Source organism: Anolis carolinensis, chromosome 3 (genome assembly GCF_035594765.1).
Source record: "Anolis carolinensis isolate JA03-04 chromosome 3, rAnoCar3.1.pri, whole genome shotgun sequence".
Lineage (NCBI taxonomy): Eukaryota > Metazoa > Chordata > Lepidosauria > Squamata > Dactyloidae > Anolis > Anolis carolinensis.
Window position 1 is genome coordinate 211,485,405 of NC_085843.1, and position 1,108,449 is coordinate 212,593,853.

A 1,108,449-nucleotide genomic window follows, 5' to 3' on the forward strand; every position below is an offset into this window, starting at 1 on the left:
ATTTTTCCGTCCATCCTTCCTCTGTCTTCCTCATCGCTTACAAATTGAGCTGTAAGTTTATTGAGGCAGGGCCTCTTTCTCCTTTGTTGAGAGCAATGGGTTCCATATAAAGACGAATAAGAATAAACTTCTTCCATTCCGTCACATCACTTAAAATTGTTGCTAGCTCTGAAAATATATCTTAAAACAGCAGGCAGCCTCATAAAAAGTAAGCACAACCCGGTCAGGGAACCAATTTAGATCACTGTATGTCAAATACCTTTCATCGCATATCATTTTAGCTTTGTATTCTCGGGTCATGGTCATATTTCTTTCCAGTTCCCGCAGTGCCACAAGCTGCTCTCTCACACTAGAGGGCACTGCCTTCCTTGCATTTGTTGTTGAGTCCTGTTTGCGTTCATGTTTAAAGAACGCCTTCAATTGCTTAGCTCACCCTTGATAATTAACATGCAATATAATATTTATATGCCTTTACAGTTACATTTCCTCAATAAAAACAGAAATGTTCCCACTTTTCTTTTTCGTAAATGGGAGAATATGACATACAGAGCGCTTAAGCCTCCAGTTGAAATTAACTAGTCTCAGATAGGTTGATCTTTGTCTGGATTGTGTCTATTGATATGAGTTTTCGTAACTGAGCTTATTCAAGCCTGATAAGTATGAATCTTGCAGCCTCTGAAGAGACTATTTTTTACGTAGGTAAGCGGGTTTAAATAGTCAGAAATGCCTTCAGCTCATCATTTTAGAACGGAATTTCTTTCCCATGAGAAGAATTTTTTCTTAATAAGCATTCCTTAAATAGCAACTTGAACTTTCTTTAAATAAGTCTTCTGCCTCCTCTCCACATTGTTTTTGGCAATTGCCTGAGAGCAGTCCTTCTGAAATTACTTAACCCTCCCTCCTCTCGACTGCATAAAGAGCAGAACTTACACACCACTTCGGCCTATGAAGGTCACCAGACGTACATTAGCTGTGATAACATCAAACTGAGAGGCAGGAAAACCCCTTGCTGAATAAAATCTTGAGGGGGGTTAAATATTGCTCAATCCCATCAATGCAGAATAAAGCCCGGCTGAGGGAGAAATGTTTAAATGAGCCAGAGGAATTTGCAGATAGAAAGGGAAAGAGTTAGGCTTTTTTTTATGAATTGTGCTATGTCACAGTTACAAGCAAAACATTCAATAACATATCATTCTTTCTGAAGAGTAACTTGCTGGTACATGACAGAGTTTCATTGCAGACTATTGACCATGGATGGAAATAATATTTTTTTATATTTTTGTTGCTCGGTTGAAAAAATGAGTTTTTTAATAGTTGGGAAACCCTATAGGTCAAAATAAAAGACCAGTGAGAACCCTGAATACAATCTGCCTAGTGTTTTGAGTGTCAGTATTTCAGATGAATCATGCTGTGTAGAAAAACACGAGAAGAGTGCATTGGCAAAAATGTTTTCTGTGCAAAACCATATATTTTCTGCATGAAAAATATATGCAGAATCTTTTTTTTTCTGCATATAGAACTGGGATCCCAGCTGCTCCCTGGAGGGAAGGATATTAGAGGCAAAGATGAAGTACTTTGGCCACATATTAAGAAGACAGGAAAGCTTGGAGAAGAGAATGATGCAGGGGGAAAATGGAAGGATAAAGGAAGAGGGGCTGACCAAGGACAAGATGGATAGATGGTATCCTTAAAGCGACAGGCTTGACCTTGAGGGAGCTGGGGGTGGCGATGGCCGACAGGAGGCTCTGGCATGGGCTGGTCCACGAGGAAGCAACTGAACGAATAAACAACAACAACAACAACAAAGAACTGGGATGGGAAAGAGCTTGCACAAAAATGTTTTTCTGTACAGAATAATTTCTTCACAACACTTTGAGTTATTTGAATAGAGGGAGAATATTCTAGAAGAATGTTTGTTTGCGGTAGGGAGAAAACTACCATTACACTATGTAACAAAATTTGGGGAAAAAAATCTGGTCCTGGTTTGAAAGCATAGTTTTGCCATTTAATTGTGTGGTACTTACTTTGACAGTAACTATAGCAAAATGTGCTTCAGGATGTCCTGCGAAAATAAGTTTTTGCAGCTTAATAAACTTTTCCCATGTTTTTATGATAGAACCAATTAGGAAATGACTTTTATAACCCAGGAACAAAAATTGTATTACATGGTATTATTTATTTCTGTGTTCAAGGACAAAGTAATTGAGAATGTACATCCCTACACTGATATTTTTTTAACGTATTAATTAACCAAATATTCTAAGTAAAGTGAGTATTCAGCACTGAGTTTATTCAAGCCTGATAACTATGAGTGTTTCAGCCAATGAAGAAACCAGAGAGTTTATTGTTAATATTATCATTGCTGCTGTGATTAGGGTTTTCCCCAACACTAGGTGTCAAGGCTGAGATATTTGTCTCCTGTCTCTCACCTCATTTAAAAAGACCATAATGTCTATGGCAATGGTTCCCAACCTTTTTTTTTTTACTAGGGACAACTTGACCAGGGACCACTTTGACCAGGAATCACTCTCTAATATTAGTACCAAAAGGATTACGAATCAGTTTTGAGTCAACTTTAGATTCAGTTTGGTTATCTAGGGTTCAAAAAATTGCATTGGAAAGACCACATCAGCTCTAGTTTCTGATACAGAACATATGCCATCCATTAGTCATCATCTGCTCACCCATAGAAAACCACATTTAATAATTAGAGCTGATGTAGTCTATCCCATGCAATTTTCTGAATCGGCACCCTAAATAACCCCTTGAACAGGCCTAAAAACAAAAACAAGGCGCCCCATTTACAGGCACCACATGGAATGGCTCCACTCAGGGGGAGGGAGGAGGAGGAGAAGTAGCAATCAGGAAGCTTGTTGTCAAGCCTTTTATGGGCAGTCAGCCTTTCCCCTCCTGACATCCCTGTTGCCTATAAGAGGGTCTCACAAAACCAGTCAATCTCATTGCAACAGTGTAGTAATTGTGAGGCTGCTGACCATATTTTACTTCTTGGGGACCACTGGTGATCTCCATCTGGCCTGTTAGATTGTATTGTTATCTCCAATCAGATTAGTACATTTCAGGAAGCTAGTGAATGGAATTGAGCTCTAACTCCCAAACAGCAAATAGTTACTTGTGCATGGAGCTGAGCTCTGTGTAGCACACTTGATGGGAAATGTCCAGATTGGTAACCATTTGGCCTGACCCTCTTTGCTTGGTCTTATTCCTTTCCCATAACTACTGCTGAAATGTAGAACCCTGACCTCTCTCAAAATGAGAATTTAGTACAGTGCCACCCCATATACACAGTAATATTGTCCTGGACTTTGGGTGGATAAGCAGAAGCTATTGAAATGAAGGACCCCTGACCCAAGAATGCCATCGGGTTGCACTGAGGAAATAAAAAATGCCTAGAGTTGATATATTTTATCCAACGTGATACTAGTCTCACAGATACGAAGGTCATTCTACATCCTGCACTTTTTAAAAGAGATTTCCCGCCCACCCCTGTCCAAATGCATATATCTAATGTCTCACTCTCCTGTTGAAAGCTTTTTGAGCATGGAATCTAGTCTCAGTAGACAAGCCAATGCATTTCAACATTCAGGATTGCTTACCCTGGAACTAGACTATAAGTTCAAGTACAATGTCAAGGCTCTCTAATATAAATTGGAGATTGGCTTAGTTGTGTTCCCAAATTCTTTTAGGAATCTGGCAAGCAGATGTTTTTTCTAGGGGATGCTAAATATGGTAAAATACTGATGAGAAAATAAATGTTGAATATGAGTGATTGGAAGTATCCTTGTAATGTCTTTTGTGATAAAAGATATACATGAGATTGCTATTGTTGTGTGCCTTCAAGTGAAGTCTAACTTATGGCAGCTCTAAGATGAACCTGTCATGGCATTTTCTTGGCAAGATTTGTTCAGCGGTGGTTTGCCATTGGCTTCCTCTGAGGCCAAGAGAGCATGACTTTCTTAAGGGCACTCGATGGGTTTTCATGGCCTTGAGAAGATTTGAACATGCTGGCTCTATTGAGTTATTCTATTGAGAAGATATATTTGCAATTTACTGATAAACTCCAGTTGCTTTTATTTCAGTTTTCCAGTAAATCACAATATAATCTGATATTTTCAAAAACTAATATCGTCAAGTTACCGAAAAATATTGAAGAACAAGTAAGTTTCTAAAATTATATCTCCAGCATGCTATTTTTATGCTATTTAGTGGCATTACCTGTTTTTGTAAAAATGGACCAGCCAAATCAGCTGCATTATTTTAAAGCACTCAGGCATTAACAACACTGAAAATAGTAGTGTAACGTGGCTTCTTTTGATTAGCTGGCAGGGAATATGAGCAGGGATTTTAAAGTCATCATAGGAAAACTACAAATATAACTCACAAATAATCTGAATGCCTCGTGGGCATTGTTTATTTGATGCCATGGAAGTGCTGATACACAGAAAGCAAGATAATGGGAAAATCCACACACAGCTCAGAATCATTATATCCTGGGTGTATTTTTTAATCATAGTAGTCAACACAAAGTCACAGCTGTACTTGAACATGCATTGGCAAACAGCATTTTTAAAGGAGGATTTAAAATGGTGCATAAACTGTCTACACACTTCAATCCTAAATATATTTAACGCAGAATTGTCTGGATTTCAACCAGTAAAGACAGACCAGGGATGTGAATCATGTGGCCCTCCAAATGTTCATGACTGGAACTCCCAACAACCTTAGTCAGCATAAGGTATGTTGGAAGTTCCACTCCAATAATATCTGGAGGACCACACAATAATCATCCTTGTTGTTCATAAACCTTCAAGCATTTAGTATTAATATGATAAGTTTTGGTGATCTGTCCATTCAAGAGTGACACATGTGAATGTGTGAAACAGTGATAAATCTTCCACTTCATATACATGCTCAACTTACAACCCTATAGATGTTGTTATGTCGCCACTCCCATTAGTCCTAGTGAACATTACCAATGATGAGGTATCTGGCAGTGCTGTCTTGATGCATGGGCAATGGGCTTGCTGGGCAGCTGCCTGAGGGGCCCATGCTTATCTGTGCACAAATAAATTTAACATTTATTTTTTAATCACATACTCAACATTTGAATCTCTTGCTGACTCTGTAGGAGAAAAATTACAATTTACAGTAGAAAGTTGGTATGTCTGTATTAAAAAAAACCTATTTGTTATTGATCACAATGTAATGGAAGTAGGATATTGTAACGGATTCACTGGACGCTATTAACAGCTGGGGACAACAACTGCTGACAGTGTGCATTTCCATCACCAGAAGCAGAGCCTATGCTGCTTATATTCCAAGAATTCTATTTGTGTTGTAAGGGGTTAGACAGGAGGTGTAAGAAAGTAAGGTGAGGAAAAAGAAACTGTAGGCTGATTATGTGTTACTGAAATTTGCAAATAAACCTTTAAGCAGAAATGAAGATGTTTATTTTATCGATAATTTAAAATTTTAATCATGTACACACAACCTGTGAGTGGTTGTGTATGCACAACGCAGTACACTGCTTTGCCCAGGGGGCTGTAATGCTGTCAAGATGGACCTCGTATCTGGGCCACTGCAGTTCTACAAAACCCAGTGGAAAACAAGCTGGTTGTGCCATGTCACTTTCAATCTTGTAATGGGGTTTTGTTTGCAAGACTTATTCAGAGTAGGTTAGCCATTAGCTTCCTCTAAGAATGGAAGTGTGTGACATGCCCAGTGCCACACAGTGAGTTTCCATGTCTGAGAGGAATTTGAACCCTGGTATCTCACAGTCCTAGTCGAACAATTACATTACTGCATCACATTGGCTCCCTAATATATAAATAGACTGAAGGCATTTCTACTTTATTTTATTTTCCAATAAGTGCAGAAACATACATACAGTGATTGTCACGGGGATGAGGCCAATCTTCTTCTGAAAATGATTGCTTTCTTTAGAAATCTCAGAAATGTCTGTATCTCTTTCAAAATATCAAGTGTGTCTTCATTAATGGATTTTATCAAGTAAATTACAAACTAGTGTAGTGATCTGACTAGATCTTCAGAGACCACTGCCTGAATCCCTGCACACCATAAAAGCCATGGGTGACCTTGAGCAAGTCACACTCTTAGCCATCTAGGTATTGCATCAATAGCACTTTTTCTGATGTAAAATGAGAGAGTTTTGAGAAGCGTGAGGAAGATTTTGTTTCACAAAATAGCCAGTATGTTTCTGCAAAAATATTCATGTGGCCAAGGAAATAATTTTAAAATCAGCCTGAAAGGGTTTATAAAAAACCTCCAAAAATTTGTGCTGGTAACTGATACATTTTAAGCTATAAATGTTTCTATTCCAAAATACAAAGAGCTCAAGGTTGCATAAATTGCTGACCTCCTCTCATTCTTCACATCAACCCTGTGTCAGACCATGAGAAGATGCCTGACTCAAAGTCACTGACTAAGTTTCATAGATCTCCCAGCCCCGTACTCTTAACCATGATACCCGAGTGGCTCTCTCGCACTGAAGATTTCAATGGAGGAAAATGAATCTTTCTTATGATGGTCAGTACAGGAAGCCATAGAATCAACAGCAGGCCAAATTAGACTGACATATCGTAAAAGCAATCACTCATGGACAAATATCTTCCAAGGGTAGAGCCTTGGCAGTGGGTCTGTAAGTGACTGTAAAGACATTTTCTAAATCTGCATGGTATGTCATCTTTAAATCCCTTTTGTTGTCCATCGACATTCCATTTTCTATTCTTGAGTTGAGAATAAAGTAACTGCTTGGGAATATGGTGAGTGGGTATTCGGATAACATGGCCAGTCAAGTGAAGTTGATGGCAGAGAATCGTCACTTCATTTCTGGTCTTTCTTCTTCCAGAATGCTGAAGTTTGTCCACCTTGTCTTCCTAAGATATTTGCAGGATTTTTTGAAGGTAACGCTAATGGGATCTTTCCACAAGTCAGGAGTGACATCTGTAGAGGGTTCATGTTTCACAATAGAGTTAGAAAGACAGTAGCTTTACAGTCAAGCATCTTGGTATCCCTACAAATGTCTGGGAATTAGAGAAGATGTCTTCTGAAATAGGTAGAAGGTGGATTGCGAGGATTCTTGTAAGGGTTTTTCTAGCGGAGGTTAACAGTTACCTTGATAGTTTCCGCAATCTGTTCTTTCTCCCTTTTTGAAGGGAATGATGATAATCTTTGAAGTCTGCTGAGATCTTCTTGGTCACCCACACTTTTTCAATGAACTTTTGGAGTTGATGTGTCAGTTCATGACACCTTCTTTAAAGATTTCAACAGGGATCCCTGTTGGTTGATGGCTTTACTGACTTCCTCCAAACTAGGCAATGCTGCAAGCTCATCCCTGGTTTGTTGCTGCAGGATTTGTGAGAAAAACTCTTTAGTAAAATCTGAACTGCAGTTAAGGTTATGCTCTTTTCAACATAATGCAATAGATTTTTTGTCCTTTAGAAGTTGTGTTCCATCTGATGGACATAGAGGATATATGCCATGATTTATTGGGCCATAAATGACCTTTGTGACTTTGAAAAATCCCCATGCATTTTGATCATCTGCAGTGTTGGATTTCTTGAGCCTTTTTTTGACCACCAGATGTTCTTAAGTTCTCTGGTCCTTCTTTGGACTTCACTTTTGCACTAGCATAGATCCTTTTCTTAGCACCACAATTGATGTCTCTTTGCCATACATGGACGGCTTTCTTTTTCTTATCAATTATAGGTTGGATCTATCATTCTCGTCAAACCAGTCTTGATGTTTCTTAGTTTGATATCTAATGGCTGTAATGATAGAGATGTTCAGCTTATTCCAATGTTTCTAAGTATTTTGCGGTGTTCTGTGGTTAGATTATTCTTGTGTTGTTTGGAAAAGGCTTGTTTAGAGGGCTCCTAAGGAGCTTGGGTGTTCATCTCACGCCTTATCATTCTTTCTAGGAGTCTACGTTTAGGAGTGATCTTGATGTCCATAGTAGAGTGAATAAGTTGGTCTGTCCAGCAGTCATCAGTACTTGTCATGGCTCTTGTGAGAAGTACACCACAATAGTCTTTAGCACGTAATATTACGTATATGGTCTAGCCTCCTCAGATGCACTTAAGTCTATGAAATCTCATGCTACCAACTTCTTTCAGTCTCAAAAGTGCTAAAATATTCCTTTACACACCTATGTCAAGGTTCGGATTTAGGCACATAGCCAGAACTTTCTTATGAGGGAGGGTGGTTTAAATGTGGTGGTGGAGGGAGACTTCTGCAGAACGTAAACACGGGGCACCTACCAGGTTTATACAGTTTTTAATTTATCTTTTTTTTCTTAGATAGCAACCTGATATAATATTTACATACTATTCCTTATTTATCCACTAGTAAAAGGCCATGGCTTTCTTTCTTTTGAAATGAAAGGTGTGAATTTAGAATATCATAAAGAAGGCCAGGGCTCCCTGGAGCTGTGGCCCAATTAAGATTGCCACCTAAGGATGCAGTCCTTTCCACATTGCTTGAGAATAAGCTCTACTGAACACAGATGAATTTATTTCTGAGTAATCTGGAATAGTACTCTACTGCAACTAAAAGTCCATTTACACTGGAAAATGAATGCAGTTTGACTCCACTCTAACTGCCATGGTTTCTTGCTATGGAATTTATGGTTTTGTGAGGCACCAGAAAAGGATAAGATACTATCTTTCAGTTCGATCTTACTCAACTCTTCACAGAGCATCTATTTTTGAAGTTATTGTTTATTTATTTGTGTATAATTTTGTATTTTCCATGCTCTCTAATGAATTCAAAGCATGATATGAGTCTCCTCCCATCCATTTTCTCCTCAAATTATCCCCAAATTACCACAATTCACCATGTAACAGTTGCTACCACATAATAGTCACACCTCTCTTTTGGTCTCCTAAAATTGGTTACATGATTTTCCTTGCTTAATTGTCACATCAAAATGGCTAAGTCTGGGGCTCTCCCTTCACCCTCCTGCCTCCTCGGAAGAGAGGGAAAGCCCCAGACCCAGCCAGCTCTGCACAATTTTTTTCTTCACATAATGGTTTGAAGAAAAAAAAGGAATAAAAGGTGCAACTATTACACAGTGAATTACGGTGATGCCATATAAGGTAGACACTTGAGGTGGCATACATTTGGAAAGAGGCATGGAACACAGGTAAGAAGATATTTGGGTACAGAGCCTAATGCATAATGCACTACATTGCCTCCAATAAAAGTAGACCTCTGCTTTCATCAGTTGTCAGGCTGAAGTAAGATCTGAATGTTAGTCTGGTCAGCTTCTGTACACGGAATGGACTGTAAAGGAAATTGTTCTTTATCTCAGCTAATTGTTTTATGTCAGCTTTAGCCCTACCCTAAACCAGCTGAAGTTCACCATAGTGGAACTACACCTTGAAATAGTAGAATTATGAGAACATTCAGTAATAATGAATAAAGACTTTATTAAAATATTGACTGGCTATGCTCTGGCAAGTCCTTGATTCAAATTTTGGTCCAACCATGAATACCATGCTGTGCTTATGTGCTTAAAGAGGAGGAAACAAATAGACAGTTTCCCCAACAGAATAAAGAGAGTTGCATTATTCATAAATGATCTGTAGTGAATAGTGAAGTTGCCAAGTTTGTGAATGGCACTAAATGAGTGATGATGAACTCCAAAGCAGATTGTAAAGAACCACAAAGGGATCTTTCCCAAGCTATATGACAGTGCAACAGAATAGTAAATGAGATTTACCATCAGTACCACCAACAGAAAAAAAGCATTTACTTTTATATACTAAAGCATCCTCGTTTCTAAGATGCACTGGGTTTTCATAGATGCTTATATGGGAGGGAGCGTATCTTAGAAACCAAGAAGTATAGTAATATACAGTATTGCACTTTGAGGAGTGTGTGTATATATATGTATGTATGTGTATGAAGTGAGAACTGGCTGTGAATAGCCAAAAACAAATCATGGTGGATAGGTCACTGAAAATGTCAACTCTGTGTGCAGCAGCTGAGAAAAAGGATAACTCTGTGTCTGGAATTATTAGAAAAGAGGCTGTAAAGAGAACTGCCAGGATCTGACTGTGTAGTCTTAACCCCCTGCTGCTCCTTGCCAAAGGGGGTTAGGATATGGTGGAAATATTCCTCCGCTGGCTAAGAGGAAGACTACGAGTGGGGGCAATCTGTCACTAGGGAGCTCCTACTGCATCTGTTGAGAGCTCAGCAGGCAATAATGGTCCTGCTGTCAAAAACTGGCACAAGGTCTTCCAACTGCAGGTTCTATCCATGGAAAGGAGCTGTATCCTGGTCCATTAACTAGACTAGCTAGGCCTTGTGGAGCTCTACCCTCCTTGCTTTCAACAGAGGAATTTAGAAAGCAAATAAAATGCTGGAAAAATGCTCCCTGCCTAATTTCTACCCTGGACAACTGAAGCCAAAACAGCTTGGGATGTGATGGTAGATGTGTTGCTCCGTGGCCTTTGTCCATTTCATTTTTTGCTGTGTGCCCTCTAGTCATTTCTGACTTATGCCAATCTGAAGACAACTCTATAACAGAATTTTCTTGACAAGACTTGTTCAAAGTAGTTTGCTTTTGCCTTCCTCTGGGACATAAGAGAATATAACTGGTCCGAGGTCACCTAGTGGGTTTCCAGTCAATCAGGTTGCCGTCCAATGGATAGATTATGCTTTCTGTCTATGTCCTCATATAACTGTATGGTGCAGATACATGCCTAACTCTGCCACAGATTTGTGATCCCTCCATCTTTAAAAAGTGTATTGCATCATTGAAAAAGATGCAGAAAAAAAGCAAGTGAATCATTTGGAGTTGGCACACCATCCATACAGGAGAAGGCCACGTGTTTTAAAACTTTTTTGAGCTGAGGTTGAAGGGAAGGGTAACATTACAGAACTTCATAAAGTTTATAAAAAGTTCATACAAGTTATTTATTCAATATATTTTCAATATTTTGTATGGGAGCCGAGACCAATTCTGAACAAGATACTATAAATAGTATGAGACAAACAGACTGAGAAATTTCAGTTTCTCCCATAAGATTATGCTCATCCAGATAAATTATTTTGTACTGGGTTTTAAAAAACACCCATAAAGCAGCACTACTTTATCCAATGCATAAATTAAGATGTAACTGCAACAGAATGTGGTGCTGACCAGCTGTTAAAATGATTGGAGGGTAAATAGGGGAGGACAGATTTATAGATTATACTTTTCTCCATGGCTAATACTGATTCAGTTTGGCTTGTCAAAGAGTCAGGGTACTGCTGTAATTGTTGTTGAATTGTGACCTGGAAAGTCCAGGTTTTGGTTTTCATGGAGCCATGAAACTTACTGGTTAATCTTGACCCCAGGTAGTATTTCTCTCTAAGCCTTCTCTATCACATAGAATTGCTGGGAGAATACAATTGGGGATGGGAGGAGAACTGCATATGCTTCCTTGATTTCATGACAGGAAAGGTATGATATGGTACATTTAACTCCTCAATGAAATAAATAAACGTATACAAATAAGCAGACCTTCATGTTCACAGATATTTTAGCAGATGCTGGGGACATATATGCTGGATGGCTTTTGTATATGATTACAGGCTTCTTGGAGGCATCTGGCTGGCATCTACTGGAAGGAGACAGTCACTATGATTCGCTCATCTTAATTGGCTTCCTGTTGCTGTTTTGATGAGTTCAGGCACTGGCGCCCAAGTTTCTCACAAGATGTCATTGAAAGCTGGGAATGGCATGGATTTACAAGTGTTGTTGCATTGCTATATCCACTCTTGGTTATGCTGGCTAGGGCTGATGGGAGGTCAGCATGAAATCCACACACATACACTTGTTGCTAGGGCTGAAATCCCAGCCTGCTTTACAGACTGTTGAAAGGGTTATTAAGAGGCTGCACGTGCCAAGTGTTTGGAGCCCTTGAAATACTCCCATCAAGGATAAGTATCCTTCTGAAGGAGGCGGATTGATTTTGTGTGTAGGTTGTGTATTACACAAAAGCCAAAACAATCAATAATTTTTTTTGGAAGGACATCTATTTTTCTTTGCTTTTCTTTTAAAAAATAGACAAAATCTGAGACTCTACTTACAAGGTAGCTGCGTGTCACCTTTTAAAGACCATGTGGCAATTAGGGTTGCTATTTTCAGCATCGTGAAGAGTCATGGGAGAAGAAGTATGCATATGTGTTGAGTTTCTGTCTCTTCCCCTTCCACACTTCTGTTGTGGTCATCACATGCCTTCAAGTCCTTTTGAACTTATGGCAACCCTAACATTAGGTTTTTTTCTTGGCAAGATTTGTTCAAAGCGGCTTTGCTATTGCCTTCCTCTGAGGCTGAGAGAATATAACTTTGTTCAATATGACTGCTGTTGCAGTTCAAGTTGTATAGAACACCATTCATTCTACAGCGTAGATGCTACAGTTCTTTGTATTGAGTGATCACAGCTGGTTTGAGTGTTGGACTGACTCTGGAGAGCAGGGTTGAAATTCCTGCTTGGCCATGGAAGCTTGCTGGGTCTCCCTGATCAACTCACACTTAGAGGAAGGCAATGGCAAATCTTACCAAGAAAAACCCAACCTTAGTAACTCCAAAAATGACTTGAAAGCACACAACAACAGCAGAAGTGTAAACGGGGGAGGGGGGGGGAACGGGACAGGGTGGACCAAAAGTCACAGAGAGGTTTCAATATCTAACCCATTTATTTTTTGTTTTTAATTTACAATACCATAGCATCATAGCAGTATACTGGCACTCCCCAAGATACCAATATGTGATTTATAAATGACTTATAGTTAAAGGGGTGATAACACAGGAAGTGAGAGGAATCTACCCTTCAGAAGGGAAATTGACTCCTGAAAGAGTTATCAAGCCAAAATTTTCAAAGTCCAACCATCACAGGGACAGGAAGTGAGGAGAAATCTTCTGAACAGACAGCAAAACAAACACCACAGGGATGTTAACCCTTCTCTATGCTATCCAAAGATTTGGGGGGGGGGGGCTGGAGTTACACTTAAAAATGCACCTGTTCCAACTTACAGGTTTACAGAACCTGTTTTGTTTGTAAATTGGGGACCAAATGTATATGGGAAATAAATTAACATTCTATGTGAAAAATCAAATTTTCTAAATGGCATCCAATACCATGCATAGTGTGTATATGATACCCCTTTGTGACTTTTGGCCCACCTGTTGACAGAAATTCTACACACCCACACCACCCTGTTCTCCCATGACTTGAGATGTTTCAGATAGCAATCCTAATTGCCATGTGGTCTTTAACTGATGACACGGGGTTCCCTTGTAAGTCCGAAAAGACTTCAATCCCCTAACACTGAGCCATGGCAGTTCAAGTGGTGCCAACTTGCATTTGTTCTGTGGCGCAGATACACCCAAAGAGAGTGGGAGATACAGTACTCCACTTCTCTGTATTTAAGAATCCCAGCTAGTTTGAGAATTGGACTTATTCTGAAGACCAGGATTCAAATGCTCATTTGGCCATGGGATCCATTGGGGTTTTTTGAACAAGTCATAGTCTCGCCGTCTCGAAGAATTTATTCACTTTGAACAAATTTTGTCAAGAAAAACCCGACCATCAGGTTTCCGTAAGTCCAAAAATGACTTGAAGGCACACAACAATGACAACAACAAAAGGGGGAAGATTGAAAGAAACTCAACATACACATACACTTCTTCTCCCATGACTCTACAAGATGTTCCAAGGTAACAAGAGGGATTCCTTGTAAGTCTGAAAATAACTTAAATACCTGAGCACTGAGCCGGGTCAGTTTAAGTTGTGCCAAACTGCATTGATTCTACAGTGTGGATGCACCCAGACATGCTCCACTTTCTCTGCATTTAGTGATCCCTGTTTTGACTCTGATGATTCCTGCTCAGCCATGGAAACCCTCTGGGTCAGCTTGGGCAGGTCACACTCTCTCGGCCTCAAGAAGAAGGCAAGGGCAAAGCCCATGTGGTCCTTGAACATTAACAACAAAATGAAAATATTCCCATGGCTCTCGCTCATTTTTCCTATCAAACTGACTAAAGGTTAGGCACAGCCTGGAAATATTACTTTCAACTAAATCCCAGAATATCTCATCCTCCCCTTTAGTCAAAAGTAATATTTCTGCAAGTTGTAAGTTAAAAGTAATATGTTAAACTCTGACTTTCAGTGAAAAGCATATTTAGCTATCTGAAGAACTCATTCAAGTTCACTTCCTTCTCTCTCTCTCTCTATATATATATTCAGAAACCATCTGAACCTTGTTGGTATACAACAGACATGGGCAAACTAAGGCCCAGGGGCTGGATGTGGCCCCCTGGTTGCTTACCTCAGGCCCTCCTCATTTTCCCTGTCCTCTTACTGCAAGGACACGGTGGCCCACCATGTCCTTATGCTAAAAAGATGGGGGAGGAAGGAATGCAGCATCTGAGAGCCCTCTCAGCACACCGTGTGTCTCGCCCTCCTCTCAGTATAAGGACGAGAGGAGGGCAGCCCCATCCTTATGCCGGAAGGACAGCTGAAGGAAGGCACATAGCAGCTGAGAGCCCTCCAGAGCACTCTCAGCCACTGCCTCTTTTGTCCTCCTCCTGACATAATGCCACGATGCTGCAAGCAGCCCCATCCTTATGCTGGGAGGACAACCTAAGGATGATCCAGGCCCTGATCTACCCTCTCTTGGCACTGCCCAATCCTGGGGCCTTTCCCTCATGGGCCCGCCCCACCAGTGTGAAAAGTCCCCCTCCCCCCAGGCCTGGCTGGCCGGGCCCACAATGCAGCCCCAAGGCAAAAAAGTTTGTTCATGCCTGATATACAAGATGAATACTTCAGGCTAATCTACTTTAAGTATCATTCTATTTCCTCTGATCCCTTCCACACAGCTGAATAAAACCCCACATTATCTGCTTTGAACTGAAAAGATGAAATGCAAAGAATGGGGGGCGCCTGCTTGACAGCAGTACATATAAAAAGGATCTTGCAGTCCTCGTGGACAACAAGTTAAACATGAGCCAAGAATGTGATGCGGCAGCTATAAAAGCCAATGGGATTTTGGCCTGCATAAACAGTATAGTGTTTAGATCCAGGGAAGGCATGCCACCCCTCTATTCCGCCTTGGTCAGACCACACCTGGAATATTGTGTCAAATTCTGGGCACAACTGAAAGGAGATGACAAGCTGGAAGGTGCCCAGAAGAGGGCGATTAAAATGATCAAGGGTCTGGAGAACAAGCCCTACAAGGAGTGGCTGAAAGAGCTGGGCATGTATAGCCTGCAGAAGAGAAGGCTGAGAGGGGACATGATAGCCATGTATAAGTATGTGAAAGGAAGTCATAGGGAGGAGGAAGCAAGCTTGTTTTCTGCTGCCCTGGAGACAACAGCTTCAAACTACAAGAAAGGAGATTCCACCTGAACATAAGGAAGAACTTCCTCACTGTGAAAGCTCTTCAGCAGTGGAACTCTTTGCCTTGGAGTGTGGTAGTGGCTCCTTCTTTGGAGGCTTTTAAGCAGAGCCTGGATGGCCATCTGTCGGGGGTACTTTGGATACAATTTCTTGCTTCTCAGCAGGGGCTGGAACTGGATGGCCATGAAGTCTCCTCCAACTCTGATTCTATTATTCTAACTGGAATATATGACAGTGTGGAGTCAGATAACCCAGGACCCTTGCACACAGCCCTATATCCCAGAATATCAAGGCAGAAAATCCCACATTATCTGAGTGTGGACTCAGATAATCCCGTTAAAAGCAGTTATTGTGGAATGTTCTGCCTTGATATTCTGGGATATAGGGCTGTGTGCAAGGGCCCCCAGTTCAAAGCAGTTATTGTGGGTTTTTCTGCCTTGATATTCTGGGTTGTATGGATGTGTGGAAGGGCTCTTAAAGTCCCACAGCAGTGAGATTTTTGGTAATTTCAAGTGGTGCCAATGCAATGGGATGGAGAGAAGGAACCAGCTCCTTGAGGCCTCATCATACTAGAGAATGGATCCACTTTAAATAGAAAACAGCTGAAATGTGAGTAGAGAAATTAGGCACCACTTAAGCGGGGAGGTATTTTACAGCACTATAAAAATGCTGGCGATCAAAGAACAAGGAGGAAAATCTTTGCAATCAAAGGGCTCGTCGTCATAGCGGATGAAGCAACAGCACCCCCTGTGGCTGGAATATAACATAACATCCAGGCGCTGAAATTGGAAAAAATGCCAATATACAATGTTCCCTCGCTACTTCACGGTTCGTTTTTCGTGGATTCGCTGTTTTGCAGGTGTTCCCCCCCCCCCCCCAAAGGGAGATACAAATACCGCTTCCCCCGCCATTCTCGCTCTCCTTCATACAGAAATGGCAGAGGCTCTGCGAGACTGCCCAAGCCCCTCCTCCTCCCTCAAAGCAGATGGCAAGGGGGAGCTGCAAAGAAGCATGTTGGGAGATAGCCAGGCAGCAAATAATAGTATATACGGTATAAATTATAAAATAAATATAGTGTCCCTACTTCGCGGATTTTCACTTTTTGTGGGTGGTCCTGGAATGCAACCCCTGCGATAAGTGAGGGAACACTGTACTTCTATCTGTTTGTCTGTCATGTATGTCCAACGGCATTGAATGTTTGCTATGAATGTGTGTGTTGTGATCCTCCCAAGTCCCCTTCAGGGTGAGAAGGGTGGAATATAAATGCTGTAAATGATTAAATAAATCCGGTTTCTGCCTCCTGCAGACTTCTGGGGCTTGTAGTTTAGAGAGGGCAGGTCCTGGGCCTCACTAAACTACAAACTCCAGACTTCTGCAGGAGGCAGAAAGTGGATTTAAAGTGGATTCATGCTCTAGTGTGATGAGACAGCAAGAGTTGGATATATTGGTGGGGGGGAGTGTGAAGTCTTCTTCTTTTAAAAAAAAACCTCTCCCGGAAGAAAAGTGAATCCGGTGGTAGATCTCAAGGGCGGCAGAAGAAGGAGGAGGAGGAGGAATAGGAGGAGGAGGGCAGGAGCTCTAATTGCTTTCTCAATGAAAGATAATCACTGAGTCCCAAGAGAGGCTGCTTCCAGATTAGCACTCAGCCTCGCTTTGCCTCCAAGTGAGCTCAGCTCTCTCTCTCTCTCTCTCTCTCTCTCTCTCTCTCTCTCCATTTACAGCCCATTCAGCAGTAAGTGGATCGAAGAGAACCTCACCAGCCTTCATTAGTTGACAGCAGATCTCTCCCCAACGCCGCTTCGGACTTACTTTTTTTCCCTTCCCTTCCTTCCCCTCCCTCTCAATCTCCTCCTTTCCTTTGCTTCGCTTTGCTGTGCCTTTCTCTCCTTCCGAGAGGCTCCGAGGCGCTCGCCTGGGTCGCAGCCGCTTCTCGGAGTGTTCTTTCCCGGGGGGAGGAAAGGGCTCTCGTTGCCTTCCTTCCTTCCTTCCCCCTTCTCTCCATCGAAAGGGAGCACCATGAGCGAGGAGCTGGAAGGGGACTTGGCCAAGCTCTTGCTGCTGAAGGATGAGCGGATCCAGGAGCTGGAGCGGCGCTTGGGGGAGAAGGACGCCGAGCTGCAGGAGCTGAGGCGGAGGCTTCACAAGTGCCAGTCCGTCCTGCCGGCGCCCACCGCCCACATCGGGCCCCGCACCACCCGGGCGCAGGGCATCTCCGCCGAGCCCCAGACCTACCGCTCCTTCACCGACCTCCGGCAGGCCTTCCGAAAGTTCACCAAGTCCGAGAGGTAAGCAGGAGTCTGCCTCCCTCCTTCTTTCCCTTTCTTCCTCTCTGAAATCTCCCCCCTTTTCTCTCCATAGTCACGTCCAAAGCTATACCATTTGGGCAGCTCCCACTCTTTTCTCAAGGGGGGTCTCCTTCTCCTTTCTCAAAACCCTAGAACGTTGACATCTCTCTCCTTCCCTCCCCCTTTTCTTAATGGCTCCGTCCCAGCGCAAAACGGACTTGACAGGGAGTTAGGTCGCTCCCACTCTCTCCGCGGGGGTCTCCCTCCTCAGAGGACCCTCCCAAGTTTACTGTTAAAGGAGGGGGGGAAGAGAGAAGAGGAACTCGTCACGTGTGGAAACAAACATCTCTGCCTTTCCCGCCTCTCTTTTTCTGCTTCTCGCTTCAGAGTTTGGACTTGTCGCAAAGTTGTTTCGGGAAAGCAGCTCGCCCCGTCCTCTCTCCTCATACCCCCCCTCCTCCAACGGAATGGAACCTTCCAATTCAAACTCAAACCGTCGTCGAGGTGGGAGGGGGGCCATGGGAGTGATAGAACCCCCCGAAATTCAGCGTCTCATCCTTTTGGGCACTTCGGGTTCTAATTCTGTGGAGCACGCCTTGGACGCTGTGAGCATGCGCCGTGCGAGCGTCGAAGCCGCGTGCCCTGACTCCCCCTTGCCCTTAAGGTGTGCTGCTGCTGCTGCTGCTACCACAGCAAAGAGAAATCATTCTAGACCAATCATAGGCAAACTTGGGCCCTCCAGGTGTTTTGGACTTCAACTCCCACAATTCCTAACAGCCGGTAGGCTGTTAGGAATTGTGGGAGTTGAAGTCCAAAACACCTGGAGGGCCCAAGTTTGCTCATGGCTGGCCTAGACTCAAATCAAAGCAGTTTGCCATGGAATAATGGAGTTTGTAGTTGGGTGAGGCCCCCATACTCTTTGGCAGAGAAGGCTGGAAGACCTTGTCAAACTGCAACTCTTGAGCCACGACAGTCCCAAGTGGTGTTAAAACTAAATGAATTCTACAGTGTAGATGTAATATAGAATAGCACGCAAATATATATTTTTAAAAGTCAGGATTAAAACAATGAACAGCACCAACCTCAAAGTTACTTTGGGGCTCCTTCCACACAGCTGAATAAAATCCCACATTATCCGCTTTGAACTGGAATATTTAGCAGTGCGGACTCAGATAACCCAGTTCAACGTAGATACGGGATTTTCTGCCTTGATATTCTGGGTTATATGGCTGTGTAGAAGGGCCCTAAGAGATTGCAACTCCCAGCATCCACTAAGCCATCCTGATGGTAGTTGTAGTTCAACCATAACCTTTGCCTGACTCTCAGGCCCCTTCCACACCACTGTATAAAATCCACATTGGTAGTGTGGACTCAGATAGCCCAGTTCAATTGAAATATTGTGGATTTTCTGACTGGGTTATATAGCTGTGTGGAAAGGCCCCATGTATACTGTAGAACTGATGCAGTTTGGTAGTACTGCCTTGGCTCAGGGCCCTTCAACACAGCCCTATATCTCAGAACATCAAGGCAGAAAATCCCACAATATCTGCTTTGAACTGGGTTATCTAAGGTCACATTCTGATAATGTGGGATTTTCTGCCTTGATATTCTGGGATATAGGGCTGTGTGGAAGGGCCCTGTTATGGAGTCCTGGGAGTTGTAGTTTGGTGAGGTCCCAACCCTCTTTGGCAAAGAGTCTTGTAAAGCGACATCCCCAATGATTCTCCTTGACAGTCCAAGGATGGATCTACACCGCCCTATATCCCAGAATCGGATCCCAGATTATATATGGCAGTGGAGACTCATATAATCCAGTCCAAAGCAGATCATCTGGGATTAGACCCTGGGATATAGGCCAGTATAAATACAGTAGAGTCTCACTTATCCAACACTCGCTTATCCAACATTCTGGATTATCCAACGCATTTTTGTAGTCAGTGTTTTCAATACATCGTGATATTTTGGTGCTGAATTTGTAAATACAGTAATTACTACATAGCATTACTGCATATTGAATTACTTTTTCTGTCAAATTTGTTGTATAACATGATGTTTTGGTGCTTAATTTGTAAAACTATAACCTAATTTGATGTTTAATAGGCTTTTCCTTAATCCCTCCTTATTATCCAACATATTAGTTTATCCAATGTTCTGCCGGCCCATTTATGTTGGATAAGTGAGACTCTACTGCAGGGGTCCCCAAACTTTTTAAAAAGGGGGCCTGTTCACGATCCTTTGGACCGTTGAAGGACCGGACTATAGTTGGCCACCAAGCAATAATAATGATAATAATGATAATAATGATAATAATAATAATAATAATAATAATAATAAAGAGGGTTGGAAGCGACTCTTTGGGCCATTGAGTCCAATTCTCTTCTGCCTTTGAGCACCAAAAGCACAAGCAAAGCACCCCTGACAGATGGCCTCCCAGCCTCAATGATGATGATAATAATAAGGCTTTCAAATAACAATTAGCAGCACTAATTATTATTATGTATGCTGGAACTCAATTGACAGACCCAGTCTTTTAGACTCGGAACATGCCCATCTGTATTTTATAAGTGTTTTTAATGAATGTCTGATGTAATTTAATAACATTTTAATTGATTCACAATGTATTGTACAATTTTATATATGTTTTTTATTGTAAGCTGCCCTGAGTCCCCTATTGGGTGAGAAGGGCAGGATATAAATATTGTAATAATAATAATAATAATAATAATAATTGGAAGAGGAGACCCCTTGGGTCATTTAGTCCAACCCCCTTCTGCCTTTGTGCCATGGGGGTCAGATAAATGGCTTTAATGGGCCGCATGTGGCCGCCGGGCCTTAGTTTGGGGACCCCGCTCTACTGTATAGCCTATCTGCATTCATTCCACTGTGTAGATATGCTTTTTGCCAAATTCAGCCCCATTGAACTGGATTATATGACAGTGTGGACTCAGGGCCCTTCCAGACAGCTATATAGCCCAGAATATTAAGGCAGAAAATCCCACAGTATCTGCTTTGAACTGGGATATAAGGCAGTGTGGACTCAAGTTCAAAGAAGAGATTGTGGGATTTTCTGCCTTGATATTCTGGGTTCTGTGGTTGTGTGGAAGGGCCCTCAGATAATCCAGTTCAAAGCAGATATTGTGGATCATCTGCCTTGATATCCTGGGTTCCATGGCTGTGTGGAAGGGCCCTCAATCTGGCGACTGCTTTGGGCCAAAACAAAAACAATAATGGTTTATTAAAAAAAAGGAAAAGCCAAGTCCCGGACACCCGAGAAGCGCCATCGATCGGCCCCAGCCTGCAAACCCCGGCGGGCCTTGGAGGGAGGAAGCGCCGAGCGCATTAAGGAGCTTTTAAAGCCGCCGCTGGAAGCGCAGCGCTCCAAATGCATGTTGCAGGATATTGAATATCCCATTAAAGCGCGCCTCGCTTCCTCCCCCTCGCCATCCTCCCCCCCCCCCCCCGCCTTTCTCCTCTGAAGGATGGGCATTCAAACAAACGCGAGGCTGAGGGTACAAAATGGTATTGGATTGGCTTGAGCCCGCGTTGAGGAAAGTTTTTGGAAAGTCCCTCCACATTCGAGGTTAGTTTTTTTTCTTCTTTTTTCTACTTTGCCAAAGCGTTCCTTAACTAAGTCCCTCTGTGTGGCGCGTCCTAATGTTGATTTCCCAGGTTGCCATGGCAACCAAGCCAAGCCGCTCAGGAGCCTAAAGGCCCTTCCACACGGCCATATAACCCAGAATATCAAGGCAGATAATCCACAATACAGTAGAGTCTCAGTTATCCAACATAAACGGGCCAGCAGAACGTTGGATAAGCGAATATGTTGGATAATAAGGAGGGATTAAAGAAAAGCCAATTCAACATCAAATTAGGTTATGATTTTACAAATTAAGCACCAAAACATCATGTTATACAACAAATTTGACAGAAAAAGTAGTTCAATACGCAGTAATGCTATGTAGTAATTACTGTATTTACGAATTTAGCACCAAAATATCACGAAGTATTGAAAACATTGACTACAAAAATGTGTTGGATAATCCAGAACGTTGGATAAGCGAGTATTGGATAAGTGAGACTCTACTGTATATGTTTTCAATTGGAATATATGGCAGTGTGGATTCAGATATCCCAATTCAAAGCAGGTATTGTGTGATTATCTGCCTTGATATTCTGGGTTATGTGGCCATGTAGAAGGGCCCTGAGTTATCTATTGACCCTTCCACACAGCCATATAACCCAGAATATCAAGGCAGATAATCCACAATATCAGCTCTGAACTGGGTTATCTTGAGTCCTTGCTGCCATATAATCCAATTCAATATGGATTTTATACAGCTGTGTGGAAGGGGCCTTCGACATGACTATATAACCCAGATTATTCATTTATTCATTTATTTATTTGCCCTATTTGTACCCCACCTTTCTCACCCCGAAGGGGATTCAAGGCGGCTTACACATGGCACAATTCGATGCCCCAAAACACATATAAAATTAAAGCTTGAAATATTAAATATTTTTTAAAATTAAAACAAAAATTTAAAACATTACAAACATTTAAAAATCACGCCATCCAAAAAATTGTGGTAAAAATCAATCATACATGTTACCTGCTTTGAACTGAATTATATGAGTCTACACTGCCATATATTATCCATCTGAAAGCAGATAATCTGGATGTTATATGCCAATGTAGAAGAGGCCAGAGACTGGATCTACACTGCTATATAATCCAGATTGTCAAAGTTGATAATCCACATTCTGCTTTGTACTGGATTTTATGAGTCTACACTCCTATATAACACAGTTCGAAAGAGATAATCTGGATTTTATATGGCACTATAGAAGGGGCCAGAGGCTGGATCTACACTATTTTTTTTTTTTTATTTACATCATTTATATTCCGCCCTTCTCACCCCGAAGGGGACTCAGGGCGGATCACATTACACATATTAGGCAAACATTCAATGCCTTTTTAACACAGGACAAAGACGAACAACATAGCTCTGAGCGGGCCTCGAATTTATGACCTCCTGGTCAGTGACTCGTTGCTCTCCCGTCTGCGCCACAGCCCCGGGCTACCATATAATCCAGATTATCAAAGTTGATAATCCACATTATCTGCTTTGAATTATATGAGTCCACACTGCCATATAACACAATTCAAAGCAGATAATCTGGATTTTATATGGCAGTGTAGAAGGGGCCAAAGTCACCACTTTTTTTTTCCCGACTAAGGTTGCTCCTGACACACAAAAACAAACAAAAAAACAAAAACAACCACTATGTTGGTCTGAAATATTAGCATGCAAAGGGATCTTGGCTTGAACAACACTGCCATATTATCCAGATTTTCAAAACAGATTATCTTCTTTGAAATGGACTATATGGTTCCTTCCACACAGCTATATAAAATACACATTGATGTGGATTATATGGCAATTTGGACTCAGATAATCAAAGCAGATAATCTGGGTTATATGGCTGTGTGGAAGAACCCTATGAGGCCCCTTCCACACTGCCATATAAAATCCAGATTATCTGATTTAACTGGATTATATGGCAATACTGACTCATATAATCCAGTTTAAAGATGATCATGTGGATTACGTGATTTGAAAATCTGGATTACATGTCCGTATAGAAGGGACCTCAGTACTATGGGATCATGGGATTTGTATTTTGATGAGGTACCAACCCTCTTTGGCAGAGGAGACTAAAGGCCTTGTAAAAAACAATTTTCACGATTTCATTGCATTGAGCCAGTGTGGTTCTAGTTATGTCAAACTGCATCAACTTTACACTTTATGTAAGTGGTGACTTTCTAAATTTCCATCAGTTCACGGGATGAGCGAGGAGTTTCGTGGTACAGTTTAAAACATGACAAAATTATTGTAACCAGTACAATGGACTACGATATATCCTCATCTTCTGTGCTTGGTATAATCTTTGATGGACAAGGATTATACGTTAGAGTTGCTGCAGAAGACTTCTCTATTTGGGAGAGGCATTGCTACCAAAGAACAACAGTGATCACTTCCGGCAGCATTTGCTGGGAGGCAGAAGAAGGGGGTATGAACACACATACAGACCAAGTTAGGTGTCAATTAAGACCAATGCCTTGTTGCCAGCATCTTCTAGTATGACCCCAAGACAGGTCAATTTGGCTTTCAGATAAATGAGTGGTTCATTATGTTATTTGCTTCCTCTGGCGGCAAAATGGCTTAGGCCTCTCCTGCTTGCTAGTTTACTTTCTGATTGTGCTGATGATATAATAATCTTGGTTTGTTTGCTATCTTTTGTGTTTAATCTGTAAACTGCTTGAAGGCAAGGGCCTGCCTTCATGTACCCTCTAACCTTGACACATTGGTAATATGCTTGAGAGTTACTATTAAAAATAGGCTTAACTAATACTATACCATGCCAAAAAACTCTATATTGGCTTGATATTAATATTGAAACAGTAATTAAAAGCAAATTAAGATAAGTAAAGACAAACTTAACTTAATTCAAAGTGCTGGCTTTAACCTATAAAGCCCTAAATGGTTCCTGACCAGCTTACCTGTCCGAATGTATTTCCCTCTATGATCCACCTCGGAAGTTAAGATCATCAGGGGAGGCCCTGCTCTCAGTCCCATCTCCTTCACAAGCGCAATTGGTGGGGACGAGAGATAGTGGTGGCCCCTTGTCTATGGAACAACCCGGCAAAATTAGATCACACCCCCCCCCCCCCGACCTGCAGGAAAAAAACTTAAAACATGGCTTTGGGACCAAGCCTTTGATCAGTAATTTGAGCAGGGATACGAATTAATATGAATGACAAACAAAATGGCCCTGGATTATGATTTCAATCGTGTGATTCTAATTAATGTTTTAATAATTGATGTTTTTAACTTCTTGATTTTAATGTACTTGTTTATTTTATAATATGTAAATATATAGCATTGAATTGTTGCCTGTTGTAAGGTGGCTCTGAGCCCCCTTTGGGGTGAGAAGGGCAAGGTACAAATGCAGTAAATAAATAAATAACACAGTTTTACTGTTTTCTAAAAGTGATATTATTATTATTATTATTATTATTATTATTATTACGACTACTAACTTTATTAACTTTATTTATATCTGCCTTTTCCCCATGAGGACTCAAACCAGTGAACAATCCCACACGTTGGTCAAGTTTAAAAAGTGCAATACAAAAGTTAACAGTTAACATATTTAATAATATTTACCATATTATTTCTTTGATTTTTTTGCTGGTTGTTGGAATATTCTGGTTGCTTAAATTCAGGTTAACTGAGAGTCAGTTGAAGCAACATTCACTGATATATTTTTAAAGCTTGATGAATTGTGAGTTTTCATTGCTTTGCGCATTAATGTAATAATAGATCTGAGAAATGAGAAAAATGTCTGTACTTTGCTCGTGTTTAATGATTCGCCACACATTGCAGGAGACACTGCTTTAGAAAAGACATTCCACCTTGCGCGGGAGAGTAATGTTCCTTCGATGAGATGCCCTGGCATTTTGTAAGGACTTGAAATAAACATAATTTAAAATGCTTTGAAAAGGCACCTTTCAGCACCTTTTCCGTCTTTCAGAATCGCTTGAGTCTGTGAGCTGAACACAACAACGAACTTCTTCTGGGACTTTCATGCTTACTTTCACTGCCTAGAAGAGAGAGGAATCAATACACTTGAAAAGATTATTGTGTTTCAGTTCCTGAAGTTGCAAGGGAGCCATTTGGGGTTGTGGGGGAAGAAGTGGCCTGAAATGAAGAACAGAGAAGGGTTGTTGCTGCTAGAAAGAAGGTCCATGAGTGACCAAATTAACCCAGTGGTCTCTCCATAAAACTGTGTCTGACACATCCCATACAAAGAAAAAAAAAAAAGGCCGAAGGGTGTGATTAAAAATTGGCCTCATCGCAATGTCAACTGTGGCCTGGATGTGTGTGCGAGTGTGGGGTTTTGCTGCAGTTCCTTGGGTTATTTCTGGTTTTGGTGTCTTCCTCTTCTCCCCAAATGACTGGAGTTTGGAAGGTGAGGTTGGTGAGGACGGGGGCAAGTTGTCAGCCTCTTGAATATATCGAGATCACTAGAGTCTTTTAATGCAGCCTCTTTGCTGCATTTGACTATTTTTTAAAAATTGCTTTAATGACTGGGGTCAGTTTATGAATTTTGAAACTCCGGCTTTTGAGGCCAGAGATTTGCCTGAAAGAGAGTACTGTAGATCTTGGGTTAAAATTAAACTGGTCTTATAAATATAGGATTTTAAGTCCAGGGCTCCATGTGCTTGGAAAAATGACTTTGAAAAGGGTTTTGCAAAGTAAGGGATGCCTGCTTTTGTGCCTCTCCTGGGTCTTTTTCCAAACTGGGAAACTTTGGAGGATGGCAAGCCAGTCTTGCTTCACAGAGGCAGATTTATTTGTTATATCAGATGTTTAGAACAGTTTTTTTTCTTCCAGCATTCATCACAACTTTTAAATCCCAACTTCCTCCTGTTTGTGGTTTACACTAGGACAGAGGGGAAACCTTTTTTTCTGTTCAGTGTTTTGGACTCCTGCTTTCGAATAGGAGCCATGAAGTTTATTTTCAGCACACTGACTCACTGTAACAGAGAGTTATGACAAGTATAATATATGGAGATAGTAATGGTTGGAATTGAGGGTGGGAGAGATGCACTCGAACATTTAAAGGAACAGAATGTCTTTTAATAACAATCCCGTTCAGGGATTTCTTTCTCCCTTGTTTCTACAGCCCCCACCCTCATTGTGTGGAAACCAGTGTTTGGCTCTAAAATTTGATTTTCATTTTAAAAACAAAGTTTTTTTTATCAGTGATTTAACTTCCTGGCATTGTTCATTCTAGTTTTTGCAATCTCTGCTTTTTGAAATCAAAACTAAGCTTACAAGGCTAAAGGCATGCTGGAGATTTACACTGCAGCTGAATGATTTTCTGGTATGCAGTAAGACTTACTTCAGAGTAGACACATGAAGGATTACACTCCTTATAAAATTGAAACCCTAATTGTATTTACCTGGGAGCAAACCCCACTGGAAACAGAGGACCTTCTCTGTAGGCATATTTGGGTTATTTCCGACAAGTAAGCACAAATATAATGTGTGAGCCTGTCCCTGCATAACAAACATCATGGTTTTGCATATTCACGGTTTCACTTATTCAGTTATTCACTTAGGCTGGGCCTCCTGTATAAGCTACACCCTCTTCTCAGTACCTTCAATGTACATCCCATTGCAAATAATAGAGTTTTCTAGTATCTGCTGTTTCACGTATCCTCACAACATGTAAGATAAGATTGAAAGGGTTGCCTGGAGGTTTCTTTACTAAAAGATGTTGATAGTAATTGTAATGAGTAAATAGTTAGGAATTTAGGATTAGTGGGAGAAAGGGCATTAACCGGGATGGATTTAGAGCTAGAGATGGAAAAATCCATTGTGCCTGTTAGAGCACAACAGCCTACATTGCGGAAATGACAGCTGTTAAAATGAAAGTGTTCTTTCTAAAACGTATCCTACTGAAGATGTGCCACCTGGAACTCTCTCATCTGTGTGAAATATATAACCTATACTGTAATATTTTAATTCTTCCTGAAAAATTGTTGTAATTATCAGGTACAACGTTTGTTGAGCTGAGTTTTTTTTTCAGTACCTGAGATGACATCTTAGAAGCATTTTGAGCAAATGAAATGTGGCATATAAACATTATATATAATTATGGTTTTATCTACAATAAAACAAATATTTCAAATAATTAAAACATTTATGTTGAATTGTTTGAGTTTATATATCAAGAGAGAATATGGGAAGGCTTCTTTGAATGACTATTGCTACCTCAGTCCCCAAAATCTGGGGACATGAAATTGATACAGAATGTTGATAGTATTTCTTAAGTATGTGGCTAATTTACTGAAATAGTATCCTTTCCCTTCCATCCCCCCAAGATCCCAAACGCACTTCTGGGTCATGTGGAGGCCCTCTGGCACTGCATAGCACAGACTGGACAGATTGCTTGAAAACGCTGCTGAAGAGCTTGAATCCAATAATAGGAGCTGATCTGACATTTGGGGCATGTGACAGCTGGCTGTTTAAGGTGTGGGGAGAGTTGCTAAAATCTACTCAGATAATGGGCTCTTCAAAGTCATTTTGCATCATACAAATTGCATTAGAAACAAACACCAAAATGCTTTCCATGGTGCAAGTTCACAGGACAGTGGTTCCCAAACCTGAGATGGTGATGATGAACTTTAGCTGCTACAATCCAGGATTCTGAGATCTATAGTCCAATGACATCTAGGACTCTGAGATTGGGAATCTATATCAAAGAACAGGGTTGTTAAACCATATCAACCTTATGGTTGCTCCAAAGGGCCGCTGAATCCCTGGAAAGAGAACTCATGAAGGCCAACTGTGATTTTTGTACATAGTGGTTGATGCTCTTTAGTTTTTACCCAGATAGGAGCCCCCGATGGCGTTGTGGACTAAAGCCTCGTGAGGTTGAGTTGCTGACCTGAAAGCTGCCAGGTTCGAATCCCACCCGGGGAGAGTGCAGATGAGCTCCCTCTATCAGCTCTAGCTCCATGCGGGGACATGAGAGAAGCCTCCCACAAGGATGGTAAAAAACATCAAAACATCCGGACATCTCCTGGGCAATGTCCTTGCCGACGGCCAATTCTCTCACTCCAGAAACGACTCAAGTTGCTTCTGACACGAAAAAAAAACCCAGATGGTATTGAACAACAACTCCCATCACTTTAGATTTTACACCATGCAGACTGGGAAATTTCAACCCAACATCACTTGTGACTATGAGGTTAGGGAAAGACTGAAAGACATTAAGTCAGTCACCCTATCCAAAAACCTTGCATTTAAATTCAAACCCCACTATCCTGACAAAGGGCCCTTCCACATAGCCATATAACTCAGAAAATAATGAGAATAGGCATCCAACAATATTTAAACATTTGCAGAGTCACAGCTACCTTAACACTAATACCATTGTATAGCTGATACTACACAATTTGAATTATTTCCACAAGCTGTTTTATTTCACAAATTCTTTGCTATTTTAGTTTTATTATTGTGTATACAGGGTGTTTCAAAATGATGAACCCAATTTCACAATGGCATCATGCTACAATTACACAAAAAGTGAGAAACAGTTCAGTGAGTTATAAAATTATACTATCCATTTTGAGCCAGAAACAAATCTGTATACTACATAAATTTATAATACACTTTGAGGCCACCTACGCTGGCCATTTAATGAGATTTCAAACTGGTACTGAAGCATGTGGTTTCACTGTGCAGATGATTGCAAAGGAAATCCTAGAACCAGCCTGAGGCTGGTATAGTGATTACACAAACTACAGAACACTGCTCTGCATTAAGGGCTTTCTTTTGCTTGCTTTAGTTGTTGTTTGTTGTCTGGATGCCTCAGTTTGAAGCTACCATATTTCATTGCATAATAGTCACCATTGCGAGATAGCTGATTTTGGCAGTCCTAACAATTGGTATTTTTGCTTTCATCGCATAATAGTCGCAGCCCTGATTCATTGCCCAATGTACTTCTTCAGTTGTCCACCCATCCCCTTTCAGGCACAGTGTTTCTTTCACTCACTCATGCACTCGCTCACCCACCTATTTGTCTGCTTGCCTACCTTTCAGGCAAGGTGCTTCCCTGGAAGGCAGGTGAGCAGGAAGTCAGGTGGGTAAGTGATTACATGAATGAGTGAAGAGGCGCTGTGCTTGAAAGTAGGTAAGTGGATGGATGAGTGGACCACACTGTTGCTTACTGTAGCCCTTTTTAAATTGCATATTAGGGATAAAAGTGCAACTATTATGCGAGAAAATATATTAACTTCAAACTGTATTTAACAATCAGTGTAGATGGGGTCTGTGTTAATTTAATTGTTTCAGGTGCAAACCATAATGAATATGCCTCTGAACTTGCTCTTAATTAATGACAGTCATTGGTATACATTAGGATCACGTACAAACTAAAGAAACACAAGCTAATTATTAATACTAGTTGAAAAGAATGTTTTTAACCTTTCTTAAAGGTCATCTGAGAGAGGTGAGGATAGGAAGTGACCTTCCCTTGTGGAATATCCTAAAGGTCCACTCTAAAGGTCATTGCTAAATCTGCTGAAAGTTTTGTCTCAGTATGGTTATCTCCAGCAGTGTTTCCTTAATTCTCTGAAATTAAGTATTTGAGGATGGCTTAGAATGGCCTTGGTTCCACTACAGTGGTTCCGAAACTGTGGTCCTACAGATGTTTTGGACTTCACCTCCTAAGATTCCTGACCGTTGGCCAAGATGGCTAGGGCTTTTGGGAGATGATGCCCCAAAGACTTGGAGGACTAAATGTTTGGAAATCACTACATTCCAACCTCATTCCACTAAGAAGGTACTGATTTAAGGCCATCACCCAAACCTTGTTTCATCTGAATTAAAACGGCAGAATGGCTTTGAAAGTGGTGGATCATCTGCCACAAAATTTTGGCTAGTTATAATTCCTCTATAATTAAATTATTTGCTTTTAGAAGAGGTATGTACATATTGTCTTAGAAGAGGCATGACCCTTCTGTTTATAAATAAAAGAAAATGCCTCTGCCAAAATGATAACTATCTGTGGTTCTTTTTATACAAAAGCAGACCCTCCAGCTGTTGATTTTTGCAAGATAGTCTCATTAATCTCTGCTATCTCACTTTTTAATGCCTTGTTTTTCTCTCTTCTTTTTCTGTTTTTGCTCTTTAACTTCAGATTAATCAAATTACTATAAACTGAGTTCAAAGTATAAAAGTAGTTTGCACACAATTAAATGAGGAAGAGGAGAGGAGGGGGTGGAGATTTGCCCTTCTCAGTAGGATCAGACAAAAGCAAACAGCTGTAGCCTCCCTTAGTTTGTGTGCTTTTCATTAATAACTTTTGCCAATTTCACCACACTCTGATCTCATAGAATCATAGAATCATAGAATCATAGAATAGTAGAGTTGGAAGAGACCACATGGGCCATCTAGTCCAACCCCCTGCTAAGAAGCAGGAAATCGCATTCAAAGCACCCCCGACAGATGGCCATCCAGCCTCTGCTTAAAAGCCTCCAAGGAAGGAGCCTCCACCATGGCCCCGGGGAGAGAGTTCCACTGTCGAACAGCTCTCACAGTGAGGAAGTTCTTCCTGATGTTCAGGTGGAATCTCCTTTCCTGTAGTTTGAAGCCATTGTTCCGTGTCCTAGTCTGCAGGGCAGCAGAAAACAAGCTTGCTCCCTCTTCCCTATGACTTCCCTTCACATATTTGTACATGGCTATCATGTCTCCTCTCAGCCTTCTCTTCTGCAGGCTAAACATGCCCAGCTCTTTAAGCCGCTCCTCATAGGGCTTGTTCTCCAGACCCTTAATCATTTTAGTCGCCCTCCTTTGGACGCTTTCCAGCTTGTCAACATCTCCCTTCAACTGTGGTGCCCAAAATTGGACACAGTATTCCAGGTGTGGTCTGACCAAGGCAGAATAGAGGGGGAGCATAACTTCCCTGGATCTAGACGCTATTCCCCTATTGATGCAGGCCAGAATCCCATTGGCTTTTTTAGCAGCCGCATCACATTGTTGGCTCATGTTTAACTTGTTGTCCACGAGGACTCCAAGGTCTTTTTCGCACACACTGCTGTCAAGCCAGGCGTCCCCCATTCTGTATCTTTGATTTCCATTTTTTCTGCCGAAGTGAAGTATCTTGCATTTGTCCCTGTTGAACTTCATTTTGTTAGTTTTGGCCCATCTCTCTAGTCTGTCAAGATCGTTTTGAATTCTGCTCCTGTCTTCTGGAGTGTTAGCTATCCCTCCCAGTTTTGTGTCGTCTGCAAACTTGATGATCGTGCCTTCTAACCCTTCGTCTAAGTCGTTAATAAAGATGTTGAACAGAACCGGGCCCAGGACGGAGCCCTGCGGCACTCCACTTGTCACTTCTTTCCATGATGAAGACGACGCATTGGTGAGCACCCTTTGGGTTTGTTCGCTTAGCCAATTACAGATCCACCTAACCGTAGTTTTGTCTAGCCCACATTTTACTAGTTTGTTTGCCAGAAGGTCGTGGGGGACTTTGTCGAAGGCCTTACTGAAATCCAGGTACGTTACATCCACAGCATTCCCTGTATCGACCCAACTCGTAACTCTATCGAAAAAAGAGATCAGATTAGTCTGGCATGACTTGTTTTTGGTAAATCCGTGTTGACTATTAGCAATGACCGCATTTGTTTCTAAGTGTTCGCAGACCACTTCCTTAATGATCTTTTCCAGAATTTTGCCTGGTATTGATGTGAGGCTGACCGGACGGTAATTGTTTGGGTCGTTCTTTTTTCCCTTCTTGAAGATAGGGACCACATTCGCCCTCCTCCAATCTGCTGGGACTTCTCCCGTTCTCCAAGAACTCTCGAAGATAATTGCCAGTGGTTCTGAAATAACTTCCGCTAGTTCCTTCAGTACTCTTGGGTGTAGCTGATCTGGCCCTGGGGACTTGAATTCGTTTAGAGAGGCCAAGTGTTCCTGGACAACTTGTTTCCCTATTTGGGGTTGGATTTCCCCCAATCCTTCGTCCATTCCGTGTTGCTGAGGTTGAAGATGGCTTTCTTTTTCTGAGAAGACCGAGGCAAAGAAGGCATTAAGTAGTTCTGCCTTTTCCCTGTCCCCTGTCGCCATCACCCCATCTTCTCCTTGCAATGGCCCTATCGCCTCCTTTTTCTTCCTTTTTCTACCAACGTAAGCAAAAAAGCCTTTTTTGTTGTTTTTTATGTCCCTAGCAAGCCTGAGCTCATTTTGCGCTTTAGCCTTGCGAACCTTTTCCCTACAGGTGTTGGCTATACGTTTGAATTCTTCTTTGGTGATTTCTCCCCTTTTCCACTTCTTGTGCATGTCACTTTTGAGCTTTAGCTCAGTTAGAAGTTCTTTGGACATCCATTCTGGCTTCTTTGCACTTGTCTTATTTTTCTTCTTTGTTGGCACTGTTTGCATTTGCGCCTTGAGTATTTCACTTTTGAAAAACTCCCATCCATCCTTAACTCCCTTGTTTTTTAATATCGGCGTCCATGGAATGCCGCTCAGTAATTCCTTCATTTTTTGGAAGTCAGCTCTCTTAAAGTCCAGAATGCGTGTTTGACTTGTCTTAGTTTCAGCATTCCTTTGTATTGCAAACTGCAGGAGCACATGGTCACTTGCCCCTAAGGATCCAACCACTTCAACTGTATTGATCAGGTCTTCCACATTTGTTAAGATTAGATCAAGAGTTGCTGATCCCCTTGTTGCCTCTTCTACCTTCTGGACCATAAAATTATCTGCAAGGCAAGTGAGGAATTTGTTGGACTTTGTACTCTTGGCTGAGTTTGTTTTCCAGCAGATATCGGGATAATTGAAATCGCCCATGACTACTATATCTCTTCTTTGTGCCTGTTTGGTCAGCTGTTGACAGAAGGCTTCATCAAGTCCTTCATCCTGACTCGGAGGTCTGTAGTAGACACCCACGACAAGATCTTTTTGAGTCCCGGTTCCCTTGATTCTTATCCAGATGCTTTCAAGCTGGTTTCCCGGATTACAGTCTTGCATTTCTTCTGCAACGTAACTGTTTTTGACATATAAAGCTACTCCCCTTGTCCACAGGTATCCTGCTGTAGTTTTCATTTGGGAGATATTGGAGAGTATGAGAAAGTCTGTATGATGAGGTGCTTTGACATGTTGGACTACGACTTGGATGACTTAAGTTGAAATTCATGCTTAACCAATATGTTCACTGGATAAACAGTAATAGCATAATACAGGGAGCACACAACCCCCCTGTTATGTCAGCTCCACTGGCTGCCAGTCTGCTACTGATCACAATTCAAAGTGCTGGCTTTAGCCTATAAAGTCCTAAATGGTTCTGGCCCAGCTTACCTGTCCAAACATATCTCCCTCTATGAACCACCTCAGAGGCTAAGATCGTCAAGGGAGACCCTGCTCTCGATCCCACCTCCTTCTCAGGTGTGGTTGGTGGGAACGAGAGACAGGGCCTTCTCAGTGGTGGAGGAGGGGAGAAGGGTCTCATCTATAGCCCTCCCCAGTGAGATTAAATCAGCCCCCTCCCTCCTGACCTTCAGGAAAAAACTAAAAACGTGGCTTTTGACCAAGCCTTTGGTCAATAAATTTGAACAGTCCATTCAGAAATTACAAAATAATACCATGACGAATGGTACGGCACTGGAGTATGATTTGGATTGTGTGATTTTAACTGATTTTTTTTAATGGTGACATCTTTTTAACTGATTAGTTTTTAATGTGTTGTTTATTTACTGATATGTATATGTATGGCATTGAATCATTGCATTTGTAAGGCCACTCAGAATCCCCTTTCGGAGTGAGAAGGGTGAGGAATAATTGTGGTAAATAAATAAATAAATAAAATCTGCCACACTGAACTGTTATGATGACAAAGAAAGTAGAAAAAAATCTAAGTCTTTTGAAAAAAGATATAAAATGGAATCATACATTAGTGTGTTGAAATTATAAATATGTTTTTAATTTTTTTAAAACATGTTTATAATTCTTGTTCCTAGATTATAAATGTCATTTCCTAATTGGTTCTATCATAAAAACATGGGAAAGGTTTATTAAACTGCAAAAACTTTGTTTTTGTGGCCTACACAAAAGGTTAAAAATGGCATATTGAGAAGTGACACAAAATGACAGCCACAAAAATGAAGTTTCAGGAGTATAACAACTACTTATAAAGTAAGTAAGGCGGAATTAAACAGGAAATAACACTTTCCATCCAGGGACAGATTTTTTTTTAAATGGTTACATAGTGTACTTTATTAAACAATATACCCAGATATTTTTTATTGAAATGCGTTGTCTATTACTGCTATGGATACTTTGCAATCTTCTAAAATATTTGTAACTCTTCTAGAATTACAAAGTGTGGAAATGGAATGGCAAAAAAAAAAAAGCAAAAACTCTGCAAACTAAGGCACAAATTGTGAAGAGTTCTATGCTGCTAGTTCTTCAAGTGTTAACTGCATTGCAGGGTTCTTTTAATTAGCCTAGTGAAAAGGCATTTCTCTTAAAGGCTATGAGTTTCAGAATAGTGGTATTATATAAGAAAGCCTATGTAGCTTTGTGTTCTCTGTGAGGTTGAAAATAACATACAAAATGATGTTAGACATCCAAATAAAATATGAAAAATATTTATGGCAGTCACGATAGTGTATTTCTGGTGCATACTTTAATATTTCGCACAGTGACATGGCATGAAATTCCAAAGATGAAATAGGTGACATTTTTATCCATGTCATTTTACTGGAAGCCTCCCTTTCTTTCTTTCTTTTTTTTGTTTGTATTTATGAAGAACTATAAAAATCCCTTTTAATAACTTTGATCAAGACATTATTTACTTTGTCATTTCATGTTTCCTAATAGCTATTTCTCTTTTGAATTAGAAAAGAGTAATCCTAATTTTTCCTCTTTCTGAAAAAGATGCTATTTATTATTTCCCAATTTATTTTTTTCTTTGTGTTGTCCAAACTACTGATAACTGAAACACGCTTCTTTTTTCCTCCTTAATTGAAATTGGAGGCACATTCTGCTCTTCCACCCAGGAAGATTTGCCATTAGCTTGTGCAAGAATAATTAGGGCTGAAAAAAACAAAAAACCCAAAAAAGGTTCCATGCAAGGCTTTTTAAAGACACTGAAAGGCCCACTGAACAATATTTATTGGAAGGCCTTTTCTTGCGCTCAGTGTGGTTGAAGCATTGGTATGAAACCTTGAATTAAAGGTCCTAGATTCCACCATGAAGTTTGAAAGGTGACATGGGGAAGCTGATGATTCTTAAGTTAATCCTCTATAAAAAGTTGTTGCCAGAAAAAATAGAGGCCCATACCCCCAACATTTCACAGGTAAAAAGACAAATGTGATCCAGATGATAAAATTTATTAATAAGGAAGAACAGACAATCTGGGAGATGCTGCAGCAGTTTACTTTTGGGAAAGAGCAAGACTGTTGCACCCCAGGCCTGGAAACCCATATGACCACAGCACCACACAAGAGTCCAGAGTATAAGGAAACAGTTTATTGCAAAAACACATAAAATATAGGACAAATCAGGAATAAGGAGATAAGATGTATAACCCAGGAAAGTGTCAGCAATAGGTGATAACCAGGCAGTAATCCAAATGTCTCATGCGAATTTCAAGGTAATATAGTCCAGGAATAGCCAGAAAGTCACAAGAATAGCGTAAGTCCATAAGCAAAGGGATATGTAGTTAAACTTGCGCAAGAATACAAAACAGGAACATGAAAAGTTTCCAGGATACTTGAATGCAAAACCAAGGCTTGACTTGAAACAAGATCCAAAGAAATCAGGCCTAGCGTCTCCCTTGTTGCCTGAATTAACTGTTAGGTAAATAACTTGCCAGTTAATAAACCCCCATGAAGTCATTTTGTTTCCTATGAATTCTTTCCTCAACTTTTCCACGCAGGCGCTCAGACTATTATTTGCCTATTTTCTGTTGTAATATGTAAACAAATACTTTTGTTGACCTTCATAGCTCCAAGTGTTTTTCCTTGGGATCCATCTGCATCACTTGTCTCTTCACCTGACTCCCTATCTCATGGTGCAGTTTCTGGCTTCTCTAATTGACCTGGCTGGCTTATATTTGGGTTGGTTTATGTTTGAGTATATAGTTAAACAGAGTTGGACAGTTTTTTCTTATTAAAGTCTTATTATTATCTTAAATTACAGTTTTATGTAAATATTCAAAAATATTTAACCTTCTGATACCTCAATTAGTGTAATTTTATTGGTATCTATTTTTTATTTTTGAAATTTACCAGTAGCTGCTGCATTTCCCACCCTCATCTTATACTTGAGTCAATAAGTTTTCCCATTTTTTTGTGGTAAAATTAGGTGCCTTGGTTTATATTTGGGTTGGCTTATACTCGAGTATATACGGTATCTGGTTATCCCAGATTATCTGGCAGTGTAAAGTCATATAGTCCAGTTCAAAGCAGATCTGGAATCAGATCCTGGGATATAGGGTATTGTAGATCCAGTGTGTATCTCCCAGGATTCTATACCATTGAGCCATAGAAAGAAATTAGTGTCAAGCTGTATTAATTTTGCAGCGTAGATGCGGCCATAGTGATGTAAAAATCTTTGTCTCCATTTTCTTCTTTAAACTCCAGCTAGAACTATTTTCTGATTCTTGTTGGATATCCAGTGGCAACATGCTGTTTTTTTTATGCATTGGAGAGTGATACAGATATTTGTGCATATTTTGTAATGCACATACATACTTTTTAATGCAATCCTCTTCATATGTACACTTGGTACACATTATCCTCACTGACTGAACTGAGTTTATACAGGATTGTTTGCACATATTTAAAAAGAGCAGGACAAAAAAAGAATCTTCTACTTGTAGTTTCTTCACAATGAGAGAAAACTAAAAATATTTCTGTTAAATTTGTCCTCTATGATTTGGATACATTTCTTATAAAATCGAGGTATCCCTTATCTATTTTTAAATGTAAAATGTGTGTGGCTGGGTGAGCCAATACAACAAGTGCTTTCCCTTGATTATTAAAGGAGCAGAAGAAGAAGAAGTATAAACTTTCATTGCTGCCATGCCATGAGACTAACAGGCCAGCAGTATTTATTCAGACACAAATTCCACTGTTTCAAGTGAGACTTTATAGAGTGGGTTGAGAACTGTGTAGACTTCTGGATGTTGTTAACATTCCAGCCTTCTGCTCTCAATTGCTATGATAGTTCAGGATGCTAGGAGCTTCAATTAATCAATTCTGAAAGGCCACTCTGCTGTAGCACAGAATTGGGAATAGCGGTCTTAATGCAGAATAGTCTGAAATGGATGCCTATTAAACCTGTTTTTCCCAACTCTTTTATTATGAATGTGGGCTCTTTTTCGAGTTTCCCAAAGTTGTATTTTTGAAAGGTGGTATGGTTTACAATGGCCATGCAAGGTATACAAGTTCAAATGACAGCTTCTAACCGACAGAGCAACATTTCCTGGACATTTTATTTGTTTTAGTCTGGCTACATGTTTATTTAATCCCATCTGTTTTACAACTTGTTAATTGTCCTAGGAAGGGCAATCATTTGGGAATAGAGCCACATGCTGTTTTACTCAGTGGTTTAAGGGTATTTCAGTAATTTGGCACCAAAATGCTATGGCACTCTAAAGAAGGGTCGCCAACAGCCAATTGTGACCCCATCTACACTGCCAGATAAAATCCAGATTGTCTGCTTTGAATTGGATTATATGGCAGAGATCCAGCCTAGATCCAGCCTTTGTAAGGTATCAGGGGCAATGCAAACTATTTTACTGCCTAAGACAAAAACTAAGGGTGCATCTCCACTGTAGAATGCAATTTGACATCTGTCAAGGCTCAATGCTATGGATTCATGAGAAGTATAGTTTTACAAGGTTTTAGGCTTCTCTACCAAAGAGTGCTGATGCCTCATCAGACTTTAAGTTCCAGGATTCCTTAACATTGAGTTGAAGTCAAATTTAGGCTATGAACAGCAGTTAAGGAGGGTCCTGCCTGGTGAACCTAGCTGCTAATATTCCTGAATAGAGTAAGACTCACCAGCATGAAGGCACTTTATTACGATCTGCAGAAAGGATGCAATGTATAGCATGGATGCTATAAATAAATAAGCATATCCATATTGTGGTGTGTAAGCCTTTTTATGCAGTAAAATTCCCTTTGCCAACATTGTCTCTGTTGAGCCTCCAGTGGCACAGTGTGTTAAAGTGCTGAGCTGCTGAATTTGTGGACCGAAAGGTCACAGATTCGAATCCGGGGAGCAGAGGGAGCGCCCACTGTTAGCTCCAGCTTCTGCCAACCTAGCAGTTCGAAAACATGCAAATGTTGGGAAGGTAATGGCGGCTCTGCGGCTTAGAAATGGAGATAAGCACCGGCCCTCAGAAATGGAGATAAGCACCGGCCCTCAGAGTCGGACACGACTGGACTTAATGTCAGGGGACACCTTTACTTTTACTTAATGTTTCTGCCTCTGCCCATGTTTGGCCAAGAATGGGTGCAAGCCGGTCGTGTCTCCGCTCCTAATTGGTCAAGAGGAAAGGCCAGGCTGTCTTGCTTCCTGATTGGTGGGAGCCCCAATGATGTAGCAGGGAATGTCCTTCTTGTTGGGCGGGGGAGCCCAGGGCTGCCCAATCAGCTGTTCTCCAGGGTGGAGGGAGTTCTCCAGAAAGATCAGTCCATATTGGGGAGTTTAAGTTCTTATCCCAGGACAATGGTCCACCAGGTGTGACAATGATGGGATTATGGAGATGAGGAATCCACAATGCAAGGAACAAAAGGTGATGTTGATCACTAGGTACAGTCCCAGACAAGGCAGAATAAAGGAGGAGTCCCAAATGTGTATTGGTGTATCCAAGTGATCAGTGTCTCTTTTTCTTAAGTTTTATCCAGCTGATAGTTGGCTCACACCTGGGACAGCCCTAGATGGGGATCAGCAAACTCATTAATTAGTACTGTTTGTATACAATGGTTCCTGCTTAGGTACAGTTGGACACTCCTGGAGACATCTGGCTCGGGTCGAGCAGGGGTGGAAAGGTCGGTGTAGGTTGTCCTTTTATAATGTCTTATACTATATAAAATATTTTATGAAAGAAATAGGGAAGGAGGGTAAGATATATAAGACAGTCTAAGTAAAACAACTTAGTCATTTCATGAAAGGAGTTGAAATAGAGTCCTTTTTTCTGGCTGGTGTCCAGCTCATACACATGTGCACATGTATGGATCAGCGGATTATGGTTGATGAGTCCCTGATGGTCATCTTTGTCTAAGGATTAGCCCACCCTGAAAGATCTTGGAAATTCCTTTCTGGGGTCAGCGAAAGGTGGTGACCCTAGCACTGTCTCTGGCGAGAATAATAACTTGTTAATACATTTTGACATACAAGCATAGACATATAGGAAAGGATGAGGTAGGGAATCAAAAAATAACATGTGCAGGAGATTGCAGGGAGGACTACAAATGAGACATACTGAAAGGGAGATAACTAGATGCATGTTATGAAAGGAAAGTTAGGGTTTATTGCCTTGTAAGAGGTCTGCTGCTGCAGACTTGGTTTGTACATGTGCTGGGATGAATCAGCACATATCTAGAGGCTATTAATAAAAAGAATAAAAAATATATAATGGAGGGGATAGGCTCCTGGGGGAACTGCTCTGCTGGTCCACCATGGTGGTTGCAGAGACCTTATTCAAAAGAGGGAAAGAAAATGGTTTCATCATCGGGGTGGTGGTGCGGGGGGGGGGGGTGTTCGACAACATAGTCATGGCAGTTAAAGTGGTGTCGAAATGCATTAGTTCTACAGTGGTGATACACTCCCCAGGTCCTTTTACACAGCCAACCAAGGATATCAAGGCAGATAATCCACAATATCTGTTTGAACTGGAATATCTGAGTCCACACTACCATATAATCCAGTTCAATGTGGATTTCATACAGATGTGTGGAAGGGTCCTAAGATGACTTCATACCTTACTGCACATATAGAAATGGATGTGACTGGGAAGTGAATTGTTTGCCTCTAGTACTGCTAGGGAGGCAGCAAGGGGTGTTTGATCCATAGGTATCTGTCCTTCAACCATTGATAAAACCTGGGAGAGCGTTGCTTCCCAGTAGTTGCCACCTGAACCAGTAGCTTCAGGCTACCTAATAGCATGGATGTCTTGGGGTAGGAAATAGGAAAACCTAGTGCATAATGATGTTGTATCCATCATCATTTTAATGCTGCTTGTTAAGAGAAAGAAATGAAAAGGCAATACAGACTGGGAAACGCTCCAGTTTTCTCTTTATTTATTTTAGGCTGTAAGTAATATTTTTAGCATTGAAAAACACTCTGCATATTGAAAGTGCTATGTAACAGCTTTAATATGGAGTTTACTCAATACCCCAAAGGCATCAGATCCCATCTGATCTTGGAAACTAAGCAAGGTCAGCATTTATTTGTATTGGTTTGGAGACCACCAACAAATAGAAGGTGCTTTAGGCGATATTTCAGAAGGAGGAAATGGTAAAACCATGTCTGAGTTTTCCTTGCCTAAAAAGCCTATGAAATTCATGGAGTGTCCATAAGTCGAAGGCAACTAGATGGCACACAGATACACACAAACACACACACACACAGAAAAGCAGTATACAGTAGACTTTCAGTGAACTGGCACCCAATGGAACTGGTAGATACTGAATATGTAGCTTCTGTTTGCTTGAGAATTACTATTCAAAATAGGCCTAATAGTATACCCCATATTATATCACACCATAAATTCTATATTGATTTGATATTAATATTGAAATGCAGCAATTAAAATTAAACGAGGACAAACTTACATACTGTCAATGGTTACTGTATTATAAAAACAGTTTTCTGAATGCAGTATGCAATTTTAGAGTGTTATTAGCTGGTTGAGAGTTCAGGTTAACTGGGTTAGGTTCAGGTTAACTGAACTGAGGCCTCTTCTATGCTGCCATATAAAATCCAGATTATCTGCTTTGAACTGGATTATATGGCAGTGTAGACTCATATAACCCAGTTCAAAGCGGATGTGGATAACCTGCTTTGATAATCTGGATTATATGGCAGTGCAGAAAGAGTTTGAGAGATAAATTAATCTAAGAATACACTTATAATTTTGAAATGTGTATATCTCAAACTAATTTTGCAATGAAATACCTTTTTTGTTATGAAATGGCCATTGCACGTCTGGAAACTTCACTTTGTTGAGATGTGCAATCTTTTTTTAAACATGGCCATTCTGATTTTGCTTGGCATAATTTCTTGTCCACTCTTTTCAATATTAAACTCCAAGGGAAGCATGAAATCAATAACAGAATTATCATTGTGTACTCAATTGATCGATGAAATATAGAATTTGTTTTGTTGTTCAGGGTAACAAGCAGTCTCTTTAAATAGTTTTTTTTTAAAAAAGAGACATTCATTTGATTAAGAATATTCTTGTTGGAGGCTTTTTTATTTTTTTTAGCAGCTTGGCATAAAAAAGAAGGACACAACTCATTGAAATTCTTCCCAAGCGGCCTTTTTTCAAGAAGAGTTGACATGGGGGGGGGGGGGGGGTATGTGTTTCTTTCTCTGGTTTGCCAACAAGTTCTGGTCTGGAAGCTCTCTCTTGTGGCAAATTCATCCTCCTTAGAGATAATGTAAAGTATTACTTAACCTCCTCCAAGTGCAAGTGTGTAAAGACAGCAACTTGCAAAATAGTTTTGTTTTTGCTCGGGAGAGATAGCAATAAGATATTTTATCTCCAGTGCAAAACAGCAAAATAGTATTGGGAGGTGCTTTGCCTTAGGCATCAAAATGTCTTATTTATTTATTTATTTATTTAGGACATTTCTACACTGCCTTTTTCCAAAGACCCAAGGCAGTTTACAGCAGCAATTACACACAAATATAAAAATAATCATCAAATACAAGTCCATCAAATAAATCCCCCCCCCCCCACTGTCCTAACAGACATAAAATTATAAATCAGTAAAATTATCAAGGAACTAAAATAATGGAAACAGTTAAAATGATTAAAATGCAGCTCCATGCTCCTGTCAACATTAGTTAAAAGCTGTTTCACACAGGAAGGTTTTGAGGTTCTTCCTAAAAGACAGAACGGTGAGGGCTGTCCTGCTCAATACTGACAAAGCATTCCAGAGTTTAGGTGCCACACCCGTAAAGGAACCATATCTAGCCATTTTTAGGTGCATTCTGTCCCTGAGCTGAGTGGAGAGGAGCGTTTTGCTGCTCAACCTTATGGGGTCTAGCTGATATGTATGTTAGCTGACTCCCTGGAGTCAGCTCTGGCAAGGAGTCTGGCTGCCACACACTCCTTTAAGGGGAGTCCCAAATTGAGCATGTTGCAGTAGTCCAACTGGGATGTACTCAGTATATGTACTACCGTGGCCAGGTCAGATTTCCCAGAAATGGGTGCAGCTGGTGTTCAAGTGGCCAGGACCACCACCAGACTGTGAACCTGAGATTTCAGGGGGAGTGTAAACCTGTCCAGCTCAAGTTGTAACCCTATCTTCTGATCGATCTTGCGTGACACCTGCAGTACTTCCGTCTTATCTGGATTAAGCTTAAAACGAGGATGTTTTGAATGCAATTTTCTTGCTTCTTGGCAGGGGGTTGGACTGGATGGCCAGGAATACAGTTTAATGGTGTAACATTAGAAAAAGTTGACAATTTCCGCTACTTTGGCAGCCACCTGTTCATAAAAGTCAACATTGACACTGAAATATAACACCTCCTGAGTCTGCGAATGCAGCATTTCTCTGAATCAAGTAGAGAGCGTTTGAGGATCGGGACATCCATAAGGATACCAGGGTGCTTGTTTATAAAGCTATTGTCCTCCCAACCCTGCTATATGCCTACGAAACATGGACTGCCTACAGACGTCACACTCAACTCCTAGAAAGATTTCATCAGCGTTGCCTCCGAAGAATCCTGCAAATCTCTTGGGAAGACAGGCGGACAAATGTCAAAGACCACCAGCATTGAAACTATGCTCCTACGCCATCACCTCTGCTGGACTGGCCACATTGTCTGAATACCTGATCACTGTCTCACAAAGCAGTTAATATATACCCAACTCAAGAATGGGAAACATAATGTTGGTGGACAGGAAAAGGGATTTAAAGATGGGCTCAAAGCCAACCTTAAAAACTGGCATAGTCACTGAGAACTGGGAAGCCCTGGCCCTTGAGCACTCTAACTGGACGTCAGTTGTGACCAGCAGTGCTGTAGAATTGGAAGAGACATGAATGGAGGGCTTAAGGGAGAAACGTGCCAAGAGGAAGGCATGTGAAGCCAACCCTGACCGGGACCGCCTTCTGTTTGGAAACTGATGTCTTCACTGCGGAAGAACATGCAGGTCGAGAATAGGTCTCCACGGCCACCTACGCATCCACCGCCAAGACACTACACTTGGAGGTCCATCATCCTCGAGCTACGAGGGATTGCCTAAGTAAGTAAGTAAATAAGTAAATACTGGATGGCCCACAAGGTCTTTTCCAACTCTATGATTCTATTATTCAATTTGTTTGCCCTCATCCAGTCCATTACTGCCTTCAGGCAATGGTTCAGGTGGAAAACTGCTTCTTTGGTTTCAGGTAGAAAGGAGTAGTAGAGTTGGGCATTGTCTGCATACTGATGGTACTGAATTCCACAACTCCGGATGATCTCTCCCAGGGGTTTCAGGTAGATGTTAAACAACATCGGGGATAATGATGAGCCCTGCGGAACCCCACAGCCCACAGGCCATGGGGTAGAGCAGGGCTTCCACAACACTACCTTCTGGGGACGACCTCAGAGAAAGGACCAGAACCACTGCAGAACAGTGCCTCCAAGGCGCATCTCCGCCAGGCACTCTTGTGTCAGCCATGGCAATGACTGCTTCATTTTTGCGGCACTCTTTCTTCTTTAACAGGTGCCATTCAAATAAAGTCCATAAAATAAAAAGGAAATAAAGCAAACTGAAGTGAAGATGACTGAATTCCTAAGATCAATGTAATAGGAAACAGAGGAACAAAAACAGCATTTACACTGTAGAATAATTGCAATTTGACATTACTTTAATGGCTATGGGATCAGAGATGTAGTAGTTTTACTAAGTCTGTTGCTTTCTCTGCCAAAGAGCGAGGGTGCCTCATCAAACTGCAAAACGCAGGATTCCATGGCATTGAACTATGGCAGTTAAAGTGGTATCAATCTGCATTTATTGTCCAGTGTAGATGCACCTAAAGATGACTGTCTGGAGTGTGAGAAATCCACACCATAGGTTCTGATTCACCAGGGCCTAATAGGTAAATGAGATATTCAAAGAACAGGACAGCTTAAGATGGATCTATACAGGGCACAATGAGTAAGACTCTTGTGCTGCTGAACTGCTGACCTGAAGGTTGGCAGTTTATATCCGCGAGATGGGGCGAGCTCCCGTCTGCCAGCCCTAGCTCCTGCCAACCTAGCTAGCAGTTTGTAAACATGTAAATGTGAGTAGATAAATAGGTACTGCTTCAGTGGGAAAAGGCAAAGAGATGTTTTAAGCAATTTTGCCAGCCACTCGACCAGGAGGTGACAACGCAGGCTCCTTGGCTTGAAAATGGAGAAAAAGCACCTCACCAGAGCCAGAGATGTGCAGCACTTCCAGAAGCCGGAAATGAAAGGAGAAGCCTTTGCCTTTGTTTGTGTGTCTCATTGTATGTGATTGGAAAGACATTGAATGTTTTCCTATGTCTGCTGTAAATGCTGTAATCTGCTCTGAGTCCCCTAGGGTAGAAGGGTGGAATATAAATAAAGTGTATTATTATTACACTGCCCTATATCCCAGGATCTGATTCCCGATTATCTGCTTTAAATATGAGTCTACACTGCCATAAAATCTGGATTTTACATGGCAGTGTAGATCCAGTCCTAATGTCCAACAGTCTCTTATTCTTTTAATATCTTATTATCATATCTGAGTTACCTATGCTACAGGCAGATGATAGAAAAATAAAACTAGGAACACTCAGCGTTATCATACAATATTGTCATTCTTATATTACATTTTGTTGGATGTTCAAGAGAGCTCCTTCTGAGGCTCCTTCTACACTGCCATATAATCCAGTCTCAGGCCCGCCTTGTGGGAACAAGGGAGAGGGCCTTTTCTGCTGTGGCCCCCCGTTTGTGGAACTCACTGCCCATTGAGATCAGGCAAGCCCCCACTCTTTTAGCCTTTAGAAAAGATTTAAAAACATGGCTCTTCCGGTGTGCTTTCGGAGAGTAACTGTTATATACCTCCTTTGTTACTCCCCCCAACATCTATCCTCTAGACTGTTTCACTATCTCATGTCCCTGTTCCCCATGGTTTTATTCTTATCTCTTCTTACCCCGAGTTTTAATTTTGTGTCCATGCGGCCTGCCCTTGTTATGTTATGTTGCTTTTGCTTTGATTTTGTTCTGTACTGTGCATTGTTATTCTTGTATTGTTTAATTGTATTTTGATATGTTGTTTTTATATTTTGTTATATTGTACTGTCTTGGGCATGGCCCCATGTAAGCCGCCCCGAGTCCCCGTTGGGGAGATGGTGGCGGGGTATAAATAAAGTTTTATTATTATTATTATTATTATTATTATTATTATTATTATTATTATTATTATAATCCAGATTATCAAATCAGGTAATCCACATGATCTGCTTTGAACTGGATTATATGAGTCTACACTGCCATATAATCCAGTTCAAAGCAGACAACCTGTAGTTTACATGGCAGTGTTAATAGGGTCTCAGTTCAACCTTTCACCAAATGTCAGAAATGCCTTTCCCCCTTCATACTGAATTTGGGCTTAATATGCTGTAAGGTTACATTTGATTTTCTTTATGGTTTATGGTGTTGCAATTTGTCTGATGGATTTTATCGAAGTGTTTTGAATTCAAATAAAGTTGTTCCAATGCATGCAGTAATAAATAAAAAACAAAAAAACTGCATTCCCTCCTAATTTGAATAAAAGACAATCTAAGCAGTAAATGTTTAAAACAACGAAGAACATTCCAAAAGTATTCAAAAACCACTATTTATAGTTTAAAACTCCCAATTAAAGAGATGTGTCTGAAGTCCTTTCCAAAAACTGAGAGAGGGCAACAAACTTGCCCTGAAGGAAGAGCATTCCACAGAGAAGGAACAATGCTGGAGAAAGCCCGTTTTTGCATGATCAACAAAGAGAATGCTGGAAACAGGGATGTTCTCAAAAGAACCTCTTCTGCAAATCTTTATAATTGGACAAGTGTTTGGTTCAGTTTGTTATCCTGTTTCTATCTCTAATGGCTGTTTTAAACTTTATTTGTCAAAAAAGTGGGATTAGTAAATAAAGAAATAATAACACCATGTAACACAATTTTTGTTCCTGGGTTATAAATGCCATTTCCAAATTGGTTTTATCATAAAAACAAGGAAAAAGGTTTATTAAACTGCAAAAACTATGTTTTTGCAAGACATCCTGCAGCACATTTTGCTGTAGTTTTCAATGAATATCTCATAGAGTCTCAATTAAATTTAACTTTTATGTGAACCACTAAACAAAGTTTCTGGAGGATAACAACTACTTTTAAAGTAAATACTAGGTTTGTGCATTCCCAGTAAATTGTGGTCCATTTCAGTGTCCCGAATTTCGGTGGGGCCCCCTATCCATTTTTCAGGAGCCTCTTGAATTCAGGAGGACAGATGTCTGTTTTCGCTCTGGAGTGCCAAAAGATTCATTTTCTATCTAGCCCATTATGGGGAAGGGCTTCCCAGGCTCCCCTTCTCATCATTTTAGGCATTTAAACTGTTTCTACCCTAGAGGAGAGGCGCTGCCGGCAGGCGCCCACACTTTTTTCTTGGGCCTGCACACCACACACACTCTTCCCAATACATTTAAAGGAGGCAAGTTCTTAAAGCTGGTTCTTACTCTAGAGGAGAGGTTCTGCAGGCACGTGTGGCGCTTTAAGGCAACTTCTTGTTCTTAAAGCTGTTTTTCTGCTCTAGAGAGGTGTGCAGTTGCGACTGGCGCACAAAGTTTAAAGAGGCTTCTTACCTTTTACTCTAGAAGAGAGGTGCTGCAGACAGGTGCCTGAGCTTTCTTTCCCGGGCCTGCACACCACACACACACACTTTCCAAGGCATTTTAAGGAAGCTTCCAACTTCCAGTTAAGAACGTGTGATGACCTCTTGGAGCTATCCTCCCTGGGCTTCCTTTTAAAAATCCTCTTTTTCCTGGCAAGCTTCAATCTCCTTTTTGTTTGGGTTTAATGCTTCCTTACAGCTGTTTCTACTTTCTACTCTAGAGGAAAAGTAACTGGTAGTAGTTTTCAAGGAATGACTGTTTTCTTTTTGTTTTCTGGTGGATTAATAAAAATGATTAAACTGTGATGCCAAAAAGCAGAGAAGGAGCTGAGATTGGCTTCCACTTGCTTTCGTTGCAGGCGAATTTTCTACCAGGAGGGGCCTTCCCATTTTGGGCTCCCGAAGTAACGAAGGAAATGGAGGAAATGAAAGAAACAAATTCCATGCACAAGCCTAGTAAATACCACACAATTAAACAGGAAATAACGCTTTCAAACAGGAACAGAACTTTTCTCAAATTTTGTTACATAGAGTTGCACAGGAATGCAGTTGTGCTACTGTTTTCTAAGATGACTTTTTCCTGCATTGCTATATTAAGAGTCAACCTGTGTAAAGTTTATTTTACACAAATCCTGCAGTTGTAAGAAGCAACCTTAAACTGTGTCTGAGTCAGCAGCGGCCCTAGGTTGTTTCACTATGTACACAAACCTAAGGCTGCGCCCCCCCCCCCGAAATTACGCCCCCCAACTTACCACTGGCGGCACCGACAGCAGCGCGCTCTCCAGCCACAGAACTCCAGGAAGTCCTTGCTATTCTCATGAGATTTCATGAGATTTCTGCGAAATCTCGCAATATTTCACCAGATCTTGCAGAAATCTCGTGAGAATAGCAAGGACTTCCTTGTTCTGCAGCAAGCGACCCAATGGTTGCTGCTGCCGCAGCCGCGAGAGCGCCCAGCAAGAGCTGCGCCCGAAGCGGCGGCTTCAAGGGCTTCCATTGCGAACTGGCCCTGGTCTAAGTCTTTAGTTTTTGGGAAAAGTTGCCCATGACACATACTTTTTCTTTCTTTCTTTCTTTTTTTACTTGACCAAACATTGCAGCCTGGCAGTGTCTAGATCAAACTGCTTGTAAAAGTGTGGCTGTTAGCCTTGTTAAATATGTTACAGGGAGATAATTAATAGGCTAGTCCAGAATTCTGTATCATCTTTACTTAACATAATTTTACATAGCTAAATAGCAAAGGCACTATTAGTGAGTTGTGTATTGGGACGGGGCAAGAGTACCCAATGGCCATTGGTGCTTTATGCACTTCATAGGAGGCACAGTTCAATGCACATCATGAGAAGGATAGGATAAGCTTCGTTGTGCATTTGTCCCATTATGCACCTATCCTACTGTGCAGTTTTCATTTTGCTGGTTCTGCTATGTAGTAATCTAACAGCAGCCTTCTATTTGATACAAATGTTACTAAACCTTCCAAGTCTTAATTCCTGCATATGCAAATCACTTCTGAAGGTGTAACTTCCATACAGGATTCTGGGTGTACTTTCTCTCAATATTACTGCAACCAAGCTCTAGAAGAATTTGCTAAGGAGATGGCTTTTTTGGTAAGGGAGGGAGGGATACAGCTCCAACACTCCCTTGGCCCAGTATGCTGCCTGGGAATGCTAGGACTTGTAATGGGGGAAAAGCAATTTCCCTAATCTCTGGTTTTCCCTACCAAAGTGTTCTTTAGGCAGAACAGGTAGCACATAGTATGAATCTTAGCAGTGAGTCAAGTGCAGGACCCAGGTATTTGTTGCCAGTATTTTCTCCTGGCAGAAGAATAGACAATGAAGACTCTTCTACACCAAGCAGGGTAATTGAGTGTAAATCGGGTCTAGATTAGCCCTGGATCCAGCATGTATTTGCTGAATCTCGGGTCATTATCCAGATGATCAGGAACTGCATTGGTCCAATATGCCTGCTATTCCTAGTTAGCGATGGAGCTCCATCTGAGCACCTGGCCATCATGGTTGTATCTGTGATGTCAGAATAGGGTGCCTGCTTGACCAACAAGAAGGAGGGGTTCATGGTCAGCTAGGAACAGCATTGGCAGCAACACAAGCACAAACTGATCAGTGCAGGGAAAAGATGGTGGCAGTGATGTCCATCTGGACAGCAGATCAAGCCAAACCAGACTTTGTCCAGCTGTCCAGATTGGAGTATCCCAGAGATTTGGGGCAGAGTTTCTAGTAACAACAACAACACTTTATTTATAATCTGCCCTATCTTCCCTGGGGGACTCAGGGCAGTTTCCAGCAAAATAACATAGGGGCAAACATTCGATGCCAAAACAACAATAACAAATAACAAATCAAACCAATGGGTACAAATCTCAAAAAAATGATAAAATAACAACTTAATAAACATGCATAATACATCATAAACATTTACAATGTGACAAGTTCTCTTTAAAGGTAAGACTAAAAATATTAGAACTGAGATGATATCAGAGGTATTGAGACTGTTGTTGTATCATGTGCTGCCTCTTTCTGAGCAATGGCTCAGAAATTGGCACATTGCTAAATTAAACAGGAACACAGCTTGGGTATTATTAAGACTTTTGATCAGGAGCATTTATGGGAAGTAAAAATAGAGTGCATGAATTCAAGACTTAATCCACAAAAGTATTTTTGGTTGGGGTAATTTTATACATTTCTGAAGATGGCCCTAGAAGGAAGAGTAGCAATAGAAGTGAGAAAGAGCTGAAGCTAGAGGGAAAGAGATACTTAAGTGTGGCAGAAGACGTGGGTAGTGAATAGAGAAGTGAGACTAGATAATTAAAAGATAATGGGAAGAAAGAGAAAAATTACATAACCTTTATCTGCTGACATGTCTGAAACCAGTTTACCAGCTGTTAGGATTTCTGGGAGTTAAAGGCCAAAAAACATCTGAGGACCCCAGGTTGAGAACCACTGGGAGAGAGGATCCCTTAGTGATAGGTCAGACTACTGATCTACCTAGCCTAGTGTTGTCCATTCTCACTGACAGCACCTCTCCAAAGTTGCAGGTAGAGGCTTTTTCCATCTACTAGTACTTTGGCTTTTTCAACAGTGATACTAAGGAGTGAATGCGGGTATGTTAAACATGAACTATATTGTCTGTCTTTATAAATTGATATATGTATGACGATTTGGATGGCTAAGTATCTTAAGACTTACTGTGGTGCAATGGACAGTATCAGTCCTTTAATACACAAACTGCATTTGATCCCATGCTAAGCTGCAATGCTGTCAGCAGATGACAGATAACAGCACTGTCTGTTTCACAATGTGGCGGGCAGGATTAAATGGAGTAAAGAGATGAGCAATGAGCCATACACACTGCATCGAGTTCTTTAAAGGAGGGTCAGATAAAAACTATAATAAAAGAATCATAAGACTTCTTGAAACTAAAACCACATCAAAGCTGCTGTGGATGCCATTGGGAATACTGCAAAGCAACTAGTTGACCAATGCTTCTTGTAACCATTATTTATTATTTATGCCACCAATTCCCAGGCATTAGGGAATATTAAACTCCATTTTTATCAGAAATTGTAAAATCCTATTTAACATGCCATAATCAGAAGCAGAATAGAGTTAAAAATGAATTTGATAACTCATGCTTGCAATCAGTTTTATTTCATGAACAGTTTAACAGAAAATCATTAAAACACTTTAAAATGGAACTAAAATGGTGCAGTAATGATATTATATAAAGGTTTGTTATTTTTGTCTCCCTTAATGGGAATCCAAGACAGTATTTCAGAGCTGGAAGGTGTCCTAAAAGTCATTTAATACAACTCAAACTATTGCAAGAATCCAGAGCTAAAATACCCACCACAGATGTCTATCTGTGTTTAAAAGTGAAGGAGCCCAACGCATCCCAAGGTAGTCTGTATTTCTGTTGAAGAAGTCTTACTGTCAGACAGTTCTTCCTGGGGTTCAACTTTCTTGCAATTTGAATTTATTGATTCTGGTGCAGCTGGAAACAAGTTTGCTTCATCCTGGATATGACAGTTCTTCAGATGTTTGAAGACAGCTATCATATCACTTCTGTCTTCTCTTCCCTGTGCTACACTTACCCAAGTCTCTCCACCACTCCCAACAGGGCTTGGTTTACCATCTTGATCATCCTTCTCTTGACATATTGTGAATTGGTGATAACCTTCTTAAACTTGAGCCAGAGCTGGATATAATACTGTATATACTTATGTATAAGTCTATAAATTTTAGTAAGAAAACCTGGTTTGAATTATCTAAAGATCACTGTAAGTACTGTTCCTTAATTCTTTCTGGGTTGCTATTTTTTCATACTAACTCTTATAAAAAGGGAACCATCTCTTTCTGTGAATTAGATTAGGAGTTTAGTCCATCCCAGGAGAACCTAAAAGACACATTGATCTGCTTCAACTCTCTCTGCTGTGGAGCCATTCTGTTTTTTTAACTGCCTGGGTAGGGAAACTGCAGTCAGCATTGATGCTTTATCCTCCCTGTGGAATGACCCTTGACTTATCCATGGGTCATATTAAAATCCATCATTTTGGCCTCAAAACCTGCCCTTGAGTTATACATGAAGTCAACTTATCCATGAGAATATAATGTACTCCAAGTGAGGTCTAACTAAAGGTGAATAAAGTGGTATTATGACTTCTGTTGTTCTGAGCACTATGTTTCTGTTGATGAAGTACCTTTTGATAGTTGTGTGTTTTCCGGGCTGTATGGCCATGTTCCAGAAATATTCTCTCCTGATGTTTCGCCCACATCTATGGCAGGCATCCTCAGAGGTTGTGAGGTCTGTTGGAAACTAGGCAAGTGGGGTTTATGTATCTGTGGAATGCCCACAAAAACAAGCCTGCTCCCTCTTCCTTGTGACATCCTTTCAAATATTTATACATGGCAATCATGTCTCCTCTCAACCTTCTCTTCTGCAGGCTAAACATACCCAGCTCTTTAAGTCACTCCTCATAGGGCATGGTCTCCAGATCCTTGATCATTTTAGTCACCCTCCTCTGGACACATTCCAGTTTGTCAATCTCTCTCTTAGATTGTAGTGCCCATGTAGCTTCTATAAGACAGAGATGGGGAACGTGTGATCTTCCATATGTTATCAGATGCATCTCTCATCAACCCTCAAAACTGACTCTGCTGGCTAGGGTTTGTGGAAGACCTAGTCCAGGAACCTTTACAGAGTCATATCTTCTTTACCTGTCTTCTGTTGCAGTGCTTCTCAAGGATGTGGTCTCTGGACTAGTACCAGTTCCACAAGCTTTATCTGCCCAGTCCTGAGTGACTTTCCAGGAAAGAAGATAAGCAATCATAATCAATAGGCACAGATATGATGCTCATTTCTGGCACATTAAGAAACGAAATAGCTGGTCCCTTGCAATAGATCAGTGGTTCTCATCCTGTGGTCCCCAGATGTTTTTGGCCTACAACTCTCAGAAATCACAGCCAGTTTACTTCCTTCCTTCCTTCCTTCCTTCCTTCCTTCCTTCCTTCCTTCCTTCCTTCCTTCCTTCCTTCCTTCCTTCCTTCCTTCCTCCCTCCCTCCCTCCCTCCCTCCCTCCCTCCCTCCCTCCCTCCCTCCCTCCCTCCCTCCCTTTCTCTCTCCCCCCCCCCCCCCCCCAGCATGCATCTTCTAAAATGATGATCAGACTTAAATCTTAAATGCAAAGCAGACCTGTTGATTGTAGAAAGTGTCTCTTTCCATGTGTCTCTGGTTCAGGACAATGTTTTACATCCAGAAACGTTCAGTCATGCTATTTGGCTGACCTCCAAAGTGTTCTATGTGCGTATGTGTGGTCTAAGAAGAATTGCAATATCCTAGTGACTTCATTTTGTAGTATGAAAGTTGAGCAATTGCAATTCCTTCCAAATATTGCTGGGAAAACATTTTCTGGATCATGTGCAAGAATTTAGTGACATATACATCTGCCCATTCCCTGCATTAAAATAGAAGCACACAAACACACAATCTAAAAATGTTTTAAGTGAAGGCTAAACTAGTTATGGCATTAAGTCAAAGTTTGACTGCTGTTTTTTCCCCCTTCAATAGAAACTTGGAAGAAAAGGCAGCAAACCCCTCTGGATGCACTACATAACCCCTGATAACCCCTTTCCATTAAGTGCAGAGGAATGACACACAAACAGAACTCAAAACAATATGTTTATCATCTGGTCTAATTCATTTCTAATGGGACATGAGCACAGTCATAGCTACATGGCTTTGCTTTTCACTGTGAGGTAAAGAAATGTCTTTGAGACAATGACCTTCTGTGATGTCAGTTGACAACTATAGCTGAAAAGTGGAAACCGTATTGACAGAGCAAGTCATAAAACATGACATGATTGGTCAGATGTATAAAGAAACCATATGCAAGGGGTGACAGGGATGTTTATTGGCAGTATGATTTAGTTTGTAATGCATGATTATTTATTTACATTATACCAGTTGATACAGCCCATTGATGGGATAATATGTCCAATTGACTTGTCTGAAAATTTTCTTCTATTATTATAACAAACATAAGCTCTTATTTTAGACATATTCTCAGAAGATGTGGCCTGTATCCTTATGTGTCCTTGGAACACTATAAAGTTTTTCCCAGAAACCAGATATAATCCCATCTGTTTTTGGATTATAATTACCTGGGATAATATTAGGTTGTTTATGGAAATAGAATCCCGGATTAGAAAGAACTCCTGAGATCAACTATTTCATCCACTTGACAGTACATAAAGTCTCTTGCTTCAGCATCCCATCAGGATGTTTAAAAGCTTCAAAACTGAGTCCACCGTTTACTTAGGCAGTGTACCTACCACCAGCAATTTGTATGGCTAAGAAGTTCATTGTAATAAAATAATCATGTAATTACAAATGTAATATTGGCAGCTTTAGAAAAGTTGGAGTGGATGCACGTGTCACAGCTATAATAATGTTTTAGACTCCAAATAGTGTGGGTCATAATTATCTACACTAAAAGAGAAATATCAAGAATACATTTGACAATGTTATAATCCAAGTGGAGACTACAGTCAAGAAATCAAAAGACTAGAATTGGGAAGAACAGCTATGAAGGACCTAGATGTAATCGTGAAGTATATCACTGAATATTAAATTTATAGTGATCTGTGCCATTGCATTCCTTATCTCTGTGTATGGTTGTGGAAGCTAGACAGTAAAAGCTGAAAGGAAGAATTCAACTCATTTGAGATGTGCTGCTGGGTGGGGAATAGTTTTGTGGATACAGTGGACTCCTAAAAAGATACATCAATTGGTCCAAGAGCAAACCAGGCCTGACCACTTCCTAAAAGCCAAGATGACTAAACTAAGGCTGTTGTATTTTGGCCATATCGTGATAATGTGCTGTAAAGATTGCATTCCAGATGGACAGTCAGGGAAGCCCTGAGTCTGCAACATCTAAATGGAGCTCTTGAGGATGGGGTTAGATGCAGCTTTCTCATTTATAGGGTCATTATAGAGCCCCCGGTGGCATAGTGGGTTGAACCTCTGAGCTGCTGAACTTGCTGACCAAAAGGGCAGCAATTCGAATCTGGGAAGTCGGGTGAGCTCCCATTGTTAGCCCCAGCTTCTGCCAACCTAGCAGTTCGAAAACATGCAAAATGTGAGTAGATCAATAGGTACCACTCTGGTGGGGAGATAATGGTGCTTCATGCAGTTATGCCGGCTACATGACCTTGGAGGTGTCTATGGACAACGCTGGCTCTTAGGCTTAGAAATGGAGATGAGCACCAACCCCCACAGTCGGACATGTAATGTCAGGGGAAAACCTTTACCTTTAACTATAGGTTTAACTTGGCTTGAAGGCAGTTAATAACAACGTTATAACATTGGCTAGAATATAGCAATTATGGTTGACATGTATTAGTTTCCTGATCCCCATTTTCATCACTTATGTGTCACTCTTTGGATACATAGGTCACTTTTCAGAATGTAGAGCTACTGTATTTTGCTTTAAAGCTTTAAGGTTAGTTTTCCCACAGAGCCGTCACACACTTAGCCACAAGATGGCAGCGGGAGTTAAGGTTTAACATACATTGTTGTGTTATGTTCAGGTTTCCAGTTCAGGAGGCTTTATTATTTTCTCAGGATGGCTGGGCTTTCCAGAGAACTCGATTTGCAGAGCAGCCTCAAATGAGTCTCATTTTGCAGTATACCTCAATGGTACAGGCATGTTTATGCTCGGTATTTCGACATAAATGTAGTTCTGGATTTTTACTGCTGATGGCGTTTAATTATGAACATGTTTTGTGGTTTTCCTAGGTTAGGTACTCATGAAACAGAAAGAACAGCCAGTAAAGTGTCTATATTGAAACAGTTGTACCTTGGTTTACTCAGGCTGGTTCTACACTGCCTATATCCCAGGATCTGTTTATCCCAGATTATCTGGCAGTGTAGACTCATATAATCCAGTTCAAAGCAGGTAATCTGGGATCAGATTCTGGGATATAGGGCAGTATAGATCAAGCCTCAGTGGATGTGAAATCGCAGTCCAAATTGCTTTCTGGTATCCTTTTTGAAAGGATTAATTATATTTTAATTGGAGGGGGAACTGAAATTGCCTTAAATTCTTTGACAAATCCTTTAACTGGTTTAACTTAACTGCTGGCATTTATTTTAAGAGGAACAAAATAGAAAAGAATAAGGGAGCATATTATTGTTGGATTCCCAGTCTCTATATACCATGCCAGGTGTTTTCCCATTCCCTATTCCTGATTCTACTACTTATATATTGGAAAATATGCTGCACTGATTCAATGGGTTTACATGTTGTGAGTTTGCAACTCCCGGCATTCTTCATCACTTGGTTTACTAGCTACTGGGCTTTACAGTTTAACAACCTCAACAGGTTCTCGTGTTTCTACCTTGGCTTACATCCTAGTAAACTTGTTTAGCGTAACAGATTATGTGACTCCTATTAAAACTGAATGGGCCTAGGGGCAAGTTACATATCCTAGAAGCTAAATTCCTGCAATAAATAGGCCTTAAATACCTTGGCTTAGATACACAGGCAGTTGGAGGGTTGCAGTGGGACTAGAGAAACATGTCCTAATCCAAGGAGGGCTTATCCTAATCAGATCCTCATCTATGAAATTTATTCAGAAACTTTGGACCAGTCACTATCTTTCATGTTAGCCCAATTAGTAAGGCACAAAGTAGACAACTGGGGCCCCTTGCTGTATAAATCCACATTGAACTGGATTATATGGCTGTGTGGATTCAGATAATCAAGTTCAAAGCAGATATTGTGGATTATCTGCCTTGATATTCTGGGTTATATGGCTGTGTGGAAGGGCCATGAATACAGCATCACATTTGAAGAGAACTGGAAGGACTGGGCGAAAAATGGGAGGAAACCAAACCCATATAAAAGGTGAAATCTTGTTTGTGGTATGTATATATGCCTTTTTATGGTTTATGTTTGTTGCAATCAGTGGTATTCAATGATGACTGGCCCCTTGGCTGGTTGCAAGTGTCATTAGACCAGTGGTTCTCAACCTGGGGTCCCCAGATGTTTTTGGCCTTCAACTCCCAGAAATCCTAACAGCTGGTAAAGTGGCTCGGATTTCTGGGAGTTGTAGGCTAAAAACATCTGGGGACCCCAGGTTGAGAATCGCTGTATTAGACAAATTCATGGAAGATGGTGTTTCTAGTCAGTGCCCAGTCTGCTAGTCATGATACCTATATATTTCTTCCAATATGAAGGACAGGTTGCTGGGAACATAAACAGGATGTTACTATTGCATTGACGTTTGGGTTACAGGCTTCCCATAAGCTACTGTTTGCCTGTTATGAGAGCAGAAGACTGGATGACATCAGCATGTTTGTATTCTGCTGTAAGTTGCTGTGAATAAGAACTGGCTCATCCATAGAAATTGCTTTTTTCATCCTTTCCATGCCTCCCAACTATCTATATTAAGAAATTTCAGCAAGAAATTGGATACTCATTCATACTGATCTCATTAGAAAGCAAGCATTTTCTCACTGATTGCAGCACAATGATAACAATGCAGTTAAAACCAATTTTTGGTTGTATAGATGTGCATATCATGTACTATAGCTGGATGTATACGTGGGAACAACCTGCTCCATGTGATCTTTTACCAACTGATTGTGTCAAAAGTCAGACACCAATTAGAGAGCAAAATAGAGTTTATTAAAGCAACAGTCCAAAAATAGCTCAACAAACTAAAAAGACTTAAAACACTTAACTTTCAGTGTTATTAAGTAGAACAAGTGGGTAAAACCCCAAAAAACAAGAACTGGCAAATAACCCGGATTAGATTGTAAAGCCACGTGGTGTGGTGGTAAAATTATGGACCAGGAGTTGGGAAACTTAGATTCAAGCCCTCTGTGACTCATGAAACTCACTGGATGACTTTGACTCTATCAACTTATGTTCCTTCACAACATTCATAGTAAGGATAAAGTAGGGAGAAGAAAAGCTATGTGTGCCACTCTAGCAAGATTGCATAAAATATAATACTAGATTTTAAAAATGGATATGGCTGTGAAGGTCTGTGTATATCAGCCTGCCCACTTTTGTTAAATGCATTCCTAAGTAATGTGTTTTTGTTTCCTCTTTATACTTCCACTAAAAATACTGCCTCCTAAAAGTAACACCAGTGAATTGTGTAGATGATGCTATGGTGCATATTAAATGCATTATCATAGGCCTTTGATGAGGAATTAATAATGATGACTGATGATTGCATACGAGCACCCGGAGGCCTAGAGGTTCTTATCACTGTAGCCCTGCCATGTTTGAAGGGTGCATGTGGATCCGTCCATTTTGCATCTCTAAGCAGAATTTTAAATATCAGGACATGTGGCAAAAGACATACTTCCTGCAATTTTGGCACTTAATCCGAGGGGAGGAAGAGGGATTGAAACACCCAGGAACAGATCTGTGGGTGAAGTGGCACTGAGTAACATTAGCTGCCCAAATAATGTTGCTAAATTTTCTATGTGTGCTATATTTTATGTGCATGCGTCAAAGAAGGATAAATGCTTTATAACGTCTCCTTCAGATTTGCAAGTGTCAGCCAGCAAGCTCAATTTGCCATTTTTGTCCTGAGAAGAAAGACCCATTTTCCAGTGATGAGGCACCACAGTAGGGAATGAAATCTAATGAGGTCATGTCTAATTGACTACAATTTCCTGAATCAATATTCCCTCAGAGCTTTCCATTCAGCATTTTGCAAGAAGGAGATTTCATTCATCTGTACCTGCCTGTAATCACATTAATTCTCTAGAGGCTGGAAGTGAGGTAATCTTTTCTGATGTCATGGCTTGTGTTTTATCGCACACTTGGTATACATATCCCTCAATACATTAAAGCACAAGTCTACCATGGGAATTGGTATTAACGATGGTTTTAAAAAGAGTAAGGCTTGGAAATCTGACAGTAGCTGAGAGCAAATTTTAAGTATTACCTTTAACTATTTCCTTCCATCTATTTTTCAGCTTGTATGAGATGTCTACTTGTATGGAGAAGTGTAAAATCTCAATAAGTTAAAAAGAAAATGGCAGAATATGGGGTCAATGAAAAAGCTTTTAGAAATCATTTCTACATTTTTGTTGCTGTTTGGATTCTAATTTGCTCTTTGTTGTTGCTTTCATAGCTGACTTATAGTGATCCTAGGGCAGTGGTCTCAACCTTCCTAATGCTGCGACCCCTTAATACAGTTCCTCATGTTATGGTTTTTTTTCATGTCACGAGCGACTTGAGAAACTGCAAGTCGCTTCTGGTGTGAGAAAATTGGCCGTCTGCAAAGACGCTGCCAAAGGGATGCCCGGATGTTTTGATGTTTTTTACCATCCTTGTGGGAGGCTTCTCTCATGTCCCCTCATGGAGCGGGAGCGGATAGAGAGAGCTCATCCGCATTCTCCCTGGTTTGGATTCGAACTTGGCAGCCTTCAGGTCAGCAACCCAACCTTCAAGTCACAAGGCTTTAACCCACTATGCCACCAGGAGCTCCTCATGTTATGGTGACCCTCAACCATAACATTATTTTCGTTGCTACTTCATAACTGTAATTTTGCTGCTGTTATGAATCGTAATGTAAATATCTGATTTGCAGGGTCACTGGACCAAATTTGGCATAAATACCCAATACGCCCACATTTAAATACTGGTGGGGTTGGGGGGGATTGATTTTGTCATTTGGGAGTTGTAGTTGCTGGGATTTACAGTTCACTTAAAATCAAAGAGCATTCTGAACTCCACCAATGATGAAGTTGAACCAAGCTTGGCACACAGAACTACCATGACGATCCCTCTGACACGCCTCTTGCGACCCCCCAAGGGGTTCCAACCCCCAGGTTGAGAAACACTGTTTTTCTAAGGCTAAGAGTGTGTACCTTGCCCAAGGTCACCCAGTGGGTTTCCATGGCCAAACAGGGATTTGAATCTTGTTCTTCAGAGTCATGTGACTTTATCACATTGAGGTCTATAAGCCAGGTGATAGCAGTGGGATTTGCCATGGATCGTGGTGAATCCAGCGGAGGATGTGAGGAACCCCATGCCGCTTATCATCCATATCACCTCATCCCACAAGGGGAAGCTTTGCCTTTCAGCCTCCCCCAGTTCTTCTCAATGAGAACACCCATGTTCTCGCTGCTCCCTCTTATGACAGCTTCACCTCACTTCAGGGATGGAGCCCTGACAGAAGTAGATTGATGTTGTCTGATGGGATTCAGTGGGTTTCATCCCTGAACTGAGGTGAAACTGTCATAGGATGGGCAATTTTTCCCATATGATGAGGCCAATAGTCCAGTGCTCAAACCACTTTGCCATGGTGGCATCTATCCAATGTTCTCAACTAATTTGCATGAAAAAGAGAAGATAACCAGCCTATTATGCTACATCAATTTAGCAGAAGGTGGGCAGCTCTGGAGCCACATACATTGTCCAGTTGTTTGTTTTGTTGTTGTCCAGTGGTTCTCAACCCGGAGCCCTCAGATGTTTTTGGCCTTCAACTTCCAGAAATCCTAACAGCTGACAAACTGGCTGGGATTTCTGGGAGTTGTAGGCCAAAATCACCTGGGGACCCCAGGTTGAGAACCATTGTTGTAGTCACTGATGTCTGCTTCTCCCAAATCCTTCAGCCTGCCCATGATTATTTTTTTCTGGAAGCCTCCAGGGATGATGAGGCACATTTTAAACAGGTTACAGAACTCCTCTCCATTGCTTAACGTTAAAAAGAAACTGACCAGAATCCTCTAGGGCATTGTGTGCTCATATTTGGACTTGCATCTTCAAAAAAAGAGTTGCAACAATGGGAAGTATCCATGTCCAATAAAGCACTGCTCTTATGTCACAGCATCAAAGGGTCAGGAAAGGGCCCCATCCTTCAGTGCAATAGGACTGAAGGAAACCAAGATCAATGCGCTGCAGTCCCTGATATGCATCAGACCCATGGTACACATTTGCAAATTGGGAATTTTTGCTGATATCCTACTAGGCATCATTGCAATTGAGCATTTCTAAGAAATAAATAAACAATTGTAGCAATGTGGCAGAAATATGATATTGGCTTTTGGCACATGGAGAATTTGCCACTCCCTCCGATATACACACCACATGCTGAAGGAGCATCATTTTAGATTTTGTACAAGGAAGGTATCAGGTCTGATTGCACAGCATTCAGATTGTGTCTTTGTATTTTTAACAAATGATTGAACATGCACTAAAATGTTCTTGCAATCAGGAAGAGTGTGAGCTGTGCAAATACCAAATACATACTATATTTCCTAGTAAGACATTGTGGTTGGGTAGTGCACACACATTCCTGCTTGCACAACTGGGAAATCCAACCCAAAAACTGCTTTCACACAATTGCCCCCCTCCTACAAACAATTCATCGGATTTAAGACTAAGCATTAAAGACTAAAATAATGAAAAATATAGCTTTGTGTTGCTCAGTTTCTGAAAATAAACACTGAATGACCAAATCAAGCGATTATATACATCTGAGTAAATATTAGGCAGATATTCTAGTTGGACTAGACATGTGCCAGTTACTTGTGGACTTGTAGGATGACTATTTCATCAAGTCCCGTCTCCAGACAAAACAGGATTGTTCCCAAGAGTGTGCAGTGAAATGCTTTCTTCTATCTACTTCTAAATGCCTGGAATGATAGGTTCTTCCCTTGGGGGAGTCATCTGCAGCTGACTAGATTTCACAGAATTTGAGATATTACATTTTAATGCATTGTCCCCCTGCAGAGATTCATGGCTTTTTTTAGGAATTTCTGCAAATACAGTTAACCACAAACTTTAAAAATAATGTGGAGATGCTTCAAGACTGTGTTGCAATAAACTGCTTCAGTCTATCAAATTTTTCTTATGAGCTCATTTTTCTAAAAAGAAAAAACCCAGGAAAATGGGTTATCTATTCTCTGTTTTATTGGCAAAGATAATATTTGGATAGTTTAGAATTCCACAGTGGAAGACACTCCAATATGTAGCTGGAGGATTGGAAAGGGCAAATCTTCAAGTATATTTTAAAGGAGAGTGAGAATTGTTACATCTGACTGTATATAAGCAAGGAGGCAAGAAATGCTATGCTAGGAACTAGGTTGGCTCAATGTATTTTGCTGCCAGAACAGAGCAGAAAATGGCACCCTTTCCTGTGTACCTGTTTAAATTTTAGATGAGTTGTGGGGTAATTTTTTGGGGAAAAGTTGGTATTCTCTGCATATATACATGGAGTTGGTTTCTGCCACCATCATCCCTGAGTAGTTTTACCACAGAGCAAATGCTTTGTGTATAAAAGCCCCCACATTCCATCTCTGGCAACACCTGGCAGGACCGCAAAAGACTTATAACTGCATCCTAGAGAACTAAGGTAAAGATAAAGGTTTTCCCCTGATTGTAAGTCTAGTCATGTCCAACTCTGGGGTTTGGTGCTCATCTCCATTTCTAAGCCGAAGAGCCAGCGTTGTCCATAGACACCTCCAAGGTCATGTGGCCAGCATGACTGCATGGAGCGCCATTATCTTCCTGCCAAAGCGGTACCTATTGATCTACTCCCATTTGCATGTGTTCAGACTGCTAATCTGGCAGAAGCTGGGGCTAACAGCAGAAGCTCACCCCCCCTGCCCCCCCCCCCCCATTGGTACTTGATGGTTTGCTGTCTGGAGTTCCCCTGTTTCTGAGTGGTGTCAGACTACACAGAGAAGCCATTGAAATCCACAAGCACATGAACATTTTTTAAAGAGAAAGGAGGAAACCAATAAAATGAACAAAATCTGGTTACCAGTATTAAAAACACCAGAATCAAGACATTAAATAAAGAACACCACTCAGAAACAGGGGAATTCCAGAAAGCAGACAATCAAGTGCCGGTTAACACTTCCCAAACAGAATGCGTACAGGCAACAGAGGCAAGTTTACCTTTATGCAGATACCCTCACTGCAGCTTCATGGCTACTCAGTGCTAATTGCAACATTCACACTTGCTTTAAACAGACAAGGGTTCTTTCTCCCACCCTGGACATTTCACAGATATATATACACTTGCCTCACTGCCAACAGAACCTCTGAAGATGCAGGCAAAATGTTAGGAGAGAATGCTACTTTAAAATGGCCATACAGCACAAAAAACTCACAGCAACCCAGTGATTCTGGCCATGAACGCCTTCGACAACACAAGATAGGTTCTGTAGGTTTGTTCTTAAGTTGAATTTATATGTAAGTTGGAACAGGCACATTTTAAAGTATAACTCCTGCCAAATATACACACACATACTACTGCTTGCACAACTGGGAAATGCTTTCTTCTATCACTATATATTAGCTTTAGATAGCATGTTGTTGTTTATTCGTTCAGTCACTTCCGACTCTTCATAACCTAATGGACCAGCCCATGCCAGAGCTTCCTGTTGTTCGTCGCCGCCCCAAGTTCCTTCAAGATCAAGCCAATCACTTCAAGGATACCATCCATCCATCTAGCCCTTGGTCGGCCCCTCTTCCTTTTACCTTCCATTTTCCCCAGCATCACAATCTTTTCCAAGCTTTCCTGTCTTCTCATTATGTGGCCAAAGTACTTCATCTTTGCCTCTAATATTCTTCCCTCCAGTGAGCAGCTGGGCATTATTTCCTGGAGGATGGACTGGTTGGATCTTCTTGCGGTCCAAGGCACTCTTAGAATTTTCCTCCAGCACCACAGTTCAAAAGCGTCAATCTTCATTCTCTCAGCCTTCCTTATGGTCCAGCTCTCACATCCATAGGTTACTATGGGGAATACCATTGCTTTAACTATGCGGACATTCATTGCCAATGTGATGTCTCTACTCTTCACTATTTTATCAAGGTTGGCCATTGCTCTCTATTTTATCAAGGTTGGCCATTGCCAAGAAGTGAACGTCTTCTGATTTCTTGGCTGCAGTCTGTGTCTGCAGTAATCATTGTGCTCAGAAATACAAAGTCTGTCACTGCCTCTACATTTTCTCCCTCTATTTGCCAGTTATAAATCAGTCTGGTTGCAATCATTTATTTATTTATTTATTTCCAACATTTATATCCCGCCCTTCTCACCCGAAGGGACTCAGGGCGGCGTACAAAATTGGCAACAATTCGATGCCTATACATAATTAAAACAGCAATAAAAATCCAATAAAACAATTAAAACAATATAAAAAATATAAAAACATATGATTAAAATCATCTTGGTTTTTCTGATGTTTAACTGCAACCCAGCTTTTGCACTTTCTTCTTTCACCTTGGTTATAAGGCTCCTCAGCTCCTCCTTGCTTTTAGCCATCCAAGTGGTATCATTTGCATATCTAAGGTTGTTAATTTTTCTTCCAGCAATTTTAACGCTAGCATACAGAAGGATAAACATCCTTATGGTGTTTGTTTTGCAGTCTATGGCCCAGTTCCAAAATTTTCACCTTACTTTTTGTCCCTGTGATAACTGGATTTTGAAAAAATTGGTTTGTCGTGGAAACATGGATTGGTGATAAAGCCTCAGTTGAGACACCTTTTCCTCATAATAACTCTTTCAAGAGTGAATTTCCCTTCCTGGAAATTTCTCCCACTTCCTGTTGTCTCTCCCTCTCCCCCCAATTCATAAGTCATTTGTAAGTCAGATATTTGTAACTCAGGGAATGCCTGTATTTCAGGTAGATCTGATGTAAGATAAAAACATCTTTGTAGGGTTTTTTTAAAGAAAGAAGAAGAAGAAAGGTAAATGTTGTAGTTGGTTAACATGTTATGCTCATTTATTTATTTACGTCATTTCTATCCTTCCTTTCTCACCCAAAGGGACTCAAGGCGGCTTACAGATCTGGCAAAAATTCAATGCCGATAGAAACAACAATACAGTAAAAACACAACAGTTTTAAAAAAACTATTTACATAAGCATGAATATACATGGAATAGTATACAAAACTTAAAGCATATAAAGTGCATAGTTCCATTCATCCAAAAATCTTGTGCATAATCCTGAATCCAGACCATGTTGAAGCCGTAGAAACTTATTCTTTAAATGCTTGTGCACATAGCCAGGTCTTCAGCTTCAAAATTCATTGCAGAACAGTCTATGAATACAGAAGGCAAAAAAGTCCCTGCAGCCTGCAGACTTCAATAACAGAGACATGTGTGAGTTGAGCAGCAGTTCTTGGAGCAAAAATAGAAGCATTATAAGCACACAAAAATAATCCTTCTTCACCTGTATTAATTTCTTGTGAAATATATGAAAAACACTTTATACTGAGAGAAGACTGTTAAAGATGCTACAATGCCCTAAAGCATACAGCTCATGGTGCAGTTTGCAAACCATTTCCTCCCTCATTGCTTTCAGTGTAGAGTTATGTCCCAGAATAAGTGTCCTCATTTGATACCAATGTCCCAAAATTCAAGTTTGACAGCTATGGTATATGCCTCCGAGGGTGTCAAAATTGCAACTTTGTAGATAGAAAAGTAACCCCCTCCTATAATTTTGTCCCACAAGAAGTGACATTAGTTTCTCCCTACAGACAGTATTTAATTCTGATAATTTTTAATTGCTTTCTGGGGATTGAAGAAACCCTACAATGAAAATTGTGCCAGGTTAGATAAGAGAAAGAAAGAAATGCCCTGTCAAACACAGCACTATTTAAAGTTAAAACAAGCCAAGTCTTAACCTGTTAGACCTCAGCATTATAGTGAACATTTATACTTAAGATGTCAAAATGGATTGAGGGTTTTTTTTCTGGAATAAAAGATTGCATCTTTAACGTGTGGTATTTGTCCAAAATCAAATTCTGAAATAAACTAATTGCTCTTTACAGTTATTGCCTTGGTGAAATAATGGCACACAGAGAAAAATGGGGAATGCTTTTAGGTGCCTAAAAATAGAGAAATGTAACAGAACTATACAAATGGTTTTCAAAGGTAGTTTTAAAAAACTTAATGACTCTGATGTAACCATACCTCAGTATGGCTGAATATGAACACACAGCTTCACTACCCATGAGCCCATATGTTTCAAAAGAATTCACTTCGCCTATGGCTTGTCTCAGATCTTTGCTGCCCACACTCTACATAATTGCTCAGTTTGTGTCCCCATTGCAGATGAAGGGAATATACATGTGGGCAGGAACAAGGCTGCATGGGTTTAAGTTGCTCATGTGGAATGTGCCCAGTAACTACACCTGTTTACCCTCCTGATCCCATTCACATGCATGTATACACATGCTACAGAATAGAAAGATAAAGGCAGTAGTGACTGCTTTGGTTTTAGTCTAATATCACTATGTAACAAAAATTGGGGGGGGGGGGGGGAAATCTGTTATTGGTTTGAAAGTGTTATTTCCTGTTTAATTGTGCAGTAGTTGTTATACTCCAGAAATTTAGATTTTGTGGCTGCCACAAATGATGTTAAATTGATTGAGACTCTATGAGATATTTATTGAAAAACTACAGCAAAATGTGCTGCATAATATCCCTCAAAAAACAAAGTTTTGGCAGTTTAATAAACTTTCCCCATGTTTTTATGATAAACTAATTCAGAAATGACATTTATAACCCAGTAACAAAAATTGTGTTACATAGTGTATTTATTTTATTTATTGTGTCAGAAGTGAACTGGGGGTACAAGTAGTAATGTATTTGAAAACACAAACAAAGTTTTAACAAACTTGGCATTATACTAAATGCCCTTTGACCAGTAGCTGGCCACTTGGAGTGCCTCTAGTGTTGCTATAAGAAGGTCCTCCATTTTGCGTGTGACAGGGTTCATACTGCATTGTAGTAGGTGGTCTGTTGTTTGCTCTTCTCCACATTTGCATGTCATGGACTCCACTTTGTGGCTCCATTTTTTAAGGTTGGCTCATAGGGAGCTCTGACATGGACTGGTCCATGAAGTCACGAAGAGTCGGAGATGACTAAATGACTGAGCAGCAGCTGCACCTCGTGGTGCCAGAGTGCAGTCTGTTCAGTGCCTTCCAAGTAGCCCTGTCTTCTGTGCACCCAGGAGGGAGTCTCTCATCCAGTGTCAGCCACTGATTGAGGTTCCAGGTTTTAGCCTGCCACTTTTGGACTCTCACTTGCTGAGGTGTTCCTGAGAGTATCTCTGTAGATCTTAGAAAACTATTTCTTGATTTAAGTCATTGGCATGCTGGCTGATATCTGATCAGGGAATGGGCTGTAGATGTCAGTGCCATGGTTCTTTCATTGCTGGCTGCTACTTCCCAGCAGATGTCAGGTGGTGCAATGCTGGCTAAACAGTACAATTTCTCCAGAGGTGTTGGGCATAGACATCCTGTGATGTGGCATGTCTCATTAAGAGCCACATCCACTGTTTTAATATGGTGAGATGCGTTCTACACTGGGCATGTGTATTCAGCAGCAGAGTAGCAAAGGGCAGATGTCTTCACTGTGTCTGGTTGTGATCCCCAGGTTGTGCCAGTCAGCTTTCATACAATTTTATTTCTAGCACTCACTTTTTGCTTGATAGTCAAGCAGTGCTTCTTGTAGGTCAATACATACAAAGCAGATATTCAAGGTGTTGAAATTGTTTAAGGAATAGAATCTAGCACTTTGGACAATTCATTTAAATTCAGAATAAAATTCAGAGTGTACTCATGGAAGCTACTACAATGTATAGCTTTTCTATGGCTCCCAATTTCAGATGTTCTAGACCTAGCATATGTCACCCCACGAATGCACTCTTTAGTTCATAGCATGTTGCTCAAGCCCTCAAAGCATCTGTATTGATCACTACTAATATCAACCAGTCCAGAGCCCATAGCTGTAAATCAGAACAGAATCAAAACCTCAAAGTAGCAGGGTTAAGAAACAATCCAAGAGTCATAAATCTAGTATTAGCAGTAGTCAGAATTTCAAGCGAGGAACTGCAAATTTGCTTCCAGTTTCTTCTCTGAAGGAAACCCCCTTGCTTTTCAAGACACCAGCTCAGCCCACACCTACATTCTAGGTAGCATTTAAAGTGCATGTCTATGGGCACACAGTTGCATTGGTGGGGAAAAAATCTGTGCTGGAGCCTTTACCTCTCATGGGAAATCATCATTCCAACGCCTCTTCTTGCGGAACTGGAAGAGAACATGACTTTATATCAGTCTGGCTATCAGCCATCTGCTCCATTTGTGGCACATCTGCTCTCAAGGGGGACATAAGAAGGACCCCATATTCCCCCCCCTTCTTAGGAATTAGCACAATGGTTACACTATGTAACACAATGTTTCTGAGTTATAGATGTCATTTCCTAATTGGTTCTATCATAAAAACATGGAAAACGTTTATTAAACTGCAAAAACTTTGTTTTTGTGGTCTCCACAAAAGGTTAAAAATGGCAACTGCAAAAATGAAGTTTCTGGAAGATAACAGCTACTTTCAAAATAAGTACTGCACAATTAAAGAGGAACATTTTCAAACCAGGAGCAGAACATTTTTCAAATTTTGTTAAAGCTTGTTATCAATGATTTCCTTAAACTGCAATCTTTGATTGGTGGTGTTCATCTACCATCTTCTCCGCGCGGTGATTCTCAACTCACTGAGTACCGTAGGATTGTCTAAGATTTAGGGCATATTCAAGTGGCTTAATCATAGTCCCTTATTAGGCAATATTTGGGTTCCATAGTTAAATTCAACACAGAGGGTTCTAATCATCAATTGTGTGTGTGTGTATATGTGTTAATAATACTAATCACAAGGAGATGTTCTGCCCTGGGTGAGACAGGCTCTACTGTCAAGGACTAATAAGCCAGACCAAGATCAAGAGCCACTGTTTCTAAAAAAGCAAGGCAGTCCAAAAAGGGGGCCCCATCTATACTGCCATGTAGTAGTTTCATAATTCAGTTCAAAATGCATCACTAGAGGCATGGGTTTGAAGATGAGGAGAACCATATCTCAGGAACTATGCTTGACCAGGTCTTTTATAGATGAGTTACCTAAACCAGACCTTGCCTTCAAGTGTAGCTCCCTTGGAAGAGGGATCAATTTTTTGAGGAGATCTCGTGTTCCTAAGGAAATCTTACTCTCCTAAGGAGGCTCCTTCTGAAACAGAGGATACCTTCTGTTAGCCTTGAGCTGAGTCTATGCCTTCACTATGTGTCATAGTGGGAGGGGGTGGGTCTAGCCTCTTCCTCTGATTCTGAAGCTGAGCTGCCTCCATCCGAGGAATCTCCTGTGTCCTTGATCAACCTGAGTCTAAAGGGGACATTATTGATTTGTGTGCCTTCAACTCATTCTCAACTTAACCGTGATTCTGAAGCAATTCTTTCATAGTGTTTTCTTGGCACAATTTGCTCAGAGAGAATTTGCCTTTGCCATCCTCTGACGCTGAGCGTGTGTGACTTGCCCAAGCTCACCCAGTGGTTTTTCATGATCAAGTGGCGATTCAAGCCCTTTTCAGCAGAACTATAATCCAAAGCTCAACCTACCACACCACATAGGGTCAAAACTTCAAACTTCTTGTTGGTGGAATGCTCCAGAAGAGGCATGATACAGGCCTATAGAAACTTTACAGATAAAATTTATCTGTGGCTACAGTGATGAGATAAGGAAGGGATTTGATGTAATACTGAAAACACACACAGCACAAAGTTTGTATACCCAGGCAGCATTGTTGTTCTTTCTGTAATCTAGCTTCAGTGGGAAACAGGCATGGGGGAATTTCTCACAGGTGGAAGGTCATCAGGGGACAGACTTCAGGCTATTAACTTTCTTCCTCTGGTGTATTCCCAAAGGTATTTCCCTGGCCTAGTTTATAAAGCAGTTTAAAAGATTCTAATGCAAACAGACACTAAAAACTGTGTAAATAACTTGCGCATGTGAATACAGACACGGGCACATAAAAGGACACAGTTTTAAGTTGTTTTCTTATTTCATTGTGAAAATTGTCATCATTTAATTCTTGTTTGGCCTTTGTTCTTTTTAGTGATAGGCTTATTTGCACAGAACTGGTTTGCATACTTTTCAGCTCTGAAACCAGGACTTTCATTGCAGAGTATTCTAAAGCATTAGTTATAGTTATAGAATATGAACAATATCTGTAATAGGTAATAGATGGTAGACAGTAATCGTAATAGACAGTAATAGACAGAAGGGAGATCTTAGTACTTAGTACTCCTGCAATGAGTTCAGTTTTCAAACTTATGTCTTAAAGGAAGAATAGTGCCTTCATTCTTTTCTTCTTAGACCAGTGGTTCTCAACCTGGGGTCCCCAGATATTTTTGGCCTTCAACTCCCAGAAATCCAGCTGGTAAATTGGCTGGGATTTCTGGGAATTGTAGGCTAAAAACATATGGGGACCCCAGGTTGAGAACCACTTAGACCATCCAAATTGCAGAATTATAACAGTTTGGGACCACTATAACTGCCATATCTGCATTCTGCATATCATTGAGCAGTAGCAGTTAATGGGATGTCAAAATGCTATATTTCTGCAAGAACTGGGAAGACCTGGCCCTTGCGGGTTCTAACTGGAGGTCAGCTCTTTGCAACAGTGCTGTGGAGGCACGAATAGAAAGCGAAAGAGAGAAATGTGCCAAGATGACGGCACATCAAGCAAACCCTTGTTGGGACTACCTTCCATCTGGAAAGGTATGTCCTCAATGTGAAAAATATGCGGTTCCAGAATCGGTCTCTAGAGTCACTTACAAACCCACTGACAATGTGTAAGTGGGTATTATTCCAGAAGGTAGGCCATCTTTTAAAGGGTGTTGGAGTAGTACTGGAGAGGCTAAAATTCAGATTCCCATGCAGCCATGAAATTCACTAGGCAAGTTTCTCTTCATCTAATCATACTCACAAGAGACCTTAGCACATGAAGCCACCTTCCCATGGTATTTGCATGACCACTAATCCTGGGAATTTACCAGGACATAAGAGGAGGGAAGGAGGACAATCCCATCTCTTGACATCACTTCTGTGCTGGCATGCCAGCAATGAAGTGAATTAGAGATCATTGCAGAGGTATGTCCCAGAACTGTGGCACAATCAGGGTTTGTTGATAGTTTTGTCCCTCAATAGTAGAGAGTGGGCTTATCACAAGAAAGTGGCAAACCAGGAATGGGGATCATTTGCCACCTACATGCAATAAAGTCCAAGGTTGCTGTGATTAAAATATAAAAATGGGATAGGGGGAGGTTCATGTCCCCTACACTGAGTTCCTTGATATTTAATAGATATAATAATTTTTATCATACCAGAAGCAATTGAGAATATACTATAAGTTGTTTCCAGTGTGAGAGAATCAGCCATCTACAGAGACGTTGCCCAGGGGACGCCCGATGTGTCACCATCCTGTGGAAGGCTTCTCTCATGTCTCTGGATGGGAAGCTGGGCTGACAGATGGGAGCTCACCCTGTCTTGCAGATTCGAACTGTTGACCTTCAGATCGTCAGGTCAGCAGTTCAGCTGGCACAAGGGTTTAACCCACTGCACCGCCATGGCTCCTGACATAATACAGTAGAGTCTCACTTATCCAACATAAACGGGCCAGCAGAATGTTGGATAAGCGAATATGTTGGATAATAAGGAGAGATTAAGTAGAAGCCTATTAAACATCAAATTAGGTTATGATTTTACAACTTAAGCATCAAAACATCATGTTATACAACAAATTTGACAGAAAAAGTAGTTCAATATGCAGTAATGCTATGTAGTAATTACTGTATTTACGAATTTTGCACCAAATATCACAATGTATTGAAAACATTGACTACAAAACTGTGTTGGATAATCCAGAATGTTGGATAAGTGAGACTCTACTGTAAATAAATGCATGCAATCTGGGGTGGGAAAGTAGGGGGTGGTATTTACAGGATTGTTAGACAGGTTTTCACCCTTAAAATATACATGTGTGAACTGACTGATGCTTCCAAATATATTAGCAAGGATTCTAATGGTGATCATTATTCTAAATTAATTTCTATGTAATAAAAGAATGTGATCATGTGATATTTTAATTATGTATCTAGAATTCTACCAGTACATCACATCCTTTGTTCCAGTTCTTCTAGTGTCTCTCTGCCCTCATTCCCAATACGTATCCTTTTTTTGTATATAGATGCTGACAGATGTGACTTCATTCTAGCCTAGAGATGAGGTGGATGATCATAATACAAACAGAAAAGGAAGTATGAAATTGAAGGAAAACACTGTATTTTTGCACAATAGAAAGGAAGAATTTCACTTTGTCTGCTACATTGCAAAGCATCAATGACATAGTACTCTCCCCGGGGGAGTTTTGAGTCATTTTTGGTACTGGTCTTTAAGCATTTCTCACTGGAGGGCAGTAATGTCTGAAGAGAAGATAAAGAAAAGCAAAACTTTGGTGAATAATACATAAAATGGTATGGATTTCCATTTTTCTCTTATGACTGCAGTCCTGTTTATACTCTGCAAGTTGTACACAGCATTGATCATTAGGAGACTCTTTTTCAAAGCTAGCCTGGAGCCTATCAGAGTGTTATTTATTTAACAGTTTCATCATCAGCTGGAGTTCAGGGGGCTGTTCTATGACAGCATGAAAACCACATATGATGTCTGGGAAATAGAACTGTCATCTATCTCGAGGCTTTTCTGTGATTTGGAGCCAGTAGATTCTATTAGAGTTTCTTTTTCCTTTTCGTTCTTTCTGAAATGGGAAATTCTCTTACAAATTCTGAATGTTTGCCACTGCCACTTGAGTCCAAAAATCAAAGTACCCTTGATTCAAAGTGGTAGTAGAAACATTCATGGGTAGCTTCTTCTCCAGTTGAGTAATCCATAATGCAACACTAGTCTGTGAAGTCTGCATGGCTGGGACAGATACATTTGCAGGAAGGGTGTCAAGAAAACGGTATGTTTAACCCCAAACATAGGAAGTTCTAGTACATGGCTACTGACTGAAATTCTCCAGATGAGACTTTTACTCTGGTTAATCCCAAAGCTGGGTGAGAATTGTTGTGGAAAAACAGATATGGCTAAACTGCAAAACCCAGTGATTATGTTGACTAGATCTACTGAAAGTCGCAGTTCAGTGTCCAACAATTCCTACAATTCCTTCATCGTTTTGAATCTAATGGCTCTTTTACTCATCATAAAGGTCTTTAAGCAATTGTAGATAGTGGCAAGGATGTATATAATCTTTCATTGGAAGACCCCAAAGCAACCACCTCAACAAGCTGTAGAAGTTCATCTATACCTACTAAATATTATGGGGTCAGTCCAGAGTAGCAATACTTTGGACTGGCCCCGGAAGTGGACACACATTGAATGTCCATTCCATGAGTTGGGTGAGGTTTTCATGGACCAGCAGGGTCAAAACCAGTTTGGCTCTATTGAAATGTCAATTGTCCTATTACTCTCGCTGCTGTATTATAGCTGCTAAGCTCCAAGAGAGCTCTTGACCATTGCTGAGCTCCTTTGCTAACATAAGCAAAGGCATCTGCATGACCAAGGAGAATGAACAGGATTATATTATTTACTTTTTAAGGAAGAAAGTGGATCATATGAATCAAGCATTACATACCAACTGCCACCTTTCAGCTCCATCTGTTGTCGAAAGATATTCTTTCACTGGTCTGAACAGAGGATGTTTGAAAACATGGGTGAAAGGTCCCAGGCTAGGCACTGTCAAAGCTCTTGTTTGATCCTGGCTAGTGAGAGGTAAGTGATCTGGCGGAACACAAGGATGTCTTTTGTACCTTCAACAAATACAGAAAACTAGCAAATTGTTTGTATTTAGATGCCCCTTGGAGTCAGTGGAGCGTTGTAACTCTTCAAATGTTCTTGGACAGTAATTCTAAGCATCCTTCAATTCGGCTTATACTGGGAATTGTAGTCCAGAAACATTTGGAGGATCACATGTTGCCCTGCCCCAGTTGTAATTTACCCAGCTTGTTCAAATATTGAGCACTGTCTCCACTTCTTCAGAAACACAGAGCAATATGTTGATTTAAGCTAAATCACTAAGATGCATGAAGTTGGTTACTGAATTACATTGTGACTCAGGAAACCTAAATTGAGAAAGGCACTAGATCCTGTCTGATTTCAGAAGCTAAGCAGAATAAGGCCTAATTTGTACTTAGAGACAGCCAATGAATACTAGGTTCTTTGGGCCATATTCAGTGGGAGTTCAATGATAGAGCACCTCATAGTACTCTTTGCTCATAAAGACTACATGAAATTCATAGGGTTGTCATAGGTCTACAGGTGACTGGCACATACTTTATATTGCATTATTTGTTTTGTCAGCATCTGTCTTCTGTTTTGTCATCGTGTGGGACAATATACAGTTCCATTATACTCCGTCATAATTTGTTAGTAATTACTAGGCTATGAGCTACTTTACACTCGGCCTCAATCCCAGTTTGGAGTCACTCTTGAATGCCTAAAAATGCTCAGGGACTTCTGATCCATAACACAGTGTAGGGTTAATCTGCTTTTACACCACATTAAGCAAAGTTGGCCGCAGCAGCATCCATCCTGGGGTCTAGGCTTCAAGGTGCTGTTGGACAGGTGGTAAAACTGTTGCACCTCTAGGCTGCACAGCCACCTCAAAACCACACTGGAGCCCCAGAATATAAGCAAGCTAGCTGTTTATTGAAGATTATATGCAAGCAATAGCAAATCAAAGTTCAAAGTCAATAAAAAAGGGTTTTAAGTCCACAAGAACAAAGTACTTGAGAATCTTGAAGCAATAGTCTATAAAAGTCACTCAGAGAACAGAGTCCAAACAGGATATCAAAGTTAGTCTCAATAAAGGTAACAAGATTAGTCCAAGCAAGATATCAAGGATTGTCCAAGGCACAGAATCAAACTGGAACACAGGAGGCAACACTCCAAGATTAGTTCAAGGTACAGGATCAGTGCTGGAACACAAGGCAGTATCTTGGCTTGAGCAGAAATCCAAACTGCAAATTACTGGAATATCAACTGAATACACGAAAATCCTCAGAAGCAAGGACAAGACTGGAACAAGAATCAAGGTACAAGGCTGCAGGAATTAACACAAAATTAACAGAAACATGGAGCATGAAGCAGAGATCTCTCTCCCTTGATGAGGAAAGTTACCACCTTTGAATTTCTCAGAGAACACAGTTCCTCTTAAAGATAAATTCAAGGTCTCTTGCCATGGGAAGACTGCTCGTTATTTTTTCCGAATAAAAACCTCTGGCTGTGGCAAAAACCTTCCCATTTTCTCCTCTGCTGATAAATCACTTTCCTATGGTCAAACTCATTAGTCTTATCACAACGAAAATCCTCACTAGAATGCCCATCTGGCAAAGGCAAACCCGACCTTGACTCCTTCAAGGGATGCGGTTCAAGCTGCCGGCTAGAACTCACTGTGTGCCTGTTCCCAGAATCCTCCAGCTGAAACTCTGGCTGGTCTGGCACTTCTGGCTGCATAGGAATCTCAGGCTCAAACTCAGAGTCTCTTGGCAAGGCAGGTGCAGGAGGAATCACAGTCAGGAGTAGGAACAATCACAGGTTGAACAGGACCAATCTATGCCTGGGCTACAACACCTGCCCATCTTTGATTAATTTGAAAATAAGCTGTCATGCCTTTCTCTTCTGTCTCATCTCATGCTTTTTGTTGTTATTCCTTGACTGAAAGACATTTGCCATCACAAAGTCTAACAACCTTGGGCTTCAGAAAACTCTAGAGAGTTACTATATCACAAAAGTCTATAAAATGATTGGAACTTGAGAAGAAGAAAAAAGCTGAAAAGGGCACAGAAGGTGAATGGGATTTAATGTTTGCTTCTTCCTTCATCAACCTTTATTGTCAGTATTGATACGAGAGGGCATTCAGAGGGATAGCATCTCAAGGCATCCTGGTTTTAAAAATTGCTTCATGTTCAGGAAATTCTTTAATAAGCCAAGATCAGCCTCCTCATTCTTCAAAGACCAACTTGCTGTGCCAATGCAACAATCTGTTCCTGCCCATATTTTCCTTCAGGTACCAGCCAAAGCTGGTTACCTACCAGTTACATGGCAGGATAAACCCTGTGTATGGTTTTGTCAATAATTCTACAAAGAGCACGCTACTACAATATCATTGCGCTTTTCATCAACATTTTCCCCTCAAGTGTAAAACAACAAGTATGTTTTAGAGTAAGTATGTTAGAGATTTCTGGCATCCTAGATATCTGATACAGTAACATCTGGAAGGCTGCAGATTGTTTAGTCAGAATAGTGGGGGCTTGAAATTAGATTGAAGGCTAGTGGATATGATGTCTGACTTTAAAATATTCTTTAACTTTTCTAAACCTAAGAGCCACAAGTACTGTTGATTGCAATTCCCATTATCCCCAGTCTGCATGGTGGATAATCAAAAGTGATGGGAGTTATCTTTCAATAATATCTAGGGACCCAAAATGGGTAAAAACTAAAGAGCATTGACCACTATGTTTTTATATATATATTGGATCTCTCGGCGGCTTTCAATACCATCAACCATTGTATCCTTCTGGGTCATCTCTTATTTATAATGTGCACCTTGCTTATCCACTATTGCAACCTCATTGTTTTTAATTCGATGTTTTAATACCGTGTTGTGGGGTTTTTTTTCCCGGTTGCTGTGTATATATTATTACTGGTTTTGTTCTCTGATGTTTCATATTTTATTTTGTATTGTTTTGTATCCGATTTTGCTGTAAGCCGCCCCGAGTCCCCTTCGGGGGAGATGGAGGCGGGATATAAATAAACATTATTATTATTATTATTATTATTATTATTATTATTATTATTATTATTATCTCTTCGAGATTGGGCTTGGGGATAGTGTTTTACAGTGGCTCTGGTCTTTCCTGGAGAACCATACCCAAATAATGGTGCTAGGGACACCTGTTTGACTCCCTGGCCGGTGGCCTGTTGGGTCCTTCAGGGTTCAATTTTGTCCTCCATGCTGTTTAACATTTGCATGAAACGGCTGAGAGAGATCATCCAGAGTTTTGGAATGGATTTGTATTCCAAAGTTTCTAGCACTGAATCAAAAGCTACAGTATAGAGCAGAGTCTTCCAAGCTGTGCGTCACAACACATTAATGTGTAGGTGTGTCACGTGAATGTAATGAGTGCATGTGAAATAAGCAATATCAACTTTCATGCATCTTGAAAATGTATATTGTTATCTCACAAATCATATATTTATAAATTTATAAATGAAAGGTTTTCATGACATAAGTTGTGTCACCACTCATTTTGTTATTACAATTTATGTATCTGTATCTCTTATAAGAAGTTGGTTTAACCTCTGCTTTGGTAGCAAAACTAAATTACTGAATTTTTGCATAAAATAATGCAAAAAAGTCTAAAATGTGTGTCACCAACATGACATGTTTAGAAAAGTCTGGTATAGAGAACAATTTTGTTATCGAGCAGATGTCTTACATATTTGATCAATGGAAGGGCTTCACTTTAGGAATAATATAGAAAGTCCTCCATCTGGGGATAAAACATTAGGGTTTGCAATATTGAGAGGAACGAAAGTTTATCAGCTGGGGATGACTGAAGAGAAAGATATAGATATAAAATTCAATGTTAAGATACTTCCTTGGTGATTTGGATACCTAGTAAAGAAATTAAACCTCTTTTCCTGGGTAGCAAAGCACTTTATCTCAGTATGAATCAAACATATCCAGTGCATGAAAGTTTTTTTTTATGATCAGTAATTTCTGTGGATTACAAATAATACTTTCTTGCATTGCATCTGTTACATTCTGCAATATTTACTCCAAAGCAGGTACTGGTCATTACAAATTAGATCACAACATTAGTGCTGGATTTAATTTTTTAGTGCTGGATTTAACATTAGTGCTATTTAATTTTCCTTCTGGCCTCATTTTCCTCAATTTAACTCAGCCGCTGCTCCCACCCAAGTGGATATTATCTCTATTATGCCACCACCAGGCTTGTTGACTACTGGCAGCTCCAGAGAATACAATAACATCACTGTAGCAGACACTGCTAAAAGTGTGCCTGGCATACTGTGCCCACCCAGGCTTCAGAGGGGTGAATTCAAGCAAGAAGTGTGCATGAGCAGCTAAAATGTGCTTCTGATTCAAGTGTATCGTATTGTAAATGAGACCCTCAAAATCATGGTGCATAATATGTATCTCCCAAAATGTTCCTGCAGTCAAGTGCAAAATGTTGGCTGTCATGTCCTTGTACAAACACAAAGTATAAACAAGCACTCAATAAAAATGATCGTGAACAGTTATGCAAATAATTTAGAACTATCAGGTTTTCAAAGAACATGAGATAGTTAACTGAAGTATGCAAGCTTTGAACTGTGGGTATAGAGCTGATCCAAATTCAGTTTATGAATTTATTGTTTCATTCTTATTGTAGCAAAAAGTCCATATTCTGCACCAGTACACATTCATAATTACTTAATATAGTTACAAGACAAGTAAGAGTAAAGTTACTTTACTGGAACAGTCGGTAACGCTTGTCTTTTACAAGTTATTTGTGAGAGCATTTTAGAAGACACTTTGACATTTTTAACCATTTTCTTTTGAGGGAAAAACTGTTATAGGAGAATGGTTAAAAATGTCAAAACGTCTTCTAAAATGTTCTCACAAAGTTATGGAAAAAGAAGACAGTGCAACACAGCAAGAAATCTGAATAATAATAATAATAATAATAATAATAATAATAATTTATTAGACTGCCTTCTCTCCTCATGGGGACTCAAGGCGGTTTGCAGACATTCAATGCCATGATTAAAATAATACATAAAAATGCAGAGTAAATAATAAAAACGTATTACAAATAATTACAATTGAGATAAATAGAAATACATTTAATTAAATAAAGCATAGTTACACTAAAAACACATTTTTAAAAAACATATATGATAGGCTGTTTAATGGCTAAAATGTAGACAGTAACTGAACATTAATTGTGAATTGAGCTAGTCCGTAGCGGCTATAAAGTGCTGATTGAATTATGCTAGTCCTCCTCCTCTCCATACGCTAAAGTTCATAGATATGTTTTCAGAAATTTCCAGAAGGAGAGGAGGGTACAGGCCATTTTTACATCTTTGGGAAAGGAGTTCCAGAGGCGGGGAGCGATCACAGACAAGGCCCCCTCTCTCATTCCCAGCAGCCGACTTTGTGATAGATATGGGACCGAGAGCAGGGCCTCCTCTGCTGACTGCAATGTGCAACATGGTCTATATTGGGAGATGCGGTTAGACAAATAGTTATTTTGTTATCCCTGAAATATCAGCAGCTGATTTTGTTCCTGGACTATTACAACTTTTTTCAAAATAAATACCGCACAATTAAACAGGAAATAACACTTTCAAACTGGGAACAGAAAAAAAGTAAATTTTGTTACATAGTGTTATTTTCATACACCAATCAGAATGGAGACATCTGAGTTTTTCAAAGTAACTTTCCAAGCTATGATCTATTTTTCCTCCAAAGAGCTTCATGTTGGTTCCTGTGTTTATCTTTGATTAGTGATTTTTCTTTGTGCTGACATTCATTTGTAATCTAGACTTGGTTTATAATTACCGTAGAATGCTTCCCTTGAGTGTGATGATTAGAAGAATAGATAGCTGTCAGATTCTGTTGGTATAAAGCACAATTACGGAATTAAATTTCTTGAGTGCATATGAGAATTCCCAAAATAGAATCAGAGAGCAAGAGTGCAGTCTAATTGTGGATTTCCATATATATGAGGGTTTCCCATGAAATAGGCCCCATGTACATGTTTGAAGGGGGTAAGGAGTGGAATCCATATATATTGTGTCTATTGCATATACTTATTGTATATGATATCTCCTCTTAAAATACCCCTCTTCTACCAATTGCATAATCCCATTCTGAAGCAATTATCTTCTTTGCCCAGGATACTTTTCTTGAGACTTTGGGTTATCCCTGCAGCTTCAGGACAATGTGGACAATTTATGTTCAATTTAGACAAATCCACTGTCCACATGCACCACTGCCATCGCCTCATCAGCACAGGTAAAAGGAGATGGATTGTGTCAGTGTCACCACTGTGTCTTCCATTCACATGATGATTTCCCATCATCGTCCCTCCACATTGGCTGTGGCGGCTAGTGGGCCAATGGGAGTTGCATCTGAGCAGTATGTGGAGACCTACACTTTCCCCACCATTGCTTTACTAGAAGGTTATGCCTTTGTGAATGCTCAGGTTTAACAATTCTCCTGGTGAAGTTTCCCAACTGAAATGTAATCATCAGATTTTTCTATGTCATCACTTTTTAGAAGTTTAGTTTAACTTGAAAACTGGTGATATGGTGAGAGTTAATACCTTATTTATAATTAGTAAACTAAATTGACCAATGAACTGGATGCCAAGAGACCACAAGTGGTCCTTGGGCAGACCTTGTATTCAGTGGGACGAACCAATGGTTAAGCTATTCAGCCAGAAATGGAAAAGAAAAATGCAGGATTGTATATTTTGGCAAATAGTAGATTTGCATGACGCCCAAAGGAGTGGATTGACAACAAGTCAGATAGGTAAGGATACTAAATTGGGCTTTAGAACAGTTACCTATGTATAAGTCATGTGATGCATAATTCTGCCCTTTCTCTATACGTCATCTATGTGTATGTTGTACAGTATAATGTATCCAACAATTACATGAAACTGTGGGGCCATGTTGGTTTATTAGACCTCCACAACACCTAGTGATATATACCACAAAATAACAAAAATCCAGCATATTGTTAAAGATTTTTGAGTATAGGTATTTATTCTCCAGCACTGTTTCTTTTTGAATACAGGTAAATATAGTGATTATGTCCTAATATAAACTACTATATTTAATTAAATACCAATTTTGCCCCAAAATCTCAAAATTCTGTGAAGCACCAAAGGATGAAGTTCAGTCAACAAATTCATATGAAGCTGTCACTCTTCTCAGTTGCATTACAACTAGAGATGGAATATTTGCCACTGCCATTTTTCTTCATTTAAACTTCAAGTACTTTCCATTCCAAATTGTCCATTTATGAATTTTATTGAATTTCAAGACAAACTAAAGAATACCTCTTCTGGATCAATTTTTTTTTTAAGTGGACATATTCGGGAACTCTTTACAATTAAGGCATAACAAATCTGTTATGTGATCTAGAATGTGCACATATGTTTGAGAAAATGTCTCAAGAAATTCCATGTTGGATAATATTCTTTTATTCCAATGTTTATCTACTATTTCTTTTTAAAAGCAGTAAATTTCTTAACAATGCAGCTTATCAGAAAGTGGCAGGTAGTCCCTAGTTGGCTTCTATTCAGTTCTTTCACTGCTAGTCTAGCCTAATCTGGGCCCATTCTTTTTTTAAATGATTTTTTATTACTAACACACAGAATTTTTATACAATGCATTAAAAGGGATATAAAGGGAAGAGAGAGAAGGGGGAGAGAAAAGAGAGAAAAGGGGGGGGGGGGAAGGAGAGAGAAAAGCATAATTAGAGTATATTGACTTCCATCTACTTCGTGGTCTTCTGTTCCCATTCTTGTTTGAATCTTTTATAAAAAACCAGTGTGCAATTTGCCAAAGACAAACATCAAATAGTACTACACAGTGCAGAGTTTCCATATAATCAATAGTTGGCTTTAAGAACTTGAGATTTGGTTTCTAGTTATAGCCTATGATCTTTGTGACAAATTCACTTAAAATTCTCGCTGCACTTCTGTAATGCACGGTATTGGTCAGCAATCTCTTATTTACTGTACATTTGCAGAGAGGACCAATTATCATGTTTCCATCTTCCCTGCCTGAAAGTGTTGGGAGGAACTGCTGAGCTCTTATTATGGCTGAAGTGACAAGAGAAATGAAACAGCTGTTAAAAATATATGGTAAGAAAAGAGCAACAGACCGTCAGCCAGGAAAAGACTTGTCTTCTTCAATTTCCAGTGTAATACAAGACAGACATACTCTTTTTTTCTATACGCCATAAAAAGGGGAGAGAACAGACTGGGTTCCCCAGCTGCCTTCCTGTTAATTTTCTCCATTTATATAAATGTTGTGAAATGATTTCTGTAGTACCTGTTGTTGTTTTGTGCTTTCAAGTCATTTCTGACTTCATTTGAGAAAAATGCATTTAGGGAGAAAGTGAATGTGCAGATGATCTTGGGGACAACATTAGTCACTAGACACATCAAGTGTGCTCTGCTGTGTGTGTATGTGTGTGCCTTCAAGTTGCTTGTTGACTTATAGCAACCCCATGCACTTCATAGGATTTTATTAGCAGAAGTGTTTTTGCAGCACCTTCCTCTGAAATATAGTCTGCAACACCTGCTATTTGTTGGCAGTCTCCCTTCCAAGAATTAACAAGGGCTAACGCTGCTTAGGTGCCAAGATCAGATAGGACCTGTTATTTTTAGGGTATTTAGTTCTTGCCCTGCTATAGTGACTTCAGAGTTTGAAATTGTGGGAACTCTATAGATTTTCCCATAGAACATGACATAGTGCTTCAAAACAAACACTTCGGGATTGCAAGACAAGGCACAGGCAAGAGCAATTATAAACAGTTTGGAACAATTTAACATGATAAAGGGAAATGTGAAACCTAGTGGGTTTCTGCTGTTGTTTTACTCCATATGGAACATAGTTTTTTCTCTGTAGATAAGGAGAGAGACCTACTTGATTGTTTGAAACGATCAGGGCACTAAAGGGCAACTCCTCTCTCCAAGCTCTGAGCAACAAGAGTAAAAAAAGACAGTTCTCCTGAGCACAGGAGCTCTTAAACTGTGTTTAGTCAATTGTGGGAACCAATCTTTCTTCTGACCTTTGTGCTCAATGTACAAAGGACTAGTTGAGTTCTGGGTGCTCTTGGGATTTTGGGGTCAGGCTTTCATATATGGTCATATCCCTCCTCCCATTTTTAGCCTTCCCCACATTTTGGCAAATCTCTGAACAGGATAACAATTCAGTGCTGTCTACCTACCAGCAGGGAACAAAAATCTTGACACTCCCCAAGTCTGTGAAAATCTCAAGTCCAGGCCAGGATTCAGGCATTCCCCCAACCTAGATTAACCTGGGGAAAGGCCAAGTTAAGGTGGCCTTGCTCCAGGTTAACATGGAATAGAATAGAATAGCTTTATTGTCACTGTACTATTTCACAACAAAGTTAAATGCTTTCTCCAGCACACATCACAAAACAACAGACCCATCTCTCCACACGGGTCATCCCCACACAGAATTTAGTCACTGTGGGCTGATCTGTATTAGCACCAAACTAACTATCTCATCAAATGGGCTCCTTTCCCTCTCGTGCACCCATTCCATGATGCACACGTACTTCCAGCTGGGAAAGGGAAGAGTAAGCAGCATATAGGGCTGCTGCGGCCAAATGGGAAGCTTCCCATGTTGCCTTCGGGACAATGGGGGGAAGCTGGGTGGCGACATACAGTATCCTCCCATGTAATCATGTCTCCGGTAAGTCACTTGATGCGGGGCACAGAGCGATAGGTTCTCCACGCACCCTGCCAGGACCCCATGGATTCGCCATGATGTGTGATGAATCTGTGAACCTTTGTGATGAGGTCCTAAGTTATCATTTTAGATGTTCCCATGAAGCTCCCCAAATTCCACAGCCCCTCTCCTTCTGACCTCAGATATCCATATGAAGCACAAGTTATATTATTCCCTATACTTTAGAAGCCTGCTTCTTATGCTAGGCACATTGGTGTTAAGTCACTTGAGTATCAATAGCAGAAAGTATAAGCATTAACCTTCGTTACTGCAGATGTGAGAGAATTATTTAGATTTAAGATAACTGCAGGCAGAAGAACTGTTCACTATTAATGACTGTAGACCGAAAATCAGAAGGCAATTTCTAACCCCTATACTGGTTATTAAGAGTGCATCCAACCAGGAAAAAAGAACTCTTTTAGGACATTATTCCATGAAGGAGAGAAACTGGCACTGAAGCAGGAGCATCACCTTTGATGATGTTCTTTATTGCACAATGCCATCTGCATCCCGATGTCAGTCTGTTTCCTGTCTGGGATTAACCTGTCACCTACTATTAATGAGCAAAACCCACATACAATATTCCCATCACTTACCTTTGTGATAGAGCCATTTTGCTTTTGCCTCAGCAGGTCGGTATGGAAATTATGCCAGGAGGCAGAATTCTCTTCCACTCACCCCTTTTCCTTACTATCCCCGAGCAGATAATTTTTAAATCTTCAGTGGTATTTGTCATTTTTAAATGAGCCATTGCTGAAACTGCAAACTTGCTGTTCAACTTTAAAAAATAATAATTACAGAGCAGCCAAAGTGCAGGAAGGTAGCATGTGTAAAACCATGAGCTGGTGAATTGGTGCAGTTGCACAAGCGGAGAGAAGTACAATAATGAAAGTGCTCATGTTTGTGCATAGCCACTATCAGTGATCCTATGACAGCTGTTGTATAGTATAAATACTGGGTTAAATGAGTGTGATTCAGGATGGGATGGAGTTTTGTGTATTTTTATCTTTTATCTGACTTGTGCCTCACTGTGGTCAGGTAGCCTTTCTCTGATCACCTTCTGTGATCAGAATGCAGCATATTCATGTAACGCTGACTAAAATAAAATAATCCATCTACTTTGCATTGCCTTGAAATAATATAGCCGGTTTGCTGTTCTCAGTCTCCTCTGTGACTTGGGCTACATAGGTTAATTGTGCTTCATCTTTAGGACAGTGAGATGCTCATGATGATCTCTTCTCCCTTTTGGCTCCATGATTAGTAATTGCTGTCCAATTATCACTTGATGTATCACTTTTCCAGCATGAACAATTGATCTTATATACAATGGGCTATGGCCTTTGCTAGTCAGGGATAATGACTCAGAATAGCCCATGCACTGGGAACTTACTTTCAGTCAATTCTATCAGGAATTGCCCTTGAAGACATGTTGGAAGCTGCAGCCAGTGCAAAATGCAACAGTTCGACAGCTGAATAGAACACCATATAGAAAGCATAAACTGTAGGCTATCAGTTAATCAGAACTCAAGCAACCAAAACTCTCAAAAATTGGCAAAACAGTGAAGAAATAATACTTTAAACCAAAATTAAAATAGAATATTTTATAATAATAATAATCATCATCATCATATTCTTTATTTATACCCCGCCACTATCTCCCCAACGGGGACTCGGGGCGGCTTACATGGGGCCATGCCCAGAACGATATAACAGAATATAAGTAGAACAACAAATCATAACACATTAAACAATACAATAAATGATAATATACAGTAATATACAGTAATATACAGTACATTAAACAAAATCAAAAGAACAATAAAACAAGGGCGGGCCACATGAACACTAAGATTAAAACTCAGGTGAGAAAGGAAATAAGAGTAACAACCACGGAGAACAGGATCATAAAGTAGTGGAGCAGTCTATACAGTAAATACAGTAAAACAGTAAAACAGTGTTACATTACGTTTGCCTTTATTTATTTTAATTGGCTTTTATTTACTGCATTTCAATATTAATATCAATACAGAGTTTATGCCATGGCATGGTATAGTATGTGGTATAGTATTAATTAGACCTATCTTTAATAGTAATTCTCAAGCAAGCATAATATAAATTTATCTGGGATTTACCAATCCCCATGGGTACCAGTTAATTGATAGTCTTTTGTTAATACAATTTTAAAGCAATTGCACTTGTTGCACTTAAGTTCTGAATTCAAGGTGCTACAAATGATATTTAAAGCCCTAAATGGCTTGAGGGCTTAATACCTGATGGTATCTGCCTATGATTTGAAGTCTGCTCGAGGAACTCTCAGTTGTGTTCCATCACTTTGGGGAACATGCTGTGGGAAGACATGGGACAAGACCCCAGATATAATAGGAGAGAGAGGGGAGAGGGAAGAGAGAAACTTGGACTTTTAAAAAGCAGTTTAAAAATAGGTTTATAAAGACTGTCCCTGCCAAACAGTATGGTGGGAAGTTATGTACTACAGGGTAGCACAATCTATTTAAAGGTGAATTGCTAGAAGTATGGAGCACCTAAGATATATAGCAGTGGTTCTCAACCTGGGCTCCCTAGATGTTTTTTGTCTACAACTCCCAGAAATCCCAGCCAGTTTACCAGCTATTAAGGATTTCTAGGAGTTAAAGGCACAAAAACATCTGGGGACCTCAGGTTGAGAACCACTGATGTATAGAAACAGCCCTGAGAGCCATTGCTCTAGGGCACCATTCCTTAAATGGTGGGTCCCAGGCTGCAATGTGGTCCCCTTCGCTCAATGTTGGGGTCAAGAAAAATTGGCAACAGCAAAAGGTTTTTGAACACCACCAAAATACACAAATCTGTTAGCAACAACATGCAGTGTTTACAGTGGATTCTGCTAAAAATGTTTCAGTTGTATTCCACAAAAAGGAAAATCAGCTTGTTTAGCAAGCCTTGCAAATGCTGTTTTATTATCAATAAGTGTTTGATTTTACAACTGTTTTATATATCAATATACCCGGGGTCACATAAAACTTTCTTGGATGGAAAGGGGTCATGAGTAGAAAAAGCTTAAGAAGCCCTTCTCTAGGAGATACTCCCCCTTCCCCCCAGCTTTCTTGGCATAGTTCTGTTATGGTTGTGTTTTAAATTCCAGAGGAAGGGACTAGAGAGAAAGCAGTGGTAAGGATATATTGGAACAGCTGCAAAGGAAATAAAACAGACAACTCTTAAAATGAAAGTGGACGGTTTTAAGAGAAAATGAGGGAAAGGGGAAACACTGTATGTGTTTGTGAGAGAAAGAGACATAAAATGATAGGAAATGCAATGCTAGCAATTCAGATAGTTTAGGCTTCTCTAGTCACTCCACACATAAATGTTTCAAGAAACAGTCCTCCTACCTTGTGCCTAAGTTTCTCACCCAAATTACCTTTCGATTTCACACGCACACTCTATATACAGTATGTATGTGCATGCCTGTGAACAAAATGGTCATATGTTAAAACTGACTGAACAAAAAGAGACTATTATGTAATAATTATGTAATTGGCAAGTATGATCTGCTAAGGACATGATCGCACTACGTTGCTATTCCACCACATTTGTAGAATACCTTCAGTATTACACCTCTCTTCATTGGTGCAATTGTGCCAATTCAACAGTCAGCAGCCCCGTAATCATTGCCTTTTACCCTTCCCACACTTATGATGTTCTGTAACAACAACAACAACAACAACAACAACAAATATTTATATACCTCTCCATCTCCTCGAGAGGACTCAGGGCGGTTTCCAGCATGTACAAAACAGTCAGTTGTCAAAACAACATACAACGGCATGACAAACATAATAAAAACAATATCATAAAACAGCAGTAAAAAACTTCAATCTAAAATGAACACAGTTACAGTACCAATCAACATGAAGGAGCCCAATACAATAATCAGGGCTGCAAGGTAGACATAATCAAGTAAAAGATAGGTAAAGACTTGTATTTAATAATAATAATAATAATAATAATAATAATAATAATAATAATAATAATAATACATTTATTTTTCTATCCCGCCTCCATCTCCCCAAAGGGACTCGGGCCGGCTAACATGGGGCCAAGCCCAAAACAGAAACAAAATGTGACAAGTTAAAACCAGTATAAATAACTAAAAAAAAGTATCAATATAACAATAAAATAAAATGAACAAATTAAAACATAAAATACAATACAACACCATAGTGACCAGATAAGAGATAAGGTAATAAAAACAAACAGTGAGTATCGTAGGACCCTATCGTGTAGATCAAGGTCAGCATGTTGAACAGCCAACTAATCTTGCTCAATGTAATGTTTTTATTTTTATTTTTAGAGCAATTCCATAATTTCAGCTATGATTTTTAAGAAGCAAATATAACTGTAAAATATAAAATAAACAGTAAACAGTCAACACAGAAGAACAGATCCATCACACAAGGCAGAGAACAGCAATTGATGGGTTGAGCCTTTCAATATTGGTGGATAGATTAATCAAAGGGATGCGGCAAATCGGCAACATCATGCAATAGTGATATTCACCAAAGTGATGGTCCAGATTTATTGCCTGTTTGCCTGCTTCATGCAATAAAGTACTAAATTTAGTGGGACTTTTCCTCTAGTCACTCTTCATAGGATATTACAGTTCATGTCAAAAAAGGATGACCAGCAAGGGTTCAGTATGTCGGATGACTTTATTCCACGGTGAGCACATGGATGAAAACTGATATATCTAAAGAATTTACATAATGTTGTCCTTGAATGGATACAGAAACTTATGTGTGAAAATGCTGAATTACGCATATAGTATTTCATGTGCACTTGGAAAACTGTGATGTCATGATTTTCAAAAACATACACAAATTATTGTGATTTTCATGTGAGATGTCTATTTTGCACAGATGTGTCTATATTCTATCCCAGTTGTGTAGAGCCATACTAAGTGGCCAAATAATACTCCATTATTGTCAAATTATAATACCTAAGTACCAACAAAACTCTATAAAGGCTAAATAAGTCATGGGGAGTTGGATGAAATTGACAAATAAAAGTCAGTTGATGGTAATGCATAGAGAAACACAATTTACGTTTCAGAAATCAGCTTTTATTATACTTGCAAATCTTAGATGAGTCCAAAGAATGTCACATTCAGTTTGAAAATGCTGCTGTTTAGTTGACAATAAATCAACAGAGACCAGGATTTATTTCAGTTCAACAGAGAAAGAAATATCAAAGGGCTTTTGTTCATGTGGTCAGTTGCATGTATGACCTTTTCTACCAATATCTATAGAAAGACCGGACTTGTGATAACAAGATCTTACTAGTTTAAACTAGTCAGAAGCGATACGTGCCATTTTGTTATTTAGATGCTTTGTGCCTTCTGTTTTCTGTCAGGAACCTGCTGTCAAATTTATATTGGTGTTAATAGCAGGATTTAGGTGTCTTTTTAGCATAAACTGAGATAAATATATTTTCCTCTCCTACAGTTTTTTCAGTGTGAACATCCTAGTTTTTAAAAATAAATGAAAACACACTTCAGTACTCAGATAGAAAAGCAAAATATATTGAAAGGAGGCATGCTAGGGTTGATTGATATCATGTCTTTACTCCCCCTGTCTCTCTCACACACATATAATGATATGGAGCTCTTGCTAGTATGTTATCATGAATTGTCTGAATTGGGAAAGCATTTATGTGTAGATTTCAAAAGTTAAAGGCATTCCTAGGTTCTAGAACCTTAAGCAGTACAGGGACAGCAGAGTCGAAGTTTAGTTGGCTAAAGATATGACTCTACTCTCTCTTTCAACATGCTTTGCTGCATCTAGGCTAAATCAACAGGTGTCCAGATCAAGATAAAAAGCTGGGCCACTCGAATAGAGAATATGCTTTGGCCAGACTTCACCCAGACTATATAATCTCCATTTCTGTATACAGCAGTTGAAGAAGGATATTGGTAAACTGCAGCATTTCCAAAGAAGTTACCAAGATTATGAAAATTCTGGAAACTAAACCATATGAGGAATTATTTACAGAGCTAGATATGTTTAGTTTGGAAAAGAGAATACTGAGATGTGCCATGATAGCTATCTTTAAATATCTGAAGGGATGTCATGTAGAAGAGGGAGTCAGCTTGCTTCTAACTCTAAAATACCATGACACTCTGATTCTTTCATGTGACTTTTATTTTGAGATTCTAATATAGTACACTATTTCTCAAATAATTTAACAATTCAATAACATATCAGAAATCCCTAAAGAGGATTTGGATCCCATTCTGAGAGAGAGGTGGAATATAAATTAAATAATAATAGTCATAATCAAAGTCAACAAAAACAAAGTTATCTCAGTCATAATTTCAATACATTCATGTTTTGATATTAATTCAATAACAATTCATTTAAAACACACAAATAGTCTAATGACCTCATCAGATTGGCCGTTGGAATCTCAATGTATCGTGGTGAATCCAGCAGTGCCCTTTGGGGTGCATGGGGAACCCATCACCCCAAGCCCCACTTCACCAAACTCACCTGAATCCCCATCCCACAGAGGGAAGCAGCGGCTGGCCGGCTTTCCCCCGCTGACTTCTATTCAACACAGGGAGCCTCCCACGTTGCCACCATGGCAGCATACAGAGGTTCACCTATACCTTTACGACAGAGCCCACTGGAAGTTACTCTACATCATGAGATAGACCACATCAACTCTAATTTCTGATACAGTACATATGCCATCCAGTAGTCACCATTTGCCCACTCACAGAAAACTGTATTTAATAATCTAGAGCTGATGTGGTCTATCCAATTTAATTTTCTGAATCAGCATCCCAAATAACCCCAGGCCTAAAAACAAAACCACAAAGGCGTCCCTGCTTCCAGGCACCACATGGAATGGCTCCGCTCAGGGGGAGGGAGGAGGAGGAGAAGCAGCAGTCAGGAGGCTTGTTGTCAGCCTCTCCCTTCCCGACATCCCCATTGCCCCAGCACCATAAGAGGGTTTCATGAGACCAGTGACTCTCATTGCAACAGTGTAAGTAATAGTGAAGCTGCAGGCCATATTTCAGTTATTGGGGATCACTGGTGTCCACCGACCACAGGTTGGGAACCACTGCTCTAGGCAATTGGTTTCATTGCCAAACACACTTAATGTCAAGAACACACCATACCAGTGAACACTACCTGATATTAATAATATCAACATTATAAGGCTTATCCAGACAGGGGTAAAGTCTCTGAAAGGATGGAAAGTTTCTAGTTCTTTTTGTTTTTATTTTATCTGCATATTCATGCTTTTGCTTCCCTGCTCTTTCTTGAAATATCTTGGATTTCCGTGCCTACTCTCTCCCTTGAGTTCTTCATCCTTGCCCTCCTACTGATCTCACATTACTTATGGACTCAGGCAATGTTTCAGAAATTGACTTTCCTCAATTTCCACTGAGAGCTTTTGGCTTATTATTCTGAAATTATAGTTAACGTGCTTTAACAATAAATTGGAATCATTTTCTTTCACTGCTAGCATTCCTCTTTTCTTCTCTTGATCTCTATTGAATCTTCTGCTCTGGGAAAAGTTGCTTTGTTTCTTAGTGGCTGCCACCTTAGCTAGCTCCAGGATAACAGAAACACCCTCTATATTTTATTTGAGGAAATGCTGGTTTAATTTAAACTTGCCTCAAAAGTAGAACTAAAAGTCCTTGTAAATGTTAGGAATCCTATATATCCCCAAAAGAATAAAAAATAACCCCCTAGAAAGGAAAGGGACAAAACCAATGACTTTCTTGTTTTTCCAATCCACCCGTATGGGCTCAAAGTTGCATCAAGCAATTCATTAAACAGTTAATATTAACAGATCTATGAATGAGGTGCCTTGCATCCATGAAAACTACATCAAAAAAGGAAAGATAGACATAGACACAAAGCAATTCAGACATCTTCAAACAACAAAAAGAGACCCTCTTTTCTCAAGGAAGGGTCCCCTAATGGTAACTCTCTGTTCTGGTTGTCTCTGGAGAGCAGAACATCAAAAGAAGCAAGATGGGAAAAGTCTCCTACTGAGCAGTTGCCCTCCTAAAAGTACACCGTGTTGAAAACAGCGCAAAACACCTACAAACACACCCCAAACATATCGGTAAGACCTATATGAAGGTTTCACTCAGGCAGGTGTGGAAAGAAAGGTGGGAATAGCAATGTCCTGATCACAGGCATTGGATCTTTCCTTTTCTCGCTGTTCATTCCAGGACTGATAGTAGAGCAAGGGAGGAGAAACAGGCAAACCCTGGAGGAATGCACTGTAGCTATTATAGAGCTTTATTCCTAATAAAAAAAGCAAGATATCTTTGACAATACAAAAGATCTTTGCTTCTTGTCTGTAGCTGGTAAGATTTCAGAATGATGCAAATAATAGACACCATCAGACCAGAGGAAGAGAGTGGGTTGCGGAAATTAAACACAGGACTATCTGAGGGTGTCATACAGTATATTTACCATACACAATTATATATAGTTAAATACCATTTTGACTGCCATAGTTCAATTCTGTAGAATCCTGTAACTTGTAGTTGGTAAGGTCCTTTATGGATTCTCTGCTAGAGATGTCTAATGAGGTTCAGGAGAGTCGACTTGAGGTCTCTAGCAAAAAAAAAAAAGAAAAGTATTTGTGTCCCATTCTAGAAGAAAGGTGACATATAAATTAAATTAGATTGACAAATAAATAATTCAGCAAAATACCATCCCCAGGACTCTGCAGCCACAGCTATTAAAGTGTAGTAAGAACATTATTAATGCTTACTGTGGATATAACCATGGTTTTCACTGATCCTACACTGACTATGGTAGGCGGGTTAAAATGTATGCATTAGTTTCAACATTGGATAATATCAGATTGAGAGGGGGCAATATGAGGAAGAGGCAAAAGAGGTTTCCCATGTAGTTCTTCATTTCTGCATTATTAGAATGGTGTGGAATGGAAGTAGGATGAGGAGTATAATGATCACCTTTCTTGCTCCCAATAAGAATTATGATAGGAGACCTAGGCTGAAGTCTTTCTAAACTATAGTTTTTCTACTGAATATTAATAAGACAAGAATAACAGCCTCAAAAGACAGTGCAAACTGAAATGAGTTCCTGACTATATGTTATTTGAACGTTTCACAAACACGTTAAGTCAAAGTTATAGTCCTGTTTAGTAGCTTCTTCAATATTAATTTTTTTAATGCCCGGATGCTAGAACAGAAATATATTGTGTTGTAGTCTTACATGTGAATGAAACAGCTAAAATAGGTAATTTGTGTATATCTTTCAACATCCTGATAAACACAAAGTGCTCTGCAATATGTCAGTATTGCCATCAATAAATTATACTTCCTGTGGTGTTACTAATGCAATAGCAACATCGGAGAGCCGGAAGGAAAAGGTCATCTCTTTGTATTTTCAACCCTCAGCACTCTACAACTTTCTTCTCCCTTAGATTATCCAATTAGCAGTAAACACCTAAAGACGTCTGTCATTTTATTAACTCAGGTTACTGTTTTTCTCGTAAGCCAAGTGGAAATGTATGAACTTCAATAACCTTTGTATAGCCATCTGTTTCAAACATTGTTAGTACTGAATTATCATATGGTCTTTTCTATTACAGCGCATGGTTGCAATCAGCTGTGTTTATTCCACTGTACTTTTTTTGCACACTATTTATGTACAAATTACCATTTCCAAGCCATTAAGTAAGTTAGGTAGAACTTAAGAGCTCTGAACAATGAATGTCTGTTTTTGTGCATGCATGTATGTTTGTGAAAGAGATTACACGAGATTTGTGTTTGATAAATTCTTTCTGGAAGTCGAAGCTTTATTATCATTATTATTATGACTATGCTGTGTAGGAGCTAGCACTTCAAAGAATCGTGAGATAATACACGAAAGAGTGCCTTAAATTAAATACAGTATAAGATTGTGGGTGAGGCACGTGTCATTCACCTTCAAAGGCACTTTATGTTTGAATTCAGCCATCTCTTTATCATTCAAGAAAAGGTTAATGAATATTTTACCCGTGAATAGCAAAGTCACATAAAAAGGTTTTTCCATTGATTTTATTTTCTCCCTGCAACATTACGAAGAGATATATTCATACAGCACAATCCGAAAGATAAGCAACCCATATAGATTTCCATTTATTGTGAATCCTCTCAACTAATGTTTTGCTGATGCATTTAACTTCAGCTATTAGGAACAAAAGTCTGTCCAAGAAAGCTGCAATGGAGCCGTGCCTTAATTTATCTGACCCACAATAAAAAATAAAGAAGATACTTTTTAAACCAGAAAGTAGGGAAGCTCAGCTTCTCTCTCTATAAATCATTTATTACTTGTATCTATACATATTTATGCACAATTTTAGTTTCAGAATGGAACATAGCCTAGTAAACGTGTGGATTGTATGCGTGCAACTAGGTCTCTGAAGTTTGCTTATATATTTGTAACTAGCTTGGTTACCTGGAGTTGCCCGGGTTATTTGAAAAAGTCAATTTTTAATTATACAAAATACTTAAGGTTGTGGATTATTGCTGGAGGTCACAGTTTCCCTGGTTATGGGTGAACTACAACTCCTAGAAAGAAAGGTCACCCGCCCCCCAAACCACTCCAGTAATCAAATTTCGGCATATCAGGTACGTATGTGTGCCAAGTTTGGTCCAGATCCATCAGTGCTCTCTGGATGTAAGTGAACTACAACTCCCTCAAATGAAGGTGAATTTTCCCCAGAGACTCCCAGTATTTTTGTTAGTTATGGGGGTTCTGTGTGTCAGGTTAGTTCCAGGTCCATCGTTGGTGGAGTTCAGAATGCTCTTTGATTGCAGGTGATCTATACATCCCAGTACCTATAACTCCTATAAGCCATGGTGAATTCTCCCCAAATCTCTCTAATATGTTCATGCTGATCAATTCCTCTGTTTGCTGTGTGCCATAGAAAATAATAGGAAAGGGTTATGGGAGAGGCATTGGGTGGGGTCATGCAAATACCACAGCAATGGAGAGAGTAAGGAACACTGGGATGTCTGTCATGGAGAAAAAAACAGAAAATCTATGACGAAATTGTCCCTGTATGAAAGCCTTCACTTGGGTGGTGGGCAGTACAGTGTTTGTGGAGGAGATTGGCAGGGCTCTTGGACATGTTCACAGCACACTGCAATGTCATTGGAAGGAGGGCCATTAGTGTCTCCCGAGTAGTGGGAGCTATAGCTATTTGTGGAAGTGGGAGCTTGTCTGTATAAGTGGACACCCCATCCACACAAATTATTATGTGTATAGATATTTGTATACTACCTCCCAGCCTGACCTTTTTGATGTGCGAATTCCACAGTTGAGATATTGCTCAGAAAAAAACTCTGTTATTTGTGTAGGAAACTGGAAGCCTCTGGATCTGCTAAGAATGGTTTGAGTAGTATGTATGTTGACTCTGTTTATTCAAGAGCATAGGTGGTGTTTCATATTCCAGATCACAACTTCGACTTATGGATTGGTCTACTGATCTGGAGAAGGTAGTTAACAAACCTACACTGAAACCTCAGAACCCACAGTCCCAAGATAACACTGACTTCAGAAGCAATTCCTAGAATGGTTGCAGGAAAATATATGCTGCCATGGTTGCAGCTATTCTGGAAATAACTTTCCATGAGCATTATCCATGAACTCACTAGGGGATTGCATTGGATCAGAAGTCAAGTCTGGATATCCAGATATTGTCCAAGGACGTCTGGTCTGAAACACTGGATAAAAAAAGTTAATCTGATTTTACCTTGCGGTATACAAACTCAGGGAATGCTCAGTGTGAGTGTGGACAGCTGGATCAGCTCTAATCACTCCCTGCTTCTCCCAGTTCTAGATGAAAATGTGCCTTTTTCAACCATTGAATTAAAAATATGTCAAACGGCTAAACAAGTGTACAGTATTAACTCAGTTTAAATAGATATGATTAGCCAATATTTCACCCCAAGGGAAAAGTATTTTAGAAAAGTAACCAATTAGTTAAAACATTAAATGAAATCACTGGCATATGTCAACAAAAATATAATCATGTTTGGATTACAGATCTGGAAAATAAATCACTATTATGGCTATGTAGTTGGATTGCATTCAAACCAAAATTATGTTGTTGGGCCAGAAGGAGGGAAGACACTCTAGAGAGGAGAATATAAAACATGCCAAAGATCAGTCAAGCAAGATTTCATAGAAACTTTGCTTTAATATCAAACATTTCTTATTAGGCACAGTAGTTGGAAATAATTGTGTAACATTTCATTTCTAGCCGTGGCATCTCTCTGTGAGTGAGCCATGCATGTGGCATTTTCAGTACAGCTATAAATATCAAGAGGATATAAAATAGTAGTACCAGATAAAAAGTATCATTATCAATTTTATCTGGCTATTTGTTGCCCTTATTACATAAGGACAGGATGTTCAGAACAGAGGATGTATGTGATAACTATAAACACAAAATTAAAACCCAAATAATGTGATCCATAAAGATATATGAGGTGTAAAGATATGTCATTAGATACCAAAGTCAGAATCATCCAGACCAGGGGTCCTCAAACTTTTTAAGCCGAGGGCCGGTCCACAATCCTTCAGACTGTTGAGGGGCCGGATTATCATTTGAAAAAAAAAAAACAAACAAATTCCGATGCACACTGCACATGTCTTATTTGTAGTGCAAAAACAACAACAACAAGAACAACGAAAGAACAATGAAATATTTAAAAATAAAAATAATTTTAACCAACATACATTTATCAGGATTTCAATGGGAAGTGTGGCCCTGCTTCTGGCCAATGAGATAGTCAAGTTAATTAGGATTGTTGTTGTTGTTGTTGTTGTTGTTGTTGTTGTTGTTGTTGTGTGCCTTCAAGTCATTTCAGACTTTGGGCGAGCCTAAGTCTAAAATGTATTTATTTATTATTTATTTATGTACTGCATTTATTTACTACATTTGTATCACACCCTTCTCACCCCAAAGGGGACTCAGAGTGGCTTACAAATTATATGTACATACAATATATTATATTATTAGAATAGCACAATATTAGCATTATATATTACTATATTGAACTATACCACTATACTGTAATATTATTAGTAATATTATATGTAATATAGAATATATAATTAATATTATTATATGGTAATACTATTAGTGTTATATTGTATTACATTATAATATTATTATCAATATTATATGTATATACAATATATTATATTATAAAACCGAGGGCGGGGGCCAGGTAAATGACCTCAGAGGGCCGCATCCGGCCCCCGGGCCTTAGTTTGGGGACCCCTGATCCAGACCATATTATTTCCAGTGTCTATATATGGGATATGTCATTAAATAACAAAGGCAGAATCATCCAGACCATACTATTTTCAATGTCTATGTGTGGTTGTGAAAGCTAAACAGTAAAGAAAACTGACAGGAAGAGAATTAACTCCTTTGAAATGTGCTGGAGGAGGCTGCTATGGATACTGTAACCTGCCAAAAAGACAAATGAATGGGTCCTTGAACAAATCAAGCCTGAATCTTCACTAGAAACAAAGATGACTCAATTAAAGCTACTGTAATTATACATTGCATGTAAGCCACTGCACTGAGTTTGCAGGACCTAAACAGTATTGTAATGACTGGTGCTTTTGGAGGACTCTTAGGACCCTTCTAGACTTCCATATGAAACCCATATTATTTGGTTTGAGCTGGATTGTATAGCAGTGTTGACTAATATAATCCAGTTCAAAGCAGATAATGTAGATTATCTGCTTTTATAATCTGGATTATATGGCAGAATAGAAGGGCCTCAATCACTGGGTCATCATCAGTCAAATTTGATGGCAAATAATAACAGCACATGTGTCATTGTGGTTAAAAATATTGCACTGTCACTTGGGAGCCTATATCCAACTGCTAGTCTCAATTATAGCAGCACGTTAAACCAATTATTGAGTCAAATCCATACAGGATTCTGCAAATTATGGACCAAAAAAGTAACTTTTCCAAAGTTTGGTTTGTCGTAAGAATAAAATGTGTGTGTGGCACATAATCCAAATTTAATTTCAATAAATACGAGCTGGGATAAAAATATATTAAAATACATATATTTTCATGTATTATCTCCCACAAGTGGGAGATAAACGTAGAATCAGCAAGGTTAAGATTTCTAAGGAAATAACATTTTATATGTATACTAGCTGTGCCTTGCCACATGATGCTGTGGCTTATGGGAATCACTTGTTGACAAGGTGGAATAGCAGTGAATATCCTTGCAGCTTCAAAGCCTGGCCATTTTTTTCTTATGGGAATCCTTGTTTGGTGAGCTGGAATACAATAGAAGAGTCTTGCTGCTTGGAAGGCTGGGTACTTGTGTTCTGGGGGAATGGTTTTTTGGCCAATTTGAATTGCACTGAATAGCCTCGCTGCTTCAAAGCCTAGCGACTTTCTATATAGGGGCATCCTTCCTCAGGCAGGTTGAATGGGACGGAGTAGCCTCGTGGCTTCAAAACCTGAGGGTTTTCTATCTAGGGGAAATCTTGGTTGGTCAGGTTGAACAGCACTGAATAGCCTTTCTGCTTGCAAGCCTGACCGCTTTCTACCTTGTGGAATTCTTGGTTGACCAGGTTGAATAGCAATGAATAGTATCAGTGCAGTAAGTATGAATGCTGCAATTAGTCACCTTAATTAGCATTTAATGGCCTTGTAGCTTCAAAGCCTGGCTGCTTCCTGTCTGGGGAATCCTTTGTTGGGAGGTGTTAGCTGGCCCTGGTTGTTTCCTTTCCAGAATTCCCCAGTTTTCAGAGTGTTGCTGTTTATTTACTGTCCTGATTTTAGAGATTATATTGTTCTGTATTATTATACCACAGTAATTATTATATATTATATTTATAATCTTATATTATCTGTTTAGAACTGGATTATATGAAGCCCCTTGTACACAACTATATAAAATCCACACTGATCTGGATTATATGGCAGTGTGGACTCAAGATAATCTAGTTCAAAGCAGATACTGTGGATTATCCTGCCTTGGCCTTCTGGGTTATATAGGTGTGTGAAAGGGCCTTGAGTCTACACTGCCATATATCCAGTTCAAATCATATAATCTGTATTTTATAGGCAGTGTGGAAGAGGCCTGAGGTAAGAAGCCCTGAGTTCCATTGTGGCTGAGTGGGTTGCTAGGAGACGAAGTGGTTGGGGCCTAACCTTCTAACTGGCAGTAAGGGGAAAAAATGGCTTTTCCTGGTCCTCTAATTTGAACTTGATTTTTCTATGTTTTTTTTGTTTGAAAGACATATTTTGGATGACTATGTCTTTTGTGGCCAAATTTGGTGTGATTTGGTTCAGTGATTTTGTTGTTTACTCCATAGTAAAACACACATTACATTTGTATAGATTGAAATGGTGATAGATTTTGATATTTTGATAAATATGTGTGTGTGTGCGTGCAATTTTCTTGTACAACAATCTGTGTACTATTGAATCTGTGAATATATAACCAGAAACAGCAAACACATGACAACGTGCTTTCTTTTGAAGTTCTGAGATCTTTGGATGAAGTAATATAGCAATCGTAGACTTTACAAGTAATGTTGTTTTATTTGTTCAGACTTTGTGATTTATTTGAATTGGTTATATATTCAATATATATTGGGTTATATTAGCCGTTTGTGTGTATGTGTGTGTGTTTGTGTGTGTGTGGAAAATGCTACCACACATTTTTTTGGCCCCTCATCTCTGCCGCCAAAAAGTTGGTTGTATGGGTAGAATGAGACAAGACACCAAGGGAATCATGGCAAAAGCTGGATGCTGTCTTGTAGAAGCTCTTTCTATGAAAACAAAGCCACCAATTGAAACAGTCTGGTGTGTTTAGCACTTTCCTACCCCTGTTGGGGTCCCTACAAAAAGCATCCTGCAGCACATATGGGAAATGTCCGTAGAAGCTTTTCTTTCAGAGCTAATAACCCAAAAGGGAATGTAGCATTTCTTGTCAGCACCTCTCCCTGTTGCACTAGGATCCTGATGAAAGTTTGGAATCACCAAGTGGTACTATATTTTAAAAACAAAATAACCACAGTGCAGTACTTGAAATGATGACCTTAAGTGTCACATCTGGTTTAATGCTTACTGCCTAACTCTGGGGTCTGAACCACTTTGGACCCACAGAAACAACTGAAATTGTGATACAGTGCCAAATATACATGGCTCCCCATGAATCTTCAAGATGTTCCCATGTGATGACAACTAAACTTCCATCAAATCATAAAACCCCTCTGTAGACATAGAGCTGGCCTGTGAGGTGTTAGTGGTTTGAGGTGTCCATTGCAAATATCATACAGAACCATGCCTTGGTTATGTATTATTTTTGTGCCATGGTGGCATTGCAAACCACCAGAAAACATTATTTTTGTGGTTCTGTCTATGAAGACAGACATGATCTGTGATTTAATAGAATATTTTTAAGGCAAATTCATAATGATCTTTTTTAAGGGAAGTGATCTACACCATGTCTTTGTGTGTTTGAGTACACAAATACATAAATATGACCCCTCTCTCTATATATACACCCAGCTTCCATCCTTCTCTCTCTCTCTCTCTCTCTCTCTCTCTCTCTCTCTCTCTGTGTGTATGTGTGTGTGTGTTCTCTCTCTCTCTTGTTAACCTTGTTTTTATTAATATTGTGTAACTTGTCATTGTTTTTATGTGATTTGTTTTTTTGTCAAATGTTCTGTACTGTCTTGAATTGTTTCGTTTATTGTTGTATTTTAAGGCACTGAATGTCTGCCTTTTATGTTGTGAGCTGCCCTGAGCCCCAACGGGGAGATATGGTGGGATAGAAATAAAGTTTTACTTATTTACTTACTTACTCTCGTGTCTCCCTCTATCTCAGGGCCCATCTACATAGCCCAAATGAGGTGGGAGTGAATGGACTGCACTGCATTCACATAATGCACATAATACAAATTTGCAAGAATGTGGCTTGTCCCATGTTAAACAAAGCTGAGGGATGGTCGAGAGCTAACCCCCACATTGTGGCAGTGTGAACAGTTAGGCTGATTCTGGTTTGGAACTGGCCATGGTTGTTTACACAGTAATCCCACTTTTCCTGGCTTGAGTGGTTGGGGGACAAGAGATGTCACTTACCTTCCCTCTTGTATGCCTGTGTAGCAGCAATGGGCTCTAGTTCTCTCTTCCCCTCCCTCCATATATCGCCATTTTCTATTTCTGTCTAACCCTTTTCTGTGTCCTGTTTTCCAATGCCCACACTTTTCTCCCTTACCACAAAGGTTACAAACACCAGTTTGAATAAAGGAGTGAAATTCTGAGTGAGACACAGGGGAGTTTTATTCTTTGGCAGAGGTCTAGGGACTGTCGTATTCCTGAGATCTGAAAAATTTAGATGCCCCACCTATCCTTAATTAAGTGAATGCAAATATTATAGCATTCCAACAAGCATCCTATGACCTCCTTCTAAAGGAAACCAGACTTCTGGTATTTCTCACTAATAACACTATGTAACATGATTTTTGTCCCTGGGTTATATTGGTCCCTAATTGGTTCTCTCATAAAAACATGGAAAAGGTTTATTTAACTGCAAACACTTTGTTTTTGTGAGACATCCTGCAGTACATTTTGCTATTATTTTTTAATGAATATCTCATAGGACCTCTGCATGTGGGGTAAAAATGCCCCATTTTGCCACCTTCATGTTCGACTTTGATGGGGCCTGCTATGTACCATCACACGATGCACAGCAGGCCCTGCCCACTTTCCTCCCAAAGTGAAGGCTATTGCATAACCTATTGGAAAATGACTGCGCCCAGTCTCTGGGCACATATCCTTTTGGCAAATGTTAATCTCCATGAATACGTGGAGATCACTTTTTGAAAACCACTAGTCAAGAAAAGCATGGCCTTGTTAGAAGTCAACTCTTTGAACAAGTGATATTCACAAGCATTCTTGTAATGGCACACAGGTAACTCAGCTGTTAAACTGAAGAACCATGCCTTTAAACTGCCAAGGATAAAGCTATACCATTACAAAAATATATTTGGTTAGCAGATGGTTGTTTCTTTGCAGTTGAAATTGCCCAAAAGATATACACTCCCTTTAAACCTCTTAGTTAAAATATGCACTCAAAGATAAAAAAACACCAAAGTCTTCTTTGAAAGATTACATACTTTGTTTACTCATCAACTCATTAGTTCACCATACAGGCACATTTCTTACTGAAGTTTAGTTATAGATAGGATGTAGGTTGCTCTGTGTTATGAACACAAGATATCATCCTCAATTAATAGTCCATGGTCTTTAAGTATAGTTGTACTCATTGAAGTTCATAAACATACATGCATCCATTGAAGTCTCTAAACAGCAACATGCATCTACTTCCAATGAGGTCTGGACACATGCACTTGCTTTCATTAAAGACCAAACACATACTGAATACAAAATGAATTCCCGAGTCTGAACATGCTCAGTACAATCATATGTCTATAACCGCTCCCACACTGGAGAGGTAAGTCAAACTGGCAAATCATCATACACATAGAATACAGGTTTGCAAATATATACATCAATAAATAAATGGTGAGAGGCTTGGAAGGTTGCTATTTCCAACAGAGACAAAGCATCAAAAGGCGCTTCGCACTCCACTACAGGGAGGGGGAGAGAAGCGTTGTGTGGGTAGCTCCAACAGAGCTACCCGCACTTTTGGCCCCAAAAGCCCATGTGCTGGCAGAAAGCAAGGCAGGGCAATGCGCATTGCCGAGCGTTGCCATCCTTTCTGCCATGTGATGAGGTGGGAAAGGGTGCCAACACACCCTTTCCCACCCTCCATGTTTGATGAGATGAGAAGGGAGGGCACTGGGCACCACCATTCACCCTGTACATCTTCCCTTTCACCAGCAAAAGCTGGCAAGATGGAACGGCCCAGCTGGGCCATGTGACAACGTCCATAGAGTCTCAACCAATTCAACTTCATTTGTGGCAGCCACAACAACAAAGTTTCTGGAGTATATCCACTACTTCCAAAGTACTTACCACACAATTAAACAGGCAATAACACTTTCAAAACAGGAACAGATGTTTTTTCAAATGTTGTTACATAGTGTAATAGTAGTTGGCAGATGCATAACAATAAAATGGCAACCACCAGGTCAATTGTAAGATTAAGCAGCCGTATGTTTTAATAAACAGATCTTAATCACCAGAGGCCCTGCACCTGTGATATATAACTTAGAAAAAAATTAATTTATTAGGGAATGTTAATGGCGAAACAAGCTGCCAATTCAGAACTGAGTGTTGCAGAGTAACTGAATGCGGTATACATAAGGGAAAAAGAACTTCTACAATGTAAAATGGCATACATAAGAGTACTTTGGCAAGGATCCATAGTGTGAGAATAAAGATGTCATTTGCATGGATTCTAGAGTATGGCTATTTTCCTCAATGAAAATGTAAAGAATAAACAATACAATACACACTAAATATAATTCACATCAGAAAAAAATCTTTCAAGTGATATTACTTATTTTACAAGTTTAAAGCAGCTTGCTGTAGTTTTTTGTTTGAATGGAAGGAAGCAGTTTCAAGAGGAAAAGCATAACATTTAGTCAAGGGTCACTGAGAGTTATGAATGAAAAGTGCTTTTAAATTTGTGACTACATGTTGTGTTTTTACAGAAAAGACCCTCTGTGAATCCTGAAAGATTAGGTTTTTTAAACAAAATATGTATGTGTGTGTCAGTGCACATGAGGGTGAGGTGTGTTTAGCTACAGTACAGAGAAGGCCAAATTCTCAGTGGGGTTGCCCAGATATAAACTGAGGCTGCTGTCAACCCTGGCAAAACCTTAGACGAATGAAAAGCTTCAGTGTTTAGCCACTGATATTTTTATCAGTGCAAACCTTAGAGAAGAATTTGTGTTAAATCCAGCCAACTGGAAAACACACACACACCTCAGGTAGGAGAAGCCTCTGAGGTTGGATTCCAGACAGAACTGGAATGCAGCAAATACTTTTAATTCTGTTGGGAAGCTATATATGGAATATCCTTTTTAGATAGCTCAAATATGTCTGCAGAGACAGACATGTTTGATAACTTAACATTGCGGGCTATGGGATGGTTTCCTCACTTGGAGAAAAAAGCAGTTGTCAAGAAGGAAGGATACTCCAACCTATCCTATTTCTAAATATTTTTGTTAAGAAATACTGTGGAAGTGACTGCAACTCAGCAGCACGGCACATGCTTTGCATGAAAAATATTCCCAAATTCGATTCTCATGCTCTCTTCTGTCATCTGTGTGAAACAAGGCTGAGCTTAACCTGCTGAGAGTCCTTTCTGACTTCCCTTTCTCCATTGTGGAATACAGCTTAGCTATTTCTCACACCTCTCTGATTCAAAGAGCTTAATTGAGGTGGGAGGAGACCTTATATTGTTGTGCTTTTTCAGTGCATTTTTGCTTTAACACCAGGGGAGAGAGCAATAATGGCATGGGAAAAATATACAGCATGAGCTTTGCCAGGATTTCAGATGTTACTTAAACTCCCACACCATTATAAATGGCCTGGTTCTTATTGTTTTAATTTTGGCTATTGTATTTTACCTTAAAAATGCACTGTAAACATAATTTCCCAACACTGACATACAATATGAAGAGACCATTGATGGCCCCTGTCAGGGGAGTTCGGCTAGCAAAGTAGTAGTTCTAGTGGGACAGGTGAGTCAATGGCCATAGAAGGTAGTAGTATTATTCTATCATCTAGACAAGGGTGACTGTAGGGAGGAATCAAATGGAACCAGAGCCAACAACTATGAAGGGCCCAAGCAACAGCTGTTGCTGTCAGTGCTGCATTTATTGCAAGCTTTATCACCTTAGAGTTGGGAAGGTATTCATGGGCCGTTGAGTGCAGGATCTCCAAACAGACCAGTGGTTCTCAACCTGTGGGTCCCCAGGTGCTTTGGCCTACAACTCCCAGAAATCCCAGCCAGTTTACCAACAGTTAGGATTTCTGGGAGTTGAAAGTCAAAACATCTGGGGACCCACAGGTTGAGAACCACTGAACTAGACTATCCTCAGCAAGTAGCTGTCCATTGTCCTTTGAAGATGTGTAAAGAAGGACATCTCACCATTTGTCTAGCCAATAAATTTATCCTGAAAATTATAGCTGTCCCTACCCTCTGGGGCAGCAGAGAATAGTCCTGTGTCCCTCTCTTTGTAACAGTCCTTGAAGGATTTAAAGAGTGCGTCTGTGGCTCTGTGGCAGTCATATGTGTCTACACCACTGACTATTCATGCACCAATTAGTAATTCATGCAAACAATTAGTAAGGAAGATAAATCAATTTCAAGTATGTCAAAGTCATGTTTTGGGGCCGAAATTATGGATTTTCTTCTGGATCTGTAGATAAATTAAGGGTCATTCCACAGAGAAAGGAAAGCACCAGTGCCACTCCATTTCTCTGCCAAAACCTTCAAAAAGGCCAGAAGTGGCACCATGGCGGAGAGAATAGAGGAAGTGAATGCTTCTTTTGTGGATTAACCTGAGGCATCCAAACCACATTTCAAGTTAATCTAGGTTAATGTGGCGTAAACTGAGATTTCCCAGTTTAGTCCAAATTAAATTGGTAGGTCCGGATTTTTCCAGGTGATGGGCCTGTGGGAATTGACTCTTGGGGCAGCCTTCCACAATCTCAGGGATCAGTTCCTATTACCATCTCAGTACTTTGGGCTCTAAGGGCCTGAAGAAGCAGGATGGCACCCCCACCCTCCCCTCCAAACCCCTCATTTTCCCTATAAACTTACCAGAGGAGCCTGTCTGCATTCTCAGGCCCCTCAGGGAAAACCAATACAGTGTTCCCTCACTACTTCGCGGTTCGCTTTTCACGGACTCGCCGTTTTTATTGTTTTTTAATAAACACTAAAATAATATTATAAATCATTAAAAATTATGATTTACAGTGGCGGTGGTCTCAGTTGGGTGCGGGCGGTGGGGCGAAGAAGGAGCCCAAATGGCAGTAGGAGCAGTAGGAAGTGGCACCATGTTCCCCTGCCTCTTTCTTCCCTCCCTCCCTCCCTCCCTCCCTCCCTCCCTCCCTCCCTCCCTCTTTCTACTTCCTTCCTATGGAGTAGCCTAGCGTTCCTACTTTGCAGATTTTCACTTATCGCCCTAGAACGTAACCCCTCCGATAAGTGAGGGAACACTGTACATTAAAATGACATATCAGGAGCTTTCCATGAGGGGGCCTGAGGATGTAGCCAGGCCCCTTGGTAAATGTACAGGGAAAATGGGGGCTGGCAAGATGCCCTCCTGAATAGGTCGACCCGAGAGGGCATTTAGCCACCTCCCCCCCCCCCAGCAAAATTCTGGAGTTTGAGGCTGCTGTGGGGCCCAAATCATGAAAGGAATTGGGACTTGAAATCCCAGTTCGTTTCGAAATTTAGGTCTGTCTGGAAGGGCCCTCCCAAACTTTTACCTGTTGATCATCAGATTCCTTTTTAATATATATAAGAGTTAAGTACTTACCTTGACCTTTGGATAAAGGTGCATTTACACAGTAGAACTAATGCAGTTTGACCCCACTTTACTTGCCATGGCTGAATGCTATGGAATCCTGGGGGGGGGGGGGGTATAGTTTTACAAACTACAAGGTCATTAACTTCCTCAGCCAAAGAGTGTTCATGGATCCCCAAACTACAGATACCAGGATTCCATTGCACCTAGCTATGATATTTAAAGTGGTGTCAAACTGCATTAATTGTACAGTGTAGATGTACCCTCAGTCAACCCAGGTTTGGGGAGTTGATTTTTTAAATTAAAATTTCTAGACTTACAGATAAGAATATAGGATAAATTAAACAGTCAATGGGATTACAGTAGTTGGACTCCAATGAGCTGTTTCCTTGGAAATTCTCTTACTTTTTGAGCTATTTTTGACCTCATTTTGACATCAAATATATTTTCTGATCAAACATGGAGTTAATTTTTTTTCTGCAGAAAGCCCATCTCTTTTCCAAGCTGAATATCTTTCTAGGTGTTTATTTTCTTTTCCTTTTTCATGAGTTTAGGACTAAAAGAAGGTTCTTGAACCCATGGATAATAATGTAATAGTGTAATAATAATGTAACTGCAATGTTAATCCACCATATACAAGCCATTTAAAAATGGCAACCATAGGTACTTATTTGCTGGGAATAATTAGTGTCCGTTACATTTAATTGAATGCAATGAGGATTGAATGTTGTGGCAAGAAATTGCTTTCTAACACCAATAACATAAATGTATGTATAATTACTTTGAAGTAAGTTTTGCTGTTTCACACTTTCACTTATTTGCATAATGGTATGAAATCATGTAAGATCATACAAATCAAACAGTATGGCTTGCATATAATAATGACAAATGATGGTGGAGTTCCAAAGAATTCAAAAGGTCTTCTTCTAAAACAGTGTTTCTCAATCTGTGGATCCCCAGATGTTTTGGCATTCAACTCCCAGAAATCCTAACAACTGGTGAACTGGCTGGGATTTCTGGGATTTGTAGGCTAAAACACCTGGAGACCCACAGGTTGAGAACCACTGATCTAAAGTGTGTCAATAGGGGAAGTGAGTTTTGACTCACAGTTTGCCATCTCCCCCTTCCTTTTTTGGACTTTTTAAAGGCAATGCATTCATTCTTTTTCTGTTAGGATAGGGTTAGTTGTAATTCCTAGTGATTGCTGCTATTTCCTATTTATATCCTTTTTAGATGAAATGTCTTCTGCAGTAAATCTTTTGATTGGAAGAAGAAACCAACATTAATTAAAAATCAAAACAATCATTGCTAGGAGAAAACAACATCTGGTATGATGTGGTCTGAAGAATTTTCCTAGTATGTATTTGTTTGCCAACTGGATTCTCTATATGTAAGCATTCAAAAACTGTGCTTGGTGTGGGCTCCTCTTTTCTACTTTTCAAGAGTTGGCTGAATGTGTAGACTGAAGGCTCCACCATACATCAAGATTATAGCACTATGATCCCATCGTAACTGTCATGGCAACATTCTGTGCAATCCTAGGCTGGATCTACATTGCCCTGTATCCCAGGATCTGGTCCCAGATTATCTGGAAGTGTAGACTCATATAATACAGTTCAAAGCAGATACTCTGGGATCAGATCCTAGGATATAGGACAGCGCAGATCCAGTTCCAGGGGTTGTAATTTGGAGAGTCACCAATCCTATTATTAAAATTATAAATGCCCTGTCCTGTCTTAAAGTGCAAATTCCTGTTGCCACAACAATTAAAGTGGAATCACAATGCTGTAACTACATATGTAGTGTAAAAGAGGTAAAGGTCTACCACTAAGGAGAATATTTTACCCCCATCTATAAGGCTCTATTTTCCTGCTCTTGTCACTGCAGAATACTTAGAACATTTGACACCGGAAAGGAAGAGCTGCCTGCCAGCCACACATCAATTTTTAAATGAGCGGTTTACAGGAATATCTGTTCTAGGAAATAAACTGAAGATCATATTTGTTGGGAAATGTTTGCAGTGATTTTTTCTGTTTTCTTTCCTGTTGATATCTCACCCTTCCTGAATGGTGCTTCTGGGTAATTATACCCAAGTCATGAATTTCTACATCTCCTACATCAGCTCTTTGCACATTACCTTTTAGTGGTCAGATTGGATGATCTGCCTACATTACAGGCACATTGTGATGATAAAGGGATGCCATCATACTGGAACTTACGCTCATTTGGAGAACTGGGAATACAATAAATAAATAGCTAAATAATAAATATGCCACAATTTATTTGCATTAGATACCACATATATGCCCGGACTGTGGAAACATGAAACCAAAATATCCTAGTAAAACTCATTTAAATGAGCAAACAAGAAGCCCCACCTTTTCTTTCTCACTTTTCCATTCCTAACTGGATGAGAAGGACTAAACCCGGCCTGCCTCCCTTGCAACTATACCATCCACCCTTCAAAAACCACCTCTCCAATCTGCACTCATGTGTTTGAGGAAGCTCTTGCCCTTGGTCAGAAAGAAAGCTGTATAATTTCTGGCAGAGTCTGGTAAAGCATTTTTGCCTACTAAAATTCATATACATGTATTCTTCTATTATTAAGCCACCCAAAACTGTCTAAAATGTGGCATACATGATATTTCCAGATGTCTTCATCGGGCAAGAAACAAGTTAGTTTGAGAGAGAAAACTGTATAATTTTTTGGCACGATCTGATAAAGGTGTAATACATTTTGGCAGCCCAAAGTTGACTCCTAGCTATCTCATTTTTCAAAATTCTTGCACCATTACCTTCTGGGTAAGTAAGAAATATTCATATCAGTCATGCTGCCAAGAGGGGGAAATAAACAGAGGCTGAGGCAGATGGCTAAATTTCTAAAACTCACAATTTTCTTGTTAACCAAAGTAGTAAGGGTTTACTATGCGAACCAGAGCACTGAAACCAGCATCACTAATAACGATTGATACTGGTGTATAGCAAACTAAATTGAGAAGAGAGGTCTCAAAATATATTTTTCAACAGTTTGGAAACAAGAGAAAATTCAGATGTTAAGCATCCTGGAATAGTTGATATTAATTCTCTGACATATATAAGGCAAAGGGAAAATATGCTTCTTACTACATAAAGCATGAAGCGATGCTTAGGGTTGACTCACACTGTACAATTATACTGCTTCCATTCCACTTTAATTGCCTTGTTTCTGTCCTATGGAATCCTTGGAGCTGCAGTTTAAAAAGTTTTCTCAGCCAGAGCTCTAGTGCATCACCAAACTACAAACCCAAGGATTCCAGAGCAAATTGCCATGGAATTTAAAGTCTCTTTAGAATGCTACAATTTTGCAGTGTGAAAGACTCCAAATTAAAAAAAAACTGCCCTTTAAAAAAAGTAATGGCAAGTGGCGATACTAGGACCACACTCTTTGACGTTTAACTTATTTCTCTCCTGTCATTGGGACCAAAAACACTAAACATATTTCTAGAATCATAGAATCATAGAGTTGAAAGAGACTTCATGGGCCATTCAGCCCAACTCCCTGCCAAGAAGCAGAAAATCGCATTCAAAGCACCCCTGACAGATGATCATCCAGCTGCTGCTTAAAAGCCTCCAAAGCAAGAGCCTCCACCACACTCCGGGGCAGAGAGTTGCTGAACAGCTCTCACAGTTAGGAAGTTTTTCCTAATGTTCAGGTGGAATTTCCTTTCCTGTAGTTTGAAGCCACTGTTCTGCATCCTAGTCTCCAAGGCAGCAGAAACAAGCATGCTCCCTCCTCCCTATGACTTCCCCTCACATATTTGTACATGGCTATCATGTCTCCTCGCAGCCTTCTCTTCTGCAGACTAAACATGCCCGTCTCTTTAAGCCACTCCTCATAAGGCTTGTTCTCCAGACCCTTGATCATTTTACTCACCTTCCTCTAGAGACATTCCAGCTTGTCAACGTCTCCCTTCAATTGCAGTGCCCAGAATTGGACACAGTATTCCAGGTGTGGTCTGACCAAGGCAGAATAGAGGGGTAGCATGACTTCCTAGATCTAGACATTATACTCCTATTTATGCAGGCCAAAATCCCATTGGCTTTTTTAGCCGCCTCATCACATTGTTGGCTCAAGTTTTTAATTTTTTTTATTACATTCCAACAATTAACAAAATTTTAGCGATGCATGTCTTATTTCAATATACATAATACCAAAGTAACTAATGCTTAAATGACATTTTAAACGATCCTTTGGAATGTTTAAATAGTTAGCATAATGTACACTTTGTCTCATTTTTAGCCTAGATTCAAATAATTACTTTTCCCATTTGGGGAGGTTTACTAGGTACAACATTTATAAATCACTAGTTTAAAATACAAGCTTGGGAGGGGGGGGACAAGAAAAGGAGTGGCAGATTGAAATAGAGAACAGAGGATATCACATTTCTAAAGCGAGCAATTAGCAGAGCTCTTCAGTTCAGAAAAGTGTAATGCCTGGGATGAGTTGTGCATATGGAAATACAAAACCAGGAAGCTGTTCCATTTCTTCCATCCATCCAGATTATGATTGCAAGAGATCCCATGTTTTTTGATACACTGTGTACTTCAGAATGGCCACTGCTTCAAATTGCCAAGCCACCAGCCAAATTAGGACATCCATCACACTTTTGTCTGTGGCTGTAAATCTATAAAAGGGCAAATATTGTTGGATGCTTACCTTACATTTCTCCCTGTCTTTAAAAAAGAATTGGATTTATGCAGATTGAAGAGGGCATATGTGCCCTGGGAGGGGGGATGTCCTTTGAGTTTCCTGCTGCCCTCCCAACCCTTCAAACCATTTCTTCAGCTGAAAAAATGTAATTGCAGCTCACAAATTACTCAAGGGAGCATGATACATCATTTTTGCACTGTTAAAAGGTTTCACCCCCAAACGGCAGAAAAACACTCCCCAAATCACCCGAAAGTGACTTCCATTTCTCAGAATGTCACGACTGGTTTCTAAAAAATGATGGTGCTGCAGGCTATCAAGTGTCGGGAGAAAAAGCAAAAATGATTCTGCAACATTTTGAGTGTGCTCATTGCTGCTTTAAAACAAGAAAACACACTAGCAAACCTATACAAATATAACTGTCAAAGTTCTGGCATGTATTTAGGAACAAGGCCACAACTAATGGAATATAATTCCAATATTACCATACCATCCTGACATCCCCGTTTGGCAAGCGCCGTCCTAATTAATCCTCTGTGTTCTCGCTTTCACGGCTTCAAAATGTTTGTTTCTCTCTTTTCCTCCTACTTTCCCCCCTTTGTCCACGGCTTATTTCAGTTGCTGAAAGTTGTGTTCTAAGTGCAAAAGGCATTACCCATGTTTTAGGGTATTTATTCTAGGCAGAAAAAGCAGAAAAAGGAAAAACAATCAACTTTGGAGCACTGAAGCATAAACTCAAGTCTCCTGATTTGGCAGGGACAGTCCTGATTAATTCTCTGATGTATCACTTGTTTCTGCAGCTTCCAAAATGTCCCAGTTTCATTCACTTCCTTGTTTCACTTCATATGCAGCAAACTGAGTTCAAAATTCAAAAGTATTTTTCACCCGATTAACACACAAAGTGGGAAAGGAAAGGATGTAAAGTATCCTTTCCAATCGGTAAAGGCAAAAGCAACTGACTTCAACCTCTTCTTGCCTGTTCTTCCTCATTGATGACTTTTGCCATCTTGATCACACTCTGATGCTGTTTGGCCACCACACCTCCCAGCTTTCATCTGTGAAATATTGGAGGATATGCTGTGGCTCTGCAGGAATTAACACCATAGGTAAAGTTTAATTAGATTAACCGTGACCGATTCTGGGGGTTGGTGCTCATCTCCATTTCTAAGCTGAAGAGCCAACGTTGTTTATAGACACTTCCAAGGTCATGTGGCCAGCATGACTGCATGGAGTGCCGTTAACTTCCCGCCAGATTGGTACCTATTGATCTACTCACATTTGCACTTTTCGAACTGTTAGGTTGGCGGAAGCTGGAGCTAACAGTGGGAGCTCACTTCCCTCCCCAGATTCAAACCACTATAGGCAAGTATTTATCAGAGCTTGGCCTAAGAGATACTGAGAGGTGCCATCCAAAAAAACCTTTTCCAAATTCTGATCAAGATAGCAACTAGGTGACACACTGAAATAATATGCAGTCTTCTATATATGCATAATTTCTTCATTTGATGGTAGAAATAATCCCTTCCTACAACTCTTTAAGGCCCAGATGTCATTGTGGAAAGGTCCCCTTGCCCTTGCCCCAGGGTGTAGTCTAACCTCCTGAGATAGCACTTTGCTCCACCTGCCAAGCCTAATAACACAGCTGGCTCCTGATAACTTCCGTGAATAAAGCAAAAAGGTTTAAATAATTAATGAGACTTAAATAATTAACGTTAGAAATACAGTACATGGATTTAGGAAAGTGACCCGGGTGATGAATAATCATCTTTAAATAACCCATAAAACTAATAAGACATTGCCTGTGTTCCCAGCACTTTCCCACTCTTGGGAAAGTGATATAGCCCAAATGGTTGTGTAAACTGAAGCATGGATTTTACAACATAAATTTCAATGAAATTGTATACTATTTTGAAAGGAATGGGTTTTATTCAGACCTGAACACAAAGAAAAGCCTTTAATGGGAAGCAAGCCTTCTGTCGCAGTATAAAAAAAAAGGGAGGGAGGGAAAGCAGGAGAAACTATCTGGTTTTTTATTTTTGCACGAGCTTCCAAGGATATGAACCTACTTCTTTGGAGGTTGTTCATAGTGGTGATAAATGCTCAGTGTCTCAGTATTAAACTATGATATTCATAGCAGCTTTAAACTATGGTAATCATAGAATCATAGCAGCTTAGAGTTGGAGCTCTGATGGTAAATAAGCTTTTCCTAATTTTTGGTAGAACCTCTTTTTATAATCAGAAAACAACAGTTCATGTACTTACAACTGGAGATTTGCCTCACATAACCTCAGGCCAATTCTAAATCAGGTTCTTGGGTCTATACTGTGACTCAGATTAAGGTGGGGCAGGGAGCTGACTTTAAAGGGAAAGAGAGATTCTCCAACCTTAAATCGTGAGTTGAGAAGTGCACTAATAATAATTGAGATTTTTAAATTACGCATAGTTTGTGCACTCCAATAACCTAGCTGCCTCATGCACATCTGTAGATGATTAATGGCTCCTTGAAAAATGATTATTTTTGTTCAAGTAGTATAAATTGGTATTTTACATCATTGGATGCATTATGGTTTTCTTGAGGGTTTTTGTGTATGGAAATAAGCCGAGTTTTACTCATCCTAAATATATAACATGCATTCCTTTTCTCCCTACTCCACTCCTTTCTGCTTTTGGAATAACAAAGTCAATCCTTTCCCTGATGTTCGCTCATCAGATAAAAAGTTCAAATACTTACTAACCAGGAATCTCTTCCATTTGTGAGGGGAAAGGCTCACTCAGACTTTCGCATACACGATAATGTGTGAGAGAGATATTTATTAGGAGCATTCATGCATTAGTTAGGCAGATTTGTGCCTCCAAAATAAAAAAAAACCCTGTAACCCTGCTGTTCCAACAAGATTACTGCAGAAGTTTTTGCTGGTTAAAGGCAGTCTATTAATGACTGCATCTCATATTTTTATCACCAACTCCGTTATTAATTTCTATGCTTCAGCTATTAAACTACAATGAAAAAACCTGAAATCATATCGCAAAATAGGTTATCTGCCAGGAGAGCATTTTTTTTGCAGAATGAAGTGGTTTCCAAGAATACTGGTTCACGAAAGCTATTTGGAAAAGGCAATCACTTCTGACAGTTGAAGAATTGTTTGGCTTCAGTATTTTCACTGTGATATTAAAAGGTGATAGTTCAGTGACTTTGGTTTAGGCCTCGTTGCACAGATAATGCAGCCTTCATTCTTTTTTAAAAGTTTAGTTGTCTTGATTCCTTGCAGCATGAAGTATAACTTTTGATTCTATGTGTGTTGGTGCATGTATATGTGTAAAAGGATAAAAAGCTACAAAGGCAGAAGTACTATGGTAAGGTTGAATACTGAGACTGCCTGCTCAAACATTTTTCACTAGGATTTAGTATCTACCTTCAATGCATCACGTTTTCTAGACTAGTTCTAGTTGCCAGGGTGTAAAAGATTCCCATGTTTCAAAAGGTGGCCTCCCTAGCATTTTTCCATTTTGTGTTAGTTGTTACTCTTGTTGGTACTAATACTGGAGAACAACCTATTCATGTCCTGACTTTCAGGGCTCCCATTCATATGTGGTGCATGTTGGGAAATCGGCATTACAGTAGCTGAAGTGTCAGTGAATCCTGGTATTCACTAGTGCGACTGTTGTCTCCTTTTGAGTACATTAAGTAGTAGATAGTGGGGGTAACATAAAACTTGAGAGCTCAGCCATGTTCTCAATAACCTCCTAATGTGTCAGGATCTCTGACGTGATTCAAATCCATTCCAGAGTGCAGGTTGATTTTCTCTAAATTTTCATGTTGTAAAAATTGTGGAAATTTTGCATGAAGATCCACTGCTCATCACTGTTGCTGCCACCATCACAACCATCTACATATTACCCTGTTCTTTAGCCGGGAGCGGAATGAGCGCCCGCTGTTAGCCCCAGCTCCTGCCAACCTAGCAGTTTGAAAACATGCAGATGTGAGTAGCTTCCTCTGGCGGGAAGGTAACGGTGCTCCATGCAGTCATGCCGGCCACATGACCTTGGAGGTGTCTATGGACAACGCTGGCTCTTCGGCTTAGAAATGGAGATGAGCACCAACCCCCAGAGTCCGTCACGACTGGACTTAACGTCAAGGAAAAACCTTTACCTTTACCTTAGCCAAAATGGTTTACATGAACTCGTTTACATAGAAGAGAATCCAAGCATGTAAACTTTAATGTAAAGTACACATAAAGTTTGAGGAGAGGGGAATGAGAAAGGAAGAGGAGAAGAAAAAACAAATATATGCACCAATGCTCAGTTATTTATAGTAGTTTTGTGATGATTAGCTCAGGGAGTGGAGGAGGCTAATAATCTAATTTTCCCAGTGGATTTAGCCTTTTTCAGCAGAGATTACTGAAATATGTGTGTTTCCATCAGCTGCAGCATTATGGGATGTCTGCTATCAGCTGTCAGTTGAGACAGGAAAGCCTAATGGAGCTAGTCTTCCAGAGAAGCTGATGGAATGCTGTCGATCCTTTCTCTCCTTCTGCTGAAACTTGATGGAAGTTCTTCCGCAAAAGACTGCTGAGAGAGACAGAAGGCAAACAGAGCTGATTTTTCAAATAATTAATAGAATGATCTAGTTTTTTATCTGTCCTTTATTTATAGCCTGATAGAATGGCTGCTGCCACACAACAAGTAAACAAGGAGTGTGATGCAACAGATCTTTCAGTAGAGCTGATGGAATGGTCATGGGGTTGTTGTATGTCTTTCGGGCTGTGTGGCCATGTTCCAGAAGTATTCTCTCCTGACATTTTGCCCACATCTATGGCAGGCATCCTCAGAGGTTATGAGGTATGGATAAACTAGGCAAGGAAAGGAAAAAAAATATATATCTGTGGAGAGTCCAGGGTGTGGCAAGAGTCCTTTGTCACTGGGAAACCAGCATTAATGTTTCAGTTAATCACCCTAATTAGCATTGGAAAGTTTTGTCTCTTGCTTGGGGGGCATCCTTTGTTCAGTCTTTTGCCGTCCTTGGGGCTCTTCTGCCCTCAGAGTGTTGGTTCCCATCTACTGTTTTGATTTTAGAGTTTTTAAATACTGGTAGCCAGATTTTGTTCATTTTCATGGTTTCCTCCTTTCTGTTGAAGTTGTCCACATGTTTGTGGATTTCAATTGCTTCTCTGTGTAGTCTGACAGGATAGTTGTTGGAGTGGTCCAGCTTTTCTGTGTTGGAATGGTCATGCTTTGTAACTCTCTCACTGCTGCAGTATGAATGGTGCTGTATAAATGCCGAGAAAGGAAGCAGTTGGTCTTTCTCTGGAACTGTCAGAATAACTTCTTTCCTATTACCCCTCTGCAACAGCCTGATGGAAAAAAGCAATAGGAAACAACTTCTGTAGAGAAGCTGGCCAAGCTTTGGCAACAAAAGAGGTGGTGGAGGCTCAAATGACTGATTCTGTATTATCAGACAATGTTTTAATTTAATCTGAAATCAACCTATTCTATCAGTACATTAATTTGCTGATGTCTTCTGGTGTTTCTAGACCATTCTGGTGTTTCTACATCATTAAATAAATAATAGATAATTAGTATTTGTAGTATTATGCTTATTGCTTTCCAGCTATTCAGCCAGTGTGGCAAATTTAGAGATTTATAAGAGCTCTTTTGTGAAGACAAGGTAACCACAGATGTTGTCACCAGCCCTTCTTTTCTGAATGTGCTCAACCCCTAGTCCTCAGACTCTGCATGTTAAGTGACAAAGTGTGAAGGGACAGTTTTACCACATCCACTTGAACATAAGTAATAGACACTTCATGATTAAGTACTCACCACTAATACCATCCTGCATAGACCTCTCAGCCTACAGTGAGAAGTGATCCATTCAGGTTCGATGGAAAAAACAATATAGTCCCTAAGAGAAAGCAAGAATTCACTGATAGTCCCATATATTCCTTTGGAATGCCCCAATACTATATGGCTTGACACCATACTATCTGAAATACCTTATCTCTTCATACATATCTGCCAGAGTTCTAAAGTCTATAGCAGAATGCTTTGTCTCAGTCCTACCACCATCACAAGCTTGCTTGGTGAAGACGTGAAAGAGAGCCTTCTCAGGGCATGTCTGCACTGACCACTCAGCAGTTTCAAGCTAGAATTGAAAGAAGTGGTTTCACTGTGCATGTGATTACATGGGAAATCCTGGAAACAGTTTGAGGCCCAGATGTTGATGATACAAACTGCGGAGCACTGATGTGCATTAAGGGTTTTATTTCATGTACTTTCATGAGAGTTTGTTGACTAGCCATTGCCTTCACCTGAGCCTGAGAGAGTGTGGGTTTCCATGGCTGAGTAAGGATTTGAATCCTGGTCGCCTGAAGTTCTAATCCCACTCAACTATTATACCATTCTAGATCTCATTTTGGAGATCCCTGTTAGAAAATATCAATTCATGCAGTAGGCTCTCCTAGTTCCTTCACTATAGCCATCTGTTTCCTGATTGCAAGTATTATTCAGTGAACTTGAATTGCAATTACTCTATGATCAATTGGATGAATAATATTTTTAGTGGTATGTGTGAGTTGAAGGGAGCTGTAATGGTCAATTTACTAATATAACCCCCTTCACTTACTCAGATGGAATAAGCTATTGCAGTCTAAATGAGTGCAGGCAATGTATGATGCTGAACTTGATATTTTATATTGTATCATTTTAAATATATTTATTGTACTTTGTTAAAATATCTAATTGTTTTAATTGCTTATGTTTTATCTTATTGTATTGTATATTGGCATTGAATTTTGCCAGACTGTGAGCCGCCCTGAGTCCCTTCGGGTAGGAAGGGATAGAAATGATGGAAATAAATAAATAAATAATACTCAAAAGAAGAGGCTTTGAGCATGGAGAGTACTACGCATAAGTCCCTGTTTATAATTGTGGAATGTAGGCGTTCCTGCTGCCAAAAATACCAGGAAACATCAGAGCACCACAATGACATAAAAGTGTGTGTCTTAATACCAAAAAATGCTCAAATATGTGGAGAGGTAAAAACAGCACCTCCAGTGTAAAATCCAAAATAGGCATGCAGTGGTATTTTGACCTAATGGGGTCTCATAGACTGTGTTATGGTGAAGCATTATTGCCCTAGTTTACCTTTTAGCATATGATGAAATTATGTGGATTTTTTATTTGTAGTATTTTGCAGTAGTTCACAATTAATATAGTATGTCCAGTATCATTTCAGGATGCAGACCGGCAACAATATTAATATGTGTAGCTAATTAAGTAATCTCATGTTCACTTATGATCGTAAGTCCGTAACTATATTAGTGGTATTATTACACCCTCACTACTATCATTTTTATTTAGGGTCAGTGATATGCTAGTCACAACAGCAGTGATATGGCCCCTACTCATAAGTCTTAAAGTCTGTAGAACACAGAAAAATAAGGATGATGCCCTCCACAACATTCTCACAAAGAAGTTAGTAGAACGTGGGCTAGAAAATGCTACTGTTAGATGAATTGGGAATTGGTTGACTGGACGAACCTAAAGGGTGCTTACCCATTGCTCCTATTCATCCTGGAAATAAGTGACCAATGAGGTGCCATAGGCTTCTGTCCTTGGCCTAGTCCTATTCAACATTTTTATCAATGATTTGAACAAAAGAATACAAAGCATGCTTAACAAATTTCCAAATGACACCAAATTGGGAGGAATAGCGAATACCCTAGACTAGAGGACAAGATCAGAATTCAAAATGACATTAAAAGATTAGAGAGCTGAGCCAAAACAAACAAAATGAATTTCAACAGGGAGAACTATATGGTACATTTAGGCAATAAAAATAAAACCTGACACCAGAATCCATAAGCAGTTATATTTTTTGGCAACTCTACAGCATAAAATACATAATGCAAGCTTTTAAAACTTTACTGGCATCTTCATCAAGCCCAGATGTTATCATACAGGAGAAAGAAATGAGACTTGCAGGCTATCCCGAATATTATGTTTATTATTCTATGGTCATGGGCAATTAGACACTAGAGGGCACAATTGCACCTTAAAATATTGCATTTTTTTCTTCCTCTGAATGAACCAAGAAAGAATTTGATGGATGTGATACATGTTAAAGCTACTGACCATTTAAGGAAATAGATAAAATGCTAAATAAAGAAAGAGCTAGGGGAAAAAAGGAAAAGAGGCAAATTAACTTTCAGTTTGCTTTATGCTAAAATAAGGGGGAAAGGCCACTTAAGAGCTAAAATACAAGCTATATTTGAAGAAGTAGTTAATGTATTCATAATAAAACACTGACATTAAAAACACAGAACAAAACTTGCATTTTTATATATTAATAGCAGAAGCAGATTGCAAATGTGTTTGTTATATGGTAAACCTAGCATTATGAAAAGGCACAGGGTACACAATTGCAACTACTCTCCTTTCAGAGTGTTTTCTCAGCAATGCATCCACTGATAGGATATTTAGTGGTGAATGTGAGATCACACTTGGACTTTGCATAGCTGCATCTTTTATCAGGGCATTTTGGAGCAAGGAAATAAGAAAGTGTAAGGTAAGTACTATGTTTTCCATTGCATATATCACAATAAAAGGTGACATTATATTAAGTAAACAAGGAAAGCCATCTAGGAATGTCATTTAGGAAGACATTGCCATTTTGTACTCAGCTCAACTCTTTCCAGATGCCTTTCATACCTCATCACAAATTTTGCAAACTAGAATATGTGAAGAAAATTGCATTTGTATAGGATGCATTCTGTTGGTCTATAGCAGTGGTTCCCAAACTTATTTGGCCTACCACCCCCTTTCCAGAAAAAATATTACTCAGTGTCCCCTGGAAAGGGGTGTGTGGCTTAGAGGGGTGGGCGTGGCTCCTGTTCAAGAGGGCAGGGCTGAGCCTGTCCCCTAGTCCAAGATGTAGGGCTGGGAGTGGGAGGGGGAGGTGGGTGGGGCCACAAATGGGCAGCCAGGACTGGGATGGGCGGAGTTACGAGTTCTGAGGCAGGGCTGAGCTTCTGTCTTGTCCTGCTGTGCCTTCCAGGACACAAGAAGCGGGGCTAGAGAAGGGGCTGGGCTTCTTCCCAGGTGCCTGATGGGACTGAACCTCTATACCCTGCTCAAGGGAGGTATACAGAGGCTCAGCCCTGTCTTGCGCTCTTGGGAAGAGGCCCAGCCCCCGCCTCTAGCCCGCCCTTTAGTCCTAATAGGCCTCTCAGGAAAGGTACATAGGCTCAACCCTGTCTCGGACTCTTGGGAAGAGGCCCCGCTCCCTTCCCTAGCTCCACCCTCTGTGTCCCAACAAGTGCCTCAGGAGTTATAGATTCTCAGCCCTGTCTCAGACTCTTGGGAAGAATCCACGCTCATCCTTCTAGCTCTGTCCCCTGTGTCCTAACAGGCGTCTCAGGTGCTCAGCCTTGTCTCCGGCACTTGGGAAGAGGCTTTGCCCCTCCCCTGGCCCCGCCTTGGTGTCCTAATAGATGCCATCACCGCCCCCTGGATCGCTACAGTGCCCACTAGGGGGCAGTAGTGCCCACTTTGGGGATCACTGGTCTTGTGATGTCTCATGGGCCTTGTAGTCCCGTTCCTAGTGCTATTGTGGCAGATGAGGAGGAAAATTTGGGATTTCCACCGGTTCAGCTTGAATCGGAGCCTCGCCACCTGGAGGATGTTTGTCCTCAGGAAGCTAACCAAACAAGCCTTGGGTGTGATGACCCATGGGCCTTGTAGTCCTGCTCAGGACATTGTAATCCCTGATGAAGAAGAAAACTTGGGTTTTTTACCTTCCCAGTCAGAACTGGAATCTTCTCAGCCAGATCTTTCCCAGGCAGATCTGGGAACCTTGCACCTGCAAGAAAGTTGTGTCCCAGAAGTATGTCAAACAAACCCAGAGCCCACATCTCCCGTGTTCTTGCGCCGTGAGTTTTGTAAACAACAGAGGGGTTTGGAAGCAGCTTCGCGCAGGAGTGCTAGAATTGCAGCTAAGAATGTAGCCAATTAAGACTGCTTTCCGTGAGAATCTTTAGGGAGTCAAACATCTGGTCCCAGAGTTTAGCTTTCGTTTCTGGTTCCCAGAGAACTGCTTCGGCGAGAAAGTTAGACTCTATATAGGTGTTTTACCCGCGTAGTAACTTCGCGGAGTCAATTCGTCAGCCTCCGGAGCGAGTTGTGTCTGGACAGCGCGCTCCGTTTCAAGCCTCGTTCCTGCTCAAGCCTTGCCCTGCTTTCCAGCCTTCGCTCCAGTTTCCAGCCTTTGTTTACCTACGGACCTTGCTTGTTTTCCAGGACTATACCTTGCCTTGTATCACGGATTTTACCAAGTTATTCCACGGACCTTGTTCTTGTTCCTTGTTACCTTGTTCCACGTTTTAAGCCTTGCTTCAAGTATCAAGTTATTTCCTAGCCTTGCTCAAGTTTATGGACTAAAGGACCTTGTCATCTCCCCTCACTTTGCCTGGCAAAGTGAGTGTTTCGGTTATTGGATTACAACTTTGGAACATAATATTTCATATTGGACATTGCTTTTTTGGACTAATTTTGACCTTTCCTGAAAGGTCTGCTTCTGAACTAACTTTTACATTTATTTTTATTAATCTTATATATTTCCTTAATAAAGATATTAGATAGAATCTGGCCTCTGCGTATGGTTATTGGTGCTCTGTAGCCTGGGTCGTGACAGTTTGACTCCGCCACCCTAAGCACCAATTAACCTCGGCCAGAATGTCTACCGGAACCGTACCTGGGCCGAGCGGCCAGCCGATTACCTACACCATCGACAAGGATGAGGTGGATCGAATCCGTGATAAGCTCAATGCCCAGGATGGAGAAATAAAAGGTTTGAAGGAACGCGGAATCCGTCTACCGGCCATGGCGTTGCCAACCAAGTTTACTGGAGAAGCTTCTAAGGTTCATGTTTTCCGTCGCCAATGCCAAGCTTATCTAGAGGCCCGTGCTGCCGAATTTCCCCAAGAAGACATCAAGGTGGCATGGGTTTACAGTCTTCTAGACGGGCCAGCGGCCAACTGGGCGACGGCACTGTTCGACCAAGCCTCTCCACACCTAAGATCCGCGCAACGCTTCTTGGACCACCTTAAAGAGACTTGGGGAATCGAGGACAATTTGGAGGCAGCCGGTCACAAACTCCGTCGCCTCTTCCAAGGAGACAGACCTATGTCTCAGTACATAGCCGAGTTCCGAGTGCTGGCCCACAACACCGGCTGGAATGATGTAGCCCTCAGAGGACAATTCCGGGAGGGTCTCAACATCGAAATGCTGGAGGAAATCTCCAAGGTGGATCCTCCCCAGACCCTCGAAGCACTCATTGATCAATGTTTACGGGCTGAAGTCATGATTGCCAACAGGAAACAGTGGGTTCGAGGCCAGAGCGGTAGAGCTGGGGCAAAACCCCCCGCTCCCGCCAGCGTTCAGCCACGTCCAGTGTGGAGACCCCCACCACCAACCCCATACCCCAGAGGAAGCGAGGAGGTGCCGATGCAGTTGGGCAACGTGCGTCCCAGATTAGATGCCGCCGAGAAGGCCCGTCGTCAACGCTTAAACCTCTGTTGGTACTGCGGGAACGGGGGCCACTTCGCCAGAGAGTGCCCAGCCAAAGGGAAGCCCGCCGCCCGTCTTGCGGCGGCGTCCTCCACGGAGACGAAGGCGTCTGAGCCGGCTGGCACACAGCCGGCGGGGGAAGCCAACGACCGGGCGTAGAGAGGCTCGCCAACCCGGTCAAAAAACCCGTTCAAGAGCCGCCAACCGGGGTCCTGTTCCTTCTCGTGGTCACCTTATGGTCAGCAAAAAGGGGACCCGTCATGATCCACGCCATGATAGACTCCGGAGCCACCAACAATTTCATTGATAGAGAGTATGCCGACTCTCTGGGATTACAATATCATGATTTCAAGAATGCCCGTGTGGTGCAAGCCATAGACGGCCGCCCCCTCAAGACGGGCCCCGTAAGTCAGTGGTCGGAACCCACCAGAATGTGGATAAGGGAACATATGGAAGAGATTTCCTTCTTTGTTACCGAGGTTCCCCATTTCCCTGTGATTTTGGGAATTCCATGGCTGACTCTCCACGACCCAAGCATCTCCTGGTCCAACAGAGAACTGCAGTTTGCTTCACAGTACTGCCAAAACCATTGCCTTGTAGCCAAGGTCTGCCATGCCACAGACACCGAGCCCATCATCACCCTGCCCAAGAAGTACTCCGAGTATTGGGATGTATTCAATGAAAAAGAAGCCGAGAAATTACCCCCACATAGACCTTATGACTGTGCCATTGACCTGGTGGAGGGGGCCCCGATCCCGCGAGGGCACCTATACTCCCTGACTGAACCAGAGCAAGAAGCTCTCAGGGAATTCATAGAGACAAACCTTCGTAAGGGATTCATTAGACCCTCTCAATCCCCAGCCGCCTCCCCAGTGATGTTTGTGAAGAAGAAGTCAGGGGAACTACGCTTGGTGGTGGACTACAGAGCATTGAACAATATCACCAAGCGGAACAGCTATCCCCTGCCCTTAATCTCGGATCTACTGGATCGGCTTCGAGGAGCCAAGGTTTACACCAAGCTGGATCTTCGGGGGGCTTACAACTTAGTTCGCATCAGAGAAGGGGACGAGTGGAAGACCGCCTTCCAGACCAAATTCAGATTATTCGAGTCCCGAGTTATGAATTATGGATTATGCGGAGCTCCCGCAACGTTCCAGCATTTTGTCAATGACATTTTTCAGGACTATCTAGATAGGTTCTTGATAATCTACCTGGACGATTTTTTGGTGTTTTCTAGATCACAATCAGAACATGAGAACCACGTCAAAATGGTGTTACAACGATTGCGGGATCATGGACTTTATGCCAAGTTGGAAAAATGCGCTTTTGATCTACAAGAGGTAGATTTCCTTGGTTACCGTATCTCGCCTCTAGGGCTCTCCATGGATCCAGCCAAGGTTTCAGCAGTATTGGAATGGCGGGCGCCAACTAACAAGAAAGAGGTGCAGCGTTTCTTGGGGTTCGCGAACTATTACCGCAAGTTCATTCCAGATTTTGCCCGCTGGTCTGACCCAATCACTAGCTGCATCCGTGGAAAACAACCCTTCCGCTGGACTGATCAAGCAGAGAAAGGGTTCCAGCAACTAAAGAAATTATTCACGTCCCAGCCAATTCTACAGCACCCAGATCCTGGAACCCCTTTTGTTGTGCAAGCGGACGCCTCTGATGTGGCAATTGGGGCTGTACTCTTACAACCGGTGGGAGACCACCTTCATCCCTGTGCCTTTTACTCCCGTCAACTAACCACACCAGAGAGAAATTACACCATTTGGGAAAAGGAACTACTGGCCATAAAGGCAGCCTTTGAAACTTGGAGACATTGGCTAGAAGGGGCCAAATTTCCCATTGAAGTCCACACTGATCATCGAAATCTAGAACATCTAAGAACTGCCCGCAAACTAAATCAGAGGCAGCAACGTTGGGCTTTGTTCTTTGAACGTTTTAACTTCCAGATTCATTATGTGACCCCAGCCCAAACCAAGCAAGCAGACGCCCTGTCACGTAAACCGGAATACGCTGCAGGACGCAAGGAGACCTTTGAATCCCAATTACTACAACCCGAGAACTTTGCCACGCTCACAGTGGGGAACACCAAATCCACTCCCATTGGTTCAACTTCCTCTACTCCAGGACCCATCTGTGCTCAAGAAATCAGGGCTAGTCAGCAAGCAGATGCCTGGGCGCAGGACCAACTTCGTCAAGGTCTGCATTTTCCCTTTTCGCTTAAAGATGGACTGCTATGCTATAGAAATCATGTTTATATCCCACCCGGACCGGGCAGGGAGAAAGCGCTTCGTCTGTGTCATGACTGCAAACCAGCAGGGCATTTCGGACTATTTAAAACCATGCATCTGATCCTAAGGGATTTTTGGTGGCCCAAGATCCGCAAAGATGTGGAAAAATATGTCAACACCTGCCCAGTATGCCAGCGCTCCAAGATAAGAAGGGAGAAGCCCTCAGGGCTTCTGCATCCCCTTCCTACCCCATCTCGGCCATGGGAAATAATTTCTGCGGATTTCATCACTGACCTACCACCTTCCTGTGGATTCACCACGATCCTAGTGGTGGTGGACCTTTTCACCAAGTTAGCCCATTTCATTCCCTGTGAAGGTCTTCCCACGGCCAAAGAGACTGCAGATCTATTCCTTCAACATGTTTTCAGACTACATGGATTGCCCAAGAGTTTAGTCACAGACCGTGGATCTCAATTCACCTCTCGTTTTTGGAAGGCACTACAAAAACTATTGGGCATAGACTCTCGCTTATCTTCAGCTCATCATCCCCAAACAGATGGGCAAACGGAGCGCACCAATGCCACTTTGGAGCAGTATCTTCGCTGTTATGTAAACTACCAACAGGACAATTGGGCTTCTCTGTTACCACTGTCAGAGTTTGCCTATAACAATGGAGTTCAAGCTTCTACAAAAGAAACGCCGTTCTTTGCAAACTACGGCTTCCATCCACGTTTCTTTCCCCCTGTCATTGAAACTTCAGAAGTTCCCGCAGCAGAGGATTGGCTGCAGGAACTCACAGCGGTACAACAACTTTTGCTCCAGCAACTAGACCAAGCCAAGGAGGACTATAAACGCCACGCTGACAAACATCGCCAGCCGGGCCCCGAAATCAAGGTAGGAGATCGGGTTTTTCTGTCCACTCGCTTTCTGCCCTCCCACCGCCCTTGCCGGAAGTTAGATGCCCGTTTCATTGGCCCCTATCCAGTGGTGGCGCAATTAAACCCCGTGACTTTCAAACTCCAACTTCCGCGTTCAATGCGCATCCACCCAGTGTTTCACCGTTCCCTGCTCCTTCCGGCGGATGGTGTGCGTCCTGATACAGACCAACCGGCCCCCCCTCCTGTTTTGATGAATGGGGAGGAGGAGTTCGAGGTTGAGGACATTTTGGATTCTCGCTTTCACCGCCGCCACCTACAATATCTCATTGACTGGGTGGGTTTTGGCCCTGAGGAACGCTCTTGGGAAGACGCCTCCACAGTCCATGCTCCTGATCTAACCCGTCGCTTTCATCAGACCTATCCCGCCAAGCCGCGACCTCGCGCCTCGGGGAGAGGGCCCCAGTTTGGGAGGGGCCTTGAGGAGGGGGATAGTGTGATGACCCATGGGCCTTGTAGTCCTGCTCAGGACATTGTAATCCCTGATGAAGAAGAAAACCTTCCCAGTCAGAACTGGAATCTTCTCAGCCAGATCTTTCCCAGGCAGATCTGGGAACCTTGCACCTGCAAGAAAGTTGTGTCCCAGAAGTATGTCAAACAAACCCAGAGCCCACATCTCCCGTGTTCTTGCGCCGTGAGTTTTGTAAACAACAGAGGGGTTTGGAAGCAGCTTCGCGCAGGAGTGCTAGAATTGCAGCTAAGAATGTAGCCAATTAAGACTGCTTTCCGTGAGAATCTTTAGGGAGTCAAACATCTGGTCCCAGAGTTTAGCTTTCGTTTCTGGTTCCCAGAGAACTGCTTCGGCGAGAAAGTTAGACTCTATATAGGTGTTTTACCCGCGTAGTAACTTCGCGGAGTCAATTCGTCAGCCTCCGGAGCGAGTTGTGTCTGGACAGCGCGCTCCGTTTCAAGCCTCGTTCCTGCTCAAGCCTTGCCCTGCTTTCCAGCCTTCGCTCCAGTTTCCAGCCTTTGTTTACCTACGGACCTTGCTTGTTTTCCAGGACTATACCTTGCCTTGTATCACGGATTTTACCAAGTTATTCCACGGACCTTGTTCTTGTTCCTTGTTACCTTGTTCCACGTTTTAAGCCTTGCTTCAAGTATCAAGTTATTTCCTAGCCTTGCTCAAGTTTATGGACTAAAGGACCTTGTCATCTCCCCTCACTTTGCCTGGCAAAGTGAGTGTTTCGGTTATTGGATTACAACTTTGGAACATAATATTTCATATTGGACATTGCTTTTTTGGACTAATTTTGACCTTTCCTGAAAGGTCTGCTTCTGAACTAACTTTTACATTTATTTTTATTAATCTTATATATTTCCTTAATAAAGATATTAGATAGAATCTGGCCTCTGCGTATGGTTATTGGTGCTCTGTAGCCTGGGTCGTGACATTGGGCAGAATTCTCCCCCGTTTTCCCGAAAGGACAATTATAATAGAGATAGAGGAGCGAGGGAGGCTAATCGCCGGAGCCTCAGAATCGCTGCCAGACAATTAGCTGATTAAGTCTGCTTCCCTTGGGAAATTCTAAGGAGTCATGCATCTGGACACAGTTTGGGTTTCACTTCTTGTTCTCCAGGGAAAGTGTTCTATTGGCGGGAAAACAAGATCCTATATAGGGGTTTTGCCGCAAGGGGAACCTTGCGGAGTCAATTTGTTCAGCTTGAGGAGAGAGATCGTGTGTGGACTACGTATCCCAGTTCCCTGTTTCCTGGATCGAGTTTTCAGCCTTGTCTTGTTTCATGGATCAAGTTTCCAGCCAAGCCTTGTTTCACAGACTTCTCTGGACTCAGTTCATGTTTCATGTTTGCCTTGTTTCAAATTTTGATTTAGCCAAGAATCAAGTCTATTTTCCAGCCTTGTTGTCAAGCTACTTTGGATTTTAAGGACCCTGTCGTTTCCCCACACTTTGCTTGGCAAAGTGTGTGTTTCGGTCAAGTGGATTAAAACTTTGAACTCTAATATCTTATATTGGACAATACATTTCTGGACTATATTTGGCCTTTCCTGAAAGGTCTGCTTCTGAACTATATTCTTCACTTGTTTTTATTGACTTTATATATTTCTATAATAAAGATATTAGATAGATTCTGGTCTCTGCGCATGGTTATTGGTGCTCTGCAGCCTGGGTCCTGACAGGTCTATAGCTACAACATGATCTGAGGGCATGGGATGCATAATATAACTAATACAAATTAAGTCTTGCACACCATAGGATAACTATATATGCTTGGCTATGTCACTAACAAGGACTTAGCAGCAACATCAAATCATCTGTGGTCGCTCCCTATTGGTCTCCAAGAAGCACTTCATGCAGGAGGAAGGCAGTCTCTGCTCAACAGGGGGAGACACTCTCTGCAGGTCAAAGGCTGAAGTCGGGAAAGTGGCCAAGAATGCAGAGTGCTGGTTGGCAGTGATGGTGATTGTGTACTCTCCATCACCACCAAGACTCAAGGGTTCTTGGGAAAGAAAGCTAATGTCTGAGGAGATAGGGATTCACCAGGAATTTTTGACATCTTGGCTTCCACGCACCCTTGCTAGCAAATATTTCCAACCAAATCAAATCTCAGGAAAACACAACAGAAAACTACCGTATGCTGAAGCGCATCCATTCCTTCCTCAGTGATGTTGCTAACCATGCTGCTGTTGAGTGTAGTTGACTGCCTGAGAAAGACAGCAAGTGTCCCAAGAAGTGACAATTGGGAGTTTGAACTCAATGGTCCTTACAATCTCTTCTGAGACTTTGATTCTATGAATTACCAGCACTCTTTTCTCATCTCCAATTTGTACCCATCACAAAAGTACTTCTTCACAAACTTGATTCAGACATTTGAAAACTCCCTTCCCTTACTTAGTCTGTTTTATGTGTGAATCTTTCTGAATAATTTATCTACTTTTACAAATTTTGGGATTCTTTCAAGCATGCTGGATCTGTCTTGTCTCAGTAGTCATTTTTGGACTTTATGACTGTCACATCTTAGCATTTGGTTTTGCTATTTTGCTGCTTGACCAGTCATTCCTTTGTTAGTGAAATTGTTGTCTAATGGCCCAGAGTAGGTGGCTGATGGTTTCTCAGTGGGATTCAATGGTTGAGAGATATATCAAAACTACTATTTAGGGTTAGACATCACTGTTTTCAAATTAATGCCTCCACTATGCCACAAGTCAATGAGACTGGTGATATTAATAACAGTAGTGATTTATTTGTGCTTTGCCTTAACAAGGGCAGCAGTTGGACAACAGTTTAGGCCAGGGAACTGCAAGATCTACGGCTTATTGATTGTAAAACAGTGTGCTAGCTGTATAGAGATTACAGCAGGAGCTGTGAAACTAATCAGAACTTCACTCCATGATTTATTTTGCTTATGTTTTGTTTCCTTTTCAAAGAAAAAACAGAAAAGAAATGTGGGATTTGTTTTAAGACTTCTTTGCTGGTTTGATGGGCCAGAAACAAAATGGAGATGATTCTCCACCCACATTTAGATGATATGATCAATAAACCATGAAGCTTTTGTTTGGCTGCTTCCATGAAATAGGGTAACTAATAGGTCAAGGTTCCTGGTCATTGCATAGTTTGTCATGGTTTTCAAACCCATCCAGCAAAATGACATTGAAAGCAGGAAAGAAAAGATGGCAAACAGTTCAAACTGAACATATATTCCATGGAAAATGGTTATGTAAATTCCTTGCAGTCACAAAGCTACCATGTAAAAAAACAAAATTCACCAGTACAAATAAATTTCACTGTAACATTCCAAAATGTTTGATCGCACATTGAGGTTTCATTGTCTGTTTGAATTTCTGCCTTCTTTCCACATACAAAGAAGAAAAATTATAGTATCTGAGGTCCTGAACCTGGACTTCAACTATAAATATACACTTGTTTCAACAGTGGTACATCAGATTGCTCTTGTTGAGTTCCTTCAAGTTATTTATGATTTACAGCACCCCATAATCTAGGTTTCTCCCTCTGAGGCTAAGTCACTCAGTGGATTTCCATGGCTGAGTAAGAATGTGAGCTCCATAGTCCTAGTTCAACATTCAGAGCTCTACATCACACTGGCTCTTGGTACACCCAGATACCTTCCCACAAATAGATACAGAACTGCATCTAAAAGTCAGGTGAATCTGAATACAAATATAAAAAAAGAATGTGTCCTACGATAACTCCTTTTGATCTGAGCAACCAAAGATGAGAAACAAGAATAGTTTACAGCTCTATTGTCTACACTTGTATACAAGTGAAAGTCCCAGATCCTTAGTACAGAATGGCAACCAGAAGACAGAAAGGTCTCCAAGGACAATTTATATTTCATTGCTGAGATGAAATACATGTGCAGTCGAAATTTCAGTTGTTCGAGCCAGCATTGCTTGGCAAGAAGAGTACCTTCTAGTCCATCCAACCCCAATCCGTGTCTCAAATATAGCTAATGGTTCCTGGCAGCAATAGATAGCAACCCTAATTTTTCCGAAGAAATATATACCCAAGGCCAAGTGAAATATACATGCTACTAAGAAAAATGTCACTCTAGGATTATTCACACATTTAGAATGCATTGTTATTATAAATTAACTGGACTTTAATAATGGCAATTGGTTTTTAAAACATCTAATATTTTTCTTTTGTGATCAAACAAATTAAAATGAAGTATGAGAAATCAGAAGGTACAGGCATACCTTAGTTAACAAAGACTCTGACATATAAGTTTCATTTTTCAAAGTATTTTTACATAGCCTTTCCAGCTGGAAGGCCTTTGTGTGTAGCATTAGGAAGGTGGTTAAGGATATCTGCAGGAGCATAGTACTGGATTTCAGCAATGTTTCTGCAGTAAGTATTGCAGTAAACAACACCTGGACTCGGAAAGAATGAGATTCCACTGTAGCTGAAACTTCTGTAACTGTGTGTGCTTGCTACTGAAAAAGCAGCTGTTTCTAGGATCTCTTACAGAGAATGTGTGGACATACAAGAAGGAAAAGAGTAGAGCAGATAAGCCTGTCACACTAGATCACAGAGTATGTAAAAATAGATCTATAAATTTGGCTTCTAAAATGGCAATCCCAAGAACAGTGGAGCTTGAACTGAAAAGAAACATTGACTTTGGTACACTGTGGAAGAAGTCTTCCAGTGGTCTCTGCGATGGCTGAAATTTTGTCTGCCTTATATAAGGAGCCCCCGGTATCACTGCGGGTTAAACTGCTGAGCTGCTGAATTTGCTGACCGAAAGATCAGTGGTTCAAATCCAGGGAATGGGGTGAGCTCCCGCTGGTAGCTCCAGCTTCTGCCAACCTAGCAGTTCGAAAACATGCAAATGTGAGTAGATCAATAGGTACCGCTCCAGCGGGAATGTAACAGCGCTCCATGTATTCATGCCAGCCACATGACCTTGGAGATGTCTACGGACAACGCTGGCTCTTCAGCTTAGAAATGGAGATGAGCACCACCAACCCTGAGAGTCGGGCACAACTAGACTTGATGTCAGGGGAAAACCTTTACATTTACCTTTATGCAAGATAAGATATACCTGAGCTGGTTTTTTCATTCCACATGTCCATATTGTTAGCTTTGGATAAAAAGTTTGCTGAAACATTTTGTATTGTTCTTCTTTCTTGTAATGTTGGAAAATATTTTTTTAAATAAATTTTTATTGAAAGGTTTCATTATAGGATAAAAGAGATGGGTATATCAATAGGTAATATGGGGGGGATAGAAAGGGTGGGGGAGGTGCTTCAAAAAAAGGGGTGTGTGGAGGATGGGATGGGGTGTTTAGGCGGTGGGAGGAGAAGTAGGGGAATAGGCAAATGTAGGAGGGAAGGAAGGTCAAAAAAAGGAGGAAAAGAGAAAAAAAGAGAAAAAAACAGATGATATGCTTCCATTCTTCTTTGTGATGGTGTGTACGAGTATATCAGAAAAGTTCAGGGCAAAAAAAGAGAGAGAAAGTTCTGTAAAATCCTTCCTTCTGACTTCATACTTGGTGGTGTTTCAGTCTTTTCTTCTGGTTCATCGATATTAACATCTTTATTTTGTTCTCCTTCAACCAGTCCTTGAATGGGGTCCAGTCTGTCATTTTAATCTTAGTACTTTGCAATTTGGAGATCAAAGAGGTCAGTTTGTCCATTTTCGTGATATTTACCATTTTCTCTAAACAATCTTCTTTTGACGATATAGCTTTTTGTCTCCATACTCTTGCAAACACCATTCTTGCCGCTGTTGTTACATAGGTGAATATTTTGTCTTTGTTCTCTTCCCATTCCACATGTAGGAAATTATTGTTATTCCTTCCATGTTATTTCTGTGTCTGCTACCAAATTTTCTGGTAAAGAAGTAATGCCTAGGAGCACACCAACTTTGTTCATTGAGGTACATCTCTTGAAAATGTATAACTAACTAAGTCAAGGAGGTCAAACATACACAGTGGAACTTGGGAAAAGAATCTCCTAGTAGCAGTCTTTCTCTTAACGACAATTCGTCTTACTCTTGCTTTTGTGTACTGTAGTTCTTTCTTCTTTAGCTTAGTAAGTGTCTACTTCTCTGACAAGCAGTCACATCATCCCTGTGCATGTGGGTGTTGTGGCCCTGAATTATCTTTACCCATTTTTTTTCTGATATAGCAGAGACAGTTGCTTAGCAACCACAATTTGTCTGCTATTCTTAGTCCAGCAACACAGCAAAACTAAGAATAAAACATTGGTTTAGCTACTGTGATGTCACAGAGGCACGGGACACCTTGGAGTCAGGTGGAGGACTGCTTAGATCAGGTTGAGCAACAGGTACATCAGGTTCCCTTTAAGATTTGTAACAGGTCACCTGTGTCTATAGCTCACAATCATCTGATGACAATAACAAGGACAATAACTTTTCCTATCGCCCTTCTCAGTTGAGATTGCTCAAATGAGGAGAATAGGGGAAAGGAACAGATTTTGGAGTAAATCAACTATGAATCCATATCTATAGCTATAGTAGATATATATGTACTTTTTATATGGCACTAGGATCTTTGAGATCATCAGAGGTTCCTTCTGGATTGCAAAAGGGTGATTTGGACCGTATAGGTACAGATTCTGAAATAAATGGGCCACAAGGGATTAAAATGGACCGTTTGGGTCATGTATGTATGTATGTATGTATGTATGTGTGTGTGTGTTTACACATATTTCTCATAAGTATACTTTTGGGGGGTTATAAATATTTCAGAGGAAGAACAGACAAAACCACCCAAACATATTTCTTGTTTATCTATCTATCTGTCCAGCTAGCTAGCTAGCTATCTTCACACACACACACACACACTGTTTAACCATATACTGTGCTCTCTCTCTCTCTCTCTCTCTCTCTCTATATATATATATATATATAGAGAGAGAGAGAGAGAGAGAGAGAGAAAGAGAGAGAGAGAGAGCGGGGGGGGGGGAGTCAGTTGTTGTCCTTTATGGTCCATTTATTCCAAAATAAATTGCCAAACTATATGTATACAGGCAATCCTCAAGTTACAAATAAGTTTAATTTGTTTTACGTCAGAACAGAACAGAACAATTTAAGTGTAACTCCAACCTTGTTTATCTGTCTGTCTGTCTATCTTATGAATAGCATAGTGAAGGGTTAACACCCCTGTGCTTGTTTTGCAGTCTGTGCCCCTGTTCAGAAGATGTAACCTCACTTTCTGTCCATGTAGGAATTGGATTTTTGAAAAATGTGGCTTGTTGTGGAAACAAGGATTGGTGATAAAGCTTCATTGGAGACACCTTGTCCCCATGATGACTCTTTCAGGAGTGAATTTCCCTTCCTAGGTGTAGATTTCTCTCACTTCCTGTTGCCTCACTCTCATTTTTAACTATGAGTTGTTTGTAAGTCAGATGTTTGTAACTTGGGGCTGCCTATATAGAGAGAGGGTGTGTATACACACACACACACACACACACACACACACATATACGCATGCACACACACACACACACACACAACCAGAACTGGGCTTATGGTCAATTTTCTCCCAAATTCCCATATATGATCCAGCCTTTTGCCATCCAGAAAGAACCTCTGAAGACTCTTTACTTTGTCCAACTCCCCCAGTGTTAAATATTAGAAGCAAATGGTCCCAAATGCCCCCAAATTGTCAATGAATGCAGCTGTTTCCCTTAGCTCTTCTGGAATACCCACCCAACCCCTATGTCAAAAATGGGCCAAAAATACCAACAGGAAATGATATGTCAACCAGACTGACAGGTGCAACTGTGAGGACCAAAGAGGCAAAAATTGGCCCAAATACCCTAATTGTCCACCTCATTTTAGAGATATTGTGTTCCTTAATTCTACAAATGTAAGAAACATTTAAGACATTCCATAGTAACTACAAACAGAATACAGGTAGGCCTTTGTATATAAAGGATTATGTTTTTCTTGTTGATATTGCCACCCTGTAACATTTTAAAACAAAAGTATTCCAATTTTGATCTCAGTAACATGATGTGAATTTATAACCATTCCCTTTTACAGTTTAAATCAGCTCTTTTGAAAGACGTCCTAGCTAACTCGGGGGCATAGTTGATTATAAATTATTGCAAAGCCACAGGAAGAGATAAGACGTACTGCTGGGCTTAGAAAGCGATCAGAAGAGTTGCCAGAAATCCAGACCTTAGATGCTGGTAGCATTGCTAAGAGTGTTGGTTCAGGAAACCAACAGAGGCAAAAAAAAAAAAAAACCAATAAAATATGAAATAAGTTGTAAATAAGAAAAATGATGACAATATCTATCTTCTCATTTTCTGCTATGCTGTGTTTGGCAGTTTTTTAAATTGCTATTCTGAACAGTTTTATTGTATTGCTTCTGAGTTTGTGTGTGTGTGTGTGTGTGTGTGTGTGTGTGTAAATATATATTTCTCTTATCTCACCCATCCCACATTTTGTGAGAATTCCAAAAATGGAAGATGCCATTTCTGGGGGTTTGAGATGATTTACACTGAGTGCAGATGTTTGATCTTTACTACCATAGGAAATAATGCCTTGAAAGTAAACAATGCTGCAATGGTAACTTGAAAGCTAGTGTGCAAATAAATTTGATGTATTTTACGCAGCTGTGCTATACCCATATTTATGCATGAGATCAGCTAACACATCAAAGGCCGTTGTTAGAAAGCCACTATTTAAATAGCTTTATGAACAAAACGTTTGGCAGGGAGGGAGGTGGCACATTGCAAACAAATATGTAAATATTAATGTATTAATGTTTATATTTCAAAGTTTATTTCCATTTAAACAATGTTAAAGCTTGCTTATAATAAAACCAACATCATATTGAAACAGAGTTGATCTATAAAAGAAAAAACACACACACATACACAATAATGTTCAGACAACATCCAAACAAAATATAACAGATTGTAAAATAGTCAGTTAGAAAAGTTTGATCTGCCTCTCAGGGCCTTTCCAGACAGGCGCTATATCCCAGGATCTGATCCCAGGGTTTCAGCTTTAAACTGGATTATATGAGTCAGCACTGTCAGATAATCTGGGATAAACAGAAAACCTGGGATATAGGGCCTGTCTGGAAGGAGAAATTATGGTTTGTAGAGAAATCCTATAACTAAATTGGCAGCAACAAGAAAGTCTGGCCTGTGATGAGTCTCAAAAGTATGACATTGACTGGATCTACACTGCCATATGATCCAATTTTTGAATCCAGATTATCTGCTTTGAACTGGATTATATGGGTTTACACTGCCATATAATCCAGTTCAAAGCAGATAATCTGGATTTATATGGCAGAATAGTTGGGGCCATTGACTCTCAGATCACCACTTCTCTAAGTATCTGCAAGTCAGGCCTGACTTGCTTCTCACATACACCCACAAATATCATTTTTTACAGTTATAACCCTTGCAAATTTTGTCTCTGAGCTTCAGTGCCAAATCATAAGAATCCCTTAAAATTGTTGTTTCAAGTTTGTTTGTTTATGTATTTGCTTTAAAGGATTTTTCCTGGTTGCTTTATGTGGTTACAAAAATTCTACAGTATCTGACCTAGGAAGGGAGGGTCTATGAAAGTGGTTTTCAACCTTTGATCTTCCAGATGTTTGGGATTTTAACTCTCAGAAATCCCGGCCATTGTCTATGCTGATTGTGTTGATTTGGGGTTGAAGTCCTAAACATTTGGAAGCAACCACAGATTCATCCATATTCAGACACTCTAGACCTCATTTTTTGTGTTCAGTTGAATGTTGGTTATCTGGGAACGGAAGAGTTGCCTATAGTTCAGTTGTCATGGACAGATCATTACCTGGTAAGAATTAGGCTCACTGCAGCTCAAACCCTCTGCGGGTGTGGGGGACTTCTTAGAGATGGTTTCCTGGTGGTTCTTAGAGAGTTTTTGGCAACTTGATAGATTTCCAGATGCCTTGAATAGCAATTCTGGTTCACTTCTGGAATGGAGAAATGGGCAGATTAGTCAACATGATAGATCTTGAGCATCTCATCTCATGAAATTGAAACATATAGAGCCAAAAACTTTTTTTGCATTTTTGTTTTATTTGAGAATGTCCCAAAATGAATACTAGAAACATGAAGAGAGCATTTCCACCATATTTGGATGAACATTTGGGGAAACTAGTGCTTCGAAATATGCACTAGAGAGTCTAAAGACATACCTGTTCCAGCAGGCTTTTGATTTCTGTTATTGATGTTTTTAAAAGATTTTTAAGATGCTTTTAAGATGTTTTTAAATTGTTAGATTTTAGCCTGTTCTTGTAAGCTGCCCCGAGCCCTAGGGGAGTGGCAGCATATAAGTTTGAATAATAAATAAATAAATAAAGCACATTTTCCCTATATTTTGTGGACCCCATGAACTAATTAAGGCAAAGGAGAGGCATTTTTTGAAATCTCAAATATATTGAAAATATCCCCCTCCTTCTAGAGTGTTTGGCTGAAAAAAAAGGTTTTGTTGTTATTCTTATTTTTTGCTGGCACAGGTGTGACCTTCCAATGTCTGCAGAGGCCCAATGAAGCCCCCTTCTTTTCACATATGCCCAGTATTTGTTTAATCTTTTTCTAACTATGCATTGGTCTACTCTGATACCCTAGTCATGGGAATATTATGGCCTTCCAGATGTTGCTGAACACCTGTGAAGAAGTGAAGAATCATGAAAGCCATGTTGAAACATGAGAAGGTCTTCAGGCTGTCAACTTATGTTCAAGGGTTATGGCGACCTTATCAGACAGTATGTCTTTCTCTACAGTTTTACAATTGAGCCCGCTGGCTCCCATCCCAGAACACTGAACTACATCCAGTAGGGCTCCATCATAAAACTGTAGAGAAGCAGTGCATGCCACCATGGTGATAACATGAGAGGAGTCCCGTATTCAATGGCGATCAACTGGGGGGGAGCCAGGTGGTTGACGCTTCCTGTCATGGAATGGGACAACAAATGAGTTGGGTGATGTGGGGTGATGGGTTCCACCTACTGGGCACTGGGCAATTCTGGTGGCACTTGTAAACAGATCCTTAGTGTCTAGAACGCATCCATAGATGTTCATTGTGCAACAGAATGAAACAGCCCCATGTCTTGATAATATGAAAAAAGTTTGGGCCTTATGAAATAATCTAAAACTGACATTTAAAAAAATGGAACAACCTAAAGAAAGAATTTCAAAACATGTTAACCTCAATAAGTTTAAAGGCTGCTGGCTCCATAAACATCATTGTTCTGTTTAATTATCTCCCGTGTGAAAGCCAGTACATCTGTCTCCCTAGACTACTTTCATTTTGGCAAAAGAAATCCTGCAATCTTCATGAAGCTTTTAGGTATGTTTTCTCATGGCTCACTGCAAGAGGTTCATTTCTATCCTTTTTCACAATGATTTAGAGATGACAATTACATCTCTACTAATCCTCTGGATTTGCATATTTGTACATTATTCAGTGTTCCATATGCAAGGCGTCCCATGCATTGATGGAGATGCAATGCCTTGGTACTAGCATACAGGCTGACAATAATTTTAATCTAGTTTGTTAGCATCACTTTTTTTTAAAAAAAGGAGGGCAATGAGGTTTAAATTATGTAGAGCTATTTCCCAGCATGAAGTGTTATCCTTGATAGAAACAAGGATAAAGGTCTTAAATGCATCAGTTTTGGAGTATGGTGTTAAAAGAAGGATTTTAACAGCATGATGTGGTAGTATGTGACTAGAAATGTATCCTTGGCACGATTGAAACCTCCTGCATTTCCAGGGCAGACTTAACAGCAAAGAACCGACAATTTTTTGGCCAGGATAAGATCTTATTAGGAATAAAGCCAAACCTAGAGAGAAAAATTAATTCCTATTCTGGCGAAGATTTATACAAGCACTAATAGGGTTTTGCAAGTCTCCTTGAATCTGGTTCTCGCATAATCATGCTAAAGAAATATGGGAACAATGCAGACAGGGTCATCCACTGATTTAAATGGAAGAGTTTTAAGCACATCATTAACTTTCCCACCATAATGGCTTAACTTTAGTGGGATCATGATATGCATTTATATACATTTCCACTCATGAAAATCTAGAAACATGTTTCTAGAACAGGGGTCCCCAAACTTTTTAAACAGGGGGCCAGTTCACGGTCCCTCAGACTGTTGAAGAACCCAACCTATATATATATATATTTTTTAAAAAAAATTTGAACAAATTTCTATGCATACTGCACATATCTTATTTTGAAGTAAAAAACAAACAAACAAAAAGGGAACAAATACAACCTCAATGTTAATATTAATCATCATCATCATCATCATCACCATAAAAATAATAAAGAGGGTTGGAAGAGAGCCCTTGGGCCATCTACTCCAACCCCCTTTTGCTTTTGTGCACCAAAACATAATCAAAGCACCCTTGACAGATAGCCACCCAATAATAATAATAATAATAATAATAATAATAATAATAATAATAATAATAATTGTGCGGTTTTCTGGCATTGTATATTTTTGCCGCTTCTGTGACTGTTCATTTGGGTTTTGATGATTCCGTAGCCCACTTGTCGATGGATGTCCAGAATCAGCAGCATCCACCGCGGTCCTTTTTATCCTGGGCGACGACCGAGCCAGTAAAGACTTCGTTTGGGTTTGATTCTCCATAATGCTAATGGGTTAGGTGCTCTTGGTTGTGCTCCTCAGCTGAGGCCTCTCTGGCTTGGTTGGACCTGCCGGTAGTTACACTACCGCCAGCACAGCCCTCAGTCATCATTGGAGCAGCTAAGCTCCAATATTATGATATTGATATGATCATGATATTGATCATATCCTCAGCTGCTGTAAGAAAATCGCACAGACAGACTACAAACAGAGGCACAACTATGTGGCCCAAATGATTCATTGGAACTTATGCCTCAAGTACCACCTCCCAGCAGCAAAGAACTGGTGGGATCACAAACCTGCAAAAGTATTGGAAAATGAGCACGCAAAGATACTGTGGGACTTCCGAATCCAGACTGACAAAGTTCTGGAACACAACACACCAGACATCACAGTTGTGGAAAAGAAAAAGGTTTGAATCATTGATGTTGCCATCCCAGGTGACAGTCGAATAGATGAAAAACAACAGGAAAAACTCAGCCGCTATCAGGACCTCAAGATTGAACTTCAAAGACTCTGGCAGAAACCAGTGCAGGTGGTCCCGGTGGTGATGGGCACACTGGGTGCCGTGCCAAAAGATCTCAGCCAGCATTTGGAAACAATAGACATTGACAAAATCACCATCTGCCAACTGCAAAAGGCCACCCTACTGGGATCTGCACACATCATCAGAAAATACATCACACAGTCCTAGACACTTGGGAAGTGTTCGACTTGTGGTTTTGCGAAACGAAATCCAGCATATCTATCTTGTTTGCTGTGCCATACAACGTCGTTGTGTTAATAATAATAATAATAATAATAATAATAATAATAATACCACAATAAACATGGTTGGAAGAGACTCCTTGGGCCATCTAGTCCAACCCCCTTCTGCCTTTGTGCACCAAAACATAATCAAAGCACCCCTGACCAACAACAACAACAATACTGTAATAATCAGGGTTGGAAGAGACCACTAGCCTTCAAGAAAAATGAATCCACAACAGGGCTGCAGTTTTCTTTGGAATGACTGAGGAGGAGGGAGAGAGGCACACGCGCCTCGCTCTAACTCTTGCTGTGCAAACTCCCTGTGGATGTGCGTGTTCACAGCAAAACAACAACGGAGGCGTGCCTGTGTTACAATCATAGAATCATAGAATCATAGAATAGTAGAGTTGGAAGAGACCTCATGGGCCATCCAGTCCAACCCCCTGCCAAGAAGCAGGAAATCGCATTCAGAGCACCCCCGACAGATGGCCATCCAGCCTCTGCTTAAAAGCCTCCAAGGAAGGATCCTCCACCACAGCCCGGGGGAGAGAGTTCCACTGTCGAACAGCCATCACAGTGAGGAAGTTCTTCCTGATGTTCAGGTGGAATCTCCTTTCCTGTAGTTTGAAGCCATTGTTCCGTGTCCTAGTCTGCAGGGCAGCAGAAAACAAGCTTGCTCCCTCCTCCCTATGACTTCCCTTCACGTATTTGTACATGGCTATCATGTCTCCTCTCAGCCTTGTCTTCTGCAGGCTAAACATGCCAAGCTCTTTAAGCCGCTCCTCATAGGGCTTGTTCTCCAGACCCTTAATCATTTTAGTCGCCCTCCTCTAGACACTTTCCAGCTTGTCAACATCTCCCTTCAACTGTGGTGCCCAGAATTGGACGCAGTATTCCAGGTGTGGTCTGACCAAGGCAGAATAGAGGGGGAGCATGACTTCCCTGGATCTAGTTGAAAGGAAGAGGCCTCCCTCTTTATCTTGCCATGTGGACTCCCTCCTTGTTTCACCACGCATGCATCCACAAGGAGGGAGTCTGCGTGGCAAGATAAGACGGGAAGCCTCTTCCTTTCGCCACAGGCACACCTCAATTGTTGTTTCTCCTCCTCCATTACTGAGGAAGGCGCACACTGGGTGAGGGAGGAGGCAGGAAAGGTGAGCGCCTTTCCTTCCTCCCTTGCTCCATGCATGCCTTCCTCAGCGGTGGGAAAGTAGCGTGTGGGGCGAGCGAGGAGGTGGGAAAGGTGAGCGCCTTTCTCTCCTCCCTCACCCCGTTCATGCCTTCCTCGGCGGCAGTGTCAGGAAAGGAGCCCGCAGGGTGAGCGAGGAGGTGGGAAAGGTGAGTGCATTTCCCTATTCCCTTGCCCTATGCGCACCTTCCTTGGCAGCGGCAGCGAGAAAGGAGCATGTGAGGCGAGTGAGGAGGCGGGAAAGATGAGCGTCTTTCCCTCCTCCCTCGCCCTGTGCGTGCCTTCCTCGGCGGCAGTGTCAGGAAAGGAGCACGCGAGGTGAGCGAGGAGGTGGGAAAGGTGAGTGCCTTTCCCTATTCCCTCGCCCCGTGTGTGCCTTCCTTGGCAGCAGTGGCAGGAAAAGTGCATGCGGGGCGAGTGAGAAGAGAAAGGAGCGCACCTTTTCCTCCTTCTACTTCGTGCCACACATACCTTTCATTGGCAGAGGAGAAGGGAGCTACCGCTGCGGGGGCCGGATAAATAGCTCCGATGGGCCGCATGTGGCCCGCGGGCCATAGTTTGGGGATCCCTGCTCTAGAACATTCACTGCACATCCTTTTGCAGACTTTTAGGGTTTATTTTTTTGTAATTACCAGCTCATAAACATTTTACTGATTTCTTTGCAACATTTTGTTTTACAGAGCAGCTTATTGAAGTGTCTATTAGGCTATTCTCCCAGAAAAAGTATTATTCCTTTATAAGTACATCCCTGCTATCCTACAAATCCATTCCTGCTGCTTTTCTAATAAAAAAGGGATAAGTTGTTCACCTTTTTAGTGTTTGTTTGTATACATTTTAATTGAGATTGAATGAGAAAGAAAAAATAACAATTGTTATTATTCTGTTCTAAGCATTGAGTTCTAGCTTTGTTCTACAATTTTTTCCCCATTAAATCAAACAACAATAATGATTTCATTTTTAACAGGCCAAAGACCTGTAGAAGAAAACCAGAACTGAATATATAAAATTCAGTGTCTAATTTTATTTGCTAATTCACTCATGGCTCAGTTTCAAATTGCATGATTACCCATCATTTTTACTATTATAGATCTAATGAGATATAAAAAGATAATTACATTATCAATTATAGTGCAGTAGTACATCACTATCTTTAGTCATTGCAGCAGGTGTCTGTTTTCGTCACATTGGCATAGCTTTGGTCTGTTTCCCTCTTCCAATCGTTCTTTATAAGCCATCTGTTTTTAATTATGCAAACTCTTCTGGTAGAAAAATACCTTTCTTGAACTGGTAGCAGAACATTCTTGCACAGGAGCTATATATGACCCTGTGGTGCTATGGTTAAGTACTTTTTCTCCTTGTTTTTTTAAAGCAAAATTATCTACACATTAAAGTGATATTTGCTTACCTTTACAGTATTATAAACCCAGATATTTTTAAGGAATTGCTGAATGTGACAAGGAGAATATTTGAAATGAAAGTGTAAAATTTCTGTGTTATTTTTGCCCTATTGTGTTATTGTTCTCTCTCTCTGTCTCTCTGTCTCTCTGTCTCTCTGTCTCTCTCTCTCTCTTTCTTGTTAATTTACAAAGTAAATGTGGGAGCACTTTTCTCATATTCTTGCTTTATAAATTAATGTGTAGATAGTGAACAGATAAAAGGTGAAAATAGCATAGTATTGCTGAACATTTTTTCAGAGACCCAGAAAAGGTGAGATTCACTCGATGAAACTGCAAATGTCGCATTTGTCTTGGTAATTCTGTGAAGCAGTAGCATAAAAGGTCTGCATTTGACTTCTAGAACCCAATTCACCCCTCATTCATCTATCTGTCTAACACTTTAAAACTGCCTCACTACTATGCCTTTTGGCTGGAAGAAGTATTCTGAACTTTAATGGGAGTTGCTCAAAGTACTTTGCCACCACTAATGCATGAACATCGGGAGACGTTACAGAATAAATTCAGAAGAGGCAAGTGCAAAACTGTAGAGGAAAAGGCTAACTGTTATTTATACAGCCATGCCCTTTAGATAAGCACAAGGAGGTTTTCACAATTGTGATATTATGGCTAACATAATCAATTGATCCCACTTTCATGGAGGGCACAGTCTGGGGATCCAAGGGAGTGTAAATGCTGTGAGCTACTTCAAATATAATTGCATTGATTGGCTCAGTCACCAATTGTTCAATAATGTTCCAGATATCTCCTATAGGAAGGCAGCAATCAAGACTGACCTTGGAAGGATGTTATCAATTTTATGTGAAACATTGGGCTGCATCCAGATTCAAAACAGAACTAACCATTCTTAGAGACCACCCAGTCTACTCTAAACATAATAAATCTGGATATAGACAACTGTGCCATTGAATCAATAGAGTTAACAGCAAGCCAATAATATTGCACCAGCAGTTTCCTGATTATTTAGAAGATTTTTAGGGGTCACAGCCTTACACATTAGTGATGTGGATTTGCATTTAGTAGCACTCAGTGAAGAGCCATTAAAATCAGCAAGACATGAATTAGTAATGACCACCTTAAATCCTGTTGATTTCACAGGCCGAACAGTAAGTATAATTATATCTGGAGCCAACCCAATGTATGAACATTCTTTAGACACTAGAAATGCGGGTTATATCAGTATTATAAATGAACATACATGTCCACATCACACAGCTGTAAAAGTGTAACTTGAGCATCTAGAAAAGTGATTTTCCTAGGTGTATTATCTATCAGTAACATTCTGCCCACATTTACTTTTGTCAGCGATAAAGACCCATATGCATATGAAGAACTGGTCCAGGCAGAAGACTTCAAAATCACTGTCCATGTGCCAATATCCAGAGCATAAGATGTAGATTAAAATAAGTATGCAGGGTCAAGAAAAAAGAGACATACATGCACACATTCAGAAGGCCGAATCTACCCTGAGTCCCCTCAGGGAGATAGGGCAGAATACAAATACAGATTATTATTATTATTATTATTATTATTATTATTATTATTATTATTATTATTAGGGATCTCTTGAATGAATTGTACAGGAATGGGTATGTGGCAGAGAAAAGAGTTGTTATGTATCTCAAACCAAAGCAATATAGATTATCTTATATCATGGAGGTAGGTTTATGAATATGAACTGCATCAATAAAGCAAAAGGTTTGGGTTACAGATCACAGCTAGACTCAATAGTATTTACTTCTAGCTTTCCTATGCCATTATCCTGAATGACTTTCTTCTATTTCTTTTCTTTAAATCATGATAACAATGATAATGTGTTGCCAGGGAATAAGCAACATTCCTGCAAGTAGCATTCATGTGATGCATAATGAGATTCTTGCCTAAGGCCTCCATATTTCATAATTTTAGATGGGGCTTTCTTTTCTGGACTCAAGTTTTTAAAATGTGTCATAGCAAGTAAAATAGTGGGGAACACAGCTAGAGCAAAAACACTACTAAGGTGTGCCTCACCAAGCACGATATAGTTCCAGTGTGTGACCTATCAACTAGAGCACTGTTTGCCAGGAATATATGAGATATGATAACCCTTTTGTTTTTGCTGACAGTACATCTGTCAAAGAAAGGGAGAGAGTGGTGGTGGCTGCCAGGCACTTAGTAGGCCAAACTACCTGGCCAATCAGCTTGATGCATCACAAAGCCTGACCTTTAACAGTAAAGAAAATAAATGCATATCGATTTTACAGGTAAATAGTTTGTAAAACATTTACCAAAATGGAGCACACACTATCCACAAAATGTGGCTCCAAGGAGGGTCTGTATCCCCTTATCCATTCACAGTGAGATGCAAATCAAGACAAATGCCAGTTGCATTGTAGACTTTCAGAACATTTATTAAATTGAAGAAGGTTGACTTTGAACCCATTATTAACTTCTTTATATATAAAACTGCTGTGCTCGGATGATATTTTGTAAAACTTAGGTGATGTTATAGAACAGTTTTCTGCTCAGGTAGGTTATACATCCAGTAAAGAAAGAGTTTGTCTTGCTGCATTGTTGCATGCAGTAAATATTTTACATCACAACCTCTTGTGTGTTGATTTAATAAAGGGTAGTCGCAACAGCTATACCTTGTATGTCTAAATCCAATTTAGTCCCAACTAGGATAGAGCATTATATCAATACAATTTTTTTTTGACACTTATGTAAATTCCATTGCTTCAGCAGGTCTCCTTCAGGTGGAATTGATAACACTATGTTACAAAAATTGAACAATGTTTTGTTCCTGGTCTGAAAGTGTTATTTCCTGTTTAATTGTTTGGCACTTACTTTGAAAGTAGTTGTTATATATTTCAGAAACTTTGTTTTTGCGGCTGCCACAAACTATGCTGAATTGGTTAAGACTCTATGAGATATTCATTGAAAAACTATAGCAAAATGTGCTGCACGATGTCCCGCAGAAACAATTTTTTTGCAGTTTAATAAAGTTTTTCCATGTTTTTATGATAGAACCAATTAGGAAATGACAGTTATAACCCAGGAAAATTTTTTGTATTACATAGTGTAATTGGATTTTGCCCATCATCACGACCGTTTCCAAATACCTTATCAATGTTGGAAACATGTCAGAGGAAGTTATTAGCCTATAAGGCTTCATGCTGTTTTATATCAAAGGCACTCCTCACAGACCATGTGCTATAGGAAAGCCTATATGCTGTTAACTGCAATTGGTGACTTCTTAATGAAGTGGTTAAAAGGGGAGTTTTGCGATAGAACAGAATAATCTCAGAATGGGTGACCTGCTCTATTTGGGGGTGAATCTTATCCATTATCTCTGTTTTCCATATTCCACAAAGGTCAGAAAGAAGCTTGAGTCTCTCGAGAAACATTTTAGCAGGAAAACTTTTTATCTATGAATTTTTCTAAAGTAAAATTTTTTTATGATTGAAGACAGTTCACTTTTCTTTTTATTATATACTAGCTGTGTCCGGCCACGCATTGCTGTGGCGAAGTATGGTGGTATGGGAAACAAAGTATTGAGGAATTGGTGGTAGTTAAGGTAAAGGGTAAAGGTTTTGCCCTGACATTAAGTCCAGCCGTGTTTGACTCTTGGGGTTGGTGCTCATCTCCATTTCTAAGCCGAAGAGCTGGCATTGCCTGTAGACTCCTCCAAGGTCATGTGGCATGACTGCATAGAGCGCCGCTACCTTCCTGTCAGAGCAGTACCTATTCATCTACTCTCATTTGCATGTTTTTGAACTTTAGGGTTGGCAGAAGCTGGGGCTAACAATGAGGGCTCTCTCTGCTCCCCCAATTCAAACCTGCAACCTTTCGGTCCAGAAGTTCAGCAGCTCAGCGCCATCATTCCTAAAGGTTGTGAATATATAATATTTCTGATTGGGGTTTTTTTGTCTGTTGGAGGCAAGTATGAATGCTGGAATTAGGCAAAATGATTAGCATGTAATGGCCTTGCAGCTTTAAAGCCCAGCTGCTTCCTCCCTGAGTGAATTTTTTGTTGGGAAGTGTTAGCTGGCCCTGATTGCTTCCTGTCTGGAATTCCCCAGTTTTCAGAGTGGTGTTCTTGGCGATATTTTATGTGCTTCTGCTGTCTGTGGCCCTCAGAAAATAGAGGATTTGCCAGACTTTGGTGATGGGAATACTTTGTTGGGAGGTGTTAGCTGGCCCTGATTGTTTCCTGTGTGGAATTCCCCTGTTTTCAGAGTGTTGTTCTCTATTTAGTGTTCTGATTTTAGAGATTGTATTGCTCTGTTTTATTATACCAGAGTAATTTTTATATACTCTGATTTTAGTGTTTTTGAATACTTGGAGCCAGATTGTAGTCATTTTCACGGTTCACAGCAACATAATAATAATAATAATAATAATAATAATAATAATAATGATGATGATGATGATGACTTTGGTAATACACACTGCTTCACTCCCTTGTCAGCTTCTTTTCTGGAAGAATCCTTTCTTGGGAGGTGTTAGCTGGCCTTGATTGTTTCCTTTTTGGAATTCCCAATTTCCCTGCTTTCAGAGTGTTGCTCTTTATTTACTGTCCTGGTTTTAGAGATTATATTGTTTTGTATTATTCTACCACAGTAATTATTTCATATTACAGTAGAATCTCACTTATCCAACATTCGCTTATCCAATGTTCTGGATTATCCAACGCAGTCTGCCTATTAGTAGTCAATGTTTTTGTAGTCAGTGTTTTAAATTCATTGTGATATTTTGGTGATAAATTTGTAAATACAGTAATTATTACATAGCATTACTGCGCATGGAACTACTTTTTCTGTCAAATTTGTTGTATAACATGATGTTTTGGTGCTTAATTTGTATAATAATTACCTAATTTGATGTTTAATCGGCTTTTCCTGAATCCCTTCTTATTATCCAACATATTCACTTATCCAGTGTTCTGTCAGCCTGTTTATGTTGGATAAGTAAGACTCTACTGTATATTTATAATCTTATATTATCTGCTTAGAACTGGATTATATGAGGCCCCATCTACACAGCTGTATAAAATGCACACTGAAGTGGATTATATGGCAGTGTGGAGTCAAGATAATCCAGTTCAAAACAGATAATATAAGATTATAAATGGGTTATATAGCTGTGTGGAAGGGCCTTGAGTCTACACTGCCATATAATCCAGTTCAAATTAGATAATCTGTGGAAGAGGCCTAAGTGAGGCCTAATTCTGCCTGTCCCCTAGGCTGAGTGGGTTGCTAGGAGACCAAGTGGGCGGAGCTTAGCCGTCTAACTGGCAGCAATTGGATAAAAACAATTATTCCTCTCCCTCTAATTAGGACTTTATTTTTCTTTTCTTTTTTGTTGGATGAGGGGTTGTGCTGCCAAGTTTAGTGTTTCTGGGATGTGTAGTTTTGTTGTTTTGTCCTAGGCCGAAATTTCATTACCCTTATATATATATAGACTAGCTTGGGGACCCGGCGACGCCTGGGTTATTAGAAGAAGGCATCGTTTGTTTTTGGATGTTAAGTAATATCACTTAAGTTTGGTCCAGATCCATCATTGGCTGGGTTCAGTGCTGTCTGGATAAGGGTGAACTACAACTCCCAGATTCCCAGGGCAATCATCCCAAAACCCTGCCAGTATTCGCAGTTGAATCTTTGTGCCAAGTTTAGTCCAGATCAGTCATCGGCTGGCTTCAGGGCTCTCTGGATAAGGGTGAACTACAATCCCCAGATCCAAGGTCAGTAATTCCCCCCCCCACCCACCCAAAACAAACAAAAAAAAAAAACCAGGGCTGTATGCACAGTTGGCCATGTTGGGTCTGTGTGCCAGGTTTGGTCCAGATCTGGTGTCAGCTGGGTTCAGTGCTTTTGGGGTTCAGGTAAACTATAACTCCCAAAATCAAAGTCCATTCCCACTAATCCCTGCAGTATGTTCAGTTGGTTATGGGGCTTCTCTGTGCCAAGTTTGGTCCCAGTCCATTGTTGGTGGGGGTCACAGTATCAGTGAAGGTACTGTAAGTCCCATTATCCATAGCAAGTTTGGTCCAGATCCATCATTGGTTGGGTTAACAGTGCTCTTTGGATGTAGGTCAAGTACAACTCTTGTAAATAATGGTAAATTTTCCCCAAACCTCTTGTTGAGTTGTTGATCAATTCCTCTGTTTGCTGTGTGCCATAGGAAGCGGTAGGAAAGGGTTAAGATAGAGGCAGTGGGCAGGATCATTCAAATTAAGGAACCCTGGGATGTCCATTCTGGAGGAAAAACAAAACATCTAGGATGAAATGGTCCCTTTTTGAAAGCCTTCGCTTGGGTGCAGGGCAGAAATGTGTTTGTGGAGGATACGGGCAGGATTTGGGCTACATTTTCATGGCGCTCACTCTATAACCTGCATGTCAGTGGAGGAAGGGCCATGGGTGTCTCATGCTCAGTGGAAGCTATAGCTGTTTGTGGAGGCAGGAAGCGGTCTGTGTAAGTGGACACCTCCTCCACATACACACATACACATTTTTCACTTTTATTATGTGTCTAGATGTTAACTTTCACGGTCTTTGGAAGTTAAAGAGGCACTGTCTTTATGGATCATTATCTGCATGAGAAATATAGATCGGGTTAAGCTGTATGTGTGCAAATTTCTATACCCAGAGCTGTCAATTAGTTGTTGCACAGCATCGTAAGAGTATATGTTTCATAAATTACATCAATCCTGACCTTCCATGTCTCTTATGGGATTATTGATTGGAAATAATGTTCTTGGCTTTTTCCTTAATTAATATTCTGAAACCTTCACAATAGAAAATGCCATTTCTCTGAGGATTGGATGAATCAGTTTATGATTATTCCAGGGGGGAAATGTACCACAACATGTCCTTTACAGCAATTGTCTTCAATTGTGTGACTTTTCCTGATAACTGTCACAACAGCAATCACATTATAGTGTGTGAGCATTAGGTGTTGAGAGAGAAGGTTGATATCTTCCATGATGAGCAGAAAAAATTATATGGTCATTTTTATAACACTGCACTCTTTTTGAGTATATCTAAATTGTCACATCTCTGAAAACTGGGAATCAATTTTAAATAGCTATATGCATAAAGATTTATATATGACTGCATCTCCCTAGTATTTTGAGTCTTTAGTTTTGGCAGCTTAAATTAGTTTGATTTCATTGTGTTCTTATAGTTGTTTTTTTTAAAGAACTGAATCCTTCTGAAGCCAGACAGGTCTTTGTCCATATGCCATGGTATTAATTGCAAACATTTTGATCTTTACATGACACTAAAGCATGTGTCTGCTTTGTTCTGAAGGGTGGGAACAATGCCAACAAATTGTCAAGACCTAAGGGTACACACTTTCAGAGAGCTAAGATTCAGGGACTCCTGATTTTTTCCAAACTGTAAAAGTCGTAATGGGGGTCAGAAGGGGGGGGGGATGTATGACTTGAGAAGAACATTGTTGGATAATGAAAGTTATGTTGTAAACTTTAAAGAGAGCTTGCATCTGTACTAATTCTCTGTGTGTGCATGTTTATATGTGTACACACTTTCCTATTCTAAATTAAATATTATGTCTTTTTGATGTCATACTTATTGTGTCTTAAAATGTTTTTGTGCATATTGTGCTATTGTACAGGTGTGGTCTAGATCATATTGCCACCTGACTTCAAATATACTGCTGTCACTGGGTCTATTTGTGTGATGAAAAGGTTAAGAATGCAAGAGTGTAGCATGGGATAGAGACTCTTACTATCAGAAACTGATGGACCTTCGTATTTCATACAGTATTCAAACAGTATTTTACTGTGGGTTCCAGTTATAACCACAAGTTGTTATCTATTTGATCCTGCTAACCAATATTCCAATAACCAATATAAGTCATATTGAGTATGCCCTTCCCAGACTTCTCAGATGAGTACTTTCCAACACTGATGTGAAAAAGAAGGTTTGGGGTATAACCGTGCGCTTGTGTTTAATAATCCCTCTCACTAGGTGTTGTATATTTAGTGCTCCTTAAATGGCTGCCTGTCTACTTTCTCCTTTCTCCAGTTCTGAGAAAGCCTACCTTATAATATCTCCTAGCAATATTCTGATAACAATGGACAGGCTCCCTTTATGGCTCTTTCTTTCCTTCCTCCATTTCTCTCATACATCTCCTTCCTCTTTCTTTTCCAATTGACTTTGATCATTTTCTTTCCCAAAAGGGCTTTTTAGTTCAAACCCCTCAATTTTTTAATAATAATAATAATAATAATAATAATAATAATAATAATAATAATTTTATTTTTGTACCCCGCCACCATCTCCCCAGAGGGCGGCTCACAGATATAAAGCAAGCATACAGTGATATCAAATACAAATACAAATACAAAAACACACAAATAAATTTAAAAGGCATAAAAAATCACAGTCATTGTAAAACACATAAAAAACACAGCAATAAAAACATAAAATGAGCTGGGCAAAGTGCACTGAGTGAAACTTGTAAACAAGAAGAAAGTTAAGGTGCTACAAGGTCATGGGAAGAACCTTAAACTGGGGTGAACTCTAAGGCTATGTTAAGGAGTTAACCAACAGGTACAACTGGTCAGAAGTAACCGCTAGTATAAGGGGTTTAGCGTACGGTGGGTGGTACTTATTCAAAAGCCTGTTTGAAGAGCCAGGTTTTCAGGCTCTTCCTGAACACTTCCAAGGTGGCAACTTGCCTAATTTCCCTGGGGAGCGTGTTCCAGAGCCGGGGGGCCGCCGGGAAAAGCCCTCTCTCTCGTCCCCACCAACCGCACTTGTGACGGCGGCAGGAGCGAGAGGAGGGCCTCCCCCGATGAACAAAGGGATCATGTGGGTTCATAGAGGGAGATGCGGTCAGAAAGGTAAGTGGGTCCCAAACCGTTCAGGGCTTTGTAGGTCAACACCTGCACCTTGAATTGGGTCCGGAAAATTAACGGCAGCCAGTGGAGCTCCTTAAACAGGGGAGTAGACCGCTCCCTGTAATTTGCTCCTGTTAGGAACCTGGCTGCCGCCCGCTGAGTTTCCGGGCCGTTTTCAAAGGCAGCCCCATGTAGAGTGCGTTGCAATAATCCAACCTAGAGGAAAATAAGGCATGGACCACCATGGCCAGATCAGACTTCACGAGGTATGGTCACAGCTGGCTCACAAGTTTTAATTGTGCAAAGGCCCTCCCGGCCACCGCTGACATGTGAGCATCAAGTGTCAGTGATGAGTCCAGGAGGACCCCCAAGCTGCGGACCTGCTCCTTCCGGGGGAGTGCGACCCCGTCAAGCACAGGTTGCCACCCAATACCCTGATCAGACATGCGACTGACCTGGAGAACCTCTGTCAGATCCATCAAGCCATGTAGCATCCTTTGACATACATACATACATACATACATGCTTTGACTTAGGGCCCTTCTACACTGCCATATAATCCAGATTTTCAAAGCAGATACTCCACATTATCTGCTTTGAACTGGATTATATGAGTCTACACTGCCATATAATCCAGCTCAAATCAGATAATCTGGATTTTATTTGGCTGTATGGGCTTAAGAGATATATAGATTTTACTCCATGGAGGATATATTTGCTTAGGACTCTCTTATTGGATCAAGGGTGTGTTTGTGTTAAATTTGAGCATATGCCTACCAGATTTCCCTTTATTTACTTGCTTTACTGATGCTGCTAAATGAGATCTAAAAGATAGTGGATCAAAATGCTTGCAAGTTGTTATGGATGCTCACAGCTGATTTTTATAAAGTATTTTGCTCCTCATGCATATCCATGAAACAATAAATTTGTGTGGAAAATTATGAAGATGAGCACTTGGAGTACTTCCAGAAGTTGAAAGCAAGTTCATCCTGAGCTTGAGACAAAACTCTCATGTTTTTTACCTTCTCTGCATTCATATTAGAACAACCCCACCCTGCCCTAGCTGCATTTATGAGCATTCTGATATCACAGTGTAGCTTCAGAACAACAACTGAGGCAATAAATATCATTAGACTGGGGCCCCTTCCACACAGATATATAAAATCCCACATTATCTGCTTTGAACTGGATTATATGGCGGTGTGGACTCAGAGAACCCAGCTCAAAGCAGATATTGTGGATTATCTACCTTGATATTCTGGTTTTGAGGCTGTGTGGAAGGGCCCAGGATCACGTTGGACTCCAAATCCCATAACCTCTACTCAGCCTAGCCAATAGCAAGGCTGAATCAACATCTGTTTTACTTACTTACTTACTTATTTAATCACTTTTGTCTTTCCCTTTACAATAGGATCTCTTGGCAGTGTACATTTAAAATGCTTCCAGATTAAAAGCATAAACAGTTGAAATAAGATAAAATTACAACAACAATTAAAAACAATGTTGATGCATACTTTCACAAACTAATTGGCCCCTGAAGGAATAACAGCAGCAGCAGTAGCAGCAGCAGCAGCAACAACAACAACAACATTTTTGTTTGCAGCTGAAAATGCCCCAATGACATTGGCATTAGACCTTCAAGCAGAGAGCATTCAATAGTTGGTGTGCCAGAGCTGAGAAAGTCATCTGCTATGTTGTCCCATTTCATATGGCCTCCAGTGATGGGACACAGAGGAGAGTCCCTCCTGCAGATCTTCAGGCAGGTATAAGTAGAAATATGCACATCTTCAATATATGGGGAGAATTCCTTCAATATATGGGGAAAGGTCTCATCCAAAAGCCTTCAAGGGACACACATCGCTCTTGAAACCATTTCTACCAGAATTCACTCCACATCAGGCCCGTAGCCAGTATTTTGATTTTGATTTGGTGGGGGGGGGGGGGGGGCTGAGTCTAAGTGAGAGAGGATCTACCCTAGCAAACTTTTTGTATCGTTATCCCAATACCCCTATGCATATGGTGATCAGATCATGGAATGAATAAACACAACAGTTTAAATAATAAATTGAAGGCCTTCTCGTGGACCACCCTGAGAATTTCGGAGGGGGGGGGGCTGAAGCCACTCAAGCCCCCTGCCCCCCCCTCCCCGATCTTTGTTTTTACAAATGCTGCCCCCTAAAATGTATCTGCTTTGATGTACAATCAATGGGGAGTAGGAATCTCCTTTCAAACCCCAGATGGAATCCATAAAGTTGTCTTTTGATCTTCCCATTCCGCTTCTGAGTCTGTTCAAGCACTTCCAAGTTGCCCATTCTTGGTTTGTCCCTGGAGGAAGACCCGTGTGTGTGTGTGTGTGTGTGGGGGGGGCATCCAGATGGAATTACCTTCACTTCATTTCACTTCACTTTATTTCTTAATTAGTCACTCTCCACCAGAGTGCTCCAAGCGACTTACAGTTTAAAATATCATTCCACAATATAAAACATTCAACATAAAAACATTCAACAGTGACTATTTGGCAAATTAGATCTGATTTACTTAAATGCACAACCAAACAGCCAAGTCTTTAGCGCTTTTACAAAAGGTCGCAACTCCGACATTGCTCTAACATGTGGAGGCAATGAGTTCCACAGAATTGGAGCATAGGTCAAAAAGGCTCTATGCCTTGTAGCTTCCAGGTGTACCTCCCTAGGGCCCAGTACATATAGGAGATTTTCCTGGGAGGATCGAGGTGACCACTGATGGAAAAAAGGAATGAGGCGGTCCCTAAGATATAATGGTCCTTGGCCATTTCGAGCTCTAAATGCCAGGATCAGTATCTTGTAAGAGATCCGATATTGGTAGCCAATGCAGTTGTTTCAGAATCGGTGTAATATGGGATCTTATAGATGATCCCGCTAGCAGCCTGGTCACCGCATTTTGGACCATTCGGATCTTCTGGGTTTTTGTCTTCGGAAGCCCGGCGTATAAGGCGTTACAATAATCCAACCTAGTGGCGACTGTTGCATGGATTACCGTTGCCAATGCTTCTGTTGAAAGGTAGGATACCAATTTCCTTGCCTGGCGAAGATGAAAAAAGGCCTGCTTACTTATGGCAGTGATCTGGGCCTCCATCGTCACTGATGAGTCCAACACAACCCCAAGGCTTTTAACAGTAGCAGATGGAACCAGAACTTCCCCATCGAGATCAGGCAGTGACTGGATTAACTCTGGTGGCTGGCCGGGCCACCAGAGTTACCTGATTACCTGATTTTGCTACCCACAGGTTGCTGTTGCTGAAGGAACATTTAAAGGAGTGGTGGCTCTCATAAAACTTTTCCGTGATTTAAGTCTACTGGGAGGAGGCTGATAGCCACACAGTGGGTGGCTTTCACAGTGTTCAACCTTATTTCTCTCTCAGTTGGCAGCAACTTCCCATCACACATCATGCCAGCTAGCTTATAGAGTCTGTGATCAGGTGTAGTTTAAGACATCATGTGATTATTCTATATGTCTCATTCAGTGATATATTCACCCGCTTCGTGTGGGCAGACGGGGCAGGTATATTGAGCAGTTGAGTAAGACAAGGCCAGGGCTGATGTTTTTATTAATTTTGGGTCTGCACCCCATGCACTATTAGTAAGTTTCTTCAGGATGTTATTGCATTCCACTACTTTGTGCTTAGTGTTCACACAGTGTTTCCTAAATGTTAGCGTTTGGTCTAAGATGACACCAAGATATTTAGGGTTGGAACAGTGTTTAAGCTCTTGGCCTTCCCAGGTAATCTTCAGTTTCCTGTTGGCTTCATGATTATGTCAATGGAAAGCACACACTTGTGTCTCAGCAGGGTTAGGCTTCAGATGGTTATCTTTGTAGTAGCTGGAGAGATCTTTCAGGGCATTAGTAAGTTAGTGCAACATTTATCAAACCATAATCTTTCTTTATTCACTTAATTTTATGGGGCTTCAGATGACATCATTCTCCACTCACAACCCTCCTTTTATCTTGCAAGGCATTTCCCCAGCTTTTCTTTTTCTTACTATAGACAGTATTTTAGGGAAAGACAGATGGGTGTTGTGCAGAACCTATCATGAGGAATTTTCTATTTGTATACATCCCCTGTTTTTTATTGCCATCCAGGTAACTTCTAATGGCAGGGGCTAACTAGACCAAAGCAAAGTTAGGATTGCCTATGCCATTATATTTCCAATTTCTATGTATAGTCGTGAGAACTGGGCAATGATGAAAACTGATACCCATTTGAATGTGCTAGAGTAGAGTTCTACAAATACCATGGACTGAAAAAAAGAGAAGCAAATGTTCAGGGCCAATCAAGCTTGAATTTCCCCTAGAACTCAAATGACTAACCTGGGACTGTCATACTTTGGTCATTTCAGGAGAGGTCATTGCTCATTAGAAAAGATAATAATGCCTAGCAAGGTAAAAGGCAATAGGAAAGGAGGAAAACTGCACTACAGGAGGACAGACTGAAGAAAGGAAATTCAACCCTGTGTTTGCAAGACCTTGATAGCAAGGCAACTTGAAGGTCTCTCATTTATAAAAATGCCATAAGTCAAAGTCGACTTGACAACAACAACAAAGTAACTAGAGCAAGGCCTTGTCTGGCAGGCTGTGCGCTAGCCATTGTCATAAGTTGTTCATATGGTTTTCCTAATCACTGGCCATCTGGGTTTTATAGTTTAATTCCAGCACCAGAAATTACAATTAAAAACTGTTTGGAAGCCAGTAGAGGTCTTTGAAAACATTGAATTATATGTTCAGAGAATCCAGTTTCAGTAGTGGCAGCTTGTGAAAAGTTTATAAGAAGAGCATCAAGTAGAACTGCATAGATATTCTTATGCCATGAATGATAATAGCTAGTACCTGCATGTTAACTCTACTGAAAAACAGCTCAGGCCATGGTGACTATTTGATTTCCAGGTACAAAATCAGGTACAAAATCTGACATATTCATTTTTTCCTCTGCTGAAAATCAAACATAACTACCTCAAAAATAAAACCTGCTTTCAGCCAAGCATGCAAATGTTTCGTATATTGTCTCTGAGAGGAGGACATTTTCCAATTTCCATGAAAAGGGCTGTCATACTGTCAGTACATGACTTTAGGAGGAATGATTTGGAGCTGCAGTAAGCAAGATGAGCAGCAGAGACCTCTAAACCTAGAGCAGGGTCATCATACCAGATTGTGGAATATGTGAATTATTACATAATATCACCTAATTGAGGCAAAGTGTGCCCATTAAGATAGGAATTTTCTGGCTTTATCCCTGAGAGAGACAAGAAAAAGAGAGTTTGAGGGGAAAAGGCATTTTTTGTGAATGTTCTAAATTGTGTCCTGAAATTAAATGTGAATATTTAAATTCCACCTAAACATTAGGAAGAACTTCCAGATGGTAACTGCTGTTCAGCAGTGGAATGTGCTGCTTGCTAGGAGTGTGATGGAGTCGCCTTCTCTGGAGGTTTTAAAGCAGAGACTGGATGGTCATCTGTCTGGAGTGTTCATGCGGTCTCTTCCAACTCTGATTTTGGACCATACATTTTGTAAGCCAAAAGATGCCATATTAGGGTGCAGTCTTGGGTGAAGGGTATGGCCATAAATACACACAATAAGAATAAGTATCTATACTCCATCTTCTGTATAAACCAACATAATTTTGAGAACAAAAACTCCTGGAGGGGTAGATGACTAAATAACTCCTCATAATGCTAGCCCCACACTCAATTCTTTTTATTTTATTATTTAGATTTTAAAACATTTGCAGAAACACACACCACTGTTTCAGTGGTCAGCCCTTTCTATGAGTTTCCACCTTAATTCAAAATCCACATGGATCTTTCTTTCTATGGAAGAAAGGACTGCAAGAGGAGATTGGGCTGCTGTCCACTCTGGCTCATAGGTGTGCATTGCGCATTCTGTGACAATGTTATAAAGCAATGGAAACATTTTTATGAGTATTTCTCATTGGAAAACCACATGCCTCATTGTGCTCCAATTTTTACAAAGCTGAAATGAAGCTGTCAATTGAACTATTCTGAGTTTTGTTTCTCCATCAGTGGGGCTTTATTTTCATTTACAGGAAAAGCCCTCCCTTCAAATTCATCAGGAAAGGAAGCATTTGTTCAGTCAACATGTTCTGACACAACAGCCTAGATGAGGGTGTCGTGGAGACACAGATAGCAATTACTATTCCAGGGCATCAGTCAGTCTTGAGATGTATGCAATCACGTCTGAAGAGAGACAGGCAGGGAAAGTGGACACTCCTAAGAACATTAAAATTGGCTTGCTCTATCAGACCAAAGGTCTGTCTAATTTGGCACTGTCTCCAAGAGCAGCCAGCCAGATGCAACTAGCAACTCACAAGCAACAAAATGAGGAAGATATCATCTCTTGTTGTCAATAGTGTTTTCTCATTTTGTATATAGTGCTTTGGTGGTACAAGGAGGTTTCATGTTTAGCTGTGATGGCTAACTGACAGACAACTCACTTTCAAGCTGCTTCTTTCTTTTTGGTACTCTGTACCAAATTCAGATTTCCAGGTTCACGTACATTTATATTTCATCATATTTGTCCTTAATTACTGCACAGTACAACACTACATCCATAGGAGCAGAACCCATAGTTTAGCTGAGCCATGGCTGAAAAAATATGTTATCTCTTGGCATTTTGTCCTCAAGTGCAATTCTATAATATGTTTCTGCCCAAAGGTGACCAGAGTAATTCTGGATTACCTAGACAGTTTTTCACTCTAGGCAGTTTTCTAGGTCATCCAACAAGATTCTATGGTATGCTTCTCCTGGAAATCAATAACGTTCACTATTATTTGTGGTTTCACATTTCCATGGTATGTCCAGGAATATTTCATCCACAGATATTGAAGTCAAGCTGTACTGAACTCTTTGGTAACGGCACAAGTATCGAGGTTTAAGCTTTCCGCTACCTGTTTCATCGCTCTCAAAATCATCCAGGAGGGGCTTAAAAATGAATCTCTCCACTTGTTCCCCTACATCAATGTTATACATATATATCCAAGGGACTTAAAAAAATAAAAACCCCACTGTTGCCAATGTGTTTTTCCTGTTTCTTTTTAAAACCAGTGTACATACACACATACTTGTGTTTCTGTGTATGCATGTGAATTACATGTGGGGAACTAACTGAGCAGGACCTTTTAAGCCTCCTCCTCTCTGTATGCATTCATGATCAAAGTCCTCTGTAGTTATTTGGAAGAAAGAGACAATCAGCTATGAACTAGAAACATGTGAACTATTGTTTCTAGTTTAAGTGTTACTGGTACTGGGTAATGATCAAGTATACATTGTATCCAAGAGAATAATTGTTGCAGCAGAATCATTGTCAGTTTGAGTTGAATATGGCTGTTTCCATGTAATGCAAAAGAAGTTTTAGCCATGCAATGAAATTCACCTGTTGAATTTGCATTATTAAGATGGCAGATTTGTAATTCCAAATTTGCTGATAACATGCATCAAGCAGAATGGTACCTGCTGGGTTTGAAAGACCCGCGTCTTGGCATGATATGTGGCTTAGATATATATGGCAGTAAGTTGCACTGTGCACAAACTCTCTCCATGCTTTGTTTTTCTTCACTGAAGGCTCTCATCTCAGGGTTGTGTTCCATCCTCTGGAATGACATTTGGAATCAAAGGTGGAAAAAAATTGGCTAGGTAGGAGACAGGTGCTGAATTTGAAGTCATGCCTCAATTGCTACTGGAAAGGAATAATCTTGGGCCTCAGCTATGGATGGAGATACAGCATTATGGCTGCACCTGTTTTGTTCCTCCTGTTATACAGTTTAAGGGACAAAGGCCAAACACCCAGCAAGATCCAGGTAAATGAAACACTTTCCTTCCAACTAATCACTTGAAGTGCAAAAATGGTTCCTCTCTCTCTGGATGCCGATCAAGGGCTTTCCTCTCTAGTAACTGCTTTCCTTATTTCCTGTGGGCAGCTGTAATGATACAGTAGGTGAGCAAGTTTACTACTACCCAGCTGTAATAGAGACGAAGCTCAAAATTGTCCTAAGAGAAATAGCTGACCTAAAAAAGCTAATTATCTTGTATTTCCTAAAGCTCTCAAAAGTGAGAGCTTGGGAAGCAGAGAGAGACCCTGGAGCAGGGGTCCCCAAACTTTTTAAGCAGAGGGCCGGTCCACAATCCTTCAGACTGTTGAGGGGCCAAATTATCATTTGAAAAAAAAAATACAAACAAATTCCTATGCATACTGCACATGTCTTATTTGTAGTTCAACAACAACAACAACGAAAGAACAATACAATATTTAAAAATGAAAACAATTTTAACCAACATAAACCTATTAGGATTTCAATGGAAAGTGTGGGCCTGCTACTGGCCAAGGAGATAGTCAAGTTAATTAGGATTGTTGTTGTTGTTGTTTTGTGCCTTCAAGTCATGTCAGACTTTGGCCGAGCCTAAGTCTAAAATTAATTATTTATTTACTGCATTTATTTACTACATTTATATCCCACCCTTCTCACCCCGAAGGGGACTCAGAGCAGCTGTATGTACATACAATATATTATATTATTAGCATAACACAATATTAGCATTATATATTACTATATTGAACTATACCACTATACTATTATATAATATGTAATGTATAACATACAATTAATATTATTATATGGTATTACTATTAGTATTATATTGTATAACATAAGAGAATTATTAATATTATATGTATATACAATATATTATATTATTAAAACTGATTTAAAAATATTATATTATAAAACTGAGGGCGGGGGCCAGGTAAATGACCTTGGAGGGCCGCATCCGGCCCCCGGGCCTTAGTTTGGGGACCCTTGCCCTGGAGATTGCTTTAGGCAAGTTGAAATAGTCTGGCAATGTGGGGGATATTTTAAATGTGTCTCAACGATAATGCCACTATTAATATATGTTGTCTGGATGAAGTTTCACCTGAATCTGGTGGAGGCTTGAAGCAGGGCTGAGGAAGCTTGTCCAATCTCTTGCTCAAGGAAAACTTGGAGAAGGAATCTACTCTGCTCCTTGTGATGTAAACCATGTGCAACATCAGGTTAGCTGGGTGTGGTCTGCTAGAGGCATGGTTGGATGAACCATTAAGCAAAATAAGCATCTGCTTCAGTCATCAAGGGAAGAGGAACACCACAAATATCGTATTCTCCATTGCCGCATTTACCATGGACCACGTGGTGCAAAACTGCAAAAGCTGTAGCTGAAGCAAGTTCTTAAAAAAATCCTTTATAATTAGAAAAAGTAGGTGAAAATTTTCAAAATACAGAGGAACTTCTATTTAAGAGCATCCCAACTTAAGAGCATTTTGAGTTAAGAGCTGTCATTCAATCTGGTTTCGCTCTGACGTAAGAGCAGCATTTTGAGTTAAGAGCTAGTATTAGAGGGAGCACTAGCATTGAGAGTACAGTGCTTTAGGGCTTCAAGAGAGCAACCTCCATGCCTCATACTCTCGTCTCCTTTGGGAGATTGCTGTCTGCTTTGCTCTTGTCTGCTTTGAGGAACTTTAGGTTAGTTGATTTTGTGAGATGTTTATAACTGGTATGTTTGGCTTCATGAAGAGAGAGAGGGAAAGAGTGTAAGAGAGTGAGGGAGACTGGAGTACAATATGAAGAAAATGATGCTTCTGTCTCTTCCCTTTGTGTTTCTTTGCCAGAACTTTGTGCTTCTACTATTTTAAAGTTAATCTTTCTTTTTTATTGGTCCATGTGAATGTGCATTTATACATTATTTGTTATTTATAAAGTACATTTTCTTATTTAAAAACACATAGCAAAAACTGGGGTTTTTTGGGGGGTGCATGATGGATTAATAGCATTTAAATGGGGATGTTTGCTTTGAGATAAGAGCATTTTGAGTTAAGAACTAACTCACAAAAATAATTATACTCTTTAGTCAAGGTATCACTGCATAAAAAAGTGGAAGCATATAAAAATAAACATGATTTTCCATCTTCCTTTAAGTGTTCTTTCATTTTGAAAAGTCAAATTATTTATAGTTTTAATTAGATATAGATGGGTCACCAAAATAAACATGCTTTTCCACTGTACACACACAGCCTTCATTGGCGTACAACAATAAAATCACAACACAGGCATATACAACAAGAGGAAGTAACAGATAAAAAAAGAAAGCATAATTCAGAGTTACTGATCTCAAAAATAACATTTGCAGCAGTCTCTCAAAATAATGCATCAGAGTTGTTCAAAAGATACAGAATTTTATAACCACTGAGGACACTGAAAAAATGGGATCTCGCCATATTTCATTTTAAAAATGAACATTATTTATATTTTGAATTTAACACATATGGGACGCCAAAACCATTTAAGTGCTTAGGGCCTCTGAAGGTCTGAATCCTGCCCTAGCCAAGGGTTGAGGGTGCATCTACAGAATAGAATTAAAGCAGTTGGACAGCCCTTCAACTGCCATGGCTCAATGCTATAGAATCAGGGGGGTTGTAGTGGTGCAAGGTTGGTAGCTTTCTCTGCCAAAGAGCGTTCTGATGCCACACCAAATTACTACTACTAGGATTGCATAGCATTAAGAGATGGAAGTTAAAATGGTGTCAAATTGCAATAATTCTACAGCATTGATGCACACCCCAAGTATTAATCCAGAGAGTGCCATTTGGTGTGAGATGCTTGAGAGATTGGGGCAGTTTCAGGACATCCAGCACTCGGGTGACATTAATAATAATTATATATATATATATATATATATATATATATATATATATATATATATATATATACATACACACACACACACACACACACACACACACACACACACACACACACACACATATATATATCCTCCCCTCTCTTCCCAAAGAGCCTCAGGGCAGTTTACAACAAATATTGGCAAACATTAAATGCCGTAGACATTGGGTGCATCTATACTAGAGCTCTCCAAATATTTCATGCGGGTGACACCCTTTTCAGACACGCATCCTTTCATGACACAGTCGTTCAGTTTTACTAACAAACTGGAAGTTAATCCAACCCCTTAAAAGTGATACATAAACTGTAACAATTAAATGTATGGGGACACAACGTATCTCATGAAAACCTTCCATTTATATTTTGAATAATATAGGACTCTTTGTTTATTTCACATAGATTCAGAGGTTTCTTGTTACATTCGTGTGACAGACTTACGCACTGTAGCCAACACAGTGATGTGTTGCAACACACAGATCACTATTCATTGTTTTATATCGGTTAACTTTCATGGTCTTTGGAAGTTACAGAGGCACTGTCTTTTGGGATCATTGCCTGTGTGAGAAATATAGATTGGGTTAAGCTGTGTGCGCGCAAATTTCTATACACATAGCTGTCAATTAGTTGTTACAGAGCGTCATAAGGGTATATGATGTTTAATAAATCACCTCAGCCCCGACTTTCTATACCTCTTATAGTTCTGTAGGTTTGTTCCTAAGTTGAATTTGTTTGTAAGTCAGAACAGGAACATTTTAAGTAAACTCCAGCCATATATACATCATAAAAATCATCAATACAGTGTGCACAATGGATATAAAACTGTTGTCAGAAATGTGTCATATCAGAATAAACAAAAGAATCAAGGAGATACAATATCGCCAAAACTGTTTGCGGCGACTTTGGAAAGCCTCTTCTGAAAAATCAAATTTAATCGCGGGGTTTCAAAAGACGGCGAACAACTTTCCCATCTCCTCTTCACAGACAATTACATCCTTTTGGCCAAAAATCCGGAAGATTTACAACATGATCTCCAACAACTAGCTCAACTCTCTAAATCAGTAGGACTGGAAATGAACTTATAAAAGCGAAATTGATGAAAAATGAGTAGAGTGTCCAGGGCCAGATCTTTATAAATGTTTGTGGTGCTCACTATAACCTGCATGTCAGTGGAGGGAGGGCCATGGGTGTCTTCTGCTCAGTGGGAACTATAGCTGCTTGTGAAGGCAGGAGGCTTCTGTGTAAATGGACACCTCCTCCACATACATACATACACATTTTTCACTTTTATTATGTGTATAGATATAGATATAGACACATACCAAACTATAAGCTGCTTTGAGTCCCCTTCTGAGAAGAGCGGGTGTAGAAATATTGTAAATAAATAAATCAACAAAATTATCCGCCTTTATATTCGGGGTGATATGGCTGTGTGGAAAGGCATTGAACCAGGGCATTCATCCTACAGAGGACCCCATCACACTAGAGCTTGGGTGCACTTTAAGTCCACTTTAGGGAGGGGACTTTAAACAGCTCAACCAGACAGGTCCTGGGCCTCAGCAAACTACAAACCCCAGAATTCTACAGGAGGCAGAAACCGGATTTGAAGTGGATTCATGATTTAGTGCGTCAGCTGCACTGGCTGCCAATCTGCTACCGAGCACAATTCAAAGTGCTGGCTTTAGCCTATAAAGGCCAAAATGGTTCTGGCCCAGCTTACTTGTCCAAACATAGTTCCCTCTATGAACCATCTCAGAGCTTAAGATCATTTGGAGGCCGTGCGCTCTGCTCTGCCTTCTTTGCAGGCGGAGACCAGAGACAGAGCCTTCTCGGTGGTGGCCCCTTGGCTATGGAACTCCCTCCCCAGAGAGATTAGATCAGCTCCCTCCTTCCTGATCTTCTGCAAAAAAAACAAACAAAAAAAAGTGAAGATGTGGCTCTTTGACCAAGCTGTTGAAAATCTAGTGCAACAATTAGACACGAAAGATGTGTAATTGAATTATGGAATGGCTCCAGACTACGCCTATGGATCACGTGATTTTAACTTGTGTGGATTCAAATGCTTTCGCTGTTTTTTTAATGGTGCAGTTTATTTTTATTGTACTGTATTGTACTGTACTATGTTTTGAAAGGCATTGCCTATGTTGTGAAGCTGCCTTGAGTCCCCTCCGGGGTTGAGAAAGGCGGGATAAAAGAGCCGTAAATAAATAAATAACAGTGCAGGCATGGGCAAACTTTGGCTTTCCAGGTGTTTTGGACTTCAAATCCCACAATTCCTGGCCTCAAGCGCCTTCCTTTTCCTCCTCAGCCTGAAGGGCTAAAGTTTGCCCATGTGTGCTGTAGTGTGATAAGGCAGAAAGAAGGGACTCCCATTGGCAGGGCCTGAGTGCTTTAAGCAGTAACAGGTAAAGGTTTCCCCTGACGTTCAGTCCAGTCATGTCTGACTCTGGGGGTTGGTGCTCATCTCCATTTCTAAGCCGAAGAGCCGGCATTGTCCGTAGACACCTCCAAAGTCATGTGGCCGGCATGATTCATGGAGCGCCGTTACCTTCCCGCCGGAGCGGGAAGGTACCTATTGATCTACTCACATTGGCATGTTTTCGAACTGCTAGGTTGGCAGGAGCTGGAGCTAACAGCGGGTGCTCACTCCGCTCCCCGGGTTCGAACCTGGGATCTTTTGGTCTGCAAGTTCAGCAGCTCAGTGCTTTAACACATTTCGCCACCGGGGCTTCTTGAGTGCTTTAAAGACACCTGTAATTGACAGCTAGCGAATGCGCGTTGTGTTGTGTGTATGTTTGTTTGTTTGTTTTTTGGACTGGTTGTTGCCTGCCTGTGTGGCGCTCAAGCCGACTTAAATTTTTAAAAAGTCTGTCAGAGAAGATTGGGAGAGGGCAAGAAGACACATTCACTCTCCCCCATCCCCACCACCGCGAGCGAGGGAGCGCGCGCAAGGCTTGCCCTCCCCCTCGAGACGGGAGAGAGCGCGTGCTTCGGCGGGAAAACACGCACCCAAGCGGCGCGCGCCTTTTTGAGAGGGGGAGGGGTGGGCTCCCTCAGTGAGGCGCTCGGAATGCAGCGGCAGGAGCAGCAGCAGCGGCGGGCGGGGAAGCCCCCTCTCTCCTTCTCTTCCTTACGCTCTTTACCTCGAGGCTCAGTTGCGCGGAGGGGGGAGTAACAGCCGAGGAGGAGGAGAAAGAAGAAGAGAGGCGGGGGCGCGGGCGGGATAGCGGAACCGCGGCGGCGGCGGCGGCGGGTGAGGGAGAAAGAGGCGGCATGCTGCAGACGCCCCTCGCGCTCCCTCACTCTCCGTCTCTCTCCAGTCTGGCCTGACGCAGGCAGGCGGGGGGAGAGCGAGAGAGAGAGCGCGAGGGTGGGCTTCCGAGGATGGGGGCTCCCTTCCCGTAGGAAGGAGTGAGTAGCAACAGCGGCAGCAACAGTCCCTCGGCAAAGTTGGCGCGAAGTGGGACGCGGCGGGAAGGGGGGAGAGGTGGCTGCGCCGGCGGCGTTGGCGGCGGCTCCCTTCGAGGATGGGGACGCTGCGGGATTTGCAGTACGCCTTGCAAGAGAAGATCGAGGAGCTCCGGCAGCGGGACGCGCTCATCGACGAGCTGGAGCTCGAGCTGGACCAGAAGGACGAGCTCATCCAGCGGCTCCAGAACGAGCTGGACAAGTACCGCTCCGTGATCCGCCCGGCCACCCAGCAGGCGCACCAGGGGCCCGGAGCAGCCCTGCCGGGAGGAGGCGGAGGCGGCGGTGGGGGCGGAGGAGGAGGAAGCGCAGGCGGAGGAGGGGGCGAGCAGCGGACCAAGCGGCAGGCCATCTCCGCCGAGCCCACCGCCTTCGACCTCCAGGACCTCAGCCACGTCACCCTGCCCTTCTACCCCAAGAGCCCGCAGTAAGCACCACGGCCTCGAGGGTCCCTGTCTCTGTGTGTGTCCCTCCTCTGTGTGTGTCTTGTCTGGCTCCCCCTCCATCTCTCCTTCCCTCGCTTCGCCCCAAACTCCACTCTGCCCCCACATTCCCCAGAGCCACGTTCAGGCGCACACAGCTGGATCTACACTGCCCTATATCCCATATCATATAATCCAGTCCAAAGTGTATATACTTTGGACTGGATGATATGAGCAGGATCTGATCCTAATGTAAATACTTTGGACTGGATTGTATGAGTGGGATCTGATCCCAACGTAAATACTTTGGACTGGATTATCTGATCCCAACATATATGCCTTGGACTGGATTATATGGGTCTACACAGCCAGATAATCTGAATTCAGATCCCGGGATATCGTGCAGGGTCCCCTCTCTCTGCCCTTTTGCAGTCCCACGCATAGGGTGACTTGGAGTATCTTGACTTACAAAGGATTCCTTACAACATTTTACAAAGAAATATTCCTTAGAAGGGACTCTTGGCCATGTGGGCAAAACGTCAGGAAAAAATGCTTCTCGAACATGGCCATACGGCTCAGAAAATTCTCATCACTTCAACTCTTGGACACCTCTTTCTATGCACAAACACACACTGAGTGAGGCTGGATCTCCACTGCCCTATATACCAGGATCTGATCCCAACGTATATGCTTTGGACTGAATTCTATGAGTCTACACAGCCAGATAATCTGAAGTCAGATCTTGGGATATAGTGCAGTGCTCCTTTCTCTGCCCTTTTGCAGGTCCACACATAGGAAGACTTTGGGTACCTTGATTTACAAAAGTCCTTACGATATATTACAAAAACATTCATTTGAAGGAATTTTTCTACACACACACACACAGTGAGGCTGGATCTAAACCGTTCTATATCCCAGGATATGAACCCAAAGTATATACTTTGGACTGGATTATATGAGTCTACATTGCAAGATAATCTTGGATAAAGAGATAATCTGAGATCCTGGGAGATAGAGCAGTGTGGAAGGGCCCCCCCCCTCTCTCAGCCCTTTTTCAGTCCCACACATAAGGAGACTTGAGGTACCTTGACTTACAAAAGATTACTTAAAACATTTTTTAAAATATTCCTTAGAAGGAACTCTTGGCCGCCACTTTCTATACACACATACACAGTGAGGCTGGATCTACACTGCCTTATATCCCACGACCTGATTCCAGATTATCTGCTTTAAATTTGGGTTATATGAGTCTACACTGCCAGATAATCTGGGATAAGCAGATAATCAGGGATAAGAAAGAGGGCAGTGTCCTCTCTCTTTCTGCCCTTTTGCAGCCACACACAGGGAGACTTGGGATACCTTGATTTACAAAGGATTCCTTACATTTTTAAAAAAATATTCCTTAGAAGGAACTCTTGGCTGCCCCTTTCTACACACACACACACAACCACACAAGGTGAGGCTGACTCTTCACTGACCTATGTCCCAAGATCCAGTCTCAAAGTATATGCTTTGGGCTGGATTATATGAATCTACACAGCCAGATAATCTGAAGTCAGATCCTGGATATAGTGCAGTGTTCTCTCCCTCTGCCCTTTTGCAGTCCCACACATAGGGAGACTTACAAAAGATTCCTTACAATGTTTTACAAAATATATATTCCTTAGAAAGAACTCTTGGCCGCAGGAATATATTCCAAAAGGAATATATTACAAAAACATTCATTCAAAGGAACGTTTTCTACACCCACACACACAGTGATGCTGGATCTACACTGCCCTGTATCCCAGGATCTGATCCCAGAGTATACGCTTTGGACTGGATTATATGAGTCTACACTGCCAGATAATCTGGGATCGATAGCATATAGGTCAGTGTGAATCCAGCCTAAGTCTTTTCCCACATTCATATTTTATAATGTAAGAATATTTTCCCTAGCTCCACTGAGTTTTGGGACACCTTGAGAAAAGAGTGTTCCTCAAAAAGTGTTTGTGTGGAGCTTCTCTCGAAACTCCTTCCTTTCCTCCAGCATGTTGTGCCATACTGTCTGGGCTTTTTTTGGTGACTGTTATATTGAATGAGGGAAGGTTTTTATGTGTGTGGTGTTTTTAACTCATGTGAGGCATATTCACATACTAATAGGGCAAATGCACTCTTTCGATTCACTTGATACCAGGAGGGGAAAATAGTCTCATTCCATCCACTAGGTCTTTGTTTACTGAAAGGTTTTCTTGTTTAGGGAAGGTATTTTTGTGGGGTTTTTGACCCCCCTTTTAACGTATTTTCCCGACAAGCTCGTTTCCCCTTCACATCCAGGAAGGGTTTCTTTTAGCACCCCATATGGTACAAAACAACCTAAAAGGTATCATTGAAAGCTAAAAGGTATTCCAGAGCTTCTGCAGCTGCTGTCTTAGCATCCTTCTACAAAACTGTTTTGCACTTTCTTTTAATTGTTATTACTAGCAGACTGCTGCTGGTATCACAAGGCAGGTGCAAGTGTGTGCATGAGTTTTCCACTTGGCCGCTTTCCTCTTCCATTTCCCTGTGTGAATAGAAGGATCAACATCTGAAGAAGTGGAATTGCCATTCCCAGTCTGAAAAGTTGCCTTCCTCCTCTTCCTCCCCCCTTCTTCTTCTTTCTCCTCCTCTTCTTCATCATCTTCCATTTTTGGGAAGAGTTTGGCTGTTCTTTGATCCCTTTCACCCTCAAGTGGTGCTCTCTCTCTCTCTCCTGAGTAGTGAAAGGCTTTGGAGCTCTTTACTCTTTCATCCCAAGCTTTGTCTGCTGCTATTTAAACCTAAGGAGGATGGGGAATATTCTGTAATGCAGCAACGTGGAGCAAAAACACAGCATCCCAAAGCATTAATCTCTCAGAAGAAAAGTGAGTAAGCTCAAGCCTGCCTCCAGTGTCAACAGCCTTGCCCTTTAGTCCCAGATGTAAAAGAGCTTGTTGCATTTCTTTGGGTGTTGGAGGAAAGATGTTCTGCACCTTCTTTGCATTTTCTTCCTTTCACTTATCACTCCGTCACATCTACAAGGGCTAAACTCTAGCCCGGCAAAATATGTGTCCTGCGACAGCCCTATTCGATGCACCAATTTGCCAAGAGTCCCTGACCAGAGAACGGGTGACTTGGAGAGAGAATCTCCATTTCTTTGGTTCCTGCCGAGGGCACCATGGAGGAAAACAGAGCGGTGCCCTGGATGAACGCTGTCCGTGCTTCTCCACATGAGTTTACAATAGGCTAGGCTGTCTCTGCACGTCACCTAGGTGTCCATAGGGCATCATTCCCATTTCCCCATTTCCTTTGCCAGCATCACTTTTTCCTCCTCACATCTTGTGTCTTGTCAGAGAAGTCTGGTCCACTTCACAGCTCATCAAGCCCACTGAGGCAATCAAACTGACAAGGGTTTTTAGAGCTGGTGTATGTGTGTATGTGTGTGGGAGAGACAGTGTCTCTTTGCTCTTTTTGACAACAACCAGTGCTAGAATTTAAGCACTGACACCAACTGATGCAGCAGAGTGCGCAGCTTAGCCAATTTGAAGCACAGTGCTCTTTCTTTAAAGAAGAGAAGCTATATGGGTTGCGATAGTAATCAGGTGCTGTGGATTCAGTTGCCCTAATAAGTCATTCAGACAATATGGTCCTATGTGTTTATATTCAGAGGTCTGATTAAATAGGGCTTGCTGTCAAGGAGGTGTATGTAAACCAAATGGTGGAGCAAAACTGATCAAGACATGCACACTAAACATGCTTACGATGCTTTTTATGTCTTGTGTTGAAGAGACTAGGAAACTATGACTAATACATATAAAAGTACCAGAAGCTTTTTAATATGCCTCGTGTAGTTATCCATTATCTGTTGGATCTGAGGAGCTTTTTTGAACTTCAAAGTATCCAGTCTCTTAATTTAAGAAAAAGGTTTAAAGCAGCAGTGGCTGTTGTCCTCAAGGTACATATCTGAGTATAAATCCTCTAATGCAGAGGATTTTTTAATTGGATGTATTTAAGAGTACCTACACAAAACCATACTTTTCAAAATACCTTTGCATAAATCAATCAGTCAAGGACTACAAGAACCCAGTCACTCTTTTCTATACTCAAAATCCTTAACACAGGTTAGAGGTATTCCAGATAAAAATCTGAATTGAAAAAGTTAGGGGACTCAGTTTTGTGTGCGTAATGCAAACAACAAGTGGTTAGAAGTAGGAAGGTTTACTGTATGATTGTTTGAGTTCAACTCTGAGATAGTGTTGTATTTATGTTGTGCTTGCAAAGTACTGAGAATATTTGGCTTGCTACCTTTCATAATGGCGTAGTAGATTAGACAGATTCTAGAATCCTTTCCAGAAGCTCATTTCCTGTTCTTTCTGTCATACAGACATCTAATTATGGGAAACTCACATGCATTCTCTTTCACACACACATTTTTGTGGTTCATACTCCATATGTTACAGTGCTTTGATACAAGGTTAGGAATGATTCCCAGTTTCAAGAACTGGCCTTCTATGGCAGGAATTGGGTATTTTGAAAGTCAATTATTGGATTGCTCCACCTTTGCCACATTGCTGTTCAACAATGTGAGTAATCTGTTTCATTAGCTTTGAGGGCACTGAGTTTACACTGGAACAATTAAGCAACTGGTTTACCACATGGTGAGCTGGAAAGCACACTGACTTGGCTTACACACTGAATGTTCATTGTTTCAATCCTGAAGATATTCCCATGCTGCAGTTCTCAAAGAGGCCAAGATAAAAACTGCATTTAATTTATCAATATATTGAATTGTAAAGGTTCACACAACAAGGTTTTTTTTTAAGCAAAACAAAGATTTTTGCATACTTTGGTATTATGCTCCACCACAAGTACAAAATAAATCAAGTTTGGTTATAACAAATGCTCCAGTTTAAATTCCATCTCCTGAGACATGACGCAGAGATTAACTATAGCTTATCTTGAGAATGATCAGGGTTGGAATAAAAAAATATTGACAGCATGAAATGTCTGAGGAATTTCTTTGGGGGAGGGGAGTCCTTATATAACTAATGTTATTCCCCTTCTATATGGGTTGCAAAGGGTTGTAAATGAGTTGCCTTCCTCATAAACTTCCCCCATACCACATGTCAGTCAATTGAATTTACTAGCAGTTATATCCAGGACCACAGACAAAGGAATGTAGTAGATTAACACTGTACTGGAGAGTACAGAAGTAATTTCACCAAAACCTTCCTCCTTTCACAGGGATCAACATGCTATACTACAATAGTTCTCAACTTGTAGTCCCTCCGATGTTTTGGACTTCAGCTCCAAAAAGCCATCATCATTGGCCATGCTGATGGAGGCTTTTGAGAACTGAAGTACAAAACATCTGGAGGACCAAAAGTTGATAACATGGGTACATGGGCAGCTGCCTCGTGCAGCTGTTTGTCCATCTAGTTCAATAGTATCATCTCTTGTAGACGTTGTTTTCCATAGCCCCAGTTGGAGGTTTTCCCCATCATCTGCTATCTGAATTGTCCTAGTTTTGTCTGCTGATATTCAAACTGGGATCATCTTTAGTTACAACATGGGTGCTACCACTCAGCTTTGGGCCATGCAGAAGGTACTCTTTTATATAATGATGTTTCTATACTTTTACATGTTTGACCAAGGCAGAAGCTGTTAACTCTACTTCCCTGTAAGGCTGAGAGTTTTGTAGCACCTTACTGTGTTAATGGGTTGCTTCAGGGTAATAAGTGATCAAGCAATAAAATTTAAGAAATTACAGAATGGAAAAGAGGCCATAACAAAGTGTTCCGAGAAAGGGAGCCATAAAGCCTGCCATAAAACAAAATCCATCTCATACGTGGAGATCAGTAAACTGGAGTGACAGCCCATAAGAGAGTGAATAGATACTCTGGGTAGGGAGCTTCTTATTATCTGACATTCTTTGGAACTAGAAGAGAGAGCAGAGAAGATCCATTATGACAGACACCAAGCCTGAACACAGCACATGAGTCCCATTCGCCACTTGCACATTGCCTTGTCTTTACTGCTCTTGTTCCTCTTTGTGGTTGTGAACAATGTTTTCAAAGGGTGGAGGGAGGGGGAACTTGCTTCAAAATCTTTTCCCACTGTGCTGCCTTGCCTTTTCCAGAAAGGACATATTGAAAGGACATTTGTAATAAATCTTGCTTTGAAGCTCTTAAATAAATTTGAGGAAAATCATCTGTTCTTGTTTCACGCTTGCTGTCACATTTTTTTTTTTAAATGGAGGAAGCTAAATCTCAGAAGAAGAAATATAACATCCTTCACATGACACTTAATTTCCTTTCATAACTGTCTTATAAATCTTAATGTAGTTGGTTTGGTAATCATGAAAAAGCACACCTGCTTTTAAAAACCCCAAACAATTCATGGCTCATGTCAAGACACACTACATGATTTTATTTATTAGTAACATCACAGTTGATCTTCATATTTTGTTTTGTCAGATGGTTGATTTTAACAGTTTTAAATACAAAATTTGAAGCTCCCATAGTGCAGATAGAATACATGCAAGTGTAAGAAGCGTTAGAGGTTACAATATATTGCTTAACAATGGATTTCTGTGAGCACAATGTGACTTTCTGTCCTTTTCCTGTTTAAGTCAGCTCAGTGGAGAAGTAGTGGACATGATCACCTGCATTAGGTACATCTCTCAGTTATTCAGATTCAACATAATCTGAGTTTATAATGTTCGCCATAATGGATTCTTCTCCCTGTTTATGGTTATACAGGTCAAAAGGAGAAGGAGACCTCATTACATAAAGCTTTCTATTATTTATGAGTAACATGTCTGCCTTATAGTATGGCCAATTAAATGATGAAAGCAGTTAATTATGGCTTTTCATTAGCTTGATTCCTAAGGATGTGCACAGATCAGCTCTCACTTTTATTTGGACACTTTTAGCTTTTTCCTAGGTTGGGAGGCAAATTGGAGATGTGTATGCTATTTCCCATAGACAGTCCATCAAGGACTGAAAACTGTTTTCTTGTCACGTTGATATTATTTTTAAAAGATGATGGGTTTTAGTATGTTATGATCAACCTTCAGTAAAATTTGAAGTTTTGTTAGCTGGGATTGATATTTAGAAAAGGGGTGCGACCATTCATTTGTTTGGTTTTGATATAAGTAATAAATGAGGAAAGCTTTTAAAAGAATTCACTTTTGATAAAAGTCTGATTTATGGATTTGTTTTTTCCCCCTGAGATTCCCTTTTTCCTGATTTAATAATGAGGTTTGTGGCCCCATATATGCTTACACAGAAGTAAGTTTCATCGATTTCAAGAGAGCTATTTCCAAATGAAGCATGTAATGAATTAATATTGGGGTTTTTCTTTTGCACACGTACCACCATTGCTCATTTGGATGCCTTGATAATAATGAGGCTAGATTCTGCCCTCTGACTAAACTTGAACTTACAAACAAATAAAAGACAAAATGCTTTTGAAAATACTTATTATCTACCTTGAGTCTTCATTCAAAATTTTGGCACATCATGTATAGTCTGATTTGTATTAATGGGAGGTAAAAGAGGGGACTCAAAAGCATTTGCATAAATTATATTTGCATTTACCCAAGGAGAATGTAATTATCTGACAGAAGTGGCAGAGATCAAGGCTGACTTGAGATCTATGTGCATGCAAAGAGTAGGAACAAGGCAAAAGAATCACTGGCTAAAGTAAAAAGTATTCCATAGCACTTTGGAATATCCCTATGGGTTCTGGGATTTGAACACAATTGAAAAAAATCAGAAGAGAAAGATAAGATGCAAGTGTTTCATACTTCTTATTTCTATGTTTGTGTTTCTCCACATGTTAATTCTATCCCACATCCTTCCCTGGAGTAGGTTCTGTTTGAAATGTGGTGGAGACATTTTCATGAGAAGCTGTCTCAGTGAAAAGTACAGTAATAAGTGATCCTGAGTTTGATGCTTCCAAGACTTTGGAACAGTATTTGAAACTTGCCGCTTGCTGCCTGAATTTGTTAGGCTTTCAAGACTGGTTGGCACCATTAGGGAGAGGGAGGCACTTGCCTCAGATGGAAACTATATAACTAGGTGGTGGCATCTATGCATTGTTGGAGAAAACTGCATTGTTAGGCGTTCTCTGCTTCTAAGCTGGCCCATTGTCATTAGATGTGATGAAGGTAACTGTCCCATCACCACTGTGAGATTTGGCTGTCCAGTTGGCTTCTGTATAGGGACTGAGAGGAAGCAGCACTTTTTATCAGTCTAAGAAGTAAAATATAACCTTGTGCATGCTAGGTGGGTGGGAGCTAGCATGGTGTAGTGATTTGAACATTGTACCATGACTCGGCTATGAAACTTGGGTGACATCTCTCACTCTCAAAAAAAGGCAAAGGCAGAACCCCCTCTGACCAAATCTTGCCAAGAAAGGTTTGATAGGTTTGCCTTAGGATCACTGTAAATTGGAAATGACTTGAAGGCACACAGCAACAACCGATCGAAGGCCCCATCTACAATGAATTACAATACAGATTGATCAGTGTATACGCCTATAATGCAGTTTAATCTACACTGATTATATAATGCAGTTCAATCTACATTAAGATTACAATGTAAATGGGACCGAAGTGAGTAAATGAATTTGGCATATTAAGAGCTTTACACAATGTATGACTCTTTCTTCAGAATCATATAGAAATACATTCAGCTCTGCTTATGATATTTTTCTTTTATACAGTAGCACACAAATAAGCCACACTCAGTTTTAAGAGATTTAATAGTTATAATTGTGTTGCATTGAAAATGACAGCATTCACGTAGTTACTTTAAAACATATTACTTTAGCAACATTATCCATTTAAGGGATTCACTTTATTAATGGGAAACTTTAAAATAATTTCAGGAACTTTATGCACAATGTAAGAGATTGAGTTAGAACAGTGGTTCTGAACCTGTGGGTCCTCAGATGCTTTGGCCTTGCAATTCCCAGAAATCCTAACAGCTGGTAAACTGGTTGGGGTTTCTGGGCATATGTAGGCCAAAACACCTGGGGACCCACAGGTTGAGAACCACTGAGTTAGAGAATTGTTATATAACCAGGTTGGTTACAAATGTTTGGAAAATTTTGGAGTGTGAAAATGACAGAGTTGTTATTGCTGGCATGATAGTTTTTATACTTTAAGTACCAAGGAGGAAATGCAGTATCGTCAAAAGAAAGAACAGATGTAGAATATTTTTCCATTAACAGAAATAACTTTGGAATTTGAAATGAAATTTCAAATATTCTCATGATACAAACTACATGTAGGCTTTCATTAACTCACATATCTTTGGTAAGAAACCTCAGTTTTTTTTTCTAAAGTTCTCTGAAATTTTATGCAGGATAGAAAATTTGAAGTTAAACTCTTTTGCACAAATAGCAAAATTTTAAAAAGCTATATGAACTTTATCTGCAATTTAGTGCTTCTGCACATTGCTCACGCAATTATCAGGGCATTAGTAAGATCTCTCTAAATGCTCTGGGGTTGTTCAAAAGGCTGGAGGTGATTTGTGTCCTAGAAAATTGGCTTCCAAATTTTGAACTGGCAGGCCCTTCACCGGAAGCCTTGGTGTCTAATCTTCCAGAATATAAATAATCTGTCCTCCCCGCAGTCTCTGTGGAGCAGCTGTTTCCAGGTTTTTGGTGCGTGGCATTTCAGTGGAGGCTGGCAGCCATGCCTAGTGGAGACAGGGAGGAAAAAGCAGCATATTCCTATCATTACTGCTGTTTTCTCATAAGGCCTAAGCATGAGGGTGCTTTCTCTTTCCCTTTTTTAATTTCTCCCATGTCTGTTTAGCAGTGGAGGGTCTTCACAGTATCCTAGCAACCACAGGCTAAAAATGCTTGGCTGCTGGTCTTTTTGCCATCTCTCTCTCTTTCAATCTCTCTTCTTTACTGTGTCAATGAGGTGGCGCGGCTGGTACTTTAGTTAAACTTGCCTCAGCATGAGGGGAGATCTCTAGGATATGCTGACAGGTTCCCTAGGTTTAGTACTACCAAAAGCTGTCATGGGATCTGAATGATGCTGTTGCTATTTCATATCTTCCTTCTGCTCCTTCACTTGTCATCCTTCTTGGCAAGGGCTCCCCTGCATCCTGGATGTTGGTACAGAGGAAACAGAGGACAGCCTTTTGTGACTTACTTCTGTCATTCATTGTAGCCTCCATCTCTCAGGACCATTCTTCCAGCTACAGGTGGTTACAGACCTGCATCTCAAAGCATAGCTTAGCCCTAGTGACATTTGAGTATGAGCTGAAAGGTGAGCTTTAAAGGGACAAATCAGTGTGTGAGTGGCCTTGTATCCACATCCTGTTCCTCTGAGTACATGTCTTCTCAATTGATTTATTTATAGGACTGAATTTGAGGAATGATTCACCAGAGGGAAGGGCTCCATATGTCTCTGTGTGTTGGAGCTATAGATAGGGAGGTCATGCTAATCTTTCTTTTCTTTCAGCTGTGCTATCTCATCCTCTGCTGTATGCATGAACGGAGCAGACCTGTATTTAAAGACTGACACTGATAGCTGAACTGTGCCTTTGTGGTATGACAGCATGTATGAGAAACAGCCCTGTGAATACCCTGAAGACTAGCAATTTTTGCACCATAAATTGTCATGGATTATAGTTCTGTGAAGTGATTCATGAAAGGTCCTGCTTATCATAATTATGTTATATTTTGTGATAGTTGCAGAACCCTTTGTTGTTTTTACAGTAAGAGATTAATCCCGTTCTCTGTATGAACATGTGTGATTGTGCTGTGATATTTGGGAAGAACAGACAAAGGCAGAGCTTGCTTAACACCCTTGTGATAAATGAGAAATGTAAAGAAACTATCTTCCATGAGATGATATACTTTTTCCCCATTAGATTCAAGAAATGAAAATCCAAAGCTACTTCTGCAAACTGTGTGCGGAGTGAGGGAGTAATTTTGCTCACAGCCTTGTTTATCCCCTTTGAGATTTTGGATGCAAAAAAGGATGAGATACGCCATATCAACACCTCAGAAACTTTTGGAAGTCCATTACAACCCTGATATCCAAGGGTGATATGTTTCAAGACACACACACACACTCACACACAGAGATATTAGAAACCATGGATAATAATGAGTTTGTATTTTTACTATACTTGGACTGGAAACATATGATACAACCACACGGACAACCTAGAAAGGTCCATAAACAGTTCCTGAAAAGGGGAAATGTTTTTGGAGTGTGGATAAGTAAGACCATGAATATAAAGTCTGTGGATAAAGAGAATGTACTTTACACCTAGGCACTGTAACGGGAAGCATTTCACTGAATTATGCCATTTCACACATTTGGTGAGGGGCAGGCAGTTGGTGTTCATCTTTTAAAATCAAAATGAAGCATTACTTCCATGGAGAAAACTATAATTTTAGGCAAAGATATCTAACCTTAAAATGTCTCTGTCATTTTCTATGTGGAAGTTTTTTATTTCTTTATTTTTTTAAATATGAACTGAGAGCCACCTTTATTAATGTGAACCGTCATCTCTATCATAGCTTAACCCAAATACATATTTACCAGTTCAGCATGAGGTTTTCCTACACTATAATGATGGTGCGGTTTTGTTAATTATCTTGAAATATCTGGCTGTACCATCATACAATGTAATATTTTAATCAGACAATCATTCAGTAGGATGAGATCTAAGATGCCCCACCTCAACTTGTAATCTGTGTGTGTGTGACAATTTTGCTTAGGTTCTTTATATTCTGTAGATATTTTGCTAGGAGATTATACACACACACACAATGAGTGGAGACATTTTAAGGAGACCCTCTCTTGTATACAGAGAAGGAAGAGGTATTGGCTTAATTTAGAAAGTTAGGATAGTGTTGTGTATGTGCATACTAGCCAAAGACCAGACATTTATGGTAATATGTACAGTACTCACTTTCATAAACTGAAATTCATGTCTGTTGTGTTCTGTTGCTCTTACTTCTGCATATATATATATTTCAAAGAAGCACTGATGATTATGTTGAATGTATTGAAATTCAGGGAGTATCAGAGATAATTTAATCTATCCACACGTTGAGCAACCACTATATATTGCAGCCACCAAGTATTAGGCAGCTCAGCAAATGGGCAAGTTCAGCTGCATATTTTCAGCACATCAAACTTATAAGATCTTTATTCTACTAATAATGTTAATCCTTTCCTCTGTGTCTCAATTCCCCCCTTCATTCTTGCAGAATATAAAGGTCCATCCTTCTGGTAATATAGTGTTTCTATTACAAAACAGTACAATTACACAACTGTATCAAAGTTGCTCCAGAACTCACAGTCCATCCATGCTCTGTGTGTGTCTACTTTCTTCCTGACTTTCCAACTTGCTGAAGTTTATTTCCACAGATATTTTGCCCTTTTAAGGCAAGTAGCTTGATCAGCGCTGGTCTCATTTTTAAACAGATGACATTAACAGTCACTGAGTACCCCACAGTGTTTGGAAAAAGGAGCAAAACCTCTCTCTCTTCATTTCCTCTTTTCCTTGCAAATGTCTGGCATTCTGTGTAAAGTCACTGAGCTAGGAGGTACTGTATGGCATCTAATCAACAAGCCAGGATTAGGGGAAACAGGCTAAAAGGAGATTGGGCAGACAGTTGAATAGGCTTTTTGTGAGTCTTCAATGATTTCAGGTTATTACTTCCAAATTCCCCAAGATAGCATCCTTTTTACGTTATTCTTCTGCAAAGCAGCATAAACCATGTTTTGAGATTGGGATTTAGAAGACAGATAGCTACAAACATTTTTTAAAAATATTATAAAGTCAGTTATTTGTGATTTTGAGCATTTTGGGGCATAAAATCAGGATTTATTCCAATCTACTGATCACTAGATAGGCATATTTTGTCCAAGTGCTTCTCCCTTGCAACTGACACCTATCTCTCGTCAGGGTTGTGCTCTAATCCTGTCATTTTGATTTAATCTATTTTTTAAAATGTGGAGGCCACCTTTCTTTTAATTTACATGTATACACTATACTGGTGTGCTAGTACCTAGCAGAATCAAGTATTATTACTAATTTTTGTAGCCTATATTTATCTGCCAGTTAATTCATCCAAATAAAGGAGTTTTCTGGCCGTGGGAAGCTTTGTGCACAGTGGAAAATGAAAGATATTTTAACAAGAATGTTTAATTTGTGCTCTGTTCATTCTGTTTATCTTTGTAACTGAAATGATCTCCCTTAATCCATTCACCATTCCAGTATCGGTCTGTTCATATTGTATTTTTTTCCTCCCAGTATGCCAAATTATCTTTCTGCCTGACTCTTCTACTATAAGAGTTAGTTTAGTTCTAATAAAGGCCTTTCTAAACTATTGCAGAAAAAGGCAAGATCGCTTGCAAAATGTCAACCTGATATATGATCAGTGTGAAGTTCTTAGAAAAGCCTTTTCAGCTCATATAAACTGGGAGATGAGGGAGGGTTAAGGAAGATGGTGGACAATTTGTTAAATAACTATTCAGATTTCTTAATAAATAGTTGGCTAATCGCAGACCTCTTCTGTGTCTTTGCCCACTATTGGTTCTGGGGAAAACTCTTTTAAAAAGTGCAATGTTTTTAATCTTCTAGTTTAAAGGCCCTGTGCTCTCCTTGTCTTCCAGGGCAATACTCATTAATTGAAATGATACAGCTACACATAAAAAGGGGTTATTTATTTATTTATTTTGCTGCAAAGTATCCTGTAATAAACAGAAAGCACAGAACATATGTGATAGTTGTTTGCTCACATATAATGCTAAGTCACAGCCTGTTGATTTATGTAAACTGAAGAGTCAGAATTCCATTTTCACTTTTTAAAGAATACAGCTAGTATTTTAAATGTCACACTTTTAAGCACCAACATATTTTTTCCTTGGTGAATATATTTTTATTCAGTTGGGGCCCTGATTTTATAACATAAGAACTCCCCCTGCCCACTACTTTCTTGCTCCTTTGGGCAAGATGTGGATGAATTGAGGGCAATTGTTACTGTTATCTCTGATCAGGGTTTCTTTCTGAGAATTTCCTAGAAGTATTCAGGTGGTGGAGCTAAGGTCTATGCAAGTCAGATGAGAAACATCTGTTCAGCAGTTCCCTATTCCTGGCATAGCTAGCTTTTAAAGAAGGTTGCTCTCCACAAAAAAGCCCATCTCAACTGTACTCCTAAATATAGTTGTCTAGTTTTTCTTTCTTTTTTATACTTATAAACCTTTTGACAATTTTTAAATGGTATTGTTTGTGCTGTGTCATTCAATCCTTATTTCTTGGGCTAATATTGGAAAACACAAATGTTTTATAATAAAGGCAGGAGGAATGTTTAATAGAATAGCAATTTTTTAAAAATGAAAATCACTGCCAATGACAAGATATTATTTTCATTCCTGGTTTTAAAATATGAAAATGCATTCAACTGTCATACAGCAGGCAAACCTATTAGCCCTAATAAGAATTATTAGAGAAACTGGGGCATTCATGAATCTGGAGAAACTAATTATAAAAAATAAACACTTCTGTTATGGATATATTGTTTCATAAATCTAAATTATGCTTAAATAGTGTGAATGACACTTCAACAGACACTTCAGCTGAACATTTGCTATCATTTCAACACAACTTCTACAGCAGGGATGGACAAAATGTAGCGCAAAAACTAACAATTTGCTAGAGGTGGGGTTAATCAAAACTATCTTTGCTGCACTTTTGCTTTTAAACAGAGTGGCAAACACATACCTTGCTTTGAAGTAGACTTCTGCTGCAAGTAGGCTTTACATGCAGTTACTGCTGTACTGCTGAATTTTGTCACTATCATGATGTGCCCCTTGTAGGTTGTGAGAATGGGATAATGGTTCCTGCATCCAGAAATCATGCTATCTCTGCAATTGATCAGAAATGATAGTGGCTACAACCCCACATGTGCTTATGGATTGCAGTCTATAAATTACTATGAGAAGATGAAAAACGATAATAATATTGGTTCTTTTTACCTTTTTCATTTCTCCCAGAAATTTATGTGCAGGAGAATTGTGTATCTAAGAAAATATATTTGAAGAATTCTCTTTTTTTGCAGGATAGAAAAGGTGCAATTACTTTTTTGTAAATATTACTACACTGGTTTGATTTTATTAAAGGTCAGCTTAAGCTAGATGAACTGTCAATTGTTTAACTCTGAAAACACCAGTATTTTGTTTCTGTGAATGAGGCTAGATACCTCTAATAGTCAGCTGTTTGATTATTACGACCAACAAACAAGATATAGAACCAAACAAAATCATGTCTTAATTATTAAGCAAAATAGAATAGCATAGGTACTATCAGCTGGTAGTATGCATGTGTATAGTACAGCAGTTGACTAAAGGTCACATGACCTTAAAAAACCCTTCCAGTGTCAAGTAATAAGTTTTCTTGTTCTCACTATCAGTGATAGGAATTTGGCCAATATAATGACACCTGTAGAACTGTCTCTTGTCAGTAAGTATTGAACATAAAATTGAACTGTCCTTCCTGATAGTGAAGGACTTCAAACAGCCTATTCTTGTTTACTTCATCAAAATACAGCACTAGAGATTATTTGGAAGAAGTGGGGAAGATGCTATTTAGGAACTGGAACAAACTCCCCCCCCCCACTCCCAAAATTACATTTTGTCTTCTCATATTGACTTACTGTAAGTTGATCTCCCAATGCTTATGTTCAAGATAGATTTCTCTATCTGCAAAATGTCTTGGCTGAATTTGATTTAATGTTGTAAACCCCATTCCCCTCCTGTGTCTTCCTGTTAGAAGCATTTGGGGATTGGGCATGTTTTCAATTAAACATTGTTAATTTTCTGCAGATATTTAATAATAATAATAATAATAATAATAATAATAATAATATAAATCTTTATTTATATCCCGCTTTTCTCACTGATGGGACACAAAACACTGGTTAATGCTCAGTATGGCTAAGTTCAGAAATAGAGGACCCACTTACTCATCAAGTGGCCAAAGTTCTGTCTTGTTACTTAGTACCAAGTGGCCTTCATTCCCATTTTTGTGGCCTCTGAAACACCTTGCCCTTGCCCATAATTTTTCCAGCATCTTTCCAGATTATTTTCAGATAGTCATAAATAAATTAACATTGTCTGAAAACATATTAATTTGCCTTCTCCACACCTTAACCGTACAAAAATAGCTTTAAACTAGCCAACCTGAAATGGGTAGTCCAATGTAGTAACATCCAAGGGGCCAGCAATGTTCGGGGAACTGAAAAACAAAAATTGGACTCCATTGCCAGTTCAGTTCCCACTTCTTTTCTGAAGCATGCTTAACACTCATCATGGATCTCAGCTAAGATGAATTGACTATGTCTATTGGGAAACAAGCCAGAATTAATAGTCTCCTTATAGTTGTATCAAAAGAGAAACAGTACAAAAGCCTAAGCATCATTTAGATTTGTTTCCACATTGCCAAGCTGTCTACATGCAGCCAGACATTTCATCTTCAAGGCTGTATCTGGCATGTTTCATTGTGAGACATCACAATGTTATATATCCCATTTTAGGAGTCATTTACTGAAGTTGTTAATGCCTGAATTGTAAGGATAACAGGCATCTTGCACATAACCCCAAATTGTTTGTTTTTATTAGATTTTCACTGCCAGGAAGTGATACATTTTTATAATTTATTATTATTATTATAAAGAGCACTGCAAGTTATGGGAACATAAAGCCTAAGAACAGTGCTTAGACATTCTGGCACCCAAAGTAAAAGACAAAAAACCGAGAAGACCCTCTGTTGGGAGGGAATAAGTTCAGGTCACAGAGACAAGTGAGAGCAACATGATAGTTAGCCATTACAGGACAGTCTTTAGCACTGCTGGACCATTGGGGGTTAGGAGAAGGCTTTCTGAATCTATGTGTCTGGACTTCTTCCTAAGCACCAGGGGAAAGTATAAGATGCCAGGCTCACAAACTGCTGCCAGGAATCATTATGCTATATGTATTAATAAGGTTGCTTACTGTTGATAAAGTTATTTGCTATTAAGGCTGGTTTCCTGGGTAGGAGGAGATGGTTACCTCTTTCGCCTGCCTTAAAAGCAAATGGCTTTCAATAGTGATGGTCTAGGCAGGAAGGTTTCTTTATTTTCTTGTTTTGGCATCTAATCATCTAAAAACTTCCAAAGACACCTGGCTGGATATTTATAAAAGCTTGAGTAAAATATGCTGGAAGTCTTACTAATAATCCCCATGTAAGCCACCCCGAGTCTCTTTAGGGAGATGGAGGCGGGGTATAAAAATAAAGTAGTAGTAGTAGTAGTAGTAGTAGTAGTAGTTGTTATTGTTATTATCTCTGGATGTAGAGTTGGTGAGAGCAGCTCCTGTTAATTCAGAGCATGCTCATCCCCTCTGCTGGTAGAATTTCAAAAATCTGTGATTGGACATAAAACATGTTGGTGCATTTCAAAAGTATCGGTTCTAGGTTTTAAAAGAATTACAGGTTGAGCATCCATCCAGAAGCCGGAAATGAAAGGAGAAGCCTTTGCCTTTGTCTGTGTTTGTGTGTCTCATTTTATGTGATTGTAAGGCATTGAATGTTTGCCTATGTCTGCTGTAAAATGCTGTTACCTGCTCTGAGTCCTTAGGGAAGAAGGGCTGAAATAACTGAAGTGTATTATTATTAGTGTTATTATTATTTTGAATTCCAAAAATCCATAATACTCCAAAATTGTCCTTATAGATGATTGGGAATGGATGAAACGGTTCCATTCACATTATTTAAAACATTGTATATGATTACCTTCTGCTATGTGAAAAATTGTGTAGATTGGTGTACCATTTCCAAAATAACTAATTATGTACATGTATGTAAATCAAGGTATTCTGTACACACACCCCAAATCTGACATCCAAAACACTTACGGTTCCTAGCATATTGGAAAAGGGATGTTCCACTTGTAACATGGTGACATACTAACTAAGTAGGAAATTATCTGACTTTGCCACTCCTTTGCCTACCAGTGGGAGTTAAACTGAACTTTGCCAAGGAGCAAAGAACTGAAGTTTAAGGGCGCAGTACCCCCACATAAGTGAAAAACACTTACTTAGGAATGTCTAGGTTCTTCAGCACAACTATGTGGCCAACTTCCAGTGGTGGGTGACTATAAAATTGCACTGGGAGACCTAGAGATTCCTGGAGAAGTATTCCTGTTAAGAACCTCTAAGTCCTTCAGTATGATTCTGTGGCCAACATTCAGCAAAATGTGATCATAGAATTGCACTAGATGACCTAGGGATTCCTAGGAAGAACATTTTACCTTCAAAAAAGGTATTATAGTTACATTGTAACATTTCCTAAAATGACACCTTTCAAAAATTTCTACACATTCAACCACCCTGGTCAAGTTGGGGGAGATTGGCACACACACTTAGAACACTTAGGTCACTAACAACACAGAGCTATATATGTGCACTCTGAAGTTTAGTGGAGCTTCCTTCCATATAAGCAGCCTAAAGCATTACTCTGTGTGTGTGTGTGTGTGTATTTGAAAAGTTAACTGAGACTAGTTTAGTTCTTTTAGTATAGCCAGGGATCAGCTCCATTGCTGTCATTTGTATTAGAGAAAACTATTTTTAGACAGTGTGCTTCAAGACTGTTTCTCTAACAAAGGCTAAGGGTTTGTGGGTTTTTTTTCTGTGGGAAAAGATCTGTGATTTTTTAGAAAGAATGTTTTCCTTTCTCATGGACAACAGCTGTATGCATTTTGAAAACTGCACAGTATGTCCCTGTGGAAATCACAAACTGTGCTGGGAATACATATTTTATGTCAAACAGAATAAAGAGCTAATGAGTATGCTTTCTGTATGGCATTCCTATCCAGCTTACTCCCACAGGTCAATGCTGTTAGTCACAGGAACTACGGGTTTGACCTACTTATTTAAGCACGCATATCCATGTGTGTGTAATTGTGAATGCAGGATATTGGAGTGTCATCTATAGAAAATAATATAACAAAAAAGAAATAGTCCTATTTTATATTGTACAAAGTTTTTGTTGTATTGGGCACATCGGATTAAGATGTCACATACAATTAGCCTATATACAAACGCATCTGGCAGCACCATTCATGCTGAGAGAAAGAAATTTATAGCATGACCTTTTGTGGACTCGGTTTGTTTCATCAGATGCATTTTATCCTACGTTGAAGTGCTTTGACCCATTCAAGGCACAGTACAGGCGAAGAGACTAAAAGTAGTAATCCTTTACCTGGGCATGTAATAAAGTAAGTGCACCCTAATTCTTGAGACCAGCAGGTTGCTGTGGTTTCAGGATTGGGTAATGACTCTTGAGAACAGGAATCTCCATTCATACATGGTACCCCACTGGGTGACCTTGGCCAAATCACACTCAAAAGAAGGCAAAGGCAAACTCAGAATAAATTTTGGTAAGAAAACACTTCAGGTCACCATATGCCAGAAATAACTTGATGGTATACAGCAACTGCAACCTGGCACTTGTAGCTGGCAAAGTATAGTCACCAGTACTGTTGCCCATGCAAACCTCCAGTCTCATTTGAAAAAGCCTTTTTAGCCCTACTAGATCAGAAACAGCCAAAGGGTTGTATGGAGAGATATGTAGAGTGAGCTTTCTATTGTGAAGCTACTGGAGAGGCTACAGCATTGTGACTGAGATTTTTGATTTGCAACCCATGACTGTCACTCAACACATGGGATAGAAGAGTGCAGGTACAAAAGTTAGAATGCATATCCTTAATGACTCCTGATGTCTGGAGATGTAAATTTTATTTTAGGTCATTGAACCTATCCATGCATTGACTTACCACAGCAATCAATTAAATAGATCTGTTATTGGAACTCACCAACAGGATGTAAGCTGGAGACTTTCTTTGTATGGAAGGAAACATATAAAATATTATATCTTCAAAGGGTTATGCTAAAAGAAAATCATAAATAAAAACAGATTGAAAACATTCTTCTGTCAGTTAATTCTTCTGTCAGTTAAGACAGTATTACTCAAAGTGATGGTCTCTGGATTGATGCCGGTCCCTGGAATTTTGCCATTTTCCATTGTCTCAAAAAGTTTTTTAAGTAGAAGTGAATCCAGGTGAATTAAATGAAACTTAATTTGAAGTAATTAAGACAGTTACTCCCTCGAAGCTTGAAAGTTAATTTATAGTGTGACATTTATGATAGTAAAGAAAGTACTTGGTGTTTATCTATGGAATACAGTATGAGAGGGGAAGGAGCTCTTCTTTGTTTTGTTAGTTTCTGTTCAGGTGTGCAGACTTACCCTACAGGGAACTGATATAAATTTAAATGAAGTGGTTGTTGGTTTTGTTAGCAAATACAATTTATATTCTTGCATGAGGAAAATCTTTTAATCCTCAGCTGAATAGTGACACTGAATAACATGAATAAGCTGCAACTACCTTGAAAGCAAGAGGTCTGAATTTCATAAAAATACTAATTCTATTGCACAGCATTTATGAGATACTGCATGTACGCTTTCTGCCCTAAAGCTGTTGTATGCACTACATATTGTTTTCGTTTGTGACAGCAACAAACTTGCGAGAGAGACCTCCGTTGTTTCCCTGATTTTTAAAAATATTTTTATTTTTATTGGTGGCCAGATTTAAGTGCCCTAAATCTCTGTATCACAGCCAGGCATTAAATTTAACACCTCACCAAATATGGTGTACTACCAAATAATACTGTTTCTGTTGACAGCTTTGTATTGTGAGAAGAGCAAGATGCCCCTTTGTCAAAGATACTCAAGTTGCATTCTGTTTTATCCAAGGACTTTGACCAGGTGGCAGGCACCCTTGAACCCTGTGATTCTGGAGAATTACCAAGCATGTATCACAATGATACTGCATTAAGGGCATAATTTGTATTTCCAGAGGTGTGATTCTCATTAAAAGTGGAAGAGTGGAGATTGCTTCTGTTCTCTGTAATGAAACAGGAAGAGTGAGTTACACTTTCCTGGTGTAACACTTTAGACTTTCAATCATTCTGCTAGCCTCTTCAATAAGAGTTTATCACATAATAAACATTTTCTCAACTCACAATGCATGTAGAAGTAAATTAAGCCACTTTTGTTTTGGACCACAGAGGAGTGCATTGCCAGTTATTGTAAGCTTTTCTAAAAGATTTTCTGCCCAAATTGCCTATAATTGGAAGGAAAGTGTCCCATTTGTTGTATTCAGCATTATTAGAGAAATATTGGATTGCCATTTACCTCCAAAATTGTCTTTCATTTGGGCAACTGTGGTAGACCTTCTGTAGTAAAACATCTGTTACTGCAGAATGTCAGACCAGATAATCGCACGTAGTCCATGGGAACATGAAGCAAAAGGTTAAAGAGTACAAAACATTTCCTAAAACTCTTAATAGATATTTACTTACAGGTCTTCTTTCTCTCAGTTTTGAAGTTTTTTTACCATGTGGTTAGGATTTTTTGTTACTTTTGTAATTCGGTGAACTTAACAGATGTAAAACCAATGGTTTATTTCTAAAATGAATACAGTATTGCTGCATTTGAATTATGGATTGAACTCACAGCCAGTACATAATTGTCCTCACACAAGGTGTGCTTAGGTAAGGATAGAGTGATGGTAGATTTGTTAAGTTAGGTAATCCTTACAGCATTTTTATGGCATGTATTTTCTTATGAAATACGGTTCTCTTCCTCACTGTCTTGAACTCTTATCCCATTGGGTTTAAAATACTGAAAAAATAGAATGACTTCTGAGGTATTAGCAATTCCAGTGCATTTCAGGGGTTAAAAATGTCCCATGTTAGCAGGTATGTTGTTGGTGTACAGTGGGGAATTCAACAATATTGAAATATTCAGAGCTGAAAATATATGTTGACATGAAACAGAACATGTAACTGATATACTATCTTTTCTGCCAAACATGTAACCAATATAATTTCTATGTTTCAACAATGCTGACAATGTTATTTCCAACAGAACAAATACTCCACCCCAAAGGAAATGGTCATAAACCATAAAGCAAAACAGCTGTTGTGCGGGAAGACTGATCTTTAATGGTATAGTGGGATAATGTTATACCCTAATAACAAAATAAACTGTGCTGACTGAATTGTCCACTCATTCTTTGTGTCAGTTACTCTACAGGCAACCAGATGCTGCAGTGGTTTTGTATACATTTCCTACATGTGGTGTACCATCTGAATGTTTTCTGTTTTGCTACTGTAGAAAGGAAGTTGGTGGAGTATTGGCTTATCCTGATATATTATGCCAATGTAGGTTAACAGATTTTCTGCCATTACTATGCTGGTTAAAAAAATCAGGGGTGAGCTCTCTTTTCATGGTTTATCTGGCATACACTGCCATAATGACTACCACAGTTGCCACAAAGGCCTCTTCCACACATTGTCTGCTTTGAACTGGAATATATGGCAGTGTGGATTTACACTGCATATACTGCTGGCATGGGTGTTCAATCTTAACTAATAGTTAGATCTGTTGTTGGTATGTACCATATTCAAAGCTGCTCAGCACATTTTACATGTCTTACAAGGCAGTCAGTTTAGCTTTGACTCTATTATCAAAGTGTCTTGTGATTACACAAAATCTCTTACAATGTATAGTTGCAGCACCCTTTTGCTCAAAGCTGAGTTTTGGGTAATAGAAACATTAAATAATAATGGGAGATTTCTATTTTAAAAAAGAAGCAGACTGTATTTTGAAAATCAAATTTTTGGTTCCCGGAAGACTAGAAGAACTTTAATCTCCTTCCATTTTTGTAAATTTACCCATAAGTTTTTCTAGTCAAGTGTGATGTCTCAGGCACCTTTGGCCCATGACCCCACAGCCATCATAGATCAAACTGAAGAGGATTTGGGCTTTCTTCCATCTCAGCAAGATTCCGTCTCTTTCCAGATGTCTCCTGTTGACATTTCCGTGCCAGAGCCAATTAGGGACGCCCTTGAAATGGAGCCTAGTTCTCCGGAAAGTTTGGTGTTTGATAGAAGGGCTTTTCTCAAAACAGATCGCTCCCAAAGACAGATTTTAAGGAGAAGCACGAGATTAGCGGAGAGAGGCGATTGTGGCTAAATCGGTTCTCTTGGGAAGTTTCAGGGAGGCAGGCAGCTCCGTTCTCTGGGAAGATTTGGGGAGTCAAACACCTGCTTGGGGGAGCTCTTGAACTTCAATAAAAGTTCTGCACTGAGTTTTCCCTATCGCGGTGTCAACATGACTATTGACTAAAGAACATCGTCTCTTGTTTCTGAGCTTCCAAGTGGCCCACCGGCGCGTTTACTCACGAGTAGTCTGGGAGTTGCGTCCCACTCCTTGTCAAATTTGGACTGCTTTTTCAGATCCATCATGAAATACCTTGCCTAGCCTTGAATCTTTGTTCTGGACTTTACTTCAAGAATCTTCCTGCGAAACCTTGTTCTTTCCCCACTCAAACTTCCAAAGAGTTTGAGTGTGTTTCGGTTATTTGGATTATAGACTTTAGACTCTAATACTGGACACATAACTTAGTTTTATTGGACTAATTTTGATCTTTTCTAAAAGGTCAACTGCTTGACTATATACTCTGCTTATTTTTGTTTAGAACTTTTATTGCTTTAATAAAGATATTAGATTGTTTATTGGCCTCCGTGTTGTTTCCCAATGTTCACGCTGCTTAGGGGTGTTACACCAAGTTGCACAATATGTCCTTGAAAACCATCTCACTCCCCCTTCTACCACCTCTACCTTTGTCAAATATTACCCCCCCCCCACACACACACACACAAATAAGCTTAGTTCATGCGCTTCTTTTTTGTCCAGTAAATAGAATGAATTTTTAAGGAATGTTTTATTTTAATCCCAGTATAAATAATTCTCAATGTGGCTGGAATCATAAAATGTAAAATAAACATAAAATTATAAGTAAAATATGAAAGTAATTAAAACCACCAGTGAAGGAAAAACAGTATCAACTAGCTAAAATTTATTACAGAAAACATATTAAAAAATGAAAGTCCTCTGAATGAAAACATCCTAGGGGAAATTCAAAGATGAGGATAACTTGGGATCCCTTGACAAAACATTTGAGAGTCAACCAGTCTGGATGTGCCTTGAGAGTAGCTATTGAAAAGTTCATTTTTGGCATACCTTTCAAGTGCCTTTGTGGTAGAAACACACAGAGAAAGGCTTCTCCCAAGGATCTTAATTCCCAAGCAAGCTCTTTGAGAGATGCTTCTTCAGACTATCCAGTCCCTTTTTGTTTTGTTTTTTTTCTTTTAGCAGATATTCTTGGGAATCCCCAGTTTACAAGTTCACAGACAGAGACTTGGTTTGTGCATAGATTTACTTCATGGTTTACTTTGGCAAATAAAGTGCTGCAAGAGGTCATGGAAGATACTGGACCTTTCCAGAACATCTCCTTGTATTTTTTGTGACTTAGACCAGACACAAAGGTATCCTACAGACCTGCCTTTGGATATTTTCCTCCAGCTTTCAATATCAGACCACATAGATACGTAATTTCAGCACTGCAGACTTTTCAAAACAGAGGTATCCGCAAACATGAAGTGCGTCAGCAAAAACAAGATTTCCTTCTAATGTTAATGTTAGTTTCCTAGGACCCTAGTGCATGAGGATATACTGTATTCCAAAACTTTAAATGCTCTAAATTGATTTTAAGTAGTGTCAACAGGTGATAAGTGACAACAGCCTTGAAAACATTGTATCAAGATACTGGTATCCTCATAAGTATGTACTATGCTCCTGCATGGTTTGAGCAAAAGAACTTTCCAGTGGATTGTGCCATTAGACCTTTCTTACTATCATACCTGACTTCAAATCTAAAATAAACTTCTATTCTGTGAATGTAGACTTGACTGTAGACTAGATAGTGGCCAGGAGATTTTTAAACAGGAATGTGTTTCTTTTTGTTTACAACAATGATTTTTAATAGAGTTGTACAGATAAATTTTCTATAGATTATAAAACAGTTATGACATTTATCCTTTTTCCAGACTATGTAAGAATTTATTTATGTGTTTTTTGTTTTTGTTTTTATAGTACCAAATATTATGAACAGTACACTTAACTAAGCCAACCAGTTGATGCTCTACAAATTAGTACAGTTTGATGTAAATGTATGAGTGAAAAAGAAAAAGCATCCATATTAGCTTGGCAACATCTTGGCAACTACCCCATATAATGCAGGTAAAAAGCTTAGAAAAAATAATTGCCAATGAAGAATACAGGCTTCAAATCTTCTTTTCATTCCCTTTATCTCAGAAAAGCCTTTGCCTGTGCTTATTCCACTTTCACTATCAGATGGGGATTGGGTACAAAATCCACCAGGGAGAGAAATTGATCTGAGTTTTTGTGACCCAAGCATAAATGAAGAAAATTGGTTTGATAGCAGTGGACAATGTATTTTAACAGATGAAAGGAAATGGATCCAGTGTTTCAGAAAGCATCATGCCTTTTCCCTTATGATATGCTTTACATCAAGCTTTGATAATACTGTATGCTTCAACATACAGCTTCAAATAGTTTTACTACATCAATGCAATTAGATATACATTTTTTTCAGTCAACTTCATGCATAGGTTGAGGGGAGGTTTTGGGGCCAAAATTATGGATTTTGATATGACTCATGGATAACTCAAACATCATTTTAGAGAGAGGTAAAAGCACCATCACTGCCTCAAGAGGCCAGCAGCCCCTGGCTGCCACCATTGCCATTTTCTCACACAGGCATTTAAAAAGGTCAGAAGTAGTGCCGTGGCAGAGTGAGTAGGAGATTTCAGTGCTTCTGTTAAATTCTCCTGAGATGGACCAAGTTCTTGCTACTCAGAGAAATAGATGATAATTTTTTAATATACAAGTGAATGTCCAGTACTTCTATTGACCTTCTTGTAGTCCTGTGCATCATTTGAAAACCAGCTCTGAAGATTTTCTAGGAAATCCAGAGTAGGTTTTGATTGAGCACCAGTGGCTGCAGTAGGAAAGTGTTACCTCCATTGTCTGCTGATGGAAATAGTTCTATCCGAAAATTCTCTTCTTGGGATAAGTTTGATATACCCCCAGCTGTCTCATCCTGACAGGGTCAATCCAAATTGATCCTCTTTTGTCCTACTGTTCAGGGGGTTTGAAAATATCCCATTTTTTCTCTCCCATATCCTCTCTTTTTTCACAATTGTTGTAAACCTATTTCAAAGTGCAAAAAATAGTTTGCACTCAGTTAACTCAGCAAGAGAAGAAGACTAGAGATGGTAGAATCTTGCCCTTCCCATTAAGCTCAGGCAAAAGCAAACTGCGGCAAACTTTCCTAGCTTTATAGGTTCTTAATTAATAACCTTTGCCATCATTGCCACAGTCTGATGTTGCTTGCTCACATGTATTGTGGTTTTCATATGAAAAAGGTTGAAAGGTTTGGGCTGAAGTCCATTGATCCACTGCTACATACCTTCCACCAAACTCTAATTTGTTGCCATGAAGTCACTGGTGCTCATAAAGGTAAAAAAAAATGCGATTTTTAGCATCTTTCAGTATTTCAAACCAAAGAAATAAAGGTCTCCAACTAATATTTTTCAGAGAACAAGCATATGAAACAAACTGGAGCCCCAATAGCATACACAAAGGAGAGTTGTCCACAGAGTTAGGAGTAAGTAATAAGAAAACATATAACATGACCACTGAATATGCTCCTTGTTTAATATCTGAAAGCAGGATCTCGTAGTTGATCAATGGGTTATAATTCTTGTGTTGTAAGTGTGAGTACAGCTCATGGATTTCATCACAAGATAGATTCATGAGTTTCTTCTTTGCAATTTACAGTGAAACGCACACATAAAAATCAGACTGTGAGTCATCCATACATCTGCTATTGCGGCTTCTACATAGTAGTCAAAATGCTGTTCCTTTGTCACAGTGTTCCAGTTCTCAGTGACTTAGTTATATTGACAAAATATCCTGATACAAACATGGCATTGATTGAAAGTTATGCTGTGACTTTTTAAGACAAAAGTCATTCTGCAAATCCTGCTCATAATAAAGGGGCACTTTAAAGTTAAAAATTGCTGTTACAAATATTTAATCATTAAGGACCTCAATCAGTAGTGTCTAAGCATGTACAATGCATTTTACGGTTAACAGTGATAGGCGAGTAACTGGGTTTTATCTTTAGTAATTCCATTGTTAGTGTAAGTAGAAGCAGAAGAGTGCCACTGATTTATCCACAAATTTGCTGTTTGCTGTTCTTTCCGAGTAAACAAGCTGGAGGGGGGAAATTAGGAACATTTGACACAATGGTCTGGATTATAAGGGAGTGAGTGACATTTCTAATGACCTTTCCCTTGTAGCCACCAGTGATCCTGTAAAAGTTTCTCCAGAGAGCAGGGAGCCTCCTAAACAATAGAGAGTGCTGGTGGCTATTTGGAGTATGACACAAGTCTATTCCGAGAACTTCTTTTAACATATGTTGGAATCCAAGCTCTAAATTGGACAATTCCATCCTCAGAAAGCAGCTATCGCACCTCCACAGCCCATCTCATATTGTTCAGGAAGTCCTGGTAGCCCCCAAGACATGTTTTTTTTCCAGCGGCTGTTGGATGGAATACATTGGGATTGGAGATTCTCTATTCATAGAGTTCTAAGGGCCCGAGCCAGTACAAGTTAAAATTCAGAGTGGTTGCTGCTTATGACCCATGTTGAGATACATCCCTCAAAAGATGTTCCTTTGCATTCAGGGCCCATTCACACAGGGTCCAAAACATGGACTCTCTTAGGCATTTACTTCCAAATGTCACCTCAGGTAAAAGCGAATTAATTATGCTTTGTCCAGTATTATTTAGGTACTGGATTAGACCCAGGTCTGCCTGAAAGCCCCGGTCTAATCCAATATGGACCCTATGTGGACTGCCCCCTCGGTAGTCCTGGGACTATCGAGGGGGGAGTCTGCATAGCCCTCTCGGGTTTTCCAGGCTGAACCAGTCTGGAAAACCCAGAGGGCTGTAACCCCCTCACCCAAACTCCTTAAAATCCCCTTAAAATTAAAAATTACTTACTGGGCCGCCATTACCCTGGGGCTGGAGCTTTCCTGGCATGTAGAAATGATACACCAGGAAAAGGGAGGATGGGAATAAAATCACTCCTGGCCCTCCTTCTCCAGGTGCATAATTTTTATGTGCAGAGAGGACTCTGGCACCAGGGTAATGGAGACTCAGCATGTTATGCTTAATTTTAAGGCTTTTTTAGGAAGGTTTCTTTGGTGTCTTTGGATTCTTAGACACACACCCTCCAGGGAAGCGCAGGTTTTGAGGAGAGGTGTGGGGTCTTTAACCCGCGCCCAGTTGGGTTTCTTAAACTTGACTGGGCATAGATTAAAGGTCTGTCTGGAACCGGCTTCAAGAAATATGGCCCAGACAGTAATCTCATCTAACCCAAATTCTGAGAAATTCTGTATAGCTTTGGTTATTATATTTGTCGTTCAGTGTGGATGGGTTGCTACGGAGTAGCAAGCATCAGTATAGCATGGCTGGCACAATAAGGCTTTCCAGACCACATTTTATTTTCAGTTATTGCTTAGGAAGAATGTTGGATCTTTTTATAACTGATTTAACCAGTTCTTTGAATTTTTAAAAGCAAAATTTCAATTAGTATTTCTTTTACTTCGTAATTTTGTTTCAGAATATAACCATGTGCTGCTTTAAAAAAAATTAAATAATATTTTTTCATAGTGTTAATAACTATCATTTTAAGCCTTCCATAATAATAAAATGGCATGCTGGTTCAAGTTTGATTTTTTTCTTTTGTCAATTTTTGGTTCTGTCATGGCATTTGATGCCCAGAGATAATGCTGGCAGAATAAGGTCGTCCGTCACTCTAAGGAGGTAAATTGTCAACAATCTGACACTCCATTATATTGATTCTCTTCTTGTAGCCTTGACTGTTTTTCAATGGAAAATCTCCAGGGGCAGTAATTTTTGCATTACCTTTCTCAAATAATTTGATAGATTTATTAATCTGGTTGCAGGATGGAGCAGGGCGACAGGGCAGACATTTAACTGGGAAAATATGGAAAGGCTGCATGCCACAATCTTTCAAGCAGGCAGCACAAAGCCAGTCCTTTTTTCATGTGCCACTATTGTTTGTTCTAATATTAGGCACAAGGGGAAACTCGCTTTGATTTTCATACTGCCAGATTCCTGCTCCTGCTAAGCACAACATCTGCTATACCTTCTGTTTTTCCAAGTATCATTATCTTGCACATCAGTTATCCTGGTAAACATCTGATATTCAATACCAGGAGTAATCTAGCTGTCCCTTATAAAAACTGAATGCCACTTCTATGGTGGTCTTTTGAAGTTTTTTGTTTAGAAGAAAGAGGGGAAGGCATGCTTGCATTGGTGTAGGAAAGAGCAACATTAGGTCTAGGAAACAGTTGCAATAATTTGTATTCCAGCAGTGGTTCCCAACCTTTGTCTCTCCAGATGGTTTTGACTTCAACTCTTAGAAGGCCCAGGCAGCTTGATTGTCAATCAGGAATCAATGGTGTTGTTGTGGTATGCTGTTTCATAAACCTTAAGCAATATACTGTGATTATTTGCTACACACTGGATAAAATTGCTGAGATCCTCTGTGATTTAGATGCTACATTAGCAAGACCAGCCAAAGACTGTGCATTGAAAATGCATAACCCCATAGGAAAATACTATACTTTCAATTGATCTGGTAAATTAAATACAAATAGAAATTGTTAGGATTATGTTATCAGTATATAATCCTTAGTTATGTGGATATGGAATAATGTGCTTAAAACTGGAGTGAGGGAATGGGAAAATGTTTACCAGCAATCCTTAATTGGTATATTTCATAGTACAGCATATTGTTCCAGAATTGACTTGTGGTTCAGCAATACATAAATGTTACTTGCTGACATTGTACATGCTGTTCTAGAACTGAGCTTTTTTAAATTCTGAAGTTCTGTTTCTCGGTTGTATTTATCTATCAATATCTCAAACATGAGACCCAGCTTAGTGTAGTGGTTTGAATGTTGGGCTAGGACAACTGGGAAACCAGGATTCGAATCCCCACTCAACTGTGGAACCCTACTGGGTAACACTGAGAAAATTCCACTCTCTCAGCCTTAGAGGAAGGCAAAGATAACCCCCACTCTGAACAAATTTTCTCAAGAAACCCTTAGGATTGCTATTAAGTCAGAAACAGCTTGAAGGCGCACAAGAATCTTAAAGATGTATTGTCAAAGGCTTTCATGGCTGGAACTCACAACAACCCAATCTTAAAGATAGTTGTTGATGAATAATGCCATCTTACCAATAATCTATTTTATTTGATGGTTGTTTTTTCCAAACAAGGCTATGATATTAAGTGTCTGTCTTAACAATGGGATTCCTGCTAAGTTGTTTACTGCAGTGAATCTCATGGACTCTGATATAGAGAACAGCCATTTTTCCTTAATGTACTGTATTTGAGGCAATTCTGGCACTTCCCTCCCTTCTTGGTATGATCCTTGATTTATCTTTGGATCATACCAAAATCCATAATTTTTGGCCTCAAAAATTGTTTTTATACATGAGGTCAAGTTATACATGAGCATATATGGTAATACTGACTGTCTGAGAATAGGGAATGGAATGCCAGGTGGAAGGCACTTTTAAATGGCATCAGATGCCACCTGAACTTAGAAGGTAAACAAGGTTAACCATAGTTAGGACTTGAATGGGAAGGTCACCAATCAGTATCAGGTACAGTAGGCTATATTTCAGAGGAAGGAACTGACAAAACATCTCTGAATATTCTTTGCTTTAAAACATCATATGTAATTCAAGGATTATCCATAGGTCAATAGGCACACACATATTATGAAAGTAGTAATGGTAGCTAACCACCTGGAACCATGAAAAGGCAAACCCTACATTGCAGGTCGCAATATCTTTTCACAGCAATTGGGGGGGGGATGTCCTTCTGCAATTTGTCGAGAAAACAAGCAAGGTGGACAAACAATTTCTGTTAAATCCTAAAAGTGTGCAACACTCCAATTCATTGGAAAAGGATCTTCAAAAAATAAATTGTCCTCACCACTTAAAACACATATATATCATTGTGTATTTTTCCATGTGTGATACAAATTTAATTTCTGCTTGCAGTCAGATTGCTTTAGCTAACAATTACCAGAAATGGCCAAGAGATTATCTGTAGTGTAATTAAGCAAGAGTTTAAGTTTTCAGAGCATTGTCAGTAAGGTAATAATGTGTTTTCCTCTTCAGTAATTATAGCTAGTAAGGACAAAAGATTGTTATAAAGATCTTGCCATACTCATTCAGGAAGAAACAGCTGATAGCCTTAGACAAGGAAAATGTTTACTTTAGCCATTTATTTTAAACCATTCTGAGAAAAGTCTTTAAGAAGTCCATCGACTTTTGCTTTCCCCCTGACATTCTTACATTTTAATTCATATTGCATGATTCTGTGCTTCTGTCAAATGAAGTGCACTAGGTGTTCATGAGAGAGAGAGCAAATCATTTAAGAGAAGATGCCTTGACATTAAATCACTCTTCTCAAAGGGTGCCAGAAGTTCTTACTCATATGTTTCTTGTTCCCCAAGTGCCCTGATGCTGGGCCTCCTAAATTATTAAGCAAATTATCATAAGAACTTGACTGTGGCCAAATATCACTGCCTATTCTCCAAGGCAAGGTGCAATGTGTTTCCATTTGAAGTGCTTTGAGGCAGATTTGCAGGAGTCCCATACAATGTAAGACTTTGCTCATGTAATAACCGGGATTTTGAATGTATATATCACATCCTATTGCCCTGTAGTTTTTAAAAAGCAGGCTCGGCTACATATTATTAACTCACTACTAAGCAACCTACTCAGTAGATCTGCCCAATTCCAAGTAAAGTTTTTATTAAGTGACAATTTCCCCCATGTGACCTTGGCTGTTGCCAAGTTTCTCTCTGAGGTAGCCAGGATTAGACAACTTTCTGCATTAGAATCAGGTTTAATATTGCCTTGTATATATTTGCCGTGTTTTTACCCTTGTTCATATGCATCTAGAATTGTACTTGTCATATTTTTAAGTGGTCTTATCAATTTATGAATCTGCTGTGCACTTTTTCTGCTGAGCAAATTGGGTCTTTGGACCTTAATAAAGATTGATGACTATGATGACAAATGGTTACTGAAACAGCCAAAGAATATAAAAAAACACAGAGGTAAAAATACTCAGGTCCATTGTGTTACCATAATTGATACAGACCAAGAGAATACCATTTTGGTATCGACTTATCCAGTTTTGTTAGATATTATTCAGTATTTACAGCAGGATAAAGTGGACAGGATTCCTGGTGTTGTAGCTCAGCAAATGGCTGAGGATTTCTTTGATTTCTTTGACAAGGCAGTCAATGTCAGGAGAGAACTGCAGCCAGAAGAGGCTCAGAAGAGGCCCCAGAAGGGGCCGATTTTTTAGATTCCACAGGGGAAAGTGAAACTCCTGGGTCTCTTGGGAAATGTTATGGTGGATCTGTAATTGGCTAAGCAAACGAACCCAAAGGGTGCTCACCAATGCGTTGTCTTCATCATGGAAAGAAGTGACAAGTGGAGTGCCGCAGGGCTCCGTCCTGGGCCCGGCTCTGTTCAAAGTCTTTATTAACGACTTAGACGAAGGGTTAGAAGGCACGATCATCAAGTTTGCAGATGACACCAAACTGGGAGGGATAGCTAACACTCCAGAAGACGGGAGCAGAACTCAAAACGATCTTGACAGACTAGAGAGATGGGCCGAAACTAACAAAATGAAGTTCAACAGGGACAAATGCAAGATACTTCACTTTGGCAGAAAAAATGGAATGCAAAGATACAGAATGGGGGACGCCTGGCTAGACAGCAGTACATGTGAAAAAGATCTTGGAGTCCTTGTGGACAACAAGTTAAACATGAGCCAGCAATGTGATGTGGCTGCTAAGAAAGCCAACGGGATTCTGGCCTGCATCAATACGGGAATAGTGTCTAGATCCAGGGAAGTCATGCTCCCCCTCTATTCTGCCTTGGTCAGACCACACCTGGAATACTGTGTCCAATTCTGGGCACCACAGTTGAAGGGAGATGTTGACAAGCTGGAATGCGTCCAGAGGAGGGCAACTAAAATGATCAAAGGTGTGGAAAACAAGCAAGAGGAGAGGCTTAAAGAACTGGGCATGTTTAGCCTGCAGAAGAGAAGGCTGAGAGGAGACATGATAGCCATGTACAAATATGTGAGGGGAAGTCAGAGGGAGGAGGGAGCAAGCTTGTTTTCTGCTGCCCTGCAGACTAGGACACGGAACAATGGCTTCAAACTACAGGAAAGGAAATTCCACCTGAACATCAGGAAGAACTTCCTCACTGTGAGAGCTGTTCGGCCGTGGAACTCTCTCCCCCAGACTGTGGTGGAGGCTCCTTCTTTGGAGGCTTTTAAGCAGAGGCTGAATGGCCATCTGTCGGGGGTGCTTTGAATGCGATTTCCTGCTTCTTGGCAGGGGGTTGGACTGGATGGCCCATGAGGTCTCTTCCAACTCTACTATTCTATGATTCTATGAAATGGCCTTTGGCTGATGAGGAGTTTCCACAATAAATTAGATTAGGCTTGAGAATGGAGTGAAAAATAGGCTAATTAGTCTCTCTGAGTGATTCTGTGGGAAGATAATTTGAAGCCCAGATGTGTTAAGCATGATCTCATGGCTCCTTGGCCGGGCTTAAATTAAGGAGTGCTGACTTCATGCCTTTCAGAGGAGGCAACGTTGTCATAGGAATTTGGCTCTCCTGTCTTGGCTCTCAAGTTCATGATTAAAGTATTCCCAAGTTATCTGGTTCATGTCTTTGTTTCCTGGAAGGCTCTACTTTGGAAAAGTTCTTACTTTCTGATCTATGGATTTATGGTTAAAGTACTGCTGTGGATTTTGGTTCTCTTGATTTTATGTACTTTGGCATTTTTGGATTCCTATTATTTTGTATTTCATATTCTGTTGTTCCTATTTTAAATGCCCCTTTCCCCTTTTTACCTTCTTTCTTCAATAAACATTTTTAGATAGAATTACTGGACTCTGGTGTGGTACTGGGTGAAAAGGTGTTTTCAGTGCTAGAGTGCAACACCTGGAGATGTGGGAATTAACTTGAGTTTGCAGGACTCTTGCATTTATTGGTTTACAGAAGCATTTTGCTAGTTGTGGCTGAGTAGGTAAAGATAGCATAGTGGCGAACAAATATTTGCAAGTAGGTATGGTCTCACTATACCCCAAAAGGCAAAAGTGGGGCATCTGTGAAAAATATCCTAAACCCAAGCAGATTGGATAGTTTGCAGCAAGGTTTAATTTACCACTCTTTTGCAACTGTTCTTGCTCCTGGAAATGCTGTATCTGGCCACAGTGATTTTTGCTACAATTCCATCCCGTTTCAGTTACTGTAATACACTCTACATTACATGGATCTGATTTTGAAAAGTTAAGTATGTCCATAATACTATTGCCTAACTACTGTCTGGGTTTGGTTCTAGGGGGTATGTGATTTCTTTGATACAACATTTTAATTGGTATTGATATGTTTCCAGACATAACTCAAAGTGCTGATTATAACCCCAAAAGTCAAAAATGTTATTCTCAATTGGAGAAGAATAATTTAAAGTTTTGTCATCTTTTTTAAAAGTTGTGTTTATTTGCAAGAGTAGAAGTAAAATAACTTATACTTACTGAGCAATAGCATGTTGCGATTCATTCCTGATTCAAGTATGTTCTTATAATTTTGTAGCTTTTTTGTATTCTGCACTTGTTCTATCAAACTTAAGTTTTTAAATTTTAACTCCTGCTTTCAAAAGCATGGGGTTTCTAATGATATACTTGCGATTAAAAGGATGACGGGCAAAAGAGCTTGAGTACTCTCAATCTTTGTAGAAAACCTGGTAGACTGAAGGATCTTATGTTCCTTTAGGCACTTAATGCCAATTAATACACTTTTACAGCTTCCAGCTTTGAAGAGATACTCTTGCCCATGAAAAGGCATACAGCTGACAGAAATACTACAATAGCGAATAGCTACTGTGCAGAGCTGGCATTTTTTTTCTTTTTATATTCTCTTCCTTTTCCAGAAAACTACAGTATCTGTTCATCCCAAATAGCTAACCTGGGTAGGGTAATATGGGCCCCTACTACACTGCCCTATATCCCAGGATCTGATCCCAGATTATCTGCTTTGAAGTGGATTATATGAGTCTACACTGCCAGATCATCTGGGATAAGCAGACAAGCTGGGATCGGATCCTGGGATATAGAGCAGTGTAGATCCAGCCACGCATTAAGGACTTCTGTGAACTTGTTTGTTATGCTAGGAAAGAACATTTTTCAGCCTTCTAAAAATAGTTGTTAATACTTATCTGAAGAAACTGTTGGCGTGAAAGTATTGTTTAAAATAGTGCGAAAGAATTTTTTCAGATCTGAAATTCACTATCCTTAATTAGAGATGTAAATATATCAGCTTTATTCAGTATGAGTGAAAATACTTTCCATTTGCTCAAAAGTTTTAGTTGTTAATGCTACTCTACTGAATGCTAGCCAGTTCATACAACCTTCGAGTTTGGAGTTTGTAGTACTGTGTTTTGTTTTGGTTCTTTTATTTTGCAAGGTTTGGTAACTTTTAAATTTGCAGACTATCCATATTTCATTACATCATAGTCACACTCTCATTTTGGGGAAGGCAAAAATGGATTTTTTGAATTCCCTGCATAATAGTTGCACCCGGGCGAATGAACTAGGGGCCTGACTGCTGTTTCGGTGTTGTGGAGATTTACTTGGCTGGGAGCCCCTTTTATCAAGGAAGCAGTTGCACAGATGAGTGAACTGTCAAAGCAAGTGACTTTTTACTTGCCCCTTTAAAGGGGCAGCCATGCGGCCAGGTAACTCAAAATTATTGCGGTGAAAAAACCCCTAAAATGGGGCTTTTTTCACTGTGTAGTAATTGCCATTGCATAATAGTCGCACCTCCTTTCCCCCTCCCCACAAATGGGAGTAGAAAGTGCAACTATTAAGCAGTGAAATATGGTAATTTGTCATGGTAAGAGTTCCAATTTCAGTTAAAGTAAACTATATGTGACAAAGATTCTGGCTGACTAGTACAGTGGCAGAAACTGAATGCAGTGAATTTTCCTGGTGACTGTATTATACAGGTGGATAGTATGGGAAGATTTTGCTGCTTGTTTCATAGGTTTGAAAAATCAGCACTTGTAATTCTAAGATACATGCCAGCCTAGATAAAGACAGTTTTATAGCTCAGGTTCAGGCGCAATCAAAGGAGAGAAGGAATTGTTGCAAGGTCTTTGTCACTGAGCACGGTAGAAATCTTTTGAGATAATTTAATCCTCCGATCTTTCTAGCTCTCTAAATAGGCCTCCTGGGCATATGTACCTACAAAAAGAAATGAGTGAGTTTGAAAAATCTCTACGCTGATTTCTGTGGTCTCTGAGAAACATTTTTATTCTGGAATAAATGACAGTTTACAGTCTTCTATTTTAATTACCAAAGGAAAAGTGCATATTTGATAATTGTGGATGAACTTAGACTAGGGTTATTAAATGTTCACTCTATATTTATTTATAACTATATTAATTTCCTAGTTTCTTTTTCATTGTAACCAGTATTATGACCAGCTGTCAAATACTTGTTAAACAGATGCAGAGCTAAAAGACAGCCATAGATATTCATTCCCTTGAGAACCTCACAGGTGACTCATCATGTCTTGGGGCAGAAGAACTCAGCTTCCAATTTGCAATTAGTTTCCAAACTGGAATTTCACCAATTTGTAGTAAAATGCTAGAGAAATTGCAGTTACACTCTAAAGCATGTAACACAAAATGGTAACATTCAGTATTAGCACTGACTTGATATTTTGTTAATAATGTCAATGAAATCTTCTGATTTGGTTAATTTGGTGTGATGTAGGACATAAGAGATGAGATGAGAAAAAATACAAACACATTATGTTTTTCACAGACTAGTCATATTAAAAAGAAGTACTTTTTGGTGTTCCTTATAAATATCTTCCTATTTGTCACCTCACTAGCAACCAAAAGCTTGAGGAGAAAATCTTTCTCTTCTACATTTTTATATGATCCATTTCTGTCCCTATGATAGAGATGGAGGTAATGTTGGCTACCCTATTCTTCATGCATTAATAAACCAGTCTAGATTTAAACTTATCAAAACCATTTTCTTTTCACCTCACCATACTTGAGGGCATCAGGGTAGCCTGGGGTGATTGATCTCTGTTCTCTTAACAAAGGACTGCCAATATCAGCACTTGTTGTCTGAAGTGGCGGCTTCATTCTGCCCAGCTATGGGGACTTTATTGATTGATTTCTTCTTATGCACAAATGATTCCAAGGCAATGCTTCCTGAACTTTGACTCAGGAGCTGGAGTAGAGAATACATGACTCACCAAACGTTGAAATAAAACTTCCATCATATCTAATTATGCTCTATGATTCAGTTGAAATGAGGATTAATTTGGAGTGGTCTCTGACTGCAGTGAGATTTCCAATATAGATATAAAACTGTCATGTCCACAGGAATCAAGAAAGACATCTTCACCTGTGGTAGAACATTAATTTTGAGCAGCAATTAGCATTCTTCTTCTTCTTCTTCTTCTTCTTCTTCTTCTTCTTCTTCTTCTTCTTTTTTTTTAAATGGAACCAACACAAACACAGTAGATCTGCTGGAATAATTTTCCCCCAGCAGTTTATTGCCTGTTAAATAATGTACATGTCAGGCAGTTGGAACTTAAGTCCCTTCTACACATGCCATAAAACCTGAAAGAAACTGGCTAAATGATGTTTCATGAAAGTGCGTGCAGAATCAGGTTAACAGCTGAAAAGCATGTGTTTAAAAGGTGCACTTAAAACCCGATTCCGGCCAAAAAAGATGCATATACGCATGCAGCTATGGAAAACACATAACTTCCTTCCTGTACCTGGTGTGGACTGCTCCAGTGCATTTGCACATTTTAAAAGCCTGATACAGCTGATCAGGACTGTCAAAAAATGGAGCCACGTACACATAGATGGCTAAATGAAAACACAGTTGGAAAGCAATTACAATTAGAACTCTCTGCAGCCATTCCTTTTTTCCAATCTTTATGATATTAAACAAAGCTTGAATGTATAGTTGGGTGAATAGAGAGAGAATAAGAAATCTGCTTGTTTGTACAGTGAGATATCCGCAAAAGCGCATATACAAACCAGTTCATTTCAGAGAGAATAATAATAAAAAACTTCCACCGGATGTCCCTTGTCCATCTTGCGGATTTGTAAAATCCACTACAAAGGAAGGTGTCAGGATGGCAGGGGACCATTTCCTGGGACTGACAGGTTTGTGTCTGGACATGCTGTCAGGTCCTGCAACTTTTAAACCCATCTATTTAATCTGAATTTTGACACTGCCTAGAAGCGCCCTCTGGGACCCTGCTAACATTGCAAAATACCTGCCTTGTAGGTTTAGTTCTGTGTGATTTTTTTGCAACAAGATATGACCTCGGGGGAGTAAAAATTCTTACTTGATGAAAGTTAAATGATCAAAATATATTAAAGATCTCAGAAACCCAAATATTGGGAAGAAATGTTTTGCAATGGTGACTACTACATAGGTCTGATGGCATCCATGTAGTTAATTTAGGAAACAAAATCAATACATATTTAAATCCTAGAAAGCAGTATTCTGTTGACATCCTTTGGGCACAGGAAATCTGTCAGAAAACAATCCTTAGACCTGTCAGATTCATAAGACTTCCAGAGACAAGCAACCTTCTTGTGACCCAAGAAATTTAACTTTTCTCCTTCTTTCCCCCCAGTTTAATCTTGTCAGGTCATTTTACATTCACATGGTTTATACATTTCAGTCTTGAAACTTTGTTTCTCTCTCTCACACACAGATAGTGCTTTTCTGATTTCATATTCCAACAGCCATTGCAAAGTATATTTTTTCGACTCCTGTTTCGATAAACAGACTGGAAGAGTTATAAATAAACATTGCAGTGCATTTTCTTCTAAAGGATGGGTGCCAGCCATGCAGCCCTGCCCTTCTACAGAAGATATTAAATCCTCTTCCATTTTTGTTATTTCTCTTTACCAGCTCAAAGTCTTCATTCCTAATGAGAATTCCTAATTTAACTGCTTATTGTAGGGCACGCCACAGGTTTGTATTTTAATACATTTTTTAGACTTCTGTAAACCTGGGTCCCTCAGGCATGCTGTTAATATCTCTCTCTTGTCTCTCAGTAATGCTTTCTGGACTCTTACATCTGTTGGCACTCAACAGCTTACTTGGGTGCTTTCAGAGACAACGCATGAGCTGTGTAGATTTTCATTTGGGTTGGATGAAGCACATTATATAAACAGAAATTTTGAGATAAAATACCAAAAAATGGCAGAGCTGAGATTGGGAAACTTGGCAGCACATGATAATGATGATAATACTGTATTTCTTTGATTCTAATTACTTAATCACACACAAATAAGTGTTTCTACACACTTAAGATGGTGCCCTTCACACGACACCAGCTTCAAATTTGGGGCAAAGGTATCTGGCTGCTTCTAAAGTGTGTGTTTCCCCACAATTCCTGAGTTGAGTGGCAAGTGATTTATTCTTCAATTCCCCTCGTACCCAATTGGACATATGATGCGAATCTCCCCTTGTCCATTTGTAAATATAACAATGATGTCATCGAGGAGGGAGGAGCTGAGATGGGCAGAATAGATTCCTTTCTGCTGCCATTAATGCTTTGGGAATGAGGAGGTATAGCAAACAAGATATTAAAAAAATGCAGGGGAAAATAGTAAGCATGCAAATCCTGCGCTCTGTGACTCTGTAACCTTAGCAAGCTTTCAGCTCCCTCTTTCTGTATCGGGTCATAAAGGTGCTTTTGACCTCTTGCCTGAAACTCCTGCTGTGCTGCTTTTGCATATCAAAAGGACAGCAGAGAGAGATTTAAGAGAGCTAAAGCTTTATCCCCCCCCCCCCCCCCCTAAGAATGCAATAATAACTCCTCTATATATGTTGTTGTTTTTCGGGCTGTAAGTTCAACTCCCGAGAAAAAGAGAAGTTAAAAAAAGAAAAGAAAACAGGAGGGACAGTTGGGGAAACAAGTCTTTACAGTGTGATGGCAAATCAAACTGATAAATCTTTTAAAAAGCGGAGAGAAGGATTAGGTGTGATGGAGGTAGGACAATAATAATAAGAATCCATTTAATTTCAAAACTGAGTATGCTGTAGCTTTATGGAAAACCTACTGTCCCAAATGCTTGACCTGTTCTGTGGGATGAAGTCCTAAGAGACACTTTCCCCTCCTATAAACATATCTAAAAACAGGGTGTGTTTTATAATTGTGGGATATGTGTGTGTGTTTGTGTATACACACACACTCACACAAAGTATTTTTTTTCTGTTGGTGGCACTGAAATTAATGTGCTCCTTACAATCAATGATGTCTTAGAATCAAAGAAATATGGATAATTTTATTCATGTATATCTTACTTTTCTCCTGAGAATGGAACTTAAGGTAGTTGACAACATATTTAAACAATTTGTTCTGTGTCTGCAAGTTGTTTCCAGTCCTAAAACGAACCTATCACAAGGATTTCTTGGTAAAATTTGTTCAGAAGAGGTTTGTCATTGCCTTCCTCTGAGGCTGAGAGTGCAACTACCTTGGTGTGTGGGTTACAAGGTCAAGTAGGGATTTGAACCCTTGTCTCCAGAATAAAACTATTAACAGTCAAACATTGAACAGTCAAATTATTAATAGACACTGAAAGACTATCTACCGACCTCCAACTTCTTAAAAGAATGTTAAAAGCCCAACCTGAGGCCCCTTCTACAATGCCATATAATGCAGTTTAACTGCATTGAACTGTATTTTATGAATCGACACTGCCAGATAATGCGGTTCAGTGCAGTTAAACTGTATGATGAAACTGTGTTATATGGCAGTGTAGATGGGGACTGAGTTAGCACTGCTAACTCCCTAGAGATTTAAAAAAAACAAACTCAAGAAACCCTAATTTATAGTGAGGGGTGGCAATAGTCCCCTTCTCTAAAATTACTTCAGTTTCAATTAAGAAATGCATACCAATAGGAAATAATTTTGTTGACAGAATTTTGGGGGAGGAGAGAAATAACTCAAACACACAATTAAAGAAGTGAATTATTGAAAGGGAGGAGTTCGTCAGAGCATGTGCGGATGTCCATTACTGAGACACCATAGTGACACCCTCCCAATAATGTGGGTGGTAAATATTTAATCCCTAAGTGTAAAAACAGTACTGAGGCCAACAGTACTGGCTACTGTAGGAAAATGTGTCAATAGGCTTTCACCCTCAGTTTTTCTAGTAGTCAAAACTAGAAGCTGGTTTTCAAGCTAAGAGCATCTTGTATGTATTTTGCTAGAAGGAGAGCATCACTGAAACCCCACTGCCATATTGTTTGGAGTGAATTGGCAGCCATTGCCATTTTTTCTGAAAGAGAGAAAAATGCTCTCTTTCTTTCCTCATGGCAAGTCACAAAAATGAACTGTGAAAAAGACAAATGGCTGCCATGGGCTTGGAAGTGAATGGATGAGCCTTGTTGTGCCTAGACCTAAGCAGGGTCAAACCACCAACTAATAGGCTATATTTCAGAAGAAGGAATTGGCAAAAAATACTTTTGAGTATTCTTGCCTAAGAAAACCTATAATGTCCATCATCTCACCATAAGTTGACAGGTGACTTGAAGGATTTATACAGGCAGTCCCTAAGTTACCAAAATCTGAGTTATCATAGGGAAAAGGTGTCTCCACTGAAGCTTTATCATCAATTCTTGTTTCTAAAACAAGTCAATTTTTTAAAAATGCAATGATTACAGGGACAGAAAGTTCTGACTTAACAAACCAATTCAATTTAAAAGCAAACCTACAAAACCTATCTTGTTCGTAACTTGCCTGTATACTCATATGAGTGAAAACTAGGAAAGTTTACACATGTTCCAAAGGAAAAGGGTTTGCTGGAAGTTGGATTAAAGTGAGGAATCTCAAGACCAAAATGGGGGAGGGCTAGGGATTCTCCAATATTCCTGCACAACACACCTTTTGGTTGAGAAACTAGTTTTGTGTTTTCTGGAACAATTGAATCTAGGACAGAGTACAGAGGGACTGCTGCTGACAGTCATCTAACTCCAAAATAACACCGAAGCTAGATTTAACTATGCATAGCATACCACAGCATGGTTACCTCTGTGTGAAAGGATTTTTGAATAAGCTCAACATCTGCAATTTCCTGGCACTTTGCAGCTTGTATTGCACACTTTAAAAGAACACATTAAACTGTTTTTTTATCTAGTAAATGTGTGGGGAACACTTAAGGTACTCATCCTAGGGTCCTTCCATAAGATACCATAAATTCTACTTTAACTGCTGAAGTTCCCTCCTAAGGAATTCTGGAATTTGTAGTTAATGGGAGTAATTAGACTTCCCCGCCACAGAGCTCCAATGCCACATCAAATTACAAACCCCAAGATTACATAGAATGCAGCCACAGCATTTAAAGTATAGTCATTGTGCTATAACTGTGTAGTATGAAAGAGCATGAAAGAGAATGTAATAGTTAGTGTACCATCAGTGACTTTATATCATTTATGGCAGTGTTTCTCAACCTGGGGGCCGGGACCCCTGGGAGGGGTTGCGAGGGGGGCACCAGAGAGTCACCAAAGACCACCAGAAAACATATTTCTGATGATCTTAGGAACCCCTTTAGTAGAGAAGGATGAAGATCTCCTTCTCTTCTTTTTTGGAAACAGATGGCAAGTCTTCCCACCAAAAAGCCCTCCCCCTGCTGTGATTGGCCGGCCTCTCAGCTGGCCTCTCAGCCAAGGAGAGGGTTATTTCTGAGACTCCAAGTGGGGAGGGGAGAGCAGGTGTGCACAAGTGAGAGAGCAAGTGCTAGGCTGGTGGGGTTGGGGGGGGGGTTGATTTTGTCATTTGGGAGTTGTAGTGGCTGGGATTTATAGTTAACCTACAATCAAAGATCACTCTGAACCCAGCCCACAATAGATATGCACCAAACTATACCATGACCAACAGGGTATTTGGAAGGGTATTTGTACCAAATTTGGTCCAGATCCATAGTCGTTACAGTTCACAGTGCTCTCCGGAGGTAGATGAACTACATCTCCCCTAAATCACTGCCAAACCTCCCATATCCCTCCAATATTTTGGCCATGGGGATTCTGTGTAGGAAGTTCAGTTCCATCGTTGGTGGAGTTTAGAATGCTCTTTGATTGTAGGTTAACTATAAATCCCAGCAACTACAACTCCCAAATGAAAAAAATCAACCCCCCTCCTCAACCCCACCAGTATTCACATTTGGGCGTATGAGGTACTTGTGCCAAATTTGGTCCAGTGAATGAAAATACATCCTGCATATCAGATATTTACATTCCGATTCATAACAGTAGCAAAATTACATGAAGTAGCAACAAAAATAATTTTATGGTTGGAGGTCACCACAACATGAGGAACTGTATTAAGGGGTTGTGGCATTAGGAAGGTTGAGAACCACTGATCTATAGCATATTTCCAAAAAATGGTTCAAAGTGCTACCCACTGAAAGATGTGATTCAATTCTTTTCCTCCTTGACACATTTTAATGATAGGAAAAGAAGATGGAAGAAGGCATACAATAAACAAGGGAAGGCTAAAAAACAAACACGATTTAACCAGGATCTCCTGTGAAAGCTGTCTATATTAGACAGATTCACAATAAAATCAGCCATATTGTTTAGTATGCACTCACGCGCGCATGCACACACACAAACATGGTATTTGTTGGACTACACCTTCCAACTTCATGTCCATGGAAACCAGGTTGAATAGAAGGTCTAGGAAGGCTATATTAGTTTAATTTGCTCCCATGGCCTAGGTTCACACACCATTTTAAATCTGTGATGGTGGAATGATAGCACGACTCCCACTTGTTTGCACTGCTGTCCCCCTCAAAGAATCAAGTCACCCTTAAAGTAGACAGGACTAACAATCTGCCAGTTTGGCCACAGACCACAGTACAGAAAATTAAGAGTATACTTAAAAGTCTAAATAACAGCAAAGCTCCCGGAGAAGACTTTTTACCTCTGGAACTATTTAAATCCAACCTTGATTGGTGGGCTCCCCTAATAGTAGGTCTATGCAAGCATATCAATAACATTTTCAACATACCTATTGGTTGGAAAATGGCAGTAATTCTCCCAATATACAAAAAGGGTGCAAAAAAGTTCCAAAAAAAATATCGACCTATCAGCCCCATAGACATAGTGCCCAAAATTTACTTCAAAGCACTCCTCTCTAAAATAGGCCTATGAGAACAAGAAAATAAAATCTTAAAAGAAGAAGAAGCTGGCTTTAAAAGAGCCACAATGGACAATTGCTTTATCCTAGATCACTTAATTAATAAACTCATAAAAGAAAGAGCTTTTTATATGTTGTTTCATTGATTTAAATGCAGTCTTTGATAGCATCAATAGAGAGATTCTCTAGCAAAAATTAGCAGACCACAGAATTGATAATAGATTATTGCTCTTGATCAAAAGCCTATATACTAACAACTTTGTGCAGGTTAGAATGGAAATCAGTAGAGCCCTGACAAAGAGAGCAGAATCCTACAAATGCGTAAGACAAGGCAGCTTATTAGCCCCTTTACTTTCTAACCTTTATATTAATGATCTGCTGGATTATCTCAGAGGTTCTGAAGTACATATGCTAAAAACTGGCAACAGACACGTAAATACACTCTTATATGCGGACAATATGGTTCTGATGTCAAATACACAAATTGGATTAAGGTGGTTACTGAGTCAACTTAATGTTTATGTCCACAAAAACAAGTTGATGATAAACAAAACTAAATAAAAAATAATGGTGTTTGGAAATCGCCCAAGGCATAAATGGTTCCTAGATACTGATGGTATAGAACAGGTCATTTAATTTACATACTGTTGCACCTCTGGTTAGCTTCACCTTGCTAAAGACACCAAGCCACACACAGAAAGTAGTCTTTTGTAGTTTATTTAGAAAATAGGCAAAAAATAGTTCATAAAAGGTAAAAGTTCAGTTCCAAAAGGTAGGTATAAAACAAGGCTGTAGCAATAAGTCCATAGAAACATAGAGCATGAAACAAGGCCCTTTTCATAGAAGCCAAAAGTCCCAGCAAACAGAATATATCCACTCGGTAATACAGAAAAGCAAACTTGGTACAGGAAAGCAGACTTGCTTCTTGATCATGCATTTATTAACATTCTCCACTCTTATCAGGTATTCAATTCATTCAAGAAGTTATAATCCCTGAACACTGACAATTTGCAATTGATTTTGAATGAGATAACTTTTGTCATAATGTTTATTATATGTAACTGATGCTATTAACCCCACAGGCAATTAAAATATCTACATTGTCCAAATGATTTCAAAAGTCAGCTTCATAAATTATAATTATGCTCTATATAATGTATACATTGCTTGTGATTAACTCCGCGAATCTAGGCCATGAGCAAATTACCTGCTGATTGTACTAGACCAAAATTTCCTTGTTGTCTAAATGTTTTTTTATCATTGATCACAGGAAGTCTTTTTAGTCTTATGAAATACAAAAAAGGGCTTCATGACCATTTGGTTTTTTCCTTCTGTGACAAAATACAGTGTGCCTTTCAGAGAATAGAAAAAGGTTCCAGCATTAAAAGGGGCAAAATAGTATCATCCCCACTTTTTCTGTATAATTATCCATTGGCCCTATACGCTAGGATTTAGTTCCAGGATCCCCTATGGATACCAAAATCACTGGATGTTCAAGTTCAATTATATACAATGGCATAGTAAAATGGTAGCCCTTATATGAAATGGCAAAATATAGATTTGCTTTTGTGATTTTTAGAAAATATATTTTCATTCCATGAATGGTTGAATCCATGAAAACAAAATCTTTGGATATGGACGGCCGACTGCATAAGCCTTTTTTTCCATGTCAGGAGCAACTTGATAAACTACATAAGTCTAAAGTTGCATCAAAATTAATGGTTTTATTTTCAGTTAAGTGTATTCAGAAGAATAAGTTGTAGTGCAAGCCTTGATGAAACACTTAACATACTGAAGGCTGTTGTGGTCATTGTTAGATTACTTTCAGATTGTCGTCTGGCAGCTCAAAAGACTGTGTCTTGTTTCTGTCAGCCTGCCCATGGCTAGAAATACTTAGCTCAATTTTCCTACTGGATCAATACTGAAAGTGAATTATGATACCTGCCAGCTGCTTATACTATTTCTTTGCCTGTCACCTGTCAAACCTTAGGAATGGCTATGGCATCAGGCCTAGTCTTGGCTGCGCCCATCACCTGCAATGGCCTTCTTCACAAATGAGGTGCCGCCTTTCTGTGACAAAGGATTCTGCTTGATGCCTTCAGCATCAGTAGAAGCAAATATGAGCAGTAACAGCAAAAAAAATGCAGGAAAGAAGTAACAAGAGATTAATTGTGGTAAAAGAGTCCTGTGAGATTTGAAAGAAGGCACAACATCAAAGGTAGTCAGTCATGATTCTGGGTAAGATTCATTTTCAGGAATGTGCAAACATTACAGGGTACGATAATACCAAAGAGGATGGCTGGAAATGGACAGAGCCAGGGAACTGTTTCTCCATATCTCTGCTGAATGAACCAAAGAGGAGAGGTTAGTTAGAGATTGGCCTCCATAGCAAAACAAAAGAAGATGGACAGCAGGCCTGGGGCTTCAAACTCCCACTGTTTTCTTAATACTCCTTCCTCTCTACCATTGTCACAAACAAGAGCCTCACTCTGCCCAGTATGAGCAGGGGCCCCAGTTTGCTTTATTTGCACTGGCAATGTCAGGAAGTTGACACTAAACCTGCCAAAGGAAGGTTTTGACCTGCCAAAGGAAGGAGGACAAGGATGGGGCATTCCTGGCTTCTCTAGGGAGAGAGTTCCAAAGTCAAGGAGCAGCTACTGAGGAGCCCCCCCCCCCTTGCTGTCACCAAATGAGAAGATAGTGGGCCTTCCCAGATCGTAGAATTCGAATGAACTCATACAGGGAGCTAAAGTCCTTCAAGTAGCCTGTAAAAGGTAAAAGTTTCCCCTGACGTTAAGTCCAGTCATGTCCGACTCTGGGGGCTGGTGCTCATCTCCATTTCTAAGCTGAAGAGCCGGCGTTGTCTGTAGACACTTCCAAGGTCATGTGGCCGGCATGACTGCATGGAATGTCGTTACCTTCCTGCTGGAGCAGTACCTATTGATCTACTCACATTTGCATGTTTTCAAACTGCTAGGTTGGCAGAAGATGGAGCTAACAGCGGGTGCTCACTCTGCTCCCGGGGTTTGAACCTGGGACCTTTCGGTCTGCAAGTTCAGCAGCTCAGTGCTTTAACATACTGAGCCACCGAAGGCTCCCAAATAGCCTGTACTGAAGCGTTATAGGGCTTTATAGCCCACAACTAGCATTTTGAATTGTGCCAGAAAATGGACTGGCAGCTAGTGGGGCTGTTGCAGCAAGTAAGTTACAGGATCCCTGTAGCCGACTCCCTTTAATAACCTAGTTGCAGCTCTTTGGGCCAGCTGAAGTTTCTGAGCATTTCCCAAAGGCATCCCCGTATAGGGCACATTACAGTAATCCAGATTGAATGTAACCTAAATTGTATGTACCACAATGACCAAATCTGACTTCTCCAGGAATGAGTACAGTTGGTGCACTACCTTTAAGTATGAGAAAGAAACTTTATGCTAAAGCAGTAATTCAGTTTCATTATCATATGTACACAGTCTTTGATTTAAATGAAGATTCTTGTGCTTTTCTATTTTGGAATTGTTTTATCTTTGAATCCAGCTTCTCTACAGTTTGTATAGCAGCAATTAAGCCCTGAAGTCCAATTTGGATGTACCATAGAAAAGATAAAGGCTGACAGACACACTGTGGTTGTTTTTTTAATTTTATTTTTTAGTACGTTTCCTTTAGGAGATGCTAATAGAGAAGTGGAAGGTCTATAGCTAAGCAAACACTCAAATGGGGATATCTATTGAAACAGTTCTATTCACAAATGGTAGAATATTTTTTTTTTACTAAATATAGCTTCTTGTCACATTTATTATGTGGCACAATAACCCAAGAATCATAGTAAACATAACAACTTTTGTTGATTTTTGTTGATTAAAACAAGGTAAGTGCTATAATAGCCAAGAATGTTTAATGCGTAAATGGAATATCATAATGCTTAAGTACAACTTAGACGTGAGTGCTTTAGTTAGTGTAATACGACATGAGATTCTGATATTTTCAAAATTGGCTATAGTCTAAATGTGTTTGATTTGAAGTGAGTTATCAGTTATGTAATATTTAAACTGCATTTATTTAAATGCTCTGGAGGAAATGAGTCAGTGCTAGCTGGCAGGTACCTGGGTAAGAATGTATAATTGAAGAAAGGATTGTTATGATGCTAAGCTGACAACTGTCCCTAAAGTGCACTTGTAGTGAATTGGACTTCAGCAAGGTAACAACCATGTACTAGTTGCATTTCAGTGATTTATTTGCCATATACCCTTTTATATGGCTTAGACAAAAGGTTTTTTGGAGAAGAATTTTAATGGTTATTTCATGCTGAAGCTATTGTTATTATGGTTTAAGTAAAAATGAGAAAAGGATATGAATAATCTGACTGTGAAGGAAGGGAAAAAAAACAAACAAAATTTGAAATTCAGCCACATTTCAAAATTGGAATATTTGGGCTTGCTGTCCATTTGGTCTAGGTGGAAATTCAGTCTTCTATCTATATACATTATATACTTGTCTCTTTTGTACTTTTGATGTTGGATGTCTGTTAGCTGTATTTGGCCCAGTGCTTTGGCTTCATGCCAGAAATCTTCATGTGGCGGGTCTACACAGCCTTCCAGGAGTCTCTCTCGATGGCCATTGTGAGTATGGAGGCGGACCTGCTGGAGACTTCCCTAAGGAGAACCCAACCCTCATCCACCAAGGCACAGAGGAGTTCATGGCTTTTGCAAAAGACCACCTGGAGGCCATCTTTCCACAGATTGAGGCCACCCTGCACAGGAGGTGCTGGATATACCAGCCAACATCCCGCTCCCAGAAGACCAAGCCCAGGAGGAGATGGGGGAAGGCCCTTCACAGCAAGGGCTTTGAGAGCTGCAGGAAGAGGTCCAGTAACTAGAGGCCTGGCTGCAGGCTGAGAACTGGGCTGCAGAGGCCCTGGAGGCCAAACTTGAGGAGCAGCAGGTCATGCAGGCACACCTGGAGGGCTGTGGCAGTGGCTTCAGGACCTGAAAGAGGCCGCCTGGGGAGATGGGGGCAGGAGCAGCCTCCAGGAAGGGCTGTAGGCCTTGACCGAGGCCACATTGTAGCTGCAGGACATGGTGCGCGAAATTGAGAAGCTGGCCACACTGGAGCCACAGTGATCCCCCCCCCTCCCCATGGAGCAGGACATTGTGTAACTAATGCACATTAAACTTCAGAGATTGTCACACAAAAAAATCCCTGGAATATTTACATTTACATTATACGAAATGAAGTTATAGAAATAGTGATTTTTTTGTTTTGTTTGTTATTATAAACACTTTGTGTTATACAAAATGTGATTAAAATGTGGGCTTGTTTTAAGAGGTTTGGTTGGTTATTGAAGCCTATAGCAAATTGGTATTGTGATTTTGATGTGGAAACTTAGAGAAAAATACTAGTTTTTAGTAGATTTTGCTCCTGTAGGTTCCTGAGCAGAATCAATATAATTCTACTAATTTTATAAAGCATTTGTATAGATTCACGTAATTTGATAGTGTATACATTGTGTGCTATACCAGAGGTGGGAATCAGGCAAGCCTTCCGATATTGTTTGAATGTAGGTCTCATAGCCTCAACTACTAGCTTTGATGGCAAATAATACAAGGTGCTGGAATCCTGAAGGGTCTTGTAATTCTCACCCCTTTGCCTTCTCATCCAGGAGTAATACCGTAGAATTCTGTACAAATTACTTTCTAACTTTCCTGTTTAGGGAAGACAGCTATTGGTATAAAACTTTCTGTGTTCTTTTTTCCAAGAAGCTATCTCTTGTGCTAACAAGATTTTCTGTTTCCATTGCAAATACTCGGAATGTACCAGGTGTTCTAAAAGAGCTGTTAACCCTCTTGAAATGCAAATTTTGATATTTGTTTTCTGGCAGTCTGAAATTCATAAATACGTTGTATTCTATAGATTGATTGTGAAATTCAACTCAAGTGTAAGTAGTTTCCCACAAAATGCAGAAGTATTTTCCTTGTGAAACTCTTTGTGTCTGGTCATATTCTGTGTCTGTGGTAGAGTGACATTGGCAACTAAAGCAACTGTGGGTTTGCTTTAGCAAGTAGCTGTACAGACATTGAAATGAAAAAGGCAACTTTATTAGTTACAGCTGAATAGGTTTGGCTCACAGCATGGGTCCCAATCCCATGGTTGACTTGCTTCCCTGCTCACTGTAACCCATGCATCAGTCAACCTGCCTGCTGTCTAGTGACAGATCCTTCATCCAGCCCTCCTTAAGTAATGGGGGTATGAAAGACATGGAAATTCACTCGGGCAGGAGACACTGGAGGGCCACATAAAATGACATGGTGGGCCGCATTCGGCCCATAGGGTTTGCATTTGACACACATGCCTTAGTTTCACTTCTCAGATCAGTGTTTAGATTGGAAACACAGATGTGTGAATCAGTCTACACATTTATAAACCTTTCTGCATCATATTTGACTATTTGTAATGTGATCTAAAGGCTTTCTGTCATAAAGTGTTTTTTTTATTTCTTCTTTTTGGGACTTGAGAGAAAGCTTGAAAATGAAAAATATGTCCTGGAAGTCATCATACCTCATTACATGCTGTCCTTTCCTGGTTAATTGTACAGAATATTCAGTCTTCTTTTTACATTGCACTGTAGTTGGTATTTCAACCCATATAGCTGGTGCTGTTCTCCAAACAGCTAGATCTAGTAAACACAATAGGAAAAAAGTATAGAGCCACCACTGGACCATTTAATTAATAATAAAACATTAAAATGTTTCCTCTTTTATAACAATGAAATTTTTTCTCTTAAAATCCTCAGAAATAGCCTAGAACCTAATGGTAAATAGGCACAAATTGGATCAACATTATTTCCTTACCAAACTGAGACACAGGTAGAATTAGCTGTACCAATTAGGAAAGCATATCCTCCCTCAAGCTGTTGCCTCAAGCAGCTCATGTTGTGAACAACTTGCCTGCTTACACCCAGCAGTATGAACCAGGCTGGTAATATCATTTTAATCACCTCAAAATTATGTTTCTCAATATTTTAATAACAAATTCAATGAGTCTTTTACAGGCTCCATGAACTCTGAAAAAGAATACAAGTCAGTTTCCTTATGCTACCCTGTATGTGTGGGAGAATGAAAGCCACAAAGGATAAAGTGTTTGATCACAAGCAGTAGATAAAGAAGATGGGGTGGGAAATTTTCTCTTTATGGGGATATCTACACTGACTATTTAATGCAGTTCAAACTGGTATTGAAGAAAGTAGTTTCTCTGTACCAATTCCTATGATTACACCGGAAACCCTTTAATAAGTTTGAGGCCCAGATGGGGATTACACAACCATAGAGCACTGATGCATGTTAAGGTCTTTCTTTTGCACACTTTTGTAGGAGTTTGTTGTCTGGGCGCCACATTTTGAAGCTATCTTTAGACTGCATTAAATGGTCAGTGCAGATGGGGCCCAAATGTAATAGGGTAAAATGGTGTAATGTTGACCTTAAGAATGGAAGAGAAAAAGACAAATCTAAGCATTGTGGAAGATACAAATCTGGAGTTCCAGTTCTGTGCAGTTACCTGAGATGTACTTCTGATCAAACATGTATAAAAATTACATTAAAAACACATGGTTTCAGCTTTTTGGTATCAGTTTTTGGCTCTAGGTTGACATTTTGTTTTTATATAGGAAAAATACCCAAATAAAATTGGTCTTACAATGTTTTTGTATTCTATTTCAAAGAATATTCCATTTCTTAGTGGAGATTGGAAAGCATTAAATATAATTCTGCAAGCCATTTAAACTCCTGCACTTGACTGGTGCTTGAAACTAGGAAAGCTGATTGTGAACCGAGATCAAGGCTCATTTAGAAGCCTATGGAACAATTGCATGTATTTGATTCTGTGTGCTGCTCCAAGCATAGTATTATAATGGCGTGTATACTCTATCAGAATAGGGTAAATGTTACCTGTTGTGTCTGGTATTAAATTTTTAAGGGATACGATTTAGTTAGGTGGTTAAAATAGGTGTAGCAATTGATTTATATTTTTGTGTGTAAGCAGACAAACAATTCACAACAGGGACTGCTTGAGGCAGTGAAGCTTGAAGCTGAAGGACCTGCTTTCTTTATTGATACTGATGAACTAAGCTACCAGCTTCACTGTAGGAATGAGGTTAAGTATGAACTATTAATGAAGAAAAACTAATAGCATAATTTTTTCATATACAGTTCTGAGCTTGCTCACTTGGAGTGTATACTCTCCTATTAAGTTTATTGGGACTTATTTCTCAGTGAGACCATACATAACATTTAGTTTCATCTATATTTGTTTTTAGTCATGTTTATTGATACTGATACATCAATATTAATACAAATAAAACACAACTCAAATAATAAAACAAAAAAGAAAACAACCACAAAAACACATATACACATATGCACACAATTAAAAAATGTTTCCTGCCTTCTGATTGGTTTACATATATCTATTTTATACCTTTGCAGCTGCCTAAACTTGTACCCTTATAACACCAACATTTCATTTCTTTGAAACCTACACATGCTTCTTTCAAACAGCAACACATTTGATATGTCACCCATTTTTCCTTTTGCTCTTTGTCAGTATTGTAAAGTGCTTTCTGTACAGATTTGCACATGTATTTGTGGATTGTTAAAATAGGAAGATTGTACATTGTCTCCAAATACTTAAAATTTTAGAGCTTTTTGTTTGATTGCTGCCATCACGCTAAATATGTTCTCATACTCTCTACCAGTGCTAATAATAGTTACTTACTATCCTATTGTTGTAAATGTTTTTCAATGGAAGAGGGATGAGGTGGCCATGACGTAAATGGGTGGACGTTTAGGGACTCCTAGACAGAAGTGGCACTGAACTGTTGCGTTAGGATGTGCAGAAAAGTGACTGTCAGTGGCAGAAGCAAAATGGCCACAGAGGTGTTATGTAGGGTGGTATTCAAGGTTTTTTTTAAGTATGGCTGTAAAAAAATAAGTAGTGAGAAGTGGTTTTTCTGCTTCCTGGTTTTACAACCATTTTCAGAGCACTAAAACAGGTTATTTCCCCCCGGTTGCATAAGGATTTTAGTAACCAACATACGCGTCTGTTTTACACGTAATATAGGAAGTATCAGTCGCAAATATGTTGTCTGTTTTACTTCTTTTAGTGTTTTAAACTACTTTTAGTTCTTGATATGCATATTTATGTGATATATAAACAATAATTTAGAGCAGGTATTGGCAAAGTTTAGCCCTCCAGGTGTTTTGAACTTTGACTCCCACAATTCCTAACAGCCAGCTGTGGGAGTTGAAGTCCAAACCACTTGGAGGGCTGAAGTTTGCCCATGCCTAGTTTAAAGGCAATTTTTTATTTTGGTTAAAAATAAATAAAAACTATTATACAAATAGAAATGGATAAATTACAACCCACTTGTCCTCAGGGGGTATGTTCCTGAACTTTACATGGGTACGTGAAACCGTGGATAATAGTAAACCCTATTATTTTCAAAGGGACAAACAACAGAGATACCGAGAAGAGGGTATCGCTTGTACAAGAGGCCCCAAGTTAATACGTGAAACTGTGTATATTGGTTCCACTGATATGGGGGCCATACTATATGTGGTGATATTTTCCTTTAAAATGCTGCTATTTAACATGTATATTACTGAAACTCAGGTTTGTTCATATTTACATTTTTCAGATGTTTGTCTGCACCAAATCCCTTAAGTAGCTTTTAAACAATTATTGTTTGTAATTTTTATGTTCGTTGTATTGTCAGCTGGATAAAGATAGATTTGATAGACATTCTGCAGGGAAATTGAATATGTAAATGATGATGAGTACAGCACTGTTAACATTTGTGGCTGAGTGACTCAGAGTAGAAGATAATCCTTCAAGTGTTGTGTTTATGCTTTTTAAAAAAGTTTATAAGATGGAAAACAAAAGAAATGTTCTTATCAGCATTGTATAAGTACTGAACTACAAGGACCTTGAAAAGGTTATGTAAAAAATACAGAACAGTTACAAGTGTATGTGTGAAGAATCCTGATCCTTTAAACTATGTTTTAAATATACAGTTGGCCCTGCTGATCATGCAGTTTGCATCCATGGATTGAATCAACCATGACTCAAAAATATTCAGAAAACCAAAATCAATTATGAAGATGTGCAGGTGTGCCCTACTATCCTCCTGCCATACTACAGATCCTTAGTCTTTCTCCAGCACTCAATTGTTTGTCACATTATATAAGAGATGCTACCATTGAACATTATGGGACTTGAGCATACACTGATTTTAGTATCCATGAAACCAAACTCAAGCTGATATTGGGAGCCCACAACAATTACCAAAATATATGTAGTTACTAATGTTAAAATAATCATTAAAATCTGAAATCCTCAGAACTTTGCACTGTAAATATTTGTATATGTTTTTTATAACATGCTGAGGGAATGGCTTGTGATGAAAGGTTAAGATTTTTACTGCTATAGTATTGTACAACAGTCTTTGTCAAACTAGCAGTCTCAAGATTGTTGGGTTTATGAGATTTGCACTCACACCTGAAAGGTGCCTGGAAGGTTGTTGTAGTCTAGTTGAGGGCAATTCTGATCAGTTTTGGTGGGTTTCCATAATTATAGATTTACATAATGTAATGTTATCTATAGAATTCATGTAATGTTATGTATAGAATTCTGGATTACAATAATTTTACTAACAGATTCATAATTACAATAGAGTCTCACTTATCCAAGCCTTGCTTATCCAAGCTTCTGGATTATCCAAGCCATTTTTGTAGTCAATGTTTTCAATATATCGTAATATTTTGGTGCTAAATTAGTAAATACAGTAATTACAACATAGCATTTCTGTCAAATTTGTTGTAAGACATGATGTTTTGGTGCTTAATTTGTAAAATCATAACCTAATTTGATGTTTAATAGGCTTTTCTGTAATCCCTCCTTATTATCCAAGATATTCGCTTATCCAAGCTTCTGCCGGCTCGTTTAGCTTGGATAAGTGAGACTCTACTGTATTACTAAAAAATACTGTAATTTTTTATATTGAATATGAACCTCCATCTCATTAAACAAGTCTGAACTACATTCATTTGCTAATCCCAAAACCAATTGAATACAAATCCCTTTCATTGAAGGGGTCTACTCTGATGGAGACTAATAGTTGTATTTGGGCCTCACTTTTAGTGCAATGTGTGTGGCTAAACATATAAACCAGTGATTCTCATGGTTCATACATATGAATGGCTATCCTTAGAAATTCTCAATATATGTTATATTCAGTACCTTAGTCTTTTTGCACTTCAAATCTGCATGATTAGGATTTAGGTTTTGTGAAAACAGCAGAAATGTTTTTTCTTGATGTACATGAGTAACACTGTGGATTTCACATATGCTGTTGATGAGAATGTTGGTTCAGATACAGATACATCCTTTCTTTTTCACCATAGGTCAAAGGATTTAATAAAGGAAGCTATCCTTGACAATGACTTCATGAAGAATCTAGAACTGTCTCAAATCCAGGAGATTGTGGATTGTATGTATCCGGTGGAATATGGCAAGGACAGTTGCATCATTAAGGAGGGAGACGTGGGTTCACTGGTCTATGTCATGGAAGGTATGTTCTGCAATTGTGTACTTTGAAAGTGATATATATATAAAAGTGATAAACACACATCCAGCTTATATATCATGTTCTACATATATTTGTTGAAGATGTAAGTAATGTTTGTTTCACATTTTGTATGTTAATAATAGAATTCAATTAGTGTCTGTTCCCATTGGGTAAACAATGTGTCTTCTCTTTTAATGGTTTACAATATTCTTACTTAGAATAATCTAGCTCAGTGGTTCTCAACCTGGGGTCCCCAGATGTTTTTGGACTCCAACTCCCAGAAGTCCTAACAGCTGGTAAACTGGCTGGGATTTCTGGGAGTTGTAGGCCAAAAAACATATGGGGACTCCACTGATCTAGCTTAAATCATTAAGTGGGAAAGCAGTGTTCTCTTGCTTATAATGCCATGTAGGTCATATTCATTGTGCATATTCACCATGCAAATAATAAGTTCACCCTTATATGAAGATTGGATACAAAATCAGAGGAAATACCAATTGGGCAGTTCAGTCTCTTTGCAGAGCTCTGTCAATATAGGCTTGACATGCAGGTTGCTTGCTGTGTTATAATTTAAGGGACTGTTATTCATTTTGTACATGTGAAGATCAGGGAAGGTCAAAAACATTCCCGAACTGCTTTTGTAATTTTACTGTGCAGTATGTCTACATCTGTATTTTTAATAGTCTTTCCATGATGTTTTCAGACTTAGAGGCTATTCCCAAGGAAGCAATGCTGTTGTTGCAATCTGAGCTCACAAATAATCTTCAGACTTTAATCATACCCCCTTTTAAAGCATTTTCTTGCATTCAAGATCATGTTGCCATCTTTAGGGTTTGCCACACTGTGTATGTTTCAAACCAGAATATCCCACTGTAATATTAAGACATAAAAAGCCGAGCTGTTGATTTATGCTGTTTAAATACAAGAATGTGAAAATCTGCATTCAGATAATGCCATAATTTCTGCATCTGTAGTGTTCTTTTCAATAATGCTGCAATCAATACTTTAAACAGTAAGAAAAGTGAAAATATTTATTTAATACAGTATTTTATTACTAAGATAATCAAAGTACCTTGCTATCTTCATGTACCATGAAGATTATCTAATTGTGACCTGTTCTTATGATTTGGATAAAGATTTAGCCATGTTTCAAGCGGATTGAGATAAATCAATGAAACAAGTTAGTCATGACTCTCTTTTATATCCTGTTGATTTGATTATATCTAATGTGGGCTGGAACGGGCATGCAAAACGTTGATTTCACTCTGCACTGTGAACCAACAGGGACACTCTGAGCCCCCCCCCCCCCCCCCCATGTTGCTGCTGACTATAGCAGTGACACCACAGTCTATCTTCTACTTGTGTCTCAGTCAACCTCTTTCCATGTAATCCAACATGTGATGGGAGGATGGGAGAAGGAGAGAAAGCCTGAGCCCAGGAAGTACAGATTGGTTGTTGGGAACTGGCTGTGAATGTCTGGATTGCTATAACTCAGGGTATATCCAGACAGCCCCTTTAAAGTGGGAGTTGCCGCACTTTAAAGTGGGCCGTCCAGATGACATACTACAGAAAAATGAATTCATTTGCCACAAACCAGGAAAACCCTGGTTTGCAGTGAATTAATTTTATAGTCCTTTAGACATGTGCCTTTCTAAAAGGCCGGAGTCTAATGGGCTATGGCCCTGTGTGGACAGGCCCACGGGAACTCCTGGAACTTTCTTGCAGCCTGTCCAAACACCCATCCCATACCTTCTGGACTCCTGGAGCCCAGAAGGTGTGAGATTGCCCCCACCGTCTCCCAAAACCCCTAAAAAATGGGGGGGAAAAGTAAAAAATAACTTACCAGCCTCCATTAGCCCTCACAGCACAGTCCCTGGGATGTACCATTATGCACAAAAAACCAAGGGGGAGGCAGGAGCAATTTTCCGCCTTGATTTTTCGTGCGTAATGGTACATCCCAGGGACTGTGTTATGAGGCCTAATGGAGGCCAGTAAGTTATTTTTACCGTCCCCCCCCCCCCCCCGTTTTTAAGGAGTTTTGGGAGGAGGTGGGGGCTGTGTACATCCTGAGGACTGTGCTGTGAGGCCTAATGGAGGCCAGTAAGTTATTATTACTGTTTCCCCCCATTTTAAGGGGTTTTGGGAGGAGGTGGAGGCTGTCTCCCTTTTCTCCCAGTAGGTACCAGGAGGACATGTAGACAGTACCTTCGGAAAGCATGGGTTTTTGGGGTGGTGTGCGGACTGCAGTCCACCTCAATCTGGGGTTTTTAAAACCCAGGTTGAAGCGGACTTTACCCCTGTCTGGAACCACCCTCGGAAAAAAGCCTGAATTCTGCTTTGGGACTTGGACTTTAATCTGAGTTATTTTACAGCTGTATTAAGCGGCTTTCCCCAGGTTAATCCAAATCAACCTGTGTGCGTTTTGTGGCTGCCTTGGGCTGATCTGACCCCACATCAAACTGGATGGTCAGTACAAATGGGGTCGAAGTTTGAATGCAGACTTTTCCTTTTGTCCTCAGTGTTTTCTACACCTGTGAGACATTATTTCATGTTACCTGAACAAGGTTAGATATTCTAAAGGAAGTAACTGAAAAGTGTTTGACTCAAGGGTTCTAGAAAACTTAGCAATTGATCTGCATCCTGTGAAAGAATCTAATGTATGAGACTAATATAATTTCTGAGGACCTTCATGGGAACTGGCTATTTTTTTGTCCATATTTTCAAAATTAAAAAGCACACAGTTCCTCATATTGTATTTCTATACATTTGATTTATCATTTAGTGATACTAATTTGGTAAAAGATTTGATAGTTGGTAGAAGGTTTTGAATGTTTAGAATGTTGGCAGACATTTGCATGTAATGTTGATTTAATTGGTAACCAAATGTGGCAGGTTTCTACATTTTCTGATCAAAAAACCATTTATTTGTTGACTGACTGCTTGATATCTGTGTAGAGATGAAAATCTCTTCCATTCTATAGAAGTCTTTACTGAGAATCTTGTTATCTACCACTGAGAAAAATAGTGATCTTGGAAGCTAAGGAACAGTATTTTTTCTGGCTGCGGGAGAAATGGATGGGGTCTCTTCAGATTTAAGGGTCATGCAGGGTACAATCAAATAACAGATGTTATAAATCTCTGGGTTATGTTTTGAATGTGGTCATAGCATGTTCTAATATCCCTTATTTTGCTCTTTAGATGTAGGGAAAATTGGTTGGAAAACAACTGATGAATTAATGTTACCATGTTCAGTAGTTGTCTTCCTTGAAGTTTCCTCCCAGAAATTAGGTGCACAATCCCACTAAAAGTTAGTATTTTTAGTTAGCAATTTCAGAGAAAAGTTTAAGTACATGATTAACTTATCCATTGAGATAAATGGGACTTTAAAATGATTAATTTTCATTCCATGTATTTTATTTCCTGTTTTTGTAATAAGTAAAAGAAACCTCAAAGCTTCAAATAATGCTTTGAAATGTAATTTTATTCCAAAGCCCTTATGCTGCTTTTGAATTTTAAACTATTTTTTTATCTACCGTCATATAACAGTTTGCTTTCTCTCCTTTTAAGGCTTAGATTGTGCAAGAGAAGCTTTGCGTCCCCCACGACTTTTGAAATATGCATTATTTTGACAACAACAATGCAGTACAATATGAATTGCTGACTTAGACAGGTCATTGAACTAAGTCAGTTCCCATACTATGTAGTATGCAATAACCATTTTAAGTTATTGCTTGGTCTGGAAGCAGTCATAATTTATAAGCTCAGAGCTACATATTGTAAAAAAAAACCAGATGAAATTCCTTAAAATATAAATATTGTTGTTCTAGAAGCATTTAGAGAAAAAAACTGTTTTGTGGGATGCTCAATTCTTTCTCCAGGGAGGAAGCATTTTCATAGAGGATACAGTATGTGTATGGAGGATAAGCTTGAAGTTTCTTCCCCGTTCACGTTACATTAGTAAAGACTGGACTGGGAACTCTTGACATAAATGTGTGGCATCCTTTCACATTCAAAAGCAATGAAGTTCATAAATCATCTCTTTCCAGGATTTTAATATACTGACATTTTATTACTATAGAATTTATTAACAGGGACTTCTATCTAATTTAGTTATGAAATTATTTTTCAAAATGCAGTGGGGTTTGAACAGTTTGGGAAATTGCTGTTCTATGCTGGGCAGAATTCAGTCAGATTTATGCACTTTGAACCAATGAGGTCAATTTTAGTGTCCACATTACATAGATTGTTATTTTAAAATACATAAATAACTCTGATTGGGTAGTTTTCCCAGTGAGTAGGAAAACTGAAGGACTTGGTCTATATTGCTGCTTAGTTTCTGTCACAGTAGTCAGGAACTGCGGTGGCAAACAGGATGATTTTGAATGGGGTGAATTAACTCTTTTGACATGGACATTGAAAGGGAGTGGTGGGAGTTCAGAGTTATTATATATTTATTATATAGGTACTTAAATACTGAACTGTGAGCGTCTACTGATTCCATCTGTTATGCAGTTAGCAGACATGCACCATCTAAAAAATGTATCTAGGAACTCCCATGCCTTCACACCAATCCCTTCCAGTAAGTGCTCACTATTTTTTCTTGGCATGTTGATGCTTTTTAATTTTCAGTACATAACCTTGGCATTTTCTATAGTCCCCAAAGAGAAATTTCAGAGCTAGGATATGGGTATAAATAGACGTCTTCTATTTGAATCTAATAGTTCAGGTCCCATCCATTGGAACAACAGACAACAGTCTTGTTCTTTCTTCCATGTGACAACCCTTCATATATTTTGAAGATTGCTATCAGATAACCTTTCATTCTTTTTTCCAGGCTAAACATTCCCCACTTCCTCAATCATTGGGTTTTGAGACCTTTTCGAGTTTTGCTTGTCCTTCTTGGGACATGTTTCAACTTGTTGATACTCTGTAAAATGTGATACCCAGAAGTGCACACACCACTTCAGGCAAGATCTGACCCAAGCAGAATAGACTGTAACATTATATTGTTTCATCTAGACACTCTACTTCTGACAATGCAGCCTGGATTTGCATTTACTTTTTTATAACATTTATGTTGGTTCAGATTTAGCTTGTAGTCTACTAAGATCCCCAGATCATTTTCACATGTTCTGCTGTAAAGCCAAAGTCGCCCATCCTACATTTATACATCTGGTTTTTCCTGCCTAAGTATAAAATCTTACATTTATCCCTGTTTTACTTTGGTCTTGGTCCTGCATGTATTAAGTTTACCATGAATTCTGTTTCTGTCTTCTGATATATTACTTATATCTTCAAGTCTAGCATAATCTACTAATTTTATGAGCCTTTCTTCTTTTCCTTCATTCAAATATCAGTTTTTGTTAAATGAGTGGCAGAAAGTATATATATATTTATGGAGCCCCGGTGGCGAAGTGTGTTAAAGCACTGAGCTGCTGAACTTGCAGACCAAAAGGTCCCAGGTTCAAATCCCGGGGGCGGAGTGAGCGCCCGCTGTTAGCTCCAGTTTCTGCCAACCTAGCAGTTCGAAAACATGCCAATGTGAGTAGATCAATAGGTACCGCTCCGGCAGGAAGGTAACGGCACTCCATGCAGTCATGCCGGCCACATGACCTTAGAGGTGTCTACGGACAACGCCAGCTCTTCGGCTTAGAAATGGAGATGAGCACCAACCCCCAGAGTCAGACATAACTGGACTTAACGTCAGGGGAAACCTTTACCTATGCCTGCAAGTAATAAATTATCATCTAATAGGAAAAATTGCAGAGTAATATGAGTAGAAGCCACAGGAATTGCAGGAACAAAGAAGGTGTGGTTTTCTTCAGAGAATGTTTTTCCCCCTAGAAAATATTCTAGTTTAATTTTCAAAAGGAAAGCTTGAAATCTAGGCCAGTTAATGGTCTAAACAGGTTAGAACAGGAATAGGTAAACTTCAGCCTTCCATGTGTTTTGGACTCCAATTCTCAAAATTACAAACAGCCTACTGGCTGTTAGGAACTGTGGGGGTTGGAGTTCAAAACACCTGGAGGGCGGAAGTTTGCCCATGCCTGAGTTAGAATCTAGGTTAAAATTTAGATAAATAATATGGAGATCTTGTACTACTCAATTTTTTTGTGTAAGCTCTCTGCTTTTTTTTTCTTTCATTCAATTTTCTGTCATCTGCTCTCTTTCTCTGGGCATACTCATAAAGCATATAAAGGGCTTTGTTGGCATAGCTAATTAATGACACATGTCCTATTCTAGGAGGAAGGTGTTATATAAATTAGTAAAATAACTAAATAAATTACATGTTGCACTCTGAAATGTTGTGTCTTGAGGCAGCAGCTAGCAATTGTCCAAGGAGTTCCTTTATCAGTTTAACATCCTTTGCAGCTAGATCTTCTGTACAGATGTATCAGAATCAAATCTGAGATTATTATTTTTAAACAATTATTTTCTGCTATGCAGCTGTAGTGGAGAGAAAAAAAACCTCCCAAAACACAGATTAACTTTTACTTTTTTGTAGCCCCTCATGAATTGTCCTCAAACAGTTTTAGAAATCTGTATGCAGTTTGCAGCATATGTAAGCTCTGATTGCTGCTGTGGAGGTTACAAAACCCAAAGGCATAGTTTACAGACATTCTAAGCTCTGAATGCTAAGAAGTTTATGATGTCCAAAACTATGTCTCCTTAGTGCAATAATTCCAATATATTAACTGTATGTTGGAAACTACCCTATATGGAGTCTCTGCAAAAATTGTAAGGAGGAAATCCTGAGTGTTCTGTGAAGTCTTGTCAGGAAGTTGAAATACATCTTTAACCAGCTTTTTTTGCATAAAACCACAGACACAGATTTGTAACTGTTGAAGAAATTAGACTGTGACAGTAACTGACAGGCATTTACATTCAGATAATGGAAAAGGTGTGTGACATTTGGTTACAAAGAAGAGCCAGGCTAGCACAGTGGGTTAAACCACCAGATATAGAAGATCCTGTCGACCGGAAGGTTGGAAGTTGAAGCCCGGGTTGGGGTGAGCTCCCACCGTCAGTCAAACTTCTGCTCATCTAGCAGTTTGAAAACAACAATAAGTAGATAAATAGGTACCGCTTTGGCATGGAGGTAAAAGGTGCCCTGAAAAACATGCTGACAAAAATCTGTCCAGGAAAAGTGTCCGTGGATGATAGGCTCCTTGGCATGGAAAATGAAACAAGAGCACCTCCCCATTTATTTATTTACTTATTTTCATCATTTCTATGCCGCCCTTCTTACCCAAAGGGACTCAGGGCAGCTCATAATCTGGCAAAATTCGATGCCGGTATACAGTACAAAAGATAAAACATAAGCAATTAAAACAATCAATTTACCATAATACAATAAATACATTTAAAACAGTACAAAAAAATACTTAAACCATTCGTCCACAAAAACCTTGCACGTAAACCTTAATCCAGATCGAGTCAAAGCCAACATAGTTCATTCATTAAAGGCTTGCTCACAAAGCCAGGTCTTCACCTTTTCCCTAAAACTCAGAAGGGATGGGGCCTGCCGGATATCACTGGGGAGGGAGTTCCACAGCCGAGGAGCCACCACTGAGAAGGCCCTGTCTCTCGTCCCCACCAGCCGCACATAGCCAAGTCGAGCACAGCCAGATGTTGGAGATGAAAAGAGGGAAGCCTTGCCCCTGTTTAAGTATTGTCTGTCTTTGTCAATTGTATAACGTCACTGAATGTTTGCCATATATGTACCTGTAATCCACTCTGAGTCCCCTTGGGGAGACAGAGAGAAATAGAAATAAAGTACAATATTATTATTGTTATTTATTAAGTTATGGAAGTAACCACTTGTTTCAGTAAAGCTAGCAGTAGTTGCATTTAAGTAGAAGCCTTCAATGGCATGAATAAATACTAGTATGCTGTTGAATCCCCTTTCCTAAAGACATTCTCAGACTACTGGGGCAGTGCATGCCATTCTAGTCAAGTATCAGGAAATGGGAAGTGCTCCTTTCTCTCTTTCACAATACTGTTAACGAATCTCCTCCTCCAGGGCCTTCTCTCAAATGTTTTTATCTTACTGAATCTTGGCTGTTTAAGCTAGATTCCATCTCCCAGCAATGTCTCTGAACTGACATAGCAAGTGTCAGTTCAGTTTCTACCCATTCTTCACCTTACATCTCTTCGGGGCTATTTATTTTTCTGTAGATCTAGAGAGTGTGTCAGTTCATTTCAACTTGGAACCATGCTTGCATGACTCCGTAAATGCCTCAACATCAAGGCCATAAAAACCCCAGTCATTAAAATGTTGCTACCTATATTCTCCCATGGTTGCTAATTTAATTAAAGATGACAACACTGCGTATACCACTAGAAAAGGCGTTTTTAAATTTAGTAAACTAGTTTTATCTGAAGTAATCTTCTTCTGAATTTGTTGCTAATCTTTTTATTTCCTTCCTGCCTCCTGGATTTTTCTTTCCTTTATTGATGGTTTAATTTGTTTTCCTGTGGTCAGTGCTTTAGGGGGTAGTTGTGTATTCAAAAGAATACACTGTATGCAAAAAGCAAAATACTTAGTAACAGTTTATTATATGTGTTGTTCTTTACAATGTTTCAGTATTGTTCTTTTAAAAAATTGTCTTAGCTCTAGGATATTTGTGATATACGGCATGTCAGGAAGTTGTCTTGACAGCCTAAAAATAACCTTGCCAGCATTTCCCAGAATTCATTGGGTTTTGTAAGCATTTTTAAGACTCATATTTCTGCAGATGAGATTATTTCTGCAACCTCATCTGAATAATTGCAAAATCAATTAAGTAAATATATTGACATAGAACCAGACCAAGTCAGAATTTAGTCCTATTGATATTAATGGGTTAGAATTGGTAATAACAAATGTGTTCTTTTGCTTCCCCCACCTGATTTTTGTTTTGTTTGCAAATTCCCTCTTATATTGATCCACACTTATTGTAATATAGTGCTGGGTAGATGACAAACCATTTATAAAGCTAAAAATGACTGCAGAAGAATTTTTAAAGGGTAAATAAAATGGCATTTTCATAAAACCACCTTTTTGCTCATTAGGATATGTAACACAAATATGGTATACAGGCTTGCATTGTTAAGTTGTACAGTATACCCTTGAACCAGTGTTTTTCTATGCATTTTCCAGGCTGTATGGCCATTTTCCAGAAGCAATCTCTCCTGATGTTTTGCCCACATCTGCGGCAGGTATCCTCAGAGGTTGTGAGATATATTGGAAAAATATTTAGGAACAATCATGGAATAACAGCAACAAATTAATGATATTGGGGGTGCTTTGAAATAATTCCCCAACATGATCTCAAATATCTTCCCATCATGCTGTCCACCCATCCTCCTTCAACTCTTCCCCTGACAGATATTCTTCCTCTTCTGATTATTCAGTTTCCAGAAAATAGCACAAGGGTGATACTCAAATGATGCCTAGCATATTCCTGTTGGGTTGTTCTGCAGTAGCTGCCACAGACATAGAAGCTGAGCTCTCACTACCATGGTTCATAATTATGATGACCATTAGAAGCCTATAGTATTTATTTTCCAAAGAGAAGTAATATTTATCCTGATGATATCATCATCCTGGCTTAAATGGAAGAATCATAGAATCATAGAGTTGGAAGAGACCACATGAACCATCTAGTCCAACCCCCTACCATGCAGCAAAAGCACAATCAAAGAAATAGGGATTGATTCCAACAGTTTGAAAGTTCAGGGCTTTTTAGTTGGTTAACCATAGATTGTAACTTCCTCTGTCTTTTTCAAGGGCAGTAGTATCTCATGAACCTGAGCAATACCTGGAGATTACATAGCAAGCCTGTCCTACTAAGAAACTGTTGGGAGGGATTTTGTGTGTGTGAGAGAGTGTGATGTAAGTAAATGTCCAATAGAGACTGCTTGAAAGCATCACACTGATTCTTCATGACCTCTTGCAAGATTTGAGTTTAGCTGCCATACTGAGACTGAAAGAGCAAAAAAGCCAAGCGAAAGATGGACTTAAATGGCAATACGTTCAGTTCTTTGGCTGGGAACAAAATTATCATTGCCACAGAAAGCTTAGAAAGTTTAAATAGTTGCTGCCAGAAACATTGTTGTTACGGTGTTCCAAAGGCTCAACATATTTTAATTATATGTATTCTAAAGTACTTGAAATAAACTTTCATGCAGTATTAAAAATATCCATGCTTCCTGTCATAAGGCAATAATTTTTGGTCCTGCATTTCACTGTGAGGATACCATAATCTTTGCATAGTTTAAATACCAAATAAAGTACCATCTTTTGTAATCTCAATGCAAAGCATTAACTGACTGTTATATTCTGCTTTATTTGCATGCCTCCTTTGTCTAAACATGATCATCTTTTTGCAATCATTATTCTTAATTAAACTATTCACACAGGTCATTATTAAGAGACAGCACAGCATTTCAATACTGCTAACCCTGCGCTGGGTTAACAGCAATCAGATGTGTGGGTGTTGCTTCTGCTTAATGAGGTTCAATGCGCTATATTTCACATTTTGCAGCTTATAATCTTTATTCCTCTGCTGTTGCTCCAAAGTTACCTTTATTATTATGCCATATTTAGCAAATGAATTATCAGAACAAATTCATTTTAATCTTGATCCTATTGATAACTTAAAATATACTGTTTTTATTACAAGTATTTCAAATCAATACTATTATTATTAGCATAATGGCAGGCTTATAACAAAGAAGGCTTATAATACAAAGAAGTCAGTATGGTATGGTGGTTTGTGTGTTCCTCAGCCTTGAAGTCTCACTCTCTCGGCCTCAGATGAAGACAAATCCCTTCTGAAGAAATCTTGCCCAGCAAACCCTGTGATTGGTTTGCCTCATGGTCACTGTAAGTTGCAAATGACTAGAAGGCATACAACAACAGCAATTAAATACTGGCTGTGCAGACTGCAGTGGTGCTGATCCAGAATACACCACTTCAGATCAACATCTTTGTTTATGGCATGTTTATATGCCCCTGAGTCAGCATCATCTCTTTGTATAATGGTTTAGTATTTTGTTTTAAAATACCAGTTATTTTTAAACTGCCATATGAGTTGTGATTTAAAAAGTTTAGAGCATAAAATCCATATTCTCATTCCATAATTGGAAGACTACTTATCAATCAGATAATATTTCTACTGAATTAACAAAGATTTGATTCTTCAGTATATCTCCTAGCAATGCCTTTGAACATAATTTCCAACATTTACTCATGTGCAAAGAGCGGATTCCTTTCTAGGCCACTGCCCCTCTGCTATAAGTGAATGGAAGAGGCAAAAGTGCTTTTCTGAGTACACATGTTTGCTTTGGAATACCAAGCACTGTCCATACAATTGAGAAGGCTGTAAGTAGCTCCATACAGATGGATTAAGCTTGGCATTTTGGGATACCTGGGACTTCCGTCATCCTTTCCTACAGCAATCACATGATTTCTGGAATATTTGATTAGATCCTATCTCTAATAAACTGTTCATGTCCAGGTTTTCCCAGCTTGACAGAAAGGATGCTAAACTAGAGACAGTTTGCCAGTACACGGTACAGAGGAAGAAGAGTAAGTGTTGTGTTTAGCTGTTGTTTGATTTCTGTCTCTTATTTGAGAGTTCGGAGAGATTGTTTTCAAATGAATGTGGATATATTGAAGTTTCAACTCTGCAGTATGTTGAGCTATGTGATTTTAATCCTTCCTTTAAATAAGGAAAGAAAAAAAGGCTTGGACAGACTGTGAGTCAGAAAAGAGAAATTGCTGATGGGCCGAGAACTGCTTAATTTTTTTCTACTTGACTGTTTTTCATCTTACACCTTTCATCTCACACCAATCACCTTCTCCAAGTGACTTCTTATCCACTTGGGGAGAGAAGTGGAGAGAAAATGTAGAATTTCCTGAATTACATTTCTTGATTCTATAATATCCTTTCAACCACACTAAAGTGCTGTCATGTAAAATATTGGAGTATTTTTTTTTTTTGCAGAGGTTGGTATTGAAATTTAATAAGTTAACCATGGCAAGAGCACAGACCTTACATGTAGGTTTGTATTCTAAAATAATATAAACTATAAAATAAAATGTGTGAAGGAACAAACAATCTCAATAATTAAGTTTTCCTACATCTATTTTCATATTCAATAACCAGTTTTTTTGTCCAATGAGAAAAAGAGGGCAAAGAGGACTCAACTGGAGATTGATCCCAACAAACAAGTAAAATGGGTCCCGCTTTCTCCTTCCTTCACCTGCTCTGGTCAGATATAATGGCTGCTGATAGTTCAGGAATGGGAGGAACTAAACTGCCTTTCCCCAAAAATCAACTGCAGAATCATGAACCAAGACTAGATTTTGGAGGAAGAGCCTGTGATGACAAAATAGATGAGATTGTATTTGCCTTTAGAGTGTGTTACCTTTTTGGTAACACAGATTCATATCAAATAAAATGTGGGTATTTTTGTGATGTGATTGCCAAAAATGTGTCTTTTTGCCTTCTCTACTAACATCAAAAAGAGAGAGAAAAGAGGGAAGGCCTTCCTCGTGATGTAAAGCCACTGGCTTTTTGTTAATGCAATGTGAAAAGCTTGCAAGAAGAGAAAACTGACATAAATTATACATTAAATAAAAACAGTTATACTGTTCCCCCAGTAGTCCCTGAGATCTGGTTCAAAAAGAGACAGCATCTTTTGACATATAATTGAAGGTCTTGTGCATATAAACAGTTTTCATCGGCGTGAAGTCAGAGCGTGCTTTGTTCATCAAACAGCTTTGAAATAATAATAAAGAATCAAAACGTTTAGAACATTTGGCACAGTACCATCTGCCCCATGCTAACATTTCTATTGCTAGAAGTCAGAATGTTGATGCCTTTTCAAAAATGATTCTTAAATATGTTTGCATTAAGAGCCTGTAAGTTCTGGCCCCTTTTTAAAGTAGTGGTTATATACACATTGGTTTTTCAGCAACACTTGGTATGTATCGTATATAGTCCATAAGACTAGAAATTTTAGTAAAAACAAATCAATCCAAAAAACTTGGGTTGATTTATTCATGGGTCAATATAAGTAGTGTACTTTAATAATTTTTCAAAAAACTAATCCCTTTCTCTAATTAGAGTGGCAAAAGGCAGGGACGTACTTGCTGTCATGGAATAATTTCTGTTCTTTTTGAATGCTTGGGTGGGAAAATGGCGGTGGATGATAAGAGCAACAGGCCCCTGAGGTGGCATTGATGCTGTCTCCTCTCTGCAGAATTAATCTTCAACATTTGGGCCACAAACCTGCCCTTGACTTATACATGGGGTTTATTTATACATTAATATATAAGGGATAAGTGCATATACTTTAGTAGAAAGGTTTGCAAGTAGAGGCTTGTTAAGCAATTTAAATTAAAGCCTAGTCTGCTTCCTGCAATCATCAGGCCTGTTCATTTACTAACATCTCTGGCTAACATGTGCATCACCATCTCCAAATTTTGAATACACCCTTTCATATTCAATTCAGTTCAGTAGAGATAAATCATCTCTTTGCAGTACAGGCACTTAGAGCGAGTGTTCCCATTCAGTTTGGGTAAGTGTAATGATTATGATCCTTGAACAGAATACTTATTAGAATATTAATGCTAACAGTGGAAGAAAACACTGGTATCAATGGATATCCATTTAATTGTAAGAAGAATCAGAATGCCATCTGTGAAGTGAATGGGAAAAGAAAGTTGTGCCATGTAACAAACTGATACGTTTTCAAGGCTGTATAAGGAGGGAGGATAAGTTTTTGTTACAAATAAATTGTTTTACTCTTATCCTTCACAACTGAGCTTTTTATTGTTCAGCATAAGATCTGCATTCTCACTTACAGGGAGAAGTGAAGGAGAAAATGTCTTCAGATTTTGAATGAGATTTTCCTGCTTCTTGCAGTGGTTGGACTGGATGGCCCGTAAGGTCTCTTCCAACTTTACGATTCTATGATTCTATTAGGAGTGTTTTTCTGCAGTATTGACTATTTTAGGGAAACAAAGGAGAAATCTGACATCAATGAAAGGGAAGGAATATGTGTTGGGAGAGAGCCTAGTGGAAAATTCTGGCAGCATGATAATGTAAAGGGGATCCCTTCAAGCAAGGGCTCTCTACTTCCCTCTGTGTTTTTTTTTTTTTTTTTTTGCAATTTGCAATTGAGGGCACAGTAATCACTGAAAGAAGGACAACCTTCAAGTTACTATAACACTTTCCCCCTCTTGCATTAGATCTAAAAAACTCCATGTCATCATTTCCTCTCCATGATATACTCCACCCTATTGGGCTTAGCTCAAGTTACTCACCTAGAGCAACTCCGAAATCTGTTTGCTGCTGATTGCTAGGAGGAGGAGGACTACTATTTTGGGCTGACAGAGGAGGAGCAATACAGTACTACCGTGTTTCCCCGAAAATAAGACCTCCCCAAAGAATAAGACCTAGCAGGGGTTTGGGGGGATTGCCAAATATAAGGCCTCCCCTGAAAGTAAGACCTAGCAACTAAGGCTGCAGCAGAGTTCCATTGGGAAGCATGGCTGCAGGGCAGAACCAGCACTCATACACACACCGGAGGGAGGGAGGAAGGGAGGGAGGGAAAGTGCTTGCTTTCTGTGCCTCCCTCCCTCCCTCCCTGCCTTGCCTTGCCTGTCCCCCAGCCGAGGCTTGAAAAACCTTCCGTGGCTGCTACTGCGCTGCCGTTTCTTCCTTCGGAGAGAAGGCCATGCTGGCCATGCTCCCTTGCTTCCCAGAGGCTTCTGATTGGCTCCTGGAGCCAGGGCAAGGGAGGGTGGGAGGGAGGGAAGGAAGAGGGCTTTCGTCCTGCTGCTTTTGCTCCTTAAAGGTAGAGGATGCATTGGGATTCTCCTCTCATCTTCCTATCCTATGCCATGAAACTGATTATTTTATACTATTATTCTATTGCCATATTATTATCATCATATTCTGTTACTATTATTATATTCCATTATTATATTATCCTATTAATATATTTTAAATCATTATATTATATTTTGCTATTATTATTATTATATCATTATATTATTATTCTATTATATTTTCATATTATTATATTATTATTCTGTTATTATTAAATTCCATTTTATATTACCCTATTAATATATTTTATATCATTATATTCTATACTATTCTATTATATTATCATATTATTTTATTATTATTAGCATATTCTGTTATTATTATAATATTCCATCTTAAATTATCCTATTAATATATTTTATATCATTCTATTCCATTCTATTATTCTATTATATTATTCTATTATTATATTATTATGCTATTCTGTTATTATATCCCATTATTATATTATCCTATTAATACCATATTATTATCATTTTCTGTTATTATTATATCCTATATTATATTATCTCATTAATATATTGTATATAATTATATTATTATTATATTATCATATTATTATTATAGTATATTATATTATTCATCATTCATGACTACATTGAAACTAGAATAGAGAGAAATCAGCGTGGAAACCTTGTGAAACCTAAATTGGAAGAGGTACCATAGATTGTTGTACATGTAAATAATGGTAGTAACAAGAAATTCTTGATAGGATTCATAGTTTGTCTGGTTATGCTGGTTTGTGATGACAACTACTTTACAGTATATAATAAATGTTCATTTTGTTGTTCAACAATAAATGTGAGCTCTTCTTCATGGAAAAATAAGACATCCCCTGAAAATAAGACCTAGTGCATCTTTGGGAGCAAAAATTAATATAAGACCCTGTCTTATTTTCGGGGAAACAGGGTACTTAAAACAGGGAGTGCAAAGTAAAGCTGTGGCTTTCCTATCTGAACTGTGACTGTTGGAGACTGTTTCCCTTTAGTCAACTTTCAAACACCAATTCGCAAATGTTCAGATATTATTATATCATGCAACATTGCTTCCTCCTTGTGAATCAGTTTGGCTCATTTCATGCCTGGTTCCCTGGATGTTCCTGTCCAATTTTATGGCCTTCTTCATCTTCCATATTCCTCTGAGCAGCCAAGATATGAAAGTTCCATCTGATCCATGCAATAAAAAAATCTGTAGCCACCTCACATAATGTTAGGCATCTCCGATATATAGTGAGCATTGTAGTCTTCAAGAACAGTCATTTATAGATAGGTAAATGGTCACATTTAAACTGGATTGCTTGAGGCCAAAAGGGAATGAAAGGAAATATTAATTGTAATTATATATGTAACAGTACAGCCTAAAGAACCTTGCAAGATGGAATTGTACAAGTTTTGAACTGTGCCATTCCATTCAGTTAATTATTGCATATATGATAAGAATTTTTCACCCCAGTAACATGATCTTTATCTCATTCATCCAATCCCATATGAATAAAGAGATAAGTGCAAGTATGTACATTGTTAGGACCAATGAAATGGGCAGTTAAGCTTCCTTCACCCAAAGCCTGGAATGTTAAGCAAGAAATGAGAATGTATTGATGCTAATGCTTTTTCATAAATCATGTGTCATTTTCATTTAATGTTACCTAATATTTATGACTTAGTCCCAAAAACAATGCATTAGCAACACCTTCTATTTTGAGGTTAATTTTTTACCATCTGCATAATCTAAAAAGAAACTAAGGCCTGCGGGCTTGATGTGTCCCTCCAAGGTCATTTATCTGGCCCTGCTCAAAACCTTAGGCTTTTGGTCACCCTAAGTCTGAAACAACTTGAAGGCACACAACAACAACAACCATAATTACTTGACTATATTATCAGCCAAAAGCATACTTCCCATTGCAATACTGGTAAATTTATGTTGGTTAAAACTGTTCTTCATTTTAAATATATTTTTTGCACTACATATAAGATACATGCATAGGAATTTGTGCATTTTTTTTCAAACTATAGCCTCCCCTCCCTCCACAGTCTGAGGGACCTTAAACCTTTCAGTGTCACAGACTAAGCTTTATTCTTGTCCCAAAAACTCTTTCTCCACCCCCTCCCTTACAGGCCTCTTGGCAGCTCATATAAAATCACTATTAGTGCTCTAGGAAGCCTCCTGGAGCTGGAAGCGCCAAAGATAAGCAAAGCATATATGTGCCTTGAAATTGCTTCCACCTTATTTCTGTATCTTTTAAATACCTCTTTAGTACTTCTAGTTTCAGGAGGCTTCCTGGAGTGCTAATAGAGGCTTTGTACAAGCTTGTATGATCTAAAAGTTTGGAAGGGGGCGAGGAAGAAAGAAGTTTTAAGAGAGAAAATAAGGAGAATTTTTAAGACTGGAAAAAGGCTTAGTTTCAGGGGTTGCACACTGTTTTTCAAAACACATAGAAACAAAAATGGCCAAAAAATCTCCTTCAAATTATTTCCCCTCCTTAATGCATGGGTATAATTATGCATTCTCTGACAACATGTCATCATATTCATTACTAGTCATACATACATACTTCGTTAACATAGAATGTACAGGCATTATTTGTAACATCATATTTCAAAGCTCTGCCCTTCATATGCCAGCCCATTTGTCTTAGCTTCATTCCTCTGCATTAGGGAGCTTGCCAAGAGCATGGTCAGGTGGGTAGGTCGAGTTACCTGGGACGTTCCTGCTCAATCAGTTCTTTCCTTCCGGATTACACAGGAAGTACTCCAGTGATTACATTCCTGTGTTGTTTATTGGTTTGTTTCCTTTATGGAACTGCCTTCCATGCATGAAGAGACAAAACAATTGCTTTCAGGAAAGAAAAGCCATCATGATTTTCAAAATGATTTAGCTTTTTCAAAGGGGATAAATCATTATGAACTATTGAAGCAGGACTTTTTATCATTCTGGCAAATCCAGTATGAATGGAATATGGGGCAGAAGTTTTAAATGCCCAGATGGTTGGAGAAGCTCAACATGCAGACTGTCATTGTTCAGTTACATCCTTACACTTCAGACAGACTTAGAAACATATTTAAAAGTTTAGATGAAAGATCTTATGACCTTAAATCTGTTCATTTTTGCCTTTTGCCGTGGAATTGAGCACTGCTTCTTTTTTACGGGCCATACACATACACAGACACATCCTCCTATTTGGTTTACGAATGGAACAGAAGAGCATGAGTTGCAAAAAGCAAAATAAGAACATATAAACAGTTCTTATTATAAAAAGCAGAGAGCAAAGCAAATTGATTAAACTAATGTGGCACAGGATTCCTTCTACTTCTAACTTTTTATACTGAAATAGATAACACAGCTTTTTGTTGTAGTGAGATCAAAGTAGCCATTCATGTATTATGTCATAATATATGTGCAAGCAATATCTACTAAAACTGAAAAGTATTTTATTTAAAACAGCTAAAAAGAGCACATCATTGACCTGTGAAGCTTCATTGACTCACGCTTTCATTGACTCAAAGAGATTAACAGGATTCAGAACAAGGATTAGTAATTAATGAGAACATCCACACTTATATTAGATGGGATTATTACTACTATTCGAGAACCTTCCTTTTCTCTGCATCAAGGTTGACTAGGGCAACAGGCAAGTAGATTTGAGAGAGACAAGGAAGCATGAACTGTTCGAGATCATTTGTGTGCCACGTTGTATGAGAAACAAAGTCATAAGAACTGTCAGCCATCATCATTTTTAGAAATTATTGGCACTCAAATTTTGGGAGATTTATTTTAGAGATGCTTGATTTGTTTTGTGCGCTGCCAAAGGCATTTGTATATTGGCTGGCTATATAAAGGTCAGCTTAGGTTTTTTTTTTTTGTCAAATGTTTCTGAGAGACAAAAACCCACAGGTGGTGGTGTTGCTAACTGCTCTCAAGTTGACTTTGATTTATGGAGACCCTATGAATTAAAGACCTCCCATCAACCGCTCAGCTTAGGTCTTGTAGATTCAGGATTGTGGTGGCATTTGAAATGTGGTCTTTATTTCTCACTGCCTAGTGCCTTTTGCATTTTCAAGTATTATTATCTTTTCTAGTGAGTCATGTCTTCTCATGATATGTCTAAAGTACAACAATCTTAGGTTAATGATCCTGGCTTCTAGGGAGAGTTTAGGGTTGGTTTGTTCTAGAATGCATTTATTTGTCTTTTTAGCAGTCCACATTATCTGTATAACTCTTCAGCACTATATTTCATTGAATTGATTTGCTTCTTATCTGCTTTTTTCATTGTACAGCTTTTACAGTCATACATACAAATGGGGAAATATGATGGAATGGATAATAATAACTTTAATATTCAATCATATATTTTAGATTTCATGTTCTTTGCTAGTTCCTTCATAGCTATCATTCCAAGCCCTAGTCTTCTTTTGATTTCTTGACTGCAGTCTCCCTTCTGATTAATGACCGAGCCAAGATATGAAAAATCTTGAAATATTCCAATGTCTTATTCAATTATAAATGGGCAAATTCATATCAATGGTGGTGAGAGCAAGGAGGTATGTCATTGTTTGCAAGCCAGTGTGTTGCACTAATTAGAGCACTAGACTGGAATTTTGGAGATCCAACTTCTAATCATCACTAATTCATGAATATCACTTGGGTCTGTTGCTCTCTTTGAAAGCCTGACCAGGCTTGCAATGAGATGATGAAGTAAAAAGGAGAGCAACATGTACTGCCTACACAGAGCCGGCCCTAGGTATTTTTCAAGTGTAGGTGAACAGAATTTTGGCGCTGAAAAATAAAAGCGTTGGATAAGCGAAAATGTTGTATAATAAGGAGGGATTAACAAATTAAGCACCAAAACATCATGTTTTACAACAAATCAACAGAAAAGGCAGTCTCGACTGCAACCCCGTGTGTTTTGCGCCCTAAGCGACCACTTAATTTGCCTCATTGTTGGACTGGCTCTGTGCCTACAGTTTAGCAGAGAAAAGGGGAAATATAAATTCTTCTAAAAAAGGAAATATTTGAGGCAAGAATGATTGTTTTGGGTGGTTGTTTTAGACAGCAACAAGCATCTGCAGACAGGTTGAGAGTTACTTTTAAGCCTGTTCAAGTCCTTGTGACCCACAATTTACAAATATTATTACATTTATTAGTATAGTTCATTCAATTTCACTGAGGTTTAAATAATATGTATTTTATGGAAACATGTTTTAATATATGTATTCTATGGGGTGTCTTTAAATGATTATGCATTTTGATGTTGTAACCCACCTCAAGCTGTATGGAGAGGTGGTTAAGAAACGAAATAATTATAATAATTATAATAATTATTAAATTTAATCATATTATATTGCAGTAATTACACATTCATTATAAACTGAAGTACAGTGTTCCCTCACTACTACACGGTTCACTTTTCGCGGATTCGCTGTTTTGTGGTTTTTCAATAAACTCTAAAAGACTATTATAAATCATAAAAAATTACAATTTACAGCCTAAGGAAGGGAGGAAGGAGAAGCCAAAGGGAGAGAAAAGGAGCCCAAGGGGCAATGGGGGGGAGAAGGAGGTGATTTATCAACACACAATTGGTTGATAAAAACTTAAAATAGCATATAACCACTAAAATAATGTATAAATATTAAAATAAATATAGTCCCTACTTTGCGGATTTTCACTTATTGCGGGTGGTCCTGGAACCTAATCCCAACAATAAGTGAGGGAACATTGTAGCAGTGTCTGAATACTACCGTATTCATCACCACTATTAATTTCGTTATAGAATCTCGCTTATCCAATCTTTGCTTATCCAACATTCTGTATTATCCAATGCAGTCTGCCTTTTAGTAGTCAATGTTTTTGTTGTAAATGTTTTCAATACATTGCGATGTTTGGGTGCTAAATTCATAAATACGGTTATTACTACATAACGTTACCGTGTATTGAACGGTGTTTTCTGTTGATTTGTTGCAAAACATGATGTTTTGGTGCTTAATTTGTAAAATCATAATGTAATTTGATGTTTAATAGGCTTTACCTTTATCCCTCCTTATTATCCAACATTTTCGCTTATCCAACATTCTGCCGGCCCGTTTATGTTGGATATATGGGACTCTACTGTATCTACTTTTGCAAAAAGTGTCAGCTTACAAAAATTAAAACAAATACTAATAAAAGCAGCTACATGACATAAGTAAACACATGCAAAAGGTTACTGATGAAATGCAACTGAACTATCCATAAAATTATTTTTTTAATCCATTAAAAGATGTAAAATAAAGTAAAATGGCATACTTTTAATCGCCCATGCAGTTGATTCCTATAAACATGTCTGAGCAGGAAGTTTTTTGCTTGCTGGTGGAAGGGAGGGATTTTCAAAGCCTGAGAGCATCCACTGGAAGGCCCTCTCTCATGTTCCTGGTGGGATCAAGCAAAGGGCCTCCCCAAAGATCTAATAATCTACACAGGCAAATATAGAAAGATATATTTTTTCAGATTCTCTGGAGTGATACTGTGTAGGTGTTTATAGGTTATAACTAGCACTTTGAATTGTGCCTGGAAATGGACTGGTAACCTGTGGAACTGTTTAATATGGTGAGTCATAACCTGCTCCACTTAATAACGTGGTTGCAGTTTTGGGGCTAACTTTTCAAAGATAGCCCTAGAGCATTTCGGTTTCAGATATAACTAAGGAATGCCTCATCATTAATTTCTGTTCCTTTGATTATTTTTTTTAAAATATATTAACTGACATAGTAAATTAAGGCAGCAAACTCAGTAGAAAGCAATACAATAAAAAGCTGGAACCTAAAATGTGGTTTAGAGCATTTACTACAAGGTAGTCCCCAGGTTACAAACAAGATAGGTTTCATTAGTTTGTTCTTAAGATTAATTTGTATGTAAATTGCAACAGGTGCATATTAAAAGTGTCAGTCCAACCAACTTTTTAAAATTTTGGATACTATAGAGAAAGATTAACACCTTTGTGACATTTATTTTGCCGCCTGTGCCCCTGTTCAGAAGATTTCACCTCACTTTCTGTCCCTGTGACTATTGGATTTTGAAAATTTTGGGTTGTCATGGAAACAAAGATTGGTGATAAAGCTTCAGTGGAAACACCCCTTTCGCAGTACAGCTCTTACAGGAGTCATTTTCCCTTCTTAGGTGTAAATTTCCTCATATTTCCTGTTGTCTCAGAGGTAGGAAGTCAGATAAAATATTTCTAATGAGGATACAGACAGCAGTGAAAATCATACAATGGCTCTAACCCCACACCATACTAACCAAAACTTTTAAAAAATTGCATGGAGTTGTACTTTTGGACAGATGTTTGTTTAAACATTTTACTTGTATTTATTTTTACCTGTGGTTGTAAATGTTTAAACATTTTGAAATACTGCTGGCTGACATGCTTGTTCTCCAGCTCACCTTGTGCTGCCACCTCTCACGTTTGTAACTAGAAACTGTACGTAAGTCGGATGTTTGTAACTCGGGAGCTGCCTGTACTACAAATATTACTAATATAAGCAGACCACTTGGATCATGGCATACAAGAGGGCCTTACTACTTTAAAATATTCATATAGAATATGCGCACATTGTGGAAGAACAGTGTAGAATACAATAAGTTTAAAGCACTAGATGTAATACTACTTCTTACGTGAAATGAAATACATGGATTTCTTGAAATGAATGGGTCATGTTAACCTATTACTTATACAATTATAGATAATTTAAATAGATCTGGTTGGGACTAATAGTGGATTTGGTCCAATATGTACTGTTAGAAATGAAGGCAATGAATGACTTCTTTTATTGATTATACTTCAACTGTTTTACATTTTATTTAAATTCAGTCACATACTCCTCTTGACTATTGGTGAGAGGAGGCATTTTAAAAAATAACACTGCATTTGTTTGATAGCTAATGTGCTCTGATAGAAATGTCAATGGATGCAAGTATGGTTAATGAAAGCATAGTGGTTTAACTTCTGGTGGAAACAATTCATACAGGATCTAATGAACAGGATATTAAAAATTGCTTTGCAACCCATTTAATTATTAATGATGGAATTTCTGAAGTAAGAAGATGTGGATAGTTTGCCTAAAATTGTGATTAACAGAAAAATCAAACATTGAAATAATACTGTTACCTAGTATATTACATTAAATTTGAAGAGCCATGCTGCCTTTCAAGATGGAGTATAAATATTAAATGGTTTCAGTTAGCAGATGGCGTATGTACTTGTAGACTTTAAATTACTCTCTGAGAAAAAAAATCCAGTCTCTGAGTCAGGTATGAAAATGACCTGCACCTTTCGAAAATGGTTTAGCGACGCACAGAGTTTGCTTTAGGACTTGCTCATATTCATATTCTCCTGATCAGTCCTGACATTTTGCCTACCATGCCCCTATCATCTTTTAAAATATTAGCTTCTTGCTTCTTTCCTTAAAGGTTGGGACGTTAGCCTACAGCAGAAAGAAAGATGTAACAATGGCATAAACTCGTCAGATCAATTTTTTAGCTCCAGGGTAACCTTCTCTACATTGACCCTGGCATGGACAAGAACTGTGCATACCTGCCATGAAAAACTTTTGAATTGCAGATAATTCTGCATACGTGTAGTTCATGCTGGCTGTTTGCTGTCCTGGGCAGACACTGCTCAATGACATGTGCACACACATGCCCTGTAACTGTTCATTTAAAATTACCATCAGTAGTGGTAGATTATGTGCTTCTTCAGGGAAGCTCGTGTGAGATTACTATTAGATTCAGTGAATAACCTTTTGAACATAATATGAGGCACTGAGCTAAAACAGTTCAAGGCGTTGAGCCTAGCTTAGCACATAGCCTGTGTACTGTGCTATACCTTTTTAATTAAAAGCAATTAAACTGATCTAGATGATTTCTTTTCAAAGGTGTTCTGCCACTTAATTAGCTTGCCAGCAGTATGTTCTTAAAGTTGAACGATTTATGTGTTTTTCTTCATTTTACGATCATGCTTGATGTTGTTCTCTGTGTTATTGCCTGCATCTTTCTGAGCATTATGGTTCGAAACAAAGCTTGCTTTTATCAAGCAGATCAGTAAAATAATAGGCTCATTTATTTTCACAGAAGAGAACAAAGTCACAAGAAAGTTTCTTGTTGTCAGTTTTTTCCCCTCTGCTCCACCACTCCTACTTCGCATGCATTTATTAATATTACACTCAGTTTAAAAGTAACAAAAAGGCTATATTTAGGCAGCACGTCACAAGAATAAGTTAAATATATTATTATTATTATTACTATTTTTATTGGGATTGTTAGTCCTTTATCAAGAATTGCAGAGTAAAATAAGTAAACAAACAAACACTCCACCAAATCTTCAGGTTACTTGCAGATTCTATAACTATGAAGAAATTGACTCTTTTTCTGATAACCCAAACAGACACTGCAATGTTGGATGGGAAAAAGGACACAGTTTTATTTTTTATAGCTGTGAAGGCTTGACCCTAAATTAATCCAATGACCCAATCCTGCCTGCTGGGAACTAGCCGGGGCAGCAGGCATAGGATTCTATGTGGGTAAACCCACAAAGTAGATCCTAAGCCATCTGCATCCTGTGCCAAAATTGTGGGAGACATCAATGAAATACTCAACCTAGCCCACCAGCAATTCAGATAAATGTCAGAATGTATGCCAATGAAAGTTAAAGGAGTGGGTGGAAATAAATTGAAAGCTCAAGGACTAGTGGAATGGTTGTATACTCCCTTGACAGAGTAGAGTAAAAACTTCAGGAATGTTGGAGAGAGCCTGGCGTGGCCAATCAAAATACTATTTGGTTGGCTGCACAGTTGTACTTTTCCAGAAGCTCACAAAAACTGCTGGGGCTTCTAACATGGTATTGCTGTGGCCAGAAAAACATGGGGTCCTGCTCACTGCTGTATCTGTGAACTGCATTGTGGCTTCTTATGTGAATTTGAGAGTGTTCTATTCATTATGGCAATTAAAGCATATATTTTTGTAATGTAAGTAGCAACTATGGGCAATGGGAATAGGAAGCTTTGAAAGAGGCGTTTTTATTGAGCTGTGGCATGGAAGGAAAAGTTAAGCTTCCATTCTTTATCATTCCCGTTTCCTATGACTATGTACATTTACAAATTTAATATTAGGTTTGTTTTGGCCCCAGGCCTTTAAATCTTCAGAGGCAGCAAGAGATAGAGATGCTATGTGGGTTTTTATTTACTGTCCTTTCCTTCCTGTTGTGGGAAAACACAAATATCCTGCTTATGCCAGATATGAAGTTAAGTTCATTAAGGCAGAGAAATGTACAGTGGACACAATCTTTGTTAGAGGAATTTAGAAGATGCATGGCTTACATAAGAAGCATGCCGAAGCACATTACAGAGGTGGCATGTTTCCAAATAAAAAAGTCAATTAAGAGGGGCTTTGTTTAATTCTCTCCTTGTTCTCTCCAAAGCTAACTGAGTTGCCTATACCTCAGAGTTACATTCCAGCTATATCTAATTGTTACAAAATTTCCTAGACATAAGTCTAATCCTTAATTAATACAAGTCCAAAGGGATTTTTTAAAGGTATAGAAGCGTAGTTGGGACTAAGGAGATATGTCATGATTCTGTGAGTTTCCAGGAGGAATTAATTAACTTTTCTCTGTCAAAACTGGGTTGGAGTGTTGGGATTTATCTGTAACTTCCAGAATAAATCATCCTGTATTTTCTTTATACTTTAAAATGAAAAAAGTAAAACGTAAAAGAAAGAGAGTGAGAGTGCCTCTGTACTGAACCATAAATGTTCTGTTTTCTAAAGTGCTGTCATACTGCTTTTCTCTTTCTGTCTCCTTGAAGTATAGAACAGGAGGATGGTATACGTTTATTGCACTGAAATGTAGTATATTGCAGTAGTATTGCTATTTCATTATAGCCGGGCAGTCTCTTGCTGGGAGAGCAGCATGTACTTTATATGTAATAGTTCCCAGGTCCAGAACTTGGCAACATCTACACTTAAAAGAATCTCAAGCAGCAGGACATAGAACCTGAAATCTTAATCACAGCCAAAGTGAACAGTACACTCCTGAGTGACTTAATGGTACAATTCCATATAAGGAAGCTTTGTGAATTTATACAGAATACTGATCACTACAGATGTGCTGTTATTCTACAGGAGCCAAGCATCCAGTTAGGCATAAAATATAAAACCTAGCTATGAGTTAGTTTTCTATAATACAGATCTTACAAAATAGTGGCCTTTAGAGCAGTGGTTCTCAACCTGGGGTGCCCTGATGTTGTTGGCCTTCAACTCCCAGAAATTCTAACAGCTGGTAAACTGGCTGGGATTTCTGGGAGTTGTGGGCCAAAAATATCTGGGGACTCACAGGTTGAGAATCAGTTTTAGAGGCTTCGTTTTATATTGAAAAACCTCTCTTAGACTACATTATTAGCTTTTCACATGGACATTAAACAGATATTGAGCTCTGAATCTAGATTAGGGGTCCAGTCAGCAGCCATACCGGATTAGACTCGGATCTTTAAGGAAGACCTGGGTCTAATCTAGTACCTAATTAGTTCGCTTTTACCTGAGCATCATTTCAACACCCAACGTAAAAGCACGGGAGCTTGTGTTTTTTGCGAGCTGTCTGGATGCGCCCTAGGACTCAGAGCAATGGGTTCAAATTACAGGAAAGGAGATTCCACCTGAACATTAGGAAGAACTTCCTAACTATGAGAGCTGTTCCAACACTGGAACTCTCTCCCCAGAGTGTGGTGGAGGCTCCTTATTTGGAGGCTTTCAAACAAAGGCTTGATGGCCATCTTTTGGGGATGCTTTGATTGTGCTTTTCTTGCATGGCAGGAAGTTTAACTAGATGACCCATGTGATCTCTTCCACTGCTATTATTCTATGATTCTTTGATTCTAAGATTATTGCCAGCTGTTATTTTTAAATGATTCTGGCAGTATAATTTTCTTAAGCCTAGCACCGATGCCATTGTATACTATTATACACACTCTAGATCCTTATGTATAAGATTAGAAATTTTAGTCAAAATATCACCCCCCCCCCCAAATGGGTCAACTTATCTATAGGTCAATGTGATTACTGCATGTTAACTCTTGTAAAAAAAACAAAAACCTCTTCTGTGTGTAGAGTGGCAGAAGGCAAGACCATGGTCCATCCAGAGAGACCTTAAAAGAAGCACTGACCCATTCTATTATCTTTGTTGTGGCACCACTTCTGGTCTCTTTTAATGTCTGGGTGGAGAAATGGCAGTGGTGACCAGGAATAGCTGCCCCCCTGAGGAAGGGCTGGTGCCTTCCCATCTTCACAGAATTATGGGTTTTGATATGATCTTGACCCATCTATGGATCATGTCAAAATCTGTAATTTTGGCACCAAAATTCACTTGATTTATATATATGATTTATATATGTGTATGTTGCACACATACACATATATAAAATCAATTGAGCTATATTACAGCATTTAAAGATGTGAAGAGGTCTACTGTGCTAGCTGCCTCCTTTCTTGCAAAAGAGATTATTAAAATGATGGAGGGAAGCCTCCTATAATCTGTGAAGCTTCATGCTTGAACTAGAATTAGAGAGTTTCCACCAAAACAGGTTCTTACATATGATCACTCTCTACATGTGGAGGACAGTGAATGTGATGACACAAGGGATGACATGAGTACGTTTGTGTCTGATCCTTCTTTTTGTATATAGAGTTCGCAAACTGTAGTTTTAAATGCCTGAACAGGACTGAAATTCTTTGGCTTGTCTTCAGTTGAGAACACAAAAATGGGTGACAATAAAAGGACACATTTGGATTAGCTGGATTTTTTTAGTTCCACTTCAGCTTCTTATAAAGTACTCTGATTATTTCTCAAGTAGGATGTAGATTAATGGCAACTTCAAAGTGGCAAAGAAGAGGGGAAAATATTTAGCGACTCTTGAAAAATTGATTCATATGTGGATGTCAAATATTTTTTCTTTTCTTTTAGTTTACTTTTTGTTAATGTTACACTAAAATAAAACTGATGTTTTCTCTTGTGGGCAGACTGAATCTTTGCAGAATTTAGCACTTGGCTATAAAACCATTTCATTGTACACCAGGTTCTGATTTTTTTCTAGATCAGATTTCTGTAAAATGATATCTACCAAATGTATTGGGCAAAAATCCCCAGCATCCCCAACCAGAATGTCAAGGTTGCTATCTGGAAAGCATCATCTTAGAAAGGATGGGTTGGCCTATACTTTGCCACATTTTGGGGGCACATTCCGTTAACTATTTTGGTTTAGTTTCCCCCTTTGGCAGAGTTCTAGTCTGTTTTGAAGCGATTATGGCCTCAAGTGAAGTAAACATGGCCTCAAGTAAATATTAGAGCCTTGTTTATTGTATAAAAAAACATTTTTTTCAACAATATCTTTTGAGAGTGACCTAAATACCGCAAAGGCATCAGATTCTGTCTGATCACAGAAGCTAAGTAGACTCGTCCCTGGTTAGTATTGGATGGATGGTTGCCAGTGACTACCAGGTATTGTAGAAAGAGGAAGAAACTGGGAAAACCACCTTTGAGTATTGCTTTCCTATGAAACCTCTATGACATTCATGAATCAACAGGTGACTTGAAGGTACATACACATACATAGACATACACATAGTCATAAGAGGACTGGCTTGCATTCAGTTATAAAAAAGGTTAATTTTTGTGTGCCATATGTCTGTAAAGAAGATTCTTGGGTTTACCAGTGTGAGATTTGTAAGTTACACCCACAAATCTGTCCTGCTGGTGGAACAGTATTTCAACTCTACTTTAAATAATGCACTGGAAGCACACAAAAATCCAGGTGCACATTCACTCTTGCTGTTGCCTAAAAACAATCTGTTTCTGCTCTCAGATTCCCAAGTGCAGCCGTATTTTACTTCTAATTATTCTACAACCCTGATCTTTAAAAAAAGATGAGAAACCGCCATTTGTTTTGTCTTAATTAATACAGTACTACTCTAAAATTTAAGAGAGAGAGAGATCTCCAGATGGTATTTATGGAGGGTAATTTGTTCTTTAAACTCTAACCTTCATAATTTCTAAAACAATGAGAGAAAAACGTAGGGACTATATAAAACTGAATAAAATTGTAATATTCTGGAAAGTAATGAGTATTTTTGTGTATTTACACAGTACAATTCTTACTTGTTACAGTTAATATTGTTGTTAACTGCTGTCAAGCCTAACTAGTGTTTATGCAAAGGCCTGCCACACCACGGGGCTTGCCTTAGAGCTTCTCTAGATGTGTTTCTAGCATGCACTGAGAAATATCAACTATATCTCTCATGGGCAGATCTATGTGGATGAACCAAACTGTGTGGATGCATATATTTTAACTGGATATACAGACAGTCCCCAAGTTATGAAGACAATAAGTTTTGTAGGTTTGTTCTTTGTAAGTAGGAACAAGTACTTTTTTAAAGTGTGACTCCAGTCAAATATATATTAGCTTTAGATAGCATAGGGAAGGGTTGACACCCCTGTGGTGTTTGTTTTGCTGTTCAGAAGATTTCACCTCACATTCTGTCCCTGTGATCATTGGATTTTGAAAAACCTGGCTTGTTATGGAAATGCAATCCTCATTTCCATAACAAGCCAGGTTTTTCAAAAGCCAATGATCACAGGGACAGAATGTGAGGTGAAATCTCAGGTGAATGTGAGGTGTTAAAGCTTCTGTGGAGATACCTCCTCCTCCCCCCCCCCCCCCCGTGACTCTTTCAGGGGTGAATTTCCTTTTCTAGAGTTAGGTTTCTCTCACTTTCCATTGTCTCACCCCCTTTCTTAACTATGAGTCATTTGTAAGTCAAATATTTGTAACTTGGGGACTGCCTGTAATTGGGAATCAGCAAATGTTCTGATCCTCCATTATGGAGCTTATCAGAGTTTGGAAGCTTGGTCTAATTTTGATCCAAATCAGTGGCTTCCTTTAGATTGTCTACATTTTTAACATGTCCGTCATTTATTAAACAGTATGCACTATAAAGTGCATCAATTGTTGAGGCAGCAGTGCTGAACACTTAAAAATTTAGGTGAATAACTTTCTTAATAAGAGTACATTGAGCACAAAATCATACTTATAATAACCCACTGGTAAAACAGTTCTGTTGGGAAATAAAGTGCATGCTCCCATGTGCCATGTTTCTAAGCAGAATCACTTTGATTTTTGTTGAGTACAAGAAATTTCAACAGCATTGGTTGGGACTTGTGGAAGACACACATGGCAGGGGACATATTTTGCTTGGGGGCTGTGGAATGTATGTAAACTATTTTGTTATCAATACTTAAAGTTGCAATATACCGGTATTGCTATCATAAGGATAATTACTTTTAAAAACCCAGATCTTAATATCAGCATACAGGCATTCCAAGGAACTGGCTTATATAAATGCTATTTCTGTTTTATTGACTATTCTAAAGTCTTTGACTTTGTGGATTATGATAAATTGTGGCAAGTTCTTGGTGGTATGGGAATACCAAGTCACATTGTCTGCCTCATGAGGAGTCAACTAGCAACAGTAAGAACAGACCACAGAACAACAGACTGGTTCAAGATTGGGGAAGGAGTACGGCAGGGCTGTATACTCTCACCCTACCTATTCAACTTTTATGCAGAATACATCATGCAACGTGAGGGGCTTGATAAATCCAAGGCTGGAGTTAAAATTGATTAGATATGTAGATGATGCCACTTTGATGGCTGAAAGTAAGGAGGAGATGAGGAGCCGTATAACCAAGGTGAAAGAAGAAATTGCAAAAGCTCGGTTTCAGTTAAACATCAAGAAAACCAAGATTATGACAACCAGACTGATTGATAACTGGCAAATAGAGGGAGAAAACATGGAGGCAGTGACAGACTTTATATTTCTAGACGTTAAGATTACTGCAGATGCAGACTTCAGCCAGGAAAGCAGATGACGTTTACTTCTTGGGAGGAGAGCAATGACCAACCTCGATACAATAGTGAAGAGTAGAGACACCACACTGGCAATGAAGGTCTGCGTAGTTAAGGCAACAGTATTCCCCATAGTAACCTATGGATGTGAGAGCTGGACCATAAAGAAGGCTGAGCGAAGGAAGATAGATGCTTTTTGCACTGTGGTTTTGGAGGAAAATTCTGAGAGTGCCTTGGACCGCAAGAAGATTCAACCAGTCCATACTCCAGGAAATAATGCCTGGCTGCTCAATGGAGGGAAGGATATTAGAGGCAAAGATGAAGTACTTTGGCCACATCATGAGAAGATAGGAAAGCTTGGAGAAGATAACGATGCTGGGTAAAATGGAAGGAAAAAGGAAGAGGGGCCGACCAAGGGCAAGATGGGTGGATGATATCCTTGAAGTGACTGGCTTGATCTTTAAGGAGCTGGGGGTGGTGACGGCCGACAGGGAGTTCTGGCTTGGGCTGGTCCATGAGGTCATGATGAGTCGGAAGTGACTGAACGAATAAACAACAACAAATGCTATTTATTTTGCGTTACATATTTTTACCTTGGCTTTGATTACCACGTTGTTATAAAAGTACCCCGTAGAATAGCCAAACATGTAGAATTATAGCATATTTTAAGAATGGAGTATTGTTCTATTCAGTGTGAAAGCTGCTGTTTCCAATGAACAGTTTACTATGCTTATTTTAATTTCCTTTAGGTATTTAAATCCCATAGGAGATATGATTAAAGAAGGGGAACTGAAGGTACTGCACTGCCTCTGAATGACACAGTTGTCACTCCTACTCATGTGATATGCCAACAGCTTTGATATCTTAAATCTATATTGCCTCCCAAAGGAAAAATCTTTTGTAAGAGCCCATACATTAAAGTTCAAATGTAGAGAGTGAATGTGCCCTTTGTTTTACTTTCACTTACTTGTGGAAAGAATGTGAATAGATAAGTGGAATATATAACCATTCCAATCTGGACCTGACACACAGTGGGCTTATTTTCTTTCAGACTGAGGCAATTGGCTAGCAGAACAGTTTAAAAGTAGGGCAAAACATTTTCAACCACTTAAAGTGATTTGATTTAAGTATCAATGGAGTAATAGATGTGGCTGTGAAATCATGAATTATGAAGTTTACTTAACTACTTCTTAGTTGTTTAAACCAGTTAATGATAAGTTGAGACTCTTTGAACATTTCAGTAAACATGGTAGAATTCCTCTACTCATGGAATTATGAGATTGGGGAGGAAAACGAGATCTTGAATCTTTGAGTTCTCTAGTCTGTATAGATCTAAACTAGAACTTGTTAAAAATCAGGTTTTGGACAAGTACTCATGGGCAAGTACTCATGAAAGTTGAATTATTACTTTGAATAGCTTCATGGTGTACTCTCCAACCTTTATTGTTGTATGGCTTCAAGTCATTTTCTTTACTTCTGGCAATGTGATTTTCTTGGCAAGATTTGTTCTGATGGTTTTTTTCCTTTGCTTCCTTTGAGGCTGAAACAGTATGACTTGCCTATTGTCACCCAGTAGGTTTCTATGGATTTATATGAATTTGAATTTTGGTCTTCAGTCATAGTTCAACACACTACACCATGCTGACCCTCTGGTATTCTACAGATAAAAATCTGGGACAGATGTGGCCAAGAAACATCAGTGTGATTAGATGGTGAAAATTATTAATGGGAATGAACACAGGCTAGGCTGCAACAGTTCACTTTTGCTTCAGCTTACCGGGAAGAGCATTAATCCACTGTTTCCACTTACTTTCTACTGAGTTTATCTAATGCATACTGGTTTTGTAATTTGAACTTGGTTTTCAGGCATTTAAATCAGGTGAGAACAAAGGAGGCAAAGGGGAAAAAGAGAGAGAAGCTGGAAAAAGCAAGAATTAATTGGAACTATTTATATCAAATCGAGTCAGAGAGAATGGCAGCATCCTTTTGACTGTGCCAAATATTTCAATATTTTCCATTACCAAACTGTGGTCTCCCATCATTTGCAGTAAGGCTTACTAAGAATGATATCTATAATCTTGTGCATAGTAAGGTATGTTTTTTAAAAAAATGTGAAAAGGGACCAATGGGATATAGGATGGTTGTTTTGCCGAAGTAATGATACTAGGCCTATTTGCTGCTGTCTTAATCATTTCAGATATTTACAGCAATCATAGAGGTTAGCCTGGGTTACAGTTTTCTGGACATTGGACCTCCAAATTTAGTCTTACTGTTGAAATTGTCTTGCAATTTCTGTCTCCCAAAATTTAGACATGACATAATAGGTATTGCTTTCTGGTTTGTTTTTCCACTTAAATGAAGGAATAAGTGAATGAACTGCCTTTTTAATAGTTTTTTTTTTAAAAAAGAAAAATTCAGTGTAGTTGTCCTAAAAGATGTCCAAAGTTTGGAGATGTGTTGGATTGTCATATATATTTATATTATTGAGATCAAGATCAAATTTTGAGATGATATATATTTGCCCTTTCATATCTATCTTTTGATTCTGGCCATGAACAAATGCCGTTAATGAGATAGAAATCTTTGGGATTGTATTTCAGGTCCATTACGGGAGGTCTTCTTCTTCATTCACACAGTCGTTTCCGACTCTTTGTGACCTCATGGACCAGTCCACGCCAGAGCTCCCTGTCGGCCATTGCAGCCCCCAGTTCCTTTAAGGTCAAGGCAGTCACTTCAAGGATACCATCCATCCATCTTGCCCTTGGTCGGCCCCTCTTCCTTTTTCCTTCCATTTTACCCAGCATCATGATCTTCTCCAAGCTTTCCTGTCTTCTCATGATGTGGCCAAAGTACTTCATCTTTGCCTCTAGTATCCTTCCCTCCAGTGAGCAGCCGGGCATTATTTCCTGGAGTATGGACTGGTTGGATCTTCTTGTGGTCCAAGGCACTCTCAGGATTTTCTTCCAGCACCAAAGTTTGAAGGCATCTATCAACCTTCGCTCAGCCTTCCTTATGGTCCAGCTTTCTCATCCATAGGTTACTATGGGGAATACCATTGCTTTCACTATGCAGACCTTTGTTGCCAGTGTGATGTCTCTGCTTTTCACTATTTTATCGAGGTTGACCATTACTTTCCTCCCAAGAAGTAAACGTCTTCTGATTTCCTGGCTGCAGTCTGCATCCAGGGAGGTATCGTGGCTGAAAAAAAATCCCTCTTGAGCTACAAGTTGGGGAAACCATGAGCATTTAGGCTGTGGGATTATGGAAACTATAGAACAGATGTACTATTTCCAAGCTTATGTTGAGGTTGAAACATCAACCACTTGTGACAAAACAGTCCATTGCCAATGTATATAGGGAACTCTTTTGAAGACATTAAAACTTTTTGTTTTTGTTAACCATAGTCTTATTAAATTATTTTGCTTCTGATAGCAATTTGAGCTTAAACATATAACTTTCATTTTTCTATATCCCTCCTGCTTGGTTTACAGTTATTGCTGGAATATAAAGAAAAGAGCTTGGAAGATATGTATATGCTACATATACTATTAGAATGTACCGTTTATGAACCACAGAAGAAACAAATTGCTTACTCCAACATTAATATGCTCACATTAAAAATCCTGGCTCATTTCAAGCTTTTATAATCTTCTGCTGTACATCATTATTCTGTTGTTGTCCCTGCTCCTGTGTTACTAACAGCTTTGCCTCTTTAATTTCTCTGTGTAGTCCTACTGCTCACACTAAAACGTTGAGGTCAACAGAAAGCCAGTGATCCTAGTTATGTCCCTGGATTGTATAACTGTGTCACTTTGATTTCCATGTCTGTGCACACACAGTTTATGAGTAAAGAAAGATGGATTTTTCCATGCAATAATTCTTCCCAGAAGCCCCTCCAGTTTCAAAGGTTCCTGGAGAATGATGGGAACAGCCAGCTGATCAGAAGTCAGACTGACCAGATACTGAGGGGTAGGCCAACCTGTAAAGTGCCAAATACAAAACTGTCCACCCAAGGAAAACTCCTCCATTCTGACCAGCAACCACTACACCACCTTATCTTTTAGCTGTAACTCTTGGAAGGCTGGGCATTGGGCTGGATATCCTCAGGATACCACCCAAGGAGCCTTGACTCCAGTCATTAGCTGATTGATGTGTCCAGCATCAGTCCTAAGTAACAGGAGAACCAGACAGTGCTTTTTATCTACTTGAGCCTCAGTTTTGTCTCCTCAAAATCCTACAGCATTTGGGCTGGGAGGGAAGTTGAGAATCAGTTGGCAGATTAGGTCACCAATCTATAGTTCCGTGCCCTGTGTCAAGCCAACATTTTCCACTTGCAATCATTTAAGTTGTGAGCTGTCTTATTCCTTGCTGGAAATGTCTATGATTGTATTTAATCACTCAGGCCCCATTTACACTGCCATATAAAATCCAGATGATCTGCTTTGAACTGGATATATTAGTCTACACAGTCATATAATCCAGTTCAAAGAAGATCATCTGGATTTTATATGGCGGTGTAGATGAGGCTTCAGCCACAGTTTGCTGCTGAAGACTGAAATCCACCAGTCTGCTTTCCTCATTATATTTAAACTTCTTCATTTTCATTTTGAATTCTAATAGGCATGGCATAATTCTTTGGAACATACATCTGAGGATCACTAATTCAGCAAATAAAGCTTTTCTCCATCTGTTCACATAGTAATGGGGCAGGGTCATCAACTATTTTTCTGCTAATAAAAAAGCTGTTGAAGGGCCAGGTCAGGAACACTGTTTGAGGAAAGAAGAAAAATAGCAAAGCTACTTAGTAATTATACTTATTTCATATCTGATGTTCAAGGACGGTTCTATCTAGTTCACTTTACTTGACAATGCAACATCTTCTGTCAACAATAAAGGTAAAAGAGTATGAATTGCCTTTTCAACGCACCTTCTCCCCTATATCGAATGCTGTAGCTGTTGAGGGGGAAAAGAAGAAGAGAGGAAGGGAAGCTGTTTTTGCAATGTTGAAAGTCACCATTATCGAATACATGAACTAAGAATGATTTACTGAGATTTGGCATTTGCACATTTTGCTTTTCATTTTCTCTTGACCTCACTGCTTATGTGGTAACTTATTCTACCTCCTTCAAATGCACTCAACTTTGTATGTGTGTGTGTATACTTCTAACTTGGGGTAAGGCTACATGAATTTAAAAATGTGGATTTTAGCAATTCAGAGTATATGCCATATGTAAATAAAGTTTTACGCATTTTTTGTTTTTGTACAGAATTTTTGGTTCTGTTTATCTTGTGTTGTACAGGAACTGAGGATTCAGAGGCTAGCTCATTGTAGTTTATTAATTTCATGCATTTTATAGATGGTTTATACTGTTGTATTTTTGTACTTCTCTTTAGCTGGTACAGGAACAAAGCATGTTCTAATCGGCAAATCATTGGTAATAACACTAATTGCCCATTTTAGGATTAAGAAATACACTTTCCCTGCTTTACTTTTTACTGCAACATACAATTTGTGCTGATATTGGTTGTTTTTGATCAGGTCTGAGGTATGCAATACATAGTTAGAGTAACTATCTGGCCTTTTCTAAATTTGCTTACATTTTTTAAAAAATGACTAGTTAGTCAAAGAATTGCACTTAGTTGAAACTGTAATATTTTAGTCTGTTGCCTTCCTTGCGGTATATAAATATATTCTGTTCACTGCTGTTTTGCAATATGGCTTACTAGTTGAAGTTGTGACATGAGGGTTGTGTTTGTGTTTAGTATGCTTTAGAAAATCACTACCATATGATTGTTTTTCCTTTTAACACTAACACATGTCTTTCATGGTTGATCATAGCATCAATGCGGATTGAGTGGCCGAGCCTCTAAATCTGATGTCTTATGCTGTTTGAAAGGAAAATGAGCTGCTATAAAAATAGATGATTGCTGAAACACCTAAAATGCACTTGCCAATATCTGATGTTTTCCTCATTGTAAAAGCCCTTTGTCGTGAATGTTGGTCATGAATGAATCTGAAAATTACTTTTTGACTAGTGGTATTACAGTTATGAAGTGCCATAAAGTCAAATAATGGATTAGAGATGAGAATTTGAGTGCCTTGCACCTGTTTTGTTGATAAAAAGAACTTTTGTGTAGTTTTTTTAAGGAGGTTCCTAATATCATTTAAAAAGAAGAAAACAGATACCTCAAAGATTTGAGTGTCTTTATTGCCTGCCTTTTGTTAAATTTAGGAGACCGACAGTTTTTAAGTTACAAAATAGATATGTTCTGTAAGTTTGTTCTTCAGTTGAGTTTGTATGTAAGTCGGAACAGATACATTTTTGAGTGTAACTCTAGCCAAAACTATATATTTTTTAGCATTGGATGTCATAGGAAAGGGTTATCATCCCTGTGGTGTTTGTTTCGCCGTCTCTACTCCTGTTCAGAAGATTTCACCTCACTTTCTGTCCCTGTGATAATTTGATTTTGAAAAATTTGGCTTGTGAAAGAAAGGATTGGCGATGATAAAACTTCCTCATGATTACTTTTTCCTCATGATTACTCCTTCAGGAGTGAATTTCCCTTTCTAGGGATAGATTTCTCTCACTTACTGTTGTTGATGGATGTTTGTAACTTGAGAACTGCCTTTAGAAGATATTTTGAGATATCCGACATACCTAACCATTTCTGAATCCATCAGTCTGTGGACCCCCTCAATTTTATTTCTGTCACCGAGAACTTATTTGCTAGGAAATGCAATTAGCAGTTTCAAAGAGGCCTGTTTGTTGGAACTGGTAATGTATTGACTTAGAACTATTCTTCTCACTGCTGCTCAGGATACCACTAGCTGTTATTTATGTAAGGAAATGTGCATGTTATTTTAATTTGTATAATTAACCTCACATGTAATTTGGCCTTTCTGTGACAGAAAAAAAACCCACCCCCACTGCCCATAGCTTAGTGTTTACTTTGTTAGTTGCTCATTCAATTTTCTTTGTTTACTATCTTTGCAAAGCCATTATATCCAAAGTCATACTTTCTGTGTGGAACTACTTGGGACTGTCTGATTCAATATACAGAAGGATTGGTTAAGGAGGACTCTTTAGCAGAATTTTTAAGACAGCATCTTACTGGCAGAAAAAGACCCGATTGACTCAGTTAACTATTTCCTCAAGGGCTGTGAGGAATTCTGGTTAAATTATTGGACATATTCCCAGGAAGAGAGCTTGACCTAGTACTATGTATTCTGCATCTTAGCTATATTGACATAGAGATAGGTGGGTGATTTGTCAGGTCAAGAACTTGGCAATGTCTTTCTTAAATGGGTACTTATCTGAGACTACTACCTTTTGTTAAGCTAAGTACCTTCTAATGTCTCTCATGAAATCCAGATGGGCATGAGCTGTGCAGTTCCTTCCTAGGTACTTCACAATTGAATTCAAAGATCTTTTCCCAAACACCAAAACAAATAAAAAGGGAATTCAGATTAAATGTAATTCATTTGGGGGGACAGCTCTGCTTGCTAGTTTTTCAAAGTCCTGCTGTGGCTCAGATCAACTTGGTTGGTTTGTCATCCTCCGATTTTGTTGTTGTTCCTAGAAGTAAAGCATTTCTCAGCAACTATTCAGGAAAGTCTAACAATAGTTGCTGATGCTATATGCCTTCAAGTTGTTTCCAATTGATGGCAACTCCTGTCATTGGGTTTTCTTGACACGATTTGTTAGAGGAGGTTTGACTACCTCGTTTTGAAGTTGGGAAAATATGCATTGCCCAAAGACAAAGGCCTTCTGTGGCTGTGCAGGAATTTGAACCTTGGTCTCCTAGAGTTCTTGTCCAATACCTAAACTACTTTAAAAAGGTAAAGGTTTCCCCTGACGTTAAGTCCAGTCATGTCTGACTCTGGGGGTTGGTGCTCATCTCCATTTCTAAGCTGAAGAGCCGGCGTTGTCCGTAGACACCTCCAAGGTCATGTGGCCAGCATGACTGCATGGAGAGCCTTTACCTTCCTGCCGAAGCGGTACCTATTGATCTGCTCACATTGGCATGTTTTCAAACTGCTAGGTTGGCAGAAGCTGGAGCTAATAGCGGGTGCTCACTCCACTCCTGGGATTTGAACCTGCAACCTTTCGGTCTGCAAGTTCAGCAGCTCAGTGCTTTAACACACTTCGCCCCCGGGGCTCCCTAAACTACTTAGAAGACATAATTTCTTCCACCTCTAAATTTTCCCCGCCTAATATTTCTTTTTCTCCCTTACTTGTGAATATTGAGGAAATGTTTTGCCAGATAAATAGTTCTATTGGATGTGGACACAACGAACACACAACACCAATGGTGGAAGTTTTAACATGCTTATTAACTTAGCAGTCAAGCACTCTAGGTGTTATAAATGCATTTTCTATACCTAAATCAAACTAGAACCACAAAGCAAACTCTATTCCATTCATCAGCTACTGGAAGCTCTCTAGAAGCACGGGCTAAAGCCGCTATTAAGGCTTACTCCGTGGCTTTGTGAGCAGCCAGGAAAGCTTTCACGACTGCCCGCATAGCGTCTGCGGCCAGTAGGCCATCAGAGTTGTTCCGAGTTGTTGGGGAGCTCCTGCGGCCTCCTGAGATCCAGGGGCTTCCTGATGACTCGGCAACTTGGTGCAGCAATTTCGCGCACCACTTTGCAGGCAAAGTTGCTCAGATACGCCATGAGTTGGACTCCAGCTTAATTGTAGTTCCAGCGGAGGTAACCGAGGTACCTGTCTGTCCGATTTTGTGGGATTCTTTCCGGCTTGTTCTTCCTGATGACGTGGGGGGGATTCTTGGGTCTGTGAGGGCGACCACTTGCGCTCTGGATCTTTGTCCCTCTTGGCTGGTTAAGCTGGCCAAAGAGGGGTTGTTGAATTGGTTTGTGGCTATAATAAACGCCTCCTTGGGTCAGGGGTCAGTTCCATCCTGCTTCAAGCAGGTGGTAGTAAAACCGCTACTAAAAAAGTCCTTGTTAGACCCATCTGTATGTAACAACTACAGACCAATTTCCAACCTCCCGTTTTTGGGCAAGGTTCTGGAGCGGGTGGTTGCCACGCAGCTCCAGGAGTTCCTCGATGACACTGATTTTCTGGACCGCTCGCAGTCTGGCTTCAGGCCTGGGTACAGCACCGAGACGGCTTTGGTCGCCTTGGTGGATGACCTCCGCAGGGAACTGGACAGGGGGAGTGTGACCCTGCTGGTTCTCTTGGACATCTCAGCGGCTTTCGATACCATCAACCATGGTATCCTTCTGGGGAGGCTCTCCGGGATGGGGCTTGGTGGCACGGTTCTGCAGTGGCTCCGGTCCTTCCTGGAGGGCCGTTCCCAGATGGTGAAGCTGGGGGACACCTGCTCGGACCCCTGGCCTTTGACCTGTGGGGTCCCGCAAGGGTCTATTTTATCCCCCATGCTTTTTAACATCTACATGAAACCGCTGGGAGAGGTCATCCAGAGTTTTGGAGGGTGTTGCCATCTCTACGCAGATGTCACGCCCAGGGCAACGAGAGCACTAAGAACCGACACACGGAGGCCAAAAGCTATCTAATATCTTTATTAAGGGAATATGTAAGAATAATAAAAACAAGTAGGAAATATAGTCCAATAAAAGACCTTTCAGAAAAGGTCAGAAATAGTCCAAAATTATATTGTCCAATATTTTATATTAGAGTCCAAAGTTGTAAATCCAAACTGAAACACACTCTATTTGCAAGCAATAGAGTGGGGAAACGTCCAAAATCTTTCCAAAGTTCAGAGTAAGTCCACAGCAAAATTAGAAACAAGGCTTGATACTAGAAGCAAGGTCCAAGGCTGGAAACAAGGCGAGATAGTTCTTGAAAACTTGGCTAGACAAGGCAAGGCAAAGGAACTGGAGTTGTGGACTTTGTGAAGTTCACACTTGGCTGGAAACACGAAATCACTCTCGAAGTTGATCTGTTGACTCCGCACGGAATTCTTCGTGTCGGGCACTTTTAACTCAGTCTCATTTCTCTGCAAAGCAGGTGTCCTGAGCTCCCTTTCCCAAGGGAAAGGAGAACGAAACACATCTCCCTCCAGATGCGTTCCTCCCTAGAATTTCTCAGGGGAACATGGCTAATTAACGTCTTGTTTGGCTGCTAATCTCAAGCTTCTCCGAAACTGCTCTTTCTCACCCCTGCCCGCCGCATAGAACTGTTTCCTGGGAAAAGGAGGGGAGGCAGTGGGACAGGCCTGTTCAAGGTCTTCCTTAATGGGCTCTCGGGTAGAATCATCAACAACAGGCATCTGGAAAGATTCCGGCTCCTGTTGAGCCGGCAAAAATCCCCTGTTTTCATCCTCATCGCCACAATGGCGCTGGGATCAGGACTCCATGGCCCATGAGACATCACAGCAGATGACACACAAATCCACTACTCGTTCCCATCTAACTCCAAGGAAACCCCTCAGATGCTGAACCAGTGCCTGGCCGCTGTGGCGGACTGGATGAGGAGGAACAAGCTGAGGATCAATCCTGACAAGACAGAGGCTCTCCTGGTCAGTCGCTCGTCGGATCGGGGTATTGGGTGGCAACCTGTGCTGGACGGGGTTGCACTCCCCCTGAAATCACAGGTCCGCAGTTTGGGGGTCCTCCTGGATTCAGCGTTGACGCTTGAGGCTCAGGTGTGGCGGTGGCCGGGAGGGCTTTCGCACAACTCAAACTTGTGCGCCAACTGCGACCATACCTTGTGAAGTCTGACTTGACCATGGTGGTCCATGCCTTAGTTACCTCTAGACTGGACTACTGTAATGCGCTCTACGTGGGGCTTCCCTTGAAGACGGCCCGGAAGTTACAATTGGTCCAACGCTCGGCTGCCAGATTAATAACGGCGGCGAGTTACAGGGAGAGATCTACTCCCTTGTTTAAGGAGCTCCACTGGCTGCCGTTCATTTTCCGGTCCCAATTCAAGGTGCAGACCATCATTTATAAAGCCCTAAATGGTTTGGGACCCACCTACCTTCGTGACCGTATCTCCTACCATAAACCTGCCCGATCTCTCCGATCATCAGGGGAGGCCCTCCTGTCGCCACTGCCTATATCTCAGGCCCGCCTTGTGGGTACAAGGGAGAGGGCCTTTTCTGCTGTGGCCCCCCGTTTGTGGAACTCACTGCCCATTGAAATCAGGCAAGCCCCCACCCTTTTAGCCTTTAGGAAAGATTTAAAAACATGGCTCTTCCAGTGTGCTTTCGGAGAGTAACTGTTCCTTGTTACTCCCCCCAACATTTATCCTCCACACTGTTTTACTATCTGATGTCCCTGTCCCCTGAGGTTTTTATTCTTAACCTCTTCTCACCCCGAGTTTTAACTTAGTGTTCATGCGGCCCGCCCTTGTTATATTGCTTTCTTGACTTTGTGTTGTACTGCACATTATTATCTATTGTATTGTTTAATTGTATTTTGATATGTTGTTTTTTATATTTTGTTATATTGTATTGTCCTGGGCACGGCCCCATATAAGCCGCCGCGAGTCCCCGCTGGGGAGATGGTGGTGGGGTATAAATAAAGTTTTATTATTATTATTATTATTATTATTATTATTATTATTATTATTATTATTATTATTAGAAGCAACAGTGGAGAAACAGCTCTTGGGCCAATGTGCTTCACATTGCTGACCCTTCAGGTCTGCAGTGAGTTTCCTCAGAACAAGCCTACAAGGCTTTATATAGGATAACACTGCCTTGAATCCACTTCAGGATTGTGAAAGGTGGGATAGAAATGGCATAAATAAATAAATAAAGCTCTTTGCCTACCTTGGCACTACTTTGATGCTGGGATTAATGCTACAGTGAAGTTAGAGGCTATGCTGGAAAATAGCATTGCTGCTGGTAAGAGTCTTCAAAACCATCTGGTATTTGCTGAGAAGTGAGATTAAATGTGTTAAGCTGCTGTGTGGTGGCAGCAGCAGCATCAGTAGTGTGTGTGTGTGTGTGTGTGTGTGTGCGAGAGAGAGAGAGAGAGAGAGAGAGAGAGAAAGGGGGGGCGAGGGCGAGGGCGAGAGAGAGATTGATTGGTGGAGGGTCTCTTCGAAAAAGCAGCAATTATGAAGGAGCTAGTTCTGGCACTAGAAATAAAGAACTCCTGAGTTATGTTGGCACAATAGAAGGACAATCCAAAGTCCTGAGATATGAGACTCCTACTCAAAGAGTGCTCAAGAAGCTACTGGGAAGAGGATGAATATAAGTAGCATTGTGTCTAATTACACAACTGGACTCAAGCCAAAAGCATATTCAGCTGCTAATATGCCCAGAGGTGGGAGAAAAGTTCAGCATGATAGATTCTTCTTAGAGTCACCATAAATCAGAAAAGACTTGCAGGTATACAACAACTAAAATAAATGGATGTGCCACACCACTGGATGGTCCTGATGAATAAAGACGCCAAATATAGAATAGGTCAGAATCATATCATATGGACTCAAGTCAATCGTGATACAAAAATAATCATATGGAACATAGGATTAGATAGAGAGGAATTGAGAGGAGTGAAACTTAGATGAATGGACATAAATACAAATACAAATATTCAAATGACTCTATATTGCTTACAAAAAACAGCAAAAGCATAGTATGACTGGAGTGTTCTGTGGTTTCCAGACTGTTTGGATGTGTTCTAGCAGCATTTTCTCTGACATTTCACCTGAAACTGTGGCTAGCATCTTTAGAGGCTCTGCAAAAGGATCCTCTGTAGATGCCTGCCACAGATGCAGGCAAATTGTCAGGAGAAAATGTTGCTAGAACACAGCCATACAGCCCAGAAACCACACAACACTCTAGTGATTAAAGTTAAAGCCTTCGACAACGCATAGTATGACTATTGATAAAGGTTAAGGAAACGCAAAATCAGGTTGTTGTTGTTGCCCCTTGGGCATATTGGTAGTGAAAGGTCTTGCTTGAACTACTTTTTCATTCGCTTCCTCTTCTCTTTAAGTCCACTCAATTTTTTTGATCAGAATCCGAGATAGCTCCATCCAAGGTCTCTGGTTGCCAGTCCTGAGGTGTAACAATTGGGCATATTTTGCAATGATTGGGCATATTTCCTGTCTTGCTTCTATTAGTTTTAACAGTTTTAACAGCTATCTTCTGCTGCTCTCTCTGTAGCTAGCACCACAGTCCTGTGCCCTGTCTAGCATTTTTCTTAGGACAGGCTGCTGTTCCTTGAGAATGTCTATCCTAGTTTGCTGCCAAAATTGCTTCTGAGTAGCCTCAAAATGTTATCATACATTTTAGAGGACAATAAGCAAAACCAATTCTGGTTCCTTCTGCTTTACTCTCAGAATTGATACAGGCCTCAAATGTTGCTAAGGAACTGCACATTGACTTTAGAAGGATATCTCTGCTATTTTTTTCCAGGGCTCCCAGTAGCTGACTGGAGGTGTAAGTTTGCTTTTTGGGGCATATACTCCCTTGTAATTTTTGTGTTTTATATGCATTGAAATTGTCAGTTTCCTAATGAAAGAATGCTCAGAAGTGGCTTGCCATTGCATTCCTCTGAAATAGTGCTTACAACACCTCTTTCTTGTTGGTCTTCCATCTAGGTACCTGCCAGGTCTGACCTTGTTTAGCTTCCAAAACCAGACAGGATCTACTACCTTCTAAGGTCCAGAACTTACTTTATGATATCTATGTGTCTTCCTTGCTAAATCCAAAAACTGCCTAGGTAGGATCCGCATCCTGAGTGGCTCAGGATTCTGTCCAACATCATTGCTGGTTGGCTCTTTGTGTTGGCAGGAAATTCAGTAAACTGTAATTTGATTTTAAGTGTCTGCCCGTTTATTGATCTGCTTTCAAGAGGGGGTGTGAGAAGGGAATAAGATGTGGCATGGGAAAATGAGTCCTTGATGGATGTAATGGGTTGGCTCTTTTCGACACAATGGGGTTAGTCCAAAGTACACAGTGGGTACTTGATGATGACTATTTCAATGTGTGAGGCTATCTTGGGTCATGGATCTTTCCTACAGATAGCTCCAATCTTATCAATGGGAGCCGGAAACAAACACAGGAAATCTGAATACTGAGTGCTTCTCCCCATGCCTCCCAGTTCATTGTGAGGGGATTATAAAACTCAAACGTAAAGAAAGGTGTCTGGGTGTGTTCAGACAGTATTCCAGCGGCAATTCACAACAAAGGTTGCTGTGAGACTGCACTCCCTTGCTATGTCCCCGGTGGAGCCATGTCCCATAGTGTATACAATTTATACATTTCATAATTTGGGAGTCCGATTTCTCGATATCAAAAGAACTAACATATTTTTATTTGGCAAAACAATGAAGGCCCATATCCCACCCGCACTTTTGAAGACCCCTTTCTTTTCTCATCTGTGAGATGAGAATTGCACTTATAGGAAAGATCATTTCTGTTTAGGCACTCTTCATCCAGCCTCCTGCACTGAGCTATCCTGCTTTTTGTTCAAGTGGCTTTGCATGTTACACCATGCTGGATTGAGAATAAAAAGGTAAAGGTAAAGGTTTCCCCTGACGTTAAGTCCTGTCATTTAAAGTGTTGCCATTAGACCTTTCTGAAAGATTGTGCACAAAAACAAACAATAGTTGCCCTTTCGCTTTCGCTTTCCCTCTCCCCCCCTCTCTCTCTCTCTATATATATATATTCCAGACCGAAAAATAATAAAGAAGTGTTAGAACAATGTTCACTGCTTAAATAATATCCATTCATTTCTCATAGTGATTATTACATTTACAAATGCCTATGCAGAAAATGCTCAAAATACAAATACATCTTAAAATGCAAAGTGCGCCAGATGTCCTTGCACATTGACTTCAGACATTTTTATTAGACGGAAGTTGTGATGTTTTTCTCACAAGTTAGAATAATGCAGACTATATTTATTGTTGCTAAATCAAAATATGTTAACTAAAGCCGGTCTGAGTCTAAAATGCTGAGTATACTTGTTTGAGAAAAAGTCTTTTTGAACAGTTTCACTTATTCTACATAAGAGAGTGTTCTGCAAAGGTGGAAAATAAGACTACATCCATTGAGGCCAGAGCTATTAGGCAACTGTCTCCTCACACTCTCATAAATTCTCCTTGTGGGAATTTAAGATAGCAGCAAATACCTCCTGGATGACCTGCTGTTTCTACCCTCTACTTCATTTGATGCTTATCCACATGCTCTGGAGTTTAAAGGCTGTTATATGTTTGAGATATCAAAGGGAAACCTGAGAGTTAGAGCCAGCACTAGGGTGCTCTCCCCTCTGTCTTTATCTCCTCTCAAAATAGCATTTTGGAAACTGTTCAACTTGCTACCTGCTGGTGGCAGGATGTGAATCAAATATTTCTCTCACACAGGTTAATAATGCATACACCTGCAAAAAGTTTTTTTGATGTCAGATTCCTAAACTGAGAGATTTAGGAGACACTGCAAGTATCATCTAAACCATTGGAGTCCAACTTTTGGCCTTCCCTGGGCAAACTGAAAGAATCTTCTTAGGCCACACATAAAATATGCTTACAGTAATGATAACTGATGCGGGAAAAAGGTCTGTGCATAATTTTCATGATATCTGCCACCCTAGATAAGCATTAAAAAAAGGCATTGTATAATATTCCTAACTATATGCCCCCCCCCCCAAATTTGGACAGTCTTTTAAAATCATCGAGCAGGTAGTCTGACTGAACTGTTTGTAATTACAAGGGAAATTACAGATAATACACCAATCTTTGTAGACATAACCAACTCTGATTATTCCATTCTGTTCCATTGTTGTCAACAAGTTTGCACTTGAACTGTGCAATCAAGCTTTTTTTAAAAATACACCCAAAATATCACAATATTTTAAGTTTATGGTTTTGTGTTGGGCATTGCACTCTGTACTGCATGTAAAACGAATTGCTCTTGGTTTCCTTAACAAATCCAAAACCATGTGGCCAGATTTCCAGTACCCCACAGTTGAGCCTGTGCTGGAAAAGCATTACACCAAATATATGTGCAATCTAATGGTTGCAAATGTGGTGTTGCAATCTTATGTTATATTAGATGATCCCAAGACATTTACATAGAACACATTTTGGGACACTTCCAGTATGTGGAGCCTGTCTCTAACTTTGTAAATAAGAAACCATGATGAATTTGGAAATAGTTTTCTTATATAATAAACTTTTTGTATTTTAGGTATTTCCCCAGTATTGAGTATGCAACTGCTTGGGCATATTATTGACTTGTGGTTCAAAAGTGAAAGAAAAGTTTCATTTAGTATGTTTTTTTTAAAATGTGTTTCAACTTATCATAGGAATGAAATTTTCTTTATAATAATTATAATAATAATATTGCTGTTGCTATTTTGCAATTGCATCATTTAGATTTGATATATATTTTGCAATATTAAATTGTTTAAGCCTTTTATAAAAGATGTTAATCTGTTAAAAACCCACAAGTTTTCCAAAGCCCACATACGTGAACACACCCTTTATAAAAACCCAGTGGTTAAAGTGATGATTCAGTTGTTCTTGCAGTAGGCTTACCCAAGAAAATGGTTCCATATATATTAAATAGGCTTCTTTTGCAATTAATATAATATGGGATTACAAACTGATGCTAAAAAATTGTGACTTCTCTTTTCAAGGTTAAAAAAATAACACCTTGTTTGAAGGAGCCAGTTTTGTTTTTCATAAAATATGTTTCACTTCCTTTTCCCCCTAAAGTAATAGTGCTCCTGAAATCTCTCATCCCAAATTCACAGCCACTCACATATGTATATTTGAACAGGTAAGCTGACTTCAGTTATGTCTGCATTGGTGTTTATAGTACACACTCCATGTTTTAATCCTTCTGGCAATTGAATATATAGCTCAGGTTTTCCCCTGCATATTTAGCAAAGTGCTGAGTTTGGTTTGAATATGCCTGTGGATAACTGAATGAATAGGCCACTGTACAAACTTCAGAGGTAGTGGTGAATAATTCAGAAGGCACTGGTTTGGTTTGTTGCTAATATGTGTTAATAAAATAGCAAGCTCAGCTCTATAAACAATGTGCTGAAGACTTCTTTCATTAGGTCTGTTTGCATTTTGCAGACTGCAGAGCTCGTTTATACTGGATATTTATACAGTTGTCTGATCAGACAGATACCATTTAATTATGCTTTTTATGTTCATTTCTGAGTAAAGCTACTGTAATGCTAAAGTAACTTTTCTTTACAAACTGAGTCATATGTCGAAATACCAATTCATTCACAATAATGGTAAGAGTAATGACAACCATTCTAATTAGCTTGGGGGAGGAATTCACTTTTCCCGGAGGGGGGGGGGAGTTAAATTGCAATGATTTGTATTTACAGTAGAGTCTCACTTATCCAAGCTAAACGGGCCAGCAGAAGCTTGGATAAGCGAATAACTTGGATAATAAGGAGGGATTAAGGAAAAGCCTATTAAACATCAAATTAGGTTATGATTTTACAAATTAAGCACCAAAACTTCATGTTATACAACAAATTTGACAGAAAAAGTAGTTCAATACGCAGTAATGTTATGTTGTAATTACTGTATTTACAAATTTAGCACCAAAATATCACGATATATTGAAAACATTGACTACAAAAATGGCTTGGATTATCCAGAGGCTTGGATAAGTGAGGCTTGGATTAGTGAGACTCTACTGTAGTTGGAAACCAGATGTCCAAGTCTATGCTACTTCTGTTCACCTCAACCAATCATCATTGTTTATTAATATGGGCAAACTCCATTGCCACAATGGCTGCAGTAAGTATGAGGCTTCTTGCAAGTGTTTGGGGAAAGCTTGCTTCTTTCCTGAAAATTCTCCCTTATATTATGATATTGGTACCTTTGTACTGAATGGGTGGCGAATATGTGGAATATATAAACTTTCCTGGAAACTATAATATACTACCTGGTTATGTTTGTCTGGTCGTGTGTTTTGACAGGAATTGGTTAGTGTTTTTGTGAGAGGAATGGGTTTTATAATAATTTTAAAAAGCCAGATGATTTGTCTGCAAAGCAACTGGATTTGGGATTTTAATCTGCTGGATGCCGAATATTTAAACCCAGAATTTTACTTTATATTCCAAACCAGAAAATAATTTCTGGAAATTAGATTTTGTAATGATTTATAAAGCCAAGTATTGTGAACTGGTCAATCTTGTGTTCTGATCAAAGTAATTATTAACTTTGGCAACATCATTATTTGAGAACTAACAATGTTATCTAAAATTTAAGCATTATGTATATGAATGGTATCAGCATTTAACAGAGCAGAAAGGATCTGAAAAATATAAAGGGTACACTTACAAACAGCTTATTCATGCTATCAGAGCACCACAGGCCAGATGTATTAGAGTGGGATCAGCTGATGCTATCTCCTGCCTGCCCTATTGCAGATAAGGTTCATTACAGAAGTGGACTGGGCTCCATAGCCTTGCTACGTTCCCAACAATGAATAGACAGTTAGTTTCTCAGTTGACCTTATTTGCACATAGACACAGTTCTGACATTATATAAATGTTTCATACCAATTTCCCCACGTTTTAAAAATCTGTAATTCTGTCTATAATGCAAACAGTTTTCCTGTGTTGCTTTGCCTTTATTCTGTTGAACCACAGCACTTAGTATTGCAGAGGCTAGCCGGGGTTGCCACAGTCAGAAATGTAGGACATAACATTTTTTTTCACCATTTGGAAAGTATAGGTAAAGGTAAAGGTTTCCCCTGAAGTTAAGTCCAGTCGTGACCGATTATGTGGGTTGGTGCTTATCTCCATTTCTAAATCGAAGAGCCGGCGTTGTCCGTAGACACCTCTAAGGTCATGTGGCCGGCACGACTGTATGGAGCGCCGTTACCTTCCCGCCGGAGCGGTACCTATTGATCTACTTACATTTACATGTTTTCGAACTGCTAGGTTGGCAGAAGCTGGAGCTAACAGCGGCCGCTCCCACCGCTCCCGGGGTTTGAACCTGGGACTTTTCAGTCTCCAGCTCAGTGCTTTAACACACTTTGCCACCGGGGTTCCTATACTTTAAAAACTAGTTACTATTTCCTTGTGAGCCTGTGGTTTGAGGATTGGTCTACGACCGGAGGTTCAATCCCCCCGCTCAGCCATGGAAACCTACTGGGTGACCTTAGTTGAGTCACTAACAGAAAACCCCATGGTACTTCACCATTGGTTGGAAATGACTTGAAGGCATGCAGTGCCCTAGGGTAGTTTATATGTTTACAGACTGCCTCCATCCTGACCTCTCCAAATGAATGCCCTGTTCTTCTGGATAGTCATAAAACTGTATTGTACTGATACTTGTCACCACAAAAAATGTACTATGTCATTGCTCACAGATACACTTCATATGCCCCTGAAGTCTCTCCTCCTCCCAAATGGTCCCCTCTTCTTCCAGTTGCCCCTTCTCCCAAATGTTCATAACAATCTGTTGGTGTTTTGAATGGCTATAGGAATGAATTGAACTGTAAGTAGAAGCCCCAGAGGAAAAAGCAAAAGCCCCAGTATTTCATGAAAGTTTGTCCCTGAATACTCCAATACCACAAGACTTGCATATTTTATATTATTATTATTATTACAGTAGAGTCTTGCTTATCCAACGTTCTGTATTATCCAATGCAGTTTGCCTTCTGCCCGGATCCACAGCTGTTTCTCTAGGCAGCAACGCGCAGCGGGCCAACATACCCAACAACACAAATGCAGCTACGCTCCCTGTTGGGTTATCTAAGCAATCATGCATGCATTTTCAATGTGGGATGGTTTATGTAGTTAGTTTTGTTTGTTGCTTAGTAACCTGAAGCCACCATTTAGGGGTTTTTGCATATGAAATGGGAAATGGGAGTATCCTTTCTGGGGACACACAGGAAGTGATGTACGTATGCCTCTTCCTGTCTCCTTTCTTCTTTGCTCCTGCCTGACCATGCCATGCCATGCTGATGTTCCTGTTTGTTAAGAGAAATGTAGTATTCTGAACTGTTTTTTTCTTTTGGAACTAAGATGTTTTTACCTGTATGATCATCATCATACAAGATTGCGAGTAAACATATTTTTGCTATTTTATTTTGATGTCTCTGATGTTTATTTTATGCACATGACTTTTTAAAGGGAAAGGGAGGCTGGATATTTTGTCTTATTCTTTATTTCCTTTTTACCTCTGCTCACATAAACCCCTAGTCTTCTGCCTTTTTACTGCTCTGCACCAATATCTAACCATATTGGTATCATAATCTTAACAGGTTATGAATATATACATTTCTATTACTCCCAAATAAGTGGCAAACTTGTTGTAAAACATGTTTTAGTGCTTAATTTGTAAAATCATAATGTAATTTGATGTTTAATAGGCTTTTCCTTAATCCCTCCTTATTATTTAACATTTTTGCTTATCCAACATTCTGCCAGCCTGTTTATGTTGGATAAGCGAGACTCTAGTATATTACCATCATTATTTATACCCTGCCTTTCTTCCTGTGGGGACTTAAGGCGGCTAACAATTCACACTAGACAAGTTTAAAAAGGACAATACAAAAGTTAAAAAAAAAAACAATTAAATAGTAACAGTTCAATAAAAACAGAATTACAATACAATTAATACAATAAAATGCCTTTAAAAACTCATACATCCCCCAATCCCACCCAACTAGTAGTAATTGGTCCTTGCAAATAGCCACATACAGCTGTTGCTAGTGGTTTCCAAGAAAAAAGAAAGAATCTGATTACTCATAGTTACACCACCCAGTGCTCCCAAAGTTACATCCCTACACAGTAATCCTCTGCCTTGTCAGCACAGGAGAGTTGTTAATATGATTTCTTTCTCTCCTTCGCTGTTTCTGCCATGTTGAGGGAACCTACTGGTTATTCCTCTGAAACCCTAACTTTTCTGTTAGAAGAATCCCCTGCATAATTAACTAAAATGAAAACTTAGATATGGATAGGAAACCTTCTCTTTAGTTTGGAAAAAAAGTTATTTTATCATGTATTGTTTGGAACTTTTCTGCATTGCCCCAGAGAGAATCTTGTTACCTTTGACATCTGTACCACCTTCATTGTCTACCTTCAAAGAAGGACTAATCCAACCATATCTTGTATGCAGACTGCCAGCTCCAGTTCCTATTTTCATATGATGTTTTGAGAAAAAAAAATATACACACATTCTTAAACTACTGGGAGAACTTTAGTGACAATGTCTAAGGTCCCTTGGGTTTCTTTACTTGACATCTTTAGACTGACTATACCATAAGTCAGTGCATGAACTTGTACAGCTCTTACATCCAAGCACTACTCTTGTAAAAATTGTCAGTTGCTTGGACAAGGTTATGAGTTGGCAGTCCTTTATCTTCTCCTAAAAGAAAAGCAGCTCAGTTTCTTTTGTCCCCTTTTCTTTTGTATTATGTCCTTTCTTCTTCTGGGTATTTGAAAGCAGCAAAGAGAACTAATTTTGGTCATAAAAAAACTTGAAGGTTTTTACAACAGGAGGAAAAGTTCCACTTTGTATGGTGGCTGCGATATTGCATAAATTCTTATAGGAAATAGTAAGCCTCAAAATATGTGAAGGATGGCAATCCAAAAACTATGAGATTTAAAATAAAGGTTTTGTTTGTTGAAGAAGCGCTAATAATCATTTGAAAAAGTTTACTATGGGAGGTATCTTTAAACTCAACTACAATTCCTTTTTACATTAGCAGCAAATTTGTATCTTTCCTGAGGATATAAAATGCCACTATAGTCTTTTTGTGTTAGCACTAACTCTTACTCTTACTAGACTCTGCCCTGATAAACAAGGCAGGAGCAAGCACATCAACAAAGAAGGGCAACAGAAATCTGTTGACATACAAGGAGATAAGGTGTTTAAATATATACAAGACCACTTTGAAACTCGTGCCAAGGAATTTGCACTATGTTCTCCTGCCTATCAATGTTTATCATCCTCCACTCTTGAGCAGGATCAAGATGAATTTCCAACTGAAAGCAAAGAGAAAGAACAGCCAGAGCCAAAAATGTGTGTGCCAAATGAATGTAATGCTGTCCCTTTTTACTATCACTAAATAATAAAGACAAATGCCCTGGGGAGAATGCATCAGAAGATGATGAAGAACCAAATATCTGGGATTTTCTAGTGGATGATATCTTTCGGTCCTTAGGATCACCTGCTCTGTTGTGGGTGGATGAAAAATGTTTTGTTCCTGTGATTTATTTATGTTTGGTGCAGATGTTGATAACGACAAAAATGTTGCACAGTCTGAAATGTGTCCTGCAAACAGAGAAATAAAGGAGAGCATTCTACTGAGGAAACAAAATTTTCAGCTCATCTTCCAATCAAAACAGAAGGCCTGAGTCCCGAGCACCACTAGAAAAAGCACATAGCTAAAGTAGGGAACTCTCAGCTCAAGCCCTAGCTCCTTCTCCCCCCACCCTTTCCCCAAAGTAAAGTCGTAGTGAGATGAAAACAGAAGAAATAGAAGCCTCCAAGGTGTGATGAGGCTGGTAGATGTTGCTGGCCTTTTCTTTGGAATAACCATTACCAGCTGCTGTACTTTAATCTAACCAGTTCAGCTAAGGATATCCACTTGGGAGTCACCTGACTCTCTTGAGTAGATCAAGGAAAGCAACACTGATGGGTTGGGTAGCATGTGAAGCTGATGGTGGACAAACAGTGGCTGACTGTTTCAGCAAAAGTAATGCAAGCAAGACATATGGAAAGGTGGATGGGAAGTAAGGGTATTCTGTCTCCAAAGCCTTCCTCTCCCTGTTTGTATCACCTGAGGGGAAAAAGCTTCACTCCAACTCAGAAGAAGCAGAGTAGAGGAGCATTCTCTATCTTTCTCTAATTCAGTAGTTGGGTAACAAGTTCACATTGATGAATTATTTTCCCTTAGATTTTTATAGCATTTAGACATTTAAATGCATCTTTTGGAAACAATATCTGTCACTGCATTTTTCCCCTCTATGAAAGCCCAAACAGATCATTGGTTAGGTTTCTCAAAGTATGCAGTTTATGTTATATTTCAGGGGTCTTTAAATGAAAACTGATTTATTCTTTTATGGGTTCATTTATTAAAAACTAAAGCATTCAAAAAAACAAAAATACAAGTTCCCAGTGCATTTCATTTCATAAATAAATGAGACTATTAATTCAGAACTTTAAGAATAAGGCAAATTTTAGTCATAACCTTTGCCCAAAGGATTATGAACAAATTATTTTCCGGGTTATCCTCAGAGTTAGCCCAAGAGATAAACTGCTGCCTGGTTCCTTGATCCAGGAATTAGGGAATAAAATATCCAATATTGGCTGCATTATCTTGAGACACCTTTTGGAAACAATATCTGTCACTGCATGGAAACAACATCTGTCACTTTCAGACTGTGCATTTCAGACTGTCAAGGCAGAAAATCTCTTTTAGCAGAAAAATGCAAAACAAAAAACAACCCTACAGCCTTACAAGCATTAAAAACTAGTGTAAAAACTAGTTGCCTCAAAGCTAGTGCTTCACTCCAATTGATGGCATCCTACTAAGTAGGAATTTTACTGTAATTGCTGAGGTAAAATAGTCATTTATTGGACTCAGGGCTAAATAAAACAAATGCCAGTTTTCCAAAGGCACCCTGCTTGGTAAACTGGTTTATTTAATACTCATCTCTCCAGTTCTATGAACCCATGCTAGATAAAGGGCAAGGGAACCTTATCAGTCCAGATTGACTACCAAGTACTACATTTTTATAAACTCATAGAAACTCACAAATATTGTATTTTGCACAAATCTATGAACCTGGGAAATTATTGGCACATTGTGTTAAATGAGCCAAGGGAATTAATATGGTTCCATTATTCAAGTGAAAGACAGGATTAGGTTTGAAGGAAAAGCAATGGTAAATTAATTAGTGAAGCATTACACAGAGTTTTTACCCCTCAAGCCATATTTCAAAGACCAAATTAAAAATGTACTTGATAAAATTCCCTTTATGAATGCAAGTGATGAAGACCACTAGGCAGGTCTCCTGGATACAAATTAGATCTGGAAACAATTTTAAAGAAGACAACTGGTGTTTCAAATTCTTGGCCATATGCTATTAAACCATGAGTATTCTAGCAATATATTGCAAAGCCAGAGCAAATAAACATCTGGATTTTTTTACAGTCCTCATATCTGTTATACTTTCATATTTTTCTCAAAATAATCATTAGAGGTTTTTTTTAATGTGCTTTCTTCCTGAGTTTCCACTGGGTAACCTTAAAGCTACAAAATTCTCCTTTTCAACAGAAAAGAGAGGACTGCCTTTTGTTGGGGATATCATCCAAGTAGTTTTTTTATATAATATAGTTTTTATTAAAACTTTTTATGAGTTACATTGGTGGCCCTATGGGAAAGTTGGGGAAGGGTTGTCCAAAGGAAAGGAAATGAGGGGCGAAATATGGGGTGAGGGGGGGGGTGAGAGGATGTGATAGTTCTGTAGCAAGTAATGGGGAGGGAAAGAAAGGGGAAAGGGGTTAGGGAAGGGTAATTTCTAATGGAAGGGGGGAGGGATGGATGACTTCCGATCTTTCTTCCAGTTTTCTGGTTTTCCTTTAAGCATAATTTTCTTTGAGATATTCTTCTAGGTCTGTCCAGTCCGTTTCTTTCATTTTGTTGTCCATGTTTTTTTTAACTAGAAAAGTTAATTTATCCATATCTCTTATCTCAATAATTTTATCTATCCACAGTTCTTTTGTAGGTGGTGTTTCTGTTTTCCAATACTTAGCTATTATAATCCTCGCAGCAGTGATGAAATAAGTGAAAAGTTTATCTTTATTTGCATCTAAATTTTCTTTTGGGTCTGAGAGGCCTAATAAAAAAATTTCTGGTTTCAACTCTAATTTTAATTTTAATATTTTGTTACATTCTGTTTGTACTACTTTCCAATAGCTAATTAGCTTTTTGCATTTCCACCACATATGAAAGTAGGACCCTACTTGTTCCTTACACCTCCAGCAGTGGTTGTTCACATTTTTCCACATTAATCCTATTTTTTTTGGTGTCAAATACCACCTGTGAATTACTTTTAACCAATTTTCTTTGAGTTCTATCGCATATGTGTACTTCATTTTTTTCGTCCAAATTGCTTCCCATTCTTCTAATTTTATTGGTCTGCCTATATTTTGTGCCCATTTTATCATCGAATTAGTAATCTCCACTTCTGCCGTTGCACATTCTAGCAATTTTTTATATATGACTGATACAGTTTTGTTCTTTCTTTGGATCAGAATATCCCAAAAACTGTTTTCTGTTGTGAAACCATTTCGTGTGTCCATCTTGAAGGCTTCTTTGATTTGTATATATTGATACCATGAGACGTTTTTTATTAATTTCTTGTATTTCATTTAAGTCCTTAATTTGGGGTGATTTTTGAATTATACTCTCTTTTTTCAAAATTTCTTTATAGGTTGGCCATTCTGTCCACCCTAGAAGCCTCCTCTGATTGGCTTCTAGTGGGGATAGCCATAATGGTGTTTTTGTGTATAAATAATTTTTATATTTTTTCCAAACTTTAATTAGAGATGACCTAATAAAATGGTTGCAATTTTTTTTTCCACATTTACTTTATTGTACCATAGATAACCATGCCAGCCTCTGCGTAGGTCATGGCCTTCCAATGTTAGAATTTTAACTTTTTGGAGATTTGTCCAATCTTTCCAATCTAAGGCGCATGCCTCATGATACAATCTTAGATCTCGGAGTCCTAAACCCCCTTTATTTTTGGGGGTAATCATAGTACTATATTTGATCCTAGGTTTTTTGTTGTTCCATATAAATCTAGTTACATCCCTTTGCCATTCTTTAAATATTTTATTATTCCTTATTATAGGTATATTTTGAAAGAGGTACAGAATCTTTGGCAGGATGGTCATCTTTATTGTTGCTACCCGTCCTATTAATGATAAATTTAAATTTTTCCATGTATCCAAATCTTTCCTTATTTCCTTCCATTTTGTGATATAGTTTAATTCTAGTAATTGGTTATTTTTAGCTGAAATCCAGATCCCCAAATATTTTATTTTAGGGGAGGTTTCTAATCCTGATATTTCTTTTAATTCCTCCTTGCTATTTTTTGTCATATTTTTGTTAATATCTTTGTCTTTATTAATTTTAAGTCCTGCTAATTTTCCAAATTCCTCAATTTTATCCAACCACCTGTGAATGTTACATTTGGGGTCCTCAATGATGCAGATTATATCATCCGCAAAGGCTCGGACCTTAAATTCTTGCCTGTCTATTTTTATTCCTTTTAAATTTTTGTCCTCCTTCAAATTACGAATTAACACTTCTAACACAAAGATGAATATCAGAGGAGAGAGGGGGCAGCCTTGTCTTGTAACTTTACTTATTGAGAAGATTCCTGTCATTTGGCCGTTAACCCTAATTTTCGCTCTTTGATCATTGTATATTGCCTTAATACAATTTTGAAACTGCCACCCTATATCCATTTCCTGCAATAATATTTTAAAAAATATCCAAGTAGTTTTAAAAGGAGGCACTAAGTAAAGAACTTTACTAGAAGTTTCCTTTTGTTCTTTATAATTTCAAACAGCTGTTGAATAAGAAATGTGTTAATTTACTTTCACCATTTGAATGTCTCATATTATTTGAATTGCTGGACAACCCCTACATCTTCTATGAGCTCTCCTACAACCACAAAAAATGGTGAGGAGAAATCTTTACATTAATCAAATTAGGGAGATCCTCCATATTTCTCACAAGGCATAGTACCCTGACATGCCCACAGATTTGGCAGCAAAAGAAACGTTGTTAAAAGTTATTGGCGGCAAAAGTTGTTAAATGCTTCAAAGAAGTTATTCTGTTCTTTCCCAAAGAACTAAATTTCTGCTGTATATCAGCTTTTGACATGTTTAATTTGTTTTAACTTTTCATACGTGCTCATCAGTTTTCTCCTTTGGATAATGATAGGGATACATACTATAAAACCTTATTTTTCTTTTAGGACAAAAATAATATTTTGTTTCCCCATGGCCCTAAGTTTGGACAATTTATTTATCCGAATCTCGCTTTCATGTCCCACTAATAAATAACCACCTTGTATACAGTCTATTCTATTTGCTTTCTTCACCTACCTAACCAGCTTCATAAGGTTTACTTCCCATAGTTTGTATCCAGCATGTGACAAAAGCCTAGTTCCTTCCTTCCCTTATAATCAATGCCGTCTCCATTCTAAATTGCATTCATACTTGTTCTTCCTGCTCATTTTCTTTCAAGAGTGTTATTGTCAGTGATGTCTTGTATATGTACCATTATCAGAGCACAGTCTTCCGTTAACTTTGATCCATTGATAAACTCAGATTTCATGACTGTAGTGCCAGGTACTTTGTGGGAGTCAAAGTACTTTGTGGGATTCTGAATTTTATGGAAACTGACTGTCTAGGTATTGAAGGAAGTATGAGGATCTTTCCACGCAGCTGAATAAAATCCCACATTATCTGCTTCAAACTGGAATATATGGCAGTGTGGACTCAGATAACCCAGTTCAAAGCAAATATTGTGGGATTTTCTGCCGTGATATTCTGGGTTATATGGTTCTGTGGAAGAGCCTTGAGAAGGATCAGTCCCAGTATACAGTCATTTGAGCAATGTCATGATACAAATAATAAATAAATGAACAGTCTTTCCCCAGTGAGCTTCTGTGGGCTGTACACTGTTGGATGATTGCCTCCTTTTGAACAGAACATCAGTGGTTTCTTTTTCTCTGCCACCTGGATCTTTTTGGTCAATACTGACTTATACCATATACTTGGGAATCCCACTTTGCTATCTCTACCAGGGACTGTTTCAGATGGAGACTATGAATCTTTGCCACCTTCTTTATCTTCAGCTGTTTTCATCAATCTCTCTGGCTATGCTCACTGGGGACTAGCATCCTCTTTCACCTTCAGAACATTTTCAGTTCTACTTCAGTCAGATTCTTTGCTCATTCATTTGGGTTGGAGATGAAAGTGCCACCTGCTCAAATCATGAATCCCATCTACAAAAGTGTCCATGAAAAGTCTTCCTCTGAGGTTGAGATTCCTGTGTAAGTCTCTTTATTGGAAGTCCACATTTTTGTGCTATTCCTCTATGCTACTGGCATCAAGGAGAGTAGAGAATATTTATAAAGTAACTCAGCACAATTCCCTTTTTCTTTTCAAACACCTTGCTGCTATTTCTATTACAGTCAAGACATCCCAAAGTGAAAATAAGGATAGGCCTCACACTATGCTTACTTATGAGGATGTCAGAACATTTGATGCTACTGTGAAGAAATGATATTTAATGGCTCCATTGTTGCTTTGAATTGCAAATAACCAAGCATACATGAGGGCATATCAGCAGATTTTATGTGAGAGAAATTCATCCCCCTGGTGGAAAAAGTCTCCCAAAAGAAGATTACAAAGTTGTTCAGTCGTTCCATTGTAAAGTGAATAAACTGGCAAGCCAACAGATAGCAACTGCAAGGCATCACATTGATTATGAAAAACTTAGACTGGAGCAATTGCATTCCTCAGGCACATGTGACTCTTTTAGTGCAGTAGTTCCCAGCCTTTGGTCCTCCAGGTGTTCTGAACTTCAGCTCCCACAATGGTTTTGTGAAATATCTGCCTTAAAATGTAACCACCTCCCCCTTAAATTTCACACAGATCAGATTACCATTTGTACATATTATCTTTGTGTTTCACATGTCAGGAAGTTGAGGTTACCTGTCTTCTACTCTTCTTTGGTCATATTGTAAGAGACAGCACTGCACTTCTAGATATGTGGAGGTCTCTGACCTTTTACATAGCATGGAATACAATTCTCAAGAAATCTATGCCAGATTAGGAAAGGAAACGAGCAAAAGAGGTTATCTTTACTTTGAAGCCTCTCTAAAAGCTGGCTGGAATGTGTAAGCCAGGGGTCCCCAAACTACGGCCCAGGGGCCACATGCGGCCCATCGAAGCCATTTATCCGCCCCCCGCGGTGGTAGCTCCCTCCTCCTCTGCCGAGGAAGGTGCATGCAGCACGAGGGAGGAGGGAAAGGTGCGCACCTTTCCTACCTCCTCCCTCGCCCGGTGCGTGCCTCCCAAAGCTTTGCTTGTTTATAATGGTATTTTAATTATTATTTAATTAATTATTATTAACAACATTCAGGCTGGGTAGCGATCTGCCAGGGTGCTTTGCTAGTGCTTTTGGTGCACAAAGGCAGAAGGGGGTTGGACTAAATAGCACAGGGTGTCTTTTCCAACCCTCATTATTATTATTATTGACACAAAAACATAGTATAACACAGCAAACAAGATATATATGCTGGATTTGGAATCACAAAATCACAAGTCGAACACTTCCCAAGCATTTAGGACTGTGTGATGTATATTATTATTATTATTATTATTATTATTATTATTATTATTATTATTATTATTATTATTAACAACATTCAGGCTGGGTAGCCATCTGCCAGGGTGCTTTGTTTGTGCTTTTGGTGCACAAAGGCAGAAGGGGGTTGAACTAAATGGCCCAAGGGGTCTCTTCCAACCCCCTTTATTATTTTTATGATGATGATGACGACAACGAATTATTATTATTAACATTAAGGCTGTATTTGTTCCCATGTGCAATGTGCATAGGAATTTGTTCATAGTTTTTTTAAAAAAACCTATAGTCTGGCCCTCCAATGGTCTGAGGGACCGTGAACTGGCCCCCTTTTTAAAAAGTTTGGGGACCCCTGGTGTAAGCTTTCATTCATTGTTTGGGTTGAAGCCTCATCAATCCCCCTTCAAGAACAAAGAAAAACAAAGATATTAGCTAATTTCTTGAAAGAAGGAAGAAATGATACCTGCAAGTAAGAGAGAAGCAAAACACTTGAATACACAAACCAAAGAAAGATACTAAGAGTGAAACAGAAAGGACAGGCATTATCAATACTCATATGTATATACTTAGCACATTGAGGTGGAAACTCCTTCCTTGGAGGCTTTTAAACAGAGGCTGGATGCCATCTCTCATGGGTGCTTTGATTATGCTTTTCCTGCATGGCAGGGGGTTGGGTTGAATGACCCATGTGGTCTTTTCCAACTCTATTGTTCTATTATTCTTATTCATTTTGCCTCTTTCCTTCCAACCTTTGCCTGTAACTGTGGTTCTTCAAGTGATCCTCTGTAAACCCATACTACCTGACATCCTTCCTGCTATGTGTTACTTTCCCCCACACACCTGTTATCCTCATGCTGTGGGGAACTAAGGGAAAGGCAGTAGTGTGTGCAAACATGCAAGGTTCAAATGGGCTCATGCTAAAATGCTTAATTTAAGAAGCTTCCAACACACTCTGTGCAAGCTAAGAACAAACTTGTATAAACCATGTCATTTAACATATACATGAAACCGCTGGAAAAGTTCATCCGGAGTTTTGGAGTACGGTGCCACATGTATGCAGATGACACCCAGATTTACTGTTCCTTTCCCACCTAATGTCAAGAAAGCTGTCCTGTTCCTAAACTAGTGCCTGTTATCAGTAATGGACTGGATGAGAGCAAACAAATTGAAATGTAATCCAGACAAGACAGAGGCATTCCTGGTCAGTCGGAAGGAAGACTAGGGAATAGGGATTCAGCCTGTGCTGGATGGGGGTTATATCCCCCTGAAGACACAGGTTTGCAGTTTGGGGGTCCTCCTGAATAAGTAACAATTTTATGTGTTTTGAAACAATGAATAGACATGCAGGAGAGTTGTGACTTAATGCATTCAGATCTAATGTAATCCTGATATAAATCAATCCATCTATCTTTCCATTTGTAATCTCACCCCAGTACAAATTTGCCAGTACAAATTTGGTGTCTTGAATTTCTTAAAAATAATGACCAATTCTACTTCTGTGGAGTACAAGGAGAGTTGTACAAATTCAGGCAGGTCAATTTCCATACAGAATTATTAAATTAATTTGTACTGATTGATGTCTTCAGAAAACTGTAAGATGGTGACAATATTTCAGTCATCACTGCATGTTACGTTGTATGTGCATAAACAGAAGCATGTACTCTACACATCTTATGACTCTTTACAAGCTTCAAGTACTTAGGAAGTAGTGTGCTTATGTGTAGGCTTGCTCTGTGCTGCCTCAGCAGTTGGAGCTGGGTTTATTGGTTTTAACTTCCTGGAGTATAGATTTCAATTGAACATTAGAAGTATCTTCTTGACAGTGAGAACAGTTTGACAATAGAACCAATTGCATGGGAAGATGACAATGCCACCTTCCCCAAATGTTTTCAGAAATAAGCTGAACAGCTATTTGCTGGAGATGCTCTGGCTGGATATCTTGCATTGAGCAGGAGGTTGGATTCGACAGCCCATCCAATTCTATGATTCTGTGATGCAATTCTCAGCTCCAAAGTGTCCCAAAATGTTTCAAAATATGAATTTTTAGAAAATGCATTTTATCTAAATTTTTAAATGCACATTCATATACATTACATGTGGATTTTTAAAATTGCAGATCAACACAGCATGGTCAAAATGGGGCAGAATGGAGTTTTGCAGGTCGACATAGGAAACATAGACTGGTAATCGTTTCTTTGCCAGCTTCTACTGACAGACATCATAGACAGTCTTGTCTACACAAAGGCAAAACCTAAGCTGGAAAGAATTGTAACGTATTTATGGATGATCTTGAAATTTTATTCTCAGTATCTGGAGTCTGACCCCTTTTTAGCTTTGTGGAATCATCATCAACCAAGCCATGGGGTTCTCTTCACCCAGAAACAGAGGGAAATGCCATGACTTGCTCAATCCACAAGCTTTGCTCAGAATAAGAAAAAAGGAAGCATAATAGAATTCTGTATATTTCTGATAAGATTAACCAGCACATTTAAGGTTAGTGCCAACTACACTATTTGTCAATTTCAAGACGTGTTTCAATAATTTTGTATTGTAGTTAACTATCAGTGAATTGCATCCTAAACCCCCCTGAGGCAAGCTAGCTGCTATTAGCATTTGAATTGCTTTCTTGAGATGGACCAAACTTTAATTTTCAATTTCTTGATACTTCTGCATTCAAATTAGTCAAATGAATTAAAGATGAAATGTTAGTTGCTTAGTTTCTATAGTTACAAGAATCACATTTGTGCAGCCTAAAGACAAGGTAAGCTTGTGGGCTGATGCTTTGGTGGTCTGTGATATTAATACTCAGGTTGCAATATAAATTACAAGAGAGGTCATTTTTTTACAAAGCAGAGGAAGTATGATTAAGATCACAACATACAGGAAAGAAGAAGCTCTTTTCTTTCAACCTATGTATATACTGTATGTATTGTATTTCCTAGAAAAGGGTATTGTGCTAAAGAGGGTATCCTTCTGCATTTTACAAGAAAAAGAAAAGCCAGTAATAAATTGGTGAGGAGAGTAACTTGAGGCTGAACCAGACATTACACTTAATGCTCTGCATGCAACCATATCTTCTCATTTTCCTTAACTAATTATAGGTGCAGCAGAGTAATCTTTCCCTAATTACAATGCACAAAGAGAGGCGCTTATTCATACTCTCTCCACCTTCATCAGATTAGAAATTGTTCCCATCATGTTAATAGTGTAAAAATAATGAAAGTCTTAGTAGTAAAACTACAACAACAACTTTGGCACAGTCTAAGTTTAGACATAGTATAGAGTTTGGTTCCCAGGCAACAATACAATAGCTATTTATCTTAAAGCTCCACTGAACAAGATGGGATTTTCTTTTATTAGTTTTTATTTATTGAATTTATATCCCACCTTTCTGCCAGAATGGGTTTGAGGCAACTTACAATAACTGTAAAAGTTATCACTAGTGCAATCATTTTACAAAGGTTGAAAAGGAATTAAATATTTCTATCATTAAAACATGTTAAAAATAGTTAACACATTTCAAACATATTTTCAATAAAAGATTAAAACAGGATATGTCATGCGCTATTGCTCCATAGTTTTAAAAAAGTCAAAATCCTGCCTGAAAGTTGTCTTTTCCTGATGGAAAGAGAGCAAAGAAGGGTGAATTTGCTGAAGGACAATATGATTAGTCATATTTTTTTCATTATAGTCCACATTTTTTTCAGCAGACAGACAGTGGGTCACTGTTGTGTGAGTTAGGGTAAAGATAAAGGTAAAGGTTTTTCCCTAACATTAAGTCTAGTCGTGTCTGACTCTGGGGGTTGGTCTCATCTCAATTTCTAAGCAGAAGAGTTGGTGTTGTCCGTAGATTCCTCCAAGGTTAAGTGGCCGGCGTGACTGCATGGAGCGCTGTTACCTTCCTGCTGGAGCAGTACCTATTGATTTACTCACATTGCATGTTTTCGAACTGCTAGGTTGGCAGAAGCTGGGGCTAACAACAGGAACTCACCCCCGCTCCCCAGATTTGAACCACAAACATTTCAGTCAGCAAGTTCAACAGCTCAGCAGTTTAATCCGCTGTGCCACTGGGGGCTCCATTGTGTGAGTTAAACTCCCCTAAATTGCAGAGCTCGGAAGCCCAGAGTGCTAAGCAGCCAGGAGGTCAGAAGAAGCACAAACGGGTTTGAAGTAAAGGCATAGGCCTTTTATTTTTCCTAGCAAGAAATATATCAGCAGAGGTAGTGATAATATATACCCCAACTGTGAACACATGGGTTTTTTTTATAGCAGTACAGAACAATTGAAAATTGCCATGTTGGCTTCCCATTGGTCTTGGAGGATGCTGGCTAGGATCCACAGCTTGATTGGAGGAGGCATGGGTCTGCTTCTGCCTCTTGTCAACCAGAGGCGAGATGGGAAATTTAATAAATTGTCATTGCTCAGTTTGAAGTTTTTTGGCTGTTGCTTGTTTCATATTTCATGGAGGGCTGGAAGGAAAGAATGTGAGGAAATGGATATTAATGATATTAATTTTCCCAACTTGGAAGAGGACTGTACTGGTGAAACAATGGATGTTAATCAGCCTAAATAGTTTCCAGGAAGAGGACAGAAGAGAGCTTTGGGCATATTCTGTGATTTCTGGTTTGCTCCATTGTTAGGTATGTGGAGGCATTGTGCCTCTGTTGAATCTAATTTTTTGAATCTTGAATTTTTGAAGTCCTTCTTCCCCACAAGGTGAGAGAGACTTTGGTGCAAGAGCACAAATATTTGTCCATCAACAGTCATTTCTGTGGGGTCTTTCCTCAAGTGACACCATTCTTTCAAGACATTTGCTTTCTGTAACTGTTATTATTCGAAATACTTCTCAGGCGTTTAGCACTATTAATCCCCAACCCCATACAGCTAAATTTCTCTCTCATTTCGTTTTTTCTCTCTATTCAAATTCATATGGAGGGAACTATTTATGAAGTTCCGTTTAACAACAGTGCTTTAAATTAACACTGAAACAATGTAATAAAATAAAGAAATTTATTTTACTTCATTCCAGAACTAAGGGAAAATGTTGCTGATTAAGTTGAACACTCATTTAGATTACTTTGTTAATTGAGCTATTGGCCATTAACTGTGCACATAGCTGTGAGTAAGAAAGAAATGGAGAAAGATATGAATTAAAACTGCAATACACCTTGTGCTGACTAGTTAAGGCATTGGGATATATATATTGCAAATAATGACCATTATATTAAAAGTTACTAGTAAAGTAGGTAAAAGGCCTACTAATACATTTTTCTAGTTCATTTTCTATTATCCTTCATCATCCAATATGATTGTGTTGTTCAAATTTCGCCTTTTATCTCAGAATATACTGATTAAATAGCTCCCCTATGAAATCTCATCCTCCTTTAGGAAATAGTTACTTGTGCATTTCTCATAGCCTGACCCTTTTAAAGCTGATAATTTGTTGTGCTGCTTTGTATTTCTGTTTCATTCCTCTAAAAGGACAAAAGTATTTCATTCTATTAAATTAAACAATAAAACATGGCCTAGACACTACACAGGTCATTAATTGGTGGTGCGGATAGTTGTGTTAAACAAGAGGCTACATAAACTATCCTTATAGATTGCTCTTTTTTTAGCTCCTTTAATTTGAGTTCCTTTATAGCAACCTTCATGAGACATAAAGTCAATAGAAGAGAATGGATAGGAAGGAGTGTTTGTCAGTTGTGGTCTTTAATGTTACAAAGAATCTCAAGATATGTCACTGAACTGAATGAATCCTAATATGCTTTTACCCTTGCAGCAAATATATACATCTCAGGAACACAGAATCACAGTCATGAGAGCAAGAGATGGCAATAAAAGAGAAAAGGAGTTTCCTAGTTAGTTAGTGATGGAATAAGTCTTTGCATTCTGTCCTAAAATAGCCTCTTGTCACATCAGGACAACCAAATGCTGTGGGCCATCCATACCTTTAATAGTGATCCATAGTTTTTGTGATCTATATAATCAAATGTTTTGCTATAGTCTATAAAGCAGAGGCTGATTTTATTTTGACATTTTGGTACGGTTCATTATCCAGCATACGTTTGCAATATTTTCCCTAGTATATGAACCCAGCTTGGACATCTAGCATTTTTTCTCTGTGAGACAAGTGCCATACTCAAAATTGCTACTTGCAATTAGGCTATTAGATAATGCAAAGTATTGCAATTTCTATATAAATAGCAAATGCCTGCTTAGAGTTGAATAAATTATTTAAATATACAGTATTATGAGTATGATATCATCAAGTTGCATCCTATTCTTATTCAATAATTTCCTATTAGTCCAATGTCTAAGGAATTATTCAGGGGAATGCAGAAGTCCCCCTAAATCCTTATAATTAAGTTCAAAAAAATTACATATTAGCCAAACGATTATGAAGTAAAATCTATAATGCATGTAATTGTTCCAAGCAAGCATATAATTATGTCACTTATTCAAACTTAAGTAGAGGAATCTTTCAAATGTTTTTGCTTAAAAGTAAGTTCTGTTATTTTCAAAAGTACTTATTCCAAGGAAAGTAATGTTAAAAATTACAGCCGCTTTTCAACTTGGATAAAAAAAATGGAAACTTTTATTTGATCTAAATATATGTCTGTAAAAGGAAAGAAGTAAAATAATTTAACAGTCCTAAAAAAGACAAAGGATGTTTATAGTCACTATATTAGTTTATTTTCCATTGAGGTTTCCAAGATGTTACGTTCGGAAAAAAAAAAGAAACGTACAAAAATAGGATGCAATTTCTAATAAAATCAACATGTTCTAAAGAATTAATCGTAATCTACTAATACAGACATCTGTGTGTGATAGTCATGATGTTTGTTTGTTTTTTTAGCAGTGTGGCAAACGTATGAAATAGAGGTTTACACGGTTATGGGTAGTTTTAGGTACCATCATATCTCTCTCGGAGAGACAGAGCAATCTTACATCTTGGCTTTGGAGCTCTAGAATCATAGAATCATAGAATCATAGAATCGTAGAGTTGGAAGAGACCTTGCGGGCCATCCAGTCCAACCCCCTGCAAGAAGCAGGAAAATCTCATTCAAAGCACCCCCAACAGGTGGCCATCCAGCCTCTGCTTAAATGCCTCCAAAGAAGGAGCCTTCACCACTGTCCGGGGGAGAGAGTTCCACTGCTGAACAGCCCTCACAGTGAGGAAGTTCTTCCTGATGTTCAGGTGGAATCTCCTTTCCTGTAGTTTGAAGCCATTGTTCCGCGTCCTAGTCTGCAGGGCAGCAGCAAACAACTTGCTCCCTCCTCCCTATGACTTCCCCTCAGATATTTGTACATGGCTATCATGTCTCCTCTCAGCTTTCTCTTCTGCAGGCTAAACATACCCAGTTCTTTAAGCCGCTCCTCATAGGGCTTGTTCTCCAGACCCTTGATCATTTTAGTTGTCCTCCTCTGGACGTTTCTAGCTTGTCAACATCTCCCTTCAACTGCGGTGCCCAGAATTGGACACAGTATTCCAAGTGTGGCCTGACCAAGGCTTTTTTTGCTGCCGAGTCACATTGTATGCTCATGTTTAACTTTTGTCCACAAGGACTCCAAGGTCTTTTTCACACATACTGCTGTCGAGCCAGGCATCCTCTCCTGTTCCGCATCTTTGCATTTCATTTTTTTTCTGTCTAAGTGAAGTATCTTGCATTTGTCTCTGTTGAACTTCATTTTGTTAGTTTCGGCCCATCTCTCTAACCTGTCAATATGGTTTTGAATTCTGTTCCTGTCTTCTGGAGTGTTAGCTATCCCTCCCAGTTTGGTGTCATCTGCAAACTTGATGATTGTGCCTTCTAACCCTTCGACTAACTTGTTAATAAAGATGTTGAACAGAATCGGGCCCAGGATGGTACCCTGCGGCACTTGTGACTTCTTTCCAAGATGAAGAAGATGCATTGGTGAGCACCCTTTGGGTTCGTTCACTTAACCAATTACAGATCCACCTAACCGTAGTTTTGCCTAGCCCACATTTGACTAGCTTGTTTGCCAGAAGGTCATGGGGGACCTTGTCGAAGGCCTTACTGAAATCCAGATAGGCTACATCCGTGGCATTCCCCGCATCTACCCAGCTTGTAACTCTATCGAAAAAAGAGATCAGATTAGTCTGGCATGACTTGTTTTTGGTAAATCCATGTTGACTATTAGCAATTACCGCATTTGTTTCTAAGTGTTTGCAGACCACTTCCTTAATGATCTTTTCCAGAATCTTGCCTGGTATCGAAGTGAGGCTAACCGGACAGTAATTGTTTGGGTCGTCCTTTTTTCCCTTCTTGAAGCTAGGGACCACATTTGCCCTCCTCCAATCTGCTGGGACTTCTCTCGTTCTCCAAGAACTCTAAAAAATGATTGCTAGTGGTTCCGAAATAACTTCCGCTAGTTCCTTCAATACTCTTGGGTGTAGTTGATCCGGCCCTGGAGACTTAAATTCATTTATAGTGGCCAGGTATTCCTCGACAACTTCTTTCCCTATTTGGGGTTGGATTTCCCCCAATCCTTCATCCACCCCACATTACTGAGGTTGAGGCTGGCTTTCTTTTTGTGAGAAGACTGAGGCAAAGAAGGCATTAAATAGTTCTGCCTTTTCCCTATCCCCTGCCAGAATTTCCCCATCTTCTCCTCTCACAGGCCCTATCACCTCCTTGTTCTTCCTTTTCCTACCAACATAAGCAAAGAAACCCTTTTAAAAAAATATCTCTGGCAAGCCTGAGCCCGTTTTGCGTTTTGGCCTTGCAAACCTTTTCTCTACAGGAGTTGTCTATTTGTTTGAATTCTTCTTTGGTGATTTCTCCCCTTTCCCACTTCTTGTGCATGTCTTTTTTTTAGTCTTAGACCAGTTAGAAGTTCTTTGGACATCCATTCTGGCTTCTTTGCACTTGTCTTGTTTTTCTTCTTTGTTGGCACTGTTTGTATTTGCGCCTTGAGTATTTCACTTTTGAAAAACTCCCATCCATCCTTGACTTCCTTGTCTTTTAATATTGGTGTCCATGGAATGCTGCTCAGTATTTCCTTCATTTTTTGGAAGTCAGCTCTCCTAAAGTCCAGAATGGTGGGTTTGATTTGTCTTAGTTTCGGCCTTCCTTTGTATCGCAAACTGCATTTCTATGCATCTAATGCATTTCTACTATAATACAGTAGAGTCTCACTTATCCAACACTCGCTTATCCAATGTTCTGTATTATTCAACACATTTTTGTAGTCAATGTTTTCAATACATCATGATATTTTGGTGCTAAATTCGTAAATACAATAATTACTACATAGCATTACTAAGTATTGAACTACTTTTTCTGTCAAATTTGTTGTATAACATGATGTTTTGGTGTTTAATTTGTAAAATTATAACCTAATTTGATGTTTAATAGGCTTTTCCCTAATCCCTCCTTATTATCCAACATATTCACTTATCCAACATTCTTCCCAGCCCGTTTATGTTGGATAAGTAAGACTCTACTGTATATATTTACCTTATTCACTGGAATCCCCAGTGGTGCAATGGGTTAAACCCTTGTGCTGGCAGGACACAATCCGAGTAAAGTGTGTGAGCTCCCTCTGTCAGCTTTGGGGACTTGAGAGAAGCATCTCACAAGGATGGTAAAACATCAAACATCCGGGCATGCCCTGGGCAACGTCCTTGCAGATGGCAGATTCTCTCACATCAGAAGCGACTTGCAGTTTCTCAAGTTGCTTCTAACACAAAAAAATACCCATTCATAAAATGATAGTGACACATCAGTAACTGGTGTTAGCATATTGATACTTATGGGAGGCTAGTACAAACTCTCTCTATTTTTGTTTCTGATGCCCTTTATTCCAAATGGCAACTGTCACATCTTAAAGATCTAAAATCAAATATGTAATAGTCTCTGCATTTATCCAAGCATTGACTTGGAGACACTAAGGTAGAATGCGAGTCGCTACTAATATTTTCTACTCTCTATCTTTCTGTTATTATTCAGACATCTCATAAATTGAGCCAAATGTGCACATACCATTTTAACATTTGGGCTGAGTGCTGGATGTGAATCAATAAAATATTCGTAGCAGAAAATGCCCATGTATGTCTTCTGTTTGTCACAATTGGATTATATGATAATGCCCCACTGGCTTGGTACAATGCATGTGTTTTATCTCAGGTTTATTAAATAAAAATGGTAAGCTAGAGAGCTGGGTTATTGTTCACACAAGCAGTTAATACAATTAGTTTCCCAATAAATGATCTATCCTGGAAGTACCGGTTTATAGACAAGTTCTGTAGTGCAAGCCTCATTTTAATGCTAATTTACATGAGGGAATGTTGAGCCTCTCCAAAGTAATCAAATAACTGTTCTCTAGATTTATTATTCTAAACAAAATCTGAAGATGTGAGCTTTCTGGCACATGAAAATTGGTAAAATGAAGTTACCAGGAATGAGGCTACGATGCTTTACTTTCAGGAACAGAAGAATGGGATGGAGGTGGATCTGCCAGTAGAGTTCTGTTCCTAGGAGGGGAGACTACAGCATATTCCGCAAAGCTTATTCTGTATTTCTTTGGACCTCTGGGGTTGATAAACATGGGAGAAGATGCAGAAGTAGGGACCCCTTCTGCTAACATGCAGATTTACCATTTGGGCTAATCTAGTCCTGGGACTAATGAACAGGGGTGAAGAATCTGTGTTTTTGTCCAGTTTTAAAGGAGGTATCTAATGTGCTGAATCCAACTTTTACCACCTTTAAAATTTGAGCTGAAATTGATCACATGTTTTCAATACATCGTCCCACACTGATATGGGGGCACCAGCTGCTACTATTAAACCCTCTTTTTGTTATCATTTTTAAAAAATGATGTTATATGTACCACTACTCACATTTTTCAGTCTCCCCCTCCCCTTCATGTCATATCAAGAAAAATATAACAAAACTGTTGAAATTTTGGGGTCTCCACAATTTATGAAGCATTTAGCTCCTCAGAATTCCAAATAATGGCTCTAAATGTTCTCAGTGATAGAGATAGTTCAGTTCCTTATGCACTCAAAATAATGTCCCTGTGTTTCAAAGGTTTTGTGAGCCCCCTCTAGTTCCATCCTAGCTGATACCATTATTTGCATTCCGCATCTAAGAAAAGAAGACTTTTAAGAAATGCAATGGCAATAGTCAGTATTACTGCTAAAATGGCTAGAAGTGAAGGAGATTGACCATTTCCGACTTTGATGGAAACTAGCATCTCTATCATAGGAACAACTGCAGGGAGGCTTCAAACAGTGGTGGACTGGGTGTAAAAATATTAGTTTCCTAGAGACAAAGGGGGCCTACCCACAACTATAAGGCTGTTATTTAATTTTAATAAGAAATAAATGAAAAATGTAAAAAATACTTCAGTGGAAAAAAGTACAATTAAAAATATTGTGAAATAAATATATATTATTAGTAATTACAGTGTACATGTATTGTACATACTCCTGGCACTTTGCAGTAAAGATTAAATGTAAATACAGATTGTTATAATTGAATATTTATTTTATTAAAATTTGAAATAAATGGTGGATTGTCTAATATTTAAGGGGGGGGCACTTGCCATCAGTTAAACTGATACCCGGGCCAGTCTGCCACTGGCTTCAACATGAAATCTGGGTCCTTTACCCTTGCTGCTTTTGCAAAAAAGTTGGCTCAGGATTGTATTAATCTGTTTGCTTAAATATAAGTATCATTAGTACTTATATTTAAGCAAAGTGGAGTAATCAGTGTACTTCTATTCATGTCACATGGAGTAATCAGTGTACTTCTAGTTCATGCATTCATTAAACATCTATTTGTCTTGTTTTGATAATTGCCAGTTTCTCTAAAAATAAACATTGTAAAGCATGTTTAAAATACTAATTTTAAAATGCTTATTTTAGAGCCAAGAACTGGGTCAAAATGTGAAAATAGTTCAACCACTAAATTCTGCATATTTATTTCAGAGATACAAGCCGTGTCAATTTGTATCAGTATTTGCAAACACAGAATTCTTGAAGCATCCCTTCAGCTTGAGAGTGACAAGAATTTAAAATGTGAATCATTTCAGTTGGGAAATGCATGGCTTAGAGTTTCTAGAACATGTGATCTCCAAAACAGTAGTTTCAATAGTTAATTGATACCCTGGTATTCTAAATGTGATAAGCTAATGACTTTATAAATCTGACATACGGGTCCTTTATTTTTTTATACTATTTCAACACTGAATTTGACTTTAAAATGGTGCCATTCATGAGTTTTCTATTAATTATGTTTTCTAATTATAGGACATACAGCCAATATAGAGATTATCATTTTTGCATAATTGATGTGTTATATTTAGTGTGTAGATGCATTACCACACTTCTACTGATTTGGCCCTCTTTTCTTTCCACCACCAATATATATCTTTTAGAGTCCTTGGTGATGCTAATCCACCTGTCCTGCTGTGCTCACAGGAACTGTTCTCTCCCTCATGCCGTGATGCCTGACTGTTGACTTTTGAGCAAAATACACAGGAGTGGGGGCTGAGGAGGTGAAAGAAACTGAGCTGAATATATATCAAAATGTATCCAGCTGTGAAATTGGGCTATTTATTTATGTATTTTAAAGAGAGGCTTCTAAGACACATTAAGAATAAAATCTACCTTGAGTCTACTGATGATGTGTCAAGCATTCTGATCACAAAAGGATCAAATTTGGCAGGTTTTGTACTACAGGCAGGTCTTACCTTCCACCCAGGCTGTATAATGTATACTTCAGAGACAGAAAGTCAATACAGCTGGTCGACTGTTAGCAACTTTGAAGGCATTCTCTTCTTGAATAGATTTCCTGCTATTTTAACAACATGTGAAAGACTTCCAGGAAGTCAGGAGATGAAATTTGAAAGTGTGTTGTTCACTGTAAAATTGAAAGCCTGATGGTGAATTTGGGTTCTGCAACCTTACCAATAGCTTAGGTTCACTGCAAAAATGTAAAATAAATTCACAAGGTTTTAGGGATATATTGTGGCCTGGGTTTCCAAAGTCACCTTTGGAAACATAAAAACACATATCTAGGCAGAGTTAGGGGATTACAACTTAACATTTTAATTCTTTCACCTTCTATTACAGCCACATTTTTGTACTTTCCTTGTTTTTTTCTTCATTTTTTTGTCTCCATCCAGTTGGTTTTCAGGTTATCAAAATTTAGATATTTTCTTTTTTTTTAGCTTTCTGGGTGAGACAGCAGTAAACTCTGAGTCAGCAAAAAGAAGTTTGTAGCATTCATATTAGCCCCTGCCCCCCCCCCCAGCACATATGTTAACCTGACACAAATTCATGGTGAACAGAAAATCAATATTCCTGAAGCTTTAGCACACAATACAGGACAGTGTGAAGTGAATTGATAAGGGGAAAAAGTATTGGAAAGGCTATACTGCACATAATATGCCAGTTGTATAGATTGACTATTGATATTAAACTGTTAGCAGTGTTCAGCATCAAAATTTGCAGGCATTATCCCTTAAATTTTGTTAGAGAAGGATATGAATTGAGTAAAGTGATGAATGGGAGGTTCAATGACCTATGGTTTTTCTCTTACTGGGAAATAAATTACTGGTCTGATTTTTCTTCTTTAACTGATTAGAGATTAGGGGACAGTATCTGGTGATTCATGAGGCTGAAGATTTTATAGGCTTTAAGGAAAAATGCTTCTAATTCTCAGTTGTTCAATTTGTAGTTGGTCACAAGCAAATCGGAAGCAATACAAGAATGAACCACACTAGGACTGCAGGAGAAGCGTATAAAATCCAAACAGGATACTTACGTATCACTACAGGATATAATGATACGGGCAGTGAATCACACTGATGAGCAGGAAATTAGTCAGTCATCACTGTGATGACTTATGGGCCATGTAGTCCCGTTCCTAGTACTGTTGTGACAGATGAAGAGGAAAACTTGGGTTTCCCACCGTTTCTGCCAGATTTGGAGCCCTTGCAGCTGCAGGATGTTTGCCCACAAGAAGTCAGACAAACAAGCCTTGAGGAGAAATCTCCCCCATTTTCTCGCCGCCTTTATTATAATCAAGATAGACACGCGCGGGAGGCGACTCACCGAAGCGCCCGGATAGCTGCCAGACAATTAGATGATTAAGTCTATTTCCTTTGGGAAAGTTTAAGGAGTCCTGCATCTGGACAGTTTAGGTTTCGGTTCTTGTTCCCCGGAGAAAGTCTGCTTTGGCGGGAAAACAAGATCCTATATAGATGCTTGGCCACAAAGGATTCCTTGCGGAGTCAATTCGTCAGCTTCGGGAGTAGATTGTGTGTGGACTACGCTACTCCAGTTCCCAGGACCTTGCTCTCGTTCCAGCCCTGCCTTGTTCCTCGGACCTCGCCACGGATTTCGCCACGGACCCTGTTCTTGCTCCTCGCTTCTTGTTGCCTTGAATCAAGCCTTGTTTGCCAAGAATCTAGTTTGCTTCCTAGCCTTGCATTAAGCTCCATGGACTAAAGGACCTTGTCATCTCCCCTCACTTTGCTTGGCAAAGTGAGTGTTTCGGTTATTGGATTACAACTTTGGACCTTAATATTTCATATTGGACATTGTTTTCTTGGACTAATTTTGACCTTTCCTGAAAGGTCTACTTCTGAACTATTTTCTACACTTGCTTTTATTAACTTTATATATTTCCTCAATAAAGATATTAGATAGATTCTGGCCTCTGTGTATGGTTATTGGTGCTCTGCAGCCTGGATCCTGACAATCACATACATCATGATGAAATGATATAGAACTTATAAAAGTTTTGCTTCAAAAATTATCTAATCCATGAATTAATCAGGAGCTTCAGATAAAAACTGCACTGGACTGGCATGGATCCATGCATCTTTGAAATACCGTATATACTCGAGTATAAGCCTACCCGAATATAAGCCGAGGCACCTAATTTTACCACAGAAAACTGGGATAACTTATTGACTCGAGTATAAGCCGAGGGTGGGAAATGCATCAATTACAGGAAAATTTCAAAATAAAAATAGATATTAATAAAATTTCATTGATTGCGGCATCAGTAGGTTAAATGTTTTTGAATATTTACCGTATTTCAAGGAAAAACAAAAAACTAGTCTATAAGTGGAAAAGTAAGGGCAACAAAACAATATGGTATCAACAATAACCTAATAATAACAACAATGAATTTCCCCCTGAAACTTTTGCAAATCCACTCCTCTATGTATGAACTATGGGCTCTCAGGTTTCGGCTGAATTCATGGGGTATCACCATCAGAAGAGTAATTGTGGACCCCTTGATCCATCCTCTTATAGCCAACCTGTCTTTACATGTTCAAGCCCCCTCTAGGCCCAGAGATAACAGGATGCCTAATCCTCTGTGTAGGTCCTCTCCCCCGGTAAATTCTTATTCAGATATTTCTGCCCAACCCTTTTCCGTACCCTGCCCACAATCCTTGTTTTCCACCACTCTATTAATCTGCTTCGAGAGATCTCCCCCCCCTCTGATAGGCTCCTTTTGCCCCCTTCTCCAGATACTAGTCTAGATGGAAATTCTTGCAGCCTTTTGGATTTAGGGAGCTGACTAGGTCCACTTAATAATGCTCCAATAGAGCCGGGTTCCTCGGGGGGTGGGGACCATCGAGGTCGTGTGGGGGAGGCGCGGTCAACTGATTCCCAAGGAGAAGTGCAATAGGGTTCTTGCGACCCTGGAGAAGGATAGGTGTGGTAGCCTCCTTGGCAGCCCCTCCGGGCTGAAGGTCCTGCTGCTCAATTCCAGATCCATCAACAGTAAATCATCAATTATCCAGGATTTAATCCTGGATGAGCAGGTGGATCTGGCTTGCATCACCGAGACCTGGTTGGATGAGCTGGGCGGGGTAAGTCTTACCCAGCTTTGTCCTCTGGGTTTCGGGGTGCATCAGCAAGCCAGGCCTGGAGGACGGGGAGGTGGAGTTGCGGTGGTCTTTCGGCAGTCCATTGCCCTGGTCAGATGCGCTGTTCTGCAATCCGCCGGGTTTGAGTTTCCCCACTTGAAGGTGGGCACCCGGCACAGTTTGGAGATTCTGCTGGTGTACCATCCACCCTGCAACAGCAGTCTCCCTGTCTGAGCTAGCAGAGGTGGTCTCTAGCGTAGTGTTGGGGTCCCAGCACCTGATGGTGCTGGGTGACTTCAACATTCATGCTGAGGCCACCTTGACAGGTGCAGCGCAAGAATTCATGGCTGCCATGATGATCATGGGACTGTCCCAAGTAATATTGGGTCCCACTCAGCAAGCTGGACATACACTCGACCTGGTTTTTGTTGCGGGTGACGGCTTGGTCGGAGTGGAAGAGCAAATTATTCTTCCATTGTCACGGTCCGACCATTATCTGATCAGTTTAAGACTCACCGTGTCCTCAAACCTCCGCAGGGGTGGGGGCCCCATTAAGATGGTCCATCCCAGGAGGCTTATGGATCCTGATGGATTCCTGAGGTCTCTTGGGGATCTGTCTGTCATGGAGGCTGACGATCCTGTTGATGCCTTGGTCGATCGCTACAATAGCGAGATGTCCAGGGCAATAGACATGATCGCCCCCGAACTTCCCCACTCGCTGCGTGGAGTTGCCCCAGCCCCCTGGTTTACTGGGGAGCTGGCGGAGATGAAACACGCGAGAAGGAGATTAGAGTGCCGCTGGCGGACAACTCGTGATGTGTCTGACCAAACACGGTCTAGAGACGCTAATAGGGCCTACTCCGTGGCGTTGCGGGCAGCCAGGAAGGTTTTCTTGACTTCCCGCATCGCGTCTGCAACAAAGAGATCTTCAGAGCTGTTTCGGGTTGTTGATCCTCAGGCTGGGGGGGGGCACCTGACAACTCGGCAACTCTGTGTAGCGAGTTCGCTCACCATTTTGCAGACAAAGTCGCTCAGATTCGTTCCGACTTGGATGCCGGCTTTGGTACAATGCCAGGGGAGGTAACTGAGGCATTGTCTGTGCGAACTTGTGGGATTCGTTTCAGCTTGTGCAGCCTGATGACGTGGACAAGATCCTTGGAGCAGTGAGGGCGACCACCTGCGCCCTTGACCCCTGCCCATCCTGGCTTTTAAAACAGGCCAGTGGTGGGTTAGTAGATTGGTTTGTGAGGATAATTAACGCCTCTCTGGAGCAGGGTAAATTAGCCTAAAACAAGCTATAGTGAGGCCAGTCTTGAAGAAGACCTCTTTGGATTCGACCAACCTAAGTAATTACAGACCAATCTCTAACCTTCCTTTTTTGGGCAAGGTCTTGGAGCGGGTGGTTGCTTCTCAGCTCCAGGGATTCTTGGAAGATGCTGATTTTCTGGACCATTCGCAGTCTGGCTTCAGACCTGGTTACAGTACCGAGATGGCTTTGGTCACCTTGGTGGATGACCTCGGCAGAGAACTGGACAGGGGGAGTGTGATCCTGCTGTTTCTCTTGGACATCTCAGCGGCTTTCAATACCATCAACCATGGTATCCTTCTGGGACGGCTCTCTGGGATGGGCCTTGGGGGTACTGTTCTGCAGTGGCTTCAGTCCTTCCTGGAGGGTCGCTCTCAGTTGGTGAAGCTGGGGGACTCCTGCTCGGACCCCTGGTCATTGACCTGTGGGGTCCTGCAAGGTTCTATTTTGTCTCCCATGCTCTTTAATATCTACATGAAACCATTGGGTGAGGTCATCTGGAGTTTTGGAGTTTGGTGCCATCTCTATGCGGGTGACACCCAACTCTACTACTCTTTTCCACCTAAATCCAAAGAAGCCCCTCGGATACTGAACCAGTGTCTGGCTGCTGTGTTGGTCTGGATGAGGGCGAACAAGCGGAGACTTAATCCTGACAAGACAGAGGTCCTCCAGGTCAGTCGTACATCTGATCGAGGCATAGGGTGGCAACCTGTGCTCGACAGGGTCGCACCCCCCTGAAGGCGCAGGTCTGCAGCTTGGGGGTCCTCCTGGACTCAGCGCTGACACTTGAGGCCCAGGTGTCGGCTGTGGCTGGGAGGCCCTTTGCACAATTAAAACTTGTGCGCCAGCTGTGACCGTACCTCGAGAAGTCAGATCTGACCATGGTGGTCCATGCCTTAGTTACCTCTAGACTGGATTATTGCAATGCGCTCTACGTGGGGCTGCCTTTGAAGATGGACCAGAAACTGCAACTAGTACAACGCTAGGCAGCCAGGTTTTTAACTGGAGGAAATTACAGGGCGCATTCTACTCCCCTGTTTAAGGAGCTCCATTGGCTGCTGTTTATTTTCCGAGCCCAATTCAAGGTGCAGGTCAAAGCCCTAAACGGTATGGCTATGACAATTTGGGTAACCACCCCTCCCTGATGATATTGACATAACTAGCACTTTTGGCCCAGTTTCCTCTGGATCTTATCCAAGATTTTATCATTATGTTTTTGTATGTGATTTTTTATGACTTGTTTTTATTGTTATTTGATCTGTTTTATTGCTTTGTTTTTATATTGTTGATGACTGGGCTTGGCCCCATGTAAGCCGCCCCGAGTCCCTTCGGGGAGATGGGGAGGGGTATAAAAATAAAATAATAATAATAATAATAATTATTATTATTATTATTATTATTATTATTATTATTATTATTATTATTATGTGTGTGTGCATTTCCCCTACAATATTTTAAGCCATATATATATATATATGTGTGTGTGTGTGTGTGTGTGTGTGTGTTCATTTCCCCCCTGTAATATTTGCAAGCCCAATATATAGGTAGGTAATAATATATTCATATCTATCCAGACATCTCTCTTTATATAGATATTTGTAGAGACTTGCAAACATATGAGAGTAAATTCATATATAAAAATAATGTATATGTATGGCTACAGATGCACAGGTACATGGATCTATATGTATGAAAGATTTGCAAAGATCTGCAAACATATGAGGGGAAAATTCATATATAAAATTAATGTATATAGATAGATACACATATAAGGGTACTTAGAGATTGCAAAAGCTTGCAAAGGGTTAATGCCTATATATCTGTAGGAGGGTTTAACAAATATTTCAGGGGGAGATGCTTTCATAAGATTAATGAATATATATTTTTCTTCTTCCTGACTTGCAAGGGTGTCTCTCTTTTCAAAACATTCCCTTGATTAAGAGCAGGGAGGCTTTGCAAAAGAAACACTGATAAGGGAGGAGAAAAGAGAAATAGATGACATATTGCAAGCAATAGCCTGCAGACTCCATTGCCAACCTTGACCTTGACTCAATTATAAGCCGGGGGAGGCTTTTTCAGCTCGTAAATAAAGGCTGAAAAACTCGGCTTATTTTCGAGTATATACGGTAACTTATAAAGGTTATCTGGAATAATTGTTCCTTTTAACCTCTTCCCTTCTTACTACATTGTTCCATTCCTTTCTGACAACCATTTTGAATTCTCTTTATATTTTCCCATTGAAATGAATGGGATGTTTCCAAAGCTTGTAATGTTTCTCTTTCATTTCATTAGCACTGAATCAGTGGAACATCCTGCTTATTGCCAGTCCAACCTATACTGTTATCAACAATAAAGTTGTTACCATTCCCTACCGAACTTAAGTTGTGTGTTTATTTGTTAATTTTGGCCTTTACTCAACCAGCACCAGCCTCTCATCACTTGTCTTTCAAAACCTTGTAACAGTGATGTGGTTAAAATGGATATAACCTTTGGGAGCACTATGCAGGGTTATGTGTCAGTTCAAATGCCTCATATAAATGGATGTTTAAAAGTATACGGTAAAACCTGACTGGTAGATAAAAAACACCCCCGCCCCCGATAGAACATAATTCATAAGTCCTTGTACATGAGTTTTTCCATCTTCTAAACTTGAAAGATTTCTTGATTTAGAAACTTTGATAAACACCAGCTTGTTTGGAATAAGAACCAGTTTCCACTTATCCTTATAAAGACCTGCTTGGTTGTATTTAAAATATTGACAGCCGGGAATACCTTAATAGAATCACAGTTGCACCTGTTTTCCAAAACCTCCGTTTATTATTTTTGCAAGTGTACTCAGAAGCTTTCCTGTAAATATTTCTTAATTATCAGCAAGTCATTAGAGATGGCTGTAAACTTGACTTCCAGGTGCGAAAAGCCCTCATTCAGTTGTCTCCTTGTTGTAAGTTGAGGTGGGGATACTGCTGTAAAAATAATTTAAAACAATCATCTCCATCTGGTAACAAAGTCCTTTTTAAAACTACAGTAGAGCCTCACTTATCCAAACTTCTGGATTATCCAAGCCATTTTTGTAGTCAGTGTTTTCAATATATCGTGATATTTTGGTGCTAAATTCGTAAATACAGTAATTACAACATAACATTACTGCATATTGAACTACTTTTTCTGTCAAATTTGTTGTATAACATGATGTTTTGGTGCTTAATTTGTAAAATCATAACCTAATTTGATGTTTAATAGGCTTTTCCTTAATCCCGCATTATTATCCAAGATATTCGCTTATCCAAGCTTCTGCCGGCCCGTTTAGCTTGGATAAGTGAGACTCTACTGTACTTCCTTTGTTACGTTTCCTTTTCTGCAGACAGCTGTGAAGATTGCTTTGCCTCTGGTTCCCCTGACATGTTCATTTTATCCAAAGATTGCACTGACACTTGAGATGTCAAGTTCTCCAAAAGAGACAGTTCAGTGGCCAAATTAGTATGACCAGACATGTCTTTGTAGTCCTTAAGATTACCTTTAGGGTCCAAAGACCAGTCCAAACTAGAAGTAGTATTACCTTGCTCCTTGTTTTCTGTGTCCCTTCCACTACTCCCTCCAGGGAAGAACTGAGTAATTTTCATTTGTACTCTGTTTCTTTAAAGGGGAATTTGCAGATAAGAGCTTTACAGTTTTATAGCCCCTTCTAGTTAATACCATAGTCTCACCAACAAGTTATTTCTTCTCACTGTTAGTATTTCAAATCACCTAGTTGTCAGGGTGTCAACATGATAATGTTCCTTCATGATGTTTTCCAAAACGTATATAATGTGGTAAGATTTCTGGGCTGGACTTGATATTTCTTGGTATCAAAAAAAGTCCACAATTTTATTATATCAGTTTACTTACACTATCATGATAGGAGTTTCAGCTGGAGAGGGTGTTAAATTCTGAGAGCTTCAAAAAAGTTGTTAATGTTTCTAGCCCTTTCAAATCATTGGAATATTTTATTGGAATCTGGAAGGGGGGGTTGAAACTTGCTTTTTAAAGTTACAATTTCCATGGTCTTGACCACAGATATGCCTTAGAAAATTGAGGGAATATTGGTTTTAGAGCATCCAATCTCTTGGTCTGTTCTTTGGAAAGTCACACATTCTATCTCAGTGGGAGAATGCAATAAAATACATTATTATATGGGTCTGTATATGGTATATACCTATGTACAAGTAGAGAGCATATTTTTGGGGCCAAAATTATGGATTTTGGCAATACTCATGGGTATTTGAAACTCATTCCGCAGAAAGAAGAAAGCACCAGTCCACCTCAGGGGACTCTGCCTCGATATTCAAAAGGCCAGAAGTACCATCTTGGCAGAGAGAATAGAGAGATCATGGTGTTTCTTTTAGGTTCTCCCAGAACAGATTAAGCTCTTGCCTTTTGCTTCTCTACTTAAGCAATGAGATGGTTCCTGTTTTGATAAGAGTTAAGTTACAGTGCTCACATTGACCTAGGTTTTTTGGATTGATTTCTTTACTCAATTTTCTAGACTTACACATAAGTACATAGGGTAATTACACTTGGAATAGAGCCTGAATATGGGTCAGATACTACTTAACTTACATAACATTACAATTTCTCTTTTAGTAAATCACTCATCCCTACTTGAAAGCACTTACAATCCTATAAAATCAGATACCTTAATGACCAGAGCTCTTAATATAGAAAATTAGCAGCAAGATGTTAATTTTTCTTACTTTAGAAAATTAACATTTTATTTTATCTTTCATAGGGAGAACATGGTTAGCAATGCTGAACCTAAACTGAAACTATAGAACTAATAGATACCAGAAACTTGTAAGCAGAGGAGGGTCTCCTGTGGCCTTTTGGGGAGGTTCAGTGAAACCATTGGGACTGCCACTGTTTTCCCCCCAAAGCCCAACACTCCTCAATAAATATTTCAGCTGAAAAGAACACTATACTTTAAATTGCTCCAAAATATTGGCCCTGCATCCAAACAGTGACTGAAAGGAGACCGTAACCCTGCAACGTAAGTTCCAGTTGTCTCAAATGGAGATGACAATGAAACATAATAGCCTTCAGGTATTCTGAAGTAGCCTGAATAATGGACAATTAATAATTGCTCATTGTCCATGTGTTGTTCTTATCATTTTAATTGTAGATACGTTTAAATGTTGGCCTCTGGTCAATGCAATTTTCTAGTTTTAATAGTTCATTAATTAATAGCTGAGTAGCTAAGTCTGAAAAATAATACCAGCAGTGTATGGTAGCCAAGGACACTGATATTACTACCACAGATGACTTTGTATTGATTGCAAACACTATCATTCTTTAGTATAATTTTGAACTCTACTTAATACTCAATTTTTTAAAAAAATACTTAGATGAGAGGAGAAGAGATGCATAGGTACCAGTAAATGTAATCAGTGGTATATGAACCTTTTAAAGAGGATAAATCAGGTTTTCAATGAAAGCAGGGAAGGTAACTAAACCACATTGTTATCAATAGAGTTTCATTATTTTTGTGGCTCTCAGGAAACTTTGGAGACAGAAAAATCTTCCATAGACCCACCAAAATTATCCATTCATGAAATAAAGCTATACAGTTTGTTTATGCTTGTTATGTCCATGTGATAATGAAACTGAAGGTTTGAGCATACTCTGCAAAGCTTCAAATTTGTATGAGCTTTGCCAGTTATGATATATTAACATTTTATTGTCATATTTTCTATTCCATAATAACATGTTTACCTCCCTTCCATAAAATGTTATCTGGTTTTCATGTAAAAGGTGGTGTCTGGGTGAGAAAATTCAGCAGAGTAGGTGATATTGCCCCTGCCCAAACTAAGAAAAGATGTTGGTTATGAAGGCACATGCATGTTTATGTTTGTGTGTGTGAAATTATTTTAGACATTTTTTACATTCTGGGAATAAATTATTTTAGATGCATGGGAGGTTTAATCTTTGGGCTGTTTTTCACAAGTGCCACTTTCATTTGTTCTTTGTATTTTCCACACCTTTAATTCTAGCTCTGTCTCATTTGTCAAGTGTGTTTAACAAGGTGTTTGGGTTAGGTTTTTTTGACTAAAATTACTACTGCATATATAGAGTAGTTTATTGCACTTCACTGAATAGAAGGACTATGATCCCTGGTCCTAATTTGTCTCATGGAAGTTTTGAATGTGCTGTATGAAATCTCCATGCTAAGTACTTTATCACTCTACCAGGGAATGGAATCTTTACGAACCTGTTAGAAATTTATGATCAACTGAGGAGGGCCTTCTCTCTGTCCCATCGCCTGCTTAAGAAATTTGATAGGAACAAGGGAAAGGTCCTTTTCAGTGGCTGCTCCCAGGCAATGGAACTTCCCCTCAAAGGATCAGGATGGCCCTATTTCTGTTTGCCTTTTGCAGGGAGGTGAAGACATATCTTTGCAATAAGGCATTTGAGGGAGGATGCGGAGTACTTTTATTTATATTTAAAACTTTATTTATATTTATATACCACCCTATCTCCCAGAAAGGACTCAGGGCAGTTTACAACAAGATATAGACATACAATACACAACAATATAAAAACACATTATTACACAAAAAATTAAATTTACATTAAAATAACAATCAGTAAAATCACAGCAGCTTCCAATTGGGGTCAATAATGTCGTAGGTAACATAGTCCATGATCAGGAAAAGATGAGAATGTACAGTATATTTCATGCCAAGTCAGTGAAATAGCCAGAATGGAATTCATTCAAACACCTGCTGAAACCACCAGGCTTTGATTACACTGCTGGAGTGGTTACGGGTAGGATTTTTGGGGGAGATGGTGAGTTTTAGATATAATTTAATGGTCTTTCTTGTATCTTAACTGTATTTTAACTTTTGTATCCACCCACAAATATTTAATTTTTAAAATGTTTTTGTATGTTTTATTTTACTAGGTGTGTATATTTGTTAGCTGCCTTGAGTCCCTGTGAGGATAAAGGCAGGATAGAAATAAAGATAATAATACTTACAAGAACAAAATTGTCATTGCAGTTACTGTTTCAGTTGTGCAAGGCTGTGAAGAGGGAGCAAAGAAAGCCACACACTCCTCCAGTTTTTGCGAGTGCGGAATTTGGAACATCAGGTTTAAAAACCGATTAGATGATGTTACATGTTGGAAATTGGGAAAATAATTTATTGCAAGATAATTTACAGAACTCAAATCAGTGAAATATGGATAGTGAGTTCTTAATGTGAATTTTTTTGTCTGAACATATGCAGGACTATTTTGCGTACATAGGAATGACTACATTTCTCAAGAAGTACGGTGTGCACACCACACTTCTCAAGGGCACATTTGCAGGCAGAAGTCAGGGATCCCAAATTCTGTTTATAACATCTTCAGTTTAAATGTTCAGGTATCTAATGATTAAAGAGGATGGGGAAAGGAGTAAAGGCAACAGTTGGATACGAGTCAGAATGAGAAGGGTAGGGAGTAGGAAGCAAAACCCTGACAGTAGGAAACTTTTCATTTCATTAGCCAAGTGTATAGCACTGTATTACCAACATTATCATTATGAACAGGTTCATTGTAGATCATGCAAATTAATAAAAAACCAGACCACAAATTAGTTAATTAACAAATTGTTTTCAAACTTTGATAAGATTGCTTTGTTCCTACTCTCCTTTTTACTATACTTCTGTTTTAAATTTATATTAGGTAACAAAATAAAAAACAGTATATATTAAGATATCAAACAAAACATAGACTAAATATCTGGACCAGTTAGGAAAAGGTTTTATAAGTATAGTCTGAGAGATTATGAGGTTTCCTTAATTTCAGTAACAGCAGAGATCCAAGAGTGATCATTTAGAAAGGATATCCATCCAGAGCATCCAGGACTGTGAGAACAAGTTGTCAAGAAAAACACGGGGGTTGTTTTAAGCAAAACCAGTTCCCTATGAAGTTGTCTTATTTTATTTTTGTCTCTAATAAATCCCATTCTTGCTGTAAAGTTTTTTTTAAATCAAGGACGAATGCAAAATCCTTTTCAACTTAAATACATTTCCAAAATCTTTTGCATACTTCCAGTTCTGGGCTATTTTGTGGATGCAAACATCAATAATTGAGAGGTCAGGGATTTATTTTGAATATTGTCAGGGTCATATTGACATAATAGAAGAAGTTTGTTTCTGAGCATTATTTTCCCCCCTACAATAACCAGTGTTATAGATACGTTTCCTTTCAAGTATTCTGCTTCTCAGGGCAATAACGGCACATGATTACCATCGATCCACTACCTCCACGTTGCCTCCCAAACATTGGAGAAATCTCTATAGAAAAAGGCTAGCTGATATGAGCTTCAATGCCAGGAATATCTCTTTATCATACATTTTAATAATAATAATATATAATTATTATTATATAATAATTATTATTATTTTTATACCCCACCTCCATCTCCTCAGGGGGACTCGGGGCAGCTTACAGATATAAAACAAGCATACAATGGTATTAAATACAGAAAAACACACAAATAAAATTAAAAGGCATAAAATAAAATCACAATCATTGTAAAACACATGTTAAAACACAGCAATGAAATCATAAGATGAACTGGGCAAAGTGCACTGAGTGAAACTTGTAAACATGAAGGAAGTTAATGTGCTATAAGATCATGGGGAGAACTTTAAACTGGGGTGAACCCTTTTCCAGTCATTTGCAGAGACAGACTTAACGGGAATTTAGCCCATATGCTATTATCCGAGTTGTCTGTGACAGTGACCCAAAGTTCACTTTCCCATATTATCTTAGCTGCGTAAGTATATTTAAAGCCACTTTTGATTCATAGGTTATACATTTTAAATACCAGCCCCTTAGTAGATATCGTACAGGACAGGCAGTTTTTTGATTGGGTTAAACTAAGATTTCAGCCAATCTTAATTCTGCATAATTTTTCCTACCAATTTATATTTTCAAGTACATTTGCTTTTATCAGTAAATTTTGTGATTTTACTTCTTGACCATTAAAGAGGTCTCTAACAATGGCTCTGCCTCTCTCTTTCCAAGCTTTTACTGTATCAAGAGTTTTGATATTGGAAAGTAAGTAACATGGAAAGTGCATGAATTATGGAGAGTAGATGAATAAATAAAACCAGCCCATTTTCATCTTAAGGGGGATGCTTATTGCCATTTTATCCCTAGGGGACAAGAATAAGTGCAGAACTTGCTGTACCTTCAAATAGGCATGATAATGATAATCCAGTTGCCCTTCGATGTTGTTCTCTGTGTAGTAGTGGTAAAAAAAAATTATGATGTGCTTACCCATTAAATATGAAAGGCTTTATTAAGTATTTTGCATGCCGTAGGCAAGTTTTTTTTGTTAGTTTTCTCTGGAAACATTTATTTTTAAGATCAGTTTTTCCCCCTGCTAGGGTGGAGGTGAAGTAACATTTTCCCCTTGGGGACTGTTTCTGTTTTTGATAATGAACCACCTCTATCAATAGCATGTTAATTATACCCATTACAGTCTCTGTGTTCAGATTAACTCAGACTCAAAAGTTCTAAACAAAAGTCACCATCTGCTAATGAATTGTTTTATGCAGCAGACATTTCAAAGTCTTTATTTTTGTGCCTTTGTTGCAATTTTAGTAATTACTGAGATTGTCCAAATGTCTTGATAAAGAAGTTGAAAATATTTTCTCAAGGCAGATGCATATTGGGGAAAATAATGCAAGTTTAAGTGTCATTTGTGGTGAGTAAAATCTGACTACAAACAATCAGCACAAGAAGTATTACAATTTGTTGAGTTCTTGGTTTAAGTCATAAATAATTAATATATAGTAGGTGTATGTAGTCAGATTTTTTACTAAATATCTTGTGGATTGATATTTTAGATAGGTGTGTGCACACACACATATAAATAAATATAAAATGATGTATGTGGTCTTCATGTATAAGTCAAGGACAGGTCTGGGGCCAAAATTATGGATTTTGATTTGACCCATGGATCAGTTGAGGCAATTCTGAAGAAAGGAGAAAGTACCAATAAAGCTTCAGGTGGCCAACTTCCCCTTTTGACTGATGTCATTTCCCCACCCAGACATTCTAGAACAGAGGTGTCAAACGTGGCCCTCCAGATGTTTGGGCTTCCAACTCACAGAAGTCCTAGCCATCTTGTTCATTGGCCAGGAATTGTGGGAGCTGAAGCCCAAAACACTTGGAGGTCCTCAAGTTTGACACCACTGTTCTAGAAGTTCACAAATGGTGCCATGAAGAATACCATGGGTTTGTGACCTTAAAGTCTTTCCCTAGATGGACTAAGCTCTCACCTTTTGAAATTCTACTCAGATAGTACTTTGCAGTGCTTTGAAAATAAGTAAAGTAAATTAAACCTTATTTCTATAGAATGGTTTATACTTCAGTTGAGATACAATAACATTTATTTCTTCAATTAAACAAAGGTTTATTAGTGCTATTAGATCTGACCTATTCTATCCATGTAGCTGCCATGCTGCTCCTCAAAAGCTTTGCATGTTTAAAACCCTAGGAGATAAGAATTATGAATTTCCAGTGTTCTCCCTTACCCACAGACAGCCCTGTAAAGCTGACCTGCAACTTGGCACTGTTTTAGGAAGGATGTGCACTAGATGAAAGCATCACTGCTGTATTGCCAACAGAATCAGCGTTTGCCTATTTGCTTGAGAAATTACTCTGTTTGAATCATAACTTTGCTTTTTATGTTGAATAATGAAACTCCACATTGTTATCCAGCTCTGCTCTTAACCAATTTCTATAAACTGCCATTTTGAGAGCCAAATAATGACATGTTGATAGAATACTTTTCCCTTGACCCCGAATGATATAGCAAGACAGTAATAATTGACTTCTATCGAAGGATATTAATAGGCTCTATGAGGACAGTGCTGATGAAAGGCCTAGCTGAAAGGTTGTATTAAGGTGAAAAGGTGTGATTTATTGTTGGCAACACAAAGCTGTCTCTTCTCTGCCAAATTGAATGTATGGCCCCCATAGTGAATTACACTGGCACCTTTAAAAAGAGAGAAATGCCATATCAGTGCACTTCTTTATGAATGATTTTATTTGTAATTGAGAATGATGGCACATTGCTTTGAAAACAGCTGTTTGCCAGTTATGCAAGGCTAATGGCTGAAATGTGAACTGCATGAATGCAGTAGGCTTTTAAAATGCATTATAAAGTGATTGTATTTATTTTACATGTTCCATGTTTCATACCCTTTGCCAGACAAGGAGCTGAGATGGAATAATTTTTAAAAATATTTTTAACTTCTTTGAATAATTGTTTAATAATAAAATCTGAGAGCTGCAATCAGAATTAAAGAGCAAGATACAACATCAAGCAATGTTAAGGAATAGTGAAACTAACAGTCTAAATAATAATCACATCTCTTTGTCAGGAAAGAGTTCTTTAATCAGAATGTTTTTAGCAAAAAAATCTTGTCCATCTGTGTACATGAACCTAATGTTTTTCAATGGTGACATTCCAGTGAAAATTGTAAATTGAAAGCAAATTCATATGATAGGAGCTTTTCTCTCAAATATTCTGGTTCTAAACTATAGGCCAGGGGTCCCCAAACTATGGCCCGGGGGCCACATACGGCCCATTGAAACCATTTATCCGGCCCCCGCAGTGGCAGCTCACTCCTCCTCTGCCGAAGAAGGCGGATGCGGTGCAAGGGAGGATGGAAAGGCACACGCCTCCTCCCTCACCCAGTGCGCACCTTCCAAAGCTTTGCTTGTTTATAATGGCATTTTAATTATTATTTAATTAATTATTACTTTTAAGGGGTGCTTTACTAGTGCTTCTGGGGCACAAAGGCAGTAGAGAGATGGACTAAATAGCACAAGGGGTCTCTTCCAACCCTCTTTATTATTATTATTGACACAAAGACAAAGTATAACACAGCAAACAAGATATATATGCTGGATTTCGAATAAAAAAATCACAAGTCGAACACTTCCCAAGCATTTAGGACTGTGCAATGTATTATTATTATTATTATTATTATTATTATTATTATTATTATTATTATTATTATTATTATTTTATTACGACACAGCAAACAAGATCGATATGCTGGATTTCGTATCACAAAATCACAAGTCGAACACTTCCCAAGTGTCTAGGACTGTGTGATGTATTTTCAGATGATGCGTGCAGATCCCAGTCGGGTGGCCTTTTGCAGTTGGCAGATTGTGATTTTGTCAATGTCTATTGTTTCCAAATGCCGGCTGAGATCTTTTGGCACAGCACCCAATGTGCCTATCACCACCGGGACCACCTGCACTGGTTTCTGCCATAGTCTGAAGTTCAAGTTATTATTATTATTATTATTATTATTATTATTATTATTATTATTATTATTAACAACATTGAGGCTGGGTGGCCATCAGTCAGGGTGCTTTGTTTGTGCTTTTGGTGCACAAAGGCAGAAGGGGGTTGAACTAAATGGCCCAAGGGGTCTCTTCCAACCTCCTTTATTATTTTTATGATGATGATGATGAGGATGATGAGGATGATGATGATTAACATTGAGGCTGTATTTGTTCCCGTTTTGTTTTTTTGCTTCAAAATAAGATATGTGAAGTATGCATAGGAATTTGTTCATAGGTTTTTTTAAAAACTATAGTCTGGCCCTCCAACAGTCTGAGGGACCGTGAATTCGTGCTAAATTCATGCTAAATTCGTAAATACAGTAATTACTACATAACATTACTGTGTATTGAACTGCTTTTTCTGTCAATTCGTTGCAAAACATGATGTTTTGGTGCTTAATTTGTAAAATCATAACATAATTTGAGGTTTAATAGGCTTTTCCTTAATGCCTCCTTATTATCCAACATTTTCACTTATCCAACATTCTGCCGGCCTGTTTATGGTGGATAAGCAAGACTCTACTTTACCTGTATTGAGATACACATGAGATTATTCTCTTACTGTTAGCCTGTAGAACAGAAGATAAGAAAGCTTTACTTTATTCTTTTTCAGCATGCTGGCATGTTTTTATCTGGTATGCAATTTAAAGTGAACTGAACTGATTTTTGGATTTTTAGTACGCAGATCACAGTACAGTTGTCCTTTGATTTTCATTACATTCCCAAGCTTCTGGGAGAGGAGGAAGTTCTGTGGTATAAATGAAAATATGTTATGGCAATGTTGGATACTTGAAGTTAATGTCTGATAAGTGTATTGAGTCACAAAGTGTTACCAGCTTTGAAAAGGAGTAGCCTGGTGGGTACAGTGGGTGGGGACACAGAAAGGAGACTTTTCAGTGTCTGCACCCAGGCTGTGGCTCTCTCTCCCACAGAAGACTAAAGTAGCTCTCTCATTGCTTTCCTGGCAGCTAGAAACTTTTTAAAAATAATTCATATTTTGAGCCATCTTGAGTTCCACTTGAAAGATGTGTAGGATATAAATTACATGAAAGAATGATTTTTTTTCAAAAGACCATAATATGGATCATCAGTTTTTTTCATTGGGTGTCTTGAAAATGTAGTGTTTCACTTGCTTATACATTTGATGTTTTAAACTCTCAGATCATTTCCAACTGTTTTGATTTATGAAAGCTCTTTAAACATGGATTGAGTCTGTTGGATGACCTGAGTAAGATGTAAAACAAGTTAATATCATTTCATTTCAATATTTTAACAGTGGCATTGAGTGCCAAGATAAGATGGCAGAAAAATAAGAGGATTTGGATGGTTTGAAATGTAGTTTATGATCCCAAATTGAGAGCAACTATAGTTTGTGCATATCTTTAAAAATAACATAGTGAACTATGATTTGTTACAAACAAGATGAAAAATATCATCCCCAATTTCTCTCAAATTTGAAGGAAAAAGACAGGAGGAAGTCATAAGCCTTAAACATGCCACTATTTATTTCTAATCTTTCAAACTATGATTTGTTATAGTTTTGTTTCAGAAAACCATCAGTGTGAGCTGCCCTCCTATTACAACCATCTTTATTCTGGAGAATTTGACCATTGCAGCTTTAGTTCATGCTCAGTTTATTAAACTTGAGAAATTCACCTCAATTCAGAAGCAAGATAAAATGATAGATATGCAATATGTCTGATGAAAACATTTATTAAAATCTCAGATTTGCTTGCTTTATTTTTTATTAATACAGTAGTATCTGAAAATGTAACTTATATACAGTACCTATAGAGAAACTCTCAAGAGCTAAAATTGCTTTTCAAGTTAAACAGAAAGGATTGAGATTTTCTGTTTTCTCTTATTTATAGAATCTGCCTTTCTTTGCCAAGTACTTGAAAAGAGGATATATAAAATATGCTGAGTCCATTATATTCATTTCACACTACAGTGATTAGATCTTTAGAGACTTTATTCTATTCTATTCTTATTTTGGGTTTTGGTTTTGATGAAGGAGGATGAGAATAGAGACTCCTTAGATCTACTCCAATAAGAATTAATTTCCTTCCACAACCAATGAATTGTACAGAATGTGCCGAGGAGATTAAATTTTGCTGCAACTAGTTCAGAAATAATGTATTTTTCTATATGCCTCTAATCCTTCTTTGGCTTAATATTAGCAATAATGTTGGCTCTATTTAGACTTCAACAGAATGTTGGTCTTCACTGATACACTTCAGCACTAGCTTCACATTGCTAGAAAGTGTTGTTCTTTATTCGTTCAATCGCTTCCAACTCTTCATGACCTCATAGAGCTTCCTGTTGGTCATCGCCACTCCCACCTCCTTGAAATTCAAGCCAGTCACTTCCACCCATCTTGCCCTTGGTTGCCCCCCCCCCCCCCCCGCTTCCTTTTTCCTTCCATTTTCCCCAGCATCATTATCTTCTCCAAGCTTTCCTGTCTTCTCATGATGTGACCAAAGTACTTCATCTTTGTCTCTAATATCCATCTCTCTGGTGAGCAGTTGGGCATTATTTCCTGGAGTATCGACTAATCTGTTCTTCTTATGGTCCAAGGCACTCTCAGAATTTTCCTCCAACACCACAGTTCAAAAGCATCTATCTTCCATTGCTCAGCCTTCCTTATGGTCCAGCTCTCACATCCATAGGTTATTACTGGAAATACCATTGCTTTAACTATGCAAAAGGTAGGATCCAATAATCAAAATATTAACTAATATTTTGTACTAGGGTTGACTATATCATACTAACATGAAATAATTTACTGTGTATACTGATAATGATTTCTAATAACTAATAGGCCTTGATTCATTTGTTTTTTTCAACCAGAATAGATCCACTGAATTAAAGGAATATATATGAGTACTGATTTATACTTTTCTTATTGATTCAGTAGCTCTATTGATTGTGGCTAACAATTGGATTTATCCTACAGGAAACAATGACATACTAATAGTGTTTGCATTTATTTGCAATCAGCATGACTCACAAAAAAGAAGAACCTGGAGGTATGTAGAACTACAACAAACCAATGAAGCTTGAGTGTGTTAATTTGGCATACAGTGAATTGACTATTGAAGGGGCAAAATAAGTGAAAAGCGTTGTGTGTTAATAGACTGTCAAAGTGTTGTCGAAGGCTTTCATGGCCGGGATCACAGGGTTGTTGTATGTTTTCCAGGCTGTAAGGCCATATTCCAGAAGTATTCTCTCCTGACATTTCGCCCACATCTATGGCAGGCATCCTCAGAGGTTGTGAGGTATGGAGAAACTTAGCAAGGAAGGTTTATATATCTGTGGAAAGTCCAGGGTGAGAGAAGAACTCTTGTCAGTTGGAGACCAGTGTGAATGTTGCAGTTGATCACCTAAATTAGCATTGAATAGCTTTATCTCCTGGCTTCTTCCTTCCTGGGGGCATCCTTTGTTCAGAGTCGTTAGCTGCCCCTGAATTGATTCATATCTGGAACTCCTCTGTTTTCAGAGTGTTGCTTCTTATTTACTGTTTTGATTTTTGAGTTTTTTAAATACTGGTAGCCAGATTTTGTTCATTTTCATGGTTTCCTCCTTTCTGTTGAAGTTGTCTACATGCTTGTGGATTTCAGTGGCTTCTCTGTGTGGACAATGTATAGCTGGCGTTGACTTGTTAATCATGATGGAGAGCATTTCCAATAGAGCAGCTGCTTGATTATCTAGTGCTATTTTCATGATTAAATTTTAAATGCTGCTAATCCTCTGCACATGGGGTAGAGACATAATAGCAAATACTACTCATTGTGCCTTTCAATTCTGTGTCAGGTGAGAAAAGGTTTCACAAAATACTGTATTTGGTATTGTCCGCAGCTAAGCTGTTTCATCTAGGAATGCTCTACGTCTGCTATCTCCAACTCCTCTTGGAAAACAGTATTTTAAACTTTAAAGAAATTAATGGTGAAAATATGTGTGTGTGTATAAAAGTATGGGTGTATACATGTTAGAGACATCAGCCGGTGTAGTGCAGTGGCTTGAGTGTTGGATGAAAGACACTGGTAGACTAGGGTTCAGTTTGCTACTTAGCATTGGAAACCCACACTCTCATCCTCAGTGAACAACAAAGACAGAGAGACCCTGAACGTAATTCTGCCAAGAAAACCCCATGACAGGTTTGCCTTGGGATTTTTGTAATCAGAAGTTCCTTGAAGGCACACAACAGTGACAATATTATTTTGACACAGACAGTTTTCTCCCTTAACGTTTGAATGTATAGTGAGCATGCAAAGTGGTACAAGGACCACACATTTTCATTGTGGAGCATTTGGCTCTGACCTTATTTATTCATATCTGCAATCCCATTTAAATACTGTGGTTGCTAGAAGGCCAAGGTTTGCATGAAGCAAGAGTTTATTTATTGCATTTATATCTCACATTTTAGCCAAAATATCTTACAGAGTACCTTACAAATCGTTAATTTTATAGTTCAGGCTTACAGTTTAATTAAACACAGCGAATAAGGTAAAGGGAATGATAGTGGGAGAGAGAAATAAGTCCAGCATAGGTTGTCTGATCTTCTCCCCTTGGAGACTATAGTAGTTGCAGTTGGAATGGTGGGATTGCCAAAGGAAATGGTGCGATCCCACCTATTCATCTCTCTGTTTCAAGATGCATCATACTGAAAATCAACCATGAATTTTTGATATCTCAAGACAGAAAATCAATTCTTTGCTGCTAGTGAAATACAAAAGCAATGCATTCTAACTATTAGTTGCGTTTTTAACCACCAGATATTCTCTATATCATAAGTCTTGCCCTGTGTAACTGTATAAACAATTTCAACTAAAATATTGGTAAAAGTCAAAGCAGTATTATTCCACTACAGCAGTAAGATCAGCATGTACCTTATATCCCCTGTGGAAGCCCCATAAGATATGGGTTACTCATTAGAATGTGCATAAACATCCATAACAAATCTCATACAGACTTTTTGTCAACAACCACCCAGTTTACCCTAGAGCCTTTTCATGGGGCTAACATTGAGTTATTGTGACTTGGATTGACATTAGAGTAGGCACATGGACTCTATTTAGTCTAGAATGATTCCAGGACCATGAGCCATATGCCAATCATGATTGGAGGAATGGGATGAAAAAACAAAGATCTTTGCGGGGGGGAAGGGGGAGGGTTTAAAAGAGTGAGATGAAGAAAGGGAAGATTTGTGGATTTCAGGCTTCATTTTAAGGAGCTTTGCAATTTCTCCTCTCCTCTTGAGCAAAGCATGGTGCCACAGGAGAGAGGGTCCCACCACGTGGATTAAACCCAGATCAAAATTGCACAATGAGACACACGGAAATGGTCTGCATTGTGTTCCCTGCTTCCGCTAGGTGGTGCTTCCAAATTTATTGGAAAGGTAATTTTTAAGCTTCTTCTGTTGTCATTTGGAAAGGGAAAAAAAGGAATGAGAGACTACCAGAATATTTGTGTCCTGCCTGCCATGGGGGCACAAGGCGGCAGGGTCCCAAAGCACCAGACGTCAGTGGGAATCAAGAGCCTGAAATGAAAAAGAGATTTCCGCAACAGTTTTACTGTAGCCTTTTTGTCTTCTGGACTCAGAACAAGAGGCCTTTTTTGATCTCCTGGAGGATGGTTTAATACAGGATTTCCTCTCAATGGACACATACTATAGAATCTCAGTTAAGTATCTTATAGCTATGACCATGATGTACTTCAAATGTGTTGGCTTGAATACAAGAGAATAAATGCAGATTAATTTCTTCCTGGCTCTATACCTGGCAAACAACATGGAAGAAGATACGGAAGACTATAAATACGAAAACTTCCCCTGGGCCCTTGGTGTCAATTGGAGGAAGTTCATCCCAGACTTCTTGAAAATGTGGGACGGTTTTTGGGCTAAAATGAAATACAGAGTATTTGTTAGCCGGCAATGATGTCATGAGATAATACTGAAGAACCCTTTTCATTGGGTTTGATCCCGGGAATGAGCCATCCACCACAGCAGGGCAATACGGAGTTATCTGAAGAATGAGAGTGACTTGTTCCCCAGGGGGCCTGGGGTGACTCCCCTTCAGGTTTGCCTTCTGTGTTCATTTGAGCTACATTAAGATCCTGAAATAACTTCTTTAAGCAGTGATCTTCCTTCCAGTGACCTCCCGTCTTCTGGGCCATTGAGCCAGGATTCAAACAGCTTTCCTCTCTTGGTGGTACACTTCAAGAATGATTGTAGCATGCAGAGACGGTTTCATCCTTAAATTTCTGAATGGCAATCCAGCAGGAACCCTTATGGAGACAGATTGATCAGATGCGGATTTCTGATTCCTGGGATACTGTTCGATGACTAAGAATTGTCTTCAAACAGTCATTAATTCCTTCCTTGAAGTGGTGTTCATTGGATGGTCTTCATTTCCATTTACCGGGATCTACTTTTTAAACACTTTTAAAAAGAATATGCCCTAACGTCTGTATTTAAGAAAAAGGGTTATATGTAGTATGGATTGTACAATTTCAAATGGGCTGGCCAAGCCAGCTCTTAATAAAGATGTATTAGATTTTTTTTAAAAAGAAAAGAAAACACCAAAATGCTCTGGAAAAAAAAAGTTGAGGTGAGAAAAAAAGTGAGCTAGTTTTAATGAACATTATAGTGTCAACTGTAAAAAACATGCTTTTCAAGGAACTTATAAAATGTACAGTACTTACAAACTGCAGAATTTATGCTAAACTTCTTTTTCTGTCCTGTGTAGATGTAACTAATATTGATTTTAGCCTAGAAAGGGTTATTTTAGGACATTGATGGGACATGTCTTTGGTCTGTGAGCAGAATTAGTTTTGGAATGGTCTCAGGAGATGCATTCCAGCAGTGGGTAGGGCTCAAAGTGTGTGGTAGCGCCAATGCGGGGTTGTCAGTGTCAGACTCAATTCCTACCAAAGGAACATTTCCCATCAAACACAACTAGGTTTTGTTTATGTCTGCCAAAGAACAAACCAGAGATTTTTAGGTACATGAAGTACAGTTTTATTTATTCGTGAATAAATGCCAGTGTAAAAGTTTCCAAGGTTAAAAACTTTAGCTTGGTTTCACACAACAGCTTCCCTACCTACCTCTAAAGAGTCCCTCACTGGTCAGGTTACCGCAGAAAAAGTTTGCAAGCCAGATGGGGAACACTTGGAGGTTCCCCATTCTTCTTTTATACCACCCTGAAACATCTCTGTCACAATTATGACACAAATCAACATCCAGATTGCAAACTCAGAAGAAGAATGTGGCTTCTCAAGGTTCTAGCTCTTTTTAATTAGAAATATTGCTTTCTAGGCACTGCTTATCAGTTACCAAGAGACTGAATACTCTTTCGTGTCAGGTAATGTGATTAAATTGATAGAATGACATTTGACTTACAACAACATTGCTGGAGACATACAGATGCTTGTAGGTGTCTGTTTATGCATGTGTAATGGAGAGAAAAATACTTTATATTCCTGTGCTGTCTACAGTGCTGGTTAATCTAAGTCTGTGGTGAACATTTAATATAAACAGCTGTCTAGTTCCATAGAACAATACTGTCTGAAACACTAAAGACAGAGTTTCAGAGAAATTGCATACTTTTCCCTCCCTGTGAAAGAAGATGTTGGTGATAAAATGAGAACATTGGGAAATAACATGTTGATGATAAAATGAGAATAGTTTCCAAAATCTCAAATTTTGTTCAGAATAAAGTTGTACAAGTTCTTAACTATCTTAATACCATATATGGGATTCATATCTCAAGAATATGAAGAAAAACCACTTTCCTCCATACTGTGTTCTTGACCATTTTTTAAAAAGTAATGGCATAGGATTACATTCTGGAAAAATCACAACTCATCTTTCTAAGAATGGCATTCTGACTATAAAAGTAGGGGTACCAAATACTAAAATGTGCCAGAGCACCATGGAGAATGACTGATGTATGGATCTGCATGCCTTAAGCTCTTCAGCGTACAGAACATCTACATGGAATGAAAGCTGTTTGATAGACAAATACACTACATTGGAATTATGTCCCCCCCTCAAATGTAGATGATATGTCAGTATATAAAAGCATTTATTCTCATTTATTATTGATTTTGTTCTAGTGTGATCATGTTGCTTGTATTTAAAAAATGGTTTCTTCTGTCGCGAATCATTAAAGCTAATATTTTTAAGCCGTTTGTAAGCAAATCTGAAGTTGTTGCTTTCAAAGAATACCAGCTATGTCAGGAACATGTATGATACATGCTATGGAAGCTTTCTGGATCCTGCAATATTAGGATACAACTAGATTAAAATATTTTAATAAAATTGTGATAACAGTTTATGAGTGGGCTTCTCCTAATTTAAGACTTGTGAGAACAGAGAGTTCTCCAATTTTGTAGTAGTGAAAAGCCTGTAGAGCAATTGCTTATAAGGCTTCTTAGGCTGCAATCCTATACATGCTTCTTATACATATGAACATTAGAAGAGAACTACTGGATCAAACAAAGGGCTTATCAGGTTTAGTTTTATGTTTGCTCAGTGGCCAGTCTTTCTGCTAGTATGATTATACTGTTATGTTCCCCAGCAATTGTTATGAAGATGCTTATTGTAGTGTATAGTAGACGCTGACGGCACTTTCCTTCTTGAATTTATCCATTATTATTTTAAAGCCATTTAAGTTAACGATCATATGTATGACTTGTGATGGTAAATTCAATAATTAATCTGTGTGATGTGTGAAGAAGTGCTTCCTTTTGTCTTTCCTAAATCACTTACCTAAACTTAACATGGCTGCATAACCCCAAAATCTAATATTACTGAGGACGGATTGAGATAGGGAAGAAAAGAAGCATCTTCTTGTCAACTTTCTTCACACCGGGAATACTTCTATACATCAAAGAAAATGTAAGGCATGAAGCTATTACACAATAAGTCTTTTAAAACTATAACATTAAGGGATGAATAGGAAAGTCCGGTGCTATAAGGTACCCATATAGCAAACATGTATCTAGTATACAGAAATGAAATTATTTTCTTACTGTTAATAATTGTAAACTATTTGGATAATTTCTTTTGCAATATATATTAGATATTAAAATGATAGAACTATGAAATTTTATCCAATATATTTTATAAGAGTAAAAAATATTACTCAACTAATATGTTCAAAGAAAATAATCATATGTTGATAACCTGAAAAAACACAATATGAGGCATAGCATCCCTTGAATTTGAAATATAAAATTATAACCAATATTTAAACAAAGAAGTCATCCTATTCTGAGAACACAAGTCCACCAGAATACAATAAAGTTATCCTTTTAAAATATGGGATATGAGGTCCATTAGACTTTTAAAAAGGCATAAAGTCCTTGGAACTCTAAAAGAAGAAATACAAAGTTTCTTGCTGTTTCTTCAGAACCATTTCATTAAATCTTCATCAGTTTGTAAATCTTTCTTTTTTAAATTGCTATAAACTTGATTTTTAATGCTTTAATTTTCTAGAAAGTAAACAATATATTATATAAATGTTTTACAGTATAAGTAGCCATATATTTATGAATACATGCTAAGAATGTTGTATAAACTCAAACCCAGGGGTCTATGCGACCCATCGAAGCTATTTATCCGGCCCCCGCAACAGCGGCTCCCTCCTCTTCTGCCGAGGAAGGTGTATGCGGAGCGAAGGAGAAGGAGGAAAAGGCATGTGCCTTCCTCTCCTCCCTCGGCCCCCACACACCTTTTCCTTCTCCCTCGCCCTGTGTGACGTTTCCTACCACCACTGCCGCTGAGGAAGGCATGCACGAGGTGAGGGAGGAGGGAAAGGCGCTTGCCTTTCCCACCTTGTCCCTTGCTCGGTGTGTGCCTTCCAAAGCTTTGCTTGTTTATATCAGTATTTTAATTATTGTTTAATTAATAATCAATTATTAAGGGGTGCTTTGCTAGTACTTTTGGTGCACAAAGGCAGAAGAGGGTTGGACTAAATGGCCCAAGGGGTCTCTTCCAACCCTCTTTATTATTTTTATCATGATTATGATTATGATTATTAACATTGAGGCTGTATTTGTTCCCGTTTTGTTTTTTTACTTCAAAATAAGATATGTGCAGTGTGCATAGGAATTTGTTCATAGTTCTTTTAAAACTATAGTCCGGTCCTCTAACGGTCTGAGGGACCGCAAACTGGCTCCCTGTTTAAAAAGTTTGAGGACCCCTGCAAACCTGTTAGCAAGTATTTATATTCTCACCATCCATTGAGATTGGGTTTCCAGCTTTATCCACAATGAATTCAAGTAATAGTATTCGAAAACTCATTTCTAAAAGGATGGGATCTGATCATTTACCTCTGTAGGTTGTTAATGAACCTAATTAGATGACAATTTACAATTACAATGCCCTACTTTTCTAACTAACTTTTCTACTTTTCAAAGTGCGACTAGGAAAATTAAGGTAAATTTACAACTATTATGAACTGAATTATCTGTAACTACTTTAGAGATAGCTATTGTAATTAATTTGATCATTCAAATTCGTAGGAAAACTTGGGTGCAAATTAAGTATGAAAAAAATGCTTCTGTCTGCCATAACTTACTGTGAAGATCTGAATTATAAAACCTATGATTGTTGATTCAGAAACAATAATCTTTAAAGCATCAGGGCTGTGATTTTTTTCTATAAAGTAGTTAATCTGAAATAGTATCAGTATTATGATTTCTGATGTAACCTTTGTATTCAATTATGCAGAAATAATTTTCTTGATTTTATGCGTAGCATGGTCAAAAGTAATAGGCCTTTTACTTATATCTGTTTGAACTCATTAAGTAAGGAATGTCAATTTATCTCATTGGTTTTCTGAAAATAACACGATTAGGATAACCTCTAGTACAAGCTGCTTTGAGTCTCTTTTAAGAGAAAAAACTGCATATAAATAAATATTATAAATATTAATAATCATATTTAATAATTGGAAGAAAGCCGTGCTGCATCTTCTTTATAACCTACATCCAAGAAATAATTTATCTTTATTTTAAGAAACAGAGAAAAATGAATGATTACTTGAGAAAATATGATCTGGAAATGTTATATGTTGATTTATGAAAATTTCATACCTTAAGATTATAATCTTGAATACATATGTCCAAAAATGATATGTGGAATTAATTTTATTGTGATATGAACTTAATATAAGGGTCAGTGACATTAATCAAGAGAAGACATCTTAAACAAATGTAGAAATATTAATAAAAATATCATACATATAGCATCCATAATAATTAAAAAAACTGAAAAATGGATTATTTGATTAAGTTAGAATGAATGTACTCTTTAAACTAATCATGTAAAGCTTTGCTATACTAGATGGTGGTGGACTACCTGTGAAGACACTTTTGATTTGTAAAATAAAAATCCTCACTGAACCTAAAATATTTTTTATGTAATATCAAAAATAACTACGCAGTAGGGTAGAGAGGGCAATTACGGGTGATTTGGTACTTCTAGATGGTGGGGACTCCCTTCTACCTCTGCAGGAAGAGTCTCTGTCTAGACCATAACTGGGTCCAATCTGGCATTTGGCCTGCTAGATCAGTTCCAAGTTATTAGCCAGTGTAGATTCCCTTCAATTACCGTATTTACTTGAGTCTAACATACCATCAAATCTAATGCACACCTCAGTTTTCAAAACTTTGAAACCCCCCAAAAAGTATTTATCATATTACACAAATCTAATGCACACCCTAATTTTGGGAAGGTAATTTAGTAAAAAAAAAAGTGAGCATGAGAATTGAGTAAATACAGTACCTAGTGTCAACAGTGACATTAGCACCCCTCACTACTTAACCAACTGCAAGATTGCATCTACACTGTAGAATTAATGCAGTTTTACATCACTTGAACTGCTATGGCTTGATGCTATGGAATCATGGAAGTTTTGGTTTGGTGAGGAACCAGCCTTCTGGCAAAGGAAGCTAAAGACCTTGTAAAATTACAACTCCCATGATTCCATAACACTGAGCCAGAGCTGTTCAAGTGGTGTCAAACTGCATTGATTCTATAGTATAGATGTAGCCCTAGTCATACATGAGTGAGTTGTAAGGCACAAATTCCTGAGGATCATATCCCTCTACTACAAGAACTGACCATTTGTTTCTACTTTTTAGAGTAGTTCTTTAATTCATTGTTGATTGATAATGACTTCTGTTCTTATCCCATCACTGATAAGTTTGCTCAGGAGTCTTTGTATGGCATTTTCTGAACTTTTCTTGAAAGTCCAAGTAAAGAATTTTTACACAGTTCACACTTTTGGAGAGGTCTAAAAGGTTAGTTGAACAGGATGTAGTTTTGCTGAAAGTGTGTTGAATCTTTTTTTAACACAGTTTGTACTTCTCTATTCTTTCCATTTTATCTTTAATAACCTTTGCCGCCAATTTACTTGGAGCAGATAATACAGTTTCCTGGATTTCCTGATTCTTTTTTAAAGTTAGTTTTACCTTGGCCATTCTCAAGTTTGCTGAATTAGAGGTTGAATTTAGGGACATTTTAGGGACTTTAGTTAGAGAGCAGCATGTTCCCTTTTGTGTTTTTTTACTATCTGGATTTAGTGACTGCTATAATTTTATTTGTAATTTAAGAGATCCAAATTTTCATCTCTTGTGGTTGCTTTTTGTTTTGCATTCTCACCTTGCTTGATTTTCTTGTATTCTAGTCTCAATCTGCTTTTTCCTTTTCTTGTCTCTCCTACGGGGGCATTATTTTATTGTAAGTTTTCTTATATTTCAACTATCAATTTGATATTTTCTTGGATCATATAGTCTTTAATTAATGACCAGTCCGTCATTTTACTTTTTTTACATTCATTATTTTTCATCATCTGTGTTAGAGTGTTCATATTCATTGTGTCCATTATTTTCCAAATCCATTGTTTTCATAAATAAATAACAAAGGGGAGAAAATCAAACACCAAGGGACTTCACAGGCCAATGTCCAAGGGGTCAAATAGGAGTCCCAGAGCACCTTCTTTGAAAGCACCCCTCCAATAAATAGCCACCGAAGAACAGTACCACCTAGCCCCATCTCAGAGAGATGAATCAAAAGGATACCATGGTTAATGGTATCAAAGGTTTTTGAAAGGTCCAGCAAGACCAACAGGGACAGAGTCCCCCCTCCCCCCATTCAGTTCCCTTCATAGGTCATCCAGCAAGGACCCAAAGATGTACCTGTCCAGGTCTGAAACCAGACTGAAATGGATCTCAATAATCCATCTCTTCCAGGAATCCCCAGAGTTGAGAAGCCATCATATGCTCTAGTACAGGGGTCCTCAAACTTTTTAAGTAGAGGGTCAGTCCACAATCCTTCAGACTGTTGAGGAGCTGAATTATCATTTGGAAAAAAAATGAACAAATTCCTATGCACACTGCAAAAACAACAACAATGAAAGGGCAATACAATATTTAAAAATAAAAACAATTTTAACCAACATAAACCTATCAGGATTCCAGTGAGATAGTCAAGTTATTTAGGATTGTTGTTGTTGTGTGCCTTCAAGTCATTTCAGACTTTGGATGGGCCTAAGTCTAAAACGGAGGGTGGGGGCCAGGTAAATGACCTTGGGGGGCCACATCTGGCCCACGGGCCTTAGTTTGGGGACTCCTGCTCTAGTATCTCGTTCAGAAATGGAAGGTTGGAGCCTGTAGTTTTCTAGGATTCTGGGAAGGTATCCTATCCTCAGATGATGGCTTACAACAGCCTCCTTCAGGCATGTTGAAACTCTACATGTTGTAAAGCGGCATAATCACTCATTTTACTCATTCAGCCAGCCTGTTTTATTAGCCAGAAAGGGCAATGGTTTAGTTCACACGTGGGTTCCTATACCATTTCAATATAAATTTTCTTTCTAATTCTTTATATTTTTCCTTTTTAATTAATCTCCTTCATTAGTAGGAAATTTATTGATTAGCCCTTAGGCCAATCACAGTATCAAAAAGGCTTGTTAAAACATGCTTACACACCATATAGTAAAAACACTTATAACAATACAGTAAATAAATATGATAAAACTGAATATATAACATCATGTTTCCGTATCACCCCTACAATTTACCCCAATCAGCCCCACATATGTGGTTCTCAGACATATTGCTTTGCTTAAAAACGGGGCTGTTTTACATGTTATTTTTGAGTCTTGGCCACACATAAAATATGTTGTTCTGATGTGGGATTCCCAATTAATTGTCTGTTTGATATATGAACCAAGGCACAAGTCCCTCACCTTCTGATACAATTTACAATCAAATAATATGTGTGCTATATTCTCAACTTCTGGTACACCGCAGATACAAATCCATTCATGAGGAGGGATGCTGTTATATCTCCCGTATCTGACCATTGTCTCGAGCTGATCAAATCTAGCTTGTGTGAATACCTCCTTAAAATGTTTTTGGCATTTCTATTTTTAGATAGACTTTCTATTATTTGACTTGTGAGTGGCCCTTCTTTTTGCCTTTTAGCTTGTATTGTCCTTATACTGTATTCATCATCCTTAACCATCAATTTATATATTGATCCCTTTCTCTGATTTCTATATTTTTAATATTTCCTCTATCTTATTTTCTTTTTCTATTTTTCTTCAACATTTGCCTTGTGTATATAATCCTAATAATTCTAACCAATTTCTGTTTCCAACCTTTTCTGTTATCCTGTCTAAGGAAATGAGCTGGCCATTCAAATAATACATAGCCTTAATTTAATAATAGCCTTTATTCCTCATTACTTTCCACCAATTGGGGTCAGTCCCTTGCTTCTATGTAGGATGCAGCAAGACACATTCTTGCCCTTGTTTCACCCTAAAGTGGTTCCCCATAGGGATGTCACCACTTTTGACAGCAGCCCAGCAGTGTCCTCATTGGGCTTTTGCTTTTATTTACTAGCTATCCAACTCTACAACTATGATAAGTAGAATAGGCTGGCAGAGTCTGCAAGGAAGGAGAGGTGGATCTCCCCCCGCTTGCCCAGTTCCACAGGCAGAATACCATCAGGTTGTGGCAGTATCAGTAGCTGGCTAGGAGGATGCTTGCCTTTGATCGACACTCATGGGCAGGTTTTCCTGGAGTTTCCTATCTTGGCAGAAGGTGCATAACGTTAGTCCATGAGGTAGGGCAATCTGGATCACAATTTGAAGAGAGAAATTTTCTCAAGCATAGCAAACTCTAGTTGACATGTACGAATTTGTTTGTAAAATATGCTGTCTTAGGCATTCCTTTATTTGTACCTTTTTTAAAAAAAGTTCTGTACATAGACATTTTTACCAAGGATCCAGTTGTCTGTCTTCTTAAATGGGAATAAATGCAGTTATCTTCTTTTTCTAGAACCCAAATGAAAAGGGCAATTTTGAAATGAAAATGGGTAAGCAGTAAGTTCACCTCTTCCCCACATGTATACAGTGGATCTAGATTGGAATTATCTAGGCTTATTTGTCAGTTTAGAAAAGGAAGATATTTAATCTTTCAGTACCTATTTAGAGCAGGACTTGAATCTTGTGTATTATTTTCATATACAGGTGTGGCTTTCCAGAATGCTAATGCTTTTGAAGTGGTGTCGTTTGAGCAACAAAGTTCCTTTGAAAAACTGCAAATAAAAGAATGCTAAAAGCAGCTTGACAATGTAGCTATAAAGTTCAACTACCTTCAGAAAGCACATAGGTTTTAAAAAATAGAAGAACACTCATTTTGAATGAGAAATGGCATGAACATGTCAAAAGAGATTGTTGGATTGATTAATGGCAAAGTCAAGGGAGCTAAAAAAAAGCTTCCTTTAAAAAAGTAGATGTTATGTGCAAATAAAAAAGGGATATGAGTAATATGATAATAAAAAATCGCATACCAAATTTCAGCCTACAATCTGCTATGCTATGAAGGAGGTTCAGTATAAGCTTCCCAACATTATAAAGCTAGTAATAACATTTAAATATCCCAGTAGCAAGAAATATGGAAACAAGGCACTGACAGATTGCAAATACAATTTTGTGTATTGTGATACCTGGTTAAAAATCTATCTTCACTGCAGAAGACAGTGAAGCGGTAATTGTATAGAAATATAGTCTTACAGTTCCTAGCTTTATGAGATGTGTGTGGGTAACTTTTTATTACAGAATTAATGTTCTGAATATCAGTTGGAGGCAAATGATGCTAGGAGAGTTCTCTGGCCATGAGCCATTTGACTAGACATTGTGTGAAATTTGATACTGAACTAGATACATCTTTAATTCAGTCTAGCAATACTCCCCTTGCTTTCCTGCCTGAAATGTGAAACAAGTAACAGTATCTATCTAACAGTAATTAATTTTATAATAAAAATAAATACAACTAAAGTATAAAACAAATACACTGAAAACACATCAGTAAAAAGTAAAACAAACAAACTGCAAGCATGTGGGTTACAAGCAGGTGGGTTGAGAAGCCAAAATCATGTTTCAGTTAAATTTGCCTACCTGTAAGACCTCAGTTTGTATTGATATCCATAGATTATTGAGCAGTAACATTGACACAAAATGTAGGCCTATTACCCTACACATGTCACATTTGTTTTGATTGATTTTTTAACATCTTTGCCTGATTGAAAAGTTTCTTGGTTTCGAAAGCTTGCTTGATATATTTTGTGGCTTTTAGTTGGTCAATAAACATATCACTATTTCATGGATTTTGTTTCATAAAATATAGTAGTTCTCTTATTGGATAATTTATTTGTGATTGAATGGGCTGTAAAATAGACTAGAAGGCTTATATTCATGTTAGCATTCATCAGTCAGCCCCCCCCCCCCCCCAAAAAAATTGACATACTTTGAATGTGGTTTATTTCCAAGCATGGGACATGTTATTTATGACTAGCCTATGTCCCATCTATTTATTTATTTATTTACAGTATTTATATTCCGCCCTTCTCACCCCGAAGGGGACTCAGGGCAGATTACAATGAACACATATATGGCAAACATTCAATGCCAACAGACAAACAACATACAGTATAGACAGACACAGAGGCATTTAACATTTTTCCAGCTTCACGATTCCGGCCACAGGGGGAGCTGTTGCTTCACCATCCACTAGTGGCTGTACTTCCTCATTCCTTTCCTTGTGTTTTGCTGGAAGTTTTATGGTGTTGTAAATTAGTTAAATTAGCCTCCTGCATAAAGCGTACCTAAATTTCCCTACTTGACAGATGCAACTGTCTTTCGGGCTGCATAGGTCAACAGCAAGCTGGGCTATTTAATGGTCGAGGGCTTAACCCGACCCGGGCTTTGAACTCATGACCTCTCAGTCAGTAGTGATTTATTGCAGCTGGTTACTAGCCAGCTGTGCCACAGCCCGGCCCCTATGGGTTTAAATTCAACCAATTTATAAAAAATGCATCTTGGTGGTGACTCATTCCACATTTAGCATGGCATCATGTTTGTTGTGTCTACAGTGAGCATTATCTTGGTATCTATGACAGATCTGATCACAGCTGTTGTAAGATTTGAGAATGAAATGACTGATATGTTTTTATTTTATAAAAAGCAATTATAGCAACCTTGGACTGATGCATTGTGAGATTGATGCACTGTGAAGAGATCCAAGTTACTACAGATCTATATCTATTAATGATCCTCATCATTGGGCCTCTTTTTTTACCCTTCCACTGACCACTACCTCATTGTCTTGGATGTGAGAATAAGAGTCAAGGGCAAGAGACAGCTGATGTTCTTCTGGCATTGGTAGCAGTTGCAGTAGACTTCTTTGTGAATTTGCTCCCAGTTAGCCAGTGCAGCAGCCATGTCATGTAAGGGTCAGGGTCAGCCATGCAAGGATGGTATGCAAAAGAACATAGGCAAACATAGCAGTCTTCCTTCCTCAACTGCCCACTCTCCACTCCTACAGATAATAGCTGTGCACAGGGCCGGCCCAACACGGAGGCCACGTGAGGCTGCTGCCTCGGGCGCAGGCCCGGGGGGGCGCCGTCAGGCGCCCTGGCCCCGCCTCCCATGCTGCGTGAGAGGCGGGGTCAGGGTGAGCTGCACGGGAGGCTCCCGCGCAGCTCAGCCTCGCCGGCCTGGCCTTTTCCAAGGGGCCAGACTGCAGCAAAGGTCCTTGCAGGCCGCGATCGCGGCCTGCAAGGACCTTTGCTGCAGTCTGGCCCCCTGGAAAAGGCCAGAGCGCGCTGGAAGGGAGGCAAGGCCCCGTCTGGGCGGAGCCTCGCCTCCCGGCCTGCGCGCCCTGGCCCCGCCTCTCACGTTGCGTGAGAGGCGGGGCCAGGATGAGCTGCGAGGGAGGCGCGGCCAGGGTTGGCCCCGCCTTCCTCGCAGCTCAGCCTCGCCGGCCTGGCCTTTTCCAGGGGGCCAGACTGCAGCAAAGGCCCTTGCAGGCCGCAATCGCGGCCTGCAAGGACCTTTGCTGGAGTCTGGCCCCCTGGAAAAGGCCAGAGCACGCTGGAAGGGAGGCAAGGCCCCGTCTGGGCGGAGCCTCGCCTCCCGGCCTGAGCGCCCTGGCCCTGCCTCTCACGCAGTGTGAGAGGCGGGGCCAGGATGAGCTGCATGGGGGGGGGGGCGGGGCCAGGGTTGGCCCCGCCTCCTGCGCAGCTCAGCTTGCCAGTCTGGCCTTTTCCAGGGGGCCAGACTGCAGCAAAGGTCCTTGCAGGCCGCGATCGTGGCCTGCAAGGACCTTTGCTGCAGTCTGGCCCCCTGGAAAAGGCCAGACTGGCAAGCTGAGCTGCGCGGGAGGTGGGGCCAACCCTGGCCCCGCCCCCCACGCCCTGCCCCCGCCTCTCACGCTGCGTGAGAGGCGGGGCCAGGGCGACCTGCGTGGGAGGCGGGGCCAACCCTGGCCCCGCCCCCCACACCCTGGCCCCGCCTCTCACGCTGCGTGAGAGGCGGGGCCAGGGCGCGGGAGGCGGGGCCCGCCGGCGGGGCGCAGGAGGCGGGGGGGGCGCAATTTCCCCTCCCCGCTTTATATAAAAAAATATGTCCGGCCGGCCCTGGCTGTGCAGTAGAATGGGGGGCAACCAAGTGGCGTTCACTGCAGTAGGATGGAAACTGTCTCCCTCCAGTGAGAATATGCTTGAATAGAGAAGGTCTGTATATTATGTGAGTGATCTATTCCAGGGCCGATCATGTAATACAGATGCTTAGAGAAGTGTTCTCTTTAGACTTTCAACAGAATTCTATGCTCAACTTCCTGCAAACTTCCAGCACAAGCTTCTCATGGAATCACACTGGAGGCGTAGAGAGAGCACTTCTCTAGGCATTACTAGATCCTTCAGCATTATTCTGTGGTATTCCAATATTTTCTCATATATCTCAAACTACATTCAATGAGCTCATGCCATAACTGGGCCTACTGTACTGCACAGGATTTGAAAATATTCCTGCAGTGCAAAGAAAATGTATTAAATTATTCATATTCCCCTGCAGGAACAAATGATTTAAAGAAATATATCCCTAGTGGATGAAATGTCTCCCTCCAAACTATGGTTTTTAAAATAACTCTTTGCAGCTATGCAGTCTTATCTGCTGGGAAGTGATTTCATCAACTGGGAATTATGCAGTGAGCCCAATGACGGCAAATTACCAATTGAGAGTGAGAGCTTTCCCCCCCCCCCCCCGTCTTTGTTCCAAATTTTCAGATTTGTTGTTGTTGAAGATTTTTGCAGCTCCTTGAAAATCCAAAACTGGATATACTTTTCATACCATGTATTAGCTTTCATACAAAATGTACCACTTTTCACTCAGCCCTTGGGTCAAAATATATACTATGAGATATGTGGTATGCAGCTCTATATATTTTTTAACATATTGGAATAGGGTGTCTCAGCCAGGATTCTCTAGGAACCTAAGAGTCCAGTAAGAGGTCACTATGTGTTGTCTGGGGGCGATTCTAGATAGCACCTAAATTTGAGTTTAAAATGAGGAGTAAAAAATCCCGGGACCTGACTGCAGGTCCCAACACAGTTGTGTTAGTCCCGGGATTGGGTCCCCACCATCCTCACAGGCTTCCTCTGTATTGTAACAAGTTGGAGGGTGGATGGGACATCTGGCAGAAGTTTTTTAAAAATCACTCTGTTATGCAATGGACCTCATATGCACACATGCAAATATCTAAATGCACACACAAGCACATTTTTATGTCTCTCTTCCCCAATTCTTAATGCAAGTTCTGTTTAATAATATAAACTGAAAAAAAGAGTTTCAAAGAGTTCTAAGTGCTCTCTGTTTGTGTTCCCTTTAAACCAGATGTGTGCCTGTTTGACAGCCCAATCATCTGTTTCAGGCTTGTTAAAAGTGGACGTATGCTGGAGCAGTCTCAACAGGGGGAGGAAAGGAAATCATGTGTTTTGCATGGCTGCAGTCATGTGATTATGAGCATTTTCTATCCAAATTCAGGATATAAGGGGACGTTTTTACCATGTACTTTCCTTCTATTAATGTGAATAAGCATGGATTTAGTACTAGCATAATTTAGCCTGGTAACTTCTGCATTTTAGGTGATGTGTAGAAGGACCCTGAGAAATCATGATTGAAAAAAAAAGCTGGTTTTTAAACAGGACACACAATAATTTTATGCCAGGATTCCCTGAAATGCTAAAGTTATTTTTAGTGTTCTTTCAGAGGAAAGAGGTTGATAAAGGTTGCTCCATAGTGAGGAAATATGAAGCATCTATGGGTTGCCTGTTTTATTTTTAAGAATTGTCTTACCTTGAATGGGAGATTATGATGATGGGGCTGGGGGAGGGGGGGAAGGCGTTAATTATTATTATTATTATTATTATTATTATTATTATTATTTACAGTATTTATATTCTGCCCTTCATACCTCAAAGGGGACTCAGGGCAGATCACAATGTACATATACATGGCAAACATTCAATGCCATTGGGCATATGACATACAGACAGATACACAGAGGCATTTTAACGTTTTTCAGCTTTTGGCTTCATGAGGGTATGCTCGATTCCAGCCACAGGGGGAGCTGCTGCTTCATCATCCACTGTGACACTGAGTCCTTGATGGAGTACTTTCTCATTCTTCCACATACTGCTGGACATTTTTATGGTGATGTAAATTAGTTAAATTAGTCTCCCCTCATAAAGCGGTACCTAATTTTCCTATTCGACAGATGCGACTGTCTTTCTGTTGCTTCAGTCAACAGTGAGCTATGCTATTTAATGGTTGGGCACTCAATCCGACCCGGGCTGGTTTCTAACTCATGACCTCTTGGTCAGTAGTGATTTATTGCAGTTGGCTACTAACCAGCTGCGCCACAGCCCGGCTTTTGTGCAGCTTTGTCCTGATGATGGCAACATACACTTAAACTAGAACAAAGATAGGCTAGTCTGGAATCTTTTTTGCCTCATGCAGCTGTTTCAAGCCTGCATTAGGCTTGAACATAAAATTTTAATCAAATCTGGAGTTGCTATTTCAGATGTTTGGTTTGGGTGTTCTTGGCTCAGGTCCTCCTGGACTGTTCCTGGATGTCTTGAGGAGCACAAAATGGCATGAGTATTGGAGGCCAGGGTCAAGGGAGTGACAAAAATAGCTCAAGGGGCCCTCATAGAGTCTGGGTAATGCATTTTGCCCACCTCGCTTTAGAACAAACAAAACTACAGGTTTAATGTACAGTACAACTTGCTTCTTATGTTCTATTTCTATCTGCTTTTTTATGATGTTGAAACAAAGTGTCCCTTTATAATTATCAGTCTATGTGGAGGTAATGAAATGAGAGTGTTATGACAAATGTGTGTAACAAGAATTTATTGTACAATAATTTCAGTCCCCACTCTTTTGGGAATTATGTTCAAGTGTATTAATAAAGCCTCATTGATCCTTCTAGTTCAGTAATACCTTCCTGAGTTCTGCCACAAGAGATATTCCAACTGTCCAGAGAATCCACTGATTTATCCTAAGCCTCTCCCAGACAAATTCTACAGTCTTTCTTCATTTGGCTGATGCATTCCACCATTTACTTCAGCCCCTTAAATTTACTAAATTAGCTTTCATCTTAATCCACAGAGACCTAGCCCCTTAGGTTCTTTTCAAGAGTTTACTCTAAATATTAATTGAAGATGTGCATTAATACCAAATGTCGCAATTTCCCATATCCTTACATTATCAACCGTTTATTTTACAAGCTTTACTTGTTTCAGTTCTGCTAGATGCTATTTATTTCTATGCCAGTAATATAAGTATCCTGTATGTTTGGCAGAATGACGGTTTATTTAGAACAGTAGGTTTGGGGGACCATGACCATTAACCTGGGAAGCAAATTATACTCTTCAAATTATACATTGCAGAGTGTATTATAAGCATCATGCTTATAATATCTGGTATTGGAAAAAGCGATAATTCTCAGTAAAGAGATCAGCAGTAGGAAAAGAAAAAGATTGCATTATAGGTAGATTCAGTTAATCAATAAAAGAAAGCCTTGGATTTGCAAGACATGAACAGGACAGTTGATGACTGGAGCTCTTGGAAGTCTCTTATTTATAGGGGTGCTAAAAGTGAAAATTGACATGACAACAAATCACAACAACAAATATCATATAGATATATAATTTGTGGGAACCAAGGAGGAACAAACAACTGACAGGTTCATTTCCTCAAGAGTAAGAAAGCCACCTACTTCTACTGCAAGTTCTAGGATTTGTCATTTAAACCATTTGTGTTGTCCTGTACCAGAAAGACAACTCCCAGTCTGCCTTATTCTCTGTTGGAATTAATTATGCATAGCAAATAGGATCTAATCTGGTATGGCATTCATTTAGATGCAGAGACCAAAGGAGCCAGTGTTGCTACAGGTAGATGCTGAGAACATATTATGCAAAATTTTCTAATTGTGCCTATTCTAATTTTCATTCTAATTATACGAATTAAATACATCTATAACTATGTTTCAGCCTGCTGTCACTGTTTTGAGATAATTGTTTAAAGTGTTGGAGCAGAGTAGTCTATGACTACAAGGTCTGGACAGATGGACTGAATCATTCTCACCCTGATATAGATATTAAACAAAATGAGAGACAAAAATAAAATTATGTAGCGCCCAGCAGATTAATAAGCTTTGAGCTGAACAGTGGTGTGCCAGTACCCTTCTTTGTTGGTTCACCTGGTCTTGCAAATAAGGAAGAGTGTAGCCACTATTGTCAAGCTTCCCACTGCCATCTCATAGAGCCATTCCAATAAGACACCATGGTTGAGGGTATAAAGAACCACCTAGAAATATTGAGTTAAAAATGTAGCATTTCTTTTCTTACTAGTATTGGAACTACAGAGAAACATGCTTCCATAAAGCCCTGAAATTTTCCAGCTATCGTATCCTTAAAATACTTGCTTTACAATTGAATATGGGGAAGTAGTTCTCACATATCTCTGAATTGTGTTAGTTTGTGTATGTGTGTGTATCTTCTTCACTCAGAGACATTGCTCTCAACATAAATAGCATTTACCACCTCAGAACCTGCCTAGCCACTCTGCCACTGCTGTATTTCACTCGCGGGCAAAGCTTACCTTGCAAGGTAGGACACTGCTGGAATAATGCAGAATAATGCATTATTTTTGTGACCCTAAATCCATCCTAACTTCTTGGACTGCCCTTTTTTCTATCCCAACCAAGAATCGGTTGCATTTATGGATTCACGTCTTAAGTAGGTTGCACTCCCTCCATCAATGTCTCAAAAATGTCAGTTTTTCTAAACCAGAAATTTGGCATTTTTCCTTGCAGTTTCAGAATGGATTGGGGGGCATTTTTGATAGTCATGAGTTCTTGAGAGATCCAGAAAGAGGTGATCTGTCACAGCTTGGTTTGCTAGCATAGCTTACTGAGAGCCTAAAAGTGATGAAAGTGGTTCTCTGACTCTTGGCATATATTATTCCCTATTGCAAATGTACCTTGGCTCTTTCTGCATCTTTAGGGAAATTGAGACATTGAAATCATGTATCCAAATTAAAGAGTTTCTATGAACAAGAGACAGCAATGTTAATTTTGTTTTCATATGTAGAGATTAAAACCTGGACTTTGAAGAGTTATACATTCAAAATTCGTACCTTGGATGGATGACTGTGCCAGTTTCAGTTGCTTTCCCAAGTTAATATTTTTAAATCTTGGGCTCAGGTTCTTTCTATGCTGGTAAAAATGAACTGAACTGAAATTCTCCACAATCCTTAAGTCAGGTAGACTTCATCCTTCTGAGAACTTTTTTTACATTATTCCAATTTATTTGTCCTTTGAAATAGCATGCTTTGAATTTTGCTAAGACACTAGAAGTTCCTTGCTGAGAATTCTAAATGCAGCTGAATTGAAAGAGAGCCCCTAAAAGGAAATTCTGGGTGATAATTTCTGTTAAGCAGAGGGAAAGAAATAAACACATATGGCTTCTAATGCTGCAGTATTGTATTGACAGGAAAAGATTTATCTGCACATATAATTTTTGGTCCAGAAGCTATAAACCATTGTTCTTTGCCTTGCTCTACCATGATGCCATTGCTTCCAGTTTTGCTATCAATGTGAATAACCTGTGCCAATCTGACATATGAGAAGCTGTGCTTAAAAAGGGTTGAGATGTTGCAGAATCAGGGAGTTATCCACTACTAAAAGCAGTCAATTCAACTTATGTAAGACCTGTATCACATGTTTTATCAGCTGAATAGTGGAAAACTGCTTTATGCAGTTAAAGAACTTGGAATAGGTGATAGATTTTCTTCTTTCCTTCCATCCTTTTGTGCCATCGGTGTACATGACATTTTACATGAGTGGCTCACAGTTATTAACTTGACAGTTTCTGCCCTCAGGTTTACAATCTAGAAATACACCAAACATAAAGAAAAGTGGATGGCAAGAGGGAGAGGCAATTTAAGTCCAGCAATTTTGTCATCCTCATCTTTTCAGCATCTGAACTTCCATTGCACTTAACAAAGAAAAAATAAATAAAAACACTCTCAGAGTCTCATATTTCCATGGAGAAATATTGTGGTCAAAGAAATAAGGTGTAGCTATCCGTAATTTGGAAATGTTGCATAGAGTAAGGTCAAAAGACGTAGAAAATAATTCAAAACTAGAGCTCTTATATTTGTTACATTTGGATTCCCTTGTAAGTTTGTCTGCCCTTTTCCTTTGACAATCTAAAATGTATTTTTAAACACAAAACTAAAGTTTAAAGCTACTCCAATGCTAGAAATATGGTGACTGATGGAAAACAATATGGAGGGCAGAATTCTTATTTAGGGGGCAACACTCTCATCATCTCCATATTATACTTTTGACTATAGTCTACCTGTTCTTAGCAAAATATATTATTTCCAGTGTCAAAGGCTCACATAAGCAAATGATGTAGAATTTTTCATTATATAAAGAGAACACTTATTATTGAAGAGTCGCAACCAGTTTCTGTTTGTTTTGAATTACTAACAATAGCTTCAGAATTTCTGGGTGGGAAAGCAAAAGGTATCCAGGATGCTTATCAAATAGAAACAAGGTCGCCTGAGTCATCATGATGCCAACTCTATAGACACTTCTCTCTTTTAAAGCAGGGATGACCAAATTGTAGTTCTCCAGATGTTGTTGGGCTAGAATACCCATAATTCCCAAACAGCCTAGCTGATGGTGAGTGATTATGATTGTTACAATTCAACAACAAATGGAGAATCACAGGTACTCCTCCTCTTCTGTAGTGGAACAGATGGCTTGAATTTGAACTGAAGATTAAATCAAAACAGATAACAAGGGCAATTCAATTATTCCTGATAAGCGTGGGCAGCTCTCTACTTCAGTTCCATCATGATATAGCTACTTTTTCTTAAAGCATTATTAAAAAACTGTAGGTGACCTTCCTTCAAGCAACAAGACAAATGAATATGAATCAGGGTTGTATCAAGGAGCAACTTAGTGCATGGGTTTAGTGATTTCGTTACTATGGAAACAGGGATTGTACTTACAAGAGTATCATCGGATGATAAAATTTACTCACAAAATACCAAAACTGGGAAAATCATCAATAAATATACATAAAGCCCTTGTCTATGCCACTTAGTAGTATGATCATGTGAAATATTTTGTTGTAGACTCAAGTGAGATATTGACACCCCATCACTCAAAGAATTTGAAGACTTACAGTGGTGTTCACAACTTAATGGTAGTGTCTTCAAACTTTGGAGAAGACAATGATGCTGGGGAAAATGGACGGAAAAAGTAAGAGGGGCTGCTCCTGACCAAGGGTAAGATGGGTTGATGGTATCCTTGAAATAACAGCCAACAGGGAACTCTGGCGTGGACTGGTTCATGAGGTCACAAAAAGTCGGAAGTGACTAAACGAATAAACAACAATCTTCAAACTTATCTTGCTTTATGAAGTAATCCAGAACGTAACCTAAAAGGAAAGCTATAAGCTAGTGCTATTAGCTTAGCTACTTTAAAAAATTAACTTTTGGGGAGGATTTAATGCAGACACAGTCATGGTCCCAGCATAATCAGAATACAGGGCAAACTGACTTGGACTGAATTATTTCAGAGTGCCATTACTGTTGTCGCCATATGGGTGCTATGCAAATGGTCAAAGTGCTTTTTTCTTATGAGAATCATAAGTGTCAGAAACTGAGGTGAAAAATTCTGAACAGGGGCACAGATAGCAAAACAAGCACCACTTCCATCCTCCTTCCCTCCCTCCCTCTCCCTCCCCCCCCCCTCTCTCTCTCTCTCTCTCTCACACACACACACACACACACACACGGCTGGAGTTACACTTAAAGGATGTATCTGTTTCAACTTACATATGAATTCAACTTAACACAAGAACTGATCTTGTTAATAACTTTGGGACTGCCTGTACAAGCGTTCATTACTTTAAATTTTGGAAAAAAGTTTTGTAGAAAACCTGCCAAGCTTGGTCCAGATCCATTACTTTTCTTCTTATCCCAGATTATATGGCAGTGGGGACTCATATAATCCAATTCAAATCATATAATTTGGGATCAGATTTTGGGATATAGGGCAGTGTAGATCCAGCCTGATTCCTCTTCCACACTGCTCCTCTATCCCAGGATCTGATCCCAGATTATCTGCTTTGAACTGGATTATGTGAGTCCACACTGCCAGATAATCTGGGATAAGAAGATAATCTAGGAGTGGGTTTTTTCCGATGGTGCTTAGCTCGCTTATAACCAGGAGGGGTTTCTTCCTATGGGGCTTACACATACACACAAATATAGAGCGAATTTTAAAAGGAATACTACTAAAACATAGATTTAAAATGCAACCTTTTCCTTTCCCAGAATGATACTAATAAATATTTTAATGTGAGTCCCTTTCCATCTCAAATCTAGAGAGAAAAGTGGGGTGCCAATAATATACTCCTCAAAGCACAGCAGACAAAAAAATCAGTACAAGAAAACCACACTACAAACTAGAGCTGACAGCTGGCACGACAAAACATTGCATGGAAAGTTCCTTGACAAAATTGAAGGAAAAGCTGATATGGAGAAGACCTGGCTCTGGCTCACGAATGGGACCCTGAAGAAGGAGACAGAAGGCCTGATCCTTGCAGCCCAGGAGCAAGCCATCAGAACAAATGCAATTAAGGCCAAGATCGAAAAATCAACTGATGACCCAAAATGCAGACTGTGCAAGGAAACCGACGAAACCATTGATCATCTCCTCAGCTGCTGTAAGAAAATCGCACAGACAGACTACAAACAGAGGCACAACTATGTGGCCCAAATGATTCATTGGAACTTATGCCTCAAGTACCATCTCCCAGCAGCAAAGAACTGGTGGGATCACAAACCTGCAAAAGTATTGGAAAATGAACATGCAAAGATACTGTGGGACTTCCGAGTCCAGACTGACAAAGTTCTGGAACACAACACACGAGACATCATGGTTGTGGAAAAGAAAAAGGTTTGGATCATTGATGTTGCCATCCCAGGTGACAGTCGCATTGATGAAAAACAACAGGAAAAACTCAGCCGCTATCAGGACCTCAAGATTGAACTTCAAAGACTCTGGCAGAAACCAGTGCAGGTGGTCCCGGTGGTGATCGGCACACTGGGTGCCGTGCCAAAAGATCTCAGCCGGCATTTGGAAACAATAGACATTGACAAAATTACGATCTGCCAACTGCAAAAGGCCACCCTGCTGGGATCTGCACGCATCATCCGAAAATACATCACACAGTCCTAGACACTTGGGAAGTGTTCGACTTGTGATTTTGTGATATGAAATCCAGCATATCTATCTTGTTTGCTGTGTCATAATAAAATAATAATAATAATAATAATAATAATAATAATAATAATAATATATCAGGGCAATTTAAAATAAAAGGGGGGAGTTGTGGAAAATCCTTAGCAGGATGATAGTTTGCTTTCCCTGCCCATTTCCAATTTTCTTCTCCCTCTGAATTGGAAAGTCAGTCACACACCAACCTGGGTGGAGAGTTCTAGTTTGGGGTTTTGCCAGCACAAAACTGGAGTGAAGTGATCTGGATCGTGGATTGGGATTGATCCCCCCTCCTTTTCCCCCTTACCTCACTTAAAGCTTCTGGCAAAGCAATGAGGCTCCCTCTGCTTGCAACCCTTTGCAAAGGAGGCTCCCTCCACTTGCAACACGGTTTAAGAGCCCCATGGCAACCAACCACTCCAGGACAGGAAGGGGATTTCTCTCTTGATTAGCAACAGCAGCCAGCCAGCAATGCTCTTTGCAAATCCAGGCTCCCTCCACTTCTGCAACCCGGTTTAAGAGTCCCATAGAAAGCAACCATTCCAGGATGGGGAAGAGGGTTTTTTTTCCTCCTGAATAGCAATGGTTGGTTGAATTAAAACACTTTCTCATATATCCGAAGGTAATCCGAACGTATTCTGAGGCATGGGCACCAACGCTTCGAATTGGAAGGTTAAATTCGAAGCACCAACCCACCTCGGAACACTGTTCGAATATATTACGATTAACAAATTTATTACGATTAATGACTTTTCTGATTTATTTGGTCATGCCTAGTAGTTATATCTAGAAGAACTGACTCCTGGGTTGTGGAGAAGACTTTGGACTTTTAAGGAAAAGATGGCAATGCCTGCCTTGAACAACAAGTTTTAAATCTCTTTTGAATTGTAGGGATTATAACAAGAACAAACTGGCCACAAATACTTACATTTTAAGAAGCTATATGTGTGAATTGTTATAAATTCAGATTTTCTAAATTCTAAATCCACTCTGGGTCATTTAAGTCTGAACCCCAGTATTTGGTATCAGAACTGTTTTAGTCACCCACTTGAGTGATATTTAGCATCCCCAAATATTTGCATAGAGTGGTGGCAGATAACTTATATCACTGTCTTCTTGTTCACCCATTCTGAACTTGAAGAATTAGGAGGTATCAAAGGCAATACCCATGAGCAGGCAGTTTAAATGATGGAATGACTTTCCATAGGTTTGTAGTCATTCCATTTCCAATACTGGTTCCCTGAACATATACTTGGTGCAGTATGTTATATCTAAGAGTATTTTCAGAAGTTCAGAGCTAAAGATCTTTATGATTTCTGAGAAAACATGTCTATATTACACTGTTGGTAATTGCATGATTTGCATATTTATTCTTACATGAGCTAACACAATCAATACAGCTTTGTATGCAAGCAAAATTATATACCATACAGTATGTCTTTTTCCCCCCTTCCTACTGAACAGAGATAAATGCTTTGAAATGCAGACTGCACTAATGCCTCCCTAAATGTTTGTCAGGGAAATCTTATTTTTTAAAGACTATCTGCTGTGATGAGCAAAACTATGGGTTATTTTGGAACATGTAAATTTAAGTGTTGACTGTCACCAAATACAGAGTGCTCATTTAATTAGTTATCTGAACAACTTCAAAATAAGCTTGAATAACATTGCAGTGCTACATACACTTGAATAGGAGTAGGTATCATTGATTTCAATAATACTTCTAAGTAGATGTACATAGCATTTTATGGTTAGGTATATCTGAAGTTGCTTATGCTCATCTGATGAGTTTATCATAGGCAGATCATGAAACTGGACAAACAAGGGGCATTTCCCTTTTCATTTCATTTGGAATTACTCTCGTGCAATGGTGTCATGCAATGCAAGTTAAAATAGAAAAAGATTAACATTAGAAGGAGCTAACCTAAGGAAAGGATGGCATGCCTATATATGGTATGGAAAGAGAACAACAGAAAAGGGCTTTGGGAATCATTTCCTCCCCTGCCTAATTAAGGTGTGGGAAAGATATCTATACAAAAACTCTATACTAAAGAGAAACTCTACAAAAACGCCCCTATGGATCTCTCTATTTGAAGCGTTTCAAAGGAGAGAAATAGGAGGCAAAATATGGCCAAGATACAAAGATATTTTAAGAAAAGAAAAGGGAAATTATAGTCCTAAAAATCAGGAAGAAATTTGCCAAAAATTCAAAAACATTGGCTGGTTTCAATATATGCAATTGAAAGAATACTTCTATATAGACAGAGAATTAGGTTTTGAGGAGAAGGAGGCATTTTGGGATAAAATTATGCAATCAGAAAATAAAATTATTACAAAAAATTACAAAATGTTATTAGAATGGTCAACGGAAACGGAACTAATAAAAGAATGTATGGTCAGATGGGCCCAAAATTTAGGGAAACCAATAAAATTAAATGAATGGGAGAAAGCTTGGGATTACAGGTTAAAACTTACCTATGCAGTCAAGAGGAAGGGGAACTGGATAAAAGTATTTTATAGGTGGTACTTAACCCCAGAAAAGCTGTAAAATTTTTATAAAAATTCATCAAATAGATGTTTGAAATGCGGTGAACATGAAGGGACTTTCTTCCACAGTTGGTGTACTTCTGGGAAAGCTAAGGCATTTTTGAAAGAAATCCACCAAGAAATAAAAAAAAATATTACAAATTAGGATTAAATTAGACCCCAAATACTTCCTCTTAGGGATGATGGACATAGAAGATGATAAGAACAAGGGAACTTTATTTTACTACTTAACAACAGCTGCCAGGATGATTTATGCCAAACAATGGAAAGAGAAAGGAGTACCAGAGATGGACTCTTGGATAAACAAAGTATTGGAAATTATTAATATCGACAAATTAACATATTTACTATCAAATGACCAGGGCAGATAAAAAAATTGGAACCCATTAAAAACTATCTAAAAGATAAGAAATTTAAAATACTACTTTGGGGGCTTAATAGAAAGATACAGAGAACAATTCCGGAATGAGAAAGAAGGCGATATCTGTGTTAATATAGACAGAAGAGTCGACGCGAGATGAACTGAACTCTAAACACTTACACCATGCAAATGGATGGAAATTGTTTTAGTAATTTTCTTTCTCTATTTTTCTTTTTTCTTTTTGCTACATTATTTACTTTTCTTCTTCTTCTTCTTCTTCTTCTTCTTCTTCTTCTTCTCTTGTATATTATATGTTACCCCCCCCCCATCCCCATTTCCATCCTACCTGTCCTCTCTACCTCTTTCCCCATCAATTTTTATTTTTACCTCCCCCCCTCCTCCCCAGTCACAGCCCAGGTAGTGTTTTCTGTTTAGGTTTTTGTGTCTATGTTTGTGATAAATGTTATACAGAAGTGTGGCAAATAATAAAAATCATATTTTTAAAAAATAGAAAAAGATTACAACTTTAGGAGTGATTGCGTGATCTGCAGAAGTGGTTTCTAGTAATGTTGACACCTTAGTAGTTGAAATATTGGACATGGCTTCCTATAATATTTTATAACTCACGAAAGTGTCTTATTTACATTAAATATATGTTAAAATCTAATGTCCATATTTTGCATGTGTGTGCAGGTGCTATCAAGTCACCTGTCAGCTTACATAGATTTCATATGATTATCTTGTGGAAAATATAATTTTTTTAAGCATGTGAAACAACATCATAGGACTTCAAAAAGGGAAATGCCATTCATTGAGACTTCCAGGAGGAACAATTCACTTTGCAGGCATCAGACAATTGGATAGTTGGTTTTGATAGCCACAAGAACAGCATTGCAGGGCCACATTTGGTTCCCTCCTGAGTTTTTAATTGTGTATATACAACTCTTGCACTTTGCAGCAATTGAAGTAAGCTGAGACAAAGTGAGGAAGAGGAAGGAGAAGAGAGAACCTGAGATTTGTTCAAACAACTGAGAAAATGATATGACAGAGGATTAATTGTGACTATCCATGCTAAATTGGGACAATTCTAAGTGAGCTCTTGTACTCTCATTCCACCATGAGCATGTGTGTGTGTGCAGGTACCTTCAAATTGCCTGCTTACTTAGGGCAACCCCTTGAATTTCACAGTCTTCTCAGGCAAGGAATGTCTTGCAAGTTCCTTCATCTGAAATATACCCTTCACCACATGGTATTTGTTGGTGGTCTTCCATCCATATACTAACCAGAGCTGACCCTGTTGAATTTCTAAGATCAGATAGGATTTGAGGCTATTAAGTTAATTAGGCCACTAAGTAAGATGAGTACACCATATTCTCAGTGTTTCGTCAGTAGAACAAAAGAAATGGAAAAAATATCACTGTGATATGACAATCAGGAAGTAGTAAGGAGAAATGGAAATGGAGAACACCAATATGCTGTCAGTTGAAAATGCAACATAAGAAACTGAATAGAATTTTTGTCAGTTATTTTTAAAGGTGTGAGGACATTTTCAGTATACATCAGTAATACTCAGTTCTTGATGTCTTTTACATTGAAGTTACGATTGATCCATATTTTATAGGTGTTTCAATATAAAAATATACAGCTTCCATGAATTCACACAAGGAACACAGACAGTTCTTGTGTGCTAGCAAACACATTCCACACACACAAAGAACACGTAATTGTCAGTATAGCCATGTAATTGCCAGTATATTTTGTCATACTAAAATGAAATACATCTGCACTAGAAGACTACAGTACTTTTGTCTACTGTACTAAAAAGTAGGTAAGCTGTATTGTTGTTAAATATATATAGCATATTTAAAGGCAGCAGTAATCTTTAAATAGAATGCTAAAAGGTGTCTTTCATGTTAAGAATTGAATCATGTTTTTATTGTATACAATAATGGGATGTGTTAAACAATAGCCAATTGCAGCAAGTCATCTACACAATTTAAATATCCTTCTCCTTGAACTGCTATGGGGAGTACACTGGTATGTACACTTCTGGAGCACTCTGAGTACCATTAACTGACATGTTGGTGAATAAAGAATCCTGCATTAACATTGTCATTCCCTAGTAAAATGTCTAGGAAAAAAATGCTGCAATTTTGTAGGAAAGAACAGGAAGGGCCTGTGGGTGAATCCAGGCAAAACATTGATCGTCATTCCTCATTCACAGAATTTTAAGGGATAATCAGATTATGTCTCCCTCCCTCCTTTCCCCCAATGTTTCTCCTACGCATGTTCTTTCCACAAAAATGTGTTAAATAGGAAAGAGTGTTGCAGAACAAAGTTTAGTAGTGCGAATATCCATCCATCTGGAACCTCTCGAATGTTGGTTTTTAATCTTAGTTAAAAGGAAAAAGAGGATGCTGAGCTCCGTAGAACTTCACCCAGAATATATATACTCAGGATTTCACTCCACATTACTGCTGTTCTAGTACTTAAATCTTTTGAATAAATCAAGACAAGGAATTGGTATTTGGCCTTAGTTTTTTCTTCTTTGAACCAGTTAAAATCAAAATCAAACATTTTTACTTGGTTATTCATTCTCAGGGGCCCCTGGTGGCACAGTGTGTTAAAGTGCTGAGCTGCTGAACTTGCAGATCAAAATGTCGCAGGTTGGAATCTGGGGAGGAGAATGAGCATCCGCTGTTAGCCCCAGCTTCTGTCAACCTAGCAGTTCGAAAACAGGCAAATGTGAGTAGATCAATAGGTACCGCTCCATTGGGAAGGTAACGGTGCTCTATGCAGTCATGCCGGCCACATGACCTTGGAGGTGTCTATGGACAACGCCGGCTCTTTGACTTAGAAATTGAGATGAGCACCAACCCCCAGAGTCGGACATAACTGGACTTAATGTCAGGAGAAACCTTTACCTTTACCTATCATGCTCAGTGCTACAATAATGTTTCTCACAGTTTTCCTTTTTTCGGTTTTTGTTTTGTTTTGGTGGAGACGACGACAGACTTTTGCAGAAGAAAAACTTGGTTAGCTCTATTGAGAACATCACATTGAATTTTAAGTAAAGTGTGTAGCAGTTATAAACATACAGTATGCATATCTATTTTGTCATCTGCTTAATTTATAAAAGAGGTGCCTTGAGAATATGTGTCAGGTTAATTATCCTACATAACTCTATTAAACTATAGATGAGAGCTTGAACTGTCCTATAAATTGAAAGTAAGCTATTTGTGAAAGCTCTCTAATTTCAATGAGTGCTCAAATTAATTTAGTGTGAAACTGCACTCAGGATTTTAACCAGCAAATTGCTCATCATACTTGTAAGTGTGATGTAGAGCTGAAGAGAAGAAAGAGGCACAACCAGCTTTCAATAAGTGACATGATAATCTGTTTTACGTTTACGAGTGTGTTGGCAGCCACTTATATCAGATTTTTTTGGCAGAGGGATTTTCTTGATCCACATCACCAGGACATAGGTAGATGTAACTTGTGTTTGGAAATGTGTACGGTTCAGGTCTCTGAAAATAGATACATAAAAGTAATATATCCAGTTTTGAAAAAGTGGGGAAAGGTTTTTAAGTACAACCCCACAGCTATTTTCTTATATAACATTTTCCTTGTCTTCCTCAACTTGTATCTCTACTGACATAATTTCTCACTCCTTGTCACAATTCATCTGCACTATTCTTCATTGTCATCTCTTCTACTTTCCCTTTTCTTTTATTTCTGTCTGGTTCTTTTTCACAACTTTTCACTCTTACACTCATTTATCTCTGCATGCATCATGTTTCTTTTTCTCCACTGATGCTGTCTGCTTCCAATGTACCAAATGCCTGGTTCTTTAAAAGGATTCTGCAGATAATATTTCTTTTTTTAAAGACATTTAACAAAAGGTAACATTTTTCTGTTAAAAATCCTTTCTGGCAATTTATATGAAAATGTGGTGGAGTTGGGTTGGGGCGGTGTCCTTAATCAGGAACACTGACAGCCCATCCAGACAGGGCTTTAAACATGGGAGTTCCCATTTCAAAAAATCGGGTGGCTAGACAACATCAGAATTGCTATGAAGGAGGGAAACCATGGGATTAAAAGGTGCCTTTTTATCTTTTTTCTGGTCAAAAGATGCACATCTTCATATGTCTGTGCCACCCTGCATTCCAAAAATACACGTGTTTTCCTTCTCTTCTCCCTGTAGAGACAGCTCCAGCTGATGTCCCCTTTAAAAAGCCCGGAACAGCTGATCAGTTGATTGGGCTGTCAAATGGACACACAGCTGATTTAAAGGAAGCACGAATGGAGAGCCTTGAGAACGCTCTGAAACTAGCCAACATTGGGAAAGAAATGTTGTGGACAGGGCTGTTACGTTGTTTATTCGTTCAGTTGTTTCCGACTCTCCGTGACCTCATGGACCAGCTCAGGACTTATGGGAATGAGGATATGAATACTGCCATATATCAGCAATATGCATACAGGGAGCTCTTGAGAACATACCAGTGGTGTTGGTTGTTCATGACATTTGCCTTCAGAGCATATTTGGAAGTTGAAATTTCCAAGTGCTGAATCTGAAAATCACAACTCTTTCATTAAATGTAGTTTATAGAATTGAACAGAGCTAAAATATGTTATCTCTGATGACATGTGATAAGAACATGGAAACCTAGGCTAACAGCTTGACTGTTGTGAGGTCATGATACTTTACGCTAATATAGGATAGAAAAGGGCAGTGAATCACCTAAAAACCTAAGTACATTTTATAATGTTCTTCTCTACAATCATTGAAAGGGCCAGAATAAATGGTGTATTGTATTGTATTGTATTGTATTGTATTGTATTGTATTGTATTGTATTGTATTGTATTGTTTCTTTCATGTCCATTGACTCATTCTTGTGTCATATCCAGTTATTTGGCTTCATTCAAAGAGAACTGCTTGAAGCCTATTTCTATGCATTTTTCATACTGCATTTTATCATATCCAAATAGCAAAGAGTAAGGGACTAAGCTACTTTTGAAGAAAAGCTGTCCAAAAGATGAGAAAACATATAGCCAGAAGGCAGTTTGAGGCTAGAGGGTACTTGATCAGAAGCCAGACCTGTCTTCAGCAAAGTACTGCTGCTCTCCAGCTTTCATTAATCTCATACTTGAGTGTGCTTAGTGTTCCTTTTGTCTTTTGCTAGAAGTGGATTGTAACTGTCCAGTACTTTAAAGTAAGCTCACAGAATCTGCCAAATCAAATGCAGCCCGATAATCATATATGTCTGACTGTGTATATTGCCTGACATGTGCTGACAACCTGCTTTTCACAGTCCCAGGCAGGCTGCAAGGCTAGGAAGATTGTCAAAGTCCTAGTGAAGCCTGGTGTATGTAAAGGCTCATGCTGTACAGCTGCAAATATTTCTAAGTTTATTGGATATAAAATTGCTCAATGCTTTAAAATTAATAAGAAATGACACTTATTTATTTATTTACTATATTTATACCTTTCTGTTCTCACCCCGAACGGGACTCAGGGCGGCTTATATATGGCAAAATTAAATGCCACAGTGTACATACAGATACACAAATATAACATTTCAAATTATAAAACAGTTAAAATATGTAAATGCAATAAAACAGATTAAAAACATAATGCCTAGTCTCATCATCATTATTTAGCCACTACATTCAACTCAGATTCCATATTGCACTACTCCCCAAAATCCTGTGTACAAAGCTGGGTCTTTAGCTTTTTCCTGAAGATCGGGAGGGAAGGGGCCAGTCTGATGTCACTGGGGAAGGAGTTCTACAGCTGAGGGGCCACCACTGAGAAGGCCCTCTATCTCATCCCCATCAGGCGTGCTTGCGAAGGGGGTGGGACCGAGAGTAGGGCCACCTCAGAAAATCTTACCGCTCTTGTCTCATAGCGCATTCTTCACTTTTAAAGAAAGCCTGGAGTCCCAAAAACAGTTTCAGTGTAGAAGGAGGCTTGTTTTCTACCTGTATTGTTATGAATGTTAAACAGAAATTGATTGCTTTGGGAATTTTTATTTACCCAAGTTGTTGTCAGGTAAAATAATACTAACCCCTGTGTATCCATATTCATACTCTATTTCTGTGCAGGTTGAAATCGTTGTTGCATTGAATAAACCATGAGATCTGATGAAAGTTCTCAAAGTTGTTCTCTCCTGAACTCATGGCATTTTAGGTTTCCTGGGGTACTTTTATGGAAACTGGAGTAAGAAGTTTAGTATTTCTTCTACACTAAAACATGAAGATGAACACATTGTAGATAATATATGTGCAGTGTGCATAGGAATTTGTTTTTGTTTTGTTTTTTCAAATGATAATTCGGCCCCTCAACAATATGAGGGACCATGAACCGGTTCTCCACTTAAAAAGTTTGAGGACCCTGTTTTAGACAAAGAGCTGCATAATTTGCTTTGACCACAGGTCACCATCATTTAGATTGGCAAAAATTGTTTATACCAGGTGTAGAAGAGTTGTTTTAGGAAATGTCAAATAAGTTGCAATATAAATGAAAAGCAATACAAATTAAGAGGTTTATGACAGAGTGCCATAAAGACGGTGTAAACAATTGTAATTGTCTGGCAAATTTATATTGAGGAGAGATGAGAATTCCCCTCCCCTTGAAAATACCAGTTCAGCATGCTGTGTCACCACAGCCTTATTCAAGTGGTGGATGAATGGCATAAGCACTTTGCATTGTTTTAAACTTTGTATATTGTATTTTATGACTATTTTATGACTGTTTTAACTGTTTTAATCATTTTAGTTTATTGTATATCAGTGTAACGGCACCAATTGCCACTTGTAAGCCGCCCTGAGTCCCCTCGGGTGAGAAGGGCGGGGTATAAATAATTGAAATAATTGAAAATAATGAGAGCTGATGATCTAATCTTAAATGTAACTTCGGTGTACTTTTAAGTATTACTGCTGCCTGGCCAAACAATGTCTTTATATTTCTGTTCATTTCTCATCTAGCATACAAAGGCATCTCTTTCATGTATAATTAGCTGATCTTGCTTTCTCAACAGGTCTGAGTCAGAGGCCAAAAATTTCCATCTCTAATTACTGTAGTCACTTTGTTTGATGAAATAATTTATGAAGTAGATCTGAAAAAGATAAACAATTAAACATTCTATGTTCTAGAAAAAAAATCGTACTAGAGGCAAATTATATTTTAAAATAGTTACATTAGCTACATATAAAATATTACTTGCTTAACCTTTTGTACTAAAACTGCCTTTTCTGTCATTTAATGAGGTGCTGGCGTTGTGAATTGTTACAAATAAGAATGATTCATTAGACAAAATAATGGCTTAATATTATTTGGGAGGGAAAGGTAGGTGTAATAATTTGTTAATTTTATTGGGGTGGGAGCCTCTTGAAATATTTTTGTACCTCTTGTGGAGTGGAATAAAATCTAGATACTCCTTATGTTCATTATTTTGAGATGAAAGGCTCCTGTTGTTACTGTGGGAAGAAAAGGAACAAGCACCAATGTTCTTCAGTTGTACTGAAAGTACAAGGAAAGTTACCACCATAGTTCCTTTCTATTGTAGTGGTTATAGAGAAAAGTGAATGTAGGAACAATGAATAGATGCCAAGAGCTCCCTCTGTCTTTCTTTGTGTTTTTCAATGGCATACCATAAAAGCAATAGTGCCACTGTGTTTGGGTAGCAAGAAAAGTGTAAATTTGGTACTCATTGATGGAGTTTTGGAAGCCTAAGTTGGAAACAAATGTGCTTAACACTTTACATAATATGTTTGCATGCCACTGTTTAGGTCCTATGTCCTTATATGTTAACTGCTACAAGATATCACAATATAATATAAATAAGCTAAAATATAAACATTAAAATGTCTGGTTATCATTAAAACAATAAAACCCAGTAAACATAAATCAATCATAGCAGTAATTTTTGAATACTTTTTATTGAAAACACATCAAGATTATTTACAATGTAATAAAAAAGGGTTGTTATAAAAAGAAAATGAAAAAGAGAAAGAAAAAGACAAGAATAGGAAACAAAAAACCAAAAAGAGGCTGTGGAACTCCCTCCCTAATGACATCCGGCAGGCTCCATCCCTTTTGAGTTTTAGAAAGAAAGTAAAGACCTGGCTATGTGAGCAAGCATTCAAAGAATAAGTTTTGTTGGCTTCGACTCGGTCTGGACTAAGGTTTATGTACAAGGTTTTTGTGGATGAATGGTTCAAGTATTTTGTATTGTTTTAAATCTGTATTTAACTGCTTATATTTTTATTCTTTTGTATTGTGTATTGGCATCAAATTCTGCCAGTTTTGTAAGCTGCCCTGAGTCCCTTTGGGTGAGAAGGGCGGGATAGAAATGATGGAAATAAATAAAATAAATATATTTGACTTCCAACTACAGTAGAGTCTCACTTATCCAACATAAACAGACCGGCAGAACGTTGGATAAGCGAATATGTTGGATAATAAAGAGAGATTAAGGAGAAGCCTATTAAACATCAAATTAGGTTATGATTTTACAAATTAAGCACCAAAACATCATGTTATACAACAAATCTGGCAGAAAAAGTAGTTCAATACGCAGTAATGCTATGCAGTAATTACTGTATTTACAAATACCAAAATATCATGATATATTGAACACATTGACTACCAAAATGCGTTGGATAATCCAGAACGTTGGATAAGCGAGTGTTGGATAAGTGAGACTCTACTGTACTTTGTGGTGGTATTTAGTTCCATTCTCTAGCTTTCTTCCCTTTTCATGGTGTTCATCTATGGGTCAACTACTTTCTTTCCTTTTTCTTTTTTTTGATATTATAATTTTCATATTTTCACGTTTTAAAAAGTATTTGACTAATTGCCAATCTGTTTGAGTTTTAGTCTTGCCTTGGTGTATTGTAGCAAATATGTCAGTCTGTCCATGTCAGTGGTTCCCAAACTTATTTGGCCTGCCACCCCTTTCCAGAAAAAATATTACTCAGTGCCCTGTGGAAAGAGGGTGTGTGGCTTAGAGGGGTGGGCGTGGCTCCTGCTCAAGAGGGCGGGGCTGAGCCTCTCCCCTAGTCCTAGTCCTAGCAGGGCTGGGAGGAGGAGGGAGGCGGGGCCACCAATGGCTGGCCAGGACTGGGGTGGGTGGAGTTACAAGCTCTGAGGCAGGGCTCAGCTTCTCTCTCTGTCCTGCAGCACCTGCCAGGACACAGGGACGGGGCCAGAGGAGGCCCCCGTGTTCTAACAAGCGCTTCAGGGGAGGTCTACAGAGGCTCTTGGGAAGAGTCCCCGCCCCTAGCCCCGCCCTTTAGTCCTAAAAGGCCTCTCAGGAGAGGTATAGATTCTCAGCCCTGTCTCAGGCTCTTGGGAAGAAGCCACAGCCACTCCTCTAGCTCCACACCCTGAGTCCTAACAGGTGCCTCAGGGGCTCAGCCCTGTCTCCGGCACTTGGGAAGAGGACCTGCCTGTCCCCTGGCCCCGCCCCTGTGTCCTAATAGGTACCATCACTGCCCCCTGGATCGCTGCAGCGCCCACAAGGGGGCGGTAGTGCCCACTTTGAGAATCACTGGTCCATGTTCATAATCTCTGTTATTTTAATCAGCCACTGGTCTATTGAGGATGCTTCTGATATTCTCCAATTTCTGGCGTAGATTATCCTTGCAACTGTGACTAGATAGTTAAACAAAGTTACTTTATTCTTTTCCTTCTCCATATCCCACATACCCATGAGGAAGGAGCCCCCGGTGGAGTAGTGGGTTAAAGCCTTATGACTTGAAGGTTGGGCTGCTGATCTGCAAGCTGCCAGGTTCGAATCCCACCCAGGGAGAGCACGGATGAGCTCCCTCTATCAGCTCCAGCTCCATGTGGGTACATGAGAGAAGCCTCCTACAAGGATGGTAAAACATCAAAACATCCAGGTGTCCCCTGGGCAATGTCCTTGCAGACGGCCAATTCTCTCACTCAAGAAGCAACTTGCAGTTTCTCAAGTCGCTCCTGACACACACAAAAAAAATACCCATGAGGAAATATTTTGGTTCCAATTTAATTTTTATCTCAAGGAATTTTTTTTGTATTTTGTCTTGAACTTCTCTCCAATACTTCTTGGCTACTTCACAGGTCCACCAGGCGTAGAAAAAAGCTCTCACATTTCCAACATTTATCAGATGTATTTTTGTAGCATTTGGCAATTCTTTATGGCGTGATGTACCACTGGTACATCATCTTATATCAATTTTCCTTTAAATCATAGGCATAGATATATTTAATCTTATGTTTCCAGATTTTTCCCAATCTTCTAATTGTATTGAGTGGCCTATATTTGCTGCCCACTTGGTCATGCATTCTTTAATTAGTTATGTTTTCCATTCTAGTAATTTTTTATAAATCACTCCCCCCCCCCTTGCCGTTATTTTGTCCCAGAAAGTGTCTTTCTCTGCAAATCCCAACTTTTTATCTTTATTAAAATATTCCTTCATTTGTCTAAATTTCTTCCTGAATTCTTTATTCATATCTCCTTTCTTTTCTTTTCTTTTTAAAAATTATGTCACTGTATGCCGGGCAGCATTGCCATCCTAATTCTCTTCTCTGGCAGGCTTCTAATGGGGATATCCATCAGGGAGTTATGTAATTTAAAACGTCAGACTGTAGGTGATTTCAGCGCTTAGGAGACTGATCTGGCTGGTGAAGTCTTGCTTTTCTTCTATTGTTTTCAAACAAGTTCAATACATATCACAGTGGAGATGGGCTTTAATTGATCATTTGTTGTAGAGATGAACACATTAATTCCACTAATAGTGATGATGAAAAAAATTGTATTTTTGGATAGTAGCAGATAATGAAATTACTGTTTTTAAGGTATGCAATAAAATAAATAGGAGACACAATCTCATTTCAGTCAGTAGTTCTCCCACTTCCATTTTGTACATATGAATACTAAAGAAACTGTTCCACACAATTCATTGTTTGTATAAAGTAAGGGCTTTACTTAAATGATCTTAAATGATTAAGATATATTTTATCTTAATCACCTAAGTTTTATTCAGGGTTTTTTTTTTTTGCTGTGTTGCTTATGATGCAACACAGTGAACACAAACTCAGTAAAAGAATAATTTGCCCTACCAATCTTGAAAGCAAAATTTTAGTTTGTATGCTGAAAAGCATTTGTGATCCTATTGGTCCTTGACAGAAAAAGGGAACAGGTTACAATATGGGATACATGTAATTGTCAGCTTGTATTTATTAAGTGCATTATAAGATTCATTTCTTCTCTTTTACTTTTTGTGCCAAGCTTCTTCTCGTAATCTGCCCCATCAAAGATTTTGCCAAGGTTATGTTTTTGCAGCTTTTCTCCAATGTTCATATTTCTCAGTCCAAGAAAAGCAGTTTTTTTCTCCTCATTGATACATTTTCTGAGGATGCTGATCTCCTACTCTTTTGTGTATGTTTAGAGAAAGCTTAGTTCTATTGGTTCATGGATCTCTATCTCGATCAAGGGACTGCATCTAAGCTCTGCTATGAGATCAGAAGGTGTAAGCAGTGTCAGTGAACTCCAGCATCCTTTTTTCACCAGTCTGACCCAGCACAAGGATTAGCCTCTGATTTTCTCTGATCTTGCAAACTATTTTGAAATCTCCCTTTCCAGCCTCTTTATCCTTTCCCTGTATCACTTTCTCTCCTCTTAATTCTCCATGACTTTGATTTACTTAGACCTAGCTCCTTTCCTTTCTTCATTAAAAAAAAAACCAAAAAAAAAACACCAAACAGTTCCTTCTGTCTATACTGGCCTGCCATCTACTTTTCAAGCCACACTTTTGTGAGTGCACTGTTGAATTAATCTTTCTTGTACTTTTCGCAACCTGGCCTGTGATGGTTGGTTTTGTATACTTGTCTGCCTGCTTCGTTTGTTTTGTGTAGGTTTTGTGTATGAACTAATTAGTTCCACATAAAAGCACCCAGTTCTGCCAAGAAGCAAAGTTATTGGCAGTTCATATGCAAAATATGTATCAAAGGCATTTCAACATTATAGAATGATGAGGGAAAACATTCAAAAGCAGGGAAACTACCAACAATAGTGTTGTGGAGAATGAGTCATTGCTCTCAGGGGAGCCTAAAGGTTGATCCAAGACCCGGTTCAAAGGCACATTGCAAAAACTCCTTATTCTATTTCTATTCTATTCTATTCTATTCTATTATTCTATTTCAAATTCTGAGAAGCAGCTGAAAAAAAATTATAGCATCCTTTTGGATTTCCTATGACAGTCAATTGGAGGCACAATATTTGATTTCTCAACCTTAACCTCAGGCAAAACGTAAGGGCTGACCTAGCTAAATTGAGCCACTTTCTAAGGAGTTGAAATCATAACTTGTATCACATGATTGTTTTCCAAGTAGAATGATACAAATGAACTATGTTATTAAAACTGATTTATGCTTGCTTTTCTGGGCATATGTCTGGCAGCATACATCCAGCTAGGACATTCTGACTGGAATGGTATGTTTTTGCTCCTCCATGATGTAGAGAAAATTCAAAAAGATAAGATAATTGGGAATTGATATGCAATATTGATTGGCATTTGAGAGGAGATTACAGAACACCTGAAACACCTAAATATGGCATTACCAATGTTGTAGGCAGATTCCGAAAGGTCTTATCTGAATTTCAGTACTTGAAATGATGGATTTTAATTAGTTTTGACATTTCAAAGTAAAATGTATGGAAAATATGTTTGAAATTGCACCTGTTAGGTAGAGGACAGTTTGTCCTTAATGTTTAAAACATCTGTAACCATTCTGAGGTAGAGTAACAGTGAAGAAAAAGAGGAGTACAAACATGTCCACATGACACAAAAAGCCATTATTTAGTGTGCATGTCATTGCACTAAAATTCCACTGAAAGCATCATGCTGAAGTGCTCCTTTTCTGTCGAGGAGGTAGAATAAATCAGCAATTAGTTTCATTTTAGCTAATTTCTGTCTTGTCATGATTTCTTGTTTAAAATAATTCTTACTTGTCAAACAAGCGAGCTAAGTCACCCAACCTTTGTAGTTGGTTTTTATAAAATGTACACCATGGTTTTAGATTCACATTACTTACTTAGGCGATCCTTTGTTGTCCAAGTATGATGGCTTTCCAAATGTAATGTGTTAGTGGTGAGCCCTATTCTTGACTCCCATGTTCTCCCACAGTGAGGACATTGGTTTCCAGGTGGAAGGCATTCCCGGTCAGGGTTGGCTTGACTCGTCTTCCTCTTGGCACATTTCTCCCTTAAGCCCTCCATTCATACCTGTTCAAATTCCACAGCATTGCTGGTCACAGCTCACCTCCAGCTAGAGCACTCAAGGGCCACAGCTTCCCAGTTCTCAGTGTCTATGCCACCGTTTTAAGGGTTAGCTTTAAGCCTATCCTTAAATCTCTTTTCCTGTCCACTAACATTACATTTCCCGCTTTTGAGTTGGGAGTATAGTAACTGCTTTGGGAGATGGTGATTGGGCATTGGGACAACGTGGCCAGTCCAGCAGAATTAATGGTGTAGAAACATTTCTTCAATACTAATAGTCTTTGCTTTTTCCAGCACGCTGACATTTGTCTGCCGGTCTTCCCAAGAGATTTGCAGGATTTTTTTAGAGGCAATGCTGTTGGAATCATTCCAGGAGTTGAGTGTGACGTCTGTAGACAGTCCATGTTTCGCAAGTGTATAACAGGATTGGGAGGACAATAGCTTTATAAACAAGTCCTTTAGTATCCCTATGGATGTCCCGATCTTCAAACACTTTCTGTTTCATTTGGGAAAATGCTGCATTCGCAGAGATCAGGCAGTGTTGTATTTCAGTGTCAATGTTGACTTCTGTGGAGAGGTGGCAGCTAAGGTAGCAGAAATTGTCAACATTTTCTAACATTAACAAGTGAAGAATTAGCTAGAGTGAAATTGAATGCTGAATTATTCCACCTCTTGGCTTCTGTGCTTAGCCATGCTTCTAGTGAAGTAGTGGGCGACTGTGGCATTTAGATATTGTCGAACAGCAATTCCTATAACCTTTCAACATTGGTTAAATTGGCTAGGCTTACCTTTTGTGTATAAAATAGAAAGTTAATGACATCTAAAAGATTATTTGTAGATTCCTCCCAGTTCTTCTCTAGTGATATCAACCTGTCCTCTCCCTCTCTTTTGCTGGGGTTTATGCCTCAGGAACAAGCTACAATTACTCATAATCATGTTTTACTACTCAGTAAATTTCAAAAACAGGTTTGAAATGAAGTCTTAACCCTTCATCATTCACTTTTTAAATATGTGGTATATAAATTTTAATTTTAAATGAATAAGATTGCCACACATTCTACTCAGAATAGAAGATAATCACAAAAAACACAATAATAAATATGGAGATCAGGTTACAATATTTACATATTGTTTTTTATGTTTTTTAAAAGCACAAATTGGCTAGACATGCATTTATAAAGAAAGGATAATCACAGCTGGACTGATGAATTGTAGCATTCAGTGAACACTTGTATAGTTAAATTTTTTGATACATGTAAAAGAACAGGCAAAAGGCCATATTCCATAGATGGAAACATACTGCATTTGTTATTATCTGAATTTAGTTACTCATTTTCTTGCTTTTCCTCAGTCAAGGTTGCCATGGTGAGTGCACAGTTTGGACAAACAAATCCAGAAAGTTGTGTCATCTTTTATTGTTGCTTTGACTTATCATGACCCTGCGAAGAACTCCAATTATGAACATCATGCTCAGATCTTGCAAACTCGGGGCCATGACTTCCTTTATTGAATACATCCCTCTGTAGTATCATCTTCCCTGTTTCCTACTGCTCTCCTGTTTACAGAACATTTTTTAAAAATCCAGTCCATTCAATTTTATTTATACCCTGTCCCATCTCCCCTTGGGGACTTGGGGCGGCTTACAGCATAAATGGCAGCCATTCGATGCCATACAACACACAGTGAAAATACAAATGTATAATAAATTAAATGCAGATAATTAAAATGACGATTTATCGTAACTAAACATGAAAACACAGCAATTAAAAGGAGATTAAAACCATTCCATCTTCTCATGATACATCAACTTTCTCTACTGTACAGCTTTCACAAACATACACAGAGATCTAAATTTTTATGCTGGATGATTTTGACTTTGGTATTTAATAGCATACCTTTGTAGCATTTACATCTTTATAACTAGATCTGCATTGCTTCCCTTTCAAGTCATAGTCTTCTGATTTCTTGACTACAATTTCCATTTTGATTTATGAGTGAGTTGCTGTTTGCATCATTCACTTTTAAATTATGTCAATAATATTTGATCATTATTTTTGTTTTCTTTATATTCAGGTATAACCCTGCTTTTGCATTTTCTTCCATGGCTTTTAATTTAGAGCAATCCATAACAATATAACATACAACCAAAAAGAAGAAATAAAACAAAAGGGAAAGATACACACACACACACACACACACAGAGCAACATAACCCAGAATATCAAAGCAGAGTAACCCACAATAACTGCTTTGAACTGGGTTATGTGAGTCCACACTGCCATATATTCCAATCAAAGCTGAAAATGTGGGATTTTATTCAACTGTGTGGAAGGGGCCTAAGACTAGTGTAAAGTATAACATACATACACATACAACTAATTCTAAAACTAAACTAAAGTTCAAACACTAGATTAAAACAATACAGATTAACTAACCAGAGAACTAAACACTACACCAAGGAGCTATGACCTCCCAATCTAAGCTGTAATGAAAGGGGAAAGGGGGAAAAGCTGAAAGAAAAAAATACAGTATTTCACCATAACATTTCCCACTACAAATTACTAGTAACCATTGATACAAATTATTCTATTGTGGTCCACAGTTTTTTGATCTATACAAGCAAAGGCTTTGTCGGAATCTATGAAGCAGAGATTGGTTTTCTTCTGAAATTCTTCTGCTTCATTCCCTGATGTTAAGCCAAATTCTCTGACAATATCTAGATCTGCTCTGTTTCATATTCTTGCATTCCAGTCGCTTGTGATTAGCAACATGTCATTTTTTGATGTTTGATCAGTTTCCTCCTGATTAACCAGTATAAAATCTTTTAATTTCATCCTTTTATACTTCTATAGTTGGAGCACAAATGTATACTTCCACTGTTTATGCTCATCACATTCCATGATCCTATCACATCCAATCTGCAGATTCAGACTTTCCTTTCACATCTGAGCATGTCAGGGTCGGAACATAATTTTGGTTAGAGTCCAGTTGTATTGTTAGACACATTGCTATTCTTACTGTCCTTTGCTGTTCTCCAGGGGCTTGCTGAACGCCTTCCACCTTTCTGGCATTATCTCTTGCTTTACTTTAGATTGTCTCTCTGTAGAGTATTCATGGTAAAAGTGGTTTACTAGTGCCTCTTTCTGTGGTAGAGGTAGCTAGAGTGCCACTCTGAAAGATTTCTGTGCCAAACACCTCTCCTGCCTAGTAGCTTCCTCTTTCTGCTGCAAGGTGTTTGGCACATTTAATGTATTTCCTCTACAACAGTAGTCTCGTGCCTGGAGGGAGAACACAAAAAATCTCACCACCACAGAAAGTTAGTACCATATTACAAATGGTTAAAGTCTTTTACATTACTGATTGTTTAATCCACCATTTGCTATTCAAAGCTATTCAAGGTGATTTTCTGTCAGGTGATTAGTTTGAATTCATATTAATTCAAAATGTACTTTGAGTACATTTTAAAGGATAAGAGTACATTTTAAAGGATAAGAAGATAGATAACTAATATGAGATAAATCTGAATAACCATTGAGTAGATGGTTAAATTTAGAATAGATGTTTCAATTTAATTGGACTCAACTTATGTAACCTAAATCTCATTGATTTCCAAGTTTGCACTACACCTTTTGTTCATGCTTGCCATGCTCTCATTCATATATATATCTGTGCTATAACAAAAGGAGTTTGTGGGTTCCTCTTCCCTTGATGAATTGCCCCTTAGTCAATTAGTGTTGACACTGGCTTTACTCTGCAGGTTAAATGATAGCATATTATAAAAGTCTTTGGGGTCCAACAATTTCCTGTAAAGATACAGGTTTTACACTATTCAAACTTTCTAAAATGGTTTAATATGCTTTTTTATGTTTTGAATTATTCTTGATAGTTTAAAAAAATATATTTTCTTAATTTCTCAGATATATTTTTCATAATTTTACATAAACCATGGATTTTTTGGGTATATAAGAGACATGATGCCTAATCACAAATATTTCATATATCAATCAATCAAAATAGTTTATTGTACGGGCCCAAGGCCATGACAAAAAGCAACGCATGCACACAATAGTACCCTATTTTGATTGATATACATTTTATACATATACCCTGAAGGTAATTTTATACATATTTGTGTGCAAGAAACAAAGTTTGTGTACATTCAACCATTAGAAAGCTATGTTGTTGTTATTTCAACCATCCATGTGGATGATTTTATCATAATTCATGTTTCAGAATTCTGGATAAGAGATACTCAACCGTTTTTTGGAGGTTAAAACATCAAAGACTATCTTTTTCCTGAAATAAAATGAAATAAAAAAAGAACGGAGGCACTGTTGTTATACTGCTTTGTGTTAAACAGTTATGTAAAATATTTTTGCAATGAATGAATCAGCATTGTAAAAATACTGTTTTATTAGTAAGCAGGCATTTGAAGAATGTTGCTTTTTAAAGTATAAAATAAATTAATTACAACATCTTGTTCTGGAGCGTTACAGAAGTTCCCATGACAAACACTAGAGCAACTGTTCTCTCTGGAATTGCTCTCCAAATGATAAGCATTCGTCAGGCAGATGGAAATAAACAGTGCACAGTAAAATGTAGAAGAAATGAGATTACTTGGGGATCTTTGCTAGAATTGTTAAGTAGATAATAAAGTGTGTTCAGGGAAAATAAATACAAAATTGGTGAGTTATAAAGGTTTACATAGATTCCCATGAGCACATCATCTGTTAAGAAACGTTATATTTCATTCCTTCAGTTTCTTATTTTCCCAGAACACATTATATTTACATAGTTGCATAAATTAGGAGCTGAGGGATGATCACCTCCTGAATTGCTCCCATGCCATCTTCAAAACTATTGAGAGTAGAACAATGTTATCTCCAGGATGGCTCATATTCTCCACAAAACGTTCTGAAGCGTGTTCTGCCAGATAGAGTTTGCAAATGAGTTAGTGGAATTACAAGTGACTTCACTGTAGTAGTAGTAGAGTAGTAGTAATAGTGGTAGTAGTAATAATTAATACTAATGATAATACAATAGAGTCTCACTTATCCAAGCTAAACAGGCCGGCAGAAGTTTGGATAAGCGAATATCTTGGATAATAAGGAGAGATTAAGGAAAAGCCTATTAAACATCAAATTAGGTTATGATTTTACAAATTAAGCACCAAAACATCATGTTATACAACACATTTGACAGAAAAAGTAGTTCAATATACAGTAATGTTATGTTGTAATTACTGTATTTACGAATTTAGCACCAAAATATCATGATATATAGAAAACTGACTACAAAAGTGGCTTGGATAATCCAGAAACTTGGATAAGCGAGGCTAGGATAAGTGAGACTCTACTGTAATAATAATAATAATATTTCTTCCACACCTCTCCTTGTTGCTCGAGGTGGGTTATAATATAGTTAAAACACATAATCATCATAAACATTATATAAAATACACACATTGAAACTTATTTCTAGACGATACATATATTAAAATACACAGAACAGTGTTTATGCTACCATTTTGTTCCCAGTGCAAAGTCACTGATATTCTTTGTAAGTTCAGGAATTGAGTAAGCATTCTCACTGTCTTTCACTGTGTGACTCCTGTGTAGCCTACAGTTCATTTCTCCTTCAAGCTGAGTTTTTAGGAGCCATCTTTTTCCTCCTCCTTTTGGTTTCTGGTCCACAGCCCATATTTTCAGGGCCAACATTCCTCTCTTGAACAAGCTTACTATATTGTTGGCTCAAGTAGATACATACCTTTGTATATTCAAAGTCAACTTTTATCAATTTAATGAGTACCCATATGGTTTACATAATTTTGTCCCTCAAGTAATCACTATCTTGTGGGAAGATTTGCCCTCCTACATGAATTGCTGATTCTGAGCCAAACGTTTGTTTGTCTGGGGAGGATAAAGACATTTTGTTGAGGTTCTTTTAGTGTTTCTTATCAAGTTTAATCATTTACATACTCAAGAGTTTTCTCTTGCCCCCCCTCCATTTCCTTGCCTCTCTTTATGTATATTTTCCTTGGAATAGCTATGATTAAATGGAACTTCTGCTTTTGCAACCAAATAGTTTAAGCCTCATACATGCTAGCATATATGTATCCACCTCTATTCTGTAAGAATACATACAACATTTTAACAGAAGGAGAATTTTTAAAAATCCACAACTTCACAATCTTCGGGGGAAACACATTATTTTTTTACAAATGTATCCTATCTTTATTGGGGGCAGATTGATGGGCAATATGCTTCATCTAGCAAGATTGACACTTTTTTAAACATTCAGTGTCATTTCCTGTGGTGTGTGTTTAACATTAGCACCATTGACTTAATTTATTATTCAATTAATAAGGAGTACCATTGATCTCAGGGCTGGAATAACCTGTGAAGTGTTGAGGAGAAGGAGAAAGAAAAATGTGGTGCCTTGCTGGAAAGGCAGCAGGGGCATCTCTCCAGCAGTTTGCCACTGATTGCTCTGAGATCAATGTGATGACCCATGGGCCTTGTAGTCCTGCTCATGACATTGTGATGCCTGATGAAGAAGAAAACTTGGGTTTTTTACCTTCCCAGTCAGAACTGGATTCTTCCCAGACAGATTCTTCCCAGCCAGATCTGGGAACCTTGCACCTGCAAGAGGATTATGTTCCAGAAGTATGTCAAACAAATACTGAGGCTACATCTCCAGTGTTTTCTCGCCATGAGTTTTGTAAACAACAGAGAGGTTTGGAAGCAGCCTCGCGCAGGAGTGCGAGAATAATTGCTAAGAATTTGCCAATTAAGCCTGCTTTCCATGAGAATCTTTAAGGAGTCAAACATCTGGTCTCAGAGATTAGCTTTCGTTTCTGGTTCCCAGAGAACTGCTCTCGGCGGGAAAGTTAGACTCTATATAGGTGTTTTACCCGCGGAGTAACTTTGCGGAGTCAATTCGTCAGCCTCCGGAGCGAGTTGTGTCTGGACAGCGCGCTCCGATTCAAGCCTCGTTCCTGCTCAAGCCTTGTCCTTGTTTCCTGCCTTCGCTCCTGCTTCCCAGCCTTTGTTTACCTACGGACCTTGCCTTGTTTCCCAGGACTAAACCTTGCCTTGTTTCACGGATTTTACCAAGTTATTCCACGGACCTTGTTCTTGTTCCTCGTTACCTTGTTCCACGTTTCAAGCCTTGTTTCAAGTATCAAGTTATTTCCTAGCCTTGCTCAAGTTCATGGACTAAAGGACCTTGTCATCTCCCCTCACTTTGCCTGGCAAAGTGAGTGTTTCGGTTATTGGATTACAACTTTGGACCTTAATATTTCATATTGGACATTGTTTCTTTGGACTAATTTTGACCTTCCCTGAAAGGTCTACTTCTGGACTAACTTCTACATTTGCTTTTACTAACTTTATATATTTCCTTAATAAAGATATTAGATAGAATCTGGCCTCTGCGTATGGTTATTGGTGCTCTGTAGCCTGGGTCGTGACAGTTTGACTCCGCCACCCTAAGCACCAATTAACCTCGGCCAGAATGTCTACCGGAGTCGTACCTGGGCCGAGCGGCCAGCCGATTACCTACACCATCGACAAGGATGAGGTGGACCGAATCCGTGATAAGCTCAATGCGCAGGATGGATAAATAAAGGGTTTGAAGGAACGCGGAATCCGTCTTCCGGCCATGGCGTTGCCAACCAAGTTTACTGGAGAAGCTTCTAAGGTTCATGTTTTCCGTCGCCAATGCCAAGCTTATCTAGAGGCCCGTGATGCCGAGTTTCCCCAGGAAGACATCAAGGTGGCGTGGATTTACAATCTCCTAGACGGGCCAGCGGCTAACTGGGCGACGGCTCTGTTCGACCAAGCCTCCCCACATCTAAGGTCAGCGCAACATTTCTTGGACCACCTTAAAGCGACCTGGGGAATCGAGGACAATTTGGAGGCAGCCGGGCACAAACTCCGCCGCCTCTTCCAAGGAGACAGACCCATGTCTCAGTACATAGCCGAGTTCCGAGTGCTGGCCCACAACACCGGCTGGAACGATGTTGCCCTCAGAGGACAATTTCGGGAGGGTCTCAACATTGAAATGCTGGAGGAAATCTCCAAGGTGGATCCTCCCCAAACGCTGGAAGCACTCATCGATCAATGTTTACGGGCTGAAGTCATGATTGCCAACAGGAAGCAGTGGGTACGAGGCCAGAGCGGTAGAGCTGGGGCAAAACCCCCCGCTCCCGCCAGCGTTCAGCCACGTCCAGTGTGGAGACCCCCACCACCATCCCCATACCCCAGAGGGAGCGAGGAGGTGCCGATGCAGTTGGGCAATGTGCGTCCCAGATTAGATGCCGCCGAGAAGGCCCGCCGCCAACGCCTAAATCTCTGTTGGTATTGCGGGAATGGGGGCCACTTCGCCAGAGAGTGCCCAGCCAAAGGGAAGCCCGCCGCCCGTCTTGCGGCGGCGTCCTCCACGGAGACGAAGACGTCTGAGGCGGCTGGCACACAGCCGGCGGGGGAAGCCAACGACCGGGCGTAGAGAGGCTCGCCAACCCGGTCAAGAAACCCATTCAAGAGCCGCCAACCGGGGTCCTGTTCCTTCTAGTGGTCACCTTATGGTCAGCAAAAAAGGGACCCGTCATGATCCACGCCATGATAGACTCAGGAGCTACCAACAATTTCATTGATAGAGAGTATGCCGACTCTCTGGGATTACAATATCATGACTTCAAGAATGCCCGTGTGGTGCAAGCCATCGATGGCCGCCCTCTCAAGACGGGCCCCGTAAGCCAGTGGTCGGAACCCACCAGGATGTGGATAAGGGAACATATGGAAGAGATTTCCTTCTTTGTTACTGAGGTTCCCCATTTCCCTGTGATTTTGGGGATTCCATGGCTGACACTTCACGACCCAAGCATCTCCTGGTCCAACAGAGAACTGCAGTTTGCTTCAAAGTACTGCCAAAACCATTGCCTCGTAGCCAAGGTCTGCCATGCCACAGATACCGAGCCCATCATCACCTTGCCAAAGAAGTACTCCGAGTATTGGGATGTATTCAATGAGAAAGAAGCCGAAAAATTACCCCCACATAGACCTTATGACTGTGCCATTGACTTGGTGGAGGGGGCCCCGATCCCGCGAGGGCATCTCTACTCCCTGACTGAACCAGAGCAAGAAGCTCTCAGGGAATTCATAGAGACAAACCTTCGCAAGGGATTCATCAGACCCTCTCAATCCCCAGCCGCCTCCCCAGTGATGTTTGTGAAGAAGAAGTCAGGGGAATTACGCTTGGTGGTGGACTACAGAGCATTGAATAATATCACCAAGCGGAACAGCTATCCCCTGCCCTTAATCTCGGATCTACTAGACCGACTTCGAGGAGCCAAGGTTTACACCAAGCTGGATCTTCGGGGAGCTTACAACTTAGTTCGCATCAGAGAAGGGGACGAGTGGAAGACCGCCTTCCAGACTAAATTCGGATTATTCGAGTCCCGAGTTATGAATTATGGATTATGCGGAGCTCCCGCAACGTTCCAGCATTTTGTCAATGACATTTTCCAGGACTATCTAGATAGGTTCTTGATAATCTACCTGGACGATTTTTTGGTGTTTTCTAGATCACAATCAGAACATGAGAACCACGTCAAAATGGTGTTGCAACGATTGCGGGATCATGGACTTTATGCCAAGCTAGAAAAATGCGCTTTTGATCTACAAGAGGTAGATTTCCTTGGATATCGTATCTCGCCTCTAGGGCTCTCCATGGATCCAGCCAAGGTTTCAGCAGTATTGGAATGGCGGGCGCCGACTAACAAGAAGGAGGTGCAGCGATTCTTGGGGTTCGCGAACTATTACCGTAAGTTCATTCCAGATTTTGCCCGCTGGTCTGACCCAATCACTAGCTGCATCCGTGGAAAACAGCCTTTCCGCTGGACTGATCAAGCAGAGAAAGGGTTCCAGCAACTAAAGAAATTATTCACATCCCAGCCAATCCTTCAGCATCCAGATCCTGAAACCCTTTTTGTGGTGCAAGCGGACGCCTCTGATGTGGCAATTGGGGCTGTGCTCCTACAACCGGTGGGAGATCACCTTCATCCTTGTGCCTATTATTCTCGTCAACTAACCGCACCAGAGAGGAACTATACCATTTGGGAAAAAGAACTATTAGCCATAAAGGCAGCTTTTGAAACTTGGAGACATTGGCTAGAAGGGGCCAAATTTCCCATTGAAGTCCACACTGATCATCGGAATCTAGAACATCTAAGAACTGCCCGCAAGCTAAATCAGAGGCAGCAACGTTGGGCTTTATTCTTTGAACGTTTCAACTTCCAGATTCATTATGTGACCCCAGCCCAAACCAAGCAAGCAGACGCCCTGTCACGTAAACCGGAATACGCTGCAGGACGCAAGGAGACCTTTGAATCCCAACTACTACAACCCGAGAACTTTGCCACGCTCACAGTGGGGAACACCAAATCCACTTCCATTGATTCAACTCCCTCTACTCCAGGGCCCATCTGTGCTCAAGAAATCAGGGCTAGTCAGCAAGCAGATGCCTGGGCGCAGGACCAACTTCGTCAAGGTCTGCATTTTCCCTTTTCGCTTAAAGATGGACTGCTTTGCTATAGAAATCATGTTTATATTCCACCCGGACCGGGCAGGGAAAAAGCACTTCGTCTGTGTCATGACTGCAAACCAGCAGGGCATTTCGGACTATTTAAAACCATGCATTTGATCCTAAGAGATTTCTGGTGGCCCAAGATCCGCAAGGACGTGGAAAAATATGTTAACACCTGCCCAGTATGCCAGCGCTCCAAGATAAGAAGGGAGAAGCCCTCAGGGCTTCTACACCCCCTTCCTAACCCATCTCGCCCATGGGAAATAATTTCTGCGGATTTTATCACTGACTTACCACCTTCCTGTGGATTCACCACGATCCTAGTGGTGGTGGACCTTTTCACCAAGTTAGCCCATTTCATTCCCTGTGAAGGTCTTCCCACGGCCCAAGAGACTGCAGATTTATTCCTCCAACATGTTTTCAGACTACATGGATTGCCCAAGAGTTTGGTCACAGACCGTGGATCCCAATTCACCTCTCGTTTCTGGAAGGCACTACAAAAACTATTGGGCATAGACTCTCGTTTATCTTCAGCTCATCATCCCCAAACGGATGGGCAAACGGAGCGCACCAATGCCACTTTGGAACAGTACCTTCGCTGCTATGTAAACTACCAACAGGACAATTGGGCTTCTCTGTTACCACTGTCGGAATTTGCCTACAACAATGGAGTCCAGGCTTCTACAAAAGAAACGCCGTTCTTTGCAAACTACGGCTTCCATCCACGTTTCTTTCCCCCTGTCATTGAAACTTCTGAAGTTCCCGCAGCAGAAGATTGGCTGCAGGAACTCACAGCGGTGCAACAACTTTTGCTCCAGCAACTGGAACAAGCCAAGGAGGACTATAAACGTCACGCGGACAAACATCGCCAGCCGGGCCCCGAAATCAAGGTAGGAGATCGGGTTTTTCTGTCCACTCGCTTTTTGCCCTCCCATCGCCCTTGCCGGAAGTTAGATGCCCGTTTCATTGGCCCCTATCCAGTGGTGGCGCAACTTAACCCCGTGACTTTCAAACTCCAACTTCCGCGCTCAATGCGCATTCACCCAGTGTTTCACCGCTCCCTGCTCCTTCCGGCGGATGGTGTGCGGCCAGATGTAGACCGGCCGGCCCCCGTCCCTATTTTGGTGGATGGGGAGGACGAGTTCGAGGTTCAGGACATTTTGGATTCTCGCTTTCACCGCCGCCGCCTGCAATATCTCATTGACTGGGTGGGTTTTGGCCCTGAGGAACGCTCTTGGGAAGACGCTTCCACAGTTCACGCTCCTGATCTAACCCGTCGCTTCCATCAGACCTATCCCGCCAAGCCACGACCTCGCGCCTCGGGGAGAGAGTCCCAGTTTGGGAGGGGGCTTGAGGAGGGGGATAGTGTGATGACCCATGGGCCTTGTAGTCCTGCTCATGACATTGTGATGCCTGATGAAGAAGAAAACTTGGGTTTTTTACCTTCCCAGTCAGAACTGGATTCTTCCCAGACAGATTCTTCCCAGCCAGATCTGGGAACCTTGCACCTGCAAGAGGATTATGTTCCAGAAGTATGTCAAACAAATACTGAGGCTACATCTCCAGTGTTTTCTCGCCATGAGTTTTGTAAACAACAGAGAGGTTTGGAAGCAGCCTCGCGCAGGAGTGCGAGAATAATTGCTAAGAATTTGCCAATTAAGCCTGCTTTCCATGAGAATCTTTAAGGAGTCAAACATCTGGTCTCAGAGATTAGCTTTCGTTTCTGGTTCCCAGAGAACTGCTCTCGGCGGGAAAGTTAGACTCTATATAGGTGTTTTACCCGCGGAGTAACTTTGCGGAGTCAATTCGTCAGCCTCCGGAGCGAGTTGTGTCTGGACAGCGCGCTCCGATTCAAGCCTCGTTCCTGCTCAAGCCTTGTCCTTGTTTCCTGCCTTCGCTCCTGCTTCCCAGCCTTTGTTTACCTACGGACCTTGCCTTGTTTCCCAGGACTAAACCTTGCCTTGTTTCACGGATTTTACCAAGTTATTCCACGGACCTTGTTCTTGTTCCTCGTTACCTTGTTCCACGTTTCAAGCCTTGTTTCAAGTATCAAGTTATTTCCTAGCCTTGCTCAAGTTCATGGACTAAAGGACCTTGTCATCTCCCCTCACTTTGCCTGGCAAAGTGAGTGTTTCGGTTATTGGATTACAACTTTGGACCTTAATATTTCATATTGGACATTGTTTCTTTGGACTAATTTTGACCTTCCCTGAAAGGTCTACTTCTGGACTAACTTCTACATTTGCTTTTACTAACTTTATATATTTCCTTAATAAAGATATTAGATAGAATCTGGCCTCTGCGTATGGTTATTGGTGCTCTGTAGCCTGGGTCGTGACAATCAAGTAGCCAAAGGCTCCAGGCAGAATGATGCACCCAGCCATGCCTTCAGAGGTGAGACCTTCATAACGTTGATCTAATTGCTGGTCTTGGCTGAGGAGAGGGTAGTGGCACTGAGGAGGAAAAGAAGAAGATATCAATTTGAATTGGGCAGGAGAAATATGTGGCTATCAGCACAATTTCAGCCCATTATAGTAGGTGTGGTGTTACTGGGATGAATCTGAGGAACCTCCAAAGCAGAATATAGCATATTCTGGGTCTAATTTTGCTGGTGTGATCCACCCCTAAATCTTGATTCAGCCAAAACGTGAGGTCCTTTGTGTTGCCTTTACTCTTGAAAAAATAATAATGTATCTGTGCCGGGTTTATTTCTTTCCCCCTCCCACCCTCACCCCAATATTTTTCTGGGACCATTTTATAGAAAACGTCAAACTTGCCTCTCCATTCCATTTCCCAAAAGCCTCTCCACATTCTATTTGTCAAGTGTTAATTCTTCACATCTGTCTTTTTTATTATTGTACTGTGTAAAATAGTATGCTGATATATGGCTGGCAGTTGTTACACTGAGCATTCTTCTTTTTGTAAAATATTTGCAGTTAAATAATGCTTATACAATTTCCTCCTGACAGTTTTAGATATATATTTTTTTCTATTGGAAACTAATTTCTTCATTTGCTCATAATAAAGTATATGACTGCAGCTTTGGAAAACATTCCTTTGTTTCTTTGACACATACACATTTCGATTAAACCACAGTTTTTTGTTTCAATGAAATAAGTGACTGTGATCTAGATCAATGATTCTCAATCTTTTTTGAGTCACAACCCTATTTTATAGAGGCAAAATGACCCATAAAATAGGCTTTTAAATAGGATAAATCAAAACACATTGAAAATAGATTTTTCAGTATAATATAATTCAAAATAATGTTAATGCGATGAAATGGGTAAAGAAGTGCCTTCATTCCATAGAGCAAGTTACTAAACTGTGCATGAACCTGGACCTCACAACCAAGCTAATTCGCCAAAGAAAGATTGTTACATGTTTACACAAACAATTCTTTGTGTGGGATGTAAGAATGTGATTTTTTTGGTTTCCCTTTTTAAAATTTTCATAGCTTACCACTGCCCAGCGACTCCGCAAAAACCCTTGGTTGCGACCCACAAATTGGGAACCTCTGGTCTAGATTGCCTGACAGAAGTTTGAAACGCGTATTTGAAACTAGGATGGAACACATTATTTGCTTAATAAACATGATAATTGCAAGAAAGTGTGGGCAGTACTTTATCCACTTAATAAGTCATGTTTTATTAGTAAGAAATAATTATGTTCGTCTAAGTTCATACAATATTTCCCTTGAATTGAAAATGTTTAATATATTAAACTGTTTGTGCTGGATAAAAATTAGTTTCTAGAGGTGGAGGTATTCTGTGTCTTCCCAAGAGAAAGTATTGGTACATTTGCATCTGGTTAAAATAAATGCACCTAAACTCTTAATCTTTAAGGCACAACTTGTTTTGATTTACATATGGAATGAGATCCTGTGCCATAGATTAGATTTGGAAATCAAATTTGAATGTAATATTTTGTATTCCTTGCAAATCTTTAGTTACATAATTTTGCCAAGCAGGACCAGTAGTGTGTATCCATGTGCTTCCAGCTTAGGAAGTGTTATACCTATTATAATTGACCACTTGTACGTATCTGTGCTCAGAGGACACTTTGAAAAATGCTGTTACTTGCAGGTACTAAATGTTACATTGCCAGAGGTCTACAGTTCTATGCTTCTGTTGGCTGGGTTTGCATGTAGGGAGCCGCACTGCTTGCTCTGACAGAGGGATGTTAGATGAGGATATTGTACTGCTAATGACAAGAAAAGAATCTCCAGTGTGAGCTATAGACCGTGGTTCATTATGTAAGGAAAGGTTAGCGGCAGCAAGATTTACATCTGTTCATGTAAAGCAGCCACACTAGAGAGGATAGATATAATCTTCATTTTTTTTGTCTTTTGAACGATAGACAGCTTACAAGTGGGCAGTTTACCGGTAGTGCATTTAGACTCTCATCAGCCTTCCATTCAGAATTTAAGAAGCCAAGCCTTCATGAGGAGCTTCCTTATCTACTGCTTCAAGGGATGCACCATTTGAGAGAACATGGTCGATGGTTAGGAATATTGATCATTGCAGTTGCACTGACTGGAGATGATGAGAGTTGCAATCAAACATATCTTTAGGCGCCTGGCTGTGGAAGGTTGATTTAAATTCTTGCTTGTAGTTTCAATGAAAAGAATGGAGAACACAGTATATTGAATATCAAAATGTGAACAACAGATGTTTCTGTCTGCATGAGTGTTCCTTTGTTTAAGTGCCATGCTTTTATATGGTACTAAGAGAAAAGTTTTTCATGGTTTTTCAGAATGATTTGCAAAAGGATCCCATACCCCATGGATGATACATTTGATCAAGACAAACAAGAAAATAACTAATTATGTATTTGTTCAATATCTTTTTCTATATGCCTTTTATTTGATTCTTTTATATTTGCATAAACATCAAATACTTCTGCAAGGCTTCGCCATTACTGGAATTGTAGAAGTACTCTTAAAAGCTCAAAGAACAATACACCACTGGATGAAAATATAAAAATTGGTGTCTTTCACAAGTGCATTTTAGAAATGTTCTGTTGAGCCTTCTGTGATGCCTCATGGGCCTTGTAGTCCTGTTCCTGATACTATTGTGGCAGATGAAGATGAAAACATGGGGTTTTCGCCGGTTCAACAAGAGCTGGAGTCTCTTCACCTGCCGGATGTTGACGTTTGCCCTCAAGAATTCAGTAAACCAGGCCTTGGGCAGTACTTCCCTCCGTTTCCCAGGAAGGAATCTTATTCTAAAGACAGAGGAGTCAGAGAAGCTAATCGGAGAAGTCTAAGAATCGCTGCCAAACAAACAGGCTGATTAGGCCTGCTTCCCTTGGGAAAATCTAAGGAGTCTTGCATCTGGACAGAGTTGGGTTTCGCTTCTTGTTCTCTAGGGAAAGAGATTGTTGGCGGGAAAACGAGACCCAATATAGGGGTTTGGCGCGAGAGATTCTTTGCGGAGTCAATTGATCACCTTCAGGAGAGAGATCGTGTGTGGACTTCGTAAACCCAGTTCCTTGCTTCCCGGATCAAGCTTCAAGCCTTGCCCTGCCTTGCGTTTTTACCACGGACCCTGCTTCATGCTTCATGTTTTGCCTTGTCTCCAGTCACGGATCTAGTCAAGAATCAAGTTTATTTCCAGCCTTGTTGTCAAGCTTCATTGGACTCTAAGACTCTGTTATTTCCCCACACTATTGCTTGGCAAGGTGTATGTTTCGGTCAAGTGGATTAAAACTTTGAACTCTAATATCATTTATTGGACAATACATTTTTGGACTATATTTGACCTCATTTGAAAGGTCTGCTTCTGAACTATATTCTTCACTTGTTTTTATTGATTTTATATATTTCTTTAATAAAGATATTAGATAGAGACTGGCCTCTGTGTAAGGTTATTGGTGCCCAGCAGCCAGGGACCTGACACCTTCATTCTTTCCACCTCCTCAATCCAAATAGAGCCTGGTGAGATGTGAGAAAGCACTTATAATACCGCCTTACATGGTCAGAGATTGTGAAGGGAGCAGATGGGCTACCCTGTGTAATCACAGCTCATGTGTATGTATGTGTAGATAAATGAGTGCTGTGTGAGACAGGGCATAACTTAGGGTTTCCTGTCAGAAAATAGAGGAGGTATGCCATTTAGGAAGGGGAAATGTAGGAGATCTGAATAGGGATTTGGGGGAGCTGAGAATCTGGAGAAAGTTCGAGGAGCATTGTTACTAGGTGTTACATTGTAGTGTTTACAGAAGCAGCTGAAGGCTAGATATTAATTTTATTTGCTGTACAATAAACCTTTACTGTTTTTATTTCTTCATTTGGCTCTGAATGTTTTAATTTAGTCATTAATACAGTAGACTGGATATTCTAATCCATTCTGAACCCATTGATCAATCAAACCACTTGAAGCCCGAGTACCAGATCCATGGATGGATTTTGAGGATAAAAAGGCAAGATAAGGAATAGGAGTGTATTGCAACTGGGAAGCCAACCTGAGTAGGGGTTCGATCACCATGATATTTAAGAGTTATTTCCTTGGGACTTCTGGAATCCAGTTAGCTCTTCCAGGACCTTTTTGTGTTTCATACCTATGGCATATTAGTTTGAGTTTTAAGGGGGAAACTCTCAGTCCGGCAATGATAATGATGTATATACCTCAAGTCACCTGATGATGTTGTAGTTGAGTCAGCAAGTAATGTTGCAAGCAGTAGTAGCAATACCAGTAGGAGAACAAGGGGTAATTGTGAACAGCTGTCAGACGAAGAACAGCAAAGGGAACGGATTCAGGATATACTTATGGCACCTACAGATGAGGATACATTTGAAGGGTTTTCAAGTGGCGGGGAGTTGATGGACGTGGAAGGAAATGTGGGGGATGGGAATAGAGGCACAAAGAGGGTTACTCGGGAGCAGGAATCAGATGAAGAATGGGAGAGGAAGAAACTCCGGGATATATTTACTGCTCCCACAGATGATGAATCGTTTATGGGTTTCTCTGGGGATGATGGGTCTGGGAGTGACGAGGATGGGGAGAATGCAGTGGATTGGATTAGGGTACAAGAGATTGGGAACATATGTTCAGAACCAATTGCTGGCATCACACGTGTGGGGATTGGCAAACGGGTGGTACATCCGAGTCATGGGGAAACCTAAGTCTTGACAAGAGATGGAGGGACTGGAGAGATGGAAACAGGGGTTTGGGTGTGGATACAAGGACAGCTGCTAGAGATGATGATGGGGTGGAGGCTACTTCATCATCGGATAATGATGTGTAAGTTAAAAGTAGGCTCTGAAATGGGGAATCTTTGCAGAAGGCAAAGTGTCGGTTACGTATCGTATGTGTTTTGTCACTGCCTGTTCTCGTGTTGGGCTTTTGGGTCTGGGTTCTGCAGCCTGGAGTTTCTGTTACCTGGGATTCCTGGACGTTTGGACTGGCTTATCGTGAGTGTGGCTTTCTCCCTTCCCGGACCTTTGGATTGTTTCGACTATGGCTCTGTTTGACTACCTTGGTGACGACATTTGGACTGGCTTATCGTGAGTGTGGCTCTGTCCTTTCCTGGATTCCTGGATTATCTCAACTACAGCTCTGTTTGACTACCTTGGTGACAACGTTTGGACTGGCTTATTGTGAGTGTGGCTCTTTCCTTCCATGGATTCTTGGATTACCTCTACTACGGCTCAATTGACTACCTGAGAAACGACGCTTCATTTGGCTTCCTTTTACGGCGACTCTGGGACTGGACTGGCTTTTGCAATGCTTATTTGCAACTGACTCTTTGGGCACAGCACTATCTAGTGGAACTCTTTGTTATAGCGCTGTTTGCTTGCTGTTTATTTTGAACTGAGTTTTATTTCGGGGTTTCTTTCCATTTAATCCAGTTTATCTTTCTGTTTAATCCGGATTATTTTCCGGTTGCTTTTTGAAGCCCAGTTTGTGCAAACCCTTGAGTTTTGGCTAGAGACACTGAAGTTAAGTGTCTCTGAACGTATTTTTGTTGCTTTATAATAAACCTTTTGTTGGACTAAAATAGTGTGTGGCTCTTTAAGGCCTCTGTGTCTCGACAGATGACTTAGGGCAACCTTATGAACTTACAGTGTTTTCATTGGCAAGCAATATTCAGAGGTGATTGCCACTTTCTTCCATTGAAAAATAGCCTAGAGCACCTAATACGTAGTCATTGGTGGTTTCCCATCATGAGCTGACCCTACTTACCTTTGCTGCTTATGAAACAGGGGTCTGATGTAATGACTTCCAGATTTATGACTAGATATAATAGTGATACGACTGTATGCAATATTGTAAAATTATTTGACAATTATTTGCAAAGATGAGAGAAGTAGCTTTGCATGTGAGAACTTGGCTGAGTGATATTAAATTCTCAGCAAGCTGAAAAGCCTTATGTTTGGTTTGACTTCTATGACTAAGAAGGCTAGAAAACTGCATTTGAATCCTTACAAAACTCTGAATTTTAGATGTCTTTGTGTAAGTCATTGTCAGTCTCATTTCTCCACTTGTAAAATTGGAACATTAATCATATAACAAATTAAATTGTAATAAGGATGAAAATGATAACTATTGCTGAACTCTTTAGAACTGAAAGTGTTCTATTAGAAGGGAGATACACTATATCCTAAACTTAAGCTTTTCTTCCCTGACTGATAGACAGAAGTATGGAAACCAAGAGAACAAGTCTTGAACTTTGGTGTGCACATATTTAAAGGCATTATCATTATAGCAAGGAAAATGTGAGGACATTATATTTGTACCACTAGGCATCAAAATGGAATTAAATCTGTTTCCCCAAAAGGCACAATTTTCCAGTTTTGTAGGACACAACTGATGTCCTACAGGGTGATTTGACTAAATTGTGGGCCCTTCCAGACATGCTTTAATTAAAGACCTGTCTTGGTTTTACCAAAGGCATCCAAACGTTGCCTCTGGTAAAAACGCATTAAGGAAATACTTCATCAGAGCTGGACTTTAATGAAAGATCGGAGTCTGATGAGGTATTGGGCCTGCGTGGATTGACTTCCGGTATCACATTCCGCAATACTGGAGGTCAGTCTCTACAGCCACCTCACAGTTTTGGGGTTCTGGAGCCCAGAGATGCAAGAGGCGCCCACTCCCTCCCCTCCAGCTCCCCATTCAGGCTCTGAAACTTATCAGAGAGGCTTTCCGACAGTGCAATCATCTCCCTACAGTCTTCCTGGGGTAACTAAGTGGTGCGTCAGGAGGTGGGGGAGAGATGGCATCCTGGATCAACCTTTGGTTGATCTGTAATACCATGTAGCCACCCTGTGGGGGTAACCTGGGGTTTGAGTTGAGAGTGGGGACTAGAACCCGCACAGAAGCAGGTTATTTTCACTCATTTCCTCACGGGTTTTAGCTATGTCTGGAAGAACCCTGTGTTTCATTTTGGATTTATTTTTATCTTTCAGCTGTCCATGCACTATGCTATGAATATTCCACTCCTTCCACTTACACAGGATTGTTTAAAGAACCTTACTGAGAGAGAAACCTTCTAGAAAGATGAGATGGCTGAGGATATTTGAAAACAAGACAGGGAAAGCTGTGGTGCCACTTAAAGGAGAATCTTGACTGCCTTCAGCAGCTCAGTAGCATTCCCTTTGTATGAAATCCTCCATGGGAACAGAGCTGTGAGCTTTCACTCGCCTACATTAATCCGGTATTCAGGGAACATTTCACCTACCCATCCTGAAAGGAATTTGGAAGTACTTCAGTTTTCATATAAAAGGAAAAGAAAATCTGTTTTCCAGTGGGATATAGGAAAACTGAATGATTTAAGTTTCTAAAAAAAGATAGAGCATTCCAATTCATAAGCAACTTGATTTAGTACAGATTGAGTATGCTTTATCCCAAATGTTTAGGACCAGAAGTGTTTTGATTTTTTTTAAATTTTTTATTTAGAATACTTGTATGTTCATATACATACATACTAAGATTTATTGTAGATAGGACCCAAGTTAAACACAAAATTCAGGTGTTTCATATACACCTTAATGCACATTTCAGATAATTTTGAGACAATACTTGTGTACATTGAACCTTCAGTCAGCCAAGCTGTCAAACTCTCAGCTACCCATGTGGACAATGTTGTATTTTAGAATTCCAGATAAGAGATGCTCAATGTCTACCTAAAATGTTTTTGGAATTAGTAATGCATATGCAAAGTATTAGAGAATATACTTCTAAATATTGTTTTTTTAAGGACATTTATTTATTATTTGGTTACCTAGACCCTAGAAGTCCTTGTTTCATTTCAGAGTGCCAAGATAGCTTTTGAGCGACATGGTTCATCAGCCGCCTGTATGAGAAAAAGTTGCATTCAAAACATTCTTCTTGTGCAAATAGGAATCTAGATAAGTAAGACATGGCAAGTGGATGAAAATTAAGATTTCTCTCTTGCAAATTTAATTCATCCTACCACAGAAATAAAAATGTTACCTGAGCAAGAGGTGATGCAAATTTTTGTGAATCTTGTTCTTGCAAGTAGAAACAAATAGTTTCAAAAAGTTTTCTACTTGCAGATTCAGAAAGATTTTTGTGTTTTCTCTCATTTCAGTTTTTAACAGGTTTTCCAAAAAGTTAGCTTGTGCAAAACAAACAAATAACACAACACAGAGAGCATATTTTTGCACAGAAAGCTGCATTTTATGAAACATGCAGTTTTCTGTTCAAAACATTACTTTTTCACAAAGACCTTTGAGGAGTTTTATTGGAGTTTTATTTACCCTATAGTGAGTGACCTTCTATGAGAAAATTGGAGCCAAGTATGGAATATCCTTATGTCTGTGATCTGGGGTTGGTGATACCGGTCTAAGAAAACTGACAGCAGCACACACTGGTTTCTTAATGAATAGGATTTTCCCCAATTCAGGAAGTTGGAGGTGACAAAAACAGCCTATACTTTCCCAATCCTGTTTTAAAGTCTGGTCCCCCAGGACTCCTTTTAAACAGCCATACATACAGTTGGAGTTATCAGGCACACAGCTAACATAGCTATTATTTTCAGCTCCCTGCAATTCTGTATTTCAAAAGTGATTCTGTATTCCTGATGTTCTAGAGCAAAGAGCAGAACCAAAAAATTACCCTGCTTGCTAACCCTGATTAAGAAAGTGCAATTCCACATTTTAAGCTTACTTAATTCATGTCTCTATAAAGACTGTAGCAATGAAATGGAATTTGCTTTTGCCACCCTTATGCTAAACACATTTACTTAGGAATTAAACAGTTATGGGACAGGATATATATTAACAACAATATGATCAGTGCTTTGAACCATTCATATGGGAAATTAAGAAGGAATTTGCATTTAGTAGCATAAGTTCTAGCAAACTTTGGCATGCTCAGGGCTATATAGGCACAAATATTAGACCAATTGCCACTACTTTTGTCAACTCTTGCTTTCTTCATAGAGGTCCCAAAGGTCCTAAAGGTGCAACTCAAAAGTTCACCTGTAGTCCTGAATTCCAGTCTAGCTCCAACACTATTCTAATCTCTCCATATGGAGACTGGATACAAGTTGATAATTATTCAGATTAAATTTAACTGATATTTTTTCAGTGAGTGTGTGCATGTCAGGGAGTTATGCCTGGTAATGGCAGACAAAGCTTTGATGTGCCCTCTGGTGAAGATAAACTAAGATTTAATCCCACTTAGGCTGTGAATGAGATTCATGTATTCATGGGATAATACAGCTGTCTCTCTATAACCACAGTTTCTGCATACATGGATTCAACAACAACTTAAAAATAACTCCCCTCCCAATTGAAAAGCCAATCCTGATTTACTACACCATTATATATGATGGAACTTGAGCATCCATGGTTTCGTTACCTGTGAGGGTTTCTGTAACCAAACCCCAGTGGATACTAAGGGTCCATTTTATTAGACTCCTTTAAAATTGTTCCGATTCTCCTAATTCCTAGCCATCTAGAAGTAGAAGTGGCATTTAGTGTCATGAGAAGGAAATAAGGTATTCCAACGAAATGAAGCTGAATAACACAGAGTGACATGGTATCAAATAATGTGAGCAGAATTACTATGCTATATATGCAGATTGTAAGCCACAGACAGAAGGCAGCTATCTGCATACACATTTCTGATGAAATTTGCTGTGCTCTGGAAAATTACAGGTCTCATTTTTCCATGATAGAAAATGTTAGTGCTGTCTCCATGGGATATTAATTAGCAAATTAAATCTCATCATTTAGTAATGTGTTGCAGTGTTATTTCTAGACCCTTTTGGGAATGTGTCTGAGACACTTTGTCTTCCTTTTGGCTTTTTGAATGTTGTTTTTGATAACTTGCTTTTTTCTAATACTATACTTCAGTAGACATTAATCATGTATAGTTAGATGAATTAGTAATTTAAACGCTTATATTACATGATGCTTGAAATTGTGACATGGGCAATTACAACATTAAAGTTGGAACACTGAGGTGCTAGGAAATCATATCTAATATGGCTCGCAGGATTATTCCAAAGGAGATGGAACACAAACATACCTCCCATGAGATCAGCTGTTCAAAACTGAATGGGAAGCGTTTATGCTTAATAAAAGATAAAGCCACGCAAATTAGAAACTTGCAGAAATCTACTCAATATAAGTCCTTATTATCATGCTGATGTATACAACACCCACTTATTTTGCATTAGTGTCTTATTAGTGGCTTTCAAATCAAGTACTTAAATATAGGAATCATAATTTTTTTGTATTATAGTGACCTTGCATATGCAACTTTTCACACTTCAAGAAATGTAAAAAATTTACAATGCTCATGTTACAGTTGGTCTAATTACTTTTGTAGAGTAACTGCAATTGTGATTAGCGCCATGGAAAAATCAAACACGGCCACACCCAGAAAGACTAGGATATACTCTATTTTGTCCTTATTTCAAGATGGACTGTAAAGTACATAAAGGCTGTAGCCAAGGGGGGTGGTGGTGGTGGTGGTTAGGGGTTCAACTCCCCCCCCCCCAAATTTTTCAAGTTTTTTAAAAACCTGAATTACTCATGAATTTTAACGGATTAACAAAATTCCCATGAGTGTCCATTGAAGTTTATCTGTCTTGAGTGTCCACTGAAGTTTATCGATGGAGCCTGATTTCTAAATTATTTTGTATTATGGAACTACTTTTCATGATTTGCTAAAAAAAATTCAATCCCCCACCCCTCAATTTTTTTCTGGCTTTGACCTGGCAGACCATAATGTATTTGTTTCCTGTGAATGGTGGGACTTCCACATATCTGGGAAAAGCTGCTATTGTCTTACTATTAGTTCAGCTACATTTTGTCATCCATCTATAACTCTCTTCTCTTTTTTCAACCCTCCCAATATGTATGCTATTCATGTACTCTTTGGCCCCTTCCACACAGCTGTATAAAATCCACATTGAGCTGGATTACATGGCAGTGTGGACTCAGATAATCCAGTTCAAAACAGAATTGTGGATTATCTGCCTTGATATTCTGGGTTATATGGCTGTATAGAAGGGCCCCTAGTCCACATTGCCATGTAATCCAGCTCAGTGTGGATTTAATACAGCTGTGTGGAAGGGCCCTTCAATAACCCAGTTCAAAACAGATATTATGGATTATTTGCCATGATATTCTGGGTTATATAGCTGTGTGGAAGGGCCCTAAGAATGACTTCTTTATTAAAGGTTACTAATAGTTCCCTATATTCTGCCTAATGAGGCTTCATCTGGAATGGTGTTTGCTAACTTTAAGAAGAATATAGACAAGTTGGAAGAGGTTCAAAGGTGGGCAATGAGCATTATAAGACGTATGGAGGACAATACATATGAGAACAGATTGAAGGCACTAGGCATGTTCAGCTTGGGGTGACATGATGGATGACATGATGGCCCTCTTGTGACATTACATGCCATAACAACCAATTGCTTAATCCACATTTGCCTCTTAACTCCTCCCAGTCTTCTGTTGTTCCATCCAAATTTATAAGATCACCTATCTTTTTTATATCATTTTAATTTAATTTTAATCACTTTTCCATATATCTATTTCTTTTTATTATCTAATATTCCTATTGGGAGTCTATCTATTTTGTTCAATGGGAATTTATTTTGCCATTTTTTCCAGCATTCTAATATAGAGGTTAAGTTGAATTTGTATGCAAGTTGTAACTGGTACATTTTTAAAGTGTAACTTGAGCCATGTGTTTATATATTTTCTGTCCCTGTGATAATTGGATTTTGTGAAATTTGGCTAGTTGTGGAAACAAGGATTGGTGATAAAGGTTCAGTGGAGACACCTTTCCCCCATGATAACACTTTCAGGAGTGGATTTCCCATCCTAGAGGTAGAGTTCTCTCTGTTGTCTCACCACGTACTTAACTATGTGTCAATTGTAAGATGGATGTTTGAAACTTGGGGACTGCCTGTATTGGAAAAAAGAACGTTGCAATGGTAAGAGTAGTTCAGCAACGGAACCAATTAGGGGTAGCAGGGCTTCTTAGTATTTTCAAAAAGAGCATGGAGAGGCATTTTCAGGTTTTTTATAAAATGCTTTAAAATGAATAAATATAAATGTACATCTTCTGTCAGGTCAGTCTGATCTCTTTCTACCCCCCCCCCCCCCCAAGATCTCTCTTGTCTTGGTACTTAGCCACACTTATCCATTTCCACACTCCTTCACTCTTCTTCTTGCTCTTTTTTGCTCCCTTCTCCTTTTTCTTTAACCCATTCTAACTTCTTCTTGAATTCACTTTACATTTTCTGGTCCCAATAATATGGGTACTCAATAAAACATTTTGATTCATATACTGAGTTGAGGAAGTGAGGGCAATGATGTCTGCATGCAAGGGGAAAGAGAGCACAGGCACAAAAGGTTTGAGAACCTGGCATTAAATTATAGGATGGACTTCCTTGTTCATTAAGAAATTGCATAAAGACTACATGACATTAAGATGACGACTTCCTCATTTAGCTCCCTCTTTCCTGATTTTTGTCGTATCTTGCGCAAATGAAGAGACCCAAAGGTGTCTAAAACTTGCACACAGTTTTGTTCCTTTAAAAAATTATAAACTTTAATTATTTAATTTTCAACATTTAACATATAACTATTGCCTTGTTACATCATCTATTCTCAAATCTGTACACCCCCCAATATCATTCATATATTGTTGTAAAAATATGTCTCTGTCTGTTCTGTTACTTTTACGTATTCTAATATCAGTTTTCATTGGCCACCCTAAGACTGTAGAACAACCTGCTGGAAGAGCTCCGGCAGCTAAATGTGCTGTTGGAATTTAAAACAAATCTGAAGACCTATCTCTTCTGACAGGCCTACCCAGCCAATGGAGCCCTCGGTGGTGCAGTGGGTTAAACCATTTTGCTGGCAGGACTGATGACTTGAAGGTTGGGTTGCTGACCTGAAGGTTGCTGATTCAAATCCAACCCGGGGAGAGTGTGGATAAGCTCCCTTTATTAGCTCCAGCTCCATGCAGGGACATGAGAGAAGCTTTCCACAAAGATGGTAAAAACATCAAAATATCGGGGCATCCCTTGGGCAACATCCTTGCAGATGGCCAATTCTCTCACACCAGAAGCAACTTGCAAAGTTGCTCCTGACATGAAACCCCCCCCCCCCCAGCCAATTTTCATTATGAATCTCAAACTCACGTCCTGTGTTTAAATACTTATTCTGTGGATTATAATATGTATTTTATAGAAGTACATTTTAATATGTGTATTTTATAGTAATATGTTTCAATATGTGTATTTTATAGTAATATGTTTCAATATGTGTATTTTATAGAATGGTTACAGTGATTGTGTTTTTAACTATGTTGTAACCAGCCTCGAGCCATGAGAAGAGGCGGGTAAGAAATAAAATTATTATTAATTGGAAATAATTACTTTGATATATTTTCTAGTCAGTTATCCACAAGCTTTCTTGGTTGTTTGGTGATTTGAATTTGCTATTGTTTTTTCACATAAAGCTGATAAAGGGTTTCCATGTATTATCAAACAGACCTTCCTTTATTTCTCATTTTGCTAATCTTAATTTATAGGTTAATTTTTGTGATAGGGCTATATATAGACCATGTCCAATTTTTTAAAATCTGTATTGTTAATTTTTTAAAATAGATTCTGACTATTTCAAGTCTTGCAACATATAACAAGAGCAATATAGGAGTTTTGTTTATTAAATCCTTATTCTTTCTATCAAATACTGAAATCATTAGTTTTGTTTCTTTTTGACTGCTGAATAATAGGGATTTTTTCACATGGCTGCATGATTACCGCTCGTCTTTACACTCAGCAGTGCTTGGAAATTATTGAGGCAGGGCAAAGATGAACAAAAGGGAAGCTGGCATATATGTATATGCACTTCAAAAAATGTCTCCCCCTCTGTCTGTCTGACTGGAAAAATAGGAGCGAGGATATATCAAGGATGAATATCTGGCAAGCTGGAGAAGTTTGAGTGTATGATAAACTTCTTTTATGATAGGAACTTTCTGTTGTTGCACATGATATGGTCTTATTCTTAGGAGACCTGCTTAAATATACAAGCCTTATTCTTTTCATGATGTAGTGACTTTTAAAACTTCTTTCCTGGCCAAAATGCAGCTGAGCATAGAATAATTAATTGCACAGGGATTTGGCAGAGAACCTTTATGAAAGCTGCAAACAATTGTCAGCAGCTCTTCTACATTTTGTGATTAAACAGAATTTTATGATGAAAATGTATCAAAATAAAACATCTGTTTTATCCTCACAACTTCATCTACTTAGAAAGAGGTCAGAGCCAAACCATGTTTTGATCAATATTTCCCTTCATGACCATAACATTTTCTCTCTTCTGTAGATTTTTTGAATGACTATGTGCATTCAGTGGGACTAATGTATATTTCAAGTTGAGTACTTACCGCAAGCTCAAACAGAACACATTTTTCCTTTTTGCTACATGACAAACAAAATCTCAGTCTTGTGAGACAGATTTCCAAATGTTGTTTGCGATTGCATTTCCCCTTAAGCTGAAGCTGGTGAAATGTTATTGGAAATTTAAAGCTTCTTAGGGCAAATACTGCAACTCAAAAAATAATACTCTAATAATTTATGGTTCTTTTTTATTTTGTTGTGCACTACACTACTCTTTTCTAGAAAGCTTTTAGGAACATAGAAAGAGATGATGTGAGCACAGTGTTAATACTTACCAAAATGTTTATTTGGTAAGCCACAAGAAATAAAAAAGAAACAGAAAAATGCACAATACTTTATTGAGAATCATGTGATAGTCTGGCTTAGCAAGATTGCTTCAAAACTTCATTCTATGCTTGGAGTGTTAAAGTTCACAGAATTTAGTGGAGTTGTCAGGGATTTAGTGGAGTAAAATATATTGAGATATCACATCAAAAATAGTCAATTTGTCTTATTTTCTTTATGTGTGTTTTCTGCTCTACTCAGCTTTACAACTCTGATTTTCTGAATCAGTGAATTTATTTCTATAAATTTTGCAGCTATATCTTTTTATTTTATAGGATGAGTGGTTGTTTTGAACTCAGATTTTTCTGATCCATATTCAGAACCACTATATTGTACTTGCTCTGCACTGGATACATGTGGAGTCAGATCTTGGCAAAGCAGCCATACTGTCTGTTTGTATGCTCCACACTTCCTCCTTGGATTATGTGGTGGCCACTACCAGTTAAAGTATTCGTTCTTCACTGGCTCAAACTGTACTGGATCGACAGAAAAGAAAAGAGTGAGAAATAGTAGAGTAGAAAATGTTGAGAGATAAGGGCTGAATGAAATAAAATGTGCAAGTTGCCCCATTCCACCCACTTTTAGCCTTGACCCGATAGATTTTCCCAAAGGAGAATGAGGGGGTACTCCAGCTTTTCTGTGAGTGAATGAATCTGTGGGTCGTAGGTGGATGGGCTATGTCAGTATTTCATAAATAAAAGGAAAGAATGCCTATGAGAAAAGCAAAACTGTCTAGGGCTTCAGGAATAACAGTGTAAATTGTTTTTTCTCACCCTCCTTCTCTCAAGTGTGGAGTTACTGCAAAAATACAGTAACTTGGAACAGCCCAAGGGATATATGGCTTCTGGTGAACATGAAAATCACCTGGACATGTGAATTAATAAGTCAGTTCATCCCTAGGAGAATACTAAATCTCTGTAGTTTCTGTGTTTCTGTAGGAAAAGCAAAGCTGTATATTTCTTAGTGTGTCTGTGCAGTGATGTTGTCGGCCTGGAAACTGAGCTTCATTAACTCAGTTAATGTTCTCCTTGTTACTATCCTATATATATATATATATATATATATATATATATATATATATGATTATTTGCAAGTATTATTGTAGAGGAGGAGAAATTATATTTTACTTCTCTTCTTTGATTCATTAGCAACAAATTAATAAGAATTTGATTGTTTCCTAAATTAAAAACTATTGCCGCCATACTCATCTCGCTATCTATTGAATTATTTTATTTTATCTCAAATTTGGGTTATCCCAAGTCTTATACCAAACTATGATTTGATATAAGAATGCATTTGCAATGTTATCTTTAGCATCAAAATTGAAACACTGAAGAAAAACCATGATAGATCAGACCAAGTAAGACATACATCATCTGGCATTTTGCTTCCATTGGTAGAGTTTGTTGATCAATATGTTTTACCTATGGAAATTCACAAACAAGGCATGATTACAATAGTGGTTTTTTCTACTTGTGTTTCTTGGCAACTGGAATTTAGGCATCTCTGTCATATTCACATTCATCGTTTTTCTAAGCAAACATTTCTTTTTTTAAATATTTTTTATTGTTATTATTGAGAAAAAGTTACAATTATATAAACATATTCTATACATTTCCCCCTCTTTTATTTACATTCACCCCTGTGCTCCCCTTCCCCAGAGCCATCTCTTCTTCTGTAGTCCCACCAAAAGTTCAATTCTTCATTTGGAGGTAAATTCCCATCTTCTTTTTCCAATAATTTTTCTAGAAATTTTCTCCAAATACTTTCAAAATCATTTTTTTTCCATAATCCCTTCTTTACTTTTAAATTTGATGTTAGCTTGTCATTCAGTGCCATTCGCCAAACTTCTTTATACCATTCATTAATTTGTATTTTCATTTCTCCTTTCCAATATTTTGCAATTAATAATCTAGCTGCTGTTAATAGCATGTCTATTAAATTTTTTTCCCTCTTATCATTCTCATCCTCTTTTTTAATTAAAAGTAATATTTCCACTGGATTCCTTCTAATTTTTATATTCATAATATTTTCTATTTCCCTTATGACCAATTCCCAAAAACCTTTTACATGTTTACAATCCCACCACATATGCATGTAGGTTCCAATTTCCTGGCACCCTCGCCAGCATTTTTCATTATTATTCTTATTCATAATATTTAACCTTCTTGGTGTTAAATACCACTTCCAAATTAGTTTGTAATAATTTTCTTTTATTCTAATTGACATGTTTTTTAATTGTCTTGTTTTCCATATCTCCTCCCATTCTTTTTCTGTTATCTTTGTTCTTAATTCCTCCTCCCATGATTCTCTTAATGTTGGTCTTTTCTTTTTTTCTATGTCTTTAATTAGTATTTTATATATTTTACTTGTTGTTCCTTTTAATGGCTCACTGTTTCCTCTTTTTAATGCTTTTATTATTAATTCCTCAAATTGCGTTATTTGTTTTCCAGTTTTATTTCGGGCCCACCAGTTTTCATTCCATTTTTCTAATTGAATCCAATGAATCCAATAAATATTTATTCCTCTCAATTCTTCTCTCATTTTTACCTTTTCCATTTTTTGTTCTATCCAATTTCCTACCCTTTTTAGTTCCCTTTTTTCTAATTCTTTATCTAGCGTTCCTTTTAGTTCCTTTGGGAAATCTTTTTCCATTATTATTGGCGTTAAAACTGAATTCTTATTAATTAATTGTCCTTTATATTTATTCCATATTTCCATTATATTTCTTAATGATATATTTCCAATTTGTTTTATCTCTTTCTTTGAGATTTCCTTAAAGAATATGTTATCCTTCCTCCACTCAATTGCCTTATTCCCTGATTCCATCCATTCCAAACCTTCTCCATCCATCATCTTCTCTACTACATATCTTAATTGGTTTGCCTCATAATATTTTTTCATATTCGGAAGGCCCAATCCTCCTTCTTTTTGGGGCTTGTACCAAATTTGTTTGTTTAATCTGTTCTTTTTACCATTATTGCAATATTTGTTTATCATTTGTTGCCAGTTATTTATTTCCTTTTCTGAAATCATTAATGGTATCATTCTGAACAAGAAATTTATTTTGGGTAAGACTTTCATTTTTACTAGGGCTATTCTGCCGAACCATGATAATCGCAGATTATTATAATCCTTTAACTTCACCTCCATGTGTTTTCTTAATTCTTCTAGATTTTTCCTTTCTATGGATTTTAGATCTTTGGTTATGATTATTCCAAGGTATTTTATATTTTCTTTTACGCTTACTCTCATGTCTTTTATATCCATCTGCTTTTTAAACTCCTCTTCCTCCTGCTTGGTATAATTAAATAACATTGCTTCTGATTTATTCCAATTTATCTTCAATCCAGTTGCCCATTCAAATTCTGTTAAATGTTTCTTAATTATTTCCATTTTCTTCATTATCTCCTTAATTGTTATCAATGTGTCGTCCGCAAATAAGCTAATTTTTCCTAACTTTGTTCCTATGCCTTCTAATTCCTTGTCTTTTCTTATTACATTAGCTAGTAATTCCATTACCATTGCAAATAGTATAGGCGACATAGGACATCCTTGCCTTGTACCTCGTGTTACTTTTCTTAAACTTAAATGGTGCAGTCTTAGAGAAATGGTATTCTAGCCCCATAAACATTTGGTTATCATTTTTGCACTTCTCTCACAAATCAGTGATCCCTCCTCCAGCTTCTGCCAACTTAGTAGTTCGAAAACATGCCAATGTGAGTAGATCAATAGGTACCGCTCTGGCGGGAAGGTAATGGCGCTCCATGCCTTCATGACCTTGGAGGCACCTAGGGACAACGCCGGCTCTTCGGCTTAGAAATGGAGATGAGCACCAATCCCCAGAGTCAGACATGACTGGACTTAACGTCAGGGGAAACCTTTACCTTTACCTATATGTGTTAAGGGCTTTTAATTTTGTTTTGTTTTTTGGCCTCATATTTCTTAAGTGCACCTGTATGGACAGAATTTTAGCTTGATCCAGATTTGAAGGGGCAAACCGATGGGGAGATGAGCCTAATCCTTCACACTACATCTAGATAGATTTAAATGGAGGGAATGGTAGTTAATAGCATTGGCAATATCATTGTTCAGTTATGTTCTCAAAGTGGTACTGAACAGTTGGTCTCACCATCATTTTTATTTTATCTTACTGTGAGAAATACAATGTTAGGTAAACCATCACTGTTCTAAGCACTGTGCTGAGAAAAAGAAATTTATAGAAAAGCCTGGATAAGGACCCCAAGAGCTACATAAAGGCATAAAATGATAGTGCTAGCTGATCTTACTCTCACAAAAGAACCTGGATAAATACAAAATAGACCAAATATGGTCCCTACTAGTGCAGGTGACCCATTCACTGGCAAATGGGTCTGTGGAACAAAAATAACCCCTGATATAGAATGTGCATATGCATATTTTGTACACAAATAGAGTCTATTATGTCAGGCTAAAACATGTAGGGCAATGGAAGGACTGACCTGAGGCATTTTACTTTACTCTGTATAAGTATGCTCATTCACTATAATAAGTAAACTAATGTCAAGATGATAATTTTATTTAAAGGCATCTGTAGTTTTGTTAGGAATGACTGAAATGTTCCTGTTTTTGTTTGTTTCCATTATGGTTTTATATTTTTTTTCAAAAGTATGAAGAATTTAACAATAAAGGAAAGAGAACAAAACAATCATCTATAGGGAAATGAGGTAAAAGAAAGATTTGCATTTTATTTCTATTTGGTTACTTTTGTCACTCTAGGCTACAATAATTATGCTAATATTTGCTTTCAGTGAATATTGTCAGGTTGACATTTTCTTACCAGCATAGTGCATATAGTGGCACTCTGCTGTTTTAAGCTCCCCTTTGTGGTGTTAAATCTTTGCATTTGGTTTTGTTTTCAATATGGCATGAACATTTTGTCTAAATAATACCCTCTCACTTCCATGCTGCTTTCTCACTTTTTTTCTGAGTGCTCTAGAGCTCTGTGTGTGATTTGTAACAAATCTCTCCAGCAAAAGAAACAGTCTTCATAAAAGATTTTTTTTTTGAAGTCAGAGAATCCTTTTGCAAAACACAATGGTCAGCTAAAGGGAGTTTCAAACAAATGGTTTGTACGTTGATGTAATGAATATTCATGTAATGACAAAAAGGAATTTGTAAATAGCTAAGGTTTTTCCAGTTCATAGTGATTGCTCCTGTTATCAGACAGCAATACATTGTCAAGAAGCAAATGTGTTTTTGTAAAGTACACTACAAATACAGGTGCGGAAGCACTTTCATAGTGTGTATATTCTAGCACTCATTTCATTTTTTTTCTCCCACTTGTCATTTAGGCCCCTTTCTCATAGCTGAATAAAATCCTATATTTTCTGCTTTGAACTGGAATATATGGCAGTGTGGACTCAGATAACCCAGTTCAAAGCAGATATTGTGGGATTTTCTGCCTTGATATTCTTAGTTATATGGCTTTGTGGAAGGGCCTTAGACTTCCTTGGGAAACAAGGCACAATCATGAATGAGAAACTTTTGAGGCTAATTTATACATATCCCCAAATTTGGTACTGGTTCAAAATAGAAATGCTCAGAACTGTGGTGCTGGGAGTGGTGTGCAGACAGTGGAGTTGGACCGAAACCATTTTGACCCTGCTAGACTGTCATCATTGCCTGACCTGTTGCCAGTGTGATTTGCTCTAGTACCAATTGAGTTATCATTTTTAGCAGTCCAAAGTATTGGTAGAATACTTCTCGAGCAACACATTCTCTTCCCATCAGCTTTCTTTTCTATCTAGATTTCATTCGCTATGCTGAATCTTCATTGGAGGCAATATTTGGATAAGAAGAGAAACCATTTATAGGGAGAACCTTGCAGGGTAGTCAGAAAGAGGGGAAACTACTTTTAAGGGGTGCAATCCACCTGCATCATGTTCTTAGGTTTATCTTAGATTTCTGGTTTACTAAGGGCTAACCCTATTAAACCCTTCAAGGTTTTCTTTGTCCCAAATGCATGTCAGTTGGATTGGACTATAGTCCAAAATCTGTCCTTCACAAACCCTGTTGAGAACCATTGAGCCACCTTGAGAGGACTGTGATTTTTAAACAAAGGTCACAGTTACAATAATTTTAAGCATTAATTATGGGGTGAAATTCAAAGGTCTCACTCTACAAATATGAACAGACAATGTTTTGGAGGTTGCAACAGATTGTGTTGCTTTCAAATGTTATTGTAGTGCTTATCAAGGAAATAAATATTTTAGAATTTGATTCTGGGTTTGATATAATGCTCCTTTGGTTCAGCTCTAACTAACTCCTTCGTTTTCCAATAACTGTTTTGGATTAAGCAGCATGGCTCCTGTTGACACTAATGGGAGTCATATGGGTAAATCCAAAGCAGTCTTTGAAATCAAAGGATTAGTAAATCTCTGTTCATCAAAAGGAAAGATAGTTTTCTTAGCTAGATTGGTTGTTGTTGTTGTTTTACAAAAAAAATATGTGGAACAAATCTCATAGCTAAAATAGCTACAGAGGATGCAGGTTGAATCATTGCGTGATAGGGGTGGGTGAAAGCATAAGCTTTAAAACTACCTTTTGCAGTTTATATCAGAGATATGTCTTTCAAACAAATGTGAACATGTAGTGTACCATTGTTCTTTATACAAATTATATTGGGGAAAATAATTCACAAAGGTAGCAATAGATGGGGAGCATGTCATTAGTTTCTTGAATGTAAGACACCCCATTTTAAGCCCCTTGACCAGGAAAAAAGTGCACCTTAGAATCGATGAAACACTATGTCCAACATCTGCAAAATTCTACAACAAAGACTTACTATATATGGAACAAGAAAGGCTTGATATCCACGTCTCCAGTGGCCACATACCCCAGGTTTGAACAAAATTAGCTCCTGGGCATCCAGACAATGTCTAGCGACTTCCAGCCCCTAATGTGGGTAAACCCAATTATCCCAATGTTAACTGTGTTAGGAAAAGTTCAGATGAATGAAGTATACAGGCAGTCCCCAAGTTGCAAACAAGGTAGGTTCTATAGGTTTTTTAAGTTGAATTTGTATGTAAGTCAGAACAGGTACATTTTAAAGTGTAACTCCACATGCACGCACACACAAATATATATATATGTTTATTAATGACTTAGATGAGGGGTTAGAATGCATGATCATCAGCTTTGCAGATGACATCAAATTCGGAGGAATAGTTAATACTCCAGAAGACAGAAGCAGAATTAAAACCATCTTAACAGATTAGAGAGATGGGCCAAAACTAAAAAAAATGAAGTTCAGTAGGGACAAATGCAAGATACTCCACTTAGGCGGAAAAAAATGAAATGCAAAGATACAGAATGGGGGACGCCTGGCTCGACAGCAGCAAGTGTGAAAAAGATCATGGAGTCCTTGTGGGGAACAAGTTAAACATGAACCAACAATGTGATGTGGCAGCTAAGAAGCCAATGAGATTTTGGCCTGCATAGTGTCTAGATCCAGAGAAGTCATGCTACCTCTATTCTGCCTTGATCAGACTACACCTGGAATACTGTGTCCAATTCTGGGCACTGCAACTGAAAGAAGATGTAGACAAGCTGGAAGGAGTCCAGAGGACGATCAAACGATCAAGGGTCTGGAGAACAAGCCCTACGAGGAATGACTTAAAGAGCTGGGCATGCTTAGCCTGCAGAAGAGAAGGCTGAAAGGAGACATGATGGCCTTGTATAAATATGTGAGGGAAACTCATAGGGAGGAGGGAGCAAGTTTGTTTTTTGCTGCCCTGGAGACTAGGATGCAGAACAATGGCTTCAAACTACAAGAAAGGAAATTCCACCTGAACATTAGGAAGAACTTCCTCACTGTGAGAGCTGTTTGGCAGTGGAACTCTCTGCCTCGGAGTGTGGTGGAGTCTCCTTCTTTAGAGGCTTTTAAGCAGAAGCCATCTGTCAGAGGTGCTTTGAATATGATTTCCTGCTTTTTGGCAGAGGGTTGGACTGGATGGCCCATGAGATCTCTTCCAACTCTAAGATTCTATGATTCTATGATTAGTCCTCTGATCGGATCATCAGTAAAAGACAAAAGACAAGTATACAAAGACACAATAAACACAAATCCTCATCCTAACACTCCTGTAATAATTAGCTAAAATACATTTAAGCAATAAAAACTTGGTTAAATAATAGGTTTAGAGCAGTGTTTGACACAATTACTTTCTGAAGCAACCTGTCAGAATTGAATATGGAGCCAAGATTCCTTTATCTATATCTATATCTATATAAGCTTTGGATAGCATAGGGAAGGAGTAACACTTGGTTGTGTTTGTTTTGCTGTCTGTGCCCCTGTCAGAAGATTTCACCTCACTGTCTGTCCCTGTGATCATTTGATTTTGCAAAATTTGGCTTGTTATGAAAAAAAGGATTGGTGATAAAGCTTCCCCATGATAACTCTTTCAGGAGTGAATTTGCCTTCCTAGGGGTAAATTTCTCTTACTTCCTGTTGTCTCACCATCTGTTAGGTCCCAGCAAGCTAGGGCACCAAGGCCTGCAGTGTTTTGGGACCTGCACTTGGACACAGATAATGACGAGGAATTTACTGACATTGCACCCTCCACAGAGGGGCCTTTACAGCTGCAGGTGCCTGAAAATGTTGACGCTGGAGATTTGTTAATTGGAGAGGATTCTTCTAGTCCTCCCTCGCAGATAGAGCCAGATGTGGAAGAAATGCCTGGCAATGGGGTTTTTAATCATAGAGATTTTGTGACTAGATAAAGAAGTGTAAAACAGGAAATCCGCTGCAGCCAGAGACTGGCAAACAGATGGGAAAATGGGTAGCATTCCCTTGGGAAAGTTTTGGGAGTTTGTACTCCCCAAATTCTGAACAGCCCAGACTCTGTTAAAAGTGTGTTGTTCGGTAGATTCCCTTGCGGTGTCAACGATGCTTTTTGGAGAAAGGTTTCTCTGTTCCTAGTTCCTGTTTCAAGCCAAGTTTCCAGTTCCAGTCAGGCCTTGCCATGCCGCGACTCTCAAGTAGACCCTGACTTTACTTCGGATGTTATTCCTTGTTCCTGATTCAAGTTTGCCTCAGATTTAACAACTTTGTTACCTTGATTGCTACAAAGCATTTCCAGTGGATAGAACTCTGTTTTCTACCAGCCTTGTTTCCCTGTTTAACTTCATGGACTTTGATTTCTTGGGAGAGCTATCGAGTTCTCATTGTGGATTATAACATCGGACCTTTTCCTTCACAGAATTGAAACCGTCATTGACTTTCTGAAAAGAACTATTCCTTACTCAGACTCTATACCTAATTCCTTTTGGATTTATACTTGTTTTAATAAAGATATAGTGTGTTATATTGGCTCTTGTCTGGTTTTCGACCACCATTCTTAACTATGAGTCATTTGTAAGTCTGATATTTGTAAGTCGAAACTGCTTGTATTGTGATTTTGGTGGATGCTCAGGGGAGAATGAAACAAGTTAACAGTATAAGAACAAACAAAAAAAGTGGGAAGGGATACAAAGACTCACATTATAATAACTTCTTTGTGAGACATATATATAATAAATTATTTAAACATCTCAGAACTGCTGTTATAAGAACCTTGAAGCTTCCAGTTGAAAGGAATGGCTTATTTGCAATACAGGGATGATAATAATAATGATCTAATTTACGGGGGTGTTGCAGCGATGACTAAAACTAAAGATTGAATACAAAGAAGGACAAACACAAAAAGTACCTTTATTAACACTTGTCACTAATTATTGCATAAGTACTAGAACTCAAAAAGTTCTATTTTGCAATTCAAGTTAGTTTGTGGAAAGGTTTTTAGACTGTTCCAGATTTTATTTTGCAAAAATAACAGTCTTCTGTCACCTAAAAGAAGAATGTATTTTATTTGACATGAGTTTTTATGGAACAAAGACCCAATTCCTCGGGGATTTCAGAATATCTTTATTGCTTTTTCTAACAGAAGGGCACTTTTGTGTCTAACCCTCAGGGTTAAATAGTTTAAATGTTGCAATATGCCATTTAAATTCCAAGTGTAATGATAATTGTTTTTAATTTGTGAAAGATTCTAAAATACGTTTGGCATAGTGTATAGCTGAAAATGCTCAGTTCTACTAGAGGCTTATTCTAAATAAACAAGATTTGGAGGGAGATGGAAATATGATGAAAGATGTACTGAAATGCAGCAAAACAAGCTGTTCTGTCTGGCTACATGGTTCATGTTTTCTGTTATGCTCCATTGTACACTTTGCTAAATATGACTATTAATAAAGGCGTTCTTTTCTTTGTGCTAAAAATTATACATTAATCATGATGGCAAGATGGCTCTAAAATCTTTCTTCTTTTAATTTTATCAGTTTCTCTAGGGCTCCTGTGAACAGAATTATTTCAAATCAGTTCTAGGCTTTGATCTAGACAGGCCTACACAATACCATAAAAGATAGAAGGAAAGATGAATTATAATAGGGCTTTTGAGAACATATATAATGAAGGCTATTATTTTTCTCCCACCTGTGTCAGTTTGACTTTGCCTTCATTTTTTTTTCTTTCTCAGAGCAAAACAAGCATGCCTTTTACTCACACTAAAACATTTTTCTAAAGAAGACTGGCCAAGGCCAGATTTAGCATCTATAAAGATATCACAATGATAAACGAGAAACACATGAAAACTCTGGTAATCCTGTTTTTGCCAGTATGGATACACATCATTGGTTATAAATTAGCCATTTCTAATTTTCAGGATCATATTCTGTTTAGGCCAGTTATTAAATATAAAGACAATGAATATAAATGTGTGGAAAATATATACTACTTTATAAATAAAAATACTCAGAAATACTATATAACAACAAAATAGAATTATGGTTTTTAAAATAATAGATGAGATACAGTTTGAGCTGAGTAATCACTATAGGCAAGCATTGAATTCTGAACATTCCTAGAAGAAAATCCACAATGAGTTTACTATAGGGGCTAACAGTTAATTGGACATATAACCTATTTTCAGGAGTCCTTCATTGAGATCTAGTTCCATGCAAACAATGTTATCATCATCAAAGGAGATCATTCTTTTCCAAGTATGATTGTCTTCCAAGGGTACAGTCTTGGCAGTGAGTCTGTAAGTAACTGTAGACCAATTCTGGATCTGCATGGTCTTTCACAGTGGGGACATAGATTTCCAGATGAAAGATATGGACTGTCTACAAACGTCACTCTCAACTTCTGTTATGATCCTATTAGCGGTGCTTTCAAAAAAAACTGCAAATCTCGTAGCCAGTCCAGCAAAGTTGAAGGTGGAGAATCATCGTTGCTTCTTCCAAAATGCTGACGTTTAACCGTTTGCCTTCCTAAGGGATTTGCAGGATTTTTCAAAGGCAACATTGATGGGATCATTCCAGAAGTCGAGAGTGAAGTTTGTAGACAGTCCATGTATCGTAGACATACAGTTGCCCCCAGACTAAATACTAGAAAGACAATAGCTTTATAAATAAGCAGAATGGTATCTCTATGAATGTGCCAATCCTTGAACATTCTGTGCTACATTAAAGAAATGCTACATATGCAGAGCTCAGATGGTGTTGAATTTCAGCGTCGATGGCGACTTTTGTGGAGAGGTGGCCACCTAGGTAGCGGAAATGGTCAGTATTTTCTAGTGTTACACCATAAAGCTTTATTTTTTCTATTGGAATCTGGAAGCCCCTAACCACAGACCAGCATATGGGTGGTGGATATGGTCATTCTAACCAGTATGTATTATAGAGTATGGCCCTGTTATCCATGGATTTGATATTCACGATTTTACTTACCCACATTCTAAAAAAATTCTCCACTGAATTGTTTCTAGACTGTTCTAGGCCCTTCAGTGTGAAACTATGGTATGATGCTTTCCCAAGATGAATAAAAATTTAGGATTCACTATTATCTAGTTTTAGATATCCATGGGTGTGTATGTCTTGGCATGTATTCCCTGCAAATACAGAGGTTGTACTGTACTCCCCTGCCAATATATATTTGAACAAGTACAATAAGGTAACCACAAGTTCAAAGTTCTGAAACTATCTTCTGTGATCAAAATGGTCTCACTGTTGCAAAGGTGGCCAATGCTAGGAACAGGATGTGCAACAGATATATGTTAGCCCGATCAGTCCAGATCTTCTTATTTTCCTATATTCTTCAAAAATATCCCAAGAACTATTGTAATCAGCTTTCTCAAGGAGCCAGCCCACCAGCTGACATAACACCAACTAAATTCTTATCCAAAAAACAGCCTTGGACACATGCTGTTACAGATAGAAGCAGTATTTAGAGTGAGCCAGGGAGGGCAATGCAATTTCCCCTGTTTCATATTTCATTTTTTTATTCCTCAGAAGCATATGTTTATCAATTTAAAATTGAACTCAAATGACTGAGGGATTCACATCCTGTCATTTTAGAATAGGTCTCTGAACTTTGTATTTGAACTATATCATTCTGCCTACCTCATGGTGGGCAAACCTTATATTTCAACTTCTGTTGCCAAAGATTGGGGGTGGTTCTACACAGCACTAAAACTGAGTTGGAAATGGATTAAAAGGGGATCAGTTCTGCTGCAGAGTACCTACAAAATCACTCTAGGAAACAGTTCACGAATAGGCTGGTGGCCACAATATCCTCTGATTACGAATGAGAACCGAACCCAGGGCTGTTTTCTTTTTCTTACCTAGTCTACTGGGATGCACAGATGTGCTTATTTGGGGTCATTAGATCATGGCAGGGCACAGGAAATGAGAGTGAAGTTGTGTAAAGGGAGAGTTCTCATGAGAATGATGTGCTTTCCTCTCTCAGGGTGGCTTGTTTACCTTCCAGCCAGCTGTGTTTCAGGGTTTTTTAAAGTGTGTCAGCTCTAGTGGTGTCCTGACAAGTGCTCTGCATTTTTTCAGTCTTGGCTGTGAGCCCTGCATGGGATATACTCTGGCTACAATGGATTTGTTGGCTTATTCTGGACTTTCTGATGACTTTTTAAAAACACGCTGTTTCTGTCTTAATGCATGCTGCAGCCTACATTGGGGGTGTGCATTTTGTGGACACCTAGTCCTTGAGCTGGCTTCATACTGCATTATAGTACCTATGTAGAATCATTCTTGGCAATAAGGAATCTTTTAATGCATCTTCAAAGTGTAAATTTTTTTGCATGAGATATGCAAAATTTATTACTTATATTAAATTTGCAACTGCATTTTGCTTCCCTTGGTATCTAGGTTTGATTGTGGTATCTGGCATGCTAAAACGGCTGTCATATGGTATTTCATATGGATATCCCACAAAGCGATCTATCATCAAGTGCCCCATGGAAAAAATTCAGGAAAGTAACTAAAGACCTACTTTACCAAGTTTCTGTCTCACCCTTCTGGCAAACATTTACCAACTGTTCTGAACTGGATCAGGGCTTGATCCAGCTGAACAGTCACCTTCCAGTTTCCACAGAGGCATCTGCCATTGAGAATGATTCTGCTGTTTTTAATTTTTTATTGTGAATGGGTTTTTAAAACATTTTATTAGTGTTTTTGCATTACTTTTAAGTCACAATGTTTGCAAACGTTCTTTGATTCTTCCAGAATTTGTTGTTTTAGAACCAGGAATTAGAATAGATTTTGCTGACATTATTCTCATTTAATGTATACAAAACATCAACACTGAATATGTTTTCTGCGAGACAAAAGGTTAAGTAAACCAAAGCAAACCATCTCTTATTGGTTGTAGTTGAAGAATATCTGGCAGCAGTTGCTTCTGTACGTTTTCCTTGGTAAGTCTTTATCAGTGTTGTGGAATTTAATCCTGTAATTTTTGTCCATTCTGAATTTTGCCTATCCTTCTTGGTGACTTGGCAAACAGCAAATTTAAAATTTTACCATTCATTGTCAAATGGATTGGGATATGGGTCATTTTAAAACATCCACTTCCTTATTTTAAATCATTTTGGTGTTCCTTTGGATGTGTGTTTAGATCATTGTCCTATTAAAAATTGAACCTGTACACCAGTCCCAGATCTCCTGCAGACTGAATTAAGTTTTCCTTTTGATTTGCCCTGTTTGGCCCCATCCATTTTACCTTTAGTCTTGACCAGTTTCCAAGTCCTTGTTTTGTTCCACAGTAAAATTATTTTTTCATCTTCATACTGTTGAGTACATTGTCTGCCTAAAGTGGTAACAGTGCCAGTTTCAGTTCCAGCAAAACATGGAAAAACCAAGTCTGGATCTATACTGCCATATAATCTATATTATCAAAGCAGATAATTCAGTTCAAAGAAGATAATCTGGATTTTATATGGCAGTGTAGATGCAGCCTAAGGGAGTGGTAAAATACTTTAAATCACCATCACCACCACCACAACATGTAAATGTAGTTGCTCTGTATTAGTGGCATTAATTTGTTTCTGTGATGTCTGCTCGGGCTAGGAATCTCTGCTATACTAACAATACAGGGGAGAGCTTCATTTAAAATATTAAACCAGTTTTATGGAACACCATAGAAAGAAGCAATTTCATTCACCTTTAGCCACCTTAATCTCATGTTGACATAATTGATACAAATTGACTATTCCCCATAAATTGTTGAATATTAGCAGATGAGTAAAGTATGCTTCTTCCTGCCCCCTGCATTCTTACTAAAGCTTTCCAGGGCTTAATCTCTGTTTGCTTTGTTTTTAAAATATATTTAGCCTGGGGGCAAAGCTGCCTAGTCCTTAATCTTTCTTGAAGCAACCTAATATATCCTGCAGCAAGTTTTATATTTTGGCATAGATTGTCATTTACCTGTGACCAACAGAAAATTGTTACTTGATATAATAATGAAATGATTAGCTTTGTCTATCATAATAATTAATTCGCAATGTAACATAAATGAGGAAGGGTGGTACTGTCTGCTGTTTAACACACCTAGGTTTCATCGCTATCCTGTCATTTTCTTTACTTGTGAGGGTAGCTCTCATCTGATCTGTCTGTTTCTGCACAAAGATAATAACACAACCACTGCATTGCAGTAAGCTTCCAGAATTTAGGTTGACACTTTTAAGTAAATAAATTTGTAGTGTGGCCAAATATCTTTGAAAAGTGCATAGTGCTTTCCAATACAGAAACAGCAAGCACTATTCTTTCCACAGTGAGATACTTCTATGTATATAAAAAGACTGAGCAGTGGCTCTGCAATAGTTCTACTAAAATCAGCCAAAAAGGCATACTTACTTGGTGATGGCGCTTACAGCTTGGTCTTACATAGGCTTTAGTGCTCATTCCTGATGAAGTCAGTTGGGCTCACGTATTTCTAAGATTACTTTGACAGCAATGAAATAATATTTTAAATTAGCACTGAATCCCAGGGGAGCTGTACAATAGAGTTATCTAGGCAGACTTTCTGATACATTCTTTTCTGGTGCATTTCATAAGATAATTTTACTGTCTGGCTTCAGAAGAGCACCTTTTCTTCTCACAGGACTTTTTTCTATCATTTACTTAAATATCCTAAAATAGTTGGTAAGAGGCAATCCAAACCATTTTGGTGCCCTAAAGAATGCAACTATATGTGCCTAAGTAGATTCCAAATTAGAAAGAATCAGTAGGAAGGACAGAGAGACAGCCCCCACCTCCTCTCAAAACCCCTTAAAATGGGGAAAAGGGAAGAAATAACTCACTGGCCTCCATTAGGGCTTGCAGCATACATCCTGGAATGTACCAATTATGCTGAAGAAGTGAGGGGGAGCCAAGTTGCTCTTGTTTCCCCCTCGCTTTCTCGCTCCTTATGGTACATTCCAGGAGCTGTGCTGTGAGGCCTAACGGAGGCAGAATAAAGGCTTAACCATTTTAGGGCTTTTGGGGGGGGGCGGTTGGGAAAGGGGGGGGGCAATCTCACACTTTCTGAGCTCCAGGAGCCCAGATGGTGCAGGATAGGTGTTTGGACAATCTGCAGGGAAGTCCCAGGACTCCCCATGGGCCTGTCTGCACAGGGCCATGGCCCATTAGACTCGGGCCTTTCACAAATGCATGTGTCTAATGGGCTGTCTAATTAATTTGTGACAGAGCAGTGTTTTCCTGCTTTGTGCCGAATGCAGTCGCATTACCCGAGGTGTCATCTGGATGCCCCAGGGAGATATGCGGGAGGATGTGCCTTTTGTGCCCTGTCTGGATGGGCCCTTACTTGGATGGTCCTGTAATTTCCTGTATAATGTCTAGTTTCGGAGTAAATTTTACTCTTGATACTTTCTGAATAATATCCCAATATCCCAAATGTTTTTCACCTGTATAAGAAAGAAAATATTAAAAAACAAAATGTCAATCTGTTGTGAAAAATAAAAAAAATGTGAAGCCAGTAACTACATATCTGATAGCAGTAGTTGTAGTACAAAATATCTATTACAGAGACTGTAAATGAAAGAATTGGCCTGATATGGTTTTATTTTAAAATTCATTTTAAATTTGATTTTTAAGAATTTTCACGGAACCCCTATTATGCTGTTGTGGAACTCTAGGCTTCCACAGAATACAGTTTGAGAACTGCTATCTTAGAAAAAGTGTGGATAATTAATCATTGGAAAGTTTCATGTAATATAGCCTCAATCATATTATTACTCTTAACTAGGGAAACTGTTCAGTAGTTGATTCAGTGAACAAGAGGATTCAGGTCAAAATGTTTAATTCCTCTTTGGACATGCTTCCACAGGGACCATTTTTTAAAATAAACTGATAGCAAAGTTGATAGGGTAAGAATAGTAACAATGGGTACACAGTATTTGGAATTATCTTACTTTTACAATTCATGAGTATTTGATTTATCTTCATAAAATGAGGCTTGAGTTCAATTGGGCACTAGAAATAATATCAAACAAAAGCTGACTGGCACAACTTGGGGATCACATCCAGACATAGTGAAGACATCTACCCTTGGGCTTTGCTATTCTGACATGCCCAGTGTGGAATGCATCTCATCACATTGAAACAGTGGATGTGGCTCTTAATGGGGCATGCCGCATTATCACAGGATGTCTATGCCCCACACCACTGGAGAAATTATACTGTTTAGACGACATTGCACCACCTGAAATCCGCCTGGAAGTAGCAGCCAGCAATGAAAGGACCAAGGCAGTGACATCTCCAGCCCATCCCCTGTTCGGATATCACCCAGCACACCAATGCCTTAAATAAAGAAATAGTTTTCTAAGATCTACAGAGATACTTGCAGGAACACCTCAACAAGTGAGAGTCCAAAAGTGGCAGGCTAAAACCCGGAACCTCAAGCCATGGCTGATACCAAATGAGAGACTCCCTCTTGGGCACACAAAAAACTAGGCGACTTAGAAGGCGCTGAACAGACTGTATCCTGGCACCATGAGATGCAGAGCCAATCTTAAGAAATGGGGCTACAAAGTGGAGTCCATGATTTGTGGGTGTGAAGAAGAGCAAACCACAGACCACTTAATACAATGCAGACTGAGCCCTGCCACGTGCACAATGGAGGACCTTCTTATAGCAATACCCGAGGCACTTCAAGTCAAGCTTCCGGTCAAAGGTCATTTAGTATAATGCCAAGTTTTTAACTTTGTGTTTTCAAATACATTACAACTGTACTCTCAGTTTGCTTCTGACACGATAAATAAATATCTAGTGCATTTTCTGAGACAGAATTATCCAGGAATCTAAATGTATCTGTTGCTACCCACAGAGTCTCATGTCGGTGTAGCTAGCAGCACATACAATTCATTTGGGATTTCAAATACCTGATTTTTTTTAAATGCTCACTGTGCCATTTAAATAAACAACATGACCAGATAAATTGCATGTGTGATGTAGGAGTGGAGAGATAATATTAGCAGTTTGTTTTCTGCTGTGTCTCTTCATACTCCTGCCCTTCTTTCTTGTTATGTAATATGAGCTTCCTAGTTTCCATCTGTGTGTTCGGTCCTGATGAAGCTAACTCCAGCCTGGAACAAATATCAAGGGCAGGATATAACAGGAGTCTTAGAGAGATAGCCACTTCACCTATAGTTTGACAATCCATTGCCCTTGATTACCTTTCCAACACACATTTTGGTGTCTCAAATGTTCACCCTGTTTCTGTGTATATTTGACCTTCTGATTTCAAAAATGGCACCAGTTTCCCCCCATCAGCTCTAGTTTTGGAGATGCAAAACATATGCCATCTACAAGTTGTCATCTGCTCACCCATGGAAAATCATGATAACCATCTCTAAGAAACTAGAGCTGATGAGCTCAATCTGATGCGATTTTCTGAATAACCCTAGTAACCCTAGTAACAGGCCTAAAAAGCAAGACGCCATTTGGCATACTACAGTGTTTGTAGGTGGTCGGTAAAGGATGAGACCTTATGTACCAAGATTCTCAGTGATATCTAGCAGTGGAGATGTAACCATTGAGCTTCTCCATTTGGCCATCATAGGTTTCAGGGACAGGGGTTATCTTGCTTGAGAGCTTCTTAATTGTGGGAGTCAGCTCTCAATCTAAAGTGCTACTGATGTGGTTACTTTGATACCTGAGTCTTTGCCTAGCTCACTTATAGTTGAAGCAGTTATTCCCAGGGCTGCCCTGCCATTAGTTTGCTATATATTTTTTCCCTTTTTAGTTTTTGAATTGGGTGGAAAAAAACAATTAATTAAAAATTGACAATTATTGGAAGTACAAACTGTAGATTCAGGGTGGCAAATGTAGATTGGAACTAAGGTGGGGACAAATAGTTAAAGTCTTTTTATTCCCATGAAAGACCTCACTCCAAATTAAGCAATAGCAACAGAAGGAATGACATTGAACTGATCAAACACAGAGCTTTGTGTGCCTCATAATGTAGGCTGTCTACACTGCCGTGAAATGCAGTTTGAAACTGCATTATATGGTCAGTGTAGACTCATATATGCTTCAGTCCACACACATTTATTTATTTATTTATAATATTTATATCCTGCCTTTCTCTAGCCCGAGGGGGACTCAAGGTGGCTTACAAATGGCACCTGTGCATGCCTTGGGCATAAAACAGAGACATAAATAAAAATATTAAAATTAAAACAGACATTAAAACATAATTAAAATACATTCCAATATGAGACACGTCATCCGAAGACAAGGTCTAAAGCCATTCCATAATCCATTGCACGATTTCCAGATAAAATTATTGCACTGCGCTATTTATCAAAGGCCTGCTCCTACAGCCACATTTTTACTCTCTTTCTAAAGGCTAGGAGGGAGGGGGCTGATCTGATATCACTAGGGAAGGAGTTCTACAGCTGGGGGGCCACTATTGAAAAGGCCCTGTTTCTCGTCCCCACGTTTGCACTTGCGAAGGAAGTGGGATCGAGAGCAGGTCCTCCCCCGACGATCTTAAACTCCGCGGTGGTTCATAGAGGGAGATACGTTTGGACTGCTAGACTGGGCCAGAATCATTTAGGGCTTTATAGGTTAAAGCTAGCACTTTGAATTGTGCTTGGTAGCAGACTAACACAATTTCCTGCTACTCATTTTGCCCTACCTACAATAGTTTAGAAGAGCATATCATACTGTCATCATGTTTCTGGGCAAGTAGATTCCTCCCAGCCCCTTCTCCAAATTGTGAAGCTGGAGCACAATAATCTACTGTCCGAGTAGGGAAACATACCTTATATCACACCAGCAGGTTATGGTACCCTGTTCTGATCATAGGTCACCAATATATTATAGTTATCAGCTGGGCAAGGGGCTATAATACTGTGGCAACTACAGGGCAGGAAAAGATTTGAATGTTGTCTTTTCACATGTAGGCATTTCTGAATATCACTGAAGAAATGGAATGGGAAAATCTCCTTTTTTCTCCTGGGGTATATTATCTGGACAGTAGGGTTGTAGCTTTGTTGTCATAAAATGCTTCTGAGCACATCTTAGTGTATCTATTGTTGAAATGCATTCTGCCCCTTTTACACAGAACATATAGAATCCTTCTTAATCAAGATATTACATTTGAGATTTTTTGCTTATTTATAGGGGGTTATATAACACTTTCTGTTTCTTAAATCCAATATTTTTGATAAGACATGCAGAAAATTTGGTGAATTATTTTCCAATTTGACGAGAAAGCAATTCTTAACACCTAAATTTTGGATCCCCTTCCCCATATCTCTGCTTCCTGCATATGTGTATCTTCATGAAATCCTGGCAAATATTTTGGGCAGGCAGCCCAATCACATTATTTCCAGCCACAGTTACTTAGCAACAAACACATAGCTACAGAAGTAAACATTCAATGCCTCCTTCTTGGTGATGTTGGAAATGCTTAAAATATACGAGTATGGGGAAAAACATGATAGTGTTTGCAAAACATATGGGAATGGACTAGCAAACTTTGCTGGCCCTAGTTTGATGAGTCACAACTACTATAAGCAACAAAACTGCAAATACAGATATGGATATGTTCTTAGTAAAATCAGTGGATCAAATTCATTACAACTAACTTACATTGGATGTGATACCTGACTAAATTATGCTATTCCCCTGATATAATACTTGTAAGAATTATATGTTTAACATCACAGGTGACATTTATAGTAGAGATGAGCTTGAGCATATCCTTTTCTCATACCTTGCATGCACCTACAGCACCTCCTACCTTCCTTCCCATCCAGCTTGCTTCACCTTGCCCTTGGCAATGCTTACCTCCCTTGCTCCTAGATCACCATCTCCAACCCTTTCTTGCTTATCTAGAAGGCTATGACCAGCAAATTGATAATTTCTGCCAGATTAATTGGGAGTGATTCGACAATCAAGAACAAATCGAGATCTTGTACCAGCTCTGGGGAAAATATGTATATTCCAGAAATATCCCAGAGTACCAACTTCCCAGAGAGCCAGTGATGCAAGAACATTCAGAACAGGTTCTAAGAAGTGGTTGTGTGCGTGGGTGAGTGTGTTTCTCTGGCTCATTGCATCATTACCATCTAGTCTTCTGCAGCTAGTGAATGTGGTGAATGCAGGTATCTGGACGTTTGATATTCTGGGCCTTTTTCTGGAACATGGGGATTTTCTTCAGAATATAGTGGAAAGTGGATGCTGTGGAATTTTGATACCTTGCTCATCACTCTCATCTAGTCCGGGGAAACTATTACATTTGTTGGGTATGGTGACCAATTTATCTCATCACTTTTTGTTTTTCCAAATGGTAGGTGGTAAATTAATTAAAGATTTGGAGGCATTATGACACTCCATGCTATTCCAGACCACACTAAAGTGTCCATTAGGAACACTTCTTTCAAATATCCATGATAATTTTTAAATCAAAGAATTCAATTAAACAATAAAAAAAGAGGATAATAATTTTATTTCAGGTTTGTGGATTAGTGTTTGTTTACAGAAGAAGAAAACATGTTTTGTTTGTCCTATGGAATGAGAGAAGTGCTTTATGATCATATTTTGGTTTCAGCCTTGGGCTGAAACTAATGTTTTCATATGTCTGCTATGCTATCTGACAGTGTGCTTTAGCAATATGTTATAAAATCAGCTATCCATAGAGATTGGGAGTCAGAAACCTAAATAGCCTTTACCTTTTCATGGTCTTCACAGGTCACTGTGTGACTTATGGAGTGACAAGAAAAAAGGCTGGAGTGATGATGAAGGAAAATGCACTCCAAGTCAGATTAATAACATTGCAGATAATGTTTATGTTATGGTACTGGGAGAGTGACAGAGACAAAGAAGTTGTTATTTGCACATGCAGTGACAGCCAGTTGAAGAGTTCACAGCAATGGAAGTTTTACAAAATCGAAATTGTGTTCTCTGTTCCATATGGCTGGACTATTTTTGATCCAAGAGAATTTTGCAAGTATAAAATGATGCTGATTTTGCAAGAAAGGAGACTTCCAATTAGACGAGGGGGCTTGCATTTCGGATTTCATTGCTATTCACAGTACAGGTAGGCTACAGAGCTTCACAAGGAGAACTATAAGACTCTTTATATGTTTTCATCCCTTTACTATATATTAGATTTCACCAAGCCGTGGCCTGTAGCTTTTCACATTGATGCTGAATATGAGAAAAAGTGTGCTACAAGCAACTGCAAACAAAATGGGGTAATGTGTTGTCGGAGGCTTTCATGGCTGGAATCATTGGGTTGCTGTGAGTTTTCCGGGCTGTAAGGTCATGTTCCAGAAGCATTGTCTCCTGATGTTTCATTCACATCTATGGCAGGCATCCTCAGAGGTTGTCTCTGGGGATGCCTGCCATAGATGTAGGTGAAACATCAGTAGAGAATGCTTCTGGAACATGCCCATACAACCTGGAAAACTCACAGCAACCCAAAATGGGGGATGCTGAGAAATTGTGTGGTTAAATGAAAGATATGTTTTTGTGGAATTTGTTGTACACTTTCATAGTCGCAGGGCCAGTTGTTGTGATATTGTTTAAGAGAGTACTACTAGGAAATCTCAAGGAAGTTCAATGTGTTGTCGAAGGCTTTCATGGCCGGGATCACAGGGTTGTTGTATGTCTTTCGGGCTGTGTGTCCATGTTCCAGAAGCATTCTCTCCTGACGTTTCGCCCACATCTATGGCAGGCATCCTCAGAGGTTGTGAGGTATGGAGAAAACTAAGCAAAGAGGTTAATATATATCTGTGGAAAGTCTAGGGTGAGAGAGGTCAGTGTGAATGTGTAGTTAATCACTTAAATTAGCATTGAAAAGCTTATCTGCTGTCTTCTTCCTGCCTCTGGGGCATCCTTTGTTTAGAGTCGTTAACTGTCCTTGGTTGATTCATGTCTGGAAACCCTCTGTTTTCAGAGTATTGCTTTTTATTTACTGTTCTGATTTTTGAGTTTTGTAATACTGGTAGCCAGATTTTGTTCATTTTCATGGTTTCTTCCTTTCTGTTGAAGTTGTCCACATGCTTGTGGATTTCAATGGCTTCTCTGTGTAGTCTGACATGATAGTTGTTAGAATGGTCCAGCATTTTTGTGTTCTCAAATAGTATTCTGTGTCCAGGCTGGTTCATCAAATGCTCTGCTATGGCTGATTTCTCTGGTTGAATTAGTCTGCAGTGCCTTTCATGTTCTTTGACTCTTGTTTGGGCGCTGCGTTTGGTGGTCCCTATGTAGACTTGTCCACAGCTGCATGGTATCCGGTAGACTCCTGCAGAAGAGAGAGGATCCCTCTTGTCCTTCGCTGACCGTAGCATTTGTTGGATTTTCTTCGTGGGTTTGTAGATAGTTTGTAGGTTGTGCCTCTTCATCAGCTTCCCTATGCGGTCAGTAGTTCCCTTGATGTATGGTAAGTACACCTTTCCTCTGGGTGGATCTTTGTCTTGACTCTCATGGCTTGTTCTTGGCCTTGCAGCTCTTCTGATGTCTGTGGTGGAGTATCCATTGGCCTGTAGAGCCCAGTTTAGGTGGTTGAGTTCACCTTGGAGGAGGTGAGGTTCGCAGATTCTTTGTGCACGGTCTGTCAGGGCTTTGATTGTGCTCCTTTTTTGACTTGGGTGATGGTTGGAGTTTTTATGAAGGTATCTATCTGTGTGTGTAGGTTTTCTGTAAACTGTGTGGCCCAATTGTTGATTGGGTTTGCGGATGACCAGAACATCTAGAAATGGCAGTTTTCCTTCCTTTTCTTTTTCCATGGTGAATTGGATGTTTGGGTGGATGCTGTTAAGATGGTCCAGGAACTTGCTGAGTTCTTCCTCTCCATGGCTCCAAATCGTGAAGGTGTCATCTACGTATCTGAACCAAACAGTTGGCTTTTTTGGTGCTGTTTCTAGGGCCTGTTTTTCAAAGTATTCCATATAGAAATTTGCTACTACTGGGCTGAGAGGGCTCCCCATGGCCACTCCATCCTTCTGTTCATAGAATCCAGTGTCCCACTGAAAGTAGCTAGTGGTGAGGCAATGGTGAAACAGGGCTGTGATGTCTTCTGGGAAGTTTTGTTTGATTAGTGTGAGGGTGTCAGCTACTGGGACTTTGGTAAAAAGGGACACCACATCAAAGCTGATCAGGATGTCCTTGGTGCTTAGATTGAGGTTGCTGATCTTTTCTATAAAGTGTGTAGAGTCCTTGATATATTGAAATTTTGAAATTTTGCAGTCACCACCACCAGGATCCCAGTAGAAAACATCATTGCCAATGTTGAATCAGCAATTTACCAGCTCCCTGAGGAAGAAGCAGAGGAGGTAAGAATTGAAACAGCAAGGATCCTGAGAAATGCAAAACTCCCCCCCAGCAACATAACGAGAAAAGAAAGACAGGCCATCAAAGATCTCAACTCAGATCCTGAAATCATCATTCTTCCAGCTGACAAGGGGAATGCCACAGTAATCATGGAAACAAAACAATACAAAGAAAAAATCAGACAACTTCTAGATCCCACAATTTACAAGAAACTGAAACAAGACCCCACTAACAAAATCACCAGAAAAACGAACACTCTAATCAAGAACTCCTCCATTAACTTTGACATACGCCAACAGCTGTGCAAATCAGAAGCCCTCCCACCCAGGCTTTACGGACTCCCCAAAATCCACAAGGACTCCATCCCACTCAGACCCATTGTAAGTGCCATTGGATCGCCGACTTACAACCTGGCAAAATTTCTGGCTACACAGCTACAAACCCACATTGGGCTCACTGCACATTATATCAAGGACTCTACACACTTTATAGAAAAGATCAGCAACCTCAATCTAAGCACCAAGGACATCCTGATCAGCTTTGATGTGGTGTCCCTTTTTACCAAAGTCCCAGTAGCTGACACCCTCACACTAATCAAACAAAACTTCCCAGAAGACATCACAGCCCTGTTTCACCATTGCCTCACCACTAGCTACTTTCAGTGGGACACTGGATTCTATGAACAGAAGGATGGAGTGGCCATGGGGAGCCCTCTCAGCCCAGTAGTAGCAAATTTCTATATGGAATACTTTGAAAAACAGGCCCTAGAAACAGCACCAAAAAAGCCAACTGTTTGGTTCAGATACGTAGATGACACCTTCACGATTTGGAGCCATGGAGAGGAAGAACTCAGCAAGTTCCTGGACCATCTTAACAGCATCCACCCAAACATCCAATTCACCATGGAAAAAGAAAAGGAAGGAAAACTGCCATTTCTAGATGTTCTGGTCATCCGCAAACCCAATCAACAATTGGGCCACACAGTTTACAGAAAACCTACACACACAGATAGATACCTTCATAAAAACTCCAACCATCACCCAAGTCAAAAAAGGAGCACAATCAAAGCCCTGACAGACCGTGCACAAAGAATCTGCGAACCTCACCTCCTCCAAGGTGAACTCAACCACCTAAACTGGGCTCTACAGGCCAATGGATACTCCACCACAGACATCAGAAGAGCTGCAAGGCCAAGAACAAGCCATGAGAGTCAAGACAAAGATCCACCCAGAGGAAAGGTGTACTTACCATACATCAAGGGAACTACTGACCGCATAGGGAAGCTGATGAAGAGGCACAACCTACAAACTATCTACAAACCCACGAAGAAAATCCAACAAATGCTACGGTCAGCGAAGGACAAGAGGGATCCTCTCTCTTCTGCAGGAGTCTACCGGATACCATGCAGCTGTGGACAAGTCTACATAGGGACCACCAAACGCAGCGCCCAAACAAGAGTCAAAGAACATGAAAGGCACTGCAGACTAATTCAACCAGAGAAATCAGCCATAGCAGAGCATTTGATGAACCAGCCTGGACACAGAATACTATTTGAGAACACAAAAATGCTGGACCATTCTAACAACTATCATGTCAGACTACACAGAGAAGCCATTGAAATCCACAAGCATGTGGACAACTTCAACAGAAAGGAAGAAACCATGAAAATGAACAAAATCTGGCTACCAGTATTACAAAACTCAAAAATCAGAACAGTAAATAAAAAGCAATACTCTGAAAACAGAGGGTTTCCAGACATGAATCAACCAAGGGCAGTTAACGACTCTAAACAAAGGATGCCCCAGAGGCAGGAAGAAGACAGCAGATAAGCTTTTCAATGCTAATTTAAGTGATTAACTACACATTCACACTGACCTCTCTCACCCTAGACTTTCCACAGATATATATTAACCTCTTTGCTTAGTTTTCTCCATACCTCACAACCTCTGAGGATGCCTGCCATAGATGTGGGCGAAACGTCAGGAGAGAATGCTTCTGGAACATGGCCACACAGCCCGAAAGACATACAACAACCCTCAAGGAAGTTGTTTGTTAATCCCCTTGGCCATCCAGAAAATGAGATGTTCCTGGAACCCACCACAGGAAAAAAAATGTCAAGGAAACAGCACATTTCCTTGATGAAAAACTGACATAAATCAAAATCTTGACAATGGGATACAAGTCTAAACACAAAATTCATTTATGTTTCATATATAAGGTAGTTTAATACAATCATTTAAATAGTTTTGTGCATGAATCAAGGTTTCTGTGCATTGAACTATCAGAAAATAAATGTGTCACGGTCTCAGTGTCCCGCATGGACTATTATGGAGTATTTCATATTCGTAGAATTCCAGATAAGGAATGCTCAACCCATAGTAATGTTGACTTCGTGCAAACTATGGCTTGACAATCAAAAGAAGACTCTCTCTTTCATCACTGCTGCAAAATTACCTTTACATTACACTATGTAACAAGATTTGAAAAAAAAATCTGTTCCTGGTTTGAAAGTGTTATTTCCTGTTTAATTGTGTGGTATTTATTTTGATAGTAGTTGTTATACTCCAGAAGTTTTATTTTTGTGACTGCCAGAAACTGTGTTGAATTGGTTGAGACTCTCTCAGGATATTCACTGAAAAACTATAGCAAAATGTGCTGCAGAATGTCCTGCAAAAATATTTTTTTCAATTTAATACACTTTTCCATATTTTTATTATAGAACCTTCATTTTCACCCTTCTTTGTTAATAGACATGCTTGACACCTAGCTGGCGGTAAGAGGTGTTGTGAACTCCAGTTCAACAATACGTGGAACACAACATTTTGCCTCCTTCTTTCAGGCTACTGTGCTACCTGTTATTAATTTATTGTTCAAAAATCCTGAATGGTTCACTGGCAATTTCCACACTATTGAAGCATGGGAGCAAAACTAACTTACATAAACTTCTGAGTGTTAGCAAGATTTTGTAGTAATTACCTCATTTAATTCCTCTAGGTACTAGGATATTAGGCATGGAATGTCATAATCATAAAATATTATTTGCCAATACAGCTTTGTACACCTTTATTCCTTTTTAACCCCAGTTCAGTGTTATGATGTGGGGAAGGATAAGAAAAAAGGCAATATATGTTCACTTGATTATGATACTGGAAAGAAAACATTTTGGATTTTCCTCAAGTATTAGCAATGTATCTGCTGAAATTTGTTCCTTTTTACTGTGTAGTTCTTAGAAGCCATGATAAATTAACTTGAATAGCGATTAAACAAAATTTTCAGTAGATTTTCTAGTAAAGGAGCCATTGGGGTGTTGTGTGGTTTCTGGGCTGTATGGCCATATTCTAACAACATTTGCTCCTGATGTTTTGCCTGCATTTGTGCAAGACATTGTTAAGTGAGCTCTAAGTTGCAGGTAGGAACTACAAGATGGAATATGGAGCAATACTGTAGGATAGTCATATTCTATTCCTTTTTCAAACATGATGCTTGTTGAGCACATTGGATTAAAGTTTTAAAGTCTTAAAATGTCTCAGGAGACTTTTCTTACAGTACCCGTGGGGGGAGGGGAGAACGGGGACAGGAATAAATAAATAAAACAAAAGTGAAGTTTCCTGTTGATTTCAATGGGTGCTAAACACATTTACTATTGTGAGAGTGCATACAGTTCTGGCTTGTCCAAACGTATCTCCTCCTGTGAGCCAGCAAGATTCCTAAGATCATCTGGTGAGGCCCTGCTCTCGGTTCCACCTGCCTCGCAAGCGTGGCTGGTGAGAACGAGGGACAGGGCCTTCTCAATGGTGGCTTCCCGGCTGTGGAACACCCTCCCCAGAGATGTGTGACAAGCCCCAACCCTCCTGGGCTTCAGAAGAGCTCTAAAAACATGGTTATGGGCTCAGGCTTTTAATGAATAAATGACAAAGACGACATGGACTGATTTATGGCTAAAGCATGAGGTTTCTTGGACGAATGGAACTAATCATATGTTTTAAATTTTTTATATTGTATTTTAATAGTTTTAATTAATTATATGTACTGTTTGTGATTTTTAACTATGTCTAGGCATTGAATTTCTGCCAATTGTTGTAAGCCACCCTGAGTCTCTTCGGGTGAGAAGGGCGGGATATAAATGTTGAAAAATAAATAAATAAATAAATAAAATATCTTATTATTTTGATTCATTATTAACCTTTCTTATGGAATTCAGTTTCTTCTGATTTTTAGGTAAAAGGAAATTTACTGCAACAGTAATTAGGCAAAAGTTTAATTGGTAAAAAATTGCAGTTTGAAAGAGTATATGCTTCACTAAAGCAATTGTTTCTTACTGCAGTATTTTTAACTGCTCATTTGGTCTCATTATGCTGGTTCCTTTTTCTGTTTTGATTCTTTCATTCTTGCCACAGAGCAGCTTGCAAGGATAAATCTTCCAAATACCCAAGATGTTGATAAGCACAGCACCTTTTTAAAAACAAGGCTTGCAGGGGTGAAAAGGACTCTGCAGTGTATCAGAGCATGCAAAATACCAGCTGTCAGAACTTATACAAAACCTGTTCTTGCTGTAAGAGCTACCAGATTTTTTTTCAGTTTTTGAGTGGCTAGAACTGAAACAGTGAGCATTTTTCCTCCACCTGGTAGTCTGTTATTATGTAACATCAAGCACTTTTGGAACAATTAGCTCCATTATCACTTGTAGAAATGAATAATTTCACACCCTCTTGACTGGAAAGGAGCATGGCTTTTGATCTCATTATGTATTACTGAGTGTGTTGACTGTTAGCAAGCCAAGCAAAAGGTAAAAGTTAGGAAGTCATAATTTTTACTCTTCAGGCCCTTCCACACAACCATATACTGTAACCCAGAATATCAAGGCAGAAAATTCCACAATGTAGGTTATCTGAGTCCACACTGCCATATATTCCAGTTCAGAGGAGATAATGTGGGATTTTATTCAGCTGTGTAGAAGCGGCCTAAAAAGTTATTGTAAAGGTTAGCAATTCAGGAATGTCAATTTTAATCTCTATCTGAAGCAGGTAAGAACATAATATTGAATTGATTTTGCCCATAATATCATAGAGTTCCTCTTTTCTACTTTTTTCACTTTCATCTTAAATTTTGTAATGAGTAATGACCCAACATGTGTTTAGAATATTAGCCGCACAACCTACTCCCCATAATTACAACACAAAAATCTAAGTAATGTCTAATTTTGAACATTCCCAGTGCTCCATTCAGTTACTTTCACTTACTTTGAATCTTCTCCCGCATAGGCTGGATCTATACTGTAGTTCAATGAAGTTTGAACTGTATGTTACTACATTAAAGTGGTCTACACCACATTATATGGTTCTACACTGACCTTATCATTCAAAGTGCAGTATTTGGCAGTGTAGATCCAACCAAAGATGTGGACTTCTGCATTAGTCCCAATGGAATTCATATAAAGCCTTTCTTTGGACCTCTTCCCTTGCCTATTTTCCTATTTGTTCACAGTGTCTTCAGCACTTCACATATGATTCCTTTGTTTTTTTATAAGTGCTGATGAAATTATCTGCATTCTATTCCTCCCCCCTTCAGTTTTTGTCTGAATTTCCTCTAGGAAATTTCTATAATTTATTCTGGAACTAGAGCATGGCCGTTTTATTACAACCTTAATATTCCTCATTTCACTTGTTTCTTTTTCATTCAAAATTATTTGCTTGTATGCATGCATATTATGGAACATTGTACTTTAACCTGACAGTGAGCTTTTGGTATCTGCCAGGGTTTGGTTCCAGGACTCCCCATTGATACCTTTAGGTACTGTGTCTGTTCTCGTCATATCCTGCTACCTGGTGCAGATGTTCTAAGACTTTGACCTATCAAAATAAACGATGGTCTCATTGACCAGAGAGGATGTCCGCGGAGAAAGCACTCCAAAGTATTGACATGCTGTAATACGGAATACAGAGCAATTTTATTCATTATTTTATTATTATTCAAAAAACATGTGCCCTGACTGCCTGGAAAACTGTCTGGCTAGCATCTGCTCCCTGAGTCGCTCAGTGCTCTGCCTGAGATGTCATTGCCTGTTGGCTCTTTGTAGTGGTAGGAAATTTGATAAACTGTTATTGGATCATTTGAAGTTTCAATCTGTTTATTGATCATCCTCTGAGAGTGGCATGATCAGTAAGGAATGTGGTGTGGCAATCATTGAGTCTGTGATGGGCTTAATGGTTTGACTCTGGTGGGCACAATGGAATTAGCCCAGAGTACACAATGGTGCTTGTAGGCGATGACTATTTCACTACATAGGTAGTGCGAGGGTGATGCTGGCTTGAGGCATGGGAGACAGATCTTTCATACCGATAGGCCCCGATAATAGCAAGACTAACAGGGAAAAGCTTCTAGGGGTTCTAGGGGTCCTGACACAAGTCCATTATGAGCTCCCACCACATCTACAATTTATTGTGCAGAGATTATGGAGATTTAAATTATTGTTTCCTGGGGTCCAGCTATGATGTCAGACAACATACCAGAGCCCATTCATGAAGACATTACTGCAAGGCAAAGGTGAGGCACATCTAATGTAGCTATGTCTGTAGTTTTATACATTTCAATAACGCAAACACAACTTAAGCCACTTCTTGAGATTTCTCTAAAGTCAAACCAGCTATTCCTGTTGTGTTTCTCTATAAAAATACTAGAACATCATGCAAAATTCATATGATTATGAAGTCATATTTATGCTTGGGAAAATTATTGCAAATATTCATTCATTTTCAGGTTACAGGTTAAAAATATTTATCTGAGATGATAAGTTTGAACATAGTGTCAGGAAATGATATAGCTGTTGTTAGGAAAGCAAAAGTTCACTGTGTTGCCCGGAAAAAGAAATAGCTTATACAGGACCAGAGACATTAGGATGAAACAGTATAGAAGAAACAATTTCTGTTCTGTAACACCCAGCCAGAAGTAGCTACTCTAGTCATTATTACCATTGTTGAGAAAGTCAGATATACGCCTCAGTCTTTCATACTCCAAAAGCTCTAAAAATGAATGGAATCCAAACACTGCACCATGCCTCGTGCACTGGTCTTTATCAAATGTCAAGTGTTCTGAAGTCTTTTAGATGTGTAAAACAGTTCAGAAATATTTCCATGTGTTAGGTATTTTCTTCCATTTTGCAGACTAGTTGGCGTGGCTTAAGGAAGAGGACAAATTGTTCAGTTATATTTGCCAGCAGAAACTGTCACACAGAAGTAGTTTGCGGTATAATAGCTGCTTTTACTGGAACAGCGACAGTGAAATTCACTTTTGAAGTGCTTAGTTCATCTGCTGACTTCATTTTTCTAGCTAATAGTGCAGAAGACTAGAATAACTCAGTTTTTTTGATGTTTTCTTTCGGTCTAAACATCAGAGAATCTCACACTAGGTCATGATCTTTACCCTGAATAGATTCAGTATATTATTTTATAGCAGTTACTCAGTTAACTAGAAAAATAGCAAATTTAGAAACATAAAACCCTTATACTTTTTGAAAATGCTTGAAAATGCCCAAAAAGCCACTCCTCTTTTTTTTGCTTCTGTGACTAATCAGCATTGGAAATTACCCCAAACATTTATTCTTTGCCAAAAGAAAAGATACAGAAAATAATTAGTTTTAAAATGTGACTAGGAATAGAGAACAACCTGTGTTGTTCCATAGTTGTAGCAATGAAAATTCTGTCATTCAGTAAGTTTACAAAGATTACAATCATCCTGGAAACATTATGAGAAAAAGTTGGTTGTCTGACTGTAATTGAAGCATCTGGTGGTGCAAGTAAGGCAATCTTTTGGCCCACGTCCAAGTTAGACAGGTCAGGAGTCCCTCAAATTGTCACTCCAAAATAGAAGAGATAAAGAATTTGATGATACTCTGGACTAGAAACATTGGCAGACTAATAAAACTGAAAGAATGGGAAATAATCTGGACAAAAGAACGAAAACATACTTATGCCACAGACTTGAAAGAAAATTGGTTTAAAATGTTGCATAGGTGGTATTTAATCCCGGAAAAACTGGGGATTATGTATAAAGACAAGGATTAAAAATGCTGGAAATGCAAAGAACAAATTGGCTCTTATTTCCACATGTGGTGGAGTTGCAAAAAAAAAACCCTCGACATACTGGAAAATGATCCATATGCACACACGAACTGATTTTGTTACCAAGGGGTAATTGACCAGACATACACTTGGTTAAAGATTACCAGTTTATTAGATTTTCTTTAAAAATGTTTTCAAATTGAACAGTCCTGATCCAGCATTCCAAATTCCTCAAAATGGTCCATGTGGGTAGCTGAGATAGTGACACCTTTGCTTTCTGAAATTTCAGTGTACATATGCTTTGTCTGCAAAATTTTGTACAAAAATATTGCCTTCAGGTGATGTGTATATATGAATATTATGTTTTGATTTGGGCCTCATCAGATAGGTAGGGTGCCAGTTGCCTCGCTTGTCGTAGGTGGAAAAAGGCCTGTTTGCTGGCAGCAGCGACCTGAGCTTCCATTGTCAGCTGCGAATCCAAAACGACACCCAGGCTCTTAACGGTAGGCGAAGGAGATAGGGCAGCACCATCGAAGGTGGGTAGCAAATGGGTCAGACCGGTCAAGCGGCCATGCCAGAGAATCTCGGTCTTCGCCGGGTTCACCTTCAGTCTGCTAGCACGTAGCCAGTTCAACAGAGCCTCCAGACATAAGGTGAAATTGTCTGGTATTGACGTTGCTCCAGGCTCCAGGCGCAGAAGGAGTTGGGTGTCGTCCGCATATTGATAGCAGTCTAGGCCGAAACTCCGAACCAAAATTGCAAGGGGTCTAACGTAGATGTTGAAGAGAAGAGGGGAGAGAATTGCACCTTGGGGTACCCCACATAGGAGGGAAGATCTGTCAGAGACTTGTCAATGCTGTCAATACTCTGTCAATGCTGATATCCCTCTGTCACCTCTTGCACGGCTCTTGCTTTTTAGAGTGACAATTTTGTTTAAAATGATTTTTATTGAAAGATTTTATAAAATATTTAAAAGGAAAGAGAGAGAAAAGAGAGGGAGAGCAGGTAGGCAGAAGAAGAAAGAAAGGTAGAGGAGAAGGAGAATATTCCATCAATGCTGTAATTTTTTAAAATTAAAAAAACATACATATTTAATTATCCACCAGAACATATAGAATCATAGAGTTGGAAGAGACCACATGGACCATCCAGTTCAACTTCCTGCCATGCTGGAAAAGCACAAAGTATCCCTAACAGATGACTATCCATTTGTTTCTTAACTGTTGTCTTGGATAATAATAGCTTTATTTTAATTTTCTAGTGAGTGAGGCCATTGCTCCATGATAGGGCATGCGCTTTATATACACAAAGTTGTCGATTAAGTACCGTAAACATCCAGGATCAAGTAGCAGATGATATGAAAGAATCCCATTGCATGAAATCCTGAATTGCTGTTGCTAATCAGACAATAATGGACTAGAGGGATAAATACATAGACTAATATAAGACTACCTCCTATGTTTCTGGTAGATCATCCTCCTTCGTTCACTATCTGAAAGATAAAGAGGTTGCAGGACTTATGGAAGTGTCTTAAGATTCTCCACTTTTCAGAGTCTGAAAAGCGGAAAGTTTGTCATGCTTTTCAGCTATAATATAAGAACTAATTGTTGTGGCAACACAATTAAAAGAATAGAGGGTAGAAAGGGAATTAGGCTGCTTGTATCTCATATACAATGATATCTTGGTATCCACTGGAGTTTAGTTCCTGTACCCCGCATGGACATCCTAATCCACTGATTCTCGTCCCAATGGTGTTATATAAAATGGCAAAGTCAAGGTTTGTCGTTTGTTTTTCTTCCCCCAACTATGGATTTAGTTGAATCTATGGGTGCCAAGTCTGTCCATCTGAAGGGCCAGCTGTATCAATTTGAGCTACTCAGCAAATTCTCAAATGGTAGACGCCTAGGATATTTGATTATGGCAGAATTACTAGGTCCTTTTGCATGTGTTTTTGTCATAGCTAAATATAGAGGCAATATAATTAATATTGCTCAAAAAGCAAATAATTTTTTCATTTATTTTTTCCTCCCTGTTACTATATGGCCTGGAATTTTGGCATCTGTTGAAGTTGGAATACTGACGCCTTTCGCAGACTGTCCTGGAGAATTAGCTGGCAAGAGATTTGAGAAAAGAGTCCAGCTGATACATGCCAACATTTTAATATGCCAGGGAATAGATTTAAGCTTCAGTCTCTTAGGTCATGGTTTACAAACTCAATGAAAGAGGTCAGGGATTTTAGTATTTGGATTCAAAGTTATATTGGGGGGGGGAGATCACAAACAACATTTCATACTGTATTATGTTTGGTCTTTGTTGGTTTTGAAGTAATGCAGACAACAAAGCAAAGGAGAAATGCCTCCCAAGAAACAGCAAGAGTAGAACTCCTGTTTGAATCTGATTAACCAGAACAATAGAGAAGGGGGCAATCCAATCTAATGTCTTTTAAGGGTTTTTGTGAGGGGGTGAAGCCTGTCTTGAGTTTTTTGGGCTCCCAGAAGTCATGGGGCACAATTCACAGTCCCATCTACACTGCCCCCGCAGCTGGAAAGATATGGGCCTTCTGAAAGACCCATGTCTCTCGAGCAGTGAAATTATCTCACCACAAAGCAGGGTTTTCCTGCTCTGCTGCAGAAGTATTCGTGTTTTTGTGGGGCGTCATCTAGACACCACACTCGAAGAAGAATTTTTAACATTAGGTAGGTAAAGGTTTTCCCCTGACATTAAGTCTAGTCATGTCCGACTCTGGAGGTTGGTGCTCATCTCCATTTCTAAGCCAAAGAGCCGGTGTTGTCCATAGACATCTCCAAGGTCATGTGGCCGACATGACTGCATGGAGTGCTGTTACCTTTCCGCCAGAGCGGTACCTATTGATCTACTCACATTTGCATGTTTTCGAACTGCTAGGTTGGCAGAAGCAGGGGCTAACAGCGGGAGCTTACCTCGCTCCCCAGATAAGAATCTTTCAGTCCGCAAATTCAGCAGTTCAGCAGTTTAACCCACTGTGCCACCGGGGGTCTTTAACGTTAGGTACACTATCAAATATATTATGTATGTTTCATCTCTTGTATATTAGCCTACAATGAATTGATTGTGCAAAATAGAATAGATCTGTTGAATCAATGAAAATACTACTTACCATTGATATAGTACAATATCATAATTTAATGCTTATTTTGTGCTATGCTAATAATATATTGTATGTACATTTGATTTGTAAGCCACTCTGAGTCCCCTTCAGGGTGAGAAGAGCAGGATATAAATGTAGTACAGTAAAACCCCGCTCATCTGAGCCCCTCTTGTCCAAGTCTCCGTGCAATCCGAGCGGGTGAACGGGGAGGGCCGCAAAGGCCCTCCCCATTCACCTGCTCGCTGGCTGGCTATGTTTGCATGTTGCTAGGTAGATAGCAAGCTACCTAGCAACACACAGGGGGCACCTCCCAAGGGGCGAGCGCCCCGTGCGTGTTGTTAGGTAGCTTGTTATCTACCTAGCAACATGCACAGTTGGCTCCTTCGCTACGCCGGGTGCCGGTGCTGCCGGCTCCCGGCGTGACGAAGGAGCCGAGGCATGGGCAGGTGGGTGGGTGAACAGGGAGGGCTTTTGCGGCTCTCCCCCTTCACCCGCTCAATGGCTGGCCCAAACGCCCGCCGAACGGAGTGGTTTCCTCTCTGTTCAGCGGCCGCTTGGACCCAGAGAAGTGGCATGCTTCCCGCTTCTCTGGGTCCAAGCACCCGCCGAACGAAGAGGAAGCCTCTTCGTTCGGCGGGTGCTTGGAACGAAGCGCCTGCCGAACGAAGAGGCTTCCTCTCCCTTTGGCGGCCGCTTGGACCCGAGGAAGCGGCACGCTTCTCGCTTCCCTGGGTCCAAGCAGCTGCCAAAGGGAGAGGAAACCTGGTAATCTGAGTGATCCGGGTTGACCGAGCTGATGTCCGTCCGTTTAACTCGGACTACCAAGGTTCTACTGTAAATAATAAATAAATAAATAAAGTTTTGATCAATTCAAAGGGTCTTCTATAGGTGAGAGTAATAAATGGGTGCAGGACTTAAAGATATGTGTGAAAATGAAACATGAACATACAGATGTTCGTATATACAATATGTGTATATGCAACGTCTTAAGCTTCAGTGAAAGGTTCCATACCAGTAAATAGATTTAAATATTTCATAAATAATAGGAATATTGTTTAGGATTGACAAAATTTATTCCTTTATAGCTCATATTGATGAAATATTGTCTTTTGTTAGATATGATCATTTGTTAATTATCCTTTCATTATCCTAAATGAAAATAAATGAGCAAGATAATGGACTAGTTCCATGTCCAGATGTTAAGCTAAGGATGGATGCCTTAGAAGTATTCTCATTCACACCATTGCCTTCTGTAGTCATAATTCTAAACTCTTTCCTAAATTCATTTGGACTTGAAGACATCAAACATGGAATTACTAATAATAATTTTTTTTTCTTGAAATAGCTTCACTACAAAGGCATTCTGTTTGATAAAAACATCAATAAGGTTCCTAGATGAATTGTAGTTTGATAGTTTGGTGATCCATTTTCTATTTTCAAAGAGCAAACTGGTGGAGCAGTCATGCTGAATGAAGGCTTGATGTATTTGCAAACATGCCAAATCAAATTTCTGGCCCATCCTACATCATCTTTTTGAGAGATTTCATATACAAACAACAGTTGAAAACATCATTGCAGACTAATTAACAGACATGTTAGAGGTATGTATTTATAGTTTTCATATTGGCAGTGATCCCATATTTGCTGAGAAACCAGTATTTTAAGTTTGTTAAAGAGCAAAGAGAAAATATATAATAAGGAGACCAATTTCTCTGTCCCATCACCTTCACACAGATATCTGGTGGGAAATATGGTAGAAGGTTTTCTCAGGCTGGATCTACACTCCCTATATCCTAAGATTGGATCCCAGATTATTTTCCATGAGTCTCCACTGCCAGATAATCTAGAATAAGAAGATAATCTGGGATCAGATCCTGGGAGTAGTAGTAATAATAATAATAATAATCATCATCATCATCATCGTTATATCTGGCATTCCTCTCTTGCTTGAGACCCAACATGATTCACAACATTAAAAATGCAAGTTTTATTTATTTTGAGTCAAAAACATTGCACAAATAAGTATAAAACTGACAAAAATAGAGGGAACACAAGCAGATAAGGACAGGTTGCTTACCTGTAACCATGTTTCTTCGAGTGTACTCTGTGAATTCACACTAATGGAGAAGCTGCGCCTGCGCAGGTTCCGACGGAAACTCTTCCAAGCTGAAGTTCAAATTTTGGCGGTAACCACGCCCCCCTTCCCAAGGGGCATATAAGGCAGCCCCAGGCGCCCGCTCTCCAGTTCCTACGCCGCCAAGGCAACGAGAAAGGGAGAGGTTTGCCAGAGGGGAAGGAAGGGCGGGTTTGTGTGAATTCACAGAGTACACTCGAAGAAACATGGTTACAGGTAAGCAACCTGTCCTTTTTCTTCGTGTACTCTGTGAATGCACACTAATGGAGACTGACACGCTAAGGTCCCGGATGGTGGGACAAGGCAAACTCGACAACCAGTGAATGTCCAAACATAAGTTTATTAGGACACATTGAGATAACAGTCCCAAGAGACCAGTGCAAAAAGTTGTCCGAAAAGACCAGTGCAATGCAAACATGAGCATAGTAGAAGAGAAAAACATAACATATAGAAAAATATTCAATAAACATAATAGAAACACGCAATTGCGTATAGTGCATATAAACGCTCTCCCAGGGGGGAGAGGGGAAAAAACATCATGCCCTTTGACATACCCGCCAGGGTCAATAAGGCGTTACAAAGCAACAGAGCAACTGCTCAACACAATCAAGGAAAAACATATCCCCAGAGGTAGGTATGGGGAGAAAAACTGGCCCATAACTTGAAGGAGAGGTATAGAGAGTCACCTGCGGGTGAGTATAGTCAGGATAGGCAAGATGAGAGTACTGATCCTGCGAAGGCCGAGTCCTTTAGGGCTTTATTGTCTAGCCTGTAGTGAGAGACAAATGTAAGAGGGTTCGACCAGATTGCCGCTTTACATATGGAGTCAAGCGGAATACCTCTAAGGAAGGCGGTCGAAGCCGAGAGGCCTCTAGTCGACCTCGAACGGATGGATGGAGGAGGAGGGCGCTTGGCTAGTTCGTAGGCCAACTCAATGGCCTGCGCAATCCAATGGGACAACCTTTGGGAAGAGATGGGGTTACCCAACTTGTCCGGGGCATAGGCGACAAAGAGTTTTTGAGTCTTACGGACGTCCTTGGTACGGTCCCTGTAGAAGAGGAGTGCCCTGCGAACATCGAGAAGGTGCAGTTTTTGCTCGAGAGGAGAGGAGGGGTTAGAGAAGAAAGCTGGTAGGACAATGTCCTGATTGAGGTGGAAAGCTGACACCACCTTAGGGAGAAAGGTAATGTCCGGGCGAAGAACAGCGCGGTCATGGTGGAAACGTAGGTAAGGCTCATCGACCCTGAGAGCAGCAAGCTCGGATGGCCATCGTGCCGACGTGATTGCCACTAGAAAGGCCAGCTTCCACGAAAGCAATCGGAGATCGGTCGAGGCAAGCGGTTCGAAGGGAGTAGAAGTGAGTTGAGAAAGTACAAGTTCGAGGTTCCAGCCCGGCGTAGGTGGTAGCGACGGTGGGCAGATGTTGTTGTAGCCTCGGAGAAATGTTTTAATCAAGTGGTGAGAGAAGAGAGATTGCTGACCATGGCGTTGAAAAGACCAGGAAAGAGCTGCGAGATAAGCCTTAATAGAAGCGAGAGAGAGTTTCTTCTCGACGAGGGTCATAAGGAAGTCGAGGACCACCGATACCGAGGTTGGAAAGGTGTCGACGTTACGGGATCGAAGGAAGGCGTGAAAGCGAGAGAGTTTGTAGGTATAAGCCTTGGTAGTAGACGGCTTATGGGCTGCTCGAAGAACATCTTGCAGGTTCTGCGGAAGGGAGGCTAGGTAAGAATCCTCCATGCAGTGAGATGAAGGGAAGGAAGGTCCGGGTGAAGAATTTGGCCGTCCTCTCTCGAGAGAAGGTGCGGCGAAGGAGGTAGAGGGCGAAACGTTCCTCTGGAGAGACGAAGAAGGGCTGGATACCACGGTTGGCGGGGCCAGGCCGGAGCTATGAGAATCGCTGTGACCGAGATCGAGAGGAGTCTTTCGAGAACCTTCGGTATGAGGGGAATTGGTGGAAAAAGATAAAGCATCTCCGCTGACCAGTCCAGCAGAAAGGCGTCCCCTAGACAGCCGGGGAAGGAGTTCGGGGGAAGTCTCGCTCCGTAGCGGGGTAGCTGAGCGTTCCGGGGAGACGCGAAGAGATCCAGAGTAGGCCGTCCCCAGTGTAGGAACAGATCGTCGAGGATCTCGGGATCGAGCTTCCACTCGTGAGAGGAAGATGTCATCCTGCTGAGGGCATCCGCCAAGTCGTTCTGGGCACCCGGAAGGTGAATCGCGGAGACCTGTACGTCGTGGGCTATGCACCAAAACCAGAGACGGGAGGAGAGGTGCATCAACTTCCTCGAGCCCGTACCGCCCTGTTTGTTGATGTAGAATACTGCTACCAGATTGTCCGATTGAATGAGGATGGACTTGTGACAGATGAGGCGGGAGAAAGCTTTCAGAGCTTTGAGAATGGCGAGAAGCTCGAGGAAGTTTATGTGGTTGGTCCTCTCGGATGGGGACCAAAGATCCTGGACCGTTAGACCGCTCATGTGGGCTCCCCAAGCGTAGGTGGAGGAGTCCGTGGTTATGGTTAGCGAGGGCGGGGTTGGATGAAATGGAAGGCCCCTGCACACGTTCCGGTGAGACGTCCACCATGAAAGGGACTGGCGGACGATCGACGGTACCGACAAGTACTTGGAGTTGTGGTGGTAGAACGGCTTGAAAGTGTCTATAAACCACCTTTGTAGGACCCGAAGATGCAGCCTGGCAAAGGGGGTCGTGAGAACCGTGGAGGCCATGTGGCCTAGAAGGACTTGAATGGCACGGGCTCTGATCCTCCGGGCGGATCGACATAGGGCGATCTGGTGGCGGAGAGCTAGGAATCTGTCGAGCGGTAGTGAAACAGTCTCTGCGACGGAGTCGAAGAGGGCTCCGATGAACCGGATTTGGGTCGACGGGGAGAGATTTGACTTCTCGGCGTTGAGTTGGAGGCCGAGAGATTTTAGAAGACGCAGCGTGAAGGAGACGTGGCTTTCGAGAAGAACAGGGTCGGGTCCGACCAGAAGCCAGTCGTCCAGATAAGGAAAGACCGTGATGCCATGTAGCCTGAGGTGGGCCGCTACGGCGGCGACAACCTTGGTAAAGACCCTTGGAGCCATGACAAGACCGAAGGGTAAAACGGTAAATTGGTAGGTTTGGTCGAGAACTTTGAAACAGAGGAACCGTCTGTGAGCCTCTCGTATCGCCACGTGGAAGTAGGCGTCTCGTAAGTCTATGGAGGCAAAGTAGTCTCCCCGCTGCAGCATCGGGAGGATAGAGGCAATAGAGACCATCCTGAATTTGGAAGGGCGAATGAATATATGGAGGGCCCTTAGGTCCAGAATGGGGCGTAGCCCGCCCCCCCTTTTTGGGACTGTAAAGTATCTGGAGAAGAAACCTAGAGGATCCAGTTCGGGAGGGGAGGGACGGATGGCCCCTTTGGCCAATAAGGCATCGATTTCGGCCAGTATCTCTGGAGAAGGAGTTGAGCAGAGAATGCGACCTGTAGGTGGGAGCTCTGTGAACTCTAAGGCGTAGCCGTCTTGGACAATGCGAAGAACCCATGCATCTGAAGTAATGGATTCCCACCGACTGTAAAAGGGGGCCAGGCGGTCGGTGAAGGCACAGGAGGGTCGAGGTAGCGTGGGTTCTACATCGGTAGCGGACAAGGAGCTTTGGAAGGGGATGGCGTCAGGCACGCCGGTTAGCCTGCGGAGGAGCGGGGGTGGTTCGACCGCGTTGCTTTTGCGGATGAGGTCCCCGACGAGGTTGGTGATGGCTTTGATTGTTCGAGCCCGAGGGCCGCTTGAAAGAATGGTGTCGGAAAGATTGTGGCGGGAAGCGGTGTGGGAACCAGCGGGTGCGCTGTGGTTGCGGTTGGTCGCCACATTTAGACGCAAGAATTTTAAAGTCATGATTAGACTTGAGCTTGTCGTCGGTACCGGAGTTAAATAGTCCGAGTGCATCAAAGGGAAGGTCCTCAATGACCTGTCTGGAAGATGAAGAGAGACCCGAAGACCTCAGCCAGGCGTGACGACGGATGGATATCGCGTGAGCAATCATCTTGCCCGCAGTATCGCCTGTATGCTTCGCCATCTGTATTTGGTGGTGGGCAAGCGAGTCAGCTTCCTGTTGGAGGGTAGTAAGGACGGAGCGGTCTTCGTCCGACAGCTTAGTGAAGAAGGGCTGTGCCTTCTCCCAGATAATTTGTTGGTAGGCGCCCATGCAGGCTGCATAGTTTGCCATCCGGCAAAGCAAAAGGGCTCCAGAGTAAAGTTTTCGACCCACGGCGTCGAAGCGCTTCCCTTCTCTGTCGGCCGGAGTGTTCGACTGATGACCTGAGGATTGAGAGGCCTTGACGACCAGGGAGTTGGGGTCGGGGTGGTGTTTGAGCCACTCCAAGGTATCATCGTCGGTACGGTACCAAGTCTCGATCCTCTTCGAGGTCAGAGGAATGGAGGAAGGGGTTTTCCAGGAGGCCTGGATAACATCCAAGAGATAAGGCAGGAAGGGGAGTAGCGTGGCCGGCGGAGCTTGGGCCTGCACCCTTTTGAAAACTGGATCAGACACTGCCTTGGAAGTCTGTTTGATCTCCAAACCCAGGGCGTCGGCCATTCTGACCATTTGATCAGAGAAAGCACGAATATTGTCAGTAGGAGAAGGCGGGTCCGCCTCATACGCATCGTGAGGAGGAGAGAGGTCGAGACCGAGAGAGACTACCGAAGCAGAGAGGACAGAGTCTGGGCGGTCAATGTCAGCATCTTCCTCCTCAGGCCCTTGGGGGGACTGAGGGGGAGAAGAAAGCACAGTCTCAGGGGGAGGCATGGCCTCGCGAGAAGAGAGTGCCGGGAGCCGAGAATCCTTAGAGGCTGAGGCCTGGGCCGCCCGAGCCAGGCGAGCCGTTTGTCTACCACGCTCCGGTGTCGAGGTGGGAGGGAAGAGCTGTTGGCGCGAAGAGTGAGGCGCCGCAGGCGGCTCCGGTACCGGCACCCTGACCACCGTTTGGGTAGAGTGGTGGGGTGAGTCCTGCAGCTCCCCGTCGGATAGGGGGTGCAACGGAGATTGAGAAACGTCTCTAGGCCTCTGGGCTGGCACGATAGGAGAAGACCTTCTCGAGGAGGTTGCCGAGGAGGACAGCGGGTCTCTCCTTGAGGAGGCCGAGGAGGAGGAGCGCTGAGTCAGCCGTTTTTTTGTCGGCGGTTGCTTGGATGCAACCCTCAAGGACTTGCCAGGTGTGGGAGGAACCACAGCTGAGTCGGATTGCGCTCGACGAGACTCCTCGTGAGCCCTCTTAAAGGCTATCTTAATGGCAGAGGAGGAAGGCGGGGAGCCGATACGAGAGCGGATCGACGTCACCGAAGCCAGAGAGCTCGACGTCGAGGAAGGCCCCACCTTCCCGGAACGGGTCGATACAGTAGCCGTCGTCACAGTACACGGCGGTTTTGCCGGTTTAGCAGTCCTGGAAGTCCTGGACGCCCTGGACGAGACCGAGGAGGCTTTAGTTGTCGTAGGCTTGGCTGTTGGCGCCGACATCGCTCTCAGAGCTGAAGAAGACGACGCGCCCGACGTCGACGGAGTCGGTTCTGGCGCGAGAGATCTTTCGTAGAGCGCCGCTCTAAGCCTAGCGGCTCTGTTCTTTCTGGCCTGAGCTGTGAGAGCTAGGCAGAAACGGCAGGTACCGACCACATGAGCCTCGCCAAGACAGAAGAGGCACTTGGCGTGGCCGTCCGAATCAGGAATTTTAGCAGCACACTGCGTGCAGCGCTTGAAACGAGTAGTAGACATGCAAAGAGTCCGAAGTGAACCTTGCGGCGGAAAAAAAGGAACTGGAGAGCGGGCGCCTGGGGCTGCCTTATATGCCCCTTGGGAAGGGGGGCGTGGTTACCGCCAAAATTTGAACTTCAGCTTGAAAGAGTTTCCGTCGGAACCTGCGCAGGCGCAGCTTCTCCATTAGTGTGCATTCACAGAGTACACGAAGAAAAAATAATTTTTACCATAAATTTAGTGACTGCATTATCTGTAGCTTCCAACAATTATTCCTCTGTACATGAGGCATGGCATTGTTGGCAAGCATACATATGCTGAGTTGTTTGTTCTGCTCCACAGTTGCACAAGGTGGAGGATTCTTCTAGGTAGTGCCATTTTACCAGGTTTTCTTTTGATCTGCCCATTCCACTTCTGAGTCTGTTCAGGGACTTCCAAGTTGCCCAAAATTCAAGTTAAAATTTACACAATATGACAATTAAAATAGAATTAAAGTCAGCTGAAATTGCTTATAATACTTTAAAACTGTTAAAATACTTAAAACACTATTTAGCACCACCCCTGCTGATTTTAATATGTAGTTAGACTGGAACGCTTCCTACTTTGAAAACCTTTCTGTTTGGACATGCATTTGATTAGTAATTCTATAAGGCCTGTGCCGCCAAAACAATATGTGGAATATTACTAATTTTTGTGCTCTCTCTCTCTCTGTCTGATTTTAGGTGTATGTTTTAATCTGGTTTTAGTTTGTTATGCCTAGAGATGGACTGCAGCTAGTGTAGACACTCTTCTTACTAAATAAATAAATAGATATGGAATGACATGTAATGACTATAGGAACGGCCCAGATTATGCTTGTGGATTATGTGACTACTTGTGATTGTATGGTTTTTAAATGTCTCTAATTGTTTTAATTGTACTTTATTATTGTATTTTAAATGTCTGTTTTAATTTTGTATTGTTTTTAAGGCATCAAATAGCTGCCTATATGTAAAGCCGCTTTTAGTCCCCTTCGGGGTTGAGAAAGGTGGGATAGAAATATCATAAATAAATACTAGAAGATAATAATAATAATAATAACAACAACAACAACAACAACAATAACAACAACAACTTTCTTTGTATTCCTCCCTATCTCCCCAAGGGATTCCAACATGCAATGACAAACATTCAATAAAACAATCAAATACTGACATAAAATTCCAGGAAAACCCCACATATGAAAACAGTAGTTAAAACCTAACATCAAATTAAAGCTAAGATCAATGAATGAAACCTAAAATCAATGATTTAACCCAACATAGTCAGACAAAAATTATATAATGACATAAAATCTGAGCAAACCATATTAATTTACAAAAACCAACTGGAGTTCACAAAATTGTTGTGTGACCTGTGGTAGTGAATTGGGCTGATATAGACTAGCAGAACCCAGGTAGAAAATAGTCCTCAACCAGGGCCCTGTAGTGGTCACTCGCTGACTAATCCTCCTCCTCTCCATATGTTAGTGAGCAGAAGTAGCTCTTCAGTTGTTTTTTTGAAGGAAAGGATGGAGGGGGCCAGCTTTATTTCTTTAGGAAGGGAATTCCAGAAGTGGGGGATGACTATGGAGAAGGCCCTCTCTCTCGTTCCCACCAGCTGTACTTGGGATGGGGGTGAGACCGAGAGCAGGGCCTCCTTTGCTGACTGCAGTACCCGGGCTGGTTTGTAAAAGGAGATGTGATTCATAAAGTAGCCTGGACCCAAGCTGTTTAGGGCTTTAAAGGTAATGACTAGCACTTTATATTTAGCCTGGAAGCAGACCGGCAACCAGTGGAGCTGCCGTAACATGTCACACCCATCCTCTTAATGATGGAAAGCTCCCTTCTATTTTGGGTCACTTAAGGCCAACTTCAAAGTGGAAGTCTATAGAACAGTGCTAATCTTCAAGTCATTGGCTGCCAAGCTGTGGTGGGTTTTCATGAAATAAATATTTGTAGTTAGTGGGTACAAGTATGGTACTATTCTCTGGAATATTACATAAAAATGCTGTCTCTCTTATATTATATAATTGTCTGAAAAGCTCTGGCTGAAAATAGTCCCTCACTAAACTACAAATCTGAGGATTCAATATGATGCTGCCACAAGTATAATTCTGTAATATGAAAAGGCCATCAGTCCTGTGAAACTGATGAGTTGAATCTGTTTTTAATTTTGCTTAGAGTAGAACTGTTGAAGTGAAAGAGATGCATTAGCTGCAACTGACTTAAATCCCCAAACTGATGCTGGATATAGCATGGGGTGTATCTTCATTCTGTCTCTTTTGGAGATACACAACAGAGGCCTTTGCACATTTGCCCATAGGTAATCCTGCTGAGTTCAGTAAGGTTTATTCTCAGTTGGATTCTATAGGATTACAGCCTTACATATTTATTTTTTTGGGGGAAAGCTCAACTATGTTAAATTGGGGCTCCGTCTGCTCCCATTCTATGCACTATAGCATTTGAAAGAAATTGTCAGAAGTGGATGTGGTTGCTTCACATACAGCAGCACCCTGCTGGGAGAGCTTATAAGAGTCTAGCCAAAGCAGCTCTACTGTTCACATTAAATAATGCATCACCTAAAAATATACTGGAAGCAGAATGGAAGCAGTCTCACTATCTAGCTGCCACATTGCTTCTACTAACATTGGAGGATAGTTGGTTACTTTTAGAAAACAACCAGCCATATGTGCTCAAATCATATTTGCACACATTCTCTAGAGATTAACTATTTCAAGATGACATCATATGATGGTTCTACAAAAATACTTGTGATTTTATAGCTGGGGAGCACATAATATCTCACAAATTTCTGCAATAGTATTTTCCCCCAAACAAATTCTAATAGGAATGGTGGTGGAGATGCCTTAAATTGCTCCCCCTCTTTTACTAATAGCCATCTGCTCAATTAAACTATTTAAACATTAAATAGCTTTCATAGAAAGAAATATCTTTATGTTGTTTTGGAACATGTTTTCTAAATAACAGCAGGAAATTTTAAAATGGAGTGAGGCATATTATTTGGCAAGTAAACTTCTTACTCAAAGTGTTTCCCATGTTAAAAATAGTAGCGCACCATCAAAACCAATGAGTTGTTATGGTTGTTCTGAATTTGGGTGCTTTCTCCGATGTTTCTAAATCAATACACACAGAGATGAGGGCAAAATCAGAGGTTGATTTTTTTATTGCTTCCTTGATCAAGGAAGGATGCCAGAGGGGGAGAGAGAGAATCCCAGATCTGACATATTTTTTTTCATTTGTGGCTATCAGTATTTTATGATCTTTCAAAAATAATGGGCTTTGTTTTGATTGGCTCCAAGTTACAATCCATTTTCTATTTGGTTTGGTGTACATTCATTGCTGGCATGTTTTACAGCTATGATTGGTGAGTTGTGTATGGCAGGAATTTTAATAAAGCTGTATTAAAGTTGTTGGTGGCTGGTATCCATTCCCATTCTGCAGGCAGGGGCTTTCAGGACAAGGAAATTGGTGTTTACCTATGACAATTGTGACAATAGTTGCTGATGGGCTATCTGGGTGGAATGGCCCATTGGTTATTTCCTGTTTTCTCCTAAATTGGATAATGGGGAGCTGGGCTGTGGAGATGGGCCTTTGGATTCTTTGAATAATCAGTTGCCATCTGACATTATGAGCCATTGAGCTCAGCCCTGGTGTTTGCCTGATAGGGAGGTTCCTTTGTCCTACTGGAGGCATGTGCTGATTGTGGTGTTTTGTGAAAAGGCATGGGCATCAGGATATCATTCATCTGAGCTCTGTTTTCGGAGGGGGGGGGGTGTCTCTGACTTTTGTGTCTGGGTTTTCGTATTATTACTGTTCATAATACACAAACATACAATTCAAAGTGAAATCCTCTTTCTTAGAGAATTTACACATATAGCCCACAACAAATTGCACATGTGACATACACTAGATGTAAGTTTTCACTGATACTGAGTCATATTTAATTACACAGCAAGGCTGCAGAACCCTAAAAACTGCCTTCTGTTACTTTTGTCCAATACAACCATTTTCATGTGACTCCAGGATCAGAAGGCCAAGATTATGTGGGTGGAATTTACTTCCTGTGTTAGGATTTCTTTCCAATGTTTGGGATAACAGCGTCCAAAATATGAGTTCTTTCAAAGGTTCATTATGAATGTTTTTTCAATCCATATTCTAAATAAATTTCTGTTGAATTTCTGTGAATGTGAATGTAAATTGTTATGAATATGGCTCAGCACATAGCTGAACACTTGAAAATTCACATTTATGTGTCTCTCTGTGTGTGTATTTTAATGGGAGGACAGAAAACATGATAGAGGATCTTTATGATAAAACATATGAAAAACGAGTAGGTACTGTCATTCCTTCACATTTGTGGTTTTGACTCTTAAGGTTGAAGTCCACACCCCACCCCCAACATCTGCGCTTTCCTGGAGGGAGGGAGTGTCCATTACCGTGCTGCCAGAGTTCTCCTGGCATTTAGAAATGACACACCAGGAGAAGGGGGCAGGAACAATTTTCCTTCTTCCCATTCTCTGACTGCGTTATATCTATGCTCCAGGAGAGCTCTGTCAGCATGGTAATGGCGTCCGGGTAAGTTACTTTCTTTTTAAAAGGCTTTTCTGGGGGGTTTTGTGAGGGGGTGGGGGCTGTCTTGGGTTTTTTTTGGGCTCTAGGAGCTCAAGAAACCTGAGATAGCTGTATGGATAGGCACTGGAAATTGTGCGACGTGATCCCTCGGCCCAATCCACACATCACCCACAGCTTGAAAGACCCGGGTCTTTCCAGCTGTCAAATTACTTTGGAGCCCCCGGTGGCGTAGTGGGTTAAAGCCTTGTGACTTGAATGATGGGTTGCTGATCTGAAAGCTGCCAGGTTTGAATCCCACCCGGGGACAGCGCAGATGAGCTCCCTCTATCAGCTCCAGCTCCATGCGGGGACATGAGAGAAGCCTCCCACAAGGATGATAAAAACATCAAAACATCCGGGCGCCCCCTGGGCAACGTCCTTGCAGACGGCCAATTTTCTCACACCAGAAGCGACTTGCAGTTTTTCAAGTCGCTCCTGACACAAAAAAAGTGAGATTATATATTCAGATTCCAATGGAAATTGACCAGTAAAAAGCTATTTTGTTATTTGTGTTTTTTCACTTTCTTGAAGTTCCAGTGCCTCTAATCCTAGTGAAGATGGAGGGCTAACTGTAGATTGTTCTTTCCCCAAACTGCAGAAAGACACAGGAATGAGCAATGCTGCAGTAGCATTTGTATTATTAAAATTAATATTAAAATAAATCTAAGTGGTGAGAACTCAAGCAATGAGCATGTGTGAGGCTATTCATACAGTTGTTACAGTGCTAAATGTATTCACACATGTGCTTCATCTTTGACTTCCCTTGCGCTAGCCTCTGTCATGTCTGGCAACTACGTTCTTAATTCTATCAACAGTTTTACTTCATTTCAACAGTAAACCTTTTCTATGTTTTTACTTATGCCTTTGTAGATGCTTTTATCTTTAGTGCTTTCATTTTTTTTATAACCTGCCTTGAGCCCCCACTTTAGGTAGAGGGCAAGATACAAATGAATAAAGAATAAAGAATGCTGCAATAACAACTTTCTATAGATCTGTTTCTATTATATATGGTGCTCTAGACTTTCTTTTGAATGTTTTTAAAGAACTTCATATCACTAATCTATCACTTTTGTACATAGTTGTATTTGTTTGTTTTGGTATCAAAAAGGATAAGTAAGAAAGGAACCAAAGGAAAATCTTGGGGAACCTTTAAGACTAATTTTAGCATAAATTTTCATAGATTTTTTTTATTCTTCCCTCAGATACATCTGAGGAAATGGATTGTAATTTACAAAATCCCGTGTTATATATTAGTTTTAAAAGAACCACAAGACTCCTCTATGGCCAAGGAATCACTGGATGAATGGCGAGTAATTACGTGATCTCTCTCCCCCCCCACTTTTCTTAAAGAGACTGTTGTCTCTTCCAACTATCTGTCTATGATTCAGATAGTGTTTCGAGCAGCTGTTATTGCTTACAATACCATTAACCTCTGCCTTATAATATGGCTGGTTTTAGACCTGGCCTGCACAACATACAATCCCCAGCCCACATGCAACTCACATAAGCCATTGGTGCGACCTGCTCATTGCTACCACTGTTTGCACCCTCCCCTGCTGCCACCATCACTGCTTGTATCCACCCGCTGCCATGGTTGCTTGCATTTGACCCCTGCCGCTAGTTTCATCCACCCTCTGCCATTGTGCCCCCCACCCCCCGGCAGGGAGGGAAGGAAGGAAGGAAGGAGGTAGGAGGGAGGGAGTAAAGGAAAGATAGAAAGTAATGCTCAGAGGTAGGAAAAAGAGAGGGAAGGGGGAGGAAGAAAGAAAGAAAGGAAAAAAGAAAAGAAGCAGATAGGTAAAAATAAAATGAAAGGGAGAAAGAAACGTAGGTAGAAAAAAAGAGACAGAAGTTATTTAGAATTTATAAAGTGCGGTGTAGTGGTTTCAACCTTGGACTATGGCTTGGAACCCATTGGGTGACTTTAAATTTTTAAATATTGGTTTTTCTTGGGATTTTGGTGTGTCCGGAAGGGCCCTCTCAAGTTTTTCTCAGGTTTATGGCCAGACTCCCTGCCAACCCTCCAGGATTTTCGTGTGGAGGTGTGTGGTTCGATATTCACCCGGGTTGATCCATGATTGACCTGGGAGTATCTCCGCCAGCACCCAGCCCATTGCTTTCCTTAAAAACATTCCATAGAGGCTTGCAAGTGGAGGTAGGTCTCTTCTACAGAACTTCTGTCATGTCAAAATGATGCAACAGGAGCTTTGGAGAGGTTTGGACAGGAGCTTTGGAGAGTTTTGGACAGGAGCTTTTGACGTAACAGAAGCTCTGTAAAAGAGGCCTGCCTCCATTTGCAGGCCTCTCCGATAAGTTTTTGAGGAAGGAGGGGCGGGACTGCAAGGGGGGGGGGTGGCAGTGTTATCCTGCTTCTTTGGGCTCCTGGAGGCAGAAGAAGCGAGATGGCTGTAGGGATTGGCCCTCAGGATTGCGGAAGACAATCCCAAGAATCAATCCTCATTGGTCCCCAGTGGTCTGGATCTTTGCAGATGTTTTATTAACCAGAGAAAACCTGGAAATCTGGGTTTACTCTGGGTTAAACTGGAGTAGCCTGTGATCTTGTTTAGACGTCTCAGGCTAATCCAGAAGCAATCATGAGTTTTGAGCCTGTGTGAAAGAGCACACTCTCTCTCAGCCTCAGAAGAAGACAAAAGCAAATCCCCTTTGAATAAATCTTGACAAGAAAATTCTGTGATAGGGTCGCCTTAGGGTCACCTTAAGTCTGAAACAACTTGAAGCCACAATATTAACAACAACAACACAGATTCAAATAATGAATCCATGTTTTCCCTTTCACATTATGAGCTTTCCCTGTTATTTTTATCATGTGCTATCTCCAGTCATTTCTTCTAAAAGTTAAATGTGTTATACACTGCCAGAAACTTCTCATTATTGGGTGGTCTGAAAGTGCAGTGTTTTAATTTAGGTGTGATTTATACTACAAGAACCATGTGCGCAATGAGAGAAAGATTAACTATTCTGATTCCTGTTTTGTGTCTGATTCAAATATCTTCCCAACTCATACCATCAGTTTTGGGAACATAAATATTTGTCTGAAGAGACTATCACAGATATCCTGATATGTAGATTGAGCTTTGAGTCTGTATAAATAGTTTCAAAGCCTTAAGTTTTGTTTCATTGTTTCCCCCCCCAAAATGCTGAATTTGATATGTTTATATAATTTAAAACTAATTACTGCTGTTGAAAATGCTACTGTGGACATGGAAGTCGCCAGATGGTGCTATTATACATACAGTAGTTTAAAAACTATTTTGGGGGTGTCCTTGCGAGCAGAAATTATATCATCTATAATGATGGCATATTTCGAATAGTTTTCTGAAAAACACTATGGAAAACATTTGCAAGAGTGTTTCTTCTCTATCTTATTCTCCCATGGCAGATGAAAATCTGTTTTCCCTACAAAATGCTCTAATGGTCTCAGATGCCAGATTAAAACACAATGCCGGGATGTGTTTGAAAAACCTAAACACGTGGCATTCTTTGCAGAAGGTGCACTGTTTAAATCAACTCTCAGTTGCATTGTTAGCCTGCCAGCATGGCACCTGGCCAGTCACAGATCCCTGGCATGCTAATAATGCATATAAAGGTAAGACAACCTAGTCTAAATGAGATTTCATTACATTTAAGCTACATTTAAATTAGGCCTCAATGAATTCAGGATTAGGAATGGTTTGATCTGACCTCTCCATGTCACACGAACACCATCACACTCAGGAGTAAGAAAAGGATAAGCAGCAGTTTGCTATGAAGGCATCCTGAGTAAATTTGACATCTTCATCTGGTTTCACCTACACATTCTCTTCTCCCATTATTATTTTATTTTATGCCACAGCAAACAAGATAAATATGCTGGATTGCGTATCACAAAATCACAAGTTGAACACTTCCCAAGCATTTAGGACTGTGTGATGTATTTTTGGATGATGCACGCAGATCCCAGTAGGGTGGCCTTTTGCAGTTGGCATATCATAATTTTGTCAATGTCTATTGTTTCCAAATGCTGGCTGAGATCTTTTGGCATGGCACCCATTGTGCCCATCACCACCGGGACCACCTGCACTGGTTTCCCCCAGAGTCTTTGAAGTTCAATCTTGAGGTCCTGATAGCGGCTGAGTTTTTCCTGTTGTTTTTCGTCAATGCGACTGTCACCTGGGATGGCAACATCAATGATCCTTTTTCTTTTCCACAACTGTGAAATTATTATTATTATTATTATTATTATTGACACAAAGGTAGACTAGGTAAAGGTAAAGGTTTCCCCTGACGTTAAGTCCAGTCATGTCTGACTCTGGGGGTTGGTGCTCATCTCCATTTCTAAGCTGAAGAGCGGGTGTTGTCCGTAGACACCTCCAAGGTCATGTGGCCGGCATGACTGCACGGAGCGCTGTTACCTTCCCGCCGGAGTGGTACCTATTGATCTACTCACATTGGCATGTTTTCGAACTGCTAGGTTGGCAGAAGCTGGAGCTAACAGCGGCCGCTCCCGCTGCTCCCAGGGTTTGAACCTGGGACCTTTCGGTCTGCAAGTTCAGCAGCTCAGTGCTTTAACACACCGGGGCTCCTTAAAAGATAGAGTATGACACAGCAAATGAGATGTATATGCTGGATTTCATATCACAAAATCACAAGTTGAACACTTCCCAAGCATTTAGGACTGTGTGATGTATTTTGGGATGATGCGCACAGATCCCAGTAAGGTGGCTTTTTGCTGTTGACAGATAGTAATTTTGTCAATGTTTATTGTTTTCAAATGCTGGCTGAGATCTTTTGGCATGGCACCCAGGGTTGTTGTTGTTGTTGTTGTTGTTGTTGTTGTTGTTATGTTTATCTATACCCCGCTTTATCTTTCCTGAAGGAGACTCAAAGTGTCTTAGATTAAATGTATGACCACATAATTTAAAATATACAAATATGTAAACGTTAAAACAGAATTAAACATACCAGTATTAAAAATTCAGTTAAAATCAATTAAAACACATTCAAAACAGTCATTTTAGATTTGCCAACCTAGTTACTGAATTCAGATGTTACATAATAGAAAAAGAGAATAGTCCCAAGAAGGATAGTACCAAATTCAAATGTTAGTCTACTTTTTAGAGAGAAACCCAAGCTTGGTGATAGGGCACATGTTTTATACTGTATGCCAAAAGTCTGATTCAGTTGTTTCCCCTTGTCAGAGGCCCCTTCTACACATGCTTTAAACCCTGGAAGTAACTGGGTTAAAAAGTACGGGAGGTATCAGGTTTAGAGCTAAAAAGCACGTGTTAAAAAGTGTGCTGATAACCCAATTCAGCCTGAAAAATGCATATTTACATGACTATATACCTGCAGTCATACAAAACATGACTTCTCTCCTCTCCCCTCCAGTGCACGTGCACTTTTTAAAAGCCTGAAACAGCTGGTCAGCTAATAGGGCTGTCAAATGGAAACACAGGTGGTTTAAGGGAAGCATAAATGGAAAGCAATTGGAAGTACAGTAGGGTCTCACTTATCCAAAGTTCTGGATTATCCAACACATTTTTGTAGTCAGTGTTTTCAAAACATCGTGATATTTTGGTGCTAAATTCATAAATACAGTAATTACTACATAGCATTACTGCGCATTGAACTACTTTTTCTGTCAAATTTGTTGTGTAACATGAAATTTCGGTGCATAATTTGTAAAATCATAACCTAATTTGATGTTTAATAGGCTTTTCCTTAATTCATCCTTATTATCCAACATATTCACTTATCCAACGTTCTGCTGGCCTGTTTATGTTGGATAAGTGAGACTCTACTGCAGGGGTCCCCAAACTAAGGCCCAGGGGCCGGATGCGGCCCTCCAAGGTCATTTACCTGGCCCCCGCCCTCAGTTTTATAATATGATATTTTTATATCAGTTTTAATAATATAATATATTGTATATACATATAATATTGATAATAATATTATAATGTTATACAATATAATACTAGTAATAATACCATACAATAATATTAATTATATGTTATATGTTACATATAATATTACAGTATAGTGATATAGTTCAATATATAGTAATATATAATGCTAATATTGTGCTATGCTAAAAATATAAAATATTGTATGTACATACAGCTGCTCTGAGTCCCCTTCGGGGTGAGAAGGGTGGGATATAAATGTAGTAAATCAGGGGTCCCCAAACTAAGGCCCGGGGGCTGGATGCGGCCCATCGAAGCCATTTATCCGGCCCCAACGGCACAAGGGCAGACGGGGGTTGGGCTAAATGACCCAAGGGGTCTCTTCTTCTGTTATAACCCTTATTATTATTAATTATTATTATTATTATTATTATTATTATTATTATTATTATTATTATTATTATTAACATTGAGGCTGGGTGGCCATCTCTCAGGGATGCTTTGCTTGTGCTTATGGTGCACAGAGGCAGAAAGGGGTTGGACTCAATGGCCCAAGGGGTTTCTTCCAAACCTCTTTATTATTATTATTATTATTATTATTATTATTATTATTATTATTATTAATATTAACATTGATTCTGGGTGGCCATCTGTCAGGGGTGCTTTGCTTGTGCTTTCGGTGCACAAAGGCAAAGGGGGATTGGACTCAATGGCCCAAAGGGTCTCTTCCAACCCTCTTATTTATTATTATTGTTGTTGTTGTTGTTGTTGTTATTATTATTATTTGCTCGGTGGCCAATAGTCCGGCCCTCCAATGGTCCGAAGCATCGTGAACTGGCCCCCTGTTTAAAAAGTTTGGGGACCCCTGCTCTACTGTATCTGAAACTCTTCATTTCACAGTTTATATTCTTAAACAGAGGTTGAATTAAGAATGCGGGGGGGGGGGGAGGGGGGGGGAGAGACCTGGCAGAAGCTTTTTTTTTAATCTCTTTGTTATGTGCTGGACTTCATATGTACACATGTGAATCTGCTTGTGTTTATATTAAGATATTCGCATGTGTGCATATTTGGTCCAGCACATAATGGAGGGATTAAAAAAAACTCTTCTGCTGGATGTCACCATGATTCACTATAGAGGAAGCCTGTGAGGATGATGGGGGAGCATTTCACAGAACTGACAGGTGGACTTGTTGTCAGGTCCTGGGATTTTTTGTCTTAGATTTAAAATGTGGATTTTGGCACTTTCTGGAAGTGCCCAAAGATTCAGATGGGTTCGCATAATTGGAGACATTTAGACCCCTTCTATACTGCCATTATAATGCAGACTGAACTGGGTTTTATTTAACTTGATGCTGACATTTCATTTATTCTATTTTCCATCTTCAGTGGGTGTAATGGTTGAATAATCATTCACAGCTTTGAGTTCCGACCTGGAAGAAAAGTGGGATAGAAATAATAAATAAATAAATAATATCTGGGTGGCAAGCTATGTTTTACTTGTTTACCACAATGGACAGATTGACCCTGAAAGAACTGCAGAGTTCAGCTAATAATGCTAGCATGGATGTAGTTTTCCATATCAATGGAATACAAGCTCTTCATGCCTTCCTGTTTTACACTTCAGGTTTAATTATCTCCAGAATTGCAGTACAGAGCTTTTGCTCTATGTGTGTGAGAGGAAGATAAGAGCTGATGAAGAAAAAGCAGTAAATCTTCCATGACTTTCTTTAGTACAAATCTGAGGAAGAGCAACAAGGCAGAAGACTTATTTTAAAATCTCTCACAGTGCAAAGGAATAAATGAAAATGCAACAGTGACCACATTCATGCAAAATATAAGACAGAATTGCTGAGAATTCTGGGTTATCATTCATGAGTAATCTGTTGGTTCATAAAACTTAATTGCTCCTCCTTGTAACCAGGAGCAATTGAAGCAGGCAGGAACTTTCTAGGCAGCAAAAGCTTACCATCTAAATTGAGATTTCTAGAGAGAATACTTATTCATGTTTTGAGCTTCTGTAAATCCATGCTGATTCGCTGCAACAGATGTAAAAACACGGGGTAAAAAGGTCCCCTTTTATCTCGATCCCATCTGGAAAATGTGCATATTGGCATCACTGTATATTCCTGCACTCATGAAAAACAGGTGATTTCCTTCCCTTCCCCCTGTGGAGACTGCTCCTGAAACAGCTGATCATCTGATTGGGCTGTGAAGTGAACACACAGCTGATTTAAAGGAAGCACGAATGGAGAGCAATTAGAACTCTCTAAAACTCTTTATTTAAAACTTTACATGTTAAACAGCCTGAATAAACAATTGGGGGAAGGGAGAAATCCAGCAGCAGGTTTTTTTAAAAAAAACCCTCTCCATTATGTGCTGAACCTCATACATTTGCACGTGCGCATAATCACATATACAGTCTAGTGTGTAACAGAGTGATTTTTTTTTTTAAAAAAACATTCCGCCGGATGTCCCCTATCCACCCTCTATCTTGTTTCGATACAGAGGAAGCCTGTGAAGATGGTGGGGGGGCCCAATCCTGGGACTAACAGGTCTGTGTGGGGACCTGCAGTCAGGTCCCGAGATTTTTTAACCCCCATTTAAAACCCACATTTAAAACCCACTGTCTGGAAGCATCCTTAGATTCTACTTAAACTGTCATGAGTCCATCTTATGGAATCCTGGGATTTGCTGTTTAGAATGGAGCCAAATAACTGCTCTACCAGTTCAGTAAACTACAAACCCCAGGATTCCATAAAATGATACCATGACAGTTAAAGCGGAGTCATAGGCTATAGCTATGTAATGTTATTGCTTTTTCACTGCCATGGCTGCATTCTATGGAATTTTGTAATTCATATATTTTAAACATAGTGGTTTCAAATTGGGCCCATCATTTTGAAACACCCTGTATTTACCTGGCAGGGAAGATTCTAGTTAGGTGAACTGTTAGAGATACCTAATGAGAATTCTGAATTACTCTCTCTAAACTCTGTGTCACAGGGTGACAGTTAAAGTATAGTCAGGGTGTTACAATTGTATAGTGTGAAATGACCCCTGGAATTCTGGTCTGATTACATACAGTAGAGTCTCACTTATCCAACATAAACGGGCCGGCAGAATGTTGGATAAGCAAATATGTTGGATAATAAGGAGGCATTAAGGAAAAGCCTATTAAACATCAAATTAGGTTATGATTTTACAAATGAAGCACCAAAACTTCATGTTAGACAACAAATTTGGGCAGAAAACATAGTTCAATACACAATAATGCTATGTAGTAATTACTGTATTTATGAATTTAGCACCAAAATATCATGATATATTGAAAACATTGACTACAAAAATGCGTTGGATAATCCAGAACGTTGGATAAGCGAGTGTTGGATAAGTGAGACTCTACTGTAATACCAAACTTTTCTCCCTGGCTGTTGGAAAGAGTTACATAAGCAGGTTGTACAAGTATGTTACTTATAATCAATTAGTCAGGGTTCTGTAACTCTCACATTATCTATGAATTGTGTTCCACATGTGGGAAGAAATAATGTATGCTATTTGTTTTTGTTTTGATTTTTCTCTTTTAATTTAACATCTGATAAGAACTAGCAATGAGTCATGTATGGACTATGCCTAGAGGGCTTTCAAGTAAAATATACAGGGAGAAGGGTGAAGGGTTTAGGGAAAGGACAAAGCAACAAAGCAGCAGTGAGAATGACAGCAGTCACACACAATACACAAAGGCCAAGAGACCCCTTGCAAAAAAAAATAGGCTATGAGGAGAGATTTAAAGAATGGGATTTTTGAGAGGCCAGAGTGTATTGTGCTGTGTTATCTGTTATAGGAAGCAAAATTACTACAGGCAAAGGCAATAGAGGAGAAAAATCAAATTATCAAGTGATCTTTTACATGATGTGCAATTGTATCTAATCCTTCACAATGTATTTTTTTTGTAATTGCACCCTCTTTTTTGCTCCTAGTCTTTCCTGGAGCAGGGGTTTCTTTATACTATTAAAGAAATCGTACTTACCTTGTAGTTGCTTCGATCCTGATACAAGACATATGACCCCTTATTTTAGGCTTTAGCATAATTTTCTCAAACTAAATATTCCTAAAACTGCTTCCTCAGACTTTAATGTGTTATTATTGCAGTTTCTAGAAGAATCTGGTCTTTTGCTATTGGTGTCCATCAAAATCTCGGTCACTGGGAGTGAATTAAGAAATGTCCACTGCTGCCTGCTGGGATGCATGCATTGTGACATTAAAGATCCCATTTATTTTATTTTATTTTATTTTATTTTACTTTACTTTGCAAATTAGAGAGCCAGAACCTCCATCCACTCCTAGCTAAGCCAAGCCATACTGGAATTGGAGGAAAATTTTCTGCTTTGGGTTGAACTGAGGGCACTTCCACAGAGTACCTATAATTCGGGAGAGAACGGGTTAAAAAGAGGGGTGGCCAGGTCATGTTTGTGCTAAATGTGCACTCAATTGCAGCAACAGAGGAAAAACCCAATTCAAGAATGTTCTCCTTTATCCCTGTTCCAGTGAAATAAGCAGATTTCTCCATGACTGTGTAGCTCTGCAGTCATGTAAAGTGTGAGATTTCCCCCAAGTTCCCCCAGTTGTCTGGACTCCCATTGAAACACACCTGATTTCCAGCTGGTTTAAAGAAGAGAAGCGGAGAACCATTAGAGGTCTCTGAAAATGTTTATTTTAAACTTTATAATATTATATAAGCAACTATCTGTGCCCGGCCACGCGTTGCTGTGGCGAAGTATGGTGGTATGGAAAATAAAGTATTGAGGAATTGGTGGTAGTTAAGGTAAAGGGTAAAGGTTTTCCCCTGACATTAAGTCCATTATAAATGGGTTATATAGCTGTGTGGAAGGGCCTTGAGGCTACACTGCCATATAATCCAGTTAAAATCTGATAATATATTTTGTCCTATGTTGTTTTGGGCCTCTGCCCTATGTAAGCCGCCCCGAGTCCCCGCGGGGAGATGGTGGTGGGGTATAAATAAAGTTTTATTATTATTTTATTATAATCTGTATTTTATAGGCAGCGTGGAAGAGACCTAAGTGAGGCCTAACTCTGCCTGTCCCCTGGGCTGAGTGGGTTGCTAGGAGACCAATTGCTTAGCCTTCTAACTGGCAGCAATTGGATAAAAACAATTATTCCTCTCCCTCTAATTAGGATTTTATTTTTATTTTCTTTTTGTTGTATGAACGTAGAGGCATGGATGAGGGGTTGTGCTGCCAAGTTTAGTGTTTCTGGGATGTGTAGTTTTGTTGTTTTGTCCTAGGCCAAAATTTCATTACCCTTTTATATATATAGGTTGGGAAAAGACGTAAATCTGGTGGCATTTTAAAACAAATTCCCGGCGTTTTGTGTTGATGCTTATATGTGCACATAGGAATTTCTCATATTTGTGTGGGCATCAATGCCGTTTCAGTGTGGTACATTTTAGGGAGGCATTGTGCTAATGGGATGAAACCAGGTCAGCTTCAGGGCAATATAATCTGAATTGCAGGTAGATTATTTTGGTAGTGTAGACAAGCCCTAGCAGAGAGCTCTCCCTGTTGGTAGAAAGGAGAAAGTAACAAGTTTTCTCTAATGTGCCATCTTCAGGCTCAAAAAAACACAATCTAAGAGCTCATTTCAGATTCTGTATGCAGACCTAGAAAAAGAGAATTACTTGAATGTTTGTCACAAATGGGTCACATTTCTCCCCTTTGCTCCAAAACTCCTGAGATTCAGAGCAAGAACTTTTTTAAAGAATATAAATTAATTGAAAATTGAATTGCTGGTACTGAAAATACTCCTGCTTGGGTATGCACCCAGTTTAAGAGGTCTGGTGCTGTGCCTTTGTTTTATGCAAAAATATTTATAGCAACACATCTTTGCTGCCTGAAGTGAAATTCAGAAGTGTCATCTCCACGATTAACATTTTCTCTCACTTTGTATCAGAGAATCTTTCATCTGTATGTTACTTTTCCTGTAGCCTGTTTTGATTGCTGCTTTAATTTTTAAGGAGACAGACAGTAAAGAAAGAAGTAAATCTGGGTGCGTTATGATAAAAATGTCTGCCGCAAGCAATATTCTTTACGTGCTGATACTGAGATATCGTAGGATAGCAAAATTGTGCAGGAATATGTTAATTTCTCCCTTGAATAGCTAAGTTGTGAAGTGACATTCATTGTGGGAAGGTGCACAGATTAACATTTCATTTTTTATATATTTTGGCTTTTTTCAACATACAGATTTGCAGAGCTGCATGTTCTTAAATTTTCCTTTGCTTTAATGTCCCTTTTCAGGCTCTCACCTATACATAAACATGTTTTCAGAGCTTATATGTCTCCCCCTTTTCCTCCAAAAATCTTATTCGGAAACATACTGAAATACAATAGCAAATGTCCATAGATACATTCTGACATTCTTTTGCAGTTCATTTTTGATATTGACAGAACACTGGAAATGTTGAAGGGCAACAAATGTCTAAATGGTCATCAGAGCTTTAAACATTTCTTATCCCTTCAGCTATCTCTCTCAGCTTCAATGTCTTGTCAGTATTAGGGAGAAATGCCACTTGTATCACTTATGTCTTTGACAGCTACTTAAACAAATCAGATATGCATAAACAAACCAATGGCAAACTTGTTATGGAATGTGCACTGGATTGAACTGACATAATTTTGAGCATGGGTACCTGGCAATAAACTACAGTGAAATCATCAAGACACTTTGCCAGGTGAACTTTGCATATTACCTAGCAATAAAGTCTTCTTCTCTGTGTGAAATCCCTGTTTTATTTTTTTTTAATCCTGAATTTCAGACTTTGGGAAATCGTCTAGCTCAATTTAATTTATTGATTCATATCCCACCATCATCCAGTAATCCCAAGGAGATGTATATGGTTCCATTACCCCACTTATTTTATTTTCACACGCAATCCTGGGTGGAAGGTCAACTTGAGGAGCAGACAGTATAATATGCTGTTTTGTTGAACAAGGTGCAAGGAGTCCACAGACCTTAAGTCTGCATTCTGTGAAGCTCCAAGTAGTGCTCTCCACTCTTGAAAAAGGCATGTGCACCCTGCACACCATGTTTTCCTGTAAACAGGTGGTTCATCTTGTTGCCACTTCATTTTTCTGTGTGAGACAGGACCTAGCTTTTTAGATGGCTTATGCTTCCTGACAGTGGGAATAAAGGATGGATAGATCTAACCAAAGAAACCATAATCCTTACAAGATGTGAACAAAGCTGTTCAAGGCAGGGTGCCTTGGAGAACTTTCATTCATAGACTCATAGACTGATAGAGTTGAAAGAGACCATATGGGTCATCTAGTTCAACACCCCTGTCATGCAGGAAAAGCACTATCAAAGTATCCACAACAGATAGCCATACAGCCTTTTGTTTATAAACCTCCAACAAAGGAACTTCCACCTCACTCCAAGGCAGAGAGTTCCACTGTTGAATAGCTCTTACAGTCAGGAAATTCTTCCTAATGTTCAAGTGGAATCTCCTTTCCTGTAATATGAACCCATTGCTCTGAGTCCTAGCTCCGAGTCCATAGCATGATCTATAGGTTAAAGCCAATTTGATGATAATTAACAAAAAAAATTGAATATTTTCAGGACTGTAATCTACATTAGAAACAAGAATTATATAACTGCATATATCTCCAGGGCATAAAATTTTTTGACTGCTTTACTGGATGGTAGGGTGTATTTGCCATATTTTGCTGTACACTGCCATATTTTTTTTTGCTTCTTCCAGAATGATAATTTTTGAACAGCACTTTTAAGACTCTGAAACAACAGTAAGGTTTTCAAGTATCATTGCATAAGATTGTTTTAATTAATTTTGAAGTTGAAATACCAAATGAAAAGGGGTAAAGGTTCTACATTTTTGTAGTTCAGGGGTAGTAGAGTATTGTTGACACATTATATGATGACTTACAATAAAATGGATGACAAAACAACAAAATACCTTCTACTGAGCATGTTTTATAATAATAATAATAATAATAATAATAATAATAATAATAATAATTTCTTGCTCGTGTCTCCTCACAGCTCGAGGCAGGTTACAAAATTGCTAAAGCACACATTTATTTAAAACATTCTTTAAAATACATATATTAAAACATATTTCCACAAAATATATATTAAAATACATAAAAATTAAACCTATGATGCAAGTTCAAAAATTAGTCATTAAAACTGTCTGTGTAGGCCTGCCGCTAGAGATAGGTCTTCACTTGTGTCTTAGATTGCAACAGCTGATCTAGATGTTGGAGCATGCCAGCTTTTAGAGTTGTCAGGAAAAATGAGAAATCTGTGCTCTCTACTTTGGAACAAAATGGCTCTTTATAAAGTATGTTGAAACAATCACTGATACTGGGTATTTACAGCATTTTCTGATAAGGTGTTGAGTATCAGAATGCCTGTCAAATTAGGTGCTACACAGATGAAGGAGTAGTTGATGTGGGTAGTCTGGTGTTAAGCAAAATATAATATTCCCCTTCTTCTGCTACTAGTTGAATATCTTTCATGCCCTATGCAGAGCCATTCTATTCAGTTAGAGAAGAATAATCCAAAGTGGAGAAGTTCCTGTTTTTGTGTGATAGCATGGTAGAGTCACATATTCTGTGTGTTTACTTTTTCTATATCTTGTTTTGGTAGCTTGAAAAACTAAAATAGTTAACTTTCCATTAATTCCAAGAGCAGGGATCTGAATTACAACAGCTTTGGGGCTTTCTCAAAGTTCCAGGAGAATGTTGGGTCTCAGAGGGCTTTCATATGTATAGATGCACAGTGTTGGTGTGGCATGTCTCTTTATAACCTCTTTGATGTTGGAGCTGCAGTGTCTGATGACTTTGAGTGCAGGCTGAAGACCTTTCTGCCACTTTACAGCTGATGGCTTCGACCATAACTCTGCAGTCTCAGTACATTATATGTATTGTTACAAACAAAGAGTGACCTGGATTTTGATCAGTGAGTCCTCTAGCAGTCGGCTTGTTGTGGTTTAAGCCATTTTCCGCAAAGTGACTGAAAACCCACTGGCTTAACCAGGAAAGGTTGTATTGGTTTGCAGATTTCTCTTTATTAGTTAACACAGCTGTAATTTGCTTCAAGAGCAAAATGTACTTGCACATTCTTGCTTTAGGATTAGATTCCACATTGTGAAAATAGTAAATTAGGTACTCATCATCTCATAATCCTATTTTTTTCTTCTCTCCTTTTATAATGTTATTTCTTCCTTTTCATCTTTACCAGATGTGCATATTAACCATACTTTCTCATTTTTGATGAGAAATGATGTCTCAACATGTAAAGATATCCCATAAAATTGACAGCAACTGTGAGATTTTTCATCCCTGTTTGAGGGCGAAAAGACTATTTTTTTTTGTCAGCAGCAGCTCTGATTTTGTTATCACTCCCTGCTGCAAAGCATAGCACTATTGTGAACTTTAAAGCCCTCTGGGCTGGAACTTCCATTTCACTGGTAGCATGCTTTTCATGAATTCAGTTTGGAAGATAGAACATTGGTTGAGGATGTGTTAGACATTTGACCAATTCCCAATAGCATCATTTCCTCTTTGTGCTCCTAGCATCGGGTATATTTTGGAGGATCTTCAGATGGAAGATTTGAACAGTGAGAGTGTTCTGAAGTTTCTGAATCTGTAGATTTCCCCAGTGAGAATACCTTCATTAATGATAATCTCCTGATGTCTGTTTGCACTGCCTCTCAGTAAGCCAAGGCACTCTAGGACCAGCAAAGGAGTCCTTTTTTTGATAGTGGAATCTTGTCATTTCTAGAACAAGAAGTTAGTGGGGCATTATTATCTGGAACTTCGGGCCTGGTCCCTGCATGGTGAATGTACCATCTTACTTCCTCCTGCCCCACTCTTATATTCATTTGTTTTGTAGCAAGTTGCTACTTAATATAAACCATTAAGTGTATTTTCCAGTCACTGCTAGAAAACACCATAGACATGGCTTATGAGTGATGACCTTCCCTCTTTTCTTGCCCTTGTCAAAAAAAGGTATCTTGATATGTCAATGTTTTATTTATTTATTTAAAAATCATCCTTGCCTGTATAATAGTAAAAAATTAAGAAGTTAAAATACTTAGGGGTGTACCAAAAACTTAAACTATATAATACAATTGAACTATAATCACTAGGCTTGAGCAAATTTTTTCGTTAGTTCGTTAAATTCGTTAAAAATTTGTTTCGCAAGTACTTTTGAATTGATATTTGAACCATCTGCTCACTGTCTTACAAATATTACGAATTTGAATAATAAAAGTACCTTTTTTCGTTTGTTTCTGATGTCTTCGGATGTAGCTGTAGCCCCTCTGAGAGGAGAAGCCATGTTGGCATGCCTCTCAGCCAATCAGAGCGGAAGAGGGAGGGAGGGAGAGGCATGGCCATCAATCTGCTAGCATTTTTTAAAAAATGTTGCTTCAAAAATCCCCAAAAATCAGTGGATGGGTCAAACATTATGAAACTTGATAGGCTAAGAGTGGTTAATTTTTGCTTCCATTCTGGCAAATTTCATCATAATAGCTTTCATAATGCAGGAGAACGAAGCCTCTGAATATTGACCATTCTTTTAAGTGGAAATGAAGCAATTCGCCATAACGAGAGAAAAAACTCCATTTCCCAGAAGCCTTAGCAAGCCAATCAAAGTGGAAGGAAGAAGGACAGGGAGGCGTGGCCATCGATCTGCTAACATTTTAAAAAAATGTTGCTTCAGAAATCCCCAAAAATCAGTGGATGGGTCAACATTATGAAACTTGATAGGCTAAGAGTGGTTAATTTTTGCTTCCATTCTGGCAAATTTCATCATAATAGCTTTCAAAATGCAGGAGAAGGAAGCCTCTGAATTTTGACCATTTATAAAAGCATTGGGCTGAAGCAAACGTTTCTCCAATAGCACTATGCCCACTTACAAACTACAATTCCCAGGTGTTCCAGGCCCTCTCTCCTCTTAACATTCCCCACCCCCTTTTGTCCTCACTTAGAATCATAGAGTCATTGAACAGTAGAGTTGGAAGAGACCTCGTGGGCCATCCAGCCCAACCCCTTCTGCCAGGCAGGAAGACACCATCCAATCCCTCCTAACAGATGGCCATCCAGCCTCTGCTTAAAAGCCTCCAAGGAAGGAACCTCCACCACAGCCCGGGGAGAGAGTTCCACAGCTGAACAGCTCACAGTGAGGAAGTTCTTCCTAATGTTCAGGTGAAATCTCCTTTCCTGTAGTTTGAAGCCATTGTTCCGCATCCTAGTCTGCAGGGCAGCAGAAAACAAGCTTGCTCCCTCCTCTCTATGACTTCCCCTCACATATTATACATCATGTCTCCTCTCAGCCTTCTTTTCTGCAGGCTAAACATGCCCAGTTCTTCAAGCCGCTCCTCATAGGGCTTGTTCTCCAGACCCTAGATCATTTTAGTTGCCCTCCTCTGACCATCTTGACCAAACTTTCATACAGTATGTGAATTCTTGGAAGGTATGAGAAGTTTAGAGAGAAGGAGGGAGGGAGAGGTTTGAATTTTGGACTCCAATTGTGGCTTGATTCCCCACTCAGCCACCCACTTGGGCAAGTCACACACTCTCAGCCCAGAAAAGCCAATGAAACAGGAAATAGCACTTTCAAACCAGGAACTAATTTCCTTATTCAGAGGCTGATGGCCATCTGTCAGGAATGATTTGATGGTGTACTATGATTTCTGTTCCTGGGTGATAAATGTCATTTCCTAATTGGTTCTGTCATAGAAACATGGCAAAATCTATGACACTGCCTAAACTTTGTGCAAGCGACATGGATGGAACATATTATGGTTTGGTCCACCAATTTAACAAAGTTTCAGCCACAAAAACAAAGTTTCTGAAGTAGAACAATGACTTTCACAGTAAAGACAACCCAATGAAACAGGAAATAAGACTTTCAAACCAGGAACAGATTTCTGCAATTATTAAAAAATGGTTTATTATAAAAGCTATGAAAATTCACCAAAAATCAGAGGATAAGGGAAACGTTCCAAATTTTGGTGAGCTATCAGTGTTAAATGTGTTCTACCACTGTACCAAGTTTGAAGAAGATCACTCAAAAAATGAGGGCGGGAGAGTCCTGTAAAATCTCCCCTCGTGCTGTTTTTTTTGCTAGTGCGCATGCGCGTCCGCCATTAACGAATTACTTTTGAAACTAACGAATTTTCGTTAAATTTCGAAAAATTTTGAGGGCAAAATTCGGAAATGACATCAGAAACGAAACGCTGGCGCCCCCTACTTTTGAAACGAGTTTAGAATCAATTTTTTCATGGATCGCTCAAGCCTAATAATCACCTATGGGGAAAAAAATAAACAATCAAATTCCTAATTGAGAAAAGCGCAATTGGGATAGGTCAACCAGAATTAAGATAGTCAAAATGTTGATTCTCCCAAAATTTCTATTTTTGTTTCAAGTTTTACCAGATAGCATCCCTAAGAAAATAATCAAGAAATGAGACAACTCAATAAGAAGTTGGATAGTGGGAGCAAACAAAAACAGAATTGCAGGCTTAATATTTTACTCCCCAGAAGAAAATGGAGGATGGGGGACACTTAGTTTACAGGATTATTTTGAAGCCTGCCAATTAACAAGACTGAGAAAATTAGATTTTGCTGATTTGAGAAAATGGGCCAGTACAGAAAAAACAAACAGGTGGGATCACTGTCTGTGTCTAAAAGAGAGTGTTGATAATAAGGTATTAAAAGAGAGTAAAGGGGGCGCAATGATCTCATCAACTGAGTATTGGAAAAAAATGGCAAAGCAAGTTTCCAATAAATAAAATAGATATATTCCCAGTAGGCTTCTTAGACAATAAAAAGGAACAAATATTTGGCAAAATGATAACTAACTTAAAACATAATGGAATGAAATTGATAAAAGACCTCCTAAACCAGTGGTTCTCAATGTGTGGGTCTCCAGCTGGATCTCCAGCTATTTTGGCCTATAACTCCCATAAATCCCAGCCAGTGTACCAGCTGTCAGTATTTCTCGTAGTTGAAGGCCAAAACATCTGGGGACCCACAGGTTGAGAACCACTGACCTAAAGCCAGACAGGACAATCAAAGAATGGGAGCTGATAAAGGACAATTGTGGTAAATGTAATTGGCGTCTATGGAATGGTCTGAAACAAAGAATTATGGATTGGAAGAAAAAGGTACAGAAACAGATTTTGACCAAATTTTATGTTGGAAATTAGAAAAGGAGAAAGATCTGATGGGTTTTGTAACACCTCTAGGCTGCGTGAGCACTGGAAACCAACACGGAGGCCAATAAACAATATAATATCTTTATGAAAGCAATAAAGGAATCAAACAAAAATAAGCAGAATATAAAGTCCAGCAATAGTCCTTTTAGGAAAGGTCAAATATAGTCCAATAATATAAAGTTTAATGTCCAGTATTAGAGATCAAGCTTTCAAATCCAATAACCGAAACACACTCAAACTTCCAGGCAGTTTGAGTGGGGAATAAAGCAAGGTCTCTCGAGAGAGTTCCAAGTTCGATGTCCAAGGCAGGGAGACAAGGCAAGGCAAGGAAACAAGGCAAGGCAAGTTGGTCATGGTGGAACTGAAACGCAGTCCAGTCTTGGCAGGGAGACGAGACGCAACGCCTGGTCTACTCAAAAGTAGCGCGCCGTCAGGCCGCTGAGGTACACGGGAACAAGAGTCGATGTTAACTGTCACGTTGACACCGCACAGGGACAGCCTGTGCCCAGAACTTTTATGGAAGTTCAGAAACCACCCCGAAACAGGTGTCTGAAACCACATTTTCCCAAGGGAAACGGACTGATGACAACAACCTTCCAGATGTAAGCCTCCCTGAATCTTCTCAAGGGAACTGGTTTAATTATGATCCTCTCTCTCCGCTAATCTCGCACTTCGTCTCTGAAACTCCTTTTGGGAGCGGTGTGTTTTGAGAAACGACTTTCTATCAAACACAACATTGTCCAGGGAACCAGGCTCCGATTCCAAGGCTTCCGTAATTAGCTTTGGCACCAAACTGTCAACAGGGGACATCTGGAATGGAACGGAATCTTACTGAGTTGGGGAAAAACCCATATCCTCTTCAGTTTGATCTAAGATGGCTGCGGGGTCATGGCTCAAGGGTCTTTGAGACATTACAGGTTTCATATACAAGAAATTAAATGGAAAACAATTCAAATTGAAACAAACATTATCTGAGATATGGAAAGAGAACCTGAACAGTAACAAGTTAGACATCAAACACTAGATCAACTCAATCTATATATATATATGGACCAGAGAAATACAGAGGAATGCATTGACCAAATGGTATAGTAGAACCCCAATTAAATTAGCTCACATAACTAAATTATCCACAAAATTATGTTGGCACAGATGTGGACAGATTGGCTCCTATATACATATGTGGTGGGACTGCAATAAAGAACAAGAATTCTATAACAAGGTAAAGAAAGGAATGAAAAATTAATAGGGCCTAAATTGGAGTTGAATGCAAAAGAACTTTATAAAATATATGACAACCGCTGCCCAAGCAACTGTGCCATTGAGTTGGAAAGAACATAGAAAGTGGGAAGTTAAAAAATGGTTTGAATCTTTAGCAGATTTTATGCTTCAGGATTACATCCTTGAAAAGAGAACCAAATATACATCAGATCAAATCAAGTGGGATTCGAAATGGGGATGATTTATAGAGTAACGGGAAAGGGGAAATACAAAGAACTGAACCACACACTCTCCACGATTTATCAATTAAAATAAAATTTGAATGAAGAAAAATAATGCTCCCGGAGGGTGGTGGCCGAGGCAAGGAAGGGGAGTAATAGTTAGACACTTGTGGAAGATAAAAGTGGAGTCAGTAATGTTAAGAAACTTAAGTAAATAATAGGCTGTTTGTACTATGGAATGGATATATATATATATATATATATATATATATATATATATATGAAAAATGCATTTAAAAATAGAGTCATCGCATTATAGAGTTGGAAGAGCCTCATGAGCTGTCAAATCCAATCTCCTGATCAATGCAGAAGCTCCAGCTAAAGTATCCTCAGCAGGTAACTTCTTTTTGAAAATATCTGGAGACTCTATCACCTCCCTAAATGTATTGCAGACTCACTCTTAATGTCAAGGATTTCTTTTAAATGTTCAACTGAAACATATTTTCTTATAACTTAAAATAATGAGACCTGGCCCTACCCTTTGGGGCAGCAACGAACAGGTCTGCCACATCCTCTCTGTGACAGCTCTTGAGGATTTTAAAGAGTGCAATCATGTCACCTCTCAGTCTTCTCTTCACCAAGCTGAACATGCCCAGCTCCTTAAACCTTTCCTCAAAGGTTTTGTTTTCTTATCATTCTTATTGTCTGTCTCTAAGCATGTCCATATCCTTCTTAAAATCAGGCACCTAGAACTGAGTGCAATACTCTAGATGAGATCTAACCAGCATGGAAAATAGGGGAATTATTACTTCCCTTAACTTGGAACTATGGTTCTATTAATGCAGGCTTAGCTTGGAGATGCTACAAAGAAATTAATGTATAAATTAATGCAGTAATTAAATCTACAGTGGAACAAACCTCAACTAATGATTGATATGCGGTTCAAAGGAGACAGTTTCTCTGAGTGAAAATTATATAAATTTCAACAAAAATAAAATCTATATTCGTAAGCTGTCATTATTTGACAAGGTTAGAACAATCTATCTTTTAACTCCATTAAATAACTATTACTCATTTTACAGAGGAAAATAGTCTACATTAACACAGCTGAGAAATATTTAGTTAAAGTGGAAGGGAATTTAAGAAGTCCAATTACAATGTTAGCTAAATTGTAGAAGGTGGAGATGGGACACATACTCAGCCAAATCTGGAATCAAATTGAACCTGCATAGTAGAGGGATGACCAAATTGAATTCCTTCAATCTAAATCCAAACTTGACATACACTCAACAACCTTGTTAGCCGTTTGGAGAGACATGGAGTCTCTCTAGGTGTCCCCATATCTATATGTAAGAAAAAATGTTGTTCTCTGTGTGTAGTTTTGTGACTGACCGATCTAGCTTTTGATTGAAGTGATTGGCTTTCTTAGGGTTTTTCGATCCCATTGCTTTTGGACAGGGGTGCAAGGTATCACAGAACTGTTAGTGTTAGGTATGTTTCACAAGCCTTCACTCTCTCTCTCATTTGACAGTGCTCTGGACTTTGTAGGACCTGGAAAGATGTCTGCTAGAAAAATGTTGAATGTTCAAGTTTTTCTGCCTCTATTGCTATATGTCCTGTATTTACATCTATGATATACTTTCTGCAGCTTTCTTATCAGACAAGGAGGATCTATGCAAAAGCTCATATATTTTATTTTAATTACCCAGAGAAAGAGAGAGAGAAAGAGAGAAAGTAAAAAATGAATCATGCATCCTCTTCAAAGTGGAAGGTTTTCTTTTTACAAAAATTGCAACACATGATATTTCTTTTTCTTTTCTTTTTTTTGGTACTTTCTAAAGTGCCTTAACTTTGTCCACGTCTGTGCTAGTACCCACAAAGAATATGCAGCAGTGCTGGGCTGTTTGGGCTGATCTTTTTTGGGGTAAAACTCCACTATTGATTGCTATTCTAATCCTGCATCTTGGATTTGGAACATGTCCAATGTTTGTGTCATCAACTTCTGAGGTCTTTTATGTGTACTGAAATTTCCATAATTTTCATCTGATATTCAGTTTTTACGAAGATTGTTAAAGGCACCAGGTCTAAGTCAGTACTTTATTAGTATTTGGGTGGGAGATGAAGTGTCAGGCCAAATGGTCCCCCCAAACATTTTCACCCCTGGTATAAGGTGTCTATGGAACATACATGAATTTCATGTTTAGACTTGGGTTCAATCTCAGAGATATCTGATTATACATATGAAAGTGTTCTGAAATCCGAAAACATCAGAAATCCAAAACACTTCTGGCCCTGAGCAGTTTCGATAATGGATGCTCAATTAATTCTATTCTGAGAATGTGACCGAGGAAAACCTGGCTACTAACTCTAATATGTGTGCAGAGCACTGGCGAGCACATTCATCCAGGTCTTCATAAAATCTGTGTAAATCGATTTCACTAATGCCAGACTGCATCTTTTTATTGGAATTTTAGCAGGTGTCTAGAATTGTTAATGTTTTTGGCAGTGTTCATACTTCTTTTATAAAATTACTCTATTTTGTTCCATGTCAATTAATTTAAGTGAAATTGGGACACCTTTGGGTGTAGTTATTGAATGGTGTGACATGTTATTATTTAATGTGAGACAAGTGATTGATTTTATACAGTTGGTTGTTATATTCTTAAAATATTGATTCTTCATACTTATTACACTTACTCACATAGTCAGGAATTTGAACCACATCAGAGATGGTTGGGTTTTTTTTCATAGTCGAATTCTGTTGTTCATATTGAGTAACAGATACAAACAAATATAAAGAATAAAAATACACATTCCAGATATTAGATAACTAAAATATTGTATTATTTAGGAATGTTGAAAATCACAAAATATTTTATCTTTTTGGTATTAAAGGAGAAAATCGGGTAATTTGACACTGTTGTATATTCAGCATGATACAGACTATTCTATCATTCTTAATACAACTGAATACACATATTACAATTTTCAAAGGAAGTAAATGGTATCATGGAGGTTTTATATATTTGAGATTCCATTTAAGAATATTATCAGACAAATTCAGCTCTAGGCTTGATTAGGCAGATACATATTATTTGCTAAATTTCCTTCCTATAAAGTTGTTAAAAAGCCATATTGTTATCAGAAGTTTCATATAACTTTATGTACTGTGGTTGTGGTTTTGGTTATGTCTTGTCACTTAGGTATATTGCAATAATCTAGTGGACTCAAGTTGTGACTGTAACCAAGCAGAATTGTACATTTACAGTTGGCCTTCCACATCTGTGGTTTTAACTTTTGCTAATTTGCTAATTTGTAGATTTGATTAATATAATCTGGCTAGAAATCTCCTGGACTCAGGGTGATTCTATGGTCTACTTCTGGCAATGGTAGACCATAGACCTGAAGGTCCCTTGAGAGTTGCTCTATCAGGAAACAAATATTTAGGGGTTTTCCACCTTCTCAGGGGTCCTGCACTCCTAACTCCCACAAAAATGTAGGGTCTACTGTATAACTATTGATTGTGGAGAGGGGAAGCTTATAGTTTGCAAGCTCTATTGCCTTGGGACTTCAGGATAGAGGCTACGCAGCTGTCCTAAACCATGTGCTTTTGCAGGCGTGATGTCCAAATACTCATCCTTGCTGATCCAGGATCAGCAGGGGTGGGCATTCATTGACCCTGCCAAACTCCCTCTCCCTGCCCTCTATTTTCCCCTGTACTTACTGAGAGAAGACATGGCCTGGAAACCCTTTGCCTGACTCCCTCCTCCCTTGGAAGAGCTGAAACAGGGCTTTGAGTAGGAGAAGCGGGTTTCTCCTCCAAGGCTACCTGTTGGTTCTTCCAGGGAGGAGGAAAAGGCAAAGGATAGGCAAAGGCTAAAAGCCTGCATGGAAGGCTTCCTCCGGTACGTTGAGAGGGAAATGGGGGGCATGGGGGAGTCCAGACAGGAGGGAGGGAAGGAAAATGTGTTCTCCATGTCTGCAGGTTTACATAGACATAGAAATTGTTTCTCAGGAGGAACCAAGTTTAAAGGGCAGCTTTTAAACATGTGTTTTCCAGCCTTTAACATGATTTCCTCCACATTTTGGCTGAACATTGTTTAGCCATCCCCCTATTAACCCAATTTATACTGGATTATAATGCATGTGTAGAAGGGCCCTCAGATCCTCTCTCCCCATTGGAGGACTGAAGATAGTTCAAGATTTTCCATACCTTTTTAATGTCATTTTATTATAATGGAGACTGCAGACAAAAATCAGAAGACTAGGGCTTGGAAGCGCAGCTAAGAAGGAACTAGACAGGATCATGAAGTGTATTTAATAATAAAGTTAGAATTGTCTATGCTATCATCTTTCCTGTTTCTATATGGTTGTAAAAGACGGACAGTGGAGAAAGTTAGTAGGAAGAAAATAAATTTTTGAAACGTGTTGTTGGAGAAGAGTTCGGTGGATACCATGAATTACTAAAAAGACAAATCAATGGTTCCTAGGGCAAATTAAGCCCAAACGTTCCTAGAGGTCATGATGACTCAACTGTCAAACTTTGGAGAAGGGGTATCATGAGAAAAGACCAGAATGCTTGGTTAGAAGGCAGTAGAAAAGGAAGAAGATCACATTGCAGATAGGTAGATTCAGGCCTCATCTACACTGCCACATATTGCAGTTTCAGAATGTAGTTTTACTGCATTGAACTGGGTTATATGAGTCCACACTGCCATATAATCCAGTTCAATGCAGTTACTCTGCATTCTGAAACTGCATTATATGGTAGGGTAGATTGAGCCTCAGTTAAAGAAGCCATGGCTTTGAGTCTGCTAAACCTGAGCAGGGCTGTTGAAGATAGGGTTACTAGCAAGTTTCTCATTCATAAGGTCACCAATACTCCAATTTGGGTTGACATAAGTTATCAGCAGCAGCAGTAACAACAACACATAACCTTCTAGAAGTGGTTGCAAGTGGCATATTTAAAATAAGCATTTTTATTTTTATTTTCCAAATTATTTTGTTATTATGTCCAACATGGTATATTATCTTTTTAAATAACAATTACACACTGGTCTGACATTTTCATCCAGTTATCTACTGTTACCTCAAGATCCCTATTTTATGATGTATAAGGACTAGCCCAGACTTACTGTTGCAGTTTAACGACTCTACAAAGGAGTGGAAGCAGAAGAAGCTTTTCTCTTCACTTTGTGTGTGTTGTCATGTCTAAAGGCTTTGTTTACATGTGTGGGGTTTGGGATAGGGCAGCCAATCAGGCTAAAGGGGGTCCTTTTCAAAGAGGGGAAGAGTTTCCCTTCTGATAAACGTGGGAAGTATAAATGTCATTTCCTAATTGGTTCTCTGGAAAAAGTTTATTACACTACAAAAACGTTGTTTTTGTGAGACACCCTGCAGCACATTTTGCTATAGTTTTTCAATGAATAGCTCAGAGAGTCTCAACCAATTCAACATGTTTTGTGGCAGTCACAAAAACAAAGTTTCTGGAGTAGAACAACTCCTTTCAAAGTAAGTACAGTAGAGTCTCACTTATCCAACACTCGCTTATCCAATGTTCTGGATTATTCAACACATTTTTGTAGTCAATGTTTTCAATACATCATGATATTTTGGTGCTAAATTCGTAAATACAGTAATTACTACATAGCATTACTGTGTATTGAACTACTTTTTCTGTCAAATTTGTTATATAACATAATGTTTTGGTGCTTAATTTGTAAAATCATAACCTAATTTGATGTTTAATAGGCTTTTCCTTAATTTCTCCTTATTATCCAACATATTCGCTTATCCAACATTCTGCTGGCCCATTTACGTTGGATAAGCGAGACTCTACTGTACTGCACAATTAAACAGGAAGTAACACTTTCAAACCAGAAACAAAAACATTCAAATTTTGTTACATAGTGTAATTACTGGATTAGCACTGGCTCATGCCAAGCCAGTGCTATGTTACTGTTACAAATAAAGTTGTGCTCTTGCTCTTTACAAAGGACTATTTGTGTGCATGTTATCCAACTTCCCTTTCTCTATATAACTTCAGCACTGTAACTGTGAAATACAAACTTGTAGGTATTGTTTTGCCAAGTTTGTATGATTGTTCCTCTTCATATGTGTGAACAACAAAAGGACAACAAAATCGTATCTGCTATAAGATAAATGTACTCGCTGTCCTGGCCGATAGAATTGTTCATGCATTTGAGGATGATGGCTATTGTGCTTGTACTACCATAATCTCTAGTCACGTTCTATTTCCTGCAATAATGAGACTGTGATATATTATTCTCTTTCGTGTTCAGTATAGCAGATACCAAACATATGCTTTATTGTAACAAAATGAATTAATTAAAGCTTCTTTGGCTGGTCAGATGTAATTATTCATGGAATTATCATTTCATTGTCTGGTGAGATTTCTTTTTATTTCTAAAGCTTTAGAAATATTCACAAGGTATCTTGAAAAGCCAGGAAATGAAGAGCACAACCCTGAAACACAAAGAATGAGCATACTAGTTAAAGTGGTAAAACAAATGAACAAAACTATGACTTAATTTTCTAGTCTTTATCAGTAACTATAACATTAGTGTTTAGAAATGAATCAGATTTTCCCAACTGACATTGGCAAATGTGAACAATTCGAGAATAATGTAGTATGTGATTCTATTCATTAGTTTCAACTTCAGTCTGAATATAGTTAACAGAAGAATCTCATTCAATGTCAGATCAGTGAACTGAACTGAATTGTATAAGACAGCTTATATAGAATTCATATGCTATCACATGAACAAATATTACAATATTTATTCCAATGCATTATTATTTGATGGTTGGATTTATTTATAACATTGTAGGTTCATGTGGATGGCTTGAGCTATAACGTCAATAAATAAATATTTATCTGAGCTGGATGATCTTGACTTTAGTATTTGTTGACATTACCAAAAAGAATAGGCAGCATGATTCCCTGAATGAATTTCACTTTAGAATAAGTACATATACTCACTGTTTTGCAGCCTTGGTTTCCATGTCAAACAGGAATTGCAGTATTAATTCCTCAGATATAATAGCTTTATTATGGCTGAGTTCTGATCGGAATTCAGAAAGAAGTCTTCTCTTTCTCCCATGGCCTATTGGTCAACAGAAAAAGTTGTTTGTCTCAGAGAGTAGGAGTAAAAAAATAGAAAATGTTTTGACACTAGAACATAAGAAACACCATGTGAATACTTTACTTTTGAGAGTAATGAATAGATATTTTCCATTACACTTATTTTAGCGTACTTTCATGTGTCTACATCAAAACTGGGTATGATTTGGGCTGGCTATTTTTGTATCTTTAAGTGCCTTTAAACACACCACCTAAAACTATTAAAAATAATGAGAAGGATTAACTAGCTGATTTTAAAGCAGTATGGATAGAGCAACAAATTTCTTCAAAAAGCATTCTAAGCTCTCAAACTATAAAAGTTATATCAGCATGCCAGCGGGATGCAGCATCTCTTGTATGAAGAAAGATTGCAGTAATTGTGGGTCATTAACTTGCATAAATATATGGGGTAATAGAAGAGCATGACATTTTGAAAATCAAGAAAAAAAGAAAAATCTAAAAATTCTCTTTTGCGGGTGACGCAGGCTCTAATGATTGTTTCAACAGCACTAGAAAAATAAGCTAACAGATGACCCACAGTTACTGGAAGTTACTTCTGATCGTCTAGTGTGGCTGTTAGTTGCCACTGAAAACAGTGGAGTGGTCCACTAAGAGTCATATCAGAACCAAAATAGTTTTTCTATGGGGTGAAATATGCCTGTTCCTATATTTATTTATTTATTTATTTATTTCCAATATTTATATTCCGCCCTTCTCACCCGAAGGGACTCAGGGCAGCTTACAACATTGGCACAATTAGATGTCTATACAAAATCAATCAACAATACATAAAATCAGTTAAAATCTATTAAATACAGTATAAAATTACAGTATATAAATTAAAAAAATACGTATTCTCAAATCCGTTCGTCCGGTAACCTCATGCTTTTTATCCATGAGTCAGTCCGTATCATCTTTATCATTTATTCGTTGAAAGCCTGGGCACATAGCCATGTTTTTAGGGCTCTTCTAAAGCCCAAAAGAGTTGGATCTTGTCTAATATCTCTGGGGGGGGGGGTGTTCCACAACCAGGGAGCCACCACCGAGAAGGCTCTGTTCCTCGTTCCCACACTTGCGAGGCAGGCGGGACTGAGAGCAGGGCCTCTCCAGATGATCTTAAGGATCTTGCTGGCTCATAGGAAGAGATACATTTGGACAAGTAGATTAGGCCAGAACTGTTTAGGGCTTTATAGGTCAAAACCAGCACTTTGAATAAGCCTCGGTAGCATATCGGCAGACAGTGGAGCTGGCTTAGCAGGAGGGTGGTATGCTCCCTGTATGCTGCCCCAGTTATTAATCTGGCTGCCGCCTGTTGTACTAATTGGAGCTTCCGAGCCATCTTCAAAGGCAGTCCCATGTAGAGAGGGTTGCAGTAGTCCAGACAGGATGTAACCCATCTGCTTAGGTTGTCTGCTGAAGTTAACGATCAAGAAATTCGGGACAGACTTTTTAAAAAAAGAGTACATGGTTGAACTATGGAATTCACTACCATAAAATATAGTGATGTCCATCAACCTAGATACCTTTAAGGGAGGAATATACAAATTTATCGTAACTTAAAGTGGATGTCTGTCAAGATAGCTATGAGGCTACCAAAGCTATCAATGAAGATGGTTGTACATTCTTTCCAGTATCACAGAAAGTTTGCATTTGAATATCTGCTACTGCAGAGTACAAGTTGCAGTGCCCATCTCTTGCCTGTGGGCTGATAGTGCAGTTAAAATTATTGATATTACATTAGCTAATTGCACTGTTCTGCATCCTGAATTGATACAGTAACCACCTTCCATAGTTCAAGGGCAATCAAATATGTGGGGGGTTTTTTTGCAGAATAATTCTTGAACTTCAGGGTTTTGTGGAGGAATATTGGTTTTCTCATATCGTGGGGAGAAGATAGCATTAATTCATCCTCACTTACCAGAATGAAATAGTTGAGTTTTTACATCCCTAGTAGTAACAGGCTACAGCTAGTTTACATTCTATCAATATGTCAGTAATTTTTCACATACATCACTGTGAACTTACTTGCATTTGACCATGTTCCAGCTGTGTGGATATTTTTGTGTTTCTTCACTGGATATAATTTCACCAACCTGACCAATCTGATGTCATAGAAAAATTTAGCAAACACACTGCATCTAGAGCTACTGAACTTTTGTTGGGCCCATGCTGTTTGTCCTAGTTTGTCATCTTGTTTCCAGGTAGGAACCCCCCCCCCAAATCAAAATTATAATTCATTTCACATCTCTCACATACATGTACCCTGCAATATATAACAGGTATCACATATTCCCTGCAGTATACACCTGCCACCTGGCAACTGGCTCTAAATGTTGATGCAAAGTTTAAAATATTATATGAATTTGTTTTTAAAATAGTGTTTCTGATTCTTCCTCCTAGCTAGTGTTTCAAAATATATCAACAGTTTTCTTGGGGAAAAGATGTGTATGCTGCTCCTGCTTTTAGTTCAGTCAGTACTGAATTGCATACTTATTCAAGTAAAAAAAAAAGTCCTAGGGCATTTTGGTATAATCTAAACACCTTTCTTCACTCTCTTTTACGTGAGTTCTAGGCTTGGTTGTAGGTTGTTTTGTTTATTTTTTCACCAGCAACGCCACCTTTGTGTGTGTTATTCAATAGTTCAATTCTCTATTGGCTGCCCCAGACTGCCAGTTGTGGAGTTTGAGGCTCACTTTTCCTGTTGCTTTTTGATGGCTTCAATCTTTTTCCTCTTCTTGGCTGCATAAATTTCAACTTTGTGTACCTTCATTGATGTATGTCTGGAAATGAAAATCAGGCATCATTATCATTTTTAAAATGTTGGCACTAGAAAGCTTGTGCATCATGGCATTTCCACAAATGTGAACTAATTTCTTATCAATGTGTCAAGTATGGCATGGTTTTGAAAGTTGAATTGACTTTTTAGTTGAATGTATTTTAAATTTTAGAGGTGGAATTAAAAGAGACAGAATTCTTTGTTTAGAAACCTGCACATTTGTTGAAGGTGAAAGAAAGGGGTCTCAAGGAGATTTTGGTGTCATGCAACTGTGTTAGCTGTAAGTAGTAAAGGAATGAGCTAATAATAAACCATTACATTATTGGCCATTACAAAAAAATTAGATGGAGACTGACATTCTTAGAGCCCTGCTAATCTGTTTCTCTTTCCCATGTTAACAGGAAATAGAAAATTAGCATTTAATTCATGGGAAGGGAAAACATCCTCACAATATATTGAGAATGCTGTGGTAGGGTTGTTTGTTTTATAGCCCAAATTATTGGAGAAACTAAGTGCAATTCAGCTAAGGATGTTGTTTAATTTTTAACTGGATGGACTGAATGTGCTAAAAGTGCCAAATGTTTTCACCATGACACAAAAACAACCTTTAACTTGCCCCCCCCCCTTTTCTGGAGGACAGGAGTATTTGTGGTTTCAAACAATTTTAAATAACGGTTTGAGGTCTGAAGAATGTGGATTAGGATCCAGCCGCCTTTCACAAATGAAGTGCAAAAGTTGATGAGAGATGTCTGATACTAGTATATTTGGAGGCATACTTAAGAATTCCTGAAATGAAGGTGCAGCAATTTCATTGCTCTGCTTCAAATAGCAACTGAAATGGACAAGCAATTTGAATAATATACCCTAGTTTTAAAGTTTCAGGAATAGGAATATTCAGTTTGCCTTTAAGCAGATACTGATTTAATGTCTACATTTCACTTTAGGAAAATATGGATTCAAATCAGGAATATAAGTAGACTTATTAAAATGATTTATTTTCCTTGAAATCATACTCTACTACATTTCACAGATGAAAACTGAGGCATGTGAGGACAAACAACATTAAAGTGCAGTCAAGATGGCAAAAGTTATTAATGACAAGGAGCATATAAGGTAGGAGAGGCTGAAGCAGTTTGCTTGTGCCTGAAGCACTTCCACACAGGCCCAAATCCCAAGAGGAATTTAGGATTTTATATGAGTTCCTCTTGGGATTGAGGCTCCACAACAGCCCCAAATTCTGGGATTTTGCTGGGGTGCGTGTTACTACATGTCTTCCCGGGTTGACCAGAGGTCAACCTGGGAAGGCATCTAGCTAGCCCCCAGCTCCCCGTTTTTCCTCCAAAATTGCTCCTCAGCCCCGCTCTCTCGGTTTGTCATTTCTACATGCCAGGAGAGCACCGGCAACAGCTTAATGGTGGTTGGGTAAGTAATTTTATTTTTTTAAATCTTTCAGGGTGGATTTTGGGGAGGGGGTTGGTGCCCTCAGGGTTTTCAGGGCTGATTCAGTCAGACGACTGTGCGGACTGACCCCTCGGTAGTCCCCGCTGGGCCCTTACTGCATTAGTATCAAATTAATTCAGGACAAAGCAGGGTTTTCCTGTTTTGTGCTGAATTAATTTGATGTTACAAGACACATCGTTTGGATGCCTCCAGTAAAACCACAGGAGCTCCCGCATTATGGGCCCTGTGTGGAAGGGCCTTCTGTCTCTCACCACTCCCCCCACAGTTTCAGTCCCAGGTGGTTCCCAACTGATGGTTCACTAGATCAGGGATCCTCAAACTTTTTAAGCAGAGGGCCAGTACACAATCCTTCAGACTGTCGAGGGGCCAAATTATCATTTTTAAAAAAAAAAAAACGAACAAATTCCTATGCACACTGCACGTGTCATATTTGTAGTGTCAAAAAAAACCCCAACTACAACAATGAAAGAACAATACAATATTTAAAAATAAAAACAATTTTCACCAATATAAACCTATCAAGATTTCAATGGGAAGTGTGGGGCTGCTTCTGGCCAATGAGATAGTCAAGTTAATTAGGATTGTTGTTGCTGTGTACTTTCAAGTCATTTCAGACTTTGGGCGAGCCTAAGTCTAAAACTGAGGGCGGGGGCCATGTAAATTACCTTGGAGACCCGCATCTGGCCCACGGCCCTTAGTTTGGGACCTCTGCAGTAGACCTTCAAAGCCTTCCTCTTGGTTTTGAAAGCCTCGTGAATGAGGTCATTTGGGAATAATGTGTGATGTGGCTTCCTAAATAGCTTCATTCATGCTGTTTGCCTTCCTGATGTGCTATGCCTCTACTGTTGGACCCATTACATTTGAGAGCAAATCCATTTTTATAATGTGCACCTTTAAAATTTAGGTGCACATTACATTCAATGGTACATTATACTCAAGAAAATACAAGTTGCAATGTTTTAAAAGTAGTTGAAAAAGCGGGGAAACAGAAAATTGATCAGGGTTGTCTCTGCCTGTGAAATTCCTTATAACTTTTGCCAAGCAAAGACCCAGATTTGCCTCATAATTTCTCAGTAGGAAAAAAAATCAGACTCTGCTGAGGATCCAGGATCTGTGTTATTTTCTGCTATGTCAACAATTTATAATTGTATTACTATTTTTACCTCTTTGTGTTAGCGTTGTGATGTCCACTGTAGTTGGATCTTACATTCCCCTGACATTGTGAGTTAATAACTACTCCTCTGTCTTTTGAATAGACTGAATGTCTATTCTGCCTTTTGAACAGAATGAACCAAGTAACTTTAATTAGGAAGAATTCTGTTCAGCTGAAAAGACAAATGTAAGGATGATGGCACAGTTGTCCTCTGGCCTCACAATGGCAGATATTGCCCTATAGCAGTTCTTTAGTAGCTTGATTTCTGAATGAGGTAACATTTTGGAAATGATGGAATAAAATATGATAACTAAGCTAATAAGAATGTTTGGAAGCTTTGTTTAAAAGCTTTAAACAAAGCTTTTAAACAAAGAATGTTTTTGTTTCATATTTGCAGAGACTTATGTACTCCAGGTTCTAATTCTTGGAACCATTTAAATTGAGTAGCTTCAAGCTAATTTTACATATATAGATTTTATATAAATATTCCAACCAGGAGATTTGTTACCGCTTGTTGTAGGAATCTTCAAACCTTCAGTTCATTTGTATGGGTGGCATGTGAGAAAGGCAGGAACATAACAGCAGACCCTGACCTCAATATCTGCACATTCACCATTGACACACTCATAGTTTTGAACCCTTCTCCAAATATGTAGGCTCAGTGTTAATATGCAGTAAAAATGTTCACAGCTCATTCACTACATGCACTAAATGACTAAAGTTGCTATTGGCATGATAAAATGTAGATGTACGAGTATGCTTGCTGGAGTTTTATGAACACATGAATAACTCAGAAAGTGCAGGCAGGTACCTGTCAGTGATTCATAGGAGAAGCTGTAGATGGAGATGCACATGTACAGACATCTCCGACATTAATTTGTATAGTGATAAATGTATAGATGTGGCTGTTGTTTTTGTACGTTTGCACTCTACAGAATAATATTCTGAAGACATGTCTCTATTTTTCCCCTTGATTTTGAATACATATCAGTTACATTGTTTAACCATTCAAGCTGAATACACAGTGGATGAAATTCAAAATGACATGCCCAGAGCTTCTGCATATTTAATGTTTTTCATGACCTACTTCTTCAGAGAATTCAGTTTAGTGGGCCCTTGGCATCCACTGGAGTTTTGTTCCAGACCCCCCCTCCCCCGGGAAATAAAAATCTGTGGATGATCAAGTCCCATTATATACAACGTCATAGTTAAATGCCGTCCCTTATATAAAACAGAGAAGAACTCAAACAAGTGCCAGAAAGAGCAACCATTAAAAGGTGGGAGGCTACAGCAGGCCCATGGGCAAAATTTAGTATCCTCCCCCCAAATATTTTTGAGTCCTGGTTGCTCAAATCTGTGAATGCAGAACCCATGGACAGAGGGCCAACTGTATTAGGTGCCCTATACTGCCTCAAAAGTATTTTCAGAAGTCCATAAACTTTCCACAGAAACATTAAACCTACCATAAGGAGTTTAGCTACAAAACAGAAGAAGAGGAATGAAGAAAAGAAACAGAGCATTACTAGAAGACCCATACATTAGTATCCTATTTCAGATCTAGGTTTATCTAAATGGGGATGGAAACACTGGTCACATCTATACTGACACTGTAATGAAGCTTGGATCTGATTTGGGAGGAACCGGTTTCACTGTGTGGGTGATTAGATTGGCAGGTCTAGAACAAGTTTAAGGCCAGGTGGGTGATTACATTGAACCTAGCCTGAAACTGTGGTGCCATTGTCCCCTGGACCCTATTTTCGGGAGAAATGCGCATCAGCACTCTGGAAGTGTATGAGATAGAGGGAAAAGGAAACGAAATTGCTAGCAGTGGAGGCAATCAATTATCTCTTTCAGGGAGTCAATTAATCCCCTGCTGCCCAGCCATGGACTTTGGGCATTTTAGCAGCACCCCCCCCCCCCCCTTTAGTTTTCTTTACTGCACTTCAACAAGGACGGATGTCTACAATACACTTTGCATTTTGCAGTCAATTTCACCTTGGATTTGGGATACACTGGCATTTGTTGCAGCTCTTTATTTAGTTCAACTTTCCTACAGCTTTCTTTAATGTACTCTATACCCTTAAAGGCATGCTACAGCTTCCATTGACAGTACGTATTTTGTGGCCAATATAGTTTCGAGTTGTCTGGATGCGGCATTATAGTGCCATTGTAGATGGAGCTGAATCAGCCCACATTATATAATTTTGTTCTTGTTATAGAGATTCAAAAGAGATAAATTGCCCCTTTATTGCCATCTCATTCAGGACTTCTAGACAATGATTATGTAAATTTCCTTCTTGTGCACTGTGACCCCATGATCATATTAAAAACAGCAAATGTTTTAGCAAACTGCTGTCAAAATAAAGGGTGCTGTCATGTGTTTTTAATTGTACAAGTTCATACATAACACTATGTAACTCGATTTTTGTTTCTGGGTTATAAATGTAATTTCCTAATTGGTTCTATCATAAAAACATGGAAAAGGTTTAGTAAATTGCCAAAACTTTTTTTGTGGGACATCCTGCAGCACATTTTGCTATAGTTTTTCAATTAATGTCTCAAAGAGTCTCAACCAATTCAACATAGTTTGTGGCAGTCACAAAAATAAAGTTTCTGGAGTATTACAACTACTTTCAAAGTCAGTACCGCACAATTAAATAGGATATAACAGTTTCACACCAAAAACAGATTTTAAATTTTTTTTGTCACATAGTGTAATTTAGCAATTATATATGCATGTTACAGTCCTTTGGCCAAACATTTTATGTCTGTTTTAGCAACAGAACCATGTTTCAGAATTTAAATTGTTTCTGTAATTAGGGTTAGTATGTTGGTTATGTCTGCTGATATATATAATATTTTTACAATTGCAGTGGTCTATGGCTTAATCCAAATAAAATTTGACTTGCCTTGAAACAGAGGCCCTTCCACATAGCCATATAACCCAGGATATCACGGCAAAAAATCCCACATCTGCTTTGAACTGGGTTATCTGTGTCCACACTGCCATATATCCCAGTTCAAAGCAGAAAATGTGGGATTTTATTCAGCTGTGTGGAAGGGGCCAGAACAAATCTTACTATGCATGCAAAGATTCTTTATTCTTTTGACTTCCCTGGAGTTAGTCGCTACAATGATTATTAAGATTAGTAGTTCCTGACTGAGAGTGTTTCTAAATGTCAGTTTTGTCAGTAATCAATAAATCTGTTGCTTGCCGTACTATCATCATTACCATGCCTCTTTCTCTCTTTCTTCTTCACTCTATTGCTTTCTCTATAGTATTATGAAAAAACACTATAATATTTATGATCAATATTGTCAGCTCACCACAGCCGCTCCTGAATGAACACACGAGACTCTCTGTGATATCACCAGAAACTTTACTGCAGGAAACATAAACATCCGAAAAGCCAAGAATGGGAGACTCCGGCCAACCCTCCTTTATATACCCTCCCCCTCATTTGAAAAGTCTCTTCCCGCTCAGTAAAACCCCGCGCAAATTCCCCGCCAAGTCCAGCAGCCGTTTCTTCTCCGGAGCCTTAGACGCAGGTGTCTTATCAATGTCAGTGACCCTGAAACTCAGAGCCACATACAGGCTCTAGTAGCAGGGTTCTGACATGGCGTCCTCCTCCCCTTCGTCCTGGAAGGAAAAGATTAAACACAACTATTGTTCTCCGCTGTCCAGAGTTCCTTTATACTTTTTTAACAGGCTGCAATGGAATACCGGGTGTACCTTCCCTAGGTCCTTGGGTAGCTTCAGCTCATAGGTCACTTCGTTTATTCTTTTCGCTACCCTGAACGGCCCTATATAGCGTGGAGCCAATTTCTTAGATGGGAACCCCAATTTCAGGTTTTTTGTGCTCAGCCAAACCAGATCTCCTTCGCCCAATTTGTCCCCCTCTCGGCGCCTACGATCTGCAAAGAGCTTGTACTTCTTTTGTGTTTCCCTCAATGCCTCCACCACAGTCTGCCACCCTTGCTTAATTTTGGCCGGCCATTCCTTGTCGGTCTGGCCCTCTCCTTCCTTCCACTCGGGTAGCCTGGGGAAAGGTGCCACCTCCTGTCCGTATACTATTTCGAATGGGGCACGACCTGTGGCCGAATGTACGGCCCCGTTAAAAGCCATCTCAGCAAACGGAAGAAGGTCCGCCCAATCGTCCTGTCTATAATTGGTGTACATCCTCAAGAATTGGCACAGTGTCTGTTGGGTACGTTCGACCCCCCCGTTGGTCGCGGGATGAAAAGCCGAGCTCAGATTCCTTTCCGCTCCTAACAGCTGTAAGAATTTCCCCCAAAATTTTGCAGTGAATTGGACTCCCCGGTCGCTAATTATTTTGTTGGGACACCCATGTAGGCGATATACATGCTTCACATACAAATCAGCGAGCTTTTCAGCCGAGGGGAGTTTTGGCAGGGCCACAAAGTGTGCCTGTTTTGAGAATAGATCCAATATTGTCCAAATGTATCTGTGGCCTCTGCTGGGGGGTAGTTCGCCTACAAAATCCATTGCCACGCATTCCCATGGCCTCATGGGCTCCACCACCTTCTGCAATAGCCCCTGGGGCTTCCCAGGTGGTGTCTTGCCCTCTGCACATAATTCACACTGCGTGACGTACCCCCTGGCGTCTTTCCTCATTCCGGGCCACCAGCATTGTTTGGCCAACAGTTTAATAGTCCTGGTGGGGCCTAGATGACCTGCACCCTTGTTATCGTGGCATTTCCTTAACATTTCTTGTCTTAAACATTCAGGAATATACAATTTCTTATTAACAAACACCAAATCCCCACACAGTTCTCCCTGTTCTTTGTTCGTTTGTAACCATTTGTCCATTCCATATGCCCGCTTCAACTCTTCCTCCCATATTTCTCCTCCCCCCGTGGAAATGGCAGTGCGTTTGTTTTCTTTGGCTGCTTGTGCTCGAGTCAGTACTGCCAGGCCCCATTGCTTATCTAGGAAAAGGCTCCCCTCAGATTCCTGAATTCCTCCCCCGTGCTGAGGCATCCGGGAGAGAGCGTCAGCGAGTATGTTGTGTTTCCCCTGGAAGAACTTGAGTCTGAAATCAAAACGGCTGAAATATTGGGCCCATCTAATCTGCTTCGCTGATAGTTTACGAGGGGATCTCAGATACTGTAAATTTCTATGATCAGTCCACACCTCAAACGGTGTTCCACTTCCTTCCAGGAAGTGTCTCCAGCACTCTAGTGCTTTCAGAATCGCTAAGGCTTCTCTCTCCCAAATCGGCCAGTTTTTTTCTGTATCGCTAAATTTTTTCGACAGATAGCCACATGGCTTCAGGTTCCCCCCCTCGTCTTTCTGCAGCAGAACTGCCCCATATGCCCGGTCTGACGCATCGCAATGTAGTACAAAGGCCTTAGACATATCAGGGTGCTGTAGGACAGGCTCCTCGGTAAAACGCTTTTTTAGGGCTTCGAAAGCTTCCTGGCATTCTATTGTCCAGGTCAGTTTGGCCCCTGGGGCCTTCACTTTGGCTGTTTCTCCCCTGCCTTTAGTCTTTAACAAATCCGTTAATGGCAAAGTGAGGCGCGCAAAGTCCTTGATAAATGTTCTATAGAAGTTTGCGAACCCCAGGAAGGATTGCAGCTGCTTCCGTGTTCTGGGGGCTTCCCACCCCCTCACGTCTTCCACCTTCGCAGGGTCCATCGCCACTCCCTGGGAGGAAATCCTATACCCCAGAAAGTCTATCTGGTCTTTATTGAACTCGCACTTGGCAAGCTTCGCATACAGCTTCGCTTCCCTCAACTTTTGTAGGACTTCCCTGACTAGTTCTACGTGTTGCTCCTTGGTCCGAGACATTATCAATATGTCATCTAAAAAAATAAAGACTCCCTTGTACAATAATGGATGCAACACTTCGTTGATTAATTGCATGAACGCGGCCCCTCCCCCGCATAAACCGAATGGGAGCACACAATAATTGAATAATCCGAAGGCGCAGGAGAAGGCCGTCTTCCACCTGTCCTCTGGTTTGATCTGCAATTTATGGTAAGCCTCAATTAAATCCAATTTAGTGAATATCTGTCCCTCCGATAACTGGGCGATCAAGTCCTTCACTAAGGGTAGAGGGTATTTATTTACAGTACTGATTGCATTCAGGCCCCTGTAGTCAATGCAGAGCCTCAGCGTTTGGTCCTTTTTCCTCCTAAACAACACAGGGGCCCCTAAAGGGGAGTTCGAAGGTTCTATGAAACCTCTCGCTAGGTTTTTATCAATGTACTTTCTCAGTTCCTCCTTTTCCCTAGCCGACATCGGGTATATCTTTGCCTTGGGAAGCTCTGCTCCTGGGACTAGCTCTATTTTCACTTCAACTCTCCGCTTCGGTGGGAAATTGTCTGCTTCCTTCTCGTCAAACACGTCCACAAAATCCCGATACTCTGGGGGTAATTTATCTGCCAGTTCTGCTATTCTGATAGAGTCTTCCTCCCCCCTTTTCCCCGGCTCCCTCTCAACTTCCTGGCTCCCTTCTTCCAAACTTATCCCGAAAATCATGATCTTATCCTCCCAGTTGATTTGCGGGTTGGCCTGCCCCAGCCACGGCATGCCTAGTATAACATTATAGCTGGCTATTTGTGATATCACAAATGACATCTTTCCTTCCCAACTCCCTATCTTACACTTTACATCTTCGGCACTGTATCTAGCTAACGATCCTGATGCTGTGGATCCGTCCAACTGCGAAAATGCTATTGGGGATTCTAGGTTCGTCCTTTCGCATCCTAATCCCTCGGCTAATTCAGGGGAAATGATGTTCCTGGAACATCCACAATCCACAAACGCTTTGCAGGTTGCTTGTTTGCTGCCATTTTCAAGCTGAATGGGGACCACTATCATAGCTTTGTCCTGACTTACCAACCCCCCCGAATGGTGCCTCATCGGTGTTTCTTCCTCGGCGCGTTTTCCTGCCACGGCCCTTGGTTTGGGCTGGCCTCCGCCTTCCCCTTTTCTCTGCCAGCACTCGGCAGCTCTGTGGCCCAACCGGCCGCACACAAAGCAGCCACTCCTGCTGGCGCTCACGTTCCCTGTCGGCTCCGCTCTCCTCCCGGCTGGGGCTGATCCCTCCTTCCGGCTCCCCTCTTTCATCTGCGGCCGTTGCTGTAGCGCTCCTCGGTGCCTCCTCGCCTGGGCCAGCGATGTCTCGACGCGCCCCGCCAGCTGAATCCATCCGCGCAGTGTGTCAGGCTCATCACGATGCACCGCCCAGGAGAGGATCTCCCGCCTGAGCCCCTCTTTGAAGAGTTCCATCTTTGTCACTGCAGACCATTCCGGCACCTTTTCGGCGAGGCATTGGAACTCCTCCGCATACTCAGATACCGACCTCTGCCCCTGGGAGACGGTCTTCAACTTCTCCCTCGCCCGGATCTGCTCCAATGGATCTCGGAAACGGGTCTCCAGGGCCCCCATAAAGCGTCGGACTGACCCCAGACATGGGTCGCGCCGCGCGTGCAGCTGAACGTACCAGCTAGCCGCTCCCCTCTTCAACACTGCACCAATGGCCCGGACCCGGCTGGATTCCGTTCTAAAAGTGTGAGCATTGTCCTCCATATAGCCCCTCACCGTGGTAAGGAAAAAGTCCAGTTCAGAGGACTCTCCCCCAAACTCGATCCTTAGTTCCTCTCGTCTCGGTAGGGGTCCCTGTGGTGGCAATCCCCAATCCTCCGCCCGTCGCAAGCCCCCTTGCGGACCAGTGGGCCCCGCTGCTGTTTCTCTTGGCCCTGTGCCACGCCCGGCATTCGCCAGGGGCACTAGGGTCTCAGCTGGGAGCGTAGCCGGGATTCTCGGAGGCTTTTCCCCTTCGTCGTCACTCTCCTCCACCCGCGTCAGGCTTGGTTGGGTCTTGGGCCGGGCGCCGGGCTCCTTTCGCATTTCCCTTCCCTTCGGTGCTGGGAGGTCTGCAAAGCCCTGGCTGCTTCCCACGCTCACGTCCCACATTGAGCCAGCCCGAAGTTCCCTTCCTCTCTCTGGCTCCGCCAAAAACGCCAGGCGCTCCATCGCCCTCGACATTACTGCCAGGGTGGTCTCCATCGCCGACATCCTCTCCTCCAGAAACACCATCCTTTGTGGGCCTGGGGAAGGTGAACCTTCCTCTCCTCCGGTGCTGTCTCCCCGCACCACTCCACGCCTCTGGGTTACCCCATTTGGCTGGGCATAAGCGGTGGATGACGCCAGGGCCGCCAGCTGGTGGAACTCAGCGTCCGGCTCGGGAGTGGCCCTTCCCGACCTTCCTCCTCCTGCGCCCAAGAGTTCTTCATCCTCCACTTGCATGTTACACCTCACCGCTACGGCGGGATGGTGTCTATATTCTTGGCTTAGTGTCAGCTCACCACAGCCGCTCCTGAATGAACACACGAGACTCTCTGTGATATCACCAGAAACTTTACTGCAGGAAACATAAACATCCGAAAAGCCAAGAATGGGAGACTCCGGCCAACCCTCCTTTATATACCCTCCCCCTCATTTGAAAAGTCTCTTCCCGCTCAGTAAAACCCCGCGCAAATTCCCCGCCAAGTCCAGCAGCCGTTTCTTCTCCGAGTCCTGAGACGCAGGTGTCTTATCAATGTCAGTGACCCTGAAACTCAGAGCCACATACAGGCTCTAGTAGCAGGGTTCTGACAATATAACATTTTACATAACTTAGCCATCAACATCTACTGAATGAATAGTATATGGCAGGTGGAAAAGTCACAGTTCAGTCATGGAGCATTTATAAAAGTTTCTAGAGTCAGTCTTTGACATCTATTGCTCACATGGACATGCCACCCCTTATGAGCTACTGTAATTATATTTAGGTAGAGGGACCAGCAATCTGATTTGCTATTGGGATGCTTCCTGTGTTCCTAAAGAAGACCGCATGGTTCTGCAGCTAATGCATTAAGTGTGCACTACATTGCATGCAATGAATGCTCACTCAGAGGCTGTTCATTAAGATCTGCTGTGGGAATCTCTTTCTTTGCTCTGGTGCCCTAGTTGTATGCTCTCTTTTTGGAGGCCTGGCTGATACTAATACTGTTCTTATTGGGGCTATTTGGGCCTTGTGAGATCATGGATTGGTTTTCAGTCTTACCAGTTTGTAGATTCTGTTCTTTTTGAGCTTAAATTATTATTTAAAGTTGTCTTTAAAGAAACGATCGATTGTCCCCCAGACTGGTATCTAATGATGTAGGATTGGTTAGAAATATAGGTGGGACGTGATTAACTTGGAAAGGAAAGAAAATAAAGGGAAATTGCAAATGGGAAAAGTGGATGTGAAATAATTTGTCTACATCTCCAGTTTCAAAAAGTAGAATGTCTCAAGATTGAGTGCTGAGGGCCCTTCCACACAGTCATATAACCCAGAATATTAAGGCAGATAATTCACAATATCCGCTTTGAACTGGATTCTCTGAGCCTACACTGCCATATAATTCAGTTCAATGTGGATTTTATACAGCTGTGTGGAAGGAGCCTGAGAGAGACCAGTTTTATAATATGGTGTAGATTTGCCCCTCCAATTATACATAATTATACAGATATGTATAAAAAATTCTCCAGATAATTCTTGTTTGTGCAAATTTGAGTTAGTATTTTTAAAGAAAAACTTGGTACCAGATATTAAGATATTTGCAATGCAGAGATACTATAAAAATGCAAATTGTGCAGTTGTGATGGCTCAAAATCATGTATTTTTATAATTAACTGTTTTGCCCATGGATGAATATATTCAAGGATTAGGATTTTTGCTTTTGAAATAAGCAAAATGATTATGCTTCTTTAGAGGCACGTGGTTTGGTGAATTAAATCATATTTTATACATGAAGAAATGTCCCTCTGTAAATGACATGTTTTCTACCTGTTCCTTTTAAGTTATTAAAACGCTTTCAGAAAACACATTTGGAAAACAGAGTCAAATCCTCTCTTGATATTCCAATAATATGATCCTTTTAATAGTGGAGTTGAATAACTTGTTTTATAGCATAACTCAATCTTTCCTGGTGTTTATGTTATGTTATAAAACAAATCAGATGTCTTCTACTGCAGTCTGATTAGGTCAAGGGAATCATAGTCTGAATTTCTGAAGGACATCATAAGCATTGTCTTTGGCTGCTGAGCTAGAATCAGACACCAGAACTTTCTTTGTCATTATGCAGAGAAAGGTGCCTCAGGAAGCATGCAATGGACTGTAAGAAAGGGATCAGTGATGGCAGCCTTTAGTTGATCCCCAGTGGAGTTGTAGGATAAACAACCCCAAGCTATCTTTACCCCAAGATATCTTTAAATGTGGTAAAGGATTCTATCTCATCACCAGTGTGGCAGTAGGATTCAGTGGTCAATTCTACCAGCTTTTGTAGATGGAATGGGGATAAGTGTACCATGTTGGCTTTTTTCTCAAGTACAGTGTTCCCCCACTACTTCGCGGTTCACTTATTGTGGACTCGCCGTTTTGCAGAAAATTTATTTATTTATTTACAGCATTTATATTCCGCCCTTCTCACCCCAAAGGGGACTCAGGGCGGATCACATTACACATATAGGCAAACATTCAATGCCTTTTAACATAGAACAAAGACAAGACAAACATACGCTCCGAGTGGGCCTCGAACTCATGACCTCCTGGTCAGAGTGATTCATTGCAGCTGGTTACAGCTGGCTTGCTCTCCAGCCTGCATCACATTTATTTATTTACCCACCCCATTGCTGCTTCTCCTCCTCAGGGCTGCCTCCTTGCTTCGTGCCTGCTATGTTGCCCTGGCTGCTTCTGCTTCTGCAGCCAGAGAAGAAGGAACACCACTTCACCCAGTAAGTAGTAAGCGAGCGAAGGAGGAGGGTGGGTGAGAGAGTGAGAGAAAGAGGAGGCGGGACTTCTGAGTCCCTCTTTTGAGTCCTCCACGTTTCCTGGCCCAACTGGAGCAGCGGTAGAAAAAGGAGCCTGGTCGCCTCTTCCAGGCTCCTCTTCTGCTGCCCTGCTGCTGCCCGCCTTCACTCTCTCTCTCACCCACCCTCCCTTGCTCGCTCTCTTAACCGGCTGAATGGCGTTCTTTCTTCCCTGGCTGCAGGAGCAGAGGCAGCCAGGGCAACATGGCAGGCACGAAGCAAGGGGCTTGCTGCGCTGGTAGGAAAGGCTATACTCTCCCCAGGGTTTGCAAGGGGAAGAAAGGCCACTTAACTATTAAAATAATGTTTAAATATTAAAATAAAAATTGTGTCCCTACTTTGCGGATTTTCACTTATCGCGGGTCATCCTGGAACGTAACCCCCACAATAATTGAGTGAACACTGTACCTAAACATTAGAGGCCATACATATGTACCACCCATTACAAATGGAAATATAAAAAATTGAAAAACAAAGCAAATCCACACTCATGCTTCTTACCATTAGAATGTTTATATTTTGGGAGTACTTGTAAAATAACATGAACACTCCTTTTTATATTTCTAATCAATTGGAATAGCTACTGACCTGAAATTGTGTTCTTCATTGACAGATGGAAAGGTTGAAGTGACAAAGGAAGGTGTAAAATTATGCACCATGGGGCCTGGCAAGGTATTTGGGGAACTCGCTATCCTTTACAACTGTACCCGGACAGCCACCGTCAAAAGTAAGACATTTGGAACTTTAATATTGAAGTGATGCTGATAAATACTTTTAATTGATTGTTTGTTATCAATTTCATAAAATGCTCACATCAAAATGTCCTGGTTTTACAAATTTTCAAATTATTATTGCGCTTTGTGGTTTTTTCTCATTTTGTGTCAGTATAATCTAGATTTTACAGAAAATGGCTCAGAGCTATGTCATTTGTAGCATCTGATCTTTTTCAGTTCATTGGCAACTTTCTTCTTTGGTCAAGAGCCTCAAAACCTTCTATTGTTGAAACATATATTTCCTATGTAAAATTCTGAGGCCTCTACAATAGTAGATCCCTATAGTATGTGAGACAAAGGGGCTTTTTTTGTTAAAAAATTGAATATACTGTTTTGCTGGAAGAAAGAAATATAAAGGACCATAGTATCATTGTTCACTTTCATATGCTTTCATTTCCAGATAACCATCTAAAACAAATTGACTGGAAAATGTTAAAATGTATAGCTAGCTGGTGTTGTTATACCTGTTATAGTATGTCCCTTTTCATTCTCCTTCTTTCCAAGATATTGTTTCATGTTTAGCTTTTAACAGTGTCATTCCTTCCATATTACATCAGGGCCGTTGCGAGGTCAGAACTACTATCTTGAAAAGAAAAAATCTGGATAGCCAGTACTTATTTATATTTGTTCCTTCTTCCTCTCTCCCGCATGGATGTTTTAATGCAGACAGCAACTTCCTGCATAATGCCATTTAGAATGCTAACAAGTGAGTTCAATATAATTTCCCTCCTTCATTAATGCATAAATAAGTGAAAGACAGTTATAACTGTAATTAGCTTTATATGCATTCCAAAGTGCTCTGACAGAGGAGGTCACTAGTTAGCACTGGAAGGCGTTCCAGCTAGATCTAGATAAACATCTTCAGTTCCCTCAAGTGTGGAGAGCTGTACAGAAAACATTATTGACTAATAAATCAAAATTATTACTATTGCCTCAGAAAGCCAGACTAGAACATCTGTTTGTTCCCACTGGAAGATCACTCTGCTTACTTATTGAAACTCTTGAAAAGCAGATGTTAGCATAAATGAAAGCTGTATAAAACAACAAACTTATGTAATCAGCTTTAAAAACAAAACCTGTCTTCTCAAAATGGATTTTAGTCTCTCAGAGACCCTTTCCTTCCCGAAGCTTCTTGCTTATACTCTAAGCTTCCCGATGAGTAAGAAATGAGTGAGAACTGTGGAACTCATAGCCAGAAGAAGGTTATCAATTTAATTAATTATCATATTTATTTGAAATTTCTATCTTGTCTTGTAGGGTAAAGCCCCCAAATGAGGAGGCTTTCATCAAACATTAAGTTATGATGCCCCTTTCATTGAACTGTAGTCATTTAAAACAATAGTTTGTGTCATTTCATAGTCCAGCAGCATACACATATAAGACTAATTATAAATTTAAGAGAACTATGTAAACATGGCAGTTGCATTAATCCAGAAGTCCTTAACCTTTTCTTTACCAAGAACCTCCTTTAAATATGTTTAATTGTCACGGGGCACCAAGATTTAATTCATCTAAAACTCTGAAGTACATCAAATATTGATGTAACATTATTCATCAATTGTCTTCAAATCTGGAAAGAAAAGAGAAATAAGTGCAAATGCTTTTGTGTGATTTCTTCTTTGGCAAGGACAATACAGGATTGCAGAGACTTGATGGGTAGTGTTATTTCCATGGGACTGGGATCCTATGTGACCTTTCTAAGGGAAGAATCTGATGCTGCCACCCACATTTGTCTGACCTTATTCAATTCAGCAAGTGGTGGTGGGGAGAGGCATTGGTATCAGAAGAGACCTTAATTTATTAATCTTGTTTTCATTTCTGGTCTGAAAGCAGTGATACAGAAATGAGGCATGGTAGAGGTTTCTTTCAGCAATCATCTATTATTCCACCAAACCATTACTGTTCTTGATGTCCAGATTTGTTCCAGAATTGAAGACAATTGATTAATAATGTTACATCAATATTTGATGTACTTCAGAGTTTTAGATGAATTAAATCTTGGGGCAGGGGTTCATGGCAGGAAGGCAAATTCATCTAAATGGATACTCAACTTACTTAAGCCGGGATTCTATTCTAGCAACATGTGGCCAACATGCTCCCATGAACACTGCTATCAATGTCAAGAGATGGGAACTTCCTTCTGAAAGGTTTCCATTTTTTCACTTAAGTGAATCTTCTTGTAAGAAAGGACAATATATTCTTAAAGTGAAGGGACCTACTTTAGAGTTATTGAAGATTTATTTCCTACAACACTGATCTCTCCCCACTCATTCAAGGTCATCTGATCCACATTTAAGTTGAGCTGAACCAAGTATTAATTATTTATCATTTACTTTATTTATACCCCGTCTCAAGGTATTAAGATCTACAATTTCTCCTTGGTGTGAATCCCAAGGTTTTGTTGGACTTTCATTTAGAAATAAGCAGGAAGTGTGGCTTCCTTTCCTTTTCTGAAGTAAATCGCCAAGGGTATTAAGTAAAAGCTCACTGCATTTCTTCAAGCTTTCTTGGATCCCCTGAGAGGGCACTGCAGCCCCCTTGGGGTTCACAGACAGCAGGCTAAAAACTACTGGTATAAACCATTAACACTCAGAAATTTAGTTCATCACAATAAAAATGGATTTGGTTAAAAGCATGTAGCAATAAAGTGGAATGTATATCCATTGGGCGTAAGTTTTACAGACAGAATAGGGGTCACTGCTGATAATTTCTGATTTGGAAGACCTTGCTTTTGTCTATTGTGCTATTGAATTAGATGGCTGAATTGTCATTGTCAGAATGAAATAAATAAATAAATAAATAAATAAATAAATAAATAAAGACAGAGAAGCTATTGCTACTGTTTCCAGGGTCCATCCATGGGACTGATCTTGCAATAGGACTTGAGGCTGAAGTTGAGGCTCAGTGAAGATCATAGGAGCACAGATAACTCCTTCCAGTAACCTGATTCCTCAAAGTTCTTCCTGTACATTTTCTAAAAGAAAAAAGTGCATTGCTAGTTTTTCCTATACCTATCAAGCACACAGAAGGATTTGTGAAAGGGGAGTTCTTGATCATATTCACTCTATGGTAAAAGGTATTTTTCTAATGTTTCAATTCTTTTATTGTTCTATTTCTTGCATTACAGCCTTATTGTACTTTTAATCTAAGTGTATTAGTAGATTAGAATTAAATGGGAAAAAAGATGATTATAATACAGGCTAAGTTTCCTTTATCTGGAAATCCAAAATCTGAAATACCCCCAAAACCAAAATTGCCCATATAGGTGGCTGAGATGGTAACATTTCTGGTAATTCAATATACACTTCTTGCAGTGTCACTTTTTGTGTGATCACACCAAGCCGTGTGAACAGGAAATGCAATATCACCAGCACTGGTGATGACAGTGGTTCCAATGTGCCTTTGAACTAGTCAGTCATCAGGATGCCCAAAGGTCATCAGGGATGCTCTCAGGATGTATTGGGGTAGCTCCCGAGTGGTTTACCCCTAAATCAATTGGGAAAGTGTTGACATGGTATGAGTTTTAAATTAAACAAATGTTCAAAATTCTTAATGGTTAGTCAATAGTATTCCAGATTTATATTCTTTCTTTTTTTTACTTTGACAGAAACCACAATAGAATTGACTAAACATGAAATGTTCTTCAAATCCAGTGCCAAAAAGCTTTGTCAATGAAAGAAACCTGATGTATTCCAAAAATATTATTGAGCCATAGCATTTCTAGTATTCATTATTTTAAAAAAACATAAGCCAACATATGCTACTAGAGCTATATGTATGCTAGAGACCTACATATGCTACAGGGAGATTGAAGATGATTACTTGTTTTCAGTCATATTTTTTAAAGGTCAGAAAAATACAAGAGCAGGTGTCACTATCTAACTCAAATTGGTAGTGTACCTGAGGAATGCAAAATACAGTGGTGCAATGGAAAACCTGAAATCTCCTAAAGAAAATCTCAACTGCGGGCTTTTGAGTATATACACACAATGTACCTTGAACAACAACAACTGTGCCTATGGTTCAATGAATTTTTGATGTGCTGATCAGATTAGAAATTATCTCAAGATTACTAGTATTCAGGTTTCTTTCTTTATCAATCATAATAATTTGTTTTGTAAAAGAAGTCTTCGTCTTATTCATTAGTTTGTTCAGCTCAAGTCAATAATAGCTAATCAGCATAATGTCTGAAGATAAATTATTTCGATTGAAAGAGAGAGAGGGAGAGAAAATTCATATAAATCGCTGATTATCTTCTAAAGATTAAACAAAGCACTTTACCCGTATGTGTACACGAAAAGAGGTAATTAGTTTGTTTAGTTTCCCAGCTGGTGCTGTATCACTGAAAAGAGGGGCTAAAAGCACCAGGCATCCAGAAAAAATAGTGAAATAGGAGAAATTCCTAGTTTTATGCCACTGACTATTTGCAAGACTTCCAGAAATTCTCTCCCATTTTTAAGCTAAGGAATCCTTTCTGTTCAATATCTTTAGCACCTGCAAATTTAACTATGAGAAATTAATCACAACATTTTTGAAAGTTGATATAAAAAACCATGAAATGAGGAGGGAACCAAGGTTATCATTTACAATGGGGGGAACAACCATCTTGTCTAGTATTACTCTCCACTTGTATTTTCCTTTAAAAAACCGGTATTCTATATCATATTGTTTGTATAAGACATCAAACAAGATCAATTTATTCATGAGATAAAATCATCTTCCAGTTTTTTTTATTAGGTGATATATTATTTACTTTGGACCACCATTATTTAGGGAAATCATAAACATAAATGGTTGGAATATAACTTCTTATTATATCAGATGGCATAGCTAGATCTGAATTTAGGACAGCATTCCATAGCATATTGACCTTCAGAAGTGTTAAGAGAGAAGACAAAATTGTAGCCCAACATATCTGGAGTGCCTCAGTTTGTTGAGGCCAATCATGATTTTGCATGGACTTGATATTTAAGGTTGTCCATCACATAAGGAAGTCTAGAATGCAGTGTACCTCAAATTTTCACCAGTTGGTAGAGGCACCATTTAATATATACTGGATTTGGACAAGAGCTGGTTGGCAGTGGAATATGTTGCCCCAGGAGTGTGGTGGAGTCTTCTTCTCTGGAGATTTTTTAGCAGAGGCTGGATGACCCTCTGTTGGAAATGGTTTGATTATGTGTGCATTGCATGGCAGAAGAGGGTTGGGCTGGATGGCTCTTGTAATCTCTTCCAACTCTATGATTCTAGTAAAAGTGCTATTGACCGAACAGTATTGTAATGACATTTGCAATATTAGCAATCCAGCTTTTGCCCCAAAGGTATTCACTGACTGACGTTTGATTTTTTTACAAAGGTCACTGCTTCTAGGTTTTTTTTTTTAAACCCTTTGGCATCATAAAGCACTTGATATTGATGTTTGAAGTCTTGCCTTTTATGAACACGCATTGTATTTTTAAAGGTGTGATTGTCTTTTTTTGTGCCTTCCCATTCTTTTTTAAAAAGTTAAATGGTGGCAGGCGATGACATTTTTCCTCTTGCACACTTCTAGCCCTCTGTTCCTAGATCAGAATCTGAAAGCAAACAAGCTTCCTAAACAAAATGAAGAGTTTCCCTTGTGTTTTCTATTAGTTAGTCCCCCCATAACCTTTTATACATGATATTTCCATTTGTTCACATTAAATGATAGGTCAGTGGTTCACATTCAGCACAAAATAGACTGTGCATAAAACTATTATTACTGAAAATTTGTCTGATAAATTAGATAATAATCTCTTTGTCATTAATAACAAATTGGCATTTTAACTGAATAAATCCCAGTGTTGTTATAATTATTTTCCTATTGCCAGATCCATGAAACGACAAAATAAAAAGTTAGGATGGACAAGATTTGCAGAATTAGCTCTTCAGCTCAAGATGTAGACCCTCTCCAACAAAGCACCATTATATCTCACCAAAAGGCAACTTTGCACTCTTCAAATGCAGAAGTTACTATGGCAGTTAAGGCAACAAATGGAACCTACAACATACTATATCAAGGTGGCTTGTTTTTCGTTTGTGTTGTAGCTTTATCCCCTCCAAGTTAACTCAGTTTTATTCCTCTCCACTTTCTAGACACTCAGCATTTTATAGTCAATGAGTAGAGTCTTATTGGGTTTGTGGGAGAGGGATTGCTCACTCAAGCTTTAAAAATATGTCCCCATCTTTATCAAATCTCGGAAACTCCACAGTTTGTTGTGGATGTTCTGCTGCTTTTCATCCTTAGTCCTATTTTGGCTGCATAATATTAGATATCATCTTATACCAGAGTGATGGTGCAATCCATTTGTCAAAACAGATATTATATGGTGAGATTGTCTAACTTCCCTTTGGATCGATCCTATTTTATAAGTGAGGTTTTGTTCTGAGTAGATGGGTAGAATGCCCCCATCAAAATTTAAATCAGTCATACTTATATGCAATTTCTCCTGTAATTCAGGTCAAATTGTTTGACATTATTAGTGATTGTTGCATACACTCTCCATTTATTTGTAACAACAAAAAGTGGTCTGCACTCCTACATACTTGTGTATACAGAAATATGCTGTATAATTTCAAATATTAATATATATAGTAATCATTTCTGGTCTAATTCAGGAAATGTGGATTTTGCCTAGCAAGGGGCCTATAATAATTTTCCATCCAAGTGTTTCTACTAACCGCCCCCCCCCCAAAAAAAACCAAAAACAAAAACAAAACCAAAAAAGCAAAACTATAGTCTGTGTATTTCTACTTGGGAGTAAGCACTGCTGCGTTTAGTAATGTTTACTCTTGAATTTGTTGATTCATTATATTTTTAAAAAGAGAAATTAACTTGAGGATGTATATTATGATTAATTTTAATAATACAGTAAATCAAAATAACTGAGGTTGCACATCTGGATGCAGCTGGCTGGTCACACAAACAGCATTCAATTTCTTATATATCTAGTTTCTTCATTGATTATTACTTCCCTTCAAAGTAAATCTTTCCTAGGCTTTCTTGGCAAGATTTATTTGGAGGAGTTCTGCCATTGCCTTACTCTAAGGCTCTTTTTTGAATATGATTTGGCGAAGGGCACCTAGATGATTTTCATGTTTAGGTGGGGATATAAATTCTTGTCTCCCAGAGTCCAAGGCCCCTTCTACACTGCCATATAAAATTAAGATTATTTACTTTGAACTGGATTATATAGCAGTGTAGACTAATATAATCCAGTTCAAAACAGATAATCTGGATTTTAAATGGCAGTGCAGAAGGGGTCCCTAGTGAAACACTCAAACAACTCTCAGGCCCCATCTACACTTCCAGTTTCTGAATGCAAATTAACTGTATTGAACTGGATTGTATGGTGTAGACTCATATAATCCAGTTCAAAGCAGTTAATTTACAATCTGAAACTAGATTATATAGCAGCCTTAGGGCCCATCTACACTGCCATATAAAATCCAAATTGTTTCCTTTGAACTCGATTATATGAGTCTACGCTACCATATAACCCAGTTCAAAGCAGTTAATTTAAAATCTGAAACTAGATTATATGGCAGCCTAAGGCCCTATCTACAATGCCAAATAAAATCCTGATTTTCTGCTTTGAACTGGATTATATGGTAGTGTAGACTCATATAATTTAGTTCAAAGGAGATAATTTGGATTTTATATGGCAGTGTAAATGGGACCTCAGTTTCTCCATAACTATACATTATTGGTTATATTGTTGCATGCACAATACCTTGCTGGTATTGACCAGAATCTTATTGTTTACTCCAAATTAGAGTAGACCCTTTAATCAATTATTCCAGAGTGAGTCAACATCTAGGTAAATTCCTTTGCTTCCGTGAGTTTATTCTAGTTGGATGAAGTAATAAGACTGATGCTATTACTTGCATTGCCAGGCATGGACTGTTCTTCATGCTCTGTCCATCCTTTATATTCAGTGTATAGAGAGAAGTACGTAGTTCTGTAGAATATTCTACTATATTTCCTACAGTTTCAACTTTTACAAATACTTTTTGTGAAAAGGGGGAAGCAGATATCAAAGCAGATTGACAGACTCAGCTTCAGTCATGTAGACATCCCCCAGAAGACAAAGCTAGAACTAGCAAGTTAAAAATAGCAGTTCTTGTTTCTTTGATCATCAGCTAGTCTGCTCAGTTTTTTCCTAGGCTTTTAAACATATAAGGAGAAAGTTCTGATAGAAAAAGAAAGGCTTAGGCAGATGGTTTAGGTTTGAGGGATTTAAGAACGTCATCCCTGTCCTACCTCTAGGCCTTGATGTCTCACCCATTGTAGTCTTTAGCATTCCATATGATACCTTAACAGCTCATACTGCCATTAAATCTATGTATTCAGCAACATTAGCAGAGGAAATAATGAAAAGGAGCAGTGGTTCTAGCAGCGATAGTAACTGAAAGGAGGTTCAGGACAGCTTCAGTTTGGTGTCGGAAGCAGGTAGCCATTGGTTTCTTTACCATTTAGTTCAAAGATGTAAACTTTACAATTTTAGCATCAGAATGAACTAAAGCTTTGTCCATAACTTAAATGAAAGAGATTGTGTCTTTCAGCATGTATGTGTTTGACAAATGGGGAATTAACAATATACCTTTCTTTTGCTGCTTAAAAGGAGCAGCGCAGAAAATAGAAGATTGCTTTGAAAGTATTAAATTGGATATGAATGGTGTGGAAAAGAGAAAGCAGAAGTGAATGCAGATGATTTAACTTCTAATTTTTGCATGCAACAGACATATTGTTTGATGATTTAAATAGTTTCATATAATTGTTGAGAAGATCTGCAGTTCACAGTCTCAGCATAGAAAACAATTACATTATAAATATGATCATTAGCTGTGGCTCTAATAAAGTGGAATGACTGTTAAGACTTATTTTTCACCACAGCTCACTGTCTTAATTGGTCTGCTGATTAGATATCTATGTCCATTCTAATAATAAACTGAAATAATAACTGAGAGATGGTGATAATCACCCCTTCTTTCCCAGCATCATTTTGAAATTTACTCTAAGGAGACAATTGTGGAAAATTACATAGAATGCTCAGCTAGGCGAAAGGGAGTGTGGGAGAAATAAGAGGCAGAAGTTCATGCTTTCTTTGAGGAAGAGCAAAAGGGTTTCTAGAAAGATACATTCCCAGTCTTCTGAGCTTGATTCTCCCACTGAAGTAAACTGAAAATGTAAAATGGGAGGGAGGCAAAATGCTGTATGGAAAGAAAGAAATAGAAAAAGGCACAAAGAGCATGGTAGAGGTGGACCCTGGTTGTTATTGTGTGACTTCAAGTTATGTTCATACAATGAATCATAGAGGTGGAAGAGACCACAAAGGTCATCCAGTCCAACCCCCTGCCATGTAGCAACACCCAATGAAAGCACTCCTGACAGATAGTCATCCAGCCTTTGCTTAAAAACCTCCAGGGAAGGAGACTCCAACGCCCTTCAAGGCAGCATATTCCATTGCTTAAAAGCTCTTACTGTCAGGAATTTTTCCAGTATGAATCATTCTTTCCTTTTTAAAAAAAAACTAAAAAAACTTATGGTGACTGTAAGGTGATTTATGGCAATTTTCAGGCAAACCTATCCATCACAGGGTTTTTCTGGCACTGAAAGTGTGTGACTTCCCAAGGTCACCCAGTGAGTTTTCATGACCAAATGGGGATTTGAACTTTGGTCTGCAGAGTCATAGTCCAACGCTCAAACCACTATGTAACTTTCAGGGGGCAGGGACTTTGGCCTACCTATGATTCAGGAATATTAGAATATAAGAAGAAATGGGACAAAAATCTAAATTAAAGGAAGTTCTTAATGGGTGGGGGGCGGGGGGAGAAACCAAGGTCTATCATCAAGGTTTCCTAGGTGAAGTAATGGCAAAGTAATATCCTGAAAAAGGCTTGGACACTTGAGCCATGTATACACTAGCTACTTAAATCAGGGCCAGTCTGGAGTATTATGCTTGACTGCGGTCAGATGCATTGGAACTATGTGTGGAACTATGGTGGTGTCCAGATGTTCCAGCCAAACTGAGAATGCATTAGTCTTTCTGGGCCACCCCATTGTTCTCAGCATCACCGCCATCTCACTCATATCTACTGCAGTCATAACGGAGTGCCAACATGACCAGCAAGGGGAGGATTGAGAAACCCCCTCTGACTCAATAGACATGCACTTACATGGCAGCTGTGTACCTGATCCAGTTGACCAGACAACTGCAAAGCCCCAGGATACTCTGGCATATCCTGACTTCGTTTAAAGTGAACCAAAGTCAAGTTAATGGCAAAAAAAACTTAGGACACTTGTTGGAAGGCTCCATGAGTTGTGCAGCCTGTTAATGCTAGATTTGAGATGAGTACAGGTTTATTCCACAAAGCTATTCTCCTTCATAATTATCTTTACTTTTCTATTGTTTCATGCACAAAATTATTTAAAATGTTGTATAAAATGACCTCCAGGCTGTGTATTAGGTTATTATGAAACATAAATGAATTTTGTATTTTGATCCATCTCCAATATTTTTCATTATTTGCAAACACATTCTGAAATCCAAAATACTTCTGGCCCTAGACATTTTTGATAAGAGGATAGCCAACCTCTACATGTTTAAACATACCCCATATTTCGGGACTCCCCTCCCTTATCCTCGACGCTTTGAGTTTCCTTGGAAATATTAGCAGCAGGGTGCGAGAGATGGAGTGATGGCAATAGTTTGACTCACAGAGTGGAGCTGTCTATTTAGATGAAAACAAAATTGAAGCTATTGCACTATTACACAACAGATGCAGTGCCCCTCCTTTCTGATTGGAAGCATATTCAACCTCAAACATAGACAATCAGTCTTGTTTATCTTCCTGTTCCTCTGTTGAAGCAAGAGGTGACATAATCTCTCCTTCCTGCCCCCAAACAAATATAAACAGTGAGCATGCCTCTGTTATTATTGTTGAATATTTGTATAATTAGGCATGACCCATTGTCACCATCTAGCACTAGAGGATTCCAACTCATTAGACATAAGTGCCTTTTCTGGGCTTTGTTTTGTGACCACATCGTTACCTCTTTGAAGGTTGTATAAAGTAGCTGGAATTGATCTTTATTTCACAGTCCTGCATAACAACAGATTATCTTAAGCAAAACAGCTTTGAAAATTCACCGGTTTAATAAAAACAGCATATATTGAAAAAACAATGAGAATTATTCGTGAAATAAATCTTCATACTTGGAGGAAAATACATATTTTGCAGTTCGCCCTTTCCAAATATTATTAAGTGTACGAAATAACACATCAGCTGAATTGGGATGTAGTCAATGAATTGGGATGTAGGGGGTTGGTGTCCTATATCCCAGGATTTGTTCCCAGATTATTTGATTTGAACTGGATTATATGAGTCTCTATTGCCCGGTGGCGAAGTGTGTTAAAACACTGAGCTGCTGAACTTGCGGACCAAAAGGTGCCAGGTTCAAACCTCGGGAGCGACGTGAGCGGCTGCTGTTAGCTCCAGCTTCTGCCAACCTAGCAGTTCGAAAACATACCAATGTGAGTAGATCAATAGGTACTGCTCCAGCAGGAAGGTAACGGCGCTCCATGCAGTCATGCCGGCTACATGACTTGGAGGAGTCTACCGACAACGCCGGCTCTTCAGCTTAAAAATTGAGATGGCACCAACCCCCAGAGTCAGACATGACTGGACTTAACATCAGGGGAAACCTTTACCTTACTTACTGCCAGATAATCTGGATGAGCATATAATCTTGGATCAGATCCTGGGTTATAGGGCAGTGTCGAAGGGTGTCAGGACCCAGGCTGCAGAGCACCAATAACCATGCGCAGAGACCAGAATCTAACTAATATCTTTATTAAGGAAATATGTAAAGTCAATAAAAACAAGTGTAGAATATAGTTCAGAAGTAGACCTTTCAGGAAAGGTCAAATATAGTCCAGAGAAATATTGTCCAATATGTGATATTAAGGTCCAAAGTTATAATCCAATAACCGAAACACACACTTTGCCAAGCAAAGTGTGGGGAGAAGACAAGGTCCTTAGGTCCATAGAAACTTGGCAATTAGGCTGGAAGGCAAACTTGATACTTGGCTAGAACAAGACTTGAAACAAGGCAACAAGAGTAAACAAGGACCGTGGCAAAACACGGGACAAGGCAAGGCTGGAAACTTGATCCGTGGGCAACGCGGGACAAGGCAAGGCTGGAAACTTGGTCCGGGAAACAGGGAACTGGAGTACGAAGTCTACACACGATCTCACTCCTCCAGCTGACGAATTGACTCCGCAAGGATTTCTTTGCGGGTAAACACCTATATAGGATCTTGCTTTCCCGCCAAGGAACACTTTCCCTGGGGAACAAGAAACGAAACCCATACTGTGTCCAGATGCAAGACTCCTTAAGATTTCCCAAGGGAAACAGGCTTAATCAGCTAATTGTCTGGCAGCAATCCTGGCGCTCCTGCGAATCGCCTCCCTAGCGCCTCTATCTTGATTATAATAATCCCGGCGAGAAAATGGGGGAGATTTCTGCTCAAGGCTTGTTTGGCTGACTTCTTGTGGGCAAACATCTTGCAGGTGCAAGGGCTCCAATTCTGGCTGAAACGGTGGAAAACCCAAGTTTTCCTCTTCATCTGCCACAATAGTACTAGGAACGGGACTACATGGCCCATGAGTCATCACAAAGGGGCCTCAGTGTCAAAGATGCTTAAAGAACCCTTTGAGTAGCTGGGGTGCATATTTTAAAACAAATAGCACAAAAAAAACAGAAGCAATACTACAGGTATTACTGTATTCCCTCATAAATCATGAATCACTGAGGGCCAAGTATGATTGTCTTCCAGGGGTAGATTCTTGGCGGTGGATCTGTAAATGACTATGAAGAACTGTTCTGTATCCACATGGTCCTTCCCATTAAAGACAAAGATTTCCAGATGGAAGGCATTGCATCATAACTAAATGCCCCCTGTAATGAGTACCCCTGGAACATTGTAGGGCTCTATGCATAAAATATCTCCTTTTATTATTCTACAATGAGTGTCAAAAACAGTCAGGGAAAATTTTTCAAGTAATTCTTAGTAACCAGTTGCCTTTTGTGACTGAACATAGGTCTCTCACATCCAAATGAGAGCTTGGTTCCTTTCTTCATTATGATATTCCTGAAGGCTATATAATAAAGCTAAGTGGATCCCTTTCACCCATTTTTCTTAGCAATCCCAACCTAACCCACTTACCATAAAGGAATGAATGATGCATGTTGGATTGTGAGAAAATGCTTATAAAACTTGGAACTTTTTTTGGTTGAAGGATGCAAGACAGCTGTATAAGCATATGGGGTTCATTTCTAATCTACTGAAACTCAAAGAACTAGAGAGATAAAAATACAGCACAATACTGCACTTATAAGGTATGTTTGTACTGTGATATTGTACACAGTAGATAAAACCTTCATTTTAATGTTTTATCCATGCTATGTCTATATAAGTGTTATCTTTTTTCCCCATAGATGTTTTGAATGAATACGTAATTTTAGACTTGACATTAAGGAGCTCATTAGGATAGCTGATGCCCCCTGGAAAAGGGATTGTGGCTATTTGGAGTTACGACAGCTTCTCTGGAAATAAATGATTTTAATCTCCAGAGCTATAGAATTTCAAAATAACCACACACACACACACACGCAAGATATTTACTCTACATTTGTGTGTGTGTGTGTGTGTGTGAAAACTACATGCAAATATAAATTATTTGTCATTTTTTAAGGTTTTTGGAGAGCTTGTTCATTTTTATTTATGGAAAAATAGGAAATAATCACTTCTAGGCATTTAATTATCATCATTGGGGAATGTAAAAATGTTGAAATACATTTGTATTGTGAGATCTGGAGTAATTCTAAGTTCTCTGCTTAAAATATATAAAATATATCTATATCTATATCTACATAATTATCTTATGTTAGATGTTGAAATAAAACATAGTGAATGTTCATAGAACATCTCCTAGTTAAAAAAAAGGTTCATGATTTTCTGGAATGTTGTAATTTTAGGGTTATTCAGTCACTTTCCCCCTCCCTGGCTGTTTTATTTTTAAATTGTTGAATGAAAAAACAAATAAAGCAAAAACAGATATCCCCAAAGCATATTGTTTCTTAAATTGCTTAAATGACACTTCATCTGAGATCTTTTTGTGTATATTTGTGCTGAACAGAACTCTCTCCCCCCCCCCCCTTTAACTGAAGGTTTTGTTTGCCTCTTGGGAAAAATTTTGTTTTTTTAATTTATCATGTCTTCTCCCTTTCAACTCATTTGTTGTTGTTCAGCACCCATTATTAGAATTACTTGTTTGCCTCTAACATTTTCAGTGTTCAGTGTTCCCTGCATGTTTCATTGATGCAGTGAACATTTTCTCTTAACTTTATTATGCATTTTTTAATCATCTGTGCATTTCCTGTTTTCTTGTTGACTAGTCTGCTTTTATTATTAATTTTTATTCCAAAGTTTTCTTCTGCTTGGACATTTGCCAAATGTACACAGAATGCATTTCATTTTGGGCAAAGGGTTGCATAACTACCAACTTTTTATAATACAATAGCCAGACCCGTGTTCTCAGGACTGCCGCTTAGCATGCTGCTGTTGCACTCTAGCACTGAAACACCTTTTCACCCAGCACCACACCAGATTCCAATAATTCTATCTAAAAATGTTTATTAAAGAAAGGAGCATAAAAGGGAAAAATGGGCAAGTCCAAAAGGGTCAGTAGAAAGTACAAAATAGCAGTAATCCAAAAATGCCGAAGTACATAAAGTCAAGACAACCAAAATCCACAGCAGTTCTTCATACATAAATCCATAAACATGAAAACAGGACCTTTCCCAAAGTAAACCCTTTCAGGTAACAAAGGCATGAACCACACCAGGAACTTGAGAATACTTAGAATCATAGAATCATAGAATCCTAGAGTTGGAAGAGACCTCATGGGCCATCCAGTCCAACCCCCTGTTAAGAAGCAGGAAAATCGCATTCAAAGCACCCCTGATAGATGGCCATCCAGCCTCTGCTTAAAAGCCTCCAAAGAAGAGCCATGTGATGAGCTCTGACGGGCTTCATTCCGGCTGCATCTTGGCAGCAACCTAGGATGGGTCTTAAAGCCCATGTGATGAGGATCTACATCTATGGGCCCTTCTGCACATGCATTATAACCCAGGTTAAATCAGGTTTAGCCAAAATATGGGTGGAATCGGGAGGTATTGGGTTGAAGTCTGGAAAACACATGTTTAAAAGCTTCCCTTTAAACCCAATGCCTCCTGAGAAACATGCACCTTTCCATGCCTATGTAAACCTGAAGGCATTGAAAATGCGTGTTTTCCCTCCCTCTCTCCTGTCTGGACTCCCTCCTGCGCCCATTTCCCTCTCACCAGAGGAGGTCTTCCATGCAGGCATGCAGTTTTTACCTTTCTTCCTTCTCCCTGTATAAACCAACCTGGGGGCCTTGGAGGAGAAACCCTCCTACCCTACCCAAAGCCCTCTTTTGACTCTTCCAAGGGAGGGAGGAGTGAGGGAAAAAGTTTTCAGGTCTTGTTGGAGTCTTCTCCTGGTAAGTGCAAAGGAAAATGGAAGAGAGGGAGGGGAGAACCTGGCAGTGCCAATGCCCACCTCTGGTGATCTCGGATCAGCAGGGGTGAATATCTGGACACCACTCCTGCAAAAGCATGGGAGTTAGGCCAGCCGTGTGGCCTCCATCCTGAGAGAAAGTGGGATTTAAAATCCCAATTTCTCTTGGAGTTTTGGCCAGTCTGGAAGGGCTCTACTTTGTGGAGTCCTATATAAATGATTACAGAGTGCTATTATTATTATTATTTTTGTAATTAACAAAATACAGAGTGCTATTAAAAGTTCAAATTTTCCAGCTTTAAGTCTGCCCACATCTTTCTCTTTGAAGAGATGTGGAAGGGTATCTAATATCTATATGTCTTCTTAGCAGCTTCAAGGAGTCTCCTACTTGAAAATACTGTATATTGGAACATAGATAACAGATAGATGCGTTAGGGCACCTTTACAAAGATCCTTTTTCCGAGCAGGCTTTGCATTATTAAGAAGAAGAACCTTTGTCCATGGCCTAAGAGAGCTCACTAGATCACAGGAGGAAATTAATTTTTGGAGAGATGTTCAATCTTTTTTTCTCAAATGAAGGTATTACCATCCAGATTAATAGTCGTGGAAAGAAGATGCCCACTGGTGCTTTGTGAGCCTCACTGGAAATCTTGGTTGCAATTAAAGTTATTTGCATCATTCAAGGAACATTTCAGAAAAGGAAATTGAAGTTTTAGGCCTTTTGTGTGCCCTTTTAAAGCATATGAAACCTACTGAAGTCAAACTGGAGTGGTTTCATTTGAACAGTTCACATGCTTAAATTTCAGCTATTACTTATCTATCTTATTTATCTTATTTAGGCTCTGAAGATGCCTTTGTAATACTTGTTGTCTGACTTGTTAATATGTGGATTCCCCTTATTTTTTAATCAGTTTTCTTTCATAGAATAAGTCTATTATGGAAAGTATTTCTTTTTTTTAAAGTGTCACCATACAGTAGTCTACTGGTATTATTATGTAATGTGAGAGATATTTTAAGATCATTGGAGGAATCAATATTTGAAGTTGTTTATTTCTAACTGCAGCACCTTTGCTAAATGGTTATGGGATCTGCAGCATGATTTACCCAAAATGCTCAGATTTTAGGAATGAGTTCAGTATGTCCAGCTTAATCCTATAGTTCTATAAACGGTAGTCGGACTAAATTCTTATTTGTGAGTTTTGTAATCAGTCATTAACCATCTGCCTTAATAACTATATCAAAAAAGGAAACAATAGATAAAATACAATGGTCTTGATCTTTTTTATCCTTTTCGCTCCCAGCAATGAACTCCCAATTGGTCTATTTATGGGTGGATGGCAACTGTCAGTTTCAAGTTATGGAAAATGTTTTTATCTAGCAGTCCAAAATACATTGCCTTGGTATTTTCAGAAAAGTTGCATTGGTGGCCTGTAGGCAGAAAGCAAAGAAATATTAAAGCTAACAATAGAACTCTCCTTTTATATACTGTAGGGGATCTGTTTTCCCTGAGCTTTTGGGCTGTTATGATTGAGGCTTGGCATTTTTGTCTTCTTTCATCCCTTCTCCACAAGACGTTTTTCATTTAGTAATGCAGCTTCATCCAATATCTCTGTGTTTTTATGGTTATAGTTTTTAACTAATATTTTTCATTTAAAAATACATATCTTGGTTGAAGCTTATGCATTTTCTTGCTCGAAAATCAAATCTGGCACAGTTCAAAAGAAATGTAAACTTTTTTTCTTACTTCACATTCATAACAATTATATTGTTATGTTTGATTGCAACTGGCAAACAAAAGGCAGGGACCAATCTTGGTGTAACTAGGTAGCCTTAATGTACAGGATTTATTTCATCTGGTCACATATGCTGGATGGGGGGGGGGGGCATAAGGCCATTGTTTCACACTCTCCAACATTTCACAGATGACAACTGTGAGACATGTGATGGAGCAAAATCAGAATAGAGTCAAAAGGTTGAGGCAAGGCATCAAGAGGCAAGTTACTAATGAGGAAGAACTTGGAGAACTCTTGTTTTAAAGATAGAATCCATGCAATTTATATACCAAGTTTAGGAAAACCTGAATAACAAAATAAAAATAAAATAAAAATACAATACCCTCTTTGTGTGTAAATAGATGTTGAATAAATATAATATTATATAATACATTATTTAAAATCAAAATGTATTTCTCAAAATGTCTGTTCAGAATTACAGCTTTCTCTCACACACAGCTCTGTTTGCTCCGACTGGATCTACACTGCTGTACATCCCAGGATCTGATCCCAGATTATCTGATTTGAACGGGATTATGTGAGTCTACACTGCCAGAACAACCAGATAATGTTTGGGTATTTCCAAGAAAAGAGAAACCTCTCTATTGTAGGCTTGGGCTCTACAACCTAGTGAAAAGCAGGATTGTTGTGTTCCTGCTTAATGACTGTTGATTTTCTCTGTCAAAAATAGGAATAGGGTCTACACTTCTTTCTTTCATCTGTCATATGCTCATCAGGAATGCAGAAGACTTTCTGCCCTTTTTTTTCTGATTCAGAGAAGACACTCCCATTGGTGCCATGATGCTCAGTCCATGTTGACTTCAGAGACCCTAATATGTAGACTAGTGGTTAGTCATGTGGTGGCAGCCTTTCCAAATGATGTTCTAGGTTTTCGTACCAAAAGGGAAGAAGAAGAAGCTTTAGGATAAAAACCAAAGCTCCTCCCTAATACATCATCATGGAAATTTATGCCTCCATTCCACTATTTTTCTGGAAAAAGCTGGTGACTAGTAGTTATAACCTTCGGGATACAACAGAGATAATTAGTTGCAATGTTCCCTTTAAACTACAGCTGGATTTAAAAAAATCACTCAATTTTTCACTGTGGTATAAAAGTTAATCTCTTTTTGATGAAGCCATCCTTTTAATGCAATGCAAGATTTTATATTATTTAAAATAAGTTTTATAAATATTTTCATAAAATATATTATACAAATTTATATTCTATGTGAGTATATTAGTATGTGAGTATTGTTATTTAAAATGTATTCTCAGTTGGCTAAATAGCTAAAAGCTTGCTTTTCAGTCATGCTGGGAAGAAATGTTACTGTCACTGTAATATAATTACTCTACAAGGCGAGTATTTTCATCTTTATTTATCAGGGCTTTTGATTTTGATATATGAAATGATAAAGGCTAGAGGAGGTTTCCTAAATGATAAGGCTAGAATAGTTTTGATAAATGAGATGTCTGAACTTTGTTAATGGTATGAAATACTTGCTTTAAGCAATCATTGCACCATAAGGAGATACAGTGATATGCCTTTTACTTATGTATGTGCTCTTTGTAGACTAAGATGAAGACAAAATTATTATAATGAAGGCTCTGGTGCTAATATTCAGGTTTTGAAAAGAATAATTCAAAGTACTGATGAATCTCTGTATTGATCAAGCTTTACAAGTTTTGTTTAATCCTTAATAACAGACAAGAAGCATTTTTTTATATAGTAGCCATATTCTTTGACAATAAACGTTACAAGAATGCTGGCCAATACATAGATGAGGGAGATGAACAAAGATAATGCATAGAATACTTTCTTCTGAAAATGTTGACAGGGATGTCACTTGGAAACAGCATTTTATAACTGCTGTTTGTAAAAAGTCATATAAAATTGGCTGCAAAATCCCTTTGAACCTTTTTTGAATGTTTCAAGTGGTTCTCTTTCTTGCATCTTCCTTCCTCTGAGGAATTCCTTACCTCATCTCTCTCCCCCCCCCCCATCTTACAAGAGAGTGGCTTCTCAAGGGACAGGGGTATGACCAAGAAGAGGGGTCTCTTTATATCTTCCTTCCAAGGGGCCAAGAAGTCATTTGAGTGTCCAGACAGAAGAACCATGGAGCTCCTGGGTCTTTCCCATTGGCCGAGATCATTGCCACTCTTCACCTGGTAAACAGCATCTGGCCAAGCCATATCCCCAGAATCATGATAGTGGACAGAGAGAGACCCCCATGCTCCTCTGGCACTTGCTTGGGTCTGCCACCCACTCATCACTACCTTCAGCCCTGCTTGTTCTCCTCTGGAGAAGCTGGGCCCTTCCTTTCCACTTTTTCTTCTTCCAGCACCAGAACCTTTCCTGTAGGTTCCTCGGTGCCCAGTCTTCTTGTCAGCTCCCTGGCTGGTCCACTGGACTCCCTCTCTTACCCCTTCGCTTCAATATTTTGACCTGTATATATTATATAATGTAAATTAATTATATTGTTTAATATTATCTATTCCATGAACAGTTGCTAGAGGGACATCGCGCCACTATTGTGATTGACTCTCCTTCAAAATTGAATCTGAATAGAATAAGTTCCCAGAGAAATAATGAAAGATACTGTGTGGTGCAAGAGAAGAGTTCTGTAGATACTGTGGACTGATAAAAACTACATCAATGGGTCCTGGAGCAAATTATGTCTGAAGTCCTTTTAGATTTCCTAAACTGAGACTGGCATGCTTTGGATATACAGTGAGAGTACATGTCTTCTGAGATAAAACAATAATGATTAGTAAGGCTCCTTCCACACATCTCTTTGAAATCCACTGGATTATATGGCAGTGTGGACACAGATAACCCAGTTCAAAGCAGATATTGTGGATTATCTGCTTTGATATTCTGGGTTATATGACTGTGTGGAAGGGCCCTAAGATAGAAGCCAGTAAGAAAAGTGGAAGACTACATTTCAGATGAGAAGGTTCAGTTAAGGAAGCCACGACCCTGCGTCTGCAAGACCTGAGCAGGACTGAGCAGCGATGATAGGATAATGTGGAGGGATGTAATTAATGGTGTCACAATAAGTTGAAGTTAGTTTGATGGCAATTAACAGTAACTATTGTTTTTAGCATTTCCCTCCTTTCCTTAGTCACTTTATTTTAGTTATGAAGAGATGATTGAGTGGAATTATAGAAAGAACCATTCACGATATGTAGCTTCTACATCTTACCTCAGACTTTTTTTGCTACTGCATAATTTAGAATCTTCACCACAGGAAATGTGTTCAGTAATGGACACTAATCTGTCTTGCAAAGCTCAATCTATGGTTACAAAAGAAAACAAGCCCATTTTAAAGCACATCAAGCCTTGATTGGGCGCTTCCGTGTTTCCCCGAAAATAAAGACAGTGTCTTATATTAATTTTTGTTCCCAAAGATGCTCTAGGTCTTATTTTCAGGAGATGTCTTATTTTTCCATGAAGAAGAATTCACATTTATTGTTGAGCAAAAAAAAAAAAAGAACATTATATTGTCATCACAAACCAGCATAACCAGACAAACTGTAAATCCTATCAATAATTTCTTGTTACTACCATTATTTCCATGTACAACACTCTATGGTACATACATTTACCGATCCTGCATGGTCTGGTGTTCTGTTCGGCGGGCATGCTTCCAAACAAAACCTTTGCTAGGTCTTACTTTTGGGGGAGGCCTTATATTTAGCAATTCAACAAAACTTCTACTAGGTCTTATTTTCTGGGGATGTCTTATTTTAGGGGAAACAGAGTATGTGCTTACTAGTGCCCAATTTCACCCAGTCTTTTTTATTGTTCCCAAATATTATTGCAACACTTCTGACTCAGGTGGCAAAGATTACCTGCTGTTAGCATATTGAAAATACCTAATTTCCAAACCTTCATCATGAACTTTATGTAAATATTGCATAACATGTTTATGTTTGATGGTTTATAGTTTTAATGGTTTAATTTATAGTCCTATGTTATTATTTTAGATGTGTTAATACTGTTTTTAATACTGTTTTTAATTGTATGTGAGGCACTGAATTTTTGCCATTTATTTGATGTGAACCGCTTTGAGTCCCCCCAGGGGTAAGAAAAGCGGTATATAAATGAAATAAATAAATAATACATTAGGGATGATGATGGAAACAGACTAATGTTAAAGGTAGAAATGGGGTTTTATGCAGGCCAACTTGAGGTCTTGTTTGTGAGGAAAAGGTGAATATGAATAATAATCGCCACCTAAGCCTTGGAGATGTATAATAAAATATTGCTTTATACTTCGTGATATTCAATGTAGTCCATGCTCTAGATTTTTGGGGCTTGAGAGCTATCTTTGTTAGCTTCTCGGACACATCTCCTGTTCCTAGATCGGTGTGCACTATTTATTTATTTATTTACAGTATTTATATTCCGCCCTTCTCACCCTGAAGGGGACTCAGGGCAGATCACATTATATACATATAGGGCAAACATTCAATGCCCATATACACATAGAACCGAGACAGAGACAGACAGACGTGGAGGCAATTTAACCTTCTCCTGAGGGGATGTTTGATTCTGACCACAGGGGGGAACAGCTGCTTCATCATCCACTGTGACGGCACTTCCTCATTCCAACATCGTAAATTAGTTAAATTTGCTTCCCCACTTTATAAGTGGTACCTTATTTCCTACTTGATAGATGCAACTATCTTTCGGGTTGCTAGGTCAGCAACGAGCAGGGGCTATTTTTTTATTTTTAATTGACGGGTGCTCACCCTGCCACGGGCTGGCCTCGAACTCATGACCTCATGGTCAGAGTGATTTATTGCAGCAGGCTGCTCACCAGCCTGCGCTACAGCCCGGCCCCTCACTACTGTCTGTGGCTATGGCTGTAGTTGCATATTGTCTAAATATTCATGTCTGTGTCCCTAGTTGATACATGCCAGTGTTCCTGTATTAATATTACCTGGCCTACCATGGATTTCAGGGCCTACATTTGGTATGTGTTCATATAAATGTCTAAAAATGCTAGTAAAAAGTAAACCGCAAAAATCTGGCTTGAGTATCCACAGGTCAGTGTAAGTACAATACCTTAATTCATATATAAAAAAGGAATTGAGTGAATAGAGTGATGAAAAACTAGACGGATGGCCCAGGAGACTTAAAAAAGAAGCAGCAATCCCTTCTACCCTCTCAACGCTCCTTTGAGGAGAACCACCAAGGAACCGATGTTGCCATTTTCTAACCCAGGTATTCAAAGAGTTCAGAGATCGCACAGTAGTAGAGAGAGTAGAAAGATTTGGTACTGCATTTGAGTTATCTTAGGACAGATTAAGCTCTTGCATTTTCCCACTCTGCTAAGAGAAGGAGATGATTCCTTTTTATTTTTGATAGGAGTTAATACTGTACTGTAACTTTTATTTTTTAATAGGAACCATGCCCTTCTCTGAACAACATAGTGAAAAGCTTTTTTGAATTCCTGGTTAGGAAGATGATGGTGGCAGTGGTGAGGACCAGCTGGCATGCTGGGGCAGTGCTGCCACTTTCCTTCACAGGGAGACTTAGCCACAGGTGGTATCAAAATCCATAGCTTTGGCTTTAAAACCTGCCACAAACTTATACATCAGGTTGATTTATACAGGAGTATATAGTAAGTCAGATGATGGCATCAGCAAACACATGATAGGATCTTCTTTTGCTGGTGCTCCTGATGAGGCCTAGGCAGAAGGAACCGAGAGAGGGGGTGATTCAGAGGCAGCAATGAACAGGACTTCTACCTTCTGCTCTTTTACATAGGATTGCCATTATATGATTACACCTGCCCTACTCATAAGCAAGCATATCAGAAGATTAATCCAAGAGAGTTCGGGTTTACCACCTTAGGCCATTTTCTCTTTCCCCAGTTGAGCTCTATCAGCTGCAGTGATAAAATATGGTCTTGTATTTGTATGTTGTGCACTGATATCAGCCGTTCTCAAATGCAATGCTATAGTGGATAAACATGTGTACACAAATATGGTATAAAAAAGGCAGATATAAGGCTATTGTGTAAACAAATAAAACTATCCACAGAAATATCCTAATTTAGCCTCAGGAAAAGACACTGTTTCTTAGCTTTTAAATTAAAGACTTAAATCATTAAAACTAAATTTAATACATGCTGATAAATTTAAGGGAGAAAGCTTTCTTGTTTCAAACGTTTGGCGGTATCAAATTATCATGTATTTAATATTAAATGGTACTTAACAATTTATATTTTAGTGACCAAATGGTTTGAGATTGCCCTTTGGCATATAAGTGTTTTACTTTATTAAATTCTAATCTACAATACCATTAAATGAAGAGTAAAATATGTATATTTCATTTCAAGCAGTTATACCTTCTGAATTAAAAAATGTACATATTTTTTCTTTATTTTATAAAGTAATGATGAAATAATGGTTAGACGTTACTTATCAATATGTGTTCAAATATGTCTCAGACTGAAAGGAACTGATTTACAGCCCAATAATATTTTTTGTCCTGATGACTTAGTTTTTAGGCCTGTTCCTGGGGTTATTTGGTGCACTGGTTCAGAAAATTGCATTGGATAGACTGCATCAGCTCTAGTTTCTTAGATATGGTTATCATGATTTTCTATGGGCAAGAAGATAGCAATTGGTATATATTCTGCATCTCAAAAACTAGAGCTGTTAGGGAGAAACTGGTACAGTTTTTGGAATCAGAAGGGCTAACATTTGAGGCATCAAAATGTGTGTTAGCCAATGTGTTATGTTTAACAGGTATGTATGGACATAAGGAGAAATAGGGAACATTCAAAAAGCAGAGCATGAATGAGCAAACCATGCTATTTTCAAATATGCACACTACTTTCTACAACAGTGTTATTTTGCAACTAAAATATTTGGTAATTTAATTCATATCTGCAATTTCCTTGAAAGCTTGGAAATATTAAAATCACCATAAATGTAATTGTGGACAGAGTCATTTCTGTCATTGGTCTAGGTAAGAAGTCTTCAAATTGCTTATTTGGTTTACAGATATTTTAACATTGTGCCATGCAATTTGTAACGATTGTGTATTCACTATACCTCCTCACAACCTCCTTCTACCATGTTTTCCCGAAAATAAGACAGTGTCTTATATTAATTTTTGCTCCCAAAGATGCTCTGGGTCTTATTTTCAGGGGATGTCTTATTTTTCCATGGAGAAGAATTCACATTTATTGTTGAACAAAAAAAGTGAACATTTATTATATACTGTACAGTAGCTGTCATCACAAACCAGTATAACCAGACAAACTGTGAATCCTATCAAGAATTTCTTGTTACTACCATTATTTCCATGTACAACAATCTATGGTATGTACATTTACCAATCCTGCATGCTCTGGTGTTCTGTTCAGCAGGCATGCTTCCGTACAAAACCTTTGCTAGGTCTTACTTTCGGGGGAGGCCTTATATTTAGCAATTCAGCAAAACTTCTACTAGGTCTTATTTTCTGGGGATGTCTTATTTTAGGGGAAACAGGGTATTGAGCATCTTTGCACCTCTTTATAGCAAGGGTTATTTGTGGGGGGGGATGTAAAGGACAGTCACAGCACAGGAGACAAATGGTCTTTCAAAACATATATTGCACATATGTGCATGCACACATACTTTATTTTGTGTACTATGTTTATAATGGAGCCTCCAGTGGTGCAGCGGATTAAACCACTGAGCTGCTGAACTTGCTGACTGAAAGCTCAGCGGTTCAAATTTGGGGAGGAGAGTGAACTTCCACTGTTAGCCCCAGCTTATCTGGAGTTTTCTTCAAAAGATTACCTATGACAGTTTGGACATAAATCTCCATGAAATATCTTGGTTTTAGGATTAATCTATAAAGCATAAAACAGATTTTGAATAAAATAGTTCTTAGCAGCATTGCTAGAGTGAAAACCTCATTATGTTTCAGGAATTAGATCTTCTTTTTAGAGATAATCTGAATGGAAAACGTTTATTTGTCTCCCAATGGCTTTCGAGGACTCCCAGACAATAGACTTTGACAACTTTATTTGTTTCTTGATGATGTTTGTGCAAACCTTTACATCTGTGCTGAAAAGCAATCAGTACTTCAGATGTGCTGGAGATGGTTTCCAATCTCCACAGCCTCTGCAGCATATTACAGAAAATGAGAAGAGACAAAAATCTCCACAAAAACAATATAGTGGTACAAATGGCAGATGAGCACATCGCAAAACACGTGCATGGTTAATGCCATAAATTAGTAATCTCTCTCCGCACATAAACAAAAAAACCCCACACACACACTAGAAATACAATAAACATAGACTGAAAATAGACTAAATATTTTCAGGAACTGCCACCCTGCCCAGTTTCCAAATATTTAACAGTTTTGATTTATGCAAGATGTCAGCATTAGGTAAAGTATACAAGCTTTGCAAGCAAAGATTTCTAGATTCAACTCCTGGGCCCTCCAGACAAGATTGCTAAGGACCCCTTTCTGAAAACATGGAACGCCAACTGCCTTTCAGTGTAGATAGTACACAGATAGATGGATCAGGGATCTGACTTGCAGCTTCCTATGATCCAAGAGGGAATTTCCTTTTTGAAAAACAATCCAAATTTAGTATAGAAGTAGCATGCGAAGGGATTTTGTAGCAATTTAGAAACCAACTGATGGAATAAATTTTTGTAGACTAAGGCTATATCCACACTGCAGAATTTTGACACCACATTAACTGCTATGGCTCAATGAAATTGAATTCTGGGTTTTGTCATTTTGTGAGATGTTTTCTCAGTCAGAGAGCTTTGATGCCATGACAGTCTACAAATCTGAGTATTCCATAGGATGTGGCTGTGGTAGTTAGCAGTTAGTAAACTGACATATTCATACAAAATCCATGGGTATTGTTCACATTGCCAGAGAACGCAGTTGAACTGCTGGGATAGTGTGCATTTTACCTCTCTGTCAATATTAGCAGAGGCACCCATGCAATGAGGAAGAAAGAGAAAGGACCACCTTCTTCTTCATGCTGGTCGCACAGGCACCATATTGTGATGTTACCCTGTTTTCCCGAAAATAAGACATCCCCTGAAAATAAGACCTAGCAGAGATTTTGTTTGGAAGCTTGCCTGCCAAACAGAACACCAGAGCATGCAGGATTGGTAAATGTACATACCATAGATTGTTGTACATGGAACTAATGACAATAACAAGAAATTCTTGATGGGATTCACAGTTTGTCTGGTTGTGCTAGTTTGTGATGACAACTACTGTACATTATAAAATAAATGTTCATTTTTTTTGTTCAACAATAAATGTGAATTCTTCTTCATGGAAAAATAAGACATCCCCAGAAAATAAGACCTAGCACATCTTTGGGAGCAAAATTAATATACAACACTGACTTATTTTCAGGGAAACATGGTAGCAGACTCTCCAGGTGACAGCCAGGAGTTCACATGAGCTCTATGGCTAGCTAGGAGTGGCAGCGACAGTGGTGACATGGGCACACTCCATTCTCTTTTCCTGTATTGAGGAGTGTCCTCTGTGGACAGTGGACTGGTCCAGATAGCATCTGAAACAGCTATCTGGAGTGCCCAGGGATCATGGGACACCCCAGAGCAATGGTTCTTAACCTTTCTAATGCTGCGCCCCTTAATACACCTCATGTTGTGGTGAGCCCCAACCATAAAATTATTTTGTTGCTACTTCATAACTGTAATTATGCTACTGTTATGTATCATAATGTAAATATCTGATATGCAGGAAACATGTATTTTCATTCACTGGACCAAATTTGGCACAAATACCCAATACGTCCAAATTTGAATACTGGTGGGGTTGGGAGGATTGATTTTGTCATTTGGGGGTTGTAGTTGCTGGGATTTATAGTTAACCTACAATAAAAGAGCATTCTGAACTCCACTAATGATGGAACTGAACTAAACTTGTCACACAGAACTCCCATAACCAACAGAAAATACTGGAAGGGTTTGGTGGGCATTGACCTTGAGTTTTGGAGTTGTAGTTCACCAGCATCCAGCCTTCTCTGCCAGAGGGGTTCCCAAGACCATCAGAAATATGTGTTTTCTGATGGTCTTTGGCAACCCTTCTGACACCCTCCTTGTGATCCCCCAGGGGTCCCGACCCCCAGGTTGAGAAACACTGCCCTAGAGTTTCCAGTGAAATTTGTCCAAAATGGGGCAAAGCTGGTTTAAACCCCATACTTATTGGCAGTGGATGTCCATCATGGATATAGCTTTCCATTCAAAAAGAGTTTGGGCTTTTGGCTAGTGTAGAAAATGCCAAGGTGCAGGGTGGAGCCCAGACCATCCAACCAGGATGAAAAAGCAGCTTCACCTGGCTTAATACTCACCTTATCTTGAATGTTCACTTTTGTGCTTCTGGATCACCATCGAGTGCCAGAGATTTCCTGACCACCAGCACCACGTATCTTTACTGACAGGTGGTGGACCTTTTTCCTGCATGGTGGAGCACAGGGAAAAGGAGACATTGTCTCCTTTTCCAGGCCCTTATGGATTGGTTTGAATCACAGCCAGTTCAGCTGTCCACTCTTACCCCATACTGCAAGGGTGCCCCAGATTTTCACTGAAATTTCAGAGCATTCAGTGACTACATTTGATTCAGGTTAACATCTGATTAACTGGTTTTACCCAGTGTAATGAACCAGAAGTTGGATGTTGTGTGGATGCCCATGAGTGACTTCTAGTCCAATGTGGATTGTAGGGCCACTGTGGGTCTACTTGAAGAACTAAACTTAGTCTATGAAAGGCTAGGCTACCAAATTTGTTCTCTAGAGTGCTACAAGACCCCTTTGCATACTGTTATTCCTGACAAACATGGCTTTATTTTTGAATTCTACCCTTCTGTAGAATTAGCTTTATACTATTTTAGGTCTTGGATAATACATTAAAGGAATCAATTCATTTATTGCTTACACCAAAGGTTCTCAACCTGTGGGCAACGGCCCAACAGTGGGCCATGAGAACGAAAATCTGGCCTCCGAACCTCCTTCCTCTTTATTTATTTATTTATTTAATTAATTTTACTTACGCTCCTTTCCGCAGAACTGACCATTGAATTGGGTAGACCACATCAGCTTCTAGATTATTAAATACGGTTTTCTGTGGGCAAGCAGATGGCGACTACTGGATGGCATATGTTCTGTTTCAGAAACTAGAGTGATGTGGTCTTATCCAATGCAATTTTCTGAATCATCACCCAAAATAACCAAACCAAGTCTAAAGTTGACCAAAAACTGATTCATAGCCCTTTTGGTACTAATGTTGGAGAGTGGTCCCTGTTCAAGTGGTCCCTGGTCAAAGTGGTTCTTGGTCAAAGTGGGTCCTGGCCAAAAAAGGTTGGGAACCACTGGTTTACACAGATATGTCAAAGCAATCTCTCTGAAAGGGTGCGGAGTTATTCTATACTTTGTCATGGAATTTTGCCAGAGGAAGTCAATAGAGAAAGAATAATACCAAAGTCGTTAGCTAAAAAGGTTCAGTTTGATCATGTAAAATCTCGTTTTCTGTCATAACTGCTCCATTTGAGCAACTTGCCATTCAGGTACACACTGAAGCTCTCAAAATCTTGACATTCCTGCCAACTGGACTATGTTTACATACAGCTAGCCAAATTGGATTCTAGAGACTTTCCCTCTTTGTGCATTTTTATCAGATTTTGTATTTCCTGTCCTTAGTGCATAGATTCTGCCTCCTTCAAGTATTGCATTGTCAGGAAATTCTTGTCATTTCCTACTTTCCTCTTGACCTCTGTCTAATTTGCTGAAATGCCTTTGAGTCTCACCTAAGGTCATACCCTTTGCTAGAAATTGCTGTCTTTCACCTGAGCTTTGCTTGATTCAGCATTGAGAAATTCAACACAGACAGGTATCCTACTACAATTTGTCAACTTTTATCACCTGAATTCTTCTTTAAATTAGCTATAGTACAGTCTGTCAGGTGTTATATAGATCACAGCTTCTTCAACTGTTTCCACTCATGACCTCTTTCTGCCTAAGATTTTTTTTGTGACCCCAGGTATTTAGGTATATAAAATAGATATATAATCAAACATTAATGATAATAAATCAGCATTTTCAAGACTTGCTAAATAGGCTGGTTTCCCTTTTCTATGGAGCACAGCTGAATCATTTTCTGCAGTCAGCTACATGGACATGAGCAATCATAACACCTATATTTAATGATATATCTTTACACTTCAGGATCTATAAACATTATTTTGGATGCCTCCTATTGCTGTCATCCCTCATACAAGTAAAATAAGTATTTGTGTTGGGGATGTGGCATGCACACACAGACTCAGATAGGTACAGACGTAAGAATCCATAGCTTGCTTCCATAATTCATGGTTTTTTGTTAAATGTGAACCTGAGCTAGTTTACAGATTACTATATATAAAATCAGGATTTACAACCATAATCTGCAGCCATGTGATAAATGTAGGAATGTGAATAATTTTCACTTTAAATTTTACTGAATTTCTTTGACATCTACCTGCATTTTCTTTCCATTGTTGTCTATCCTTTCTATCCTTTTTATCCCATTGATGTGTGAACCTTAAAAGAAATACATATAATTTAAAATGCATTTCCCCAATTGGTTTATTTATTTGGGTAGTTTTTCTAGTTTGAGGAATTTTCTTCTACAGATTAAAGTCTATTTCTCATTATGAGCATTATAGCCATTCACATTATAATATATATGTATTATTCTGTGTGCACTCTGTTTCTTGGGAACACCCTTTAGCGTATGCATCAATGCCTAAGGCAGTATCTCTAAAGAAGTCTCAGGAAGTGTAAAAAATGTTACTTTTTCCAAGAGTGTTAAGTCTAATTAAATTTCTTTTCATGCACAACTAACTGCAGTTTGCTGTTATGTCTGAATGGGCAGACTGTTGGCACATAGCAATTAAGGAATGGCACTGCCTGAAGCGACTGCTACACCATGGAAATAGGATGGAATTGATGAAGCTGAATCCTGAGTTGATGGGAAAAACAAGGGGAAAACAACTCAGATATATGACTTGTTTGGTTGCTTGCATGGGCACAGTTTCCACTAGGGTGAGAAAGGGGAAGGATGTGAGGTCAGATCTTTTTCAAGAACTGTAGGAGGCAGGCTTTATGAGTGCATTTTAAAACTTTGTCGACAACTCTGAGAACTCTTTGCATTAAAGAATGGGCGAGAAATACAAATATTTTCAAACTAATTGTATCATTCTAGGAATGCATTTTATATTTTAGAAATCTCTAAGTTAAGAAGTAAATTATAACTGGAAACTGATATTGTATTTCAGGAAATAATACCTTTAAAAAGGAGTAAGGAAACTACATAAATTGTTGGGTTATACCTATGCTTGCCTGTGAGCGTTTTGAAAGGATTATTCATCCCACTGATTCATACTCCTGTTCTCTATCTCTCTTTAGGGGGGAAGGAGATGTGACTTTATAGCACTGCTGAGCATGTAATTTTGTGTGCAGCTTAGGTATTACCTGCTCTTTATGTTGAAAGGGTAATAAATCTGGATTGATTGTTCGCCTGTCTTTGCTGTTATTTACAAATCATGAAGCTGCCAGTTGTGTCCTCAGATTGATTCATTCACACCATTTGTTCATATTTTCTATGAAGAGGGAATTGAAGCATAGGTTGTATAATATAATTCATTCAAGATCAGTCTGTTGATTAACCTGAAAGCTTTTTAGGTCTGTGAAGGCATTTAAGCAACAATGGAAATGAAAGTTATGTTGAAGGTATTTAAGCAACAAGGGAAATGAAAATTATGATAAACATACCGTAAAATATGTTTGTGTCACTGGATTGGCTGTACGATCTGCACCCAGTTTGTACCATTGCTGATGATTTATCATACTTAACACACACACACACACACACACACACACACACACACACACACACACACACACACACATATATTACAATCAGCACAATAGAACCAAAGTTAAATGTTTTAAAGCACTACTGATTGCAAATGGGATAGTTAATGATGTGATTAAATCTCTTCCAGGGAAATCCATTTAGCTGGATTGTCCCAAAGTTCAGCCTCATTAAATCCTCCCCCCCCCCCCCCCAGTGATTTAAAATAGTTGCTTTTTAGGCCAGTTTTGAGACCAAAAAGTATCGCTTTAAAAATTAGAACACCAAAGAACATTTATAGGTGTAGCTGTGTTGGCCATGCAATAAAATGCAGAGTATTTAAATTATGAACCCAATTTCAAAGCATTATATTTCACCATGGTAATAGGTTACAATTACACAAAAAATTACAAACAATTTAACGAGTTATCAAATTGCCAAGTTTTACTAATCATTTTGAACCAGAACAAATATTTAAAAAATTACTTGGCAAATAGAGAATATCTCATTAGATCCCATGCTGCAGGGTCACCATCTTGCAAATGACTGAGGCTAGGGACTGTTTGTGCATTGGAAGAAACATCTACCAGTAATCATTTGAGATTTTCAAGTGGTAAGGGTGGTTCGTAATTGCAGAGATATACAGTTTCAAATTGGGTCCATCTGTTTGAAACACTCTTAATTTGTATTTTTAACAGACTAGTGTATAGGGTCAATTTTTCTGTAGTTTAGTCAATTCATTCCTGTTTCCTGCTATTGGCGCCTCTATATTTCTAATCTACCTTTGAGGATTGTAATCATGCACATAGTGTCATGTCCTGCACTTGATGGTAGCAGTATAGTGGCATGCCTAGCAGTTGTTGGTGGTTACTGTATATAATGTCTGGCAGCCTGGTAATGGTTAATAGAGTATCATGCTTAGCAGGTTGGTGATTAGTATAGCTAGCTGCTGTAAAAGGTATGGAAGGAGTTAATCTCTCTCCTGGTTCTAAAGGTCAGAGTGATCTGTCTGTAGGAACATTAAAAGAGCCTGGTCAGAGATGGCTATTTCAGAGAAAAGTACCCGTCATATTAGATCATGGATGCTGGCAATGTCCCCCCTCTCCCCCATCCCTTGGATGATGGTGATATCCTGACCTGTATCCTGGAATCATGTTGTGCCTTGCTGAACCTTGAACTGTGGTGATAATTTTGTTGTGGACTCTGTTGCTCTTGTATCTAGTCAAGGACCTTGATGTACTTTGAATCTCTGGACTCTTGAACAATAGGTCTGGCTTTGATTTATGGATTTTAGGGTTCCCTTGGACTCTTGATTATCTAGCTTGACCTTTGGAACCTTGAATACAGTTTGTACTCCTGAAACCTTGAACATTATACTAAGTGAACTCTTGGCATTTGACTCTTGGACTGCAAATCTTGGCTACTGTTTATTCTTGATTCTGAACTGGCTTTGTAGTACTCTCAATGGTAATGAGACTTCAGCTGTGTGCTATCTCTGTGTTTTGAAGTAAGACCTTGAAGCAACCAAGTGTTCAACTTAATGCTTTATGTCAAAAAATTTTGGCCGTAGAGCTATTTTTGAAGCAAAAGTTTCTTGTGGAGCCTCAATAAAAATAATATATTTATATAATATATTATATTGCAATAACAGCAACAACTGGATTAGCTTTTAGACTATGATCTCAGGTTGCATGGTTTTAATAATGTGTTTGTGGCTTTTAAATTTATGTTTTCATGTATATGTTTATTTTATATTTGTTGTTGATACAGCATCAAATTGTAAGGCCACTCTGAGTCTCCTTCAGGGTGAGAAGGGCAGGATATAAATACTGTAAATAAATAAAATGCTGCTGCTGCTCAGTCGTTTAGTCATCTCCGACTCTTCGTGACCTCATGGAGCAGTCCACGCCAGAGCTCCCTGTCGGCCGTCACCGCCCCCAGTTCCTTCAAGGTCAACCCAGTCACTTCAAGGATACCGTCCATCCATCTTGCCCTTGGTCGGCCTCTCTTCCTTTTTCCTTCCATTTTCCCCAGCATCGTGATCTTTTCCTAACTTTCCTGTCTCCTCATGATACGGCCAAAATACTTCAGCTTTGCCTCTAATATCCTTCCCTCCAGTGAGCAGTCAGGCATTATTTCCTGGAGGATGGACTGGTTGGATCTTCTTGCGATCCAAGGCACTCTCAGGATTTTCCTCCAGCACCAGAGTTCAAAAGCATCTATCTTCCTTCGTTCAGCCTTCCTTATGGTCCAGCTCTTGCATCCATAGGTTACTATGGGGAATACCATTGCTTTGACTATGCGGACCTTCGTTGCCAGTGTGATGTCCCTGCTCTTCACTATTTTGTCAAGGTTGGCCATTGCTCTCCTCCCGAGAAGTAAACGTCTTCTGATTTCCTGGCTGTAGTCTGCATCTGCAGTGATCTTCGTGCCTAGAAATATAAAGTCTGTCACTGCCTCCATGTTTTCTCCCTCTATTTGCCAGTTATCAATAGGTGTAGTTGCCATGATCTTGGTTTTCTTGACGTTTAACTACAACCCAGCTTTTGCACTTTCTTCTTTCACCTTGGTGATAAAGCTCCTCAACTTCTCCTTGCTTTCGGCCATCAGAGTGGTATCATCTGCATACCTAAGGTTGTTAGTGTTTCTTCCAGCAATTTTAACTCCGGCCTTAAATTCCTCAAGCCCCACATGTCGCATGATGTGTTCTGCGCACAAGTTGAATAGGGAGGGTGAAAGTATGAAGCCCTGCCGTACTCCTTTCCCAATCTTGAACCAGTCTCTTGTTCCGTGATCTGTTCTTACTGTGGCTACTTGGTCTTTATACAGATTTCTCAGGAGACAGACAAGGTGACTAGGTATCCCCATACCACCAAGAACATGCCATAGTTTATTATGATCCACACAGTCAAAGGCTTTAGAATAGTCAATAAAGCAGAAGTAGATGTTTTTCTGAAACTCCCTGGCTTCCTCCATTATCCAGCGGATATTGGCAATTTGGTCTCTCGTTCCTCTGCCTTTTCTGAACCCAGCTTGGACATCTGGCAGCTCTCGCTCCATGTATTGCTGGAGTCTGCCTTACAGGATCTTGAGCATTACCTTACTGGCATGGGAAATAAGTGCCACTGTACAGAAGTTTGAGCATTCTTTAGCGGTTCCCTTTTTTTGATATAAATTTATTTTTTCCAATCTGATGACCAATCTTGTGTTTTCCATATTTTCTGGCATATGGCATGCATCGCCTTGACAGCATCACCTTCCAAGATTTTAAACAGCTCAGCTGGAATCCTGTCATCTCCTGCTGCCTTGTTGTTAGCAATGCTTCTTAAGGCCCATTCAACCTCACTCCTCAGGATGTCTGGTTCTAATTCACTCACAACACCGTCAAAGCTATCCTCTATATTCTTATCCTTCCTATACAGTTCTTCTGTATATTCTCGCCACCTATTCTTGATCTCTTCAGCTTCTGTTAGGTCCCTGCCATCTTTGTTTTTGATCATGCCCATTTTTGCCTGAAATTTGCCTCCGATGTTTCTGATTTTCTGGAAGAGATCTCTTGTCCTTCCTATCCTATTGTCTTCTTCCACTTCCATGCATTGCTTGTTCAAAAATAGTTCCTTGTCTCTCCTGGCTAACCTCTGGAATTGTGCATTTTATTGGGCGTATCTCCCCCTATCGCTGTTTCCTTTCACCTTCCTTCTTTCTTGGGCTACTTCCAGTGCCTCAACAGACAACCATCTTGCCTTCTTGGTTTTCTTCTTCTTTGGGACGTACTTTGTTGCTGCCTCCTGAACAATGTTGTGGACTTCTGTCCATAGTTCTTCTGGGACTCTATTTATTAAATCTAGCCCCTGAAATCTATTCTTCACCTCCACTGCAAAATTCTATCAGCCTACGTCCTGCTTCATTTGTTGTCCCAGACCATGCTTGCCTGTGATCCCGGTTATCATTTGACTGCCCACCTTAGCATTCCAATCTCCTCTAATGAGAATAATGTCTCTTTTTGGTGTGTTATCCACTAAGTGCTTCAGATTCTTGTAGAACTTATCTAATTCTGCTTCTTCATCAGCAGTTGGGCATCTTGCCTTTGCAACAACAATAATAATAATAATAATAATAATAATAATAATAATAATGATAATAATAATAATAATAATAGCAACAGCAACAACAACAACAACAATAGCAGAAACCCCAGAGTCCATTCAGTTCTGCCCCCTTTTGCCATGCAGGAAAAAACATAACTAAAGCACCCCCAGCACATAGCCAGCCCAACCTTTGTAAATAAAAATAAAAACAAGAACAACAAGAGCAGCCCCAGGGGCCATCCAGTGCTACCCCATTCTGGCATGCAAGGCGGTGGAGGGGATTTCCAGGCTCTGTGGGAGGCGGGGCTGTTCAGGCCAGGGCTTGCCAAACTCCATGGGGGGGAGGGGCTACCCTGATGGTGCTTCATGGAGCCCTAAGGCTTCACAGAGCACAGTTTGAGAACCGAGTGTTGTTTTGATTAACCTCTGCTCATCTACCAGTAGAGCCCTGGATCCTGACACATAGGAAGATAATGAAGAAAGGGAGGAAATATTAAAAGAATACCCAAAAATGTTGTATTGTCTTTAAAATGAACTAATAGAGGTACATACTGGATTTTTATAGAATTACTTACTTGTGGACAAAATAGTATCAACAAATATTAAATATGAAGAACATGACTCAGTGTAACAGTACTGTTAAATTGAAAACCACATAGGTGTTAAATTATTAATTTCTGCAGTGATTAATCAATACACTTGACGCTCCACATTTGTGAATTCAACTAGGGACAGGCTTTATTGATTTGATTATTCATAGATTTGATTAATATGTTTTCTCTAGGAATCTGTAGATGCTCCATGGAGATTCCATGATCAGCCTCTAATGGATATTGACAATGGGATTGTTTTGGAGGTCCTATCAATTTCAAGAGAGACCTTATCTCCTATTTTCCCACTTTCACAATAGTCCTGCACCCCAAACTTCCAGAAAGTAGAGAACTTACTGTAATAATTTTTTTCACATTCTGCCAAATGCCTATGGTTTGGGAGGGGAGATGTCCATGGGCTTCTACCACCTGGCATCTGAAAGTCCTCTTTGCCAGCAACCCTCCACTGATTTGTCGGGGTGCAGGACCACTATGAAAGTGGAAAAATCTGAGAAAATGTATCTATTGGAATCGCTAGGTCCTCCAGAGCAACTCCATGGTCATTTTCCCCTCAGAAATAGATGAGATTATGGGGCATTAGAGTAGTCTGAGTTTCTTTGACTCAAAGAAAGGGGCTTCAGGAGATTTCACTTCATGGTTTTTTTTAGATACTCTAAATCAGTGGTTCCCAAACTTATTTGGCCTACTGCCCCCTTTCCAGAAAAAATGTTATTCAGTGCCCCTGGAAATTATTTTTTTTAAATTTTAATAGCAATTAAACAGAAAGATATATGTATTAATGCTTCTACCTTTTTCATAAAATACAGTAAAGAAAGGTGTAAATTAGAAGCATTGAAATTTGAAATTATGAAACTATTTTTTGAACTCAGAATAGAAAGGTAATACAAAAAAAGTACAGTAGAGTCTCACTTATCCAACATTCGCTTTTCCAACATTCTGGATTATCCAAAGAATTTTTGTAGTCAATGTTTTCAATACATCGTTATATTTTGGGGCTAAATTTGTAAATACAGTAATTACTGCATAGCATTACTGCATATTGAACTACTTTTTCTGTCAAATTTGTTGTATAACATGATGTTTTGGTGCTTATTTTGTAAAATCATAACCTAATTTGATGTGTATTAGACTTTTCCTTAATCCCTCCTTATTATCCAACATATTCACTTATCCAACGTTCTGCTGGCCCGTTTATGTTGGAAAAGCGAGACTCTACTGTACTTGTGGCCATCACTGCCCCCCTGGATCACTGCAGTGCCCACCAGGGGGTGGTAGTGTCCACTTTGGGAATCACTGCTCTAAATCCCCTTTTTTGTTTCCTCTCTCTTTAGCATTCAGATATTCTTCACATATCAGATATTTACTCCCAACACATATTCAATTTATAATTTTTTTGGTGATCACAGTTGCAAACGGATATTCAGCACACTATGGTTGCAATTTTTATATCTTTACAGGGGAGAAAATCGTATTAAGCTCTGTTAGTTTTCCTTTAACTTCATAGAACTGGGCTGCATGGTTGCTGTCTTAAAGGGAGTTTGTTAGTAGTCCTCAAGCTGTTTGTTATGAATTAATCCTATCAACATCAGTAGGAACACTGCAGAAATAAAGTGCTTGAAAATGATTGTGTTTAACATATGAATATAATAGGCTTCTCTTCTCAGTTCTTAGTAAAATGATTTTACAGGACAGATGGGATTTAATTCTACTTCAGTAGGGCCCATCCGTATGGATTTGTTCCTCTTTTGGCAGGACTAATTTAACATTTTTTAAATCTATATATATATAAAAGAGTGATGGCATCACGGCAGCGGACAAAACAACAAAAGTAAACACCCCACAACCTCGAAAATTGACAGCACAACCCCTCATCCATGCCTCTAGGTTGATACAACAAAAAGAAAAGAAAAATAAAGTCCTAATTAGAGGGAGAGGAATAATTGTTTTTATCCAATTGCTGCCAGTTAGAAGGCTAAGCTCTGTTCACTTGGTCCCCTAGCAACCCACTCAGCCCATGGGACCCTTTACCTTAACTGCCACCAGTTCCTCAATACTTTATTTCCCATACCACCAGACTTCGCCACAGCAACGCGTGGCCGGGCACAGCTAGTACTATATATAGAACTCCATCCAATGAGATACTTTCCCCTGATTTTGGGCAGCTCTCCCTTTTGCAAGCATGCTGTACTGGCAAAGACAAAATGATTAAGGGGAGTCTTTTGACTGGGGCTGATGGAAAAATCCCCTTCCTTAATCTTTGTTCAATTCACAGATTTTAGTCACCAGTCAGCGTTGTTCTTGTCCTTATAATGTTAAAATGAAAACTAGCAGCTGAGGCTGAGAGAAAATGAATCTTTGAACATGAGTTCCTGGCAGAGGCAGTGCAGTAGATCAGGGGTCTTCAAACTTTTTGAACAGAGGGTCAGTTCAAGGTCCCTCATACCGTTGGCAGGCCAGATGATAGTTGGGAAAAAATGAATGAAATCTTATGCACACTAAACATATAATAATAATAATAATAATAATAATACCTTTATTTATATACTGCTCCATCTCCTCGAGAGGACTCAGGGCGGGTTCCAACATCTGTGCAAAAAACAGTCAATAGTCAAAACATCATACAGCAGCATGAACATAACAAACATAATAAAAACAACATCATAAGACAACAGTAAAAACGGTTCAATTAAAATGGACACAGTTACAGCTCCAATCAGTATATTGAATCAAGGAGTCAAATACCAGTAATCAGGGCTGCGAGGTAGACAGTCAGTTATAAGGGATAGATAAAGACTTGTACATATCTATTTGTAGTGTAAAAAATGAAAGAACAATATAATATTGAAAATGAATAATTAATTTTAACCAGCATAAACGTATCAGTATTTTAATGAGATGTGCGGGTCTGCTTTTGACGGGTGAGATATTCAAGTTAATTAAGGTTGTTGTTGTTGTTGTTGTTGTTGTTGTGTGCTTTCAAGACATTTCAGACTTACTGCAACCATAAGTCTAAAGTTTAGGGCAGGTGCCAGTTAAATGACCTTGGAGGGTTGCATCCAGCAAGTAGGCCTTAGTTTGAGGACCCCTGCAGTAGATTTTTAAAGCCATTATTAGAATCACTGTAAGTTATTCAAGCTGTAAAAGTAGACAAACAAATTTGAGAGTGAATGACTATAGCACCTAAATCAGAAGTAGCTTCTTTGATGAATTTATATACTCTTTCCATTTGAATATCTAACTTTTAAAAATAAAAAATATCTTTTTCTTGGAAAATTATAATAGATAACCAATGATCTATCTGTTTTGCAACACTACAGGCAATGTTCCTTTTCAGATTCAGGACATTTCTGTTCTCCCCAAAGAGCAAGAATGATGCCACATGTTACTGTGCTCCCTTAAGTGGCTCGAGATGATAACTACCTTTGACACAGAATCCCTGGAGAGCTCTGTGTTCCGAATATTTTAAACAGAGTTTTATCTGCAGACCTGTAGCAAACACCTTCAGATAGTCAGCTTGGAGAATCTTTCTTGAGTTCCTTTTAGAAGAAATAAATTTAATACTTTATTTCTAAGAGAGAGGGAGAGAGGAAGAGGCAGACAGCAAGAGAGAACATTAGGTTTAGAGGAAGTAATTGTGGCTAAATATACACAGAGAAGCATGAAAAATTTAGAGCAAAGATTAATATTTCCCCAGTGTTTGTTCAAAACATAGGTGGTGGTGGACCCGTCCTGTAATTTAATTCCCTCCTAAGTGTTGTGTTGTGCTGTTGTTTGTGTGTATATAAATGTTTGTGTTTAAGGATGCATGTTTAATCTATTATATTTTTAATTGTTCAATCTTTTTTTAATTTTTCTAACTTGCAATTTTTTAGTTATATATATATATATATATGTCAAGAGTCAGACGCCAATTAGCGAACAAAAATAGTTTATTCAGCAGATAAGCCAAAAAGTAATGTTAACACAGAAAAAACCTTGAAACACTTCACTATCAGTGCTTCAAGAGCAGTTCAAACAAAAATATAATTCAGCAACACAAGCAGGTAAAAACAAAGCTAAACAAACTTAGTGCAAACTGCACTTTCTGAGTCCAAGCCCTGCTGGCCGGCTCTGTAGTTTTCAAAGGAAACAGTTCCCAAAAGAAAACACCAAATTGGTCAGGAAACAAACAAACAAACTAAGAATGTAGTAGACTGCTTCCACAATGTGGATAAAGCCGAAGGCTCCAAAAGGATGGTGAAAAGACGTCGTCCGGGATTCCAAGGTCAGGTCAGGAGATAACAGCGGTGTCCAAAGAGCAAGCCAGGAGTCAAAAGCCGATAGTAGTCATCAATCACAGGGCGAAGGCAGTAGCAAGGTCAAATTCCGGTCCAAGGTCTGAAGAGGGTGCAGTCATCCAAAACAGGTCCACGATAAGACACAGCGAGAGCCAAGCTAGGTGATAACAGCAGATTCAAATCATAGTCCAAGTCCAGTCTTCATGGAAACACAGAGATCCCAATGGCGCCTCAGCAACACCTTGCCACACGCAAAGTGCAGTGGCCAAACATTCCCATTTTATTCCCCTTCCTCCTGGGTGACCAAACACTCACACCCAAACACCAGGTGTCCCAAATCTACTCAGAGTCTGAGCTCCACACAGCTAGAGCTCGTGGATCTGGAGTACCTAGCAATTTGTCGGAGTCCCAATCATCCTGCCCACACTTAGCCCCATGAACACTTAAAGAACCATCCTCCCTTCTCCAAGCATCCCAATTGGGATCAGCTCCTGCAGAAACCCCAGGTTCAGAAGTATCCATAGACCCCAAATCCCCAGACATCTCCAGTGGCTGTGCCCATTCAGTGCCCGCTTCCCCAGCCACCACCTGTTCCTCAGCATCCATCTCCCCATCTGAATCTCCCTCATAAGATCCCCCATATAGCTCTCTAAGTCGCTTCCTGCGCAACTCCTCCAGTGAACCCTCATCACGAGGGTTTTTTCTTCCTCTTCGAATTCCATCCCCATCAACCATAATCCCCGAAGGTGCAGTCACAACAATATATATAAATGTAATGTTCGTTTTACTGTGGAGTAAACAACAAAACCACTGAACCCAATCACACCAAATTTGGCCACAAAAGACATAGTCACCCAAAATATGTCTTTCAATAAAAAAAACCTAGAAAAATAGTCCAAATTACAGAAGATGAGGACGAGCTTTTCTCCCCTAAACTGCCAGTTAGAAAGTTAGGCTCTGCTGCCTTTAGCCCCTACCCTCTTCATGTCCTAGCAACTCCCTCAGCGAGGATGGTTACCAGGGCATAGGCAGTTAGGCCTCTTCAACACAGCCTATAAAATACAGAGTATCTGATTTGAACTGGATTATATGGCAGTGTAGACTTAAGGCCCTTCCACGCAGCTATATTACCTAGAATGCCAAGGCAGGATAATCCACAGTATCTCCTTTGAACTGATCTTGAGTCCACACTGCCATATAATCCAGTTCAGTGTGGATTTTATACAGCTGTGTAGGAGGGGCCTCTTATAATCCAGTTCTAAGCAGATAATATAATACTCTAAATATAATATGTAATAATTACTGTGGTATTATAATAATACAGAACAATATAATCTCCAAAACCAGGACAGTAAATAAAGAATAACACTCTGAAATCAGGTAAATTGGGAATTCCAGAAAGTATCAGACCCCTGGCAGCTGGGCACCAAGAACCATACACGGAGGCCAATCTCTATCTAATATCTTTATTAAGGAAATATATAAAAGCAATAAAAACAAGTGAAGAATATAGTCCAGAAGCAGACCTTTCAAATGAGGTCAAATATAGTCCAAAAATGTATTGTCCAATAAATGATATTAGAGTTCAAAGTTCTTTATCCAATACCGAAACACACACTATTGCCAAGCAATAGTGTGGGGAAATGTCAGAGTCTTAGAAGTCCAATGAAGCTTGACAACAAGGCTGGAAATAGACTTGGTTCTTTGACAAGGTCCGTGACTAGAAACAAGGCAAACAGTGAATCTTGGAACAAGGTCCGTGGATAACAGCAAAGCAAGGCAGTACTTGAATTCTTGATCCGGGAAGCAAGGAACTGGGGTTACGAAGTCCACACACGATCTCACTCCTGAAGCAGCTCTGTTGACTCCGCAAAGAATCTCCCTCGTCAAACACCTATATTGGGTCTCGTTTTCCCGCCAACAATCTCTTTCCCTAGAGAACGAGAAGCGAAACCCAACTCTGTCCAGATGCAAGACTCCTTAGAATTTCCCAAGGGAAGCAGGCCTAATCAGCCTGTTGTTTGGCAGCGATCCGTAAACTCCTGCGATTTGCTTCTCTGACTCCTCTGTCTCTAGAGTAAGATTCCCTCCTGGGAAACGGAGGCGAGGAATGCCCAAGGTCTGTTTTACTAAATTCTTGAGGACAAACATCAACATCCAGCAGGTGAAAGGACTCCAGCTCTTGTTGAACCGGCGAAAACCCCATGTTTTCATCTTCATCTGCCACGATAGCACTAGGAACAGGACTACAAGGCCCATGAGGCATCACACTATCCCCTCTCCCAAGGCCCCCCTCATTCAGGGCCCGTCCCCGAGTCGCGGGGCCGCGGCTTGGTAGGGTAGGCCTGATGGAAGCGGCAGACCAAATCAGGGGCGTGGACTGTGGAAGCCTCTTCCCAGGAGCGTTCTTCGGGGCCAAAAGCCACCCAGTCAATGAGATACTGAAGGTGGTGGCGATGGAAGCGAGAACCCAAAATGTCCTGAACCTCGAATTCCTCCTCTCCGTCCACTAAAACAGGGGCAGGGGGCGGTCGATTCGCGTCGGGGCGTACCCCATCCGCCGGAAGGAACAGGGAATGGTGGAACACCGGATGAATGTGCATGGAGCGCGGAAGTTGGAGTTTGAAAGTCACGGGGTTAAGTTGCGCCACCACTGGGTAGGGACCAATGAAGCGGGCATCTAACTTCCGGCAGCGACGGTGGGAGGGCAAAAAGCGAGTGGACAACAGAACCCGATCTCCTACCTTGATCTCGGGGCCAGGCTGGCGATGGCCGTCAGCGTGGCGTTTGTAGTCCTCCTTGGCTTGATCAAGTTGCTGGTGGAAGAGTTCTTGCACCGCTGTGAGTTCCTGTAGCCAATCTTCCGCCACAGGGACTTCTGAGGTCTCCATGATGGGAGGAAAGAAACGAGGATGAAAACCATAATTCGCAAAAAATGGGGTTTCTTTAGTTGAATTCTGGACACATTGTTGTAAGCAAACTCTGACAGAGGTAATAGGGAAGCCCAATTGTCCTGTTGGTAGTTTACATAACAGTGAAGATATTGTTCCAAAGTGGCATTGGTGCGCTCAGTTTGTCCATCTGTTTGGGGATGGTGAGCTGAGGATAAACGAGAGTCTATGCCCAATAGTTTTTGTAGGGCTTTCCAAAAACGAGAGGTGAATTGGGATTCACGGTCAGTGACCAAGCTCTTGGGCAATCCATGTAGTCGGAATACATGCTGAAGAAATAAGTCTGCGGTCTCTTTGGCCGTGGGAAGGCCATCGCAGGGGATGAAATGGGCCAACTTGGTAAAAAGGTCTACCACTACTAGAATCGTGGTGAATCCAAGGGAGGGTGGTAGATCCGTGATAAAATCCGCAGAAATTATCTCCCATGGGCGAGAAGGAGTGGGAAGGGGATGTAGTAGCCCTGACGGCTTCTCCCTTCGCGTCTTGGCTTCTCCCTTCGCGTCTTGGAACGCTGGCATACAGGGCAGGTGTTAACATAATTCTCCACATCTTTGCGAATCTTGGGCCACCAGAAGTCTCGCAGAATTAAGTGTATGGTTTTGAATACCCCAAAATGTCCGGCAGGCTTGCTGTCATGGCACAAACGAAGTGCCTTTTCTCTGCCGGGGCCTGGAGGAATGTAAACATGGTTCCTGTAGCATAATAGATCGTTCTTGAGTGAGAAAGGGAAACTTGGTCCTTGGCGAATCTGTTCTTGAGCCCAGGCATCTGTCTGTTGACTGGCCCTAATCTCTTGAGTGAAAGGGGATTCTGGGTTAGGAGGAGCTGGCTCAATTGAAGTGGATTTGGTGTTTCCCACTGTGAGCGTGGCAAAGTTCTCGGGTTGCAGCAATTGAGATTCTGAGGTGTCTCTGCGCCCTGCTGCATACTCTGGTTTCCGTGATAGGGCATCTGCTTGCTTGGTCTGAGCCGGAGTCACATAATGGATCCGGAAGTCAAAATGTTCAAAGAACAAAGCCCAGCGTTGTTGTCTTTGGTTTAGCTTTCGTGCGGTTCTTAGATGCTCCAAATTCCGATGGTCAGTATGAACTTCAATGGGGAATTTTGCCCCTTCTAGCCAATGTCTCCAATTTTCAAAGGCTGCCTTTATGGCTAAGAGTTCCTTTTCCCAAATGGTATAGTTCCTCTCTGGAGCCGTTAGTTGTCGTGAGTAATAGGCACAAGGATGGAGATGTTCTCCCATTGGTTGCATCAGTACAGCCCCTATAGCCACATCAGAGGCATCAGCCTGCACAACAAAAGGGGTTTTAGGATCAGGGTGCTGTAAAATTGGCTGGGTCGTGAATAATTGCTTTAGCTGGTGGAACCCTTTTTCAGCTTGTTCTGTCCAACGGAAAGGTTGTTTCCCTCGGATGCAGCTGGTGATTGGGTCAGACCAGCGAGCGAAGTCTGGGATGAATTTGCGGTAGTAGTTTGCAAACCCCAAGAAGCTCTGTACTTCCTTTTTGTTAGTTGGCGCCCGCCATTCCAATATGGCCGAAACCTTTGCCGGGTCCATGGATAGTCCTAGTGGCGAGACGCGGTATCCGAGGAAGTCTACCTCTTGCAAATCAAAGGCGCATTTCTCTAACTTGACGTATAGTCCATGATCCCGCAATCGTAGCACCATTCTGACGTGCTGGTCGTGTTCCGTCTGTGATTTCGAGAACACCAAAAAGTCGTCCAAGTATATGATCAAGAACCGATCTAGATAGTCTCGTTGACAAAATGCTGGAACGTTGCAGGGGCTCCAGATAATCCGAAATTCATGACTAGGGACTCGTATAATCCGAATTTGGTCTGGAAGGCGGTTTTCCATTCGTCCCCTTCTCTTATGCGAACCAGATTGTAAGCCCCGCGAAGATCCAGTTTGGTGTAAACCTTGGCCCCTCGGAGTTGGTCCAATAGGTCCGAGATCAGTGGCAATGGGTAGCGGTTCCGCTTCGTGATGTTGTTCAGTGCCCGATAGTCCACAACCAAGCGTAGGTCCCCTGACTTCTTTTTCACAAACATCACTGGGGAAGCGGCTGGGGATTGAGAGGGTCTGATGAACCCCTTGCGGAGGTTTGACTCTATAAACTCCCTGAGAGCTTCCTGCTCTGGTTCAGTCAGGGAGTAGAGGTGTCCTCGCGGAATTGGGGCCCCCTCCACCAGGTCAATGGCACAGTCATAGGGTCTATGTGGGGGTAGTTTCTCGGCTTCTTTTTCACTGAAGACATCCCAAAAGTCCGAATATTTCTTGGGCAAGGTGATGATGGGTTCTGCATCTGTGGCATGGCAGACCTTGGCTACTAGACAATGATTTTGGCAATACCTTGAGGCGAACTGCAGTTCTCTGTTGGACCAGGAGATGTTTGGGTCATGGAGTGTCAGCCACGGGATACCCAAGATCACGGGGAAATGAGGAACCTCGGTGACGAAGAAGGAGATTTCTTCCATGTGTTCCCTTATCCACATTCTGGTGGGCTCGGTCCATTGGCTTACTGGACCTGTCTTCAGGGGTCGGCCGTCTATGGCTTGCACCACCCGGGTGTTCTTGAAATCATGATATTGTAGTCCCAGAGAGTTAGCATAGTCTCTATCGATGAAATTGTTTGTTGCCCCTGAGTCTATCATGGCATGGATCATGACGGGTCCGTTTTTTATTGACCACAGTGTGACCACCAGGAGAAATAGGACCCCCGTTTGTGGCTCTTGAGTGGAGTTTTTGACCGGGTTGGCGAGCCCTTCTACGCCCGGTCGCTGGCTTCCCCCGCCGGCTTTGTTCCAGCCGCCTCGGCAGCCTCCGCCTCTTTGACAAGGTCCGTGACTAGAAACAAGGCAAACAGTGAATCTTGGAACAAGGTCCGTGGATAACAGCAAAGCAAGGCAGTACTTGAATTCTTGATCCGGGAAGCAAGGAACTTTTTATCTTCTTTGCCAAGACAACTTCACTCCATCTCCATATTTTCAATTCCTATTCTTGGCAGAAAAGTGCACACAGGAGAGACCTAGTTCAGTGATAACTGCTCACAGTACTGGTGTTCAATCATTGAAATGGCAGGCAAGGCAACTACAGACAGTGTAGTGATAGAAATTTACCTTATCTCTAGCTCAGATAGTAGTAATCTCTATCTTTACAAGATATGCTGAACACACTGGACAAAAAAAACTGGACAAACTAAGAGCTTTATCACATGAGGGAGGCAAACCAGCATTGAAGAACATCTTGCTGCCTATCTGTCTCCTCTTCATGATTAATCTGCTCCCCACTATTAATGGGCAAAATCCCATCTCATACCTTGTGGGACTGATCTTTTCTGTACCAGCATGTTGGCACTGAAGTGATGTCAAGGGGTGAGATTTTCCTCTTCTCCCCCTTTCCTCCCTCGCCCATACTATCCCCAAGTTGTTTATTTTATAATTTATAAGTTTGTTTAGATTTTTAAAAATTAACAATTGCTGAAACTGTGGAATTGATTTAAAATAACAATGTTACTAAATTATGGAGGAGCAGAAGTGCGGGAAGATAAGGTTACGAGAATATGTGGAACTGTGATCATGGGACGACAAATAGGAAAATTGCTGCAATTGTGTGAATGGAAAGAGGTGTTATAATGTGGGTGCTCATACCAGTATTGATGATCATACAATAAAGTCCAAGGTCTGGAAAAGCTGAGTCTTTCCTATGGAAATCTGTGATCAGTCATAGCAAACCACATGCATTCAAGTATCTCTGCATCTATATGGATGTAATATTTTAGTTTTCTTCCTCCCAAGAAATGGATCCCACCATCAGATGTCTCCCACCAAAAGATAATTCCATCAAAAAGATAATCCTTATAAAACCCTAACTTTAGCTACATTTTTTAAATTTTGTTTTTCACCTGCTTTTTCCTAGAGTAGGACCATAGGTATAGTTTCTATTTTTGAACAAGTAGAAAGTTCAAGCTTTGAAAAGGTATTTGGATTGGGAAAACAGCAAATCAAATGTAAAAAACAGTTTCAGGACAATACACTTGTTTGCTGATGCATTTCAATAGAGAAAATAGTACATTTAGAAATAATGGATACTTTCTATTCCATTTTATCATGGTTTAACTGTTCCCCGTATTGTGTGGGATTTTTTTAAAAAAATTATGGAATTTGTACATGTAGATTTCCTTTTTTATTTTTTAATTCAACTGTAGGCTTCATACACAGTATGCAGGATAATCTTACTTTCCTTTTTTTACTTGCAAGTGGATGCAGAAAGGCCTTTTCTGGATAAGGCTCATCAAACAGAGATTGTTACATTTTCCAATCCCTGCCCTAGCCCTTCACCACATAGGGAATGTAAGACAATGTGGACATTATCATAGACTTGTATGCATAATGCCCTAGATTTCTGTACTTGTTGCATTCTTTTCTAATGTGGAAACAAAGTGAAAATTGGACTTCAGACATCAGACTTCATTCTGAATGCATAAGAGTGGTGGATTGACAGGGTTTTTATTGTCATTATGATTGGGATATGTGCATAGCAATATATCTCCCTGTGAATTTCTGTATTTCAAACTAAATGTACCAAGGAAGAGGCTGTTAGACAGTAGTGCTTTTGTAGTTTGACTTAGATTTTAATATTCCTGAGTGCATAACAACAATAATAAGCAATTATTCCCTGGATATTCTGACCTTCAGTGTTGGAGATTTATATTAACTATAAAATCAGAACAGTTAAAGGCAATCTTCAGCTCGGAAGCTCTCTCTCCTGACTTGAAAACATTTTAGAATTTGAAATAAATTAAGTTCCTCCTCTACTCTCTGTTTTAACAAGTAAATGCATATACTCACATGTAATATAATGTTCAATATTATATTGGTGAATATTAGTGATATCAATTCAGAAATACTAATATCAGAAATACTAATTTTATATAATACTTTTTTCAGTTTAAAATCTTTAAAAATGTATGTGATACAGATGAGGATTTCAGCAGTAGTTAAGAGCAATAGAATTTTTCTCAATCTAAATAATTCAAACAACAACAAAATGAAGCCTCACATTCCACAGAACAAATAAATTTTAGGCAAACATAGCATTCCTTAGTGATATGTTTAAAAATTACATAATAGTTGATCATTTCTTCTTTTACCCATTAGTCACAAAATATCAAGAATGACACCTATAATTATATCATTTTATATCATTCATTTACAAGTTGTTGAATTTTGTAAAAATTGTTTTGCACTATACACAGAAGTATTCAAAAATTTAAAAAAATGTGCATTTGATTATGAAACTATGAGTACCCAAATACTATTTGGGACATTGCTAATTTCATTATTTAATACATGTCTTCAAAATACTTTTGCAATTCATTTGAATGCAAAGGTATCTACTGCTAAGTAATAATGCTTGAGATTCTACAGTAATATTCAATTTGATTAAATATGAGTTTGGCCTCAGGCCAGTTTAGATATATTGAACATCTTCGTACTGCCACCCAGAACACAAATAATGGCAAATCATTATTCTTTTTGCAACATCATTACAATGATTGTCATATAGGAACATGCAGTCTGTTCACTTCCACTTTATTCTAGAGCTTCTCCAAGCATATAAATGCAGAAGTTTGTTGCTGTGTGCCTTCAAGTCATTTCTGACTTATGACAACACTAAGGCAAACCTATCCCAAGTGTTTTTAGTTTTTTGTTCTACTCAGAAAAGCAGGTAGGGTTTTCATAGTTAAAATTTCATCAGCTAAGATATGACTGGAAAACCATCATAATAGCATGCAGTGGGGTATTCAGCAACTCTAGTTCCATTTACACTGCCACATAATACGAGGCCGGGCTGTGGTGCAGGCTGGTTAGCAGCCAGCTGCAATAAATCACTCTGACCATGAGTTCGAGGCCAGCTCGTGTCGGGGTGAGCACCCGACAATTAAAAATAAAATATAGCCCCTGCTCGTTGCTGACCTAAGCAACCCGAAAGATGGTTGCATCTATCAAGTAGGAAATTTAGGTACCACTTTTATGTGGAGAGGCTAATTTACGACACCATAAAAATCACCCAGCCGCCTTTGGAATGAGGAAGTGCCGTCGCAGTGGATGATGAAGCAGCTGCTCCCCCTGTGGCCGGAATCAAGCATACCCTCAGGAAAGCTGGAACCTGGAAGCTAGAGAAGGTTTGAATTGCCTCTGTGTCTGTCTCTGTCTCTGTTCTATGTTATATGGCCTTGAATGTTTGCCATATGTGTATAATGTGATCCGCCCTGAGTCCCCTTCGGGGTGAGAAGGGTAGAATATAAATACTGTAAATAAATAAATAAATAATGTGGCATAGCAGTCACATTAGCCTGGGGCATCCAAATGACACACCAGGCTAATACGTTTTAATCTGGAATACGTCTATTTATCCAGGATTATTTCAGGTTCCAAAATTACTTCAAAGCTCTGTAACTCGGAGCTACGGCTTCCTTAAGTGAGCTTATCGATCTACAATGGGACCTTCTCTTTTCCTACTGCTTTCTATTTTCTCAAATGCTGTTATCTCAGTTTAGTCGTCCTGATTTCTAGGGAGAATTTAGACTTGAAGACCCAATTATTTGTATTTTTATGATATGCAGAACTCTTAGATATCATTTTATTGTTCTTACAGTTTTTTTATCTGATATGCAGTAGTTGAAGAACCAAATATTTGGTTCTATTATAACTTAAACACTTTTATGGTTAGCCCTAATGAGTACTTGTTGTTTGTATCTTAGCTGGTGGTTGAAGGTGACTGTTTCTACAGAAATAGGTATAAAAAGAACATATATTATAGAAAGTATAAAATCCATGCAGTGCTGAACTAATTTCAAAAACAGACAAGGTAAATGAAAAGCTTACATCTCAGAATCACCTCTAAATCCTTCTGAACCTTTTTATTAGTTTTAAGTATATTGCAAGAGCTAATAATAGGAAGAAAAAGAAAACTATGTGGCATGTGGTAGGCTAGAAAGACATTAATGAATCATTAATGACTTCTGTGAAGCCTTTGATAAGATGAGTATTTACTAGTTAATGCTTCCAGGAAAATAGATGGACTAAGCTGGTTTACTGTATGTGCAATTTTATCAAATCATCGTTTGTGATTATTTGTAATAGTGGCCATAAAATGTGTAGGGGTGAGACATAAATATACGTGTTGAGAAATGAAAGAGATGCTTGGAGCAAGATTCTCATTCCAGCTCCAATACTGACTAATTGTTCTCTTAAATGCTTGGTTACAGTGATGTAAATGTGACAGCACTTTGCAGATAGAATAAACAAAAAGTTCCTCTCCCAAGAACCTCACAATCTAATGTTGACAACTGAGCATGCAATAGATGGGAGAGGAAGAAAGGAGTGAAAAGCAAAAGCAAGACCAGCAGAAGATAAATGTAAAGTGTGAGCAGGTGTTCTTGCGGCCCCTTCCACACAGATGAATAAAATTCTGACATTATCTGCTTTGAACCGGATATATGGCAGTGTGAATTCAGATAACCCAGTTCAAAGCAGATATTTTGGAAATTTCTGCCTTGATATTCAGGGTTATGTGGCTGTGTGGAAGGGCCCTATATCTCAAGGAGTAAGATTAAATCGGTGCTGTTGTGGAATAGAAAGATTCACTTCTGCTCAAAGAGCTCTCCAGAAGGAGTTCTCTCCCTTGTCTCAGTAATGCCTAAACTGAGCATGTATTCCTTTGATATATATGTGAGTTCGAAAAAAAACCACCCACTGCTTCCTCTCCCAGTTGCTCTGTTCAAAATATTCAATTCAAAAGTAACTTCTAGCAGGGTAGAAAAACGAGGCTGAGTGAAGAATTATCTTTCTTTTTCAAAATCTCAGCTGAATAGAAACTTTTCTTTGGGTATTGGCCTTGTTTCTATAAACAGACATCTTTTTGTGCCATAAAAACAGTGTAAGACTGGATGATGCACTGCAGAATTGGGAGGACTGGAAGTCATTAAGGGTCCTTCCAAACAGCAATATGACTCAGAGCCCATCCAGACAGTACCTTTATCCCAGGAGCACCTGAAGCAATCAGGAAGGTGACCAGACGCTGTTCCCTGTAAACCCAGAAGCAATCACTAGAAAAGGCAAAAAACGCAAGATTTCCAGGTGCGGGAATATCACATTTTTTTAGCTGAATATCCGGATTTTTGCATGTCTGCATGTCCCTGCAATCAGAAATCACAGAATTTTTTATCTGGGCTTGTTCCTAGGTTTTAGATGTTTGTTCCTGATTTGTCAGTTCCTAAAAAGAAGGTGACACTTAGGTAGAAGGCAAAAACTTTGTCCTGGGCAGAAGATCTTCATCCTTCACCTGTTTAATGAAGTTTCTGGCAGAAAAATGAAGTTCCTGGGGGTGCAACAAGTACTTTCACATTAAGTAGTACACAATGAAACAGGAACAGACACTTTCAAACCAGGAACAGAATATCATAATTACTGTACTCAGTCAGACCTTGTTGTAGGGCCATCTGTGCAGACAGGTTTCATGGTTTACTTGTGCCAGGGAACAGCAGGATGATGTTGCCGGGTTATACATGTTGCTTCCTCATTGGGTGAATTCTGACGACATGGGTACAGTTTAGTAGATGGCAAAAACTTATTACTAGCTGTTGGGACATGGATGTGCTGGAGAAGAATGTAAATATTGAGAGCCAAGTTTTCCAGGTAGCTAATAGAAACAGTCATGTATAACCCAGGAACAGCACTCCATTGTTCCATGCCACAAGTATACAACCAAATCTTTTTGGACAGTTGGCCAGGCAGCCAGGCTCTAAAAAGTGTCAATAATGACAAAGTTCTGTTTCTGGCTTGAAAGTGTTGTTCCTGTTTCATTGTGCAGTGCTGACTTGGTCAGAAGTGGTCCTACCCCATTAGGTTTGTTTGTGTGGCTGATATTAATGAAATGTCTGGAGGGCACAGTTTTTCTGGCCAGGACAAAGAACGGAACTTTTACAGAGATCTGCATATCCGTATATCTGCATATCTGCATCTCGGGGCTTTTTAAATAAAAAGCTGATGAGGTTTCTGGTGGAGGTTTCTGGCGGCCATCTTGGAGACCTCTAAATTTTGGAAGAAAGCAACAAGTCTGGACAACGGAGGTGGAAATCCCAGGACTACCAGGTCTGTATGTGGACCTCTTCTGAAGTCCTGGGATTTTTTGCCCCATGTTTAAAATCCATGATTTAGTGCTGTCTGGAAGCGCCCTTAGAATATAAATGCAGATAATCCACAATATCTGCTTTGAACTGGGTTATCTGAGTCCACACTGCCGTATAACCCAGTTCAAAGCAGATAACATGGGATTTTTTTACAGTTGTGTGGACGGGACCTTAGAAGTACAAGTACTTTTAGGATGAAGCAGTAACATTTCCAATCATCAGAAGTCTTTTTGACAGAGGTTTATCAGAAAATAGGAAAACTATCAAGCTGTTTCTTCAAAGTTAAATACTGGTTTCTTTGGATTTCGGAAACATAGTAACTCTAGAGCTTGACACTATGAGTTCAGATGTATCACACTGAAATTTGCATGATGATGGGATCATCCATCAAACAGCTCAGCAAATCACATGAACATTAAAAAATCTCTCCTTTTCATTCAAGACTCAAAAGGAATCACCAGTCAGATGGAGTCATTAAAAAGCTCCTGGTTTTTGCAGTTTTTGAGCACAATTCAGGGCACAATTAATTCAGTTACTTGTGTTTTGGGAGCAAGATAATTTTGTTTTGTTTGTTTGCAAAGTATAGTGAGCCTTACTTGCACATTAAATTAAAGGTCTTACACATATAACTGTATACTGAGTTGAAGTAGTAGGCTAGGTTGTCCTAGGAAAAACATACAAGCATAGACACTACAGATAAGGTTGGTCTGGTCAAAGGGTGTGCTTTTCAGACTTGATCATTTCAAGGTTGCACTGGAGCCTTTCTGAACTATGCCTTGTGAGTTATCTCAAGGTCTATAAGTATGTTTAAACCTTTTGCACAGTTTCGTCTAGTGTTCAGAAGAAATGTTTGTTATTTTTAAACAAAGAAAGCAAACATACAACATTAAAGCTTGCTTAATTTCATATCTTCTTTACTTTACAGAAGAGTTTAAGATTACTGTGATTTGTTGAACTGTATTTCATGACTACACAGCCAAAATAAAGTGGATTTATAATTCAGTTGTTGCAAGGCATCCAGATAATGCACAGCTAGATTTGCAGCAGAAGTGTTTCATCAAACCATTAATGCAGCTCAAGAGGAAATAAGATTTACTCTGTAGCTTCTAGGAAGCTATGAAGTAATTCCAGAGTTTTGGAGGTGTGGACAGTTAGATCTGTCTGGATCTGGACTAATCTTCTGTCCGAAGCTCTAATGGTTAGTTGCTGGCAACAAGCAACTCCTTGCCAGAGACTTGCTGGCAGCATCACTCCTGGTGAGGTCACACTGGGGTGGCCAACCATGCGACCTGGAAATGCAACAGCAACAGCAAGCCTTTGGTAGAAAGCCGCTTGTTGTAACTGTTGCAGTGGCAGCAGTCTCAATGTATCCAGTTTTGTGGACAGCCAATGGATTCCAGGGATGCTCTTAGACTGTATTGAGAGACCGGACATTTATCTCAAGTCCTACAACGGTTTAAAAAAGCATATTCACTGGTAGCTTTACTTTAAAGATATAATTAAGAAAAAACTTACTTTATTTTAGAACACATATAACTTGTTTCAACTCTCCCACTTTTTTTACTATAACACTTGACCACATCTACTGTGCATTCTGTCTCCAAATACTTTTCCTCCCCTCCAATGAACAAATATATTACTTTGAATAGTATTAGTAAGGAAATTACGGTATATGATATCAGATATTATCAAAGGATATAGTACAGTAAATAATTTTATCTGTGGATATGTGGCAATCAATAGAAATTCTTACTATGAATAAATCCTAACTTTTCTGTATGCTCTATCTCTGTAATGCAGTATTGGTATACACATCATCAATATTAGTGGTAGACGTGAAATCAGAAAATTTGAGGTCCTCTAGGGCTTTTTTTAAAAGGTTAGCTTCCCTATTGATTTTTGTGGTTTATAAACTGATGGAAATTCCTGAATTCATTGCTGCGTTGAAAAGAACAGGTTATGTGTTTTGTATTTCAGCTGGAATATCATGTGATTGAAAATAAACTCATTTTAAAAAGAAGTCAATACCAGTTAAATCACTTATTGTTTTAGAGGCCTATTAAAATGAACATAATCATTAGTCTAAAGCAGATTTTTCAGAGAATATCTGGGACAAACTAATGAACTTTAAAATAATTTTAATGTATCATGAGCAATCAATTAATTAAAAATCAAAAGCTCTGTTAAAATATCTGTTCCCACAGGAAGGTACCTGCTGGGTCTCTGTATGTTCCTACTGCCCTTTCCTCTTTCAATCAGCCTCAGCTGGATGTGAATAATTCTGTCTTGAATCTGCCTCAGGTAAAATAAAACCAATGAATACAGATAACCAAAGTGTAGCATAAAATTATGCTTGTTGAGAAGGCATATCCAATTAGTCCTAATTTTAGTTCAGAACAACAGCAGAGATGTAAGGGAAGGTCTGTGAACTTGTGGACTAATGACATGTCAGTGGTTCAGGGTAGAAATGGTGATGCATTATGTACAGATTGAGTTGGTATGAGCATATATTTGAATCTTTCAGACAGCAAAGCTTTGGCTTGAGACTTGATTCCAGTTAAAGCAGCTAAATTCTTCAGGTCTTTCCTTTCCAAATATTACAGAGAAGTTAATCTGTTTAAAACAATCAGTCTTATTCAGTAGTCACTGTCCAATTACAATCTCATACTGAAAGATGGTATAAGGCCATATTTAAAAGATTACAAATGCAAACTTTACTGCTCTGTTCAGAGTCTGCTGCACTTGGAAACCAAGGTGAGTTTAAATAGTGCATACAAAAGACAGGTATTTTAACAGCTTTTCTTTGCAGTCTGCTGCCATGTATTTCCGAGAAATATGAAGGAATCCCATTTGTATGTGTTGAGCAAGTGAAAGGAACAAGCTAATTTGATGAATGTGAAGAGTTAAATACATCTTACTCCCATAGATGTAGCATTTCGTTTTAAAAATCCATTCTTTAGGACATATTTAATCCACTGATTTAGAGCTATTTCTCATAAGACATTCTCATCTCTCAAGGATGCCCCCAGGAATTAATGTTTTAAAATGTACTGCCTCTATTAATGAAGAAATGCATAGCCATAATACTAATAACCATTTTTAGTCCTTATCCTTCATGAGACCTGTGGTTATAGGGAAGGTGTTATTCCACAATTATTGGGCTCATAAGAGGCAGAAAACAATATTTTCCCAAAGCTAATCCCAGAATTACCCTTTGTTTTTTTCTCAAATAAGCAAATAAGTGCCGTTCAGTCCTATGGAGAAAATAAAGCAGTATATTTAAGTGCACAAAAAAAGAAGAAAAAAAAGAAAAGAAAGTCCTCAGGAATAGCATTGCTTAGAAAAATGTAATCTGCTTCCTTGGGTAATCATGAATATCATCAAAAGTAATGATTATGATTTTAATGTCTTCCATAAAGTGCTACCATGATAACTGGAACTAGTTCTCTCTGTTTTTATGATCATACAGGTGGTACTTTATGTTTATTCCTGTGACAACCTGACCAGAATCGTAAACACTGACCTTTGGAAACAAAATATCTTATGTGACCTTGTCAGTCCTACAGTGGTATCAACATTCTTTAAAATGGATCTATTAGGAAAGGAAATCGATGAGCCATGTTACCAATTATTCTCTTTTCATTCTGAACTCACATCTTCTACAAGAACCCACTTATCTATCCAGCCTACAACTTCAATTTGTCAATTCCACTTTTCTTAATTATTCATTTCAGTAAAGTCAACTGTTTCTAATTATTTAATTTTTGATACTTCCATACTACTTTATACTATCTGTATTTAGTTGTCATCGCTCCTGTCCATTGTATTTTTGTAATGTATTAAGACTTTCATTGTTTTATTGTTTCTGTGTTTTCATTGCTCTTAATTCTTTCTAAATTTCAACAAATTTATTTCACAGAATTCATTGTCCTTATTAGTATTTTTACTTTTACTGATTGTGGGCAATAGAAAAGGAATAAGAGTTCAATGTTATGTGAGGATGGGAGTGGGGCTTTCTGTAGTTGCAGATTTCTGTACTAGGTGAATTTTTGGTCTAATCCAACATTTTCAAAGCATTTTCATTAACTTTTTCTATACTATTATTGTATCCTCACCAACAAAACAGAATATGAAACTACTTTCTTAAGATGACATAATACCAAACTTCGTTGTTTGTTCATACTGTTTTGTGCATTTTCATAAATTCACAAATGAAGAACACACCATGGTTTGAGAGAGCAATAAGCACGGAGTCCTAGTGCGGATAACAAACTGCACTAACATTACACTGTAGCTGCACCCTGGATAACCTTTGCCCTACTTATCATTTTGTTAACCAAACCGCTACCATTGGCAAGGTTACATATGTGTTTGAGGAGTTGTACACCAAAACAACTGGAAGGCAAAACCTCCCTGTTCCTAGTTTCGTACTTATGCTAACATGGAAATTCAAATTTAGGGTGAAAAGATTTCATGTATTAACATGTAATTTATTTGTAATTTCTATATAATTTTGGTTGTTCATGATATAATATAAAATACAACTGTCATAGTGTGCTGATAATTCATAAATCAAACTCTTCCTCTTAAATCAATTATGTTTCAAATTGCTTTAATTACAATATTAAATTTTGTTATTGTTCTGAAAACAAATCTTAGCATAAATTAATTTTTCACATAGCCAGATATAAGCACCATTTACCAAAATGAGAGTGACTTCTGATTAGACACATACAGAACTGTATATTAATTAACCAATGTCTGTGCTGCCTGTTTGGGGCAGCAAAAATCAAGGCTTTTGTCCAGCTTGGTGGGTCACAAGTTGTGCAGGTCTGATCTGGTATGATAGAGGACATCCTACTGTAAAGAGCTGTATATATATATTGCTCAGAAGTAAATCTCATTTACTTTCAAGTGTGGATACTTAGTTCTTTTCAACTATTACAAGGTTAATATTATTGTGCATGCATGCTTTCCTTTTTTAACTTCAGTACATTGAATGCATTCTAGTAACACTATAATCCAATAATTTTATAGCACATAATTAAAATAATTGGTTACCTCTTGGGGAAAAAGATAGTGTTCATCATGTGTCTGGCAGCTGTGAACATAAATGCAAATCAAATGCCAAAAAACACCCTGTTTTGCTTTAAATTGCTGAGATGATTCTGAGAGGATAAGATAGATGGTGAATGTCACTGAAATGACTGTTCCTATCTGACATCAAGTCACTCTTTTCTAAATGTCATTGTCACTTAGTGGCTTACAACAGTGAGTAATGCTTTGCATATTAAGATGCAGAAATACAGTTACTGGCATGCTATACTGTTGGCACAAAAACATTGAACTATCTGGTTGGATTCTCCTTTGGCCTGTATATCATCAAGCATGATTGCTCTTTCCCTGAAGTTGTGATGCAGTGTTAAAAACAATGTAATGTCCTTGATTTAAATTCCAGCAGGATCAGAAACAGTTATCATGGTTTAAATAAGGCAGTGGCCGGGTTCCTAAGCAAACAGACAAAGATACCAAGACCCAGACAAAGAAGATAAGTTCTAAGAAGGCTTTGGTTACCGGCTTCTGACATAAGTGAACGAATACATGTCTTCAGTACCTTCACTATCTTGAATTAGATAGACTAGTTGGGGAAAAACAGTTAATAAATGCAGAAATGAAATAAATCATGTCAAATACTATCATTCGCCTTGATGTAATAGTTTTATGTTTAAATATAATCCACATGATGTTCATATTGGGAAATTGACTTATGATTGATATCTCAATAAATGATTTAAATAAACACTGTTATATTTTATATGATATGCTTCCAATAGTAATTTTAAAATAGTAATATAGTGCTGGGGAATTTTCTTTTTATTATTTATGAAAGAGTTAAAGTAAATCTGTATTTTATTATCCCTTCAAGAAACTGAAAGTAATATATAATGGTTCAGTCAGTCAAATTCTAACTCAAGTCTGTGTTCGTTGTTGTGATAGTAGAAAATCTCTTTTGCCAAAAGAAATATAGAATCATATAATCATAGAGTTGGAAGAGACCTCATGGGCTATCCAGTCCAACCCCCTGCCAAGAAGCAGGAAAATAGCATTCAATATTCTTCTGGTGAGATCATCTATCTTTTGATGGTTGATCTAAGACATCTTCTGGCTGGCTGAACTATTCTGCTTGTTAAGCTTGACAGAAGAGCCAAAAATGCAGAGAGGGGATGGGTTAAAAAGATGCCAAATTTATCAGATCCTAACTTCATCCTTCCTAGGGTCCCAGCCACAATGCTTGCACAAAGGTACAACAGTCTTGGAATTTGGATCCAGCATCATTTCAGTTGGTCTAGTATTGACTCAGCTTCACATTTTGCCATGTTGGCCATATGCTCAAGTATCTTAATTTTTAGGATATTATCTTACATTTGATAAAAGAAATAATTATGAAGAAGCAGAATTTTGATTCAGTGCTACAGACTGTCATAATTATGCCATGGTGCTTTAAAAGCATAGAAGGCTTCTCTAATTAATTGAAATGCTGTATAATACATGAATAATGAAAAAAATTAACCTAATAACTTTGCTTTCTGCATTATTTTGTCTTGACTAAGACAAGGAGACGTTGTCCAAGTTTAATTGGATAATGAGGGACTAGGGTATCTGCTGAGCTGCACATTAATCATATTTTCAGAAAATCAAGTCCTGGCAGATTTAGCATTCACAGGTCTCCACAGTGAATATGTTATTCAAGCAAATGCTTAATTTTGTTCCAGATGGCCTTTAAGTTCATCAAAGACTCCCTAGAGAACTGAGTGAATAACAATACCAGTCTACGAAATAAACACACTGTCTTGTATTTTGAGTGAACACACGCCTGTGGTTGAAACAACATATCACCAATACACCAGCGTACCCTACTGTACCCAGTGTCATTAATCAATTTTAGGGGGTGAATGTAGGCTGAAGTGGCTAAAAACATAGTCAGTAGTTGTAATATAAGAGATGAGGAGTGCTTCATGCATATTAACTTCTGTTGTTTATTTATTTCCATGATTCCTTTATCACCTGGTGTGAAGAACTATTTTGGTCAGTTTAAAAGAAAAAATATATATAACAACTAGCTGTGCCCGGCCACGCATTGCTGTGGCGTATGGGAATTCTTTGTTAGGTAGGTGGAATAACAGTGAATAGCTTTGTAGCCTGAAAGCCTGGCCATTTTCTTATGTGAATCCTTGTTTGGTGAGGTGGAATAGAAAGGAATAGGCTTGCTGCTTGGAAGGTTAGGTAGTTGCCTTTTAGGGGAATGTTTTTTTGGGGTGGTAGAATTGTAATGAATAGCCTCGGTGGTTCAAAGCCTGGGTGCTTGCTACCTAGGGGAAATCTTTGGTTGGTCAGAGTAGTATCACTGTTTCAAAGCCTGGTCGCCTTTTATGAAGGTTAATCTTTTATTGGTGTGGTTGAATTGCACTGAATATCCTTGCAGCTCCAATGTCTGGCTGTATTTACTATTTTGTATTTTATATATGTATTACAAAATATAGAAAGCATGGCAATAAGAATAAGAATAGTAGAAGTTTCCTCCCATGGTAGTCCCCTCCCGAAGAAAGCCCCTCCTGTAATTCCTTGTCCTGTTTTTCGTTGTTTCCCAACCTTGTGTTCTATTGTCGGGTCTTTCCTTGCCTTTGTTTATATTTTGTTTGGGGGGGAGGGGGTGTGACCCCCCCTTCCCTTCCCTCCTCCCGCTCGGGAAGCCCATTCCCCTTCCCTCTTCCTCCCCTTCGTCCTCCTTTTCCTCTTCTTTCTTCGCCCCTATGGGGCGGCCGAAGGGGGAGCGGTAATTCTTCCAAAGGAAGAGAGAGAGCAGCAGGAGGAGGGAGACCCTTGCTTATCTTTTTCTTTTCCTTTTCTGGCCCTGGAAGGGAAGGCAGGAAAGCCCATGGATGCCGGTATAGCCCTGGGAGTTGGAAAGCCGTGGAGGGGGCGGGGCCAGGAGGTCCGGCAGTGGAGGGACGATAGGGAGGCCCATGGGTGCAGGATGGTGTAGGCCCCGAGGTCCTGGAGGAGACTGGGTACAGCCTGAATGGGCAGAAGGAAGGGGCGGGGCCTGCCGGGAAAAGGCCAGGAGGCATCTGGTAAGGGTTCACAGAGAAGGAGGGGGGACTTGAGAGGGGGAGCGAGCTGATCCTGGGCAGCCATGCTGTCCCAAAAAATACTTTGTGTTCTGTGCGCATGCATACATTGCCTGTTGTGGGTTTTGGCCTTTTTTTGGTGTTGTGATTGTGTTTTTTGTGTGATTGTTTTGTATCTTACTGGAGGCAGGGATGATGGATTGTGTTGCCAAATTTAGAGTTTGGGGGGTGTTGGGTTTTGTTGTTTTGTGAGTCGCCGTGATGCCAAAAGCCTTTTATATATATAGATGATATTAAACTGAGACTTTGAGGAAAAATTCAAGTCTTGCTAGCTGTGCAGCTGAATCACTTTTAATATAATCAAAATTGGCTTTCATCCTGTACTAAAATGTATGGGAGCAACTGCTGGACAACTTCTTGTCAATGCCTGTACTAGGCAGCATTAGATGTTTAGATCCACGCTATAGGATCTTGCCTGTATCCAGTATTAAATACACCAGTATGGGAAAGAGAGAGTTGATAATCTCTTATCCCAGTGAAGCATGGCAGGCTTGGAATTTTACTTTCTAAACAAACTAATTAATTTAGTAATTACTCAAATCACTTGAACAGTTGTTACTTGTAAGTATTACTATAGCCTGAAAAGATAACTCCAGAATTGCATGTTGCTAACCAGTTAAATATTACTACGTGCATTTCCAGTCCAATTGTGGGATGAGTTTCTTTTTCGTAAAACATGCAGTTGCTACATTTTCAGAGTTCCTTTGATTTTGAGCAAGCTGCTGTTTTGAGCTGCCAGCCCAGCAAGGCAGTCTTCTCCTCCCATGTACTTACTGGCCTTTTTTCTTATTCTTTTTGGTGGCAACAGCAGTCTCTCTTTTGACAAGAAGAAAGGAAGTCAGAGAATGCTGATGACAACAATATTGTCTCATTTGAGAAAAGCAGGGATAGGCAGAAAAGACAGCCTAACTTAAAAAAAATTTGTAATCCAATTTATTTTAGTCACTAGTGGAGCTCATGTCTTCTATTTGTCTCTTCTTTTAACCCTCCCAAATTGCTAACTTTCCCCTTCTTTTTCAGATTAGCTGCACAGCAGTGCACAAAGTGACATTATTAAAAGCCATTGATGAGTACTTCCTCCTCCTCCTTGATAGATTCAGTAATAAGTAGTAGCAGGTGTTAGCATGATGTAGTAGTTTGAAAGTTGGACCAGGAGAGCAGTTTGAATTCCCAGTCTATCTTTGAGACCTTGGGCAAGTCACACTTTGAATTTACAAAAAGGCAATGGTAAGCCTCTGAATAAATCTTGTCATGGAAATACTACAATTGGGTTAACATAAGATGGAATCAAGTTGAAGGCACATAGCAAAAACAACCATATTTTGTTGTTATGTGCCTTCCAGTTGACACCCTGTTATAGTCCACTCTGAAATGGTTTTTTTTCCTATGACCATTATAGGTTAATCCACATCATGACTGAAAAACTATGAGTTTAAGAAGGCATTTGATGCCTCCTTTTAAAGAGTAGCCTTAGAACTGCAAAAGGGAACCAGAAGCATATCTCATGTAAAACTCCTATGACTTACTGAAAGGAATTACTAAATATTTCAAAGGCAATCACCCCCCCCCCCAAAAAAAAAAAAGGATTTATAATCTGGGCTTGCAAGATTCTGGGGCTTATAGTTTAGGGAGGGCATTTCCCATTCTCAGCAAGAGAAGTCCTGGGTTCACTGAACTACAAGCCCCAGAACTCTGCAGGTGGGATATACAATCATGTGAAGGTGCACACTTTTTTGGCCGGAATTGAGTTTTACGTGCACCTTTTGAACATGTACTTTTCAGATGTTAACCCGATTCCGTGTGGACTTTCCCCAAATGTCATTTAGCCACCACCCCCGCTTTTATCCTGGTTTATTCTGGGTTTTTAGGTGTGTGTAGAAGGGCCCCCAGTTGTCTTGGTCTGAGGAACACCAGCCACCCCCATGCAGTATTGATAACCAAAATTACCTATGTTGTCACTGGGGAGGAGAAGGAGGCCGAGCAGTCTTGCAAAACCCCAGCACTTAATTACAGACAAAATCTTTTAGTCTGAATCATCGAACAAATTAAGCATATGTTCTATTAAATGTTTGTAGGCATTTCATGGGTAATATATGCAAGAATTACTTGACACCAGCCTTGGGTTTGCTCTTTGAACCCAAATGTTTTTCTCTTACGACACACTTGACATTTAAAATCTTTTGGCAAGAATCTAATTTATTATGCATTGTCAGACTAATTCATTATTTGTGTGACTTTATAGACAAAAAAAATAATAATGGGTTGTATCAACTGCATGTCACTTAAAGAAGATAAAGAGTAACTTAATTTCCATATTAATTTCTCAGACTAAAATGACAGTAGGTAGTAGCATGACCTTTGAGGTCAATTAATTGTTTCAGTTATGGATGGCTAGATAATGAATCATCTAGTTTTAAGTTCCCATGTGTTCTGGATCCATCTTGTTCACAAGTATCAATGCCGTCACTCCTTTTTCTGAAAGTTAATTGGGGAAAGAACTTTAAAAGCTGAAGGGCAGCATTTCTTATTACAGCAATTTTCATTTGCTATCATTATTTATATAGATGTTTATATTACAGTAATATTATAACATTCATTTTTAAAATGTCAGTCCTGGTGTGAAGAGGCCCAGGAATTTTTCTCTTATTTATCTGTGGGTTCTCCTCTGAGCCTCTTGTTGCCATGGGAACAAGTTACATCATTTCAGAGCTTTGTCTTTTGTTAACTTCCCAGTGTCAAAAGTATAATACAAGTGTTTTGTGTTGTGTTTTGTAGGGTGCCAACATTTGTCAAAATGGTAGACACACTGACTTTGCAAACTATTTTCTTGAATTAATTTGCATTTTCCAAACATATTCATTGGTCTGGTGATAGTATCAGTGGACAATATAGAGCTCTTGATTTGTACAGTTGGCCCTCCATATTTATGGGTTCTGCGTCCATGGATTCAACTAATCATGGCTCAAAAATATTTTGCCATACAGTAAGCACTATGGAGATTTCTAGGGATGCCCAGCTGTAGACTCCCATTATTTCAAAGACCTACATGCTGTCTCTGGCACTTGTTGGAGTAGCTCACCATTTTATAAAAGGGATAGCATGTTAAGGTGTCATGGAACCAAGTCCCAGGGCTGAATTTCCAAGCCCTGGACTTGGAGTCATAACATAAATAACCCTGAAAGCACCTGGCGGGAGAAGATATAATGAGCCTGGGAACTCAGGGTTGAAAGTATAAACAATCATAATTGGTATAGTGTGTGGGAATAGTAGAAATGTGAGACAAAGGGGTGGGGTTTGATGATGATATTTGCGTGTGGTGTTACGTTGCATCAGAGGTGATAAAAATGAGTGTATGTAAACACTAGGTCATTCTCGACTTTTCCAAAGTCATGTATTCTTCAATAAAGATTGGATTTGAGAGCAGCTATCTCTGATCTGCGTTCAGACTGGTCCTTTGAAGTAAGCACGACATTTAAGTCGAGAATCCCGTTCTCACCCTCCTGCGAATTCGCAGTGAAGTGATAATGAGTGGAGAAGGAGATCAAAGCCCAAATGGAGCAGAGAGGCCTTTGCCAGGGGCCCGGCCGTTGGGGGAAGAGACGCTGCAAGCCATAGCTTCCTCTACGGGGTACCCCAGGCCAAACGGCGTGACCCAGAGGATTCCCAGAGGAGGAAGAGGCGTTTCGGCGGCGGCAGAAACCAGTTGGGGATCTGGAGGAAGCATGCCGGAGACCGTGGCCCTGCGGTTATCCATCCTGGAAACGAATTTATCCAGGCTGTCGGAAACCGTGGGGAGGTTGGTGCCACTATTGGAAGAGAATCTCCAGAAGGAGCCCACCCGATATGGCGCCGAGACAGAGCCACGTAAGGAGGAAGATTGGAGCCAGAGGGGCCAGCGCGCCTCAACGCAGAGCCCCGTGGCGGCGAGGAGCGAGGGGGATGAAGAATACTGGCAGGAACTGGAGTTCCGAGACAGAATGGCGCGTGAAGTGGAGCGCCAGCAAGCTCTGGGAACTCTGAGGCCGCCAACTCCAACAGAACTTCCTACCCAACTTCCAACCCCCCGAATGGGCGTCGGGGTGGAAAGACCACTGAGGCCAGGGATCGGGTCCAGTGGATTAGCAGACGAAGGCGGAGAGGAGCCGGAGATCCAGGAAGGGGAGGAGGATGTGCCGTACGACGAGGGAAGGCGAGGTGCGGGAGCTACAGCGAGGCCCGCATTCGGATGGGTAGAAGGGCCGACAGCAGCGGCAGAATTTCGGGAACCACGCAGAACGGCCGCCGGAGTGGGGCGCGGCGTGTTCAAAGGGGCCGTCCAAGGAAACCCGATGCAACCCTTCCCCATGCCTCCCAAACAGCAGCAACGGGCCGCAGAATGGATGCAAAGGAGGGAAGATCTCAAACTGGAATACGGAGGGGAATCATCTGAACTGAACTTTTTCCTCATTAGCATCAGAGGATATATAGAAGACAACGCACACACATTCCCCTCTGAAGCAAGCATGGTTCGGGCCATCGGCAACACACTAAAGAGAGGAGCGGCCAGCTGGTATGTGCAACTACATGCCAGACGCGACCCGTGCCTGAGGTCAGTGCCCCGCTTCCTCGCCGCACTGGAAAACCGGTTCAGAGACCGGCTAGAGCAATTGAGGGCTCGAGACCAGCTTAAAGGAATAAAGCAGAGGGACAAAACGATGCCCGAGTACGCAGAGGAATTCCTCCACCTCGCGGAAAAGGTACCAGAGTGGTCTGAAGTGACCAAAGTGGAGATATTCAAAGAGGGACTACGCCCCGAGGTTTTTAGTTGGGCGGCGCATAGAGACGACCCAGAAACACTCCAGGGCTGGATACAACTAGCGGGGCGCGTCGAATCCACCCTGGCCCAGGTGAAGCGTTTCAGGGGCGGCGGCGGCCAGCAAAGACCGGCGGCGAAAGGTCGAGGAGAAACGAGGAAGCAGGAAAGGCCCGGAGGGAGGCCGGGGATCCCCTTCAAAGGAGATGACAACAAACCCAAGCCGGGATGCTTTGTATGTGGGAGGACGGGCCATCGAGCAGCGGAATGTTGGGCCCGGAAGGGGGAGCCGCCAAAGCCCTCAAAGCCCAAGCCAGCAGCCGGGAGGCGAGCGGAGGAGGAGGTGCGAGCCCCAGAATCTCCGGAAAGGCTGGTGAGTCGAGACAAACGCATGCTAGTAGTGCCAATCTGCCTATCGGGACTAGAGAATCGGGCCACCTGCAGGGCATTCGTGGATTGCGGTTGTTCTAGGAACATTATAACTCCGGAACTAGCAGGAGCACTGAAATGCCAGCAGACATTACTTGACTCCCCAATTGCATTTTCGCAGCTAGATGGATCAGTTGCTGCTGGGGAAGTATCTACTAAGGAAATACGAGGGGTCCCATGTAAAATAGGCAAATGGGAAGGAAGAATATCCTTTGTGGTAGCCCCTATTGCAACATACCACGTAATACTAGGGATCCCATGGCTCGAACAGGCAAATCCTGAAGTAGATTGGAGAGGAAAGAGCCTAGCATTTAAAGAACAACAGACGCAATGGGAGATAAGCAAAATAGCAGGAGAGGAGGACGAGGGAGATGAAGCAGGTGAAATAGACCCACAGCTATTGCCACCGGAATACAGAGACTTTGTGGATGTTTTCAATCAGAAAGAGGCAAGTAAATTACCTCCCAAGAGGAATATAGAAGTAGAAATTGAAATAACCCCAGGAGCAAACTTACCAAAACCAAAAGTGTATCCCATGTCTGTTCAGGAGAAGGAGGAATTGAGGAAATATATTGATAAGAACCTGGCGCGAGGCTTTATTAAGCCATCCAATTCTCCTCTCGGAGCCCCAGTGTTATTTAGGAGAAAGAAAGACAACTCACTAAGATTGTGCATTGACTATAGAAATTTAAATGCAATTACTAAGGACAATAAATACCCTATGCCTTTAGTAAAGGATTTAATTACCGTATTGAAGAAAGGGAGCATATTTACTAAACTTGATTTAATTGAAGCATATCATAAATTAAGAATCAAACCTGAGGATACTTGGAAAACTGCATTCTCCTGCGCATTCGGCCATTTTGAATATAAAATTTTGCCATTTGGATTAAAAAATGGCGGCAGTTGCTTTATGCAGCTTATAAATGAAATACTGCACCCATTGTTGTACCGAGGGGTATTCATATTTCTTGATGATATCTTGATCGTGAGCGAAGATAAAGAAAAGCACGTGGAATTGGTCTGGGAAGTTTTGCAGAGACTAAGGGAAGCAAAGCTGTACGCAAAACTGTCCAAATGTGAATTTAATAAAACTCAAATTGACTTTCTGGGGTATCGGATATCTCCAGAAGGGTTAGCTATGGACCCGTCTAAAGTATCAGACGTAAAAGAATGGGGAGTACCTCAAACAAGGAGGCAATTGCAATCGTTTCTGGGGTTTGCAAATTTTTATAGATCCTTCATAAAAGGCTTCGCGCAAATAACCGCACCCCTTACTGAACTTTTAAAAACAAAAGGGAAAGGGGAGACAGCAAAAGTGAAAGCTCCTGGCGCCAAACTGAGTTGGACGCCAGAATGCCAAAAGGCATTTGAAACCCTAAAAGGATGCTTCACAGAAGAACCCATCTTAAAACACCCCGATATCAAGAGCCCTTTCATAATCCATTGCGATGCTTCAGACTGTGCATACGGGGCAGTACTATTGCAAAAGGATCAAAATGGGAACTTAAAACCTTGTGGATATTTGTCCCGGAAGTTCAGTGAAACTGAAAAATGTTGGCCCATATGGGAAAAAGAGGCATTAGCCATATTAAAAGCCTTAGAATGCTGGCGACACTTCCTCGAAGGGAGCGGAATCCCATTTGAAATTTGGTCTGACCATAAGAACCTCCAGTATTTAAAATCTCCTCGAAAATTGTCCCCCAAACAAATTAGATGGGCACAATACTTCAGCAGGTTCGATTTCCAATTAAAGTTTTTCCAAGGGAAGCAGAATGTCTTGGCAGATGCTCTTTCACGCATGTCTCAACACGAAGGCATGACCACAGCAAAAGAGGGAACAATATTCTCTGATAAACAATGGGGCTTAGCTGTCAGGACAAGAGCGCAAACCCAAAAAGAGAACACTGCTATTATTGAACTCGACGGGGAAAATAGTTGGGGAAAAGAACTGAAACAGTCTTATGAAGGAGATCAGTGGATCGCATCCAACGCAGAAAAGGGGGAGCAGAAGGGGGGATTTTGGTTTGTGAACAAGAAACTGTATATTCCAGCAATATTAAGGATTAAGATTTTGCATCGTTTTCACAATAACCAGAGCGCTGGTCATACAGGAATTACAAAAACAACAAAGGCAATAGCAAAACATTGTTGGTGGCCAGGAATGAGGAAGGACATAAAGAATCATGTTGTTCAATGTGATGATTGTGCCAGAAATAAATCGAGAGGAGGGAAGCCAATGGGATTATTACAAACAGTAGCGGAACCTACCAGACCTTGGGAATGTGTAGCTATGGACTTTGTGGGGGAACTGCCGGTTAGCAAAGGACATCGTTATATTTGGACAGTATTAGACCTGTTTTCTAAACAGGCCCACTTTATAGCACTGACGAAATTACCATCGGCAGAGAAACTAGCTGAATTATACATAAACCATATTTACAAACTTCATGGATGTCCCAGTAGAGTGGTCAGTGACAGAGGGGTTCAATTCACAGCAAAATTTTGGGAAAAATTCTTGGAAATGCTAGGAGCGGAAAGGAGTCTAAGTTCTGCTTTTCACCCCATGACAAACGGGGCAGTAGAACGTACTCAACAGACGCTTGGGCAGTTCCTTCGAATGTACTCTAACATGAGACAAAATGACTGGTCTAGGTGGCTGGCTTTTGCGGAACTAGCTTTTAATTCAACTATACATTCAGCAACAAATAAAACTCCCTTTGAAGTAGTTTACGGGTATGAAATACAACCTCTGCCCCAGTTGCCAAGATGGACAGAGAATGAAGAAACAGGGGCAGGGAAATGGAAAACTCAAATGCTAGAATGCTGGAGTCAAGTGACTGCATCCTTAAAGGAAGCACACAAAAAGTATAAAACGTTCGCAGACAGAAAAAGGGTGGAAGGCGATAAATTGGGGAAAGGAGATCTAGTGTGGTTAAGTACCCAAAACATCAAATTGGGGCTACCTTCGAGAAAATTGGGCCCCAAATATATTGGACCATTCAGAATACAGGGTGTTATTAATGAAGTAACTTTCCAGTTGGCATTGCCAAAAAGTTTAGGGAAAATACACCCAGTATTCCATCGCAGCTTACTGAAAAAGTATATGGGAACTTTGGACAAAATGGACACATAGAATTATTGTTTGATTTATTTCAGGATTGTGATGAAAGAAGAACCGAAGAGGAGGACGAAGAAAAAGAGGGCGCCATGTCATGGAACCAAGTCCCAGGGCTGAATTTCCAAGCCCTGGACTTGGAGTCATAACATAAATAACCCTGAAAGCACCTGGCGGGAGAAGATATAATGAGTCTGGGAACTCAGGGTTGAAAGTATAAACAATCATAATTGGTATAGTGTGTGGGAATAGTAGAAATGTGAGACAAAGGGGTGGGGTTTGATGATGATATTTGCGTGTGGTGTTACGTTGCATCAGAGGTGATAAAAATGAGTGTATGTAAACACTAGGTCATTCTCGACTTTTCCAAAGTCATGTATTCTTCAATAAAGATTGGATTTGAGAGCAGCTATCTCTGATCTGCGTTCAGACTGGTCCTTTGAAGTAAGCACGACATTAAGGCATTGTATATAAAGGACTTAAGCATCCACAGATTTTGGTATCCATAGAGGAGGAGAGGAGGCCCTGGAACCAAACCCTAGCAGATACTCAGGGTCCATTGTTTTGTTGTTTATTCGTTCAGTCACTTCAGACTCTTCGTGACCTCATGGTCACGTGACCCCAGGATCATTCTCTTCTATAAGCTTTCCTGTCTTCTCATGATGTGGCCAAAGTACTTCATCTTTGCCTCTAATATCATTCCCTCCAGTGAGTAGCCGGGCATTATTTCCTGGAGTATGGACTGGTTAGATCTTCTTGCGGTCCAAGGCACTCTCAGAATTTTCCTCCAACACCACAGTTCAAAAGCGTCTATCTTCCTTCACTCAGCCTTTCTTATGGTCCAGCTTTTGCATCCATAGGTTACTACGGGGTATACAATTGCTTTAACTATGCAGACCTTCGTTGTTAGTGTGATGTTTCTATTCTTCACTATTTTTTTGAGGTTGGTCATTAATCTCCTCCCAATAAGTAAATGTCCTCTAATTTCCTAGCTGCAGTCTGCATCTGCAGTGATCTTCACACCTAGAAATACAAAGTCTGTCACTGCCTCCATTTTTTCTCCCTGTATTTGCCAGTTATCAATCAGTCTGGTTGCCATAATCTTGGTTTTCTTGATGTTTAACTGCAACCAGTTTTTGCACTTTCTTCTTTCACCTTGATTATAAGGCTTCTCAGCTCCTCCTCACTTTCAGCCATCAAAGTGGTATCATCTGCATATCTGCATATCCACTGTACCCTTTACCTAAACTCCTAAAAATGGGGAAAAAATATTGTTGATTATGTGAGAAATAAAAGGCTGGTAACAGAGGGAACCACCAAAATTTATTTTTGGTTTATCACTGTTTACTTTTTTTTTTTAATTTAAGGCTTCTTTTCATCTTCTTTAGGAAATACTATGCAGCCTTACACAGGTATGTTCCCTGCTGAATTGTTGATTTTCTTCCCAGAAAGTCGAATTTGAATTTGTGTATTTATTTATATTCAGTATTCCTCCTCCCTGTCATATCAATGGTATATCTGCCACTCAGATAACCCCCTATATCCCTTCAAATATTGTTGGGCCTCAGGACCTAGTATCCCTAGCTGACTTACCACCTCATCACATTTACCTTGGGGAACGTCCTACAACGCTTCCACTCCAGCTGGAGGACTGATGGGCTCACTGCCCATCAGATGACGCAAGGGAGCTTCCTGTGGAAGCCCCTCCTCTTACTGGAGGGAAAATGTTGTACAACACTTTCCTTTCAACATGAAAGGCTTCCCGTAGTATCATAGAATAGTAGAGTTGGAAGAGACCTCATGGGCCATCCAGTCCAACCCCCTGCCAAGAAGCAGGAAATCGCATTCAAAGCACCCCCGACAGATGGCCATCCAGTCTCCGTTTAAAAGCCTCCAAAGAAGGAGCCTCCACCACAGTCCGGGGGAGAGAGTTCCACTGCCGAACAGCCCTCACAGTGAGGAAGTTCTTCCTGATGTTCAGGTGGAATCTCCTTTCCTGTAGTTTGAAGCCATTGTTCCGCGTCCTAATCTGCAGGGCAGCAGAAAACAAGCTTGCTCCCTCCTCCCTATGACTTCCCCTCACATATTTGTACATGGCTATCATGTCTCCTCTCAGCCTTCTCTTCTGCAGGCTAAACATGCCCAATTCTTTAAGCCTCTCCTCATAGGGCTTGTTCTCCGGACCTTTGATCATTTTAGTTGCCGTCCTCTGGACACATTCCAGCTTGTCAACATCTCCCTTCAACTGTGGTGCCCAGAATTGGACACAGTATTCCAGGTGTGGCCTGACCAAGGCAGAATAGAGGGGTAGCATGACTTCCCTGGATCTAGACGCTATACCCCAATTGATGCAGGCCAAAATCCCATTGGCTTTCTTAGCAGCCGCATCACATTGCTGGCTCATGTTTAACTTGTTGTCCAGAAGGACTCCAAGATCTTTTTCACATGTACTGCTGTCTAGCCAGGCGTCCCCCATTCTGTATCTTTGCATTCCATTTTTTCTTCTGAAATGAAGTATCTTGCATTTATCCCTGTTGAACTTCATTTTGTTAGTTTCGGCCCATCTCTCTAGTGCAGTGATGGCCAACCTATGACACACGTGTCAGCATTAACACGCCTAGCCATTTTTGCTGACACGCTGCTGCATGCAGATTGATTGGATGACTATGTCTTTTGTGGCCAAATTTAGTGTGATTTGGTTCAGTGTTTTTGTTGTTTACTCCATAGGAATTAATCACATATATATATTGTTGTATATTATCATATTATTACTACTATATTATTATTATTATATTCATTATTCATGACTACACTGAAACTAGAATAGAGAGAAATCACCGTGGAAACTGCAAGAGGTACCATAGATTCTTGTACATGGAAATAATGGTAATAAATAGTTTGTGATTTATTGAATACAGTTATATATTACAATTATATATTTTTGTTATTTAAACTACACATATTGCAAAATTATGTTTTTTTTCTCGAAATGACACACCACCCAAGTCATGCTAGGATTTTTGGTGAAATTTGACACACCAAGCGCAAAAGCTTGCCCATCATTGCTCTAGTCTGTCAAGATCGTTTTGAATTCTGCTCCTGTCTTCTGGAGTGTTGGCTATCCCTCCCAGTTTGGTGTCATCTGCAAACTTGATGATCGTGCCTTCTAACCCTTCATCTAAGTAATTAATACAGATGTTAAACAGAACCGTGTTCTGTTGGCTCCAATGGAGCCAGCACTGGGCCTCTCCAGGAGGGTGATGCTTTCCCCATGTGATGTGGAAAGCATCGCTGAGAGGGAGCTGCGCGCGGGGCAAGAGATTTGCCCCGGTGCTCCCTCTTTCCTCCAAGATGCCAGGCAAAGCGGGATGCTTCGCCTGGCTAATATGATGAGGTGCAAAGTCAGTACCATGGAATGCTGGGAGATTCAGTCATCTGGAGAGCTGCATGATTCCCATCCCGATTTAAATTTAAGTTTCAACACATAAGCATTTCTCCATATCATTAAGTTTAAATAAAGCCCTACAAATGAGTATTTCAGTAGAGTCATATTTTCACAAAGTTCCATAGCAAGAATTTTTATATTTCCCACCTTCAGAGGAATCCATTTCATATCATTTAGTCTCCTTTGGAGACTTATACTGCATGATGCAATAGATTATTTGATATGTTCTAGTATTCATAACTGATGTGTTGTGAATCATATGGTTGTAAGTTGTGAGCAAAGAATGTTCCCTAAGCAAACTACACATACATTATATACATTACAGGTAATATCAGTTGAGGCATGCAAATTCTTTTTCAGAGATAATATGCAATCTTTACGGATCTTATAATTAGGAATCTATAATGGGATTTCAGGAGACACAGGAATTTGCATCACCGTTCTGTAGCATAAAGTCACAATCCATCATATCAGCATATTTCTTGCCTGAGGGAAGAGGAAAGAACATTTTGTAAACATTTTAAATCTAGTTTTTATTTTAATTTTGAATTCCTGCTTCTGCCCACGAAATTTAAAAGGAAATTCCATTATATTTGTTTTGTGTTGTATACAGAGACACATAGATAATATTTATTTGAAAGCAGCAGAGTAGAGCAAGGAAAAGAAAAAGGCTTCTTATCAATAGCAAGCAGTTTTATCCATGGAATTATATAGTTATGCTTCAGTGCTTGACGTTTATAAATGTCAAAAATCCTAATAAGCTTTGATTATGTCAGGGGTATGCTTTTTCATTCTTTTCAAGAGCAGCAGTTCTGCAAGTCAATTTAAAATATGCCTGTCATGTGAAATGCCATCGGTATATATGTGCTGTTAGAGTCTGTAACATGAATCTGATTATTGTTCCAGAATGTTTGCAAGACTATGATTGTACGGTACTTCCTTAATCATTGTGGATAGTTTTGGAGTTGACATATTGAGAAACTTGGCAGAATGAGATCCAGAGCAGATTTGGCAGGCTTTGATTCCAGGAAGGTCAGCCTTCTAGGCTACAAGCAATGGTCAAGGAGCCAAGGCTAACAGGGTCAAAGCCTGAGAACATTTTGATCAAAAAAGATAATGACTTCAGTTGTCACAGTACAAAGAAAAGGAAAGGGATCTTTCCAGTAACGGTACACTGCTCTGAACAATCTCATCTATAATATAAAGTATTCTGATGTGTCTTGATCTTGAACAGGGAATTATGGAAATATAATAATGGTTGAAGGATAAAGTAAATCCCAAAAGAGGGACTGGCAAAACAAACCCAGGAACCAACACTGAATCTTTTTGGGTGTGATATGAAAAGATACATGCAAAGAGTGGAAGTAAGGAGGGGCTGACTAAGAAATGGTTTAATGAATAAATAAATAGATGTATATATGATGGTAAAAAAAATTAAAAGATGAGCCATGGGTATAATGTGGTAGCAGTTCAGATATAAAGATTATCAGAGCATATTGGTCAAATTACAAGATTACTCTATCCTGTATTTATGTTCAATCTTCTTTTCTTTTTCTTCTTTTCCTCTTCCTTCTCTCCCCATTATCAATAATATATATTGAATACATACTGCTATCGTTGCAGAATAAATGTGCCTATAAATATGCTTTCAAATAATATATGCAAATCATGCACATTAACAGCTGGTATATGTTTACTTCTGCTTGTTTCATTGTACCTGTAAACTATCTCTGCATCGTGATACTGAAAAACTGAATGAATACACCAGATCACAAATTAATTCACACAATTCAGCTTGTCTTTCTTACTTAAGAGTCATTGCTGGGACTTGTGCTGCTTCCATATGATCTGTGGTGTGTTTTATATTACAGAATGGCAGGTTGTAGCATTTGGACATTTTTAAGGAAAGCGATTATGAATAGTAACATTTTTAATTTGTGAGAAATGCAAAAAAAAAAAACTATTTCCTTAAATGGGTTCAGAACTATACAGTAATAGCTTTTTTAAAACCATGACAAGCAACTCTCTGAGCTCTGACTACAGCATCTGGACTCTTGGCATCATATGACTTTTTGTCTTTCACTTCTTCCTTAATTATTAATGCAGATACAGTAGCCTTTGCTGATATGTTTGTTGAGATCAACAGAATTTTCAGAGCTATTACCAGTTCTTAGGGCTAATTTGTTGGAGGGTAGTATTGTCCTTTAACTACAGGTTAATACTGTGTATTTTTGCATATCCCAACACAATATTTGCATTGTCCCGTTAGGGATTTTACAATTTTAGGTTGTATCTTTTGCCACTTATTGCATTCCTGTTTCTGTTCACTGATCTAGTCAGAATTCAGCTGCAAAAGATTTAGTTTTTGCAGGCTCTACCTGTGGGCCACCGTATCTTCCTATTTTGATGCAAGGTTGAGTCATGTCCAGTGCATGCCCCTGCCATTCTCTTTCCTATTTCTCTGCCACTTACTTTCCAAGCACTCTTTTGTTCTCCCTTCCCAATTACATGTGCTCTCCATATCCACATTTTCCATCTCACTCTCAATTTCAAACTATTTTATAAAGAATCTGGTAACAATTTTGAGACTAACTGGTTTTATTTTTGCTTGAGCTTCCATTGATATAAACACACTTATTTACATGCAGTACAGAGTGATAATACATGTGGGACAGAATGTAATAGCTGTCAGAAAGATGCAAATTATGAACCATGCCCTCAGTTCTCAAAGGGTTGCCTAAGGTCATATAGGTCTTTCAGATCTATACATTGGTCTGTTACTGTTGATATGTGAAAGCAATAAATTTGGTAATCAAAGGTCAGTTTCCCAGGATTCAAATTCCTCTCTGATAAGATTCCTTTGTTATACGTGTAGTAGCATGGACAGTCTGGTGTGCCATGAAAACATTGTTTTTGTTTATGCCTCTACTATTGGATTGGAATGTACAAGACAATTCGGTCCAACTATTTCTCTTTCTAGTCTTCTCTTTGGTAAGCAAAAGCCTGAGTGAATAACCATGTGCCAAAAAGCAAACAAAACTGGCAACTATGCCCGTTTTTGTTTGCTTTTTGGCCCAAGGTTATTCGCTCAGGACAACTATTGTTGTAGTTTTGTTGTACACCTCTATGAGACCTCTTGGGCTGAAAAAAAATAACTATTGTTTTAAATAAAGTAAATATGGAGCATGGTAGGTATGATTATCAGTGTAGATTACAAAACAACTAAGATTTATGAGAATAACATACTATAAACATTGGAACTGTTTTGTCTTTCCCCTTTTCCAGAAGAAGGAACACATTGTTAACTGAATATATATATATATATATATATATATATATATATATATATGACTTGACAAAGTTTACTCCAATATAAATACTGGATTTTTAAAGGCCTTTGCTTTACTTTCTAAAAAATAACTACAAAATATGGTGAAGGTTAGATTTTTGTGTATTTCTCTGTGCTGAAGAAGACTCGATTCTGCTCAGAAAAAATGAAAGGTAGCTTGTTATCTGTGCAGATTTTGCCAGACCATCTCAAGTTAAGTATGAAATTAGTAGCAATTGGTTTTGTTAATGGAATATGTGAAAATGTTACATTTAAGGGAGCAACATACTCAGATAAATATGTGCCAAAAATGTGTCGTGATTAGGAATCAATTTTACATCCTCCATGTATCTATAAACGATTTGCTGCTCCAATGTAGCATGGGATTATTTAGCTGTCATGTTTTTGTTGCATGTCCATAATATTCTTTGAGAGTGACAACTTGATTTGCACTTTCCTGTTCATGCAAACAAAAGTAATTTATTCTTGTTGCCAAGAGAAAATAAAAATAGCAAACAAAATGTTTATAAAATAAGCAAGTAAAAAACAACAGGCAATTTATGAATAGGAATATAACTATGGACATTAGTCAATCCGTTATTGATTGCATGTACAATAGAACCCCGGTAGTCCGAGTGAAACAAGCAGACCTCAGCTCGGTCAACCTGATAACTTGGATTACCAGGCAGGGAGGCCTCTCCGTGGGGATGAAGGCCACAGAGAGGCGTCCCCGCGGTTGGGAGCACCCGCTGAATGAAGGGCTCTCCCTCCTTTTGGCGGAGGCCTGGAGCCAGGGAAGCGACTACAATGAGTTTTGAAGAATAAGACCTCTTTCTCACAAGATCTGGAAGGCAGGGCTTTAGTGACTTACAAATAGCTTCCAAATTTTAAACAACCTACTTACAGTAGGATGCATAATATGGATCATAATATATGGACATGTCCCTGCTACAAAACCAGATACAAACTCTAATTTGCAGTGGCCAATAATATGACCTACAACATTAGAGGTAAATTCACTTTAATATGTGCAATCCTATGCCAGCGATATCACACTACATTGGACAAATGAGGGTAAATGGACACAGATCTGACATCAGAAGTGGCAATATCCCAAAACCAGTGTCAGAAATTCCAACTTTTCTTAAAATAGTATGGAATTTAAAAGCCATAATCGAAAGGAAGAATAGGAAAAACAGTTGAATAGATTTTTTATTTATTGTTTTCACCTATCAACACTAAATGACCATTTTCAAGATATGAAATATCTGTATGATCTTATGCAGTCCTATGTAAATTTAGAAGAAGGTTCATGATTTGCATCTTTCTACATCATGTTCTATTCTATCCCGCTTCCACAATTGTGATAATATATTTTGTATCCTGAGGCCCAAATATGTGTCCTACATCTGAATAAGTAGGTTTATATCAACCCATGCTAAAATAAAAACCATTCAAAGGCACTGCTATATTCCTTTTTCCCTTCTCCTTCTTCCTCCTGCTTATATTTATGAAAACTCACAGTCTATTTGTTTACATTATCTGAACCACTAGACCAGGGGTCCCCAAACTAAGGCCCGGGGGCTGGATGCGGCCCTCCGAGGTCATTGACCTGGCCCCTGCCCTCAGTTTTAGAATTAGGCTCGCCCAAAGTCCAAAATGACTTGAAGACACAACAACAACAATCCTACTTAGCTTGACTATCTCATTGGCCAGAAGCAGGCCCACACTTCCCATTGAAATACTGATAGGTTTACACAGTATGTTGGTTAAAATTATTTTTATTTTTAAATATTGTATTGTTCTTTAATTTACTAATACTGTGCAATCCTAATAATATAATATATTGTGTATACATATAATATTGATAATAATCTTATAATGTAATACAATATAATATTTATTATTTATTTATTTATCTACAGCATTTATATTCCGCCCTTCTCACCCCGAAGGGGACTCAGGGTGGATCACATTACACATATAGGCAAACATTCAATGCCTTTTAACATAGAACAAAGACAGGACAAACATAGGCTCCGAGCGGGGCTCAAACTCATGACCTCCTGGTCAGAGTGATTCATTGCAGTGATTCATTGCAGCTGCTCTCCAGCCTGCGCCACAGCCCCTCCCTTCTCACCCAATAGGGGACTCAGGGTGGCTAATAATAATAATACAATATAATAATATTGTGTACTATAATAATATTAATTGCATAGGTAAAGGTAAAGGTAAAGGTAAAGGTTTCCCCTGACGTTAAGTCCAGTCGTGTCTGACTCTGGGGGTTGGTGCTCATCTCCATTTCTAAGCCGAAGAGCCGGCGTTGTCCGTAGACACCTCCAAGGTCATGTGGCTGGCATGACTGCATGGAACACCGTTACCTTCCCGCCGGAGCGGTACCGATTGATCTACTCACATTTCGAATTGCTAGGTTGGCAGAAGTGACCAACTGGTTGAAGACGCAAGTGGGAGAATTTCATGAGGAAGGAATTGCCAAGCTCATTCATCGCTATAAGTGCCTAAATTTAGAAGTAGTATTTAAGTGTGGCTTTCAACTGCATATAATAAATATTTTTTCCTATACTTTGTGCATTTTTAATTCCAAAACGTAATCTACTTTCTGGATAACCCTTGTAAGATAGTTTATGGTTTAAATGAAATGACTATGGCCCTGTTTAAACAAATAATGTAATCAAGTTTTACAGTATATACAGATTATTCATATTGTTTAAAGCACATTAATGGTAAGTACCTCAAGCCTTGCTGATGTAAACAGAAAATGTTAGGTTGTTTTGCTTTTTTCACAGACAGTTATTTTAAAAGCCTTAGAGACTGAACTATGACAATATAAAATGCTCTGATACACTGTTTCTTTCACAACCTACAATTTTCTGCAATACTCAAGTGGTGATCTTTACTTGCTCTTCCTGGTTTGAAGGGGTTTCATCTTTGTTTATAGTCTTTGTTTATAGTTGGAGAATTCAAACAAAGAATATCTTCTCAAATGAAAGCTAACATGAAACTATAGATTAATATGGAATGTACAAGATAAATTCTGCAGGGGAGCATGTATGACCATGAGTGCATATGAACAAATATTATACTAATGGACAAACTGACACCTTTTTTCTTGATATGATGAGATATATGTGTGAGTTCTGTGTATTCCATGAACTCTGTACTGTGTACCATGCTTTAATTGGCTTACAAATTCCACACTATTTGTAAGCCATTGTTTGCCTGATACAGAAATATATGGTTAACATCAGCTTCTTGGCATTTTAGTTCACTCATACAAATGGAACAGTGAGGCAGCAGCAAAGGAGCAATAGCAAATAATTGTTTTCCAGAAAGTAAGGCACACGTGCAAATTACATAAAAGCATTGCTTAGCAAAATATACATGCAAAGCAATGAATGCTTGTGAATTCAAGAGATGTCCAGTCTCCATTTCTTTTTCCACCACCAAAAAGGAGAAATGCATCTTTTCTTTCTCCTTTAAGTTAACCACAGTTGCTATGCTGACTTGATTTGAAATTACATTAACCATAGTTAGTTTCACCAAAGCAGCTTCAAATATCATGGTATGATTGTGACGTCTTTAAAACTGAGAATGATCAATGCTACCACCATGTCAGCTCTCCTGATTGAACCTTAGGCCACTTCTACATTGCCCTATATCCCAGGATTTGCTCGCAGATTATCTGTTTATCCCAGATTATTTCGGTACAACTTTCTTCTCAATTAACTCTGACAACAACTTTGAGCTGTTAAAATATCAGCACTGATAGATATGAACAGAAAAATTCACTTTTCTCAACTTTTTTTATTTTGACTCTGCATTTACAGTTGTCAAATTATAAACAAAAACACTTTGAAAATATTAATTGAATCATCCAAACTGAGACTCGATAGAGTATTTTTGTTCCTTATTAGTGGGTTTTATTGGAATTAGTTCATTGTTACAATTTCATCATTCATTGCCAGAAGAAGGCACAATAGCTCTTGTGCAGCAAGTAAACACAACTGCTGTTTTTGATAACAATTGAGTAATATTTTGCCCTCCACATGAGGTTGGTGGATTAAATTCTGAAATATACACGGAAAAGGGGATGTGCTTTCATAGAAATGCTCTCTTAAATATTTGTCTATGTTTTCTAACTATACAACATCGAGTTATGACCAAAGATGATGACTTCTGCGATGCTGACATCCTACCTTTGTACGTATTTTCAGCAATATAGCAGGAGATCTATTTGAAGAAAATAGGAGAGCAATTTAAATGTAGGACATAACTGAGAAAAATACAAGCTGTGCTAAAGTGGTTTCTTCCAACAGTATGAAACGATGAGTCTATTATAAGAAACAATGACCTTGGAATCCAGAGGCAATATTTTTAAATGACCATGCCAAGGTCCAATGATGTCAGGTATATATTCCACAATCGCTAGTCAATTTATGGGGAAGATCACACTGAGAGCTAGTAGCTATACCTAGTAAGTATTACTTGATTTTCTGATAACCTCTTGACATTACTGGGCTTCGAGTAAAACTGTCTAGTGCAGGGGTCCCCAAACCTTTTAAGTGGAGGGCCGGTTCATGGCCACTCAGACTGTTGAGGGGCCAAATTATCATTTGAAAAAAAAATACAAAGAAATTCCTACGCACTTCACATGTCTTATTTGTAGTGCAACCCCCCCAACAACAGCAGTTATTTATTTATTTATTTATTTATTTACTACATTTATACCCCACCCTCTCTCACCCCGAAGGGGACTAAGAGCAGCTTACAAGTTGTATGTACATACAATATATTATATTATCAGCATAGCACAATATTAACATTATATATTACTATATTGTACTATACCACTGTATTGTAATATTATTAGTAATATTATATTTAATATATAATATGCAGTTAACACACTGAGCCTCCAGTGGCTCAGTGTGTTAAAGTGATGAGCTGCTGAACGTGCAGACCGAAAGGTCCCAGGTTCAAATCCGCGGAGCAGAGTGAGCGCCCTCATAAAATTCTCCCACTTGCGTCTTCAACCAGTTGGTCACTTCTTCCTGCAGCTACAGCTGTGCATCGTCCCTCGTGGCGCCGGGGTGTCAGGGAGGGCGCCATGGCCTCACCTCGGAGGGCTTCTTCCCCTTGAGGAATCCTGGAGGGCTAGCTCTGTCTCCTTCCCTCCCCACATTGCTTGATCCTTGCCTTTCCCCATCGTTGCAGCTCAGGGGGGGAAACCAGGTCAGCACACCAAGACGGGAAAAGCGGCGTGGGCAAAGCCGCCCGGACTCAGGTGTGCCCAGCCTTCTAATCCCGAGCTTTGCCCCTTTGGTTCGGAGTATCAACAGCTCAACAAGGCGCTGGGTCCCAGCAGGGTAAGTCCAGGTTTGTTGTTGTTGTTGTTGTCCTTGCGGGGCAGGAGGAGAAGGAGGGAGCCTGACCTGGGCAGGAGTTCACTGCAGTTGCCACAACCTTCCTTGCCAACATCGTTTGGCCCTCTAGGTGTGCATCCCCACTATGAGTCTGATGAAAGGTCTAAGCTCCGCCAGGCAATCTGCCAGCAGGGGCTGTTGCTAATGATGACATAGGTCACCAGGTGGCTTTAGTAGTAAAGCATCAGACAACAGGTGGTGATTTCACATGGTTTGAGTGCATGCAAGTGAAAGGTTGTTTACTCAGTTTTGTATGCCAGCTAGTATATTTTTGCCTTCTAAGTGTGCAAACCACAACAGGATATGGAGGAAAAACAACAGATTCCCAGGTGGATGGATAACAGAGTTTTGTTGCTGCTAGATATCCATATCTTGACAGTACCATGATATAAGTGGGCTGGCAACCAAAATGTTAAAAGTGAAATATTTCCTCCTGAGGTTGGGATAAGGTTCTCAGCAACGCTTCTTCCTTACTCTTGTCACTTTCTATTTGAAATGCAATCCCCCGGGTTTCAGCTTGCTCTCCAATTGATGTCTGCGGTGGAATGCTTTCTTTGTCATTGCCTGCATGTGTTCCTTTTCAAACCAGTTGTTAGGCCAAAATTTGAAGAAAAAAAACAAGCATGAATTTTGAACACTCTGTTTGCACTATGTCGGTTTTGAAGCAGTTGATTCTGGGAAGATACACCTTTGAGAAGATGTGATGATAACCTTTAAGCTTAGAAGCTGATTCTAAAATATAGCTGAGGGCTTCAAAACAATTTTGTTTCATGTAGCTGGGTGATCAAAGAATTCCTTTGATTCTGATGCTCCTTCTTTTTAGAATTGCTAATATTTATTTAATTTAATCCCACTTTTTCCCCAATATGTGTTAACACATGGATGCACTCACTCCTGAGTGCAAGAACTGGTACTTCCTAGTGGGATGCTGATAGAAAGAGAAACATTTGTGCTTATTCTAGTCAGACAGATGGGTTCAACATGCTATTTGTTGGCCAGTAATAGAAATGCAGGTGTTTAAAATCGTTAAATACCCAGAGAACAAAAATTATTAAGAGAAGTTTGAAATAAAAATTCTTCTTCATTTTCTGTTATACACGGGGGGGGGGGGGGAGGGGGATGTGTGTGAAAAAACTTGAGATGCACCCCTGAAATATTATGCCCAATCAGATATGAATATTTATCAGGACCCACCAGGAGATCTTACCTGAAGTGATTAAAGAATAAGGTATATTAGTAGACTACTGTGGAACCTCAACGTCCCAATTTCAGAGCTGTTGTTCAGGACAGGTTTTGCTTTTACATAAGAGCAGCAATAGCTAGTGTGAGAGGGAGCGCTAACACGAGAGTACAGGGTTTTAGGGCTTCACTGGAGCAGCCTCCGTGCCTCGTACTCTTGTCCGCTTTGGAAAATTGCTGTCCACTTTGCTTTTTTCCACTTTGAGAAACTTTGAGTTAGTTGATTTTGTGTGATTTTTATTTCTGGTATGTTTGGTTTGATAAAGAGAGAGAGAGGGACAGAGAGCAATAGAGGGAAGGGGGATAGAATGAGAACAGTATAAAAAAAATGATGTTTCTGCCTCTTCACTTTGTACTTTGTGCTTCTACAATTTCAAAGTTGATCTTTCTTCTTTTCTTGTTCCATGTGAATGTGTGGGTTTTGTCTTGCTGTTACAGAGGGGCTGTGGTAGCACAGCGGGTTAAACTGCTAAGCTGCAGGACTTGCTGACCAGAAGATTGGTCGTTTGAATCTGCAGTACGGGGTGAGCTCCCATTGTTAGCCCCAGCTTCTGCCAATCTAACAGTTTGAAAACATGCAAATATGAGTAGATCAATAGGTACTACTTTGATGGGAAGGTAACGATTCTCCATGCAGTCATGCCAGCCACATGACCTAAGAGGTGTCTACGGACATTGCCGGCTGTTTGATTTAGAAATGAAGATGAGCACCATCCCCAGAGTCGGACTTGGCTGTATTTAATGTCAAGAGGAAACCTTTACCTTTTGCTACAGTGGCCAACCCACATTTTGTTGCCTCAAATGTACTTATTTGCCACACTTTGTGCTTCTACCATTTTAAAGTTCGATGTGAATGTTCATTTATACATTGTTTGTTATTTATAAAGTACACGTCTTATTTAAAAACACATAACAAAAATAACTCTAGGGAGGATTTGGGGCCTCAGAATGAATTAATAGTATTTCAATGGAAAAAATCACTTTGAGATAAGAGCATTTTAAGTTAAGAGTGCGGTCACGAAACAAATTAAACTGTTAAGTCAAGTTATCATTGTATAGTGCAAGTAGAGATCCTGAAGGTTTTGATGCACTACTAAAGAGCACTTTTCGAGAGGACACTCTACCAGGGATATCTTCAGTGTCCAAAATCACACTGTTCCTTGTTGAGAGATCTATCTGTTGGGGCTATAAAAATGACAGTTGAAGGTGAAGTCTATCACCCATTGATCAGGACTTCTCAGGAAGACACACCAGATCAATTTGTCCTGTACAGCTCCAGGAAGAGGTGGGATCATAAACATGATTTCAATATGAAATCAGACCCTGGCTGATCAGAATTATTGCAACTGTACTATAAATGTTAGGACATCAGCCATATAGCACCACCTCTTTACTATTTGTCTCCCTTGAACAAAACTATATTATATTTATGTCACACTTCCAAGTCCACCAAGACATAAACTTACTGTGAGTAGTTGGTATAAATTAAGCATATTTCCAATCAGTGAGGACAGTTCACAGTGAATCCACTCAAGTGTTACATGTTAATGAGAATCGTAGGCAATTCCTTTTTCCATACATAGTATTTTGATAGTAGAGAAGAGGCATCCATATGTGGGGTGGGAACAAATTTACATCCTTTTAATACAAATATTCAAATCAGCCAATAAAACAGTGTGGGGCATTACAATTGCTGTCAGTGTTTAATAGAGAAAATGGATTTACTCCACAAGAAACTCATCTCTTTCTTATGTGTTTCAAAAAGCTAAATATTTTCTTTATAATGGGATAGATAGAGCATTTGTGGACAGTGCTATTGTTATACACATTTGATAACAAATTTTAAAAGCCATGGGAGGAAAAAATGGCGAGATAACGTTTTGGACATTTAGTTCTTTTGTCATCTTCACAAATAAAAGCACAGATCTTTATATATGAGAGACGTCACCTGATGATATGCTTCATAACCTCAGCCCTCCCACACAGCCTGGTTCAGGAGCCAGGAAGTAGCTGGTTCCCCATATAGCATAACTGAGAAAATCTACACCATTTCATTAGTAGGAGGGCCATTACCTGCAGGAACAGCATGAATGAGTGAACTCAGCTGCACTGCCTTTTTTGTAGCTAGTGGTAAAACCAGTGGTATTGTTTTTCTTCTCTCTGTGTTCCAAGGAGGGAGATAAAGAGCATCAGCATTTGGGGGGTGGGGCGAAGGATGCAACTGACCAAGTATTGGAGGAAAACAAAACTAGCCTTGCAACATCTTATTTTAAGACAATAGCTATAATGTATGAATCTAAAGCCGATTTCAGATATCCTCTTGTACAATCTGATGGTATAACAACAATGCTATTTGTACTATAGTCAGGCAAATACATTTTTAGAAACCATCCCCTGCCCCTTGTTATATTTCAGTGAGAAAACTCCATCTGAAATAAAGTTAAAAATTATTATTCAATCATTAAACAAACTCTAAATATATAGTAAGATCAAGCAAGAACATGTCTATAAGTTTAGCATACAATAATGTTTTACATTATTTCGGATATTTGAAATCATGCTTACTACTCTGTTTCCCCCCAAATGAGACCTACCCCAAAAATAAGACCTATCATGATTTTTCAGCATTTCTGAGGATGCTCGAAATATAAGCCCAATTTCAAATATAAGCCTTGGATATAGTTCATTTAAAAAGTCAATTTGGAAAAATAAGACTGCCCCTGAAAACAAGTTCTAAAGCATCTTTTGGAACAAAAAATGCTATAAGACTTTGTCTTATTTTGGGGGAAACAGGGTTTATTTTTGGCGAGCTTGTCAAATTTCTGGTATATGGTATACTAGACAAGAGTAGCCATCCCTTTGTAATTCAGAACTGATGATGAAAGATAACTGTAAACTTGTCTTGCAAACTAGGTCTCTATAAAACTTTAGTCATATATATAAGCTAAATTTTATTACTCTGGATGAGAAATTCTATTTATGCATGCGTAAAGTTTCATTTCCTTCAATTATCACTATATAATTCTATTATAAATCTCTGAAATAACTTCTCTTTTTATAGACTGCAGCTGTGTAGCATCACAGCACCCCGAGTATTAGTTTTTGTAGCATTTGGTAAATGTGTTAAAAGTAGGAATATCTTTAAACATAATTGCTCTAGATAATTTTAGTTGCTATAACAACACACTGCTTTTTTTTGGTTAAAGTCTTTTTTTCTTAATGTGCTTTTAAAACTTTGGTTGCCATAACAACAGAATGCATGTTTATATGTTTACTACTGTTTCCTGGTTTTAAAAATAACAAAATTAAGACAAATATTGTGTGCTTAAATAAGAATCCGTATGTTTAATATCTTCAAACATATTCCCTGTTAATTGAGGCTTATGGTGATCTCCCCACCTTTTTCCTGATTATGTGAGCACCCTTGCTGATATCAAAATGGAGCTTGCTGTCCATCTGGTAGTGGAGGTAGTGATCCATCCCCTTTCCCTGCACTGATGAGCACTAGGAAAGAGGGATGGCAGTGATGTCCCAACTGGACATCAGTCTAGCCCTAATCTGACCTGATCCCACTGTCCAGACTGCCCTGAAGATGGAGGATACTCTGCAGGTTCCATCAAATTCTGGATTATCCTCTGACTTTGCCCAAAACAGGAAAATATGGTTTAACCCTACAATGCATACCAGAAATATTGTCATGAAGACAAGACAGGAGTCAGGTCAGGACAAGTCCGGGTTTTCTTGCTCCTCTAGACTCACCCCTTGACTTATTGAACTCAGTGCAACCTATTTCTAATTAGACATTCTGTGGTCCATAACTTTGTTAGATGAATATATTGTCAGCTTTGCTTTTTAATTTCTGAGTTTATTTATATTTTGGTATGGTAGCTTATTTTGATTCACATTTATTTTCTAATATTTGCTCCATAGTGTATTCATATTTAGGTTCGGTTCTGTCATTCCAATCTTAAATAACTTGATTCATTAGAAAGTAATTCTGTGCTTTCTTCAGTCTGTGTATGTATGACACAATACTTAATCTTTTAATATAAATCCATCCAGATATACAGGTGTCATCAATTATAATAGCCAAATGTGGTAACTCCCCCATTCCCTTCTGTAATTTCCTTTACATGAATCTGCCCTCCACCTCAATATAATGTGTCTCCCCCCCCCGCCCCCACATAATCAGTGGGTCTGCCTCTGAACATGGAAACTCCATGGGGATATAAGGATGTATAGCTATTGAAACTAAATGCCCTTTGAGACACTGAAGACAGGGAGAGTGGGGAGGTCATGGTCAGAATTGGGAAACTTGTTTGGTCACATTAGCCCCAGGAGATACCAGTACCTCTTCCTCTTCCACCCCATCTCAATATAATATGTTTACAATACATTGAGAGCTGCTATAGGGCACTAAAGAAACAAGATTCTGTTCCATTGAGTACTATTTATATTTCTGTGTACTAGAACTACATGCATAAAATAGCTTGTTTCAGGATACTTTACATGTCTACTGAAAAATAAACTATTCAATTCTGTTGGACTTACTTCCAGATTAGTGTGTATGTACATTGTACATAGATCAGCATGTTGAAGGTAATATGCAGTATAACATGTAGATGGACAACTGTTTCGAGTGACAGTTCATCTAATCCTTCACCATTGATTAGAATGACTAAGCTGGATGGGACTTCTTGGCCAAAAACATCCACCTTGATAGATAGGATTTCACCCTTGGAGAGTCTGTACTGGAACTACAGAGGGAGAAAGAAACTCACCCCTTTAGATCCTGATCCCAATAACAATCTACATGCTGGTAATCTGTTTTTTGTGGGGTCGGGGGTCACATTAATAGCAAAAATATACTAATAACTTTGAGTATTAGACAATTTAAAAAGTTCATACAGTGAACATTTTTATGAGCCCAGAAACTAAGGGAAAAGTTTTACAAAAGGAATACAGGTACTGTGTTGATTGGAATATATATATTTGAACAAAACCTTATATATATCGGTAGATTAAATCAGGCTGATTTTAATATAAAAATGTATTTTTAAAAATGAAAAATGTGCAGTAATTCCAGACATACCTTATTCTTGGCTTTTGAATTGCCTTTACCTTGTTTGCCCTGTTAAATCCCAAAATCTTAGCTTTGAAAAAGAAGTGGGAGAGAAGTAACATTCATTTTATTTTCAGATACATTGTATTACACAAAAAAGCCTTTCCTTTTTCTAATGACATGTAAGAAGCAAGAAAATATATTGCTTTCCCCATTCATCCATGTATCTGATCTTTGTCCAAGTGGATATCACTCTGTCTGTGAACCTGTGATTTAATATGATATAAATCTCTGCACTTGAATGTTTTTCCAAAACCACATTGTACAAGGACCAGCCATTTCCACTTTCATTTAACTGCAAGAACTTATGTTAAGTGAACAACAATTTAAGGTATCCAAATGCTGCTAGTAGGATGAGATTCAGACATTAATACTGAGAATATGTTTCAGTTGGCACTTCTGGAGGGAGAAAAGCTACATAAAATAATATTACTCTATAACTTTGCTTTCTGGGTTTCTTGGACTTGTTTTTCAGCAAGGAATTTCAAGGCTTTTCAAGAGAACAAGTTATAAATAAAACTATATGAAGTTGTTTTCTTAACTGTTTATTGCAATAGTGAAAACTTATTATTGTCTCTCTAGGGTTTATGACATTTGTAATTCTGGAACTCTGCCATTTCTTATTTACGAGGCACCAAATGAAAGCACACCGTGTCATTGTTCTAGCGTATACAATGATTGAAGTTTCTGCCTAGTCAACTGTCATTTTGGCATGTTTATTTTACAAATCTGGTGTGCTATTTCGGTGGCTCCTTTTGGCCTTATCACTAAAACTTAGAAATTGAGTTTTTATCGTGAAAACTGGATGGACAAGTGGTCATATTTAGGATTCACTGAGGCCACTGAATATGTCAGGAAGGCCCATAGATTAATCTTTGCATGAGTGTCACGTATGCTTGAAGATGTCATAAAAAAGACCACCGAGGCAATTTGATGTGATATTTCTACCTAGAGCTGCCAGTCAGGATTGAGTTTCTAGAGGGATTCAAATAGTGCAACACCAGTTGGTAGATTTGACTGCAGTAGAGGTACTGAAAGGAAAGCAGCTGAGGCTGGGAGATTTGGCCATAGTTGCAGCACCATAGATCTTGCTCTACTTTTTAACAACTGGGGGATGATGAGCACAGCTAAATACGTCTGAAATCCTACTTACACTGAAAATAATAGAATCACAGAGTTGGAGGAGACAAGAAACACCCATCTAGTCCAACTTCCTGCCATGCTTGGCATGTGGAGGGATGGGTATGTTGCTTTTGTGATGTGTGCTGGGGAAAGCATTTAATTTCACTGTACAATGTACAATGACATTAAAGTTATTCTATTCTATGCAGAGACACCATATCCAGCCTCTGTTTCCAGGCACTCTGAGGTATCATATTCCACTGTCACACAGCTATTATTATCAGGAAACGTTTCTTATTGAATTTACTTCCCTGTATTATGGATCCATTGCTCCATGTCCTAATATCTACATCATCAGAAAACAAGATTTTCCCCACCTCTATGTGTTATCCTTTCTAATATTTAAGCATGACTACCATGCCCCCTCTCAGCTTCCTCTTCTCCAAGCTAAACCTACCCAGCTCCTCCTCATAGGTCTTGGCTTCCAGTTCTTTTGCCATTTTGGCTACCCTTCTTTGGATGCTTTCCAGCTTGTCAGTATCTTTCTTGGATTTATTGTACCCAGAATTGGACAAACTTATTTGAAGAAAGTATTTTTGAGCTTGTATTTTAAATACACAGAAAGATATATCATGACTTCCAACTTCAGACATCTTAACAGTAGTGATGGCAGAAAGAGAACTTGAGGCAGATCAGACATAGTGGCTTTTACTCCCTTAGGTTCTTACTATACAATATACTTTTTCTATAAACATTTGCTAAGGTGTAAGCTTCACTGACTTTATACATTACAAGCTGAGATATGGGCGAGTATTTCATCTGTTGTTTGCATGAGTAGGCATGCAAACAAATCAAAAAGCCTTCATTAATGGTAGTTTTAATTTTGTCCAAACTATAAAAAGTACAGTTAACAGATTGAAATTTTCTTCATATCCTGATAATTTCCAAAGGCATTAACTATACTTTAATGGCCAGATAGATGAAATGAAAAAGGAAACTACTTATGTCTAAAATTAATGTTTTCAGCCATTACTGAATCACTTTCTTTAACCTTTAGTTTGTCATATTGGGCCATTAAACTAATGCTCTTTAATATTTCAACATTTTCTAAGACATTACAAGGCATTAGAAGGCATTAAAATAGCATAGTTATGGTAAAAGCTTATGTTAACAAGCTGTTTGGTGACCAGACTGCAAGGTGCAATTATGTTGTTTATAGTTCAACAGCTAAAAAATCTCAATAGGAGAACAGAATCTCAGAGACATATTAAAAGGAGTGTTACCTTTTGGAATTTTGTTCTTTGGAAGAATGCATCAGTAACCAGTACAAGGCCTGTGGAAAGATGGACCTTTAGGAAATAGTCCAAGTCAACTGGTGAAAAGGGTTGGAGATTTTTTGTTGCGGGTCCCCACCATCTGCATGTTAAAGCATTAATCGACCTTGGCTCTGAAGGTTAGAGAACAAACTTCCTATGTACTGCTGAAATAGTATTATGTGTTTGTTTCATATTTGAATATAATGACTTTCTAAACTACAGTAATCAAAACATCTAAAACTGAAATGATAAAAGCTTTAAAGCTATATTTGCCATAAATGGAAAAATAAATCAGCTCCTGAAATTGGTCAAACACCTCTCAAATGAATTATTATTAGTGGTTTGGGAAAATATCAGTGGCAGAAAAGACAGGTGTTGCAATATTTTTTGAAGACTGTTATTGCTCCTGTCCCTCCATGTTTACCTTGATCTGGATGGTCTTTTAATTACTGTTTGCTTATTTCTCTCCAAATGGAAATTTCTGTGGTCGGAATATAAATCCTTGACCGTCTTATTCTCCTGCATAAGTTAATAGTTATAATATCTTTCTCCTTAGTGCAGGAGAAAATGAAAATCCCTCCACAGTATTCTCCCTACTTTAGAATATGTGGATTTTTCCTCCACAAAACTTATTTTCTGTGAATTGAAAAGGGGTTTTCTTGCAACTAACATGGTTGCACAGAAATTGGTTTTCTGTAGCAAAATAGGGTTTTGTGCAAAACAGACAAGCAAGCAAGCAAGCAAACAAACAAACAAACAGAAAAGCCTCTGGACTTTTCTTGCAGAATAATCATTCTGAAACATTTCAAAATGTTCAAATGTGAGCAGAAAATTGTACATACTTTCAGTGGTCCATTGTTCTTCCTGTCTGGTTTTTCAAATGTCGGGAGTCCTGTTTTCTGAATTGTGAATGAATCATAATAAATATTCTTTCTATCCCTATTCTGAAGAAAAATCAGGGCTTTTCTCTCTCTCCCTACAATAGTTTTAGTGGCTTGGGGAATTTGGAGTTCAATTACACATTTCAGCCTAAAGAGATATCTGGAATGAACAACAATTTAAAAAACAACAACAGTGAAACAATAACATTAATAATATACAATGAATAAAATAGCAGAATTGTCATTGTATGCTTATGTTACAAGAAAAAAAACCCAGACCTATCAGAGCTTAAAAACAGCTTTCTCTGGCACTAGTAATATTGTTTAAAACCTTTTTTGTATTTGTAGTCTTGCTTTTCTTTCAAAAGGAAGCCCAAAGCAGCTAACAATAACATATTAAGATCAGAGCTTTGAACATTTAATTTTTTGGACTGCTATTCTCAGAATTTCCCATTCAGCATGGCCAGTGGCCAGACTACTGCATTCTGAGAGTGTTCAGCTATTAAAGTATCCTTTGCAGTCTTTTTTCCTGCCTGAAACCTTCAGGAACTCCTTCCAGTTAGTGTAGTAGAGAGTGCTCAGCTAGAAAAACAGATACAAGAGGTGGCAGAGGTCCAGCCCTCTGAGCATGGAAGCCAGAGCATGGAAGCAGATGCTCTGGCAGATGCTCTCAAATCATTCTGTGCTTCTTCAAAAACTTCAGAAGTCAGTGAAAAAGAAATCATTCACTTGTTGAGAGTATAGAAGAAGAATGGTGAAGTGTTTCAGGAAATGAAAGGATGGAAATTTAGAAAAGCAACCAGAATAAAGAGATATATGGAATTCTGTATTACAAGAAATAAAATGACTATAATGATAAAAGAGGATGTCTGAATGCAGGTGAAGCCAGAGGTTTTTTTCTTTTTTTCTTTTTCAGCTTGGTATTCAATTTTAAATATGAAATTCCAAATGGGAAGAGGGTCGCTAAAGGCAAAAAAAGGGAGTGATTACATTCTTCTTCATATCATGTAGTCAGCTGATAGAGTCTTAACTATTTAAATACACACCTTCATAAACACAAAATAGTGAGTGCATTAGTTGAAAACAGGATACCCAGTGGATTTGTATTGGAGTATTATGTACAGACAGGTACAAACAGTGAAGTGAGGGGTAAGGAGAAGGGGAGAAGGCTATTACATCCTCTCTCATGATCCTGAAATAAAAAATGGGGGCATTGTAAGATTCCTGAGGCAGAAAAGGTTGTGTGTAGCAGGAAGACTGTAGGCCTACTAGATTTCTTTGGAAGTGTTTGAGGGTGGCTTAGATTCAGGCACACCAATTATATTTCATCTGGTTAAAAAATAACTATATGTTGGAGTAGTTTAATGCTGTTTCCTTTGCAAAGCAGGACCTAAATATCCTAAAGTCACTAGATCCCATCTGATCTTGGAAGCTAAATAGGGGCAGCCCTGATTAGTACTTGAATGGGAGATTGAATACCAGTTACAGTCTGCTATATTTCAGCTCTAGGTATTCCTTGCTTAAGAAAGCCCAATGAAATTCTATAACTTCATAACTCAATAGGTAACTTGAAAGCACACAACCGCAAATCCTTAGCTGCAGCAGAAAATGCATTTTTCTGTTCAAAACAAAATTAAATTTTGCATAGAACAAGATCTAAATTATAAAGGTGCTAATGTCCATGATTCTTCTTACAACACTTGAAAAAATTGGGGTTTGACCATTAATCTTTTTAAAACATTCTTCCTATTTCTGTTATATAGAAATAGGTCGGGCTGTGGCGCAGGCTGGAAAGCAAGCCAGCTGCAACAAATCACTCTGACCAAGAGGTCATGAGTTCGAGGCCAGCCCGTGCCTGTGTCTTGTCTCTGTCTCTGTTCTATGTTATGGCATTGAATGTTTGCCTTTATGTGTGCAGTGTGATCCGCCCTGAGTCCCCTTCGGGATGAGAAGGGCGGAATATAAATGCTGTAAGTAAATAAATAAAATAAATAAATATATGTCAGGCTCAACATACCATGTGTATGATTCAAAGTGGCCTCTGTACACATAGTTATATGCCGCCCTAGGGGAGTGGCGGCATATAAGTTTGAATAATAAATAAATAAATAAATGTGGATAAAAAAAATCTTTGATTACAGAGAGTCTTTGATCACATATACTTTGAGTTGTTCATAAAAGGGGAGGACGACAATTTAACTGGCAGGCTAGATCATCGACTACTAATCACTTATTGGCTGGATTACATGGACAGGTATGTAGCCATGATCTCTAATGTCAGTGGCTCTTGCACATGAAAGTTTAGGAGGGAAGGAAGCCAGATATATTCAGCTGGTACATCCAGAGCTTCAGAGTCCCGAGGAGGGTGATGTCCAAAGCACTAGCTGAATGCTTTTCATGTTCCACTTGTCTGCTCAGTACAGGAAAGTTGGGTCTGAGTGATGTTGACACTTTAGCTGCCACTTGGAAAGACATCTGAATTCCAATGTTTGAGACTCCAAAAGAACTAGTTGAGTGCTATTCACTCCCTGATGAACATGCCTGCCTGCTAAGTACAAAATGAATATGGAATCATTCAATTACCATTTCAAGAAGCAGTTGTGAATCCAAAGCTTGGGAATCAACTGACTCATGAGATATCGACTGTGTGGCAAAAGTCCTGGGCAGACGTGAATGTGGAACAAATATTCTAGCAGAGGTTGTTGTTTCCTCCATTTTTCGTGAAACTATCTCCTTCCTGAAGATCGGATAGGATCACAATCTCCATAGGCAATATTGAGGAGGGGTTGAGCCAAACCAGGCCTACAGGACTTAGGTTTCCCTTCCCCAGATCAGATGCTGGTCACGTTAATGCCCTGTAGTGGAGGCTGCTAATGCTGTTCCATTCACTTTTTATGTGTGTTGCATGTGCCCAATTATGTCGGTAGAAAAGATATATCAACTATAGAAAACCGTATTTTGTTATAGTAGCTGTAGTGCTTCACACTAGTAATTTTTTGTACCAGATATGGTCTATGTCCCTGTCATTTTTTCTGTTTGTCTTTGGTCTTGAGTCACTTCCTAATTATTGTTCCCTCAATCTGTGTCCTTCCTCTGAGTCACTATATTATTCTTCCTGTCCATTTTCCAACTCCCTTTTTTATTTTCACCCACACTGGTACAAGTAAGAGCTGGAGAAACAGTGGATGATGTCACAAATTCACTGATGCATCCCAAACAGTGTTGGTGAAGTTGTAGAGGAAGAGATTGGGGAGGAGAGGCAGCCTTCCAGGGGAAAAGTTGCAGGGAGCTTGAGTCTGTTACCTTTTGTTCTCCTTCTCCCTCTTTCATCCCACAGCAGCAAAAATGTGCAGGTAGAGAGAAAGAGACTGTCAGAGATGTGTGGCATTATGTAAAATATTGATGTGAATGCATGGTAATTGGACACCTAACCTAAGGAAAGGTGGCTGGCTGTTTTGCTTTTCTGTTCTTCCAGCTGTAGCAACAATTCAACTTCCAGACTTGTGATGACTCATGGGCCTTGTAGTCCTGCTTATGACACTGTAATGCCTGATGATGAAGAAAACTTGGGTTTTTTACCTTCCCAGTCTGAACTGGAATCTTCCCAGCCAGATCTTTCCCAGGCAGATCTGGGAACCTTGCACCTGCAAGAAAGTTGTGACCCAGAAGTATGTCAAACAAATCCGGAGCCCACTTCTCCTGTGTTCTCCCGCCATGAGTTTTGTAAACAACAGAGAGGTTTGGAAGCTGCTTCGCGCAGGAGTGCGAGGATAGCAGCCAAGAATTCAGCCAATTAAGTCTGCTTTTTCGTGAGAATCCTTAAGGAGTCAAACATCTGGTCTCAAAGATTAGCTTTCGTTTCTGGTTCCCAGAGAACTGCTTCGGCGGGAAAGTTAGACTCTATATAGGTGATTTACCCGCGAAGTAACTTCGCGGAGTCAATTCGTCAACCTCCGGAGCGAGTTGTGTCTGGACAGCGCGCTCCGTTTCAAGCCTCGCTCCTGCTCAAGCCTTGCCCTGCTTTCCAGCCTTCGCTCCTGTTTTTGCCTTTGTTTACCTACGGACCTTGCTTGTTTCCCAGGACTAAACATTGCCTTGTATCACGGATTTTACCAAGTTTTTCCACGGACCTTGTTCTTGTTCCTTGTTACCTTGTTCCACGTTTTAAGCCTTGTTTCAAGTATCAAGTTATTTCCTAGCCTTGCTCAAGTTTATGGACTAAAGGACCTTGTCATCTCCCCTCACTTTGCCTGGCAAAGTGAGTGTTTCGGTTATTGGATTACAACTTTGGACCTTAATATTTCATATTGGACATCGCTTTTTGGACTAATTTGGACCTTTCCTGAAAGGTCTGCTTTTGGACTATTTTATATACTTGCTTTTATTAACTTTATATATTCCTTCAATAAAGATATTAGTTAGATTCTGGCCTCTGTGTTTGGTTATTGGTGCCTTTGCAGCCTGGGTCCTGACAGTTTGACTCCGCCACCCATAAGCACCAATTAACCAAGGCCAGAATGTCGACCGGAGCCGCGCCGGCTGGGCAGCCGCTCAGCTACACCATCAGCAAGGATGAAGTGGATCGCATCCGTGACAGACTCAACGCGCAGGATGGAGAAATAAAAGGATTGAGGGAGCGCGGAGTCCGCCTCCCGGCCATGGCGTTGCCAACTAAGTTTTCTGGAGAAGCTTCCAAGGTCCAAGTTTTCCGCCGCCAGTGCCAGGCTTACCTAGAGGCCCGTGCCGCCGAGTTTCCCCAAGAAGACATCAAGGTGGCGTGGGTTTACAGCCTTCTAGACGGACCAGCGGCCAGCTGGGCGACGGCCCTATTCGATCAAGCCTCTTCCCACCTAAGAACAGCGCAACGCTTCTTGGATCACCTTAAGGAGACCTGGGGAATCGAGGACAATTTGGAGGCAGCCGGCCATAAACTCCGGCGCCTCTTTCAAGGAGACAGACCCATGTCTCAGTACATAGCTGAGTTCCGAGTGCTGGCCCACAGCACCGGCTGGAACGATGTAGCCCTCAGGGGGCAATTTCGGGAGGGTCTCAACATTGAAATGCTGGAAGAAATCTCCAAGGTGGACCCTCCCCAGTCCCTCGAAGCACTCATTGACCAATGTTTACGGGCTGAAGTCTTGATTGCCAACAGGAAACAATGGGTACGTGGTCAGAGCGGTAGAACTGGGGCAAAACCCCCCGCTCCCGCCAGCGTCCAGCCGCGTCCAGTGTGGAGACCCCCACCACCAACCCCATACCCCAGAGGGAGCGAGGAGGTGCCGATGCAGTTGGGCAACGTGCGACCCAGGTTAGATGCCGCCGAGAAGGCCCGTCGCCAACGCTTAAATCTCTGCTGGTATTGCGGAAATGGGGGCCACTTCGCCAGAGAGTGTCCAGCCAAAGGGAAGCCCGCCGCCCGTCTTGCGGCGGCGTCCTCCACGGAGACGAAGGCGTCTGAGGCGGCTGGCACACAGCCGGCGGGGGAAGCCAACGACCGGGCGTAGAGAGGCTCGCCAACCCGGTCAGAAAACCCATTCAAGAGCCGCCAACCGGGGTCCTGTTCCTTCTAGTGGTCACCTTATGGTCAGCAAAAAGGGGACCCGTCATGATCCACGCCATGATAGACTCCGGAGCCACCAACAACTTCATTGACAGAGAGTATGCCGACTCTCTGGGATTACAATATCATGACTTCAAGAATGCCCGTGTGGTGCAAGCCATAGACGGCCGCCCCCTCAAGACGGGGCCCGTAAGCCAGTGGTCAGAACCCACCAGGATGTGGATAAGGGAACATATGGAAGAGATTTCTTTCTTTGTTACCGAGGTTCCCCATTTCCCTGTGATTTTGGGAATCCCGTGGCTGACTCTCCACGACCCAAACATCTCCTGGTCCAACAGAGAACTGCAGTTTGCTTCAAAGTACTGCCAAAACCATTGCCTCGTAGCCAAGGTCTGCCATGCCACAGAGACCGAGCCCATCATCACCCTGCCCAAGAAGTACTCCGAGTATTGGGATGTATTCAATGAAAAAGAAGCCGAGAAATTACCCCCACATAGACCTTATGACTGTGCCATTGACTTAGTGGAGGGGGCCCCGATCCCGCGAGGGCACCTATACTCCCTGACTGAACCGGAGCAAGAAGCTCTCAGGGAATTCATAGAGACAAACCTTCGCAAGGGATTCATCAGACCCTCTCAATCCCCAGCCGCCTCCCCAGTGATGTTTGTGAAGAAGAAGTCAGGGGAATTACGCTTGGTGGTGGACTACAGAGCATTGAACAATATCACCAAGCGGAACAGTTATCCCCTGCCCTTAATCTCGGATCTACTGGACCGACTTCGAGGAGCCAAGGTCTACACCAAGCTGGATCTTCGAGGGGCTTATAATCTAGTTCGCATCAGAGAAGGGGACGAGTGGAAGACTGCCTTTCAGACTAAATTCGGATTATTCGAGTCCCGAGTTATGAATTATGGATTATGCGGAGCCCCCGCAACGTTCCAGCATTTTGTCAATGATATTTTTCAGGACTATCTAGATCGGTTCTTGATAATCTACCTGGACGATTTTTTGGTGTTTTCTAGATCACAATCTGAACATGAGAACCACGTCAAAATGGTGTTACAACGTTTGCGAGATCATGGACTTTATGCCAAGTTGGAAAAATGCGCTTTCGATCTACAAGAGGTAGATTTCCTTGGTTACCGTATCTCGCCTCTAGGGCTCTCCATGGATCCAGCCAAGGTTTCAGCAGTATTGGAATGGCGGGCGCCAACTAACAAGAAAGAGGTGCAGCGTTTCTTGGGGTTCGCGAACTATTACCGCAAGTTCATTCCAGATTTTGCCCGCTGGTCTGACCCAATCACTAGCTGCATCCGTGGAAAACAGCCCTTCCGCTGGACTGATCAAGCAGAGAAAGGGTTTCAGCAACTAAAGAAATTATTCACGTCCCAGCCAATTCTACAGCACCCAGATCCTGGAACCCCTTTTGTTGTGCAAGCGGACGCCTCGGATGTGGCAATTGGGGCTGTACTCTTACAACCGGTGGGAGACCACCTTCATCCCTGTGCCTTTTACTCCCGTCAACTAACCACACCAGAGAGAAATTACACCATTTGGGAAAAGGAACTACTGGCCATAAAGGCAGCCTTTGAAACTTGGAGACATTGGCTAGAAGGGGCCAAATTTCCCATTGAAGTCCACACTGATCATCGAAATCTAGAACATCTAAGAACTGCCCGCAAACTAAATCAGAGGCAGCAATGTTGGGCTTTATTCTTTGAACGTTTCAACTTCCAGATCCATTATGTGACCCCAGCCCAAACCAAGCAAGCAGACGCCCTGTCACGTAAACCGGAATACGCTGCAGGACGCAAGGAGACCTTTGAATCCCAACTACTACAACCCGAGAACTTTGCCACGCTCACAGTGGGGAACACCAAATCCACTCCCATTGGTTCAACTTCCTCCACTCCAGGACCCATCTGTGCTCAAGAAATCAGGGCTAGTCAGCAAGCAGATACCTGGGCGCAGGACCAACTTCGTCAAGGTCTGCATTTTCCCTTTTCGCTTAAAGATGGACTGCTTTGCTATAGAAGTCATGTTTATATCCCACCCGGACCGGGCAGGGAAAAAGCGCTTCGTCTGTGTCATGACTGCAAACCAGCAGGGCATTTCGGACTATTTAAAACCATGCATCTGATCCTAAGGGATTTTTGGTGGCCCAAGATCCGCAAAGATGTGGAAAAATATGTCAACACCTGCCCAGTATGCCAGCGCTCCAAGATAAGAAGGGAGAAACCCTCAGGGCTTCTACATCCCCTTCCTACCCCATCTCGCCCATGGGAAATAATTTCTGCGGATTTCATCACTGACCTACCACCTTCCTGTGGATTCACCACGATCCTAGTGGTGGTGGACCTTTTCACCAAGTTAGCCCATTTCATACCCTGTGAAGGTCTCCCCACGGCCAAAGAGACTGCAGATCTATTCCTTCAACATGTTTTTAGACTACATGGATTGCCCAAGAGTTTAGTCTCAGACCGTGGATCTCAATTCACCTCTCGTTTTTGGAAGGCACTACAAAAACTATTGGGCATAGACTCTCGCTTATCTTCAGCTCATCATCCTCAAACAGATGGGCAAACGGAGCGCACCAATGCCACCTTGGAGCAGTATCTTCGCTGTTATGTAAACTACCAACAGGACAATTGGGCTTCTCTGTTACCACTGTCAGAGTTTGCTTATAACAATGGAGTTCAAGCTTCTACAAAAGAAACGCCGTTCTTTGCAAACTACGGCTTCCACCCACGTTTCTTTCCCCCTGTCATTGAAACTTCAGAAGTTCCCGCAGCAGGGGATTGGCTGCAGGAACTCACAGCGGTACAACAACTTTTGCTCCAGCAACTGGACCAAGCCAAGGAGGACTATAAACGCCACGCTGACAAACATCGCCAGCCGGGCCCCGAAATCAAGGTAGGAGATCGGGTTTTCCTGTCCACTCGCTTTCTGCCCTCCCACCGCCCTTGCCGGAAGTTAGATGCCCGTTTCATTGGCCCTTATCCAGTGGTGGCGCAATTAAACCCCGTGACTTTCAAACTCCAACTTCCGCGTTCAATGCGCATCCACCCAGTGTTTCACCGTTCCCTGCTCCTTCCGGCGGATGGTGTGCGTCCTGATACAGACCAACCGGCTCCCCCTCCTGTTTTGATGAATGGGGAGGAGGAGTTCGAGGTTGAGGACATTTTAGATTCTCGCTTTCACCGCCGCCGCCTGCAATATCTCATTGACTGGGTGGGTTTTGGCCCTGAGGAGCGCTCTTGGGAAGACGCCTCCACAGTTCACGCTCCTGATCTAACCCGTCGCTTTCATCAGACCTATCCCACCAAACCGCGGCCTCGCGCTTCGGGGAGAGAGTCCCAGTTTGGGAGGGGCCCTGAGGAGGGGGATAGTGTGATGACTCATGGGCCTTGTAGTCCTGCTTATGACACTGTAATGCCTGATGATGAAGAAAACTTGGGTTTTTTACCTTCCCAGTCTGAACTGGAATCTTCCCAGCCAGATCTTTCCCAGGCAGATCTGGGAACCTTGCACCTGCAAGAAAGTTGTGACCCAGAAGTATGTCAAACAAATCCGGAGCCCACTTCTCCTGTGTTCTCCCGCCATGAGTTTTGTAAACAACAGAGAGGTTTGGAAGCTGCTTCGCGCAGGAGTGCGAGGATAGCAGCCAAGAATTCAGCCAATTAAGTCTGCTTTTTCGTGAGAATCCTTAAGGAGTCAAACATCTGGTCTCAAAGATTAGCTTTCGTTTCTGGTTCCCAGAGAACTGCTTCGGCGGGAAAGTTAGACTCTATATAGGTGATTTACCCGCGAAGTAACTTCGCGGAGTCAATTCGTCAACCTCCGGAGCGAGTTGTGTCTGGACAGCGCGCTCCGTTTCAAGCCTCGCTCCTGCTCAAGCCTTGCCCTGCTTTCCAGCCTTCGCTCCTGTTTTTGCCTTTGTTTACCTACGGACCTTGCTTGTTTCCCAGGACTAAACATTGCCTTGTATCACGGATTTTACCAAGTTTTTCCACGGACCTTGTTCTTGTTCCTTGTTACCTTGTTCCACGTTTTAAGCCTTGTTTCAAGTATCAAGTTATTTCCTAGCCTTGCTCAAGTTTATGGACTAAAGGACCTTGTCATCTCCCCTCACTTTGCCTGGCAAAGTGAGTGTTTCGGTTATTGGATTACAACTTTGGACCTTAATATTTCATATTGGACATCGCTTTTTGGACTAATTTGGACCTTTCCTGAAAGGTCTGCTTTTGGACTATTTTATATACTTGCTTTTATTAACTTTATATATTCCTTCAATAAAGATATTAGTTAGATTCTGGCCTCTGTGTTTGGTTATTGGTGCCTTTGCAGCCTGGGTCCTGACAAGACTAGATGGGAATGTGTTCTGGCAAGTCTGTTGCTTTTGTTCCTTTTTAAAGATAGATTTCCCCATTGTACCTCCTTGTAGAAACTGTTAAATCAGTAAGATGGGATGTTGAGAAACAGGTTGGCAGTACCATGACACATTTCAGCTAAAGTAGTAGAGCATGTAATGCCTGTAATATGCGACAATGCCAGTCATAGGCCTATTCCCCCTGTCACTAAATGTTCATAGACATCCTTGTGCTTCACACTTCAGTCACTTAATGTGAATATACAATTCCACTGAATTGTTTCCCATCTAATCGTGATATTTACAGCTTTTACGAGTTTCCAGTAACTTTGGTCTTTAAATTTTAATTTGTAGGCACTGTGAATACTAAAATGCATATAACATAAAGAAATGTCAATAAAATTTACACAATCAACCACAAAAAACCCAAAATGTCTTGATATTATCATACCATTGACTCAATATTGATAAGGTCTTGAGGGTTAATATAGCCTCTTTTCATTGTATTGGTTTTATTTTTTTATTTTTTGGAAGAAGTGCTGTCAATATCATGGGATTTAAACTACAAAGCTCAATTCTGATATCCTGATTCAAGAAATCTGGATTGTTACATGATAATTAACTGGATACAAACAGGATTAATACAAAAGATTTTGATGCATGAATATGACACATTTAGGCCTCCACATAGGACAGGACAGTGGGAATAATTTATTTACAAAAATTTTACCCCGCCTTTCTCTGCAGCGGACCCAAGTCAGCTTACAACATATAAAACATACAATAAAAAAAGTTAAAAAACATATTTAAAATCACATATACTATATAACCAATTAACCCCTCCTCTGTATAAAACCACTTCAACATACATTCATATGAATTAAGTACTAGTATAATATTGTGGATAAAACAACTAAGAAGTTTAACCACTGACGTTTCTGAAGGGCGTGTGAATATGTCATATTCAGTTCTGACTGTTCTTGTAACTTGACTGAATTAGCTCCAATTATATGCACATCAGAATGAACAGTCTTTTTTCATCTATCTCCTAGATGGTGCTTTTAAGCAAAATCATTTGGAATTGTCATGTCTTATATTGATTTCCCAAAGCCACTGAATTATTAGTAGGCAAAAGACTAAAGTAACTTGTAGCTAAGCAACCCTTCTGAATTCCACCCTAATAATGGCTTTGATTATCTATTAGGGTAGTTATATCAGTATATTTCTGTACTATTATATATAATCATGTATCAGTTGACCTCAGATATAAGTTGAAGGCTGATTTTGGGACAAAAACCTACGGATTTTGCTATGATCCATGGATAAGTCGAGTTATTCCATGATTGAAGGGATAGCACTAACACCCCTGATACTGACATTTCTCTGTTGATGTATTTAAAAAGCCAGAAGTGATTAGAAGGGGTTGGTGCTTCTTTTATGTTTTTCTGGGATGGGATTATCTACTCAGAGAGGGGGATGGGTACTTTTTTGATAAGAGGTGAGGCACAATATTCACATTGACCCATGGATAAGTCGACCCAGGCTTTTTGGGTTGATTTTTTTACAAAAAATTCTAGACTTATACGTAAGTATATAGAGTATTTCTCATGGTCTAATGAAAGTGGTTCATGTGCAGGAATCTGTTTGTTTTTTTAACAAATGTCTGCATGAGCAAATCGTATGTTATAATGTAAATTTCAGGTATGGCTGCCGATCTCTAAATAGCAATAGCAATAATTATTATAATTTGATTATGCTTGTTTTATATAGTTTTCTTTTCTCTAAAGGTATCAGGAGCATCTCTTGCAACAGGGTGTTGGACATATTTTCACTGGGGGTCACATCAGCCTTATGGTTGTCTTCAAAGGGCCATTTGTAATTGTAAAAATGTATGAATGTAACTATGTTGCCCTGGCGTTGAAAGCCTCACGAGCCACATAAAATGATGTGGCAGTCCAGATTCAGCCCATGCTCCTTATGTTTGACACATACAGTAGAGTCTCACTAATCCAAGCTAAACGGGCCGGCAGAAGCTTGGATAAGCGAATATCTTGGATTATAAGGACTGATCAAGGAAAAGCCTATTAAACATCAAATTAGTTTATGAGTTTACAAATTAAGCACCAAAACTTGATGTTATACAACAAATTTGACAGAAAAAGTAGTTCAATACGCAGTAATGTTATGTTGTAATTACTGTATTTACGAATTTAGCACCAAAATATCACGATATATTGGAAACATTGACTACAAAAATGGCTTGGATTATCCAGAGGCTTGGATAAGCGAGGCTTGGATTAGTGAGACTCTACTGTAACAACAACAACAACAACAACAACAACAACAACAACAACAACAACAACAACAACTTTATTTTTATACCCCGCCACCATCTCCCCGAAGGGACTCAGGGCGGCTTACATGGGGCCAAGCCCAAATATAACAAACATAGTAAAACACATTGAGTAAACAAGTCAATAAAATGTATCAATAAAACAAATCAATAAAACATGGATAGAATAAAATCATGAAAAGCGCTTAAAAATTACTGGGTCATAAATTGAGTAATGAGTCATGAAAGGTAACCCGAGAATATTATCATAGATAAGGGACTAAGGATGAGGCAAACATGGGAACTATTCCAACTGAAGGAATAGAATATACCACCAGGACAAGCCTTACAGGGGCGAGAATCATTCACCAAAGGCTTGTTGGAAGAGCCATGTTTTTAAGGTCTTCCTAAAGATTAGAAGGGTGGGGGCTTGCCTAATCTCTCTAGGGAGTGAGTTCCAGATGATTTTATTTTGGACACACAAAAGCACACTTAGTGAAAATACACATATGTCTTACATCTTCGTTACAACAGTCATGTAAATTATGTTAGACCAAGAGTGTTCCCACCATGTAGAATTCTAGGAGCTTGACACCACATTTGATGCTATGGAATTCTGGGGTTTGTAGTTTTGTAAGATCCTCTTCTCTGTCAGAGAACATTGGCATCACAACAAGCTAAAAAATCCCAGGATGGAGCTACAGCAGCTAAAGTGGTGTTGAACTTCTGTCATTCTACAGTGTGGGTGGTCTGACAGAGGTTGTTAATATACTGTTATTTTCAGGTGTATGTTAGAATAAGTGGTTGTAAATTTCATAGCCTTTTAAACATGTCATTTGTTGTATTTCGCATCTTATTATTACAGAAATGCCTTTGGAAAATAAGACAGTAAAATATGTCTCATCTTAAAAATTAATATATATTTATTCTAAAGAAAGTATAGCTTCCGTTGCTAAGAGAACTTATTGGTAGAGCCCAGAGCCAGCCCTAGGTATTTTTCAAGTGTAGGCGAACAGAATTTTGCCCCCCCCCCAAAAAACCAATCACTGAAAAATAAAAGTGTTAGATAAGTGAAAATGTTGGATAATAAGGAGGGATTAAGAAAAAGCCTATTAAACATCAAATTACATTAAGATTTTACAAATTAAGCACCAAAACATCATATTTTACAAGAAATCAACAGAAAAAGCAGTCTCGACCGCGCCCCCATATGTTTTGCGCCCCAAGTGACCGCTTAATTTGCCTCATTATTGGACCGGCTCTGGTAGAGCCTGCTGTCAACATGCCTCTGCTTTCGTTGTCTCAGTGTTTTTCCACAACTTGCTTAAATTTTTTTTCATGCCTCATAATTTATGCTATCACATAGAATTCAGTCCTGATCTTAGCATCTCAGTTTCTTTTTAAAAAATTCCATACATGCTGTCATATTTCATTTTTAGTCCTATAAAGTTAATGTTTGGTAGTCTGTGGTAGCTTTGCGATACAGGTGGAAATTTCATAGAAGAGAATATTGATATTTTCAGCAGAAAGGAAAAGTGATAATGAGAGGAGAGCTGCTGCAGGCAAAGGATAAAATGGCAATATAACCAAGAAAAGAGTTAGTTATGAGAAATATATAATATAAGGGAAGTAAAAAGGCACCCAGCACGTAAATGGTAATGGGACAGGTAAATGAAGCATTACTTTGACACTGAGTCCATTATTCAGAGGTTTCTTTAGATCTTGGCGCTCCCCATCCAAGGCTGTTTCCATAATTGTCCTCCAGGAAATCTAGTTGCTGACCAAAGCTATAATAACCTGAGTAGGATTACTCTTCTGATCTGTTCCTTTAATATTTCTGAGTAAGGGTGGTTTTCTTATATAAATGTGATGGTGAAAGTTGTCTTTGTTCTGTGTTTCCATTCACTGTTAAATGCAGGAGATCTCCCACACCCTTATAATGTCATCTCCTACAGGTTCTTTTAAAGTTCAATTAGTTGCATCAGCAACCAGGCTAGGAGCCATCTGAGAACAAAAATTGCTTGTACTTTCACTTATGAAGCCAGTAGGGGTTGGCACATAGCTCCATGTTACATAAAAAAAAATCAAACAGTAACATGGATAATATTCATTTCTCAAAATAATATGGGAGATTTGCCTGCAGCTGAGTTCACCAGATAGTTTGAACATGGAAAATTCAGAGATGTTTTAATGAGTTTTAGGTCGTGGCAGGCAAAGAACATGACAAGACATTGTAATATTGTTATTAAAAAAACCATGATTTCTTTTCTTGAAAACATTTATCAGATTCCTCCATTAAGAGCCTTCACTTTATGATACAGTTTGGGTAAAACTCGGCACTCCTCCAGGTGGGAAAATTAGTCGGGGGGGGGGGGGTAGTGGCAGTTTTAGGGTTTTTTTGGCTGTGGTTTCTGTTTTTCTGGTCTATTCCTTATCTGTTTTCTCTCCCCCCCCCCTTTTTGGGGGCAATTTGTGTTTATAGCTGCAAAAGTTAATTCTCACATCAATAAGAAAGTATCTGTTTCTTCTTTATCCTTTTTATTTATTTTTCAAGTTTACAGTGTAATAGTGCATCAGTGCACTGGTAAAATGATATATTTGACCAATAACACTGCAACTCTTATATTTTCTTATTCTTCAGTTATTTACACTATGTAACACAATTTTTGTTCCTGGGTCATTTCCTAATTAATTCTATCTATGTTTTTGTGGGACATCCTGCAGCACATTTCACTATAGTTTTTCAATGAATATCTCATCAAGTCTCAACCAATTCAATATAGTTTGTGGCAGCCACAAAAATGAAGTTTCTGGAGTAAAACAACTGCTTTCAAAGTAAGTACCGCACAATTAAACAGGAAATAACACTTTCAAACCAGAAACTGGTTTTTTCCATTTTTGTTACATAGTGTAATTCATCAATCATATTTGCATGTTACAATGGTCTCACTGTTCATATCTATTTTAACAACAGAACCACAAAAACAAAGTTTCTGGAGTATAACAACTACTTTCGAAGTAAGTGCCTCACAAGTAAACCAGGAACAGACCCCCCCCCCAAATGTTGTTACATAGTGTTATTTTAAAAATAGAGCATCTCAACAAACCACATCCTAATTTTCTAAATCAGTGGTTCTCAACCTGTAGGTCCCCAGGTGTTTTGGTCTACAGTTCCCAGAAATCTGGCAGTGTAGACTCATATAAACAAGTTAAAAGCAGATAATGTGGGATCAGATCCTGGAATATAGGACAGTGTAGATCAAGCCCTAGACTGAATCTACACTGCCATATAATGGTCAGTGTCGACCCATATAATGCAGTTCAAACTACATTACATGTGTCTACACTACCTTATATGGCACTATAAATCCAGCCCTAGTTTACAATTGTGCTGTACACTTTGGTGCTTGTAAAAGGTAGCTCCAAGATACTAGAATGGCTGCTCATTTTGGAGGATAGTGAATCATATGTGGCTTCTCTTGCAGGCTCTGGGTTTTATTAGTGAATTTTAGTAGTAAAATAAATTCATGTGATATGTTGCACCACCATTCATGCTCCTTTCGTAGCTAAAATGTGATATATAATCAGCACAGTTTTGAAAGTAGGCTTCTGTGGAATCAAGCCCAGTCGGCTGTCCCAAGATATAAATAGTTCGTAAAACAGTTGGGTATGATGCACCTACCAGACAGAAATATGTAGGTCCATAATACAGCAAACATGAAAGGGTTTAAAACAAAATTGGTGCAAACCAAAAGTGAGAATAAATGGATATATCTGTGCATCTTGAAATAAAGCCCAGCAGGCAAAAGCATCACCATACATCTGAAAAGACACAGTATATCTATACACTAAGAGATTTTTGCAAGCCCCGCTGTTTTCTTTCAAATAGCCGTAACTATCTCTGAATCCCAGGAGGAGAGATCTTTAAAACCTCAGCCCTTATACAACATTGTCCACAATACAAAATCTATTGCAAATTATTGAAAAGTTGCCAACTGGAAAAAAGTGTAATTTCTCTAAAACAATTCTCAAAAGTTTCTGTTTCAAATGTTTAAACTGAAATTGATCATTTATACTGGGTTGCTGTCAGCTTTTCAGTTAAAAGAATCAATCTGTTTTAGATTCAGTAAGCCATATAACAGCTCTCAGGATCAAATCAAAGAGGAGAAAACAGAAAATCCTCTCTAGAATCCAATATTGATATTCTGTGTTCTTAAGAAAATTTTCCCCCTTTTTAATGTAGGAAGGATAAGCAAGACTGAAAGAGAGAGAAATGAGTAATTTGGCTGGAAGTCTCTCTCTGTGCCTCTCAACTGAAGACCAGACCAGAGTAAAAATTATTCTTGTAATAAATGTCAAAAAGAAAAAAATAAGAAAAAAAGGGACTGTCCTTCACAAAAAATGTGGAAACTTCGTTTGCTTCATAGCTATGCTTTGTTTTTGTCTTTGGACGTTTTTTTTTCTAGTGACCAAAGTGAGATCTTCCTTTTATGAACATTTTTTTCCTCACAATCCACTGTTGTGGATCCTGCCCCTGATTTATAAATGTTATGATGTTCCCTCAGCTGTATAGCTAATCCCTATGACATACAGTATGAATCAGAGTAAAGACCAAATAATGAAAAAGTATAGTAACAAATCAAGATCCATCTAAGGAGGTAGAAATTCCCTAATTTTTTGAATGAGAGGGGAATCTCTGTTGTGTATTTGCTTCTAGAATACACTTCTAGATCTACATAGAAACCGCAAAAAGATTGTAGCAAACTATGAATGCATCTACACTTTACCTGCGGTGGTTGAATGCATTAGGACAGCAGGACAATTATTTCAAAGTATAGTAATAAATTAAAACTATTCTCAACTGTCCAGAACAGAGCATAAGCCAACATATCTCTTCTTATAAAGTTTTTTTTAATGTCAATAACGATCAAACTGTAGATGGCAGTTACCATCTTACAAGACATACATCCTTTCTTAACATGCAACTTTTATATAGACTCATAGAATAATAGAGTTGGAAGAGACCACATTGGCGATCTAGTCCAACCCTCTGCCATGTAGGAAAAGCACAATCAAACTACCTCTGACAGATGGCCATCCAGCCTCTGCTTAAAAGCGTCCAAGGAAAGAGCTTCCATCACACTCCTATGCAGAGTTCTACTGTTAAACAGGTCTTACAGTCAGTAAGTTCAGAGCCGGTCCAACAATGAGGTGAATTAAGCGGTCGCTTGGGGCGCAAAACATACGGGGGCCCATCGAGACTGCTTTTTCTGTTGATTTATTATAAAACATGATGTCTTGGTGCTTAATTTGTAAAATCTTAATGTAATTTGATGTTTAATAGGCTTTTCCTTAAGCCCTCCTTATTATCCAACATTTTCACTTATCCAACACTTTTATTTTTCAGTGATTGGTTTGGTGGTGTTGGGGGGGGGGGTGTGCCAAAATTCTGTTCGCCTACACTTGAAAAATACCTAGGGTTCTTCCTAATGTTCAGGTGGAATCTCCTTTCCTGTAATTTGAACCCATTGCTCCGAGTCCTAGTTTCCAAGGCAGAAAAAAGCCTGCTCCGTCTTCCTTATGACATCCATATAACATATGTATGTTAAGAGGTGGAAAAATGGGCTATGAAAATCTGCATGTGTCCTTCAGTTTCCCATCATTGATAGGAAACCAAAAGTAACAGATGCATTGTCTTTTTCAGATCATAGATTGCACACTATTCATTAATTTATAATTAATTTACACACCTCCTTTATTTTAACAAGGAGTCTTGTACAACTTATTAATATACAAATTCCTTATCAAGCAGCTCTTTATCTTTTTGTCAAAAGGAGAACAGAGAGGCAGCCAGTTTGACCTCCTATGAGAAGGCATGCGACAACCCACTGAGACCCTTTCTAGGCTGGATGTATACTGCCATATAATCCAGATTATCAAAGATAATCCACATTATCTGCTTTCAACTGGATTGTATAGCAGCGTAGAAGGGGCCTGAGAAGGCATTGCCACCATGTCCTCCCCAGACAGTCCTGTGACAATATCAAATATATTTCCATCTAACAGAAAATGTACTTAAACTATGTATGTTATCTCACAAGCACCGGTGTTGTTTCCCCCCCCCCCCCATTTTGTATTATGGTTAAACTCAGATATTTGATAACGATGTGGGTGACAAAATTGTACACTGTTTACGATGTAGATCTAATTCTGTTTAAATTCTACAACAACATGTGATTCTAGAGAGCTAACATGGGTTGTCTTGGTGTGTAAGGATAAGAATTGCAATCCATATGCAGGGGAACATGTGAACCAAAATTCATATAATTGCTTTGAATACACACACACACACACACACTAATGATTTGAATAAATATTCCATTCATATTGTGCTACTTGCACATGCCCTTGAAGAAATTTGTAATATAAAAGTACTCAAAATGAATAAAATCTCAGTGAAGAGAAATTAATTGACTGTAGTTGTATCAAAGTTGTGTTATAAGATGACAAGTAGTCAGATTGACTCTTACTTGGTTAATGTGCCCAAATCTTAATATCTAGCCCAACATATGTCACTTCGCACCTTGATCATATTGACTCCAGTTAAATTCCAGTGGATTCTCTGTGTTGTGCTTGTCAAGCAAGATTCAATAGAAGAGAAATGTACTCAAATCATATTGAAATCCTTGGATCAATATCACACCTCACAGACGTTTATTGCCCATGGATATCACCAAAACATTGAGAAGTCTTTGTTTTTGTGGGTTATACTGTAGTTTTGAGAGTGATTTAGAAGTGATTTTAATGCTTTATGCTTATAAGGAGAATAAATCATATTATGTTTTGTGAAGAAATTTCATAGACTATGCTTGCTGTGTGCATTGGATAGCAGCATATGTTAAGTGTCATGTCTTGGGGAAAAATTATCCCCAAAAAATAGTCCAGAGAAGTTGCATGGTCAGATTTTCTCCAACAGAGTAGCTAGGATTTAAAATTGGTACTCCCTTATCATTGGCATTGCCCTGTGAGGTTTGTGTGTGCAGAAAGAAGACATGTGTATCTCCCTGTTTGATCCTAGTGTAGCTATTAAAAGTCTACCATTATTTGACCCTAAACAATGAGAGGTTAATTGAAGCTGGAGATAAAGCAGCATCTAATCCCTCAAGACAAAGATTATGTTTAGAATGGAAGTATCCATTTAGTGGATAAAAAGAGAATGAATTAAAGATTATTCTTGAAATATTTTTAAAATAATTTTCCTCTTAGTGTCCAAAATTATTTTAGAATATAAATGTTTGTAATGTGGGCTAAATGCAGACAAAAGAAGGTAAAATTGCCCATTAAATTAGGCACAAAGTTTAAGAAATTAAATATTATTCAGAAGACTCAAGTTATAATTTGAATTTAATTTGAGACTTCACTATTCAAAAGGCATATTTTATAGTACAAGTTAGCTACAGACCAACAAGAAGTATGGAAATTATAATCTGCAACCACAATCTTCTTCCAAACCAGGTTTTAATTCAGTAATTGGGACATTAGGTTTCTAAAGCTCCGTCTATACTGCCATGTAAAATACAGATTATCTGCTTTGAAATGGATTATATGGCTCCGTCTATACTGCCATGTAAAATACAGATTATCTGCTTTGAAATGGATTATATGGCAGTGTAAACTCATATAATCCAGTTCAAAGCAGATAATGTAGATTATCTATTTTCATAATATGGATTATATGGTGGTGTAGACCCAGCCTTAGTATTGCTGAACTAAAACTCAAATGATTTTCACCATAGATTTCTGGCTGAGGCTTCTGGGTGCTGCATTCAGAAAATTGCACATATCTCATCTCCTTCTTTACTGGTTCTCACTAACAATAATAATACAAAATTTAATGAAAGAAACATAGGTACATTCTTTCTATGCCCTAAATTTTGGACAGGATTAAATGGCATCATAGACTCATAAAATCCAGTTCAAAACAGATCATCTGGGATCAAATATTGGATTATATGGTGATGTAGATCCAGCCCAAGTTGTTCCTAACTGGAATGATGGCCCACGGAGTGCCAGTCTCTAAGTCTGGATCTACACAGCCATATAATCCAGTTCTGAATCCAGATTTTCTGCTTTGAACTAGATTGTATGACTCTACACCGCCATTTAATCCAGTTCAAAGCAGATAATCTGGATTTAGAAACTGAGTTGTATGGCAGTGTAGATGGGGCCTTAAGCTCTATTGAATAGAATGACTCCCTCCCTACACACACACACCATGGGAATGATGACTTGTTGCATTTTGAAGTATGCTTCATAAAGAAGTCACCGAGATTTCCATAAAAACCATTAAGTATAGAGTGGGAAGTGAATAGAAACAAATACCTATCAAGGGGAGGTCAAAAAATGACACAACTAGATACATCATCATGTCATGCAGAATCTAGGACTGGAACACTATCGGCACTGATTTGAGATGATGGACTTTTTAATGCAGACATCTTCACTGATTCTGACAGTGCTTTCTTTATCTTTTAGCAACATAATGTGATGGAATTATTTTCCAGAAGAATTGACAGTAAGAGCATTTAATTCATTCACTCCTCCTTACTTCAGGCTGTTGGAAAAAGCTGTGGCTTCTTTAAAGCACACAGGGTTTACTGCATGTCTGGAAGACATACAGACTGGATGGATATTATTCCATCTTTTATTAATGATGTGGGTATTCAGTTGGATCCAGCTCTGTTTTAGGAGTTTGATGCATCTTCAAATAGTTAACAGGAACGGAAGGAAAGAGAAGCATTATTTTACTTTAGTTTCAAGGGATAGAGCAGATCTTTGGAAAATGGCAATGTGGAAAGACACAGGAAATTAAACATTTCTTAGAACTGTTAGGGATGTCCACATGACTGGTGGAGAAATTCCAACAGAAGAATGTGACACAAAGAAGTAGAAAGATCAGGGCTCATTTGGTAAGCCACAGGATCGATTTGAAATGTTCTACTTCTTCAGAGCTGACAAGTAATAGGAACAAGAGCAACCGTGTCAGTCCTCAGAGAATGTGCAAGTGACCTTTGAAGATTCAGCACATGGCTTGGCCCTTGACAATCCTCAGAGGAGAAATGCGATACTGGTAAGATATTTCCTGCTAAGGAGAACAGAAGCAGTAGTTTGTGAGTCCAACTGGATGACTTGGGAAGTATGCTGTCTTCCCAGGGCAAAAAGTTCCATGATGTAACAGAGAGGTTGACAAGGCTAGTTAAGCCACAGACCATTACCCCTTTATTTTGGTTCAAGTGGGAGCCAATAACAGTGTAAGTAATCATCAGCAGCAGCAGCGATCACTCATATCCAAGTAAGATTGCCTTCCAAGTGTAGGATCTTGGCGGTAGGTCCGTAGGTGACTGTAGAGACGTATTTTTGATCTGCATGTTCTTCTGTGGTAGGACATCATTTTCAGGTGGAAGGCAGTCACGATGGATTGTCACCTTGACGTGGTGAGGGGGCTTGCGTGTTCCAATGAACCTGTGGGCACAACCACCAGAGTCACACACTCCCAGGAGTGGCCACAGAGAAGGATCCAGACCAAGAACAATCCGAAGACCCAAAGACCTCAATGGCGGAGCAGGCGGAGGATAACATGATACATGTTACAACGGCTGTGAAGGCGGAAGAAGGCTGCAACAGACAGAGAAGCCACTCTCATTGTGTTAATTACACCACTGCTGGGACCTCACTCTGTGAAGACTGTGTGTTGACCAGCCGTGCACTGACCTCCACACATTAAAAAAAACCCCACGCACAGGCGTCTTCCAAGTAATGGAGGACCATCATTATTGAACTACGAGGGATCGCCTAAGAAGAAGAAGGAAGGCAGTCCTGGTCAGGGTTGGCTTGACGCACCTTCCTCTTGACACGTTTCTCCTTTTCACCCTCCATCCGTGCCTCTTCGAATTCCACAGCACTGTTGGTCACAACTGATCTCCAGTTAGAACACTCAATGGCCAGGACTTCCCAGTTCTCGGTGTCTATGCCACAGTTTTAAAGTCTGGCTTTAAGCCCATCTTTAAATCTCTTTTCCTGTCCACCAGCATTCTGTTTTCCATTCTTGAGTTGGGAATATAGTAACTGCTTTGGGAGACAGTGATCGGGCATTTAGACAATGTGGCATTCTAGTGAAGTTGATGGTGAAGGATCAATGCCAGTGGCCTTTGCTTCTTCCAGCATGATGACATTTGTTTTGCATGTCTTCCCAAAAGATTTGCAGGATTTTTTGGAGGCAACACTGATAGAATCATTTCAGAAGTTGAGTGTGATGTCTGTAGGTGTATAAAAGGGTTGGGAGGACAATAGCTTTATAAACAAGCAATTGTATCTCTACGAATGTCCCAATCCTCAAACACTCTCTGCTTCATTTGGAAAATGCTGCACTCACAGAGCTCAGACAGTGCTGTATTTCAGTGTCAATGTTGACTTTTGTGGACAACGTAGTGCAATTGATTTTTTGTCCTTCAGAAGTTTGGTTCCATCTGATAAGCGTAGAAGGTGTATGCCATGATTTCTTAGGCCATGGATGACCTTTGTGGTATTTAAAAAATCCCTGTGCATCATGGACATCTGCAAAATATTGAATCTCTTGAGCCTTTTTTTTGTCCACCAGATGTTCTTGAGTCCTTTGTTCCTTCTTTGGACCTCAGCTTTTGCACTGGTGTAGATCTTTTTCTTAGCAGCGGAGTTGGTTCTCTCTGCCATATTTGGAAGGCTTTCCATTTCTTCTCAATTAACTATTGGATCTCATTATCACTTTCATCCAACTAGTATTGATGTTTATTAGTTTGGTATCCAATGGTTTCTACACAGGCTGTAAGTCATAACCTTCAGGAGATCACAAGGGATTATAAGGTTCTGAGTAGTAAACTGAAGGATCTTAATGCATAGGTTGCTACTTCATCTTTCTTCCCAGTTGAAGTACACAGGTTTGGAAAGGAAAAAATAATAGTGGATGGGAAAAACTGGCTCTGCATATGGTAGCACTGGGAACAGTTTGGCTTCCTGGATCAGGGTCTGTGTTTTGATGGACTTACAGCAAGTGATGCAGCACAACTCACAGCAATTGGCAAGTACGTTTTTGCAGAGAAGCACAAATCTGATCTGGAGGGCTTTAAACTGAATTATGTGGGGGTGGAGGGAAACACTATTCTTGAGGGCAGGAATTCATCATTTGTTGGAGATAAGAAACCGACTGTTGTACAGAAAACTGGGAATAGTGCAAGAACCCAACAGTGGATAAGCATGTGGGAAAATGATTCATGGCCTTAGATGCTAATGCACAGAACATGGGAAAGACTAACTTGGAACTCTTAACTCAGCAGAGAAAATATGATGTAATAGGTATCACTAAAACCTGATGGTATGAGTTTCATGATTGGAATGTAATAAAAGATGGGCAATAACCATTTCAGGGAAATAAATCAAACAGGAAAGGAGGAAGTAGCACTACATATCAAGAATATTTACATCTATGAGGAGCAATATGATTTAAATCCTGGAAGCTAGGTTGAGAGTATCTGGGTAAATATTAAGGAAGAGAGAAAAAAAAACAGGGATGTCATTGTTGGGCTCTACTACAGATCTCCACGCTACTTTGAGGACTTGGATTATGTCTTCCTGGAATTATGCCTTATCTGCTTCAAAACTGAAACACTACTTCAATCTTGTAGACATATTTTTGCATAGACAAAGAAATATAGGCAATCTAGAGCAAGGCCTCTTTGAATATTTTATTTATTATGCTGTTTGAAATAGATTAAAATAAATTGTAACCCACTGGATTAGTAATTTAATTGTTTTCTGCTCAATGTAACCTTGTCACTGTGGTAGAGAATGGTTAGAATACAAAATCCTAATTACATGGCAGTAGGATATAATGCATGTTGTAAATGTTTATATGGTCTGAAGGATAGTGAAAAGGACCAGAATGAAATTACAGGCTAGATATTATTACTCTGACCAAATAAATGTGTTACTTTTTTACTTTATGGGAAAGTTGAAGTTCCAGCAGATGACATTTTGTTAAGATAAATTTGATGTTAGGTGGAATACATGCCTGTCCAAACTGAATTCTTCAGACATTTTCAATGTTGTAAAGTATAGGTAACCTTGTGGCGGAATGAAAATCATACGTAGTTCATGTTTGTCCAATTCACACACTGTCTTGCCAGAGAAAAGATATGCCACGCAGATAATCAGTAAAGAACAATAAGTTTACTGTTCAAAATGTAGAGCAACATATGAACAGTCATGTGAACAGTTGCATTAACTCACACAATGTCATTTGAGAGATTCAAATGGTCTTTAGATTGTCCATGTAAAATGTCTTCCTTTCCGCAGCCTAGGAGCAAAACCTCTCTAGCTAAGCTCCAGCATAAAAAGCTATCTGTTAGTGTTGCCAAAAATCTCAGGCTCCCTGGGTGTGGCCCAACCAATCAGCTTCATGCTTTACATTTTCGGTTAATACACACACTAACTGATTTTATATACCCCAACAGGCCTTCTAGTTATTTGTGGTTTTGATTTGACTTGTAAAAGGTCTCATTGTAAGAACTGTATGAAAGTATTTATATTCTCTACCAGAATGCATTCACTTTTATAGGGATTAGCTGTGTAAAATTCCTAAGTTACTGTAGTCAGATTGTTTCTCTGCATATCAGCAGGAGGATAAAAAAATATAATACAGTACTTATTTATCTAAGTAAAAATTCTTACAACCTCATCAAGCTTGCCACCAGAATCGTCACGGATCATGGTGATTCCGGCGATGCCCATTGAGGGGCATGTGGAACCCATCGCTCCATGTCTCGCATCGCTGGTTTTCCCACGAGGGAAAAGCATCGGCCACCCAGCTTCCCCCATTGATCTTAATGGAACATTGGAGTCCTCCCATGTTGCCACAGCAGTGGCATACACCAGTTGAACTACTTCTTCTTCTTCTTCTTCTTCTTCTTTTTGTCAGAGCTTTGCCAGAAGTAATTTGACATCATAAAGATGGGAGCCAGTGAGCTCCGTCACAAAAGAGAAGATATCTGGCATATGCCGCCAATTTGGACCCTGTCTGATGAGGTCATTAGTCTCAGTTTTGTTGTTTTTTTCTAAGTCCTATTTGTACTGCAACCCATTTCCTTTTTTGGATCTGATTGTATAAACTTTGCTTTTACTTCTCACATTTTCTGTGTACTTTTAAAAATGTGTGCACATATTTTATTAAGCACACATTCTTTGATGTACACAGTTGTATACATTTCTCCCACTGATGTATACATTTCTCCCACTGAGTATAGTGTACAATTCCCCATTACATGTATTTTTAACTCTTTGTATTTTTAATCTGTATGTGTGATTTTGTGGACTCAAAATGTCTTGCAAACATGTGACTTTCTTAGGCAAGGTGTGATTTATCTCCCAACAGATTTTGGGAAAGCAGGAAGAATTCCAACACTTCTAAAATTCTTTTTCACTCCTAATTTTATCTTAACAGGGGATGCTTGGCAAATTCATTCTTTGTTAATTCTGACCGGGGCTGATATGATCCTCTCTGTTGGGCAGATTAGAACAGTTACTTGTAGGATAACCTCCAAATTTTGTAATGCAGCTCTCTTAGCAGAGAAAAATACATTTAAACACACACATTTTAAATTGGAATGCTGTATATAAATGTGTGGCTTGAAATCAAATATTTAAAATGCATATTTAACTGAACAGTGTTAAAAATATATATTTAGATAAACCCCTGATCTTAAGACTTTATAGTCCAAACCTTCTTTATGTTATTGCATTTTCTGGAAAATTTATCTACAGTAGAGTTTTGCTTATCCAACCTTTGCTTATCCAACATTCTGTATTATTCAATGCAGTCTGCCTCCCACCCGAATCCACAGCTGTTTCTCTAGGCAACAAGCAGTGGGCCAACACTCCCAACAACAAGTGCAGCCACATTCCCAAACAAGTGGCAGACTTGTTGTAAAATATGATGTTTTGGTGCTTAATTTGTAAAATCCTAACGTAATTTGACGTTTAATACGCTTTTACTTAATCCCTCCTTATTATTCAACATTTTCGCTTATCCAACATTCTGCCAGCCTGTTTATGTTGGATAAGTGAGACTCTACTGTATTTCAAAACAACACAAGGAGAACACATTTGGAAAAAAAATCCTACTGGTTTTATCTAGTTAAAAAAATCCTAGTAAAGGAAGTATAAGCATTAGTCACGTGTATTAGTCACATTCATATACATCTACATATAGCAATCTGTAATCCTGAAGACATTTAAATAGACCTTTTTAATGTATGAGCTTGAAGAGTAATCTTTTCTCAGATGATACCTGCATTCCATATTTTTATAGGTTTAATATGAAAAAATAATTGTGAATGTCTTAGCATTTTGTTTTAAGGCTAACTACTCGGTTCTATTAGTATTAGTGTTTTAATCTTTCCTTTAATCTTTTTTTTTAATACATGTCTTTTTGGTCCTTTGTTTTATCTATGTATTTTAACTATGTTGTACCCCAACTCGAGCCATGAGGAGAGTTGAGTAATAAATACAAATGATGATAATGATGATGATGATGATGATTATGAGCAGTTGATCAACTTTAGGAATGTTCGCATATTTCATTTGAAAATCTTCCAGTGTGTTAACCACCCTCCCCCCCCCCCCCCGAAGTGGCCCATGGCTAATACAATGCGTAGGTTATGTCTGAGTACTGTGTGCACATATTTTTGTGTATACTAACATACCTCGAAAGTGGATAGCAAGACAATGACATTTTCATCAGTTTGCATTTGTATCCATTGTTTTAAATGCAAGTCTTGGTTCTGTAATATAATCACCATGCGCAGAGGCAAATTATAGCCATTTCAAAACCAACTCCTATTAGGAGAAGTTGACAGGCTACTAAAATGCAATGATTTCATGACTCATATGCTTTTTTCCTACTTATAAGACAGGAGTTATACACAATTATATTTGATGTTATCATCAGTGGTGATAAAAGTTTCACTTGTCAAAAATCAAGGAATATTTATGAAAAGAGTAATTCAGTTTTTCTTTTGGATGATAACACTTAAATGCTTCAGTTTAAGGCCAGAGACATGTAGATAACAATCAATACACAAAGCAGTAATCTCTAGAATGCTACAACAAAGCCATGGCAAATTGACACGAGCTTATGTTAAAAGAATTCAAAGTGATAAGCATTTCAAAAAGTAAGAATGTTGGAAAATTGAAATTCTTGTTTATATAACAGCATAATGGTGGATTATTTTGACACCTTTCATCAATTTTCTATCAGATGACAAGGTATGTATTACTGTAGTTATTATCTCCCTTCATCGATTTACTCAGAAGACTTATACCAGCTAGAATGAAAACTGCTTTCTTTCCAGATTCAGAAGAGGCTGAATATACTAAGGTATGGTCAAAAGGTGACCAACAAGCTGAGTGCTGGCTTCAATACGATGAATCTTACTCGTTTTAGTGTTTCCATATGTTAATTTTCAGACTATAAATGGATATTACCCTTCAGTATTGCATCTCTATTTTTGTTATTAATATTAATAAGTATGGTCATTTATTCCATATCAGTGGAATGTGTACTGCAAAATAACTGACTTCTCCTGTTTATTGGACCATTACCCAGAAAGCAAAATGGCCAGATAATATTGAAACACTATGGATATTTCCCCTTTTCTGTCATAAATTAATATTTGAATGGTTAGAAAGTATATATACGCGCATATGTGTATGTATATGGGGCCGTGGTGGCATAAACCGCTAAGCTGTAGAACTTGTTGACAGGAAGGTCAGCGGTTCGAGTCCGTGGGATGGGGTGAGCTCCTGTTTTTAGTCTCAGCTTCTGCCAATCTTGAAGTTCAAAAACATGCAAATGTGAGTAGATCAATAGGTACAGAGTTTTATCCCCCTTATCCATGAATTCAATATCAATGGTTTTGCCTTCCCTCACTCCACCCTCACCCACCCATCCCAGAGGTATTTGTAGGCCTTTGCAAGGTCCTCATATGATTCTGTGATGTGCCACTGGATTCACTATTTTCCATGGTTTCAGGTATCCACATGTTTGTGCATGTGTCTTGAAACTTATCTTCTATAGATGTGCATATTATATTGTATATGACTGCCTAGGGAAAATAGTACTTAACAACATTCAAAACCATTCCATACTCATCTGAATGTTGAGCAAGACCTAAGAGGAAGAAACAGAAGAAAAGCATTTGGATTAATATCGGAGTTTGTATATAAAATGTTTGTTTACCAGAAAGCAAGGCTTGAGTGAGATAAGCCGGAGTGAGTGATTTTTTTAATAATGATGATGATTATGATGATGGTGATGGTGATGATGATGATGATGATGTTTATGAGATAATTAATCAGAAGTAACCAAACAGAACAATGAGGTAATGGCAGCTAAGAAGCTGAGCTATGAATCAGGAAGTCCCTAGTGTAAATCTTTTTCTGTGCCATGATCTCACTAGATGGCTGTAGGCCAGTACTTTCTCTTAACCAGTGTCATACTATGATAATAATATTGACTTACAGATTTGCTATAAAGATTACAACAAAATAAATAAGTGCTCTGAATGCTTTAGAGAGTTATACAAATGTGTGGTGATGGTAGTAGTGATGATGATGATGATGATGATGATGCTTATGATGCTTTTAGGGATCTGAAAATCTTGCAGATTTTGTTGACTCAAATTCTGCTAGTATTTTCTCCCCATCCTTATTTCATATCAGGTTGCAGGATTTTGTGTTTTTTTCTAATTCTGAAATTCATGCAGTTTTCAAAAGTGTATTTTGCTAATTTGTATTAACAATTTACTTAATTGATTCAACCTCATATGATTGACCAAAATATATTTTTGTGTACTGTACTTTATTCAAGTTAGACCGGTTGTTATCCATTCACATTTTGAAATATGTACATTACTGTAAGCACAAATTATAGCTTGGAAATGCTATACAAATCTTGCAAATTTTTAAATGGTTGGGAAAGATGCAGAGATGCACATTGCAACAAACCTCAGAAAATGTGAAAATGTTGCTTTCATTCAGACTGTTTAATTCTGCCGGGATTCCTCTTCCTTCTCTTCCAATTTTTTTTCTGATGTGATAATATGGGAAGAGATTTTTGGAAAATTTTCAAAGCATTTAGAGTGAATTAAAGTTTCATGTGGGAGATTAAAGGGGAAAGGATGTTTTGCAGCTAAAATGTTAAACACCAGCATCAGTTAAAAAATTGTGTGCTTTGAACTTTTTCACTTTTAAAAATAGATTTAATTAGGCAAGTATATATACATTTCCTCAAATTTAAGCTTCACATATGACATCCCTCACCCCACTTCTAATCACTAAGGATATGTCAAGCAGGGGAAATGGTGAAAAATATAGAGAATACAGTGTGTTCTTTGGCCTCTTTCTCCCTTCCTCTGCAGTTCTCTTTCTAGGAACCTGGAATGGCAGCCGAATTTGGAACGGCAGATGGCAGCCAAGTGAAGCCCCCTAACGCTAAAAGGGCAGGCTCATGGGGGAGCAAAGCTGCTCTTCTTGCCCACGTGCCCACCCCCATTCCAGCTATGGGGCTGAGTGAAACCCTTAGCTGGAATTTTTTCACCACATAATAGATGTACCCCCTTTTGATCCAAAAAGGTGGTAAAACGTGTGACTATTACATGGTGAAATATGGTAGGTTCCAATTGTTTGGTAGATATTGCTGGTTGTTGTTGTCTCTGTGTTCATGTGTTCCTTGTGGATACTATTCTGATTTTTTTCTGTTGCAATGGAGAGTAGAATGCAATGTATGCTCTTCATGTGCCTTTGGAAGGAGAAGATGAAGTCACTTCATTATAGTGTGTGCACGTGGAGTGGGTAATGGAATCTCTATGACTGTGTCTGTGGGAGTAGAACCCTTCAATGCTGTGTGGGAGGAGATGAACCTTTTTTTATTACAGTGTTAGGTGTTAGAAATGGAGTCTCTGTTGCAGTTTGGAGAATATCTAGCTTAAATACTCATGTATAAATCTAGAAATTTCAATCAAGAAAGCATTGGTGCTGGTTCTATTGTTATCGAGCAATTTAAAGCAGCATTGGATAGTGAGATCCAAGCTGTAGGTTAAGCCTGGTGAGAAAATGAAGCCAAAAATTTCCAGAATATATCTCACCAAGTTGAAGCAGAAAGCCACTGAGGTATTTTATTTAATTTCAGCTGAAAGTGATGCCAGCCTGCGATAGTTCACCAAAATAAGCTGAGATACATAACATAGCAAACCATGCACTTTTATATAGTTTTCAGGTTCAAAATTCCCACCACCCCTGGTTAGACCCAGCCTTGCTGTGATTGGCAGGGGCTCCCTGGAGCAGTGGGAGATTGACACGCCTCGGCCAATGAGAGAGCGCCACCTGCCTTCGATGCAAATTGTCCCTCTGTCCAATGATGAAAGAGGGGCTGGCAGGTCTCTGAACAGTGGAGGAGACGATGACTGATGGTGGGAATAAGTATCCTGCTGTGTGGGGACAATAACCCTGTTGAAACACTTATTGTCCTTTTGCATGTATAGTCCCTGATGAAGCCCATTGTCCCAAACACTAAAGCTCCCAGGTAAGTCCAACAGAAAATATTTGTCTAATGGCTGGATTATGACTGGCCCTTCCTGGGCCCATTGTCAGACTGCCCAGCTGGACCTGTTCTGTTGATAAGGAGATTAAGATAACAAGTCCCTTGAATTGGGGTCTGACACCTCGATGCCAGTTCCATTGTTCCAAAGTCAGCAGTATTGATGATCTTGATGGTATTTGGTGATTTAGCATCCAGGAAGAGGAAGATGGTATTGTCCTTGAACAGCTGTGGCATACCTTGCCTCTCTGTGGAGAAGATATGCCATTCATGTGAGATTATTAGAATGTGCAAAGGTGCTCCATTCTTAAGTTGTCTGGCTTTGCCCTCTGAGGCTTAAGAAAGAGTCCATTGAGTTATTGCAGATGGTGCTCATGATAAGTCCATTAAGCAAGAATGTGGACCTGGGGCTAGCTTGTGGCACCCAGGTCAGAATTCACAGTGAGCCCATTTGCTTCACTTTATATGGGGGCAAGACATCATCAAATACAATAATAAAAATATATAAAATTGATAGGAGACACATGTGGGACTCACATTGGGGGGAGAAAGGAGATCCAGCATCCCCCATTGTGTTGGGAGACATACACAAGTTTCATCCATGGGGCTTTCAGGGGGTTTCAATCTCCCCTGTGTTTCCTATGGGGGGCAAAGCAAGGGATCCTAGAGGTTCCCCAGCAGCCCAGCAAGCAAGAGGCTTTTGGGGTTTCCCTAAAAAGGAGACGGCACAAGGAATACAATGGGTTCATGCAGGAGGGGGAAATTAATGGCAAGAAAAATATTATAAAACATAATGTTTGCTTGGCTAGCCTTTAGCCTAGATATGTAAATGTTTCTCAGCTCAAAAGAAAGTCCCCTTTTTTGTGAGTCATTGACTGAGATGGGAAACAATTAGAACAGTCGTTAATTCTTTAGCCGAGGTGTGGCTCAGATGGAAAAAGTCTAATAACTTTTGTGACATGATTTCCAGTAATAAATTTGTTACCTTCTGTTATAAATATATGAAATATAGGACATAAAGCCTTGATTAAATGTACAACCTGGGAAGGGTCCTTATTGTAGTTAGTGCCTTTGCAAATTGACCAAGACTTAACCCTTATTATCCAGCCTGATGTCCTTGTCCTTAGCAAAACTCTAAGTTACTATCTTTTGGGGGGGGGGGGTCACCTTCGACTTCACTATGAATACAGGGGTCATATTGTGTTGATTGCTAGGCCTGTTCTGGTAGGTCTAAATGAGGTTCACTAGATCTCAAATATCAAGCTGTTCAGTTCCTATACTTATGCCATAAAATGTCACCATTCATAGAAATGTTTTTATTCAGTATGTGACAATATAAAAGCATAGCAATTTAACCTTTAAAGCAGGTCTCCACAACATGCCGCCTGCCAAGCTCCTCCTCCGCCACCATTTGTGCTCCCATCCACTGCCCCCGCTATCATCCCTCTTTGAATAAATCTTGACAAGAAAACCTGCCGCCCTAAATCTGAAATGCCTTGAAGATACAAAACAACAACAATCCTAATTAATCATCAGTTATACCTTTCTTGGAAAGTGACATGCTAAAAATCTATTAGCAGCCCCAAGAGGCTCAGCCTATCTAATTACAACCCCTTACTTCTCCCAAGTTGTGCAGGCTTACTTTAAAGTACAGTGATACCTTGAGTTAAGAGTTTAATTCATTATGGGACTGGGCAGATCACTCCTATCTCAAAGCAAAATTTCCAATTGAAATGCTATTAATCTATTCCAGTCCCCCCAAACCCCGCCCCCCATTTTTGTTACATTTTTAAGATAAGAAAATGTACTTTATAAATAACAAATAATGTACAAATGCATATTCACATTGAACAATAAAAAAGAAAGATCAACTTTAAAATGGTAGAAGCACAAAGTTGTGGCAAGGAAGCACAAAGTGAAGAGGCGGAAGCATCATTTTCTTCATACGTTCCCTCTCCTTCCCTCTCCTTCCCTCTCTTGCTTTCCCTCCCTCCCTCTCTTCATGAAGTCAAACATTCCAGGAATAAAAACTACACAAAACCAACTAAGTCAAAGTTCCTCAAAGTGGACAAAAGCAAAACGGACACAATCTCCCAAAGTGGACAAGAGCAAGAGGCTGAGAGGCACAAGGCATGTAGGCTGCTTCCTTAAAGCCCTGTACTCTCATGCTAACACTCCCTCTGGGGCTAGCTCATAACTAAAAAGGCTGCTCATATTTCTAAGTGAAACCCAGGATGATTGACAGCTTTTAACTCAAAATGCTCTTATCTTGGGACACTTTTTAAGTCAAGGTTCCACTATATTGCTTATAGTCCCTTGACAGTTTTAATTAATGTCTAACCTGCAATAATTCAGTGGATGGATTTCAATATCATATTTGTGAATCCATCTTGTTTTCTCCATTTTACCACTTATTATCTGGCTACAATTACCATAGAATGTATACACTACAAAATACAAAGACTAGGAAAGTAAGTACGCTAACCACCACTTACCTTGGATATTGATTTATTGATGAAAGGATGTGGTTTCATAAGGAGATACCCTTGGACTTTTAGATGCTTTTAAGGCAAGTAAATCCAAAGCTTCAAACACTCTCTTAAATGAGGACCTGGAAGGACTTTTCATATATAACGTTGTATGTAGTTTATAAAAGGCACAATGATTCATGTTTATTGAATGCAGGCACAGTTTGTATTTCCGATTTGGAATTGCATGCTTGCTTACTATAGGTCATTTATCAGGCGAATGCGGGTGTGGGGAGGATGGGAAACAATGCTCATGCTCAGCTGTGCCAAACTGGCTTGAGCATTGCTAGGCTGTGTGGCTGGTCTCCCATTGCAGACCTGGCTTAGGACACTTTAGTGCAGGGATTCTCAAACCTTTTAGGTCAGGGAGCACTTTTTGAAAGAAAAGTTTCTCAATAATAATAATAATAATAATAATAATAATAATAATAATAATAACAACAACAACAACAACAACAACAACAACAACAACAGGAAAAACTCAGCCGCTATCAGGACCTCAAGATTGAACTTCAAAGACTCTGGCAGAAACCAGTGCAGGTGGTCCCCACGGTGATGGGCACATTGGGTGCCGTGACAAAAGATCTCAGCCGGCATTTGGAAACAATAGACATTGACAAAATTACGATCTGCCAGCTGCAAAAGACCACCCTACTGGGATCTGCGTGCATCATCCGAAAATACATCACACAGTCCTAGACACTTGGGAAATGTTCAACTTGTGATTTTGTGATATGAAATCCAGCATATCTATCTTGTTTGCTGTGTCATAATAAAATAATAATAATAATAAAAGCAACCCCAGGAGCCATCCAGTCCCACCCCCCTTCTGCCATGCAGGGAAAACACAAAATACTCCCAACAGATGGCCACTCAGCTTTTGTAATAATAATAATAATAATAATAATAATAATAATAATAATAATAATAGCAGAAATTCCAGAGGCGATTTAGTTCAACTCCCTTCTTCCGTGCAGAAATAGCACAATCAAAGCATCCCCTGAGCGATGGGAGGGAAATGAGGTTTTGGAAGCAAGGAAGGCAAGGGTAAAAGGCTTTTTGGGGTGAGGGGGATGATGAGGCTTTTGAGGGCGAGTGAGACAGGGCGGGGGAGGAGCAGGAAAGAGGAGGGAAAGCTTGGAGGGGAGAAAGAGGAGATGAAGGAAGGAGGAGGAGGAGGGAAAATTGGAGCCCCTCAGTATGCTTCACGGAGCTCCAAGGGCTCTGCGGAGCACACTTCAAGAACCCTTCCTTAGTGTCTCCAGTATGCTGCTTGGATCCTGCATTTTTATGTTGGTTCCAGTCACATTTTGTGGCTATGTGGAAGGGCCATTAGCATTGGATCTCTTTTGACAAATCATTTCATGGTGTCAGGGCAGCCAATGAAAAGGTACTCTGGATGACTGTTGCCAGTCGAGTTCTAGCTGGTTGGAGGAAACACAATGCATATATGATACATTTTATGATCTCCAAGAAAGCATTGCTCTCTTTCAAATGCCTCTGTTTATTATAGGGTTATAGACAGGGCTGTAGCTGTGCGGGGGGTGGGGTGGGTAGGGGTTCAACCCCCCCCCCATTTTTCAGGTTTAAAAAAAAACCCTTGTTTGCTCATGAATTTTAACTGGTTAACCAAACTGCCATGATAAGTCTATGAGAAGCAAAAATTAAACGGGTCCCTCTAGAACTGCAAGCATTATCTCAAGCAAATTTTGACACTTTATTCACACTGTCATTACTTGCAGCAATAGCTGATATAGTGGAAGCAACTAAGTTGGCCCACCCATAACTGGGAGGCAAAGCCTAAGGCATGGAGGGGATTTGAAGGCCCTCGTGTTACTTTTTCTGGTGATTTTGTTGGTTGGGTCTTGTTTTAGTTTTTTGTACGTTGTGGGATCCAGGAGTTGTCTGATCTTTTGCTTGTATTTTTCTGTGTTTATGATTACTGTAGCATTCCCCTTGTCTGCTGGGAGAATGATGATTTCTGGATCTGAGTTGAGGTATTTTATGGCTTGTCTTTCTTTCCTTGTTATGTTGCTGGAGGGAAGTTTTGCCTTTCTCAGGATCCCCGCTGTTTCCCCTCTTACTTCCTCTGCTTCTTCCTCAGGGAGGCAGTAAATCGCTGATTCAATATTGACAATGATGTTTTCTACGAACATCATTGCCAATGTAGAATCAGTGATTTATCTCCTCCCTGAAAAACTAACACTTTGATCAAGAACTCCTCAATTAACCTCGACGTATGCTGTACAACAACTGTGCAAATCGGAAGCATTCCCACCTAGGTTTTATGGACTCCCAAAAATCCATAAGGTCTCCACTTTGCTCAGACCCATTGTTAGTACCCCTGGATCCCATCTCCCACATATGATTTGGCAAAACTTTTAGCTGCATAGCTACACACCTATACTGGGCTCACTATGAACTATATCAAGGACTCAGCCAACTTCATAGAAAAAAACAACCTCAAGCTCAACACCAATGACAACTAATCAGCTTCAATGTGGTGTCTCTATTTACCAAAGCCCCATTAGCAGACACCATCACACTAATTAACCAACATTTCCCAGAAGACATCACAGCCATGTTTCACCATTGCCTCATCACAAGCTACTTCCAATGGGACAATGAATTCTATGAACAGAAAGATGGAGTGGCCATGGGGAGCCCTCTCAGCCCAGTCATAGCAAATTTTTACATGGAACACTTTGAAAAACAAGCCCGGGAAACAGCAACAAAAAGCCCACTATATGGTTTAGATATGTGGATGACACCTTCACCATTTGGAGCCATGGAGAAGAACTAAATAAGTTCCTGGACCACCTCAACAGCATCCACTCAAACATCCAATTCACCATGAAAAAAGAAAATGAAGGAAAACTGCAATTATTAGATGTCCTAGTCATCCGCAAATCCAATTAACAATTGGGCCACACAGTTTACAGAAAACCTACACACATGGATAAATACTTACATCAAAACTCCAACCATCGTCCAAGTCAAAAACAAAGCACAATGAAAGCCCTGGCAGACCGTGCAAAAGGAATCTGCGAAGCCCACCCCTTCCAAGGTGAACTGAACCACCTAAACTGGGCTCTACAGGCCAATGGATACTCCACCACAGACATCAGAAGAGCTACAAGGCCAAGAACAAGCCATGAGAATAAATACAAAGATCCACCCAGAGGAAAAGCGTTCTCAAGGGAACCACTGACCGCATAGGGAAGCTGATGAAGAAACACAACATACAAACTATCTACAGATTCACTAAGAAAATCCAACAAATGCTCCATTCAGCAAAGGACAAGAGGGATCCTCTCATCTCCGCAGGAGTCTGCCGTATACCATGCAGCTGTGGACAAGTCTACATAGGGACAACGAAACACAGCAGCATTGCCCAGGCATGAATCAAGGAACATGAAAGGCACTGCAGACTAATTCAACCAAAAAAGTCAGCCATAACAGAGTACTTGATGATCCAATCTTGACACAGCATATTATTTGACAACACAGAAATGCTGGACCACTCTAACCATCATCATGTCTGACTACACAGAGAAGCCAGTGAAATCCACAAGCATGTGTACAATTTCAACAGAAAGGAGGAAACCATGAAAATGAACAAAATCAAACTATAAGTATTTAAAAAAAAACCCTCCAAAATCAGGACAGTAAATAAAGAACATCACACAGAAAACAAGGGAATTCCAGACAGGAAACAGTCAGGGTCAGCTAACACCTGCCAACAAAGGATTCCCCCAAGCAGGAAGCAGCAAGGCTTTGAAGCTGCAAGACCATTCAGTGCTAATCAAGCTGGCCAACTGCAACATTCACACTTCAAACAGACAAGAGTTCTTTCACCTACCTGGACATTCCACAGATATATAAACCTCATTTACTTAGTTTCCAACAGACCTCACAACCTCTGCGGATGCCATAGATGTGGGTAAAAAGCAAGAATGCTTCAGGCCATACAGCCTGGAAAACTTACTGCAACCCAGTGATTCCGGCTAGGAAAGACTTTGACAACACGTTGTATTGACACTGTTTCCAAGTGTTTCCAACAGACGTTGTGGTATTCTTTTGTAACTATAAATTACCAATCAACAGTCATTTTCAGTTATCTTAAGACCTGGAACTTTGTAATTAAAATAAAAAATGATTTAATTTATATAAAATATAGAATGAACTATACTATGTGTGTTGTGTTGTTATCTGAGTAACAGGTATTTGCTGGCAATAGGAAACACCCACTGAACTTCTGATTGGTATACAAGGTTTGACTAACAGATGTCTTCTAAATAATTCATACATATAAAGCCTAGCAGTGAGATATCCAATGATGCAAGGTGCTAAATGTTTAGATGATACATTGAGAAAAGACAGTTTAGCTATAAAAAACATATCCAGGGGACATCATCACACCTACAAAAGTGGTGGAACTTTCCTGGTATCCTGAAAGTTGATGTGCCTCTTTTTTCTGTTTTAGATTTACAGACTATTGCCAAGGGTGCATTTCTTATATACACTTGGAAGATCTATTACAGAATCTGAAAGGCTATGAACAGAGGATTGTAGCCCATCATTTTGAGTCATAAACAAACCATAACTCACCAACCTTTTTAACTCTGGGTTGTTGTTGTTGTTGTTTTTGCAACATAACCCATTTTCTTAGGTATTTGTTTTTCTAGGGAGAAATGTGCTTTTTCTCTACTGAAAATGAAAATATGCCATCAAAACCACCATAGAGCTACAGATTGATGCAATAATGCTTTGCTAAAAATAAACATCCAATATGATTATATACAAAAGTTCTATATTGTGATTACAGGAAGCTGCAGCAACTCCTTTTCTAAAGAAAGAAGGCATATGTGATGACTAAACTTCTAATAAGTTGGGCTCTTTAACACGGATACATTGATGTCACAATAGCTTGACATGAATGACTCCATTTCAAGGGAAGGACACATTGCCTGCTGCATCAAGCTTGAAGGTCAAAAACCTAAAAGCATTTGCCTGGCATTGATTTATTTCTAAATTTGCCCGTGTCATTTCTACTGCCAACCCTTACTGACTATGATTAGACATACATAATAATGAGTATAGTTTCATCTGCTCTGTTAATAACAAAATTGGACCTGACAGCCCTTCCTCATTTCCCTGAAAAATTGTTCTCTAACAAACAAAAATGTGGCTGAGAACAGTTTGATAAATTGCTGCAATTCTGAAGTATAATGTGATAATTAATTTTTAAAAATATGCAGACAACTGCCTAAATACCCTAAATGGACCAGATCCCATCTGACCTAGGATGCTAAACAGAATCAGCCCACGTTAGTACTTGAATGGTGCTATAGGCTATATTTAGAGGCAAAACCACCTCTCAATAATTCCTTATCTAAGAAAACTCTTTGAAATTAATGAGATTGCCATAAATGGACAAGCAACTTGAAAGTACATACAAACACATATGTAGAAAAAATAGTATATTGTTCCATTACAAAATTACTAAAATTCAGTTTATAAATGTATCTGCTTTAAAAGTTTGAATGTGGAATCTAGCATCTATTCAGAGATAGTTACACTCTTGTGTAAATACGAGGGCTATCCAGAAAATATGTGACGTTTTGGAATTAAAAAATAACGAAGTATAGGATAAAATATTTATTATATGCAGTTAAAAGCCATACTTCAGTAGTACCTTTAAAAATAGTACCCATTCAAAATTAGGCCCTTTTCAGAACTATTAATGAGTTTGCAAACTTTCTTCCCTTTGCAGTTTCCTGCCGCATCCAGAAGCTCAGCCAGCTGAAGAATGAATGCAGGAGGGAGGAGGAAAGAAATCACCCGCTCGCTCTCGCTTCTTTTCAAACAGCCAGAATTGGCCAGGGCTTCATGGCTGTTTCTCCTCGGAAGGAGAGGTAAACCCGCGTGTGGACGAAAGCGGTGTAGCCTCCGAGGAGAAGCAGCCACAAAGCCCTGGCCAATTCTGGCTGTTTGAAAAGAAGCGAGAGCGAGCGGGTGATTTGTTTCCTCCTCCCTCCTGCATTCATTCTTCAGCTGGCTGAGCTTCTGGACACGGCGGGAAACTGCAAAGGGAAGAAAGTTTGCAAACTCATTAATAGTTCTGAAAAGGGCCTAATTTTGAATGGGTACTATGTTTAAAGGTACTACTGAAGTATGGCTTTTAACTGCATATAATAAATATTTTATCCTATACTTCATTAATTTTTAATTCCAAAACGTCACATATTTTCTGGATAGCCCTCGTATGTACTTTTAATATAGGGTTAGTCTTGGTATAAAATGTAGCACCCAAACAACTCAAGCTTTAATTATTTTGCTTGCTGCAACTAAGTAGCTTCTATGGTTGTTATGGAAAGTATATTATATGGAAAGTGCATCGTCAATAGCTGATGAATCTTTATTGACTTTTGATGAGGAGAAATAGAATAGAAAATGCAGAGTATAAATTCTGTTATTAAATAAGTTTTTCCTTATCGTATTGTGTGTGTATGTGTGTGTGTGTGTCTACCTATACTTGATTCCATGTTTCTTTGAAATGCACAAATTGTGGTTATACAATCCTAGAAACTGCTGCACCGATACAGAGGTTTCTCAGAATGCTTTATACCTGTCACTCAGGTGCCTTGAAAAGCACTTTACCTTCACACCAGTATCCTAGCCATATTGTGCCAAAACAAATTGCCCTTAATATAAACATTTTCTTCCTTTTTCCCCTTTAAGAATTGTTTATTAACATGTATATGTTTGTGTCACGTATTACAGAAAAGGATCCCACATCCAATGTTTAAACAGTTCTGTCTTCTGAAAAAGAATACTACTCTGATCTTCACTTGATTTTGGCCTTCAAGAAGGAACATCATTTAATTCAAGCATAAATTTATATGGAATAGTGGTATGGTAGATATAAATGAATCATCCACCATTCCTTCTCCACAGTAGATCTGTTTATTTAGTTATTCATCAGATTTATATTTACATTTATTGTATTTATACTTTTTTTTCTTCATGGCCTATGTAAATCATACAAATTGGTTTGCAGGTTGCATACCTGTAACTGTTTGTTGTTGTTTTTGTTTTGTTTTTTGAGTGGCCCTCTGTGAAGTCACACAACCTTGCCCTTTCCTCCTCCCTGTCATGCCAACCTCCTCCTTTCCAGCTTCAGCTGTGGCCTGAGAACTGGGGAGCAGCTGGCACAGGGCACCCTTTATACCCTGAGAGGAATGGGTGAGATTACCACCCAAATTCAAATATTAGAGCTTTGAAAATGTGTCCCTTTGAGCCTGCAGAAGTGCAGCAAACCCATTTGTGTGATTTCACTGAGGACCACTCAAAGAAACACAGTTACGGGTATGCAATCTGCAAACCAATTTGTATGATTTATCTTGCTCCTAAAGAATGACACTTAAGGCAGATAACAATGTCAAATGAAAGAAACAGTTGAAATACCTGGTACATTTTGGACTGTTATGTACTGATGAAATATCTTTGCAGACCTACTGCAAATGACTAAAATGTGGTGGTATTTGATTGTGGACACATAAGGTTTGAAGTGGGCCTTATGTGGCCTCCTAGATACTAGATCTAGGGTTCCCAAAGTATGCTCCACAGTGTCCTTGGAGCTCTGGGAGTGTTTATGAGAGGCTCTGTGTCAGGTGGTGCCGTACTCTTTCCCTCCTTCTCCTCTTTCTTCCTATTCCCCGCCCCTTTCCTCATATCCGTGACATAGGCTGTTAGACATGCAGCACATCCAATGGGTGGCCACCCTGGGGCTGTCCCTATTTTATTTACATCATTTATAATCCGCCCTTCTCACCCCGAAGGGGACTCAGGGCGGATCACATTACACATATTAGGCAAACATTCAATGCCTTTTTAACACAGGACAAAGACAAACAAACATAGCTCCGAGCGGGCCTCGAACTTATGACCTCCTGGTCAGTGACTCATTGCTCTCCCGTCTGCGCCACAGCCCCTGGCTAGGAGTGGATTGGTTGGCAGAAGCAGATTGCTGCACAAAAACAGAAAGACGGAGTACTCTGAACTTAGAAACTGCTAGCAGAGATCACAGGAACGAACATGGGACAAGAAACCAGTGAGCCAAGTGACTCAGGCAGTGAATGTGTTTGAAAAGCAGAAAAGTGAAAAAAGGAAGAAAACTGAGCCTGACCTTCATTAGCCAGAATAACAATAATAATGAGGGTACTCCAGGCATTTAAAGAAAACACAATAAGGAGGGAGATTTCAGGGAATCTCTGCTAAACTCTGACAAACTCTGCTGCAAGAAGCAGACACATTGTACACATTAACTTCGGGTGTACATGTAACATTGTAACATTTTTAAAATATCTTAACTAGTTGTTATATCATTTTGTAGATTTAAATAATGAATAATAATGCCTCCAGTTATTTTTTTACCATTGTTTCTTTTATTAATATGTATACTTCATATATACCTTATAATTCATATTTCTGTATACCTATCACATGTAATATGCCTCATAGAACATAGATAGAAAGAACTAAACACTAAAGGCTTCACAAGAAACCTTTGCTTCAAAAATGGCTCAGTGGCTAAAAAGGTTTAGATTAAGCTTGACAGGTGTTCACACAGGGACTCCCATGTCTGCTATGCTTTGGGACTGCTGAGCACAACCTAAATGTTGCCCCCCCTTTCCCCATGTCTTAGAAGTCTCCAGCCATGACAGGGCACCTATCTGTTCATTGTAGCTTGCTATGATGTCAGACACAGTAATGGGATGCTGAGGTATGGAGAAGCAAAGAGAATAGCAAATCCTTCTTCTCTCCCTCTTCCTTCCCATCGCTCCTTGTTGCTCCAGCTGACATCAGCACAAGCAATGGGGAACAGATAAGTGCCATGTCATGTACAGAAACCACCAGAACATGGGGAGTGGGCAAGGGGGGGGGGGGGAGACTGCCATCTCACGTCCCCAGGCCACCCAAGCCCAGGGAATATAAGAGGACAGTGGAGACAGTTGTGACCAGTTTCATTTGGGAACTCTCCCCACTGGCCCTAAGTCAGGAAAAGCCTGAATTCTGACTCAAAGTTCAGGCTTTCCTCTGACTTTTGGTAACATTGGGGCAAGGCAGCCTTAAGTGGTCTTTCCCCATGTTACTGCAGATCAGCCTTGTGCAGGGTGCACGGCTGCTTCAGGGCTGATCCTAATTTTCACTGACTTTGTGGTCAGGGTAGATGGGACCTGTGCCAAATATAAAATATAAAATATAAAATCATGTTAGAGCCATTGGAAAAGGTTCCTTATTCTTGATTAAGCAAATTCCAAAACATTTGTTTGGCATGCAGACTTGCTTTACAGTGAGCACAAGAATCATTGAAGTATGAATCTAGAAAAAGGAAAGTGTAATTTTGCTTATCTTGCTTGAGTCAGAAGAGTCTCAGATCAACCTACATTCGTCCTCAAAACATTGCAACTATACATTTTTGTCAAAAAACCAAATACACTATTGTCTTTAAAAAGCAGAAAATAAATATTCTTGATCACTACCATGCTAGGATGTGATGTGTGCCTTTATTTTTTTAAGCTGTGGCTCATTCAACATTTTTGAAGCCAAAATGTCTTACAAGTCAACAGGTTTAAAGATCTAGCAATAAAAAGCAATTTGCCTGACAGATGGCAGTTCAGCTAATTTGCCATTCTTGATTGTATCCCGATTTGCAAACTAAGTAGCAAACAAAATGTATGCCAAAGTATTTTGTATTCTGTCATTCTAGCATATAGACATGCATATTTGTTTTAGCATTGTCTTTCAGAATAGCTGTAGCTACCACAACATTATGTCAGGTATTATTTCAATGCATTGTTTTGATGTAGGTTTTTTTTAATGCACACTTTCTACAAATGGAGAAAGGGGTGGGAGGCATAACAGAGTGAAATGTTTTCCTTCTAGTCAAAAGAAAGCATGTAACTGAATATAGACAGGGTTCCATCCCATAACAGATCTCAGCATGGTATCCATAGAGGTTGCTGCTGGTCTTTTCCCACATTCCTCTGCTCCTTCACTCTACTTCCTCCTTTGTCACACTGAGCCATGTTCCTGTTCCCCCAAAAGAATTTACCCAGCATTTTCAGGGGATTGTGATTTTATAGCCATAGGCTAGAGCCAGAATTCATGGAAGTGAATAGTGAATTCAACAATAAACCACCATAGTATGTAGCTGTGAGTTGTCCTTTGCCTGATCCCTCTCAGTTCTTGCTGTTCAGATAGCAACCACTATGATTGACTACCTTCAGTTGGAAAACTTCCAACTAGCCACCTCCACATGGTGTGACAACTAGAAGCAGGGTACCTGTCACAATTCCTCCTTGTACTGGAAATCACTTGTGTGAGTGTTAGTGCATATCAATACGCTATTTCCCAATCAGTAGAGAAACAGACCTTCATTAATGATGACATTCATAGTCCCTACACATCTCCTAAACTAGGGAATATATAGGCACCCATAGTTGCCTCAGTGAACCACAGTCTAGTTTCTGACTGGATTATATAGAAGGAAGTGCAATGAGAGGGGCATAGTTGTATATGAGAACTGAAGAAAAGAAATCATGAGATAAATTGCTCCATTTCTTTTATTCTAAGATACATTTTTTCTCCATATAAACATCTAAAAATAGTTTGTATTTTATGACCTCATCAGATGGTTAGCCTCCGTTTTCCCACTTAAAAAACAAAATCCCACAGATTCCATCAAATGGTGCAAATGGATTCTATCAAATGACACTGTCTCACAGTATGTAGAAGTGGGTTGATTTTAAAGATGGGCTGGAATCGAATCCACTCATCTACTTGTGCTTAGAAACATTCAGACCCAAGTATTTTTCTATAGGGTGAGAAATTGTGCATTTGCCCATTTTCTGTCTGTTTTCTGATGTTTCAGTGTGGGTCTGTTCATGACTCTCAGTGTTTCTTCTGTCACTATTACTCTTTGGACACAAAAAAGTCCTGGTAAATCATATTAATAAGCCAGATTTACTTGTTGGTTAGGGATAAGAAATAATTTTTGTTGGCTTCAACAGTTTCAATGCAAATACCTTTTTGCATTTCCTGAGATTCATTGTGATAAGAAATACACACTCCCAGAAGGAGGTACACATTTATGAGGCTTATGAGTTGTTTCTGAAATAGAAGTACACATGCGGATAATGTGTTCTTTACAAAATGTAAACAGCTAAACATGTAGAATTGAAAAAGTATACACAAGCATGCTTTAGTCAAGTGGGCAAAATTAATGAATTTGTTTAAATGTGTAAATCAAAGTGGACATGAAAAAAAAATCTGAAAAATATGTACAAATATAAAGTACAATAATGCAAAATTGTCCCAACTCAATATAAAAAATAAATACAGATGAAGGAACAGGCAAGACTATCTCTGAGTATTCTTTACCTTAAAAATCCCCATGACATTTATTGTTGTTGTTTATTCATTCAGTTGCTTTCAACTCTTTGTGACCTCATGGACCAGCCTACACCAGAGCTCCCTGTCAGCCGTCGCCACCCCCAGCTCCTTCAAGATTTATAGGGTTGCTGTAAGTCATCGAAGACTTGAAGGCGTATACACAATTACATAATGAGCATGCTGATAGAGTCAGAGAAATGCAATGAAACAAGAGAGATTTTTAGTTCAATTGTATCAGCTTTTCCTGTTTTGTTTAACAACTAATGTTGCTGCTGAAAAATAACATCCAAACATCACTATTTTCTGGTGAGTATCCATAGTAAAACAAATCAAGGCTTAAAAACAATTCCTAACACCCACTTGAATTTGATTTGCAGTTTTATCAAAGATTAGAATCTCCTCTGGGTCTGGACCTATGTACATTTGAACGCTTAAAAATTGAAGTGTTGAAATTTATAGCAATGAAATTTAATGTATATTTTCATCTATCCCTAAGAATGTTTTTTTTTGATGTTCCTCCCCTTCAGGAACTGTCCCTTGGTTCATTCTAATTGGGAACATCTGCTGAATCATTAAGCACTCAGGGATATACTCAAGTTCATGTAATTAAAAGGCTTGGGATGTGTGCGATAAAAATTTAGTCATTTCTTAGATGGCTTTTAAGTAAGCAGGACAAGGTGTTATTATTATCAAATTTTATGCTAATACATCTGTTTGTAGCTAAATTTCTCAAGGATTAATTAGATGTAACATTTTAAACCTGAAATCCTCAGATGAGTAGTCTTCAATATTGCGACCTTAGCTTCAAAGCTATAATTCCAGTTTTCAGGTATTAATATTAATTACATTACATGGGAAATCACATGGCGATAGCAATGGGAAGGTATATACAAATGTCAAAAGGAAGAAACAAATGTAAACTTCATGATGTCAGCAATTAATGTAATTATAAATGGCATACATATGTTGTGTACTGACTAAGGCTGCACTGGGACAGGTTACTCTGGTATTAATCTGCCATCATGTCCATGCTGGATGAGCCTGGGCCACATTTGCCCCCTAGACTATTAACTTGTCCTCCATGTCATCACTGCCATTCTCCAACAGCCACAGAGCTCCATGCAAGCATTGTTGTTGTTGTTGTTGTTGTTGTTGTTGTTGTTAAACTTTATTTGTATCCCAGCCCCTCTCCCCGAAGGGATTCAGGGCGGCTTACAGCAAAGCAACAAATACAGTAAATAATATAACATGGACAATAATCACAAATCAATTAATAAAAACAGGATAGCACGATAAATAAAGAGACAGTTTAAAATAATATTTAGCCCTCTTAAAAGATAGATAGATAGATAGATAGAGAGAGAGAGAGAGAGAGAGATGTTTGTGCTTTAGTATATATACTAAAACTATACACACACACACACACACATTTATATACACATCCATACATACATGCACACACACTTGGCTGTAGCTGTTGTATCCCAGCCTGCACCTGAGCTGTCAGGTGAGCCTGAGGTTGGGCCTGTTCAGCCTGTGATTGTGCCTGCACCTGACCTGTCAGATGAATCTGTGTTTGAGCCTAGGATTCCAATGCAGCCAGAGTTGGATGAAGCTGCTATTCCTAGAAAGTCAGAGTTTATTCCTAAGGATTCTGGGAGCAAGCATGCAATGGTTTCAAGCAGGCAGCTTGAACCGCATTTCTTGGGAGAGTCAAAATCAGAACTATCCCTTGGCAGATTGGCATTCTAGTTGTGATAAGAGTAATGAGGTTGACAGAAAGAAAGCAGTATGTCAGCAGAGACAAGAAAGGGAGGGTCTGAGAAGGAGCAGACAGTTGCTAATGAGGAAACAGTTTGAGCAAACTTCTCATGGAAAGAGGCCTTGATTTCAGCTTTAAGAGAAACTGCTTCTGAGAGAGATTTTCAGAGGTGGTAACTTTGCTCATTGAGAGTGTTTATGTTAAAATAGTTTTTATTGAATTTTACATTAGTAAGGTAATAAAAGCCACCTTGGTAGGCTGGGGAAAAGAAAGAGGGCTAGAGGAAAAGGGAAAGAATATTCTAGGGTAGGTAAGGAGGATATGTGCCCGGGTAGGTAAGTGTTGGGGGGAGGGAACAAGAGAGGGAAGAAAAAAAGAAGGGAAAAAGATGGGGAGTCATTTCTTAACTTCTATTCTTCTCTATAATGATGTCTTGTCCATTAATATTTTCATCTGTTATTTACATTTTTTACTGTTTTATATTCTATAATTGACTTGTCTCGTTCTATTCGTGGGCGTTATATCAATACTTTATTTCTTTCTTTCTTCATCCAATCTTTTACCGGCGTCCAGTCTGTCATCATCTTTGGTTTGTTCTGTGTTCTTGATAGTAGGAAAGTTAGTTGGTCCATATTCATTATGTCCCTTATTTTCTTTATCCATTCCTCCTTATTTGGTATTGCTTTCTGTTTCCATAGTCTGGCAAGCACTATTCTGGCTGCAGTCGTTAAATACATAAATATTTTGTCTTCGTTTTTCCCCCATTGAGTGTTGGTCATCCCCAGTAGAAAGTATTCTGGTAATAAAGGAATTTGTGTTTTTAGTATTTTCTGGCAATTGTTATGTATCTCTCTCCAATAGGGTTTTACTTTTTCACAGGTCCACCACATGTGTAGGTATGATCCTTGACTTTTTCCACACTTCCAGCATTTAATATTCTGGTCTTTAGCAAATTTCGTTATTTTTTTTGGTGTCATATGCCATTGGTAAAACATTTTTAACCAGTTTTCTTTCAGGTCATAGGTGTATGTGTAATTTAGCTTCTTTTTCCAAATTATTTCCCATTCGTCTATAATAGTTCTTCCTATATCCCTCGCCCATTTTATCATGCATTGTTTTATTGATTTTCCTTCGGCTCATTGAGAGTGTTGTTCCTGTTCATGAACTCATGTTTCATGCGTCACAGATATCTGTTTCATGTTCCTGTGGACTTTCATGCCAAGCTCATGTAGCCATGTATCTTGAAATTTGTTCCAGTTCTTGTTCTTGCTCTTGGGGAATTTTGGATTATCCAGTCATTGTTCCTGAAAATTTTGCAGTTTGGATCCCTTGTTCCAGTCAAAAATTCTGTTCTTTTTTCCAGTTTTGTTCCTGTTCCTTGGACTAATTTTGATACCTTGTTGAAGTTTATTTTTGTGTTTAATTTTCATTTTCTTGCTTCAAGACTCTCAAGTATCTTGTACCTGGTGGACTAAAACCATGTTTCATTGACTTTGAACTTTGATTTGCTATTGCTTACATATATTCTTCAATAAACAACTTGCTTTGCTTATAGTATGGGGCTCCAGTGTGGTCTCGAGGTGTCTCTGCAGTCTAGGGGTGTAACAGTAGCTTATCACATTTTCTGATGTCAGATTGGAGCATCCCCATGATCATCAAGGAAGAGGGGGTCAATTCCCTCTCCCCCTTCTTTGCTGTTTGCACAAGTGCCCTATTCTGATGTGACCATGATGTCCTGGCCATGGATCTCACTTGCACTGAGATCCATGGCCAGCGGGGAATAGAAGCAGCAACTAAAGGATGAGCTAGCTTGCCTATGCTGATTAACAAAGGAAAGGGCAATGGTGGCGATGTTCATCTGGACAGTGGATCAGTCTAAAGAGGACCTAGTCTAGTCATTCAGACTTCTGTGAAACCTCAGGATAATCTGTGGTTTCCAGCAAGCTCTGGACTATCCCCCCAACATTGCCTAAACCTGAGGTACTCACTGAATTTGCTGTGTGTCATGGAACTGCAGTGAGTCCGAATTTTGGGGACCAGTGTAGACAAGCCCTAAGAAATGAATTATTTAGCCACAGCTCCTGTACCCACACTGTCAGAGGAAAGAACTAGCAAAATCACCTCAACAGTATTCCTCATCGAACGGAATCCTATGAAATTCAGGGGTTTGGCAGAAGTAGACAGGAGACTTGAAAGCACACATTGACACACACACCTTATGCTGGACTATACCTGTTTAAATAGTAGTAAGAAGATCAATGCTCTGCTCTAGGAGATATTTCAATGTATTTAGATGAATAACTTTTCTTGTAGACCCATTTAAAATTCCTCATTACATCAAACATCATAAGAATCTATTCTTGGGGTTAAGTCATAGAATACTACATAACCATGGCCACGTAATTTGGTCCCAATTTTCTCCTACTTTTGATAAAATGTAAATGAGGACTTGTTAGTGTGCGGACAAGTAATTGCAAATGTTTTGCAGATATCAAAATAGATAGATAGGTCGATAGACTGATATTATAGATGATAGCATGTTTCTGCCAGAATGACTAAATTGTTTAGAAACATGACACTATTTGTATTTTTTTCTATAACCACAGTTTAAAAATCCCGCACAAAAAATACTGTTTGCCATTAAATTACAATCATAATCTTATTTGTTACTGCCTTTATGTTTGCAAAAAAGAATCAATTGCACCCAATAATCATTTGTAGCTAGACTATACTTCTAACATACATCACCGGAAGAAAAAGAGTAATGTACACAGCTTCATAGTTCCACTTTTGCTTTGGCCAGATAGTATTTGATGGCACATTTTGAAATTCATTGCCACATCTCTGTTGGTTTCAGTGAAATACTGATTAAGTTTCATCAGCTGTGATCTGGCCCTGCAAGCTCAATTAGTCTGACAAAATACCTCATAATCCCAATTAAAATTAATAAACAAAGCGTAAAACTATGTAACATCTAATGGTTAAGTAGACTATAGCATTTCATGTTAAATTACAGCTTTCCCTCCAAAAGAGCTTTAAAACGCTATAAACACTATTAGCTCTATGCAGCTGTATGTTTACTTGTTTATTTCTACTCTATCAGCCAACCACCATATCTGAACAAATAAATCACTTTTCAAAACTCCCCTGTTTTTGGAGATGAAAGGTAGTGTGATCTATGAATGACTACACTGCAGGTACACACATCATTGCATGCAGTTCTATAGCTCACAGATGTAAAGTAAGAAACACATTTCCCCAACTATCGCTTAGTGATTATCTTGGGTGCAACTCCAATGCAGATTGTCCATTTTCATTGAACCTCTAAAATGTGTGGGCAACCTATGAGCTTTCAAAAGTTGTTGGACTATACCTCCTATCAGCCCTCACTAGCCAGTGATGAGGTGCTGGAAATGACAGTCCAATGTTTGACAGCCACAAACTCCCCACAGTTTGGCCTAACTTGGTTAGTGAAACAAATGTTAAAGCTTTCAAGTTTAACATTTCAATGTGCCTCAGTAAGAGAAAGTTCCATTTTTCATCTTGTGATCATAGGTTTTATGCTTGGCTGATAAAAAGGTTGCAGAAGAGGTCACATTGCTGCCCTCTCGAGAAATTCATTTCATCAATACATTCTTTAAGCCCCTGTCCAATACCTTTGAAGGGGAAAGGAATGAGATGTCACCCTGAAAAAGGCTTGAGTTCAAAAATATGTGTAGGTTTTAGGCAGTGGTCTTTGAACTGAAGACGAGACCTGCTGAGAGGCAGATCCCCAAAGGAATGTTTAGGACCTTTACAAGGGAACTTTGTTTAGCAACTTCACAGAGAAGCAGTCACAATTGCCTCACTCTATTATTATTCTCAGAAATGATCTGTTTGTCCTGAGGCCATGAAGATACCTGATGGAAAGACAGGTAAAAGTTGCGACTCTTTAGTACAATAAGAGGACTGTGAAATATAAGTATTTTTTCAGTGAACTACAGCTGGTAAAATTGGGTAGCAAATTAAATGGTTCACCCATGCTGTCAGCTTGAAATGTTTAAATGGTATGGGCTTTGATTTGCCATTGCAAGTGTCCTGGATCTATCTCCCAGCCATTACATTTTGTTGATGGGAAACAACATCAAAATGAGAAACTGAATCCAAGTGATTGGAGTTGCTCAAGGACGTCAACCAGGAAATCCAGGGTCATAAGCCATGACCTATCCTTCTGAGTTATGGTCTAGTCTATCATCCCATTATTGTCTTTAGACATAAAACAATAGGAATGTCCCTTTCAGTTTCTGAGATTGGCAGGAAGAATAGAAGCTGGGTCCACATGAGGAACCATTTCCCACTCTCACAGCCCTAGCTATCAGTGACAAAGTTAGGAGAGCATTTTCATGATATTTGTTGTCATGTGAGAATATACGAGGGCTATCCACAAAGTAAATTACATTTTGGAATTAAAAAATAACAACGTATAGGAAAAATATTTTTTACATACATTTGAAAGCCACACTGCAATAGTACTTTTAAACACAGTCCCCATTCAAAATTAGGCACGTTTCATAACGATTAGTGAGTTTTGAAAGTTATTACCCTCAGTGCTTTTCCGCCGCCGCCCTGAAGTGTGGGACCCATGATATTGCAATGCAGAAGCTCAGCCAGCTGAAGAAGAATGCAAAAAGAAGGGAGGAGCAAGTCAGAACCCCGCTCTCGCTTCTTTTGCAAGATCGCAAGAGAGAATCAAAACATTCCGGCTTCCCTTTCCCTTCCCCTTCCCGAGGAGAAGCTGCCAGGATCAGCCAAGCAGTCTGGAGGTGATCAGCATTGCCTCCAGAGGAGAAGTTGCCAAGAAGCCTTGACCAATCCTGGCAGCTTCTCCTCGGGAGGCAAGGAAAGCCCGTGCCTTGAAGAGAGCTGGCAGGAAGGGGAAGGGAAGCCAGAATGTTTTGATTTTCTCTTGCGATCTTGCAAAAGAAGCGAGAGCGGGGTTTTTGCTTGCTCCTCCCTTCTTTTTGCATTCATTCTTCAGCTGGCCGAGCTTCCGCACTGCAATAGCACGGGTCCCACACTCTTCAGGGCAGCGGTGGGAAAGCGCTGAAGGTAATAACTTTCAAAACTCACTAATCATTATGAAACGTTCCTAATTTTGAATGGGGACTATGTTTAAAAGTACTATTGCAGTGTGGCTTTCAAATGTATATAATAAATATTTTTTTCCTATACGTTGTTAATTTTTAATTCCAAGATGTAATTTACTTTGTGGATAGCCCTCGTAGAACCTTTTGGGTATTGTACTTGCCAATAAAGGCATTTGCCTAAACTTTTTCTCCACTCATTACAGGGGCCAGCACTCACAATGTTCCATCATGTTGTAGTGTTAAATAAGAAAATAAAAAGTGATGTGTCGCATCGTCCAAACTTCTGGCTAGTCCAGGATTCTGTTTGGAAAATAGCTAATCACCTGCTAGTGGGAGGCTCACCAGCAAGACATAAATTCAATGGAATTTTCTACCTTATACACTTGTTACCAAGAAAATGAATTATACTGCTTGGAATTCATTTCTTCCTAGCCAGTGGTTCTCAACCTGGGGTACCCTGATGTTTTTGGCCTCCAGCCCCCAGAAATACTAACAGCTGGTAAACTGACGGGGATTTATGGGAGTTGTAGGCCAAAAAAATCTGAGGACCCCAGATTTAGACCCACTGTTCTAAGCACTGTGTTCAGCAAATGCATTTTGAAGGAGATAGCATACAACTGGTTATATACTCATTTCATGCAGCTAGGAAGATCTATATAAAAGATAAAGCAAGTTTAAGCAAGATGCTGCTATTCTGTATTATTGGTAACTTCTCCACTTTTTAAAAGTCCCATGCTTTTACCTATTCTCTCATTCATTTTACTTCTTTCAGCTCATTCAAAAGTGTTGAAAACTTCATGTCAGTCGATTTGGATAGAATTACCATAACCCTAGCTAGGACTTGAAACACGGGTGGATAGGAACATTGTACTGCCTGAGTGGAGCAGCAAATGACATTGCATCTTACCCCTGAGACTGGAGCTTCTTTTTAGAAAGATGGTTGGTCATGTGAGAATTATTTTAGACACATCTAGCAAAAGTGAGCTTCTTATTTGAAAATTTGAACTTCAATCATCTGGGCTTCTGGATTCTGTCAAAGCAAAATGTACTTCAGAATTTGATATATGCCTATGGCTTGAATCTACTGCACAGTCATCCTACACAGTGGTTGTTCTTTATTTTTCCTTTTGGCACCATTGCAACAAACAATTCTGACCTTGCCTGAAGTATAAAGAAACAACTGTAAAGAACCTTGAGTATAAAGATATAATATTGAATACCAAAGTCAGGATTGTCCATGCCACTGTATTTCTTCTTTCTGGGGATAGATAGAAAGTTTTTTTTTTGGGGGGGGGGAATCAAATAATGTGCTGTGGGATGACTATATGGCTAACATAGGCTGTCAAAACATAAAGAAATGGAAACAAATCAAGATTGGAAGCAAATCAAGTAGGAGCCAAAACGACTTAACTAAGACTATAGTACTTTGGACATATCCTCAGACAACATAAAACTGGAAAAGAAAAGTATAGTGAGGAAAGTGTAAACCAGTACAAAAAGAAGACAAGTACCGCATATACTCGAGTATAAACCGACCCGAATATAAGCCGAGGCACCTAATTTTACCACAAAAAACTGGGATAACTTATTGACGTGAGTATAAGCTGAGGGTGGGAAATGCAGCAGCTACTGGTAAATTCCAAACATAAAATTAGATACCAATAAAATTACATTAATTGAGGCATCAGTGGGTTAAATGTTTTGAATATTTACTGTATTTCAAAGAAAAACAGTAAACTAACTCTATAAGTGGAAAAGCAACAATAACTTTATAATAATAATCATCATCAACAGCTTCATTTGTGCCCTACCCTATCTATCTCCCACTGGGGACTCAGGCCAGCTTCCAACATAGTAACAGGCAAACATATAATGCCTACATAAACAATGCAGGGCTAAATATAGATCTATCATTATATATACTAATTTCACATGTGTATTTCCCCCTGAAACCTTTGCAAATCCTCTATGTGCATTTTCCTCCTGCAATATTTCCAAGCCCTATTTATGCGCATTTCCCCCCCTGCACTTGCAAACATATGAGGGTAAAATTCATATAAAATTCATATATAAAATTAATGTATACATATAGGAACAGATATACAGGTACATGGAAATCTCTAGTTATCTATATTTACATAGGATTTGCAAAGACCTGTAAACATATGAGGGGAAAATTCATATATTAATGTATTTGTAGTGGGAACATCTATATAAATATTTAAAAGCTTTGGGGCATGCATTTACCCAAGGAAGAAATGCAAGCAAAGTCCCCCTAAAAACAACTTTGTCCTCTTTTCTCCTGCCCTTTCCCACCTCTTTTCTTTCTCCCCTTTTCAAACTCTAAAAGTAGCCAGAAAAGGCTTTTTAAAACTTCTCTCTCCCTCCCAAAAAAACCCACCCCATTTTTGTTTCCTTAGGAATAAAAAGAAATATACACCTTCTGTTGCTCTCTTTTCCCTCCTTTCCTCCCTTTGGACTCAAATGTTCTTGCAATAATAGTAGTAGTAGTAGTAGTAGTAGTAATGATAATAATAGTAATAGTAATGAATCATGCAAATTTGCAAGAATATTTTTTTCTCCCCCTTCTACCCATGCAATCTGGCTTGCAATGATTTCTCTCAGTCTCCTTTCGCTTTTGAAAACATTTGCTTCTTGTCTCTGTTTCTCTCTCTCAAAAAAAAATAAGATAACCAGCCTGAAAGGAGAAGCGAAAAAGGGAGGTTTTGGAATAGAAAATATGCTGTGGCCTCCAGGCTTCGCTGCTGGCTTGACCTTGACCCGAATATAAGCCGGGGGAGGCATTTTCAGCTCATAAATAAGGGTTGAAAAACTCGGGTTATCTTCAAGTATATACGGTAGGTTGATTCACTCAAGGAAGCCATGGCCTTGAATTTAAAAGACTTTAGCCGAGCTCTCAGAGACACACATCCATAGGGTAGTTGTAAGTTGAGGCCAACATAACAGTGTGTAATAACAATATAGCAAATTGGTCTTATTGGAAGAGACGATAAAGTAGACACATAATCACAGACATTACATAAGATTAATCACAAAAAACAGAAGTTCTGCAAACAATGACAAAAACGCTTTACCAAAGATGGGTTAATGCAGACATAACAATTCTTTTGAATGAAATGAGATTTAAAATGGGTTGCTGTGAGTTTTCTGGGCTGTATGGCCATGTTCTGGAAGCATTATCTCCTGACATTTCACCCACATCTATGGCAGGCACCTTCAGAGGTATGAGGTCTGTTAGAAACTAGATTTAAATTAATAATCTAAATATGACCAAGTCTGGATTAAGTTCAGGATTTCCGAATTCGTGATATTTTCCCTGTAAAATTGGGCCAGTTTACCAGGCATTCATGGATTAATGAGAATGTCAGTCCATAATGCTCTAATGAGTTGCTAATCGTTTTGACCTTATCAACGAAATTAAATCATTTGTTTTACAACAATGAAATGTTTTGCCCAAGGCAAAATAAATCTTAGATCTCTTTTGTCAGATGTTTTGCTCTTGTTACCTAACAAATAGAATCACATGAGTATGCTCACTTGTGGTTTTTTTTTTAATTCATTTGTATTTGGAATAAAAAGAGATAGAATAGAAAAGCTATTGTTTAGAATAGTTAAAATAGAATAGCTATTGTTTTTAAAATAAAAGTGTTTAGAATTGTTTAGAATAGTTAAAATAGAATAGCTATTGTTTTTACAATAAAAGTGGGGGAACATATAAATTCAAGAATAGTAGGGGAAAAGAAGGAGGGAAAAAAGAGAAGAATGTGAACAATTCTTGCAATAATAATACCAGGGATAGCAGCAGCAACACCAGGGACAGAAGAGTTCCTAAATTACACCAAGTAAAAACACACAAAAATATTTGAATATTAAATAAGAATCAAAACAGTCTTCATTTGGCCTCATATTTTTAATTAAAATATTTACCAATTTAAAGATGAATAAACACAATCTAAATTACAAAGTCATATATATTCAAAAATTCAGAGAAAACAAAAAAGAGAAATAAAATAAAATACAACTAATACTAAACTACAATTAAAACATTAAAAGCTAACCAAAACACAACAGGACTCTGACCTCCCACAATCCTAGTAGTAATGAAAGAAAAAAGGTAAAATGAACAAATATATTATTCTACTACTAGAATCCTACTAATTACTAATAACGGTAACTATAAATTATTCCATTATGAAATTTCTTTTTTAAAAAGACAATAGACGGTTTTCAGTCTTTCAGAAAAACTTCATTTGGCTTATCCTTTAAATACCACATTAATTTGGCAGTTTGGGCTAACTGTAACCCCATCAACATTGACTATTTAATACATTTTCAAACCAGTAGCCTCCCTTGTCAGGTGATTCAGTAGGAAACCCAGAAACCCATTCGAGGCCCGGATGGTGATGATACAACTCCTTTTGTGGGAGTTTTTTATTTGGCCTTCACTGTTTGAAGCTGATTTTGAATTGCATTAAATGGTCAGTGTAGATGGGGCATCAGTGACCTCAACAATCTATTCCTCCATTTAGTTCATTTCCAAGTTTGAGCATATAATATTGCTTTTGTTGTGATGTATTGAAATAGCAACTTATAGTCCAATTTTTTATCCATAATACCCAACACAAACAATTCTGATACTATTATAAAATCTACCTTTAAATTAATTTTGATTAAAATATGCATCATAAGTCGACAACATTTCTTTCACCACATATTTTAAAAAGAGCAGATCTTATCTTAATACCTCACTGTGGGCCCATTGAAAAACCCGGTGAAATAATTTTCAACACACGTCATGTAATAGAAAGAAAGATAGGAACCAAATTGAAGTTTTGTGTTTATTTCATGTCAAGAAAAGGCTTAATTAAATATACACTTTTCAATTATGATGTTATGTTGCATGTAGGTTGGGAGTTGGGGGTATGCTCTCTGGCCCCAAATGCAGTTTATCTCAAGATCCCAGAACTTGTAATCTAGCTTTTTTTTCATATCTAAAATAATAAGTAGTACTTTGTTGTTTTGCTTATTATACACATTCTTTGCTAGAGTCCAAATTCTTCTTTTTATGTACAACTAATGGCACATGCTATAGTGAAGACTGATAAAAATGGTTTTTTATAAATAGATGCATTTTTTCTGTATATATTCCTAGAAAGTACATGTTTTGATTCTAATTCTGTATACGTGATGGTGGGTTTTAATTTCATTATTTTAAAAAGTAAACTGGATGTTTAAACTATGCATATGAGATAACCAAGCAGGTAAAATTACTATGAAATTGGAATTATAAATAAAACCAGAATTATATAAATGCTCTTTTACAAAATACAGTTACGTTACGACATTACACAGTTCAAATGTAAAAAAAAACCCCTCAAACCTTTCTTTCCTGTTCTTTGACAGACTGCTATTAACGTAAAACAAGGAATTATTGGTGCTGAGTATTCATGTTCTTTTTTGACATAATGATTTAACAACACTATTCCTGGGTCTTGACAAACCTCTGTACTCTTCCCAAAAATCATCACATGATTGGGAATTCTCATGGCATATACAAATTGGTTCTGAGGTTCCATACCTCTTCAGCATAGCTCTAAGCAGAACATGCACATTTCATAGGGATTAAGTGTCATTTATAAGCTATTTAAATTAATATTTTCTCTTACATTAACTTCCAAATTGAATTGTAGTCTTTTTTTCAAAAAACGCTGTGGTCCCAGTCCTGTTTCTATATGATTTTTAGATCCTTTGTGGCACAAATGTAATGGCAGCAATCATTTATATAGCATTGACACAATGCCCTTGGTAACCCTGGTGTAACTAAAGACTAGTTGCTTGAATTACTGAAAGAAATAAAGAATCGTTATAAAGAATCTGATAAATATGCAGCTATAGCCCAAAGTATCTCATCATCTGTTTTTTATTTGTTGACTGGAGTGTTGCCCACCCTGCAGGTAAATAACTTGTGATAAATAATTTTCCCAGCTCAAAAAGTGGGATATTCTGTCTGCGAGATAAAGTAGCAGATGCACAATTATTATAATCATTGAGAGATTGTGAATCCAACAAATATGTGTGATCCCCCCCCAAGTGTCATTTTGAGGAATTGGCTCTTAATTTTATCCTGCTTCTAATGGTTTTGTGTAAAAAGAAAATGTCCCACATGTTAGCTTTATCTAATTCTATGTTGATTGTTTTCTAGGAGCAGCTGCATTTGGAAATACATTTTTTCACTGTGGAAAGAATCAAATGGTGGTCACAGATTTTGTCATAAAATAGTTTAATCTTTGTGAGGGCTTTGGCCATTTGGTTAGGTATCTCTCTTATAGGACTATTAGCAAAACATGGAATAGGAAAGTCAATTTCAGTATCACTGGCATCTTACTGATCACAAAAAGGTTTATCTTGTATCATTTGTAAGCATCTTATGTTCTATAGTCTACAGAAGAAGCACAGAGTCAATGTATGGCATGCTTCAAAACCAACAAACAGTAAGTCGAGTTCTTGGGAATTCATATTGCCTTAAACTTTCCAAAGTAAACACACACACCTTAATTACACTATGTAACAAAATTCAAAAATAAATCTGTTCCTGGTTTGAAAGTGTTATTTCCTGTTTAAATGTGTGGTATGCACTTTGAAAGTTGTTGCTATACTCCAGAAACTTTTGTGCCACATAGCCACATAGTTTTGTGGCTGCTACAAATAATGTTGAATTGGTTGAGAAAATCATTGAAAAATGATAGCAAAATGTGCTGCTAGATGTCCTGCAAAAACAAGGTTTTGTAGTTTAATGAACTGTTTCCATGTTTTTATAATAGAACCAAATAGGAAATGACATTTATTAACCTAGAAACAAAAACCGCATTATACAGTGTTAGTACCTTTTAGTATTAAACCATTTACTGAGGGTGTCTAATAGGGCCAGGTGACTGATATGATTCTCAAAAGATATACAATAAAGTAATGGAATGCCTGGTTGTTTGTTGTTGTTGTTGTTGTTTTGAAATATTAAAATACATGTTACTTCCCAACTACCTTATTAGAAATAAGGTTAGGCATTCATGATTATATATTCCTTTGTTATTGCATTGTTCCTATCCAATATGTTTTAGAAAAATATATGCCTATTTTCACTGAGCTGCTGTATTTAGCATATGATAGAAGATAATTGTATCGTAGAAGATAAAATTGTTTATATCGACATATAATCCAAGCTCAGTATGAGCAAATGCAGTCAGTGCAAGAGCCTGAAACACTGTATTATTTTTCTCCTTTCTTGCATGTGGAAAGTGAACCTGCTATAAGCCAATACTCACAGAAATTTCCAGGAAGCAATCCATTTCCACATGGAGGATGTTCTGGATACCATTCACCTTCTGCTAGCTAGGAATTCCTGGGGCCACTGGCACAGAGGCTACTTCATCACTCACCGCCCCCCCCATTCTTCCCAATTATGCCACTGGAGTTCCTGGGTGTCCTGGTCAACAATATGGATCTGATCTTGCTATTTCTGATCAGACATAGAGATAGGACTTTAGAGTGATGGCAGGTTTCAGAAACAACAGGTTTCAGGAACAAGCCAAACATTAGGCACATTAAACGCAATCATGAGTTTCCTCCTGCTGTTTCAGATTAGAGCAACATTAAGACCCCTATAGATGATAGATTGTGTGTGGGAGGGGGGAGGTTCATTGTTGTGGCTTTTGAACCTTCACGAATACCCCACAAATGAATTAACCAATCTGTCATCTGAAAAGCCAAAGACACATCTCAAAAGTCTTTAGAACATGCAATTTCTAAGAATTCTCATTCAAAATTGTGTAAAAATGGGAACTGGAACTATTTTAAAATAACACCACTTCTAATTCTCCAGAAAGGTTAGCAAATGGCCCAGGGACTTGCACATACAGAGGTTGTAGTCTTCCAGCCTTGTCAGTTGCTTGATCAGATGCTTCTTTAGTTGTACTGTGAAGTACTAGGGATTCATTGTGAGACTTTCAGTATACAAAGTATATAGTCTAGAACTGAATTTTGTCCTTTCCTTTGCAAATAGGATCTAGAGCCTACAATGTGATATGGCAGCAAAAAAAGCTATTTGGATTTTGGCCTGCATAAATAGAAGTATAGTGTCTAGATCCAGGGAAGTCGTGCTACCCTCTATTCCGGCTTGGTCAGACCACACCTGGAATACTTTGTCCAATTCTGGTCACTGCAGTTGAAGGGAGATGTTAACAAGCTGGAAAGTGTGCAGAGGAGGGTGACTAAAATGATCAAGGGTCTGGAGAACAAGCCCTATGAGGAGTACCTTAAAGAGCTGGACATGTTTAGCTTGCAGAAGAGAAGGCTGAGAGGAGACATGATAGCCATGTATAAATATGTGAGGGGAAGTCATAGGGCTTGTTATCTGCTGCCGTGGAGACTAGGACGTGGAACAATGGCTTTAAACTACAGGAAATGAGATTACACCTGAACATTAGGAAGTACTTCCTCATTGTGAGAGCTTTGCGGCAGTGGAACTCTCTGCCGTGGAGTGTGGTGGAGGCTCCTTCTTTGGAGGCTTTTAAGCAGAGGCTGGATGGCCATCTGTCGAGTGTACTTCAAATGTGATTTTCCTGCTTCTTGGCAGGAGATTGGAGTGGATGGCCTGTGAGGTCTCTTCCAACTTTATGATTCTATGAGTGGAAACAAATTGAGGTTCTGGGAGATGTTATAGAGAAGGGAATTTAATTAGATTTTATTGGTGGTATATGCTGTTTTTGATTTATGGCAACCCTATCTTTGGTGTACCCTTCTTGACAAGATTTGCTAGCTTTGTTCCTAGAGAAGTGTGGGTACACATAGACGGATAGGGTTTGGCTATCATGTCAGGGGTGCAGAGGAATTTACAGGTTGTAAAGGAGAACCAAAATAGATTCAGTACCTTAGTCAGCTGCTTTAAAGTTTGATTCACCTTGATGTATGAAACTCTGGCCATTCTTGTACCTATATCTTTTTCCTGAAAACTGCTCTTGGGGAAGGGGACTGAAGAGAAATAAAGCTTTTCATTCATTAAACTTATAATCCTTGCCAGTTTTCATTCATTCATTATAAAGGGAGCCATCTCCAAGAATCCTTATACAATACGCCATATAAAATATTTTCTTCCATGGAAACAGTTTAATAAAAATTGTTTCAAAGTTAGTGTGGTTCTGTTGTCTTCAAGTTGTTTCTGACGCCATAAGATTTTTAGAGAGATGTTACTTTTGTCTTCGTCTGAGGCTGAAAGTGTGTGACTTCCCCAAGGTCACTTGGCCCCTTCTATACTGTCCTATATCCCAGATTATCTGATTTGAACTGGATTATATGGGTCTCCACTGCCAGATAATCTGGGATAAGAAGACAATTTGAGATCAGATCGTAGGATATAGGACAGTTTAGAAGGGGCCCCAGCCCCAGTTTCCATGGCCAAGCGAGATTTGAACATTGCTTTCCAGAATCATAGTCCAACTCTAAAAGATCCTTGAATTAATCTGATCTGTTCATACTGTCCAAAATAGTTGCTTTCAGATTTTTCCCTTGTGTTTTAGGAAATACATATTTTAGATACTTCCGCAGTACAGTATATTTAAGCTACAAATGGCTCATCTTTCTGGTTTTCATCCTACTCACATGTGAATCTTTGAATGACAAATCATGTTTGTGGGGCTTTAGAGATGTATATGTTTTGACAAGAAGAAATTCCTTGAGAGGATCAATCAGACTTCTAGTCTAAAAACAAAATCTGCGGTTGATGTTTTCAATAGACCTTTTATTTCCACCCATGTGATAAAGTTATGTCAGCACTTAAATGCCAATAATGACTCTCAGTTATTTACAACATAAATAATTGTGTCCATGATATATTGCCCCACTAAGCTGCACTTTGGTAGCAACGTTTGACCTTTAAGGTAGGATATAGTGCCTTGCATTTATTAGAACAATAAGGGAAAAAAGTAAGTAAACTAACAGCACAGCGTCAAAGTCAATAGAAAACTTTTGATTTCCCCAGTGCTTGTAAAAACAATTTATGTATCTAATATTAAGCTCAAAAAACCTGAGTTGTATTGTTTTTACTGAAGACTCCAATTTAAAGTTGAAAGAGAGTTTGCAATCTATAGTACCAACAGGACTGTACTTACTACCTCAGCACAAGATTGTTATTGGGTAAGACAGACATAGAGTCCTGTTTAAGAATGTGTTCTCCAACTTACATATCTCTGCTATTGTAGTTATACACTTTTCTTTGTGAACCCCTTCACAAATTAAAACGTATAAAGAGGTCATGGGGCCCTATAGACTAACCAGTTTGGCTTGCCATTCGAACTCATGTTTGCCTTCCAGCCATACATTCAGAGCATTATCTGTTGAGTATCAGTCGATTCTGTTCCAACCCCATATTTGTCAGGTTCACTTGATTGTATCCTCTTTATTTTAAATATTTATGTAAGATATTTTGGTACATTTAATCAAGAGTTTACCTAGAGCTGGAATAATAATAATGCTAATTTTGTGTGTGTGTGTGTGTGTGTGTGTGTGTGTGTGTGTGTGATTCTAAAGCCCCTTTAAGGAAAATTTCAAGTGAAACAACTTCATAATAGGTGGGAAGTAGAGCAGGAAAAAGAGATGATATGCCAAAGAAGACTAATTCACTTTCTTGGAGGACAATGCACCAAATATTAAGTGTCAAAGGTTATGAAGAAGTATTTTAAACCATATTAGATATGGGCTATGGCCCCCAAACATCATTTAAATTTAGCCCATATAAATGGAGTACAAACTTAAACTGTCAGTCTCTTTGTAGCAAATTTCACTTTGTAGCAAATAATCTTTCATTCCTGAGCCATGTCTTTAGGCAGTGAAATATACAGCCAAATAATGTGTTTTTTTTCCACGCAGCAGGCCTTTGTTAAGAAATATAGAGAAGAGAGAGGAATCCATAAAAGAAAAAAATAAGTAGACTAAATCAGAAGCAGAACATGTTTCATATTCTGTTATCTCAGAAGTGCATGAGTGATATGTTTGTAACTAGTGGGCAAAATGCTGATTCCCAAACTCCGAGAAGAATATTGAAAGCTACATGCTAACGGGAATGATCTGACTATAAATTGAAATGAGAGTAAAAGGCTGGCAACTGAAATAGATGGAAATCTCACTGGTACTACTGAGATATTTTATTATTATTATTGTTATTATTATTATTATTAATTGTCTTTTGCTCATATGTCACTGAGGAGAGGGCTTCTACACCTTATTAGCTGAATAGGGGACTACCTGACGGCCTGCTGCTGTTGAAATTTGCTCTTCCATATACTATTATCTTTCTATTCTGGTTGTGAAACTGTGTGACTCCTTGTTAGCATCCTAGGTGATGTGGGGAAGATGTCCTCTAAGGAAGAGATATAGTGTGTCTTAAAGACAGATAACTAAAATACTTCATTTCGTGGTTGTCCAATAAACATTCCAATCACATTCTGAACTCTATGTCAGGTTTGGGAAATAATTCTAGAGTACTCATTTGTACTAGGATCAATTACTAGGGATCTTATCAAGGGGAAAAAAGAAGTTTAAGAAGAGAGAAAGAGAGAGACAAAACCAAAGATTCGATAGTACATAGTGAGACATGAAAGGAATAGAAAGAAGAGGAACTGACAGCGAGGATCTAAGCTCCTCATAACAGTTCTCAGTTTCATAGTTTCACAGCTCTCAGTAAGCTGAAGACAGTTAAAGGGCAAGGAGATGAGACTCTAAGAAAGGGAGAAAAGGGAAATGGGAAGGATTTGTCTTTGAGAATGTAGGGAGTGAAGTTTTCAAAAATTCAGACAACGATTCACTTTTTTCTAAATTCAAAATAGGGACAAGAAAAGTAACAGTAAGTTATGGATGGGGTTGTTCACCTTTATTCTAGTAAGGCTTTTAAGTATAATTGTGTAATTTTAATTTAAATTACCTTAATTGCTGAAATCATTTCCCTTTTGATGCAAAATAATTGAGTTAGATTTGATTTGAGTCTATTAAAAGCTTGTCGACACCCTTCTACTAACCTTCCTAACTTTTGCCAGTTACTTTTAACATTAGCAAAAAATTGGCTGAAGAAAGAAGTGGAAAATTTGGCTGAAACAATATTTACTGTTAAATTTGTAATAGGTGGATTATAACACAGTTTTACAACAAGGGAAATGAAAAAGGATATGCTAAGATGGAGACAGCTGCTTAGTATCTCAAATGTCAAAGTGTATTACTTAATAGCTTTTCACCCAGAGATCATGTGAAATCTGAGCTTTGGAAGTTTTGTGAGGTTAATCGTGATTGATGTTCGAAAATTCTGGCTTTGACCATTACAGCAGACTGTTCACTGTAGGGCTAAGGACTTCTGTGATAGTTGAAAAACCACAAAATATAACAACACAAAAAACCCCAAGAATTATTTTTACCTAAGCATTTCAGGAACACCTCTGGAAACTTACCATAAAATTGTCCTGGGGAATCTAGAGATTCTTAGAGATAATAATATATTAATCAAAGCTATGAATTATGAAATTTGCAAAAGACAAACTCACAAATGGAAAGATATGATAGTATTTCAGCATCTGTAACACTTCTAGAGTTGTTTCAGTTAACATGACTCTGACTTAGTTAAAATCTGTTGCAGCTAGGATTTCTGCTTTGGCTCGTCAAAATTTCAAATATTCAGAGTTAATATAGTTTCTAACTTATCCTGGTTGGCTATAGGAAGGAATCTGCTTTGGAATTAAGTGTTTAGCTTCTCCTCTTTTGAGATAAAGATGGGCAAAACCACCTCCTAATGTGCTTTTTAATAACTCTCACACAGCTCAGTTATGAGAGTAGGCATTCCTGTAACTTCCTGGGAAGCCTTCAAAATCCACTGCATCTCCTTTCATCCCTTCCAAAAGCCTCTAACCACATGCAGACTCTGATATCACAAGAGCATGCAGCGATTCAGTAGACTGTGAAACAGGCTACAGGAATTTTCAGAAGTAAAGACCTTGGGGACAGCCAAGTCTTTCGATTCTTGAGAACTGTACAATTATGGCAAGACCAACCTTACTATTACACTGAATGATACAGCCAGCTTCATGATCAGGCTTTGAATTTCAGGAAATGATTATTTAATAATTATTTTATTATAGTAGGGATGGCTCTTTAATTCATAATTATTTTATGTTTTCAACCATGAAAGAAAAGGAGTGCTTGTTGAATATTGTGTTTCAACTGTCAAAATGATTTCTTTTAGCTTTGGGGTGGGGGAATGTCCCTTTTCCATGTATTCCATAGCCACTGGTCACCTATTGAATTCAGGCAGGCATCTCTCATTCAAAGGAGGTACATGGAACTAAAAGACATGTTAAGCCATTGCCCAGCAATACATCCATATCCATTAACCCACTGCTGTTATTTATACTGATTCATCTAACTAAGGTTGTACTCTTGTATACTTTATTTATGGTAAACAAACTTTATTTATTTATTTACTTTACTAAGTTGATTTATATCCCAACTTTCTCCCCAAGGGGACTCAAGGCAGCTAACAACCACACGCTTTGATCAATTTAAAACAAGTACAAAAATGGGAAAAAACTAGTAAAGAGCATTGTATGTGTTGGGTTAAAATACATTTTAAATATAATAAATGCTATTAAAATACATTTTAAAACACACAGTCCCCCCCCCCCCCTCTAAAATTCCATCCACAACCTGTATTTGCTGTGTCTACTTCTTTGATTGCTAATATAGTCTCTAAACATATCAGGCATCAAAATAATAACTGGATAATGCACCTTTAAATCAACAAGAGGGGTGGGGGAAGCAATTTTGGCCTGGACTATGTGAATCCAAAGGACTAATTTCATGGATTTTAGAAAAGGGATTTCAATAAGTCTTGTTACATTAAAGGAATAAGGAATTGAAAATGAATCAATACTAAGGTAATGCCAAAGTTGATAGGGTTGCTTGAGAAATGATAGAGCTGCCAGCATTCATAACCTCAATACCTTTGAGATTGAAGGCAGTACGTGGATTTTGATTGTATGAAGCTTAGCACAGCCATTGGTGATATAGCAAGATTCTCTTTTTTAAAAAAACACCCCCAAACCAACTCTTGTCATCCTGCCATGATGAAAAAATTGCAGTTTCAAAAGCTTGCATACAAACTGTTCTGTCTTTTCAGTTGGCATGATAAAGGTATTACCAGAACAAGGACTAATTCCATTGGCTTATTTTTATGCTGAAATTTCTGCATGAGATGTTCACTGGAATGGCTGCATATGTCCTGCACGCCAGCATTATTGCTTATCTAGATCTCCAGAATTAGTGTCTGTGGCACATATGAAGACCTCCATATGGAAGTTCCTTAGAAATTAATAATTTGGAGATTAGGCACTAATTTCCATTTAGCAAAAGACTTGACAAAGCTTAACATGAAAAACAAGCCTAATTTCTGCAGGAGGAATAGATAATTAAACTTAATTTCACATCAAAATTATCTCCTACCTGCCAAAGCTAACCTGAACATGTTTAATTGTGTTGAAATTATGTAAATTAAGAAAATAAATTGCAGTCAAAGATGGCAGCAATTTGTTGCCACATCAGATGGGGAAAATTGCCCACCCTATGCTGATTTTACTCTCTTCAGGCATGGAGCCTACTGGCTCCCATCACAATATTGAGCTACTTATGTCAGGGCGGAAGATGGGTGAAATCGGTGTAGGCAGCAGCAGTGTTGTATTGAAAACAATGGAGGGAAGCCAGTTTGTGATGCTTCCCTCATGGGATGAGGTGAGGGGGAAGGCTGTGGGTTTCCCATGCCCACTGCGGTGCTGTGCCAGATTTGCCATGTTCCGTGGCAAATCAGAGGCTTAATGTAATACGGTCCTTAATTCAGCAGAAATGAAAACAAGGATGCTGTGATACCGGTATATATGCACTGTATTCAGTTCTCTCATTGGTGCATGTGCTTCAATATGCAAACAAAGGCCTTGTATATATAGAGGTATCACTGCATGAAGTTAAATCTACAAAGAAAAGTTGAATTGGTCTCGTCTATTGAAATAAGTAGATCCATCCTTGCACAGAAGTTAGCTTCTTGACTGACTTACACTATCTAAAATTGTACAGCATATTTTATAAATGATTTTGGGCTTGTCTAAATTAATCTCCCCCAAAACCGTACTCGCCATGAATGGTCCTCTGGTTATCTTCATAATACACAGCAGCTTCTGGTGGGTATTGGGGGTGGGGGTTGGTTTAAACAAACTTTGCTCCACTTCTATCAAAGTTGGAAGAAACTGCAGAGGTTGCTGGAAACTGCAGATTATCCCAGGACATCTAGTGTCCCAATCTCAGGATTCCATAGGCTGCAACTATGGCAGTTAGGTGGAAAATAGCGTTATATTCGTGTAGTGTGAAAGTACCCAACAACTAACCAAAATAAATTACAATAGGGATGTGTTTGTGTTTGGGAGTATGTTTGCCTGTAGAATTATCAGGTTGAAAATGGGAAAGGCATCCTGTACCTTTAGTAGTTGTGTAGAAGAGATGATTTGAGCAGGCATTACTTATCATACAACCTGTGAGTCGTACCAATATGTTTGGTGATTCTCAGACAATCTTGCCACAATGTAGGAAAGTTCGCCTTTTGAAAAATAATTTTGGACTGTACCTTCCATTACTTCTAATGCCTGGTTTTTTTCATCTAAAAGAATAACATTTGCAAGCAGTACCTTCATTTTATATAGCTTCTATTTCAAGATCTCTGATTTTTTTTTTTTCATGTCAGGAGCAACCGGAGTTGCTTCTGGAGTGAGAGAATTGGCTGTCTGCAAGAATGTTGCCCAGGGGACACCCGGATGTTGTTGTTTTTTTTAATGTTTTACCATCCTTGTGGGAGGCTTCTTTCATGTCCCTGCATGGAGCTGGAGCTGATAGAGGGAGCTCATCCGCGCTCTCCTCGGGTGGGATTCGAACCTGGAAGCCTTCAGGTCAGCAACCCAACCTTCAAGTCATAAGGCTTTTATCCCCTAGGCCACCGGAGGCTCCAAGATCTCTGATGTAGAAGTTCTAACATTTCCCATAGAAAGCTTTATAAGGCTAAAGTGCATGTCTTTATTTAGAATCATGATTATACACAAAACCTTCCAGTATCTTGCCTCTGAGTTCTGTTACTGTGGTACTCCTTAAACAAGATAAAGCTAGTATAAAAATAATGAAGAGGGAAGACTACAGAAGAAGCTCTCAAGAGATGTTATTCTTTCAAGATGATGTGTGTTGTCAAGATTAGATTGGAAGACTCCTGCCTTGCATGTAAAATGCTTTCAGGAAACATCCCTGTCAATGTACAGCTTCAATCTGTTTTTGAGATAGCAAAGTATATGTTTAGAGTATTTCTTAAATTAGCCATTGAATTTCCTAAAATAGAAAATATTTCTCTGAATATGAAACAAAAGTAAAGGAATTTGCCAATAGACAGCCTAGTGCATGGGGTAGCTAAAATGAACATTTGCTCACCCTTTTTGTGTACAATAAACATGCATGCACAAATTGATGTCTCATTTTCTCTTTGTCTTTTCATTTACATTTTTAAAATAACAAATAGAATAAAAGAAAAAGTCTACATTCTGTCATTTTAGCACATTACTCCTGAAGCTGAATCTTTGTGAATGTCACCACCAGCATATTAGGTTATGATTGATAGCAACAAATTGGGGGGGGGGGTATGAATTTAGAGGTGAGAAACACATGCAAGAAAAACTGGAAGAGCTTTTTGTGTGGATAATGTTGCTGATTCGCAGTTACTTTCAATACACACAATAGTTTACAGTGAAGCTTTCCTTGTTTTGTGAGCTTGCACCTTTCTCAGATACAGTAGAGTCTCATTTATCCAACAGAAACAGGCCGGCAGAACGTTGGATAAGCGAATATGTTGGGTAATAAGGAGGGATTAAGGAAAAGCCTATTAAACATCAAATTAGGTTATGATTTTACAAATTAAGTGCCAAAACAAATGTTATACAACAAATTTGACAGAAAAAGTAGTTCAATACACAGTAATGCTATGTAGTAATTACTGTATTTACGAATTTAGCACCAAAATATCACGATATATTGAAAACATTGACTACAAAAATGCATTGGATAATCCAGAATGTTGGATAAGTGAGACTCTACTATAGTTATATGTAGCCTCCCATTCACTAAAATTATCAAAGGCAATTAGTAGAACACAGTTTTATAAATATATATTTTTAAAAAATAATGGCATATCCATTAGCTTTTTAAATGCCCTGGAAATACCAATTAGTTTCAATATTGGTCATAACAGCGACCTTAGTCGTAAGAGACAAGCTAATTAGGACAAACTAAAGCACTTGCTGAAGAGTCTGCCTCCATTTCAATGTGAGATTCCTGGTTACAATCCCTAATATTTTGGCTATGTTCATAAAATCACTGATCTATGACTTGGTTTTCATTTATATTACTTTTGTAATGCCAACATTCCATAAACACATTAAAGCATATAGTACTTTGTAATGTTAATTAGCATTATTTGCTTCTGGAGCCTACACACATTCATGATTATGTCTATGGGGACGAGGTAGCAGGTGAATGAATATATTCCGTTTCATACTTTGACTTGTTTTACAATGAGGGCTGAAAGCCTATTTATCAAAACTTTTATCGCTTTCAAGCTCAGTTGCATTTCTTAATATGGGTCAATGCAAGACTTTTTGCAGGAGATACATCCCCTTAGGAAAATGTAAGCAGATGCAAAGAACAAGCCAACATAGGGATGATTTCTGTCCTCCAGTTGTGTCCTTTGCATACAGACATTGGAAAACTTCTGCTTGCTGAATAATGTTTTAAAACCTACAGAAGGAATGAGAAAATACAAAGTAATAAATTAGGGAGGATTCCAGTTAAAACTTCCTAAATAGGTCAAAAGGCATATAGAAGGTTCCTAAAACCAGAATCTAATCTAAAACAAAACTCAAGGGGACATAATGTCTTTCAAATGATGTGATCACCATCTAATTTTCCAAAATACCATATGTTTCAGGAAATACCCATCTTTCTTGAAATTTTTTTTAAGTGACTCCTTCTGTAAGGGGACTGTCTTGATAATAAAGTGTTCAAGTAAACTCTTTCACAAAAATTGCTGTGTGACCAAGTCAGCAGCATCATTGTTGTTCAGTTAGGTTTGCCTATTTTCATTGCTTAATTACTGCTTTTGTTTCTTGAGTGAGCCCTAATATTTTACACACTCAAGTACAGATAAAATATTCATGTTGTGTATCTGTATTGTTTAAGGCACATTCATATTATTATTTTATTAAAACCACTCAGCTTCTTTTTGTGTACTCCCGTTTTTACTACACTGTAAATGATAGAAATGAATGCTGCATGTATTCATTAAAATGCTAAAATGTGAATTAACTGTAAGCAGCAATATCATACAGTATGTGTCAGATAGATATTGTGAGATCCTAGATGGTAGCAAAGTGGCACCCTCACCCTCATCTTCATCTTCATAGTAATCTATGATTTACTTTAATATCTAATGATGCATGTGAGTATAATGTAGAATATCTGCCATGTTTCTCAAAGGCTGCTTCCAAGCTATGGAAGTCCAAATTCATTGATGCTAAGCTGGCTTCTTCCTTTTGCCCTTCTGTTGACAAGCAAAGACTTTTACACTTAGGTTTTAGTTACTGAATTGGATTGCTGCTGCACATTCTTAAACATAAACTTGTAAACACAAAACTGGATGGTCATCTTTCTGAAGTGCTTTGATTGTGTGTTCCTGCTTGGCAGAGGGTTGGACTAGATTGCCCTTTTGGTCTTTTCCAGTTCTATGATTTTGTAATGTCATTTGGCATTGCTCACTTAATCAATATTTTAAAGTGTTTTGGTTTATGCCATATTTTCACTGCTTATTTAATTTTTTTGCCTTGTGAAGCAGGATAAAAATGAAATACAGTAGAGTCTCACTTATCCAACACTCGCTTATCCAACATTCTGGATTATCCAACGCATTTTTGTAGTCAATGTTTTAAATATATAGAGATATTTTGGTGCTAAATTCATAAATACAGTAAAACCTACAACCAATCCGTGTTTTCTGAAAATGCGATGCATACATGAAGGAGCTTTATGAGAATAGCTTGCAATTTGTTCAGAATAGACTATGCAAAGAACTCTCAATATATCTTGTAACTCAACAAGGGATGATTTCACTTCTTTTGGGTTGTGAATATGATTATTGTTACTTTTATGCCTATAGAGATGTATCACCACTAAACAGTTTGGAAGGGACATGGCTCAAGGGATGCCACATGCTGTATCTCATGTTTCCATTTGTGGTGTTGTGGGTGTTGAGGTACTGTGGAAGTGGACAGGATGCACTTTGGTGTTATATCACAGACCTACAGCTTGTATCACTAAAGTCATTAGAAAATAACTAAAAGTTTAAACAGTCATCAGACAGTAAATTAGTGAAAAATTAAAGAGTTACTAAATTATTACTCATAACAGCAGCTAAGTATTGGGACGACTCTGCAACCTAATTATTGTTAAAAATTAAGTGTCTGAACTATTTCTGGGATAAGAATGACAGAGACCAGTAATATGCAGTGACCTATAACTGTAGATTCAATATACTCGGGCAGATGGAAGCTATAGGCCGCTGAGTAATATCAATCATATTTCAGGGTTAAACAACTGTGAATTTGGTTATTCATGAACTGCATATTAGTTTCTGCCTCTACTGCTCCCAAACAGGACTAAAAAAATCTCTAAGCATTGTAGCTCCTCTAGCATAAGTTTGTGGTTAGCTTCCACTGGAAGTTGGTCATAAATCATGCTCTAGATTTACAAGTATCTACCAGTATTACAAAACTCCAAAATCAAAACAGTAGATGGGAACCAACACAATAAGGACTTGACTGAACAAAGGATGCCCCCAGGCAAGGGACAAAACATTTCCAATGCCAATTAGGGTGATTAACTGAAACATTAATGCTGGCTCCCAGTGACAAAGAACTCTTGCCACACCTTGGACTATACACAGATATATATATCCATACCTCACAACCTCTGAGGATGCCTGCCATAGATGTGGGCGAAACGTCAGGAGAGAATACTTCTGGAACATGGCCACACAGCCCGAAAGACATACAACAACCAAATATTGTAGATTATCTGCCTTGATATTCTGGGTTATATGACTGTGTGGAAGGGCCCTTGCAGTACCATTCGCAGACATGCCATTGTCTGGTCTACTCCCAGGTATCGGGCATAAGACTTCAGTCTTAGTTTATACTGATATCAGTGTACCTTATTTGAATGTTATTAAAGAAAAAGAACAATCTTCCTTAAAGATCCCTTTCTTTGTATAAAAAAGCTTAATAGTAGGGAAAGATCTCCTTTAGACTCTATTCAGCCTGCATACTCATTTCAGATAATGATTTAACTAAGTAAAATTGTATCTGATTGTTTATAATGGAAAAAATGGTGCATAGGAATAACAGCAGTATTCCTTGTCTGTATTTATTAGCAGCTCATTTTAGTTATTCAGCTCACACAGCCTAAAAGGAAGCAGGAGAATTTGAGTGCCACCCCACTGTTATCTTTAGAGCGATTGCTTTCTTTAATATAATGTACAGAATTTAATCTTATATGCTATGTAGTCAATAGCTAGGAAAATTGCCCTCTTAGTATAAAACCCCTTGACACAAAAAGTGAAAGGAAACATCTACTTAAATTTAAGCTGTGCATTTCAAATGTCTTTATATGATATCAATTGAAGGGGCATACGATAGTTCAATTCTCTTATTTCAGATTCAAGATAGAAAAAAAGCAGAAAGCTCTGATCATGTTTTCTTAAAGTGGGTAGTGTCATCAGGTATATCTTGTATAAATACTTTCTTACAGGATGTTTTTCCTCTGTTTTTCCAGCTGAAAATGTTCCTTGGCTAAAGTAGTATTACTCATGCACAACGGGATTTTTATTTTAGGCAATGTAATTTTCATCCTGCTTTATTGTGCAAATGAAAATGACAAGACCACAGGTGCTGTCCAAGGCTGGGCTGAGAGCTTCAGAATTATTTACAGTCTGCTGTAAATACAAGAATAGAGACGGCATTGGAAAGTACAACATATGAATGTAGAACAGGTAAAATTGTCTTGCAAATGCAGGGGTAACTGTGAGACCATAAGAAAAATCCCAAAGTGCACTGCTTTAGTAAGCCAACCAAAAAGGCATAAGGTGGTAAACAAAATGTGCAGGGAAAGGGATGCTACCATAATATGGCCTGTATATTGTTTTGACATATTTTGGATTTTCAAACTTCCAAAATATGCCCATCAGGTCATTAACCCCCCAGTGCTTTGAACTCACTGGAACATCAGGGCAAGAAAAGGAAAGCAGTGAAATCCAATATTTGCTGTGCTTTTGTTGTTATTTTTAAAAAATGGTTTTATTATGTTTTAGCTTTATGATGGTTTGTTTATTTTTAATTTTTGTATGTTTCTTTTGACTGTTTTAAGATCCCTTGAGTCCTAGATTCGAAAAAAGACAAATTACCTTAATCACAATACATTATTGAAAATTCATACCTGTTGCTTTCCAAAGCAAAGCTTCCAGCCCCTTTGTAGGAAGAGAACAGTGATATCTTCTGGAATTTTCAGGAAAAGAGGATCCTAACCTTTATTTTTAGAAAGGAAAAAATATGTCTACTACTGAATTGGTATGTTCTTCCTCTATACTTGTGCATGATGAGGTAGGCATATCAGTGTCTTTGTTTGCACAAGGAAAATTATTCTAGTTTCCCTTCACTTGATGTACTAGTGAATTCAGATGAGAAATGTCAAAAGAGTTGCTGCTTAGTTAAGGCTGAATGAGATATCCACATTCTCTAGGGGGGAACCTCAATGTCAACAAGTCTTCTGAAACCTAGAAACAAATATTGATAAATATAGACATGGAGGGGACCATTGGTGACAGTTTATGTTCAATAGGTATGAAATGTTGAAAATGAAATTATGAGGAGAATAAAGTGCTTTCTGTGGAAGAAATGGTTGGTTAAATCGCTGAATAGGTAGATCCATATGCATGCTGTTAATGTGCTTGCCAATAAAAGCTGCTCATGGACTATGCCATTCTCTAAGAATCACTTCACACACAATATTAATTTGCTTGAGCTGTAGAAAATTTCAAAATTAAATACTACTGTTTTCCACATGGTCACTAGAGACTGCTGGCATTTCTAATAACTAGTATTGATCTTAGAGATGGCAATGAAATTAATTGAATTATCATGTTGATATGGAAATATCAGTTTTGTCCCTCCAGCCAGTCTCATAACGGAACAGAGTTCTTACCTTAGAAATGTGTAGATATGCAAGATTTGCAATACATTTATAAATCATAATTTTATAACTAAAATTCAGTATGTTTGCATTTGAAAAAGTACCCAAGCTGCTTATGTCACTTAGAAAAGTTTGTAAATATGTGTGGATGTGCAGAAAATTATTATTTTTTAAACTACAATAATCATTTTTATATTCTTGATTGACCTTCTAAGGAAAAAAAGGTCTCTTTTAGATGGCACAATATGAAGATAGTAAGTGGTGTCTGAATAGTACACAAGATATTTAGGCTTCATCTCAGCCAACAAATTGTGATAGACCAAGTTTAGAAATAACTTGGGCATGAGCTTGCAAAATATGAGGTCTGCCACTCTACATGTTCATTTCGGGATTAACTCTGGATTTCAGCTGTCCTGTTTTGAGACATGCTGGTTCTGATGGCAAGGTCTAGCAGCTCAGTCAGTGCTAGCAAAACCACCCATAGTCAGAGGACATACTATACTAGTCAAGGAAAATCCAGTGATAGAGTTTGAAAATAATTCCAAGGTAGCACCAGGATCATAATGAGAGTCCAAGCAGACAGTGAAGTAAATCAAACAAGTCAAGTCCAGGACAGCAAGCGAGTAAAGTCAAAATACAATCCAATGTGAAATGTTAGCAGATCATTCACAATGGTTCCCAAATACAAGTAATAGAATTTAAAACTCCAGTTCTGCAATGGTGTTGATCTCAGTGGCTTGACTGAGTAATCTCTCAGACTTGTGCCTGCATTCTCTTAGCATGTGCAAAGATAACTTCTAAAATCTCTGAAAGGAGGGCTCTGTACCTAATTCCAAAGTACCTTCGTGCTCTGGAAATCTCTCCTGTAGCAGATCAGCCTTCCTGGAAGCTTTGAGCCTTTGCTTTCATACAGCAATATTCCTCAACAGCCTACTTCTGTTGCTGCCTCTTTTCATTTCAAAATATCAAGCATCCCTTTGCTTAACAGACAAGCCTAATTGAAACTGTTGAAGTTTTTCTTTCATATGGAGTGGCCTGAATTTCTTGCAATCATTGAATACCTATTAGTTGGAATTCAGTACTAGCATGCCCATCAGAAAGCTACAGCTCAATATCATTCAGAAAGCTGCAATTTCCATATCTTTGCACGAAGTGATAATTCTTCACAAACAAGTTAACAGTACTGTTATTTCATTCCTGCCCAGATGGCTAGACCATACTACCTCTATTCCACCCCAGTACTTTCTCAATAATTTACAGCAATGACCAAGGTCTTTATATAGACTTTATAAAAACATTTTCTTCAGTCCAAATGGACTTGACGGTTGACCCATAATCTATTGACATATGCATACACTTGTAGGGCTTGTTTTATGTTTCTGATAGGCATTTACTATTGGAAAATAACTGCACCCAGTCTCTGGGCACATATCCTTTTGGCAAACATGAATATCCATGAAAATGTGGAGACCACCTTTTGATAAACACTAGCCAAGAAAAGCATGTCCTTGATAGAGGTCAACTCTTTGAACAAGTGATATTCAAAAACATTCATGTAATGGCACACAGATAACTCAGCTGTTAAACCGAAGAACCATGTCTTTAAACTGCCAAGGGCAAAGACATGTCACTACAAAAATATATTTTGTTAGCAGAGGATGGTTGTTTCTTTGCAGTTGTAATTGTTCCTTATCTTGGTATCTAATTAATTCATTTTGGTGCCAACTGTATTTAAAATGTGCAATGCACTGTCAACAAACTAAATAGATAGGAAAAGTGAAAGATTCGTCAGATGCAACCATAGTAAAGAAGGAAAATATGGAAATGGAGGAAGAAGAGAATTCAAGATCAAATTGAGTAAAACGTCAGCAAAGTAAAGATGATAGATAGTGGAATGAAATAAGTAATCAGACATAACCATAGTAACAAAGGTAAATATAGAGGTGGGAGAAGAAGAGAATGAGTAAAGAAGTACTAAGACTCAAAATGTCAGTAAACTACTCATATATAGGGAAACTATATTAAAAAGACCGAACAGCAAAGTATCTTTCTAAGTACCTCTGGAATTTGAGAATGCAAAGATCTTTATTTATTTCTTGAATGTTACTTCTTCAGAAAAACATTTTACTCCTCAGATATAAGACTGTGGAGAACATTAGTGCACAATTGTCTATAGAAAATGGAATGTCCCTAACAACATTATTATATTATAAAGGATAATGGTTTTGTCAGAATCTTGATATTTGTACATTTCTTTTATTGGTAACTAGTGAAAGTACCTTCTTTTAAACAGGTTAGATTAGCTCTTGTGAAGTGTTATACAAAAACTTTTAAGAAACATTATAGAACATGGCTTTATTGTCGTTGAATGAAGCCATGGACAATGGGAACTGTAGGTATTCTTCCTGCTTTCTTAAGGGATATTTCTTCCAGGAGGTGTACCTATTGATTTTGAGGGAGTTGAAGCTTGTCACCATGACAACATATTCTTGGTGAGTTTTCTTCCCAGATGATTGCATGTGTGTGAATGCAAGAAGCTGACATTGAGCCAACTGTATTTAATAGATCAGAACTGTAATCTAGGGCTGGCTTTTAGAAGAATGCAGAGTTCTCATGATTCATCCAGGAATAGTTCCTGGGTCTGGAGAATGCTACTCTGTTAGCTTTGTTCTTGCAAGCTGCTTTTCTTGTTTCTCACATACTTTGAGTATGGAAAGGGATCTACTTAAATAATGAAATTGATAAGCTTTTATAGACAGCATCTACTTCCACAGATGCATGGAGTGAATTCCTAGGAACAGACCTTAATAGGCAGACTTTATGCCATCACGCTTCCACTCTGGGGATAGGGCTTCCGTAGGAAGTCCAGCAATGTCATGTGATGGGCAGTGTGCCCATCCATTGCTGTACTGTCCAGGGATGCTAAAAAAGGTAAGTGTGATAAGGTCCTTAATGACCTTTGTGATTATTAAATTTTAAACTCATCCTCACAAAAGTTTTGCATTTCTATGGCTCTTCATACACAGTCTGCCTAGAGTGGTCTGTTCCTAGGCAATTCATTCAATGCACTTCAGGAAGTAGACTCAGTATACAAAAACGTATGCTACCAATTTGTTTTTCTCAATTAGTTTCTAAGGTGCTACAAGATCCTTTTGCATGTTGATATTCCACCTATTCTAATGTTGTCACTAGGTGGGTAGAGTGGAGGTGTGAACTGTACCAGGTGACATTATAAAAGAGAATAGCACCAAAATAACTGCCTATACAAGTTTTGTGCAGTGTTCCAGCATAAATCTGTTATTTTTTAAAATAAAAATATATCTTTTGGTTTGGAGTATTTCCAATTTCCAAATAAGAGATACTTAAGCTATATTTCAGCATGGAAACTCCTCCTTCAGACTTGGTCCTCTTGGCCCCGTCATTGCTCCTCTCTCCCACAACGCTTCTCCTGGGAAGATTTTCTTCATTCCCTCCTTCCAGGCTGGTGTGAGGCAGTGGCTAGTAGCCTTGTAAGCAAATCCATCTGTTGAATGACTGGTTCTTCTCAGTCAGACTGCCATGAAGGCAACAGCACAAGTAGGTGACTGTTTACCCTTGCAACCTGCATCAGCTAAAAGAAGGCAAGCTTGAAATGCTCTGCTTTGCCTCACTTCCATTGCATTCCAAGCTCCCCTTTCGGGTTTTTAGAGCAGTTTCACTTTCTCAGACCTCCTGATAGAGTCCACTCACATGCAGTCCCTACTCTGAAATAAGTTCCCTTGAGCTCAGTGCTCCTAAGTAAGTGCCTGTAGAGTGGCAGCCTCTGACACTTATGCTCTCCAGTTGTTTTGGTTGCAACTGCTTGTTCATCATTTCTTTTTTCCTTAAAAAGCAATAACCCATAATCAGTGGCCATGCCTTAGTGTAGAGAGGTTCCACAAAGTTTATTCCTACTTCTGTTAGTCACTTAATTGGGTATTGTACATTTGTAATCAATCAGTATACATTTATAAAGGAGGTTAAGAATGAGTAAGTTGTGAAGGATCAGATCATATTGTAAACATCTTAATGTGAATATGCATAAGTAACATCTGGGTATGTTTTGCCACCCCCCCCCCCCATCACTGTGGAAAAAGATACACAACTTTGTGTTGTTGAAGGCTTTCATGGCCAGAATCACAGGGTTGTTTTGTGTTTTCCGGGCTGTCTGGCCATGTTCCAGAAGTATTATCTCCTGATGTTTTGCCCATATCTATGGCAGGCATCAATCAGAGGTTGTGAGGTATACACAATTTTTCTATTGTGCTATTTTTCTGCTTTCTTTTTTTGAACATCAGTCCTCCATACCTCTTGGCAAATCCTATTTGAAATTGGGAGGTCTTGAAAAGCAAGTTTACGGTATGGTAGAGAGATGTGCTGTCAAAAAAGGTGTAAGTCTCACTGAGTGTAACAGTCCTTGGGCATGCCCAAATTAGTTTTGGCCATAATCTTTAAGAAGTTATTTATCAAAGTGTTTTTGTGATGTTATTCAGACAAAACAGGTTCCCAAGGTGAGTTCCTGCCTTCAGGTTTACAGTTAAAAAGTATCAGACACAAGGAATTGTGCTGAGAGGAAGGAAGACAGAAACATGATGGTGATTGGTTCAATTGCCCCGATGGATGGGAACATACCGATTCTAATCTGATTGTACTCAGTTTTGCAATATATTTGTTCTTCTTTGGGAGTGCCATTTTCTTAGCTATTATGATCCTTTTGACAATCCTGTGAAATTAGCACTTCTGTACTCAAAAAGCATAAGACCATACAATAGTCTTTTATTGCATGCTGATTTTCAGTATGAGAATAGTGTGTTGCAATTATTATATAATTTGAATAATACTTTATCATAAATTTTGTTTTGTACGTATTTTTGAGTACTCATGCATAAGGTGAGGCTAAAAAGCACTGAGGATTAGCCTAACAAAGTTCTGTCTGTTGTTCTATTTGTTGTTGGAAGACAATCTACATCATTTTGATGGCACTTGAAACTGTTCTGCCAACATCCTATAAAATTCTCGGATTCGTAGTTCTGAAAATTCTGAATATGCCATGAAACAGGCTGTCTAAAGATTTCAATGATTAAACCATAGTAGGTAAAGGGGCATCAAAATGCTATAATTGTGTAGTAAGAAAGAGATCTTCGATTATGACAACATGACACAAAATGACAAGGCAGGAAAGCAAACCCAGCAAACCCAGTTCTTCCATCAGCCTCATCACTCCCTCTATTATTGCAACACAATGAAATAGCTGCTGCTAGATCATAGCAGTTCACAGCCACCTGGTGTCTTAGTAGAACTGATGAAGAGAGCTCATATCTGAATGGTTGCCTTGTTCTAAAGTTTTTAACTGCTGGTATGAGTTAGCTGCCTGATCAAAGAAAGGTACAGAAAGTATAACTCTGCACTGGATGAGTATCTTCTTCTCTCTTATGTTTCAATTTTTAGTGTCTTGTGGTTCAAATGTTAGAGCTGGAAGAGGTTCTTGTGGATTTCAGATCAAGAAAAGAAAACGAAGAGTTGTCTTTGTGCCTTTTTGTTCCCCTTGGCTTTTAGTTTGGAATCAGACTATAAAAATAATTGACTCATCCTCAATTTCAAATGCTTTTTTCTGAGACAATTTCTGGGTTCCCTTTGCTGCCACGCCTCTAGAATTGATGCTAATTATCTGGTTAAACTTTAAAAATCTGAATTTTAAATTACCATCTCATTCACTTGACAGAAAAGATGGGAATTGCACTCTGGAACAGGGAGGGACAGTTGAGCTGTCATTGCATTTGGTAACCAAAATTGTACCTGGGGATTGTGCAGGTGCAAAAAATCAGGGGACACAGAAATAATTGTCTGTATTTTTCTATAGTGTTTCCTTATAAATTTATTTTTATATAATTTGGGCTAGATGTAGCTAACATTTTTAAAAGCCCAACCCATATGTACTATATCAATTGCTCTGAGGTCCCATTTACACTGCCATATAATCCAGTTTCTGATCCCAGATTATCTGCCTTGAACTGGATTATATGGCAGTATACTCATATAATCCAGTTCAAAGCAGATAACCTGGGATCAGATACTGGATTATATGGAAGTGTAGATCCAGCCAGAGTAGAACCTTTCCCATTCTGCCTACTCTCTTGTGATCTGCGCCGGGCTGTGGCGCAGGCTGGTTAGCAGCCAGCTGCAACAAATCATTCTGACCAAGAGTTCATGAGTTTGAGGCCAGCCGATGCCTGCGTCTGTCTCTGTCTCTGTTCTATGTTATGGCATTGACTGTTTGCCTTATATGTGTGCAATGTAATCCGCCCTGAGTCCGCTTCGGGGTGAGAGGGGCGGAATATAAATACTGTAAATAAATAAATCTCATATAACTGAGAACTTCTTTCTTCTTCTTTTCCTTCATGAAACTTCATATAAAGTCTCTTCTTTTAATAGGAGTCATGTTTCTGAATAATAGTTGTGTGGTAATCAAGGAAGTCTGTTACTAGTAACTGGATTGTACTGTAGGTGAACCCAGGCCTTGCCCTGTAGATGTTTTGAAATTTTGGTCTCAGGATGTTTTCATATTTAATGTTCAGAATAACTGTCCATGATCATCCTGTCTGGATTTTTAGGGAGTTAAAATTCATAGTACTGGGGTAGCCAGAGACTGAGAATCACCATAGGCTATAGGTACCTTGAGTAAAATGTGTTCATGCATTTTAACAAACAAATTAACTCTTGAGATGCACATCTCTAGTTCATCTTAATACATTTGTTGAGTGTCTAAGGGTCCTATCACATTGTACTGTTGTGGGATTTGTAATAGAGAAGGACATTTATCATTGCCATTGCCAATTCTTGGGTTTCATTCATTACAAAGCTCAGAATTCCACTGAATGTCATCATTGCTGTTAAAGCAGAATATAGCACTATATCAGTGTAGTAGGATAATATTCTGATTTTCATGATCTTGGAATCATGGTGCACATATGTAGCCCCATACACCATTTTTATTTATTACCTAGATTTCAAAGGGCACTGGTTTAAAGAAAAAAGTTGTGCTTGGTCTTGATGTACTTGTAGATCTCCGGTAGGTCCTAGTGGTGTCCCATGCACTTACTAACGAGAACCAACTCTGTGGAGCTTCCATAACAAGATGAAATTCAATGTGTATATGGAGGTCATGGATACATTATTGTCTTCGATTCATTAAGGTGATGTTATTCACTAGAACCTAGCACATTAGATTTGCAAAAATATTCCGGTTAAGCACCATTCTGCAATATAATCAGAAGATACTGAAGGTAGTGAAATTGTGAGTTGAACCCTAGGGAACCTATTAGGCTTTGTGGTAAACTTTGTACTCAAAGTGTCAAAGTCTCCTATGTATAATATAACTATGAAACATGGCAAAAGGGTGTTCTGAGGCTTGTTATACAATGTGTAATGAATGAGGTCTCCTACTTCTGTTTTCACTAATGTTTGTGTTTCTAATTAGATGGAAGACAGAAAGGTGTTTTTTTCTACGTGTTGGAATAACTTAAAAGTATGAGATGCTGATTTGCAAACTCAGGAAGAATGCCAAGATGTGTGTGTGTGTGTGTGTGTGTGTGTGTTTCTATTTGTGGTGATTATTCATGAATTAAAGTATCCAGCAGAGATGGCTTGTAAGTGAAAATCTCTAACTGTGTAAATGGATTTCCACATGGCTACATGTTGATCTGCTTGGTTGAATATGCTTTCTGGGCAGTGTGCTCCACTACCTATTCCTCTACATCTGTCCAGCTAATGATGTATTGTCAAGAAAGGGCATCATTCAAAATGGAAAGGCCGTGCAAGCAAATAAATCCTTTTTTACTTATTTAAAATTCTAATTAATTAGACTCCCCTAGCCATTTTTTTAGGGGGGGGGGGAAAGGTTTAAACAAATAGGTTGTGTTGCTGGGGCAATTTTATTCATCCATCAATTCCCCCCCCCCCCCCCATCATATCCTGTTTGCCCATAAAAGCCCTTGCTTTTACTTTTAATAGACTGTTTTCCCTTTTATTACTTTTGAATATTGGACTTGAAAGTAAGCTGAAATCTCTCTTAATTTCTTAAAAGCTCTCTTGGGAGATGGAAGGAAACAGTGAAGGCTGATGGTCTCTATATCATTTGGGGTGATGGGTTTACTTTGTGTTTTAAGTTGAATTCAAAGGACCTGTACAAGGTGCTTGAATGTGATTCCCCAAAAAGATTTTCCTGAGGATAGCTCTGTTAAAGTCCAGGCGAAACTCAAGCCCCATCTACACAAACCATAGAATCCAATTTCGGAATGCGGATTATCTGCTTTAAACTGGATTTTGAGTCTACACTGTCATATAATCCCAATTTAAAGCAGATAATCTGCATTCAGAAACTGGATTATATGGCAATGTATATGGAGTTTCAGAAAATATTCACCACCTTACTAAGAGGTGAGCTAGAGTGGGTTTGCAATACCATTACGTGGTAAGTCTTAATGAAGGATAACATCTCTAGTTTCTACCATTTTACTAAAAAAAAGTGGTTTCATTCCACCTTCAAATTATCTCAATAGATTTAACCCAGTCTTTCAAAAATTATGGGTATCAGTTGTTCTTTACTTTCCAGGTCATTCTAGTCTATTATTTCATCTCAAGTTTACTAATTTGTTTACTTGGTTGTTTTCAGGAAAAGAAGTTTTCTAACAGGAAAAAAAGGATTAGCGTAATTCTTTATTATGGTAAATAAAAATTCTTCCATAAGAAGAAGTGCAGAAGATTTATGAAAATAGCTTTATTTTCTTTATTTGTTTTTTAATAAATAAATAAATAAATAAATAAATAAAGCAGTTTTACTACAGCAATAGCTCTCGGCTACTAATTTGTCATCCACATCAGTTTCCAATATGCTTAAATTTGCATTTTATGGTATTTCTTTGCTGCGGTTCTTCATACTCTTGTGAACATTCAAAAGATTTTACAAAATACATTCAGTCAACTGTTATGACTGATAGGTTCATAAAAACAAGAAGCAGTATGCCTTTAGGAAAGCATGTAGTTTATCTATTAAATAAAGTTTCTGCAGTTTTTTAAAATAGCTCATTCCTTTGTGAAATAACTTCAAACTGTGTAATAAAGAAGAATATAGTAAAGATTATTATAAGCAATGCTGTGATGTCATAAAAAATCTTTCATTGGATCAGTATCCTGTTTCAAAAAATGATGAGTGTATCAAAACCTTGCTTAAAACTTCCAGAAACCCCTACAGTGAGGACTATGAACTTTGTGTATGGCTGTTTTTGAGCAATTTTGTCGGGAGAGGAAATAAAAATACTAGTGAAGTGTCTGTGAAAAGCATTTCACTCCAAAACACCAGGCTCTCCTTAGATCCTCATTTATCTTGGCATTTTGAACTCCACGGAGCCCTTGCATCCTTAGCCAACTCTTCCTGAAGCTGAAAAGTACTCTGTTGACAACCATGGATTATTTATTTCTTCATTATGTATTTTTGGAGCACCACGAGAACCAAGGAATCTTGTTAGAAAATAAAAATGTTGAGCAGCTGGAGACCACCACTTCAGTTTCAAGCCCTGCTGCCCTCAACATTTCCATTTATCTTCCAGATTATTGCCAGAGTTTTGAATGTACCATTGGGGTGTATGTCACAATTCAATAGTTTCCCATGTATTTTTGAAAGACTTTCTTGAGATATATCCTGATGTTATAGCAGCTTATATTTGATTCTGTATCATTTTGTAATCACTTTGTTCTTTTGCCTTTATTTTTCCTCTAAAGCTAAGCAATCATAACTGACAATGCTGAGTGCCTTTATCTGAGTGAAAATCCAAATAAATATGCCTCTCAGGTACATGGTTACTCACAAAGAACCAAGGTCCCAGTGTGGTTTTACATTTAAATATGTGTGCATTTAGCTGCAAAATTAGCCTTCAGACGAAAGAGAAAAAGTTTTAAAAGAATAATTTAACAAAAGAAAATGTTTATGAAAATGTATTGGGATTTCTATCTAACCTTTCAGCCAAGTATCAGCATCATTTATGTTATTGATTTCCTTTCCTTTCTGTCTTTTCTTTTTGGCTCCTGGCAACTTATCCTCACCATCTCCATCATAATATTGTCATGTCCTGTGAAATTAGTCAGTGTGAAAGACTTTTAAAAATGTGTCCTGTTTCTGCAGACTTACATGGACAAACTGACAAAAAATTAGTTTAGAATTAATGCAAAGTCAAAGCATAGCTTAGAATCACTCTGAAGGACCTAGAATTTCCTAGGGAGCTATCCTCTCTAGACATTTGCTGGGTCATCCAGGGCAGCTCCGTGGAAACCTCTGGAGGAAACATACCATAGAATCCCCTGAAAGACCTAGCAAATTTCTAGAAATACCATTTTCCCCTGGATATGGGTTGTGAAGCCATGGATGTGGATTCCACAGTTGCAGTGGTGTCACTGTACATCCATACACTTTCAAATGTCAAGCCAGTGTTGTTTCTACTGATTGTTTAAAACCTTTTTTCTCTTCTAATACATGTGAATCTGAATAGTATGGGTATTCTTCTGTATGATGCTATGGTTTTTATCCTGTTATCCAAATATTAACACGGAAACTACATTTCAACTTTTTAATATATTCCCTCTCAACTCAAGCTACAAGGACTTGGTCAGAGCATAAAAACAGGAGCTTCCTTTGAAGGCAGCCAGGTGTTTAGAGCTCTGCTGAACTCCCAATGATCCTCATTTCACTTTTAAAACAGTAATGCCCAGCTTTTAAGAAAATACAAGTGGAAAGAGAAAGTTGGGTGGGGGCTGTTTAATCTAAAATAATAAGAAACCACCTTAGTTGTAAGGAACAGTCTTAACTGCTGCTGGAGGGCACCAAGTAAAAACTAGCAAGTCTGGTCTTAATTAAGGTATTAGGTATTTTGTTCCAAAGTTTGAATCCTGGATATCCCATTACTTATGTTTTCTTGATGCCTCTTGTAGAAGGGAGGCCTAGGGTGGATCCACTGACCTACTATCCTGAGGCCAATCTGTCATGGCAAATGCCAGATCACCCCAGTTTTTGGATGGCCACCCTTTCCATCTTTTGCCATCTTCTTTGTCTCCTGCAGTGATGCCGATGGAGCAATAGGAAGAATCAACTCAGTTGCCCCATTAACTCAGTCAACATCATTGTTGTTGTGATTAGCCTGGACCTGGTTACATGGGCCCAGTGTCAGGAGATACTTCAAATTCTGGGCTAGAATTTGGAATGGCTCCTGACTTGGGTTAACATGGGGGCATCCTTGGCCCATGTTACTCCAGTTCAGCTCCCTGTGGTGTTTGGTTGCCGCAGAGCTGATTTGGGCCAGTCCTTGATTTTCTAGAACTTTTGGTTTGTCCAGCTACCTAAGGTTCTTCTTCGAGGTTTCAGTGTCTCACACAAATTGATCTTATGCTCGCACATATATTCAACCCCAGAATGTTCCAGAGATGAGTAACTTTTGGCAGTAACCCCAACCCCTTCGGATGTGAGCATAAATAGTTCCTATATAAGATTCTCATCTTGTTATTCATGCCAACTAACATTTTACAAATGAAAACCAAGACACATGCAGCCAAACGACATCAGGCTGTGGTCATGATGGTAAAGGTTATTAATGGGGATGGACACATTTGTATGGGTACAGATGACCACTCAAAGAACATTGCTGCTGTGACAAGAAAAGATTGCTTACTTGTAAATGAAACAGTGTGTTGGCTTTTCATTCTCCCACGCATCTTTGCTGACCTCACCTTCTCTTTCCATTTGAACAGCAGCAGCTGTAGTTTGGAGTCAAAGGGCATGTGATGTATGACACATATTCACCTTTTGTATTTCTCTTATTTAGACTGCAAATACTAGATGTACATATCAGTATAGCATGTATTACACTCAAACACAGGAGACATCACCTTGTGAATTCTACTACAGACACTTTCGGAAAAGCTTTGGATGCTTCATCTGCTGTTTGATCTTTGTCTTTTCAGTTAAGAGATCTACATTTTATTCCTGAGCTACATGGCAAGTCAAATTTCCAAAATATAACAATTTAAAAAAAATAAAATCCATTTCATTCAAGACCAGAAAATGCAAGCAGACTATCTATAAGATTTTCATCTTATTATGCATACCCATTAACATTTCAGAGATTAAAACTGGGATACATGTGGCTGTGGTCATGGTACTGTACCAAAATGTATTAATGAAGATGGACACACAAGCTAGGAGAGGCTGCAGCAAAGCCCCATCCCTTCCACTCCTCTTTGCTGAGTTGAGTGCAAACAATGTTTGCAGCAACTGAGTAGACAGAAAGTGGGGAAAGGAGATTGAAACTGGGACATTGTGAAAACAACTAAAAAGTGGCTCAGATGATTAATCAGTACCATCCCTGCCAAATTGGGTCAATTAGAGGGGTATGGTAATATATTGTCCCATGCCTGTTATGGGAGACTTTTGATCCTCATGTCCAAAATGTAACACCTAAACATTGATGAACAAAGATATAGTTTAAAGTATCTAAACTTACATGGGATGTGTTTGTGTAGTTACCTGGTGTGTGTAAGAATTATTGCAGCAAATCAGAAGAAATGTTGAACAGGTCCGTACATTTTCTTAGAGGGAATCTGCAGTACTTCAACTGGATTTTCTAAAAGCTTGTCAAGATGATTTTTCTATCATCCGTGAATCCTTGCTGTTATGTAACAAGCCTTTCATCTCACACATTTACTTCAAAGCCATATCCAATCCTGTTGACCAAAATGCGCACTCTAAACAAGATGTAGTGTGGTAAACCAGATTTTCTTCAGGGAGGTGCATTTCCGTAGCATTAATTTATTTTTTATGGAATTTGTTGTCAAGCATTTATATTATATGCTGTTGAAGTTGGCAATCCTTTTATGGCATAAAACCAAACATCGAGAGGCATTCTATAATTTTATTTTATGCCAGAGAAGGGCTGATATCTAAATTTGGTTCTGTACTGCGCGCGCACACACACACACACGGTTCTGCACTATATATATATATATACACAAACACACACAAAAACACATTCAATATCATTATTTGAAATGAACTGTATTGTTAGGAACTAGAATGTCATTCTTTTTTTTCTTAGTCAAAGTATTTAGAAAACAATAATTTATCAAATTACAGTCACTTTTAAAGTAAAATATTTTTGAAACTACAAAGCTGTTCTGTTAAAGCATTTCATGGAATAAAAGCGATCCATGGACTGCTTTCACATAAGTAAATAACATGAAACCCATTTGTCTGGAATTTAAGAATAGTCAGTGATAATGTATTGACAAGGAAACAGTGGTGACAGTGCATCAGGAAAGTGTAGAAGGGATCAAGATGAGCTGATTAATCAATTGAGTTTTGTGAGAAGTAGTTACAATAGAAAACTATTGCAAAAGAAAATACCAAGCCATCGAAATTGAAAGCTTTAAATCAATTAAAAGTTTTTAAACCCTGGGAGAATTTTAAAATCACCTTCATCTGGAACCAATGGGATTACAAGATGGGCTCCAGCAAGAACCACTCAGAAGTCCCATTGCAAGAGTAGGGCGATGATTGTGAAAGCTCTCACATTGGTTGCCATTTATAAAAAGTCCTTTTTTATTGGTTTGCAAATGCTGTCAGCTGCAAGTGCTGTCCTATTACTTATCCTTGTTATGTTCCCACTAAATCATAAAGGCCCCTTCCTCCTATGTCTTTCTAATGATATCTGAATGACATTGGTGTACAGTTTTCAACCCCACTATGGTTAGGACCGAGATGTTAATCTTTTAACAATTTATCTTTAAATGTGAGGACAAATAATTTTGTCATTTTCTCACAGCTGAGATTATACCTGTACTTTCAGCCCAGAATTTGAACATTCCTTAGAGGTTTGGAAAGTTATTCTCTATGGAAATAAGAGGGCCCAACAGAGATTGTACTATCTGAGCCTTCTCAGATAGTACATGAATGAAAAACTGCTGGTGACTTTCTACTGCTGTGCTATAGAGAGTGTTCTAGTGACAGATAGGAAGGCATTCCAACTTCTGCACAGAGAATCATTTGTTACCCTCTCCCCTCTTTGGAAGAACTTTATAAGTCCCACAGCCGTAAGAATGCTCAGAACATTCTTAAGGATCCATCTCACCCAGCATATATTTTTTTTAATTATTATCATCTGGCAGATGGTACAGGGTGACAAAGACAAGGACAAATAGACTGAGAGATAGCTTTTATCATAGAGCTGTAACTATATTGAACTCCATGGTTTTGCATTGATGTGGTATTAGGGGCTGTGTGGTACTGATTGGAATGTGGAGGGATGGGTGTGTTGTTTTTGTGATGTGTGTTGGGGAAAGTATTTAATTTTGTTTTGCAATGAAAGTAAAGTTATTCTATATCTATAAATGTGATGGTTTTGTGTGTGAGAAAATTGTAAGGGTTTGTTTTAAAGTCATGTTTTCTGTGCAAAATTCAACATTTTCCTGAATAAAGTAAATATATATAAAAAGAAGCACACAAAAAGTGAGTTTTTGGGATGCAGCTTAGTTTTGATCTACTAACGGTGTCAGTTTCTTTTGTTTCCTGATTGCTCTCTCCTCCTTCATCACTGAAATGCAGTTCTATATTTTATTGATTAATTGACTGACTGGTTGATTGGTCAATTGAGTGACTTCCTGCCTTGATATCTCCCAATATAGTATTAAGGGTGGCTCACACATTAAGATAAACTATTACAGCTACTAACCAATAATAGTAGTTTGAAATCATTAAAAACCATTAAACAGGCTATCCTATTTAAAATAGAACTCCAAGCAAGCTAAAAGTTCTCTATTTATAGCTGGAAAGTCAGGAGAATGAAGTGCACAGTACGATTCTTGCAACATTCTTTTCTCTTGGGGCACATATCAAGGTTGTAAAAAATTCAGGATAGGTCTGGATAGGATAAGACATTGAAAATATCCAATGTTTCCAGCTTGGTAGTTTCTCCATAGCATTCCATTGTCTTGTAGTTATTCCAGTGAATTTATCTGTCTTTACATTCATTCCAAGCTTTAAAAGGTCCACAATGGCTCAATGCTATATAATCATGGGAGTTGTAGTTTTACAGGATTTTTAGCCTCCTCTGCCAAAAAGTGCTGGTGCCTCACCAAACTAGAAATCCCAGGATTTCATAACATTGTGCCATGATTGTTAAAGTGCCATCAAACTGCATGAATACTACAGTGTAGATGCATCCATAGAGAGCTGAAGGGGGAAAGAGCAACAAGAACTACAATTCAGATAAATATTCACTCTCTCGGTAAAGTGTTCGCAAGGTTGATATAATTTTATGCATTTACAGTTATTTGTTTTAAAGTGATGCTACTCAAACATATAGTAACTTCTGCCACATTTTTAACATTTGTGTTGTTTTAGTTGTGGTGAGCTATAACTAGAAGGAAAATGTTGACATTATAATGGTCTGCCTCACTGGAGTAGAACTATATCGAGGTTACTGCATGTCATTAAAATACCTTTAGCATTATAGTAGTAAGTTGACTTGGTAAGTCTACATAGATTTTGAAAAGAGAGAGAATTGCAATCCACTCTAGAATGGAGAAATGAATTAGCCTTTTGGTTGTGTTTACCAACAAGTGGGATTGCTTTCCATTATATATACTTTATAATCACATTGGCAGTCTTCAGCCTAGAATAAAAATGTCAGTTTGCGAAAATAAGCTTTTCACTCGCATGGGCAAGCATCATTTTTCTGGTCCTGCAATACTGCTTGTTCCAATTTGGATCCTATTCTTTAGATGGCATTATTTTCTCATTCCATTTTGTTTCATAAAGAGTAAACACTGGTCAATTTACATTTATATTAAAGTAGATTTTTAGCACACACACACATAATTTTAATAGATTTGTGGATTACAAATACTTGGGTATTTTAATGTTGGCTCACCCTCCATGAAACAATAAACATCAAATCTCACTCTGTTCTAAACTACCAGATATAAATGTACTGTATGCTTGAAAATGTCCAAAAATATGCATGTGTCACTATTGAGGATTCAGTGAGAATATGCATATAATAATTGGTTACAGTTTTTGCAGTATTCAAAAGGCACCCTTTACTTTCTTTACACATAGAATAGAAATGCAGACCTGTCATTATTCAGAACATATTTAATATATTAAGTATGTAGGTATTTAATATGCCACATTATTTCCAGTATTGGTTCTGCACGTGAAAACAATATTCTTTCTAATTTTACTGTATATCAACATTGAAATAGTAAGTATATGGAAATGGCAAGATACTGAAAGAAAGACAATAACCGTGCAATCATATACAAGTTGAATTGAGGCTATGGGTCAGCCTATGGGATATTTAGGGTTACGAATGAAAATGTTCACTTTATAGTGACTCAGTACATCTTCAGAATCTGTTCATTCCTCAGTGTTATCAAAATGAGATCCCTACATTGCAACAGCTTCTTCTTCTCTCGTGAGGGCAAGAGCTCACAAAGATTAATATAATGTTGGTGCTGCTTCACTGTAAAATAATATATTGATACCACTTTACCTGCTATGGTCCAATGCTATGAAATAACATGTGTTGTGATTTTACAGTTTTATGAGGTCTTTCATTTTCTCTTCCAAAGAGTGCTGGTGCCTCGCTAAACTACAAATCCAAGGATCCCATATCATTGAACCATGGAAGTTAAAGAAGTGTCAGGCTGCATTAATTCTACAGTGTAGATGCATCCTATAAGAAAGTGAGCTGAAAGGTTTGTAGATGTAGCATTGAAAGTATAAGAGATGCTCCACTAGTGTTTATGCTGGAAGCACTATGCAATAATAAACACAGCAAGTAATATATCACTAAATGAAAACATCATGAGTTTCAGTATGGCTTTGCAGAACAGTTTGTGGAACAGCTTGTACAAACAGAATAAAAATACTGGCTTTGGTACCTGCCAAGCAATATAAGCAAATTACCACCAGTGAGAGAAGCTTTGCATTGTTAGCATGACACTTTTGGACAAGTGAAAACTTGTATAGACAATTGAAGAGCTTTGCACAAATTACCTACTGAAATTTCTGTGTCTAATTTCTGGGAAGAAATATTGGGAAATGGGAAATATTGGGAAATGGGAAATCTCTTCACTCCTAGAAATACAAGATGGGATAAGCAAATGTGCCTGTGTGTGTGTGTGTGGCCCCTAACCCTTAGACTTCACAGAGTGTGGTTTTACACAGACCATTAAAGCTGCCAAAATGTCGGCAGAAAAGTATGAGGTGTGTTGTGTCTGGGACAACCACAACAGAGGGAAGGAAGGGGACTTGTCACCCTGTGTCTCCAGGCCACCTGAGCCTGGGGAGCATAAAATGGCAGTCAAGGCAGCTTTTACTTGTTCCACTTAGGAACTGCCCCAGCCATCTTGACTGTCCCTAACTCAGGGGACAACCCAAATCCTGCCTCAGGATTTGGATTTTCTCTGACTTAGCATAACCCAGGGGAAAGCTATGTTAACTCAAAACGCAGATGTCTATAATCTACAGTGATACGTAAAAAGGAACGTATGGTATTTAATGTGTGAGTACTACGTTAGTAATGTAATATTATCTTCTATATAAACAACTTTTAGTGGCACTTGTTATACAAGCTGCCAAATAAGGGGATTATGGTGTCATATTAACATCAATCTAAATTGGATTTGACTAGAAACAGAAAGCTATGTTAAGGCAGCTTTCCCCCCAGGTTAAGCCGGATCAACTCCATGCGCCATTTGGCCACCACTGGGCTGACCCTCTGTTACCAACCTAAGTGGTCAGTGTAGATGTATCATAAGCCATTAGAAATTAAGTTAGTGTTCTAGAAAGTGAGCATTTTATGTCATTTGTTCAGATAAATATTTCCCGAAAAACATCTACAAATACTAAATATTATCATTACACATTGTTTTGCTTTTCTGCCTAGTTCCCGTCTCAACTGTTAATTATGCACAATCCATCACGTATTGTTTTTTAAGTTCATATCTTTTCAACTGAAAGTAGCAATTGCCTAAATAGCAACCGTTAAGTGTGAGTAATTGCAGGCCAGTCTAATTTACCTTTAATAAGTAGTCTTTAGATTGCTTACATAGCATAGAGTTGCAGGAGAAAAAAACCCAGAAGACTTGTTATGTGCTGAAAGCAAACCAAATTGAATTTATTGGCTCTTTTACTGTGAAAGACTCATAAACAGTATGAACCTGGGAGATGTCATAGAGCAGTGGCCCTCTGAGATGTCATTTATGATTGGGAGAGAAACAGTTGTAATTATTTCAGAGGGCTTTTGCAGATAGAAGGGGTTTGAGTGACTGCTCCTGGCTTATCTCTTTTCCTCACTCCTAGCCTTGGAGTGCTTTTCAGAGGTATCCAGTATGGTATCTTCTCAGACCATTGACAACTGCACACAAATCTTTCTGTAGAAAGTAAATTATACTTTCTGTCTACACATTTCACTGTAATCATATACAGAGATACACAGGTTCATTCATCATTGTGTTTATGAACTGAAACGAAAATATCTAAACAAGCTCCATTGGTTCTGAAGTACTATTAATGGGTTTGAAGAAATGACCCTGTTCTCGTTGAAACAGAGAAAGATCCCTCACAACCAGTAACAGAGGAAGATTGATTGTTGAAAGTGTCTGCCATATTTTGATGTGCAAAACTGCATATGTGAAAATTGCATTGGGCAATTGATAATTGTCTTTGAAAGTTCACAGGGAAAGAGTCCTTAGGAAGGTGGATTTGTAACAGTGGGAATTTTTTGAAACTCCCTGCTTCTTCTTCTGAGATCATCCCTCTCAACACTAATTTCCTATTTACAAAAAGCTCATTGTAATAATGGGAGAGCATAAGGATTAACCCTTTGCTAATTTGAAACTACCCTAAGTTTAGAAAATTTAGTTAAAAAACATCCCTAAAAACTTGGGTCACCCTTTCCATGGGTCAATATGAATACTGTGCCTTAACTCTTATTTAAAAAATGAATCATGCCCTTTTTGGGTAGAGTGGCAAATGGTAAGTCAGGTCTAGGGAGAGATAAAAGAAGTAGTGACCTCTCCCCACTATGACACCAATCTGACCTTTTTGAATGCCTGGACAGGGAAATGTCAATATCCAAAGGTGGCTGTCCCATCAGTTGGCATTGATATTTCCCCTCTCTGCAGAATGATTCTTAATTTATCCATGGGTCATACAAATATTCATAATTTTGGCCCTAAAACCTGCCCTTGACTTATATAAGAACATACAGTGTTCCCTGACTTATTGCGGGAGTTACATTCCAGGACCACCCGCAATAAGTGAAAACCTGCAAAGTAGGGACACTATATTTATTTTAATATATATACATTATTTTAGTAGTTATACACTATTTTAAGTCTTTATCAACCAATCGTGTGTTGATAAATTGCCTCCTTTTCCTCCCATTGCCTCTTGGGCTCCTTTTCTCCCCCTTCAGCTTCTCCTTCCTCCCTTCCTTAGGCTGTAAATTGTAAATTTTTATGATTTATAATCTTTTAGAGTTTATTGAAAAACCGCAAAACAGCAAATCTGCAAAAAGTGAATTGCAAAGTAGTTAGGGAACACTGTATATGGTAGCTTCAAATTTTACCCCAATAAGGAAGTTCTAAACTTCCCTTCATTCAGAGGGCTATTTCACTTTATCTACAGTACATCTAAAAAACAATAAGAAATAAACTGGCCAAAATAGCAGACTCTGTCCTCTTGGGGTCCTTAGGGGTCCACAGGCCACTGTAATATCCTTGAGGGTCACATTTTGCCAATTCCTGATATAGTGGATATTCTTGCAAATATATCATGTAGTTTGAGATTATGTGCAACAGGGAATTGGAGACTGGGATAAAAAAGGTTTAATAATATCATTGGAATATTGACATTTTCCTGCAAAGATAAAGTTAGAGGGACTACTCCTCAGTCTCATGAGATTGTAGCCAGTGGGATAGGACAAAATTTGCAGGAGAAAAGTGCTTCCCCCTTCTGGTGCCGTAGTGTTTTTGCCCTGCCTAGGCTGCCTGGCCAGCATAGTTCCTTCATTTCTCACCTGAGATGAAGGATCTGAGGCTTGAAGATGTTGTTGTTGGGTTTGCTGTCCAGGTGAATTCAACTTAGTTCTCAATACCCTGGTCATCAAAAGCTCAGGTCCTGCAGACTCAGAGCCAGGGTTTCCTTGCTTAATCATTCCACTTGTAATGCAATCTTACTCTTTTCCTACTGTGTTCTATTATCATATTTCCAGGCATGACATTCCGTACCTCACAGAAGAAAAATTATTACAAGGTGGAAAAATCATTTTCACCTGAAAATTAGGAGATTCACAGTTATTAAAAAGGCATTTCCTGTCACCTGTCCCATGCAATTGGTCCCAGTTGACATTACATGAACCAATGTATTTCAATAAAATGTATCCTGAAATATTTCCATCTCTGTTTCTATTTATTGTGATCTTTATTCTCACAGTTGTGCTACTACCAGTGTTATGTTTTAATATTTGGCTAGATGCAGCCTTTCTCAAAAGCAATCATATACCTATTGATTAGCTTTGGAGAATGCATGAATGAATTAGAACACTTTCATTATCTTGAACTATGTTGTTGCTGTTACTATTATTATTATTATTATTATTATTATTATTATTATTATTATTATTATTACTATTATTATGTATTTGAGACAGTCTTATGATTGATTTAGAGAACCAAAAAACATGCAAAAATCAGATAACAGACATGGGAAACTTCAGTAAGAAATTTCTAAGTGACTACTTAATCTGGCCTCAAACGCTTGACGGCACACTGCCTGATTTCATTCTGCATTCACTCTATCATCTTGCAGGCTGCTCAGATCATTTGCTATGCAGTACCATGCAAGTGGCTGCATATTTATTCCAGGCACAGAAAGCCCCATCTTGAAAAGACAAACGGGAATCTAACTGTCTAATGCAGACAGCTTCCAAATTGGATGTGAGCTTGTTAGAACGTTGGGTCCAGCTTTTTATCTCCTTTGCCTCCTTGCCTCAGCCACAGTAACTAGTAAATTGGTGAGCTTTCTAATATCTGTATAAAGAAAGAAAGAAACAGACATAAAGAACAAAAATCACCTCCAAGAATGGAAGAGGTCATGTCAGAAGAATATCAAAAAAATTAGGCTTCTATGGTTACTTTTTCACATACTGTATGACTTCTCATTTTTGTTTCCCTAATACAGTGGAACCTCTACTTAAAAGCATCCCAACTTAAAGCTGTTTGAATTAAGAGCTGTCACTCAGCCTGGGTTTCACTTTGACATTAGAGCAGCATTTTTAGTTAAGAACTGACACCAGAGGGAGCGCTAGCGTGAGAGTACAGGGCTTTACGGCCTCAAGGGAACAGCCTCTGTGCCTCATGTCTCTGGCCTCATGCTGTTGTCCGATTTAGGAGATTACTGTCTGATTTGCTCTTGTCTGTTTTGAGAAACTTTGGGTTAGTTGATTTTGTGTGTTTTTTATTCTAGGTATGTTTGGCTTTATGAAGAGAGGGAGAGAAAGCAAGAGAGGGAGGGAGGCTGGAATGAGTACAATATGAAGAAAGTGATGCTTCTACATCTTCACTTTGGCCCCTCACACAGCTGTATAAAATCCACATTGAACTGGATTATATGGCAGTGTGGACTCAGATAACCCAGTTCAAAGTGGATATTGTGGATTATCTGCCTTGATATTCTGGGTTATATAACTGTGTGGAAGAGCCCCTAGTGCTTTGTGCTTCCTAGCCACAACTTTGTGCTTCTATCATTTTAAAGTTGATCTTTTAAAAATAGTTTGATGTGAATGTGTGATTATACATTATTTGTTATTTGTAAAGTACATTTTCTCATTTAAAAACATGTAACAAAAATGGGGAGGAGGTTCAGGGGGCCGGAACTGATCAATAGAATTTCAATGAATTTCAGTGGGAAAATCAGAGCATTTTGAGTTAAGAGCTCAGTCACAGGACAAATTAAACTCTTAAATCAAGTTATCACTGTAGTAACGTAAATGACTATCCTACTGTTGAGTCAAGATTTGATTTGTATAACCAGTCTTTTAATCACAGGCTGATTCCTTTAGGAAATTCTCTGTTGTGCACCATTATCCAACATAGATTTGCAATTTGGAGACCATACTACTGTCATGTGAAAACAGCTCCACTGCCTTCCCATCTGTTTCTGGGCATAATTCAAAGTGTTGTTAATGACCAGAAATACCGTATATGGCTCAGGTCCAGGCCATCTGGTGGTCTGTATCCCCCTGTGTGTCCCTGCCCGAGCCTTGAGATCCTCAGGAGATGCCCTTTTCTCACTTCTACCAGCTTCACAAAAGCCTTCTCAGTGGTTATCTCTGGGCTTTGGAATTCAGAGGCCCCTTCCACAGGGCTGAATAAAAGCCACATTATCTGCTTTGAACTGAAATATATGACAGTGTGGACTCAGATAACCTAATTCAAAGCAGATATTGTGGGATTTTCTGCTTTGATATTCTGTGTTATATGGCTGTGTGGAAGAGCCCAGAATTGCCTTCTTCCTGCCGTCCTTCCACCAGCAGACAAAATCCTTTTTAATTCAGAAAGGCCTAATAGCGCAAATATATTTGTACATTATTTTTAACAGCTGTCCTTAGGTTATAGTTTTTAAATGTTTTTCCATATCTTTTGATATTATGATTTTTGATATTAAAAGCTTTTGGGGGAGAAGAAGGGGATTGCTATCCCATGTCCCTGGGCCACCTGAACCTGGGGAATGTGGCTTGGACATTAGGCTAATTCACATCTACACCGACCTAAAAGGTTGGTGTAGATATGCCCTTAGTTCAATAGTGGAAAGGCCCTCCTGATATTTTGTTATCCTACAGTTCATAGCATTCCTCACTATTGCCTGTTCAGGTTAGAGATACTAGGTGTTGCAGTCTAAGGCCCCATCTACACTGACCATATAGTCCAGTTTCCAAATGCAGATTTTCTGCTTTGAACTGGATTATATGAGTCACATTGATATGTAATCCAATTTAAAGCAGATAATCTGCATTCAGAAACTGGATTACATGGCAGTGTAGATGAGGTTCAAGAGCATCCAAACAGTATCAGGGCTTTCCAAATTGTGTGTTGTGACACGTTAGTGTGTTGGCTTCAGTTTTTAGATGTGTCGCATGAACATAACGAGAAATGACAAAAAAATTGGAAATATATGTTATTATCATATAAATCATATATTTTTAAAATATATAAATTAAAGGTTTTCATAAGATATGTTGTGTCTCTATACATTTTGTTACTATAATTTATGTATGTATCCATATCTCTTATAGGGGGTGGTTTAACATCTGGTTTGCTAGTACAACTGAATTACGTATATCAAAATGATGTATGTTTTCAGAGTGTGTCACCAACATGAAATGTTTGGAAAACTCTGGGCTACATAATTCTCACATCTGATTAACAGGTGACATCCAGGTTTACCTTTCTATGCAGTTCACAGAGGCTTGCATATTTATAATTGCACCTTTACTAATTTGCTACTTACATTATATAATTATCTTGAATGTCAAAGGGTTTGTATGATATCACCAGATGTGCATATTGAAAAAATATTTTAAAAATTGCACATTTCTTTCATCAGTTCTGCTTTTTTTCAAGACATCTAATGAGATCTTCGCATCAGTGACAATTAATATTTTGCAGACAGAATAAAGCATGAAACATTCATTACTCAGTACTTTTCCTGTTTTTAAAATAAAGTTTTGAGGGAAATTAGATTATTAATTTCTCCAGTAATGTCCAATCTAATAAAATAAAAAAAAATTGCTAATTGAAATTTCTCACTTGTCTTTCCAGCTCTCGTAAATGTGAAACTCTGGGCTATTGATCGGCAATGTTTTCAAACAATAATGATGAGGACTGGCCTCATCAAGCATACAGAGTATATGGAATTTTTAAAAAGGTATGGCTTTCCCCCCTCCTCCCTTGTTACTTTATTTCACTATTCAATGAGCACTGCTTTTGCTGCAACAACATTTTTGGGTTTTGCATGGTTTGCTTTGTTTTGTTTTGAGGAATGCAAAATAATGAGTGCTTATTTCCACTCATTACTTTCAATTTTCTGTTTCACTACATGTGTGCCGTAAGAAGGAAAACCAATAACTGAAGATTTTATTACTGTTTGTTTTTTCACACTGGAATTATTCATCTGTAGTTGCTTGTTTGCTTGGAACAGTAACACCATCAATAAACATGTAAACTACCTTTTTATATGACTCAATCAAATATCTCATTTGAATACAAAAGATATCGACAAAATGTTAAGGTAAAATAATGAAATAGTATAAGTCCAATATGCAGTCTTAATATACTTATTTGCATATCATCCAGAATTATAAAGCTTAACTGAAACAAAAACTCTTTGCTTCAGGCATCTATCAAATATGGGTCAAATGAGTCAGAGAAGAAAATCCTAGTGATACGCTTTTTTATCCCTTACACATGAATTTAAACTCTGGAAATACATTCAAGTATTTCTGTCTTGCCAAAGCATCACAAAACTGTCAAGATATGGAGGCACTGAATCCCAGAATAATTTATTTGAGCAATATATTTAAAGATTAATTACACTTAATTAAAAATAGTCAAGAGTTCAAAAGTATGTGGTCCTTGTTCTGGGGTGTGTGTGTGGGGGGGGGGGATGCTGCAGAGAGTAAGTAACCAACAATTCACTCATGTTGCCCGGGCAACTGTATTCCAATTAGCCTTCAATCCTGTGTCTAGAAAATACTGTATATTTCATTGCAGTAACAGATTTTTTTTTACACTGTGTCAGTCTTATACATACAATATGTTACCTAACCAGAGCCAATATATAGTGATTTGAGCATTGGGCTACAACTCTGGAGATCAGAGTTTGAATCTCCACACCGCCATGACATCCACGTGTGACCTTGGGCAAGTCACACTTTTTCAGCCTCAGATGAACACAGTGGCAAACCTCTTCTGAACAAATCTTGCCAAGAAAACCCTGTAATAGGCTTGCTTTCCCAAATTTACTATTTTAATTGCTTTGGCTAATTTGGAATTGTCAATAAAGTTAAATTATATACTTGCAGCTTGATCCCATGCAAAGTTAGAAATGCAAGCTCATTGAAATTAAACTGGCCATGCCTAGGTCTGCATGTATGCAGAGAGTTAGCTACAGTCATGTGCTAAATTCTTAGGTACCAGGGATTTCATTTGTCATGAATTTCATTCTTAAGGAGGGAACAATCACATTCAGAAATTTTCTTGCTCCTCAAGAAAGTCTTTGAAAACTGTACCCTCACATTTAGGAGTATCTTGTGTAATTCAAATTACTTTACAGTTCTAGATGGTAATACAGTAGAGTTTCACTTATCCAACACTCACTTATCCAATGTTCTGGATTATCCAACGCATTTTTGTAGTCAATGTTTTCAATGCATTGTGATATTTTGGTGCTAAATTCGTAAATACAGTAATTACTACATAGCATTAATGTGTAATGAACTACTTTTTCTGTCAAATTTGTTGTATAACATGATGTTTTGGTGCTTAATTTGTAAAATCATAACCTATTTTGATGTTTAATAGGCTTTTTCTTAATCTCTCCTTATTATCCAACATATTTGTTTATCCAACGTTCTGCCGGCCCGTTTATGTTGGATAAGTGAGACTCTACAGTATAACAAAATATGAAAAATGTGAAGGGGAAGGGATATTTCAGCAAGGGTTGGATACAGGCTTAAATATATTTAGATTAGACCTAATAAAGTTAAGTCTTATTGATTTTTATGTCAAATCTAAGCCTAACTTACTCCGATTCCAGTCCACTATCTCTCCAAAGCCATGTTTAGATTCCTAGGTGTTCAAAATATTTATATTTTTGCTCAGCATGACCCAACTCAGGACTTCTTAAACTTTTTCTACTCGTAACATCTTTTTGCCTGGGAGATTTTCACATGAACCCGGGTATATAGGTATATAAATAGATACTTATTTTATCAAACATTTACTGACAATACATCATAAAAGAAATTTATTTTAAAGCAATTCTTTAAATATACTTTTACCATTTATTAAGGATAAATGCCCGTTTGTATACACATGAGATGGATGTGTTGTTTATTCCTACCTAAAGGTGGGTTGCTAACTTGAAGGTTGCCAGTTGGAATCTGCAAGACAGGGTGAGCTCCTGTCTGTCAGCTCTAGCTTGCAGGGACATGAGAGGAGTCTCCCAGCAGGATGGTAACTCATCTGGGTGTCCCCTGGGCAACTTCTCTATAGACGGCCAATTCTCTCACACCAGAAACAACTTGCAATATGTTCTTAAGTCGCTTCTGACATGATAAAAAAAAAAAAAAACTACAGGACATAGAACATCATCAAGATTTTTCATGCCATGCTGCCATGCTTGGTTTGCAGCCTTAGATGGCAGAATATACCGTATATACTCGAGTATAAGCCAAGATTTTCAGCCCTTTTTAGGGCTGAAAAAAGCTCTCTCGGCTTATACTCAAGTGAGGGTCTTGGCCAGCTTATATTTGGGTCGGCTTATGCTCTAGTGTAAAAGTAATCAGAGTTGGATAGTCTTATCTTATTAAAGTCTTATTATTATCCTAAACTACAGTTTTATGTAAATATTCAGAACCATTTAACCTACTGATGCCTCAATTAATATAATTTTATGGGTATCTATTTTTATTTTTATTTTTGAAATTTACCAGTAGTTGCTGCATTTCCCACCTTTGTCTTATACTTGAGTCAATAAAATTTCCCAGTTTTTTGTGGTAAAATCAGGTGCCTCATCTTATATTCAGATCGGCTTATACTCGAATATATAGGGTACTCTACTGGCTCTCCTTTTTTTCTCCCGAATTCATGAAAATGTCTGAAATAACCACTAGGTGGCAAGCTGAACACATTTTTCCCAACCCCCAGATTCAGTTAGGGGACCCCAAATGGGGCTGCAACCCACTGTTTAAGAAACTTTTAACTAAATGACAGCCCATTTTTTACAAACCACTTTAAATATTGAAAGCTAAAGCATTATGGTGCTTTAGCTTGTATTGATGATTTTCAGCCTTTAGTCCTCTGGATGTTTTGGACTTCAGCTTCCAGAATCCCTTACTCTTGCTCATACGCACTGTGTTTCTGGGAGCTGAAATCTAAAATATCTGAAAGACCAGAGGTTAGAAAGACTGGCCTGTATGTATTGAATAATTATCAGAAATCCGCCTTCAATAAAATAAAGAGGAGGCTTTGTTGAGAACTATATATTTGGTAGAGAAAAACAATCAGTATCACTGGGTGGGTTGTTTGAATTTTTGGGATCAGTCAGCCTGTCCCATTCCTCCTCCTGTTTATGTGCAGGTTTAGCAACACCAAAGAAAATGTCACCCATTCTGTGCAGGGATATTTTGTGCAAATTACAGAAAGCATAACCAAACCTTCCTCCCCTATGTTTGTACTCAGTTTTGTGCTACTTACAAGACTTGAGAAAACCTCAATAGACTGCCTTGATGCATTGAGATAGCCTATCTCCACCTCAAACATGCCAGCTGGAATATTTTTTCACCTTCCCATTTAAAGCTTTCACTCAGTGTAAGCATTGCTTCTATAATAAATCTATCACAGCAGGCTGTCTTTCACAAGTCTAACCTATGACATTATAAATAATAGAGAATAACAGAAGCTTGTGACTGTAGTAGATGTATTTTTCACTGTGACAAAAAACAAATAGGGGAACTTTAACACCAGGATATGGACTTTGGTCCAGCCAGTTATGTTGCTGAATTTCACCAACTTGCTCTTGAACCACAAAGCAAAGCAAAATGACAAGTGATTTACCAAGCTGTGAAAACTGAAGAAAGTACAACCATGCACTCATACAAGAGCAGTGCATGCCATTACGTTTTTTGTTCTGAACCACTGACCTGAACTTCAGGCTAATTTGTTTTTTCCTTAAGTGCTGTTTAAAAATTCTGAGTAGGATATTTTAATAAAAGATGCTTTCATTGCTTTCTCATTAGCACAGCCAGCCTTTTCAGGGTTTACAAACTGAGGAACAAATAGCAAGAGCTGAGCCCGAGATTTAGGTTTGTGAGGCACCAGCACTTTTGACAGGGAAAGCTAAAGGCTCTGTAAAACAACATCTCCCATGATTGTATGGCACTTCACAGAAAAGGGTATCATACTGTACGTGCTACAATGGAAGGATTTAGGATTATCTTGAGGACCCGGCGGTGTGTGGATTATTGTAAGAAGGCATTTTTTGTTTTGGGATGTTAGGTAATATCACTTAAGTTTGGTCCAGATCTGTTGTTGGCTGGGTTCAGTGTTCTTTGGGTAAGGGTGAACTACAATTCTCAGATTCCCAGGGCACCCCCTCCCAAACTCCTGCCCATATGCACAGTTGGCCATGTTGGGTCTGTGTGCCAAGTTTGGTCCAGATCTGACATCAGCTGGGTTCAGTGGTTTCTGAATGTAGGTGAATTACAACTCCCAAAACTAAGGTCTGTTCTCCTAAACCCCTGCAGTATGTTCAGTTGGTCATGGGGCTTCTCTGTGCCAAGTTTGGTCCCAGTCCATTGTTGGTGGGGGTCACAGTATCAGGGAAGGTACTGCAAGTCCTATTATCCATGGCAAGTGTGGTCCAGACGCGTCGTTGGTTGGGTTCACAGTGCTCTCTAGGAATAGGCCAAGTACAACTCCTGTAAATCATTGTGAATTCTCCCCGAACCTCTTGTACCATTGCTGATCCATTCCTCTGTAGACTGTGTGCCATAGGAAGGGATAGGAAAGGGTTAAGGGAGAAGCACTGGGTGGGGTCATCCAAATTGAGGAATCCTGGGATGTCCATTCTGGAAGAAAAACAGAACATCTAGGATGAGATCATCCCCACTTGAAAGCCTGCAGAATGGTGTTTGTGGAGGGCACAGACAGGGTCTGGGCAACATGTTCATGGCGCTCACTATAACCTGCATGTCAGTGGAGGGAGGGCCATTAGTGTCTCCTGCTCAGTGGGAACTACAGCTGTTTGTGGGGGCAGGAGGCTATCTGTGTGAGTGGACACCCGTGCCACAAACACACAGATTTTCACTTTTATTATGTGCATAGATTTATTTCACTAGGAATAGGGAGATTTCAAGTCTCATGTTTCTCTGACTGTGCATACCAGAAATTGATAGGAAAAATTTCAGAAAGGGGTTGAGGCTGGAAAACAAGGAAAAATGTTTTTGAAAGATCGTCAGTCTTTTCTCCCTTCTTCCCACACTTTACTGTTAGTTTAATGTAGCTGGAAGTCAAGACACAAGAGGATTATTTTTAAAGGACTTTTACTTGTGAAGAGCAGAAATCAATAATGTGTTTTTCACTGGAACTCTGAGCACAATCAAGCTGTAGAGCGAACCAAAGTGCCAAAGTATCAAGCTGTCAGTTTCATGCTACCCTTTTTATTTGTTTTTGGAGATAGTCAAAAGATTTGTGCAGGATTGGGATGGCTTTTTAATGTGTGGCAGTTTAAATTGCACATTTTAAATGGGGTAACCCTGAGAAATGTCTAATGCAATATATAAAGTGGTTTATGGAATACTTTTGTATACATGAACCACAGCAACTTCATCTGAATTGAGTTTTTCTTAGGAGTTTACACATGGCTATTTTCTACAGTGTTAACATTCCTTTGGCAAAAGTGAAAATCAGTGAGGAATAAGAAGTACTGTTTGCATCTTCTCCATCACATTTTTAAAATATGTCTCTGTTTAACATAGAAGGAAATTTAAATAATTAAAGTTAACAACTTTGCTTTAACAAGCCTGTAGGGATTTATATGACCTACCTTGGACCCACGTACATGTAGTAAAATTATTTTCCAAAAGATTTTCACTGTATTCAACATTTTCATTAGAGGAGCCTTCATTGGTGCGATATTCTCATTCTAAAGTTCAGGGACATCTATAAAATACTCACTTTTAATAGAAGCTGCAGTTGAAGAATCCATTCATATCAATAAGAGATTACACCAGAAGCTGCATGAGATTTTCAGGGTGAAAATCCGTAAAGTTGGACATTAAGCAAAAGCCTTGAGCCATTTAAATAACAGAAAAACAATGAAATATACAAGGAGCGTGTCTGCCCATAGTGTCCAAAAAGGAAAGATAGCTGATGCTGATGCTTGATGCACTTTTGGGGGCTTAGCAGAAAGGATATGTAGTAGTAGAAAATAGCTTATGATACATGGCTGTAGTATATTAAAATGAAAACCATAGACTGTGTAACATTGGCAGGGCCAGCCCTAAGTAATTTTCAAGTGTAAGCAAGCAGTATTTTTGGCGCCCCCCCCCCCCCCAAGTCCCTACAGGTTAAAGGATTTTCAACCTGTAGGGACTTGTAGGTTCTGATTTGGGCATGAAAGAAAGTGAGGGGGGGAATTCAGTAGCTTGGGGGCTTTTCCAAACTCTAGTGCGGCTCCTAGGAGTCCCCTCCAGCCAGCAAGGGAGGCAGCAGCAACTGAGAAAGAGGGGGGAGGGAGAGAAGGAGGGAGAGAGGAAGAAGGAAGGCGGGAGGGAAGGAAGGAAGGCGAGAGGGAAAGAAAGATAGCAAGAACAGCCTCAAACATTTTGAATAATTCCGCTTCCGTCGGGAATAGAGACCGGGAGGCTGTAAAGGAGGGAAGCCAGGATTGCACTCTTTTTCTTGTCCACTCCGGGCGCCTCCCCTCCCTCCCTCCCTCCCTCCAGGCCACAGCCCCGCTATGACCCCTCCCCACAGAAGATGCCCTCATCCCCAAAATCGCCCACTCCCAAGTGGCCCCCCTCTCGGAAGAAAGACGATTCTTTCTAGGGAAAACTTGGGGGTACGCTGGCCAGGAGGAAGAAAGCCAAGGAAGGTGAGGAGAGGAGAGGGAGGAGGAGAAGGGGAAAATATGTCTTGCTCCGAGGTTGCCACACACGCTGTTGCTCCAGGGAAGGGAGAGGAGTGTCACGCCCAAGGAACGGAGCACTAAGAACCAACACGTGAAGACCAAAAACAATCTAATATCTTTATTAAGGAAATATTATAGTAAAATAAAAACAAGTAGAAAATGTAGTCCAACAATAGACCTTTCAGGGAAGGTCAAATATAGTCCAGAAATATATTGTCTAGTATATAATATTAGAGTTCAAAGTTGTAATCCCAAAACCGAAACACACTCTATTTCCAAGCAATAGAGTGGGGAAGCGTCTATAGAATTTCTAAAGTTCAAAATAAGTCCAAAGCAAGAACTGGAGACGTAGCTAGATACTCGAGACAAGATTCAAGGCTGGAAACACGACGAGATAGTTCATGCACACTTGGCAAGGCTAGGCAAGACAAGGCAAGGAAACTGGAGCTGTAGACTTAAAACGCAGTCCACACTGGGCTGGAACCAAAGTTAGTCCTGGAGCTGATCTGTTGACTCCGCACGGATTCCGCAGTGCGAAGAACTTTTAAGAACTTCAATCTTCCTGCAAAGCAGGTGTCCAGAGCTTCCTTTCCCAAGGGAAAGAGAAGCGAAACACATCTTCCTGCAGCTGCGTTCCTCCCTGCAAATTTCCAGGAGAAACTTAGCTAATTAACATCTTGTTTGGCTGCTAATCTGAGGCTTCTCCTAGATAGTTCTTTCTGGCCCCGACTCGCAGCATAGGATTCTTTTCTCGCAAAGGGAGGAGAGGCACTGGGAGAAACTTGTTCAAGGTCCATTTTAATGAGGTCCTGGCTAGAATCATCAACAACAGGCATCTGGAAGAAATCCGTCTCCTGCTGAGACGGCAGAAAACCCATGTTTTCGTCATCATTATCCATGATGGCGCTAGGGTCAGAACTCTGAGGCCCATGAAACATCACAAGGAGGGAGAAGGGCCCCAGTGCCCCACGCTGCCCTCCAGACTAGGGACCCGGAGGTGGGTGAAGGGAGGCCCCCTGGGTGTGCCGCTTTGCCCACGTCACTCATGAAAAATGTAGCCTGGAACTCTCTCTCTCTCTCTCTCTCTCTCTCTCAATCTCTCTGCTGAACCGGACACACATCAACTGCGCCCCCTAGAGGATTGTGCCTTTCGAAAATGTGTAATTTGCTTATAGCTTGAGTCACCCCTGACCAGAGGCCACAGGTGGCAGCTGGCTATAAGGTATCCGTGAATATTAAAGGTTTTAAAGTATTTGGTGCTTTCTTTACTGTACCTGTCAATACAACCTTGAGCTTTCTTACCAGAAGGACTTGACAAGATGATATAATTCCTCTGTGTTTCAAAGAAAAAATTCCAAGAGCTTCACTGAAGTCTTCATTTCACCAGATTTATTGAACTGGCTTATATGGAAAAGTGGAATTTACCTTGAGTGAAGCCAGGGCAAAGAAAAGGCAAGTGGTTTTGCTTAAACACACTTGCTCCATAGCTTTGTGGTTGCTGAGAATAGATAAATGCAGGATATAATCTAATGGACTTACAATTCTCATGGAAAAAAGCAATGCAGATAGCAAAGGTATTTTCACTTGTTTTTAAAATCACTATAATTCTTCAAGTCAAGCAGTCAGACTTATGGACTATAAAGACTATTCGAATAAGAACTATGTAGCAGATAAAAAGCGCAACATAGCAGACATAAGCCCACACATTCTTTAGATTGTCACTGCTGTAAAACTGAGATTTCTAGGAGGGGAATACTGCATGTCTATTAATAACTGGCTTTGAAGGTTAGTCAAACTCAGGTATAAGGATTAATGATAAAATGCTAAGAGTCTGAAGAAAAACTATTAGGAAGAACAAATACTGATTAGTTTTGCAAATTTTACAGTGTTTAAACATGGTTTAGGATAGAGGGGAAAGATGTTGGCTTCATATCCTAAGCACTCGGTCTTTAGCAAGTAGAATTAAGAAAAAAGGGAACTTCAAAAAGTACATGTGAAGCTATTTAAGACCCACCACACAGATAAATAGCAAATAAAAACATTAAAATGGCATAAATCAGTAAAAGAAATGATGGCTCTCATCCTTTTCAGTAAATATGATGTTGTACATATATTTGCCTTATGTTACCACCATTAACTTTTTCAATATTGGCAGATGCAACAATGAAAAGTCTCTTGAATCTTTTCTTTTAAGTAGATAGCGATTTCCATGTTCCTGGAGAGAAGAAATATAGTAGAGATCTGTCCAGCTCTCTTCCTATGTTCTTAAAGATGCCCCTCGCAACATGTCCGACTACAGGAAGAGAGATGGACACATCTCCACTTATCCTCCACATCCCACAGAAATCAACACAGAAATTATCATGTTTAAGGTACCCGTGGTGCTTAAAAGATACATTTTGTGGGCTAGCATCAAGGGATATAGAGACAAAAATGCAACTACATATCCATGTTTGAGCCTCTTGGTACATGACAATGAGATGAACCTAAAAAAATTAATAAATTCTGCAACTTATTGTAGTGCCCTGATAGAAATGTCACTGTTTACATGGGCTTCCATGTTTTATTCTCCGCCACCGCTTGTATGACAAGCTGAAAAGCTTCTATTTTATTTTAGTGATATACCAAAATATCAAACCTGGGCACTGTTCCATTATTCGGGGGGAAGCCACTGGAGGGTGCTAGAGAGAAAAAGATAGTCCATTTCATGGCGGTGGGGGTAGGTTGAAGGAGTAAAACCATTCCCCCCCCCAGTTTTCCCATTATTCCCCCCACCCATATTCCTGTTATTGAAACAACCCTTGCTTATGATATGGGAAGGGAGGAGGGGAAATAACCAGCAAAAACAGGGGAAATGGTTTTCCTCCTTCAGCTCCCCCCTCCCATAAAATGAGCTATTATTCTCTCTCTAGCGCCTCCTAGTGGCATCCATCTGGATAATGGAACAGCACCCAAACCTAAAATTATGTTATACCCTGACTCTGATTGGCTTAAAAACCCAGTTTGATCCTAGTTTGCTTTAATTAACTACAGTTAAGACACCCCCCCCCCCCAAAAATCACCACAATCATACTTACGTTGCCCTAAAGCCATTTTTAATACTTTCTGGAGTAGACACATCAACATCAGTGGAACTGTAGTTAGATGTGGCATGGGGAACTGTGTTTTGATTGCCAGCATATGATGATCACATCCTCTTCCAGAAGTTTTGGAGGCCTACTTAGAGGTCCTGGAGGATTCCTGAATCACATACTCTCAGAATATACCTGGTGATGGCCTTTTGCAACTCCCTTCCTTCTAATTATCCACTGTGTAGCTGCTCCAAGACATGGGATACAGCAGACATGGGCAAATGTTGGACCTCTGGGTGTTTTGGACTTCAGCTCCCACAATTCCTAACAGCAGGTAAACTGGCTGGGATTTCTGGGAACTGAAGTCCAAAACACCCGGAGAGCTGAAATTTGCCCATACCTGAAGTACAGCCAGGTAAAGATTGGAGGTTGACAGGCAGCCAAGCAAGCACTTTCTCCTGCAGGAATGAATGATTTATAATAAAAAAAACATGCTTACTAAATGGTATAATTTATTCCAACAATCTATTCTAAGTGGAACTATATTTGTAACTAAGTAGAAATAGCAGGAAGCCTTAGCTGGTTTAACAGCAAAAGCTTTCTGTGGCCCCTTCTACACTGCCATGTAATCCAGATTATCAAAGTAGATAATTCACATTATCTGCTTTGATCTGGATATCTGTGTCTACACTGCCATTTGAAAGCAGATAATCTGGATTTTATGGGTGTACAGTAGATCCAGCCTGTGTGACCTGGAAACTGGTACAGCTAATCACAAACCATGAGTTGGGCTAATTTGTGGAGCTCTCATGTTGGCATTTTTAGAGGCCATTAAATAATCTGCAGCAACAAATTACAATGTATGATTTACGAAGCTGCATCGTAAGAGAGAATCATAGCAAAACTGCTAGCAGTTTGTAAAACTTCTGTGAAAGTAATTCACCTTGAAAGAAGTAACAAATAAATACAGTAAGTGACCGTTCACGTACAGATGGACGGAAGAGTGCAAAGATGGCTCTCTGACAAGAAATTGGTTCAATTAGATGGCAATTTTCACTGAATCATGTTGAGTCTTTGGGTGTTCAGCAATTTTCAGATATCAGAAAAATAGCAGTAAGCAATCAAGTGACCAATGTCACAGTATAAATAAGAAAGATGAGGTCAATGCTCTAGCTGCCAAAGATTTGAGGATTTGCTCTCATGTTCCCTACCACCACTTATTTTGAATGCATTGCTGTAAGCTTTTAGAAGGAGGTATAGCTCATTTTGATTTTCAAGTTATTTTCTGTAATTTTCGAACTGATATCCTCAATTTTTTTAGCATGAGATTTTTTTCTTCAATAGGATATCCAAAGCTTGGCAACATTATCCAAAAGCCAATATAGTAATATTTTAATCAAATTTAATATGTTACTCATTAAAGGATGTTTATATCTTCTAAGCCCTAAATAACTTTATTTATTATAAACATGTTATTAATCCTTTGCTGTTTGCTTGATTTTAGACCACTAAAAATAGAGATTACTTCTCCAAATTCTCCAGAATGATCATTCAAACAATCGTACTAGCAAAGGTGCTAGTAGGCAATGAATTATTAATAAAATGAATAGCATCAGGAAATAAAACTGTATTTGTGTTTGCACTGTATTATTTGTGTTCATTAAGAAACAAGTCAAGACCTCCATACAGTTGCAAACCACAAAAGACCAAAACAAATTTCAATAGATTGCTTTACACAGAAACGTTTTCTCTTGTGTACCAATAGCAGGTGTCTTTTGACAAAATTGTTTTCCCATTGTCACTGAGCAAGGATAAACCAACTGTTCTTAAAGAAAAGAACTGCATATCAAGCAGCACATGGACAATTATTCTAGTTTCTGTGTGTAAGTTAGATCATACTTTTCCAATCAGGAAGAACTGATGGTGGGTGAAATTCAACAATAAGAGAACACAAGCAATAATAAGATGAATGTATTGATTTTTAATATTATTCTTACTTGTGTTTTTTTATCATTGATCATTGTCTATCCTCAGCTTTTATATGATTGAAGATATGATATACTTTCCAACAGTGAACTATTTCATTGGATGTTGAGAAAATCAGTATTTTCATTAACTGATGTGCTAAAACTAATATATTTTACAATTACGCAGTTGTATCAACAGTTATTAATGGTAATATGAAATGGCCTATGTATAATGATGCATGCCATATGCTAGCAAATATGGAAAACACAAGAATGGACATCAGATTGAAAAAAGTCAATTTATATCCCCATACCAAAAAAGAGAAATGCTAAAGAATACCCAAACTTTCATACAGTGGCACTTATTTCACATGCCAGTAAGATAATGCTCAAGATCCTGCAAGGTAGACTCCAACAATACATGGAGCGAGAGTTGCCAGATGTACAAGCTGGGTTTAGAAAAGTCAGAGGAGCGAGAGACCAAATTGCCAACATCCGCTGGATAATGGAGGAAGGTAGGGAGTTTCAGAAAAACATCTATTTCAGTTTTATTGACTATTCTAAAACCTTTGACTGTGTGGGTCGTAATAAATTGTGGCAAGTTCTTGGTGGTATGGGGATACCAAGTCACCTGTCTGTCTCCTCAGGAATCTGTATAATGACCAAGTAGCAACAATAAGAACAGACCACAGAACAACAGACTAGTTCGCAATTGGGAAAGGAGTACGTTAGGGCTGTATACCTTCAACCTACCTATTCAACTTTTATGCAGAACACATCATGCGACATGCGAGGCTTGATGAATTCAAGGCTGGAGTTAAAATTGCTGGAAGAAACATTAACAACCTTAGATATGCAGTTAATACTGCTTTAATGGCTGAAAGCGAGGAGGAGCTGAGGAGCCATATAACCAAGGTGAAAGAAGAAAGTGCAAAAGCTGGGTTGCAGTTAAACATCAAGAAAACAAAGATTATGGCAACCAGACCGATTTATAACTGGCAAATAGAGGGAGAAAATGTGGAGGAAGTGACAGACTTTGTATTTCTAGGCGTGAAGATCACTGCAGACACAGACTGCAGCCAGGAAATCAGAAGACCTTTACTTCTTGGGAGGAGAACAATGACCAATCTTGGCAAAATAGTGAAGAGTAGAGACATCACATTGGCAACGAAGGCCCGCAAAGTTAAAACAATGATATTCCCCATAGTAACCTATGGATGTGAGAGCTGGACCATAAGGAAGGCTGAGCAAAGGAAGATAGACGCTTTTGAACTGTGGTGTTGGAAGAAAATTCTGATAGTGCCTTGGACTGCAAGAAGATCCAACCAATCCATACTCCAGGAAATAATGCCTGACTGCTCATTGGAGGGAAGGATATTAGAGGCAAAGATGAAGTACTTTGGCCACATTATGAGAAGACAGGAAAGCTTGGAGAAGAGAATGATGCTGGGGAAAATGGAAGGAAAAAGGAAGAGGGGTTGACCAAGGGCAAGATGGATGGATGGTATCCTTGAAGTGACTGGCTTGACCTTGAAGGAGCGGGGGGTGGGGGTGGGGTGGTGACAGCTGACGGAGCTCTGGCGTGGACTGGTCCATGCGGTCACGAAGAGTCAGAAGTGACTGAACGAATAAACAACAATATATAATGAGAATTTATTACCATTGTGTTGGGTCTATGTTATGTATTTATTAGCATGCAAAGAAGAGCTGTGGCAAATTGAAACTACTTTGTTTTCTCTCTTCATCAGCGGCATTTGTTCTAAATGACTGCTCTATGATTCTCAGGTCATGAAGTGGAACAGTCAGGACGCATTTCAGGCTCAAATGTGAATAAGAAGATGAGGAGTTTATTGACATTATTTTGTTGTGGTTTCTTGGTGCAAGTTCTCTTTTTCTTTTTGATGAGAGTCATTCCCCAGCTGTGCCTCATGATCATCTGTTTTATCTTTAGATATATTCCTTGTGCTCTCACTTTAATTGGTGTCATTTGCGTTTGAAAAAGATGAGAGCAACCAAACAAATGTAAATGAACTGTTGTTATGCAATTATTCTGTCAAATCATTATGTTCGTCTAAATTAAGTGAGGAAATTGAATAAGTTAATTATTAAGATACATTAATCTATAGGAGTGTATGTGTATATTGCCTATATGGTGATTATTATAATGTAGTATTTATGTATTGATAAAACACTAGATTTTGTGTTTTATCAATAGCAGTAATTCATAGTAGTAGTCCATTTTTTAGTGCAAGTTGTCAAATAGTATAGCATACATAGAGAATAGCATGTCTCAGTGCGTATTCATGCAGTGCAAGCCACTCCAATTCAATTCAACAGTGTGGCATTTTCATGACAAGGAAATTCACTACTTCTGGTCCAGATGACAGAGATGTCAGGCAACTGATGAAGTTTACTCTAGGATATTCCGATCTTCCTTGCATTTTACTAAGAATAGTCTGCCATATTGAACCAAACGAAAGGTAGTTCTGTTATGGCAGCAGCTAGCTCAGTGATCTCAGATAGTAAAATGTTTTTTTCAAGTAGACAGCACAATAGCAGGCTGCTTCAAGGTTAGTTTATTGAATGAATATCATTACCTTCATAAGCTTTTTTGCTATTTGCTCTTAGATTATTTCAGAAGTGCTCACATGTACTGTTTCCATCATCATATTATACTAGCAATATGCTCTCTTTGTGTTCTGGTTGAAGCTTTTTATTTCAAGTTTCAGCTTTGTATTTAACTAAACACGCCAGTCACATGAAATCATGTCCTTCTACCTTTCTGCCTACCCTTTGCCATAGTACCAATTGTGCTTCTTCTTACCCTAGCACCCTGCTGCTGTTCTTGGAAGCTATGTATTAACTCGAATCTCATGCGCCATTAAATCTAATGTACACACCATTTGAACTACCCCGGCACAATGGCTTGACACCATTTGAACTGCCCTGGCATTATTATTACTACTACTACTACTACTACTACTACTATTATTTTTACCCTTCTTTATCCCCCCCCCCCAAAGGGGACTTAAAGTGGCTACAGAATCATGCTATGGAATTATGGTCTTGTCGTTTTCCAAGGTCTTCTGCCTTCTTTACCAAAGAGTGCTGGTGACTCACCATATTACAACTCAGAATTCCTAAGACCCCTTCTACACAGCCATATAAAATCCAGATTATCTGCTATGAACTGGATTATATGGCAGTGTAGACTCGTATAATGCAGTTCAACGCAGATCATGTGGATTATCTGCTTTGATAATCTAGATTATATGTCAGTGCAGAAGGGGCCTGAGCCAAAAGCAAAAGGAGATATTGCATCAGGAGCTCTCCAGCTCCTATTTGAGGTTTGGACACATACAGCAGCCATTGGAAGACAGAAGCAAAACACACAAAGAGAGGAGGAAGAAGCTACTTGCTTCAAAGGCTCCATCTACACTGCCATATAAAATACAGATTAACTGCTTTGAATTGGGTTATATGGCAGTGTTAAAGGCTTATTATATTTCGCAAGACTAATGCGTACCCTAATTTTGGCAATGTAATTTAGCCAAAAAGACACTAATTAGACTTGAGTAAGTATGATATTTGTGTCTCGGTCTGACAGCAGAAGTGAAGGCTCCATCTACATTGCATTATGAGGCGGTATTATATGAGTCTACACTGGATATAAACTTGTAGAGGAGTCTCATATCACTTTTGTCCAAATTTGTTGTTTAATTCATGGCTGAATTATAAGGACCATTGCAGATGTTGATCATGAAGCCACTGTCTTCTAATTTTAAACTATAGTGGAGATTTTGAGTCATTCTTTCTTATTTTATTTAGCATCTTTTAAATCACTGTTAAGATGACTGCCGTTATTAATCTTCAGCCTCTCTACACTGCCATATAATCCAGATTATCAAAGACCATAATCCACATTATATCCCTTGATCTGATCCCAGAACATCTGATTTAAACTGGATTATATGAATCTCCACTGTCAGATAATCTGGGATAAGATGATAAACTGGGATCAGATCCTGGGATATAGGGGCAGTGTGCAAAGGGCCTGAGTTTACACTGCCATATAATCCAGTTCAAAGCACGTAATTGGATTTTATATGGCAGTGTAAAAATGATCTCACTCTTGTCTTTCCATCTCTGCTATATATATATATATATATATATATATATATATATATATATATATATATATATATATATAATATGGGGCAATGTTAGGAATCTGTTGGTTTTTTGTTATTCTTATATATGTTAGTTGTTTTATAAAATACATCCCCTAAAAAACTAGTACCTGCAGTTTTTTCTGTATTAGTTTAAGGGACAATAACACAAGAAACAAGAATAACCATAGTGTCCTAGAAGCAGTGAACTGACCTGCTGTTTAAGAAAAGTATAGATTAAATAGCTCCAAATAAATAAAGCTCCACTGAGAGCATGGCAGAACAGAGAAATGTAATGCTTTTTTATTACGTCTTGCTGTTCTCTGTACTTTGGGGCACAATGACTTTCAGATACAATTGTGATTTTCAAATTGTACTTCTTTCTCTTGGGAACATATCAGAAGTACTCCAATGATAAAATAATGACAAATACTTTTTTTAAAAAAACTTCTGTGCCTGCTACTATCGATATTTTCTTACCATGAAAGAATATTCTATAGTGTTTGTCAAAGTCCTTTCATATTCCCAATTTTTAGGTGGGTGTGCACAAATGTGAAAATGCAAAAATAGCCTTCCCACCCAACTAGACCTACTATTCATTTATTTACATATATATATATGTATATCTCATCCTTTATTTGGAGATTTCAAGGTGGCTTACAATAAAATCAACTTTAAAACAACATTTTTTAATTTTTTTTAAAAAAATACAGTTTAAAACTACTTAAACCACCTTGAATGATATGACAAGAAAATATGTGCAGCCTGGATAAAATAAGTTATCTTTGTAGATTTTAATAAAAGGACAGGATGTAAATTGCCACTGAAATTATTTGCACATTAGTGCCAATTGGCTTTCTAGAGGTAGGGAATTCCACAATTGTCAACACAGATATCATCCTTTTCCTATGTCCTCCTAAAATATATTTTCCTTATGGATGGGATATGGAGAAGGGCCAATTCAATAGATCTAGCAGGCATTTAAAGAGATAGAGGTTTGGGATGAGGTCCCAACCATTTAAGGACCTCATCACATTGATCTTCTGCTCCATCCTAGGATGCTTGCAAGACAAAAACATGATGGAGCCCGACAGAGCCCATCACATGACATAGGTTTACTTCTGTCAGGTTTCTGTCCTGCAATCACTGTAGGACAGAGCCAAGAGAACTTCCTATGTTCTCATAAGAAAAGCTGTGGAAAGTGCGGGGGTAAACTGGGTGGCAATGACCCCACATAGGATGGGGAGATGCGGGGCATGGGGGTCCTAGAACTTAAAATATTCTTGCCAGAACCCTGAAATCAGAACAGAAACATATTTTTAGCCAGTGTAATTTCTTCAGGGCCCTTCCACACAGCCCTATATCCCAGAATATCAAAGCAGAAAATACCACAATATCTGTTTTGAACTGGATTATCTGAGTCCACATTCAGATAATATGGGATTTTCTGCCTTTATATTCTGGGATATAGGGCTGTGTGGAAGGGCCCTCAGAAAAGATGTTATTCCTGGATAGAATTCCAGTGAGCTTAACTGCTCACTGGAATTCTATTCAGGTATGATATAACTGCTGATTTTTCACCAGCTACAGTTTCCAAGTTATCTTAAAGGGCAGTCTTATGACAGTATCTCAACCAAGATATTATTGCGGCTAAATTATCTCATCATGGAATGGCTATAGCTGGCAGATCAGTTGAAGCTGGCCCCAAATAATCCAAGCTACTCAGACCCCTTCTACACCGCCACATAAAATCCAGGTTATCTGCTTTGAAATAGATTATATGGTAGTGTAGACTCATATAATCCAGATCAAAGCAGATAATGTGGATTATCTGTATTGATGATCTGGATTATATGAGTGTAAAATGGGACCCAGCCTATCTGGGCCTTCAGTGACATTCATGAGTCTAGGAGTACTCCAAGATTATGAAGGAGCATTTGCCCCTTCAACCCATTCAGGGCAAGCAACCTATTCAGTTCCCAGACTTGAAAACCACAAGTCCACCTCAACAGGATTCGTCTTGAGTTTATTTACCCTCATCCAGCACAGCATGGCATCCAGGCACTGCTCCAGCACCTCCACAGCCCCAACTGATGACTAGTAGAAGTAAAGATTAATTTTGTCAGCATACTGATGGCATCTAACCTCCAAATGCCTAATAAGCTCTCCCAGCAGCCTCATATAGATGTTAAATAGCATGGGAAATAAGATTGAATCCTGTGGCACTCCATAGAACATTAGAAATGGGATTGAGCTAGAGGCTTTACAGAACTACAATAAAGCAGTGCCTCTTTCTCCAGAGCCAGTTCCCCTAGAGTCCTCGAAACCAAGATTGTTTTGGTACTGTGCCCTGGCCTGAAATCTGGTCCTGTCTTAAAATAGGTAATGATAATCTTTAACTGCTCAGCCATCACAGATTCAAGTACCTTGTTGAAATATGGAATATTATTGATAGCATGATAGCTATCACACACCTTTAGACCCAGGTGAGAGTACATTACAGACTCCTTCAAGGGAGCAGCCACTTCCCCCTGGTGTAGTGAGGCATTTACCACCCCTTGACACTTAGCCAATCAATCCATATCTACTATGTATTTAGTACCAGAGATCAAAAGGTGGGGTTGAATTATCAAAGCATTTTATCCACCTCATCAGGCAACAATAGCTGAACTTCCAAGAAAATTGAAGTTACACTGAACCCCTCCCTAGGCACTGCAATAACTGTAGCATCAACATCTGAATGAATATGGACAACTTTCTGGTCAAAGTGCATGACAAATTTATTATAGCAAATAAGCAAGGTTCTAATTCTGGCCTCCCTGAGACTGACACCAATAGGCACTTAAATACTGAGTAAAGCTTCACAGGGAACTTGACAGTATACACTCTCCTAAAACCTAATCATCCTACATCCATCCAATAACAACTGTTGGCCCTCTGGATTTATTGGTCTGCAAATCTCATGGTCTGGAAAGAGCTAACGTTTCCTATTCCTGACCTAGGCTTGAATCTCATTCTAGAAGGTAAGCCATACAGTGGTGCAGACATGTGCAAAAATAACTACTCCCCTGGCTGATTTGTGTTATGGGTGCCATTCTTTCATGAAGAGTCTTGAATAATTGCATACTAGTTTTAGTGTTTTTTCTTTAATTGCACAAAATGTCTTTCTCTCAAAGGGTCTTTGTACTGCAATATTAAATACAGGAAGCAATAAATAAGGAATACAAGTTTTTATACTATAAAAGCTGATAGACTGAAGATTTGAAAACACTCCACTTTGATTCTCCCAGCCTATTTTATCCTCCCTGGGAAATTGTGAGGTTTGCTATCGCCTTCCACAGCCTCCTGAAGTCTGAGATTAGCTATCAAAATTGTTTTCAATTGCCTTGCACAATGAATTTTCAGAGGATTTCAGAAACACAGTAAATTTACAGAGTTAAATCATTTTAGAAATTACGTTGCTATGCAGATGTCTGCATCTACAGCAAGGAGTTTCAGAAACTGAATATAGATAATAATTGGAGTTGTCTTGTAAAATGGAGGAAAATGTAAATTGTTGTTTAATGATAACGTCAGACAGGTCCATAATCTTCATAGTGACATTTCAGTTACTTTAATCTGAACAAACCAAAATATTATCTATATTCCTAGAATTATATGAAAGCTGCTTTAAAATTAGATGAAGAATGTTTACAAAATATTTCAATACATTGTCATTTGATGGACTACAGTAATTTCTAAGAGAAGGCACCAATATGGAAGGCAATGAAAATACATATTCCACAGGATTTCAGAGCCATTCCTCATATTTAGCAAAACCACAGACCTTTAGACCTGAACCAACCAAATGGCAAGACACAAGAATGTTCTAGTGAATGGACAATTGCTAATTAGTTATAATAGAAAAGTAAAGAAGTCAGTGGATGTCACTTCATATAATCATCTGAAAATGATCCGAAAGTTAATTAAAGTCTGTTCTTTCACCTCAGGCACAATGTTCCTTAACCTTTGGGTTAGTATCTTGCCATATTTTATCAAACCAGGAACAGCAAGAGGAATACAATAGTCTACTGTTAGCGAGTTAATGAAGTGCTTGGTAAAATACCTTTCCTTCTGCAATGGTGATATCGTTCTGATATCCAGTCCAATTAGCATCTTCAAGTTCTTTTTAGGCCAGTTGCCATGCTCTTGAATCTTTCCACTGCCATTTGAGACTCAAAATATGTTTCATTCTCTTAGTAATGACATTTTTCATATTAGCCTTTCCCTTGCTACGGACAGTGATATTTTCAAAAGTCTAATGGAAGAGGTCTTCTTCCTTCATTAAAAAAACAACTCAATGTATTGTAGAAACTATTATGCTATTTTAAAATGCATTTTCAAAATATTTTTGATATAGTAATTGGGCAAGAATTCATTAAGGTCCAAACCTGAATATTGTTTTTTTTTTCACTTGCTCGTTATTATCTTTGTAACTGCTAGTGTATATATAGAGAAAGGGGAAAGGTAAGATGAAATATTAGGGTCCAGAGACAGAAGAATAAATTGAAAAATTCTGGAGATAGACAGTTTCCATTATTTTAAAAATGCAGTAGGACAAAATGTGCACAGTTGTGATGACTCATGGGCCTTGTAGTCCTGTTCCTAGTACTATTGTGGCAGACGAAGAGGAAAACATGGGATTTTCGCCGGTTCAGCCAGAGCCGGAGCCTCTCCACCTGGAGGATGTTTGCCCTCAAGAATTCAGCCAAACAGGCCTTGGGCAGAACTCCCCCCCCCCGTTTTCCCGGAGGGACAATTATACTAGAGATAGAGGAGTCAGAGAGGCTAATCGCCGGAGCCTGAGAATCGCTGCCAAACAACTAGCTGATTAGGTCTGCTTCCCTTGGGAAATTCTAAGGAGTCATGCATCTGGACAGAGTTGGGTTTCGCTTCTCGTTCTCTAGGGAAAGTGTTCTGTTGGCGGGAAAACAAGACCCAATATAGGTGTTTGTCGCAAGGGGAACTTTGCAGAGTCAATTGATCAGCTTGAGGAGAGAGATCGTGTGTGGACTTCGTAACCCCAGTTCCTTGCTTCCCGGATCAAGTTTCAAGCCTGCCTTGTTTCACGTTTTGCCACGGACCTTGTTTCATGCTTCATGTTTGCCTCGTTTCAAGTCTTTGATCTTGCCAAGAATCAAGTTTATTTTCCAGCCTTGTTGTCAAGCTACATTGGACTTTAAAGACTCTGTCATTTCCCCACACTATTGCTTGGCAAAGTGTGTGTTTCGGTCAAGTGGATTAAAACTTTGAACTCTAATATCTTATATTGGACAATACATTTCTGGACTATATTTGACCTCATCTGAAAGGTCTGCTTCTGAACTATATTCTTCACTTGTTTTTATTGTTTTTATATATATCTTTAATAAAGATATTAGATAGAGTCTGGCCTCTGCACATGGTTATTGGTGTTCTGCAGCCTGGGTCCTGACAACAGTGAACCAAGTTCACTCCAAAACCAGACATGAGGAGCTATTGACAGCCTGTGTTATATCTTGAGCACCAATTAACTTGTAACTCTGCTTAAAACATCAACTTGTCTCATGCAGAAAGTTCCTGTTGGATCTCGGTTACCTGCTCTTAATGGATCATCTATTTTGAAGATCTTAATAGGCTTTATTCATTTGCTTTTGAGACATTATATAACAAAACATCAATGCTAATCGACACAACTGGGCAGTAGGGAGGGAGCTTAGAGAATATGTGAAAAACTTAACTTTAAACTAGAGGTACTTGTTTGTTGACTTATTGCACACATAGGACCTTATCACATTAGCCTTGGGCTTCATTCTTGGATACTTCCAGGACGGAGCCAGAGCAGAGCCTACTGGAGCCCATCACATGATGCAGGGCTACTTCCAGTGGGGCTCCATACTGGTTCTGTTCTGGAAGTGTCCTAGGATGTAGCCAAAACAACATGGAAGGCATCCCGTGTTCACATTAGTTAGAACAGGGCCAGTGCATGGGGAAGCCGGGCAGTGGCACTTTCCCCTGTGTGATGGGGAAAGTGGTGATGCAGGGCATGGGGCAATGGTTTTCCCTGCTGTCCCATGGATTCACCATGTTGCCTGGTGTATCCCCCCACTGTCACCTGGCTTGAGAACCTCAATGTGATGAGGTCCTTAGTCTGCTTAGGGATCATATTCTGCTGTTAAGCATGTTGAATTAAATTGCACAAGCAAAGAGATCAGGAAAATTCTAAGGCATCTAATTTCTATTTATATGCAATACCTGTGTTGTTATGAGCTCTTTATGCATTTTTATTACTAGAGTTAGAACTATACAGTTAGAAAGGATCCTAAGAGTCCTATGTTCTAATCCCCTTCTAAAGCAGGAACACACAGTTAAAGTAACCTTGAGAAATTGTCTTCCAGACTTCGCTTAAAAGTAATCTCTTCAACAAAAGTGATTCCCAGAATTCTGTAAAACAGCCTATTCCATTTTGAGCAGCTTTTATAATTGAAATGTTTTTTCCTAATTTGGAGTTGGGAGACCTGTGTTAATATAACAGTTCATGGATAATTTTTTTCCTCTCTCCTTCCTTTCAATGCATATCCAAAGCCATATTGTTTTTAATTTGGTTTTGGCTTGGAGAAAATGACTTCTCTCTGTCCTTATACGTGGCTTTACCTTTTCAAGCTTAGCTGTAATTGGTTTGGGTAAAATAGGATACCGAGAAAGATGAAAGCCAAAAGGGACCAGAACTATCCAATAAATCCAACGTGGAAAGGAGAGGCAGAATTTCAAGATGTAGAAAAGAATTTTTTTTATCAAAATACATTTTGATCTGAAGATATTGTGTGGCCCTATGCAGAACAATGTATATGTATTAGCAATTTCCACAAAACATAAACTAAAAAGTATGTGCATGTATGTCTCATACTGAATTGTATGTAAAATACAGGGGGCCCTTTGTATCCTGACACCCCCATAGATACCAAAATCTGTGGATTCTCAAGTATAGAATGGCATAGTAAAATAGTGTCCCTTATATCAAATGGCAAAATAAAAAAAATACTTTGGGGGGGGGGGTTGGGGGGAGAGGGGGTATGTGTGCTTATTTTCAAACCGTTAATTGAAGCTGAGAATACATAATCTGAAGATATAATTTACTGTGTAACAATTAAAAAATACTATGTTGAACAAAATTAAATGTATATATTTAATACAATACTTTAAAATAGTATGAAAATTGACTGGCAGGATCAAGTTTATGCCTGATAACTGATCATTTTCAAAGTAGAAGGCAAGGCATTATACTTTTTACATTTGTTTCTTGTGTGTATCAAGGCCATCCTTATCAAAACAACTAGGCAGAAAGGAAAAAGTTTAGAGAATATATGAAAATCTGTATCTTAAGGTAGATGGTAAAATTTTAAGTCTGTTTTTAAACCATGGGTGCATCTACACTGTAGAATTAATATAGTTCGACATCACTTTTTCATGGCTCAATGCTATAAAATAATAGTTTTATAACGCTTTTCCAAAAAGCGTTGGAAGTCATATAGTATCTACACTATGTAATCATATAGTGTAACACACTGTTATGAATGACTACATTGTTAACCTTCACTATGGAGTCTATTTAGCACCTCAACAAAGATTTATCTTTTTAAGAAAACACTTTTTCCAACAACTAGAAACTTATATCCTTAGAAGAATAATTACGCCCTGCAGAGTGGTCAAGCAAGAGAACACTTGGTTTTTTTGGTCCTAATATTTGGTGCTCCTTTGGTTGAGCATTTTACAGAAGAAGAAAAAAACTTAAATAGTATATTGTATAATTCAATTCATCTCTGGTGAATTTGAAGGCCTTCTGTGAAGACTGAATCTTGTAATTTGTAGAAGTGTTTTGACAGACCTCCATTTATATATTGCTCAGAAAATGATTTGCAATTGACTTTAGATTGAGCATTTTACCACAAAGTAGCTATAATGAGCTAAGGGGATTATAGAGGATGAAGAACTAAATTACATTGTGTTGTATAAGAACAATGTGATCAGCGATAGTAATTTAACATATTGCCACGTGTGATTCACCAAACAGTAATATGAAATAGGGAGCAATGCAGTTTGATCATTTTCATTGGAGTAAAAAAAAAGTGGAATAAAAAGGATAGACTGCATTTGTAAGCCCTTTCACTGATGAGTTTGCATGTCTGCCACAAATGTCTACACTCATATAATATATAACATGTAAAGCAGCCAACTGAAAATAAATCAGAAAAGTGTTGAAGGATAATGTCTTCTTCTAGTCCAGTATTCTGTTTTTTAGTCACTTCAAAGAATTGTTAAATCACAGCTAGCATGTTCTCAAAGCTCAGAACATGAACATGTCCTACAATCTAGGAATTTAAAATAATACTGTTAAATATACTAGTTCTGTGACTCAGTTAGAAGTCCATTAAGTGGAAACCTATGTCTACTGCTTCCAAAGGATATAACATTCTCAGACAACCAGACAGTCAGAAGAATGTGACATTCAAAATATTAATTGTCTTCAGTAGTCCATAAAAGAGACATCTTTCACATCCCTAGAACTGATAGATGTGTAACATAGAATCATAGAACAATAGGGCTGGAAGAGACCTCATTGGCTATCCAGTCCAACCCCCTGCCAAGAAGCAGGAAAATCTCATTCAAAGTACCCCCGACAGATCGCCATCCAGCCTCTGTTTAAAAGTCTCCAAAGAAGGAGCCTCCACCACAGTCCGGGGGAGAGAGTTCCACTGCCAAACAGCTCTCACAATGAGGAAGTTCTTCCTGATGTTCAAGTGAAATCTCCTTTCCTGTGGTTTAAAGTCATTGTTCCGCATCCTAGTCTCCAGGGCAGTAGAAAACAAGCTTGCTCCCTCCTCCCTATGACTTCCCCTCACATATTTATTCATGGCTATCATGTTTCCTCTCAGCCTTCTCTTCTGCAGGCTAAACATGCCCAGCTCTTTAAGTCATTCCTCATAGGGCTTGTTCTCCAAACCCTTGATCATTTTAGTTGCCCTCCTCTGGACATATTCCAGCTTGTCAACATCTCCTTTTAATTGTGGCGCCCAGAATTGGAGACAGTATTCCAGGTGTGGTCTGACCAAGGCAGAATAGAGGGATAGCATGACTTCCCTGGATCTAGACACTATACTCCTATTGATGCAGGCCAAAATCCCATTGGCTTTTTTAGCTGCCGCATCACATTGTTGGCTCATGTTTAACTTGTCTACAAAGACTTCAGGTCTTTTTCACACGTACTGCTGTCGAGCCAGGCATCCCCCATTCTGTATCTTTGCATTCCACTTTTTCTGCCTAAGTTTCTTGCATTTGTCCCTGTTGAACTTCATTTTGTCCCTGTTGAACGGCAACTTCCCTGTCTGTGAGCACACATTTGTCAATATGGAAGTCTCTTGTTGACACAAATTTTCAAATGGCTGCAGGGAACTACTCTGTTCAAACTACAACTTCTGACCTCAAATACAAATAATAAAATCATTGGCTTGTAGAGTTGACAGAATCCTATATAATGGTCTAATTTGCTGCTTCTTAAACTGTGCGTCATGACCCCAACTGGGGTCCCCTTATGTCTATGTTGGGTAGGGCTGTAGCCCCGGGGGGAGGGGGGGTTAGGGGTTCAACCTCTCCCCAAATTTTCAGGTTTTTAAAAAAACCTGGTTTACTCATGAATTTTAATCAAATCCCCATGATTGTCCACTGAAGTTTATCTGTCTTGAGGGTCCACCAAAGTTTATCAATGTAGCCTAATTTCTAAATTATTTTGCATTATGGAACTACTCTTCATGATTCGCTTCAAAAAAGTTTCAACCCCCCCCCCCCAATTTTTTTTTTTCTGGCTATGATCACAAAAATTTGGCAACAGTAAAAGGTGTCTGACTATCACCTAGTGGCTCTGTTAGAGATTTCACAAATCAGTTAGCATCAATATGCAGTGTTTACAGCAGAGTCTGCTTCAGATGTACTTGATCAAAAAGTAAATCAGCCTATTTAGAAAGCTTTGCAAATGCTTAATTATTTTCAGTAAAAAGTTTGATTTTATACCTATTTTATATACCTGTACCCCTGGGTTATGCAAAAATTTCTGAAGTAGAAAGGGGTCACAAGTGGGAAAAGTTTAAGAAGTCCTGGTATGCTTCACCTCCTTTCCAGGGAAATATCCATAGTTATCCAGTCTCTGTTAGATGGAAATCTACCATTGCCATGGCACTCCAGTTCCCGCTGAAGAAGCCTTACTACTAGGAAATTCTTGTCAGTGTTTAGTCAGAATTTTCTTTCTTGAAATTTCAAACACTTTGTTAATATCTTGTCACTCAGAGCAGTAGATGACAAGATGCTTCAAGATGGCCATCATGCCATCTTTCAGATCTTGTTCCTGAACTGTTCCTCAAAGGGTTTATTCCCCAAACCTTTTACCATTTCTGCTTGCCTCCTCTGGACATGTGCCATTTTTTACAAAAATATTCTTAAACATCTGTGGCCAGATGTATTCCAGTTGCAATCCGATCAAAACAGAATAAACTGCTGCTACTGTTTCCCATAATCTAGACATTCTAGTTCTGTTTACTGCAAGCTATAATTTCATTAACATTTTTGCTTTCCAGCAGTTGTTATTTGCATTATAGATTCTAATCTATTAAAACAACTAAATATTTTTACATATACAGTAGAATCTCAACGTAAACGGGCCAGCAGAACATTGGATAAGCGAATATGTTGGATAATAAGGAGAGATTAAGGAAAAACCTATTAAACATCAAATTAGATTATGATTTTACAAATCAAGCACCAAAACATCATGTTATACAACAAATTTGACAGAAAAAGTAGTTCAATACGCAGTAATGTTATGTTGTAATTACTGTATATAAGAATTTAGCACCAAAATATCACGATGTATTGAAAACATTGACTACAAAATGCGTTAGATAATCCAGAACGTTGGATAAGCGAGTGTTGGATAAGTGAGACTCCACTGTACTACTGCTATACATCATGCCACTGCCTTCATTTCTGTGATTCTAATTTTTCCTGCTTAAACACACTTTACATTTGTAAATAGTAATATTCATTTTGCTACTTTTGATTCAATTTTCAAATTTGTTAAGATCATAATAAGGTGTCCCCCATAGATCTGTGTTATCAGAAAATTTGTTGAACAGTCCATCATCCAAGACTCTAAGCCCAACACATTTCTCCATTTCTCACTTCTCTCAAGGATGACAAGAAATCATTGGTGGATATTATTTGGCTTGGGAGCCACAATGGTACAATGGGTTAAACCCTTATGACCTGAAGGTTGGGTTGCTGATCTGAAGGTTGCTGGTTCAAATTTGTGAGATGGGGTGAGCTTCCATCTGTCAGCTGTAGCTTGCAGGGACATGAGAGAGTCCTCCCAGTAACACATCCGGGTGTTCCCTGGGCAACATCTCTGTAGACGGCCAATTCTCTCACACCACAAGCAACTTGCAGTATGTTCTCAAGGCGCTTCTGACACGATAAAAAAATTGGCTTTATCTGTCAATCAAATGCCCAGTGATCATTAAAGTGGTGGTTTCTGAATTGATACTAGAATATGAGCAAATTGTGCTTTGCAGAAAGTTTTCAGGAAAGAAATAATAAGTTGTAGTCAGTGGACACAAATATTCCACATTTTTGGCACATCAGAGAGCCTGAGAAGTATTGGATTAGCCCACATTTTATCAGTTTGTCTGTAAAACATAATGAGGGACCTTTTCAATATGCTCATTAAAATCAAGATGCACTGCATCAATATTTCCCTGATTTACCAAGCTTGTAATTCTGTATAAAGCAGAGTGGTAAGAATAATCATGCATGACTTGCTTTTGAGAATGCCTGGTGGTTCTTTGTAATTACAGTCCTCTTTTCTCAGTGCTCACAGATTATGATGATCTGTTCCACAATTTTTTATAGTATTGGTATCAAGCTGAGTGGTCAACTGTTGCCCACATTCTCTTTTACTCCCCCCCCCCCATTAAAAGATAGGGATGTTTACTCACCACCAGCCTGCAAGGACATCAGCTATTCCCCAGTAATTCTCAGATCTTATAGACAAAAACTGAGGAATTTAAAGTATCATTGACAAATTTGATATCTTTGAATGTAATTTATCTAGGCCTGGAGAGTTGAATTCATGTAAAGCTCCTGTACTGCCTCTTTAGGTATCTTGGGGATCAGCCTTCTTTTTGGCTAATTTATTTCCTCTATCAAAAGTTAAACTTTGACAAGAAGACAAAGTATGAATTGGGTAGTTGTACTTTCTCTTTAAACACTTCTTAGTATTTTCAGACTAAATATATGCTACTTCCCCTTGCTCTGAACCTAGTCAAATTATACCTATTTCTCTTGCAAATTTGACTTCTTCTGAGCTTTAGTTCTACTGAAGTTGTTCCTACAAATTTTACATTCCTGATTTTGGTCTCCCTTAGTGATCTATTTCTTATTTCATTTCTTATACACATCCTAATTTAAATCTTAGGGCCCTTCTACACTGGCCAAAAAACTTGTGAGTAGCTGGGTCATTTTAACCCAGTTCCTCCCAAGATTTTGTCTGCACACCCTCCCACAACCCCGAGCTTTCTCTTGGGAGGTGGCTAGACCAAAGGTTGATCCAGGATGGCATTTAGCCCCCCTCCAGCCCCCTATTTCCCCCCAAGAAAATTTATCTGCAGGGTCTGCCAGCAGCACAGGCTCCTCTGCAGAGTACTCCTGATGTGGCAAAATGATGCATCACAAAGTGGGGGGAGGAGGGATTTCCCTCCTGATGCATTATTTTCACTGGGAGGGGGAGATGATGGGCACCCTCCCACTCCTTCAAGCTCCAAAAGCTCAAAGAACCAGGATGGCTGTGGGGATTGACCCTCAGGGGTGCGAAAGCAGTTCCAGGAGTCATTCCCCATGGGACCCTCAGCTGCAAAGATTTGGACCTTATCTTAAAGTCCAGATCTTTACAGGAGTCAAATTAATACAGAGTAAACTGGGAAATCTAAGTTTTCTCTATGCATTAAACCGGTTAAACCCGTTAGCTATCACAGGCTTCAGGGCCTATGTAGAAGAGCCCTTAGATCATCTCAAAGCTATCTGTCTATGTTCCCATTTTCTTTCTTTTTTGAAATTTGTAATTGTATATTTCAACTTTAAGAAACTTCCCTTCAGATTGAACTTCCTTCTCTTCTAGTATTTTGGTCTGTGGAATCTCACCATAATTTCCTTAATCTTATTGAAATCAGTTTTCTTTGGATGATCTGGACAAAGAATCTTGAGCAAACACTGTGACGTCCTACCTAATGGCCCCATGAGTTCTCCTGGCCAATTAACTCGTAGTCAAGATCAGATCTAAAAATGTTTATCTTGTTGCTTCTTCCAACTTTTCAAAAATGAATTTTTCAGACAGGCTAATGGCATTATGGTTCAACATGCTATTTTAAAGAGGTATAAAGAAGTTTCCAAAGCTTCTACTCTGGTGCGCTACTTAATTGGATCCTGGCCTTCTCCTGATGATGATGATTATGATTAGTGTACATACTGAATTAAAGCCATAAACCATCCATTGGTTCCAAGGAATCCACATGGTTGAAGTGCTTTGAATCACAAAATCAATAATGTGTTTTCCATCTTTACTTTGAAAACCAACAGATGAGAAGACTGCAAATGTTATACCACTTCTTAAAGTAGGCAGAGACTTCCTGCCAGTACATTACTGCCTTGGGCAAGTTGTGAAGTTTGTATTCGTCCCCTGCCTCTGTACTAGTTTTAATTATTGAAGGATTCTGCCTAGGTTGGTCTTTAAGTTGTGCACGTTATAAACTTAAGAGTGTGGTTTTTTCTATTAGGTACAAGCAGAGAAATTATTCAAACTACAGGATTCAGGGAATCTTGAACAGTTCAAGAGGTGTAGAACTTCAAACTCTTAAGAAATGTCCATTACATCTAGGAAAAAATATTATCAGTCAGTTTGGGAAATAGTATATAGAGGGTTTTTTAAAATGAGGATACTGTTTTATGTTCCACTTGGTAGAGCTTTAACAGCTTTCCAGGCTGTTGTATTTTATTTTCCCAAAATGGATAGCAGTGGCCAATTTTAATTCTTGCTTGACTTCAGCACAGCAGGTGGGTTATCTACAGGAATCTCAAAACAAAAGAATTATTTTGTTCTTAAAAATAAAACAGATTCATGAGTTTCTTTATTTTATGTTAGAGTTGTTGAAAACAAAGCAAGATATCCTGACATATTTTGCTAGTCATCGCCCAACGATTTTCAATAACATTTATTTTAGAAGTATAAGAATTCGATTTTTAAACATTATGAGTTAAAGCATTAATCATTAAAATATTAACATGCATTAAAGTACTATGCACAATATATTTTTTAAAACCTAAAAACAGTACTGCACAGCAAACTCTAATCAGTTTGTAAAAGCCTGATGGCACAAAAATATTTTGACCTGCCAACAAAAGGAGAGCAATGAGGGAGTTTCGAAATCTGGAAATAACCACCATGAAAGTCCTTTCTCTTATTCTCACTAAACAAGCCTGAGAAGATGGCCGGATGAAGAGAAGAGCTTCTCCAGATGATCTTAGAGCTTTAATGGGCTCATAAAGGATGGTATAGTCCGTCTAAGGCTTTATAGTGAAAACTAGCCCAGAAACAGGCAACCATTGAAGCTATTGCAATAAGAAAGTCGTATGCTCATTAGAGTCAGCTTCAGCTGCTGCCCTGGAATAGAACAGTGGTGCATTCACCCCAACTATGCAAAAGTTACTGCTGGAATATGGGCTTCCAGGCTAAAGCTGAATCCAGGAGCATTGCCAACTGCAAACCTGTATATTCAGGGTAAGTGTAACCCCATCTAATATAGGCTGAATCCTTATTCCCTGATTTATTTTTTGACTGACCAGGAGCATCTCTGTTTTGCTTGGGTTAACCTTCAATTTTGTTTGCCAGCCACCAGTTTAGCACAGGAATGTTTTCCTTGGAATTATGTTGAAAAGAGTAATAGTATCAGTAATATCATCAGTAGTGGTTACACCTGATCCCCAATTGTCAGATGACCGCTCCCTGTAGTTTTGTGTAGATGTTAAGTAGCACAACTAAGGACTGGCTTTTCCAACAAGCCTTGGATCATGTTTAGACTCTTTAATAATACATATGAGGACCTTTAGATTCTTAGATTAGCACTTTATAATTATAAGATTGAATATGGGTGTTTTACTGATTTTACCAGGGGGTACTGTGAATTTCTGATGTTGTGTTTGACTGTTTATTGTTTATGTTTTGTTTTGCACTTGTATTTTTGTATGTCACACTTGAGTGTTCTGTGAGCCGCCCCAAGTCCCTTTGGGAGATGGTGGCAAGATATAAAGTTTTATTTATTTATTTATTTAGGACGGGAGACAGTATGAACCCCAAGGGACCCCAAGGGCCAAGAATTGAGGAGGAATCCCCCCCTTACAAACCCTCTAAGGTTGTTCTTCCAAGAAAGACCTAGTCCCAGGAAATCTGAGGCAACTCAGATGTATATCATGGACTTCATCAGACTAGTATTCAGCAGTATTGTAGGATTCTTTCTCCACAGTTGAACCACAGAGCCCTAAGTTCCCCATCTCACACCGCAGGGTAACTTCCATCAGGGCTCCCTGGTTCAACTGGGGTGCAAGCATCTTATGACATGCCCAGAACATAGAAGGCTTCCCGTGTTCCATTGAAAACAAGGGGGCCAGCACGGGGGGAAGCCACGCTGGAATTGCCCCACTGCTCCACTGATTCTTCATGGAGGATGGCAAATTACCCTATGGGACCTCATCGATGTAATGAGGTCTCATAATTGATGGTATCAAAATCTATTGAAAGATATAGAAGAACCAACAAGGGCAAAATCCCCTTGTCCAATGCCCTGTGTAGGTCACCCATCAAGGGGACCAAAGTTGTCTCAGTGCCATAACCTGATTTGAAAGCAGTATGAAATGAATTTAACTAATCTGCCTCATTTGGGAACCACAATAGATTTGTTGTCCAAATATCAATAGGTGGAGACTGATCTATAATTTATCGAGTATCATTAGATACTGGGAAGTTTCTTTCTTTCAGAAAAGGATTTACCACAGTATCCTTTAAACATATTGAGATGAGGCAGGGGCCTTATCATAAAGAGGTATTAATCCTGAATATAACAATTCAGTGGCCTCTAGTACAAAACAAACCCAAATAATGAGGCAACACATAATAAAACAGCTATAGTCATAACACAGAAGGGTGAATAGCAGTTTTCTACATTGCAATCAAAATGTAATTTGTATCTTAGTCATTTCCTACCAAAGGATCCCAATATAAGACTGGATCTACACTGCAGCCCTATATCCCAGGATCTGATCCAAGATTATCTTCTTATCCCAGATTATCTGGCAGTATAGATTCATATAATCCAGTTCCTGGGATATAAGGCAGTTTAGATCCAGCCTAAATTATTAAAAATAGTTCCTTGGAAACTCTACCTGGAAGTAGGATTCCCCATTTCCTTAAATTAATAGAAAGACAAGCTCACAAAATACCTTTCAGGCTGGATCTACACTGTCCTATATTCCAGAATATGATCCCAGATTATCTGCTTTAAAATAAATTATATGAGTCTACACTGCCAAATAATCTGGGAGAAACAGATAATCTCGGATCAGATACTGGGATAAAGGGCAGTGTAAATCCAGCTTAAATTATATTTACAGTTAATTGGATATCATTAACTTGACTTTTCCTTTGTTTATTTGAATAAGAATGCACAGATATAAAATTGTTCTGCCAGACAGCTACTTGTTACTCATATCTAGTTTGCCATGTCTCTTATGATAATTATTAATTTATGTATTTATTTATGTATATGTTTTTATCCCACTCTGTATCATGATATCTCAAAGCAGTGTGCAAGTAAAATCTATTTGCATATATTACACAATTTAAAACAAAAACAATAACTGCAAAACTATGGCCTTTGTCCCTTTTCACAAATATTACTATGGCTGACAGACTGATAAAGGACATGCCTTATTGGCTTCTGCTGTTAAAATTCAATTTCCTTCCACTCCCTTGAACAATGAAGAAGCTGTTCATGTGGAAATCTCTGAAGGCAAGATGTAACATCTTGTCAGTGCCAGCGTCTTTCTTATATACTGGTATTGCCGTGTAGAAATATGTCACCCCACCTGTCCAAGTTTCACAGTTGTTTTTTTTTTAAACTCTTGCACTTGTCACCCATCATTTCCATTTTCAGTCAACATGTTAAAGAGGATACCCCTTCATTTCATATTACCATGGGTAACTTTTTAAAAACGTATTGTTGCTTCTTTGCTTTCTTCAAAATAATGTTATGTTGGAATACTGAAATATTTTAAATAGCCTGTTTATGTAGGTTTTACATACATCAAGATATTCATGAAGAAATAAAAACATACAAATCATAAGATGTAGAATATATATAGATCCAAACACTCTTTGCACCAAGCATTCTGAATTCAGAATACATCATTATCATATTGCTATAATAGTTATTATTATGATTATTATATGGGAACCTTGACATTTTAGGTTGCAGTTTGAGTTCACCTAAAGCATACTGTACAAGGAGAGGATGTGCATACAGTGGAAGGAAGATAATATTGAAACTTTAAAAAATTTAAACAGTTGAAATAAAGTAATTAATCTGTAGAATTTGAAAATAAACATTGCGTCAGTGGCAGCCAAAAAAAGTGAAATAGCACAACTCAATGTTACCGTGTTTCCCCGAAAATAAGACAGTGTCTTATATTAATTTTTGCTCCCAAAGATATGCTAGGTCTTATTTTCAGGGGATGTCTTATTTTTCCATGAAGAAGAATTCACATTTATTGTTGAACAAAAAAAGAACATTTATTATATAATGTACAGTAGTTGTCATCACAAACCAACATAACCGGACAAACTCTGAATCCTATTAAGAATTTTTTGTTACTACCGTTATTTCCATGTACAACTGGTATGTACATGTACCAATCCTGCATGCTCTGGTGTTCTGATTGGCAGGCACTGGGCATGCTTCCAAACAAAAACCTTGCTAGGTCTTACTTTCGGGGGAGGCCTTATATTTAGCAATTCAGCAAAACCTCTACTAGATCTTATTTTCCAGGGATGTCTTATTTTCGGGGAAACAGGGTAGGACAGCCCTAATATTGTCCAGGAGTAGGAGGAAGTCTTGATGTTGCTCCAAAAAGATGATGGTGTTCATCTCGGGCAGGTTTCATGATTGGACATCATCATGGAAGAAAGTGCTCTCTTTGTTCATAAGGAAGCAGATGACCTATCTCAGAGCTCTCCAAATATTTCATGTTGGCAACACAGTTTTTAGACATTTATCATTTTGCAACACAGTAATTCAATTTAACTAGCAAACCAGAGGTTAAACCAACCCCTTATAAAAGATACAGACACAAAATGTATGGGGACACAACATATCTCATGGAATTTTTTCATTTATATATTTAAAAATGTATGATTTATAAGGGACCATCTACACAGCACCTAAAACACATGATTTCCCAAGTTAAAAGCGGTGGCTAGATACATGACGCTAGCAGTAAATCTGTGCTGATTTGCTGTATTGGACGAAAAATACAGGGTAAAAGGTCCCCCTTTATCCCGATTCCGGTCAGAAAATGTGTATGTTTGTATCACTATAAATCCCTGCACTCATGAAAAAACATGATTTCCTTCTTTACCCCGATGGAGACTGCTCCAGCACATGGCCTCTTTTAAAAAGCCCGAAATAGCTGATCAACAGCTTGGGCTGTGAAACGGACACACAGCTGCTTTAAAGGAAGAACAAATGGAGAGCAATTAGAACTCTTTGAAACTTTTTATTTTAATGTTTATAATATTAAACAGAGCTTGAATAACTAATTGGGGAAGAGAGAAGTCCCGCTGAAGTTTTAAAAAAGAAATTCCCTTCGTTATTTTCTAAACTTCATGTATACACATATGGATCTGCTTGTATTAATATTAAGATATTTGCATTGGCACATACATGGTCTATTAAAAAACCCTATTGCCGGATGTCCCCTGTCTGCCCTTCATCTTGTTCCAATACAGAGGAAGTCTGTGGGGAAGGCTGGGGAAGAAATTCTGTACCCCACAAGTCTGTGTGAAGACATGTTCTTAAGTCCCAGATTTTTTTTTTTGTCCTCCATTTAAAACCCACATTTACATGCAGTCTAGAAACTCCCTAAGATAATAACATAAATTTCCAATATTATTGTCATTTATGAGTAACAATACTGTATGTAAATATGTGCACCATAACACTAATAAAATATCTACTACTCAGAGGTTTCTCATTACGTTTGTGAAAGACTCTTACACACTACAGCCAACATAGTAATGTATTATGACACACAGTTTGGAAAGCTCTGGCCTAGATGTTGAGTTTATGTATGCATGTTTTACAGTGAGGATAGAAGTACATAGTTCGAGAAGCACTATCACATCAGATATTATTGTCCCAAGCCAAATATAGCTTTATATAGTACAGTAGAGTTTCGCTTATCCAACCTTCGCTTATCCAACATTCTGTATTATCCAACGAAGTCTGCCTTTTAGTAGTCAATGTTTTTGTAGTCAATGTTTTCAATACATTGCAATGTTTTTGTGCTAAATTCATAAATACAGTAATTACTACGTAACGTTACCATGTATTGAACTGCTTTTTCTGTCAATTTGTTGTAAAATATGATGCTTTGTTGCTTGATTTGTAAAATCATAACATAATTTGACATTTAATAGGTTTTTTCTTAATCCCTCCTTATTATCCAACATTTTCGCTTATCCAACATTCTGCCGGCCCGTTTATGTTGGATAAGTGAGTCTCTACTGTACCTTAAATTGGACTTGAAGTTATATTGAGTTGTCCCCTTGATCAGGAACTCAGCCATAGTTTTATTAATGGTTGACACATGGGATTTAAATTCATGCAAATATCTGTTTTCCATGGTGTGATTTTTAAACAAAGCTCTTGGTCTCTGTTGTATTAGAATGCCTTTAATTAAAAAATAAATACATCTTGCTGCTTCCCAGTCATTTAGAGCCATTCTTTCAGTAATCCTTGTTAAAAGCTTTCTATTTGTTATGGTATTAAGTTTGCCACTCTGGGATATCATTTATTGGGACTTCTGCCTTGTCAACATTTCTAATTGCCTAATTATGTGCTCGGTTGCTAACATAACACTTTAATCACTCCTCCCTCTCATTTTTCTACTTACGTGAAAACTTAATTTGTTCTTTACCCAGCGCTTTGAACAATGAGATTTTATAGTTCATTAAGATAGTTCATCAAATATGCCACAGGTGAAGGAATTGATTTAAGTAAGTCTAGCTGTAATCGAGACATATGTCTTTTCTCTTTGGGCTTTCCCTTTGGTACTTCTGTCTTTTTCCATTAAGAATGGTTGAAGTATCATTCATTTTCTGCCCACAGTATAACTAATCTGCTGAGTTAAGTTGTATTAATTGTGATTTTTAACATGCGATTCAGAGCATGCTGGGGCAAAATTAACCAATTTACATCACAAAAGGTTTTCATGCTAGCTTATTCATTGTGACAGTTGAAAATTGAGCTGTTTAGAAGATGCTTTTCCAAAAGGGAGGTGGGCATTGCTGAATTCTTACCTAATATCTTTTTTATTCTGTGTAGTGGAAATTTCTAACACTAATGAAGATTTCTCCATAGCCTGAGACAGCCATCCAGAAACGCTAGCAAGTACCTTAGATTTGTACCACGAAAAATTATAAAAACTGGCCATGTTCTAGAAGTATTCTCTCCTGACATTTTGCCCACATCTATGGCAGACATCCTCAGAGGTTGTGAGGTAGATTGGAAAACTAAGCAAGGGCGATTTATATATCTGTGGAAGGTCTAGGGTGGGGGAAAGGATTCTTGTCTGTTGGAGGCCAGTGTGAATGTTGTAATTAATCACCTTGATTAACATTAATGGCCTTGCAGGCTTCATTCCTTCCTGGGGAAATCCTTTGTTTGGAGGTGTTAGCTGCCCTGATTGATTCATGTCTGGAATCTCTCTGTTTTCAGAGTGTTGCTCTTTATTTACTGTTCTGATTTTTTTAAATACTGGTAGCCAGATTTTGTTCATTTTCATACTTTCCTCCTTTCTGTTGAAATTGTCCACATGTTTGTGGATTTCAATGGCTTCTCTGACATGATAGTTGCTAGAGTGGTCCAGCATTTCAGTGTTTTCAAATAATATACTGTGTCCAGGCTGGTTCATCAAGTCCTCTGCTATGGCTGACTTCTCTGGTTGAGTTAGTCTGCAGTGCCTTTCATGTTCCTTGATTCCTGTTTGGGCAATGCTGCGTTTGGTGGTCCCTATGTAGACCTGTCCACAGCTGCATGGTATACAGTAGACTCCTGCAGAGGTGAGAGGCATTTGTTGGATTTTCTTAGAGGGTCTGTAGATAGTTTGTAGGTTGTGTTTTTTCATCAGCTTTCATATGTGGTCAGAAGAGCTTCAAGGCCAAGAACAAGCCATGAGAGTAAAGACAAAGATTTACTCATAGGGAAAGTGTTCTTACCATACATCAAGGGAACCACTGACTGCATAGGAAAGCTGATGAAGAAACATAACCTACAAACTATCTACAGACCCACTAAGCCTTCAACAACTAATGTAAAAATTTGTTTATTTTAACATTTTTGGCTATTACCAATAACGAGAGTTTTATAGAATAAATAAAATTAAAATATTCTCTATAGATGAGCTATACAATTTTGTAATGTGGAAGAAAGATCTCATAGTGCACGATAGTTTGATGTACAATATGTATATATTTCATAAAATAATTTTAGTAAATTTATCTTTTAGTAAATCATTAACTTAACAGTTCTGGATGTTTGAAGACAATTACAAAGGCCCAAATTTGCTGAATTTTGCCTTGAATTCTGTGCTGAGAGGAAAATGGGACATTAATTCATTAATTAAATTAAACCGTGTTCTAAAGAGAAAAGAATGATATATTTAACACAGATAATGGGGTTGTGGTGACCATAAGGGTCATTTATTACATTTGAATCCTACCTTTTTATTAACGCATAGTGCTCAATTCACTAGCCATCACTATTTCTGATAGCGACCATAAGGTAAACCTATCACAGGGTTTGTTCAGATGTTTTGCCATCGTGTTCGACAAAAAACAAATTGCAGAATAAAAACATTAAAATCATGTTTTAAAATAAGTGGTGTTGGAAATGTATTTTCTGTTTTTACAATATGTTCAAGTTGTAAGAGAAGAAATTTCAACTGAATATTAGGAACCTCCTCTCAAATACAGATCTACACGGCTCTTATACAAAGTGGTAGAAGTTTCCTCATTACAGGGTTTTCCAATTTTCTAGTAAATTGATTATGTGAGCAAGCTTCTTTGAGATATTTTAAAGCAGAGAATGGACAGCTACCTGACAGGCATGACATTTCCTGCAATATCTGGTGTGATCTAGATGACCTTTGAGATTGCTTCAATCTCTGTGTTATAGTAATGTTTTACTTTGGAATTCATTTTAGTGGAGAACTTGTAAACATTCTGAGATTTGGGAATGCAAAGCAATTGTTTGTCTTATATTGTTTAGATTTCATTTGCAGTGGTGGATTTGATAGGAAGGAATGAAAGTTGTGAAGGCTATGAAACATTAATATAAGTGTAAGATTTTTTGGACAGAAAAAATTATAGCAATCTGAAAAATATTTAAAACATTTATTTCAGATGTAATTGAATAACATTCAAGTCAATTGAGTCTGACTTTTCCGTAGAAAAACACAAACATTTTCCATCAAACATTGCTGGATATTTTGTAGCATTATATTATTTACATTAGCGTTTCAACATAATCTTAAAGATATAATATTATAATAGTGGAAATGTAGAATAAATATCAGACGTTGCATAAATGTTATGTTCAGATGATATTTTTTAATAAAATTCAATTTTTACAGAAATCCATTATTTCCAGTATTCTAATAAGACATCTATGAAAGACTTAAAATATAAGTACAACTTGATCATCCCTTGTGCAGAATTTTGAAAGATTCCAAAATCCAAAATTGTCCACATACTGTAGTTGATGGAGATATGAAACCTTTGCCTTCTGATGGTTCAGTGTATACAAACTTTGCTTCATGCACAAAATTATTTAAAATATTGTATACAGATACCTCCAAGCACAAAGTCTCAATTGGCTCTGTGTTTGTGGGTAGAATTTGGAGCAACCCATGACTTTTGTTAACATGGTTCAAGGCCGTGTTAACCAGAATCAGCTTCATCCATTATTTAGCTCCTACAGAGCTGATTCACCCCCTTTTGGAATAACAGGTCAATGTACATGTGTCATTGGAGTACCAAAGACAATCTTCAGCATCTTCATAGTAGCCCTATTGTTAACTTCTTATTCTCCTCCGCTTGATCTCCACTCACAATATATTATGAGGCAAACACCATAGACATAACAATGGATATTAACCAATAACTTTCTTTTTAAGCCTTGTTGAAGAGAAGAGAAAATGAGCTAGAACATTACTAGTTATAGGCAATCTGTCATTTCCGAGCTCTAACAGTAATTGTCATTAAAAGGATTGGCAAGTATAGACAGATCAACCCATGTACAAGCCAAATTAGAAAATTTATCAATACTTTATTATGGTCCATGACCAGCACAGAAAATAATGAACTAGAAAATAATATGTTACATTGAATTGATTAACTGTTGAATAGTTAACAATGGTTCATTATTTCCTCGTTCTACTTGTGCATGGGTTATACTCTGAGTTCCCTTTGGGGTGAAAGAGTATGGGGGTATAAATATAGTAAACAAAGAAATAAATATACTTACAAAACTTGCAAAGTTACATGTTTACTTTCTTCCAGTGGATCGTTTTTTCAGATTTTCAAGTGTGCAGGGGTTTGTTTTTTTCTTGGTAAAAGGTAAAAGGAGTGATGTCAATTCTCATAAAGTCTTCATTTCTTTGTATTACAGTGTTCCGACATTCCAGAGCCTCCCTGAAGAGATACTCAGTAAGCTTGCTGATGTCCTCGAAGAGGTACTTGAATTTGTTTGGGGGCACATTATAAGGTCTTAAGTACGAGGCACTTTTCAGAAAAGTATCCTAGCCAGTCACACTATTTAGCATATTCTACTTAATTGGGGTTCCTGTTTTCTGTGAAAGTACAAAGGCTTAATTCACATATGCACTGTAAATGATAGTAAAGCATGCATTTCAGGTTGTTTCTGTCAGGTTATATTTATGGTGATTGACAAACACTAACCTCATTTAATAATAGTGCTGAGTTTTCCAATTAAGAATTTTGACCAATCCAGGCTGGATCTACACTGCCTTATATCCCAGAATCTGATCTCAGATTATCTGCTTTAAATTGGATATGATGCCATATACTCTGGGATAAGATGGGACCAAATTCTGGAATATGGGGCAGTGTAGAAGGGGCCTCAGTTTACATTTGGGATTCAATGAAGTACACTAAAGGGTTTATTTTGGACTTTTCCACAACTTTACTTGATATGATTTAATAGCCTTCACATTGCAATATGCTTTGGCAGCATGTGTTTTGTAGCTGATGCAGTTTGAACGTAACTTCAAACTGGATTATATGGTCTGTGTAGATGTGCCCATTTTTTCAAGGTAAGTTTGAGTAGAATCAAATACAGTAACATTGTTTATGCTTGTGTCATAACAGCTTCCCTGATCTTGGTCTTTCAAAATTCTAAAAGAAATATCCCAGGGCGATGGAAAGGGTTATGCTTCTAAGTCTATGAAGCTTACTACTCATTATATTTTCATCAGCTCCAGGGTGGGTGTTTGGTGTGCCTTGGAGAATTTAGGAGGCGCAGCTGCGTAGTCAGGCTTGTTGAAATGCATGGCTATTACAGATTCAAAGGCTCATGGAAACAGGTCCTTTCCATCTGATCAAATTCCCCTTCCCTTGACTTTGCTTTGCTTTGCTTACCAGTCCATGGTTCCTGGACTGCCGAGCACATTTAAAACATTTAACATTTAAAAACACAGCACAACTAAAAAAAATCTATTAATACAAACATTAAAACAATGTAGAAACACACATAGCCATTGAAAGAGCCACCTGCCATGGCAAATTATAAACCATGTACTTTCTTAAATAAAGAGATTATGCCCTCTTACAGTAAGCAATAGCTGCCATGGTTTAATACATATTTTAAGTGTGTTATTTGTTGGAAATCACTGTTAATTTGAAAATAAGCAGTTCCTTTACTGGCTTGAGTTAATGGAATGCTTAACTGACTCTAATGAACCAGTCTTATTTTTCTATGTCTATCCTGTACCCTTACACCTCCCTTCTGCTCTATAGATCTGCTACTTTTTGATGTAACTTTGATGAGCTATGCTTTATGTAATTCTTTTCAAATTAAGGTATACAGAAGCTAGAATGTTGATGAAACATTTTAATGACCCTCAAGTCCTGGAGGACGTGGGAAGACTTGTGTTTGCTCATTCAAAATTCATTAAATACATATTAATTTCACACCATCTAAATGTTGTTTGCAATTTGCCTACCTAATTGCTATCATCACACCTGCAAAATTACATCGTACTGAATCCTGTAGGTGCAATTAATGACTATCAGTATGTAATTATGTGACATCTATACATACAAAATAGTTTTCTTCTCTTTATGACTATAGCTTTTCACAAAGATTTGATCTGCAGAAGCCACTATTAAAGTGCTGAAATAAATTGATGTGAGTTTGTTTAGCTACCAAGAAAAATAATGTGCATTTCTTAGAACCATAGAATCATGGTGTTGGAAGAGACCAAATGAGCCATCTAGCCTATGCAGGAAAAGCACTACAAGGGCACCCCTGACAGGTGGCCATCCAGCTTGTTTAAAAACCTCTAAGGATGGAGCTTCCATCATACCCAGAGGCAGAGAGTTCCACTGTTGAATAGCTATTACAGTCAGGAAGTTTTTCCTAATGTTCGGCTGGGATCTCCTTTCCTATAATTTGAATCCATGGTTCTGAGTCCTAGTTTCCAGGGAGGCAGAAAACAAATCTGCTCCCTCTTCCTTATGACATCATTTCAAATATTTAAATATGGCTATCATGTCTCCCCTCAACCTTAAACTTAAGAGACTCATGTTCAACTTATTGTCCCCTAAGACACCAAGATCTCTTTCACATGAATCTTTGTCAAGCCAAGCGTCACCCATCCTGTGTCTGTGCGTTTTGTTTTTTTCTGCCTAAGTTTCTCTTAGTTGAAATTCATTTTGTTAGTCTTGGCCCAGCTGTCTAATCTGTTAAGGTCATTTTGAATTCTAATCCTGTTTTCTAGAGCATTAGCATTTCCTCCCAATTTAGTGTCTAGCTTCCTTTAGATCTAAAGCTAGTCCCTTTTAGATCTGATTATCACTAGTATTTATCTGTGGTCTTTTCCATTTTGATTTAGGACATAGAACAGCTATTTAGCAAGAAAACTGACTTTTTCTTGAATACTTTTATCTTGTGTTATGCAAGAAAAGTATTATTTGAGGAGAAAGTAAAAATAAACAGCTGTTTTTAGGCCAGGTATATGGGGACAAATCTGCATACAAAGAACTATAAAGGACATGGATTTAGTTTGATCAAGAATAAACTGTAACCCTAAGTTAATTCTGAATCACTTAAAATGGAAAATACTTTTGCTCACAATCAAAGCTTCTAATTAAAGTAGACTGATTATTGAGGCATGCTCAACATTTAAAAATGGTGATCTCTGAGGGTATATATGAATTCTGCCAGTCTCAAACTACTTATTAATGAACTTTTGGTTGGAATAACAGACACTTTTTCAAGTTCCTACCACTTTCCCCATTATATCTTATTCAATTATTTAGGTCCTGATGTCACTATTGTGCCTATTTCCCTTTCACACACAGAATCGTTGATTGCTGGGGTCAGGAACTACTGATCTTTTAAATCAACACATAATTAAGACCAAAGAGGAAATATTTTACAAATAAGCATACATTCTAACATTTTTATATGTTAGAAAATTAGTGTGAAAGGAAATAGCTTAAGAAATTAGAGTGAGCGCAGGATGCAAGCCTTCTGTGGCATAAGCTTCAACTTTTCACATATAAAAAAGGGCATGCAACATCAAGTTGTGATCAAAGTGCCTAATGTTATTAATAAGAGCACATAAAATAGGAGAGTTGGCAGCAGTTTGCTTCCATCTGACCCTACTGGGAAGAGCAATTTTCTGCCCTTCTTCCTTTGGCTAATTGAGTGCAAAGTACTTTTACAATTTGAACTCACTTTGTAGCAACTAAAATAATCAGATGATGAAGGTAGAAAATGAGAGGAAACAACTCAAACTGGGGTGGTTCTACACAGCTACTTAAACCCTTCTACACAGGCCCTAAAATGCGGAAGAAACCAGGAGAAAGAGGGTGGCAGCTGAATGATGTTTACAGAAAATGTGTGCTGGATTGCATTAACGACCAAAAAACAAATGCTAAAAATGTGCGCTTAAAACCGAGTTATGACAGAAATGTGCATTTCGCATCACTGTGTATCCTTGCAGTCAAGGAAAACACATGACTTCATTCCTATCTACTGGTATAGACTGTTCCAGGGCATTTTCAAATCCCCAAACAGCTGATGAGGGCTGTAAACAAATGGAGCCACAGTGTGCACTGGGGATGTACATTTTGTAGATACCCTGACATGTTCAAGCTGCATTATAATGCCTGTGTAGAACTGTCCTCAAACACGTTAAAAGCAGCTGAATAAGTGGAATGACAAAGGATCAATCAGGGCTGTTCCTGCCAAATCGGGACCTTTGGAGAGTATAGTATAACATTTTCTTGATGTTGACACTTATGTGAAAAAGAAAATATTGGTTTAAAAGGACCTACTTTTGCAGAATGTAACCAATAACTTAGAAGTTTTGATGTCAAGTGATATCTGCAAAGACTAAGCATGAAAAATTATCTTCAGATACTAAAAAGGAATGAAGATTCATAAAATGTGCATTTTCCTAAAACTAAGTGACATTCAGTCCATTGGATTAGACAGCACTGAAGGCAGAATAAAAGACGATAATATTAAAAATCATAAATGTCTTATAAGTAAAAAAAGCATGTCTCAGTAAGAATATTTGCATTCATGACATCATATTTTCTGCGGTTCTATAAATGCACAACTCATAACATTATGAAACCACTTCTCTTTTTGCATGGACAATTGAAATATAGCATTATCTTTTGAGAAATCATACTACTTCTTTGCTTGGTTTTCCTCCATCATGCAATGCATTTTTCTGAATCTAGCAGACTTCATCCCCTTAGAAAGGGATTTCATCCAGGTCTATCAAAAATCAAAACATGTGGAATCATTTCCGTCTTTACAACAATTATTTTGATCCACAGAGCTTTGGATTTTTGTAGCAGGTTTTATTTCTGAATCAAGACAGATATTGAAGTGGTTTCAGCTAAACAAACCTTTTTCTGACTTGCCAAACCCAGATCCAAAACAAATCTTTCCGTCCTTTTCCACCTCTGGTTAGTACTTTAAAATGAATCTCATAGTGTAATAAAGCTTACTCCAAAAAGTAATGCTAAATTCCCAGGAAATCCAGTTCTATCATAGGTATACTAGGTGTTGTTCCATGTTCCAACAATTCCTACTCATGATTTGCCTTCACAGTTCCTGTTTTCTTTTTCAGTTTTTTGACAGCATTATATACAGAAGACATAATTTACTCTGCCTGTAATAAAAAACAAACAAATTTTGAATTATCTGCTAAAGTAACTGCATTTTATGTGGCTTCCTTTTCTTAGAAAAAAATGGAATGAGAATGGCTGACTCTGATTTTTGAGGCAGGGGATAATCTTGCCTTTCTTAGTTGCACAATTTAATATTCCCTTTCTCCTTATGAAATTCTGTGAATAATCTAGGCTGACTGCACTGCAGCTCTCTTACAAATTGTTAGCTAATACCCAGAAGCAAAAGAGCTACTTTAAACAGTGCATTATGCAACCTTAATGTGAAAATATTGTTGTAAAGATAGTGGCAAAAACTATTATGTAATCAGATCATATCTTTAAAGGTAAAAGGAAAAGCCACCTAATTTCATTTTGTTTGCTTCAATGGACATTAATCACAAAAAAGCAACAAGTAATTATTCCATAATTTAGTTGATTACACCAAATTCATTTAAAAATACTTTTGAATATGCAAATAATAATGTCCATGAAAGAAACTGAGATTATGGATAGGTAAAGGTAAAGGTTTCCCCTGACGTAAAGTCCAGTTGTGTCCAACTCTGGGGGTTGGTGCTCATCTCCATTTCTAAGCCGAAGAGCTGGCATTGTCTATAGACACCTCCAAGGTCATGTGGCCAGCATGACTGCATGGAGCGCCGTTACCTTCCCGCCAGAGCAGGATCTATTCACATTTGATCTATTCACATTTGCATGTTTTCGAACAGCTAGGTTGGCAGAAGCTGGAGCTAACAGCAGGCGCTCACTCCGCTCCCCGGATTTGAACCTGTGGCCTTTCGGTCTGCAAGTTCAGCAGCTCAGCAGTTTAACACACTGCATGGAAACCATTTAGGTTGGTGTGGATATGAATCAGCTACAAGCTACATGGAGTTGATTTGCAGTAACTTGGGGCAAAGCCACCTTAATGCAATCTTGCCATGGGTTGCCCAAAGTCGGAAAACCCCCGAAACCTGCCCCAGGATTTGGACTTTCCCCTAACCTAGCAACAGTGAGAACAGTTAGGCCAGTTTCTCCCACCCCTCCATCCATCACAGCTGACATCAGAGAAAGCAATGAGGAAAATGTGGTGACGTGTCATGGCTGGGGACAGCTGTTATATGGGGGTGAGGAACATTTAAGGTGGACATGCAGTGGCATCATACTGGTTTGACAGCGCTCAGCAGTGGTGATTCCTTCCCACCTGTATGGTGGCTGAGGCAGTCCCTGTGAGGGCTCCTTTTGGGCCTATTCCAGTGTCCGACACACTGAATCGGGTCCAATTCTGCAGGCTGCCATCCTACCCCCACTTTCCTCGGAGTAAATACTTGAATTTAATTTTTTGACTGTGGAGTCATCAACAATATGTAATAAATAGTTTGATGCTACTTTAACTGCCATGCCTCAATGCTGTGGAATCATAGAAGTTATAGTGGAGCCCCCGGTGGAGTAGTGGGTTAAAGCCTTGTGACTTGAAGGTTGGGCTGCTGATCTGCAAGCTGCCAGGTTCGAATCCCACCTGGGGAGAGCGCGGATGAGCTCCCTCTATCAGCTCCAGCTCCATGCGGGGAAATGAGAGAAGCCTCCCACAAGGATGGTAAAAACATCAAAACATCCGGGCATCCCTTGGGCAACGTCCTTGCAGACGGCCAATTCTCTCACTCCAGAAGCGACTTGCAGTTTCTCAAGGGTACCAGATGAGCCCTTGACAGGAGTTTTAGCATACACTAAGACTGGATCCACACTGCTCTATATCCCAGGATCTGATCCCACATTATCTGCTTATTCAAGATTATCTGGCAGTGTAGACTTATATAATCTAGTTCAAAGCAGATAATTGGGATGAGATCCTGGGACATACGGCAGTGTAGATTCAGCCTAAGAATCAAATGGGTGAAATGGCCTGTATTTACTGGCATTTCACATACAGAGGTCATTACAGTTAAATATGTTGCTGCACACTTAGGGTTCTATTTCAGAATATCCTCCAACTTTGCTTATCCCGATTAGAAGCCCCTAAAGCACATTGCTGTGCAGATTTGTGGTGTGCATTGTATAAACATCACACTGTTAAGCTGCCTTTAAACTGCATGGAATGGTCAGTATAGATGTGGCTCTAGGTCTCTCTCCCTCTTCGTTCATATGGATTCAAAACTACTGAAATCTATTTGCATTACATAAAATTACAAGAAAGAATGGAAAAATGGAAGCTTAAGGGGAACTGGGTCTGCTGCAGGGCCAACAAATTCTCTCTGGTTTTATCACCACATCTCCTGCACCACCCTCTAGCCTTATCCTTTCATTATAAATCCTATACAAGGTGCATTTTCTGCAGGTGGAACATCAAGAGAGAATTTGCTGCTCCAATATTGAGAGATCAACTGGTATTTGGCAAGTAAAAGTCAGGTAAATATTCAGGTGGCTCACCTTAAGAGTTCACCCACAAACTTCTTGAAGACAGGGAAGTCATCAATTTGAAAGCACTTCTTTAGAACCATTTAGACTTAGGCCATGGTTCTGCTCCTCATGAGGAAAACTGGCTCTGCAATCCATCCAGTCACACAAACTCTCAAATGCTCGACAGGGAGGCAGAAGAAACAGCTAATTAATGTTTTTAATATGGAGTGTATTGGAGAGAGGGCTTGATTCCTGCCCTTCCCATTCTGTGCCTCTCTGCAGCTCCCTAGAGTGACTTATTGCTATTGCTAATTGTGAGAAAGGTGAATGAATACTTAGGCGGAGCACCATGTTCTGAGTTACAGCATTTCAGTGTTCGCTTATAAAATATTTATGAAATGCCTGTGCGTACATGGACTAATTAAAATGTGGAAGAGCTAAAGCAGTTTTAAATCCCATCTGAACAATTTTTAGAGCTAACACCATGATTTATAAAACCGCCACCAGATTTAGATCACAAAGCATATTTTAGTCTTCTTTCTCTACTTGTAATTTTATGGTTTGAATGTTGTTCTTTTAATGAGAACCATGGCATTGTGAGTATTTCAGAAAAAGAAATTTCATTGTTTAGTCAATAATTCTGTTTTGTTGTTGTTGTTGTTGTTGTTGTGTCTCTAATTTGTGGCAACAGTAATGGGAAGGCACTACAGGGGTTTCTTGGCAAGATTTATTCAGAGTTGGTAATCAAACCCTCGTTTCCATAGTCCAATGCTCAAATCAACTGGGACTTGCCTGGAACATGTATATGCATTTTAGAATGCATCCACACTTTAGAATTAGGACCTCATCACATTGAGAACCTTAAGCTGGGGGACAGCAGGGCAATTCAATGAGCAGGGTGATGAATCCATGGGACAGTGGCAGAAACTGTTGTCCCATGGCCATCATCGCTATCTGATAGGGGAAAGCATAACTGCCTCCCACCGGGCTGTCCCCAGCTTACCTAATGAGAACTTGGGAAGCTACCCTTGCTCTCAGGGTTCCGTTCTACTAGGCTTCCAGGGCGGAGCCAAGAAAGCACTACCGGAAGCAGCCATGCATCATGTGATGGGCTCTGGTGAGCTCCGTCCTGGAAGTGTTGTAGGACAGAGTCCAAGCCCTGTGTGATGAGGTGGTTAAAGTTGTTTGACACCACTCTAAGTATCATGGCTCATTCTGTGGGATCATGCCAGTTGTATTTTTTATAAAATCTTTGGCCTTCTCTACCAAACTGCATTGTTACCTCACCAAATTACAAATCCTAGGATTCCATAGCACTGAGCCAGGACAATTAAAGTTGTGTCAAACTGCATTAATTATACCGTATAGATTAAGCATGGGCAAACTTGGGCCCTCCAGGTGTTTTGGACTTCAACTCCCACAATTCCTAACAGCCGGGGAGTTGAAGCCCAAAACATTCGGAGGACCCACGTTTGCCCATGTCTGGTATAGATGCACACTAAGACTCACACATATGTTCCAGGGAAGTATTAGTTAGGTGGGTTTTCCTGCCATGTTTACAGGTCTGTAAAATATGCATTCATTTTTGTAATGTGTGATATGTTTATAATAAGACCCAGGAATAAGATTCAGATTTGGACTCCCCTAAATTATCCTTAGAAGTGATTTTAGTATATGCTAAGAATCAAATGTATGAAATTGCCTGTATTGACTGGAATTTCACATATAGAGTTCATTAACGTGAAATATGAGCAAGCAGCCCACTTTTTATTCTTCTGCCCCTTACTTGACCATATACTACAGTGATTGTGCCTTGTCGGGAGATATTCAAATGCAGTATGTGCCCTTTAAAATCTGTTGAAGGACTAATCTGTTCAAAGAGATTTTGAGTGTGCTACTTTATCCAACATTAGCCTTTTGTCATGATTTGGCAAGGTTTTATTCTTTACTTTGATACATCAGTCTGTGATAAAACCAGCATGTTACAGTATTGCCTTTCATTACAGTAAGGCTTGTTAGATTCCCTTGCCTGTTTGATTCTGTCAGGGTCTTGTTTCAGTCCCTTGCCACTTGACAACATTGCCTCTTGGATTTATATCTTAGATTAGAAAGGTTTATGTAGTACTGTGCAATGGCAATCTGGATGCATCATTCTGATTTATTAGTTGACCCTGGCAGCTTTTAGACAGATGCACTCTTTTATCTTTTTGTATAATATATAGTAGTTCATATTGGATTCATCTTCCTGTCCCTATGAAAATGGATTATTGCTTTTAGTGTGACCTAATTTATTTTGTGAAGCAGTCCTGAGGATTAAACAGAAGGGTGAAATGTTTCATTGCTTATATGATTTCATTTTTTAAAATGATTTCAGTAGAAAATCCTAAAATACCTATCTTCTCCAAAAGCCAGCTAAAAAATCAAATGGCTTTGGTTATAGTAATGAGGTTCCTGTAATGTCCAGACCTCCTCCTCCTCTTCAATCTTCCTAGGCAATGACAAAAGGAATGTGGTGCTGAAAGAATATTTCACATATTTCAAATGTTTCTGCATGAAGTGAATCAGTTAAAGGCCATATGAAAGTAAATCTTCTTAGTGCTAAAAGCTACTAGAATCCTGATCCCTACCTCATTTGGTCAGAGAAGAGCTCCAAGGATGCAAACAATTGGATCCTTCCTCACTGTCACATCAAATCAAAACACATCTTCAAGGAGCTACCCTGGGAAAACAGTCTTTATTCTCAATAGCATGATTCTTTCCTTTGTTGTCACATGCAGCAAGGGAATTCAAAAAATGATTTCTGATGGGCAGATTCTTGCAAGAAGAATATAGTCCTTCAGTATCCTTGGTACTAAATTTTAGAGACTTTGGGAGAGTTTGACGTTTGTTCCTGAATTGGCTCAAATTTAAGACGGAATTCTGAGATTAAAATGTTTCAAAATAAACATTAAGTCTCTAATTGGCACAGCTTTGTGCCACATGTACTAAGGCTGTTGTCCTGTATGCACTTTCCTGCAAATAAAATAGAATTTATGAGGACTCCCTTCTTCATTGTGGTATCTCCATTCACAGAAATGCATCTGTGGAATGCATCATTTAGAGGTCTTAAAGAAGATATATTTATGGCAGCTTTTCCCACTCCTCCCATACCATTCCAAACTCTTAGGCCCCTTCCACACAGCTAAATAAAATTCGTCATCTGCTTTGAACTGGAATATATGGCAGATATTGTGGGATTTTCTACCACGATATTCTGGGTTATATGGCTGTGTGGAGTTCACAAATGATGATTTGAAGAACTAGAGTTATAGGTAAACAACCTATGCATATTCATGTCGCTATCTTTACATCAGTATACAGTAAATTCAAGAAGAGACAGCTATGAGATGGGTCAAGAACACAAACAATTAGAGGCACGTTTTTCCAAGGCTCTAGTTACATGAAATTTAATAAGATTTCCTTCTGAGTATGATTGCTCTGCAAATTTATGATTATGACTGTACTCTCCATGTTTGAGAAAATAGACTGCTCCGAAAATTGGAAATAACCAATTCTAGGAGGTAGCCTAATTGAATCTCTCTCTCTCTCTCCCTCTCCCTCTCCCTCTCCCTCTCCCTCTCCCTCTCCCTCTCTCTCTCTCTCTCTCTCTCTCTATCTATCTATATATATATATAGAATCTGAATTGGGAAAATATGTTTTATTAATTAAATTTAACTATGATATGTCTATATGCTTGCTCACTTAACTGTTAACTATGATTAGACTGTTAATAATTTTAAGTGTTACATTTAATTTCTCATTAAATCCTCTTAGACTTCTTTCTTTATTTCATGTTAGGTTGACTTCATAATGATTCTGTTTTAACAGTCAATGTCATCAGCTTGGAGGCAGTGCTTTGATTACCAGAGTCAATGTTACTTGAAACATGAATGGTTGTTATTTGTGTAAAGATGTTAAATGATTATTTGAACCTATTCATAGCCCATCAAAGTGTCATGCCTGGCTTTTAGAGTTAAGATCTGTCCTTCTATAGGCTCTATTCTCTCACACAAGGGAGAAGACATCCCCACTAGTCTCCCCAACAGTTGACCTCTGTATGTGAAATGCCAGTCAATACAGGCCATTTCATCCGTTTGATTCTTAGGCTGGATCTACTCTTCCCTATACCCCAGGATTTGGTCCCAGATTATCTGCTTTGAACTGAATTATATGAGTCTCCATTGTCATATAATCTGGAATAAGAAGATAATCTGGGATCAGATCTTGGGATATAGAGCAGTGTAGAAGGCGCCTGAGCTAACTTGCATGGGTTCTGTCTTGCATGCTGGCTCCCCTTCCAAAGTGTGACTTAGTTAGATTTCAGAGAAATTATCATACTTCAATTTCTGGTTGACTCCCAGGAATCCCTGATGCCAAGAATCTCAGCAACTGGAGGACAGAGATAATGGAAATTCCAATGTTCATGCTACTTGTCCTCCAAGTCAGCATGGCCAATCAAGCATGAAAGAGTAATGGCTTGACTGGTACTTTCTTTATGCACAGATACACATTACATTCTTGTTTTAAATGCCTTCCTCCAAGATATTGCCAACATAACTACAGCACTTCTAAAGGCCATACATTTTGTGCATACAAAATAGATAAGGCTATCAAAAGTATTTTATGGAATGGGGGGATTATCTCTGATGGGAGACCAACCCCATCAGATTTCTACTTTCATTAGCTATCTTCAGACAACAGTTCCATCTGGCTGCAGTAGAAGATGAGATGGAGAATCTACTTTATCTGTTCAGCGGAGAGATCAACACCATTTAGCCATTTTTTTTGTCCCTGAACTGTTTCCATAACAACTGGCCAAGCTTCCTTGTTTTCCTCTTCCATACCTTTTCCTTTTTCCTTTTAAATCTTGTATCTTTTAAATCTCGTAAGATCTGTCTGTTTGTTTTTGATCTCATATAAGCCACCATGAGAGCTTTTTCATCTGAAGAGGGGAGTAAAAACGTTTTAAAGGAATTATAGTGACAGAATGAGAGACAATTACTGTGGCTTCAATATCCCTCAATCTTTCAAAATCCCTTTTTGAAAATGTCAGCATGTACTGAGTAAATACAAAAATGTATTCAAGATACTGTCCAAGTACAACACGGTATTGTGGGTATGTTGATGGAACATCTGCTCTTGTTTCTGTGCTGAGGAAGATGTTTTGTCTGTTTTCAGTAATCGTGTCATTCCTTGCATAAGTTTAGCAATATAAACTATCATTTCAATTCATTGTCAAGATGGCTAGCAATAGATGAAAACACACAGTTCTTTCTATTTCTTCCTGAATGGATTTGAAAATGGTCATCACAACAACAACCAAGGAAATGTTGGCTTTTCCTCTGAGCCTATCCAGATTAAATAAGATCCTCCCATGGCAACTTTGCGCACACAATGGAATTGTACACTTCAGCTGTCTGCCTCACTACCAATCTCATTTCTTCAATTCAAACTCCAGGGAATATTACAAAAGATACATTTTTGTAACTTAGAATCATGATGGCATAATTGTGTTTTGATTGTTTGATTGTTCTCTCATTCACAAGGGTTGCTGCAAGAAATCTTCCTAAAGGCGATCATAAATGCTAAATGTACTTTTCTACACTCAGGGCCACCAGAACCCATTGCCTTGAGGACAGAAAATACCAATGTGTAGTCACCCCTTCCCTGTTTTACCAAAAGAGGAGGTTCTCCAAGCATTGATTGCTTGTTTATGGACCTCTATATTGGAGTATTTCTCTTTCTCCGTTCTTCTGTGTATTCTTGAGAACATGACATTTAACAACTTAATAAAGTGTGTCTTTGTTTTGAAATTTCAGTCAACCCTTAACTTTTAATTGCAAAGATTGGAATTCTAAACATTTTGATCAAAACAATTACTTTTTATTAAATAGAGGTACGGTATTTTTTTTTTTGCACCACAATGTTGCCATTTTAATGCATTCTTTCAGAGCATTCTGTACATTAAAAAGTCACCCAGAAGTGTCAAGTATTCTGTGTACAGTATAAACCAGAGGCAATAAGAAGTGAATTGAACCAAAATTAATCAAACCTAGTGAAGGGGCCTGTTACATAAAAGTTTATCCAAGGCTTTCAATCTTCACTTATTTCTTTTTTACACAAAAGAACAAATTATCGTATTTCAAAAGTGTTCCATTTACAGTGTGAAATTTCAAGAGTTATTGAGCATTCTTAGAGTATTTTTTTTCCATATTTGATACCTTTTCACACACAGAAAAATCAATTTATATATAGCCTGATGTTGTCCTCTAAACAATGTCTTCTCTAGAAAACAAACTTTTTATACAAAAACAAGGCAAGGGTTTTAGGAGCAGAGATGCAAAACCTTTTTGAAAAAACAAATTCTGAAACGTGGAAAGCATGTTGTTTTCTTAATGATGTACCTTGATTTGTCAAGACACTATCGCTTGCTTGAGATTACAACATTTCCACCATTCAGTTGTCTAATAGGAGTGGACCAGAGACTGGTGTTATTACATGTTCTCTGCACCCAAGTAAGATTTTTGGCATCTCCAGTAAGAGTATATATAAAATTAGGAAAATGTCTGCAGATAAGATTTGTGCATATCTTTCATTGATCTGATCCTGACTTAGTTCTGACTCAGGGGGATATAGAAACTAGGACATATGGTTAGGAACTTGTCAAGATTCTCAGAGATACAGTTTCAGTCCAGAAAAAATAACGGTCTTGCAGACAAACAGAGATCAAGCATGGTTCCAAAATAGGGACAGTGCTGGAATCAGGTCAAGATACGAAGCTTCAAACACATAGGAAAATACCAAGGGCAGATAGGATTCTATGGCCTAAGAATGAATGTAGGTTAGGGATCAGGAACACAACAATCAGTCAAAGCTGAAAGCAAGCATAAAACGTTGAGTTCCACATAACCTAACCATCTGCATCAGAACAACTTCATCAGTTAGTCATTTAGTAGGAGCTCAGGTGGCCTGATTTCTTAGGGCCCTTCCAGAAATATCTTTAACCCACAACCTGTCTCATGTTTACTTGAGGTGTCCAAATGATGCCTCAGGTAAACCCAAATGAATCCAGAGTAAACTGGGGTTTCCCAGTTTACTCTGGATTAATTAAACACCTGGAAAAATCCAGACCTTAATGTCCGAGGAAAGCCTGGGGTTTGGGGTGGGCGTGGGGACTAAATCCAGAGAGGAATTGGAATTTCATATCTCAATTTCTCCTGGAATTATATACTCCTAAGATAGTAGACATTTATGGAATAAATGGGTGAGAGCCCAAGTTTTTTCAATTTCCTTTGAGAAAAAATGATTCTGACTTTGGTATGGCATTGCAGAACATTCCAAGAAACAATAACTGAAACTTCAGGAACATGTACTGTGAAATGTCCTCCTAAAAATGATGTGTGGTCTCTTAGAAAAAAATATTCAGAGTGAAGAAAGCTTTTTGTTTTGTTGTGTTGTCCTTTTTGTTTCATGAAGAACTTGCTCTGTGTTTCTACAAGGCGCCTTTGGAAGTTCTTTTTATTTGACAGAAGAAAAATATCCTGCTGTACAACGTGCAAGACGCAGTGATGCCTAAATGTTATACCAGCTGCAAGGCCAAGTTTCAGGTTTGACTGAATAATGTCCAGGCTCTTTCTCTCTGTGGTCCTTTGTTATACACAGCAAAGGGAACCTTAATCCCTTAATTCATAATGTTTGATTCTTCATCAGTATTTTACCACTTTGATGTCTAGCATTATAAACGAAACTTTAGCTGCCACAATAACTTGGCCTACTTGGGGGCTACAACATGAGCTGTCTACCTCATATTTTTCCCTTGTTGACCCAGTCTCTATAATTGAGTCAGAATTCACAGTTGTAATGCAAGGGGAATGCTCCTTAGTTGGAATGGCCAACACTGTGTTTAGATTCAAATTAAAAGAAAATCTGTGTAGTGTTTAGCAGACAGCTTGACTGTAATCCATAACTGTAATATAATGCCAAAATGGCGACCTACTTAGGAACAGATTTTCTAGCATTAAGTCTCTGTGCTGCTTGATTCCATGAAGAAAAGGCAAAGAATATGAAATATTGATGGCAAGTAAACCACGGAAGAAATGGCCAAATAACTGGGAAGTGCCCAGTATCTCAAAAGGATGTTATACAAAAAGAGAAACTCATGAAAGAAAGTGAGTCTTTAGAATGAGAAACTGTCTATTACTATCATAGAACTGGTGTTTTACCAGATTAGCAGCTACTGCCCTGCATCCCACATGAGCTGCAAGCTTTCACCGTTTCCAGAAGTTAGATTTCTATTATTGGCTTCTTTTTGTTTCTTCATGGTAGTCAGGACAGTTGGCCTGACTCAAACATACATGGTCCCAAGAGTTTCTTGTGCCAAATCTGTGCTGGCATGATGGGCATAAGCAAAGAGTCTCCATCTCCAACAAGAGATAATTTCTATTTCTAACTGCACATTTTAAAAAAAATGCCAGTGTTATTTGACCTCACTATTTCTTCCTTGGGGGTTTAACAACAATTCCCACACATCTTCATGTTCAGTTTGAGGCAGTGTATCAAATGGAGAAGAAAAACAACAGAGAAAGATTACATGTCCTGCTTTTTAATGTTCTTACTTGTTGTTGTTTTAATAAATCCCCTTAACAGTCAAAAGCATTGTTTCAAATGTTTTTTCTTCCTGGAATGTCAACAATGAATATATTGAGTTTTTTTAACATTTCTAATTATTAAATCTGGTTTACTAATCAATAGAGTGAACCAGTGTCACCACAAAATAAAATATGCAATTGGTATTTATGAAGTTGATTTTTAAAAGTCTGGGATCCTTTCTTAATCACTGTGGCCTTTTGTGCAGAAATGATTAAATGCCTAACAGAGGCGCAGAGAGATTTGTGCTCATGCGTATCAACAATCAGAGGCATAATTAGCCAAACTGCTTCCCTCCCAGCCTAATTGTTTATCCAACTTGTTGGCACTGGAAATAAGTTTTGGTAGTTGTCAAAGTCTGCTGTCTGCTCAGGCACTTTAGAATCTGTTTGTAAGGAAAAGGATGCTAAATGTTCAAATTAATTCAGCCATGTTTTAAAACAAGTTTTGCAATTGTTTTTGTTTTCATGGCATCTTACTGTTTTAAGGTAATGTTGTGTGTCTGTGTATGTATGCACAGAGGTCTTGCATTTTAAAACCTCAAGCTTTAGCAGAATAGTGTTTGTGGTGATTTGTTGCATGATAAAGAACAACCAAGACCTCTACACTGCAGTATAAAATCAGATGATCTGCTTTGAACTAGATTATATGTCATTGTGAATGCATATAATCCAGTTTATCCACATTATCCACATTATCTGCTTTGATAATCTGGATTATATGAGAGTGTAGATCCATCCTAAGAGACCTTTTCCACTACTACAACCAAGAAGTGTTTGTGGTTTGGGCCACCATGTACATCAAAACTACATGTACACTGTAGAATTAATGGAGTTTTGCACTACTTTAATGCCTATGGCTCAGTACTATGGACCTCTCTAGCCCATCTTCTGTTCAGATATCAGCCAGCAAGCCAATGCCTTAAATCGAGAAATAGCTTCCTAAGACCTACAGAGACACTTGCAGGAACACCTCAACAAGTGAGAATCCAAAAGTGTCAGATTAAAACCCGGAACCTCAATCTATGCCCGATACCGGATGAGAAACTCCCTCCTGGGCAAAGAGAAGACTGGGTGACTTGGAAGGTGCTGAACAGACTTTGCTCTGGCACCATCAGAAAAGTGGAATCCATGATGTGCAAGTGTGGAGAGTAGCAGAGCACAAACCACTTGCTACTATGCGGCCTGGGCCCTGCCACATACATGGTGGAGGATCATCTCGCAACAGCACCAGAGGCAATCCATGTGGCCAGCTTCTGGTCAAGGGAAATCTAGTATAATGTCATGTTTTTGACTTTGTGTTTTTAAATACATTATAACTGCACCCTCAGGTCGCTTCTGACATGATAAGTAAAAGTACTATGGAATCATGGGAGTTGTCTTCTTGCAAGGTATTTAGGCGTGATTCCATAGTACTGAGCCATAATCATTAAAGTGATATCGGACTGCATTAATTCTATAATGTAGATGCACCATGAAATTCTCATCTGCATGGGTTTTCTTCTCACTTTCCAAGTTGCTCTGCTCCTAAAGTGATGTAGATGGTGTCCCTACCTCTTCTGCTCAAGTGACGAGAAAAGTTTGTGTGTTCAAAAGGATAGTGTATACCTCTGAGAAGTGTGCATCTCTGAATTAGGACAAATATTTCTTATACACACCCCCCACCACATTTCCATACAATTGAAGCCTCTGCCACCCAGCAATATTATTATTTGCCTCTTGCTGTAAGTACACATTTCTTTCCCGATGCCTGTTTTCCTTAAGGCCTTATGCTTTCTGTGGTAAGCCTCACAATCCAGGCTCCAGGAATACGACTAATGCTGCATGTCAGTAAGACTGCCTGAACAGCACCGATTAATCTTTTTTCTCCCCCTTTGCAAAATACACCTTGTAATTTACTAGAAAATGAATTTGCTTCTTGTGGAAGCACAACAAAAGTGATGGAGTTAAGCAAACAAAATGTGTTCTAAATTAAGAAAAATGTACTAAGCAAAGATTTACATTGCATGTTTTTTCCCATGCAAAACAATTCCTTTTTATTGCTTGGAAAGTGGTGGAAGGAATCGCAGAAGAGGTAGTAAAGCTTTATTTCTTAAACAATGTTGAAAAATTCAGAAACATGAATATGTTAAGAAAGCATCCCACAGAGGTTTTTCCTGCACTGATTATATGAAGGGAAGGGAATAGCGCAAAAGATTTTTATTCGTTGGAGCGATATATTTATGACAAGTACTGATCGAGGTCTAGACATCATAAGCCTAAATATAGATCATGCTGCCAACATCACCTGTTAAATGCATTTATAGATCCATTGAAGAGCTTGAATCTTCAAGGTGCTTAGGAAGATCAGAGTAACACTTCTACAAGTTTTTGACATTACATTGAGGATATGAGTAGTTCACAGATTGTGACTAGAAGACCTCATATATACTGAAACCTCTGTAGGTTCATATTATACTCTTAAAGCTCCTGTGCATAAGTTATTTCAATAGCAAATGAACAAAGGTGATTTTAGTTTGAATAGTAGCTATTCAGTGGTATACTCATAAATATTTATTAAACCATTGAAGCCATAAGAGATCTGACGTCTTGAGCAGGAAAGTCGACAATACTGGAGTTAAATATAAAACATATACATGAATTTCTTTTTCACCTTGCTGGCTCTTCTCTTCTCTCTCCATCTTGAGAATCTGATGACATTTGCTTTGCTTCCTCTCTGTATTATGTCTCTTCCAGCTAGTTCTCATCCCGTCTTGTCTTCAGGTGCTTGTTCTTTCAGTGCACTTGGATCTAGCTGTTCCTCCAAGAGATCATTAATTCATTTCTATATGCTGCCCCCTTCAGTTCTTCAACATATGACTTCTAACAGTCCAAAATTATATAAAAATAATAAGATAAAATCTATCAGGAACCTTAAGATCAGAATGTACAGTAAGATAGCAGAAATAAGTATCTCTACAACCACAGCTACACACAGGATCTATCATGATGAGAACTTAAGTAAAGGTAAAGGTTTTCCCCTGGCATTAAGTTTAGTTGTGTCCGTTTCTGGGGAGTGGTGCTCATCTCCATTTCTAAGCTAAAGAGTCGGCATTTTCCATAGACACCTCCAAGGTCATGTGGCCTGTATGACTGCATGGAGCGCCATTACCTTCCTGCCGGAGCAGTATCTATTATCTACTCACATTTGCATGTTTCTGAAATGCTAGGTTGGCAGAAGCTGGGGTTAGCAGCGGGAGCTCACCCCGCTCCTCAGATTCAAACCTCCGACCTTTCAGTCAGCAAGTTCAGCAGCACAGTGGTTTAACCCGCTGTGTCACCAGGGTTTTCTGGTGGCACAACGAGAACTTATGAACATATAAAAGAATGGCTTCAGCTTTGTTAAATGGCTGGATTTTAGATGTATATTTAATATTTCTGGAAGGTATTTCCATTGAGAATGCGCTGCCTTGAAGTTCCGTCCTTCTGGACTCTGATATTAGCAGGGCAATGAGCAAGACATCCTCTGCCAGGAATTTAAATCTTTACATGGTTCATCTTGACACATTAAACAGGAAAATACTCACATTCACATGCGCCCACACAAATTTGTATTGCCACATGGTGAGGTTTTTTTTTTGTCATTTTCACAGTTATGTTGTATATTTTTGAGACTGTTTTATATCCATAACTGAAAAATGACTGAATTGTCTACCTGAAATGTGATCAATCTTAATGCATGAGCTAAAAATGGGAGCAAACACTGGGTAGTTTGTTTGTGTCTTTGTGATAAGTGGACCTGTTCTTTTGCACTTGTGTTTATGTATGTACTTATCTTTGTAATGGGAAAAGGCTTTGTGCACAACTGTTTCCTGTAAAATGCAGGAAATGCAACCAACATCTTCAACCCAAAAACCCACATCAAAAATGGAATCTCTTTTCAGGATTGGAAACTTTTCCACACATTACCTCACCATGAAAAAACAGCCTGTCCTGACAAAAATATAGGCAACTGCTGAACTTTTTTGATGAAAGATGGAAGTGAATGTTTATGTAGAAAAGCTGGAAAATCTTTCAGAACTGGGACAGGGATGGCTCTAGGCATTATACAGATTTTTGTCACATCCCTATCCCATGTCAATCAGATTTGATCAGTTGGTAACTGGGCACATTTTAAGATTTGCAAACTTGTTTTGTATTCATCTGCTTAGTTTATTTTGTGAAACCAACATTATTGAAGGGAATCATTTGTGTTAATGTCTTCTCCACCTCCATCACCATTTTAATTGATTTCTTAATTGCAAATTATGGTCCAATGTTTTATCAGGTATTTACTTGGGCCCCATCTACACTGCCTGGTAAAATCCAGATTATCTAATTTGAACTAGATTATATGGCAGTGCCGACTGATATAAACCCATTCAAAGAAGATAATGTGGATTAACTGCTTTGATAACCTGAATGATATGGCAGTGTAGATCCAGCCTAAATGTTCTTTCCTGATGTAGTTCTGAAGTTGCTGTCCTACAATACTTTTTCAATTTGCCACCACTCCCAGTTTTAACATCCAGATATTCCAGAATTGCCAATAATAATAATAATAATAATAATAATAATAATAATTTAATAAAAAAACTGGAAAAACTCAGCCGTTATCAGGATCTCGCGATTGAACTCAAAGGCTCTGGCATAAACCAGTACAGGTGGTCCCAGTGGTAATCGGCACAGTGGGTGCCATGCCAAAAGATCGCACCCAGCATTTGGAAACAATAAACATTGAAAAATTACAATATGTCAACTGCAAAAAGGCCACCTTACTGGGATCTGCATGCATCATCCGAAAATACATCACACAGTCCTAAACACTTGGGAAGTGTCCAACTTGTGATTTTGTGATACGAAATCCAGCATATAGATCTCGTTTGCTGTGTCATACTATGTCTTTGTGTCAATGATAATTTTATTTTTGTACCTTGCCTCCATCTCCTTGAAGGGACTCTAGCGGCTAACATGGGGCCAAGCCCAGGTAATTACAACAGAACAAAATAAAATACATAACATAACACACATCATCAGCAGATAAAAACGCAACAAGGTAAAAACACAATTATACACAGTGAGATGGTAAAGCAGTAAAATAGTAACAATAGCATATTAAAACATAGTTGAAAAGCAAAACAGGAATTAAATCAAAGCGAACTGGGCTAAAGTGCAAGGAGTGTATATTGTAAACCCAATGGGTGAGGTAGATAGATAAAGTGCTGCATTTGAAGCCTTGGGGTGGAGTAAACAATGAAGTTATTTTTAACTGATGGAATGGAATAAAATGCATCAGATATAATGATTGTTGCTGAGAAGGGACTTGTCATGGGAATTAATTATTCATTTTTCAAAAGCACACTGGAAAGGCCAAGTTTTTTTAACTTTTCCTAAAGGCTTACATTGAATGGATTACTCAATCCTCTGCTGCTTTTTTCTTCAAAACCCAAAATGCCTTTCCTTTCATAGCATCTTTTGATTCCTTGCTCTTGTTTTACTTTAAGAGAGTTCTAACTACAGTGTAGCCCTTGATTTGCTGAAAAAGGTTTGTTCTAGCATATTAGCTGTTTCCAAAAATACAGATGCTACAGTCCACTTTTACAATACGTCTGATGGGTTTTTCAATAAAAGATGCCAAACATAAAAGGGCAATAATTCAGTATAATAACCTGGAGCTTCAAAAATGATTATCAAAATGAGATAATCTAATACAAAATTGATCAGAGGAATCTGATTTAGAATCTAAATTTGATGAAGAAAAGGCTTGTGAAATAATTGGATACCTTCGGGTCCTCACATGAGGTCTTTACAGTGTCTGATTACCTAGTTGCCTAGGTATTAAGACAGACGACCATCTGGCTCTCAATGGTGCTTAGCAGAAATTTATCCTACTATTATAACTTCTTATTGCTGATAGAATGACCAGAGTTCACAAAAAAAACCTCTCTTTCGGAACTGGGACAGGGATGGCTCCAGGCATTATACAGAGGCAAGGAAGACGTGTAAGAGGCTTGTGAATCCTTTCCTCACACTCCTTCTGAAGCATGCAAGTGGGAATTGCTGAACTTTTTTGATGGAAGATTGAAGTGAATGTTTATGCAGAAAAGCTGGAATAGAAACTTGACTTCACTCATATTGTGAGAAGTTGTTTTGCTGACTGTTCTTTACCATAATCTTTTTTAAAATTATAAACTACCTTGAGGGTTTGCCAAAACCAAACCAGAATTCTTTTTAAAAAATAGTAAGTTTGCCTTGTCAAGTTCTATTAAAAGTGTGAGATGCAATCCTCACTCGTCTACTGCAATAACCTTTAGTAGTGTGTAGCAGATCTCCTAATAATATTTCTTTGCCTTTGATAATTGCTTACATGTTATCCAACAAATTGCCTCATACACTTCGACTAACTACAAATATCGGAAGAAAATAAATTATCACTTAGAAGCAGATGAGATTATGGTTTATTTTTAGCTTGCTCATTGATTCCATAGTTCAGCTGGAATTTGGATTTGAATTTTTCAGCTGAAATTCTGTTTCTCTTCTTTCAGAATCTGTTTATTTAGTTTCCACTTTTATGCATTCTTCTTCTAAAGATAAAATATCATGATTGTCTTCCTGGAAGTAGCACTCGTAATGTCTCACTGTAGTTCTCCCCCCCACCCTCACCCCCAGGCCTGTCTCCAACTCTATTTGCCATAAAATGGTGGTGTTGAAGTATTACAGAAACTGGGAAATATAACTTCTCAGTGCACCTACGTTTTTAAGATGGACACCAGGCATAGAACTGCATATCCCAAGATTCCTTGACCTGGGATGTCACCGACCCCTGAATTGTAGTTTTTCGGGTGTCAGATAGGTAGACAATACACAAGATAAATCTTTGCTTATTTAATTTGTGTATACAAAACAAAACAAAAACAGATTTTTTAATCTCTCCTGGATGAGATTACAAGCTTTTTCATGCGATTTTAATGACATTTAAAATGAAAATTTAACCAAAGATTTGTGGGTCACTCCTTCACCAGATAGGTATATTTGTACAAAATACAGAAACACTTGTGATTCTACGGGGGATTAAAATGTTCCTTCACTTGCAACAGCTGATAATTTTCAATGGTATGTTGACATATCAGAATGCAATTTGAGAGCTTAGTAAGGATGTAAAAATTATTCAAAAACTATTCAAAAAATTCTTATCAAGGATGAAAAAATGCAGGTATTATTTACTCCCGCAATCACTTTCAGAGCTCTAATACATTTTATACCCACTAGGACCCATCACTGCTGGCCTTTAAACAAGCGCTGCATTTATTTTACCTTAAACTATTTAGCTTGTCTTGTAATTTTATTAGGATTTTACTGATAATTAAGTTAGGATATCAATATTGGGAAATGTAAGTACCAACACATAAAATAGTCTTCCTTGATTAACACTGAAATGAAATTGAGAGAAAAACTACATGTGAGAGAAAGGAATTCAGACATCCATTGATCATTCCAATTTTTTAACCATCTGGTGTGTTAGCTTTTGGTACAACTTAGATTTAATAGCTATGCACTTGTTCTGGCTATTCCAGAGTTATCTGCAAAATCCCAGATAGATGAATCAGCCAAAATCCTAGTTACTGCTATTTTAGTGTAGTTCATCCTGGGGAGGGGGGGTCTTAAATATTAACAAAAGCATTTTCTGATCTTTAAAGAAGTCAGGCAGGTATTTAACTTTCCTTTCGGGTTCTGGTTCAATAATGGCAAAGAGGCAACAGGGATTATTGAAAGCATAGTTGTTAGAATGAGGAAAAACCAATATTCCACAGTAGTTAAATGCATAAAACATAATATTAATATTTTGTTAAATGTAACACATTTCAGCTTTTATACACACACACAAACACACACACAGCCTTTAAAATCAGATTGGCAGTTTCATTAAGGAGAAATGTCCCTGAAAGAGAATATAAAATTTGCTGACTGCATTTCTGTGAGTAAAAATTATGTTCCTTATTTTATCCCTTGACGTGTTCAATAAACTTTTCCACTACTGATAATATGAGACCCAACTAAATGTTGTTGGCAACACTGCCTAATTCTAATTACTTGTACAATCCTTGAGACTCTGCTGTTAGTACTTGTACCCTATTCAGGCTTCTTGTTAATTTTGACCAAAAATGTAAAGTTATCACCAGCTTATTATGGATTGACGATGATAAATGGAAGCTCTTACGTGTGCCCTTGATTCAGAGTCACCCGCAGAACAATAACATACCACTCAGGTTTGCAGAACAAAAATACAGAAACGTTACTAATTCCAAGAGATAAAAAAAGTAATATTTACAATAGTCCCTCTGATCGTTTGCAGAAGTCCACAGACATAAACAGTCCTTTCTCACTCCACAAATCTGCTTCAGAGAAGAATACAGTCCTGGTTCTTCACCCTCTTTTCTCAGCAGCAAACAGGCCTCAAAATAGCAAGGCCCCTCTGAGTACACTGCTTTCATTACCAGCAGTACTCAGTCAGCACTGGAATAAAAAACCTGTCTAAACTGGTTCTGCAGTAGCAGAACAGAAACAGTATCAAATGAATCCCCAGGTCTTTGCAGGCTTAGCCAATTGGTTTCATGCACTTCATTTTCCAGTTAACCCACACAGCACAGTGCCTTTGCAAACCATGACACAGCTGTCGCAATAGAAGAATAATTTGAAGGAGATGGGGTTACCGCCAACTCTGGATTGAGATGCATCACAGTAATGAGCAATGCAGTCATCTACAGCTACATGAGATTTTAGTGGACTCCATCTTATAATGAACCTTTTATAGGATTTACTTGGTAAGATTTATTCAGAAATTTTCCATTGCCACTCTTCATAGACTGTGTATAGACTGTGCAAGATCACTCAGAGTGTTTCCTTAGTTGACTATGAATTTGAACCTTGGAACTTTATAATATTAGCTGGCAAACTGGAATTGCAACAGGATAAGTGTCAAAGGTCAGATGCCAGCCAGTTAGATAAATATAGTTTATTCAAAAAATAACTCAAAAAAGCTCAGCACAAAGTCCAGAGAGCTCACTACACTTTAACTTCAGTGTGATTAAACAGTTCAGAGCAAAGAAACCTCAAAAACGCAAACCGGAAAAATAATCCAGATTATCCGGAGATATAATCCGGATTAAAACCAAAGTGCTTGAAAACAGCTCAGAATTGCAAAGCAGAGTCAAAGCGGCAAAACAAACAAGGGCAAGAAATCCCAAAGGCTCAAAACCTCCCCAAAACCCAAAAGTACAGAAAAAAGCCCAAAACTAAAGAGAAAACCCAAACGGGGCTAAAGTTCTTCGCCAAGAGCGGCGCAGGAAAACAAAGCTGGAAAATGCTGAGGCAGTAGCGACAAGCCGCTGCGGAGTCGAAAGCCAAGCCAGATGTCAAGGGAACAAAACGTCGTAGCGAAGTCAAACCGGTCCGGAATCAGGATTGGAGAACAGCGTCAGAGTCAAAAGTGAAGCGAGTGGTCAGCAACGGAAGTCAGCCACGAACACGAGAATGATGCCAAGCTGAGTTTAAGAGCGAAGAGATATGCCAAGTTGAGTTCCGGTCCAAGGTCCAAAAGGTGAAGTCGTCACAGCAAGGTCCACGTCGCAAGATAACACAAAGAGCCAAAACGACGGAGGCGAGCAGCAGCTAATGCAAAATAGTAATAACAATGCAATCCAAAAGAAAACCCACATAGTTCCAGCCCTCCGTCGTAGAATAACCCGGATTAACTTTCATCGGTTGCAAAGTCACAAGCCAGTCTTCGGAGTCACGTACAAGAAACCCAATGGTGCCCAACAACACCTTGCCACACGCAAAGAACAATGCCCAAAAGCCCCTAATTTATTTAGGTTTCCTTGGGCGCCCAAACAACCAACGCCTTAGGATCAGGTGTCCCAAACTCCTCATCAGAATCCAAGCTCCAAACAGCCAATGCCCTAGGATCAGGAGTCCCAAGTTCCTCATCAGAGCCAGAATTGCCCTGCCCACACCCAACCCTGTCCACACCTGTGGAATTACCCTCATTCCTCCAGGCAGACCATGTGGGATCTGCTTCTGAAGGAGCCCAAGCTTCTCCTGCGTCCTCAGCATCCATGGACCCAATTTCCTCCCCAAGATCATCCGGAGCCTGTGTCCAGTCCATGCCAACCTCTTCCACCACTACTGGGTCTTCAACAGTCATTCCCACCTCAGGATCCCCTTCCAGATCCCCGAATGAATCCTTCTCTGAGGATTCCTCAAGTATTTCCCTGATCCTTTTCCTGTGTAAATCTTCCAATGGGCCTTCCTCGCGAGGCGTCTTTCTTCCCCTCCTGATCCCACCATTAATACTAACAGCCTCAGAAGACTCATTCACAACACTAAGCACATCTACTAATGGTATCACACATAGCTACTGGTGCATCCAACTACCAGTTTGCCCTCTCTCCATAACCATAGCATCCTTTTAAAATTATGGATAAAACCCTTCATTATCTCCCAATTCAACTACTTCCCACTACTTACTGTGGTTTTTCAGGGGTAGGTTCCGTACAGTATCAGTGGACATGATTTTCTTCCTCTTGCTCCCTTTTGCCTTGCTATTCCCTATCTGTTTTTTTTATTTCTTTAAATGTTTTTATTGCTGAATTTGCAAAATTATAAAAACCACAAGGCAACTGGTTAGGACATAGGGTAGGAAGGCATATTTATGGAGGCTGTGCGGAAGACAGATTGTGGGAACATATATTGCATGAATTCGATACTAAATACTCTAAAATCAATATTTATCAATTCCCTACACTAACGTCATTGTGGCAAGTCAGCAGAGTGTTGGTCTCCCAGCATTCAAACCACTACATCAAATTGGCTGATAACAATAAATTAGCCCCAAAATAAAGACAAATGTTCATGTTTATTAAATCTCTAGGCATATTTTCTCATTCTGTTTGGGGTGTAGTAATTGGCTTTTATTGTTGTTTTTTTTCTAATTGAGCTGATCAATTAATTCTATAGATGAGGGGAATTTCAAAACACTTCTTTTCTTAACCTTAGAGATTCAACATCTCTAATTTACAGGAAATGTCAGTTACAATAGTGTCATCCACATTAGTAGAATACATCCATTGAAATGCTTCTATTACCGGTATATTACTTTCCATGTTACACCACAGCACCTGTGGAAATAGTCTGGAGCATGATAGCACAGGGATGGGATAGTGAGGAATGCCAAAAACACCATTATGCTATTATAGAAGTCAGTAAGTTCATCCTCACCTGAAATACAGCTTGTCATATTTTCGACCTCATCTCAGCAAAGATATTGCATGACTGAGTGTAGTTCACAGAAGGGCAAATACAGCGATTAAGAGCCTGGCATCAAAAAGAGTGAGGATGGTGTCTTTTAAAAAATGTGGAAGAGTAGAAAAAGAACAATATATCTGTGGGGAGTGGAAGTTTTCCGTCATAAGATATTGTCACTCTGAAAAAGGTAGTTTATATAGTTTATAATTTCTATAAAATGTTTTCCCATATAAACATTTTAACCAAGTAAGCCAAAATCAGCCAAGTAACCAAAATCAGCCCAGTAACCCAAAATCAGCTGAAATCAAATCAGGAAGTAACTTCTAGGGTCCTTCCACACAGCTATATAACCCAGAATAACAAGGTAGGTAGTCCACAATATCTGCTTTGAACTGTATTATTGGAGTCCACACTGTCATATCATCCAATTCAATGTGTATTCTCTACAGCTGTGTGGAAGGGGCCCTAGTATCACTTTCTATTTTGTTGCTATTTGGTGCAGATATATGCATTTTACTGATTAGCAGTAATTTCCCGCATTTTAAGAGGGAATGTAGGAGTGATGTATGTTCTTTTCTTAAAATGTATCTCATTACTTTTTTTTTTTTTTTTAAAACAGCTGACATGGAGAAACAACTTGACTGAAATCTTTCACTTTCCTAATATATGGCTCAGATCCCATTATCTATGAGTTCCATATCCATTGCTTCACTTATCTGCTGTTCAGACAACAGCCATTGACCTTTGGCTATACCAACTCTTCCAAAGCTTGAGGCTGTTGTTTATATATTCTCAAAGCCCATATATGTTTTGCACATATTCATACAAGAGCCTCAGGATGCACAAAGAATCACCACTGTTGCCATTGATTCATTTTAGGGGAAGGGGATAAACCTCTCTGCCTTCTCCCAATGATGAAGAGGAATATGGGCTCTGGGCCCTTCCACACAGCCATATAACCCATTCAAGGTAGAAAATCCCAAAATATCTGCTTTGAGCTGGGTTATCCAAGTCCATGGAGCCCCCAGTGGTGCAGCAGGTTAAACTGCTGAGCTGCTGAACTTGCTGACTAAGGCTGGCAGTTTGAATGGGGTGAGCTCCCGCTGTTAGCCCCAGTTTCTGCCAACCTAGCTGTTCAAAAACATGCAAATGTGAGCAGATCAATAGGTACTGCTCTGGTGGGAAGGTATTTGGCACTCCATGCAGTTATGCTGGCCACAAGACCTTGGAGGTGTCTACAGACAATGCCGGCTCTTTGGCTTAGAAATAGAGATGAGCACCAACCCCCCAGAGTTGGAAACGACTAGACTTAGTGTCAGGCCTTTATCTTTACAATCAGAGTCCACACTGCCATATATCCCAGTTCAAAGCAGATAATGTGGGATTTTATTCTGCTGTGTGGAAGGGGCCTCAGGGAAGCCGCCCGGCTTTCTCCAAGATAACGAAGCAGAGGAACTTCAGTAATTCTCCCATTCATAGAACAGGCAGTGAGCCGGGAAGAGGGATATCAAAAATAGAGCTTTAGCTGTTACGCATGGTTTCACATATCCATTGGAAATCCTGGAACCTATCCCCAATCTATATAGGGATCATACTACAGTATATGCCATAAGTGAAGAAACCTATCTCACCATGGATTTTATGGACTGGGTTTTATATAGGTGATGTAATGCTGATCAAGATCATTTCAAATATTTCAACACTAATATTAGACACCCTATCATAATCTTTCAGTTCGTAATAGGGAATCAGAAATAGTCACAGCCTGTGCTCTGGTGGTATCTAAAGACCATCAGAGCAGATAGGTGATGATGAACTCACAACTGATGGCCTTGCGAGGCACTAGCAAAAGGGAAATGACAGGCAGGCAGCAGTTGCAGACCAGCAGGAGAGAGAGATTAAAGTTGTGACTGAAAAGAGCAGAGAGAAAAAGCAGGAGAGTAGCACCATGATGAGACTGCAATCAAGAAAAGTGATTGGGTCTGTGCTCTGAGCACCAGGCTCTGCCAGATCGCCACACTCGGTTGGTTGGCCAAGAGCCTCAGCCGACCGTGCCCGCCGCCATAACTGCCCACCGGAAGTCTCCTGACCCATCCTGCCAAACTTGATGCAATTTGGTCTTGAATTCAAGTTGCATTGTGATTTCTTTTAGTTCAATGGAATTTACTGCCAAAATTTAGCTGAGCATTAAGTTACTATAATTTTTTTTGCATATATTTATAAGGATAAATTTCTATTTTTATAGTCTGTAATCCACCCACAGTTTTTGCGGATAAAACTATCCCAATATATATACATTTGCAATATTAATAAAATTTTAAGGCTCAGAGCTACTGTAAATTTATACCAATTACTTGGTTAAATATTAATCGACTATGGGATTTTCTATCGGAATATGTTTTCTGTGTTCCAAATTAATTTCAGGTATAATTTGAATCACAGCTATTTCATATTGCAGTAGATGCATTTTACTGAGTTTTTCTTACCCGTGTGTCAGGATCCTGGCTGCAGAGCACCAATAACCTTACACAGAGGCCAGTCTCTATCTAGTATCTTTATTAAAAAAATATATAAAATCAATAAAAAAAAGTGAAGAATATAGTTCAGAAGCAGACCTTTCAGATAAGGTCAAATATAGTCCAGAAATGTATTGTCCAATATAAGATATTAGAGTTCAAAGTTTTAATCCACTTGACCGAAACACACACTTTGCCAAGCAATAGTGTGGGGAAATAACAGAGTCTTAAAGTCCCATGAAGCTTGACAACAAGGCTGGAAATAAACTTGATTCTCGACTAGATCCTTGACTGAAGGCAAGACGAACATGAAGCATGAAACAGAGTCCGTGGTAAAACGTGAGACAAGGCTAGGCTTGAAGCTTGATCCGGGAAGCAAGGAACTGGGATTACGAAGTCCACACACGATCTCTCTCCTCAAGCTGATCAATTGACTCCGCAAAGTATCCCTCGCGCCAAGCACCTATATCGGGTCTCGTTTTCCCGCCAACAGAACTCTTTCCCTAGAGAACGAGAAGCGAAACCCAACTCTGTCCAGATGCATGACTCCTTAGAATTTCCCAAGGGAAGCAGACCTAATCAGCCATTTGTTTGGCAGCGATTCTCAGGCTTCTGCGATTAGCCTCCCTGGCTCCCCTATCTTTAGAGTAATTTTCCCTCCTGGAAAACGGGGGGGGGAGTTCTGCCCAAGGCCTGTTTGGCTGAATTCTTGTGGGCAAACATCAACATCCTGCAGGTGAAGAGGCTCCGGCTCTTGCTGAACCGGCGAAAATCCCATGTTTTCCTCTTCGTCTGCCACAATAGTACTAGGAACAGGACTACAAGGCCCATGAGTCATCACACTATCCCCGCCCTCAAGGCCCCCCTCAAACAGGGCCCCTCTCCTCGAGTCGCGGGGCCGCGGCTTGGTAGGGTAGGTCTGATGGAAGCGGCGGACTAAGTCGGGGGCATGGACTGTGGAAGCGTCTTCCCAGGAGCGTTCTTCGGGGCCAAAACCCACCCAGTCAATGAGATACTGAAGGCGATGGAAGCGAGAATCCAAAATGTCCTGAACCTCGAATTCCTCCTCCCCGTCCACCAAAACAGGGGCGGGGGCCGGCCGGCTCGCATCGGGGCGTACACCATCCGCCGGAAGGAGCAGGGAACGATGAAACACCAGATGAATGCGCATGGAGCGCGGAAGTTGGAGTTTGAAAGTCACGGGGTTAAGTTGCGCCACCACTGGGTAGGGACCAATGAAACGGGCATCTAACTTCCGGCAGGGACGGTGGGAGGGCAAAAAGCGAGTGGACAACAGAACCCGATCTCCTACCTTGATCTCGGGGCCCGGCTGGCGACGACTGTCAGCGTGGCGTTTATAGTCCTCCTTGGCTTGATCCAGTTGCTGGTGCAAGAGTTGTTGCACCGCTGTGAGTTCTTGCAGCCAGTCCTCCGCTGCAGGGACTTCTGAGGTTTCAATGACAGAAGGAAAGAAACGTGGATGGAAACCATAGTTTGCAAAGAACTGGGTTTCTTTAGTTGAAGCCTGAACACCATTGTTGTAAGCAAATTCTTACAGAGGTAATAGGGAAGCCCAATTGTCCTGTTGGTAGTTTACATAACAGCGAAGGTATTGTTCCAAAGTGGCATTGGTGCGCTCAGTTTGCCCATCTGTTTGGGGATGGTGAGCTGAAGATAAACGAGAGTCTATGCCCAATAGTTTTTGTAGTGCTTTCCAGAAACGAGAGGTGAATTGAGATCCATGGTCAGTGACTAAACTCTTGGGCAATCCATGTAGTCGGAAAACATGTTGAAGGAATAAATCTGCAGTCTCTTTGGCCGTGGGAAGACCATCGCAGGGGATAAAATGGGCCAACTTGGTAAAAAGGTCCACCACTACTAGAATCATGGTGAATCCAAGGGAGGGTGGTAAGTCAGTGATAAAATCCGCAGAAATTATCTCCCATGGGCGAGAAGGAGTGGGAAGGGGATGCAGTAGCCCTGACGGCTTCTCCCTTCGTGTCTTCGAACACTGACATACAGGACAGGTGTTGACATATTTCTCCACATCCTTGCGGATCTTGGGCCACCAGAAATCTCGTAGGATCAAGTGCATGGTTTTAAATAGCCCAAAATGCCCTGCTGGCTTGCTGTCATGACACAGATGAAGTGCTTTTTCTCTGCAGGGACCTGGAGGGATGTAAACGTGATTCCTGTAGCATAGTAGCCCATCCTTAAGTGAGAATGGGAAACGTAGTCCTTGGCGAATCTGTTCTTGAGCCCAGGCATCTGCCTGTTGACTGGCTCTGATTTCTTGAGTGCAAAGGGATCCTGGGTTAGAGGGAGTTGGTTCAATTGGAGTGGATTTGGTGTTCACCGTGAGAAGATGCGAGTAAGAAATAAAATAATAATAATAATAATAATAATAATAATAATAATAATAATAATAACAATAGTTATTATTATTATATGCATTTAACACATTTGTGAAGGGTCAGCAGGTGGGAGGAACCAGAACAAATGTGTTGACATAGAACTGCTACAGATGTATTATTATGGGCACATCTACACTGACCGCCTAGGTCAGTTCTGTGGTGGCCAAAGACCACATGGAGCTGATCTGGGATAATGTAGGACAAGGTCTCCTTAACACAGCTTTACCCTGCATTAACAAGTCAGATGGCAGTACAAATTCTCAACCAGAATTCAGAGTATCTCTTAGTTTCGATCCCTCTGAACAGTTGGGCTAGATGTGGAACAGAATCAGCCACAACTTTTCTCATTTTCTCCCACTGCTATCCCATATTTCTTGGGCTTGGGTGGCCTGGAGACATGTGACAGCACTTACTGCCCCTTCCCTCCTATTCTCCATGTGACATGGAGCCTACCTGCCAGGGAAGAGAAAGGGGATTACACATCTTCCCTCTTCTCCTTCCGCATTTTGCAGTGGAGACCACCACAGCATGAAGGACAGAAGGCGATGTAAGGGTGGCTCTCCAGCAGCAGTAAACTGAGTTTAGCATCATTGGTTGGTGAGGAATCCCTCTCACCTCCTCAGTGGCCGTGGGAGTACCTGTGTGAATCATCCCAGAAGCCGATTCAGCATACACCATGAGAGATCTGCCCTGGTATAGTGAGTCAGTGTACATCTGCTCTATGTGATATTAAATCTCACTTGATGTGAAGCAAGGCAGGAAAACCTACACAACTATTATGAAACTATGTTAGTGCTAGTCATAACATAACCAAGGAATATTGTCTTGAAAAACTTGATATAAAACCTTGAGAGATTAATCTCCTGTGTTGAACCTATCCATGATCTCATCATAATCCTTACAAAAACAACTGGGTAATTCAAATTGAAATGTTTTCATATAAATAGAAACAAAAGAATATATTATCCAAAGTTTTCACAAGCATAAGGTGTTTAATACAAAGTAACCATGAAAATACTTTGTAAACTTTTTATAAAATAAGTAGAGTCTCACTTCTCCAACATAAATGGGCCGGCAGAACATTGGATAAGCAAATATGTTGGACAAAAAGGAGGAATTAAGGAAAAGCTTATTAAATGTCAAATTACATTATGATTTTACAAATTAAGCACCAAAACATCATGTTTTACAACAAGTCTGCCACTTGTTAGGGAGTGTGGCTGCACTACTTGTGTTGTTTTTGGGTGTGTTGGCCAACTGCACATTGCTGTGGATCCAGGCGGGAGGCAAACTGTGTTGGATAATACAGAACGTTGGATAAGCAAGACTGTAGTATGACAGATATGGGAGAATATCTGTAATTATTTCCCCCTTCTCCTTCCACATTTTGCAGTGGAGACTACCACAGCACAAAGGGCAGAAGGGGATGTAAGGGTGTATGTAAGGGTGGAGAATATTGGCTTTGGCATGGATACAAGCTTCAAGAGTTTATAATACTTACCTTAAACACGTGGTATTATTAGGCCTCAGAAAACTTAATCTTCTGCAGTGGTGATTAACATACAATCTGAGAAAGAATTTCTGTTTTGTTTCTCACTCCCAGATGATACTTTTCTGTAGCCAGAAGAAAATGCCCTGGGATTTGTCTCAGTGATGTGAAGCACTTGAACTTGGGGCAGCTGGCAGGACTCGGGAAGGTATAGATGTCTTCCCATTTCCTGGCTGCGTTTGGCAGACTTTCAAGGCCGAGAGAATCCCCAGTGGGCCTTTTAAAAAATTTCACTAAGCCATTAACATGATCCACAAGTACCCTGATCTTTGCCTGGAACAGTCGGGCAGTTTACTGCAATCCAAATGAAATCTCTGTGCCATACAACCACTTGCTGACAAGACTGCAGTTGGATCTAATGAATTTTTTGTTATGCCTTCTGTTCTTTATATCTTCTATTCTTGATATTTCTTCCTTTGGTACCTATATATTAATATGCATTATTGTTCTAAATAACTACCCGTATCATAAAATCTGCATGATTCTTATTGCTGTGTTAGCAGTAATGTTAGCATTATTAATTTAAAAAATACAGATCCTGAACAAAGCAGTATCCCCCCCTGCCAAAAACAAAGAAGAAAGAAAAACTCTGCTAGAAGAAAATCCTCCCTGCACCCTTTCATTGTTCAAATTGTTGAAGTTTCATTGTTGAAGTGAGCAATTATTTTCTTTCCAAAGAGGGTTTGAGGATATGTAACTATTATATTTCTCTGGGCTGCCTGAAGTATAGTCACAAGGCTGCCATTTTCAACATACTAACTGCATTCTTAGTTTTGAAAAAAGACTTTATGTCTCTTCCTCATTTACTTTGTAGTGACACTTTTAAAAAACTTCAGGTTGCTTTTAAGTTTTAAATTGCGTGTGTGTGTGTGTGTGTATTTTTTTTAAAAATGGGCACCCCTTTGTGGGTAAACGTTGATGAGGAATATTATTTTTTTAAATGTATTTGGGAGACGGCAAGCCTCTATAGTCTCTGACTGTAGTAGCATTGTCAGGGCTGGCTACAGAATTTCATGACAAAATTCAGCTGAATTCAGTTTGAAAGGTCAAACATTTCTGCAAATACTAATGTAGGGACAATCCACCTGTACATAATGGCTGTTTCTAAACAAGAAAATAAATAACAATTTCTATTGAATAGATATATAAATTTATATAAGATGATGATGATGATGATTATTATTATTATTTACTTTATATTCCGCTGTATCTCCCTCAAGAGGACTCAGAGCGGATTATAGGTACATATATGGCAAACATTCAATGCTGTTATACAATTGACAAAGACAGAACAGTACATAAACTGAGGCAGGCTTCCCTCATTTTTCATCTTCGGCATCTGGAGGCTGTGCTCGACGTGACCATGGGGAGGTGCTGTTGTTCCATTCTTCCACGCCAAGGAGGTTTGTTGTTTATACACACCTTCCTGATCAGACCACCAGCATGTTTTTCAGGGATGACTTTTTCTTCCCTGCTAAAAGCGGTACCTATTTATCTGCTTACACTGCTGTTTTCAAACTGCAAGGTAGGCAGAAGCTAGGCTGACGGTGGGAGCTGACCCCACCCACGGCTTGAACTGCAAGGGACAATTTCAAGAAAATACAAGAAATCAATGTAGATCCTGAAGGATAATCTGTTACTTTTGTTAGTGATGATGTCACAACTTTTTTCCTTTTACTTCACATCCTCCCTGTACTAAAGAATATGTATAAAAATACTCCCTCCCCCTCTATGTCTTTGACAATATAATAATCCCATGCACAGAACTATTTAACTAACATGGCTCCATAACTTATATACAATATTCTATGATGTTTCCCATCCATCCCTCTTTTCCCCCTTTTTAACAGTTTATTTTCAGTTTGAGGGCAAGTGTTCAGTTGTTCTTGCTCCCAGTAGTAATCGTTCTGTGTATGCATTTCAATGGTATTATATTTTATTTCTGTGTTTTAACCATGTTTTACCCCTTGCCTCGAGCTGTGAGGAGAGGTGGGTAACAAATAAAATTTATAACAAATAACAAATAAAATCATCATCACCACCAAACCATGGAGCTTGACTCTGTGATTTATTCATTATGTCATATAAAAATTAGGTATTGTTTGGTTGCTTTATATTTCAGCAAAACAGCAACAAATCCTGGATTAATTCCCTGTGGTTTGTTATGAAAGAAAGAACCAAGAAAAGCTATCTGCCCTTCTTTACATGGCATGACAAACAATTCATGGAACAAAACACAATGATTTGTTTAGACACGACTGCTGCAAGTGGAAAGGTTTGAGCAGCATGTCCCAGTGTATACCCTGGCTTATCCTATTATACAAATTTCCCCAGTGTGTAAAACATAGTCCGATTAAATTTAGCTATGGCAAGACGGATATTGTTTTCTTCAGCTTACCCCTTGATGTCTGTAGATTCTGAAATTACATAAGATCCTAACTTCAGAGAAGCTCCTTTATTCATCTTTAAGGAGTTTGTATAACTTTTACAGTTATGAAACTTCAAAACTGGGTGACAAATTTAGATTATTTTGTTCCTCATCTTGCCTTTGTCCTTTTTTCCAGACACACTATGAAAATGGAGAATATATTATCAGGCAAGGTGCTCGAGGGGACACTTTCTTCATAATCAGTAAAGGCAAGGTAAGCTATTGTGGCACCCTGTTTAAAACAAATGTCATAAGCAATAGTTACATATAATGGGGAAGCAGTGCCTCCCATTGGTTTTTCTAGCATTATACCAAAGGGAATAAAATATTTCAAATTTAATTTTCTCCTGTGTCTTTGTGTTGGCAATAGGCTTTCTGTGTTCAAATAAACAGTACTTGTACAATGATATATACAATATTGAGAGTCATATGCTTATGTGCATATGCTATTTTTCCAGACATAGAATGGCACCAGTGAATGATTCCCTCATATTTGAACCTTTTGCATATAATACAGTAAAATATGTCTGTGTATCTGTGTACTTAATTTGAGATCTTTGTATTCACTTGGGGGTTTTCTAGGTGTTAGATATACCAGTTCACTTGGACCATATAACAAACTTATTTTAAAATGCAGCACTTCAAAAATGTAATCATATATAAATGCTGAATCAATATTATCACAAGCCTGTCAGATTAAAAATGCTGAATAATGTGTTAGAGTTTAGGCTGTGATTTGAGTACCTGTATTCTTAAACACAGATTAATTGGAAGAGTTTTTTAAAATGTATACTCAGTTATTGAAATCCTCCAAAAACCCTCCTCGCTGCCAAACCTCCTCCTATCCACCTTGTTCTACTAAAACTACACTTACCAGGGCAAGAGCAGCACTGGCACCTGGCGGTTATGACAAGAGGCATGGGCTGTTGCCTGTGATAAAACTACAACATCCAAGGGCTATAGAAATGTTTTATGTAGCAGAATATCAGAGCCAGGGGATGAAGCAATCTGTTTTCCTTCTGTACCAGTGTTTTTCCTGCTGTGATGTTGGTAAGAATAATTAAAAGAGAAAGCTTTGGAAAGGCTCACGAGACCAAGCAGAGCGATTTGAGGTTTGGGATAGCTACCTGCCTTGAATTTCATTTTGGAAAGAAAAATGAGCCGTGCCTTTGGTTGAGAGGAGGGAATAATTATGCTTATTGCTGAACGAATCCAATCTGGAGTGAGGGATTTTGCCCGTTTATTGTAAGACCGTCCTGCATGGGCATAGAATTCTATAGAAAGTCTCTAACTAGGGTGATTGCAGTTGAAGTTTGTCCAACCAAACTTCAATCCCAGTTCAGTGGCCTTGTCCTGCTTTACCCTGATCAGCTCCATGCAGTGTTTGGCCACCATGGAGCTGATGCTGCCCAATCTAAGTAGGTGGCGTAAATGTGCCCTTAGAAACAGAAGAGACAAATATAGCATTCCTTCTACTATAATTGACACTGTTCTTTAAAACTGGTTCATCCATTTTACTTAGATTACATACTCTAATTTGTGTTAATGTTATTTCTCTTTTATGTTAATATTAATGGCCTACCCTTGCTCAATTTTATCTTTATTGAATGTAAAACATTTTATTTCAAAAAGTTAGTGTGGAAAGAAGATTTAACAAGTCTAAAATCCCAAGTTCTTATTAATTGTTGAACAGGGTGGGATATGGGGCACTTTACTAGAAAAAACGCTTCTAGAAGTGTGGAAGGTTATATCTCTATCCTTTTATGGGACCTTCCTCGATCTAAACTCCATAATCTGTTCAGTTCTTTTGTTTGTCAATGACTGCATGTGATCTTTGCTTTAAATATTTGCTTAATTGGAAGCAAATTAGAGTGGGCAAAGATTAGCTGGTACTGCTAACTGAACAGAATGGCCGTAGTGTTGAACATTTGCTTTAGCTTAAAATGTAAGTAACACAAACATGTTAGAGGTTAATAAAGTTGAGGTCTTTATGTTAAGGATGTAATGGTAATTCCTGCACACACAGACACATGCACACTCAGCAACTGAAGTCAAATGGACGAGAATCAAATGAAATACTATGGGATTTATAAATGGGTTGATGTTTATGTTTTTCATTAGGATTTCAATGAAAGAGAAGTTTGACTGGTAGCAGTTACAATCCCAAAATTTTGTTTGGACCCAGTTCACTTCTATTTGTTCAGCGACCCTGTTTGATAAATGAAACTTCTTACATTCCACATCAAAAGATGTTTCTGATGTGTTCAGTGTAGTGTTTGTCTAGGCATTAAACTCCTCAGTGTTCCAACATTATTTAAATAAGAGGTTTATCCAAAAATCAGAAATGCTCCCAGATCCAAAATTGTCTACCTAGGTGGCTAAGATAGTAAGACCTTTCCTTTCTCATAGATCAGTGTACACATAGGTTGTTTCATGCATAAAACTGCATAAAATTCAGGTTATGGGTAGAAGATATATGTGAAACATGAATGAAGTTTGGGTTTTGACTCCAAGATATCTGGTTATGAATATGCAAGTGCTCAAAAATCTAGAAAAATACGCAATCCAAAATATTCTAGTCTCAAGCATTTTGGATAACGGATATTCAACCAATATTTTAATGGTGCCTTTTCCCTAAATACTCAAACTTCATTACTGAGCTGAATTTGGAAAGGAAAACATTTCATCTAAATGTTGCACCATTGCAAGGCAAGCACAATACAACATTTTTAATCACTGCTTCCCCTCCCCCCTCTCCAACATCTAATCAGGTAAATGTTACTCGTGAAGATTTGCCTGGAGAAGAGCCAATCTTCCTCCGAACTTTAGGAAAAGGAGATTGGTTTGGGGAAAAAGCGCTCCAGGGGTAAGTATTAAAGTTTATCTAGATGTACAATTTAGATTGCCTTCAAATGGTATGTCATTAATTTGTCTAGACTGCTACCAAATCTAGGTAGCATCATTAAAACAACAGTTTAATGAAAGCTATGATGAGAGTGTATGTGAAAAGGGAAAGTAATAAATATTTACCGATCTTTTTTTATTCAAAGGGAAATTGATAGAATATAATAATATGTTTTGTGATAGAACATGTCTCAGTTACTTCCACTTTCATGCTGAGTGTGTATCTGTCTATCCATTTTCCCACTTCTCTACAGAATAGCCTTTTCAAATCAGTAAAAATTGCTTATTAGAGTAATGAGGCAGCAGCTAATGATGTAGTTCATTAATGTGAGGCACTGCTCATTGGTGTAGTGTGAGCAATGGGGAAAGGGAATGCTGATTCTTATCTGTGAGTGTCAGCAAGACCCATCTATCTAGAGTCAAGAAGTGCTTTACTCAGCACTGAGCAAACTTGTGATTGGTGACTAGAGTGCCTCTAGTGTGCACTAGAGCTAGTCTCAAGAGAAGCATTCGGCAAGCCAAGGTGAATTATAAGAGGAAGGTCGAGGATAATTTTCATAATAACAATGTGAGACAGGTGTGGCAGGGGATTCAACAAATTACTAATTGTAAATTAAACAGTGACATTCCTGTTCATGGGGATGCTCCATTAGTAGAGGAGATAAATCACTGTTTCGCCCACTTTTAAGCAGGTCCACCAGAGGTAGTTGAATTACAGCCATTAATTGATTGCAGCACCCACCTCACCGTGTAGGAACATGTTTTGAGTGAATCCTAAAAAGGCTGCTGAACCTGATGGCATTTCTGGTCGGGTGTTTAAAAACTGGTGTTTTTTTTGTGATTTTTAATCAGTCTTTATCTCAGTCAATCATTCCATCTTGTTTGAAGGCTTCTATCATTGTTCCCTGTTGATAATTTTCAGGACTGCAGACCAGCGGTTCTCACTTCCATCATCATGAAGTGCCTTGAAAAACTGGTCTGTGGGCATATCATTTGTTGCCTTCCATATACATTTGATAAACATCAGTTTGCATATAGAACTAACAGATTTACAGAGGACGCTATAGCAATCACTCTTCACACTGCTTTGACTCATCTCGAATGAAGGGGCAATTATGTGAGGATACTTTTTGCAGACTTTAGTGTCGCGTTTAACACAATCCTTCCACATAGACTAGTGTCTAAACTTATGGATCTTGGACTTTCATATTCAATCTGTTTTTGGGTTATGGACTTCTTATCTGGACATTCCCAGAGGGTTAAATTATGTTATCATAAATCTTCAGCTCTTGTTCTCAACATTAGTATGCCACAGGGCTGTGTGTTGAGTCCTTCTATTTCATACTCTTTACCATAGTAATATCATTACCAAATTTACAGATGACACAACAGTGGTGGGGCTTATCTCTGAAGGGGATGAGTCTACCTACCAGAATGAGGTCAATCGGCTGGTCTCATGGTGCAGGGACAATAATGTGGCTCTTAACATTGATAAGACCAAGGAGCTTATAGTAGATAACAGAAGGAATAGATCAGAATTCAACCTTTGCTTATAAATGGAGGTGGAGTGGAATGAGTAGCCAGTTTTAAGTTTCTTGGTGTCATTGTTAAGGAGGACCTGACTTGGGGCGTTCATACTGTGGCATTGGTTAAGAGGACCCCACAGAGATTGTATTATCTAAGGGCCCTTCCAGACAGGCCCCTATATCTTAGGATCTGATGCCAGGTTTTCTGCTTTAAACTGGATTATATGAGTCCGCACTGCCAGATAAACTGGGATAAACAGAAAACCAGGGATCAGATTAATTATGAAAATTCTTTTTGAATTAACATACATTCCCGAGCTCCTGCAGGGTTCACATTGCTAGTTATTTGTTGTGTTTGGAAAAAAAAACTTGATTTCACTTATATTGCTTAAATTGATGAGATATATCTATATGTCAATGAAAGATGCTGGTGAATAGTGGCCCAAGAGAAAGAGCTTGCATATTCCTTACATAGATTAGATTGCATTCCCCACCTGTGTTTTACCATTTAAGTTTAAAGCCTGTTTGGCATTTTAGTTTTGTGTTGTCCATGGATTTTCATATTGAATAATGCCTTCAACCACTGCTATGATTATTGACACTGTGACTAAATCTGTTAAACACTTTGAAATGGGATTTCTGTCTTGGGAATCTACTTGTTTTCACATATACAGTTGCTGCTGTGTGGTGTTTTTCTATATCGCGCAAACTTGTATGGCATATCTTCATAGTTCTATCTTGCTCTAATCCTGAAAATAATGGTGTTGTCATGAATAAGAACCACAACATGTAGCTCAACCATGTAAACTGGAAATATGACAGTATGACAACACTTCAATCTTTAGTTTTATTGTTAAAACATCTGACTTAATTATATGTGTGTATATGTTTGTAGTCAATATATGAACTATACTGTTGATTTTGTACATCACACATACTGTGGAAATTATTCAGCTCGATACGTGCAGTTCAGAGTCATACTCATGTCAATTTAAGAATATCTTTATTTACATATAAGTGCTAATTGTAATATTACCTTAACAAGGTTTTTGAACATGAATTTTGTGAATTGCTGGCTCCGTACAGTATTGATTTTTTCTATTTTAAATCTAGTTTTGTGGAGATATTGTTTATAAATCTCACCGTTATTATGAATATGAGCTTAATAGATGAACTTTCAACATTGCTGTACAGGAATTATGCATATGAGATGGCTATTTTATGTCATTTTAGGTAAATATGAGAAAATGTTTTGAATAAGGACTTTGCCAGTGTATTATGCTTAAAAGAAATGCCTTATGAGTATATGAGAATAGCTGAATGGGGTGAAGCCATCTAGTAACAACTTGCTTCTACAATCTTATCTCATCTCTCACAAGGAGAACAAAAATAATTAGAGCACAGCCAAAGTCTTGACCTTGCACTTTTTACAGCAAATTTTTCACTTTTGCAAGAAGATTCTTGACAAGTGCCTGCTCATTTGTGTCAATTTGCCCCATTTTCTTTGTACTCTGTATCATAAAACTGTTGCTTCAATGCCATTGTTTCTTTCTACCTGACAATATGTTCATGCCAGAGATTTCCTTTAATATTAAAAGGGCTCATGCCATTCATGAAATAGTTTCATGGAGGGCAAATCGACAACTGTTTTTCCCTCATTGTGATATAATGGAATAAGGAGAATCCCAAAATGGTGTGGACTCTTCTTCTACTAAAAGCAAATTCATTGTTGTCAGGCAATAGGGCTACTGACAGTCTTCCCTTAACATTCAGGAATGATCATGCATCTAGAATAATCCAAAGTAAACAAAACTCAAAGCACTGTGTCATTTTGAATAGAGGTTGACCAGGGAAACTGAAACTGGCTGCCCCAATTTTAGGCTTAGGAAGCTGTTTATGAAGTTGACAACTCAGCTCTCTATATTATGAGATGTGTCTACATTCATTATTCAAAGAAGAATATCATATCATGAGATTGTTTTTTTAATGATTGCCAAATGAAATCAAGTCCGCATTTGAGCTTGTAATATAGGTAATATGCATTTTAAGAAGTAACTCTTGGATCATGGACTTCTTTTACTCCAACATGCTATATTATATCACTTTGTGTGTTAAAATGCAAATGAGCAAAGGAACAATGGATGACAATATGGGAAAAGGAATAGAAAGGAATGCTATGAGGAGAAGTGTTTTTACTGAGAATAATTGGCATTAATGTGAATTAAGTGTGTCACATAAAGTTTGTGCAGTCCACAAAACTTCTGGTAAAATGAGTGTATGAAGGGCCAATAATGCAGGTCTCATCTAACTAAAGTCACCTAGTGAAATGATGATAGAGAGTGAATTTTAGAATGGATTTCCTCTTCGATAGTTCATTCTCCCAATCACTGTTCAACAGCCTACAGAATCTGCTCATATCAATGCTTTAGTATTTTTGTCAGATTTAGTTGGACACTGACAGTGGGTAAATTGCTGGTATGTTATATTTAAGTCTTACTTTCCCATGCTTTAAATATATTTGTCCTAAGTGGTGCAAACTTGGTGAATCCATAGAGCTTAGCTAAGTGTTGTCATTAATTACCTATTGATTGAATGGTCTTATTCTGGTTGAGATTAACTGTTGGATTTAGGCTAATCGAGGTGGGGGATTATCAGGTACACAAGTATGTTAGATCATGCACAAAACATATATTTTCCATTTAAATATTATGTATGTGAACAGTACATTTTCGACTGTCACACTCGTGATTTTAAATAGAAAAGCAAGTGGAGATTATCAAGCTCCAGTGGAGATTATCAAACCCCAGTACCAATACCTATGGACATAATCTTTACACCCCAAACCTGTTTTTTCAGCCATACATAAGGCCAAAATGGCAACTCTAGGTGATATAACAGCATATGTACTGTATCTGGACATGTAGTTGAAGGCCATGTGGAAGGTTGGATGCACAGATTAGCTAGCAGTTGTTTAGCCCTAGCCCTAAGGATAAATGCTCATGTTCTGCAGTTGGGAGTCTATAACCAACTGTGAAATCTAGGGGATATTTGTTACTTGTATTTTACACACTCGTAATGTTGGGTAATTTTGGCTGGTTTTGAAGCACACAAAGCACAGGAAATAGCACAGGGACTAAGCACTCATCAAACACTGTGCCTCTTTCATATATCCTTAATAATGGGGTAAGGCCTTTAGTCTTAATACTATGATCACAAAGGAATTATGGCAATGGTAAACTATAATTTTGCCTAATTTTCTGTTTTGCTATGTGATTGTGCATTATACTGTACCTTTCTGTTTGCTGATATATATATTTTCTTTTCAAACATCTTGTTAATGCTCTTACATGCCTTTTTTGTCCTCAAGCTTTGGTATGTTGGTCCATGTGTGGCCTTTTCCATTATAATAGCAATTTTCTATGGTCTAATAGATACACTGTGTTCTGTATCATTATTGCACACTGGAAACTTAAATTAATGTCATAGTGATCTATGTGTTCTGTATTCAGACGAGGCAATGGAATATTTCTTTTGGATTTCCCAGAACTGAAGTAATTGCTCTATATGCTGCTTACATTACATGCCATTTTACACTGAAAGACTGTCAGCTTAATATTTTCTGATGTTCTTTGTTTGACGTCCCTGTCTAATGGGTCGTTCTTTTTTATCTGTGTTCACTAGTGTTACAGGAATTTAGTATGGGTAGTAAAAAATGCATTATGAAAAGTTTATAGTATCCTTGGGTCTAGAAATATTTAGAGCATAAAATCTATATAAAGCTTTGTAGATTATAAAAACAGCCAAATACACTCCTTTGATATAGCTTGTAGGAGAAGATCTTTTGCTAGAAATCAATACAAGTTTGAAAAGTAATGCATTTTGGCTTGGGCAAGGAAGCTGATTTTTAAATATCTTTGCCCGTGTATATGTTTAATTATTCAACAGCAGAAAGTCAAAGACTACATTCTAATCATAGCAACTATTCTCCCCGATCAAGATTCAACAAATTCTCATGTCAAATGCTAGCATCTTATTTCTCATTTTATGGACTTTCCATTGCAAACCAAGCTAAGCAAAGAACAGGGAACTGTATATTTTACTATGTGTGGTATAACATCCCAAAACTACAGCCTATAGATATTATTTCACATACTGACAGATCACATAGGTCTTTCAGAATACAAATACAGTAGAGTCTCACTTATCCAACACTCGCTTATCCAGTGTTCTGGATTATCCAACACATTTTTGTAGTCAATGTTTTCAATATATCGTGATATTTTGGTGCTAAATTCGTAAATACAGTAATTACTGTATAGCATTACTGCGTATTGAACTACTTTTTCTGTCAAATTTGTTGTATAACATGATGTTTTGGTGCTTAATTTGTAAAATCATAATCTAATTTGACATTTAATAGGCTTTTCCTTAATGCCTCCTTATTATCCAACATATTCGCTTATCCAACATTCTGTCGGCCTGTTTATGTTGGATAAGTGAGACTTTACTGTAGTCCTAATATAATAGAATCAATCATTTCTATATTCTGTTTTGATTTGACTCTAGCCTTTCACATTATAAGTATTTCAATAACAATGAGTTGGAAAGAAATAGTCAGAGATCCTAAGAAAACATAAAGGAAATGTACTTTAAGGTAAAATATGAGAATGGTTATAGATACTGGTGTTAGATTGATAACAGAGTGATCTCTAGAGTTTTTTTATATGTCTGGGAAACTCTTTACCTCAAATATCAAAGATGTGTCTGCTGTGCTCCTTATGTGGCTTTATTTGGATAATTGGCACTTCTCACCTTAAAAACCATATTGAAAACTGAGATTTAGAATTCAGCTGTGAAACCCAAAATCCATAGTTTTGTATGAAATCCAAAACATTCCAAAGTTGAATGCAGTAAGTCTTTCACTTTGGTTTTACTGCAATACTGAAGAGAGAGGGCCTCCCTTACCCAGAATTACAAAATCCAAAATTCTCAAAAATTGAAAATTGTCCATATGGATGTCCGCGATAGTGAGACTTTTACCTTCTGATGGTTCAGTGTATAAACACTTTTTTCAAGAACAAAACTGTGAAAAATGTTAGGATCATGGACTCCTGGAGTTGAAAGAGACAATAAGGACCATCCAGCCCAACTCCCTGCCATGCAGGAATACACAATGAAAGCACTCCTGACAAATGGCCATCCAGTCTCTATTTCAAAACCTCAAAACACAGGGACTCCACTACACTCTGGCATATTCTACTGTCAAACAGCTCTTAACCAGGGCTATTGGTAGCAGCTTGGAAGGAAGTAACATGGATAACTAGGCTATTGAGAACGAGGAAATTTTATATGCCATAACCCATCACCACAGCATGACCCTGAGAAAAGTGCAACTGCTAGTTGAGTATACCAACAGGAGATTAGTCTTGATTTACATCTTTTGATGAAATTCATAATTATTCACCATGTCCAGCCAGATGTAACATTTCCATTTTAGTGTTACAGGACAGGAATCATGGCAAAATGTGCTCAAATTCCTACCATATATCAATTCAAAATTATAAAAGCTTTTGGAACTAGTCTCATATTCTATTCATTGTTTCTTAAAATAGATATTAAGTTTCCAGATGTAAGGGGAAGATGCCTGTCATTGTGTAGCCAAAACACACTTTTGAATGGAACGTACTGACAAGTATCACTTTTACTTGAGACATATTTGTCAGAGTTTTATATCATTTCTTATGTGAAAATGGGTACGTGATTGTAAGGAACATGATCAAACACTATATGGCCAGCAGCAATCAAGCGGCCTGTTGGAGATGGAATGCTACTAAAAGAGACTGAGTACATTATGTTTCTTGAGGTTGGAGGTTGGTTGAACATTAAATGCTGAGTACGAGTTTCGAGTTGCTGGAGCTGATTTGTCCGAATTGGAGTTGGAGTTGCTGGAGGTGTATTGTTGAAAATAAAGCTGCAATATCTGGAGAACAAGACTGTGGCAAGTTATCGGAAGATAAGAACTTTTTGTTTACTTGACATCGTGTGGAGGCAGCTGGAAATCCAAGGACTCTGCTATATTGTAAATACCTTTACACATAAACCTTTTCTTTGTTAAAGGAACAGTTTGTGTTTTGCGTATTCTCCTTAACCGGAGGGGAAGCTTCCAGAGAAGGGGGTTGCAAGTTTAGGACCCCAATTGATGGGCGCGACAATACTGACAGGTATCAGGAAACCCAAGGTTTGCTAAAATTTTAACAGCTACTTTGTCCGAACGTATCTCCTCCTATGAACCAGTAAGATCACTAAGATCATCTGGAGAGGCCCTGCTTTCGGTCCCACCTGCCTCACAGGTGCGGCTGGTGGGAACGAGGGACAGGGCCTTCTCCGTGGTGGCTCCCCGACTGTGGAACGCCCTCCCTGGAGATATCCAACAGGCTCCTACCCTGCTGGGATTCAGAAGGGCCGTGAAAACATGTTTATGTGCCCAAGCGTTTGATGAGTAAATGACAAAGTTGACATGGCCTGATTTAAGGATGAAGCATGAGGATCTCGGATGAATGGAATTAATTATATATACGTTTTTAAGGTTTTTATAATGTGTTTTAACAATGTTATTAACCTATCTGTTTATATTGTTTTGTTTTTATGATTGCAATTTGGGCATTAAATTTTGCCAGTTTTTGTAAGCCGCCCTGAGTCCCCTCGGGTGAGAAGGGCGGGGTATAAATGTTGTAAATAAATAAATAAATAAAAAGAATAAGTCATATAACCATAGATTACAGAAAAAAATCAGAACTGGCTGATAGAAAAAGATTACAGACTATTACAAATTACCTGTTGGGACAGATAATACAAGTTTTTATTTGCTAAATTCATTGCCATTTCTTTCAACCTGTGTTATGTCTGAGCAGTGGTGTGTTTTTAAGCCATTTGAATTCAAATTTATAATCAAGTATCAACATAGTACATTAAATGTGGAAATGGTTTTATTGTATAATACCATGCCTTTCACTTGAATCGTCATAGTTCCTGGTTCCTTAACAAATTGTCTTCAGGTTCTGATGATAATAACATTCATTCAACATTTTATCAATAAATCTATAAACCATTTAGGTGCTGTATAAATATAACTATCTGTGCCTTCCAAGACCTTTGGGTGAGGAGAAGGAAACATCAGATAGAGTGTGAAAAATAAAATCCAGGTTCAGCAAGCTTTAGTGAAGATTGAAATATTACGGCTACCAATCAGTGCCCAGGCTGTTTTTATATCTACAGAACCTTTACAGAACTCTCCTATATATCAGTCAATAAAAGCACATTCCTGAGATATATCCACAGACATTAATGTGTGCAAGTAGTTAGTAGCACACGTGTGTAATGAATGCCCAGAGTCTTGGTGCCCATGACTACCTGTCTAAAGAGCACCCTGATGTGTCAGAGAGCTTCTTTTATATAAATCGTAGAAATTTATCTTAAGTTAACTTCAGATTGGCCAAATGCTGACAACATTTTTTGCTTCCAATGGATTGGCAGAAGGGATAAATCAGAAAGAATATATTTGGTGGTATTTTCTTCATTGCTCCACACCACTCGAAATGATGCATGGAAAGTTTGTGTATAGGGAGTAGATGTCTTATGTGTAGCAGAAATGGCTGTTTATTTGTGTCATAGTGTTTTATGCATTTCTATCATGTGGGAAATCAATCTGTTTCCCTCATGACGAGAGGGAATATGTATAGAAATCACAGCAGCAGACATGAGATGAAGTCCAATCTGTAGAGCTAGTGATACATCCCTACAATGGAAATGTTGTGTTGAAGTGAACTCCTGAACTCTTTTACGGAAAGAAGATTGCTGTGTAACAAAGCAGCAAGAAATGCTGAAGCTTCATTCTATATAACTATTGAGTCTCGTAGAATGAAAACAGTTCATCCAGACTAGAAAATACTTTTAAGACTTCATGGGCCTAAGGCAAAAAAAGCTTAGCTAACACAAGATGAGTGCCATTTAGATATCATTAAAGCTTCCACATGAAATGTGTAGTTTAGCAAAATTTATATTTTTATGTTCAAGATGCTAAGAGTCAATCTTCTTATGTACCTTCTATATATGTATATCTACTTTGCTTGTTAACTTAGATTATTGATACAGTGCCTAATAAAAATGGGCTCCCAGTAATTTACTAGAAAATTAAAGCCTTAAAAAGCTGTAAGATGCAAACATAAAAAACCTAAACAGATTAAAATGAAATACAGTACACTGAAAGCAAAGTACATGTCATAACTGTGGATAAAATTAGTACCAAAGATATAGGACTAAAAGAATTTCAGACTGTGGAAATATAAAGAAAATTATTTTTCTGAGACCAAAAAGGCTCCAACAAAAGCATCAGACATGCTTCTTTAGGCAGAGTGTTCCTTTTCACCATCAGATCAGACCATTTGAAAGATTATCTGCCCACTCAAATATCCAAACATTTTGCAGGAGCACCTACAACAGGGTTTCAGTAGACAATCTTGTGAAACCAGATAGGCAATTGTTAAAGAAACTCCAAGGCTGGAGTTAAAATTGCTGGACGAAACATTAACAACCTTAGATATGCAGATGATACCACTTTGATGGCTGAAAGCGAGAAGGAGCTGAGGACCCTTACGTATAACCAAAATGAAAGAAGAAAGTGCAAAGACTGGGTTGCAGTTAAACATCAAGAAAACCAAGATTATGGAAACCAGACTGATTGATAACTGGCAAATACGAGAAAATGTGGAAGCAGTGACAGACTTTATATGCCTAGGCACAAAAATTACTGCAGACACAGACTGCAGCCAAGAAGTCAGAAAAGGTTTACTTATTGGGAGGAAAGCAATGACCAATCTTGATAAAACAATTAGGAGTAGAGACATCACGCTGGCAATGAAATTCTGCATAGTTAAAGCAATGGTATTCCCTGTAGTAACCTATGGATGTGAAAACGGGACCATAAGGAAGGCTGAGTGAAGGAAGATAGATGCTTTTGTACTTTGGTGTTAGAGGAAAATTCTGAGTGCCTTAGACTGCAAGAAGATCCAACCAGTCCATCCTCCAGGAAACAATGCCCGGCTGCTCACTGGAGGGAAGGATATTAGAGGCAAAGATGAAGTACTTTGGCCACATCATGAGAAGACAGGAAAGCTTGGAGAAGAAAATGATGCTGGGGAAAATGGAAGGAAAAGGGAAGAGGGGTCAACCAAGGGCAAGATGGATGGATGGTATCCCTGAAGTGACTGCCTTGACCTTGAAGGAGCTGGGGGTGGCGACGGCTGACAGGGAGCTCTGACGTGGACTGGTCCATGCGGTCACGAAGAGTCAGAAGCGACTGAATGAATAAACTACAACAAAGAAACTGCCCTTGGTAGTTTTCTAGTCTTTCTGCCTCATGTCATAGGGCACTGAAGTTGCTTAAATGCCTTTACTTATGTGCTACAATATTGCCTAAATGCTCCTATTTCTCATATTCTACTTGGATTTCATGCTTTGTATTAGTGTGAATTGTTCTGTAAGAACTGTTAGGATCCTTTTATGTTATGTGGTTTAAGTATGTGTGGCTCACATATGGGTAACGGTCATAATGTGGGTTGGAAAGTTTGAACTTTTCTTGTGAGCTTTAAATTTTAAAATTTTCTTCTCTTGCCTTGTTAAAGAAGAAGAAATAAATACCTAGGAGCCAATTAGACAGGGCTTTTTTCAGCGGCATATGCCAATTGAGCCCTAGTTGATCTGCGGAGCTTGCCAGCAGAGTTCTGTGAGTCAACTAGTGCAGGGCTGGCATATGCCACCATGGCAGCAACACAAGAGGCTTCCCATATTGTGCAGGAAGCAATGGTGGGAAGCCACACAGTCAACGCTGCCCCCCCCCCTCGTGGGATCAGCTTCCTGCTGAACCGGGTGATGCGGGGCATGCGGTGACAGTTTCTTCATGCCCTCTGATGATGGCCACTGGATTTGCTACAACAGGCAGCCCATGTGACAAGGTCATTCTTGTCTTTTTTAAAACCCACCGTGGGGTAAGGAAAAATATGTGAATGGGAATTTTAAATCTCCTCCTCCAGCAGTTACTAGTTGAAGACAGTATACACATACAGTAGAATAAAATGGGGTGGGGGTAGAATTGTACTGTACTGTCTATCTTTTGCTTCATGTAACTGATTCCTGTGGTGAGTGGTATGTGGTGAGTTTTCCGCCTGGACAGGATTATGAATTATGAATGGTTTTACATGGCATCTCAAGTCTTCCCACAAGATGTTTGCTTTGGCCTGTTGAGTTTAGTGAGACTTGCTCACAGGTACATGCTTATAGGACTCCAGGGAGTTCATTCCCCTTATCCATAGCATAATTTAGACATGTGACTGAGAGAAAGGTTTTCCTCCATGGGTGAATCAATTTATAACTCATCTGCATATCTGTGTTCCGTAAGTATATACATTGGATGGGCATTTCCAGCTGGAAGAGCATTTTCAAGATCTTAGTGCAGGTGGGTATTTATGAAAGGATGATTACCTTTCTCAGAACTCTGTTCTCTCAGTCACATGAAAAGACTCAAGTAACCATAATGGGCTTAAGTAATGAAAGAATAACACAAGATAATAAATTTAGCCCTACCTTCACTCAATACTTTTTGAAAGAATGTACAATTGCCTGTGAACTTTCATGTAGAATTCCTGTAAAATAAAACTGAGCCACAACCATTCATTCCAATTCATTCCAACATTAGAAAATACAGTGCTAAAAGTAATGAACAAACGGATGTAATATACGCTGGAGCTAGAAGATCAGTGAACACTGAAACTGGAATCTTTTGTACCTTATCAGCTGTCTGCCTTCTGTTCTGAATTTCAAATTGCTATTTTGCATTTCAAAAAACATGTTTACATAAAACACCAAATAATGAAAATGCATTAGATACTCTAAAGAAACAACCCTTTTAATAAAAATTCTATGAATAAAAACTACTTCCTGTGTACTGTAAGAAGGGGAAATGCCATATTTTAATTGACTTTCTGATTTAAAAAATGGATCCCTTGGCGAAAGCCTATTAGGAGATAAATTAGCGTTCTCTTTGACATGCATGAGCAGTTCATACTTCTTTCAAGAACACGGTGCAGTTGCTTATTCAATGAATTTCAAACTCAGTACAAGGCCTTATAGTTAGAGCAGTTGTTGTTTATGCCCAGCTTTATCTCACCAAAGGAGACTCCAAGCAGCTTGACATAAAAGCATTAGTATACAATTTAAAATATACAAATATACAAACATTGAAACAAAAGTAAACACAAACAGCACTAAAATTTCACAGTTAAAATTCATCAAAACATATTCAAAGTTAAAAACTGCAGCATTCCATGACTTGATCTTAAACACCTTCATATTTAAATACAGTAGAGTCTCACTTATCCAACATAAATGGGCCAACAGAAAGTTGGATAAGCGAATATGTTGGATAATGAGGGGTTAAGGAAAAGCCTATTAAACATCAAATTGGTTTATGATTTAACAAATTAAGCACCAAAACATCATGTTTTACAACAAATTTGACAGAAAAAGTAGTTCAGTACGCAGTAATGCTATGTAGTAGTTACTGTATTTATGAATTTAGTACCAAAACATCAAAATGTATTGAAAACATTGACTACAAAAACATTGACCACTAAAAGGCAGACTGCGTTGGATAATCCAGAACGTTGGATAAGTGAATGTTGGATGAGACTCTACTGTACCTGCCTAAAAGGACAGTAGGGAGGGGGCCATTTTGGCTTCCCTGGGCAGGGAGTTCCAGAGTCACAGGGCAGCCACCATGAAGTCCTGCTCTCTCGTTCCCATCAACCAAACTTGAGATCGAGATGGGACTGAGAGAAGGGCCTCTCCTGAAGATCTCAGGGACCGGGTAGGTTCATACAAGGAGATGCGGTGAGCCAAATAGCCTGGACCTGAACCATCTAGGGGTTTAAAGGTCATAACCAGCACTTTGAATCGTGCATGGAAACAGACTGGCAACCAGTGGAGCTGCTGCTATAGGAGGGTTGTCTGCTCCGTGTAGCCAGCCTCACTTAGCAACCTGGCTGCAGCTCTTTGGACCAGATGCAGTTTCCAAGTACTCTTCAGAGGCAGCCCCATGTAGAGCACATTACAGTAATCCAGAGGGGATGTAATGAAGGCATATACCGTCATGGCCAGATCTGGCTTCTCAAAGAATGGGCGCAGTTGGCACACAAGTTTTAATTGTGCAAAGGCCCTCCTGGCCACCGCTGACACCTGGGCCTCCAGGTTTAGTTACGAGTCCAGGAGGACCCCCAAATTGTGAAGCTGTGTCTTCAGGGGAGTGTGAAACCATCCAGCACAGACTGGATCCCTATTCCCTGATCTGCCTTCTGACTGACCATGAGTACCTCTGTCTTACCTGGATTAAGTTTCAATTTCTTTGCTCCCATCCAGTTCATTACTGATGACAGACACTGGTTTAGGGTCAGGACAACTTCCTTGACTTCAGGTAGAAAAGGAGTAGTAAAGTTGGGTGTCATCTGCATATAGATGGCCAGATGACCTTTCCCAGCAGTTTTATGTATATGTTAAACAGCATGGGGGGGCAACATGGAACCCTGAGAAATCCCACAGGTCAACAGCTGGGGGTTCGAACAGGAGTCCCCCAGCACCACCTTCTGGGTAGGGCCCTCCAGGAAGGATGAGAGCTACTGTAAGACATTTCTCCCAGTCCCATTCCGGCGAGATGACCCAAAAGTCAATGGTATCAAAAGCCATTGAGTGATCCAGGAGAACCAACAGGGACACACCCCCATCTAACCCTCTTCGTAGGTCATCCACCAAGATGACCAAAGCTGTCTCTGTTCCATAACTAGGCCTGAAACCAGATTGAAATGGATCTAGATAATCCACTTCATTCAGAAATCCCTGTGATTGGGAGGCCACCACATGCTCCAAGACCTTGCTCAGAAAGGCGTGGTTGGACATTGGCCAATAGCTTTCCATTATAAAGGGGTTCAGGGATGGCTTTTTAAATATAGGTCTCACAACTGCCTACTTTAGGCAAGTTGGAACTTTGCCTTGGAGGCATTGACCACCAACTTCACCCATTCTGCTAGCCCCCCTCTGGTCTGTTTAATCAGCCAGGGAGGGCAAGGAAGGACAATTTATTTAGAAGGAAGCAAAATATTCCACAATTTTGTCAGCATCTGCCTATGAAACACTGCATATTCATACCCTATTCTGTCATGAGCTTTCAGACAGACATCCTATACTACTTACCTAGCAGTAAGTCCAATTTATAGATAAAAGGTAAAGGTTTCCCCTGACGTTAAGTCCAGTCACGTCTGATTCTGGGGGTTGGTGCTCATCCCCATTTCTAAGCCGAAGAGCCGGCATTGTCCGTAGACACCTTCAAGGTCATGTGGCAGACATGACTGCATGGATCGCCGTTACCTTCCCGCCGGAGCGGTACCTATTGATCTACTCACATTGGCATGTTTTCGAACTGCTAGGTTGACAGAAGCTGGAGCAACAGCGGGCACTCACTCCGCTCCCGGGATTTGAACCTGGGACCTTTCGGTCTACAAGTTCAGCAGCTCAGTACTTTAACACACTTCACCACCGGGGCTTCAGTCAGTCATAAATATTCAACACGTCCTGTGTTCATCTCCATCACATAAGGGACACGTGGTTAAAATCCATCAGGAAAAAAAAAGTTCTAAAGTTGGATCCTGCTGTTTCCTGCAGTAGCATCAGTTATTCTTCCTCCTGCAGCTCCTTGTGCACAGTAAAAACTGTCCTGGAGAGCTAAGTATCTTCACAGAGCTTTGAACATGGAGTGGCTCCTCTCCTTGCTGCGAACAATGGAGTTATAATGTCCTGTGGCTCCATGTAGGAACAATTCACATCTGTTCTTTCAGTCAGAAGAGAAAAACTTGAATGATCTGAAAGATGAGTCACTCCTGAAGATGATCACAGGAGAATTACACTCATGAGCTTTTTGAACAAGAAAGGACTACACTTCTTTCCTCTAGACACAACTCCAATATTATCCAAATCTGGAGTGGAGACAACATGAACGATAATTTTGTTAGTTTTATGCCTAATCATGCATTACCCTAAACAGCTATTGGTTTTATACTGACTTACGCATAAAAGAGTTGATTTAAATTTGCTCTTAGAATACATTTGTCAACACTTGAGATCTCATACTCCGTCTGTTGAGGATAATTCCTTCTTCCTTGTGGTTTCTGTGAATCACATAAATGGATATTGCACCCGCACAGAGATGTGATTGTAACATTTTAATGCTCAGTACTTTTTGACAGGAACACATACCAATCTATTACCCCTCACTTCCTTTTTGTTCACCATGTAAGTACCAGCTAAGAGTATGCTCTCCTCCCTTGATTCAGCATTTTGAAGAACTGGGTTTTTCTTTGTCACTGTTCTTCATTCATCTCTCTCTCATCTGTTACGATAATTAGCAATTTGTAAAACCCTTTTTAATAGGTGTACTTCTTACAATTGCCAAATAGCTCAATTGGAGAAAAAATGTGCTGAGTGTTTTTTTATCTTGTAGAGAAATACACCTGTACATTTTAGCAACTGTATTTCAAAGCTTTGAACATATTTATTGGAGGCCAACTACAAAGGATCAACATTTGCACATGGCATTTGTTTCCAGATATAAAACTCTATTCTTATCTAAAGAGATAGTACATAATTCCCTTAATATATGAATCCTATCCACCTTATTGCCATGATTCTATGTAGGAGTTACATGTCTTTCCACAAGGAATATTGGAACTGAGCAGCTTCTTTTTATCTAGTTGGGACATACTTTAAGATATGTATCTCCAGGGATGTTTGCAGAGTCATTTATGTTTGTTTAATATCTGCTATTAGTTTTTAAACTCTCCAGAACCTGAGCTAGCAAACAGATAGTATAAACAGGAAGCAATTATAGAATACAATACCATATTCCTTTTAAAATTATAATTGATTTTAAATTCCACATTCTTTATTTTAAAAATATAGTGGAATTGTAAAGGCCATGATTTTATTCAAGTGATCAAAGAATTGGGAAGGATTTTTAGTGCTGAATTTATATTTAGTGCTGAATCCTCATTATATTTTACGCATATTACCCTGTTTCCCCAAAGATAAGACATCCCCTGAAAATAAGACCTAGTAGAGGTTTTGCTGTATTGCTAAATATAAGGCCTCCCCTGAAAGTAAGACCTAGCAAAGTTTTTGTTTGGAAGTATACCTGCCGAACAGAACACCAGAGCATGCAGGATCAGTAAATGTCCGTACCATAGATTGTTGTACATGGAAATAATGGTAGTAACAAGAAATTCTTGATAGGATTCACATTTGTCTGGTTATGCTGGTTTGTGGTGACAACTACTGTACAATATCTAATAAATGTTCATTTTTTTGTTCAACAGTAAATGTGAATTCTTCTTCATGGAAAAATAAGACATCCCCTGAAAATAAGAACTAGCACATATTTGGGAGCAAAAATTAATATAAAACACTGTCTTATTTTTGGGGAAACACAGTACTATGGTTTCCCTCTCTCCCTCCCTTTTTGAGCTCACAGCTTATCTAAAGCAATAAGCAATAGGATAAAATTTGCCATACTGAGCACTACCAACTGGCCCATAAGCAGGCAACTCAGAGAAGATATGTGCATAAAGCGAGCCACATCTATAAAATGTGACTTATTAGCAGTGCATTTGGTGAAATGTGGGAAGATTGGGCTCATGGCCATTGATGCAAATCTTGCCTCATTTCCTTTCTTGTTTCATAAAAGCTGTGGCTTTTTCTTATATTTCTCCTTCTTTTTCTCCTTCTCCTTCGTCTCAAATATACAATCAAGTCCAATTCAATTCTAGATTTAGCCAAATGAGCTTAATTGTGTTAAGCCATAATTTAGCATATGGAGTATGTTCAGAGAAAAAGAAAAGTTGCCTTCTGTCCAAGAACTTCTGCCAGAAGCTGCTTAAGAAAGGAGATTTCCAACAAATTTAGATTGGTATCCTAAGAAAGCTCCTGGTGGCACAGTGGTTTAAACTGCTGAACTTGCTGACAGAAAGGTTGGCAGTTCAAATCTGAGGAGTGGGGTGAGCTCCCACTGATAACCCCAGCTTCTGCCAGCCCAGCCATTCGAAAACATGCAAATGTGAGTAGATCAATAGGTTCTGCTCCAGTGGGAAGGTAACAGTGCTCCGTGCAGTTGTGCCGGCCAAATGGAGATGAGTACCAACCCCCAGAGTCAGACACGACTAGACTTAATGTCAGGGGGAAATCTTTACCTTTACTTATCCTAAGAAAACATCAGGAAAGTTATATATGAAAAGTTTCCATGTCCTTTCCCAGGCAGATATATTTATTAATATTTAAATCATTGGATCACTTCATAATGCAACCTAATATTTTTCTTGCCTTTTTTTAAAAAAAAGAGCAAGACAAAATCAAAACATGGTCTGCAGCGAACTTTATATGAGGAATTTCTTTGAGTCTGTGTCAGCAGATATGGAAGTTTCTTTTCCATACAATCCAAATTCATAAACAGGAGGGAAACATCAGAAAAATAGATTGAATTCACAAATATTGGACATGGGCTGCTTAATTCTAAATGTATAATAAAGGGCACATCTATTCTGTAAAATTAATCTTGATCAGAGAATGTCAAAGGCATTGAAAAATTAAATTCCCAGGATTTTATAGTATTGAGCCATGAAAGTTAAAGTGGTGTGAAACTGCATTAATTCTGCAGTGTAAATGCACCCTAAGATACATTTCTTGGCCTAACACCCCCCCCCCCTCCGCCCCAATCACCTTAACAGACAGAAGCCATATAAAGCCAAGGTGGTCTGTTAGTTGAACAGTCTCTTGTGTGATGCATCTGTTGACTGTTAGGGTGGTATCCGAGAGGCTTTCCAATCATGGCAATAATGCACCGATCTTGACTACATAATGTTACTACATATGGTGCAATTACATATCCATCATTTTAGGACATTTTTTCCAGACATGAAACACCGTCTTCTACACTGAAAGACCTCTATGCATTTTTTCACACATTGCAATTTCTCCAAAAATCAATTTCTCAACTATTTCTTATAAAAACACTTTCTTGCTACTTTTCTTTGAATTGTATTTATTTACTAAATAAATGCAAAGCACTTTGTTTTCAAAAGTTTTAGTACTTGCAACTTTATTTCACAGATATCCAGAGTTACTTTCAAACATTTCATTTGTATTCCTTCAGTTGTCAAGATGGTCCAGACAACTTTTTGTAAGAGAAGGGAAAGCCTTTTCATTTGCTTCCCTAGCCTTGACAGGGAAAAGCTTTTTGATTTCTTCCAGGCCTAAGGTTACTCTGGCATTTCTAGTACACATTTAAGGGGAAAAATCAACAACACATCTGTTTCCTGTTGTTTACTTGCATTTATGGTCTGTTGCATCCTTTTCTCCTGAACCTACAAATGCCTGGATTTATTTTATGCTTTAGAGTTGACTCAATAAAGTTATCACAGGTTTGTGGAGCCTGATTCATTTAGCTTTCTTCTTTCCCTCTCTTGGCTGTTTATTGGTAAGTGAATGCATCTCTGAGGACTTTGACTTCCACTTGTGATACTATTTCTTGAAGTTGCCTGAGTTATAAAGAGCTACCGCAGTGTTGTTGATGTTATGAGTTCTATCTTGAGATGAGACAGAAAAATTGGAAGTAAAAGCTATTGACGGGTGAAGATTATAAAATGCAGATTTAGGTGTGCAAATTATTTCTCACCACTTGAAACACATTTCAATATATTTAGAAAGATGACAACAATACAAACCTTAGACATCACAGCGATGTTACAACAAATAGAGAAAAAATATTTTGACATCTTTATAATGAAAGTTTGATGCAATGCTTACATTCTTAGGTGTCCGAGTATGATGCCCTTCCAAGTGCAGTGTCTTGGCAGTGGATACGTAAGAGCCCTATTCTTGACCCATATATTTTTCCACAGTGAGGACATGGGTGTCCAAGTGGAAGGTGATCCCGGTTAAGGTTGGCTTGAGGTGCCTTCCTTTTAGCATGTTTCTGCCTTTTGCCCTCCATTCATGCCTCTTCAAATTCCACAGCACTGTTGGTCACAGCTGACCTCCAGTTAGAGTGCTTGAGGGCCATTGAGGGTTCAATAGATTGTCACCTTGTCATAGCGAGGGGGTTTGTGTATTCCAATGAACCTGCAGGCATAACCATCGAAGTCATGTACTTTCAGAAGGGGCCGCAGAGGAGGTTCCAGACTGAGCACAATCTGAAGACCTGAAGACCTCAATGGCGGATCAGGCGGAAGGTAACATGTTACATGTTACAAAGGCTGTGAAGGCGGAAGAAAGCTGCAACAGATTGAAAGCCACCATCGTTGTGATGCAATGCATTCTGGCACCCAAATGGTTTTGCCAGAATATTTCTGTCCATTGTATAGGTATTGTAGAAGACAGTGTTATGCAATACAGAATTATCAGTACTATAAGACTTCTTTTAAAACTGAAAATGACTTTCAACTGGAGGCTTAAAGAAGCATTACTACATGATAAGAAAGTGTCTGCAAAAGCTAAAACTCAGCTAAAACAATTTTTGGAAGAAAAATTGAATAAAGGAACCAATTATTACAATGGTATGGGATGCTCTCTCCCTCCCTTACATAAGCTGTAAGGAAACAGTTATGTTCTCTCATTATGTTTTCCTTTATAGAAAAGTAATCTGAAAGAAGGACAAGAAGTAGAAAAAATATTATTGGGAGGCATTCCCACCCCCTCTGTCATACACACATATGTACACATTATCAATAAATTTGCTTAACCCAAAAAGAGCATATTCTATCTTTTATTTTATCTTCACCTGAAATCCTTCTCCCATATTGCAACAGAACTGTGCTCATTGCACAAGGGATTGCATAAGACTCCTTCACAAGCAGTGAACTCAACCAAGCAGTGTCAACGCTTGATGGCTTGTGCCTATCATATTTAAAAATAGATAAATAGCATTAGTAAACAATTCACAAGTTATTTTAAGTCAGAAAGAACATGCTTGTCCAAATGGGTAATAGTATCTTCTAGATCTCTTTGTGTACTTAACAGGTTTCCCTAATATTTTTTATTTTACATTATTTTTCACTTAGATTTTCTCCTCATGAATATCTAGCATAATAACAATGTGTATATGTATATGTGTTTTTATGAATGTTTTGATTTAATCAAATTTTTAAATTGAATTGAAATGTTATTGTAATTGTTTATATATGTGTTTTATATTGTAAGCCGCCCTGAGTCCCCTTATTGAGTGAGAAAGGCAGGGTAGAAATGCTGTAATAAATAAATAAATAAATAAATAAATAAATAAATAAATAAATAAAATGAGTGGCTTTGAAGAAAAAAATCTGGAGTCAAGAGTAGATTGCAACTTTTAAAAAGGGTATATTAAAGTTATACATTAGTATGGTTTCACTGCTCTATGTAACATGATTTTTGTTCCTGGGTTATAAATGTTATTTCCTAATTATTTCTATCATAAAACATGGGGAATGTTTATTAAACTACAAAAACTTTGTTTTTGCAGAACATTCTGCATCACATTTTGCTATAGTTTCTCAGTAAATAACTCATAGAGATATTAGTTTGTGGCAGCCACAAAAATGAAGTTTCTGGACTATAACAACTGCTTTCAATGTGAATACTGCACAGTTAAACAGGAAATTATATTTTCAAACCAGGAACAGAAAAAAAATCAGTTTTTGTTACATGGTGTTATTATTCAACAGTAATGAGGAAAAAGCAAAGCCCTCCCAAATTTGGAGTTGAAAGCCTATATAGCCCATACTTTACATTTAGACAGTCCTTGATTTGTACCCTCAAGCTTGCACATTTGTTCATTCACACACACATTCATGTATGCATTCATTCAAAGCGTCATTTCTTCTGAGTCACCAATATCATCATTTAAAACACTAAATATAAACAGACAGATAAAAACAGAAGTGAAATACTTTGGCTAAAAACTCTCACACAGTTTAAAAAGATAGTTCAGCTGCTCATGATTTTATGGGACAAAGGCAGTGAAATAATCCAGTTTGCAGCCCTGATTGAATATCAATCTTAAGTAACAGAGCTGGAAAAAATTATCCCTTAGAAAGCCACTACCATTACCTTAGAAAGTTGCTACTCCAGTAGAGTCTCAATTGTCCAACCTTCGCTTATCCAACGTTCTGTATTATCCAATGTAGTCTGCTTTTTAGTAGTCAACTTTCTGTAGTCAATGTTTTTAATACATTACAATGTTTTGGTGCTAAATTCGTAAATACAGTAATTACTACATAACGTTATCATGTATTAAACTGCTTTTTCTGCCAATTTATTGCAAAACATGATATTTTGTTGCATAATTTGTAAAATCATATCATAATTTAATGTTTAATAGGCTTTTCCTTAAACCCTCCTTATTATCCAACATTTTTGCTTATCCAACGTTCTGTCGGCCTGTTTATGTTGGATATGTGAGACTCTACTGTACTTAGAATAGATGGAGTATTTGACAGATTCTTATTGTATGATGAACAGCCAAATTATATGCTTGTTGCTTTGTTGTTATGGTTGCTATGGGCCTTCAAATCATTTCTGATTTATAGTTACTCTAAGGTGAACCTGTCATGGGGCTTCTTTGGCAAAATTTGCTCAGAGGGGGTTTGTCTTTGCCTTCTTCTGAGAGTAAGGACCTCATCACATGGAGGTCCTTGATGTGGGGGATAATAGGAGATATGTAGCACATCTGGGAAAATTATGGGGTGGTGAGGCAAATCCGTCGACCAGTGCCCTTCATTGCCCGCATCATTTGTTTGCCCTCCACATGCTGAAAAGTGTACCTTTCCAGCATACTCCTGCGCTGTCCCCAAGAGTATTATTTATTTTATTTTATTTACAGTATTTATATTCCGCCCTTCTCACCCCGAAGGGGACTCAGGGTGGATTACAATGAACACATATATGGCAAACATTCGATGCCAACAGACAAACAACATATATAGACAGACACAGAGGCATTTAACATTTTTTCCAGCTTCACGATTCCGGCCACAGGGGGAGCTGTTTCTTCACTGTCCACTAGTGGCTGTACTTCCTCATTCCTTTCCTCGTGTTTTGCTGGCAGTTTTTATGATGTTGTAAATTAGTTAAATTAGCTTCTCGCATAAAGCGTACCTACATTTCCTTACTTGACAGATGCAACTGTCTTTCGGGGCTGCATAGGTCAACAGCAAGCCGGGCTATTTAATGGTCGGGGGGTTAACCCGACCCGGGCTTCGAACTCATGACCTCTCGGTCAGTAGTGATTTTTTGCAGCTGGTTACTAGCCAGCTGCGCCACAGCCCGGCATAGTAGTCTTCCATGTTCAGATTTCCCCCTTGCAGCACACTTTGCCAGTGCAGCTGACATTGAGCCCCTCTGGAAATAGATGTGCATCATGTAATGAGAACTGGTGGGCTCTGTGCTGGCTGTGTGGACAAAGTTTTCTTAGATGGGGAATTTCCCCCATGTGATGAGATCGTGTGACTTCCCAAGGTTTCCCAGTGGGTTTCCATGCCCAAGTAAGAATTCTACCATGGTCCTAGTCCAACATTCAAATTACTGCATCATGCTAACTATGCAGTAAATCCTACTAATTGTAAATGAATTATATGTAAAAGGAAGAAGGGTGATAAAGAACATGTACATTTTAATAAGGGTTTTAAAAATGCCACGAAACAACTGAATTTCTAGTCTGTTTCACACTAAAATTGCTGTCCTTGCAATTAGGTAGTTGAATGGATAGAGACAGGTGGATGGTGGTAGATAGAGATAGAGAAACAGAGAATAGGTAGCTCAAAAATGTGTGCCATAATTCTCAAATGCATAGCATTATTGGATTGAGTGATATGGTAAATATCATGATGTTTTAACTTATCACATTTAAGTTCAGTCCACTTTGCTTTTTTAAAAGTCAGCTTGTTTACCAGAAAAAGAATTGTAACTATTCAGATTGCCTGGAACACTTAGTACATGTGTTTGTGGAATGGATGGTGTACTGCCAAGCTCTTCTGTAACCTTCACAGCTGAAATAGTGGCAAACGGTGGTAATATAACCTGAAGAAACATTTATTATTGTATTGCTTACTTAACACATTTGTAGAAAGGGGCACCAGCAATTTCTTTGAAATTCGTCATGATGATGACAAGTGTGTAACCGAGCAGGACAAAGGTGCAATTCTACTTGTCAAACACCTTTTACTGTTAGAAACTACCAATTTTCTGCATGGTTCTCCTGCATTAAGCAACATAATTACTTTCAAAAATATGTTGCACATGGGAAGAACTTTGTTATCTTTGTAAGAGCCAGTGAATTAGGGCCAGGAAAGACTAAGATAAAACAATCTAACAATTAGACTCAGGATATGGGCTGGCAAAGGGAGCAAATGAAAAACAACATCTGGCAGGCAATCCTATACAGGCAGTCTCCAAATTATGAACAAGGTTTTGTAGGTTGGTTCTTAATTTGAATTTGCATGTAAGTCAGAACATTTTAAAGTGTAACCCCAGCCATATATAAGCTTTGCTGTGTTCAGAATATTTTACCTTAGTTTCTGTCCCTGTGATAATTAGATTTTGGAAGGTCCGGATCTTTTCAGGTGTTTGGGTTTATGGGGGTTGATTCCCGGAACCGCATTCCATGATCCTGGGGGTCAATCCCCACAGCCATCCCAGTGTCCCCCTCCCCCCAACTCCCATCTCCCATCTCCCCCAAACTTACCAGAGGGGCCTGCTAGCAGCGTAGGCTCTTCTGCACAGTTCTGACACTTGAAAATGAGGTGTTCAGGAGTGAGGAGGGAGGCGGGATTTCCCTCCTCCCACCCCCCAATGCCTCATTTTCAAGTGTCAGGAAGTCTATACAGAGGGGCCTGCACTGCCAGCAGGCTTCTCAGATCAATTTTTTTGTGGGGAAAGGTGGAGCTGGGGCTGAGTGCCATTCCTTGAAGAAAAGCCCGGAGTTGTGGGAGGGAGTGGGGACTGAAACTCAACCCACTTCCTCCTGGGTTTTAGCTAACTGTAGAAGACCCTAGGAAGCTGTAGGTCATCCAGTGTGTTTCTATGGTTTGCTCCATCCAATCATTGTGCAGGACCTAGAGATTTCTGGAGAGAAGCCCTCTCTAGGAATCTCTACATCCTCCAATGCAATTTTGTATTCAGCTCCAGTGGAACTTGACTATACAGTTGTGCTGGAACACCTGTCAATTTCTTTATTTTTCACTCTCAGTGGAGTCCTGCACACATAACCCCATTGAATGTGGAAGGCTACTGTATTACTATGTTGATATAATAAAGGCAATTTTATTTCAAGGGAAATGTTTTTGACACCAGTGAGAAAATTTGACAGTCTCCTATAGCCATATTTATCCTACAATGTAGTTTCAAGACATTGTGTGTCTGCAAGCACATTTAATAATTTTGTACAGGTAAATTGAATTTGAATTTCTAGTCTAGTTATTGGATAGAGTAGTTTTTGACATTGCTAAAACAAGAAATAGAAAGTGAAAGAGTTTTTGAAAGAACAGTTTTTTGTATTTGAACAGATCTGCCAATGAAAGTTTGTTTTTGAACATTAAGCTAGAAGTGGGACCAGCCATCAAAATAGTATTACATTGTTGACCATTCTCCTCATTCAAATATACACATGGAAGAAGATCTTGGCCCTTTCCACACAGCTGTATAAAATCCACATTGAACTGGATTATAATCCACATTGAACTGGCAGTGTGGACTCAGATAGTCCAATTCAAAGCAGATATTGTGGACTATCTGCCTTGTTATGCTGTGTTAAATGGCTGTGTGGAACGGACCCCTTGTCTGCTCTCTTGTATGTGTAAATTTTGCAAAACTTCAGTATTCCACCAAGCACATGGATACCTTTGCATGGTACATGGTGTCGTGCTGTTTTAGGCCCCTTCTACACTGCTATATAAAATCCATATTATCTGCTTAGATCTGGATTATATGGCAGTGTCGACTCATATAATCCAGTTCAAAGCAGATAATGTTGATTATCTGATTTGATAACTTAGGTTATATGGCAGTGTCAAAGGGACCTTAGTTTTGTTTAAAATTGACACCCATTTAACTGGTATCATAGTGAGTGCCTATGATGCAAGTAGTGTATTTCTGAAAAAAATAATCAAAATGAAAGGCATAATATTTATTTATGTATTCAGTTTGTTAACTTTTCTCCCAAAACATGGCACTTGAGGCACCTAATAGTAATACATTCTAAATACAGTAAATAAAATAAAAACATAAAACCAGATTTTAAACATCCTATAAATTAACTGAGCATTAAATCAAAGATGAAAGCAAAACCTAAATTATCAGCATTTACTTAACAGAGCTGGAAATAAAACTAAATATATATCTTTGGAAAATGTATTTTACAGTACTGGTTCTGTTATTTTATATCTCGACCGTTCTGCTGAAATGTTCCTTTTGGCTAGGAATCATCTGGGTTGCCCGAACATCACATTATTCTTCCACTGCTCCTTAAGGTATGAATTGAATGATAGTGCAATTGCAATTAAAAGTTCTCTCATTACTTTTTCTGCGCCCACATAGACAGCTTTAGGACATAACATCAAAGTTACATCAATCTCTCTATCACTGTAGTCTTGCAGAACACATTGTAGCCTGTGAGAACTGGTCAAAATTGTTTAAAATCCTTCAGCTAGCACTTTTAAGAGTGGAAGGGACAAAAAAAATCTTAATTTTCAATGCATTTCAGATCTGTATACACAGGCATGGGAGGAAGCTGCTGACAGGAGTCATTTCGGATTCTCAGTAAATATTCATAGAAGCATAACAAAAAGTCATGTTCCTTAGAAAGTTCAACAGATTTACCTTTACAAAGATTAATAGTTTTGCCGACCATGACATTTTGTGGATAATAGCCCACTTTTTCAGCAGCATTGGAATGTAATGAGCACATAAGGTCAGGAAAAGAATACTTTGAAAAATCCCATTATTGAATTTTGCTCTGACCTCAGGATCAATAGTCTATCCCCAACTTTGTGTATTCTTTTCTGTACATGAACCTCTTACGGTAACTTATTACCTTTGTTTTGAGGAAGTGGATTGTATACCATGGAGGCTTATGCTATAATAAACTCTTAGTACAGTGGTGTCAAACTTGTGGCCCTCCAAGTGTTTTGGACTTCAGCTCCCAGGATTTCTGGCCATTGGACCATCTGGCTAGGACTTCTGGGAACTGGAGGCCTAAACACCTGGGAGACTACAAGTTCAATACATCTGTCTTAGTATTAAATATTCTTAGTGCAGGCAATCATACTTGGCCATAAGTGATAGCTGCTGCTGATGATGATGATGATGATGAGAAGGAGGAGGAGTAGGAGTATTAAATGTACCCCACAATTCTGTGGTACATGATTACTTAATTCAAAGATTTATAGGAAGCATATATTATATCATATATCATGCTAATAGTAGATAGGGAAAGAAATGTTGAGTCTTTATGTGAGTGAATGAATGGGTGAGTCTAAGTGTCTCATTAGTCTACTATAGACTAATGGCAATGTTGGGGAGGCAAGAAAAATATGAGTGCGGGTGAGAATAGGTATTTGACCAGTCAAGAGGGAACAGAAAAGGGGAGTTTTCACTTCATCAGAGTTATCTGTCACACAAGAAGCTCATTTTTCATCCACCCACAAATCTTGGATTATTTCCATCCCTAAATGAACACAATCAACACATATTTCAGGATACATAAACCATATTTACTCAAATCTAATGCTCACCTTTTTGTGGCTAAATGACCTTGCCAAAATTAGGTTGCACATTAGATTCATGTAATATGATAATCTTTGTCCCATTCTACACTGTCATATAAAATCCAGATTATCCGCTTTGAACTGGATTACATGACAGTGTAGACTCATGTAATCCAGTTCAAACCAAATAATGTGGATTATCTGATTTGATAACCTGGATTATATGGCATTGTAGGAGGGGCCATAGTGCTGAACCAAAGCAAAAAAGGAGAGCTACTTCAGGAGCTGCCCTGGGAGCTCTACTTTGAGGAACATTATTTCTAATTTAATTGCCTTGGCTTGGTGCTGTGCCATCCTGGGATTTGTAGTTTGGTGAGGCAGCAACTTTCTTTGGCAGCTCCCATGATCCCAAACTGCAGCCCCTATGACTCCATACATTGAACTAGGGCAGTTAAAGTGGATTCACTCTACGGCATATATGCACCCCTAGATTTTCTTTTCCCTTGCTGAAAGCTTTGGTGTTTTTAAAGTAGGCATTATAAGCATGCAGCCACTATAATGCACACCTTTTTTTGTTTCGGGATGTTGAAAATTGAGGTGCACACTAAATTCAATGGTGTGTTAGATTTGAGTAAAAACGGGTATGTGCTATGACATATTTATGTTCCTCAAAAATTGAGTCTTCATAAAAACTATATTTGAGTAGCCCTTCATCCTATGGATGCAAATTATGTCCCAGTTTTTGCTTAATAAGGGTCTTTCCAGAATTGCATACAGAATGTGTGCTAGCAATATGCACCCTGATTTTGTATTATTATACTAGAAAGGCCAGACAAGTATATATTCACTGCTTCGTATCTATTTACGTGTCCCTCAGTGTAAATCCACTGAGTTTACATTCAGTTTCAGTGTACATACATTGCTACCTACCAACTGATACATATAGCATAATCCTGTTTAGGACCTCATCCCTCGCAAGAAAATCAACATTTCTCCACATTTAAGAAGCGACTACCAATGGAGCCCATCACATGATGCAAGGTTGCACTGTGGGTTCCAGGTATTTTGCTGTTTCTAAAGTGTGTTTTTTCCCTACGATTCCTAAGTCAATTGGCAATTGGCTTCTTTTTCAATTCCCCACATAGAGAGGTGTAAAAATGGCCAATTTAACGTATGATAGAAATTCCCCCTTTCCCGCTTGTAAACATGACGATGCTGTCATCATGGAGGGAGGAGCCGAAATGGGCAGTTTTGATTCCTTTCTTCTGCCATTGGCCTAAATTTAATTGCTAGAATTGAGTCACTGAATCCGTGGAACTTACATAAATCTTGATGTACCAACTTTACATTGATTCTGATAGCCTACTCTAGTTTGATGCTACATTGTTCTTAGTTCTCAGATAGGACAGTTCTGATGGGCAGCACAACACGAAGATGAAGATACTCTCCTAAAATCAACAACTTTGAAAGGAACATCATTATGAATAAAATCATTTTAGATAGTTACCTTTATGTATTGTCCTGTGCGTTTCAGCATACTCACATTTTCAGTTAACACAATTGACTTCGTCCATCCTTTTAAAAGACTGTCATTGACCTCACTGCAGTGTCACAAGTCCACAGGAGTCCACAGGAGCAGAATACTTGCCTTTGAGATAGACAAAGAGCGACATACCATGAACAAAAGAGTCCCCTCATCTCTGAGAAATAAATTAAGACCTTGACATTTTGAAGACGAAGGCCCAGTAGGAGAAGCTCAGCAATCTTTTGAACACAGAATTTTTTTGTTCCTGTCAGTTTATTGCCCTACTGCTACAAAATAATTGCCAAATGTTTAGATTTCTTACTTAATGCTATTGTGTTCTTGTGAAAGGTTTGACATTTTTCAAATACCTTTCTAAGCGCAAAGGCACAGCAGAATACAGACTAATTTAGGGTAGTGTGTTATTGCTTAACACAGTTCTTGTTATTCTATCTAAAATACCTTTGCTTAACCTTCTGCTGAATTACAATCTCACTTTCACAGTCTTGGGAATAGAACCAATTCTCTTTGTCTGCTGACCTGGGGATATCAAAGGGAAAGAGAAGCAAAGAGCAATTGCAATAATGTTGATTATTTTGTATATTATTAAGCACATTGTAGGAAAAAAAACTCCGATGATTATTTCTGGTTGTGCTTTCTGTACATAAGTGATATTAAAGCCATGTTGATAGACTACCACAAAACATCTTACTCAAATTGTAGTGAATTTGGTTCCAGAGCGTATGAATTTGTAAGAGGAAGGAAAATTAGCATTAACACAAGATAGTTTACAAGGCTTCAGTATTATATTTTTGGTATAATCAGAACTCTCATGCCCCACTCATGCCATGGGAATTTTTCACCCCATTGTTTTAAAACATCTTTTATGGGGGCAGGCGCCCATTTTTGTCACCTCGGCCCTCACTGTCATGTCCTGGGTGATCTCGTAAGAACTGTTCACTCTGTCTCCGAGTGTGGTGAAAACTCCTTCCTTAGAAACTTTTAAACAGAGGCTTGATGGCCATCTGTCAGAGATACTTTGTGCTTTTCCTGCATGGCAGGGGGTTGTACTAGATGTTCCATGTGATCTCTTCCAACTCTATGATTCTATGAATCAGATGTATTCATTTAAAAATCTTCCATTATTAAAGGTTTTCAGGAATGCAATGAAAGGAAAATTATTCCCAACACCCATGGTTTCATGGCAACATGGGGAGTATTGGGTGATTTTAGAGCAATTTCCAAGCTAATTTTTATTTTAAATCGTCAGTGGTCAGAGAATTTGGGGAAAATTCTGAGAGCTTAAAAATGGGGATTCAGGGCTACATGCATGCTGTGGGCCACACTCATCACATCCCAAATCAAACTGTATACACAATCATGTGTTTGGTGTTGTATTTTTCATCATTTTTTTGAGAAAATGATAACAATTGTAAATACAAAGGGAGAAAAGGCAGCAATTCCAGAGAAGGGGTGTCAAGAGGTAAAGCACAGAAGAGATTGTGGTGTAGACTACAGAACTTGGTGTAATAAGAAATGGTACTGTTAGTCCCTTATATCTACTGGGGTATTCTCAAAATATTCTCAGCCCCAGATTTTGGGTCTCATTGTGACTCTTCCTTTTTACCCCCTCCTCTCCTGGCACGTCATTTCCTTGCACCAAGAGGGAGTGAGGAGGGAACAGGTACACCGTTGGAAAGCAATTACAATTAGAACTATTTGCAACCATTCCTTTGTTCAAATCTTGATGATATTAAACAGAGCTTGGATTTATAGTTGGGCGAGGAGAGAGATAAGAAATCTGATTGTGTGTAACATTGAGATATCTGTATGAGCACATATAAGATCTGCTGCATTCCGGAGATTTTTTTTTTTAACTTCCAATGGATGCCCCCTGTCGATCTTGCAGCTTTGTAGAATTTTCTACAAAGGAAGATGTCAGGACAGCACGGAACCATTTCCTGGAATTGACAGATCTGTCAGGTCCCATGATTCTTAAACCACTTATTTAATCCAAATTTTGACACTGCCTAGACGTGGTCTATCTGATCAAGTATTTTCTATTTGGAGAGCAGATCTTCATTACCACAGGCAGGCAGAAAGAGGTTTTTTTTTCTCCCAACTTCCCCCTTGATCATTTTGACTGGAAATGTGAAGACTCTACCTGGAACCGTCTGCAGAGTACGTAATCTGCCATCAATGTATAGTTGGGTTTTTTTACCACATGTGGTCATACAATGATTGTGAGATATAGCTACAGTCTGTTCATTTAAATATAGCACTTTCTAAATTCTTAGGGGTCCCCCCCACCCGCCAACATGTGCCATTATATTCCCAAGGAAAATATGAGTTCTTACATCTTCATTATAACTTTTAAATGCACAAGGCTCTGCCTAAAATCGGAACATGAAAAAGGCAGGGAGAGAAACCATGTTCATAACCTGGTTGTTTTATTCTCTACAAATTAATCCAGAGAGCATCTGTTTTCCTTAACCAGCCTTTGATCCTAGATTTCCTCCTGCTATTTAATTACATGAAATTCATCTCATTAGCATGATTTGCAAATGCATTGATTCTCCAATAACAGGGCTTTGTTTCCTTCCAGTCAGAGCTTTTGATCTTTTAACCAAATTTAGTTATCACTGAATTCTCAAGCTGGGCAAGAATCCAGAAAGGGCTGACTCATATAGAGAGCAGGAAGGGGTAGTGTGGTAAGGCCAGGAAACATAATCCAATAGTCCCTCTGTGGATACATGCTATTATTTTTTTGAAAAAGTATCTTACTTATTCCACCAAACAGTAGGCAGTTTTCAAGTTAAACAATCTCTGGGGTTTGAAATGTATAAGAGGGGCTCCAAAAGTGATCTACATAGGCAGGCAAATTTGTACAGGAAAAATGGTCTTATATGTATCTTGGTCCTGAACCATTCTGAGTTGTACTTAAAAACAACATGGAAAGACAGTGTCACTTATTTATAAGAGTCACATATTTCCTATATCCAACCTACTTAACATTATTGGAAGGTTCAGTTATTTTTGTTTTATTACAATATTACAGTTAAAACATTAAAAAAATCTATATTAAAATAAAATTAAACTATTGGCTATAAAAACCTACAATGTACAAATATTTAAAAGTTAAAACAGTAAAATTTAAAATAGCACAACACTGACTTTTTCTTAAAAGCATTTGATTCTAAGATAAGGAAAACAGCAAAGATGAGGCCATTCTAATCTCCTTAGGCAGGGAATTCCAAAGTCATGGTGCAGCCACTGAGAAAAACCATCCAACCATCCTTGAGGAGATGTTGCGACAGAGAGAAGGCCTCTTGTATGGATCCCAGGGTCTAGAACGGTTCATATGTGGAGAATCTCCTCTGAGGATGCCTGCCATAGATGTGGGCGAAATGTCAGGAGAGAATACTTCTAGAACATGGCCATACAGCCCGGAAAACATACAACAACCCTGTGGAGAAACTATTCCATTATGGTCCAATCCTGTGTAGAAAATGAAGCAGCAATGCAAGCATGATGTAAGTGAGGCTTCTGCCAACCTGTATTCTCTATCAAAGAGAATACAGGATGGCAGAGGAGCACTGTTGCCATTGTCTGATTAAAGAAAAGATGCCTATGGAGTTTTCTCTTGCCTTATACCCCAAAGATAAATTCTAAGGAATTATAATTATACAACAGTTATTGTTGATGTACTGGTATTGATGTATTGATGGAAAATTACAAACAATTCATCAGTGGTGATCATCTCATTTGATTTGTATGAAATATTTTTAATTTGTGGTACCCAATAGACTTGGTCATCAGTAATGATCAATTGTAATCACTGTTTGCAAGCTTTGCAAGCCATTCATAAGTGAAGTCACACATCAGATAGTACCCTCTGCATTTTGGAACTTCAAATGCAGACACAATTCAGAAGTTAATATTAATGTTTACAGTTATGTAATTATGATGAACAACCCTGGATAAGTGCTTGTTGTTGTTTGCCTTTAAATAGTACAAATACCATTAGCCTACGGTGACTATCATAGTGTTGTAGCTGGTCAGCTTTTAAGTGCTCAGGAGATGAGGAAGGGGATGCTGGTATAGATTCAGAGGGCCCAGATACAAATAGAAGTGGCCTAGCAAGAGTTGTTTTGGAATCTCCTGGAAGTTCTCATGGGACTGGAGAAACCAATATCAGTTCTCATGAGAACCTGCCAGAAATGCAGACTGAGAAAAATGTGGGAGATGAATGTTTGTCTAAGTCAAGTACTTGGAATTGCAGAGACAGTGCATGCAACAAATACAGATTTGGTTTTTCTAGAGAATTAGAGATAAGGAAAGGAAAAGCAGCTGTGTAAGAAATGATGTTATGGGAGGGATTGAGGACTTTTAAGGTGGTTCCTGCTGGTACAATCCTTTGTGAGAGCAACTTTGTATCAGGTGAACAGCTCTCAGTTTTTTGTCCCATGTTCTTGGAATTCATGTATTCAAGTTTCTAAGTTTGTTTTTGCTTCTAGTTCATGTGTGGCATAGATTGCCTACCATAGATTCACTCTTATCTTGTTTATAGATATATTCGTGGATTCACTCTGGAGACTGTATTTGAAAAGATTTTGGACTCTCGGCTCTCTTGAAAATAATCTTTTGAACTTTGATTCTCTTTTCTGAATTTGCTTATTTTCATATATATATTCTCTTCTTTCAATAAACTTCTACTTATTGGATTACCTGGACAGAGTGTGGGGTTTGTAGTGAAAAGGTGTTTCAGGGCTCTAATGCAACACAGAGGCGTAGGAGCGGCATGAATTATTCAAAAAGGATTTGCCATTGCCTTGTAGTGTGGATAGTCAAATTAGAGACATTTGTTTTATATAGATAATTGCTACATGATGTTGAACAATTGTGAAATTCTTTTGAATGTGATTTCACTCATGTGCTGTAGAAACTAGAGACTTCCATTATTCTTACAATTTATTGGTCGTGCCATTGGAGTCATTTAAGTTCTTTGTCATTATTGTTTTCATTTCATATTGGACTAAGTGGATCAAATGTCTGGTCAGTAAGATTTTTGTAAGCTATATTTTCAAGTTTACATTTTAAAAATAAAGTTTTTCTAATTTTAGATGATTTATGTATTAAATATAACTTAGGAAACTACATAAGATCTGGCAGCTATGAATAATGTTGTTGCTATTATACAAAGCTTCAGAGCCTGCTTTGGAAGATCTAAATGCTAGCTGCTTCATGACCAAATGTAAGGTCTATGTATTCAGGCTAAGAACTCTCTTCCTGTGTAAGAGAATAATGAATGAATAGGCCTCTAACAGTGTTTCCAGAGTATGAATCAAAACTGATCAATAAACCATGAGCACTAGAGGAATTTGCCTTAAATGCTAGCTTTTCCTTTAATTAACTACCATTTTCCACAAAGTAGTCATGACCTCTGTGACCATGACACCAATTAAGTAATTCAGCAAGGGACAGGGGAAAAAACACTAAAAAAAATACTGTGTAGCTAAAGCACCCAATGGGGTCTGCTAATAAGCAACATGGAAGCCTTAAAATAGCATGCTTCTGGGTTTTGTTATTTTAGTATGTCAGTTTAAGAATCAGAATAAAGGGGGTTTTCCCCCTCTTGAACTCCTAGAGGTGAAAGTGCATTCCAGTATTTTTACAAATATTATTTCATGTTTATGTACACCATGAGAATCGCCTCAGTGTAATCAGCATATCCCCCTTCCAAGAGGAACAGAATCAGTTATAGAAATAAAATATTATTGCTTTTCTTTTTAAGCTTTTCTCTATATTCTAGGGATTTTTTTTGGGAAGTGGAGCTATTTAATAGGTGGACAAATTGTTCAATTTCTAGTCTGTGTCAGTTATAAATGTATTTATTTATAAACCCATACTGGCCCATTTCTGCATTAAGCAGAAATCATATTTCTACATATTTGAATGCATATTCTTAAAAGTCTTTTTTTGTGTGTGTGTGCAAAAAGTGAATTTATAAACATACTTTCCAAAGTATACTTTCTAGATACTGGTCTCTAAATATATTTTGGTGCTCTTTTGTACCAAGTGAAATTTGATAACTGCAAAATCCAAAGGACAATTATGTTTGTATTAGCATGTTAATATGGGAAGTGCTGATATGTTCACATAAAAATTCATAAAGATCAAATTCCTCAAGCATCTCTATATAACAATCAAAAGTCCATAAAATATTATAAAAAGGGGATCGGTGATTGGCAAGCAATACTCCATATTCATAATTTCTCTGTTAATGTAAGCCAATATGTTGTTTGCTGCTTCTTCCCATTGACTTGAAAATGTCCATATTCAACCCTTCATTTTAATCTGGATTATATCTTATTTTAATATGAATTTCAAACTCATTCTTCTATTGAAGTCATAATTGGAAACAGGAGGCTAGCAAATTATTTTTTTTAAAGAGAATCTGGTGGGCCGTCATTAAATCTGTTTGATATAAAACTGTTCTTTTTTAAAAGTGAAATAGTATCATTTGATATCTACAGCTACAACTGTGAACAAACCAAAAAGCTAGAGAAGTAAAATTCTCTCATTCTTTGTTCCTTGTGGTTGTATTTGATTTATAAGTCAATGTCATGGGTATTTATTGAAGAATAACCACTGGGGGAAAGAAAACATAACTGACAAAAAATAATTACAGCACTTTTAGCAAGATAACATGCAACTGGTAACAAAGCAATAGATGCCTATCTAGCTATTTCATCTCTGTTCATTTTGTATCTATTTATTCTATCCCAGCATGATGATCTACCCCTAGACTACATTCTATGTCTCTTGCGTGTCAATGTTTTTTAAGGGTTTCACAGAAGCTAAATGAAAACACTTAAATGAAAGTCAAAATTCTTATTGTTGTTGTGTACCTACAAGTCAATCTATGGTGACCCTAAGATGACACTATCTTGCTATTTTCTTTGCAAGATTTCTTGGACTTAGAGAATTTTGCCACCCAGTGGGTTTCATGGCCAAGTGGGGATATGAAACCTTGTCTTCAGCATCATAGTCAAATGCTCACACCTCTAAACCATACATTACCTTAAAGGCAGTTCCAACATGGCTAAAGAGGTTTTCCCACAAACCCTACAACAGCAAACCAGGAATGAGCTTGCAGCACTGCTTAGTTTATAGGAAGTCAACAAAGCCATCAACCAATTTAAAAATAACAAAGCCAGCAAACCTGATGGGATCTCTGTTGACACCTTTAAAGAAGGCAGGTCTGAGCTGACACAGTAACTCCACAATCCTATTGAAAAAGCGTGAGCGACCACAAAGATCCCAGGTGACTGCAAGGACACTATTATCATCACTCTTTTCAAAAAAGGAGAAAGAACAAACTGTGCAAACTATTGAGATATCTCCCTTTTAACATCCACCAGGAAAATCCTTGCAAGAATCTTCACAAACTGACTTCTACCAATTTCAAAGACATCCTCCTTGAATCCCAGAATGGCGTCCGCCCCTCAGAGAAGGAGTGGATATAATTTTCACTGCAGGACAGCTCCAAGGAAAATGCTGGGAACAAAATTAATCTTTGTACATGGCATTCATCAACCTTGCAGAGACCATTGACACAGTGAATCATAATGGTCTCTGGATCATCCTCTTGAAAATAAGATGCTCTGATAAATTTATGAACATCTTATGACTCCTCCATGATGACATGAAGGGGATACTCTTGGATAGCAATGGCTCCCAAAGTGATTCATTTAAAGTGGGATCAAGTGTCAAACAGGTGTGCTATTGTCCTGGCATTACTTTCCATCTTCATGGCTATGATGCTACACCTTGTTGACAGAAAGCTACTCACTGGTGTGGAAATCATACATCTGACAGATGGCAAGCTCTTTAACCTCAGCAGGCTGAAAGCCAAAAGTACAGTAACAACAACTTCTGTTATAGAACTCCAATATGCTGATGACAATGTAGTCTATGCTGATTGAGAGAAAGACTCAAAAGTCACTTTAAACACCTTCACAGAAGCATATGGAAAACTTTGTCTCTCACTTATCATTGAGAAAACCAAAGTGCTCTAACAGCAGGCACAAACCAATCCACCTGCAATACCAGAAATAAAGCTTAACAGTGTAATGCTAGAAAAGTTGGCCATTTCTGCTACCTAGGTAGCCACGTCTCCACAAAAGTTGATCTGAGCTCTGGAGGCTCAGCATTTTTTTGAATGAAGCCGAGAGCGTTCGAAGGTTGGAACATTCATAGGAATACCAAGATGCTTGTGTATAAAGCTATTGTCTTTCCAACTCTGTTGCCTGTATGTAAAACATAAACCATCTGCAAACATCACTCTCGACTTCTGGAAAGATTCCGTCAGCATTGCCTGCAAAAAGTCCTACAAATTTCTTGGGAAGACAGGCAGAAAAACATCAGAGTTCTGGAAGAAGCAAATACCACCAGCACTGTAATGATAATTCTCCACTGTCAACTTCGATGGACCGGCCGTGTTGTCTGAATGCCCAGTCACTGACTGTTGCAGTCTAGCCACCTATGTGACACCTTTTCAACCAAAATGAAGAACTAATTAGTCCAAATATAGCTGTCAACAGGAATCCGTCAACTGATTTAATGTTTTTTAAAAAAGGGGGTTCTATAGAAAAAACTAGTTCAATAGTACATTCCAGAGTACAAAACAGTAAAGTATTCCAAGGTATACATAAAAGACAAAAGCAGAAGTACATCCCAAATATTGGCTTCAAAAATGATTCCAAAATATAGATTACAGTCATAACATTCTTGATGCAACAAACAGCAGAGTCCAATCTGAAAGTAAAGAAAAAAATCAATAGAACTTAGACAAATAATTGTATCCAAAATGGGATTCCCTAATACCAAGCGAGAAAACATGACATGAAAACAAGGCCAGAAGCTCTCACCCCGAACAACTCAAGGGGCTGACTTAAGAAACCTAATCCATTCCATGGCATCCCTTTGTTTATCTTTCAAATGCTGGGAAAACCTTAATTGCCTTTCCTTAGCACTATCCATAACTAGAGGCACTGAGTTATAAGCAACAATCCAGCCTCTTCCACCTCCCTCACCTCTTTCTCAGGGTCAGGAAGAGCCTCTACAAGCATTTTATGAAAAACATTCTCACTTAAAGCAGATCTGCCTGTGAAGCAAGTCCCATCATCCAGAGAAGAGCTACTTTCTCCCTGAGGCACTATAGGAGTGGTGGGCTCCAATTCAGGCTCCAATTCAGGAGCACAAGGCCCCATCACTAAAGGGTCCCCCTCCTCCTCAGACCAAGCCTCAACACCATCTCCCAAAGCAGCTACTTTTTCTCAGCTCAGGAATGGAAAATGGAGTGTTGGTGGACAACAAAAAAGATTTAAAGATGGGCTTAAAACTAGCCTTAAAATGTGAAATGAACACCCACTGAGAAGCCCTGGCAATTGAGCATTGTAACTGAAGGTCAGCTGTTACCAATGGTGCTATGGATTTTGAGGAGGCACAAATAGAGTTAATGAGTTAAAGCCACTTCTTCAAATGCAGTCAAGAGTGGCCTCAGGCCTAAAGCATATTTATACAGTTGTAGAAATGGATACTGTAATAAGATCCAGAAAAATGCAAATCATGTCATTTTGGTTTCCAGAGCTTCAGGGCAGAATTCAGACTTGATAGCTCTTGTTATCTTTTTCACATTCCATGATATCTATAGAGCTCTCTTCCAGCACAAATCATCATCATATAATATGCCAAGAGACTAGTGAGGAGCACAGAGAAGTCTGCAGCTAGGGAAACCTTACGGAGCCATGTGTGGTTTCCAGTAGTTTAAGGCTACAAATTTGATTTGTCTGTAGAAGCACATAGCTGGGGACTACAGTACAAGAAAATGAAGAAAAGAAAACAGTCACTGATTTCATAGTTTCTTTGTAACATTCTGTGAGGATCTGACATTGCTGGAGTTAGTCTCATTTTTTATGTCCTTTCTTTCTCTATTCATTGCATGATGCTAATGACCTAGAGAATTCATTTATTTTATGTAAATGTGATCAATTTGGATACATGTGTGAAGTTTGAATGAAATAAAAAGATGACAATCTTACTTTAAAAAAACCTCTGAACTCTGAAAAATAAATCTGTAGTGTCTGGTAGATTAATGTGCTTAATTAATCCTTATTCAGATCTTATTTCCTATTTAGCAACTAAATTAATTGGTTCTTTTTTTTTTTTTGCATTCTCAGATGCCTGACATTAGTTGATGTTTTGTTATAGAATAGAAACTTTAGATATTCAGTATAAATACATATATATATATATATATATATATATATATATATATATATATAAAACCTGTAAAATCTACAGAATCTACAGAAGGCTTGAAATGAAATAATGCATGAGCATTTGGAATACATAAGCATGACAAGTTGGAACAATAGCTGCTAAATGCCTTAAATAGAATTAGCATACAAATTCAACATTTAAATCGTATAATGTTGGCAATAATTATATATGCCTGCATCAGTTGTTGGAAAATGCTGCTGAACTGAACTTTGTTTTATCATCAGTCTCAATAATGTTATTGTCACTATGTAGTTGAAGCTATGAAAATTAAACCACTGATTTCATTGAATTTAATGGGATGTATATCTGAGTAAACTTGCTTATGATCCGCTAAACCTCAAACTTGAGTTGTCTTTCTTCTGTTATAAAAATGGAAAAAATAGTCAAAAAATAGTCAAAAAACTAATCGAAGAAATCCTGATCTGAAAACCTCCATACAGGAAACAGCATTTTTGGCTTGGAAAATATTTCAACACAGAAATATCAAGTTGTATTCAGAAGGGTTGTTTCCTGCACAGAAAAGACTATAATTGGGAATTTGTTCCAAATAAAATTTGTACTTAGTTGATATGCATAAGAATCAGCATTTTCTGCACAGGATTTAATATTTCTGCACTGAAACATTATTTTCCACACAGAAAATTATGCATCATGCATAGAAAATATTTCATGCACAAAAAAGTGTAAATTGTGTACAAATTAGTCATGACCTGTGCCTTTTTAAAGACTTTCTCATGGAGTGATGAACATTTCTTATGTTATTCATTGCTACCTTTAGAAAAAACTTAGTGAAGAATTGCATCCCTATCTATTATTAGTTTATCAACTCACAAATCTGTCTTCCTTATTACTGTTTTTTTTCTTGCCTCTTGGCCTGTAATTTCATGTAAGGCTTTCTTTTTACATGTGCAAGCCATTAAAAACCTGTAGGAAAAGAGAGTGATTCTGAGATAGATTACAATGTGGCATGCTAAAAACATATTTTAACACAAGGAAATAGACAAACAATTCTCTCAACCTTTCTTTTCGTTTTCATAACTAATATATTCCTATTTATTGCCCTGTATTTTCTAGCTCTCCCTCTCAAGACAGCCCTCGGCTTCCCTTTTTCCTGCACCAATGGCATCTATTCCTCTCAAGTCTTTGCTTTCTGCAGCTAGCTCCACTAGCTAACATTGGCTTATTATATAGTATTATATAGTACTGGAAGCAGGAAAAATGAAGAAAGACTCTCTGATGAAAGAACTAAGTCTGTTCATTCAGAATGGAAGGTGTGGCTGGATGAATTTTTCTGACTTCCTTTTCATCAGCAAAGAGTTTTTCTTATATTTCTTTTCCCAGGATGGCATAGTTTCCCCACTTTTCAGACACTGTGTATAGGCAAGATGAAGCTTTGAATGTGTTCGAATACTCCCTTGATCCATACACATCAATGTTTCACATGTCTATGACAAGCAACCATCAGAGGGTGATCAAGAAAAAGAAATTTACCTCACTTTGGTAGCCAACAAGAAATGGTTTTAGAGCAAAAGTCATCATGCCAAAGAGTGCAATACAAAATTTTCTGTGCAACCTACTCTGCAAGTTGCTGGAATACTTTAGCATTAATATCCAAAGTAGTTCCATTTACATAGACAATTACTGCTTGTATACTGAACTTTCAATAGGGATGTAATTCTTGGCTAATTCTCAAAGGAAGCAGCAAATAATTTTATCAATGCGATAGTCCTTTAGAACTTCATATCCTTTCCATCATGAAATAGTCTTTGAAAACTGCATATTTTTTCCATCATGAGATAGGTTTTGAAAAGTGCACTTTGAGGCTTATTCAAAATTTGCATGCAGTATTTTTGCAAGATCATTTTCTGCACAGAAAAAGATGTTTCTTTGTACAGAAAATTCTTCTTTTCCACACATGAATTTTGCACAGAAAATGCCCTGAATTGTCAAAATTTCCATCAGTCCCAGAATCTCCTCATTAGAATTTCTTCAAACCTAAGAAACATGTTTTTCAACGATTTTTTCTGGAAAGTTTTTAAATACAATTTTGTAATTCACCAACACCCTTTTTATACCCCCCCAGAGTTGGACTTGACTAGACTTAATGACAAGGGGAAACCTTTACCTTAACTAATAGCAACAATTGAAGAGCAATTCTCAACATTATTACTTGTGATTCCATTCAAAAACATATCAATTTTAGTCTGGAATATCAGTATGCAAAGGTATTTTTAGCATGCATTGCATACTAATTACTTGGGGCAATCCTACTGAATCAAGTGGGACTTTTTATATATAAATTTACTTGGTATCTTAACATATGACTATCATCTCCTCCCTTGTTTTTCTCAGAATCTAGCCACCTGATTTCACCTTTTTAGAATTGCTGTCTAGACTAAATATTTATTTTTATATGTCTTGATATAAGCATACCAACAAATAGCTTAGACAATCTTTTAATTAATTCCGTTAGACCAGTGGTTCCCAACCTTTGGTCCTCCAGGTGTTTTGGACTTTAAATCCCAGAAATCCCAGCCATCTTATCAGCTTCTAGGAATTATGGGAGCTGAAGTCCAAAACACCTGGAGGACCAAAGGTTGGAAACCACTCCATTAGACAATTTTGGGAGAAAGCAAATTAGTTAATGCCTTGAAATTTTGAACAAATTGTGCAATCCTTAAAATTGAAATTATTTCATTTAATCTGAATGCTTTGAACATTTTTAAGGTGAAGAAATGTACATAAATTTAATTTTTCCTACTACTTCTGTATGTTCATGTGTTTCTGTACGTGTGAAGAACAGCTCTCAGTCCATGAAACCTGAAATTGGATATGCATAGCAAAGGGAAATCAGAAGTATTTGATCCTGGCTTATTTGATTTTTTAATAGTTTCATTATTTTTAAGGCAGTTTAAATATTTATGTTGCATGTAGTACAATCTTCAATCACTATACAGCAGACTTCTGTAACCGTCAAAGAGGCTAGGAAGAAGAGACTAGCACATTCATTTCTCCAGATAACCTCTAGACAGCTCCATGTGGACCAGAGGCATGGTAGGGAAAACAGTATGCCAGGCACAATGCTGCACAATGCTGCACAATGCTGCAAGATCCCTGAATATCAAAGCTTTATTACGATGACATTTGTCAAAATATTATGTTTATACAAACTTTACTGATGTTGGTACACTGACTTCAGACATTGGTGCTTGTACATTGTTTAGAAAACAATGATAGTGTCCTTCGTTACAGCTAGATTATTTTATGTTTTGTACCAAAGGCAATAATTTGCTTTGTGATTCGAGAAGGTTCTAAAGAGTGCTCTGCTCCCAATTGTGTGAATTCACAGATGACCCCCTTGAAGAAATACGTTTTTAGGTAGCAACCTGTCCTTTTTTTGCCAGTGGTAATACTATAGTTCTAATTTATATGATACAACTTCCAGGAATACTTTTATAGTGTTCAACAGACCAATAGTCTTTCCTTCCTAAATTTCCAGTGCCTGCAATCAGTTGCAAATCATACATAGAAGTCAGATATTTTGGCAATATTCGGGCTAAGTAAATTATGTTCCACTCATATTGAAATGGATATATCAGGTTAGGCTGGGTGTGTTTATGACTATATTTACTAATGTACTCATTCACCAAAAATGATAAGCTTGCTTTAAGCAAGTATAAGGAACCTATATTTTCGTTATGCTTTGACAATGCAGGCTGTAATTTGAATCCACAGCGATCTTCTGAGAGAATTATGTTTTACAGACACAGGCATTGTACTTAGGCACACCATGAGTAGTATTAGTATTTACATTATGACATACATTTTACTCTGCTTGACCTTCATCAAGAAAGGAGAATTTTGAAGTGGTGGCAAATACAAAAAGGTGAAATAAATCAATAGGGGTTTTTTTCAAAGAAAAAAAATTAATGGAAGAAAATTACCATAAATACATGAGTATAAGCTGGGTTTTTCACCCCTTTTAAGGGCTGAAAAAGGCCCCCTTAGCTTATACTCAAGTGAGGACCCTGGCCGGATTGGCTTACACTTAAGTATATAGGTAATTACAGTTGGACAGTTTTACCTTATTAAAGTCTTATTATTATCTTAAATTACAGTTTTATGTAAATATTCAAAAACATTTAATCTACTGATGCCTCAATTAATGTAATTTTATGGGTATCTATTTTTATTTTTATTTTTGAAATGTACCAGTAGCTGCTGCATTTCCCACCCTCATCTTATACTCAAGTCAACAAGTTTTCCCAGTTTTTTGTGGTAAAATTAGGTGCCTTGGCTTATATTCAGGTTGGCTTATACTCGAGTATATACAGTATCTAGAGTTGAACATAACAAATTGAGATATGAATGCGAGTATTTGCTTCTGGTGGGAATTTTTCATAGAAGAAACCCATCAAAAGAGAGTATATTTTTTCCCTGTTTTGTGGAAGTTTGCTCTCTGTTCCCACAAAAAACATGTTTTTGGAGGTGGAGAGATTGACCCGAACTGTATTGCTATAAATCAGTTACATTACAGAAGCATTTTCACTAGTGCAAAATCACATTGGTTACAACTCTGCATTGATCCTAGACTTCTCTAGTTCCCTGAGTTCTGCTCATGAGTGCCAACCAATGAGAGGCAAAACAAGAGCAACCTATCTCTGTAGTCTTCCAATAGAGACATAGGAAGACTCCAATATTCAGAGCAGATGTTTTTTCAAGGTTTTGGGGGACTTCAATGAGAAAGGAAATTGGCAAACTTGATCTTTTCCCCTATTCTACCAGCACAAAACCTCCAATGAATGGAAAATCTTCTGCAGACAAGTGGAACTCACCAGAAGCGGAGTCTGGTTACATGCTATTTGTTTACTTACCTTTGCACATGAACTTACTGAATGAATGAATGAATGAATGAATAAGATCACTCTAATTACCATTCAGACACTTTGACATACTGTAGTGGCAATTATGTCACTCGCCTTTTTTTTCATTTATTTAAAAAATGATTTGAAATTTTCTTCAGTCAAGAATGCTCTGGCTAGTGAAGAAAAGACTTACCATTGGGGGAAAGAGGATTAAATACTTTTAGAAATAATACAACTCCCCTCCAAGAACATTAATAAGCTGTTTAACTTTTCATTATAAATCAATACCTTTTTAAATTTATAAGATAAGAATGTCATCATTCTTTCTCAAATTAGAAATACCGTTATCATGACTTACAAAATAACAGCATATGAATGACTTTAAAACCTTTGGATGCAGTCAGATCATAGGACCCACTCCATTACTAAAAATCCAGGGAAATATTCAGCACATGATGATTTTATAGACGTCCCTCATCTACAAAATATTCTTTATAGCCTGTTTCAAGTCATACAAATAAGAGGTTTGTCAAGCCAGATTACAAATTGAAGCACTGAATTGGGTATTAATAACCATACAAAAATAACAACTCATGGAAATTGCTGTATAGTGAAAATGTAGACATGGCCTTTTTCTCATTACATTAAAATGTATGTAATATTTTACTAACATGTTAATTTTTAATTTTTTTAAATAAGAAAATGCCTTAAAAATAGAGGAATTGTTTAAAAAAAGAAGACGACCTCTGTTTAGCCCTAAAAGGGTAATGTTTAGGTGTAGTAAACACTAAACCCCAAAATTAGTATGTTCACATTATTGTTAAAATCTGCTCTTAATGCAAAAATGAATCATACCATTTTTATAGTACATTCCTCCCAAGTGTTGAGTTATTGCTCTAGCATATCGTTCATTTAAATTATCAATAGCTACAACTAATCTAATGTTTGAACAGTGTTTGTTTCTCTCATATATGAAAACCATAGTTCCCACAGACAGGAAATGTAATACCCTATCATATGTGAAAATGAAGGTTCTTCACACTTTCCCATAGGTTGCTTCAAGAGATTTAATAAGAGACAGTGATAACTAAATTAGCCTCTGTATATGTGGTTTTTCCTAAGATATATTTTTGATCATGCTAGAGTGTGAGAGAACACTGTGAAGTGTTGACTGAACAGTGAAATGTTATCCAGAACTGTTAAAAATAAAGGCTATATACAAATTAAGTTAGAGCTAGGGCATAATTATAGATTGCCATTATAATACAAAAAATATTTATTTTGGAATTTTTCTGAATTGTTAGAAATCTTCTAGTAAAGGAAATCACACACACACAGTTAAAAATTGCTTTCTCCCAAAACCCTGAAACTTAATTATTTCCTTTAAAAGTAGTTGAAAGAATACTAAAACTTCAGGAAAACACACATGGTTATCACTGTGATGCCCCACTTCAAATAAATTGCAAATAAAGCTAAGTACAAGTAGTTCTTGCATAAAATCCTTTGCTCTGAAATCTGTGGCCAAAAACATTTAAGTATAAGAAACAACGTCCTGTTGGGGGACCTTCTAAATTACTTAATGTAAATGGGACACCATAACTTTGATTTTAATTATAAAAAAGAAAAATAATTTCCCCTCTCACTAGATTTCTTCAGAATTTATGTTGTGCTGTTTCACAAATGCAGGGATACAGATGAGGGAATACATGACTGGTAAGAAGTTAGAAAAAAATATTTTGGTCACAACTCCGGTTTATCCTTTAGTCACAAGAAAATCTGTTTGCACTGACAGATGTAAAGCAAGGATAATTATAACTTGGCACTTGAACATCTATTGTGCATTTCAGCAAAGGAAGTAATAAAGAGAATCTGACAGCATGGAGCTGTTAAAAGAATTCTGAAGTACATGACTAAATCATGATAAAGAAGACATTTCAGATGCATCTGATCTTATAGCCGATGGCTATAAATTACACACCAATGACACAACTTTCACCTGTCTATAATCTAAATCTGTATGTGGTGGATAAAAAGAATTAATTTTGTCAGTTCAGCATAGCCACCTGCTTAGCACAGATTGTGTAAAGCAGAAGACCACAACTTCACTTTCTTAAACAGGAATTAAATTGAAGAACTATGCTTACCAAGCTTCCAGGATTATTAATAAAGAATGCTTCAGAAACATAGCATATGGTGTCATAAATTATATACTCCATCATTATGAATATTAAATTCATTTCTGTCATTTTTTTACTACTTTCTGCACTACCTGCTGTTGCTCTTCCATACTAAGCAACAGGACCCTTTGTTTGTTTGTTTATTTATAGTATTTGTATCCCGCTTTCAATGACATGCATGTTCTGGCAGATGAGGTTGTATTTTCTCCTATGTTCTCTGAAATAGTATGCATGCATGTGAACTATATCCATTTATGTCACTTAGGTCTAGCAGGAAGCTATTTGCTGAAGTGGATATCACATCTAAGAATGGGCTTGAGATCACCAAAATATCTCTCAAATTATCTCATCATTATCATTTTGCCCTAATTCATTGGGAAGGAAGTCCATTACAACTTATAGGACAATGCAAGAACCCCTCATTTCAAATGAAGTCAATTATGCCTAACGTAATTTGACTAGGCTCAGTACTGAGCAAAGCTAATCTGGTTTACTTTTAACCACATAGTTTATTCCAATTGAAATGTATGCTTTTAATTGTTCATGATTAACATATTCCATTTATTTGAATGAGTCTAAAGTATAACTATCCTATGCGATCTGAGGAGAAACCTCACTCATATGTTTCTTGTTCCCCAAACGCTCAAAGTATACACTATGCTGGGCCTCTCCATGAAGCAAATTATCTTAAGAACTTGACTGTGGCCAAATATCGGTGCCTATTCTCCAAGGCAAGGTGCAGTGTGTTCCCATCGAAATTGCTTCAAGGTAGATTTGCAGGACTCCCATATACTTTGTCCATGCAGAAACTAGGATATTGAATGTATGTATTTACTTAGGCGATCCCTCGTTGTCCGAGTGTGATGGCTCTCCAAGTGTATTGTCTTGGCGGTGGGTACATAGGTGACTGTGGAGTCCTATTCTTGACCCACATGTTCTTCCGCAGTGGAAGGTGGTCCTGGTCAAGGCTGGCTTGATGCACCTTCCTCTTGGCACAATTCTCCCTTTCACCCTCCATTTGTGCCTCTTCGAATTCCACTGCACTTCTGGTCACAGCTGACCTCCAGTTAGCATGTTCAGGGCTTCCCAGTTCTCAGTGTCGATGCCACAGTTTTTGAGGTTAGCTTTAAGTCCATCTTTAAATCTCTTTTGCTGTCCACCAGCATTCTGTTTTCTGTTCTTGAGTTGGGAGTATAGTAACTGCTTTGGGAGATGGTGATTGGGCATTCGGACAACATGGCCAGTCCAGAGAAGTTGATGGCATAAGAGCATCACTTCAATGCTTGTGGTCTTTGCTTCTTCCAGCATTTATCCTCCTGTCTTCCCAAGAGATTTGCAGGATTTTTCGGAGGCAACATTGGTGGAATCATTCCAGGAGTTGAGTGTGATGTCTGTAGACAATCCACGTTTCACAGGCATATAACAGGGTTGGGAAGACAATTGCTTTATAAACAAGCACTTTGGTATCCCTCAAAGACTCTCTGCTTCATTTGGAAGAATGCTGCACTCACAGAGCTCAGGCAGTGTTGTATTTCAGTGTCAATGTTGACTTTTGTGGAGAGGTGGCTGCCAAGGTAGCAGAAATGGTCAACATTTTCTAATGTTACACCATTAAGCTGTATTTCTGGTATTGCAGAGGGATTGGCTGGTGACTGCTGGAAGAGCACTTTGGTTTTCTCGATGTTCAGTGAGAAGCCGAGCTTCTCACATGCATCTACAAAGGTGTTTAGAGTGGCTTGTAGGTCGTCTTCTGAATGCACACAGATGACATTATGATGGGCATATTGGAGTTCTATAACATATGTTGTTGTGACCTTGGTTTTGGCTTTTAATCTGCTGAGGTTAAATAGCTTGACATCTTTCTGATAGATGAATGAATGTATCACATCTTATTGTCCTGCAATTTTTATAAGCAGGCTGTGCTACATATTATTTATTTATTTATTTATTTATTTACATCACTTTTACCCCGCCCTTCTCACCCATAGGGACTCAGGGCGGCTTACAACAGTCAGCAATTTACATTGCCCAGAACACATTCAATAAAACAATAACAAAAACAATAAACATTACAACAATACCACATCAATTAAAAACTCTATTAAAACATGAATTATACAATTTTAAAATGCATATGTAGTTAGATTCATCCACTGACACCTTTTGCGTACGCCTTGATTCAAGCCATATCACCTCAGATATTTACTCCTTGAACGTTTGAGCACATAGCCATGTCTTCACTGCTTTCCTAAAACTTAGGAGAGTCGGGGCTTGTCGAACACTACTGGGGAGCCACTACCAAGAAGGCCCTGTCCCTCGTTCCCACCAGCCGGGCCTGAGATTGAGAGCAGGGCCTCACCAGATGATCTTAGGGATCTTGCTAGCTCATAGGAGGAGATACGTTCGGACAAGTAGTTTGGGCCAGAACCATTATTAACCCACTATTGAGAAACTTACCCAGTGAATCACCCCAATTCCATGTAAAGTTTTTACTAGCACACAATTCCCCCCACGTTACCTTGGTTGTTGCCAAGTTTCTCCCTATGGTAACCAGGATAAGACAGCTTCCTCTATTAGACTCAGGCTGAAATTTGTATTGTATCTATTTGCAGTGTTCTTACGTTTGTTCATATGCATCTTGTAATGCACGCCATCCTGCGTTTAATTAATTTTATCAGTTTATTAATCTGTTTTCAATTGTTCACCTTTTTCCGCCAAACCAATTGGGTCTTTGGACTGTAATAAAGTTTTTGATTGATGACTAACCTACAGCCCATCTATACAGGCCACTTGATATGGGCTGCTCTAGAGTGGCAATACTCCCGACTGGTCTCAGGGAGTGCACTGCTCATCTCCGTTTTGCAGCAGTGACAGGATGGAGTCCCTATCATCCAGTGGAGCCGAACCCAGTTCTGTCCCTCAGAACGGTCATTTTTACCATGTTGTTTTTGGTCACCCCAGCACTGCCTTTTTCCTTTCCCCCTCCCCTCTCCAAGTCATGCAGGTGTCTTTGCTGCCATCAACAAAGGTGTCAAAGGATGACCAGGAGCTCTCTGGAGCTCCATGGCCACCACTGCAATGACAAAAAGCAACACAAGAAAGTGGCCATTTCATTTACCACACACTACAGAAAGTGTGGAAAATGGGGTGGTGGCACTGGCCCATTTTCCAATTCATAAGCAGCCCAACTGTTCACACACAGCCCAAAGTGCAGGGCTGCATTATATTCCCTGACTTTTCCTAACAGTGGACAAAAAACACATTGAAGGCCAAAAACTTCTGAGGACCCCAGGTTGAGAACCACTGCTATAAAGGAAACAGCTTTAACAACACTTTGCAAGGATGCCAGTTAAACAATAACAAAGCATATTTAATAAAGAAAAAATAATTTATATTTCATACTTAAATTATCAGGGCTATCTCTACTATTAAAGTAATGTAGAAAATCCTCCAACTACTACCTCTTCCCAAAATTTGATAATCCATGGGGGTGGGGGGGTCTAAGAAAGAATATCTCAGGTAACTTTTACAATAAAGTGTTAATGCAAGTGTGTAGTCAGGGAGACAGAACACTTGCATAGCAAACTGTTGAGCTAGAGGGGAAACGTTTTGGCACACATATTTAGCTCAGCCTTTTCTGCAGGCTAACAGAGGTATCATGTTTAAGTATGTGCTGGCATAGCATATTTGCTGCTACGTCTGTTGAGAGCAGAAGACCTCTGTGTACCAGAGTTGTAAAGAGAATGTCAGTGATGAGAGAAGGTGCCCTTACATAGATGAACTGTGTATTTCTTTGAGACTCACATTTTCCAGTGATACAAGGAGATACTCCCAGAGCAGCTGTGACCTTTTCCAAGCCTAGAGGTGTTTTGAGTTGGAAAGGCTGTAAAATTCGGGAGTTAGCACAGAGTGGAAGGTAGTGTTGTTGGATAGAACACAACAGTGGGACTAGTTTTTCCAAGAAAGATATGTAAGCAGTAAAACCTTCACTATGGGTTATTCAGACAGTGAAAGTGACTCTGAGGAAGAGGGCTATCTCTCTGGAAGTAGTGATGAAGATTACAACATTGAAGCTGAAAAACCTTCAAAGTTAGTGCTCACCAAATTATACTTTCCATAATGATTTTATGCTTGAGTTTGCAGTGAGGTTGGCACTGAGATTGTTGAGAGTGTTGTATTGTAATAAAGATTTGGGTTATACTAACAAAAAAGGATTGTTAACATTTTATTGCATGCTTGGAATTGGCATCATTTCTCACAGTTTACCAATTTACATAAACTGACATTAACTTAGATGAAGGAGCTGAGCTGGGGAGGCACAGCAGGGGTGTTGGGAGGTGTAGCATACAAGTTCTTGCGCTGATATTTTAATATTTCCATACACTGCATTTAAAATAGTTAAAATAATATCTAGGATGCATTACTGCTGTTATTACTGTGTATGAGCAAAATGTGAAATGGCTGTGTAGATCCAAATTGTAGCATACTTTAAAACAAAAAGACAATCAACATATATTCAGTGTTTTGCCTTACTTTTGGCACCTTCAGGCCGTGTACATAACTTCATCAATAAAGATAACCAAGAGGCAACAATGAAAGTACATATGCAATGTACTTGCCATGCTTTGTCAAATGTATTGCAAGCTTGTTTGCACTATTGTGTGTGTGTTCCTGTGTCTCCAAGCTCCCTGTCGACTTATGAATTTCGTAGGGTTTTCTTAGGCAAGGAAACTTTCAAAATACTTTTGCCAGTTTCTTAATATGGAATATAATCTACAGCACTTGATATTTGTTGGCATTCTCCCATCTAAATATTCACCAGTGCTCCTTAGCATCTAAGACCAGATAGGATCTAGTGCCTTTGGGGGTATTTGGGCTCTTCATACATATATACATAATTTACATATTATTTTTAATGTTATATTTTATTTTCTAATCAACTGATACTGTATTTTGAGTGTGGAAGGATGGGTGTGATGTTTTGTGGTGTGTGCTGGGGAAAACATTTAATTTTGTTGTACAATGTACAATCACAATAAAGTTAATCTATTCTACAAGTTGGTAATGCAGTGATAAGTTTGGAAATTTCAGTACTTAACTTTATGCTGCCATATCGACAATCAAAGAGAGTTCAAAAATGCATGCAGCCATGTTATCCCATATGTGTGATGTGCACATGTGTTGTACATTTTGGGGAATCAGTCATGAAATACCATAGGGCAGTGTAAAGGTAAGAATGGTAGACTTCATCTGAGGAGACAGGAGCCCCCATTGGCGCAATGGATTAAGTCAGGACTGCTAACCTGAAGGTCACCGGTTCAAATCCAAGGAGCGCATGGATGGGCTCCCTTTGTTAGCTGTAGCTCCCCATGCGGGGACATGAGAGAAGCCTCCCACAAGGATGGTAAAACATCAAAACATCTGGGTGTCTCCTAGGCAACGTCCTTGCAGATGGCCAATTCTCTCACACCAGAAGCGAATTGCAGTCTCTCCAGTCACATGAAAAAAAAATCTGAGAAGACTAGGAATGTATATCTACACTGTAGAAGTAATGCAGTCTTGACACCATTTTAACTGCCATGATTCAATGCTATGAAATTAAGGTCTTTAATCTTCTCTACCAAAGTGTGCTAGTGCCTCACCAAACTACAAATCCAAGGTTCTATAGCATTGAGTCATGGCAGTAAACATAGTGTTAAGCTGCATTAATTCTATAGTGTACATGCACTGTGGCATGCACCACTGAGTCCTCAGGCCAGCCAATGTCTGAGATTGGCATAGGATACAACATTTGAAAATGTATGGAGAGGAGGTAAACCACACCAGTATGAGTTCATTGTGGGAGTGGTGGGTTGCCAAGGTGAAGAACACTGAGTCACCATATGGTCTCCAGATCTCCTTTATGATGCTGGTGAGACTTCTGTTGAACTGTTTTAAAACTTTATAACATAATGGGGGACCGTCTGTTCTAGCATACCTTTAAAGTAATCAGGTGAAACCTAGTGCAACAACTCTTGTGTAAATCTAATGAGTCTTTAAGAAAGAAATAAAAAAATTATTTTGATCATGACAGCCATAACTCATCACAGTAGACAGATTATGAAAAAATCTACCACTTCCTAAAGTTCTGTGGGGGGTTTCAGCCAACTTGGAAAACAGTGAGAAAGTCTGAAGTGGGTTGTGAATGAAAGAAATCAGACAGTTTCAGCACTTTGACACTGCAAGTCTAGCTCCACTAAAACACTATTTATAATATCAAAAGGCAACCTGCCTTCAAAAGGACTGAATTATTTTGTGCAATCCCTTTTTGTTGAACAGTACTGTATTTCTGTAGTAAATGATAAAAAATTTCCCTGAATAATATTTCAATTGTCGTGCAAATTCTGTAGTTACTGTACAATATAACATTTATAAAATCAAGGGAGAAGTCTACCTTTGACTAAAAAATTAACATATTTCAAACATGGGGAATACAATTGAGACCTACCGTGAAATCTTACAATGTGGAGCTCTTTGTGTTCCAGTTTCCAATCAACTAGTTACTGCCTTTTCAGGGATGTGCCATTCTACTTCTGGTTCCTGACTTCTTAGAAAATATGTAGTTTGTGGCCATTGAGCATGTTTATTACTCGTTAAATTGTGTTTGGTCCCCACCATAGATATGAAGAGTGGTTTGTTCATTCTGTTATATGTCTTGTCATTGACAGAGCTGAAACCTTAGATTTTATTGAAGTCTGCTGGACATGTCTTCATAGACAGTGTAATTTTAGTTAATGTAGGACTGTCACTTAGATCATGGTTTCTTATTCAAATTAAATTTTTAGAGTAACAAAGGTGTGGAGCAGAGGTTAAGATCCTATAGCCTGCTAGATGTTAATGAACCACGACTTCTGTCTGCACTTACTATTAATGAGTTAGACCAAGACTGCTGTGAACAGTAACAACACCTGGACATGCAGCCTGATGTAAAGGCCAAAGTACACAAGATGTTAGTAGACTGAAGACTTTAATGGAGCAATTATTGTCACTTGTGGTGACATATGCACCTTTTATCCACAAAAGGAGGTGCGTTGCCAAAAGGACAACATGCATCACCGACAAAGAAAACAAAAGAAGAAACATATTTGTATAAAAACTTCATGCACTGGCTTATTTATATGTAATTGGTGGGGTGACTGTCCAAACAACTTCCTTAGTGTTTGTTTGTTTTTTGTTCCTAAAATTGACATTCAAATTATGTTAATAGGATTCACATTTCTTATGTGGCCTATGGTGCTGAATTCCTTGCTTGCATCTTCTGAATAGAATTGCAAAATCACAGACAACAGTAAACCAGAAAAATGAATCTTTTAAAAGCTGTATAAATGACTGGCTTATCTGCCAGGAAAATGACTTCATGTGTTAATGTTGTTTTATGAAGATTTCTAAAACACTGAGATTTAAGAAGAAACATTACTTTCTTTTTATAGGCTAATAAATCACGGAAGCATAATTATCCTTTGCAAAGTGCATTGATGTGCTAATGTTTCTGCTGCAGAAACATGTTGCTATATATAAAATACATGTTTTTTGTCCTTTCAGGGAAGATGTCAGGACGGCCAATGTTATTGCAGCTGAAGCTGTTATGTGTCTCGTCATTGACAGAGAGTAAGTATGGAGAAAGTTTCATCATATAGTATTAATGGAATCAAATTGATGTTCAATGTAGATCTGTGTTAGTTACTGAATTGCTAAATTTCAGAATGGGGACAAATACCTTGCTTGAGTGGGGCCCTTCAATACACCTGTATAAAATCAAAGTTATCTACTTTGAACTGGATTATATGGCAGTATAGGCTCAGATAACCCAGTTCAAAGCAGATAATGTGGCTTAGAAATGGAGATGAGCACCAACCCCCAGATTCGGACACGAGTAGACTTTATGTCAGGGGAAAACCTTTACATTTTTTATTTCTGAGCACAATTATAACTCCCATTATGTATGTGAGTAAGTATTGTATATATAGTTGGCCCTCTCTCTGCCTTAAAGGAAGGTAAAAGCAAACCCTTTCTGAACAATTCTTCCAAAGAAAACCCAATGATAGCATTCACCTTAGCATTGCCATAAGTCGGAAACGACTTGAAGGCAACAAAGTAACAACAAGGAAAGACTGCTTCAGAGGAAATATAACAGTTATTTAATTTATGACCCACCGAAATAGCACTGGAGTTGTCTTCAGTATAAACAGATTGGAGCTGTTAAGACTGTCAGCTAAATGGGTTCTTTTGACACATCTACAGGAAAGGTTCCATGTTATGGGAAAAGGCTATTCTGCCATATGGATCCATAGGGAATGAATAAAATTAATGAATCCAATTAGACACATTCTACAGGTATTAAAAAAGAAACCCACTAAATTAACCATATTGTATTTGAATGCTTTCATGAGAATATTTTGCCACTGGAACTTACTAATAATTAAAATTAAAAGCTAGAATTATTTTAAAATTAAAAGTTAATGATTTGGTAATTCATGTATAATTCTTATGGCAGCAGTTGGATATGGTTTTCTTTTGCTGCTGGCAATGTCCTTGAAGATAGCAAAAGAGTGCAAATATAACTTTAAACCTTAATCCACTGTATACCAGAGATTTCAACAGCCTTGTGCAGTTGAGTGCGACTGAATTGATACTATTTATAGCAGAATATGTACTTAGTTGTATTGTGACCCTGGAGAATCTGATTTTGTCATCAGCATATCTGTTTCCAGCTCTTAGTTAATTATACACATGAATAAGTGGAGAAAGTTCATAGATTACTGGAAACCCATTCGGCTTTGTTGTGTGTGTGTGTGTGTTTAAGTACATGCTTTAAACCTCAATTAATGGCTTATGCCAATACTTTGAGGGTTTTACCTCTTGTGACATTCAGTCTTTACACAGAGGGTGCAGCTCTGTGGCCATTTATATCTTGCTTAAGTTCCATGAAATCTGTGATCTCCAGCTTAAATTTAACCTTGTGGGTATCAGAGCTCCGGTGAGGAAACTGAGCTTCTTTAATTAATTCATGGAGTTCATTTTTGCATGATGATGCAAGCTCATCATTAAAGGAGAGATAGACACAGTAATTCAAGTTAGATCTATAGTTGTTAGGTCTGTCATGTGCCTTGATCTTGGAGAGAGAGAAGAAGCAGACACAGGTCCACCATGTTTTTGTCCTGGGGCAAATTAAACATCTTATCTCCATCCCAACTTTGCTGCACTTTGGCCCCATTTACACTGACGTAGGGATGTGCAGAACAGCAGAAATTTGTTGGGATGGAGATAAGATGTTTGTTCTGTTTTCATTCCAAATTTCAAGTACCCCCCCCCCCCCCCCAATTTCATTTTTGGGAAGATTCTTAAGAACTTTGGCTGGATCCTGAATTATGAATTTGAACAGCCCCCCTCCTAATTCCAAATCTCCCAGAATCTTCCTAAAAACAAAACTGGAGGGAGGGGGGGGGGCACCCGAAATTCAAAACAAAGACTGACAGAAAACAGACGGATTTCTGCCATTTTGCACATTCCTACTTTTTAATCCATATAGAAATGAAATATATTATCATATAATCCAGTTCAATATAGTTAAACAGTATTATGTGAGTCTACACTGACCATATAATGCAGTTCAATCTGCATTATAATGGCAGTGTAGATGGGGCCGTTTTTCGTAGGTGAATGTGGCCCAAGCCTGGATGTCACCTTCCTGATTTATTTTGTGGAGCTAAAATATAACATTAGCACAAGCTTTGGGTGTAAATAGGTGCCTGTTGCAAAATGCGGTCCTGCTTTTAAAACTTAAAAAATTGTAAAAAAGGGAGCACGTACCATTCCATATTGACAGCAAAATTAATTGATAGATAGATGCCTTGGTTTAGTTTTTCTAAAAAAAAACAAAAAACACACACACACACACAGAAAGGAAACCTCATTAGTGTCAACAAAGTACTGGTAATAAAAACTTGTGCTAAGAATTGCTTGCAGGTTTTTTTTTTAAGTCTGGCAGTGAGATATTTCCAGCAGTTCTCCCTTTGATCTACTAGTCAGGTGGGTGGAAGTGTTGCAGTCCCAAAGAACAATCTGGGAGAGAATGAAAAAATAAATAAGAATATAAGAAAGCCCTGCTGGATTAAACTGTCTACTTCTACTTCCAACAGTGGCCAATTAGGTGTCTCTTCCCACACCCACACCTTGAATTGGGATTCAGATCTCCACTGGCATTGAAATGGAAAGCAGTGAGTCTCTGAATATTGTTTCTTTCAGAAACTAATGTTTTACTTGAGCTCACATGTCAAAAGAGAATATGCTGTACCTTTCTGAGTTGATAGGTACAGTATAACACTGTACCTATCAACTCAGAAGTAAAATGTCCTGAATTTGGGGCTTATTTCCAAGTAAAAGTGCATAGGATTCAAGCACTGACATATTTTAAATCTGCTATTAATCATGAAAATGAATGTTTAGCTTTGTTATTAAAAGCAATGGCATCATAATTGGGCTCTGACATTGTTTTCCAAGGGCTGTATCCAAACTGCAATGTGCAGAATCTTGCCCTGGTTTGACCCTGTTATAGTTACACTCACCCATTTGAATTGAAATAGATCTTGAGAGCTACACAGTACATTTGTGTAAAAAGGCATTTCTGGCATGTTGACATGGTCGCCGTATCAGATTGTTTTAAGTGACACAACCATAGTGCTATTACAATTTCTTGTGCCCTATCCGATTAAAATATATGTCATGATTTCAGCTAGTTCTGTGTCTCGACTAGACAGCATAGCAGAAGGTCTGACTTGAAATTTTGTATTTTGTTTTGTTAGTTGCTTAATTACTCCATGTGCTTTAAAAAGCATGTAATCCTTTTAGTTTCTTCCTCATGAAAAAGTAAGTGTTACATCATAACTTAATTACTGTTTAAATACCAAACACATTTCTTGCAACACCACAAGCAGATGACTATTGGGGCTGGTCTTTGCATACATCTGGAGCCCCTTCCACACAGCTGAATAAAATCCCACATTATCTGCTTTGAACTGGAATATATGGCAGTGTGGACTCAGATAACACAATTCAAAGCAGATATTGTGGGATTTACTGCCTTGATATTCTGGGTTATATGGCTGTGTGGAAGGGCCCTGGGGAAAACAAAAGAACAACATTTATTGAGTTAAAGATATATTACGATATTATAGTTTCCATTTATAAGTCATAGACCTTCGTGACCAGGGGGTGTATAAGCTTATTAAGCTATAAACTGCATTGTTTTAAATATAGCATTGAGATTTTTTTTTTTGCAGTTGAACAAAACATTCATCCATATGCTGCACCTATAACTATTTCCTTTTGTTGCGAATTCAATTATGCTATCACAGTTGTCTTGTGGCGTTTTTTTTTTTCTTCCTCTCAGCTTACTGCGTTCTTATTGCACACATCTATTTGACTCTGCAGGGCAGTGCATAAAGATAATGGAATTCTTTTGCTTCTGCTCCTCCAAACAGTGGGAAGTTTAGAATACATTTGAAGGCATGGACTGGTTACCTTTAAAGAGATCACTGAACAGTGTATGCCAACTTTGTAAAACTCTGTTACAAATCTGAGGTTGAAAAGAAATGATAGAGAAAAATCAGCCAGCATAGATAATTGGACTTCCAAGTCAGAATCCATCTTCAAATAGCTCAGAGCACAGTTAACTGCTTCTGCCAAGACTCTGCTCAAAGCATCTGACAAAATTTGGTTTACAACTACTCACTAGTCTCTTAGGCACATATTTGATGCCTCTGGCTGTAGCCGTCAATCTGCTTTCATCACTGCAGTTTGCATCACTGAAATAGGATTGACAACTGTTGAAATTGCCCATTTTGGTTGCAGCCATTTTAGTGGAGCCTGAAGCATAGCCAACTTCCGCATTCAACCGATGTCTATTCATCTTAGATGTATAGCTTAAGGGTGAGGTCTCTATCTGGCAACTGGCCGAAGAGCAAATAGAAATCAAAGTGAGCATGTCATTTCCCCTGGCTGGTTGGCAATTCTACATTGAAATGTGAGATTGTTTATAGAGTACTTAGTGAAGTGTTAAGGATCAGAACGTTTCATAACGATCACTATCTCTGTTATGCCTTCTTGTGACAGTTTTTATTTTTATTTTTAAAAACCTCTCCTTTCTGTATAGATGGGCACACACCTTTGTTTGCTTCTTTAGGCAAAAATCAGTGGTGAGCTTGCTGACTTCAATTATAGTGAGCCTGATGTCAGGCAGCTACAACATACATTAAACCTGACTGTAATGCAACAATTTTTTTACATGGAAATTCTTCCTGTGAATGACCTAAGGGCCACTTTGGATCCATCTGTCTAGTACTTTTTACCCATTTGAATTGCTTCCATTAATTAGAAGGTCTGTTATATGATGATGATGATGATGATGATGATGATGATGATGATAACAATTTTTTACCCATCTCCCTTCATGGCTCGAGGCAGGCCACTATACAGCCAAAAGCACACAATTATATAAATGTACACATTACAATGTATCTCCACAAAACACATACACCAAAACACACAGAACAATGATCAAAATATAGTGGACACAAGACACGATTTTAAAATTAATGATTAAAACTGACTGGTTAGGCCTGCTGGAAGAGCTGGGTCTTCAGTTGTATCTTAAACTCCAACAGCTGATCTAGCTGTCGGAGATCCTCCAACAGCCAGATCAGTTGTGGGGCAGCCGATGAAAAGATCCTGTAGGTAACTGTGGCCAGTCAGGTTGTGGCAGGCTGGAGCAGACACCCCCCAAAGGACCTCAGTGTTTCGGGCATATTGTATGGAAGAAGGTGATCCTGAAGGTAACCTGGACCCAAACTATGTGGGGCTTTAAAAGTCAAAACCAACACCTTATACTTTGCCCGAAAACTAATTGGCAGCCAGTGGAGTGACTTTAGGATAGGTATAATATGCTCACTCCTAGATGTTCCTGTAACCAACCTGGCTGCCGTATTTTGAACTAGCTGGAGTTTCCAAACTTGGTACAAAGGTAGCCCAATGTAAAGTGCATTGCAGAAGTCCAACCTTGAGGTTACCAGTGCATGCATTACCATCTTTAGGTCCTCCAAATCTAGGAAGGAGCACAGCTGGTAGATCAGGCAAAACTGATAATAAGCACTCCTGACCGTTGCCTATAACTGGGCTGACATTTGGAGAGATGGATTCAGGAGCACTAGATAAATTCAGTGGATTAGCGATTGCTCAAAGCAGGTATCTCTCTCCTTCAGTATTCTGTGAGTGATATATTGAACAAGTAGGGCTTGTAAAACGCCTCTCAAATTTTAGTTTTTAATCCCGAATTAGCTAAACTAAATTAAGCAATTTTAGTAATTTTTTTATCAGAAATATTTGAAATATATTTTTCACCATCTCTAACCATTGTGTACTGACCTGTTACTCTTTCTCACTTTTTTCCATGTTTCCCATTGCATCCTAAGTAAAGCAACTCCCAGTAAGGGCCATCTGCTCTTGAGCCCCACACTTTGTGTAGGCAAAGCTGTGTACAAGAATTTCCCTACCCCCTTTTCTCTGTTGCCACTTTTAAATTTCAAATAATTCCTTTAGTAAAGACATTTTATTATTATGCTTTGTTTCCCTAGAAAAAAAATCTTTAATTTATTTTTTAAATTTTGGTTTGTTGAGATTAGATTAGCACCCACCCTATCCACCTTCTGTAAAGACCTAAAAACCCGGTTGATCCAATGTGCCTTTGATTAATCGCTTCAACAATTGACTTGGCCCTTCTAGTCCTAACCTAATATCTGGCTCTTGCATTTAACTACTAGTCCCACCCTTGAAGTATATTGCACAAGCCGTTGCCTCACCCTCTCAGTCCTGAACATGCCCACCATGCTCGGCTACTGGCTGTTGTTGCTGAGGTATATGTTTTAATGATGTTTTATATGGTTTTTAAATTATTGTAATGCAATGTATTTTATGGTGTTATATTTTAATTTCATTTTATTGGGCTTGGTCTCTATGTAAACCGCCCCTAGTCCCTTCGGGGAGATGGGGCAGGATATAAGAATAAAGTTGTAGTTGTAGTTGTTGTTGTTGTTATGAGTATATTCATATTCCTTTCATTGATATTTTTGAAAAATATACAGTGTTTCAAGGATGGTGCATAAAGAAAATCACATTATATATTGCATTATTCTTTTCATAGATTTTCCATTTTCAAAAGAGTACTTTTAAAACCAAATCATAACTCTCAAATGGGTGCATGATAGCAATGAGATAATGCACTTATTTACAGAATGGTGTGGTGTGTTTCCTGTAGCCACATTTTGTTACTGTTATTTAGACTCACATAGATTTCTTACTAGCATGCCTAGGTATTCAAAAAATCAATATCTGGGGTGTTGTGTGGTTTCTGGGTTGAATGGCTGTGTTCTTGCAGCATTTTCTACTGATGTTTTGCCTGCATCTTCAGAGAACATGGCCATACAGCCTGGAAATGACACAATACCACAGTGATTCTGGCAGTGAAAGCCTTAAACAACAAATCTATATATTTTAACTATGGTGAAAAGGTGCTTTTTTGAAATAGCATTAGTGTAAATCTGGTAGCACTGGAAATAACTGTCAGTAGGCCCTTAGTTCTTTTGTGTCTTTCTGGATTTAGGCTGATTAAAACAAAGTAAGATCAGACCAAGGAATCATGGAAAAATACTGCAGGAAGCCAAATTACCAAAAGATTTGGTAGGAAAAGCCAGCTGTAGACAGCTGCGAGATATGAGCCAGCTAGAGAGTCAGACCTGAAGCAAGCCCAAAGTCAAAATCAAGTGATACACTTCTGAGTCATTGGATAACACCACATTTAAGAAATACAAAGAGACAGAAACCATAAATCTTGTTTCTGATAGAGAGCCCCAATTCCAAAAATTGGCATTTTATAGCTCTTTTTACTCAGGAGATCCTAATGTACAGCAAAGGTGAGTGTAGTCAGTTCCTTTTTTTTTTTTTAGTTTTTTTAGTTTTTTTTTAAAGTTACTTCCTCCCAATCAAAGTAATATTTTAGCCTCTTCCATGTTTTTGCTTTTGTTTGTTAGCAGCCTGTTGGATCCCTTACTTCACTGCCAACCAGATAGATAGTTTGCCTGATGATACATCTGCACCCAGTCACTGACATTGTGGCATGTGATGGATTTCCATTATGACATGGATTCCACTGAGAATGTGCAAATTGTTTTCCAAGTATGCCTGGTTTGAATGTCTAGAACAGTGGTTCTCAACCTGTGGATCCCCAAGTGTTTTGGCCTACATAGGCTGAAGCCCCTCAAGCCCCCCCCCCCCGAAATTCTCAGAGTGGTCCGCGAGAAGGGCTTACATTTATTATTTAAACTGTTATGTTTATGAATATCATGATCTGATCACCATGCTCAATATATCCCATATGCATGTGGGTATTGGGATAACGATACAAAAGGTTTGCTAGGGTAGATCCTCTCTCACCCAGACCCCCCCCCCCCCCGAAGCAAAATCCCAGCAATCCTGGCTACTGGCTTGGGCCTACAACTCCCAGAAATCCCAGCCAGTTTGCCAACTGTTAGGATTTCTGGGAGTTGATGGCCAAAACATCTGGGGACCCACAGGTTGAGAACCACTGGTCTAGAAGAAGATGGGTCCTTTTCTAAAATGTTAAACCATGTGAAATTAACATATTTTCAATGGTGTAGCTTCTTTTTCCTGTCATACAGTTTTAGGTAATCAAGTATGTCATCTTCCTTTTTTATTCTGAAAATTGTTATTTCATTTATGATTTAATGGTGCTGAAATGCACGTTTTGCTATTAATTAACCAAGGATGCTGCTATGCACTGATAAATTATTTTGTTATGTATATGTGCCCATTTTTTAAAAAATGAAGCATGAGTGACAGGTAAAGCAGGAAATGCTGGTGCATGGCTAGAGGAGATAATGAGTAAGCATATAATTCCACATGTCAAAAGCTGTGAAATCCTTTAGCTTTGGTTTAGTTATATTTAATAGCATGCCTCCCTTATATTTTACAACTAAATAGAAAACAAAGACAAAGCAGCAACTTCTGTATCATTAGTTCAGAAAGTTGCTGAAGTTTACTTTAATTCCCATGTCTCCAATTATATGGCTATTTACCTTAGAGTAAGTCCAACTTGGACTTACTTCTAATAGGCACTGTGATTGTGCTTTATATTTCATTCAAAACAACTACCACTACCAAATTTTTGCTAATGCTTAATATTTCCATTTTATTTGTCATTAACCCATACAATTGGCTATCCCCCTAATATATTTTCATATCTTCTTCATGCTTTTGTTTATATTGGATAACATAAAACATTGTCAGACAATTTATTTACAAATATCATTTTAGGTAGTTGAAATGTATGATTCCTTCTCTACTCTTTTAAAATGCCAAACTAAACATGGTCTCGTAATGTTGTGTTATCAATCACCATTTGCTGGTTTCATTGATATAGTCAAGATGTAGAACAAGATTTTTCTGATACCGGTATCAATCAATAATTCTGACATTGATTTTTTTTCCCTTTGAAGAGCAACATAAAAGGATGCAGTACAGATTTGGAATAAGCCAGTATACAGGCCATTTTTACAATATGCTTTTATCTATAATCATCCCATGTTGAGTATACTTCATCTTATATCATTTTTGAATCAGCATGGTGTAATGGTTTGAACTACGGGCACATCTACACTGATCACTTACGGTGTGGTGACACTGACAGAGGAGGAAACTTTCAAGGTGAAGCTGATTATACAGAAAGCTCTGGAACTAGGTCAGAGTCTGGATGATGTTTATATGCACTGCAGAGGTTGGCTTTGACGCAGTTCCATGCAGTATCCATGGCTTCATTTGGGATTTTTTTCCTCCACCCTAATGGAGCCCCTGGTGGCACAGAGGAGTAAACTGTTGAGCTGCTGAACATGCTGACCAAAAGGTTGCCAGTTTGAATCCGGGGAGCGGGGCGAACTCCTGCTGTCAGCCCCAGCTTCTGCCAACCTAGCAGTTCGAAAACATGCCAATGTGAGTAGATCAATAAGTACTGCTCTGGCGGAAAGGTAACAGCACTCCATGCAGTCATGCCGGCCACATGACTTTGGAGGTGTCTATGGACAACACCGGCTCTTCGGCTTAGAAATGGAGATGAGCACCAACCCCCAGAGTCGGACACAACTAGACTTAATGTCAGAGGAAAACCTTTACTTTTATTCACCATAATGCGCACATGCGGATCGCTGGAGTATTAATTTCTTAATTAATGTGGTTTATATTAAATTATACCAAGGGCTCTATATCAGGTATCTCTCGACTTCTCATGTAACGGTTTAAAGCCTTTAATGAGCATTGCTGCATGTGTTCACACTATTAAGCTGCATTAAGTGGTAAGTGTACCTGTGCAGATGGACTGTAGAAACCAGGGTTCAAATCCCTTGGATGAATTTAACTCTCAGCCCTTCTCAACGGTGACCATATAATGCAGTTCGAAGCCAGCTTCAAACTGCGATGGCCAGACAACAAATTCCTACAAAAACACAGGGAAAAAAGCCCTTAATGTGCATCAGTGTGCCATAGTTTGTGTAATCACCATCTGGGCCTCAAACTGGGGGGAAATATTCTTGAAATGTACAAGGCTGAATGAAAATGCCACTCCTCAACAGATGGCAGTACTGGTATGTGGCATGTACTGGCTTCTTCAGTAGACTCTCCTCTACAGTTCCATTTGGCAGGAAGCCTTAGCATTGAACGGTTGTGTTGTTAAAGTGCGAAGTATGGAACCCTGCACAGACAGTCGATCAGTGCGACTTAAGCAACGCGCAGTCGTTGAATTCTTAACAGCAGAAGGTGTCACCCCAAAGGAGATTCATCAGAGAATGCAAGCTATTGATGGTGATTGTGTTGATGTGAGTACTGTGCGTCGTTAGGCGAGTACGTTTAAAGATGTTGAAGTGGGAACATCTGACTTGCGTGACAAACAAAGAGTTGGATGTCCTGTGACAGCAACCACCAAGTTTCACAAGCAAAAGGTTGACAGATTGATTCAGGACGATCGTTGTATCACTGAGAGAGAAATTTCAAGCATAATTGGCATTTCACAAAAACATGTGGGTCACATTATTGCTTTGCTTGGCTATCGGAAGATCCGTGCACAATGGGTACTGTGAGACGCTGGTTGCAGAAACAGAATGTCGACTTCTTCCGTGACAGCTTCAGAAAACTTGTTCATTGTTGGCAGAAATGTATCCACTTGTCTGGTGATTATGTGTAAAAGTGAATAGTGGTAGTTAAAGAGCACATTCTAAGGGTTATTCCTGCATTTGATTTATTAAAATATTCCCATCCAAATTAAAGTAACGAAGGTGGAGGCATTACTTTTAATTCAACCCTTGTGTCTATCCATATCAATGTGACACGAAAAGAAGTATGACAGATTGGTGGGTAGCAAATGTCACTATTTTTCAACAATTTGAAAATTGGGATCTTTACCATTGACAAGGCAAAATAAACCATGTCTTTCTTCTTGGGCCTGTAGAAGCACCACTGCCGCTTCCCTGCCTATCATATCCCCAGCAGAGTCTTGCTTGTAAAGTCATTTGATTTGAAATCAAAATGAAGCACCACCATGAGATCAATGATGAAGGGTGTGGGGTCAAAAAGGCTCCTCATTGACCTCATTCATGACAGGGTTCGACTGGGGAGTAGGTTGTAGTCCTGAGGAGAGGGAGGAAATTGGTCCCAATCTGAATTTGGGTGGGAAAAATGTATGACTATTAATATGTCCGTGTAGTATATTATGAGTTAGTATGGTGGTAAGGGAGAAATCGAAACAGCTCTGGGACAGAATAATCCAAATTGCACATAATTTATTTTGCTGGTGTACACAATCCCTCACTGAATCAAACATGGTAATGTGTGGCCCCTTTTCATATGACTATGTCACCAAGCTGCTATTGCTGTAAGAGAAAGTAGTTGGTGATACCAACTTCAAAATTAAAAATGCTTATTCAAAAGTGAAATTGATTCTTTCCTGTAGCTAAGGAGAATGTATGGAACATCCTGACGTAAGGCTGGCCGTGTGTCTTTCTTTACAGATGGGTTTACATTCCTCTCCATTTGAAGAAAGTCTTACAACTATTTTTGAGCTTGTTCACACCAGATTGGTTCAAAGAGAAAGCATTGTAGAAAGGACATATTGGCCTTTGAGGTTGCCCATTAATAATTAGCACTAAGGCCCCTTCTACACTGCCATATAAAATCCAGATTATCTGCTTTGAATTGGATTATCTTGAAGTGTAGATTCATATAATCCAGTTCAAAGCAGATAATTTGGGATCAGATCCTGGGATATAGGAGAGTGTAGAAGTGACTGTAGACATCAGAGACATGGATTATTTAGTTAATCTTCCCAGGTTGTCAAGTATTTTATTTCTATTTAAATTTTCTCAATTCTTTCTAAATTTGCATTTAGACATGAATCTGCTGACAGAAAGAGCCTTCTGTCCAAAGAACCAGAGCTCTGAATTTTAATGTATTTCTCTCTCTCTTTCTGGTAGTTCTTTCCTTCACAGTGCTTTCCTTGACAGGACATACTTTATGAGTAATCTTTCTAGTGTTGTAATTATGCTAGAAATACTCTCTTAATGTGTGTCTTTATTTACAGCTCCTTCAAACATTTGATCGGAGGCCTGGATGATGTTTCCAATAAAGCTTATGAAGATGCCGAAGCAAAAGCAAAGTAAGTGTCCATTAATCTTTCACATTTCTAAATATTTTTTCAGTATTCTTGTCTGCATGCTACATTTATAAAGTAGCAATGAAAGTATCATGTTGAGTTATTTTTTAAAAAGCGCTCCATCTTTAGTGTCATAATAGAGAAGTTGTTGCTAGTAATTAATTTTGTTTAATCATACCAGCTTCCTGTGACACCAAGTTTATCATATGATATTTCTTGGAGCTGATAAATAAAGGCATTCAAAAACAAAAATAACATGTAATCCAGATGATGTAGCTTGGGGTCTGCATTTGGTGAGTAAGGATTAGTGTATAACTGGCTTAGAATTTATGCAGCAATTATTTTCATGGCCCTTCCAGTCAAAAGAAATGGTAAGTGGTAGAGAAAATGGGCATGGAGTAGAAACTGGAAATCACTATACTGCAGACCAACTCTTAGAAGATCATGGCTTAAAGTTAATTGTATTTCAGGATCTCTTCAAGTGAGGCGGCCTTGTGGTAGAAGGAGTTGAAAATGCTAGAACATTTGGTTTATTATTATTTTTACTACCATGTGGATCCAGAATAGGTCCCTACAGACATTTATGGACCCACCTCCAAAACAATCATACTCTGCCATGAGTGACAGCCTATGATGATGATGATGATGATTATTATTATTATTATTATGACAGTGATAATCCACCTGTCCTCATGTCTCAAAGCAGAGCACACTAGAGTTAAAACACATTACCATGAAATACATACAATAAAATGCATATATTAAAAATATGGTACAAATATTTAAATACAATAGTAATAGAATGTAAATTCATGAAGATGCCAGCCACAGGTGCAAGCAAAACTTCAGGAAAAAATGCTATTAGAACAAGGCCATACATCCCGGAAACCACACAACACTCCCGTAAATTCATGGTTTGACTGGGTAAGTTTGCGATCCATAAACCCACAGCTTGTGGAAATAAGACACCCTGTAATGTGCCTAGATAATTTCTCATATGCGTTTCAACTTCATTGCACAGGAAATATTAAATTACTTATATAATTTGCACATAAAGTACGTTGGTAAAACTGGAATAGCAGCTGGCCAACCAAAAATATTTTAGTAAACATATTTATTAAGTGTGGAATAATATCCCCACTAGTGGGCCAGCTGGAAGCAGTACTCCTATAACTGTAGAAAATGTTCTCATTTCTAAAAAAAAATCCAGATATAAATAATCCACATTCCAGCAAATTGATGATAAGGGCTGCTGCAATTGCTACTCAGACTCTCTTCTGCCTGAATGACCTTAATAGAAAGTCTTACAACTGTGCATTACAATTTAATCTTCTCTATGAAACCAAAAATGATTTCTAGAAAAAAATTGCACTCAATGAATAGAAACAAAGATTTTTAGAGGCACAAATGGGAAGGAGTCTAAATATTATATGATACCTGTTTTTAATCATATCTTTAACTTCTCTTGAGGCATTGTTGATAATTATGTAGCATTTTAAAGTATTCAGAGAGTTCTATGCATTCAGATCTGAGTAGGATGATTGCTCAGCACATCTCTGTATGCATAATGTTAGTGGAATGGGAAATCATACTCATAAATGAAATTTAACAGAGTTAACATCCTGAACACACTTTTTTGTGAGAAGGAGACAAGATATAATTCATTTTCTAACTTGTCTTCCTTTATCAGGGATGTTTTAGATTTATTTCAAAGTGCTGCAATCTATATGCATTTTGTTGGATTAGTATGGATCTTTAGTGAAACACAGTTTTGCATGGGAATTCACCTGCTTTAAGACATTTCGGGAACAACATAGATAATGGGATTAAATTGATGACAATGAGTGTTTTAAAATAGAATATGTGTTGGCTGGGTATTTTTATACTTTTACTCTTAGCTTTATCTGTTATAATGCTGTGTGCATTAAAATCTAAGCATACTGCATTGTTATTACTAATAATAGTAATTGTTTCACCCCAGCCATGGGACACCTTTTTACCCAGACACCATGCAGGGATAAGAGAATCCACTAAGTAAAGTTTATTAAGAAAAATATAAAAGATAAGAAGAAGTTTAAACAAACAAACATGAACAAGACCCAAAATCCAGAAACTTGAACACTTGAAGCCTGACCATAGAACTTAAGAGTTGTTCCCACTTGAAATGCAGTGTTGTTCTCACAAAGAGCTGTCCACCTGGAGCCCACTTAAAAGCCTCAATTCCCTCCCATAACATCACTCCTTGTACACATGGTTCTTCTCTGCTTATCTCAAAGCCCCTGGAAAAAGCGAGTCTGTCTCTCTTTCATACTGTCTTGGCGCAGCTGCAGCCACTCTGACCTAGGCAAAATCTCAGCTCCCCCACTTTCCTTTCAGGGGCAAACTCTGTCAGATTGTCATGGGGACCAATTTCTCTTTCTCTAACCTGAGAACCACAAGGAGATTCACTAACACATCTCTACATGCCATTCCCATCCCCCCAAACCCCTCCTGAGACCCTACAAAATCCCCTTTCTCATCCATTGAAGTATCAGATTCTTCACGGACCACAACAGTAGTAATATAAAGTAATTGTGACCCAGTTGAAAGAAGCTGTAGCTGATAACTCATCTCAGATTTTAATTGTTTAAAGAAACTATATATTTATGCTGGGTTTTTGTGTGATCTGAAATGGTCTGATTTAAATAGCCATATGCCTTTTTGGCTTCAACCTAATGACCTTTGGGCTCACTTGAAATGAAGGTATCAATCCCATTGAATCTCCAGAAATTACAAAGTCAAATGCTTTTTCAGAAAATGTGTACATTAGACAAATACCATATATAAATTTGCCCAACTTCTTCAAAGAAATTAAAACAAAAAAGGTATGAAGAAAACAAGAAACATAAAAGGAACTACACATAAAAGACCTTTTTCAGGCTAGCCTACTTCTCTGTAGTTCTTTTCCTTATTCTGCACATGGCAGGGCTCCCCATGATGTTTTTTCACGCAGCTCTAATTGACTCCACTAATTGCCCTTCAAGCGAATATCTTTTAAAGTGTCAGACTGTGAAGTGACAGCAGGAAACACAGTTCTGTCTAAGGAAGGTGCTCACTTGCTAATAAGATAAGTGGTGTAATATTATTGCACCCTTTTTCAGTTTGGACTAGAAAACATCAAATTATTGAGCGTGAATTCAAGAACTGCTTCATAATAACTGGTTTTCTAGATTTAGTTCATAATACTTTCTCCTTCTTGTTCTTTCTAGAAAGAAATAATACACAGCATTATGTGTATTGAAAGCAAAGTAGAACCTAAATGTCAAAAATTCTTTTCTTTTTTTTCAATTGGTTGTTGTATTTTTCTTTGCAATTGAAGAGTTTTTATGTCATGAGTAATTCCAAGCCAGTAATTAGTGGTTAATGATCTATGATCGGAAGAACTTGTTTACTATCTGAGCCACATATGAGTCGTTTTAGTCGAGATTGTACTCCAGAGCAACAAGAACTGCAAGAAAATTACCTTTCTTATCTTTCTTATAGGCAGTTCCCATGTTATGAGCAAGATAGGTTCTGTAGGTTTTTCTTAAGTTGAATGTGTATGTTAGTTAGAACAGGTATATTTTTAAGTGTAACTTCATCCACGCACACACAGCTTTGGATCGCATAAGGCAGGGTTAACACTTCCCTGTAGTGTTTGTTTTCTTCTCTGTGCCCCTGTTCAGGAGATCCCACCTCACTTTCTGTCCCTGTGATAATTGGATTTTGAAAAATTTAGCTTGTTGTGGAGACAAGAAGTGGTGCTAAAGCTTCAGTGGAGACACCTTTTTCCCCATTATAACTCTTTCAGGATTGAATTTCCCTTCTAAGGGGTAGATTTCTCTCACTTCTTATTGTCTCACCCCCGTGTGTAACTATGAATCATTTATAAATTGGATGTTTGTAACTCGGGGACTGCCTAAAAACTCTGGAGGAGCTCGGGCTGTGTGTGTCTTTCAGAGAGAGTAGATGAAATTATTTCAGAACTGACAAGTAGAAGTACTAAGATTGTCAGTTCAGGATTGTCCCAAGCCCTGAGGTTTATGAAAGAAACCTGCAACCTAATGATACTCCCTGGTGGTGACATTAATTGCTGTGCATTAAGTACCAGCCACAGTTGTTTACAGCTTGTCAAGACATACACATAGAAAGTTTTCTTTTGAAATGAAAACAAATCTTAGCTACAAGCCTGTTCTCAGATCACGATAAAATGAGGGGATTATGAGATAAGGAAGCTGGGATAAGGAACATTTAATATTGCATACTTGCTTCTAGCCATAAAATGGATACATGTTTGAATAGAAAGTTGAAACCTAGCACCAGAACAGTTGGGAGAGAAGGAGTAAGCTAACAAAGCAAAAAACACAGATCTCCTTTGAGAGTCCTAGCAATTTGTAGCAAAATGTCGATGAAACCGTGCAAGTGATAGCAAAATGCTGCTCTCATAACAGAGCTAGAGATCCATACACAGCCTTTTATTTTTGCCTAGGGCTGAGCCCCCCAAAAGTATGAAATGTGTACCTATGTCTCTTGCCTGGAGATAACGCATGGAATTTAGAGACTCAGGACTAGCCCCTGAGATCTGGAAGCTTTAGGAAAAATAGTTAAGAGAACATAAATGCCTATAATGTAGACTTTCCTTATCCCTCATTTGGGAATATTTTGTAAAAACAGGCATTTGAAAACAGTTCTTTAGCAAATTCTGTTTTACACCATGTTTTATTTCCATCAATACTAATTCCATGTTGCAAAATAAAAAGGAACTGTGGCACTCCAAATATGATGACAGCCTCTCTACATGTTTTCCACTTAAATATGCCACAGTTCTTGAAAGTGTACGTATTGATGGATGAAATGTACAGTATATGAAGTATCTCTAGAAGGAGCCCCTATTAATTCAATAAATTAGAGTGGGCATCATTAGAATAAATCACTTCCAGCAATATCAGAATAATTAATGCATAGTCTGTATCTTGTGGAAAATAACTCTGAATGACAACAAACAAACAAAAAAGTTTATTCACTGGCAATTGAATTATGTTAAGGGTTTTTTTTGGGAGGGTGGTATTTTTTTCTCAAACTAATGTGGAAGTAGAGTTGGCACTTGTTTTTGGTGTTGGTTTTGTTCTTATTGTTACTGAAGTTCCATGCTTTTAACAATATTGCAAAAGCCACTGTGTAAAAGCTGAATTTCTGGCAACTGTGAAAAACCTCCGGCTACTGACAGTTCATGAGCAGGATGCAGTATGTGATAGGCAGCGGACACTGGTTGGCATACTGGCTTTGGTAGTGCTGTTGGTCATGCCGGCTTCTACTTCTCTCACAAATCGCTTCTCATAAGAACATACCACTTAATCACAAAGAGACTTTTAAATGTTCTAGTACACTGCCAGGACATTTCCTCGATGGAGCCTGCCAGATGTCATCACACCATGTAAGGCTACTTCCGGCAGGGCTTCGTCAAGGGAGCATCCTGGCAGCATGCTAGGACATTTCCCTGAGAACACAGGAGGCTTCCCATGTTCTCATTAAGTAGAATGGGGAGAAGCCAGCTGGTTATACTTTCCTCAGTGGGAAAAGGTAAGGGATGCAGTGGGTGATGCGAGGCATGGGGCAATGGTTTTCATTGCTGCTCACCAGATTAATCACGCTGCATGGCTAATTCCCCTGTTGCCTCCCAGCTTATTGACCTCAGTGTGATGACGTCCATAATCTCCTCTTCTCCTTAGTTGTCACTCTGCAGCTGAAACTCAGTAACATGCTTCAACACGAATGTATCCACAGACACTATGTGAACCACTGATGCTTAGAATTTTTTTAAAGACTTCAATCATATACCAGAGATTCTGCTTTGCACTTAGTACTCTAAAAGAAAAAGAGAGGGGGGAAGGACACCTTTTGATATCAAAATTACCTCAATATGATAGGACTTTTATGTACACGTTTACATTTTATGTGGTTCCATCATACTAAACATTCTTTATGAAATAAGACTTTCTGGTTGAAATCCAATGCCCATTTACCTGGGAATAAATTGCATTGAAAATGACACTTATGTCTGGATAGTCATGAATAAGGTTGCACTATCATAGTTCTTTTAGCAGAGTTTGCTGAGCTGGCATGGACAGGATCAGCTTTGCAATAAATTGTATTTTTTTCTTCAGATGCCATCTGGTGTTCAGTGCATCCATGGTACCTCTACTTTAATATTCTACATCACCATTTCATTTATGCTCTTCATTACCAACTTTCTGCTTGTTTGTTTCATTACGTGTGAGCCATGTACTTTGGTTTTCATGACTTTTTCTAAAATTATAAAGCACCTTTCCGAGGGTGGTATATAGAAATCTGGTGAGGCGTGAAGAAGTATCCTTTCTCTCTTAACTATTTATGTAACTAAGTTTGTGATTTTTAAATATATAAATTGCTGCAGGACAAAGACTAGAACCTTACTCCCATTTTCTCCCAGGGTTCAAACTGTCTGCAGATACCTTTACTTTTGAAATTTGGGGGAAGAATAATGTAACTAGACACAATATGTTGTTTGGAAGCCCCTTCAATCCAGGGGTAGGCATGCTTAATGGTCCTTTTTGGATCTTTTGAAGATGCTCCTGAAGCTGCCATTTTGAATGAGCACAAGCAATGACAGTATATTACCACTAATAATAAAGCTAAAATGAACAATTAAAGTTCAAGCAGCAAGGAGAAAAATATCAGTAGTTTTAGACTTAGTGGTGTATAAAGATCCACAGTTAGAAGAAAATATAAGGACTATCGTCAATTAAATACAAATGAGAGTATTTTGTAATCTGTTCTTAATACCGTCAAATTGGGGTTTTTTTCTTTCTTTTTTTTTAAAAAAACAGAATAATGTATCATGTCCCATTGTCTCTCCTTCCTACTCCCCCAACCATATAATTCCCATGTCTGGCTTTATCCTTCCCTCATCTAGCTAAGAGTAAGTCCCTCTGAATGCAATTGGGGTTTAAATAAACTCATAGACCCCATCTACGCTGCCATATAATGCAGTTTGAAACTGCATTATATGGTCAGTATAGACTCATTTAACTGCATTGAACTTCATTATATGAGTCTGCACTGACCATATAATGCAGTTTCAAACTGTATTATATGGCAGTACAGATGGGGTCATAGAGGCTTACACTATAAAATGTACTTTTTTTCTCTGATTGCATCTTATTTTGAATGTATAGCCATTGCCACATACAATATGTTTGGTTCCATTTCAAGTCTTATTGTTTATTTTAGAAATGCTTATTTTTATATATCTAATTTTATAACCCATTTTCAGAGCTTGGAGAGTAAACCTTTCAAAGTAATTCATTTACATTATTTGTTACAGTGCATAAAAAAATTAATCGACTGCATGTAAAATAAATTTCCATTGCTTCCTACTGTATGGCATGCTATTTTTGTTTCCCTCTAATTGACTTAACAAAAAGGTCAGCTCCTTTGATCTCTGGAAAAGCTACTATTTCTAAAAGGCTTCTAAAATAACATTGAAATGTAAACTATTTGTTAGATGACAATATCTCATTTTCATTCATTGCATTACTTTTGAAATATGACTTCAGGTGTGATCCAATTTCAAGAAAGGAAGGGAGAGAGGGATAACTCTTCATAACTAAATGTTCCCAATACTTCCAAGATCTAAATACTTCCAAAAAGGTTCAGGTGGAATACTGGGTCTTTTGTTTGCTCTTGTATATGATGCACAACATAACCTCTGAGGAGTGTTAGCTACTAACCAGGGCAACCCAGTCATCTTCATGGCTCAGGGAACCTAGGTCTAGATCTAAGTCCTCCATATAGGCTTCTCCCCTGCATTTCACTAGCCTGTTTTCCTCTATTCAGTTGTTATTCTGCTGCAGAGCCTATGAGAGCACTGCAGAATAGATGGAAGGAAAGTACTTGAGGCAATGAGAAGAAGTGGAATGTTTTAATCTTTAAACAAAGGAAATATTCAAATAACAGCAATGTTTGCAGTTTGAAAGCACCAGCAGTTAAAGCTACATCTTGAAGGCAGAGAATGTTTTCTTCTCTCCCATGAAACTTCAGTAAACTTGCCAGTAGGAGGGGAGAGTGAAGGCTAATTAATCTAGTTCAAGGGAAAGCTATAATGAGAAGCTGAATGTGATTATTGGCCCTTTATTCCCAAATTAAACAGTGTTTCCAGAAAGCAATGGAGCTGCTCATTATGCTAATGATCTAAAATAACAAGAGAGGGTTTTTTTTCACCTTCTTTCAAAATATTTTCTGGCTTTTGTTAGTGCAAATGTTTAAGTAGTTTGAATACCATACATCTAACCCCATGAATTAATTGTTTTGTGATTAGCTCTTGGGGGAAACATTTTTAAGTACTGTTGTAAGTCGACTGCAATAGTCAGAACTTGCTTGAAGTTAAAAAATACCAGCAGATTCAAGTGAGTGAAAATTATAGCTGTTTCTCTGAACACAGTGCAATAGAGAAACCTTGCTTGGCCCACAATGTATGATATTTTCACAATGAGTATAAAATATTTCTTAATGCAAGCAGTACAAACTAGAGGTGTGCAATTCGGCCAAAAGGCATGCCATTTTGGGGTCCACTGTTGGCTTATCCTTCATTCTGTTTACCAGGAAGTTACTCGAATGGGGAGGGGCTCTGCCGTTCTCATTCAGCAAAGATTCAGCCCATTGGCTACAATGGGAAACTTTAAAGGCTCAATCCTCAGCCATTTTTAGGCCTATGTACATGAAGTCTACCTCAGATTTAGACCCCATTTACAACTGCAGGCCTGCCAAGTTTCAAAGCAAATCACCAATCTACTAATTTTTTAGAATTATTTTAAGTTTTAACCATAGCATTTTAAAAAAATACTATAAGACAGACCACAAGAGAGGGTTCTGGGAATTGTAGTCGCCTGTTGTGCCCATTCTCAGCCAATCAGAGCATGGACACCAACAGGCTTTTTATTGGCTGAGAAACATAGAGAGAGAGAGAAACTTCAATTCCCATCATGCTCCAAGAGGAACTTTTCAATGCCCACCCTATGCAAGTGCTGCTGGGAAAGGAGAAGTAAAGGTTGCTTACCTGTAACCATGTTCTCTGAGTGGTCATCTGTGAAATTTACATATATGGTATTTTCCTGTGCAGTGAAATACCATATGTGCGAATTTCACAGAGACCACGACAGAGAAGGAAGGAACTTTCCAAGAAGAAATGAAGGGCGCTGCTTCTGCCGGGAAATGTGACACATCCCTGTTCAGGTATATTGTAGATTTAAGTCCTTCCTCTCCATAACTGATAAATTCTGGATCTCTCAACCTGTTTTGCCTGGTTTTTTTGTCTCCCTCCTCCCCATTCTGTTTTCGCATATTATATAAAATGGCCCACCAAAAACTACAAATTATTTTCATTCAAACTGATTTGGACCCAAGCCTACTGCAAACTCCACATACAGTTTAGTCTGGTACAACTTTCAGTATATAGAATCTTTCTTAGCAATAAGGGTCATATTGTGATTTTTGAATCTGAGCAAGCCACTTGGGCTGAATTTACACTATCATATAATCCAGTTTTGGAATGCATATTGAATTCATTAAACTGGATTATATGAGTCTACACTGCCATATAATCCAATTCAATGCAGTCTAAAACTGGATTAGATGGCAGTACAGATCCAACCTTAGAATAGTGTAGATCCAGCCTTTGCTTCTTCCATAGTACTGCTGTGCAATATCATACTTGTGGGAAAGTTCTTCAGTTAAGAAGGAAACAGAGGATTCTTTATTACAGAATCCGATCTACCTGTTGAAGCTCTTCCGTCAGATCATTTCACAATCTTGAGGCAGCTGAAGAAAAGTTCTTCTGGGTGACAGTTGCTAGATGGGTTCTGGCTGGTCAAAACCAACACTTTGTTATTTGCCCAGAAATTAATAAAGGAAACAGAAGATGGTATCACACCCTGCCAAAGGAGGAAGAAACACTTTATGTTAGAAGTGACTGTCAGGGAAGGAGTTAAACATCCATTTTGTCGTGTTACGATTTGAAAATTAAATTAAACATAATTAGTGGGACATACAACGTAGAACTGCTAGACTGAGCCAAATGTATGGTTAGAAAACTCAGTTCAGTTAGTAAAGTCCAATTTGCACAGAATCCACACAGTATTTCTATTTGAAGAGCAACAGGAAGTGACCATCAATTTTATAACCTGAAGTTTTGTTAAATGAATCACTTTTTGGTTTTTAAATTGTTGTTCTTTGTTAAGAAAAAACATTAAACAAATAAATCAGAGGGATAAATTGTTTTGGAATTCTCAGATCATCAAATATGAGCTTTACTAGAAACAAATAACACACTATATTTTCACAAGCACTTAAAATTACTATATATAATGTAGAAAGTGAAATATAAAAACAAGCCTTCCTCATAAGCTTACATTTCAACTTCAGAGAAATAAGAAAGGAAGGTAAAGGTGCAGGAGGGAAAGTTGGAAAAACTAAGAAGGACAGTTAGGTTGTAAAAATAAATGAATAATAAATGTGGTATGTCAGGAGAAGTGACCTATAAGGGAAAGGAAATGCAGGTAAGAGGTAAAAGCTAGTCTAAGCAGGAGAGTTTTCTGTTGATGTATGGCAACCCCATGCTTTTTTTCATAGCTTTTCTTAGACAAGAAATATTCAGAGGTGGTCTTACGGCTCCATGCTTTGATAAAACATCAAAAGACATGTGTAGAAGGAAGATGTGAAATTGCATGACCACTGAAATATTTTAAAGTTTAAGATGTTACAATTGAAAACAACAAAAGAGAATAACCCAATAAAGATACTAGTGCAAAAGAGCAAAACTATCTGGGTGGTGAGTGGAAATATCCAATGAGTTGCAGCATTCAAAATTGGGACAATAAAGAAGTAGCAGCAAACCCAACAAGAAGATTGGTGTCTCAGAAGGGAAGGATGGGGAAGTCTTTCCTTTTGGAGGAGTGAAACCCCTAATTCAAATGCTGGACCACCAAGGGCTTCTCCTATGCAACCAGTGTTGTGTTAATGCTACTATCATTTTGTACCAAATGCCACAGGAGGTAAGTAGCTGTTGCAGGGAGATAGGCTGGATCATTTCTAATTGGTGCAGAATCAACAGAAAGGCTGCTGTGACAATTTTCTTCCTGTTTCATATAGCAGGAACTCGTGTGTTGCTTTGGGACATGATTAATGTTTCATCCTCTCTTAAAGTAGCAGCAGGGCTCAACCAATACTGGCTAGAGATTTTTCCAGCTTCACTGCCACTTTTAAGTCTTGTTTCCACATCGCAGTCTATACTCTTGTACTTTCCCTTAGGATTAATTTCAATCTTTAGAAAGTGTTTAAAACAGAAACACAATGATGTGGAGAATGGGTAATATATTAAATTGGCATTTTTTTTTCAGCAAGAGAATAAGCTTCCAAGTTAATGTAGTAGAAAGAGAAAAGATCCCCATATGTAAATCCTCCCTGTTTCAAATACTCCCTTGATAGAAATTGAAGAAAACACATGAAAGATTGGAGTAAGCTTTTACTAGCACGAAATTGTGTTAAGGAGACGAGTCCTGAAAATAATAAGGTTCACAATCAACAGAACTCATCTTATGTGAGGAAAGTCACTAGATTATGTGACATATCTAGATTATGTGCTATATATATATATCAATAAAACATTTGCAAATATTTTCATTTTGCATAAATTTGCATATATGTGATTCATTTACATCGGCACCTGGACATTTTTCATGTGTTGTTCTTGCTTGCTTGTCCTTTTTTTTTTTTTTTTTTTTTTGCAAGAAGCAGGATTTTGCAAGAAGCACAACTGTAACAGAGAAAAGATAGCTGTAAATTGTGAGTGCCTATTTGGGATATGAATATAGGCCCCGAGCAAGGGACAAATAGTCATTAGACACACAGGAAATGCTCATCTTTTGTGTCTTTGAAGTCTTTCCAGAAATGGAAAGCTATCTTCCATTGAAACAGACTTATTATATATTTGTTGTGGTGCTCTTTAATGGATGTGACTATGGGGATAATTTTCTGACTTCTTGAGAGGCATATGGGTTTAGATGAGAAAAGCCATTTCTAGGCAGAATATGAATATTAGAGGCAAGTTTAATCTGGCAGTCAGGGATTCAACTGACTTTCAGAGACAATTCTGAATGAGGGAGAATCAATCCATGGAGCTAGAATAATCAAGAAATAAAATCCCAAGTGTTCATTTTGGAATGTCTTTCAATGTCAATATAATATTTCAACTTCAGTACATTTAATTGAGCCAATTAAGAGTGGCATTTAAAAGAAAGTTCAAGTCTTAAAAACATGTGGCTTTAAAGAGTACTATTGGGGCACACATTGGAGGGACTTGACAGAAGTTATCCATGAATTAATACCTCTTTGATACTACTAAATGTTGGTTGTTCCATCTGGAATTTATATTTGGATGGCAATAAAAGATGGTACAAATAAACACCAAAAAAAGAAGATTTTATGAGCACAAGAATAAATTCACTGACAAAGCATTTCCCCCCAGTGATGAAGATTCAAGTGAACCCCATTCAACTTTAGCAGTAGGGCAAGAAGAGGAAAGCGCACAGCTCCTCTTAACTTCCTAGTTGTTAACTGTGTTCTCTAGGCAACAGTGAAAGAAATACAAATATATTGAAAGCATAAGAAAATGTTAAAAGTGCTATGAATATAGAAAGTAAACATGAGCAATGGACATACAAAGTGGGACAAAAATCATGGTGTCTTTCATATTTTAAGGCCTGTGTAGAAGGGTCCTAACTCAGCTACTTAGGGAAGAAATCTACTCCCCAAAGTTGTGGCATTGATTGCATAACCTATGCATCCACAACTTCCACCCAACAGGCAGATTGTCATGTACCCTGTTTCCCCGAAAATAAGACATCCCCAGAAAATAAGACCTAGTAGAGATTTTGCTGAATTGCTAAATATAAGGCCTCCCCTGAAAGTAAGACCTAGCAAAGTTTTTGTTTGGAATTATGCCCGCCAAACAGAACACCAGAGCATGCAGGATTGGTAAATGTACGTACCATAGATTGCTGTACATGAAAATAATGGTAGTAACAAGAAATTCTTGATAGGATTCAGAGTTTGTCTGGTTATGCTGGTTTGTGGTGACAACTGCTGTACAGTATATAATAAATGTTCATTTATTTTGTTCAACAATAAAAGTGAATTCTTCTTCATGGAAAATTAAGATATCCCCTAAAAATAAGACCTAGCACATCTTTGGGAGCAAACATTAATATAAGACACTGTCTTGTTTTCGGGGAAACATGGTATGCAACATTTGGTTCAAGATCCCTTCAACTGAAGATCAGTCTTCCCTGTACCTCATCAGAGCACAGACTAACTGCTTCTTTTTTAAACCAAAACGGCAGTTGGCTCCGCCCACATCTCCATGGCAACCAACTCTTGAGTGCAGAGATGCCATAACTGAAATATTGACCCTTTTAAAACACAATTAAACATGACATCTGTAAACCAAAAAATTCACACTTCATTACAAAGGCAAATAAAAATGAAGAGTCAGAAGGTCTGATAACCAATTGAGAAACTGCAGACTAATCACCAGGTTCCAATGGTTCCCATCAAAGAATTCTTAAAGAACTGAAAAGCAACTTTGTTATTCTTAATATGTCCTCTTTATCAGACTCTCTACTGCCAAACTAAAAATGGCCAATGTAATAACAGTTTTTTAAAGGTATTCAGAGGAGATCCTAGTAGGAAATTGTAGACCAGATTGTTTAAAGTAGGATCCATATGAGTTGGTGGAAAATATTAAGAATAAAATTGTCAAGCATCTAGGAGGAGGAGATCTGCTTAGAAAAAAATCAACATGGCTTCTGCAATGGGAAGTCCCCTCTCACTGACATTTTAGAATTCTTTGAAGGAGTCAGTAAGCACACAAAGGGAGCCAGCATGATGTCGTTTGAGTGCTGGACTAAGAACTTCAGAGACTGACAGTCAAATCCTTGCTTAGCTATGAAAACCCACTGTGTGAGCTTATGCAAACCACATTCCCTTAAACTCAAAACAATGGCAAACCCACACTGAATAAATCTGGCCATGAAAAGTATGTGATATAATAATCTAAGCCACCTAAAAACAACAGAAATGCATGAACATAATGACAGAAAAGGCTAAAGACCTTGTAAAAACTACAACTTTAACTACAACAATTAAAGTGGTGTCAAACTGCATTAATACTACAGTTGTGATGCATCCTAAGAAGCAGGAAACCCTGCAAGTAAATCTAAAAGCTTTTGGGTAAAGGTTAAATAAGATCAGTATAAGGGCTATCAGGCATGGAGCAAAAGGTTGTGGAATCATTGTCTCACATCCTCTGCCTCATGACATTGAGTAAAGCTACTTTATTGGTCCTAGGACCTCATTAGACAGAGGTCCATAAGCCAGGGGACATTGGGAAAAACTGTGGGGCAGCAGAGTGAATCCATGGGGCAGCAGGGGAAACCATCAAGTAGCACCCCGCATCGCCCCATACCATCACTTGGCATTTCCCATCTGGCCCCGGCTTTGTCCTTTACTTTCCCCGAATTAGTCACCAGTGCTCTTAGGGCAACATGCTGCCAAGACACTGCCAGGATGGAGCCCCGTCAGAAGTAGGTCTACGTCATGTGATGGGCTCGGGTGAGCTGTGTCCTGGCTGTGTCCTAGGACAGGGAAAAAGCCCCATGTGATGAGGTCGTAAGTCCCCTCCATCTTAAAGCGAGATATATCCAGACTCAATGTAGGTCTTCTAAGCCTTTGATATCTACAGCTTTGGAAGGCAAGTACACCCACACCGTCACCATGGTGACAAAGAGGAGTAAAGGTTTTTGGTGGAGGTTTTCATTTAGATAACTCCAACAGCACTAATAATAGTAGAGATGATTAAATCCCAAGGGAACTAAATTGAACAACGTCTAACCTCAGTCATACTGATTACAAGAGAATTTTGTTATGGTTATATTTTGCTGATTTGGGGCTAGTTTTTCTATTACACATGGATCAGTGTAATAGCAGTCATAAAAATAATGCTTGGTATTTGTACAGACCTCTACTCCTGAAGTGGTCCAAGTACATCACATATCTTTAATTTTTATAGTACAACAATCCAGATGAGTATTTTTACAGGAAAACAGTGAATCGTCTAAGGCCATCTATTGAATGTACAGCTAGCTGAGATTTGAACCTGAAAGACGTTGTTCATCGCCTGAGTTCTGAGTCATTATATTATCTATAATGTCCAATTACATGATGTGGCCTTAATCTTGGAAAACTGCATATGGCCTTATAGCTTTATTTTATTAAATGAAAGGCCATGATTTTATCCGGTCTCAATGCCAATTTAAATTGCATTATGACCCCCTTATCTGTGGACTAGATATCCATGGTTTTTCATAACTATATTCCAAAAATATTCCCTCCCAAAGTATTTGTGGCGCTCTGCAAGTTTCCCAGTTCTATTGTATGCTATACTTCCATACCATAATCAAAATATAGAGTTCGCTATTATTTATTTATTTACAGTATTTATATTCTGCCCTTCTCACCCCGAAGGGGACTCAGGGCGAATCACAATGCACAGATATATAGCAAACATTCAATGCCATTTGACACACGACATATATAGACAACATATATAGACTAACACAGAGGCAATTTAATGTTCCAGCTTCTGGCTTTCATGGGGTTATGCTTGATTCCGGCCACAGGGGGAGCCACCACTTCACCGCCCACTTGTGACACCGAGACATTGATGGAATGCTTCCGCATGCCACTGGAGATTTTATGGTGTCGTAAATTAGTTAAATTAGCCTCCCCGCATAAGCAGTACCTAAATTCCTACTTGACAGATGCAACTATCTTTCAGCTGCCTAGGTCTAGCAGCAAGCTGGACTATTTATGGTCAGGAGCTTACCCTGACCCAGGCTGGCTTCGAAGTCATGATCTGTCGGTCAGTAGTGATTTATTGCAGCTGGCTACCAACCAGATGCACCACAGCCCAGTCCTGTGGGTTTAGGTACCCACAGGGGCAGGTAGGTCTTGAATGTATCCTTGGTAGATACACAGATTATTCTAAATTTTCCTTCCTATTCACACACAGACACATGTTCAAAGAGCTAAGATCCTCACACAATTACCTTTCATTTTCTGAAAAATGCCCTAATCATGCTTTCAAGTAGAACTTCAAAAAAGGTTTATAAGATAAGCCTTATCAGTTACTGTTATGAGAAACCAAAGATTTGTTTCATTGAAAGCAACACTTCAACATACCTGATAAAATGATATCATATGTAAAGGCAAACCAATTATCTTTGCATCTCTTCTTCCAAGCATCACTGGGCCTTTAACAGCTTACTCATGAGAAATTCTCTGAAAGTCAACAAGACTCTTGAGTAGCAATTAACTTCATGATTGCAATCTTAACCCATATTCAAAAAGGTGAAAAACTTCTATTGGATATTAGCAGTTCCATATTAAAGTTGCTAAGCAATATGATCCAGAGAAGTATACTATACATGTATATGCATGCACAGCTCCCCCTAAAAAATATTATATATTAATTAGGCCTCAATTGTGTGTGCGCGTACATTCAAGTGATCCCATGACTTTCATATGGTCTTATTAGCTGAGGAATGCTTACAGGTGGTTTTACCAGTTCCTTTCTCTAAAATACTATCTACAATATCTGTCATTTGCTCCCATTCAAGCACTAACCAAGGCAAACCCTATTTAACTTCAAAATCAACCTATTTATGGTGCCTTGAAAATACTTTGGTTTTAACCATTAATACGCATTTGGATAGTAACAAGCAATGAGAATGTCTCTGTATCTGTTTCTCTCTGGCTGTCTTTGATAGCCATAACTCATCAGAGATTTTACCAGATGCCTCAGAATTTAAGAGCATTTTTAATTGTTATCTGAACTAGCAGTGGTGGCCACTAGAAGGGGGGGGAAACCCCTCATCATTGTAATATCTGCATCACATCGGACTTCATCCCATGCAATAAGTAATGCGTTGGAGATAAGTGTTTTTCCCTTAAGCTTCGCAAGACCCCGTTTGGAAATTAAATTAATAATTTCCCCCCTCCCTCATCACATTTTTTACTTTGTTCAGCTTTTTTTTTTTAAATTATCCCTTTAACTTCCCATCACACAGAATATATTCTCTTCCCACTGTCTCCTCCCCTGTTTTCTTTTACTTGAAGAAATCCCTCATGTTTGTTCTTGCAGAAGTAATTTTTAATAGGGAGATCATTAAACGGGATTTCTTCTGTATTATTCTATATTACAGTATATAAGTTCCTCTCAATTCAAAAGGTAACTCTATTGAATTTACATGGTTTTAAAAAGATATAAACTACAGTTCTTTCCTCCTCGGTTTTAAAGATTATGACGGAAGGAAGGATTCCATACTGCCCATCTCAGCTCCTCCCTCCAGAATGATGTCATCATTATTTTTAGAAGCAGATAATGGGAAGTTCCCATCACATGTTAAATTTCATGTTTTTACACATCTCTACATGGGAAATTAAAAGAGAAATGGATTGCCAATCAACAGGATGTGTAGGGAAAAAACACTTTAGTAACAGAGAAATACCTGGAACTCATGTTACGAGCTTGCGTCATGTGATGGGCTCTGTTAATAGCCCATGCTTAAATGCATAGAAATACTGGATTTATTGCATGTGATGAAGTCCTAAATCTTCTCAACATCATCCTTGTGCACCATCATAAAACCCAAACCTGCCATTCAATATTAATACAATATTTGTACATCTTCCTAGTCTCCCTTATAACAAGACATGGGGCCAGATTCTACCAACAATAAGAGGGTCTCATAGGGAAATAATGTTTAAGGGGCTAGAAAGCACAGCAGACTCTCTGATGTGCCTTAGCAAAGATTACTGAGGCATAAAAAGAAGCTGGAGAAATAGAAGACAGCTAAACATTACTTTCTGATGATTTTTTAAAAGGCAGGGAGATGTCAGTGGTGCTGTAAGTAGAAATCCTGATGTTAAAAGGGGGTTAGTGAGAAAATAGGTTCCTTGGAGAGTCTTGGATTTGAACTCAGAGAGCACTGGGTACACATCAGTGCTCTTCAGGTAACATTCAGCATTCACTATGAAATCTGCTTTGCTACAGTTGGGAAAAAAGCTCTTTGCTTCACATCTGAGTTCTTTTGAAGCAGCCTGGTGCCCTTTTAGTTCCCTTGGCTGCTGCTTTCTCTCATTTGCAGTTCAAGACTTAATGTTGCCGTTCTTAGCCTTTGCTCTGTTCCACCCCTTGCCGTTTTAACTGATTGCCTGTGATGATCTATACGATTTTCAGTCATTTGAGACATTTTAAGGTTAGATGTAGTATCAGAGCAGTTGGCACAACTTCAAGACCTACCATAGTCAAGTTCATTAAATGTAATGAAGGCAAATTAGACTGGAGATAAGGTAAACGTTGGGAAATGGTGTAGCTGGAGGAATGAAAGAATAATAAATTCATATAGAATAAGAAATATAATCAGAGTTAGAAACCATATAAATAAGTAACTTGTTTGAAGAAAAGCTGGAACAAACATGGTGACTCTCATGGTAGGCAATTCTTGTAGTTATTCATCTGTACATAAAAGGTAGTACACTCATTAGATTTCTACACCAAACAATTGTTGTAAGTGTGTGTTTTTCCATCAGTTGCGCTTGTCTGCTTTTTGTTGAACTTACAAAGGGGGAAAAGCAAGTGTACACATTTAATCAAACTGAGTTCCCATCTTTGTGGATTCTGAAAATCACATTTCTGAAAAATCAACATGTCAGCAGTGAGAAAGAGTAATGTTTCCAAAATGTTGGGATTCCAGTGCACTCACTTTTCAAAGACTACCTCATTTGATGTAAATGAATACTTTTAAGATCCATGAGAGCACCATCTAGCTGTTTTTTTTGGTTGTTTTTTTAAAATTGCTTTATGCTATGTTCCCATTTTAGGTTTATCACCAGTGTGTTCATTTTGTAACTTTGTTTATTTGCATTTTTATGTATTATAAAAAATAGCATTTTCAATTGAGTTCTGTTCATTGGCATTTTACAATCTCCCTATGTTGTCTCAGTTTCCATAGAAACCTAAATTGGTATGACATTGGAGAATAAAGACATGAAGACAGTTCTTCAAAGATATAAAAGATCTCAATATAGAATTCCATGGATTATATACCTGTCAAAAGCAATCTCCGTATTAGCACTTGAGCTGGGCGCATTCCAGAAACAAAAATTGCAAATTCTGTTGAGGTGTAGTAGAAGGGGCATAGCCCAATTTTCTAGTCTGCTTTTATTAAGAAATCATGCATTTAAACTAAAAAAAGAACTGACTAGAATGTTGAACAAGAAATATAAAAATTAAATAGGTTATCAGAATGTGCACAAATGGGAAATGTGTGACATACGAAGTTGGTTGGGTCCTGATCTACTACTAGTCTTGGTGGTTAATTCCCACTAGAATAGAATCATAGAGTTGCAAGAGACTTCGTGGACCATCCAGTCCAACCCCCTGCCAAGAAGCAGGAAAATCCCATTCAAAGCACCCCCAACAGATGGCCATCCAGCCTCTGTTTAAAAGAAGGAGCCTCTACCACAGTCCAAGGCAGAGAGTTTCACTTCTGAACAGCATTCACAGGTGGAAAGTTCTTCCTAATGTTCAGGTGGAATCTTCCTTCCTGAAGTTTGAAGCCATTGTTCCTCATCCTGGTCTCCAGGGCAGCAGAAAACAAGCTTGCTCCCTCCTCCCTATGACTTCCCCTCACATATTTATACATGATCCTCATCATGTTTCCTCTCAGCTTTCTCTTCTGCAGGCTAAACATGCCCAGCTCTTTAAGTCGTTCCTCATAGGGCTTGTTCTCCAGACCTTTGATCTTTTTAGTCGCTCTCCTCTGGACATTCCAGTTTGCAACATCTCTCTTAAATTGTGATGCCCAGAATTGGACACTGTATTGCAGGTGTGGTCTTTCTAAATAGACCAGTGGAATCAATTAAACAAGCCTAAACTTTTCCCTTCTAACTTTTACCCAGTGTATCTCCGAACTCCTCTAGTTTAATACTAAAAAAAAAAAAATCAGTTTTCTAGAAAGCTGCCTGTCTGAAGTTAATTGTTTGTCAAGATAAATGCCGACAACTGAAAGATAGTGTTTAATTGCCTTAATCTGAAAATACATAGTGTACTCATCGCCTCATGTTAATCTCATTAAGTCCATTTTAGAAAGTTTCATTATGCCACTAAGCATCTGCACCTGTATCATTTGAATCAAATAGTATAATTAATGTTAGTCGAAATGCAATGTACAATAATTAGGAACATCAATTAAGAATAGTTTATTCCACACTATAACAGACCCCTCTTGTAACCTCAATAAATTCAATTTTAGAAGATACTGGAATCTGGCCACGAAGGAGTGCAAATAAAAATGTGCTTATAAAAGTGTGCTCAAATAAAAGTATGCAGAAATTCACAATTCTCATTCTCAATAGGCTGTTACTCCTAAAATACGGTGGCTTGAATGTACCACTCAAGATGCTTACGAAAAAAGATGTGATACCATAATTCAAAGGCTTCTGAAAGACTCCAAAAAATGGAATTGCTACCACTTCCACTTTTGATAAAAGAAAGGGTAGCTTACAAAGAGGCCTCCCAGATAATCCACGTCACATTTGCCCTTTGCGCTTTAAAAATGGACCATATAAACTAGCACAACCTTCCACGTAGTCTCACAGAAGTAGCAGTCCTGCATGGCATTCTTTATAATCTGGCACATATCTATGCCAGATTCTGCTCAAAGTTTCACAATAGTGGTGCCACTGCAGGATTTCAAGTGATGCCATTCAGTCTCCTGGCAGCATGGTGGCAATCCATGAGAGGCCTGGCACAACAGCATCTCTTTGGTGAATGTTGTGATAAGTTTTATAGGGGCTCTGCATATCCTCCTTTCCCCCCGTCAAATTTCAGATATTCCAAAATGCAAAATCCAAAAAACTTTTGGTCTAAAGCATTTTGGATAAGGTAGATAGATACAGCCTATATATATTTGAGAGTGATTCAATTGCCCTTAGGGAAAATGTAAATTTTCTTGCAGAAGGAAATTGGGAAGTTAAGCACCTGTTTACACTAGAAAATAGATTCCATTCACTATACTATGTAACATAATTTTTGTTCGTGGGTTATAAATGGCATTTCCTAATTGGTTCTATCATAAAAACATGGAAAAGGTTTATTAAACTGCAAAAACTTTGTTTTTGCGGGACATACTTTGTTTTTGCGGGACACATTTTGCTATAGTTTTTTAATTAATATCTCAGAGAGTCTCCAATATAGTTTGTGGCACAAAAATGATATTTCTGGAGTATAACAATTACTTTCAAAGTAAGTATTGCATAATTAAACATTTTCAAACCAGGAACAGTTTTTTGCCAAATTTTGTTACATAGTGCTATAGGAAGTCAGTCATGTAAACTGCATTTCTAAAGAGCTGGAGAGCAGGGTGGTGAGCATTGACATGTCCTGCCCTCTCCTGGTTGCAGGGCATGCTGAGCTAGCAGCTGCAAACCCCATTATGGGGCCATGTTGGGATCCTTTCACAGCAGTATGCCTCAGCACACCCTGCAACTGGGATCCGGCTGCACATATTATAAGCCATTACCCTGCTCTTCTGTGGTCTCAGGAATAGGTGTGTTAGTGAAGAAGGTGGTGGCTACAAGATTGCATGGGTAGGATTTGGGGGCACTTTTCATGACTGTAAATGTGAATCAGAAAAATTGCAGTGGATTTCGTCAGGATTTCGTAAGGTGGAGTCTGGTCGATCAAAGTGGTATGAAATTGATATAATTAGTAGTGTTGTGCTTTTATATGGAATTGCTGTTCATTTTGTGTAGTTTCATTCATTTCGTATCATTTCCGTATTTGTTCCCACTAACAAAAATGGGGCGCCGATACGAACAGAATTTTCGTCTGGCTTATGAAAAAAACCAAAAATTTTCAGACCATTGGCTGCAGTGGGAGGGCTTCCAAGACACACACCCCACCACTGTTCAGTTTTTGGGCTAGAGGGGTGTAAATCGGCACATGCAGAGGGCATTTCAACCCCTTTTAGCCCACCAACTTTTAAAACATTTGGGATTTCCCCAGAGTACTATTGTTATTATTATTTTATTTTATGACACAGCAAAAAGATAGATATGCTGGATTTTGTATCACAAAATCACAAGTCGAACACTTCCCAAGCGTTTAGGACTGTGTAATGTATTTTCGGATGATGCACACAGATCCCAGTAGGGTGGCCTTTTGCACAGCTCTCAGTCGTCATTGGAGCAGTTAAGCCCCTCCCCACGACAAGGTGGCACCTGCCGGGGGGGGGGGTTATTATTATTATTATTATTATTATTATTATTATTACTATTACTATTAACACCCATTGGCACACATCAGCTGTCATGGGGAAGCAGCCCTCTCTCAGACTAAGCTTAGGGTCCCAGAATAACTATGGTTATTAATATTAATATTATTATTAACACCCATTGGTATGGATCCACTGTAATGGGAAAGCAGCCCTCTGTCAGTACCTGCTTATTGTTACGAGGCTGAAACAAAAGGAAAACTAAAGCAAACACAATGACTGTGCGGCTTTCATTTTCGTGTTGCCTCTTGTTTCCTACGAAAATGTTATTTGTTTTGTGTAGACGAATGGTTGAAACAAAACAATAGTATGAAGGAAACAAAGGGAAAAAATTGAGCACATCTCTAATAATTAGGTATGTGGATACCCCACAAAGTTTGAATCATGTACTCTGTACCTCTTTATGCTTTTCGATTGTGAAATATTTCCATTTTTGAAATTTCAGTTTAGGCAGTTGTGAGATCCCTAAAATATATAAATCGAATCCAATTCCCCCCTTTAATTATTGAGATTAGCATGTAACCTACTCTCCTCTATGTGTGTTGCAAGGCAGGATCCATAGGAATTCTAAATTATCGGAATTGCGACAATCTGTTCTACAAAAGAGGATGTATTCCAATGAAAGGCCACCCCCACCCCACCCTAGAATTGGTTATCCATGTTTTGGACCAAATACCACCTTTACAGGCCACTCTACACATTTCAAAATTTAAGTCTGTGTGGGATTTAAAATGTGTACTTGAAATAAGAGAAACCAATTTGCAAGCACATCTATCAGGCAAGACAGACAGAAAGATGTGATTGACTACAGATTCCTAGTGAGTGTACTGTGTACTTGGTAGCCTACCTAACTTTACCCTGAATAATATGTAAATCAAAGGCCTGTAGGTCATATGGATGTATGAAGTTTGCCAATATACTTTGGTTAATACATTTTTTTCTTCTTCCATGCCATTTGTTTTTTGTTCATCTGACACATTGTTAAGCGTTATTTTCAACTGCTCTCTTGATGTCTCTAGTACTTGTACAATTATCATTATTTGTTTTTCTTTCTTTTTTTCAATTAGAGTGGGAAATGACACAGAGTATTTTTATTTTTTCCCCTCTTCGAAGAAGAAGCTGTCTAGGAGATAATAAGAGAGACAGTTTTACTTAACAAAGTTCCCACGTAATGAAAATATATCTTTAAACAGAACATATACTATTCATGGTTATTTTTTTTGCTAGCAGATGCAACTACACTTGGTGGAACATTCAGGGGTTGGGAACATTTGAGAGGGCAGAAATAAATTGAGTGTAGGGTTTTTTTTTGTGATTTAGAGACGCACTGCACAGTGTGGCTCATTTGAACCTTAAGTCGTGAACTGCATGTCCCTGTGGATTTAGGCTGTCATTCTAAATCATTCTCCTTCCAACTAAGCTGATCTCAGCTTCTTTCTGTGGGGTTGCAATTAATGTTCAAGCCATCCATCTGTTCTCACATTCACCCAGAGTGTTTATCTCCTTCTTCCCTTCTAATTTTCACAAAAACTTACTGTGTCATGTGGTGTGTGTGACACAGTGAGTTGGTTGCCAACATATGGCAGCACTACGATTTCCATAGGGTTTCTTAGACAAGCAATATTCACAGGTGGTTTTGCCAGTTCCTTCCTATGAAATATAAGCTACAGTACCTGGTATTCATTGGCAATCCCTCACCCAAGCTTACATTCCAAAATGGGACCTGGTGCCTTAGGGTATAAATTAAAGATGGTGCAGAAAGCTCCAAGATTTGTTGCACAATTTCTTGATTTCATGTCTCATGGTGATTTCACCAGTGGGAACCATTAGTTAATACCTATGGACAGGGCATGGTCCTTGGGTACACTGGCATTGTTAGGGTTGGTGTCACTTGCTGCAGTAATTCATGGTGATGTTCCCTATGGACTTTATCCTGTACCAGGCCAGGCCACAATATTTTAGTTAAAATAGGAGAAAAATTGACAAATTCAAAACTTTAAACATCCAGCAGCAACAAAAAATGCATGCAAACAAAACCAAGGAAGGAAGGAATGACTAGCCTCAAATGGGGGTGCAACTATTATGCAATGAAATATGGTATTTAAGTACTATAAATCAACAGTAGCACTATTTTATAGTAAAAGTGTTACATTGTAAAAGGCCTAAAGAAGTTCAAACTTTCCAAGTTAATTTCCAGTTTAACTTTGTAGAAATAGTAATTTAAAACCACTACTGCTAATATTCAGAAACATAGTAGCTATTAAAGCTCTGTTGGGAGTTTGGATTGACAGTGTGCCTTGTGATGGAAAGAAAATGTAAAAAGATGATCTTTTGAAGAAAAGCAGCAGTAAGGTTAAAGAGAGGTTTTCTCTAAGAAATCTTTACTTTTGATGGAGTTTCCTCACCACTGTCATATCAGAAGTCTAACAGCATGGAATGAGGGATCAGAATTTGGGAACTGGAAGTAGAATATGATGTCTTTTCCCTCCTCAATTGTTTAACAATTTACATCACAAAAATGGTTGTTAAGACATAGTAAGCTTCTTTGGCCACCATTTTAAACATACGTACATAGCAATCCTTTTGAACCAAAGTAATCTAAAGTTTGGTCCAAATAAGAAATCTGAGGCCCTATTCAAAAAGACATTGTTTCAGCAGCAATAAAATGTTAGTGTAGGAAATGTCTTTTGTTCAAACCGTTTTAAACGAACAGAAGTTGTGCTGGAACAGCATGTTTCATTTCAGTTTCTATTGGACTGTGCCAGCACTCCTAGTAATTCCTGTTATGTAACTGACTCTTTCAGTTCAAAATAAGCGATACAATATTTTCACAGAAGAAACAACATTCACACACACATTTCTTCCCAAACACTCTATAAACAATGTCTATATGAATCATATAAACTCTGTCGGATTGGAAGTAGATTCCTGGGGTGTTTGCAGTATAAGAGAGGATGCAAATAAAAGCAATGTTATATGGAAACGAACTGTGTATAAATGTGAACACCAATGAAAACTAAGTGTAAGCAAGATATTGTAAAGTTGAACCAATAAAAATTGTTTAAAAACGAAGAAGAAACAGCATTCACACACACACACCTCTTCCCAAAGACTCTATAAACAATATCTATATGAATCATATAAACTCTGTTGGATTAGAAGTAGATTCCTGGGGTGTTTGCAGCATTTAAGAACCAGCATCTTTTAGCAGAGTTCATAAGTTGAAGCGCTGAACCTCCTGGGTCTCAGTATATTAGCAAAATAAGACAAACAGGAAATATGTATATTTCATAGTGAAAAGCTGTAAAGGTATATATGCATGCATGTTTAGGCCCCAGGAGAGTTTCAAGAAGAGAAACAGCTCAGCAAAACCTGTGCTCACCATCTTGAGGGAGGAGTAGGGACCTCATCACACTAGAGCTTGGATCCACTTTAAATCCACTTTGAGGAGGGGGTTTTAAACAGCTTAGCCAGGCAGGTCCTGGGTCTCGCCAAATTACAAACCCCAGAATTCTACAGGAGACAGAAACTAGATTTAAAGTGGATTCATGCTCTAGTGTGATGAGGCAGTAGGAGTGGAAAACATACCTGGAAGGTTCTCTGATAAAATGGTGTGGTGGCCTAAATATATCCCAACAATGGATGACTGAGCAAATGCAAAGATTTCTAGAGATAACATGTACAGTAAAATACCCTCTTATCTGTGGGATCAGTTTCCACAGTTTCAGTTACCTGCAGTCAACGCTCCCAACTCTTGGTTCACGAAGATGGATCTATGATATACGAAGGCTAGAAGTTGACCTGCCTGCTGAGATCTGTCCAGCATCTAAGGCCCCTTCTACATTGCCATATAATCCAGATTATCAAATCAGATAATCCACATTATCTGCTTTGAACTGGATTATATGAGTCTGTGCTGTCATATAAACCAGTTCAAAGCAGATAATCTGGATCTTATATGGCAGTGTAGAAGGCACCTAAGGAAGTGAGGAGAAAATAAATTGGGATCAGAAGCAGGTGAGTAGGGAGGAATGCCTCTCATTCACAGGATGCATTGCTTCCAAGCTTCCTTTAAGATTTGCACGGAACCCTATATTTTTGGACTATAGTTGATTACTTAAATTTAATGAGTTAAGCTTAAGTAGTCAACTGCAGTCCAAATATATGGATTTTATCTGTGATTTCAGGCATCCGTGGGAGGGGTAGGTCTTGGAATGTATCCTCCATACTTAAATGGGGGCTTATTGTAAGTAGAGGCATGCAGGAAATCATTGCGATCTAAAGCCCATTGCACTAATAACATATTGCTGAAGGGATTAAAGAAGCACTTGGTTGGGAAGCATTTTCTAGCACACTCAATTCACATTACAACTAGACAAATATTTTGTATTGACTTTACCACTTCACCATTCTTCCTCGAGAGTTCTCCATCTCTTATGTGAAATGGCATTTTTGAGATCTTGACTGGATAGAAGCACAAACCTTAATACAATAAAATGTGAGATTTGATTTAGAAAACACAAACTCTTTGTTTTGAGGGACTGTCACAATAAACAGTTAGGATTTCTTCAGGTTCTTATTTAGGCAGCCCAAGGACAAACAAGCTAAGTGGATGAGAAGAACATAATGGAATTATAAACTGAAGCCAAGCAGCAAAACAACAAAGAAAACAAAATAGTCAAGATTATTTTCAGTGATAAGGACTATAACAAAAGAAATTGGGTCAATAAGGGTGTTTTCTTTTCAAATATTTCTGGTGTCAAGTAAAGTAGAGCTACTGAATTATTGGGATTTATATAGTTGTTGATTTACCATTCAGCAGTTAATTGATTGAGTCCACTCTAATTGGGATTACCAATTTGATTTAGGCCAGAGTATATATGATGCAGACTAGTCAATTATTAGAAATGTTAGAAGCTGTACAATGCACTATTGTCATACATTGGAAAAAATTTTAGGGTACTAGCATTCTAAATTGGAGTAGTTTGTAAACTAAATTTTGATTAAAATTTCTAGATAGAAGATTTGTCAGGACCCAGGCTGCAGAGCACCAATAACCATGTGCAGAGACCAGAATCTATCTAATATCTTTATTAAAGGAATATATAAAGTCAATAAAACAAGTGAAGAATATAGTTCAGAAGTAGGCCTTTCAGGAAAGGTCAAATATAGTCCAGGAAAACAATGTCCAATATGTGATATTAGAGTCCAAAGTTATAATCCAATAACCGAAACACACACTTGCCGAGCAAGTGTGGGGAAATGACAAGGTCCTTTAGTCCAATGGAGCTTGACAACAAGGCTGGAAAACAAACTAGATTCTTGGCAAACAAGACTTGATACGAGGCAACAAGAAGCAAGAAGCAAGAACAAGGTCCGTGGCGAGGTCCGGGGAACAAGGCAGGCTTGGAACTAGAACAAGGTCCGTGGCGAGGTCCGGGGAACAAGGCAGGCTTGGAACTTGGTCCTGGAAACAAGGAACTGGAGTAGCGTAGTCCACACACGATCTCACTCCTGAAGCTGACGAATTGACTCCGCAAGGATCTCCTTGTGTCAAGACCCAGGCTGCAGAGCACCAATAACCATACACAGAGGCCAGAATCTATCTAATATCTTTATTGAAGGAATATATAAAGTTAATAAAAACAAGTGTAGAAAATAGTCCAGAATTAGACCTTTCAGGAAAGGTCAGAATTAGTCCAAGAAAGCAATGTCCAATAAGAAATATTAAGGTCCAAAGTTGTAATCCAATAACCGAAACACTCACTTTGCCAAGCAAAGTGAGGGGAGATGACAAGGTCCTTTAGTCCATGAAACTTGAGCGAGGCTAGGAAATAACTTGATACTTGAAACAAGGCTTGAACGTGGAACAAGGTAACTAGGAACAAGAACAAGGTCCGTGGAATAACTTGGTAAAATCCGTGGTACAAGGCAAGGATTGGTCCTGGGAAACAAGGCAAGGTCCGTAGGTAAACAAAGGCTGGGAAGCAAGGCGAAGGCTGGATAGCAAGGCAAGGCTTGAGCGAGAGCGAGGCTTGAATCGGAGCGCGCTGTCCAGACACGACCCGCTCCGTAGGCTGACGAATTGACTCCGCGAAGTTACTACGCGGGTAAAACACCTAAATAGAGTCTAGCTTTCCCGCCGAAGCAGTTCTCTGGGAATCAGAACCGAAAGCTAACTCTGAGACCAGATGTGAGACTCCCCAAAGATTCTCACGAGAAGCAGTCTTAATTGGCCACATTCTTAGCTGCAATCCTTGCACTCCTGCGCGAAGCTGAATCCAAACTTCTCTGTTGTTTACAAAACTCCCGGCGCAAGAATACGGGAGAAGTAGGCTCTGGGCTTGTTTGACATACTTCTGGGAGACAACTTTCTTGCAGGTGCAAGGTTCCCAGATCTGCCTGGGAAAGATCTGGCTGAGAGGAATCCAGTTCAGACTGGGAAGGTAAAAAACCCAAGTTTTCATCTTCATCAGGAATTACAATGTCCTGAGCAGGACTACAAGGCCCATGGGTCATCACACTATCCCCCTCCTCAAGGCCCCTCCCAAACTGGGGCCCTCTCCCCGAGGCGCGAGGTCGTGGTTTGGTGGGATAGGTCTGATGAAAGCGACGGGTTAGATCAGGAGCATGGACTGTGGAGGCGTCTTCCCAAGAGCGTTCCTCAGGGCCAAAACCCACCCAGTCAATGAGATATTGTAGGCGGCGGCGGTGAAAGCGAGAATCCAAAATGTCCTCAACCTCGAACTCCTCCTCCCCATTCATCAAAACAGGAGGGGGGGCCGGTTGGTCTGTATCAGGTCGCACACCATCCGCCGGAAGGAGCAGGGAACGGTGAAACACTGGGTGAATGCGCATTGAACGCGGAAGTTGGAGTTTGAAAGTCACGGGGTTAAGTTGCGCCACCACTGGATAGGGGCCAATGAAACGGGCATCTAACTTCCGGCAGGGGCGGTGGGAGGGCAGGAAGCGAGTGGACAGAAAAACCCGATCTCCTACCTTGATTTCGGGGCCCGGCTGGCGATGTTTGTCAGCGTGGCGTTTATAGTCCTCCTTGGCTTGGTCCAGTTGCTGGAGCAAAAGTTGTTGCACCGCTGTGAGTTCCTGCAGCCAGTCCTCTGCTGCGGGAACTTCTGAAGTTTCAATGACAGGGGGAAAGAAACGTGGATGGAAGCCGTAGTTTGCAAAGAACGGCGTTTCTTTTGTAGAAGCTTGAACTCCATTGTTGTAGGCAAACTCAGACAGTGGTAACAGAGAAGCCCAATTGTCCTGTTGGTAGTTTACATAACAGCGAAGATACTGCTCCAAAGTGGCATTGGTGCGCTCCGTTTGCCCATCTGTTTGGGGATGATGAGCTGAAGATAAGCGAGAGTCTATGCCCAATAGTTTTTGTAGTGCCTTCCAAAAACGAGAGGTGAATTGAGATCCACGGTCTGTGACTAAACTCTTGGGCAATCCATGTAGTCTGAAAACATGTTGAAGAAATAGATCCGCAGTTTCTTTGGCCGTGGGGAGGCCTTCACAGGGAATGAAATGGGCTAACTTGGTGAAAAGGTCCACCACCACCAAAATCGTGGTGAATCCACAGGAAGGTGGTAGGTCAGTGATGAAATCCGCGGAAATTATTTCCCATGGGCGAGATGGGGTAGGAAGGGGGTGTAAAAGCCCTGAGGGCTTCTCCCTTCGTATCTTGGAGCGCTGGCATACTGGGCAGGTGTTGACATATTTTTCCACATCCTTGCGGATCTTGGGCCACCAAAAATCCCTTAGGATCAAATGCATAGTTTTAAATAGTCCGAAGTGTCCTGCTGGTTTGCAGTCATGACACAGACGAAGCGCTTTTTCCCTGCCCGGTCCGGGTGGGATATAAACATGATTTCTATAGCAGAGCAGCCCATCTTTAAGCGAAAAGGGAAAGTGCAGACCTTGGCGAAGTTGGTCCTGCGCCCAGGCATCTGCTTGCTGACTAGCCCTGATTTCTTGAGCACAGATGGGTCCTGGAGTAGGGGAAGTTGAACCAATGGGAATGGATTTGGTGTTCCCCACCGTGAGCGTGGCAAAGTTCTCGGGTTGTAGCAGTTGGGATTCAAAGGTCTCCTTGCGTCCTGCAGCGTATTCCGGTTTACGTGACAGGGCGTCTGCTTGCTTGGTTTGGGCTGGGGTCACATAATGGATCTGGAAGTTGAAACGTTCAAAGAATAAAGCCCAACGTTGCTGCCTCTGATTTAGTTTGCGGGCAGTTCTTAGATGTTCTAGATTACGATGATCAGTGTGAACTTCAATGGGAAATTTGGCCCCTTCTAGCCAATGTCTCCAAGTTTCAAAGGCTGCCTTTATGGCCAGTAGTTCTTTTTCCCAAATGGTGTAATTCCTCTCTGGTGTGGTTAGTTGACGAGAATAAAAGGCACAGGGGTGGAGGTGATCTCCCACCGGTTGTAAGAGTACAGCCCCAATTGCCACATCAGAGGCGTCCGCCTGCACCACAAAAGGGGTTCCAGGATTTGGGTGCTGTAGAATTGGCTGGGAGGTGAATAGTTTCTTTAGTTGCTGGAACCCTTTCTCTGCTTGATCAGTCCAGCGGAAAGGCTGCTTTCCACGGATGCAGCTAGTGATGGGGTCGGACCAGCGGGCAAAATCTGGAATGAACTTGCGGTAATAGTTCGCGAACCCCAAGAACCGCTGCACCTCTTTCTTGTTAGTTGGCGCCCGCCATTCCAATACTGCTGAAACCTTGGCTGGATCCATGGAAAGCCCTAGAGGCGAGATGCGGTAACCAAGGAAATCTACCTCTTGTAGATCAAAGGCGCATTTTTCCAGCTTGGCATAAAGTCCATGATCCCGCAATCGTTGTAACACCATTTTGACGTGGTTCTCATGTTCTGATTGTGATCTAGAAAACACCAAAAAATCGTCCAGGTAGATTATCAAGAACCTGTCTAGATAGTCCTGAAAAATGTCGTTGACAAAATGCTGGAACGTTGCGGGGGCTCCGCATAAACCGAAATTCATAACTCGGGACTCGAATAATCCGAATTTGGTCTGGAAGGCGGTCTTCCACTCGTCCCCTTCCCTGATGCGAACTAAGTTGTAAGCCCCCCGAAGATCCAGCTTGGTGTAAACCTTGGCTCCTCGAAGCCGATCCAATAGATCCGAGATTAAGGGCAGGGGATAGCTGTTCCGCTTGGTGATATTGTTCAATGCTCTGTAGTCCACCACCAAGCGTAGTTCCCCTGACTTCTTCTTCACAAACATCACTGGGGAGGCGGCTGGGGATTGAGAGGGTCTGATGAATCCCTTGCGAAGGTTTGTCTCTAGGAATTCCCTGAGAGCTTCTTGCTCTGGTTCAGTCAGGGAGTAGAGATGCCCTCGCGGGATCGGGGCCCCCTCCACCAAGTCAATGGCACAGTCATAAGGTCTATGTGGGGGTAATTTTTCGGCTTCTTTCTCATTGAATACATCCCAATACTCGGAGTACTTCTTTGGCAAGGTGATGATGGGCTCGGTGTCCGTGGCGTGGCATACCTTGGCTACGAGGCAATGGTTTTGGCAGTACGGTGAAGCAAACTGCAGTTCTCTGTTGGACCAGGAGATGTTAGGGTCGTGGAGAGTCAGCCATGGAATTCCCAAAATCACAGGGAAATGAGGAACCTCGGTAACAAAGAAGGAAATCTCTTCCATATGTTCCCTTATCCACATCCTGGTGGGTTCCGACCACTGACTTACGGGGCCCGTCTTGAGGGGCGGCCGTCTATGGCTTGCACCACACGGGCATTCTTGAAATCATGATATTGTAATCCCAGAGAGTCGGCATACTCTCTATCGATGAAATTGTTGGTAGCTCCAGAGTCTATCATGGCGTGGATCATGACGGGTCCCCTTTTTGCTGACCATAATGTGACCACGAGAAGGAACAGGACCCCGGTTGGCGGCTCTTGGATGGATTTTTTGACCGGGTTGGCGAGCCTCTCTACACCCGGTCGTTGGCTTCCCCCGCCGGCTGTGTGCCAGTCGGCTCAGACGTCTTCGTCTCCGTGGAGGACGCCGCCGCAAGACGGGCGGCAGGCTTCCCTTTGGCTGGGCACTCTCTGGCGAAGTGGCCCCCGTTCCCGCAGTACCAGCAGAGGTTCAAGCGTTGACGACGGGCCTTCTCGGCGGCATCTAGTCTGGGACGCACATTGCCCAACTGCATCGGCACCTCCTCGCTCCCTCTGGGGTATGGGGTTGGCGGTGGGGGTCTCCAGACCGGACGTGGCTGAACGCTGGCGGGAGCGGGGGGTTTTGCCCCGGCTCTACCGCCCTGGCCTCGAACCCACTGTTTCCTGTTGGCAATCATGACTTCAGCCCGTAAACATTGATCAATGAGTGCCTCGAGGGTCTGGGGAGGATCCACCTTGGAGATTTCCTCCAGCATTTCAATGTTGAGACCCTCCCGGAATTGTCCCCTGAGGGCTACATCGTTCCAGCCGGTGTTGTGGGCCAGCACTCGGAACTCGGCTATATACTGAGACATAGGTCTGTCTCCTTGGAAAAGGCGACGGAGTTTGTGACCGGCTGCCTCCAAATTGTCCTCGATTCCCCAAGTCTCCTTGAGGTGGTCCAAGAAGCGTTGCGCTGATCTTAGGTGTGGAGAGGCTTGGTCGTACAGTGCCGTCGCCCAGCTGGCCGCTGGCCCGTCTAGAAGACTGTAAACCCATGCCACTTTGATGTCTTCTTGGGGAAACTCGGCAGCACGGGCCTCTAGATAAGCTTGACATTGGCGACGGAAGACATGAACCTTAGAAGCTTCTCCAGTAAACTTGGTTGGCAACGCCATGGCCGGAAGACGAATTCCGCGTTCCTTCAAACCCCTTATTTCTCCATCCTGTGCATTGAGCTTATCACGGATTCGGTCCACCTCCTCCTTGTCGATGGTGTAGGTAATCGGCTGGCCGCTCGGCCCAGGTACGACTCCGGTAGACATTCTGGCCGAGGTTAATTGGTGCTTAGGGGGGCGGAGTCAAACTGTCAAGACCCAGGCTGCAGAGCACCAATAACCATACACAGAGGCCAGAATCTATCTAATATCTTTATTGAAGGAATATATAAAGTTAATAAAAACAAGTGTAGAAAATAGTCCAGAATTAGACCTTTCAGGAAAGGTCAGAATTAGTCCAAGAAAGCAATGTCCAATAAGAAATATTAAGGTCCAAAGTTGTAATCCAATAACCGAAACACTCACTTTGCCAAGCAAAGTGAGGGGAGATGACAAGGTCCTTTAGTCCATGAAACTTGAGCGAGGCTAGGAAATAACTTGATACTTGAAACAAGGCTTGAACGTGGAACAAGGTAACTAGGAACAAGAACAAGGTCCGTGGAATAACTTGGTAAAATCCGTGGTACAAGGCAAGGATTGGTCCTGGGAAACAAGGCAAGGTCCGTAGGTAAACAAAGGCTGGGAAGCAAGGCGAAGGCTGGATAGCAAGGCAAGGCTTGAGCGAGAGCGAGGCTTGAATCGGAGCGCGCTGTCCAGACACGACCCGCTCCGTAGGCTGACGAATTGACTCCGCGAAGTTACTACGCGGGTAAAACACCTAAATAGAGTCTAGCTTTCCCGCCGAAGCAGTTCTCTGGGAATCAGAACCGAAAGCTAACTCTGAGACCAGATGTGAGACTCCCCAAAGATTCTCACGAGAAGCAGTCTTAATTGGCCACATTCTTAGCTGCAATCCTTGCACTCCTGCGCGAAGCTGAATCCAAACTTCTCTGTTGTTTACAAAACTCCCGGCGCAAGAATACGGGAGAAGTAGGCTCTGGGCTTGTTTGACATACTTCTGGGAGACAACTTTCTTGCAGGTGCAAGGTTCCCAGATCTGCCTGGGAAAGATCTGGCTGAGAGGAATCCAGTTCAGACTGGGAAGGTAAAAAACCCAAGTTTTCATCTTCATCAGGAATTACAATGTCCTGAGCAGGACTACAAGGCCCATGGGTCATCACACCTTGCGGTAAAACACCTATATAGGATCTTGTTTTCCCGCCAAGGAACACTTTCCCTGGGGAACAAGAAGTGAAACCCAAACTGTGTCCAGATGCATGACTCCTTAAAATTTCCCAAGGGAAACAGGCTTAATCAGCTAATTGTCTGGCAGCGATTCTGGCGCTTCGGCGCTTCGCCTCCCTGGCGCCTCTATCTCTATTATAATTATCCTTACGAGAGAACGGGGGAGAATTCTGCCCAAGGCTTGTTTGGCTGACTTCTTGAGGGCAAACATCCTGCAGGTGCAGGGCCTCCGATTCTGGCTGAATCGGTGGGAAACCCAAGTTTTCCTCTTCGTCTGCCACAATAGTACTAGGAACGGGACTACATGGCCCATGAGACATCACACTATCCCCCTCCTCAAGGCCCCTCTCCAAAATGGGCCCTCTTCCCGAGGTGCGGGGCCGCGGCTTGGCAGGGTAGGCCTGATGGAAGCGGCGGACTAAGTCGGGGGCATGGACTGTGGAAGCGCCTTCTCAAGAGTGTTCTTCGGGGCCAAAACCCACCCAGTCAATGAGATACTGAAGGCGGCGGCGGTGGAAGCGAGAATCCAAAATGTCCTGAACCTCGAATTCTTCCTCCCCGTCCACCAAAACAGGGGTGGGGGCCGGGCGGTCTGCATCAGGGCGTACACCATCCGCCGGAAGGAGCAGGGAGCGATGAAACACTGGATGAATGCGCATAGAGCGCGGAAGTTGGAGTTTGAAAGTCACGGGGTTAAGTTGCGCCACCACTGGATAGGGACCAATGAAACGGGCATCTAGCTTCCGGCAGGGACGGTGGGAGGGCAAAAAGCGAGTGGACAGCAGAACCCGATCTCCTACCTTGATTTCGGGGCCCGGCTGGCGATGACTGTCAGTGTGGCGTTTATAGTCCTCCTTGGCTTGGTCCAGTTGCTGGAGCAATAGTTGTTGCACCGCTGTGAGTTCTTGCAGCCAGTCCTCCGCTGCGGGGACTTCTGAGGTTTCAATGACAGAAGGAAAGAAACGTGGATGAAATCCGTAGTTTGCAAGGAACGGGGTTTCTTTGGTTGAAGCCTGGACACCGTTGTTGTAGGCAAACTCTGACAAAGGTAGTAGGGACGCCCAATTGTCCTGTTGATAGTTTACATAACAGCGAAGGTATTGTTCCAAAGTGGCATTGGTGCGCTCCGTTTGCCCATCTGTTTGGGGATGGTGAGCTGAAGATAAACGAGAGTCTATGCCCAGTAGTTGTTGCAGTGCCTTCCAGAATCGAGAGGTGAATTGAGATCCACAGTCAGTGACCAAACTCTTGGGCAATCCATGTAGCCGGAAAATATGTTGAAGGAATAAATCTGCAGTCTCTTTGGCCGTGGGGAGACCATCGCAGGGAATGAAATGGGCCAATTTGGTGAAAAGGTCCACCACCACTAGGATCGTGGTATATCCAAGGGAGGGTGGTAGGTCAGTGATAAAATCCGCAGAAATTATCTCCCATGGACGAGATGGAGTAGGAAGGGGATGCAGTAGCCCTGAGGGCTTCTCCCTTCTTGTCTTGGAACGCTGGCATACCGGGCAGGTATTGACATATTTCTCCACATCCTTGTGGATCTTGGGCACCAGAAATCTCGTAGGATCAAGTGCATGGTTTTGAAAAGTCCAAAATGCCCTGCTGGCTTGCAGTCATGACACAGATGAAGTGCCTTTTCTCTGCCTGGTCCTGGAGGGATGTAGACATGATTTCTGTAGCATAATAGCCCATCCTTAAGTGAGAAAGGGAAACGTAGTCCTTGGCGAATTTGATCTTGAGCCCAGGCATCCGCCTGTTGACTGGCTCTAATTTCTTGAGCACAAAGGGGTCCTGGAGTAGAGGGAGTCGGTTCAACTGAAGTGGATTTGGTGTTTCCCACTGTGAGCGTAGCAAAGTTTTCGGGCTGCAGCAATCGGGATTCGAAGGTCTCTGCGTCCTGCAGCATACTCTGGTTTCCGTGATAGAGCATCTGCTTGCTTGGTCTGAGCTGGGGTTACATAATGGATCTGGAAGTCAAAACGCTCAAAGAATAAAGCCCAGCGCTGCTGCCTCTGATTTAGCTTGCGGGCAGTTCTTAGATGTTCCAAATTACGATGGTCAGTATGAACCTCAATGGGAAATTTGGCCCCTTCCAACCAATGTCTCCAATTTTCAAAAGCGGCCTTTATGGCCAAAAGTTCTTTCTTCCAAATAGTGTAATTTCTCTCTGGGGCTGTTAGTTGACGGGAGTAATAGGCACAAGGATGGAGATGCTCTCCCACTGGTTGCATGAGTATAGCCCCAATTGCCAATTGGAACTAGAACAAGGTCCGTAGCGAGGTCCGGGGAACAAGGCAGGCTTGGAACTTGGTCCTGGAAACAAGGAACTGGAGTAGCGTAGTCCACACACGATCTCACTCCTGAAGCTGACGAATTGACTCCGCAAGGATCTCCTTGCGGTAAAACACCTATATAGGATCTTGTTTTCCCGCCAAGGAACACTTTCCCTGGGGAACAAGAAGTGAAACCCAAACTGTGTCCAGATGCATGACTCCTTAAAATTTCCCAAGGGAAACAGGCTTAATCAGCTAATTGTCTGGCAGCGATTCTGGCGCTTCGGCGATTCGCCTCCCTGGCGCCTCTATCTCTATTATAATTATCCTTACGAGAGAACGGGGGAGAATTCTGCCCAAGGCTTGTTTGGCTGACTTCTTGAGGGCAAACATCCTGCAGGTGCAGGGCCTCCGATTCTGGCTGAATCGGTGGGAAACCCAAGTTTTCCTCTTCGTCTGCCACAATAGTACTAGGAACGGGACTACATGGCCCATGAGACATCACAAGATTCTTCTTCTTCTTATTATTATTATTTATTCATTCATATCCCGCTTTTCTCCCATGGGTGGGATTCAAAGCGGCATACAACCTATATAATCATACAAATACATCAGACAGCAATACATAAACAATTAAAACATCACATCCCGATAGAAAAACCCACTTAACATATCAAATAAAACAATTTTAAACACTTAAAGCAAGCACCATTTAAAGATATCCATAACCTCCGGCCACTGAAGTTATTTGTCAAGTTTTATCAAAAATTTTATCAGACTGGCAGTGTCTATTTTTTATTTGTCTGGGAAGGCCTGGCTCCACAGAAAGGTTTTAATTTGTGAATGGAAGGCCAGTAAGGGGGGGGGGGGGGGCTGATCATACCTCATTAGGGAGGGAGTTCCAGAGCCGCAGGGCCACCACCTAAAAGGCCCTCTCTCTCGTTCCCACCAAACGCATCTGCGATGTTGGTGGGACTGGGAGACGGGCCTCTTCTGAAGATGTCAGGGCTCGCGTGGGTTGGTAGAAGGTGATACGGTCCCTGAAGTAGGCTGGGCCTGAACCATATAGGGCTTTGTAGGCTAAAGCCAGCATCTTGAATTGCACCCAGAAGCCATTTTAACTGCTTCAGGAGCGGAGTAGTTCTTTCTCTATATCCAACTCCCATGAGCAGTCCAGCAACTGACTTTTGAACCAGCTGAAGTTTCTGAACGCTCTTCTGGGGCAGCCCCACACATTACAGTAATCTAGCCTTGATGTGACTAAGGCGTGTACTACCATGGTCAGATCAGGCTTTTCAAGGTATGGTTCATCCTTGAATGGTTCTTCTTTGAACAAATCAGTCATCCCTTCATCTCTTTTATATAGTCCTTCAGTATATTGTTTCTGACATCTTTTTATTTGTAGTTGGTCATGTAATGTATTCCCTCTTGTTCATAGAGCATCCCACTCTTGGGGCAAATCTACAATGACCAGTGAACATGAAGGACTGGCAAATCAGTTCCATCATGACTAAATGACACATGGAGCTGATGCCAAAGCTGCTTAATGCAATCTTGAATTGTTTTAACCAAAATCACAGGTTGTTCCAAATATTTGGAGCAAAATGCAATTTTGGGCTCATGTAAACAGTTGGGCCACTTATGAGACAAAACTAGCTGCAACTATATGCACAGCCACCCTATGTTACTGAATACTGTAGTTACAATCAGGATTCTGACTATGTAGAATATATAAGAAAAATGAAAGCTTTTCATGTATTTTTAAACTTCCCAGTATCAGGAACTGTGTGCATGTTTTATATTTGAGAAATTACATTTTTGAGAGAGAGAATGAGAGTCCCCCCCTCAATTTTTTTTTTATGATATTGTACATAGATATATTTATACTATCACCTAATCTTGTTTGATAGGGTTCTTCCATACAGCCATATAACTCAGAATATCAAGGTAGATAATCCACAATATCTGCTTTGAACTGAATTATCTGAGTCCACACTGCCATATAATCCAGTTCAATGTGGATTTTATACAACTGTAAGGAAGGGGGCATAGTGAGTTCTCCACTATCAATTCCAAATTCGAATTCCTTAGCATATTTCCTTATTTTGAAGGAAAATCTCTGAACATGGCACAAGTTAATATGAACATTTCCCAAAATGAAAGAATCTTAAGCAATGCAATGTGACTTGTTCCCCACAGAGATTTTCAGTCAATATATTATTATTAAAGAACATGAAAAGCAGGACAAATAAATATGTGCCACACCAGATGGTACGTGATTATTTTATCTCTTTCATGTTTGTTTCTATTTTTCTAAAAAAGAGCAATCAAGTTATTCATCAGAGCTTTGCTGTTGCTGTGATGAACATTTATTTTTGAAATCATTTATCAGTCTCCAGACTAGAGACAAGAGGCCCATCAAATATTTACATGCTTAGGTGATCGGATTTTAAGTTCGTAGTCTCTAATTAACAATGTGCAATATATTTATATGCTCGTGAGTTGTGGTAGAGAAGTAGGATGGATGGGTATAAAATTATTACAGTCGACCAATTAAACATTATTTGCCACTATTATGTAGTCAGCATGTATTATTTATTGGCTAATAAAATAATTTTATTACCATAAGTCCATTTTGATTTTTATAGATACATATAAAGAAATTATAGGTTAGGGAGGGTGTAAGTATAACATGTCCTCCCAATTTCTATGGGGGGACATGTTATACTTAATTGGAATGGAATGAATTTGGAAATAGAAATCAGAGAATGTCAAGACATGCACGCTTTTGACTTCCACACATTTCTAGCTTTGCTGGATCAAAATATTTTAGATGGATAGAGCATGCCATCATGGCAGCTGTTTTTCCATGTCTTCACTGCTTACTATTGTTTTGCTTCTTGTCTACTCATGGATCTCTTTTTGTCTACTCATGGGTCTTTGAATGCAGTCATATTACATAGCCATCACATTGGACTCATACTTAATCATACAGTGATTTCAGTGAAACTACTCCAAACATGGCTTATTAAGGATCCAACCCATCCTCTATGTCATTTAACACAGTAAATTTGTTTCTGGGCATTACCTCTTTAACAGAAACTTTGGTACCAAAATAGAACTCACATGGAAAGAGTAGGGATAAGTTTCTTTATCACTAAAAAAAAGAACAGGTTGAACATATTTTAGCAAACGTTTTATTCAGGGTTAAAGATGTGCATGTGTGGAATGAAACAACCAGGTTAGGTCAGCCTTGTATCTTGAATAAAGAAAAAAAAACATTTGGAATCTTCTACAGACTACTTCAAGGCTTCTTTAAAAATGAATCTAGAGATAAAGTTTTTCTTACACCAGCTTCCACTTTTTAAAATAATTTCCATTTTAGTTCCCAAATTAATAGAGCTGTTATTTTGAAACAAGCTGGTAAGGCTTATCCCGTCTCTTCTTTTTTTCTGTTTTATTGTTCATGCATTCTTAAGAGATTCCAAAGGTAGCTTCTGTTTGCTTTGCCTATTTATTTCTCATGTCAGAAGCGAAACAAGGGTACAAGTTGTAATGAATTTGCAAACATAGAGATTTTCTTTTAAGAAAAAAACTTGGCATTAATGCTAAATGTCTTTTGCCCAGTAGCTGGCCACTTGGAGTGCCTCTGGTGTTGCTGTTAGAAGGTCCTCCATTGTACATGTGGCAGGGCTCAGAATGAATTGCATTAGGTGGTATGTAGTTTACTTTTCTCTACAGTCGCATGTTGCGGACTCCACTTTGTAGCCCCATTTCTTAAGGTTGGCTCTGGATCTCGTGGTGCCAGAGTGCAGTCTGTTCAGCGCCTTCCAAGTTGCCACATCTTCTGTGAGTCCAGGGGGGAGTCTCTCATCCTGCTACTTACAACTCTGGACTGGCTAGAGAAGAATCCTGATGTTTTCCAACTCAAACTTTGCTCAGCAGACATAAAAAGACTATGAAAAGAACTTCTTTTTTGGGCGCCTGTGCTTATATCCAGGATCTGATCTCAGGTTATCTGCTTTGAACTGGATTATATGAGTCTCCACTGTCATATAATATCAGCCAAGCAGGTAACCTGGAATCAGATACTGGGATTAGACCAGTGTGGAAGGGGCCTCAGAGACTTTGAAAGTGAGGCATGTCTATATTTATAAAATATCTCCTATTGCAGGATATTGTGCAGATTTTTAAAAAAATCATACTTGCCTGCATTCCAGAAATTCTAAACTAAAACCTGCAGGTTTTCTAGGTGCAGAAGTATGCTGTTCTCTAATGCAAAGAAGTAAATTGCAAAAGGATACATTGTTGTGCTTAATCAGGTTAGGAGAACTGCATCTATGGCCATTTCCACTCTGGCTGGTAAATCCTGGAACAGAAATAATCCAGACTAGGCCTGAAGGTGACCATATGCCCCCTCCCAAACCTGCTACATTGGTGGGTTGGAGGCAACTTGGTCTAGCTGAGTCAAAACCAAATCAACCCTGTTGGACCATCACCTCATCTAATGTGTCATCATCGTCTCTCTCCTGACAATTGTAGTTGCTCAGTGCCTGCATCAACAGAGATGTTCTCTGCATCTTCTTCCTGGTAACATGGATGCCTTTGCTGATGTCAGCACAACGCATTTGTTACAGCCAGGATTTACAAAGAGCTCTGCAGCCAGCTGGAGTGGCAATGGCAACAACATGGGCACCATCTATAATCTTTTACCGCTGATGAATGCAGGAAAAAAAGTGATTGCCTGAAGTTGCTGAATACTCAAGAGTTTCAGACAAATCCTGTAGCATCCCCCAACTTTTACTGAACCCAGAGAAAGCCAGATTGAGGTCCCTTCCACACAGCTAAATAAAATCCCACATTTTCTGCTTTGAACTAGAATATATGGCTGTGTGGACTCGGATAACCCAGTTCAAAGCAAATACTGTGGGATTTTCTGCCTTGATATTCTGGGTTATATGGCTGTGTGGAAGAACCTTAAACTCAGTTTTATTGGCAATACTCACTAGAAGTAGAAACTTTGGGATTCTGGGTTTTAAGGCTAGAATAGAATAGAATAGAATAGAATAGAATAGAATAGAATAGAATAGCTTTTATTGTCATTGTACATCGTACAACTAAATTAAATGCCATCCCCAATACACATTATATATGTAGAATTACAAAACAAAACATTCATCCTTCCACATTCTAATCACTATTGCACAACCTCTAATGTCACATCAGTATGAAACCATAGATTTCAATAAGGACCTTGTCACATTGAAGTCCCAAACACAGGTGGGTGAATCCAGGGGGCGGGGGGGGGGGGGACCATCGCTTCACACCCCACATCACTGTTTTCCCCATCACAAGGGGAAAATCACTGTTGCCTGGATTCCCCCCACACTGATCCCATTCTAACTAATGAGAACATGGGAAGCCTCCCGTGTTCACTGGTCTCCGTCCTAGGATGCTTCCAGGACAGAGCCCCAGCGGAAGTAGCTCTGCATCATGAGAAGGGCTCTGTCCTCGCAGTAGCCTGCCAGTGTCCTAGGACACTGCAAAAAGTACATGTGATGAAGTCATAAGTCACAGCTCTAGGATAAAAGCTATTTCTCAGACTATTTGTCCTTGTTATCATGTAGATAACATGCATGCCTAAAAGTAAATCCCACTGAGTAAAATAGAGTGCATTTCCACATAAGTGTATATAGACTTGCAGCCATAAGAATTTTCTATTTTTCTTCACATTTTGGTAGTCTGTGTACTCTGTACTAGAGTAACAAAAATTGAAACTTTTCTACTTAATCTACATTTAACTTATAAAATGTGTTCCAAATCTCTGTCTTCTTTTTATATAATAATTTGAGAAATATTTGCATTTTAATTTTCAGCTGAATTGAAAACAGTATGGAAATTATTACGAAAAAGCTTTCAACACAGAAAGTGTTTGGGTATGACATAAAGGCAGTGTATTTCCATTATAACCAAGTGCAATTAATATCTATTGCCAACTCATTTGCTTTTTCTCCTTTGGTTTGTATCTCATGAGTAACAAAGCATCACACTTGGCAGCTGAGTGTACCCTACTTAAAAAATAATAATCTGCACCTGTGTTTAGCCAATAACCAAACAGCTCATCAAAAGTCTATTATTGCACACAAACACAGGCTCACAGTATTTTTCAGCTAAAATAATGAATACTAGCAAGATCTTTGGCAATAATATTGGTTCACCCAACTGATATCTGTGATAGAAATGACAATTCTTAATTTAGATGTACTTTCAATTCAATTCAAAATCTCGCTCCAGAATGGTAAAGAGTCTTGAAGGAACACTCTTATTAAGCAAGAACTGTTTAATTTTTCATTTATAGTATTTTCTATAGTATATTAATTACGGAATTATGAGAAAAATAAACTTTCTAATAAAAACATTATGGTCCTATAGGGTTTCTGTCTGGCAGCATTGCTGTGACTGCTGCAGAAAGCCAACCATCAGTTATGACATTTCTGCTATCATTGTACAACCAATAGCAATTCTCCTGGGAAACATGGCAAACAGGAAATACACCTATGCTATGACTCCCAGGAGAATTTATTGGATTTGAGTGGCAGAAATCCCTGGGTTAATTGGGGTTGGGGTGATGCACATTATTCCTTATTCCCTCATTAAAGTTAGATTCTTTTGTTATTAAGGTTTCCCCCCTGTTTCCCAGCTGGATATCATTCCCGTCTATGCAGCCGTCTACAATATGGTTGCATTAAGCTATGCTGTTAATTTGAAAGGATGCTATCTAGCAGATGTCTAATGTGTCCCAACACATTATCTTTATTTGCTAGAACCTAAAGTGGTAGGAATTATACAACTCGACTCTCGTATATCATTTTGAGACTCATTAAAATTGTGATGCATGTTAAATCAAAAATAAATATAGAACTTCCAGTAATGTGTTTATACATTTTTGCTTGTGCTTTATGTACTTTCATACTGTAATAATTGGATTTTTTCCAATATCTGCATTGGCACATTATTTTTCCATTGGTTGTTTTATATGATATGCCGAACTTTATCTCTACTGCTATTGCCATTTTAAATGTAACGGATTAATATAAAACATTATATAAAACCCAGACCTAGATCAGGGTACAGGTGTGGCAATGTGCAGGAATCCCACAAACAGCAATGCTGCCATCCAGGGCTAAAAGTGTGAAACTCAACTGAAGTCACCCAAGGCCCTTCCAGACATCCACTTAATGTAGAATAAGAAAGTGGGGTTAAAAATCCTGGTATCTAAAGGAGGGTCCCACGGCATCCAGAAAGGTTTGGTTAATGCAGATTGAAGGGAACCACAAAAGATATGGCAGGACATCTGCTAAAAGTATTCTTTTATTTTATTTTTTTCCTTATGATGCTCTGAAATGCACTGCACCTCATAAGCATTTTGCCAAAGTAGCAGCAATGATGTGGATATAATATAGTGCACATATGTAGATTTTCTGTCATTTCTCCTCTTCCTCCTGGTGCCTCCAGGTTTTCCCTCTTGAACCTCATATCCCTTTGGGGTCACTTGGCTGTGACATTCTACTGCTCAATGTGTAATTTCAAGATCTGTTTTCTTTCAGAAATACACAGGAAATGAAAGAAAGGAATGTGACTTTCTTCTCATGCTTCCATTTATCCACCTGTGTGTCCATGACTCCATGTGTTTACATCCTTATGTCAGTTATTTCGGGATTTTAAAATGAGGATAATTGCTTGAGTAGTCGACACCAGCGTATCACAAAGAATTCTCGGGGGTGTGGGGGAGCAGACATAGAGAGCTCTGTAGCAGTGCATTTTTCACCAGGTATCGCAGTAGTTCTCAATGTATGGGTCCCCAGGTGTTTTGGCCTACAACTCCCAGAAATCCCAGCCAGTTTACCAGTGTAAAAATGTCATGATCATTGTGTTTTATTCATGATTGCTATGTTTAGGTTGACTGTTTAAGGTTATATATTTCAGCTATTCTTATACAGAAGTTGGGAGCCTCTAAGGCATGGCCAGGAAAAGGGGCGTGGCTTCACCTTGCTGGTGGAAGCCTTAGAATTCAAATTTAGCAGTTGGAATTGGGCAGTTGGAGTTTGACGGTTGACCAGAGCAGTTGGTTCTGTTCAGTGGGAAAGGAGTGAGATCGAGAGAAGGGATTGTGGGAGGAAGTTGAGCAGCTAGAGAGTTTTAGCGGAGAAGGGCTAAAATTAAAGTTGCTGAGCCTTTAGTAGGGATAACTAAAGAGCTGAGGCTACATCCCTAAGTCAAGGAGGACTAGGGTTAACCAGTTAAACTCCCCAGTCCAAGTTTGATCGGGTACAGATCAACTAAGTTCAAGAAGGACAGTATTCCTAACTGAAAGAAACAAGTCATATAAAGCTGATACCATACTAAGCTCAGAGAAACTATTGAGAAATCTTGCAACACTTACTGTGCAGAAGTAACATCGTTCAACTCAAGATATAACATTCTTGCGACCATCAAGCTTTGTGCTATAAATAAACAAGTTACTGTTTCTTCAATTGTTGCTTATTATTTGAGCAAAGCATCTTTCAAAGGTGGTGGCAGCGACAACATTGAAAAGTGGGATACATAGAGGTAGAAGTTGAATCCTTCGCAATTTGGTGGCAGCGGTGGGATCCAAAAAGATTCCATCCCTGTCATCATACTTCTTTACAACCAGCTATTCGGATTTCTGGGAGTTGAAGGCCAAAATATCTGGGGACCCACAGATTGATAACCACCATGATATCGAATTTTGTGTAAACCTTTTTATCACTTGTTTTTCATGCCATCCTGTGATTATGGGTGTGCATTTTGTAGCCACCCTCCTTTTAATCCAACTTTCGACTGGATTTTTAGGTCTGTATACAGTGTTCCCTCACTACTTTGCAGTTCGCTTTTTGCGGATTCGCTGTTTTGCAGTTTTTCAATAAACTCTAAAGGAATATTATAAATCATAAAAAATTACAATTTGCATCCTAAGGAAGGGAGGAAGGAGAAGCCGAAGGGAGAGAAAAAGAGCCCAAGTGGCAATGAGAGGAGAAGGAGGCGATATATCAACACACAATTGGTTGATAACGACTTAAAATAGTGTATAACTACTAAAATAATGTATAAATATATAGCATCCTTACTTTGCAGATTTTCACTTGTTGCGGGTAGTCCTGGAACCTAACCCCCGCGATAAGTGAGGGAACACTGTAGATGCCCCCCCCCCATAGTTTTCCATGGAATCAAACTCTAGCTTCCAGAATCATAACCCAATGCTCAAACCACTACACCAGGCTGGGACTCATATCTATATTTCTGTCTCACACAAGTGCAGAACAATCTTTTTGTGCAGATGTCTAATACATTTATAAGGATAACTTTTTCTGCTTATGAATATATAGAAGTTTCTCCTCCATGACCCAGTTTCATTGTTCTGCTAGTTGAAACACAGCTCCACTATATTTGCTAGTACAGGGAATGATGGGATCTGTACACCAATAAAACAATAATATAACTTTAGAACATTGCAGAGGAAGTTTGACAACAGATTGAAAGATATAGACTGGGAGTAGCAAGGGATGAATGGGTGTAACTGCAGCTATACATGTTCAGGTTTTGTACTTGCAATGATGGCTTCCCTTTTGGCATCCCTTAATTACGGGTGCTGGAGGAAAGAGTAGATGTGTACAATGAACAAGCAGCAGACGATTTAGAGAGATAAAATGGTTACAATTTTATTGAATGCAGCCTCCACAATCTGGTAACCTGTCTGTAACTGAGACCCCTTCAAACACACAAAAGCAAGTTTTCTTGCTTTTGTTTTTTGTGCAAGAAGGGGTACCACAATGTTTTTTCCATAGGAATCGATGCATTTTGCACATAACCTGTGTTGTTTCCACGGATAATACATTTTTCAGCACAGGAAAACCTAATATATTTAACAGACTGAATTTTCACCATAAAAATTCAAAAAGACAAATGTGTAGTGTGTTTCCAAAAGGTATCAAATCCAGAAAAATAGAAAAATGAGTTATAGGTGGCAGTACATTGTTGGCGAGTAATAGAATATTATGCACAGATCATAATATTTTGGTCAGGGGCTAGAAAAATGCATTTTACAGCAAAAGAATGCATATCCTCAGGATGTTCTCCCATCCCCCCCCCCGCAATTCTTGTGATTTGGGGGGGGGGGACACCACAAATAAGTTTGGAAATTACACAAAAACACGCAAATTCTTACAGACTGAAGGAAAATACTGAGATAATTCATTATGTGTGCAGTATGAAATAAATGAAGATTCATCTTTTTGTCCTTTGAACACTTCTGCCAGACGTAATTCTGAAGCCAAAAACCAAACACTTTGGGGATCCTAGCTCCTACATGCAAAGCATATATACTAGTAACATCTGTATGTCCCAATGTTCATGATTGGGAGTGGAGTGGTAGTGTACTGATTTGGTTTTGGTAGAAAAGTGTCTTCAAGCCCTTCCAGGCAGGCCCCAAAATGTGCAGCTTGTCGGGCCTTTACCAGAGGTAAACTCTGCTTTGTCCCGAATTAATTAGATACCCCATTTGACCTGGGCCTTCCTGAAAGGCCAGGGTTGGATGGGGTATGAGACTTGTGGAGACTGACTCCCAGGTACTCCTGAGGGTCAGTTCTCATTGCCATCTTGCTTCTTTGGGCTTCCAAAAGCCCAGAGAAGCAGGATGGTGCCAACATCCTCTCCAACCCCCCCCCCCCCCCCCCAAAAAAGCCTTGAAATTAAAAAACTTACTGGGCCACCATTACACTGCTCTGTCAGGCTTACTGGCACATAGAAATGATACACCATAAGGTGGGGGGGGGGCAGGAGCAAAATCGCTGGCGTGTCATTTCTATGCACCAAGAGGTCTGCCAGAGTAGCGTAATGGCACCCAGTACGTTTTTTTATTTGAGCAGAGGTTGGGGTGTCTGGGTGCCCTCCCAGTAGTTCCCAGGATGGCATCTAGACACCCCGGGAAGGCATGGGTTTTCGGGGGAAGTGTGGAGACAAAAATATGCACCAAAGCGAGTTTTTAAAACCCGCTTTGGCACGCATTTCTGTGAAGTCCGGAAGTGCCTTTGCCCATACCCAGAGAAACTCATGGTTTTTGATTAAGTATCCTTCACCTTGTAATCGCTTAGTGCTCTTTGAAACCAATCACATGAATAACATTGCTAATAAATGTAATAAAGCAATTATAAGGGTGAGTGAAATGTATAGCAGATGGGATGGATGAGAGTGAAAAAATTAGATACTGCTGGAGAAAAAAAAATTGAACAATAGGAGATAATTTAGGACAGCCTTTCCTCATCTGACAATTTTTGATGTGTGAACTCCCATCATCGGTAAAGAACAAACTATGGATATTGCAGCCCATTCAGGAAGCCACGTTTGGGAACTGTAACTTTAAAAGAGCAAAGCATTTTGGAAGTAATTAATAAGAAAGTATGGCATTTGGAGTTGTCTGCAAATCCCATGAGCTGCTCTGAAAATCAAAATAATTTCAGTAATGCTAATTTAATGAACTAGTCGATTTTGATTATTCATGTTAATCACAACAAATAAATATCCCATTTTCTAATATTTATTGTTAGTGAATTAATTTTCAAACCTTGCTTTCAAAGATTTTTTTGTACATTCAATACCCATATTTTCTACAGGAGCAACTTTTAAAATATCATGTAGCTGAAGGATGGATTCTGATAACCTAGGAACAATCAATTTCCTTTGTTGGTAATGCAATGTTATCTTATGATGCTATTTCCCCCCAGAGAGGCCCCTTCTACACTGCCATAGAATCCATATTATCAAAGCAGATAATCCAGATTATCTGCTTTGAACTGGATTATATGAGTCTACACTATCATATAATCCTGTTCAATACAGATAACCTGGATTTTATATGGCAGCGTAGATGGGGCCTATGAAATTGACTTCATATAGTTAATTACCATTGGACGAAATCCAGGCTACTTTGTGGTGAACAGCATCTTCTCCTGAGAACATCCTTGGCAGTAATGCTAAACAGAGAAATTTGAACATAAATGCCACTGGATCAATGGAAATTCATTCCATAAACATGATAGAATTCACAGTGGCTGAAACATTGTACAGATGTGGAGAGGAGGTTAACATTTTATCCGACAAGGATCCACAGTAATGTAAATAATTTCACCAAAGCTGTGTGACAGATGCAACTATGTGTTATGGACAGGGATCACACAATATCAAATATGTCAGGAATTGCCAAATTAGAGGAGAACAGTTAGTAACTACTTTAAAATAGATCTTTGAAGTACATTCATATAATTCATATGTTCTTTATAATTCAGATATAACAAGATTTGTCCATTGATCTTCCATTTGGCAGCTCTTTAGCTTTCTACCCCTTTAATATGCACATCATGGCAAGCACAAAATGATCAATAAACAACTGTGTCAAACAAGGTTATTCCATGAACTTCCACAGGCTCAGTGCTGATTAACTTCCAAAATCAGATGTAATGCAGTGGTCAGAGAAACAAGGTTATGGAAAGGACCTAGGAAAATAAAGCACATAGTAAACAGTAGAGTTCATATTATTTGCCTTCAGAAAAAGGATTACAATAACTTTGAAATATACTCCTGAAGAATTCTTGTCTTGCTTCATTTTGGGATTCTTTTGAGTAATTGAGCTTCTGAATTTTAGCAAAAACATAAGCCCTTTTGACTTATTTATGAAGTTTGTTGAAACAACACATGGAGAGGAGAACACTACCCCTGCTCCTTCTGTCCTCAGTTATTTTTCTCTCCGCATATGATGACCTACTAGAACATGAGGAGACCCTCAATGTATTTCAGGTACAGGAGAAAATTGAGGTTCCCAGTTCAATGGAGAACATACTGAGAAATCTTTTCTGTTCAGCTTAATTGCTCTTTCCATGAAAATAGCAATAGAACTTGTGATGAAGAAGGGCTAGTGCATTTCCCTTTTCATGTGCTGATGCAACATCCTTTGTGAATCCTTTGTGTTTTCCACCATTTCCACTCCAGATATGGTTCAGCACAGCTTGCTATAATGATCCAAGCTGACACGATTGCTGACTGGATTCCTCAAACAGCCAACATTTAAAAACTATGTTTCAGAGACACATAAGATGTCAACATAATGATCAAATTCAGTTTCAAACAAGTTATTTGGTACTGCATTCCCGTGTTTGGTGGGTGGAGCAAAAATATCGGCATGTTTTAGCCAGTGCCAATAACAAAGAGCTCTTCTACACAGGCTCTAAAATCTGAGAGAAACTGGGATAAAAGCGGGGTGAAAGTGGCTAGATGATGCTTGCCAAAAATGTTCACTGAATCATTATATCAGCTGAAAAATACAGGTTGAAAAGGTTCACTTAAAATCCAAGATTGGCTGAAAAATGCACATATTCGCATCACTGTATATCCCTGCACTCAAGAAAAACATGGGACTTCATTGCTATATGCTGTTGTGGACCCCTCCATCCCATGTGCACATTTAAAAATCCTGAAATAGCTATGAGGACTGTAAACAGGTGGAGCCATGGACACACAGGTGGCTAAATGAAAGCACAAATGGAAAGCAATTCCCATGAGAACTCTATGCAACCATTCCTTTGTTCTCATATTTATGAAATTAATGATAAATGGACATCAGCATGGCAGGCTAGTGACCCCAAAGGGAGGCAGAGTTCAAGAGGGCTATTGCAAAGGCAGCAGGAGGGTGAGGAGAGATAATAACAAGAATTCTGCTTGTGAGTACATTCGTATATCCCCATCAGCGTTTATGGGGTCCAGTGCATCTCAGAGAGTCCATTTTGCGGATTTCTAAAATTCGCTACAAACAAACCTTTTGGTGCACCAGAGGACTTTTTGCTGGGACTGACAACTCCATGTTTGGACTTGCTTTCAGGTACTGTGCTTTTTTGCCCCACTTCTTTGACCTGTATTATGAGACTGTCTGGAAGGGTCCTAAGTCTTACAAGGATTTCTGCCTTTTAGAAAGGGAAATAAGACATTAAAAAAAGCTGAAAAACCAGCTAATGAGAGTGTGATGAGGAAAGGCATATGGCCATCTAGACACAACACAGAACATGATGGTGATCTCATTGAAATTCAGACTTAGGCCCAAAGCCTGGGTTTTCCACAGACCTGAATTAAAGCTTTCTCACTTTGGTTCCACTAGGTGGCAGTAAGTTAAAGAAAGAAGAAGAATAGCAGCTTCCATCCAGCAACCCCAGAAGCTGAATCAACACTGCCATATAATGCAGATTATCAACACAGATGAACCACAAAATTGCTTTAAATTGGAATATAAATCTACACTGCCATATAATCTCGTTCAAAGCAGATAATCTGGATTTTGTATGGCAGTGTAGATGGGGCCCGAGACTTCTGGCGATGGTAGGACCACTTCTAGTCCTCACAACCAGAATATCTCCATTGGGTTATGGAGATAGGAAACAACACCCAGGACTGTAAACGCTGACATATATTTTCCCTAAAACCACTCAGGACCCTTCCACACTGCCATATAATCCAGATTATTGCAGTAGATAATCCACATTATCTGCTTTGAACTGGATTATATGAGCCCACACTGCCATATAATCTAGTTCAAAGCAGATAATCTGGTTTTTACATGGCAGTGTAGACGGGGCCTCAGTGTTTTATGTGTCAACCAGGAGGGGGGGGGGTGTTCCCATGATACGTCCACATAAAGTGAATTCAAGTAAGATTTCAAATACAAGGGGAAGGAAAACAAGTTATAGCCCATTTCTGAATGAGATTAAATTCTACAAGGTGACAGCTCTGTGACAGACTGATTAAGTGCACAAATTGTGGTTAGTGGTAGGGAGGAATGCATATGAAAATCAATTGTAGTGTGACATTTTGTTTTGTAGCAATATAAAAAATACTGAAAACCTAACTATGGTTGCTAGGCATAGCTTTGTATGAAGGCCTTTTTTGGCCATAAGATCTTTGCAGTTGTTGCAGTTAATGCAACTCAAAGTGAGATGACTTTGGTACTGAAACTAGCAATATAATGCCATCAATACCAACCTTCTTTATATAATAATCCTAATGTTTAATATCATTTAACATTATGATTGTAACCTGTTCTGGAAACACCGATCAATACTTGTGAACCTTTTAAATATTCCAGTTGTGTGTGGTCCAGGAAAATACCTACAACCAAGTGGAATAAATAGAGCTAAATAAGTCTCCACTGATTTTTATTTGTGCCTTCTGGTTAGCTCATTATGGCCACATAAGCAACCTGTTTCAAATGTTTGAGCAACTGCTTTCTCTATGTATAGCAAGGAGAACAAAGAGCAAAGATTGCCCTAACTTTGGACATCTGTGAGTCTCTCCCCCCTACCCCCCCCCCCCCGATAGCTAAATACTTTCAGATCAAACTTCAGTAAGGGGATAGAACCTGTTCTTCCACTTGCCCTGCTTCGCGTTTCTAAAAATACAGTAATCCCCAACAAGATACTATTTTAAGGGATTCATGTGCATGGGTATACCCATGGGAGACTTATTTTTGGCATGCCTGCATGGATCAACTTCACATGGTTTGCATACCTAGCACTGTGTATGCTTTTATGACAAGCCACTCTGTACACTGACAAAAGAGACAGCTTCAGGATTTGGGGACCACAGCCATGCAATTTTTATGCTAAGTTTTATCATGCAACAGGAGAAATAATGCTTTTTTAGAAATGTCAATGTGTGTCTGAAATCATTCCTTTCAGACCTCCATACACAGTTTTTCCCACTTATTGGATCTGATTTCATAAAACCTGGCTGTGATTTCTCTCCGGGGACCTTAATGATCTTGCCACCTTTAATAAACATTTCTAGAAACACTGCCAGCTCGCGGGAACTCATATGAAAGACTTTATCTTCCAAAAATACTAAAAGGCACCGAAAAAGGCAGAAAATTCATACCGGAAGACTAATAGAAACTGTCAAGATGTAGCATTCAATTGATAATTGAAACTGAATAATAGCACAAAGCATTTGTATTGCAGACCTGCTGTTGGCTTTTTTGTTTGTTTGTTTATTTTGGGAGGAAAATGAAAATAGAATGTGAGTCTGGGACCCATAAAACAATGGTTGAAAAAAACAAAGAAACTGTTACAGCCAAGATGGATAGTAAGATGGTAAACTCTATTCAACACTCATATCATCTGGGACCAGAAATCCATACTACCCATGTATGCACCTCTAAGAAATTTCCATTTTTTCGCATTAAAAAATCCAGATATGAAGCCGAAGCTGCCTTCTTCGCCAACCTGAAACTTTCTGACTTCAACATCATTGACACCCTTGGAGTTGGAGGTTTTGGAAGAGTTGAGCTGGTAAGTAATCATTTTTCTACTTTTTCTTCTTTGACCATTTCAAGTCTGTGTTTGGTTTCACTTGTCCGGGGAAGAATTTTCACCTTTTCTTGTCAATGTATGTGTTGAACAAAAATATTACTGAAGGAAAACTTGTAATGTTGTCAGTCAGTACAAAATAGTGAAATATGTGACCATAATGAAAAACATAAACATCAGACCCTATCTTGAGAAGTCTGAATTTGTCACTTCAGAGTGGTTTTATATTTGAATAGTACTATACAGGATTTGGTCTTAATGTTTAAATAATGTTGTTCAAGTTTTTAAATGTTTTTTAAACACTAGATCAAATAACCACTCTCATGATTTCTGATAAAATTTAAGATGATGTTATTATTGTTATAAACATATGGAAATTTTTGCTATTATAGTAAATATAATACTTTTCCAACCTAAAGTAATGTAAAGTAGTTATTTTAGTAGTGTGCTGCTTTTTTCAGTTGTCATATTAGTGCTGTATGTTCTGCCTATACTTTGTATTTTATTTTTTTCTGTTCAAAAGCACTGGAAACATAAACTCTCTTGATATCATCAATGAATATACTAGCTCTTCTGTTTATGTACATTTATGTATACAATATGAATATAGAGACAAATATGAAATATTATTAATGGAGTGACTCATTTTTGAGATATGCGAACAACAAATTTAGAGTTACGCAGAGGACTCCCTGATATGTGATACCAGTGAGACTCTTAAAGGAGTTCCTAAGTTATGTACAGAGTAGTAAATAGATTTACTGCTGCCTTTGCAAAAATAAAGGGATATTCCTTCCATAATTGTAAGGCAGTCAGGCAACCATGACATAAACATTTACTCTGGTTATGGGAAAACTAGCATATTTAGCTATTAATTTAGACTTTCATAGTTTGTTAAAAATTATTTCTAGAGTTTGAATTGATCTGAGTCAATGACTTCTGCAGAGGCTACAATCTTAGATGTTCTTGTAAGATAAGAAGTGAACTCTCATGAGGACTTTCTTCGGAGTGAATTATGCAGTGGATTATGCAGTGATTCCTGCTCTATAGGAATGGGATAACTTTTTAGAAGACACTGTGAAGGGCATCAGACCATACTGTTCAGATGAAACAAGTATATAATTTCTTTAGACATGTATAATTTTTGAACATGCCTTGGTCAGGAGGAATCTCATTCAATTTCCCATGTATGATGTTCCTTTTGTCACAATATTGCCTTATTAGTATCAAGTCTGCTCAGATCTTGCAAATTAAAGGCTGTGTCTTTATTGGCTGTGTCCTATTGGCTTCCCAAGCTTAATTGGTTTTTTACTAATGAGTTATATCTTCTGATGATCTGTCCAAAGTATGACAGTTTCAGTTTAGTCACCTTGACTTCTAGGGAGAGTTCAGATGCAATTTACTCTGGAACTCATTGATTTGTCCTTTTGGCAATCCCCAGTGTCCATAAAACACTTCTACAGCACCACATTTCAAATGAATCAATTTTAATCCTATCAGCCTTCTCCTCTCTCCAGTTTTCACAAACATATATAGCAATGTTTGTGAAATATAATGGCATGGACAATATTAGTGTTCAATTATATATCTTTGTCTAGTTATTTAATGACTGTCCTTCCCAGTTCTAGAATTCTGGTTTCTTGACTGTAATCTTGAAAATTCAGTTATCTCCCTGGACTCCAACATAGTCTTTCAATTATTTCTTCTTATGTTGCTGTAGTTGATGAAATTGCATTATATGCTTTGAGTGTTTTTGCGATATCTCTTCTCACTATTAACGTTTCTATATTTTTTCTAAGATTTTCATTTCCTGAGTAATAATAACACTTAAAATGATCCATTTTAATCTGCTCTTCCCAAGTATTTCAATGCTTATATAATCCATCTTTTGTTTTACTAGGTCTAGTTTCCCCTTATTCATGCTTCTCACATACCATATTCATATACAGTAGAATCTCACTTATCCAACACTCGCTTATCCAACATTCTGGATTATCCAACGCAGTCTGCCTATTAGTAGTCAATGTTTTTGTAGTGAATCTTTTCAATACATTGTGATGTTTTGGTGCTAAAATCGTAAATATAGTAATTACTACATAACATTGCTGTGTATTGAACTGCTTTTTCTGTTGATTTGTTGTAAAATATGATGTTTGGTGATTAATTTGTAAAATCATAATGTAATTTGATGTTTAATAGGCTTTTCCTTAATCTCTCCTTATTATCCAACATATTCGCTTATCCAACATTCTGCCGGCCCATTTATGTTGGATAAGTAAGACTCTACTGTAATAGCTGTTGTGCAGCTTTAGACAAGCATGTCAACACCTTGAGTCCAGTTATGCCATTAACCACAGTGCTACACATGGTTGTCCTCTATTGTATCCCAGTAGGTTGTTGAGTATCTTCACACCTAGGAGTATCATCTTCTGGCACTATCTTCTGTTTCATTTTAACTTGTCTCACTTTAAAGTTTTCATGGAGAAAGATATTCCAAAGAAGTTTATTGTACCCAGAGCTGTCCTTAGATATTTTAATGTAGTAGGCAAGGATAATTTTTGTGACCACCCCCGTGGCACGGGGGAGGTGCCACGTGGCACGGGGTTCATGGCGAGGCCAGGTCACGCGGGCTGCATGGTGACAAGGCCCAGGCCGTGGCAGGAAGGTCCGTCCCGAAGGTGAAGGAGGCAGGGGGTGGCACCACCCACCTGGGGGCCTCAACAGCGCCCCCAGGACGATGGTGCCACAGGCAAATGCCTAGATTGCTTGGTGGTTGGACCGTCTCTGATTGTACCTCCTTTTACACCATCCAATCAAGTGTTAGCTTTGGTGCCACTGCAGTTGTCTCTGAGAGATCCTCTGCTGGCGTCACTTTTTACTCTACCACTGCTCAGTAACTGTTTGGCACATTTAATCTGGGTCGCCAGCAAAAGCCTTTCTAACATGGGAGACCATACCATTAGCATGGTCTCTTGCTTCATGGGAGCATGCAGTTCCACTACCCTGTTAAAATAGTGCCATGGTGGGCAGAGTTGACCAATGCTATGTGGAAAATTGTAGATAAGTTTTGAGGCTTCAGAACACAGAAATAGCAAACAAGAAGAGAATGAACAAGTACTGTAATTATGCTAGTATGTGGGCAGGGGCTGTACAGCCTTAGACAATCTATCAGTACCAACATCACTGCTCCAACAAAAGCCAAATATTACTTTTATATATTTGGCACTACTGTCTGTCCTAAACAGAAGCATAAAGAAATTAACATAAAGCTTTGAGTTAAATTCGTCTATTCTGATGCTGCTGAATGTTATCAAATTGTGCCTTTTCTTATGTCAATTGCTGTCTGCAAAAATTTCTGACTTTACACTGAAATTTCTGACTCTTAAGATGAGTCATGCAACTTGATTCCTCATTAGAGATCTACAAGAAAATATATGAGTTCTAGTACTTCTACGCATGTCTTTCCTTTTCGTAGTCTTGTTAAAATGATGCGATAACAATAGGTCATACTTTTGATCAAAGTCAATAAATCGTAATGTTGATTGTATGGTCACAATTGAGGGGAAGGGGATTTTGACCCTCTTCCAGCACTAAAAATCTATAGCTTGTACAGAACACTATATGCTGGAATGATTTCTAAATTACGTGCTACATTAGTTCTCAAGGTCTGACCGACTGTCTTTTATTATCTGTGATCTTCATGCTATCAAGTCCTTCATTCCAGAATAACATCCTCATCCACATACATTTGCCCAGAGATTTTGTTTTTGAAATAGCTGGCACTGGAGAGAATCATAGAGACCCAGACTGTAGTGTATGGGAAGGTGATACAAAATACTTTTCCAGCAGTATGCTTCCAATGATCTTGGCCCTAAGAGGGAAGCTGCCATTGAGCTGAAACAAACAAATGTAACTGAGGCAACATGTGCTATTGTAGATCTGTACTTTTTAAGGTATTTATGTGAAATTATGATTAGGAAATGTATGTGCACATTTTTTTTTAAAAAAACCTATATTTTCTTGACAAACTACTCAAACATGAGAAAATATCACACTGTCATAGCAACAGTGACACTCATAGCTATACATTTTGTTCCTTTGGAAAAAATACTGATTGATAAAAAGCCTTCCTTGAATACTGTTTATGGCACAATCTTAAATTTTAAGGGAGCGTTTTCCTTTCCCTTAGTCCTGCCTCTATTGTGTAATTAGAAATAGGTTGGAAATTAGAAAGTTTTTGATTCCAGTACTTAGTGGCTATCAAAATTCAGTGGGTTTTGTTCAATTTTTCAGATATGGTTTGCAGGGAGGCATGGTGTTCCTAAATGAATGTTGATTGTTTTAAGAATGCATTCTCTGAACAAATTTAGATGCAGATACATGTCCTTTAAGTAAGACAGACATGATTTGAATAATCATTAATTCTAAGAAGATTAGGATGTAATTTGGGGGGATTTAGACTTTTCTCTAGTAAAAAAAGACCTATGCAGTGAAAAACGTGAGCTGTCTTATGCAGTAGTAAGGTCTCTCTTGTACAATTTGGTTGTCTTTATAAGTTAGTAGAAGTTAATAGAAGACTTGTATTACTATTCATGGAGTTTTGTTGATTGGGGGGGGGGGGGGTGTTGCCAATCTGACCTTCATCTCCTATTACATTATTTGTCCATGGAGACTATTTTTATTATTCCTTCACCTCTGATGACTGGCAAGGGTCTTGTAGAAAGTGGCAAAAGGACACTTGCAAGTCAAGAGTGTGAAGGTTTAATGCTTTAGATTTCAAGGGAGCTGAATCCCAAATCTTCCACAAAGTGTAGTTCTAAGATAGAAATACTTCTTATAAATGAAAGAGAGAATAATGTTCAGGGGTTGTTTTTTTTTGTTTTTGTTTGTTTTTTGGTGAGGTTACAATTTTTATCTCCTTAAGGAAATACTCATCATCTAGAATCCCCCCAGTCTGTGATCTGTGAAGATGGATCTGGATGAAAGACGCATATAATTAATAGTCAAATTATTTCCCATAGGATAAAAGTCTGAAAATAAGAGGGGAGCTGGTATTTCCCACCTTTTTGTCCACATAAGCCTCTAACTTTCCAAAGCTTTTACTTATTTTGGGCAGCTTGCCTTTGAAATTTATGACCTCATCAGACAGGCAAAATTGCCCATCCTACATCACTTTGATTTCACTTGAGGCATGAAGCCCGCCAGCTCCAATCACATGAAGTCGATCTACTTCTGGCAGGGTTCCATGTTTCAAATGAAGTCGAAGTGTCGTAAGAGGCAGTGCTGACAACATAAAGATTTCCCATATTGCATTGGAAACAACAGGGAAAAGCTGGGTGGCGATGCTTCCCCCCGTGGGATGAGGTGAAGGGCAAGGCGGGTGATGCGGGGCACAGAGAAATGGGTTCCCCACGCTGGGCCCTGCCGGATTCTCCACGATGCTTGGCAAATCCCCACTCAATGTGATAAGGTCCTTGCTCTGCAAAGTAACACACTAGTGTGTGTTACTATATGTGATGATAAGCTTTTGCTTGTGTCAAGTATTCTTAGCCACTGCATTTGCAGTAAAATAAAGTTAAAAAACCAACCCCAAAAACCTAGGTCAACTTGTGAGTACTGTACCTTAAGTCCTACTTTAAAAAGGAACCATCCCCCTCTCTGAATGGTGTAGTGAAAGGCAAGAGCTTAGTCCACCCCAGGAGAGACTAAAAGAAGCACCAACAACACCCTATATGTTCTCCACCCTGAGAGGGAAATGTTGGCTGGTCCCCTGAGTCAGCATTGGTGATTTCCCCTCTCTGCAGAATGACCTCGACGTATCCATGGATTATATCAGAATTCTGACTATCAAGCCTGCCTTTGACTTATACATGAGATTAACATATACATGACAAATCCAATGACAGACAGCCTGTAACTTGTTTTTCCCATTTATAGTTTAATCCCAATTTATTTCTCTCTTCCTTTTATTAGCTCCTGTTTCAGGGTGAGTAACTGAGGAAAAAAAGTTAGGGACAAACCACTATTGCAGGCTCAAATATCCTGAGAAGCCAGTATTTAAACAAGCCAAATTTTGACAACAATCTATGAATTCTCACATCATAACAAAACTACATTCAGTAAATGAGACTATGTTTTGTAAAGAAATGCAAAAGCATAAAAAAGCAAAACTTTGGCCCAAAACACCTAATATAAGTAGGTTCTGCTCCTCAAACAGAAATAATAATCTGCTCTTTTTGCCTTTCTTTTTTGAGTTAAAAACAAGCACATAAAATGATAGTCCAGACTTCCCCAGTCTATGCATCTGCCAGACTTGTTGGAATCCCCAGAGTAGCCATCATAAAACTCTGCCAAGCTGAGGCTATTCCTAGCAATGTCTGTCTCATGTTTCTGTCCAAAGATGAAATAAAAGGAAGCAATATAAGATTGCCAGACATCCTGTTTTAACAGCTAGCACTCCCAGAAATAAACATAGCCATTCTTGACTTTTGACTAAGAGATGACTGGCACATTACTTTCCTTATGGGAGCCTATTTTCTCATGGTGACTTTAACACCTGACAATAATACCAACTGCATCATGGCATGTGGATCTTTCCTGTAGTAGAGATTTTAGAAACTCAAATGCAAAACATCTATTCTTTAATGGCTTTTGTGTGGTTGACAAAGATTAAAACGCATAAATCGCCTAACTCTGCTTATCCCTAGAGAACAATTTCTGGGAATGTGTTCTAAACATCTATCAGAACAGAACCAGGAACCAGAGAATTAGGATTATGAATTTTGCTGCATTCCAAAAACTGAGGGATAAAGAAAGACAGTGAAGGGAAAAGACGTATTTCCATCAAAACACAGCAGATCCAGGAAGATTTTGTTGCTCAAACATAGTCCCAAGCCAAGTAGTAAAATTTTATATTGCTGCTTAATGGCATCAAGAAAATATACACTGGTGGAGAGACCCATGTCTTAGATCATGGAAACGACATTGAGAGCATTTGGGTTAAAAAAATTAAAGGAGGAGGAAACAACAGTGAGATCATATTAGCCCTCCCTCCCCCCCCCCCCCCCCGACAAGCCAGACTGAGCATTTCAATGATGTCTTTCCAGATGAAATAACCAAACATTCATAAAGGAAATGCATAGTAATAGTGTGGAAATTCAGCCACACTGATATTTGTTGGGAGCCACACTCAGACAAGAAAATAAAGTCAACAAATTCCTTACTTTTCAGGCTGTTTCATTGTACAAAGGCAAAGATATGAGAATTAGCTATTCTGGGTTTGATCCTAGCCAATAGAGTTGAACTGATCAATGGGGTGGAAGCTGCGGGTTTTTTGGGTTTACGTGATTATGTTATATAGAGGAAAGTGGAAATAGAATGTAGTTATGCATGCACCCTGGACTTTGTGAAAGTTTGTTTCAATACATGTAAAGAGAAATACTAGGGAGTTCATGATACATGGGAGTTTCTTTAAGGTAAATTATTGAAGGCACAGTTGCAAACAATTCCAAAGAGGAAGAAAAAGTGGGAGGTGTCTAAAGAAACCAGGAGTTGGGTATGTATAGCTCGGAAAAAAGAAGACAGAGGATGTATCTGCACTATAGAATTAATGATGTTTGATATCACTTTAACTGTAATTGTTCAATGCTATGGAATCATGGGAGAAGTTGTTTTACAAGATATCTAGCTTTCTCAGCCACAGTGTTGGTGCTTCACCAGACTACAAATCCCAGGATTCCATCACCTGGAGACATGGCAAATAAAAATGATAAACTGCATTACTTCTACAGCATAGATGTGCCCAGAGAGGTGACATGATACCCATCTTTAAATATCCGAAGGGATATCATTTAGAAAATGGAGAAAGATGGTTTCATTAGAAAACAAACCAATGTGTTCGAATTAGAAGAAGAGAGATTACACCCAAATCTTAGGAGGGAAAATTCTTTGACATAAGAGTCGTTCAACAGTGCTTTGTAAATGGTTTTGTACAAAGAATGGATGGCCTTCTATCAGGAGTGCATTTGTCATGCGTTTCAGCAAGACAGAGAGTTACATCCAGTAGTTATTGTGGCATTTTAACATTATTTTATCTGTATTACACAAAAAAGCTAAAAGTGCTTGGAATTACTCTGAACAATCAGTTGAAGTGCTTATTATAACGTAATAAGATATTTTTAAATTATCACTTGAAAATGCCTGCCTTATTATGAAGCCTTAATTCATCTATGCTAGTTTATTTCATAGAAGCACTTGTTAATGCAATGGTTTTGACTGAGCTTATTTGCCAAAAAAGTGCACTTAAGATATTAGCTTATAATATCAAAAAGTAAAGGATGAATAGCATTAACTTGCCATCTCCCTAAAGGGTAGTGTTCTTGTGCATACTTTGCATATTAAATCAATTTCATTAAAATACCAAAGACTTTCAAGCAGAGAAAATGATTTTTTTTAATATTAGAAAAATATTACAGCAATGTAAACTTTAAACATGAAATACAAAGAGTACTTTTTGCATGTGTGTACATATATGAATGGAGCTGCCGGTTTATTTATTTCGTGTCAAAAGCATTGCATAACAAATACATTTAAAAATGATGGAAAAAAAATAGAGGAAATCACAAAAAAATCACTGCCGCCGGTGATGCAGTGTGTTAAAGTGCTGAGCTGCTGAACTTGCAGACCGAAAGGCCGCAGGTTCGAATCCGGGGAGCGAAGTGAGCGCCTGCTGTTAGCTCCAGCTTCTGCCAACCTAGCAGTTCGAAAACATGCCAATGTGAGTAGATCAATATGTACCACTCCAGCGGGAAAGTAACGGCGCTTTATGCAGTCATGTCGGCCACATGACCTTGGAGGTGTCTACAGACAAAACCGGCTCTTTGGCTTAGAAATGGAGATGAGCACCAACCCCCAGAGTTGGACATGACTGGACCTAACGTCAGGGGAAACCTTTACCTTTACCTTACATATATGAATAGAGGTGATTTCAGGTTTAATTTAAGGACCATCTTTACAACAAAGATAAAATTATCTAGGAAAATATTAATAAAATATAAATAATTAAATGAATGGTTTTAATTTAAAAAATAATTTTGAGCATTTTTCAGTTGTCTAAAAGGGAAAATTATCCAGGGCACGGTGCTTTCTACTGATTTGGTACAAGGTCACTGGAGGTTTACATAAGTTTAAACATAAATGGAGACTCACAGTTTAATCCTCCAAATCCACTGCTCTTGTATTGTATCTCAATAAGGAACAATTTATATCTTAAGATGTTCCAAAGACAAAGTTTGGTTCTGCCCCAGGAATAAATGCTGTCATTACTGTGGTATGTACAAAATGTGCTTATGTATGTACTTTGGCTTTTGAGAGTCACCTATCAGCTCTTGATTCAGTGATGGCCACTGCAGCCTGGATTGAGGTTGCAGTGAAACCAAGTTTATACTGGTTGTCACAGGGTCTGCAAATTCATAGGCTTTATTCAGTTTCCTTTGCTGATGTATGTGTCTACTTTTTCAAAGCTAAGAGAAGAGAAAATGACTTGTTTTCACTGCTGGATCAGAAAAACAACTTCATGTGTATTTTTCTAAGATGCAATTCCCTATGTAGAAGTGCATATAGAGATCTCTCTCCTGTTGATGATGAGCCTGTGGTGTTTGGGCAGGTCTGTATAAAGGATGCATCACTGTGTCTAATCTTTCTGGTTTCCAGTAGGGATTGGACTACTGGTAGATTCCTCCTGATTCTGAGTTGCACTATTACCGTTTTTGTAGATTCTTGAGGTGAATAAAAGAGCTTTGAGGTTGGCATCTACATTAAGGACCTATCCGGATGATAGCGGGGAAATTCGGCACACATCACCCTGCATCACCTTGCATCGCCCCTCACCTCATTCCACAATAGGAAGTGTCACTGGCTGGCTTCCCTCCCTCCCACTGTTGTTTTTTATGCAATACAGGACCCCCCCGCCACCGCCATGTTGCTGGTGCTGCTGCCTCTGGCATTTCGACCTCACTTCAGACACAGAGTCCTGCCGGAAGTAGATTGACATCATGTGACGGGATCCAGTGGTCTCCATGCCTGAAGAGATGTGGTCCTAAGTCATGTTTAGAAAGCAGCAGTGTGTTGGTAGAATTGGAGTACTGCACTCGCCTGTCATAAAGCTCCTTTGGTGTATCATGGTCCTTAGTACCTCAATTTATGGAATTTTTCCATAAACAAGGATAGTGTAGACGGGGCCTCAGTTCCTCTCTTGTTTAAGAAAAGAAGATCTGAAATTGGAAAGAAGAAGTGTTTGGGGAAAAGGAGAATAAACTGCCAAGTTAGCATTTAGGAACAGCAAAGAGATTCAGCACTCTGTCAGTCTAGACTTCACACAAATATTAACACTGTCATTATGGTGGACACTGGAACGTTTTGGCAAGTTGAGAATGCTTTTAGGAGAAAATATACAGCTAATCCAAGAAGTATCTGAAACTTCTTGGCAGTTTGGCTGAAATTATAGTCTTCTTCCCAACCTCGGTCAAAGCTAGTTATGCTTAAATTCTTTCCTTTTACCTCTGTTCTCAGGGGTACATTAGAGAGCAGCCAACTTGCAAGAGTTGTCATTCTGAGATGAAATATTGTCACCAGAGAGGTTCTGTTATTGTCTGAGCCTGTACATATTTTCTGTTGATTCCATTATAATTGAGCATCTCATTTTGTACTGTACTTTCCTAAAAACATGTTGATGATGTATCATGAATTTTTGGATGCTTTTAAAGAGTATTTCAGCCATCAGACATTTTTGTGTATGTCTGAAGCTTAAGAATTTGCATTGACACCATGTTGCCTTTCAGCCACAATTCATGGCTTTTTCACAAACCACCCATCATGATACCTCAAAATCAGTTGGATATTAGGCCTACAGTGCTTCACATTCACATAGCAGTCTCCCCAGCAACACAGTGCTTCACATTCACATAGCAGTCTCCCCAGCAACACTGTCCCAAAAAGCCAGAGAGAGAAACATTGGTATAATCTTTGGGCATTCTGTAAACTGCATCTCTATGAAGCCATAAATGTTCTTTTCTCCTTTATTGGCAAAGCGTACATAATCTAGTTCCTGGAGTCCATCTTTTTGTCAAATATGTGAGATCAACAAACAGGACATAAAGGAGGACAGCGTAGATAAGGGCAGTCCTGATTTTCCAGTCCTCTAGACAAAATTAACAAGGTTTTCGGATTATCAAAAAGAGATGACACATTCATCCCATATTCCATTTATGCCTTTAAGAGTGCCAATTTATTTTTCCCCCTAAAGGCATTTACAGGGAATTGGATTGAACATAGGAACAAAATGCTGCAGCATCCAATCTTCTGATGGTTTAGAGATCGAGAAGTGATCGCTAAATTTACAATCTGTGTATCATATTGATATTCTTATGGGGTTGTGATGTCTTTAGATTGGTGTCTATATACTATCCTACTTTGTAAAACAAGAAAACATTGCTACATATTGCATATTTCAAAGAGATAAATTAGTTTACTGCTGAAAGTACGTGATGTTACCATGTTTGGGAATAATATTTATTGCTTCTGTTAATCCTAAACCTCAGCTGCTGGGATTAATATATCTCTGTACATGTTCTGGTTAGCTTGACTGTATTCTGCTATAAGGAACAGCTGTTGCTATTTTTGGCTGCTCAAATGCATGGATTTCAAAAGTAGCGGGAAAGAGGACTTGCACCATGGATCCTGGCTGGGTATTTACATTTTGGCACAGATCATAGGATGATCGTGCAGAGCTAGGATCATGGAAATCAACTTTGCTCTGAAATCCATTCTGTCATAACCTGTGAGCATATTCACACATCACTAACCAGACAAAAATTTTCCCAGTCAGGAATTTTCAAAACCATGCATATCTTAACCAATTTTACCAGTAAATCTGCTACAATGACAGGTACAATTTCAATCTGCAGAAATATTTGTTGAGTACAAATTGCGGCATTAAATTAGAAGTATCTTGTTTATACTATATGGGGCAAGGAAATAGAGATGGTGGGGGGGATCCTTTTCATAGTGATTAATAATATAAATAATAATATTTTTATTTATTACCCTCCTTTCAACTCATTCCACAGTCTTGGGGCAGCTGATGAAAAAGTTCTCTGGGGACAGTTGCCAGTCGGGTTCTGGCTTTTTGGAGTAAGCGTCCACCAGAGGACCTAAGTGTTCAGGGTGGATTGTATGGGAGAAGGTGGTCCTGTAGTAACCTGGACCCAAACTGTAGGGCTTTGAAGGTCAAAACCAACACTTCACACTTTGCCCAGAAACTAAGGGCAATACTCCCTCCATGTGAATACTTCCCTCTGTACTAAAAATAAAAAGTTTGTGCAAAAAACAGGATTGTGTGATCTTAAACATTTCAAAACACATTGCATGACATGGCTTATTTTGGACTTGTGGCTCTTGGCATAATAAGGTTAGATATGAAAGGCTGCTGAGGTTTCTGCAGGTATTTCTCAAATACTGTCAAGCTTGTTAATCCATCCACAAGGACAAGAGGCTTTGAAAGGAAAGGGGGAAAAGAGACTTATTTCCATTTTGAACCATCGTACAATGGGTTGGGATCAGCTTTTGCTTTCTGTGGCTAGGTTTCTATTCATAATATTTGAGTTTCGCAACCAACACAGCACAATATCTCATCCAATTCAACATTTTCATCTTGAAAAGCTATAGTTGGGAGGACAGGAAAACAAGTCTGTCTAAGATACCTCTGTTGCATGCCTCTGTGTCCAAACCTATCAGTATGCATTTGTCCAGCCACGGGGGGGGGGGGGGGGGGGAGGAGGAGGAGAAAGAGGAACAAACATGGAGGGCAGTGAGGGCAAGGGGCTTAGGGGAGGGACCCCCGGTAGAAAGGGATACACAGAATTAGAAGAGATCCTCAAAGGGAATGTATTCCAACCCTTTTTAGCCAGGCAGGAAGAAACAGTCAAAGCTCTCCCAGCAGATAGCCTTCCAGCCTCAGTTCAAAATCTTCCATAGGAGGAGACTCCACTGGAAGAGACACCCCACCCAAAGGCATCTAATCCAACCTCCTACAGCTAGGCACAAAGTGCCCCTGGATGTCCATCTAAGCTCTGTTTGAAAACCTCCAGGAAGATTTGATCGCTACAGAAATTGAATGCAGGTACTTTCCAAGTGTAGCTACTATTATAGCTTATACAACTTGTACAATTTGTTGATTGCATTGCAATAGTTATCACAAAAACGGAAAAGTTTCTAAATAACAACATGGAGTGGCTATAGAGTAAACTACACAAGAATCAACTGTAGTACATAAAAGGTCTAAAGGAAGAAAATCCAGACCTTTTCTTACATAGTAAAGATTATATGAAACTTATATTAATATAATACATACTGTGTGGAAATCTTATAAGGGGTTGACCTCTCATCTGCTAGCAAAATTGGATTATGAAAGGATGTATATCTAAAAAGTGTGTCACCAGCATGAAAAGTTTGGAAATCTCTGCCATATATCCTGTTCACATTCCTATGATCCTCATATTTCTTCAGGAAGAATTTTCTGAACTGTGAATATTTCCTTACCTTTTGCTCCCTAGCACAGTAACCACTTAGGTTGCCAAGCTAATCACTGCCAAGCTAGTCTCTTAACTCAGCACTTTCGAGTATCTTGTCCCATTAAACTCACAGGGGGAGGGAGCCTTGCAGTGTTTGACATTAACTATGAAGACTAAATATAGCACACTGTGAGAGACCCTTTCTAGGGTGACACATGCTACTAAATTATCTCTACGTTCTGTGATTCATAGATGTGAGCAGAGCTTACACCATTGGATGTCAGAAATATTCTATGCATAGTTGCTTTGGTCAATTCATCACCTAATGCTCAAGCTCTGTGGGCGGAGCCTCTCCAAACATAGTCTGTTTCCTACCTGCCTAATAAGAAAACAGAGTAGGACTTTGAGGAGAGCTGTTACTATCTTGGATTGGAACTGCCATACTAAAATAGATAGCAGTAAAAATGCAAAACGAGATGTATTCAATGATTAATGGATGCAGCAGTCATCTATAGCCTATCGCACCCCAGGGCTGCATGAACACCTTGAAAACCACACTGGAGTCCAGAATATAAGCAATCCAGCTGTTTATTGAAGAATATATGCAAGCACAAGCAAATAAAGTTCAAAATCAATAGAATAGATGAACCCCCAAACAATGTACTTATCTGTCCTTATTGGAGGTCCAAGAAAGTGTCTCAAAGTTATAATCCTAACAGGAACTGTGCTAAGTCCCACAAAGCAGCAAATTTAGTCCACACAAAGTTCACTTCCCAGCAGGAAACGGCAGGAAGCCTCAAGGTACAAGAACTGTAATCCATACAGCAAGGAATCAGCAAGGTCCAACTGGAAACAAGGTACAACAAGGCAAGAGATACTTGAAATCCACAAGGCAAAATCTTGGCTGGAATATCACAGAAACAAGAGCACAGAGACAGATATCTTTCTCACTTGAATAGCAAAGTTGACACCTCTGCAATACACAGGGAGCCAGGAATATTTAAGGAGAATTCAAGGCTATATTTCAAATGGGAGCTGGGGAGTGCAGTTCTTCTCATATGAAAGTTGCTCATTAGTGCGTCTGTGAACCAAACGCTGGCTCCGTCTCAGAACCTCCCTTTTGTTTCGGCTTTGCGTAAACATTCTCCATCTGACAAAATCATCAATCGACCCCTCTGGCCGAACTGTCCTTTACTGGCCATCAGAATGTTCATCCCCGGTTTCAGCGTCCTTTGCAGAAACCAATTCAGGTGCCCGCAACTGCATTGCAGGCCTATAGTCAAAGTCCTGGATAGGGCCGAAGTCTGATTCTGACATATATATATGTAGGGAGAGAGAGAGAAAGAGAAAGAGAGAAGGGGGAGTATATTAAAAGGTAAATCCATACTATCGCATACCAATATTCTCAGCAATAAATGTGACATAATTGTCTTTCATACTTTTATCAGACCCAGTAAATGTTAATTGGTGAGCATGTTAAAAGTAAACCCAATGATCAATCAGTCAGTAATATCCACATTAAACAAGCTGCTCGGAAATTCATATTAAGAGAACTCATAATAGAATAACCACTTAAATGGATATAATCTTGTCCTTCCCAATCAGCTGAAGCCAACAGCTTTATCTCCATGCTCTTTTTCATCATCAGGCTCTGGATTCCATTTGGGTAGTTGGTTCTTATACAGTAGAGTCTCACTTATCCAACACTCATTTATCCAACGTTCTGGATTATCCAACGCATTTTTGTAGACAATGTCTTCAATACATCATGATATTTTGGTACTAAATTCGTAAATACAGTAATTACTACATAGCATTACCATGTATTGAACTACTTTTCCTGTCAAATTTGTTGTATAACATGATGTTTTGGTGCTTAATTTGTAAAATCATAAGCTAATTTGATGTTTAATAGGCTTTTCCTTAATCCCTCCTTATTATCCAACGTATTCGCTTATCCAACGTTCTGCCGGCCCGTTTATGTTGGATAAGTGAGACTCTACTGTAATAGAATAACCAACCACCCAAATGGAATCCAGAGCCTGATGATGAAAAAGAGCATGGAGATAAAGCAGTTGGTTTCAGCTGATTGGGAAGGACAACATTATCTCCATAACCAGAAACTGTTCTTACACTTTGAACTCACTTTGCATCAATTGAAATAAGATTATTATTATTTCGTGTCAAAAGCATTGTACATTTCAAATAATGGAAATAAAAATTAAAAAAATTTAAAAAAGGAAATCACAAGCAACTAAATAGTTTTGGACCAAAAGCGGGCAACAGCAACCGCATTGTCTGTAGCTTTAAACAACTCCTCCTCCGTACATGAGGCAGGGCATTGTGGGCAAGCATACATATGCGGAGTTGTTTGTTCTGCTCCACAGTCACACAAGGTGGAGGATTCCTCCAGGTAATGCTACCTTGCCAAGTTGTCTTTTGATCTGCCCACTCCACTTCTGAGTCTGTTCAGGGACTTCCAAGTTGCCCATTCTTGGTTTGCCCCTGGAGGAAGACCCTCTTGGGGGGCCATCCAGTTAGAATTGCCAGGTTTAGCTGCCCAGAGAGACACCCTTGCTGCTGCTGGAGGAACATCAAGAGGAGTGGTGGTTCTCATGAAGCCCTTCCTTGATTTGAGTCTGGTGGGAGGAGGGTGATAGTCATGCAGTGGGTGGCTTTCACAATGTTCGACCTTTTTTCTCTCACCATTAGCAGCAACTTCCCGTTGCACATCAGGAGGGGCAATGCCAGCTAACTTATAGAGTTTATCAACAGGTGTAGGTTTAAGGCATCCCGTGATTATTCTGCATGTTTCAGTCAGTGCTATGTCCACCTGCTTTGCATGGGCAGACTTGTGCCAAACAGGACAGGCATACTCTGCAGTTGAGAAAGACAAGGCCAGGACTGATGTTCTTATTACTTGTGGGTCTGCTCCCCATGCGCTGCCAGTCAGTTTCCGCAGGATGTTATTGCGTGCAGCTACTTTGTGCTTGGTGTTCATGCAGTGTTTCCTATATGTTAGTGTTCGGTCTAAGGTGACACCAAGGTATTTAGGATGGAAACAGTGTTTGAAATAAGATGAAGACCAAGGGTAAATGTGGAAGGTGGAAAGAGAAATGCAGACATTTTTAAAACATCTAAAGATGTGGGATGGCACTGGATTAATTGGGACTGTTCCTGCCAAATTGGGACAGCTAGAGGTGTGAGGAACATAGTAAAGTTGCAGGACAGTTTCCTCAGCAATGAACTTGATGCTATTCCAGCATCAAGGGCATTTCCTCAGAGACAGATGCTCTGTAAATGTGATCCAGAATGACAGCTTCACATGACAAGCAATCAAGCTGTCTTTACAAGTTACTATTAATAAAATTACAGGATGAATTTGGACAGTGTTAAAGTATTTAGAGGTAATTTTTCAGCTGGCTGTATTTATTTTCTGTAACTCATCATATTAAAAGGATGCCTTTGTACCATTTAGATTATTTCAGATTAAGAAAACAGCCCTGAAAGAGAGATGGCAACATATACTTATTGAGAACTGGTTCTGATTACATACTATCAGACACAATTATCTGTTCATGTGTATAGAATTGCATTAATAATTATCGCTTTGGAAAAGAGAAGTTGTGATTGTATGAAAGTACCATAACATTCTCTCAAATAGATTATGTATGTGTGAGAAGGTAGTGGTGGGAATAAATAAATAGCAGTGGAGAGAAATAACTAGCCATTGGATTCTTCATATGTCTGTTGGCATAATAATTGGCAGCTTTTATTGGCATTTGTTTTAGATAAGATAATGGTAGATCTTTCATATTGAGAATCTGTCCATTTGGTAAGAACATCGTAGACAATGCTCAACATTATTTATAATTGAGTTCTTTGTTGTTCCATAAGTAAAGGGAATAGTTTGAAAAACTGCATAGAAAAAACTCAAAAATATGGACAATAATCTACCAGTGTAATATCAGTTCAGAAGTTCTGCTCTTTAAGCAGAGAAAATAAGAGAAAATCAAAATGATTGCATTGTAGTGTGTCTTGGAACACGTATCAGTATTAGAGGTGACATTTAATGTTAGAAGGCCATGTAAATTATATTTTATTGCTTGGTCAAAGGCTTGAAGAAAATCAAATTGAAATTTATGAAAACTGTGTCAACCAGTAAAACGTTCACTTACTTTATTGCAGAGCAGTAAGTCAGTCTCTACTATGTTCTCTAAAAACAAATGCATCGAGCCATATACCCAAGTTCACGAACTTCACTAGAGTGCAAAATTCATTTGCTTGAATCATCCTTTGCAAGAAGGTGATAAGTAATTACTGATGATGTCAGTACAGTACCTAGATCTAATCCAATATTCAGATGTATCTCTGAGGGATGATAGAGATCTAAAAGATCTTGAGCATGCATTGTTTGGCTTGATGCATTCTCACTCTATATCCCCTTTATAATAAGCACCTGCTCATTCATTAAGTTGTACATTCAACTAAAATTAAGAACTTTTTAGTCTTATTGGTTTCAATATGTGACATGTGAGCAAACACATACTCTCCCATACATAGGAATCAATTTGTCCTTAAAACGTGCTTAACACCGGATTTATTTATTTCATGCCAAAAGCATTGCATGAATAAATAAGTTTAAAACTCATAAAAAGAGATCACAAGCAGTTAAATAGTTTTAGACCAAAAACGGACAACAGCGATTGCATTGTCTGTAGCTTTAAGCAGTCCTTCCTCTATGCATGAGGCAGGGCACTGTGAGCAAGCATACAGATGATGAGTTTTTTGTTCTGCTCCATCGTCACACGAAGTGGAGGATTCTTCTTCTTCTTCTTCTTCTTCTTCTTTGCTCATCTTTGATGGTGCATACCACAAAAACTATGCACAGATATTATTATTATTATTATTATTATTATTATTATTATTATTACTATTACTATTATCATTATTATTATTATGTTCATCAGATATTGCAAGTGTTAGTGTGTTTGATTTAATTTAATAATTCTTCTTCCAGTGTAGCCCAGGGAAACAAAAAGGTTACCCCCCCCCCCTTTTCTCTAGACCTTCTAGAAACCAAAGATGTTCTGTGGCACCCAGTCAATATTTCAAGGCCAATCATATTTTCTAAACTTTAGAGTTTGAAAACTATTGTGCACTTTCCTCAGTAATCTTATCATAGATAGAAACAGATATGTATCACTTAAATTACCTTTCAAATTTTGAATGACCAGTCACACGCTACAAGTGCATGTGAAATGTAACTGTACAACTTTGGTATCATAACTTGATGCAAAAACTAACATGGCATGTAACACAGAGCAACTGCCCATTAATCAGATTTGGCAATCTTAACAGAAGAAGGTTCAGGCTGTTGGGAGCTTTGCCCTTCAATTGGTATCCGTTGTTAATCTACAGAAGCAGCAGATTCAGCACAACTGTTCCTGGACTTGCAGTAATGTTTCACATTTCAAATGGGAGAATCATGGGACTGAATCCTTCCTCCAATATAAACCTAGTGCCACATGGAAAACTTGATGGCATTCAGAAGGACTCTTCCTTCTTCCTCACTTAGAAGTCCTTTTCAACCTTTTTTCTTCCTGCGGTGCTTGTTATCTATATGAAAGTATCTCATTTCATAGATTCTGGCAACTTACATTCTGAAATACTACCCTCTAGCAATGTGATATGAAATGGTACCTTCTAATTATGTGATTTATGTCATGCATAGTCCACTACAGCCTGTGGGGTACCTGAGGACTAGTCAAATGTGTGTTTTTTAAATCAATCTCATTATTTCTAAATTTCAGAGAAGTTCTTATTCATATTCTAGGAAGATGATTATCATTCCTTTTAGTTAATCCATAAATCCACAATACTGTTTCCTACAGTCTTCTGAGCATTGGAAATTGATTAATTTTCTTACAAATATATCATCTTATTTCTTATTAGTATTAAGCATAATATTAAGCTTTATGTATAACAGTTGTACAGGGTTTAAACCAACAGGCAGAACACTGTTCCAAGGCAACAAAACATGTTTGCTTGTTTTCTGACATGTATATGTCATTCACTAACAATTCTTTGATTTGAAATCTGATACAAAAAGCAGATAAAAACTTAACTCCAAGATTTGTACCATTAAAATTTTGAAGCAGAAGCCAAAGCAATGACTTTCCTCTTCCTCATATTATCATGACTGCCACCCTGAGAGCTAAGGCAAGGCCATTAACAATGATTGACCCAAACTCACCTTGTGAATTTAATGGCAGTTTTCCAGCATTTGTATCATCCACAGCAAAGGCTAACCAGGCCAAGGTCACAATCCCTTGCTGTTTAACTATGCTTTGATGAGAAGAAAAGATTCTACAGGGAACACTGCAGAATCCAGAGACCTGTTCCCAGTTGGCAGAAAGTCTGGACTATACTGTACTACCCATTCTATGTCTACACAGCTGGGTGCTTCTTTTTCTCACCTAGTAGCCAGAAATATAATGATGAGAAGCTACATTTTTCTGCAGCATTACATATATTTTTGGCATGACTTACTAAGTGCCATGTCACTTATGATCTAGCTATGGTCACTCTGAGCATGACGGACCCATCTGTGAAGGCATGTATGCTAATGGCTGTGTGAGCTGGCTAAATAAGGTACTAATGCATTCAACGTTTGGTGTTTGATGAAGGAAGTCATTACATAAAATAAAAGACCACAGCCTTTCTCGTGTTTCTGCTGGTGTTGCCTAATTTATTTTTAACCAAGGATTCCTTTTGCTAAATCCGTTAGGCTACAGTCCATTAACAAACAAAACCCAATGCATCCGATCAATTTGCATGTCTCCTATACACCTAGGTCTGAGATACCAGTGTGGGATATGAAGATCAAGATTATTTTAGTGTCTCATTATGCAAGTGAAAGATTTATTGTATGAAAAACCATAAAGAGGACGTGCACAGACCTCAGCCATGAACTGTCTAGTTCAGATCCCACAGTCTGTTGTCTTTGCGTTTTGTTATTCAGTCCATGCCATACAGAAATAGGTCTTTTGTCTGAGCAACAGAGAGATCATCAGTAGAATTTAAATATATATATGGGCTGAATATGCAAATAGCAATAGGCTACCATTTGGGTCCACCTTCAGGATTTGAAATGATAATGATAATTGCACATATAAACTGTCTTTGTAGAAAGCACAAGACAGCTTTTAGAACATACTAAAATTTCACACATTATTTTTCACAGCTTTTACTCAGCACAGCAGATTGAAACACATACCAGTGTGCTGTCAAAATGTACAATGCTCCAGTTATCTCACTATGGCTTTCTGAGAGCAGTCAGGCAGTCAAGTCTGACGAAGTTGAAATTTCAAGACTTCCTATAAGGGCAACCCCTGTTAGAGTAGGTTACGTAATATAATGTCAAAGTTTGAAATGAACGAATGACAAAAACCAGTTAGTACAAGTCATTTTTTGTAAGACACCAAAGAAAGGGGGGGGGGGAGGAAGGAAGGAGGGATGCAGGCAGGTTTGAAATTGAAATCACTTGGATTGATTTCAACATGGGACACCCACAATGTCCAGGAGCTCTCTCAGAGCTCTGCAGTTGTCCAACAGTGGTGATGATGTGGATTTAATCCATCCCCTTTTTCCTGTGCTGATGAGTATAGGCAAAAGGAGATGGTGGTGGCCAATGTAGACAATGAACCAGTCTGCATCAGTCCTGCTATCCAAACGGTGGGATTACTTTAGAGCTTTGTCTGAATTCCAGAGCATTTCTAAATTTTCCTTACCATGACACTGAACCAGGTGAATTGAGTTACTCTGAGACAAGGACCAGACATCCATGGATATTATGAAGGCAGACAGTAATAACTTCAAGGTCAGTATAGATTTTGAACCTGTGTAGACAGATCCATTGATGCTGACTGGATGAGAATTTGGGTGTTCCTGACATTTAAATCCCTTTTAGTATTTGAAATAGAAAGTGTCTGATGCACCATTGGTATCTTACTCCATGTAAATCTTCCAGAATTAATACTACTTTATCTTTACAATGTTGGTTGGGCCATAGCAATTACAGTTCATATCCACATGCAGCTCTGTTGTCCTCCAGTTGAAAATTTCTGGAAATAAGTGCTAGAATTTATATCAAATGACAAATCAATAAATGTAGTATATGTTCATTCTCTATATACACCTGATTTCTCCCACTACTGTCCTTAAGAACTACTGGCTATAGAAATATTCACTTGTGTCATTTTAGGTAATCATATGTAAAAATAAAATTTATAAGTCTTCAAAATTTCCCCATTCATTGGGGGGGGGGGATCACAGAAGGTTTCCATGCAGCCTATCAATTACCTTACTAGAATTTGTCTCCAAAATTGAAATCAGAAATTTCCTTCCCATATTTTAATGAGACCTTAACATCATTATGGGCATGTGGCCCCCAATTCTGTTGTCCAGAATGAATTTCTAGGGCCAAAATATTGTTGCAGACACTGCTGCTACTGGTGTTGCCATTATTACTACTGCTACTTCTCTTTTCAAACCTCAGAATCAGGTCCTATAATAACATCTAAAACATTGGATAAAATTTCGGAGTCCTTTTTTATATAAGTAATGGGCGGGGGCGGGATTCCTTATGATATTTCCATTTTTGCCATCTAGAATTTTTTCGTTAAAATTGGGTCTATTCAAGAAACACATCCTCTATAATGAAAATAGTGAAATAATTTTTTATGCTTGTTGCAAGTATCCATCAGAGATATGAATCTTTGTCCTCTAGAAGAATCTCTTGAATTACGTTTGAATATAATAATAATAATAATAATAATAATAATAATAATAATAATAATAATTTATTTTTGTATTCCGCCACCATCTCCCAGAAGGGAATCAGGGCGGCTAACACAGGGCCAGGCCCAAAAGACATAATGTAAACAAATTAAAATATGAAACAAGACAATTAAAAACAAGTAACAAGCAATATAAAACACAAACGAATTCAGGCACAATTTTAACAAATACATAAAACAAAATAAAAAGTTTTAAAACAATATCAGCTTCAACCACCAAACGTCAAGGAGAGTAAAAGGAGTCAGAGTAAAGTTCATAATAACAAGGTTATCCCCTAAAGTGCCTGACCGGGGGATCCAAGGTTTCCTGAGATGACGTTAGGGGTAGGATGGGGTGGGGGTCAGAGATAAAATGTAGAACAGCAGCATAGTTGTCAAGGGGTCTGTAGTGTCATATCTAGTTGAAAGCGCGCTGAAAGATCCATGTCTTAAGTTCAAGTTCAACCATGTCATATAGTTCAAGAGCAATGACTTCTAAGAAGATGAAATTGAAAAGGTATGAGATTCCTTCAGAGCACTCGAGTTTTCTGGCTATTCCTTGGCAAGCACACACTGTCCAAAATAATTTTAAAAAACCCAATACTGCTTTTAGAGTGTGTGTTTGGGGGGGGGGGGGTAAAAGCCCCTAGTTTGAGTTAGCTGTATTTCTTATACAACACAGTAAGTATGTGTAAGACAGTATCTGCTACTGTTGAAATAATTAAGTCCCTGCTACATTAATCAATTAATTTATTCATTTGCTTGCTTGCCTTATATACTGCCTTTTTTCCAGGGTGGGATTCAAGGCTTCCAGAAATAGTAAATTTAAAACAGTTTGCAATAACATGTAAAAGCTATTTAATTACATTCATAAAATATTTTAAAATCTATTAAAAACCTACAAAATTTAAAAGATCAACAAAACACCTCCGCCCCCAGTTATACATTAAAAGCCTGCTTAAAGAAAAATATTTTTACCTACTGGGAAATGGACAGGAGGGAGGGGTCCAGCCTAACCTGTGGAAAAGCGTTCCAAAGATGGGAGCAGCCACTGAGAAAGCTCTCCCATTGCGTCATCACAGAGTCATCTTGGAGAGCCTATAACTTCATCAGAAAGGCCAACTTCATCAGAAAGGCCAAGCACCAGGCAGAGGGGCCAGCTGGTGGAATCTGTTGCCCCATGTTCCACTCATCTGTCGCCCCGCACACTGCTCCCTTGTGGTGACACTTCTCCCATCACATAAGGGAAGTGTCACCCTTCTGGTGAAGACGCGTGCTGGCTCTATTAGAGCCAGCACAATGGGTAGGCTACCATGTTGGGAGACATCATGTGATAGCTGGCATGGGGCTCCATCTCCAAAACAGTGTACAGTATAAGCGTCTTAGGACACTAAAATTGCCCCATCTGATGAGGCCCAAAGCGAAAGGCTTCCCATTAATATTTTAAAATTCTGGCAGGTTTATATTGAGATACAATGGTCTTTCAAATAGGTAATAAATATGTCTGTAGAGAAACTCTTGTCCTTGGATCCACTTGGCAATATATTTTTGAATGTCAATAGCAGCACATGGATCCCTGTCTGGAGCCAGCATGATGCAGTGGTTTAAGTATTGGACTAAGACTTCAGGAGACCAGCATTTGAATCCCTGTTCAGCCATGGGATTCAAAATTTCTCACACTCTCTCAGCCTTAGAAGAAGGCAGATAGAGAATTTCCCCTGAATAAATTTCACCAGGTCAATCCTATGATAGTCATAAGTCTGAGTCACCTTGAATGTATATAACAATAACAACATGCAACTCAGTGCTGTATATGGGTGTTTTACCCATTCCAGAGCTAGGGCTCTATGTACTGAGCTGCCTGCACAAGTAACTAAAAAAAATTGGAGACCAAAGCACCAGAATCAGCTCTTCTCTGACTCCTTTTTCCTGCAAAAATGATAATCAGTGAAACCCTACATTCTATGGGGATAGATTAAATAATAGATGATTCCCTATTTGCTAGTATCCAAATGTCCAAATCACTCATCCTATTCTATCTTTTGCTTTTCCTAATAAAATATTTTGAGAACTAAGAAAGGATAGTCATTTGGAGGTTAAAAATGGCAGAATGCCACAACTTGAGGCATTCCTGAAACTAGACTCCAATATAATAACTGGATATTTATTTGTTTTGCCCATGTGAAGCATTTACTACAGAATCAGACAACCTTTCCTTGCTTTACTAGAAGAAAATACATTCCTTCAGGCTTCCTTGTTAAAGTTTCGTATTGATATTATGCTGTTATGTGTTGTGTTTACAAAGCTTCAAAATACAACAAAATTAGTTCTGCATTTACTAAACAATCCATTGAACATTGCCAAATTGCCCGGGCTTCTCTCAAAAGTATGCATTCAATAAAAGTAAAACAGCTGCCAACATGAATAATTTCAAACAAAAGCCAGTTTGCCATCCATGTTAGTAATGCAGGCATTACAAATAGGATTTCTTTTCTTTTGTCATTTATTTTTTAAAGCTGAATAGTTCAGTGACAACCAACCAATGTGTAAACAGAAAAGCTCACTGACAAACTCTATATTTTTATTAAAAGAAGCAAACATTACCCATATTAAGTGTTGTTTATTATCCAGTGCATGTGTTTTGATGCCCATTATAAATGACTCTCACTACTACATACCTTTATTAGTTTCCTCTGATTTGTGACCCTTGGAGTGACATTTCAGAGCAATAGTTCTTTGATGATGAAAAATTAATCCAATCAAAATACAATCCAGTGACTCCTGTCCTCATGAAAAAAGCGAAGTGTTGTAGTTCAGCCAGAGGCTGAAGATGGGGGGATTGTTTTATCAGAGATTGTGAGGACTGATGGGTTTTCCAGTGAGGGAGATGAGGGGATTTTATATCAGGATTCTGCCTGGGAGAATGGGTCTGTGTCTAGTGAGAGAGAAACAGCTTCACACCAGAGCAAGGAGCCCTCGGTGGCGTAGTGGATTAAAGCCTCGTGACTTGAAGGTTGGGTTGCTGACCTGAAGATTGCCAGGATCGAATCCCACCCGGAGAGAGCGCGGATGAGCTCCCTCTATCAGCTCCAGCTCCATGCGGGAACATGAGAGAAGCCTCCCACCAGGACGATAAAAACATCAAAACATCCAGGCGTCCCCTGGGCAACGTCCTTGCAGACGGCCAATTCTCTCACTCCAGAAGCGACTGAAGTTGCTCCTGTCTCTCTCTCTCTCTCTCTCTCTCTCTCTCTCTCTCTCTCTCTCACACACACACACACACACACACACACACACACACACACACACAGCAGAGCAGACAGAGAGAGATGCTGGGGTATCAGACAATAGGGAGGACTTTTCCCCTAGTTGTTCCTTGGCAACTAAAGAGAAGGAGAAAGGGAGAGATCTTTCCCCTGGGAACACACTTAAAGTTAATCAGAGTTTGAGACTCAGTCTCCGGGAGGAGAGAGCCAGATTACGGAGGATGTCACAGAGACTCTGTGAGAAACAACAAAGTGAGAAAGCCAATCAACAGAGTGAGAAATCTTTGAAGCAACAGAGCAGATGTCAAATGCATGACTTCATTGCTTTGTGGTCCTTACATTAGAGGATTGTTGACTTTAGGGTCAGATCAGGCAATGCCATGTTGCTCTGTAGATCTTGGGTCCTGTTCCACGTTCATGTCTATGTCTAAGATCTTTGGGAAAGTCTTGTACTCATGTTCTTGGAATTATGTTGTGGAAGAAGTTATTTTATTCATGGTTTGGATTTATGCCTCAAGTACCACCACCCAGCAGTAAAGAACCGGTGGGATCACAAACTAGAAAAGATAATGGAAAATGAACATGCAAAGATACTGTGGGACTTCCAAATCCAGACTGACAAAGTTCTGGAACACAACACACCAGACCTCACAGTTGTGGAAAAGAAAAAGGTTTGGATCATTGATGTCGCCATCCCCGGTGACAGTCGCATTGACGAAAAACAACAGGAAAAACTCAGCCGCTATCAGGACCTCAAGATTGAACTTCAAAGACTTTGGCAGAAACCAGTACAGGTGGTCCTGGTGGTGATCAGCACACTGGGCGCCGTGCCAAAAGATCTCAGCCGGTATTTTGAAACAATAGACATTGACAAAATTGCAATCTGCCAACTGCAAAAAGCCACCCTACTGGGATCTGTGCGCATCATCTGAAAATACATCACACAATTCTAAACACTTGGGAAGTGTTCAACTTGTGATTTTGTGATACGAAATCCAGCATATCTATCTTGTTTGCTGTGGCATACAATGTTGTTGTGTCAATAATGATAATAATTTGTATTATTTGTATCCCACCCCATCTCCCCAAAGGGACTCGGAGTGCCTTACAATAACATACTGTAAATGATAGGGTGCGGGTAGAGAAACAAAGTACCTCCATTCTAAAATAGGAAAGATATTCAGGATGATTATCTAAACTAGCTTTGTTCTATGGAATTGTTGTGGGAGGAGTGACAGGAAGAGAAGACATGGAAAAACATCAATTTACATTACATAAGGGTCAAGTTAAGCTGATATAGAGGTAGGACACTCTGGGTCACTCAAACTAACCCTATTACTAGTGCTTGGTGTGTGGAATTCTAGACTTTCCAGTGACATAAATGCTGTTGCAATTCCAACAATAAGAGCAGTGAGATTGACTTGAAAGGACTTTCATCATCTTCAGCAGAAACATGTCCCAAGGCTATGTTCTGAAAATGCTACTTCAATCCACTGGCTCCTGAATGCTGATGGATATATATCAAAGCAATCTCATCCATCTTAACTGCGGAAGAACCCCAGTAATTCATGATTTATACGCTCTTGTAACTAAAGCATTGTCTACAGGTTCAGTTCAGCCTTCAGTTTGCTTAATAAACAGGCATGTTAAAAACTCCTCAATTGAGTATTTATTTCTACTTGACTGATTTCCAAGTAATGTACCTCTCCCACTGCTTGAATGACAGATGTACCTATCCCAAGACCTTGGGGTTACACTCAGCTTGCTTGATAGCCCTGTTTTCGCCTTGCCAGGAATACTGGCATCACGACCAGTGCTTTTTTTAAAAAAATGATGTCATTGTTTGAATAAAGGTAGAACCTTCCCTTTTACAGTTATCACAGTTAGATTAATATTAAATACCAGTGAATAATCCAAATTGTGAATTTTACCATTAGTTTATTTATTAAAATGAAGATCCAACTGGCTTATTATCAATGTGAAATTGCTTTTGAAGCTAAACAAAGCCGCTGATCAACTGATAGGGTTGATCAATTTAAATTTATATGAACTAAGAGTGATCCAGCCCATTCTCATCAAATAAATATAACCTTTCTCTCTAAATCATAAAGCTTTATTGTGCAGCAGGACTCCAAACCAATGCTTCAAATGAAAATTAATTTTTTGCTTCAGTTTCCTTGAAAGTTAATCTTAAATTGACTTGCTTCATCCTCATCTTGAAAACAAACCATTGAATTGGTCAGGTCCTCTCTTATTGGAGAAAGTGAACATTGAATTTGTAAAAAGGAGTCTAGCAGAAAGCTATGATAAATTATCAAACTGGAAATTGAGACTCAAAGAGAGTTTTCCTGCTCTGCTGCAGACAGGTGATGTCAAACCATCAGAGAACACAGCATTGTTAAACAAATCAGTTTCTGATCTGGAGCTGCATACAAATGTACATTATTTGAGTCATTGGAAAGCAGTGCAAGTGATCACATTGCGTTTGTATTGAGGCAAACAATTGCTCTGCTATCACATGCTAGATCACAGATCAACATCCCCACCCCATCGCCCATGCACACATAATCCATTGAGCAGGCAATTTTAACAAATCTAAAATAGCAAGAAAAAGAAGGAAAATGCTCCAGATATATGTGAGGAAGTGTAGGCTAAACAATTGAATCACTTTTCAAATGTCTAATATTGAGTCTACTGAATATATTGTGAAAATGGGTTCATTCCACTGAAAGCAAATAATTTTTCAGTGATTAAATCCAACCATGCCCCACTGAATTAATGGAATTTACATAAGGGTTGGTTTACCAGGCTCCCATTTATTCAATAGTTGGGATTAACAATTGGATATATGCCACTGAATCCTGTTTGAAGCAATCTTTTGAGTTCATTCTGGCATGTGGATCATAATTACACTTCACTTAACTTGAATGAGGACTACAGCTTTGCTCTCTGATATCTTAGGTCAGGTCACTATATGATTTCTTTTTGATCTCATTTTTCAGAAAAAGATGCAATAATGAAATCCTTCCAGCTGTAACACAAATGTTTACTTTTACTGATATACTCTTAAGGCCAATGTTTGAGACATGTTTAATGTGTGATATAGCTATGAATTCTGTACTTCCATAAAGAACAATATAAGGAGAGTGATATGTAAAAATATATATAAAAATAATGATTATGTTGATTCCTCCCTTGAAATGATAGGCTTTTTAATGTATGTATGTATGTATGTATGTATTCAAAACATTTATATTCTGTCCTTCTCCCCGTGAAGGGGAGCACAACATATATAAGGCAAGCATTCCATGCTGGGACATAAAATAACTGTAAATATACACAAACATAAAAATCAGTTATATCTACTTTAAAATCAGCTGTTTAAACCAACTCAAGATACCATGCTGGCTCCAGTCAGCTGAGTAGGTTTCCTATTATTGCCTCATTGCAAAGGTCTCTCCCAAAGGTCTCACAGCAAGGTCTTTACCATCTTTCTGAAGGACAGGAGGGAGGGGGCTGATCTAATCTCCCCAGGGAGGGAGTTCCATAGCCGAGGGGCAATCACTGAGAAAGCTCTCTCTCTCTTGTCTGTCCTCACCAAATGCGCCTTGACAGTGGCGGGACCAAGAGCAGGGCCTCCCCAGAAGATCTTAGTCTCTGCAGTGGTTCATAAAAGGAGAAGCGTTCGGACAGGTAAACTGGGCCAGGGCCATTTAGGGCCATTTAGGCCATTTAGGGCCATCACTTTGAATTGTGCTCTGTAGCAAACAGGCAGCCAGTGGAGCTGACATAACATGGGAGTTGTGTGCTCCCAGCTTTTTAAATGCTCTATTTTCACAGCAGAGTGAAAAAAAATAGAACTGGTGGAAGAATGTCTGAATTAAACATAATCAAAGCAAGTCATCAGAGGGCTCAGAGCCCCTGGTGGCGCAATGGGTTAAACCCTTGTGCCAACAGGACTGCTGATTTGAAGGTTGGGTTGCTGACCTGAATGTTGCCTGTTCAAATCCAACCTGGGGAGAGTGTGGATGAGCTCCCTCTGTCAGCTCCAGCTCCCATGTGGGGACATGAGAGAAGTCTCCCACAAGAATGGTAAAGGCATCAAAACATCCAGGCATCTCCTGAACACCGTCCTTGCAGACTGCCAGTTTTCTCACACCAGATGTCACTTGCAATTTCTCAAATCTCTTCTGACACAGAAAAAAAAAATCAGAGGGCTGAAACCAATCCATCGCAAAAGATGCATATGAAGAATAGAGCATCTGAGGAGGCATAAGACAACATGAGCATAATTGCTGGCAAGGGCCGAAAGGGCAAATTGGCCCATCATTTAAAGAGGGTAGTGGTTTGATACCATTCATAGGCAGGACCTTTACAAATTCTTTTTGCATATATTACTAGCTCTTTTACAGTTTGCACTTCTACCAGTGATTCAAGGGTGCCAGATGTTAAAATATATTAAGAATATTAACATTCACCTTTGCAGTTTATAATTCTGAATTACAGGCATTATTGTGTAATTTGATTTCAAATGTATCCAATGTTTTGTTTTCTTAAGGTCCAGTTGAAGAGCGATGAAGCAAAAACATTTGCAATGAAGATACTAAAGAAACGCCACATAGTGGACACAAGGCAGCAAGAGCACATACGCTCAGAGAAGCAGATAATGCAAGGAGCTCATTCAGATTTTATTGTGAGGTATGATCATTTCCCTGGATAAATCATCTTCCCAGTGTGCAGACGCATGCCTCTTAGCCCTTGTACTATTATATTACATTCACACATAAATTATTCATGATCTATACTAAACATTCTTTTAAACTTCTCAAGCATCAGTGGATGCAAATTCTGTAGAGATATAATGAAATACAGTACTGGATTATCAACTTGCTGATGTAAATTAACCTCAAATGCAGTCAAGGAGGCCCTAGAGCAAGGAGAAAATTCAGGTAGAACCACTCTGGGGGAACATGAATCCCTTTCTTCCTTCTCTCACACTTTTGACCAATCTTAGAAAAAAAAATAAAACAGATGCACAATAGCACAGTGATGAATTCTGGAGCACAAGGTCTCATCCATAGCTGTACCCGCAAGAAAAGTCCAAACATATTGACAGTTGAGCCATATGAACAATCCCGTTATATTATTTCTATTTTCCCCAAGAGTATAACAGGATTTTGTAAATCTAGCAGCTCCTGAAAGACCATCCGTAAACAGTTGCATTATAAGAGGTATCATGAACAACACAAATGTTGGGAGAAATGCATACCTTCTTTTCCTAAAACTCAAAAGAAGCCTGGGGGAAAAGGTGATATTGCTATCTGTGCTAATAAAAAAAAACTTGGTGCTTCAGTCCTTCAACATCTACTTGACCCCACATAATGAAGTAAAAAGGTGTGTACTCATAGAGTACAAAAACTTCCCAATATATTCATTTATCTTGAAAGATGATTTTGTGATCTCTCTATTAAAGAGAGAGGTTTGGGGGTTGTTGTATGTTTTCCTGGCTGTATGGCCATGTTCTAGAAGTATTCTCGCCTGAGGTTTTGCCCTCATCTATGGCAGCCATCCTCAGAGGTTGTGGTGTACCTCACAATTTCTGAGGATGCCTGCCATAGATGTGGGCGAACAACCCCATGATTTCGGCCATGAAAGACTTTGACAATACAGAGAGAATTTTTACAAAATAACAGCAAAATCTAGTAAACACAAAGACTTTGGAGTGTGTGTAAAACTGATTGGATTTTACTTTATAAAATACCTGCACAAAGTGAACAACTACTTGCAATAACATTTTAATTAGTGTAGCGTTTATGAAGACATTTTCAACCTATGCCTTAGACAGTAGAATGTTATGAACTGATAAATCCTGTGTATTATGATAAATATGAACAACAACATGGCAGCTTACATTATTTAAACCATAGAGGTTGTATGACCTCTGTAAGAATCCGAGGGCACATCCTGACAGCCCCTTTATAGTGGGACTTCCCACAATAAAAAGGGGGCTGCCTAGATGACGTCCGTGAAAAACATGAATTAAAAACCCTGGTATGTGGTGAATTAATTTGATAGTGGGTTTATTCCACACCTTCTTGGAAGGCGCGGGAGAAAACCACTACTTACTCTATCTGGACTGCCCGAAATTAGCCCAGAAAACCGCAAGCACAACAACCCCCTCCTCAAAAGTCCCCCAAACCCCTTTAAAAAGTAAAATAAATTACCTGGCCAGCATTTCCCTTCTGCTGCCCTCTTCTGGTGTGTAAGAATGATGAGCCAGGAGATGGGGGGGGGGGAGGGGGGAAGAAAATCACTTCACTCCCCCACTCCTGGCACATCATTCCGACGCGCCAAGAGAGGGCCGGCAGAAGGGAAATGCCAGCCGGGTACATTATTTACTTTTTTCATGCTTTTTAAAGGGGTTTGGGGAGGGGGTTAGGTTGTCTGTGTGTTCTCCCAGAAGGTGCCGGGAGGATATCTGGACACCCAGCTGCAAAAGCGGGGGCTTTTGCTGGTGGTGTGCAGACTACAGTCTGCCCTGACATGGTTTTGTTTGTTTTTTTAACTTTTCTGCTGTGTGGAAGTACTCCCAGAATGTGGTATTACAGTTTTCCTGTGTCAGTTGGAGAGTTGGTGTGTATTGAACAAAATCAGATAAAATAAAATTAATTAATCCCCAATTAATTCTAGTGTTCTCTCTCAATGGAAGATATTTTGGTTTACCAACAACTTGTTTGTTGTGGCACCATACCTCGCTTAAGGAGAAGGGTAAATATCTCATTATAAATCTCAGAATTTTACAGCATTGAGCCATGGCAGTTAATGTGATGTCAAACTGCTATAATTCTACAGGTGGATACAGCCATAGAATGAATACTGCTGATTCAGTGAGATATCTCAGGAGCGCTTTCCTATTACACAGTGGTAGCAGTATGTGGCCACTTTAACTTCCATGGCAATTTCCTCTGGAATCCTGGATTCATACTTTGGTGAAGGTCTACATAATTCTAAATATCCATGTGGGTTTTAAATATCCCTCCCTTAAGAGCAAATCCCAGGACTCTGTAAGATGGAATCACCCTAACCCCCTCCCCTTTAAAAAGCAGTATAGAGCTATAATTGTGTAACATGAAGTCCCCCCCCCCCCCAACAAATGTGATTAGGGACACTTTTATTCAAAGCCTATCATTCATAAATGCAAACTGTGAAATTTGGTATCTCATAAATGCAGAACTCTCTGAAGACTGGCATCTCAAGACAGCACTGCTTCTAAACACGTCATATAACATCTGTATTATATATCATCACTTTGTATTATGCATGTATAATTTTGTAATTTAAATTTTAGTAGATACTCATAGCCCTCAAATGTCTGTTTTCCTTCCATTCTAGGCTATACAGAACATTCAAGGATAGCAAATATTTATATATGTTGATGGAAGCTTGTTTAGGTGGAGAGCTTTGGACAATTCTCAGGGACAGGTAAGCAAATTTGCCTGGTTCAGTTGTGTCATAAGGTGCCAAATCAGAAATGAAGTTACCCACTACAAACCCCACATTATCTGCTTTGAACTGAAATATATGGCAGTGTGGATGCAGATAACTCAATTCAAAGCAGATATTGTGGGTTTTCTTGCCTTGATATTCTGGGTTATATGGCTGTGTGGAAGGCCCCTGGGTCCACACTGCCACATATTCCAGTTCAAAGCAGATAATGTGGGATTTTATTCAGCTGTGTAGAAGGGTCCACAAATATAATTTGTGCTTTTAGTAATCATAAAATACTGTTAATTCCATGACTGGAAAAAGAATGAAGGAAAACAAAATAGTTGTCACCAAAATTAGAATGGATTGTATCTAAATGTATACAGGAGTTTAAATAGCAGGGTGAAATCGAGGAAAGAAGAGTGAGTAAAGACCTGTAATCCTATTTATAGTCCGATGAGAAAGGACAAACTCAATATGTTGTTGAATAGCGATTCAGTCAGTCTGTTATATTAGGAATAGAAATGATCAGTGGGATCAGAGTTTCAAAGCCACAAGTCACAAACAAGGATTAGCTGTAGCTAGTTGCCTGTAGGTGACAAATCTAATTCGGAAAATCAAGCAAGCAAGCAAAAGCAAAGTTACTTTATTGAGATGGTTTTGGAGCAATTTGACAATATTTTTTCAAGTTTAATGCCATTTATTTTGAAATCCTAAAGGTTTTTCTTCCTCCCTAATTAGCCCCACAGAGTAATAAAAAAACAAGTAATAGTGTAATCTATTATATACTGGATTATGTTTTCAAGCAACTGGTTACTTTTATTAAATTTATTGAAATAAATAAAATTGCTGTTTGCAAAGGTATTGCTGTTAGTATTGCTGTTGGCTGAAATCATGTTAGTTAGTCCTGACTGCTGTAGCCCCGTTGAATCAGCTGTTGTCATGGGTAAAATCCCATTGATTCAATGGTCCTACTCTACTTGGGAATGGGAATAGGCATTTGAGCCATACATTTTTAGAAGGAACATTGTTTTGCAGAAGCCATTCAAGTTCTCTTTTAATTATATTTTTCTTATAATCATGGTATCTGCTGCCATCTAGCTTTGAAAAGGGGTAATTTTTTTCTTTTCTTTGAGTAATCTATTAAATTAAATAATTGTGGTAGCCCAACAGCATTTGTTGAAGAACATATGAACATTGTAACTGTCTCATGATATAATTTACAATTCTGAAATAAAAAATAGAAATAAAAGTGTTTGAAGCTGTGCTTGAAAGTGAAATATGATTGGAAGTGAAATATTTTAATTTACATTAAAATATATAATGGAATGTGTATAATGGAAGAATTACTGCAATGTAATGGACTTTGGACTTTGTGAAATCTGGGTTCAAATCTCCAATTGGGCAAATCCCACTCTGTTGCTGAGAAATGCCAAATATCCTCTAAACATGATAAGGTCTCCTTAGGGTCGCCAGAAGTCATTAATGAAGACATCCATATATCGAGGGGAATACATTATAACATATTCTTTAAATCACATCTTCTCCTAAGGATTCTGGTTTTTTTTTAAACTCAACCTAGCATAGCATTTAAATTGTACACTCAGAATTTTTTTTAGAACATATGAAAGCAGTGTGGCCTGATTACACTATGTAACAAAATGTTATACAATTTCTGTTCCTGGTTTGAAAGTATTATTTCCTGCTTAATGGTATGGTACTTACTTTGAAAATAGTAGTTATACTCCTGAAATTTCATTTTTGTGGCTGCCACAAACTATGTTGAATTGATTGAAACTCTATGAGATATTTATTGACAAAATTTTAAAAAATGCCTGTGCCTAGTTTGAAAGTATTATTTCCTGTTTAATTGTGGGGTACTTACTTTGAAAGTAGCTGCTATACTCCATAAATGTCATTTTTGTGGCTGCCACAAATTATGTTGAATTGGTTAGGGGTTTTTTCTTCATGTCAGGAGCGACTTGAGAAATTGCAAGTCACTTCTGGTGTGAGAAAATTGGCCGTCTGCAAGGACGTTGCCCAGGGGATGCCCGAATGTTTTGATGTTTTTATGATCCTTGTGGGAGGCTTCTCTGATGTTCCTGCATGAAGCTGGAGCTGATAGAGGGAGTTCATCCACACTCTCCCTGGGTTGGATTCAAACCAGCAACCTTCAGGTCAGCAACCCAACCTTCGGGTCAGCAGTCCTGTCGGCACAAGGGTGTAACCCACTGCACCACTGGGGACTCCTGTTGAATTGGTTGAGACTCTGAGATATTCGTTGAAAAACTAGAGCAAAATGTCCTGCAGGATGTCCCACAAAAGCAAAGTTTTTGTAGTTTAATAAACGTTTTCCATGGTTTTATGATAGAACCGATTAGTAAATGACATTTATAAACCAGGAACAAAAATCATCTTACATAATGTTGTTATAACATTCTTTAATTTGGCAAAAAAAAAACCTTTTAAAATTCTGTCTAATCTTGGAAGCTAATCAGGATCAGTCCAGTTAAGTAGTTTGATGGAAGACAAGCCAGTAAATACCATAGAAAGGAACAGAGGCCCCTTCTACACTGCCAGATAATCCATGTTATCTGATTTGAACTGGATTATCTTTGTCTACACTGCCATATAATCCAGTTTAAAGCAGATAATGTGGATTTTATACAATTGTGTAAAAGGGGCCTGAGTCTGAATTTCTTTGTCTGAAAAACCCCTATGAAAAGCATGCGGTTGCCACAGGTTGACAGGCAAATTGAAGGCACATATATACATACAAGGAATTCTTGCTGATTGTATCATAGTTTGTCATGTTTGCAACTGTATATGTTAATTGACCAGTTAAGAGATAACAATGATTTTAGGTTTTATGTTGTTATAATAAGGCTATGATATCCCTTTGCATTCCCATTGGAGCTAGCAATATAACTGCAACAAATGTATGGAAGTTATTTGTGGCCTTTCAAAAACTGTAAGCTTTCAACAGCTAAGCAAACAAGCAGAGAAATATGATTCCATCATAACCCTACAGCTGTTTCACAGTACGGTATCCCCGGCAGGCTGTGGGCTGATACAGGCAGGTCATTAAATACATGAAAAATGTTTTTCCTGACTCTGTGAGCCCTTTGGGTGGTTTCACACACAGTATGCTGGAAGTTGAAATGTAATTGTCAGTTTGTCAGAGTTCATGTTACCAGTGGAGAACAGTGCAACATAAGCCCCTGTGTGGTAATTTTATACTGTGTGAAAACAAGCTCCTCTTTTCCCATAGTGTGTGTGTGTACATGTCTTCATGTCACCTCTTGACCTATGTCAACCTCATGCATTTCACAGTTTGCTTAGGTAAGGAATACACAAGGTGGTTTTGCCAGTTCCTTCCTTTGACATATAGCTTGCAGAACCTGGTGTTCGCTGGTGGTCTCCCATTCAATTACTAACCAGTATGCACCCCGCTTGGTTTCCAAATCAGGTGGAATTTAGTGCCTTTAGGATATGTAGGCTTTCTCTCTCCATAAATCAGAACTAAAATGATGCCTGCCTTCATCAAGGTGGAACATGTCTGGCTCATATGTTCTACATCAGGCATGTCCTGTTGTTGGTTTTATCAGTTGCAAGGTTGCTAATGCCCTTCTGATTTTGAACCTGCCTGTTTTTGCAGACCTGTTAATTAGGACTGAAAGTGCTAAGTCAGTTGCAAGACTTGAGGTTGATCCTAATGTCAGAAAGGTCAAGACCAAACAGAGAATTAGTGATTGGCTATTGCACATTCTCCTAGAATCTAGTTTGATCAGTAAATTGACTCAGCAAGACAGATTGTCTTTAAAACCCGTCACCCACATGGAGCCCCGCTGGAAGTTGTTCTACGTTGTAGGATGGGAGCTGGCGGGCTCCGTCGTAAAAGTATAGGCAAACTGCTGCATGCTGCCGCAGTGGAAACACTAAAAGCTTCCCATGTTGAATAGAAGTCTAATGGGGGGGGGGGGGGGGAGCCAGGACCTCATGTGATGAGGTTGATGGTTGGATTCACAACAAAAGTGCTGTATTCAGCATTTTATGAAGTTCAAGGAAGCTCTTGGGCAGGCCTGGGCAACCTGTGGCACTCCAGGTGTTTTGGACTTCAGCTTCCACAATTACTAACAGCTGGTAAGCTGGCTAGGAGTTGGAAGTCCATACACCTGGAGTGCCACAGGTTGCCCAGGCCTGCTGTAAAGGTATCCTGGTGTTTTGGAAATGTGAACAACTAGCTCCACCTGAATCCAGCCGGATCCACTCACCCCACATTGGCATAACGTTGCTATTGCTGATACACCTATGATGGCGTCCTGCCAAGGTGCACAACATGTGGCCAGAAATATGAAGCCGCCATCACGTTTCTGCCAGAGATCTGCTAGCTGGCAATGAAGCAGCAGTGGTAGCCTCAATGTATCCTTGATCCCACCAGCCATGTGACTAAAGAATCAATGGATGTTTCTTGGCTGCATCGGAACAGCTCCAGGATTAATCTGGTAAATGTAGACATAGCCCAAGTTACAAGTGAAAATGGATTCAAGCTTCTATCATGGGGTTCTGTCCTTCCCGTGACATTATTGAAACAATACATTTGAAATCTAATTTCAAATTAAAAGTGTTAAAGCAAATGTTTGGATGAAAAGTACAAGTGAAGCATTACTCGTTTCTTACTCTTCCTTTGCAGAGGTTCTTTTGAAGATTCTACAACAAGATTTTATACAGCATGTGTGGTAGAAGCTTTCGCCTATTTGCATTCCAAAGGAATCATTTATAGGGACCTCAAGCCAGAAAACCTCATCCTAGATCACCGAGGTTATGCCAAACTGGTGAGTGTTCAGGATATTTATCTTCCCCAAAGCAATAAATTCTCCCATTGTCCTGCTCACTGCATTGTAGTTAAGGCTTTGTTGCCTCTTCCATTATAATAAAATGCCTTTTTAACAGGTTTATAATGGTCATAAAATAGTGCTTCTGGCTGAAAGGCAGCATTCAGCTCTGTAGTTCCAAGACTAATCAGTTTATAAAGAGAACTAATAGAAACAAATTAATCTCACTGTGAGTTTGAGAAGAGCTGTTGAAGTTCACAGTTTAGACTAATGTTAGAGTTCACAGTTCATTTGAAATATCCTTTGTGATCTTATCATCAATAGTTTCATGAGCTTTATTTCATGATTCAAGTGCTTAATACAGAGTTTAATATCTTTCTCAATTATTTATTTTGAAAGAACAAAAAAGGTATGAGTATTGTGCTCCCTACAAACCATGCTGTTTTTATTTCTTCAAACACTGCATTATTTGTGTTGTGTTATTGTTGATTAAAAATAATTGGGTATCATAACTGGTCTTTGTGAAGGCTTGCCCTTCCCTTTTCTCTGGGTATGAAGACAGGAAACACAGTATACCAGCCTTCAGAAAGCCTGGGCTTGGGTCTAAGTGTAAATGAGATTACAAAAACTACATTTCTGCACTATGTCTTGAGGAAGGATTAGCACCCAAAGAGAACGTTCCAAAGATTTCTCACATTTTGCCAATCCTCCTATATAGATGAGGATGGACTCAAGAATCCCTCTGAAATCTCTATCCTCTGGAATTCGAGATCATAAAAAGCTTTAAAAGTGTTTGAATCCCCACCAAAAAATAAAAACACCAGACATAAAGTTATGGAGCAATAATGGGTCATTTATTGATCTGTGGTATTTAAAACTGGGAATTGAACTAAGTAATTAGTTGTGGGGGAGCACTACGACATGGACAATGGCTTGAGACCAGGTGTAATTCTCTTAACTACCTGCCGAGTCAACCACTCTAGGTGAAGCACCTGACCCTGGGGGCACTCCACAGTGATGATTTGCCATTCCATCCGATCATTACTGGAAGGTCATCCATGGGGACCTCCCTCTCAAACCACAGAACCCGATAGGAGATAGGTAAATCCCCCAGGTAAGCCCCAAAGGAGATATTTTGGGGAACCCCTTAAGCCACAGAACCCATAGAGGTCGACCCAAAAGTCCTCCTTCACCACAAAAGGTGAAGACCGATCCATGTTCTTACCCAATCACCCCGTCTCCAAACCCTGAATGCAGAGCAGCAACAAGCCTCTCCTTCGTGCTTGCACTGCCAGAGGTCGAACGCAATGGGGAGGGGCTAACTGAAGGAGGCTTCCTTAAGCCATGCCCCACTGCAGATGGGTGGTGACACCAGTATCAGGAGAACACTAGTCTCCTCGACAGGGGGATTCAAAGGCTCTCCTCCAGCCCTATGGCTGGCCTTTCTGTTCGAAGGTGAGTGTTCCATGCATTAACATTCTGACTACTGAGAAAAACATGAGGAATGTGGGGAAAATAAGAAATGCCACTGTCTTCTTTTTGTAACGCTCTTTGTGATTGGTATTAGAAACATCCTAAATCAGGAATAAATAACATATAGTCTTCAAGTTTCACTGGGTTGCATTCCACTTTACTTATAAATCATAATTCCTTACCATTTCTTGAGCTTTATGGACTGGAAACTATGGGGAGAGGGAAGGAAACAAACTGCAGTGCACTGGATGACATTTACTACCAGTGCCCTGCATTACTTATTAGAGATGGAAAGGCCTGGAAAAAAATGGAAAAATTAGGAGGAAAAACAGGTTGGTTTTTTTTTTCATTTTTCCCCAAAGCCATTTTTCTCCAGAAAAATTTAAGAGTGTGTAGTGTGTAGAATATGTTCTTTTCCAGTGATATATGTATGACATGGTATTCAAACGATATAACATGAAGACCTTAATGAAAGATTTCTGAGTGTGATGACTTATGGGCCATGTAGTCCCGTTCCTAGTACTGTTGTGACAGATGAAGAGGAAAACTTGGGTTTCCCACCGTTTCTGCCAGATTTGGAGCCCTTGCAGCTGCAAGATGTTTGCCCACAAGAAGTCAGACAAACAAGCCTTGAGGAGAAATCTCCCCCATTTTCTCGCCGTCTTTATTATAATCAAGATAGACACGCGCGGGAGGCGACTCGCCGAAGCGCCCGGATAGCTGCCAGACAATTAGATGATTAAGTCTGTTCCCTTGGGAAAGTTTAAGGAGTCCTGCATCTGGACAGTATAGGTTTCGGTTCTTGTTCCCCAGAGGAAGTGTGCTTTGGCGGGAAAACAAGATCCTATATAGATGCTTGGCCACAAAGGATTCCTTGCGGAGTCAATTCGTCAGCTTCGGGAGTAGATTGTGTGTGGACTACGCTACTCCAGTTTCCAGGACCTTGTTCTCGTTCCAGCCCTGCCTTGTTCCCCGGACCTCGCCACGGATTTCGCCACGGACCCTGTTCTTGCTCCTCGCTTCTTGTTGCCTTGAATCAAGCCTTGTTTGCCAAGAATCTAGTTTGCTTCCTAGCCTTGCATTAAGCTCCATGGACTAAAGGACCTTGTCATCTCCCCTCACTTTGCTTGGCAAAGTGAGTGTTTCGGTTATTGGATTACAACTTTGGACCTTAATATTTCATATTGGACATTGTTTTCTTGGACTAATTTTGACCTTTCCTGAAAGGTCTACTTCTGAACTATTTTCTACACTTGCTTTTATTAACTTTATATATTTCCTCAATAAAGATATTAGATAGATTCTGGCCTCTGTGTATGGTTATTGGTGCTCTGCAGCCTGGGTCCTGACACTGAGACTTTTTGCTTCTACACAATTTTTCCAGGAAAAATGGCTTTGGGAAAAAAGGGGGCCTTCCCATCTCGATTACTTAGGAAGCAGAATTCCTTGTTATAAAACAACTGTGAAAGATGAAATAGTCATTGACATGTATACATTTAGAAATGTTAGATCATTGTTATCTCATTGGAACTTTTTTGGGTGGGTGAAAATATGAAATGATACTTCTTTGTGGCTTTACTTTTACTTTTACAACTTGATTTTTCCCATGTAACCTGTCCTTCTGAAGTGGTTTATTCCAAGAAAAACATCACCACCATCTCCTCCTCAAGCCATTCTCCTGCTTAATTGCTTTTTATTTTCTCTTCCTTGATGGTTGTGTGAACCTTCTTTCAACAGGTTGATTTTGGCTTTGCAAAAAAAATAGGATTTGGAAAGAAAACATGGACATTTTGTGGAACTCCAGAGTACGTCGCCCCAGAGATCATCCTGAACAAAGGTCACGACATTTCAGCAGACTACTGGTCACTGGGAATCTTAATGTATGAGCTCTTGACTGGCAGGTATGGGCATCGAATTGGAGCTAGTGATAAAAATAGATCCGCAAATTAGAGAATATTTCTGCCTTTGTCACTTTGATTAGGAGCAGTGGAATTTGGAGCTGGCATATGCTATGATGATCGCACACACAAAAAAGTCTGAAAATATACTGTTAGGACTGCTCATTCTTAGTTGTCATTGGTTCACAGTCAGCAGTCTAAAGAATAGAAGGCTTGGAACAGCAAGCCTAAGAAGAAAGGCCCGGCCAACAATGTACAGAGCTGCAAATTTAAAATCTTTGGCTTTCAGTTTCTAGCAATCTATTTTTTACATTGAGCACTATATGCAGATTAAGAATCTACACTTCTACAAACCCAAAAAGCCATGAATTCCCATTGGCACACAGAACTGTTACGTTTAGTATGTAATAGCCAGTGTTTTCTTCATATATTTTGAGGCTTTATATTCAGTTGCTCTTCAAATCTTCGAGTGTGGGGAAGGATCATGAAGGAGCAACTTGCACAATGAAAATACTCACATTTCAGGACTTTGTGGGGGGATCTATATATTTTTGTTATGAAACCTTTTCCTAATTTTTTGCGCATGATTTTCTGGGCAGAAAGTAGGTTTTCTATACAAAAATGCTTTTCTGTACCAAAAACAACATACACACTCAGAACATGATATTTTATGCACCAGTAATACATTACAAATTATAAATTGCCTTTGAAATCTGTGCAACTTTTGAAAACTTCTTGCAACAAGAAAAAAGTTATTTATTAAAATCTATTAAATTATTTGGGCTTTTTTCAATGGGGCAAATGAACACAATATAGTTAAAAATAATATGGTAGTATGACATGTATTTTAAGAGCAAAAGCAGTGTTACACAGGATAAAACAGAGTCCTAACACAAAATGGCCTGAGCAAATGGAAATGCTTCCCTTTGCACCATTATTATTATATCATCGTTTCGCTTATCTCTCAAAATTAAAATCACATTTCAATTGAAAGCATACAAAAAGTAGAATTAAACTAATTACAATATTAAAACAATACAGCTCTGAATAAAAGGATAAAATGCTATTAAAGTTTTGAACTCATGTTTTACTCATATAAAATGAATTTAAATGCTGGCATGGCATAAACCTCTTCAATGTTTTGGTATGAGGAAATTATAAATTATAATTAATTTTGTGTAAATTTGTCTCTCCAACCTACCTATCACTTCATGGCAACACCATGAGTTTTCTTAGGCAAGAAATACTTACAGGTGGTTTGCTATTTTGCACATGTGTAAATTCATTTTTCACATGTTTAGCTAATTTTATATATTTTAACTAAAAAGTTATCTGTAGGCATTAGCTGTTCTCAGTCCACAGTAGTTGTTTCTAAAATCTCTAGTTACAAACAGTTGAAGATTGGTGCTTTAAATGTAACAATTACACTATGCAACACGATTTTTGTTCCTCAGTTATAAACAACATTTCCCAATTGGTTCTATTATAAAAACATTGAAAAAGTGCAGCACATTTTTCTCTAGTTTTTCAATTAATATCTCATAGAGCAGCGGTTCTCATGCTGTGGGTCCCCAGATGTTTTAGCCTTCAACTCCCAGAAATCCTAACAGCTGAGAAACTGGCTGGGATTTCTGGGAGTTGTACGCCAAAACACCTGGGGACCCACACATTGAGAACCACTGTCATAGTCTACTGTCAACCAATTCAGCATAGTTTGTGGCAGCCACAAAAATTGAAGCTTCTGGAGTATAACAACTACTTTCAAAGTAAGTATCACACAATTAAACAATAAATAACACTTTCAAATTTGTTTCAATTTTTGTTACTGAAAAAATTGCTGTGAAATACAAGGATTCGAATAGTTAGGCCCATCATAAACCATCATGTCTTCTCTCTTCTGTATCAATGTGCTTTGCTGTTCAGAGAAAGATTCAGTAGTATTTTTTCTTATGTAGGGCTAATTTTTAGGATCCCTGTGCTAAGATTCATATTCTGCTAAATTGTTTGAAAGGGCCAAATATGATGGGATCTGATGCATGCATACTTTCAAATGAATGTTTGGGAACTAATCACAGAAGATACATTTGGATTTCAAGATATAATTTACTAATATTTGCAACAAAGTAATCCCCACACTCCTGGGCTGGATTTACCTAAACCGCATTATCAAGAAAGTTGAAAGGAGCAATCCACAGCCATTCAGTTAATCCTTCATACAAGCCCGGGGGGGGGGGGGGAGTATGGGTTCAAACCCCCTTCTCCCCAAAATTTTCCCTCGCTGGCTCACTCGCCCACTCCCTGCTTGCTTGCCCGCCCATCTATTTGCCCATCCCCTTGTTCACTCGCCTTTCTCTCTCCCGCCCCTTGCTTGTTTGGCTGCCCCACCCCATGTTCACCCGCTGGGCTCATTTCAAGCCCCCCCCCCATTTTTTCAAAACACCACCACCCTCATGCCACCTGGTCAAGGCAGGAAACCAACTTCTAAACAGTTTTACCCATTGCTGCATTCTCTCCCTCCTCAGTTTTTCTTCTTCTGCTTTGCCACTGGTTGAGAATTTCTTTCTCTCAATCTCGTAAGAATACTTTATTCTAACACTTATGGAGCATTGTAGAAAAAGTTCTGGAGAAGTATTTAATGGAAGGAAAGGACAAGAAGTAGTTGCTTCCTACAGGGGGAAAAGGGTTAGACAAGATTCTTCAGTGACGACAACTACTATTTCCAAGGAGTCAGAGGTTTTCTAAGAAAGGAAGTTCAGAAGCTATAAACAGCAATGGAGTAGATTCCAATTTAGATAAAAGGGGTAGGAACAACCAAGGAGAGGTGAAAGTAATTCAACAGGAGTGGCAGGCAGCAATACTGACTTGAGGGATTTATCAGTAGGTGGAACATTTGCTTCACTTCAGTCATTTTTGGAAAGAAATAATTACAGAAAAATTGGTTTTTTGCAAACTTCAGGAAGTTTACTAAATTATGTTTTTTTAAAAGTTTAATAGGAGGATATCTACCATCACTTGTATCTAAAAGCAGTATCAAGCAGAATATAGTTCAGAGATTCAGCACTCAACTAAAATTGAGGCAAAAGAACAATTCCCATCCCATCAGAAATTCAAAAGGATGCACTCAATTTACTTGCTGTCCCAAAGCAAATAAACTTGTTGTTACTTGCTGTTCCGCAGTTCCTTTGTGAAATATCTGAGGTTCAAAATAGAGACTTTGCAGACCATATTACAGAATGTGGATTTTAATGACTACTTGTACTCAATAGATTTCTGATAGCCTTGCATATTCCAATGTAAAACATATTTATAGTTTGATGGACACTATCTTATTGAAAGATGAGTGAAGATGAAAGTCATAAGATGATCATAGTCTGAATTTGCAATATCTCCTAATTGATAGATTTTTAGTACATTACAAAATGAATCAATTAACAGCGGCAAAGATAACACTATGTAACAAAATTTGAAAAAAATGTCTGTTCCTTGTTTGAAAGTGTTATTTCCTGTTTACTTTGAAAGTTGTTGTTATACTCCAGAAATGGCTGCGACAAACTTATGTTGAATTAGTTGAGACTCTGAGATATTCATTGAAAAACTATAGCAAACTGTGTTGTAGGATGTCCCGCAAAAACAAAATTTTGGAAGTTTAATAAACCATTTCAATGTTTTTTAAATGGTAGAACCAATTAGGAAATGACATTTATAACCCAGGAACAAAAATCGTGTTTTTGTTGTTGTTTATTCATTCAGTCGCTTACGACCCTTCGTGACCTCATGGACCAGCCCACGCCAGAGCTCCATGTTGTGTTACATAGCATAATTCATCTTGGGGCAGAAATAAACATACCGAAGAGTTTTGTTTTACTTTCAAAAGCAAGCAATAAAGTAAGAAAGAAAAGAAATAATAATTTTGAGGAAAGAAAAGGTAGTAGATTTCAGGCATCTGCCCAGGGCATTAGGAATTCTAGCTTCAACAATTCAACTAGTCCCTTGGGTGAGATTTCACATGAGAACATTACAAGTTTTCATGAGTCAAATAACAAGGAAAAAACAATGTCTTCTTAATGCTTCCAAAGGCAAGAAAAATTAGGTTTCCCTGGATGGAACAAATCAGGCAATTTAAGACAGGGGATACCATTTGTTCCACACAACTCAAAGTAGCAGTCACAACAAATGGCAGTTTTTATAGCCGTGCTGCCCATTGTCAGAATCAAGTAATAGCAACTTATTTCAAAGGGACTCTAAACCTGACAGTAAATTATTTGTGCAGAAACAAGATCCCCTACTTTCATGGAGCAGCCAATTTCTCAAGTGTTTCTTTTCATGATTGTTGCACTACTATATGACTGTTGCCACTGTCAACACCTAAGTTTGCTGCCTTATTGCACCAGTAGGATTCAGGACTTTGGGATCAACGTTTTCCACTGGAAAAAAAAAATCTTCTATTGGTTTTACTAGTTAGACATTTGCTGGGTGAAGGTGGGGCAGCGATGGCATTTAAGTGAATCTTCACACTGTGCTTTTTCTTCTTTTTTCTTTAGTCCACCTTTCTCAGGCCCAGATCCCATGAAAACGTATAACATCATCCTAAGGGGGATTGACATGATTGAATTTCCAAAGAAGATTGCCAAAAATGCTGCTAATCTAATTAAAAAACTATGCAGGTAAACATTTTGATTCCCTCTATAAATTTGTCAAGAAAGAAATGTGCCTAATATTAATTCTCTTATTAATGTTGCATGTTTCATTTGGTTATTCATTCTTTACATCATTTACAAATTAAATTACATTTACAATACATTCTATATGGGAAAAAGAAGAGAGAATAATGACATACGTATGTGACATACCTGCTTTTTCTGGAAAACTGACAAGCACATTTTTTGTATAAACACATTTTCACATATTGAGCTTTCCCTAGTTTGGATGCAACAAGTTAATGTTATCATATAGTTGTCTCCCAGATTCACAAAAAGCCAATCTGACAATAAAGTGATAATATTTTTCTTGGAATAGAAAGCTATTGTAATTGAAATGATAGATAAACTAACTACCATTTTATATCCAAATTTACTATATAGTTTTTTTATTTAAAGTAATTCAAGAATACACTCAAAGAATCAACCAACATTTTGAATCCTACTATTTCTTCCTATATACGATAAAATACTATGCCAGCATGATAGTTTTCAATAATTCCAAAATGCATTAAGATAATCTGAGCCTTGTTATCCGCATCTCCAGTAATCAATCTCTCTCTCTCTCTCTCTCTCTCTCTCTCTCTCTCTCTCTCTCTATATATATATATATATATATATATATATATATATATATATATATATAACAAAACTTTAGTATAAATTACATGGTATGTTTACTATTTTAAGGGGTTGTTTTACTGAAAAGAGAAGATATAAAAGGTTGAGATGGAGACATATAATATTGGTAAATGATGGCATAATTCCCATTGTTACTTTGGGATTACCTGTTGATTGATTTCTTTCCTTTTAAACAGGGACAACCCATCAGAAAGATTAGGTAACTTGAAAAATGGTGTCAAGGATATTCAAAAGCACAAGTAAGTATGTCTCAGGTGAAAAAAGTTATTTTCTCTTATACTGTCATTAACACATGTGGAATTTTACAGATAAGAAATAACAGGACCTGGCTCAATGTAAAATTAGGCAAGAAAGGGAAGGAAGTAGAATCAAGGACAACTGAGGAAGAAAATGCATGAAATCTGTTAGGATTTTCTGGGTGCTAGTGAAAACTACCCAAAAACAGCAGAGCATCCAAAAATATGCAAACACAGAATACTTAAAGTTGAGCATTCAGCTCACAGCAAGCAGAGTGTGAAGTGCCATGTGGCTGTAAAGAAATTAGAGCTTAGAAGGCAAACATGCAAGTTCCATCTTGAACATTACAAAAGTTTTATTTACAAAAATAGTATCTACATTTCTTAACAGTAAAGAACTGGGTCCTAGCTACTGTAGACGCCATGTCTTCTAGGGTTCAAAAGAGAGGGGGAAATCTCCAGGCATTACACATCTCTCCTGACACACAAGCAGAGAGAGATCTCAATACACACAACACAAACCAAGATATAAAAGTAGAAAGGCAAAGGCAAAAGGCATGCACCTGCAAAGTATCCAGTTCTACACAACCAATCAGAATGAGAGCAGAAACAGAGAGAAGAAATAGACACATTCCAACTGTCATTCAGGAGACAGGGGAGAAGGGATTTCCCTCAGCCTATTCTAAGCTATTTGTTGCGGACTACAGACTTGGGCAGTGTGGGGTTATTTACAACAAAACAAACACTTGCATTGATACACTTAAAACAAGATTATTGTATGCTAACTATAACATCTTTTTGAAATTAACCCATTTTGAGATAAACAGTTTTTTCCTTCTAAAGTTCTGTTTGCTTTGATGGGGCTTATCAGACATCAGTGGATTTCAGCTTAGAGTTATAACTCCTACATTTATCTGATGTTGAAGTCCTATTCAGGAATTCTTGAGCACAATTATCTAACATGTTGTTTTTTATCCCAATTCTATCTGTTCTCCTGTGGTTCATGTATGCTGTTGTGATGGTCCATTATTTCACTATACATTAAGCTTGAACTTCAGCATACATTTATCATTCTAGCTTCTTTTCATTTACTGAAAAGCATACTGTAAAATGACATGACAAATATTGGTAGACCTGAAGGTCAGAGCCAATTTTGATAAAACAGCTGAACCCACTATCTATGCAAGTCAGCTTGTCCTTGGAAATTGAACTCAGCGCTATAGATTTTTAAAAACATATACACAAAAAGCAGAAGTAGACGTGTGGATAAATGACAAAAAAATTAAAAATACTGTCAGCCAATATCTTCTTCAAATCCAATGAAAAGTCAAAAAGAATAATTATAGTATAGGCAACAGTTCTATGTGACTTACATTCATGAATAGTGTTCGCAGCATTTCCTATGATGATGAGAGTGGACACATTCGTTTTTCTGCCTCAGTTTCTATGTTGGGAGGATCAACTGCTGGTATGAAAAAACATGTAATTGTGAGTTTTTGTGTGCAATCCTTGCGGATATGTGCAAACCACTGGATGTAAAGGTTGTATGCTCATTCGTAGTCATAAAATTCTGTAATGAGAAAAACAATTTTAAAGATGGGGTTCCCAGGAAAGTAGTTTGCTTTTACTCTTTTATGCTGTTATCACATCTAGACCAACTATATGTATGTGTGTGTGTGTAGATCTTTCAGTAAACTGTTTCTTTTTTTACTCCCTAGAGTGTAATGACGTTTTCTTATTAATTTCACTTGCTTTATCCCATCCCAGCTACTACTACCTTCCTCTAAGTCAGTGGTTCCCAACCTTTAGGCCTCCAGGTATTTTGGACTTCAACTCCCAGAAATCCCAGCCAGCTTACCAGCTATTAGGAACTGTGGGAGCTGCAGTCCAAAACACCTGGAGGCCCAAAGGTTGGGAACCACTGCTCTAAGTCATTTTTATATCTTCCTTGCTAGCTTAATTTGTGTCCTTTATATAAAATTAGCCCTATACAGCATCTACTATACCAGTGATGGCCAACCTATGACACGCATGTCAGCACTGACACGCCTAGCCATTTTTGCTGACACACTGCCACATGCAGATTGATTGGATGACTATGTCTTTTGTGGCCAAATTTGGTGTGATTTGGTCCAGTGGTTTTGTTGTTTACTCCATGGAAATTATGCACATTACATTTATATATATATATACTAGCTTGGAGACCCGGCGGTGCCCGGGTTATTAGTAGACGGCATTGAGTTTTTTGGGGATGTGAGGAAATTATTTATTTATTTATTTATTTATTTACAGCATTTATATTCCGCCCTTCTCACCCCGAAGGGGACTCAGGGCGGATCACATTACACATATAGGCAAACATTCAATGCCTTTTAACATAGAACAAAGACAAGACAAACATAGGCTCCGAGCGGGCCTCGAACTCATGACTTCCTGGTCAGAGTGATTCATTGCAGTTAATTGCAGCTGGCTTGCTCTCCCGCCTGCGCCACAGCCCGGGCCCAAATTAAGTAAATATTACTTAAGTTTGGTCCAGATCCGTCATCAGCTGGGTTCAGTGCTGTCTGTATAAGGGTGAACTACAACTCCCAGAGCCAAAGATCAGTCACTCCAAAACCCTGCCTGTATGCACAGTTTGGCATGATAGGGCTGTGTGCCACGTTTGGTCCTGATCCGAAGTTGGCTGGGTTCAGTGCTGACTATATAAGGGTGAACTACAACTCCCAGAGCCAAAGGGCAATCACCCCGAAACCCTGCCTGTATGCTCAGTTAGGCATGATGAGGCAGTGTACCAAGTTTGGTCCAGATCCGAAGTCGGCTGGGTTCAGTGTTGACTATATAAGGGTGAACTACAACTCCCAGAGCCAAAAGGCAATCACCCCGAAACCCTGAAAACATTCACTTTTATTATATAGATAGATTATATCATTCTATTATTATTGTAGTATATTATCATATTATTACCATTATATTATTATTATATTATTCATTATTCATGACTACATTGAAACTAGAATAGAGAGAAATCAGCATGGAAACTGCAAGAGGTACCATAGTTTGTTGTACATGGAAATAATGGTAGTAAATAGTTTTTGATTTATTAAATAAAGTTATATATTACAATTTTTGTTATTTAAACTATACATATTGAGAAATTATGGTTTTTTTCTCAAAGTGACACACCACCCAAGTCATGCTAGGTTTTTTGGTGAATTTTGACACACCAAGTGCAAATGGTTGCCCATCATTGTACTATACTAACAGAACTTACCTTATATACTCGTGTATCTGTCGTCCTTGTATATAAGTTGAGGGCAAGTATGGGAGCCAAAATTATGGATTGTGTTATGACCCATGGATATGTCAAGGTTTATTCTGTGAAGATGATAAATCACAGGTGCCACTCTGGAGGGCAGTTGCACAGGGTCGCCACCACTTTTCTCATCCAGTTATTTAAAAAGTGGTGCTGCCGCAGAGAGAGTAGAAGGGGGTTGGTGCTTCTTTTAGGTTATATCGGGATGAACCAAGATTTCATCTTTCACCACTCTAAGAAAGAAATAGTTCATTTTAAAGATAAGGGTTAAGCTATACTACTTACATTGAATTGTGGAGAAGCTGACCCAGGTTTTTGTATCAAATTTTTGGACTAAGATTTCTAGACTTATACATGAGTATATACAGGAAAATGCTAAACAGAAAATAGTAGTACAGAAACAGTATTTACTACATCACCTTTGTTAAATGGTGTGAGAGAGAATACTTACTTTTCTATAGCTTAATTGAAAACAGGAGATCATGTACTGACAAAAAACCTCTGACAAAATGAAAACTGACAAAGTGGGTGTGTATCAGCTTGTTCAGCATTATTTAGGTTGTTTGATCCTTCTGTTTGATCCTAGTGAAGTGGCACCTGAGCCATTTATCCCCTTGTCTTGTTCTGTCTTTAGGTGGTTTGAAGGCTTTAATTGGGAAGGTTTAAGAAAAGGTACGCTGACACCTCCTATAGTACCAAGTGTAAGTATATATATTTATTATTGTGTTGTCAAAGGTATTCATGGCCGGGATCACAGGGTTGTTGTATGTTTTCCAGGCTGTACGGCCATGTTCCAGAAGTATTCTCTCCTGATGTTTCGCCCACATCTATGGCAGGCATTCTCAAAGGTTGTGAGGTATGACATACCTCACAACCTCTGAGGATGCCTGCCATAGATGTGGGCGAAACATCAGGAGAGAATTCTTCTGGAACATGGCCATACAGCCCGGAAAACATACAACAACCCTATATTTATTATTGTTTATATAACACAAATGTGGTAATTGAAACAAGAAACTGAGAAAATTATTGAAGATACTAATTACTAAAACAAAACAGCAGCTCTCTTTTTCTCTTTTATTTTTTAAATAAAACACACTCAAAAAAAGAGAGAGAAAATGTAATAATAATAACAGCAACAAACAACACATATACATAACATAATAAAAATGTATTTTTGATTGTTGTAATGCTTGTTCTTTTCAAAAGTCGTGTCTGTACCTCTTGCCAGCATTAATTCACAGGGACCTATGTGTATGTGCCAAAAGGCAGTCATAGATTTGAAATTAAATAGCTACCCTATATAATCATGTATAATTCGAGAAATTGTAGTCAAAGAATGAAAACTGGATCCACTTACCTACATGTCAGTGTGGGTTCTGCACCTTAACTCTCAGCAATAAAGGAAGCATTCCCTTCTTGGATTATAGTGTCAAAAGAAAGAACTTAATCTGTCCTGGGAGAACCTAAAAGAAGAATTGACACACTCTTCGGTGTAGCACCAATTCTGGCCTTTTTCAATGCCTTGGCAGGGAAATGGCCACAGTGGTGCCCAGAGGGAGCTGGCCCCGTAAGGCAACATTGGCGATTTCCCCTTTCTGTAGAATGACACTCAACTTATTCATGGGTCATCTCAAAATCTGGAATTTTGACCACCAAACATGCCCTTGTGTTATATGTGAGGCCAACTTATACACAAGTATGTACAGTCAGGGCTATTGGCAAGGGGAGGGCACAAGTGTTTCAACCCCCCCCCCGAAAATTTTCAGTTTTTTTAAAAAACATGGTTTACTCATGAATTTTAACAGGTTAACCAAATCCCCATGAGTTTCCACTGAAGTTTATCGATGAAGCCTGATTTCTATATTATTTTGTGCTATAGAACTCTTCAGGATTTGCTAAAAAAAAAGGTTTAACCCCCCCCCCCCCCCCCGCCCCCGGCTTTGGCCCTGTGTGCAGTCATTTCCAAAGACATGACATCAATTCAAGAAACCAATGGTTTGATTTTCTTCACTGGGCAGGTTGCATCACCAACAGATACAAGCAATTTTGATAGCTTCCCTGAGGACAACGATGAACCACCGCCTGATGACAACTCAGGATGGGACATAGACTTTTAATGTATTTCTCTTACCTGCTTCTGCCTTGCTGAAGACAGCTTCCAGAGACATGGCTGCCAGCAGACCTGAAGGAATTGGGAAGGATTAGTGCTCGGGGTCACCATGATGCCTTGATTGATGCTGCTACAGTAACTACAGTGGCATTAGGACTTATCGCTTAGATGACAATAGTGCTCTTCACATGTTTTCTGTTTGAACTCAACATAGCAGTTGACATGGTGGTCCTGAAGCAAAGCCTTTTTCATCAGTAATGAAGTGTGTTTTCTATCACTTTAATGAACTTGCTATGCTCCTGTTGTAATTTGAAGCTGGTAGAATGAGATGCACATAATTCTAGCTGCAAGATTGTTTTCTTTCTCTAGTGAATTCTATTCTGAAATGTTCAGTACTGCAGCTGATTCTACACTGTAGAATCTACAGTATGGAAACTGGGGTGTCTCAAATTGCAAAAATAAGCATTTTGTGCCTCTTAAAGTAGGCCAATGTTTTAAACCAAGGAGGACCACGAAGTTGCTGGTCAAGAAGCTCATGTCAAAGCAATGCTATAAGTTGTCTTTCTTTTCGAGCTGTATTCATGACAAGAATGAATGTTACCTTCTTCCATTTTTATAATTTCTAATGTGCTTTTTCCTCCCTCAACTGGTAACAAAAGCACAAATGCTACAGCATCTGTTGAACTGTTAAAAGCAAGTATGGGTCGGTTTATTCTCACATGTGTCTGAGAACATGATATATCTAACATTTAGTTTTATTGGTACAGCTTCATAAGAGCATGTAGAAAATTATTCATAAAATTACTTATTTTACACATATATGCTACTTATATTATACAAGAAAAGGAAAATGTACTTATCAAAAGGTCCTAGGCAGAAAATGACAGCAGCCAACTGGTCTAATAGGCATTAAACACTAAGCTTAAAATAGCATTTACCTTTTAGAGCTCAATGAGGGAACAGGCAAGACACACTGCATACTATATAGGTGCTATGTACATTTTTCATCTACATTGTAAACACCCACAATCATTTTTCAGGGAAAAATGTAGCAAGAGAGATAATAGTCAACCAAAATCTTAAATAATTTACACACACAAACACATCACACACTTTTAATGCTCCACTGTGACATTGTCATTATTTTGTTTTGCTATTTTACATATCCTCTCAATCCCATTATAATTGGACTGTATTCACTCGTTCAAGGATTTCCTAACTCAGTTCTCCCTCTGTAATAACTGTAATCAATCAATCTAAAGTAAGGAGTGTGATGTAGCTGAAACAAGTAACTTCAAAACCCTATTTCATTTCAAAGGGAAACCTAAGTCCATGTTTATATGTATCCAATTGAAATTGGTGGGATTTTAATATGCTCTACTGTGGGTCTTTTAACAGATCAGTGGCACATTGATAACGACTAAGAATAAATTATAAAAATGTAAGTAATGGCAGCAATCCCCGAGAAGCCGTCCATGTCTACATGACATCTACCAGCAAAAACAGCCTTATAATCATGAGTCTTATAATCCACACTTCAGAAAGATCACACAATACAGAATGATTTTGAAAATGATCTCTTTCGCTCATGCAGCCAATTTGCCACCTGCTTATTCGTCTTTTTAAACAGTTTTCTAATTTTTCCTCTTATAATTTGCCCCCCCCCCGATTATTTTACATGTATGTTTTTCCTGATTTCTGCCACAACACAACCCCTTTATTTGCCTCTTTCAATATTTAGAGCTTGCTTTTAATAGGCTAAATTCAAACTGAACTACAACTGCATAGGGTATAACACTTATTCAAGAGTAAGTCCCATTGAACTAAACTCACATGAACAGAATTTTATTATTATTATTATTATTATTATTATTATTATTATTATTATTATTATTACCCTGCCTTTCTCCCCATAGGGACTCAAGGCGGCTAACAAATAAACATACCCAATAAAAATATAAAATAAGAGATAGACATTTTTTTAACAAATTAAACATATGTGGATAGAAAAGTTAAAATACAGTTAAAATTAAAATTAAAAATTAAAATGATTTTCAATGGCCACTATCCCCCCAAATCCCACCCAAAACCTCTCCAGTAATGTGTCCCTCATCATCCCCCAAATGCATGACGGCAGAGATATGTCTTTACCTGCCTGCAAAAGGCAAGCAAGAATGGGGCCATCCTGATTTCTCTTGGGAGGGAGTTCCACAGTCTGGGAGCAACCACTGAAAAGGAACTCTTCTCAAAAGCAGCTGTGGAAAGTTGCCATTTAATTCAACGGGGCAAATATTGGTATCTTTGCTACCTAAATGCAGCTACCACACAATGCACTCCTATGCATGCTTATTCAAAAATAAATTTCACTTTGTTCAATTATGCTAACTTTCAAGTAAGCATATCTTAATCCAATCTAATTTATGAAGTATAGCATTTCATATCCTGTCTCTAGATTATAAAACAAGTTTCAAGCCAAGTAGCTGGCGCTGCAAGACCATATACTGGTAAATATAGATCACAGCAGTGGCTTAAAATATTATTATGTAAGGAAAGCTACACAGCAGTATTATCACTATAGTTTTTCCTCCAAAGAGTTGATTATAAAGTAGTTCAGCTGAAGGGGAAAAAACCTTCAGATCAAAATCTAGGTTTCCTAAGATTTATCAGCTGTTAAGATCAATGTTTTGAGTTATCCCTAGTCTAACATAATAGACAAGAACATGCGAGTTCTGAAGAAAGGAAGAAGATATATTGTTGTCTTCCGTGCATTCTCACCAATAATAGCATCTCTCTTTCTGAACTCATTCGTGTTTTACAGGGATGGAGTACATCTGGCTTTCCAGATGTTAGATTCAAACTTCATCAATCCAAGCTAGCATAATCGGTGATAAAGGATGATGGGACCCTCAATCCAAGAATATGTAGAGAACCACAAGGGGCCCACCCTCACATTACAGTCAGCATGTGGTCTTGTTTACACTTCACTCCTAATAAAAAAGCAACAAGGTTTCTGGCTTCTAAAAATGTTTTCCTACTATTTGCAAACATGTCAACAAGTTATGATGAAAGGATTACAGGTGATCATGTATACACAACAGAACACTCTGATCCTAGGGCACACCACTTGGCTTCCAATGCATCAGGTGTAGGAATCTGTGGCAGCACAAGAACCGAACCATAAAGCAAACCTATCAGCACAATTTTAATGTGCTTCAGAGCTTCCAAGTGTTACATCACTATTAAAGCAGCAGATTCTCCCCTGGCTCACCCCTACACAAGACAAATCCCACAACTTTCTAGGAGTTGTCTAAGGCAGTTCTGGTCAAAAATTGCATAAGCAGGAACTACAATGCTTCCCTGGAGTGTATGGCAAAGCTAGATGGATCTGTTCAGTTTCCTAAACACTGGTCGTTCTGTGATTAAAATGGCATAAATAATAATGACATTTGATATTAGGGCTGAAACAATATTGACCAAAAGTCATTTCTTTTCTAGATTTAAGTTGAAATCACTTCCACAATGTATTCCCTGCATCTCACGTATGACTATGTGCCTGTTCTGAATGAACTTCAATGCAAAAAAAGTTATCATTTGATTACAGTAATTTATTTTTCCCTTGATTATATACATAAGAATATTCTGCCTTTGCCTGAACAGTTCCAGTGATAAAAAAAACCCATCCCTAAGCCCTTAGCTGAGAGATATTCAGACAAGGACAGTTTCAAAGTGAGCTTTGTATGAATTATTATGCTTGATTCCTTCCATTTATCCTTGAGCTGCACTCAGTAATATGTCCTGGTGCAGTATGCACTTAATACAAATTTATTTTCTCATTATGATTCACTTACATCTTCTTTACTAAAATGTGTTTTAAAGAACTTGAAATTAGCATATGTATATTAGTAAACTTTGCATTTATAAATAATATATTTCATTTACATATATATATATATAGACACAAACATACATATATCACCTACATTCATGTTTCAATGCACTGTCTCTTAGAACTGCTCCATATGTTACTCTCTCTGCAGATCACACCACAAAAAAAAATGGCATCCCGTGTGTGAATTCTCTACCCCCAGTTGTAACTTGAAGTTGTAACTCAACATATGAAGCAAGATTGTATTGCCGTAAGCTTCCCAAGTCCCACTGCACACATTAGCAGCCACTGGCAGTTACCGAAAAATGAATTGCTCAGTTGGCCCAATCTAGATGAGGAACTTCAGTTTACAGCTTGGTGGGATAAACCTGCTGTATTAGGCAGAAAGTGCCTGGCAAAAAAGCAGACTATTTATTATCTATATAGCTGCCGTCCTCAGATAACCTTGTTCATGAATAATATTTGTGCATTTTGGAAGGGTCTACTTCCTACTAATTCTGTCAGATGGAGATCTCTACTCCCCTTTAAATACGGGACAATACTGTATCTCCATTTTGAAAAAATGCTGTCATATTGAAGATGTTTGTTAGAACTGGGTTCTAAAGGTACAGATGAGCTTATTACAGTGCTGCATTATCCACGGAAAATTCTTATTTAATAATAGGACCACAAGCAAATATTTATGTAAATAGATTTTTTTCGTGTTGATATTTTGTGGTACACATAATAGCTTTTGATTTATAACTTCATTGCATTATTCCTTCCTTTTTCTTATTTGTAAGGTAATGTTTTTAGATCAACGTAGACTTGAATTAATGTCATAATTGTCAGTATTACTGAAACTTCTGTCAACTGTACCGTTGTCCATCTGTCCCATAGTTTAGAACCTCATCTAGTTATTTGGCATTGTTGCAAGTGCCTTAAATTCATGGCATCCTATTTAAAAAAAATACAGATTTGGTGTTATGCTGCATGACAAAGACAAAGACACCTCAAAATGTTGTCCTTTCTTAGCTTGCTGCGTTTTACAGTTCTTTCGGCTAACAGTTTATAAGCCTTTATTATATAATATTGATGAATTACAGAAATGATGAAGTTGTTCTCTTATTTCTGTTATAAATGTACCAGAGCTGTGTATCTGTTAATGAGATACAGCGTCATTTCTGTGAAATGTATAAATGTATGTGCAGGTCAAATTAATATATGACATACTATCAGTCTGTATACAGGTATTCCTGTTTTGCTAAGCTGTGCAAATTTTAAAACTGTAGTGCAGTAAAAGTTCTAACATATCACGTTTTATAATAGATGACATTGCAAAAACCTTCCAGTCAGACCAATGATTAGCAAATTGACTGAAAATTTGACACCAAACAAAAATCTTAGTCTTATCATCATGAAACCAATGATTGCAAAAAAGAAAAAGAATAAAACTTGTTGCACCACTGAACAAAACAGGACCAATGTTTTCTATTGGTTGGATCCTGATTTAACTTTCAGTGGACCTCATTGTCAAGTTAGTCCTAACTAACTTAAGTCCTGTTGCTTTCCATGGGTCTACTCTAAGAAGGACTAAAGCTGAATCCAACCATACGTTCATGTATATGCAAACTGTTTCTGAGTCAAACTCTCAGTAGTTCACCTTGTAAGCAAAACACTGAAAGTGTGTCCTTTGTCCTCTTCCTCTGTGAACAGTTCACCCCACAGCACTGGAACCCTGCTGTTTCGGGCTTTAATAGCAAAGAGAAATCCAATCAAAGTTGCCTACGTATTCCAACATACGCTGTTTTTACTGGTGATTTCCTTTATAATCTTAACAACTCTTATTTCCTTTTGGTTTTCTTCGTACTGAGGCTCCTAGGTGAAAGGGGGAGGATTTCATTTAATGTGTCCAAGATACACTTTCATCTAATGGTCGTTGACCACTTGCACTCTTTTGATGTAGACTGAAGAAAAACAAACTTTTTATCATAAACTTAACTGCTTTTGTTTTGCTCTGTATTTTCCCTGCAGCTGTAATTGCCGAGTGCCTGTTGTATACTTTATAGAGTTGAAATTAAAAAAAAATACTTTTGAATGTAGTTGTCATTTTTCTTTAGCTTCTGGGACAAACCCATCAAAATAGGACACCAGCAGAATGAGGCACCAGCAGAAGATTAAAAACCAGATAAAACTACAACTGCCTGGATTCCATGTCATTGAGCCATGACAGTTAAAGTAGTGTCGCACTACATTAATTCTACAGTGGTGCAGTGATGCAGAAAGATATCATTTGCTCATTTTTGTCGTAAACATTATAGAAATAACATTTCAAATATGGGAGAAAGCAAACATGACTTTAATATACTAAAAACAAACCAAAGTTCCTTTATGCAGATTAAGAGACTGTTTGTAGAAAACTTTGTCCCAAATCGTTTCCACTGAATAATTCAGCAGTTCTCACACCATTGCCTATTGCCTAAGGTAGCCCAAGGAAAACTATTGTCGAAGGCTTTCCCGATTGGAATCATTGTGGTGTTGTTTGGTTTCCGAGATGTATGACCATGTTCTAGGACAGTGGTTCTCAACCTGAGGTCTCCAGATGTTTTTGGACTTCAACTCTCAAAAATCCTAACAGCCGGTAAACTGGCTGGGATTTCTAGGAGTTATAGGTCAAAAACCTCTGGGGCCCCAGGTTGAGAACCACTGTTCTAGGAGCATTTCTCCTGACGTTTCGCCTGGATCTGTGGCTGGCATCTTCAGAGGATCTCATGGTAGTAAAGCAAGTGGGATATATATACCTGTGGAATGTCCAGGGTGGGAGAAAACAACCATTGTTAAGTGTAAAATGTGCAATTAGCAAGCTAGATTTCTATGTGTTGAGTGGAATCCACCCATGTGAGTTATCATGAAGACAGCATAGTCAATTAAGTGAGGACATCTGCATAGAAGTAGCCTGGCTTCTGTTCCCTTTGAATTGTTTGCTGCCTGGAGACCTCCAGTGTCTGGATAGTGTTCATTAGTCACGGTCTTGATTCTAGTGTTTTTCAATGTTGGTAGCCAAATTTTATTCCTTTTCATGGTTTCTTCCTTTCTGTTGAATTGTCCATGAGCTTATGCATTTCAATGGTTTCTCTGTGTAGTCTGGCATAGTGATTGTCAGAGTGTTTCAGAATTTCTGTGTTCTCAAATAATATTTATTATATGCCCAGCTTGGTTTATCGTGTGTTCTGCTATTGCTGATTTTTTCTGGTTGAATTAGTCTGCAGTGCCTTTCATGTTCTTTGATTTGTGCCTGGGCACTACGTTTGTTGGTCTCTATGTAGACTTGTCCACAGCTGCATGATATGCAGTAGAATCCTGCAGTAGTAAGAGGATTCCTCTTATCCTTTGCTGAACATAGCATTTAATAATATACTTTATTTATATTCCACTCTATCTCCCTGAGGAGACTCAGAGCGGATTACAGGTGCATATATGGCAAACATTCAATGCCGTTATACAGTTGACAAAGACAGACGGTACATAAACAGAGGTGAGGCTTCCCTCTTCACCTCCAGCATCTGGCTGTGCTCAACTCAGCCATGGGGAGGTGCTGTTGTTTCATTTTTCTACGCTGAGGAGCCTGTCGGCCTGGTTTGATTTTGCCAGCATGTTTTTCAGGGTGCCTTTTACTTCCTCACCAAAGCGGTACCTATTACATTGTTGTTTTCAAACTGTTAGGTAGGAAGAAGCTGGGGCTGACGATATAAACTCACCTCGACCGCAGATTGAACTGCCAACTTTCCAGTCAACAGAATCTTCTATAGCTGGTGATTTAACCCAGTGCTAGTCGTGTGTTAAAATTTGTTGAATTTTCTTTCTGGCTCTGTAAATTGTTTGTAGGTTATGTTTCTTCAGCAGTTTCCCTATACGGTCAGTGGTTCCCTTGATATATGGTAAGAACACTTCCCCTCTAGGTGGCTCTTTATCTTTATTCCTGTGGCTTATTCTTGGTCTTGCAGCTCTTCTGAAGTCTGTAATAGAATAACCATTAGCCTGTAGTACTCAGTTCATCTTGATAGAGGTGGGGTATATTCTCCACTTACTTTACTACCATCACATCCTCTGAAGATGCAAGCAAAATGTCAGAAGAAACTGCTGCTAGAACACGGCCATAGAGCCCAGAAACCACACAAAACCCCAGTAGGATAATACTTAGCAGGTCTAGGAAATATTATTTCAAAGGGCAAAACAATTTTATTATCGGCAGTATTGTGGCTAATAATTTATAATACTACTTCAGTTGTTCAAAAATACAAAAACATGGCAACAATCCTCCAAATGACCCCTCCAAAAGCATTCTGAAGTAATGAGTAAAATGTTACATGTTAATAGTCATTTTATTGCTTACAAAGTAAATCGACTATAAAGTTGTTCTCAGCTTCCCCTTCTTCATAACTCCACAAAGTAGCATGTTACCTTCAAGCTCTGAGACTGCACACATACACAGACACAAGTAAGCACATACAGTGCATTAGATAGGTTAAAATGTATGGGATTTACAGACAAAAATTGTTTGTTGGATGAGGCACACCCTGCAATTGTCAGGAGATGTTGGCAGGTTGAGAACTGTTGGAAAAAGAAAAAGCAATATCTGCCAAACCTAAAAATAGTCTAAGGACCTTATTGCACAGAGTTAACAAACTGTCATAGGCCCCTTCTACACTGCCATATAATCCAGACTATCAAAGCAGATAATCCACATTGCCTGCTTTGTCCTCCATTTACCAGAGCAAATCCATCCCCTTCTATTGATGGGAAAAATCTATCCCTGTTTGCTGGTGTGACAACATATCTTTGCAATGATCCCCGCCATATAGGACAGATGTCAAGGGGTAGGATTATTTGCCACCTCCCATTCCCCTCCTTCTTCTTCCAGTAATTAAAGGTTTTAAAATGAAGATTAAAAACCCCATAGAAGTTCCTTTTAAGAAAAAAAATGAAAATAAAACGCCTTATCGCATTATGGCACTGTGGGAGGGTGGAGTTTCTTCCCCAACAGGAAGTCCCAACACAGGACCACAAAGTTGTGACGTGTCATTGTTGGCAGGACAGAGGGGTGGGATCATCCTGGTAAGTAGGAGCCCCCAGATGGCGTAGTGGACTAAGTGACTTGAAGGTTGGGTTGCTGACCTGAAAGCTGCCAGGTTCGAATCCCACCTGGGGAGAGTGTGGATGAGCTCCCTCTATCAGCTCCAGTTCCATGCGGGGACATGAGAGAAGCCTCCCACAAGGATGGTAAAAACATCAAAACATCCGGGCGTCCCCTGGGCAACGTCCTTGCAGACGGCCAATTCTCTCACTCCAGAAGCAACTCCGGTTGCTCCTGACACGAAAAAAAAAATCCTGGTAAGTTGTATTGGTAATCACTATAGTTGTGTGTGGAATTTTTTTTTTCCTGTTACAATTGTTTCTTTCATGTCTTTCGTTTCTTCAGGAGCACGAAACAAGAAAGCTGCTCCCACTATGGAAATCAGCTTGACATGAAAGGAAGCAAGAGCGGCTCCTGGCATGCTTTTCAGCATCACAGAGTAAGAGCCACTCAGCTGCAGATCCTGGCAGGCATGGGCGCTCCTGCACGCCACACACATACACTCTCCTTGGAAAGAGAGTGCTTGTGTAGCATGCAAGAGCACCCACTTCTGCCAGGGCCTGCAGCCAAGTGCCTCTTACTCTAGAAAGAGTGTGTGGTATGCAGGCAGGCCCAGAGCACCCGCGCCTGTCAGGGCCTGCAGCCAAGTGCCTCTTTCTCTAGAATAAGAGGCGCTTGGCTGCAGGCCCTGGTAGGTGTGGGTGCTCTGGGCCTGCCTGCACGCTATACACTCTTTCCAAGGAGAGTGCATGTGTGGCACGCAGGAGCACCCGTGCCTACCAGGACCTGCAGGCATGAAGAAACCAAGAAAAGGAGCCTGGGTGGGAAGCCCCCTCCTATAATGGGCCAATAGAAAATGGATATTACGGCACTGGAGATTGAAACACATATCTACCCTCCCAATTTTGGGAGGTCCCAAAAAACAGATCGGGGGCCCCACCGACAGCTGAAACATAAAACAGGTCAGGGTTCACCCTAAATGCATAACCCTAGCAATCATGCAAATGCCACAGAATGGTGGCTTCAAGCAACGAAGTCCAAAGGCCATAAGACAGGTAGGTGCTAGGAGCAGATCAATACTACTGGTGTCCCAGAAATGGTCATCAAACCTTATAGGAAAAGAATAAAAATGATATTGTGGCACACTATTATAATAGTAAAGCTGCCTTCTGCCAGTTTCCACCACAGAGACAATTTTATTTTATTTTATCTACCTTACTTTCAAATATTATAGTGTTTTTTTCCCAAAGTTTCCACAGTATCTGATTAGATACACCTATTGAGCACAATTCGTCTAGGGTTCTCATTACCAAGAGTAAAGCTTCATGGACTGATGCATGGTTTATATGAGAATAGACAGTCCATTATACATCAGTCAAGGAAAGGCAACTCTAATCAGTAGGAGGAGATGGAGAAAGAGGCATCAGCAGCATGGTTTATGACATGAAGTAATGAAAAAATAAAAGATGTTGCAGAGCATAGAGCGTGGAAGCCCAAAGGCATAAAGATTGAAAGAAAAAGGATTGGCTTGCTAGTGGGTATCAAATCATTCTAGAAATTGTGCATATGTCCGTTTATTCTTCTTTTTAAAAGTGACTCTAATAATGCTCAGTGTAATATCTAAGACAGCATTGGTTGGCAGAGCACTAACCCATCTTTCTTACCGGTACAATATGCAGCACTACTAATGACCTTACCTGGCCTTTTTAACCTCACCAAGGCTGGATCTACACTATCCTATATTTCAGGATCTGATTCCAGATTATCTGGTTTGAATTGGATTATATGAATCTAAGAGCCACAGTGGCTTCTGACACAATAAAAAAGGAGTCTACACTGTCATATAATCTGGGATAAAAAGATCCTGGGATATAGGTCAGTGTTAATCCAGCCCTAGTCTTACATTATTTTCCGACCTTATCCAACGTTTCATATTTTGCAAGGCTTGATGAAACCCTAACATAGAACAACGGTGATTGAGGGGCCAGTTATTACATTTCTGTAATTAAAGAAATGTATTTTGTGAAACACATGCCCAGCTCTTTAGGGATATTAACATATATAATCTGCACTGCTTTGATGAAGTGGGAACTCATGCAACTTTGTGGGTTTTTATTGTTTGCCTCTTCCTGCCTTCAGAACTATTTTCATGTGGTTGATAAGCTTAATGATATTTTTATCTATCCTCAGTGAAGGAAATCAGTAAAATGAATTGCCTGTGCTCTCTGGGAATATTGAGAAACTGTTCAAAGGAATTGGAATGAATTAAGCAACACGGCTCAGTGCAGGGGAAATTAAGACTTGATGGAACCTCCCAGCTATGAATGTATTTATCTCAGTGCCACTATGGGGAACAATTCCCTCCTTGCAGATGAGATGGCAGTGGCATCCTTTCACAATGCCAGGAAGGGAGCAACAATCTAGAGCATCTATTTGACGCAATCAAGAATTCTGTAATTGACTTGTTTCAGAATAGTGTGAGAATCGACTGATGTCATGGGTTTAAGTACAGCCAGTTCTGCATTGGATCAGATGACTCCAGTCTTAGCCACGCTTAACAAGAAGGCCATCTGAGCACACTGGGATGTCCTTCTGAGTAAACATGGATAGGATCAGCCTGCCAAAGTATCTGCTGCAGAAAAGACAAGGCATATTTACCTTGTGATTGGTTTTATTTTTCTATATTAAATGTATCATTTCCTACTCCACAATTTTAATTTGGAGAAGGAGGAATTCTAGCATAATTTCAAGGATCCCAAAGAAATGGGAGAGGAATGTTTCATCCAGTTAATCTGAATTGCTCAAACTGAACTCTGCTGAATCCGCCATGGGTTGAGAGCTGTTTTTTTTTTTTGTCTATCATCATCATCATCATCATCATCATCATTATATGTTATTGTGGAATATATATACACACACACATACATAAACATACAATCTTGATATTCCACAATCAAAATACAAGTATTTTTCCCTAGTCCCGCCACCTCCCCATTCCCACCCATGAATCCCCACCCTTATCTTCTCCTTACGTAATATGAAGGTACAGGAATATTATTGAATACCTCAGTATGATCAAGCATGTAATAATTTCCCCTGATTTCACCAACTATTCTTTTGTCACTCAGAATCCTATTTATCTTATACATAGCCATCTGTCTGAGGTTCTCAAAAGTACTCATTTTATTTTCTTTATTATCCTGTATCCCGTTTTACATTGTTTCCCCTCTTTCTTTTCTTTCTTTCTTTCTTTCTTTCCTCCCTCCCTCCCTCCCTTCCTTCCTTCCTTCCTTCCTTCCTTCCTTCCTTCCTTCCTTCCTTCCTTCCTTCCTTCCTTCCTTCCTTCCCCCCCTCCCCCGGGAACAGTTTAGTAATCTTACTATACTTATTATAGTTGTTCAGTCACGAGGATAATCTTATTTAATTCCTTATATTTATCTTTTCCCTTTATTCTGGAAATGAGACTCTACCATTTTGCCTCCCAGGTCTTTTTGGTTTGGCCTGTCCTATAATAGCTTTTTCTTTCACTAATATAGTCTTGGAGAAAGTAGTCAGTTAAATATTTATACCATGTTTTTGTATCCTATCTCTTTTGGTCCTTCCAACCTAGGGCATCTGAGGCTTTAATTGCATCTAACATGTGTTTTATTATTTCTTCCCATTCTTTAAGTTCCCTGTTGCCTTTCATTTTTTCAACAAAAAATGTGCTTTGTTCCGATCTATTTTTATCCCCAATAGCTTTTCCATTTCTTTTTTATATTATAGAACCTTTGAATTTTTTCACATTCTCACCACATATGGGTGTATGTTCCAGTTTTCCCACAATTATGTTCTCGTTATATAAGCCAATTGCACAGGAGTTATGTACCATTTTGTAAGTATTTTCCATTGCATTTCCTTAATCTTTAAATGTTTTATTTTATTAATTGATTTTATCCAATTGTCTATTTCTCTCTCACTGCAATTTAATTCCTCCTTCCAAAATTCTATCAGGGTATATTTTGTGTTATATTGTTTTTCCGTGATTATTTTTGTATATGAATTCCATAATTCCTTTCTCCTTCTCTACTTTTCATTTTATTATTTTATCAAGATCTGTTTCTGGGGTTTTTGTACTCTTCCATTTTGTTAGCTTTTCAGACAGCTCTCCCCATAGTAGCCAATTACCATGCCCGCTCTTATCTTTCAAGATTGGGAAAGGAGTACGGCAGGGTTGCATACTCTCACCCTACCTATTCAACTTGTATGCAGAACACATCATGTGACGTGCAGGGCTTGAGGAATCCAAGGTTGGAGTTAAAATTGCTGGAAGAAATATTAACAACCTTAGATATGCAGATGATACCACTCTGATGGCTGAAAGTGAGGAGGGGCTGAAGAGCCTTATCACCAAGGTGAAAGAATTAAGTGCAAAAGCTGGGTTGCAGTTAAACATCAAGAAAACCAAGATTATGGCAACCAGACTGACTGCTAACTGGTAAACAGAGGGAGAAAACATGGTGGTAGTGATAGACTTTATATTTCTAGGTGCAAAGATTACTGAAGACACAGACTGCAGCCAGGAAATCAGAAGACGTTTACTTCTTGGGAGGAGACCAACGACCAACTTCAGTAGTGAAGAGTAGAGACTTCACACTGGCAACAAAAGTCTGCATAGCAATGGTATTCCCCATAGTAACCTATGAATGTCAGAGCTGGACCATAAGGAAGGCTGAGCAAAGGAAGATAGATGCTTTTGTACTGTGGTGTTGGAGGAAAATTCTGAGAGTGCCTTGGACCGCAAGAAGATCCAACCAGTCCATACTCCAGGAAATAATGCCCAGCTGCTCACCAGCGGGAAGGGTATTAGAGGCAAAGATGAAGTACTTTGGCCACATCATGAGAAGACAGGAAAGCTTGGAGAAGGCAGTGATGCTGGGGAATATTGAAGGAAAAAGGAAGAGGGGCTGACAAAGAGCAAGATGGATGGATGGTATCCTTGAAGGAGCTGGGGGTGGCCATGGCCAACAGGGAGCTCTGGCATGGGCTGGTCCATGAGGTCATGAAGAGTTGGAAGCGACTGAATGAATAAACAAATTGTATGACTATTCCATTGGATTTCAGTAAGTCCTCAATCTTTGTTATACCATGTTGTTCCAATTTATTTAACATATTCCAGTATAACTGGGGGTTTCTGTTCTCTATGGATCTTATTGGGAGTTTGTCAATTTTATTTATTGCAAGTTTAAATTGCCATTTTTCCCAACATACCATTGTTGAGAGCTGTTATACTCTCAGATAATGGTGTTTGGTTAACAGCTTCACTGTCTTCTCTTTGTTGCCCCATTCTTCTGAATGGTATCTTGGATACAGCCACTTTCCATCAGAGAAACTGAGTATTATGAACACCCACAGCTGGATTTTCTCTTTGTTTCTAAACATACTGACTGAAATCCAGTGGATTTGATGATGACCATAGGAACCTGAGCATATTGTTTAATTTGGAGAGGTTGGCAGCTTGCCCCATTCTTCCGCCCTCCTTCCACAAAACTGCAAACACCATTTGAAACCTCAGAGTTTAACTGGCAATTTAGCAGGGGAAGTGCTGCTGAACTAAAAGCAAGTTCAAAAGTCAAAACAAACTCCTCCGCTGTCCTATGCAATCTATACTGCCATATAATCTAGATTATCAAAGCAGATAATCCAGATGATCTGATTTGAACTGGATTATATGAGTCTATACAGTAATGCCATTTAATCCCGTTTAAAGAAGATAATCTGGATTGTATATGGCAGTGTAGATGGGGCCTTAATTAGCCAATCCTGAAATTAATTCTGGTGGGCTAAAATAAATTTCCATTAATGTAACAAGATCCAAGGGTTGAGAAAGTCACAATTAGATTAGTAACTGGCAAGTGTGACTGTCCAACTCTTGTTGGATCACAGCTCCCAGCAGATTGAGCCAATATAGCCAAGAGTAAGCAATTGCAATGGAAGTTGCTATTTGGTAAAATCTCTAGGGGCACAGTTCCCTTCCCCGACCTAAAAAAACCACAGTAAGCTTCGACTCATATTGGTACCATTACTTATTGGCTAAGAGAAATATATAATGTGTAAACTTAACACAAGGCTTTCGTAACTGTGATACTCCACTTATGAAACTTTTCTCTTCTTTTGGAAGTCTACTGGCATGAATTTTGCCTTTATTTCAGCACTACTTAAAACCTGAATTTTTCAGGGACTAGTGAAATATTGCTTTGGTTTTCAATGTATTTATGTGCTGGTTTGTGCTTGTTTTAATCACTGAAGTGTTTTAGAGTAATTTCAAGGCAGGTGTGGGATATTATGTTGAGAAAAGGTTGAGAAAAAGCTAAAGGAGATGAAATGGGCCCTCAGTATCCTCTTGACTTGGTTTGGTATTTACCCCATGTGGATATCAGGCTCTGTGGATGCTCAAATCTCACAATATACAATAGCGTAGTAAAACGGTACCCCTTATGTAAAATGGTAAAAATCAAGCTTTTCCTTTTGTAAATTTTGTTTTTGAATATTTCCAAACATGGGTGGCTGCATCCATAATTTTTGGAATTTGTGGATATAGAGCAGGCATAGGCAAACTGCATCCCTCCAGGTGTTTTGGACTTCAACTTCCACAATTCCTAACAGCCTACCGGCTGTTAGGAATTGTGGCAGTTGAAGTCCAAAACACCTGGAGGGATGAAGTTTGCCCATACCTAATATAGAAAGTCAGCTGTATTGTCTTAAGGGATATTGTACTATAGGCACACACCTTTGCAACTGAGGTCCAGGTAACATAAAAGACCTGTAGGGGGCACCAAAATATTGTATCTCAAAAAAGGGAAATTTATTTCCAGAGAACTGGAATGTCTGAGGCCCCTTCTACACTGCCATATAATCCAAATTATCAAAGCAGATAATCCCTATTGTCTACTTTGAACTGGATTATATGTGTCTGTACTGCTATATAATCCAATTCAAAGCAGATAATGTGGATTTAATATGGCAATTTAGAAGGGGCCTTAGAACCAGTGTGGTGCATTGGTTTGAGCACTGGATTACCGTTCTGGATCCCTGCATGGTCATGGAAACCCACTGAAGGAGAAGGAGAGGGACAAGCTGGATAGGGAGTAGTGCAGGAAGGCAGAGTTATGAAAGAGTACAGAAGATTGATTGTGTGACCATGGATTTGTGAACCAGTGCAACTGCACTACAGAAGATCAGTGCAATGTTAAATAAAAGGTTCTCAACTTAGGATGTATCCATAATGTGACACATTTCTTGTCTAGGTAAAGGTAAAGGTTTCCCCTGACGTTAAGTCCAGTCGTGACCGACTCTGGGGGTTGGTGCTCATCTCCATTTCTAAGCTGAAGAGCCGGCGTTGTCCATAGACACCTCCAAGGTCATGTGGCCGGCATGACTGCATGGAGCGTTGTTACCTTCCTGCCAGAGCGGTACCTATTAATCTACTCACATTTGCATGTTTTCGAACTGCTAGGTTGGCAGGAGCTGGGGCTAACAGCGGGCGCTCATTCCGCTCCCGGGATTTGAACCTGGGACCTTTTGGTCCGCAAGTTCAGCAGCTCAGCACTTTAACACACTGTGCTACCAGGGGCCTTCTTGTCTAGAATTCCAAAATCCCAAAACACTCCCAAATTCAAAATTGTCCACATGGATGGCTGAGATAGTGAAACTTTTGCTCTCTGATGGTTCAACATGCATAAAACTATTCCAAATATGGTATTAAATGACCTCCAGGCTATGTTCATAATGTGTATATGAAACACAAATTAATTCTGTGTTTAGACTTGGGTCCCATCTCCAACATATCTTATGCCTCATCTACACTGATCATTTCATGCAGTTCGAAGCTAGCTTCAAACTGTGGTGACTAGACAACAAACTCCCGTAAAGGTGTGCAATAGAAAGCCCTTCCTGCTCCTCAGTGCCTCAGGATTCCAGGATTCCTATGTAATCATCTGTACCACAAAACCAGTTTCATCTAGGCCAAGGAGCTGGCATTGTCTGTAGACACCTCCAAGGTAATGTGGCCGGCATGACTGCATGGAGTGCCATTACCTTCCTGCCAGAGTGGTACCTTTTGAACTGCCAGTTTGGTATAAGCTGGTGCTAATAGCAGGAGCTCCCCCCGCTCCTCAGATTTGAACCGTTGGCCTTTCAGTCAGCAAGTTCAGTAGCTCAATGGTTTAACCTGCTTTGCCACCGGGGGCTCCTATATCTATATGAAAATACATTTATTCCAAAATCAGGTGGAGGACGGGGGTCCAAAATCCAAAAAACTTCTGTTCCCATGCATTTTGGATCAGGGAGATGCAACCTGTATAAAAATGCAAACACAGCCACACCTCTGCCTTACAAACTAAACCTTGGTGTTTCCACAAGAGGGAGCCAAGGGAGTGGGTTTAGGAGGGCAATGCCAAAAAGCTACCCTTTTGCGAAGCCCACTGAGATAGCTGTTTCTTATCTGGGGAAACTCAACCCATGGCTCCTCACCCTCTGATGGGATTGGTAGGAGGGAGGGCTCTGCTGGCAGAAGGAGGCTTGGGCTTCAGACCCGTTTGATCTCCTGCTTCAAAGGGAGGCCCCTGAGCGGTGCCTTTGACCCCTGGGATGGCTTGAGAAAACACAAGGCCCCAAAGGCGGAGGCCTGGCAGCCGGACAAAATGGGACTTTTACACTGCCAGCATGCCCTAAAACCACTTGCTGTGTGTGTGTGTGTGTGTGTGTGTGTGTTTTGTGTTTGAGGGAATAACAACAACACTCACACTGCTTCTTTGTGCCTGTAGAGTGACAAGAGCAGCCTGATTACTTGACAAACTCAAACAAGTTGGCAAACTCGAACTCATTGTGAAGCACTCTTTGACAGAGAAGGCGAAAGAACCTTTATTCTAGCGTTGAGCTATGGTAATTAAAGTGGTGTCAAACTGCTTTCATTTGACAATGTAGATGCACCTTTAGGCAAGTAATGCTCAGTGATGGCTTTGCCAGTTCCTTCCATACAAATACAGCCCCTGGTACAGTTCGCCCTTGATATTTGTTTTTTATTTCATAACTCCTTACAGATTCCATACTCCGTAGATGCTCAAGTAATAAAATGGCATTCCTTATGTAAGAAGGAAAAAAACCTAAATGTGTGAAATGACAAGAAGACACAGTAGGTTACACCTACACGTCAGCGTAGTGCCAAGATCAAGGTTTGCTTTTGGGATCCCCCCCAAATATTTTGGAGCCATGGTTGGTTGAGTCTGTGGATGAACAATCTGAGATTTGACTATATTTGTTGGAGATCTCCCATTCAAGTACTAACCAGAGCAGTGTTGCTTAGTTACAAAGGTCAAACTTCTAAAAGCACTCAGACTCCCAGAGTAGAACTATGCAGTGAGATTTCAGCCACCTGCAAATCTTTGGTCCCTTCTACATTACCATATGATCCAGATTATCAAAGCAGATAATCCACATTATCACCTTTGAACGTAATTATATGAGTCTACACTGCCATATAATCCAGTTCGAAGCAGATAATCTGGATTTTATATGCCAGTGTAAAAGGGGCCTTTCAAGCAACTTCCAACTGTTTTTGTGATTTGGAAGGAAGTATCGCTGTTTTGAAGCACTTCCTTTCAGAACTGTACAAAATTAACTGGACGGGTTCGTGTGTTACTTAGGTCCCTTCCACACAGTCATATAACCCAGAATATCAAGGCAGAAACTCCCACAATATCTGCTTTGAACTGGGTTATCTGAGACAACACTGCCATATATTCCAGTTCAAAGCAGATAATGTGGGATTTTATTCAGCTGTGTGGAAGAAGTCTTCTTGCCGGATTCTAGACAGGATCTCATTGACCTTAGTAAGTATAGACAATGCCAAGGTTTGCTAGGAAGTTTCAAACACAAAACGTCCAAAGCGCCATGTTTTTTAATCTCTATATTCTTTGGTATAACCACAAGATAAAACATGTTGCTTGTAGCCCATATTCTCTCTAGCAAAATTTGAAACTCCCATTTTGGCTGAAGCCTTGCCACCTTGCTGTGACTTGAACGATTTATCCACAGAGTGAACCTACCATTAAGAAGAACAGAGTGGACACATGAACAAGGAGGGCAGGCCTCTGTCTGTGTGGAAACAAAGAATCTCAGAAGGTGTGACTTGTTATAAAAAACACTACCTGTTGCAACTCTCTTTTCCACACAAATGTTAAAAGGTACAGGAACTCAGGCCCTCTTTTTCATATGGTCACCTTGAGGCAGAGTGCATTAGGCCTGCCTCAAGCAACAGAAAACTAGGCAGCAGGGAGCAGTCAGAAGGAATCTTCGAAGACAAAGCAATGTGTGCAAGAGAATGTGGCCTAGAGTTCCCCTTGACCCCACCTGCCAGGAGTCATGGTAAAGAACTGTGAGGCTACAAGCCCAAAATAACTAGAAGGCTAATGAGCCACCAGTCCTTCCCTAAAGTAATTTACTTGTGTAATTAAGGATGTCTCATTTGTGAGTCAGCTACCCTGTTTTCCTGAAAATAAGACATCCCCTGAAAATATGACCTAGTAGAGGTTTTGCTGAATTGCTAAATATAAGATCTTCCCTTAAAGTAAAACCTAGCAAAGTTTTTCTTTGGACGCATGCCCACCAAACAGGACACCAGAGCATGCAGGATCGGCAAATGTACGTAGTACCATAGATTGCTTTACATGGAAATAATGGTAGTAACAAGAAATTCTTGATAGGATTCACAGTTTGTTTGGTTATGCTGGTTTGTGATGACAACTACTGTACAGTATATAATAAATGTTCATTTTTTTTTGTTCAACAATAAATATGAATTCTTCTTCATGGAAAAATAAAACATCCCCTGAAAATAGGACCTAGCGCGTCTTTGAGAGCAAAACTTAATATAAGACACTGTCTTATTTTCGGGAAAACACGGTATCAGCCATGACTTGCTTTTGTACGTAAAATGAAGCAGGGTACACATTTCCCTCCATTCTTGGCTAGCATATATGTGTGCTGGGGGGCTGGCTGATGGGTGGAATAAAGTATCTAGAAAACCTACAGAATTTTTATAGAATTTGTGTTGGACTTAGGACCATATCCCACCGATTGAGGGCTCTGTTTCCATGTGCGTTGGAAACATAGTCCCATGGGAGTCCCAAGGAGGCCATCACATGATGTAAGGGCACATCAAGTGGGACTCTGTAGGACTCTGCTTCCACAGCGCATGGAAACGGAGCCCAGAATGCATCTTCAGGGGTTGGATGCTACCCGACTGCAAACTGAAGAAAACGGGGAAAAGACAGACTTCAACAGGGAAAGGACTTGGGATGGCTGGCCACTCAGAAGATGGACCTCAACAGGAAAGAACAGAGTAAGACAGTTTCCCCCGCTTTCTCCTCACTCATGAGATGAGGTCCTAAAAAAGGTATTTTTCTGCTATCTTCTTAATTAGCTGTTCTGCCATAGTTTTCTTCTATTATTTGTGTATTGGGATAAGGCAGGGTTAGGAAAATGTGACCCTAAAAACAGGGCCAAAGCCAGAAAAAATGGGGGGGGGGCTGAAACTTTTTTTTTAGCATATCATGAAGAGTAGTTCCATAATGCAAAATAATTTAGAAATCAGGCTCCATTGATAAACTTTAGTGGACACTCAAGATAGATAAATTTCAGTGGACACTCATGGGGATTTGGTTAACCAGTTAAAATTCTTGACTAAACCAGTTTTTAAAAAAAAAATCTGAAAAATTTCAGGGGGGGTGTTGAACCCCTAACACCCCCCCCCCCTTGGCTACAGCCTTGCCTCAAGATGTTCTTGAGCAGCTGCCATCATCCCTAGCTAGTATAGTGATGCATGCTGGGCAATCTAGCAATATCTCGAGGGTTGTACTTTCTTATCTAGTCTAACTTTTGTCTTTGCTGTGATTGGCTTAGTTCTTCCTGATAACAGTGTTGTTATAGACAGGGAGAGCAGTTTTTTATATGACATGTACCAATGGGTATACCCATTGACGCATCAAAGAATATTTGCAAAAGAGCTGGAATCTGCTGCTATAATCCCATTCTATTCGTGTCAAATTGAATAAAGAATGAAACCCTCAAATAGCTGAATGACACTGCGGATTTTGGAGGTGATACACTGAGAAAATAGTAGTTTGCACAGAAAAAAATGCACATTTGCTCTTCTAGGGCCCTTCTACATAGCCATATAACCCAGAATATCAAGGCAGATAATCCACAATATCTTATTTGAATTGTATTATCTGAGCCCACACCGCCATATTATCCAGTTCAATGTGGATTTTAGACAACTGTGTGGAAGGAGCTTGAGAGCACTAGAGTATGTGGTGTGTATGCATGTGGATTAAAAATATAAACATATTGGTGACAATACTCTTCACTTTGCACACATTTTTAAACAATATGTGAATGCTTGGATCTTGCTAAATACAGTATTGAATCTAAAATGGCCAATGGCTTGCAAGAACTGCATATCTGATGAAGTATTCACTTTTCTGTGTTTTCATCTGGTGAAACATAACAGTGTCAATTTTTCCCATACTGTGACTCCTCTGTATCAGAGAGAACCTGATCATAGGAAAGCTTCATGTAATGAATTTCTGTTCCTGATGTTGCTACCACAGTATTTATTTATTTATTTATTTACAGTATTTATATTCTGTAATTTTTATATTTATATGTGTGTACATCAGATCTCTCTTGCAGCGATACCTTGATTTAAGAGTTTAAGTTATTCAATGGCCATGCTCTTAACTCAACACACTATTATCACAAAGCAAATTTTCCCATTGAAATGCTATTAATCCGTTCCGGACCCCCAACCCCCCCATTTTTTGTTATGCGTTTTAAAATAAGAAAATGTATTTTATAAATAACAAATAATGTATGCATGTACATTCACATGAACAAAGATCAACTTTAAAATGGTAGAAGCACAAAGTTGTGGCAAGGAAGCACAGTTGAGGCAACAAAATGTGTGTTGGCCACTAACAGCAAGACAAAACTTGCACATTCACATGGAACAATAAAAACGAAATATCAACTTTAAAATGGTAGAAGCACAAAGTTGTGGCAAGGAAGCACAAAGTGAAGAGGCAGAAGCATCATTTTCTTCATACTATACTCATTCCAGCCTCCCTCCTTCTCTTGCACTCTCTCCCTCTCTGTCTTCATGAAGCCAAACATACGAGGAATGAAAACCACACAAAATCAACTAACCCAAAGTTCCTCAAAGCAGACAAGAGCAAAGCAGACAACAATCTCCCAAAGCAGATAAGAGTATGAGGCACTGATGCTTTTGCCTTTAAGCCCTAAAGCTCTGTACTCTTGCACTAGTGCTCCTTCTGGCTCTAGCTCTTGACTCAAAATGCTGCTCTTGTATCAAAGCAATACCCGGGCCGAGCAATAGCTCTTAACTCAAATGCTCTTTATTTGGAATGTTCTTAAGTAGAGATTCCACTGTATGTAAAATTCAAATACTTCAATTTAAAACAATCTTACTATTCGTTGTGGAAGGCTTTCATGGCTGGAATCACTGGGTCGTTGTGCATTTTCTGGGCTGTATGGCCATGTTCCAGAAGAACATGGAACATGACCAGACAGCCCAGAAAATGCACAACAACCCAATGTTACTATTTAATAAGAGCTTATGAGGATAAAATATTATGCAACTGCACTTGGCTTCTGACAACTACCAGAACCCTAAAGATCCTACATATTTTATTTTTATTCATTTATTTACTTTATTTCTACACCACCTTTCTCTGCATACAGCCTTAAAGTGGCTAGCAACATGACATAACCCAACACAATTTTAGAAGGCAAATACAAAACCGTAATATTTGTGTCATGGATGCAAAAGTTAAAATACAACAAAAATACAATTAAATATATTATATTTGTGTGTAGGGGACAAAATCTAGGCTTCTGGTGCAAGTGTTTGCATCAAAATAAATATAATGCTGTGCAGGCTTCTGCATATCTACTCAAATGTAAGTCTCACTGAGTTCAAGTGGTTAAACTTCCATGTAAAATGTGTACTGAATTAAAACCTCTGTTCTAAATCCAAATGCTGGTCCCAATAAGAGCAAACCACTGAATCAATGGGATGTATTAAGTGTTTATCATTTAGGCCTTTAAATTGTATCTGTGCTATAGAATGAATGCAGTTTGACAGCACTTTAACTGCCATGAGTCAATAGTATGGAATAATGGGAGCTGTAGCTTGGTGAAGCACCAGAACTCTTTGGAAGAAAAGGCAAAAGATGTGGTAAAACTACAGCTACAATGATTCCATACCATTGAGCCTTGGCATTTGAAGTGGTGTCAGACTGCATTCATTCTACAGGATAGACGCATCCCCTGAGTATTTGTTCTTCTTCTGCACTAAGATGATGTTCTTGAATTAGGGCCCTTCCAAACAGGTTCTATATCTCAGGATCTGATACCAGGATTTCTGTTTATCCCAGATTATCTGGCAGTGTGAACTCATACAATCCAATTTAAAGCAGAAAACCTGGGATATAGAGCCTATCTGGAAGGGCCCAGAGATAAACAAGGAGAGACTGTCCAGATGATCTTGGACTATAACACCCATCAGTGGGGTTGCAACCCAACAATGTGTGAAGAACTACACATTACCTGATGTGTCACAGCATCAGCTTTCAATAACATTGTGAAATTCATTGGCCTGTGCTGTGCTTTGGATTATTCTCTCTGACACTAATAGTTTAACATATGCAAGGACCAAGACAATTCTCTGTAATGATGTTATCTCCTCTCCCTCTCTCTCCTGCAACTTAATTCCTTTTTGTTAAAGATTGCCTTTTGTTCCCGAGCCCTTGATGTTCAAATCAACCCTCTCAGCCTGGCAGCTCCCTTTCCTCCCCGATTTCCCCACTTGTCATTTGTTCTGAGTGTTTTTCAGAAGTTAGGTGGCTTTAAAGCACTCCCTTTGTTTTCAATCATCAAGAACAGCCACTGAAATAACTTTTTTTCTTGATAGCCCCTGGGCAGAAAGCGCTCATGAAACCCTTCCCTGAGTGTTAACAGTCCTAAAATAAAGAGATCTTCCTTGGCTGAGATTTTCTTTTGCCCTCTTTAAGGAGTGCTTGTAACTGTAGTGATTTCAGTGGAAGCATATCTTCAGCTGGTATTATCATCCAGAAAAGGATTTGAGAATGGGAACTCATCAAACTGGTACTGAGTCATGCTGTTTTGTAGAAGCCTTGCAATGCTTATACAGTAGAGTCTCACTTATCCAACACTCGCTTATCCAACGTTCTGGATTATCCAACGCATTTTTGTAGTCAATGTTTTCAATACATCGTGATATTTTGGTGCTAAATTTGTAAATACAGTAATTACTACATAGCATTACTGCCTATTGAACTACTTTTTCTGTCAAATTTGTTGTTAAACATGATGTTTTGGTGCTTAAGTTGTAAAATCATAACCTAATTTGATGTTTAATAGGCTTTTCCTTAATCCCTCCTTATTATCCGACATATTCGCTTATCCATCGTTCTGCAGGCCTGTTTACGTTGGATAAGCGAGACTCTACTGTAGTTCTGAAAATAGGGACTACTGGAAGTCCCTGAGTTACAAACATCCGACTAACAAACAACTTATAGTTAAGAACAAGGCTGAGACAACAGGAAATGAGAGAAATCTACCCTTGGAAAAGAAATTCAGTCCTGAAGGAGTTATCATGGGGGAAAGGGTCTCTATTGAAGCTTTATCGCACTCTTTGTTTCCACAATAAGCAAAATTTTTCAAAATCCAATTGTCACAGAGACAGAAAGTGGGGCGAAATTTTCTGAATAGGGGCACAGACAACAAAACAAAATGGAGCCCCTGGTGGCGTAGTGGGCGAAAGGTTGAAGGTTGGGTTGCTGACCTGAAGGCTGCCAGGTTCGAATCCCACCCAGGGAGAGCGCAGATGAGCTCCCTCTATCAGCTCCAGCTCCATGTGGGGACATGAAAGTCTCCCACCAGGATGGTAAAAACATCAAAACATCCGGGCGTCCCCTGGGCAACGTCCTTGCAGACGGCCAATTCTCTTAGACCAGGAGCGACTCAGGTTGCTCCTGACACACACAAAAAATAACAACAAAACAAACTCCACAGGGGTGTTAACCCATCCTTATGCTATTCAGAGCTTCATATATACAGTAGAGTCTCGCTTATCCAACATAAACGAGCTGGCAGAATGTTGGATAAGTGAAAATGTTGGATAATAAAGAGTGATTAAGGAAAAGCCTATTAAATGTCAAATTTTGTTATGTTTTACAAATTAAGCACCAAAACATCATGTTTTACAACTAATCGACAGAAAAAGCAGTTCAAAATACAATGATGTTACTGTATTTATGAATTTAGCACCAAAACAGCAATGTTTTGAAAACATTGACTACAAAAACACTGACTACTAAAAACTGACTAGAAATAAAGGAAGAATTGCATAAAATGAACTTACAGTAACAACGTTGTTAGAAGTTAAATCTGTAAAAAGTTCAGTCCTTTCTGCCTAGAGAAACAGCTGTGGATCTGGGCAAGAGGCAGACTGCATTGGATAATCCAAAACATTGGATAAGTGAAAGTTGGATAAGTGAGACTACTGTATATGAAGTTACACTTACAATGTATCTGTTCTGATTTACATACGAATTCAACTAAAGAACAAAACCTCCTTGTCTGTAACTTGGTGACAGCCCGTACTTCTATTTCTGAAGCACATGATGGCCTCTGAATATATAATGTGTGTATTTCCCAATATCCCACTAAGAAATCCTAGGATTTGCAGTTGGGTGAGGCACTAGCACTCTTTGACAGAAAAGGTAAAGACCTTGCAAAACTACACCTCCCATTACTCCATAGTATTGAGATATGACAGATAAACTACATTAATTCTACATTGTAGATGCACCCTGAAACAATCCAGTACCATTGGAGATATGAAACAGGGATGATGGATGCCCATAGGATAAATCATCTGGTGAATCAAAGGCTGGGGCCACTTCCACACAGCTGAATAAAATATGCTTTGAACTGGAATATATGGCAGTGTGGGCTCAGATAACCCAGTTCAAAGCAGATATTGTGGGATTTTCTGCATTGATATTCTGGGTTATATGGCTGTGTGAAAGGGCCCCCAAGCTGATTCTATACATTCTTCTTGAAGATATCAGTGTCAGGAATATGTTGAAGGGTCCATATCCTTGACAGTGGTACCTTCAGAAGAACATATGGACACACAAACGTTGAGACCTGCAAAGGCAATGGGATTTAACTGCTGTGTTGTTAAATTTATATTGGTTCAATAGATGCTGGAAATCTCATTTGGAAAGCTGGAAATAGCAAGTATTTCCTATGGAAGCCCCACTGAATGCTTTATGACCAATGGTCAAAAGTAGAACTCACTTTATCAACCATGTTTCACTTAGGCTGGATCTACACTGCCATATAATTCAGTTTATCAAAGTGGATAATCCACAATATTTGCTTTGAACTGGATTATATGAGTCCACACTGCAATATAATCCAGTTCAAAGCAGATGATCTGGATTTCACACGTCAGTGTAAAAGGGGCCTCCAAGTGTTTTCTAAAGGTTCATTTTCTTGCACACTCACCTAGAAACCATCATGCAGTAATTTTTGGAGATTATACAGTTAGAATATATTGTCCAATGAATACTTTCTGCAAATGACAGGGCGGAAGGCGATTTATTCATTGGATATGAATCACACTTACACTGTGGCCCCTTGGTATCTGCTGGGATTTGGATCCAGGATCTCCTGTGAATAACAACACCTCAAGTCCCATTATATACCGCAGTGTAGTAAAATGGTGTACTATATAAAACAGTAAAATCAAGGATTGCTTATGGAATGTTCTTTCCCCCTTTAGAATATTTTCAAGACATGGATATTGAATCTGTGAATACGGAGAGCCTATGCATACAGATACATATCTCAGGTATTTGATCAAATGTTGGACTAGTGAGTTTAAAAAAACTATTTTCTAGTCCCAGAGTAGATTGACTGAACCAATATAAACTTTAAAAGATCCACCTTCTTATTTATTCTATCTTGTTTATTATAGCATTTTATTTAGAGTTTGGGCCTGAGGGCAAATTAAGGGTTTTGTAAACTGCTCTGAGGCCTCTTCTGCATAGCCATATAATCCAGATAATCTGCTTTGAACTGAATTATATGAGTCTACACTACCATATAATCCAGCTCAAAGAAGATAATCTGGATTTTATTTAGCAGTGTAGGGCCCCTTCCACACAGCTGTGTAAAATCCACATTGAACTGATTATATGGCAGTGTGGATTCAGATAATCCATTTTGAAGCAGATAATTTGGATTTTATGTAGCAGTGTAGGGCCCCTTCCACACAGCTGTGTAAAATCCACATTGAACTGGATGATGTGGCAGTGTGGACTCAGATAAACCAGTTCAAACCAGATATTGTGGATTATCTGCCTTGATATTCTGGCTGTGTGGAAGGGCCGTAGAAGGAGTCTCATATAATCCTGTCCAAATCAAATAATGTGGATTATCTGCGTTGATAATCTGGATTATATGGCAATATAGATGGGGGCCTGAATTTAGGCCATGTTCTCCTAATACTGGCCAGTCCTGGGAGTGTGGGTCCATCTACCCTGTAGAATGAATGCAGTTTGGCACCACTTACATGGTCATGGCTCAATGCCATGTAGCATGACAAGGTGCCCGATCTCTTTGACAGTAGCCCCATCTACACTGTTATATAAAATCCATATTATCTGCTTTGAATTGGATTAGATGGCAATGAAGACTGGGGCCTCTTCCAGACAAGGCTCTATATCCCAGGATCACATCCCATGTTTTCTGTTTTAAACTGGATTATCTGCACTGCCAGATAATCTGGGATTAACAGAAAACCTGGGATCAGATCCTGGGATATAGGGTCTGTCTGGAAGGGGACCCTTCCACACAGCTGCAAAAAATCTACACTGAACTAGATTATATGGCAGTGTGGACTCAGGTAACCCAATTCAAAGCAGATATTGTGGATTATCCGCCTTGATATTCTGGGTTATATGGCTGTGTGGAAGGGTGCTGAGGTGCCTTCTACAATGCCATATAATCCAATCCAAAACAGATCATCTGAATTTTATATGGCTGTGTAGAAGGGGCCTCTAATTATCTATTTCAAAGCAGATACTGTAGACTATTTGATTGGATAACATGGATTATATGGCAGATCCAGCCAGAGAAGGCTAAAGACCTTGTAAACTTGGGGACCTTTCCACACAGCCATATAACCCAGAAAATTAAGACAACATATTTATTTATTTAAAACATTTATATTCGCCCTTCTCACCCCGAAGGGGACTCAGGGTGGAACACAACATATATACGACAAGCATTCCATGCTGGGACATAAAATAATAATAAATGTACAGAAACATTAAAACATTAAAATCCGTTATACCTACTTTAAAATCAGCTGTTTAAACCAATTCAGGACACCATGCTGGCTCCGGTCAGCAGAATAGGTTTCCTCTTATTGCCTCATTGCACTGCCCCAAAGGCTTGGTTCCATACAGGCCTGTAGCGAGGGGGGGGGGGGGGTGTTAGAGGTTCAACTCCCCCCTCCCCCCCGAAATTTTCAAAACCCCTCCCGAAATTTTTTTCTGGCTACGGCCCTGGTCCCATAGCCCACAATATCTGCTTTGAACTGGAATATCTGAACACACTGCCATATATCCCAATTCAAAGCAGATAATGTGGGATTTTATTCAGCTGTGCGGAAGGGGCCTATAGCTGCATTGAGCCAAGGCTGTTAAAGTGAGGTCAAACTGCATTAATTCATTCCACAGTGTAAGAGTGATGCACCATAGGCCTCAGCTGTGTGTATTTTGAGGCTTGTGTGGGTTTGTTTATTCCAGACCAACCGTATGTGTTTCCTTTTTGTAGACATCAGTGAAAACACGGGTATCCACTGGCTTTCTTCTTCATAGATGGCAGCTTTGTGGCTTGCATTCAGAGATGCATTCAGAGAACAAAAGTGCCAGAGGAAGGGTTTGTGGATGGCGCGACTGGCACCCAGGATCCCTGCCCGCCTTTGAAGCCAGGCCCAACCAAAACCTTGGGCCCAGGGCAACAAACAAAGCCCAAAGAAGAGCAATTAGCAGCTCTCCTGGGCCTTGGCCTTTCCCTCAGAAAAAGGCACATCTGAGGGAAGCCTTATCGACATACACCACCTGCTAATCAGGGGCCATGTTTTGAAAAGGGCCGAAGGGCGATGATAATGTCCCTTCACAGCGCCTTTTGATCTCCTTTGAGGAAAAAGCAGTCCCTTCAAGGAGGAGGGTGCCTTTTTGGAGATTCCTCAGAGCAGCTCTAATCAGCCATTCACAAGTGCCAGTCTGTCGCTCCTCTCAAGGCCATCAGAGGGCAATTAGGGGCCTCCTCAACCCCCATTGGCCTGCTGCGTTTGATATGCAAATCCTCAGAAGGCGAGCGAGGAAAGGGCTGCTACACTGTGGAATTAATGCGGTTTCATCCCACTTGAACTGCCATGGCCCAATGCTATGGGATTCTGAAGCTGCATTTTTGGTAACTCTTCGGCAGAGAAGGCGAAAGTCCGTGAGAAACTACAACTCCCACCATCCCATATCATTGAGGGCCCTTCCACACAGCCCTTTATCCCAGAATATCAAGGTAGAAAATCCCACATTATCTGAGTCTGGACTCAGATAACCCAGTTCAAAGCAGATATTGTGGGATTTTCTACCTTGATATTCTGGCATATAGGACTGTGTGGAAGGGCCCTGAGTTAAAGTGGTGTCATACTGGATTGTTTTGATGGTGTAGGTGCACCCTTAAATCCTTGCCAATTTGGAATCTATAGCCTGAGGCCCCTTTTATTCTGCCATGGGCCCTTACACACAGCCATATAACTCAGAATATCAAGGCAGGAAATCCCAAAATATCTGCTTTGAACTGGAATATATGGCAGTGTGGACTCAGATAACCTGGTTCAAAGCAGATATTGTGGGATTTTCTGCCTCGATATTCTGGGTTATATGGCTGTATGGAAGGGCCCTCTGATAATCCTAATTATCTGCTTTGAATTTAATTATATGTGTCTACACTACCTTATAAACCCGGCCTCCGATACACTGCCATATACAATCCAGATTATCTGTTTTGAACTGGATTATATGGTAGTGTAGACCGAGGGCCCCCAGTGGCACAGTGTGTTAAAGCGCTGAGCTGCTGAACTTGCAGACTGAAAGGTCTCAGGTTTGAATCCAGGGAGCGGAGTGAGCACCCACTGTTAGCTCCAGCTTCTGCCAACCTAGCAGTTCGAAAACATGCAAATGCGAGTAGATTAATAGGTACCACTCCGGCGGGAAGGTAACGGCACTCCATGCAGTCATGCTGGCCACATGACCTTGGAGGTGTCTATGGGCAATGCCGGCTCTTCGGCTTAGAAATGGAGATGAGCACCAACCCTCAGAGTCGGACACGACTGGACTTAACGTCAGGGGAAAATTTTACCTTTACTTTTACTAGATCTAGGACCCTTCCACACAGCCATTAACCTAGAATAACAAGACAGATAATCCACAATATCTGCTTTGAGTTGGATTACCTGAGTCCACACTGCCATATAAAACAGTTCAATCTGGATTTTTATACAGCTGTGTGAAAGGGGCCCTAGATAATCCAGTTCAAAGCAGATAATGTGGATTATCTGCTTTGATGACCTGGGTTATATGGTAGTGTAGAAAGGCTCCCAGTTCAAAGCGGATAATCTGGAATTTATCCTGGATTATATGAGTACACTGCCATATAATCCAATTCAAAGCAGATAATTTGGATGTTATATGGCAGTGAAGAAGGGGCTTCCATGAAGCATTACAACAGCCACGCAGAGGAGAGGGCGTGTGTGTGTGTGTGTGTGTGTGTCTTTCTTTGAAGTGTCACCCTTTCAATCAACTCAATCTCATCCATTCCTCCATCTCTTGTCGACCAATGAGAGAGCGCCTAACCGGGGCGGCGTCTTCGTAATCCCTCCTCCCTTGTGTGTGGAAAGGCGTGGCCTCTTCACCCCCCACGAATGAGTGGGCGTGGCCAAGCCGCGCCCCCGGGGAGTATAAAAGCAGCCGAGGGCGGCCAGCTGAGACAGAAGACGGCGAGGGTTTTGGCGGAGGTAACAGGTCGGCGGGTTTGTTTTGTAAGTGGCTCGGAGTTCCGCGGATGAGGATGCTTTGGTGCTGGCTTCTGGCGGCCGCCCTGTGGTGCGTGGCCTGCGGGGCCGAGGTGCTGAACCTGAACGCCCTCCAATCCAACGCCATCAAGAGCCCGCCCTCGGCCAGCGCGCCCCCGCCGCCGCTTCAGGGCAAGCAAACCAAGTCCCATGTAAGTCAATGGACCTGGAACTCCATTGGTTGGTTGGAGGAGACTGGGTAGGGATTGCCGCGCCTGCGCTCCAGCTCCCCCTGGCGGCGGCGGCAGGAACTCACTCACCCTCCTCCTTGTGTTTCCCTGCAGCCTTTCTTCGCCTGCGCCGAGGATGAGGATTGCGAGGTGGAGCAGTTCTGCCCCAATTCGGTTCGAGGCGGCGTCCATGGGGCCCCGGGGTGCCTGGCCTGCCGCCGGCGACGCAAGAGGTGCCACCGCGACGCCATGTGCTGCCCAGGAAACCTTTGCCATAATGGTAAGCACAGCCTCCCTCCATTCCTACGTGCAAGAAGGCTTGACACGTGTCTGATGCCATCGGAAGGCTGCAGGTGGAAGGAATGCATTTGATGCCACTCCAGCTGCTATGGGGTCTTGGGCGTTTGTGGGGAGGCACCAGCACTTTCTTAGGGGCGTTTGTTTACATAGATTGTCCTCTTGTGAAAAATTGAATATTTGTGTCATGGGTGCAAAAGTTGAAATGCAATTAAATATTTTTGTGTGTAAGGGATAAAAATGGTTAGATTGTCCCATTAAATTTCTCCAGTACGTTCAGTTGGTCATGGGGGTTCTGTGTGCCAAGTTGGGTCCAGGTCCATCATCGGTGTGGTTCGGAGTGCTCTTTGATTGCAAGATTGATACATCCCAGTAATTACAAATGTCAAGGCCAATCCCCCCCCCAATTCTACCAGTATTCAAATTTGGGCATATAGGGTATCTGTGCCGAATTTGGTCCAGATCCATTGTTTGCATTCACTCTGCTCTCTGGGTGTAGGTGAACTATAATTCCTATAAATCAAGGTGCATTTTCCCAAAGTCTTCCTGCATTTTTTGTTGGTCATGGGCATTCTTTGTGCTAAGTTATATCCAGGACCATCTTTGGTGGGGTTCAGAGTGCTATTTGTTTGCAGGTAAACTATACATCCCAGTACCTACAACGGCTATAAATCAAGATGAATTCCACCCAAACCTCTCCAATATATATATATTTTGGTCATGGGGATTCTGTGTACCAAATGTGGTCCAGGTTCATTGTCAGTGCCCTGACTTGATGCAGGGTGAACTACAACTTCCATCATGGGGAGCCAGTCCCCTAAACTCCTCCATTATATTTAGTTGCTGCTCAGCTCTGCTGGTTATGCAGACAGAGTTGAAAAGAGTAGGAAAGGGCTAAGAGAGCGGTAGTAGGCGGGTCTACGCAAATTCCACACCAATGGAGAGAGTAAGAAGCACTGGGATGCCTGCCTGTGGTGGAGGAAAGATGTAAAATCTAGAATGAAAGTGTCCCTGAATGAAAGCATTCCTTGGGTGGTGGGCTGTAATATTTGGGGAGGACATTGGCAGGTTTTGGCTGCATGTTCATGGCGCTCGCTATAACCTGTAATGTCATTGAAGAGAGTGCTTTTGGTGGCTCCTCAGCACTGGGTTGTAGCTGTTTGTGGAGGCGGGAGGTTGTCTGTGTAAGTGGACACCTCCGCCACATACAGATTTTCACTTTTATTAGGTGTAAAAAATTTGCTTGTTGCGAATGAGACTACCGATTAGATTTAGGCCTTTAGAGTGCATCTATGTTGTGGAATTAGCGCAGCTTGACACTGCTTTCACTGCCATGACTCAATACTAGGAAATCCTGGGATTTGTAGTTTTGGGGGGGCACCAGCACTCTTCAGCAGAGAAGGCGAAAGACTGTGCAAAACTACAACTCATGATTCCATAGCATTCAGTTGTGGTAGATAAAGTAGGGCAGCAAGCCCATTGAATCAGTTCTCAAATAATAAATGAAACACTTATTATGTCCTATTGATTTAATGGTCTGCTGTAGTTGGAACCAGCAATTTCGATTTAGGAGAGAGGCTCCAATTCAGCACACATTTTTACATGGAAGTGGAACAACCTTGAAATCAGTGGGACTGCATTCATTCTACAGTGTAGTTGCTGCTTTTATTAAGGAAACGATGGATGGGTGCATCTCCCTTGCAGAATGAATACAGTTGGATCCCCACTTCAACTGCTATGGCTCAATGCTATGGAATCATGGGAGGTATAGTTTTACAAGGCGTTCAGCCTTTTCTTCCAAATAGTGTTGGTGCATCAGCAAATTACATCTCTTGATTCCACAACATTGAGCCATGGTACTTAATGTGACGTCAAAGTGTATAATTTTCTGCAATGTCCAATAAGGGAAGGGGTTCTGGCTCAGCCCTAAACTTTATTGAACACCTTAGAAGTTTCTGTTCTAACCCATCCTGTCTTGAAGAAGTCCTGTTTTTCTCAAATGGGCTGTGGCAAAATTCGGTGGGCAAGGGAGGGGTGTTTGTCTTCCTTTAGGAAAGCATTCACCTCTGATTCCGGAGCCAAGTAAAAGAGTAGCATCATACAGCCCTGTTGATGTTGCTGGATTTATTGCACCTTCCAATCCACTTCCTTGTTGCTTTGTCTTCCAATGTTCCTACTCTTTCCTTCTCTTAGCCAGTGCTGCTGGGTGATGCAGACCAATTGTATATAGGGCTGACAGTGGCTGCCACCCTCTGCCATAGGCAGAGTTTGACTGCTGTTGATGCCGAGTGTAGTTGTTATGTGTGTACAAGTTGACTATTGAGTTTAGTTTTCTCGGAGGTTGAGTGTGACTTGCTCAAGGTCACCCAGTGAACTTCCAGGGTTGACCAAGGATTCAAACTGTATTATTTTGGGCCCCTTCCTCATTACCCCTATTTCCCAGGATCTGATCCCAGATTATCTGCTTATCCCAGATTATCTGGCAGTGGAGATTCATATACTCCAGTTTCAATCAGATAATCTGGGATCAGATCCTGAGATATAGGGCAGTGTAGAAGGGGCCTCTGAGTCCATGTTGGTTCTTGTCATGTGTAGTTGTGTGACTTGTGACAGGATTCTTGGCAATATGTGTTAAGAGGGGGGTTGCCTTTATCTTTCTCTGAGGCTGAAAGAGAGTGATTTGAATAGTCACCCAGTAGGTTTCTGTAGCTGAGCAGATAACACTATGTAACACGATTTTTGTTCCTGGGTTATAAATGCCATTTCCTAATTGGTTTTATCATAAAAAACATGGAAAAAAGTTTATTAAATTGCAAAAACTTTGTTTTTTGCGGGACGTCCTGCAGCACATTTTGCTATAATTTTTCATTGAGTCTCAACCAATTCAACATAGTGTCTGCCACAAAAACAAAATTTCTAGAACATAACTTCTACTTTCAAAGGAAGTACCACACAATTAGACAGGAAATAACTCTTTCAAAGCACAAACAGAAAGATTTTCAAATTTTGTTACATAGTGTAATCAAATTAAATTCTCCAGAGGTGGTTATAGTCCAATGCTCAAATCATAAAACCACATTGACTTTATTCTAGTTTAGTACTGCCATCTAAATGGCAATAATGTTCAAGATCTTAAGGTAGAGGTCTTATCTGATCTTTTTAGGGAAGAGATCAGAAGAACTGTGAACTTGCTCTTTTCAGAAGTTAGTCTTGTAAGGGAATACAGTCTCACGTGTAGCTTTGGAAAGCTTAAATGCTTTGCTTTGACTGCTGGATCTTATGGTGTTGGAATATCATTAAAGTCCAAGTATTCATGCTGGGTTTTCCCATTATAGGCATTTGCGTCCCCTTGGAACCCGATCACTTGTATCATGGCGAGATGGAGGAGACCATTGTGGAGAATTTTGACCATGGTGCTGCTGACACTCACCTCAAAAAGACCACATCTTCATCCTGGTTGCACCATCCGAAAGGTAAGGTCATTCACATTGAGCAGCTATCTTTTAGATAAAAGAATATAGGTGAAAGAGAGGGATGTGTTCCCTTATTGAAAATCCTTGAATGTCTCTGTAAAAAAACTCTTCAAAGGACTAGGAGACAGTGATGAACTATTGTTAGTGGATTTGGAGTAGATAACTCAAATCTGTATTGATCGGCGAAAGCACAATGGTTTCTAGAGAGTTTTGTGTAGTTTGGTAGCTGAGGAAGCAGGGCTTGAAAATTGACAGCTTTATGCCAGTTCCTCACAAACAGACTTAACTGAGCACTTGTCCTTTAAAATAATGCTTTGCCATGAAATTGACAGGTTATTTGTTAGTCTCAATATTTATATTCCTTTCATTCTCAAATTACCCACATTTCCACTATTTGAATTCCGTTATTTTCTGTGTGTGGTCTTTCCTTGTAATTGATGCATAGAGGTGAATCTGCCAACAATTAAGCAGCAACATCTGATACGGCTGTGTTCAAGGATAGATGTATTTGCCACAACTGGAGAACATACTTTTTGTAAAAGCCTGACTTGCCCAAGCAGGATCCCTTTGAGTACTGATATTCCAGACTAATATTCTACACTGGTCTTCTACACAGCCATATAAAATGATGATGGTGATGATGATGATGATGAAAAAAATTATTGGTACCCTGCCACCATCTCCCAGAGGAACTCGGAGCAGCTCACAAAGCACAAAAGTCCTAGGCCCCTTCTACACTGCCGTATAAAATCCAGATTATTTGCTTTTAACTGGATTATATCACAGTGTAGACTCATATAATCCAGTTCAATATGGATTATCTGCCTTGATAATCTGAATTATATTGCACCATAGAAGGGGCCTGAGTCTACACTGCCATATAATCCATTTCAAAGAAGATAATCTAGATTTTATATGGCAGTGTAGAAGGGGCTTTGCTGACCTTCTGCATGGATTGGACAAACACTATTAACAACTTCTTGTAGTGGTTAGTTGTGTGTTTCAGGAAAGCACTTTGAAAGCTTTACTCTAGAAATGGGAATTCGTGCAGTCTTCTAGATGTTGGATGGTCACCCCCAACCATCCTCATCATTGTGTGGGACTGTTGGGAAGTGAACTTCAGCATCATCTGAAGACTCAACAATCCCCACCTTTCTTTTGTTCCAGTGTTGTTGCTTATGAGAAATGAAACGGACCTAGTGTTGAACAAGTATGCAATGACGTGCTTCTTTCTTTCTTTCTTCAGGCCAAGATGGTGCCGTGTGCCTCCGTTCCTCAGACTGTGCTGAAGGGCTGTGCTGCGCCCGACACTTTTGGTCCAAGATCTGCAAACCTGTCCTTAAGGAAGGCCAAGTGTGCACCAAACACCGCAAGAAAGGGGCCCATGGCTTGGAGATCTTCCAGCGATGCCACTGCGGGGACGGATTGAGTTGTCGTCTGCAGAAAGACCACACAATCAGCAACTCTTCCAGGCTACACACTTGCCAGAGACACTAGCTACTGTTTTTCTTCCTTGCGCGCCTGATGAACTTGAGAGACTTTTAGTAAGGGCTGGGACTTACTTTCTATGGACAATGACCTCCCAAGGACTGACCAATTTCAGGGTTTACACAAAAAGTACTCCAGCAACGTTTACCTCTTCAAACCTGGAGCATGGGGCATGTTTCTTTAGGGAACTATTCTTCGAGGGACTAATTGCAGTAAATTACTGTGTCTGTAAATTCTTGGGTGTGGCACTTGTACATGACATGGGATTTTAATTTTTTCCTGAAGTGCTACATGATCTCTTGTCTATTGTGACATGTTGTACACACTGGTTTTATTATATCTTTTCACAAGTAAAAAATAAAAGACCTTTTAAGTATATATGACACCTGGTGATGCTTCTATTAGCTACTATATCCTACTGTTGTATAGCAAAAACAGGATCGCTTGAGCATTAAAGCATTGTTGGGCCCAGGAATTCGTATTTTGTGGGTTAGAAAAGTTCAGATGAAAAGGTAATTGCTCTCTTTTGTGATCAAAGTTTTCAAAAAGTTAATTCAAAGTATGATTAGTTAAGGCTGGATCTACTTGCCCTGCATCCCAAGATCTGATCCCAGATTATCCGGCAGTGTAGGCTCATATAACTTAGTTCAAATCAGGTAATCTGAGATCAGATCCTGGGATTTAGGGCAGTGTAGATGTTTCTTCTAATGTACTCTCCCATCATTTCATCTGGTCTAGAAGGGATTCCCATGTTGGATTAACGTGGACTACATGAATCCCATTGAAAAGGATTTCTACTCCTAAAAACATTGGTTTACGGAATGCTACCTGAGTAAAGGAGTATTTCATCCCAAAGTATTTATAAGTTGTGTTAAAAAAAAACACACCAAAATGCTCTGAGTGTTGTGAAGGGAATTAGATTAATCTTAACACAAAATCCATTCATTATTTAGATTTAGAAAATGACATTTTATTTTATTTTAATCTCATCTCACTTCATCCAGTACTCCAGAAACTTCGTTTTTATGGCCACCACAAACTATGTTGAATTGGTTGAGACTCAATGACTTAAAGGTTTCCCCTTGACATTAAGTCTAGTCTCGGGTTTGGTGCTCATCTCCATTTCTAAGCCGATGAGCCAGCGTTATCTGTAGACACCTCCAAGGTCATGTGGCTGGCATGGAGCGCTGTTACCTTCCCACTGGAGCGGTACCTGTTGATCTCATTTGCATGTTGTTGAACTGCTAGATTGTCAGAAGCTAGGGCTAACAGCGGGAGCTCACCCTGCTCCCAGATTTGAACCGCTGACCTTTCAGTCAGCAAGTTCAACAGCTCAGTGGTTTAACCTACTGCACCACCGGGGGCAACTAGGTAATCATAAAAATAAGGTGTTACACTATAACATTAGATGTATTCTTATCACCTGGATCTGAAACTTTTGGGTTTGGAAAATCAGTTTTCAAAAGTAGAATAACAGTAGTAAAATGAAATTGGATTAGTGACACTTCTTAAACGAACAAAAGCTTATGCCACAACATGTTGAGGGTTCCTTGGTATTCTGAGTGGAGTGTCAAGAAAATACAGAAACATAGCTCATAATGGGAACTGCAAATATTCCAGGTCCTCAGTGGTGGGCAGTCTTTGGATAAAATTTAAGATGACACTGTAATTTTGTGATGTTCAATGCTTTACTCATTCCCTTAGTCCTTTCCCAGCACAATTCCTAACATGCTACTGAAGCATTAGTGAATCCTTTCAGCATTGATGGGTTGTGCTAAGATATGGGTATGGATACGTTGATCATGTCAATGCTGCATTGCATGGTTTGTCACTGGAGCTAGGTTCTGCAAATGTCTAGTAGAAAATATTTAAACATGACTTCTGACATTGTTCTCGATTCCCCTGTCAGATGATTTTGATCACTATTCCCACCCAATGTGCTTCTTTTGTTGATGGCTTGGCTGGAGTTTGTGTTCCAACAGAGTATACTGGTGCTCTTTAAAGGTGAAGCCAGCTTTTTGGTCTTTTACCGTAGAGGAGTCCTACTGTTGCTTTATCTTGTAGAATTCAATCCTATTTCATCTCAAGAGGCTTCAGTCAATGGCTCTGATGGGCTTTGTTGTGCACACATTTGCCGGGACGATATCAAAGCACAGGATATGTGACATCTATGACACTGCCTTGTGGTGCAAGCAAAGGAAGGACCCTCCTCCTCCTCCCCCTTTGCAGGCCTTGATCCATCCCAGGAAGAGACTGTTCTCTGTGGATGGGGTGCCTGGAAGACACAACAGAAGAGAGGAAACAGGAAAACCACTTGCTGTAGAAGGAAGGGAGGAGGTGACTGGCAGCTCCTTACAAGGAGGAAAAGCTACTAAGCAATCCTTATTCTAACCACATCCTCCTGCCATGAGTCAAGACTTCTGATCAGATTCACCTGGGCAATTTTTTTCCACAAGGAAAAAGGACAGAGCCCCAGGATAACCCCTTTTGGGAAAACATTAGAAAGTCAATAGAACATCTGGGGTGTTGATGATAAGAGATAAGGAAAGCAATGGAGGAGTAGCAAACTAAATGACTATGCAGGCAAACGCATTCAGCAGAATCCACATACAAAAGAGGTCATTGCCTGCACTTTTAAGAATTGGGTATAAAAAGGAATTTCAGCAGGTGTATCTTGTCTTACAGGTTGAAATTCTACTAAATTTCTGATTTCATGCTGCTGAAATTCCTTCTTTTACTCTAGTGTTAAATATATAGAAGTTCTGGCTTCTCTTTTCATGTCATCCTAAGACAAAGTAAGGGAATTGTTTCAAGTAGCAGATGCTAAAGCCCCTCCTACACTGCCATTAAAAAAATCTAGATTATCTGCTTTGAACTGGATTATATGGCAGTGTAGATATTTTTGAATATGTTGGGGCGGTGAGCTGGCCTTTTCTCTGTTTTCCTGTCCTTACTTTTACTCATTGTCCAAGTATGATGGCCCTCCAAGTGTAGTGTCTTGGCGGTGGGTACGTAGGTGACTGTGGAGCCCTATTCTTGACCTCCACAGTGAGGACATCGGTTTCCAGGTGGAAGGCAGTCCCTGTCAGGGTTGGCTTAATGCACCTCTTCAAATTCCACAGCACTGCTGGTCACAGCTGACTCCAGTCAGAGTACTCAAGGGCCAGGGCTTCCCAATTCTCAGTGTATTTCAGGGGCAGGAATTGGCAAAACTATCTCTGGGAAATTCATGCCTAAGAAAACTCTATGAAATGAATGGGGTCCCTATAAGTCAGTGGTTCTCAAACTGGGATCCCCAGATGTTTTTGGCCAACAACTCCCAGAAATCCCAGCCAGTTTAGCAGCTGTTAGGATTTCTGGGAGCTGAAGGCCAAAGCTATCTGGGTACCCCAGGTTGAGAACCACTTCTATATGTTGACATGTGAATTGAAAGCACATACAATCTCATAGCATTGACTTGTAGAGGATAATGGAAGTTCAGCAGCTCAGCGCTTTAACATCAGGGGTATATTATTTTGTGTGATACAGAAACAGGGATAGTCCTGTAAAGTCAATTGAAAGGATACCACTGTGAGCTTCAATAAGCCGTGACATATTCTACTGATTTTATTAGCAAGTTCTGCTACATGTTAAAAGGAAGTGTCAAGGTATAAACTGCAGTTTGAAATAGGATACTAAGGAAATGTAGCAACATATTATAGGCTGCAGAGCTTTTCTGCTGGGTGTCCCTATGAAAAAATTATCACCGCCTTCAAAAAGATGCCACAGCTGGGAGATAAGCCACATCAATGTTCTAATATGGTTTGCATAACAAGCATAGCATATGCAGGCGGGTGACCTTTTTAAAAAAAGAAAGAGGCATGCAGATGAAGATAAAGTAGCTTGAAAGCATTAAGATAACTGTAGTTTCAAGCCTATTTATTCCCTCTTTGTTTTGCTGGAACATTTTATTTATTTATTTATTTATTTATTTACAGTATTTATATTCTGCCCTTCTCACCCCAGGACGTTCCTATAATCATAACATGTCAATCCATATCTGTTAGTTTATTGCATGGGTTCTCTCAAGGCTTGTTCACAGAGCCACGTTTTTACTTTCTTGTGGAAGATCAGAAGGTAGGGGGCTGATCTAATATCCCTGGGGAGGGAGTTCCAAAGCTGAGGGGCCACCACTGAGAAGGCCCTGTCTCTCATCCCCACCAGTCGTGCTTGTGAAGAAGGTGGGACTGAGAGCAGGGCCTTTCTTATTAACAACTTTAGCCATCTTGACTACATACTGGTATTGTCACACGTATCCTGAAGATGACAACAGCAAAGAGATATGTTTGTGTACTCCCATAGAATTATTATGTAAAATACTTCTGCCCATCTTTTGTCACATAATGCCCTCGTGCAACCCTGATTTGTGCAGCCATACATAGGACTACAGCACATAGAGCAGCATTTCTTAACCTAGAGGTTGGGACCCCTGGGAATGTCATGAGGGGGATGCCAGAGGGGTCGCCAAAAACCATCAGAAAACACGTACTTCTGATGGTCTTAGGATCCTCTTTGACAGAGATGGCTGTCCTTCTCTTCATTTTTGGAAACAGATGGCAAATACTCTCACCAAAACCCCTCCTCCTGCTGTGATTGGCCAGCCTCTCAGCTGGCCCCTCAGCCAAGGAGAGGACTGCTTCTGAGACTACAAATGTGGATGGGAGATCAGAGTGCCAAGTTTGGTGCAGATCAATTGTGGGCTGGGTTTAGAGTGCTCTTTGATTGTAGGTTAACTATAAATCCCAGCAACTACAACTCCAAAATTACAAAACCAATCCCCCCAAACCCACCAGTATTCAAATTTCGGTGTATTTGTGCCAAATCTGGTCCAGATCCATCATTGTTTGGGTTCACAGTGCTCCCCGGATGTAGGTGAACTACATCTCCCCTAAATCATTGTCAATTCCTCTGAAATCCCTCCAATATTTTCTGTTGGTCATGGGGGTCTGTGTGAGAAGTTTGGCCCTATTCTATCATTGGTGGGGTTCAGAATGCTCTTTGATTGTAGGTGAACTATAAATCCCAGCAACTACAACTCCCAAATATCAAGGTCTATTTTCCCCAAACTCCACTAGTGTTCATATTTGGACATTTTGAGTATTTGTGTCAAGTTTGGTCCAGATCCATCATTCTTTGAGTCCACTGTGCTCTCTGGATGTAGGAGAACTACGATTCCAAAACTCAAGGTCAATGCCCACCAAACCCTTCCAGTATTTTCTGTTGGTCATGGGAGTTCTGTGTGCCAAGTTTGGTTCAATTCCATCATTGGTGGTGTTCAGAATGCTCTTTTATTGTAGGTTAACTATAAATCCCAACCACTACAACTCCCAAATGACAAAATCAATCCCCCTTCCCCAACTCCACCAGTATTCAAATTTGGGCATATCGGGTATTTGTGCTAAATTTGGTCCAGTGAATAAAAATACATCCTGCATATTAGATATTTATATTATGATCCATAACAGTAGCAAAACTACAGGTACAAAGTAGCAATGAAAATAATTTTATAGTTGGGGTTCACCACAACATGAGGAATTGTATTGAGTCACGGCATTAGGAAGGTTGAGACCCACTGACATAGAGTTCTGTAAAGACAGATAATCTTCAACTCTCCTGAAGGTAAATAAAGTATTGGATGCCATTCTCCTATATTCACAGTTCAGAGAATATTTACCTGCATCTCTGTTTCCTTTCTTTTTGCTTTATCCTTGTTAAATAAATTCAAGTTCTTCCCATCTCCATACTATTAAATTGCTCACTTGATTTCCCCTGGCAGTGTTGAACTAAGAAGTAAATGATGATTCTAAAGGCACTAGATCTTGTCTGATCTTGGAAGCTAAGCAAATTCAGGCCTGATTAGTATTTGGAAGGGAGGCTGCCAGGTTCGGTAGGGCATATTTTAGAGGAATTAATGAGAAAAAACCACCTCTGAATATTCTTTGCATGACAAAAATTGACAGGCAATGTCAAGGCAGATACACACAAGCACACAGCAACACTGGATTTGAAGAGTGATAGGCAACCGCTAACAGCATTGAACAAGGAAGAACTGACATGATCAAAACACTTTGCTAAGGAAGCAGATAATTCTGGGAGTGGAAACTGAAGTGGGGAAAGGGCAAGTGGAACAACTGGAGAACAAAACATCACAGTAATCCAAGTGAGAAATTATCAAAGCCTGAACCAGCATCTTTAGCAGGTGATTCTTGTACCTTGTTGGGTCATAGATGTTTCTGTGTGCTTCAAAGATACCTTCCCGCCCATATTGGCACTCTGCCTCCCCCTGCAGCTTTAACTACCTGAAATCAGAAATTCCCTCCTTTTATCTTCCCACCTTGCATGCCTGCTGCTGAGCACACCTGAAGGCTTTAGCTGTTTCCCACATTACTGTTTTGGGGATTGCATTAGAGGTGTCTATTTTTATACTTCGTTGTTTTTGTATGCTTTCAAATCATTTTCAACTTATGGCAACCTGAAAGTGAATCTGTCTTGGGGTATTCTTAGCACAATTGTGGTTTTCTTTTGGGGGGCACTATCTTCCTCTAAGGACCTCATCACATTAAGTGCTCTAACATGGGTGACAGTGGGGGGTTGTGCTGGGCATCATGGAAAATCCATGGGGCAGTAGGGGACTACCATGCCCTGCAGCACCGCCTTCTCCATCACATGAGGAAAAACAACCTCCTTGTCTGGCTTCTCCCCATGCTGGCCCTTTTGCTGGCAACGAGAACATGGAAAACCTCCTGTGTTCTGCTTGCTCCGTTGTAGGATGCTTCCAGAACAGTTTGGGGATGGAGCCCCGCCGGAAATAGCTATGCATCATTTGATAGGGCTCCATTCCTGAACTGTGCTGGAATGTGTAAGAAAGCCCTGTGTGATGAAGTCATAAGACTGAGATTGTGACTTTCCTAAGGCCACCCAGTAGGTTGCCAATGACTATGCAGGGATTCAAACCCTGGTCTCCTCAAATCCTGGTCTTTACCCAAACCACTACACTGTAGGTGGCAATGTAAACATGTAAACTATATTTCTGAAGCAGGCCTGATAATTTTGGACATCTTACCTCTTGAGTAGTATCAGGTGCCAGTGTTAAACTGCAGTGATTCTTGACATGCTATATCCCTCACTCCTAAGAGGACCCATAAAACATCTACAACAAGGACGGACCTTGTTTGGCTCTCCAGATGTTGTTGGGTTTCAACTCTCATATGCCCTAACCAGCATAGCCAATGGTGAATAATATCTGGAAGGCTATATCATTTCCAGCTCTGACCTAAAATGTGTCCATTTTCAAAGTTAGATGCGAGTAGTTAGAGAAGATGATGCTTTTGCCGGAGAACAGTCATGTGATTCAATGCTTGAATAGCCAAGTCTTGATGAAAAATACAGTTTAGATAGTTCCTGTAAGAGAAAACTTTAAGTCCGTGTAATGGCTTCTACCCTTGGCTCCCATGTCATGTTTTAGGTTCTCCATCAGTTTAAAATGGGATGGCCTCCTCAAACAACAAATGTTGCTATTGCGGTGAGTTTTCCAGGCTGTATGGCCATATTCCAGAAGCGTTCTCTCCTGACATTTTGCCCATATCTATGGCAGGCATCCTCAGAGGTTGAGGGGTTTTTAACCTCTGAGGATGCCTACCATAGATGTGGGCGAAATGTCAAGAGATCGGAGCAACGGTGCACCCCCTCCCCCCATGGCCGGATCTGAGCACAAGCTTCCAAGATGCCGAAGATAGAAAAAGGCCTGTATATACCTCTATCTATGTACAATTATATGTCTTGTCAATGTATAAGCAGCATTGAATGTCTGTCGTATATGTGTGTTCTGTGATCAGCCCTGAGTTCCTTTCAGGGTGAGAAGGGCAGAATATAACTACAGTAGAGTCTCACTTATCCAACAAAAACAGGCCGGCAGAATGTTGGATAAGCGAAAATGTTGGATAATAAGGAGGGATTAAAGAAAAGCCTATTAAATGTCAAATTACTTTATGATTTTACAAATTAAACACTAAAACATCATGTTTTACAACAAATGGACAGAAAAAGCAGTTCAATACATGATAACGTTATGTAGTAATTACTGTATTTACGAATTTTGCACGAAAACATCGCAATGTATTAAAACATTGACTACAAAACATTGACTACTAAAAGGCAGACTGCGTTGGATAATACACAACATTGGATAAGCGAAGGTTGGATAAGCGAGACTCTACTGTACTGTAAATAAATAAATAAATAAATAAATACTGCCTAGAAAACTCACAGCAAGCCAGTGATTCTGGCCCTGAAAGCCTTAGACAACAGAAGTTGGTGTGTTTGTGTGTCAGCAGCATCATCTACAACCCTTTCACTAGACATTCCTACCAAGCTTCTCCCAGAATGGATAGTCTCATGGATAATTCTTTCCCCATAAAGGATGTGTGTATGCACAAATTATCTTTTATATAACCTGAATAGAACAAAGAGTCTTATGGAAACTTGAAAACTAACAGATATCACTAGGCATAATTTTCTGTACAAGAGCCAGCAGGGTGTAGCATCATTTGAGTGTTGGATAACAACTCTGGACACTACGGTTTGAATCCCCACTCGACTGTGGAAACCCGCTGGGTGATCTTGGGTGAGTAATTTGAAAAAGGCGAAGGCAAACCACCTATGAACATATCTTGCAAAGAAAACCCCATGATAGGGTTGCTTTAAGATTGCCCTAAGTCAGAAACGACTTGGAAGCACACAACAACAAAGCTTCTGTGGCTACAATCCATTCAAGGCCATATCAAAAACCTGCTGGATGTTGTTGTTGTTTGCTTGTTAATGGATTAATAGGGCTTTGACCCCACAGAGAATGAATCAATATGATGCCTTTGACCTAATACTAACCCTGGCCTTGCCTCACCTATTGTTTGGGCGAGGAAGGTATTTTTGGAAAGAGACCAGGAAGACAGCTGTATATTTGCTCTGAAATAAAATACTGTTTTAAAGCCAATTCTGTGGTTTCTCTATCTGCTGGGGAAGGCAATTTGGCATTACATTTGTACTTTTTATCAAGCAGCAAAATGCCTTGGGTCTGTTTGCTCCCAAACATCTAAAGGTTGTCCTGCAAAGAGAATGACCCTAATGGTGAGGTAATCCAAGAGTGAAATTGTTTCTTGAAAACATCTGTGCTTCTTCAAGATCTTTATGATGGATGGTGTGGCTATAGTTAGATTACAATATACTGTTCTGGTACATCTCACCACCAAAAGGATATCGTAGAGCTAGAAAAAAAAGAAAAGAAAAGACGTTGAAAAGAACAAACAATATGGTCAAGGAACCAGAGTACCTTCTTGGCAAGAAAATATTTAAAGCACACGAACCTTATTGATTCAGAATAAGGACAATGGAAAGGCGCTCTTGACAAAAGGTTATAAAATATTGGCAAAAGTATATGCAAGGAGCATTTTCTCTGCTTTCTCAGCTGATCAAGTTTATTTGGCCACTAAGTACAGGTTGCAGCCAACAGCAGCAACAACAACAAAGCAAAAGAAGGAAAAGATCACAATTACATGCAGCACTCTACGTCAACCAATTGTCTCTAAGTCAACCAATTGTCCTCAAAAATCGGCCTACTGTCTGGCAGCTTTCTCAGCAAATCTAGGACTTAATCGTGCTAGACACCAAATATTTAAACATTATCCATCTTCCTCCAGGTTTGCTGTGCTTCAAGCATTTTCCTTTGGTGCTTTGAAGTGTCCTGTTAGTGACACTCAGGAATACAAATCCAATGTACAATTGTATATGTCCTCCCACCTTCCCACCCTATTTTCTTATTTGTCAAGATTTGGTATTCACTTTCTTCATTCTTCAAGCACCTCCCAGGACTCACCATTTCACTGTGATAGTCCTCCTCCAACATCATTCATGACCCCCTACATGGCCTGTGAAAGATGGACAGCAAGACGATGCAGAACTATGGCATCATTGACCAAGAACAGAATGTGAATTTTCAACATTTGCCATTATATACTATTTGGAAGAAGGTGATCCATAGTTAGAGTATCTCTTTCATGCCCCAATTGTGGATGTGTAGAAAACAACTGATGACTTCTGTTGGGCAGAGTTTGGCAGATATTACAGTTTGGACTATAACTCTTTGTGTCCATGGCCAATCTGATGATGATGATGATGATGATGATGATGATGATGATGATATTTCTTACCCGCCTTTCCTCATGGCTTGAGACAGATTACAGAATAATTAAAACACATAAACATTGCAAAAATACCACAAATACACATATTAAAATGTATTTCTAAAAAAGATACATATTAAAATGTATGTCTATAAAATACATATTAAAATACACAAAACAGAGATTAAACGAAGTGCACGGGTTTAAAATTCATGCTTAAAAACTGGCTGGGCAGGCCTGCTGGAAGAGATAGGTCTTTAGGGTTTTTAAATTCCAACAGCTCATTTAGCTGTTGGAGCTTTTCTGGCAGGTCATTCCAGAGTCTTCAGGTGGCTGATGAAAATGTTCTCTGAGTGATGGTCACCAGTCAGGTTCTGGCTGTTTGGAATAGACGCCCTCCAGAGGACCTCAGTGCTCAGGGCGGATTGCATGGGAGAAGATGATTCTTTAGGTAACCTGGACCCAAACCATGTAGGCCTTTAAAGGTCAATACCAAGACATTATACTGATTGGCAGCCAGTGGAGTGATTTTAGGATAGGTGTAATAGACTCACTCCTGTAACCAATCTGGCTGCTGTGTTTTGAGCCAACTGGAGTTTCCAAACTTGGTATAGAGGTAACTCAATGTGAAGCGCATTGAAGAAGTCTTTGATGTTATGGGTACTTTGAGGTTATGAGTACTTTGAGGTTTGAGGTTACGAGTACTTGCACTACCATCTTCAGGTCCTCCAAATCTAGGAAGGGGCGCAGCTGGCATATCAGCCAAAGGTGGTAGTAAGCACTCCTGATCTAATCTGATCTGTTCTGATCTAATCTAATCTAATCTTGCTGTAGGTCCTGCAGGTTATAGTCCAACATGCAGTTTTACCAAGATCTGATATCACAGATCTGAATTTCTTTTGTTAGTTCCAAATAGGGTAGAGAAGTGGATTCAATTGTTGTTTAGCCAAGATATTCGCATTTTATATTGATTCAATGAGTCTACACTAGTTAGGAATAACAGGAAAACTCAGACTACAAACACATTTTTATAACATTTGAACCAGGCTTTGTTAAATTTCAAAGCCTCTCTGCATTGAACTATATGGTTCTGAAATTCATTTGCATTTGCATACCTTAATTTTAACTGAATTTAATATAAGAGAAAGGCATTGTTAGAAATGTTGTTAGGACTTAAACTAAAAAAAATTAAGTGTGGACACATATAATGCTTTGATGGCAATTCAGTTGTGTATACCATTAGAAAAATGTCTGAGGCTACCCCTGATACTGGGTGTGTGCTTCCTTTCTGATCATTAAACAACAGCTAATAGGCATCTTTCCCCACTTTAAACATAGTTTACCTTAAATTCTAGAGGGGTTTTTGATTGAGGGTGTGGTGCCTTTTTAACATTTATTTTCATGCAGCTAGTTGTTCTTAAAAGAGTACTTTGATAAAATAAAGACAAAACATCAAAGCAACCTATAATAATAGTGCTTTGTATTTGCCCAGTACGATTAACCATAAGAGCTCAAAAGTGCTTTATGGATCTTAAATAACAAATAAAATTAGCTTCAAAATATAATTTCCCTAAGATCATAGACATTCTTAATCTGAGGTCACTTGCTTTTAATTTGTAATGAACTTCCTCTGGTGTTTTTTTTTTTTGCCAGGTAAAGAAATTTTCTTGCAAAAAAATTCCCTGCCAACTCAGAACCAAGTTGACAATCCAAAGCACATCTACCTGAGAGTAAGGCCCATTCAGTGCTGAAGAAATAATGCACTGTGACTCCACTTTAACTGCTATTGTTCAATACTATGGAATCCTGAGATTTGTATGGACAACGAAATGTTGGTGGTCAGAAAAAGAGATTTAAAGATAGGCTTAAAGCTAACATTAAAAAATGTGGCATAAACACCAAGAACTGGGCAGCTCTGGCCCTCAAGTGTCCTAACTGGAGGTTAGCTGTGACCAAGGGTGCTATGGATTTTGAAGAGGAACGAATGGAGGGATGAAGGGAAAAATGTGCTAAGAGGAAGGCACATCCAGCAAACCCTTGTCAGGACCACCTTCCATCCAGAAACGTATGTCCTCATTGTGATAGACCATGCCAATGCAGAATAGATCTCAATAGTCACTTACAGATCCATTACCAAGACTCTACTTCTGGAAGACAATCATACTCGGCCACAAGGGATGAATGGAAGCCCATTGGATGAATTGGTAGAAATAATATTCTCTCAGCCGGAGAGGGAAACAAAGCAAACCACCTCCAGACATATTGTGCCAAGAACCCCCCAAGATAATAGGATCATCTTAGGTTTGCTGTAAGTAGAAAATATCTTGAAGGCATGCAACAACAATTTAAAAATGCAGTCATTTTATAACGTCATTGTACTGTTTTCTGAACAAGTTGGTCAATGGTCCTATTTACATATAGCATGGACATTTGGGGATACCAGTTTCCTGGTGTTTACAATTACACTTTGTTGTTGTTGTTGTTTATTCATTCAGTTGCTTCTGACTCTTTGTGACCTCATGGACCAGCCAACACCAGAGCTTCCTGTCGGACGTCGCCACCTCCAGCTCTTTCAAGGTCAAGCCAGTCACTTCAATGATACCATCCATCTTGCCCTTGGTCGGCTCCTCTTCCTTTTTCCTTCCTTTTTCTCCAGCATCACTCTCTTCTCCAAGCTTTCCTATTGTCCCATTTTGTCTTTCAAGAACAGCCTTAAAACACTGTGGTAAGTAAATGAAAACTGCTTTATTTCAGCAAAACATAAAGTACAGCACACTCAGTGGAATAATGCAAAAGGAAGCAAGGAAGTCTTAGGGTAAACACAGTTCTTAGTCTCTGTTAAATTTCCAAATCAAATAGCAGTCTTACTTCCGACAAAGAAACAGCAATAAATCCTTAGGAGCAGTTTCCCTGATGCAGACTTGAAGCAGGCACAAGGGGAGCAAAGAGTCAGCTTGTTACCAGCAAGAGCTGGCTGCACCTGCTTCTGGTTTATAGCTCTGAGTCCCCTCACAGCTGCTAGGGCAGTTCCTAATTACTCAGGTGCATTTCTGGCAGCTATTCTAGCTGAACGACATCTCTTCTCTGTTTCCTTTCGCCTCTCCTGAAATGTGGGTACTTGCAAAATCTCCTCCTCAGATTCCAACTGACCCTCAGATTCATGAACACTTTCCTGCTCCACTTCCTCTTCTGAAGAAGAGATATCCCTAACACCTAACTTCTCATTATGTGGCCAAAGTACTTCATATTTGCCTCTAATATCCTTCTCTCCAGTGAGCAGTCGGGCATTATTTCCTGGAGTATGGACTGGTTGGAATGTTTTGTTCCTCGTTTGAAAATGTTATTCCTGTTTAATTGTGTGGCACTGTTATCGAGACCGCAATTAGCCCAGATCTGCCCTACGAGGGAGATCTATGAGGGAATGAGTCTTGGCAAGCCATTAGGGAGGCAGAAAATAACCCGGAATATAAATTTACCTGAGACCGAAAGGAAAAGACTCTGCCAAGTTGAAGGAAAAAACTGCCAAAGTGTTTATTAAAACAATTCAATTGAAAAGGACATCCGCCGCGATAGATCGACATGCGAGATGTAATTTTACATTGAGAAATAAAGCCATTTTATACATTTTCAAGTTTGAAGTCTGTTTGAGCTTCACGCCCAGTCCCTCCGCTCATCTGGCTGCTGATTGGGCAAGGACGCCGCACTAGGCGGGAGTTGGGCTTCCCGCTCGGTGGTCGAGCCAATGAGGAGCAACCCTTGCCTCTGCTAGGGCCAATCAGATTGGGGGAGGCGGGAGTCAGCTAGACAATGGGTTCTGGAGAATGAATCATTGGAGTTATCTTATGCAAAGCGATCACCTGAGGCTAGCGCCTTCTAGGATAATCTTAAGATTATTGCTGTTTTTGAGTAGGGTCATTTGGGATGTCCGGGGTCCTTTACGCACGTACATAGTTCATGAATACCGTGAGGTATGGCGGAGATTGTCAGTTTATATTGACATTATGAGATTACAGAAACCGGACCAGTGGGGAGTCTTCCTTTGGCTCCCCAGGGGTCCAGGATGGGATTGTGGTCAACATTACCATATGAGATACAATCACCCGTGGGGCTGCTCCGATCTAAGGTGACAATCTCTAGCTATGGGTCATGCAGATGCAAATAGATAAAGTTTTATGGTGACAGTTTTACCCTTCTTTGTGTGTGGAGCTCAGGGTTCAAGAAGAGGGAGGGAGGAATTTCCGGGTTCAGCTAGAGTTCAGACTGTGCCTTCATTGTTTAAATCATACTAGGGGATATAGAGGATCATATTATATCCATTTTACCCCAAAACTACCAGAAGAAGTATTTAATATTAACACTTATAGCTCATTTTCCCTCCCTGCGTTAATAGCGCTGATCGGGGAGGCTATTCACGCAAAGAGAGCGATTTGACAGTCAGCTGTTGAGCCGAGAAAAAGTGGTCCAAGGTGGTTTCTGCCGGTTGTGTTTTTAAGACTAGACAATTATAGGCATAAATATGAAAAAGGATGTTTTTTGGTGTGAAATTGAGCGAGTTCTGAGTGGAAATATAGGCTGGGGGGGGGGGGTGGGTAAACAATCTGGCCATATCGCGGGTTTCCTAGGGACCGGGAGGAAATTCAGATTCCCTCCGGCTTTAAAGCAGAGAGTAAACCCGGTTTCCTTTTTTGTAATATAATATATAAAAAAGGGAAATATATGAATTTAGGAATCTTCCAGGGGACCTATAGACCAAGTGACATTTGGCTAGACAGTAAATAAAGAATTGATTCCAATATTTCATAAACATATAAGCATACAATTCATGGAAAGTTCATAAGCAGTTCAGGCAATAGGAGGTTCATGAAAATAACAAAGTGAAGGGATTCCTGTTGATTCCAGTCCTTGGTAGCCTGGCAACATATGAATGAGAAGTCCGGTCATTCATAAAAATGAAGATGAATGAATAGAAGAAATTCATCCAGGAGTCCTTTCCGCAGTAGAGATCACAGCTGGTCCTTGAGGAAACTACATTTCCCTTTCAGGGGAGATGACAGTCCACTATCAGCAGCCCTGGGAGAAGCTTGTGTCCCTGCAGAGGCAATCCGCTTGCCGCGGGAGCCGGGAAGCGGCTATGGCTGTAAAGGAGCGATCGGAGCCGGCTATTTGACAGCCAGCTGATCTGAAGTTTCAAACTGGACCGATTCTGGCGCTGTTGGTGGTCCCGGAACCAGGGGCTTCCAAAAGTGTTAGATATAAAAGATGGGCATGCTTGGAGTATTTTTGGTAAAGTTATGGGTCAATTTGTTCCGTTCGCCATGTTCCCGCCAGAGTTTAGACGGTGGCTGGGTTAGTGGAAGATAGAAAAAGGTTTTGCATGCGGAGAGGCCAGAAAAAGGGATACAAAATAACCTCTGCAGAGAGCTTCAAGTTAAAAGAAAGGATACTTTTATTGGGGGATTAGTTACAATGTTAGGACTGGGGGGAAAGTGATAAAAGGATTTAATAATAATTCGTTGTGGTCCGTGCACTCTCCCGCTCCGCTGGTGATCCGGATCTGTGGAACTCCCCGCAGCAGGTCAGATGAATTTAAAAGCGGGGGTCCCGGTCATCAGCACTTACTTTGAAAGTAGTTGTTATACTCCAGAAAGTAGTTGAAACTACTTTGAAAGTAGTTGTTACACTCCAAAAACTTCATTTTTGTGGCCGCCACAAACTATGTTGAGTTAGTTGAGACTCACTGAAGTAAAGGTAAAGGTTTCACCTTTTTGTGAATATAAATTTTTATTTACATACATTAACAGCTTACAGTGTAAACAGAACACAAAACAATGAACATTTTACAAACACATAACTCCACTACCAAGGTCTGAAAAAGTATCATTTCCTTTGACATAAATTTATGAGTCAACCAGTAAACAAATATCATATCCAAAATTCCTGACCAATAAGGTTGTATTGTTTTCCCTTTGTTGTTGTTTATTCATTCAGTTGTTTTTGACTCTTTGTGAGTCAGTCCATGTTTTCCTTTATCCCTCTCTAAAATATATTTAGTGAAAACCAACCAATATGAATCAAATTCTGATCTATTAGTTTCCCCCATGAACACCCTCATTTCCATTGATAGTTTATCATTTAAGGCTAGGTTCCATACTTCCCCATACCATGCTTCCATCGTGAGATTGGTTACTATCTTCCAATTCCTTGCAATGATAAGTCTCACCACTGTGAGTAAAATAATCACTAGTTCTTTTTTTCCTTTCTAAGTACAGTTTTGTGGCATCCATTAGTAATGCTAACCTAGCATCCGGGGCAATGTTTCATCCTATAATTTTATTTATTTCCATAAATATGTTGTTCAAAAACTCTTCAGCTGGGTGCATGCCCAACATAAGTGAAAATATGCCACATCGCCAACAGAGGTTATTTTGCTTCCTATCCATCTGGTGTGGTATACCATCTCCATATGACTTTATACACATTTTTAAAAATCTTATTGATAAAGTTTTAAGCACTCTCCACTTTAGGACCCTTTTCTAGTCAAGATCCATGAGAGGCCCAAGATCGCCTTCCCATACCTTTCTAACAACTTCAACTCGATTTCCTCGCCTATTAATCCATTGTATATTTTTACAATTAGTCCTTTCCCAGATATTTCTTGCTTTTTAAGTTTACTTAGCCATCATTCATACTTATTTATCTCTCTACAGACATTAAGTCTAATTGACTCTGACTATGGGGAGTGATGCCCATCTCCATTTCTAAGCCGAAAAGCTAGCATTGTCCATAGATGCCTCCTAGGTCATGTGGCCGGCATGAATGGTCTGAGAGAATGCCACTCTTTTCTGCAGTATTTTATATTTTAATTTTAACAATAACGCCACATGGGACCCATAACAGTAGATATTATTTTTTTAAAAAAATTCAGCTAACATGTATTTGACACAATCATTTTACAAATTATATTATTCCACAAAAAAATAAATCAAAATGACAATAATTTAAACAATAGTAAAAAGACAAAAGTATAACACACTCTATTATAAAATCCTATTGTCCTAATAAGTGAAGAATCAAAGGCCCATTATAACAATGTGCGAACACACATTTTGGTGCCCCAAATATTAAAACTGTTTCTAACATAAGGAGCCACCGTAGCACAGTAAGTTGAACTGCTAGCTGAAGGATATCTGTCAACTGAAGGGTTGGCAGTTCAAAGCCGTGAGTCAGGATGAGCTCCTGACTGTCAGTCCTAGCTTCTGCCAACTTAGCATTTTGAAAGCAAGCAATGCAAGTAGATCAATAGGTACCGCCTTGGCGGAAAGGTAAAAGGGTGCCCCTAGCAGATATGCAAAAACATGCCAGCAATACATTGGGAGATGTCTATGATAACGGCCTCACTGGCATGAAAAAATGGAACAAGAACATGTCCCCATGGCCAGAGTTGAGCATCACCTCCAGATGCCAGAGATGAAAAAGGGGGGGAGACCTTTACCTTGTCTGTGTTTGTATATCATTGTGTTAAAGGCATTGAATGTTTGCCTGATATTTGTTTCTGTAATCTGCTCTGAGTCCCTCCGGGGAGATAAAGTGGAACCTGAATAAAGTGTATTTAAGTGTTTCTGGCTATATTCTGGGTATATTTTCCTCCTCATCCTTCTTGCCTTCTTCTCTCTCCCTCTCTCCCTTTCCCCCTCTCTCCCTCTCCCTTCTTCCCCTCTTCTTTACGTTCCTTCTTTCCCCTCTCTCCCTCTCCCTTATCCCCTCTCTCTTCTTGCGACTTTATATGTTTTTAACCCATTTGTTCTATATGTTTTATTTGCTCAACTGTTTTAATTGATGGGATGAGTTTTATTACTATGTTTAAAGCAGCATTGAATCTTGCTGGAGTTCTAAGCCGCCTTGAGTCCCCCATGGGATATAAAGCTGGAACCAGCTTTTCTCTATCAGCTCTAGTTTTTGAGATATAAAACATAAGCCATATCCCGGTCGCCATCTGCTCTCTCATAGAAAATCATGATAAGAAACTAGAACTGATGCAGTCTATCCAATGCAATTTTCTGAATTAGCACCTCAAATAACCCCAGGGACAGACTGAAAAACCAAGATTTTTTTTTTTGGCTATGTAATAAACAATCAGCTTGGGAATAACTTCCAAGAAGATCCTCCCCACATGCAATATTTATGTCCATAGGTATGCAGAAGTAGGTTGTAAAAGCTCAGTGAGCCCTCGGGTAAATATGTAAAGGAGTTGCAGCCTGAAATTAGTAGTGGGTTGGAAGTCCTTCAGGCATGTAGTTGCATCATATGGTTGTTTACCAAAAAGTGTTTTTTCCTTGTGTTCCCTGTGCACAAAGGATTGTCAAATAAATTATATTTAAGATGTCACTGATGTTCAATCTATTGATAGTGAAAACATGACACAACACAAACACATAATAATGGAAAAACATGTTTTCATATGTCGATGGAGTGAATATCATGGGCATCTAATATAATTTAGTATATGAGGTTGAGTCTCATAGTATATATCTCTAATATGTATCACATTCAACCTAGACTTCAGTACCAAAATATTTGCCCCAAATTGCCTCGTCTTCACAGAGGCCCCTTCTACACTGATATATAATCCAGGTTATCAAAGCAGAAAATCCACATTATGTGATTGGAACTGGATTATATTAGTCTACGCTGTCATATAATCCAGCTCAAAGCAAATAATGTGGATTTTATACACAGAGATGAGACATTGGAAACCAGATAAAATTGTTTTTAAGTATGCCTTTTAGACCACACCGAGTGAATGATCTGTACAATTCTTTTTAAATGACATTTCACAACAGAAAAGGTAGTGAATTTTGTTTATGGAAAAGAGACTATTAAATAACAGAAAAGAACAAGGCCAAGCACCTGCTTAAGCTCTTCTCTTACCTCTTTTTATTTGGCTACAGGCAGTGTAATTGAATCTTGATCCCAATTTGAGGTGAATGTATACAGGTAGCTAAATATCAAATCATTCAATTTTCAATGCAAAACATCATTTTTTAAAATCCCCCCCCCCATGTCTTCAATAAAGGCATTATATTCGTGAATAATGCAAAATGTGTGTATGCATGTGTGCACAGCACTGGATTTCTTCACCAACTTAAATGTTTTCTTAAAATAGCATTGGGATGGAAAAATATGTACATGCTGTAGCTTTTTGGACACAAGAGAAAGGAGAAGAAGGCCTACATGATACTTTGTATTTTGAAAGCAGCAGCAACAACAACCAAGCAAACTCCTTTCTAGTCCTAATTAAGATGGAGCAATGCAGTCGTACAAACATAAGACAAGCCATACTGGGCCAGACCAATGTCTATCTAGTCCAACACACTTTTCCCAAGAGTGGCCTACCAGATGTCTATAAGAAGCCTAAAATAGTGTCCTCCTAGCAAATTGTATGCAAAGGTTGCCTCTGCTATAGGATGTAAGATGTAGTTATCATAATTAGTAGCCACTGATTCTTTTATGCACCTGTAACTTGCCAACTTTTAAAGCTTTTAAAGTCACTGCTGCATCCCACAATATTGAATTTCACAATTTAGTAATGTGCTCCGTGAAGGCGTATTCTTATTTGGTTTCAGCCAATAACTCCACTTTCTCTGCATCTCACATAATTTTATGCATTTATATCATACCCTTTGCTTTATTCACTTTTCCCCTAAGCTAAATGTCTTTCAGTGAATCTATACTGGCTACTTATCCCAGGACTGGTTGCTTGTCACCTGAAGTGACATCTGTTAGGATGCCAGTGGGGGGTGTGGGATTGCCTTGTTACTCCAGACTGTCACTTCTCTTGATGAGTGACCGACACGAGCCATCCCTTGTCCCCGGGCCACCTGAGCTTGGAAGACATGGGATAGCCATGTAAATAGTTGCAGTTGGTTCTGTCTCATTAGTTGAGAGTTGCAGTTTAATCCAAGATTTTGGGAGAGAATGATCTGCAACTTTGGTTAATGCCACATTAAGCAACCTTGGCCCACGTTAACATGAATCAGCTCAGTGTGTCATTTAGCTGCCACCTAACTGACCCACCAGCTCTTTGCATTAAGTGTGTCATAGAATCATAGGATAATAGAGTTGGAAGAGACCACGTGGGCCATTCCTGCCATGCATAAATATCACAATCAAAGCAACCCTGACAGATGGCCATCCAGCCTCTGGTTAAAAGCTTCCAAGGAAGGAGCTTCCACCACACTCTGAGGCAGGAAGTTCCACTGCTGAACAGCTCTTCTTTCAGTCAGGAAGTTCTTCCTAATGTTCAAGTGGAATCTTCTTTCTTGTAATTTGAATCCATTGCTCCGGGTCTTAATCTTGTCAACATCTCTTTTGAATTGGACACCGTATTCCAGGTGAGGTCTAACCAAAGCAGAATAGAGAGACATCATGACTTCCTTTGACCTAAACCAGTTATTTGGCCTATCTTAGTATATCCTCAGAACATTTAACTTTGAAGGCAACATCCTGGACTCTAAGATAGACCAAATAAATATGTCTTGCAACAAAACAACAAACCAAAGACCCAAATCTAGGACCTAGAATAGTCAATATTAATCTTTTTTGTATTCCCTAATTGCCCTTTTAAAATTAGACATTGTTTTAAAATAAGATCTTGTTTTTCAAATGTGTAAGATATCTCTCATAATATTTTACTTTATAGTAGTGTTTTAGGCTTCTCAGAGAGACAATAGTTCACCCCACTGTTAGTTTTACATTGTCAGAAGATAAACTGGAAAAGAAAACATCAAAATAAAAATCATATGACTCTGTGCTAAGTAACTCCAGATGCAGACTGCTCGTCCATAGACAGGCTGCCTAAATTTCCATAGAAGTAAATTGGAATTAATGTATCCCAATTGATACAGGGGTTTTCAAATTTGTTTTTGTTTTGAGAAGGGGCTATAGTTGCAAAACTTGTCAGCACAATTTCCTTGAAACTCATGTACATCAACATGGACATAGTATGAATATATTATTTGTATATTTCTAACAGATGTACGGCATAGGCACATGAAGCTCATCCCAAGTCTTCAGTTTTTGTAGGCAGCAAAGGAACAAAAAGGATTAGGAACTTTTTCTTAGAAGAAAAGCTGAGATTCTCTGGATTCTGCAAATGTTATCTATAGAAATCTACTGTACACAAGACTAAGGCAGTTTTCTCATCCTCCTGCATTTGCTCACTGCAGACATACTTACAAACATCAATCGGATATTGTCTTAAAGGGCAGACTGGAAGAACACCGAAGGAAGGAGCAGGTTGGCTGACAACGAGTAATGAACGGAACTAAAGTATTACTGCTGGAGACAGCAGCTGTCTGGCTTCTGAGAGACAGAGTGCATTCGCTGCATACATAGAAGGCATGAATTCTGTAAACCTAATTGAGTTTTCTTTTATGAGTGGACAAGACCTGGGGCTGTAGAAAACACAGAGGGATTCAAGAGGAAATGAAAGTTCAGGTCTGACAGGTTATGCGTGTGCAAGAATGATGAGCCAAAGAGTTTTCTGTGTCTGGAGATAAAAGATAACCTTCTGATATCTGCATAGTGTAAGATACTATGAAACCATATATGCAGCATTACCGCTCTGTTATGGAAAAGTAGACCACTCAGATCACCCCAAAGCCCACTTTGGCATAGTGCTCTGCTGTTTTTAAAGAGCAGAAAGCACTGATAGCATAACAACGTCAGCAAAGTGGTTCTTTTAAAATCTTTCCCTTGTAATCTCTGCGCTCACACATTCTGCACTACTACAATCAATACTAAGCCTGACTGTTGAATTTTCTTTCTTTTTCTTAATTCAGTTTTTTCTCTCTCCAATCCACATTTCATACTTTCTTGTCTCTTATGTCTCTTTACCTATCAATCCAGAGCTGTGCCCCATCTCCATTACAGCCTCCTTTTCATTTTCCCCTCCACGATTTCCCGCTCCTTTACCGCCCGCTCTCATTTTAATACTCTTTCGATGTCTCTGTATCTATGTGTTTCATGTAATATCCTATTTCATGCCATATGTCTCTCTGCACCCCATAATTTTACATTTTGCCCGTGCACTTCTTTTTTCCTCCTGCCCTCTATTCCTGTCTTCTCTTTACAGAAGGCTCTGGATTGTGATCGCTGGATTCCTCCTTTTTCCTTCCTTCAGGCTGCAGTCCTTTCTACATTTATGTAGAAATAAACCCTACTGAACACTGTTGAGACTTATCTTGAAATCGGTATGTGGAGGATTGTATAGACCATCCCGTGCTTTTATTTTTCCATTCCTGTTGGTTGCACCTTTTAAATCATTGCTAATTTTTGTAACAGGAGGTCACAGAAGGAATTCATTTTTTTTTCTTGTAATTCACCCTGTGAGAGAACCTCCAGTGTGAATCTGTTGTGCAGCTTTGGTAGCTTCATTATATTGGCTGAAATCAGAACAAAGCCTTGTCTATACTAGTAGCTTAATCTAGGATTAACCATGAAGCTGACTTTACACACCTGCTGAACACTGTGCAGTGCTGCACTGGTGTCCAGCTGGGCTGAGACTGTATCAGTCCTTCTGGGTTATCCCACTGTCATCTGTAATGCCAACCTCATAGTTTACCAGATGTTAGGATTTCTGGGAGTTGAAGGCCAAAAACATTTGAGGACCTCAGGTTAAGAATCACTGGTTTAAGATCTTCTAGACCAGTAGTTCCCAACCTTTGGTCCTCCAGGTGTTTTGGATTTCAGCTCTCATAATTCTTAACAGCTGGTAAGAGGGCTGGGATTTCTGGCAGTTGAAATCTAAAACATCTGGAAGACCAAAGGTTGGGAACCATTGTCCTAGACAACACCGCTCTGAGGGTTATCCAGAGTTTTGAGCGGTTGTTGTTTTAAAAGGTATTTCACCTTCTCTGCAAGTGCTGGTGCCTCATCAGACTATACCTCCCAGGTTTCCATAGCATTGAACCATAGCAGTTAAAGTGATGTCAACCTGCAATAACTCTATAGTATAAATGCACTCTTAGACAAAGGCAGGTTAGGGGAATGGGATTCAGCTTGTACTGTATATTCCTTTTGAAATCTCAGATTTTGGACTGACCCCTGAGCCTAGATTTAATAAATGGCCAGAAGGTGTTTATATACCGTGTTTCCCCAAAAATAAGACAGTGTCTTATATTAATTTTTGCTCCCAAAGATGCTCTAGGTCTTATTTTCAGGGGTTGTCTTATTTTTCCATGAAGAATTCACTTTTATCGTTGAACAAAAAAAAATGGACATTTATTATATACTGTACAGTAGATATCATCACAAACCAGCATAACCAGACAAACTGTGAATTCTATCAAGAATTTCTTGTTACTACCATTATTTCCATGTGCAACAATCTATGGTACGTACATTTACCAATCCTGCTTGCTCTTGTGTTCTGTTTGGCGGGCATAATTCCAAACAAAAACTTTGCTAGGTCTTACTTTCAGGGGAGGCCTTATATTTAGCAATTCAGCAAAATCTCTACTAGGTCTTATTTTCTGGGGATGTCTTATTTTAGGGGAAACAGGGTAGTTGAAACTTATGATCCAGCTGGTTCCATTCCTTCAGATATCATATCTTGCTATAGCAATATATGTCTTGATTACATCCTATTAGACTAGTATAATACACTTTACATCAGTCTACCTCTACACAACCATTTAAACTGAGTCAGGATATGGATTAAAGATACACAGTTCCTTGTGGAGAGTCTATATAGGAACTGGTTGGAGGCTAGGATGATGGCCACAAAGATCCACTGATTGCAGATCAATCTGATCCAAGGAAAACTTTTTCCTATCTCATTTGGTGGGATGTACTGATAAGAAGCAACCTATCCAATCAAAAATTAGTGCTAGGCTCAAGCAGGGCAGAGGAACAAAGGGAAAATGAGTGTTCCCATGAGAATGCTGTGGGATTCCTCTCCAGCAGGGAGGTTTTTGTTTAGCTTTTGGTGAGCTGTGTTTCTGGTTTCTTCCCTAAATGCTTCAGCGCTAGCCCTGTCCTCACAAGAGCTCCACATTTTGATCTTGGGTTTCTGCTCTGCATTGGCTATACATTGATTGGCTGCAGCTGATTTTGTGGCTTATTCCAGAATTTTCTGAGAGTTTTTAAAATAAACTGTTTCTGGCTGGATGTGTGTTGCAGTGCACATTGAGATATGTGTTTTGCAGACACCCTATCATCAGGGCCTATAGCAGGGGCCCCAGTGGCCCAGCGGTTTAAACCGCTGAACTGCTGAAGTTGCTGAACAAAATTATTAAGCCATAAACCACTGAGACCAGATCTGACCTACTGTAGAAAGGGTGCAGCTGGTGCACTATCCAAAAGTGATCAAAGGTGCAACCTGGCTTTCTGAGATAAGAACTGGGTCCAAGAGTATCTTTAAGTTGCAAAGATGATCCTTTGAATGAAGTGTAACCTGGTCCAGAATGGACAGTGATTTTCCAACTAACCAGTAGTAATTCTCTCTTATCTGTGTTAGGCCTCCATCCATGTACTGTTCTTTTCTTATTATTGTTATTAAAATATTTTATACACTTTCAATTCTTAGTGTTTTAATAGGATACGTTATTTGATTGGTTTTAAAAACATTTTTATCATTTGGTTTTAAATTGCACTTTGTTTCAATCTAAATCTTGTGTCAGCAGAATTTAAACTAAACTAAACTACTGCAATTAAGAATGTTCAAAAAGCTGTCATAATCAAGTATATAATGGGTCACAGTGCATGTAACGGATTCACAGCATGCTCAGGGTGCAGTTTTGGACTCACTTTCCTACATTTTTGTAGACAAGTATGAAATTGTTTGGTTAGTCACAATCATTATCATTATCTCCTTGCCCTCCAGTGGCTCACTTGGGACAAAAATATCCTAGAGAAATATAGCTGTGCCACAGGAAGTTATCAACAGTTTAGATGAAGAATGTGAAATAGCATGGCAGCCCATTTACTGAATGAAGCCATGTGAACCTCTTTACCTCCCTGTCCATTAGAAATAAGCACCCCTTACTTATGTACCCACCTACTCAGAAATTTAAGTTCTATGGACTGAAGAATGACAATGTTAGCAACTCCCACTGACAACATTTTGAATGTTCCAAGAAGAGACAATATTTTTCTAGACGAGACAACTCTAACCCTGTCATTAGGTAGAATGAGATGGTTGTTTTCAGGTGGCAGATTCCAAACATGTGGTGCTCGCATAGAGATGTGAGTGCCATTCCACATGCTCTGCACCCCTTCCCCCAATTCCTATCATATTCTAGTCATTTAAAGGACACCGTGCTCTTTTACACTACAAAGTTACAGAACTATGATTCCATCTTAACTAATATGGCAACTTCCTGTGGAATTCTGGAGTTTGTAGTTTAGTGAGGCACATGAGATCTGCAAATTCCTGAAATTTCACTGGATAGCACCATAATTGTTAAAGTGGAATCATAGTGGTCTAATGGTATAGAGTGAAAGGTAAGATTCAGTTGTCAGTGTCTTGATATTTTAGACATATAAATGCTATAAACTTTATTTCTAGCAACAAAATAACTTGAATCATCTCAAAAGGGCAGGGAATTTTTGACCTCATCAGACGGGGTACTTTCTGGCGGTATACATCAGTTAACCTTCCCTTTTGTGACAGAGCCTGCCAGCTCTCATCCCACAGTGTAGAGATACTTCTGATGAGGCTCTGTCACAAAAGGAAAGGTCAGCTGCTGTATGCCATTGCGGCAGAAACACAGGGCACCTTCCATGTTACACTGAGATCAAAGGGGGGGGGGGAAGCTGTGTGGTAGATGCTTCCCCCAGTAGATGATGCAGGAGGGAAGCCGGGCAATGCAGGGCATGGGACAATGGGTTGCCCTCGTCCCTCACTGGGCACTGCCAGATTCACCATGTTGCATGGCGATTCTGGCAGTCCATAAAATGAGGTCAATAGACTATCTCTGGTAAATAGGGACAACAGGACTATATGTACATTGGCCCTTGGGACTGAGTATATCTTGTCCTTTGCTCATAGGCCCACATGCAGTTGAGCCCTGTACAGTTCAATTTAATGTATAGTTTAATTAATTTTTTTAAAATCATCTACTTTGATTATTGGATTATTTTCAAGTTGTGAATGGTTGAATTTATGGATACAGAATCAGTGGATATGGAGTGAAGACTATACACACAGCATCTATTTGCCTATTAGTTTTAGGAAAGATGTGACATTTTCCCATTTGTCTCAAAGCTTTTCCAGATTTTTTCTGAAAGCATTTGCCTATTAACTTTGCCCCCCACCCCTACACACAAAGAGGTATATATTGCCCTTAAATAAACATGATTATACCCCATGTAAAACTACGGTTTTCTTCAAATGGTAAAAATAAAGCATCCAAATGCAGAGGCTTAAATTAGATGTGGGTTGCCCAACAATTTAACTTCTAATTGCCTTGTGGTTCTTTCTCAGCTAGGAACTGACGCTGTTGATTTATGACCCCGGGAATATGTATGTGTGTAGGGAAGAGTCATGAACTGAGTAGGATTAAAGGTTATATTGACTGTTAGAACTATAAGTTGTGCAGGTTAACTTCCATCTACATGTTTAATGTGAGAATCGTGCACATATTTTCACTCCTTGGGATTAAGACGGATCAAGTTAAATGCTGGGCATGAAGGATATTCAGAAATATCTTTCATGGCCAGTACATCTTATGATTCACATTCCTTTTCAGCATAGACACTTGTGTTAACACTGAAAGGTCAATAATGTTTGTCCCAGTTCAATTTTGTTTTAAAAACTGTTACTGGGTCTGAGGATCTAGGTATTCTTGTAGACTCCACTTCCAGCCCCAGGCATTGGCATTTATTTCCAGGGAAATGTGAATCTCTCCCTCAGTAGCTAAACTATTAGTTGGTGAAAATGTCATCTACTTGCAATTTCTTTGCTTGCTAATGGAGCTGCATTTCAGTTGCTGTTTCCAAGAAGAGCGTATCCATGCAAAAGCCTCCTTCAAATAAAAGTAACATATCCAAGCAAACTTTCCCCTCCCTTAATAGTCTCTATTGGTTACCTAATGAGTGGAGAATCTTTGATGATCCAGTTATTTTTAACTGCTGCTCTCCAAAGGCCCAAGCAGCACAGTCAATGCTAAAGCATAGTGACCAAAATCCACTATTCCTACATTAAATGATTACCAAGAAACCCCTCTGTAAAGTTCCAAACAATAGGGCCAGCAGTGCTGCCTGTTGTCAGTTGTAATGTATCCATTTTCTGGGTATACTTGTCAGAAGAGCCAGTGTGATTTAGTGCTTTGAGCATTGGACTATGGTTCTAAGAGACCACAGTTTGAATCCCCCTGTTTAGTGATTTCATCTACTGCAAGAACCGCAGGTTTGGATGTCCAAAGTGTCTAACTTTCCAGAAGGTCAAAACAGGCATAGATGGATAGAAGGTAAAAACAGAGGTTTATTTTTCAATGGTCAGATAGGATGTCAGCAGAGAAAGCATTCCAAAGTACTAATGTACCACAACTGCAAATACAGAGCACCTGGTTGGTCCAGAAATTGTTTGGCTAGGATCTGCGTCTTGAGTGGCTCAGAACTCTGTAGGACATCATCACTGGTTGGCTCTTCATGTGGTGGAAAATTTAATAAAATGACTTTGGTTTATTTTGAAGAATTTGTTTATAGATCCACCTCTGAGAGGGGCAAAGTCAGAAAGGAATGTGGTGTAGCATTGGGAATGAGGGGGTTAATGGGTTTGTTCTGGTTAACATGTGTTGGTTAGTCAATAGATCTGTCTCCAGGGGTCTGATACAGAGGTCTAGGAAAAGGGAACATTCCCAGACTAGCCCAGATAATATCATAGAAAAAGGAAATGGAAAAGGCTCTGATTCAGATTTATTGCATGTCCCTCTCCCATTCTTCCTACTTCATTGTGTGGGGATTATGGTGATTTTATCTGGGTGAGGGCAAGGTGAATTCATGTTCTGGGGAATTTCCAATGAATTTCATAGAAAGGTTACTTTTTAGGGTGATTAGAAATGACCATGTGGCTGGCTATGCTTTCCAATGCTTTCCAATGGAGCCACAGATAATAATTCATTTAGGGTCTGATTTCTTGACATCACCTGGTCAACTGTGGAGGCCTACTGAATGATTGCTTCTGGAACAGGGCCATACAGCGCAGAAAACACACAACAACTCAGTGATTCCGGCCATGAAAGCCTTTGACAACCTACTGAATGAAATCACACTCTTTCAGCCTTAGAGAAAGGCAAAGGCAAATCCATTCTGAATAAATCTTGCCAAAAAACTCCATAATAGGATTTCCATGGTGTTGCCAGAAGTCAGAATTGACTTGAAAACATACAACAATACTGTTTAAATCACAAGTTATTTGCCTGCTGGCTAAAAGAGAACCCAGAAGGGCCAACTAAGTATTGAAAGATAATTGCATAGCTACATAGCAGGCACCAAGAAGGCACAGAAATGTTCTAACAAGTCATAATGACCTCATCACATGAAGCATTTTCCCCATCGTAGGACACTTCATCTCTATTTTAAGGATGAAGAGGCACAGATCCCTTCATATGATGTTTACCTACTTCTGTTGCCTTTCATCGTTGAAATGGAGCTGAAATGTGCTGAAAGGAAATAGTTCAGAACATGTGGTAGAACTGTTTTTAACACCGAAAAACACATGTGATGGGATTCGCTGTGTTGAATTGTTTCAGTGACATTGAGGAATGGGTGTTCCTCACCACTTTGTTGTCACTGCATTTTCTCCTTAATAGTAATCGAGACTCCATAGAAAGTGGTGGATTTCTCACTTGTATTCCATTTTATGAAGTGTCCCTCCATGATCCTTCTGTTATTAGAAGTGGTTTTAAAAACAGTGTGGGTCCTATTGAAAGAAGTGTTTTAAGATGTGCTAGTCTCCTCTAGAGGGAGACCACCAAATTGAAAGAAGTATTAAAAGTGAAGGGAAGATTCTATTGAAAGAAGTGTTAAAAATAGAATTAAAATTCTGCTGGTCTACTCAAGGGGAGGAATTCAAAGAGAAGCGGTGAAGATCCCATTAAAAGGAGTGTTGTAAAACTGTAACATGGGAAGAGATTTGCTTTGGGGAGGGCGAGGAATCTGATTCACACAAGAGTTTTTTAAGACAGTATCAGTGTTGTGCCTTTTTACATGTAAAGAGCTTTGTGGGAGGGGGCAAGGGATCCCATTGAAAGGAGAGCTATTAAAACAGTGTCCTGTCTCCTCTGGTGTGTGGGGCTTTCGAGGGAGCAAGGGGTCTCTTGGCTTTCAGATATCATAGTTTTTCCTTTTTTTAATGTCAGGAGCGACTTGAGAAACTGCAAGCCCCCAGTGGCACAGTGGATTAAAGCCTTGTGACTTGAAGGTTGGGTTGCTGACCTGAAGGCTGCCAGGTTCAAATCCAACCTGGGGAGCATGCGGATGAGCACCCTCTATCAGCTCCAGCTCCATGCGGGGACATGAGAGAAGCCTCCTACAAGGATAGTAAAAACATCAAAAACATTGGGCAACGTCCTTGCAGATGGCCAATTCCCACACACCAGAAGTGACTTGCAACTTGCAGTAGTTTTCCCTGATTAAAAAAAAGTAACATAGAGAGGGGAGCCCTGGTGGCGAAGTGGGTTAAAGCACTGAGCTGCTGAACTTGCAGACCAAAAGGTCCCAGGTTCAAACTCTGGGAGCGGCGTGAGCGGCTACTGTTAGCTCCAGCTTCTGCCAACCTAGCAGTTCAAAAACATGCCAATGTGAGTAGATCAATAGGTACCGCTCCGGTGGGAAGGTAACGGTGCTCCATGCAGTCATGCCGACCACATGACCTTGGAGGTGTCTACAGACAACGCCAGTTCTTCGGCTTAGAAATGGAGATGAGCACCAACCCCCAAAATCAGACATGACTGGACTTAACGTTAGGGGAAACCTTTACCTTTACCTTATAACATAGAGAGGGCGGAGAAAAGGATTTCCCATGTGATGGTTCCAAATGTAGGCAACAACAGCAGGTGAAAACCTGAAGTGTGATGGGAAAACAGAACTTTAAACGAGATGATTAGAGATCTAACAGTACGATTCCCTTTGCTAGACAGATGGTCCCCAGCACTTCTCAAGGTCCATGTGATGCCGTCATAAGAGAATGCTCTCCCTGAAGATATTAAAAATCAGATAGAATCTTGCAGATCACCTAGTTGCTGCGCCGTATAAATCTGGATCTTGCGAGCTCCATTCCAAGGTTACTGTATGAATTCATATCCACCCATTAACCTCAATCTTTATGCAGAAAACTGTACTACCCCTTTTTGTCTGTTGCCATTGAGCTAGACAACAGGAATGCTGAAAGCTACCACACTAATTCCGTGCCAGCTACAGAAGTAACTAAACAACAGGAACAGGAAATGACTACCCAAAGCTTGCCAGCTGCCAGCAAAATTCCAACCTGTTTGAATAACTTTCTAGTCCAATGTGCTAAAAACTGTGATCTTGAGTTAAAGATAGCACATTGCAAATAACATAGGATAAAGATTGGTTTGAACTGAACAGACCCCTAGTTTTAGTTTACCAAATTTGGAATAGCTGCATGTCTTCTTTATTTATGTCTTGACAGTGCAAAGTGCTGGGCATGTATGCTAAGGTGCCAGGCACCCTCAATTTTCTAAGCACAACAAGAGGCTAGAAGACCCTTGATAGTAGGTTGCTCGTCTTTTGGTGCATACAGTATATTTAGGGATGCATTGAAATGAGAGACTATAGATGAAATAAAGACTTAGCATGCTTCCTTAAAGCTGAGCAGAGCACATATACCATTGGCAGGCTGGGATGCTGGGTAAAGCTCAAGCTCTAAGTCGAATTCATATTTTGAAGAACCAAGCTTTACTTCATAGTGTTTTTCCAACCATGAGGGCATTAGTCACATCTGATCTGAGCTAACAAGAACATTAAGTAACTAAAGATGCAGCTAAACTATAGAATTAATGCAGTTTAATGTCACCTTAATTGCCATGGCAGTTGTAATTTGGTGAGTCACTAGCACATTCTTTGGCAGACAAAACTAAATACTATAGTTCCTACAATTCGATACTATTGAACCATGGTACGTAGTTTAAGTGGAGTCAAACTGCATTCATTCTACAGTGTAGATGCACTCTATGTGTGCCATGGATTTTGATTCACCACCATCATACGTCCTTCTGGTATGTTATCTCACACTTATTTTAATGTTACTTATCCTTTTTACACAGTTCTTCAGTCTCACCATATCATTGTGTAAATATGCCTGCATCTATATCAAAATGTCAATGCATTTCTACCTTTACCTTGGGCACAACTAGGTTTGGCTTGATCTTCACATGACAGCTTGATTTTTCTTTCTATGATGTTTCAGAGGGTGAATCCAATTTATTGATGGATAAGCAAAACTCCTATCACAATCATGCTTGAACACCTGGTCCTATTTTGATTTGTTGCAAGGCTGCTTTTCACTCTCAGTTCTGGTCTATGCCATTTCTGGCATTATTTATGAATTGTCCTTTGATTTTACACGCTTCCTGCCAACAATCAAATGCACCTGGATCTCTGTTGGTGGTCTGACATCTTTTTTGAGTGTACAAATTAAAGATATATCATGGTTGATTACTAGAGTACCATGAAAAAGCCGTCTTTGAGCTATTGTGATGTTCTGTCCAGAATGTGTATGTGTGTGTATGTCTATGTTTTATAGATTTACCTTATCTTTATACTTATCTACCATTCATCTGTGATGAACAGAAATAACTTGCATAGATATCCCAGAAAGCTGGGTTTGCTCAAGTCAGAAATATTCCCAGACCTTAGCATAAAGGCCCCTGTGGGAATGTGAAGAGGTTTGTCTCTCTGCTCCATTACATTTCAAGAATCCCACCTAAGATAGCAGTAGTGATTTGGAGCAGTGTGTGTGTGAAAAGACACATAGTTCCATGCTGCAGAAAATGAGCTAGTTCACCTGTAAAACTAGGAATGCAAACTAAGGATGGGCTCACTGTCCAGCTACTGCAGGACATGCACATGACAATTCACAGCCCAACTGATTCACCAAGCAATTACTCTACATCTATGGATTTTTTTTCTGAAGCTTCCTAGAAGTTCTGGAGTGATCCTGCAATTTTGGAAATGTGGATGTCTGGGCTGGTTGGATAAGGCTCGATCCACTGTCCATTCACTTCTGGTGATGTCACTTCTGGTGCTGAGCCATGTGACCAGAAATGCAATGTTGCCAGCAACACTCTAGGTACATTTACAAAAGCCACATGCCCAGGACTGATCTAGAGTGGAGCACCCTGGATCAACCTTGGGGGAGTTTGCATAGGCAGCCTCCAAGCTATAGCAGCAATGGGAGAGTGTCTGCAGAGCCAGGCACTGTATCATTCTGGTGGCAGGAAGGAGTCCACACTGTCCAGTGGCACTATTGGATGGCCACCCTTACTGCCAGCATCCTGTCCCTATTGTTGTTGTTGTTGATGTTGTTGTTGTTGTTGTTGTTGGTACCCTGCTTTATCTCCCCAAAGGGGACCAAAGCTGCTTGACATAAAAGCATTAGTATACAATTTAAAATATACAAATATACAAACATTAAAACAGAATTAAACACAAACAGCACTAAAAAAATTCTGTTAAAATTCATCAAAACATATTCAAAGTTAAAAACCACAGATCTTAAACTCCATCATTTTTAAAAGCCTGTTTGAATAAGAATGTTTTAGTCTGCTGCCAGAAGAACAGCAGGGAGAGGGCCATTCTGGCTTCCCTGGGCAGAGTTCCAGAGTCGCAGGGTAGCACCGAAAAGGCCCGCTCTCTTGTTCCCACCAACCAAGCTTGAGATGGAGATGGGACTGAGAGAAGGGCCTTTCCTAAAGATCTCAGGGCCTGGGCAGGTTCGTACAAGGTGAGGTGGTCAGCCAAATAGCTTGCACTTGAACAGTCTAGGGTTTTAAAGGTTATAACCAGAACTTTGAATTGTGCACAGAAACAGACTGCCAACCAATGGAGCTGCTGGAATAGGAGGCTTGTCCCCTCTCTGTAGCTAGCCACAGTTAGCTATCTGGCTGCAGCTCTTTGGACCAGCTGAAGCTTCCAAGCACTCTTCAGAGGCAGCCCCACATAGAGTGCGTTACAGTAATCCAGATAGGATGTAACTATGGCATGTACCACTGTGGCCAAGGCAGTTGGCGTACAAGTTTTAATTGTGCAAAGGCCCTCCTGGCCACCACAGATGCCTGGGCCTCCAGGTTCAGTGCTGAGTCCAGGAGGACCCCAAACTGCGAATCTGTGTCTTCAGGTAGACTGTGACCCCATCCAGCACAGGCTGAATCCTTATTCCCTGAACTACTTTCCGACTGACTAGGAGTACTTCTGTCTTGTCTGGATTTTCAATTTGTTTGCCCTCATCCAGTCCATCACTGATGACAGGCACAGGTTTAGTGTCAGGACAACTTTCTTGACTTTAGGTGGAAAGGAGTACTAGTTGGGTGTCACCTGCATATAGGTGGCACCATACTCCAAAACTCTGGATAACCTCTCCCAGTGGTTTCATGTATATGTTAAACATCATGGGGGACAAAATGGAACACTGAGGAACCCCACAGGTCAATGGCCTGAGATTTGAACAGGAGTCTCCCAGCACCACCTTCTGGGTATGGCCCTCCAGGAAGGACCAAAGCCATTGTAAGTAAATATGGTCCTGGCTTACCTTATGTTTGTTTAATAAACCTCAGCCCTGAAACCAGTAGAGCCTTGGAACATGCCATGGAGTCCATTCACCTCTGATATGCTTCATTTGGCCCATGTAGATGGGTCCTCTGAGAGATAACCGCTTACTGGCGGTGATGTAGTGGCAGAAATGTGCTGCTTTCTGATTTTCTTTCAGCCTAGCAAAGGGGAACGTAATAAGCATGGGTATCTCATATGTCTGCCCAGTATTTGCCCAGGAATCTGAGGATGCCATGTCGGCCAATAGTTCAAATCAACAAGATATGTGGAGAGAGGTGGGCAAAAGACTGTTCTTGCTCCACCCATACAATAATCGAAACTTTATGTGAAGATCATAGATCCACCATGAAGATTCTTAGATCCACCATGTTTTATCTTACATTCATGAGATGAATTCTTTTTGTCCACATGTGTCACCTCTGCGTAGGAAAAAAAATATTTCAGAATTTGTATGTGATATACATAAGTGGAATAAAGAAATGCATGTATATTTCTCACACATAATGATAATACATAATTTATCATTTCCTACATCAGGTATTGATTTTGTATGGAACACTGTTTTGTAACTTGTGTATGGAACATCAAACAAAGAATGTAGAACTGCCTTTTTGACATTTTACATAATTTCCATCTTCTCCTTGGCATGTTTCATTGCATTTAAGCCCTCAGTACCATATTTATTATTTCAATCTAATGCTTCACTTATTAAGAAAATAAAATTTAGAACCCAAAATATGTCACGGCATGGATTTAATTAGTCCTTTGTACAAAAAAAAGTCTCCTGCAAGTCCCTCCTGTAAAGTTAAAGGGACTGAAATGGACAATTCAAAATTAAAATGATCTGAAAACATAATCTTCTCAATTCCCAAGGCAGGTCATTAGCCATTTTATGTCATTTAATTTTGCTAATAAAGAAGAATTTAATGGACTTTGCTGACAAGAAAGAAAACTTAACCATAGGAAGAAAGCAGATTGTTCTCAGCAGTGAACGGGAAAATAATGAACAAAAAGGTTTATATGCAGGCAATTAAGTTTTCTATAGCATCAGCATGAAACCTAATTTAATAATTAGACTCTCTGGAGCAGAATATCAGGCAAACAGGATAGTGCAGAGTGCTTATTGAAATATCCAAGCAAATCTTTCTTTTACATGACATGGTATTTCTGGAATCCATGGCCAAGGCCCTGTATCAAGATGGCAGAGCATACAGATTTGCCAACATACCTCTCAACATACCTCTCTTCTGCCTGTAGTACAATAGTCCTTTTCAGAGCTGAACCCTGCACTTTAAGCCAACTCGTGGCCAGATGTCTGGAGTAACCAGGTAGCATCCGACACCATTCTGCTGCCGGGAGAGAAGAACAGTATCGGTCTCTGGATTCCCAGGAACTGTTTTAAATGTGTTCTCACCAAGACAGAAGGAATGAGATTATTTTCATCATGCCTAAGCCCAGAAACAGGTGAAAGACCCTCCATTGCCACTTGGAGGGAATGAAGCAGCAGCAATTCAAAGTCAATCAGTAGTAATTATTTTCTTTATTTGTGTTGCTGTGTTTTCAAAGGGTTATGATATGCTAAGCTGTGTTTCATTTCATAGGTACACAGATAGGTGTCTTATATAGAAGCATATGATGTGTCCATTTAACCTGATATCATCTGCTATGGCTGATAATAGCACACTTGGATCGGACACTGAAAATGTTTTTTTCAAATCATCTGCTGCATGGAAGGTATAACTAGAGATGCTGGATACTACACTGAGACATTCTTCATACAAAGCATGAGCTTTCTTTGCTACTCTGGTGCCTCACTTGTATCATGTACATTGTATAATACAGAGCTTTCCAAACTGTGTGTCGCGACATACTAGTGTGTTAGATGCAGTGTATAGGTGTGTCGCACAAACGTAATGAGAAACTTCTGGAGCTAGCTTTGAACTGCATTAAATGGTCAGTGTAGATGGGGCTTAAGATGATGGAGCATCATCATCATAGCTTTATTGACAATGCAGGACATCAGTCATTATTTCTGAATATAGCAAAGTTTCTTGTATCTGAAGGGGATACATTCTCATGGATACGAACACTGTGAGTAACAGTGAATCTTATTGAAATAAAGAACCTCTGGCCTGACAATACCACAAAGTTGAGCTGGAGAACCTAGAAAATGTCTAAAGAGACCATATTTTGCTGGAAGTGTATAAATGAAACCATGGATACCAATGCTGCAAATATGGAGTTTGTACTCAAATTATTATGCTGCTAGATATTTGCGCGCGCGCACACACACACACACCTATGGACATTGTTCCTAACATAAGAGTATTGTGAATGAGAAATGCAACTGCAGGAGAAAAATAAATTTACATGTGTGTTACATGTCAGCTATTTATGTCAGGTTTAAAGAGGTGATGAGAAAAGAACAACCACTATTTAAGCAGTTCCATATTTGAAATAAAAACTATACCTGTTTATCATGACAGAAGTACAATTGGGTTCAGCTGACCTTACTCCCACATAAGTGTACACAAGATTATAACGTCAGACTAAGAGAAAATTAATCATGAGCATTCCAAAGTATTCCTGGACAAGACCCAACAAAATACTTTCATTAATGTTAATAGTGCAGTTAGGTAAGTATTAAAATAGCAATTAGGCCAAAATAATTGTAATCCTAACCCTCTAGCTGTTATTAATCTCTTTCATCATGAATTCATGAGGGCAACAAAGAAAAGAGAATATGGAAAGTCTTGCATAATGGAATGTTCCCTTCTTCCTGGAAGAAGGGAACATTCTGCAATCATAACATTTACCCTAGTTGTCATGCTGTATCTAGCCCGCCATTCACTCTGGACAATCCAATGTACAGGAACATCATCAAACATAGGACATAATGTAACAACTGATGCACAAGATGGTCTGATCCTGTACAAATGGGCATAGCTAAGAAGACAAATGAACTTAGTGTCTGGATAATTATTTTAAAATGGTAATATTTTTGGCAATTTTGTCTTCTTAAGAAAGGAAGATTTTATGAGCAAATGCACTGAAAATTGGAGATGTATTTAATGTATTTTTCTTTTCTTCTCTAGTTTTTAACTACACATGTCTTTGGCCCATAGTCAAGCAGATTTCTGATTTTGTGGCTTTTTGTTTGGAACTTGTTTATAGCTTTTTAGCTTTTTAACCTGCTGAACCCAATCTATCTGTACCCAAATTAATAACAAAGGTAGTTTTCCTAAAAGATTTGCAATCGAATTTTGGATATTTTCAAACTTAGCAATACTTGTGTTTTATGTGCATAATAAGATATCTTGGAGATGGGACCCAAGTCTAAATATGAAATTCGTGTATATTTTGTATAAAGCTTGAAGATAATTGTATACAACATTTATAGCATTTTGTGTATGAAACAAAGTTTATGTACATTAAACCATCAAAAGCCAAAAGTGTCACTATATCAACCACACTTGTGGATAATTTTAGAGTATTTCACATTTCAGAATTTTGGTTAAGGGATGTCAACCTGAACTGTTGATATATTCAATCCTCATGTTTAAATGTTGTCAGCCATTTGTGTTGCTTTTAAACTCAGATTTAACTAATAATAACAACTACTGAGGTTATTCACCACATTTTCAGTTTCCCCTTTCCAATGATCACTGTACACTTTATGGCTCAATTCTCATTAGATTGTTATGGGAAGAGGCAGGTTACCCTTATTAATTAAAAAAAATCATACTTCTTTGCATGAAGTTATATTTTTTAGTTTTGCAGCAATGGCTACAATCTTGTCAGCATTCAGCAGCTGAATTTAAAAGAATGTCAGTAGAATGATTTGATGGGGATGATGGAAGAAATTTAAGAAAAGGGTTACACATAACATATGGATTGTTAGTTTCATGAACCAACAGAACTAGGTGGAGCTTTTTCTAAAATGCATTTTGCTTTCTTTAGCTAACTGGGGTATTTCCTTGCGTTTTGAAAGCTCTGCATAATTTTGAAGGCTATTCCGAGTTACTTTAGTGTTACAAAACACTGTGAAGTCAATATTAGAAAGAAGGGAGGCTTGGGAAGAAAACCCAATTGCCTGCCGAATTCCAAACAGCTACATAAAAAATGATCTTCATCCACAGCATGCTGTGTTTGTAAAAATTTGCAAGGGGAAAATCTTCAAGGTTCTTGGTAAGTTTAAATTGTCCTCTGATTTATTATATCCTTTAAGACAGTGTTTCCAAATGGCCAGGATGAAAGTTAGAAATCACATCAGTTTTCAAAAGCCGGCAACAATTGTATTAAGTCTGGTTAAAGAATACTGGATGTGAAAGCTTTGTGTTTGTTAAATGGACGAGGCTTTCATCTTCTAGTTGCCTTCTCCTTATACATTGTTTGTTGCTACCAAAGCAGTAAATGTTGTTTGGCTTCTGTGGAAAAACCTCAGGCCCGGGGAATCTTTGAAGTATTTTCTGTGATTTAATGTCACCTACTGTTCCTGTCAGCAAACTGAGATAAACCTGATGGACTCAAGGTGTCTGGTCTAATTCCTTTATTGACACATTGTCTTGTCTTCAAATACTTGTGCAAATGAATGTGTTCAGAGAGTAATGCGTCAGTAATAGCCTTCCAGATAAAGGTCCTTGTTTATGTACTGATTCCTTGCTTCCTAAGTTCTTAACAACCTCCACATCTTACAAATTAGCACCTCACTGAGATCAAAGCCCCCCTCCCTTTTTCTTCCTTCAATTACTTGCCCTTATGGTGGAGTCAAGGAGACACTCCTAAAATCTTGGCCCGACAGAAAACTTTGGCTTGCAGAGGGCAAATGTTAAGTCTGATCCACAGATAACAAAGTAATGTCTTTATCACATGCAGATGCATTCAAAACCTAGCAGGACACCCATGGTTTGCTGCCTATTGGAAGCATGAAGACTGAAATAAAAGTCATCCTTAACTATGGATCTGTCTTGAAAATGGCAACCATGGTCATATAGTTCCAGGTAAATAGCCATGTTAGTCTGTTTCAGCCAAAGGAACAGCTTTGTGGCACTTGAAAGCTTAGTATTTTTTTATTATGACTTTCTTAAATGACAGTCAACTTCATGAGAGGCATGAAAAGATTCCTCTACTGGCCAAGGATGAGACAACTGATGAAATTCATTGTAATCCATAACAACTTATTATTTATTTATTTACAATATTTATATTCCGCCCTTCTCACCCTGAAGGGGACTCAGGGTGGATCACATTATATACATATAGGGCAAACATTCAATGCCCATATACACATAGAACCGAGACAGAGACAGGGACAGAGACAGAGACCCTGCAAGGGTGGTGCTTTCCCCATGTGATGGGGAAAGTGTCGCAGAGAGAAAACTGTGCACAGGGCAACAGATTCACCCTGCTGCTCCTTCTTTCATCACCAGAAACTAGGCAAAGCGGCCTTTATGATAAGGTCAAAATCACTCCCTGATTTTTGCCCCAACAGATTAACCCCTTTGGTAATTGTAATTATCAATGATATATGTCAAAAATGAAAAGGCTGTCAGAAATATTAAAAATTATTTCTTAAATTACAAAAATGTGAATCAAGCACTGAAAGGGTTAAGTAGATCCAATGACTCAGCAAAAGTTGCAGTTCAATATAAGCAGGTGTGCCTGTAGCTTAGTAGAGAAGCCCCTCAGTGTGAGAGAAGTCCCAGGTTGAATGCCTCATGGGTGAAGCTCCAGTGTGAAGGCTGCTGTGTGTACAGCTGCTGTCTGAAGCTCCTGTGTAAATTCATTGTGGAAGGAGGCTCTGTGAAAGCAATGGCCGGGCTTTGGTACAGCTGGTTAGTAGCCAGCTGCAATAATTCACTACTGACCAAGAGGTCATGAGTTCGAAGCCAGCCGGGGTCGGATTGAGCTCCTGACCATTAAATAACCTAGCTCGCTGTTTACCTATGCAGCTCGAAAGACAGTTGCACCTGTCGAGAAGAAAATTTAAGTACTGCTTTATGTGGGGAGGCTAATTTAACTAATTTATGCCATATATATGTGCATTATGATTTGCCCTGAGTTCTCTTCGGGGTGAGAAGGACGGAATATAAATACTACAAATAAATAAATAAAGCTGTTTATCTGCATGAGAAAGAAGCCCAGCGGAGAAGCAAAGAAGCAAGTATAAAGAACTTTATTTGTGTTATAGGAACCTTATTTTTGTAAATAGTGCAACCATTTTCTTTGCTACAAAGAAAAGCCTCCTAAGGAAGAGATAATATTGGTCTCTGTGTTTTTTTAAATCACTTTTGGGCACAGTTGCTGGGTCACACTGTTGGTAATATATTACTCTGCTGTGCATTGATGGGGAGGGTGTTTTGTTAATAAGTCCACTCGTCCACAAAATGCTTTGAAAAAGAGCTAAACATTTTGGCTTAGGAAAAGAGGGAGGCCATATTCTATAAGTGATTCAGTCAAGTACCGCAAGTCATGACTATTCATTTGCAAGACTTGAGTAGGGCAGTTGATGAATGAGGACTACAAGGGAAGCTTCTATTTCACAGGGTTGCTATATGTTTAAGCCAACATGATGGCAAATAACAACAAACCTTATTTTGCAAGTTAGGATTGTAACAAAGTTCTGGATAGACATCATCTCTCAATGATTCACTTTAATACGACATGGGGAAAAGTTAATGTTCTCACCTCCTGAAATGAATAGTCTTACCCACCGAGCCTCATTCTTTTTTCTCCCACACTCCTACACTTACTTCTTTGGAAGGAGGAGACAGAGTCAGACATGCATTAATGCTCCTGTGAAAACATTTTCTCATGTCCTGGAGTCAGAGGAATATATTGGCATCAGATCATTATGTTCCTCCTTTTACAGAACTAATCTGCATGTGTTTATAGTATCATTCATGGCATTCGATGCTGTAATCTATGAACAGTGCAGCCAGAGTTTCAACCTGCCAACAAGTGTATGTGTGCATGTCATTTTAACTTCTACTTATGCTTGATGGCAATAGGCTCCCAAATACTTTATTCAGTAAACAGTGTAAGCACTAGACAAAATGGTAATTTAACAAACACAGCTCTTTCTTTTCTTTTCTTTTTTTTTTTTTACTATGTGTATGTTTTTGTTTTCATTTTGGAAAGAAGCCTATGATTAAGTTTGCGAGCCACTGGTAAACTTATGATTTAGCATAAAGAAACCAGCAGCCTAAATGCATTTTTGAGAAGATCTTCATTGTTGCCAGCCCCGTTGTGCAATGAAAACATTCAAAAATAAATGCGAGTTTTTATTTATGAAAAGTTCTTGGAAAGTTCACACATTGCACTTCTTTAGAATACGAAGAGCTCCTATTAATCAAGAAACATGGAGACATGCCGTTTGTAATCTGCAGCTCATGAGCTACAATATATAGTCCCATTTCTACAGTAACTGCGGGTGACTCTACACTATAGAATTAATGAAGTTTGACACCACTCAACTGCCATGGATTGATGCATGGAATTGTGGGAGTGGTAGTTTAGCCTCCTCTTCCAAAGAATGCTGGTGCTTCACCAAACTACAAATCCCAGGATCTCATAGCATGGAGTCATGCCAGTTAAGGTGGTGTCAAACTGCATTAATTTTACAGTTTAAATGCAGCCAAGAACACATACCCCCCCCCCCCCAATCAGAGCCGGTCCAACAATGAGGCGAATTAAGTGGTTGCTTCGGGTGCCAAACATATGGAGGCGCAGTCGAAACTGCTTTTTCTGTTGATTTGTTGTAAAACATGATGTTTTGGTGCTTAATTTGTAAAATCTTAATGTAATTGGATGGCCATCTGTCGGGGGTGCTTTGAATGCGATTTCCTGCTTCTTGGCAGGGGGTTGAACTGGATGGCCCATGAGGTCTCTTCCAACTCTACTATTCTATGATTCTATGATTCTATGAATTTGATGTTTAATAGGTTTTTCCTTAATCCCTCTTTATTATCTTACATTTTCGCTTATCCAACGCTTTTATTTTTCAGTGATTTTTTTTGGGGGGGGGGGGCGCCAAAATTCTGTTCACCTACACTTGAAAAATACCTAGGGCCGGCTCTGCCCCCAATTTTGGGCAAAAGTTAAGATGCTAGCCAACACATCCAATTTATAGAAGTCAACCAGTTAGCAGTTGAATGACTTCAGCACTATACTCTAATACCTTATTCCTGTATCCACTTTGGGCAAAAATCAAAATACTAGCCAACATATCCAATTTGCAGCACTAGTAACAGCTTTCTTTGATTGAATCAATGCCATCCACACTGAGCTGCTGAATACGCATGCCCAGTGTGGAATACATCTCACCACATGAAAACAGTGAATGTTGTCCTTAATGAGACATGCCACATTTTCACAGGATGTGTATACCCCACACCGCTAAAGAAATTATACTGTTTAGCTGGTATTGCATCACCTGATAATCTGTTGGGAAGTAGTAGCCTATAATGAAAGGACCAAGGCATTGACATCAGCCCATCCTCTGTTCAGATATCAGCCAACATGTCAATGTCTTAAATCAAGAAACAGCTTCCTAAGACCCACAGAGACACTTGCAGGAACACCTCAGCAAGTGAGAGTCCAAAAGTGGCAATGCTGGAAGTGCGAAAAACATGTGGGCACATTCTACCACTTGTGGTGGGGATATAAAATAGCAAAAGACTATTGGAAAAATACATGAAACTATACAGAGAATTATCAAGATAAATTTTCAAATGAAACCGGAGTACTTTCTGTTAGGCATGACTGATATGAACTTTAGTAAGAATCAAGAGATCCTATTCAATTACTTCATAACAGCAGCCAGAATAGTATATACAAATAAATGGAAGTCAACAGAAATACCAACTAAGGAAGAATGGATACTAAAGATCATGGACATAAAAATTATGGACAATTTAACCTATTATTTGAAGACCCACCATGGCAAACCAAAAAAAGAAACGGATTGGACTTTATTTACTATTTTTTTAGAACAGGAAAAACATTTTACATAAATATAAAGACGGAGTGGATACAAACAACTTATTAACACAATATACATAATCACCCAGAAGAAAAAACTGGAAATACAACTTAATTTTTTTCCTCTTTTTTTGATTTTTTTCTTTTTTCTGTTTTTCTCTTTTTTTCTCTATTGTTCCCACTCTTTTTTATGTTTAACACCACTTAATAAAATTATTTAAAAAACAAATAAAAGTGGCAGCCTAAAACCCGGAACCTCAAGACATGGCTGATACCAGATAAGAAACTTCTCCCTGGGCACACAGAAGACTGGGCTACTTGGAAGGCGTTGATCAGGCATTGAAGGCGTTGTGGTGCCACTCTGGGACCACAAAATGCAGAGCCAATCTTAGGAAATGGGGCTACAAAGTAGAGTCCACGACATGTGAGTGTGGAGAAGAGCAAACCACAGACCACTTACTACAATGCAAACTGAACCCTGCCACATGCACAATGAGGACCTTCTTATAATGACACCAGAGGCACTGGTCAAAGGAAATCTAGTATAATGCCAAGTTTTTAACTTTGCTTGTGTTTTAAAATACATGATAACTGTATCCTTAATTCACTTCTGACACGATAAAAAGTTCTTAATATATTACCTTAGGACAGCTACCGTAAATTCCTCAGGGTAGACCACACACACAGTGCTGTCCTCCAAAACCCTGTTACTGCTCCCTGCCCTCAATATCTGCTGCTAATGGTGATTGTCTTGCTTCACTGTGACTCATGGTAGTGAAAGAGCTTTATATGAGATCAGACATCTTTTCAGACCAAATTGTGCAATTTTACAAACTGGCATGAACTTTGACATATTTCCCCAAAGTTCAAATGAATATTGTCTCATCTTAATCTTAAAGAAGGTCACAGTAGTTTACATTTCTTTTTCTACACATGCCTTAGCTCTATACTCAAAGGAGGGTATTGACAAATGCCTATATATCTTTACCAAACGGTTAATTCAAGATCCACATGTACCAGCCCTGAAAATTCACTTTCAAAAGTTAGAGGCCTTTCTAGGATGGCGTTCTATAGGATGTATACAACAGACTTGTAATCCTTGTGGATGGTGAGCATTTCATGGCTTGGAAAGATAGATGGATGGATGGATAGATTGTTGTTATGAGCCATCAAGTTGCCTTTGACTTGTGTGACAAGCTCAGGCCTTACAACATTTAAATCCTTCCTTTCACCAAAATGATATTTTAAAAATAAGGTTGCTTACAACAGAAATTAAAACATAACAGAACTGTTCACCTTTTATATCCAGTTGCTGGAAACACTATGGAAAAGAGGATCATTAGTATTCAATTATGTATCTTTAACTCAATAAATAATGAGTCCCCGGTGGCGCAGCAGATTAAACCGCTGAGCTCCTGAACTTGCTGACCAAAAGGTGGTCATATGATGGGCTCTGTGGTACTTTGTGAAATGTTTTAGAAGTGTGTGAAAACTGGGAGGTGGGGTGGGGGTGGGGGTGGGACTTGTATGTGATAAAGTCCTTAATCTTTTTTTTACAGTTTCTATTTTGATTTATGACTAAAGCAAGGAACTGCAGATCTTCATTCATGACTGGCAGTCTCAGTCTCCACCCATGAAAAACAATCCCTGACATAACGAGGAATTGTGACCAAGGATCTGTTTTTGTCTGTTGTACTAAATAGGCTTGATCGATCCATGAAAAATTTGATTCTAAACTCGTTTCAAAACTAGAGGGGGCAGTTTTTCGTTTTTGTTGCTAATAACGAATTTGGCCCCCAAAATTTTTCGAAATTAACGAAAATTCGTTATTTTCTAAATTAATTCGTTAATGGCGGACGCGCATGCGCGGTGGCCCAAAAACAGCCCGAAGGGGGGGGACTTAGGGGGCTCTCCCGCCCTCATTTTTTGAGTGATCTTCTTCAAACTTGGTACAGTGGTAGAACACATTTAACACTGATAGCTCACCAAAATGTGGAACGTTTCCCTTATCCTCTGATTTTTGGCAAATTTTCATAGCTTTTATAATAAACCATTTTTTAATAATTGCAGAAATCTGTTCCTGGTTTGAAAGTCTTATTTCCTGTTAAATTGGGTTGTCTTTACTGTGAAAGTCATTGTTCTACTTCAGAAACTTTGTTTTTGTGGCTGAAACTTTGTTAAATTGGTGTGTGTGTGATATATATTGTGTGTATATATAGTCCCTGCTTGTGTGTGTGTGTGTGTGTGTGTGTGTGTGTGTGTGTAGGTAAAGGTAAAGGTATCCCTTGACGTTAAGTTCAGTCATGTCTGACTCTGGGGGTTGGTGCTCATCTCCATTTCTAAGCCCAAGAGCCAATGTTGTCCATAGACACCTCCAAGGTCATGTGGCCGGCATGACTACATGGAGTGCCATTACCTTCCCAGAAACACCCAGAAAATGGGAATTCCAGACAGGAAACAATCAGGGCCAGCTAATACCTCCCAACAAAGGATTCCCCCAGGTAGGAAGCAGCCAGGCTTTGAACCTGCAAGGCTATTCAATGCTAATCAAGGTGACCAATTGCAACATTCACACTTGCCTCCCACAGACAAGAGTTCTTTCTCCCACCCTGGACCTTCCACAGATATATAAACCCCACTTGCCTAGCTTCGCACAGACGTCAAAACCTCTATGTCTGCCACAGATGTGGGTGAAACGTCAGGAGAGAATGCTTCTGGCACATGGCCATAGAGCCCGGAATACATACCACAACAGTGTGATCCCGGCCATGAAAGCTTTCGACAACACAACCACAGTATCCATTCAAGTTCATGTAGCGTGGTATGGACTGGAGACCTGTATTGGGGGGAGGGAGGGTGCGAATCTGGGCCCCTGGGAGCAGCCGAGGACGGGCCTGGCCCACACCCCCTCGCATCCCGGGCCTCTTCCTCCTCACCGCCGGGCCCCTCTCGGTCTCTCCAGGCCTGAGCTGAGGCGAGGCGGCGGCGGCGGCCATTTCCCCCCTCCGTCTTCCTCCTCCTCCTCGGCCTCCTTCCCCCTCGCCCCCTCCCATTGGCTGAGCCTCCCATTGGCTGAGGGGCAAAAGGAAAGGAGTTTGGGTGATTTGCAAAAGCTTTTTTTTCTTAACGAAAAAAACGAAGAAATAAGAAAAAACGGCCTCTCGCGATTCGAAACCGCGATATCCAGACGTGTGGACAACCAAGGTTCTATATTGCTTCAAAACAAACGAAAATAACGAATTAATAACGGGTAACGGGAAAATCGAATTATTTGAGCAAGCCTAGTACTAAAGATTGAATCCTGGAGATCATGGGAATGTTAGCTTTCCAATTGAAATAAAATGGACCTACTATTGATCACAGTGGTTGCTGCGTGGAAACTGGAGGAGTAAAGAGGGATTTGCTATGATGCATTTGTAACTCCACAGCAGGATGCTAACTTACAGTGGCCCTCCAGTGATGTCCAAATATACCATTTGATTGCCTAAGAACATACTTGCAACTACTGATGTCACATAATTGAATTAGTACTCTCCTGCATCATTATTTGATCTTAGGCCTAATTTTTCAACATAGTTTACTTCAAGCCTATTTTCCACATTTGAATTCCAGTCATCTGTAATCATCATGACCCGCTTTGCTGTGTGATCAATTTCTTCCTGGATGCCTACACAGAATGATTCAATTTCTTTCTCTTTTGCATCTATGTTTGAGCATCACCTCGGATTACATGACACTGATAGATTTTGCATGCAGTCGTATTAATATTTTTCAGTAGACATTTTGTCACATAATGCATGACTTCCAATGTGACATGGTTTTTTCTTAGATTGCTATTTCTATACTAAAACACTATATGCTTATTTGATGGAAACTCTCGCATTCCTGCCCACTTCAGTTTCCTATTTCTTGTTTTACAATTTCTTGTTTCCCCTGATTCATGCTTCTCACACTTCATTGTCCTAGTGTTCATATCCTACAGCTTTGGGCTTTCCTTTCACAGTTACACATATGAGCAGCTGGATGCCCTTTCAGCTTAAGTTGGGTTCCATAGACAGTACTAGAGTTGTCCTTCCACATTTGCAGACTTAACTTTTTCAGATTTGGCTATTTGTGGATTTTATTAATATGATTTCTGTAGAGAATCTTCCAGTGAAAACTGACCACAGAGTTGCCTGCAGAGCACAGAGAAAGGTGTTATTTCTGATAATAAAAGAGCATTTACCACTCTCCTGTGGGTCCTTCACTGGCCTCAACTCCCAAGATAGTGGAGGGCTTACTATATTTATAGTTGCCCTTTGCTTTTCCCTAGGAGTTGGTTGACTGCCTTCTGGCTTTGGGGAGCTAATTTTCTAGTGCTTTCTCTTGCTTCATTTTGGGCTGTTCACCCCAGGATGTTCAAAGTAAATGAATGGTTTACCATTGCCTCCTTCTGTACATTGCTAAAAAGTTAGCTGAAGTGTTACTGCTGGTATTTCTGAGAGATATTCCACCAGTGGAAGACCTACTGCTGGTGTCCAGAAGTTTCCCTTATGGAAATTGCAGCAACCATGCACACCATATATTTAATAGTGCTCCAGTCAAACATGTCTTTGTGCAAACAAACCTGGTTATTATTATACTGATTAATATAATAATAATAAACTTTATTTATATCCCACCATCATCTCCCCAAAGGGACTTGGGATGACTTACAAAGGCACTCCAGGGTGCAGAATATAATATAAATCAATACATGAGTATAAAACAATATCAAATAAAATTATAAAATGAAACCACCACAATCAACACATATAACATCAAAATAGCACAATTTTAAAAACACAGAACATCTGTAGATGGGACTAGTTGCCATCTATTCACAACTAAAGTGCCATAGTGTCAACTTCATGTGCCCATTTCTGCCTACTCGAGGTCAAAAACCTGTTTGAACATCCATGTTTTTAGGCTGGATGAGAAGGATTGAAGGGTGGGGGATAATCTAATCTCCTTTGGGAGGGTATGCCAGAGCCGGGGAGCCACCACAGATAAGGCCCTTGCTCCTGTCCCCATTAACCACACTTGAGATGGTGGTGGGACCGAGAGAAGGGCCTCCCCTGCTGATTTCAAAGCCTGTGCCGGTTCATAGAAGTGATGCAGTCTCAAAGATAGGTTGGATCCAAAGTGTACAGGACTTTATAGGTAATAGCCTGCACCTTGAACTGAGCCTGGAAACTTGTTGGGAGCCAGTGGAGCTGCTTTAATAAGGGCATGGTGTGTTCCCTATAGCTAACCCCACTTAATAATCTGGCAGCCAACCTTTGCACTAGCTGCAGTTTCCAAACCATCTCCAAAGGCAGCCTCACGTAGAGTACATTACAGTAGTCCATTCTGGATGTACGTAATGAAGGCATGGACCACTGTGGTTAAGCATCCATTATCTGATTCTGAAATGCTTCAAAATCCAAAATTGTAACAGGTGTGACTGAGATAGTGACACCTTTGCTTTATAATGGTTTAGTGTACTGTATATAAATTTTGTTTCATGCACAAAATTCTTTAAAATATTGTATATATAAAATTACTTTCAGGCTCTGTGTAAGGTATACATTAAACATAAACTAATTTTATTTTAGACTTGGATCCCATCTCCATGGTATTTCATGATGTATTTTAAAAAATCCAAAATATGAAACACTTCTGGTTCCAGGCATTTTGGATAAGGGACATTCAACCACACCCACACACGTGGGCACACACCCACATATATGAAAGTGAAGCAGACCACCCATATATCAGCTGTTTTACTCTTGGTTTCCAAAAATCCCTCTTATGTACTTTATTATTTTTAATCTCTTGTTTGTGGTTTACAGTGTTCTTCTGTCTTCAATTTGTGGCCATTCACTAACCACTAGTTGTGCTTCTGCCAGAAGCTGTCCCCATTACAGAAGCTCTTCTGGGCAACCACAACAATTTGGAGAACTGGTTTGTAATGGAATATTTACAAGGCTTATTGAACTGTTGAAAGATCTAGAAATCTTGCAGATGAAGAAATGATATGATGTAGTCAATGGAACTGTTCTTTCACATCAAATCCAATATGGTCCAGGCTAAGTATGGGTGCAGTGACACAGAGTGTACGGTGTATTGAGATGCAAAATGTAGATAAAAGGATTTCAGGGTAGTTCCTTGATGTACGAGGTATTATATGATGTTCCATTGCTTAGCAGAAAACTTTCAGTTGCGGCATTATTAAACATTTGCCACACCTATAATGTATTGTGCTGTTAGACATTAAAACCTGGCAATACAAAAGGGAAAAAATAAGATAAAAAGAGGAAAACAAACATTGGAGTAGCTGCTTCTTCCCTGCTGGTGGGTTGGATGAGGTTGGTCTCACACATTTTGTGATTTTTTTTCATGGAAGGCAGAAAGTGTAGTGGTTCTTGGTCTCCTGGTTGACGAGAGAGGCTTGGCTGTGCCTCCCTTCAGCTATCCAATCCCAAGACTATTAGGTTATGCATGCTTGCTTTTATGAGGAGTAGTTCAAGTGAATGAAGGAAACAAGATTGGTTGGAATCCTTTGAATTTTGGCCAAAGAGGCAACAAATTAGATGAGCAACCCATAGCTTCGATTACATCTCTAGAACAATTATTCAAACTGGAAAATAACATGACCAAAGCAAAACAAAACAAAACACAGTTCAAATATTTTTCTCTAAAATTTGGCAGTTCTGTTGATTGAATGAGGGTTGGAATATTTGGAGTGTTTTGAAGAAAGTGTATGAAGCCAGGGCCCATCCAGACAGGCCCAAATTGTGGGACTTGTCTAGGTTTTTAAGCCCCTGGTAAAAATAAATGAATTAAATACTTCATTAGATCTGGGCCTTTCTGAAAGGCCCGGGTCTAATAAGGTATTGGGCCTGTGGGGACTGACTTCCAGTGTTGCATTCCATGACATGGGGGGTCAGTCTCCACAGCCATCCCACACCTTTTGGACTTCTGGATTTTAGGGCTGTGTGGAAGCGCCCCCAGTGGTATCATTTGAATGTTGGAGTGTGACACTGAAAACTAGAGTTTGAATCCCTACTCAACCATGGAAACCCACTGGATGTTCTTGAGCATCAATCTCACATAAAGGTAAAGACAACTCCCTTCTGAACATATCTGGCCAAGATAACCCCAAAATACTTCCATTATTGTTGTGTAGCTTCAAGTAATTTTCCAACTTATGGAAATTTCTTCTATTTCCATAAGTTGGAAAATTACTTGAAGCTACACAACAATAATGGAAGTATTTGCATGGTCTTTTAGACTAATATCTTTGCTGGAATAGGACTTGTAGTTTGCAACCAAGAAGCTATTTATGGTTTAAATTGTAGACCCATTGGTTTTCACTGAAAGCACTTTATATGACTGGTTGGTTGTGAGACATTTTACGTCTATAATTACCGTAATGTTTTATCAGTGTCTATTTTAGGGTTGATTGACATTATTGTGGTATTGCTTTATGTACTGATGATGTAAATTATGTTTTCATTTCATATTGATGTATCTAAATTTATTGCACTGTATATATTGGTACATTTTGAGTGCTTGCATATGTCTAATGGCATTGAATGTTTGCCATTTATATGTGCATTGTGATCCGCCCTGAGTCCCCTTTGGGGTGAGAAGGGCAGAATATAAATACTGTAAACAAACAAACAAACAAACAAACAAACAAACAAACAAACGGCACCTATCCCTAAAATAGCTTCTGCCCTGTATCCCCAGAGTTTTTCTGGCTTCATGTGGACCATGATACCTTACGAATACTTGTGAGACACCAGTAAAGAATGATCCATGCCAACCACCCTGACAAGTTGTGACAAATTAGGTAAACAAGAGAGATACACAGAGGGTATTCACATATCCAGTAAGATTACAACAAAAATTCACTAAATGTCTGGGAGAGCAGAAAGATAACTCTTTCTAAAATTTCTGGTCTGAATATTACTCTTAAGAAGTCTTAAATTTAGGTCTCAATATTTTTGTATTAGAGAAAATGAGCTGGAAAATGCAGCTCACATTATCTTCCAATAAATATGTATGAGTACTAACTCCTGTCAATCTCCACAAGGTCTATGACATCAGTTTGAAGCAATTACTTCACTTGGTTTTTGGTCTCAAATATTACTAAAAGGGCTAGATTATTTTTCTTTCATGGTTAGCAGCAATCCAAATGGTTTTTCTGCCAACAACTGGAAATATTTTCCAGATATTTTAAAATATATATATACATAGCCCATGTCTCTGTAAAAAGCTGGCATAACCTAATAACAAAATTTATTAATATGATAAATGATTAACAAAGTAAATCTTTTTTAAAAAATGGAATAGTTTGAATTAAACAACTTGATTATGACACTACAGTTGTGTCATTTAATCTGTATTAGTATTGATGTTAATGATTGCACAGGGGCAGACCTAGAATTAGAGATAAGAGATTAGAGACTAGATACAACTCTACATTGCTATTTAGTCAATATTCATCCCATGGCTTATCATTTGACTTCTTTTTTAAAAAATATATGCTCTTTAGGTTTGGTTGAAGTGTCAAATAAAACAGATTCCTAGTTCTTCCCCACTAATTCTATTCCTTGAGCTCCCATTTATCCATGCTGATAAATGGAATTAATTTGAGAGCAGGAAAGAGGCTGGTTTATTCTATATGCAAAGTCTATTTACAAGTACTCAGACTAAATCGAGGAGGCAATTGAAAGTCCAACAGAAACTCTTCTTCGTTTCAATTAACTCACTTTACCATGACAGCATTGCTGTAGAAACAAGTAACTTGCAAGTTACATAAATTTGAAGAATTTTGAGAGTCATCACCGGGCATGGTTTTTCTATTGTATGGTCTCTTTATTTTTATTTATTTTTTTGCAGATATCAGGTGAGTGTAACACTAAAAAAGGTATGGAAGAATGGTTTACAAATGAAGATACCAGATGTGTACTGGGTATGATTTTCGTAGAAGCTATCAGTAAATATGGCTTCAGCTAGGATAAAGTAACCCCCAATTCAATTGCTTCATAGGCAGTATTTCAAAGCATGGCATCTTAGTGACTCAGAAAAAACAATTTTATGAAATGATTGTGATGAAACCACCCTGTTGTCATCTATGGTGATTTTGTCCATTTAAAAATAGCTTTTGATTTAGAGGCCTTATCAGAATTTAGTAATGAAGCAAAAAAGTAATACAAATGTTTCCTGATCTATCTATTATCTATCTATTCTGGTGTCCCCAAAAATCCAACAAAATCTTTGAGAAATTCAATGTGCCTTTCATTGCATCTTGAAATTTCACAGAACGCAAAATCAGAAAAAAAAAATCTTGGTAGAACCAGAATTATGGATACTACCACCGTCAGCAAAATTTAACAATCAAATACAAAATCTTCTTAAAAAACAAGACACAAATCTTTACACGAGACAGTGTCTTCTAATTTCTTTTGTAAATACTAACAACAAATAGTTTTGGGATCCCATCTAGACCTTTAGAATGATTCACTGCCTAGTAGTTATGAAAACATTGTTGTTGTTTATTCGTTCAGTGACTTCTAACTCTTTGTGACCTCACGGACAATCCCACGTCAGAGCTCCCTGTAGGCCGTGGCCACCCCAGCTCCTTCAAGGTCAAGCCAGTTACTTCAAGGATACCATCCAGCTATCTTGCCCTTGGTTGGCCTCTCTTCCTTTTTCCTTCCATTTTCCCCCAACATCATTGTCTTCTCCAAGCTTTATTGTCTTCTCATTATGTGAACAAAGTACTTTATCTTTTCCTCTAATATTCTTCCCTCCAGTGAGCAGTTGGGTTTTATTACCTGGAATATGGACTGGTTTGCGCTTCTTGCAGTCCAAGGCACTCTCAGAATTTCCCTCCAACACCATAGTTCAAAAATGTCTATCTTGCTTCACTCAGCCTTTAGCTTGTTATTCTACTACTCCCACCAAGTGTGTATGAACACAGTCAGGGAAGAAAACAGCCCACAATTCTAATTTCTTAAAATCACAGCATCTGGTTCTGTTCTTTATGTTTCTCAAGCAGAGTTTGAGTGGGCAGCTGGAGACCACTTGTACAGTAGGCCTCTTGTATATGTTGTTGCAACGCACTCCACAGCTAACTGTAAAATGTGATTGTTAAAAGCTAAAGTTTACAGAAACATTATTACATTTGTTTTAAGGGCATATATTTTCTCTAGCTTTCCCACCACTTTCCTCCTGTATGTTTTATGTGTTTTTCTTGCTTTGTTGCAATTATGTTGCCCATATAAAATTATAAACTCAATTTGAAAAAGGGAGCAGGACGAACATACTGTTGTGTAATAACAACAAATTTGTTTTGTTTTTGCAGTGTATTATTGCCCATAGAATTTCAGAATCATAGAGCTGCAAACCAATCCCCATGCCATGAAGGAAGACACTATTATATACTCCAAACAGATGTCCATCCAATCTCTGTTTAAAGTCCTTCAAAGATGGAGAGTCCGACACCCTTTGAGAAGAACTATTCCACTCTCAAACACATGGAAAATAATTTACACCCAGAAATATTGTATTTGCCATGTTCACATTCCCTTGACAATTTTCTTTTTTCTTTGAATGCTTAAGCTGTATTTCTAAATGCTCAATTAAAGTTACTGCATTGGTAGATATCTTGGAATTGATGGAAATTTCACATGGGGTGATGATGGTCTTTTGTTTGTCCCCTCCCTCCCTTTTTTAAATCACCAGGAATATTACACCAGATTCCTACAACAGTATTCTGTTTTTCTTACGTAAATAGATTTACATGTAAAATTGAGCAAAGAGATGTAAATAACTTGATGACTACTTCAATAGCTGTGGCTACAATCCTATGCATATTTACTTAAGAATAAGGATGAATACAATATGATTTACTTGTGAATGGACCTGCTGTATTTGCTCATGTATACACTTAGAAATGTTAGTTAAAAATGGCCAAAAAAACTCTGTGTTGACTTGTCAATGCCAGTATTGCATTAAGTCTTTATAAAGGAGCCATCTTTGAATATAATGATGAAAGTTAAGAGGTAAGCCCATCCTGGGAGATCCTAAAAAATGCACCAACCCACTACTTTCCCTGATTCTGGCCTTTTTGAATGCCTGGGGAAATGACAATGGTAGCCAGTAGGTCCTAGCCAAATCCATAATTTTGGCCTCAAAATCTGTTCTCATCTTATACATGAGATCAACTTATACTTGAGTCTATATGGTAACTAGGGTTATTCTTCAACAGCTGGTAATTTGAGAAGCGGACACTTGGTCACACTTTGGTGTCATTCCACCAACATTAATATGGAAAAAGCAAAAGTGACTTTTTCCTTTTATGGCTCATCCTGATTTAACAGTATCATCCCCACTGCTGTCGTCTTTTCATTTTTACACAATAGAGAGTGATCCAATCAGGTCCAACAACAAATGCTCTTTGCAAATGTCTGCATTCCTGAGCAGGACAGTTTCTTTGTCTTTCCATGACGGTTCAGAAAGGGAGTCACTTGATGCAGTTTCTTAGCACCCCAACTCAGCAAAAGTGAGGAAGAAGTGCTAGAACTAATGTAAACAGAGAATTATATGATTACAACTGCATGTGGTGTTATAATGAAATAAGACTGCAGCCGAGCCACTGGTGCATCATATGCGCCACACTGTCGCCAAATTTGCAGATGTTCAGCCTTACTTTTATTAAGCATGACAATGCCCAGCAGGATCTATTTTGTCTGATTATACTCAACTGGAGAAGAATAGTAAAAGGCAAGATAATTAAAAATATATGCCTAAACAAAGGATGTGTCTACAATTCCCCTTCCAAGGGCTTTGAAATAGTTCAGATTTCTCAGTTGGCTCACATGTATAAGGAACCAGAAAGGATGTCCTAAATTCAGACATATGTCTTCAGTCTGTTTAATGTGCCAAAACAAAATAAAAAAGTTGCTTCAGACCACCATGAATTGATCTCTAAGTGGAGGCTTGACAGAGCGATCCTAATTTTTAATCTACACTGTCTGCTATAAAATACAAAAAGCAGTCTCCCTCGCCCTTTTTTAAAAAGGACTACATTTCTCCACACCCCCAGGAGGAAGCATTTGCTGGCATTTTCCTTTGAGATCTTAATTTTAGAAAGAGGGGTTTGTTTTTTTTAAAAAAGCCAACCAACAGCAGCAGCAGCAACAACATCGAACTATTCTCTGACTTCAAATTATGTGGTTTCTCAACTGACTGCATGAGTAAATTAAGATAGACATGTTTGTGTACAAAATGATAGCCATTTAGCAGCAGTAGTGGCCACAAATGCAAAAACACATAGATGGAAGCTGTCCAAAAGTGAATTGAGACTGACAATTGGGCTCTCCACACTCCCCCTCCTGACCTCCTACAGTACAATGGCTGTTTTCCTTTTAGGCTTAGTAAATCAAGCACAACGAGTGTTGTTTAAGCTCATAACTCCTCAAGATTTTGCTCTATTGCTACATTCCTGGCTTACTGTATAAAGAAAAGCCATGCATACACAACCATTTGATTAGAACGGAGAGGACAACTATGCTTCTGTGGTGGGGCAATGGAGCAGTCAGCAGGAGCACCCCCTCTTTCACCCCCATTTCCCTTCTCTGTCTCCTTCTGCCCTCTTCCGTTGTCCCCCTTCCTTAGCCCTATGTGTCATTCATCCTATTCCATTCTCATAGTGGACTCTCAGAGATGGACAGCTTGCTCTTAATCTGTTAAAATGATTTAATATATATGTTCTTGTAATATTTGGGATTTACTAGACAATACCTAGACGTGACTCCAAAATATACATCTTAATCACCAACAGAAGGGTTTCTGAGACATGCAGGTCATCAAGCCAGGAAACAATGGGGAGATTCGCTGGGCAGCGTGGAAATCCGTGGAGCACTGGGGAAACCATCGCCCTGTGCCCCACATTGTCCAAACTGCTGCTTTTCCCATCACATGGGGAAACTGTTTCTGCTCAGCTTCCCCCCATGCTGGCCCCATTCTAACTAATGAGAACATGAGAAGTTCCCCATGTTCTCCAGGTTCTATCCTAGGACACTTCCAGAATGAAGCCAGGCTGGAGTCCTGCCAGAAGTAACTCTGCATTAATCTGATGGGCTCCTGGGCTCCTGCGGTCTCCATCCTGGAAGCATCCTAGGATGGAGACCAAGGCTAATGTGATTAAGTCCCAAGTCAAAGGACACATTCAGACTGATAGCAGCAACAGGACTCAAATGTCTATCTCTAGCTGCATGCAGTCATCATTTCCAGCATTTTGACCTATAGCACTCCCAAAACACTTTAGTTGTAGCACTGCCATGCTAAAAGGCAGGTTTTTGTGGGTGGCATCAACAGAAGTAGAAATAATGAAAGTCTATTAGTATACCTAATGCATGGGGTAGTCAACTATCTTTAAAGAGATATCACTTTTTCTCTCTCTTGATGAGGAAAGACCTAATCCAAAATTAGGCCTACATATATATCATCGAGATCAGTGGTTCTCAACCTGGGCTCCCCAGATGTTTTTGGTCTACAACTCCCAGAAATCCCAGCCAGTTTAGTAGCTGTTAGGATTTCTGGAGTTGAAGGCCAAAAACATATGAGGACCCCAGGCTGAGAACCATTGATCTAGATACAATGAAAGCAAACCACTATTCTCTGAAGATAGTCATAAAGTGAGTGAAGAGCAAGGGACAGTCAAGAAGTATCTGTAGGGGAGCAGTAAGGTTTTGAGGATATCTGTGTGTTGAATCATTGTGTACGGAAGATAACGGATTCCTTCTTCCACAGTGATGTAAAGGTGCACACCACAATTAAATTGGCATATACAGTAGAGTCTTGCTTATCCAACGTAAATGGGCCGACAGAACGTTGGATAAGCAAATATGTTGGATAATAAGGAGAGATTAAGGAAAAGCCTATTAAACATCAAATTAGGTTATGATTTTACAAATTAAGCACCAAAACATCATGTTATACAACAAATTTGACAGAAAAGGTAGTTCAATACGCAGTAATGCTATGTAGTAATAACTGTATTTACGAATTTAGCACCAAAATATCACGATATATTGAAAACATTGACTACAAAAATGTGTTGGATAATCCAGAACGTTGGATAAGCTAGTGTTGGATAAGTGAGACTCTACTGTATCACTAATAACATGCCAGTCATGATTTTAGCCCTATATAAACGTAAGCAACCCTAATTTATAGATAAACAGATTAATCACCTGAAATACATTGGATCCATCAATGTGTCTTTTATCTAGCCATTCTTTTCCTACAAGTATGATGTACTTGATATAATTTACTGATGTTTACAATGGTCTAATGACATAACACTTAAAACTGAGTATTCACATTTTGGCATAAAATCAATGCTGTGCAGGTGGTCCAGTGCATCAAAAGATATATGATTTTGTAAGATTTGGGATTCACTGTATTTCCCAATATCTCCCAAAATTGTATTCCCCAATATCTCCCTATAGCTTGCTGCACCACATGAAAGGACTATATCTGGGGGAGAGGTTGCAACATGGAAGAGATTGAGCTTTCCCAGTTCGCTTAACAAAAGATCAATCAGTGGAACTGGCCCTTTGGTAACTGATCTTCAATTTTTTTTTTAACATATTCAATTTTCCAAAATGTGATTTTGTTTCTAATTAATTATTGAAACTTGTCTTGGTATATCTTTAACATTACAAAGCAAATTACCCAAAAAGCCAGTGCAGATCATACATATTGTTGAAGACGGATCTGGTAGTGAACATGTATATATTACAAAAAAGAGGATCCAGGGTATGGATAATTAATATTCTTTTTCTCAGAGGGGAAGGCACACAGGAAATAAATTGCAGAACAGCTATTGTACAAATCCAAACAAATGAGATAAGAGGTATTGGTGTATTAGTATGGCTAGGAAAAAAGAAAATTAAATGAAGTTTTCATTGGAAGGGGAAAAATAAACCCCAAGGAGCTGAGAAAAGGAATACGTGATTTATTTTCAAAGATGCTTCCATGTCAAAATGAGATAGGGAAATACAGATATATCCAGGGTATTTGAGATGGTATTTCAATGGGAACCTCAGGAAGAGAACCTAATGTACTCTCTTTCCCTGGCGTAAGCTCCACTTTAAAATAAAGTAGAGCTTGTAAAGAGCTTTATTTTTAAAACTGCATCCCATGGCACAGTGATGGAGCCAGCCTCTGCACTAAGGATCTCTGGGTTTGGTGCCGTTCCCAGTGCCTACTGCTGGGACAGGAGCCAGCTGGCCTTTATGTCTGCAGCCAGGAAGCGGGACTGGCTGCCATCTCCCACTGGGAGGCAGGCTGCGGGGACAGAGCGTCTGCTGCCAAGAAAGGAGCCACAGGACTTAAGAATGTGGTGCCTCCCCCTTTACCTGCAGGCCTCCCACAGAAAGGAGGAAAGAGCTCTGGAACAACAAGCCTCCTTGAAAAGAAAGAGATAAGGTTGTACATGTGTACATGGGAGATGCTCCAAAAATCTGCCATCCTCCTCTTTCTCCCTTCCCTTTAGCAGGCTATTTATTGTTAGAAACTTAGGGGCAGAAAATGGGTTGAAACCCATGACAAAGGCAGTGGGAAGGGATGGTGTGCTGCAATTTTGAAAACTATGTTTCAAATGTGTTTTAATTGTTTTAAATTAATGTGTTCTATGTATTGTTTTATATTGTAGATCACTTTAGGAAGAAGCCAGGATAAAAACTTAAAAAGAAACAAACTTGTTGGGGATTTTAGACCTTTGCGTAGGTTTCCATTGAGGGTTTCCATTTTCTGCTTCAAAGTTTTTAACAATGGGCACAGGACCAATTATACCAGTGAACAGAGCAAGGCAGCTTTCACAGGCAGCTGTTATCGACCGCGTTTGGGGGATCGGGCCCCTTTAGAAGGAAGCCGATCCGGTCCTGAGGGAACGGACCTTGGCGAAGCCAAAAGAAGAATATAAGCCGCAATACAACCTGAAGCCTGAAATGAAGAAGGTCCGCCAAGTTGAAGGAAAATCCGCCAAGGAGTTTTTATTGAGCAATTCAGCTGAAAAGGACGCTAATAGCGATCATTCAATCTACTAGCGTAACATACGTTTCAAATAAAGCCATATTTATACAATGTTTCGGTCTGACAGCCCTTCGAATTTCCCGCCCCGCTTCCCCGCCCATCTGATCGCGGATAGGCTGAGAGGTTGAACGAGGCGGGCTTTCGTTTCCCGCCTTGCTCTGCTGGCCCAATGGGGAGCCGCTTTTTGTCCCTATTTGGGCCAATCAGAGAGGAGGAGGCGGGAGCTATTGAGACAATGAGGTGACCGGACAGGAAATATCAGATTAATTCTGGCCCAGCCAATTTCTAAAGGAATTTATGACACCCATCAAGGATGTCCGGGGTCCTGTCACGTTCACAGATTTTAGATATGTCTTTGGGGTGTCAGACGGGAAGTGGTGATGGGTGGTGATGAGCCATCATTGACGGCCCCACAGGGTGCCTTCCTGCGGCGTCCTGGCCTGGGATATGACAATGTTTGCCTTGGGGGTGAGTCACCTTTAGGAATTTGGTGACTCGCCCTATATTGTCCATGCGATCGGAATGAGATTGGATTAAACTGTGGCAGATTATCCCTTTGTTTTTGGGAAGGGAGGTCTGGGTCATAGGGCTAGAGTTCATGTTGGGGTCATAATATTTCCCATTTGATTTCACGACTTGACAATTATATGGGATGAAAATTAAAATAAAGTTGGAACATAAACCCTGCTGGGAAGAATACATATTTTCCAGGGATCCCAAAGAGTATAAATACATATAGGCAGATATATAGATCTCGAGGAAATAAAGAGGAGTCCACAAAAGGGGGGGGTGACATTGCATAAAGGGGAATCATGAATGGTATAAGCAATAGAAAACATTTGATAAGGACGAAGTTCACAACATCTGGGGAACCCGATATGGAAATTCATACAACAGTGAGTCATGAGAGTGTCCAAGTACATAGAATATGGAAATTCACAAATACATGAGGAAAAAGAGTTCATAAGGAATTCATAGAGATGGCATGGGAAGGGGCACATGTGGGTTGCAGTCTTTGGAAGTATAAGATTTCATAAGTCCAGGGGTAGGTCTGGGGCAGAGTGTTCTTCTCCTTCATAAAATCATGAAAAGTATGAATGAAACATGGAGGGCACCCGTCCGGGCATCCCCTGGCAGCTGTAGAGGGCGAGGGTCCTTGGAGAACTATGTCTCCCCAGCGAGAGAGCGATCCCCCCCATCCCCAATTCACAGAAAGGGGCTAGGTATCTCTTAAACCCTTTTCCGCGGGGAGAGGAAAATCCGGGATAAGGCAGCATTTTAGCTTGGAAGGAGCCGTCGGTCCCGTTTGACAGTCAGCTGTTGAGGTGTCGAAAACTGGACCGATTCCGGTTCTGCTGGTTGTCTTCGAGTCAGGAGCCTTAGAAAGGGTTAGGACTAAAAGAGGAGCGTTCTAGGGGTAATTTTGATAGAGATATGAGCCAATTTATATCGACCGCCATGTTAATCTATGGCAGAGAAACCTCAACCGGAGTTAAAGGGACGAGAGAGAGAGAGAGAGAGAGAGAGAGATTTCATGCGAAGGAAGGAGTCAGGGAAAGATACAAAATAACCAGATAGAGAGTGTTACTGTTAAAATAAATGTTACTTTTATTGGGGGGATTTGTTACATAGTTCAGGGAAGAGGAAAATGAATTAAAAAAAGGTCTTTTAATAATAGTCTGTTGCGGTCCCGCTCCGTTCCTTTGGTGGGTGACCGGCGGAACTCTCCGCTGCGTTTTCAATTCAATTTGAAAGTCGGGGTGACGGTCATCACAGCCTATGTAGTGAGGTGATGGAGCCCTTCTCTGGACTTCCTAAACTAGCCTGTTGTAGGTCTTCAAATAATTTCTGCCATGGGGTTGAGGGTGTGACTTATCTAGTTTCATGGCTGAGCAGGCAATCAAACCCTAGACTACAAAGTCATAGTTCAATGCTCAAACGACTACACCATGTATTGTCAAAGGCTTTCTCAGCCAGAACCACTGGATTGTTGTATGGATTCCAGGCTGTATGGCCATGTTCTAGCTTTGAAAATCCAACCACAGATGCAGGCGAAACATCAAAAGAAAATGCTGCTAGAACACAGCCATACAGACCGGAAACCACACAACATCCCAGACTGCACTATGTTAACATGTGTCCCTGGTACAATGATGAATGCTGTTCTGTAGGCACTGTTGAAATAAGATTTAAATTCCTGGTTTTCATGGCAATCCTAACTCAGAGTGGCTGTGGATGACTGAATTTAGGCATAAGGCTCTTCTGGAATTGTGTCAGCTCTAATTGGGTGAGCTAATAAACCAGGTAAATGAACAATGAAGTTGGAAATGCCTGTCATATTTGGACAGCTCTTTTACAGATGTTCTAATAAGGCTGGGATATTTAGATAAATTTAGGGATACTTTTCCTGGTATCCTGTTAGTGACATCAGGTGTAGGTGCAGAGGGATTTGTAGGATTCATGTATAACAGTTCTGTCTAGCTGATGATGACGCAAACAGAGTTGAGTATATGACACCACTGTGCATGTGCCAGCATATTATGGTCCACAGATAGGTCGTGAATGCACATTGTCTCTATGCAATGCCTTTTCCTTTAAATTAAGTTCATTAGAATCTTGCGTTTGGGAATACTCTTTTAATGACAAACCAGTTGAAGACCAGTCTGGTTCATTTTCTTTTCCTAGTACCGCCTTTAAAAACAATTAAGATATTTTTTCAACAGCAATATGGAATGCTTTTCCATTTAAATGCCCCTTTTAAAACCACAGCAGGTTTAATAGCAGTGCTTCAAAAAAAGTTCTGTATTCTCACCCCTACCACTTGTCTTTTAAAAAGATTTTCCAATAAGTTATGTCAGTCATCCTATTATATTTTGAGGATAACTCCTATTTAAAATTTTGGCTTAATATTGGATTTTAAGCAAAAGGCCAAAGTTTGAGACATCCATCCTGATTTCTTGAAATATGGCTGCTCTCTTTTTTTAGTTCTAGTGACTTTCTCCCCCTGGTTTGATCAGTCCTCAGCTTAGAAGGATGGCTTCAGGAGAGTATAAACATTTTCTCACCTTCTTGACTTATTCTTTGTGTTGTTGCTAGTGCTATTCACATTTCTATTGTTCCTTGTATTCCTCTCATGTCTTTGTGCTCTTCAGAGCTCATTAAGTATTTATTTGACATGACTATCAAGGTTGGTGATGATGAAGCAAATGCTGCCTGATATTTCTTTGGCACAATGTGAGTACCATAATTAAAAATTTTAAAAAGCATCCAGGATCTACCCTAAGTTTCATTCTGAATTTTGAAAGAGTTATCCAAGTGCAGAACCAAGTTTGGCTATAGGGTTCAGAACCCTAGGCACTGCTAAAGTTGAAGTAAAACCCAGAGTGCATTCAGTGCTTAACATATATGAAAGTCACCAACCTTCACTGATAGATGCAGTCACCACTGTCAGTAAGTGAATGAGCTGTTTCCTCTTTTTACCAGTGGAAAACTATATATGTGACCTCTGTTCAAAGATTGCATATTGTGTGGGAACATGCAGAAGTGAGCTTAGCCCAGCCTTGTAAATAACCAGTGCTAATATCTTTGAGACTTTGACTCAGTCATTAATCAAAGTGAAAACTGTGATCAAGAAGTCAGAAGATTAGGATTTGAAAGAGTAGCTATAAAGAAGTTAGATAAACAGTGCAAAGATATATCATTAAACACCAAGGTCAGATTCATCCCGGTCACGTTACTTCATATTTGGTTGCAAGGTTGTGAAATCTGGACAGTAAAGAAAACTAACAGGAAGAAAATCAACTCCTTTGAAATGTGATGCTGGAAGAGATGCTACAGGTACCATGGCAAGCCAAGATGTCAAATAAACATATCTGAGAACAAATCAAATTTAAGTTCAAGACACTTAAAGAACCAAAGCTTCCATCTTTTGCACACATTATGAGACAACATGAGTAATTCCTACCAATAATGGTAGGAAAAGAAAATGCAATCAAAGAAGCCACAGTCTTCATCTTTTAGCACCTGTTCAGGGCAGTTGACAACTGGGACTATTGGAGGTCTCTCATTTGTGGGGTCACAATATGTAAGTTAAGCTTGATAGCACACAACAACATCAGCAATTTTGCTGATGCTCCCGAAGTGTCACTGGTAGCACTTTGGCTACATATCTGACATTTATGTTGTTGGAGAAGAGAGGCTGAAGTGCCAAGTACTTCTTAAGGGCTTGCTACAATCAAGGTTGAGCACTACTGCAGAAGTAGAACTTGAGTCCCTCCAGGATATTTGATAAATACCATAGGTCGCAGCCAACTTGACTAATGGTTCAGAATTTGAGGGACCATCTAAAACATCTGGATGGCACAGATAACCTACTCCTGTATGTCTGTCTTTTATAGAATCATAGAATCATAGAGTTGGAAGAGACCTCGTGGGCCATCCAGTCCAACCCCCTGCCAAGAAGCAGGAATAATTCCTTGATGAAATATGCAGCATTATTATTTTATCAAACTACAACAAAAACTTTAAAAGAGGATGGAAAACTTTCAGAGGTTGGAGGGGTATCCTCTACTGTGCCCATACCCTACTACACCATACCACTTACTATCTGAATTTTCATTCTCCCACCCACCATCTTTTTACTCAAAACACATCCAAACCAGTGTATATTCTGCACAGTGTGCTAGTTCTGCAAAAACAATCCTTGAGGCCCAATAGGGTTTTTAAGAAGTATTTTCCCCACCTAAGACATACAGTAGAGTCTCACTTATCCAACATTCTGGATTATCCAATGCATTTTTGTAGTCAATGTTTTCAATACATCATGATATTTTAGTGCTAAATTCGTAAATACAGTAATTACTACATAGCATTACTGCGTATTGAACTACTTTTTCTGTCAAATTTGTTGTATAACATGATGTTTTGGTACTTAATTTGTAAAATCATAACCTAATTTGATGTTCAATAGGCTTTTCCTTAATCCCTCCTTATTATCCAACATATTCACTTATCCAATGTTCTGCCGGCCCGTTTATATTGGATAAGTGAGACTCTACTGTATATGCTATTATCAGTAGGTTCAAAAGAAGTTGGTAACAGTAGTGTTTTTTTTATTTCAGATTAGAAAATGCACAATAAATGTAATGAATGTGTCCTTGAAGATTACTCCTCAGAGAGATCTGTGCTCAGTATGTTAGTCTGCATGTCAACAATTACATTCCCATGTGTTCTTCTATGATTTCCTCTTCCTAAAACGTATTTCATTCTGCATGCCGCATTGATCATGTGAGGTCAGAAGAAGGTACCACGCCTTCTTCCCCTCAACTATTTGTCACCATACTTCCGCCACCATTAAGTTAACAGTTTAACACTTTGCTTCTTATTTATGGAGACTTTTTAAAATAAAAAAGTGCCCGGAAGTGTTTTGTTTTCGGTGCATCAGACCATGTGGAGTTGAGTTCTCTTCAATGGAAAGCTTGTTGTAGCACTCCTCTGTGTTGATTTAATTCCTCTGTAGTCCCCAGACCTCCCCTCTTTGTGTCTGTACAATTGCCAGAGCCAGCAGATTAGTCACATTAAAAAAGACATATCAGACTCATTAAGTAGCTGTATCTAGAAACATCCGGTTAAGGGCATTTTCAGTAGAATGATTGAATTAAAGGCAGTGAACGGGAGGAGGGATGTAACTGGAGATATCTTTTGTCTTTAGCTGGTCGGGCACCTTGTCCTGAAAGGGAAAAGCAACTCCGTGGAGACTTCTGCTTGCATAAAAATCTTTTATTGTTTCACATAACATTACTTATATTCTTATCTCAAATTAGACAGCAGGTTTCCCTGGTCTCTTTTGGAAGGTCCATTCTTTTGATATGCAGTGTTTTCCTGGAATGCTGCAAAACAGAGTTATCTCTCTGTTTATTTTTCTTTCCTTCTATGGCACTACTGGAGGTAAACCCAGATGTTTAGAGGAGTGCTTAGTTTGTTTTTGATCAAACTATGTTACTGTCTCATTTGAGTTTAATGTTCAGCCATAAATATTTCCTGCTCTTGAACTGCTCTTACACTCCAGTAGCTTCTTACTGTAGGTCAACATTTAGAATGAGTCTTACAATATATGCATTTTACTTTCATTCAGTTTATTGCATTTTAAAACACTTAACATATTAATCATTGATATTATGCACATTTCTTTTCCTTAATCAAGACACTATTTTATTACACCTTCTCATAATAGGCCTTACTAATAGAAAACTTCATTTTTTTTTGCCAAACTCCATTTTTAATAGACAAAAGTTATTTATATGTGTACCCAGTTTTTCAACCATGTGTGTGTATGAACCTTCAAGTTACCTGTCAATGTATCATGGCCCCATAATTTTCATAGAGGTTTTATGCAAGGAATTCACTCATAGTTAATAGTTCTCAAAATAGATCTTACTGACAAAATCCATAGAGATCCAGATCCATAGGAGGACAATGTTGCTCTAATAGTAGTTGTATACAATGGAAAATATAATTTCATTACAGGGGGAGTGTATCCCTGCTGGTCCTCTTGGATCTCTCAGCAGCTTTTGATACCATAGACCATGGTATCCTTCTGGGTCAGCTCTCTGGAATGGGTCTTGGGGGCACTGCTCTGCGGTGGCTCCGTTCCTTCCTGGAGGATTGTACCCAGATGGTGATACTGGAGGAAACCTGCTTGGACCGCTGGCCATTGACCCATGGGGTTCCATAAGGTTCTATTCTTTTCCCCTTGCTTTTTAACATCTACATGAAACTGCTGGGTGAGGTCGTCCAGAAGTTTGGAGTTGGGAGTCATCTCTATGAAGATGACACACAATTCTACTATTCTTTTCCACCTCTTTCCAAGGAAGCTCCCCGGATCCTGGACCGGTGCCTGGAAGCTATGATAGACTGGACGAGGGCCAACAACCTGAGTCAAGAGGCTGATCAAGGTATAGGGTGACAACCTGTGCTTGACAGGGTTACACTCCCCCTGAGGACACAGGTCCGAAGTCTGGGGGTTCTCTTGAACTCAGCACTGACATTCAAAGCTCAGGTGTCGGCAATGGCTAGGAGGGTCTCTGCACAGTTAAAACTTGTGTGTCAACTATGATCCTACTTCAAAAAGCCTGACTTGGCCACAGTGGTCCATGCTTTAGTTACATCTAGAATGGACTACTGCAACGCACTGTATGTGGGGCTGCCTTTGAAGACAGCTCGGAAACTACAATTAGTGCAAAGGTCAGCAGCCAGATTATTAAGTGGGGTTGTCAAGGGGGAGCATACCCTGCACCCACTAAAGCAGCTTCACTGGCTGCTGATAAGTACCTGGGCCGAATTTAAAGTGCAGGTTATTACCTACAAAGCCCTATACAGTTTGGGTCCAACCTATTTTTCGGACTGCATCTCCTTCTATGAAGTGCCGGGGAGGCTCTCCTTTCAGTGTTTCTGTAAGCCACCCCAAGTTCCTTCTGGGAGACGGTGGCGGGATATAAATAAATTATCATTGTTGTTGTTGTTGTTGTTGTTGTATGACATAGCAAACAAGATAGATATGCTGGATTTCGTTTCACAAAATCACAAGTCGAACACTTCCCAAGTGTCTAGGACTGTGTGATGTATTTTCGGATGATGCGTGCAGATTCCAGTAGGGTGGCCTTTTGCAGTTGGCAGATCGTAATTTTGTCAATGTCTATTGTTTCCGAATGCCGGCTGAGATTGGTTGGCATGGCACCCAATGTGCCATTCACCACCAGGACCACCTGCACTGGTTTCTGCCAGAGTCTTTAAAGTTCAATCTTGAGGTCCTGATAGTGGCTGAGTTTTTCCTGTTGTTTTTCGTCAATGCGACTGTCACTTGGGATGGCAATTATCCAAACCTTTTTCTTTTCCACAACTGTGATGTCTGGTGTAGTCTGACTGAATATAGAACAGTTACAGAATTGTCACTGCAATACTGAAAGTCCACTTCACATATTATAACAGGAGATCTGGTAGTTTGCCTTGTGCCTCAGTCATGCCTGTTTTTCTGTTCAAATGGTACAGAAATTTCAAGTATCCCAAAATTTCTACTAAGGGATTACATCTGCCAAATTTTAGACCTAAAGCAATATATTGCCTGTAAATTACCTCCTAAAATCAAAGATCATTCAAGGTAAAAAGAAAAGTCTGCTTCTCTAAATGAGGGTAGAGTGGAGACAGAGAGGCATAAAGCCTGGATTAAATAAAATCCGCCAGACGCTGAAGGCAAAGATGAGATAAGATCTGGATGCAATCCCAACTTGGTCAAAATGACCAAGAGTCTGACAAACTGATATAAGGCCATGCCAGGAATCTAGGAATCTTGAAACTAACCTTCACTATGGCCTAACTTTGTCCTTGTAGTCATATCAGTAGAATGGAAGTGGTTCGGATCTGGTACATCTCTGCTTCTGCCCCCCATCAACCCTTCTTTCCTTGGCCCACTCCTCTTTTTAGGAGAATCTTCTAGCTGCTCTTAGCCAAAGCTAAGAACTCTGTTAGCAGATTTCTCAGAGCAGCTGCTGGACGGCCTTTTCTGCCTGCCTAAGGTGATTTCTCTTGGTAGAGGAGGCTAATTCTATAAAGCCAGTGCATCTGTATATAGTATGATTATTGTGATTAGATGAAAAGAAAGCTAAAATAAGAGTTAGGAAATGAGTTGGGAAGAATAATTTTCCCTTTGCATTATGTATTGGTGTAGGTGGGATATGAAGAGGCAGAAGTTTTTTTCAGTTCCCTTGCTTCATCCATGATTTGATTCCTAACATTTTATTAGATGTTCACAGGTGCCTTCTAATAACTGATAATTGATTGTCCATGTGTTTTACCTAGGCCTTGGCCATTCCACGCACTTTATTACTTTTAGTCGTTCCCATCCCTAGTCACCAAAGAATATGCATTTTCAGATTTCCATTCCCCTTAAAATGGCCTATGGTGCTTGACCACGGATTGGGATTACTGTCTATGTTTTAAGTTATTTTAACTTTTGTAAGATGTGTTATTATATTGTGATTTTATTGTATTACTGTTTTATTGGTGTAATGCTGTTTTGGGCTTGTCCCAGTGTAAGCTGCCCCGAGTCCTTCGGGAGATGGAGCAGGGTATAAATAAAGTTGTTGTTGTTGTTGTTATTCCCCATCCCCAGTTGAGTTACCTCCAAATACAATCTATTTGCCATCAAAGAACTGAGGAGATATGAAGCAGGACAATTTTCCTTGTGGAGCTTGCTGCTATCCCAGGGGCCTCTTTTTAAATTCATAACAAAACATCCTATTTCAGTGCTCTTATTAAATGCTGAATTTTAAAACAACAACACCCCCCTTCCAACAAAACTGCATTCGGAAATATTGTATGACCAGAAATGGCAGATAGATAGATAGATAGATAGATAGATAGATAGATAGATAGATAGATGTTGGTCTTCTGTTACATTGATCAATTAAGTCCAATGCAAGTTTGAGGGAAACGTGCTCCATAACTGTCCTCATATGGAGAGTGAGAAATCCTAACAAAAGTTTGCACTATGCATGGGAATCTCCATTGGCTTAGAAATTCTGACTTCACTTTTAGGCTTTCCAATCATGTGGAAATGTCTATGGGTTGCAGAGATATTCCTCCTTAAACTTGTTGCTTTCCACATGGGAAGAACTATAGCGATACAGATGGAAGAACACGCTGAACAGGACTTCAAAGTACACAAAAGATGATATTCACAAGCATTCCAGATGTTAAATTGTAGCTCTCAGGATTCCTCGCCACTGGCTAGGATGCTGCAACTCACAAATGTTGCAGCCTTTGTTATCCTATATACTGACATCTTTCTTGGTTTTCTTTGTTCCTAAGTATGTGCCTTTAAGGTGACTGTTAATTATGGTGACCATATGAATCCCATAGGGTTTTCTTAGACAAGAATATTCAGAAATTGTTTAACATTGCCTTCCTTTGAATATATATAGTTTACAGCATCTTGTTTTCTTCTATAGTCTCCCTTCAGAGTACTAACATGGTCTGCTTTGCTTCCAAGGTAATACAGAATCTGGTAACTTTGGGAATTTTATCTACTTTCATGCCTATATATGATGCAATACAAACAAACCTTACAAAAGAATATATAATATATAATAGGTGCATTTTAAGATTCCAGAGTTTTGGTATCATTTATAAAAGAGAAAAGATATTATAGCAGGGGAAGGAATCTTTCCCGGCCATATGTTCCTGGGATTTTATGCACAATCTGATCTGATGAAGAGAAAGGGGGAGTTATTTAAATATGCTCCATAAGGGAGGTGAAAGATTATCTTGAATGTATTATAGGAGGTGTGTGTTTGTGTATGGTTTACATAAATATAATAACTTTGACTGTAGCATGAAACAAGATGAGAAACTAAATAAAACAATTCCTCTGAATTTTGTTTATTTTTGGAAGTCAAAAGACCACTGAAACTTAGAGAATATTGGTATGTTGGCTGGGGACAGAGAGCGAGAGAAAGAGAGAGAAAGAGAGTGAATTAGAGAAAGCAGCACAATGTATAAAATATTTTTCAGTGTAGCATGAAATCTGAACATTATACACCACCCTCTGATTCCTTGATGTATTAATATACAATGCACCTCCTAGGGTGCTTCAACAGAAGCTTTTCATTGTGCATTCTCATTGCCTCCATAATGGAATTTTATGCAAAATTCCAGAAGGTAATGGCTTCTCATGTTGTTTTAATGTTCTGCTACTCTTTCTTCTTATCAGAAGCCCCCTGAAATAAAAGATGGAATAGTACACAATGCCTTTTGACTGGCAGTACTGGGAGCCATCTATCCAGAAGCATTTTGTGTATGCAGTAAGTGTAGATGCTGCCTCAGAATGAAGTCAACAATCTTAAAATACCTTAGCCATATTTGGGTATTACTCAACTTGCTTTGTTCAACATGTTAGTGAAAGCAGATCCCATTAAAAAATAGGAACGGATGAGAGATTCACAGATCTTTAAACTTCCAGTCAATCCGCAGCCATGCATAGATGTCCAGCCTCCACATCCAATGAAACCTTGGATCCTGAAACCTTCATCAATTGTCTCAATTCTTAGTGTTTCTGAATGTGTGCAACTGTTCTATAAAATGCTCCTGTTTGGGTTTGAGGGGGAAGCTGGATTTGAGAAACTGCCCTAGTGTCCACTCTGACCAGAGCTGGACAGAAGGTAGGACAGAAAATTGATGTGTGAATCTGCTTGGAATAATTTAGATGCCACACATTGAGAAAGAACCCAAGATTTCAGACAACAAAAAAGTAGGCTGGAGCATATCTTATCCCTTCCCGTGTTGTCACTTTTCACATACTGCAACATGTTTGAAGACGTGAAGTCCATGCAAACAAACAATTCCTCTTTCCAGAAACATTGTTTCCCATGTGAGGAAGACCTGAGAGCATCCTTGCTCAGCTGTTGAAGAAAGCAAAGTAATGCATAAATACACCTCTTGTTGCAAAAAGTTGTATATACGTCTTAGATTTTTGATCACTTCACAAAATATAAGTTTTTCCACATATCACTAGGAATATATTTTTTTGCAAAAATATCTCACTGTAGCCTTAGAAGTTTTGGAAAATATGACTGGAATCATGGAGTCAAAATCCTGGGTAATTTTGAAAATATAACTGACAATCACACATTTGTGACTGTTTTGTGTTGATCCCTTTGTATCTATCCCTTCCACCCTATTTAGGAGGAGTCACATTGGAGCAATGGGTTAAACCCTTGTTCTGGCTTGACTGCTGACCTGAAGGTTGGGTTGCTGACCTGAAGGTTGCCGGTTCGAATCCACGAGATGCTGTGAGCTCCCATCTGTCAGCTCTAGCTTGCGGGGACGTGAGAGAAGCCTCTCAGCGGATGGTAACAGATCCAGGTGTTTCTGGGTAACATCTCTGTACACGGCCAGTTATCTCACACCAGAAACGACTTGCAATATGTTCTCAAGTCGCTTCTGACACGATAAAAAGAAATCCGATTTAGGGAATATATCTTGTGTGTGTGTGAGTGTGCACCTTCAAGTCATGAATGATGACCCCATCAATTTCATCAGGTTTTTTGTTGTTGCAAGGAACAGTCAGAGATAGTTTTACCAGCCCCTTTCTCTGAAATTTAGTCTTCAGCACATGGTATTCATTAGGAGTTACCCATCTAAGTACTAAACAGGCTGAAAGTTCCTCATCTCCATGTACATGTCAGCAGCTGCTGTGATTGAAAGAGATCTGTTCCTCTGTTGCTGACTGGTGTTTTTATTCCTTTCATGCAGTCAATCTCTGCTAGAAAGGAGGATTGTAACCAGTACTCTTATTTCTGTCTGTCACAAAGGAGATTACTCACATGAAGGGGTGAGTACATTAGTCTGCTATTTTCCAAGTGGCAGGGAAACAGGCAGCAATAGAAGCAGCTGCTGATCAGTAAATGGGGATTTGGGTGTTAGACTGGGATTCACTACTTAGCTACATTACTGTGGTTACATAGTAAAATAGTGCATAGATTCTGGCCTATCAACTAAACAGAAGTCAAAGATTAAAGAAATTCTGTATTCTAATAGGGTGAGAGAGCAGTGTTGAGTATGTTGAGTAGTAATACATACGTTTTCAATTCTGCTATTATAGATTACCTTTTAAGGATGAGCCAGAAACACACGTAACGACTTCTGTTTTCATTCTGCCTTTCCTTCTATAGATATGAGTTGAAGCTGACCTGCTTTAAAGCAAAGGCTTTACTTGAAGGGATTGTTGCATCTGCTCTTCCTGTACTTTGTTAAGAGAGAGACTTCAATCTCAGACATCCTGTTTGCCAAAAGGCACCCATTCCCTTTGGCTGACATTAAAATAATCTTAAAAAGGCTTCCATATGCTGGACTTCCACTCAAATAAAAGTGGAAGGTAGACCTCTCTTCTTCCACTACATCCCATTTTTTTTAATCGTGTCAGAAGTGACTTGAAAACATACTGCAAGTCACTTCTGGTATGAGAAATTGGACATCTACAGAAATGCTGCCCAGGGAATGACCCGATATATTAGCTGGGAGTCTTCTCTCATGTCCCTGTAAGCTAGAGCTGACAAATGGGAGCTCACCCCATCTCATAGATTTGAACTAGCAACCTTCAGATCAACAACCCAACCTTCAGGTCAGCAGTTCAGCCAGCACAAGGGTTTAACCCATTGTGCCACTGCAGCTGCACTACATCCCATTGAGCACTCCCCAAAAAACCTTCTAGCTCTAAGGTCTGCAATGGTAGGGAGGAGATGAAAATCCTGATGCTACTGAGAGATTTAAGCCTCACAATAGCATCATATATTGAATATCACATATAGTTTGGGACTCAGATGGATTATATTCTAAATACTTAATTGCTAGGGAACGTTCAGCCCTTGAAATAGCAGCTGAACTCAGCTTTGGAGTAGGAAGAAGTGACGATATGTTTTTCTGGTAGCCTAGAGCAGGCATCATCTTTGTGATCTGAATTCCTCCCTTCTTCTCTCCATTGGTGAGCACTAGCATCAGTCCTTTCTGGAGCTTGACTGGTGCTAGGTGAGGGTCAGAGGATGTAGAACAGTGGGTCTCAACCTGGGGTCCCCAGATGTTTTTGGCTTACAACTCCCAGAAATCCCAGCCAGTTTACCACCTGTAAGGATTTCTGGAAGTTGAAGGCCAAAAACATCTGGGGACCCCAGAACTATGCAGAATAGAGTTGTGCTCTGACTTAGGATCTCAGCCACTGTTTATCTTCTTTCACCATCTCTGCACATTTCTGGGGGGAGATGTAGTCATTGCCATTGTGCACCAAAAGAATGCTACCCATTATTTATAAATTTATATAAACACATTTTGCAAGTGGTAACCTTTCATTTAGATTGGTGCTAGGCCCTGGAAAATAGTGGACAATCTGGACATATCAGTTCTAATGTTGATGTACATTCTTTAAAAAAAAAACTCGCTGCACCTGAAACCCCATCTGTCACACCTCATGGAGATAGGTATTCACTACTTTGGTTATGAAGTCAGTAAGAGACTCAATCAAATCATGAGTGATTTATTTCCCTCATCATAGTAATAATTGATTTGTTGGGCAGTGATTGATGGACTCCTGTGCACATACTGACTTCTATTAAAATTTTCATCAGTAACAATCTTACTGCATAACTATATCAATACACAGCCAGCTCCTTAAAATGTATGATTTCAGTAGTGTGCTGAGAACACATCTGTAAATGTCTAGCTAAGTACTACATGTGACATATGGTCTTTTAATTAATTTTGTACTTGGTCGCACATGAAGTATATTCTTGTTATATTTCCTGCCCCCAAATTTTACAAGTAGTAATAAAAAGGTATCTCAGGTGTGAAAATAGTTTCATTTTATATGCAAGCCATATCTGTGTTGTCACTGATTTTATTACTGCTATTTAATGGTGGCAAGCAAGAATCTACAACAATCTAGTAACATTTCCTTCCGCTGGTCTTCCACGCATACCCATATAAGCATTGCATCACACGTGTTCTTCCTCCCAACATATGGACAACATACAACCAGGAAGTCAGCCATCATTTAACTTTTTGGTAACATTGTTACATTCCTTTCATGATGCTCAAGCCTACGCGCCCAGAGCACAGGAATTCTGCCAGTAAAAATAGAATCTAAGCATTCAAAATGAGACCCAGTGCTCATGTTATCATTGCTTGTGTTGCTCTGAAGTTGCCCCCTTTTTGCCTAGCATATTTATTTATTATTTAATACATTTATATCCCACTTTTACCTCACTCAAGAGCCGAAGGCAGCTTACAGCCAATAAAACATACAATATTAGACATACTGTAAATTCCAAAGTTCAATAAAATAAATTATGCTATCTTCCCCATATTTGGGCATATTTGGGCTCAACCTTTTCTATATTATAAAAGTGTATTTCAGACCAATCAGGAACCAGTGCGGGGAACTTTAAAAGCTATCAAAGTACTATAAATTATTGCGGTGCATCAGTTCTTTGTGGACATTCCCTTTGGCCATTTAGAATAAAACCTGAAGTAGTTGAGCGTATATTCATTTTGGCCCTTTCCTACTGCCAAGTTGTGCAGGTCTAATCTAAATGATTTAGTTTTATTTCTCAAGTCTAGAATAGTTGCGTCTCAAAACTGTAGGCCTTTTGAATTAATTAATTGAATTAATTAATTAAAGGCCTTTTGAATTAATAAGATTTTATAATATAGAAAAGGTTGAGCCCAAAGAGAAAATAGGAAAGTCTGCATATTCAGTCTTCAGGATAATTTCCTTTAGCTTTAGCATCAAATTCCAAATTCCTTTTTAAACAGTCTTGTACACATAGATATTCCTTATTTGGAAATGGCTCCAGGCTTAAGAATTCTGTGCATCTCTCAGCATTCAGAGAGCAATTGTTTTTAGTTGTGAAGAAAGACAGAAACTGAAATGTAATAAGCAAAATGACATTCTTCCTCATCTCACCTAGGACCTCTTCACATAGCCCCTGAGGCTCTGCCGTTTTGCAAGCAGTTGCTGGAAAAAGGGAAGGCATGTGGGGCACCTTGTGGCACCACGTGCATCCTCCTTCCTTCCACCATCATACGGAGGGGACGGGACAAGGTGCGTTGATGCCCTGTCCCCATCAGATGGGTGAAAGGGCAGTAAAGCACATTGCCTCTTTGCTCTTTCCCCCATCATATGGGGATATGGAGAGGAAAATGCGGGTAGCTCCACTGGAGCTACCTGAAAAACACTTTCCTCTTCGTCATGGAGGAGATAGCATCTTGCAATGCTTCCCCTCCACTTTGGGATGAAAGTGGGTAGGGACAAGCCAGTGTCATCTGATGGCACTTGGCAACAAATGGAAGAATAGTACCAAAAAACCCTCATGTGAAAAGGTCCCAAGTCTCACGACAACTCACTGTAGAAGTACCCACACTGTTCAGAAGAGACCTTCCTACTTGTACCTAGCACTTGGGGGATACAAGTGCTACACATGTATATTTTTGTTGTCCTTGTTCTTGATGTTGATGATAGGCTGCGTTCTTAGGAACCAACCAATCTAGCCAACCTTTTATGATACAATCATGTCTGGAAAGTTTCCTTGTGAACAGATTAAATTATAGGGAGTAACATAGAGCCTGGAGAGGGGATCCCATGTTTTCCAAGGTTATTTTATTTTATTTTTTTTGTACTGTAAATGCAACTCCATTTTCTTGCAGGGTTTAAAGCGTTGGAGCTATATCAAAGTGTCATTCTTCTTTGACCCTCTGAAGATGCCAGCCACAGATGCAGTGAAACATCAGGAGAAAATGCTGCTAGAACACAGCTATACATCCCAGAAACCACACAACACTCCAGTGATTCTGACTATTAAAGCCTTGAACAATACATTCTCCTAATCTCCTTTGACTTTCTTTGACTTCCCCACATTGATAATGAAATAAGAGGTAACAGATTATCCCAAGCAGGTGACTACTGTGATAGAACTGGGTTCATCAGATGTGCAAAATACAGTGGAGCTCTGTATCCATGGATTCTGTATCCATGGATTCAACCAAACCTTGATTTTACTGTTTTATATAAGAGACATCATATTACTATGCCACTATATATAATGGGACTTGAATATCCATAGATTTGGATATCTACAGAAAGTCCTAGATTCAAACCCCAGTGCGTACCAAGAGCCAGCTGCTTGGATGTTCCTTGAAGTTATTAATGCCAAATCTTAGAAAATCATTTTTTCTCTTCATTGATAAAAACTTTATATTTTAAACAAGGGCTAAGGAATCCAGCATAAAATTTTAATATGGATGTTTTAATGATGGCAGTCAAAAATATCAATTTCATAAAATATAGCTTTGTTGTTTTGACCTTTTTGCTTTAATGGACCAAGTCACGTCAACTACTACAGTCTTAGAGTTGTTAAAGGCTCGAGTTGCCTGTAGAAATCTGTGCCCTTTTTCCTCCAAAAGATAATAAGTAACAGACCTCTAAGTGTCTGTTGAAAAGAGGAGAAAAGCTGCTGTCGGCTTCATTATTCCCTTGGGTGCTCCTGCTATTGTTAGGAAGGAGACAAACCATCTGCATTGGCTGAGACTTACAATGGCACACACTAGTGACAAGAGACATAACCGTGTAGCAGTGGCTCCTAGGAGACAGAATCGACTGAGAAAGAAAGAGAAAGATTATTACTACTTTCACCTACAAGTGTATTCTGAATAATAGGAAGCATCATACAGTCAATTTCATTAAAACCAGTCTTAAATATTCTTCTACTTTATACATGATTAGTAAATTAACAATGTTAAGAGAATTGACAGCAGCACAAATGATTGGCTTTGCCTACTTAGTTGCTAGTTCCCACACTTTAGGCTTGACTGATCTAATAAAAATGGCACTAGTGCATCACCGTAGTTGATTAATGAAGGTATTTCAATATCACAATGGATGAGTTAAACAACTAATAACATTACAAAGATGAATTGGGTTGATTAATGTTCTCAGGATCTGTTGAATAATACTTGTGGAGAGATGGAGATGGTTGGTTTTATTCGCTAATTTTGAAGATTATAGATCTCGACTTGAACTACTGTAATTATATAATTAGGAAAGTGTGAGGTAATCCATTAAAAATGTTCAGAGTATATAAATAGCATTGACAAAGTTCTCAAGTACTCCTGAAATATTTTATTCTTTTACTGTATTCATATTACACTTTTCTATCCAACCTTTCTTCCAATGAGCTGCAGTTAGTTTATATGGCTTTTACTTCCCCCATGTTAATCTCACAACAACCCAGGCTAAGGTCAGGCAGAGAAGGAGAGAATAAGTTAAGGGTATCAACTGAGTTTCATGGTTAAATGAAGAATTGAAGCTGAACCTTCCAAGTCCCAGCCCAACATTGTAACCACTGTGTAACATTAGACAATATGCAGCTCTTGAATGGGAGCACTGGGGTGGGATAGCAAAATACTCAGACCCAGTCCTGAATAATTAAAAAGTCTCTGTGGGGACAAAATTTTATAAATGAGGTGTCACAATAATGCCACATCACCACCACCATCAGCCTTATTTCTGACAACAGAAGCTCTGGCCAATATCTAGCTGGACAAGATGACATCAACAGAAATGCTTGTTGAGAACTCCGGATTCCAAACAACACATGATATGGATGTGACCAGTAATTTGTTCCACTTTTCATGCTCATCTTTAAAATGTAAGAAAGACAATCATAGAATCATAGAATCATAGAATAGTAGAGTTGGAAGAGACCACATGGGCCATCTAGTCCAACCCCCTGCTAAGAAGCAGGAAATCTCATTCAAAGCACCCCCGACAGATGGCCATCCAGCCTCTGCTTAAAAGCCTCCAAGGAAGGAGCCTCCACCACAGCCCCGGGGAGAGAGTTCCACTGTCGAACAGCTCTCACAGTGAGGAAGTTCTTCCTGATGTTCAGGTGGAATCTCCTTTCCTGTATTTTGAAGCCATTGTTCCGTGTAGTAGTCTGCAGGGCAGCAGAAAACAAGCTTGCTCCCTCTTCCTTATGACTTCCCTTCACATATTTGTACATGGCAATCCAACAGTGAAACAGCCTTTAGACATCTTGATAACACTGTAATCAATGATACTACAGATCATCAGCAGCTCTCAATCCTAAAACCACTTGCTTGTAATTAGATTCGCATATGTTTCTACTTCTTCCCTTTTCTTTATAAAGGATCCTTGTCACTAGTCAAGTTTCATTGTTATCTCATTGTGCAAGCAGTTAATGCTATAGTATATAATTACAGCAAACACAATTCAATGTTCCCAGCATTTGGGCTGAAAATAGTTATGTATTGCGGAGTATCTGTAATGGTCAATTAAAAAACTGGTGATCATCTTAGGAAATATGTAAAGATTTTAGATAGTATTTTAGGGTCAAATAAGTTGTTTTTTCACTTTCCATTGATAATTTTTGGTGTGCTAAGAGAACAGCTGAGGGAAGAATTTCTCTGGTCCCAATAAAATGTTCAACTGTTTCACTGGATCTGTTACAAAACAAAAGCTACAGTGTGTTCTGTTCATAAGGTTTTTGTAAGATATCTGAAGATATTAATAAAACATTTCCATTTATGTCTTGTCTTAATATAAATATGACATATATGGATTATGGCATTTTTAAGAAGGTAAGAATTTTTCATTGTGTTACATCGATCAAAACCTACATCGGTTTCAGCAGACAAAGTATTAGACATTTCTATTTTCTTCCTCCTCTTTTATTCCACATTTTAGGATTAGGCTATAAAGCCAGCTCTCTGTTTTCCTCTAGCTATGATTATTGGAGCCACGATTCATTAATACCTTGGCTAAATCCATGATGTAAGAAACATAATTACAGCTCAAGACCTTGTCTTATATCATTATCCAGAGCTGTTGCATTTATGCTAACAGTAATTCAAATGAAGAATTGCTTTTCAGGAGCTGTCATGACTAAAACGCCATGATAATCAAAATTTCAATCCTTGATTTATGCTTACTGTTTGGGATCTTAATTGTCAGTGATGACCAATTGGTTTCTATGTCTCTAATGAGAGCCGATATATTTAAACCCAAGGCAAGTTCCTTCTGTAAGTTTAGAGACTTCACTGATGGCTTTTAATTCTTTATGATATGCTAAATGGGCTTCTCTTATTGTTTCTGTTTTTTCTCATCTTAGGTTATTAATTACAATGGCTGTGATAGGCTTTGATTTATTTAAATCAAAGCATGCCTATCTGGCTTCATTTACTCTTGGTTTAACTTCACATAGACATTGTTAAACGTCTTACTGATACAAAGCACATCTGGTTTTGATCAATGACATCTGGGGATGCATGGCACCAGTCGGCTCCCAAAACATCCGCAGTTTACCATGCATCATTAGATGCATGCATATTTTGTCTAATAGCCCTGAATTGATTAAGAGGTAAAAGTTGGAAAATACAGGAAACATTCAATAGCACAGAATTTCCAAGACTTCTTTATGGCTCCAGAAGCCATAAAGTATCATGATGTGTTCCAGAAACCCAGGGAACAGTTGATAACGTTTGCTGAAAAGAGGATTAAAAACTTTGGAAATAATCATTTTTTAAAACAGAAAAAATCCTAAATATTGTACATTTTGTGAAATTGTCATACTGACAGTAAGAGGCTTGCATAGTCCAGATTCATTCCATACGAGTGTGCCATTCTCTTAATCCTTGCTATTAAAGCTGGTTCTTATGTTACTTTTCATTTTTTTCCTTAAAACATTAGTGAGAAAATAACTGGAATATAAGAAGGAACAATCAGATGTCCATATTTGACATGTTCAATCTGATTAGGATAAATTCAGCTGCTGGTCCAAAATAAAGTAGATGCATTGACTCAATTGTTGAATGGTGACTAAATAGTTATATAAATCCCTTTGACTCAGTCGATCTCTTCTGCTGGGGACTGATCATTGTACATATGTCATAGTTCTGATCTACATTTTGTTGCTGCTCCCTGTAGTGAGCTAAGTCAATATGAATAGTTATATTATACAACTTCCTGCTATTTTGTTCTACTCCAGCCCACTGAATATGTAAGAGCTAACTATCTGTAAATGCTTCCATATCTGGTTCAGATATGAATTATTCTAAACTCTGATTTGACTACTTAGATTCTTCTAAGCAGACCTTGGGATATTTAATATTTTGAACCAAATTTCCCAGCAAGCATGGCCAATAGCTGTAGAGATACATTTGAGGCAATTTTTTTCATGATTTTACCAAAGTAAGATAATAGCATCATACCCTTAAAGCAGCAATCACTGCCACCATGATCACAAGAAAAAGTGTAAGCACAATGGCTGAAATGGTTTTAGATTATATTAGTAGATCGTTGTTATGTGTCCCTCATTTGACTTTGATTGATTGATTGATTGATTGATTGAATTTATTTATATCCTGCCCTCCTCACCCCGAAGGAGACTCAGGACAGCTTATAACAAAGGCACAATTAAATGCCTTGAACATATATAAACATAAACATATACTTTAAAATCATCAGATTTTGATACCAGGATTTATTAAGAGAAAGTTTGCCATTGCCTTTCTCTGAGGCTCAAAAAGTGAGACTTGCCTAAAGTCATTCATTGGGTTTCGTTGTTGTTGTTTATTTGTTCAGTCTCTTCCGACTCTTTGTGACCTCATGGACCAACCCGTGCCAGAGCTCGTCGGCCGTGGCCATCCCCAGCTCCTTCAAGGTCAAGTCAGTCACTTCAAGGATACCATCCATCCATCTTGCCCTTGGCCAGCCCCTCTTCCTTTTTCCTTCCATTTTCCCTAGAATCATTATCTTCTGCAAGCTTTTCTGTCTTCTCACGATATGGCCAAAGTACTTCATCTTTGCCTGTAATATCCTTCCCTCCCGAGCAGTCGGGCATTATTTCCTGGAGGATGGACTGGTTGGATCTTCTTGCAGTCCAAGGCACTCTCAGAATTTTCCTCCAACACCACAGTTCAAAAGCATCTATCTTCCTTTGCTCAGTCTTTCTTATGGTCCAGCTCTCACATCCATAGGTTACTACAGAGAATACCATTGTTTTAACTATGCAGACCTTTGTTGCCAGTGTGATGTCTCTACTCTTCACTATTTTATCAAGATTGGTCATTGCTGTCCTCACAAGAAGTAAACGTCTTCTGATTTCTTGGCTGCAGTCTGCGTCTTCAGTAATTTTCGTGCCTAGAAATATAAAGTTAGTCGCTGCCTCCACATTTTCTCCATTTATTTGCCAGTTATCAATCAGTCTGATTACCACCATCTTAGTTTTTTTATGTTTATCTGCAACCTGGCTTTTGACTTTCTCCTTTCACCTTGGTTATAAGGCTCCTCCTCGCTTTTAGCCATCCAAGTGGTATCATCTGCACATATGAAGTTGTTAATGTTTCTTTCAGCAATTTTAACTCCAGCCTTGAATTAATCAAGACCTACATCTCGCATGATGTGATCTGCATACAAGTTGAATAGGTAGGTAAAATTAAACCCCTGATGCCCTTAGTCTAGTGCTCAAAGCCTCACACCATATTGGTTCTCTTATGGACTGTATCAGTGCATAAAGTGATTCATATTGCCACTAATCCCACATCTAGGATTAAACACAATTTGCAGAATTTTAAACTTGTAACAAATGTTTAAATGACTAACAATAATTTAATTTGATTCTGTAAATTGATAAATAAATACTCTCAAATGGTTTTCAAAATAGGACAAGGACCATGAAAAGGAAATAAGGAAAACATGCAATGAAAAATTCAGACTGAGATGCAAAAAGTCATTTATTTTGTATGGTTTTTTCTTTATTTTGAAAAAAAAAATCCATATCTGAATGCTGGAAGATAATAAATAGAAAATCCATACAATGTTAAAAATATTATAAAGATATTTATATTCATAATATTTCTCCCGGGCTCACCGTTTCTAACGCTTCTTGCATTTCCCTATGGTGATTATTGGAGAAGCATTTGTTAAAGACATGCTCTAATAGAAAAACTAGCCAGCCTAAAATCAAACATTCCCCGTCTTTTAAAGGGTTTCTTAACTGCTGAATGATAGCAAGGTAGCCTTTGGAAAATTGCCCTGATGGACATTTAGACTGCATACACTGTTCTGGTCCCATTGACTTATCTGTATGTTCATTATAGTTTTAATGAGTAAGTAAAAGAATGATGAATTGGAAAACAGAATGGGACAATCATCCAGAGAAGTGTTTCCATATGCATTTTAGAAGGAATGCTATCCACGGCTTGATAGAAACATCTCTTTTAATCTTAGAGGGTACAATCAATAAATGATAAGACAAGCCAGTTTCCCCAAGATCCTTACTGCATGTTCATAAAAGCACAGCGCAGGATTAAAACATTGTGCAGCGTTTGCTGCTAATCATCCCATCCACTTTTAAGTTGTGGAGCCTAGTGTAATCAGTTGGTCCGATCACTTCCAGAAAAGGGCTATTTTCAGTTTTGACAGGATGTCTTTCTGTTTGTTCCCCCCTTCAGCTCACTAATTAGAGGTCAAATTGTAATGCATTTGTAACAAAACAGAAGAACTGCATTTGAAGTTGAATGGAGAGATGCAGTCCTCTCCAGTCCTTAGTTAAGTATCTGATGTAAATTTAACTTTGACATTAGCTGCCTTTAGCCAATATGATTTCTCAGTGGTAAAACCTTAATGTGTCTGAAAACGCAGTAAAATAGAAATGCTGATATAATTACAAGACTATTCCATCGGTTCAGGAGGAAAAGGGGGAAAACCTAACCCACAATGATGCTAATGTATACATTTCACCTAAAAAAAATTAAGTCATACATTTCGAATGTCAGATCCTACATAAATGTAAGCAAATGATAAGTTCTAGCTGATGTATCTGAGCCAGACTCTGTAGTGCACTCAATAGATTAAAAAGTCATAGCTCTTCCTCTTTATTAATTTATTTAAAACATTTATATTCCGCCCTTCTCATCCAAGAGGGAACTCAGGGCAGAGCACAACATATATACGACAAACATTCAATGCTGAAACATAAAATAAACCATAAATATATATAAACACTAACATCAGTTATCTTCACATTAAAAACATTATTTAAAATCATCATAAGTCAGCCGTACCGGATCTGGTCAGCTGTTATTGCACTTTCCCAAAGGCTTGGTCCCATAGCCAGGTCATTACCATCTTTTTTTAAAAAAGAACAGGAAGGAGGGGACTGATTTAATCTCACCAGGGAGGAAGTTCCATAGCCGAGGGGCAATCACTGAGAAGGCCCTGTCTCTCGTCCCCATCAATTGCACCTGTGATGGTAGTGTAACCGATAGCAGGGCCTCCCTGGAAGATCTTAATCTCTGTGGTGGTTCATAGAGGGAGATGCATTCATACAGGTAAACTGGGCCTGGGCCGTTTAGGGCTTTATAGGCCAAAGAGTTTAGAGTTTAAAGAGAGTTATTACCATCTGTTCCTACCAGTAATAAAGGCTGGTGTGGTTTAGGGCAGTCTCTGGATCTATTTCATGACGGATGAGATCTTGCTGCTGCCTTTTAAAACTCTAAAGTGTTTTCACAAGCTAATACTACAAATAATGAAAGCCAGAGTGCCTTGGGGCATTACCTGATTCTATTTCAGTATGGTATATTTCCAGAAAAAGTTATGAGTGGAAAGAACTTTGAACATTGGCCACCCTAGCAGAATCTTGCATGATTGTCATCTCAGAGGTTTGCTGTGTTCATCATTCAGCAAATTACAAAATAAATAAATAAATCCAAACTCCACAAAAGAGTGATATCTTTATCAGCCTATTAAAACGTAGAAAATACATAATGCAATAGTCTGATGCCTGTTGAAGAAGCCAGTGAAGCTTCAGAAGCTTATATTGTGCATTTCCCACAATTACCGCTACTTCTTTCTATGGTCCCTTCCACACAACTGAAAAAAAATTACACATTATCTGCTTTGTACTGGAATATTTGGCCATGTGAACTCAGAGAACCCAGTTCAAAGCAGATATTGTGGGATTTTCTGCCTTGATATTTTGAATTATATGGCTGTGTGGAAGGACCCTATGTGGGATAAAAGAAACAATTTAAATTAGTTCAATCTGCAGTCACTTCTTTGTGGCATGGTTTTGTCAACCAAAGTGCAGCCATGACTTGGGGGAGGGGATGGGAAGGTATAGCCATCCTGAATCCCCGGTTGCTTAAATTTGGGAGAACATGGGGTGGTTGTTAAGACAGTTGCGGACAGTTCTGCTTCGGAACCAGCCCAGCCTGCAGGAGACAACCTGAATTCTGATTCAGGATTTGAGTCATCCCCATAGTTGTCTTAAAACATTAAGTATATTCCCTTGGGCTAACTTGGATCAGCCCCTGTGCTGTGTTTATTTAACTGCTGTGAGGCAGATCACAGTTCACACTGACCTAAGTGGTCAGTGCACATGTGCCCTAAGATATAACAATAATTTCCTGCAAGAGTAAAGCTTCTGAAATCAATTGTTGCTGTGAAATGCTAAGGAGAAAATAAAATCTCCATAACCTATTGGTGAATTTCATTATCAAGTCTACAAAGATCTTCACTAAAATTGTGGATATATATCTGTGGGTGATATTGATATTTGATACTTAGGATCTGCAGTGATTGCAGGTTTATAGGTATGGAAATACAGGTAGTCCCCAAGTTACAACAAGCCAGGTTCTGTTGCTTTGTTCTTATGTTGAATTTGTATGTAAGTCGGAACAGGTACATGTTTAAGTGTAACTCCAGGTGATACACACACACACACACACACTTTGGATAGTACAGAGAAGGGTTAACACACCCCTGTGGTGCTTGTTTTGCTATCTATGCCCCTGTTCAGAATATTTCACTTCACTTTCTGTCCCTGTAATAATTGGATTTTGAAAAAAATTGGGGTTGCTGTGGAAACAGGGATTGGCAAGAAAGCTTCAGTGAAGACACCTTTTCCCCAAAATAACTCTTTCGGGAGTGAATTTCCCTTCCTAGGAGTAGATATTTCTCACTTTCTGTTGCCTCACTCCATTCTTAACTATGAGTCATTTGTAAGTCAGATGTTTGTAACTCGGGAACTGCCTGTATAATGTTTACAGTGCTAAGGAATGACACTGCATTATTATGAGATGTTTGTGGAAATAGTTGTAGTCAAAGTGAACAGTGTTTCTTCTTAGGAAGTTAAATGTGGGAGGGAAATGTATAAATTTTCAGGTGAAGTGGAAAATGGACAACAAATTTGGACCTTAGTGAATACTGCAAATAGAAACAACTGAAAGATGCCATTTCTCCTTCCAATTATCCCTTTCGTTCTCAGCTTAATTCAGTTGCTACAGACTGAATTCAAAATGCAATGGTAGCTTGCACTTAATTCAAAAGGGGGGGGGGAACGTGGATAGGGAGAGGAGAGCCTGAATATTTCCCTTCCCATTTGGCTCAAGCAAAAGCAAACTGCTTCAGTCTATCCTAGCTTGTGGGCTTTTTTGTATAAAAATTCATGAATAACTTTTGTCATATTGACCATGCTTCCAAAAGGATTTGGCCTCATATACTTTGATTTCTATATCTGTAAAATATTGGAATATATGAATCCGGCTCCCAGAGTAACACCTTGAGACCTTCGGTGACATTTAGACTGAAACCTGAAAAATCTGTTTTCCACTGTGCCACAGAAATGGAAGCCACCATCTGCTTCTGAGAGCGATTACCGTTTAATGAAAATTAACTTATGTTTTAGTTGAAACTAGCTAAGGCTGTATAGCGGTGTCTTACTTCTTAAATGCAAAGCACCCTTCCATGTGATCAAGCAGAAGGTGACTTCTTTCAAAGAACATGACATTCTATTCAGAAAAGGTGGGGGGGAAACCAACAACCACTCAATTGTGCTTGTTGAATTTTAAATTCACCAGAGATGAATTCCTACTCTGTTCATTTCAGACAACATAGTACCAAGAATGGTTTGAAATGAGAGAGAAAATCAGCTGGAAATGACAATGTTGCCTCTGACAACTTGACCTCTGGGGATATTCAGCAAAATTAGATGGGTGTATAGGGAATTCCGTGCAAGTACTGCTCAGCTGTTCCTTTGCTTTCTTTGTGTTCACATGAATTCATTTTTAGCCTGTGTCCTGAGGCGCAATGACAAGCTTGGAATTCAGTGCAGGATTTCGAAAACAACTCCTTTCTGGCCACTTTTCCCTACTTGACCAGCAAATTATTTTTAAAGAACACACAAGAAATAAAATTGTTTTTTTAAAAATAGTATAGAGTGATGGAAGATGTTGGCAGGGGAAAATGGAAATTGCATTTCAATATATCTAGAAGGTTGGTGAAGGCAGCAGTAAACATTCCCAGCATTCTCCTTCTACATCTAGGACATCATCACATTAGACAATTTCTAGACACTGTTAAATTGTAGTCCCTTGGTTGCCATCACATGATGCACGCCTACATCAGGTGGTTGCCTGATGGTCCCTGGAGCTTTCATTAAAAATGTGTGTTATTTGGAGTCAGAAATCTACCAGCTCCAACTGTCTGTACACCCCTAGATGTGGGAAAAATCAGGGTTTTTCCCACGAGATGGCAACTGGTCATTTTCACAATGCCAAACTGTTTTATGATGTCAGTTGGCAGACAAAAAGTAGCCCATTCCAACGGTCAACCATAAATCTTCTCTTGCTGCCATTACTCCCTCAGTCAATCATTACTGTCAGTCCCTACAGTAAAAGGTAAGTTCCCTCCTGCTCCTTACTAAAAGAAATGTTTTGCATTGTGATATCTGGAACCGCCCCCCCCCCCTTTTGTCTTGATTAACCACCAATCCAAGTTCTGAAGTAATTAAGTAATAACTGTAGACCCCCGTTTTGTAGCCCAAACACCAGCTGCCTGTTCAATACCATACTTAGTACTTTGCCCCACAAAGCTTTCATACTCCTGTTTTCATGCAGTGGGTGGGTTTTTTCAAGGAAAAAAGGATGGGGGAAGCAGAATGGGCAGGGACTCAACCTATGCATATGATGGCAAATGAAGCAGGCAAATCCAGATAAGAAGAACAAATGTGATGATGGAGACTTAATTAAACATGGGCTAATACTGAACACAAATCGCAAGGTCCGGATCAACACGAATCAACCCACATTATTCGTCTAATGCAGTGGTTCTCAACCTGGGGTCCCCAGATGTTTTGGGCCTTCAACTTCCAGAAATCCTAACAGCTGGTAAACTAAATAAAACACGTTCCCAAATTCTGTAGTGCACAGCAAAATCAAAATGTACATCCCCTGATTATCCTGTAGTCTTAAGAGTTTTCATATCCATGAATTTTAACCATGAAATACCACAAAAGAACAAAAAAGGCGAAAAAAGTAATGATGATGTGCAGTTAAAACTAGGATCAACTTCAAATCAGACTCCCTGGCTGAAAATGAATGGATAAGGCAGCTTACATGCAACAATGTGCTACACTTTGATTCCTTGTTGTCTTTTCAGTGTTTGCAAGACAATCTTGCTTCCAAGTAAGTAAGTATACTTAGGATCACAGCTAAGTTCTTCAAAAGCCATCCGTTCTGACAATCTCTATGTGACATATATAAGTATACAGACATTTTACCTTGGCCTTTCTTGGCCAGGAACAATTTATGGGCACCATTACAGACTAGCCTTGTCACCCAGGAATTAGAGGAAAGTTATGCAGCTGATCCATCATGAATCCATTTATCACTCCAACTGATGAAAGACTACATGCTATTCTCCAGTGCATACCAATGTTTATTCTGTTTTTAAGAACAACTTATGTTGGCTCCAAACCTATTCAGAATCATGATAGCTTTTAGCAGGAAATGGAGAGAAGGGGAAAAAAATCTGTTAATACACGACTGGGTTGAATGATATCTTTGATCTGAAAATGCATAGCTTATAAAGAAAGGAACTAATTATTATCACTTGTTGTTCATAAGTAGTGTAGATAAGCATATCACTTATATTATCCATAATGTGACATGGCATTTTGACGTTAAGTATTATTTATGTGAACCTTATCAGGCCCTTGCATATGATAAAGTAACTTAATGGAAGCTTCAGTACCTGTAATTGCTTGGGATACCATAGTATTAAGGAAAGGGCTGTAATTATCAATTTTCTGAAAGAGACAGTCTTGGAAACCAAGGAGATAAAGTGTGCAGTATCTGAAATACCCAAAAACAGGCCTCAACAGCTTCTTCATGATGTTGGATTCTTAGATCTAGACAACGTAAGTCCTAATAGTTTCATAACTTTCCATTTATTTATTATACCGCTTGACTGTCTTCGAGCCATCTGATTTGCCCAGCAACCTACTAAACCTATATTTGAGGATCATGAAACCTGTATTTGGAGCTATTCAAAAATGATATTTTTGAAGCCTTCAGCATAAACTGCTGATGGTCACTTCAGATTATGGGGACCCTAGTGGATTCCATTTTGGTAGAAGACAATGTAACAGTTTGTATTAGGTGGCCAAAAATCTCTGTCAGCAGCTAGATGGTAAGAAGAAATATGCTGCTACTTTGGGGAAATAGTGTTGCTTCAAGAATTGTCTGTCTGTTCTATCTGTTCTTTATGCAGTTCTGCTTATAAGTAAATAGATATGGCGGAAAAAAACCCCCAGTATTATGCATATTCTCATAAATGTTTTGGTAGCAAAATGTGTCATATGTTGGTTCTGGAGTTCCAGGATATTAATTTGTTTTACCAGTTTTAATTATTGGTAATGTTTATTTATTTTAACATTTTAAATCCCTTAAAAATCAACAACTGGCATTTTAAAAAATCTGGCATTCTCCCTCTTCAACTGACTTTACTTAGATTGCTTTCTCCAAATGGCAGAGCCATCAAGCAGCAGAGTTGTTTTGCTTGGGTAGATGGAACAAGATGCTATTTGGAGTAGTGGAAAGTGTGCCAAGCCTGCAGAGCCTGTGATAAGACTGTGAAGGCTTTAGAGAGTTTTCTTTTTACTCAATTATTTATCTAAGCTTCTTCTTCTGCTCTTCCTTTTGCTCCCTCCACTTTTTCTTGGTTGAAAACTGTGCCTTGAAAAGAGAGTTGCTTTGTTATCTTGTATTATCCTTTCTCAGCAGATGGAATATACTTGGTTGGATTGGAAAACAAAAAGGAAGCAATATCTTGGCACCTCTGTTAAGATGTTGGTAATAAAGGAGTTTGAAACTTTGATTTTCCATCTTCTACACACTTGTTACAAGAATGTAACCACTTGTGTGTGTAGTATTGATGACTCTTTAAACGGCTAAGAACATGGGGAAAATCGACCAAACAGGAAGTCTTCAAACACAGAAGATGTGTCTAGAATGAAAATTCCAAGGATAACATATTTATTATAAAGAATACAATGCATTTGGAAGGTAGTGCCCTAGCTTTGCTCATTGAATGTAAACAATTCAGCATGAATCAGAATGTTAACTGAAAAGATGAAGTAAATATATGGACTGCAGTCCAGTAGAAAATATGACTGATCAAAAGTGACTTATTGAAATAGCATCTTTTAACAGCAAGAACTGAAGGATAGATTTACTCTGAACTGAATGTTATTACCCCAAAGTTTGAACACTGGATGATAAAAGTATGATCAGCTAGATCACATTTACAACAAAGGGAATGCTCTAGACAAGTTAGTTTTAGTTAGAACTCTGCGATATTTCCACATTCTAAGTATATGTCTAGTCCAATGAAAGCTGGTTCTTGATATGAATAAATACTGCTCTAACAACCTTTTGTCTCTATTAAAGGTGTCCTATAGCAAGAGTAGGAACTATGCTGTTGAACTGCATCTCCAATCAGCCTCAGTCAAGACATTGCTGCCAAGCATTCTCTAAAGCAGGGGTCTGCCACTTTTTCAAGGTGAGGACTGGTTCACGGCCTCTCAGATTGTTGAGAGTCTGGACTATAGTTCGAAAAAAAAGGAAAACGAATTCCTATGCACACTGCACATATCTTATTTATAGTGCAAAAACCCATGAAAGAACAATACAATAATTAAAATGAAGAACATTTTTAACCAACATAATCTTACCAGTATTTCAATGGTAAGTGTGGGCTTGCTTTTGGCTGATGAGATAGTCGAGTTAATTAGGATTGTTATTGTTGCGTGCTTTCAAGTCATTTCAGACTTAGGATGACCAAGTCTAAAGTTTAGGGTGGCGGCTGGGTAAATGACCTTGGAGAGCCACATCCGGCCTTAGTTTGGGAATCCCTGTTCTAAAGGGATATATAATTCTCATCCATCCTCTATAGCAAGACAGATTCTTTCTATCACTAACTGCCATTTGTGTTGCAAAAAAGATTTCAATTTGCTTTTTCATTTCCCACTCTTTCCTTGATAATGATGTGTTAAGCACCATTATCATGATGCCAAAAGGGAGCAATTCCTACAAGACAGTTCATTAACGATAATAAGAAAAAAATGGCTTTTAAAATCTAGCTTCACTCTCATCTGCAGTAAAGTAAAAGATGTAAGTTCAACTTCATTATCTGCAAAAAAAAAATCTCTTAGAGATTGAATGCTAGAGTCAAATTGGAATAAAGAATCAAATTAATTTCTCTTTTAATTCTGAAGATAAAATATGAATTAGCTCTTCCATCTGATGGACTCTGGAAGCTGCCTTGGTTCCCACTCTGCAAGAAAGGCAGCATATACAGTAAGTTAAATAAAGAAATAAGCTAATAAATAAAAAAAAATCATGAAAATTGGAGGAGACCATAAGGGCCAATCCAACCCTCGGCTATGAAGGAAAACACAATCAAGCATTTATAACAGATGGCCATCCAGTTTCTGCTTAAAAACCTCTTAAAGAAGGCACCAGACAAATTGTATTGTTCCATGATTTTCAGTCTAACATTGTGTCAGGACCCAGGCTGCAGAGCACCAATAACCATACGCAGAGGCCAGAATCTATCTAATATCTTTATTAAAGAATTATATAAAGTCAATAAAACAAGTGTAGAATATAGTCCAGAAGTAGACCTTTCAGGAAAGGTCAGATATAGTCCAGGAAAACAATGTCCAATATATGATATTAAAGTCCAAAGTTATAATCCACTTCACCGAAACACACACTATTTGGCAAGCAATAGTGTGGGGAACTGTCCATAGTCTTTGAGGCTCAAGGTAAATCCAAAGGAAGGGAAAACAAGGCTGGAATCCGAGAAGCAGGGTCCGTGGTTTAAAACACAAGGCAAGGCAAGACTTGAGACTTGGCAAGGTCCAACTTGAAACAAGGCAATCGTGGAACAAGAACTGAGTCCATAGAATCCCGTGGAACAAGGCAGGGCTGGGAACTTGATTCAGGAGCTGGGAACTGGGGTACGAAGTCTACACACGATCTCACTCCACGAGCTGACGAATTGACTCCGCAAGGATTCCTTTGTGGCCAAACACCTATATAGGATCTTGTTTTCCCGCCAAAGCACACTTTCTCTGGGGAACAAGAACCGAAACCTATACTGTCCAGATGCAGGACTCCTTAAACTTTCCCAAGGGAAACAGACCTAATCATCTAATTGTCTGGCAGCTATCCTGGCGCTTCGGCGAGTCGCCTCCCAAGCGCTTCTATCTTGATTATAATAAAGGCGGCGAGAAAATGGGGGAGATTTCTGCTCAAGGCTTGTTTGGCTGACTTCTTGTGGGCAAACATCCTGCAGCTGCAAGGGCTCCAAATCTGGCAGAAACGGTGGGAAACCCAAGTTTTCCTCTTCATCTGTCACAACAGTACTAGGAACGGGACTACATGGCCCATGAGTCATCACACATTGAGACTCAAAGAACTGTCCAATAACTCTAAATCTTCCTTTCATAAGCCTTCTTGACTCCTGTCTTCAATGGATTCCAATGTGTCCAATGTGTGTATATGTCTTAAAGCAGTGGTTCTCAACCTGGGGTCTCCAGATGTTTTTGGCTTACAACTCTCAGAAATCACTGCCAGTTTACCAGCTGTCAGGATTTCTGGGAGTTGAACGCCAAAAAAAATCTGAGGATCCTAGGTTGAGAACCACTGTCTTAAAGCCTCCTGTTGACTTATGGCAACCCCATGATTTTCTTAGGTAAAAAAAATACTCTAAGGTGGTCTTGACAGTTGCAATAGACCCATCTAATTTAGAGTTGTCCTTGCCCCATATTGATTATTTCAAAGACCTATAATCTTCCCAGTTTTTCTGATTTTATTATCAATTTCAGGTAAGTCAGTGCTGTGAAATATAGCTGAGCTCGCTAGAACAGAGATTTCTGGTGAATTAACATGCTCTTCCCATGGTTAGGAGAAGCTTCCCCACCCTATAATACTTAGCCCTCTTAGTACTTGGATGGAGAACCGCTAATAAATAATATGTGCCATAGGATATACAGAGAAGAAATTGGCAAAACCACTTCTGAATATTCCTTGCCTAAGAAATGTGCATGAGATTCGTATGGCCATCATAACACACACACACACACACACAAAATCGGAGTAGGAGAAGATAAAAAAAAGCACTATCTTCATCCCATTTGGCTTTAAAAATTCCATCAATGCTTTTCAGTTAGGGTTGTTAGGTTGACTGGAGAAAACCCCTGTACCTTTAATGTCTGAAAAATGCTCCTCTGCACAGTCATTAAAAATTAAAGGAGCCACCTCCAGTTTTCACTCTGGCAACTGTACTTATCCTGATAACAGTCTCGTTATGTCAGTGGTTCCCCACCTTTAGGCCTCCGGGTGTTTTGGACTTCAGCTCCCACAATTCCTAACAGCTGGTAAGATGGCTGGGATTTCTGGGTGTTGAAGTCCAAAATACCTGGAGGCTCAAAGGTTGGGCACCACTGTGTTATGTATTGCTTATGGTACTGTAGCATGACTTACATGTAAGGAGTGAGCAATGGGGATGCACCAGGGGCTAGTTTTTGCTCCAGTTGGAGCATTTTGACATATATTTGCCTCCTAGGCTATTTTAGGGCATGAAGATGATTTTTTTTTCTAAACAAGGAAATGAACAAGATATAACCTCCAGCTACATTCCGTCACTACTACATCCTGTTGCTAAAAAGGTCTCTCCTGTAGCCAAAATGTCTCAAGATGTTGAGACATACCTTCTGGAATTTTCAGACACAGAGGAATCAGAATACTAAGGGTTTACTGCTCCAGAAATTGTTGAAGGGTTCACTCCCCAGTAGGACATGGCAGGCATCAGTGATGAACCTCCTATTTTTGAAGGAGAATCTTTTTAGATTCCAAACTTTGTTAAATAGGAAATGATGACTCACTAAGCACCTGGTGTCCAGAGGCAGCTGTCTCAAAATCTTCCAGTGGCTCCCTGGCATCTTTGCTCTTTTGTCAACTGGCAGTCGTCTTGGTATTTAGATTAAGGTCCGGATCAATTCCAAGTGTCTAATTAATCCAAAGTAAACTAGGAAATCCCACCCAACTCTGGATTAATTCAGGTTTACCTGAAGTGTCATTTGGATGTCTCTGGTAAATGCAAGACAGGTCCCAGAATATGGGCCTGTCTGGATGGGCTCTGAGAGTGTATACTGTGGAATCAAACACAGACCTGCCAATATTGTTTATGGGGTATGCAATTCATTTGTCTGTCTTAATATCAGTTATTATCATCACAAGTTTCTTTATTGGTATAGAGGTCAGTGGAGACCCATCTGATTCAATCCAAAGGTTTCTTTCCTCTGCCAGAAGGAGTTGTATTTTTGTCTGTTTGTTTAAGCTGAGGAAGCTCTTCTTAACAGAGGTAGGAAAATCCTGAGTATGTTGTGTTTAACTGGATCAGTGATACCATTTGGGTTGAATCCAGTCCATTCAAGATAAGTTCAATCTTTCAGTTCCAACTCTGCATTTTAATAGAACATGGCCGAGTCCTATCTGATGTCTGGTGTATAAAAAGATGCCTTTATTTAGGCCATGTTCTACATTCAAATGCCTGAAAATATTCCCCATTTTCATAAACTAAAATTAAATAATTCTGTTTGTCTGAGCCCCCCTTGCTAATCTTCAGATTTCTCTTCTTTGATAGAATGCCATGAGAAAATTGCTTTTCATGGCATTTCCCACTACAAGCACATGGGTTTCATCTGGCCTGTAACCACAAAAAGAAAACCACGTGTTTATAGCTTGAGAACACCAAGGAGAGAAACCATGCTCATTGAATTTCAAGCTAGAGGAGACACACTAGGAAAAAGTCTAGCATCTCTTGCATCGCTGAGTTCTCACTATTATTATTAACTAGATCAAACAGGATGAACTACAATTAACATGAAAGCAACACATATGTCAGACGGGGAGAAAAATTGAAGACACTGAAAAGGAAATCGATACCAAACAATTTTTGGATGATATCTACTATTTGGTTTTTGAAAGAAATTGTAACTATTTTTTTAAGTAATGCCTTCTGGAGACATTCATGTATCTGTTCATATAGGGTCTAAAGCAGATGCACCCACACATTGACTTGATGTGACTAAAGAAAATAAAAAGGCTATGTGTTGCATCCAACAGTTTGTCAACAGAGTGGGCACTGTTAGTAGAGTAGGGTGGCTTGTAGCTTTCCATATCCCTAAAGCCTCCTATGTGGGTTTGGGAATAAATAGATTTTCAAGGTGGGCGGGATTGCAGGGGAAAATGAAATAAAATCCTGCTACATAAGTGAAAATCTTCTCATGTTTTCTTGGGTGGAAGCCTATCAAGCAATGCTTCTAAAGATTTAGTGACCAGTAGTTTCTGCAAGTAACCATCTCAAGAATCTGAAATATTTGGTAACTGATCAATGTTCAAGGGGAGAATAAGTCACTGAACATTTTTATAGCACTGTCACATGAATTTGCTACACTAATAACTAGAAACATGACTGATGGTAGGGGATTTCATTCTTAAGTATGCAAGAATAGCCCTAATAAGAACATTGACTGTTTACACCACCATGGAAAGTAGAAAGTGCCAACTATTAGGTCTTCATCTAGAATTGATACAGAACTCATGGGTCTGGATATTTAGATGGTTTTAATTTTCACAGATTTGATTTTCAATCAAAGCAGAACATTCAGACAAGTTGCCAACTCATTTCACTGTACCATCAATTAAGCTACTTTTCCCATAATTAATTTTGTCTAAATCCAATTACAGTAATTTTTACCTTCCCATGTGGTTTGTAAGAGGAATGTAAGAGGAAACCTCTGCTCTGAATGCATTCAAGAAAATCCCATCAGAGATTTACTAAATACAACTCCACTGAGGAATGTTTAGCATCGGGGAATTGTTTCCCTTCTGGTAGAAACCACAGATGGTAACCCTTGCTTAATGATCTGTCTTAGCTTTTACTATATTAAATTAAAAGATTGAGTCTGAGTACAAAAAGCACCTTCCTACTACTGAACTTTCATTTCAGAACAGTATCAATTACTACTGACCTGTGAAGTAACAAAGCAATAATATTACTAAGCAAATGGTGATGTTATACATCCTGAGAAGGCACCAATTTTGCATCACTGAAGCTCTGTTATGATATATTTTATAGGGTGGAATTATAGGCCTTTTAAAAATTCCTACTGTGATAAGCTCCAGGTGGCTGGCAGTATGGTGAACCACAAACTGATGGCTCGTCAACACGATACAACTTGAAAGCTTCTAAACTGAGTCTTACCAGTCTCAAAGGATAGTAGTTCAAGAAGTATTCAGTCTACTTACAAGTTTTTCCATGGAAAATATGGAAATAAGCTGAAGTTGTTAGCTGCTGTCAAGTCAATTTATAGTGACCTAATGAATGAGACTTCCAGGTTACCCTGTCAACAGTAGCCCCGTTAGGTCTAGAAAATTCAGGGTGGTGGCTTCTTTAAATGAGTCGATTCATTTGCAATTCGGTCTTTTTCTTTTCCTATTGCTTTTTACCTTGCAAAGCATTATTATATTTTATAGTGAATATGACAATTTCAGTTTAGTAATCTTGTTTCTAAAGAGAGCTCAGGCTTGATTTGCTCTAAGATCCATTGATTTGTCTTTTTGGTAGTCCCAGAGTATCCACAGAACTGTCCTTCAGCAACACATTTGAAATGAGTTGATTCTCTTCCTATCAGTCTTCTTCACTGTCCAGCTTTCACGATCGCATGGACAATCCTAATTCTAGTATTCAATGATATATCTTTACACTTGAGGATCTGAGGAATATGGAAGAATGTGAAAGGATGGGCTTTGTTTTGTAATTGTACATATATAATGTGATTTGGGATGGCATTTAATTTCATTGTACAATGTACAGTGACAATAAAGTTATTCTATTCTATTCTTTCTTGTCTAATTTGTAGCTGCCCTTCCATATCCTTGTCTACTTCTAGCCTCCATTTTGATTAATGACAGCCAAGCTTTAGGAATCTTTCACTATTTGAAGGTCTTCAATTTCTACTTTAAAGTTATGCACATCATCTGTGGCCATTATTTCTGTTTTCTTAATGTTCAACTGTAAACTTGACTTTGCACTTTCTTCCTTGACTTTTTTCAGTAATCATTTCAAGTCTTTGATATTTTCTGCTAGTACTATGGTATCATCTACATATCTTAAATTCTTGATTTTCTTTCTTACAATTTTCACACCTCCTATCTCAGAGTCTAAACTAGCTTTGCTTGTTCAGCATACAAGTTAAACAAACAGGGTGGTAAAATGCAGCCAACTGGAAACCATTTTGTTTATCCATAACAATGATGTCTTGCCCTGAATACAGGTTATGCAATAGAAAATCAAATGTTTCCTAATGCATACCCTAATGCGCACCCTGTACAGACATTACGTTAAAAGTGATCCATAGTTTTTTGTGATTCACACAATTAAAGACAACAAAAAATTAGAACAGGAGACCACTTCCACAAGATCCAAGAAAACAAAGGGATGTTTAAATCAAGAGTAGGAATGCTCTATGACCAGCAAGAGAACACACTCTGTGATCAATAAGAAATAAAAAAGATGATGGAAAAAACATACTGCAGAACTATGTAAAACAGATGAAGGGATGGCAGATTTATTCAAGGAAAAATGATTTTAAAATAAACCCACAAATTTAAAAAGTGAAGTGGAAGCTGCATTCAGGACACATGGGAAAAATCAATTTCCAGAAACAGATCATATATCATTAGAGTCTTTGTTTCAAGCAACAGAGAGAATCCAGTCAAATTCTTACTAAAATCTGCCATATGGAAAACAAAATAATTGCCCATAAATTGGAAATCCTCAATACAATTTCCAATACTCAAAAAAGGAGACACCAGGTATTGGAGTAACCACAGAACATTAATCTCCCATGCAAGCAAAGTGATACTCAACATTCTACAACAAGAATGTTTATCATGTATGGATCAAGAAATGTCAGATAACCAAGCTATGTTCCATTAAATTAGGCAAGAGCCTATACTAGGTGAGTAACACACTGGGAAACTGCAAAGGCAGTTACAGAAATACACCCAATGTTTTTATAGAATCATTTTATTATATACAATTATTATATAAAATTGGTTGTGTTTCTATAAGACTTTCAGTTTCCCAGTGTGTTATTCACCTAGTATAGGCTCTTGCCTAATTTAATGGACCCCCCCCCCTTTCTCTCTCTCTCTCTCTCTCTCTCTCTCTCTCTCTCTCTCTCTTGACTTCTCTCTCTCTTTTCCCAGTCACCTTTTAACCCACACAAACATCATCTTCTTACCTCAGGTAAAACAGATGTTGAGAAAAGTAGTTTTTTTAAAAAGATACTTCATTATTAAAAATGCAGATGCTGTAGATTGTATTTGGGATCGCTGGCACCTTCAGGCAAAATCCATGCCCTATCTCTAATCTTTACAGACCATACTTCTTGATTGGTCGTGCACAAACAATTTAGCTCAGTATAAAAATATTCTATATATAACCAGAGGCTTTCAAGCCATTTCTGATTAGTAATTGTATAACCTTGATTCATTATTGACTTGTGAAGCTAGCCACTTATCACTGTACCTTTAGTAGTTCAGTATTCCTTAACTGAGATAAATTACTCTTATTAGCATTTATTAAAGAAGAGATTTGAAGGATGAATGGAGTGTACATGTTGGCGAAAGTGGAAAGAAAAGAGATGGAGAGAAATGACAATTAGACAAGTTGAAAGATGAGATCTCATGCTTTGGAACAACATTTCCTAACCTGTCAGTTCCCAGTCTCCCACAATCCCCAGCCAACAATTTGTAGAGCATGTTGGTCAAAATCCTAGATTTGAGGAAAGCAATTTTAAAAGAACAAAAAGGATAACAAAAAACAAAATATGCTCCCTTAAAGTCAGTGGCGACAACCTGCCTGCCAATCTCTGCAAATCCTTTTGTTTTTCACTAACATATCTGTTTATGAATTAATGAAATTATGTCAGTGAATTAAGCTTCTTCAGTTTTTAGTTTTTATGGTCCAGTTGGTACCATTTAATTTAGAAACCTAACATGCCAAGTACTGATTAGTTTACACAAGCCAGTTCTTTCTCTTCTGTTGAAGAAAAATAAAAGATTTAAAACTAAATTTATTCACCCATCTTGTATCTTCTGCTTGTAATGGGCTCCTTTGATTGAGTGGTAAAAGGCTCAAAATAATGCATCTTGCTTGATCTGAGGTCTGAAGTGCCCTTTTGCTCAAAGTCCTATAGGAACATATTAAGACTGACCACATGGTGCAAGTGCACACAAGTGGCTGGTAAATGTGGGGTCAGAGCAGAGCAGAAATGGGGGCCACATCCCCTCCCAAACCTATGGCAAGTTAGAGTCCACATTGTCCAGCCCTGTCAAGACTATATTGCCTTGCCAGACCATCACCTTACCACTGTTCATGTCACAGATATTGGTCCCAGATGGCCACAGATTGCAAGGAAAAGGGGGCAATGGTGGTGCACCATGTGGACAGCAGACTAGTCCAAATTGGACCCAGACCTGCTGTCCACATTGCCCTAAAGTTGGGGAATTGCTCTAGAGTTTCAAGCAAACTTTGAAATATCCCCACATTTTTCTAACATGGGGCTAAACTGGATTGATCCAGTTTATCCTGACATACTTAAAGAAAGTGCAGGAAAGCTGTGGGGAATAAACTCAGGGTGAATCTGGGTCGTAATGTCCATACAGATGAGCTTATGATAAGTTCCTGAGCTTTTGCCAGAATTTAGCTCCATAGCACCACTTTTTTGGTTTTCTAAGGTCTTATTCTTAGTACTGTACCATATATTGAGGAACCTCCTGCTTTGATTAACCAAACAGCTGAAAATTGTTCTGTAAGGCAGAAAGAATATTACAGTTAGAGTGTACTTTGCTTATGGATGTTTTCATGCAAATAAATACCAGGTGATATAAAACATAAATAATTTTTACAAACACATTTTTAATTTTAATTTTTTTAAAATTATAAATATAATTAATGGATATTATTTTTCAGTATTATGTGTGAAAAACAACATCCCTCAAATGACCACCAATTTCCTGCTCACAATTACAGACTCTTTCTACAGCATTTTCCATGACCTTATAGAAGGTTTAAGGTTCTAAACGTTGGATTCCACCTCAAATGTTCTCCTTGAGTTCTTAAATTATTTGAGGTTTATTTACATAAGCCCATTTTTCAAGTAGCCCCACAAAAAGAAGTCTGAGGCTGTCGAATCAGGTGACCATGGAGGCCAAACAAATTCAGCATTTTCTGAAATTATTTGTTCATTGAAAATTTCTCACAGGACGTCCATTATTGCCCTAGCAGTGTGTGCACAGTAGCTGTTGGAGCCATACCTCCTGATTATCTTCGACTGCTGGGCATAAAGAAATTTCAAGCATTGTCCTATACAGAGCCCCACTGATACTTTCTGGCTGACTTTCTGTGTAGAGAAAGATAGATCTCAAAGACACTCTGCCATAACACTTCCACCACTGCACCAGTCTTCATAGTGCACTTAGGACCTCTTCCTGGAAAATTGCCAACTGATTTTTTCAATCTGGGCAATTAGGTTCTGAATCATGTAATCACTAGGAGATACTCTGACATTGAAATGTTACCAGTATTTTCTCTGAGTTAGAATAATTGAGCTTTCACTGGAATAGAAAAACTCAATGAGTTTTAATAGTTGCTGGACATCACACATAGTCATTTTAATCTCTAAGAGATGCTCTAATAAATGGCAATGAGTTTGAATCGTTGCTGGACATCCTACATAACCATTTTAATCTCCAAGGGATGCTCTATAACCTATAAAAAAAGATGGAAAATGAAAAAGGTATGACTTCTTCAAATCCTTCTTTCAGTGATCACCCTGTATTTGTTAAACCTTTTAAACAGAAGTGTAGGGCTGCCATTATGAAATCCATGGGGCTGCCATAAGCGGACGGAGACCTGACAGAACACACAAATGCACCCATAGTTGTAGCCATAAATACTGTTTTACAAAATTGGCTTGAGAGCTGGACCATAAGGAAGGCTGAGAGAAGGAAGATAGACACGTTTGAACTGTGGTGTTGGAGGAAAATTCTGAGAATGCCTTGGATTGCAAGAAGATCAAACCAGTCCATACTCCAGGAAATAATGCCCGACTGCTCGGGAGGGAAGGATATTACAGGCAAAGATGAAGTACTTTGGCCACATAATGAGAAGACGGGAAAGCTTAGAGAGGAGAATGATGCTGGGGAAAATAGAAGGAAAAAGGAAGAGGGGCCGATCAAGGGCAAGATGGATGGCTGACAGGGAGCTCTGGTGTGGGCTGGTCCATGAGGTCACAAAGAGTTGGAAGTGACTGAATGAATAAACAACAACAACATATCTAAATGATAAGAACCAATTTGTAGGACTAAATAGAAAATGTGATAGTTGTTTGGCAGAGTTTATATCATGTTCCAATGGGAACATTTAAAAATAACATTTCGAGCATTAATTTCCACTCTAAAAACCTCAGTTCACTAAGGTAAATTGATTAATAAGGAAAGAAGAGGAAATATATGAGAACACTTTTCTTTAGTAAATACTCCGAAATGTTACTCAGTGGTGTTGAAAATTCCTTCCAGATAGTAATGACAGAGTACTGTAAAATAAGCTTGTGGTCCCTGATAGATATATTCTCAATGTATTCCATTTTTAAAAATAGGATGATAAAACTGGGTTGGAACAATTGTATAGGTCAAACATTAATATTTATTGTATTACTGTATAATGAAAAGTAATTATATATTTGTGATACATTTATGTTCATTTTCAGACACAAGGCTTCCAAAGGTATACATGAAATAACTTTGGATGTATATCATCTCTGCATTCTAAATTCTGAGGTATCCCAGTGTAGAAACCACATGGAGCTAATGATAATTGAGATCATATGTTCTTTATCAAAGCTTCCTCAAGAAGCAGCTTAAGGGAAGAATCCATAAATCTCTTGTCTTGACCACAGTCTACCAGTCTTCTTCCACAAGCAGCCTTTGGGTAATTTGTTGCTTTGATTATTATAGGAGCAGAGAAGTTCATAAGCATTATTATCAAGCATTGCTTAATAAGAAAGCAATCATATAAAATGTGGATTGGTTTAATATTGACAATAGAAATATCAGTAGTGAAGTTTAATCTTATATACTGAAAGTGATTTTATTTAGTCTTTTAATGTATTTTGAAATACTGGCTTTTTTTTGGTAGTTTTCTTTGGGCATTTCCAGCAGGCCCTGTATCCCAGAATCTGATCCCAGGTTTTTTGCTTTAAACTGGATTATATGAGTCCACACTGCCAGATAATCTGGGATAAACAGAAAACCTGGGATCAGATACTGGGATATAGGGCCTGTCTGGAAGGGCCCTTTGTAAGCCATTTTGCATGCTTTTCTAAAGAGTAACAGATAATTCCTTTAAATGCCCTATAAACAGAGGGCTGTTCCAGACAGGGGAGAAGTCTGGTCTGACCCGGGTTTAAAAAACCCAAATCAGGCCAGACTTCTGTCCCCACACTGGGAAAAAAATCCTGTACTTTCCGGGGGGGGGGGGGGGAGATGCGCCACCAGAATCCCAATATGACAATATGATTTTAACAATGAATGTGTTTTGTAAATACGCAACATTTAACTGAAATGTCTATTCTTTCTAAATTATTGTTTTATAAAATCCTGCTGCCTCTCTTATACATCACTCCCGCTAAATTTTTGACTTGTCTTCAAATTTTTGTTGCAGTTGTATTGATTTGCCCACATTTTGAGCAAGTATTTTCCAATGTCAAGTGTATCATTCTTGGTTTTAATTTCAAAAGATCTTTTATGAAATCCTGTTTGAAACAGCAGAGCTATGTAAAAAAACTCGTTAACCTAAAACGTTTGCCAAGCTATGTTGTATTTCTATAAGTATCTTTTCAAAATGTATATTTAAGGATTGGCTTCTATTACATTTCTCCTATCAGTTTTCTTGTCTGCTTGATGAGACATGGTGGCTAGACTGTAGAATCCTACCACCTCATCAGATGGGAAAAAATTGTCCATCCTATACTAATTTCCCTCCTCTTCAGGCATGGAGTGATCATTATGATGAAACTAAGTCCTACGTGTCATCCATCTGGACAGATATACAGCCACAGACAACTCTAGCATAAGATAGTTTCTCAAGTCAAAGCACTTGAGAAACTAAATAGAGACTGTGTAAAGTGCAGTTCCTAGCATTCATGTATCTGCAAGCACACATCCCCTCATGTCTTGGCAGATAGGGATTTATTTCAAGGGTGAGCTTCAGACTACCCTTTTTATGTAATTCAGCATAACAAGCCTGGATTATATTCCTGATGCATTAAAAGTATGTAAAATTTCTTCCTTCTTATAGATTTCATTTTCCCCTTCCCAGTTCTGTTTAAAGATAATTTCAGGATTCTGTAAGTGGGATGAATGATTTGGTACGGATTAATTATGATAATGAATCTTCTATGTATGAAACAGAGATTGACACTGGCATCTATGCATTTAAATATTTTTTCTGAATGCTCTCTTGAGAATGGAGAATTCAAATTAAACTCTATAACTGTTATTGTCTTATATGTATTTTATTGATCACATTTAGAACTGTTCCAGTTAGTATCTTATATAGGCCAGTAAGACCAGTTTTATGATATATTCCAAATTGTTACCCATATGTGATGATTCCTAAAATCATGGAAAGTGGACCATATTTTTTATTTTAAAATTAGCGAATTGTCATTTCATTAGAAGTTTTCAGCACATTGTGTCTCATGCCAAAAAAAATTGTGTCTGTCTCCTCTTTACTTCCCTTTGCTCTTTAAACTTGGATGCAATTCCAGCAAGTGAGGTCTCATATTAGCTTTAACTGCTAGCATTGTAGACCTGCTGGCACCATTAACAAAAGGGGAGGGCTCTGAGGCTCAGGAAAGATGCTATTTATTTCACTAGCCAACAAAGATTAAATAGCAGGCCTTATTATTAGGGCTGATGAGACACTGATTGACTGCATGATTAATCACTGAACACAAAACCAAAACTTGGACTGGCTACTGAGAGTTTGTGAATTTTCAATATACCAGTCTTTTAAAACAGGATTTGCAATTTACCATTTCAATTATCATCATGAAAACTTTTATTATTTAATATTTCTCGCCAATATTTCAGGATCTACAAAAAGGCGCATGGCTGGGGATCTGTATTATTTGCTAAACTGAAATTACTAAGAGTTTTGGGTAATGGGAACCAAATTGCAAAAGTAGTACCATTTTTATAAAACAGGAAATCCGATGTAAGATTTTATGCCAATAAAAGGCAAGGCAATCACCTACACTGGAAACATTCAACATTTTAGCCTCTTTACTTGCTTCCATTTATCAGTTGTTTTATTAATGAATAAGCTGCATTTAGTGGTGCAATATCCCAGTGCAGGCAGTATTGTTTAATCAACCATCATTTTAATTCATTGACATTTTTATATTGTAGGACCTACAGTATCTCCCACTTGTATTTTAGTATTTTGGGATAAAAATGACAAGATGATTAAAATAATAGTTGATTGGGTGTCATGATTTATATTATTTATATTCGAAACACTTGGCTTAATCCAATTTAAATGAGAACACTTTCCTTTGTGAAAAGATACTAATGGTGTGGTATAAGACATCTCAAAAGTAAAGCTTGGTCCAAATAATAATTGGTCCAGAAAGAAAGCATTTTCAAAATGCTGTCTATATTGAGATGTTGCACCATTAATTATAGTCTTTTGCTTAATAAAGCCACTAATAAAAAGGAGGAAATAAACTAATTAAAATATCTAATTGGTTCAAATGGTCTGTTTGCAAACTTCCAATATTCACTTAAAACCAAGAAATAGGATGCTTCTCCCCTTTAGCAATGCGGCTGGGTCAGTACACATCCTGTCCATTTAAGCTGAGACAACACCTCTGGTAAGTTTCTCTTGTAGTGGGGTTAATAAGCAGATAGGGGAATGACATCCTTGTACTTTTTGGCTTTGATGCTACAACAAGGGAGGGACAGAAGGAATGTCCTTGTTGGCGTCAAACAGTCCCCCCAAAGCACGCATGCAATTTAAATTATTACAAGGCAATGTTACAAGTACGAGCCCTGGTATAAAATAAAGTAATTACATTTAATTAGGCAGCCAAGGAAAGATAGCCACTTGCCTTAGAGCTCGCCTTTTGTTGACTTAGCGTACGACAGGTATTGAGGGAAACTTCAAAGTGTAAGTCGCTAAACTGCTACTTAATTAGTGGAGACAAAGTTAGAAAACACAGCAAAACAACAACAAAATCCTTCATTTTCCTTCACCAGGGAGTTCAAATAAAGACTGTTGTGACTCCTTTGTGGATGGCCCTGCATTAGGATGGTTCGTCTCTTAAGAGTTTGATTATGCACTTATGTTCAAAAGGGAAGGTTTTAGTTTTAATTAGAGCAGTGCTTCAGAAAGGTGCAAGATTGACAGGGCTAAAGTTTGGGGATTTCTAACAAGCTCAGTGAAGATTTTGTCTGCAAATAAGTGTTTTTAGCACAAACCACTCCTGTCTACTACTATGATTAAGTATAAATGCTTAAATCTATTTTGCACTTGCTTTAAAACTGATAGTCATGCAAACACGGATAAAGGAATTTTATTGGGAATGCAGTAGGTAGTGCTGGGGCCACTACACTAGATTAGACCAAACACACTAGATCAGACCAAAGGTCCATCTCGTCTAGTCAGTTTTATGTTTCCAGATAGTGAGAGGCCTCTAAAAAGTTCTGCAGCAGGACCTGAAGCCAGCAACCAATTGTTATTGTTGTTTATTCATTCAGTTGTTTCCAACTCTTTGTGACCTCATGGACCAGCCAATGCTAGAGCTCCCTGTAGTCCGTTGCCACCCCCAGCTCCTCCAAGGTCAAGCCAGCCACTTCAAGGATACCATCCATTCATCTTGCCCTTGGTTGATCCCTCTTCCTTTTTCCTTCCGTTTTCCCCAGCATCATTCTCTTCTCCAAGCTTTCCTGTCTTCTCATTATGTGGCCAAAGTACTTCACCTTTGTTCCAATTAATTTTCATTGCAAGAATATTGGGGTGGGTTGTCATTACCTTCTCCAGGGATTACATATTTTTGCATAATACTTTCTTAAACTTTCTTAAACTTTTTTTTACCATAAACCATCAATATTTCTTTCTCAAAGCTGTTTCACTGTCAATGTAGCAATGTATTCTGTATGGATTTCCCACTACCTAGTAGGTATCCACAAAGCAAAACTATAGTGGTTTGAGTTCCATGGCCGTTGTATGGAATCCTGAAATTTGTGCTTGAGCAAGGCCCATTTTTTTGTGTCAGGAACGACTTGAGAAACTGCAAGTCACTTCTAGTGTGAGAGAATTGGCTGTTTGCAAGGACATTGCTCAGGGGACGCCCGGATGTCTTTGATGTTTTACCATCCTTGTGGGAGGCTTCACTCTTGTCCCTGCATGGAGCTGGAGCTGATAGAGGGAGCTCATCCATGCTCTCCTTGGGTTGGAGTCGAACCGGCAACCTTCAGGTCAGCAACCCAACCTTCAAGTTTAACCCACTGTGCCACCGGGATCTTAGACTACTACAACACTGAGGACTTGGGCAGATAACATTAAATTTGAAAAAAAATAGTGTTGCTGGCTTGAAAGTGCTATTTTCTGTTTAATTGTGCCACTCCAGATCCTTAGTTTTGTGGCTGAAGGTAGTACTATTATGGTATTTGTAATTTTCCTTAATTAATATACGCCATTTTAACTTTTCAGTGTGCAAATCGCAACAAAGTTTTTGCAGTTTCATAATTTTTTTATGTTTTAATGATAGAACCAATTAGGAAATGACATTTATAATCCAGGAAAAAATCATGTTACATAGTGAAATTGTAAATAACTCATGACACCAAATTGCAAATCCCAGGATTCTATAGGATGGAGCTAGGGAAGTTAATGTGAGATCAAAGTGCTAAAATTCCATAGTGTGGATCTAGTCCCAACTAACCTGAGCCATCTTGCCAATTTTGAAGAAACTGCTTTTGAACCTACATATTTTGTTCATACTGTTAGCAATTATCAGACAACTTTTGTTTGGTGATTCTGTGTGTTCAACAACAACTGCACAATTCTGGAATTCCCCCATTTAGCATTGTATCTAAACAGATCCAACCATTGTTCCACTGGCTTTAAGTGTACTCTCTTATTTTATTTGAAGAAGTATCTGGATATTTTTTTTAAAAAAACCAAGCCGGTGCCTTTATTGTGGCATTGTTGTTTTTAGTAGATGTGATTTCATTGCCTGAGATCATAGATTGAGGAGACAGATTATAAAGCTCACAAAACTATATAGTGGTTTATCAATCAGGGGCAGCTAATACCTCGGAACAAAGGATTCCCCCAGGCAGGAATGAATCTGACAAGGCCATTAATGCTAATCAAGGTGATTGATCACAACATTCACACTGGCCTCCAACAGACAAGAGTTCTTTCTCCCACCCTGGACCTTCCACAGATATATAAACCTCCCTTGCTTAGTTTTCCAATAGACCTCACAACCTCTGAGGATGCCTGCCATAGATGTGGGTGAAACGTCAGGAGAGAATGCTTCTGAAACATGGCCATACAGCCTGGAAAATGCACAACAACCTATATGGTGGTTGCCCAATGCCACTGTATTAGTGAATAGGGACATTGCGCAACTGAATATGTGACCAAATGCATATGTACATTTGCAGCTCATCATACAACCATGTGAAATACACATCACATCCACAATACACCAAGTGTAATAACACTGCTGGCATAACTTCACTTGCACAATTTTGAATTGAAGATAGCCCTTCAGAATAGTACAAAAATGTCCAACTCATGTCCCAAGGGACATGTGCAACACCAACAGTATTTCTGCCATTATTTAATTTTAATTCTTTTAATGGCTGGTATTTTTGGGGGGAGTTACATGATCAGAAAATAACTGAATTGCACTGATGTACAATATGTATACCCTTAGGAGGCAAGTGAAGGCATGGCAATCAGAATTATTGGATGAGCAGAGCTTGCAGTACAATAGTGAAACATTTTCTGATGTGCAGTGTGTCCAAAAGCATGATCCAACAGAACATCTTGCAGGGTTCCCTATTGTGCATTATCATAATTGGCTGACATGGTTGTGTATTGTGTCAGTGATGTAGCTCTGTCATTGCAAAGTTACTCATCTTATCCTCTGATGCAGGATCTCAGCCTTTAATTAAGACAGTTTTGATTACATATGTGTAAAATGAAATTTAAATTAACATGGTGGTAGCTGAGGGTGGCAATAAATTCCATGGTGGAAGTGCCACCACTTTCTAAGCCCTGTGATCTCACTGAAGCTAGGGTAGGAAGTACAAGGGAGGCACTTATCTTCTATTCTGATGCATCCATATATTATCTAGCTTGTATTATCTTACTGGGGGAAAGGAGATCTTTCACCTTACCCAGAGCTCCAGTATGTACACTGGAGGTTCAAGAGTGTAGAGGCTATTTCATTCATCTGCACAGTATGAACCAGATAAAGCTTAGCTGCATCTCCCTTGCCCCCCTACTAACCACAATATTTAATCATTGCGATGTCCTGGAGCCCTTTAACCTTTGTGAGACAAAATAAACAATGTTCATACTGCAGTGTAAGTAGTGGAATGTAATAGAATCTCAGCCTATATGCTTGATAGATTGTCACCTTGTCGTGGTGAGGGGGCTTGCATGTTCCAATGAACCTGCGGGCGTAACCACTGGAGTCAGGCACTCCCGGAGGGGGGGCACGGGGGAGGTTCTAGACCGAGCACAATCTGAAGACCTCAATGGCAGATCAGGTGGTACATGTTACAGCGGCTGTGAAGGCGGAAGAATGTTATAACAGATTGAGAAGCCACTGTTGTTGTATTAACCACACCACTGGTTGGGACCCTCACTTTGTGAAGACTATGTGTTGATGGGCTGTGCACCAACCTCCACACATTAAAAAAACTCATGTACAGGCATCTTCCAAGAACTTGGAAGGCCATCATACTTGGACAACGAGGGATCACCAAAGTAAGTACATTCTCAGTGACAATCTGGCACTCTCTTTGCCTATATGATGTTTTCTATACAAATTAATAGATCATCTCCCACCATTTGCAGGTACAGGTATATATAAAGGAGAAAAAATGATTGTGATTATTGGCATTCCAGATTGTTACATAAAACCAGTTCTTTTTCTGCATATAAATAAGCCACAAATGTGGCCATTTATGAAATGACAAATGGCTGTCAATAAAATTACCATAATTCATTTTTTGCCAAAGACATGCACGGCTGATTATATGCTCTGCTTCTTTGCAAGTGTGTAGTCACAGAAAACTGTGAGTTTCTGTTCTGCTCCATACTTTGTCTATTTTAGAGTCTAGAGAGACTTTGTTTCTTTTACTGAGGTTAATATGACTTGAAGGAGGCAACAGCCCAGTCTCTTACATACCCTCACTTTTTATCCCAAGCATGCAGCCTGCCTTTATACAGAGATGGTCTGAAGAACAAAACCATGCCTTCGATAATAACACGTGACCCCAAGCAGGAGGAATTACATGGTCACATCTGTTCTACAAGGTTATAAAGTGAATATCTGCAATAGGCAGCAGTGCCTGTTCCAAAGACTTTATCTATTGCTGACAAATACAATGTTTGACTTTGAGAGATCTCTGTTTTACTAGAAGCAACATATCCTCCTCTTGACTAATAAAAGAGCTCACTTCTGTCATCACCCTTCTTGATTAATATGATTTAAGCAACCCTACTGATGTTACATTTGTCCACTACAGGAGTGCTTTTGGAAGGCCTCCAAGAAAGGTATATGCAAAGGAGGGAGAAAAATGTTATATCCAACTAAAATATCCTGAGAGTAGGAGCTGGCAAGAAACACGCTGTATTACTCACCCATGTGGAAAACGATGTGTAGAATTCCATCCAACAGCTGTATTCATCTGTCTGAAGCAGCTCTCGATTTAAGGAGTTCCAGATAGAGTACCAAGTGGTGATGTTTCTCCAGCTCCTTCTGTTTCTCCAGGATGCGGCTCCTTCTGAGAGGCCTACTGCAATGACAGTGGTAACATTGTAGGCTGTGACAGACTCAGGGAAGAATTTTGTTACTAGGAAAGTCCAAATATAAGCAAATAAGGAGGCAATTCCACCCTGAGCAAGTGTCAGCCCTCATGGGCCCTGTTGCGATTCAAGCAGATGCTGTAAATCAGAAAGTTCTAGGTTGAAATTGGGTCTCTATAATAAATTTCAAAAAGTAGTCTAAAGTCAATCACCAGGTTTTCTATTCTCCCTTCCAAACTGAGTTTGTGAATAACAATACTGATTTATCGTAGAAGGTAATTCTAAGGTACTAGTGAAGCTAAAATCAGACAGCTGCTTATGGAATAGTATGGATTAATTGGCTAGCATGCTGTGCTACCTTGACAGCCAAATGATGAAATGCAGATCAGGTTTGAAGGCAACAAACAGAGGTTACTAACTTTCGAGTCTGAAAGGATGTCTGATACCGAGTGTCTGCTCAAAAGGAATTGGACATAACTATGCAATGCAGTGCAAGACATTTTATCGCCTTTGACAGCCATTCAAAACCCCCACTCCCTCCTCTGATTGGTTCAGAAATAGTCAAGCAAGGATCCGGGCTTTCATTGGCTGGGCACTCTTGCTGATGTCAGAGGTGAAGGGAGTTTCCTCTGTAGTGGGAAGAATAAAGAGTTATTATTTGTCCATTTGAAGCTGGAGCTGTTCAGAGTACCTGCCCAGATCCAGAAGTAATCGTATGGTTTTAAGCAATGTAAGAGTCTGTGATGCGATTATATGAATATACAACAGGAGCCAGTCTCTGGGGCAATGAAGAGGCTTATGCAAATATAGACTACTCAATACAAATTCTATGAAAGTTCGTATCGAATATTTCTGAAACACCTGGATATTCCCCTGGAACCTGACCCTGATTCCATCTTAAGTGGGATCTTTTCCTGTTTTATTTGCCTCCCAGACCAGTTTCCCAGTTTTACAGACCTCCAACAGTTCCACAAGCACATACGTATTATCATATGGTTTAAAGTTCTTCTGGGTGGACTGGATCCTATCTGTTGCTGCTCCTGTCAGCGTACCCCAGTCCCAGGAAATATAACAAACATATATAGAAGCCCTACGCCCTGTTCATGTTACACCAGTAAATCATATCCATGAATGTAGTCATAAGAGAAAACTCAGAGTGATAGTTAAGGCAAAACTCTCTGGGTGAGGGGTTTTGGGATCTGCCGATTGTTTTAGAAATATTTTCCTTCAACCTCCCAAGGGCTTTAGGCTTGGTAGATGATTGGTTTAATCTTTCTGGAATTTCTGGGTTCCAGGTAGCTGTCGAGATAAACTATTACATAAGCCTGAGCCATTTGCAACTGCTGAAGTTATATTATATATATAGTTAATAGGAATAATGTGTTTAATGTGTTTAATTCATTCTTTTGGGGAGAGGAGTTGATTTTTCAATAACACTAGCACTGCAGAGTTTTTAAATATATTTAGTACTGTTATTCCAAAATTTCCTTAGTTCCTGTCATTGGCACCTCCTGAAAAAGCAAGTGGGAAAGGGGACTAGAAAACGGAGCCTAATGAAATATTAAAGATATTGGCTGGTATCTTACAGTTATTGATTCTAACTTAGAATTACAGATCTATATCCACCTATGGTATATATTCATGATTGTTGCACTATTGCCACAATTGTAAATACCCCCCCCCCCTCAAAAAAACAAAACACCTCATCTTAAATTCAAGGGAGCCATTTTGTGTAATGGAGGTTCTGCAGCACGGATGAGTGGGATACTTCAAAATTATATGGCCACTTTTTCTCCTTAGTTCCTGGTCTGCTTTGTGGATGCACCTGGGCATGCAAGGGCATGGGTACTCTTAAACATGCAGAGACCTAGGAGCAACCTCATACTTCTGGTGAGGCAAATGGATGACTAACATTTCCTCAATGGAGGAGAAGGTAGCAGCAGGAACAGGCACTGTTTTGGAGACAAGTTCTGACTGGTATCTTTAGCCCTAGTTAAGGGGTATTCAATATATCATTCAATAAATTATTCAATACTAAAGTTAGGATTCTCCAAATCATTGTATTTCTATGTAAGGCTGCAAAAATTGGACAGTGAAGGAAGCTGATAGGAAAAAATCAAGTCATTTTAATATGGTACTGGAGAAGAGCTCTGCAGTAGAAGTAGGATGAAGGTCCATTCCCAGCATAAAATTGCACCTTCTTCCTTTGGTGTTGAAGGATAGCTAGAACACGCCTGAATGCATGACCACAACTCTAGTTAATATGACATAGTGGTGTTCAGAAGCATCTTGGCTACTGTTATACACCCAGGACAGAAGGGGTCATGCAGGAAGGTACAAAATACCCATTCTGCAATATATCTGCAGGTATAAAGAGGATGGGTTTATGACTTTAGTTAAAGTATTCATGGAAACATCTCCAAGGTTTTCAGACATTTTTCATTAAAAATGTGTGACAACCAGTCTTTTGTTGTAACGTTTTGGTTTGAAAAGTGTGTTTTTTTTTGTTTTTTTTTGGTAAAAATGGACTGTGAGACAAAAGTGATACTGGGCTTCACTTAAAAAAAAATGCAAACCTTAAGGGTTTCCTCTTTCCCTCCTTATGTCAGATGGTTTGAATTGGGCTCGCTGTCTTGGTTTGAATTAATTGTGTGGTTTGTAGGTCTCCCTAGTCTACATCTTTCTTTTTACAGCAGGATGTGCAGCATGAATGGAAAGACAAGATATACAATCTAGACAGTGCACCAGAGAGCTAGATATTTTGTGAAGAGAGTTCTCATTTAGCTCATGTTATGGGAGATTTGCCACCCACAGCCACAAATAATGTTAGAGCCCATTTCCCATATAGGACCCCTTGAAAACAGAATTATTTGGTGGGAAAAGGCCCAGACAAGTGGTTTCTACCATCTATATGCTACTAAGACAGTAATGCTGTTATTTGCACTTCAATTTGAATCCAATGATTGCAGCAATTGGTTGTATTATAGCCCAAGGGTGCATCTACACTGTAGAGCTATGCAGTTCGACACCACTTTAATTGCCAAGGCTCCATGCTATGGGATCCTGGGAGTTCTACAAATTCTTTAGCCTTCTCTGCCAATAGGAGAGCCACTTCCAGAGACCACTCTGACCCCTCCACCAATGATGGATCTGGACCAAACCTGACACAGAACCCCGCCAATGACCAAAAATATATAGTGGAGGGATTTGGGGGGACTGATCCATCCAGGTGGAAGTTGTAGTTCACCTTGCATTCAGAGAAATTTCTGAACCCAACCAATGATGAATCTGAACCACACTTGGATCACAGAGCCCCCATTACCAACATAAAATACTGGAGAGGTTTGGGAGGACTAACCCACCTGGGAGCTGTAGTTCACCCTGTATCAGAGAACACTCTGAACCCCACTGACTATGGACCTGGACCAAACTTGGCACACAGAACCCTGATGACCAATTGAACATACTGGAGGGGGTTGGGGGAACTCCCACTCATCAGGGTAGGAGTTGTAGCTCACCCTTCATCAAGAGAGCACTCTGAACTCCATTGATGAAGGATCTGGGCCAAACTTGGCAGACAAAATCTTGATGACGAACTGAACATACTGGAGGGGTTTGGGGGGATTCACCCACAGGTGGGAGTTGTAGTTCACCACGTGGTCAGAGAGTACTGTGAAACCCACTGACGGATCTTGACCAAACTTGATACACAACCCCCATGAGCAAAATAACATACTGGGAGGAAAGTTGGGGGAACTGATCTGGCATGATGAAGTTGTAGTTCACCATGCAGCCAGAGAGTACTGTGAACCCCACTGATGAAAGGTCTGGATTAAACTGGGCACACAGGTCTCTGATGACCAACTGAATATACTGGGGGATTTGGGGGGACTGACCCACCAGAGTGGAAGTTGCAGTTCACCCTGCATCAAGGAAGCACTCTGAACCCCAACCATGATGGATCTGGTCAAAATGTGGCACACATACCCAACATGACAAATGTTAAATACTGATGGAGTTAGCTGGGGTTAAGCTGACATGATGTGAGTTGTAGTCCACCCACATCCTTAGACATATTTTTAATGGGACCATTTATAAAATCCAAATACAATGACTTTATCAAATAGTGTTACAAATTACAAAATATGTAACCTGGGCATTACCAGATACCCCCCCCCCCTATATAAAAAAATCTCATGAGATTTACCAACACTGAAGGCAATTGTGTATAGCAAAACTTCTCTAATGCCCAAATGCTTACCTTTCCCTGACAAGTAACTCTGTGACAGGAAGATGCCTTCCCAAATGAGTATATTGAGACACCTATCTCTGAGTTGTCTTTTATACTTCTAAATTCATTTCAAGATGCATTTACAGCATTTTCAAAAACTTAGATCTGTGGTTTTACAGTATTAAGATCCTTGTCGTTGCTATTAGTCTGTGTTGGTTTTTTGCATATTTTGGGTCTACATCCCAAAATTCCTTGGCACCATGGCCAATAGACATCCTGGCTGGGGAATTCCTGGAAGATATAGTCCACTTGCATTAAAAAAATAGTCTTGCAGTCATACCTTGGGTGTATCTGACAAGGCTTAAAGGACTTTGACATGATCCAACAAGATAATTCTTATGTCCTTGTGTCTTTAGAAACATGATGTAGTCATACCAAGTGAATCATTGAGATTTCAATCAGTCTTGCATTATGACTTTCTTTTGATGGCATAGTCAGTGGAAGAAGTATTTCCTGTGTAATGTTTTTTGCACGTCTGTTATCATTACATAGAAAAAGCTACTTTAAATTTATCGGGCCCTCAAAGCTCATTTTTATGATTTTCATGATGAATCTTTAGGTCAGCTTCTACATTCTTCAACAAAGATTCCCTTTTATGTCAAGCACTTTTTTGTAATGCTTGATTTCCAAATGTTGCTTGCTTTCCCGGTAGGAATTCCTCATTCTCGTAGCATTCTTTTCTGCTGTACCGTATTTGCACGATGAAATACTCTAGGAGATATCCAATATATTTGATGAAATAAATATGTATCCAACAAATTTGGAAACACATTCATTCTCAATCAGGTCGTTGTTTATTTAATCTGATAAGACACATGGGACAAAAAGCATTTGAATTAAGGCAATTTCTAATTTTGGAATGTCAAATGCTGTTCAAGATATTTATTTTGAATTGGATGTCATTCTGTTATTGTAGCATTAGCATAATGTAAGGTTCATATCTTCGCCTCCCTCCTAGGGTGCATCTACATTGTAGAATTACGTGAGTTGTAGTTTAGTGAGGCAGTAGCACTCTGATAGAAAAGGCCAAAGGACCTGTAAAAATCCAACTCCTGCGATTTCATACTATTGAGCCATGGCAGTTAAAGTGACGTTAAACTGCATTAATTCTATAATGTAGATGCACCCCAGGAATTGACTTAGGGTGGTTTCCAAACCTTCATGGAGCAACATTTGAGGTGTATTGGGAGCTGCAGTAGAGAAAAGAACTCGGGTGGGCTTTGTGTACACAAATAAAGTTAGATGCTAATTAATGCTACTATAAAAGAAGGAACTAACAAATAAAAGGAAAAAATTGAAGAAGGTGACATTTTCCAATGGTAGTTCTAATTTTGCAACTCTCTCTCTCTCTCTGGGATTAAAACTTTGATCTAATAGTGCTTCCATCATGGACAATCAATAGTAAATTTCAAATGTAATCCGAATATGGTTTTAAAATAGAACTTGGCAAAAATATTTTGTTAGGTATCTGCAAGGCTGCAAATGCCCCTAAAACCCACCTTGAAAGCCAGGGTAGCAACATGAATCCCATCCCTGATATAAAATCTGTATCACACAAATCAAATCAAATCAGAATCGTCATTGCAATCATAGACCAGCGTGTGGGATACAGTCTCATAGAAGCATTGTACATTAAATCTAAAAGGCTAAAAAACAAAGGTATGCTGAAGGCTAAAACACGAAACACTTTAGAGAAAGGAAGGGACTAAATAGTTGTTAGAGTGGTCCAGCATTTCTATGTTCTCAAAGAATATACTGTGGCCAGGTTGGTTCTTCAAGAGCACACAGTATATTGTTTGAGAACACAAAAATATGGGACCACTCTAACAACTATCATGTCAGACTACACAAAGAAGGCATATAAATCCGCAAACATGTGGACCATTTCAACAGAAAGGAGAAAACCATGAAAATGAACAAAATCTGGCTACCAGTATTTAAAAAACTCTAAAATCAGAACAGTAAATAAAGAACAACACTCTGAAAACAAATGCTAATCAAGGTGATTAATTACAACATTCACACTGGCCTCCAACAGAAAAGAGTTTTTCCCCCACCCAGGGCCTTCCACAGATATATTAACCTTCCTTGCTTAGTTTTTCCATATACCTCACAACTCTGAGGATGCCTGCCATAGATGTGGGCAAAACATCAGGAGATAATGCTTCTGGAACATGGCCATACAGCCCAGTAACTCTGGCCATGAAAGCCTTCGATAACATATACCTGATAGAAAATCACTCAGCCCATCCAATGGGTCAGATTTGGTTAAATGTTAACCAAAATAAACTATTGAGGTGACTACTTTATCACCTATTCGATTGTATTCCCACCCAGTCAGTTGTTCATCCATTGATTCTTACACTTCAATGACAAAGTCTCCTTGCACGTTTGAATCAAGACAATAGTTTTCTCAGATTTCTAATATTTATAGGAATTGTCACTCAGTCTCCAGGATCAGGTGTCTTGGTAGCTGCCTTGTTTATTTTTCGAAACCACTACAGGATATTTGTTAAATTTCATTGTTTCCCTGCATTCGACAGTGATAGACTTCTCTACCCTGAGCTAATAGTGGACACTGAGCTTAAGTGCTGAAAATTTAAGGCAAACTTATAGAGATGTTTTACCCCCCTCCGAAACCAGATGCCTTTTTTTGTGAGTCATTGACCGAAAACTGTGATGATAAGAGAAGCTTTCAGAGAATCTCAGCAATGCATGGACTACAAAGCTATTACAAGCTGTTTTCTTTGGGGATTCCATCAGATCAACCCTTTTCATCTCTTAATCAATCAGTTTAGGCCCTACATGTATTCACTTTAAGTGTCTTTTGTAGGTTTAAAGTCTTTGAAGAATGCTGTCCAAAGGAGAATAACAACATAATATATTTCAAAGTAAAGCTGGTATTAAGTATGGGCTTTTTATGTTTCTAGCTTGTTCTTATTTAGATTATATCTTTTATCAGAAAAAATGCTTTATTTCATATGCATTATTCTAAGGCTTAGGATCTAAGCAAACCTGCCAAACCATAATAACATGACTAAAGAGAACCTTCACATCAGAGAGGTTGGCATGATATTGGCAAGAATGTGGATTCCATTGGACTTTGATTGGATTATGTCCTCATCATGGTAACCTACTTCCCAGAACCCCCAAAACTAGTTCTGAAGGGTTGAAACATCAACCAAAGTTACTCTGTGTTGTCAAAGGCTTTCATGGCCGGAATCACAGGGTTGTTGTGTGTTTTCTGGGCTGTATGGACATATTCCAGAAGCATTATCTCCTGATGTTTTGCCCACATCTATGGCAGGCATCCTCAGAGTTGTGAGGTATATGGAAAAACTAAGCAAGGAAGGTTAATATATCTGTGGAAGGCCCTGGGTGGGGGGAAAACTCTTTTCTGTTGGAGGCCAGTGTGAATGTTGTAATTAATCACCTTGATTAGCATTAAATGGCTTTGCAAGCTTCATGTCCTAGCCCGGGAAAACCTTTGTTCAGTCGTTAGCTGCCCCTGATTGATTCATGTCTGGAATTCCTCTGTTTTCAGAGTGTTGTTCCTTATTTACTGTTCTGATTTTGGAATTTTTAAATAATGGTAGCCAGATTTTGTTCGTTTTCATTGTTTCCTCCTTTCTGTTGAAATTGTCCACATGCTTGTGGATTTCAATGGCTTCTCTGTGTAGTCTGATATGATAGTTACTTTTCTAAGTTACTTTTCTAGTGTCATGGAGAACCATGGGGGATGGAAGTAAGTTTGAAAAGTACTACCAGCATTAGATTTGATTCAAAGTTCACTAACTCAATATTCAAAGAATCTGGTTGACACAACATACTAACAGGGGTCATAGTTAAGGAAACTGGAAAATAGCGAAAGGGATGAAGTAGGACAAGGGAAGACAGAAGAATATGGGACCCAAGGAATGACAGTCAAATTAGAAGAAATTGGATATATATCAGAAGAAACAGGGCTGTTGTTATCAATTTCTTACCTGCATCTCCCTGCAGATCAAGCCACGGAAAAACAGCAAATTATACAACACCTGACATAAGTTAAAAGAGCATATAAAACCAAAGTACATTGAAATTCACCAATAAATACTTTAAAAAGCAATACTTTAATAATCCGGATAGGTCTGCCAGAAGATCCTGTTCTTTATTGCTATTTTAATTAACTCAAGCCATCTCAAACTGATGATTCTACGGGGTCATTCCACAGTCTGGGACAGCTGAAGAAAATGTCCTCTGGGTAACAGTCTAGTTTTGGCTGATTGAAGATGTCTTTCTGAAGATCTAAATCTATTAGGTTGATTATACCAGATAAAGCATAGGCAGCCTAGACCTAAATTATGTAGTGGGTTTATCTTTGCCTCTCAATTGGTTTTTATGACCAGGCATGGATTTGAATGCTGGTGTCATGGTTTGAGCATCATAAAATACTCAAACCACTATACCAGTAGTCCTCAAACTTTTTAAGCAGACGGCCTGTTCACAGTCTCCCAGACTGTTGGGGGGCTGGACTATATACATACTGCACATATCACATTTGTAATGAAAAAAAAAAGAACAATATAATATTTAAGATGAAGAACAATTTTAACCAACATAAACTTACCAGTATTTCAATGGGAAGTGTGGGCTTGCTTAATTAGGATTGTTGTTTGTGTGTCTTCAAGTCATTTCAGACTTAGCACGGATCTTAGGTTGGGACCTCTGTAGTACACCATTGTGGTTGACTCCCAATTTTGTGCTTAATTTAAGAACTTTCAGCAGACCTGAGAAAGAAGAAAACTATCAAATTGTGAGGCTACCAGATTAGCTCTTTCAGATAGTTATTTGGGCTGACCTAGTGGGTCATTGCCTCTGAACTCAGGAAACATTCCAGAGTGGTGTACTTTCCCCTGAGGAGCACTGAACTTGATCTGGACTTAGGTACTGTTAGCAGCTGTTCTGATAACAAAATAATTTCTGGGATAGAAAAAGAATGTTGTAGCATTAATTGGAGTATGAGGCGTGTTAGCCTGGAAATTCAACTCTCCTTCTAATTACAAAACAACTTTGCTTGGGTACACAAGACAAATAGAGGAGAGGGAAAACATTTGTCGAAAACACAGAAAAGCACGAAGTAGAGACACTATCAAACAAAATGTTGTAGGGTTGACTGATATCAGTAAGTGTCTCTGAAGGGAAAGGGTTAGGCTAATACTAACAAATGCCTACATGGTCCCTGGCACATGTAGTTTCACAGCAATCAGCAACAGTTTCACTGAAATTTTATCAACTCTGACTTGTTTTTCACTCAGTTTCATAGTAATCCACAAGTTTCAGTGAGAGTAAAATATTTAATATTAACTATTATCTTTAAGCTGCAATCTTATTCTGTCTGAGAAAGCTTCACAGGAACCATGAAATACTGCAGACCGTCTCCTTAGATGACTGTGGACATCACATTTTTGCATAGATGGCTACTATGGCACTATGGATGTTCTGCAGTAAATCCAAAATCAAGGATGGAGAAAATATGACCACTACACTGCATCCTGGGTTCAGTTATGTCATTTTTTTCTGAAAACACAAATTATTTTTCTGGGGTTGGCAGGGCAGAAGGATCCATCCGCTGTGCTTTACTGTAGCTCACAAACTGTCATGTTGACCATCCTTGACCTATAGGGCCCCAGTCTTCTTGTTCCCTGATAAATCTCCAAAAAAACAAAATGCAGAAACCTAACTAGCTGAGGGGCAGGTGAAGGCAGTTGGAGCAGGAAAGAAAGAAATGGCCTTTAAAGTTCCTTCTGCCTTAACTAATCCAAACTAGCAGAAATTAATAAATCAAGGTTCCTCCATCATGGTCTTCCCCATTCCTATGTTGTTCGCATCTAACATTGCAAACCCATATACGACTATGCATACATGAGCTCACTGCATTCTACAGATTTACTGCTAGAGAGGACTGAACAGGATTGCAGCAAAAGGATAAAATTCTATATTCACTTACTTGGTTTTAAGCCTCATTGAATCCAGTGAGACTTTTGAGTAGACGTCTCTAAAATTGCACTCTAAATCTATCAATTTGATTTATAACCTTCCCAAATGTAAAATGTAATATTTTAAAGCTTTACTTTGGATGACAAATGCAGCCTTTTTCGCTAGAATAATGTTGTTCACACCCATCAGTGTTCTCCATGTACAATTATTTTGAAAGAGTTGTCCAAAACATCTATATGTTTTTGGAGGGATGAATTTCAGTATTGTTTAAGCAACAGGAACAAAGTAATTGAAGGAACATGAACCAGGCTTGCAAGGCCTTCACCCTAGGGGCATCATCACAAAGGCCAGGCAAAATGTCCTGCTTTGCCTGGCATTGTGGCAAAAGGAGAGGGGTGGCGGGGTAAATCTGTCACCCTCCGGGGCTCACTCTCAGCAATGCTTTCCCCATCACACAGGGAAGTATAGCCTTCCTGTGTTTTGGGGGAGGCCTCTGACAACTCTTTCACCCCAGTTGGGGGTGGGGCCTCCATTGGAAGTGACATGGTGTCAGGTGATGACCATTGTGAGGCTCCATCCAGAAGCTGAGGTGAAAGCATCCTAGGACGCTAAATCCCCCATCTGATGAGGTCCTTGGTGGCTTATAATATGCTTGGGACATAATAAATCATAAATTGGGTGTTGTGAAAGGGATCAGTGTTGACTAATCTGGCCATGAGATCATGCCTGAAGAAATGTGCCTCCAGCCCCAAGGATCGGCAGAACTATCATTTGGTGTTTAGGCAAATAGTGGTTGTTTTGCAGCTCCTTTAATCTTATTAAACCCTTTCTCTGGATCCATTTCAATCCTTTTGCCTCCTCCATTCTGAGAGGAGACCAGGGTAATACAACTGTTATGAATGTAAGGGTGCTTCCAGACAGCAAGTCCTAACACATACCTGCCAATCCCAGTAAATGGCCCCCGCTGTCCTGACACCTTCGTTTGTAGCCAATTTTAGAAGTCCTCAAGATAGATGGGGGACATCCAGCAGAAGTTTATTTTCTTTAAAAAAATTGACTCTCCAGTATGTGATGCATCCAATATATGCTCATGAAGATATCTAAATGTACACAAAGCAGACTTCTTATGATCTCTCCTCACCCTACTGTAAATTCAAGCTCTGTTTAATTTCATAAAGATCAGAACAAAGGACTTGTTGCAGAGAGTTCTCATGAGAATTGCTTTCCATTTGTGCTTCAATTTAGCCACCTGTGTGTCTGTGGCTCCATTTATTTACAGCCCAGATCAGCTGTTTCAGGATTTTAAAATGTATACGTGTGCTGGAGCAATCCACATCAGGGTATATGAACAGGTGTTTTCCTTGATTGCAGGGATATACAGTCATGTGAATATGCACATTTTCTGGCCAAGATCAGGTTTGAGTGCACCTTTTTAACACTTGTTCTCAGCTGTTAATCCGAATCAGCATGCATTTTTTTGAAACGTCATTTTGCTACCCCCCCCCCTTTAATCCCATTTCCTCCTGCATTTTAGGACATGCGTAGAAGTGCCCTAAGAAGTATCCAGAGTATTCTTATGTCAATGTTATCTGTATTGGAAGATTTCTGACATGATTTCCCTTTGAAATTCACAAGTTTCTCATAACTTGACCAGGCAACATGAAGGTACACATGTACACTTTCTGATAGCTCTTCTACCTATAAAGTACCCTGTAGTGGTGTACATGGACTGTTGCTTGATCCCACATCATTGATGTAGTAGGGTTCTTTTAGATTCCATCTTACCTACAAGTGTTTAAGCAGTTACATCAAATCATCTGGAGCAAAATTTCATTCCTTCTAATGAGGATGCAGTAGAATAGTGAGGCCGGAGCTCATAGGGTCGAAATCTTAAGACTTTGGGGTTAGCAGAAATTATGATGTCATCTGCTATTCCTCAGCTCATCAGAGGGAATTTCATTGTATTTGCCACAATAGCTAGAAGGAAGATAGATTTTCCAAGAAACAACATATTGTGATGTCACAGGTCTGTGATTATTTTCAATATCATAGTGTGGAATCTGGAAAAAAAAAACCAACCCAATAACAATATTGTACCAGAAAGTTATTTCATAAAGTTGATATTTTCATCAAAACAGTTTGTACTCAGTTTTGATTAAATGCCGACACTGATGTTCCAGCGCAATTTCTTTTAGTGCTTTTGAATAGATTTTTTTGTGTTTCATATCAGCAAATTAAAGTGTTTTGAAAGTCTGTTAGAAGGCTTTAACGTCGTTCTTATTGTTTACTCTTTACTCCCCCAGGGATTTCGATTCAGTCGCATCTTACAAAATGAAAACATCAAAACAAGTTGTGGAAAGTGATTGATGGAGACAATCTAAAGTCATTATTAGATTTAGAATGACTATAAAATCAGCATGATTAAAAAAGAACATTTTATGACCCTTGATTTTACAGGCTTGTGAAAAGTGGAAGGGAGGGTATAATGGCTTCATGTGGGGAAGACTACTTAGTTGTACAAAAAGAGAATAAATGGTTCAACTTTTAAGAGACAGATTACATACAAATGCATACACAAACATATATGATGATGATAGATGCAGAGAAAGAGCAACATAGCCACCTGGATTTTTGGCCTTCCCTTTCTAGTTTTGTATTATGGACTGACACATAGGAAACTCTACCTCAAAATTTGTTTCTGCATCACTTGTGGGATCATTAATGCACTCTATTGGCTGACAAAGGGAGCTCCCAGTGGTGCAGCAGGTTAAACTGCTGAACTGCTGAGCTTGCTGACCGAAAAGTTAGCACTTTGAATCCGAAGAGCAGGGTGAGCTCCCACATTTGCATGTTTTTGAGCTCCCACATTTGCATGTTTTTGAGCAGTTTGAAAACATGCAAATGTGAGTAGATCAATAGGTACCACTCTGGTGGGAAGGTAATAATGCTTCATGCAGTCATGCCGGCCACATGACTTAGGAGGTGTTTATGGACAATGCTGGCTCTTTGGCTTATAAATGGAGATGAGCACCAACCCCAAGAGTCAGACACGATTAGATGTAATGTCATGGGAAACCTTTACCTTAACCTATTGACTGACAAATTAAAGCTAAACACTGCCCCTAAAGTATTAAACTCACAATCTGGAGCATTTCTAGGAAGAGAGATTTTTTGGGACTATGTCTCCCCGAATCCTTAGTCAACATGGCACTTTGCCTACTCAACTCGTGAGCTCATCGGGCTGGAGACTGGCTGCCAGCATTACATGGTGGCCCACCAGGCTCTCAATAAAGCACATATTTTTTGGAGCCTGTCGCAAAGTTGCAAAACAGATGGGCTGCCAAGCTCTTGGCGGGCTGCCACTGGAGGCTGACAGCATGCATTCAGCTTTGTGGACCTCCACAGCACATGCCTCCATTACAGTCCCCTAATTGTTTTGACACCATAATGAAGCCATAGCTGTCCAATAACTGTCAAGGTTTCCTTTTGCAGGCTGCCCCCCCCCCCCCCCATGGAGCATCAGATGCATGTCTGCTTAATTTAAAACATTGTAATAGTCAGAGCCAATGACAAGGCTCTTAAAATGATATGTTTTGTTTCTTAGTGTTTGGCTGCTGACACTTTGTAGACCTTGACGTGAAACTTCCCACTGCAGCAAAAATTGTGGAGGAAACTGTTGATACTACTAGAAATATAATTATAAAAGTTACAAGTGGGAACTGTACAGGCATAAATTAATTGAATGTTATTTCTTCCTCCGCTTTGGTGTGTCTGATGAAACTGAGCAAATAGAAGTCATATCAGAAATGCAGAGAGTACCCTCTAGTGACTAAATTTGGAAGTGATATAATAGGGATACTGTATCCCTACTTATAAAAACTGGGCAGTGAAGAAAGATAATACAAAGAGCATCAACTCATTTGATAATGCATAGAATAGAGGGGTAGCATAACTTCCCTGGATCTAGACACTATAAATACCGGTAGGAGTATAGTGTCGAGATCAAGGGAAGTCATGCTTTCTCTCTATTTTGCCTTGGTCAGACCACATCTGGAATACTGTGTCCAATTCTTGCCACCCCAATTGAAGGGAAAGGTTAACAAACTGGAATGTGTCCAGAGGAGGGCGACTAAAATGATCAAGGGTCTGGAGAACAAGCTCTATGAGCAGTGGCTTAAAGAACTAGGCATGTTTAGCCTGCAGAAGAGAAGGCTGAGATAAGACATTATGAGGCCATGTATAAATATGTAAGGGGAGGAGGGAGTAAGCTTGTTTTCTGCTGCTCTGGAGACTAGGACATGGAACAACAGCTTCAAACTACAGGAAGGGAGATTCCACCTGAACATTAGGAAGAACTTCCTAACTCTGAGAGCCGTTCAACAGTGGAACTCTCTGCCCCGGAGTGTGGTGGAGGCTCCTTCTTTGGAGGCTTTTAAACAGAGGCTGGATGGCCATCTGTCGGGGTGCTTTCAATGTGATTTTCCTACTTTTTGGCAGGGAGATGGACAGGATGGCCCACGAGGTCTTTTCTAACTCTATAATTCTATGCTAAAAAGACAAATAAATGGTTCCCTGAGCAAATCAAGCCTGAACCTTCCTAGAAGTCAAAATGAAGTCATGTCTCACTAGAAAAGACTTGCTTGGTAATGTAAAAAGCATTAGGAGAAGACCACAGTCCGGATGGATAGACTCAATAAATGAAGTCACGGCTGCTCTGACCCTACGAAACCTCAGCAGGGCTGTCGATGAAAGGGTGACATTTGTAGAAACTCTATTTAACAACACTTCAGAACATCATGTAAACTTCCCAAAATGTCCTTGATCCAGCTTTACAATTAATTGGTCCTAGTAAGCTTTTAAATGTTAATATCGATCATCTGCTCAGCCAGGAAGGAGTGGAGTGGTGCAGGTAATCCTTTTCACCCTTTGAACAAATGAGTGGGGGATGCATGAGAACAGTCTTATTTGGGTCTTAAAGCAGTGTTAACATTTGAATTAAGGTGAGAGAACTTATTCAGGATGTAGGTGCTGTGGCCATGCTTTTACAGGTGTCTGAATCAGCAATTAATCACACAGTCCTAATGTTTATCTCAAGCATTATGTTAGAATGGCCATGTGTCCAACTTTCAGAGGATGGTTCTCAATTTGAAGTGGTCCTGTTTTTGAAGAGCTTCCCAGTCCAATTCCAGATTAATGCTAAAGGAACATAGGAAAAAGAAGAGTTGTCCTTCAGTTTTCCTTCAACATTTAGCATCTGGATAGTAAAATGAACAGGCAAACATTTATGTCATAACTCTCTTATCCATGCGGTGAGACAAATTATGTGTTCATGTAAATTATAGCCAGGATTTCTAAACTTGCATCTGTACATATGCTTTCACATATGCTAATGTCATGCAAATATATCATTTCATTCTTTTTGGTGATACATGTTTTTCAAAAATGTATCAGTGAGTTCTGTAGCATATTGGATTTCAGCATATTGAATGGAGTTTAAAAAGCAAACGCAGGCTTGGGTCGGATTTGCAAACTGAGTTCTTTCTTTGTGAGGGGAACACACGATCCTTTCTAATGACTTAAGTTATATTACACTATCTTTTCAGTCAATCTGGCAGACAGAAACAGTAACTAGATCCCAACTATAAAACCAAACCAACCATGCCTTAACTATCATTTTTTGATGCTAGGAAAATGGTATTATCATTTATTCTGAAGAATATCCACTTGAAGTTGGAATGAGTGGTGTCTCCCCTCTAACTATTTGGAAAGGTAAAAAAAATACTACTGGTGCTGAAAGCACTTGAGTGTGATAGATATGCCCATTTGAAACATTTTCAAGATACTTGATATTCTTTCAAGAGTGGAAACTCTCAGGATCCATCAATGCCAATATGATTCTGAAGTATATCTTCCTGTGTCTTTATTAAAGGAGCTATGATCAGTCCACCACCAGCAAGTGAAAGCAGACAGGGTACAGTACAAAGGATAGAATTGTACTGAAACTAATTGACAGGTGAAATGACGCTTAAATTATAGTATGGTGATTGCATTTGTATTAAAGAAATAGGCCAGGATTGTGCATCACATTCATCACATCATCTCTCTAGGGTGGGTGGTGAGTGGATTGGATATATCAACTTGAAGAATCCCATTTGACTATGCAGTAAACTCTCCATCTTTCAGAGCGTTTCCCGGAGTTTAAGCTGGATTTGGAACCATTTAGGACAGTGGCAACAATGCCATAATTGTGAATAGCAGAACTGAATGCAGAGGAGCTACAGATCTATAACTCTTGGCTATGAATCTGTAATTACAGTGCAAATTATCACCCATAAATATTATGGATGCTCTTACATTTTGCCTTACACAAATACTGGCAAGCATTCTGTTGTTGTTGTTGTTCGTTCAGTCGCTTCAGACTCTTCATGACCTCATGGACCAGCCCACAGCAGACCTCCCTATTGGCCATTGCCACCCCAGCTCCTTCAAGGTCAAGCTACTCCCTTCAAGGATACCATCCATCCATCTTGCTCTTGGTCGGCCCCTTCTATTTCCCCAGCATCATTGTCTTCTCCAAGCTTTCCTGTCTTCTCATTATGTGGCCAAAGTATTTCATCTTTTCTTCTAATATCCTTCCCTCCAGTGAGCAATCGGGCATTATTTCCTGGAGTATGGACTGGTTGGATCTTCTTGCGGTCCAAGGCACTCTCAGAATTGTCCTCTAACCCACAGTTCAAAAGCATTCTGTTAGTGACTTATATAGGCATGAACATTATTCCAATGCATGTATTTTTTATCACTGTGCACATTTGTATGGTTTTGGTCTTCACCCCCCCCCCCCCCCCCAGACCCAATTCCAGGTTTAATATTATACTGCAATATCTCCCTCTCCATTGATGTTATGGCCATTCTATTGCTGATGGAGAACAGATGGGATTGGAGAATCATCTCACTATGTTTCTGTAACTAACACAGACTGATGACATTTTCTGCTGAGACTTATGGATGACCCAGTGGAGATTGTGGAAAAGGGCAATGGAGCCATAGCAGAGCTCCACTCGCAAAATCCTTATCTGATGCTCAACAATGTTGGATCCCATTATCTGGTTGTATCACCATAGTGTATATCACTTCCATTCCCAAATAAGGATAAAATCTTTTGGTTTGGAATGAGTTTTAATGCTCATAGATTAAAACTAACCTCAAAGTCTACTCAAAGTTTTTCTAACAAACTTTTTAATGTTTTTAACTGGCATTGTCATTGGATAGATGATAGAAGGCTATAATGTTACCATTTTCTGAAACCATTTTCCAGTTCAAAGCAGATAGTGTGGGATTTTATTCAGCTGTGTGGAAGGGGCCTTAGATGCACCTGCATAGGGTTGATGTTACTAGAATTTACAGCCCCATAATGTCATGAATCATACCTAAATGCTAACTTGAAACAGCATTGCTATGGAGTGGCAGAGGAAAAGGCAGGCTTTGGCTGGAAAATGTTTCTATGAAAAACCATTACACACACAATGTTCCCAGATCAGCTTGAGAAAAAAAATAGGCATTTTAAAACCAACACTTAATCTACAGTAGTTGTATAATTGAGAAGGATTGTGGCATGTAGATCACAACTTTGTGACTGCATGTGCAATATTACACAGCTACTTGGAGAATGAAAGCTATTAAGCAATTGAGCGCATTCCAAATAATGGTTAAAATAAGAAAAATTATCTACAAGAGAAAAAGAAGCAGACGAAGAAATGATTGTCAAGCACCTTAATATAAAACAGAAATGATATTTCATGTTTAGGGTCATACTGAAACTTCATTTGCGTATAAATCTTGTATTGTAATTGCATGTGTGTATATGCTTTAAATCCTGTTATTTTGTCCTTTGCTCTTACTCTCTCTCAGACATATGCACTTATACACACACAATTTGAGGCAAATCACAGGTCCCCAAAATGAGAATGGAGCTAATTGTACAAGCTTTTTGGTTGGGCACTTTTGACTGGTTGTCCTCAACCATTGTTGCTACAGTTGTGGCATTTTACTGTGAGAAAATAAAAATGCTGCTGGTGGGTATTGGCTTGATAAGCATAGTACTTATAGTTGATCCTAAGTCTTTCAACATTTACTTGAGGTTAGTCTGTGTTTGCATCAAGGCCTTGCAAACAATCCTGGCCACTCTTAACATCCTAACTGCTTTAGTGCAGTGTCTTTCTAATCAATGACTTAGGTAGTTTGCATAGTTGAGCAAACTTGCTTCCAAAGTCCCATACATCTAAGAAATTACATAAAACCTAGCTTTTGAAACCAGCATTTAGGTTACTAAAGGATAAGTTTTTTTAAAACCCAAAAGAATTCAATGTACAATTGAATTCAAAAACATAGGATTGTGAAGTGACTAAAAATATTTAAAATATAAAAGGTATTTTAAAAATGGTAGAAGACAGGGTATTTATTATTTACTTCATTTTCACCCTACCATTTTCACCCCGCAGGGGACTCAAGGTGGCTTACCAACTCCAGCAAAATTAAATGATGCATGAACATCCCATCAAATTATTAAATAGTTAAAGTATATGCACAATTAAAATGCATAAACAATAAAACAGATTAAAAACCATATAAAGTGCCGAGTCTTGCTCTCATACTTATCCATAGTTATTTTCCAAAATCTATAGCCATTATTCAGCCTATTGAAGTCAAATTCCGTAATATCCTATTCGCCAAATGCCTGCATACAAAGCCAGGTCTTAAGCATTTTCTAAAGACCAAGAGGGATGATGTCTTGTATCACTAGGGAGGGAGTTCCACAGTTGAGGGGCCACCACTGAGAAGGCCCTGTCTCTCGTCTTCACCAATCATGCTTGAGAAGAGGGTGGGACCGAGAGCAAGGCCTCCCCAGCTGATCTTAAAGCTATTGTTGCCTCAAAAAAGGAAATGCATTCGGACAGGTAAGTTGGACCAGAACTGTTTAGGGCTTTATAGGCCAAAGCCAGCACTTTGAATTGAGCCTGGTAGCAAATTGGCAGCCAGTGGAACTGATGTAACTGAGGAGTTGTATTTTCCCTGTACGCCGCTCCAGTAGGAAATCTGGCTGTTGCCCGTTGGGCTACTTGGAGCTTCAGGCCATCTTCAAAGGCAACCCCACGTAGAGCACATTGCAGTAATCTATTTGAGATGTAACAAGAGCATGGACCACCGTGGCCTAGTCTGACTTCCCAAGGTATGGGTGCAACTGGCACACAAGTTTTAATTGTGCAAAAGCTCCCCTAGCCACTGCCGAAACCTGAGGCTCCAGGCTCAACAATGAATCCAGGATCACTCCCAAGCTGTGAAAATATAGCCACAAAATGCAAGAAGCAAAAGGTCAGATAAAAGAAAAGGTAAAATTAAAAAAAAAACAAGAAGTACATTATGTAAGTTGATATCCTAAAATCCATCAGTGCTCAAGTTAATACAAAATGTTGTGTCCTCATAAGAAGTAAAGGTATGAAATCAGAAGTATCAAAGATTCAGCATTCACATTTAAACCTCCAAAAATATAAACCTTACTAAGTTGAAAGAAGAAAAAGAAAACTTCACAGGAATGTGAAAAAGATCCATAAAAGATATAAAAGTAAAGGCTCAATGTTATGTTTTATTTATTTCAGAAAAGATAAAAGGCACATCATACAGAAACAGAAGAGAGACATGGACAAGATTTGAAACTGTTTGGAATGAAATCTAATCTTATCATTGCATTTAGCAGGACAAAGCAGGTGTGAAAAAGAAAGACAACCTGAAGAAAGAACACCAAGAGTAACTGTCGGAAAGAGATAATCAAGTTATTAGGTAGAGAGCAAAAATCCAAAAGCACTTTTACAAGACAATGGAACACTGGAGATGAAAAAGCATTAAAGTCAGATTTAGAGAAGTCTGAAAGCTTTGTCAAGGACATCTGAGATTAAGAGAAATGTCAACAGATGATCAAGGTGATAAGGCAATAAGCAAGTAAGAAAACACAGAGGGGGGAATGGTTGTACAAGCAGATGATTTAGAAAATGGAACTCAATGTGGATTTCACAGTTAATTGAGAACAGTCATTCAAAAGATACCATGGAACACTAGAATGTAATGGAAAAAATGTTAAAAGTACATTTCTTTCATAGTTACCTAGGAAAACGTGGTTATTTTCAAACACATTGAGGTCTGGTGCCTTCTATTATACATTTTTATGTTCAATACTGAATCACTTTTTTAATACAATAATAAGTTGGGCCATCTAGCAGGATATCTTATTGGCTAAAGGATCTGGGCAAAGACAGCAGGATACAAAAAAACTGCAGATTTAATAATCAATACATGGAGATGCTCCACAACAGTTGTTCAAAGTATGCTCCAAAAACTTCCTGAGTTAGATATGCCAGGTAAGTCTAGAACTTGGGGAAGTTACTTCTTTGGGCTATATTTTCTAGATTCTCCTAGTCAGTATGGCCAATGGCCATGTTGCCTGGGGAAATTTTGGGAGTTGTAAGTCCAACAAGAAATTCTTTCAAGAGAGAAAAATTTACAAATAAAATCTTACAAAATGATATAGAGATGGTACATAACTCCAGAAAAACTCTCAAAGATATATAAAAGATCCAACATACATTGGAAATGTAAACAAAAAACTGGAACTTTCTATCATTTGTGCTGGACTTTCCCAAAAGTTAAAGAATTCTGGATAAAAATCCATACAGTCATGGAAACAATTATAAAGTGCAAAATCCTATTAAAACCAGAACTCTTTTTATTGAGATTGGGTTGCTGTGGGTCTTTTGAGCTGTACGGCCATGTTCCAGAAGCTTTCTTCCTGATGTTTTGCTCACATCTGTGGAAGGCATCCTCAGAGATTGCCTACCACAGATGTGGGCAAAATGTCAGGAGAGAAAGCTTCTGGAACATGGCCATACAATCCAAAAGACTCACAGCAACCCAATGATTCCAGTCATGAAAGCCTTCGACAATTCATTGGGATTATTAGACAAACAGACAATTAAACACCAAGAAAGAATCTTTCTTTATATAACAACAGCAGCAGGAAAACTATGGAAACAATAAAACATACCGATGTCAGAAGATTGGATTATGGCTGAAATGGACAAATCAACTTTCGCTCTACAACAAACAAACACACAGTGACAAAGTAGGTTAAACCTCTGAGCTGCTGAATTTGCAGACCGAAAGGTCGGCAGTTCAAATCTGGGGAGTGGGGTGAGCTCCCACTGTTAGCCCTAGCTTCTGCCAACTTAGCAGTTTGAAAACATGCAAATAGGAATAGATCCATAGGTACTGCTCCAGTGGGAAGCTAATGGCGCTCCCTGCAGTCATGAGGGCCACATTACCTTGCAAGAGTCTACGGACAACATTGGCTCTTCGGCTTAGAAATGGAGATGAGCACCAACCCCCAGATTCGGACACGACTAGACTTAATGTCAGGGGAAAACCTTTACCTTTACTTACCATGTAAAGAATTGGAAAAGAAGATAGGAAGAACATCGAATAGTATGGGAAGACATGACTGTCAGTTTTGACATCGAACAACAAGAGCATATTCATTTCTGTTATAGAAGACATTTGGAACTTTCCAAACTTTAGACAATATGTATAACAGTACTTGAGTTGAAGTTATAGATGTAGCAATTATAACAAATATAAGGTTTCTCTTTCCCCTCAGTCTCCTTTCTGTTCCTCGATGATATAGTAGACATTTATATAATCCTAATCTACTAATCAGAGCTCCACAACTCTTATCCCTTTCTTTGATAGCCTTTTTTTGTGTGAAAAAATATATATTTTTTTGCAATGCATAATAAACATTTATGGAAAAAAATGTTTTTTCAAGTTCTGTGCAGAGCTCTACATACTCTACTTATATCAACTTAAAGAGCAGCATCAAGCCCTTCTTCCCCCAAAGTTATCCTTTTGAAAACATGATATGTCAGTTTAAGACAGCTTGACTGAACACTAACTGAAAGTTAGAAAATATACTGTATATCATGACAACAAAGTCTGCTTCATCTCAGCCACAGATAAATAACCCACAAATCTGTTTTCAAAGGCAGATTTCAGAACTCCCCCCCCCCCTCTCTCTCCCTTTCCAATCTTTCTGAGTAAAATGTGATCCAGAAAAGATATGTAGCTAAAGCTGTCTGGGCCTCTTAGACTCACAAGTAGATCCCACAAAAACCACAACAGCTAGATTGGAGCCAGGCAAATAAACACTCAGTTATCACTGGTGAGAAAATGAGTCCCAGGGCTTGGTAGATGTATGTTATGAACATCCACATTTGAGAAGTATGACTAGAAATCTTACTGCTTGATGTGCTCAGGCAAACATGATCACTTCCTTATTTCATAATCATAAACTTTCAGTAGAACATGGTAGTTTTTCTTCAAAAGATGGCATTGTGTTAGGGGGGAAAAGGCACTGAAGGTTGCCAAGAGGAGGTTAGTGAGCCACTAAGTATAAGCTGGAACTGAAAACCAGTAACCACTTCTGTAAATACAACCTCAATGGCTCCAACAGCAATTTGCCTAAGAGTAGCACCAAGAAGGGAAAGATTTCTCTTTCAAAATAAGAACAGCAAGGGCCTTCAAGAACCATATTGACTTGCTCATAGTCCACAGATAGGAAGATCCAGACATTCGTACAAAATGTCCCTGCACACAAATAAAAAAAAGCAAAATAAACATTTTTAAAAAGAATTGTGTGTGTGTGTAACCTGTTCCCCAAAGGTACCAAATCCATCTGAACAAGTTTTACAGGAATTGGAAAAAACCCATAGTGAGAATATGCATTCTTTTAGTTTAAAATGCAATTTTCCAAGTCCTGAACCAAAGTGATTTGGCGTGTTTTGAGTTTTGATCTCTATACAATATTCTATTCTTAGCCAGCAATGTGCTACCATCTGTAACCCATTTTTTAAAATTTTGCTTGGATTTGGTACCTTCTGGAAACAAACTATCTATCCACCCATCTATCCATCTATCTATCCACCCATCTATCTAACCACATTTTAGGAGCTCTATGTTAATAATAATGATGATGATGATGATGATGATGATGGCATAAACCAGTACAGGTGGTCCCAGTGGTAATTGGCACACTGGTTGCCATGCCAAAAGATCTCAGCCAGCTTTTGAAAACAATAAACATTGACAAAATTGATGCGCTTCAAGTGGAATTCAGTGTAGTCCAACAAAGACAGAATAACTTCGCACCGTTGCAAAAGGAAAAAAACAGTAAAACTTTACTCTTTATAGCAGAGCCCAAACATAAATTTGCAGTGTTGCCTCAAAACATAAGTCTTACAGTAAAACAAACTTACATAGTCCTTGTAAGCATTTCAAGATGCAAAAAGCATTGCAAGGTACAAAGAGCATGGCTTCTTCAGCCTCTTCTTCCAAAACAGAGAGATCCAAAAGCAGAAGCAGAAGAAGAAGCTAATATATACACACACACAGCCACTGGGTGTAGTCCAAACTTAATTGCTTAACTGCTGGCCTAGATTAGCTCCAGCATGTTATGATTAGCAATGTAGTTTTTTTCTTTAACACATACATTCTTGGTATTGAGCTTCATTATACAACAAAAATTATGATCTGTCAACTGCAAAAGGCCATCTTCCTGGGATCTGCATACATCATCCGAAAATACATCACACAGTCCTAAATGCTTTGGAAGTGTTCGACTTGTGATTTTGTGATATGAAATCCTATATATATATATATATATATATATATATATATATATATATATATATATATTCTGTCTTTGTGTCAATAATAATAATAATAATAATAATAATAATACTTTATTTATATTCCACCCTTCTCCTTGAGGGGACTCAAAGTGGATTACAGCATATAAACAGAGACAGGCAATCATTCAATGCCTTGTCACAATGAAACATGAATACACAGACAAAGGCAAAGGCTTCTCTTTTCATTTCCAGCTCTGGAGGCAGTGCTTATCTCCGGTTCTGGGGAAGGTGCTCATTTCCATTTCCAAGCCAAGGAGCCTGCATTGTTCATAGACACTTTCTGGTGATACGGACAGCATGATTGCATGGAGTGTCTTTTTGCCTTCCTGCTGAGGCAGTACCTATTGATCTACCCACATTTCATGTTTTCGGACTGCTAAGTTGGCAGGAGCTAGGGCTAACAGCTGGAGCTCACCCCATCCCATGGATTAGAATTGCAGTCAGGGACAGATCAAGACAATTCCCTGCCTAAAGCAGAAGACAAAACAATACCCCTCCATTACCTAACTCAGGGCACATAATACCTAAAGTCTCACATCCTCCAAAATTTGACCAATGAAAATTGAGGCACATGTGACTAAGCAACATCTGAGCATTATCAAGATGACAGATGTTACTAATGGAGGAGAACACAGAAGTTAGGACAGGTTGCGATAGTTTGCTTTTCCCTGAATCCTCTCCTTTTCTTCCACCCTGCTGAGTAAATTGAATGCTCACTCCTTTTATACTTTGAACTCAGTTTTGCAAGAACAGTAAGTGAAATGGACACTTTAAAAGCAGCTGAAATAGTGGGACAACAGAGACTCAATTGGGTCTGCCCAATTAAGACCAATCCAAAGTTTGAGTTCTTTGTATATGTGAGGAAGAAAGCCTTCCTATACCTGTTAGCGAACATACAATAATAAGAAAGCAAACAATTCACTGCCCTTACAGAAGGTTGGCTTGAAGAAAATCAAGGTGCCTTGGTGTCACCATACAATGTGAAGTACATTTCTGAGGGCAATCCTAGCACACAGAGAACTAAATCCAATGTTGGGCTCATGGCTAGGGTCACAGGACCTACTTTTTCTTTTCCCCCTTCGCTTCTATCTGTTTCACCTGAAATCCTACTCCAGAGAGATTTTAATCCTTCTGGAGCAGTTTTCATTTAAAAAAATTAAAATAAAAGAAACAGTTAAAGAATGAACAGCCTGGGTAGGGCATAGTTGCAGTTCCCAGAAAATGAAAGATACATTAATAAGCACTTATTCCTTATGATTTATACTTTAAAATAAAAGTAGCGAGTAATAATGTATTTCCATAAATTGAAGGAAGCCTCACAGTTCTTTGGGTTCCACTGATCAAATAATAGAATACTCTGCTTGAATCCTATCTGAAGAACAATCCCGTTGGAGCCCAATTGCAATGTTTCACTGGAGTTGATACATTTCCTTCAAGTAAAAATTCATGAGAAATTGGTTGCAGGATTGAAGATGGAGTCAAAAAAGTTTTGATGGGAATGGATGCATTAGTCTTTATATAACCAAGACAGAACAGGCTGCAACTTTTATTTTCTTTCTTTTTAAATTTTATTTTATTTTATTTTTACACTTACATTAACAATATTCAATAGAAACAACATACAAAATAATGTGCATTTTACCAACACTTAGACCCATCAACTAGGCCTGAACAACTAAAAATGTCATACCCAGAATTCCTGTCCAACGAAGTTGTATTGTTTTCCCTCATCACTCTCTAACATGTATTTAATGAATTGTAATTATGGTCTCTATTCATGCTTTTGCCAATGAAAGGAGCTATCCATGGTGCTGGACCTATTTTGAAACTAGAGTTTAATGTTCCAGATACTTCATTTAAAGCTCAGGGTAAAATTCAGGGCAGATTCATCAACCTACTGCAGCATTTCTCAACTGGGGGTCAGGACCTCTGGGGTTGTGAGGGGATGTCAGAGGGGTCACCAAAGAACATTGGAAAAATATTAATTCATAGTGTTCTCTGGATGTAGGTGAACTACAACTCCAAAACTCAAGGTCAATGCCCACCAGACCCTTCCAGTAGTTTCTGTTAGTCATGGGAGTTCTGTTTGCCAAATTTGGTTCAATTCCATTGTTGGTGGAGTTCAGAATGGTCTTTGATTGTAGGTGAACTATAAATCCCTGCAACTATAACTCCCAAATGACAAAATCAACCCCCCCCCCCCAAACCCCACCAGTATTCAAATTTGGGCATATCGAGTATTTGTGCCAAATTTAGTTCAGTGAATGAAAATACATCCTACATATTAGATATTTACATTACGATTCATAACAGTAGCAAGGAAAATAATTTTATGGTTGGGGGTCACCACAACATGAGGAAGTGCATTAAGGGGTCGCGGCATTAGGAAGGTTGAGAATCACTGTCCTACTGGCATGGGAACTACCAACCACTATGGAATTTGGTTTTCTATTAATGCATGGGTAGGAAATCCTTCAGATGTTGTGGCCTATACATCATGCCCCACCCCATTAAGGAGTTGTGTGCATTATATCTTCTTTCTTTTTCCTTTTTAAAAGGTTTTTTGGTTAATCACTGTAAAAGATACTGGATACATACTAGGCTGTGTAACAGTTTGTGTGAGACTTTATAACACTAGAGCTTAAAGAGTAGGCCAAGAGTATGCATACCAAGTGAAATCCTGTGGCTGCCTCCTGCAGAATTCTGGGGCTTGTCGTTGGATGAGGCCCAGAGCCTCTGTGACCAAGCATTTTAAAGGCCTCTTCTTAAACTAAAAAACCCAAAACTCTGCTGGAGACAGCCACAGGATTTCAAATGAGATGCATACTTTTTGCCTACTCTTTTTAGTTTGATAACATGCATACCACAGATTCATTGATGTTAGCTTCTGATTATTATTATCATCATCATCATCATCATCATCATCATCATCATCATCATCATCATCATCATCATCATCATCATCCCACTTTTCTCCCCCATCAGGGATTCAAAACAACTAACAACAAAAGATACAGGTACATTAGGACAAAAAGAAAATAGACATAGTCAATAATAACAATCAAAACATAAGACAATTAAACCATAATAAAACACATTGCAGATTAAGATACAATCAGCATAGAATCATAGAATCATAGAATAGTAGAATTGGAAGAGGCCTCATGGGCTATACAGTCCAACGCCCTGCCAAGAAGCAGGAAATCGCATTCAAAGCACCCCCGACAGATGGCCATCCAGCCTCTGCTTAAAAGCCTCCAAAGAAGGAGCCTCCACCACAGTCCAGGGCAGAGAGTTTCAACTGCCGAACAGCTCTCACAGTGAAGAAATTCTTCCAGATGTTCAGGTGAAATCTCCTTTCCTTTAGTTTGAAGCCATTGGTCCATGTCCTAGTCTGCAGGGCAGCAGAAAACAAGCTTGCTCCCTTCTTCCTATGATTTCCCCTCACATATTTATACATAGTTATCATGTCTCCTCTCAGCCTTCTCTTCTGCAGACTAAACATGCCTAGTTCTTTAAGCTGTTCCTCATAGGGCTTGTTCTCCAGACCCTTGATCATTTTAGTCGCCCTCCTCTGGACACATTCCAGCTTTGGGTGTAGTTAAAAACTAAATAAATACAAACCAAAGCCATTATCCTTCCTATTGCCACTTGTCAATAAGGTATTTTGCATAGAAATGTTCAGCCATGTTACTAGGGTGCTTATCACTCTTGTATTAATCTTCATTAAAGGCCGGATTCCAAAGAAAAGTTTTTATCTGATGCCTGAAAGTTAGTAGGGAAAAATTGCATTAGTATACAGTAGAGTCTCACTTATCCAAATTTCACTCATCCAGCATTCTGTATTATCCAACACAGCCTGCCTCCCGCCCAGATTTACAAGCATTTTTCTAGGCAGCAATGCATAGCAGAACTCTCTGCGCTGGGCACCCGCTGGGAGGGGCTAGACGTGACCAGCCCAGACTTTTCCCGTTGGGCACAGCATCTTGTCTGCAAGGAGGGATTAAGGAACATAGGTTTTTCCTCAATCCCTCCTTATTATCTAACATTTTTGCTTATCCAATGTTCTGCCAGCCCATTTATTCTGGATAAGCGAGACTCTACTGTATCTGCAATGGGGATGACAGGTTCCTTCCTTGGTAGAACAGGTCCTGGGCTCTTTAAGTATGGTCTGGCAACCCATGCAAGATGGATAATATCAGTATGATATCAGAAAAAAATGGGGATCCATGTTAGTCACTAAATGCTAAAGCGATTGTTTAGAGGACAAAAAAAAGCGAATGAAATAAATTTATGTTTTCTTAGTTTCTTTTTCTTAAGTTGTTAGTCTCTTTCTCTCTCTCGCACACAAACACAAACTATCTCCCATGCACATGAACTACAAACAATTAAACTATTCCCTATCGACCCCCAGCAGATCAAGCATCATTAGACTGAGAGGGAGAAGTCCTGGGAGAATAATGTGATAATAATTAGAATGCCTTATATAAATAAGAAAGCAACTATTATTCTTTTAATACTTATGACCTATTAGTTAAATTTAACCGGGGCCAGGGGAAGTTATCAAGTTATCAAGCCAAAAAATATTAGGAAATTGTTTTCACTAAAGCTCACACAGATGTCCAGCTGGCAAGACTTTTTTTTGGCTAGATAGGATACTTTTCTGATGACTGCTTTCGACTGCTGCAGGAAAAAAGGCTCTTCAATTTTGTTTTGACAGATCAGTTATAAAATCTCTGCTAGATGCTTATTCATTCTTGTTTTATCTTCATATTTCTTTTTTTAAATTACATCTATGAAATCAAACACTGCTGCTGCCACACAGTTTTGTAAAACCACAGACATAATGGTTTTAATTATTCTTTTGTTAATTATGTTTTTGTTGCTGTTGATGACAAGCCTCTGTGTGAACACAGTGTCCCTATTTAAGAGTGTTCCCTTGATATTGGATAAGTTCCTTGCCTTGTAGTGACCTCTTCTGGAAATCAAGATATCTGCAACTAGATACAACAAATGCCTTGACAAAAATAATCACAACTAGTTCTCTGAAAAAGCAAAGCCTTTACATGTGTTGTCGAAAGCTTTCATGGCCGGAATCACAGGGTTGTTGTGTGTTTTCCGGACTGTATGGCCATGTTCCAGAAGCATTCTCTCCTGATGTTCCGCCCACATCTATGGCAGGCATCCTGAGAGCCTTCACATCACACTCCTTTCTCCTCATAAGCAGTTTCCTTCAAGCAACAGAGTTGTGAATTTCTATTTCAGAAATGAGTCATTTCTTTCATAAAATATTTAGCCAATGTACTTGAAGATCCCACTACTACTGTGGCTGTTAATGGTACTACTTCTCTTTATTCTTGGCCAGACTATGCACTGCCTGCTCTATAATCATCATCATTTGGTCCTCCAGATAATCTGAACATGAACTGTATATGGCTTTATAGGTTAAAAAAGCACTTTGAACTGTTCTTATAAATGATCCAGCATCCAATGGAGATGCTGTAATAAGGGAGATCTGTTCTCACTGTAGGCAGCCCCTCTTAGCAATTCATCTGTGCCTCTTTGGACTAACCGTAGTTTCCAAACATTCTCTAAAGGCAACTACATGCAGAGATATTGCTACCCTCAGTAAAGCCGGCTCACTGAAATTGCTAAGTCGTTTTAAACATACTTTTCAAACAGCTCAATATCTAAAGACCAAAATGCCTAAACACCTCAGGAGGGTATTTACCAGAACTAGATTTGAACAGCTGGACACAATGGTCAGACATGGAAGGATTAACCAAGTCCCATATAATGAACAATTTTGTATCTGTGGAGTAGAAGATATCACACATGTACTGTTTAGCTGCACTTGTATAAGAAAGAAAGAAAAAACCAATACCTCGGACCATATGTTATACAAAAGACACATTGCGATCCTTATATTAAAAACTACATTTTATTGGATGGCCAAAATGCTAAAATAACATGCAAAATGACCTTTTTCTATTTAAAGCAACTCAGCTGAGAACTGCATATTTGGAGTCAATTGGGTAAATTGTAGGGGTGATGCAGATATTTGATTCAGATCGGTATCTTGCTCTTGTTAACAACTTGCTTATTTTAACTTTGATTGTAATGTGGATTGTATGCTCTATGGGTGTGTGTTAAATGCCTTTGTTAAATGTTTTGATACGACTGATGGGCTAATCAATAAAACGTATTAAGAGACATACAGAGTGTGTACAGGAATCCAATTGGCATATAAGGTATGTGTCACTGAGGTCAGATTTGATGTCTCAAGGATTTGACAAAGCTGGTGCAATAACCTTACTTGTGTGCTACTGACCACCACTGAAATCTGGGCTTCCAAGCTTAGGGTTGCATCCAGGAGAACCCCTAGGCTGCTAACCTGCATCTTTAGGGGGAAATATAGCTCTATCCATCATAGGCTAAATCCCTATTCCCTTGTCTTCCTTTTAACTGACCAAGGAGCCCCTTTGTCTTGTATGGAATAAGTTTCAACATATTCATTCTCATCCAGTCCATTATTGAAAACAGGCACTAGTTACAGAATGAAACAACTTTTGTGGAATGTTGTGGAAAGGAGTAGCAGAGCTAGATGTCATTTGTATATTGGTCCCCAAATTGTAGACAACATTTCCCAGTGGTTAAATACTACAGGGGCAGGACCAAGCTCGAGTGACCTCACACACCAACCGCCATGGAGTTGAAGAGGACTCCCCTAGAATTATCTTTTGGAAACACCTCCCTAGAAAATGGGGGAAAGGAAGAGGAGATCTTGCAAACATCTGCAATGATGCCCAGTGATGACCAGGAGCTCTTTAGAGCCCTGTGGTCACTGCAACAATGGTGACAGGATTACCAAGATTGTGCTATCCCCCTATTCCCACAGTGCTGGAGCCTGAGGAAGGCCGGATTAGCCATGTGAACACCGAGGCCATTTCTGATTCAGAATTGGCCAAATCATTTACAGAATCCCAAAGTGTAGAGAAGCTCTGCAAATTCCCTCAATTTCCCTAATTTGGGACAAAACTGCATTAAGGGACCTTGTACCATGTTGGGGGGGCAAGAAGGGTTTGTGCATCATGGGGATGCCTCAAGGCCTATTCTTGCCCATCTCTGTTTATACTGCTTATGTAGATATGCCCTATTTGATGGACCCAATTTGAAATCTCTATATCTTTACAGCCATCAACTACCCATGAATGAAGTTCTTAGCCCTTGAAAGGGTTGGGCATAAAGTTACAAATGATGACCACTAGATATCTTTCCCAGTGCACAAACAGCCACTAGCTTTAGTCATTCGTGAGACCCTGCCCCCGAAACAGAAGGCCTAATAATGAGATATTCTCCATTTATGAAGTTATTTTTGAGAATTGTTTCTGGCATCAGCATTTAGAATTGTTTCTGGTGTTGGTCTCAGAATAGGGTGTCCACACAACAGCAAGAAGAAGAGTACTTTTTTCTCCTTTTTCTTGCTGATCATAGAAGTGGCCCATTCTAACACCAGCAGATGTGACAGGCAAGGGCCAACCATTTGCATGGACCTTTATGGCTAATGAGGACATGCAGAGGCAATAGAAAGGATGAGATGACCACTCAGTGGGAATAATAATAATAATAATAATAATAATAATAATAATAATAATAATAATAATAATAACTACTTTATTCTTCTATCCTGCCACCATCTCCCCGAAGGGACTCTGGGTGGCTTCAGATGGCACAAGGTGCCTAAAAACAACATAAAAGTGAACAAAATATATAACACAATAAAACAAAACACATGGAACATATAAAGCATCAATTCAGACTCAATTGAGCTGCAATCCTCTATGAATTCCTGGCCCATCTGGACACTGGCCCTGGATCTAGTTTATATTTATTATGTTTATTTATTTACTATATTTTTACCCTACTCTATTTCACCACATAGGGGACTCAGAGTGGCTTCCAAATTGGCAGTGTTCAATGTCATACAAATAAACATACATATAGATACAATATATTAATACATTAAAATCAGCTATTAAAACCACACAAAATCCGAAGCCATGATCCAGGAGCCATTCCAATCATATTATGTTTACTTCATTGCTGCCCGCCTATTGAACTGACTTTTCTCCAAAAGTTTGGTCCCATAGCCAGCTTTTCAGTTTCTTTCTGAAGGTCAGGAGGGAGGGAACTGATCTAATTTCACTTGGAAGGGAGTTCCACAGGTGAGGGGCCACCACTGAGAAGGCCCTGTTTCTTGTACCCACTAACTGCACCTGCGAAGGAGGTGGGGCTGAGAGCAGGGCCTCCCCAGAAGATCTTAACCTCCAAGGTGGTTCATAGAGGGAAATACATTCAGACAGGTAGGTTAGGCCAGAACCATTTAGGCCTTTATAGGTTAAAGCCAACACTGCCTGGTGTGAACATGGCCCTAAAATGCCCAACTGAGAACATCAGAATTGTTAGCAGGGGAATAGAAATGAAAATATTTATAAAAAATATCTACAACATATAAAGATGTTCTGTATAATCCCAAGATGGGGGCAATTCATATGCATTATATCCATATAATATGTATGATATAATATCAATAATTCCAACCCCCAGGCAGCACTGTGAAATGTTCAGATTCTAAAAGCTATTTGGTTGGTTCAATGCAAAGCAGTAGCTTATACCGATTGCCACAATTATGTTTTGAGCCCTAGAGCATAAAAAGACAAGTTTCATCTTGAGTCTATATCTCACACATCAGCATCAACTAAGAGGAATATCTTTGTGATAAGAAAGATTTCCTTAAATGGATGCTGTCTGTAAAGAAAGTGGGAGAAAAATTGGTTGTGAATCTTTCATTAGCAAGCAAAGTGAAAGTTCAGCATGAAAGAACTTTTTTTTTTTTGCTGAATCATGACTTTTGCCCTCTAATGTAAAATGACTGTAAGCCTGCAGTACTCCACTTGTAGTTGCATTCCACTGAGAATTATTTCTCCCTCTGGTTAAGGGATTGATTTATGGATGGATTATAGCTGGAGGGAAAATGTTAGCCTCCCTCTCATGTTGTGACCCCACAATCTCTCCGACAATTAAGCTGATGGAGAAAATTGTCATGGATTCATAACTTGGCTAATGTTTTTTCATCACAACCTGGTAGCACTTCAGAAAATCTCTTGTGGTTTCTAGATTTTCTCATGCTGCTGTTCCAACAGCTCTGGAGAGCACTGTCAATAGTGAGATACAATAGGAGTTGTAGTCCAACAACAACTGAAAGGCTACCAGTAGGTTGTCTATACCTACTATGACAGAGGTATTTTTAAAGTTCAGAACAGTTGTTTATATATTAACGGAGAAGATTTCTTTGGCAGTTGCAATATCTTAAGCCATTACCTTGTAACTTTTTATATTCAAATTTACAATCATGCCACCATTGTCACAGTCAAAAATACCCCTAAACTCACATTAAAACCTAATCAGCTCTACCAATGAGCTGAATTCTGTGAGTAAGATAGCTAAGGATATGACCTGTCCCCTTCTACCAGAAAGTGGCAATGTGATGTAGTGAGAGGATGGCACAAAGGTCCCTGGTTTCTGCTTGTCACACTGATGGGAGGTATTTGGATGCATCATCCTTCGATACCTGCTCTCTAGTGCTGCAGAATTCCCAAAAAAGAAAGGAGGAAGTAAGGAAGGAAGGGAAAGGAAAGTTGGAAAGAGTATGAGGAGAAGGAAAGGAAAGAGAAAAAAGGGAAAAAGGAAGACTGGAACAAAAGAAAAAGATTGGAGGAAAAAGGAAGAAAAAGAAAGAAAAGAAAGAAAAAAGGAAGTGAAATGTAGGAAAAGAAAGGAAAGAAAGAAACAAGGGAAAATCAAGGGAAGAAGGAAGGAAGCAAAGAGAGGAAGAAAGTATAAGAGGAACAGGGAAGAAGGAAAGAAAGAACTACAAAGAAGATGCAAAACCAAGTAAATATATTAGTGAAACTATAAAATCCAGGAAATATAATGGTAGTTGGAATTACATCACAATTTATCCAGATAATAAATGGACTATCTTAAAAGCCCCCAGTGGTGCAGTGAGTTAAACTGCTGAGTTGCTGAACTTGCTGACCGAAAGGTTGGCAGTTCGAATCCAGAGAGTGGAGTGAGCTCCCATTGTTAGCCCCAGCTTCTGCCAACCTAGCAGTTTGAAAACATGCAAATGTGATTAGATCAATATGTATCCTTTCTGCGGGAAGGTAACGCCGCTCCATACAGTCATGCTGGCCATATGATCTAGGAGGTGCCTACTGACAATGCCGGCTCTTTAGCTTAGAAATGGAAATGAGCACCAACCCCCAGAGTTGGACAATGTCAGGGGAAAACCTTTATCTTTTACCTAAAACAATTTAGAATGGAATCCTACAAAACAATCCTACAATTTAGCTAAATGTCCGTCAGATATAGGCTATATATTTCTAATTTAAAGGCTTTAAAAAAGTAAAAATGGGAACTTGATAACTGAAATAAAAGAAATACATTCATCAGTAAGTAGCTAATGATTCTGAACCTTTCTACTCCTTGCCTACAACCCTGCACTGGGAGACAAACAGCATTTAGAACTATTTCCCTAGAGATGTCTTTTTTGTGCTACAGGGAACATAGTGTAGTAGTGCAAACATTGTAACGATTGCACAATAGGTCTGATGCATAATGGCATGACACTAAGTGGAAGGCCCTGAGTCCCCTGATGGGTGAGAAGGGCGGGGTAGAAGTGATGTAATAATAAATAAATAAATTTTGCAATGACACAGCCAGGAGTTGGATGATTTGCATGTATGTCATCATTTCTACATTCATCTTGCCATGGATTCCATTTAACTTCCAGGTGAATATCCATTGAATGCTAGGCTATACTGGTTAGATTCATCATCCAGAGAAATAGAATTAAAATGCTTAAAATTCTAAGCCGGAAAACTCTCAAACCCACTGCTTAGCTTTATGGAAAAAAAAATATTATTAAGTGAGGGATACTGGAATCTGTGGATTCAGAAGGCTGACTATAAGCAAGATGTCAATAGACTCCAACAGGTAATAAAATTGGTCAGTAATCTAAATCAGTTTCTTAGCTATGTAATTATCTTAGTTACGTATTAGGGATGTGCAATCCATTAAAATGGTTCAAAAGTCATTACAAAACTGGGGGTGCTGGTGTTTCATTTTTAAAGTGTTTTTAAAGCATAGTTAGTGAAAAATGTGTTACTATAATGAGAGTAACGAAATTTCGTTGCCATTTCATTATAGTAATTGCACATACTTACTTTACTATAATTGGGGAAATTTCAGGGGCTCCTTTCTCCCTCATTTTTACAGCTATTGGGGTGAAATTAGCTGCAATGGCAGAACACATTTACCACTCTTAGCCTATCAAAGTTCAGAACGTTTCACTTATCCACGGGTTTCTGGGGAATTTTCAAAGTTTTTATAAACATCATTTTTAATAATAAAGAAAATATGTTCCTAGTTTGTCAGTATTATTTCTTGTTTAATTGTGTAGTCCTTATTTTAAATGTAGTGGTTCTACACCAGGAACTTTGTTTTTGCACCAAAAACTTTGTTAAATGGGTATATGGCGATGTTAAATTGGTGGACTGGATAGCAAAATGTGCTATAACACAATGTTCCTCATGCAAAGACAGAGTTTTTACAGTTTAATAAACTTTCACCATGCTTTAAGACAGACTCAATTAGGAAATCACATTTATAACCCAGGAACTAAAACCATTGTGTAGAAACCATCAAAGCACCCTCAATAGATGGCCATCCAGCCACTGAATAGTAGTAGTAATAATAATAATAATAATAATAATAATAATAATAATAATAATAATAATAATAAAGAAAACACGTTCATAGTTTGAAAGTGTTACTTCCCATTTAGTCCTTACTTTGTAAGTAGTAGTTCTACCCCAGGAATTTTGTTTTTGCACCAAAAACTTTGTTAAATGGGTGAAAGATGATGTTAAATTGGTGGACTGGAGACTACAGCAAAATGTATTATTTGTAGTTTAATAAACCTTTGCCATGTTTTTCTGATAGAACCAATTAGGAAATGACATTTATAACCCAGGAACAAAAATAATAATTTATTGGAACTCTGGCTGGCTAAAGAGGGGCAAATCCCTCTGATTCTGAGCAGTACACTGCATTCTGGGAAATGTAGTTTAGAGCAGGGCCTTTTGAATTATCTCGCATAAGGCTCCTCCCTTTTTAAACTACATTTCTCAGAATTCTGTGCTGTTCCCAGAAATCATTGCTCCCTCTTTTCCCTGCTCCGAGTGCCAGGACTCCATTAATTTACAGAGGCACTAAGCAGATTTTGGTTTTGCTTTCAGCGCTTCCTTGCACTGAATATGAAAGTGCCTTTGGGAGCCTTCCGAGATTTACAAAACTGAAACAAAAAAGTATGAGGTAATTTTTGATTCTTAAATTTTTGGCACAGGCCACACCCATGTATCAGATATTGCCTTGTAAGTACAAATTTAATCGATTTGATCCGAATCACGAGGACTAAAAATGCACACCCCTATTACATATCTAAATAGTTTCTCCTGATGGAAGGCTGAGATCCTATTAAGCCCTGGCAGACGAGAGTGCCACAGTTGTGTTGTGAGGCCAAGTTGTTAGGCACACAATTGCTGACACCTGATAGCTCTGTTCAGCTTGCTTATTTCTTCAGGACTTCGCCTATGGGCAGAATGACTTGAAAACTCTGACTTCTACAGCTTAATTCTACTACCAGCCAAAATGTATGGAAACCATGAAAGCTTCTCAGTAGTGGCATCTTGCCTATAATGACATTTGTATCTTAAAAGAACAACACCCAACCCTAAATCCAAATAAAACATCTAACACTTCCCCAAGATATTTATTTTTGATGAAATTTATTTGTTTATAAATTTATAACGTTATAAATAAGAAATTTATAACGTCTTCTAATCTTGTCATACTGCATTTTTGTACAATGCATTTCTTGATTGTAAAGTCACCCTGGGATTTTGATACACTCCCCAGAAGACCAAACATACGCTTTACCCATTTCCAGATGCGGAACATCTGGTTTACCTGCAGCTGAAATGTGACTTGAGCTGCAGTTTGGATATCTTTCTCCCTCTTATTTTTTTCTGGTAGGTTTCATTACTCTCATTCTTACACATTTGGTACTTCTAAAGACTTCATGATTATACTGACTCCATAAGGCATGTTTGGTTATTGGATGAAATGATTTCTTTGAGATGGGGAAAACTACCAGGAACAAAGCCATTCTGCACAGTGACAACGACTTGCATGCACTGGGAGAAAGAAAAGGAAAAGGTTCTGCAAGCCACAGCAGTTCTCAATTATAAAAGCCACAATTTATTTATGTACTAAGCAGCCCCATGCCATGAGGTTCTGCCAAGACATTAACTGCTCCTGTATAACAAACCCCAAGAGTTCTACGACAGGGTTCTACAATACAAAACTAATAGGGAAGAAAAGAGTCCAGGTGCCTTAGATATATAAATCTACAGAAACATGTGCCGCTAGCAGAACTTAATTGACTTTGGCAGCAAAGCTTGTATTGTACATAGTAGGAACAGGAAAGATTGGTGATAAATCTCTCTGGCCATTCCTGATAATATTTTATGTGGGAAAATGCAGCTGCACCATCTCCCCATTTTTCTGTTATATTGGGAGAATGAGAACTCTTATAGTATGGCTTTTTTCTTGCTTGTTTATATCAGTGAGGCCTGGGGTTGCAAAGCCAGGAATATTCCAGGCTCTGAGATTTCAGGGCCAAATCCTGATCCATGTAGATGACACTTTATGATATCACAGGAAGCAGACCTTGAGAAGTTACATGGGACATCCCCTAGGAATAGCACTAAGCCAATGGTTTCCAAACTCCGGTGTATTTTGGACTTCAAATCCCAGAAACTCTAGTCAGTTTGGTCAACAAACTGGGATATGAAGTCTAAAACATCTAGTGAACCAAACCACTACATACACACCAAACATCATCATCTCCTCCTCCTCCTCCTCCTCCTCCTCCTCCTCCTCCTCCTCCTCCTCCTCCTCCTCTTCCATTTCTCTTTTCCCTCTTTTCTCTTTTAAAAGAGGCTTAAAGCAGCTATACACACATTTTTCTAACCTCTCTGCTCTCATAACAGGAGAAGAGGGCCAGACTCTGAGATCTGAGCACCTCAAAGGATTCTTGGATCATACTGGAAGAAAAATCTGACCCATGACTCTATGGATTTCTTCACACTGGCTACGAGAATTGCCATGCGTCGTGGTGAATCCGGTGACTGACACTGGGGGGGGGGGGAGTGCGTGGGGAATCTGTTGCCCATGTCCTGCATCGCCCGACTGTCCAGCTTCCCCTCGTTGATCCAAAGCATTATGGGAAGCCTTCTTTGTTGCTGCTGTGGCAGCATGCTCCACTTTGAGGCCCTTTAAGCACGTAGTAGTGCATTGTGTAATGGGAGCTGGCGAGCTCCGTGCTTAAAGGGATAGTGAAATGGAGCATGTTGCTGATTCTTCCCGTGTCTGATGGGGTAATATCTCATGGTAAAATTTTCCCCATTTTGGAGATGCTGAGGTATGGATGTTTTAGACGTTTTAGAGAAGACTTCTGTGAAATCACTGAGACCTGACCTAGCTAATACAAAATGGACTGATATTCTAATATGTGCTAAAAAGGAATATGATACTAAATTCATTACTGTAAAAACGGTTGTGGCAAAACTGTCATACAAAAGTTTTGAAATGCAAAATAGTGATAACCATCCTTAACTTCCTTATTCCTGCTAACAGTAGATTCCATTTCCACCTTGCAACTTTAATGGCATGAAACTTTTATCCAGAAGCAATCTCAGCTAAATCAGGCATGTGATGACATCACATTATCATGCAGTCAAGTCAATTTAACACATTCACAGCATCACAAAGACAGATCAAGGTGACAGATCAAGGTGACAGAATGATCCATTTATTTTGATTCACTGTGAGGGAGTTTCTTGATGACAGCATGAAGCCAGATGAGACTGGAGCAGTCTGTTTTATCTTCACTCAGAATTATGGTTTTCATAATAAAAATGGAACATGGTGATAACGGCAAACTATGTTTCGGAGTACAACCCCCCCCCCCCCCATTTGAGCTCTAATTCTGTTACAAAAAGAACATGCATAAATAAATAAATAAAATTTCATTGCAGTACACTAAAACGTTTTAAGTATCACCCTAAATTTTGCATCCAGTTCAAATAAGAAACTTTGCCAATACAGGCTGAGTGTCTCTTATCTGGAATGCTTGAGCCCAGAGGTGTTCTGTATTTAATTTTTTTAAAAAAAATTTGGAATACTTGCACATACACAATGCTATATGTTATACACTTAGCCTGAAGGTAATATTTTAAATAATGTTGCAAATGAATCAAAATGTGTGCACACTGAACCATCAGAAAGCAAAGGTGTCACTATCTCAGCTGGTTTTGGATTTTGGAACTCATAAGGGATACTCAAATTGTGTTATATATTAGGGGTGTGCAGAATTTTCTTTGGCAATTTGGGATTAGAGAAAATGGACTTGGCTGGACCCTCCTGACTAGAATGGATCACAAGTGCCTGGATCTTTTGGCTGATGGGGATGAAGGGGCTGAGTGGCACTCTACCTGAGGTGGAGGCTGTGGCGTGTGGGCGGACTCACAAGAACGGGCACCTGGCAGCAGTGGCTACTCCTTTTCTTTCTTCCCCTACAGCCTCCTCCATATCTACCCAAAGCCCCCCCCCCCAGCAGAGTGCCCGCTTGAGGCAAATAAAGCTGGAAAGAGAGAGAGAAAGAGCAGCACTTTGCATGCTGCGGGCATTGAAGAAGCCTCTGTACTCTCTCCCAGAGCATGATGGTAGCTGAGGTTTCTCTCTGAGTGTGTTTCTCACATTTCTTTCTCAGCCAGTCAGAGGCCTGGTAGACTGTCCCCTCCTGTGGTGCACACTGGTTGGGATTTCAATTCCTTGTGTGTGTTTTTTTAATGTTATGGTAAAAACTTTTTTAAATTCCCCAAAACCAGTGAATTGCTGAAATGTTCTGAAATATATCAGTTGTAAATTTGGACTACAAGTGAGGGAAGTTTCACCCTGATAGGCTTAAAAATGACAGAGAAACGAGCCTCTAAAGTTTTCCCATTGGAACCAATGGGCCTAATCTTACTGGAACAAAAATGGCACCCCCTTCCCGATTTCAGGAATTTCCTGGAAAACGGAAGGGGAGAGCTGAAAAACCCCCGAAAATGATATAGTTTTTGGACACTGTGCACACCCCATTATATATTGCATACTTAGTTAAATAGGGTGTGCACAATGCCCCAAAAACGTATTTTTGGTTCCGTTTTCAGCTCCCCCCTTTTGGGCATTGTACACACCCCATTATATATTGCATCCGTATTTAAATAAGAGCGGCCAGCGGCGCAACGGGTTAAACCACTGAGCTGCTGAACTTGCTGACCAAAAGATTGGCAGTTCGAATCCAGGGAGTGGCGTGAGCTCCTGCTATTAGCCCCAGCTTCTGCCAATCTAGCAGTTCAAAAACATGCAAATGTGAGTAGATCAATAGGTACCACTTCTGCAGGAAGGTAACAGCCCTCCATGCAAACATGCTGTCCACATGACCTAGGAGTTGTCTAAGACAATGCTGGCTCTTCAGCTTAGAAATGGAGATGAGCACCCACCCCCAGAGTTGGACACAACCAGGCCCGGCCCAACACGGCATGCTGACCACGCCCCTGCATTGGGCGCCACCTTCCCAGGGGAGCTATTGAGCCCCTGGGAGGTGGGGCCACACCTGGTGGAGGCGGGGCCGTGCGACACGGGGTTGCGCAATGCGGGAGGTGTGGCCACGTTTGACTGGGTGTGGCTGCCCAGCGCGGGAGGCGGGGTTAGGGCTTGGGAGGCGGGGCCAGTCCTGGCCACACCTCCCGCGGTGCGGGGAGGGGGCGCAAAAAACTTTTTGCGTACCCCTTTAAATTTCCTCAGGCCGGTCCTGGACATGACTAGACTTAATGTCAGGGGAAACCTTTATCTTAACCTTTACTTAGTTAAATATGTGTAGCTAAGCCATGTCTCCTGGTTAGAGAGCTGCCCCAAGACCTATTTTTTGGGCAGCAGCCATTTTGTGAGATAAAGGCCTATTTTTATGGGCATTAGAGCCACCCACTAGTGAGTGAATCTGTAACCATCAGAAGCAAGACTCCTGTGCAATTCGTTGTTGTAGCCTTGCTTGCTGGTGATAAAACCCAACCAGAGTACCTACTCTATTTACTTGAATGTAATGCTTACCTTTTTGGGCTAAAAGGCCTTGTCAAAATTTAATGGCCATAATTCAATGCTATGTCATCCTGGGATTTGTCATTTGATTGGGGCATCCACATTCTTTGGCAGAGATCTTGTAAAATTCCCAGGATGCCATAGCATTGCACCGAGGCAATTGAAGCGGATTCATTCTACAGCATAGGTGCATCCCAATGTTTCCTTTTTTGTTGCTGGAAGCTTTGGTGCTCTAACACTTTTGTTTTTAAAGAAGGGGTTCTAAGCAGGCAGCAACTGAAATGTGCATTTTTGGACAAATGACAAAGACTGCACTTTATGCCTCTGTGTATTTTGTTCAACAGCGAATACTTTTGGTTTCAGGGTTTTGAAAATTATGGTGCACATTAGACTCAAGTAAATATGGTACATCGCTGGTCTAAAAATGACTGCAGCAGTTCTTACTATTGGTTTCCAGAAGCAGTTCTGCACCTCACATTGATGATGAGATGTATTTAGTTCATCCCAGGAAAGAAAGTTCTGCCACCACCACCAGAAGCTACCTAAAGGCACCCCTAAAGCCAATCAATGCTTAGAGGAATTGCACTTGAAAGCACCTGAGACAAACATGTTGAAAGAGAAAGCATAGCCTACGTTGGCTCCATTAGAACAATGTTACCACTCTCTGCCAGTTACGAAGCTACACGAAAGCTTCTGGCTGTCACCTCTCATGTCTGCTGTTGTTAGAACAGGGCAACTGTGTGATCAGCAAGAAGAAGGGAGTCAGGTGTCCCCCCCCCCCTTTTGCTGGTTGTGCAGACATCCTATTCTTACTGTGACAACTGGGCACTTGCATGGAGCTCCATGACTGGTGGGGAGAGCTAATGGCGACACAGTGGAGAACCCATCCCCTTCTTCTGCATTGATCAGTTCAGAGAAATGGCGAAGGCAGTGGTGTCTGATCAGCCCAAAGTGGACCACTCTAGTTGCCCAGACCACTGCAAAACTCTGAAGTATTCCCCAACAATGGCTAAGGCACAGTAAAGTCAAGTTAAAGGCAGAAAACCTGGGATACCACATCAGAAGTCCCTGTGCATTGTAAAGACAGATAGCAGTGGATTTATGGTGAGCCTGGGTTTTCGGGTTAGCCCTAAGGAAGCCGGACAACTCCTCCTTCCATATATATGTTCACACCAGAGATATAATAATACCTTTAGTTGCAATTCTATATAACGGCCCTTCTACACAAGCCCAAATCCCGAGAGGAACTGGGATTTTATGTCTCAGTTCCTCTTGAGATTGAGGTGACACAGCAGGCTCAAATTTCATACTTTTAAAGGGGTGGTGGTGGCTACATGTTTCGCCAGAAGCCCTCCCCATCCCCCCAATGGGGCAGGGAGAGGAGGGTGGGGGTGTCATCCTGCTCCTTCAGGCTCTTCAAGCCCAAAGAACCAGGATGGCAATGGGAAATCAATCCTCACGGGCCCAGCTTTCACTAAGGTTCAGATCTGTTGAGGTGTTTTAATTATCCAAAGTAAACTGTAAAATCATTTGGATGCCTCAGGTTAACACGTGATGGCTCATGGGTTTTAGGCTTGTGTAGAAGGGCCCTAAGTGAACCTGTAAGGTCTTGCTCAGTGCCCAATAGTGATCAGTATGCTGTGTCACCAAGGAGGGGTTTAGTTATGGATTCTGTGAAACTTAATTGTGTTTAACACAACAGTATTAAAAACCCTCAACAATCTTTGGCAGGAATCTGTTGTACAGTTACCAGTACAAAACCTATAGTTATGCATCTGTAACTACTATGTATTGAAAATTCCTAGTTCAGGGGGTATATAGGAATCAAAAGTCCCCAAGCCCCATTTGCAAGTAAATAGTCATTGGATTTGATAAAGATCTATTCCCATGATGATGAAAGAGTGGCTGTCTGGCATTCTAAACTAAAAAGTAACCACAGATTTAATCAGAAATATGAATTTGCTTGTTTTTAGAGACATGAATTAGGATAAGCTTCTATGGATTTTATTCTGCTTCATTATATATCTGTGCTTGTGTCATACATCATGCAGCTTGTGTTGGAACAATCAACTCATCACAAAAGTGTTGCTATATCCCTCACTCACTTTTCCATCTTATGCCAAAACAGACTAATACAGCGATCTTCTTGAAAACAGCTTGCTTTTTACAACTGTAGATACTACACATGATAGCAAAAGGCAATGGAGTAATGTAACATGGTTGTGCATTCAGTATTCACTGCTACATTAAGGTATGGTTAATTTGGGAAGACATTGTGTCACAGACATAAGAAACCATATGCAATTTGGGTTGAGTCAGCAGAGCTCTTATGCCAGTTTTGTCAATGGCAACAAATCAATTGTCTGTTCTATGTAGAACTACTCCGCTAATTTTAAGAAAGGATTACTAATTCTATCTTCAAAATAGGCTAGGCTCTAAGTAGGCATTGTAGAGTTGCAAAGGAGTGAGTTTTCATGGCTGTAATCCATACCATAGAGCTTCATACAAAAAAAGTAATAATTCAATATTCTCACAACTTTTGACAGATCATTTTTGTACAAACTAAGCTGATTAAAGTTTCAGTGTTGATTGGTCTTTCTAGCTAGATATGGAATCCTTTTGGCTGTGAATTCATCTTGTATTATTATTTTTTTGCCCAAAGGTAAGCTGTAGCAGAAAATATATGCATCTGTATTCATTGCTTTATTACCTTTTGTGCCATTTGATATCATTCAAGTGCCTGCATCATTTCCATTTTAATTCTGGCTGCTGTTGCCATAAGGTCAAAAAAAATATTGATTAATTGTAAAAGTTGTAGATAGTGATATTACACACAAAAAAACAAAACTAGCTCAAGAAGGGGAAGAATGAAGATAGAAATAATAAAAAAGCAAGATTAATTATCACAGACATCCCTGTTGTAAGTGATTTCGCATCATCTTTAATCTTCCATTCTCTGCATCTACATAGAGGTTATTGCATTATATAATGAGTATATTGCTGATAGCAGGGGCCAGATTCATGTTTCACTTAGAGCAGTTTTATAGCTTAAGAATCCCATTATGAAAGCTCCCCAGCAGCTGTAAATTTACAAAGCTCCATTGGCTTCAAGAAAGTTATGCTGATTTGGCCCAGCCTAGCATCTCATCCGTTGGAAATATTTGTAATTTATAATGTAGGAAAATCTGGATTGTTTCCTTTGTATATCAAACAGGCTTTTGTGAAGGAGAGATTTGGTGTACATTTTTTTTAAATGTATCATGGAGCACATTATGCTGTAAATGTACAGAGCCTGAAGCAGTTAATATAATAAAGAGATATAGTTACAGTGAGGCATCTGATATGTTCACTCCTCTTCAGTGATGTTTCCATCCACTCATTTGCAAGGCTGGAGAATATAAGAGAATATAGACTCTAGTTTGTGGCTTAAATCCCATTGTTAGTTCCAAGAAGAATAGGTCCATTTAGAAAATCCCACGTTATTTGAGTGTGGACTCAGATAACCCAGTTCAAAGAGATCTTGTGGGATTTTCTGCCTTGATATTCTGGGATATAGGACTCTGTGGAAGGGCCCCCAGATAGGCCCTATATCCCAGGATCTGATCTCAGGTTTTCTGTTTATCCCAGATTATGTGGCAGTGTGGACTCATATAATCCGGTTTAAAGCAGAAAACCTGGGATCGGATCCTGGGATATAGGGCCTGTCTGGAAGGGCCCTTAATCAAAGGAGCATATGAGTATTGGCTCCACTATTTCTATGGATCTAATGGGTGGACTCTGAATGGGACTAACAATTGCACAAGTGGAAATCATGCAGATGTTGTTGCATTCCACACAATTGTCTGTGAATAGGGCTGTTAGATTTCCAGACCAACAACATTGCAAGGACTTCATAATTCTCATCACTGCTGTAAAGCAAGAGTTGTACTGGAGAAAGTAGTAGCTCCTTAAGATCCACAGGACATCTCAAAACTAGGCTGGCATGTTGAGAATGCACACTGAATTAATTTTTGCATAGTTCAGTACATGTAGAAACAAGCATATGGTAACTGAGGCATAGGCCTTGTTTGCAAGCGAAGTCACATTTATCGCATCCATTTTTTACAGTAGATTTGCTAAATTAAACAAAGAAAAAATCTTATGATGTAGGACTAATGAATGGAACCACGACAGAGTCAGTCAGTAGATGAGCTTGGTAGGTGAGGGGCAGGATGTGATGTGTCATGAGAAAGATTTAGCACATACTTTTGTATTATTTATTGACTTAGTACTAGATTGCCCACTTTTTAAAGTGCTTCTAATATAAGTCTGAATTGCTTGCTAGAGTTTAGAGTCGATCTCACAGCTGTTGGCTTTGTGAGGAAGATGATCATTTGGGATCACTAGCAAAGACTGTCTCAAATGAATAGAAAGTATATATTAAGTAAACTATCTGTCTGATACAGGACAATAGGGTCTATTGACTATGAGAGAAGAAGACAGGATCTCTACCATGTGGAAGGATTACTACAAGGACCCTATGTCTGCCTGTTATGATAGAGATTGCACACATAAGAGGCTGGGAACATTAGTAATCTGCTTCCTGAGCAAATGGGGAATGGATCTTCACTGATCACAGCAGTTAATTACAGTAATATGTGGAAACTGGGGACTTTCACAGTCCCCATGCATCTCCTAAATGAGGGGATAAAGAAGGATAATATGAAGCAGGCATGAATGAGTAACTCTCAGTTATCATTTGTAACTATGCAAATACATTGTGGTCATATTTCTCATGTGTTAGACTTGGTGGTTTTGATTTGAAAGGCCTACTCTATGTTGCTGCTTAATGCAATGGTTCTCATCTGGGTGTTCAGCTCCCAGAATTCCTGATTTTTGGCCTGACTGGGTAGGGTTTCTGGGTTTTGAAGCCCAAAACATTGCACCACTGGCTTAATGGCATCGCTAAGAGATACATTTTGTAAACCCATCAGGGCCCACACCCTGTCACATCACAAGGAAATATACCTCCTAAATGGCTAAAGAAAAAACTCCCAAAAGATTAAGCATGGGAGGAAGTG

At 39.2% G+C, this 1,108,449-nt stretch overlaps 2 protein-coding genes, 1 long non-coding RNA gene and 1 pseudogene across 5 annotated transcripts; 3 read left to right on the plus strand and 1 right to left on the minus strand.

The window, feature by feature from the left end:
* Positions 1–17,062: 17,062 nt before the first annotated feature.
* On the plus strand, positions 17,063–921,965 carry prkg1 (protein kinase cGMP-dependent 1). Of its 3 annotated transcripts, none has more exons than XM_062976200.1 (18): positions 17,063–17,713; positions 221,141–221,307; positions 475,696–475,809; positions 664,889–664,994; positions 705,302–705,365; positions 741,506–741,583; positions 744,141–744,235; positions 798,172–798,237; positions 810,320–810,394; positions 863,522–863,618; positions 893,869–894,008; positions 896,703–896,792; positions 901,489–901,630; positions 904,841–905,004; positions 909,543–909,665; positions 910,517–910,579; positions 914,524–914,590; positions 915,911–921,965. In XM_062976200.1, exons 1-18 carry the CDS (start codon positions 17,445–17,447, stop codon positions 916,007–916,009), a joined length of 2,019 nt encoding a protein of 672 aa, XP_062832270.1. In that variant the 5' UTR covers positions 17,063–17,444; the 3' UTR covers positions 916,010–921,965. The 3 variants fall into 3 exon arrangements, with proteins under 3 accessions (XP_062832270.1, XP_062832271.1, XP_062832268.1); XM_062976201.1 differs by lacking the exon at positions 17,063–17,713 and adding an exon at positions 21,275–21,293; XM_062976198.1 differs by lacking the exon at positions 17,063–17,713 and adding an exon at positions 164,296–165,285.
* On the plus strand, positions 223,252–327,813 carry LOC107983209 (speedy protein 1-B-like; annotated as a pseudogene).
* LOC107983245 (uncharacterized) lies at positions 815,421–820,371 on the minus strand. The gene is made up of 2 exons (XR_001730689.2): positions 820,221–820,371; positions 815,421–816,274 (listed from the first exon to the last, which is right to left on the minus strand). It is a non-coding gene; the product is annotated as an uncharacterized LOC107983245 (long non-coding RNA).
* A 25,239-nt stretch (positions 921,966–947,204) lies between the features above and the next one.
* dkk1 (dickkopf WNT signaling pathway inhibitor 1) lies at positions 947,205–953,104 on the plus strand. Its single transcript, XM_008116899.3, has 4 exons — positions 947,205–947,450; positions 947,583–947,748; positions 951,101–951,238; positions 952,485–953,104. Exons 1-4 carry the CDS (start codon positions 947,289–947,291, stop codon positions 952,733–952,735), a joined length of 717 nt encoding a protein of 238 aa, XP_008115106.1. The 5' UTR covers positions 947,205–947,288; the 3' UTR covers positions 952,736–953,104.
* The last annotated feature ends 155,345 nt before the right edge of the window (positions 953,105–1,108,449 follow it).

Excerpts from the sequence above, each read along its gene's own strand:
- prkg1 (XM_062976198.1), top strand. The coding sequence starts at position 164,918 with ATGGGGACGCTGCGGGATTTGCAGTACGCCTTGCAAGAGAAGATCGAG. Across the intron at positions 863,619-893,868 it reads GTTTTGGAAGAGTTGAGCTG|GTCCAGTTGAAGAGCGATGA; the intron begins GTAAGTAATCAT and ends TGTTTTCTTAAG. Across the intron at positions 894,009-896,702 it reads CATTCAGATTTTATTGTGAG|GCTATACAGAACATTCAAGG; the intron begins GTATGATCATTT and ends CTTCCATTCTAG.
- dkk1 (XM_008116899.3), top strand. The coding sequence starts at position 947,289 with ATGAGGATGCTTTGGTGCTGGCTTCTGGCGGCCGCCCTGTGGTGCGTG. Across the intron at positions 947,451-947,582 it reads GCAAGCAAACCAAGTCCCAT|CCTTTCTTCGCCTGCGCCGA; the intron begins GTAAGTCAATGG and ends GTTTCCCTGCAG. Across the intron at positions 947,749-951,100 it reads AGGAAACCTTTGCCATAATG|GCATTTGCGTCCCCTTGGAA; the intron begins GTAAGCACAGCC and ends TTCCCATTATAG.